At 42.9% G+C, this 1,153,433-nt stretch overlaps 1 protein-coding gene and 1 pseudogene across 6 annotated transcripts; both read left to right on the plus strand.

Moving 5' to 3' along the window:
* The first annotated feature begins 74,873 nt into the window (after positions 1-74,873).
* Positions 74,874-921,901, plus strand: DACH2 (dachshund family transcription factor 2). Of its 6 annotated transcripts, none has more exons than XM_086918783.1 (13): positions 74,874-75,465; positions 453,294-453,409; positions 583,710-583,850; positions 613,888-614,019; positions 699,004-699,159; positions 711,042-711,214; positions 779,238-779,373; positions 788,196-788,309; positions 850,934-851,079; positions 853,713-853,860; positions 866,905-867,048; positions 876,202-876,267; positions 921,026-921,901. In XM_086918783.1, exons 1-13 carry the CDS (start codon positions 74,984-74,986, stop codon positions 921,061-921,063), a joined length of 1,992 nt encoding a protein of 663 aa, XP_086774909.1. In that variant the 5' UTR covers positions 74,874-74,983; the 3' UTR covers positions 921,064-921,901. The 6 variants fall into 6 exon arrangements, with proteins under 6 accessions (XP_086774909.1, XP_086774910.1, XP_086774912.1 ...); XM_086918784.1 differs by having other exon boundaries at positions 788,229-788,309; XM_086918786.1 differs by lacking the exon at positions 788,196-788,309.
* LOC147718802 (keratin, type II cytoskeletal 7 pseudogene) lies at positions 203,221-204,740 on the plus strand (annotated as a pseudogene).
* Positions 921,902-1,153,433: the final 231,532 nt, after the last annotated feature.

Below are 1,153,433 nucleotides of genomic sequence, written 5' to 3' on the forward strand. Positions count from 1 at the left end.
GAGACATAAAGGGAAATGACGTCATCAGTGGGAGTGATCTCTGGTATATAGAGTTGTTCATAGAACTGAACAAATTCTTGTAAAATGTCGGCGTCTTTGTATTTAGAAGTGTTAGTGTCTGTTATTGTAGATTCTATGTGGAGTTTATTTTGTTTGGTCTTAAGATAACTGGCTAACAATTTACCAGATTTATTTTGTCCTCCGTAGAATTTGGCACTAGTCCTTAAAAGAAGTAAAGAGGCACTATCAGTCATATCTTTATTATACTGAATCTTAGCATTGATCAGATCAGTTAAACACTGTTTCGACTTGGAGGTATAATAGGTAGGGTCTAATTTTTTTCATCCTGGACAGTAGTTCTGTGTTTAAAGCCCAAGCTCTTTTCCGTTTGTTAGAGGTATATCGAATAATAAAGTCACACGCAGAGGCCTTTAAGACATCCAAGATTATATGAAAGGGTAAAGTGTCATTGCTATTTGAAAGAAAATATTTGTTAAAAAAAGAAATAATAGAAGTATTAAAGTGAGTGTCTAAAAGCAAGGAATTATTGATTTTCGGTTAAGAAATGGATCAAATACTTGATTACAATCCCTAGCGAGAATTATGTTGCTGGCATTGTTATGAGAAATCAGTCGATGAATGTGGGTCCGAAAAGGGGCGTCACCAGAAGTAGAAGCATAAACAATAAAAAGAGAGAGCGAAACACCATCATCTCTAATTTTGGAAACAACTATCTACCCTCATTATCCCTCTCTTGTGAAAGGAGGGAAGCATGCAATGATTTGTGAACTGAAGTGATAACTCCATTTCTTTTACCATCACCAGGTGGGAAAAAGACTTCACCAACCCACTTTTTCTTAAACTTTAAGGATTCAGGCTCTGTGAGATGTGTTTCTTGTAACAAAACAATTTTAGCATCCAGTTTAGATAAGTAAGATAATACCTGTTATCTCTTATTAGGGAAATTTAAGCCTTTAATATTCCATGTAATGATTTTTAAAGCCATAAATCAAGGAAGCAAAAATGAATAATAAAATGAACCAAACATAATGCAAATATCTTTAAAAGATAAATAAGATACAAGTAAATATAAATTAACCTTGAAACTCAAAAAAGCGAGGAAGGGGGAAAGAAAGAGGAAAAGGAAGCATTGTGAGTAATAAGGAACAATGCAGTAGAAAAGAGTAGACAGGGAGTAGTGTAGGCAATAGGAGTAAGATAGTATTGCAATGAAAAAGGATACAAGGAAAAGGGAAAATATAACTACAAAAAATCCCAAACAAAAGAGAGGTGGGGGGGGATGAGGCCACATGGAACAATGACACATCTAGACTTTAAGGGAAGGATGGGAAGAGCTGCAGAAACAAACGACATAAACAGCAAACTAAACGGATTAGAAGAAGATGAAATCTGTAAGGAGAGAAAAAAGATTTGCAATATTTAGAATATAGTGAAAAATCAGCAACCTGAACTAGCAATTTAAACCAAGAGAGCATCATAAAGTATAACATTGGTGATAAAACATGAAAAACATTAAAACAGAGTTATTTGGTGAGGATTATGAAGTATCCATAGTCTCTATGTTGCAGGAGTGTAGAAAACGTTTCAATCTCATGGGATCCTCATAGGTGTTAGTCTTGTTTTTGTAAGTCACCATAAAAAGACAAGGATGAAAAAGACCAAAGCGAGCGCTGATTGATCAAAGGTGTGGTCTCAGTGCCAGGAACTCCATACTGAAGTAGACTTAGCACAATCTTGTGAAAAGAACAAAGAGTTGCCTGACCAAGAAATACGTTTAATGGACCTAACAGTTGTTAATAGTTTGAGCAAATCAGTATATTCTAAGAAGTAACCTCACGCTTTCCTGTCCTGTGATCACTCCTTGTATCTGGTGGGACCATTACATAATCGAGACCTCGATCATAGTCAGGGGTCGTGTAAAGGTCCCTCCTTTGGTGGGTGGGGTCGCTCGTAAATGGAGCGCCCTTGATTCCCAAGGCTTTCTTTCCTTCCTGGCTGAGACTCGCCCCCGCCGCGTAGTGTTGCGACTGTCCACACACTGGAGGACGATTTCTCCAGTTGGGTCACCAAAGCCAGCGACCATTTTGCCCCCCTCTACTGATTCCCTCGCTCCCGGCACAGCAAGTCACATAAGTGGTTCAATACTACACTGACACTGAAAATGTAGCAACTCGAACTGCGCCAGATGGAGCGTAGGTGGAGACGTAATTATTCTTCCAACGATAGAGAGGTATACGTCGCTGCACGAAAAAAATATAAAAGTGCAATTATAGCAGCAAAATCTTCACATATTTCTGAAAGGATCCTTATTGCCCCTAACAAGTCCAAGGAGATTTTCAGAGTCATGAGTGAGCTCACGTCTGATGCCAGAACCCTTCCTTCTCAGACCCCTACCCAAGAGTCCTGCAACGCCTTAAATTGTTTTTTCAGTGAAAAAATTATCAAGATTAAGAACACTATTCCTCCCTCCTCTCCCGCCGCCATATCAGCCTCCTCCCCTGGAAACCCATTTTCACTGTCATACCTCCCTGTCCTTGACCCTGACACTCTGGCCAAACTCGCTGCCCGAGTCAAATCTGGCTCGCCCAATGACTGTTGTCCCCATTCTGTCTTCCACGACATTTGCCTTGCTTTGCCGGATTGCATTTTGCCTCTGTTAAATACCTCCCTCGAGACGGGCACGGTGCCTAACTCCTTTAAGGAGGCTGTCTTGGTGCCCCTGGTGAAAAAACCTGGAGCTGACCCGGTGGACCTTGCCAACTATCGGCTTATCTCCCTTCTACGCTATCTGTCCAAACTCTTGGAGGCACATGTCACCAGCTGCCTCTCTCAATTTATCGAGTGTTCCAACTACCTCGAACCTAATCAAGCCGGGTTTAGACCAGCCCACTCCACCGAGGCTGTGATCCTGGCAGTTATGGACTCTCTGAGGGGTAATGCCGATGGAGGGGCGCCCCAGGCGCTCGTCCTATTGGACTTGTTGGCTGCGTTCAACACGGTAGACCATAACATCCGTCTCCACCGTGTCGAGCAGGCCGGCATTCGGGGCCTGGCCTCTGCCTGGATTAAATCCTTCTTGTCGGGCAGAACCCAGGCGGTCCATTTAGGCCCTTTCATGGCCGCTAAGGAACCATCCACCTGCGGAGTGCCCCAGGGATCATCCTTGTCCCCTCTGCTTTTTAATCTTTATCTCCAACCGCTCATCCACTCTCTGAAGAGGTGGGACATTATCGTCTTCAACTATGTGGACGATTTGCAAATTATCTTCCCCCTCAATACCCCTAATGCAGCTCTCGATTGTCAAGCGGTTATGTTACACATCCAGCAATGGATGAATCATAACCAGCTCAAGCTGAACCCGGGGAAAACAGAGCTAATACTCCCGGGTAACAGCCCCATTCACTGGGGCCCACAGTTTTGGCCGGTGGAGCTTGGCTCCCCGCCTGTTCCGGCCAGGTCGGCAAAGAGTCTCTGGGTTATCATTGACACTGAGCTCTCCCTCAAGCCCCAGGTGGGTGCTGTTGTGTCATCATGTATGGTCCAGCTAAGAAAAATCAGGAAAGTCGCCCACCTCCTTACATCTGAGGCCCTGATACAAGTCCTGATTGCCGTGGTGCTCTCCTGCCTGGACTCTTCAAACTCTCTGTACCAAGGCCTACCTAAATTCCTTCTCCATAGGCTCCAAATTGTGCAGAACCAGTCGGCCAGACTGGCCTATAAAAGCCCGAAGTGGCAGTCTGCGAAAACGTTACTTCGCAAACTCCACTGGCTGCTGGTTGAACAGAGGGCTGCTTTTAAGATCGGCTGCCTGACATTTAAAGCTATGTTCGGGACCTCTCCCGCCTTCCTTAAATCCCTGATCACCCTCTACTGTCCGGCACGCAACCTACGGTCTTCTCATTGTCAGCTTTTAGTCATCCCCCCAATCAAACTCAAAAAAGTTGGCGGCCGTAGATTTGCTCACTTGGTCCCCAAACTCTAGAACCCGTTGTCCCCCCTGCCTAAATCTTCTAACTCCCTTCTTGAATTCAGAAAACTCCTGAAAACTAGTCTCTTCACACAGCCCGGTTAGACCCCCTCCCTCGTATCTCCCAGCACCCAATCAGCGCAAGGAAACCCATGGTGTCAGAGCGCTATAGAAATCTCCCTTAAGATAAGATAAGATAAGATAAGTACAAGATGATCCCTCTCAGTTTTCTCATGCTGGAAGAAGACGTGGAAGATGCGGGACCTAACTTGTGAGCATGCTGAATATTGAGAAGAGTTCCTTCTGGTAAATTGAGAATTCTTGGAAGGAAAGACTTGAAGAAAACTATAGGAACTTATCCCTCTGAACCGTCTGGCAAACCATAAATTCCTAGGTTGTTTCTTCGATTCCTATTTTCAAGATTTTCAACCATCTTTTGAAGCGACGCCACTTGAGATTGGAGGACATCCACTTTGACGGTAGACAAACTAAGAGACTGTATGTTCTGTTCGGCAGTAGTGAGTCTTTCTTCCATTCTTGACTAACTATCAGCCAGAGTTTGCAATTTAGAGTCTGTTTCCTCCATAAAAGGGTGCAGAGCTCTGATTTCCTCTAACAGAAGGCCCATAGAGACTGAGGAGGGTTGCTTAAGGGGAGCCGGGGTATCCTTTTCAGTCATTTACTAGGCGCTTTTTTTAGTACCTGAGGATGAGTTGACAGCTGAAGACAAAGCGCCGTTAGATGACGAATTAGTAGTGTCCTCCATTTGAAGCTGCGATATGGTAAAAAATGTGCACCCAAAATATATGTGAGAAGCACCAAAAGAGGACCAAAGGTAATTATATTAACTCAGCCCCAGCAAGGAAAAAAGAGGATATTGCTGTCACAAAAGAAGACACCTAATATCGCCAATGAGCTAACAAATGAAGCAGGAAGGTGAAGTAACTCCAGAGAGTGTCAGTCAAATCAGGCATCCGGGGAGTATGACCCCTGACAGAAGTGAAGTGACTGCAAAGTAGGTCTCAAATACTCCAATAAAAGTGAGGCTGAGAAAGTTATGAGGAATAAATAATGAAAGCTGATGAAAGGCTGGTAAATGAGAGCGAGGAGAGCACTATGGAGTTTGAAACAGAAAACATGTTGTCGTGCTCACTATCCAACATAGGTTTAAAAAGGAGACCACATGAGGAGTAAAACAAATGCAGAGCACATTTCCATGTAAAAGAGATAAAACAGGAGGTTACATGTTGCTCCTTGATTAAAAAGCACTATGCCTAGGAGAAAATGCCATGAGGAGCAATCGTGAAGGCAAACTCCTTTCAGCAATGCCTGAGGGGACAATATCAGCGGAGCTAAAATGGCGGATATCGCACTGATGGAGCCGCTCAAGATATCCTTCGTTGTGAAGCAAGCCTCTCAGGTCATTGCGCACTAAAATAAATACAGACAGCGCCGAGGTCTTTGCTCAATGAGGGGCCATTGCCTTCATTTTGGTGGACTTACAGTTACTTGGTAAGTTGTGAGGTCCGCAGCTCGGTCTGCCGTCCGAAGAGAGTCACAGAAACACAGCCATTTTCTGCGGGCACTATCCACTCCCCGCCTAGGTCTTCCCATCCCTGTTGACTGCAGTCTCAACACCAGCACCAAACATATGCATCACAGCTCTCCACTCATCGGACCCACCGCATCACCACTGCTGTGTGGATCAGGACAGCTGCATCGCCACCGCTGAGTGGATTGGCACCAACGCTTCCCCTTGTCTCCACCCTACATCCTCGACGCAGACGCATCTAGGATTATGGTACTTTTGTTCAGCAGGCCTCACTGGCTCACTGAATCTTGCCCACGCGTCATCTGGGTCAGCCTGAACTTTTTACTTTGCCCCGGTCAGCCGTGACCAAATATCCCAAGTAAGCGCTTAATGTTTCTAAGCTCTATTATACAGTTTATTCTTTAAACATTTAGAACTTCTGTTCTACTTCTATTTTTGTCAGTTTGGACTTATTTTATTCATTAAATAAAGCTCTATTTTTCTTACCTGGTGTGGAATCTTTTTGTGTTTTCCACTGTTTTACTGTTTGACGTGCTGCACTAATACTTTACACATGACCTCTAAAGTTTAGCCTGACTTCGCTGCGTCAAGCTACCAGAGGGTGAGCACAGATCAATTTAAGGTTTGCCTGCTTCTTACCCTGACTAGCATTGTGGTTGCTGCTTGACTAGGGCTCATTTCCCAGACAACCTACAACCTAATATCTAACAGTGCTGTCCTGGGCTGAGATAGAGGCAGAGGCAGATTTGCTACGCCTGAAAAATTGCAGAGGAATTTCTCAAGAATGAGAAGTTACATTGAAATTGAGCAAAGTGGCTGAACCTAACGCCACTGTCAAAAACTAAGAGGGTGACATAGTATGACGCACAGGGTATTCCATTGGAAACACAGCAGAGTGCCCCCTCTGCACCAAACTGATGGTCCTCTGGGAATAGTATGCCAGGCAAGCTTTCTCTGTTTTCTTGAGGTTATCCTGCTGAAACATGCTTGATGAATAAGAAGCAGTCCAGCAGCCATTGTGGACTTTTTTACTCTTGGCCCTGCAGAGTGCCTGGAAGATGTTTTTTCTTTTAAGTGTGGTTCAACCTAGGCTGAACTGAGTGAAATTTAGAAGATGTGCCACCCCAGAGTGTTGAATGCTGCAAAGAATCCTGTTGCTAGAAAGGTAGGGCTGCAGCTTCTTCTTAGGCACTTCCTGAATTTTACTGACTGGAGAAGTGCCCAGGGTATCCAAGGAATGCTGACACCTTGCTTTGTAATGGAGGCAATAGGTACAGAGTTAAGAAGAAACCTCAAATGTGTTATTCTATAAAAAAAAGGCCAGCCCCAAAATAAAAGTGAATCAAATAACTAAACAAAATGGCCCACATTTGCAAATTGAGGCAGTTTTGAACTTGTAAAGGTATGCTATATGGGTGTTTTCGAATGTATGGAAGACTGCATGCATTTGTGCCAATGTTTGTGGTAACAGCCAAAGAAACAGACCACACACTGACCTGTCACACTGCCCCTTCTTACTCTAACAGATTACCCTATATGTCAGTCTGACACTGGCTGAAGCCTTCCCCTTTGGGTAATGTTGACTTGTCAATCTTCCTGAATTAGAGAGAATTCCACTTTACTGTGCCTGCAATAGATGTTCAGGACTCTATTTCTGGCTAGCCTCAACCTACCCCTGCCAGCCTTCAAGGGGGTACGGATTCATCATCACCACCTTCATTATAAGAAAAATCCATAAAAGAGTTAACAAGTCACATAATGCAACAATCATTATACAAATACATCCAAGCTAAAATCAGCACGGCCAACTCCTCCCCAATGTTCAACCCATGTGGACTTTTGGTACGAAGATCAATGATAAATCTCGACTCTAATCTTCTCATTTGTAGCTCCCTGTCTCCTCCCTGGTCTTTCAAGGGGACTTGATCTAAACAGAAGAATTTTAGAAGATTGTGGTCACTGTTGTGCTTTAAAGCAAAGTGTCTCGCAACAGGGTAACTGGATTCATTGTGTTGGATAGCTCTTGCATGTTCCAGAATTCTTTTCTTTACTGGGTGGATTGAACTGCCTACGTAATGTAGTTTGCAGGGACATTCTAAACAATATACACAGAATGGACTTGCACATGTAAGGAATTTGTTAATTTTTCTTACTCTGCCTGTTATTGGTATTTCAAAAGAGGTTACATTTGTACTGCTCTGACAGGCTTTACAATTATGGCAAGGGAAAAACCCTGTCAAGTTCCTAAACTTCTTAAATATCTTTCGGTAAGACAAGGTCCTGGACTTACTATTTTTAAGTCATGACTGAAGTTTTGAATTAATACAGAATATGGAAATGACTCCCCCTTTCTCTTTATCTTTATCTAAAATCTCCCTTCAAAACCGATACACGTTTTTTCCATAAGATATCATATGTCTTATTAATTGTTGGATTATATTATTCTTTTGCGTGTTTTAGAATTCCTTCCTCACTATTTCTCTGTGATCTATAGAGGCTCAATTGTAAATCCTTTCAGTAGGCTAATCAAGTTTAAGGATCAAGTGGTGTGCACACCATGTTGTTGTAATCATGATGTATCACAAACCTGTGTTTTAAATTGTAAAAAGTTTTATATAATATGTGTATTTTTGTATATTTGTTTGTTGTAGCCCTGAAGAAGTCCTTCAGATGAAACGCGTTGGCTATGCTTTGTATGAAGATTTTGAATAAAAGCAAGAAAGAAAACTTTAAGTCCTACTGAATTGATTCTTTGATTATTGCTCTGACAACTATTGTCACTGTGTATTGTGTGGGGTGCTGAACCATTGTGTTGTATTGCAGAAGCGTTTTGGGCATTGCCCTTGGAAGTCTAGGGGTATATGACTTCAGGTTCTTGGCACCCACAACAAATAACTGGACCATAAAATATTGGACAAAGTGCAGTAATGTTTTGCCTTATACCCCTGTTCTAGTGTTTCTAAGTTCCGTATTCGTGGTGATCTTGGAATGGAGTCAAAATGACTATGTACAAGAGTGTCTTTTAAAGATCTGTTTCTTCTATATGTTATTTTGGGATGGGAAGACAGATCTTTGCCAATTATAACATCTGTTTTTAAGATATTCCAGTGTCTGCCCAGGATTCAATTGATCATTTGTGAGTCTCTGGAAAAGGTTGTAATGAAGAGAGGAGTTTTATCCTCATTTTCTCTTTTCCTGATCAAATCTTTCAATAAGCTGGATCTTGGGATGTAAGAGGCTTTGTCATATACTTTTTGCAGGGTTTCAGTTGAGTATCCCCTAGATTTAAACCTTCCTATTGATTCTTGTGAGGCCTCTTCAAATCCTTATCTAATGTGCAATTCATTTTTAAGCGTAACAGCTCCCTGTATGGTATACTGTTCTTCAAGGGTGCTGTATGACAGCTACTTGCTTCTAAGGTCGAGTTACCGGCAGTAGCTTTCCTGAAACAGGAGGTACAAATTTGGCCATCTTTAATGAATACTTTTAAATCCAAGAAGTCTACCTCCTGATTACTGATCATGCCACTCAAGTGTAGATTAACCGTATTTTTGTTTAGACATTGGATATATTTTTCTGCCTCGGTTTTAGAACCTTTCCAAAAGATAAACAGGTCATCAACATACCGGTACCACCCAATTACTGACAAGACCCATTTCTGGTTGTCGTCGGCCCAGGCCACCTGCTTCTCCCACCAGCCAACGAACAAGTTTGTGTAGCTGGGGGCGAAGCAGGTGCCCATCGCCGTCCCTCTCCTTTGCCTGTAATACTGTTTCTGGAACAAAAAGATGTTATTATGTAAGCAGAAATGAAAAAATTAAATCAACATGCTGTTATGTTTCATCATTTTCAAAGAGCGAGTTTTGAGGAAATACTGGGTTGCCTGTATGCCATGATTATGTGCTATACAGGTGTATAGTCCTGTTACATCCAATACTATCATCAACATGTCTGGTTCCCATGAGATATCCGAAATAATACCGATAAAATCAGAGGTGTCTCTTGTGTATGACGATAAAGTTTTAACATGTTCAATCCAAAAGAAGTCCAAGAATTGCGACATTTTTTCTGTTAAGCTGCCCTTGGAAGAAATTATGGGTCTTTCAGGTGGCAGAGTTGAATGTTTGTGGATATGTGGAAGATTATAAAATGTGGGGACAGTTGGTTGCTGACATGTCAAATATTTTAATTCATTTGTATCCAACATCCCCGTAGTATTCCCTGGTCATCAAAACGATGTTGCCGCCTTTGTCGGACGGTTTACATACAATATTGACATTGGATTTCAATTTATTAAGGGCTGTTCTTTGAGCCAGTGACAGGTTCCATTGTTTTGAATTTACACTTGAAGGTCCTTTCGTTCTTGTTTTCTGTAAGTCAATTTTGACTGCTTCTTCGAAAATGTCAATTGCATCATGTGGCATATTGGGGATGAATTTGGACGGAGGTTTACATTTTGTGACTGCTTTTGTTTGAGCTATCCCAAATTGTTCTGCTGTGTCAGCGATATCACTCATTTGCTGTTCAACGTCACTTGTTTGGCTTGCTATAGTTTGCAGCAGCTCCAAATCAACTAATTCAAGATCTATAGTTGTATCAATTTCCCCACTGTCGATATTACCACTCTGAGCATTGTTTAACTTATGGAATTTCTGTAATTTCAGTTTTCGTGTAAATAGGAACAGGTCTATTCTGGTTTGTGTATATTCAAATTTATTTGTCGGACAAAAAGTCAGTCCTTTCTTTAACACTTGCGCTTCCATTCTTGAAAGTTTACATGATGTCAAATTTATAATTGTTAAATCTTCAGTGGTATTCATCGACTGTTGCCTCTCTTGCTCCTGGTTTGCGTGGCCATTCCTCGGTTGCCTGAGGTGGAAGCCCCCTCTTCTTGTCTGCCTTGTCTTTGTCTTGCCTCTGGTGGTTTGCTTTGGTTCCTCGTTGTTGCGATTGGTCCATGAGTTGGAACTCCTCGCGAAAATGGTCTTGTGAGGTAACTGCTCCTGCTCCTCGAGTTACCGTTCCTTCATCACCTGATTGTTCAGATTCATTGATGTCTGATTCTGATGTCACGGCTTCTGGGATGGCTCTCTTAATTGCCCCACGTCTTAGTGCTTTTCTTGGGGCGTCAAATTATATATATATATATATATAATTGCTCTTGTGATGGATGCTGAAAGGCTGTACCTTTGAGAAAGTTCAAAGTTGAACAAAACGCGTCAGGAATTGCCTCGCAGAAATAAATGAATAAGGATTTTGCCTTGCTGAAATAAACAAATCAATTAACTCACCGCGGGAGTGCAGCTCGCTTCTTTCCCTGAGTGGAGAGAGTCTTTCTGATGTTATACCGGCTTGGTTCTGCCGAGAGTTTTGCACCACCAGAGAGAGCGCCATGCCTGCCCGAGAGAGAACCATCTTTGAAACTCGTGAAAACGAATAGGGTTCAGCAGCGCGCCACCGAAGACTGACTTCGGTAGGAACTCCATGCAACCTCGAAAATAGGGATGCGCAGGAGCTGCGGTGAGAAGAAATTAACTTTAATTTTACATGCATCACCCACCAGAGGGTTGAATTTTCAAAGGCATCACAAGTACCAGCATGCTTTATGAATGGAGCGACAGCTAGGGGTAAAAAAACCTATAAAAAAGTTTAGCAATTGCTGTTGTGATGGATGCTGAAAGGCTGTACCTTTGAGAAAGTTCAAAGTTGAACGAAACGCGTCAGGACTTGCCTCGCAGAAATAAATGAATAAGGATTTTGTCTTGCTGAAATAAACAAATCAATTAACTCACCGCGGGAGTGCAGCTCGCTTCTTTCCCTGAGTGGAGAGAGTCTTTCTGATGTTATACCGGCTGGGTTCTGCCGAGAGTTTTGCACCACCAGAGAGAGCGCCATGGCTGCCCGAGAGAGAACCATCTTTGAAACTCGTGAAAACGAATAGGGTTCAGCAGCGCGCCACTGAAGACTGGCTTCGGTAGGAACTCCATGCAGCCTTGAAAATAGGGATGCGCAGGAGCTGCGGTGAGAAGAAATTAACTTTAATTTTACATGCATCACCCACCGGAGGGTTGAATTTTCAAAGACACCACAAGTACCATCATGCTTTATGAATGGAGCGACCACTAGGGGTAAAAAAACCTATAAAAAAGTTTAGCAATTGCTGTTGTGATGGATGCTGAAAGGCTGTACCTTTGAGAAAGTTCAAAGTTGAACGAAACGCGTCAGGACTTGCCTCGCAGAAATAAATGAATAAGGATTTTGCCTTGCTGAAATAAACCAATCAATTAACTCACGCGGGAGTGCACATCGCTTCTTTCCCTGAGTGGAGAGAGTCTTTCTGATGTTATACCGGCTTGGTTCTGCCGAGAGTTTTGCACCACCAGAGAGAGCGCCATGGCTGCCCGAGAGAGAACCATCTTTGAAACTCGTGAAAACGAATAGGGTTCAGCAGCGCGCCACCGTAGACTGGCTTTGGTAGGAGCTCCATGCAACCTCAAAAATAGGGATGCGCAGGAGCTGCGGTGAGAAGAAATTAACTTTAATTTTACATGCATCACCCACCGGAGGGTTGAATTTTCATCATTTATTCAAATAGGAGCAGGCATTCCCAATTTTGATGGTTTTGAAGCTGTCTCTGAGGAAAGAGCATGAAGGCTCTGAAACGCGTCAGGCAGGAGAAAATGCGTCTCTTATTGCAGGGGCAGTCTTGAAGAAGATTATCACACGGCGCTTCCCGCCATGAAGAGTTCACTCCGCCCTCCTGAGATGCTGAGGGATCGTCTTTCCTGAACTCTTCAGGGATTGTGTGACGGCACAGCCAGCATGTAATTGCGGAACAGGACTTGCCATTTTGAGGCCCACTGGAGGGCTGACATTGTACCTTAAAACCGTTTCAAATGCATACAAACCTACTGGAAGATATGAATTAATAGGAAAGACACTGCAAGTCCCAGCGTACACTATTGTGAAAAGGCCCAGCGGAGGCCACGTGATGATAATGTAATATGTGACATCATCAGCAGTGGATTGCGGGAGCGCGAGTTATAGTTAATACAAGTAACTATAACGGGGGAATTTCAATGGTTTTATACGAGTGAAATGTCTAGCTGACTATAACACCCCTAAAACCTATGGTTTTTTCAGTGAATTTCTAAGGTTTTTTGTATGCTAATTCCTAACTATAACTTGTCTGAAACCTATGGTTTTTTCAGTGAATTTTTAAGGTTTTTTAAATGCTAATTCCTAACTATAACATGTCTGAGACCTATGATTTTTTTCAGTGAATATATATATATATATATATATATATATATATATATATATATATATATATATATATATATATATATATATATATATATATATATATATATATTACCTACTGGCTATCGCCAGTAGGTATATATAGTTAGGATTATTTGTCTATGGAACTTTTGAAAATTCTATGTCTAATAACTTTGGCGTTTGTGGACGGAATCGGCTGAAAATTTCAGGAAAATGGCACATTTTGTTTCTGAGCAGCCCCCGAAAATTTGGGGGGGTTTCGTCAAGGGGGGGCCGAGAAAAAAGGGGGGTCCCAAAACGCGTTTTTCCCATGTTAATTTCCATAGGGCCTTTGGCCTCACTTTTAGCTCGAACGGCTGAATGGATTTGCACAAAACTTGGCAAAATTGTAGGGACTGTTAGCCCGATGTGCCTTTGCTAGGTCTCAATATATGTGCTCCAGTGGATTTTGAGAAATTAACGTTCAAAACAAGATATATATCTGTAACAGCGCTCCGGGCTGCGCTCCGGTCCGCTTACTTTTCGCGAAACGGAACTTTGCGCGCAGAAAGCTGATTGGCTCTCCGGTGTCTGTCAACATTCTAAACAGTCCGGAGCGGCCGCCATCTTATCTCTCGGTAGGATCGAGAGAGAAGAAGAGGTGAAAAACGAAGGGGGAATTTAATGAAAGGGGGCAAGGTATACCTCTCTTGACCCCCTAGGAATGATGTTGGGGTTATTAAAGGGTCCCGTGGGGAAAATAAAAAAATATATATTTTTCACGGTAGAAGCGCTTCCCGGGCCGCGAACTGGGCCGCAAACTGGTAGCGAAACGGGAATTCGCCATTTTGTGTTTCGTTTTAATTAAATTACTAGGTATAAGGGGGTGCGGGAGACGTATCCTGACCCCTTATGTTTTCTGAGGGTGGCTGAGGAGGCTCATATATGTTGATACATGTCTTCCAGCGGCTGTGCGTGAGCTTTTTTTTTTTTTTGCTGCGTGACGTCTGTTAACGTTCGATTCGATGGAAATCAGGAAGCGTTGACCGCCATTTTGACACTGCGAGTAAATATTTTGTTATAAATGAATCCTTATTGATAAACATTGTCTGCGCCATCTTGCCTTTTTGTGAAATGCCACAATTTTGTCGTGCACGGCAGCCATTTTAGATAGCTTGACCAGACCCACTCTCTGCACGCTGTCGATTCTCAGCACGGCTCCCCACCCTCGCAAGCATCTCCCCCACGCACTGGTCACCCCCGCTCTCTCTCTCATGCATGGGCCATATACTTCTCCCCATCTGCGCTGCTCTTCCCTGAGAATCACACCCTGTGCCCGCCCGACACCTCCCTTTCACCCTATTCACTACCGCACCCTCTGACACTCCTCTTCCTCTGTGTCCGATTGTCCAGGCCGGACCCAGGCTATCACCTAGCCCTGCGGATGTAGTTTATGGCCCCAGCTGTAGAGAATCCAGACATACCAACCCTCCCGATTCAGGCGTGAGACTACTGATTTCAGTGCTAGTCTCCCGCCTCCCGATTTCTGCAAGCAAAAACCCGGGGGCATATTACCAACAACTAGCGATAATTTTTGTCTCTAACTTGTTTAGAGACAAAAATTATCGCCGCACATCGGCGATTTTTATCGCAGATAAACCTTGCTATTAGCAAGGTTTATCGCAAATGCGATAAAAAACGGCCGCAATGCATGAATATCGCTGAAAAGTCAGCGATATTCATGCATTATCGAGCAAATGCTCTGAGCCATGTTATCCACCTCCCATTGGATAACATGGCTAAGAACTGCTCAGGTCAGGTGTTAGCTTTTGGAGATATTCGCGCTTAGCGCGAATATCTCCAAAAGTTGGTAATAGGAGATAGCGATGTTAGGGACTGTTTCCAGTCGGTAACATCTTGGCACGCCCACTTTGCATGTCATTAGTGATAAATATCACTGACATGCAAAGCGGGGCCCAAGATGGTCGCTATCTCCTTTTAGCTGTCACTAACTGGTGTTAGCGACAGCTTGGTAATAGGGAGATAATTTTATCTCCGCTTTCTTGGCTTTTAAAGCCAAAAAAGCGGAGATAAACCCCTTGATAATATGCCCCACGATTCCTCGGGGGTTTCAGCTGACAGGGCTTGGTATTGTGTTACGTGGTAATTTTTCCAGGAAACGTCAGAGGGTCGATGCAGGGGTTCTAGAAGGGGTGATAAACCATTTAAGCCTCATGAACAAGCGCATGGTCTTTTAATGATCTGTGAAGTACTCGGGGCGGCGGTGTGTGTGTGTCCTCTTTCAGGAGCGGGCGGGGGGGGGGCACTGCCAGCAACTTGCCAGGCCAGGCAGTGTTCAACACTTGCATCACCCTTTCTCTGCCTGCTATTGCGCTCCATGCTTCGGAAAGGTAAGAAAAAGAACGTGCATTTGAGTTTGAAATGTCCGATCCTGTAGCAGTACACTTGCAAAGCCCACACATGACAATAACCCGATTCAAGGCCCCATTCACCCGATTTTTAAAAAATATATAGCACTCCAATAAAGTGGGATTATAAAACTTTATTAACTTTTAAATATAACGAACGGAACAAAAACTGTAACAAACATTTAAACATTTTTGACAAAAAAAGCAACAATGGTCAGAAGCTGTCTTTTGTGCGAATAGTCCCAAGGCAGCACAACGTGCTGAGTTCTGGACGGCACCCAGGTGATGTCACCTGGGTGCCGCACTGGTTTTTGGGATCCTACAATGCAGCAAAGAAAAACAGCGTGGGGCGTCCCGGGTGGTGCGGAGGAGGCCTCGTCAGTAGCGGTCTGTTGTGCGAATAGTTCCAAGGCAGCAGAACGCGCTGAGATGTTGATGGCACCCAGGTGATGTCCAGTAAACTGCTGCACTGGTTTTGGTATCCTACAATGCTGCTCCGAAAATTGGCGTGGGGCGGCCCGGGGGGGGGGGGCGTGGGGGAGGCGGCGTGAACGGGCCTCCCCAGGTGGCGGCCATCCAGCTGAGTTGCGCCCGCTCTTGCGGCTACAGCGTCTCGCTCACCATGTTGTTGATTTGCTCCCACTCTTGCAGTGCAGCGATAGGCGGCTGCCACATGACTCTTAAAATGGCGGACGGCTCTTCGGTTTTGGGCCTGGTCCACTAAAATGGCCCTGGGACACCTTGGAACTCGGACGCTTGCCTGCTAGGGCTTGGGCTCCATTCTCGAAAGCGTCCCCTCAGCCGTGAAGATTCTACAAAAGTCTTGGGGGCCCTCGACTCCTGCAGGCTTCCGGTGGGGAGCGGCTGCCATGATTGCTCGCGGAATGACCACGACGGAGCCACGAGATGGTGGTGCTCTCATGCTGACGCCAGCTTCAGTCTGAATCATTCAGAATCAAGGTGGGGCTTTCATCGTTTGGGAAAAAAAAATGTTCTAAACCAATGAAAAGTGTTATTTTTAGGTCATATGACCAAGCCTTCCATCTTTAGGAAACCAAAAGTAAAATGAACCAATGAAAAGTTTTATAAACAAGTCACATGACCTGTTATGCGGCATAGGGCTACAAAAAGCGTAGAAAATCCGTTGGCACGTGAGGCGGCGTCAGTAGCGGACCGATGTGCGAATAGGCCGAAGGCAGCACAACGCGCCGAGATCCGGATGGCACCGAGTTAGTGTCCAGCAAGTTGCTGCACTGGTGTGGCTATCCTACAATGCTGCGCCGAAAGTCGGCGTGGGGCGCCCCGTTGGCCTGTGAGGTCGCGTCAGTCAGTGGGGGCTGTGCGTCTCCCCCAAGATGGAGGCTCCTCGGCTGCAGTGCGGCGCCCCTTAGCGTTTCACTCGCCGTCCAACTGAGTTGCGTCCGCACTTGCGGCTACAGTAGGCCAAAGGCAGCACAACGCGCCGAGATCCGGATGGCACCGAGGTGGTGTCCAGCAAATTGCCGCACTGGTGTGGCCATCCTACAATGCTGCGCCGAAAGACGGCGTGTCCAGCTGAGTTGCGGTCACTCTTGCGGTACAGTGACTCGAACGCGCAGAGATCCGGATGGCACCGAGGTGGTGTCCAGCAAATTGCCGCACTGGTGTGGCCATCCTACAATGCTGCGCCGAAAGACGGCGTGTCCAGCTGAGTTGCGGTCACTCTTGCGGTACAGTGACTCGAACGCGCCGAGATCCGGATGGCACCGAGGTGGTGTCCAGCAAGTTGCCGCACTGGTGTGGCCATCCTACAATGCTGCGCCGAAAGACGGCGTGTCCAGCTGAGTTCCGGTCACTCTTGCGGTACAGTGACTCGAACGCGCCGAGATCCGGATGGCACCGAGGTGGTGTCCAGCAAGTTGCCGCACTGGTGTGGCCATCCTACAATGCTGCGCCGAAAGTCGGCGTGGAGTGCCCCGTTGGCTTATGAGGTGATGTCAATAGTGGACCGATGTGTGAATAGGTCGGAACCAGCACAAGGCGCCAAGATCCGAATGGCAAGTCCTGGATGTTCAGTGCCATAGTTGAGAGTTCTGAGCAGTGCTTGTAAGACTGTCTGAAGCTTATTTGCACCTGCTGCAGCTTCACTATTGCCCTGGTGTGGCCAAAGGTCGCACATGACATAGGCGGCCGGCTCCCGAGGTCCGACGGAACTTTTTTCCTTTTCCTTTTTGCTTCTTGTCCCACAATCCGTTTCATCTGAAGACATGACCAGGTCCCTGAATGTGTGCAGGGGGACGTTATTGATTGAATCAAAATGGCGGCTTGACACAAAGCTGACTCAAGCGTTGCTGTTGATGCTATACAGACAAAAATTGGTTTTCAGTTTGTACATTCTTCAGGATTTTTTTTTCCATCCAAGGCTGATTGAGAGTTTGTAGAAAAATGGCTTCAGATTTTCCACATACTACTCTTCAACATTCTTCCTAAATGTAACAATGTGAGACTCACTAGGAGAACGGCTGTTTATGTTTCCTTTCAAAATGCTGCCAACAATATTTTCTGAATGGAAGACACCATCTTGTAGCATAAAGGGCCGAAAGGGGTTCTGGTCTGGCCGATTGTTGGTGGAGACATTTTGACTATATCTTGGACCTGCCCAGCCTCGCCCAAAATGGCGCCGGTATAAATGGGACTCGTAACTCATTGTTGTGTACTGGTTGAACAACCTTGATATCACGAGATATGAATGCAGTTTTGATGCTCATGGCGGGCGGGGACGAGAATTGATTGAATATTTCGACATCCCTATTGATATTAAGTTCTGATGTGTTATTGATTACTGTACTATTGAAAGTTCGAATTTCAGTTTGCTCCGTGGCCGGCCCACGTGGTTATAGGCCCGTATTTGTATGCTGACATTTTCACAATAAAGGTTTTTAAAACAAAACATGGTAGTAGTATTTACATTGGTAAAGTTTTTACTTTTAGTCACTGTTTTCGAATCAGTAAAAGGCAAGTGAAATAAAGCAGTCCAATTACATGACGGATAAAAGGTATAATATGTAGGAACGCAGTAAAGATAAATGGTCAAGGGCAGTTGTGTTTTCCTCTCCTGCAACATAAAGTGATCGATAAGAATCTGATAATCAGGCGTATCGGCGACTAAGACAGCAGGCCGAGTCTCTTTTACTCAATGGCTCCATCATGGAACGAAGAAACGCCCTTTTTCTCGAAAAAGGAATATATTTTACTTGCAGGACAGTTGTAAATTTTCCGGGAAAGTACATTAGCCTGGAATATTATAACATATATGTTATAAAAAAAAAAGTTCGAAACCAATAAAAAGCGTAATTTTTAGGTCATATGACCAAGCTTTTCATCATTAAAATAACAAAAGTAAAATGAACCAATGAAAAGTTTTATTAACAAGTCACATGACCTGTTATGCTTACGTTACGCGCTGCGCGCTGTGCCCCGGATCACTTCCGGGTGCGCTAACGCGGCGTGTCATATAACGCATTACGCGACAACGTAGGTCAAGAATATAGTCAAAATGTCTCCACCAACCAGCGTTCGGAACACAACCCCTTTCAGCAGTCCAAAAAGTTCTGTTAAATGACAACAGAGGGGACAGGCAACAAGAACCATCAGTCAAAGAGGGGAGGGCAAGTTCTTCTCTACCGGGTCATGTTGGGGCGCTACCGGAACTGATCGAATTGGTAGTCTACAGTGTTTCTGGATGTTTCAGACTAAAGCTGGCGTCAGCATGAGAGCACTACCATCTCGTAGCTCCGTCGTGGCCATTCCACGAGCAGACATGGCAGCCGCTCCCCACCAGAAGCCTGCGGGAGTCGGGGGGCCCCCAAGACTTTTGTAGAATCTTCACGGCTGAGGGAACGCTTTCGAGAATGGGACCCAAGCCCTATCAGGGAAGCGTCCGAGTTCCAAGGTGTCCCAGGGCCATTTTAGTGGACCAGGCCCAAAACCGAAGAGCCGGCCGCCATTTTGAGAGTCCTGTGGCACCCGCCTATCGCTGCACCGCAAGAGCGGGAGCAACTCAACTACATGGTGAGCGAGACGCTGTAGTCGCAAGAGCGGGCGGTAAACAGCTGAATGGCGGAAGAGGCACAGTGTAGCAAAAGCGGGCGGAATGGCAACTAAAACGGTAAAGGGGCGCCCCACTACAGCGTGTCTTCAGGTCAAACGGATTGTGGGACAAAGTCCAGAATAGAAGAGTCATCAAAAGGCAAAAAGTTCCGCCGGACCCCGGGAGCCGGCCGCCTATGTCGGGGGCGATCTCAGGCTACACCAGTGCTATAAGACTTGGGGAGGGGGTCGGAGCCAAGCGTCTTCTCCGAGTCCGTCAAGCTGTTTAGGGAGGTACCATATAACATTGTTTTCAAATGCAGTCAGGTCCACAAACGACCCTCACTTACTTTGAGAATAGTGAAGCTGCAGTAGGTGGAAATAAGCTTCAGACAGTCTTACAAGCACTGCTTTTCTAAACATTTTTTGATTTTTTTGTATTTTTGCACAGTTTTATATATTTTTTTTGTTTTTGATGGAGGGGAAACAACAAAGCACAGGCTTTGAAAAAGGCTCAAACTCAGAACTCTGAACTATGGCACCCAACATCCAGGACTTGCCATCCGGATCTTGGCACCTTGTGCTGCTTCCGACCTATTCACACATCGGTCCACTACTGACATCATCTCATAAACCAACGTAATGTAAATAGTTATTTAATAAAATGTTTTACCCTGTTTCTTTGCTGGTGTGTTGTCTATATTTTTAATATTTGCATAGGGTTTGTCGTTATTTTGGGCGGGGTGGGTGACGGAGCCGAGCTGTCTTGCAGCCCTCATGGTGTGGAGCTCAGTTCATCTCACTATTTTCGTATTTCTCATGAAGGGTTGCTCCTAATATTTCTATTTTAGCGAGGTCAAAAAGAGATCCAATTAGTGGCCTACTGATTTTGCTCGATTACTTTTATTTTTTAACACGATTTTTCACGATTTTTCACTATCTGCAAAGACTAAACAGAGTATTGCGACTTTGTGCTTGTTTGTAAATAGAGAATGAACCAAAGAGAATCAATTGTAAAACAATAAATACTTGGATAATAATCAATCAAATGGAGAGACAAGCAGGCACGACGGATTACAACGGGGGTAAAGGCCTGCGTTAACTACTCTTCACTATCTGCAAAGAGAGTGTACTACTAAGAGAAAAGAGAGGGGGGGGGGGCAGCGTTCAAAGCACATCAGCGTGCATAAACACGAAAAAGTTTTTACCTATCACGTACTTGACATTTTACAGCTTTTGATATTTGCTATTAAAAAACCAATGAAATTCACTGAAAAAACCATAGGTTATAGGCCATATATAGTTAGGAATTTGCATTTACAAAACCTTGAAAATTCAATGAAAAAACCATTGGTTATAGAACATATATAGTTAGGAATTTGCATTTACAAAACCTTATTTTACTCGCATAAAACCATTGAAATTCCATATATAGTTAGATGCGCTAACTATATATCGCGCACCCGCAATCCACTGCTGATGATGTCACATATTACATCATTCATGACATGGTCAGTGACATCACTGATGACATCACTGATGACATCTCAAATGACATCACTGATGACATCACCGATGACATATCAAATGACATCACTGATGATATCATTCATGTGATAATACGATGAACCTCTTCAGACTCTAATATAACCTTAGATACAATCAGTGTAAACAGACACTCACAGACTGTCACTCATTCATGGAGTTACTCACACAACTAGTCAGTCATGCAAACAATCAATCACACCTCCATTTCCTCAACTATACAGTTATACAAACTTTACGTATTCAAACATATACTAACACATATTTTCTCTCTTATACAATCACTGATACAAGTTGTCAATGATCCATGCAACCACTGACACATTCACTAGCTCTTATACAGTTATTTATATATGTCAACTCTCACATGTACTGTGTTTTACATATGTACTTACTTTGACATGTAGCACTGAGATATCCATTCACTCACCAATACACTCATGCACACAGTCAACCACCCATACAGCTGTTTCCACATGCAATTTTGAACCCATACATCTAGTGAATCAGCTGTTCACACATCTATGCACAGAGTCACACACCTCCCAGCCACTCACACACATACTCAGTCTCCCATACAAATACTTGGGCAACCAATCAATAACCCATATAGTTACTCATATAGCTACTGATCAACACATGCAGCAGTTTACAGAACAACAGATATAATGATGCACAAATTAATACAGTTTAATCACTAACCCATGCACTCAGTGAGACACATCTAATCACTCCCTCATACAATCAGTCATGCACCTACTAAATCCTTCATTCAGACATTTATACATCCACTCATTCTTCAATATGTAAGACATATTTTAACTTTAAAGAAACATACAGTCACTGGATGTTGTCATCAGTGATGTCATTTGAGATGTCATCAGTGATGTCATCAGTGATGTCACTGACCATGTCATGAATGATGTAATATGTGACATCATCAGCAGTGGATTGCGGGTGCGCGATATATAGTTAGCGCATCTAACTATATATGGAATTTCAATGGTTTTATGCGAGTAAAATAAGGTTTTGTAAATGCAAATTCCTAACTATATATGTTCTATAACCAATGGTTTTTTCATTGAATATATATATATATATATATATATATATATATATATATATATATATATATATATATATATACGTGGAGCGAAGCGCGTCATGGAGGGCACTAGTCCCATTGATTTTTATGCTGATTTCTAAATAAAATTTCCACTGCTCACCACGAAGAATGATGTGGAGGTCGTTGATTGCATAGGGAGCGAGTACGAGGTCCTTGCCTGGCTGTTACCGTTCCAGTGATTCGGACGAACAGGACTTTTGTTTGGTATATATATATATAGCACTCGCTAAAAGGAACAGTACAGTACCATCATGTTGGCATGAGTATTTTATATACTGGGTGCATGAATGCTATTGAGCATGAAAGGCAAAAGCCCGGTACAGACTCACGGATACCCACCTGATGCATGCTGGGACCCGCGAGCTGCGGGACCAAGTCCACTTGGAAACAATTAAGGACACACCTACCTAAGAAGAAGGGGAAGTAACGCCGAAACGCGCCAGGACTATTTAAAGTGTGTCCCTTGCTGCTTTGCTCGAGACTAATAAAGTCGGCTCCCTGCTGTAAGAGGAAGTTGGGCTCTGTTGTATTTTGTGAGGAACTTAACGGCAGGATCTCCATTCCTACTTTCTAGAGCCCGCCCTGCAGGGTCATAGCCCCCGGTAAATGAAACTCTTTTTGGTAATTTTGATGGAGGGGGAGGACCCGCTTGCAACGATGCCAGCTGCACTTGGATTTCCTTGGCTATGTGGTATTCGTTGGGAGAAAGGGAGAGGAGAAGGACGTTTTCCTTTCTCCTGCAACTTCGCTGCTGGAGCGCTTAATTTTGGGAACACTGCAGCGAACGCTTAAGCACTTGGCAACATAACTGAAAAGCACTCGCTAAAAGGAACAATGCAGTACCATCATGTTGGCATGAGTATTTTATATACTGGGTGCATGAACGCTATTGAGCATGAAAGGCAAAAGCCCGGTACAGACTTACGGATACCCACCTGGTGCATGCTGGGACCCGCAGTTCAGCGAGCTGCGGGACCAAGTCCACTTGGAAACAATTAAGGACACATCCACCTAAGAAGAAGGCGGAGTAATGCTGAAACGCGTCAGGACTATTTAAAGTGTGTCCCTTGTTGCTTTGCTCGAGACTAATAAAGTCAGCTTCCTGCTGTAAGACGAAGTTGGGCTCTGTTGTATTTTGTGAGGTACTTAACGGCAGGATCTCCATTCCTGCTTTCTAGAGTCCGCCTTGCAGGGTCATAGCCCCCGGTAAATGGAACTCTTTTTGGTAATTTTGATGGAGGGGGAGGACCCTCTTGCAACGATGCCAGCCGCACTTTGATTTCCTTGGCTATGTGGTATTCGTTTGGAGAAAGGGAGAGGAGAAGGGCGTTTTCCTTTCTCCTGCAACTTTGCTGCTGGAGCGCTTAATTTTGGGAACACTGCAGCGAACGCTTAAGCACTTGGCAACATAATTGAAAAGCACTGGCTAAAAGAAACAATGCAGTACCATCATGTTGGCATGAGTATTTTATATACTGGGTGCATGAACGCTTTCGAGCGTGAAAGGCAAAAGCCCGGTACAGTCTCACGGATACCCACCTGGTGCATGCTGGGACCCGCAGTTCAGCAAGCTGCGGGACCAAGTCCACTTGGAAACAATTAAGGACACACCCACCTAAGAAGAAGGCAGAGTAAGGCCAAAACGTGTCAGGACTATTTAAAGTGTGGCCCTTGCTGCTTTGCTCGAGACTAATAAAGTCGGCTTCCTGCTGTTAGACGAAGTTGGGCTCTGTTGTATTTTGTGAGGAACTTAACGGCAGGATCTCCATTCCTGCTTTCTAGAGCCCGCCCTGCAGGGTCATAGCTCCCGGTATATGGAACTCTTTTTGGTAATTTTGATGGAGGGGGAGGACCTGCTTGCAACGATGCCAGCCGCACTTGGATTTCCTTGGCTATGTGGTATTCGTTTGGAGAAAGGGAGAGGAGATGGGTGTTTTCCTTTCTCCTGCAACTTCGCTGCTGGAGTGCTTAATTTTGGGAACACTGCAGCAAACGCTTAAGCACTTGACAACATAATTGAAAAGCACTCGCTAAAAGGAACAATGCAGTACCATCATGTTGGCATGAGTATTTAATATACTGGGTGCATGAATGCTATTGAGCATGAAAGGCAAAAGCCCGGTACAGACTCACGGATACCCACCTGGTGCATGCTGGGATTAGCAGTTCAAGCAAGCTACGGGACCAAGTCCACTTGGAAACAATTAAGGACACACCCACCTAAGAAGAAGGCGGAGTAAAGCTGAAACGCATCAGGACTATTTAAAATGTGTCCCTTGCTGCTTTGCTTGAGACTAATAAAGTTGGCTTCCTGCTGCAAGACGAAGTTGGGCTCTGTTGTATTTTGTGAGGAACTTAACAGCAGGATCTCCATTTCTGCTTACTAGAGCCCGGCCTGCAGGGTCATAGCTCCCGGTAAATGGAACTCTTTTTGGTAATTTTGATGGAGGGGGAGGACCCGCTTGCAACGATGCCAGCCGCACTTGGATTTCCTTGGCTATGTGGTATTCGTTTGGAGAAAGGGAGATGAGAAGGGCGTTTTCCTGGTTCCTGCAAGTTCGCTGCTGGAGCGCTTAATTTTGGGAACACTGCAGCGAACGCTTAAGCACTTGGCAACATAACTGAAAAGCACTCGCTAAAAGGAACACTGCAGTACCATCATGTTGGCATGTGTATTTTATATACTGGGTGCATGAACGCTATTGAGCATGAAAGGCAAAAGCCCGGTACAGACTCACGGATACCCACCTGGTACATGCTGGGACCCGTAGTTCAGCAAGCTGCGGGACCAAGTCCACTTGGAAATAATTAAGGACACACCCACCTAAGAAGAAGGCGGAGTAACGCCGAAAAGCGTCAGGACTATTTAAAGTATGTCCCATGCTGCTTTGCTCGAGACTAATAAAGTTGGCTTTCTGCTGTAAGACGAAGTTGGGCTCTGTTGTATTTTGTGAGGAACTTAACGGCAGGATCTCCATTCCTGCTTTCTAGAGCCCGCCCTGCAGGGTCATAGCCCCCGGTAAATTGAACTCTTTTTGGATATATAAGAAACGCACAAAGAAATTGGGTCCGCGTTGTCTATCTGAGTCCGTGGTTTGCTGACTGGATTCTGCAAGGATAGAGTACTGGAATATTTTGGTGTCAATTTGCTTCTTTGACACGAGCGGATAACCCCTCCTTGTTCTGGGCGTTGCGGCATTGGAAGCAGCTGGTCTCGTCTCGGCGGGACGTACTCATTTGCTCTGGTGAGGAGCGATCCGCACGGAAGCCCCTGGATACCGTGGAGAAGTTCCTGCCTGTGGTGACGGAATTGAGGTGGCCGGAGTGTTTGAATCTGAGCTACCTGAAGATATCTGGTGAGGTAGAAACATATCGGACTATTCAGTTAGGAGAGTGCTGGGTGTGGAGTGACAACTATGATTTAAAACTCCCACTGTTTAAATTTCAATCGCCCGTTATTGCATCATGGCCGCGGAGGCGTTACGTAGCCGAGAAGAGGCGGCGATCGACATCTTTGATGATTCCCCGGCTGGGGGGTCAACTGTGACGGTGCAGGAACAGAACACTGCACCTTCAGTGAATACTAGCGTGAGAGACTTATTCAGGCGCCTGGAGAAATTGATGCGTGCCGAGCAGTCCAAGTGGTGGGAGGAGAAGTCATTAACTCGCTACTTGGAAGTGGGCAGGGTTCCCAGAGGGTTGCGGATTACTCTAGCGCCTAGCTATGAGAACCCTGACCCCGCCATGCTTGGAGAATGGGCGGATGCTAATCTCGAATCATCAGCTAAGTTGATAAGAATACTGGTGAAATATGCAGCGAGTGACAGACTGAAACTACAAGCACAAATTGATGCATTACATGTAGAAATAGCTGCTATTGAAGAAACTGAAAATATCAAAAAAATGAGAGAGGATATGCTGACCAGACTGCGAAAGGATGAGGATGCGATAAAAAAGCGCAAAGCTTTTAAATTTAATAGAGATAAACTTGATTATCAAAATGGTAATGTCTTCACATTTGCCCGAAGGTACGGCGCTGCTAAAAATAAAAGCAACATTGCCACTCAGCGCAAAAAGCAAGGTACCGCAAGTGACAGCACACCCTCGCTCACTTCTACTTCTGAACAAAGTGTTGTCAGTGGAAGTGAAAACGAAGAGGAAAGCGGTCCATCTAACCAGCCAAAAGAAGGAGTTTTAATTATGTCCCGGGCAGAGGAAATGAATGTACTTTGCCAAGACTGGAGAGACAAGCTAAGACCGCGGAAGAAACCGCAGCAACAAAAAGGCGCGCAAACGCCAAGCGGGGGGCCAGGAGGCAGCGCAACAGGCAACACAAACAGAAGCAAGCCTCCGAAAAAAACAACAAAGGGCAGATAGAACCGAAAATGAATTTTGAAGAAACTGCTAACACTGTTATCAATCTTTCTGACATCGCATTAAATAAAGCTGAATGTCAGATACTTTCTCTTGGCCTTTCTTTCAATCCTGAAAGCAATTTTAATTATTCTGAAACCCGAATGGACGTGTTTCGATTTATTCGGAAATTAAAATTGCAAAAATGTCACAAAACAAAGACAAATAAGGACAGCACTAAGACTCCTCAATATTCAACCAGTCCACCTTTGATTTCTGCCGGTGATGTGAACCTATTCTTTGACTTACAGCAACTCCAGGAAGAACAAACTGAACCCACTGATGCTTTGGGGTTGGAAGGTATGGATTTTGGTTGTACTATTAAAACCCCATTTAAACCAAAATCGATTTTTCTGCCAATAATGATGCATGATAACTTAGATCGTTTTCATGAACTGGTTGCCTCGGATTTGAAGGATCTTTACAGAGTCACTAATCAATATAACACTAAAATGAATGGTAAACAAAGGTGCTACATAGAACTGATGAAAAAGTTACAGGCCAGTGAGGACCTTGTTATAAAACACTCTGACAAGGGGGGCAACATTGTTCCCTGGCCTAGACTCATGTATATGGACGAGGCATACAGCCAACTAAATGATGTTTCTTGTTACAAACGTAGTAATCTACAAATAATGAAGTCATCTTGGTTGGATTATTATGGCAAATTACTAGCTTGGAAAAGTAGTGGATTAATCAGCAATGATGAATACCTTTTTTTGCACAATGATTACCCTACTGTACCTTCGATATATTTTCTTCCCAAGGTGCATAAGAATATGGAAAAACCTCCTGGTAGGCCCATAATCTCGGGTATTGGGAGTTTAACTGAAAACACCTCCAAATACGTAGATTTTTTCTTACAAGAATGGGTGCTCACATTACCATCCTATGTTAGGGACACCTCTGATTTCTTGAGAAAAATCAGTGACAACAATTGGTCTGATGATTTGATCTTTATTACCATGGATGTTACATCCCTCTACACTTCTATCAGTCATCGGGATGGAATCAGGGCGATTGAATATTATCTTAATCGTAGACCTGCATGCTTTTCTCTCCACAATAAGATGTTGGTGGATATGGTTAAAATATGTTTGGAACATAACTATTTTACTTTTGACAACACCATTTTCCAGCAAATAAGGGGGGTAGCAATGGGGGCCTGCTTCTCCCCCAGCTACGCCTGCCTTCATATGGGCTGGTGGGAGGAGCAGGTCCTGAAAAGAGAACATGAAACCATCTTAAAAGCACATGTCCCCCTTTGGCTGAGGTAAATTGATGACCTCTTCATTTTGTGGAGAGGGTCAGAGGAAGTAGCCAGGGAATTCATTGACAGTTTGAATGACAATCTACTGAACTTGCGGTTTACTGCTCATATGAGCAAGACCTCTGTAGTCTTCTTAGATGTTGAAGTATATATTAATAATAACAGCATATGTACTAGACTACATCGCAAGCCTACTGCTGGAAACTCGGTTCTCCATGCCTCTAGCCACCATCCCCGACACTTGATCAACAGCATCCCCTATGGGGAGATGCTGCGGATCAAACGCATATGCAGTGATGAGGAGGAATGTAAACTGGCACAGATGAGTTGTAAAGAACGGTTCCTTCGAAGGGGATATAGTCCTGCGATTATAGAGAAAGCCATCCACAAAACTGAGTCTCTGAATCGTGAGAGTGCCTTATCCCCCAGAATCCCTGCCACGGCCAGTGGTGCCAGTAAAAAGGTGAGGGTCATTGTCACCTATAATAAACAACAGGCGGCCATTAGAAAAATTCTCAGAAGGCATTGGGATCTATTGCTGAAGGACCCCGTTATAGGCAATGACTTACTTAGGGACAACCCTACCCCTCAAATAACTTTTCGTAAAGCCAGATCCATGGGTAATAGCCTTGACAAACGTAATCCTGAAATCAGTCCTCCCACCAACTGGCTTTCCAAACAGAAGGGCTTTTTCAAATGTTTTCATTGTAAAGCTTGCAAGCATGCCAAAAATGTTAAGGAATACAATACTCCTTTCTTGCCCCAACCGGTTAAAATCAAACGACGCATTACATGTAAAACTGAATACGTTGTTTACGTGTTGGAATGCCCTTGGGCATTGCGTTACATTTGGCAGTACTAAGCTACCCGTGCACATGAGGATCCTCCAACACCTCCGGGCCATTAACAACAAGGACCAAACATACCCGGTAGCACGGCATTTCGAAGCCAAACATGGCAGCGATAATAATCTGCTTCAGTACTTTGCCATTGATTGTATACCTTCATCGCGCAAGGGGGGCAACAGGGACAGTGCCTTGAGAGTGTTGGAGACCAGATACATCTTGGAATTAAATTCCAAAGTTCCAAATGGTCTTAACACAACGGAGGACTTATACACATGTATATAAATCTTGCCTCACTGGCCTTGGAGTGATAGAAAGTTAGTTTGGTCAGCTTTGCATTGCTTAAGTGATTTGGGAAGTTTGTTTGGAAAAGTATACTGCTAAGGCATTGCTCATACTCTCCATTTACTTATTACACAATGCCTATACATGTCTCTCTACATATACATCTGCGCTAAACTATGTATCTAAGCATTGTCTTTTTTAAACTCACGTAACACATTGGTGGTTATTAGTTACAATCAAATATAGTACTCTTGATTGGATTTTATTTTCATTTTTTCACTGATTCACTGTTAATTTATCACGTAATTTCTCGCCTAAATATTTCAGGCAGCTGATAAAATCGATCATTAAATTCTAGGATCTTGATGCCTAATTTTGTTTAAGTGCTCGCCCACTTGGGCAGTATTAATGTAAACAGCATATTACAGACTGCGGAAGGACGCACGTATAGTGTGTGACCAGTGGTTTTGCTACATATTAGGATTATGTGGTTTGTGTTCCGTAAATGAATTGAGGAGCCATGCACTAAAAATGTCTTTATTTATTGTAAGATATATATATATTTTTTTACTGAGATGTATATATATATTTTTTTACTAATATGAAAGTGTACATTTATGAAATAATCTGTAAATATGTGTGATTTTAACTTGTACATTCCACTGGAGTTTCCATATATTCCATTTGCAGTCTGTTGTATATACATTGTGCGTTACATAGTCTGTTTTTCAGTTCTATTTTTGTAATGTCACAGCTGTTTACAATTTTGTGTTACCTTGCACTTTAAATTTGGCATTGGTCCGTGAGTAACGCGTCATGTGATCAAGGTCCAGGTCGGACCGAAACGCGTCATGGCGGCATACTGATGCAGGGCGGAAAAAACTTTAAATAAATAAGAAACGCACGAAGAAATTGGGTCCGCGTTGTCTATCTGAGTCCGTGGTTTGCTGACTGGATTCTGCAAGGATAGAGTACTGGAATATATATATATATATATATATATATATATATATATATATATATATATATATATATATATATATATATTACCTACTGGCGATAGCCAGTAGGTATATATAGTTAGGATTTTTTTCCTATGGGATTTCTGAAAATTCTATGTCAAATAACTTTGGCGTTTGAGGACAGATTTGGCTGAAATTTTCAGGAAAATGGCACATTTTGTTTCTGAGCAGGCCCTGAAAATTTGGGGGGGTTTCGTCAAGCGGGGGCCGAGAAAAAAGGGGGGTCCCAAAACGTGTTTTTAACATTGAATTTTCCATAGGGCGGTTGGACTCACTTTTAGCTCGAACGGCTGAATGGATTTCCACAAAACTTGGCAAAATTGTAGGGACTGGTAGCCTGATGTGCCTTTGCTATGTCTCAAGATATATGCTCCATTGGTTTTTACGAAAATTAACTTTGAAAAATATATATTGGGCTACATGGGCTATATATATGTTGGAGCCCAAATGTAGCCCAATGTAGCCCAATGTAGCCCAAAGATGGCCACCAGAGACAAAAAAAACCAAATGTAGCCCAAATATCAGCCAGATGTAGCCCAACTATAGCCCAGTGACAGAATGTCCCAGAGTGTTCTAAAGAACAACTAGAGCGCTAACAGTCTTACTTATGACAAAAGTATGGCACATCTGAAGTCATCTTGATTGGAATAAAGTGTTAACACTTAAAACATTTAATTTGCAAAGGAACAAAATGAGAGGTTTCATTTTGCCATAGAAATGTTATATATTACCTACTGGCGGTCGCCAGTAGGTATATATAGTTAGGATTTTTTTGAATAGGGATTTCTGAAAATTCTATGTTGAATAACTTTGGCGTTGATGGACGGAATTGGCTGAAATGTTAAGGAAAATTGCACATTTTGTTTCTGAGCGTCCCCTGAAAGTTTGGGGGGGTTTCGTCAAGCAGGGGCCGAGAAAAAAGGGGGGGTCCCAAAACGTGTTTTTAACATTGAGTTTTCCGTAGGGCGGTTGGACTCACTTTTAGCTCGAACGGCTGAATGGATTTCCACAAAACTTGACAAAATTGTAGGGACTGGTAGCCCGATGTGCCTTTGCTATGTTCAAGATATATGCTGCAGTGGTTTTTACGAAAATTAACTTTGAAAAATATATATTGGGCTACATTGGGCTATATATATGTTAGAGCCCAGATGTAGCCCAATGTAGCCCAAAGATGGCCACCAGATACAAAAAAAAAACAAATGTAGCCCAAATATCAGCCAGATGTAGCCCAACTATAGCCCAGTGACAGAATGTCCCAGAGTGTTCTAAAGAACAACTAGAGCGCTAACAGTCTTACTTATGACAAAAGTATGGCACACCTGAAGTCATCTTGATTGGAATAAAGTGTTAACACTTAAAACATTTAATTTGCAAAGGAACAAAATGAGGGGTTTCATTTTGCCATATAAATGTTATATATATATATATATATATATATATATATATATATATATATATATATATATATATATATATATATATATATTCACTGAAAAAACCATAGGTTATAGACCATATATAGTTAGGAATTAGCATTTACAAAACCTTGAAAATTCACTGAAAAAACCATAGGTTATAGACCATATATAGTTAGGAATTAGCATTTTTCAAAACCTTATTTTACTCACACAAAACCATTGAAATTCGCATATATAGTTAGTTGCACTAACTATATATCGCGCACCCGCAATCCACTGCTGATCATGTCACATATTACATCATTCATGACATGGTCAGTGACATCACTGATGACATCACTGATGACATCTCAAATGACATCACTGATGACATCTCAAATGACATCTCTGATGACATCACTGATGACATCCCAAATGACATCACTGATGACATCACTGGTGACATCTCAAATTACATCACTGATGACATCTCATTTGACATTACTGATCACATCACTGATGACATCATTCATGTGATAATACGATGAACCTCTTCAGACTCTAATATAACCTTAGATACACTCAGTGTAAACAGACACTCACAGACTGTCACTCATCCATGGAGTTACTCACACACCTAGTCAGTCATGCAAAGAATCAATCACACCTCCATTTCCTCAACTATTCAGTTATACACACCTTACTTATTCAAACATATACTAACACATATTTACTCTCTTATACAATCCCTGATACAAGTTCACAATGATCCATACAGCCACTCACACATTCACTGGCTCTTATGCACAGTTATTTATATATGTCAACTCTCACATGTACTGTGTTTTACATATGTACTTACTTTGACATGTAGCACTGAGATATCCATTCACTCTTTTTTATATCAAAAAGGGGGAGGAAGGGCAATCGATCACTTGATCAACGGACACTGTTTACCACTCAGAGTGGTGGAAGGTCCAGTAACAGCTTGTGTCCGTATCTAGTACTGAGGATACAAAAGAAGGTTGCTGAACTGTTCCTATGGAGAGCTAGGGAAGAATTAGCTGGCGTGACCAAAGGTGTTGGAGTAACACCCTGGGGCATCCATTGTGTTGGATGTAGTTGCCTCACACACCCAGAAGGGTGTCATGCTTCATCATAGGCGGTTGCTCCTCGTCGGGGAGTCGGTGCAATCCCCGACGGGCTCACCTCAAAGAGGGGCTCTTTGGCGGAGATCTTTTTATCCAACAGCCTTATGGTGAGGTGGGGGTGTGTGGGCAGGATGGTGTATTGTTGTGAATGGGATATTAAAATGTAGCAAGGGGTACCGGAATTCACTTTATTCTGGGGGTCCCCTGGCTCCAATTAAAACATGGGGCTAGCTCGCTAGGTATCAACAGGTTAGGCCGAGTGACCCTAGATGAGACTAGAAGTGGAAGTGGTCGACATGTTTCTCGCAATGGGTATAATCACCCGCGATTCATCAGGACCTTACAAAAGTGAAGAAAAGAACAACATGCTAGTGTCATGTGTGTGGTGTATGTTACCTCTGTGGATTCTCCTATGCCTATACATAGAGAAAAGATAAGGAAACAATGGTTAATACAACTTTGCAGTAAACCAAAACAAGTCACGTCATTGCCAGGGCATGTGAACGATGTGGCATGCTGGTGGTACTGTGAACTACTGAGCACAACCACTGCATGCCTTGTAAATTGAGCGTGCAACATGCAAAGTGGGGAGAACACATAACCACTGAGTCTGTGAGGAGGACTGTGGTGGGAGAGGGTGATGGCTAAAAACAATGGTTAAAAATGGTTAAAATGCAGCAGTCTAGGAGAGATGCACTGCTCATAGAGTGTCTTATAATGAGCAGACCTGCTCATTATAAGACACTCTATGAGCAGTGCATCTCTCCTAGACTGCTGCATTTTAACCATTTTTAACCATTGTTTTAGCCATCACCCTCTCCCACCACAGTCCTCCTCACAGACTCAGTGGTTATGTGTGCTCCCCACTTTGCACGTTGCACGCTCAATTTACAAGGCATGCAGTGGTTGTGCTCAGTAGTTCACAGTACCACCAGCATGCCACATCGTTCACATGCCCTGGCAATGACGTGACTTGTTTTGGTTTACTGCAAAGTTGTATTAACCATTGTTTCCTTATCTTTTCTCTATGTATAGGCATAGGAGAATCCACAGAGGTAACATACACCACACACATGACACTAGCATGTTGTTCTTTTCTTCACTTTTGTAAGGTCCTGATGAATCGCGGGTGATTATACCCATTGCGAGAAACATGTCGACCACTTCCACTTCTAGTCTCATCTAGGGTCACTCGACCTAACCTGTTGATACCTAGCGAGCTAGCCCCATGTTTTAATTGGAGCCAGGGGACCCCCAGAATAAAGTGAATTCCGGTACCCCTTGCTACATTTTAATATCCCATTCACAACAATACACCATCCTGCCCACACACCCCCACCTCACCATAAGGCTGTTGGATAAAAAGATCTCCGCCAAAGAGCCCCTCTTTGAGGTGAGCCCGTCGGGGATTGCACCGCCTCCCCGACGAGGAGCAACCACCTATGATGAAGCATGACACCCTTCTGGGTGTGTGAGGCAACTACATCCAACACAATGGATGCCCCAGGGTGTTACTCCAACACCTTTGGTCACGCCAGCTAATTCTTCCCTAGCTCTCCATAGGAACAGTTCAGCAACCTTCTTTTATATCCATTCACTCACCAATACACTCATGCACACAGTCAACCGCCCATACAGCTGTTTCCACATGCACTTTTGAACCCATACATCTAGTGAATCAACTGCTCACACATCTATGCACAGAGTCATACACCTCCCAGCCACCCACACACACACTCAACTCCCATACAAATACTTGGGCAACCAATCAATAACCCATATAGTTACTCATATAGCTACTGATCAACACATGCAGCAGTTTACAGAACAACAGACATAATGATGCACAAATTAAGACAGTTTAGTCACTAACCCATGCACTCAGTGAGACACATCTAATCACTCACTCATACAGTCAGTCATGCACCTACTAAATCCTTCATCCAGACACTTATACATCCACTCATTCTTCAATATGTAAGACATATTTTAACTTTACAGAAACATACAGTCACTGGATGTTGTCATCAGTGATGTCATCAGTGATGTCATTTGAGATGTCATCAGTGATGTCATCAGTGATGTCACTGACCATGTCATGAATGATGTAATATGTGACATGATCAGCAGTGGATTGCGGGTGCGCGATATATAGTTAGTGCAACTAACTATATATGCAAATTTCAATGGTTTTGTGTGAGTAAAATAAGGTTTTGTAAATGCTAATTCCTAACTATATATGGTCTATAACCTATGGTTTTTTCAGTGAATATATATATATATATATATATATATATATATATATATATATATAGCGTTCCGGAGACAAGATTTTTAACAGGGATGTTATTTCACCTAAGCATCATGCTGGTAATTATAAATCTTCATGACTGTGTTCCATCTGGATGTTACTATTATGAAATGTGTCAGAAAGTGGAAGCAATACTAGGGGGGTGCAGGTGCACACCTATGTTGTGAACAGTTATCTGTAAGATTCTAGGTTTAAGGTAGGTTGTTTTATGAGTATGTAAGGAAGGTGCGTGCTATTCCCTGGTTGGAAAACGACCCTAGTTTCCCATGTCAAAACATCAAAGGAGGCTGTGGGAAAACCCACAGTTTGGGGAATGCACAGCTACAAGACAAAATGTCTAAATCACAGTTTTACCGATATCAGTATACTAGTAGTGAGAAATGCTCAAGGGCGATAGGTTCATTTTTTCATCTACAATTTTTACTGGTGTTACATTATACAAATCAAATATGGAGAAGCATTGTTGACATATACAAAAAACATTGAAGTTCAATATAGACTGTCCCTGTCTATTTTCAAAACAATACTAAACAAACACAAGATTGTAATCATCTGCATTTGACTCCAATAACATGTAATCCTTAATTTCATAAGTCCCAATGCATTTCGGGTTACGAAAACCCTTCGTCAGGGGAATAGGTTTTCATAAATATGGAGATCTTCACAGTCAATGTCGCCACTGAAATCTAAAACACAACAACATGCAGTAAGATTACTGCTAAGCATGTAGGATTTGCACCCCAAATTGTGCAATGAAAGGAAAAGTGTAGGCGTGTGTCCAAAAAAATAGATGCATGCAATTACTGAGAGGTATGTGGTCTAGAATGTAAGAAGTGCGAAGGTAAAGAAGCCGAACCAGTAGAGTAAGGCTGTTGTGCCTTGCCTGTACATTCCAATATGCGCTGGCGGCAACAGGGAGTCAGTTGTTGTACCCAGTTGAGTTATGGGCAATATCTAAATGAAAATCGAGAGGAAAGGAAAAACAATACTAAATAGGAAGCACTTGCTCATGTGCTGGTCCCATGAGAAAATGAGGGATATTGTTCTGAGGCTTACCGGAAAAGAGACTGGAAGGAATTCGAGTCGTAATTCTAGTGAACACTCCAAGAGAGCGTACTGCAGCTAACCGGAGGGAAACCGGAAAATGTTCCTAAGATAGTTTCAGAAACCGGGACTCGGGGCTGTAAAAGTGAACAAGGACAGACGCGTGATTAATGTCCTCGGTGTAGTCATAAGTAACAAAAGACCGAAGTCTAAAGGAAAATAGTATTAGCGTACCCGGAAGGTGAAAGGAATGTGTCCAGAAATATTCTCACTCCGTGAACCGCGTAGTTCCTGGATATTTCCCAGAATACTATGCGCAAACTATTACATTTTTCGTTATACCACAGTTATTTTCTTTGGCAAAATCAATTTTATTTACAGAAGACGGGCACATGCATGGGCTTTCCCGGAGCCCCTTCGTACGCGAATACCTATATGGCTCACTTTGAACACCAACACATGCTCACTAACCCCACATGGATCAACAATGCAGTGTCTATCTTTCGATACATTGATGACATTCTTGTTATATGGAATGGCCAGAAACATGTACTTGAAGACTCTATAAAGACTTTAAATTCACACAATCCGAGGATTCAATTTACTTACAACATCCAAGAAAATAAGATACACTTTTTGGATATTGAAATCCGGAAGACTGCTATTGGCTTAAGCACATCAGTGTACACAAAACCCACAGATGTAAACAGTGCATTGCACTTCACAAGTGCACATTCATTCTCTCTAAAGAAACACCTACCTATTTCCCAGTTTATGCGTATAAAAAGGATCACCTCTGACAATCAACTATGCAGAGACAAGATTCAAGAACAAAAACGCAGATACCAAACAAGAGGATACCCAGTGAAAATACTTGATCAAGCCGAGGAACAAGTGGAAAAAAAACTGAGGAAGGACTTACTACAAGCCTCCGTGAAAACATTATCACGCAGAGAAGTATTTGTACTCAAACACTCCACTCAAGCTCCTCTTATAAAAACTATCATCAAAAAAAGATGGGAGATCATTGAAAACGAACCGGACTTCCGAGGTATTTTCCTAGATCCTCCATTATTTGCCCACCAAAGAGCAAGGAATATTCGGGAAATTCTGAAACCGTAAGAAGAAAAACCTACGGGAGGCTTCAAGGGAATGACAAAATGTTACAACTGCGGCCAATGCAGCAATGTAATTCAAGGAGACATTTTCATGCACCCACAAACGGGCAAAAAACTGAAACTCTACCACACATCAAATTGCAATACTGAAGAAGTAATATATGCAATCAAATGCCCATGTGGCCTTGTGTATGTAGGCAGAACTAGCAGAAAGAATAAGACACGCATCATAGAGCACAAGAGCCGTATCAGGAATAAAAACACCACATCCCCATTGGCAACACACTGGGATGAGGCGGGACACACCATACCGCAAATACGGTTCACAATCCTAGAAAGAGTTAAAAAGGTTTCGGGCACAGACATTAATACCACACTGGCTCGAAGGGAAACACATTGGATCAAAACACTTAGAACGTTGGCCCCGAATGGGCTCAACGATCATTATGAGATGTTATGTTTTGTATAACCTATTATGTATAGTTCAGTATTATACAGGATTTGCACCTGTTTCGGCTGTTAAATCACCTCCTAGGGATTTCTTGCTTGGGTACCCCTCCTCTACCTCTCAACTTTTTCTTCTCACACACACTTCTATTTTTTAGACCTCTGTAATGTTTATTTACATTCGCTTTACCCTCTAATATTCCTCTTGATCAACAACATGGGACCCTTTTCTCTTTCTTTTTCTATTTAATGATTACCTCCTTCATACTCTTCACCTACTCGAACTACATAGCACCCCAGTCCGTTTTTCCACATCGTTTTCAACATTAGGGTTATTTTCGCTAGATGCAGACCTCTTCGCCCTACAGCTAAAGCACACTCCCCCTTCGCGCATAGTATTCTGGGAAATATCCAGGAACTATGCAGTTCACAGAGTGAGAATATCTCTGGACACAGTCCTTTCACCTTCCGGGTACGCTAATACTATTTTCCTTTAGACTTCGGTCTTTTGTTACTTATGACTACACGGAGGACATTAATCACGCGTCTGTCCTTGTTCACTTTTACAGCCCCGAGTCCCGGTTTCCGAAACTATCTTAGGAACATTTTCCGGTTTCCCTCCGGTTAGCTGCAGTACGCTCTCTTGGAGTGTTCACTAGAATTACGACTCGAATTCCTTCCGGTCTCTTTTCCGGTAAGCCTCAGAACAATATCCCTCATTTTCTCATGGGACCAGCACATGAGCAAGTGCTTACTATTTAGCATTGTTTTTCCTTTCCTCTCGATTTTCATTTAGATATTGCCCATAACTCAGCTGGGTACAGCAACTGACTCCCTGTTGCGGCCAGCGCATATTGGAATGTACAGGCAAGGCACAACAGCCTTACTCTACTGCTTCGGGTTCTTTACCTTTGCACTTCTTACATTCTAGACCACATACCTCTCAGTAATTGCATGCATCTATTTTTTTGGACACACGCCTACACTTTTCCTTTCATTGCACAATTTGGGGTGCAAATCCTACATGCTTAGCAGTAATCTTACTGCATGTTGTTGTGTTTTAGATTTCAGGGGTGACATTGACTGTGAAGATCTCCATATTTATGAAAACCTATTCCCCTGACGAAGGGTTTTTGTAACCCGAAATGCATTGGGACTTATGAAACTAAGGATTACATGTTATTGGAGTCAAATGCAGATGATTACAATCTTGTGTTTGTTTAGTATTGTTTTGAAAATAGACAGGGACAGTCTATATTGAACTTCAATGTTTTTTGTATATGTCAACAATGCTTCTCCATATTTGATTTGTATAATGTAACACCAGTAAAAATTGTAGATGAAAAAATGAACCTATCGCCCTTGAGCATTTCTCACTACTAGTATACTGATATCGGTAAAACTGTGATTTAGACATTTTGTCTTGTAGCTGTGCATTCCCCAAACTGTGGGTTTTCCCACAGCCTCCTTTGATGTTTTGACATGGGAAACTAGGGTCGTTTTCCAACCAGGGAATAGCACGCACCTTCCTTACATACTTTCTGTGCCTCCAAGCACCACCACTTTGGTGGGTCCGGGTTCTGGGGATCGATTTTGGGTGCCATTTTGGATTGGGGCTTTACTCTCAGCGCCGGCCGCCATCTTTGAGCGGACTCGCGCGCGCAGGGTGACGGGAGAGCCTACTTAAGGCGGCTCCTTACGTGGCGGTGTCCCTGACCACCTACCACCTCGTTAAGCTCGCGCTGCACTAGCGCTGTTTTTTTAACAATTTTCCCTATCATTTAGCTGGGTTTGTATCTGCTTAGCGCTTACCTTGCTTTTTAATTGCACTGCCTCTTGCTTGTAGCGCGCGCCCTCAGGCCCCTCTCTGCATTTAAAAAGTGCACTTTCTGTGCCTCCAAGCACCACCACTTTGGTGTGTCCGGGTTCTGGGGATCGATTTTGGGTGCCATTTTGGATTGGGGCTTTACTCTCAGCGCCGGCCGCCATCTTTGAGCGGACTCGCGCGCGCAGGGTGATGGGAGAGCCTACTTAAAGTCGCCCCCTTCCGCGCAGCGGAACGCGCAGGAGTACGCCCTCGCTTAGCCTGAGTCGTGCCAGAGTCCTGCCCGTCTGCGCCCGTCAGCGTCTCGGAGGCGGCGAGGCGGCAGCGGACTCTGTCTAGGAGCTGGGAGGATGATACATTATACCTCTGCTACTCTTCGGTCCTTGCGTGCTACGTCTTGCCTGTGTCGCTCTGTGTTCCCCAGCCGACACAAGGGTAAACGTCGTTGCCCGGCGTGTGGCTGGTCGCCCACCGGGTCATGCTGCTGCACCCCCAGAACATCCAAAGTGCATGCGAAACATCTTTGTCTGCTGTTGAACACTAGATCGGTAGGAGGACATGCTCAGCACATCTACGATCTTCTTGTCAGGGATAATCCTCTTTGCCTGCTCCTGACCGAAACTTGGTTGGGAGAGGCGTCCAATCCGGACGTCTTTACTGCGATCCCTCCATCCTATAATATCTTCCGCCAAGACAGGGCGAAGGGCAGAGGGGGCGGAGTTGCGGTGGTGGTGAGGAAGAACATTTCCTGCTCGGTTCTTCCTGTCAACCCCATTGAGGGCTCTGAATCCTTGGGCTTTACGCTCAGACTGTCTCCAGTTCAAGCACTTAAGGGTCTGCTAGTTTACGGACCCCCTGGCCCGGTGGGTTCCTTTTGGGAGGATCTACAGACAGCTATCTCGGAGCTGGCGCTTTCTGCACAGCATTGCCTGCTGGCAGGCGATTTCAACTTTCATCTCGATGTCACGGACGATCCGATTGGGGCCAAACTGCTGGATATTACATCTCCGCTCGGCTTGACACCGTTTGTGTCAGGGCCCACACACGAGAGAGGGCATACCCTAGATCAAGTGTTCTCGTCTGTCCCAATTGTTGACATCGAAACACGGCCGGTGCTCTGGTCGGATCACAGTCTGATTGGGTTTTCCGTGTTGGAAAATGGGCGGTCTGACATCTGCGCCCCCACGGTGCCCAGAACGGCTTCGAGAGCGCTGCATAGAGTGACGCCAGATATGTTGGAGCAGGCGCTCACGGAACATCCCTGCCCCCTCTCGGAGGATCCGGAAAGAGACACTGAGGCCCTGCAGTTATGGCTGACTGAGAGGCTAGATGATCTTGCGCCAAGGGTGACCCCCCGGTCTTCGGTGATACGGCAGTCAGCTCCCTGGTTTACGGAGGCGCTGCGTCTGGCTCGCAGTCAATGTAAGGTTGCTGAGCGGGCCTGGCGCCTTCAATATGATGGGGAGGCCAAACTCGCCTATAGATCGGCGGTGAAGGCCTATCATCGTGACATTCTGGGTGCCAAGCGGGAATATCTTGCCAGGAGGATTGAGATGGCGGCGAACTCCTGTAAGGAGATCTTCACGATTGTGAAGGAGTTCACGGCCCCTTCCTCCTATTCCCCCCCGCCTGTCTCTTCGGATGCGTGGGCATGTGATCTTGCCACTTTTTTCACCGACAAGATTAAGGCTATTCAGGCCTCCTTCTCGGAGAGCGTTGTGGAGGGCTGTTGTGGCCCCGGGGCAGGACTTGGAACATCGTCCCTGCCTACGGCAGTACTGGCTGACTTTCCACCTGTCTCCAGTGATATGTCCCGGGCCCTGTTGGCCAGTCTCAAATCTGGTTCCCCGCTTGACCCCTGCCCTGCCAAATTTTTGGCCGGGATGGCGGCAGTGGTGAATCCTCTGGTCAACCCTATCCTCAATGCCTCCTTGAGAGAGGGGAGTGTCCCTCGCACCTGGAAAAGGGCGATGGTGATCCCCCTCCTGAAAAAGCCTGGTCTTGATGCCGAGGTCTTGGCCAATTATAGGCCAATTTCACTGCTCCCGGCCCTGGCTAAGATCACCGAGAAACATGTTCATGGTGTCTTGTCGAGCTTTTTAGAATCTAACAACTTGCTCCATCCGTCCCAATCCGGGTTCCGTCCGAATTTCAGTACGGAAACGGCGTTGGTGGAGGTCTCTGAGATTATCAGGGAGACCTTGGATGTGGGTGGCAAGGCCATGCTTGTCATGTTGGACCTGTCGGCGGCCTTCGACACCGTCCCTCATGAGGCGCTTCTCGCTAGGCTTCATGACATCGTCCTAAGGGGGACGGTGTTCAGATGGTTTTCATCTTTTCTGGAGGGCCGCCGCCAGACGGTCTGGGTTTCCCACAGCTCCGCCGAGATGCCGCCATTGGGAGTTGGGGTTCCACAGGGTTCTGTGTTGAGCCCGACATTGTTCAACATCTTTATGTCCCCCTTGGCGGCAGCGGTGGAGGCTTACGGAGCCCAGATCGTGTCCTATGCCGACGACACGCAACTCCTTTTCACATGTGCTAAAGACCAGCCATTTGATGGGGAGAGAATTCGGGACTGTCTGGATATGGTCTTTGGCTGGTTCCAGCGGAACAGTCTAAAGGCCAACTCCAGTAAGTCGGAGGTGTTATTCTTCGGCTGTGTCACCGATCCCGAGTGGCGGCAGTGGTGGCCGGCCGCCATGTGCCCTCCGGCACATTCTTCCTTGGTGGCCAAAAATCTTGGCGTTAAGATTGACAACAAGCTTTCTCTCAGATCACATGTTCTTGGCCTGGCTGGCACCTGTTTCGGCGTTCTGAAAATGCTCCGCAAGTTTCTTCCACTTCTTTCTGCGGAGCATAGACGGATTACGGTGCAGGCGCTTATCGGATCCAGGCTAGACTATGCCAATGCTCTTTTCCTGGGTCTTCCAGAGTACTTGGTCCAGCGTCTGCAGGTGACACAGAACTCGGCAGCGCGCGCAATCTTTGGTCTGCATAGACGCGCACGGGCATCTGGTCTTCTGCGGACGCTGCATTGGCTCCCGATCCGTAAGCGGATTATGTTCAAATCCTTGACGCTGGTGCACAAAGCTCTGTTTGGCTCAGGCGCAGGATATCTACAGAAGAGATTGGCTTTCTATCGCCCTGCCCGCTCATTGCGTTCGGAATCCCTTTTCACGGCTGTGGTTCCACGCGTGAGGAAGGCCCGGATAGGGGGGCGCTCCTTCAGCCTCAAGGCCTCCCAGCTGTGGAACTCGCTTCCACTGGAACTTCGCAGCACTCCCAATCTGCTTCAATTCAGAAGGAATTTGAAGACTTGGCTTCTTAATCTTTCTGTTTAGGTGGATTTTCTTCTTTGTTTCCTCCTGGGCTTTTGTTTTTCTTGCTATGTTGTTATACACTGTAGCTTCATGTGGAAAGCGCCGGGACACTCTTTTAGAGTAGCCGAGCGCTATATAAACACATTTTAACATAACATAACATAACATAAAACAACCTACCTTAAACCTAGAATCTTACAGATAACTGTTCACAACATAGGTGTGCACCTGCACCCCCCTAGTATTGACTTCATACTTGACCCACTCACTCGCAGGGTTGCACCCAAAAAAAACAGTAAACATGTCTTGGAAAGATATAGCAGACATTACCACCAACCAAGCCACTACAAAAGCATATACCACGGATGAAGCAGAGTCAATATACTCACTCATAAAAGAAGCACGTGATTTTGGTGCCTCCACAGGAAACATTTCACAACAACTAAAACAACTTGAATACTTATTGAAGAAAGAAATAAACCAGCGCCTCCACGCCACCACTCTAATTGAGTACCACAAAGTTAAACGAATCCCAAGAGGTCTACGAATTGCCTTAAAACCTATGCTATTCAAATTTAACAAAGACTTCATGTCACGCTGGTACGCCATACTGAACAAATGTTCTCTCGACTTGATACTTCTTATTATAGAAGAAATTTCCACTATACTTGCTGACTTGATGCAAGATATCAACAAACTTAAGGATGATCTCTCTCAAAAAATGGACACCGAGGATTGGGACAAAGTATTGGAAAATATCAACACCAATTTGGACAAACATGCGAAAGAGGTGCACGAACGAAAGATCAGGAAGTTCCGAAGGGACACCATAGACTATAAACTAGACGAGGTCTACTCATGGGCGGAAACTTACGCCCAAAAACTTTTCTTTAAAAAACCAAACACCAATTCTTCTGAGGAAAGTCTGGTACCGGATCAAGATCTAACAGTTCAACGCCCTAAACCAACTTCTACCACACCTCAGGTCATGACAACAGAAGGAGAGGCATCTACATCAAGCAAACAACAATCTTTTTTAGAGGCTGTCCCACTAACCAAGGGACCCCCAGACAAAACAACATCGCAAACAGAACCCGTACCCGAAGGGGACAAAACAAAAAAAGCCCCCGACACAGGAAGACCACAGAGGACTGTAAAGAAACCGAATCCCTAGTGATGAACATTTCCCACAGAACTCTCAATCCAGTTGAATTGAGAATATTAGATAAAGGCATCTCTTTTGTTCCCACATACTCATCGAGTGAACTAGAAACTAAGACAGCACTGTTCAAATTCATGCGCAAATTACGCCTCAGATGGTTCTTTTCAACTTTGCCCAACCTCGAAGAGCACAGCAATGAATCACGGAAATTTCGTCCCAAAAGCAAATTTATGGCTCCCATCACCCATAAATCACTTGACACCTTTGAACGTTTGGTAAAGAAAGACTTGGAAATGATTCAATACACTAAACCCTCTCACTCCAATTTGACGGAAAAAGAACATAAAATTCTGAGATCTCTACAAAAGACAAGTCGATTACTTTTCAACCAGCAGACAAGGGCGGAGCCCTAGTCGTACTAGACACGACATTTTACAACATGAGTGTGGAAACACACCTATCCGACACAGACACCTACTTGTTACTGGATAAAGACCCAACAGAAGAATTGATTGCTCTATTAACCTCTTTAGTCACAAAAGCTGTAGAGGAAGGCACAATAGACACACAAACTGGAAAATTCCTCATAAACCAGACACCCAAAGTTCCACATATATATATGCTTCCGAAGATGCATAAGGACTCCCTGAGACCACCGTTCAGGCCCATAGTGGCGGGATGCAACTCGATACATGAAGCTATCGGGTATTTTGTGGATCATCATCTACAGCCATTAGTACAAACCTGGGATACGTATATACGTGACACCACGGATTGTCTTCTGAAGTTGGAAGCAATTGAACACAAAGTCAACCAGGACACCCTACTGTGCACGATAGATGTCGTGGCTCTCTACACTTCTATAGCACACAATGAAGGCCTAGAGGCAGTGGAGTGGAGATTGCTGACCTCATCCATACCATCTGAACTTTCAATCTTTCTTCTCGAACTATTACATTTTTCGTTATACCACAGTTATTTTCTTTGGCAAAATCAATTTTATTTACAGAAGACGGGCACATCCATGGGCTTTCCCGGAGCCCCTTTGTACGCGAATACCTATATGGCTCACTTTGAACACCAACACATGCTCACTAACCCCACATGGATCAACAATGCAGTGTCTATGTTTCGATACATTGATGACATTCTTGTTATATGGAATGGCCAGAAACATGTACTTGAAGACTCTATAAAGACTTTAAATTCACACAATCCGAGGATTCAATTTACTTACAACATCCAAGAAAATAAGATACACTTTTTGGATATTGAAATCCGGAAGACTGCTATTGGCTTAAGCACATCAGGGTACACAAAACCCACAGATGTAAACAGTGCATTGCACTTCAAAAGTGCACATTCATTCTCTCTAAAGAAACACCTACCTATTTCCCAGTTTATGCTTATAAAAAGGATCACCTCTGACAATCAACTATGCAGAGACAAGATTCAAGAACAAAAACGCAGATACCAAACAAGAGGATACCCAGTGAAAATACTTGATCAAGCCGGGGAACAAGTGGAAAAAAAACTGAGGAAGGACTTACTACAAGCCTCCATGAAAACATTATCACGCAGAGAAGTATTTATACTCAAACACTCCACTCAAGCTCCTCTTATAAAAACTATCATCAAAAAAAGATGGGAGATCATTGAAAACGAACCGGACTTCCGAGGTATTTTCCTAGATCCTCCATTATTTGCCCACCAAAGAGCAAGGAATATTCGGGAAATTCTGAAACCGCAAGAAGAAAAACCTACGGGAGGCTTCAAGGGAATGACAAAATGTTACAACTGCGGCCAATGCAGCAATGTAATTCAAGGAGACATTTCCATGCACCCACAAACGGGCAAAAAACTGAAACTCTACCACACATCAAATTGCAATACTGAAGAAGTAATATATGCAATCAAATGCCCATGTGGCCTTGTGTATGTAGGCAGAACTAGCAGAAAGATTAAGACATGCATCATAGAGCACAAGAGCCGTATCAGGAATAAAAACACCACATCCCCATTGGCAACACACTGGGATGAGGCAGGACACACCATACCGCAAATACGGTTCACAATCCTAGAAAGAGTTAAAAAGGTTTCGGGCACAGACATTAATACCACACTGGCTCGAAGGGAAACACATTGGATCAAAACACTTAGAACGTTGGCCCCGAATGGGCTCAACGATCATTATGAGATGTTATGTTTTGTATAACCTATTATGTATAGTTCAGTATTATACAGGATTTGCACCTGTTTCGGCTGTTAAATCACCTCCTAGGGATTTCTTGCTTGGGTACCCCTCCTCTACCTCTCAACTTTTTCTTCTCACACACACTTCTATTTTTTAGACCTCTGTAATGTTTATTTACATTCGCTTTACCCTCTAATATTCCTCTTGATCAACAACATGGGACCCTTTTCTCTTTCTTTTTCTATTTAATGATTACCTCCTTCATACTCTTCACCTACTCGAACTACATAGCACCCCAGTCTGTTTTTCCACATCGTTTTCAACATTAGGGTTATTTTCGCTAGATGCAGACCTCTTCGCCCTACAGCTAAAGCACACTCCCCCTTCGCGCATAGTATTCTGGGAAATATCCAGGAACTACGCGGTTCACGGAGTGAGAATATCTCTGGACACAGTCCTTTCACCTTCCGGGTACGCTAATACTATTTTCCTTTAGACTTCGGTCTTTTGTTACTTATGACTACACGGAGGACATTAATCACGCGTCTGTCCTTGTTCACTTTTACAGCCCCGAGTCCCGGTTTCCGAAACTATCTTAGGAACATTTTCCGGTTTCCCTCCGGTTAGCTGCAGTACGCTCTCTTGGAGTGTTCACTAGAATTACGACTCGAATTCCTTCCGGTCTCTTTTCCGGTAAGCCTCAGAACAATATCCCTCATTTTCTCATGGGACCAGCACATGAGCAAGTGCTTACTATTTAGCATTGTTTTTCCTTTCCTCTCGATTTTCATTTAGATATTGCCCATAACTCAGCTGGGTGCAGCAACTGACTCCCTGTTGCGGCCAGCGCATATTGGAATGTACAGGCAAGGCACAACAGCCTTACTCTACTGGTTCGGGTTCTTTACCTTTGCACTTCTTACATTCTAGACCACATACCTCTCAGTAATTGCATGCATCTATTTTTTTGGACACACGCCTACACTTTTCTTTTCATTGCACAATTTGGGGTGCAAATCCTACATGCTTAGCAGTACTCTTACTGCATGTTGTTGTGTTTTAGATTTCAGTGGCGACATTGACTGTGAAGATCTCCATATTTATGAAAACCTATTCCCCTGACGAAGGGTTTTCGTAACCCGAAATGCATTGGGACTTATGAAACTAAGGATTACATGTTATTGGAGTCAAATGCAGATGATTACAATCTTGTGTTTGTTTAGTATTGTTTTGAAAATAGACAGGGACAGTCTATATTGAACTTCAATGTTTTTTGTATATGTCAACAATGCTTCTCCATATTTGATTTGTATAATGTAACACCAGTAAAAATTGTAGATGAAAAAATGAACCTATCGCCCTTGAGCATTTCTCACTACTAGTATACTGATATCGGTAAAACTGTGATTTAGACATTTTGTCTTGTAGCTGTGCATTCCCCAAACTGTGGGTTTTCCCACAGCCTCCTTTGATGAGAAAGTGGAAGCAAGCATGTTTTTTCAATGTATGCCCAAAAAAATTAACTTACAAAGACACTAGTACTCACCTGATTTTTTCTGATGCATTTTGGGAGATGTATGCTTACTCAGTCATATGACCAATGACCTTTAAAAACTGCTTGCACGTACGCACTTTGCATACTGCTTCCTCCTGTGATCAAGGCAGAGAGACGAAACATGTAGGGCTATGGGAAGCATTGTTGCTGCTGTGTCCTTAATTAAAAGGCTGCTGACTCCGGAAACGGGCCTCTGTGTTTCTGTTCACATGCAGTGATTTGGTGTGTGTTAGACCTGTCTGGCCTTTTGCGTAGTTCCTCCAATTTATTATTTATTTTGTCCCCTTTTTGCCCCTCATGCCTTTTTTTTTGTGTCCACTAGATTTTTATGGTGCTGGCCTGGGGGGATAGGTGCTCTTTTACCCTCATAGTTCTTCACCTTGGGCCTAGGCGCCTTTCCTGACAGGAATTCACCCAGGTTTACAAAATGGTGGTTTTCAACTGTCACAACTGTCACACCTGGGATCTGTCCCATAGGATAGAGTAGGGCATTCCAGAACCTTCTGGTCCCTTCTGGACCTCTGAGGGTCAGCCTATATAAGGCGGAATGCTGGTCAGCCATTTTGTCTTGCAGTGTAGGCTGGCTGGAGTTAAGGCTGGAGCATAAGGCGGGGGTAGGATCATCAGAGGGTTGACCTCCCATTGTAGGGACGCTCCTTACTGGTTCACCACCCTTCTCCCCTTATAGTTGTTGACCTGACCCTGCCTGTGGGAAATCCTGAAGATCCTGGGCACCTATTCTCTTCCGGTCCCAGAGGAAAGAGTGGGTGAGAGAGGTTGCACTGGAGTGAAGCTCCCTCCACTGCCCAGTGAGGAAAAGGGGTCCTGGTGCAGGTTAAGAGTGAGGGTTTCCTGTGTGCCTTTGTCAGTATCCACAAGAACAGAGTGAAAAGGAGGGCTTATTAAGCATCCAACTGAGCCCCCCTCCCCTGTCTGCTGTTACCTGGGGTGTTGAATCGCCTCGTCAGGGGTAGTAGGATTGACCTGGTTGGGGCTAAAACCGAGTGCCTGGCGTGGTGTCGCCGAGTGAACTGTCCGCCTGGTGAAGTCTGCCCCCATCTCCCTGTCTCCGGTGATTGAAGCGGCGAAATTGCGTGTGAAATTTCACCCTTTCGCCCCCCCGTCCCCGCACTGCACAGGCCCTGCTGACTGAACGCGTTAGTCGGCGTGCGTGGGCGGGACCAGAGGAGGAGGTTCCGCGAGGCCGAGCAGACTCCGGCCCGAGCCACTACTTCCCCACGCATGCCCGGTCGAGCCGCTTCCCTCAAGGAAGGCGGAGGTGTTACCGGAGGAGGAAGGTGGCGGAAAGCGAGCATCGGCTTGTGTCTGCTGTTGTGCCCTTCTTTCCCCGCTCGCGCTCCAACACGGAGGAGCTGGTTTGAGCGGGAGAGGAGAGTCGAGGAGCCAATAAGCCTGAGGGCCATAGTGTGGTCTGGTTCCTTTTTCTTGTCCCCCCCTGGTGACCGGAGACACAGGCCCGGCGGACTCACCACAAGAAAGTAAGGAGGAGAATGAGAGGGGGAAGTTGGCGACAGTAGGTTGACAGAAACTAGGGCAGAGGAGCAAAGCCTAGTGATTATTTAAACGAGGATCGAGCCAAACTGTGCAGTACCCTTAAAGACTTCCACAAGGGTCTTCACAGATCGATTGTTTACCACTGGGCATATAAATGTTGGTTTACTACCCGCATCGTGACAGTTCTTCAGGAGAGCAAGTACAGAAATAAGTGAAGTGAGAAGGGTTAGCCAATTCTTCCTGGTGTCAAAGGTGGGGAGGGGGTAAATGTGATAACCTCTATCAGAGGAGTCAAGTCTAGTTAAATTTAGAGGAGTGCAGACACTGCTCCCTGGAAACCAATGTAATGTGTTGTTAATGTTATGTTATGTTATGTTATTAAAAATTTGTAAAGCGCACATACGCCCGAAAGCTTCTTGGCGCTGGAAAGAGATAAAAAACATAACAAGGAGTGAGTCTACGAGAGTCTTTATTTCAAGTATGCCTGTGTGAAGAGGTGAGTCTTAAATGCCTTTCTAAAGGCAAGGAGGTCCTTGCTCTGTCTGAGGGCTAGTGGCAAAGAGTTCCATAGGGTGGCTGCTAAAAAATGGAAACTGCTGCCTCCTTGTCGTTTTTTCTTAAAGCGTGGTACCTCAAGTAGGTCTTTGTGGGCTGATCTTAGACTGCGTGAAGGAACATATCTTCCAATCAGCTGCCTGATGAATAAAGGTCCCTTGCCTTGCAATGCCTTGAAGATGATACACCCAGCTTTGAATTCGGCTCTTTGAGCCACAGGTAGCCAGTGCAGGGTCTCTAAGCCTGATTTGATCGATTCCCATTTGGGTACATTGCAGATCAGCCTGGCGGCCTGGTTCTGCAAGTACTGCAGTCTTCTGAGTTGGCCTACAGGTAGGCCAAGATAGAGACTGTTTGAGAAGTCGATGTGGGAGAGGACTAGGGCCATGACCACCTGAATTAGGGCGGAATGGGTGAGGAAGTGTGCGATTTTCCTAATTTTCCTCAATTGGAAAAATCCAGAGGAGACCACGGTTCCAATCTGGGATTTTAACGTGAGGTCTTCATTGATGGTTATCCCCAGGCTTTTTACAGTTAGAGATTTCTTTGGGGGGAGGCCCATATCAACAGGCCAGAAGTTAGGGCTCCAACTGATTTCGCTCTTACCGGGCAAGATCAGCTCAGTTTCCCCCGGGTTTAATTTGAGATGATTTGAGGACATCCAACTCTGGATTAAGGTCATGGTGGCCTGAAAATCCTCCACAGCATTTGGAGAATTAAGTACAAAGACTAGCTGCAAGTCATCTGCATAATTGTATACAGTGACTTTGTGCTTTCTCAAAGCAAAAAGAAGGGGCCGCATATACAAATTAAACAATAGGGGAGACAACGAAGAGCCTTGGGGGACCCCACAAAAGGACTTGATTTAAGCCGCTGAAAAAGAGCCTAGACGAACAGACTGAGTACGTTCAGAAATGAACGATTTCAGCCAGGCTAGAGCAGAGTCTCTAAGACCTGCCTGTTCGACACGGTTGACCAGAATAGAATAGTCAACCGTGTCGAATGCAGCGGACAAATCAAGAAGTACCAGGGCTTGATGAAGATTTTTGTCAGTAATTGGACCTCAAGGTGTTCTGGACGGCCAATATTACTGCCTCAGTAGAATTACCAGGCCGAAATCCTGCTTGGTTGGGTTGAAGATAGCCCGATTCCTCCACAAAGTTTGAGAGGCAGTTGGTAACATGAGCCTCCAACATTTTGGATAGGAAGGGCAGCAAGGATATAGGCCGGTAGTTCGTGAGGTCCAGTGGGTCAATACCAGGTTTCTTGGTGAGGGGTATCAATAAGGCCTGCTTAAAGCTACTGGGTACTATCCCTGAAGTGAGAGAGTCGTTAAGCAAGGGTATCATGCTATTGGGCATGGCTCGACCGATTTCTTTCATGATTTGGGGGGGGCAGACATCCATAGGGGAGCCTGATTTGACTCTAGACAATAATTCCAAGAAGGTTTTCAAATCAATGGGGGGAAAAGAGTGTAAAGTTAAGGGATTAAAATAGATATCATCCACAGGGGCACACGCTGGAAGTGTGGAGATGTTCTGTTTAATCAATAAAATCTTTTCACGAAAAAAGTCATTCAGGGAGTTGCATAGTGCTTGTGTAGGAACTACCGGAGGAGAGGTTCTATCATCATTACATACGTCGTTCACTATCCTGAAGATTTCTTTCGACTTATTGGTGGAGTTTAGAATTTTAGATGAGAAGTAGGCAGTCTTATGGTTGTGTAGAGTTTTTTGGTATGTCTTCCTGGCTAAGCAATATGTGGCCCTGGCTAAAGGGCAGTACTGAGAGCGCCATGTTCTTTCCTTTTGCCTCACTTCCAGTTTCAGTTTTTTGAGCTCAGGTGTGAACCATTTGTTAAGCTGGAAAGCTGAATAGTGAGATATCTTGGCAACTTTGAAGAAATTAATAATTTCTCTGTTTGAATGTAATGTATTGAACTATGCTATCTGAAGATAAATAATAGACAAGAGAGCAAAGAATATTTTTATAAAACAGCTCATATTTTTACACAAAGATTGGTGTAGAGTCATTTTTGAGTGGAATTGCTTGATGTTACTGCTGGGTGGTATGCAACCTTTACACATGTGCCTCTGTTAATATTGTCTTACCCTAGGCCAGGCTACCCTAGGTGACCTGACAACATTAGGTTCCAACAGTGTGCATCTCTGTGCCCGCTGTTGAAGGGCTGCCCTGAAGGGTCGGGGGCTCCTTGAAGAGAAGTTTCTGTTTGGACTTAAATTAGGATCATGACCCACGCACTGCCGGTTCTCCCACTGAGGTAATTCTAATGGAGCAAATATGAAGCGGCAGTGATGGAAGGGATTTGGTGGAGGTGACTCCTTGCACCGATCGTTCCGGAGACAGTACTGTTATTTCACCTAAGCATCTCACTGGTAATTAGAAATCTCAGTGACTGTGTTCCATCTGGATGTTAGTAATATGAAATGCGTCAGAAAGTGGAAGCAAGCATTTTTTTAAATCTATGCCAAAAAAATTAGAACATTCAAAGACACTAGTTCTCACCTGTTTTTTTCTGATGCATTTTGGCAGATGTATGCTTATTCAATCATATGACCAATGACCTTTTAAAAACTGCTTGCACGTATGCACTTTGCATACTGCTTCCTCCCGTGATCAAGGCATAGCACTGAAACATGTAGGGCTATGGGAAGCACTGGTGCTGCTGTGTCATTGATTAAAAGGCTGCTTATGAGGATTGAATATTATTTGAAAGACTTTCCTTTTTCTGTTCACTTCCCAAAGGAACTGTGGCTGTACTTTTGAGACATGGACAAACATTTGCTATTTATTAGTTCTCTCCATGTTGTGGAACCTGTTTTAATATTTTTTGCTCTCTTTCAGTGGACGAAGCTGGTATGTATGAGTGATGCTGAGGCCTTAATGTATTTATGCTTCTGGAGGAGGGGAAGGTGTATTGATCTTGTGCTTTATCTCTATAAGTGTATATATCGGAGACTTGGTAGCTCGATTCAGAATCAGAGATATATCTGAAGAGACGACTGCTTGGTTAATGTATAGCTCAGTTGAGTGAGTGTCGCAATCACCCTACAGAAAGAGGAAGGAACGGCAGGTAAAGTCTCTTACTACATGTCCCTGAAGCCTTTATGACTCATCCAAGGAAGAAAAAGCTGGCTGCTAATGAGGATCCGCCCCTATAAATCACCTCCTCCTCCTGAAGGAGGTGCTTGACAGTTTGCCTGTTTCCTGTGTCCACGAAGAAGGCGGATGGTACTCCCCGCTGGAGTTCCAGCCCTTCACGTGGTTGTTTTTCGTTTAATTTCCAGAGACCTGGTGAGCGAGGTGCTGCACATCCTTCCACCAGTGATTCCCGAAGTGAGCCCGGTGCGGCTCACCAGTTGCCATAGCCTTCCGACGTGAGCACGGTGCTGCTCCCCTGTTTGCTAGGGGTTCCCGACGTCTTCCTTTCTATTCTCCCGGATTCTGAGAACATCAGGTATCATCCTTTGGTCGAGGGGAAAGGCTCCAGAACACTTCTCCCTTGCACTGCGACTTTGTTTTCTCTTTTTTATGCCTGCAAGCATTGTTTTATTGCTGGCTTTCATGAGGCTTGCACCAAGAAGCACTCCACTGTGTATTTGAACAGTGGTCTGGTTCGTCTTCTGGTTCATTACACTTCCGCTGTGACGGCTAACAGCGGCCTGGTGTGTCTGCTTTTCTCCCGCTGTGAAACTAACAGCAACTGAGTGTGACAGCTTTACTGTACTCATGCTGTGGATACAAACATCGGCTGGGGGTGCCAGCTTTACTGCCCCCTCACCGTGATTTAGTGGTGGGTGCCCCACTATTTGGATATTGTACTCCAAAAGGGCATTTACGCATCTTAAGGAGAGCTTGTGACATTATTTCCTTTTAGTTCTGTTTCATGCAATTTGGAGCTCTCGTGTTCCTAACGATATCTTGAAGTAGACAGTTGTTGTTAATATTTACAGGATTGAGTCTCTTCACAAATAAAATGCATAGCTGCAGGGCCTTGAGTGAGTGTATGAATAGTTATATACCCAATATGTGTGTATGTGTGGTTCTTTCTGCACTACCTCTCACACCTTTTCTCTCTTCTATTTATATGCAGTTATCTTCAGATGTGTGTTACATGGAAGAATTCCAGAACCCTAGACCAGACTTGGGGAGACAAGGAGCCTTGCCTGCAGCATTGTTTAATATTTTATCCACTTCCCTTTTCCCCGTAGTGCTCCCTTACATAGCAGTGTTATTTCACTCTGTGGGAGTCTGCGCTCAGGGGAATAGGGAGGCTCTGCATCTAGCCGTTGTCCCTGCTGGCCGATATCTGAGGTTAGTGGCATTTCCATTCTTGAGCTGCTGATATATCCTGACATATTGTTAAGCCCCACAATTCCGTCTCATCCTGGGCATGCCATGGCTAACGCTGCACGACCCTGTGGTTCGATGAGCAGCCCACACCATTTCCTTAGATAGCAGTTATTGTAGGGAGTAGGTCCAGGAGGAACCGCAGATACGCAGGCTGGCTTTCTGGCTACCGGGTGTGCAGGAGGACTATATTGCTGTGCCACCACACTACCTGAAGTATACAAAGAATATTATCCTGTGTTTGATAAACAGAAGGCAACACAGCTACTACCACACCAAGTGTACGACTGTCGCATTGACTTAGTGCCTGGAGCCGATATTCCATGTAGTAGAGTGTATGTGCTCACCGAACCAGAGACAAACTACCTGAAAAATTATCTGGAGGAAAACCTGGCATCCAGCTTCATCAGGCCTTCTTCGTCACCTGCCTCTTCCCCTATCTTCTTCATACCTAAGAAGGATTGGGATGAACTATGGACCTGTATAGACTACAGAGCAATTAACAAAGGCACCATAAAAAAAAGCTGCCCGCTACCCCTAATTCCTGTTCTAGATTAACTCAAGGGTGCTCGGTACTTCACCAAATTAGATCTACAAGGAACCTACCATTGGTGTGGGTTAAAAGCGGGGATGAGTGGAAGACAGCATTCCGGATGAAGTTTGGGCTCTATGAATACCGAGTGATGCCCTTCGGGCTCTGCAATGCCCCAGCTGCATTCCAGTATTTCATAGACAAGGTTATTCAAGGGTTTCTGGAATCATTCTGCGGGGTCTACATAGACAACATCCTCGTCTACTCGTCCAGTCTGCAGGAACATGTGACTCATGTGAAAGCAGTTCTGGCCAGGCCTCCAACAGCATTCGTTATATGTGAAGTTGGAGAAATGTCTCTTCCTGGGATACGTAATCAACGCACTGGGATTCCAGATGGATACAAGCAAGGTAGTGGCGATTACACAGTGGAAGACTCCTCACCTCGTAAAATCGGTACAGAGCTTTCTGGGATTTGCTAATTGTTATCGGCATTTTATTAAGGACTTCTCACAGATCATACACCCCATCTCCTGTTTATTGAGAAAAAACACCCCCTTCCTTTGTGGAGAAAAGGCAGACCGGTCGTTCCGGACCCTAAAAGAGAAGTTCACACAGGCCCCCATCCTGCGGCATCCTGATTCACAACTCCCCTTCATTGTTGAAACGGATGCCTCCCAGTATGCCTTCGAGGGTGTTGACTCAACGACACCAAGAAATAGGACAGCTACACCCTGTGGCCTACTACTCCAAGAAACTCACCCCTGTGAGTTAAACTATTCCATCTCGGACAAAGAACTACAGGCCATAAAAAGTGCCTGCGAGGAATGGAGGCATTATCTCCTGGGGGCGCATCACACCATCAAAATATATACAGACCCCCGGAATCTGTTATTCCTGAAAATAGCTAAAGCACTTACTCCACGTCAGTTGAGATGGACTCTTTTCTTTTCTGGTTTTGATTCCGTTATCAAGTATTGACCAGGACCACAGAACGGGATGAGTGACGCTCTTTCCCACCTGGATGACCCAGGAGAAGGCCTACAACAAGATACCCCAGAGCCACCCTCGATACTCCCTGAAGCAGCTTTCCAAGACAGATCACTTGCACTGATTACATCGCAGGATTTCCTAGAAGAAGTTAGAATATCCTTAGCCGATGTAGATGTACAGACTTGGATCCAGGAGGACCTGAACATCGAAAGGATAGTGGGAGTTTGCTATACCACTACCACACATTATATATACCAGACACCCTTCTGCAACTACGTGTGTTGGCTTGGGCTCATGACTCTATGTTAGGAGGACACATGGGGATATTCAAAACCATTGCATGCCTTGAACGTTCCTTTTGGTGGCCTGAGTTACGAAAAGACACAGGGTTACTACGGTCACTATCTATCCCTCCTCTGCCCTGGCACACTGTATCGATGGACTTCATAGTGGAAATGCCCCCTTGTGAAGGGTACACCACCATTCTACTGGTAGTACACCATTTGATGAAAATGGGACACTTCATAATGTTACAATGGTTGCCCACCTCTTTTGAACAGGCCCTTGTTTTTCTTCAGCACGTGGTAAGGACCCACGGTATACCCAGCGTTCTCATTACAGCCCGAGGTACGCCGTTCACCTCTCGTTTCAGGAAGCCGTTGTGTGAATCCATGAACGTAGATGCCAGGCTTTTCCCCACTACCATGCGCAAACGGATTGTAAAACAGAACGTCGTAATCAGACTCTGGAGCAGTATCTATGGTGTTTTACCCTACAAAACAACACAAACTGGTACACACTTATGTGGATGGCTGAGTTCGCTTACAACAGTGCAGAACACTCTACGCTAGGATGTTCCCCATTCTTTTTGTCTTTATGGCCACCACCCAATATGCTCCCCTTTGAATGGCCTATAGAGTCCCGGCTTCCAAGCATACTTGAACATCATGCTCATCTTAGGGCAGTTTTAATAGATGCCAGACAGAATCTGACCAGAGCGCCGAAAGCACAAAAACACTTCAGACAAGAAGAAAACCTCAGAACCCGTTTATCAAGTGGGGGATAAGGTATGGTTAGCCACTAAGAACCTGCGTCTCAAGGGGATAGACAAGCTGAAACCCAAATACATTGGTCCCTATAGCATAGAGGAAGTCATCAATCCTGTGGCCATGAGGTTGTCCAAGCCCCTTTCCTAGCACACCCTGTCTTTCACGTATCCCTGCTCCAGCCATGTCTCGCTAGCATGAGGTAGCAAGAGAGGCATCTCCCTTTGGAGATAGACGGTCAGGATGAGTACAATGTACATGAACTCTTGGACTCCCGGCTGGTGAGAGGGCGAATACAGTATCTGGGGGATTGGAAAGGGTTTGGGGTTGAGGCTAGGACTTGGGAGCCTTTTCAGAACCTCCACTGCCCTGATCTAATGGAACGATTCCATACTGCACATCCAGTGAAACCAGGACGACTGCAGAGTCGGCGTTCCTCGAGAGGGGGTTCTGTCGCGATCACCCTGCAGAAAAAGGAAGTAAAGGCAGGTAAAGTCTCTCCACACACGGTTTACTATATGTCCCAGAAGCCTTTGGGGCACATCCAGGGAAGAAAGAGCCGGATTCTAAAAAGGATCCGCCCCTATAAAGCACCTCCTCCTCCTAATGGAGATGCTTGACAGTTTACCTGTTTCCTGTGTCCACGAAGAAGGCAGATGATACTCCCTGATAGAACTCACTTTTCGATACCCAATTACCCATTGATGATGTGTGAGTTATCATCATATGGCTAACTGATGAAGTTCGCATATGCGCCTATGCTGAATTATTTTACTTGCTCCTTTCATATATTCAAATACATGTGTGACTTTATAGTTCCTTAGCTTAGCCTGTGTGCCACCATTTTGTGTACCCCTCTGTGCCTGGGGGCCCTGCTCGCTCATATGCCCCTCCCGCAGGAATACAGAAATTCACTAAGACAGCAGTTTTCGTTTCTCGGCTTACTGTGGCCGAAACTAACAAGTCTCTTTATCAGTAATGTTCTCATGCCCAGAGACGCCGAAGCCTAGCTCCATGGCCTTGAGTAGAGATAATGATGTATCCCTTGCAGGTGCAGATGCCTGCTGTATGAGAGCATTGTCCACTGGTCCGAGGCTCGGTAACTTTCCACAAGGGGCGTACCCTTTTTACTGTATTGCATTATAATGTATTGCTGTGATGCAGAGAGTCAGTCCTCTCGTTCGCACTCCTAGGAGTGAGGTCGGACAGGGCCCTCTCATATGAGTGTTGTTTGGCCTAATAAAGACTTTTGTTTATTCTTCTCCACTGTCCGGCTGACTTCCTATATAGCGACTATAGGTGAGTGCGGTAAGTCACTCAGGTGGATTTGAGCCACGCTTATCAGATGGCGCCCGAATAGGGACCCCGCGATAAGGATCTTTCTCACCCGTAAGTGGGTAGCAGAAGACCGGGGACCCGCTGGTCGGCACGGTGGGCCCGGGTACCCATCTGATGCCGAGCTTGGTTCTCGCAGCGCTGCCCCACCCTGCTGATCGGGAGAGGTCCCGGTTCGGATCTTACGCCGGGGTCCAGAAGGCGGAACTCGAAGCTGTACGTGTTGGTCCTTGCAGCCGGAGGTGGAGAACGGTAGAGGTCGGTGCCGCCTACGGAAGGTGAGTGGTCCACCTGTGATTGTTTCAGGAACAGGAGTGTTCCGGGAGACTAGGGTGTCTCCAGTGGTTTGAGGAGCCGGTGCGCTCCTGGGGCTAGTGTGCTCCGGGGAACTCAGAGTACGAGTAGGTGCTCTGACAGACTTGACGAGGTTGGGGAAATATCTAGATGTATTGTTTGTAGCGATCCGACCGGGTGGTACTGTGGTGAAGGCGTGGCTCATTGCGGGCAGACTCTGGTGCTTACCCTGAACTCCTAGAGTGGTGGCTCAGTGGAGGTGAGGTCTGGGTCTCCCGTGGTAAAGTGCGCAGTGATCCATAGTGCCACACGGGTCGCGGATCTGTTCCCCACCCTCAGAACAGTCCGTGTACTGTTCGGTCTGCGGTAGAGTCCAGGTTCCCCAGGACTCGGTCGACGGGCCTTGTCCCATTTGGTAACACGTGTTTGAAGGTATTGTATACGTGTGTGTGTGGTTCCCTGATACATGTTTATATGTGTGTGTGAACGAGCTCGAGCTAGCGACAAGGTAACGCAGTCTGTGGAGAAGTGTTTCTTTCACACCGAAGTAGAGATGCCGTGTTTTAGTAAGTTACGATGTTTTGGATGTTGTTGTAGACCCTCAGATACTAGACTGGCCGAGAGCCAACCTGCCCCCCCAGAGGGCACTCCAAGCTTTGATATGTATGTCAAGCATGGACTGGTCCCGATTTTGTTTGGTACTTTGTGGCACCGGTACACTGCTGATAATGTGGATTTACAATGGCCTTTAACGGGTTCTTTCGATGAAGCTAAATTGGATTATTTGCAGGACAAATTGTTTGCTAGGCGTAGCCGTCAGAGTATGTTTGATTCTTTGCGAGTGTGGCAGAAAGAGGCCAGGAAACGCAAGTTGAGAGACGAGAAAGAGGCCTATAAAAAGTCCACCCAGACTATGGCGCAGAAGGCGAGAGAACAGGTTGGAAATGAGAATGCGCTGCGTATGGAACGCTCAGATAGGCTTTGTAGGTTGAAAGAGAATAAAAGTTATGTAGTACGTGAGGACGACCCAGATGAGATGGAAGACATTTTGAATACCCGACCCCCTCCCCAGTTGGTTGATGTTTATTGCAGAGGATGTTCTAGATTAGAGACATGAAAATAAAGGTGTAGAAATGTTTTGCCCCTCGAATGGATGTCGACACTACCTTTTGGCAAATAAATGAGGCCATAGTTAGCCAATGATGCTAAAAGGAGGGTCTGATAGAACTCACTTTTCGATACCCAATTACCCATTGATGATGTGTGAGTTAGCATCATATGGCTAACTGATGAAGTTCGCATATGCGCCTATGCTGAATTATTTTACTTGCTCCTTTCATATATTCAAATACATGTGTGACTTTATAGTTCCTTAGCTTAGCCTGTGTGCCACCATTTTGTGTACCCCTCTGTGCCTGCGGGCCCTGCTCGCTCATATGCCCCTCCCGCAGGAATACAGAAATTCACTAAGACAGCAGTTTTCGTTTCTCGGCTTACTGTGGCCGAAACTAACAAGTCTCTTTATCAGTAATGTTCTCATGCCCAGAGACGCCGAAGCCTAGCTCCATGGCCTTGAGTAGAGATAATGATGTATCCCTTGCAGGTGCAGATGCCTGCTGTATGAGAGCATTGTCCACTGGTCCGAGGCTCGGTAACTTTCCACAAGGGGCGTACCCTTTTTACTGTATTGCATTATAATGTATTGCTGTGATGCAGAGAGTCAGTCCTCTCGTTCGCACTCCTAGGAGTGAGGTCGGACAGGGCCCTCTCATATGAGTGTTGTTTGGCCTAATAAAGACTTTTGTTTATTCTTCTCCACTGTCCGGCTGACTTCCTATATAGCGACTATAGGTGAGTACGGTAAGTCACTCGGGTGGATTTGAGCCACGCTTATCATCCCCGCTGGAGTTCCAGTCCTTCCTGTGGTTGTTTTCCGTTTAATTTCAAGAGACTCAGTGAGCATGGCGCTGCTCATCCTTCCGCCAGTGATTCCCACAGTGAGCCTGACGCGGCTCACCATTTTGCCATAGACTTCTGACGTGAGCACAGTGTTGCTCCCCCGTTTGCTAAGGGTTCCCGACATCTTCCCTTCTGTTCTCCCAGATTTGGAGAACATCAGGTATCGTCCTTTGGTCAAGGGGAAAGGTGCTGGAGCAATATGGAGGCCACGCAGCGGTGAAGGGAGCGACCCTTGACCCTGTCTTCAGGTAGGTCGCCTCCCCAGCCGCCACTCGGTCCTCCTGTGCCACGGTCCTCTCGCTACCTGCTGTGAATTGACCGCCTCCCCACCGAGGTCGGCCTTTTTTTTTTTAGCTTGTGCCTGCTTATATCTTGTGCTTCCTCTGCCATTACTGTTGCCACTTTTGGTTTTGTCTCCTTTACTGGTACTTTATTCTCACTATTGTTGCCATTTTCGCTTGTGCCTTGTGCCCTTCCCCTTCCCCCCTCTTGCCTTCTGTGTCACCCCCGCTTCCCGTCGCTGCACCCTTGCGGCCCCGCCCCCCTGGTTCCCATTGGCCGCCCCACTCCCGCCTCCCAGCTGCTCCTCCCTCCCACAGTCCCTCATATGGAGGCCGCGCAGCAGACGCGCGGAGGGGGCGCGCCAAAGGCAAGCCCGTCTGCGCCCGTCCGTGCCTGGAACGAGCCCAGTGCCAGAACACCTGGCCCCCGCCGAAGCCAGGAAGCCCGACTAAGATACAACACCGTCGACCTCAATGCACTCAACACCGGACGACCACCTGCTGCCTGCTACCGAGCCACCCCGAAGGGCACCCATGGACCGTTCTCCTGCCTAGACTGCAAATTCACCTGCATCCGAAACCTCACACCACCACCCGGAACAGGCAACAACAACAACCACCTCAAGTGCATCCTGCTCAACACCCGCTCCGTCCACAAGCACACTGTCGAACTCTGGGATCTCCTTAACACAACAGCGCCAGATGTCGCCTTCCTCATGGAAACCTGGATGAACGCCTCCTCAGCCCGCAACATCACCATAGCCACCCCGGACGGATACAAGATCATCCGAAAGGATTGCATCAACCAAACTGGAGGAGGAATCGCTATCATCCACAGTAGCACCATCAGCGTCTTGACGAACACCGAAGACACCCTCACCACCGCCGAACATCTACACTTCCAGATCCGCACCGACCCCAAGACCACCCTCAGAGGAACCCTCATCTACAGACCCGCAGGCCCGCGCACACAATTCAGCGAAGCCATCGCCGACCTTATCAGCCCTCATGCCCTCGCCTCATCGGACTACATCCTCCTAGGGGACCTGAACTTCCACCTGGAGAACAACAACAACAACACCACCCTGCTAGACAACCTCACCAACCTCTGGTGAACACCCCCACCCACTACGCCGGCCACACGCTCGATTCCCATCTTCTCTGCCAGCGACCATGTTACCTTCAGTCCCTCCACCGGACTCCACTGGACCGACCACAGTTGCATCCATTTCACCTTCAAGAGGACCACATCCCACCACCACCCGCAACAGATCCCCCGCAGATGCTGGAGCAAAGTCACCACAGACCAGCTAAAAACATCACTGAGCCACAACCCGCCAATCCACACCGCGGACACCAATGACGCGCCCCACAACCTCACACAGTGGATCATGAACTGCGCCAACACCCTTGCACCACTGAAGAACCCTCCAGGCAAACCCAGCAACAGGAAAGCCACATGGTTCACTGACGACTTCAAAGAATGGAAGAAATCATGCCGAACCCTCGAGAAAACCTGGCGCCACGAACAGACGACAGACAACCTGACAGCCCTCAAAAACGCCACTCGCAAACACCACCAGCTGATCCGCACCACCAAAAAGACATTGTTCAAGCAGCAGCTGAAAAACAACATACACAACAACAAGGAACTCTTCAGCATCGTAAAAGAGGTCGCCAACAGCAACGACATCACACCATCACAAAACCTTTGCAACTCCCTCGCCACGTTCTTTCACCGCAAGATCGCTGACATACACGACAGCTTCGGCGCTCAGACCCAGACTCCGCCCTCAGCCACAGAATCAACGCCCCCGACAACCACCCTCAGCAACTGGACTCCCATCAGCACTGAAGAAGCCACCCACATTATGAACGCCATTCACTCCGGATCTCCTTCCGACCCCTGCCCTCACCACATCTTCAACAAAGTCGACTCCATCATCGCACCCTACCTTTGGAACGTCATAAACAACTCCCTCACGTCCGCCACCTTCCCAGAGAGCTGGAAGCACGCTAAGATCAACGCCATACTGAAGAAACCCTTGGCGGACCCTAAATACCTCAAGAACTTACGCCTCATCTCTCTTCTTCCCTTCCCTGCAAAAGTCATAGAGAAAACCGTCAATAAAAAGCTGACCGCTTTCCTCGAGGCAAATGGCTCCCTTGACCCATCCCAGTCCGGATTCGACAACATCAGGACCCTGCTCGAGAACTAGGAAACAACCGCTCTCATCCTCCTAGACCTTTCAGCCGCCTTTGATACAGTCTGCCATCGCACCCTGATAACCCACCTCCACAACGCTGGGATCCAAGATAATGCCCTGGACTGGATCACCTCGTTCCTCTCTGACAGAACTCAGAGAGTCCACCTTCCTCCCTTCAGATCAGCAGCCAACGAGATCATCTGCGGCGTACCCCAAGGCTCCTCGCTCAGCCCAACCCTCTTCAATATCTACATGAGCCCTCTCGCCGCAATGGCACGCAAGCACAGCCTCAACATCATCTCATACGCCGACAACACCCAGCTGATACTCTCCCTCACCAAAGACCCAGCCACGGCCAAATCCAACCTCCAGGAAGGAAGGAAAAACGTTGCGGAATGGATGAAACTCCGCCGTCTCAAACTGAACTCAGACAAGATTGAGGTCCTCATCCTCGGACCATCCCCATTGGAATGACTCCTGGTGGCCCACAGCACTGGGCACCGCACCGATACCCACGGACCACGCACACAACCTAGGATTCATCCCGGACTGATCGTTCACGATGACCAATCAAGTCAACGCCATCTCATCCTCATGCTTCAACACCCTGCGCATGCTCTGAAAGATCTTCCGATGGATCCTTATTGAAACCACAAAGACAGTCACCCAGGCCCTCGTCACCAGCCGACTGGACTACGGGAACGCCCTCTACGCAGGAACCATAGCCAAACTACAGAAAAGGCTCCAGCGCATACAGAATGCATCCGCACGACTTATCCTGGACATCCCACGCCACAGCCACATTTCTGCCCACCTGAAAGACCTGCACTGGCTGCCCGTCAGCAAAAGGATCACCTTCCGGCCCCTCACCCACGCATACAAAGCGCTCCACAACACAGGCCCCGAATACCTCAACACTGCCTCACGTTCCATACTCCGACCCGCCAGCTCCGATCCTCCAACCTTGCCCTCGCCAGCGTACCACGAATTTGCAGAACCACCTCCGGAGGAGGATCTTTCTCTTACCTGGCTGCCAAGACGTGGAACTCCCTACCCACCCACCTACGACTGACCCAGGACCATCTCACCTTCAGGAAACACCTCAAGACCTGGCTCTTCGTGCAGTAGCAGCACCCCCCCCCCTCCCTCCTGTGCCTTGAGACCCTCACGGGTGAGTAGCGCGCTTTATAAATGTATTGATTGATTGATTGATTGAATACTCCCTTGCACGCGGCTATGATTTCTCTTTTTTGTGCCTGCAAGCATTGTTTTGTTGCCTGCTTTTATGATGCTAGCACCAAGAAGCACTCCACTGTGTATTTGAACAGTGGTCTGGTGCATCTTCTGCTGTGTTACACTTCCGCTGTGACGGCTAACAGTGGCTCAGTGTGACAGCTTTACTGCACTCACGCTGTGGATACAAACAGCGGCTGGGTGTGCCATCTTTACTGCACCCTCACCGTGATTTAGTGGTGGGTGCCCCGATATTGTACTCCAAAAGAGCATTTAGACATCTTAACAAGAGCTTGTGACATTATTTCCTTTTAGTTCTGTTTCCTGCAATTTGGAGCTCTCGTGTTCCTAACAATATCTTGAAGAAGACAGCCATTGTTAATATCTACAGGACTGGTGTCTCTTCACAAATGAAATACATAGTTGCAGAGCCTTGAGTGAGTGTATGAATAGTTATATACCCAATATGTGTGTATGTGTGGTTCTTTCTGCACTATCTCTCATGCCTTTTTTCTCTTCTATTTATATGCAGTTATCTACAGAAGTGTGTTTTGTAGAAGACATCCAGAACCCTAGACCAGACTTGGGGAGACAAGGAGCCTTGCCTGCAGCATTGGTTATTTCACTCTGTGGGAGTTTGCGCTCGGGGGAATAGAGAGGCTCTGCAACTAGCCATCATTCCCGCTGGCCGATATCTGAGGTTAGTGGCATTTTCATTCTTGAGCTGCTGACATATCCTGACAGATTGTTAAGCCCCACAGTTCCGCTTCATCCTGGGCATACCATGGCTAATGCTGCATGACCCTGTGGTTCAACGGGCAGCCCACAACGTTTCCTTGGATAGCAGTTATTGTAGGGAGTGCTGTACCAAGCAAGCTGTAGGTCCAGGAGGAACCGCAGATACGCAGGCTGGCTTTCTGGCTACGGGGTGTGCAGTAGGGCTAAATTGCTGTGCCACCACACTACCTGAAGTATACAAGGAATATCAGCCCGTGTTTGATAAACAAAAGGCGATACAGCTACCACAGCATAAGTGTACGACTGTCGCATTGACTTAGTGCCTGGAGCCGATATTCCATGTAGTAGGGTGTATGCGCTCACTGAACCAGAGACACATATCCGAAGAATTATCTGGAGGAAAATCTGGCATCTGGCTTCAGCAGGCATTCTTTGTCACCTGCCTCTTCCCCTCTCTTCTTCATTCCTAAGAAGGATTGCAATGAACTATGGACCTGTATAGACTACAGAGCAATTAACAATGCCAGTTATCTTCAGAAGTGTGTTTGGTTGAAGACATTCAGAACCCTAGACCAGACTTAGGGAGACAAGGAGCCTTGCCTGCAGCATTGTTTATTATTGTACCAACTTCCCTTTTCCCCAGGGTGCTCCCTTACATAGCGGTGTTATTTCACTCTATGGGAGTTTGCGCTCGGGGAAATAGGGAGGCTCCGCAACTAGCTGTCGTCCCCGCTGGCCGATAGCTGAGGTTAGTGGCATTTTCATTCTTGAGCTGCTGACATGTCCTGAGAGATAGATTATATGAGGATAGTTATTATCTATAGAATTTGGTAACCAGCATTGATTTCTCTCTCTACAGGTATCCTATTCCCAGCTGTTCCTATCCTAATTCCCTTACCTCGCTTGATCGCCCTAATACTCTGTGTTACTTATATCAGAGGTGGGGATGTCAAAAGGTGGACATCTTTGCGCATCACCCGGATTCTGAGGAGTTCTTAGCCAAGGTTCCTGAGAACCTTACACTGAGTAACTCAACATGTTATCCACGGTTGTTACATGGGTTTCAGATATGCAGCCAGTACTATGGGGCCACACCCCCCCCTCTTGCCCCTCACGAACCGTGTCTGTCAAGTTGAACAGACACTGTTCATTTTCAGATCAGGCAGCCAGGAGTTAGACATGCGCTAAATGAGCAGGCTCCTGGCTGCCTGAGCTGAACTCTGGAAGAGGAAGTCACAGCTCCTGTGGGCATGACCTCCTCAGCTCAGCAAAGGTCCCTGAGGCCCTCCCCTCAGTGACGAGGGGTAGTGTCACTGATTGCCTCGCACCTGGGCGCTTCAGTTTTCAGCACTGAAGTGCTCAGGGTCGAGTGTGAATTATTGACAATTCATCACAGAGTGGGGTGGGGTCAGCAGTCGCACTGACCCATCCCACTCTGTGCAAAAGCAGCAGTCCCAAGCCTCCCGGGACCTCCGAGGCAGAGCTGCAGGGTAGTGTGTGTGTGTTTTTTTAATTAATATTTGGTGCATGTATGTATGAATATTTGGTAATGAGTGTTGTGAATGGATGTGTTTTTGTATGTATGTGCGCATGTGAATGCATGACTGTGAGTGTTACTGTGTGTGTTTATCTGGCTGTGTGTCCCATCCACCACCCTCCCTCCTAAACATACCGCACACCACTGCAGATATAATTTACGCTATTGCTAATATGGCATCAGTCAGGTATGGATGGTGGAGGAAATAAATGATTTGCGGATCCTGCAACAAACTTTCAGCCTCTTGATATGCTTATTGGGTTGCCACCTTTCCAAGTGAAAAATGCTGCCATTTGTTGTTTTAAGAGTCTACAGGGCCAAGAAGTGAATCAAAATTGGAACAAAATCATATGTATTCATTTGTAAGATGACTCACCTGCCCATGTTTAATTATTAGTCAAGGATCGTCAACGCAACTCTAGAACACACTTAAAAGTGCTTTCTGTTTATATTTCCTTCTTGTAGTATGTACAGATAAGGGCTAAAAAAACAGTCTTTAGGTAACTTTTCTTAGTTTTGAACCAGCTTGGATATCAAAATACCAGTTGGCCGGTAGAAAACCGGCCAGGTGACAACCCTATATGCATAAAGTTTCTTATTAGGAAATGCATTCTCCCACTGTGGCAGCAAAAGTATTTAACAAATGGAAGGAATAGGCAGAGTGGGGACACAGGGGGTACTGGATCCAGTGTAAAAAACAGAAAGCCTTGTTAGCGTGTAAACGGTTTTAACGTCCTGTGAAATGATCTAATGAGGCTGAGATATGGTGTTAACCAATGCCCCCACAGCCCACAGCAGCTCAAGTTCTGAATGTCTGTCCTGAAGCTGCATTAGCCCGGGCTGAGACACACAATGGGGGAGGGGCCTGTAAGTTAAATGCTACTGGTGAGCTCCAGCACTTATTGGGGCATCCACAAAAGTAGCACTTTAAAACATATCTCCAGGTCTTAACCTGCAGCTTTGGTGTGCAGGTGTGCAACTGACATTCTGACCTAACATTACCAACCTTTTTCCAGACCTAAACCTTCCTTTCAGTTATTATAAGCCACTCCTAAGGTAGACCCTATATGCACATAGAGCAGGGTACATGGCATCTACACATTAGAGCACATATATTTATTGTTGTTCATTCCGTGACTGTTACAAACCTCCAAAGCCATTTTTCACTGTGGCAAGGCAGGCTTTCCAATAGTGCTTGATTTCAGTTTGGGAGCGGCTCCAAAAATGGTTCAGGGACTCATTTAAATAGTCATTTAAAATCCAAATTAATGGTGGAGTTGGATTTTATATTGCTATTTTGAATATGACATATTAGAAAGCTGTGATTTTCCTGCATAAGCCATATGGGGCCTTCTGCCACTGTCTAGGGTCACCTGACTGCTGATTGCTCCTCTGTGGTGAGATGTGGAATGCTTCCAGGCAGTTGACAATGGGCTTAGGAGGTATTTTTATCCCTTGAGCAGGCTGTGCCCAGCGCCTTCCTGAGTTTTAAAGGATGCCTACCCTGGCACTGGCAGATGTAGCTTGCACCTAGGCCTACCTCCTTTTTGTCTTGCTCATCAGCTTAGCTTCAAACCCAGTGTGTGCGGGAGATAATCCAGAACTGGGTGGCTCCAGCAAGTTCTGACCAGGGAAGAAGGATTCTGCCATGTTGGATTTAGGTAGAGAAAAGCAGTTGGAGATAGTTTACAATAAAATGTACAGGCTGTAAAGGTGGGTAGAGTCCCCCCTGGAATTTTTTACCCCATTGGCTAGGGAGTGGCCTGGAGTTTCCCCCACCCACAGGCTGGTACTGGGCATAAATGTGGCATCTCCAGTACCCTACTCAGAACACTCCTAGGCATTGAATAATAAGAAGGACTCCCCTTGCTGTCTGAAGAACCTGAAGCTCAAGACCTGGCTGTTCGAGCAGTAACGGCACCCCCCCCCCTAAGCGCCTTGAGACCCTACGGGTAAGTAGTACGCTCTATAAATGTCTTGATTGATTGATTGATTGATTGAAAGTGGACTGGACAAGCTTGTCTTGAACACAGGACCCAGAAATGACTCCAAGGGTCAATTAACTGACCTGTTTGAGCTAATGGGACACAATGAGCTTCCAGAGGCCCATCCCTGGAACTTGACCAGCTGAATAGTACCGACTGGACCTGCCCTGGACCCTGCTACTGTGTTTGTTACGGTGAGTCCTAATACCCAAGTTGTGCCTCCCAGGTACTGGATTCTTGGTTGGTGTTAAAGTGTACACCTCCTGTCCCTAAACCGCAAGAAGTGAAACTTAGAAACTTTTTGCCAGATTTCTGCCTGGAGAACTGTCATAGCCCAGGATTGCAATCAAAGTCACATCCGTCAACTTCGAATAGCTGGTTGGCCTCAGATTGCTGGTCTGTCCTGCTGAAGGAGATCTGACTTCCAGAAAAGTTTCTCAGTCTGAATATAGAGGGCTTCATTGGAAGTGAATCCGAGCAGCAACTCATCGTTGTCGAGGCCTTTGGACTTCGCCCGCTTGAAGCTTTCCCACCTTCGTCAAAAACTGCACTGAGACCCTGATCACAGTAACCCACCGTCATCAAGCCCCGCTTCGGATACAGCTTGCAGCTTTCCCGCCCATAACTCGCCGATGACAACTTTTTCTCTATAAACGTTTCTAAGTCAGAAGCTAAACTTTCCATCAGGATGAACCTTTTTCCTGTATTTGCCCGGTGATCCATTGCATACGGCCTTAACTTTTGACTTTGACTCGATCTAGTGCAACCAAATAACAGCGGTTAGCTCTATGTGCATTTTGGCACTTTTGTAGTTCAAACTTTAAAAAGTCATATCTCTGGTTCCGTTTATTGGATATTTTTAGTTTTGATGTCATTGTATTCATTAAAATCCACTCTAGTTTTCTAAATTGGTATTGAATTTTTTGGGCGTTGTGTTTTCACTGTTTTTACTGTTTGAGTGCTGCATAAGTACTTCAAACATTGGGTCTGAATATGAATCTTTTATTTTTTTCCTACTCATGCGTAAACCCCTTGTTATATTCTGTATGTCTGGTGTTTCATGTTTTCAGGGTAGCTTTACATTTAGAATATTAAGTAAGGTTCTATTGCTATTTTGTCGCTGGCTGTGCGTTACAGTCCAGGCACCTCATTGACAGTTTACAGTCAGTTTCCGCATGGGTCAGAATTATGAGTCGAGTGTTATTTAATGCATCCGATAATTATTTAATGTGTTAAATACCTCAAACTTTGTTACATTTTGGCAGGTCAACCCTGACAAACTCTAATGGGAAAAAGCAAACAGTTTTTTTCCATATTAAGCACATTTTGGAGTGTTAAACACTAAAATCCACACGTTTATACCAAGAAACTCATCATAGGTGCTATTAATTGCACCCAATAAAGAACGAACTGGGTAGTATTGTTATTTACCAGGTGTGGTAAATAGCATCTATACTTGTAATCAGGCCCATTGACTCTAAATTGAGTCTGACTGCGTATGCCAAGCTACCAATGGATTAAGCACAAGTTTATTCTGTGACTGATGTTCTTCATCCTGATAATGAATTTGATTATTATTTGAGTAGGGGTTTCAATCCCCACAAACAATATTCTAATTTCTTACATTATGGAACTGTGGCACAATGTTGTGAACTGAACTGAGGAAGAGCACAAAAATGGAGGTATAGTAGGAAATCCATTGTAACCACTAGACTGCATTTTAGATATAGCTTGGAGACAGCTTTCCCTGCTGCAGAAGAGCAATTGTGGATAATAACAATTTATACAGTGGGATTCACGTAAGTGCATTGGTTACCATTGATCGGCTTTATTTTAAATCTAATTTACTTGTCTCTTATTAAATGGCTTTTCTTCTTCTTCTTGTGGATTATGTGTTTTTCCTACTGCTTACATTCACATATGTACCGTTTCCTTTTTTGCCAGTATTTCATTGCAATGAATCTGGTTTCTTGCTGTCTGCCTTGTGTTATTGCTTCATCCCTCAAATCTCTGTCCATTATTCACTCCTTGTTTCTGTGTTCCTACCGCCTTTCCCATCCACCCCAGTTTGCACACTGCTTCACCCGCCCATTCCAGTCTACTTTTTTTACTTTTATTTTTCCAGCCCCACCCAGGCTGCTCCAGTGCTCCCATGACTCCTTTGCTCTTGTGTTGACTTTATCCATCCACGCTCAAGCTGCTTCTCCATTGCTCCATCTCGCTGTATTGGTGCATTCTTTTAAAAAAATGTATCCTTTTCTTTTCTGGAGGGCCGGCCAGCTCCAATTTGCTACAGAGCTGCTCCCTTTTTAGGTCAAGCCTAGCTGCAGCAAGCATGCATTGCTCGCTCTGCGAAACTGCTGTAGTAGAGTATGGGAGAGAAGCTGTGCCCACTCTCCTCCCATATTTTTCATTGGCTTGTGTCATTGTTTTTCGTAAATGCTGCCTTCCTATTCGTTAAAAGGTTTCTTAGTCCCTCCTTGGTATGGCCCTGTCTTCATTTGTACCCTCCGTTGGTGACTGGCCCCTTTACTTTGGTTGTTTCACGGGACCTGTTATTTATTTTGTAAGCACTCTTTACTTTACTGAGTTTCTCTTACTGCAGGCCGGACATGCGCTGCTTCAGCTGAAACCGCTTGTGTTTTTTTAAGCAACACGGCCGCCCCGTAACACGGTCCCCTGCTTTCAATCACTTTAACCCAGCATTAACTTGTTTCTGTTTCAACTCCCCAAGTAAAATGAATTTAGAAATGATTAGCTAATTAAGTCATGTGAATTCTAGGTAGCACATAATTGTGTGCTAATGGGCTGAAGCTGACAATAGGACATCTGTGTTACATGTCATCTACACTAAAGCCACCTGACGGGTTGTTTTCAAAAGCCTTTTTTATTAACAACAACACTACCACCAATGCCACTCCCCCCAATTCCACCACCACCACCAATACCATCACTAATACCGCCAATACCACCATCAATACCACCACCACCAATACCACCACCACCACCAAACCACCATCAATACCACCACCACCAATACCACCACCACCACCAATACCACCACCAAACAATACTACAGCGACTAATCCAATACCACCACCAGTAATACCAGTGCCAATACCACCACTACTAATACCACCACCATCAATACCAATACCACCATGAATACCACCACCACCAATACTACCATTAATATGACCACCAATACCACCACTAATACCATCACCAGTACCACCACCAATAACACCACCACCAATACCACCACCAATATCACCACCACCAATACTATCACCAATACCACCACAACCAATACCATCACCAATACCACCACCAATACCACCACTAATACCACCACCACCAATACCACCACCACCACCATTACCACCATCACCACGAATACCATCACCACCAATAACACCACCACCAATAACACCACTGCCAATACCAATACCACCACCACCAATACCAATATCACCACCAATACCACCACCAACACTATCAATACTACCGCCACCACAAATATCACAACCACCAATACCACACCACCACCAATACCACCACCAATACCACTACCACCAATCCAATACCACCATAAATACAACCACCAATGCCACCATCACCACCAATACCACCACCACAAATACCATCACCACCAAGACCAGTAACACCACCACCAATAACCCCAGCACCAATATCAATACCACCACCAATAGCACCACCACCACCAATACCACCAATGCCACTACCACCCCTACCAATAATAATACCACCACCTCAGTGCCTCTCAATCACTAGGAATAGCAGGGGCACTGTACGAGGCCGGAGCTGCAGCTGAGACCATCCCTCCCTCCAAGCTTGCCATAACGCACAGCCCGCCCTGCACTAGGAATAAATGTAAAGTCCGGGCCCTACTACAGGTAGAATGTTTTTTTATTAGGCCAAAGATAGCAATGACAATTACGCAATGCCACACATCAAACTCAAATTACGGAGAGGGTAGAAAATAGTCCCCCCTCCAGCTCTTTTTCCTGAGCCGCGGCAGTGTAATCACAGAGCGAAAGGTGCTGGAGCGCTTTGTTAGTGTTTATAGCTCAGATCATATGTAATTCGCACTTCACAATTTGTGTCTGTGTAATATACAACACTTACACAGCTTCTTCTCTACACTATTTATCACTACTTTGAAGACATCACAGGCCGGTCTCGTCCTCTGATGTTTACAATCTAACAAGCGGTTGAGAAGGCCCTTTATTGCAATGCAATAGGTCTTGCATTTGCGAGAGTTTAAGCTATTAGTATTGTAAATAACAATGCCTTTTATTTATGCTTTAAAACCCAAAACATAAATAAAAGGCATTGTCATTTATAATTCCAATAGCTCAAACGTGTGTGAATGCGAGACCTATTGCATTGCAAATGCTTGTTTCTTTAGAATGCTTTCTCCTGGACTTTTTTTTAATTCACCCCACCAAGATTGGCATCTTCCATCTTAGACCAATAAATGAAATGTAAAAAGAAAAGAAAAAATTGCAGCATTGCCAATGCCAAAAGGCTGCCAATGCCAAAAGGCTGGGTAATGCAAAGTGCAACACTGAGAACTAAATCAGATATGTGATCTTGCAATCTTAAAAGAAATATTTGTGTTGTTCATAAAGCACGAGTTTGTGTTTCTAGGGGCTCCCAATATGTGAGATAGGGAAACTAATGCCAGAAATAAAGATTTATTTGCCTAAGGCCACAATAAGTTTGAACAAGCATGTAAGAGGGGTTTAAACCCCAGGTTTGCTGCTTCCAAAGTCAGCATTGTAACTATTGCATCACATTTCCCTTCCATAGTGGCTTGTTTGTCTGGGTGCTGCTGGTGGGCAGGATGACAACAAGGTCTTTGTGGCAGAGTCCACGCTGCTCAGAAACTGCTGTAAAGGTGCTTAGAGCCATGGTTCTTGAGTGAGACCCTTTCGGATCCCTTTTTTCCTGGAAGCTCTTTGGAGATTGTTCCTTAGGTTGAGGTCACCATGTTATTGTGGGTTCTGTGAGTGAGGAGTCGTGTGTAGCACAGCACTGAAAACTACTCTGAAGCTGAACAGAATGGGACAGTTTCTAGTGATTTTACTTATATGCAGGTGGGTTCTAAGCACTCACAATGTAAGCAGTCATGGGGACTCAGACAATGGGATATAGAGTGATATGCTCAAGCTTACACAATAATTTGTCAAGTTGGGAAGCAGGGTTTACATCCCAGGTCGTCGCCTTACAGTTGTCCTCTTAGAGACTGGACCTCATTATGCGCAGAATGATCCTACTGCACAAAAACATTTGTACAGCTATGTTAAACTTTGGTGAAAAAATGGTATTTATGGTTGAAAATATATATTTATATTCCCCAAAAAATGAATTTACATTCACAAAGCTATTTATTTGCTCATAATCTTACACTGTTGCTGCAAATGAGCGACGTGGAACATGGGGCTATAAAATACATTTCCTGCGCTTTTTTGGTGAAATCTTGAAGATGAGATTAGACTACAGACTGATGCAGACCTATAAGTGAGCACATCTGCATACAGACTGGTCACAGCGTGGCATTCTATGATAGGGAATGCTTTGGAAAGCAAGTGGAACGCCCACAAACTTTGAGAACACCTAGTTTTTTTAGATTTTCACAAACTTAGCAAGAGACATTCCCACTCTGGATATGGTTGGAGATTTACTCCTGGCAAGGACAGGAGTAAATCTTAATCCAGCATGGAGTGAATGCACACAAAACCAGCTGATGCTTAGAGGAATAGGTTTTGCAATAGGAAAAAGAATGTCTTCCGAATGGAGAAAAAAAGTTTTGCAGTGCAGTTTCACTATAGTGTCGTGGTTATGCTTGGGTAAAGCTATGCCTGTTACATTTAAGCATGTTAAAACACCTTTGTAAAAAGATCCCCAAAACTACTTCTGGGAACCTGCGACTGCTGCAGCTTTCCAGGCTTACATATAAAATGCTTAGTGAATTTCGATAACAGAAAGAAATGCACTTCAAACGTAAATTTACAACTTCTGTGAGTGTGGTCAGAGATTCTGTGGGACATATTCCCTGTGGCCCTGTGTAGTGTCTTCATCACGGGGTGCTGCCGGGCAGAACATTTTTTGAGAGGAGGGCATTGCTCAATTAAGTTACCAGCATCCTTTTACTCTGTAAATTATTAAATACAGCAAATGGTTCGCGGTCATTGTTTTGAACCACATAATAGACAGGATTTCAAATAGTCTTAGAGATGTAAGTGTTGAAAACATGTATTTACGACATTCCTTTTGAACGGGCATCACATAAGTCCTACGCAAAGTCCTTGTTTTGGACCACATAATATGCAGAATTTCTAAAATTTTAGAGATATAATTCTGCGTAGGTTATATCTTGCCGAGTAGAATACTACTAAAAAAGACACCAGCGTTTTTTTTTACTGCATTTGGTTTTTCTCGCTAAATATTGCTAAATTGGTATACACACACTCCATACAAGGCTTAAACTGTACGTACACCACGATAAATGCACACATAACTAAGTAAATAAATAATTGATGTGCACTACAGATGAGAGCACATGAGAGCAAGGAAAGCCATATCATTAAGTTAAAATTAACTCAGCAGGCTGCTGCACTGGCCCAGGATAGGATATCCAAAGAGAAGTTTCCGAAAAAGCGCCGGTTTTCAAACTTCAGTGCACTAGCTCGGAAGTTGCTTCCCACAGCAGTAAATAAACAGAAGGGCGCCTCGGCCCTTCAGAGCAGTGCGGATTCAGGGGGAGTTTGGGGGAGGGCAGGCGAGGCACAGCTGCCATCAGATTGGCAGGGCCGTCATCAGAGGGGAGCCCTGTTATCAGGAGGAGGGGGATTGGCTGCGGGGACTGCCAGTCTCCGGGGCAGGGGCCGGCTCTCGTGAGCGGTGACTGACTGCTGGCTGCTGCTCGCGCTGGTCCTGTTTCACACACACTTCTATTGCTGAGCGCTGACGGGCGGACAGCGCGCGAGAGGGTAAACAGAGGGAAGAGGATACCGAGAGAGACCGAGAGAGAGGAAGGGAGCATGGCTGTCTCAGCACCTCCGCCGGTCATCTCTGCCAGCCCCAGCGAGGGCTTGTTCAGGGCTGACCCCCTGTACTCCAGTCCGGCAGAGTCCCCCCGCCTCACCAGCAGCATGCTCAACAGTTTCATCACCAGCAGCGGCAACAACAGCAGTAGCAGCAGCAGCAGCGCCGGCAGCCTGGGCGGGGGCGCCGAGTGTAAGATGGTCGACCTGCACGGGGTGAAGGTGGCCTCCTTCCTGGTGGAGGGCCAGGAGCTCATCTGCCTGCCGCAGGTCTTCGACCTCTTCCTCAAGCACCTGGTGGGCGGGCTGCACACCGTCTACACCAAGCTGAAGCGGCTGGACATCGCGCCCGTCGTCTGCACCGTGGAGCAGGTCCGCATCCTGCGGGGGCTGGGGGCCATCCAGCCCGGGGTGAACCGCTGCAAGCTCATCACCAGGAAGGACTTCGAAACTCTTTACAACGACTGCACCAACGCCAGGTAAGACCGCCCCCTTCTGCGCCCGGCAACTTTGTGCCGGTGCCGGCTCTGCGCGCGCCTGTCAGCAGCATCCCGTGTGCAGGCGCTGCCGCCCGTCTTCTGCAGGCTGTGCCTTGCAACTTTTTTTTATTTATTATGAGCCGCAAATTAATGTGTACATTTCTACTTATTTTTGCTTCTGAAGCGTTTATTTTGTTACATTGTGTGTTTATCTTTTTTGGTCAGGTAGCAAAACATATGTTTCGTAAATTTTTGGGGAAGTCCTGTAAAGGTATATTCCTTATTAGACTCTAGGCACCATCCAGCCGTTTACAGAGGACGCACATGGTGATGATGTGTGTATTCTAGTGGTGGATTAATATTTCCAGTGCACGTGGGTATGCTTCTATCGTGCACGCTTCTTGAGCTGCGCGTGTTGGGTACTTTAATAGTGCACATTTTCAGCACAGCTGTTGCATGGCAGTGGATAGCTCAGCTGTTCATCACCCCCGCTTCATGCGGACTGGCCCAGAGGTGATTCTGGAGGGTACCAAAGACGCCAGAGGTGTGGCAGGTGACTGACCCCGCAGCAGCCCTCCCGTCATTCGAGAGATGCCAGCCTGCTGGACGTCACCTTATAGGCCAGTCGCCCTTTGCTCCTGGTCCTCGAAATCAGGATAGATCCGGATTCATGACACGGAGGAAATGATTTAATGAAGGTGACATCAGCAAACCGGCGCGTATGCCTGGAGCCTGGGGATACCCAGGGGGACAGGCTGCTCACTGCCTGCTGGGAGTGGGGAGGAATACTCTCACTGTGGGATGGTGTGGCGTGGAACCGCTCACTGCAGGTTGGGGGCAGAAGAGGAGCAGACTCTCTGTGGGCTGGTGTAGGAGGCAGCTGCTCACTGCGGGATGGTGTGGAGAGGGTCTCCCCACTAGAGGCTCGGAGGCAGCTGCTCACTGCGGGATTTATTTATTTATTTATGCGTTTTTATATAGCATGGACTTTATCCGAAGGTGTCAGAGCGCTTCGCAATAGGAACAGAACTGATACATGAGAACATTACATTGAACAAATTACAAAAGCAAACCTTACATTACATGAGGCAAAAGTGACAATCGTGAGCAAACAAAATACAAGAGGTAGCAAACGGTGCATTACAGGAGGAAAAAGTGACATGTGTGCAGGTTACAAAAGCGTACAAAGTACAAGTAGAGGTATATTACTGCAATAAATGGAGGGCACTCAAACACAGTCCACTCACTGTGGCGGATGTGGAAAGGCGACCACGTGCTGCCGGCGGGAGTAGTGAGGCAGCCTCTGACTGCAGGCTGGTAGGGACAAGATGAGGCCACTCACTGTAGGCTGGCATGAGAGGCAGCCGCTCACTGGGTGGGGGTGCACGAGCAGTGCACCCCCAGTGTTGGGCTTCTGTACCAAGGCAGCCACTCGCTGCATGCTGTTGCGGAGAGGCAGGCATTCACAGCAGGCAGGAGCAGTTAGACAGACATTCACTTTAGGATGTTGTGTAGAGGCACTCATTGAGTGCTGGTGTGTAGAGGCAGGCACTCACTGTGGACAAGGGTGAAGAAGTCACTCAGTGGGCTTTTGAAGAGAGGCACCTGCTCACTGTGAGTTGGTATGTAGAGGCAGGCAATCACTGTCGACTGGTGGTGAAACCACAACTCACTGTAGGCTGGCGGGGAGAAGCAGGCACTAACTCTTTGCTGGTGGGTAGAGGCAGCACTCACTGTGGGCTGTGTGGAGAGGCAGTCATTCTCTGTGGGATGTGTGGAGAGGTACTCACTCACTCTTGGTTGGAGGTGATATGCAGCCACTCGCTGTGATACTCAGTGGGCTGGCTGCGAAGCACTGTTTCCCATGTAAAGGATATTTTATGCGATCAATATCCGGGGAGACTTTTATAGAGCAGCATTAGAATCAACATTCCTTGTAGACACTACAGTGCTGAACATACATGGCTAGAAGCTAGATGTTTCACATACCAAAAGTTGCCCATCCTATTTAGGGACTACCAATTTTGGCAGAAAGCCGGCTGAGACTCAGGATTTTAGTGATCTCCCCCCCGACATGGTATTAGGGTATATCGGGCAGATGGGATTAGAACACACCTGTGGCCCGAAATCAGCATGAATGAGCACATTAGCCAGTCCACCTTACTAGTTCCTAAAAACATCCTGAATATGAAATATTGCACATCGGGGTCTGTACTCAGTGAGAGAAGTGCTCTTCAGTTAAGAGGCAAACCCCGGAGCCCTCGAGGCTTTCACTGACAAACGTTTCCACGCGACTTTCTCTCGGAACAGGAGAGTCTTGAGCGCAGACTCCAGAGGCTCCCACGAGGAGAAGAGAGCGCCTTTCCCCCGTGGCACCTGTCCTGCGTCGGAGTGAGCTGGCACCGGCAGCGGAGCACCAGTTTCGCGTGTAAAAGTTTGAGCGCGCTCCACGCGCACCCGACGCCCAGAAACCCTCACAGGGACTCTGCGGAGAGGAAAGCAGGGGCTCCGCTCTGCTTCCAGCACCCCTTTCTCTTACCCTCGTGCGACCCCCATAGGTAAGAGGCACGTGCCCCCAGAACTGGATCCCCCATAAAACGACAGGCTCCAACTGGTGCCCCCCTCAGAGCCGTGCCCCAGTCTCTATTCAGAGGGGTACCTTCAGCTGTACTAGACATGCGCCGCGCGCAAGGACGCCTTAGCCTGCATTAGGACACTTGTTTGTTAGTGGAGAGTTCCATGGAGCGCTACCTGTGTTTGTCAGCCACTTCATAGCGCCACAGTTGGATCGTATAAAGCACGATGAATGGAGAGGAGATTGGAAGGCTCAGGAATGCATGGGAGGTCCCAGTCTGATATGCTTCATCTCGGCCCCCTGTGAGCGTTCTTGCCTTTAGGCGCCTCTGCTGGCCCCTGCCTGTGCTTGGGTCGGTTCGAGACCGGCTACCCACAGATCCAAAGTGTGATGTTCAATGTCCCTCATCCCTAGAATTGAAGCCTCTGAACTAGTTGTGACATGGCATATTTAAAAACATATGAATCCCCTAAATACCAGCATTTATAATTTGGGATGTGGGAATCGTTTTTGCATTTTTTCGCTGATTTATTCAATGGCTCCACTACAAACACGGCTGCCTTTTTGCACGGCCAGCATTGTTTTTTTAGCCATGTGTCTGGATAGATTTTAATATCCTTCGGCGGGCTCGTTAATCTCTGTGTATGTAAATGTCTCTCTTTTTTGAGGAACAAATAATTCGTTTATTCTATCTAAATCTCTCAGATCCACAAATGCTCTTCTGTTATCTGAGGGCGCTGATCGCAGAGATCACGGTGATGGTAGATTGGTGTCTGCATTGACTTTTAAAATGTGGGGTGCTTTCCGTTTACTTTCCATTCATTTCACAACCCAACATTATTACGGCTCAGTGACTGCACTTATAATGCTCACACTAACCAAGAAAAGGGTCTCTTGGTGCAGACATCAAGCAAAAAGACCTTGACCATCAATTAAAGACACTCTAGTCATAGCAGTGCTATGATGCCAGGTACACTAGCCTTAATGCAACGTATATGTACATGTAGTTTAGGAAGGCATTTAATAATGTTCACATCTTGGGACATCTCCTTATCTTGCTATGCGGTGGTGGTGGACACACTCACACAAGATTCTTTAAGTGGGTGGTCACCTCACGCCCTGCGTACCCATACTTTACTTGTACTTCAGCGGCTTTAATAGCATATTACAAACATTTCTCCAAAGAATGAGTGATAAGCCTTGTATATTTAGCACAATACTTCCTATTCAATTGCGTAGCAGTCATACCTTTCCTGTTTAGCTCCCTTTTACATTTACTGTACTGGAGCGTCAGGACCCATCCTCCCCCCCCACCGATGCAGCAAAATGTGTTAGATAATTGTGGTCACTCACTGACTTCCGAGTGAGGACATGTGCAGGTGCCATGAGCCAGAAAACTTGTCCTCCTACTGCTCTGTTGAAAAAGTGGACAACAACCTAAGGACCTACAGTTGGGGCGGCACTGGGCAGAAAATTCTGGTTACAGTCAGATACTGTTCTGGGGGAGCCACTATTGGAAAACCAAATGCGATTCAGCGGTAAGCTAACACATTCCGACAGCAGGCTCAGTGGTGTAACGCAAAAGAAAGGTGCTTCCCTGGTCTCCCATATCTCACAAATATTAATTGGCCTTTAGCTAAATTGAGGCCCCTGATAGGTTAGGGGTTCCCTGGAGAGCTTGAAGCCCCTTGTGCTGAAGGGGATGCTGGGGTCTGCGATACGCCCGCGAGCAGCCTAAATCATCTTCCATCTTCAATGGATAACTACTTTGATTATTGTTACCATGGCTCTCGACCTTATTGGGGATTCAGCGTGATTATTTTGCACGTCAGGTGACTATTTCATCATTGCCCGGTCCCCAGATCATGCCACATCCAACAGACACCTGTTCAGTCAGAAGTAATATTTTGTAGGTAGAGTAGATTGTTATGGACTTTGTCAAAAAAGTATCTTTGTAATAGAAAGTGTCACAATACTGGCAATCTGTTAGTTGATTAACCAGTATGCATTTATTTGCACCATCCTAATTAGGACGATACACAGCAGGGTACAAGCGTGAAAACATAAAATACAAATATTATTGCATAGTTCACATAATGACAGCCTACTGGAAGAGAAAGAAAACCAAGGATCATCCTGAACACGAGTAACAAGAGTGCCTCACCATCACTGCCGCTCAAGAAAAGGCACTGTTAGAGGTTAATACACTACTCACATCGGCCCTTCAAGCCTGAACTGGTCCCTCCTGCATGCACTGCTCGAGGCACCCGCGATCTTTAGTGTAGTAACGTAGCAATGATATGATCAGTGCACGGTCAATAAGAGAAATACTAGAAGGTGCACCAAATTCCTTGATGAAGCATCAGAAATGGCCCAAATGAGAGAGGTGTGGGCCACAAAATGTTCTGTCATCCAAGATCTCAAAAACCTGGACCTGCATGTGGTCAAATTTCCTTAAACCTGCACTAATCTGTTGGTTCAGCTTTCATGAGCGTGAGAGCAGATTCTGACAAATCCACCTTGACTTTGGGAGTTGTCAAGCGCTTGAACTGGCTTCAGATGTAGGATCAGATATTTTATGGAGGGACTAGCATGTGGGTGAGCGTTGACACAGGAGTGCCAAGAGGAAATTCACTTTTCTATAGTCACCATACAAATGTACTCACTCATTCACTTGCTTGTTTGCTTACCTGCTCGCTTGTATGCTCTTTGACTCACTTGTTTGTCATATTGTTAACTCACTGACCCAATCACTCATAATAGAGTGATTTTGATCGAGATTCCCAATAGTATATCAATACTTTACTCACCCATCCGATTTAGCTCACAAACCCTCCGTATTCCCTTTTCTTTCTTTTTGCATCATCAGAAATGAAGGAATGAGAACATTTCTGCAAGGTTGGCTCGTTTAGCAATTTTATTGCTCCAAATCAATTCATATAAATAAGTTATACCCTTCGCCTGTTATTCCAGTGTTCACAATGAGCAGAAGAAATACACAAAAGCAGTTAAAGATGCACACTCTGTGTAGGCGCAGTATTTAGAGAGAAGTAAAACTGGACATGTATCCATATACACTGCCGCTGTGTTTAACAGCTACATTTGTAATCTACAATCAGACACATGATATGTATTGCTTAAGAGTTTCTTTACATCCTTCATGGCTGTTCGTGTTGTGCTGCAGTTATTTTTGTCCCGGGCAGCCCAGTCCTGTAGAAACAAGGATAGATCAGCCTGTGGTGGGAAATGGAATTCCTTACCCTGTGTGCTCACCACATTTGTCTGCTCACTGCTGGCGATCTGCGGCTCTGTTCAGACACCATGTGCCCTGGTATAGAGTATCTTGCACAGAGGTAAGGGTGCCTGTCGCCCTGTATTGATTACAGACCCTCTGAAACCGTAGACCTTCCTTTAAACTGGCTATTTATCCTGCGCTGTCCTTCAGCAGCTTAGTAGTATTAAATGCATGCTATCGTGTTTGCGGGGTGTGTTCGACAAGAAACCCAAGTCGCCACCACAACCTGTTTTTATTCCCCAGCCCGGTTTCATTTGTAGCTACGAACCAGATGACAATGCTGCAATAAAGAAGTGCTTGCGGACAATGCAACCCATCTGGAGCTTTTGAACTTCTAATAACTTCTCCGGGGCAGTGTGGGGAATAAGTCTGTTTGAAGTTAGTTTATACATTCACTTATTAGTTCAGTATAGGCGAACTCTCCTCCGCCTTCCAGGAGGTGGAGGACCTAAACAATGTACAGCCAGCAAGCTAGCCAGAGATTGAAAGCCCTTGAGCAAGCATTGTCCCACCACATGACCCCAGGCTTTCTACGCACTATTCCCCATCGTGATACGCTCCGCTGATAGTCTGAGTTGAGCAAACTATCTTTTATCAAGTTATGATAGAGATGAACTTATGAAGAATGCGTCTACTGGCGTACCATAGAGAGTAAAAATAATCAGCGGTCGCTAACCTTGAATTGTGGGTTTTATTCCTCTGTGAACTGTTGTGGTCGCCCTCGCACCCCAGTGCATACACTTATTTCCACTTCTGTGATCATATTCTCAACCCTAATTAAGCATTGAAAGGCGAGATCTCCCTTTCCCTTTGACAAACACAAGCAGAATGGCAGATTTGTTGCATCAACCACCGGCTGGCTATGTGTGATCATCATAAGAGTGCAAGGTGGTGCAAAGATCGTGTGTACTTGCTCAGTATATTTGAAGAGAATACTCTTTTATAGAAAGGTCCAGTTAATTATACAGAAAAAATAGTTTTTTTCTTTGGCTTTTAAGCAAAATTATTTTCCAATAATCCTTCGACACTCTGAAGGAGTGAAAACGGTCATAGATATTAGGAAATTCAGAAAGAGGTACAGAGTTTGTCATTATCTGTAGATGTCTTGTAGAAGCAGAAGTATGCCACATTATTTTTCTAAACAGGGTCGAATGATCATTCAAAATATACTTACATGTTTCTTACCTGCCCTGATGTTACATTGTGGAAGGACATGCCTGAAAACATTGCCTTCCCCAGGTACACTGTGAACACTGATGATGTTTAAATTCCAACAAAACTTTATAATCATCCACTGGGAAAGGCACTCTTAAGGGAAAAGAAGCTCATTCAAGTCCCTTAGCGTGCACGAAGGGCGATGGTTCGCTCGGTGAGGGTACATTGTGTACAGGATTTAATGTGGGTAATTGACATGATGTTCTCTGCCCAGAGATCAGTGGACAAGAGGCGTACATAAAAATCTGAATAACATTACATTTATTAATATTAATCCAAAGCATCTCGTGCTTTTGACAAAAGAAACCGACTGATCCTAGCAACCCACGGTCCATCCAATAAAAAATAAATTGTATTTGCTAGGTAACTTTAACTGTTCGTCAGTAGCTAAATGTGCATTTGCCAGTTGGTCAAGAAGGATGCAAATATTATAAATTTCTACTATTGATCCATGATTCTCATGTTAGAATAACAGAGCTGGCTTTACAATTAAAGCAATCTTGCATGCATGCCAGATCGCGGTGTTTGCTTGAGTGTAAAGAGTAATCCACGCTCTCCACTTGTCGCAGCAGATCGCGCTGCGCATTGTGAGGAGCAATCTGTGCTCTACCCTTGTCCCGCGCCCCCAGACCTCTTTCCCTTTGTCCATATGAGCATTCCGAGCATACCCCAGCCTGCCCACGACATTCCCAATCTCTGGTGACAAATTGATATGGAAGGCATTTAAAAGGGACCTTATCCAAACTCTTCATTTTAACAATGACTTAAATAAACTCTAGTAGGTAGCTTCAGAGCAATGGCCCTCCTCGCTTCACTGGACAATAATCTTCCTTCGTTTAACAAAGTCCAAAAAACTTTAAACTAGTTGCGTGCTATTTTAATAAATTTATAATTTGTCGGACTTAACTTTTCAGCAGTTGAGCCCATCATAAGAAATGACATTTAAAATAAATTCTTGATATGATTATCAAGGTCTTTGAGTTGAATGGTTTATAAATTTAGATTGAACAGGGTCTTTAGCCTGCATTTTTAACTTCTGTGCTGAGCTAAACAACCAACAAACCTTCTACTTGTTAATGGAACAAAGGCATTGAATTTCGCTCAAGACGTTTTCGGATTAATGACATTCTGGCTGCTTATTCAAAAGGCCTCGGCCAGCCCCGTCTCCCTTTCACCATTTCAACCTGCAGAACTCTTCGCTGTCACTTCGAATCACACATTTCTAAAAAATAAATTAAAAAATGCCCACGAAAGGACGCTTAAATACATTTGCTTTGCTAGGGAAATTGAGCATTTGCGCCCAATAAGCCTGATTGTGGCTCTGCATGCAAATTGTGTTTTGATTTATCTCTTTTGCACTTTTTTCCATTTGAATTGATCTTGCATTAATTTCTCCAAGCGGCTCTGTGAGGCTGCAGATGCTGCCCTGTGTTTAATAAATCAATGGGACAGATCTGAATGAATCACTTCAGATGGATTCTCTGCTCGGTTTGATGTCTAGATGTTATTCTTAGCTTGTTATCATGACAGATGCATTAATGTTCCCGTACACTGCCAGCAATGTCAAAGAGACGAGGGTTCTTAAAGTGGCAGCGGCCCTTTTTTTTCGCACGCTGTCGGGTGAGTGCGTTGTGGTTCAATGTTCAGCTCGAAAAAAGAAGCCCCTCTGTATGGAATCCCCTAGTGGGAATGAGATGCGAGCGAAACGCGTCTTTCAAAGTATTGTCTGTGCTGTGTTATTTTAGAGAGGATATTCTCTTCTTTTTGCTTTAAAAGACCAGAATAAAAAAAAAGTGGTGAATTTCTTTTTTTTTTCAGTACAACCATTTCTTTGCAATAAAATTTAATGGAGACAAGCCGATGAGAATGTGTATCAGCTCACGTGATCAAATATTGCTTCAAATGTCACAATCCATAGAGTACACCATGCGGTTGCAGATCAGGAAAAAGTACCTCCCTCAAAGACCAATCAAGTACTTCTTTTCTTGGGTGAAATGCAGATGTCATGGGTGTCCAACTGGAGCCCCCTGAACTCCACCTGGGTTTCATATTTCTGTTGCTAAAAGCGTGGAGGCTGGAAACTGGTATCATGTTTTAAATGTTTAGAGGTCAGGCCAGGTAGCAAGTGTATTGTGAATTCAACAGCAAAGTGGAGGAGCAAGCTGAGGTCAGGGACTTGAAGATGGGGGGTTGCGATAGGTTCGCCGTCACTCTAGGTCGCCACTATGCTGACTGACCCAGCCGAGCCGCCAACATAGACCATGCACACATTGGCAGAGTTCTGTGACGGGGTAGAGTGATATTGTGAAAATGACGGCAACATATGCACATTGCACCCAGTTCAAGAATTCAATACTCTCTCCTCAGGCTGCTAGAAGTATTCATGGGGTACGGTTACTAGTCATGAATTTCGGTTTCCAGACAGCCGGTTTCTCTGTCTACCAAAGAGGTGGCAAATGGCACAAGAAGTCCATTCTGCTAAGAATCAGAGGGCCCCTGACACCTAGAGCTTGGGAACTACCTGGATTGGGAAACTCAGATTACAATTGAATAATTTCTTTCTCTCTCTTGCAAGTATGTTTCAGTTATTTAACATAATTTTTAGATGGTAATAAAAGAACAGTTTGCATCACATCTTAAAGATTTTTAGAGTGTACCATGTTTTCATTCTTATCGACTGTTTCAATATGTAACACGTGGTTTGAGGATTAAGCATTGCATACGCTTCACAAAGATAACCAAGGCTTACATAAAGTAAATAGTCACAGTGTCACATTTACACCTGAGAATCTCCGAGATCCATTGCTCCAGAAGTTGAATGTCCAAGCTCTGCATGGTGGTGCCTCCCTTGTTTGAATTTAGTTTGGCTGGCAATGAACAGATTCTAGAAGCACAGACTAGAAGACACTACCATAAGTGCTCTGTGGATCCATAGAATTTTTTTCCAGCACCATTATTAACAGGAGCATCTCAGATGACTATTTTTATATTTCTAATAAAAAAGTTGATTTTCAAAAGAAGCTATTTGTTCAATTTGCAGTCAACCTCTACTTGCCGCAGTGAATGTAGAAAGTAAAGCGTTGCCATTGAGAGTCCAATAAACGTGGAGCACTTTATGAAAACACAACTGTAAAGACTTTCTTTCCTAAACTGTTTAATTTCTTTATTAATTTTCACTGAACGTAGAACAGCCCCTTACAAAGTGAAACTCTAAAAGTAACCTTTTAAAAAGCACTTTGCAATGTATAATGAATTTCACAGGCTGCAAACAGTAGTCATGAATCCTTAGCATTTATGTATAGTTTTCAGGAGGGGCTATATTCCTAGGATGGGTATTAAAAACTGGCTTCACATGCTTGCATCCACCTTGTGCTTCACATTTTCCCTCTCATTGGAGCTCATATTTTGCTAATTTTGCCCGATGTTAGTTTCAGGCTGGCCTTGAGATTTGTACTGGGCTTTTCGTGTAATTACTATAATTTTGTATTGCCTGTTAATTGTTTTTGTAGATGTGTAATCATGTGGCGCCTTCATTGGTACTCGGGGAGGGGTTAGCAATTGATGATCATTTTTCAAGGTTAGCAACAGGAAGGTTTCTGGTAGTTAATTTTGTTTCTAAGGGATAGGTGATGGTCGGAAGAGGCTCTATGGTTCCTGCTGATTTAAGGGCTTTTTCTCGTTCCTGCTGTATGCCCTTACCAAGCCTGTAGGATAGCCCTTGTCCGTCCTTGGACCAACATCTTTTCAAGCAGGTGGCGTGGCACCCAGTGTGTAGTAACATAGAGAACCTATGACCATCAGGGTGCATCGGTTGAGAATATTGGGTCACTGCTGATTCATGTCCTTGTAATCTTATCTGTTTCACGTCTAAATGACGTGTAAATGTGTTTTTTCCCGAAGTCTCCAAAAGTTGAATTAAAAGGTGGATGTCTCTGAGTGGGAATATGTTTTAGGAACTGTTCCATGCCATAGACTTGTATTCCACGTAGTAGCAAAGTGTATGCAACACCGGCTTCAATCGTTGCATGCAGGTTGAGTGGCAAAACATAAGTTCTAATTGATAAAACATAGTATCACACACAGTAGCACCATATGAAAGGCCCACATTGCACTAATAATGTCACCATTTAAAATTAATCACTTGTCCCCATGTACAAAATTAATTTCAGGTTCCAATGCAGCCATGTGTCTACCTGCAAATGTGAAAGTGCTTTAGTCGCAGCGCACTAAAGGGAAATTTAGACCTACCTTTAGAGTAATGGAAACCTAGTGTCCGTGGATTATGGTTAAGAACACAATCACCAGCTTCATACTGCTGAATGGAATCCTCTCACTGACTGGGTTACTGACACTTCATGTTAAAAGGCACTCTCATGCTCTATGGAGAACATTTGTCAAACATTCAACAGGACCAAGAACTATGAACATCCATTGTTCATACAGCCATTGAAATATAATGTATACATTCTATATGTATCCTTTGAATGTGTGTTAGTACAAGTGAGCATTTGCAAATCAGGACATTTAATTTTATAGTTAGCTCTCATATCTATATATTTTATTATGTTTTGCTAAGAAAGCCAGGCAAACAAGCAACGCTCTAAGTGATGAACTGCAGCAATGTCTTGGTTCCTATATTTTAGTCACTCTACAATATAGGACAAGTGTGCCAAGTATTTTTTTTCTTAGTAGTTTAAAAATCTGCTCCTGATAGTCAATTGTAAGTGGGTAAAATGTCAAGAGTGGTATTGTGCTCCAATTCATCTATTTTATTAATTTGAAAGAAGCACTGGTGGAGTCTGCAGAAATCCCCTAGACTCGTTTTGTTTGGTTCACTATAAACCAGTGCGGCTGCGTCCCTTTTGAGAGAGTCCCTGGAGCATGTCTGCCCACCAGCACTTCTCGCATCCTTCTTGTCGCATGCTCTCATTTTGGGACGCAGCACTGACTGTTGCTGCAATATATTCCCCAAGATATATATTTATAGTGGGAATAATCTTCTTTAGTTTGGGCAGATTAGTGGCGTAACAAAACTTGAGGGAGCCCCCTGCAAAGTATATAGAAGGGGCCCCCATGCTCCGGACCCAGTCAGGAGGTCTCAGGCTGGAGGCCTTTTGCCTGAGCACAGTGTCAGAGGGGACCCTCTGGAGCTCAGGGCCCCCGCACTGCGGGGACTGTGGGGGCTATTGTTACGCAACTGGTGCAGCCTATGAAGGGAACAACAGCGCAGCCACAAACGACCTATTGGGGCTGGTAGCACAGAAAAGCCAATCGCGTATTAAGGTGTATTAAAAAAGGAAGAAAGGGTAGCACTTTTCCACATAGTTAGAGTACTCTGTTCAGGTCCTGATAACACTACAGAAACAGACATGACAAACGTGAGGACACACATTCGATGGAATCACGGGGAAAGGTTCTTCACATATGAAGCAAGAGTCGGAAGCTACAAGGGGAGATACATACACAACTTTATGTATATTTTAAGGGAAGTATTAGGAATAGGTCCAATAACAAGACTCAATGTATTCTAATCATAGCTCTATGGCTTAAGCCTATATAAAATGGAATTGCGTTGTATATTTCTTAACCCTTTGGAGCCTTAATAGCAAATAATTAGTCAATACTTCTCATGGTAGGAGGTTGGTAACTACTTAACTGTATGCTTGAAAAGAAACATCTATGAAGCAATAAATAGCTCAGCACCTTCGTCGATTCCATCTAACCATAGACGCTTGTGATCCTATGGTTCCGCAAGTGTGCAGTGGTTTTGTTCCAACTCTTTCTGATTGTTTGTGCACATTGTGATGCTGTATTGCGATGGACCGCAATGAATATTCGCTTGACCTCTTGGTCACTTTTCTCATAATTGAGCTCTCTGGTACAGCATTAAATAGGGCATCTGTCCAAGCAGATTAGTGTCTAGCTCAGATCTCTTTGTCGTGCCCTAAAATGTTTTTGACAATCCTTCATTGCTTACCTTAGGAACTGATTAATCACTCCTCACTCTCTACCTGTCCCTCAGCCACTCACTGTGAAATATATGTTTTTAGCCACCAGATGTACTATAACTATACTGAGTTTAAAATTCTTGTGAGTGGGTTTAACCAGCATACTAGAAAGAACAGCATTGTATCAGTCATTTATCATAAATTGTCTGAGGGACAAGTTCAGATCAGCATATTTACTTAGTATTTCAATACCAGTTTTATTACATAGGTGACGTCGCACACACTGTATAGTAATCCACATTCTAGGTACAATAATAAAGTAACGTTCAGTTGCACAGTTTAGAAGGGTAATATGCACACTCACAGTGTATGCCTGGATAGTGGAGGGCATAGTGGTTTAATTTGATTGGTGGACTTGTTGTTCAGTGCCAGGGCTGGTGGTGATGAATGTCAATTGTAAACTTTACTCTTCGTATTTACATTTTGACATCACAGAACAGTTGTCTCTTATTCTAGAAAATCCTATACTTATATCTGCCAGGATTACATACAGCTGTTTCAAGAAAATTGATTCAATTAATTAGCACCATTGTTTAGAAATCCAAATGTTCTAGTCTCTGTTATATTATTGTCACCTGGAATTATTGCAGACGTTTTCTCTAAAAACAAATTCATTTTTTTAGTAAGCATTTAATGGAATAACCCCGTCCAAAACCCAATTGAAATACTGTTCAATTTCGTTTTTTTGGTGGTCTCTGATTTTGTGAATGCTCATTTAAAGTTCCTAATTTACAAATACTTGTGCAACCTTGCGTGTTCACCCCACATCTCTTTCCTTTGCCTTACACTTCCACTAACCATCAAGTAAAGATAAACACTTCCTAGCTATGACTTGCCACTTGCAACCTATGCTTTTATATATAATCCTTCTCAGGTGCTCCCCTATGACAAATTTCTAATCTCCTTCACAGGAACTGATGTTTAATAATGCACAGGGTTCAAACCGGGGTTATTTCACTCTTCTGTGTATCCTATCTATATTGATGATTTATAGTTACTATGTTGTGCACTCTCAGTAGCCATCTGAAAGCACTTTATGAGGCAGTGACTCCCATCGCAGTAGGTGTGATCGGGTCAACACAAATGATGGCAGGAAGCTGTAGCAGGAGGTCACTGCAGGATGTTCTTATTGCCATTCGGTCCAGTTGGCAATGTGGTGGCCAGTGTTTTTCGTGACTTCAGAGGTACACGCTTGGCAGTGAAAGCATTGCCGGGAAAGGCATTTTGTAAATCATATGTCCCTTGAAAATTGTTGGCAGATGACCATGTCTCCGACTCCACACCTTTGCTGGATTTCAAAACTAGTGCACGTGGTTGATTTCATCATATTTGAGAGAAAGGCATAGGTCAGGCTTTTGCAATGCTGCAAACCAAGATGAGTGTTAAAAGTTATCTTTTTAATTGGTGGTATAATAGGCAATCCTGCATTCTGCAGGTGTCCTGGTACCACCTCACTGCCCTGAGGCAGTATGCTTCTTATTGGGTGGCCCCTTCTTAGTGAGTGGGAACCTCCTAGGACCTTCCCGTGGAAGACTAGCCCTGGGGTCATGTGCAATGTACGATCCATGCGGGCGTACGTGATGCTGAATGCATAGACCCAGCACCACAAATGTTTACCTGTGCAGGATGTGCCATTGAATCATGAATAATACAAGAGCTATGATAACACAGTGCAAGAAGAGCTTCAAAAGGCACAACCCAGCAATGGCATGGAAAATTACATTGCAGGAAGTGACATATTTATTGTTAATGTCTTGCCTCGCGTCTGTTTACTTGTACAGTTTGATGCTCTTACCTGTAGGTGTTACCGGGCACATCACAGTCAATCCCTCTGCAGAATGTCTGTACAGGCTGACGTCTGGTAATGATGGCTAAAGCAGCAGGTGTGCCAGAGGCTGGAACTCGAGAGTGATGAGAAGTGTGAGCGAAAGATGCTTCTTACCTGTACTTCAGCTGGTCCTTCTCTATGGGCCTGATTCATAAAACAGTTTGACCACCTAAGTGAAATCAGGATGACGCAAATTGTCTTCCTGCAAAGGAGAGCTTTCAGTTAAGAGAAATAGGATCTGTGGAAACCTGCAGCCACCTCAGTACGCATAACTGTGAAAACTCCAACAGGTGGGTTGCTTTTTCCGCAGTCGTAAGTTTAATGTGCGGGTGGGAGTGTAGGAGTCCCCGGGACATCTGAGGGGTGGCCACTGAAAATCTATGGAACCATTCAAGATGCAAGTGTGTGCGTATTCACAGACCAGCCTAATGGCTGTCCCTTCCTTAAATTCACACTTCATTTATGAAAAATATTGGTGTAAGAATGAGAGAAAGTGGCTCATACATAAGACTTATTTTAATGGGGCATGAGGTCAAAGAATTCTCCCCTCGTAAAATTGTTAACTAGGCCGAAAAATATTGATTGTGAAAAAAAACTCCTACATTCACTCACCTTGTGAGTTCTTGACACTGTAGACAAGGAGTTCGATTCGGGGTCTGGAAAATAATCTTCATACATTTTAACACATTTAGCACACCCACTCGAAATTTGAGAATTCTTATTTAAAAAAATCTAGACAAATCGTAGGTGTAAGACTGTGATGTGTACGTCTGCTCTTTTTATTTTTTTTTGTAAGCCAGGTTATCATTAACAGTAAGTACTCTTGTCGGATTAAAGCTGAGAATTGTCACTTTGAAATGTGAAAAGGTTAGCAGCAAGTTAATGAAAAAATATAAGCCAGCGACATTTTTAGTAATTTCAGTCGTCTGTTTCATACTTGTAAAAACACCAACCCACTGTTTGCACTGTGCAGTGGCCAAGGCGATCTTTCACCAGGGGGGCGCATCCATCGTCATGAAGCGTTTCATAATTATAGAGTAGAAATGGCTGCAAACAAGAAAACAGTCTCTTGTTTAGAATTAGCTCGGCAGATTGGCTTTAACAACTGCTTAGCAGCTGTGCATGTGGAAATGTAGAAATTAGATTGTAGTTATGGAGAAGGGATTTTAATGGCGGCTTTTAGTGAAGGAAATATGTGCTGTCGACTCAAGTGAGAGCTTCTCCTGCGTGATGCTTCAGTAAAGATCGGTGTGAACGGAAGCCTGTCCGGGACATAAGGCACTCTGCTTCCATCACAGCTGCCCCTTCACTTTTGATCTCCAGACTGTCTTTTTTCCAACTTCAAATCAGCGCAGTTAAAATGTACTCTTTTCTGTCAGCGCATTGAAATGATGCGCTGTCATCTGTTTCTACTGATATATTGAGAAGGACTCGACCTGTAGGGGGTCAGGATTTAATGTTATGCTATGCTATATGTTATGTTTTGTTATGTTTTCCAGAAGAAGGCGCTGGTCGCCGAAACGCGCGTCGAGATATATAGATTAATTTTGCCACTTTTTATATTTGTGATTTTTGTGAGATAATTTGAATTATGATATTTATGACAATGTTTTGTTAATTGACTTATTTTAAGTTAGAATTTTTATGTAATGTGATGCATTTGTTCAAAGTTTTTATTCATATTATTTGTCTAAAGTCCTTTTCCTTTTTTAACATGTACACTATTAAATGCTAGAAACTGATCCTGTGTAGTCCCACCTCTTTATTATCTCCCAGTTTGACAATTTGCAATACCATTGTGCCTAGGTTGTTTTATTTCATTCATGTTTTGTTTTGTTACATAGATGTGTACAGGGCTTTATTGCCATTAGTATGGCACGGTGGCACTTCCTTCATGCCCTGATCTGTCAAAAAGAGGAGGCTGCTTTCTTATAATTTGAATTGGGTCACCGAGTGCATGCAGAGCTCACCCTCAAGAGCAAATCTGCTATACTGTATCCCAGTGCCTAATTTGTAAAACCATAAGCGCAGTCAAGCTATAAGTGCGCAAAAGCCAGCTCTACGCATACCAGGGATGCCAAATATCAAGGCTGCGTAGTCTTAATTCCACCTCATCCTCATGCTTGTTTAATCCACCACAAAACACTCTGTGCCCTTTTATCTTTGTTGTTCCTTCTTCCTCTTCCTCCTTCTTTCCCTCTTTTTTGTTTTTCTCTCTTTTGCTCTGGGTAAAAGTCTGATGTGGAAAAATAAGTGCTGGTCCCCAAAAATAAGTTCCTGTGACCCCCACCTGCAAGCACCCGCTCAAATTAAGCACCGCTGTGTCTGTGAGCTCACTCTTTCTGGTACATGGTGACCCACGCTTGCAGGTCAGGACTGTATGCTACCATTCTACCGTCACAATCCATGCCAATATCACTGGCTCGAAGCACCCAATAGTGGCTTTGCTGTGTTTTAGACATCCATTACACAGTGCTTAATGATGTTTACATGTCTATAACAATAATAATTATTTGAAGTGCATTAAAAATGTTCATATTGAAATTGTTTCTCAAGCAAATCTGAAAAGTGCTTTCTACTCCCATGTCATTTTTCTGCGATCATGCCGTCTCTTCCTCACTCCTGCTCCGCCTTCCTTTCTAAAATGTTTGTCAATCCCATACTCTTGTTTTATTGGCCTAAGACATAAACTTCAGGAATGAATGTTTTGTGCCTTCAAAAAATTTGCTATAGTGACAGCAAAAAGAACATCTCAGATTAACACCGCAAAGTCATCAGATTTACCACGCCCTGTGAGAGTTCCATTGCTTCTCCGCCTCCCCAACCTCCACCTGCTTGTGGCACATGGACAAAGATGGAGAGGTACTGTGCATGTAAAAGATGTGGGGTACAATGGGCCGATTTCTGGCACCTGGCTTGAGAATGAAGCCAGGGGCCGGGTTCTGGGTAGAGGTGATACAAAGACTGCAAGTTATGACCACTATTGACTTGCAATGCACCCCATATGTATGCCTGCTTTGTCACATGCCGTTTCTGAAAGGTGCCACCGGTAAATATATTAGAATTGCTTTACTGCTAGCAAAGATAAGGGTGGCGATAAGATCGGAAAGTTCAGCCCCCACTCCCAGAACATTGGATAAAGGATCTTGTTGTATATTGCAGGGAGAACTTAGAACTGTATGCAGAAGAATTGCCAGCCCCATCTCGACCCAAGGACATTTGTGAGCCACTGGTGCAATATTTATGATCTCAAGAACATGAAACGTTGTCAGAATGTGAAAATGTATAGATAGTACTGTACTTGTTTGTTTTCTCATTGCATAGATATTTGTTACTACACCTTTGATTGTACTAAGGGTAATAAGGCAGCAAAATGGATAGCCACTGGATGTTTTGTTTCAACTTGTTCTTAACATACCTGAGATGTTGATTCTGTATGCGATATGTGTATGCTGAAACTGATAAAAAAAATTGAGAGGCGCTGTCACATGCATAACACCGTTCATGAGCACAGAATTCCACGTATCCGATAGGACCTGAATCTAAAACTGTTTGCACATCTCACAGGAACATAAAGTAGCTTTTACATCCTTATTAGCACTATCATAATGTGTTGAATTTCACAATTGTAACTTTCCTTGTGATAATTAGGAAATTCCCTAGTCTGATGAATTTTCCAACATTGTAAATTTAGGGCGATAAGTGATGTAGATGGCATTAGAAATGTGAGGATGGGGCAGTGCAAAATGAAGTGCATACCTAGAAAGTAATTCACTTACAATTTGGGTACTTTCCCAGCCTAGAAATGCATGTAAAACTCTTCATATTAAAGCAGAAAATGAGTGCCTTTCCAGGGTGGCAGAGGATAGGAAAGACCTCCATGTTTTACGGCAGTGCAAAGAAAATCGTTTTGCAACATACAAATATTTTCACCATAGAGAAAACTAATTATAAATGACACTTGGAAACACACATTTCAGCATTATTTCTTCATTTCTTTTTCCATCCACTGAAAAAGTAAAACATTTCCAGTAGGCATACTCCTGGAAATCTACAACTACTGCAGATTTTCAGAAGTACTTCAGGAATTCTTTCGGAATTCTTTCTGACCCTCATAAAATAGAAAATCCACTCAGAACGCCAGAGAGCTCCAGCAGGGACAGAAGTGTCCATTTTAAAGCCCTGATTTGTGCTCCAGGCCCATAATGTACTCTGTAAAATAAATTCACCTACCTATTCGTACATTTCATCATCCATGGCTATAGGGAGGGGATTTGGATATTTCGGGGCAGATTTACAAGCCCCTTGCAGCACTTTTACGCCGCCGTTGTGTCAATTTTGTGATTCAGCTGTGGTGCAAAAGATGCGCCATGGTGCGGGGTACTTGCAACGTGACGCATCTGGGAGATGCGTCACATTGTAAAGCCCTGCACCAGAAGGAGGCGTTCCTACGCAGGGGGGCGTACAAGATTTCACTCAGTCACTTTTGGGCCCATGCTGCGTCAAAACCCAGGCGTAAGGATTGACGCAACTGTGTTGGAATAGGGCCCCCCAAGCCTTGCTGGAGCTGCGTCGCGCTTGCAACGCAACTCCAGCAATGAGCTGCTTTTACGGCACAGATGCGTCACGCATTTGTGCCGTGTTTTCCCCATGGTGCGCCGCATTGTAAATGCAGCGCATCCATGGTGGCGTAGGCATGGCGCACAATAAGTGGCGCATCCCTGCTGATATGCAGGGATGCACCACTTATTGTAAATCTGCCTCTTCGTTTTTTCTGTTGTATTTTGTGACACACTGAGGTTTTTCTTTGGGTGTGTCCCTTGTTGAGTTGAGTAGGATTATAGAATGTGGACGAGTAGAAATCCTACACTCCAGTGTCAACATTTCCATACCCTTCAAGCCTTGAACCCTTGTACTGGACTAATAAAAACTCATCATTAGAGCCTCAGGATTTCAAAATCGAAGCATATGGTTTTGTTTGTCAAATAAAAGTTATCAAGACCTAAGATGATAGGATGTCAAAACAGGCATTAGTCAATGAGCTCGAAAACTAAAAGATCCCACCAAGATTTTGCGGTCTGGGATGGCAAATTTTGAGGCGAAAAAGCCAGATTTGCAATCTCAAACTCCGAAAATTGTGGTATTTATGCAGCAGGCAGAACATGTGCTTGTCACAAAAAATACAGCTCGGTCACTACTGGAGACTCACTTTCTATGACCTGACACAGGAACAGGACGGTTCTGATTGCAGAGAGTGTGTGTCTAAATTTGAAAATTCCTCTTTCTGGCATCGAACAGCCTCTCTTCCTAATGTGCACATGGTAGCAGGGGGAAATGAAGTGACGGGTACACTTGAGAACCGGGAGTGGAAGGGCAATCGGGGTAAGTAGAGGGGGCCATGAGCATACTGAGGTTGTTGGGAGGAGGGGTGTTGACCACGGGAGAGAGGAGACATGTGAGGGGGTGACTCCTCTTTTCCTAGATAAACTGAGAGGATGTGGCGTTAGAGCCAAAGCTGCAGACTTTGGACCCACAGAACCAGGTTTGCGTCCCACCTTCAGCTCAACATGTGATTCTGGGCAAATCACTTATTTGCACTGTGACTAAAAAAACAGACATGTTTAATGTAACTGGAGCTGATGTAGTGTGCTCTAATATGTGTCGCGTTTGCGCTATATGAAGGTGCAAAAAATAAATTAAGAATAAAGGACAGCAATTCCAAGGAAATGAACAGCAGGGGGAGGTCAGGTCAGCACAGGAGGAGGGCTTGTGCATTGTTTTGAAAGACAGACGGCAGAGGATTTTAACACCCCTGCCGCCTATTAACCTGTTCCTCACCTTCCTTTTATGGTCTCAGTACAGAGCAAACCTAATAAATGGAGGATAAGCCTCAATTTATTTACAATGTCAATTTTTGTGGGCACGTTTGGCAAAATCAGGGGATTTTTGCAAAAGTGCCGATTTCACATTTTTCTGCTAATGCGAATTCGTGATGTCCTGGGGGGACTGGAAAAAGAACAAAAGGTTTATACTGGCACAGCTCCCAATCAAGACAGGCAGGATAATCTGTAACCTACATCCAGTTTACTCTTGCTGTCCCCTGGGGTGTGCAAGTTAGGAATTTTATATTGTGGGGGACATTTTCAAGTGCTTGTCCCCATATTTCTTCACAGAAAGAGGCATACTTTTCCATGAGGTGCACCTTCATATGGGCATAAGGATATTAGCAGAATGGTAAAGGAGGTGGGCATGCACCACTGCAGATCTCTCACCTATTCTTATTATTAGTTTTGCTTCCTTAGGACCTAGGTGAATCTTCTAAAATAGTATGGCCATTAATTATCATCAGAATTGTTCACATTCTTAATTCTGGCGCTTTTTAATACACCCTGTATAAAGGTGGCACAGGGAAATTGGTTGGGCTTTGCTGTTGGAAAGGCTAGGCCAAGTCAACCAGTCAGTCTATTTTGCTTGCAGTATGTTTTTTTTAAAGCTTGTCTTTTCAAATTTTCTAATGGCCGCATTTCCCCCTCTCTCGGATGAAGTTAAACAGTAAGAATATAAAAGTGATCTGTATTGGACGTAGCACCTTTTGTCAGTATTTTACTCAGTTGAGCCTCAAGATCACTGTCTGAATTGTGCATCACATTTCTCCAGGAGACTGGAGATGCAGTAGAGCCAGCTATCTGCCCTAAATCTCTCCTCTGTCAATCTCTTCATTGTGCCTGAGCAAGTCTAGAAGGACTGGATTAAGTAGATCCCATACAGAAGGCATCTGATTTCTCTTCTTGAGGATCCTAGTACTCAAGTGAGTGGGTGGACCATCTAAGGGAGCAGGATTATTAAAGTCGCAGCCATCTTGTAAGTTCTCTCACTGCCAACTCAAGCATTTGTTCCCTCCCCACCCTTTCATATTCATTCAAGCGTTTGTAATCCCCGTGGAGGGCGGTCTGTTTTTTCTTTTGCAATGGCATTGTGTTTTTCTACAGTCTAAAACTTCCTATAAGTTTTATAATGCAATTTCGATTTTCATTCCACTTTTGCTGTACAATTTACAATATTCAGCTTATTTAATACTCTATAATATTCTGTTGTCAACATGCCTCAATGTGATAGCGTAATGACCGGTTGTTAATGTTATTGCCTACCCATGGAATGTTCTTTTCGTGTTCTTGTTTTTTTTGTTTGTTTCCTGCAATGGTTTTGAGCCTTAATTAATTGTGGCATGGTTATGTTCCCATATTATAAGTATGTTAAAGTCTGATTTTGTGTTCAGTTAACATAAATGTAAGCCTCATAGATAAAATATGTTAATATTCTCTTAGAAGTATTGATGTGTTATTTTGTGCAGATTTGACCCACATGTTTGTTTATGTAAAATACCATACAAGTTCTTACATAATTTTGAGAGATTTATGTGCCAAGATGTTCATTGTATTCTTCCTATATGTGCCTTTGGGACTTACATGGTTTCAGCTAGGTCTGAGTCCTAGAAAGTAGGCAAATGTTTTTTCTGAAATGTGGTTGCTGGTGCATTCAGTCTTTCCAGCTGGAACCTCAGTACCAAACCAAGGGCACGTTTTGGCTATTTATTTATTTATTAATTGATTAGTGTGACCTCTGTTTGTGGGGGGGAGCCTCAATGCCCCACCTTTGAGTTCATACCCTCTGGTTCTCATCACGAAGAGGATTATTTCATCAGCTAATGGGGCTTTTAGGTTTTTAGATGAGCCTCCCAGGAAGCACAAACTCTCTGGTTGCAAAAGGCCTAATGTCAGCTTACCATATCTTACAGTGGACATATAGCCTACCCATTGCTTACAACTGGTTGGCATTATTATCACTCTACTTTGCTAGCATCTTATGCAGTGGGTTGCTTTGTCCATCTTGTTTCTGTTCCTCCCCTGGAGCATAGCCTCTATACTTACCTTCCAATTCTCACTCCAAGGGAACAACTTTTTTTTCTCATTTTGCTTAAACACTTTACTGTTACACCCCCAACACCTGCAGTGCTTTCTTTTCATGTGGGCTTTCACACTACACAAAAAAGCATCCACAATCTTGGATCAATAAATAAAAAATTAAAGTAAATAGTGCCTGCATCATTCTGGGGGCATGCGCATTCGTGCTGATGCATGCAAGTATCTTTGGAACAAGGCGACCGCTATTGTGCCTTTTAAAACAAAAACAAAAAATTTGACCATGCTATACAGCTTCCTTGTGCTGTGCAGCCCTACCAAATGCTAATGGCAAAGTCAACAGGTCCAAAGGTAAGACCTTTTGGCTTTGTCCATGCTTGTATAATCCTGTTGGCTGTTCTGATCAAGGAGGGAGACGGTAGCGTGTAGGCCACCTGACTAATTTTCTTTTAGATCGTAAGTACAATTATAACCTCTTGTATTTTTGGCTTCATACAGTTTTGTATTTTAGTTCCCCAACTACCTCAGGATTGCTCTATTTTCCATTACTTTGAATTTCAGTATAAAGAGGGGCAGCAATTAGCCAGTGCAGGTGTGTGTTGTTGAACCTAATCAACGTAGGTGCAAAATAAACCTCTAGCTCTCCTAAGAAGAGTCTCTCTAGGCTAACCTGCCTCCCTGGTATCTGCTTTAGGGCAACCGCATAGACCAGAGAACACCGCAGGCAGGAGTGAACTCACTTTACGTCAACCCATGGCAGGGAGGCTTCACGCATCAGAGATGCTGAGTCACAACTGACTTACTCCTACAACTGCCAACCACTTAAAAGTAACATTCTAGGGCATCCAACCTAGATAACCTCCAACACACACGAAAGACCACCACAAAGCACATACCCTAACTGCAAAGCATACATACCTGTTTTAGGATTATTCGAGTTCTGGCTCTTGGCATGCAACATTGTTTATTCAACGCTTCACTTTTGTGGTGTTCTTTTACTTCAAATTGAGGGTTGAAGTCTTTGCAAAGGATGCAAGTGGCTGGCACAAGGAGACGATCAAAACACCCCAGAGGCTGGGAGCTGAAGAACTCATGAACTAACCCTGTCTTGTCTTTTCTCTAACTCATACATAACCGTGTACATTTTCCAGCTCCTATATATCCTGAAAATTATGCATACTCACCGAGCCCAAACTAACTGACTATTTTCCTTTTCCTGAGTAAATTGAAAAGTCAACACCCTAAAAAGGATAATGTAAATGAGCATTTTAATCTTAGAGTTAATGTTCTTGTCTTTTTACCCCAATTTGACATCAAACAAATCTCCTAGTATACACGGTATAACGCCACGTGTAAAGTAAGGTCAGACATGTCCAATTACAATTGTGTCCGGTTCTCTGATCGTGTTTCTGGAAGTTGATATTTGCCTCTATGGTTAGGCTAGCTGCTATTTATGTGACAGGTTAAAAAGAAGAAAAAAAACGCCATATTGATCTGTCTCTCGGCTTAAAGTTTGAAATCTGCAACAGCCTGAAAGACAAAGGCTCCTTTTATGATTTCTCAGCTTGCAATTGATCTGCCGGTTTTATTGCATTCATTATTTATTAAAAGAATTTGCAAGCTAAACATAACGTTAAGCTAGTTTGCACACAGGGACCGCACTTAGGAAATTGAATGGAAATTGCATTAGAGATGAACATCTGTGCTATTTTCCACCCGTGTGTTTATGGGTTTGTGTAAAAGGTGTATTGGATTAGCAGTTTCAACCATTATTGCTTGCAGCAGTATGCTGGATGCAAACATTTATCTTTTTGTGCTTATGAGGCTGCTGCGCTCTTGCTTACGCTCTGCATTCTGTAGGGATCTACTTTTTAAGAATGGATTCCTTTTTATATGGAAGTGCTTTTTCTTACATAACAAAGTCTGCTCCGTGAACCAATAATGTTGCTTTCCTTCTATTTTTCCCCGTCATAAAAAATATATATAGTAGAAAAAAGTGTGATCTTTCATCTTAGCCTCCTTGTGGATTTTTTTGTGCTGACAGCCACATTTCTATCTGCTTTCAGGTCTCTGCAATAAAGAAAATAATTGTCCCTGGCTTGCAGTATAATTTAATGGTGTCAAAGTGCACTTATGCATCATGAACAATATACAAATTGGGAGGGCTGGCTCGGGTGGTTGCCGGTTTCAAAGCGGTTCCCCTATATATAATGCCACAGTTATGCTCAAATATTAACTGGTCATCTGCTAGGGCAGGTAGCAGAGCGAGCAGGATATAGAGGTCAAAATGAACAGTGGAGACTTAGAAGGACATGGCTTGTTCTTTCAGACCCGGGGCCGTGGGCGGAATCCTAAGTATCTCTGGACATAGTTTGAGTGCTCCATATTGGATTGAATGAGCAAGTCTGAGTTCCTTCAGGACCATGGAGTGGAGTGGTGTGGCTCACTGGTTAGAGGCGGCAGACCCGAGAGCAGAGGACGGCTCGGGACCAGGGTTCAATTCCTGATGCGGCAGGGTTGTGGACCCGGGTCAGCAGACTCGATAATTCTCACCTCGGTGCCTATCTAACCAGGGATCACACTTGACAACTCTGGGCATTAGCTTGCCTCATCTCCACAACGGCCCCCCACATACGCCGGGGATGCCTGGTTTCACCTTGGAGATACTCAGTAGGGACCATCTCACAGGGAAAGCCAGGACGGGTTTCCCAGCGGTCTACAGCGCGGGGATACTCCTTCTGGAGTCGATTCTAGCGCGTTAGAAACCCACAATTAATTCAGATGTATCTTCCTCCAGTGGTTTATTGAAAAAATGAAACCTAACTTAATTATTTCATACATTAAATAGCCATAGATTTTTTTTAGGTAGTCTCAATGAAATATTGCAATACTTCATGATCAGCCACAGTCCTCAGAAGCAAACATTTTTCAAAGCGGCAAATCATGCTTGTGCATACTATACACAGGTAAACATCATGTAGACAGCAAAAGCAGCACCCGTCAAATACAATGGCCTCCTAACCTGACCCTGGAACTAAATCCCTGGCCAAGTGGAATAGCACCAGATTTAAAAACTGCACCAGAACATCAATCCCTATATTTTTGTGCCTGAAGCTAGCCAATCAAAGTAAAGTTTTTATCAGAAAACAATATACCTTTGGAAGGCATAATATACTGTGGAACCTTCGGTTATATTAATGTGCTCAGTGGCATCGCCACAGATGTTGGCAGTCCTTCACTGAGAGGCTACTGAAACCTGACACAAGCCCTCTCACCCAGGAAGTTATTTTTCAGTGCATGCTTATTTCATATTTTGTAGAAAGTAGGACACAAGCACACAGACAGTCATCAGCAACACTGCTTCTGTGGTTACCTCTTATTCCTTCATTAATTAAACTGTACTGTTTATGACAGGAGCTCTTTCTCTGGGTTTGACTTGTCGGTGGCTGAATAAGTGAAAGCTTGTCTGGGCCAATGTGGTGTGAGCAGTGATCAAACTTGCAGCTCAGGTTTGATAGAATTTGCATGTCTTTGACCTGGAGAGGTCACTCATCTAGCTCTGAAATCAGCCCCAGCTGTCAATCAGGTAGAGAACCTATCCGTCGTCCCTCTAGGGCAGTCCAATATCTCTCTCATGCACAATTGTAAAATGTGCTCCAGGCATTTACTGCTGTGACCACACCAATGCTGTGCGTGAAAGTTATTTCAGAAAAATAATTAAGGGGCCACCTTCAACCATTTTATGCATTTTCTTCCAGGTGCCCATGTGTGAATTTGGCCTATGAGGGGACTCTGCTGCATGATGTCCCTGTTGAGGAAGTGACAAAACAGGAGACACAGCAATGCATGTATTCGTGGAGGCCCAGTATGGCTCTGCACATCGGTAGATTTCTATGATCAAAGTTGCTTAGTGAATGCTACCAGATCAGGGCAGTTGATCAATGCATACTCCTTGATGCCGAAGCAGGGCTCACTGACCCTGCAGCTATTTAGAGTATTCAGTCCAATGTTGTTATACTCATTCTGAGGAGGGTATTAGGAAAGGAAAAAATTATAGGTAAAATTAGACCGAATGTATTTTACCTGGCCTTTTTTTACCACTCTGGATCCTTTTGCTATGTCTGTAGGTCTAGAAACATCATGAAATGGCTATCAGATACATCTGTGAAGGTAGGTCTTCAGTTTAGCTGCATGCGGCTGGCTAGGCTGGTGCATGGCCATCAGGTGGTTACACTGCAGCAGAAATGGGGGACCTATCCACACCCCTGCAGAGGTCTGCACATCCACTACAGGTTGCCCTACTCACCAGATTTGAGATAGCAGTATTGGAATCGTGACTGGCTATTTTTGAAAAGAATTCAGTCGGATAAGATACAACCGTATTGAGTCATACTATTTCAGGCCCCCATAGCTATAACAATGTCTTGGGCAACAGACATTAGTCATTTTTAATGTAAATTGAATTAATAAACAACTGCTGCTGTGCTCATCTCTAAATTAGATAGACAGAGTCACCATATGGCAGACTGTCATTAGTGCCGGTGTTCACAATAAGTACCGGTGCCAGGCACTGGAAACCACCGGCTTAAATTAATCACAGGCAGTATAGGGAAGAGTCAATGACAACGGTGCACTTCAGATCTGTTTTTATTAAATTATAATGTGTGGGGATCACAGGCCAAATGCATTTTCTTTTTAAAGGTTCAAGGCACACTTTAAAAAACATTGGCAAAGCGAATAGGTCTTGCCTTTGGCACCTATTGGCCTTGGCAGGGGTTTTAGCATTGGGAGGATAGCAAATAGGCACAGCTACGCAGCACTTAATCGGGGCAAAATGATTTGCCCCATTCTTTTGTTTATTGTAGTGACCAATCTGAGTTGGATAAGGAATTAAAAGAAAAACTCATAGAATTTTTTTTCTTTTGAAAGTGGATGTGGTGGGGAAGCATCACAGGGGTGTGGTTGAGGGTGGAAGCAACATGGGAGATGAGGGGTGGAAGCAACTATGGGACAAGGGTTGAGGGGTAATGAAGACGTAGGGGATGAAGCAACAATGGGGTCTCAGATGTGGGGCGGAAACAAGACGGGGAAAAGGGACAGACCAACTAAGAGGACGTGTATGGGATGGAATAGAGTATCTGGACCCCTATGAACCCCCCTGAGATCACTTGGGGGGGACGGCTGTCCACAAAACAAAATGATATAAGCCCAGAATAGGCCGTTGCGAAAGTAGTCTTCTTGTAGCTATCTTCTCTACTCTTTTCTTCTCTTTCAGCTGTCCTTAATCTTCTAACTTGACAATAGAATGGGGTACAGTCTAACATGTATATCACCTACCTGTAATCATGACAACATCAGCCTAGCCTGGCTAGTACCCTGTAACATTAAAGCGAATGTACCTGTATGAAAAACTCAATGAAATACAAACAAATGGGGGGGGGGGGGGTGATAGGGAGGGTCTCTGGTCTGCCCCAGGTATCAGTGTACACAAAGATTCTAGGTGAACATATTTTGCACACAGAAAATAAAGAGACTCGTTAAAGCGGTGCTGCAGCTGCCCCTGGCTCAAGCTCATACACTCAGTGTGATTGATAGCACAGGCAGAGCACATCCTATGTACTTGAAGTTGATATCTGGTTATTGGCCATATTTTAGGGCTTTTATGGTTGATACCTCTTATGTTGTGCTTGCTTGGCTCTCGGTGAAAGTACTGGATTATTTAGTTAGTTTCTTCAGAGACTGCATTTTGTCTGACAATTAAGGTGAAAGTGATGGGATAAAGTGCACCGTTTGATGCCATTTTACAACATTTACTTGGGTGGGGCCCTGCTCCTCCTGGAGCTATTCAGGCTTTCTCATGAGCAATTTTTGGTGAATATTAATGGCACTCCACTTGCAATCTTCACCAGACGCCACTGCCAGCTACCAAAATTCAGCAGCCACCACAGTGCATGGCATACCCCTTGAAGAACATTTGCTTCTGCCACTGGCAGGTAGGTGTTCTGTGACATGTGAGTTCATCCTATTCTAGGAATGGCCACTGGGAGACATCATGAGAAGCACTGGTCTGCAAGAGATTACCACAAGTTCTACGCTGAGCCAAGAAGCTCCATGTCACAATCAGTTAAGCTTGTAGTAAAACAGCTATAATAAATCTATTCTGATGTTTACTGATGTGCAACAGTACCACGTGGCAGACCTTGGGTGGCAACAGAACCTGTGTGCAAGGTGCTCTGTCTTCATTTAAAACCTTTTGCCTCCTGGTACCTGGGGGGGCTTTGGGGAGTCTGATAGGAGTAACTAACGAATAAAATCCTCATTTCTGTGTAAGAGACACGTTCTTTATAAATAAAACAACATTAACATCAACCCACAAATGAAGTCCACAGTAAGCGAGCACATCTTTACTGATAGCGTTTTTTCAAACGAAGATCGGGCAACCCATTAAAGAAGAACCACGATTCTAACTGGGAACTCACCGTTCTTACGTGGACCCTCGTGTGCCCTTAATTTGGTCAGCGGAATCGCCACTCATCCAATAACTCTGCCATCCGATCTCAGGCAGTGAACGGAAAAGTTCTAAAAGTTAAACCAGAAAGATGCACTTAGGAGGGGGTGCTGGATACCAATATGATTTTAAAAATCTCTATAAAGCTGCCAGCGCTGGTTGCTTCATAGTGCTTTTCAGGTCATAATTGAAGAGATGGGGTAGGTGGGAGTTAGAGTTGGAGAAGAAAGAGGGACGAAATGAGAAGAAACAGGTAGGGGTGGGCATAAGTTAAATAAAACAAGAAAAAAAGCACAAGTGCTATTTAGGAGGCAGCAGGTAGGGAGAGTGGGAGGGGGAGAGAAATAGTACCTCAATCATGTGCGGAGCAGGGGACAGGCACGGATTAACTTGAATCAATCTGTGCTTGGTACCTGCTTCAAAGAAATGACGTTGTGGCTTCACTGACTAATCAAGGAAGGTGCAAAGAAGAGTGACGTGCAGCCAACAAATGGTAAAGCAAAGGCGGGCTCCAAGCCCTTTCTTTCTACAATAGTGTCTTGCAAGAGAGAGGCACGTGCTAGTGCATTCTCTCATATGCTCGACCCTATTGAAGAAATGTCTGCAAAATTGATGTCCACTTTATGTCAGTGTACACACTACTTACATAGCCGTGTATACTGGCTTGGGCTATTTTTAAAGCAATGCTTTGTCAAAGGAAAACAAAAATGCTCTTTAATACCAGTGGCGGTATCAAAATGTCCAGGGCGCAGCGCCCAACACAAACTGAAATCTGTAAACTGAATACTACTTCAGAGTGCTTTTTTAATACTGAATGGACTTCCCAGTGAAGGCTTAGATGTGCAATATATACGCCACCCTTTGGGTGGCATAACAACTGTGATTTCTGGGTCCCATGTTGGACCAGCGTGTAGAGACTCCAAAAAAAGGTGACAGCGAGGATACTAAGGCCCCAAACCCGGAAGTAACCTAACTGAAGAGGAGGATTGCCCTTGCACCAAAATATTGATTTCGTGGCGGGGGAAGGAAGGTGTGCAGTCTGGCAGGGGGGTGGAGGGGGGGACTAATTCCTTAAATTGAACATTTGTACTCGAAGACATTAGAAAAACATTTACTCAACACAAGGGGCTGCTTGAATAAATCAAAGAGTTGTGCACAAAGATGTTGGTAAACCATATTAAGTAATACAAGAACCAATTCCATAAATGGAACAATTGTGCACAAAACATTGGTAAATCAAATTGGGTAACACAAGATGCTGATTCCGTAGCTGCAACATTTCTAAACCATAGTGTGCTCAATACTTTGGTAAATCACGTTATAAAACACAAGCGACCGATGGCATAAACTGAATAACTGCACACAAAGACATTGGTGAACCATATTAAAAACCTGATTCACTAAGCATTTGCACTAGTGCAAATGGCCGTTTCTCCAGTGCAAGGTAGCAATGGTCACTGCTCTGTTGGACAGTGTGTCTGTAAATCATGTAACTATATCTTTGTTTCAAAAGGAGGTGGGGTGCTCCAAAGCGTCTGGACCTTAATACAGACGAGAAATTCAGTGGGCTCAGGGGTGGCTCTAGGCTCATGGCTGCCCTGGGCAGGGAGCGTAGGTAGGGGGCCCCGGAAGAGGGGGTCCGGGTGGGGCGGAGCGCGGAGGCCAGTGAAGAGGGGCGGTCAGGGTGTTTGGAAGTGGAACAGAGCCGGAGGCTGCCAAATCCCTGCCAGGGGCCACCACGTAAATATGTATCCATCCTCAGAGGATTATTATATTAAGGATATATATTGGCGTGGTGGCCCCTGGGGTTTGGTGGCCCTGTGCAGGTGCATAGCTTGCACATGCCTAAGGCCGCCCCTGGTGGGCTTCATCAATTTAGTTAAAAATCACTATTATTTTATAGCTGAAACCGGAGCACCAGTGCTTTAAGGTTCATGTTCCTGTTAAAAGTGCCTACAATGTATACATATAAGATGGTCACATGAGTTCATGTGAACATTTAACATTGAATTCGGTAACCTCTTTTTCAGTGTTCGCATGCATGATAACTCGAATGCTACATCACGCAGGCTGAGTCTGCTATGGTTGCAATGACTTTATGGCACTATGTAAATATGCTGGATGTGTGATTATTTATTAAGATGCACAATATACATCAATGAGGCAGACTAGTCTACTATGCAACTCAAGTTTACAGGCGATTACATTTTGCGAAATGTGTTTATTCTCCTGTGCTTATTTTCACTATTGGTTGAAGATTTGTTCGAAGAGGAACATTTCCTTGAGCTGTTTCTGTAGTCACTTGTTTCAGGATTATTCAGTGGTCTTCGAATTTCTAGAGAGGCAGACAGAGCTCACTTGCATTGCAAGGGTTTGGGAGACTGGAAACCCATTGTATTTTTAACAGGATGGATGAAGCCAACTATAGGAAAGAGGTCAGGTAACTGAATGTGTAGGAAAAGCCTATCCCATCCCTGTCTAGGTGGATCTAGATCACCTTTGAATTGTGTGGCTATCTAAGGGGTATCAGCCTGTGAGCTCGGGTCACTGCATGATCACAGAGCTCTTGTATCTTGATGGTGCTTGTTACTGAATCTGATTCCATACATATGTTACACGAAACATTGTGCAACAGCTGCCGACAGATTATAGTGGTTCATGGTATAATGCAGCGCAAACCACGTATAACTATCCTTAAACCCAACTGAAGTCGCTTCTAAAACCCTGGTAAAAGCGATCTAGCATCAGCAAGAAGATGTCCCCAACCTATCGCTGAAGACCTGTGTTAAGGTCCACAACAGTGCATTCTATATGTCCCTTTAGTGCAAGAGGATTTAAGACAGAAGTTGAACCTGAACATGTGTCACTTTGGAAATATTTAGCTGTGCTGCAGCATTACAGTGCAAGTCACATGTCAATGATTTGGGTTCATATTGCCACGTTTATATTAATAATATCGGAGAGTTTGGGGGCTGCGAAACGCTGCTCTGTCATATTATTGCAATACATACTGTGCTGCCAATTCAATATTGGAATCTGAAATGATGGCCTTATTGTATGTCAGATAACACATCAGGGTGACAGCGCAGGGAAGATAACTTGTGTAGGCAAAAGAAAGATAGCAGGGACTCAGCAAAAGGGCGGTACCAGGAGGAAGGAGAAGCTGGAGGAATACAATAAAATACGATATTTTTTTCTCCATTTCGTATTTGCAAAACATAAGTTTGATTCTATAAAGCCCTCCTCTAAGCACATGAACATTTAGTAGAACTGCCTTAACTTTGACAGATAATGGTAAATAGAGAATGAAAAATACCTATGGCCTCATTTATGAAAAGTGACGCATCGCTGCGTGAAAACAGCGATGCGTCACTTTTCATTGCACCCTCCTTGCGACACCAATGATGCGTCATATTTGCAGTATGACACATCATGTCGCAAGGAGTTATAGATACGTCAGTATTTCTGACGTGTCTGTAGGCGCAAAAGTGACGCACAGCCTCATAAATGAGGCCCCTAGTCTTTATCTGAGTGGGTGTTGTCAGAAATGTGCGAAGACCTTTTGGAGATGCAAGTATGTGAAAGGAGAAAGGGCAGAATGTGTCCCTCGTCTATAGAGCACAGGGGTGTGAAGAAGGGGTGAATGTGATATAGTGACTGCATGCAGAAAGGAAAGGTAGAATGTTGGTGTCAATGAAGAAAAGTGCTCGATAAACGCTTAATACACACAATCAATACAATATATATATATATATATATATATATATATATATATACTTAAAAAGGATATGTTCTTCAGTGAAACATCGAGAACGAAGTAAAACGTGGTGGATTGAGAGAAAGTTCCTTAAGATACAAAACATCAGGGAGACCCTGGTTGGTTTGCAATCCACGAGTATCAGTGGAAAGTAAAAATCCACTTGTCTGTAAACATAAAAGAGTACACCTGGGAAGATAAGAAACAAAGCTGAAGAAAGATGCCTGTCAAAATTTACATATGAAGCACATTTACAAACAATTCCGAATCCTCCAACAACCACCTGCTTATTTGTTCTGAAAAACATGACCAATATCCGTTAATAGAATTAGTCAATGGTCAACAGCTCACTGCTTAAGAGGACTCATGTTATATATGTTTAAGGTGTGACATCTCAGCCTCAAAACATAGGCAGTGATCACTGCGAGAGAGAGAAAATGGTTACAAAAATAAAAATTCAGTGAGAAAAAAATGTGAGTTTAAGAAGAAAATATTAAAGGTATGATATATTATGGTGTTTTATATTGTGTGGTATGATACGGTTTGCAATGACAAGTTGAAATTATGTCATGCCTTGTCAAGTCATCAAACCCTCACCATGGCATGCAATTGGTGCGTAGAGTGCGAGGCGTGCATGCGCCCTGCACCTGCAGAGAGGACTGTAGGAAGAGAATATACTGGGCATGTTGCCTATAAACACCAGGCTTCGACTGCTTTCACCAGCTGGAGTCTTTTTAGGTTTTGCAGAGGGGTGTAGGGAAGAAGAGTCCCAGTACCTAAATCACACAGCCGGTTGCACTCATCTAATAGGAATTAGGACCTGAAAGAGAGTCACCAGACAACGCATAGAGTTTTGGGATGCAGAAAAAGGTAGGACTTTGACGATAGAAAGCTTATTGGAGGATACAGTGAGGCGTGAATTAAAATAGTTTGCTGACCGGCAACGATTCTGATGGGGCAAGAGGTTTTAATAAGCTGTAGGATTGATTTTAGAAAAAATGCACAGTTAAGTAGGCTAGAAGGAAAATAATAAATGATGAAGTGCATTACATTGAAGCCTACAAAAGAGGACACTTTAAAATATCGAACATAACTAACAGAGTCAATATGACATTTAAACACTTACAAACTTATAAACACTTTACACTACATGCTTACACCGGGCTAATTCAATTGGACTTTCGGTTGGTCGAATTTATCTTGAAACCTCTGCGGGAAATGAGATTTTGATCTCTTATCTGATCACCTAGATACCTATCTCATTTGTCCCTTTTTTGGATCGGTTATTGACTGTCATTGAGTAAAAGACAAACCCACATAGATTAAATCAACCCCATAGACTGACGCAACTCTAAAGAACCACTTACAACTGTAAAAGTTTAAAGATTTATTATAAAACCAAGATCAGTTGCAAGTACAAACACCTCAATATAAGGTTCAACAGGTATACAGGTACAAGAAGGAACATGAATTCCCTAAAAAACCTCAATCTACTGAAGAAAACAATCAAAACTAATTCAAAAATCAATAAGTTGAATATCATTGACACAAGGTGGATCTGAAGCGTCATTTACAGGAAAAAAATGAAACAGGTTAAACTGTCCCTACTCTATGCTAGATGACATCCCTAGTCAACAAGTTCTCTACCTAAAAAGGTGTCAGCCGTTTGACTTCCGAAGAAGCTCAAACTCTCTTAGTCTCAGATGGAAACCTATATCGCATAGCAGTACCCTTTCTGCCTACCCATCCGCTCTCTAAGGGTCCTCAGGCCATCTGCTCTGCCTCCTCCCCGGGGTGCTGTCCCTAATACAAAATCACAGTATGGGTGGAACGCCCCTTTGAGACGCCCACCACGTACACATTTCACGTGGTCCTGCTTCTGGTTTTTTCCATAGTTTCGCTTCCTCGAATCGTCTGTTAAGTTGACCTTGCTTCCCAGGCGCCGTCTCCATCTTGCTGGTACCCACATGACATTCCGGTCGACTCCTCCGGACTCGAGCCTATCTCCTCAAACAGAGCTCTATTCATTACATTTGTGATTGGTACCCCCCTCGCACCTGGAAACAGACACTTCGAAACAGGGCCCCAAATTCCAAGCTTCCCTTATCTCACTAGGCCGTAAAACTTCGACCAGCATTGGCAATTTAATTTAACGAGACTTTTGACTCTTGGCTCGCACATGCAGATCAAAGCTATCCCCCTATCTCTCCAAGCCCACTAAATTATGTGCAGTAGTCTGCACTCTGTGAACTCTTACTTCTTCAGTTTAAAATAACATGTTAACACACCACTCTAAAATCCTACAGTACACTTCTATAAAAATATTGCTTTTAACACACATATATATAAGTAAACACATCATTGAATAATATCGAATCCATGCTACATGAAAGATACAATGGTATAATTTCGTTCTTATACAATGCCATGTGGTCTGCACGTTGCTTCATTTTACATTTCATCTCTTTCTCCGTTTAGTAAGTGCATACATGAATTCCGTTTAGCACGTCTAATGTTCCTAAGCATTTTCACACATTTCTACATTAGCCCACTATGTATACGGGCTTCTCTAATTCTAATAAACCCTCTAAAGTAAAAACAGATACATTTCTCACTCCTTAGGTTACATATGCTAACTTTACGCCACAGGCTTGTAAATATGATGCAGATATAAGTTTCATTCAAATTGCGCTCTCTCAGTTCCCCCCTTTGATGACCTCTAGGGGTCATCACTAACACCTCAATTTGAATATTTACACAGAACTGGTTGCAAGGCTCCCCCTTTTTATCATTTCTAGAGCTCTCAGACTTCTAAATTGATGATCTTGCATTGCAGCTAACCTCCTTTCTTGCTCTCTCATGGACCTTTGCAACCTTCTCGATCTATACCATTTATACAGCCTCACCAAACCCCACAATATAATTATACAAATTAATATTATGAAGATAGGCTTCAGAATATACCAAACAAGGCTCTTTCCGAGATTTGCAAACCAACCTCCAACTTTACCCATTCCATGACCTACTTTTTCCCACCCATTTATCTTTGTCAAGTCTTCGATTTCTTGATGTATCTTAGTAATATTTTGTATAACCTTCTCAAGGGGTTTGGAATTGTCTGGAATGTAAGTACAACATTCTTGGACCTTCAAAGCTTTGCAGACTCCACCCTCCTTTGCTAACAGAACATCTAAAGCAAGACGGTTCTGAAGAACCATGGCCCTAATCGATTGCATCTCTCCTTCCACTAGCATCAATGACCTTGCAGTACTGGCAGACAATCTATCTACAACTGTAGCTAATCTCCTGATCTTAACATCATTAAGTATCAAGCCTAAAAGAGGAAACATGGCTCCAAATACGTCTCCAACTACCTCAGCGTCTCCTACATCCCTTTTCCCTCTTGTCGACGTCCTTCCTTCTATTCTCTAAATCCTTTGCATGGTATATTCTGGGGAAGACAATTGCCAAATAACATGAACCATACCAATTGTCAGGCAATTTTACATAGGCATTTCTTCCACATACAAAATATACATTAGGAATCACCTGCATCCCTTTCATGAAATCTTTCGTATAATATTCTAACCGAAAGGCATGTTCACAACTAACTTCACCTACAAATACACTCTCATAATATGTTTTGCTTCTGGTCAAACATAACTTTCCTTTCTGTGTTCTATCTAAAGCTATTGGGCCATTACTACCCTTCTTTTTGTGTGCCTTTTCCTCTTCGGTCCAATCCGTTTTCCACTGTCCTGACATTTTTAATATCTTCTGCCTCCTGTAACGGTCATCAACTTGTCCAATAAACTTTTTCTCAATCTCTGATACCTTGCAAGTTAGATTATTTCGGCGTGCATATGAAGTATCTAATGTGTCCCAAGGAAGAAAGAATTTTGCTAATCTATCTTCCTTCTTGTAATAGTCCCACTTATTCATTTGCTTATAATTCGGGACTTCAGGCAGTACCGAATCATAATTTGAAAAGTAGTACTCAAACCCCTCTCGACCATAAAATATACTGAGCAATAAACTACATGTTATCCCATATGTCAATGGAAGATGATGATATCTGATGCCTTCATCAACGGAAGCCGGCAATTGCATGCAGACATAACAATCTTTGGCCTCCATGGCATCAATATACTCGTACAATAATTTGGCATATGCGTTGGTCCTGAAATTTCCCTGCGACTCATCTATGTGTAACCTACGGGCTTCATCTGCCAGTAACGCCTTTTCACGTATCACATTGCTCTCCTCTTTCTTTCCAGTAAGAGCAGGTTTCAAAGTCGTTACAGGCTTTACATCTGTTGTCTCAGTTACACTTGCATGTCCCACTATGTATGATACAGTAACTACTGTGATTATAAGAGAAATTACTACTGCTATAAGTGTGCCTATTATGCATTTAGCTTTACGGTTTGGACTGCCGGTCTCCATGTTATCAGACAACTTAGAAACTCCTTTTGAGGTCTTCACTCAGTTTACATCGATTTCTCAGTCTGTGAAGCACCTTTAACCAACAAAGTCTCTTTTTCAACAAAGTCCTATTTTTTTTTTTTCCAGCAACAGACAGCCCTAACCCTTCTCCGTCCTCTAAATGAAATCCCTAAATTTCTTCTTCTTTCCACTAGGCACTAGGTTATCTTCTTTCTTTCTGGTTTGATTACAAAGTTCTTTTAAGTATCTACAATAATTCTGGTGCCAGCAGCTCTAATGGCATATTCCAACAGTTCTAAACGAAGGATGGTTTCTTCATGTGCTGGTACTGGATGACCCAAGGTTGGAAATTCTAATCTATTCAGCACCAGGTCCTTGATCCGACTTAGGTACAGGGGAACGGGGAGTGTGAATGTCAGTAACACTTCAGTTTCGATTCCAGGTGTCAGCAGCCGTACTTCAACCGTTACAATTGGATCGAGATTGGTCACCTGCACTTCCCTCACCCTCCCGGATCTCTGTCCCCAGGACATCTGCTGCTGGGTAGGTCCACTCAGGGGTGGCGTATCTTCTGCAGGGCACACGTACCCTCCTTGATCTTCTCGGACTCTCGGAGCCTGAGTCCGTTGCACCTTCGTCTAGATCTGAGTCTTCAGAAATCGGGACAAGGGTTCTTTCTGGATTTGCTCTCGGGCTTGACCTTCTCCTTCTTTCCGGCCAGCTAGCTTCTCCACTCCTTGTCCTCCTGCTCCTTGTTCTTGCACTCGACTCTTGACCACTTACAGCTTGGTCAGGGTCTGACTCGAACTCCCAGCTGCTTTCTCCCTCTGAGGCGGCTTCAGTCTCACTGGTGTATTGACCGTCCTCAGCCTGGTCAGACACGCTCTCAGCCTCTTCTGGCACCTCTACAGCTTGACTTTTCCCCTCTATGGCTTCTCCGCTTTCAGCTGGATTTTCATCCGAGAGAGGAGCTGTTTCTTCCAGAGGTGCTGGAACTCTTCGGGTGTGTGAGGCGTGGATCCAGTTAGGCAAGCCTCCACACTTCACTGCAGTGTTCGTGACCAATATGACTTGAAAAGGTCCACGCCAGCGTACGTCTAGACAGTTTTTCCTGACGTGTTTCTTCACCAGGACCCAGTCCCCCGGACACAGGTCATGGCACAGGTCCTGAGATGATGGAACTTCTGCAGCCTGCACCTGAAGGGACACAGAATGAATGGCGTCAGATAGTCCCTTGCAATAGTCCAGGATCAAATCATCTGTGATGTTCAACAGTGCTGTAGTTGGAACGGATGGCAGTCTCATAGCCCTCCCCGTTAGCACCTCATGTGGGGAGAGACCTGTCCTTCTATCTGGTGTGCTACGTATACTCATAAGGACAAGTGGAAGTGCATCAGGCCAGCTCAAGGATGTCGATGAACAAACTTTGGCGAGTCGGGATTTAATGGTGCTGTTGATTTGTTCCACAATCCCCGAAGCTTCTGGTCGATAGCTACAGTGCAGCTTCTGGTCTATACTTAGAGCTGAACATAACATCTTCACTATTTCGCTGTTGAAATGTATTCCTCTATCTGATTCCAAAGAGGCCGGCACCCCGAACCGCGGTATCAGTTCTCTAAGCAATAGTTTTGCTACTGTAAGTGTGTCGCACCTACGTGTAGGGTAAGCCTCAACCCATCTGGAAAATATACAGACAATCACTAGGACGTATCTGAGGCGATTGCATTTGGGCATTTCAATAAAATCTAATTGCATTCTATTGAATGGCCCCCAGACCTTCCTTTGTGGCTCAATGTGACTGGTGTTTTCTTTCCTAAATTCAGTTGCTGACAGATCACACAACGCTGACATACTGCTTCTGCCGCTACTCTAAACTTCGGGTTGTACCACGTTTGTCTGAATACCCTCACCATGGCATCTCTACCTATGTGCGCTGGTCCATGCAATCTTCTTGCCATTGGACTAACGAGTTTGTTTGGTAACACTGCCCTCCCATCTGCAGAGATCCAAAAATCCATCTCACTTTTGGTACAACCAGCTGTCTCCCATGTTTTTTTCTCAAAATCAGGTGCATTATCTTGGATACACTTCAACTCATCCCAAGTGTCTACCGTTTCCAACAACATAGTTAATTCAGTCCTTTCCTGTATCCCCCCTACTTCTACCTCCGTGAGAGAATACCCCTGTTCTGCACAGTAACGTGCGACTTCATCAGCATACCTATTGCCTTGCGACACAAAGTCAGTATTTTTTGTATGCGCGGCACATTTAACAACTGCAATAGCTGCTGGACCTTGTAGTGCTTCTAACAATAATCTCACGAACTCTCCATTCCTAATAGGAGAACCTGAAGAGGTCATGTAACCTCTCTGAGACCATAACTGCCCATAGTCATGAACTACCCCGAAACCATACTGGCTATCGGTGTAAATGGTGACTCGAATTGTATTGCCTGCCAAACAGGCACGGGTCAAAGCAATGATTTCGGCTACCTGAGCGGAATGTACTCCTTCCAGGCAGGCGGCTTCCACAACTCCGGTAATGGTACAAACGGCATATGCTGCTCTCAGCTGACCAATATCGTCTCTTACACATGAACCATCAACAAAGAATATTTCATCAGGGTCGGTCAATGGCTCATCTACGATATCTGGTCTTGGTTTGGTGCTTAGTTCAGTCACATCAAGGCAGTCATGATCTGTACATACATCATCATCAACATCATTTGGAAGTGGCATTAAAGTGGCAGGATTCAAAACAGAGCATCTCTTCAGGGTCACGTTCTCGGCAGCCAAAATGACTTGCTCATAGCGAGTGAGCCTGCTATTCGTCAAATGCTGTGTCTTGGTCCTGGTCATTAACAATTCTACAGAATGCGGTACATACACCACTAACTGATGTCCCATAACTACATTTTCACACCTTTGAATGCTGACACCCGTTGCAGCAACGGATTTGAGACATCCGGGCAACGCTGCGGCTACTGGATCTAAGGTAGCCGAGAAGTATGCAACTGGTCTACGGGCATTTCCGTGTATCTGGGCCAAAACTGACAAAGCACAACCTTCCCTCTCACAACAGTAAAGTAAGAATGGTTTTTCATAATCAGGCATTCCTAAAGCCGGGGCACGACATAAATCCTCCCTCAGCTGCAGAAACGCCATCAAACAATCTTTGTCCCATGGTACCGGATCGCTCACCCCCTTGTGCGTCAGTTTTTGTAAAGGTTTTGCCTTCAGTGAAAAGTTGGCTATCCACTGCCGGCAATAACCGACCATTCCTAGAAACATCCTGACTTCTCTTTGTGTAGTGGGCGCACTCATTTTCATGATCGCCTCTATTCTGTCTGGAGACACCTTCCGTTTTCCCTTTTCAATCCTGTGGCCCAAGTACTGCACTTCTGTCAAACAATACTGCAGTTTACTTGGAGACACCTTGTGTCCGTGATTCAGTAAGGTGATGGTGTCTATTTTGCAAGCTTCCTCAGTTTCTGACGCCACAAGTAGGTCGTCTATGTACTGGACCAGAACCGAGTTCATGGGCAGTACTAGACTTTCAAGATTTTTCTTTAGCAGCTGGTTAAAGATCGATGGGCTTTCTGTATACCCCTGGGGAATACGACACCATGTTAAAACGCGATTTTCCAGCTTAAAAGCGAAAAGATATTGGCTTTCCTCATCTAAGGGGATTGAAAAGAAGGCCTGGCACAGGTCTATCACCGTGAACCATTCAGCTTGGAATGGTATCTGAAACAATATCACTGATGGATTCGGTACCACTGGACAACACGAAACAACAATATTATTAATCTTTCGAAGATCTTGCACTATTCTGTATTTCCCACTAGGCTTCTGCAAACCCATAATCGGGGAGTTACATGGGCTTCCCACGATTTCCTTCAGTATTCCCTGTTTAATCATGGATTCAATCACAGGCTTTATTCCTGCAATCGTCTCCGGTGTCAATTTGTATTGGGGTGTTCTTGGATACTCAGCATTTGGTTTTACCATGATCTTTACTGGCTCTACCCCTTTGATCAGTCCTATTTCTTCCCCAGTGAAATCCCACACCTCTGATGACACCGCACCTCTCAAGTCCCATGGAAGCTCCTCCACCGTTAAGGTAGGATATAGCTCCACGCATACCTGTGAGTTTGCAACCTTAAAATCGGCATCATCATCGTTAGTTTGCACTTCTACTCCTTGAGGTGTGCAATATATTGTACAATTTAGTTTGCATAACAGATCTCTTCCCAACAGACACACAGGACTGGAATCACAAATCACAAACTGGTGCTCATCACTGTATTTCCCTATTTTCACCGACACTGGTTCTGTCAGAGGGTTCGTCATTCTCCTATTTGCGACTCCTACCACCTGGATCGTCTCTCCCGACATTGGCAGACCTGGGACCACCGCCGATCTCAGAGTGGATCGAGTGGCCCCTGTGTCCACTAGAAAGGTCGTAGGACACCCTGCCACTTCAGCCTCCACGTATGGTCCCCTCTGGTCTACCTCTAAGGCTGTTTATATGAGAAAGAAGGGGCCCCTACAATGTGAACAGTTAGCTACTCGTAGGGAAGGTAAACTATGTAGAGAAAAGTAGTGTAGCTAAACTCTAAAGGGATTGATACTCCCTAAAATAGAATCTAAACACAATAATAGACCCTTTAGAGCAATCAAATAAATGTGTGCTGAAACGAAAATTTATACAAAAATCCTTTAGTTTATTATATATTATTTGTTTTTAGTATATTTTGTTTGTTATTTGTATCTTTTATACACAGTTCATTTACTTTTTTTGATTCATTTTTTACATTTTAAGAATTTAACTTTGTGTAATCCCTAGTTGTCAAAAAAACATTAATAAGTGAGAATAGAAAAATTTACATAAACACAATCACATATATACATTAAACCCCGTGATATACGAAAATATTCAGTTGTTGGTAAATTGATGAAGGCAATGCGGTTGAGTGGAACTAAGGCTGCCCCTAGGGTACAGTCTTCCTCTCTATTCACTCGTTGTCCCGTAAGGGGATCAACGTAGTAGCATTCCTCTCCTCCTACGAACAGTGGCAGTTGTCTATAGGTTTTTCCCCCGTTTGCAATACGAGGTAGTTGAGGGAACTGGGCTCGCGGAGTCTGAGTCCCCCCTTTGATAAACTTTCCCTTCTGTATCGTTGTTCCCTTCACCAGACTGCTCTGAACATCGTCCTCCTCCGGTTCTAATTCCCCTGTCTCGACATTATAGGGACACTCGCGTTTCCAATGTCCCACCTCGTTACACTGGTGGCACCTCGTCGTCTTTTTCAGTGTCGCGATATCTATCCTAGGTCTCTGCTTTTCCTCATCATCTTTACTTTGATTATTCTGCTTTTTCCCTAGAGTTCCCGTTCCCTGTTGCCGCTGTCCACCCTTTCCAGCTGACTGCATCTGTACCAACATCAGCTTCTCCTTAAGTTTCTTTGCTTTCGAGTCTATTTCATCGCTGCAGTACCTTGCATATCTCAGGATTTCATCTAAGGGTTTGTTTTGTCAACAAATCAAATGCTGTTGGATCATTAGGCTAATGTCAGGTCTCAAACCCAGGACGAATTTCGACACAAACTGTCCTATGTCTTTAGGATCCATCACATCCAACCCACTGTACTGTTTGAATGCTTTCAACAATCTCTCATAATACTCGTGGACAGTCTCTTTAGGTTCCTGAGTGGTTCGATCTATTTTAACCCAGTCTATGTCCTGCAACGGCACCTTCTCTTTCAACCATGCCATTACCCTCTCATACTTTTCCATGACTTTCTCTGATGGCCCATTCGTCAGTGCATCCCTATCCGGTTCAGAGATGGGCCATTCAACACTAAGCTTACATGCAGTCCACAAATCCCCTGGTACTACAATGTCAAACAGGGTGTTCAAATCGACCCACAGCACTTTAGAGATCTTCACGAACCTCTCTACCTGCTTGTACCACTCTACGGGATTTTCCCTCAGCTTAGGGAAGGAATTGGTAAATGCCGCTAAATCCCCCCTACTCCAGGGCACATGCACGTAGTTTCCATTCGCGATTTCTCGCAAAGGGAAAGCTTCCATCCGCGGTGGCCCTCCCTCTGGGGACATTCCAATTGCACTCCTTCTGACGGTCCCCCTCTTGGACCATCTTTCCTCTCATTTATCCAAATCCCTCCACGTTCTTATACCCAGGATTAGTTCCTTTATGTGTATTTTCAACCCAATCGTCCTCGGTTCATCTAGGTCCTGATCCGTGCAATTCAGCCTATGGTTACCCTGTAAGGCTTTAGTTCTTGATAAGTCTATCATATACCTGGTTGCCAACTCGGATAATCTTTCATGTACTGACCTTGCCTTCCGAGTAACATCCTTTTACATAAACAGTACCTCATCTTGCTCGTAAAGGTCAATCCTTTCCATTGGCAGTGTGCCGTCTATTATTTCATCTAGATCTGATTTTAGGCTGGTTACATCGAGTCTTTTTGCCTTTACCTCAGCTCTCAGTATCTCACTCCTAGGTGGTCCGTTCACATCCCTCTCGTCCCAACTCCGAGTCCTACGTCTAGGCACAGGTGAGCTATGAGGAGTCCTCCTTGATTCCCTTTGTTCCCACCTTTCTAAATCCCAAGCTTTTCCATCTTCCCTAGGTGTATGGTGGAACAACGTTCTATTTCCCACCACTCCATTCTGTCGCTTAGGCTCTGTCTCTCTAGATGCAAGATAGGATCCTCCGTTATGTTCTAAGTCACCGCAATTCCCTTGCTGTCTGGTGTCACTAAGTAAACGATAAGGTCCCTCACAGCCCTCCATGTTCCCGCGATCCCGTCCGTGATCACCGGACACATGTTGAGACCCTTCGTGACTCCCCATACTCCCGCGACCCCAATGTTGCACATTTTCGCCTGGTGCATGGTGAGTGCATCTGTAACTATTTCGGTACTCCTGTGTTCTTCGTTCTCCCTCACTAAGGATGGGGCGAGACACCCCCCCACACCCTGCATTCTTGTCTTCACACATTTGTCTATTGCCACCGATGGTATGGCAAGTATCTCTTCTACTTTCTTGACTCCCTCCATCCCACTCCGGACTGCTTTCGCCAGCTCCGCAGTGAGAGAGGATCCTGTTATCTTGGCCTCTCCATTCGGCTTCCGTTTCTATTGTTTTATTCTGAGTCTCTACAGCAGCGTCCCATTCTTTCAAGTACTCCCTTAACTCCTTAAAGGATTTCGGTCGTGGTCCCCTCAGATCCATCTGTCCTCTCTGACCCCCCTGCTCTATTAAGGGATCCGTTACTGTATCCAATGGAGTACTCCGACCCCTTGGTCCTAGCAACTGCCTTTGGGAATTAATCGTATTGTTCCTACTTTCCATCTCTGCTCTTTCCCTGTCCCAACGTGCCTGTTCCTCCTCCTGTGCTCTCTCCGGGTTGTAGATTGACACTACAAGGCCTATGGTAACAGGTACTTGTAGAGCGTCCGGCAGTTGATACGACCTTGCACACTCCGTTTCCGGCACCTTCTGTACCACAAACCTTCCGACTACTCTCTGTACTGGACTAGGTTGAGGTATTTCCTCGCCTTTCTTGGGTTCCCAATCTGAGATGGGGAGCGGTCTATATTCCCCCTTCCCGGCCCCGTCCCCCTGCTGTAGTTCGGGACGTTCGGCCTCTCTATTGTACGGAGGTGGTCTGTCTGATAATAACCTATCTATCAAACTATCATCCATCTCGCTCTCATCATCCTCCTCTGGAGGCTTTCTTTCTCCTGTGACTTCCATCACTGGGTACAGTTTGTCTGCCTCTATTCTCTGCACCCTCCACTTTTTAGCTTCATCATCCCATTTAGCATCCTGCACTGCTCTTACCGATCGTCTCACTCTTTCCTGGCGCCTGTTCAGGCTCCGGTCGTACGCCGCCCTGAACCATGCATTGAGGGCTTCGAACTGTGTTGGCCTGGGTAGAGGTCTCGTTGCGAGCATTACCGCTTTCAGCTGATTCAATGCTTCTAACCTAAACGTCCCGTATCTCGGGAACGTCAGTTCCTCATTTCCCTCTGTTATCTTGCTCCACTCGGAGATCCACAGTATCGTGTGTAACCCAACATTCACGGCCATATAATGAGCTGGTGTACCCTCCGGCGGGGCTTCTTCCCCAGCATACGCATTTCCCCTGTCTCTCTTAAAGATCGCCCTTAGACATTTAAAACACTTCATTTTCAAGAATCTACGATTTTCCTTAATTCTCTTCCTTATTTACTTCCCGATGGCGAACCACCGATCTCTACGCAGCTCTCGCTGATCAGCCTATCCTAGCGCGGTTCTCGCTGACCAGCCTATCCCAGCGCGGCTCTACACCAACCAGCCTATCCCAGCGCGGCTCGCTCTGACGTCACTCGTCCCCTTTGCAGCAGTTCCCCTCCTTTCTCAGCTCGTCTCCCGGTCATGCATGCGTCCCATTCATACACCGAAAAATGACTACTTCCGACCAAGCGATCACTTTTCTTGACTGTACGTCCACAGTCTAACTGTAATTGTCACCTCAACCGACGAAACGTCTTTCACAAACGTTCAGACGATCGTCTTAACTGATAGGTTGCTTACACACAGTAAACGTCCGACCAGCGTCCGTTACTCATACACTCACTCTTACGTTCCCCCTATCACGGTCCTACGGGCGATCAATGGTACCTCATGACCCCCTTCACAATGGTAGACAATTACTCTGGATGTCCGATACACCCGAACCACTCAAGCCCTTTTCTGGACTTAAGATTTTCACCGGTTGCGCGCGCTCACAACCGTCTCACAATCACGCTACAGGCATTCAACTCCGCTTGACATTACAACACAGGTACAACACAAAACACCGCAATCTGGCAACGCATGACCCTTATACTCACTCTCGACCGACTCTGCTGCTATTCTCTCTCGCACCATCAGCACCTTCTTCGGCAGGTGGCTCTTCTTCTGGTCGTCGATGACTAGGGGCTTGGGGTAATTTAGACCTAACCTAGGTTGCCTTCCTCAAGAAGCCAACCATCTTTCCATGCTACCAACTGCGGGAAATGAGATTTTGATCTCTTATCTGATCACCTAGATACCGATCTCATTTGTCCCTTTTTTGGATCGGTTATTGACTGTCATTGAGTAAAAGGCAAACCCACATAGATTAAATCAACCGCATAAACTGACGCAACTCTAAAGAACCACTTACAACTGTAAAAGTTTAAAGATTTATTATAAAACCAAGATCAGTTGCAAGTACAAACACCTCAATATAAGGTTCAACAGGTATACAGGTACAAGAAGGAACATGAATTCCCTAAAAAACCTCAATCTACTGAAGAAAACAATCAAAACTAATTCAAAAATCAATAAGTTGAATATCATTGACACAAGGTGGATCTGAAGCGTCATTTACAGGAAAAAAATGAAACAGGTTAAACTGTCCCTACTCTATGCTAGATGACATCCCTAGTCAGCAAGTTCTCTACCTAAAAAGGTGTCAGCCGTTTGACTTCCGAAGAAGCTCAAACTCTCTTAGTCTCAGATGGAAACCTATATCGCATAGCAGTACCCTTTCTGCCTACCCATCCGCTCTCTAAGGGTCCTCAGGCCATCTGCTCTGCCTCCTCCCCGGGGTGCTGTCCCTAATACAAAATCACAGTATGGGTGGAACGCCCCTTTGAGACGCCCACCACGTACACATTTCATGTGGTCCTGCTTCTGTTTTTTTCCATAGTTTCGCTTCCTCGAATCGTCTGTTAAGTTGACCTTGCTTCCCAGGCGCCGTCTCCATCTTGCTGGTACCCCCATGACATTCCGGTCGACTCCTCCGGACTCGAGCCTATCTCCTCAAACAGAGCTCTATTCATTACATTTGTGATTGGTACCCCCCTCGCACCTGGAAACAGACACTTCGAAACAGGGCCCCAAATTCCAAGCTTCCCTTATCTCACTAGGCCGTAAAACTTCGACCAGCATTGGCAATTTAATTTAACGAGACTTTTGACTCTTGGCTCGCACATGCAGATCAAAGCTATCCCCCTATCTCTCCAAGCCCACTAAATTATGTGCAGTAGTCTGCACTCTGTGAACTCTTACTTTTTCAGTTTAAAATAACATGTTAACACACCACTCTAAAATCCTACAGTACACTTCTATAAAAATATTGCTTTTAACACACATATATATAAGTAAACAAATCATTGAATAATATCGAATCCATGCTACATGAAAGATACAATGGTATAATTTCGTTCTTATACAATGCCATGTGGTCTGCACGTTGCTTCATTTTACATTTCATCTCTTTCTCCGTTTAGTAACTGCATACATGAATTCCGTTTAGCACGTCTAATGTTCCTAAGCATTTTCACACATTTCTACATTAGCCCACTATGTATACGGGCTTCTCTAATTCTAATAAACCCTCTAAAGTAAAAACAGATACATTTCTCACTCCTTAGGTTACATATGCTAACTTTACGCCACAGGCTTGTAAATATGATGCAGATATAAGTTTCATTCAAATTGCGCTCTCTCACCTTCAATGAGTCAGAGCAAAGCAATAATTACCTCCTTAATAAACGTTCCATCCTGTTCAAGAAGAACATAAAGATCTAATTTATGACCATATATTTTACAAGTAAAAATAGTTTGTGGTTTTTACCAAATTTATTATTATCATAAACCAAGCACCGACCAGTGTCATCTTAGAACAGTCATTCATTTGTTTCAGTTATAATATTTATAGTTATTGTATAGGACAAGCACCAGCTTGAAGCCACTTCAAAGAGCTTCAAGGGATTTGCGGAGAAAAAGAGGAGATGGTAACCAACTCCAGCAAGTTTGGCAAGTCCATGGGTGTTAAGGTGTCTTTGGGCCCAGGGCCGGACTGGGAACTGAAACCAGCCCTGGCAAACTGCTCGGCCAGCCCCCCTGTTGGGGCGAATGGGTGTGCGGTCGAACTGTTTGCTAGGGCCGATTTCGGACGATTTTGTTGCAGAGGGCTGATAATGCCGACCCCTGGTAACAAAAACAGCCCTCGGGGGCCCAAAACTGGGCCCCCCCCCCCCGGTGGCCCACCGAGGAAATGCTGAGTGCACGCTATGGCCAGTCCATCCCTCTTTGGGCCCCAAACAAGCTGGAACAAATCGACCCTCAGGTCATTGCAGAAACTGAAGAAGTTCCCTTCAGGTCTGAGATGAGTAAAAGACGATGTAGGTAGCTTCAAGTCTTTGAAGTTTTCCAGTTGTCTTGGGTGTGGAATAGGAGTCTGTATAGATGGTTTTGCCGAACTTCAGTCTTGAAGAGTACTACAGCGATGATGGTAATGATAAAGAGGGGCAATGGCAGAAGTGGTGGCACCTCCCAAAAGTGTTGAAGTTGGCAGGTAAAACCTTCAATGACAGAGGTGGTTGGGGGGTGAAGCTATGGTCAGAGACAACTAGGAACGCTATATTTCTCATAGTTTGTGTTTAATGAAGCAGGAAATGAATAGTAGTAAACTGAATAGAAGTGCAGTGGGGCCGGCTTGATGCAGGAGCAGAATCTCTGTCTTAAAAGTGCAGACGCAAAGTACAAAGTTGCATCCATCCTTTTTTATTTCAAAACAAGCTCAGTACAAATCTATAAAGTGAGGCTATCAAATATTGAACAGAATAAATAAATATAGACATGACTCAATAAATCGATGAAATCCTACAAGCTATATTAGATCACCTCCCCTTCCCTATGAAACTGACTTAAAAGCACAACAGCCAAGTTTAGTCATGTAGGGCCAGATATGCGACCATTGAATTTTGCAACTCGCAAATTGCGAGTCGCAAAATTCAATGTATGACAGGGTCACAGACACTGTTTTTGATTCCCAATGGTGTCGCAAATTGGATGCCTCATGAATAATAATGAAGATGTCGCAATTTGCGCCCCCTTTGGGACTCCCAGGGATGGTGGCCTGCTGGCTTCAGCAGACCACCATCCCTGGGACTGCTTTGTCAATAGAGCCGTTTTTATTTTCTAAATGCAGTCCATTCTTTTTAAAGAAAAACAGGATGCATTTAAAAAAGAAAAATGAAACTTTTCAGTTTCATGTTTTAAGGGCAGGCAGTGATCACTGCCTGCTCTTCAAAACTATTTATGCACCCATCCACAAAGGGGAAGGGGTCCCCAGGGGTCACCTTCCCGTTTGCGAATGGTTTACCACCTACATGAAGCAGGTGGTAAACTGCGAGTTTTTTGCAACCGCAAATGTGGTCACAAAACAATCATACATGGCATTTGAGCTTGCTACTAGGAAGGGACACCCATGGCACGCTCCTTTCTAATAACGAATCGCTAACCTTATTTAGCGAGCCGCTAATAGATTAGTGAATCACAAAATAGGGTTAGTACATTGTGAATCTGTTTTTTTGTGGTCGCAATTGGACCAAATGCTCCTTTGCAACCACAAAAAAAGGTCGTACATCTGGCCCATAGTACTTTCTGGGGGAGATTCATAGTACAAATCAATTTAAAACAATTTTGAAATTCATTCTTACTTTCGCCCAAGCCCTATTAAATTATTGTGCCTCAGTATTGCTATTTAGTAACACGACTTATGGTGCCACACTCTTTGCCTTTTAATGGCCCATTCTGAGAAGTTCAGGGGGAAAAGCAGATTTCCAATTTAGGGGCCGATTACGATGTCGGTCGGAAAGGCTCCCACCGGCATTCGAATTCTCTTAAACCGTTTCGGAACCTATGTTTCCGACCAAATCGGAAACCTTTCCGACCGACTGGTTACGATGTGCGGGGTGTCCGAATCAGTTCTGATCGGCACTTGGAGCCCCAGAATCGCTCGGAGCCGATTCGTATATCTCTAAGGACACCGGTTCTGACCAAGCGATTACGATAACAGAGTCTGACAGCCCGTCCTAGATGGCCTGCCCCCCACACAAAACGGCTGTTGGAAATTGACTTTAAGGGCCCATCGCAGGCCCCCCCTTTATCCTATGACACCCAGTTGTGGTCATGGGGTTCCCAAGTGACCCCCTTTAAAACAATGCACAGTTCGGTGCCTGCGACAGGGTGCAAAATTTCCAGCAACAACCCCTTTCTCAATGAAAGCCTGTGTTCTTGTTCGGAACACAGGCTCCCATTGAAGTCAATGTGAGTCCGGCCAAACCGTGTGCAGAAACATCGTAATCGGTTGGTCAGACTCGCCTAACCTGAGTTGGTCAGAACCGTTTCCGAAACTGAGTCGGTTGTAGCAATATTTAAAGTTCTCCTCATGCAATGTAGCTGCTGTTGCATATTTGGGACAATGACACTTAAATTCCATCAAAAACATTTGCTTCTAAAATTCTGTGTTACATTGCAAGACGGCATGTAGTATTAAAATAAAAGAAAACAAAGTAATAATGCTAACTCTAGAGGCCTTTTATGGAAATAGTACAACATAAAATACACTTGATTGCAATTGTTAACCTTTTACAGCAAAAAGAAGCAAATCCATTTTCTTGACCTTCTGCGTTTGGCTTTTTAAAAATTTTAATTAAGCAAATTAAAATTCAGATTTTTTAATGGGGGTCTTATAATGGGATTGAATGAAGCTATGAGCAAAGATCATTCTTAAATCAGTGATAGGAAAGTGCTTTGTAATTACTTGAAGGTATATCTCATATTCTGCTTTAATTATTCTTCCATCAGTTGCAATAACTTTCAGAATCGCACATATTGTGCATACAGTAATAACGCTAATGATGGGCTGGCTGAGATTTATATGATGTTAATAAGAAAGTCATTTGAGAAGGATTAACCAGTTTGCCTCTGTCTGCTTGCAAGCCAAATTTAGTATTAGGGTCATTGATGAGACTGTTCCTCTGGAAGGATTATTGGTAGTCTAGAACAGGTAACCTGTGTTGGACAGATTTACTACTTATGAATTATCAGTAGCATCGAATGTCACCATTTTCTTTCTAACTTTTTTTCTACAATTGAAACTTCTCAGTTTCTGAGCATCTCCATGATTTGTGTTAAACATGTCAAAGGATTGTTATTTTGGTAAAATTTTCAAATGAATGAATCTAATATTTGTCATTTTGATAAAAAATTGGTGTTTATAGAATTTGCATTGCATTTTGAGATGTAATTGGAGATATTATCAAGCTTTGATTTGTGTTCAACATTAAAGTGTAGTTTAAAATTGTGATGCAAAAAATGACGGAAGCATAGTGGTAAATACACAGTTGAGTCTCGGGTCAAAGATACAAGTTTAAAGTATCCTTCTGTAGAAACAAGGGGTCTGAGCAGTGAGAGATAACATAACTGCATGGCCAACAATGACTCCTTCAATATTTCATAATGTAATTAACGGTTTGCTGATGAGCTCACACTTAAAAAATGTGAGTGGTACTGGAAATATAGAAAGTCAAGAAATGTAACCTTGCTAGAAGATGAAATTCAAACTACCAAAGAAGACGTTTTTTCGATCCTGGAAACTAAAATATGGGCCTGAAGTGATTAACACTTTAAATGAACCTCGCTTGGAATGGTATAATTACCCTTCCCCAGCCATATGACCCCTTTGTACTTCTGGGACCTTTATGTTTAATTGCTGTTTACACGTTTCTTATTTTATGTGTCTATGAGCTCTGTTGTTCTATACTACTCCTAAAAAGTACCCTTTAGTTCGATGGAACTTACCTCTCCCCAGAGGATCTTACAAGTGCAATGCAGAGCCTAATGGCAATCGATATATGCTGCCTACAGAATATATTTATACATTATTTTTTTCATTTGACCGATGCTCTCCAAAATGGTTGGTGATTCAAACTAAATCTAAATTACGATGATATCTTATTGATTTAATGTCCGTTATCTATGACATTACTTTTGAAAACTATTTTGAAATACTTTAATTTTTTCAATGCAGACATCCACTTTCAAAACAACAGGCTTCCTTTGGTGGTGCCATTAATTATTTTCATGTTCCCATTTCTTTTTACTGTGCTGCTGGTGAGCAGAACTATTGCTGGGTAACATTGACGGCCTATTTCTCAAATAAAACAGGGTGCTCTCCTTTGAATTTGTCAGCCATGCTTACTCAGGTCTGTCTCAATAATCCGCCCTTCAAAATCACTACATAAATAGATCAGTTTGTGATGTATAAACACAAATGTATTTTGAATTTATGGACCATTATTAGCTGGGGTTGCTCAATCGCTGAGGTCTGAGAAAAATGCATCCAAGTGCATACAAATATTATCCTTAATTAAAATGCTCTGGTTTTTGGGGCTCGCCCCTCGCAGCACTGCTCGCGCAGGCGAGCCCTTTTGTCCGGGGTTTGAAAACGGACCCTGGAATCTCACACGCTCGTGTATGTGCTTTTCCTTTTAGGTTCCGCTATTGGGCTTTGCGTGCGTGTTTTTTTAAACAGAGTACGCAATAGGCCAAAGGCAGGCGCATTGCTCTGCCCATGGCCTATTGGTATCTGTTACGTGCACCAAAGCCCATATGTCTTCAATTATCGTGCCCAGACAAGGGCGCGATTATTGAAGACATATGGCTCATAGTGTCCGACCGCGCGCACTACTCGTGGGCGTGTTTTTTTTTTTGCAATATCGATCGTTTTCGCAATCACTTTCAGTGCCGCTTGTTTTACAGGCTGTAAGAAGCGACTGGGTAGCACACATTTCACTAGCAGTGATGACGCAGTTCACTACATTTTACAGAGGGCGTCACTACGCAGAAGACAGCCACAAAAGACAGTACCTGGATAGTTTTTGTTCGGTTTGATTGGGTTTTGAACAAAGGCACATTTTTTACTTGATAATATAATCTATAACAAGGCTTTCTCATTGATGGAGGCACAGCACCTTAATGCTGACCTAGTGCACGCTGCACTGCAACCGATAACACCCTAACCTCAGCGCAGACCCCAACTGCATCATCATTAGAAATTTCACAGTATGAATGTTAATAGTGATGTGTCCATATAGCGCTTGCTGTCACAATCGTGCTGCTCCTCAGTGATGAGCAGCTCCGCTTCTCACCCCGCCCCTCTAGCGGTTCGGCAGCCCCCCCATCCATCCACGTGAGGCGAGGCGCCTGGGCGGATGACGGATGAGGAGTCGTAAATAAGGAGAGCGCTTCTGCCGAGCGCGGCCCTGCACCGGGGACAGCACCCGCCCCCGTGAGGATTGTGGTTGTCTTGGTAATTCCCCAGCTGGACCATGGCGGACAGCGACGTGCTCTTTGAGGAGGTGTACGAGCTATGCGAGGTCATCAGCAAGTAAGTTGTGCGCTCCCTGTCCCCGGTCTAGACCCATACTGAAGGAATGGTGTCCACTTCACACATGAGACCCCCTCCCTAGCTTAAGGTTGCCACCCTCTTCCCTTGGGCAATGAACAACATAACTGGGCACAATCTGTGAGAGGTGACTGCTTGCATATTGCCTGACACTGAATGAATGGGTGGGTGCTGGAGTCTGTGCACCCTAGGTATGAATGAATGAATGCAGGAGGCTTATGTGTTTGGGGTGCATTAATAAGTCAGTGATCCAATTGGTTGATAATGCTGCACAAGGGGGAGGGTATCGGGTGGCGGCTATAGTCAGATGCCCTGATAGGAGTACAATTGACAGGGAGTGGTGTGTGTAGGGGCCTGGGCATGAATTAATTGGTGTCAGTGCTTTTGGGTGTGCGGGGGTCAGTGTTTCTCACTATGATTACATCTGGGCTGTTTATCATTAATAAATGTGAGCTTGGTCATGCGCTTTTTGTTGGTCTGTTCCATGTTTTGTTGTTGGAAGGTGAGGATTGTCCTTTTGTGTAAATTAGGGATGGAATATGCATGAAGTCTACACTGCTTCTGGGTACCAATGATGTGAGATGCATTTTACACTGTGCATGGACGAGACAGCTCATGTGTTCTTACGTTGATAAATGATAGTACATGGGGGTTGGGCGGGGGCTGTGAATGGGTACGAAAAGACACCAATGGGATGCGCTCCTGCTTTGTGTGATGTACGTAGGGGCAATGCCATCGGAATGAGTAGACCGCGGCGTGGTGATCTGTTAAAGGGATATGAAGGGGCAGTGTCAAGGGCATGGACATATAAAGGCGTTGTGTGTTTGTGTGTTCAGTGATCTGAATGCACTGTGCCCCTAGGTGTGAGCTGATAAGGGGCGGTGTGTCTGTTGTGACAGTGCTTCATGGAATAAGGTAGACGGAGAGCGTCTGTGCGCCTATGTTTAAGATGCTCTTCTGTGTATATGCATCTGGGCGTCTTTGCTGCCCGGGAGGTGATGCTCTTGCTCCACTAAGTTGAAGATTCGGATTCCCAGCTTCTTGTTTTATAGGGAACCAGAATTGTATTTACCGGAGCTGCGTTGCGTACCTTTTGCCCTATGCAAGACCCTGCATATTTAGTACGGAAACCTCCCATAGTGAGGTTGGTCTGTTAGTTCTCTTTTCAGCAAGAAGTAGAGATGTTTCAAGACATTTTTTTTATTTTATTAGTTTTATATAGCACGAACTAGACCCGAGACAGATGATGTTTCTCATTGAGACCGCATTAATCACAGGCGGATTTTGGATTTATTCCTTTCTTATCAAGCAAAGCCTGCTGTACCTTTTAAGATGGAAAAATACCTCCATAATAACCCACATTCTCGAAACAGTAAAGGTGAATGCCAAGAACACAACAGAGAACAGAAAGGTAATTTCACAGAAAACAACCTTTTCATAGACTAGAAGGACAAAAGGATTCCTCTTTTCAAGAAGAACTCATGCTCAGAAGTACAACTGAAGGTCCATAAACAAAGGTGAGAAATATTGAATGAAGAAGGCTGGCATGTGCGTAGAGTGTGGTGAACATGGCTCATGCCTGTTCTATATGTGCTCAGAGACAATTGAGCTAAAATCCTCCAAACATCTAAAGTTTGCTTTGATAATTAAGTTAGCTGTCCTTGCCCAGTTAATGATGCAGCAGTGTGTGTTGTGTTCTTTTCCAGTGCTTCACACAAAAACTCCAAAACTGGACACAAAAACTAGTAAAAGAAAGTCCCAGGTCTGGAAATGTGGCCTTTATACATACCTTCACCTTGTTCACCTGGAGTTTTATTAGTGAATGGCCAAGTGTGAAAAAGAGATTGGTTCAAGATGAGTGTGACAATATACAGGCCAAGGGCTTGAATACCGACATGTCTGAGTGTTAATGTTTTCTGTTTGGTCCCGCAAAGGCTGTGACCTATATGTACTAGTTGCCTGTTTAACAAGCATTTGCAATGCAATAGGTCTCGCATTATTAAAGTTTGAGCTATTGGTGTTGCATTATTTAGCAATGCCAATAGCTCAAACTTAAATAATGCAAGACCTATTGCATTGCAAATGCTTGTTTAACTTTATGCTCAACACACTTGCAACTTTTAGCCTCTTCCTTAAACTTTGTGCACCTTTTTAAATACTTGTCATGAACTATAGCACAGTATTTATTTATTATTCATCCCAAACAAAAGGCGATGATGGCCGGAGCGCTGAAACTTTTCAGACACTCACCCTCAGTCACAGATCTGGGTTAAATCCATCATCGTTCTTTAGCTCACTTTGCCACTCCAGTTCAGACACAGATATATGCAAATCAGTCTTGACCCTGTGCCCCATGGGAACAGTCCAGCCCGAACTGCCAAGCCATGTCTTCCCTCGACCGGAAACAAGCATCCTGGGACCTGTACTCAAAAGGTCAGGCCCAGTACTGTTTACATATTTAATCAAGGTTAACTCTAAGTGTAACAAAGTGGATTACGGAAAATTCATACCTTCGGATGAGGTTTCTGGATTTGATTGAATCTCACACAACTTCTTGTATAGTTTGATATACATGGTTACTCGTGTTCCCTGAGCGTTTTGGGTAGTCCTTGTGATTGATATGGCAATGTCACAGTCTTTGGCTATGGTTCTAAGGCTCTGGGTTCATAACCGGTCTAAGGTTATCTCTTCACCCGTTTTCCTGCTATGACAGTGCAGGATTCTTGACTGGGCCCAGTGAGCTCATGGTGTATGGTGTGGCCTACACTGTGCCTTGTGCCTAGTTTCTATGCACCAAGAGCCCTCCAGGTGTGGCCTTTTGAGGTGCCTACATGAATCTGGTCACATGTCATGGCTTATGGCCAAACTTTATGCTCCTTCCCTTTGCCCTGAGAGCATAGTACATGGCATTTGCATGTGCTAAGGCCCACCCACCCTTTCTTGAGTTCATGCTGTGTGCAAACTTTGGCACTTAGGATAGAGTGGTGCCTGTGTCTATGCCCTGTGCCTGCTCCCCTTGACCATAGAGCTTATATGGGCAGGGTTTTCTCTTTGATCATGCCCTGCCTCTGATCCCTCTGTATCCCAGTTTGCTACACGTTAGACTGTGCCTCGAAGGCTGGGGTCACGTGTGGAGAGGCCTTTAGCCATGTCCTGAGCGTCCTGACTACAGATGATATCGGTGTTCATGTGATGAGCATGACAACTTTAAAGGGTTTCTGCACGTATTCTATCTACACCCACCTGCTAGGAAGCACCTTTGCTGTTCTTTAAAAAATATCTGCAATACTTATTTATTTGTTATTTAAAATTTTCATTGTACGCATTTGACCACCATTATGAGGGAGTAGCATGTTTTCTTTCTTCTTTGTAGCATATGCCTGCAATAAAATATTTAAAAATGCAACTACAAGGCCAGCGTGCCACGGTCAGATCTGTTTGTTTTGCCAATGCGTCTTTCAATGTCTTGAAGCATTCATAATGCGGTGCTGGGCATTTCGTTAAGTGTGTGTAATCACCTGAGCAATGCCGCTTCACATTAGGAGTGATTAAAATGCCAGTGCATTCTTGTGTTGCTCTTTCCGACAATGATTTGCAGGATTGCAAAGATCTCTTCAGTCAATAGATTTATTATTGCAACCTACAGGGGTGTTCAACATGGGCGTAAGAGGGTCAATCGTAGCCCTGGGAGGGTCCATATTGAATTTCTAAGATAAGCACATATTATGAAAATTAGTCTGATTTTAGATTCATTGAACGTAAATGTATCTTTTATGGATGTCTTCAAAATCTGGCAGAAATCCGGCCTCATTAAACTATGCTTGACATCCTTGCAGTAGAACATATCTAATATTGAAGATTGACGCACCTCGTTGTCAGTCATTTCTGCACTTCTTGAGATGTGCAAACAAAATGTTCTACCTTAAAGTCCCTACAGTTTTTTAAGCTCTTATACTGCTGACTCTTTTGCAGATGGCAGGATTAGTGCTTGGTCTTCTCTTGAATTTAGGAAGGATGTATAAAACTGGTGCTGAATGTGTAAAGTTTATATCAGAAGAAGAGTAATAGGGTCGGTTTAGCCACCTGAGACATTGGAGGACATGGCTCAAAATGGAGAACAAAAAGTGCCCCTTTTTGACTTACTGAATGGCATACGATTTATTTACTTGTGTAATTAAATCTAGGTCTTTCCTGCTGTGTCTTTTTCCTCTGTTCCTGGTGCAGGATATCTAGGGACCCAATAGTGAAAGATTCTTTCTTGGTGGCTGCTTTTAACATTGGATTTTCTTTCATTGGGCGGTAGGCTCCAGGACATGCAGGGACGGATTCTGCTTTCTCACTTCCGTCTTGTAATATCTAACACCTACTTCATGCTGGGGGAAGACCAGTGGATTTTACAAACATACAAGGATCTAACTTGACATTGCTTTTTTCATGGTACACTCCAGTTGAAAAGATTTAGTGGGGCGAGTGCAATCCTGTAACTAGTCAATACTGCTCGGAGTATGAGTATAGTGGGATAAGAAACTCATTTAAACCATCCTACATGAGATTTGTAATGAAAATGTATGCACGCAAAACCTATTATTTCTATAGCAATCAGTGGCACTTTCTAATCATCCAAATTTTATTATTCTCATATTGCTTACAATAAGTAGTGGCATGTGCTGTACAAATGGCAGCATGTACCATATATTCCTATCTAAATAGAAGGTATAGCTTCTCTGTGCGACAGTAGCCGCGTTAAAAAAATAGATGAAAATCTGCAGATTAGCGCTCACTTTCTGTGGGGAAAAAAAGAAATCAAGAAATTGTGCAATGCATAATCCTGCTAGATGTGTTTGAGCGTAATGCCCACTCTTCATGGATATATACAATGTGTGATTCCCGTGCATTTGTAGAAAAAAATGTATTCCCACAATCAAAAATATTTATCATTAAGCCACATTGACATTCAAAGAAAAGTGACGTAGAAGGGGTTACTGTAGAATGCAAAAAAAGTTCAAACAACCGAATTATGCATAGATGTGTAAGATTCAGGGGCCATTACTGATTTGTGTTCTTTGACTTTCTCTAATTGAGCTTTAAATGCCAGGGCCGTTTTGAACTCTTTGAGAGAGGGGGTTGCTCAGATACCTGGTGGTGGGGCGTTTCGATGGAGAAGACAAATCAGGTAGAAGGACTGGGACTTGGATTGGCACAGAGTGGTTTGTGTGTAGCAAAAAGGTTAAGGTTAGTGGGTTGAGGAAATAGAGCCTCTACAAATAGAGCCCTTGTTGAACTTAACACACTCCAGGGATGTCTGTAAGCCAGTCGTGGTTTAACCTTAAGTAAGCAGCATTTCAAGGCAAGCCTTTGCAGAGCCTCGATAGGCTGTGCTGTAGCTGGGAGACCATTTCCTGTTCTATTTTTGTGGGAAATGTAGCCCTGCGTGTCATTTAGACTTTGTGACACATGTACCCTCCCAGGGCCTAATGACTTCGCTGCAGATGGGCTGTTATTTATTGCAGTCATGTAGGATAAAATTGATTGTCTTCTGAAATTAATTTTTCATTTGCCTCCAGCCTTGCTTTAATAGAGGACACAGAGTTGCCTGTTTGCAGAAATACTGTTTAATCACATTAATATCTTAGCCCCCCCAGGCCGGAGGAGATAATTGTACAAACGAACAGCAAAATCTGTATCTTTAACTTCTTTTTATGATTAAATTATGCAAATGTCTTATCTCTTAGCCTTCCAAGCACTAATCATCTAATTAGGGATGATGTGTTAAAGAAAGGGGTTTGAATCAGGAGAGGGGCAAGTTCAGAAAGCATAATGTGGGAACTGACAGAGGCCGCTTTCTGAACCCAGTGCCCAGTGAATAGATGTTTGTGCTACTGGAATTCTACAAAGGCTTACCCTGTTTGCCAGGCTTAATCTATAGGATTTTTGTTTAAGGAAAATACGCAGATCAGATGATGAGTGCAGCCTTTTACTAGAGTAAAAGAGTGGGAATGTTGTTTACCAAGTCTCCTGACATGTATTGATCCTTAGGATTAATACAACTGGATAGAGCTGCAGTTTTAGGATATATGTCATGCTAATATCACAGTTTCTAGCTGATGTATGGTAAACACAGTCTTGCAGGTTTAAGGCTGATAGAATGTGTGCATAATCTGTCGTATAACAGTAATACTTTAGGGCTTGATGTCCTTAAGTGGAAAAAAGTAATATAGATGGAAAGAGTGACAGATTTATTATCTCTCCTACACCACTTTCCTACTGTTTTCTTTTTGAGAAGTTTGGTGTGGTACTGATGTAACTGATGTTCTGTCCCAATACTAATGGGGGGATCAGAATACTTCTATTTTATTTTCATTATCCAATCACAGTTAATCATTGTACATACTTTACTAACCTCTTTCAAAGGAGCATGCAGAGATCTGACACCACCAGGAATATCCTTTCCATGATCCTTGCACTAGAAAACTCGACAGATGTAAGGACTTAAGCTGGCAAAAGCAAAATAATATTTTGGTGTCCCTCTGCCATGGATACAGGGACAGAATGTTGCGGTAACTTGGCAGCCCCCGGATGGCAGGTTTTAAAGATAACTGCATTTATCTAAATGGGGATATGCTAAAAATCTTGCATGGATCCAGCCCTCCAGGACCAATTTTGGAGAAACCCGGTCTAAAGAAAAAGTACTACTCTCGTCACAATATATCCATGCCAGGTTTTGTCACTGTCTGTTTGTGAATCCTGAGAGGTCAACTTTAAAAATAGCTCTTCTAATGGATCACTAACATTTTATAAGCCAATGTGAAGATGAGAAAAATCCAAAAGCTGCATAAAGCACAGCTGCCGTCATTATTAACAGACCTTTATCGAGTCTACTAACCTTGTTCAGTGCAGAACAGAGGAAGCTGTACTTAGCAGGATCTGAGTGCATTTTTTCATAAGATAGATCTCAGAAGACCAAGTCTCTACAGCTTTACATACTCTTAAGTCAGTCTCTTTTTTGGTTTCGAAATTGCATAACGTGCACACATCCTCGAATATAACAATGTGCCTTTTCTTATTTTCAGCAATAGTGTTGTTTTTTCACATTTCACAATGAAATAGAGCTGACATATTTGGAGAGGGATGCTATCCTGGTTCTCATTAGAGTGTTTCTGTCTCTGACTTTTGGGGCAATTGACAAGGAAAACCTAAAACGTGATGATTTATGAAAAAGAATGGGGTAATTACTGATATTACTTGAATAAGATGATTTAATTCCGACATATGCAGACGATTTGTGCTGCTACTCTGTTGTAGGACCCAAAATATGCAATATGCCTTACTCCTACTTTCCAGGATTGATCCAGTAGTACTTCAGGAGTATGACACAACACATTCCTATTTTCTCTATGATGATATTTTGGTAATTCTTTGTTGGTTCATTTGACTTAGGACTACACAGAGAGCAAAGTTCTGCATATTTTCACCGTTTAGCCAGTAATGGTATAATTTTGGGTGAAACCCACCAACTGGCTTTGTTATTAGCTGCTGGTCCTCTGAAGAGGTATGCACATTACTATATCTGTTTTTTTTTAGTATTTTTACATTGCTGCTGCCATGCAGTCCCTCATCCATATGTGACAGAAGCTTTCGCTCCTTGTTTTCTGTGTAAAATAATTGTGTATAATAAAGTATCTCTTTTGTGAGCGAGTGAAGCTTGTATGGATACTATACTACAGCTACCCTCTGTGCGTAAATGTACCTGTTCTATCTTTGGAGGGACCCTTCCCCAACTATGACTATGATTTTCCTGTTCTATGTGTTTGAGGGAAGATGTTTGGAATATGTGTAAGCAAAGCTGTCTGAAGGAACCTTTCACCTCCTGCTGGATACTTTTGCTGCATCTGCTGTTTGTGTGAAGGACACCTATGCTGCCACTGTCTGTGCTGCAATATAGATACTGCTTGTAACAACATTTGCACTGTTGCTGCCCATCCTATACATATTAGGTCGAGCCTACTTGGTAGGTCCTTTCAGTCAGTCCTCTACATCCATTGGTCTGTCATTCTGTCATTTATATGTGGATTCCACCTCCAGCAGCAGACATTAGTTAACTTCATAGTGAGAGACAATATTCTGGCCTTTCATAGTGTACATCCGCAAACAAAGTAGTTCCCTTCAGTGCCAGGGGCTGCAATGGCAATCTGGGCTTTTGTTTTAGACATTTTCTTAAATATTGGTGAGGGCCCTCGAGAAATAAGGTGCCCAGCAGTTCCTAGAGAAATAAAGTTTTGTAAAGCCCAACAAAAAACTAGTGCAGCACTGGCAAATCCAAAAAGTTGGCAGCCAACAAGCATTGACAAATCCAAAAAACTGGCAGCTAACTCCAGACCTTTGGCTTTGCCAATGCTCGTTTGATTTTAACATCTGCAATAATAAACATGTACACTCGACACACTCAGAAAGCGCTAACCTTGTTTCTCATACACTTTCATTAACCGTTTACTTTTCGAACTATGCAATTTGTTTAATTTGTTAATAGGTGAAACAAGTGCGCTGGCAGAGATGATTTTTTTTATGTCAATGACAAACCCTTTTCTACCTGATAGTGCAAAGTCTGCCTGACTGGTGCAGATGAAGCGCCCGGATGGGCTTTTCATGCCCAGAGCAAATGGGACGTCACAAACCTAGAGGCGGAGCCTTCATTTCCTTCAGATGCCGAGCGAGGGGATTTACCTCAGAGCATGTACATAAAGAATTGTGAGGCTCTTCTAGCAAGATGCAATCCCAGACCGTCTTCCTCCTGTAACTTCCTGCTCCTTTTCAGACCTCCACCTAGGAAGGCAACATTCCCAGACACACTTCTAGACACAGTTTCAAACCTGATAACAATACACTCCAACCTATGCGTTCTGGGTGACCTTAACATTTGGGTTAATAAACCCAATATGACTCATCCAAAAACTATAATCACGGTCTAGACACATTGAACCTGCATCAGATTGTCCACAATCCGACACACATCGCTGGACATATCCTAGATGTCATTTTTGCTAATACTGAACTAGTTACCTTTCAAACTATAACTCCAGTCACATGGTCAGACCACCACTTGCTTGCCTTCCAACATAAAACAACGATAAGCGACTCACCTAAAACTACCTTACATCCATCCACCTATCGGCCATGGAACAAACTCAATTTGGAACACTTGGAAACACAACTAACATCCAGTACAAATCTGGAAAGTATAAATTCTGTTCAAAATCTATATGAGTGGCTACAAACTTGGACCCGCTGAACCCTGACAACTACAGACCCATTAAAAATGGACCATTACTGGGAAAACTGATAGAAAGAGCAGCGTTCGCCCAGATGTCACAATTCATTGAAGAGAATTACATCGTTTCAGACTTCCAAACAGGATTCCGTGCGGGAAGAGGAACTGAATCTGCCCTCCTTGCCATCTGGGATGACCTAAAGAATACAGTAGACCGCAACTGGGTTGCTACGCTACTCCTCTTGGACCTCTCAGCTGCCTTTGACACGATTGACCATGACACTCCGAAACAAAGACTCTATGAAGCCGGCATAGAGGGAACTGCTTTAGACTGGATAGCGTCCTATCTTCGAAACAGAACTAATGTCACCCATACCACACCTTTCTCGTCCAATCCATACTCCACAAAAGCAGGGTTCCCTCAAGATTCTATCATCTTGCCCATGTTTTTCAACATCTACATGAAGTCATTACCAGTACTGATCAATAAATTTCACCTCAAGTGCTATAACTATACAGATGACACGCAAATACTCCTTCAACTGGAGTACAAGGCAGGGATGCACCTGATCCCCTTTATTGTTTTCTTTATATATCGATCCATTTTTAAGAATGTTATAAGACAGTCCTAGAATAGTCCCAATGAAACTCCAGCAAGATCAGTTTTGTGTTTTGGCATATGCCGATGATGTCGCAGTTGTGACACCTAATCCAGTAATGGCTATGTGTGAAATAGAACAGTTGGCAACACAATATGGCGTAGCATCTGGTTATAAGTTGAACGCTGCAAAAACTCAAATATTATGTACCAATATACATACTTTGGATGATCAAAGGGCAGTACAGGAGGTGACCTATTTGGGGGTCAGAATCCGAGTTTGCTTGAAGGCTATGGTTGAGTCTAATTGGGCCAGGTTGATAGTGGAGACCCATAAACAACTGGAGCGTTTGGAGTGCTTGCATCTGACTATGGTGGGAAGATGTAATGACCCCACCAGGGCAGAATCCCCTGCTATTTATCAAATGCTTTTGGGCAGTGAGGCAAAAAATTGCTTGTTTATTAATGTGAACTGGTGTTATTACAAGCATACCCGATTTAAGGTCTTAATAGCTGCATACAAAGTATGGTCTGTTGTAAAATAAAAATAAAAATATATGGCATAGATAAAGTATCCTGGCATACCCCAGTAACGGCCACAAATATTTTCCCAGCCGTATTTCGGGATCGGGTGTTGAGTAAATGGAGGGATAAGGAGGTAAGCATAGTGGGTGATTTATTTTCAGTTGATACTATGAAGTCTTTTGATCAGCTAAGAGATCAATATAATCTGCCACGGGCTGATTTTTTTAAATACCTACAATGGTGTGATTATTTTTTAAAAGCCCGATGGAAATCTTGGATACACTGGAAAATGATCTGGAAATTCAAAATCAGAAATGGGAGAATCGATTGGGCTGTAAGGGCATACAACTGTAGACCCCTATAGAACTGGCAGGGTTATTATTTATCTCTGCAAATCTATGTACTCAACACTTTAAGACAATTATTAATTTATATTACACACCAGCTAAAAAATTGAAATGGGGGAGTGTCAGTGGGGGTAACTGCTTTCGATGTGGGACTGCGGCAGCCGATATTCTACATATATTTTATTCATGTAGGCATCTAAATACACTTATCAGCCATATAGAGAAATTTTTAACTGAAATATTGGGTACATCTATTCATCTATCTGCTATGCAGTTCCTGCTAGGGGTTGAAAAGGGCTCAGCAGTGGATACCTATCAATACAAGCAATATACTTGATCTTTCTGACCACTGCAATTGCAAGGATATGTATAGCATCAATGTGGTTGCAACAGGACCCCCCTACGTTTGAAGTTTGGAGGGCAAGATTCCTATACATTTTTTATTTGGAACATAGTCTGTATGCGCTGAAGGGTAGACGCAAAGGGAATTTGGGGTGCCAGATCTGGGGGTCCGTTTTGACTTATATGGAGACATAGGGTGTGCGTACCTAGGAATAATGTATATTTCTTTTCTTATATCTGCAGAGCCATGTTTCTGTTATCCTTTCAATCTTTTTCTTGGTTGTGTGTAGTAATATTATGTTGTACTATTTATATATGTGCCGCTTTCTGAACTCATGGATCTCAATAAAATACATTTTAAAAAACTGGAATGCCCCAAAGACATTGGAAAATCACCGCATTTCAGCTGTCTCAGAGCAGTGGATCAGTAGATGACCTGGAGCCATCTCAAATTGAATGCTTCAAAAACTGAAATACTCATGTGTGGCGATTGGAAACATTACAACCCGCTTGCCACATGGCCTGATGAACTGGGATCACTGCCTAAAGTATCGAAGGAAGTAAGAAACATCGGAATGATCATGGACTCCAAGCTGTCGGTGAATGCCCAAGAGGATAAACTAGCAAGATCAAGCTTTGCTACTATAAAAATGCTGCGATGAATTTTCCCTCATTTGGGATTTCCACACAAGGTCCAAGCTACCATCTCCCTTGTTCTGTCCAAACTCGATTACGCCAATAGCCTCTAGCACGGATCACAACCATGAAAAGACGACAACGGATTCAGAACTCGGCTGCCAGACTACTCTTGCATATCAAACGCCGAGATCACATCTCCCCTGCCTTGAAAGCCCTGCATTGGTTACCATTTGCCAGAAGATCCACGTTAAAGCTGCTTTGCATCACCCACAAAGCAATACATGGAATGGGATCGCTCTTCATCAGGAATAAAATCACCAAACACATTCAACAAAGGAACCTCCGCTCTAAAGGAGCATCTCGCCTCAAAATCCCACCATACAGGAAAAAAACATGGGTGGCACATCCTTCTCTGTTCAAGCAGCCAAACTATGGAACTCTTTACCCCCCAACATAAGGTCCACCGACAACCACCTTATCTTCAGAAAACTACTCAAGATTTGGCTCCTCCCACATAAGCACCATAAGCAAACAGAAATTTACAGCATATCCCTCTGTAAACAAGCATTTTTTTCACTAAAGATATGTACATATCTTTGTGTATTACTTTGTATAAACATGTAAAATAATTATGTTGTTGAGAGAAAAAATAATAATAATAAATAAATAAAAATCATCTTTGGTCTACATGTACATACTTCCATTGTGCATGTATGTACCTTCCATGTACTAGGATCTGTGTGTCTGTTACTTTTCTCCTGAAAAAGCATATCCAATGCACTATCCTATTTCTCATCCTGTGCCTCTATCAATATATTTAATCTATATATACTTACCTCCTTTATGTATCTATATACTTTCAATGTAATTATGGATCTATATATTTATCACTTTCTTCTAATTTAGCATTTCCAGTTGACCATCCTATTTCTCAGCCTATACTTCGCTCAATATATCTTCTAGCCCAACCTTCTGACTCAGCTCAAACTTCTTCTACTACTCCTTCCAATGCACTACCCTATCTCTCATCCTATACATCTATCAATATATACATTACATTTACTCGCTCATTTATCCCAAACCCAATACCACTACTATGATTGCCAAAATAACCCTTTATAGACTCTCTCCTACTCTACCCATCCTTGCATTATCTGACACCTCTTTTACTATACCGATCCCCTAAAACAAACCTTTCTAAACTCTTTCCTCTGAGTCCTCCCCCTCCAAAACTCCTTTCTAATCATCCAAAAGCCTCCTCCTATTGCTAAGACCTAAAACATTTTTTTTAAAATCTTTCACTCTTTTATCCCTCCACTATTCTTTTCAATCGAAATTAACAGACTAACATGTTCACTTCTCAAATTCCATATTAAACTATACTAATATACTACCCAAATAACTGAATAACATATCCACTACTCAATTTTTTACTATACTAATTTTCAACAGTATTCTTTTAAGGCTACCAGAGTGGCGTGCTACTCGCCAGAAAAGCGATTAAACACCCATCAGGGGAAAAAAGTGCTATATGAATGCAAATCTTTCCTCCCCTTTTATCCCTCCGCTATCCTTCTCACTCCAAGTAAGTGACTAATATCTACCACTGAAATTACTTCATATTTCACCATATTAATTCACCGCTAATCCTTTGTAGGCTTCCTGAATAGCGTGCATCAACAAGCGCTATATAAATACAAACCTTTGTCCTCCTCTGTCCTTCTGCTATCATTCCAAATCCAAATAACTGACTAACCTATCCACCACTTAAAATGTACTTGCATGTTTCCCTATACTAATTCAACATTAATCCTCTATGGGTCTCGGAGTAGCGTGCTACTTGCAAAAAAAGAGCTTTGACGCTTTGTCTGGGGTAGTAAGCGCTATATAAATGCAGTTACAATACAATACAATAATAAATCCACAGTTTGAGGAGCGACGGCGTAGACACAACACCGTTTAATATATATATAAAAAAGACAGGGTTCCCACCTGAAATCCAGGTCACAAGTGAAGTGCTTCAAATAGCTACTTTACCGACTTCTGAAGCGAAAAGCCCATCAGTTTTGATTTAATTTTTATTTTTATGAAAACTAAAGTAAAGTGCTTTAATTAAAAGAGAAGACGAGTTGTATATTCAGATGATGTGATTTCCTGTAACTTATGCATGAAAAACAATATTTAATGAGAGAAATTGCTTTGTTTACATTTTGCCCAACATATTCAGTAAGCATACTCGGCACTCACACCTCTATTTATATCATTGAAAATTGCGATCTAATTATAGGCTGCAGGCAGTTAAATAATTTGAGAGGGAATGCGGAGGGAGGTCTCAGTCTGTCTTCCCTCTAACAAACTATTCTCCCAGACACTGAAATTTGATTCTGAAATTCTGACATAGCCTATGAGGAACAATGCCCAAACCAACTTACACCGGCAGGCATATATTTGCCCTAGGTAACAATGAAGCAAAGCGTGCAAATTGCCCAGAAGAATTTCTAAGCGGGTAAACTCTGGTTGTTGAGTGACTCCAAGGAAAGGTGAGTAGCGTCACCCTTTTTTATTATGCTCTTCAAACAAACATCTTCACTCTCACTCACTCCTGACTACCTCCTTCTCTCTCCCCGTGTGTGTGTGTATGTGTGTGTATATATATTTACATATATATATATATATATACTTACCAATATATAAAACACATTAGCATACTTCAAGTATTAAGGAGACAATAGCTTGAAAAATGTTTTTAAAAAACTTCAAGTCACCAAACTCAGAATCGAGCAAGTGACCCTCGTGAACAACAGCCCGTATCATTTGTCTTTGCACTATTTGCTTGCTCAATTAAAATGACAAAAAACATATTTTCCAAAATTAACAAACGGGCAAACATTATTTCCATATGGTCTGCGAGCACCTAACCACTGACGCCCATGTGGACAAAAGAAAATATCCAAAAAGATCAGATGCACATCCCATCAACAATGAAACACCATGAAGAAAAGCTGTCTTAAACAATGTCTGCGACAAAGATGGATCCTAATCATAGCCCTGTGGGCCTCTGCATGGCCAACAATAACAAACAGTACTCAGCTCTCTCCTGGCAGCTCCAAACCTTCGGGAGAAATCAGCTGGATTGTCTCCTGCTGGGGCCACCATCAACCTGTGAAATAGAAAGGCACAGTTTGACCTTTATGAATGTATAAAAACCTTGTTTAATGCAGTATTAAATGTAATTACGAACGCAGTCAACAAGAACCAGAAGGAGCAACATTATAGTAGTGGGATACAGTTCTCCATATGTAGGAGAATAAAAATACCTTCATTAGCACTGAGAGCCATCGGAGCGCAGGTATTGAGAGTGATGATATAACAGGGCTCCAATTCACTTAAATCCAGTTTTCTGTCACCACACCTAGGTGAATCCCCAAAAATTTCAAAAGATCATAGATTCCTTGTCTTATAACAGGGTATGACTTGTCATAAATGATTTGAAACACAGCATTTCACCTGTAGAGGGTATGCAATATGTTGACCACTCAGTACGATCTTCACAAGCTTTGTATTTCCAGCATGGTTAAACATCTTACATAATTGTCAAATAACATTCGAAAAGGGAAGAACCCCGTGGAAAAACACAACAAACATCAACAAAAAAACTCTGGACAAGTGGCCAAGAAGAGGAGTTAGTATGTTACCATGCCCCTATATTGAAATAAATAAAGTTTCTCTCTTGCCTAGAGGGCAAAGTCCGTCTTGCCATTGGCAAACAGGCCACAAATTGATGAAAACGTCACTCTGTTATGCACATAGCACAAAATAGTTTTTCTCCCTCCATAGGGCTGAACAAAATCATACCCTCTCCTATCTTGTAAATCACAAAAATAACCATACATGACACATGCGATTTACTTTTTAATCCTACCATGAAGGTGTACCAAACCTTTTGGAATGAAGTACACCAAAAGGCTTGTTCAAAACAGACCTATACGTGTGGAGAGTCTTTATTTGTGCAAATAGTATCGGAAAACTTAAAGAATGCAAAGCTTGACTCTATTTTCTAGGAAATGATTTGGAAAATGGTTTAAACCAATCACATAAAACGTACTTAATACTTAAAAGTTTGCAGTAATCATCTAGGAATGGCGCCTAGTAAATGGTTTATTCTTTTGTTTCTTAGTTTGAGTAAAACTGCTTTTTTTGAGGTAAAACATGGTTCTAGAGCACAGACGTGCAAACGCAAACCAAGGAGCTACTCTCACAATGACTCTTCAGATGTGCAGTCCAGAAGTATTGATGAACTTTTCTAAAATACTGCAGATTTGTGTCCCTTGATCTATCCACTATAGGGAATCCTCTTCAGTTGCCTGTGCCCTTTTAGAGTCAATGTTTTGCTATGTTATATTAGTTTATGGGGGGGTTTTATACCACATATCCACCAATTATTTTACTTCATTGCAGGTGCACATATCTTTGGTTCTGTTTTTGCCCAGAGAGGAACATCTTTGGTCTTATTAAGAGTTCTGCTGTGTTGCATGTTGGGCTACCCCTGAGGGAGTGAGTGACCATTCCAACCTTCTTGCCCTGGGTTAAGGTGATGTGTTATTAGGTATGTCTGTGCTGGTTATATCACGGTGTGGGATTGCTGGTCATTTGACACTCTGCCTAAACTATGTCAGCTGTGTCATTACCTCCATCTGTATAGGCGGAGAATGTAAAGATTATTGCACTGTTTTAAGTTACACAAAACCTCACTGTTTTGCCAGCTATGCATATCCCTACTCATCCACTTCAAAATGTACCATTCATATATTTATCACTACATTGTTATACAACCTTATCCCTAGGACACCTTCTCGTTCTTCAATTTTGTTTGCTATTTTAGCACAATTGGCATGAAACTTTATGAGATTTCAACTTCTAACAAAATTCTTTCTCAAAAAATACTCTTATATCCCCCTTCAAAAAACATATTAGTGCAGTCAAAATGGCCCATTGACGTAGACTCAAAGCTGACATCTGCATATCTCTAAACCCTTTCTAGCAGCTTAGCTAATGAGAATCTCAGTTTTAGGCAGAGGCTTTGGAATTGCTTTTTAAAAAAGTATAACATTATGTTACATGTCACTCGTACATCTGAATCCATTGGTTTAAAAACAGTAGATTGACTTTGTCTCAAGTGCATTCCTTATTTAACAAAGTACGTTGCTATTCACAAAGGTATGTTTGTATATGTAGCTATGCTCACATGTAGATCTACTTCTATATTTAGGTGCTATTCACCAATTCTGAGTTGAGCTTCATGCCTTGGTGTAGAGCTTTCTATGACTGAATTTATAAATATAACGTTTCTATTAGTAACTTTCCATTGGTTTGTGATAATCTCCACTACCTGGGACGTAGACGGGAGTTAAAGATGGACAATCTCGTCCAATAGGACAATATAATTTTATTAAAAAACAAATACAATGAATTTAATATAAATGAAGAATACAAAATAATTTAATTGAATAATATTAGCATAGGGCTATTTAAAGAAAAGGATATAGCACAACTTCTTCAAAAAGTAATACTTTTTATAATTTGTAGGCTAATTTAAATATATAAATTATTTTTTAAATACTCTCTTTAAACCTTATTTTAGAACATAATCACCCATCCTCACTTATATGTTTATCTTTAATTAATTTGTTTAAAACATTTGCTGTTCGGTTTTGCTTTAATTAAAATGAATACATTTAAGACAAAGATGTAATTTAATGTTAAGTGGTTAAGTGTATTATTAAATTGAAAAATTACATTTAGTATTAATTATATTTAAGATGTTTAACTTACAAATGCATACATTTTGTTTTAATTTATTTTATTTTAGAAAAGTACAAAAATATTGGGAATAAAATATCTTTTAACACTAATATCATCCAATAACATACAAAAATATAGTTTTTTAAATATATAGTGTAAAGTAATAAATCTTGAATATTTTAGAATAAATATATTCTTCAATTTTTTTACTTTACAAATGTACTGCTATGAAGAGCATATATAGGAATATATATACACAAACACACAAACACACACACACATATATATATATATATATATATATATATATATATATATATATATATATATATATATATATATATATATATATATATATTTAATTAAAGCTTTAACCCTTGCAGGCAGCGCAACTTTTCGTGATGTGCGGGCAATTTAAATAGTGGGTGGGATTCGGATGGCCCCAGGTCGTCCTCTGCACATGCCCACCGTGACCGTCATGAGCATGCAAGGGTTTAAAAATATTTTCAATTCAATAACAAAATATTAAATAACTTACCAAGTAAATAAAAAATAAAAAAGTTAAAAAAACACAATTACAAAAATATATATATATATTTTTTAAACCTGAAATAATATAAAGCAATAATAAAACATATTTGTAACCAATATTAGGAAAAGTATAAGTGTTTGGGAACAATAGATATACTATTTCACCTCCAGTTTATGTAACAATAGGGAAAGTGTAGGACTTCGGAGAGGTTAAATCAACTATTCCCACTCCAAACAATACAACAGTAGGGAACGTGTTGGACTTCGGAGAGGTTAAATTTATTATTTATGTTCCAGTCTAAGCAACAGTAAGGAAAGGGTTAAACTTTGGACAGGTTACATTTACTATTCCTACTCCACTCTCTGGAAAGGTAGGAAAGTGTTGGACTTCGGAGAGGTTAAATGTACCATTATCAGTCCAAACAGTGCAATAGTAGGGAAAGTGTCAGAATTTGAAGGGGTTAAACTTGCTATTCCCACTTCTGTACAAACAACATTAAGCAAAGTGTTAGACTTTGGAGTGGTTTTATTTACTATTCATACTCCTCTCAGCTCAACAGTAGAGAATTCAGAGGGGTTACATTTATTATTCCCATTCCAAATAGTGCAACAGTAGGGAAGATGTTGGATTTAGGACGGGATATATTTACTAATCCCTCTCCAGTCTTAGCAACAGTAAGGTACGTTTTCGATTTTGGGGGGCTACAATCATCATTCCCACTCCAGTCAGCATAACATTAGGGAGTTTGGAGGGGTTACATTTACCATTCCTACTCCAATCCGCATAACAGTAGGGAAAATGTGGACTTCATAGGGGTACGATTTACTATTCCCACTCCAGTCTGCGCAACAGTGGGGAAAGCGGTGGACTTTGGAGGGGTTAAATTTACTGTTTCCCCTCCTGTCTAAGCAACAGTAGGGAAAGTACTTCATTTCAAATGCATTACACATTTGAACAACCCTATTAATTTAGAAAAAATATTAAACTCTTTATATAAACATTAATTAGCATTCAATATATAGATACAGTTATAAAAAGCAAATAAATGACATAATTAATAAGAAATTAAATAATTAATTATCAATAAAAAGGGTTCTCTTATTCTTACTTAACATCCCACCCTATACCCCTACAAACCTAGCAGCCCACATCTAAAATAAAACTAAAACAAAGAAGTATAGCCCAATTTACATAATTGTTAATAAATGAAATTAACAATTCATTATTAATTGTTAATTATTACTTAATGAACTCCCCACAATATACCCCTGCAAACCCAGCAATCCACACCTAAAATATAGCAAAAATATAAATGCATTACACAATTTATACTTAATAATCAAATAACATTCAATAATAGTTAATTAATCATTACTTAAATCTCCACCCAACCTGTAGTAACCTAGCAACCCGCACCTAAAATATAACTAAATTGTATATGTATTACACAACATACATAATTAATAATTAATTCTGAATCAATATTTAACAGTTCATTAACAACTAAAGAAAAAATTCAACATCACTTAAAATTACAAATTTTATTTAACAAAATTAATAACAAACAAACAACATTTAAACAGAAAATTATTAAATGACCTAAAACACATTAAAATAATTTTAACAATATTTTTACAACTATACTTCTGAAAACGGTATTAAAAACAATGGTGTTCTTAAAAACGATTTTATTTACCTAAACAAAGATATTCTTCCTAATGATATTCTTGTATTACAATATTGTTGCATGAAAATATTTTATTATTTCCAATATTCTGTCTGCTGATATTTACAACTCAATATTTTCTGCCAACACCTTACATTGAATGCACTTTGCACTTTCTATGCTGCCTGTATGCCAACCATCCTCCTCTGATGCACTTGCCCATTTTTACACAATGATAAGAGATGAGGAAATATGTGTCTGTAGAGAAGCACGATATGGGGTATTCCACCATAAACATCTTTTATTGTTGCAAGTTTAATCAGTACTTGGGGTATATACCAGCAAGGTTCTCTTTGTTGATTTCAATACGCTTTTCAAGTGAGATTAAACTTTTATTTCAATCCAAACCTCTATTTGTGGTAAGGGATCTCACAAAATAATATATATTGGACTGTTCGAAAATGAAATGTTACACATTTCGAGAAGCAGGTAATCTCTGTTGCCTTTTTTGACTACTACTTTTATGCAGAACTGTTATGAACAGCTGGTTAAAGAGGAAATAGCTAACCTGATAATAGTCAATTAAGTAGATACTTTTGATAGACAACTTATACATTTTAAGAAGTTTCACCTGCACTGAAATGCACCTCAGATCCAAAGTGTACAAATAAAACAACTCTAGTTCGGAGTTTGCCAACAAGTGAGAGATGCATTACATACATCTGTGAAAAGCACCTTGTCACACTGCTTTGCAACTTTGCACACATTCCAAACAAATCAAGTCTAATGACAAACACAAGTTTCTTTTTGTTTCTATACTTTTAGAACATGTAAACGCCGTTATATTTTGTAATACTAAGTTTCTTAATTGATGTAGGACGCCAGACCTATTCAGAAAACACTTAGTAAACCTGGAGCTAGTGTAATCCGAGGCTTACAGCAGAGAAACATTGATGTAACCCATTTGTGACCCTTGATATTTGAGACTGCAGATCAAATGTTTTTGCTTGCAAACTGGTGCAGCGCCTCCACTTTGTAGTGATGTATTGAAGTCCAATATTAGCACAACCTCTTAAACCTGAAGGAACTCAAAGAATTAACTTGCACCCTGCCTCCCCGTCAAAGGCAGCAGTTTTCGTCTACTTCTCACTTATAAGGGCATTGGGAGGAAGAGAACAGAAGAGGCCTATGTATTACTTGGAGACTCTGTTCAAGTACTCTAAAAAGCATTACATTAAAAGGCTCGACATAGGAGTCAATATGGCTTACATACAATTCAAAAACTGTTTGAGCAGATCGGCGCATCTCTGGAGGCCTCTAGTTTTGTCCAGACAAAATTCAATAAATATGTAATAGAGGTCGAACTCGGTGCTGTAATGAAAAACAGTGCCCCCCACCCCCACATAATGGGAAGAGGGGCCCAGGGACTCCCATCTCTCACAGATATGCATTGTCCCGGGGCTGAATGTGGGGGCCCCTGGGGGGTTAGGCACACTCCCAACAGGAGCTGCTTTGTTGCAAAGTGATAAAGCACTAGTAAATATATCTCTAAGCCATGTTTCACTCCCTCTTTATAGGGTCATGGAAAAGATTTCTGTCCTCAAGAACCACCTTCGTTTAACAAAGACCTGTGCAAAGAAAACAAACATCAAACATTCTGACTGAATCTTAGGAATGAGAAGGAATAATTCATACAGTTTCAAGAACTACACACTTCCTCCGGAGAAAACACACTAAATCATGGAGAGAGAATAGTCGAAAATATTATTTTTAAATGGGGTAAATTTGATCACTGGGTTCCACAATTTCAGTGTAGCTTTAGTCAAAAAAAGAACCTGGCATCTCAAGCCGATGCTACAGCCCGTCCTAATAGTCATAATCTTTGGTTATACCACAAGCATGTGTTGGCATTCCTAAGCTGCCCTTGAGATATTTATATTCCTATTAGGGCCAGATAAGTTGAATTTGTGGCTCTAGCACAACTTACTATTGATGGATACCCACCTCCAAAACAGAGACTCCAAAGGAATTGACATGCGTGCTCGCAGCCGCAATGGCTATACTTCAAATGGGGTAGGTATAATAATGAAAATGCACCATCAGAGGGGTATTCTTGAGGGTAAGGCTGAATGTTTTGCAGCAGTCTGTACTTGTTCTCTGTCCAAATGGAAGGCTCCAAATGAAGCATCTTTCATTAGATTATATTTAAACAAACCAGTAGTTGGAAGGGTTAGACCCGATGCTGGCTCTGCGTAAATTGTTAACAATATGTCTGTTTGACAGCTGTGTTGCCAAACCCCAGATCCAAAAACCAAACTCATTCAGATTCACATTTCCCTAATCTTAATTCAGAAAGGTGACTATCTGTAAAGCATGTGTGCTAAGATGTAACGGCATTTTAGATATGTGTTCCTCCCTTTACATTTCTCTTTAAATAATGTGTTGTAGGTTGATTCTTCGTGCTTTTGTAGGGTAAAAAAAACGATCTGGATTTTCAATTCAATTGATGGATCAGTACAGTACCGAATCATACAATGAATTGAATTTGTTTTCGATTTTTAAATTATTTTATATTTCAATCTTTAATATCATTGGTAGAATGACTGATAGGAAATAGGTATTTCCTCTATAGCTGGAAGCTTGTATTGGGGATAACTACTGTTTTGCTTATGGTAAAAAGACACTGCCATGTTTTCCAGAAGTAACCACAATTTCATCCCATTGAAAGTCAGAAAATTGAACAGAAGGAGGGAGTATTTTAGTCTAAATATTTTTCTATTGGCTGTTTTGGTATGTGTCATCAGGTAGCTAGGTAACGCTGGGGAGTGTGGTGTGAATAGGGCATTTGAAAAATGGATGATACCAAAAACAAAGCAACCTTTTTTTAGAAGCACTCTTTTTCAGATGTTTTTTCTGTGCTGTCTACTCAGTGCTCCTGGGCAAACAAGCATTGGCAAAGCCAACAGGTTTGCCTTTTGTACTATTTACGTGTTCTGAACATGCATGCCATGCAAATAGGAAACCTATTGGCTAGCTAGAATTAACTATGTGATTATTACATAGGCGAGCAACAATTAATACTGCAATCATAACCTTTTCTCGAATAAGGGGAATGCCAAGATATAGAGAAACCAATAATTGTTAAGGGCGTGAATGCTTTTAAAATCGATGGAAATGAAGAACATCCTTTCATGTTCCACTATGGCCCTCAATCCAATATCCTTGATAATTCCAAATCTGCATGTAAATAGAGTTACAGGCAGAATCAGGATTACAAGTTGTGCAGGACACTCCACTTCTGAAATCCATTTCCCATTACACCAGGAAATATTTGGTGAAATGTGCAAGTGAAACCATGTCTGGAAGGAGAAAAAAACATGCCGGAATGAGGGTGCAAACACTGATTGCGACAGAGATTTTCCTAGTTCTTACTATATATTTAAACAGTTCTTAATTTCTTTATAAAATATATTAATCACTAACACGGTCCAAAATTGTGTAGATCATCATATAAAATGTCGATTTACTTCTCAAGATGAATCCCTCTGAAGGATTTGTATAATGGGCAACCCTCAAAGACATGCTGATTATTCACTTTAGATATGAATTTTTAACATTTACAAAACAAATTCAAACCGCGTTCTACTTTCCCCCAGGAGGTTTTACTGTCTCTTTATTTTCCAAAAGGAACTTACTTTTAAAAAATGAGAGCTTGACATGCACAATACGTGCACATAAAATGCCTGTAAAGGCTGATTTAAAGAAAAATATCAGAAGAAAAGTAAAATGGTTTGCAAATTGGAGTGTAACACTTTGTCAGAGCTTCTAATGTGAGCTAATAATTTATGGTTTTATTTTAATTGGTTTATTTTCTGTTTTGATACGTATTAGTAAGTACTTTACAAATATTGCAACAAACAAATAAACATACCTAAAACTTCATCAATAGTTAGCCCCTTTGCCAGAAAGATCAAAAGATTGCACACTGAAGTATATGGTTTTACTTTAGTGCAAACCTAATCAAAAGTCAGCAGAGCACTGTACAGTGCCAAAAAAAAGCATAGGTTCAACATATAATAGAAGTGCGAGCTGGGCGGTGGACAGTTGATGCATTACGGTGTAATGTTCTTTAAGAGGATGCATTGTAATGTTTTGCCCTGGGTTACCCCAGTTGAAGCTTTTGATTTCCAAAAGGTATTTAGTGATAGGAAAATGCTGTGAAATCTGCTGGTCCACTTCTCTGTAATCCAGATATTCGAAGTAGCAGATTTTGGCCTGGACCACTACAGAAGTGCCCTGCGCAGAGCCATAACGTACTTCTAGCATTTGTGCCTCAAAATAATATGAATTGTCTTTTTGTTTTTTTCAGTGTTCCAATTTTACAGGCTCACAGGTATATGTTACTTGGCACCGTAGAGCTAGAAATAATTGACTTGTAACTAGACGCTGAAGTACCTTTTAAAATGGCTCCCATTATGCAACACATGGATATTCTCCATGATGAAAGGCAGGTACTTCGTGAGAGCTGCCATGGATCAGTTCTTTCCTATTAGTACACATAGCCACCTTGAAATAATGTTTTTTTTAAGTCGTTATTAAAAGGGTGAGATAATTTGGCTGAAAAGGACATTTCCTTGTTGATGCACCCACCTGTCTACTAGGTTTACTTTATTTTTATTTTATAGGAACACATTATTATAACTTAAAGACAACTGTCTCTGTCAGCTTCAACAGATGTTTTTGGACACCTTGTGAGTCTCAAAGAATCAGGGCTTTTCTCTCCTAAATCTTCACAGTATTCCTGGCCAGCTCTGCATTGACCCATGAAGGACACAGCTTGTTAATGTGTTATGAGGCAGAGGCCAATATGATTTTCCCTTTCTGCACTGCACCTTTAGCTTTTGGGCTGCTGGCGGACTTTCTGCTGTGGCAATCCTTGGTTAAAAACAGGAAACATGCTATCCACTTCCAATAACTATTGTGAAAATGATTAATTAAGAAGGGTAACTTAAATTGCCTCATGATTTAAGTAAACAGGAAATCGAAGCCCAGGGAAACGTGATGCACTCGTTGCCAGCTAGCCAGCACAGCTGCAATACCTTGCCTGAGTAAAAAATAAATTCATTCTTTTCAGAGCTCCATTATTCCATTATATCTCTATTGCCGCTCTTTCACGACACCATGAACGATAATAACGTGAATGTGTGACTTATAATGGCTGAAAAAGATTTCAACTTCCAATCAGCGGGATGCATGTTGTGAATGTATTCAACAAAACCGAACAGCAAATTCTTGGAGGAGAATATAAAACGCTTCTGTCACCCATAAAGGTGCACCAGTACTGGGGAGGGGAGGGACAACGCTACAGGTATGCTTTTTGGTGGCACAAATTGTTGAAAAGACCCTCCGTGAACGTTTTTATAATGTAATACTGTTGACTTCTGTAATTACCCGAATGAGAGATATCTCTCAACTAGGAGGCTTCAGCAAAATAAACATCAGGGTGTGCTCAAAATTGCATGAGATTAGCCTAACATTACGCGTCGGATTAGTCGAGGCAAAATATTATAATTAATTTGTGCAAAAAAATAAATAGCACTTTCAGATTCTTGTCAATTATGCATGACAATACCCTGAATACTCAACAGATTGTACCATTATCAGCATTAGAAAATCCACAAATAAGCACCAAGCTATGTAAGAAAAAGCATTAGCTTCTCATTCAAAAATTAGAATTTGCTCAAACATATTCAATTAGACTCCAGCACATGGCACCACTGGATCATCCGCATCACAAATATATCGGCCCTTTTTTAGCATATTGTATTAAAAACTTTATGAATCACCCTTTGGACACTTTTACTGAGGTAGTGATAGATATAACTATGCCAGTTTGTGTTGGCACACTAATGTACTTCCTTGTGTAACGTGCATTGAGCATGTTGCACACTCACTATTCTTGCCACCTTTAATTCACAAGCAAAATTAAGTTGTCTGCACTTTAAACATAAGCTGTGTTATATTCAACACTGTTGGACGAACAGTTCTTGGAATGCACAGTTACATTGTCCACATATAGTCCTGGCACGACACAAAAGATGGTAATTATTTCTTAAGCATTATTGGGAGTGAGACATCATTGACCCAAAGAAATCAAAGTTTAATATATACCAAATTGACACAATGAAATAAAATTTTAATGTATGCCAAGACTTTGACAGTAATGTAATGCAAACCAATCCTGAGTTCTGTATAATTGGAGCTGTGAGGCGACATATAGCTCACTAAGGGATAGTTTGCATTTAGTGGCATTGATCTGTCCCTTTCTGGCTAACGCCTGCTGTTCAGAAGGCTGCTCTCACTTTTCTGCTGTGAAATGTTTCTGTCCTAAAACCAGAGATTTCGATTTGGAGGGAGTTTTTATGATTATGCAACTAATTTGAAAATATATTTGGCAGTACGTTTTGTGTGCAGGTGTCTACACTACATACACATGATAGTCATAAAGGAGATACCGCCTGCAGAAATAATTCTGCAATTTGTTGAGCCATCACCAACATTATATCACTAGAAAATAAGAAAAAAGGTTTTGCGAACACTATATTGAATAAACAGCCTGTGCAGCTAAACCCACTGATTTCATTGTGTTCTATGCATTCACCCTTTGGTAAACAATGTGTAGTCATAGTTTGTGCTATATCTTTGGTATTCTAAAAATAATATAAAGCTTGCCAGGATATTACCTTAGGTACAGCAAGTACCGCCGAAATGTCTACACCTGATTCATTGACATTCTATATAATTATTTCATGTGATCATTTCTATGGCATGCAAGTGTCATTTTACAGTCAGACTTCAGGACAACACTTAACTTTGCTGAAAAAAACATTTTTCAAAGGAAAACAGATTTACATTTCCAATCCAGTCACTAGATGGCAGGCAAATAAACAGTTTATGAATGTGTAAGTTATGAGCGAAAAACAAATCTGTTCTAAACACCTGAAGAAAAAAAATATTTACTTTAGTTTAATCCTTGAAGGTTTTAAATAAAGAGAATAATGTTAAATTGACACAGAATTATGACAAGAGAACTCTACAAGAATTGACAGTGTGAGATATAATGAATCCCACTACCCTTGAAGATTTGGAGGGATTGTATGATTAATATGAATGATTTACAAAGTTGGTGTATTGACAGTAGTGTTTTTTCTGAAAGTGGTTCAGTGTTCAAATGTACATTTTGTCCTCTTGTACCCAATGATGAGCTTATCAAAACTGTGAAATGGTTGTAAATAAGTCTCAAAACCTCACTAGGAACCAAATGCCTGTTTTAAAATCACTTACGGATGGTTCAAATATAGTTATCAGGCCCTAGTACGAAGGATGAAATGTTGTCATCTGGGGAATTGACCTGCATTTGGAAGAGGTGTACAAGCAGCTCAATTATGTTAAATTATCTAAATGTTTGAGATCCAATCCGGCACGACAATAACTGAACAAATCTTGAGGAACTGCATGTAAGTAGGCATTATGTCCATATTTTCTTTAACAAGGAATTACAGGATCTTAAAGTTAACATCCTTGTGACTCCCTACTTTGATCTGCTTCTGAAGGTATACAAATCCTTCGTTAAGCCACTGGAAAGACCTACAATGGACAATATAGGATGCTTGACATTAACAACTGGCTACTTATGTGAATAGATTTCTGATCTCATAGATTGAGAGTCTAGCATTGTCTGTAAGAGATGCTGTAGATGTCTGGAAGCACCTTAATGGCTCATTGTGATGTAAGAAATATTATGTAGTCACTATGGATGTCACGTCTTTTTACCTGTATAGAACATAGCCAAAGTCTTGAAGCAGTTACTTAATTTCTACAAGATAGATCAGCTTTTTATATTTCTCATAATCAATTTATTTTAGAAATGATGAAATTAATTCCCAAGAATAATGTCTTCATATTCTTCATTTCATTATTTTATTTTATTTTTTTTTTAAATGTGGAGAAGACATCAGTTCGTGGATTGGTACCTTCATGATGAGATATTGGGAAGGACCTGTGGTATGGGGTACAAATAGGAAAAGTGGCAAAACAGTGTTGTATTGTGAGTCTGTTACATAGACAACCTCCATTTCATTGGAGTAGTAGGATGTGATGATCTGAAGGAATCGGAATTGCATGAAAATTAACACAACGTAAAGTTCCTTTACACATATAGCTCTGAAAGAAAAAAGTGAGAGTCTGAGTGTAAGTGTAAAGGATAATGGATGTTTGTATAGATTACTCAAAAACAGGATCACTCTAGTCAGTTTTTTAAGCAGCAACTTTATTTAGAAACACGTAGCTTGTTGTATTAGAAATTCCTGTAGGGAATTTGCATGCATGGTTACCTTGGGTCAAATTGGATGATTTTCCAGTCAATCTACGTATTGGGAAAATTGTAAATGCATTTTCTCTTCATAGAAACAATAGTACACTCTAAACTCATCTTCTAGATGGGTGAAACCAATGTACCATTGCTTAACTTCTTGGGGAGAAAAGATAATCATAACATTTCTGAAATTATCCTTCTTTTATGTATGAAATTCCTCTTAAATACTTAGATAATTATTATTCTTTAATGATTCTAGGATAAGCATACGTATTAATAGATCTAGAAAGAAAAGGTATACACTGCAGTGCTAGTAAACCTTCACTGGAAGCATATTTCTCCCACACTGTTCTTCCCAGAATAATTTTCGACATTAGTTACTTAAGCGCCTTCCAAAAAGATGAAGGTGTGAGTGAAATGATGGCCCTTACCACACTAAAACACCTCAAATGGAAATGAAATGAGAAGGATAGAGGCAATGGGCCTTGACAAATAGCAGGTGCCTGAGTGAGCACTAGTGATTCTTTGAAGATCAGTAAAAACTCAAGCAGAAATAACTTGTAGCTGCAAACCCACTGATTGTTTCAACCCGTCAATATGCATGTGGTGCACTACAGGTAGAAGCTAGTCCTTATGCTCTTTGTGATCTCAGCTTAGTAGATAAAGATATCCAGTGGGTGTGTGTCTCTAACAGTCTTTCCTCTCAGTGTTTGCAATGCTGCTCGATCTTCTGACATACTTTCAGGCATTCTCAAAAATGCTTGATGTGGGTGGAAGGCTTCAGTTACAGTCAATGCATCACGCATCACCATACTGCCAATTGTCATTTTATTACTGTTTTCATGTTTTATCAATTTCAAACGGTAGTAGTGGCTTGCATCTTGTAGAAACTGACAAAGGACAACAGTGGCTCTCAGAAACATGGTGCAGCCCTTTCAGGCAACCTTAAACCTTCTGCTGCATTATAATAGGATCACTCATCCTCTTTAGAGTGGAAGTATTACAAACAACCTCCGAGCATTTTCCATCATGGTGCATGGCATTAGCACCATTTCAAACTAAGAGATGGTCCCCATCCTATAATTTTCCCAGCATGTTATGTGTGCAGACCATTTTAGCAGTCACATCGAACAGAACTTAGGAAGCCAAACCCAGATGTAAATGACCAGAGCAGCAATGTAACTCCCTCAAGGAACAATGCTCTCCGTCTACCCTGTCACATTCCTTGCTGTGTGGCCCCGTCAGGCCCTAGACCCATGACTGGCCATCAGAATGGTTTCACAAACAGCTTATAAAGCCCACCAAAGTTTTAAAGTTTGAGGGGAACAACCATTCAAAAGGAATCTGTTTGCAAGCGAGAATGTCTCACTGTTCTGCTTCAAAACTACTTTTCATGCAAATCCAAATGTGCAAAATATAATGAGAACAGGTCAAAAGTTTTGTGCTGACTAAGGTAGCCTGCCTCTCCGATGGCTAAAAGTCTGCCATCTGCGTTCACATGTCATCAGTAATGACACAATATGCTCGGCGCAGAAGCCTTATTCCCCTCCACGAAAACTGGGGAGCCGAGTCCTCCGCCATAAAGATGTGTTTATTGCGCCCATCAGTCTCGCGAGATGTGCCTCACAATGGGGTTTGGTGAAGCCATTACAAGGTGCCGCACGAGTTCCATTTGCCTACAGTAAATAGAATGTCAGGAGTGTCAGGGTGAAATAAATATCGGGCCGGTTAAAAGGGAGCAGGGACGGCTCAACGCGTCATTGAGAGGATTGATTTATCTGGCATGCTGTAATGACTGCAGATGTGGATCTGTTATTCTAGATGAGCAATGCATTTGATGAGCTGATAACGCAGGGCCAGAGAGGGCTGGTTTTAATTACTGACGAGGAATTTATTTGTGAAGCACGGTGATTTACCGAAGGTTTGTTCTTTTATTGACAAGTGACCTTGGGGCTTTTCTCTTTTGATGAATCAAAAAAAAAAGAAAGAAAGAGAGAGGAGCCTGATTTAAAGAAAAACGTCTCTTCAGACGCACGGAATGCATACAGTAAGGTCATTCATTGCGGATAAAGGCAGCCTTTTGTGGCTGTATCCTCGCTGAGCAAGAGAGATGCCTGTTGGCTTCTCTTCTCAATTTCATACCCCATCTGGAGCGTCATGTGCGCCACTTTAATGGATGAGGCAGGCATCATTTTCCCTGACTAGCCCTCAACATGTTTTGCTTTTCGTTGTATTTCACTGGCCCCACAGAGATACATACAGTGTTATAGTATTGTTACTGCTCGAATGGTTCATGGTTTCAAGTATGGACTTTAGTGGAATGAGGGTGAATAAGTCAGATTCGAGGTTGTTATTTGCCAAAGGTTTAGTGGTTTGGCAGGACACACAATGCAGATACCAATTTCTCCTTGTGACATATCACGTAATTTGCACCAGTGCAGGGTAATTTAGCATTTATGCCCGGTCATTTTGCACTGACTCTGGGAAATTTTGTGGACCAATCTTGAACAAACATCTGTACCGAATGCCTTGCAAGAAATTACATTAAAGCTCGTGGCTGTCGATGTAAGGGTTGCTTTGCGGTCTCGTGTAAATGTAAAATAAGAGTTCCTAGCTGGAAGCAGGCTTAGCCAGATGTGGTTGGGGAGGAGTATTGTAATGGGTGCTGTTATAAAAGGCTGTTGGTTTAACACTTATCTCTGCACTTGCCAACATTGCTGTCAGAAGCGAATCTGCACTTCAAAGCATTGTAAAATAATAAACAAATCCAAATTAATTGTATTGTTGTTCAATTCCCTTTAATAGATGGCAGACAAAGTGCATTCTCCCCCCGCCTCACTGCATGCTTTACAAGGACCCAACCCCACATCAAACTCGGGAGTCGTACTTGATTTTCTGCAGTGTGCTGCTTGTTTATTAAAAACTTTAGTTCTCTGGTCAATTACCTCATTGACCCAGCAATGTCTTTATTTATTCATACGTATTCCAATACAGTACTTAAGAATAAACTTGCACTTATAATACAGTATATACATTCACCGCCCATTCCACTGGGCCTTTTACTTGACTTCAGGGTTGCGCCAGCAGGCCACAATCCAGATCACCTGCCCCATAACGTTAACCCCCTTCTGGTCAACAGAGCCGCAGGTGAGGAAAGCGCCCACTTGGGCAACCAGCGGCCTCTGGGGTAGGGCTGAAAAGCCAAGGCCACCAGCAGGTCGGCCCCAACTCTCCCGCCAGCCCAGAGTCCATACTGATTTAGCAAACCTGTTCAGAGTTAACTGTCTCTAGACAAGAAGTTCCCGTGGTATTCTTGTCCGGAACCCCGCCACAGGACGAGGAGCTTACTGGCGGACTCGACCTCCCCCCCATGCGCTCAAGGGCTTCGGAGACGGCTCCTAGTACTGTTTCTATAAATATCTCCCTACCCGCCTCCGACAGGTGGACTCCGTCCTTTGCATATAGCTCCGGCCTTTCTGCCTGAATTAATTTATGGCGAATCGCATTGATACTCGATTTTTTCAGGATTTCCGCCACCGATTGATTCAGTCTTTTGACAGATCTGTTTATTGCCTTCATGGGTGCGCCCCGAGCCCACACGAGTCTCGGGATGACTTCCGACCACAGTATTATAGCTTCTGGGAAAATGTTTTTGATTGCTGTTAGGGTAGAGAACAAGGACTCCTTCACTCCTCTCCGCCCGCCTGGAATCATGTCGTTGCCTCCGCAGTGCAACACGAATACATCTGGCGAAGGCATGCCTTTTGCCAAAGCCGCTTTTACATCCTTCGGGACGTCCGCCAGGCGCTGCCCGCCTATCCCCACCCAATGATGGTCACAACCTCGCATCATGGTCACCCTGTCCCCGAGTGTCTTTTCGAAGTGCAACCCGGCCCTGCGAATGAAGGAGTGGCCACACCAACAGATTTGGATTCTCTTAGGGGATGTACCTAAAGTAAATATGAAGAGTAAATGTGAAGAGATACAGGCAGCCGATTCTCACAAAAGGAACACAAGCAAAGGATACGTCAGACTAATTGCGGGCGGATATACCGTTCATAACAAGATGATTTCCAGCGACCCAACCTTTTGATTACCTGTTCAGGTAGGCCTAGGCCAGCAGCTGTTGTCGCTGCTCCAATTCTAAACGAATGTGATGTAAATCCGGCCGGGTCCACACCGATCCGTGCCAAGGCCATTTGTACTACTCGAGTGAACTGAAACCTGGTAAGGGGTAACCCATTCTCATGAATCAAAAGTCTATCATCGGTTCCCTGGGGCCTGACTTGTAGAAATACCCTCAGCAATTCGACCGGACAAAAGGGGTCGCCCTCCACTCTACCCAGTTGTGACCAGATACCTCTACCCAGCGGATCCGTTTTCGATCTCCGCACCCTTAACCGCAGGACACCTTTGGACTCGATTATATCAGAGCACCTCAGACCCCCTTCCTTATCCGATTTAGACGCCGGAAGTAATTCTGAAATTCGCAACGCCCCACAAAAGGCTACGGTATAGGCCACCCGGAACAATTGTGTCTCATACTGGGAGAAACAAACGAAAGGGAGAGCTCCTAAGATTTTTATCAGTTTTTCTACTTCTATTGGCCTCCTACAATCTTTCTCCCCGGGCGCTAGGCGCTCCCAACCTCTCATTGCTCTTCTAACTCTCTGATCTTTTGTCGGATCAGGCACCCCCCGTAGACCCGCATAAAATGCTAACGCCGACAACTGCCTTTTCATGAATGCTACCGACTTCGCTTGGTCTTTCTGCTGCACGACGAAGCCTAATACGCTCTGGGGGGCAAAGATGTCCGCTACGCCCACCCCCCTCAGGTAAGCCATATACGACTCCCATGACCTCTGATACATACTCAAAGTCCTTGGAGCCAAGGATGCAGATATCAACTCGGGGGCTGTGGGGCACCAAACTTCCATAGCTCCGCTGGGAAGGCTGACATCGACGTCTCCGCCTGGGGCCAATGCTCCCGAAACTCTGTTAACTTAAAACGAGACAATGCATCAGCCGCTTTGTTTTCTACACCTGGAACATGCTTCGCAGTGAACTGGACATTATGGTTCAAGCATTGCAAAACCAATTCTTTCAACAACCTGAGTACCCAAGTACAGGTGGCCCTCTGGCTATTAATCACCATGACTACGGACATATTGTCCGACCAGAATACTATACTCTTGTTTTCCAGCAGACCTCCCCACAAGTGCAAAGCTACCACTATGGGAAAAAGTTCAAGAAAGGAAATGTTAGTAGTCAGGCCTCGCTCGATCCAGTCATCTGGCCAGCACTGCATACACCATTTTTGACCGAATATAGCTCCGAAACCAATACTGCCTGCAGCGTCGGTGAATAGCTCAAGATCCGTATTAGAAGAACAGGCTGCCCGCCATAATACCGTGCCATTGAAGTCCCTCAAAAAACTTCTCCAAATCATAAGATCCTCTCTAACTTCAGCTGAGAGCCTCACTCTGTGGTGTTTGGCCCGCAGTCCAGACATCGCCCTCGCTATACTCCTGGAGAAGGCCCTGCCCGTAGGAATAACCCGCAGAGCAAAGTTCAGCTGACCCAGAAGAACTTGTAGCTGATGTAAGGTTACCTTCCTTGCCCCCAGGCAGCCATCAATAGCGGCCCTAAAGGCATCGACCTTGAGTTTTGGCAGCCTGCACACTCCTGCTGTCGTATCGATCTCTATGCCCAGGAAGGTCAAACACGTGGTCGGGCCTTCGGTTTTTTCCGCCGCCAAAGGTACTCCGAGCGCCTCAGCCAAGCGCTGGAAGCCCAGCAGGGCCTTCCTGCACGACTGGGAACCCTCGGGACCCATGAACAGAAAATCGTCCAGGTAGTGGACTACAGCATGTGAGTTGTCCGAAACCAGAAACTGCTCGACCGCCCATTCTAGGAACCTTGCGAAAGTCTCGAAAACTGCACAGGCAATAGAACACCCCATAGGCATGCACAAATCCAGAAAATAATTACCGTCAAATGTGAAGCCCAAGAACCTGGTGTCGTCTGGGTGCACGGGCAGTAATCGAAAGGCTGATTCAATATCGGCTTTAGCCATTAGGGCTCCCTCCCCGAATGCCTGCAATTTCTCAATAGCCGTGTCAAATTTGGTATACTTCACTGAGCACAGATCCGGGTCTAACTTATCGTTCACTGAGAGCCCTGGGGGACTCGACAGATTATGGATCAGACGGAATTTACCCTCCTCTTTTTTCGGAACTAGACCCAACGGAGAGCAAACCAGATTATGGGTAGGTGGTTCTGTGAAGGGACCCCCAACCCGCCCCAATGCTACCTCCTTCATGATCTTTTCTCGAGCTACCTCCATATTCCGCAACACTGAGCTCTGATTGCGAGGTGGGACATTGGAAGGTGGGGCTGAAGACGGGATACGAAAGCCAATTGTAAAGCCATGCAGTAGGAATTGAGCCTCCCCAAGATTATCGTATTTACTGAGGAGGTGTGTCAGGACATGCCGTTTAATTGGAGTTGGAAGTTTTGTCAGGGGTCTTAGCTGGCTTTCCTTTTGGGGCACCGTGGCTGGCTTGTTCCTTAGGGTTACCGGTTTTCTTGAAACACCTAATCTCGGGATGAGAGGTACCCCCGCAGTAGGAACAGCAGTGCTTGAATTTACACGAGGCCCCCCTGGTACACTCATTTCTATTATACTGCCAGCAGGCCTGCTTTTTCTCACCGACCCCTTTGTCAGTCCGAAAGGACTGGCTCTGAGTTGAGGGTACTGGGGTAGGCGTTGAAGGGGTGGAATAAAAGACTGTATGCCACAAATTAATTTCCCGTTGGTCCCAAGCTATACCCGGGTGAACTGCCTTCATCTGCCTGAACATTTTATCGTATTTCAGCCACCCCTGGCCCGGAAACTCCGTTGCCGCTCCATGTATCAATGAAATATAGCTCATCATTTGTGGGCCTAACACAGGATACTTCTCAAGCATAACAGCGGCATATATTGCAAATCCCGTGATCCAATTCTTCATGGACCACTCTACCCATGATTTCTTCTGATTGTAATCTCCCTCTTTCCCGGCCTTGGGCTTTCCGGCCGCCACCCCCGCATTAATAAGGTCGAACACTTCTATGTATTCGCCTCTGAGTATCCTGTCCTTCATGTCTGCTGGCACATGCCAAGTTATCCCCGCGGATGGCGATAAGGTCATCGAGGAAGAACCGAACATTAGAGGACTGAACGCTAGTAATGGGGAACCAGCTGGTTGCCCCCCAAACCCTCCATGCATCTGGCCATTAGAAGGACCCGCAACATCACCCACGGCATTCGCCCTTGCGCCCTGACTTGGACACCCTAGATTAGAGAAAGCATTCATCGCCAAGGGGGACCCGTGAGCTGTGAAAGCAGGAAACATTGAGCTTACCGGGCTGCTACCTATCGCTTGACCATGCGACCCATATAACTGCATCCCTGGTAACTGAGCGACCCCCCCGGGCTGAACCCAAACTTGTGACACTCCGCTGCCCGGCTGTGCCACTACTGGCGGTAACATACCGTGCGGACCGGACCCCCCCACAGAAGTGACGGGGAACCCTCCTATCTGTGTAGGCCTGGTTGCCTCATACAGCCCATCGGCGTCATCTGGGTCGTTTTCTGCGCCTGAGTTCGAATCAATTGTCTCTGAAGCCTCCCCCTCACCTGGTGATACTGGTCGTGAATCCGTTGGCCTAGACCGCTTGCCTCTTGCCGAGCTTCTAAGTTTTTCTGGGGTCTGCTTCGCTCTTTTTCCTTTCCCCCTCTCCTCCCGAGAGTTTGCATCTGCTTTAGCCCCGTTTCTCATATTCTTTAGCACCCAATCCATGCCCTTCTCTCTTGTGAACTCCAGCAGTTCCGTAAAGGCAAGGAATTCCTCATTCTTGGCTGCGGGTTGTTTACCCTTCGGTACCTTCTTCGACGGCATCCTGCACTTAAAGAAAACAACGTTAAAACTTATCAAGAGACGCAAATGACTTTATAGGCCCACCGCGCCACGGATGGACCCGGGCCCAGGAAATCGGATGATCGAGCGCCAGCGCTCGCCCTCCCCCCGGACATGAGGATTTACCGCAGCAAACCCCCCCCCTGCCAACAATATTTAAATCCAGAAACTAAGCACGAAGGTTGTAAAAAAATTAAGGGAATCTAAGGAAACCTAGCACACACTGCAAGGCCCGCTAACCTAAACCACGAGTCGGGGTAACTCTCGCTGTATACTCCAACGCGATGCTCCCACGATGTCTTCTCTTGGAGACGTCCGACTCCTGGATGATCAGCGGACAAAGAGGGGGCCTCTAGGCTGGTCGCGGGCTTTTAAGCCTCGCGCCCTACTAACGCTTCCGGGGCGTACTTTGACCTTTGTTCCCATTGGCCCTGACGCGACGCTCACTTCCGGGTCACGCAACCGGAAGTGACCCGGCTCCGGGTCGGCCCTTTGGCTGCCACTAACGACGCCATTCCCCGATGGGGTTGGCGCCTTTCATTTGTTTCAGAAACTAATTACTTCAGGTGACACATGTTTCGCTCAGGACTTTAAGGTGAAGAGCTTTTTCAAGCATGTTGGTATCATAGTTCAAAGTTCAGTGTGGGACAATGTCAGAAAGAAGAGCATGATGGCTCACTCTGAAAATTAGTCACATTGACAATGTGGTCACATTATACCAGCAGTCATAGCCTAGATTCCACGCTGTGTCCCAATCCTGGAGCATTGAATACTCATTGGCTCAAAGGCTGATTGAAACACTGTTGTCAGGAGCAATTGATATTAAAACAAATACAAGGGAATTAAACACTCGCAAACTGTCATTTAAGTAAGCATGTTTTGAGCGTGGATTAATTGTTACCAGTGATTTGGTCTAAATGTCACTGCAAAGTTGATTGGCACAAGTGCAAAGTTACTCAGAACTAGTGCAAAGCAGCCCAGTGCCTCATGTTTCATAGTTAAATGTTTAGTCTCCAGTGGTGTTTGAAGCCAGAATGTGACTGTTTTTAAATGCTCCACATATGTTGGGTATTCATTTATCAGTGCACAAGACATTGGAGTAGCACATTTGAGACAATCTATTTAGAAACTAAGGAGTGTCATGGAAATTACATCAGGCCCCTTCTCAGGAGATACATATAGTAGCATCGCGTATATAATGGCAACCAATTTAAAGACTCAAGGTGCACCTTCGAGGGTTTCAATGCTGAGAAGAGGCTGTTTCTCTGAGATACCACTATAACATATGTATGATGGTTCCCTAATTGGCTCACTGGGCTCCAGGTTTTAAACCCCTCGAATTCCCTTTCTCTGCTCCCTCAAGCAGCATACTGAGCAGGCCTGATCCTGACAGAACCAGGCAGGGACTACCAACTACAGAAACACCATTCTCTGATTCAGCAAAGGCTCACAGCCACTCCAGCCCTGTGGTCCACTTGACCTTACCCATGAATCCAATCTTTTGTGACATTTAGAGAATGTTATCCTACCCTCCTCTTTAGGGTGGTCACTTTTTATGTTACGTTATTTTAATCTTATAAGGCGCACAGCCACCCAAGGGTTTCCAGGCGCTGCCTATAAAGAACAGAAAAGAAAAAAGGAAAATGTTCTACATATTAAACAGCCAGGTTTTTAAACACTTACGAAAATTCTCATATATAATTTCAGTCCGAAGTGACATAGGAAGGAAGTTCCACAAGGAGGGACCTAGACAGGAGAAGGACCGACCGCCCATTCGTGACAGTCTGGTGCTAGGCACCGTAAATTTAGCCTGAGTGGAAGAACGTAAAGAACGTGAAGGGAGTTAGGGGTGAACTAAGGCATGCAAGTCTTGGGGTGCCGTACCAAGTTTGATTTTAAACATATAGCTCAGGGCTTTGAATTTAATATGATTCTCAACCCTGAGCCAATGAAGATCTGGAAGAGAGCCTGAGATGGAGACTGTTTTTGGAACTTTGCAAAGTAACCTAGCCATCGCATTCTGCACCAACTGCAGTTTACGTAACACATCCTTGTTGACTCCTAGATACAGAATGTTGCCGTAGTCCAGTCTTGAGGTAACAACAGATTGGACCATGGTTTGTTGCTTGGACAAAGGCAACATCCAAAAGATTTTCCTGAGCCATTTGAGAATGGTAACTGCTTGTTGCCTCATTGATAGCTGGTGATCAATTATAACGCCTAGGTTCTGAACCTGATGATTAGGCTGGGGCAAAGCGCCCATTTCAGGCGGCCAGTGTTGAGGTCTCCACAGGTATTCATTCTTGCCCAGTATCATCACCTCTGTCTTTTCACCATTGAGTTTAAGCGAGTTGGCTTGCATCCAGCCTGCTATATTCCTCAGCTTAGACTGGAGAGAAGATGATTTTGACGCCCTTTCAGCAGATAGGGAGAAAACAATCTGGGTGTCATCAGCATAGGAAAAGAGAGACAACCCAGAATCTTCAGCAATCGTCCCCAGAGGCCGGACATAGATGTTGAATAAAAGAGGGCTAAGGATCGAACCTTGAGGAACCCCATAAGGTGAAGAATGAGTATTTGAACAGGACGTGGGAGAAAAGACTTGGAACGTGCGATCAGACAGAAAATCTTCGAGCGAGGTAAGTGCTCAGCCAGTCACTCCCAATGATTGCAAAGCTTGCACTAACACAGTATGAGAAACCATGTCAAATGCGGCACTTAAATCCTGGAGTATAGGAGCCACAGTATCCCTGGTATCAACACGGTTACGTATCATTTCTATGACTCCGAGCAGAGTAGTCTCTGTTGAAAAACGAGGTCTAAAGCCAGACTGTGAGCCGTGCAAAACATTTTGAGATTCAACAAATGACGCCAGTTGGCTATTGATGTTTTTCCAAAATTTTGGAGAAGGCCGGAAGCAAAGAAATGGTCCGGAAGTTAGACAATTGCGCGGGGTCGGCATTAGCCTTTTTTAAAAATGTGAGAACCATTGTATGCTTCCATGCAGGTGGAACCTTTGCTTCCTTTAAGGAAGCATTGAGCAACTCCATAATTAACACCAGAGAGGACTGGTTGAGTTTCTGGAGCACAGTAATGGGGATAGGGTCCCTAGGAGAACCGGATCTAAGTCTGTCCAAAATCCACCTAAAAGAGTTTTTATCCAGGGGCACCCAAGTTTCTAAATTACTAATAGTTGCAGAGGATGCACAGACCTGCGGTTCCATACTCCTAATTGACTGAGGAAGATTCTTAATTTGCTGTATATCACTGAGTGACCCTGGATCTCCCAACCCATGGAATTCTCATCACTTGAAGTGCCCCCCCCCTGATCTCTCACTTAATAATTCACACCACAAATGTTCCCTAGGAAGTCTTTAGAATGTATTCTTTATGAAATCCTATATTTCCTGCTTTTGAATTATCCCTTATGAGTGCATGTCACATGTTCGGTTATGGAGAAAACTTTTATGTACACAAGTGAGTTGGGACAAATATCAAAAAAGGTATAGGTTTTGAAGTTAGACTTTAGCTACTGCAGCATTCATGTAAACATATAAGTGGATTGAAGTATGACGTTAAGTACATGCTTGTTGGGCGAGAAGCCAAATGTCTGGCCAAACCTGTTACTTACAGGGGATAGTGGCAAAAAGAGGGATTGATTGCTTTGCAGCTCAAAGCTGGACGTGATATAGATGATATGATGTTTCACTAATTACAGAACATTTGGGACGACCCCATTTAGGGTACAATTTTATTATAGGTATATGTTTGTTGAGAACCTGATCTTAAATTTGCCTTTTTAAGGTGCACTGTAGCTTTAAAACAAAGTTGGTTAAGTGGGACGCTGATGTTCTGATGCGTTAATGTCTGTAGAACGGTGATTGGTAAACAACGGTAGGGAAGCAGTGCAAGTGCTGGTAATCACACCATGAGAAACGGCAACTTCTAGCAGTGCGGCTCTCAAAGATGCTTGTGCTGTTATTTTCCATGATTTCCCAAGAGAGGCCAAAGTGAAATAGAGCCGGAGGGAGTGTTAACCTTTGAGAATATGCCTTAATCTTTTTTGCATCATCCTTCCTGCAGCTACAGTCTCAATGTTTGCTTTATGTGACGATCATCAAACAGTCCTCCGTTCCCACACTTGTACCTGTGGAACAAGAATTAATACAGTACACAGAAACAAGGAAACGCATAAAGCATTCCGGGCTGTCGCTACATGCCGCAAGTTATGGTAGCACGCTAAACAAATACATGGGTATTGTTTGTTTTTTTGCAAAGCATTATTTTTATCCTGACGTTTAATCTAAACGAGATGATATTTTGTTCAGTTATTTGTACCAACCTTCACACTATGTTTCATTAATGCATTAGGTGTAGTGATATATTCATGAATGGCGGCTCATAGGAAGTCTGAGAATGCACTGATGGCCTCTGGTCACAGTACACCTAGATGTGTGATATGATTTTTACGAGGGATATGTACTTCAAAAGTCTCTGATTCCCCCTTGTCTTAAAGCATGATAGGTCTATTTCACCAAGATTGCCCCACCAAGGAGATTAGACTGTTTAATTAAAAGATACAAAAAACGATATGTTTAGCGTTGGTTCTGTAGACTTTCATTCACCTCAGCTGGCTTGTGTGGGCTATAAAGTAACTCAGCGGCCGGTCTCCACCACAAATATATTGCATGCCTCAGATCCTAATATAATGTTTCACAAGCTCATGTCTGAGGTAAGCTATAAAACACAACATATGTATAGGATTTCATTGATTTATTCAGAGTTTTTATATAGGGTTGTGTGTCTCCTTATGCCTCCTTATGGGTTTTTATGAGCACTAGGGCTCACATATACGAAATTTCCTAAATAGTGAATCCTAGGAAATCGCTATTTCGGAATTGCAAAATGGAATGTACTAAAATAGCGATTACTGATAGCGATTCCTACTGGATGACAATTGTTATTAGGAAATCGCTGTTTAGAACATGCAAAGTTTTTCGCTCCTATGGGCCTAAGGCCCAAAGATGCAAAAGGTTTTGCATTTCCAAACTTGTGATTTCCAAATAGGAAATCACAAATTTGGAAATGCAAAACCTTTCTTACCTATGGGCCTTAGTTCCCCCCATCAACGTACTTTAAAAATACATGGTGCTAGTATAAAGTGCTCCAATGCTCTTGAGGCAATTGCACACTCTATATGGCACTGCTAAAACAGCATTCTGAGGGCCTTTATTGAATTTACTCATGGTTATCATCGGATTGGATTCAATGGTAATAGCATTTCTTAATTGCCCATTTCGCATTTAGGAAATGCTATGTACATGCACTTAGGGAATTGCAAATAGGAAATTCTTATTTGCGATTTCCTATTTTGGAATCTCAAAATGTGGTTTCTACCGGGTAAAAATAACATTTTGCGACCAGCGTTTTTCCCTTTGTACAGACGGAAAGGTTATTTAGCATTTCTTAACGGCCCAAAATAGCGATTCGGTTTGTTAAGAGATGCTAAATAGCTTCATACATATGGGCCTAGGTAAGGTTAGGAAAACAGTACAAAAATGTAAAAAAAGGAGGGAGGTAAAGTCCGGTCAGTTAAAGGTGTACCAGCCAGAAATGAATCACTCGCTGCCGCAGCTGTGACCACGTAGGAACACTGCAGTTTAAGTTTCTATCTATTATAGTTTTGTTCTGTATCCTCCCCCCTTCCAAATGCTGGCTAGTTTCATGCCCGCATTCAAAAGGTCTCCATGTGTAAATACGGCTTGCAAAAAGATATACATCAGAATCTCAGCTGTGCACAAATAACTCTCCACAAAAATGTTGAGCAGAATGTAATTCCCAAATCCAGTCAAACTCGCGTTCCTCGCACATGAAGGCTGGAAAAATATATTTCCTAGCCTTAGTGACATTGTTGTAATGTCAATATTTTGATAGTTTGCCCATTGCAGTCCAAGTCTTCTGTCGATTTCTTTTGAAAATATGTTTTTGCAGTCTGTTTTCACCTCTAAAATACCTTGTCTCCAGTGCTTGCTGCCACCCTCTTGCATAATAATTGCCCATTGCTTACCCCATGCACAACACAAAAATCCTTACAACAAGGTTTACAAGCAAGCTGATATAAGATATGTTTGATGTCAACGTTTGCAGCTTAGGCAATGTTGCCATTAACATTTGAAATAAAAAGAGCCAATCCTTTGATTGACAAAGATCTTGCGTCAAAGATCTTACGCTGACTGTGAGTACTTTTTAATAGAGTGGAAGAACAACCTCATTTGACTGATGGTTACGTCTGTCGCTGTTGTCTCCAACACTGCCCTGCCCTCTTCATCTCTGATCTTCATGGTACATGTCTGATCTCATCAGTAAAGACAATGCCACTGAGCACGTTGTCTTGTAGTACTTCTGCAGCCCTTCGAAGTCCTTGCGTGATGCTCCCTTGGAAATTAAACGTGTTTTGCGGCAAGGACTAATTCTGCCTCATGAAACATATCTACTCGGCAGGCTGCAAAGCCAACTAAAACTTTCAAAGGAAATGATAGGACAAGGAGAGGAAAGGAGATAAAACAACATATTTCTCTTCCCAGAAAGCAGCCTGCTGCATGCTATGCTTCATGTACACGGAGATATGAAGGAATGCAAGCCTGCAGGTTTCAGATGTTTACAGAGATCAAAACACGTTTTTAAAAACATTACAGCAGTGTACATATTTCACAAATCTTATATGAAATTCGGATTCCGTCTTACAGCGTATGCCATCGTTTCTTTGTCATGTGTTAAACTGTTGAAGATAGCATGTGTGATTTTGTGCCAGCAGGAAGGTACGCAAGACTTTAAAACTGCTGATTTATTTCCGTAGGTTCAAGAGAATGTTTCGGAAATGTCGTCCCTGTTTTATGTGCCTGATTGCTGGAGAACGATGTAGAAACTTAACTTACGTGGGCTGCTTTTTTAGGTCACATGCAACTAAAGAAAGTCCTTCTGCACTGTTCTTGTTTTCTTGAAGGTTAAGACAAGTCTGATTGAGGTGCACACGTTTGCCAAAGGGAGCCAAGTGCATGTCTGATCAGATCTTTCCAACACTCCTATCTTTTTTTTCTCTCTCTCCTCCTTGGCAGGCACATCAGTACTTCCTGCTGCAGCAACTGTAGAATCAGCTGTTAAGACACCACCACCACCCCCAACATTGCAGATCAGGATTTCATTATTGCAATGTATTGTAAAATGAATATCACACACTTTATGTCCCTATGTGGGGCATAGTGCCAAATTGCCTCCACAGGCGCATAGCAAGCTACACAGTATGGGCTGTGTGGTTGAAAGGGTGTTGTCAATTACAGTGTGCCAATGTGGTATCAATCAATCAATCAATCATTGCATTTGTAAAGCGCACTACTTACCAGTGACGGTCTCAAGGCGCTGGGGGATGGGGAATGCTGCTACTGCTTGAAAAGCCAGGTCTTGAGGAGTCTTCTGAAGGTCAGCAGGTCTTGGGTCTGCCGTAGGTGGATGGGGAGGGTGTTCCAGATCTTTGTGGCCAGGTGGGAGAACGATCTGCCACCGGAGGTTGCTCTTTGGATGCGGGGGACTGTGCCGAGGGCGTTTCCGTAGTCCAACCTGCTGCTGACGAGGGCCTTGGTGACCGTTCTTCTCGTTTCGGTGGGGATCCACTTGTAGATCTTGCGGAGCATGCGTAGAGTGTTGAAGCAGGTGGAAGAGACGGGGATGACCTGCTTAGTCATGGAGAGGGTAGAGTTGAAGATGATCCCTAGGTTGCGTGCGTGGCCGGTGGGTGTTGGAGCTGTTCCCAGTGCGGTCAGTCACCAGGAGTCGTCCCAGGCCGAAAGGGTGGGTCCGAGGATGAGGACCTCCTTCTTGTCCGAGTTCAGCTTCAGTTGGCTGTTCCTCATCCATTCGGCGATGGCCTTCATTCCTTCATGGAGGTTGGTTTTGGCAGTGTAGGAGTCCTTGGTGAGGGAGAGGATCAGTTGGGTGTCATCGGCGTAGGAGATGTTGAGGTTGTGTAGTCGGGCGACGTGGGCGAGCAGTGCCATGTAGATGTTGAACAGCGTAGGGCTGAGGGATGACCCCTGGTGTACGCCGCATATGATCTTGGTGTCTTCGGAGCGGAAGGGGGGAGGTGGATGCTCTGTGTTCTGCCGCAGAAGCAGGAGGTGGTCCAGTCCAGGGCCTTCTCTTGGATCTCGGCATTGTGGAGGCGTGGTTGTAGTGTGCAGTGGCAGACTGTGTCGAAGGTGGCTGACAGGTCCAGGAGGATGAGGGCCGCTGTTTCTCCGTTGTCTAGCAGGGTTCTGATGTCATCGGTGGCGGCGATGAGGGCAGTCTCGGTGCTGTGATTGCTGCGGAACCTGGACTGGGACGGGTCTGAGATGTTGTTCTCCTTGAGGTAGTGGGTCAGTTGTTTGTTCACGGTCTTCTCGATAATCTTCACCGGGAACGGAAGCAGGGAGATGGGCCGGAAGTTCTTGAGGTCCTTGGGGTCTGCCTTGGGTTTCTTGAGTAAGGCGTTGATCTCGGCATGCTTCCAACTTTCCAGGAAGGTTGCTGTCTCGAAGGAGATGTTGATGGCTTTCTGGAGATGGGGTTCGATGGGGTTCTGGCTTTGTTGAAGATGTGTGTTGGCAAGGGTCTGACGGAGAACCGAAGTGGATGTTGTTCATGATCTTGATGGTATCATCATCGTTGATGTTGGTCCAGGAGAGCAGGCGGGTGGTGCAGGTGGTGGTCGCGGGGGCGGGTGTCTCTGTGGTGGTCGGGCGGATGTGGTGTTGAAGCTGTCGTGGATGTCTGCGAGCTTGCGATGGAAGAAGGTGGCGAGCGAGTCGCACAGGTCGTGCGAAGGTGGGATGTCGTTGGTGTTGGAGCTGGGGTTCGAGAGTTCCTTCACGATGTGGAAGAATTCTTTGCTGTTGTGTTAGTTGTTGTTTAGGCGATCTTTAAAGGAGGCCCTTTTGGCGGATTTGATGAGGTGATGGTGTCTAAGACCTTTCGCGACGTGACCCTGAGACACTCTGCTTTCCGTGGTGAATCACAAACTTCACGCGCAGGGCTGCTTCTGAGTGGTAGAATTCACATCACTGCTGAGACCACATACGCTTCGTATGAGAATCGGTTTTAAACATACAATTCCATATAAGAATAATACAGCTAGAATTTTCAGGGGGTTTATTTTACCTGCAATGAACTTTACAGTCCTGATGATGGTCTTGACGACGGCAGCAATATAAGACCGAAACATCGACAGCTACATCATCTCCTCCTCTGTTGCTTGTGCACAGGCACACAACCATCATTAATTAATTTCTTTTGGTTGTTGTTATCAATTGATTGGAGTTGATGTTTAAGTTGTGAATTGATGTGGTGAAGTCATATATACCCCTTTTCACTTCTTTGTTGCTTTTTATGTATGTCTCCCCATACTCTGAATTGCAATTTATATTTTTTTTGAATCTATATAAACATTTTTGAAGAACAGATTTTATTACTTCTCCGTGTTTCCTTTTCCTTCCATAGATTAATCTCTATTTTTGTTAATATGTGATACTTGGTAAACTGGAGTTGATATTACTGATACGACTCCCAACTGAGCTTGAATACTATAAAAACAAATCCCTTGTAGCATTTCTTTGACCTGAAATAATCATTGCCCAAGCCTACAAGGGTTTATTGGGTGTCCCCTGGTACAATCACGGTGTCTAAGGGTGGCTGTCTTGTGGGCTGCGTAGCTGTCCGGTGTTCTTTCGCGGAGCCAGATCTTCTCTAGATTTTTTCAGGTTTGCTTGGAAGCCTGGAGGACTTCAGTGAAGCAGCTGGCTTTTTTGCTGGTGTGGCTTATGGAGGGTTTCTTGAGCGGGGCGAGGGTGTTGGCGCAGTCGTCGATCCACTGTCTGAGGTTGCGTGCGGCGGTATCGGGTGAATGGGGTCGGAGGGTGGGGTCTGGGCGAGGGTGGTAATAAGTGTTATGGTATCATGTGCAGGGGATCTTTTCTTGTATTGGGGTAGGCATTTAGCATGATGGATAAAAGCCATGTGAGAAATAGCATTAATGTTAGCTACAGCTTCTGCAAAGAGGCCAGATCAGGAAGACTTCCCTAACTCCTGCTACTTTAATCAGGGCATCAACATTGTCTTTCGTGCCAGCCGGAGGCTTCGGGTTCATGGTCTGGGTCACTTCTGGGGCTGGATGGCTGGTTTGGAGGGCACTTGTTTCAGGACTAATAGCAGGGACAATGTGCTTTTAGTTTACTTAGGTGAACCTAGAACACTGTACTCACTTGTTTTGTTTTTTACTCCCACTTTTATATGATTCCCCGTGTAATAGTTTATTCTCGAATCCGGACAGAAATAGTTTCCTAGTCTTCAGTTCCTTCGATTGGTATTTGATGTCATTGACAGCAAGACGGCAAGTGATTATGGAGAAAAACTGAGTATGATGCTGAAAGGCCATTGTTTCTTGGCCTTCCAACATTATAGCTAGCTATATATACTGCAGACCATACAGAACACTGCAGCCAGACTAGTCCTCGGCATCCCTCGACACCAACACATCACCCAACACCTGAAAAACCTCCACTGGCTCCCGTCGAGAAGAGAGTACTTTCAAGATACTCAGCCCACCTACAAATGCCTCCACAACACCGGACCCCAATATCTCAATGATAGAACGTCCTTCCACGTACCCAAGAGGAATCTATGATCTGCCGACCTCGCTCTCTCTGAACCCCCGTGCATCCACAGAGCAAGAACCAGTGAAAGATCCTTCTGCTACATCGTGGCCAAGACCTGGAACGAGCTCGCGATCGACATCAGATGTGCCCCCACCCTGAACATTTTCAGGAAGACCCTCAAGACCTGGCTCTTCGAATGACCGGAGCTGCTTCCTCCCCACCCACCACTCCCACCCACTCCCTCCCCCAGGGCCTTGAGATCCTCACTGGTGAGTAGCAGGCTTAAAACTCCCTGGTTGATTTGACATTTCTGGGGTGCAGAAAAATTCTTTGTCAGATTACACATCCAGGAAAAGTAAAAAAAAACTGATGGGTTGACTTCTTGAATTAATCCCAGTAACTGGTAATTTCTAGTGGCCACTTTCCAGCTCATCATTCTTTTGCCCACAAGAGTTGCAAGGAACTTGTAAGTGTGCAAGTAAAAACATAGGTTAAGTCTGACATTATGCTTTGCCTAAGAGACAGTTGTCCTCATAAAATAATCATTTTTTAGTTTAGAAAATTATTCTTAAAATCACAAATTTAAAATTACAAAAATAGGAAAGTTCACGCTTACTCTGAAAATCTACAGCGGATAGCATTCAAAATGGTCCGCCAACTTCGGATAGTTGTGAATATGGGTTGCAAGTGTTGAGAATGAGAATGATGTCACAAAATAATCCTAAACACACTGCTCCTGGTATCGAAGGTGGCAACCAGTCTGTCTGATCTCTGCTGTTGTCCTTTTCCAATTATGAATTGGGTAGTTTTACAAAACTCTTTGAAGGGTTGCTAAGTCTGTTTTCAAGCTAAAGCCTATCCAGTTTAGGACATAGTGATCATTGATGCAGTAGCTGCACCAAAACCAGGGCACAGCGATTGAGTGGCCCACTTCACTTCAATTGTGGGTTTTACTTACAATCCTTTGTGGTAAAATGGCCCAATTTCCTCGCTTTACATTAAGACCCAGTGCACCTATACTATACTTCTGATCCTATGCCTGAAATTAACACCAGCAAAAAAGAAAATTTTTCTTTTTTAATGTGTTCCATTTGAATATGCTATCCAAGTGGCCAGGAACCACATTTCACACCGTACTTTCTAAAATGGTAACCATGTCCATATACATCTCCTTGTTTCTCCTTTGCTGCTAAGGCAATCATAAGCACAGAAAACCTGCTTTGTCTGCAAACCCTGACATTTTTGGTAAAAGTTGTGCGCTAGGGGAGGAGTTGTTGTGGTTCATCTCTGTAACAACAATCAGCCTTTGTAAGTCTTCATTCCAGGGTAATGGCTGGTGAAATTGTTCTGGGTAGTTAAAATAAAATGAAATGAATTAAAGAACATGAAGGAGATCACACAGAATGCTTTATTGCTTTTCTTTGAAGGCACAATAGCCCTGGTTTGTCTCGTTATTCATATATGGGCTGCTGATAGTTAGAAGTTACAGCCTTAAAAAGCAAGGATGTTTAATTAGAACCGTAAATCTGAAAATGTGCGAGTGCAACCCTATCTTAAACAGAACACTGAAAATGCCAGGGGACTTCCAGTTTGGAGTGCAACAGTAAACTGATTGTGCATCACACAAGAGAGAAACTAATAAAAGAATGCAAGTAAACTTTCCATTTCCCAATATTGGATTTTGGGTGATGCCAGGGCTTTGGGTGATGTTGAAGGATGACATGAACGGTGTATTAGCATGGAATAAACCACGCCCACATATAAGAATGGGATCTTGAAAGTAACCCCAGAGTTCAAAGATCTTATAATTCATTCAATGTCTTCACACACCTTGAATTCACCAGTAATCTGCTGTAATCCCATTAAATGCATTTGGGGTATTTTATTTCATATATTATCCCAGGGAAACAAAGACAACTATTACTTAGGCATCTTTGTGTTTTTTCAAATATGCGTGGAAGCAAGTGCCAAAAAACAACTGGCTATTGTTCATGAATTCCAAGTTGTCCTAGCCATAGTTGATTATATAATCATGTTAATAAGTATATTTCAACAAAAGGTGCGACATATTTGTCTCATATTTATAGATGGGAGTCAGTTGGACCACAGTGATCAAATAAAAGTTACCAGAACTTCTTTTTTATACTTTCAGTGTATAATACATGGTAGAAATTTTTTATACAAATACATTTGAGATGGGGAAATCAGGGTATCCGCATTCTACTCTGTCAAGTTAAACAGTTCTTAAACTTGTTTATCAGTATGCACTTTATTATGTTTTTACTTCTCCTAAATATCTCGCTTGATTTTGTGTAACCAGGGGATTATATAGAAAAATACTACCATCCATATCTTCCCTCTCAGTCCCTGTAACACATTACACACTGTTAAAAGAGGGCGCCTTCACATTTGTGCTTCTAGGTGATATGTTTTAAATGAAAAACTACCTTTGCCAAAATAGGATAAGGCAGCGCACAGAGCACCTGGATCTCAAGCACAGCTAAGCAGCTGAAAAAATAAAGTGTCATTTCGGGTTGGGGTCACATTTGTCAAAGAAAAACTAACAGAGGGATTTCTTTTGTCAACACAGAAGATGAGCACCATGATAAGGGCAAATTATACTCTCTGATCTACCCTTCTGTTATAGAAGTGACTGAAGATTAAAGCCTCAGTCTGGAATTTCATTACTTTCCGACATTTTTCATGCACAGCAGTGTTTGTAAAGAAAGAATGCTGCTAAGGAGGGGTCAGATTGTTTCATTAGACACAGCAGATTGTTTTTTTGAAACACAGTTTCAACTTTGTAATCTTTATAATTTTTGTACTGAAAAAATGTAAATCGACAACTCTTAACACACATTTGTCCTTGCTCGTTTTGTACAAGTATAAGCAATCTAGAATACCATTTGACAGATAAAAATATAAATGGAAGCTTGTGGACATACCAAACGTAAAATGTTCTGCATGAAAAGGGATCGCTTTATTATGGCACTCATTGATGTATTACCCCATACGTCAGGTTGCTAATAGGTGTTGGTGTCTTTGGTTCCCTCTAGGATACCACCAGGTGCTACCAACAATATAAGGGAAAGAGCAGAGCCATAAGCAAACATGATTCGTCGGTCACAGCTTTCTCCACTGGAATCTAAATTTACCAAACTTGCAGCAAAAGTCCCCATCTTTTGCACAGTTTATAGACTTTAGCTAAAGTGTTCCTCCAGCTCAAAGGGATGGAAAGGTATTACAATTGTTGCACACCTGGTGCATTGCCGTGATTGACACTTTGAAAAAGTTAGTTGCTCACCAGTCAAGTGCTGGTTGTAGACTCAAGCATTTAAATATGTGATCATTTTGTACGTTTACTGTAAACATTTTCAGCCGATTCACTGGGGAAAAGCTTTTCTCTGCAGACAGGATTTAGGAAGAACAGTGTCAATAAAATGAGCTTTCATGCAAATCATAATTTTTACTAATTGTTAGTGAATAGTGTTTAGAGAAGAACCTGCTGAATGTTTATACGTTTTGCTCTTAAGAATTCTGTGTGTTTTTATAGCACTGAGAACCCTCTTGTTTTAACTGTGTAGCTACATAATAACACCACTGGATGTATTGAATAATGTGCCTTGAATGTCATAAAACTAACATCTTAACTCAGTAACGGTGACACAGTTACAATTCATTTCAACCCTTGCTAAACTTTTTTTATGGAATATTGTACCACATTAAATATTTTAACTATCATTTTATTTTAACAATGGACGATACCCTCATTTATTCCCCCATCAGCAAAGCCTCTTCTCTGCTTCTTCCTTTTTTTCCATAGGGTAATAGTGGGTATGCCCTGAATCCCATTCTTCTCTCATTTACAAATCTTTATTCTTACTCGTTTTTGACTGTTTAGTTTCTGACACTGATAGAGATTCTTAGCTGTTCTGCCACAAAGGTTGCGGTATCTATGGGAGCAACAAGCAATCCTACAGTAGACTCTGGAATCCAGACACACCTGACAAATTTTCTCTAGCAAAGGACTGGAGTGTCTCAAGGACAGAGTAGGATATATGCAGACCACACTTGTAAGTCTCATCTGTTTGTTTTTCATGTAATCCGAGTTTTAAAGAGTTTTTAGAGTTGTTTTAATCTGCTCACTGTTATTACTTAAATACAGCAGAAGAAATTGCAGGTTTTTTGCTTTTACCTAAATGACATATGATTGAGAAATTAGCACACGTGTAAAACAAAATAATTTAGAACTCTGCCTCCAAGATGTGTATATAGCAGTTGCATAAGGAAACTTGAGGGGGGCCCTGCAAAGTACATGGAGGGGGCCCCCTTTTCCTGGCGCAACACCTATCACTTTTGCTGATGTGGTCCCATTGAGCTAGGGGGGGGGGACACTGTAGGAGGTGTTGGGCCTTAAAATAGACCACTGGTATATTGTTATCATTGCATCTAAGATTTGTAAAACAAAAAATTCTGGGCAAACATACGCTATTCTAAAAAACATGGATTTATCGAAGATATTACATTTCTGTAAATTCCAGACTTCAATTTTGGTATTTATGTATAAGTCCCTTATGTGGCAAATGATCTGGAACGCCAATATATCTTATGTTTTTCAGTGCCTTAGAATAACAAAATATATGTTTGTCAATGTGTTATGATAAAGGTGTAGCTGTTGCCGAGAGAGTAATAAAGGTTTAATTGAGAAGCCAACATTTTACTCTACTGATATACTCCTAAAATCGTAGGCCAGTGAAAATGATAATTTAATGTTATTCCAAAATAGAGGAATGGACAAGGTTAGAGACACTGCTTTTTTGATTTTGTTGGTCTGGGCATGGCACATGGAATACACCTGATGAAGCAGCACATCAGATTCCAGAGAATTCACTCCCAATGCCTTGTGTTTTTGTTGGTGCTGTGAAACGCTTTTAAGTTTATCATGTTAAGTTGCTTGTTTGTTTGAAAGATAGTGTTGTCTCTTTATCATATGGGTTATTGTGATTAGATTATTCTTTTCCGGGCCTTTATGAAGCTGCACTTCAATATTCTGAAGCTGACTTAAAAAAAACATAAAATAATCCTCCCTCAGTGGTTTCAACTGTGGGAAATAGTGCCTTGTGTCTGAGTTAACTTCGGGTTTGTGAATTGAAGAACCACATTCCAAAATCCCAGCTACGTTACTTCACAAATTTCATCTGTAATTACTTGACAGGTCTTGAGGATCATAGGACTGCCATTCAGCGGTGACACCATGATCAGCTTGGACCAGCTCTTGTATTAAGATTTTTATCTCAATAAGACAGTGCAAGGCAACTTCTACCTTTACAACACAATTAGCGGCAACAGAGAATGAGCCTAAACAGATGCCGTACTACCAGACTTATCAGGTGAAAAATGGTAGAGAAAGTGAGAAGGTATCTGTTCTTTTGGTTTTGTCCATACTTATTCAGTATTGACTTCAACCTACATCAGAGTACCCATTATCTTTTGTCATGTGGTTTAAGAATATTTAAATACTGTAGCTAGTTAGCCATCACTTACCATTCTGCATAAATAAGCAACAAGCTCAACTCTTGTTTCAAATTGAAGCTCGCCAAAATGGAGGCACATTACATAATGGGCAAACTGCAACTTTCTCTGCCCTGGGTCTAGACTGATGCCAGCTACTTCTGCCAGAGACCTAAGATTCCATATAGATCAGACTCTTCCACTGTTTACTTAGATGGGTCCTGGTGTAACCTTGTTTTTTTTCTCCTTTTCACGTCATTGAAGTCATTTTATTTCTTCATAGTTTTCCGCAACAAAGTGGAGACAGTAAGCACAACCATAGATTACAATTTGGTCTATGGGAGTATTACATAAGTATAGTCTCAACATGTACAAAATGCAATAAATTGTTCATGCATTGACCTTTCTTCTGTTGAGTTTTGACCTGTGCTGGGTACTAGTCACCAAGGGAATTCCTTTGTGTTGTGGATCAAGCAGCCTGTTCCACATCTAATCTTCCATTCAATTCATACTGTTCTAAGCCACACATTAGTTTCTCCTTGTCAAACGTGTTGGGTATTTAACAGTTCAGCAGAGCTCACAGTGGAACAGAACTCTGTAGGTCTTGGAGACCAGATACAGAACCCACTACCTACACATTCAAGTTCACAGAAAATCACCCAACTTTCTGGAAACTCATAAACTCCTGAATCCCATCCTCTTGCATTCTGGTTGAGCTTACCCCATGAAGTATTTCAAGTTAGTATGTTGAGGGGACTCTGGTGACAGGTACCGTGTTTCACACACACCAGAAATTGAAGCTTAGACAGCCTGCAGACATTTACATAAAACATACATTTTTTTCTGTTGATTTTGTATATATGCGTCTAGATTTGGAGACTACCGTTTCTAAGTTTTCACTGCTTTTTAGGTATAATCTTTGTTACAGAGGTGTTGGTTTAACCATTTTGTCAATCACAGCATGCACGCACGCTCCATTCAAATAAATTGACGAGTTTTTCAAGCTATACAATTCAGTACATATGTTGACCAAAATGGTTCAATTTCTCTGCAGTGGTTACATTTCTGATGGAGTTGAGCTGAGTAGATTCATTAATAAACAAAAAAATAAACATTATTTACTTTTTATGAGCACCAATGTGTAGTATTGATATTTTCTCACCTTATCTCTCGAGCTTCCCTACCAGCCAACATCTCTATTCCTTCTAAAAACTGCAACACATTTGAGCCTAACGTAAAATAGAGATTATTGCTTGAGCTAAAGTGTATTTTGTCTGGTAACAAGCATTGAAATATCTCTTTACTTCAGCATTGCTGCACGTGTCAATCAAAAATGGGTAGGAGTATCATGAGAGCAGATGCAGAGTGAAAAATCAAGCTTCATACTGAATAAATAGTCTGCGGAAAGGATCAGTACCTGTATTCCAAAGGCATCAACTCAGTGTTAGTACAAAAAATAACATCTACTGACTCCAGTGACTTTCTTATATTGGGGGAAACATTTCATGTAATAAGTGTTCTTTATGCTCTTCTGGCTTCTCACTGCTGATAGTGTACAGTCCTCCGTTGATATTTATTTTTTTTGACGTCTGATATTCGTCCTTAAATGTGATTGTTTCCAAAGTGATTTATTTTCCCATTTGCAAAATAGCTCAAAAAGATTTTCTTTTTTAAGATTACAAGGTTGGATGGAGATGTTCTCAGAAAAAAGGTAAGAGTACGATTTATATACAAGAATAATGTTTACTTTGATTTTTGCATGACATGCCCCCTCCATTTTATTGCTTTTCAGTTGAACACCCAGAATGGCGTGTTGTGTTGGGGGTAAAGAGTTTGTAACCAACCAGTGGTGTTGCAGGAGTCTGTGTCTTAGCAAGAGTCACTTGACAGGCTGCCTCTTACTCCAAGACACACCCACCTGAGCTGATGATACTGGCAAATTGAGTAATTTACAGTAAGAGTAATTGAGTCATGAATATTTCTTTGGATTTAAACCAGCACTATTTTTTTGTAATTTGACAAGAAAACTCAACACTGAGGTCATCACATGCATTATTGAATGAGGCAATCGTAACTTTTTTCAAAAATTGATGATGCTGTCCCTCTTTACTTAATACATACGTTAATGGTCTACCTAGTTGAATGCTGCTCTTTAACAATGACTTTTACACTTCCAAATGTGACACCACAAGAGTTGTAAAGGCAATGCTCTTTTGCCCAGTATTACTTCCTGTACTATGGTGTACCTACATTTTCATCTATCAGCGCACTGGAATATGATAATTTGCAGTAAATAATTAGTATTATAAATAGCACTACGATCTACCACTAGCAATCAAGCAAGTAGTGTAGTAAAGTTAAATGTGTTATTTGCAGGCACTTGTAACATGATGCGAGCGATACAAATTGAAGATGTGTGCATGTTGAATGTATTCACATGTTTCCATTAAGTTGCATGTGCAGTAGTTATAGACATTATTCACGTTTAGAATAGCACGGCCAGTGCCTCGAAAATAATTCCAGATAGAAAAGTTAGAATGATTCAGGTGATTAACTGCACCACTAAAGAGCTTGGTAAGGGCAGAAAATGGCCCTTGAAAGAAGGCAATCTTAACATTGCTACAAAGGCATCCTGCAGGCCCTCACAGTGGTTTAGGGCACCACTTGAACTAAGGGCTCAAACATTTGCAAAAGGCAGCACTCAAACAAAGATGAATGCACCCACAAATCCATGAGCTCTTTCTACATTAGTCAAAGTCACACGTAGAGGGTGGTTAGCAGATCATTTGTAAGCCCTTTGTGTGATTAGTAGAGAAACATTTTAAATGTGCATTGAAAGCTTGCTGTGACGCATCAATCATTCACTTGGAGTCCTTGTTGCACACAATATATTTGTTGGCCTGGGTTGCTTTACCTGTTCAGTAGCTGCACAACATGCGCCTGCTCTTTGCCATTTGAAACAGCTTATCTGATTATACAGCCGCTTGTATCCTCTCTCCTGCTTGCCACATAGCTTATCATGGGTGCACTCCAATCCAGATACCATATAGATGCTACTGGGAAGTGGCACAGTAGTGGCCATGGTCAATGTAACTGGTGCCAATACCTACATAACACACACACACAAGATGATGGACGGAATGTTGCACAATGGCAAAACATTCACCCCCAGTCACAGATCTGGGTTTAATCCATCGTTATTTTGCTCACCAAGCCACCCCAGTTCAGACATGGCCATATACAAATCAGTCTTGACCCTGTGCCTCATGGGAACAGTCCAGCCCGAACTGCCAAACCATGTCTACCCTGGACCGGAATCAAGCATCCTAGAACCGGTTTCTGGCTATCAGCCTTCATCAGCCAGGATAACTTGACTCCAGTGGCGTAGTGAGCACGGGACCCACGTCTGGACATACCTTTCCCACATAGGGTGAACAGCAAAACAAAACACACAAGATGATGGACGGAATGTTGCACAATGGCAAAACATGCACCCCTAGTCACAGATCTGGGTTTAATCCATCGTTATTTTGCTCACCAAGCCACCCCAGTTCAGACATGGCCATATGCAAATCAGTCTTGACCCTGTGCCTCTTGGGAACAGTCCAGCCCGAACTGCCAAGCCATGTCATCCCTGGACCGGAATCAAGCATCCTAGGACCGGTTTCTGGCTATCCGCCTTCATCAGCCAGGTTAGCTTGACTCCAGTGGTGTAGTGAGCACGGGACCCATGTCTGGGCATACCCTATCCACTTAGGGTGAACAGCAAAACACACAAGATGATGGACGGAATGTTGCACAATGGCAAAACATTCGCCCCCAGTCACAGATCTGGGTTTAATCCATCATTATTTTGCTCACCAAGCCACCCCAGTTCAGACATGGCCATATCCAAATCAGTCGTGAGCCTGTGCCTCATGTGAACAGTCCAGCCCGAACTGCCAAGCCATGTCATCCCTGGACCGGAATCAAGCATCCTAGGACCGGTTTCTGGCTATCCGCCTTCATCAGCCAGGTTAGCTTGACTCCAGTGGTGTAGTGAGCACGGGACCCATGTCTGGGCATACCCTATCCACTTAGGGTGAACAGCAAAACACACAAGATGATGGACGGAATGTTGCACAATGGCAAAACATTCGCCCCCAGTCACAGATCTGGGTTTAATCCATCATTATTTTGCTCACCAAGCCACCCCAGTTCAGACATGGCCATATCCAAATCAGTCGTGAGCCTGTGCCTCATGTGAACAGTCCAGCCCGAACTGCCAAGCCATGTCTTCCCTGAACCAGAATCAAGCATCCTAGGACCGGCTTCTGGCTATAAGCCTTTTGCAGCCAGAATAGCTTGACTCCAGTGGCGTAGTGAGCACGGGACCCACGTCTGGGCATACCTTTCTGTGACTGGGGGTGAATGTTTTGCCATTGTGCAACATTCCGTCCATCATCTTGTTGGTTTTGTCAATACCTACATAGTCATATCTTTATAGGTATCCTCAACAAATACCAATGCCTTCTGCAGGCTTTCAGCACTCTTAATCTTGCACCCAGACGACCCAGGAGTAACATGTGCTGAAAGTGTGGGAAAGGGCTTGGAACACCCAATATTAAGAGAAGCCTTTCTATGGAAATGATTTTCCTATGTCTGCTGATGTTGCAGTGTATGGAGGATCCACATGTCTAGGGTTACAGCATAGAAAGTTTGCAGTCATAACTTTCTCGGTGTAGGCTCCTGGCTTCTGTGAATTAGAAGTAAGAGATAATTCTCCACTGTACAAAAACATAAGTCTGCATATTGGAGATCCACGACGTTCAGTTAACTGCTCTTTTCATCCACCTTAACCCCAAACTGTGAAAATCTACAACTGTACAATATAAATATGTTAGAATAACATCTCTGCAGTGAGCTGTTAAGTACTGTTGTCCACTACAATTATAACAATAACCTTCACGGAATCAGGTCTCCACACATAATACTATTCCATGCACAACACTTCATGTTCAGTTCAGAAGCTTAGCAGTGGAAGCATACATGGATGTTATCCATTCCAAAAATAATGAGACGAAAGGTTCAGATTGTGTGCAAGAGGCGGACTCAGTTCCCACTCTAGGTTCATGTTGGTTACACTAAGTTTGTTGCCAACAACCAATTAAGCTGTACGTGGTGAGACTTAAAAATTAGGACCAGTTCTTCCTTCTATGGCAGGATTACTCCTTCTGTGGTGAAATAAAATGTAAGGCGGCATTGATTTCTTCAGTTCTTATAGCATACACGGAATATGTTAAATGTTACAAGCCTATAGACTAAAGCTGTGTGATTTTGTAGCATATCAAGTATCCCTCATTTATGCCCTTCCTTTTGGGTAATGCATTGCAGTTTTATAAACAATCTGTGTGTCGCTCAGCCATGGAAACTCATGGGAAGTCTTTTAAAAAACATGGCTGGATCATGAGCTAAAATTCTAAAAGAAGGAATAGCTGGTTCAACTCTTACCTCAAGTTGAAGAGAACATACGTGCTGCAGACATGACATCATGGAAGTCATGTTGAGGAGAAACAACCGCATGTGGATGTCCCAGAGACTTGTGAATGAAGCTTCATGATATGACTAGTGTTGGTTGGATATTAGTACTTAATATGGTAGGCCAGGTGTGATTCGGATATGAACTCACAGTCATTCACCATCTTATAGGTGTTAGGGTACATCAATAAACTAATTTAGATCCGTGCAATATAGTTTGAAGTTATATGTGTAGTGAGTAATGCCTTTCATTTGGTAGACATAAATCTGATTGGACACATTAAGGATTTAAACAAAAGCCTTAACATGTTTGTTTTTGCTGCTAAATAACATAATTTGAGCACAGAACCCTGAATCATTTACTTTACTTGCACAGTTCAAGACTCCAAAGTAGACGTGTCCAACATACGTCCAAGAGGGCTTCATTCCTTGGAGGATTTGAAGCTGATCAATGACTATGTTAATACATTCTTTTGTAATTCAGTACAGCCTGAAAATAAGGTGTGGGCCTGGCCCACAGGCCTTTCGTGGGACAGAACCGCTATAAAGCTATAACAAAATTTCCCTGTAGCGAAATGATGGCTGCCAAATATTGATAAATGTTTAAATAAAATGATAGCTAACACAACTTTCAGCCTGGTTTTTAATTAAAAAAGAAAGCGCTGAACGTTCCATTGAAAGATATTTCTAATGCTCTGTCTACAAATGTGCCAAGAATACCAAATGACTGTAACAGAATTTACATAATGAAACCTCTGCATTTGGATTGTGTTTACTTTAATAGAAATTGCTCTGTGCTTCACTCTGATTGTATCTTCACTTGGATAAAAGCGCAATCCCGATATAATAATAGCTTCCAGGGCATAATGAATGAGCATCCCTCTGTGTAATATAAATAGAAAATAGCTAATCAAAATATAAGATTTGTCTCTTCGCTTTTAATATTTTGCCGAGTGTTTTCCTTGCTGTCTTCAGTTCACTCTGTCGGGTAACTGGCTGTCCTATTAAAATCTAATAGCGGTTTTATTCTCTTTCTCTTTGATTTGTGTTTCAGCCATGCATGAATCCATATCAGATTGTTCAGTATTCCTTTTAACTAAATATTATATCAGAGACGTTCATCACAATTACAGAAGGATGAAATATATGCCCTCAAATGCCAGGAAACCTGTAGCTCAGAAGTTGCCTTTTTTGGACTTGATGGCATGCGTGTCCCGGTGACCTATGTCCTCCCCCCCCCCCATGCCAGCACAGGGGCATAATTTTATGTACTCTCTCACTGCTCTAATATTTCCACCCAGGAAGAAATATTAGCATCCACCTGTGTGGGTGCTGTTATTTCCACATTTGGGTCTAGTTGTATGTAAATAGGTTTTACCGATTCTAAAATACCGAATTTTACCGATTCGGTATTTTAGAATCGGTAAATCCTATGTAGGTAATTAATCGGTAAAAAATACCGAATCGTTAAGATTCGGTATTTACTGAATGGGAAAAAGTCAAGACATACATGTGACAGACATACATGCCCCAAGGGCATGTATGTTTGTCACATGGCACAGGTGTAAATGCACATTTATGCATTTACATAGGAATTCCTTATTAACCACCAACTAATAGTTGGTGGTAAATAACGAATTCTTAAAGCCCAGAAGCACTGTTTACAGTGCTTCCTACATCTCATTTACCGATTCGGTAAATACCGAATCGGTAAATGATGATTCGGTAAATACCGAATCAGTAAATACCGATTCGTTATTTACTGAATCGGTGAAATAGCCTCCTACTAAGGAAAAGGCTATTACCGGTCGGTAACGGACGATTTCGGCCGTTACCGACCGGTAAAAGCCTACCTATATCTGGCCCTTGGTGTCTTGCTGTCTTGCCCACCAGCCCCAAGTGCCGGATATTTTCTAGTCATGCGTCTCATGTTTAGGATTATGTTATGGGTCAACAATCTTGCTTGAGAATGTAAAAAGCTTGACTATATCTACCTGATGGCTCTGTGTTGAATATCTGAAAATCAAACGTGTATTTTTAAGTCTTAGTAAAGGGCCTACGCCGCTTGACAGGCTCATGTGATGAACAGGCAAGGTAAGTCAAAAGTAGGTTTCCTTTTTAAAATGTAGGTGCCTTCCTGTTTGATGGTGACATGACTTACTGTGAATTACGGGCAAAGTGCCTACTAATGTTATGTTATTGTGATATCCAAGAATAAATCCACCAAGATTAGGAGGATGTTGCTCAAGTAGTTTCTTTATTCTTAAAGGAAGATCTCATCCATCCATCCATCCATCTCCAAGCTTTCCCTGAGCAACTGCCACTCTCTTCACCACCCTCAACAGAAATCTTCCTTGACATGGCTCATGACATACATAGCGTTCTATCATTACACAGTTACTCAGCTACCACAGATATGTTATTGGCACTTGTTATAAAGCAGCAACTCCATCCCGAAGGAGTATCTCAACGCTTGCTACTCATGAACAGTCTGTGCAATTAGAACATTCACGTCTTCAAAAGTTTTTTGAAATTGGGAAAGTCTGGACAAAGGCGAATATGCAGTGGGAGTGGTTCCAATGAAGTGGGGCAAGGTTGGAGAAGGATCTGCCTCCGAATCTGGAAGTGCGTATGCGAGGGATCCTTAATAAAGCTTATTTGCTGAGCTGAGCAGTCTGGTAGGTTGGTAGTGGTAGAATCTGGAGTACAGATAGGTAGGTAATGAATAATTAAGTGCCTTATGGGTCAAGCAACATAGCTTGAAAATGGCACGTATTCTAATGGGCAGACCCGGCAAGTCTTTCAAAATGGGGGATGAAGAGGAGTGTGCGGGGAGGTTTCAGATCAGCTGAGCAGCTGTGTGTCATTAGCTGGCAGGAGGAAGAGGAGGAGCATTGTGCAAAGCAGGTGCACCAGGTCACACTGACCTGGTCTTTCATGGATAAAGTTTGATCAAGTTTGATGCCAAGATTCTTTTCCACCTGTTTTGCGCACAGGGTTAGACCAAATTTAGCAAGCCATCAGCCTGCCGATCAGAGCTCCTGAGCCTTATCAAACAGCACTATCTCGGTTTTCTTGCCATTTAATTGCAGGCAATTCTTAGTCATCCAATCAGCAATTTCTCTCATGCAGCTCGCAAACCTATATTTTTCCGGATTTTTCCATAAGGCAATGAGTAGTAGGGTGTCTTCTGCGTATGATTCGATTACAATTCTGCATGAATTTACAAAATGCACCTGGGGGCTAATAAATATTAAATAATGTTGGGCTCAGGGAGGAAACCTGTGGCACTCCTTTGTTGACCAACAATGTTTGAGACTTAAAGGAGCCTAGAGAGCTGGTTTTGGATCGATTCTCAAGAAAGTCCACGAGCCAGTGTAGCGCTCTGCCATATATTCCTGCCTCATGCAGTGTTCGGATTACGACTGCATTAGAGACCATCTTGAAGGCTGCAGATAGGTGCAGTAATACCGCCTGCTTGATTGGTGGGCCTGTATCTCGTGACATTCTGATGGTATCAGTAACTGCCACTAGTGCAGTCTCCGTGCTATGCATCAATCTGAAACACGATTGTGAGGGGTCCAGGATCTTGTGCTCATCTAGAAAAGTGGCAAGTTGTTTATTTATTTCGCTTTCTTGAGTTTTTCCTAGTACCAAACGTTACTAATAACATTGAGGGCAACATCAAGATATGGGCTTAAGGGCTTGAGAGAAGACAAAGACTGATTATTTGGTTGCATTTTGTGCTTTACAGTGAACAGCTCTATTCAACCTTTTTGAGGTGTGATTGTTATTTTAAGACATCTTCATAATGACTTCTCTTGTGAAATTTATAAGCCCTGTAGTCCTTCATAGCATCATCCAGTAGTGTTCTTAATTTAGTTTCCAATAAAAAAGTAGATGTGTGCCCAGAGAAGAGACAATGCACAGAAGGCAACTATTAGTCATTTGCTGCCCGCACTAAATGTTTAGATTGGGTCATCAAAGCAGAATGCTTAGAATTCTTGAACTAATTACTGTTGTTTCCCTGCCTTCTGAGGTCAATTGCAAAGCCCTAAGACAGTGAAGTGGGTGAGCGTATTTGACTGTATTGAGTTATATAAGGGGAATGAGTACTAATAGATTTGTTGTCCATGGGTGTTTGGGCATGAACAGCTGTTAATCATGCTTCCCACTTTGGCTGGAGCCCATAATTGCAGGGCAGACAATTAATAGTGGTTTACATCACATATAGAGTTAGCTACTGATAATGCCCTGTGCAGAGGGCAATAACGATTAGATAAGATTCGATCAGTAACCACGTATCTCTCATGTCTCATTAGCCGCATGCTTGCAAAAATATCAACATATCTAGAATCAACAGGTGTGAGTGACATTGAGCTAAATCTTCTGTGATTTTCATATTCCCTGTTTGATTACATTATCCTCTGGCCAGAAAAGTAGAATTTGTGCAAATCCTTTAATGTAAATCTCTAACTCTTGACTAGCTTAAAATTCCAAACTGCCACACAGGATGTCAAGCTCCTCAAGGCTTCTTATTAATGTAAAACAGATCTTTTAGCAATAACTTTAGTCAAATATCTTTAAAACAATAAAGAGATTGTAAAGACGTAAAATTAAGGTCTTACATTTATGTAATTCTAACTTCCATGAACTTCCTGTGGAGTCCTCAAAATGCAGGCATTTTCTAAAATATTTCAAGAAATGAAAATCATGCCCAAATATTTTACAGATTTACAATGCATGCTGTACTAATGTCCAGGCCTGTTTTATGGCTGGTCTAGAGACAGTGTTAGTTTCTTTGCCAGCCTCATGGAATAAACATAATAAAAAAATATACCTATATACATTTGCAAGGGAGCTTTGGATCGGCCCTTTTTCATATGTTGGACTGACTCTTTACTTCCACTCACTATAGCATGGGTACTCACAAACTTTTTCTCTGGGGCCGCAAATTATGGTCTGTGGTGTGACCGAGGGCTGCACTGATGCCAGCTGGGTAGCGGTCAGGTGATATGGGATTTGTATGGTGGGTGTAGAGGAAATGACGCATGTACATATAGTGGCTGAATTACACAGTGCGAAACCAGAAAACCTGTGCTTAATCCCAACTTCCACACTTGACTAAACTGTGTGCTCTTAGGCAATTGTTTTTTCCCACTTTGCCTCCTTCTTCTTTTCTTGTGTTTAAAGTAATAAACTATAATGTTGTCCATTTATAATAGCAGCCCAGGCCACCTAGAGGGTTCACATGACAACTGACTTGCCTCTTTATTCACTATTGGCATTGTTGTCATGGTCAGTGGAAGCATGAATGTTTGTAAATTCATGCTTGAAAAGCATAACTTAAAGATAAAAATACCTTTCAATGCAGTGATATCATCATATATACTAAGGAGAAAAGGTTCTACATGTAAATAAAATATACGCGTTTGAATTTTTAAGAGACTTTATCATATTTTTACACGTTTGCTGTAAGATGTATGTAAAAAATGAAGGTGTTTCTAAAGTTAAGAGGTGCTTGACGTCTTAGTTACTTCCCTTTTGAATGTTAGTGCTGAGTCAAGTAAACAGCAGACTATGGCTGCTGTACACCAAGGGGCTACATGGAAAAGTCAGGATGGCCACAAGTGGCCTTCGGCTGTACTTTGAGTATCACTACTACAGCAAACAGCTTAGATAGTTATATGCTCACTTGCACTGTGAGCAATGCAGTTTTTTCTAATCATTTGTGCACATACTACATCTAGTAAAATGAAGTGGGCTTCAATGCCAGGGTTGGTGAGACAACCCTTTATAGTGCCAATTTTTCTTTCATTTTTTTTCTTTTTTTTACCTTTCTTGTGTGCTTAAACGATATCTTCAGTTTACAGTAACTCAGAGCCACGATATATTTTCCTTGTGACAACAGGAATCACATTTACTGTGATGAGAATTAAAACTTAAAAGGGGTGCCATTCTTGTTCTAATTCAACCTGCTTTCTATAAAGCACTGTTATAGCAAAATGATATGTAATTGTTGATTTGTTTTTAATTGAACATTTTTATTGTAAGCATATGGCCACCACCACTAGGTGGGTACGTTTTTTTTTTTGGGGGGGGGGGGGGGGCATATTCTTGCAATACAAAATTAAAATCATTACTAATGCACCTGCCTGCCAACGCCAGCAATATTGACTTCACCAATGCTTTTTTCTTTTTATTTCATTTTTTGCCTTATGTGGAAATGATAATCGAATAGGTTATATAGCAAACATGCAGCTGGTTGTGTATTCATTAAGAGGAAAGCTCACCTAGAAATTATTTTTAAAAAGCCTCTACTTCAGTTATAGCAGGGCCTTCATGTGAGACCAGGTAAACAAACTGAGTATTAATAGCAGTTAGCCAGGTACTGTGTCTCTAAAGTATCACTTTCTCGTGGTAGGTACACATATTCTACTGGGATTGGAATACAATACTCATTTAATTTCTGTCTTTGTGAGTTGTACCCTAGATACAGATCCCTCCACCTGTCCTGTGTTTGAATCTTGCAGTATCTGTTTTAAATTCTGGAATCTGTTTTGCGCTTTCATCTATCATCCATTCCTCAAACTATTTCAGAACTCTTCTGCAGTCTGATTTTGTCTTGGTCTTTCAATTGAATCAGGACCTCTCTTTATACCTGACTTTGTTCATCAAACACATGATCAAAAGTGCTTTTTTTATTCTAATATGTTTATCTTGTGCTTTTGTCATTATGGCTCACTCCAACTATGTTTTCAACCATATTCTGCTTGTTTATTTCTATTTATTTCTGGAATGTTTTCAGCTATTCCTTCAGATCAAAGTTTTTCTGTGTCATGAAAGTTATCACTTTTTCATGTTTTAATTGCTGCATGGCCCTGATCAATGGCCAATTGCTCTCCTTCTGCTTTTAATTTATTTATTTGGCTTGAATGCACATTTCTCTGCAGATGACTCATAAACCACTACATCTTGTTCTGAATGCCTTCCTACATGTGTCACCAATGTTATCTCTGCAGAGGCAATGTGGATGTGGAACAATTTCATACGGCTCAACTTGATGACCATCCCAACACCCTCCATTTCATTTCCTCCCTCTACCACTTTTTTTTTTAACCAAAGTCCAGTCTTGTTTTTCTTCTGTAGTCAGTACAGGACAACAAGTAAGGAGCAATGGTTTAATATACTGCGGGTACTTCTATAAATAAAGCGGCTCTGAAGTAGCTGGTTCCCTTCTCAATCACTCCTTATGCTCTCCATTAGAGCCATTCCTATGGTTTTTGGAACTGCTGCTTATGCTTTTAGATTCTGTCAGGTGTTTTCCAGAGTATATTATTCAAATAATGCTAGACATTTGTGGAATGATTGTGCCATACCACAGATAAAGAAAGGAGCTTTTGCCACCCCTTTTGTTCCTTAACAAACATGTTTTGAGTTATGTTCTTGTGGTCTATAAGTTCTGATTGACAGCACAGGCTAGTGGTTGAAAAGAAACTGCAGGAGAGCACGGTGTCTATACACCTGCAACTATTCTTCTTTAAATGGCTACATGACAACAGCAGCATCCGGCATCTTGCTTGTCAATATTACTAGATAGTTATGCAGGAATATAGAAGTGCAATTTAGCAATCTGATGGAAAATGACTACACGTCATCTTTTAAAATGCGCCTAAACACAGTGTTATGCCTATGGTAGCAGTCTGTGAAACTGGAAATGCGCAACACTTTTGAGGGAACATATGGAGAAATGTACCTCGGCTCCAAGGCGCTCTCTGTAGGCTATGCTGCACTACTTGCAATATTTTTTATAGTCTCACATACACTTAATGCACTTAGGGAAACTCCTTGTACCTTCAAAGATTGTCGTTATGTTCAGGTTGCGCCCCTATAGCTGTATATTAATCCATTATCACATTTTAAGGACCACAGAAAGGTTAGCAATCAAGTTTTGTAACTTGATCGTATGGAGTTGTAAAAGACTCCATTTCCTTCAGGACAAAAAATTCAACCATTGAACTGCTATGGGAGGAGGGAATTAAGACATGGATGTCTAAAAATCCCTTATATATATTGATTACTACGGAGGCGTCTACCATTTCTACGCAGGTAATTTACATGGTGCTACATTTGCATAATTTAATAGTACTCAAGTGTACTCGATAAAAGGTTGAAAGGCTGATTAGACTCTGGCAAGTCTTGAACCAATAGTCTGCACAGCAAATGTAAGCATAATAGTATCTTGCAAATGTACAACTTTTTCCTGAACACCAAAGCATTCCCATTTTCATTTCTGGTGTTAGCCAAGGCTGTTTAATTTGAGTAAAATTATATATATAAAATGCTCAGTAATATGAGTTTTCAGCTAACCCTGTTCATTCACTGGTCTGTTGTTTTGTTATTCACATTTTTCTTCCACACACTACAGCATGAGGCAATGGGTCTGCCTTCTTTAGCCAGTGGATAAGTTGACGGTGAGTGACGGGATTCAGCTCTTTCACAAGGAAGACAGCACACAAAGTAGTGCGATACAATGCCAGAAACCCATCACTATTACCAATGTGTGCCTTTTGGGACCAAAAACTATTTTACTTCAAGCTATTATTTTTATTTTTGTGATGGCCCAGGAGTTCCCCACCAATAGTACCTTTTTATAAAACCCATAACAAAACAAGCATTGACAAAGTCAAAAAGCTGGTAGCCACCGCCAAACCAATTGATTGTTTGCCAGTGAGGCAAGGTACACAAATGAGTACCTAAATCTCTGGTTTAGAGTGCACCACACTCTTGCCTATAGGATTAGCAAGGCAATTCCAGGCACTCCCGCTTCAAACAAGTACAAGCAAGTAACTTTATTCTCCTACATAGAGACAAAGCTCAAGCCTGCGCTCAGACTGTTCTTGACAACTGGTTAATATTGAAGTAGTGAAGCTGCTCTCCATGAACATTATTAAGTTCAAAGAAGACTGTGGAGGAGGGGTGATTGATCGAGGACAAGTATGTGGTTTTGGTGGCTTACTTTTATGCTCTTTGGTTCTTTGTTTATAACATTTCAGTTTTTACAATGATTTGTTTTCGCCAAAAAGCAGGTATTTAGTGATGCATCCAATCTACTTTAGCCAGCAGGATGCAAGGAAATGTGAGAACAGTTAGTAAATGAAATGCAGCATTCGGACTCACGCATTCTGAGTGCCTAAAGGTTTAGAAAGCTCCCATGAATATTTACTTCATTCGGAGTCTTAGAAACATTAATAGCCGTACACGACCCTGGAACACAAACATGAATTTCCTAAAATATACCAAAATATATTACTTATTTTGCCAGCAGACCAGGGCAACCTATATTGAATAAGGACGGAAACAGGTTTTTACCCCTTGATTTGAGTAAAAGCTTAAAGCAGAAAAGATTACACTAATCACTGCACCTGTACATACAACATAAAACACAGTAATAATAAACTACCTCTTTATGGGTGCTATCCACAGTAAGATATTAATGGACAGATTGAAAAACTGAATAGCCTACTTTAAAACAGTGGAGTAATTTTTTGGTGTTTAAATATGTTCCCCTAGTGGTGTCACAGGACTCTAAATCCTTCCTGTTGGCTGCGATATAGATATGTGTGTCTGCCTTGTATTCGCACGCTTGACATCTCACATAGGTTACATGCTCCCTCTCTACTACTGGCCCAGAGGATGGTTGAGTGAGTTACGTGTTTGACCCTGAAAAATGCAATGACTGAAAAGTCATGATGAGTATTAATGCCAGCACTGCAAACTTAGCCATTGATCCTTCTGAGGTTGGTAAACTGTGTACCATTGAATTGGATTGTACTTATACTAGAACTTCCTAACTGCAGACGTGCTGCATGAAACACTCTATAAAAACAAGTTATTGAGATCGCACCATGTCAGAGTATGCAACCTCCATGGCTGCAGACCTGTTGTGCAAGAAATGATTGAGCTGCAGACCTTAGAGCTCTGAGTTTTGAGCTCAGAGTTATAAGTTCACATGCTTTGGCGATTGGCATGGTATGAACTTTGGTCATTCTGTTCACCATCCATAGGTTTGTATGTGGATCACTTGCCGTGTGCACGGAGGAGCAAGGACATGGGGGCCACTACTCCCAGAATAACACAGCAATTCATTCACCGTTCATCAGAATGCGGAGAGCGAGCAGAACTGACATTCTTCCCATTCAACAGGCCATTCCATGGCACTCGCACAATGCATGTCCAAGAGGATCACATCAGCCCTCATACACACTTCTGTGATTTCACGGCTGCACCGTCAGCATGCACATCACTAGATGAGCTAACAGGAGCTTTCTTACTGGAACAGGGCGCTTCTTTTCTCCTCACTCTCTTGAAAATATCCACATTTAAATTAATAATCAGTGGATAAATTATTGACTGCGTTTACGAAGACAATTTTGCAATCCCTTTTTCTCAATACCACCGACACGCTCATGCTCATTTGGAGTCCTGTGTGAATCCCGTTTTGGAAGCAAAGTGCAGGATGTTGAATGAGATCCAGAGTTTGCAACACTTTTGAAAGGGAAATTATGACCTCCATGGCTGTGCCATGGATGCGAAAGAGCCCTGCTTGGAACAGATGATTCTTACAAATTCATCACCAGGACAGCTTTCTGCTGTGATACGGTGTATGTTTTTATGCAGCACGCACATTTCAACAGCTACACTGATAGGGTTTCTATCATTAGCAGCTCTATGCAGATTTTATTAAAATGGTAGAGAATGTTATTGCACTGCAGTTCTCCAGGTATGTATCACTAGATCAAAATGATTTCAAAAACTGATAGTCAATGTTTTTAGTAATCGAAATAGGAATAAATGTGAAAGCGGGAGGACGGTGACTACATTAAGGGCTAAGCGGGTGCTTCCGCAGCACTAAGCATGCAGGCCAAATACACTTGATTCAAACGGGAGACTTACGATTTTCGAAAAAAACAAAAGTTTTCATTTTGGCTGTCCTGAAATTTCCTCTGCTTCAATAGAAGACCATGGGGCAAACACAGTACCACTGGTTTTTTTTTCATTAAAAAACTCCTCTTTCCTGTTATAAAATGTTGGCATCTACCACCAGGCAGTCTTGTATTGTGCACACATGCCTTTTGTGAGTAAATTAACACACTGCTTTGCGACACTCGAGCGCCCTCCCAGAGTTAGTTTGTAACTTGCCCCACGTGTTTAAAATGCACCTGTTTACTCTCCACGTCCTCCCAGGCTGCTCAGGCCCCATTGGTTTGAATCCGCACGGCGTGCAGTGCCCACGTCTCTGCGCCGTGCAGTCCTGAAGTCTTTCCTCTAACAGCCTGCTCCCCAGAGCTCAGGGCACTTACCGGGATGGTTAATGCGCTGCCTGCGGAAAGGCCCTCCGCCCCGCGTCAGGCCTTTGATTCCCTGAGCTGAGCCTTAAACGGGCGGTAAACGCTCGGAGCTTTGGGGATCATTGCTCAAAGAACACTCCTCGGCGTCGGCCGGGGACTCGGGATGCACGCCTCAGCGTGCGCGCGCGCGAGCGAGCACGCGGCGCCTCACCAGCGACTGATATCTCCGCGCGACTATCTGTTCTCACTGGAGCAGAGGGCGTAGGGGAAGGGAAGCAATCCAGGAGGCGCGAAATAAACACAATGGAACCCCGGGGTTAACAGGCGCGGGTCACACAGCCCGCAATTAGCAGGTGTGCCATGGTGAGCTCCGGTTCACTCTTTAGACACGGTTCTTTTTCGATGCCAGCAGCGGTGTCGGTAGTTTACACCTGCCACGTGCCTCTCTAAATGACCATGGATCGATCATACCACTACGCCTTATTTGTTGTTCGTGCCCCATTGCTGTCTCGGTAGTTCCACGTTTTACAAATACCTTTACATAGACATATTCTCTACAATTGCGTATAATTCTTCATGTATTGCACCATTTAGTTGAATCAAACTGATAAGTATGTGGCATTTTTGGATCTGGAAAGCAAATGCTAAACCTAGGGATGCACAAATTTAACACACTTTTCTCCTTAATTTCTTTTCAAATGTTCACAATATTTATAACATACTAGTGTGCTCCTCCAAAACTAAGGATCACGTCCCGTCCCACTGAATGGGCACGACTGTTGGTGTATGTTATGCCAGAAGTATTCTTCCATTAAAATAACATCGCCAAGTGATTGCCATCAGCGCCTTCTGGTCTTGATTTTGAGGATTTTGGCATAGAACGGAAGCTGGTTTGTGAGTTATAATGTATGTAGCTTTGCACAGCCAATGAGAGGGGAAGTGGTGCATCTGAGGGGAGCTGGGTTCCATCCGGGCCCTGGTATGTGCCCAATTTAAACTCCTCTGAGGTGAGGATTCATAGTTCCTCTTGAGCTGAGGGTGAATTTCTAAGGTGGCTACCCATCCTGTCTCTTAACTCTCAGGCAACACAAGTAGTGGACGTTGAACACTCCATGAAGGATGTGTCTGAAATCACACTGTGGTGTAAATGTCATTTTAATAAATTCCCTAATACAATTGCAAGGTTTGGGGAGAGTAAGAAGATGGATGTGTCCGCTGGCTGATGCGCTTGTGAAGAGTTAGGCGGGGCTGACGGATCAGTCGGTAGGTGGCAATGGGGCAGGGAGGTGTCGGCGTCTGTAATGGAGAAATGTCAGCAGGAAAGATTGCTCTATCATGGCCATGGCTTGCCAGCGCCTTATAAATCTGAGATTCTCCTTTCCCGCCTCGGAGATGAGATACTCTTTCTCCCGCCTTGCACAGTAAGTTGGACATAGCTAAGAAGGCGAAATGAAACCAGTCCCTGGGAAAGTTATCGTTCCAGTATAAATCTTATATTGCACAGATGATGCAGCTTGAGAAATACTGTGGCGCACGGAGATGTTCGTATCATAAGAGAACGCATCTGTAGATTGGTTTCTTACTTTAGGGAGATTGTTTAATATTATGAAGCAATAGGAAAGGTCTTCACTAAACTGAAGTACAGAGATGTTTCATTTAGACTCACTCTCATTGTATCTGTCTGTGCTGGAGCACGGACATACCATTTGCCAAGCAGTCTGCCCCTGCTGTTAAGGCATGTACCGTGGCAGAGCAGGTGAAAGCCCAGGCACTTGTAGCGAGGGTGGCACATTGCCCAGATAAACCTAAATAGCTGCCTCTGCACTAGAGGTGTGAACATAGTGTCACTATGCTTAGAACAACAGACAGCCTTGTAACTGCCCTGCCTGCTCAAAAGGAGCGGATCGAACAAAACCACCATGCAACAGTATGTGTAAGATATTTCTATACAGTGAACCTAGCCAAAAGGCAGTGAAGCTCTGTTTGTGGTCACTGCATAGGGTTTTATGTGAAAACCTCTGACGATGAGTTTAGGTCTCGTTTCACCCAATTTGAAGGATTTAGCTGCATCCCCAGCGTCAAAATGCTTGAAAATGTAATTCCGGATGTCGGCTGAACTGAAGGTGAGATCAATTTGCTTGACGACCAAAAGTTCAATTGACATAGAAACATACTGCAACATTACCAAACATGCAACAGCTTAGAAATGTAAGAGCTTTATTTTGATGTGTTCGATTCTTCATTACCAGTCGGGGCTTCGGTAGTTTGGGGGTAATGTGAAGGGTACTTCCTCTGGGACACCAGTCTACTGTGAGTAACATGAGGGTGAATCACACAAACATGTTCAATATAGAGGGGAGAAATTGGCATCGAAGCTACTCCAGGAAAAGAGACATGACTTGATTGTAGCTTTTGGGAGAAGGCATGACATTGACTGATAGGTCAATAATAAAACTATACTGAAGAACCGCTCAAGGAAATATGTGACGGTCATGGATATCCATAAGTACTTTAACTGTGTCATACTTACACAGAATGTGCACACCTGTAGGTATAGCTCTGAGCTACCTTTAGTCTCTTATTCTCTCCCATATTGCAGACTTACTCATGCAGAAATGACCAAGGAACCTGCCTTTTCATATTTGTGTTAATAAAAGTCTGCAAATTATGTTTCTATGAATCTGTATTTTTTTTCTATTGGAAATTATGCCTTTTGTGTACGAAAGTGCCACTTTGGTGTGTAAAAGGTTTACTAAGGGTGTCCAGCATAGGCGGAGGAGGCCCAGTTGTATGACTTTAGTATCCGCATAAGATAAAATTGCATAGAATGAATCTAAATTGAACTGATTTACATAGCTGGTGGCTATCACTAACATCTTCGTGGATCCAGCCCTCATGGACCTACATTGGACACCTCTGTCCCAAGCAACGGACCACAGTTTTCACAAATGAAAGAGCATAACTGTGCCACTGTGTGCAATGACTCCGGGAACAAACACTCCCACATAATCTTAATAAAACACGTTTGCTGGGAGTTTGCAGTAGGCAGACATGACTAGGATGCAGATTGGTTCGAACATGCGTTCATTTTGCATCTAAATAGCCCGTGCGATGAAACACTGCAGCAGGAAGGTTTCAGATACAGGATGCTGGTGACACACAGACTACAGGCTGACTATCAAGTGGATTTACGAATAAATAGAAGCAGATTTTTCTGTCAAAAATTAAGCTGCAGCATTCTTCGGTTAACATCAAAATCCAATCTAGAATAGTTTTAGCCATTTCGTTCAGGTGACATCTATATTTAAATATAATTTCCTTTCCCTGTTCTGGCATGGCTGTTAATTACTTACTCAATGTAGTTCAACGTTTAGTTAATAAATATGTCAGGCTTTCACCATGGTGTTCTTTTTGCAGAGTTGTGAATTTGCAATTAGTTTTAGATTTACAACACGGTGACAGACAGTGCTGTATAAATAGAGGTTAAACACACAATTTACATATTAATTTCATGATTCATTTATTCAATGATTTATGTGGATAAAGATTGTATTTAATCTCGTCGCTGTAGTTGTTTCAGGCATGGCGAGCAGAATGCCGATACAGGCGCAAGAAGTAATGATGTCTGCATTGAACAGCAGAAGGGGTTGGGGGTGGGAAAGAGTGGAAAACCTAATGATTCATTAGCCTTAATACATTAGGAAGACAAATGAAAAGCAATAATCCTTTTTTATTTCAAAGAGAGGACATTCATACACCTGAAAGCATTTCTAGCTCTTTGCTCTGTAAATCCCATGACTTGGCGGAACCTGCTCTCCGCGGGTGGTTCGAGAGATCAACCCAACCTGTGCAAAATGTGATAGTAAATGCAGATTTTCAACATCTGACAGTGGTGAAATGAGGACCAAAAATGGTACAGTGACAGCTTAAGTGCTCATATCCCAACAAAACCATTTCAGTATTGGTAAAGGCGTGATAGACTGGACACACCATACCAAAATTATAACATAATTAATAAAAGTGTTTTTTGGGAAGTAAGTACCTACCTTTAGGCAGCCTTGAGAAACGTCCTCATTTCCAAACCCATGCGTGTATTTCTTCACAAGACGTTGCAGTCTGATTCAAATTCTCCTTTAAGACCTGAGGATTACAGAAACTGATGGAACAACTGCAGGAAAGCTTGTTTGATGTCGGTCCAAGGTCCCCATCTGTCAGTCGCTGTGTGCATGTGAAGGTATTTCACGCATGCGCACTGACATTTTTACTCTTCACGTTTTCCAGAAGTAGGACAAGGCTTACAAACACTTCCCACAAATATTTTAGCACTGGAGCTAGAATAGTAAGTAACCCCCTTCTTGAATATTTGGAATTATTTCTATGATTCGCCGATGAGTTTCAGGGGAAGTATAGAAATACAAACAGGGTTGTGTGGAGTGAAAGGGTAAAGCAGATGGTTAGAAAAGATCTGCAGCTCACAAGTTCAAATCCCATGAAGGCTGACTCTTTTCCATCCCGCATAAACTGATAGACTGAGTAACATTACATTTGCTAATAGTAGAATCTTGTGTATATATAAGCACCTAGAAACACAAATGTGTGGCCTAAAGCACTATTTAAAAAGAAGTTATTACTGTGAGAAAAATTGAAATTTAGATGGAAAGGTAGTCAGAAATCAAATCCACCAAAGGAACAAGATTCACACAATAGAAATGAGAGCAGCGATAGGGCTTCCTTCACCACCTCACCCGCAGCACCGTCAGCTTGTCTCTTCTATCTCCGGCATCATGCAGAGAGGACGCTTCAGCACTAGCAGCATGGGTGGATCCAGGCAGATCTGGGTGGGCAGCGGGCCGGCCCTGCACTCCAGCTACAACAGCGCCTCCAGCCTCAGCAGCATGGCCATGGTCAGCAGGAGGTGCACCACCCTGGTCAGCAACGGCCGCTCCGGCGGTGCTGGCTTCGGCGGGCTGGCTTTGGCGGTGGTTTTGGGGCTGGAGGCGGGTATGGTGCTGGTTGCGGTGGTGGAGCCGGGGCGCTGGGGATCCAGGAAGTGAGCATCAACCAGAGCCTCCTGACCCCCCTGAACCTGCAAATTGACCCCGCCATCTCGACTGTGAGGAAGGAGGAACGAGAACAGATCAAAAGCCTCAACAACAAGTTTGCATCCTTCATCAACAAGGTAAGGTTCCTGGAGCAGAAAAACAAGGTGCTTGAGACCAAGTGGGAGCTGCTGCAGAACCAGAAATCAGCCAAAACCAGTTACATTGGCCCGCTTTTTGAGGCCTACATCAACAACCTTCGGCGACAACTAGATACGCCGACCAATGACAAGGGCCTCTTGGATGGGGAGTTCCGTAACATGCAAGATATGGTGGAGGATTTCAAGAGCAACTATGAAGATGAAATCAACAAGCGCACAGCAGCAGAAAATGAGTTTGTGGTGCTGAAGAAGGATGTAGATGCTGCCTACATGAACAAAGTGGAACTGGAGACCAAGGTGGATGCTCTGACTGATGAAATCAACTTCTTGAGAGCCCTCTTTGAGGCGGAGCTTGCTGAAATGCAGATACAGGTTTCAGACACTTCTGTGGTCCTCAGCATGGACAACAACTGATCCTTGGACCAGAACAGCATAATTACCGAGGTCAAGGCACAGTACGAGGATATTGCCAACAGGAGCCGGGCCGAAGCTGAGGGTCTTTACCAATCCAAGTACCAAGAGCTGCAGGAGACTGCCGGTGAGCATGGAGATGACCTTCGCTCCACCAAGAACGAGATCTCCGAGCTCAACCGCATGATCCAGAGGCTGCAGGTAGAAATCGAAAATGTCAAGAACCAGCGTGCCAAGTTGGAAGCATCAATTGCAGAAGCTGAGGAGCTGGGTGAGCTTGCGCTGAAGGATGCAAGGGAAAAGCTGGCCGAACTGGAGGCTGCTCTTCTTAAGGCCAAACAGGACATGGCTCAACAGGAGCGCGAGTACCAGGAGCTGATGAACATCAAGCTGGCCCTGGACATTGAGATTGCCACCTACAGGAAACTCTTGGAGGGAGAGGAGAGCAGATTGAATAACGATTCCATGAGCAAAGTTAGCATGTCTGTTGTAAACTCAAGCGCTGGTGGTGGTAGCGGCTACGGCAGCGGGTACGGAAGTGGCGGCGGAAGTGGCTATGGCAGGGGCTTCGGCTTGAGCTCGTCTATGGGCAGCAGTGCACCTAACTTTGGGAGCCCTGGTAACTACAGAAGCGGAGGCCTTGTTCAAACCTACGCCGTAACAACCTCATCATCCAAAAGCATCAGGAAATAAGTTTCACTCGACAAATAACCTGCTGTCCAAACCTGAAGACTCTCCGCCCCTGCCTTTCGACAGCACAGCTAGAAACCACATCACCTCCCCTGTCACCTAAATTGCCTGGCACATTGTTCTTTGACACACCAGGTCAACTTAAGCCCATGATTGGAAAGATTTTCTTCTAGTGGCTCAGACACCTTTAATACTGAGGAGTAACGTCAGGCAAGCAAGGGCTTTCACAACGAAACAGAGTTTCTTTGTGACTGATGAAAGGGGTACTGGTGCCTGCTTTGCAACACTGGCTACAGGGGTGTGCCAATTAGGCCGAAGCACGTCCATGTGTGGGTGATTGCACTGGGAAGAGATTGCTTTTGAAAACTCATTTTACAGCAGCCATTTGCTGTTGGGTTGTCATCATAGTTGTAGCTTTGCTTGCAGTGTGATGAGAAAAGCCACCTGACACCTCAAGTGCCAATGCCAACCCGCCCCACAATGCAGGCACAGCTACCTACGTGTATTAAGGAAAAGCTAGTCCCAAGGCACAGGTTGTATTAAGTGCCAGACCCCAGGGAGACTGGCCCCTACCGGACATGCATAGGGCCCTGGCCACACAGAATAACGTGATTGGTTGTTGAAGCTGTCAAAAGGCATTTCTCCTTCCTGAATCCTGCCCCAAACTGTTCAGCTCCCTGCTTTTTTCTCGTTATCTTTTGTCTCTTTTTGTCTGCCCTCCTACCCTCTATCCAGAAATCTGTAGTGTCTTTGGAAGCTCTTGTGGGTTGGAAAGCATAATAATACTTATTATGCCCCTACTTCTGTGCCCCTGAGGCTGTTTCCCTGTCTCATGTGATTTAGGACTCCGAGTGGGATACCGGTGTCTGCTCGGGGTTCCCTGATGCCCTGGTTTATCTTCAATGGCTCAGACACCTTCTGGCTTCAGAGAACCTCCAGTCTTGCCATTCACACCATTCCTGTGAGAGAAAGGCGAAGACCTGATGTGAACACATTGGTATGCAGTGGGGCAAGCGGAATGGTGCTAAATCGAATTGTCTTTTATATATGGACCAGTTGATTGGCATCACTTTAGTAATACATTTATAAATCGCAGCTACAATTTAGCTCCCAGTTACAACGAGCAACGTGCTAGTCAGCACATTGAAGACCCAGGAAGAAAGAAAATGGCTACGCATAAGATGCCACATGCCCTTTGTGCCCAAAGTGCTGGTGCAGAAAGGGCCCCTTTACAGACCTCTCTCTCGCCACAAAATTGCTGTCTTGTTTTAGCAAGTGTTAATGGTGCTGCATGCCTAATGTGGCGGGTTTCCCCTTCTCATTTTTATGTGGGGTTTTGTTTGCATAGAGGCTCTGAAATAAATGTCACCCTTTCTGTCCCAAAAAAAAAGAAAAGAAATGAGAGCAGCTCCTTAGGTGCTTAAATCAGGCTCCAGCACTAACAGAGTAAGCCCTGTTTGCAGTGTATCCATGCTATTTAATAAAAAAATCTTCTATATTTTGAAACATTTATACCATAACAGTTAAAAGCACAACATTGAAGGGAATACGTGAAGGAGGAGTTAGGAGGTTTAACTCGCTGTGTCTTTATTTCTTCTTCTTTAAAGGGTGCTCTCTGCATTACATCCCTTTACACCACTACTGCTTCCCTGTGGCTTTCTGCTTTTCCTCCTCTGGTTCCCCATTGCGCCACACTGTGTCTTTCTACTGTTTATTGGTATAGAGCTTGTCATGCTAGTGCTCTTGTCCCTTTACACGATTGTGGCATTTCTTTGGATTGTGGGACAGACAGGGGCTTAGGAGGCAGTCATAGGAACTGACATTTGCTACTCTTGTCCCAGGCCCACATATGCTGGTGCACTTCAAGTAAATAATCAAGGTGCTTCATTTGGGCACTTGATGCTCGGGGGTAGCAAAGGTGAGCAGGCAAGGCTACTCTGAGAGGTGGTTGTGGTGAAAAACTCAGATACAGCATCCCCTCTTAAACAAGACAACACACACCTGATGTCCAGTTCAAGAGACCTTCTCTGTGAAAGAATGGTATTTCTTTAGAGACAAGTAAATGAAAGCAGTTCATTTAAAAGAAACAATGTCTGAGATTGAGATACAACTTGGAACATGTTATAACAATATGTTTGCAAGGCACTAGGGATTTATAAAATGGGGCCTTATGGCAAAAGGTGTGTTATGGAAGGACAATTGTGGTGTTTATTTGCTTACAGTCAATGAAAGCAATAGAGGTGCCAGCCACTGAGAAACAATTTAGTAGGTTGGATGTAATCTGCCGCTCTCTATACCACTTTCTTGATAACCTTCTGTGCAAGAAGGTAATAGTGAGCATATTACACTCCCAAATGAATCATACAGTTTCTCACAATATAGAAACAACAATTATTAAAAAAAGGTCTAACTGCCATCTTTGTCCTGCAAGTTAATGATTAATTGTTAATTCTTTTGATGCTGAACAACTATTGTGTTCATGTACTACTGTTCCCTGGGTACATGGTGTAAAAAAACTTAGTGGGATTGAGTCCCTTTGACTGTGCTTCCCACAAAAACAAAAAACATGCAAAATACCCACACCCCAAAAAGAAACAGAGTCCCATCCAAATGCAAAAAAAGTAGTTCAGAGTTCTAAAGAAAAACTCTCAAAATGCTTGTCCTCCAAATGTACTGGGCAACTGAGAGTTCTATTTGCAAGGATTCATGTGAACTCGGTACAGTAATAGAAATTGTGAGGGAGTGGTCAGTTAGGAATGTAATTAGTTTCCCCTAATGTCAACATTATTGACTTATTATTAACGCTTCCCTTTCAACAAATTACTATTAATTGGAAAGACTTTTTGAAGATTTCATACAGAGCTTGGTGGTACACAGTATGCCATAATCATAAATTGGACACTTCTTTTGTATACCCACCTCAAATGGCTATAAAACGTGTCAATTTGTGGTCGCCTGTTATAACATTCATTAACAAGAGTGCCAAAACATGTTCTCTGCCAAAAACATTTCAGCAGGAGGTTCCCAAACCATCCTGATTTCCCTAATAGTTCCATAAGTTTCTGTCATATTTTTTAATTTGTTTTTCTTTTTTATATAATGCATATATGATTCATTTAATGTATACCACTTTTCTTTTATATTTCACCTTTTATTATCGTCCGATTCCTTTATTTCTATATAACGTGGCTGGATTATAACATTGTACATTTTATAGCATATACTCTGTATGGACACCTTGATTTTCTTCAATTAAATTATTTGAACTTTTTTAAAAAAAGGAATGTAATTAGTACAAGGTTCTTGCAGGTGGGCTGGGTGCAAGCTATAGACCCATAACAAAGTCCCCTCTGTACCAGACTTTAGGATCCCGTATCTTGTTATCAACTTTCTCTCGATTTTGAAAAGTTTGTTCAAGTAAGTGAAGTATGAGCGAGACCACTGGGCTGCATTCAATTAGGGATTTTTCTTTTGTTTGTTGTGACTGAAAAGCAGGTTCACTCTCATGGTGAAGGTAAAGATCAGTTCAGCAATAGCATTCCATGTTTCCTTTAGCAAAGCCGGTTATGAAAAAAATATGTATGTACACATTAAAGTTTTTCAACAATACTCTTTTGCAGGTATCAAAATGCACCAGAATTTTCTGAACTAGAGGAAAGTTTTATAGAATAATATTATTATCAACCATAATTGCTTGCCTAATTAATGCCAAGGAAATCAGTGGTGACTATACTCAAGCTCACCTGCTGTCATATGTGACAAACCTACAAACCACTGCAGCAATAATCAACATATAAATACTACCCACACTAGCACTCTCAAGGAAGATGGTCACCAGCTACATCAGTTCTGCACCAAACCAGACTTTATCTGAATAGCAGGTAGATGACATCTGAGAGACATAGAGTGCAAACCTTCCAGCCTCATTAAGAAATAATGAGTTATTTTGAGCAGGTGTATTCAGAATTGGAAATTCATACAAATCTATTGGCATATACTTGAGTGAACGAGAAATGTAGGCTAGTTTCATGCTTCGCAAAAATATCATTAAGAGTTTTTCATCTTCCTTCACAATATTTTGTGAAAAAACTTTAAGGGCATCATCTCGCTATCAACACATCTCAAGTAATCTTGCTACACTAACACTTTAAATGACTTGAGAAGGATGGACAGATGGAACAGATTTTATAAAAATGTGTCTGCTTTCTAAGTAAATCTAAACACAGAAGCTCTTCTGTTTAGTCAATAAAATGTAAGTCTTATAAGATGTCCTTCTGCAGGGAAATGCTCTGCCATAATGTAGACACGAGGCAGATGGTTGAAGTAGATGACAGGCTGTCCAAAAGAGAACCTGTTGCATTTGCTTATGTCTATGTGAATTTTACAATTCATAATTTCAATTTCCTTCAGTTGCAAATATTTTTGCGTCTGGAACTCATTTCAGTTTGTACCAGATGATCCTGTTCAGTTGGGGTATGCTCCTTATCAACGGAAACTTGGTCTTGAGTAAATTAGTTCCCATATGTGATTAGGCATTTATTTAGTTTAAATTGTGTGCGTTCATGATAAATTGATGTCATACTAGCAGTGAATAACTCTTCACCACTTTGATAATTCTGCACCCCTTTGATCACCAGGATGATCCTTTCGCAGCATGGCCTCCTCAGCACACTAATGCCTACCCATTGCCTCTTACTATCCGAATGCTTTATGCCTCATTTCACCACCCTAACGCACCACACTCTGAGGCACCCTGATGAGCCTCGCTCTCTTTCAGCATTCAGGTGCCTTACTAACCTTGTGTTCTCCACCACAAACCCCTTGATACACCTCCTCTGTTCTGACCCTGACAATTCTGCCAGACTCTACCTCCTGAGTACTCTGATATTTTTTGTCCCTCTTTCAGAATCCATGATGTTCCCTTATGACGAGTCTTAACCTGATACTCTCCACTAAGAATAAGCAAACAGATGTGGCCTCCCACTTTTAGGCACCATGATGATCCCACGCCTGCCTCCAGCATCTGGTGTCCCCGGAGTGCGGTAGGCATTCTCATACTCACTCCAGTCCCTTAATCACTTCCCTTTTCCCTCCCGTAGTCTAATGCCCCCACAACTAACACACTTTAATTCCTTCTCCCGCTCCACTTAATCTCTCAGCAGCTTAATATTTCATTTTCCAGTTTAGTTTCTTAATGACCCTATCCTCTTTTAGCCTCTTGATGCTCCTCAACCAACTTTACTGGCCGCGTTTCATCCCATTGAGAGCACAATCAACCAGCCCCTTCCTTATGCAGCATGATGCACTCCAAGCTGATCCCTAGAAAAATCAAAATATTCCACCACTTTTCAGCACCCTGATAATGCCTACACACCTTTAGAACGCTGACGTCACTACCCCATTATCACTCTCCATTCTACACCCAATGCCCACACTCATCCTCAGCATTTTGATGCACACTGGCCTCCCTTGAGCATTCTTATGCCTAAGCTGTCCACCTTCAGGCTTAGTGTGCTTCCACCCCACCATCATCCTACTGCTTATCATTCCCTTAAGCTGCCAATACCTTATCGCCTTTAGCACTCGGGACACCTCCTAATTCCCTTCACCGTCTTTAGACATACTCCTTTTTTCCGAAACTTGAACCCGCTCTACCACGTCCAGTACTCTGACTGACACCACCAAGCTCCTGACATCCTGAAGCCTTCCCACCCCAGTCAGCATCCTGACACACCATTATCATTTTGGCATTGTGATACACATGTCCATCTTAAGCATCCTGAAGTTCCATTCCTTCATTGCACTGATGCTTTACTACCCATGAATTACGCCCTGATGCATCCGCACCCACTATCAGCACCCACACATTCTACAGGCATTTGTCCCAGATTACCAAAGAATTCTATTAAATGTAAACCACATCATATCGGGGCCACAGTCCACCACCAAGGAGCTAGAACTTCTTGTTGGCATGCAGTGGCGTTCAGGGCCCAGAGTATTGGTGACACGCCTCCAGCCAAGCTATATTCCATTTTGTAATTTAGACCATATGAAAACAGTGATATGAGTCTCTGTGGCAAAATATGTTGGGCGGTTCTCGTTTTGCTGAGGTTTGAATACTTGCAAAGTTATATTCAGAAGACAATCAGTTCTCAATTCATACCATGTGAAGAGTTTGTAGTTCATTCCATCCTGCTGTCTTTGTAGTCTCTCTCTAATAATAATAGGTCTGCATGAGGTACTCACACCCAGGGTCGGATTGGGATCACAATTTGGCCCGGGCACTGACGGAAAAAAGTGGCCCACATTTAAGGGTTGTGGCTCACATTTAAGGGATGTGGCTCACATTTAAGGGGCGTGATCCACATTCAAGGGGCGTGCCCTTTTGTAATACCAGTCGGGAGCCCCGGCTCCCGACTGGTATTACGGTGCTTCTGTCATTGCATCCAGATATGTAAAACAAGTAACTTTACACCTACAAGCAGCCAGGACTATTGGCTTTGTCAATGGTTGTTAGTTGCATAAGAAAAATTAAACACCATTTGCACAGACAAGGAATGAAAGTAGGAGGATACTGTTCTTGTGCAGGACACAGGGCCAATGTGACAATGGCCTACATGCTGAGCAACTAAAAAAACTGCAAGGCCCCTTTCTGTCAAAATTATTCGAGCCCTCCAGCGCAGGAGCACCTGAATAGCAGCGAAGCTCCTGCTATTACTAACCTACTTCGCCCTCCCCAGACCTTCAGCTGAGGAGCACATGAACAGAGGTAAGGCCCCTGCAATTAGTAAATTAATCAGCCCTCCCCATCCCACCAGGCCTCAGGGCAATGTCCTGGCAGGGGAGCACAAAACACAGCTGAAGGGCCATCCATGTTAGCCAGGGGGAGGCTGAGGTGAAGATGGTGCGAGTTCCAAACATCACCTGGCCCCCACAGCCAGAACCATCCTTCCTCGCCTGCTATGCCCTGAATGTGAAGGGCCCTGGGTGAGGTGTTAAGAGACTAACACTGTTTCTGGGCTGCGTGGGCCCCAGGGGGCCGAGGTGAAAATGGCTCAAAGGTCTGAGCAAAAGCTGGCCCCCAGGGAGGCCGATTCTTGCAAACAATCAGCCCTCCCACCCTCAGTGTGATTTCTTGGCAGGGCAGGGGTGAAGGAGAGGCCACAGCTGATGATTCCTGTAGGGCCCCACAGCAGGCTGCTTTCATTTCTCTGTCTCCGTGCCCTCTGTGGGCAGGTTTTTTTCTCCTCTGTCCCAGTCCACTCTCTGTGGACTGGGACAGGGATGAAAAAACCGGCCCACAGAGGGCACTGAGACACCGGCCCTTCGGCCGATGCCCGAATGCCTGCACTGCCAATCCGCCCCTGATGTCACACCTCATAGGGGAGAGTGCGGAATCTGAATGATTCCGTTTGACTTGCCTAGCATACTGTACTGATTGGCTTATCCTGTAATAACACAATAAGAATGGGAAATAGATGTAAGGAATTCCGCGCACACCGCATACTAAAGATTACATGTCATAGAGCTTCAGTGCTGAGAAATGGAAACAAAACTTTTTGTTTTTTGGTTTCTACTTACCTGCTGGGGAATTGAGTAGTGCATGTGCTCTCGCACACTAAATAAGTTGATTACTGAGGTAGGCACAAAACATACTTACAGACCATTCTTAATTTGATCTTAAAATGTAGTCTAAAACCCAAAAGATCAGATGTAATTTTTGAAACATAGAAATGAGCTGGCACTGCTGTTTATCAATAATGTGTGCGCATGTTTGCGTGTGTGTGTGGTGTGTGTCGAACCCGAATCTTCCACTAAAATGCAGCAGCATAGAGAATTATTTTGTAAGGACAAAGCAGGAAAGTGGTGAAAGTCATAAAGATAATTGTGGTAAATGGATGCTGGATATGCAAAAAATTGTGAGCTAAAAGGCATGAGACTTGGTTTAGAGCAGCATATCCGTGAAGCAGGGCCACAGGCGTGATGCTGTTTTGCTGTGCTAACATCTTTCGCTGGCCACTGTATTTCTAAACGTTTCGTAAAGGTGAAACCCCTGCAGTTGTTTTTAAATCATGCCAATGTTTAACATATATTACTGGTTTGAGGTGCTTAAAATTGCATCCTTCGCACTTAATTTTCCAAAACGATTTGGCTAGCTAGTAACATTCAAATGTTACTGCGGTAGAACTCACACTGATATAGTAGCCATCATGCCTTTAAATCTTAGTAAATTCTGCCCAGTATCACTACCCCAATGTGCTTAAAATATTGGGGTTTTCCTTTAGGTTATTTGGAAAAAAATCTATAAAATAATGTTAACATTTTATAATGTTTCATTTGGGTACACATAGCCGTCAGAAGTGGAGAGAAAAGTAAAACAGGAACGCTCTTACTTATGCGCCTTGTCTGTTCGTCGGATAATCATCAGGGTGAGTGTGTGGCAGTAGACAAATATGTGGAAAAGTTGCGTTTGTATAGATTTGTTTGTGTAGTGTGCTGCTGGAAATTGTTGTTTACCTCCCAAAATACTCCATCTGCTGAATGATTGCAGAAACCCTGCCATGCATAGATGTACGCATTTTATGAATGGGGCCATTAGTGTGCACTCGGTGACCTTGTGAAATGAGCAAAAAACAAAAAAAGGGAATCTTCCATCCAAGCAAATGATTCATTAAGGCCAGTTCCCAGTGTTTACAGCCCGGATCCACCCCCGGCTGTGTGTGCTCAGCCACAGTCAGCGAGGGAGATTTAATATACATAACTAGTTTGTTTAAATCTGCCGAAACTACGGGTTAGATCCCTCCTCAAGTGCTTAAACTATAACTGTATTAGGGCGCTGACTGCAGGGAGCAGGTGTCAGGTCATATTTAAACGACATTCTCCACAAAATAAACATTCGGCTGCCCTGTCACTTGGCGAGAGAATAATCTTCTGAGAAAAATCCTATTCATTTTAAAGCGCCGGTGACATTTGTTCTTCAGGAATTATTCGCAGTTTGTCTCTGGCGCTGGAGCCTTTTATCAGCCCAGCAGTTGAAATACACTGTAAAAATGGTAATTGCGTATTTTATCAAACGCTTCCAACAAAACGGACTTCGCAAGCCGTAAATGAAGATTAAAACCATTGTTGGCAGAGACATACAAATTGGAGTGATTTATTATCCGCAGCATCAATGTGGCATTGCTTGGAAATAAAATGAAAAATAAAGAGACAAACAACAAAACAAACAGGCGAGGACAAAAAAAGGAGAACACGGAGCGCAGCCAAGCCGCGGAAGGTAAATACAGGCTTTAATTGTTTGAGCTGGAGGATCGGCGAGGGGAAGACGGGGGAGAAAACAGCGCAATAATAGGACAGCTGTTGCGAGGCTTTGTGCGCGGGAAGGAGACGGTGATAAAGAAACCGTTGAAACGCGGGAGGGCTCTGAATGTCTTCCCCGGCAGCCCTTATTAGCGGAGGAGGACTGTGCATAAGGCATGGGGCACTTTGGAATAAAGCGCTTTGCAGTGTTCGCCAGCAAGCGGCCAGTGCCCGCGAACCTCACACGGTCTGTGTTGCCTTTGAGCTCCTGCGACACTTCCAGCGCATCATGCACGCGCCCTGGAGGGCTTGTTACCTGACGCACAACGATTTTCTCTACAGCATGTAAGATGTCCGTCTGCTCCCAAGACCTGCCACAGACAAATTTTGCGGTACCCCGAGGGGACGATTCACAAAAAGATGTGGCAAGCTGCACCCTCAGGTGTTTTAGAGCACGCGCGGGTGCTTAATAGAAGGAATTCACAAGTGTTTTCAGTAGGATCGCAGGAAACTGAATACAGTTGCAACTTTCCAGGTGTACTCCTGGAAATCTTTGGTGAATTTTGTCCAGCTACTCCAGAAAGTGCTTTCTGCACGCATAATGGACCATCCATACCACTGTGCGTGGGAAAATACCGTTGTATTTGGCAATAGCACTTCCACCTCCCCCACCCCCACCCCGGGAGAAAATACCATCCTTTACATCCTTATATATTCCGTGGGTGTTCGCTTCCCATTCCCATCCAGGAAAGGCATTATTAGATAATGGTGGGATTCTATTGCACCTGAGTGAATCGATTTACAGGTGCAAGTTCACATCCTGTAACTTCCTTCAAGGTATTTGCACATGTACATTGAACCTGAAGTCACAAGTTGGGGTTGTGAATCTGACCCATGGAGCTTTGCTCTGCAGCAAATCTGGAGATGCTGGTATCATTCTTGAGATGCTCTTGTGTAAATGGTGCATTTTCTAGATGTTATCAAGTGCATCTTAAGATGCCCCCAGTACCTCCACATTTGTGTGTGTAAATATTTTGATAAATATAGTGTAGGATGACTGGTGTAATTCTGAGATGCTCTGAGCACAGTTCAACCAATAGAGACTTCATACACTCTTTTAATGAATGAGGCCCAAGATTGTTCGTTTATGGTATGCTGGCAAAACAAACCATCCCACCACAACTCCCAGCTAGTATTATCTGTTGTAGGAAAAAGCTGAAAGTCAAAATAATTAAAGAAAACAAAAAAAAAACATAAGTCCTTGAGGTTGATTTACATATAGAACACACTGTCCTTGTCTCCGCAGCAGCGCATCCTCATTGGGTGCACCTGGCACAGACTGGGTCAGTATGTCTGATTATGCAGAAGAAGAGCACTGTCCCCTGTGCTGATATGAAACTTGGCCTACAATGGGGACAGAGCAGCACCGACACACAGACTGGTGGGATGAAACCACTGGTATGCATTTTAATGCAAAGATGTTGGCTCGAGAAGAAAGAGTGAACAGGAATCGTCCTGCAGACATACACACAATTAATGTTTCTCCCTTGAGCTTGCTTACCTCTCCAGTGCTGCTGGTAATACAGCGCGGGCACAATAGCAAAGATGCTCCCTCATTTGTATTGCTATGCCTCTATACAAATGAGGGACCGCCTCCTAGAAATCATGTGAGTGCAACATGCGTGTCTATGTGATCTATATTACTGAAAGAGCTGTGGTCCCTTCTGTAATCCCAAAATGCCATGGAGGTGCAAAACACAGTTGCAAATGCCATTGCTCCCACATGGCACTTCCATAATTGCCCCCCTAGGGCCCTTTTACAATATTGTTTTATATGCATTGCAATGTACTGAAATTATACAGTATCCCATAAGCTTGTGGATGTTTATGTGCCTTTGGTTGTGCAGTGCAGACTCCCTTAGTTAAGTAAATGCATACTTAGACATCGTAGAACACCATACGTCTAGGAAGGCTGAAAGTAGGTATAGGGTCATGGGTTAATGGGGACAGAGCATAGAAGTAGTCATATTTTTTAGACCATTCAAGGTTTCCGTATTATGACTTTATAAAGATGTCCCTTTCCCACATGTATTCGGCTTATAAACTACATTCGTTTATAATCATTGCAATACAATATACATTGATTAAAGACAGTTTATGCTGTTTTAAAGTTCCAGTACAAACAACCATTAACACATGCTTTTTATAAGAAGTGACCGCTACACAAAAGTAAAAATACAGATTGAACTGTCAATTGTTGATTGGCTAGTCTGCCCTGAAAGCACAGAACTGATGCATTTTCCACTTTTAGAAAGATTGTAGACATTTTCAACCTAGTAGATTTTACAGTTTCCAATGCAGGTTGACCATATGTCAAGTAATTAAGGGCCAGTGGTGAAGGACTGGGTTCTTTTGGACCCAGCGGTGCCAGGGCACAACACCTGAAACCTTCGTGGGTAACCTGTTCCGGCGTACAAGTCACAGAGACACGGGACACTTCCTTCGGCGTCAAAGAGTCAAGGTTTATTTACTGCAGGGAACACAGAAATCACGGCAAGTACAACGCGTGCTACTTGTGGAGACTGCTTCAAATTGGTTATGTGGATCGCTCCTTTTATACAGTTTTTACCCATAGGCTAACATTAAACACAAAGGTTTACAACTCAGTTCCCACATCTAGCTCCCAGAGGGGTCGCTTTGGTCGCTTTGAAACACATAAGGTCCGGAACATAAGTGCGGAAACATTTGGCGGTTCCCAACTGTAAAAACCCATCTTCCCACCATTAGCAAATTCCAATCAGCAATCAAGTAGATCGAAACAGGAACGAAGACAGGTGCAGAGGAAGACGGAGACAGTGGGGAGATCGGAAAGGGTGTAAAAGGGGAGGTGTCGGGAAACACGAGATACAGGCATCAAAGGGACGTGCCTAATGAGATGCACGGCTGAGACAATAAGTCCGTGCGGCAAGATGAGCCTCGAGCGGCGCCACCTGCCTTACAGTAGCAACCCCCTCGTCATAAAGACACTTTCAAAGAACATGTGTCTTCCGCAAATATCTTGGGAGTCCCAGGGTCGCAAAGCGGACAGCGTCCGTTCGCTGACTACTTGAGGGCAAGAGACAAAATGGATGCCGTATCTAAGATGGAACCCGTGGGTACAGATGAAAAGCCCACGTAACAAACGAACGGTTTAAGTTAGCACAGCGAAACTGCGCACACTTACTAAACTCGTCATTTGCGGTTCATAGATACCAGACTCGACCACATTCGTACGAGTCGGAAACACCACTTACAATTGTCACGGAACCTCAGACGCTCCTTTTGCCCTCATGTAGGCAAGCACTAGTCGGAATCATATTCGATATTCATCAGACCATCAAGATGTCGTTGTAGCATAGCCTTGTCCAACCGAGTCCCCTTGGTAACAGGTGGTTGTCTCATACACGTTGTAGCACAGAGGCCACATAAGGCAGGACCACACTGCACACAAAGGCAACACGTGAACAGGAACACTACCACAACTCCGATGATCATCAGAATCTTCCAACCCCAAGTCGACATCAGGCCCCAAAACCAACCGAGTAGTGTCCAATCCCCTACATCCACGTGTATGGATTCGGAGATCTTATGCAACTTCGAGATGGCTTGATAGACAGTAGGAGCATTATCAGGTATGAAAATGCAACAGCTCGAATGGATCACTTTACATACCCCACCACGATCTGCCAAGACGACATCTAAAACCATACGGTTTTGTAACGTCATAAGTCTCTCCGCCTGAAGTTCTGTGGTGATATTACCAAGGGCACTGGCAGTAACATTAGCTGTCGATTCCACCACTCGAGTCAAATGTCTCAGGTTCCTACTATTAACCATAGGTCCCCAAAACGGGAGGAAACCCTTGAAAAAGTCTCCTGCCTCTTGACCGGCAGTATCCTCTTCGCTAATTACGCCTCGTACAACTCTAGTCTTATGGTAATCGGCATCTACAGTAAACGTCGGAGGCAACAGATTTGCAACAAAACATGAGCCCATGAAGTCCGAGGGCAACCATGTATATGCACGATCATGACAGATGAAGTACGTACCCTTGGCAGCCAGAAACACAGGGATCGGGGACATTGACAGAACGTAACTTTCAGTGCAAGCACTTACTCCAAGTGAGGCTTGCGAACCACGACCCACAAGACAAAGATTACCAGTGTGGGGTACGACCCATATTGGAGGCGAGCTTTTAAGCTGCTTTTCATTAATGAACGTACTATATTCCCCTCTATCCGGTGCCCTATAGGCTTGTACCTCTGCCTTAGGGATGAGAAAAGCATCATAGATCTCATCTTCCAAATCCTGTATTATCATCGATACCACCCACTGCCACGAGGTAGGACCCGGTTTGGGGGAACGTTCTGGAGAGGGGTGGAAACCTAGCGCGCTTCGAAGCATTGTTTGGTATGCTCGAGCTGACCCTTGGGAACTATACGGTAACACCAGATATGGAATTCCCTTACCCGTAGTATGTGGCATCAACCCACACACCCAACAATTAGTAGTGTTAACCACTAACTGATGCTGATGGAGGAGCTGGATAAAGGAATTGTTGCGGAATTCTACACGTCTAGCCTGTTCGTGTTCCGGTAAAATGTGAAAAGAATGGGGAGAAACAGTAGTAGCAGTAAGAGTAAGATTAGGGTAAGGAGTAGGAGTAGGGGTAGGAAGTAAAAAGTAAGACATAGCGTAATACACCCCACCCGCCAAGAATGCAGAAGCGGTTAAAAACAATACAAACAATTGGAATACAAAACATTTAGTACGACTAAGTTTCTGCAGTTTGACTCTATACGCCTGAGCTCCTTCCAAATCATTCAACTTCGAAAATGCCATTTCCCTATGACCGTCCGCAACGTTTCTTGACGCACTTCGTTCTGTGCAGCAATGGTCAATCCCTAGGAGTTCCTAGGAACCGACGGCCTTAACCTAGCGTCAAGACCTACTGTCCAGAAGGAAGTACGCGCGCGGCCCTACGGCCCTCAATACACAATATGTATTTATTTAGCACAATAATTCAGCTGAGGAAGGAAAAAGATACAAGGAAGAAGCTTAATATATATACAAAACAAGTTTCAACGATACGAATGTTCAAAGTTGATCAGGGGAAACGAGGATATTGCAGTTATCAATTTCAGCAAAGCAAGAAATTTTATTAGTCCTTAATGCGAGAACGCAAAGAATATCGATGTTTCCCGGGACGTGTCTGCTCGTCGAACAAAGGATCCGTTGAAGAGACAGCGTCCTGCTGATCAGTTTGTTGATTTGATCTTGAGTCTTTTGCTGACAATGTTCCAACAGTGGCTTTCTGCTGCGCTGAGTGTTCACCAACAAGCTGTGCGTCGCTAAAAGGTACAAACGCCGGCAATGTCTCTGCTTCTGTTGACGCAATGCCTTTCCTCACCCACGGGTCTGCCGGTAAAGGAATAGGGACTCGTTTGCAATGGGTAGCATGTACCCAATTCTTCCGCCCCTCAAGACGAACGGCAGTCCTCGTGGCCAGGAGCACCTGGTGAGGTCCAACAAAACGGGGGTCCAGATTCTTCTTGCGTGAGAAATTCCGGGTGACTACCCAATCACCGGGCTGGAGCTGGTGGCCTGGACCCTCCGTCTGCGTCGGCAAGGCGTCGTAAACCTGTTGATGAATTAACCTCAGTTTAGCAGTCAAGTCATGTAAGTAGTCAATCAACATCGGATACTCAAGATCAACGAATATACCTGGCCTAGGAACCCCCCACACATTCGCAGGACGGCCGAACACTATTTCATAGGGACTAAGCCCTATTCGGGAGTGTACAGTCGCCCTAGTTGACAGTAATGCTAGAGGCAAAGCGTCAGGCCACGAAAGTCCAGTCGTAGCCTGAATCTTCGCTAGCTTTAGTTTAAGGGTACCATTGTACCCTTCAACCAATCCAGCTGACTGGGGATGATTGGCGCTATGGAATTTCTGATTAATTCCAAGGCCCTTACACACATTCTTCATCACACTTCCAACAAACTCACTTCCGTTATCTGACCACACGACTCTAGGCATTCCATACCGAGGAAAGTATTCCTTCAGTAGGATTTTCGCAGTAGACAAAGCAGTATTGTCTTTGAGGGGATAGGCCTCGATCCATCGGGAGAATGCGCAAACCACAACTAAAACATATTTCAAGTTATTGCATCGCTCCATATGGATGAAGTCCAATTGAATCACCTCAAAGGGATACGAAGGAGGAGCAAAACTGCCAGGGGGAGTTGGGGTTCCTTTGCCAGGATTGTACATTATACACACCATACAATTCTTCACCAGACGTTCAGCACACTTTGTAATGCCATCATTCTTCCATACAGGCGACAACAACTTGCAAATGCCTTTCGCGCTGATATGTGCTAACCCATGTGCCATTGTCACGACGGCCAGCACATACGCATCAGGCAACATCCATCTTTTCTGATCCGACAAATCAATCCAACAACCATTCACATCCAACTTTCCCGTACTTTCTTTCCACTTCGTCTTTTCCGTATCGGTGGCCTCATTCTGAATTGCTTTCACGCTCTCTATAGTATTCTCACACATACTCGATTCTGTAGGCCACCTAACCGAACTCGTCACATACATTCGAGTGCTAAGGTTCCGGGCAGTCTCCTTAGCAATCTCATCTGCAAACGCGTTACCACGACCAACATCATCCGTTACTTTACGATGCGCACTACACTTAACAATCGCAACTTGAGCAGGCAAAGTCAATGCATCCAAAAGATCATTCACAAGCTGGCCATGCTGTATTTTCGTGCCGTGTGACGTCAAGAAACCACGCTCTCGCCACAATCGTCCAAAGCTATGCGCTACACCGAAAGCGTACTGGCTATCGGTGTACACATTCACACGTTTCCCTTTCGCTAATACACATGCTCTAGTAAGAGCAATCAGCTCTGCAGCTTGGGCAGAATTCTGATTCAATCTCGCAGTCTCAACAACAGTATTCAACGTCACAACAGCATAGGCAGTAGTCACATCTCCATTCGGCAATTTAAAACATGACCCATCCACATACAAAGTGCCGTCAGGGTCTTCCAATGGGGTGTTTTTAAGGTCCACTCGACCTTTTGTTTCCTCTTCTGTACGCAAGTAGCAGTCATGTTCTGTTACTTGATCTGACTCTGCACTAATTGGTAACAAAGTTGCCGGATTCAGGACATTACAACGTTTTATTTGAATGTGGCTTGCCAAAAGCGTCAATTCGTACCCAGACAACCTCGCACTCGTCAAGTGCTGAGTTTTCGTTCGATTCAAAAGAGTATCGACTGCATGCGGAACCATCACCGTGAGCATATTATCCATGACCAATCCTGCTGATTGTCGGATGGAGACCGCAGCTGCCGCAGTTGCTCTCAAACAACTCGGCAATGCTCTAGCTACTGGGTCTAAGGTCGAGGAAAAATATGCACATGGACGTTGCTTACCACCAAAAGGTTGCGTTAAGACACTCAACGCACAGCCTTCTCTCTCGTGAACATATAACGTGAACGGTTTACTGTAGTCAGGGGTACCTAACACAGGAGCCGAACACAATGAATCACGTAATTCAGAAAAACTTTTCTGACATTCTTCCGTCCATGGTAAAGGAGTTGAAACATCCTTGCATGTAAGAGCCACCAATGGTTTCGCTAGCAATGAAAAATTAGGAATCCATTGCCTACAGTACGACGTGATACCTAGAAAGGCACGCACATCTCTTTGGGTTGTTGGCACAGCCATTCGCGCAATCGCTGCAATTCTCTCTGGGGTCAATCTCCTTCCCTCCTTTGACAATAAGTGACCTAGATAGGTTACTTCTTGACAACAATATTGGAGTTTAGAAGGTGACACCTTGTGATTCAACTCACAGAGATGTTGCAGCAATGACACCGTAGCAATTTTGCAAATGTCCTGAGTATCAGCAGCCACCAATAAGTCGTCGACATATTGAATTAGGGCCGCACCGACCGGCAACCTAAACGCATCCAGTTGACCCTTCAAGGCTTGACTGTAAATAGACGGACTTTCACAGTAGCCCTGAGGAGCGCGTTTGAACCGGAAGCTACGTCCACCAAGAGAGAAACCGAAAAGGTCCCTGCTCTCTTCGGCGATCGGGATGCTGAAAAAGGCGTTTTTCAAATCAATCACCGAAAACCATGATGCAGTAGCTGGAATCAGAGTCAGTAGCGCCGTGATGTCAGGCACAACAGGGAATTGAGGAACCACAATTTTATTCACCTCCCGTAAATCGATAACAAAACGATAAACAGGCGGTTTGGTAGGATCAGTACGTTTAAGAATGGGCAGTACAGGGCTATTGCACACGTTTCCCCGAGTCTCCTCAATAACATTTTTCTCGATCAAGTCATAGATGATCGCTAACAAAGCTCGTTCCCCATCAAGGGAGATACGGTATTGGGGAATACGCGGCAATCGCACATTTGATTTCAACTGAACAACATAAGGGGAGATATCAAGTAGGCCCACATCATTTGGACCCGTCGCCCACAAAGACGCAGGAAGAGAATCCAATTCCGGTGGAAGCTTATCGAGGGACAAATACATGGGAGAGACTACTTTCTCCCCAAACGTAAGCTTTACACCCGCAGGAGAACAATACAAAGTTGCATACAAACGTTTAAGCAAATCCAGACCCAAAAGATTTTCGCCACAACCTGTGGTCAAAATCAGTGGAGCTTCGAGCTCACGCGGCCCAATTTTAAGGGGCAAAGGGCGTGAAACTGGATTGCTAACGGGGGCGCCAGAGAATCCAACGGATACATTTGTTAAGCCAGACAAAGGTGCGCCAGGGAGTTTCGAATGCATAATGGAACTTTTCGCTGCACCAGTGTCCAACAGAAAAGGCTCAACGACGCCCGATGTAGCAACTGCGACGTAAGGCCCTCTCTGATCAACCGGAACTGATACCACTCCCTCTCCTTGTCTTCGGCTGTCCTAGTAATTACTGTCGTCAGTTCCCTGATCGACGTAATAATCGTCTACATTGTACTGCGCAGATCGTCCTTGCGATGATCCACGTTGGTCGAAACAGTTATTAGAATTTGATGAGTTGTCAGAGCGGTCGTTCTGAGCACCACGACCTCTACCACGTGATGCATTCTGTGAACCACCACGGCCTCCTCTAGACAAATTACCACTATTACGATCATTTAAAGCAGGACAATCAAATTTAATGTGTCCCTCCTGTCTACAATAAGCACATTGATTGTACCCCAACGAAGATCTGTTGAAAGAGGAATCATTACGCGACTGCGATCGATTCGATTGCGACTGTGATCTATTCTGCTGAGACGCATTCTGATTAGAACGCGGCGGGTATGCTTGTTGTAACAACACTTTAGTTTTCAGCTCTTTTGTCTTTTTATCAGCTCGGTCATTTTCTTCTTTCTCCCTATTTTCATAATATTGTGCCGTAGCCAGAATCTGAGCTGAGGTAGAAACGGCCCATGCACTTTCTGAATTCTTTAATTTATTGCACAAATCGGGCAATAAGTTCGATACAAATTTATCCACAAACAACCTCTGTCCACCCTCAGTACCCATATCCTGTCCACTATGATCAACAAATGTTTCCTCAAACCTCGTAAAGAAGTCTGAAACACTCTCATCTTTCTTCTGCTTACAGGCTGACAACTTGTCCCAATTTACCCTCATAGCTGGCATAAGCGTTTTCATTAATGTAATGATTCGCTGGGGAAGAAGTGCAATCAACTGATCGGGTTTAGCAGCAGCCACTTGTCCAGCGTCTGCCGCTGTAATGGCAGCCCAATCACCACCTAATTCATTTGTGTGATCTTGATGACGAATCTTAGCCCATACCGGCTGCGGTACGACGTTGCCAAACAACATGTCAATATCGGCAAGATTCATTACCGTAGCATCCACAAGCTGCGATAATTCTTTGTAATACCCCGCAGGATTTTTGCGAGGATCAGGCAAAGTTTGTTTCACCTGAAGCACTTCCGATCGTTTCCATGGGAGATGTATCCATACTCTCTGGAAATGCGCTGCCACTGGCTGGGCAGCATTAGTGTTATCAGCCGGTATCCAAACCGGCGGAACTTCACGCATAGGATATTGGCCAGACTCGGCTTGTTGGCGTTCAAGATCCTCAACAAACAGTGCGTGAGGAATAGGAGCAAGGCGGTAAGACAGCAACTGCTCAATAGCTCGTCGGACATTAGTATCGACTATCAGTCCAGTTGCGAACTGAAGCCGAAGATTGGACAGGGCGGTCAGCACCTCGTCAGGCGCAACAGCCGCTATCTGATCATGCAGGAGTTTACACATTTCGTCAAACACATATCTCTGAGTCGGTATGTTGAATTGACTAAACGTTTCAAGAACGACTCGGGGTGGATTTCTTTGCGGATTGTCCATCCAACCCATCGCCATATTGTATAGCGCAGCACGTTCCCTATTACCAGGAAGCTGACTACGTCTCTGTGGTGGACCATCAGAACCAGCGGACCCAAAAACAGGTCCGAGCGACTGGAAAAAATTTGTCGCAATGGGAGAACTACGGTTACGAGTAGAGGGACAAGAGTAAGACACAGAACTAACAAGAGGAGGAGTAGAAACGTTAGCAACAACAGGAGTTAACAACACAGGAGCAGTAGCGCGAGCAGGAGTATGTGGAAGCGGAGGAGCAGTAGGAATAGAAACAGGCACAGGAGCAGGAACAGTCGGAAGAGCGGGTGCAGGTTGAGGAACGGGTGGAGGAATAACAGGTGGAAGAACAGGTACGGCAGGGACCACAGGAGCTGCGGTACCCTGTACGTACGGGGGTGGCGACTTCATAAGATAGGACATTAAAGGATCCTCAACTGCCTCTTCCTTCTTATCCGACTCCGTAGGCAAAGCAGGATAGCATTTATCTATGGTCATACGTTGTAGCCTCTCAAACACTTCCTTATCCTTATCCTCCTTATCACGCTGAAACTGCTCAGCTTTCTTCACAATGGTAGCAACATTATCTCGCTCACTACGTTTATTCTGTCTGATCTCTTTCTGTCGGGCTTCTTTGCGCCACAACCGAAAGGCATCAAACATGGCCGGCCTAGATTTGCGTTCGAACAACTTTATTTCCAAATTATCTAAGATCGACGCTTCGAAGCTACCGTGAGGTGGCCAACGAAGATCGCCGTCTTTCTTTGTATATTTTATCCAATAATCGTTAAAAGCAATCGGGCCTAGCCCATGTTTGCTATATAAGTCATAAGTAGGAGTTCCAACCGGAGGTATCGGACATGAGTCCTCCAGCAGGGAATCCGCACCACAAGGTCTACAACAACTGAACAAAGTACTGCGACCAGGCATCTTGCACACTAGCCGAGTTTCACAAACTTCAAGGGTTACGGGATTTACCAAGTCCCAGCAAGAACAAAACCCTCGGTCTTTGGCGGCTGCAGTCGTCAAACAAATACAACAACAAAGTACGCTAGCAAAGTGTCACCGACAAAAACACTCACACAGCGTGTACAACAAAGCCACTAGTGTTTACAACAAAGACACTCGCTAAAGTGTCTACAACAAAAACACTCGCTAAAGTGTTTACAACCAAGAATTCTGGGAGCGACCCACAAATACTTAACCAAAGATCAATGGCGTCCTCAGGAAGGCCCGTCAATCGTCTCGCTATACCAAGGTCTACGCCAGGCGCCAAAACAGGTCTACAGTCAGGGCAGCAGTCCGTCGCAGCCGTCAGGAGGCGGGAATCTTCGCGGGAAAAGTCTTCGGGCCACTTATTTCGACAACAGGATCGATGAAGCGGGGTGCACCTTCCCTCGGAGATTTCACACGAAGTTCCTCACGATCGTCGGGCTTGGACCGGTACCACTGATGCAGCCCCACGTTGGGCGCCAACTGAAGGACTGGGTTCTTTTGGACCCAGCGGTGCCAGGGCACAACACCTGAAACCTTCGTGGGTAACCTGTTCCGGCGTACAAGTCACAGAGACACGGGACACTTCCTTCGGCGTCAAAGAGTCAAGGTTTATTTACTGCAGGGAACACAGAAATCACGGCAAGTACAACGCGTGCTACTTGTGGAGACTGCTTCAAATTGGTTATGTGGATCGCTCCTTTTATACAGTTTTTACCCATAGGCTAACATTAAACACAAAGGTTTACAACTCAGTTCCCACATCTAGCTCCCAGAGGGGTCGCTTTGGTCGCTTTGAAACACATAAGGTCCGGAACATAAGTGCGGAAACATTTGGCGGTTCCCAACTGTAAAAACCCATCTTCCCACCATTAGCAAATTCCAATCAGCAATCAAGTAGATCGAAACAGGAACGAAGACAGGTGCAGAGGAAGACGGAGACAGTGGGGAGATCGGAAAGGGTGTAAAAGGGGAGGTGTCGGGAAACACGAGATACAGGCATCAAAGGGACGTGCCTAATGAGATGCACGGCTGAGACAATAAGTCCGTGCGGCAAGATGAGCCTCGAGCGGCGCCACCTGCCTTACAGTAGCAACCCCCTCGTCATAAAGACACTTTCAAAGAACATGTGTCTTCCGCAAATATCTTGGGAGTCCCAGGGTCGCAAAGCGGACAGCGTCCGTTCGCTGACTACTTGAGGGCAAGAGACAAAATGGATGCCGTATCTAAGATGGAACCCGTGGGTACAGATGAAAAGCCCACGTAACAAACGAACGGTTTAAGTTAGCACAGCGAAACTGCGCACACTTACTAAACTCGTCATTTGCGGTTCATAGATACCAGACTCGACCACATTCGTACGAGTCGGAAACACCACTTACAATTGTCACGGAACCTCAGAGGTAGGACACCAAATACCGGTGGGTAACAGCAGATTTCGGCCGTTACCGACTGGTATTTGTGTTTGACATGTAGGGGCCTTTAAATTTACAGAATAGGTAAATTTACCGATTCGGTAAATTTATCGATTCGGTAAAATACTGAATCGGTAAATTTACCGAATCGGTAAATCTATATGTAGGTGGCACTAAAAAGAGTGCCACAGGCCCTTAACAATTCGTTATTTACCACCAAATACTATTTGATGGTAAATAACGAATTCCTGTGTACATGCACATCTGTGCATGTACATCTGTGCCATGTGGCACACATACATGCCCTAAGGCATGTATGTGTGTCACATGGCACACAAGCCAGAATCAGGGGTGCAACAGGGTGTCAAAGTGACACCCTGTTCCCCTTGACAATTCGGTAATTTTACCGATTTGGTAATTACCGAATCGGTAAATACCGAATCCTACCGATTCGGTATTTTTACCAAAGTTTTTACCTACATCTCTTTTACCGAATCTAAAATACCGAATCGGTAAAATTCGGTATTTTAGAGTCGGTAAATGAGATTTACCTACATCTGGCCCTAAATCAGGTGACAATGATGTTCAGAGCTTTAAAGGGGACCTTGGACACGGTGGCTCATAAAATATCAAACGGTAGTCAGTTAGATGTAGGCTGCACTGAATTAAACGAGACCACAGTAAGACAACAACTTCACTCACAGAGATGGATGATGGGGAGCAGGCAGGCCTAACTATCATGTTTGCAAAGATGCCACTGTCCGCTTAATAAAGAATGTTGAGGGGAATATGACCATAGCAGGACAGCATTAAAAGCAAAAACAGACTTTAAGAGGACTGTAATTAGAATGTTCACAAAGTGTAACATTCTAATTTAGACACAAGTAAGTGGACGGGCAAACGGGATACATGTGGTCTCAAGGAAATATTGTTTACAATGCTTAACCAAGAGACTACAAATCTACAAATCATGAGACATAACCGATAATTGAACACACGCAGTACCACAAACCAGCCTCAGCGAAGCCATCAAGGAATTCATCACCCCGCTCGCTGTTGATTCGGAACACTATGTCTTCCTGAGGGACCTCAAGTTCCCCCAGGACAACTCCACTGACATCAACTCCACCAACATTATAGAAAGATTCGACAACATCATGCTCTAGCAGGTGGTCACCGACCCCTTGCACAAAGCAGGACACGCGGGACCCCATCTTGTTGTCCAGCAACAAAATCAAATATAGCCACACCTCAGAGCTCACCGGGTTGAACCACTCCTTCATACACTTCACCCTCACAGGACCTCTCCACACCACCCCCAACTGCCACAGTGCACCCTTCGATCCCCAACCCTCGGCCCTATTCTGTAGGAGCACCCACCATGCCCCCACCAACTCTTTAACCTCGGAAGAGACAAGATCAGCCACCGGCTCAACACCATCCTCCATGCCTCCATAACCACAGCCACCTTTCCCTACACATGAAACCATGTAGAGATCAGTCCCCTTCTCAAAAAACCTTCGGCAACTCCAGAACTACCGTCCCATTTACCTGCTCCCTTTCCTCGCCAAAGTCCTCGAGACGGCCAACAGTCTCCAATTTACCGAACACCTGGAGAGAAACAAGCTACCCAATCAGGCTTCAAAACCAACCACAGCACCAAGACAGCCGCAACAGACAACATCCGTACCCTATTGGACAGAGGAGAATCGGCCGCCTTTATCCTCCTGGACCTCTTCGCAGCCTTCAACACCATCTCCTAACCACACATTCACTGATTGACTACGCCAGATAGGAATCCCAAACGATGCACTCAGAGGGATGGCATCCTTTCTCACGGGACGCACCCAAAAAGTCCACCTCCCCCTTCACCTCACAACCCAAGCACACCATCTGCAGTGTACCCCAAGGATCATCCCTCAGTCCAACCCTCTTTAACATATACATGACCCCACTCGCAGACATCAGCAGATCACACAACATCAACAAAATCTCCTACACTGAAGATACATAGCTTGTCCTCTTGCTCTCAGCGGACCCCACCTTAACGAAAACCAACTTCCACACTGTATAACAACGCGGGATGAAAGACAACTGCTTGAAGCGCAACACAAACAAAAATGAAGTTCGGATCTTCAGCAGTCACACCGCTCTCTGAAATGTCTCCTGGTGGCCGTCAGAGCTCAGACCCATTGCCACATCGACAGACCAAACCGGCAACTTCGGCATCATCCTTGACAGCGAACTCTCCATGAAACACCAGATCAACATCTGTTCCTCAACCGTCCTCGACCTGCTTCCACATGCTCTGCAAAGTCTTCGGATGACTCCCCATCAGTACCAAGAAAATGGTGATGCAGGCCCTCATCACCATTTGATGACCAGACTATGGCAATGCAGTCTATTGTAGCACCACCCCGGAACACCTGCTTAACACATGCAGAGACTCCACATGCAGAGACTCCAGACGATCCAGAATGCAGCTGCCACCCTTATCCTTAACCTGCCCAAGAGGACTCACATCACCCAGCACCTGAAGGACCTCCACTGGCTCCCCACCCAGAAGAGATGCCAGTTCAAGCTTCTGACCCACGTGAACAAAGCCCTCCGCAACCAAGGACCCGCATACATTAACCACTGCCTGCACGTCCACCAATCACCAGGAGTATCTGCCCCACACACCTCGCCCTTGCACAGATAATACACATCCGCCACTGCTGTTCCAGAGGATGATCCTTCTCCCACCTTGCCGCCAAAACCTGGGATGACCTCCACCTTCACCTCTGATCCTCTTCAGAAAGGAACTCAAGACCTGGCTTTTCGACTGATACTTGCAGCACAGCACCTGGATACCCTCTAGGGTGGAAAGCCGCACTATACAAGTACTACTTGAATGAATCACTCCCTCAACCAGAAGTGATGGGCCAGCAAAAGGGCACATGTCGAATTCAGCTCATACATTGTCGTGAAGGTGCAGCAAGACTTGGATTGTGGGTTGAGCCCTTCTATTCATAAATCACTTCGGACACAGTAGTATGGAGCATTGAACTGCGAACAGCCTAAAAATGAATGGACAATATACAATTCATTTAATTCTTTGATGCCTGCTAAAAACCTATTTGTATTGCAAATATCTCTAAAACTACTCAATAAATGTACATAATCCACAATAGGCGTTGTTCTAAGTAAATATTTATTTTCATGCCAGGTTTAGTTTAACCCCTTCGGCGTTGCGGAAGGCCGCCGGCCATCCCACGTGACGGTGGCCGTCCGAATCCCGCCCCCTCGCTAATTTGCCCACACAGCGAGAGAATTAGTGCAGCGGGCAAGGGGTTCATTCAGGTACGCAGATTTTACTGTTGTGATGAGCAAATTTCAAGTGCATTTGTTGAACAGAGACAAAGTTATTATCAGCCAATAAACGCCTTTTCAATGAAAACAGAGACTTAACCTATCTAGCTATCACCAACTGTATATGTATATAAATGTACACTTACACACACACACACACACACACACAGACATATATAGAGAGAAAGCACAATGATTAATTAAGCCCCCTCATTTATAGTTGCCACCAACTTTGTGGTGAACTTACAAATAAGGACTATGCCAAAACCTTGAATTCCTACTCAGGCCTCGAAAAATCATAAAATATTATATAAATATTATCAGACCTGCTGGTCTAGTGACTTGAATAATCTACTCGACTCAAATTGTGTCATCCTAAGCAAATATTTTATTTCAGTAGGTCGGCTACCTTTTTGTTCATATGCATACAAGGCCACCTTCAAATATAAGAGTTGAGCTTGTCTGCTGTACAGAAAACTCTTTTGTTCACCTTAATAGCCTAAAATGTTGCTCCATATATAGTAAAAATGTAGCCCACATAAAGGGTAAACACGACCCCTCACGTGCCTCTTAGTTCACTAATAGCATTGTCATCAGGGAAGTGGCATGACTATTTCTCAGTTCATATTTAAAAACTCTCACTTTTAATAAATGCATTACAAACACATGATATTTTAGCACACTGCAATTTACAAACTGACATTTTCCATTGAAATGGCCTCAAACTTCCCACTTGAATGCAGTTTTGCTGGTAAAACTATATAGCGTATAAGCAATAATGTGTGGGAATCCAGTTTCAGCAAATATTTATCATTTGCACATCACCAAGTGAAGCATTTTATTTCATTTTGATCCTATTTACTGTTTTTCCACCTCACTTCAGAATGACAGAAAAAGTGCTTTCCTAGCTACTGAAATATATTTCGAAATATTTGTACAGTTAATTTACAAGCATCTCACTGTTGTATTCCCAGCACAAATGTCTGACTGTTCACATTAGAAAAGCCTCTAACTTTGCAGTCAGAGAGAGAAGAGTAAACACCAATCTCCAGGACAAAATAAGCAGCAACTTGTAAGAAGACATAAGCTGACATTTGACCTCTGTCTTTGAACACTTGGCAATGCCGACATGATAAAAACAAGATTTAAAGGAATCTTTATTGCTCATTCACTTTTTGAGTAAATAGAACAGCTGTTCTTTGGCAGCTCAAGGTCTTGGGCCAGTAGGCCATAATAATAGCTCGCCGTGATAAAATTTGATTTGCCATAGAGAGTGGGCAAGTAGATTTCTCAAAGTCTGCTACAGGTTTCATGACATGCCACAAATCTATTTTTTCCCCCAAAAATTAGTTGGGAAGTTTTTTGCAATTTAACCTTTTATCTACTTTCCCAAATATATAAAATGTGTGTATTTGTCAGAGCTGCCATCAGGTGCAGATTGAAGCATGCTGTGGCCGCTCGTACTGCCAAATGTCATGTATGCTTTGCGAGAAATGGGCAAAAGCCTGTTACACTATACCAACGGCATTCATCAAATGACTTAAGTTTGAGTTGCCAATGTGTTTAGGGAAAATTAGAAATATTTTTAATGCAGAGCCAAGTGCTTTTAGGATGATAATGGGACAATCTATCTTTATGTAAATTACATGGTTCTAAATGGAGCAATAAGGGAAAATTCATAAGATTGAAATTCCCTAGAAGCTACTATAGCCTTTTGATGTCTCGCTTATAATCAATTTTTTTTAGAATCCTTTTCTTTACAGATCCATATCTTTCAAAAACGTACTGTATGATAAAAGGTTATCCCTCAAGGCATTGCCTTCCTTTGATTCAGCATGCAAGATTAGCAAGAAGCCAGTGAGAATGCATGTCCCATAAAAAACGAATAAACTGAAAACATAAAATGTGTTTTTCTTTTTTATCCACGAGTGTCTTTCATCAGCACTTCTTCAACAGCCACCAAAGCCCTAGCGACCTTGGAGTTTGTGAAAGAAGACATCTACATTAAATTTTATTATCTTTTAACGCTGCACATGCAAAGATCAAGGAACATTAGAAGGAGAAAGGGACAGCCTGTCTGAAAGTAACAGAATGAGAGAAACAGCCTCAATACAGAGGCAGTGGCATTTCAGCCAGAGCTGCTCCTTGTAGAAACAAAATGTAATGTCCATAAGAGGCCTCACCGAATGTATTCACTCAATATCAGTTATCATAGCACAACAACATACAACTAGCAGCTAACACACTGCATGCGGATCCTTCTAATTTTCCTTATTAGACATATCGGCAGATACAGTACTGAGAATTACGCTACAATATTAAATGAACTAATCGACAAGATCACACTAGACTTTTGTCCAAGACACAGAACATTTTGGAGAAGCCTTGTCGCACAAGGTCACTTACTTCTTGGGCCATTCCATTCATTTCTACTTCCAATGTATCAATGTACGTATGAGATGTGCCTAAAATATTTTTGTAATTTTATTGTAAGGAATAGTGTGGTAAATTATTTCTAATTTATAAAAAACAAGGCTTAGAAGGAAGCCTTTTATTTTCTGTAAAAAAGTTAACTTTATTGGATGATTATTAAAAACCATCCAAAGTTAAAAATCGAATCAAACTTCACATTAGGCAGTTTATTTCCCTCTTTTGATCTCTCAACTCTAGTGGCGATCACCTGGTGTTTTGATTTGGCTGAGAACGTTCTTTAACAAAGCCAGAGCTCGTTTATAGAGCATTAGATTTGAGTTTGCCACACTCCAGGATGGTGAGACTGGTGCTCTGTTCCAGGGCATGGGGTACACGTGGGCTGAGCCATTGCTTCACTGTTGTTAGATTCGTTTTTAACTTTGTAATGGTTTTAATGAATCACACAGTAAAGTTTATTAGTACAGGGAAAAGTATATTACATATATCCTAAATTAGATCTGCTTCTAGGAAAACTAGTGATGGACTATTACTATGCTTCAGCACCTGCCTCTTGGACCGGCCCTGCAGATTAGAGACAACTTGGCTTTATGACGGATCACTGACTTAATATCGAGTACAAAAATATAGACATTAAAAAAATATCGAGTTTAAAATATCGACTACCAAAATATCGAAATCCTATATACAAACAGGTAAGTACAAAAATATTGAATCAAAAATATCGTTTAAAAATAATATAGTTAGTCAAAATATAGAATTTTTGTAAATGTCTTAAAAGTAATTTAAAATAAATTAAAAATTAAAAATAATTAACTAAAACATACTTAAAAATACTTAAATACCCTTAAAATGAGAAAATAAATAATGTAAGTAAAAAAAAATGTTTTTTAAACATAAATATATATATATATATATATTCACATGATATTAATTTAAAAAAAAATGATATTTTTACCGTGGGATAGCGTAGGGGTAAAAATTACTATTCCCACTCCAGTGAGTGCAACAGTAGGTAAAGCATTGGATAGCGTAGGGGTAAAAATTACAATTCCCACTCCAATGAGTGCAACAGTAGTGAAAGCGTTGGATAGCGTAGGGGTAAAAATTACTATTCCTAATCCAGAGAGTGCAACAGTAGGGAAAGCGTTGGATAGCGTAGGGGTAAAAATTACTATTCCCACTCCAGGGCAGTGCAACAGTAGGGAAAGCGTTGGATAGCGTAGGGGTAAAAATTACTATTCCCACTCCAGTAAGTGCAACAGTAGGGGAAGTAAATACTTCATATATTATTTTAAAAATATATATATTAACATCTATAAAAAATTAATTAAAAGTAATTACCAATTTAATACAATATAATAATTAATCAATTAAAAATACAAATAAAAATAATTATTACAATGAATTACCTATTAATACAAATTAATTACAAATTAACAATTAATTAATTAGCATTAAAAATGAATTACCAATTAATTCAAAATAAATACCAATAAATAAATTAAATTATTTAATTAATTATAATTAAATTACTTTCCACACTTTTCCCCTATAAACCCACAAACCACTACGGAAAATAAATGAGTAAAATTAACATAATTATCAATTAATCAATTAAGTAAAATCAATTGCCAATTAAAATGTAATTAGTTATCAAATAAAAATTAATTAACAATTAATTCAAAATAAATACCAATAAATACATTTAAATAATTGATTAATTATAATTAAATTACTTCCCACCCTATTACCATATAAACCCACAACCCACTACGGAAAATAAATTAGTAAAATTAACATAATTATCAATTAATCAATTAAGTAAAATTAATTGCCAAATAAAATGTAATTAATTATCAGATAAAAATTAAGTAACAATTAATTTAAAATAAATACAAATAAATACATTTAAATATTTAATTAATTATAATTAAATTACTTCCCACCCTATTCCCCTATAAACCCACAACCCGCTACAGAATTAAATTACGCAAAAATTAAATAACATAAAATTCATTACTTAAAATAAAAGATAACATAAATATACACTTTTCACACATATACTAACATACAAAACACTATAAAAAAGTTTGATATTATTAAAAATTTGATAATTTTAATAACCTATATTATATACTTCCATATTTTGACTTTCTATATTTATAAAATTCGATATTACATTACTTACCTTAAAAACGATATTTTTGATGACTATATACTGTCCATTCGATATTTTGTCCATTCGATATTTTGTCCATTCAATATTTTGAAGTCCATATTTTGTCTGTTTACCCTTTCTGACATTGTCTGTCATCTCCATCTAGTGTGCACATACCTTCAAGAAAAATATATGATTACGCGCTGCAGCAATCCTATTTTTTTGTTTAAAAAAGTGTCTGGTCTTCTGCTTTCCCCTGCATTTCGTTCCTCCACCATCCCTCACTCCACCAATGAACATCTTAATTCTGAGTAAATGTGAACAAGCAGAAGCGTGACCATTCCTGGTAGCAGGTATCAGCCGTGAACTATTCCTAGTAAATAAGCATTAAGCAATCCAACGAGACCTTTACGTTTTTTGCAGTGGCACCAAACACACAAGACAGCATAGCAGGGTGACCAGAATTTTAAAGCCAAATAATTGGATATTTCCCAAAAATAGAAGAAGAACTACAATTGTACTTCCACACAGCGCACAGAATGACAGTGCTCCTTAGCAGAGAAATACAGAAGAGGCAGTAAGAATGTACATAAAATGCTACTTTTAAAGCCAGTAGCATGCCTGTTAATTAAATTGACTTCTTATAACAGCAGCAAACTATCCCTGCGTTGCTAAACTTAAAAAGATACCTCCCAGCTTTTTCAACTGACCCTCTCTAAAAACCTGGACATGAGCTTAATTTCTTGAAATTTTCCGGGACAGCTCGTGAAAAACCGGGACTGTTCGGTCAAATCCGGGTCGCCTGGTCACCCAAAGCATAGTCCATTCCCATTCCACAGGGGGTCTGTCTCTTGGAGGGGGAGGGGGGTTCCTTGTGTAAATCATGATTCTCTTGAATAATTTGTATGCAACTGTAATTTATTGTGAGTCGCTCACGGAAAAGCTACCGAAATAAATAAACTCGAGTACCAAATGTTGTTGAGTTACTTGTGTTAAAGGTTGCAGAGCCACTCCCTAGGAAAAGCTGAGCAAGATATAAACGCAAGTGCAAAATGCGTGAGAATTAACGGTGTGAAAGGGTTTCAAGGTAACTCATAAAAAAAGGCTAAGCATGATTTGCACTCGCATGCAACATGCTGACGAGTTTCCTGCAACCAACTAAAGAAAACTGCTTGATAATTTATAACTACAATAGGCCGTGCACGGGCAATACAACTTTGCGTAGCCTAACTTAGAAGTGACAGGCAAGACTGAAAGAAAGTGCTAAATATATCCTAGTGATAAATAATGGAGGTATCATTAGGGATGTGTATTTGGTTAGAGGTGAAAGTGGTGTGAAGCGTCGAGAAGCTTAGGAATCATATGGGCTCAGAGATATGGATGAATGAAGGAGGCGAGTAGGTGTAATATAAAGGACAGACCTGCAAATGATGTGAGAGATAAAATGTTGGGTAGAAGGGACCAAAACGAACATTTCGAAAACTGCAAAAAAAGTAAAGGAACAATCCAATCAACTGTAAAAAAACAAAATCTTCGGAAAGCGTTATGTTTGTGTAGTTCCTGTGTTATATGGGGGAACATCCTTTACAACGCAACTTTTACCACGCAGTGCCTTTACGACGCAACTTTTACAACGCAAACCATTACAACGCATTGCGCTGGGGGACGCTCTAGGATAGGGAAAAGGTTTAATGTACTTTCCAACACCTTCCCTACTATCCATGGGGACTGGAGTTGGAATAGTAAATTAAACTATTTACTATCCAGCGCCCCAAAGCACTATGCGTTGTAAAGGCATGCGTTGTAATAACCGCGCTGTAAAGGCATGCGTGGTAAAAGCATGCGTTGTAACATCATACATCCGTTGTATGAGGACATTGAACTGTTTATAAATTGCTAGTAAATGTTTGCATAGAGTCTGGAAGGCATGCTGACTATGGCTGTCTGTGAGGTAGTGCCTAGTGACAGAGTGTAGTTGTAGAATGTTCAATGTGTGGGTGCCCTGTGGAGGAGGTAAACCATTTCACATTCTTCATTATTTTGTTATTGCTGAGAGTATAGGGGGCTTAGAGTATAAGGACTTTATCTTACTGCCTTAGGCACCAAGGATATGGACTGTCACATGCTCTGGGCAATTTTGTGGTCACTATTTGAAGATGTGACTGTTTTTTGAGATTGAAGAAATAATCTAGAACTGTGGTCTACAACTGGTAGCTTGGGGGCTACTGGTAGCTCATAAACTGTAATTAACCCTTTCCCTGCTGCCGTCGGCCAATGGCCGACGGCAACACTACCTCCCCAGTGCTGCCGTCGGCCATTGGCCGACGGCACTCCACCCGTGCACGAAAACGCCCGCACCGCGGCGGAATTACCTCCGCGGTTAACGGGTTAAGTAGCTTTTGGACCAGGAGCCTAGAATAGTACATGATTTAAAAAATGTATATCTTAGGGCCTGATTATGACTATGGTGGTCTGATGGATAACCGTAGGATCGGTAGTGGTGCGGGCACCTCCACACTGGCGGTCTGACCGCCCTATAACAAGTTGAGAAGTCGGACCACCATAGGATCATTGCTACCCCCAGGGATCCGAGATCCCTGTCAGTCTTGCAGCAAACTGAGGTCCACAGTAACCTGGCGATGCCACTGCAGCACCACCAAGCACATTACGAGTTTTCATACCACCACAGTTTTCATGGCAATGAGGAAACTTTGGGGGCCCTACAGGGCCATGGGGATGTATCCAGGGGGGCACATGGTTTGCCCCCTGTCTGCTTGCTCAATTCCTGCACGGCATGGACTTTACAGCGACTTTACCTTCAGATTGCCATTTTTATTAAACTTTATTAAAAATGGCAAACTGAAGGTAAAGTTGCTCGACATTAAGACTGCTAGTCTAATAGATGATGTGGCGTAGCTGCAGCAAGAGGTACGTGCCCTTAAGACATCTCGGGAGGCCACGGACCGGAAGCTTGATGATTATGAGGGGGGAGCCAGGCGCAATAATGTATGCATCCTTGGGGTGCCCGAGAGATCGGAGGGACAGACGCCAGATCGGTTTGTAGAGGACATTGTCCTCAACCATCTCAAGCCGAAGGGACTAAGCAACTTTTCCACTATTGAAAGGGCTCACAGAGTGCCGGGGGGGAGACCTAAACCTGGAGCGCCCCCTCATCCCATGATCCACAGAGGGCATAATTTTCGGGACCGAGATGCCATCCCGCAGGCCGCGTGAACTGGGACCCCACTGCGATATGAAAACGCGACGCTCTCCTTCTTTCAGGATTTCACTCAGACAGTACAGAAATTAAGGCAAAGTTTCCTCTCAGTGAAAAAGAAACGTAGGGAAAAGGGATTGCAATATGGAATGGTGTATCTGGCTCGGCTGCGTGTGGAACTTGAGGGGAAGGCCTGGTTCTTCGACAATGCGGAAGTGGCATCAGACTGGCTCGACAGTCAGCTCGCGGTTGGGGCCGAGGAAAGCAGACTTAGAGGGGAGGAAAAAAGACTCGAACAGTAAAGCTGGAGTCTGACGATTTATTAGCTCTGTTGGGGAGACTTAAATGCAGGGGCGAATCTACAGCTGTTTCTTGTCAATCAGGATGGGTTTAATTATGGCTGTAAATGAATCCAGAGCACATGAAGGTATTTCGGAGGTGGGGGGAGGGGTGGGGCATTGTTTTTCTCCTTGTTATTACCTTTAGTTACTTAATCAGCGGGGCATTGGGCGACAGGCACACTGCGAGTTGGGGATGGGCATTTGCCATATGCAGGGGTGCAGGGAGGGGGGTTGGACCGGGAGGGGGGACATGGTTCGGAGTTGAGATCCTATTGTACGTAACAATATTTGCATTGCTTGAATATTTTGGATTCTCTTTTTTTTCATGCATCAGGTGGCATTGTTGTAGTTAGAAGGTATTTGTTTCGGGTGAATGTCGTATGTTAGCCAGGAATCCAGTGTGAAGGTGCTGAGCTGGAATGTGCATGGCCTGGGGGATAGGATCAAGAGAGGGATGGTGAATCAGCTTCTGGGGAGGCACTCTCCGGACATAGTATTATTGCAAGAGACACATCTCATTGGCAATCGCTGCATGGCCCACCGTAAAGGGGGGTATAAATTAATGGCACATGCTGGGTTTACCCCGGGCTCTAGGGGAATTGGCATTTTGATGAAAAACTCCTTTACCTTGGCGTTTCATGCCACGTGGTCCGACCAGAGGGGGCGATATATTGGTATCTCTGGACAGTGGAAGGGGAGGACGGTTACTTTCTTGTCAATATACGTACTGCTTGGCCTCCAATCCAACACTTTCAGGGACCTAGCTGCTGTCTTTCTCACCCTGCCCCTGGGCCTTCTGGTATTAGGGGGTGACTTCAATGCAGTACTTGGCGGGGAGGTTGACAAACACCTGGCGCAGACACTCAGACCATCGCAGAGATGGCTCCCGGACTTTCTTGAAACGGTGGGGCTTGTGGATAGCTGGCGAGTACGTAACCCTACACAGATCCACTTCACACACATATCCGCCACGCACCATAGTATGTCTAGACTAGATTGCATTTTGATACCGGCGGTTATGGCGGATACGGTTAAGAAGGCAAGCTACCTTGGAAGGGGGGGGATCTGATCACTCCCCAATGTGGTTGCATGTGGAGTTGGGCAGCTGGCGGCGGGGAGAGTTGCCCCTATTAGTGCGTGGAAAGACGTGGCTTGGCAGTTCGGGCTGGACTGTTCCCATGAGGCACAGGGTCAAGACTGATTTGCATATGGCCATGTCTGAACTGGGGTGGCTTGTTGAGAAAAATAACGGTGGATTAAACCCAGATCTGTGACTGGGGGTGAATGTTTTGCCATTGTGCAACATTCCTTTATCATCCTGTGTGTTTTGCTGTTCACCCCTTGTGGGAAGAGTATGCCCAGACGTGGGTCCCTTGTTCACTAAGCCACTGGAGTCAAGCTATCCTGGCTGAAGACGGCTGATAGCCAGAAACCAGTCCTAGGATGCTTAATCCCGGTCCAGGAAAAACATGGCTTGGCAGTTCGGGCTGGACTGTTCCCATGAGGCACAGGGTCAAGACTGATTTGCATATGGCCATGTCTGAAATGGGGTGGCTTGGTGAGCAAAATAACGATGGATTAAACCCAGATCTGTTACTGGGGGTGAATGTTTTGCCATTGTGCAACATTCCATCCATCATCTTGTGTGTTTTGCTGTTCACCCCTTGTGGGAAGGGTATGCCCAGACGTGGGTCCCTTGCTCACTAAGCCACTGGAGTCAAGCTATCCTGGCTGAAGACGGCTGATAGCCAGAAACCGGTCCTAGGATGCTTGATTCTGGTCCAGGAAAGACATGGCTTGGCAGTTCGGGCTGGACTGTTCTCATGAGGCACAGGGTCAAGACTGATTTGCATGTGGCCATGTCTGAACTGGGGTGGCTTAGTGAGCAAAATAAAGATGGATTAAACCCAGATCTGTGACTGGGGGTGAATGTTTTGCCAGTGTGCAACATTCTGTCCATCATCTTATGTGTTTTGCTGTTCACCCCTTAAGGAGAGGGTATGCCCAGACGTGGGTCCCTTGCTCACTAAGCCACTGGAGTCAAGCTATCCTGGCTGAAGACTGCTGATAGCAAGAAACCAGTCCTAGGATGCTTGATTCCGGTCCAGGAAAGACATGGCTTGGCAGTTCGTGCTGGACTGTTCCGATGAGGCACAGGGTCAAGACAGATTTGCATATGGCCATGTCTGTACTGGGGTGGCTTGGTGAGCAAAATAACGGTGGATTAAACCCAGATCTGTGACTGGGGGTGAATGTTTTGCCATTGTGGAACATTCCGTCCATCATCTTGTGTGTTTTATTTAAAAGACCCCACCACCAACAAAGAGGTAGTCGTGATGTCTGAACGTTATTTCCAAGAAAATGTTGGCACCGTCGACTCAGTGCAGTCTTTGTGGGAAGCATATAAGACAGTGATACGGGGGGAGGTACTGTCCTTAGTGGCGGGGGAAAAAAGGAAACATCAAGCAGAGGTTGATAATGTGGAAGCGGATGTGATAAGGTTTGGAAGAGAAGGTGGCTGGATCCTCCACCCTGGAGGATCTGCACCTTTTAAAGATACGACAGGATGAGTTTAAAGCCTGGTCAGAGATAGGACGACTGCACAGAACAATGTTATCCAAAGTTGAATATATGAACACGGTGATAAGGCCGGTAAATTGATTGCGTGGCTTGAGCATGAAGAATGGGCATCGAGGTTGGTACCGGAGTTGCAAGGTGTGGACTACCGAATGGTCACTGACCCGCAAGCTGTGATGGATGAGTTCTCTGGTTACTATAGAGGGGTGTACACTGCAGCCGGTGGTTATACGGAGACAGAGAACAGTGCAATGATTAAGGATATTAACATGCCAGAGTTGTCCGAGGAAGATAGGGGGTATTTGGACTCCCCTTTCACAGACGATGAGGTTATGCAGGCGATTAGAGGGATAAAATCTGGGAAGGCAACTGGCCCCAATGGAATACCAATAACATTGTACAAATTAAATGCTCATAAGCTCGCCCCATACATACGTGCTATGTTCATAGAAAGTAGGAAGGTCGGGCGACTCCCATATGACCAACGGGTGGCAAATATTGTTGTTATCCATAAGGCTGGCAAACCTAAGACAATTTGTTCCTAATACAGGCCCATTTCACTGCTTAACGCCGAGCCTAAAACCTTGACAAAGTTACTCACCATTAGATTGGTTAAGATGATCACAACTTTGGTACACCCCGACCCTCAATTTGTAGAGGTTGCATGGAATCCTGGGTGGCTCCCCGAAGATACACGAGCCGGCGGTCCTGGTGTCCCTGGATGCAACCATGGCGTTCAATAGGGTTGAGTGGTCTTATTTGTTTGTGTTATTGGCTAAGCTGGGTTTTGGACCAGAGTTTATTGGTTGGGTACGACTATTGTACGCTTGTCCCTTGGCCAGAGTCGGTCGACTTTCCTCTTGGGAGGGGCTTGAGACAGGGGTGCCCTCTGTTGCCGCTTCTTTTTGCGCTTGCATTGGAGCCTCTGGCGGCATGGATCAGGTGGGATCGGTCAATACATGGCTTGCGATGGACACCGGATTGGAAGGATACAATTTCATTATATGCCAATGGTATCCTGCTTTATCTTACCAACCCTAGGGCTTCTTTGATTGGTTTTCTGGATATACTAGCCATATTCGGAAGGTATTCCGGATTTGCCATAAATTGGTCAAAATCGGTGCTCTTCGTCCTCACCGGCAGGCCACCGGTAATCCCGCAGTCATGCCCCATGCAGGTTGAGCCAGTAGGGTCTAAATACCTGGGTATCTATGTAACACCTGACCCGAAGTTGCGCTCTGTCAATAATTTGGATCCTCCCTTGACTCGTCTCAAAACGGATGTGGAATGCTGGAAGGCTCTTCCGCTATCCCTACTGGGTAGAGCAGTGTTGTTTAAGATGATGGCACTTCCCTGATTCTTGTATGTACTCCAGAATGCGATAGACCCAGTGCTGGTATCCTATTTCAAAAACATAGAGGCTCTTCAGAGGAGACTTCTCTGGGAGGGCAGACCCCGTATAGCGTTTTCTAAGCTCACTCTCCCATTGTATGATGGTGGCATCGGACTCCCTAATCTGTAAAAATACTTCTGGGCATTGCAGATGGCAGCAGTGAACCATGTTGTGTATGGACCCCCAGGTGACCTGGGATATGCCATGGATCGTGGGCAGTCACCAGGTGGGGATATCACTAGGCCGCTCTATGCCAGGCCTAGGCGATTCTCGCTGTCGGGTCCTACGGCACATGCTGTCCATGCGTGACACGCGGCCAATAGATATCTTGCTCGGGAAGGGAAATTAACCTTTGTCACCCCCCTATGGAGTTCTGAGAGACTTGGGAGCTTGTGGAAATCCAAGGAATTCGATAAGTGGGATCTCATTGGGATCACGCAGATCAAGGATGTGTGGGGAGGGACCAAAATGCATGCATTCGATTCGCTCAAACAACAATATAGCCTGTAAGATAGTGAATATTACCGATACCTTCAGGTTAGACGTGCACTCCTCACTCACATACCGAGGGACACTACACTTCCTGAAGCCTCTCCTCTCCGAAGATCGAGTGTTAGATGGCACCTCCATGAAAAAGCAATCTCTTTAATATACAAAAAGCTTATTAATAATATGGAGGACCCACTAGGACTTATCAGAACACAGTGGAGTGCAGATGGCATAGAGTTAGACAACGAAGACTGGACGGAAGCGATCTCCTCCCCGAAGGTTGTGGCGATTCAGGTGAGACTTAGACTGGTGCAAGATCGTATATTACAGGACCTAGATTGGTGTGTATGGGATGGACGGGAAGTGGAGAGTGCCGAAGGCGTTGTGGAGAGCTCAGCACCTTTATGTATATTCTGTGGCACTGTGCGGATATACAGGAATATTGGACGAAGGTCCACGATGAGATGGGGGAGGCATTGAGGAAGGAGATACGACCGGAAGCTCGAAGATGTATACTGAATGTGTGGGATGCCACGGATTTAAATGTACATCGAAAACAATGGGTGACACTGGCTTGCATGATAGCGAAATGAAATATTGCTCAGTTATGGGGAGCCAGCCAACCACCCGGGTTTCCAAATGGGTGGAAGACTTGGATTGGTGTATGTTCAGGGAGAAGTCATTGTATGTTGCTAGGGGTTGTCCTGAGAAATGGGGTAAGGTCCAGGGAGCCTGGAATAGCCACCGCAGTGAGATTTGTGCCCCCCTGGCGCGGCATGTAGAGGCAGAAGTACCGGAATCCCTGTGATCCTATATGTTTTACATTGTTTTAATTATTCTGTACTAGCAATAATTTAACTTGTTAAGTGGGGAAACTGTGAATTCACCTGATGTCTATTGTTTTTTCTTTTGTTAATTTGTTAATAAAAAGAATTTTTAAAAAAATGGCAATTGTGATAATCTTCTCCGAGGTGGTAACTATTGCTACAGTTATTTATATGTGGTACTTCAGGATGAATACCATTGGTCAGAAGTAGCTCCCATAGAAAAGGTTTGAGACACTTGATCTAGAGAGAGCACCTTGTACTGATATTAATACTATTCAGAATTTGATGAAACTCATGTGTATTTTACCTCCACGATTGACGTTGCTATATGCTGCTTCATGTTGATTAAAACTAAGTGCTTGATGTAGGGTTTGGTAGATCAGTACTCCATTACACATTTGACAGATATCGCAAGCATTATATCCTAATGCTAGGGCCTGATATAGAGGTTATTGGACCGATATTCTGTTACAAACGTGACAGATATCGCATTTGCCTTATTACAAGTGCATTCTATTGTAATGCACATGAAATATGGCGTACGTGATGACCGTTATGTTAGTGATGGAGCATCTGCCTGCCAAACTCCTGAGCATTCCCTAAAACTGAAGGTAAGAAAACCAACAGTTTGGACAGAAATCTATATCAAATACTTTCGGGAGTGCCTGTCGCACGATATCGCATCAATTAGTTACATCTGCCACTGTTCCTGTCTACTGATTTGCTTTTCAGTGGCGTGGGCCAGAAACAAATTTAGATACTGGCAGTTAGTCTTAAAAAGAGATCGTTTCCAATATAGTGATTATGCTCCACTTTAAAATAAACATCATCTGGATCCTTAGCTACCCATTAATCAGGGCATCTACCTGATCACTAGGACAGGCCCCACACCTGCATTGAAACAGATGACACAGTGACACTGGGGCAGGACATGAAATTGATATCACTCCTCTGCCGGAAACAGGAAACGTATCAGGGGAGCATGGTAGACATAACAACTTGTGACAGGCAATACCTGCTCAACAAGTTATGGAATATGCTGTCTGCACTATGGATTTATTTTGTGAATACAGCCTTGCATTACTTAATGTTCTGTATACAGCCAATAAGAAATGACTTCCTTTAAGGTTTCTGGGTATACTAAAATTGTTGCAAATTGAGTGCACGTTTACTGCCACCATCCAATGGCTAGTGTACCGTACCCAGCTAGGAATCACAGTTGATTCTTTGCTTGGGACTTTCTTTAATGTCTTTTAGGAAATTTAGAGCACTGAAGTCAGGATCTAATACCAAAGGGCACTCCCAATTTCTTTTTCTCCTCCTTTGATATAATTCCCCATTGCTTCCTCCTAAACACTTATTCACCCACTTCCTACCTGTTACTGTCTCCCCTGGACACTGCTACCGGGCCTTTTTATCCTAGTCCCATCCTTGCTTCTCTGTCCAGGGACTACAGCTGCTCCTTCTCATTTTCCCCAACCATGTTCCCTCTCATCCTTGGTATGAAACACACCGGTAGCCAAAGAAAGCCCAAAAAAGGGCACTTTTTGCTAGAAGAGGATATATAAGTGAACCTTCACAACACAATCACAGACTAATTTGCATTTAGCAGAGAATTGATAATTTTGTGGACGACCTCATGACTCCGCTCCAATGGAAGGTGAGGATATGACATCTAAGAACTATCCCATAACATTATCAAACAGCCATGCACTTGCACACACATTTAATGAGAGCTCAAAACACATACTTCCTTCTTGTGAGCACCCTACTCTGGTACTATATTTAACATTGTGATTCAGCTCAGTAACACAGGTCTCACAGAAGGCTACCGGGTGGATACTGTTTATAGAGCCACTCTGATTACCTGCCCCTCCACTTGCAGATGTCTGCCAAAATGCCCACAACTGCATTACATAGCCAAGTAATTAACGAATGCAGTGTTATACAGTTGGCGCGCAACATAACAAAAGTTGCTTTTGTTGGAAAATAGTCACAATCTGAATCTGACCACACAACATTTTTATGTATGTTCCAATGTTGCTGCTATTATAAAAAAAATGTAAATTATGTAACCGTCACCAGTGCATTCTTGCCTGTTTCAAAGTCACTTTGAAACAACTTAATATCAATATGTGTCAATCACTGAAGTAAAGATCATGACTTTTATAGTGACTATGTAGTGTGGCAAGCCGTGGGGTAACACTAAACTTCTCAAATGAGTGTTTTTATGTCTCACCTACCAGACAGCATAAGCTGTCTGCTTGTGAAAGATCTATTGTGAACTTACCAAGAACATACAGTGGTCTTAAAGCCACGCATTGGTTACCATTGGTACCTTATAGTCACTCTTCTTTGCTTGTTTCCTATTTGATGGCTTTCCTTATCCCGTCTTATCCATTTTGTATTTGTCCCTCGCCTGGAGCAGAGCCTCTTTACCATCATTTTTCTGGGCTGACTTGCCTCCTTCCACTGCTCACTTTTCGGGAAGTCCTTTTCTAAAATTTTTGTTTAAGTACTCCATGTTAGTGCATGTGTTTTCCAGCTCTCTGTCCTATGGGCTTCTTTTCAAAACCACCTGCCCGCACTCCCCATCTTGCTCTTTTCCTCGTATGCCTCCCTCACTCGCTTGCACCCTGCTCCCTGTGTTACATGTTGCTCTCGCTCTCTCAGCAATGTGGTTCCCCTGCCCTTTTGCTCTGTTCTGCTCTCTTCCTTGTTTGCTTCTCCCACTAGAAATCAGCCTGTCTCCTGTGTTGCTCTCTCTTTGTGCGCTTCCTTTCTGCAAACTAAACCACCCCCCAGGGACCGTGTTGCTTTCTCATGTATGTGCTTCCCCCATGAAAACATCTCTGCCCCACCACCCTCGCTATGCTCTCTCATTTGTTTGCGTCCTCTGCTCCATGCTCTGTGTTGCTCCTCCCCTTGTGTGTTTCTCCCCTGAAACCCTAATATCCCTTGTGATGTGTGCTGCTCTATTCCTTTGTATGCTTCCACACACTCTGATGCTTCTTGTTACGCTTGGGTGGTCCCCCATCACCAGGAAAGCACCCCTTCCTCCACGTTGCTCACTCCCTTGTGTGCTGCCTCCCTGCAATCCACCCATCCAGGGCTTTAAGTGGGATGAAAAAACTGGGGGGTCTGTCACAGGGGCGTGGCCAATATAATATGATACAACAAGTAACACCATACCTACAACAAGTCAGGACTATTGGCTTTGTCAATGGTTGTTAGTTGCATAAGCAACAATGGCTTCTATATAATGAAAAAGCTTCCACTTAAAACCCTGGTGACGCCACAACAATATTGCTGCTCCTGTGTTTTAAAAAGAGAAGTGAAATCCAGAGAGAAAATTACTCTCTTTAAAGAATTTCCCTTCCCCCACAACGCTCACCTGGCATGACGTCATGCCGGCAAATCAATGTGCCTGCTATCACTGCAGTCCGGAAAAAACAGGCCACATGTGCCAGGGCACAAAACAGCGCCCGATAGAGACCCGTTTCAAGGACCCCTTAAAAAAACTGCCGGTGCTCAGCACCGGTGAGACCCGGCCCACTTCAAGCCCTGCACCCATCACCCTCTGATATCCCTACAGTCTGTGATGTTCGCTCCATCGTGTGCTCCCTCTCAGTAAATACTCTTTGACCCTGCACTCTGTGTTGTTTGCTAGTTTGTGCGCTTCACAAGGAAACCCCTTCAGCCCCCTTGTTCTTGTACCCAACCCCCTGCCCCTTCACCCCCTCCCCCTCCGAAACAACAATGGAGAAGCTAATAGTTCTAAAAGGTGAAACCTATAGGCTTTGCCATGCTTGCTGTTAGTTGATTCCAGCGGTTCTAGGCAGACAACATTTCGTGAATTAAGTTCATATGCTGCCATGAAGATTTTAAAATATCTTTTCATATTACCATTCTGGTGAAAACCCAATTTACCCATGGGAAGTACATGCAAGTTAATTTTCTTTTAATACAAAAATACTTCATACTTACGATTTATAAAAACATATTTGCACCTCTTTAGGAAACAACAATTTAGATTTTTGGTGATATCTTTGTGCAGTACATATCTATTGTAAGAGGCCCTTATGAGCATTGATTTTGTTAACAGTATTTGTGCGTGGCTCTAAAGCATCCGAGGTCTAATGATATAATAACATGAGATTTAAACATAAGAACGAGGACGCTGGTGTTGGGGTGACATTTGTAGGTTTTTAGGCTAGAGCAAATGTACATTTTGTAAACATAAAAAAGAGCCCCAGGCTAAAATTAAAAGAGGCATGACAGGTGTCAACAACATATTTCCAAGCAGCACTGCTGCTGCACTAAATGTCTGGTATATAAAAACCTGATAAGTTCAAATGTAAACGTGTATACAGTGGCATTTCAAGGTATTTTCCTGCATCTCTGGGGGTATGTAATCAATACAAATGGTTTATAACTCTGGATGTTTGTGCGAGATTGGAACTCCTTTTATGATCAATTCCGAGGTAAGTATCCAACGCTGGTTTTACAGTTCTTTCTTGGGGGTGATTATTTTGCTGCGCCCCGCGCTTTGGGCTTCAAGGTTGCCATTACTCGCGCACTTGCAGGAGTCCCTGTAGAAAGATAAATATATATTGACTGAGGCTGCAGCTTGTGCTCTTTTCATGGCTGAAGGTCAACAGCCCCTCCGAGGTGCTGCCCAACCTTCAGATGCCTCCAGGTTAGGTCACTCTGCATTATTAGAGGGGACAGGCAGCGCGTGGTTCTCTTCCTGTGTATCTTTTCACTAGGGAAGGGGTAGAAATAATAAAATGAGGGTGATTCTAAATATTTGTGTATTTATTCACACAAGTGTACCGTGGACACTGGTCTTTGATTGTAAACCTCCTACCTTTTCGGCAAGGTGCCTTCTAGATATCTGCACTATAAGGCGCTGCACCCCATTAGCCCTTTGCAAAAGGGAATAAGATAAACAAGCACTGTCAAAGCCAATGGATCTCAATTGTGAAATTTGAGAGCTGAGCTATATGCCTTCGGGTTTACTAGCAAGTATGTGCATATGGGGACGACCATCTTGGAATGCTCTTAAACTTAATGTCTCAATATGATTGACAGCTGTTTTCGAACGTAATTTTGTTTTAAGTATGCATGGGAGCACTACAAGAAAGGAACAGGTGGCCCGGTAAAGGTGTGCACCTGCTGAGCCCTCAAAGAAATAAATTAAAACATATATGTAAATGTGTGGCTGGAGTAGGGGACAAGGGATTCGTGGGAATATGAGCGTCCTGGTTTTTAGTGTGCAGCTGTGCTAATGTCACACAAGCAATTGTAAAAAAAATGCATTTATTAAAAAAATACAATGAATGTAGGTGGGGGTGCGCCCACAAAGGGCTAAAAGACAAGTGGAAAATAGTTTCCCTATGTCAGCAGTGGAAGGATACAACTTATCCTACCACAACAACTGTAGATAAGAAAAGTATGGAAAGCCATTCCGTCTGAAGTGTCACTCTGGGATAAACTGTTCAGCCATCCGTTCATAAGTGAAGGGTTGACTGAAAGGGCACTTTCTGTATAATTGCACTGTAGACAATAAGCATTCAGTAACAGACAACTAGAGTTCTCTCTAGGTGAGACCTAGCCAGGAGTGCTGGGCTGCCGGGCCCTTCCTCCTCCAGAGGGGTGCTGACCTCATGTATGCAAGGACCTGACAGACCATATCACCTGGTTTTAGCACAATATAAATTAAAATAGAAATACAGGCTGCAAAAATATTGAAGTATCAACCTGCTTGGTTTTGCACTTTTCTACACCAATGTTTTGGTCTCTTGGGGCCTTTTGGAGGTCATTTTGGTCTCTGTGAGTACTGACTTTTTCAATGCCCTGTTTTCCGTGTTACAATGCCAAATTAGTTCTACCTTTATTGCCAGATTTTACCCTCCGCTACTATTGCAGCATTCCTTGTTTTCTTACATGGTTTGGAGAACTTTCTTCATATGATACACAATTTTAACTTAGGCTTTCTCTGTTTCTGTCAAATCTCTCGTGAAGAATGTTATTTGTCCCCACCTTGAGCAATGAGTGGTCTATTGCCCCAGATGTGTGGGGCCTTCCAGAATGCCAAGGCGCAGATGAGGGTATTGTTGTATCTAATTGAGCCTATTCGCAGGGTCACAGGAGGCATGCCAGAACAGGGTTGCTGTGTTTCGGCCTTGACTCTAGAATAGAACTGCACTAAATGGACCTCTAGGCTCAGTCTCATTTGAACCTGAAAGGCCAGGGTAAACTTCTTTCTGACCAGGAGGGGTTTCTCCATTGAGCAACTCCCCCAAGAATAAATCTGTTGTATACTTTATCCTTAGACTTTCATTGCCTAATGAAGATTATGCAGCCACCCCCTTCTGTCACGAAAGCAGCCTTCTGGGCTCCAGCAGCCAGATTCATCAAAGGAAATTCGGCTCGCAAAGGGCCAGATTCTGAGAATCTGGCCCTTTGCGAGCGCTATTTTTGCATTTGGGATTCATCATCCCAAAAGCAAAAATAGCAATTATAGAAATTGCTACATTGCGAACCATTTAAAAATTGCGATTTCGCAATCTGGGGCTGCTATTTTCCGCGAAGTCTAACTACGTGGTAAATAGCGAAAACTTAGAAAAATGCACTTTAGTGCATTTTTCTAAGTTGTATGTTACACACACACATGTCCTTTGGACATGTGTGCGCGCAACACCAGTGTACATTACCATTTCAGGGGTGCTACAGTGTGTCCTTTGGACACCCTGGCATCCTTGAAATCGCTTCCTTATTTGCGATTCGCTATTTGCTAATCGCAAATAAGGAATGACTCCCCATTCATTCCTATGGTACTTTAGACCCATAGGAATGAATGGAGAGTCATTCCTTATTTGCGATTAGCAATTAGTGAATCACAAATAAGGAAGCTGTAGGAATCGCAATAAATATTGCGATTTCTACATGAATCCCGTTTTGCGAGTCTTTAATAGCGATTCCTTAATAATCGCTATTAAGGACTCGCAAAACATGACAATGATGAATCTGGGGGATGGTTCCTATAAAATCTACACTTCATATGAGTTTTACTTCTTCCTCCCTATCGAGGTTGTTTTCCTTTTCCGGTAGGGTATGGGGGCCCCTCATCAGGAAAGATCACACCATGGGTATATTTTATTCTAAACCAACAAGGGCTTCTAACTTTTTACCAGTTTTCAACTAAAAGATTAAGCTGTGGGAATAAGTTCTGCCCTTAGAATATGTCTGTCAGTGCTATATTTTGCACCAATGAAGATTAACTAGACAAGTTAAAAAATATGTGTTTTCTCCATCAATAAGAAATAAATGAAACAGTCAGAGGGTGGGCATCATTTGCAAGTCCAGGATTCTCTTCCGCTTCCTTGTCGCTCTTATGTTCAGAAGAATAGCAGGAGACGCATACCCAAGGTTTGCTTTGTGTGTGTTCTGGTCAGGCAATTTAAAGAGACTTCTATCAACCAGGAGATGGGAAGGTTCTCTCCTACTCCGATAGGTAATCGACCAAAACACTATCTCCTAGCTCATAGCTTGCTATCTTCCATTAAACAACTGTTTGCAGTAGTTCAACATTCACTAAGTCATTCTGTCTCAGAAAAGGATTTTTTAACACAGGGCAGTGGCCTGTTGCTTTGCCTCACCCTTCCAAATCTGAATATTGCAGCTTCGTCCTGAGAGCTGGAAAACGTACAACTGAAAAATGATTCTCCTCCAGGTAGTGCACACTTTTAGAAAGTGGATGACCAAGATCTTAGTCAGGCTGAAGAAGGGATGCTCGGTATGATACATGTGTATGAGTTGTCTGGATTGTTTGGATGCACTTGGACTGAAGATAACTTGTCTACCTCTCATCCTTGAGCGCCTTAATTAAATGAAGCCAGAAAACCATGTACGGTCATTACAAAAGTAGTGACACAAATCGCTGAACCTTTAGAAGAACACTGCCCTGATTCCCCCAACAAACTTCGGGCCAAGACTTGAATCTGTTTTTGTTTTGACAAAAAAGAGTCTTTTGAGATCACAAACTTACGAGGTGTGAATTTTGTTAGACCAAAGACCATCATTTTCGTATTTTAATCATGACCTCAGCAGCGAGAGTATGTGACCTGTGCATGCACTGTGCTCATACACATTATACTCTGGAGATTTAAGGGTGAGTGTTTTTAGAAAGAAGACATTCAATAACGCTGACGCTTGATACTCTTTTCACAAGACCTTTCAAAGGGGACCGTTGGAGAGAAACGATGGAGGCATAGAGGGCATGCATCTTAAAACTGAAACGCGTCCATGCTTCTGTTAAGCACTGGGCATGATTATGCTCATTGAATAATAGATGCCAGCACAGCAGGAGCAGAGAAATTCCATATGTTTCTCTATCTCGGATGCTTCTAACTGGCAAGTCTTCAGTCAGAGTGTCTCTATAATCAGTCACACTCCTGGTTCACTGTAAGCACAACACTCCATTGTTGCTCTTGTGGTACCCACAAGCTGCCAGCTGGTGACAGTGTCAATACCCATAGTAAGGAAATGACTGCCATTGGTCAAGAGGCGGCAAAGGCACGGGAAGCAGAGCCATGATCAAACGTCCTCCATGGAATGAGTGTGGCTACGCATTTGTGGTAGAAGCTTTGGGTGCAGCCATGGACAATAGTGATGTTAGTAACATGACTGAGTGAGAAGGACAGGCATGCAGGAAGGCTTTCATATACATAAAAGATTTCCCTTTTTAGGGACCCGCCATTAAAAACCGCAAACAGAAACTCAATTCAGAGTGAAAGCACACAGTCCATTTTTTCCAACGTGAGTTGACTGTACGCGCCCTCATCCATGGAGATGAGGGTGATACAGTGGCGTAGCATGGAGGGAGGGGCCAGAGGGTTGGTTGCCCCGGGCGCAAAATATTTAGGTTCATTCGTAGTGGTGCAAAATAAAAATAAAAAAGTGGAAGGATGCTTGCCTGTGGCAACCCATGCTACCCGCTGGGGTGATATACTTACCATGCATGGTTATCTTCATGTAGCCGGGCATATAAGTGGCTAGTTAACATTAACTAGCTATCCAATTGTTTCACTTAATCTCACAAAACTTTTATTTTCAAATAAATTGTGTTTTTTTAAAGAGTAAACGCACACAAAAACATACTAATGTTGCTTGCATTTACTATAAGCAGCTAAATGTACACACATAGCACCCAGCGGAATGGTGGAGTGCCTTACTTGGACATGGCCGGACACCGCTGAGGGGATCAAACACAGTTCAGGCCACTAACATTGTGAGCTTTACTTTCCAGAGAATCTGGGGGATCAGGCAGAAGAGGGATCGGAACGTGCACGCGTGCCCAACAAAACAAACGAAAAATAATAACTTTTTCTTATTCTCCTACAGCTTTCCAATCTTAAACATTCCCATGAAACGTTCCCAACATAGACGTCAAATACGCTGTGAAAGCAAAGCCTAAAGCAGAGAAAGCAAACTAGGGTGCAGTGGAAAGTGACACAAAGAGATGGGGATTTTCGGAGCCTGGGAGCGAACCCTGAGCCTGAACACTGCACACCCACCGCAGCTGCCTCAGGGCTACCTGCCCCACGTACAGGCCTCAGGGCTACCTGCCCCACGTACAGACCTCAGGGCTACCTGCCCCACGTACAGACCTCAGGGCTACCTGCCCCACGTACAGACCTCAGGGCTACCTGCCCCACGTACAGACCTCAGGGCTACCTGCCCCACGTACAGACCTCAGGGCTACCTGCCCCACGTACAGACCTCAGGGCTACCTGCCCCACATACAGACCTCAGGGCTACCTGCACCCACGTACAGACCTCAGGGCTACCTACCCCACGTACAAACCGCAGGGCTACCTGCTCCACGTACAGACCTCAGGGCTACCTGCCCCACGTACAAACCGCAGGGCTACCTGCCCCACGTGCAGACCTCAGGGCTACCTGCCCCACGTACAGAACTCAGGGCTACCTGCCCCACGTGCAGACCTCAGGGCTACCTGCCCCACGTACAAACCTCCGGGCTACCTGCCCCACGTACAGACCTCAGGGCTGCCTGCCCCACATACAAACCTCAGGGCTACCTGCACCACTTACAGACCTCAGGGCTACCTGCCCCACGACAAACCTCAGGGCTACCTGCACCACGTACAGACCTCAGGGCTACCTGCCCCACGTACAGACCTCAGGGCTACCTGCCCCATGTACAGACCTCAGGGCTACCTGCCCCACGTGCAGACCTCAGGGCTACCTGCCCCACGTGCAGACCTCAGGGCTACCTGCCCCACGTACAGACCTCAGGGCTACCTGCCCCACGTACAGACCTCAGGGCTACCTGCCCCACGTACAGACCTCAGGGCTACCTGCCCCACGTACAGAACTCAGGGCTACCTGCCCCACGTACAGACCTCAGGGCTACCTGCCCCACATACAAACCTCAGGGCTACCTGCCCCACGTACAGACCTCAGGGCTACCTGCCCCACTTACAGACCTCAGAGGTACCTGCCCCACTTAAAAAGCATCCACAGTCTGGGAAGGAACCTTCATTTCATGTGAAGTGTTAGTGCCTGCAGTCTCCTGCGATAGGAGAGCTGTAAAGCCACATGAGAAAGCAGCAGCCAGGACAATGTCATTTCATGCAAATGATACTCATGATAATTAATAACAATTATGATAGTGATCATAATGAGTTTTAGTTAGTGCCCTATATCTTCATAGGGCCCCAGAACACCCATCAAGGTGCGCTCCGTACTTCTGCTTACCTAGTTGTAAAGCTGCACTGACTCTCTGAAGGAAGTCAGACCGACTGGAGCAGAAGCTTAGAGAGAGAGAGTAAAATCTGACATTTATTTCAGTTCCTACAGGACCGCCTAAGAGCTCATAAAAGCAAACCCCATTGCATAAGCCTCTTTGGTATCAGCCTACATCTCCCGTATGGGAGTACTTTGGAGCTGCATGAAGAACAGCTCATATAGGTAAGAGAAACACAAGCCTATTAACCAGTTGGTGAGTCCAAGTGCAAAAACGCCCCAGCAATGCAACGAACATTTGCATCGGGTGCTTTGGTGGTAGTTCTGCCTGATTTAATGAAAATGAAGAATAACGAGTACAAATGGTTTATGCACCCTTTTAGCATGTGCAAATACATTTTGCAGTCAGTTTTGAATTACTGCCAGTGCGAAAGCAGGCACACATGCTATGTACAGCCATTATGGTGAAGGGTTTAAATGCCTTTATCAGTTGTGGAAAATCTAACTACTCATTGATCGGAATGGACTGAGATCAACCCTAGAAAGATTTTAGCAACCGAAGCAGCTCATGTCAGATGTGGCAACACACTGAGGTCCCGCGAAGCACTTTAAGGGCCTCATTCCTAAAGACAGAGCTGACCAAGTTTTATAAACATATATATATAATTATAGCAAAATGCCCGGGCCATGCGTGACGAAAATGGTTGATCTTGTGACATTTCCTCATGGCAGGACACATCTCTGCATCCTCATCATCACGAAATGCAACTGTTTGTTGATAAGATCAGCGCATTGCTCCAACCTTAGCAAGCAAGCGAAGATTTCATTGTGCTGAATGGTGTCATTCTTTCAGTCGAACTACTTTATTTCTCGACATAAGTGCTTTGTAATGATGAATGCTTTAGACTAGTACCAGGGTTTACAGTGGCTGTGACATTTCGAGACAACTTTCTTTAACCCTGCCCATTCCATAGCCGTCGTTTCTTCCTCGGAGAAGTCTTCCATCTATTGCCTTAAACAAGTGATAGGTTCTCTCGTGCAGATTTACTGATAGATAGTAGGAAGGGTAAGAGTTTGATTCCGAGGTAAAGTTGAGGCATATTTGTCATACTGCCCATCTGGAGCCATATTGCAGAACAGGCCCCAGGGGCGCAACAGGCATGTGTGCCCGATTTGCACACCCCGGGGAACATTGGAATTACAGAAGGGCCCGCAGACGCTTGTACGACCCCTTCTGAAAGAGCTGGTGCCCATATAGTGCAGATGCTTTCTCAAGAGGGTATTCCCTCATTTGCATGGGGCCACACCCTGCACCTACGCTGCATTATAGATGCGAGCACAGAATCAACGAAGCTGTCCGGAGGCTCAATGACAGTACATCACCCAAAAGGTAGTGCACTGTCAGTGTGCCCCATGATGGCAGCGCTCTGAAGGGGCTAAAGGGGGTCCTATGGCCCCTCAGACATCCCCTGGCAGGCGGGTGCAGTCACTCAGTATACCTGCCTTATGGGGATCTCAAATCCCTCTTTAAACTGCAGGCAGGTTGCCGCCTGCACAGAGAAACACAGAGCAGCTTTTAAACAGCTGCGCCATATTTCTCTTGAATGAGCTGACGCAGGGCGGTACATGTTCACAGCTGCCCTGAGCGAGTGGTGTAAGGAAACTTAAGGGGGGACCCTCTACAAAGTACATGGAGAGGGCCCACACGCTCTGCACAGTGCCTGAGGTGGCCCTCTGGAGCCCCAATGCACTGCAGAGAGCTCCAGGGCAGTTGTTACACCACTGCCCTTAGGGCAGCGCATTCAACATGATAGGGTGCACTTTTCCTGTTTGCACCCGGCACACCTGCTTAAAGGCGTGCCGCGGAGCAAACAGGAAAAGTGTATCCAATCTATATTAGGGTCCCAGGTGTCACATTTTTAACAACGTCACTTCAATGTGCTGACAGCATTTTCCTTCTTTCCTTTCTTCTTTGCTCCTCCTTCCTTTCTATTGCTTGTCGTTCCTCCTTTTCTTCCTTCCTTTCATACTTTCATCCTTCCTAGCTTTCTTTCTTTCTTTCGTTTTTCTTTCTCTTTTTCTTTCTCTTTTTCTTTCTTTCTTTCTTTCTTTCTTTCTTTCTTTCTTTCTTTCTTTCTTTCTTTCTTTCTTTCTTCTCTTACTTGCTACGCTGTTTCACTTTTTCCTTCCTTCATTCCTGCCATCCTTTCTTCTCTTAGCTCTTCTTTTCTTCCTTGATTTCTTTCTTCCTACCCTTCACATTTCAATTGCCCATTTTATTTTTTCCTTCATCCTTCGTTCATTTGGAACAATTTGCTTTTATTGTTTGACAAATCCCCCCCTCACCGTCAATATATCTACACTTCTTCGCTTCCCTTTTTTCTTTCATTCCTCCTTTATTTCTTTATTAACTTTACTTTTATTTCAATATTTTGCGCGTATTAGTATTCAGCAACCTGCTCCAATTACCCTTCCATCTATTTATAATAATAGTGATTATTTCTCTATAGTTTGACTGTTTGAAAAAGTGAATGCTACATAAGTTTAAGTAGCTGCCAACATTTCCCTCGATGATATTATAAAGGAACCATTTTCTCATAGTTTCGCAAGGGAGAATACACCTACGTCCAAAAAGATAGTCTAAAGAAAAGGCTTACTTTTCACGCATATTACAACTGTGTGAAATTCCGTTCATATTTACTCTACCGAATATGTCTGACTGATATTCTACGCTATTCAATTTATTTAAATCTGCTCTTAAGCAGAAATGTGACGAAATTTGAGAAAAAAGACTTTCATTCAGCGGGTGTCTCCCTCCTCAACCAATAAACAATGGATCCTGAAAAAGTGGCAAAAAAGCGACATGCTTCAAGTTAACAAAGAACATCTTAAAATGTCTTTAATCAATCAAAGTTGTCATTTGGCACAAAGGCTAGGTCAATAAAAAAATGCTGCTTGGCACAATTGTCATTCTTTTGCTGGTACCGAGTCTACATTGCTGGATACTAGAAAACATTGTGTATTTAAGCTGTCTTGTCTTTTACTGGAAATCTGGGAAATTATTCAGAAAAATAAAGAATCTGCCCTGTGGTCAATGATAGTCTTAGCTACTTGTCAATCCAAAGCAGAAGTTTGTTGAGACATTTAATTACAAGATAATGTAGTCATCAACATGTCGCACTGGAAACTGACAGCTCAGCTTGGACCCAAAACGCACAGCTCCCTCCCCTGAGGTCAGGGGTGTTCATAGGTTAACTTAGTAATGACAAGTCCTTTATTATCGCATTATTGCATCGAAAAAATTGCAATTATACTAATAAATTAATAACAGTAATAAAATGACAGTCATAATTGCAGAAAGCACATGTTGTCAACTGCGTTTTTTTGTTACACGGTTGGAATTTTTATTATATCGGCATAACACAATGTGGCTTTGACACTAAAACAGAAACAGCCTTTGCTGTGAATATTTTATATGAAGTAGGATAAAGACAACATTTTGATGTGCTTTAAGTTTGTGACAACCAGTAACTCTTCTATTCTGTAGTATATATATATATATATATATATATATATATATATATATATATATATATATATATATATATATATATATATATATATATATATATATAGTTATATATATATATATATATATATAGTTATATATGTAGAGCTGTTCCATTGGAAAAGCGTTGTTGGTATTGGTATAGCTTTTGCCCTCTTTGATGAATCTCAACATACTTTCCAAAAATGTGCTCCTTTTGGTAGTTTGATTCAGAAAGGGGGTGGTGATGAACAGAGTGTCTGAATTAAGCAGACCACTCTTACCGAGTCCAAAGATCAGGGCTTGATCCATCACCGTTATTTATCTCACTGCACCATCCCAGCTCAGAACCTGGCTATATGCAAATCAGTCTGTCCCTGGCCCAGTGCATCATGGGAACAGGGCAGACTAAACTACCAAGCCAATTCTTCACCAGAAAGGAGACAAGCTACCGGGGACCGGTTTCTGGCATTTCAGCCGTCTTCGGCCCGGCTTGCTTGAATCCTGATGGTGCAGTGAGAAAGCAAACCGGGCCAAAGACGGCTGTAATGCCAGAAACCGGTCCCCGGGAGCTTGTTTCCTTCCCAGTGTAAGAATTGGCTTTTGTAGTTTGGTTTGCCCTGTTCCCATCATGCACTGGGACAGGAACAGACTAATTTGCATACAGCCAGGTTCTGAAACTGGGATGGTGCAGTGAGCTAAAAAACGGTGTTGGATCTAGCCCTGATCTCTTGACAGGGTGAGAGCTTTCTGCTTAATTCAGAGACTCTGTCCCTCACCACCCCTTGTTGTAAATATTTTTGTCCACCCTAAGCGTGGAAGGGTATTCTCAGATGTGAGACCCTTGCTCATTGCACCATCAGGATTCAAGCAAACCGGGCCGAAGACGGCTGTAATGCCAGAAACCGGTCCCCGGGAGCTTGTTTCCTTCCCAGTGTAAGAATTGGCTTTTGTAGTTTGGTTTGCCCTGTTCCCATCATGCACTGGGACAGGAACTGACTAATTTGCATACAGCCAGGTTCTGAAACTGGGATGGTGCAGTGAGCTAAAAAACGGTGTTGGATCTAGCCCTGATCTCTTGACTGGGTGAGAGCTTTCTGCTTAATTCAGAGACTCTGTCCTTCACCACCCCTTGTTGTAAATATTTTTGTCCACCCTAAGCGTGGAAGGGTATTCTCAGATGTGAGACCCTTGCTCATTGCACCATCAGGATTCAAGCAAACCGGGCCGAAGACGGCTGTAATGCCAGAAACCGGTCCCCGGGAGCTTGTTTCCTTCCCAGTGTAAGAATTGGCTTTTGTAGTTTGGTTTGCCCTGTTCCCATCATGCACTGGGACAGGAACTGACTAATTTGCATACAGCCAGGTTCTGAAACTGGGATGGTGCAGTGAGCTAAAAAACGGTGTTGGATCTAGCCCTGATCTCTTGACTGGGTGAGAGCTTTCTGCTTAATTCAGAGACTCTGTCCCTCACCACCCCTTGTTGTAAATAAATCCTTTTGGTAGTTTGTGCACTGAAAGTTTCACGGTGATCTGTCAAGCGGGGCCAAGGAAAAAGGTGCCTCTCAAAAAGCAAAATCCCTATGCATTTTTCATAGATTTCATTTGACAAGGCTACAGCAAATACTGCTGAACAAAATTGCACCTAATTTGGCAGGAAGCTAGGTCTTGGTACACAGATTATGCCTTCTATGATTTGATGTAAGTCTGTTCAGTAGTTTTTGAGAAATTAAAGTTAAAAGAAATCTAGCTATCTGGACTGTTACATTTGTGAGAGGCTTGAAAGACTCTAGCAGGAGGGCCAATTTAAAATGGAGCATTCTGATTGGCTCAGGGAGCTTTTTTTCCCCTTGGACCAATCCACACCCGCAGGAGTCAGACTCCCGCAGGAACAAGAACTCTGATTGGCTGGCATCAACATCACAAAAAAAATTCTGCCAGTCATAACAGGACTTGGGGACTTAGTCCCCCATCCTGACCTTGTAAAAAAAAGATATATGGGACAGGGTAGGAATACCCTGCCACCCTAACCTCTTTGGGGGGGACCCAGAGGGACCCCCTCCCCTATCCAGGGCCAAAAACAATAATCAGCAAAAATTGCTGCAATCCCACGGGACTCTCAGGTATAGGAAAATAAAAAATGGCAGCCAGCATCGCATTTATTACTTATAGACCCTGAAGTGTCCACCATGGAGCCGTATTCAGTAAGGGGAGGGGGTTGCATGGCCTCCAACCCCGAGCCTTCAGAAGCCCCGGGACCCAATTCCCTAAAGACAATTTCTTTAATAAAGGGACGGGAATGCACCCCCCTCCCCGAGCCTTTAAAAGGCCCTGGGGACACCATCTCCCTTTTAATAAAAAAGGCCCTGAGGGCTAGGGTCCCAGGGCCCAAAGAGACTTGGGGAGGGGGACTGCACCACCCCGCTCCCCATTTTTGTATGTCTTGGCTACGGGGTGGCCTCCCGAGGACCTACAGTGGCTTGGGGAGGGGGCCACAGGGCCTAATAAGCTTTAGTGAGGGGGCCCCTTGGCCCCGCTCCTCTTGAAAATGTGTGGGGCTCTGGGGGAAGTGGTACCTAGGGCCAAATGATGTTCGAGGAGGGGGACCAGCCCCCCTGTAAATACATAGGGCTTTTGGGTGGGGTCCCCAGGGCTTGGAGAGGTCCCAGTTGGATCCCCACCTTCTGTGGGAGCTGGCACTGCTCTTGCATGCAGGTTCCTGCATGCGAAAGCAATCTTTCATCTCTTTTCCTGTCCACATGTCTGCGGGCAGGGAAAGAGATGAAATCTCCACTTCCAAAAAGCTGTAGTACTTTGACAGCTCCCGCTTGTTTGAAGAGGGGTGTTTGCTCTTGTTTGCCAGGAGCTGCCAGCTCCTGCCAAGCAAAAGCAAACAGCTTTGTCCTGGGGGTGGGCACCCCGAGACATAGGTGGAGTCGGCCCTGGGGTGGCAGTCTCCAGGGCCATTGATGAATCCAGGAGGACCTACCCTCTTTCTGTTTTCACGGCCCGGCCCTGGGAAGGTGGTAGTCCCAGGGGCCGTATATGGTCCAGGAATGAGGTTGCACAGCCCTCTCTTGCATGCTTTTTTATTAGCTGGGCCCAGGATGGTAGTGGTTCCCAGGTCCTGGGGGTCCGCGTGGTCCCGCTATTTATTACTACAAAGCCCCGGGGAGGTGGTGGTGGTCCCTGGGGTTCTAAAGATCTCATGGAGGGGGGTACATGCTGCATGCCTCCTTTAATATTTTAACAAAAGCCCCGGGTAGGTGGTGGTCCCCGGGGCAAAAGAGCCCATGGATGGGGTTCAACGTGGCCTCCCTTCACTTTGTAAATATAGCTCTGGGGAGGTGGTGGTCCCCGTGTGTCAAAGAGCCTCAGGAGGTGGGCCCCGTACGCCCCCCTCTTTTTATTAACAAATGCCCTCGGGACCTGGCCATCCAGAGTCGCAGATCCGCCACAATTTTTGGAAAACATTTTATTAAAAAGGACCAGAGCTAAGGGGTCAGGGTATTCCTACCCTGGCCCCTTTTTAATGTTTTTTCTGGGGCTCGGCTGAAGCCGAGTCACAAGACTTCCTAGCTGAAGTGTTGGCAGCCAATCATATCTCAGCACGAGATCAGGCGGGCTTACAGAGCCTTCTCATACCTAGATATCCAAATTTAGATTTGTTTATATAACTCAAAAACTACTGAACGGAATTTAAGCTAAATACCAAAAAGCCTTCTTTCTGGACCATGAGCTAACTTTCTGCCACATTTAATGTAACAACGTCCAGCAGTTCGGGCTGTAGTCGCGTTCAAAATCCCTATGGGAATTAAAATTAGAAACTCAATTTTTTTTCTACCTCTCACTTTTTTTCAGCCCCTGCTTGACGGATCACCCAGAAACTTTCCATGCACAATTAGAATCACTGGGGCACTTTTTTAAAAAACATTTCATGAAAATTCGTCAAACGTGCCAAAGATATAGGCAAGTCAAAAAACGATTTTCTTATGTAAAACATGGTCCTAACTATAATTACCTACTGACTACTGCCAGTAGGTTTTGTATATATATGTGTATATATATATATATATATATATCGTGGTGCACAGACATAATATCGAGTCCAAAATATCGTTTGGACATAATATCGAGTAAATAATATAGACTGGACAAAATATCGACTGGACAGAATATCGACTACAAAAATATCGTTTTTAAGGTAAGTGAAGTAATATCGACTGTATAAAATATAGATAGCAAAAATATCGATTTTTTAATATTATATAATATTTTTTAGTGTATTTTTATGTAATAATATGTGTGATAAGTGTGTATTTATGTTATAAATAATTTTATTAAATGATTTTTGTTTTTATAATTATTGCGTAATGTAATTCTGTATCGGGTTGTGGGTTTATAGGGGAATAGGGTGGGAAGTAATTTATTTATAATTAATTAAATATGTAAATTTATTAATTGATATTAATTTGTAATTAATTGTTAATTAATTCATATGTGTCAATTAATGTAATAGTAATTGCAAAATAATTATTAATAATTGATTAATTGATAAATATGCAAATTTTACTAATTTAATGCAGTAGCGGGTTGTGGGATCATAGGGGAATAGGGTGGGAAGTAATTTAATTAAAAATAATTAAATATGTAAATATATGTATTGATAGTAATTAGTAATTAATTCTTAATTAATTAATATGTGTTAATTAATTTAATATTAATAGTTAATTAATTTATATTAATTGATTAATTGGTTATTATGTGATTTTTACTAATTTAATTTCTGTAGCGGGTTGTGAGTTTATGGGGGCATAGGGTGGAAAGTAATATATTAATACTTAATTAAATAATAAAATAAAATACACGTTATTTATTTGGAAATAATAGTGAAATAATATTTAATTATGAAAAAAATAATTGTTCATGTTTAATTAATTTGTATTAATAGGTGAATAATTAAAAGAATTATTGTTAATTAGTAAATGTCAATTATTATTTATTCTATTACATAAAATGTATATTTGATTTTTAATAATTATTATTAGATATTTCTTGTTAGATTTTTGATTTATATATGAAAGATTTACTTTCCCTAATGTTGTATTCTCTGGAGTGTGAATTGTAATTTTTACAACTACGCTTTCCAACGCTTTCCTTACTGTTGCACCCACTGGAGTTGGAATAGTAATTTTAACCCCTACGCTATCCGTCGCTTTCCCTACTGTTGCACCCACTGGAGTGGGAATAGTAATTTTAACCCCTACGCTATCCAACGCTTTCCCTAATGTTGCACCCACTGGAGTGGGAATAGTAATTTTAACCCCTACGCTATCCAACACTTTCCCTACTGTTGCACTCTTTGGAGTGGGAATAGTAATTTTAACCCCTACGCTATCCAACGCTTTCCCTACTGTTGCACCCACTGGAGTGGGAATAGTAATTTTAACCCCTACGCTATCCAACGCTTTCCCTACTTTTGCACCCACTGGAGTGGGAATAGTAATTTTAACCCCTTCGCTATCCAACGCTTTCCCTATTGTTGCACCCACTGGAGTGGGAATAGTAATTGTAACCCCTACGCTATCCAACGCTTTCCCTACTGTTGCACTCTTTGGAGTGGGAATAGTAATTTTAACCCCTACGCTATCCAACGCTTTCCCTACTGTTGCACCCACTGGAGTGGGAATAGTAATTTTAACCCCTACGCTATCCAACGCTTTCCCTACTTTTGCACCCACTGGAGTGGGAATAGTAATTTTAACCCCTACGCTATCCAACGCGCTTTCCCTACTGTAGCACCCACTGGAGTGGGAATAGTAATTTTAACCCCTACGCTATCCAACCCTTTCCCAACTGTTGCACCCACTGGAGTGGGAATAGTAATTTTTACCCCTACGCTATCCAGCGCTTTCCCTACTGTTGCACCCACTGGAGTGGGAATAGTAAATTTTACCCCTACGCTATCCAACGCTTTAGCTATTGTAGAATTCACAACAGTTGTTACAATAATTGTTAACTATTTTGCTATGCTACGGTAAAATTATTATATATGTTTATTTAATATAAAAAAATTATATAAATATATATGTCTTATTTTTTTAGATTTATTTTTATTTTAAAATAAATAATTATTAATATAACATTATTTTAATAATTTAAAGTAAGTTTAGACTAAACATATTTATTACTACATTAGTATTAACTTAATTTAAAGACATTTAAAAAAAACAATATTTTTACAGTCTATATTTTAGTAACTCGATATTTTAGAGTCGATATTTTTGTACTTACCTGTTTAAAGATAGCCAGTCGATATTTTGTCCATCGATATTTTGACAACGATATTTTGTCAACTCGATATTTGTGAGGTCGATATTATTTCAGTGATCCATATATCGTTACTGAGTGCTCGGTTTGTCAAGACAGACTGGATTTCTGTGCACCTCATTCCCTCCGCCGCTTTTTACTTTCTATCTCTATATCTTGCTCTTGTAGGTTCTTTTTCATCTCCGCATTTTACCTCTGCCCATGCAAGCCAGGTCTAGTGGTATACTCGACTAATTCGTCCACTGTTGTGTCCTGTGTTTGACCTCATGGTCACAGGTTCAAATCACAGCGGGCCCACTCAGCCTTTCACCCTGCTGAGGTCGATAAAATGAGTACCATTGAGCTGGGCAAAAATAATCAACTGTTATTCAGCGCTATGATGTCTTTCTGGTGAACGTGAACTTTACAAATACCCATGTTATGTTTTCCTTCTTTCTCCCCATCTTTCTTTCTCCTTTTCCTGTCTTTCTCTCTTGCTCTGCATCAAAATCTCATGATGAAAAATAGGTCTTGGTTCCAGGAAATATGTGCCATTACAAACCGCTTGTAACCACGGACACTAATTAAAAACTGCATTAAGCGCATTCCTGGTTTTATGATTAGAATTTCTCCATAGACTCTAATGTCTTGAGGACAGTGCTCATGCAAATTTTGGAAGAGTTCGCTATTACGTGAGGAAGTGAACACGTTTCACTAATGAACCCACTTAAATTTAAATGTCGATGACGCTGTGCACCCGTCTTCATATTGCTTCGAATCAAATTTGATTTGGCATGATGCTGAATAATTGAGCAAACAGTTTTACGCTATATGTTTAGGTTTTTATACAGCATAGGCACACCAGAAGACCTAGATCAAAAAGAATGTCAGCAGTCCAGTCGAGAAACTATCATGCTTGGTTAATGGCCTTTCTATTGGTTTCTGTCAACAGATGAAGAATTTTCCTTATAGTCCGTAGAGCCGAAAGCAGCTTCCTCGCTTGTCATGCATGTTCACAGGACGCTAAAGTTGACCCGGGATGTTATGAAATAACAAGTGACCATATATAGAAAATCTTCCATCCCCCTGTTATTTCACTGACACATGTTTAAATAGTTCTGACTTCTCTTCTAAACTAGTCTGCGGGACATGGAAAGTTATGGATCCAAATGGGCCATTATTAATAAGGAATGACTATCCACCACTTAGATCAACATTCCTATATGGTCCATAGTACCAATGTGGTAATCTTGCACCCGGAATTACACAGAATGTAGGTATCAGTAATTTGAGGGTATGGGAATGCTGAAAAATTTTCCATTTTCCCCTATTGGTGCCCTAAAATTGTGGGATGATTGTAGTATTTAGAGTTACTTTACCCAATTCCTGGGCAATCCCCCATTATTCACCCGTTTCCCACCTGGACATGTTACCATCTTGAACTATAGGAATGAGTTATAAGCACACTGGTTTCAATCCTGTTACCATCAGCTGAATAGTGACTACCCCAACGTTGGATGGTGGGTCTTACGGGCAACACTCACTGTCTCATCACTATAGAATAGTTCCTGCTTTGTGGGTTCACACTGTCAATATCTGCGAGTCCACAACTAATGTAAACAAAAAGAAAACAGAGCAATGAATCTGAGATACTCAACTAGCATACTATTTGAACACGTACAGTGCCTAGAAGGTACCCACAGAAATGAAGAAGGGGAGGGCGGTGGAGGAGGGACCTCCTTATTTGGAAAAAAAGCAGAAAACACAAGTGTCAAGTCCTGTCGGCCTCGCGGAGACCCAATTTTGCAATTTTCGTGTTTTGAAATGAAGCCGGTGACCAGTTTGAAACAGCATTCTGTGAAAGATAAGGACGAGAACTAAAGGCTGTTTTAGGAAGAAAATGCAATTTCAAAGCAGATAAAAGAGATAAGACTCCTTCAGTTGCATTCAGTCTGCGATGATGAAATGATCTGTGGTTGCAAATTCATACCACTCTATGCATCTTTCTTCCTCCCTCCCCAATAGTGTATTTACATATCAATGTATAGCTAGCTGTACATAAAACTCAGCCGTATTCGGGTGAGACATTTCGGCCCGCGGGTCTCCTTCAGAGACAATATTTTTTTTCACTCAGGGTTTCAGGCGTCCTTCTTCTAAGTCCTTACAATCCATTTATAAATATTGTCTAAACTCTTCCAAAATAATTAACGAAATGGGAGCAGGATGCAAGGACTGCTTGTACTACATGGCTGAGGGCCCAATTGCAAGAAGTACATCTGATCTGTCAATTAGATCAATTATTACATTTGATGTTCTAATGTAAAATTCACCAAAATAGCGTCTTCGCAGGTTTTAGCGACTCTTCACATGGCCCTCCACAAGCGTGTTTGCCAGCGATGTTTTGCTGTAGCCAAAGTGGCTAGTGCCTCACAGCAGGCAGTCGCAGACCAGTGAGACATGGATCCACCAGCCCATAACGAGATATTCATCACCACTCCTTTTTCTGTTCCCTTGTGATAAACTTCCCATGAGAACAATCTGGGGTATCCTTGCCTGCATTCTTCCCAACCTTTTGTTTGCAGTTCCTTTTCTCTGTTCTCTCACATATGTCTTCCACCTTTGCGCCACTCTTTTTGAATCATAAACACTGTTTTTCATGCACGTATCAGTCCCTTGGAGCAATCGGTAGCAGAATCCCAAAAGACTCAATGATGTATCAGCTTGAGAGATCCACAGCAATCATTGGCTGTTAAGTTTCTTCTGTCCTGGCAGCTTCTATTTTATTCCATCTATGTAAAATTCCATGTGAGATTGCTTTACCGCATCATCTTTTGTGTATGGACATGAAAACTAGTATATTTCATGTACTATACTGGACGTGTCATATGCCAGGAGCTCAGGTAGGAAGTCAGCTTTAGAAAGAATATTTAAAAATAATTCTTAGTTTTGATCACAACAATTATGCATTCCAATATGTCTCATCTTAGTTTTTTTTCAATTTCAATGGTTTTGTTCTCTCTTTTCGGAATTACAGAAATAAACTGTTGCTAAGAGGGAGTGCTGCAGAAGTCTTATCCCTGTGTATCCGAGTGAATAAACAGAAACAGTAGTAATTTAGGGCCGAATGTACAACCCTTTTTTGCGGCCGCAAAAGGGAGAACCTCACGTTTGCGGACGCAAAAAAGGGTAATAGCATGTACAAATGCTATTTTGCGGGTCACTGACTCGCAAAATAGCATTTGCGACTCTCGCTATTAGGAAGGGGCGTCCCTTCCGAATAGCGAATGACCCCTTCCCCTTTGTGAGTATTTTGGAAAATATTGTTTAAGAGCAGGCAGTGGTCCCAGAGAACACTGCCTGCCCTTAAAAAAATAAAACTGAAAAGTTTCATTTTTCTTTTTTAAATGCATCCCGTTGAAAAAATATATACATCCGTTAAAAAAAAAATGCTTTATTAAAAAAGCAGTCCCAGACATGGTGGTCTGTTGAGCCCAGCAGGCCACCATCCCTGGGAGGGCTAGCATTCCCAATGGGCTCCAAATTGCGAGAGACTCATTAATATTAATGCGACCCTATTGGGAATCGCTCAAAACAGTGTAAACACACTGTTGTACATTTCATTTAGCACCTCACAATTTGCGACTCGCAATGTGTCGCAAATTGTGAGGCGCTAAATGAAAGGGTCGTACATCTGGCCCTTAGTCCATACTACTGATATCCAAAATACCAACACTAGGTCAGGAAGGTCAAGCAAAGTGTGTGGGTGAGCCAGCACTGACAGACCTTTCACAATGAGTTCACGAAGAACTATGGGCTGAATTTTGACTTTGGCAGATGGTTGTATGTCCATCAGAGTGACAGAGTAAAATATGCTATCGCCCTGATGTATATGCTGTCCACCAAATTTAGAGCTGGCAACCAGTTTGGGAGCAAAATGGTAAATGTACACACCTCAAAATGTACAACAATCAGTCCTCCAACAGTTTGTTGGACAGATATGGTGCTAAACCTCAGTTTCATGAGACAGCGGGTCCTCATGTTAAGGCACCTCTCCAAATATCAAATCAGCAGAATAATATCAATAATTTTGTAATGGGGTCCACTCAATAACTGAGTTCTAGATCCGTGAAAAGTTAAAGGGTTTTAATTACAAAAGTTGTAATTAAGCAGAACAGAGTCAATCAATGCCATAAAGGCTCTCAGATACAAAGTTATATGCCAATGTCAGAAAAATATCCTAAGTTCCACTGGGCAGAAAAATCAGGAAATAATCTAGCAGCATCCCTAGAGAATAGAAACATCTTCTGACTCACCCCCAAAATCAAGGGTTTTCTTATGCGCATTTCTTACATATTACATCAACAGTTCTGAAGGGTAATCATGGTGTGAGCAAATGTGTAATTTCTTCAGCAAATCAGAGCACATTGAAAATAAACATCATATTGGCTTAGCACCTAAGCACTAATCAATTTTATTGATAACTCTTCAGCATCTTCTTTGCTAATGTCATCTGGAGATGTTTGACCATAATATGAAACATTGACAATGAGACTTTCTTTAAGTAAATAGGTCCAGTGTAGAAACGGAAGATGTAATTGCAAGCAGGGCCACTGGAAATATGTGATTGTGTGACTGGCGTGTTTTTCACATTACTATTGATTCGCTGTATTTGTCACATAATCCATCATCTGCTGCATAATCTGCAGATTTTAACAAAAAAATAGTTCTACCTCAAATGGTTCAAAAGTTACTAAAAACAGAGCAACACGTGTTGCTGCACAGTGGAAGCTCCTTGCAAAGGTTGGCTAGTGATCTTTCTATTGTTTATTTATATAAGTGGGTGTTAAACTCGTGCTAATGAGGTACAACCAATGCCCAAGCAGTGTTAACAAGTGAAAAAATGTCAAAATAATGAAGTAATTCTATGATCAAATGTGCCGCATTACGGTGCATCATTTGTCTTTTCTTGACATATAATTTACTCAACCCTGCCACATAATTTTGACCTCCCCTGCCACATAATTCCAGTGGCCCTGATTACAAGTAACGATTTTATACCTGTACCATGGAAAGTTCTTGTAGACAAAACAATGCTGCAATGAAAATAAACTAATATGACCTCAGCTTGACAGTGTGCTGTTGAGCCGTTGAGGAGCAGCACGGGTGAATGACAGAATTGGCTTCCAACTTGTTCAAGATGGTGTCTGCACAGAAATGTGGCATACCTAAAGCACATTATTGAAAACACTTCTATACATCATAGGTAATTAGTTTAAAAAGCAAGTAAGTTAAATCCGTCTCTAGATGTATAAATTGTGTGTTAAAATGCACAGTACACATTGTTAATTATTCACAAAACAATACAATTTTAAAACACAACCGCGCAAACATTTCTTAACATAGGCAGGAACTACCTTCATGGCGGTTCTTGTCAATGTTGTAAAAGTTTGATGGACTCCTCCGTCAAACATGACGAGTGTTCCTCAAACTTTCACTAAGATTTAACATTTTCAAAAACAGGCTCTCAAACTGGGAGTTTGTTAATGAAAAATATGAAACTACTGGCCCCTACACCATGAGAATTGTATTCCATGGTGTGTGGGACATTTTATTTAGCTTTTTTACTTTCGCTCACCTGGCTGGTTTTACCTGTCTGTAATGGACAACAAAAAAGAACACATAACGCTGCCCACTCTAAATTGGGTGGACGGTGTTATGTGCTAATTTTGGACGGCCTGTACTCCATAGGGCTGTCGGAGAATGCCGGCAGCAAAGGCGAAGAAGTCTCCATTGTCAATATACTTAAGGTTCATCCGCCTCTAAATAGGGTGGACGGACTTTGAGTAAGGAGGAGGGTAATCTCTCACCGTTGCGACATAGTACTCTCTCCAATGAACTCTAAATCAGCTACTAAGACGTGCATGCATTTAAACAGTGAATTCCACTTTATATTGTTTGCTGCTGTTGAGGGCTGGGTGCTCACTAATAATTCGGATTCGGGTCTTCTGCTGTCAGAGGTAAAGGAGACTGCATCTGGAAGCCACAATGTCAGTTTGCAATGGAAAATGTGGCGGTCAAGTGCCCTCAAGAAACTGCCACCTTCTACAGAGGAAATAGCAAAAGGCTTAAAAAACTCTTTGCTGGATGACTACTTAATAGATATGAAGAAGCTAGGAATCAGTCATCCAACAGTAAAATTCTACTGGAGTGAAGAGACAGGATAAGCAGTTGGAGAAAGCGAGGAAACTAGCAAAGGAACGTGACTTTGTTGTGATGCACCTTCCAACCAGACTGAAGCCCTTATATAGTAAAGGAGCAGGAAAAGGAAATGGTATCAAGCACCACATGACAGGAAATAGAATGGATTGACAAAATCATTTAGGAAACGAGGAAAAAACAGCTATGATGGAACTGGTGAAGAAAAGAGAACGAAAATTGGAAAAAAACTAACTTTAAAAGGTCGCTGCAAACCCTTAGGTGGGTGTATACCCTTTTTGTGTTGGAGGAGTAGGGAGCAGAGCCAGGAACTCTGGATGTGGAGAAAAGGCAGCATCGGATAAGCGAACCTTACAGCCAAGAGCTGCTGGTATTTGTGTCTTTTGTGAACCCTGGGAACCACAGGATAATACAAGATACCACAGTGCTCTGGCATCCAATCCAGTTAGCAAAGATGCAGCACATTCAACAGATACATACCTTGAGATCCACAGTAAAACACAGAATTGACGTTTCTGACATCACTCAGGAGTATGATCTGGAACTTATTCTCACTCAAACATGGTTCAGTGACACATCACAAAACATCATGGATCTTCTCTTCCTGCTCAGGTACTCAATCATATGTCTCAACTGTGAAGACCGACTGGGGACTGGCTTGTGGTAATACACAAAAATGTTGTTAATTGCAGAAAGAAGGATATAGTCTCATCCAATGCATAATTTTTAAAATTAAAACAGAACATACCTCCTCCATCAGACTTAAAATTATATCACCCTCATGGGAACAATCTGACCATAAATGAAGAAAGAATGGAGCACATGACCACCCAGCTGATTCTTTTGGATTCCAAACATCTCTCTAGGGGACTCCAGCCTCCAGTAGGTTGCCTTAAATCAATGCAAAGTAAACCTTTTCTCATCATTCTTCTCGGATACCGCCTTTATTCAACACTAAGCCTATGCACATCCAAGGGACCGCACAACCTCTTAATTGCTAAAGGAGAACTTAACTAGTAACTCCATTCCTGATGATTGGGCCGACCACTACATGATTCGTTACATAGTGTTCTTTAACACGGCACTACCAGTAGACGTATTAAAAAGGAGCTTACTTGGTTTAAGGACACCACAATTCTTGTTCTCAATGCCCTCACGGCACAGGCTTAACTCTCACTGAGATCAATACTTCAGTAATCTAAGTAAGTATGTGGTCTAGACAGTTCAGCTGCTCTGAAAAGTGAACTGAGAAGGCCAAGACATTCTGTTCTCTTTTTACCAAAGATTTATTTAAAGAGAGAAAATCCTTAAGGGCATTAGAAACCAAATGGAAGTACTCCCCACCCCTTCTTGTTTGGAAACCTTCAGGGCAGGAGGAGAACATTACAAGGGAAATATCTTCAAGGCTAAGGCAACCCATTTCAAATGCTTGATTAATACTGCTTACAGCTGCCCAAAATAGCTCTTTAATACAGCCAAAACTGCCAATAATCTTTACCTACCCTCCGGTTAGAGAAGCCCTTGGCTAAATCTGGAGAGTTCATCGAATTCTTAGAGAAAGCCACCTCCATGGGATTATTTCTTTTTCACCTTCCAGACCCTGGGAAGGACCATTATTTCACATGTAAAAGGCTAGAACAAATGGACGAGATTTAATGCCCTTTGAAAACACAATCTATTAAAAAGTATAGCTAATATTAATTCCCTTTATTCACTTTCATTTCCCAGTTCTGGCTATATTTAGAAACACATGACACAATGTCTTCAGGCTCTTTAGACCAACCTAAGTAACCCATCTCTCGTACACGGAAAGGTACCTGACTGCCTAAAAATTGATCAGGCTGCCCCTCTAATTGAGAGGACGCAAGGGAGCTCAACAATTCTCGCCCTTTCTCAGGTCTGCCATTTCTCTGAAAGGTAACTTAACATTGTGTGGTTAACAAGTTGTTTGATGATTTCAGTCAGTATTCAGACATAGCTGCTTTATAGAAATTGTACTTCTTCAGATTGTCGATGATGTACTCTGAATATTTGATTTCAGCAAATTCATATCTGTTGGTCCTTCCTGATTTTTAAACAATTCGGAGAGTGAATAATTTCACACTCATCAATATTCTTAAAGCATGGGTGGACATTGAAAACATAGTCAATAACTCATTCAACCCATTATTTTTTAGCCATATGGGCTCAACAAAATTAGGAATGTCTTTTCCAGATCTCTCGTGTTGCACAATGGTCCATATTAGCCCCTACTGTCTTCAGTCTCTATAAAAACTAACACAGTGTCCTAGCCAAAAAAGCTAGAATTCTATATCATCATTAGTCATATGATACACCCGTGTATCTGAATATTCCCTCAGCAGGGGATGTTCACTGTCTAGCAAAGACTCTACAAAAAGTGCAAGATTGGATGACTTCATACCTCCTGAAACTCAGTCTCAACAAAACTAACTATCTTTTCATATGCCCCATCCCAACCGACAATCCCCCACCCTCCAAATAGAACATACCCAGTATATTCTTGACTTTACCCCTGTTGTGTGCTGGATTGCAAATCCCCCATCGTAGACCACTCCAAGTCTCCTAGATGAATGTGTTACAAAACATTTAGTCTACAAATTTAAATCACTATTATGGCCAAAACATCATGTTTTCTTTCAGCTTAGACGATTGTGGGGGAATCAGCCTGTTCATGCCTGACAGGACCTAACAACCTTCATTCAATATCTTGCACTCTCACAGATTGTCTATGGAAATAATTTTCCGACAGGCCTCCTTAAACCCCATCTCGCTATCTAAAGGCAGTCCTTCGCAGAGCAGGAACTTTGGTCCTAGAACAACCAGCCTTTAAGGATAAATGTGTAATGGCAGAGGCCTTTTCCAATCTGGAACTCTTTTCCTCTCAGTTTTCCTACCACTGTTTCTCCCCTTGTACTTTTCTCTTTTACAGTATCCCTCAACTTACAACAGTTCTCCCCATGTCTCCCCTCGTCTCTTTCACTAGTCCTCAATTGGTGATTCTAGTTTGAGCCTCATTCTCAGGTTGTCCATAGGTGAATTTATTTTTATCAGTTTGTTGTTTATATGTAATTAATTGTACCTTATTCTGTGCCTTCTCTTTCTCCTCTGTCTGTTGTTTGCTTGCTGTGACCTTCAATTTGACACTGTAAAACGCTGTAATGCCTTCGGTCCATATTTGTGCTATATAAAGATGCAAAAATAAACTGCACTTACACTATCGGAATAAGTGAAAGGTTGAAGCAGTGCAACAACTCCTAGTTTTCAACAAAAGGCGGAAGGCGCACTTGTTAAGAAATTACACAGATGATGCTTTTAGTCCCAAAAAGTTTTTCTTCTTTATTTAGGTAATTTTACCAAGTAAAACACACAGCCAACGCGTTTCGTTACTCGTCGTAACTTCGTCAGGGCTGAAAACAATCACAACGAAATACAAATTACATATAATAACTGTACAGACAAAAAAATGACATGAAAAGGGTATAAATACAGTGCAGGATGGAAAACACCACAAAGACATGGTCAAAACAGTATTACAATCAAAAAAACATATCACAATACTTGCTCACAAACTCACGAGATGACAATGAATAAATACAATGCTAGCACAATACACATATATATTTATCTACACATCAAATTGATAAAAACATATTTACATGCCATGCGTGAGGAAGTATAATGAGGCAGGTATGATAAGAAGGAAAGATAGGTAAGGGAGAAGAAAGACATCATGAAATACAAACTCATAATGTCGACTGAAATGGAATGGAAAATAGAGAGAGGATATGTATATTTCTTCGGGAGCAATTATAAGGAAACATGGATTACCAATAGAGACGAAGGGGGCAAAAGGAGATCATGATCTCATAATTAGAAAAAATGGAAGAAACTAATAAATGTGATGCATAATTCAAACGTATGCTCAACGAATGACAGGTTTATATTAGGAGCCCATCCTAAAGATGGTAGCCCAGTATAAGGAACCACTCACCATGTGCTCTGCTGTATGAAGTAAACCAGAGAGCCAATTATCGTAAAACGCGGGCGTGGATAGGGATTACCAATTCCACGGCTTTGGAAAATACTGTAAACAAAAAATTCATAAACAATGAAAATGTATTAAAGACTAAATTGTATCTTCCTATCTACATTAAGCCTATCTCATGATTAGAAAAGGCGGAAAGGTTCTTAGGATTTGTAACATTAGAATTCATCAATATATGTCTTGAACCATCCTAAGAACATGGGTCATTATAAAGGCCACTCACCATGTACTCTGCTGCTAAAATTAAACCTGAGAGCTGATACTAGTAAACCTGGTCATGGCAAAGAGTTACCAAGTCCACAACTTTTAGACAGCACTACAAACAAAAATCAAGAAATAGGCATGCATTAGGGCCCATAGTATATCAACTAGGTTAACCTGATATGAAAGAAAAGTGGTACAGCCTAAGCATGGGCGAATTTTGCGAATCTCGCGTTCGCGAATTTTGCGGATTTGCGAACTCGCAATCCGCAAAATCCGCGAATTCTCGCGAATTTGCGGATTTTTTTTTTGTGTTTGCGCGGGTTTCTGCCAGTTCGCGAGGGTTTTGTACAATGTCGCAAATTGCGAACTTACCTGTCGGGTCGCAAGTTTCGCGAACTTGTTGTTTCTACGTGTCCAGCCTGTTTGGGACACTCTTCTTCATCACTGCCACTCTCTGTCACCACTGCCACTCTTTGACTACTCATGCCACCCTCTGGCCCACCCATGCCACCCTCTGTTTCATCACAGCACCCTCTGGTTGTCCAGTCAATGTACATTATTGTGGCAACGCAAGCACACCTTCCCTGCCTCAAGTGACCTGAATTAATTTGGGGCTGATTAATGTGTCACAGAATATTTTTTTAGCTGGCACCTGCTTCCTTAGTGCTTCCTGATTAGTGATCTTTTGCACTTGCTAAGTGCTTTCATTGTTGCAAAATTAGTTACAACACCTGCCCTGCCCCAACTGACAATAATGAATAAGGGGCTGATTAATGGATTTGAACTTCCAGCCTGGCTCCTGCTTGTCTCCCTTAGCTGTAATTCAGGACCTTTGTGGCATATGTGTAACTATTCTGAGGTTCAGAGCAGGGTCACATAATAGTTGCAACTGGCAACTGAACTCTGGAGGGGCCCCTCAGGAAGCACTACAGGAAATGGCTACTAATGATGAGCCTGAACTTTTGAACCTGGTAAGTAGTTTCAGTTTTGCTAAGATCGTATTTCTGCAATTTTGCACTTATTCGCGGGGCGCGAAGTTGTACTGGGAAGCCGCGAACTCACGCGAACAGTGCGAACAGTGCGAGCAAAATCCGCTGCTCGCGGATTTGCGGATTTTGCGGGAGATTCGCGAATCTCGCGGATTGCGAATTTACCGAAAATCTGCAAAATCCGCGAGCGAAACGGATTTTCCGCCCATGCTTAGTACAGCCTCGACGTGAAACAGAGGTATCCCTAAACATATAACAGAGCCACATGGTAGTCATAATTCACATCTAGACAGGAAAAGTAACTAGTTGGTCAGACAGGTTGTCTCCACATCTTGCCTCAGCAATAAATTACTGACACAAGAGGAACAAATTGCTCTCTATTAGATATCATCAGGCACAACCTATTCAGATCGTATGCGGTGTCTGTAGACGGAATCCCAACCCCGTTTACACATTACCACCAATTATAGCGTGTTCTCACCTTGTCACTAAAGAATCCACATATGTCAGAGGAATGGAGACCAGACGATACTTTAGTGGTATCCTATGAGGTCATGAACGCTGTGAAATATAGACATCCGGCTATTATATAGACAATGATGCAATAAGCACTTACAATAGTTACGAAAAAGAGGGGAAGGGGGAAGAGAGGGATCCCGAATCAGACCATGCACATGCAAAAATAAACTGCTCTTACACTATCGGAATGAGTGAAAGGTTGAAGCAGTGCAACAACTCCTAATTTAAATTATAATTGAAAATAAAATCTTCATTTACAACACAATGTTCATATCCTATTCTCTGCTTTGAAAAGTGAGAAATGAATTGAACTTTAACCTGCAGCTCTCCACACAAGCAAAGAAGCACTTTCTCACCAGGCTCGCCAATGAGCCACAATACATAAGCTTTGGGATTGACCATAAAGTATGTCAGATACGTCCTTCCTATTCTGTGTTGATTCAGCCTTCTTTGACACCAGGGATTAGCTGTGAGTGAAAAGTTCTAGTGAAACACACGAAATCTGCTCTGCTCACCGAACATATGTACCATAGTTTTACAAATGTGTTCTTCTGAGTGGATTTTCATTAATTTCATAACATTTTGCAATAGTGGCTGAGTTTTTCCCTTACCCTCATGCAAATTGATGAACCACCACAAACTGGTAAAATTTCACAGAAGTGGATACATTTGAAAAAAAGTTACTATTGCAATTTTTTTTGCTACCAAAAAAAAAAATATGCCCAATCCTACCAGGGGTGCCAATTTGTGGAATTTGCATCAGCAGATTTGTTGGTGCTTTGCCCTTTGGATTGCGACTGCTAACTCGCCTCACATAGGCCACAGAGAACTGAGTGACTATCCCTGCTGTCATGGGGAGGAGGGGCAATGGGTGGGGGAGCTGTAACTGCAAAGGAGTTTGCTGATCGAGGCCAAGTAGTGTGTTTGGCCACATTCACCCCGTTACTGGGAATCGAGTCACACATGGATCTTGCAGGGTAACCTACCTCTTGTCTGGTAACATGCTCATGACCTGCTTTGTAGATCCTTCCTTTCAAACCAGCTTTTACTGGCAAGTGTAGGTACCCTACTGGATTGGGACTTAAAGCAATACAGTGACAATTAAAGTAATGGGTAAAACTCTTGCGTTTCGCAGTTATGAGGTAGAGCAGCCCCTTGCGTTGCCGTGTTCTTTCTCACAGGTCACTTTTTCCTCCTGGGTCCAAGTCGTACATCAATAATTTAATTATTTACTTCATTATTATTTGCAGTCATGCTGGAATGATATGTAACATGTTGTAATTATTTAAAACACGTGATATGCCAATCATTCCCCCGCCTTTACTCCTAGTGCCTCATTGTTAGTGCCCTGGTAAAATGGTGAGGAAATACTGGATGGATGGATGGATGACGTTACAACGCATACTTTTACCACGCATGCCTTTACAACGCGGTTTTTGCATTGCAAACCTTTACAACGCATAGCGTTTTGAGGTGCTGGATAGTGAATAGTTTAATTTACTACTCCAACTCCAGTCCCCGTGGACACTAGGGAAGGTGTTGGATAGTAAATTAAACATATTCCCTATCCTAGAGCGCCCCCAGCGCAATGCGTTGTAATGGTTTTGTTGTAAATACCGCGTTGTAAAGGCACTGCGTTGTAAAAGTTTCGTTGTAAAGGTTGTACACCTACTGGATAGGTGCGAGTTCCATTAGTTGGAATAAAAGTCACTTACACCGCATTTTCCCTGTTACCATGTTCAAACTTCCACATTTTGCATTTTACCCGGTTACCAGATGAAATGTGTGCGCAAGTTACCGCGGCCATAGTCTTGCAGATGTGAAGATTTCACAGGTGCGCATAGGTTACAGATGTGCAGAGTTCACAGGCGCTCATAGGTTACAGATGTGCAGCGTTCACAGGCGCTCATAGGTAAGCAGTGTTTTTTCTGGGCTGAAGTCAATAGGCTCTCACTTGCCTTGGCTTGAAGAGTTTGGCTTCCTGCGTCCTACTGTGCTTCAATGACAACACTCTCAGTCCATAATGGAGTATGAAATTATCATTGTCTTCGTTGTGAAAAGTCGATTTTCCTTCCTAGGTGATTAACAAAGGCAGCATGAAGATGTACACATCAGCAGAAAGAGATGCCCAGAACAGAGCCCTCGCAGGATGAAAAACGACCTTTGTTGTTGAAGAGCCGGGGCTGCCCCCTTCCCATCCTTCTATTAGCTTTCTAATTGTGCTGAAATGTGTAGTTTGTTTCCATTTGGGAAAGAAAATTGGAGGATTGTGCTTACACTTCGCTTTCGAGGCGCTCACCTTTAATTTCTGAACTGCAATTACATCTAAACATTTCTCCTGCCCCCCAACTTCCCTTTTCGTGTTTCATGATAGCAATTAGGACGGGCTGGGCGCAGAGGTCGCCATTTTATCCATCTCTATTACTCAGACTGATGGAGCTATTAAAATGAAGGCAAACTGCAATCCTTTACGGCCTGCCCGCCTCGCCGCTGCTCTTTGCCCCGGAGAAGAGCGGCGTGAGAAGATCAGAGTGTTATTGAAAACTGCAGGACAAATATTGAGAAACTTTCCAGGCTGCGCGCGAGTAATAGCCCATTTCCACCGAGAGCCGGGCCCTTGTTGGAGGCCTTGCTGGTCTCGCAGGGCTCGACGCTGATTGGTCGGCCGGAGGAGCACGAGGCCAAGTATATTCTGCGTATGATAAATGCGCCAGTAATTAGCAAGATCATTAACATGGACACCGTGTACCTTGGTATTCACAAAGAAGCCTTTAAGCCGAGCGGCTAGCCTCGCCTGGCCACGGCGGAGAGCAACAAAATGAATTATATCCAGCTGAATAAGCCTTTCAGACCCTCTGAGGAGGTGGCTTGTCTGTTGTTGGCCAGTGGGGGCTGGAGAGTGCAATAATTACTTAACAGCGTGTAAACAATGTGAGATCTGGAGTGCATTCTGTTTTATCCCCTTTTGTTTTCCCTTTTTTTCCATTTTCCAGCGCCGAGATTCGAGTTGTGATGGCTCCATGGGGACAGGCAGTGGAGAAATTTGATTAAATGGATGCCCAGGGTCACGACCCTGTCTAAACATGCTGCAGCTCTCAGCATTAATCAAAGAATGTAAAAAATCTCTGACCTTGCTGCACCGCGAGCGCCGGCGAGCTCCTGGGCGGTGAGTGGAGAGGGGTCTCCGTGTTGGTGTGTGTCGGCCGCTGTGGAGGAGAGCTGATGAAACGAGCAGCCGACGAGGACATTAGCGATGCTGTTCGATCACTTCACGGGCCCCTGACGTGACGATAGCCTTTCAGAGGCCGGGCCTCGTGGCGGGCATGGCATGCAGGAACGTATTAGGAGACAACACTCGTTTAGGACAGGCAGACTGACAGCCGGGACAGTGGGCTCTTAATGCAATCTGCGTATCACCACGACAGCATATGCTAGCTATCAGTGAAATCAGATTTTGTTTTAATTACAAAAAAATAAATTATCAAATTATTGTAGCAAAATGAAAAATGGTTTACAATTTGATCTGCGGAACGGGTACTCGAGGACAAATTATTTTTAGAACCAACTCAATCCATGATCATTGAATGATCGACTATTTTTGTGGCGCTATTTTCTCTCCCCAGAGACTTTTAGGCAAAACTCATGACAGTGAGTTGGAGGGTTATACACCTGCATATGTCTGAATCTCTTTTATGTATGAGTTTAGGTTCGAATGAGTAGGTTTGAATGGTGATGTGTAATTTGATGATGGTTTTTGTGGAATTATGTATTTATTTACTTTTTGATTTGTGCTATTATATTGATTTAAAAATTGCATTTGTGTTTACCTAGTTTATATATAATGTACATATGAAACAATCCAAATGCTAACTCATGATTTCAGGGAATAAATGAAATGTGACTATTGCACATCCTATGTATTTGTGATCATATATTTATCTAGGCAACTACCATTTGCGTTTAATTCTTGTCTAAATGAATGCTTAGACAGTGATTCATTTGTTTCTTTAAATGTTTTGTATAATGATAAAACAATCCCCCCAAACTTTTTTGTACAAAGAAAAATTGAATAAAAATATATATTTGTTGTAATCAATTGTGTTGCACAAACTTGTTATTGGGGTTGTAGTATTTCTGGCCCGTATTTCCCCATAGATGCAGCAACGTGTAGAATTGACGACCTGAAAAAGACTTTACTTCAATTTGATCCGTTCAGTAGGTAAAACAACATTTAAAAATCTGTCATCTTTCTTTCACGCGACAAACTTTCCTAGTAATATGCTAGAGCCAGATACCAAGGGCTTTGCTATTCTTGAATGGATGGAGGGGTGAAAGGTCAAGGAAGCATTTCAATGATCAATGCACTTAGCATCCCCTGTGGCGAATGAGACCCAACATTTGATCTATTTCTGAATCTCACTCCTTTGTACTGTAGGCATGTGCATATAATGTTTTTTTTCTGGAGTATAGCAGTATAAGTAAGGAATATGGCCCAGGTGATAGATAACTGCTCGGCCTGTCCCTGCAGTAGGACCACGGCAGCAGAGAGAGACGAGGAGATGTCTTCGCCCCTGTATACTTTGACAACTGAAACAGTAAAGACTGCTGCATTGACTCGTCCTCTCAAAACCGTGTTTTCTAACAAAGGACAGTGGACACGAATAGCTGACATGACATGTTTCAGACACCAGCTGCTGCTCTTGACACTTTCACATTTTCCACATGTGTGCAGCACGTGCTCCAGGACTTGGCTGTCAGCCTTTTTCCACTGGTCTATGGAGTCACAGCAACAACCAAGTGCTATCACTAACTAGGCCACAGGCTGGCTGGTCTGCAATGGAGCATTGGCATCCCTGACCCTCCAGGTAGAAATGGATGATCAGTCCAGGCTAGGTCCAGAAGAGAGGGTGGTGTAGCGTACAACACCGTTATTAAAGATGCACTAAGGTGTAAGTGTCCAGTCAGATCTGTGAGTTTCTATAAAGATGCACTTAAATATTGTGCCAGTGGGAAAATGTGCGTACAATAAAAACAAAACCACTCAAACCTCAATAAGCAAAAAAATGGTATTGGCGCGATGACACAGTATATAACAAGGGTCCTTGGATAGCAACACTATGTACCGGTCACATTACCTAAATAAACAGGAACACTAGAACATTCCTGAAAATAAGTGGCCAACAAGAAGACAGCTGCTGTTACTCGAAATGGTTAGATGGGGGTACACAGTGTGTGTGAACTTATAACGTTTGTGGTCGTTATCTGATTGGGAATAGAGGATTGCAACACTCCTGCAGAAAGTGGGTTACTGTGGTATGAGTTTGCAAACTGTACTAATTTCAGTCTCTGGTTATAAACATCAAGAACAGGCTGAAACAGAAAGCATGGCACCAGTAAGAATGACATTGAAATGAGAAGTGTCTAAGTATTTATGATAAAGTATTGGGTAAGATAAATCTGTATCCTGGTTTAGGGTCAAATAGTGCTAGTTCAATTAAACCAGCTATCTCGCAACATAGGCTCTTAGTCACCCTGAATCACTTCAAGCCCAGCAAGGACCCCATCATTAATAAAGGAGGGAACAGAACACAGCCTGGTCAATAAAAAACAATGATTTGGGTCTTCGGGTCCCAAAATATGCACATTGGACCACTCAGGCTCTTCATGATCTGGCTCGCGTGCTAGTCAACTGGATGTACACAAACCAAGGTCAAAGAATAGTAATAAAATGTGGGGCAGAGAGAGTGTATGAGTGCCAGGCAGAGTCATCACTCAACTGACCTACTCTAGTAACAGTACATTCGCCCTACATTGGTCTTTGGTGCAAGCTGGAGGGGCTTCTAAGTGAAGCATCTGGGCCTCTGGTCCCCTTGACCGGTTGGCGACTTTCATGAAGGAAAAGCCATCAACAACAGCAGGGCAGAGCTTCAGCAGGGCCTTCAGGCATGTCCCAAGCCAAAAGGAAATAGGAAGAGTTCGGCTCATCATTCTGAAGCATCAGCAACAGGGTCCATACAGTTCTGGCTTTGAAAATGTGTTCAACAAAGGGAGTACATATATGTATATATGGAATTTCTATAGCTTAGACTTAAAAGGCAACAGGGGCAGAAGTGCCAGCGCCAGGAAACTCATGGGGTCAGCGCGCTCTACAAATTCCATTTAATAATAATAATAATAATAATAATAATAATAATAATAATAATAATAATATTTCGACATATTTGCAGTTAGACATCAGTCTGGTTCTCTGCATCCTTTACAGTTTACAGTTCTAACCTACCAGTGTGAAGCATTTTCATTTTTCTGAGGAGTTCCTGGGAAGGACACGTTTGCAAACATATTCACAAATCAAAATCATTAATCGCCCCGCATATTTCTCCAACCACTGGACTTAAATTAGATTTAGATGTGGAGCCAGAAGTCATTACCCGGTGCTGCTGCTCTTAAACCTAAAATGCTGACACTAGTCAGAGCCTGTGCAGAGGTGGGACATCAAGGAGTGGTCATATCAATGAAAGATGTCCCTGAAGAGCACCAGATTTGCTGTTTGAGTGGTCCATCTGAATCTGGAACACCGCAAACTGTTTTCAAACAACATAGGCCGAGAGTAACTTGCAGGGACAAAGGAGAACATTGCAGAACGGTACAACTGCGTAGGTGGTTGGGGTTCTTGGAGTTCTTTTTAAAAAAAAATATTTTTATATGAACATCGCTCAGTATACAGTGAATAGAAGAAGTAAACAAAGATGATCGTCTGACATACATATCAGTTAAAAACATACAGCAACAAAGGCAAAGCATGAGTACACCTTTGGAATTATTTTACGGCCAATAGTATTTCGAGCATACAGCAAACATACCATCTCAACAGAAGTGCCCCCCCCCCCCCCCCCCCTTCGGCACCACCCTTACCATTGAATATCCAAGAAATATACACCCATTTCCCCACATCTCCCACTTCTTTGGGCAGCCCCTGCTCTGGTAGACCACACCGGTGCAATATTGCTTTTGGCCACCCGGCTGCAACTACCAACCAGATTTTCTGGTATTTTGGCTAGGACGTTGCTCCCGTTATAGTCAGGAGGAGACATTTTGCGTCCAGGGGAATCTCTAGAGATAGGACCTGGGACATTTTCCTGTTTACCGATCCCCAATAGTATTGTATTATTGGGCACCCCCGAGGATATAGAAGATGCCACCCAATAGAATTTACGTATGTCAGTGGCTGTCCGTCATAGACCCCCCTCTGTGGAACATGCACAACACATTGCACAAGCTGCCTTCATTCCATAGGAGGGGGTGGACTTCATGGTGCATTTTCTGGAAGAACTCCGGAGGGATCTTAAAGGGTGTGTTTTGAAGCACATGGAGTATACAGGAAAGGGAGGGTCATCATTTCATATATAGCTACTCTGCCCATTAAGGATAGCAGTAAAGTCCTCCAGGGCACCACGTTCCTACAGAGTCTGTTGAGCTGCGGGAATAAAATCCTAGCAGGAATTCTTGTGGATCACTGGTAACATAGAGCCCAAGATATTTGAAACCGTCTGGCACCACGGGTGCCATGCAATAGGAAGGGGGCCTGGGGATACCACCCATCAGTGAGCAGATGCCCAATAAATTCCCAATAAATGCGAATGCCCAAGTGTCTCCCAATTTGCGATTCACAATTAAGGAATATGTAGGATTCGCAAAATTTATTGCAAATCCTACATACATAGCATTTTGCGATTCTCAAATAGCGATTTTCAAAAAATCGCTATTTGAGAATCGCAAAATAACTTTTTGATACATATGGCCCATAAACATTAATGCTGATGATTGCACTACTGCACAACAATTAAAGTATTAGCATCTCAATTGATTTCCATACTAGTAATAGAGTAAAATCAGTGAGAAACAAATGAAGGTCCGTATATAGCAGCTTGCGACAGTGAGAACAGCATTTCACTGTTCTCTGAGATTCCTAATGTTAAAGATAAGTGCTGTAGATATTAACACTGTTATTAAGAGATCCTTTACTTAGTCCAAAGAGACATTGACTCTCTTATATTTTGGAGACGTTTGACAGCCTGTAATACAAAAAGCTTCAATACCATGGCTAAAATACCATCAATGGTTTTATAATTGGGGTGATAATGAATAAAAACAATAAATAATATAAACACCAGATGCACTCATTCGCTTAGCCTCCCATTAGCTACCAATAAGAGTTTGGCTAATTTAATTATATAACATAATGCATTTATGGCCTGAGTTAATTGTGCATCTTTGGGATTGAGTGTATTGGCAAATTATTAGTTGAGGACATTTAGAGAGAACAGTTGTTCGGATCCTGAAATACAGTGTGCTGATAGATGTAGGCTTATGATTAGTTAAGAGTGTTATTCTAGGGAAAACAGATAAACCCAGTTATGGCGTGCCATACACAATGTACATCACTGCCCCCGCCATGCTCAGTACACCCCTTAGCTATTAACATGTAAGAAAAGATGATGCCCACAAAGAGCAAAGCATGACAGGGGGCATGAGTTATGGTGTGCTTTATGTGTTGCATACCACAAGTGATGAATTTTAGTGATTTTTCAGTTTTATGCTTGTTGAACCATAACTGACCTTTAACTGTGTTTTTTCAGTGAACACATACATACATACATCGCCGAAGGCTCGCCCAAGGTAAGCCCGTCTGCGCCCGTCCGCGCCAGGATCGGGCCCAGGGCCCTTCCTCCTGGTCCGACATACACCCATGCCATGGTCCCCCAGTGCGCTACTCTTCCTCTCAGCTAAGGGAACTTAACACTCATGTAGCCTCCCAGCAGTGTAGGCCGCTGCCCCTTGTAACCTGCCTCTCTCCTGCTTCTGTACCATGCCCCTTTTGCACGTTCAAACTCCCGACCCCCCTCCCGGCTACCTACGGTGCCGCTCCTACCCCCAGGCCCCCTTACCGTGCCGCGTTGATTAACGCAAGATCCCTTCCCACACATAATCTGGAAATCACGGAGCTTATCACATCCCAAGAGCTTGATATCCTCTTTAACACAGAAACCTGGGGCGATGGCGCCTCCGGTACGGAGTTTTGTGCAGCCACCCCGGGATGGTTTCTGTGTGATAAGGCACGACAGACCCTCAGGCAAAGGGGGCAGGCTTGCGATTATTCATAAGGCCCTTTATCACACAAAAATTGAGCCCATTAGTGGCCCTGAATGTGAGGCCATTACCTATTCCATCGCCCTCAATAATAACCAAGTGTTTAAAGGCACTCTCCTATATCGCCCTCCGGGCCCCCGTAAATGTTTCCTCTCATCCTTGGATGAACTTTCAGAATGTTCAGTGGGACCCTCGGACTACACTATACTAGGAGACTTAAATTTTCACCTAGAAGTTTCTAGTGACAAGGACACCGTCCAGTTTACTACTGATTTACAAGCAGTTTGTTTACATCAGCTAGTCTCAGGTCCCACTCATCTAGCAGGCCACACTCTAGATGGGCTGTTCACCAATAATCCAGATATCAAGCTGCTTACGGATTTACCACGCCGCAGTCATTTTCACTATGAAAGCCCGCAACCCTAATCCACCCCAATTTAGAGCCCACTCCCCTAGGAGCACTCGATCATGGAAAAACTTAGATACCTCATGTCTTTCCCAGACCCTCACTACCTCTCTTTATGAAACCTCCGCCAATCCCAGCTTAGCATCTGACATGTACCAGGATTGGATCCTGGACGCTGTCAATATGGTAGCTCCGATCAAAGCCATTTTTCCCAACCGCATTACTGCATCTGCGCAATGGTTCTCGGAGGACCTCAGACTCCAGAGGCAGTACTGTAGGAATCTCGAGCGACACTGGCGCGAACAGTGTAACCCACAGGATAGACAAACCTACCAAGACGCTTTAGCTTTGTATATGCGCTCTATTGTTTTGCATAAGAGCTCCTATTTTCAATCCCAAATTGAGTCGGCCCAGAACTCCGCAAAAAAGCTGTTCCAAGTTGTCAACACTCTTGCTAACCCCGAACGTCCTACTATTGAGGCTTCCCAAGATCTCTGCAACTCTGTAGCTACATCCTTCGCCACCAAGGTCACGAACATTTACTCAGCCTTCGCAGCCCAGAACCACCCGGAGGGTCTCAACTTCTACCCTTCGCCTGAACCTCCCCGACCTACCTTCTCTAACTTCCTTACAGTTTCGGCAGAACAGATCAGCAAACTTATCATCTCCATTAGGTCAGGTTCTCCTTTAGATCGGTGCCCTCCCTCCATACTTAAGCTCATACCTGAGGTTATCACGCCTCCCCTCACGGATATCTGTAACTCCATCTTTTCAACCGGTTCATACCCAGACATTTGGAAGAAGTCAGTAATTAAACTACTGTTAAAAAAACCCTCCCTTGACCCCTCCGATTCTTCGAACTACAGACCCATAGCTCGTCCCCCCTTTCCTTCCAAAATATTTGAAACTCTTATGAACCAGCAGCTCTCTGAGTTCATCAATCAACATCACCTTTTAGATGACACCCAATTTGGGTTTATGAAGGGCCATGGGACTGAATCTGCCCTAATAAAAGCCTCAGAAGAGATCAGGGCAATTTTAGACCAAGGGGGTGAGGGGGGGGGGGGCGGTCCTCATTCTGTTGGATCTATCCGCTGCCTTTGACACGGTCGATCATTCCATTCTGACCGACCGTGTCACAACCTTGGGAATCAACCAGCGGGCAAAGGACTTGCTCACCTCGTTGATGGCTATCCGCTCGCAATCAGTGAAGTTGGGCACGTACTACTCACCCACCTTCACTCTGCCGTGTGGGGTGCCCCAGGGATCCTCGCGGAGTCCGACACTATTCAATATATATGTGTCGGACTTAGCGAGGGTCATTAAGGAACATGGGCTCAGCCTAACCACCTACGCAGACGACACCCAGCTGGTGGTAGCGGTGCATAAGGATGGTTTAGCTGTTGCATCAAGGTTCCAGGAGGGAATGTTGGCCATCGGCTCCTGGATGTCGAACAATTGCTTAAAACTTAACTCCGACAAGACCGAGGTCATGACCTTTGGTAATCTGTCTCTGAGATGGTCCTCCATCTGGTGGCCAAGCGAAATCGGTCCCCCACCAGTCCCAGTGACTAAGTTCAGAAACCTCGGGGTCATGTTCGATGATATATTGTCATTTAAACACCGTAGTTTCAGCCTCCTTCCACATGTTAAGGAAAATCAAGAAGCAACTCCCTTACCTTCCTGCATCGGCAGGAAAAACTCTGATCACCACTCTCATTTCTTCAAAGATAGACTAAGGTAATGCCCTTTTTCTCAATGCACAAGAACAGGTCCTCAATAAACTTCAGTCAATCCAGAATGCGTCAGCCAGAGTTCTGCATGGCATCCCCAAACGCCACTCCACCACGGCGGCCATACGACAATTGCATTGGCTATGGGTCAGAAGCCACATCAAATTCAAGGCGCTCTGTATTGCCTACAAGGCAATCCACAACGTAGGACTACGGTTCCTGAAGAACGCTTTCCACATCTACGTTCCTAATAGATCCTTACGTTCATCCGCCTCCCTTCTCCTCTCTGTCCCGCGCACCAGAACTTCCACTTGGGGAGACAGACGCTTCCTAGTAGCCACTCCCAAACTATGGAACTCACTTCCTATGACCCTTAGATCCAACCCCACCCTGACCAGCTTCCGCAAATTGCTCAAGACTTGGTTATTCGATCAATGATTCTCCTAGCGTGCACTGTCCCTGTAGAATCACATGCGCCGAGACACCTCAGGGTATTTGCGCGCAATACAAATCATTAAAACATAAACATAAACATATGTGTGTGTGTGTGTATATATATGTATATATATATATATCTTACCCGGTGGCAGTCTCCACTGGGTAGATCTAGTTTGCCAATGTTTCCATAAAAAATGAATTTTTTTGCATTGGTAATAGGTATGGAACTATTTGACGAATCTTCATAAAACTTTTCTAGAAAGTGTTCTTTTTGCCTGGTTTGTGCTTGGAAAATTTTGGGGTGATCCGTCTAGCGGAGGCCTGGGGAATAGAGGAGGCCCTGAAAAGCAAAATTCTCATGCTTTATCCATTGACTTTGTTGTAAAGTGATACTGCAAAATTTGCTGAACAGAACAACACCATATTTGGTCAAGAAAGCGTGCCTTTTGTAATTTGATGTTGATCTGTTTAGTACTTTTCCTTGCTAGAGACCCTTGAAACCAATAAAAAAAATTGAGTATTCGGATTGGCCCAGGACATATTTTTTCAAGAAACTATTTGACTCTAGGGTAGGCAAAGGGATGAGGGGTCTTTTATATATAACTATAGGGGGTGTCGCTGGAGCCAAATTCACAAAAAAGGGGAGGGGTGCTCATGACCCCCCTTTCCAAGCTTCATTATTGCCCCGTGGAACTCACCCCCAGGACAAAATTTTAAAATAAGGGAAGGGGACGTGCCCCCTAGGGCCATTACTGAAAAATAGGGGAGGGGGTGCATGCCCCCCCCCGAGTCGTAAAAGGCCTTAAAATCCCCAGGACTGGCTAATATATTGTGGAAAGAATAAAGTAGTCCGCTGCCCACAAGAGCACGGACAGGGAATGCAAGTCTGATCCCACCCAGAGGGAGCTTTAAAAAATGCTCCTGCCACATGGGAGCAGACTTTTGTTTCCCTGGTCATCGTCTTGTGAGCAGGGAATCTCAGACTCATGCCCTAAGGTAACTATAACTTGTGCTCCCGCCATGCACAGCATTCTTATCAATAATTTTACACCATTTTTGCAGTGATTTTATCAATTATGTTATGGAACATGTCATGAGTGATGTATATGTGTGGTAATTAGAAGGGCAGGTAGAGAGCTTGAATTATAATTAGTTGAGTTAACTCTACACTATAACTGCTGAATTTCTATGGTTTTGTGTGTGTAAAATGTGAGCCTATAACCTTTGTTTTTTTAGTGAGTTTCTAAAGTTTATTTAAATTCTATTTCCAAAATATAGCGTCTTTGCAATCTTTGTTCTTTTGTGTGAATTTCTATGCTTTTTTAAAACCTATTTCACAATTATAATGTTACCTTTGTTTTTTCAGTGAATTTCTAGGCTTTGTTAACGTAAAGTAATATTTAATCACAATACATGCATCTAACTACTACCACGCATGGTGGGGAGTTTGACGCAGGGCCTAACCAGTGGCAAACCCACTGCATACAGCCAACCCTGCACCCACCCCGAAAGGCAGCCCATTCGCGAGCCCCCTCTCTGGGCTGCCTTTGAAACAAGCACCCTCCAGTGAGGCACTGGGGACCCTTCTCCCAAGGTCCAGCCACATATTTCACAGGAAGGGCGTATGAGGCTCCCCTCCCCTGGTCAATTTCTGCCCCAGGGACCCCATCCCCTGGGTCTTGGTACGATTTTTAATGGGAAGGGGGCACGCAGCCCACCACCGCAGTCTGATTTTGACCCCCGGACCCTATCCTCCGAGGGTTGGCGCCATTTTTTAAAAAGAGAGTGTTCCTAGGCTATTTTTGGCCCCAGGGACTTTATCCCTCGAGGCCCACCAGTGTATTTATGGGGTTGGGTGCCACGCAGACCCCCTCCCTCCGCAGGCTAATGTCAGCCCCAAAAACCCGATCTCCCAGAGCCTGGCCATATTGTTAAAAGGGAGGGGGCACTCAGCCCCCCTGCCTGGGCTGATTTGGGCCCCGGGTACCCCATCCTCCAGGGCCATGCACATTTTTAAATGGAGATGGGGGCACACAGCCACCCTCCCCGGCCTGACATTTGCCATTTGGACCGCATCAGTCTCAGACAATTACAAACCGGGAGGGATACTGCACCCTCATAGGCTTGGCCATGGGGTCCCCAGGGCCAAAATCAGCCCAGGGTTGTGGACCTTGTGTGCCGCCCTCCTCCATAAAAATATTAATAAATCCCCCTAGAGGCTGGCCACCCAGGGGGTAATAAATTGCCACTAATCCTCTGCGAATTCCTGGAAAAGTACAACAAAATTGGTTCTTTGGGACCCCCAAGACCAGGCCTAGGGAGTCAGGGTAATCCTACCCTGCCTGTTTTAAAAAAAATCTTTATTCTTGGGACTCAGGCTAAGTCCTGAGACCCAAGGTCACTGCCAACACTTCCTGGTTGAAGTGATGGCACCCAATCAGCCCTCAGTATGAGATCTGTTTGATCCACCAACCCTCTGCATCTCTATATATACATAAATATTTTTTTTTTATTATTACTTAAAAACTACTGAACAGATTTTCACCAAATGAGAAAAAGAGATATTTCTGGACCAAGATCTAGCTTTTCCCCAAAGTTGGTGTGATTCCATGCAGCGGTTCGGGCTGTGGTTGTGTCTAAAATCCCATTTTGGGATCCCCCTTTTTCTTGGCCCCCGCTTGATGAACCTCAACACTTTCTAGACAGCAGCTGAAGTGAGTGGCAAAATAGTTTTGAAAGGTTTGTGAAGATTCATTAAATGGCGCCAAAGTTATCGGCAAAGCAAAAAATGCATTTTCTATGGAAACTAGGTGCAAACTATAACTACCACTGGTGTGTGGGTGTAAGATATATATTTGTTAAACAAAGTGAGTGGACAGAAAAATGTGAAATACCACTCTTCAGAAAAATGCGTAAATACCACTTGTCACTTTGAGTATGTGACTTTTGGCACCACTGGAAAAGAAGGAAGGCACAAACTCAAAGTGACAAGTAGTAATTATGCATTTATCTGAAGAGTAGTATTTTGGATTTGTCTGTCCGCTCACTTTGTTTATCAAATAAATATCTTAAACCCATACTGGCAGAACTCCACAGACATCCCTTGCCAGCCTGCACTATTAAATCAAATCCAGCTGCATCATGTACAAAGTCATCACGATCGGCACCTTTGTCTATTTGGGTGACAACCTCACCACCGAAGGTTGCTATCTGCACACCCCCAGCGAGAAAATCATCAGACTGGAGACAAATAAATAAAAGAAAAAAAAACAAGGCAACAGACCTTCTCCATTTATGCACTGGAATAACATTTCTACATGCACCAGAACTGCCAGAACTATGTTTCAATTTAAGAAAGTGCTATAGACACACCTCTTTAACACCATGCGCGCGCGGCTTTTCCCGCTGTGCGCGGAGTTTTTTAAAAACCCGCGGTTCATGACGAGCTGAGCTCGTCATGAGCGTACGACAGGCGTAACTCATGACGAGCTGAGCTCGTCATGAGCGTCGAAGGGGTTAAAAACACTACATCATGACTAACAGTCCGTCTCCACTCTCAGAACACAGATTCCCCTCCAATCACAGATTGACCATATCTTTTTCTTAGATCCTGTACAGCGATCTACTGCCTTTTGGCTAGGATCGCACTGTGCAAATGCCACATACATAGTTAAGGGGCAGGATTCACGTCCATCCAAACGTTTTCTTGGCAATAAGTGAACCAGATAATAGCATGGAGATAAACAACAGGGTTGATTTCGTAGAGTAAAATATCAAATGATTATGCACCCGGGACTTGATGCACTACATCAAAAAACAAAATAAATACATAAATACACAGATAAACATTAATGCAGTTTTTGAAAGTTTGTAGGGTTTGTTCTGCAGGAACATAAGATCAAATAATAGTTGGTCCCAGAGATCCTGCAGAAGAAAGAATCCCGGTACTTCTGAGAGAAAGTCCAAACAGTGAACAAAAGACAGTTGCCATGAATGAATCACCAAATATCATGTGCTGTTCAAGTGACATCATGCACCACAAACTCCATCTCATCAGAAGTTGGCTCCTTATCCCACCCTATCAGTCTCATCCTTTTAGCTGCTTGGGGATTGATTGGGGAATGAGAAAGAATAGAAACTATTGAATGTAGTAACCAGTGCTCATAGAGTCACATTTATTTCCGGTTTCTGCGGCTGCCTTTTGGATCCTTGTGACCAGGAGAAGCCAAGACAGTGCCAGCCACGTGTAGGGCAAGTGGGACAGTAATGTCTACCCCCTTCAGCATTTTGGAGGTAAACAAACACTTGGGGGACATTTACACTATGGAATTGAGCCCATGGATGCTTTTGTGAATTCAAGCACTTTGCTGCACCTTTGGAGGGGTGGGAGGTGGTCCTTGTTCTATAAATAGCTCCAATTCATGGTGAATGGATACATTACCAGTTTGTCCTCGGCCTTGAGGAAGTGAAACATGTATATTTGGTGTGAATGGCACCTCAAGACTTTTCACTGCAAGGCTTTATTGATGTGACAGGTCTTATCACTCTGCCTACACAGGAAGCCAAACGGAGGTCATGACCTTCATTTGAAACTACTTCAATAACTTTATTGGGTGGAACGTGGGACTTGCTTACTGATTAATTTATTACAGCAGCGTTTGTATGCGTTCCTATTAAAATGAATGAGTCGTGCAGTTGATATGGGTGTGCAGCAAGTTACTGCCCGTGGGCTTTTGTTTCAGAACACAGAGGTGTGTGCATGCTTGCATGGCTGAAGACTGACATACCGTTACTGGGGGGTATGTTGTGTTTCAAATGATTGAATGCCTTTCATCCCCTCCACGAGACAATGCTCCAGTAAATATTGTAATTATATTTCTTGCATAGCACAATGGGCCAGCTCGGCTCAATTCACCAGACAGCACTAATAGGCAGTGCTGGATTTATGAGAGAGCTCTGTTTACCCAAGAATGCAGAAATTTCCCTTTCCAAATGGATGGCCTTATCTTTATTATTTCAGTGGGTTTTAGTTTACGATTCTGCGGTGAGCAGTGCTTTTTCCCGAATTACTCAATACATGAGCAGGGAAAATGAACGCCTCGGGCGCCTGATCTGCATTTTCTGCACTTGGTGGGTGTAGGTATCCTGGACGTCTGGCTGAACAGTGTGACACAAGAGGGCAAAATGGTCCACCGAAACAGAACCTGATGGGCCGCCATTGATACTATAGCATAAAAAAGAAAGGTTTGGGAAAAAATCTGTGGATCGACATTATAGGCTTAGAACAGATGTGTTTGGGCCTCAAAAGTAAGGCTTGCTGAATCTCTTCCACCGACAGGGTTAGGTCCAGTGCTTCCGTAATGCGAGGTAAGGACACCCAGTGGTGGTGCAAGGTAATTTAAAAGGTTCAAACAATCCATATATTTTGAGATGAGGAGCGCGCCAGCAGGCAATTTTTTATGATGACTGGAGTAGTGAAAATGTGAAAATTCTTGCAGGGTTTTGGTCTATGATTTGACTTCTGTGTGTATTTGTCTTTTCTTGAACAGTATACCCTTCTTGAACAGTATACCTTTCTTGAACAGTATACCCTTCCTGAACAGTATACCCTTCCTGAACAGTATACCCTTCCTGAACAGTATACCCGTCCTGAACAGTATACCCTTGAACAGTATATCCTGATCGTTTCTTAAAAGACACTGGACAGAGAACAGACAAAGTAGAATGCGGAAGACACACAGACCTGGTTCATAGCTGGAATGGGTGTCATTTATTTATTTAAGGTTTTCATAGCGCAGACCATATCTTTAATGACGTGTTTTACACGAGTACACTATATGCTAAAACAGTGATTGAGTACCGTAATATCAGCAGCCAGATACAGCATCATTTCTGGACAGTTGTGCCAGTTAAAATCTCTCCATGGGTGTTATGATTGAAAAAGACGAACTTGCACACAATTCAGTTGGACCTCACTAGAAAGCAGCGACCTTTTTATTGTGCACAGAAGAATCACCAGGACGGTGCACAATCAGCAGCGACACTTTAAAGGGCAAAATGCCACTGGCACCATCTACGGTAGTTGGGGCTGCAATGTATTCCCTATGTTGCTGCTAGCAACTCAGTTGTACTGTTGTGCAACCTCTGTGAATGGACCACTTATGGCTTCTGATTGGTCAAAAATAAGCATAGCTTCAGGTTTTAATTCCTTCAGCAGCCAAGTCTTTGTGCTCATTATCAAAAATGCTTCGTCCTTCAAAAATGATTCGTCCTCCTGGAAAATGGAGTAATAATGTATGGTGGTTAAGTGTCAGTTGAAAAGAAATCTTGTAATCTTTGTAAGGTTATTGGCAGGTGGGGAAGTCAGAGGACATGAAATCACCTCTGCCAATATGACTTGGTAAAAATCACCAGTGTAAAATGCATGACCAGGTGGCGATCCAATCAGGATGATGAAACCACAACACTCGGAAATATGTAGGATCACAACAAAAATATTCACACATTAGCATGGATGTTACTTTATTTTATCAAACAACTGAAGCAGTATGTATGACATTCACCTCAATTTAAACAAACACTAATGACTTATGCGAAGTTAGAAAGTTACTCAAAGATGTGTTCCTGAAGTAGTCGGAAGGTAGCACATTTATCTAGCTACATAAGGACCATAAATACTTATATAAATTAATCGAAGTAGCCAATAAAATAGCAGAATGGTGCAAGAAGGGTAAAAAAAAGTGTTCTCACTACTTGGCAATCATCATGTAAGCACAAGCATTCGCACCATAATGCATTTCACAACAACTGGGCGAGCGGCACTCTGGTATGCCGATACTCCAACAGACAAGAATTGTATGCAGTCCTATGCAGGGGTGGCTCCTCTGTTAGGGAGGAGCAGTGTCTCTCCACTGCTTTCTCGCTGTTCGAGACGCAGAAACATAAAATGGTAAAACAACCATTTTATGTTTCTGCTTCTTGCACTGCGAGAAAGCAGAAAGGTTTGGTTGGGGGCGGGCGGGTGGGCGGATCTGCTGGAGGGCAGGGGAGGATTGGCTTGCCCAATGCTGCGGGCCTTGACTGTTTGGTCTGCCCTCTGGGGCTGACCAAATCAGTCATGAGCACTCTCCCTTTTCTCCATGTAAGCTGCATGCAGCCTAAATGCAGAAAATGGCCTCCCCATAGGCGCCTGGCTGGGCGCTGTTCCCACCAATCACAAGGCTCCCATTGCAGCGTTGTAATTGGCTTAGGGAAAGGGAGGGAGGCTTCCTGTTCCATCGGACCCGGCCAGGAACTGTGATGGCGCGGGACCCGGGAAGGTACGTTTTAATATTTATTTTTTTATTAAATGTCCCCGCATGACGCTCCCCCATCTGCCCAACCCCCCCGCCCGCGAGTCATATGCCCATGTCACTGTTTATTATGGAGCACCCAAAGCAAAAAATGAAGGCAACGGAAACGCAAATAGCAGAGGTAGTAGCTCAGTCAGTCAGTACAACTACGAAGAATGTTTTTGGAGTTTCCCAGCCGATGAAATCGTGCTACAACTACTGGATATGAGTGTGCTAAGGATACACTCTATAATAAGGGTTGGCAAGGAATGAATGCTAGACTGACACTCAAGTGTATGGTCTGTTATTTAGCAATGGGATGCCTCTTTGGGTTTGGGAGGGAACAGGTAACAAGTATTGGCTAAGCCATTAGGTATGGTGTTTACTGCCTAAATGTGGTTTCACAATGTTTGTATTGTTTGTGAATGCTTTTGCAAATTTGCACAAGGAAGTTTCTTTTTTTTTTTTTTTGTAAAATTTTTATTTTGCATACAGAGAAAAAATTAACAAGCAACAAAAGAAATCACAGTGGGCGCATGAAAGTTCCCACACAGTGGGAAGGCTGAAAAGGAAGATGAGGCAGGGTAGTAAAGCAAAACGTCTTCAGTGCTGGTAATGTCGGCAGTCCCGCAGCAATCCCCCGACAAGGGGTAGCTCAAATAGTGCAGCCAGCAACTAGTCCAGAGTTTCTCCAGCGATCAAGTATGCCTCATCTCAGCGAAGTAACTGTCCCAAAGCAACTCCCAACCCTCCCCCCAAGAACAAACCCCCCCCCCCCGTGACGGCGCCGCTCGCAAATCTCATTCATACACCAAGCACACTCTAGAGTTGAAACAAGTGCAAATTCCTAAGTGACGCTGGGCAAACAGCCGAGGGCAAGCCAGCAGAAAGAAAGGACACCAAGGGGCCCCATACGTGCTTGAAGTTTTTATATTTGCCAATAAATATATCCGCCGTTCTCTCGAGACTCAGAAGTCTCCACAGTCTGGAGTGCCAAAGGGAAACCGCCGGGGCCTCCTTACGTTTCCAGGCCGAGGCCAGCGTGAGCTTGGCCGCACCGAGACACAGCCATAAGATCTTTTTGTCAGCTCGCGATTGGTGTTCCAGGCCGGGATCCCTCAACCCCAGCAAAACGAATTCGGGGGAGTCGTCGATAGGGTACTGCAAAATGTCTTTAATATGCGATAAGATCTCGGCCCAGAAGGGCTTAATGATTGGGCAATCCCACCAAATGTGGCGGAAATCCCCCAAAAGGCCACAACCCCTCCAACACCTGTCCGTGGCCGCCGGGAAAATGCGATGAAGTCGGGCCGGAACCATGTACCATTGCGTTAGGGTTTTGTAATGGGCTTCCCTCAAGAGTACGGAGTGGTTAAACTGCGTCATGTCCTTCCAGATCGCCGACCATTCTCCGTCAGTGATATCCCTCCCCACCATCTCCTCCCACTGCTCCATGTAACGCGGTCTAGGGGAAAGGGCCGAGCGGAGCAGCAGCTGATATAAAAAGGAGATAGCCCCCTTCATGGCCGAGGTCTTCAGGAGAAAGGCCTCGAAGTCGGATAAAGGTCTCGTCGCTGCTTCCCGCACCGTGGGTGCAGTGGCCCAGTGTAGCAGTTGTAAATGCCGATACCTTTCCCCCGGCGGCACCTGATAGTCCCGCATGCAGTTCTCGAACGTCAAGGGGTCGGGGCCATGAAACAAGTGAAGTAATGCCCGGCATCCCCCCTCCCTCCAGACGTCAAAGGGGCCCTCGGTGAGTGCCGGGGAAAATTCTGGATTAAAATGCAAGGGAGTGAATGGGGATGGGAAGGTCGTCCACCTCTCGTCACTGGCTAGTGTGTCCCACACTTTCAGTGTGGTCCCCGTGGGGGTACTAATGTATGCGTTTATCGGACGGTCGCGCTTCGGCTTCCACGCTAGGTCCCAGATGGACCGGCCTGCCACACTCCGGTCCATGTGCAGCCAGTGTTTGTCAGAGAACTGCTGCGACCACTCCACCATAACTCTAAGTTGGGCCGCCTTGTAGTAGAGGTGGAAGTCCGGAAGGCCTACCCCTCCGTCATTCCGCAGGCGCCGCAGAAGTGTAAATGAGAGCCGCGCCCGACCACCTTGCCAGATAAATTTCAACATCATCGATTTGAGTTGGCTAAAGAAGGCAGAGGGCAGTGGAATAGGCAAGGCCTGGAACAAGTATAGATATTTGGGGAGAAGGACCATTTTGACAGCATGTACCCGTCCCAGCCAGGACAGGAATTTAGGCTTCCATTTCTCCAGCTCCACGCGTGATCTGGCCATGAGGGGCGGGAAGTTGGCCGCAAAGAGACCGCCCACCGTCGGGGTGAGGTGTATCCCGAGATATAGCAGGGAGCCCGAGGCCCAGGCCAACGGCGTCGTCGCCTTCACCCGTGCCACCTCGGCCTGAGACAGGGTCAGGTTCAGGACATGCGATTTGCCGTAATTGACCTTGAAGCCGGCCACCGCCTCAAATTCCAGCAATATATCACGAACACACGGAAGGGAGTCAGCGGGGTCGGCCAACGACAAGAGGACATCATCCGCAAACAGGGTGATCTTGTGCTGTTCCCCAGTGAACGGGATGCCCTTCACCCCCTCATGCTCCCGGACTGCCAGTGCCAGAGGTTCAATGCTGAGTGCAAACAGCAAGGGCGAGAGGGGACAACCCTGCCTAGTGCCCCGCGAGTGTCGGAAGAAGGCCGACAAGTGGCCGTTCACCGCCACCCGTGAACGCGGGCTGCAGAAGTTAGCTCTTACCATCGCGATGAAACGATCGGAAAACCCGAATGCCCGCAACGTGTGGACGAGAAAGCCCCAGTCCACGCGGTCGAAAGCCTTCTCCGCGTCCAGCCCCACCAAGACCGCCGGGATGCGGAACCTATCCGCCTTCTCTATCAGGTGGATGACCCTCCGGGTATTATCATGCGTTTGGCGGCCTTTGATGAAGCCCGACTGGTCCGCATGTATAATCAACGGCAGCAGGTCCTGCAGGCGGCTCGCTAATATAGCCGAGTAGAGCTTGGCATCGATGTTGAGTAAGGCTATAGGGCGGTATGAGGCACACCGCTCCGGGTCCTTCCCCGGCTTCGGCAGGACCGTGATCACTGCTTCCGCCAGGGTCCCAGAATTCACCCCAGGTCCAGCCATGTCGTTGAAGAGGGCGACCAGGAAGTCGCACACCTCCGTTGCATAGGTCTGGTAAAAGACAGCGGTGTACCCGTCGGGGCCGGGGGCTTTGTGTAGTTTCAGATTTTTAATAGCCGCGAGAACCTCCTCCCTTGTGATCGGAGCCTCAAGTAGATCATTCCAGGCCCCTGGCACCTGCGGAAGCGATAAGCGCTGCAAAAAAGCACGTTGATCAGCAGCGTCCAACTCTTCCCCCGCGTACAACGCCGCGTAGAAGCGGCCAAAGACATCAGCCTTCGCCCCGTCATCGTGCTGGAGCACTCCAGCCATGTCTCTAATCCCACCTACGTATTCCCGCTCCCTCCTGTCCTTCAATTGCCGGGCAAGGTGTCTACCAGTCTTGTTGCCCCCAGAGTAGGAGAGCCGGCCCAGCCGCAACAGTGTGAGTTCAGCCCTATTCGTGTAGTGAGACTTCAACTTGCCACGTACTGCCGTCAGGGGACGTAGGGTCACCCTCGATGGATTAGCTTTGTGTTCCCTCTCAAGCGCGAGTACCTCTGCCTCCAGCGCTTCCCTCTCCTTCCTACGTAAGGCGTTCAATTGGGAGTTGAGGCCCAGGCATGTCCCCCTGATCGTCGCCTTAAAGGCGTCCCAGGTGGTCATGAGGGACGTGTCCGAGGGAGGATTGCCATCAAAAAAGTCCCGGATGGCCTGACGCAAGGCCTGATGGGATACATCGTCGCGGACCAACGAGGCCGGGAAGTACCATTTCCGGTTCGCGGTGTCCGGCGGCGACCACCGAAGCGTGAGCACTAGAAGACTGTGGTCCGAAACAGAAATCGGGAGAATGGCGGCATCTAAGATGTTCCCTCTAAGGGACTGGCTGAGGAAGACGTAGTCCAGGCGGGAGTAGGAGTGGTGCACATGGGAAAAGAACGTGTAGTCCCTCCCAGCAGGGTGAAAAAACCTCCAGCCATCCACCAGGCCCATCTCTTCCACCCCCCTCTGTGTACTCCCCGAGAAAACCCCGGTATCCGCCCTCCGACCCCCAGAGCTGTCCATCTCCCCATCCCAAACCAAGTTATAATCACCCAGCATGAATACAAGTCCTTCCGCAAAGTCCCCCACCTTCTCCAGTAGCTCCTGCAAGTACTTATTTTGGCCAGAATTAGGCAAGTAGAGCACCACAAACGTACACAACCTGCCCTGAATGTGCCCCTTGACCATCAACCACCGTCCTTCTCTATCAGTGCGGACTCCCACAGGTTGAAAATGCAACGCTGCCTTAAACATTAACGCCACCCCCCGATGCTTCGTGACAGCTGAGGACCTGTACACAATAGGGTACGCCCTGTGTCGGAGCCGCATTTCATCCTTTCGAGCTAAATGGGTTTCCTGAAGCCCCACCACATCGAGGTGATGGTCTACAAGGTATTTCAGGACCTTCTGTCTCTTCTGAGGGGAATTCAAGCCCTTGACATTCCAAGTGCCTATACTAATCGGCATAATAAACACCTCCCAAAGAACTTGCTATCAGAAGTACAAAATGGCGCCCAGCCCACCTTCCACCCCTCCCCCCCACCACGTGCTCCCAAACGCTCCAAGAGCAGTCGCAGTCTCAGCCCCTCTACAGCATGGCGCGCATTCCACCACTCATCCTCTACATTCATCCCAAAAGGCCTGCCGTCACGGCCCCCCCTCCCCAACCGTCCCCCAACCTGAGCCCCCCCGAACCAACACAGAACATTATACAAAAGTGGAAAAAAAAGTGCATAAACCATACTCAACAGGATCAGTAGGCCGAAGTCCGTAGGAAGCCCCCAATCGAGCGACAGGCCCGAGGAATGTAGCCACTATTCCCCTTGGCCGTAATCAAGGGCGTCTCCACCAGAGTACTTGCACACCCTTGATCAGAAGGCCCGAGCCTTCCCGGCGCCAATCCGCCGTGTTGGGGCTCACGCCGCCCCAGAGCTGAGCTGTGAAGCAGCCAACGTGGCCGAGGCCACCGAAGCGACCGCTGCTCCTCGTTCCTGCAGGCTGGTAGAGAGGTCCGGGCGCTGTCTCGCAGGGGATCCGGCGGGAGAGCGCCCCACCCTGTGCCAATAGTTCGATCGGCGGCGCCGCCGAGATGGGGAGGCCGCAGTGGCCTGCGATGATGGAACATCCGCCAGTCCCAGGAGCTCTTTAGCCGCCTGAAGTGTACGTACGTGGGCCAGGCGGTTCTGCCATCTGAAAATTATTCTGAAAGGGTGCCCCCAAGAGTAGGCAATCCCCCTCTCTTTCAGGAATGCTGTGATAGGACGGAAGTCCCTTCGTTTCTGTAAAGTAGAGGCCGCTAAGTCCTGGAACAGCTGGGGACTATGGCCACGGAATTGCAATGAGTCGATGGACCTGGCCTTCCGTAGTATTCTCTCCTTGAGTTGGAAATCGTGGACGCACACCAGTATGTCGGGGGGAGGACCCCCCCTCGCCGCGGCAGGCCCACCCGGTGCACTCTGTCCATCCGTATCTCCGTCGTGTCCTCCTCATCTAGGACCTGGAGGAACAGCTCCTGCACGTAACCCCGGAGGTCTCCCGCCTCACCGTCCCAGGGCACCGCCCGTATACGGATGTTGTTCCTACGGGAGCGGTTTTCAAGGTCTTCCGTATGCAGTTGGAGGTCCAAATTCTGCTCGGTGAGGCGGATAATGTCTTGCTGGAGCATGTGAACATCCGTGGCGACGCTCAAGTCCCTGTCCTTCAGGGTCGCCACCCTCTCGCCTATGCCGTCCACATCCCTCCGCACCTCCCGCAGGTCGGAGGCGAGCTGCGACCTGAGTTCCGATATGTCCTCCTTGATGGAGGCAAACAGCTCCGACATGAAGGCCTTCGTCACCGGAGCGTCTTCATCAGATTGCCTTGATGACCCACTTGCTCCAGGGGAGGCCGGTTGTTGGGAGGCCTTGTCCTTTCCCTGGTTTCGTTTGCGCTGCACTGTGGACATGACGCCCCGCGTCGACTCCACGTGGCCGAGGAGGCAGCGGGGGCTGCAGGCGGGCCAAGCTCTCGGTTCCTTCCTTCACCAGTCGTTTCCGGGCACCTCGCCCCAGGCACTCGATTGTGAGCGTCTCTTTTATCCCAGGCGGGAGCTCCAGGGGTCCAGCGACCCGGCGCCTCGATCCTCCAATCCTCCGCCACCAATGAGCGGTAGATTCACTCCCGTGCCCCGTTGTCGTCCGGCTCCGTGCGGCAAGCAGGCCCTAGGCTCGGATAGTTCAAGCAGGCCACAGGCGCCACCCACGTGGGGAACCAGTCGACGGCGTTAGCAGTGGGCCACTGGTTGTGCAATGGCGCTACTTGGCCAGGGATCCTCTCACAGGTGCGGCGGGGTATGAGCCGGGTCTCGCCGATAGAGCCTCCCTCGACCAACTCCGGTCCGCTCAGCCGTCCGTTTGCTCCAGCGCCTGCAGGCGGATCTAAGGCCCCGCCCCTCGACCACGCCGGGCCGCGATGGTTGGAAAGCCCGGGGTCTCACAGGCCGCAGGCTGCGAACGTCCTCGCAGGCGCTCTGGGGGTCACACCGCTCCGGGGACCCCGCCAACGTCCGCCGCTCTGCTAGGCGAACGTCTCAGCCGCCGTAGGGGCTCGTGGGTACCCCCAAAGTCGTGCTATTAGTTGCTATGTTGGATCAGCGCCGGAGCGGCACGAAAAGGCGTCCTACTCCGCCGCCATCTTGGCCACGCCCCAGGAAGTTTCTTTTTGTGTTTAATTGCACATAGTGCAAGAACAGAATTCCATCAGTCACAGAGAAGTTAGCCAGTGATGGCTCCTCCGCTATGGCGGAGGTTCGTCGCCCCGCTGCTTTCAAGCGATGCGAGAAGAGGAAACATAAGTTGATAATAACTTTCAATTATTATCATTTTATGTTTCCTGCCTCTTTGTGAGTGGGCAGTGGGTGGGGCTGCTCTGCTCTCTTAGCAGGGCAGGGGAGGAGTGGCTTGCCCACTCCTAAGTATGCAATAACTGTTTGGTTGGCCCTCTGGGGCCACCCAAACTAGTCATGCGCACTTCCCCATTCTCCATGCAGGCTAATTTACAGCCTGCGTGGAGAACAAGCGCAGGCCCCCATTCCCTGGTTGAGCGTCAAACCAGGACGCTCAAAGCCAATCACAATGCTGGATTGTAGCTATGTAATTGGTCAGTGGGGCCTTGCTGTGCTTCCTGTTTTTCCAGGAGAGCAGGAGCAAGGATGCGTGACCCGGTATGCGGCGGGAAGGTACATTAATTTTTTTAAATGTATTTATTATGCACATCCTCACACGACCCCCTTCCCCCCACATCCCCCGGTGTCCCCACTCTCCTGTGCTCGCTCCTGCTCCCACCTTGCAACCCGCAAGCCATGCCGGCTGCCACTGAGGTTAGCCAGTGGCTAAAGTGGGCTGACCCCTTGCCTCTTGTAGGATGCTGTGGTGGGAGGAACACAAATATGAATGGCACAGCAACACACTAATGAAAGCAGAGAGCTGACTGAAAGCCCCTATTAGTAAGCATACAATATATAAATGAATTAAACTCGGAAGGTCTTGAATAACAGCACACCTAGAAATTAAATAACATGCACAGCAAACAAACCTGTGTATCACGCGGCTGAGGATGTGGCTGCAGTGAGCCGGTATAACTGTCCTGAGAAATCCATTGGCCAACCTAATCTGCGTGAACTTGCAGTGGATGAAATATCACAACAACCAAATGTGCTTCAGTATTCTAGGGTGAAAGGTTTGAACACTGGGTGGCATTGGGCACATATAGTCGGGAGTTAGCACCCGGTTGTGTAGGCGAGGATTTCTTATCAATGCTGTTCAGGGTGGCCTGCTGTTTTGTGTTTGGCTGCTAAGCATAATTGCTCACAGTTGGCCAACTTCCTCCAACTAGCACAGTGACCATTCTATAAGTGTTCATAAAATCTCTGAATATGTGAATTATTGAGCCGGGCATCCGACAAAGCCCTTTTTTGCACTTGTCGCTCATTGTGTTGTTCTATGATGCGTGACTTAAGGGACTCAAACGAGAGGTGCACTCTATGGTGGATTTACATTGTTTTGGAACATTTGTTGGGTTGGAAAAGTTGATTGTGTGTCCTGCGCTGGCTGTTGTGCCATCGTCCACTGCCTGTAGGGGCACAGATAGTTTGTACTGCGACGAGGGTTCATTCAGCCATCGGTTCCCAGACACACTATTCTGTAGAACGGTTTCGGGGTAGTTCCTTTGAGACGTGAGTTTTGTGATTTGAAAATATTTCAAAAAGGTTTATTGTCAAAGACCATTATTGAAAGTACAGGACAATGCACTCGACTACTGAGCATACTAAATGCTCGCTTTTACCTACAAATCCTACATATAGTTAGCTAACACAATTTAAAAACAGTTTAAACTTTTTTGCAAAGCTAGGATAGTGTTAAACAATTTCTCTTGAATTGCTAGAAAAAACTTTCTCTTCTAGCAGAAGTGCATATTCAACCTCTTTTTGATAAAAGAATAAAGAAATGCATATGTAAATATTTATATATTTAAATACAAAATAACTACCAGTGAGCTCTGTATATAAATATATAAATGCTTTATGAATTACCATTGGGCACGCATATGTTAACCATAAAAAGTGCTTATAGTGGCAACACATATACACTGTAATGTCTAGCCTTTGTACTTGCTGCACACTGTTATAGAGTTTTTTTGTTTTGGCAACTCTTAATTTAAAAGCTAATTTTTGCCGAATATTTGAATTATTCCACCACAAAAAAACACAAATTTAAAGGTATTTATTCTGTTGATAATGTTACATTAACTGGGAAATGTTATAGATATGACTGTGGTGTATTTAATTCAAATGCAGGTGTTTCATGTCCACAAAGTCTCTGAGAATAGGTCATCTATATAAACCAGTTCTGCCTTGGTATAGGTTCATGTTTCTCTCCCTGCCTCAGTGTGCTTTCTGACTGCCATGAGATAAAGCTTTCAGCAGGAGAGTGATCTGGAAATGGGGAGATCGTTGATGCAAAAGAGTGGACACGATTAAAGGTTGTATGTTTGAATGCACAGAAATATTATCATTTGCAAATATCGTGCCCTAAATATCATTTAGAAAATGAATGTCTCATTGATGTAGATTTACTATTATTAACTCCAAAAGGCAAATATGTTTGTAAACAGTACTTAGGAATAGGTATTTATGTCAAGCGATGTTTTGTCTAGGATATTTGGCACTATTCCTGATTAAGCTACCCCTTTTGGGTACCATTCACTTGAGTGTAACACAGAGCTTAACAAATATTAACGTATAATTCACATATTATGTGAAACGCAATCTAGCACACTATTTTTGAGTTATGGGTAGGTTTGGATTTTTGGGTGGCATGGGTATTTTAAGGATTTAGGGTGGGTATAGATTTTTGGGTGGCAAGGGTATTTTAAGGATTTAGGGTGGGTATGGGTTTCTGGGTGGCAAGGGTCATTTTTTGGGTTTAGGTGGGGTAGGATTCTTTGGGTGGCAAGGGTATTTTTAGGGTTTAGGGTGGGTGTGGGTTTTTGGGTGGCAAGGGTAATTTTAGGTTTTAGGGCGGGCATGGGATTTTGGGTGGGAAGGGACATTTTAGGATTTAAGGGGGTAAGGTTTTTTGGGTGGCAAGGGTATTTTCATGGTGGTTATGGGTATTTGCATGGTACTGGTATTTTTAGGGTTTAGTGTGGGTATTGATTTTTGGGTGGCAATGGTAATTTTGGGGTTTAGGGTGGGTATGGGCATTTGGGTAGCAAGGGTATTTTTGGGGTGGGTATGGGTTTTTGGAAGGCAAGAGTAATTTTGGGTAAAGAGTAGGTATTGGTTTTTAGGATTGTAAGGACATTTTTAGGGTTTAGGGTGGGTATGGATTTTTGGGTGGAAAGGGAATTTTTAGGGTGGGTAAAGGTTTTTGGGTGTAAAGGGAATTTTTAAGGTTTGGGGTGGGTGTATGTTTATGGGTGGAAAGGGAATTTATAACATTAAGAGTAAGTATAGGGTGTGTGTGTGTATGTGTATATGTATGTATATATATATATATATATATATATATATATATATGTATATATATATATAGTGTTAATACTTACCAATATTAATTTTACAACGCATATGTCTTTAGCATGCATGCCTTTACCACGAAATGCAAGTATTTTACAGGTACATACAAACCCATCACACACACACACACACACACATATATATATATATATCTATATGCAAATGCTCCCAAGAGTAAAGGCACCACACATGGCGTGTTATTTTTCATTCTTTATTGCAAGACTGCGGGGCAAACAGACTTCGTGGTAACTGCTTAGTGATGTGCCAATTTCTCCAAGCGTGTTTCGGGCATTCTTCGCCCTTGGTCTCTGGATCGCCAAAGAGGAGGTACGTCAGCAATAGTTTACATCGCACTCGCTATGGTTCTTATATGTCCCGCCCTCATGGAGCATTGTGGTTTCTGAAGTTCATAAAGTCAAAGTTGAATCCTTAATGGATGCCACAAAAGTCTCCATAATTCAAAATTAATGCCACAGTGGGTAATGTCAACTCACGAGGCTGATGCTCCGCTTACTTTCAGTCACTGCAACAGAACATGCCGCTCACTCTGCCCCTCGAAATTCAAGGCGCTAGACCCGCATTGTCAGCAGCGGGTGCCTTCCCGATCAGAGCAGGCCACAACATATCCATATGCAAACGCTTCCAAGAGTGTTTATACTTACCTGTAAAACAGATACATTATTGGGCATAGTCGTTGTAAAAAATAGTTGTTAAAACGTTCGTGGTTTTGACTAAGTAGTTGTTAAGGCATCATTGTTAAGACTGTAGTTGTTCCATCATACAACGCTCCTGCACAGATGCTGAATGGTCTGCAATGTTTGCACAAACTTCAAAGAACCCCAATCTGTAGCTTCCCGCCTGTGGATATGCAGCAGCGCTTAGAGACCCTGCCAGGGTGATTTATTGCGTGTAATATGTAATAATAAACTAACATAACAGTGGGTTTTATATAGAATTGTATCTGTCCGCATTAGCTACGCATAATCTATACCCATTGCATGCATATTATTAGTTTTATCCACATTGTGTTAGGTTCATGCTTATACATGTCTGTGGTGGTGTGTGTGACCGTACTCTTTCTCTCCATTACAGTAAAGCTGGTGTCTGTGATCTGCCATATCCTATTGACTTGTGTGCTCGTGCTAGGTTTGCCTAATTACTTATCGTTCGATCTCAATCTACCCAATGAAAAAGTTGGAAATCTTTCATTAAGCTTTACTTCTATTGTTGGTGACTCACTATGGACTCCCGAAGTGATACCTGAATTCTGTCATAGAAGTTTATTTCCTTGAATATTCCAATTATTTTAATTTGCACTTGTGAAATTACCACAAAAAGTAAAATTATACATAAATGTAACCCAAATGTGATTTATAGCACGTTTACGTCCACAAACACATTTTTCCAGTGGAGAAATCCTTTCTGAAACCCCTGTATTTAATCAGAGATAGGAGGTAACAGAAAGGGGTATGTATGCCCACACTTTACTACACCAATAAATACACCGACTTCTGTTTTGTGACCTGGATACACTTAAATGACATTCAATGGACCTTCAAGCGATTTGTGAACACCCACAATTTTCTGCTACTTTTGAAAACCACTGCACCTGTCTGTCTGTCTACCTATCTATCTATCTGTCTGTGTGTCTGTCTGTCTGTCTGTCTATCTATCTATCTATCTATCTATCTATCTATCTATCTATCTATCTATCTATCTATCTATCTATCTACGTTTTTATGTGTCTGTCTGTATTTTTGTCTCTTAGCATCCACACACAGTCACACACAAATGTAATGTGCATTATGTCTTTCATCAGTTATTAGGTTAACGTCAGATGTTTGCCTCCTTTTTAATTAGACACACATAATCCATTCGTCCAGTTTGTGAAGTTCACAAGTTGATTACCTCCCTCCTTCCCTTGTCCTCCCTGCCTCCGTCCAGACAATGAAAACAAAGATACAGTAGAACTCATTTTCTCATTATTGATTTCACGCACCAGCTGCTGGCTCTTTCTGCTTGTTCATTTATATAACCCTCTGGGCAACTTTTTAAAAGTACTTTTCTTTGACCATCTGCTAAATGCAATTGGTTTAATAATTAAAGACTTACCATCCCTTTCCAAGTAAACATAAACGCCACATTGTAGCAAAGAAATACCCATTTCTTTGTTGTGTAGAACACAGAGGGTGCATTTGTGACAAAGGTGTGATGTGGTTCACTCGCTGTGATGGATAAACCTGCACGTTGCCGTCTCTAATATCTTATATACTTGACACCGTCAAAAGAAATGTAATGTAACAAATAACTAAAAACATGCTGTGAAACGTTAACTTTATAGAAAATTGGCCTTTTTTCTGGGGTGAATTGAACATAGTTTTGCATTTTCTTCTCCATATTTTTATTATATTTTCTTCTCCATATTTTTGCATTTTATTTTGCTCGCTACCGAATCTATACTGAATTACTTCTTCGAACAGAATGCTATCAAGTGTCTTGATGTCCTAGCCTAAAAATATCGACCTGGGGACCTGCGGCTCTGATACACAGTAACGATGTAGAAATAAGTCGCACACATTGGATGTTCTCAGATGGGATACTGCTCGTTTTTACGAATATTCATCATTTCATCGAAGCACATATATTCTTGCAGACAGATTTTAAATAATAAGGTATCCGTCATTCAAAATAGCTTAAACATCTATAAGTGCACCACATCAAAACTGTCTTTCAAAGCACTCCTTTCACTTCTAGTAAACAATAGGATCAAAATCAAAAACCGCGTGGGGCCAAAGGCATTATTGACATCACACTAAGCAGTGATATTTCAAGAGGCAAAAAACACAAGATTCAAAACCTGGCTGCGCAAGGCCCCAGCCTTTCCAATCTCCTGAACCCAAACTTGACATCTGACCCCAATCACGTGTTCAGGAAACGTGTAAAAAATCAAATATGTAGACTCGGTTTCACCTGAAGTCTGTACAGAAGAGGGTTCTTGGTCCTGAATGTGGTTCTCAATGCCCTCCAACTTCCCCTACGTTCACTAATCGCTGATTCACTGATCTGTGTTTCTTGTCATACTTGTGAGCGCTCCAAAACAACCACAAAACCCTAACTAAATAAATATTTGAGTTAAAGCGGGTCCACTAATTTTGATATAGTATAAAAGAAATGTGGCATATAGAACTGCAAGTATACAAAGTTTTTACCAGCAGAACATACATATTCCTTCATTTGTAGCCTCTAAACAAATGCCACTATGGGTACTACCGCACTTTAGGCACGTAAAATACTCAAAGTCAAAAAGTTTGCTTTATTCGGTTAAAAATGTTAAAACCATCAAAGCACATACAATTTTTCATTTCACGGTTAATCAAATCTCCATGTCACAATTAACACAACTAAATATATTACAATACAAAAAAGGGCTTTACAATTATCAAACACATATACAAGCTAAAAAGTTTGTCACCCAGTTTGTTAATTATATAAAATTCCAAAATTCATCTGGTAATTGTCACTAATAGAAACTTTCTACTATACTCCAGACTAAAACACACAAAGGCAGAGAAAGGTGATTAGGGTAGCAGTATTTTCTTACGACATCTCACAGCCCCTATAATGTAAAATACTTGTTAAACTACAGACACGATGAGGGTACTCTGATTGTGTGCACAATGGGATATTCCACAGATTATTTGTACAATTCTTATCCTGGTATTTCCTGATGCTCTACTTGTAGCAGCCCACCGTGTAAGCTACTAAAACATCAAATGAACATTAACCAAGGAGCATCAAATGTGAAAATAATATTTAAGCAATTGTTTATGCTATTAATCAAGAATCAAGAATCAAGAATCAACTTTACAGAAAAGGGACAGCTACCAATTCCATTTTAAGAGCTGATAGCACGCACCCAGCATCAGTTATTAATGGCATACCATTTGGAGAAATGGTAAGGATCAGGAGACACTGTAGTACAGACAACAGTTTCCAGGAGGAATTGAACAAACTACATAGTAGACTTAGAACCAGGGGTTACCAAAAAAGGACTCTGGATAAAGCTTTAGGTAAAGCTTCTCAGATTCAAAGAGATTAAAATACCCCTTTACCCGTGATATTGACATGTTATGGGCAGGGATGGTGGCAGTCAGCACAAACCCCTCCTTGGATGAGTACTGAGTGACAGCACATAACCTGCCCTGCTTCGGATGGCCTGCCCTTACCATAAGTAACACGTTGCTACCTTTTAGGGCAGGTAACCAGCTTAACTGTACATTTATGATTAGTGTGATTTCAGCTCTCCCGGTGTGACTGTTTACCTGAGTTTGTGACGCGGTGGCGCCGCGCGTCCTTCTGCGCAGGTCACACATCTCCATGTATTTGCTTATTAGGATGGAGCGCATCGTGCGTGTTTGCTTCTGTGCAGCCGTGACTTGCCTATTTGTTTAGAGCATATTCCCATCGTTCACGTCCTCCATCCTGAAAACAAGGACTTGTCCTCGGCAGCGGCAGGCTCCGGTCCCTGCTGATCACTGATGCACATTTGCTCAAGTGAGTTCTGTAATCGCCCTCCGAAATGATGTCAAGTTCAAAAGAGAACTGAGTGAACCGAAGGGCGAGACTAGAGCAATCCCAAGCTATAGACACAGACAAAGATGTGGTTAACGAGGGCAAAGAACAATACGGGGTTCTCTTTTTTGCATCACTATACCTTACACATTCAAACAGGAAGTTCAAAGTCCAGGAAATTGAGCTCTAATATAACAATATTTTTGCTCTCGTTATGATGCCTCGTAGCGCACTTCTGCTGTAAACCACGGCAGGGGCAGCTCTAGGCTCATGGTGGCCCTGGGCAGGGAGTGTAGGTAGGGGGCCCTGGAAGAGGGGGTCTGGGCGGGGCGGAGTGCGGAAGCCAGGGAAGAGGGGGGGTCAGGGTGTTTGGAAGTGGAACAGAGCCGGAGGCCGCCAAATTCCTGCCAGGGGCCGTCACGCAAATATGTATCCATCCTCAGAGGATTATTAAATTAAGGAAATATATTGGTGTTGTGGCCCCTGGGGTTTGGTGGCCCTGTGCAGGTGCACAGCTTGCACATGCCTAAGGCCGCCCCTGACCACAGGTGTTACAATTAGCCGAATTAATGTTACTCAATTTATCAGCCAATACCCTAAAAGATAGACGTAACCCTCAATCATAACTTCTGTTATACACTAAATATGGTGGCCATTGAAAGCGTTCTCTCCCAGATACACATTTTTCATCAACGAATAATGCCATGGATGTAACGTGAAGCTACTGAGACACAACTTCCCTGCTCCGATAACCTTTACATACATTAATTGTTTTGCTCACCTTACTGAACTTGACTGCAATCTGAATAGATAGTACACAGACCGCCAGACCAAAAGCATTCCAGCACCTTTTTACCCACCGACCCAACCAAAGAGCACATCATGTTAATTGCTGTAAGCTGACTCGATGAACTCAACCCATCCCTCTGGTCTTGTGTTTTTACCAACCTTATTATCAAACATATTTGAATATTAAACACATATCACCATGTTTTTTCTACTCCCTGTCAATGTGCAGACGAACAAGGAAATGTGATGTTTATTAGAAGTTAATTCATTATCGCTCTTAAGAACGCCCTTGAGACCTTTCTTGAAAAGTTTTGTATCACTAACATGCTACTAAATATATCAGGGCATACTTTTCGTTTTACTGGCCTTTCTACACTGTGTTTCTCTCTATAATTAGTTTGAAGCAGACAGTCACATTTTGTCTAATACATTTTCTTTTACATTTGAAGTAGGCAATCAGATATATAATAAAAATGGACACTATTAAATGCTTACTGGTTAATTTTTCAGAATCTGTTTACACTATGTGTTCACCGCTACTGCCCGTTTCTTACATGGGTTTCAGGGGTAATACTATCCATGAGACACTGATAAAGAACAGAATCTGCATCTGAATCATGCCATGTTGGTATGGTGGTTTATTGATGCAGACTCTTGTAAATTATGCAGAGTAACAAGATGGAATATTTTTCCAGCAATCAAGAAATAAATAGCAGAGGTGATTCACTAGATCAAAGCTTCCAGAATGTTTTTGCTTTTCCCCACTCGCCTCTTTTTGATATGGGAGCCTGTGTATACGTTCGGTAAACAGGCTCCCATAGAGTTCAATGGGAGTGGGAGTCCGAACGAACCGAGTCCATCACCATACGGGTGCATTTGAATCTGTCGCTCGGACTCACGGCGCAATTCGCTAAAAAAGCCATCAGGGTCCAAGTCGTACGGAGGGCATCCTAGCGAGATTGTAATAGGCCCTAGTGCCTCTTCATGGGGCCGCTGAAAATATGTGTGTGTATCCCTTAAGCAGTTTCTGACTCAGAATTCCACCTGCCTGTCTACCGTTGTTACACTGGTGCCACAGTCCAAAGCTACTTATCAGAACATTGTTGTACCTTGGAGTTCACTGACTTTCACATGTTCCAAAACTACATTAATATAATGTGTGCTGATTTAAAGAACTAATTACCAATCCTATTGATTTTGCGGCTTTCCTCTACAGGATCCCATTGATGACACCAATTATGAGGTTGTAAGGTGGGATCGTAAGCTACTACCAACATAAAGATAGGGCCTAAACAGAGTAGCTATTGTAGGGTTACCAGTTAGGTCCTGATGAATGTTTGCATTCATCAGTTTATCAGAAGGATTGAAACATATTGACCAATCAGGAGTAAGAGTGAGGTATCCTAATAGTGCCCACATCCTCATGCTCCATCTTTGCTTTTAATCTTGTGCTGGGTAGCATTTTATATATCACTTCAATAAACATGATACCATTTTAACACCATGAATTCTGTAACCTAGTTATCCAAATCCATACAAAACCATATAAAAGAAGTCCAAAAACTCACATGGAGCCTGCTGAGCACCATGATAGGTGATCACGATACAGCAATCCTGATGATTAAGCCTGCCCCTAATAGTGTGTGAGGGCTGTTCCTTTTTCCATACTAATGGTTCTATCACCTGGAAGAGCAAGCCCAACAGGAGTTAATATATAAGTCATCAGAGGACACAATAATGTCAAGTAATTATACCAGAGGACTTCAATCTGAGGTGCACACCCCCTGGGGGCCCATTGCAGTATTTTTAGGGAGAAGCAAACGTTTCAGCAAGTACTTGTAAATAAAGATGACATGGAAGCGCAACTTTGTTTATTCGTGGTGTTTCCAGATAGGCTTCATTTACAAGAAGCACTTGAATTGTGAAACAAAAGTATGGAAACATTGCTCTTGTGTGCCATGGGGACAAGTTAAAGAAGTGGCTAAAGAGAACAGAATATTCTGTGACTATTTTGTTGTGTTTTCACCTTGGGTATCTGCACATAAAACAATGCACACACCTTAAATAAAACATAAATCCAAGGGTAACGAATCAGAAGGAAATACACAATACTACGAGTATAAGATAGGCTGCTGCAAAATGATTTCGTATTTTGCAAAAAAAAAGTGCTATAAAAATATTTATGCAACTTGTTTAGTGTTTAAGATATAACAGGTGCTTTCAAATTATATATTTTAGTAAAATATTATCAGACTGTACTTAGTTCAACATTTTTGTTAATGTTCATTGAAAGGATTTCAGAGCTCTGCTTACTTTTTTTCTCAGACCAATGGCATTGGAGTGCTTTAAATGAGCATCCGATTGCATTGCACAAGGACAGATTAAAAAAAAAAAATTATATTTAGGCACAGGGAGATTTAGTGGCTTGCCCACTATCTACATATGTTGAGCTGACACTGGGACTCAAACCTGGATTCCCAGTACCAAAGTTGGCTACTCTAACTGTTAGGCCACATCTCCTACCTTACATCATCTCTCAAACATAATAAATCTTTGTTGCCATGAAGCTTCGAGTGACTTCATCAATGAAAGCCTATACCGGCTCCCAATCACTCTTTCAATTTGGTGATTAACCAATTGCACAAAGGTATATTTCTTTCAAATAGCAGGCACCCTGTGTGAAGTTCCTTTTCCTCTTAAGTGCTCTGTCCCTCCCTTGACTTCATAGCGTACGGCTGGGGGTATCATTGGTGTTTCAGGCGCAGTGGCATTAGGACCCAGGAGAGTTAGAGGCCAACTAAACCATAATTATGGCTGCTATACTGCCTTCCTTAATTGCTTGCATTAGGGGACAGTACATCTTTGCTGTACCAGTGCTGTTTTGGACCTCGGAGTATTTGCCCAAGGGAGGGGAAATTTGAAAGCGAGGAAACATCTTAGTTTGGGTCTCATAGACGGGGGTAGGGAGATTGGCACAATGTTGGCCCATGTTTTTGACAAAGGGCAGGGGAAAAAGCCTGCTTTGCAAGGCAGTAGCTATTATTAGAGAAGCAGGTGCAGTGGCACGTGGGGAAGAGAGTGGGGGGCTTACTGCATCATGGTCATGACTGTCTTACTACACACCGACACAATGGGGGCTCGCTTTCTTTGGTAGCAGTAGGGCCAAGGGCGCATTTACTGCAAAGAGGGTGGGCAAAATATGAGAGCTCATTTGTTCTGAAAAGAACAGGGAGCCTGTTTCAAAATTGGAGTGACGGCCCGGTACGGCAGAGAAGTATTAAAAATGGCAGAGAAGACAATCTGCCACTCAGGACCGCAGCAATCATTAGTGCAACAGGTGCCGTTGCACTGAGGTTCCGGCGCGTGAGGATCCTACAGGAGGCTAGTTATGGAGAGTAGTGTTGTTGGTCAGTTTCTGTTTTTGTTTGCTGCAATTACTCTTTTATATGTCTCACATTTAGTGTGCATTATGAGTTATATAAAAGGTACCCCTAAAATGCCCTTATAAGCCCATTCCCTGATCTTAGTCCTGTCACTCCAGCTCCCCCTACCCTTGCCATAAAGTTTGGGAAGAGGCCCCAACTTCAAACCATTTTTGCTGAGGGGATTCAGAGCAAAAACATTTGAAGAACTCTGTCTTATTATCATATTAGTCTGAGTTTAACACCCATCAGAGACTGATAGTTCGATAGTGTGTACTATTCAGAACTACATGGCCCAATTCTGTAGCTCTCCTCTTTTTCCATGTCATGTTAGCAAAAGCAGTGTATTTTTTCCCATCATTTAACCCTCTTTCGATCTATCTCAATTGTACCAGGTAGAAAAGCCCATCTGTAAGAATAATGGTTACTGTCCTAGCATTTCTGGTACGAATTGTAAATTTCTCACATTCACTCTGGTGCTTTAGTTTATAAGTGTGACAGCTATCGGCGACCCGCCTACTCATACGGTGCCACTAAGGGTCATGTGATATCAACTCTCTTCACACGATCACCTGGTGAGGAGCTGATATCACACAGTGGCAGGGAAGACGAGCTGGAGACCACTGCACGGAGAGGGTTTCCATCGCTTGTCTTTGGAGGCATGGAACAGTCAATGTCCATTGATGGGTGTAAAGACACCGTAGGACATCGACGTCAACCTCAGCAAGGGTTTTAATTCTTTTGGGAGGGGGGAGGTTGGTGGGTGGAGGGGACAGAAGAGTCTCTAAGGTAGTGCTCGACACAAGGCACCTCACTGTCCTCACATGCTGAAATTTCAATTATTGTATGCGTGTTCTACATAAAGATAAGGTGCTACATTGTGTACTGCTCCCCTGTCACAACGACCCTCCTATCACTATGATCCTGTCAGGGAGTAAAAGAAAGCATTTACAGCCTGGATATGGAAAGCACGTTAGCAGATACAATAGGTGTGCAGCTAACGCATGCAGACAAGTGAAAGTCAAACCTATTATTTTTGGAAAATCTTGTTAGTAGGTGATTCCTAGCAGAACAAGTCGCCTGGTTTTGTATCAGGACTTTGACTTCAGCTCCCTTCTAACCTGCCCTGAATTTCGAGCTCATCCACCTGGCTGTAAATGGAAGAAGTTAGGAACAGGCATCCTGTAGCACAACTGTTTCCTTAATTGAGTGAACCTTACAGCAATCAGTAAAACCTCATTTGTATACACAGATTTATACAAATGCACACCTGAAAATCCAGAAATTACAATCACATGCTAAAAGATTGTCGGTGTTAGAATGACGACTATCAGGCTCCTTCTACCCTTGCACTTCCCACCCCTTACTACACTCTCAGGCCAGAATATACCACCTATAATAACCATAGATTCACTTCTAGCAGTTTTAAAATAAGTCCCTGAGACTTTTTTACATATGCTTTGGCTTCCACCACTAGTGACAGGGCCTTCGCGTTTGCTAGAAATTGCAACTATCTGTCGTAAATTGCAATGTGGCACAGAATAGTTACAGCGACGGATTATATATGCCTTAGTGAAAACATCTAGGCCACTTCTACTGAATGAATGACTGAATGTAAATACAAAATATAGTCATATAGACACCACCACGCAGTTACGAGATATAACTGGCACTTCTCCACACAGTTTTAGTAGGCACACAGGCCCTCAGCTGGATCGGGCAGAAGCCATTTGCAACCGGTTTCCGGTTCCGCTAGGTGCACGCGAGCACGCACGCGCGTGACCTCTGCGGGACCCCCGTGCCACGCTGAAGCGGCCATAGAGACGGAAGGACCCGGCACATTCCTCGAAGGAAGTATATGGAGAATGCAAGGTTCATCCTGAGTAAACACCGGCGTGAGCTACAGCACAACCACAGAGCTTTTAAATTGTTTAAAAAGCTTCCAAGAAATAACCAATTGGTTTGCTCACTCCAGGGAGCAGTGGCATCCTGGCGAGTACAGAGAGACGAGCTTCAGACGGCACATATTTCCGAAATGATAATATACCGTTTCCTTGGACGCGGTCCAGCGCCCGTGCTTGCGCGCGCCAGAAATATTTGGAGTCGCATGCAGCAACTGTTTTGTGTGGGACCCTTGAAAAACAAATATCATGTAAACAAACTGGAATCAGATGAAAGAAGAATAAAGAGATGCAGCACTAATCACTCAGAAAGCGAGGAACAGCTTGGCTTTTCTGCGGTCCATCTGGCTAATGCGGCAATATTTTGCAAAACCTTTTACACTGGCCCTGCCTTTCATTTATGAACAGAAGGAAGAATCCGCTTTGCATATTTTTGCATACCCCCCATGAAAGGTGTGCTGCGCACAGAATGATGTTTTGGCAGGTGTGGATAGAAAGAGCCCAGGCAGATCAGTGAGTTCTAAGAAAGCTCAGCGGGCTAAAACACCCACTGCAGACATCTGCCTGTAACCTGAAGGTGATAGCTTCACATTCTAGGAGGACCAAAACAGCCGTTCATCCTTCCGACGCCCACCGATTTGGGTAATTCAACCGTTAGTTCGATTAGACCATTGTACGAATTATTAACCTGATACGCATGCACCCTCAATGGCATGGTTTCAAGATTGTTAAACGAGACGTGTATTGTTTCACGTGCTAGTTTTCTTCTTAACGTTTCTAGTCACATCTTTTTTGTGATAGTCAATTAGAAATTCTATATCTGTGCAATTTCTTAGGAGATGACATGCTTGCAGAGTTCGTGCAGGAAGACAGGCAGACGGTCTCTTAGTTCTATGGCGGGAGGTGTCTCTGAAACAGTGTATTTTTGGGGAGCAAACAAACAGCTCCTGGATTACTGTTTTCTCCCTGGTTACTGGCACGTTGTCAGTCTGGCAGGTTGGCAAATTGTGGATTGTCCTGGCTGCCTGAATGGGAGATACCGAGGCCATGCCCAACTTGATGTGCCCCAGTCTCTCCTGCCCAGGCAGGAAGCGAGGGAGGAACATGGAGGCTGCTTATTCCAAACACCCGGGAACCCTGGGTGCGCAACACTGGTCAATTGTGACTAGATAGAGTGGTATCTCCCCCATGGATGCTACTGCACCCAGCTTGGTGAACTTAAAACATGGGTAGTTCATAATGAGACTTTGGCATGACGTCACTTCTCCAGAAGTGGGAGTGTTATCCCACACCAACTGTTTGTGTCTTCGGTGCTCCTCAGTAGCTGAGACCCTAGACACTGGTCCAGAGTGGAAACTAAAAGAAGTGTTTGTGGCATGTAGAATCTTATTTACTGTTTCTCCTGTCCCCACCTTCCTGATGTCCAAGACCAGGAGTAGTAAGTGCAGTGCAAGGGGTAGCAAAGAACGAACTCCTGGCAGCCAGTGTTGTCATTGGCTACCCCCTAATCAATGTCTGCAGGATTTACATATGAAATCATTCCCTGCCATGGGTCTGTGTGTAATGCTACGTTTTGTGGTGACATCTCTCCATTATTCTTTCTAATGCGCATTAGAGTCGATTTTTTTAAACATTTGTTTAAGTCACCGCACCGCATAAAGATGGTTGCATCCCTTGATACTGTGCATGAAAGAAAAACTGAATTGTCCATGTCCCTGGAATATTCCTAGTTTTTTTCTCAGTTAACAGGGTATTGTTCTATATTTTAAATCTGGAAATGCTATTTATTAAGTGCATTTATTGTATCACAGTTTCAGGTGTGCCTTGAGGTCATTGCATTAGAGCACACACGACAACAACATCAATCACCACATGACAGATGTATCAGTGTTGTCAACAGGGGCATAATGAATGTACATCTAGAGGGAGAGCGTTCTGACAGAAATATTTTAGTTGTTTTGTGTAGTAGCATAGGAGGGGATGTTTCTTCCATTATTTACCTTAGTGCTAAGTGGCAATGCTATGTGCTTGCGCTTTTTCCTCCGCACCATTGAATTATTAGATCCTAAATACGATGCAGAAATCAATGATTTGCTGGTATCAAAGCGCAGGATATAACTGCACCGCAACACAGGGCTATACATTTTACTCTCATGGTTCTGCTTAATTCATCAGAAGTGCATAATAAAAGTGTAAATTTATACTGTATGGTAACTATAAACTAACATTTTTTAAAGAGTGTGTGTGTGTACCAGTACATCTTTCTAGTTAGTTATTACTAAAAATGAAGAAAAAAAACCATCAACTTACATGGATTGTACCATTATCAGGATAGACCATATTTTTCTAGATTTCACAAGTACAGAGGTGCCTCCTCAGACAAAGGAGTAATTAGGAGGGCGAGGACGTGCCTGCTGGGGCACCCCCAAGACCGCGGTCCTGGTGCAGCACCCCCCCTAATTCTAGCACTACCTCAAAGTTGAACTAAAAAAGGGGAGCGGGTGGTGAGGTGGATCATAAATGAGAATGTGGAAAAGGAGCAAACAATTGTACAAGTTCTGACCAGCAGCCTGCCACCCGCCAAATTGCATTGCTAACTGCCGTAATGACTCCTGGAATGCAGGCTAAGAAATTGATACTACCTATGTGTAAGCAGGGCCGGACTGGGAACCAAAACCAGCCCTAGACAACACACCATTAGGGCATGCTTTGGGATAAAGAGGACCTAAGAATCAACAGACAAGGGAATAAGACTATGACTTCAAAAAACATTTACACCGGTACAACCTGAAAACAATAAACACCAGAGGGGCCCACTACTGCTCCTAAGAATCCCTTTATTCGAAGCTACACTCCAAGAATCAAGACACACATGAGGCTAGCAAATGGATAGGTAGATAACCTAAGAGCAGTTGCAAAACTTGATATCTAACCACAACCACCTCTACTTTGAAAGCTACTGATTAACAACCAACGAGACAGATGACAACTGAAGCAGATGGCCTAATGTGATTGCAAATTTCATAAGCCCCAAACCACAGGTGTAGTCAAGAGTCATAGGGGAAAGACTACAAGCCAGAATAAAAGCTCATGGAAGGACCAACAAACATCTAAATCATAGCAATGCCAAATACCTCATCACAAATATCTGGACCTTGTAGAATGGGAAAATGAGATAACAGCTAAATGAGTCCAACACCCAACTGCCCCCCATGGGAAATTACTCTGCACGTTTAAATCAGGTTGGTCAACGCCCATTTAGCAAAGCAACACTTCTTTATTTCCCACAACCTACACAAGAATATGGATGCTTTCACCTTGATCTCACAGACTCGTTCATAGAGATATTTTGGTCTCCAACAGGGAAGAGGTGACCCCACAAGGTTAAAGTAAAGCCTGGAACAACAAGGAGATAGTGGGGCATAGCATTGGCATTTACCAGGGATTTAACAGGTATCATTCAGATCAATCAAATGCATAAGCATAACATGCAAAGCAGATGCCAATATGCCCTTTGTGATGACAGTTTATGTATTGAACCAAAGTATGATAAATACTTTTTATGTAACATAATTGAACTGACACTGCATTTACAGATATCGGCACAGAGAATATTGAAATACTGGGTAGACTTTACTCTGTGAACGGATACCCCAGGAACAAAACTGGGGCGCAAGATGATGGAGAAAATGAAGGTGATGAGATTTAACCGATTGGTGTACAGCCCTACAGAGAAAACAAACAGCACCTACCCTTCACCTTATTATCACACATGAGATTGGAAATTACGGTTTTACAGTTATGCCCTCAATATGGGCAGACGACTCCAGTTACTTTACTTCTAGTACTAAGAGTTGCATGTCCATGCAGCAAATGTGTCCTCAACCAATTAAGCATTTATAACAAGACCTATCGCGAGTTAGAGGGTCTTAAACAACCTTTACAGCCCAAAGCAGAAGGGTTATATTGCTATTAGAATATCCCACCCACTGAGGGGCAAATGTTCTAAAATAAACAGGGAAAAACGAAAAGATAAGCATTGGAATATTGGTCAGGAGGTCTCTGTCAGCCGTTATTGGCCCTGAGCTTCTACATTTATTAAGCATGTTCTAATCAGGCAATATTATCTTAGGGGGAGGTCACTGCCAGGTAATTATTGACTAGTGTGCAGTCAGTAAACTGAGACACAGAGAAGAATCCTACTCCAACCATAGCCAATAAATACTTGGGCGTGACTTATATATTGAATTATAGCTGTGAAACCGTTAATAATTAAGATGTTTTTCACCGAAGGGGTTCTGAGTGACATTAAATAGATAGCAAGAGAGAAGATCAATTTGTCTGAAGTAATTCAGAAGCCCGAGGTGAACATTTTCTATGACACTTAATACTACCCTAATTTTAAAAAAAGTAACACTTTAATAGATATCAAAGTTTTTTTTAATAGTTCGTTTGAATATACTTTAGTAGACATTTAAGAGGTGCAGGAAACCCTATACAGACATATCTGAAAATTAAAAATAATAGATTTGTGCTCCAACAGCATGAGAACCTTCAAATAAGTTGCTATTTGAATATTTCTTCTTAGGTCTTCTCACTTTATCTTATCAATTAGTTGCCACTACATGCAACCATGTTCACAGGCTTCAAACTATTACTCATTGTGAAATAAATATAAGGATAAGGAAGCAATAAAACACATTTAAAAATAAATATTTGTCTATAAAAATCTTCTGCACAAACGACCACAATCAAGGTAAATTCATTAAAACCTATTTTAAAATAAGTAACATTATAAACCAGACCGAAAAACTGGGCTATTGTTTTAAAACATAGTAAAAACTGTCATATAATATACCATTACAGACACATAACAATTTACATATGTAATATTACAAATGAAAGGTAGTGCATTGGGGAATTATTTTATTCCAGGAACATGTTGTAGCATATATAAGAAAGATTTTAATGTACATATTCATCCTTGTGCATAGATAAGTGAAATATTTTAAAGCTTTCTCGTCAAGCAGCATTTCTCCTGCTCTGGGCGCACTCTGTGAGCTAGGTGAACATACTAGTTCTTTATTAGAACTCTATGATGTTCATAGGCAGTTGTTATGGGAAGACGACCTGGTGATATGTGGGTTGAAATTGTAAGGAATCTTGTCTCAAATGCTAGCTATGAACCTATTACGTAGAAAGTGATTAAGTAACAGCGAATCAAAAGACAACATTTTTGGGAGTGTACCTATGTCCGATTTACAATATTAATAGTCAACTTCGTAGAGTAATTAATACCCATTTCCAAATCACACACAACTCATTCTGAAGAAATCCACCAGACATAAAGACATCAGGGATTGCATACAAAGCCTTTATAGTACCATATCCAAGATTCTAAAGAAAACTGCTCACTCTTCTCAAAAGAAAAGACACAAAAAGATTGATCATAAGTGAGACAAATAGTGATATATCGGGAAGATGGCCTCCATGACTTAATGGAGGTAATCGGGCATGAATATGGCAAGGCCCACACAAAATGCAGATAAGCTTTCACATAATATATTTAGGAGAGGATGAATAGAGCAGTGAAGAGGATAACAAAGGCATACTTGCCAACTTATCAAAGAGCCATCCAAGCCAAATATGTATTCTCTTCTGAGAATTACCTATCCCTCAATCACAAATAACACCTATGTCCATCTACGTAACAGTGTGAAAGCCTTTCATTCTTGAATTCATGTATCAAAAATGCTTGATAGCATAGAAGACCTAAGAAATTAGAGTGTAGTTCATCTATTCCCCATTCACTCCTTTCTGGTCTAATTTTTCTCTGCTGCTAAACGCTTGGACATAGAGAAAGTGAGGAAGCTGGCAGCCATTATCAAAGTCTGGAACCTACCAGTGAAACCTTGCTTCATGAACTAAGGATGCCATTTAAAAACTAGGACCTGGTATCAGAGTCTTCAGTAATGCATCCCTAAGCAGAATGATGGTACCTGACTAATTGAAGGAGATATCATCACCCCACCCTGAGGAAAACAACAGCTGACCTGGAAGTGCTACACAATGGGCGTCCACTTTAACACATCCCTTTTGCCCCAGCACAATCATGGAAAACAACTTCAGAAACTGGTGGAGCAATATATACTACCCCACTCTTGCTATTGAGTGGTCATATCCTTGAAAGATACACAAACCATGATTGATGACCTCAAGGAGGACCTTATTAAAAATTCATCTGACCACATTGATCTTGTTAGACCTGTCCGCAGCAGGCACTAAGGAATACCATTGCATTCCACTAAAACTAGTTCTCTTGGTCTTTCATTGAATATAGTTATTCCACCACTACTGGCTAAGGGAAAACTTTTTTATTCCTTAATGGCACCAACACGGAAAGACTGCTATTGGGCAGTAAACAGAGCCTGCAGCCCTGTAAATATACGCACAGGATAAGGCATCCTTAAGTAAATTTTATTTATACTTCAATTTATCCACCTATTTAATTTGATTTGTTAGTACAGGAGCAAACAGCTGTCCTTGTTATGCAAGAATCTTCCATTACTCCAAATGGAACAGAACCTGGAGAGTATCAGACCACCTCTTGTGTCCAGGTCCTGAGCTGTCAGTAGTGCACCAGGTGTAGTGGCACCGGGGCCCAGAGATCTGAGTAGTACAGTGAACTCTAAGTATTGTTGTATTTTACTACCAAACTAAAGATAAAGTAAACTTGACTCCTTTGCTGTCTGTTGTGAGTCAGTGTGCGGCTTAACCCTGATGCCAATTTGTGCAGGGATATTATCACCAACTGTCTTATTTTGGACAAGGGCCGTACAATTCCTTGACTAGATTACATTTCCAAAATGTTATGCACTATGGAATTGTCTACCCTGTTTACTGCCCCTTTAAGTATCAAAAAGGATGACTAATCAAAGGTTAAGTATCACTGTACAGAGCTCTGCGAACCGCAGAGATTGCATAATGAATTAAGTAAGCACCTTGTGAGGGGATATTACAGGTTTTTAACGCCTGTTGAACCTGTACTGTACCTGCCCCTTGATATTTCACACTGGGAGTGGTCTCTCCTCTTCCGTGTCAGGGCAAGAATGGATTGCTGGTGTTAGAAGTTTGGTCTCTACTTGGCAGAGAATTGTAACCTGTCCAAGTAGGGACCACTATCCAAGTCAGGGTAAGCTAGAAACACGCTTTAAATTAACATGTGCTCACTCTCTGGTACCTTGGCACAGAGCAGACAGGCTTAACTTAAGCAGTAATATATAAAGTATTTGTGTTATTCACACACAAACACACAGAGTAACACAATGAATATACTACAAGAAGACTCCGCAGAGGCTTACAAAAATAGAGAATATTTCTCTGAGTAAAACAAGACCAAAATTGCAAAAGTCCAATAAGTAGAAGTCAAAGTATGAATTTTTAAAGAATAAACCAAAAATAGTGCTTAGAAGTCACAAGCAGTCAAAAAGGTTACTTGAGGTCATGAGAGACCAGTACAAATCCAAAGTTCAGGACGACCGTGATGGAGAACAGGCCGGCTACAGGACCCAAACAGGTTCCGATGAAGAAATACCTTGACTGGAGCAAGTCTCGACTTTGAGAACCCAGTGCATCATCATTGAGCCATGCAAAGGAGGTCCCGCATAGTCATCGAGATTTGTTGAAATGAATGCAATGCAGCATTGTGAAGCTGCGCAGAACGTAGCTGTCGAGACACGAAGACTGGGGTTCCACTGCTGTCAAACAGCCTCTGTGTTGGGGTCGAAGGGCGATGCAGCTGAATTTCTCATGCAGTTGGGCAATGCGGTAGGTTTTGCAGAAATCAGCTGCAGAACCCACTTCTCAGCCCAGGACTGGAGGGGGCACCTCAAGCGAGGACAGGACTTACAGATGGCAGAGTCCAGCAGCACCAGCAGGATTGCAGGACGTTTTTTGCGTCCCTGAGACTTCAGAAAACAGGAGGCAAGCCAGCAAGCCCTTGGAGTCACTCTAGATTCAAGTGAGATAGGTCCAGTCCTTGCCCTCAGCAGGGCAGAGAACAGCAGGCAGCAGGACAGGTCGGCAAAGCAGAGAAGCAGTTCCTCTGAAATGTCGGTCTAAGAAAAGCGGCAATACTTACAGCACAGCAGTCTTTACTCCAGCAGAGTTCTACTCAGGTCCAATAGTGTACTGCTTTGGTAGGGTCAGAGCCCCAGTACTTATACCCAAACTTACCTTTGATATAGGGGGGGGGGGCTTTAAAGGAGCTCTCTGAAGTGCTCAAAGATCCCTTTCATCCCAATCCTGTCTGCCAGGCTAACTCTGGGGTGGGGTGGAGGTGGGGAGTGAATCAGTGCTTTATGTGCATACAGGACACTACTTGTTGATGTGTAAGTGTCATCCCCTCCCATTCCTCCCTGCCCAGGAAGACCTATCAGAATGAATGCAGACAAGCTTAACCTTCCTGTGTTTGTGGCTGTTTAGAAGGAATGCAATAAGTGTAGCTGTTACCTTTTCCAGATGTATATTGAAGATAGCCTGCAGACACACAAGAACAAAGCTTGCAGCAGAGAAATGTCCACTTTTTAAAAGTGGCATTTCTAAAATGGTAATGTCAAATCCAACTTTACCACCAGAGAGGATTTATCATTTCCATTCCAAAGATATCAAACATGATTTAGCCACTCCGTGCTAATCAGGAACTATAGCCAGCCGCGGCCCCTGAGGTGGCGTAGTGGGCAAAAGAACGATGGATTTAACCCAGATCTTTTGACTGGGGGAGAATGTTTGCATTGTCAGCATGAAACCGGTCCCAGAATGCTTGTTTCCGGTCTAGGGAGGACCTGGCCTGGCAATTCGGTCTGGACTGTTCCCATGGGGCACAGGGTCAAGACTGATTTGCATATGGCTGGGTCCAAACAGGGGTGGCGTAGTGGGCAAAAGAACAATGGGTTTAACACAGATCTTTTGACAGGGGGAGAATGTTTGCATTGTCAGCATTCCGTCCATCATTTGTTTGCTGTAACACAAACCTATATGACGCCATACTACTCCATGTCTTTTATTGCCTAGGGATATATATAAATGAATATGTTTTGAACTTTTTTGCTTTTAACTGAGTGAATGCAATTTTCTAATATGTTACGCTGTAAAATAGTGGGCCAGAGAACTCAGGGGAGGGGGAAGTTTCATTGTTTTTTTTGTTTTAGTGCTGTAACGTATAGATAACTAGATAACAATGAGTTTTCTTACATCCGGATATTTACATACACAAGTGACTCTGTAACTTCTTTTTTCTTCTTCTTAGACAACAAGGCACTCTATCACTCAGAGTTAATATGTACGAGTCTCCATTTTGTAGCAACAATTTTGGCTGTAACACTTGTGTTCATGATTGTAACATCTTTATTCTTTTTGTCATTTGTGTTGAACATGAGTCATATGTGCTATGACGATTGTAAAAAAACTCAATAAAATTATGTTTTAAAAAAATACGCACCATGCATACGGTGTCATGGAATAGAGCCTTGGGATACTAACTGGTCAGTCTCCATTGCAAATAAAAATACTGTTCAGCCACTGTAAATACCATTTAAAAGTAAAGATGAAAAACCTAGCTCCTTTGAAAGTCACACTCATCTTGTGGCCTGCTCTCATTAACCTCACTTGTAGCTTGTTACTACTTCTTGAACACAGCACTAGTTTATTTCAGATGTATGCTTCATCCCTGAAGTGACCAAAAGATGGTGTGTTATAAAAGATCCTAATAAATAAATCTTCATGATCAGGGCTTTTCTAAAATAAAAAGTGCTGCTGCCCAAAGCGCTGCTAATTCACTTGCGGCCGGTGCTATAAAATGTCAGCGTGCCGAATACCAAAGCCCAGAAACCACTTCAGGCGTCTTTAATCCTCTGGCAGGCACTCCCTGCCCCATTATCTTACTCTTGCAGATTTCTACTTTCTCACTTGGTGACAGAATTTCTGTCTTTCTCTTCTATGTGTTTTTCCCTCTCTTGCGAAATGCTTAATAAGAATAAAATAAGTACAGGTACCTAAAATAAAAACCGGTGGCCCCCACCGGCACCCACCGGCTCAAATTAAGCATTGATGATGCTATCCCAGAAGTTACCACAAATGTCTGATTATGGTGTCTGGTCTGATCTATGTATGTGTGTTTTAGAATGTAATCCAGCATTCAGGGACACTGTAAGGATTTTCCCTCCAAATACCGACAATTTGATGCACCTATCAGGTTCTCTGATAATAGGACTGTATTTGAAACTTATGAGGGCCCACCTGGCACCTCTTGCTTGTGGTGGCACAGGACAGCCACTTAAAATCGTTTTGCTCTATGACTTGACTTGTCCTTTATATTACATACATACATATTCACATACGCATATATACACTCACTCAATTGATATAACAATGCAAGGATCGCATTGAGTAACATTAAACAGGAAGCAGAAACAGCAGGCGAAAGAAGATTTTGGCTGCTGACTAAAGCAGTAATGACAGTAGTAGTTAACACGTGGCAATGCATCGCTATAATTGTGAATCTTATTAATTGTCTAGAATAACATACACACATTGTCAGAGAGATCGGTCAGATACAAAATGGAATGTGCACAGACACATGGCATTTAATCATAAAACAGGAGACCTCAGTGCTGTAATTACAGCAGGAAGAACATTCAGACTAATAGATGACAATGAACATAATTAGGTCCTGTACAAAAGGGATTGAGGGACTGGCTTAGCAATAGAAAGGATAATTTCCGCATAAGTGACAAGCATAATGTGCCAGCCATAAACTCAGACACTCGGGAGTCACGAGATTTCATTCTACGGGACAAAGCCCATCTCGGGAGGCACAGGGATTTGCTGCACTTTGCCAAATTGAGTAGCAATAGCAATCTGGATTCCGCTAGACGAAAGTAGGAGAGCTCGGATAAATCGATGGCAATGCCTGGCCTGAGCTCCTCGGTGCTCCTTCCAGGAGCAGATGCTGTGCCACTGCCCACTGCATGGCTCATCACCCGCCGTGACTCGGCTCCAAGTTGATTACAAACTAGGGGGTGTCTCTCTATCAGACATGCTCCAGCATTTATCTTCTGGTGGTGGATTGTGCCTATTGTTTATGCACATACCCAGTAGTGATGCAAACTAAACTCTCTGCCAACACAATGAAATCTCTATTTTGCATGTTCTCATTAAGAAGAAACGTTGGATTACAAAGCCTGTGCTTACTGCTCCTATAAAATACTCTGTGGTCTGTGCTGTTTTAAGAATTTACGGGTTTGACTGAACATCTGTGTCTCTGTCAGGATTTGAATGAACTGTGGAGTTAAATTTGCCACAGTTCAGCAGAAGAAGTCATGGTGTTACTAAATTGCAGAAAATGTGTATTATTTCGAAATCACAGAAATATGTATGAAATCGAGGCACCTGCTCAGAGCCTCCCAGCATGAGCGCTGTGTACCTTGGTACATGGAGCACAGCCACTTTGCAGGAATGGGAGGGTTTTGCATATTGAACAGAGGTAATATATGCTCAATGTTCTGTGTCCAGAACAGCTGGGCATCTCGATTCATGTTGCTGGATGTACTTTTGTGTCTTCTGGGGATTACTTGACGACGTGAGCAAAGCTAGTTCCGCAATTAATGTTATTTACTCTTTTGCAATGATATTTGGAGGTGCCTGTATCAAATCCGAAGACCTGTTGTGTAAGAGGCACGAGGGGCTGGCGGGAATTAAAATAAGTCTATACTGTGAATGCCGCTGTCATCAAGTAAGAAAGAAAAAAATTGAAGATTTATTTGTAGGAAGGGAATTTAGTGACGTGTGTGCCTTATTTTCTGTTTTCTGTGAATTACTCATTGGGGTGAATGTTTTAGTCAAGCAGTAAATCGGTATAAATTTGCTAAGCACATGCTAGGACACCATTTCAGCCTATTCTATAGACTCACTGGATGTCTAGCCTCCAAGGTACTCGCTCTAACCGCGTTGAGGCGAAAGAGAAGATGGAGGTGTTAGTACTCCACATCCAGCTTCCACAACACCCACACCGAGGTATTTACAAATCTAGGTAGCCAGAGGCTCTTTAGAGGGTTCTTTGCAGTGGAGCCTTAATCACACAAGAGGTCTTGTTACAAGCAAGGAACAAAAAGCACACAACAAAACAACCAGTTATAAAATAAAGAGCACAAACTCCACAACGAAGCTACCAAAAATAGACTGTATTAATAGACACAAGTAAAATAGTTAATAAGAAGAAATATCACCAAAGAATTATAACAATAGAATAATTTGGCTTTCAGCTTAGGATTTTATACTAAAGGTTTGCTTTAAGGGCCCATGCCAGAGGAACATGTTGAAGAAGTTTTCTCAGTGAGGCTGGATGAGTTTAGCAGGTCAACTAGGGTTGTCGGAGACTGGGCCATCCAACAGCAGAGGCTGCACTCAGTTGGAACAACTACTTTCACACCACGATTTTCTTGAAGGAAACAAATCTTTCAAGTAGGTTCTATGAGGATGTTAAAGTCCCTTGGATTATTGTCTGAAGAGCAAGGTGTAGCAAATTGTAGTTAATCTGCATTTACTTATCTTGTTAAAAGGTATTTTTTGTTTCTGGTGATTTAGTTGCCCTGAAACACTATTAACTAGTCTTAGCCAGCCCAGGAAACCGTGTCCACCGACGATTAACCCCTTCCATGCTGATGACGAACCCCAGCCGTCATGCACTACGGTGCTCGTGTGCTGATGACGGCTGGGGTTCGTCATGGCCCGCCCCTGTTCTTTTGTTTACCGCACAGCGGAGGAAACGGGCTAGCAGGGAAGGGGTTAAAAGTCAACAGAATTATATCAAAGAACATCTTCCTGAACTACATTTGTACTGGGTCTAAAAGATGTCTGCCCCAACTTGTTTTCTTGAACTTTCCTGGTTGAATTCCTGTAACAACTGTGCAGAAAGTGCCAATTACCTATGGTAAAAGATCGTCTGACAGACCAGATGTTTTGGGGCATTAAACCCGTAATGTCCTCATGATGAGGAGAGCTGGTGTACCACTTGTCTCCAACAATTCTCTGTCACAACCAGGTAATTGGTGTCTCTTATTCTGAACATTTCTGTTATTTCCAAAATAAGTTGTGTAACAAGAAAGTTATATTCTGCCAAAACGAACTGTGTACCCAATTTAATTTTAAGGTGTATGCACACAGCAAACGATTATAACATTAGTAATAGATACATTCTCCAGCCCTAAATCCGGAGTCTCTCTATAGCCTAGTAGGCTAAGCGTGAGTAGCAGAGATACTATATTGTGGTTATTTATTTTATTGTAAATATTTTGCTATAGCGCTGACTCACTTCCAAGGCGCACCAGAGACCATTCCAGAGAATATTTGAATTGCATTAGAAGCGCTTGGAATCAGGGTGCAGCTGACAATGGCTAACAAGGAGCCCTGAATTGCAGAGACCAGAATGTTCACCGGCAAAGGACGTTGTGTAGAAACATGTAGGTAGACTGGTGCTAGACAGCCAAATAGACTGCTGGGTGTTTTCATGACCTTTATTTACTTCACACAATCACTGCTATGTATATGATATTATAGATACTTACAATTTCACTTATATGAAGTGACATCTTTTACCCAGAAATACATGATGTTTGGTCAAGTGTGTAGATTGGGATTTGGAACCTGGTCTCCGGGACCAAGGGATACCAATTTAGCCAATAAATCACAATGCTCTTTCCCATCATGCCTATCGTGTGGCAAGGACAACCTTACACTCCAGCCACCTGAAGTGACTTTTCTTCATAGTGCACAAAGCAAGCACCGGTGTTGACAATTAATTGCCAGTGCTGAGTATCGGAAACCACCCGACAAATTACGCACTGGACCTTCTTGGCTCCAAGGCTTGTCTGCTATCTCAAGACAGGCCGGAATTCACACACAGGGTTTGACGGGTTGATAGGTTTGCTACAGCCCTTAGTTTGTAAATATCTTGGGAACCTGTTTTTTTATTTCTGAAGGAGAAGAACACATCCTCTCATAAAAATATATACTTTTTACTATAACTAATATTTAGGTTGTATCTCTGTGCCAGCCCATCACACAGCCAGTGCTCAGTCTATTTTATGGTTTAGTAGCAGGGGTAATTCATGTTGTCACAAATATAGTTTAAGTTATTTGAAATGTTCTTCTCCAAAACCAACATTCAAGCTGAATAAGCCACATTAACTTAAAAATCAATGCATCCACGATAAGGGTTTCACATGCCAAACACTTCATTGAGACAAGTCTTGCTAATAATATTACTGTGAGCGATTGCATAAAATCATTTAAGCTAAAAGGGGGTTATTCCTCATTGCGAGTTTGAATACCGCTTCTTTTGTCTGCCTGCATTACTTTAAAATTAACACTGCAGAGGTTTGTGTATTAGGGAAAATACCATGAAAAAGAGGGTGTGGTCCAGCAGAGCTATAAAAATCATTAAATAAATGATTACGCATCTATTGGTGTATGTATATCACAACCATGGATTGTTAAAGGTTGAAAGAGGAGGCTGACTGTAGCAAACAGTTGCCATCTGTCCACTCGCCTGATTATATGTCCAACAGATATTCCTGAAGCTTTCCATACATGCCAAACGTGCGTTAATAGATCAACCTTATAGATCACTTCTCTTATAGCACACCTCTGAGTTGCTAGATACATGTGCACAACTAGTAGTCATGGAAATACTAGCGAAAGTGCAACCCATACAGCATAGATTTCAAAACCATGACGCAAATGTGTCCATTGAAATAAAGAGGGTCTTTCAGAGATACAATAAAGAGGCTAGTAAAGATGCAGCAAAGCAGTGTCTCTGGTTAAATACATGGGGAATTGTATAGGGAAAATAAGAGACTGGAGATGCAACATGGAAACTCCTGTAACTACACAAGAACCCATCACCAACCTATCCTCAAACAGCAGTGAAAAACGCCTTCCTCTAACGCTTGCCTCTCCGTCGCTCTTCTTATCACACACATCCTTCCACAGCCATCTCAGATAGCAAAAAGACCTCCCACATTTCCCCTAATTGGGTAAGGAATTTCTTAAAACTGCCTCTGTCAGGAATTAATCTAACCATACTTTAACATCCTTCAATTTACCAATTAATACTGCCGGCAACCACCCAATTCCACCAAATGCCAATTGTACATAAGATTGCTCTTGAATGTGCATGAACTGCGATGACCATACTCTCTAGGCTAAATGGGAGTGTGTTGTTCTATATAACTGAATATATCCTCACAAAGAATGAAATGAAATACTGTACGATTCGATTCAATAAACTTTATTTCGATTCATAAAATAGAATCATAAAAGTATACACAGTTTAACAGAAAACATTACACAAAATTATTAAAAAGACCATACAATAACATTTACATCCGTAATTACATATTATATGACCAAAATGGGTATACAATTCATTTAATATAAAAAGATCGCGTATATAAACAAATTGGCGTAAAGTGCTTGTGCATTCCATTTAGATACCAATTTATAGAATAATCTGTTACGTGTATACCAAATAGTCACAAAAGATTTACATTGATGCTATTAAATAACGATTTCTAATAGTAAGCGCCAATCTAATAAAGCTAAGTACAGCACTACATATAACTGGGGTTGATAAGGACAATAGATACTCATAACCCTCTTTATAATAACAGGATCCAAGATTTAACAAAACAGGCTTAATCAACCGATTTCTAGGGTCTTTATACAAGGTACAAAAAAGAAGAAGGTGCACAGTACTTTGTGAAACCTTATTGTTACAAGGGCAAGGAGGTAGCCTCCCACACCACCCTCCTTGCTTCGGAAAAGCAAAAAGAAAGTGCAGTGTGCTAAGACGGAACCTTGTTAAATAAAAGCGCCATTGAGAATGCATGATATACGATAGGTAGAACTTTTGCTTCAGTTTACCTCCACTATTTAATGCCAGCTCAGTATTTCGTAACATGCCCAACCTAGTACGATAGGCATTTTTAATTGTCTACTTAGCATCCTATCCAACAGATTCGGGGTTTTGGTATATATGCACAGAATGTATGACAACTGAACTACAAACAGCAAGACCACTCTAATTCTTATGCATGATGATATTACTGTTCTTGTTGACTCTTCCATCGCTTTATTAGCAAGTTAATTCACCCCTTAAGGTTAGGTCTCTCCTTTCCAATTGGTAATAGTGTTCATTGTTCCACTACTTGAAATAAGCCCTGATTGCTAGCAGCTTCTGTCCCACCTCTTTGCTTCCTTTCTGTGCCAAGATAACTGAATAGGTAGGTAACAACGCGTGGCTTCCATAGTTTATTATAGCTGGCCCACTTCTTATCCGAGCCCAGGCTGGAGTTCAGACTTTTTATGCCACACTGGTAGCAGAATGAACTGTGGAGAATTCTGGCTCAGGGTGGAGTTGCTGCTATCATCCTCTTTTGCCTCTCTTCAGTCTTTAACCGGGTGTGATTCTACAACGGTGGATAGACTAGTTGTGGCAGGGAGCGGGCTGCCGTCTTGTTTCAGTTGTGTTTAACAGGCTGCAGTCAAATGGGTTCCATGTCTCTTTTCAGATCCACAGCCAACCCAATGCTGTGTGGAGCCTAATAGGCATCCTTGTTAAGCCACCATTGCTCTACATTGTACAACTGGCTGACCAGATTAAAGAATTTGAACTGTTCTGTAAGTGTTATGCTGATGACACACAGATATTTCTGAGACTGGATAGTAAAGGCTATGCTGCAAATATCAGCTTCTTTTCAGGGCTCAAGGCTGTCAAAGAAGGGACGTTGGAAAATTGTCTAGATGGAAACTCAGATAAAATAGAGGTAATGGTGTTGAGGCTCAACCTCCCACTGGGTCCCAGGCTGGTCAATTTCCTGCTCCAGTACAGTCTGTCAAAACCTAGGGGTTGTGTTCTATGTGGCACTCTCATGACACACTCATATCAAGAAAGTCACAACCGTCTTCTACGTTTGAAGATCTCAAAGAAAATTCTCCCCGCCCTTCCTAAAACAGCCCATTACCCCATCATAAAAGCCATGTTGCAGACACTTGTTGGTTACTCAAACACTCTCTATCTCCTGAAATACTCAATTTACCGACTTCAGTTGGTACAGAACAGTGCTGCTTACCTGCTGCTGGGCCTTCCACATCACACCTTGATTACAGATCACCTTTGGACTTAGAACTGGTTCTCTACCCAGAAGTGAATTCTTTTTTTTAAAATCCTCTGAGTCTGTTTTAAAGCTTCTTGTGATCATCTCCTTTTTGTCACTGTGTTATCTTCCTAGACCACTGCGATCTTTCTTTCTTTCTCAGGCTTCTTCCTACATATTCCTTAGATTTATAAAATCCTGTCGAAGTGGTAGGCCATTTGATTGTCTAGTAGCAAAAGTGGTGCTTAATTTTTAATAAAATAAGTGCCAGGGCCCTTCTCGCTGTCAAGACAGAACCAACACAACTACTAACCACTCCACTCCTAAAACTGTGACAGTACAGACTATGCAAGGCTACCCAAAGCTATAATAATGGCATGAGCGGCAGGTATTATTCATTTTTAATTCATATTGATTTACTAAACTCTGTTGCTGTGCTCATCGCAAAGTTAAACAGACAGCCCCACCATATTTTGGCATCGATGTTGACAGTTAAGTGCGGGACCTGAGCACCTGAAACCACCAGCTCAAATTAAGCATGTGCCAAAGCTTGGATTTGCTACCTTTTCAAATCAGCTGCTAGACCGACTTACTTAAATATAGTATATAACTCAAAACTTGGATGTATATGATGTGGGTTGAGTAGTCTGTTCGGAGCATCAGGATGCCTCTTTGTCACTCACGCACTCTACAAAACCGTTAAATAAATAAATACTAACAGTGTGAAGCACCCTATCCACTCATGAAATTAACATCACATATAGAATCTGCACACTAGTGCAATAATGGGAGAATAATATCTCAAACTGCACGGCGCAGAGGGAAAATCGAATGATTATTGCAACCTTCACTGAATCTGCTAGAGTAGCAGTAGGTATCTAAACTCTTGAACCATATCATGAACCACTGCTCTTCCTATGGACACAGTCAATGAACTGAGTGATGTAAATAACTGCATGCAATGGAAACAGCTTGAAAAGAAAAACACAGGAAGAAATGACAAAAACGTAACTTTGTGACACTGGATCAGAAGAGATGTGGGGTGCAGGATGAAAGATGGCGGCCTCTCTTCTAACCCTGCTGGAGGGCTGTGCTCGGCAGCGCACACCAACTCCTGAAATGAGATGCTGCAGCATTTGGAAAGGGCAATTAGATTGACCTTCGTGCCCCTAGGTATAGGCTCTTTGGGTAGGCAAAAATCAGAAATCTATATGACGTTTAAAGCACAAAGGTTAAAAGGACTGAAGCCAAGCAGAAGACATTCAAACTGTAGAAAATGTGCGCGTTTTTACTGCAGGTCGGATGAGTGGAGTAAAGCAGCAGGACTGGCCAGTGGGGAGAGAGTGATGCAGGCGGACATCTGATCGGCGGCAGGGGTCAGCGCCGTCCTCCTTCGCCATTCAGGCCCAATAATGAGTCCTTTCGCCTCTTGGTGTGAAGGAGAAATAATCAGCATTTCACGCGGCTTCCCAAATCGAGGCGACACTCTGTTTCCTTGTGGAGTGATGCAGAAACGTGTTGCTGGGCCTCCCCCAGCTTTCACTGGGGGGTTGGCTGTCTGACGCTCTCCGGAGCGGGGCTGCTGCTGGGTATTGACAGAAGAACAGGGATGAGAAGAGGTCGAATACCAGAAACATCACTGATCACAGATCATGTATTTTGGGGCAGGTGTATCAAGGTATGTGGCTGATGTAAAGTTGGCTCCACTTGAAAAGTGCCTTTGTATTTTTAGATTTGTTATGGACACAATGTGCCTGATTTAGAATGTGGCGGCTGAGTGCTCCATCACTAACATGACGGATATCCGGTCCACCTTATTACAAGTGCATTATGTTTCAAGATGTAATGAACTGGGAACGAGCATTGGAATGTAAGCCGGTATGAATGTATTGTAATTAGATTTATATGGGGCATCAAACCCCAGATGAGGCACTGAGGCAAGTTATCTGTTAGCTTAACACTGCGGGGAGTGCTTGCCTGGAAGAGTGTTAAATTTAGTGTGGCCGATGTGGGAAGTGTTTTAGTGTTTTAGTGTGGTGCATGAGTGACCAGAGTGATGTTCGCTATATTAAGTCGCTGATTATAGGGGCGTGGTATTTCTGGAAGAGGCGAAACAGAACACATCCAATTTACATTAATCCATTGCCGTGCCTGTTTGAGTGGGTCTTCACCTGCGAGTGGCACTAGCAGTCATGGCATGCACTGGATACAGATAGTCACTGAAGGATGGGGCATAAATTATGCCACATATTGCAGGCCTCACAGCCCCTGTGGAGCAGGGGAGCCCCCAACCTCGCATGGGGCCGTAACCCCTCAAGTGGCTCCATTCAGCCAAGGTCAATCAATATCTGTGAGATATGGGAGACTCCGGGGCCCCTCATCACATTTTTCATATTGGCCTCATCATTTTGTGTTACCCCACTGATTGAAGGTGCTCTATATATATGTCCTTTGGAGCAACAAGTGAGTGGTCTCTATCCATGTGCTAAATACAGTCAGCCATAGTAAACGATCTGAGTCCAGTCAGGAGTGGTGGAGAGTACCCAACATTATTCAGCTAGCAAATATTTGGGGCCAGGCCTTTCTTGGGATGTAATGCTATGTGGTTGCCTCCAAATAGTCAAAGATTTCTGTCTACCAAATACGTCCCTAGAAAACAGTGCACAACACTATTCATTCCAGATCAAGAATCGCAATGAGTGGTGGTTTGTACAGCGACTTGAAGTCTGTAGATGCTCTTGCGTGTCTTTGACAGTCCATGCAGGCCCATCTCCTTATATGTATGATCTTTGCCAGTGTGCACCTTCCTACACTGCTCTTCTCAGCACCTGCTTGCTGGTGGTAGGTGAACATATTTTGTACTTTACAAACGTGTTATTTGCCCTAGATGAGGTAGTCCTGAACACACAATCAGCTTTAGTACAACCTGACTTTCATCTTATTTCACAAGCACAAGGTGAGTGGAGGACTTCATGGAGTGGGCAGGGTGCAGCACCTCTAGACACACCCCCTGAGCTTTCCATTGAACTTGAAGGAGCTATCTAAGGTGTTAGACCCCAAACATTAGGCAACATATCAGTCTCGCCTCAGTGTGGCTGTGAGTGGTAGTTCAGTCCTTGTCTCACTGTCTCTGAAGCCCCTCCACTCATTTCACCACAAGGAGGTGAACATGCAGTGTTAGTGTTTAAGAGCCTGACCTTTACCTGTGCAGTTCTTACTGCTCATTATTCTTTCAGATTTAGAGGTGGGCAGTAGGCATGCCTACCGCCAGCTATGGCAATGCCAGGTTTGAAAGGCACACGTGTATTTATCATTCTCAACCACAGGTACAATGGCGGCCAGTGGCATAATGCAACGTGATTGGGGCCCCTGCAGAATGTGAAGGGAGGCCTCTGAGCGCCTCATGTGTCACAGAACCTCCCTGAAGTCGTGTTGACTGGATGGGGCTCCCCCTGAAGACACAGGAGGCCTCTGTACCGTTGGGCACCCCTACGCCTCAGGGGCCTGCGATACACCCACGATGGTGACCCAGCAAACCCCAACTGGTATCCCTGCCTATTCACCATCTCTCTTGTCTCTTGCATCATCCTCTCCATAACATCTCTGATATTTCTTCTCACAATCTCCTGTTCTCCCTTCTCTTCATATAACATTGTCCTATGCTTTTAAACAGACACAAACACACAGAAATACGCACGTGCAGACTGCACAGACACAAAAAAAATGGATGTAGAGAGTATGAGATACAGCCAACCAAAATCCCACACAAGGCAGAAATAGACACCTGCACATATACTAACAAGCAAAACCGTCTCTGCGTGTAGTCACACTAACATACACATCGACATGACATACACTGGAACAGGCAAATATGGGAAAAGCCACCACTCAGAAATGCCACTGAACACTACCCAGATTCCGGTCACTGAGCCAGTGGCAGAGATGTATCATGCAGCTACAAAACACAGATAAACCCACACAGAGAAACCCACAGACGCACATACCACCATGCATACTGTCTTCAAATTCAAAATGCACAATGGTCTTTGCAGATGTATATTAAAGTCCTCATTACAAGATGGCCCTGACATAAGGGATACTTCGGATATCTTGATATTATGAGTTATCCCCACAGACCCATTTAGAATGTGGAATAACATTCAGATTTTCATTTTACCGGACCAATTTAAGCATATTTTCTTCGAATGATGGGCCATATGCTAGTTATAAAGCCAACCGCTTTTCGAAGGTGACTATGTAGTCACAATTGCTCCAACACTTGGAATTTCTGTTTCGGTCAAAATTGGGAGCCTGTGTCTGGAACAGGATTTCAGTCGACTTGTAATGCTGTTCCACCAAGATTTATCAATGTTTTAATGAAAATGTTTTAACATGTATCTAATTTGTATTGTGATGGTTTTTATTAACTAATAACAATAAACAATAATCAATCAATCAATCTACTTGTAATTTAGTGCCTGGCGGGCACACTTCAGACTGCCACAGGCACTGAAGTGGCTATATGTGTCCCTCTCCGAAGGCTTTCTCTTCCAAGCCTGTTAGAAATGTACACCACATACTTGTTAAACACACTGGTAAAAGAAATTTCATTGTGGGTAGACTTCAAATACATAGCACTACACATACATAGTCTTATTTACATGCAAAATGCAAAAAATTAATAAAGAAACATTCTCCATAACTTTAAGGTTAGAAAAGATGCTGACGTTAAAAGATTTGTCACTGATCGGGGGAGTGACTTCTAAGCCTTAACACTCAAACTATGGAGCCTTGTTCTGGGGGAAGTAAGAGGGGGCGAAGAAGGTCAACTCCCCCACTATGTCTACCAGGCCACTTGATGAACTTAATTATGAGAGACATCCCCAGCATCTGCAAGGAAGGAAAGGATGCTGGAAAAAGTTAAGCTGGGTGCTCGAAATGTGCAGAAGTGCTGCCTCGGTCACCAATCGGCATATGATTTTATGCACAAAATATGTTGGTGTTTCTTGCACCGGCAAATTGTGCACTCGTTTAATCCCGTGAAGGGGCACGACGTGCACCACTGCACAATTTGCAACACCCCTAGGTGTTATTAACATATGGCACATGCACTATATTTAACTTCGATTTCCTTCAATGTTCAGTGCTTCAGTTCATTCACACGCGCTGTACTTCTCGGTGAGATGGTTTAACAGAACTGTGATGGATTGAGGAACTCCCATGAATGTTTAGTTTATAATCTGTTGGCACAGTGTAAAAATGCAACGGAACTTCCTTCCTGAGGCAAAGGTAGGTGCCTGCCTGTACGGCCTGACTGTATGATAACTCCCTGATAGCATCTGTGCGAATGAGGAAACTACCACCAAGAAAAATTTCAGTTTAAAATGATTTGACCAACTCAGAATAAATGATGTCTTTCGGAAAAAGCAGTGTGATGCAGCCGGAGTTTGTGCGCACTCGCCTGTTCACCAGACACCTGACACTCCGAACCATAAGCCAGCATTCAGGGCTCTTTGTTGTCAATGCACATCTGAGAACATTGTTGCGCCCATTGAAGTTGTGTCAAATGGATCTGGGCACATTGTTTGCAAAAAGGGATCAGCTGTCAAAGACGTTCCACAGACGCACCTTGCTAAGATGTGTAGGTAGTGTTTCTGCGGGCATCGAGAGCATATTCTGTTACAAAGGACACTTGAAAGGCAGGCCCTAACTCCATTGATGTGGTTGCTGTCGCCTCCGCGCTCATCACTTTTGGAGCCATTTCCCAGAATATTTAAGCTAAAACTGAGTTATATATTTTTATGTAGAGTGAAATATGACATATGCAGGATACGGTGCTGCCTCTGGCATTTGCTAAACTATCCTTTTCAAAAGTAGCCAAAATGTTGCAGAGTATTTTATTATTATGGCCATCTGATCCCTACTGCAGACTTTGGAACACTGAACAAAACCCATTCTACTTTTTCAAAGGCCTTTCTTCAAGTCTTATCAATAATGAAGGGTGATTGATATAACGCGTTGTTGTTGAAACAAAACCTTTGCAGCCACGTTGCATCATCTGCCTTTGATACGTTCAGTCACAGACTTTAGCTGGAGTAAGTCTCTGTGGGATTATGTCGTTTTGTGGCAGCTGCCGGCGGGTGCGATTTGCCGTATGTAATGGATCCAGTTATCGGCTCAGCAGCGCAGAGGCAGAGCGGTACACTCCCTCCAACAGGGCAGTCACAATGCTTGAAATAGTTAGATCACATCATCGCATTGGATTCACTGGGGACTACAATCAAGCGTTTATTGTACATTTCTGAAGGAGAGGGTGCCTTTTCTGGGATTACTGTGTGTTATGGCATCTGCCATCAATCCTGAGTGTCTTCATTATTGCCGAGATTTACAGAAGTGGCTTCTAAAAGAATCAGGAAGCCCTCTGCCCGCCAGGCACCCACTTGATAGGCAGATTTGCTAGTCCAATGGTAAAAGAAGTTTACGATGAATACTGGCATACCTGCCAACTCACACGGTGCCACCATGCGACATACGATATCGACTCTAATCACAGGAGATGACATCACACGGTGGCAGGGAAAATGAGCTGAAACCACTTTAAATAGTCGTGTTCCAGCTCGTTTCCCGAGGCTTTGAACTGCCAATGTCCATTAACCCTTTCACTGCAGCGGTTATTTTGCCGCTGTGCTAAGGGGCGGGGGGGGGCGTGGCGCTCCCGCGCTGGTGACGGTACCGCTCCGTGACGCCCCTCGGGTGAGCTGTGCTTGTGACGGAACGGTTCCGTCACGGCACCGCCCGCTCATTAGAACGCACAGCCCACCCGAGGGGCATGACGGAATGGTTCCTTCACCAGCGTGGGAGGGGTTAAGGGGTGTGAAAACACCCCAGGACATCGGCACCCGCCTCAGCAAGCTTTTGTTTTAGGGGGGCAGGCTAGGGAGGGGGAGGTTCAAAAGTGTATCTTAGGTACTTCTCGGCACGAGGCCCCACCCCCTCACATGGTGAGATTTTTGTTCCAGTTGGCAGGTATGTGGAGGTATCAAAAAGACTTTTAATGCGCTTGCAAATCACATACAGAATGCTGTAAGTGAACTCGAATACTTTGACACACCAGTTTACAGGTATGTCCTCAGTTGCTCTCAGAGAGCAGGTGTCTCAGCCTTCTAGCCCGGAGAGCACAAGCTCTACAGAATATGGCCTCCAGACTGTCAAAGGACCACTCAAAGCAAAATCATCGCTTCAATGCACCAAAATGTGGAATTATGTCATCCCTGATGTTCCACACGGGAAAGATGAGTCCTCAACCAAGTTCATTCTTAGGAGCAAAAGAAATCTGCCTTCTGTGCGCAGAAATGTTCCTTTGGTAATGTTCTGGTTCTAACTCTCAATGGAAATATGTCATCTTGTGGAGTGGTTAAAAGCAATAATCTACAAACTAATTAGCGAACCGTAGTATCTCCAGAAGAGCCACCTTGTCAGAAACATCTCTCAGGTTTTCTGAGGTCACAGTACTCTTCCAGGCTAGGGTGGCCACCTCACTCCGTTCCGTTAGGGAGCGTTTCCATTCCTGAGCCTCTCACTTATATTCAAAAATTCCTATGAGGCTTGGTTAATTTATTTAGTGAGAGGAAACCAATACTACAACTCCTTGCAGGCTGTAGGTTGACACATAAAAGCGGAGGACTGGTTACCCATCTGTGATATTGAGATTGGTTGACATCAAAATAATTAAACATTTACCACGGTCTTGGATGATCTTTCTCTGCTTTGTAGTGTAACACACAAAAATATGTGTTTTAGTCAAGACTCTTGTGCTTGTTATTACTGTTCGTGGGAAGAAATCTGTGTGTTCAGAGGATATGTGTGAAATCTGTACCCAAATTCGCTGCCAGCACTAAATCCCGCAGATGCTCGGAAGGAGAAAGCTCTGTAATTGTATCATAAGTATTTTGTTAATGAGAAGGAAACATAAGTATTTAAGCAAACAGAACTCCATTTGAACTGCTGCTAAACATTTGCGCAGATAAAACAAATGCTGGTTATCTGAGAATGTATTTATAGGGGAAGGTTCATGTGATCTGAGACCCCCCAGGCCTGCCCTGCCTTAGACCTCAGCAGTTAATCCCAACTGCAGTGGAGCCCGCCTGACAGCCACATATCTTTGTCCTCAGACATAATCCAAACGCATATTTGTCTAAAAGGGAAACAATTAAATTCCAACCATTCGGAGGAAAAAAAGCTTTTTAAAGAAAACACTCCAAAGAGCCGAAGCATCATGTGTGAGAAAACATGTTATAAATCAGAAACATGAGTCCATACGTAAAGTAAGAACAAATGGAAAGATAGACATTTCACTTCACAGCCTTATTGATCTATTGAAAAAATTGTAGAAGCATAATCCACTGTGACTTTTTATGTGGAAAATTATATACCACATATGCCTTGCTCTGCAACTCCTACAGCGCTTCTGGCAATTGCTTTGATACTCAAAGCTCCTAAACGTTGAATCCTTTGAAGGGCATCTTACCACAGGTGCTGAATATTTTCATGCAAACCTTGATGAATGGTCTGAGGTAAGTGCACAACAAACTAAATTAAATTAATATTTGTGAAAGTCCTTAATATTTTGTTGCCCATTGTAGCCCAACATGCCCATCAGAGTGCCCAGCATTTATATGACAAAAAATTGTATGAGGTGATCAGCTGATACCTGGGAAAGTGAGTTCTAGGCATCTGGTGGACCTATACACGGGCATCATCACACAAATTTGGCGTTGCTTGCCTGGAAAATCTGAAGACGTCCATTTGTGTCCTAATAACGTGCAACAGTTCGACTCTAATCCCCACATTTCTTTATTGCTGCTGATCACAAGAGCAACTTTTATAACAAATCAATAAATAAGTAAATACAGACACACATTGTTCAGCAAAGTGTCTAGACCAGGAGCGGCCCTTGCTAGTAAGAGTTGTGGGATGAGGTGGCAGGGACTCGATAGACGAGGACAAGGGGAAATTATTTATTTATTTAATTTTCCCTCTTCGTCTGTTGAGTCACCCCCACCTGCCCTACCACACTTACCAACACAGGCCTCTCCTTGTCTAGACCTTTAGTGAAATTACATAGAAACGTAACCAGTACTTACAACAAAAATTGGTAAATCCCGGGCATTTTGGTAGGCACTTTGAAGGATGTGCTAGACATTTTGATGGCTATATGGAAGCATTACTTTGGGCAATGTTTCTTCTACACATAATACTCACAATATAGGTCTAGCTGCAATGGGGGAAGCTATGGAGCAGCACTGAGGAAATATTTTTACAAAGAGGACAGAACCCAATTCAAAGCAGAAATTTGAAGATACAGGGCACAAGGGTATAAGAACGAAAGTCAAACAAGCATTAAATCGGTGACCATAGAGAAACTGGGCACCAATATAAGACAGGAAAATTGGTTGACTGGATTTATATGATGGTCATTCCAAAAGTTTGTGATTGTCTGGAAAGTGCATGTGGCAAGTTGTGTTTCAGCTTTTAGATGCAAACAAAGCAAACTGAAATCACTCTTTCAACGTCATACTTGATTGATTTTTCTAGAAGGCAAACACAAACCAGATGTATGTGTTGGGTAGATTGACCAGATATATGATTTCATGAATTTGCAAGTAACGCTTTGCTTTTTTGAAAATATTCCACTGGTGCAAGGTGGAGTGTCTGTGTAGGTGTAATGCATTTACCGTTATTGTCATGGCTCTTTGTGCCATATGACCTTAGGGGAGAGGATGTAGCCTTACAGCTAGAGCAGTTGACCTCGAAGCTGGGGAACTGGGTTCGAGTCTCGGCAACCTTGATCAACATCCTGTGATTCTGGGCAAATCACTTAAGCTCCCCGTGCCTAACAAAAATGAATGTGTCCTTCTGTATTGAAACTGGTGCTCATGTAAAGCACTCTGATATCCGATTTCTCAGGTCTAGTTCGCGCTATGTAAAACTTTGCAAAATAAAATAAATAAGAAAATTACCTTGACAGATGTAGCGTGTGTTCTGTCTTGCTTCACACCTTAACACTAATGCTCATGCCCAGACCACACATCCATCTGCTCACTCTTAAGCAACTCAACACTCTTGGTTGACACCGAGTAGACTATATTTAGGTGCAGGCTACGCAAGGTACATGCAGACTAACTCACCCTGGCACTCAGATGTAGTAGGCACTGTCTAGCAAATAATCATCCAATGATTATCCTGCACAGGTCACTCAGGTTGAAGGTTTATCTGTGACCATGACCATAGAACCAGGCTAGTGTGATGAAGCACTTTCTTCCAACTATTCTGAAGAGAGAGAGGAGTTGGCCTAACGGTTAGGGCAGTCGACCTCAAATCCGGGGAACCGGGTTTGAGTCTTGGCAAGAACACACATTTTCCTGTGATTCTGGGCAAATCACTTAATCTCCCTGTGTCTAACAAAAATGAATGTGTCCTCATGTAACGTAACTGGTGCTCTGATACCCGATACCTTCAGGTCAAGTTTGCACTATGTAAAACTCTGTAAAAAGATGAGCATCACACAGAGAAGAGCCTAAGAAAGAGAGATCACTACAGTTTACAATGGATTTAAAGTATCAACTATTTTCGTTAATATTTTATGAGTAAGTATCACAGTTTTCTGGCGATTTTGGATGAATAATGGACTCTATCACATCCATCTACTACCGTTCCTCCACTGGCGTCGCAAATGTTACAACAACTAAGAAAACTGAAAACCCTGAGCATCCTACTGGTTCCCAGCCTTAGCCTGACCTTACAAACCAATACAACTGTCTGCGTTATTTTACTTTCTATTATATGAATGAAGCCTGCTGACCAAAAGTCCCTCAATGTATATATATGATGTCTGAATGTTGGGGAAAAACAGCAGTCTGGTGAAGCAGCTAAAGCTATTTCGAAATCTGTACATAAAAATGTAGACGTGCGATCTGTAGGTATGAGCAAATCATTCTTCAAGTGAGTATTTTTGGGAATCTGCAATGGTTTCCTGGCAGTGCTCCTGAATGTCTTTATGTATTCCAAAAATGTCAGAAGTTTACGCCAAACAAAGGCGTGACCAAACAGTTGTACCTGGCAAACTCTTTGACTAGAAGGTTTGTGTTGTTGAAATCTAGGCTTTTCTTGCCTGGCAAAAATGTTTTCTCCATAGCAGTGATATTTAAATAAACATTTCTATTTGTGAATATATTGACATATTGTAATACTGAAAGAGACTTGTAAAAGCCGAAGATTCTCAGGAAGACTTCTGGAATTCTTTCAGAATTCCAAAAAAATATGGAAATGTACTCAAAGAGTAGAAGTAGATCTGCATAGTTAGTTCTGAATCAGGCTCTTAGTAGGACACTTGGGTGTGGCAAGACATAAGGGAATAGGGAGAAAGGGTAGACTTTTTTCTGCTGCATCTTTCACTTAAGCTTTTTACAATGTTCAGCCCTGTTCTTTCACTGGAGGAGCGTTTACTAGTCCACACCAGTGAGTTGCAACTAAAAGAGGCAGAAATTATTTTTTACCGCTCGGATTTTTGGGGGGTTTTTGCAGTTTTATATAGCGCAAACTCGACCCGAATGTATTGGAGCACTTCAAATGAGCATCAGTTACGTTACACAACGTCACATTAATTTTTGTAGGGGCGGGGAGATTAAGTGATTTGCCCAGAATCACAGGATGTTGAGCCGATGCTCGAACCTGGTTCCATAGCTCTAAAGTTGGCAGCTCTGGCCGTTGCACCGCAAAGAGAGCTTTTCAGGGATGCAGCTGGAAAACTGTATTATGAATATTTGTGTAATGATAATGTTCTCGTGTATAGTTGAACATCTCTGGAAGTCCCATGATACATTTATTCACCATTTCCCTAGGATTACCACCATTCATGTCTACTTTGACCTTGTAAATTTGCTCTCCGATGGAAATGTAATGCAGAGTGACTCGGATAATGTTGTTTACACAGACTTTAAGTGGAGTGACATTATAGTCAAGCAAGTGTCACATCATCCTAAGTGAAGGAAGGCTTAATCACCATAATCCCGTGAATACTAACGTTCTTTGGGCATGCGTAGCATAATAATGCACTGTTCTGCATTTTAAATTTAATAATTGTAAGGTGCCTCTTACTGACTCCACAGTTTATTTTCCCTGATGAAAGCAAATATGTTACAGAGCCAACTCCTAGCCATCTGAAATGCTACTGATCCCTGCCGGGATATAGAATTCCCTCGAAGTATGCAGATTTTGAATAAATTAAATTCTGCTCTTAAAACTTGTAATTAAATGATGGACTGGAATGCCACCCTGAGTGACTGCCCTTTGTTAGACTATTTTCAAGCATTCCTCTCATCACCTTTTGAGTGTTTGAATTATCAGCCGAAGTGGCCGAGGGTATGCCTACATGAAGGTCATGTGGTCACTGTGCCACTGGGTCTAAGCGGCGTCCAACTGAAGAGCACCAAATAGGTTGAATCCGGTCATAAGTTCAAATTTAGAGAGTACCTGGCATACCAGTTTGGACTGTACTGTATCAGTTGTGGCAATACCAAGGCTGGTTTCCATATGGCTCAGTCTAATTTGAGGTACCAAGGTGGACAAAAAAACGAGTGATTGGAATGCTATTCGCATGATTGTCAGTGGTTAAACTACTTGTAAGTATACCTCCCATTACCTTGTATGTGTTAGATTTCATAATAGCACATCAACACATATTCTTGAATGAAATGTTTGTCAGGCAGAAACTGACACATTTGTAGGTAAATAGACAAATACATAGGACATAAGGACTGATTCTAGGTTTGACCAGTATTGGTCACTGTATAACGCTGAAAGACTTAGTTAGAGTTGCAGGCACTGCACCAAATCTACATATGGGGCCCTCTTGTGTGAACTCCCATTTGTTCCAAAACCAAAAAGGTTGCACTGGATGCAACATTTCACCCAGTAGCGTAACAAATGCCCCCGCAGTCCCTGAGCTTCAGGGGGCCCCCTCAGCACAGTACCCTGGCCCTGAGAGTTACTCAGTGAGTATGGAAGGGAGCGTCTCCATGTACTTTGCAGGGGGGGCCCCCTCAAATCTCGTTATGCCAGTGATATCAGCTGGAGCCAGCAGCAGTCAGATATTCGGCCTACTCACTATGTGTGTCAGCTGCCACTCACCTCCATTAAAACACTTAGACCAGTGCATTTGTCTCAGTCCCTCTGTCCTTTGGCAGCGGTTCAGATGGTACTTTTGAAGGCTTACAATAAATCCTGCTGGTTCCCACCCAGCAGCGTGGGCCCCTGCAAGATCTTTGGAAACTCTTCCGCTTCTCCCATCAACAAGGAAAGAAATGTGGTCACAGTTATCTGACCACTTGTTGTGTGGTGTATAAAGTGCATTTGTCCCAATTTGGGCAGGACTGTCAGCACATTTTAATGAATATCCATTGCACCAGCAGCCTGGGATGACTCATCTTTGATCGAGACTCTTGCTTTTTCAAATGAGTAAGCACCTAGTGGGCAAATGTGCATATTGCTCAACATTTCTGTAGGCAAGGTCCACAGTTTTAGTGGGAGACTGCCTTTTTTTTGCAATGCTTGACAGTATTTGACCTGCCAGCCGTATATTGTATTTATTGCATGGACTCTGTTGGGTTTCACTCTTCTACCAGGCATGCTGGAGTAACAGTAATAGTGCAATGGGTTATTCGTTCTTTCGTTGAAGGCCGTGTTGAGGGGCAGATCACGATTTAAAATCTTGACATAGTGTACTCAGCCTTCTGTCCGCACAAAGGTCGTATATGTGTACCATGAAGTCCATTCAGCCTTCTGTCCGCCCAAAGGCCCTATATGTGTACCATGAACTGGCAAACAGGAACATCTGTTGTACCAGGCGGGTGAAGAAGGGGAGGCTGGCGGGTGAGCACGAGCATTTCCACCTAGGGCAGGTGGCACCCTCCAAAGGCTGGTGTGTTGAGATGTGGGACTATGCTGGTGCTATTTTGCACACAACACATTTGGTATTTCAGAATGAGTTAGAAGTGCCCTCCGTAGCCTGCTCGGTCTGCCCCTCAATACACCAGAGATTCTCCTCTTCGTGCACTGATGCCGAGAGGATAGCGTATCAGCCTCAAGGAGGAAAACAGAGAGCCTGACTTTGTTGTTTAACTACAGCTCACTATCTAACTCAATACCTGCCAAAAGGGTGGTTGATCAGTTTCTGTATCATACTACATCATAATTAATCCAACTCAGTATTTCATATTTGTAACTGGATTAAAAAGAGCAAGGAAAGTCTTCCACATAGAACAGTTATTTAGCAAACCCAGCATGGTAACTGTGTAACTTTTATTTTAAGGCACTTTGACCTTTTTTCATGGCCTATCTGTATGCTCAGTTCTTATTCAGGTGTCTTGATTCATGATTTTAAGTGTCCCCAATACCACCCATTAGTCATAACCTGGAGTGTCTAATTGGCAGCGGGGTGTGATTTAGCACAGATTTTGGAGACACTCATTTGAAGGAAGCACATCTATTTCTTCTGATACTGAATGACACTTCTATTTCGAACAACATAGTTTTGCAGACAAATGACCCAGACGGGATTGCTTTTAAAGCCCCTACCAAATTGAATTCCAGACAAAGGGTGGCAGTTTAGTCAATAGTTTATCTTTAACGCCTACCATTTCTAGACCCTATCCATGTACAGATGCTTATTCATGTCACTGGGAGCCTGAATCTATCACAATTACAAACATGACAGATTTCTTGGAAAATTGGATCTATTCCAAAGAAGAATCTTACTAGCAGTAGGTCCTGTTGGAAGTCAGATATGTCAGTGGTGACGTGTCCTCTGTCCCAAAGAGTGAGATGGTGTGCCACATGGCTGAGGCAGTCAAGTTATAAAAGTTTGAGTTATGGAATATATTTGCGGATTCATTTCCCGAGGGTGAAACGTATATTTTGCTTCAATATCCTTACAACCCTTCTTACGTAGATGGCAATCTGGCAGTGTGGGCTCTTAAACGACCCGTTATTTTGCTTGTGAGGGGAGTAGCGAATGATTGCAGTGGACATTGTAGTTGCAAGGAAAAGAGAATGTCAAATCTATTTTTTTATAAATCCATACTATTAATTATTCTGTAAACTATGGCATTTCAAGATTCATAGAACCAGATGGAGGAGACAGAGTTTGTTGTTGTCAGGCACAGGCACATTTCGCAGTGGGACACAATGCATCTCTTACACACCAAGGGGAATAAATGAGCACAGATTTGTAACATGTGGACCCCAATAATTCAATAAAGCTCAATTTTCGCCTCATTTCTATCTCTAAATGTATCTCTAAAACAACAATTTCACATAACCGCTGGAGTTCCAGTCTGATTTTGAAATGATTGACACATATGTGCATGTATATGTGTATATATATATATATAGAGAGAGAGAGAGAGGTGTGTGTGTGTATATATATATATATATATATATATATATATATATTCCAAAAGCTTGGCGAAGTTCATGCCTGCGCCTCTTAGTTTGTGGCGGGCCTCGACGGGGTTTCGCCTCGCCCCGTTAAATCCAAAATTTCAGGTCAGCTTAGTTCACCCAACGCATTTCGCAGCCTTCGCCGCTTTCTCGTGAGAAAGCGGCGAAGGCTGCGAAACACGTTGGGTGTTGTTGTTGCCGAATAAAAGCACTTGAACTAAGCTGACCTGGGCCTCGACTCTCTGTCAACGATCAAAGACGGTAAATTTTGGATATATATATATATATATATATATATATACACATATATAGAGAGAGAGAGAGAGAGAGAGCGCTATAATTTTAACATGTGGTTTGGGTTCAGGTACCTATCTTACAACTATTTTTGCTGTTCCTCGCTAGCGGGCTGTACCTCGCCCATGCTTATGGTTAAGTAGGAATAGCAGTACTCAGGGTAGCAGTTTATACTAAATATATTTCTTTATTTAAAGCAAATCAGCATGAAGGCGTTAAAAAGTGCGTTTTTTAACTTGTTTCCGTCTTGATCACAGCATGTGTGTTTCTACTACACTTTCCTTTATCCTTTTTAGCCCTAAGTATATACCATTCTTTATACAGAGCAATCTATTTTGGGATAGGCGGTTTATGCTCCAGGTACATTAAAATAAGAAAAAGAAAAATGCTTTTACACCATACAGAAAACCATCATGCCCTTATTTTTTATATGTTTTTGTTTATTTAACCATGCATTCATGTGGTTATAAATTATATCATAGATGGGCAATGTGATGCTCCTCCCATAACTTCCTGTCTCTACCTTGGACCACACCACTATGAACCTATAAAGAAACTCAGCATGGGGTGGGCCCACGCATTTGGTGCCACTATTTCTCACCCCTATATCCCTCTAGAAGGGTTGACACATCGGGGTGAGTAATTAGGGAAGTGTCCTCCTCTGGAGCTGCCCTTAAGACCCTTGTTATAAGAAATGCGAGAAAAACGAGAAGCTGATAACAGTGGGTAAAGTATTTAATTACCATGTGCATATTAGTGCATCATTGCAAGTTTGCCCACTCACAATGAGGAATAACCACGAGGACTTGTTTCAACAATTAAAACGTGCCTGAGACAAAAACACTCCAGGGTGCAGGTTTTGCACAGCATCCTCGAGTCCTGATTCGGTTCAACTCTCCGACCCAGTCGTGTTCTCTTGGAAAACGTGCACGTGGGGCCCTGGACAGCTGCCCCGGCTCCAGCAGAGGCCCGGCCATCTGCCTCGCTGCGCGCTTTCAAAGCTTGGGAGATGTGGCCCCAAAACCTCATTCAATCCGTTACCTTTTTATGGAGCTTTCAAAGGCAGGTTTACTTATCGCCAAATGTATTTACTTCTACGCTTTCTACTGTATTTATTGTTTTATTTTCTTCATTTTAGCTTAGTACTAAATAGTATATCTCCGTGGTGGACACAGCGCCCTACACCGTTGATAGACATTATGCAACTGTATTGGGGAAACTATCATGATGTGCCCCATTTAATTAAGCTGATTGCCGTTGACTATTAGACGGTAAAAGGGGCGTACGTCCTCAGACAGTTACAAACATATAAGTTTTACCTGCACAGATTTAATTTACATCCAACCAGTAAAGTAACTTGGCGACTTAAAGCGCTCACTACTGACATCGGATGTGATCTACAAGTCACGAATCACATGTTGGCACGGCCAACTCAGCTTTTCAAAACTCAAACGGAGTGCCATTAAATAGGTAGTAGAAAATCTAGTTAATGTAGCGCTCAGAAACTGAATATTGCGGCGTGAAGCGCTACGTAAAAGCAAATTGTAATCGACAGCTCAGCACAGAGCACAACCAAAATATCTGAAATCCCCTTTGCCCTCAAAACCCTTTGAGGTGGAAGCCGCTCAGACATCAGCGGTGGCTGCTGGAGCTATGGAAAGGCGCGCGCGAGGCACTCGGTCCCCGCGCGCCTCAGATAAGGCAGCGCCCTCCCCGGTGCTGTTCAGCATGTGTTCCTGATCAGCGCCTGGCCGGGCTCAGATTACTTTTCACTGCTGCAAGCTGGCCGCATCTCGCTTTGAAAGCAGGGTACTGGCGCTTTAACCTTGACACCGCGGCGCGCGGGGCTCGCGCTGGAGAGGCACCGAGCTGGTGCCGCCGCGCGAGCAGCACCTGTGCGCGCAGGCTGTTGGACTGGATCCGGGGCCCCAGGAGTGCGCCGGCTGCAGCTGCCAGGGCTGAGGAGCAGTTGGAAGCGCTTCATCGCGCCCTCTCGCGGGATCTCCCGAGACGCACTAAAGGGTTTTCACTTTCTCTGGATGTATAATTTCCGCTGATTACTGGGAGTTCTGGGAAAGAGCCCTTTTGTACGACTGGTGACGGGGAGGAGCGGCCTCGGGGAGTGGGCTGTCAAGCAGTCTCTTTTGTGACTGCGCTAGTGCAAATATTAGCCAGGGATTACAGCCTTGCTCTCTCCCTGTCCCCGGGGCCACGATGTATTAACACATACAGCTGTGTAGATGATTTCTCCTAAAAATGCGTGGCTCTTGCCTCTTGAAATAACACCTGTTATGCCACTAAAACGGGACAATCTGTATATGCTAAAATTTACCTTGCTTACTTTCGCTTCATGCTCGCTTTAAACGCATTATTTTTTTATGTATGTTTGTACCAGGCTTCTTCTAGGACGTTATGAAAGGCATAATTCGTAATAGAGGAATAACCATCTCACAGTACCTCTTAAATGTATTTAGCTTCCATAGTTGGGACAGCACAAAAAATCATTTTTTGTCAAGAGATCTTCTGGTATTGCGTGTTTAATTAATTTAAACTTCAAATGACACATCGCTAGCTTGCCTTCAGCCTACACATAGCACAAGTAACATGCCACTCAGCTGCCGGGCGCTCCAGTGTTGAATACCACCCTTCGAAGTAGAAATAGAGTAGAAATACGTATCTATGAGCGTGACTTTCATCATTTTATTTTGTTGCCATCAGCACTAAGCATGCTGGGATTTGTAGGCCCATCCTTGTAATAGGGTACCTGAAAATGCACGTGCCAGCATCTTTAATTATTTCACTGAAAAGTCAGCACTGACTTTTTACTGACAGCCAATTGATACAGGCCCATTGCATAGCTACCAAGTGGCCCTAATTATGTGTGTCACCTGCATTCTGGGATTCCCGTTTTAATTAAAAAAAGAAGGTCGTTTGAAAAATCCCATCATGGACATTAATGTTGATTTAAAAAAAAATGACTGGCTGAAAGTGCGACACATGATACAGGAACACTTGAGAGCAGTGGGGCAATGGATAGCTATGCATACACACTCAAAACATAGAGGCACAGCTATCAACAGTGCAGCAGGTGCAATGGCACCTCAGCACAGGAGTGTGAAAGGTCCTGTGCACTCCAGGTGCCAAGTTTCCCAGGTCCATGCATGAATAGTTCGGTCAGTCCTGTTTTTTCTTATAATCAAAGGACTTGCAGTCATGGATTTATATTGGGTTAAATTAGACCACAAGTCCCACAATTCTAAGAACATAAATGGGACCAGAAACCAGGACTACAAGTCCCAGAATTCAAAGAAAAAACTGTGAGTGGCCTAACTTGTCACCGATGGATCTGGGATGCTTGGCAGCCATGTCAGGGTCATATTTGTTTCTTACATGAACTAGGTAGGGCACATGGCACCATTGCTACACCACTGCCCAAAACTGCTTGAGAGTCCCTCTAATTAAGGCAAAAACAATTATTGATGGACAAAATGCAGAACAATGTCTTACATTCACCCCAGTACAGAGATCTGGGCCTAAATCCATTGTTTTTTTGCTCATCATGCCATTCTAGTTTGGACCCAGCCATATGCAAATCCGTTTTGACCCTGCCCCCAATGGGAACAGTCCAGCCCGAACTGCCAGGTCAGGTCCTCCCTGGATTGGAAACAAGCATCGTAGGACCGGTTTCGGGCTTTCAGCCCTCATCAGCCAGGATAGCTTGACTCCAGTGGCATGGAGAGCACGGGACCCACGTCTGGGCATACCCATCCCAGTGGGTGTAGTGGGCAAAAGAACAATGAATTTAACCCATATCTTTTGACTGGGGGAGAATGTTTGCGTTGTCAATATTACGTCCATTACTTGTTTGCTGTAACACTTTTCGCCCTAAGTGGGATGGGTATGCCCATATGTGAGTCCCTTACTCACTATGCCACTGGATTCAAGCTAGCCTGGCTGAAGAAGGGTGACATACCGTGAAACCGGTCCCAGGATGCTTGTTTCTGGTCCAGGGAAGACCTGGTCTGGCATTTCGGTCTGGACTGTTCCCATGGGGCACAGGGTCAAGACTGATTAGCATATGGCTGGGTCGAAACTGGGTTGGCATAGTGGGCAAAAGAACGATGGATTTAACCCAGGTCTTTTGACTGGGGGAGAATGTTTGCATTGTCAGCATTTCGTCCATCATTTGTTTGCTGTAACACCTCTAATTAAGACAACAGAAGTGGAGGCTGCAAATAGTGAGACACAAAACCAAGCATGAATAACTTGCCGGTCTTCCTTGTGTGCTTAATGGCGGGGAAAACATTTAGGGACACAGAAGGGCGATCTGCATTTGAAAGGCTCTGCTTCCCATACAGATGTCGCAGAACTGGCGCAGACCGTGACATTCCCTGCAACTGGAAAAGTAATTAGTGAAGTTAAGTTGCAAATGCTGTAAACAACTGAAGTTGTTATTCATTCTGTACTGCGCCTGGAACGTGGGAGGACATGTAAAATGATAAATTAGGCATGGACTGCTTTAATCTGTAAACTGAACATGTTACCAAACGGCCTGCATTTGTAATTAGTATTTACGGCCACAGGAGAGTGCCTCCTTTAAAACAGTGACAGGAAATTGATCAGTTTAGGTCTCTATGGCAACCCGAGGGCCTCCGTGTCTTCTGCAGGGTGCGTGCAGCCGATGGCTTCATGCACATGTTTGGAAACATATTTATGAACTGGAAAGATAAACTGCTCAATAATGCAAACGAGGCAGGCGAGCATAAATTCCAAACTGGTAGCCTTCGGTGGAAAGCTCCAATACCTGATAACAGCCCTGAGTGTACTCCGGTTGCTATGGTGTTCCCTCTGCAAAGCAAATATATGAAAAGAACACCTTTACAATTAGCCTAAAATGCAAATTGCCTCAGGCCAGTGTGAGGCTGTCACACTTGTAATAATAGACAATAATTGATGATTTATGGGACGGCGCCATGGCAACCAAAGTTTCCCAGCACCCCTTGGTTACTTTTATGAAAGAGACCCGTGAGCTTCTGTGGAAAAAAGTTTCTGGCAAAACAAATAGGGTTTTCTGTTCACCCATTACCACTTGTTCTGTGGTGCAGAAAATCCCACCGAGATTACAACATCATCTAAAAAACAGCGAGCACTCCTCGACAGAAAACACAGACCTTTCCTGCACATAACCCTTTTTGCATAAGTGTGTAATTTCTCTCTCAGCCTGGATTAGAAAAAGCTCTGTTGCTAAAACATGGCCTCTCTTTGCATTTCACAGGCTCGGCTCCTCCATTTCAGGATAATAAAAAACTAATCTTTTATCCACTTGACATTGACAGCATGAATTACCCTCTCTGCATTGTGTGGACAGTGTGAAAATGAAGGTTATACAAATGCATTTTAAAGGATTATTTTCTTTGAGTAGCAGTATTTCAGGCCACGCTGACAGCTGATTAACTCTTTCCCAAGATTTAATGATACACTTAAGGCCTCTCGCTCGCACTCTTACTTCTCTTTCTTGGCTTTGTTACATTTTCTTAAGGCTCTGTCTATTTGTGAATGCTTATGCCCACATACATGTATTCCAAGATGTATGTGTACATAAATATCCATGAATTAGAAATTCTGTGTTTAATCTGAAGGTTAGAACTAAAATATTTATGAAAGATTTATTCTTGCTTGTATTGATGTTATAGCAAAACTTAAAGTTGTGTCATTAATGTTTTTAATAACATGTTAGTAAAAGACTAACTCTTTCGATGCTGATGACGGAACCGCTCCGTCATCAGCTGCGGTGGCGCTGTGCTGATGACGGAGCGGTTCCGTCATGGCCCGCTCGCCACGCCTTCGCTGGGCATTCAATTGAGTGGGCGGGGCCATGACGGAACCACTCCGTCATGAGCACAGCCCAACCGCGGCTGGTGACGGAGCGGTTCGTCACCAGCATGCACCCGCCCCGCCCCCTTAGCGTTGCGGCGGAATAGCCGCCGCAGCGATGTGGCTAATAACCATGATCTGATGGACTTGGAGCCCTTTCGATGGGGATATATGTAAGAAGAGTGGGAAGCAGGGACGCATCTTTAAGTTGTATTCATCAGACTATTGTGGCCAATAATCGTTCTGCTTTAAGAAACCATTTTATGAAAGCAGCTATTATTTGTGGGGATTCCCCTTTCATGGCGAATAGTAAAGCATGCTGACATGATCTAATACTATACACATTAAAAAATCTTTTCAATAAAATGTTTCTTTCTATTAGTGAGATCGGGTAGATTGATAAAATATGAGTCAAACTTTCTTCATGTAGTAAATAAAGTCTGCACTTTGTATTCAGAGGTTGCGGTTGCCATTTGGGGATGTATTCTAGTGTTTGACATAGACCAAAACATAACTGCAGTATCTTATTTTTATAAAATGATCCAAGTAATGTTGTGAGGTATTTCTGGGGGTGCGGCTCCTTGTAAGTATCAATCGTTTATCCATGCATGCCTTCTTTTTCTGAACTTTTCTTTATCTTCAAGCTTCCTTGTTTGCTTAATAATTACTTTTTTTAAATAGTCATGTCCCATAGCTCTTTAGCTCTCAGCGTCGTTAATGCTACGTTGAGGGTTCAGGCCCAGTTGTTCGAATTTTGGTGCATTTTGTTTTGAATTTCATTCCATATCAAAACTCATAATGTGTTTCCATCTGAGGATCTTACTAATGACATGTATTTGATCAATGCACCTGTTTGTGCTAAATTTTGGCTTATTATCCTGAATTCTAATCAAACCTGAGAGAGGGATGCATTCTGGGATAGCTGAAATAAAAGTCTAAAGACCATATTCTGTGCTGAATTGAGGAAAGGCCCAAATTTACCCTGGAAATATATGACTTTAATGGCAATGTACTAAAATACACATGGTTATGTGATCCTCCAGATTCCATAGTGTCTTCTGCTAGCAAGAATTCGTGGGAAAATACAAGTCAGGAATCTCGTCACTTTTTGAAAATTAGTATTGCATGTTCTTACATCTTCCATAAAACAGGTGATCTTGGTATTGCTTAGTGTCCATGTTACAAATGTTACATTATTTTTTACTACAACTGGGCTTGTTGAGCCACCGAGTATTAAAATCCTGACACATTTTCAAAATGACGAGTACACAAACAAATAATCTCCACTGAAATCCACTATACAGAGATAATCTTCACACAGAGCACCTGTGCAAACATTTTCTGAACTCAGGGCAAAAAGACATGTTAGCATTGAGGCTTCAATTTCCGTAGCAACTAAACATTTTTAAAGCTATTTGTTGCAATCAAGCATCCTCATGTGGTCTTCTGTGTTGGTATTATAAGTAAGGCTCCCTGTTTTCCTTTTTTTTACAGATTTTTACAGATAAATTCAGACAGAAAAGAACGTGTTTTTGTGACTGCATTTATTTTTAAAAGTGGATACACACAGAAAATTGTGCTCCTTTTAAGTGACTCTCCGTGCTGTCTCTGATGAATTATAGGCCAGCAGCTGAGCATATGCACAGCATGCGAAATTAAAAAACAGAATGAAATGTATTTAAAGAATGGCATATGTCATCATACAGTAATGGTATAATGCTAGTATTTACCAGTGGATGTATTGTTATGTAATATTTGATAGCTTAAATAGCTAAAACACTACAGACATCAATGTATGAGTGTGCATCTATCAGTTAAATAAATATGTAAATGTAGTTTTTCAAGTTCATGTACACTCAAAACATCAAATAAATATGGATAAATACAGAAAAATGGGCCAAAAATAAATATGGATAAATACAGAGAGAAATTTTAAAAAAATCTGCACAAGTGTGCCTTTAAGCTAATAGATTTTGTGCATGACTGGTGTCAGTAAAGTCATTGGCAAGCGAAGGTAGGTACAACACACAGTTTTAGGAGCTCTTGCTAAATCCATGTACTGCTCAAATAGAGAATTCCACAGCCGTAAATTGGTGTAAAAAACGAAAACCTTTGGTCACCTCAAATAGCGTGACCTAAGTAGCAGGGCAGGTCACAGATAAAATGTGTTAGGTGCAAAATGTTACAGCCCAACCAAACAATAGCATAGTGAATAATTGATATTGACTGGAACGAGCTCTGAGCTTGAGAAGTAACCTCGTGAAACTGGTCGACAAGATTGATGTAGCTGATGGTTGTGCTGAAGTTTTCGATATTTTGACTTAGTCACTAGTTTGAATTAAATACAAGTAGTGGGATGTATTAGCTGGAGTGGGAATCAGTTCACATATTTTATAATATCACATTTTGCCATCAAACAGACTAAATTCTTCTCTGTTGAATAATCAGCTTCTGCTCGATTAGATTTTTGCCATTGTTTTAGAGAAGAAGAAAGCAATTCATCGCATAAATTATCATCATAAAACATTAGTCTAATTTTAGTCACTAAAGAGAGTTGGTATATATTTAAAGAGCCTTATTAATAAAATCTTTTAATAGATCATCTTTATTGCAAATCATAAGCAAATTCAGATTAATCTTGTTAGAAATGGATCTCTGGTTGACTGTGGTTTGCTAACTGTCCAAGCAGGGACCCTCACTCTAGTCAGGGTAAGTAAGTTACACCCTCAGAATAACCTGTGCTCCCCACCTTGGAAGCTTAGCAAGAGCAGCCTGATTTATCCTAGAGGAAATGTGAAAAGTATATACACACACACTCACAGTAACACAGTGAAAATACCGGAAAAGCACTCGTCACCAGTTTAGAAAAATAGCCAATATTTACCTGAGAAAAATGAGACCAAGATGACAAAAATCCAACATACAAAATTTAAGTTACGAATTCTCAAGAATTACATGAATTATATTGCTTAGAAAGCCAATAGCTCAAACTGGGACGAGAACGATGTGCTTGAATCTGAAAGTCAGGGCTGATCACAGTGGAATGTGGGCCGGCTATTGAGTTGTACAGACCCCAGTTACAGTACCTTGAAAATGGTAACAAAACAAACATGTTGCGAGGTGCCGGGGAGGTGAAGCTTCCCTGGGGCTAAAGCAGTGTTGGTTCTTAACTGTCAGTGCAAGTCGTTTGCCTGTTGGTGCTTGGGACGTTGCGAGGCACCGCGGAGATGATGCTGGTGGTGGTGCGGGTTCGATGAATTGCTGAGAATCAAGCCATGCAGCGTTGATTTCGCAATGGCAGTGTCACTCCACGGGGCCACTGGTGTGGCGGCGAATCAGAGTCAGGCACCACGGACATCGGTTGCGTAGTGCTCGGGACTCCCTCTGTGGTGGCTCTTCGGAGGTGCTACGATGTCGGGTCCTGCGTTGCAAATCATGGCCATAGTGTTGTGCAAGGACCAAGGCTCTGGTGCAGGCAGTGGCGAGGTGGCAAAAAGCGGACCCGGCTTTGGAGTCACACTCAAAATTGATGCGCTGGTTTCCTTTTGCTAATCACAGGAAACTCACTCCCAAGTGCCCGGGTCCTGGATCTGACAGCACTCTGCAAAGTAGGGCTCTCAGCAAGAAAGCTCAGGTGTTGCAGGTGAAGTCTTTGATGGCGCTTAGACATCCAACAAGAGGCAAGCACAACTCAAGCCCTTGGAGAAACATTGAAAGCAGGATGTAAAGTGCAAAGTCCAGTCCTCTCACTTTCAAAACAGAAGCAACAAGCAGCAGACCAGCACAACAAAGCAACCCGCAAAGTGATCGTCCTTCCTATCAGCAACACAGCTCTTCTTCTTGGCAGAATCTCCTCAATCCAGAAGTGTTTTAAGTACTTGGTGTCAGAGGTTCAGTACTTATACCCATTTCAGCCTTTGAAGTAGTAAACTTCAAAGAAAGGTTGTTGTAGTGCACAGGACCTTGCCCTTCCTTGCCCTGGCTCCTGACACACTACGGCTGGGTAGAGACTGCATTTTGAGGGGATGGGCACAGCCCTACTCAGGTGCCAGTGTCAACTCCTCCCACCACTCTAGCTCAGGAAGACCCATCAAATCTCTCGCTGGATAGCGGAAAAGTTCCTGACCCCTGGAAGCACGCGATCATCAGCCCATTGCTGAAAATAACCTTATTTAGATTGCACTAAGGCTGATAGTTAGAAACCTTTGTCCCTGCTTCCAGATGTTGCGAGAAACTGATCAATAGACAACTGACTGCTTTTCTGGAGGCCCGCAATCTGCTTCATCATATGCAGACTGGCTTTAGACATGGCTGTAGCACTGAAATGGCCTTGCTATTAACCATGGAAGATCTCAGGAAAACCCTGGACCAAGGGGGGGTCAGCGGCACTCAATCTTCTTTGATTTGAGCGCAGCTTTCGACACTGTGTCCCAGCTTGATCTCCGATACAGATTGGAGGCGCTCGGGAGAACATGAAAGCACTTAAATGGTTGACCTCTTTCCTTGAAAATATACACTTTTCCAGGTCATGGAAGGCCCATATCTGTCAGAAGTTCAGCATCTTAAGTTTTAAAGAAGTGTCGTATTAATAGTTTTGAGGCCTAGTAAAAGTAAACAGGACAGCTTACAGTCATATGCATTCTAAGTACATTACTTTCATCAAAACTTGTACATTATTTCTGCACGTTTCATAATTATTTTCTTGCTAATTTTAAAATCCGTTTTTACATAGTCAAAGACTATATCTGAAGAAAGCCCCTCAACGTTGGCTTGGTTCCATTGGAGACCCTGACAAATTGTTTTTGTGACAAAAGAAAAACTACTTGTTTGGCTAGCCCTTGTGTGGCTATCCACCCGGGTAACATCTCAGCCAAATGGATGCACTGGTTTCATCATAGTCTTCTGACGCCCACAGTAATTTAGTATTTGTCCTGCAAATCAGGCAAATGTCACACAATATTTTATGAGGCAAAATGTAGTTCTGGAAGCAGTTTTAAAAACAGTGCAGGTATTCTTCCATTTTCCCAGCAGCACACTAATTAAATGGAATGCTCTCAAGTAATTGACAGAGGTCACTCTTCCTGGTTCTTCTCCACCGACCAGTCCTCAGAGACTCCGAAGGCAAGTTTCCCAAAAAGATTGGCCAGTGCTCCAAGAAGCATTGACCAAAATAGCTTTGAGACCCATGTCAGGAAACTGACTCGTCCCATTCTTGCAATCAAGTCCTGGGTAACAACTATTCAGGCAGTGGTAGGAACTGTTCTTTCAACCTTCTCTAGTATACAGGGAGATAATCTTCCCAGCACAAATAGATACTGAAATCTTCTTCTTCCTTCTTCTCCTAAGCAGGTGTTAAATTGAAAACTGCAATGCCATCGGTAAAACCCTTAAGGGATCCAACACTCTATACTCTTACTTTTACTACTGCAAGATGTCATTGTTTTGTTGGTAGTGTACCTAGCACCCCCACATTCCATACAACAATCCTTGAGGTAAAAGCTCAATAATGTCTGTAAACAGCCTTGTGACAAGCACATTCCAGCACTCTCTGGTCTTACTATTCCAGGCTGTGCCACAGACACATGCAAGTAGGGAGTCTAAAGGGGTATCTTTCTCGAAAGGGGCAAGCAGTCACAGGGAAATGTATTGTTCGGGCAGCAAGACTAGGTCATCTCACCGCCTCAGCTTCAGCTGTCAGGTGTCTTCCCATTAAATGTCTCAGTTAGAAAATAACTCAGGTGTTGACATTCAGCTCCATGAAAAGGTGCAAAATTCACAAGTCCCAAGTGGCAAGCTCATTAGTTCACTCAAAGTGACCCAGCAGTGAATTCTGTGTACCCAAGTAACGGTCCTACAATGGAGAGTTCTTATCATATTACATGTTTAGTGCTTTCTGGTCAATATACAACTGGGATTTAATTTCGATATTAGTTGCAACCAGATTTTCTGACTTAATTAATAGGATGCAGTGTTACTGTCTTATTTGCATGACATTCATTTTGAGTTGCAGTGATAATTATTTATGCTCCATTACCCTGTAACTGATTCATATTCAACAGGGAGGGTTGCCTGCCCATTTACTTTTACTGTTTTCTAACTGTTGCCTTACACTGAACTATTTATTGTTATTTTTTATAGTTCTCCAGTAATAGCTTGATGTGGCGAAAAGCAACTAAGCCACTCACTCTGTTGTGGGACAGCACTGGGAGAACAGTTCTTAACTATCTTAGCAGACTACATGTAACTTTGGCCCGTTTGGCAGGTTTAATCAACAGCAGACGCTGTTATTCCACAGGTCCAAAATGATAAAATATGGAGAAACCTAATTTGCAGATGCAATGTCCTGCAAATTAATTCACAAATATATTGGGTGTGCGCACAGAATGTGATACATGCGCACAAAATGTATTGCCCACATGGAGTTCTGCCATGCTCCAATGTGTAGTTGGTATGGGGTCAAGGAAATCGGAATACAGAGAAGCTCGTTTTTCATTGTCAGAGGCAGGGCATAAAGTAGGCTGGGTCCTGCCGGTGCTCAGCAAATTGAAAGCGCTCTGGATAACGGGAAAAGCTCTTGAATGGTTTACCTGTTTGCTTGAAAATAGACCCTTTTAGGTCAGGCAAGGCCCATATCCGTCAGGAGTTCAGCAGCTTGGGTTCCTTAGCGGGCTCTCAATTTTTGCTCAACTCTGCTGCAGCACCACTGCTCAAAGCCTTTGAGCTTTGAGACTTGTTTTAGTTCTTCCAGTCTTATCATTTCAGAACTGAAGCACTTTCAAAAGTATATACAACTAGGCCATAGTTGTAGCTAATTTATATTATGCAACTAACCACTGGCAAAGCTAATAGTCCTGGCTTGTTGTAGGCATAATGTTAGGTGTTGTTTTATATATCTGGATGCAATGACAGAAACAGCAAAATACCAGTCGGGCGGCACACTATACTAAGCACATATTTTTAGAGAATGTGTTTTTAAGCCATGCCCATAACTACATCGGCCACGCCCCGCTGAGAGACCCCCTGTTTTTTTCATCCCACTGAAAGCCCTGGTCAGAGGGATGCACCTGGATCTTCGGGATACCTCAGCTTCGCTATCTCAGAGTGAAATCTGACTTGTCGCAACACTCGGCGAGCATGTAGTCAAGTGTCAACAGGGACATACTTCTCTGCCTGCATTGTACTCCATGAAGAACAGGATGTGAGCATTAATGGTGTTCAGGGAGCTACACCTACCTCTCAATTACGATTAGAAATTATGTTGTGCAAATTTCTCTGATTATGTCATTTCAGGCCATTCTACGGACATGCTATCCTTGGACTATGTGTGTGGGGAGTATTTGCACTTTCTGCTTTTGACCAGATGTGGAATACTTGCCCTTTCTGCTTTTGCACCAGGAAGCAGAACATTTGCTCTTTCAAATGGGCCCTCCTCCTGTGTAATTAGATCTATTTTACAAATTGGGACATTTGTGCATAATATCACATGATGCCAATTCAGCATTCTACTATCAATTACCTGGTCAACATTTTTACATATTTAATCAACCTTTGCAAAGGGGAAGGAAAATTCTGTAAACCTGTGACTCAGATGTTACGCAGATTTTACTAATGCTGACGTAAATGGTGACCCTATCTTACTGTTTATTTTGATGTCCTTGATAAAAACACATTTGCTTACAGTGATTCTGTTGCAACGTTCCCTTCAAGACGTATTTTAGGCAGAAGAACCTCCCTAAGCACAGAACCTCCAGAGGTACAAACAACCAGAGGTACAGAACCTCCAGTGGTATAAACCCCCAGAGGTACAGAACCTTCAGTAGATAGTACAGGAATTCTGATCGAAGCAGATCTTCAGACCAGAACCAACGCAGCGACACAAAATAACGCGCTCAGTCAGTAATCGAAACAGGTAAGCAGTATGTAAGATGAAGAAGGTCCCCAAAGGCAGTTTGAGTACATGATCATTACTTAAACCCTGACTGCAAATAAACACAGCCGAGGAGGCAGGCCCGGGGAGCGGTGATGTATGAACTGTGTCACTGTTGTCGGCGATAACCTCCGGCTTGACGCCCTTATCTAGAATCCTTGAGAGGTACATCGGATTGCTATTGTCATTTTATTAAGTGAACAGTAAGTGGAACTAGCTTTTTATGAAGCGAAAGACAAGCTTTTTATTTTTTTATCTGTCTACTCTTTATTTCGAGGTCTCTGATACTCAGGGTGTTCCATGAATAGCAACTCTTGCCAATGACGAGACGTGTGCCCGGCAATGCGTCTCAACTCAGATCCCAGTAAACAGATGGGCTGGGCAATGGTGGCAGGTGCGGCTGATAACATAGTTATATTCGGATTTATACTGTTCATGGGATGATTGACAATCCAGAGATGTTATGAACCAGGAAATAAGGCTGACTGAGACTGAGCATTTATTTAAGAGCAGCGCCCGTGTCTCTGCGAATTTGCTTGTCATGGATATCTTCATCTTGCTCTAGGATGGAGTTTTGGATAAATAAGGTACCTTACCAATCATTTACCAACAGCCTTTAGAATAGGCTACGCCAATGTTTTGCCGGTTGAGAGGTGTAGAAACCACTTGGAAACCCATCATCTCAGTGTTAGGCTGGCCAGTCTCTACCATTTGTGTTGGAAAGCGACGGGGTAGGTTTAGGTCATGTACACCCTTACTTCATCAAAGAAATCTGCCCACAATCTCCCTCGTATGGAATAGCACCTGAGCCAGTGCGGTGGTGGGACATCGGGTGTTAATGGCAGAGGATTTGATGGCCGATGTGAGCATGTATTACTCACTGGTGTGATGTGAGGTCATTTGCTGATTTTAGTTTCCCTAACCCCCAACTTTTTGTTCTCTGCTATCTCTTAGTCAGTGGATGAGCGCAGATAAGGCAGGCGAGTGATTGTGATGTTTTTGAGTCAGCAGTGGTGGTGCGTGGGACTACCAAAGTGCCAGTAGAACAGGACATTACTTGTGGGATACTTCTTATGATCAGGGCAGGCTGATGCTGAGTACAGCCATTCACAGAGTAAGGTGTGACTGTGCCAGGGGGAGGCACTTCAAGCTTTTTGGCTTTTCAAGATCACTGACTACTCATCAGGATATCTACATTACATAGGCTGCCTGTGTGTGTGTGTTGTTCCTGCATCTTTGGAGTATCAGGCACTGGAGTGTTTTAGTTTAGTGCTTTTACACACCTTAACATAGCATTATCGAACAAGAATGCAGACAATGCTGTGCTGTGTGTCATTATTGTTGGGAAGATGGCTTATTGTGTTCAACACCCTATACTGACAAATTGCATGTTCAAAAGGTCATGAATTTTAATTGTGGCAACACTTTCATGTTTCTGAGGTGTGTAAATTGAGTGTCGTAATTTTCCAAATAGTATTGTTTGTTATTTACAGTTCTTAGAAACTGCAAAAGTATAATATTTAGTGCTATGTAAATAACAAGAAATTATTCATATTATCAGCCTTGACTCCTTGGAGCTTGGTTTAATTCTTACCAACGAATCCACAAAAGTGATGGGTGGAATGCTTGAATTAGTCTCAACCAGTGGTGCTTTTTTGGGGCCTCATCCCAGTCCATCATTTATTCATCTGTCATGCCACCTCAGACAGGACTCAGCCATATCCAAATCAGTCTTGGTCCTGCTCTAATAAAAACAGTCAAGCCCAGACTGCCATGCTGGGTCTCATCTGACCCAGAACAGAAGAAACCTCAGACCAGCTTTGGCCTATTTGGGACTTGTGGGGTGGGTGCAGCTTGATTTCAGTGGTGCAGTGAGTATCAGACCCAGGCCTGAGCATGCCCATCGGACTTCATCTAAAAAATTAACGGTCTGATGAAACAATTGAAAGAGGAGTGTTTAGTGGCAGCGGGCATGATTCCTCCACACAATTGCCAAGAACTATGTGACCACTAGAACTGGGTGACTTTGGGTCTTGTTTGGAATTTGGTGGATGAGATGCTCAGTCAACATGTGATAGATATCTCGGCTACCTAATTGCTGGTGCCATAGGCTACAATGCACTTGTAATATGGCAGACAGGACATAAGTCATGTTTGTGATGGAGTACCCTATACACCAAACTCTATATAAGTCCTCTTCCTCTAGACTAAGACCAACAGGGATACTTAAGCCCACCCTTCTAATGACATTTGCTTGCCTGTTCCGGGAACCCATCCCTGGACAGACTGACATTCAGGAGGTTACAGATGGTCCAGAAATGGAGGGGATTGCTGCCCAGCTGGCAGAATCTCAGCTAACTGGTGTGCAGCTACGTGTCAGTGGCGGCCTACACAATATATGGGGATACTTTCTGAGGCACCCGAAACAATAACCGTTTTGGGAAAGTAGGCCTGAAGCCTGGGACCCTGCTGCCCCACTGCTAGATTATGTATCTGGAAGCCAGCAATATCAGCAGAAGCCTTCAGCATCCATGTGACGGAGTTCTCCTAATCCAAGAGGTCCCTGGCTATACCTAAGGGCTTAAGTTCCCTGGAGAACTCTTAGGGTCTGATTCCTAAAGGTTTTGCTGTCAGTTACTCTAATCGTACTCCTGCAGTCTCAGAGTAAGCTCGGAGTACCTTTGGCTCTTTGCTGAAATTCATACAGCAGCTCGGAGCACCTCACGAGTAAGTCGCACTCCCTCAGACGCTCTTCGCGAAGTGCGAACTCTGGGTGCATTGCTGACCTCAGTGGACACGTTCTAGATAACATTATTTAACACTGCTTCTTTTTAAACGAGGGATATGTTTGTTTACGCTTGAAAACCTTTTAATTGTGTCTCCACGTTGCTTTACTTGTGGTTTATTTTTCTTATCACTTGACCCCTTTTACTAAACCAGGTATGGACCTTTAAACCCATTTAATGTTTAAATAAATTTGTATTTGACCGGTGTGTTACATACAACCCTCACACATTTTGCCTTAACACTACTTTGCTGGCGAGACTAGGCTACAAAAGCTGAGCCAAAGTATTTATTAATAAAACCAGTCTGTGGAATCCTTTGGGGGGTGTTATAACCCCTTTCTCGCATATCCTTCCCTTTGTGGGGAAGTTCTATTGTTTTTTTTCTTATTGTTTTTTTGTGTATTTCTCTACTAATACACTGAGCAAAAGAAACAGGAATATATCATATTCGTATTATATACTAAGTTACATTCTTATTAAAACGTTCCCTGATGAATTAAAACAACTCCTCTGAATCTCACAGTGTCCTCACTGAAAGGCCAAGAAATAATTCCTATAAGTTACTCACAACTATGAATCGTTTTCCCTTAAGAAAATAGGTATTTGCATTTGTAGTTGACTTGTCTGTAGATACAAAATGAAATCGAATAGCCTTGATGTCTTATGACATGCCACGAAAACTCTGTACAGTTTTTAATAGATTGAGAACCAAAAAATGAAGTAAATACCAGGTCTGGCTTTAGGGTGGTGTGACTGGAGCCGCCGAACCTGGCGCTGACCTCAGTGGTGGGGGGGGGGGGGGGGGGGGAGCGGTGTTCTTAGAGGTTGGGGGGAATGGATGGGGTTATACAATCTGTAGAATTTCAGTAACTGACATTAGTTTAACTTGCACAGCTGTGATGCCCTGTTTTTGACACGTATATTATATCAATGTTGATGTCTGAAATCTCCATCTGAAATCTATGCCAGTGCAAGTTATGCTTATGCCAGTTATATATAACTAGCTAATTTAAGTGTTTTTTGTTATTTAAATGGTAAGGCTTTTTGGGGTGATCCGTGAAGTGAGGGCTGAGAAAAAGGGGCTTAAAAAGTGTGTTGCCCCATATTAATTACCATAGGACCATTAGATATGCCTGCAGCCTGAACTGCTGGATGGAATTACACCAAATTTGGCAAAAAGCTTGCTTTTGGTCCACAGATTGTGCGGTTTGGTATTTGGTGTAAATCTGTTCAATAGTTATTGAGAAATGTATGAAAATTCAGTTAGTGATATCTGTGTCCCCGATGACTTTGTGAAAAATAATGAGCTCGTGCAGGGAAATGCAGAGCTCTGATTGGCTGCAAACACATCAACTAGGAAGTGTTGGCAGTCATCTTGGGACTCAGCTTCAGCCGAGTCCCACTATGAAAGGTAACAAAAAAAAATAGGGGGCAGGGTAGGAATACCCCAACCCCATACAGTTGGTCCTGGGCTCCCAGAAGAACCCTGGCCGGCCCCAAATTTGTTTTTACAGAAATACCGCAAAATTGCAATATTTGCAGTATTTAAACATCTGTGGGCTCACCCGCTTGTTTTTAATTAACTCTTGGGTGGGCATACCAGTGAATTAGGAGTGGGGCGCATGCCCCCCCCGCCCCTCCCCCGCCAGGGCTCATGAAAGCCACAGGGACCGCTACTTCCCTGGGGCATTGGTTTGCATGTAAGCCAGGAATACCTACCCGGCACCCCGTGGCCCTGGGACCACCACCTCCCTGGGTAAAATGGTTATTAAGTAATGCGGGGGCTCAGTGCAGGCCCCTTCAGCCCCAGGGACTGCCACCTACCCGGGGCTAAACTGCAGATTTTACTGGCTTTGTACGAGTGAAATCTGAGCCTAACTATAATATCCCTGTAACCTTTGTTTTTTCCTGTGAATTTGTGAAGTTTTTTAAATTCTACTTCCTAACTTTAATGTCCCTGTAAACTTTATTTTTTTCAAAACATATATATATATATATATATATATATATATATATATATATATATATATATATATATTCTTGCTCTGCTTCAGAATTTATCTCTTCTAAAGAACTGCACTCGTGGGACCAAAGGTTTTGCGGTGCTCACACCAGAGGTTTATTCACAATTATTGACAAACGCGTTTCAGCATACGCCTTCCTCAGTGTCAATTGCATTGTGGAAACTGACCCGGGATATAGCGGTAAACAATCATAGACATGGTTGACGGACTTCACTGTTTGTGGGTCGCGCCATCTTTGAACATGTAAATACACTTCACAGTAGGTGCATATTACCCCAGTTGGAAACAAAACAAATACAGCCGTGTATCGGCATGGTTCCCCGTATTTATACATCCGGGGAAGATGTCCATTTGAGTTTCCAGAGTCCATCAAGCCATGTATTGGCAAGACCCGTTTTTGGCCAGCTTCAGTGCAAGATATATACAGTGTCCCAGCTTCCCATCACCATTCTAAGGATCAAAAATCCCAATCCTTACAAACATTTCTATATAGTTAAACTTTATACGAACTCATTCTTGGATCTACAGGGTTTGATATTGTCTCTTTCATTCTTTTATTTTATTTTCCCAGATGTACTGCCAGTTCTTCCCCATGGTTCAATCCTCTTGGTGCCTTGGTCATGAGGTCAATTATGTACCTCGATTCCAGGCGTCTCAATGTTTTTAATCTGTCGCCTCCTCTTGGGTTTTCAGGTACAAAGTCTAAACCGAAGTATTGTAATTTAGTTCTGTCTCGCTGGTGCACCATATCAAAATGTCTTGCAACGGGGTATGCTGGGTCGGCTTTCTCTATTGCCCTTTGGTGTTCGAGTACCCTGATCTTGAGTTGGTGGATCGTGCTTCCTATATATCTTAGCCCACATGGGCAGATAAGGCAATACACTGCATAGTTGGTACTGCAGGTTAGGAATTTCTTGATGGATTTGGAGATTCCTGCCTCTGGGATGTCATATTTGCGCACCCTCTTACATCCCGTGCAGGCCTTGCATTTCCCGCAGGGGAAGAATCCACCCAGCTCCGCAATTTTGCCAGTTCTTGATGTTGCCTTTTTGAAGTGGCTTCTCACCAGAGAGTCTTTCAGTGACCTCGCTTTTCGATACGTGATCAAGGGCTTAGTTGGAATGTCCTCTTTCAGTATGGGGTCCGTTCCCAGAATGTGCCAGTTTTTTTGCAGGATTTTTCTGAATCCCACGGAGTTGCTGGTATATGGCGTAATTAGGCGAAATTTTCCTTCATTCTTGGATTGTTTCTTGGGGACATTAGGCTTTAGGAGTTCTTCCCTTTTAATCTTTCTTACTTTTTTCAAAGTTTTTTCAAGAGACACTGGATCATACCCTCTTCTGCTGAACCTTTCTATGCAGCCAGCTGCGGCTGTCTCAAAGTCCTGCTCCCTGCTGCTGTTTCTTTTCATCCTTAGCAGTTCTCCATACGGGATGCTTTGTATCAGCCTTTTTGGGTGGTTGCTGTCGGCTCGCAGAATGGAATTGCCTGCCGTCGGCTTACGGTACAGTGATGTTTGTAACCTGTTGTTGTCTACTACTACCCTCAGGTCCAGGTACTCAGTTGTTGTTGCACTTATTGTACCTGAGAAGTGTAGGTTACAGTTGTTGTCATTCAACATTTTGATGTACTGTTGTGCCCCCTCCATCGTCCCTTGCCACACGATGAAGAGGTCATCAATGTACCTAAGCCATTTTATCACTCTTTGTGTTCCCTGTTCCTCAGTCTGAAGGACCATGGGCACCCGCTCCTCCCACCAGCCAACGAACAAGTTCGCGTAGCTGGGGGCAAAGCAGGTGCCCATCGCGGTCCCAGAGACCTGTGTGTAGAGTTGGTCATTAAACAGAAAAATGTTGCTTGTGAGACAGAACTCTGTAAATTCCAGCAGCATACGATTATGAAGAGCGAATCTGGCAGGCCTTTTGTTTAGGAAGTGCTCCACTGCTGTCACGCCTAAGTCATGTCTGATGTTAGTGTAAAGACTAGTTATGTCTAACACAACCATCAGATAAGTGGAGTCCCATGTTATATCAGATATTTTTGTTAAAAAATCCTTGGTATCTTTTACATGTGATTTAAGCTGCGTCACCAGGGGGAATAGGAAACTGTCTATGAACTTAGACATATTTTCTGTTAGTCCATTTATTGATGACACTATTGGCCTCCCTGGGGGCTCCCTTGCGTCTTTGTGGAGTTTGGGTAAGTGGTAGAAAGTTGGAATGGTGGGGTTGTTGCTTCTCAAATACATGTTCTCTTCACTCCCCAGCATGGATTTCTTGTACCATTTGTTAACCAGTTCATCATACCTTCTTATACCCTCTTTATATTGTTTGTCATCTGTTTTTTGATAATACTGTGTGTCCGATAATTGTCTCAATGCCTCTTTTTGGTAGTATTCCCTTGTTAGTAATACAACATTCCCCCCTTTGTCCGAGGGCTTTATTATTGTGTTTTCATCCTTTTCCAGGTTGCGTAAAGCTTCTCTTTCCTGTGGGGTAATGTTGTCTTTGGTGTGTGATGTTTCTCGTTTTCCTCTTAGAGACACCAGATCATTCAGAACCGTTTCGGAAAATGCATCTATTGCATCCCACGGCATTACTGGACAAAATGTGGACATTGGTTTAAAGTCACTTTCCTCTCTCTCCTGTTCAATTTCATTGTCTGCAGCTCTCATGATCATAGAATTCTCCTGTGATGGTTGTGTCTCTCTTTCAAGTCTTAGGTTTTCCAAGTTCTCTATCCCTCTTAGGTCTTCACAGGATAGGATGTCAGTAGCAGTTAGTCTTTTCCGCACGCTTTTAGATCCTTTAGTGTTTATTCTCAGTTGGTGATATTTATGTAACTTGAGTTTCCTTATAAAGGCATGTAGGTCAATCCTCATCTGTGTGTATTCGCTTTTGTTGTTGGGGCAGAAGCTTAAGCCCCTACTCAGCAAATTCTGTTCAACTTCAGTTAACCGTCTCTCCGACAGGTTAACCACAGTGAGGTCGTCTCCGTGGGTGGTATTTATCTCTTGTTGGGCTTTCTCCTGCTCCTCCATCTTTGGGCCCTTCCTCTTCCTCCCTCCTCCTGCTCTTCTCGTTCTTCTCCTGCCTCGTTTTCCGGAGGCTTGTTCTTGCCGCCTCGTAGCCATGACTGGCGGATTACTGTACATTCGTCGTGAAAAGGAGGAAGGGAAGGTGTCCGTCCTCCTCTTTGTTTCCCGGCTGTAGGTCTTCTTCTCTGTTCGTCTACCGTCTCGCTATCGGTAACCTCTGATTCCGATGTATTAAGTGGGGAGGCTTTACCTTGTGCTCTCTTTCGGTCAACTTCCTTTCTTGGTGCGTCGTACTTCTTGGCATACGTTAAAATTCTGCCGGACAGGTAGTCATTTTCGTCCCTTATATATTTCTCCTGTTTACGATTTTTTATCTTTTCCTCGTATTTGTTCAGGCGGGCCTTAAGTTGGTCCTTGAGAGTCACTAGTCTCTCAGGTTTTTCCTCCTTTAGCAGTTCCTGTTCTAGTGACTCTATCTCGGCCAGAGTTTTTTCGCGGTCACTCCACGCGTATTTCACTAGTATTGCCAGGGTTCCTTCGCAGTAGTGTGCGGTATGTTCAGCCCAGTCTGTTAGGAGTTGGGGATCCGGATTCTCGTAGGAGGGGATGGTATACACTCTTAAGCCCCTTGGTACTCTCTTATCGTCGATGTAGCTTTGGAGGCTGGTAGCCTCCCACCACTTACGGATTTCCCTCTCGTGTAGTCTTTCAAGTTTCACCAAGAGTTCGTTAAGTTTCGTTTTTGGTGGCTGGGGCGCTGCGCTTGCACTGGAGCTTGCTGTTAGAGCCTCCTGTTTTTTAAACATTCCCCTCGCTGCATCCCTGCGCGTGTCTTCACAATACATATCCTGTCATGGATTTACGCTGATAGCTTTGTGAAAAGGTGTGAGCACCCGTTTGGTCAACCACTGTCGCCCTGCTGCCACTGCGCCCTTGCTCGTGTAGATCCGGGCTCGCGCTCTCACCGTGAGGTATGCAGATTCCGTCTCGTCCTCTCCAGTTCGACTGCTTCCTCCGGGTTGCTGGTTAGCGGTTGCGCGATTGGGTTTCTGCAGCGGTGCCCGTCTTCAAATTACGCTCCCTGTCCCACTGGAAATCAAGGCACTCGTGGGCGGGTGCAGTTTGCGGTAATGGGTACCCGCAATAACACTCTTGCTCTGCTTCAGAATTTATCTCTTCTAAAGAACTGCACTCGTGGGACCAAAGGTTTTGCGGTGCTCACACCAGAGGTTTATTCACAATTATTGACAAACGCGTTTCAGCATACGCCTTCCTCAGTGTCAATTGCATTGTGGAAACTGACCCGGGATATAGCGGTAAACAATCATAGACATGGTTGACGGACTTCACTGTTTGTGGGTCGCGCCATCTTTGAACATGTAAATACACTTCACAGTAGGTGCATATTACCCCAGTTGGAAACAAAACAAATTGCACCCGCCCACGAGTGCCTTGATTTCCAGTGGGACAGGGAGCGTAATTTGAAGACGGGCACCGCTGCAGAAACCCAAAGCTATCAGCGTAAATCCATGACAGGATATGTATTGTGAAGACACGCGCAGGGATGCAGCGAGGGGAATGTTTAAAAAACAGGAGGCTCTAACAGCAAGCTCCAGTGCAAGCGCAGCGCCCCAGCCACCAAAAACGAAACTTAACGAACTCTTGGTGAAACTTGAAAGACTACACGAGAGGGAAATCCGTAAGTGGTGGGAGGCTACCAGCCTCCAAAGCTACATCGACGATAAGAGAGTACCAAGGGGCTTAAGAGTGTATACCATCCCCTCCTACGAGAATCCGGATCCCCAACTCCTAACAGACTGGGCTGAACATACCGCACACTACTGCGAAGGAACCCTGGCAATACTAGTGAAATACGCGTGGAGTGACCGCGAAAAAACTCTGGCCGAGATAGAGTCACTAGAACAGGAACTGCTAAAGGAGGAAAAACCTGAGAGACTAGTGACTCTCAAGGACCAACTTAAGGCCCGCCTGAACAAATACGAGGAAAAGATAAAAAATCGTAAACAGGAGAAATATATAAGGGACGAAAATGACTACCTGTCCGGCAGAATTTTAACGTATGCCAAGAAGTACGACGCACCAAGAAAGGAAGTTGACCGAAAGAGAGCACAAGGTAAAGCCTCCCCACTTAATACATCGGAATCAGAGGTTACCGATAGCGAGACGGTAGACGAACAGAGAAGAAGACCTACAGCCGGGAAACAAAGAGGAGGACGGACACCTTCCCTTCCTCCTTTTCACGACGAATGTACAGTAATCCGCCAGTCATGGCTACGAGGCGGCAAGAACAAGCCTCCGGAAAACGAGGCAGGAGAAGAACGAGAAGAGCAGGAGGAGGGAGGAAGAGGAAGGGCCCAAAGATGGAGGAGCAGGAGAAAGCCCAACAAGAGATAAATACCACCCACGGAGACGACCTCACTGTGGTTAACCTGTCGGAGAGACGGTTAACTGAAGTTGAACAGAATTTGCTGAGTAGGGGCTTAAGCTTCTGCCCCAACAACAAAAGCGAATACACACAGATGAGGATTGACCTACATGCCTTTATAAGGAAACTCAAGTTACATAAATATCACCAACTGAGAATAAACACTAAAGGATCTAAAAGCGTGCGGAAAAGACTAACTGCTACTGACATCCTATCCTGTGAAGACCTAAGAGGGATAGAGAACTTGGAAAACCTAAGACTTGAAAGAGAGACACAACCATCACAGGAGAATTCTATGATCATGAGAGCTGCAGACAATGAAATTGAACAGGAGAGAGAGGAAAGTGACTTTAAACCAATGTCCACATTTTGTCCAGTAATGCCGTGGGATGCAATAGATGCATTTTCCGAAACGGTTCTGAATGATCTGGTGTCTCTAAGAGGAAAACGAGAAACATCACACACCAAAGACAACATTACCCCACAGGAAAGAGAAGCTTTACGCAACCTGGAAAAGGATGAAAACACAATAATAAAGCCCTCGGACAAAGGGGGGAATGTTGTATTACTAACAAGGGAATACTACCAAAAAGAGGCATTGAGACAATTATCGGACACACAGTATTATCAAAAAACAGATGACAAACAATATAAAGAGGGTATAAGAAGGTATGATGAACTGGTTAACAAATGGTACAAGAAATCCATGCTGGGGAGTGAAGAGAACATGTATTTGAGAAGCAACAACCCCACCATTCCAACTTTCTACCACTTACCCAAACTCCACAAAGACGCAAGGGAGCCCCCAGGGAGGCCAATAGTGTCATCAATAAATGGACTAACAGAAAATATGTCTAAGTTCATAGACAGTTTCCTATTCCCCCTGGTGACGCAGCTTAAATCACATGTAAAAGATACCAAGGATTTTTTAACAAAAATATCTGATATAACATGGGACTCCACTTATCTGATGGTTGTGTTAGACATAACTAGTCTTTACACTAACATCAGACATGACTTAGGCGTGACAGCAGTGGAGCACTTCCTAAACAAAAGGCCTGCCAGATTCGCTCTTCATAATCGTATGCTGCTGGAATTTACAGAGTTCTGTCTCACAAGCAACATTTTTCTGTTTAATGACCAACTCTACACACAGGTCTCTGGGACCGCGATGGGCACCTGCTTTGCCCCCAGCTACGCGAACTTGTTCGTTGGCTGGTGGGAGGAGCGGGTGCCCATGGTCCTTCAGACTGAGGAACAGGGAACACAAAGAGTGATAAAATGGCTTAGGTACATTGATGACCTCTTCATCGTGTGGCAAGGGACGATGGAGGGGGCACAACAGTACATCAAAATGTTGAATGACAACAACTGTAACCTACACTTCTCAGGTACAATAAGTGCAACAACAACTGAGTACCTGGACCTGAGGGTAGTAGTAGACAACAACAGGTTACAAACATCACTGTACCGTAAGCCGACGGCAGGCAATTCCATTCTGCGAGCCGACAGCAACCACCCAAAAAGGCTGATACAAAGCATCCCGTATGGAGAACTGCTAAGGATGAAAAGAAACAGCAGCAGGGAGCAGGACTTTGAGACAGCCGCAGCTGGCTGCATAGAAAGGTTCAGCAGAAGAGGGTATGATCCAGTGTCTCTTGAAAAAACTTTGAAAAAAGTAAGAAAGATTAAAAGGGAAGAACTCCTAAAGCCTAATGTCCCCAAGAAACAATCCAAGAATGAAGGAAAATTTCGCCTAATTACGCCATATACCAGCAACTCCGTGGGATTCAGAAAAATCCTGCAAAAAAACTGGCACATTCTGGGAACGGACCCCATACTGAAAGAGGACATTCCAACTAAGCCCTTGATCACGTATCGAAAAGCGAGGTCACTGAAAGACTCTCTGGTGAGAAGCCACTTCAAAAAGGCAACATCAAGAACTGGCAAAATTGCGGAGCTGGGTGGATTCTTCCCCTGCGGGAAATGCAAGGCCTGCACGGGATGTAAGAGGGTGCGCAAATATGACATCCCAGAGGCAGGAATCTCCAAATCCATCAAGAAATTCCTAACCTGCAGTACCAACTATGCAGTGTATTGCCTTATCTGCCCATGTGGGCTAAGATATATAGGAAGCACGATCCACCAACTCAAGATCAGGGTACTCGAACACCAAAGGGCAATAGAGAAAGCCGACCCAGCATACCCCGTTGCAAGACATTTTGATATGGTGCACCAGCGAGACAGAACTAAATTACAATACTTCGGTTTAGACTTTGTACCTGAAAACCCAAGAGGAGGCGACAGATTAAAAACATTGAGACGCCTGGAATCGAGGTACATAATTGACCTCATGACCAAGGCACCAAGAGGATTGAACCATGGGGAAGAACTGGCAGTACATCTGGGAAAATAAAATAAAAGAATGAAAGAGACAATATCAAACCCTGTAGATCCAAGAATGAGTTCGTATAAAGTTTAACTATATAGAAATGTTTGTAAGGATTGGGATTTTTGATCCTTAGAATGGTGATGGGAAGCTGGGACACTGTATATATCTTGCACTGAAGCTGGCCAAAAACGGGTCTTGCCAATACATGGCTTGATGGACTCTGGAAACTCAAATGGACATCTTCCCCGGATGTATAAATACGGGGAACCATGCCGATACACGGCTGTATTTGTTTTGTTTCCAACTGGGGTAATATGCACCTACTGTGAAGTGTATTTACATGTTCAAAGATGGCGCGACCCACAAACAGTGAAGTCCGTCAACCATGTCTATGATTGTTTACCGCTATATCCCGGGTCAGTTTCCACAATGCAATTGACACTGAGGAAGGCGTATGCTGAAACGCGTTTGTCAATAATTGTGAATAAACCTCTGGTGTGAGCACCGCAAAACCTTTGGTCCCACGAGTGCAGTTCTTTAGAAGAGATAAATTCTGAAGCAGAGCAAGAGTGTTATTGCGGGTACCCATTACCGCAAACTGCACCCGCCCACGAGTGCCTTGATTTCCAGTGGGACAGGGAGCGTAATATATATATATATATATATATATATATATATATATATATATATATATATATTCATATAATATTATAATATGCATAAGCTTACATGATCTCATGCATCAGGTCCAGAGATACCTGTGCTCACTTAAACAGTGTCTGCCTTGGTCCAACAAGGTATTCCACTTGCTTTCCTGTTCACCAGGGCCCTGTGTTTTTTCATTTTATCCAACTCATTATAGTTAGTTCCATCCTTTAATATTAGCAGGATTGACAGGGCATTGGTTTTGCGTGAATTAAACAAGGTTAAATAGAGAGATCACACACATTCCGACGTACATATGCAGTGATGTGTGCTGTGTATTTTGTGAGCAGACGAATCCTTCCAGTAAATCATTTCAGGATCTGAAGTCTTCCACTATAGATACAATGGCATAGTCAACCCCCTATGTACCACGTGATTATTACTAGACGCTGAGCACTGTGTGTCACATTATACACCATTCTTCCACTGGAACAGTGATTTAGGCAGTGCATGGCACTGATGTGAACCGCCATGTTCCTGTGTCTCAGATCAATGACAAGCCAGTAAGAGATAGAGTCTTTTGTCACTGTATGCACTTAATGCCAGCCCCAAGCATGTATTTAGTGTTGAAAGCATTGGGAGTGCTGGAGTCAGTGCAATTCTTCAGGACATGACATTGCAACTAATATGCCTGTGCTTAATAGCCCCATTTGCTATTAGTAGTGATGATTATCAATGCCTCTTTCTGATGGGCTTTGCTGTTGCAAAGTGGCATTGATAAATGGCAACATGCCTTTGAGCCGCTAATAGATGATCCATCCGGCCTTAAGTGTTCTTCTGGAATGCAAAATATTTATGAATGCAAGCAGCTCATGCAGGGCATCATGGTCATTGCCTCCCACGTGGCTGAACCTCAGCAGCTGTGCTGAGTGCACTGTTTTACATTAGTGGCACCTTTGATACATTGAATTTAATCTTATTCATTCATTGATTTATTTTTATGTAGTGCTATGATGCAGACCTTCAAATACATTCAAGTGTAAACAGTAGCGGTCGGTGGTCGGAGTGGTGCCGGCCGGTGATGTGGGGCGGGGGAGGGGCAGGGTGGGTTGTAGTAAACTACGGAATACGGACAAATACAGGTAAGTAAAAATATAAATAAATAAAACGAATTCCCTCATTATAGACTTTTATAGCAACATTTTTGACAATACATGCTGGGCAATACATGCATGCAGGAAATAGTACCACTCGTGATTGGTCACTTATAGTAATAGGCTTTGAAGAGTAGCTTCAGAGAATGATTCTAGCTTTTTTTTAAGTGCTATAAAGCACTAGCTCAACCTACAGATGTTGGAGCACTTTACATTACCCCCAGTTGCATTACACAAAGTCTCATTTGGTTTTTTAAAAAGAAGAGATTCCGTGATTTGCCCAGAATCACAAGATGTTGTCCCGATGAAGAGAAACCTAGTTTCCCAATTCTAAAGTTGGCTGCTCTGGCCGTTACGTCACATCCTCTCCTCATGTCTTTAGATATGAATCCAACTTGCCATTAGTCTTCTAGTCATGGTGCTTGAGGGAGAGTTTGGTTGGATCATACATTACTGTGAAGATGAGCCATGCTTGTCATTGGTCTCTTCTAGTGACAATACCTGACAGATAGATCCATTCGATCACACATGCCTGTAGAGGAGAGACAAATAGGTGTTGCTTGATGGATAGATTTACCAGCTCACAAATGCCTGTAGGGGACAAACCTTCTTGCCATAATTTTTTACTTACATTGCTTCACAAATAGCTCCACTGGATCATACATACCTGTAGAGAAGAGTCCCGCTCGTTATTGGTCTGTTCTAGTGACAATGCTTGACGGTAGCTCCATTGGATCATACATGATTTCACCTCGATAGTAGTCTCTTCCAGTGACATTGCTTGATGATTGCTCCATTTAATCACACATGCCTGTAGAGTAGAGTCCTGCTTGTCATTGGTCTTTTCTGGTGACAATGGTTGATGGATGGATCAAATCGATCACCCATGCCTTTAGAGGAGAGACCTGCTTGTCATTGATCTTTTCTGGTGACACTCCATGACAGATTGCTCTATTCAGTCATACATGCATGTAAAGACTGAGTTCCTCTCAACACTGTTCTCTTCTAATGATATTGCTTGATGAATAGATCCATTCTTTCACACATGCTTGTTCAGAAGAGTACAACCCATCCTTGTTTTTTTCTAGTGACAGGACTTTACTGATAGCTGCAGTTGATCATGCATGCCTGTAGAGAAGAGACTTGCTTGTTATTGGGCACTTCTGGTGCCAATGCATAATGGATAGATCCAATTGATCAAACATGCCTGGAGAGGACAGACCCTTTTGGTGTGGTTTTATTACTGACAGGGCTTGATGGATAGCTTCACTGGATCATACATGCCTCTAAAGATGAGTCCCACTCACCACTGGTCTCATCTATTGACAGCGCTTGAAGGTAGCTCCATTCGATCATACATGCTTCTACCCCCACCACCAGAAGCAACTTCCACAGATGCATGACAAACGCCGCCGATTGGATAAAGAACAACTGCCTGCAGCTGAATACAGACATGACAGAAGTACTGATATTTGGCAACAGCAGCAACACATGGAACGACTCCTGGTGGCCATCAGACCTAGGACCCACACCCAATCCCTCCGACCATACCAGAAACCTCAGAATCATCATTGACAACAAGCTCACCATGAAATGACAGATCAACGCTGCCTACTCTGCTTGCTTTCTCACTCTGCGCATGCTACGTAAGATCTTCAAGTGGATACCCATACACATACGACGTACTGTGACACAGGCCCTCATCACCAGCCGACTGGACTATGGCAACGCCCTCTATGTAGGAATTGCTGCACACCAGTCAGTCTCATCAATGGCCTTCCTCGATGAACCTACATCACACCACACCTCAGGGAACTCCGCAGGCTCCTTGTACAGAAGATATGCCAGTTCAAACTGCTAACCCGTGCACACTGGCTCTACACAACCATTTACCCTCATACATTAACCATCACCTGTACTTCCACCAGCCATCGAAAACTACGCTCCACCACCTTTCTTTCACTTGCTCTTTCTCCCCGCATGTACCAAAGCAGAAGTAGAGGTTGCTCCTTCTCCCACATAACAACAAAGACCTGGAACAGCCTCCCCTGGCACCTGCTGACCATCACCTCACTTCCGGAATGCCAAATGGCCCTCAAGACCAGACTGTTCGAATAAGCATCAGGGACCTGCAAGTGCCTGGATACCCTATTGGGTGATTAGCCGTGCTTCATAAATCCTGATTAATTGATTGATAGAAAAGGATCCCCCTTCTCAATGGTCTCTACTAGTGATATTGCTTGTTGGATAGCTCCATTCAATCAAATATGCCTATTTAGAAGAGTCCCACTCATCATTCATTTCTTCCAGTGATATTGCTTGACGGATAGATTAATTCTGCAATAGATGTAGAGATAAATCCAGCTGATCATTGGTCTCTTCTAGTGACTCTGCTAGACGGGCAGCTACATTTGATCATACATGCCTGTAGAGAAATGTTCCGATCATTAATTGTCTCTTCTATTGACAGTGCTTGCTGTAGCACCGCTGGATCATACATGCCTGTAAGGATGAGTCCTTCTCATTATTGGTGTCGTATAGTGATATTGCTTGATTCATAGCTCCAATCGATCACACACGTCTGTTGAGAAAAGCACCACTCATCATTGTTTTCTGGTGGCAATGCTTCATTGCTTTACGTATGGCTCCATTCTGTCATTCATGCCAGGAGAGATGAACACCAGTTGCCTTTGGTTTCTTCTACTGAGAATGCTTAAAGGTAGGCCCATTCGATCATACAAGCCTGTGGAGATCATACAAGCCTGTGGACACTCATCATTGGTGTCTTCCAGTAATATTGCTTAATGGTTAGCTCCATTCAATTACACACGCCTATTGTAAATGTGTGTGTCTTGTAAAGCACACTGCTACCCGGAGGCGTCCTGGCGCTATAGACCGCTGGGGAACCCGTCCTGGCTTTCCCTGTGAGATGTTCCCTCCTGGCTATCTTCAAGGTGAAACCAGGCATCCCGGCGTTTGTGGGGGGCCGTTGTGGAGATGAGGCAAGCTAATGCCCAGAGTTGCCGAGTGTGATCCCTGGTTAGAGCAGGCACCGAGGCGAAAATTATCGAGTCCGCTGACCCTGGTTCACGACCCTGCCGCGTCTGGGATTGAACCCTGGTCCCGGGCCGTCCTCTGCTTCCGGGTCTGCCGCCTCTAACCAGTGAGCCACACCACTCCACTCCACACTCCACACTATTGACATTCTTGTTAGAAGAGTCCCATCGTCATTGGTTTCTTCTAGTTTGACACATAGTTCCACTGGATCATACAAGCCTGTAGAGAAGAACCGCCACTTCTCGTTGGCCTCTTTTAGCAACATTGCTTGAAGTACAGCTCTAGTGGATGATGCTTTCAGTAGAGATGTGTCCCACTCAGCATTATTCTCTTCTAGGAACAATGCTAGCAGGATAGTGCTTTCGCCTATGAAAACCCTCCAGCACCCAGTGGCCCCAGAGTCAGCTCTCCTTCCTGCGGCTTGTACCACTGCTGTTCCCTTCCTGCTGCACTGCTCTGGGTCCATTGCTGAGGGAGATTGAGAGCAATGGAAGTCAATTAGGCCATTACTCTTACATTTATAGAAATTACAAATTACTTATCAATGCTGGATAATACATTAGGAAGGCTATTAATGGGAGTTCGTGGAAAAGGACAGTTTCCACTTTAACCCTGCACTGTGGGAGGCATGCTGAAAACAGAGCAGTTTTGCCTGAAAAGAAGAGCTTCTCGGTAAGTGCCAGTAAAAAGGTGTGTGTTATTTCTCACTCTAGATACTGCCAGAAGGCGTAATGGTGCTTTAGAGCTGGTATTACATCAAAGAAAAGGCGTAATGCATCTTTAAAAGCTAAACTTCATCTTCTTTACTTTTATCAAATTCTCAATAAATTTTTCATGACAGTTTATTTAACAAAGTGTCAGTGAAGCTGCAGAGATGATTGATGTGGCCCGGCCGGATCAACATGAAATGTTTGTGAATGTCAGCAAAATGGAGCCATACAGAAGCAGCAAGTTTGCCGTTGTTCTAATCGAGCAAAACAAACAGCAACACGTTGGACGTACTCTTTGCTCTATTTGATGCATTTACGCATTTATGGTCGAACTATTAAAGGATTTCCTCTTGAAGGTAACATCTTCCCGAGGGTCACATTTGCTCTAGCCTGGCCCTCGGTGCCATTTCAGAGAGCAAACATTTTTCTTAGCACCTCTTAAATCACAGGCTAGATTTCCAATCCTTACAATAGGTATAATGGTTTCAATAAGCACTAATTGAATATCGAGCCAACACATTACAGATCAAACAAGACAGTGGAACAGCCACAAATATAGACACATTGAAGCAGTCTTCTTATGTGTGCTCATATGTGTCTATGCCATTATAATCTCAAGCTTAAACTGACAAAGAAATAACTAGGTAGGGCCATACTGTATCCCATTAGCAGCCATGTCTGTGCAATATATTTTTAGAATAAACATAGCTATGTTCAGTTTCATACCATAGTTTTGCACAATCGAAGAGGGAAAATAGCAAAACTGCATAGACGTTGTTCTATTATGTTGCAGCAGAACCTTTTTTTCTCTTTCAATTCTGGACCGAAAAATGATTTTCCAACTTTGTCACTTTACTCATATTCTATACTTCACACGCATAGGCATTGGTCCTCCGATGGACCTTGCTTCGTCGCAGTGAGCGGTGAGAAATCAGAGTTCGAACTGTTGACCACCTAATGAGGACCGATATTTAGTAGCCAACTTACAAATTAGTGATCACATTTATATACACTACTTCAGAACTATGCTACAGACATAGAATATTGTAATTAAAAGATCAAATCTCGTAAAGAAGTTCAATCTAACAAGAATCATGCATACCAGAAGCTCTTTTGTGGCTATTAAAGAACAAGAGCAAAATAACTTGATGTTCTGAAAATGATCTATTACTCTATCATGCATTACAAATCAGAAAATTAAAAGGTCTGTTTCCATGGAAAGAGCATTAGGAAACATACAATAAAAGACTCAGACAAATGTTAGATCAGTTTATTATTATATTAAAGTTCCAAATCAATGCACAAAAGTAACATTTAAAGCAGTTCAGTCATGACTCTTACAGCACACAGTATAAAACCACACATATAGTCAAAGTAAATCTATTGTGGTATATAAGAATCCATGAAGAGATTAGAGTTTCCTACTACCTGTAAAGGTGAGAGGATATTTCAGAAGAGTTCTTTTAGCATGGAAAAAGGGATCAGATTTGAGTCCAATAAGGAAATGTCCTTTGGCATGGGCAAGGAGAATGGAGCTATAATCAGGAAAGTTCAATTCTGGTCTCTCACCAGACAGCTCTAAATAGTCCAGCAGGCAAGTCCACCAGCAAAAGGAAAAAGGCAAGGCGCATGAAAAGTCCAATGCTATGGTGGGTAGGTAAGAAACTGAGAGAGAGATTCCAATAATAATCCCCCCTCCTTGGGAGGCCCCTTTTATACCCCAGAAAGTTCATTTAGGACATCAATTGTCACCACATGATGGTCAGATCATCATAGACCATTCGTCTTCTCATCAGGTACAAAATTGATACTCCAACATATTTTCCCATGTTGCTCATGAGAAAAGACTTGCCTTTCCTGCCTCGTAGGATAGTTGACAAAGGGCCTATTTACTTTGTTGCTTCCTATGTATTAGGTCGAAGGGTCAAGTTCCCATCTATTCACTCACAATGAAGTACTGAAAAAGTGTCTATTTATTTTAGAATGTTGCGTAAAAAAGAACAGCTAAAGCAACATTTGAGGAAACGTAAAAAATAAATTCATAATCAAGTTGAAGAATAATGAAACGAATCAAGCATATCATATAAAGAAATAATTGTAACATGTGTCAGTGATTATTGCATAGAAATATCCCACTCCAAATATGGCTACCACGATTTTAAAAGCACAGGCATGTAAACTATTTTAAAAAATCATTATAATAAAATCATTTTAGGAAATCTAACACTCTAATAAGGTAAAGCATTTATACTGAAAAGTTTAGTCATATAAAATGGAGCATGAATACATAGCCTCTCTATGTGCTTTCATTAGCAAATAAAACATTGGTGCTAAGTCTCATCATTAATATTTGCACACGTATATGGAATACTCATTTTTTTATGGATATTCTGCTTCATATTAATAATTTGTGTTATTTTGTATCATAGAAAGCTTTCTCACCAATAATCTTTCATAACAACCTTGTTAAAATATGAAGTATTCAGTAACCACCAAACTGCAAACGGTCCAAAACTGCACGGCCCTACTACTGTTGGGAATACCAAATTGCATCACAGCCAAATCTGCCCTTCGCTTAGTTCACTGGCTGCCAGTGAAAGAAAGAGTTAGCTTTAAAGCCCTCTGTGTCGTCCACAAGTTCCTGCAGGGGAATGGCCTCCATTAATGTCGACTGTGATCCGCCCCTACAAAGCGAATAGGAAACTTCGTTGAAGTCCCTGGAATTAAGAGGGCCAGAAGCGGTAGCCGTCTTTTCTCCCTCAACGCAGCCAAACTCTGGAATGTACTGCCGCTACATCTCCGCAGGGAACACAGCCACCTTGTCTTCTGAAAACAACTGAAAACACTTTGTTTCCCTAAATCTACCGGTCTCTGATTACTAGTCATGCTCAGCGCTGGGAGGCCTCTGGGTAGCCATGCGCTATATAAATGTAAATGTACAGGAATTTATATAGCGCAAATCACCGAGCGGTTTCTAAGCGCTTGCTTAGGGAACCCGTCCTGGTATTCCCCTGTGAGATAACCCCGGCAAGGTATCTGCAAGGTGAAAGCCAGGCATCCCGCCGCGAGGGGCCGTTGTGGAGATTAAGCAAGCTATTGCTCAGAGTCGCAGAGTGTGAACCTGTGAATCGAGTAGGCACCGGAGCGAGAATTGTCGAGTCCATGGACATTTTAGGACTCAAGACCCCGACGAGCCAGGAATTGAACCCTGGTCCCGGGCTGACCTCTGTTTCCAGGTCTGCCTCCTCTAACCAGTGAGCCACACTTCTCCTATACAAGTGTCCTTTTCATTTCATTTTCATTCAAGAAGCATGTTATATTCTTTATTTGCAAAAAACTTTTTTGTACAAATCCAAGCATACATTTATCGTGCTGGTACTTAAATTTTTCTCAATTTGTGTTTTTTTCTAAACTTGTGCAAAATGCACCTTAGAGTTTCATTGTCAAAATCGCTCCATGTAAAGAATGATTAGCTTTTACGCTGCATCACTTACATGAGATTATGTATCATAAATCTACGAGTTGCCATCGCTGAGTGCTGAGGGTGCACAGCATAAGAAGGTGAGACACACAGTCTTCATAAGATGCGTCCTAGGAAAGAAAACAAAAGGGATTGGATGTAATTCCCTTCAAGTGGAGTCCTAATTGTGTGAAATGATGTAAAGGTGAATTTAAAATGTCAGTCTTGGGCATCTGAATGCTATGTTATCCACATTGGCTGACCTATGTTAGATCTATCGGAATAACTATAATATGACCTTAAAAAGTGGGCAAAGCTCTATCTATTTCAATGGTTGGTTGACTGCATATCCTGTAAAGGTTCGTAAGCCTTGCGCTGGATTCGAAATTTATTTTGTGCACTTATATCCATCTTAGGTGTATAGAAAAGTCCTTTGCAAACAGCAGATCCTGAGCCACGAGATTGGCTCTGCAGACTTTTACACAGGCTGTTGAAGCTTACTACCAAAGAAATAATTGTGGGCCGGAATGTGGTTGTGTCAGCAGCAGAGCTTTGGCTATTTGTAATGTAGAAATTACTATCAAACTCATACCTTTGTGGAAATTCATATGTCTTCCAAAGTGTTTATTCATACCACACTGGATGTATTCATATCTATTCATAACTATATACATTTTTGCTGTGCGCATTCCAGTAGAGTGTCCCCAGAAGGGGTGTGTGCAGGGAAATTGACAACTTGTGTATATTTCTTTGCCTTCTTCTAGAGGTTTTTGTACAATCTCAAAAAGTAGCAAATATCCTCAAATTGTTGGAGTACACCGAAAATGAGGATACTTCTGACTCAATAGTACAATGATTGTGAATGGACCTCAGTGTCATTATTGGGGTAGCCTGCTGTTTTAAGACATAACTCACTCTCTAAGTTCTCAGATATTCTTTGAGGTCATATCCAAGTCCTGATGCACAGGACACTGCCAAACAGACAGTAGGACATTCATAACTGGAGGTTTATACCTCCATTTTGGATACATTTCTGACTGGACTGGAATTCATAAAGAATACTCTTGGAAAACTGTACTGACATTGATTACTACACAAACTCACTTGAGCAAACATTTATGCATGCGTAAATTAAATTAAAAAATACCTTTTCCTTTTCAAATAGTATTTTTATATTTGTAGAATTAGAAAAGATTTTCCGAGTTGTGAAAACGCTTCTCCTACAACTCAACCAACGCTATGTAGGGGGGTGCTGATTCCCCCATACCAGGAGAGGAGGCAAACATACTTGCTAAGGCCGTTGATAAGAGTACATTTCAGACGGTCTAGAGGGTGGGGAATTGGTTGCTCTAAGCCTGTGAATGCCCACATACTCAGATGTTTGAGGGTCTCCAACTATTTAGGCAGGTGTCCTCCCACCCCCTGGGATGTATGTCGTTACTACGCATGCTTTTACAACACCTGCCTTTACCACGCAACTTTTACAACGCAAGTCGTCACAACGACTTGCGTTGGGGGGCGCTGGATAGGGAATAGTTTAATTTACTATTCCAACTCCATTCCCCATGGATAGTAGGGAAGGTTTTGGATAGTAAATTAAACCATTCCCTATCCTATAGCGCCCCCCAGCGCAAGTCGTTGCAACGACTTGCGTTGTAAAAGTTGCGTGGTAAAGGTAGTGCGTGGTAAAAGTTGAGTTGTAAACGCTGTCCTAACCCCCACCCGGACCCCCCCCCCCCCCCCCGGGAATGGCTATAACATGTATCAATATCTAAAGTAACTTAGTCATGTTATTGCACACATGCATGAGAAAAGTCTTTCTTAGGTCAGGCATCAGCCAAGCGATTTTATTTTAAATAAAACAATTTATACTACACATACCTACTTGCAGGTGTTCTCATCCAGCCTTCTTCATCCATTGGTCTGCTGTAGTGTCATTCACATTTTGCATCTTCCCACCTCAGCATACAGTATGGGGTACATGGTCAGTCCACTTCAGTCATTGACTTACCTACCTGCGAGTGACCACATTCTGCTCTTGCACAATGTGCACTTCCACACAATTAGTAGTCCCCTTCAGTGCTGAGGACAGCTGGTGAAATGTGTGCTTTACAATAATAATATATATTTTGGCTCCAGACAATGCTTATTTTGCTTAGGCAAGAAACTTGCAGCTCCCCTCACGCTGCTACTGAGCAGCTCGTTAGTCGTGTGTCTTCATACAAATCTTTTTTTTTTTATTATTTAAACAAGCATTGCCAATGGCAAAACGTCAGCAGCCAACCCCAGACCTACTGGAATTGCTAGGACTTGGCATTTTGTTTCTGCCATGGTTTACTTGTACTTCTAAAAAGAAACATTCTAAAGTGAAGCAGGTTTAAGACTTGATAGTCTGGTTTTACCTTTGAAAGCCCACATACACATATGTTCTTGGTACTGTACTGAATTAGGAATAATACATTCCAAAGTGCACGTACGCGCACCACACAACCTCCCTTCAGACCTTTATGGAGGTATTTCACCACAGAAACAAGTCACACGGAACACATGTATTACTTTTTCCTGTAAAGCAAGGTTTCAGTGTCCATTTTAAAAGCCCTCTTTCTGAAATATTGAGTTTGACTTTGAAGCTTACAATTCTGGCATCTATGTCTGTATGTCTCTTAAGGGTTGGCCCACATATACCACACAATTGGTTTCCAGAAAATGGGTGTTGTTCGGCTGCATCAGTAACGCACCTGAATTTTTCAAAAAGTATTCATATGATGTGAATGTATACAACATTGTGAATGTATTAATCTGAAAATGATTTGTCTAGACTAAACCCTAAATTGAGTAATAAAATGACATTCGCATACAACCTCACATGGGTGCAAATGCCTGAATTTTATTCATTCACAATAGTTCCCCCAGGAGTACTGTTGGAAGCCTGTCACATTGACAAGTTACTTGGACAACTCCTGATCTTTTTGTTTGTATTTCTACCTGTAATCATGTGGGATTTCCATAGGAGCATTTGTACATAATGTACAGTTGTGCATTTGAGTGTATCCACGCTTCTGCAAAGGCACATTTTTTTTCTCATATTCTTTTTTTGTATTGCAGTAGAAACACTGTCTCCATTACATTTCTAACAATTTGAGGGTGGGCCCTTTTCCATTCTCAACCTCGAATCAAATTTACTACTGCTCTGTGCAGGAGTAAAAGCTTGCAGTTTCCAGGGAGAGAATGTATTTGTCAATTCCCATGAGAGTTTTCTGGTGATAGCAAATTTTTCAACCACGCCTCCCTGGAATCCCTCTCCCACCTCCAGAATGGGATTTATAAGTGTGTAACATTACAGCATTTTGGGGTAATATTGCACCTGGGTAAATCCCTCTACGAATGCACATTCAGTTTCTGTGTGTAGCAAAATTGGTTTTACGCTTGCAAACCAAGCCATTTGCTCATTTGTGCCACTCGCAGTGCTTAATTTGTGCCAGTGGTTTCTGGTGCCCAGCACCGACACCTATTTGTCAACACCGGCACTATGGCAGTCAGCAACATGGCGGCGTTGTTAGCCTAATTTAGAGATGAGCTCAACAACAGCTGTTTATTAATTCATTACACATTAAAAATGGCTAATAGCTGTAGCCCAGACCATTCTTTTGGCTTTGGGGACCTGGAATAGTGCTAATTGTCACCCTTGTAGGGGTGTGATGGTTAGTAGTTGTTGGTTATGTCACTGGCAGTGCTCGTACAGGCAATGATTGGTGCAAGCTGCAGTGGCCTCTTGAGGAGGGCCCTGGCACGTATTTATTTACAAATTAAGCACTGGCCACACATGAAAATACCATCAGATTATGAGAGTTTTCTAAATCACTTAATTAAGCCGTTGAACCAGAACACTGATGCCTAGTTAGTTAATGTGCAGGTTATAGCTGGCTGGTTCCTGACTGAGAAGAGCAGGAGTTCTTGCTGACCTTTCCAGTACACAGAAGTAATCTTGACAATCAAATGAACAGTCCTTGAATAAACAGCACGGCTATTGAGCACTCTCGATGCAACATCAAACATTCATTGTTTTCCTATCCCATTTCTTGTTTTTGTGGCAGATTTATTAAAGCTAATATAAAGATATTGCCTTTCTGCATGTGTATTGTATGCAGGCATAAATCAACTTAGCTACTGCGCACTCTGTTATTGGAGGATGCAGGCTTGCCGCGTGCTTTGCTCGGCTTCGAAGCCCGCTCACTTCCCTACTGAGTTACGTAGTCTCATCACAAAGGGATGTTAGGCTTTGTTGCCGCCTCATCGGGTATGAGCTCCTTAACGTAGACAAGCCAAAGCCGATAGGTCCATCAACGTCAATTCACCAAAATGCCAGGGGTAGAGGAGGTGACATCAAATTTCTTTTCCTTTGTACTCTCACACACGAATGCATGCTTACCAGGGCACAAGCCCTAAAAAAAGAATTGGGGGGACGCTGTCACCGGAAGTGACGTCACAACAGGAAGTGATGTCACGAAAGGTGGCTTGCACCATCTGGCTCATTGCCTCCCCTCGCTCACCCCTTAGATGCGATTGCATCTGAGAAGTCAGCGCGTGAGCAGCGTGCTGTGAGGTCTGATCTTGTCCCAGAGAGGCCAAAGAGTGAAGTTCAGCGGTATGGCAGGGGGGACGGCGTCCACCCTGTAAAATAAAGTGGGGGGACGCCGTCCACCCGCGTGGTACCCTGACTCGAGCCCTGATGCTTACACATACACACACATTCACATGTGCCCACGCTCTCTCTAACTTACACGCGCTCTCAACCATAAGCATGCACAAAATATTTGAAAGCATTTTTTAATTACCTTAGGCCAGTCATAGTCCAGCTAATTCTAATACATTCTTTATTACTGTGATAGTAAATATTATTCACTATTACTGTAATAAAAGAATTGACAGAAAACGAAGAAAGTGGAGCTGCAACCGACGTCCATAAGGATGAGCTGCCCTTGTATTCTTGGCACTGATGTTGCCACTTCTGAGGCCAGGGCTTACACAGACTGTGCCCGGAGTAGCAAAGGGCAAGGCAGGTTTCACAACTGCGACCCCTGGAGATCCCTAAATGACGTCCGTAAATAGGTCGCACCTTTTTTTGACTAACTGGCTTTGCCAATTCTTTTTACAGATTCTGAGCAACAACGAAAACTAAAGGCACAATAGTGCAAGTACGTGCTTACATGCCATGTTGCTGCTGGTGGCTTCGTCATTCCATAGGTGCTCGTATGAATGATAATGTATGTGTGTACATGTGCTACTAACCATGCCCTCACCCATGGAATGACATGGATGCCATTATGGTGGACACCACACGAAGCAGTGAATTAAAAAATACATTTGCAGCTGCATGAATGCACTTTTATAGAAGTGGAGCATCCTGGCAGCAAATGTCAGCTGCTGAGCCCTCTAAACTAATTAAAAACATTTTGCTTTAAGGACCCGGAGGGGTGGCGGAACAACGGAGGAATGGGTGGTGGGAAGCAATGGCAAATGGGTTGGGGGAGCAACAGATGAGCTTGAAGCCGGGGAGGTGAATGAATTAAAAAAATGTAAAAGCTTGAAAAAAGCTTGGAAGGAGGAAACAATGGACACGGTATGAGGGAGGAGGGAGTAACATAGAAAGAATATAGTGGTGTCCAACTACAGAAAACAAGAACATGAAAAACAGTACATGATGGAGAGAGCATTTGGAAGGAAGGGGGAACAACAAGGAGTGCACATAGGTAGGCTCTTCGAAATAGGAGACCAACTCACAAGAGAGAGAGCAAGAAAACACATGCACTCTCATAGAATGCTTAAAGAAAAAGGAAAATAGTAGTATCCTAAATGTGAAAAGTGGAAGATACAGTCAGCTCATCAAAAGAACGGTAACAAAACTATGCTCCAGGGGAGGGACAAACACAGGAAGTAAGGCAAACCAGTGAATAAGAAGCATGCAAATGAAAGTGACAATAAAATCAACCAATGGTTATCATTGGGAAGAGTTTAAGCTCTCTGTAAGTTTTTGGTTTGGTCCACAAGAGGTCTTTAATAAAAAGCTGCCTGTATGCGAGTCTTAAAAAAAGAGGTAGGCTTCGGGCAAGTTTGGAAGAATCTTCATGATGCATGCTTACCAATCTGTTGCTACTTCCAGAAATCCATCCAATAAGTTTCATCAAAGAGTATCATTGGCAGATATTTTTTGAGAGTATGGGTGGTAAACAAATGGCAGCAACTCATTGATAGTGGAGTGGATGCTCAGTTTGCATCCCAGCAATGGGTGATAGAGGGGTGGCTCCGCCCATCCAAAGGTAGATCTACAGCCTTTTACACTGGCCTCGTCTGAGCCAGACGTGTTCTCGCTATAAACAGTTGTATTTAACTGTTCCACAATCGATGTCTTTCTTGAAGGTTGTGGGATAATCTCCTTAACAGCAATTCTGTCTACAATTCGCCATAAGACGTTAGGACTTCTCTCTGGGTGCCCCAAATGGATCCTCAAAAACTCCATGGTTCTCCAATAGTACCAGTAACTCCGCGGGTGTGGTGTTATTGGGATTATGCGTGGAGTGTTGAGATTCCACTGAAAAATTATGAATTACTATGGGATTCAGTAATACCTTGCCTGAATCAACTTGTATTTCCTCTGGAGTTTCACACCGCAGTTTCAGCTGCTTTCAGCAGCCAGCGCCTACAAATGAAACTTTAAAACGTATAAATCCAATGGGGTCATTAACACCTACCACCATCCTCGAGAGCCACTCATAATGAAAGCCTTAGCAGCATTATAGTATCTGTGCTAAATACCCTGGCAGCTCCCTAGAATGACTGTGAAATTGATTATCCTTTGCTGCTCGCCTCTACTCTAGCTTTTTAAGTGGGTATTTGGTGCCACAGTCAAGTGGCATGATCAACTTACATTTTTGGGGAGTTGCTCTCTTCACCCTCTTTATGTATTAGAAAGAAGTTATCCTTTCTGTCAAGAGAATCAAAAATAATCTCAACATTTTTATGGCTGGCACCACATAAAGAAAAAGTCTTCTAGAATATTACATTTAAAATCGCAATTTCAATTGGTATAGAGGTTCTGGAACATTACTCCTTTAAATGTATAACTCTATTATTTATATATTTGCATTTAAAACAATATTCACCTGGTTCAGGTAAGGAAGAGCTATAAAACTATTTAACTAAATACATTTTCAAGTGTCTTTTCCAGTTGTCCCTAACTATATACATGTTACTGTTATGGTTACTGTATATACAAACTATTAGCGCCTATTGTCTTTTATGGTAATTTCATTTTAATAACAAATGTTGCTATGACCAATTTAGTGTTAAGCAGTATATCGACCACAGAAGCATGAAGGGATGAGCAGCTTTTTCTACATTAAAATTTATGACACATAGGTCATAAACAGCTGTCATCATCCAGCACTTAATGCACTGAGCCATCTTGCTTGCTTTAAATGTTCAAAGCTGTATTTTGTACTCAGTTCCTTGAAAAATAGACTACAAAATATTTTAGTTCAGTGGTAGACACATAAAGTGACACTGAGTACAAATGCACCAGCAGTGAGAACGTGAAAGAGATATAAACGCTCCATTAAGAAACATCAGAAATGGATAATGTACTAAGACCAACTGGGATACAAGTTTTAATTAAGAAATGAACTAATAAGAGGTCTTGTCTTGGGATGGCTAGGCTGTTATAATGTGAGTTATACAGGTCTACAGAAGAATTTGTCCAAAAGATTGTAAAATCAAGCAGACCAAATGTGCCCACACACAGGTAAATTTGAGAAAAGTACTCTAAAAGCAGTGGCAGCTGGCATGGATTGGAGGTGGGAGGGCAGAGGGCGGAGGGTGGGGAAGGTGGTAAACAGGGCTCGAGTCGGGGTACCACGCGGGTGGACGGCGTGCCCCCACTTATTTTAATGGGAGCTCGATAACTATGAACTGCAACTGAGTGCAAGCCACCTTTCGTGACGTCACTTCCTGTTGTGACGTCAGCGTCCCCCCACTTCTTTTTTAGGACTTGTGCCCTGGTGGTAAAGTAAAAAAACAATTTAACTTACCATACCTCTTTGCAGCTCCTGGTCGTCCCTTGTCGTCCTCCCTCTGCTCCGCAGGAACCAGGAAGCATGCCCAGTCTCCCCTGACCAATCACAACACTGCAGTACAGCGTTTTGATTGGTAAGCACCCAAGTGGCTGGACAAACCTACATGCAAATGTGTGTTTTGGTTAACCTGAGACGGCTGGCCAAACACCCATGCGTACTTGGGAAGTGCCCAATCCCTCCCATGCACCGGCCCTGCATTTACAAGCTGGCTCAGAGCCGGCAAACGATAAATAAAACGATGCTAGAGCATCTTTTTATGTTTCGTTTGCTGGCTCTGCGCCAGGCTGTGGTCGACGCTCATCCGCCAATGCGGAGAAGCCGCCACTGTGTTTATTGTTGACTGTTGTGTGCTGACCCATTTTATTTAATATTTTAGTGTTTTAAAATTACCTCAAGATAACAATATTTGCTAAATAGAACTGCTTAAAAAGTCATGAGATACATAAATTGGTGCTGCTGGCACCACCAGAGCACCTGTATAGTTTCTTGCGATGCCACCCATGCTGGCAGGTCATGGAATTAGCTCATGCTGATTTGCTGCTCATAACGCCCGACTTTCTAATAATGACGTTATTACCAGGGCTCGAGTCTGGGTACCACGCGGGTGGACGGCGTCCCCCCACTTATTATACCAGGAGCTCGATTACTGGAGCAAATGGAGCCACACATTCACTCTTTGGCCTCTCTGGGGCGAGATCGGAGCTTATTCAGAACGCTGCTCAAGCGCTGGCTTCTCTGATGCAACCGCATCTAATAGGTGAGCGAGGGGAGGCAATGAGTCTGATGGTGCAAGCCACCTTTCGTGATGTCACTTCCTGTCGTGACATCAGCATCCCCCCACTTCTTATTTTAGGACTTGTGCCCTGGTTATTACACTCCATATCTCAGCGCTGTTCCTGACCTGTGAGCCTTAAGGTCCTCGCTCGGAGAAAGTAAAGTCCTGCTCCTGGATTAAGCGACAACATTCTAACAAGTGTGTGAATCTTGTCCCCTCTGCGCTCTCGTTCGCCGCCAATGCAGCAACTTCAGCCCTTGGGTGGTTTTTTTTTAATCACTAACGCGTAGAAATAGATTTTAGATTAACTTTGAAAATGATACATAATTAATAACCAGTAAATTAAGTAACCATTAGAGGCAATTACAGCAATACATTTTCATTTCCTAAACACTATTTATTCATTGAGTGGATTTTGCACTTGTGTTCCGAACTGGGGGTTGGGGGAAGGGGAGGGGCGATGCAAGGAGTGAATAGGATGGGGGAGGGGCTAACAAAGACTGTTCCCGCCCCCTTCACCGCACAGACTTGCGGCGCAGGAAGCAGCCAATTAAACATGGGAGATTCCAACGTTAATGTGGTTCTTTATAAATCAAATCCTTTGTGACTTAGCTGCATTTTTTCACAAACATGAAAGAAATGTCACCCTTCCGATACAGACGAGTGAGTTCTAAGTTTAGAAGCGATGTTAAACATTAATTACAATTAACTAGTGATTGAATGCAGTGGGGCTGGTCTGGTGAGGCCCCTGGAATGCGAAGCACCATGGCCGGAGCAGTCGTGTTGGTGCAATCATTTGCGCGGGAAGGAGAGGGAAGCAGGAGGGCCCCGCTCATCCTTTGTTATTAGTTGGGAACAACCTCGAAGTCAATATTTCATTGCTAAACACGTTTGGAGCATTGATTGTAAGCAAGAATTGACTAGAGGCACGAGTAGAACACAGACAAACTAACTAGCATTGCACTGCAGCATTTATATAGTGCTTCCAACCCTTGTCATAGCAGCAAAGCGCTTTGACAGTGATTGGTTAACTCGTGCAAATAGAAGCTTTTCTACTTTTCTAATGTGGAAGCCAGGGCTAACTTTAAACCAGATTTGGGTTAATCTGTTGCTTGTTCTACGAGCAGCAAACATGGACCAAGACACATTTCTTCCCATTTTTGTCAGGAGCAAAACATTTTCTAATAAGGCTCTGACTTTTTTTTCTTCAGAAGTTAATAGAATGACATAAAGTTGACTCAGTGTAATGTTGAGTCAATGTAAATACAGGAAAGATGCTTCTATTTGCATTTAATTTCTACCAGTTTACTCAGCGGCAGCCGCTGTTTACTGGGGGTGACGGTCCGGGGGGGATGGGCAGGGCTGTAAATGAAAAAAAAACCACCAAAAAAACCACTTACCTTCAGGCCAGGCACCCAACCAGCAGCCGCCTCTCGCTCCGCTCGCCGCCGCCTCTAGCTCCTGTAAGCAGGATCAGGAAGCTCCTAGGCTCCGGACTCCCCTAGTTAATCACAATGCTGCAATGCAGTGCTGTGATTGGTCTGAGCACCGTGGATCAGCGCTCAGGCAGGGAATGAGAACCTGGGACATGTTCTGCACCTAGGCTGTAATGCAGCCTGGATGCCGAACATGCAAAGTGCGCATGGCGGTTTGGCCAGCCTGAGAGGGCTGGTCAAATCATCACTGCGCACCTGGGAGTGGGCAAACCACTCCTCCCCTGCCCTGGCAGTCCAGCCCGCCTTGACCGCACCAGGAAAGAAAAACTAAAATTATAATAACACTAGTTATTATCATGTTGGTTTTCTTTAACTGCTCACAGAGTAGTGGGGCTGTGGAGGAGCCGCCACTGAGTTACTTCTCACCTGTGCTCGGCTGGAGAAGTTGGAATCACTTGAGGGCTACTATAGCTAATTAGATCAAGCCTACTAGACATGTGCCTGCCCCTCCCGTGCATCATTGTCTTATTTCTTGGGCACTCCAATTGCTCACTTATAGGCAGCGACTTTTTTTCTTTTGACTTAAGTACTCCACAAGAGTGCATGCTTTTTCTCAGTAGTCTTCCTTATGTACTTCTCTTGACCCCCCCCCCCCCCCAGTGTGTTGTGCTCTTTGACTGTGCGCTTCTCCCTGAGTCCTTTCTCTCTCTCTCTTCTTGTTTACTCCCATGTGTTCCACATTGCTCTCTGGCTCATTGCTTTTCATATCCACCCCCACCCATCATGTTGCTTCCTCCCCACCCCTAGTTGCTTTCCCCTACTGAAGTACTCCGAGTTACTTCCCCCACCCATGCCCTCCTTTTTTTTCTCTCGCCCACCTCTTCCATCCCTCTGCCACCCCACTGCCGCGTTGCTCCCTCCCACCTAAGCACTTCATGTTACTCACCCCTCACCAGCAGTTTAATCCCAAAATATAGCTTTCATCATTTTGTAGGTGGACGCATGTGTAGTGCGCATGCCTAGAAAATTAAACCACTGCTGCATCATAGCACTTTTTTTGTTAAATGCATTGCCTTTAGCTATGCTGTGCAACATCGGAATGATGTAAAGCTTGGCTAAAAAAGCATTGGCAAATCAAAAAGATGCCAAAGGTGAGACCTACTGGCTTTACCAGTGCTTGTGTTTCATTCCACAGATCTGTCATTTTTGTACACATCACGTGATGACTTATCATCCAAGATATCAAAAGTCTAGGTGCACTGCTGTATTTTTATCCATTTCTACTCTTCATGGTACACAATTCCACTATTTGAACAGTACAAGGAACTTTATGCGTTGGAGAAAAGGGCATAGCACAGTCTGCGTCTAATATAGACACGAAGCTCAGCCGCTAACTAAAATATTCATCTTCATCTGACAGTTTTTGCTGTAAAGAATCCATCATGCTCTGGTGACACTTTTTGGTGTCTGTGCTGGGGGCTTTGTGCATGTGAAAGGAAGAGCAGACATATGGAATGGCCTTCTCCAAGGCACCGGTGGGTACAGTTGGTGTGTCTCAGTGCGCCTGTTGGCACTGTTGGCAGCTCAGCTCCCTGGGAAAGGCATTGCTTTCAAACATGAGTAATTGATGAATTGTATGTAATATGCAAATTTGAATGCATAAATCTCCTGAATGACAGCTTAATTTATGTGAGCCTTTAAGAATGTGGGATTAGATTTTAATTAAATATCTTCAAAGGCACCCTGACTTGTTAAGTTTTTTTGGCTGCTGTCTTTGTGTATATGTGTGTGTGTGTGAGAGAGAGAGGGGGGAAGGCAGAGATTGTGAGGGAGAGAAAAGGTGTGGAGGTAGGAATGATTTTGCACTCATAATTAAGACATTGTATGCATAATTGTCGCCCTTAGCAATGATGTAAGAAATGGTGTATTGAAGAATGCTTATTTTGCGACTGGAGACCGTATTTCAGATTCCATATTGCATAAAAAGAGTCTCTCGCCATATATGAGAGTGTACTTATTTTAAAAACACAGTTGAAGGAATATAAGCTCATCGTTTTATACACGCAAGGGTTGTGCTGGGCTATGTAAGTCTGTCAGAGAGCTGTCTATGTGACGGAATAGCCAAGTATAGGATCTTGACTCTTGAGAAAAGTTCTACCCCACTACATTTCCTTTTCAGTTCGTTTCCATCCCTTGAACAATTGAATGGACTCCTGTTTGTGTTTTTTTGATCATTTAGAGATCTAATAAAAAATATAGTTATTTTTGCATCTTGTTGAAATCATGGTTTATCTCAATTACCAGATGCCAATCTCGTTTTCTGTAAATACTCCTCCTATTACATATATTTTCATGAGTTTATAAGATACATTATCCCCTTGCCTGATCAATCTTGACCCACAATCTAGGTTTTGCAGCCAAAGAAAGGGCTGCACTTAGAGCTTTTTTACAAATATTTTCATTTCAACACAAGCCTCTCTTGCAAAATTATCAAAATTAATTTTCAAGATATGCTGTTAGAATTCATGACATACATTTCAGACATGACTGTGAATATAAAGTAACAGAGATGTTACTGTCTCATTAAGTGCATACATTAATTAACACTTACCTCTAAGCTCTGTCATATATCTAGTACTAATATATACATTTACAGATGAGATGTGTTCAGTGTTAGCTTTCAAAGTTCTCAAAGTGACCCCATGCAGTCCATGTCTTATCATGAACATCCATAGGCATGTGTGATGGATAATTCCATCATGAGTAGTGGCATGAGCCTGAAACCTATTTAAAGTAACTACAATGTAATTTTCAGAGTATTTGGGTCCATAGGGCGCAATACAAATGAAGTAACCATCCACTTGCCTGCTTATATTGTGTACCTGCTAGATATGACAATGTTGCATACTCAAAATCTGCAAACAATACATGGTGAACTTTTCATCATCAGAAGCCATAGAATGAGGCTCACAATAGCTGCCATTGTGCATTTAATCTCCAGAGACAGTGCTTCCAAAGCCAGCCTCCACTTCCTGGTCTTCTCTACTTATGCATGGAGAATAGGAGGCGTGCAAGAGCCAGTTTAATTCAGCAGATTCCTCCCTTAAACAGACATTGGTAAACTGACTTTGATGGTGTGAACACCACACATTTATATCAAGTTGACTTGCATCAATTAGTGTTATGGAGTATTTGTTTGTTTCAGCATGGACAGGAGAACCCATTAGTCTTCTATGTAGGTAGAGGTCAAAAGTCTAAGCTTAGAATGGTGAAGTGGCTTGTCAAAAGCTGGAGATGGTCATGAAGATAATATATCTGGCTTTATGGGGGTTCTTTTCCTTTTCTTGCTAGAATTGGGATAGGAATTTTCTGTGACTGACCTACATAGATGGCCCAGTGCATCTCAACTAAAGGTCTCAGTTGGGCCCAGTGGTGGCTACTCCGCTAAGGCAGAGGAGCGTTGCCCCAATGCTTCGTAGCAGTGTAAATAAAGGAAAAACAAATTAATAACTCAATGTTATTATCATTTAATTTTTTTCTGCTGCTGCAGCTTTCCGGGCGTGGTGCGGCGTGGCTGCTCTGCTGGCAGAGGAGCAGGGGGAGGAGTGGTAGGCACTCTGTAAGTGCGCATGAATGTTTGGCCGGACGTCTTGGGCCAGCCAAACATTCATGCTCACTTTGAATGATCTCCACCCAGGCTGCATTACAGCCTGGGGGAGAACATGCCCAGGCCCCATTCCCCGCCTGAGTGGCGAACCACGGCACTCAGACCAATGGCAATGCTGCATTGCAGCATTGTGATTGGCTTAGGGCAGCCTGGGTGCTTTCTGTTCCGGCCGGAGTGAAGGAACGAGGAGGAGACACGCGGAGAGGAGGTAAGTAAAATCTTCTTTTTATTTGCCCCTTTTGCTGCCCGCACCGCCAACCCCAATCCTTGCCAGCCACCACTTTTTGGGCCATCTGTGAATGCTCACTGCTAAAAACAATTGAAATGGAGCATTTTCATGTAAATTACATCTGTGGGAAGTGCTCAACCCAGCATGCCTGGTCTGCGCTCCTTAGGTATCCTTGCATCTCTCGCATCATTTTAACTAAGCTCTCCTTTCTGCACCCATTGGCAATGAAATAACAATGTGATTCAAATCCCATACATGACCTACAGTTAGCAAAATCACCCAGTCACTGTTATGATTGGAAATTGCCTTGGCTTGCTGTTGCTTATGGGAAATACTGGCTAAAATGAAAACAGAAGAACAATGTACCCTACCATTGCACACCAAGTCGCTCAAATGTTTACCACTGCGCAGTTTTGACATTGCTTTGCTTATTCGCTCATTGTATGCAGATTGCATCCCTAATATTGTTTTTGGTTTATTAAATAGGCTGCATTTGCCTAAGAAAAACCATCCTTTTGATTAGGATTGCTAAGTGTACAATCCAACAGTTGCTGTTCGTTTTACTGTTCGTGAATGTAGGCTGTGTTAATGGATTCTTGCTGCTTTTTATGTCTTTTTCAGTGCTTACAGACTTGGCACTTCTCTCAGTAGATGCGTTAGGCAGTAAATGTGTCCTGTCGATCCTGAAAGCACCAGGGACCCAGACATTGTTTAGTTAACCTGCTGGTGCCTGAATACCCCTTTTGGTATGAACTGGCGACATAAAAAGTTCTCTTTTGAACAATGGTGAGTGGTGGTGTGCCCCTCTCTTTAGCTATTGATATGCCTTTTGCCACCTGCTGAGCTGGTGCTATTCACAAAGTCGTGGCGGCTGATTAGCACTTTGATTCCAATGAATTTATGCCCCACAGTGAAAAGAAAGGAGCACAGCTCCAAAGATTGTAAATTGTATTTGTCTATTGATGCCAGTCCACACACACCATTTTACAGTTCCCTGGTAAGCCATGTCGCACATAAGCCTCTTTCCTCTATACAGTGGCCCACTGCATTTCTGGCCAATGTGTGCTATATAAAAACGAATAAATACATTTGATCTACCAGCCAGAGGCAATTTTACAACATGTAACCCTTTATCAGATTCAGGAGGGAGGGAGCTCCTTGGAATAAGGTGCTCAAACCTTATTTGAAGGAGAGCACAGGGTCTGAGGGTGCCACCGGCGCACAGCAATTCTTTAAGTAGGAAAACTATTGCAGATGGTATAGGTGATGCATGGCTAGCTACTAATGGTGTACTCCCACTCCAGATCCCCCTGCTAATTTTAAATCAAGTGAATCAGAACTTTTGCGACATCCTAATACACCGCCCGCTTATCTCAGCAGCTCTAATAAAGGCATATGTGCTGGATCCCGTCTCCTGGGAGGCACTGCAGCTGTAAATGGGTATAATGAGTCTAGGGACCCCTTACATGAGGCTAGAAACGAGCTCAGTGGGCGGCTTCCAGCTCACCACATGATCCAGGTGGTAGACCGCATCTTTAGCATGTGCCATGTGAAAAGTGGTGATTCCATGTGTCACACCTTCTCATCGTGTGAATTAGCACCTCTGATAGATGTGTACATACATTGCACAGAAGTTGACATGGTGCTGCTCCACTCACAGGTTGTCTTTCACTCGAATTCTTTACTTTGGGAGCATCTGAATCAAAAATAATCCACAGGATCCAGACATAACATGTATTTGTAAAGAGCACGTTCACCCAGAAGAGTATTTTGGTACTGAATAATTATGGTTACCCAGCGGTACTCATTTATCGACCTCAGAAGGATGAAAGGTTCAGTGCACCCACCTGGATTTTAATCTGTGACCATGAGGTCAAACACAGGCCCCTACAGTGGATGCATTAGTCCACTAAGCCACCAGACAGGTGTCAGCCGCTTCAGGCACCGTTTGAAAATATGGCACGCATTTCAGTTTTGTTTTCAGTTGTTCTGGCAGTACTTTGCAGGCCTCGCTTCTCAGCATTGTTAAACATTAGTGAGGTACAGGCAGCAGGAGAGCTGTCATTGTGAAGGCACACAGCATGCTGCAGAACAATTGCAGGCAATAAAGAATAGTGCTCCCAGGTTCCCAATTAAATTGATGAGTTCACATATATACAGATAGAGAAGAAGTGATTGAGTGTTTGTTTTGATTTCAAAATACAGAAAATAATTTAAACATACACACTCGTGGGATTGGGAGACTTCGTCCGCATCAGACTGGTTAAGGTAGATCCTCAGGGAGAGGATGTGGCATAACGGCTAGGGCGGCAGACTTTGAAGCTGGGGAACCAGGTTAGAGTCTTGCAGGAGGCTCAAGCATCCTGTGATTCTGGGCTAATCTCTTCATCTCCCAGTGCCTACCAAAAATGAATGTGTCCGTCTGGACCGGAACTGGAGCTCATGTAAAGCGCTCTGATACCTTCGGGTCAAGTTCGCGCTATATAAAAAAAAACGACAAAAAAAATAAAATAGTCATGTTTCCTAGCATGCCAAATGTGTGATCCCAAAAATAAAATGTACTGGTGCTGAAAGATTTTACACACGGCTTGTGTCAACATTTGCACTAAGTGACTGTCACAAAGTGTAACTGCAAAACTTCCCCGCACCAATAACAATTTGCCCAAAACCAGTGCAAAGGAATATTGAGTGTAGATGTTAAAGCTATCTCTTGTCCATCTTCGTTTTATGACATTATTTTTTATAATATGAAGTAAAACTGAACCTGGCCTTACTTTCTTGATAGCGAGCACCGAATGTATTCTTGAAGATAATGGAAAAATACAACATGCTTTCCATTTCAGTATTTATAACAGCAAACAAAATATTGCACACATGGTATTGCATTCATTCATCTTTCTTGAAAAAACTTGAAAGTGAATGTGGAAAATTGTTATCTTTTCTGTATTCTCACCTCCCGAAAATAACCTGATACCATGGAAGCACAGATGGAAATGTGTCATATTTAAAGTAGACCAACAATTGAAAATCGGGACTGTGACATTGTTGGAAACAAAGTCAGGAAGCAACATTGTGTACTTTGTCTAGCAAAACATAGACAAGGTTCTTGGAAAACTGTCTTGTAATTATTTTGCAAGGTGCATTCTTACTGTGCTGCGAGGTTGCATCTTGTAAGATGCTGCTACTGTGTACTGTTCGAGGTCAAAGATCAAGTGCAGTTTTGTTACACAGGTAAGAAAAGTTTGAACTGTTGTATGAGGAAAGCTGTGAGCTGGTCACAAAATGCCCCCATTTTGCTAGAATCTTGTGCTTTGGCCGTGTCTTGGAGCCATGCGGAATATCCATTTCTTTCTGGCATGAGTAGAACTATTAATATTGTCAGGCCGCTTGGACCTAGCATGGTCTAGGGTGTGCCGTAATTTAGACAATACTCGATGTAATTAGCAAAACGGAAGCACCTGAACTTGTAAAGGAAGAAACTAGACAATAAAGAATTCAACTTATGTCAAAAAAGCACAGCAATTCTGTCGTCCCCTGGGAAATGCAGTCACTAAACAGACCCAGTTTATGGACATAAACAAACAACTATGCTGCTGGTATCTTTTAAGGTCACCATTATGGCTTGTTTAATGTAAGCTGGTGTATGTGTGTTTTGCAGTAAATGTGCACCAAACAATTCATGATTTGAAAGAATGATGTACATGTTAGTTTATATTGTACCTGTGTTAGACTACCATACAGAAGAAGAATCCTTCCCAGATTACACCTCTTCTGCAGTGTTTTGGTCCGCATGTGTAAGGTGTTGGAGCAGGAATCAGTTTTTATTTGAAAGAATCTTGGTTTACCATCACCGGGGCTAATGCCCACTCTATACCTGTTGTTTAGGCAAATTGATCTTTTCTGTTGTTTTAGAGAAGATCAGGAGCTGTACATCACATACGTTCAAATCACAATCACTAATCTATTTTCAGTCAATAAAGAGTTTGGTATGAGTTAAAGGGTTTTTATTAATCAAATCTTTTAGCAAATCATCTTTATGAGATCACAAGATACATTCATCACTTTTAGTCATTAGAATCATACTAGAAGTCAATTATCAATCAATCAGCAATAAATCACAATAAAAATGCATTGCGTATGTTCATTAAAGGAAAGAATCCTTATTCTAAGAATCAGGAAAAAAGGTGTCAGTCAGAACCCACAAAGAGTTCTAGTTCGAGAGGGAGTGAGAGAAAAGCATGAAGCTTCAGCATTAAAGTCAGCTCAATAGTTAAAAAATAATTCAAAACAGAACTTCCCATGAAGAGAGGTTCAAGAAACTCAGTAGCATCTCAAAGCAACGTGGACTGGGGAGAGATGTGGAAAATTGAGAAGTCTGGTCTGGAAAAATTGTCTGGGTTTGCTCTAGGAACACTCACTATTATAGACTACACATTCTGAAGCTTTTGCAACATGTTGTTCCTTCCATCTCCAGTCAGCCAATCAGCTTTAGATGATCTTATGGGAACAGGATCACTCCTCGTCTTCTCACAGGAATACAATCATCCACAGACAGCATTGTTGAGTTTGCAACTATGTTGTATCAATTCTAAGTTTCATCAAAGGTCATTCTCCCATTCAGGTCTACTTTCCCTGGTATGAACTACATTTCTAACCTACTAAGATATCAAGTTTATTCGTTTGTTTAACAATGGTCTATGTAGAAGCTGAAACATTAATATAACAAAAAGAAAAACATTTAGCACATCAACCATTCATTCTCTTTAAAAATGCTGTATCTTCACATATTAACTCTTCATTACCCAATTAAAGCACTAATGCCTAATCCTTTGTGAACAGTGATCTTTGTGTAAGTAGAAACATTCTGTGGAAATATATAAAAACATTTATGCAACTATTATTTATTGATATTTTATGCACATTAAGGTCCCAATTACGGTGAGGGTCAGAAAGCCTCCGACCGCAGTTTGGAGGATTTCCAAGCCTCATCGCGGTTTCAGTTTTGACCGCCACAGGGATTCACACAAACTCCCATTTATCTATGGGAGCTTGTGCTATGGCCTGTTTTCGGCTACCGTACAAGCTCCCATAGGGAAATGGGAGTTTGTGACTACACCATGTGCAGTCGCATTGCAATTAGGTATGCAGAACTGCCGACCAATGGTCGGGCGGTTCCCATACCGGAACGGTCCGCCCGATATCGTTAGAAGGCCCTAAGTGTTTCTGGTCAATTCAGCTTGTCAACTACAATTTTTGCATTTAAACACATTCATTTTCATTAAAGCCTACACGTTATTACTGCACTCTTACTATGAACTAAATTACTTTCTCAATATTTTTAAAACACGCTTATGATTCCCCCTCTGATAGTTAACTAACCATCACACTTCACAAATTAATCTTTAGGGTTCATTCTCATCCTCAGCTGAGTCTTTTCTCTTTCTTTTCAAACTTTCTTATTGCTTTGCCTTCTTATATTCTTGATTGATGCAATCCCTCTTCTGCCACGTTTCTGCCTACATGTGCAAGGTATCCTCATACATTTTGGTTCTTTAGTCTTACATATTGAAATTTGTTCGTATTGGGCATGAATATAATTTCTTTCACTCCTATCACTGCCTTATGGGTTCTTTGAGTCTTTCTTCTGCTTGGTCTGTCTTTATTTTTTTGCTGCAATCTCTGTTTGACTACATCTTTTTTGTTCCTTTTATTCATTTCATTACTTCTGTGGGTATCATTCTTGAGATCATTTACATGCACACTACCTCCTTGTCCTTTTTAGACCATACAGCCTTTGCTTTTACCAATATTCTACCTCATCATCGTTATGTGAACCCTAAATCAAGGTGTTCCAAGTTTCCAATTTGAGCAAAAAGAAAGTGGCTGAAAGCTGTGGCTTTCAAACTTATGTCACCGCACCTTAAACCTTCAGAATTGCTTTGGAAACAAGAGCACCGGACAAAACAAGGGTGGGTTTCTTTCAGACCTGGAAGGAGCTCCACTCCTTTACGGTTCTGTATTTAAATGTATCAGGACAAGTAACCAGAGAGGGCACTATCCCACAAGTGTGTCCTTGAAACATCAGACCTGATTCTTCAGGTCAGTAAGATTCACCTATTTTATTCATCTGCCACTGGCAAGCAAGATCAGAGCTTATACTCTGAATTCAATTCTCCCAACATCAGAACCCGGTATACAGCCTCGCCACACCTTAATTGCCTTGACTTTGATTCATTGGAAGGCACCGTTGTAGGGACCCTTCACATTTGCACACTAGAAGGCCTCAGTATAACTGTCCATCATTGGTTTCTTTCTGATTGAAAGGATCTTAAAGGAGCTGAACTACTTGTCTAGGTTCTGTCTTCCCTTCATCTCCTTCTACCAAACAACCAATCAACTTTCTTAGGAAGAGGAAAACTCAACATATGCACTCACTCATGAGGGAGGATGAAATGAGAATCCTCTAGAAACATTACATTCTATATTGCCCTTCAGCACACTTCTACCATAATCCACTAATCAATAGTTTGATCCAATACTCAAAATAAGAGTCTCCATGATCAATCTTAATTCTTCTTAGTCTTTATTGCACTTGCCCATACTAAGGTAAAAAGTAGTTGGCAACAAGAGTTTCATTCCTCCAGCATGAATCCAAATATTCCAACATCTGTTAGAAAATACGTGCTCAGTTGCCCTTGGACCATTACTGGCTCATGGCTTCGAGTAGTTGGCTTCATTACTGGTATTGATTGCAGAATATCTTGGATCTGAGATTTTGGGATATTAATAACCCATTTTTCCTAACCATTATAGAAACTATCTGTATCATTGATCTTAGTATTTCCAATACATACTGTATCCTGTTGAGTGTGCAATAAAATGAAAGTGACCCCAGGTGACCACTCTGCTTGCCCCTGACCTTAGCCCCCTCCCCGGTTCTATACCTACCTCTATGATTTTCCCCAGCAAAATGTATGTTTTCCACAGGGTACCCTTTTTCCTAAAACCATTTGAAAAAACTTCTTTAGAAGAGAAAAGCACGAGATGGCTCCCAAAATTCTCCAGAATGTAATGTTTCAAAATATCTGTAGCACTATAGATGCATCACACAACCTTACAAACTGCATAGGAGCCCTTCTTTCCTGAGCGTGCTATATCGTTCCATGAAACAATAGCATGTGCTATACACTATGGACTGTTCAATGCTGGTATTTGAGGGGACACAGTCCATAAATGGAAAAGTTGTATTAATAGGTTACAGGGTATTCTTTGACGTCCTCTATTTTTTATTGTCAACAAGAGAACTTCATTTAGAAATTATACTTAAACTATCTTATACTGTCCAGATAGAAAAAAAAACATCTTATAGGTACATAACCACACATATATAAGCATTCTTGATATAATGATACAATTAAGAGAGAAAAATTATGATTATAATTTTAAGACTGGCATCTAATTACTGCTTACGGGAGGCACCCATTCAACTTACATATTACACACTCCACCATTCTAGTCTTTTAATCTTATGTATCTAGTGCCAAGTAACCCAAATAGTCTTTAATTTCACCAAAGAGCGAGTTCTCCTTGCCCTAGCTAGGGCTTTCTTTTTTTCATAAGTTTCCCTTACTAATGCCCACCATTCGCCTATAGAGGGGGATTTAGGAGAGACACAAACCCTAGCGATAGTAAATCGGGCAGCAACTAGTAAAATTGAGATATGCAGCGTTTGTCCCTGGCTCTCTTCTTTGTATCCTAACATAATCTCAGTGACTGTAGTGGGAGGATCTATCCCTACTTTTTGCCTCATCATCTGACCTACCTTTTGCCAGAAAGTTTCTAGCTCTGGGCAAGTAACAAACTTTTGTACTATGCTTGCAGCAACATCCCACATTTAGGACATATCTTCTGGTCTCCTCCTTGATCCCTCTGGGCCCAGCTTGCAGTCTTCTCTGGCGTATAGTAAAGCATACAAATTGTACGAAATTGCTGTAGTCTCAGACTAACAGAATGAATGGAATCGTCTATAGTTCCGAGTGCTTGATTAACAAGTGTAGGCGTAACATTAATCGCCAAAGCCTTGCTCCATTGTGCAGCAAGCCTTTCACAGCCATTCGGTCTAAAATTGCTTAGACATTGATACATAATGCCAATTGCTCATTTCGTCTTCTCCGCATTCAAGCAAACCTATATCATTGTGGATTCTATAGCTGGCTAAAGTGAACTAGGATTCCAATGTTCCATTTGCCATCAATGACTTTAGGTCTCAGAGAAAAACAAGGGTTCTTGTTTCAGTGCCAAGCCTGCATAGGGAATAATAGCAACACAGTCCTCCTCAGCATACATTTTATGCCTGCACAGTATTTACATTTTTGTTTAAGACATGCAGTGGACAACAGGCGCTACTTTTCTTAGTCCTTTGCTTGGTCATATTCTTCCATAGCAATGTGTCTTAGCAACTGTTATTGCGCAGTTGAGTACCAAATTAATAAGTATGTTTTGTAGGGTCAAACTGAGGGCCAAGTTTACATGTTGGTAATAAGTATAAGCATACTCCATTTCAACGGCAATGGATTATGCTTACCACCAACATAATAGTCCACCCACCAAATTTAGACGCGGGTGGACCTTTAGTTTAATCATGGCGGGGACTACTCTGTTTCTGCCGTGATTAAACCCCTCTGACGACCTATGATGTTTGTTTTTTGCAATGCTTTAGGAAATGACCGCCTGCTTGGCTGTAATTTCTAAATCTGCCATGCGCAGAAACGTGCCATCCCTCAGATTTTATATCTGGGCCTGAGACTAAAAAAAGCAGAGAATGACCAACTCCTTTATCAGTGCGGAACTTTGATTATAAAACATGTGCCTCCTATTTGTATTGTCAGCGGAATATAGGCTGTAAGGGTACAATGGGCGCTGTGGCCGGAAAACAGGCACATCCTTACTTTATTCCCCATAAGGCCTCCCAGCCTAAGCTGTACTGCGGAGGAACAACAGCAGGAAAATATGCCATTTCCAAAAAATAAGATGGGCTCACCCTAAGCATGGGCGAATTTTGCGAATCTCGCGTTCGCGAATTTTGCGGATTTGCGAACTCGCAATCCGCAAAATCCGCGAATTCTCGCGAATTTGCGGATTTTTTTTTTTGTGTTCGCACGGGTTTCTGCCAGTTCGCGAGGGTTTTGTACAATTTCGCAAATGCGAACTTACCTGTCGGGTCGCAAGTTTTGCGAACTTGTTGTTTCTACGTGTCCAGCCTGTTTGGGACACTCTTCTTCGTCACTGCCACTCTCTGTCACCACTGCCACTCTCTGACTACTCATACCACCCTCTGGCCCACCCATGCCACCCTCTGTTTCATCACAGCACCCTCTGGTTGTCCAGTCAGTGTACATTATTGTGGCAAAGCAAAGCACACCTTCCCTGCCTCAAGTGACCTGAATTAATTTGGGGCTGATTAATGTGTCACAGAATATTTTTTTAGCTGGCACCTGCTTCCTTAGTGTTTCCTGATTAGTGATCTTTTGCACTTGCTAAGTGCTTTCATTGTTGCAAAATTAGTTACAACACCTGCCCTGCCCCAACTGACAATAATGAATTAGGGGCTGATTAATGGATTTGAACTTCCAGCCTGGCTCCTGCTTGTCTCCCTTAGCTGTAATTCAGGACCTTTGTGGCATATGTGTAACTATTCTGAGGTTCAGAGCAGGGTCACATAATAGTTGCAACTGGCAACTGAACTCTGGAGGGGCCCCTCAGGAAGCACTACAGGAAATGGCTACTAATGATGAGCCTGAACTTTTGAACCTGGTAAGTAGTTTCAGTTTTGCTAAGATCGTATTTCTGCAATTTAGCGCTTATTCGCGGGGCGCGAAGTTGTACTGGGAAGCTGCGAACTCACGCGAACAGTGCGAGCAAGCCATAAAATCCGCTGCTCGCGGATTTGCGGATTTTGCGGGAGATTCGCGAATCTCGCGGATTGCGAATTTACCGAAAATCCGCAAAATCCGCGAGCGAAACGGATTTTCCGCCCATGCTTAGCTCACCCAGGTCTTCTTCTTTTGAAAGCTACATAGAATCAGGCCCTTGCACTAGATAACAGTTATCAGGCATGCAAGATGGTGTTAAGGGCCACGAAGATCGCGGAGGCCCATGTTAACACCACTCTTACTAGTGTCCTTAACATCAACAACACTCTGAATGACACTCAGCATGGCTTCCGTGCTGGCCATAGCACAGAGACCGCGCTCCTGGCTATGATAGAGCACCTTCGGGACTCCCTTGACCGTGGTCAAACAGCGGCACTCATCCTATTAGACCTGAGTGCCGCGTTTGACACTGTGTCCCATCAGATCCTGCTTCGCCGGCTTGAAGAAGCTGGGGTTACTGACATGGCCCTTGCCTGGTTTCGTTCCTTTTTAACCGGCAGGTCTTTTCGAGTGTCAACTCCACCTTTCCTTTCAAAGGCGCACTCTATTGGACAGGGGGTTCCACAGGGCTCTGCCCTGAGCCCCACCCTGTTCAATCTTTATGTTCAGCCGTTGGCCGCTGTCGCCAAAGCGTGGGACCTTAACATCGTGTCCTACGCGGACGATACGCAGCTAGCCGTTGCCTTATCGGATGGAAACGAAAGGGACCCTCTCAAATTCAGCTCAGGCCTGGCGGCTGTAGCAGAATGGCTCACGGCCAACTGTCTACAGCTCAATGCCTCTAAGACGGAGGTACTACTGGTGGGGAAAAATCCAGAACGATGGGGAGATCACTGGTGGCCCTCCAACTTGGGAGTGACTCCTAAACCGAAACTTGAAGTTAAAAACTTGGGAGTCTGGATAGACCCTTCCCTTAGTTTCATTACCCAAACTAAAAAGGTGGCCGCCGTATGTTTCGGTATCCTACGGAGCTTAAGAACCATTCTGAAATTTTTTGACTCTGATACCAGACAACTTATCGTTCAGTCAATGATATTGTCTAGATTGGACTATGCGTCCTCTTTGCTCCTTGGGACTAATAAAGCAGAAACGGCTCGCCTCCAACGCGTCCAGAACGCAGCTGCAAGAGCTGTAGTAGGCCTGCCCCGCTTTAGTTCTACCTCCAACACTATTCGTAAGCTACATTGGCTCCCAGTAGCCCAACGAATACAATTTAAAGCGCTATGCATCTCCTTTAAAATCTTAAAACATCCTAATCCTAGAATGTTAAAACCCCTCTTAAGGATGTATGTGCCTACGCGAGCCCTTCGCTCAGCCAACCAGAATCTGGTTGAAATCCCCCGTTTCAATCGTGCTAGAGCTGGGGGACGCTCTTTCCGTTATCTGGCAGCCAAGCTTTGGAATGCCCTCCCTTTCAACTTGCGAGAAATTAATGATCTGTACCAATTTAGGAAGGCCATCAAAACTTTTTTGTTTCCTTAAAAATTCCGATTTTCTGTGTCTGTTGTGTTTTGTTTAGGATCAGCGCCGGGACGCCCCTTTGCTGGAGCAGCTGCGCGCTCTATAAAACCCATAACATAACATAAACCCATAACATAAGATTCCATCAGGCTCTGCTCCTCTAGACTAGAAGATGGGAACTTGTCCTGTCTTGGATGCAGGATCCTGCCAGTTTTACATTTGTTAATGTTAATGTTAATATAAATTTATAAAGCGCACGCACGCCCAGGGGCTTCATGGCGCTATAGAAGAGACACAGCACACCGGTTGGAGACAGAGATGGGACAGCTCAGCAATACGCCTGGGAAAAGAGTAAGGTCTTAAGGGAGCGTCTGAAACTCAGGATGTTGTCGCTCAGTTTTAATTGAAGAGGAAGGGAGTTCCAGAAGGTGGCTGCAAGATGGTCAAAGCAGCAACCTCCAAGACGCTTCCTCTTATAAGATGGAATGGTCAGAAGGGATTTATGAGCGGAACGAAGATTACGGGAAGGGTTATATCTGTTGAAAAGATCTCTGATAAACTGAGGGCCAGAATCATGCAAGGATTTAAATAGAATGCACCCAGTTTTGAAAGCAACTCGCTGCTCAATGGGCAGCCAATGTAGCTGTTTCAGCCCTGATCTGACAGACTGCCTTTTAGATAGGTTCAGAATAAGTCTTGCTGCCTGGTTTTGAACCAACTGGAGACGTTTTAACTCTCCAGCTGGAAGCCCAAAGTAGAGGCTATTGGAAAAGTCTAGTCTGGACAGGACCAGAGAAATGACAATCTGAGTAAGGGCAGCCGAGGAGAAAAAGCAGGCAATTTTCTTAATTTTCTTCAGTTGAAAGAAGCAGGATGACACAACTGCACCTACCTGTCTCTTCAGGGAGAGATCCTCGCTAATGAGGATCCTCAAGCTCTTGACTGAAGATGACTTGGACGGAGGGACTCCCATGCTAGATGGCCAGAAGCTAGGGTTCCAGCTAAGTGCACTCTGCCCAGGCAAGACCAATTCCTTCTTGCCAGGGTTAAGTTTCAGATGATTGCAGCTCATCCAACTCAGAATGTGAGACATGGTGTTTTGAAAATCTTCCACTGAGTCCTTGGTGTTTAGAGGAAAGATGAGCTGCAAATCATCTGCATAGTTGAAGATGGTAACATTCGCATCCCTGAGGGAGTACAGAAGAGGGCGCAGGTATAAATTAAAAAGCAAAGGTGATAATGACGAGCCCTGAGGTACTCCACAGGTGGTAGGTATAGTGGGAGCTGTAAAAGAACCCAATCTAACAGATTGAGTGCGACCAGTGATAAAAGAGCGAATCCAGCTCAGTGCAGGGCCCCTAAGACCTGCTTGCTCGACACGGTTGACCAAGATGTCATAGTCAACCGTGTCGAACGCCGCCGAAAGGTCCAATAGTACCAGAGCCTGGTGGATCCCCCTATCAGCATTCCGCCTCAGGGTGTTCTGCACCGCGAGGATGACCGCCTCGGTAGAGTGACAAGGGCGGAAACCCGCCTGAGTGGGTGCAAGATACTCTGATTCTTCAACAAATTTGGAGATACTATCACAGACGTGAGCCTCCAGAAGTTTGGCACAGTAAGGCAGCAGTGATATAGGCCTGTAATTAAGAGGGTCCAACGGGTCAGCTCCGACTTTTTTTAGCAGGGGAATGAGGAGAGCTTTTTTAAAGTTGTCAGGGACTTTACCCAGTGAGAGGGATCTGTTCAGCATGGAGAGCATGCCCTCAGGGATAGTCGTTCCCACCTCCCTCAGAATGTGTGGGGGGCAGATATCGTCAGGTGATCCTGATTTAACCCTGGCGAAGAGTTTGGATAAGATGGTGCCGTCGATGAGGGGAAAAGATTCCAGGATAGAAGGGTTGTAGTAGGTGTCAGACAGAGGGGAGGGGGACGGAGAGATGAGGATACTTTGTTTTATAGTGCAGATTTTATTAAGGAAAAAAGAATTCAAGGAGTTGCAGAGGTCCTGGGTAGGGGCCACAGGTTGAGAAGTCCTGTCACTGCCACTGAGACTTTCCACGATGTGAAACAATTCTTTTGATTTGTTGTGGGAGTTAAGAATTTTAGCCGAGAAATAATCAGTTTTGTGTTTATGGATAGTTTTCTGATAATCCTTTCGGGCCCTGCAGTAATTGGCTTTGTCTAATTCAGAGTATGCTGTTCGGCACTTCCGCTCCTTTTGACGAACTTCGAGTTTTAAGGCTTTGAGGTGGGGTGTAAACCACCTGTGAGCGTCATTGGGGCAGGAGCGGGTAAAATTAGAGCAAGGAGCATGCACATCGGCTGCCTGAAGTAGCCAGTTGGAAAAGGCTTCTTCAGTCCCGTCAATATCCTGATCTAATGGAGGGAGGGATAAAGTAAGAGTATCAATAAAAGCGGAAATATCAACGTTTTTCCATACTCTGACCTTCCCTCCTTTCAAAGAAGGCTGTGTTTGATTTTTTACAATGGTGATAGTAAAATGTATCAGAAAATGATCCGACCAGATGCAAGGGGTGATGGAATTAATAGCCAGAGGAGTGTTCTGTGACCAAATTTGATCAAGGCTGTGCCCTTTTTCATGGGTGGGTAGGTGTATTTGTTGGGTCAGATTCATATCTAATAGGGACTCTTTCAACGCAGCGGCCTGAGCATCCAGCTCAGTGGAGTTCAGCCAGAGATTGAAATCGCCCAGCAGCACGATTTTTTTGTAATTAATTATTAAAGGAGCTAGATGTTCTGCTAAGGATGCTGCAAAGGTGGGCATATTTTGAGGGGGACGGTAAATAAGGATCATAAGTAGTGATCCGCTGTTGGTGTCCATTTTGAAGGTCATATTCTCAGATCCTATAAGATCAAAAGACGGTAAAAGAGAGAATTTGTGTGTATTGTGTATAATTGCTGCAACACCCCCACCCCTTTTGTCGGCAGGTCTGTTAACATTAAGAATATAATAGTCAGAAGGAACTGCTGCCAAAATATGAGGTAAGGAGTCTGCATTGAGCCAAGTCTCTGTGAGGAGTAAAAGGTTGGGTTGCTCGGCCTGAAGCAGGAGAAATATGTCCATGTGATGTTTGACCATGGATCTAGTATTTAAATAGTAGCATTTAAGAGTCGTCTCTGGATCAGGTACGGGAGGAGGAGGATTGAGGTGCGTGGGTTTATTAGCCGCGTATTTAGGGTTCAGAATGCTATCAGTGGCAGCGCGCTTGAATACGTACGCAGGTAGGGCTGGCCCCGGGCTGTCTGGAGGTCTAAGTTGCAGCAAGTCCAGGGAGGAATAGGAGTAGGTTTGACCAGGGGTTCTGGCCCCAGGCCCCGGACGGGCGCAAACGGGCTTTCCTTAGGCGCTCCCGCTGCGCTCGTCCGCTGCACTTCCGTTGGCAGCACATTATGTAGGGGAGAGGCGTGTGTGGCCTACAGGGGGCGTGGCCTCAGTCCTCGCCGGCTTTGGCGTTTTCAGAGGAAATAGGTGGTCTGCGAGCGAGCGATAGATCCGCTACTCGCTGTGCTCTGTGAGAGTGCCCTGGCGCTTTGCTAGTGTGTGATAGGTGAGTAAGATCAGCAATTCAAACAGAAACAATTTTAAGAAATAAACAGTTTCCTGGTAGAGTACCGGCTGTGGTCTGCATTCAGAGCAAAATGGATTGCCATAACCCAACCATGGAATTTCCATATCCTATGTCACCAGTCACCTACAGGGGGGTATTGGTTCAAACATTCATGCTAGAGCTCATTTTGGTCTCTGTCCAACCTACCTGGATGCAGATAATGCCCTTTGGCCTGACCTATGTCACTAAGGGTGCTTTTCCGGTGGCTCTCTTGTGGTGTGTAGTTTTCCTCATGTGGTTGGTGCTGCAAAGACCACCTGTACCAGACATTATCAGACAACCCTAAAGCACCCTCCATTTAACCCTTCAGCATGTCACATTTTCTATTGACAAACTGGCTCCCGCAAACAATTAGATCTCATTGTGTTTGCTACATTCTCATCCAGTTTCCTCCCTCGTCAAACTTCAGACAGTGAAAGGGAAGAGGAGGGAGAAAGGTTAGGATGATTGCGAAAGCCTTTTTTGTTAGCACCTTGTCTTTTCTGCCAGTTGAACATTTATAATTATCTTCCTATGAAAGAAACATATGATTTTATGAGTATGCTTGCCAAAAGGCCCAAGGTGAAAACCTTCTGTATTTAATGTGTAAATTATAATGTGCACAGTTGTGAAAAGGAAATTTTGTGAAATGTTAACATCTCTGCAAGAAACTAAGTGCAGCTGTCAGGGAGTTTGCACTCTTGAGGACTAGCGTGAATTAAAAACGGCTCATAATATGCTACTTTTGAAGGGTAAATGAGTAGTTTACGTTCAGCACAATTACCAACTTTCTGGAGACTGCACGATAAAGGATAACAATAGCCCTACAGCAAGAATTTGCAGAATAGACAAAGCCGATTCCTGCTTGCTTTTGCTTCCGTGTCTGTTATTGTGTTCTTTTTACGTTGCCATCGTGTAATGCAATTTTAAAAGCAAACTATTTTTTTACTCAGTAACTCCCCTCTCAATTGAAGAATGACAACCTTATGGGCCTTAAATATATTGTGAATTAATAGAAAACACAATTCTCAAGTGCGTAAACATGTACATGTCTACAAAGAATGACAGTAATGTCATGGAACTACTATCAAGATAAAAAAAGGCTAAAACATAACGTTTAGAGACGCAGTCTGCTAGCCTCTTATCAGGAAACTCTGCACCGCTGGGTTTCACTAGGGATTTAATTGAGCTCAGGTAAGTACAACCAACAGACCAAGAGGCACAGAGAAACTCACACAGAATGCCCCTCAAGTTTCATATGGCAACTCTCCAAATTGGAATTGGGACCGTCACTTGTGACTGCACAAGGAATGCACCCTCTAATGTGCTGCTCTACACACCTATCTAAACCAGGCCACCAAAAATATTTTCAGCATTTTGCACTTCATAGCATGTCCTTTATGGGCCAAATCTAAAGGTCTGGCGCACAAGAATCATCACTCCTGAGGATTCCCTTGACAAGTGAAAGTGCTTCTGCCACACCGCGGAAAGCGCCCAACATCCTTAGCACATGACCCATCAGCCCAGGCACATTCAGACATCTTCCCATCCTCGCCTCCACTGAAAAGAAAATCCACACTGTGGGGGTTCACAAGAGATTTAATGGAGATCACTAAGTACAACCAACAGTCCACGTCCCCGACAATGGTTTTCTTTTTCCAGGCTTCATGTGGCAGCCTTCCAAATTGGAATACCCACACACATGCACTCAGGAAGAGAACCCCAAAACCTCTTTAAAGCCGCTAACAGCATGCTCAATGCAAAATAGAAGACCATTTTTTCTACAAATTGTAAGAGGTAAATAACCTCCACCTGGCTGTATTTCTGTGGTATGTGGTGACCATGAACCTTCAGTCAAAAAGTTGTAATTTCAAACTTAAAAAAAAAAAAGTTGTAATTTCCAAAATGCACTGCAAAATAAACTGTTATAACTCCTAGTAAAGAGGTGTTTCAATCATTCTAGTGCAGCAACAAAAGGGTCCCCTGCTCGTGAGTCGTGAACACTGTGGTTCATAACTGAAATAGAAGCTGTATATCTGACTGGTATATAGGCTTGCTGCGCCCCCTCATTGGGGATAGCCCCAATCACAAGTCATCCTAATCTAAACCACAAAATGTATTATGTTGAGAGTATAAATTTCATGTAGGCCATATAAACTTAAAATTTTAATTTTCAAATTTTGAGTCCAAAAATATTGTCAACGAAAAAACGTTGATTTTTTTGTATATAAATATAAAACAACCAAGTGCCACACTTCATTTTTTTTTGTCCTCATACATGCCATCAATAAGAGAACGCTCTAGTTGGAATATCTCTAATTCCCTCCTTCAGGCCATTATTTAGAGGCCGCCCTGATGGAAGACCCGAAGAGGGAATAGAGTCTTCCCAGAGACACGGCTGTATCCTTATCCCACTCCCGTTCACAACACCCGAAAGGGCTACCTGTTATTAGGGAGGACCGGACCAACAAGCCTTAGCATAATCATTGGACTGATCTTACTTCTCTCTCCAAGTCTCCAAAGCTGACCAGATCTTATTAAGACTGGAATTATCACAGGCTATGTCTGATTGACTAACCATGACAATGTTTTTAAGGAAAACCGCACAAATAGGTGGGACCTCAAGCTTCCAAGATCTACAAATTTCTCTCCTAGCGATCGTTACTACATATAATACAAACTTTGAGGCTGGATCGTTCAAACCATAATTTGCCAGGAGACCAAAAAAGATTAACCTTGCACTTACTTCAATCTGCATGCCCAATACTTCTTCAAGGAAACTACATACCTCCAATCAGAAGGGGTCGATCTTCGGGCAGTCCTTGAATATATGCAAGTCATCCACGGCCGGAAACTTACATCTGGGACAGTGATAGATTGTTGCGGACATCTTGGACAGTTTACCTGGAGTCCAGTACACCCTATAAGTGGAGTACATATGATTTCTCCTAAGGTTAGCTGGTTTAACCACACCCTGTAACATAGAAAAAGAGTTACACCAGAGTTTACGCAGGTCATCTCCATTTTCGGTGAAAACATTACCCCAGCGTCTCGCCAACTCTGAGTCTAAACAGACCCGTTTCTATGAACGGCCCATACCAAAAAGACACCTCAGGTTTCCATGATCCTATTCTAGCAATAGAGTAAATAGTTGTACTAGAGTCTTCATTACTCCATGATTGTGATGACCACCATGTGGATAGCTGATAAAACTTGAATTTTGCCAGAGTCCCCCTAGTAACACGGGACATTAAGTCCCAGCTAATGAGATGTAAATCCACCTGGAGGTTTCCCCATACTCTAATGCCAGCAGATCTAAGCGGTTGTGATAATTGGTCCTGAAGACAATCCGGGGTACCTGGAGAGTCCCAGATTGAGGCATGGGGCGCATAATATGGTATTCGTAATGATTTCCTGATGTATTCCCAATTTCTTAGTGCAGCCGATAAAACCTTAAGTCTCAATCAATCAATCAAACAATTTATATAGCGTGCTACTCACCCGGGAGGGTCTCAAGGCGCTGGGAGGGAGGGGTCCGTTACTGCTCGAAAAGCCAGGTCTTAAGTTGCTTCCTGAACAGGAGATGGTCGTGGGTCATCCTTAAGTGGGAGGGGAGGGAGTTCCATGTCTTGGCCGCCAGGTAGGAGAAGGATCTTCCTCCAGCGGTGGCTCTGCGAATGTGTGGTACTGTGGCGAGGGCGAGGTTGGTCGATCGTAGCTGGCGAGTGGGCGCGTAGAAACTGAGGCGGTTGTTGAGGTACTTGGGACCCCGGTCGTGGAGATCCTTGTGTGCGTGGGTGAGGAGTCTAACTTTCTTGTAGAACTTGGGATCCCCAAATTTATAGAGAAATAATTCCTGTCCCGCGCAATGTCGTGCAATAGCGCCCGAAAAAAATGACCCATAGAGGAAGAATCAATATTATTAGATAGCATTCTACATTTTTTGAAGTGAAGAGCATGGCAATAAGAAAGCAAATCAGGTAGACCTAATCCCCCCAGTTTCAGCCCTCTCCTTAGCTTTTTCCAAGCTATCCTCGGGGTCTTAGTGGCCAAGATAAATGACCCAATTTTGCCTTAAAGGGTAGCAAGATCTCTAGCATTAAAAGAAAATGGAATTGAGTTAAACAAAAAAGTTATCTTAGGTAAAATTTTAATTTTTATGAGGTTCACCCTTCCATATGTGGAGAAGTGTGGCTCAATGGTTAGAGCGGCGGACCCTGATGCAGAGGTCTGGCCCAGGACCAGGGTTCAATTCCCGCCTTGGCGGCTCTTGGACTCAATCTCCCGGACCTGATAATTCTCACCTCGGTGCCTAGTCTAATCATGTGTCCCACTCTGTGACTCTGGGCAATAGCTTGCTTAATCTCCACAACGGCCCCAGCAGCGCTTGGATGCCTGGCTTCACCTTGAGGGTGCCCAGGAGTGGACATTTCACAGGGAAAAGCCAGGAAGGGTTCAACAGCGGTATGAGTGCAGCGCTGGGACGCCCCGGCGCTGGGGCAGCCGTGTGCTTTACAAGTACAACACATTTACATTTACATATATGTTTAATGGGAGATTCGCCTAGCGCGCTAATAGGGAACCCACCTCCTTCGATACCTTATCCCAACTGATCCTAGATGTATCATTCAGCTGCTATGCTAGATGGATCCCTAGGTATCTCATCCGACCTTTTGCTCCTGGTATTACATCAGTACAATTCCAGCTCATTATTTCAGTTTTTTCCTTATTAATTTTATAGCTGGAGACCTTACCAAATTCACCCGCTAACTTATATAGTGTAGGTATAGCTGTTACGTGATCGGAAGTATACATTAAAAGGTCGTCTGCATAAAGGGCAACCTTAAGATCTAGATCGTCAATCTTAAAAGGCGAAATTGAGGGTTCGTCTCTAAGGGAACAAACAAAAGGTTTACCTGGGAGCCCCTGAGGCCACCCTAACGAAACTCCAGCGGACACAGAATGCGGCGGCACGCATGCTTACTAACACCCCTTCCAGAACGTCCGCCAAGCCGGCCCTCAAAGCCCTGCACTGGCTCCCTGTGCGCCAAAGGGTGCAATTCAAAGCGATGTGCACGACACACAAGCTGTTCAACGGATCTGGTCCGGCGATTCTCAGCAAAATGATTACCCCCTACACAGCAACCAGATCCCTACGATCCCAGAATGAGAACCTAGCTAGCACCCCCAGATTCAAAAGAACCCGTACAGGAGGACGACAATTTTCCGTTCAAGCAGCTAAGGGCTGGAACGCTCTTCCCCGCTCCCTCAGACTTGAACCCAACTACCTGGTATTCCGCAAGAAACTAAAGACTCATCTGTTCCCTAAATAAAATCCCCCTGTCGCTCGCCCCTCCCTCTCTTCCCCCTCAACAGGATCACAAATCATATAGCGCGGGGATGCCCTTGGGTCACCAGGCGCTTTAGAAATCGTTATTAAATTAAAATTAAAATTAAATATATACATTAAACAATAAAGGGGACAGGGGACAACCCTGCCTGATGCTTCTTGAAATATCGAACCATTCTGATAGGGTACCAATAACTAAAACCTTTGCACGTGGGCTTGAATACAAAGATTTAATGGCATCAATAAAATTCAATGGGAAACCAAATCTACGCATCGTCTCCCAGAGATAATTCCAATTGACTTGATCGAATGCCTTAGCGGCATCGATTGCAACAAGTGTTAATGGTAACCCTTTCTCCATTGCAACATCATTGAGTTCATTGAGCTGCCTTCCGGGTATAAACCCCCTCTGATCCTTGTGAATAATAGTTTTAATAATTTTTGCCATCCTAGTAGCCAAAATACCTGAAAAAATCTTGAGATCTGAATTGAGTAATGAAATGGGCCTATAGGCCTCGATTTTTGGGGGGTCCTTATCTGGCTTAAGGATCAAGGATACTGTTGCCTCTGACCATGAGGGGGGGATAGGCTCATTATCTAAAAATATTCTTTTAAAGAGAGTTTTTAAAACCGGTGCAACCCTATCCAATAGGTTCAAATATATCTCTACCGGGAGCCCGTCTGGGCCCGCTGCTTTACCTCTACACATCTTTTTAAGCTGCTCTCTGATCTCCCCCTCTAAAATACTAGTGGCTAGATATATCCTGTCACCCTCAGACAAATGGGGAAGGTCTCTCTTATTCAACCATGTTTTTACAGCTTCAGGATTATAATCTATTTCTTCCTTATATAGGTCGTACATAAAAAATCTAGCCTCCCCGTGATCTCATTTTCTTCCTGCCGTAGTAATCCCGACCTTCTTTGGACCAAATTCTTTATGTTTTTCTGGACTCGGTCCGCCCTAGATTTCCAGGCAAGAAGGGAACCACATCTTTCACCATATGAGAAATGCTGCAGCTTACTGGCATCCCATCTGTCCTTTACGATTTTATCTAATCTAGCTTTGAGACCAGCTTGCAGGGAGACCAGATCCTTCTCTAGCTGTGGTATAAGGCTTCTAGATATAAGAACTGCCTGTTGCAGTTCCTTCTCCTTTTCCTTAATTCTCCTAGAGCTATCTACATCCGCTTCCATAGCTGATCTGCTTTTAATGATCATCAAGGAGCTCAGGAGTCTCCTCACATAGGCCTTGAAGGTCTCCCTAACTATGTGTTCGCTGGTGGTGGCGATATTAAGTCGGAAAAACTCTTCAATTTTTCCATCAAGCTCTATTCTCACCCTTTCATCTAATAATAAAGTCCTATCCAAAGTCCATCTCCTTAGACACCCATCTGATTTAAAGTTAAGTTTAATCTCTACTGCAGAATGATCTGATATTGACGCAGGAGTGTAGGCTATGAAGTGGACTTAAGGTCTGAAAGTAGGCTCGGATCATCTAAAAAATAGTTGATTCTTGAGTATTACCTATATTTTTTGCTATAAAAGGAATACTCCCTAGCTTTCCCTTTATCCACTCTCCATATATCTAATAACCTAAACTCCTTTACCAAAACATTAAGTGTAGAGAAAGTTCTAGATGGGGCCTTATATTTTGCTTTAGATTTATGGTCAAGATCTGTATCAAATACTAAATTAAAATCCCCGCCCAGTATCAGTGGACCTGAAGTTTCTAACAAATTGGTCTGAAGCTTTAAGAGAGGACCCGGATTATCCTCATTTGGCCCATAGTATACAGCACAAACTATCGATATACCATTAATGGAAAAAGTTGCAGTTAGCCTCCTCCCGGACGGATCAGTACTCCATTTCTACACCTTAATCCCTCAGTTGCGTCTTATAATCATTGCCACCCCTCTTGAACAAACCCTCTGATTTGAGGACATCACCTCTTGAACCCAACTGAACTTATTAAAACCCTGAGTGCATTCTTGGGCTTCCAGGTGGGTTTCCTGCAGTAAATAAATGTGAGGCTCATTTTCCTTCAAAAACTCACACACCCGGGATAACTTTCTAGGATTTCTAAGACCGTTAACATTCCAGGAGAGGAACTTAATCTCCTGTTTTCCACTCATATCGGATCTCAAATTTCAGTAGGGACTATCCAACTTGAGCCATTAAACATTACCTTTATTTGTATGAGGACAATTTTCCAATTTATCTTCCCCTCCCTCCCACCCCACAACCTCCCCCCACCCACCCTTGAGGAACCCACCTTCCATCTTTGGCACAAAAGCACCAGATGGGGCCCTCCATTGAACGAACGACGTCTCATTGTTCTATAATACTCTTCATCAACAGATTTATCTCACCCCTCGCCTCACCTCGATTGATTACCCAGTGCCGTAAGCATAACATGGTTATTTAACATGGTGATCTTACAGGATTAAGGCATTCACAGAATACCTGCTCTTCCCCATTCCCCCTTGTTTTTCTTGTTTTTCTTCCTTTTTTCCTTTTTCTCTTTCTTTTTTCCTTCCCTTTCTTCCCTGTTTTTCTCCCTTCTTTACTTCTTTCACCCTTGAAAATAAAAACCATCAGGGGCCAGCAGAATGAGTTTATCACAATCTACCCCCTAATCTGGAGCAGTAAAGCATCCACATCTTCTGGAGCACTAAAGTTGTACATCTTATTGATCCACATTACTTTTTCGTAATGCAGGAAACTTCATTTCGACCTGTGCCCCCAGACTGCTAAGCTCTGGCATTCTGGACCCCAGCTCCCACTGCCGCGGCACTGTTCTATTGCCTATATCTGAGCGAATCTGGTATGTCCCCATCTCATGGTGTGATGTTACCCCCTTCAGGGACCTCCCCAGAATCAGCTCTTTTACAGCGTAGGTCTGAAAATTAACTAGGATTCTCCTAGGTGCTTTCCTGTCTCGGTGGGGTTTAAACGGATCCCTGTGAACTCTCTGGATCTCAGCTTCCAGATCAATATCTTCTCGATCTTTCAGAACACCCTACCTTAACAGCTTACACACGAAGGCCTTAATATCCCCCTTCTCCACTCCCTCTGGGATTTTAAGAATCCTCAAATTATTTTTGCAAGCCTGCATCTCTAACCGTTCCATGTCCAGTTGTAAAGCTCGATTCTGGGATTTCAGAGCCTCAATATCATTCGTGTTCTCCTGAACTGAGACTGAGAGAGTCTTGACCTCAAGTTCCAGTAAACCTGTGCGGGCACAGATATCATCGAGCTTGGACTTTAATACCTCGCATTTGTCTTGTATCCCCTTCTGGTTTGCCTCCGAGATTGCACATTTAGAGAGCAGGTCACCCCTCAAGGCCTGAAGAAAGGGTCCCAATCGGACCTTATCACTCAATCCCCCCTCTCCATCTCCATCTCCAACTCCATCAGAGGACATTGCTTCAGGGTCTTCATGTGCTAACTCCAGCATATCTGGGGGACCAGCAGAAAGAAGTTGTGAAGTTATTTGAGTTGATTGGCTGGATAAATGAGTTGGAGCGGAGGGGGTAATGGTAGTGGTAGTGGTAGTGGCAGCAGCCCCTGATGTCGACTCATCTTGCTGGCTCGATAGACTAATAGAACCGATAGGACTCTGCGAGTCTATGTTAGTTACCACTTCCTGTGCCTCCTACAGTTCAACCAAGGGGGAAAAACAATTCTTGAGAGGAATTTGAGAGGGTAGAGCTGTACCTGCGACGGCCTCTGGATCTGAATCTTGTAGCCTCACAGCCTGCTCCATAATTTTAATTAGGATTTAAGGGAGGGAGTAGACCTTACAGATACCGCCCGGGACTTTGGATTTCACAACGCCTCCAGGCTTAGTACTCTTCTTTTTGCGGGAGGTCGTAGGTATGACTTTTTTCAAGCTCTCTAAGGAATCCAGGGTGTCCCTAATTGTAAACCCCACCTGAGTCTGAGACCGGAGCTGGTATCTATTCTTTCCTGTAGCCCCCCCAACAACAAGTTCCTCTTTCCTTCTCTCCTTCCTTTTCCCCTTTATAATGGAAGGGCCCCCGGGTATATCACCGGCACAGTCACAAGCGCAACCACTTCCCCCACCTTATTCCGGATCAGGTCAGCTTTATCAGCTTTGTCGGCTTCAGTGACTGGTTTTACAAGTAATTCAGGGGAGAGTGCCGGATTTAAAAGGACCTGAGCCTACACTCCCACTGATCCTGTCCCAATATCCTGCCTACCCCGCGATTATTTGAGGGACACTGTGTTTCCAAGGTGCACAAAGGTACCTGCCTGGTACTCACTCTGCCTGATCCGTTAAATCCATTAAATCCAAATCGAAGCCGTGTGGTTGCAGCCCAAATCTGTGCCCTCAGCCTCGCACGGCTGCCCCAGAGACTTGCTCGGCTGCTCCTGAATCTGCCGCGAGACTCTGTTACAGCCTCTAGCTCCGCCTCAGCTTCTCAGGCCATCCACACCTTCCGGCCCTAGCGCCGACCTCCAGCTCCCGAAGACCGCTCCGCTCCGTTCCTCAGAAGAACACCAAAAGAAGAAAACAAAGGCGACATCAAGTCAAGGATCTCCCCAAGAACTATTGATAGTATCACATCCTTACCAGGTGAGATTACCGCATTCGGAGGAATTATATGCCATATTTATGTCGAGACGCTGCACTGTTCCTGGAGCTTCCCGCGACTGGCGGCAGCCAGCTGCCATGTTCCTCCACTGGTCGCTGCCACACTCCATTTCAATGCATTTCACGCATCTCAGTGCCCTTCATCAGGGAAAAGAAGCAGAAAATGAAAAATGAACAATTTTCAAGGACACCCTCAAAACAAGCTAAATGAATATAAATAACAACTGACATGTTATAATCTCTAAATGATATGTTATCAAACTCTCACCATAAAATAAAAAAGAATGGTAGCAAACAAAGGCAGTCTAACACACTGCTCATATGAGTGCTACAATGTCACCAAAAACATATAACATAAGGTCATGCTATACCTGACCAAAAATTAAATAACTAACACCCCACTGTTCAACTATAGTAGAACATTAGTACTAAAAGGCCCTTCGTGCTGTAAAAATGCCTGAAAGAAAAAACGCGAACCACCTACAAATCCGATTGTAAAATGGTAGATGCTTATGCGTGTATAACTAATTACCACCATTGAGTTAACCACCTGGCATGTGCTGCCACAAATAGATCAAAAGCAGAGACGAAAGATGCACAGAAACAAGTGTGTGACCCCTGAATAGTGAAAGGAGCTCACCTATGTTATCGCCATAACCAATATGATACAGTAAACAAACTGCATCTCGGTAGACGCCATCCAACATCAAAGAGAACTCTTATTGCACTGCTCCTTTTACGTCATTTCTATACAATACAAATAAGAGCTCTAACCCCTGTGACCCATATGGTGCCATATTTGAATGGGGGTTGAAACTGATACTTATAATAACGAGCACAATAGAAAAACTGTGGGGAAATCTCAGAGAAAAACTCAGGGAGGAAAATAAACATGAAAATAAACATTAAAAAATTGAGTAACCCATAAAACATGTAACAATGCAAATCTAATCCCTAACGACCACAGGAAACAACATAATGAAAACAAATAAAGGACAAGTTAAAGGAAACAAAAACAGGATGTAAAAAGTTAAAAAATGATCGTGCATTGACAAAATGTCAATTCAAAATAGAGGTTGAAGATTGCTTTAGTACACATCATTAATATCTTCCCAAATGACAATGATTATTACATTCACAAATGCGCTGAGTAAAACAGTTCTTCTGGCTATGTAGGATGATCATAAAAAGCATGTTATTTCAAGTCTGTTATTTAGACCAAATGGTTGAAAAGTATTCAACCTTTTTATCCAATACATTTCTCTCTGCAGCAGTCTTTTTTATTGTCAACGCCCTTGAACATTTCCACCACTTCCACAATCTGAAATGTGTTATGTTGTGTTTAAATTCTAACCAACGCACGACTGCACTTGAGGATTTTAAATGGAGGCGAATGTTACTTTTATGTTCAGTTAGTCTCACTTTGATTTTACGAGTTTTCTTATCTATATATAATCAGCCTCAAGGGCAATTCAAATAATAAATGCATTTACTGGTATTACAATTCGACAAATGTTTTAAAGAGATTTTCTGCCCACTATAGGGATTAGTCAACGTCTTCCCAGCGATTACATTGTTACAGTGGGTGCAAATAACCAAATGTACCAAAAATTGCCTATCTCTATTGACTTAATGTATTTAGGTTTCTTGACCGTTGGTAAGCAAACAAAGGCCTTTCCAAAAAAAGATCTCCAAAGTCCTTTTCACTCTGTAAAATGTTCCACCTTTTAGAGATTAATTCTTGATTTGTCTGGAACTAGTAGCATACTCAGAAACCAATGTGAATCTTGTTTATGGTAGTTTTGGGTGTTGTTCTAACAATCATTCTCTACTTTTAGTTTGTAATTGGGTTATCAAATCTTTGATCACTGTTTCAGGGTAGCCCAATCTGGAAAACTGCTCAACATATTCTTGCAAAGAATGTGCTAGAAAACTTTGTTCTACTGTTATTCCTTTGATTCTTATAAACTAAGAATAAGGTAAAAGTTTTTTTGAGCAGTGGGATGAAAACTGGAATACAACAAAAAGCTATTATTCCTGTCAGTTCTTTTTCAGAACAATGACCATCCTGCTTGTATATTTCAAGTCTGGAATAGTGATCTTGTCTTTATCTAGAGTGTGAGAAAATGTAATGCAAGGATTTCTGTTATTCAGTTGAACAATGTTCTCCTGTAAGCTTTGATAGGACCCATACCATAAAACAAAGATATCAGCTATGTACCTCAAGCACATTCTCTTTGTTTCCAGGTATCAATGTTGTAAATAAAGTCTGATTCTAATTTAGCCATAAAGGTGTTAGCGTAGCTGGGAGCCCCAGTAAATCCCATTGATATGCTACTTTGTTGAAGAAAGAAATTGCTTTTCCATTTAAAGTAGCTGTGGCACAGACAGAAGTGTAAAAGCTCAATCACTGACACTGTGTTTGCTTGTAAATCCCCATGTCTTAACAGAACCCATCAGTGGCATCAATTCTATCCTCATGGGAAATTGATGTCTAAATAGGATTAATGGCTTGGGGGCATAACCAAATCCCTTGTTCTCCGCTACTGTCGAAGTCTGAAAATTTGTTGAGGAAGGAAGTTATATCTTTCACATATGATTCGTAGCCTGTGCAACAGGTTGAAGGAAGTGATCAAGGTATTTCCCTAAGGGTTCATGAATAGAGCCATATGCCACTACAATCGATCTGGTAGGGGAGTCAAGCGGATTCTTGTGGTAGCATGTACAATTTTGGCTTTTTGGAAAAAAGGTAGACAAAAAACACTTGACAATGAACCTTATGCATATCTGTTTGCTCCATAAATTGTACCACAACATTGGCCACAATTTCATCATCAATTGCACCTAGTGAAGTTAACATACTTTTCACCTATCTATACTCTCCACCTACCATTTTTGGAAATATTGTCTTTCTACACATCCTTGTACGTGCCCAATATATGAGACAAAAGAGAAAAGAATGTATGTTAGATTCTGCAGTCATACATTTGCAAAACAATCAACATTCCTGCAAATTTTCTTAGGGCTATCTCCTGCTTTATGTGTATCACTAGTCTACATTCCATCTAACTACTATGCTTCCTACTGATTTTTTGTGTGCAATATGGCCTCTCTTTTTATTGCTTGACTGTAGACTGCTAAGCAGGCATCAGCCACTTGTGTCTGATGAAATGGTATGCCTTTCTTCTCCTGTTGAGACCCCTGATTGATACTTTGAGGAACGTCTGGCTGCTTGCCTGGGTTTTAGGCTCTTAACAATCCTCTTAAGCTACCTGTTTGTCTAAACAGTCAGCAGGGACATACACAAAAGCACATGCAGCAGTCTGCTAGAGGAGGAAAGGTGAGTGTGAGTTTGCAACCCTACTGTATCCTAGTGAATATCTGTGCTATCAAATGGCTGTTTGAAGATATGGATCCACCCTCTCTCTTGTGCTCTGTGGGTTATTCTGTAATTATAACTTTAGAAGATGCTGAAACGCCTTTAGAGAGGATTGGGTTGATTTGGATGGTGGTGGGTGGAGTTGGTAGGCAGGAGAGAGCTTCTTAGCCCTTGTGATGTCTTCCTTCTTGGAGTTTTGGCTGTAAGGGATTCGGATGAGATGTTGGTGATAGTAAGCATGCTCCCACAATTATAACACATTGTTTTAAAATTAGGGTTATACTGTATGGTAACATTTTAAAAACTGGATTAAACCCACCTAACCTATCTTTTTAGTATGGATCAGACTAATATTGAAGTGAATTACACTTACTCAGAGACAGGTGGCAAAATTTGTCAGAAGCAGTACTGAGAACATAGCACTGGTTATATTACTAATAATCTCCTTTAGGCCACTGCAGTAGGTTATAACATTGCCTGGATCCTTTGCACCAGTGTAACACTAGCAAAAAGTGGGTGTTCCTCCCTGAATGTTTGTGTGATGGGCACCGACCTCTTGCATATGCCTTGATTCAGGGGAGAAAGCTCTTGACAACAGAGGTATATGGTGTGTGCTTTGCTAATGATTGAACTTTTTCAAAACTCAATAGTAATGTAAAATAGATGCATACTTTACAAATGTTTTTAAGAACATTGTTGAGTGATAGCCTTCAGATCAGTTGCAGCCGGCATGACTCGAGGGCAGGGGGTCGCGTGGGGAGGCGGTCACGCGGAGGGGAGGTTAATTTTAATTTTAAAAAAAATAACTTATCTGAGCCGGCTCGATCTGATCCTGCATTGTGTCTGCTTTTCTGCTTCTCGCAGGAAGCAGGCACCCTCCCTCCCCTCCGCCAATCTCAACGCTGCAATGGCAGCGTTGTGATTGGTGGGGACGGTGCCCAGCCATGCGCCTATAGGGAGAATGCAGCCTACATGGAGAAAATGGCTGCATGCAGCCTATATGGAGAAAATGTCAGAGTGCGCATAACTGGTTTGGTTGGCCCCAGAGGGCCGTCCAAACATTCAGGGCCCGTAACATTGGGCTAGCTACTCCTCCCCTGCCCTGTTGCAGGACCGCCCACCCCCCCACCCCCAACCAAACCCTTCTGCTTCTCGCACTGCGAGAAAGCCATAGGGCGATGCTCCTCCGCCCACATGGAGGAGCCGCCCCGGCTTCAGATTTGACAATAACAAGAAATAAGATTGAAGGTGTAGAATAAAATTGTTAATGCCCTTCTTGTAAGTCCCACTTCCATGCTCTGTATAGGAAGAGCTTTTTGTCCTTCTCTAAAGCTGCTGTCACATGAGTATCCTACTGGAAAAGGGATACAGCAAGAAAACCTCCTAAAAGTACAGGAAAGAGTTGGGGTGAGAAATAACCTTCTCCCAGGTTGTGTTGGTTTACATGAAGCTATTTGTAGCAATCCAAGTAGATTAAGAACATCTGATTTCGTTTTATGTTGAAATGTGAATCCAAAAAATAGGCAAAAAAAACAACATATCTATTACAGCAGCGACAGTAGGCGGCTAGAATGCTAAAATAAGGATAGGGAGCTGGATGGGGAGGACGAAACAAGTAAACTAGAAGGGTAAGTAAAGTATGAGGCCTTAAAGGCGAGTGAACAAGGTGATGGAGATACAATGATCGACTGGAGGATGAGACAATTGGCGAGTACTGCAGATGGGAGAGTCGGGTACCAGAAAATAAATGGAGGGTGAGACCGGAAGATTGAGATTGAATGACAGCTATGGTAGAATGCCTCTTTTAATTTTGGACATGTGTACATTGTACATTATAATTATAAACTGAGAGTTCATTGAGGATCATCCGAAATCTGACCTTCTGTCCTGAGGACTCATCCACTGTGTGGGAGTGCTGCACATCTGTAATGCTTTACAGCCTTAATATGTACGGCTCGGGTGCAATATTCTCTATATCAATAAGCATGACCGATGTAAAATACTTAGCTGTCGTAGGGGATGCCCTGTCAAAAGGCGCCCCTTAGGTGTCATGCTTTCAGTAACACACCAACGAGCAGCACGCCATGGCACATAACCCAGTGACGACGTTCAATGCAGCAAAAAGGAACATCCGAAAATAATTACCTGGTTTTTAATACCGGTGCTGGAAGGCATTAAATAGTTCCTTTCATTTTATACTTAATAGCTGATGCACGTCAGTTGCCTTTAACATGCATAAAAGTGACGGAAGATAAAACTAATTTAATAAAAAGAGTTTTTTTGCACGTTTAATAGCCTTTTTTTACTGGATGCCACGCTGAGCATGAAGCAAGGCAGGAAATCAATAACCACATGAAAGTATGAGGAAATGTGTGCTTATATTGTAGGTCATTGACAATTAGATGATTTTTTTCAAGGATAAAATGCGCATGTCACAGAGGGAGACTGAGTTGACAAGACCTGGCAGTACTGATGAATACTGCAGGCGCTGCCGCCTCTTCCTGTTTACAAACACCAGCCCAATGGCGAAGATGTGTTTCTCTCCGATTTCTCAGTAAACTCTAGTTCTCTCGAGTTTATAGTTCTTTCTGCTGTGGAAACTTCGGTTTGTTCTTCATGTCGCGGGCTTAATGGGTTGCACCAGCGTGTTCCCAGCTGCTTCCACCAGCAGTGTCCTCAGAGGGACCACTTATCTGAATATATTTCAGTTGCAGATTACAGCAGGCCCTGCCCAAAGGGTGGCATCGAAGTGGGCAAGGGGTCATCTTGCTATAGGCGCAACTAAGGAAAGTGGGATAAGCAACATTTTTCACTCTCAAGCTGAGCATTTGTGAGAGAAGGCTTCAGTGGGCTTTGTTTGGCACTGCTGAAGAGAGTGTCTCACATATCATCTGTCAGATAACCTAAACATCGCTGTTTGGTGCCCTTAAAACCAAGTGCAATGCAAAAGAAAAGTCTGCTTTTTTATTGCCTGGGCCTGGTCTTTTTACATTGTCAGTTACAAACAATGCATGCACTTGCAAAAACACAAACGCAGAATCACATGTACGCCCTTCAAGAAGAGAGGCCTGAAGTTATTAGTCCTTCCATGGACTCCGAGAGTATTTCAGAACTAGTGAAGCTAGCCTCCGTGCTCCAACAACACTAGACATGCCAGGGTCTCCATTGTGCACTACAGTAAATCAGTGGCAGCTACCGCTTAAAAATTATGGTGTGTCGCGATGGCACCAAACTCACCATATATGATGCTGCACTTCTCAACAGCGTTCCACGAGCAGGAATTCCTGTTCAGTGGAATGCGAAACCAACCAATCCTGGAGCTGCTCTCATCAGTGTGAGAGCAGCTCCAGGATTGGTGGGAGCAGGCAAATCCAGCACTCATTTTGAAGCTGCGGCTTATGCTAGCAATCTCCTGGCTGTTTCACAGCCGTGGGATTGCTGGGTCTGCAGTGCGGATGTCGGGCTGGCCGTAGGTAGCCAGCTGGCCAACCCAAAATGCGCACTGATTGGGGAAGCAGTAATCCTGCAATAGCATGATTCAGCCCCGCCCCCTACCTCATGTTCACGCTGTACACAGTGCGAGCTGGTGGCAAAATAAAATGTCATTTTATTTTTGTGTTTTACTCTGCTGCGCTCGCAGCAGGTGGGGCGACGCTCCTCCCCTCTCATTGAGTAGCTGGCTCTGCAGTAAATGAAGCACCAAAAGAAAAGTTTCGATCAGCTCTGCTGGGTAAAAAGAGGGGCCTTCAAGTCATGGAAAGTATTCGCCTTCTTTGTTGGCACGGCTACAGCTGGGCGCAAGATAAGTTCGAGAGATGTATGGGTGCAGGGAAAGAGTGATATAGGGATATTCTGCTAAATATACTTGCAGTTAAATGATAGAATGTCCAGACAAACATAAGAATGTCCAGACAAAGATAAGCAAAAATAAACTATTGCAATATAAAAATTATATTTCTATAAAACATGGTCATAGAGCAGACACATAGTAGCATGGAGTGCTTTAGTTGCTTCTGACGGAAAATCTCTAGTGGTAAGAAGAAGCCAGCAAGTAAAAGCCGTAAATGCTTTAATATGTACTATTGCTTAATGCACAGGGATTTGCTATTCATACTGCAGTATATATGACTAGACTGGCAAAATGATATGGTATGAACATGAACTGTACAGATTTGAGCACATGCAAAGAATCTGCAGGGTGCATTAATAGGACCTGCGTATCTCTATGGGCCGTATCTGCCCTCCATATTTGCAATGGCAATGTTCTTCATGCCATTTTAGGGGTAGAAAACTGTGAGTGGTGGAAGCCCTTCATTCAGAGGTGACCTTTGGATGGATACCTCCCTGGGCAAAACTGAATTTAGCGCCCCCTTCCACCCACCCAACGTCGGTGTGGTGGGAAAATGGGAGGGTGGTAAGGGTGAGGGGAATAAGAAAAAGTAGGGCATGAGAGGAAAAACAGACAAAATGTGGACACGGATTCCAGTGTTTAACACACTTTATTTGCAGCCAGGTAAGTAGGAGACTGCTGCAGGCAGCTCATGCGCCCCTCTGAAGGTTGGCGCCCTGGACGTGGACCCATCTGGCCCACTCAGAAAGGTGTGTTATTAAACAGAATATAACTCAATGGCACACATGCTTCTTCGAATTGAATATACTAGGTATGTCTACAGCGTATATAACGGGTTCTGAAAGGCCTGCCATGTGCACTATGTATTAACTGTCTACCTTCTTAGGCTGGCACAACTGCATTGTGCTTTTGAAAGCAAAGAGCAGCAGAAGTAACTTTTTTAAGACCCAGAACTATTTGCCATTGCCCAATTGCTCATCAGTGTCCCCTTGTGTGTTTGTGTTAATGCCAAACTGTATTCAGTGCGTCTAGGTTACCTGTGCACCTATCTGGTGTATGTCTCAAGATATCGTTATGTGCAGGTTTAACCTCCTGCTAATAAAGCATGCCCTTCAGTGTCTCTCTTGTAGTGTCTTTTTGGGGGACTTTATTAACTGGAGTACGAATTCCTGTTTATAGTGCTGCTCTCATTTAACCCCTTGCATGCTGCCGCGATTCTGCGCCTGTGCTGCACATTCCGATCGCTGGTGCGGTCATGACGGCCGGGAGCCGTCATCAGCACACGAGCACTGTGTGCCATGATGACTCCTAGCCTTCATCAGCATGCAAGGGGTTAAACTTTGTGCAATACGTCTAAGACCTTTATCCTGCACAAATCCCTGCCTATGTAAACACTATTTGTCAGACGTTAGCCCTCCGTGTCCTAGACTTAACTCAACCATTAACAATCTTAGATGATGGTTTCAGGGCAAGCGATATGGAACCAGTATGGGTTCAGTAATGATACAACATCACCAGGGAGCGAATGGGGCGCTTCCACCACACCACCGGGAACTGGTTAGATTTTATCTAGTCGTTTTTGCACTTCACTCATGATGTGGCGCCATTGACTTTGATACATAGTGCACACATTCTGGTACATTTGCCTTAGAAATCACATATAGTACTGTAGACTGTGCTAATATAAGCCCCAACCTAACCTTTCCATACAATAAATACTTCCTACAGTGGTTAATTATATCTGCCTAAACTACATGTAATTATAGAAAACACATATAGCAATGCTAATGCACCCTTGAAATGCGAATATTTTCTGCGGCACAGATACTAATAGAAACATGCCAGGTCAATTATTCAATTCAAATGAAGATGGCTCCCATAAGACCACTGGCGCTGCGCACCCTGGAGCACCAAACGTATCTACAACCTACCACCGACAGCAGCGCGTACCAAACATGTACCCAGACAAATAAAACTGCTAGCCTCAGGCCCATTGCTTGCTGTGCCGTGGCACAATTGGAGTTGAAAAGATACTGTGCATGATTTAGATATTAAATATAAAGTTCTGTAAGGCGTATGCAAAAGATCTAATGTATTCACAATTCGAAAATGTCTTAAAATGAGGTTGACTGTTTCTCTTGAATTCGATGCCATATTAGATAAACATTAAGAAAAATAGGTTCCTAATTCTTCAAATACGTTGAAAGAGTACATGCAAAAATAAACGTCCTGTAGCGTGTAAACTTTTACAGTCATTTTTTGATTGAAAAATGTTTTATGGAAGTTCCTCTTGCGATTTCGACCGCAGCAATACACAGCAGCACTTGTATTAGCACTCAAAACATCGCAATCATGATTAAAATTAGGAAAATAATGCAACCGGCAACTTTGTGTTTTGGATTGGCCGAATTAAGCGCACGATGTTCATAAAGTGCATGGTGGGCGATTGGAACACAACGATACATAAAGATGTCAACGATGGGTGTTTTACCACCTTTTATTTGTTTCTGGCAGGGGGTTAGCTGGCGTTCCATTCGGCACATCCATCATACTGGTCACCGTGGTTTAGTCAGAAGTGTCCAGCTCTTTTTGTCTGTTGGTGAAGACGTCCCCTGCAGGAGGCTCCTCCGTTCCGCGGCGAGTTTCCACTGCGCATGGCGGCCTAGTGCGCGCGCTCCGCGGGCGCCATTGTCTGCGCGTCACCGTGGATACGGGCCCCGGTGATCCGCTCCAACGGCTCACGTGTGAATCATGTTAATTGTCCATTTTACATGGCTGCCTTTGATCTGGTTCGTAATATAATGGCGTGTAATAGAAGCGGGACACGTGATCCGTGTTAGCTGTGAGAGGAGACAGTCGGGTTACTCCGAGGTCAAAGTTTCTTTCTGTTCTTAAACACTGGAAGGTCGCGCAGAGTTTAACTACCCTTGGCATCTTTAAAATGCTGCAGTAAATGCCAGCCCTTGGAGAGATTAGGTTTATAATGTGGTGCAACCTTAGGCCGTTTTCGTAATAATGGAGAGAGAATATTTGTGATGCTAGGTGTGATAAAATGTAGAGCTCTAATATTTGAAAAATCACCCCCCCCCAAAAAAAATGCACCTCTTCTCCTAAACGTTTCTGTTGTGCCTAATGAAGGAGAACAGTTGACCATGAGCAGAGGGATTATGTTTTAGATTTCCTGCTAAGCATTGTTCCACTTTTGTTATGAACTTTTCATTGGCCACATTAGTAAACAATGCTTATTAGCTGTGCTTATATTTTGCATATCTTGAGGGTTGCCTGTAAGTAGTTGCTCACATAGAGCATATTCACGATATGGTGGGCAAAACATAAGCATGTCTGAACATTAGGGCCCTGATTACCAGTGCCCCAGAGGGGTGATGTTATTCCTTCAGTTTCGGAATTTTCAGGTGCAATAAACTGCACTTCTTCCGACTTTTTGGGCACTAACGTGGATTTGTTTTAATGCACCAAATCCAAATCACTGTAAATACTGTGCTCTTTCTACCTGTTAATTTCTTGCAGGTTCAACCTGAAATTTAACGAAAGGTGCATACTTTGTCACACCTGATACATACGAGGTGCATTACAATCTGCATAACTTCGAGTGCCCACTACTGTGCATAAAGAGAGATGCGCCGGTGCCAGAGAACACCAGCCCAATCACAGGCAGGGCCACTAACGAGCCTTGTTTTACACAAGTAAATTTACTAAAGGCATACTGTTTTAGCCAGTCTCACTCTTACGGTTGACTGTTGTAGTGACTTCAGAAGCGGCTTATGTGCAGGGGTATTGGCAGGGAGGGGAAGTGGGTGGGACAGGACAAAAACAGAAAAAAAAGAAAGCTAAAAAAAGGTACCTGACTCAGGCACGCCAAACTTCTTCTCAGAGACCTCGCTACAGCACAGGCTCCCCTGCGGCCAATCCTGATGCTGCTCTCATGTTTGAAAGAAGCATCAGGATTGGCTTGAGCACTGTGAATTTGGGCTCCCAGAGAGACTAGGAGCCAGTGCTTAGTTGTCTCAGGTTGAAGACAGCTCAGGGCACATGTCGGTTTCTCAGGCCGGCCAAACCAACATGTACACTTATAGCAGTGCCCACCGCTCCCTCTCCTGGCTGCCCCCGCGATGGCCCTGCCCCAAAGACTCGGACTTGAAAAAGAAAATGATGATAAACCTGTTTTTTAATCATTTTCTTTTTCACGTTTTAAGGCTGGCAGGGGGGCACGCTCGTCCGCCATACCAGAGGAACCACCACTGAGTGCTTTTTTAAATGGGAAGAGAGATCTGTGCACTGAATCCCAATTAATTCAAAACATTGTCAATCACTCAAAAATGCTTGACTTAATCTGCTATATCTTCCACCTTCAAAAGTCTGCATTCTGAAAACTTCAACAGACCACCTGTCCCCCACACAGTTTCTCCATTGCTGGATCTCAATTCAGATTTTTAGGAAACTCGGAACCTGCAAAAACCTACTTTGATTTCACACAAGTCTAAAATAGTAACATATCAAGGTTACACGGTCCCTTAAAAAGCAAAGGAAATTAGGTCCCATTCTCCTCAATTGGGTAGTTAAAAAAGTCATAATTAAGATGCTCCTCAACCTCTGGCCTCAGTGTCACTGCACCACCTGCACTGCCTGCACAAGATGCACTATAGACTTGTGTTCAAACCCTGATTTTCTAATTCTTTGCAAAAAAGAAATAGATATAATCATAAATGTACATGCATGGGTAGGCTTACTCTTAGATTTAGACTTGCACTTAAGACTAGAGTAGATTTGAGGCTAAGGGCCTAATTTAGGGTTTGGTGGATTAGATACTCTGCCTCCAATTTGATGAATGTCCTGTCCACTGTATCACAAGTATATTATAGCCTATGGCATTTGTAATACAGCAGACAGGATATCCATCTAGTATTGACGGAGTATCACAGCCGCTAACTTTAATTAAGGCCTTAGAATTTGTGTTATGGCTAAGATTTCGGTTTAGGATACATTTTTGGTTAGAATTAAGGTTACAATAATGTTTAGACATGTTTCATATGGGATTAGCACACGGTCAAATTTGAGCTTTTAGGTTTAAGTTTAGTATATTTTTTCTTTTACCTAGCTTATTCGAGTTATATACTTATTTAAAATTACTATGCAGATCACTTACACCAAAATAGGTAGTAGGGTATTTTATATATAATTCAAGTTACACATCTTTGACAAAACGAATAAAATAACCATAGAACAAGAGGGAGAACAATAAACAGCTTGGCACAAATTGGATTGCATCTGAGGAAGAACGTTATTAAACAGAGTACATGTATTCAGAGGAATAACATTATTGTCAGAAGAGGCAGAAGAGATTAATTTGCAGGTGCTTCCTGCAGTTGAGAAGAGAGGGCTCTGTTCTTGTGATGTGAAGTAAAGAGTTCCAGACCGTAGTTGCAAAACGTATGAAGGATTCTATCTGAGCAACAGATCTTCTACATTTTGGTTGTATGGAGTTACTTTTTCTATGGCATCTTGGTCCCCCAGAGATAGGAAGAAACTTAAACAGGTTAGGAGAATTGCTACAGTGGATCACTTTCTAATCAAGATAACACAAATTGAAGGTGATCCCAATATTTATAGTAAGCCAATGCGGATTAGGTAGGATTGGGATCATGTGTTCAAATTTCCTCAAGAAGGTAATTAGTCTGGCTGGTGAAGAGAGTAATATTTTTAGCAGAGCAAGGGCTGATTGGGAGGCCCCTGACAGGATAGTATTCAGGATGTTTAGTCTAGAGACAACCAGAGTATAATCTGCAATTCCCAAGTAGTTAGTAGACATAAATTGTTTGAACTTTATTGAGGGAATGAAGGTAGACATTTGTAGATTTTGCCACCATGTATGTATCACGAGTTTAAGGTGGCTCCAGATGTAAAGCTAAGAGATGTTACTCTAGGGAAACCAACAGAAGCCATCTGATACCACTTCCTATGAATTCAGTATCAATTTAGTGGTATTTTGAATAGTGGCAATTTCAGTAGTGGTAATGTTGATGAAGGTGATTTTATGAAGTGGTTTCACAATGTAGTTATCTTGAGTGTAGTGATGCATACTCTTCCTTCTTTCATCTGCTTTCCCTTCAGCATGCTTTGTGTTCTGTCTATTTAGCAAATGACTTCTCCATCATTCTCTGCCATTCCTTTCCTCTCTTGCCATACCCAAGTCTTTTATTCTTTGTTTCTCTCAGTTTGCCTGCGACCCAGTATTTTTCCATTCTCCTTTTCGTTTTTCACTCTTTCAACTTCTCCTGTTTCCATCTTCACTCTCTATGCCACTGTCTCCTCCTCTCATCCACCTTCTCGCCTCATACTTCCTTCTCTTCTTCTCTCTTTCTGTCCTTCTCCTTTCGTTCAATTATGTGTACATTAATGTGTCAACAGCAATTTTCTGCTGTTTATCATAATTTTCTATTCAAACATTAAGATGAAATGCGCTCTAAAAAGTAATGTTTGGGAGCAGATTAAATGGATTCCTCCTATAGTCTCTAATCACATTGATTTTACTGGTGTGAGTGCAGTTTTTGATTTACATTTTGACCTCCTGAAAAAAACAAATTTGCTCTGGATTACCAATGCAAAAAAAACCCACATTTTTCACAGTGTGGTTGGTTCACATAATGGTTCAACTGTTGGTGCAAAACTGCATTTAAAGTAATTTAATCTATGGAAGCATATCTCTGGTGGGTTAATCAACCCGTTCAACATACAAATAACACATCACCCATAACCGTATGTCTCTTAAAAGCTAAACTAGAAATATTTTTATCAGGTATGTGTATCAACAAATTAAAAAAAGAAAATCACACCTCAATTATTTTTTAAATGATTCTGGGAGAACTGTCGTCCCTGGCTTTAAAAGAATATGTCACAGAGCATATTGTTGTTTCTTGATATTGCAGTAGGCGACACTCCCTTTTGGTGCCTGGCTACGCTGCCATGTCGACAGAGTTTGTGGGTTGTTGGTGGAGATCCACTTCACTTTCAGCAATCTGAAGTGGGATTGAAATGCATTTCTACTTGGTTTGTTCCGCGGCCTCCAGAGGATAGTATACTATTTCAGTGCTGACTAGAAGCCCGGAAGAATGAAAGGCGAAACATCAGGATAAATTATGCTAAACGGCTGACTAAACCCCAGAGGAAATTATAGTTCCCTAGTACAGTTTTCCTCCATTAATCTTTCAAAAGGAGCATCTAAAGTTGATAGAGCTGCAGCAGCAAGTCCCAGGTACTCGCCCGATACGGGTATTGACATTGCGCAAGCGATATCAGTCAAGAAAACCATTGTGGGCATATAGGAAAGATCAGCGGGGACACATGGCAAGTGGTGGCACAGTCAACTAGATTAGCTGAAAAGGTTACATTAAATATAAAAGGCAATTCAGTGTTCCTTTTTGCAGTGTACAAGGAAACTTGCCATTACGTTGAAACTTAGAAAAATAATTTGCAGCAAGCAATTACTATGCAATTATAGGGTAATTACATGGATATTTGTGCCCTGGAAAATAGTGTGTTACTAAAATCAGTTCCTCAATCAATATTGAGCAGAAAAGGATGCTGAAATCACAGACCTTTCAACCTATGCTGATTAAATTGTCATCACAATAACAGTTTCCTAGTAAAGTTGCTTCATGTTTGTTCTCCTTGATTAATATGTAAATTCCCGGCTGATTCTGGTGAAACAATGCGTTTAAGTGCTCGCCGCTATTACCCATCTGTAGTGATCTTATACAAATTGTCCAGCGGCTTTTGAAGCAATTTCTCCGGTTTAGTTTATGTTAGCGGCCCTGTCTACTAATTTAGTCTTGTGATGTAACTGTAGAGCTTTCCTGACGAAGTGACTCTGTAAGTCCTTTGTGTTTAGCTGAAGAGGGCACACTAATTTGCATGGCGGTTAATATACGGAATAAATACATTTCAGATTCAGTCTGCCTTTTCCCAGGTCTCATAGCAGAACAAAAGTGCTATGAAGAGTTAATTGCTGAGTTGAAAGACATTTGTGTTACTTAAAACAGTCAAAGCATCTCAGTATTTGCAATTCTAGACCAAGTGAGTAGCACAATGATCAAGAGAGACACTTAAATGAAGAGATTATTTTTTGAGGCAAATTAGAAATTAGCGTAATAAGGTTCAAGTCTCATGCCTACTGGGAGAGAGTTGCACTTTGTGTCAACCTGTGTAAATACTGTACTCCTGCACTGAAATGTAAGGTATACTCAGGGTCTGTGGATCTATTGCATAAGAGAATGTCACCAGTGCAATATACATTAGATGCATAAGAGAATCATATCTCTGCATTCAGATTATCAAATAATTGAATTGCACTCAAATATTGGTAAATGTCGACAAACATGAATTTTGTAAATATTTCCATGTCTGTTTTTTGGAAACACTCAGCTATTTCTCAGCTTGTCCTTGTAAGGAGTAGGGCTCTATGGCCATGGGGTTTTATTCACGCTATGGTTTACAATCTCATTTTGTCTGCAAAATACTCCCAATCTCTATACCTTTATCAAGACACTCGTACGTCCAGTTGAGTGTTTGGCAGAAAAACATTCGAAATTAATTAATACTTCTAAGAAAAGTGAAATGTAAGAAATGTGGTTGGCATGACTCTGGAGTTGGTGTAAGATCTTATGTTTTCCCAGGTGAATTACATTTCTCTGCCACTTCCTTTCATCACCACTTTCTTGGAACTGATTCTGTGCAAAGGAGTAAGGTTTAGCAACTAGGATAACGTGGCACACTCATTAAATGGCAAACTCACAGTGTGCAGAAACTAAACGTCATCAGTATCTACCATTCTCCACATGATGCAAAGATACTCTTACTTTATATATCCAGTGAATAGTTCACTTTTTCTCAATTTATTTTGTTGAAGTTTGTGTTTAGTTGTTAATTGAAAAAGCATGTTATGTATAATCTTTGTTTCATGTGATTTTTAGAGAAGTGTATGCAACCATTTTTACTTTTAGAGCAATAATCAGCAATTTTCAATAGGTTCAACTGTAAAATATTTCTAAAAACTGCAACAGATAATCATTTTTTAGTAGTTTTGGAATTCATTTTTTGTGAACTGTGCTTGGGACCTAGCCCAACGCAATTACAAAAGCCCTTTAGCCACTGTTATTTTTTTTACACTTTTCCGGTCATACTGGCTGATACACATAGTGATTTTGTAGGTATGTTTGTGCTGTCAGCATTGAACTGACTCTCTTAAATGTTCTATAGCTTAATTCAGTATACTAACCATACCTGTTTTCATTGTTTCCTATTCCATTGTTGTCTGAAAGCTGAAGGAATTCTTCTTGATCAGACAGGGTGGCTTTTGTTTTAGCTGACTCCTGCTTGCACGCAGGAAACACAGTAGTCCAATTATCACACACTGTATCTGCTCATGATACGCTATAATTTAGACACCTTACAAAATTCATCATTTATCTTCTGCTCATCCCCAGGGTTTGCAATGTGTATTAACTCTATATTTTGGCTTACATGTAGACCTAGTATTGCTGAACTCTTTTTCGTTATAAAAAATAACAAAAAAATGAATGCATATCCATTGCAAGCATGGTTAGGTTACAAAAAACCATATACTCGATTGAAAAACATTTTTGAATGTTCAGCCTCCATTGAAACCATGTAAAGAGAGTATGAAGTCAAAAGGTGTTCCTACAAATGCTGTCGCCCTCAGTGCAGAGATCCATCCTCATGCCACTGAACATACGCCTCCTAAGTTCTTCGTTCTGGCAAGTGAAAAATGACTATGAAATTGTGCCTTCCTTCCAATACTGTTCTATAGCTAATGGATTGAGCATTCAAGACTCACTTGGGTATGGCACCTGTGAAGAGATTTTCACGATTATCCTTGAAATTCCACTTGTTAGCTCCCATTATTCATGGTACATAATAATTCCTGTTATTCCCATGCTCCGGGAATATAGTTAGTGGGAATCCTGGTAACTGCAGGGTTGGGAAAATAATGTGAATTACGATTTTTTGGGTGAATAATATGGGAAAATTGGACTTACTTTGTTAATTTCTGCATGTTTTCTCCAGTATTCCTCCAGCAGACCTGTGCTGCTTGAAGCAGGTAAAAAAACTCCACTGAAACACTAAGGAACTGTAGTGTTCCCGTAAAGCTGATATTTCTCAGTGGGGCAGTAACTGCTGGTACCAGCCCCATTGGAATTAACCGGCCATTTATAATAAGGGGCATAGAGTTTTTTAAAATGTGGTTGAGAATCTCCAGCCATTACTAGTAATATTTCACTTATCAATTTCAAATTGTTGGCATTGTCAAAAAGTCTGCTCTATTCACTCTTGCTATAGTACAGCATCACCATAGGCATTTGCTCTTGGAAGGTCTCACATTTTAATAATGAAATAATTTGTAATTCTGTATACTATTCTTACCCTGATGTGGGATTAAGCCTCAATCATTTTTTTAAAGCCAGCCATGTATTAATTGTGCGCCTCACATTTCAAGATCACTTATTCTAGAAGCATACTCCTGATGAAATATGCTTCTCTATGCAACTTTATTTGTACCCCAGAGGTATTTTAGTCCCACTGTAATATCTCTTTGGTCTCCGCCCGAAAGCCTGGTAAAGACTGTCGGTGAATGCTGATGCTTTTTTAAGGATTTTAACAATGGGTGTACAGGAGGTTAAATCTGAGGAGAACCCTCCCAAACTCTACAAACCATTCACTTTCATGAACTTTCCAACTACACTGTTGCTCTGTTTGGAGGCCAGGCAATTTATAAATACAATAGCCCCAGCATCACTGCCCCTGTTTCTAGGAAACTTGTAATTATACAGAGGTATTTTCCTCCTTGTTTAGTTGGCTCCCAATACCATTTCGCCACAGTTGGACCCATGACAAATTCTTCATAACTTACTTACGAGGCACCTTTGTTGGATAATGTTGTTGAGTTTGAAGAAGTCCAAGGAGACCTGATCCATCAATTTCTTTAACTCGGATTGATAGTATAAAGAAACAGATTTGTGTGTCAGACCGCCAACTGTTTTACCCATGCTGCAGTAAATCCACCACCTTTCTTTCTAAAGCATTTACCTAATTTTGCTGAAACTGATCCAGCGCCAATAAATGTTACTGGGGAGTTAATCCAAGCATGCTTTATTTTCTCAAAGCTGTGCTCCGTCAGAACTAAGGTTAGGCTTGCTGTCTATGGTCTGCTTCTACTTTATTGGAGTGGATCTCAACCTGGTGTTTGCAATCCGTCAATAGCACTCCAGTTACCAACAAACAGTTAAATGAAGCTCGCTCCTCCAGTTCTACTGTATGTTGTGTCATTTAACTTAGTTTATAATAAACTGAGCCATTCTAGTTCCATCCTGACTGCCGGTAAACCACTGGAAAGCGATTAATAGCTTTTCATTTATACTTATGTCACCTATTCTCTTGGCAAGGTTTGCGCTCTAAAAATACTGTACAAATACATTTATATAAGGAAACACTTCTTTGTTTTCATTTCAGAAATTACTATTTTTCCCTGCTCCATCATTATCTTAAAATCCACTTGTGCACTTTACCATCAGTAAGATGTGCGTTTCACTTTAACAAAACGTACACAATTAAAGTAAAAAAAATGCATGCATATAATCATACATATGACCTTTAAATAATGCATCATCTTGTCTGACTGCGCTGTTTTCTGCTGTATCTGATTGCCTTTCGTGGAACACAGTGCTATCTTCCTCTTGTTGGTACTATTTTTACCTCTCAAAATATTGGCATGGAAAGACATCAAGTGAGAGTGTCCCTTAATGTTTGCCAAGTTTGTTTTCCATTCGTGAGCACTAGCTGTACATCAGCCCAAATAGATATTTTTTTGTTAATATCAATCCAAATGATTTTAATATAAATTCAAATTATGTGTGCATTTCAATATGCATGTGCCCAGGTATGTAAATGTACAACCAATGACATTGTTTCATACTCATGTGAAGATATAGTTCTAACACTATAGGATTTATAAAACTTTGACTGTATAAATGCTTTTAAGATATTTCATATCGAAATAAAGCTTTGTTGACTTGACTTGACTTGAACAATTTGACTTAATCTCATTCCCCCACATACCTGGCAAGAAAGACATAAGATATGTTTCTATTTGTTTCTATTTGATTAAATGTGCTGTAATACAGATTGACATGTGCATTGTTGTTACTTGCTGCAAATATGGCACACAAATGGGCCAATAGTATGCCATTGCTGTGCATGAACTTGTCCAGGGTTCTAAACAGTTCCATTGGCCATCAGACTGTGAATAGGTTTGTGGAGATTTGATGTCAGTAGGGTAAGGAAATGGGGCTGTCTCGGACTCAGTGCCTTGTGCTAAGCGCCAGTAAACGGTCTGGTGTGGCATATGTTGTCACTGTTGGGTGAGCGAGAAGTTCTTTACCCATGGGAATCTGACCAATCACACTAAATGACACATCTCATCTCCTCCTGATCACCAGATGCTCAAAGAAAAGTAGATATCTTAAGAAAACGTGCTTCAAAAATAGAGTGCAAACGTATTTTTGTTTCTGTATTTCCTATAAGGAGTTATACCTATCGGTGTAAATTGTAGTTTGAGGCATTTCTCTCAGAATTTGCAAAAGCGTACTGGACATTAGGATAGGAGCCCATTTCTGTTGGCTTTTCACTCACTAAATTGTTGTCCTTCAGAAGATGTACAGACAGATTTTGAACCTGCTTCTATCAGAAAGTTATTTTATGTTCGAATCCTTATTATTAAGCCACACATTACCTAAATTACAGGCAAAATATCCATTGATTAACACACAACCTGCAATGGCAGTCTCAAAGTAAATGCACAACATTTTAGGTTTCCAATTCTTTAATAAGATGCTCCATAAAAAGAACATCATCTACTCAGATCACCGATACGGGTGAATGGTGGGTGGGCGGGTAAACTAAGAGGTGCAAAAACTTCAAGACTGCCTATATATGTGCCCTCCAGTTCTAACAAGCGATAGAACATCTCTTTATTCAAAGGTCTGCATAGCACCAATATACTTCAGGGATTTTAAATGGGAACCATTTTTGGACTGAACTCCTAGCCAGGGGGTCTTTTATGGTGTTGGATTTTTGACTTTTAAACAGTTTTGATACTTCCAAATGCTTTACACATTTTCACTAAGTCAAGCCCATCTGATCTGTTCCATAGCTGCCAGGGGTTGAGATCAACTTGAGTTTATGAAACCTTTGCCTGGACCTAGCAGGTTAGTGACTGCATTCATTGTGGTGGACCATCCAGCCCAATTAATAATACAGCAACATGTGATTGTGCAGCCTGAGGATTTGTAAAACATTGCCCTCTCTTTGTCTTGTACCTGTAGCTTTTGCGGGTCCAGTTGGCATCATCTTCTTTATGAAAGTCTGCAGCATAGCAGTATCATAAAGCTGTGGTCCGGGGAAGATGTACTATCGGAGGCCCTCAAACCTGGAGAACCTGTTCTTTACTACCTTCTTCATTAGCATTCCTTCATGATCAGTGTCAGATAGCTTTGTCAACACAGTGCCTAAATCCTTATTTCTCGCCAATGGGTCTTTGGTAGACAGCCACGTAACTTTCAGCACGGTAACTCCAGGCAGCATATCGCCATCCATTGCTACCATTTTAGAGAAATGTTGCACCTCCTTCTTCGAATAACCATTTTCATTCACGTTTGATGGCCCCAAAATACACATTGTATTTGCCTTTAGCAGTTGATTTATTTGAAACTCTTCCATAGAATGACAATCTCAAATGCCTTCCATGCCTTTAGGATCTTGAGCACTTGATACATTTGGGGCTGGCACCTTGACGCAAAGAAGCTACGTTTCTCCGTTTCCACGTGCTGCATATCTTCTTTGAGTGTTGTGGTTACAAACCACTTCATAAAAAAGGCGTTAAATGTTATGGCTTGGAGCCAACATCATGTTTTCATTGGCACTGCTCTTACAAATGCTGTTCCTTCACACTATGTTTCCACCCCACAAAAGCCTGCTGGGGTCCTCTTGTGTTACCGGCCTCCCTCGAGGGCACAAGATTGCCCTTCTATTAAACAGGAGCCACTGCTGAATCGTGCCACACTTTCAGCTGCTGAAGCAAAGTCATCACATCATCGCCACCATATTGGATACCACAGGCATGCAAAGCTTTGATTATTTGCAGGTCTATGACATGGTCCAGAATGCAGAGAAACACCATGAGAAGCATTGATGCCTCCAGATGCTCTACATCGCCAATAGCAAAACTAGGGTGGACACAAAAACAACTCAGAGATTCCCTCCACGGAATTCCGTGGAGTTACATGAAAACTCTGTGAGATTCCACGGAGTTCCCCAAACGGGCGGAATTAGGCATGTAGCGCTGCTCACACTGATATTTAGCGCCAGGAGCTAATTCCGCCCTGACAAATCAAAGTGAATGGTGCCACGCAGATCGCCAGAGAGCGATGCTTCATAAGTTGATTTTGCTGCTGCTAAATTAGATTTACTACTCAAGCTGCAGCTTTCTGACCACGACCATTCATGTTCTCCCATATTCGGGAAATCTTGCCAGGCATCCTCCTAGTGATTGAAAATCATGCTACGGGTCGTCAAATCTCGCTTGTGCTCGTCAACTTACTGTTGGCGAGTCGCATGCTAGAAAAAACTTCACCACGCAGTGGTTGGAAAAAATTTGTCCGGAACCTCTTGTTACATGCGTAACATAAAATGGACAAAACTCTGCCAACTCCGCGGCAAGCAAAATTTATTGTCCACCCCTAAGCAAGACTTGGTTCCACCTTTCAGTGGTATTTCACCAGCCTACGGTCAGGGTCGTGAAGGAGCTCCCACAGAGCATAGCTATCTTGGAGGCCAGCAGGCTTTGTCCTCCCACCCAAGAAAATGGTTTTAAATGTACTTTATAAATTGTGATACATTTTCCATCACCTAGCAATTTTTTCTATACAAATAAAACAGAATTACATGAACGTATTGCATTAAATAGTTAATGATCAATGTGGATTGGTTTATCATGGCTATTTCTTCCTAGGTTAAAGAGTAGCTATGATCCTGGCAGACAGTAACATTTCATTGCTATGAGGGAATTGCTCATTAAACATTCTAAAGGTAGTGAAATTCCTGTATTTTGCATTAGACAAATTCCATGAATGTTTACCTAGTGGGCTACAGGTTGAAGCACAATACATATTGTGGGAACAGTGAATTTTTGGCTGAGAGATATTTTCTCTTCAAACCAGTCTGCTGCCTGTATCTTATACTTCTTGAAGGTATGCCTTTGTGTCCAATTGTCACATAAGATACTATCCAAAGAAATGTCACAAAAACACTGAATTTCACATAATGTTCCTGAAAGTTAGACATAATTCAGAAAAAAACATCTTTTTGTCCACCCCTGGTAGAAAGAGATTGCGCTTTCAGGCAATATTACATAGGGGAACATAACGTGCTCTTTTCAGCGAATGATGGTCAATAGGGCAATAATGTATTGTGTTATAACAATTATATAATGCCTCATACCCCTGGCGAGATCCGTAGCAGTGCATTAAACAAACATCACTTTTTGGGGTACATTTATCCCCCCAGTATCGCCTCTATACAGTCCTTTAGCATCGCTGCCATTGTAAAAAAAAAAAACAAGGAACGGATGCAAATATCTTTCCATCTGAAATATGAAGGCGCAGTGCGAAATCTTATTTGCGTGTGTATACACTAGGTTTATGCTAAACAACAGAAAACTGGCAAATTGCATGATGAATGGAAAGTGGATGGGCTTATCTGGGCCTAAGATAGCTAGATGGTGTCATCATTTAAAAAGCGAGTTCCGGCGCATTGATGGAGAGTTTTGCCTCCGCGAAGCTGATAGGCTGAGGGATAGGTTACATTTCTTTGTAAGTTGGAAGCCGTTTCTACAAGCCGCGCGGCCGGGCCCCATTCATTGCCGGTGCCTGGTTATTTAATACAATGCCTCGCAGCATCGTGTCAGACAGGTGCTCCATTATTCAGCAGCGCCGGCTGCATTACCACCGCTGGAACACTGGAATATTTCCACATATATTGCAAAGCGGTACTTTTATTTATTATTTGACCCATGAAAAGGTTGATTTTAATATTCTGCGCCGTATAAATCTGTTCCTTCCGAAAGAGTGGGGCAAGAAATATGCTCGGTCCTCGCGCTCCGTAACAGAGGCTTAGAAGCGCATAAAAAGCCATCTGCAGTTTCATAAAAAAATGACACGTTTACTTTCAAAAGTAAACCTACATGTTTATTTCTTCATGTTACCTTTGGCTAGAGTTATCCTCAATGATATTTGCACTGTATTGCTTGCTGACAAAAATTAGATAAAACCATCAAAAGTGCATTAAATGTTGCCATTGTCTGTGTGGATAGTCTGTACTATTGTTTGTTTCAGCTATTTTATTGGGGCTGTCCCAAACTAAATCATTCGAATATTGTAGAGTCATGAAATAACTCCTCCCTTCCCAGTCTGGCACCAAATTACATATTGAGCACACGTTCCTGGTCTGTGCCACAGCACACTCTTCAATAGGGCAGTGCTTAATTTGAGCCAGTGGTTTCCAGTGCTCAGCCCCGGCACTTAATTGTCAGCTCCTGCACTTATCACATTCTGCACATGGTGGCACTGTTAGTTGAATTTAGAGGTAAGGACAACAGATGTTTATCAATTCAATACGCAATAAAAATGAGTAATATCCACCACCAACAGGGCCGGACTGGGAACCTAAAACAGCCCTGGCAAAAAATTATTAATTCAACCCCCATTTTGCAACGAGTGAGTGACCCCAACACTTTCCTCAGTATGATTTTTCCAGGATAATTTTGGAAAAATCAAACTGAAAGGTTTCAATTATATACGCTAGTTTTGCTGGTTGTTCAGAAGGGGATTTAATTAACTATTCAAGTACGTAAGAGTTTAGCACAGTAGCGCTATTCTACAGTTTGTAATCATGCATGCACCTGTGCAAGAATAATCAGGCTTTTAAAGGAGCTTGAGAATCTTAGAGAGACCGCCGGGATCCGATCGCGTAACGTGCGTCACAACTCCTGGGTGCGCAACCGGCCTCCAAGTGTCAAAACCGGCCTCCTGGAGCTCAGCCTCCCGGGGGATTGCCCGCTTGCCCGGCTGGCCAGTCTGGCCCTGACCACCAAGGACGTTTTTGTAGCTTTGGGGTCCTGGAATCGTCACACTTTTAAGTGTGATGATTAGTGGTGTGTTAGTGCTGTCATTGGCCAACGGTGGCGCAGGCTGCAGTGGCCTCCTGACGGGTGCCCTGGCATTCATTTTTTTTAAAAACAAATTTTGTACTGGTGTGCCCGGCACAGACGAGGACAGTGCCCCCGATTACGTATAAAGAAACATCCCCCTAGAGCAGCGGCGGAATTGCCGCTGCAGCGAAGGGGTTAAAAGACAGATCTGTACATGCAAACACTAGCCGGTATTTAAATGCAGAGTTTGTCAGTTCTTAACCCCTTCGCTGCAGGGGTAATTCCCCCACGGTGCGGGAGGGGGCAGGGGGGTTAGCGCGGCGCCGCGGTGCTTGTGACGAGACCAGCTCGTCATGAGTCACGGTGGAGCTGTGCTCATGACGAGCTGGTCTCGTCATGACCCCCCCACTGATGAATTCGCCCACCTAGACGGGGAATTAATTGCGCGTGTGCGGAGCGGCGCCGTTATGATGAGACCAGCTCGTCATGAGCACAGCTCCACCGTGACTCATGACGAGCTGGTCTCATCATGAGCACTGAAGGGGTTGGTGACCCTCTGTTAGTGGGTGCGGTGAGTGACTGTATACTCAGGCGATGAGTGCCTGGGAGGGACTCTGGGACCTCTTACCTTCCACCAAGGGGTGCTTTAAGGAGGGCACTCACAGTGTGAAACCTCAAAATGTGATGAATAATCAGTGCTTCCCAAAAGCTTTTTGGCCTTGTGCTTGTGCCTACAATACACAGCAGCCACAGGGGCAAAGGCTTTCCTTCCTTTGCTTGAGGCTGCACCGCCATGTAAATAAGGGACACCCCCAGAGATCTAGGTATTTGACATTTTTTACAAGTGCGATCCATATTACAGGAGAAATGGTACATGAGTCTGTAGGCACTTCTGTAATACCAAAGTGCATCAGCGGTATGAAAAGCGAATGCTAACATCTGTTGTGCTCCCGCAGGGCACTTTGTGTAATACAACTCCTGGGAGGAGATGTGATCTAAGGGAAAACTATTGACTTCGACTATAAGAACCTACCCTTGGCATCTGACCAAAAACTGTATGGTTCTGGGCAAATCAAGTTATTTCCTTGTGCCTCCCTCTGAATGTGTGCAATATTGTAAGTATTAGTATTATTAAAAGATCTTTAAATTTGGAGTAGCTGTCTCAATAACATGTACTCCTGGGATTCCGTCACATGCTAGTTCCCGTAACCTGCTTTCTGTCTACCCTAAATACAAAATCCAGTTTTGTGTACAGTGCTTCATGCTCGAGATACTCCTGCTGCAGTGAAAATGTTTCTGCGAAGGTCTCCAGGGCATCTTGGGTCTATGTTTTACCCATCGCAAATGGTTAAAATAAGCTGGTCTCATCATGAGCACTGAAGGGGTTGGTGACCCTCTGTTAGTGGGTGCGGTGAGTGACTCTATACTCAGGTGAGGAGTGCCTGGGAGGGACTCTGGGACCTCTTACCTTCCACCAAATGGATCAATAAAAGCTCTACAAAGTCCCTATATAGTTAGTTTCTTTCGACAAAGCTGGTTAGTTAAAACTTGATCTGCACAGTCCATCCAAGTATCTACAATCAGCAGGGAGCACAGAGCCCCAGTTTGGATCTTAGTGGGAGGAGAATACTTGGTATTCTCTCCAAAGTCTGAGTGCACTACGTGAAGGGGACAGATGAAGGGGACAGCTGAAGGTGGCCTACCTCCAGCTGCTGCTGGTGGTGGTGTCCCACTTCTTTCTGTGGCCTGCTTTTTTACCACCAACCTCAGAAATGCTGGCTTTGATGAATGGCTCAGAATTAGAGGCTGGCGGTAGCTCAAAACTCGTTCGCTCCTTTGTCAACCCCTGAAAAATGTACGATGCTAACTGCCTCCAGGTGGAATCCGCCTTGCAGAAGAGCTGCCACCAGGTAGATATCTCAGCAGCACAATTCGCCCCAGAGAGACGCATATCTGTGGTGAAACCTTTGACACTGCTGCAGTATGCAGTGCATAGAGGGAGTAGCAGGCACCCCTAGTCTGAATGTGCTGAGAGGTGATCTCAGGACTGTAAGTGGGCCAGGCTCTACTTGGTTTCAGACGTAGCAGTAATTAAAAACTGACTATGAAGCAGGCCCCTTTCTGGCTGTAATTTCATGTCCTTAACTTTACAGGCAAAACCACTGACTACATTTTCAGAAGTGACTGTAACCACCCTTAAGATGATCAGTAACTCCTGTTTACATTCTGCATGTTTTGCTTCATCTTGTATTTCCTGCTATTATTTGTTTTTTTCCAGATGTAGTGTTTCTGCAGTCATTTCTTTCAAGCAGGGCTTTTAGTGGGATGAAAAAACTGGGGGGTCTCTCAAAAGGGACTGGCCAGTGTAATCAGGGGCGTGGCTTTAAAACACTTCCGCTAAAAATCTGTGTTTAGTATAGTGTGCCGCCCAACTTGTATTTTGCTGTTTCTGTCATTGCATCCAGATATGTGATACAACAAGTAGCATCATACCTACAACAAGTAAGTACTATTGACTTTGTCGGTGGTTATTAGTTGCATAAGATCAATAAGCTGCAACTATGGCTTATTACATATAATATTGAAAAAGCTTCCAATTAAAACCCTGGATACCCTACCACAATGTTGCTTCTCTTAAGTTTCAAAAACAGAAGGGAAATCCAGAAAGAAAATGACTCTTTAAAGGATTTATCTTCCCCCACAATGCTCTTCTGGCATGACGTCATGCCGTAACTTCTCCACTAGTGAGAAGTGAGCAGTGTGGGCAGCGCACATCGATGTGCTAGCTGGCTCGAAACGGGTCTCTATCGGGCTGTTTGTGCCCTGGCACTTTTATCCGAACTGCAGTGACAGCAAACTGCTGTCACTTCAGTCCGTTTAAAAAACGGAGCGCCTGTGCCAGGGCTCAAAACAGAGCCCGATAGAGACCCGTTTCGAGGCCCCCTTTAAAAAACTGCCAGTGCTCAGACCCCTTGAGACCCGGCCCACTTAAAGCCCTGCTTTCAATTAACATGACTCTTGCGTAGTGCATACTGTGCACTGAGTCATGTTTATGTTCAGGTTGTGGTGGGTGTTTATGGTGGTGCATGGTGGGGCTCAGGGTGAGTTTCTCTCAGTGCCTGCCAGTGGAGCATGAAGGTGCTCAGACTGCATACCACATCCAATCCTTTCCCCTTTGCTGAGTGCACAGAGAGATGGTCACCCATGTTCTAATAGTAATTATGGGAAAGTGTGGAAAGGAGGTTCACAGCTAATGAAAAATGCACAGCACTATAGGAAAAGAAGAGGCAGCGCTTACAGGCGAGTGGGGGAGTTGTGTGTGTTGGGAGTAGTGAAGTGGAGGAGATGAAAGAGAGAACATGCAGAAGGAGAGAGCAAAAAGACGTGCAGGCGAGGAAAGAGATGAGGTGTGAGATATGCAGATGGGGGATTTCAGAATTACATCGGGAGAAAAAGGGTGCAAGTGTCTAAAGAGGCAGAGACAGCAAAGGAAAGCAGCACGAGGGGGCATATTGCACTCCAGAGCACACTAGGCCTTCCACAGACCTTATTAATATTATATTCTCTGCCTCATATTCTCAAAATCGAGCATTTTGAATTACAATCAGTCACACCAAAATGCTTTCTACTCATTTATTTGATACTACTAACAAGAATATGGAAACCCATTAGGCCTGGTTTGTTTAAAGCATGTGTATGTTGTTGAATAATACCTTAATGCAATAACCAAAAATTCAAATAAGGTTTAGGTGTCACGCTGCGCGATGCACAGGATTTTAGTTTACGTGGTTTAAGCCACGCCCACATGTACATAGGCCAGGTATCTTGAAGGATTCCTAGTTGTGCATCTGTAGGTGGGGGTCATTTTAGAGACCCCCATCTTTTACATCCCACTTAATGATCTGCTGCTCTCTCTGAGCCCCTACAAACCTCTAAACCCGAATGCTGAGCAGCTCACAGCAGAACCACATAGTGTGGTGTGGAGGGGCCCTAAAACCAGCAAGAATTGATGTTGGGCTCATGACTGGGTGCCAGCCCAGAAAATGGCTGGCGTGGGTGTGGGGTGTGTGTGTCAAGAATATAAAAGTGTTTTGCATTCAGAAATGCACGAGGAAAGAGTTCAAATTGAATATGAAATAATTGACCAGGATTTATATTTCCAGCCAAATAACAGGTGCACTAAAATCTCATATTGCATCCATGGTGGCATCACTCTAGGCAAACAATTCTGTCCCACTTGTAAGTTAGCTTGGAAAAACGTTGAATAACGAGAGGTAGCATTAATACCACCAGCTATTTCTGCATCTCCCCTTAACACTTAATTGTTGACGTAGACATTTATTTTAAAGATTATTGGAAGACGCACAGTGTTATCATCAATCTCCTGCTATTATCTAGGAAAGTTGAAATGAGGCAGTGAACACTCATCTCTCTGCATGTTTCGAAGGGGGGGAACGTTTGTCCTTTGCGCTTTACTCTCAGGCTACATCATTTACGAGCCTCTCTAACCCGTGCAAAACATGCCATCTGATGTCAGGAACCCACAGGCGTTATTTCCCGCGTCTGCGCATGCGTTATTGGGGGGGGGGAGGGGGGAGAGGGTCACGATAATGCTGCGCTGAGGCCGTTTTTGATGCTGTATTATATGTTATTAAAAATTTGCGCTTCGATCTAGACTTAGAAAATACTTTGAATATAAAAGATTATTGTTCTAGGAAAAGCGTGATTTTAATTTTCTGCCTTGCTCCCCCACAGCTCCCGGCCGGGAAGGCCTCCGAAACGCTCCCTGGGAGTGGCGATGCAAGAGAACGCGCGGCTCCTGCCCCACGGAGTTCCCGGCCTCTTATCACCCGGGCTTATCTCCCCGACAGGTAATAACATCAGCCGCGTCTCTTCATAGCGAACAGTGGTGGAAATAAACCAATATTGATCGAGGCGCCCTGTCCTTCAGGCCTTTTCATGCGTCACCAGAGGTTATTCCATTGACTTTCTTTGAGTTATTCAGGAAAACTGTGCTGGCTTAAATGCAGTGGCAGCAAGAATGCCACCGCCATTTGCTGCCCGGAAGTTGCATGCATACTTTGGTCACTTAGGATGAATACAAAATGTCATCATTATGCAGCATACCCTTAATATTTGTAATCACTGTTAAAATGTTACTGTTTACTTTCGAACCAGTCAAGGTTGGAACGACTTCACAGAGATTTGTGGCCTTTTTATTTTGAAACTTACAAAACGCTGAAGCTCCCCCCTGAAGCAGATACCTGGTCCCTCTAACTCAAGGGTCTCCAATGGAGGTTCAGCAGTGCCGAATCCAAGCCAGGTTTTCAGGAAAACCGCCGAACTTTAAATTGATTCCACTGAATTTCATTGCATGCTAATCTATTTTATCTGGCTATCCCGAAAATATGGCAGGGACTCTGCCTTCCTGGACCTTTGTTGGACACATCCGTTTAAATAAAAGGAGAGCCCAGCGTCGGGGGTGTTTGTCCTTTTCGCTTCTGCACTGCACATTTGCCAGATAAAAGGTTGATGCGCAAGGAAAGAAGGGCAAGAAATAGATCTAAAGTCAGGAGGGCGATTTTAAGGCAGAACTCCTACAGCCATGTTAAGCTGCCAGGGTTATCAAGTGACTCTGTCTGATTGACAGATGACAGATTTAATAGCAAGTGCTCCTTAAATGTTAATCTTGGGAGAGAGGATACCCGGATGGGGATTTACAAATTTTGAAATGGTGAACAGTTGAGGTGACACTTGAGGTTGTTTTTCTAGCCTAGCAGGGGTCATCCTGCAGTCTTGATTTGGAAAAATAAAGAAGAAAAAAGTGATAGAAATAGGCTTGGCATAGACTGTAGCTGGTGAGTGATGCGAACTCATCGGCAATACTAAGGAATGCCAGTTGGTGTGCATTTTGTTCATAAACCCTAAGCATGCAAGGTCCCATTCATCAATGTGTCCCACATCTTAGGGTTAGCAGCAGCAACATAGGTATCCCAGGAGATGGTGAGCCTGGGGCCGATGGGGATGTGGTAAGCAGCCACAATTGATGGTTTGTCACAAACACTTAGAATTACTTTTCACACCAATTTGCACACTTTTGTTTAGAATGTGACACTGACACATGCACCAACACATTACCACTGAGTGTGGTGGAAGGCTTTTCTCCAGATGTTCTCTAAAGTGTTTTGCAAAAGGGGAAAGGAGAATAGGTAACATTTACAAAGGCTCAACCCCTGCACATCTCGGTTATACTTGTCCCTGTAGATTGCCTGCATTTCCGACAATCCACAGACGTCTTTCTAGGGAATAATTACACCGAAAATCTTCATCTTCCATACATTTCCCAGCCTAGTTCTTAGAATCCTGCAAATCCCCCAAAAATCGGACGTCTCTGTACATTGAGGCAGAAATTTACCATGCACAGAATTTCTCAGTTTTCCATAAATCATTTTTCTTGGCGAATAGGCTGGTTTAGACTGAGAATGTAGGTCAGCGCATTAGGATACCGGTTTAGACTTGTCTAACTTCAGGGCCACCAGCTTACATCACAGTAAAGTAGACTCATCATTTCAACTTTCTAAAGGTTTGTTGAGTGAGTGGGTACCTTTTGGGATTGACTAATAATAACTGCCAAATAATAAAACTATTTCTTATACTTTTAATTAAACATGCATCTAAATTAATACAGTATGCTAATTATTAGTAATCGAAAAAGGACTATCAAGAGCTGGGAACAAAAAACGAATTAGTGAGTGTGAATTGGTTCTCCCTAAATACAGTATAAACATCAATTTTACATGGTCCAAAGGGGAAACATCCTTTAAAATGAAGGCAGAACCACAGTGTTCCTTTACAATGCGGTCAGTACAACAAACGTGTAGTTATGACACATTCCTTACCACACAAGTCTTTACAACGACTTGCTTTAGGTGACACGTTGTTGGACAGGTGTTGCATTTTAAGTTCAACACCTTCCCTACTGTTACGCAGACTGAAGTTGGAAAAGTAAATGATATTATTCCAAAGTCCAGCACCCCCTTGAGGAAAGTCGTTGTAACGACTTGCATGCTAAAGGAACACATGGTAATAATGCGTTCTTTGTATTGCCTGCAGTGTAAAGGCATGCATGGTAAACGCATGCAGGGTACTGTCATACAATCGGTCCAAAGGGTTCTCCAGCAGATACCACATTTTACATATGCTGCATTCAGCTAATTATTTCAGCTTTCAACAAAGGTGGAAATTTAACATAAAAAGTGAACAGCAGGGTGAAAGGGGAGCAAGGTAGGTTTCTGCGAGAGGGAGGCTGTATGGTCAAAGTAGGGAACACATGGGGTAAGGGGGGAAGGTTTGAGGCGAGGAGTGAATCCTGTTTAATTATTTTTTAAATGTATTATCTCGGATTGAAACTGATTGCCCTTTAAATGTCTTCCATCTCAGCAGCAGCATACGAGAAACATATGATTTGTAAGAGAGTATTAAGAACACGTGTAAAATAAAAATGGATGCTGAAATTGAAAAAAAAATTATATCAGAATTGTACAAATGTTTGTAAAAAGAAGTGAGACTATTTAGCAGTGAAGTATACAAGTAGCAGATTTCAGTTCAATCACTTCGACCTCCAGCTTCCAGCAGTTCTTTCTTCCAAAGAATGCTAATGGTCTGCTGTAAAAATCATCAAATGTTCACGGGGGCTGGAAACAGCTGCATCCGATGTAATGTCCATGGAAGTCATCAATTTAGATTTTCCTTTGCCAGTGGACTCCCTTCAGCAAATCCACCAGCTGCAGTGCAGGAAAGACAGTGTTGTGTGGATCTGGTGAAATGTACTTCTCTTACACTTTACTGTTTGTGAATTCACCAACTAACACATTCATGCATTCATGCATTACACACTGGAATACAAATTCAGTACTACTGCATAGTAAATCCATACACCAAAGTTTGTGCAGGACACGCATGGTAGGTTTTAGGTTAAAAACAAGCCTGGATGGTGCAGTTCTGCTCACTGAAACATAGGTCATTTTAACATGTCTTCTTCTTGCCTTCCCAGGGCATCCTCCCCCTCACCCCAGATCTACACTCCACAACATGTTTAGAGTCAGTTTTCATCATTTGTGAGGGACTATTCAAAACACTTGAATGAAGGATAACTTGATGTGATGGTGACAAATAATGAACCACATCTTTTTATGGGAGCCAGGACATCCCAAGCGTCTCACATGAGCTTGTCAAAATATATTTTCCTTGTGACGAAAACAATAGCAAAATAAATATGCCTATGATTATTTTCTGTAAAAATTCTGCAGTTTTGAGTAGATACAAACTAGGTACTTTACAAACATTATAACGTTCCCTTGCGTACCCGTCCTGCATTCCATATTAAGAAAAAGTCTCAAATTAAGATTGTTCTTGGGTGAAACTATTTTCTGCTGCACCCGAGGCTTGAAAGGCTGAGTTGCTTCTTCTACCTTTACTTTCAAAATGTGCCAACATTAATCAAATTCATCAATTATTAGACAAAAATGTAAGCGAACGCTATTCTAAGAAGCAAAACATGACAAACAATTGTCGCGATATAGATGACTAAATCCGTGATTAAAATAAATAATTCCTTGAGGGTTTTCAGTTAAAATAATATTTTAAAAGTTTTATTGCTTGAACAATCGCTACAGTCTTTAAAGTTCTATAATGTTGAGCTGATATCAGTTTGAAACAAAGAAAACGAAAATCGTTTCAACATCCCGGGGACATCACGCCTGCACTAAATGTAAAAAACACAGGACAAAATGCTATTAGTTAACAAGGCATTTTAAAGTGCAAGATTTGTTCAGCAACTTCAGATGCTGTTTTATCCTTACTGTGAATTTAATTTTCCATTTACATGTGCAAGCTAGGTATCTACAGTTGATGCCAAGTCTCATGATTGGTCTGTGGAACAGTTAATGTTTCCACCACCTTGTCATAGCACTTAGAAGAATTACACATGCATACCTTTACCAACTGCATAAAGCAGTCAAATTGTTAACATAACTGTTACCTCTGTTTAGAGGTTTTCATTATATATTAAGACGAGTAAAGTTAGTAGTCACAACAAAATCGACGAGAAAATATTAAATCTATGTTCACAATAGTGCACTCTAGTTCTTTGTGACTTTTTTCAGCATCATAATAAAACTACAATTATGGAAAAATAGTGACTAATTTTCAGGATAGTAGATATTTAAAAATTTATGTACTGAGAATAGGAGTTTATATTCATGAAAAGGTAATCAAAGACCTTATTGCAAACATTAATTTATAAAAGCTAAGTCCTTATTGCAATTGTTTATAATACATCGCATTTTTAGGAAACTTTGTGGTTTCAAAACTCTTTTTAGATCGAGCTTACTAGACAGCGCATTCACTGTCTTTTGTGACGCATATTGTGTCATACAGAGAACATACAAGGGTTTAGAGACCGCCCATTGCTTACTATTGGTAGACTTTCCTAGTCACTCTCATTTGTCTGCCTCCTATTGGTGCCACAGCTTGTCAATCTAGTGTTTGTCCTTCCCATGAAGCATCACTGCTTTACCAATGCTTTGGCTGTCTGGCATCTCTGCTTATATTGCTTGCTTTTTAAAACACAATTTTTTTCTTTTTTTTGTGAGGTTATTCCACAAGAGTACGTTCCTTTTTGAACAGTCTGCCTCCAGTCGCAGCTGGCATGACTCGCGGGTGGGTATGCGGGGTGTTGCGCGGGGAGGGGTTCGCGCGGGGGAGGTTTAATTTAAAATAAAAAAATAAAGTTAACTTACCTTCGCGGCCGGGTTCCACGTTTTCTTGGCGCCAGTCGTGCTCGGCACCTGCTCCTGCTCTCCTGCCTCTGGCAGGAACAGGAAGCAGGCAGCCTTCCTCCCCTCTCCTAAGCCAATCACAATGCTGCAATGACAGCGTTGTGATTGGTCGGGGTGCCAACCAGCCAGGCACCTATGAGGAGGCCATTTTCTCCATGTAGGCTACATGCAACCTACATGGAGAAAAGGCAGAGTGCGCATGACTGGTTTGGTCGACCCCAGAGGGCCGACCAAACAGTCAGGGCTCTCAGCAGAGGGCAAGCCACTCCTCCCCTGCCCTAAGGCAGCCCATCCATCCAGCTGCCCCAACCAAACACTTCTGCTTTCTCGTGGTGCGAGAAGCAGAAACATAAAATGGTAGTTTGACCATTTTATGTTTCTGCTTCACGCACTGCGAGAAATCAGTAGGGCGATGCTCCTCCGCCCGAGCGGAGGAGCCACCCATATCTCCCTCAAGCGCTAATCTCCCCCTTTACTCCATGCTCCTCTGTTGCTCGATTGCTTCTCGCCCACACCCACTCTTTTGACCTCGCCTGTGTTGCCCTCTATATCAGCCCGCTGTGTGTTGCTTTTCTGTTCTCCACTCACCCCCATGTTTCTCTGCGGTTTCCCACCCACCCCATTTTGCTCAGCCTATTCCCAACCGTCCTCCCCATGCTGCTTTGCCGTCATCCCCATCATCTCTCCCTGTGTTGTTTTGCCGCTCCCCCATCTGCAACTTGAAAAAATACAAAACTCTTTTGTCTATTTTATTTTCCTTTTAGTTACTGATTCAACTTAGAATGGCAACTAGAAAGAATTTGAAAAAAGTATCTGCATAATTTTGTAGGCGCATGCATGTGTTGTGCGAGCACCAACAAAATGACGCAGGTGAGCACATCAAGACCTTTTTTTACAACTTTCACCATACTGCAAAAACCATTGGCAAAGCCAATCGGTTACAAAGACAAGACCTATTTGCTTTGCCAGTGTTTGTTACTGCATTCCAGTCAATTGATGACTTATTTTCATGCACGCTTCAAGTAAGTGTGTGCGAAATTCCCAACGTTCACGCTTCTTTCAGCTTTGTGAGTTTTAAAAAAAAAAACCCTAGCTATATGCATTTGACGAAGTTAACAAAGTTTAAATAAATTAAATTATTGGTGAAAGAAAGAATAATTAACTTGCATACATTGGAGAATTGTAAATGCTTAAAATACACTAAATATGTTCGTATTCTGGTGGAAATCACCACAAAACTACTTGCTACAACAGAATTCTTCAGTAAATGTGGTTTTGCTGCAAATGTCACTCACAGGTAAAAATTATGCAAGATTGACCAACTTAATTTTCAGTAAGATGTGCATAAAACGTTTTGGGATTTTTTGTTTGTAATTTCATGAAAGCGAGGGTTTTGTAATTGTTTGGGTAAGTCATTTTCAGGAAAAATAAGGTCTAGAGGCAAACATTTTTTAAGAGAAGTGTTAGTGAAGGCCTTTCTCCCTATCCACTGGAAACAAGGAAGAAATAGTCTCAGAATGTACTCGATTTTGGCAGTAAAGAAGGAAAAAATCATTGAACAAATTAAAAATAAAGTTGAGGGCCAGCAAATACTTCTGCAAATGAAGTTGAAAGAAGAATAAGGTGGGATTCTGAGGGGAGAGACACTTTACGGAACATCTCATAGAGAAGAACGATACTTGGGGAGAGCTGTGGATAAGAAACTGTGATGATATAAAAAACAGGGAATACAAAGGTATTTATTGTGCAGTCGGTTATTTTATTAATTTAAGCCATGCTTTATCTGGCAGCCATCCAAGTGCTTGTCACAAAAGAACAAAAAAGTATGAGTACATGAAAGAATTCATTTATAGTTACAACTTCAATTTCACTTGCAATAACTATTCCAAGTGTCTCTTATTTATTGGTTGATTGCTGGTAGAGCTGCTGTGCACTTTGCAAACTCCACATAGTACAGAGTGGGTTGCTCTTCAAAAAGAGATAATTTGAATGTGGGTGGTCTGAAAGGCTAGCAGGCAATGTTTTGTTAAGTCCACCTTACATTTTATTGTGCATTTGATAGGAAGCATAGGCAACAATTTCTAGGACAGGAGTGATTCGGCATCTTTACATTACTGGAGATAATGCTCTGTCTGTATTATCTGTAATATTGTCAGGACCATCTTCAGAACAAAGATATATAGGTTGAGAGTGATGTTAGTGGTTGTCTACTGTTGTGATGTAAACAACAATTTGTTCAGAGTACTGAAACAAATATGGACCGGTGTTATTGGATTTAGTGACATCTGTCCCAGAGATTTTCACACATACTTTGTGGCACAAACATTTAGTTTATTATATAACTTGATTTAGTTAATGGTATTACGCTGTTCATAGTGCATACATAGTGGTTAGGTGAGATTTACATACATTGTGCCATTACTACATTGTAGTACAAAAGGGGGTGGTGATGGACGGAGCATTTGAACCAATCAAACACTCACACCCAGTCAACAGATCTGGGTTTAATCCATCACCGTTCTTTAGCCCACTCTGCCACCCCAGACATGGCCATATGCAAATCAGTCTGACCCTGTGCCTCATGGGAAAAGTCCAGCCCGAACTGCCAAGCTATGCCTTCCCTGGACCGGAAACAAGCTACATAGGACCGGTTTCTGGCATTACAGCCGTCTTCAGCCAGGCTTGCTTGAATCCAGTGGCAAAGTGAGCAAGGGACTCACGTCTGAGCATACCCTGCCAACTTATGGCGAACAAAGAGGTACAAAAGGGGGTGGTGATGGACGGAGCATCTGAAACAATCAAACACTCACACCCAGTCAATAGATCTGGGTTTAATCCATCACCGTTCTTTAGCCAACTGTGCCACCCCAGTTCAGACATGGCCATATGCAAATCAGTCTGACCCTGTGCCTCATGGGAACAGTCCAGCCCGAACTGCTACTACATTGTAGGCATTGGGAGCTGCTCTTTATTGTGTGACACCTGACATTTTCTTTGATGTACACTGTGGAAGGTCTGCTTTCATGTTTTCATGCCGTCTGTTTCACAGTACCCTAAGTCAGGGACTGCAAGTTCCTTCCCCTCATATACCTGCGTCACAACTACTCAACTATCTTGACTGTACCTTTACATATTGGGGATTGACTTTCAATGAGTCTATGTAATCCTCCTGGCCCATTTCCCAAGCCCACTTAAAGGGCTACTTTTTATCTACTAAACTACCATTGTTAGTTTTTTAATGTAATTTTAGATCCAGTCATCTTCGGGATACTAGCATACTCTTTCTATACACATATTATATTGTTCTGTGCTCATTCTCGGTTTAAAATCTTAGCAACGAGTGGACATATTGGAATGTAATAAACTTATTAGAAAATCAATGTCTTCTGACAACATATCAGTCTTGTCCAAAGAGACACAAATAATTGGGTGTTAACACTGTATAAACACTGGAGAGCATTTCTCCTACTGGGACTCACAATAGAGACATACAATATAAGACCCTAAAGCAGTGATACTGTAACATGCAGGCAATTTATAGGAATGGTAAATTTCTATTCCCCAATTGTTGGCCAGTCATGAACACATGGGTTTCAGCAGTGCCAGACTGGCCATAGCAGGCATTGGGCATTTTCCCGGTGGGCTGGAATGGTCGTGGGGGGGAGGTTTTCGAACAGTGGGCTTCGGTTTTGTTACTGGGGGCAAGTTTTGCAGCATTTCTGAAATATCGACCCTCTGTAACAAAAGCGGCAACAGGGCTAAAGCGGTGGGCATCAATGCTAAAGCGGCAACATCGCTTCTCACTAGCTCCCCCTTCCCACACCCCCATCCCTGGGGCTGGTCCAGCTGTATTGCCAGGGCTTGTTTGTGTTCCCAGTCCGGCCCTGGGTGGGAGATAGTAGCAGATGAAGCCACGAACATGGAGTTTGAAGAAAGGAACTTAGAAACAATGGGGGGAATTAAGCTTTTACTGCTACTAACTATACTGGGAAACCGCAGAGTAAGAAGAGGAGGACTGAAATAAGGATGGAGATGATTAAGACAAAGGATATGGCGAGTAGGAAAAGAGGGATGTTTGGGGGTTCCTGTGAAAAGGTAAAAATGTTAAAAAAAATTGAAAAGCAGAAAGATGTGATCCCAAATAATAAAAGGCAGGTAGAAAATATAGTTAACTGAAATTAATTTCTCTGTTTCGATTTATCAGCTGGATGATTGCAATTCATTTAAATATTTTTTTAGGATTTGAATTCACCAAATCTGGTCTGTTTGGTCAAGCAGGGATTTCCGAATAGCACTGTCAAACTCTTTGGTGTTAACTTGTATGTCCTCTAAAAGTAGATACTTTGCTTGACTCAATAAACAGTGACGAACACATTCATTGTAACAATCTGGATGATTTTGTAGGGTCACATCAGACCTCTTCCAGTTCATCAAAGAGATCATATAATCCTGTTCAAACAATCATTTATCTAGTAGCTTCAGTTCAAAAGGGCAGACACACCACACACACACACATCAAGGAACCTGTCCTGGCCATATCATGGAAATACCATTAGGGGTCATATTTCATGCTTTACAGAAGTAGGATCGGCTGACAACCCAAGACATTTGGCACAAGGGATTGACTGACTTACCAGACTGGTCCACCATCATTGGATGCAAGATCACACTACATTGATAACGAGGATGCGAGCTATGCTTTGAAAAACTATAAATAAATAAACATTAATTGAAATTCAAATATTCATGTGTATGCACTTAACTTATGTTTATTAATAAAATAAAATCACCCTTACCAATGCTAATCATAATATTGGTGGAAGGATCTCTGCCATGTCACACACAAGCAATGAAAATACATCACATGTTTTCTATTTGCTTGAATAATACAAGTCCTGTCTCCGTCCTTCAGTGCAAACAAATGCGGGGACCGCTTAGAGAACTGCAACTTTTCTTTGCCTTCTGGGAAAATGAAGGACTAAAATTATTGCTATTTCTGACAATCTTGCAGTGAATTACTTTGATATATAACGGTAATAAATTAAAATGATTAAGTTAACGAGTTGTACAAGTGTTGCCAAACTCCAGTAGTCCAGCTTTAGTGCTGCTCCACACTGGCAGTTCCAGCTCCCCCCTGTGGTGAATGGATCCCTGCTACCTACACACTGTCACTGTGATAAATGAGGCATCCAACGGTGCCCGGCTCTCCATATGCTCTGTCCCCAAACCAACCTAGAATAAAAATCTTCCACACAAATCACGTCTTTTGTGCTAAAAAGCCAAGCGGGTTAGACTACAGTAAGAAGCAGGTGTTTGCGATTGATGACAGACCTCCCCTTCCCACCTCCCGCGTGCACAAATTGGCTTACAGATGTTAAAAGTAAAGTAAGACTTACATCTAAATTAGATTGACTCTTTCACTTGCTTCAAACTTTTATACATAAACATTCTTCAAATTATGGGCAGAAATGAATTAAAAGTCATGGATTTCAAATCGTTACGAATTTGAAATTGATAACATAACATTGAACAGGACCAGTACTGCCACTGGTTTTTGATCTCGTTCAGCACAAGTTGTACAATTGACATTAAAGCGTATGACTGTATACTAGATACTTATGTCATGTGCCTAGGAATGCTCATGTGTGATATAACTTCTACTTTCAAAATACATTTCCATTTTATAAGGAATGTGGAAGAGTCCAGAAGATAACAGGAGGAACTATTCAGTGCTTAATTTGTAATAGAATGAGTGCCAGTAGCTCTGCTCAGAAGCCCGAGACTGGTGCAATAAAACATTGGCACAACTAATACCAAGGCTGCATAGCCTTAAAACCACCTGATGCCTCATTAATCAACAGACATTCCCTTCCCCTTTATGTCCCTCTTGCAGGTTGCTGCTTTCTCCCTTTGCGTTGTTTTTCCATCTTTCTCTTCCTCTGTCTTTCTCCTTTGTGTGTTTTTCACTCGGTCCCGAAAAATGAGTGCCGGCGGCCTCCTCGCAACCACCGGCTCAAATTAAGCACTGGAAATATTGTAAAAGACCCACCTTTTCAAGTAGTCTCACTGGGCCATCGCTTTGGCTAGACTCACACCTGCTCATCACCAAATACCCCCCCCGGATCACTGTGCACTCTACAAATCTGCATAATATAACTACATAACATAATATTGAAATAGTAACTGTAAGTTAAGGAATATATGGAAGACCGAAATATATAAAGGATTAAGAAAGATGAACATGAATAGAAGAATGTGAAAGCCAGCCAGAGGAAGTGAACTTCTGATGACCACTAAAAGAGTAGGGAGGTGTAATGTCATGTTTTGGCCAGCATGGAGGTCATGAACAAGACTGAAGGATGAGGTGTGTTTGCACCTAGATTCTGAAAAAAAATGGACTGGGGCCAAAATAATGTTTACATTCTACATAACAGACATCAGCGAAGGAGACAGAATGTCTACCTTTCTGTAGCAGATGCTGTTAGTATAGGTACGGTTTGTATGCTTTGTTGATGTTGGATTTTAAATCTAGAGATTACTTGAAGGAGATGGCGAGAAATCTGCTAGCAAGAGAAAGTGTTGTATGCAAAAAGAGAGAGAATATATTTTAAACAAAAAGAAGAGGGGAAAGAGGAGGCAAGGATTACGTTTACAGTCTTGACACATGAGCAGGGTTTCTGATCTAGGTATGACCAGATAGGAGTGATGTGAATTAGCTGAGAAATGTCAATCAAATGCCCATACAGGAAGGCATTTTAGAAATCAGTGTGTTCACTTGGTCAGTAGGTCTGAATGTCATTGATAAAACCAAATGGGTGAGCAGACATTAGCCTCCAATATTAAGCATGCAGAGGATCTTGGCAACAAACTTCAAAGTGTCTGTTTTGTGGCTGTACCAGAGCTGTAATCTATATTAGTATGAGTGGAGGAGGTTGTGAGCTGCAATGTGCTTAAGCAGTTGGAAGGCAACAGATTGTTCAGTTAGCCTCTCATACCATACATGATATGTAATTGACTGTTAATTATTAGATTTATGGCTAACAAGGGATGGTTTCTTTAGTATGAGGCGGGCTTGTACAGCTCTATGTCAGAAGGTAAAAGTCCATAGACAGAGAATGGTTGATGATTCAAGAGTAGCTTGTACAATGTTCCGGGTTTGTATGAATAATAGAGAATGGCTAGCTGTCATCACAAGTTGCTGGGATCATGCTCACTAGCTCAGTGAGTAAAATCAGAAGAGGAAATCTCTGAGAAAGAGAAGGAAGCATGGAGCAATTGAGGTTATTTACTTGGTGCTCCAGGCATCCTGGAACCCCTTAAGGGTCCTGCAAGTAAACAGACTCAAGTAACACTATGAGCGGTCTAAAAGCACCATGCTCATGGTAACCGATAATGGTGAGGAGGAGTAGAGTGAATCCCTCCTAAACCTCCTGTCATACAAGGAGTATGTAGGTCAGGGGAGGGAGTAATCCTCTCTCCCACTGTGACAGAAGGTCAACAGAGGGAATGGAGCCAGTTGTTGGGGGAGTTTGTCTCTTTATTCTCACTAACCTCAGGGCTCACAAATTGGTGTTACCATAATATTGTCACAGGGGACGTAGTATGCCTTTCAAAAACAAGATTTACAGGCTACCTCATAAAGGCTGAGGTGTCCAAGATGTTTGAGCTGGGTGTGATTATAGTCCTCCTGTAATCCCTAGTCCAGCCTAGTGGTATTGATAACAAAGATTGTCCCCCAGGTAATACCCCAGAACTGCAGGTCTGTGTGTGCTGCAGGGGCCTTCATTCAGCCACCAAGACTGATTCACACCAAATATCCAGAGCTGATGATCTCATTGACGGGCTAGGGGTTACCAGGTGCTTTATTTGACCGATGGTGCAATGGAGAGATCGGCATTCTCTACTTTCAGGGACTTTTCCAGAATGCTGCTTCCATCATCCAAAGGTTAGACAACAGGTTTCTGACTGGGTTGGAGGAATTCAATGCCCCCTACTTAAATACATTGTAGTCTTCAGCTCCAGCTAGGAAGAACACCATATTCCACTAAATTAAGTGCTTCAGGCCTTTCACCAGGCAGGCCTCACTATCAAGGTCTGTAAGTGCTAGATAAGGCAGGGGTTGTTGTACAAGGGGGCCACCAAATTAGCAGCTAACATGTAGAGCCTCTCCAACCCAAGATTCAATCCGTCCTGGCTTGGCAGCCCCCCCAAGACTTATACTCAAGTGAGAGCATGTCTGAGCCGCACTGGGTATTACGTAGGGTTTGTGAAGGGATGTGGAACTCCCTAGTGCCTGAACTGATTTCCAGAAACAACCAAGGAATGTGAACTGTGAGATCTGTCTCTGAAGTCACTTTACACTCTGAAGGAGACCATGTGCTAGGCGCCCGTCTTCAAGGTATCTGACTTCAGCAAGGAATTTGTTGCGCAAACAGTATTCATAGCAGGGCATTGGGCAGTTCTCTCTCAGCTTAATGAAGAGGGCCTAAACCAACTTGTAGTGTACACCAGCCGACGGCTTATATCATGCTGCTGGCCCTTGTTAAAGTGAGTCCAGACCCTCCAGGGGCTGTTCCTGAGGTCCTGGAATCCTAGGTTGTGCCTGGCTCTACCTCTCCTATCACGTACGAATACCTGAGACTTAGAAACTTTTTTAACTTCAAAACCTTTGCTGGACTGGGACATAAATGACAAACCAATCTGACTTAGTTGCATTGCCGCTTAATTGAACATTCAGGTTTCTCCAAACTCAGATCTTCTCTGCTGCAGCAAATATGATTCAGTGAGACCTCTTGGGGAAGGTATTCAGCCTTGTGGAGCCCTCCCTCCTATAGCCTGCACCCAGGCCTTGATTAACAATTCTGAGCTCTGAAAAACTGACTAAGTTTCCTGGTGAGAAATTGGTATTTTGCAGGAAAGCTCCGAATGAAAGAAATTTCAAAGACTTCACCAGGACAGCAACCAATGGCTATCTGACCCCATGGAGCCTTCTTAAAGGACAGCCTTCTGTCCTGCCTTGCTGACAAAGTTGGAGTTTCTTTTTTTTTAGCTAACTCCCTAGGTAAAATCTCCAACTGGGTTGAACCCGGACTCTCTGTCTGACTTACGTTCCATCGTGGTCATCCTCAAATCAGAAATCAGGGTTAGGTCCCGGTCTACCACGCTCAGTTAACAGTGGTTAGCAATGAACACGTTTTGGTGCTACTTTTATTTTAATCTTTAAAAATTCATAACTTTCTTCCACTTATTGGATTTTTGTCATTTTGGGTGTCATTTTACTGCACTCTCTTTTTCTATCTTGTTTTGGGATTTTAATTGTGTCATCTTTTGACTCTATTACTGTTTTGGTATTGCATACTTGCTTTCCACATTACCCTAAATTAAGCCTCTCTCCTCTGTCCCACAGCTACCAGGGGAATGAGTAATATAGTGACATTGAGGGTAAATCCTGATATGGTTTGTGATTATTGCTTGACTAGTATTCCAATCTCTCTCTCTCTGACACACACACACACCTACTTACCTACCCATCTGTATGTTATAGTTAGGTCGCAGTTTCCATAGAAAGAGAGTTTTTTGTTTCACTAACTGATGCTGTTTGACAAATCTTCATGAAACTTAAAGAAAAGTTAATTCACTTCAGCTACTTCCTGGAAAGTCTTGTGCTGTTCCCTCGAGTAAGGGCTAAGATAATGGGGGGGGGGGGGGGGGGGGGGGAGGGGTGGAGGGGAAGGGGGGAGGGGGGATCCAGAACTCTGATTTCCAATGTGAATTCTGAATTCTCTTTAGATATTTTGGAAAGCAAAAACGGCTGAATGGAATTGACATCACTTTCTTCTTATCCGAAAGGTCAATCTGGAATAACAGTGGAGGCCAAACTAAATTCGAAACTTGCTAAAATAATTTACTAAAAAGGCTCCCACTTGTCTTTTTTCCGTTAGATGTATTCAGTGAATATAGGTAAAGTTACTTGGCAATGTAGTCAGCATAAATAATATAACACAGAAAATCAGTTGCGTGCTCATGGCACATACATTCTTAAAAGGAACAATGCTCAATTCAGTTTAAGAAGACGTCAAACAAATAACCAGGTCATTTAGAATAAGTAGCAAGGGCCCTGCATGAGAAATTAACATTGTGTGCTTATACATTGTATATTTGTTACTAATTTAAGTAAAACAGACAATGCAAATTGTGCCAAGTAATTTAAAGTTAGAGCTTTTAGTCAAAAGTGCTCCACATAAAAACAGTCAAATGAAAATGAATTAATGAATATGAGCAAATAGAAAACAATTTCTCTACACTAACAAAAAATCTACAACTGAAAAAAGTGCAGCACAAACCAGCAGGGCTTTGAGGAAAAAGAAGCGAAAATGTTCTTAACAAAAAACGTTTCTTTTTAATGATTTGTACATGACCTGTTATACAGAAAATTATTGTGACATTTTAGAATACATGACATTCATTGGCAGCGGGTTTAGGAAACCTAAATGTTCCATCCAATAAAACACATTTTTCTTGCATTCTGTCCGGACAAATGTATTAGACAAATACAGTTAAACTATGCATTTCTACACAAACATTCCTTATTAATGAAATCTTTTCACCTGAAGCATTATTTCAACTTTATACATTCCATTAGTTCATGTTATTGCACATAATTTCTTCCTTCGTCTAACATGGAAATTTAAACTTCATGTAATAGACAATGAAGAATTTCACTCCCGCCAATCAGCTTTGGCGTACCAGCCTCGGAAAACTACATATTGTTACCTAAGAAAAAGGTACACAGACGAGCAAGATCATCATTCGGAAATTAATTCACATTATTTTTCTGTTTTATAGAGAGAGAAACTTGTGCAAATTTTTTGTCATGCATGTTTTACATTTCTGCAGCTAGCAAAACAAAAATAATGTTAAGTACATTTTTAACTTAGTAATTAGCATTCTCAGAATTATGCCAAATTTGGTATTTGCGTTATGTACATAATTTTTGTTCTTTGTAGTTTATTAATCTGTTGTTATTTTTATTTTGTAAATCGCCTGTTGATAGTACCATACTCGATTTAGGGTTTGCGGTGTCTCCAAAGGTGAATTTGCATTGTGAAATTTGCTCATGCTCTGCTCAGATTTGATTAACCATGCTTGAAAGAAAATGTTTTCTCTCATGCTTTCACATAGAGGTTAGGGAAGGTGATCGAGAAGCGAAAATGAGGGCACATTTTCTATAACTTCACACTATCCTCCTCAGGCATGTGAGACCAAAGTCTAATATCTGAGTAAAACATGTACTTCCAATGGCAACCTGTAGATTGATTTCCCATTGTTCTACTACAACTTCCTATTATGTTCTATTCAACGACAAGAGTGCTAACATTCGGTATTCATGGCAAACCTGTGTCACAAATGAAGCCACATTGACAGACTCAGACCTGTAAAACCTAAAGCATTTCCTTTAGAAATTAACAAAGTGTACTCAAGAAAGCTAAATATGAGTCCTAAATGCCTTTCCCATCCATGTCAGTAAAACTTTCTGACAAGCAGTCTGCAACGTACTTTTAACACCAGCAAGAGCCTGTCAGTTATTGCGCCTATGTTCTAATTCAGCTTCCCATAGTGTTATTAATGAACAACTAGAGTGCTAACATTCTCTATTTATGACAAAAGCATATCACACCTAAAGCCATTGTGATGGGATCAAAGCTATAAATACTAAATCATTTCCTTTAGAAACAAAGAAAATAGGGGGAGTCTTTTTGTTATAGAAATTATGGTTAGGACCCTAGAAAGCTAAAAAGAGATACATTTTCTATGAATATTTAAATGTCCTCCTCATCTGTTTGAGTAAAACATTCTGATATGCAGTACGAAATGTACTTCCAACAGCAGCAGTAGTCTATTGGCTAACTGCCTAATAATTAACTGCACTTTTCCACAATGTTCTAATGAGCATTTAGAAATGCTTAGGACCTCACATATTACATCACTCATGACACGTTAAATTATATAATTGAGAACATCGCTTATGACATTTCAAATGGCATAATTGATGGCAACACCGATACCATCATACAATCATTGTGACACTGTCCTATAGGGTTTGTGGACCTGAAGTAATTCAACATGCTGCACTTGTGACAATTTTCTATTCACCTTAGCAGGATTACCCTCCTAAATACTTCACATGACCCGCAATTTTGAGACAAGAAGTTGACAGACATACATTTCCCCTTATAAAGACATTTTCTGTCAGGCGCAATGGACCCAACACATAACTATTCCATCACTTTAACCCTTGGTTGTGTGCGAGTGTGTGTCTGTGTATGCACCATGGCAGTGAAAACAAATGTAGTTGTTATGCAGTACTAATCAATAGATGTTCAGACATTTATTACTTATGTACTAAGGTCACATTCCATATTATTAGCACAGCACATTAAAATTGATGTGAGAAAACACTGTTTACTTCCTCTTATATATCATGTTACATTGACATTACACAGGGAAATTACTCTCCTAGCAATCTGGAGACCTCTTCAGTGTGGTTCTCATTTACTGCATCAATGTAACCCCTTGGATCAATATTTTGGTCATATTCCTCTTTTAGAATTAAATGCACATAAAAATGCCATGTTATAAATACAGATGTGCAGACCACAATATGCTATGTATTACCAAGTGGTTGCAAAATAAATTTCAAGATCCTCAAACTCACAAAGAAAATTATAAAATACATTTTAAAAGTGATATTTTTTAAAGAAAAAAATGTCAGGAATGCTGCCAGCCCTACTTGGTCAGGGGAATACAGTGTACAGTGGGGTTGTCTGTCTGAAAGGGCTAGTTACAGGGCCTTGCCATGCTAGGCCCACATGCTTACATTCCTGTTCAGAACTATGCTATTCAAATTAAATATAGCATGCACTGTAGCCAGAGCCACCACATTGTCAATTTTGTTCTGGAAAAATTAGATCCAGTTTCAACCAATGCCCTTTTCATTACTTTTCACTATGGCAGACATATATCCAAGAAAACCAAATGCTCATGTTGCAGCATAAGCGTGCTAATATTTTTATTATGAGATGACTCTCCTTTACTACTCTAACCATACCGCGCCCTTTATGATTAGACAATATACAGAACTTCCATTTACCACAGATGCAATGATCCTCTGATGAATCTTTCTCTGCTGATAGGAGGGGTGAATATTGGGGTAATCAAACACCACATTAGCTATCCAATGAGGACCATTAATAAACAGCCAACTCACAAATTTGAGATCAGATTTAGCATTCCTAAAACCATATTGTAGAAATAAAGGATAGCAGCAGGAAGACCCAACCTCCTGAAGAAGTTGAGTTGAGTGAGGGATATGCAGACCAAAAGCTCTGCATTAGCAACACAAAACAAAAGAATTAACACCTGCAATAGATTAAGTCATTAGTAAGCAGCACAGTGTGAATGTAAGAGCCAATAGGACTCAATAATAGACTGAGACAAATATTTGGTTATTGAATTAACCACATGGCTGCTGGGCGTTTTCCCCCCCTGTGCTGGAAAATGCCATTTTAGTGGCACTATGACGAGCTGAGCTCGTCATCAGCACACAACACCCGTGGGTGATGACGAGCTCAGCTCGTCATCAGCATCGAAAGGGTTAAAGATTCAAAGTTCATTACCACAAGCAATTTCTTGAGAAGTTCAGTTAAAAATATCACAGCTTGTATAACAATGCCAAGCCATTAAGCTGGCTTTTTTGGATCATTATAATCAGAATTAGTTTACAGAGTTACAGAGTCCCATCACCATGAAGGTAGAAGGATAGTTTGTTGTCTAACAGCTCAAGTCCTTTGAAGATGGGGAAAAAGGTTCAAATGTAAAGTCCATTAATGTTGTATCTATTAGCATAAACAAGGAAATATGAAAAAAATTGAAATGGTTCAGCAAAGAAGGTTCAGTCCATCAGCTACTGACTGTAGTATCAACAAAGCAGTCCAAAAGTAAGAAAAAAAGTTCATCAAAAGTCGGTCAGCATGGCATCCTCTCGCATGGGAAAAAAGAAAGTACAGCATTGGCCGTCCTTTGGGGTTTCTTCTTTTAAAATGTCCCTAGCAATTTCTAATGATGCGACATCACACCGCCATCGGAAGACTGTTGTATGATCAAACTCACATGATGTCTAGAACACTTGCAATAGTAAGATAGTTTCCCATGCTGGTCATGAGAAACATAAGACTGAGAGTCCAAATAGGCCTAGTATTGGTAAAATAAGATACAAAAGATATCATCTTATAGCAATAGCTGTAATTCTGTTCCCACAGGAATATTTCACTGTGAACATTGAAGAAAAATTCAGGAATGTTGGGGTGTACTCATGTACAGGACAAATAAAACAACATTTCACTAGTGGAAAAAGAACCATTGCATTAAGTTAGGGGAAAGGTCAGCACTAGAAAAACGTATTTAGAAAAGGCCTTTAAGTTAGCATCACCCATTTCCATGGAATGAGCTCTAAACCAACATCAAATGTAATGTAATTAAAGCAATTCAAATAAAGAATATATAGAATTTCAGAGATCATTATTACATGAAAATAGCTAACGTTAGAAATACCCTTCTACCACAAATTTTCTCAACATTTATATAAGTGTATTGTTTTCAAAATTCAAATCACGAAATTCGTTTTACATTTTTCATAAATTAAAAAAGGTCTAGTAATACCATGTGAAATTTAAAGATCGTATCATGTTTCTACGCAAATTTGCACTGACTTTTCTAAATGGTCATTATCAACAGAAAGCATTTAAAACCCTAGGCCACTGTAATTGCATCAGTAAACTTTAATAAACAACTTTTTCACTAGAACTCTTATTGGTGCAACTCGATTATATGTATTAGTATTGCCCTGTATGCATGTTTTATTCATCTTATTTTAAAGCATGCTTTTACGGTGCTTCTACTACACTTTGCACACATTAGCCACGGTGACACATGAAAAGTGTACTTTCAGCTCTATGTGTCTTCAATTAGTTCATGTGTTCTATTTTGTGACTTTTATTTTTATTAATTGTGTGACATCACCAACATGAAAGCTGGTAACCATGGCAAATTAAGGTAGTAGATGTATGTTGTTATTCTAAGGTTTTTTTTAAGGATGACACTTCAGAGAGAAACAACAATTCAACAATTGTAATTCCTAAACGTTTTGCAGAGGTGATGCTGCATGTCATGGAGTTAGCTACTTCAAATGATGCCAGGACCTGTACTACAGAGAAGGAGTACTGTCCGTGTATGCACTACGGTGCACCTATATAGAGGTGCGCCGGACACAAAAAGGTACAAAGCCATCTATTACAGTTAATGCACTCTTCTCAGGGCAGCTGTGAACCTCACCTGCCCTGGAGACAGGGCATTCACTGAAATATAGAGCAGCAGCATGCAAGCCTCTCCCTGACAGTGAGTGAATTTACTTGCCTACAGAGGGGTGTCTGGGGGAATCCATGGGACCACCTTCCGCCCTTCCAGAGGACTGCCATCAGGGGGGCACAGGGACAGTAGCACCTTTGTGTGCTGCACTGCTTCTTATGGGCATGTTTGCCTCTGCACCTACTTCCATAATATGGCACAGGCGCAGAGGTAAAATCATTCCCTTTGCAAATGAAGGACCGCCTTCTGAAGATAGTGCTGGCACTACATCTGCATCAGCGCTATGCGTATTACAGAAGGAACTACAAAAGCATCTGCGGCCTCTTCTTTATATCCAACAATGCTCCTGGGGCTCAAAATGGAGACACACATCCCTGATGCGCCCCAGGGGCAATATGTGTAATGTAGCCCTGGTGATATGGACTATCCTAAGCACACATCATAAATGATTTAGAAAAGAAAACATATTATTTAAGTTGAATACCCATTGAAAATCACTGGGTAGTGAGATCCATTTATGGAAAGTGACATTATTTGCGGACATATTATTGTCCAATAGGTAATAAAACGCAGACTCTTATGATAATTGCTGCTACACCATGATCAATTCAGTGTTCAAATGTTAAATTACTGCAGTTATTTGCTTTCCTCTCTGATTACCTATAATTAAGCATGGGCGGAAAATCCGTTTCGCTCGCGGATTTTGCGGATTTTCGGTAAATTCGCAATCCGCGAGATTTGCGAATCTCCCGCAAAATCCGCAAATCCGCGAGCAGCGGATTTTGCTCGCACTGTTCGCGTGAGTTCGCGGCTTCCCAGTACAACTTCGCGCCCCGCGAATAAGTGCAAAATTGCAGAAATACGATCTTAGCAAAACTGAAACTACTTACCAGGTTCAAAAGTTCAGGCTCATCATTAGTAGCCATTTCCTGTAGTGCTTCCTGAGGGGCCCCTCCAGAGTTCAGTTGCCAGTTGCAACTATTATGTGACCCTGCTCTGTACCTCAGAATAGTTACACATATGCCACAAAGATCCTGAATTACAGCTAAGGGAGACAAGCAGGAGCCAGGCTGGAAGTTCAAATCCATTAATCAGTTCCTAATTCATTATTGTCAGTTGGGGCAGGGCAGGTGTTGTAACTAATTTTGCAACAATGAAAGCACTTAGCAAGTGCAAAAGATCACTAATCAGGAAGCACTAAGGAAGCAGGTGCCAGCTAAAAAAATATTCTGTGACACATTAATCAGCCCCAAATTAATTCAGGTCACTTGAGGCAGGGAAGGTGTGCTTGCGTTGCCACAATAATGTACACTGACTGGACAACCAGAGGGTGCTGTGATGAAACAGAGGGTGGCATGGGTGGGCCAGAGGGTGGCATGAGTAGTCAGAGAGTGGCAGTGGTGACAGAGAGTGGCAGTGATGAAGAAGAGTGTCCCAAACAGGCTGGACACGTAGAAACAACAAGTTCGCGAAACTTGCGACCCGACAGGTAAGTTCGCAATTTGCGACATTTTACAAAACCCTCGCGAACTGGCAGAAACCCGCGCAAACACACAAAAAAAATCCGCAAATTCGCGAGAATTCGCGGATTTTGCGGATTGCGAGTTCGCAAATCCGCAAAATTCGCGAACGCGAGATTCGCAAAATTCGCCCATGGTTACCTATAATAGCCCAACATGTGGTTTTTTATTTGCAATATTATTCAGATTAATTTCATTCAATTTCAGCCAAATTAGAGGTCATATATGCATTTTACTTCAATATACTAAAACGCCCTGGGAGATATGGACAGGTAAAACGTAAAATCAAAGTCACCCCTTCCTCAATTCAACAAATGCATAAAATCAAATACACCTGTCAAATTTGTTGCCTTGATGCACGAGTCCTATTGGTGAGAAATTGTAAGAGCTTGATTTTATAAATTTAAACCACCTATTAGCACCTAGACCTATTGACCAATGATAGTTACATTCAAGAATTCACAAGTGCCAAGGCACATGTCAGTACATTTCTGGAGAAATTGCAGCATCCATCGTGGCTGGGGGTTACACCATTCCCTGAATTATTGTTGTCACAATCTCCAGACATTATTCATCGTAAGCAAGAAGTTTATGGAAAAGGATTATATTTTTAAACTCAAATCTAGGGAGATCCCTAGAGCTCATAGTGATTTATTTGAACATCAAGCAGAGACCTAACGAAGATGCAGAGAGATCAGAGTGGCTTTCTTTACTAAGTTAGCTTTTGCTGTCCCTCACCTGGTACAAATGACAGCCATGAGCTAAAATCCCTGTAGGACAATTGAATGACAAGCTCATGGATGAAACCGCAAAGTGGCCATAAAGTTAACCACTCAGTTAACTATTTAGTTGTCAGTAATTGTTTTCTATCTAAATATACATATCAAAGCACACTTAGAATTTTGGATGTGTCTGTTGTAGTTACCGTATCCCTTGTTGAGAGTAATTTGATCAACGAAAAACATTAACCATTTTCCCGAAGTTGTTGGATATCTAATTAAGATTTTTTGATCGCATTCTTGAAGGTGTAAAGTATACATTATATCAAAACAGCAATCCCATGGCCTTGATTTTAGATAAATGTTCAGAGAAATAACTAAACTTGGCAACTGAAAAATGCAAATATATATTTTGTCTAGCCAGTCTGTTAAAGAAACAGAATTGCTTTACCATTGTGATATACCTAGGCATGCTTAAATATACGTTAGTCTTAGTTAACATATGTGCACCTCAGTGATGAGTGAGTATATTTTTGCTGCATGCACATCCTGATACAGGAAGGCACTGAAGGACCTAGTTGGCCGAGCAAGAGCTGTGCTTCCTTTTCTAGGTTGCCCTTCCATGAGCATTAAGGCAGTGGGTTTGCAGTCACTGCTTTAGCATTCATTGGATCCCAAGGTTGGACTGGGACAAACAATAGGCCTAAGGAATCAAAATGTGTCCCCTGTTAGCGACCAAGCTAGCTAAACTGTGGGCCACATTTGCAAATCAGGCCAGTTTTGAACTTGTAAAGACACACTGTATGAATAATTTTCCAGGTATTTATTTGTGTTTGCTACAGGCAATGTTTGTGGTAATATCAGGGCAAATCAACAATAAAAACTGGTCCACAAGACCATAAACAGGCCCAGAAACTGCTAACAAAAAACGGCTTACATACAGATCTATGAGACCAGCCCATTGGGCACTGCCTGGTTGCCCCATAGGCTTGTCCGAGCCTGTTGGCCCTTCATAACGTGGAGAAACAGGAGATGACTCACGTCAGTAGCTCTCTCCATCTACCCTCCCTTGCAATCCATGAAATAACTAATTTCCTTGCAGTGCTGCTAGAAGACCTGTGCAGAGCACAGTAAAATTGTTTCTTTCTAGTACTAAACAAACAAACTCTGCCCTCCCACACTCTTGCCCTGCATGAGCATTGACGTTGGAGTGCCTACAGTGTAGCAGACATTTGTGCTGCAACCCCGCCCCCACACACCAGAGATTGTGCATCCAGCTTGAACAAAACTCAACCAGGTCAACAATTGCATAAGGAAGAGATCTCTCTGATACTCACAGATATGTGGTAGTCCTTTCTTCATAAGGAATGACTGCTGATCTGCATCTGCTCAGCTTTTTCCACTGTCCTGGGAAAGTCCTTTCTGCATAAGGGATGCACTAGATTTGCATCTGCCAGGCCTCTTCTCCTCCCAAGGCTCATTCCTTTCTGCATAAAGGATCTTTACGGATCTGCATCAGCAGGGATATTTTCCCTGTCAGCCCTTTCTGCTTAAGGGATCCATCAGATATGCATCTGCTTATCCTTCTCCCCTGTCCTGGATCAGTCCTCTCCGCATAAGAGATGCACCAGATCTGCAGGTACTAGCCTTTTTTCCTTGACCCGGGTCAGCCTTTTCTGCATAAGGAATCCATGCTAATCTACATCCTCAAAGCTTTTTCCCGTCAAGCCTTTCTGCATGGGAAAATCATCAGATATACATATGCTGGCTTTTCCCCCTGCTGTGGATCAGTCCTGTCTGCATAAGGGATGCAGGCACATCTGCATTCGCTGGGCTTCTTCCCCTGTCCAGGGTGAACATGTTGCATGGGAAAAGACTAGCGTGCACAGTTCTTTTACACAATTTGACCTCTCACTATGTGCAGATTGCATCAGTAGCCTTGTTAATCAGGGCAAATGTTTGAGGACGCACATTTCCATTTTCTCAGCAGTCGCATTATGACAAAATTAGACATGGTAGGAAACCAGTCACTGGAATACATCTTTGAATGACCGTTATGCTGCACTATACTTCCATATTCTCCAATCATAATAATGCTTTTATTATCTTGTAGCCCTTCCTGACCCTCGTTTTGAGTACTTTCTGGGTGGGTCTGTGATCTATAAAATTATAAAAATTAATAAATGTATAAAAATAAATAATTAAATGAATCTCTATCATAGGGGAGTAGGATGCTGGGGAATGTGGCGTTCTTATTTCATGCCACGGTGAACAATGTTAAGGTGTCAACATCAGTATGGGCAACTGCATTTAGTCGCATGACCAAAATATGTTGGTTGGAACAGGTCCCTTTCCATAACACCGTTGTCGTTGCATTGAGTCTGTGCTCGACATCTGAAAAAATATTCATGACATCAGCTTGGCCTGGAGGATTTTAGTTTAGTTTATTGATTCAGCTGTATTTGTGGATTAGCAGGGATTCACATTTTACTTCTTTGAGGTAATTCCTTTTGCAGTCACATTACGGAGCTTCACACTCTGTCGCTTCTGCTTTTTTTTAGAGTATTGTTCAGCCGTGATTGTTTCAGCTTTGACAGTATTATTATTATTGTGGCAAGAAATGACCATGCTATGTATCTCTTTCTGTCTTAATTAATTTTACTTTAGCATGATTGCATTAGTCAAGCTTGTTTAATGCTCTTTCTGTTGTTAATAATCCTGTTACTGTGCTCATCTCAAGCAGGGTGAGACGTGTTTTTTTATTTTTAATTCTTCTATTTTTTCCTGTGTAACTCCTTCGTATCCTTCCAACGAAAAAATCTTTCGAAATGTTTTTCGGAATGAACGTGCAGGGCAAATGACAGACCTAGGGAGCCCAGGACAAACAGAGCCCTCCTGCTATCTGAAATAGTGCAAAGATTTTTGGTATTCCTCGATAAACTTTGCCATTGGCGCACTCTGAGGCTTTCATGAAAATGTATTTTTCTTCGAATTTTGAGCCCCTCAGTGCTGCTGCCTCAGCTCATTTTAGTCAGGGCCTGACTGGCCGTAACAGGCGTCGGGCTTTTCTTCAGGAGGCTGGAAGGGCAGGGTCCAGTTTTGCAGCAGTGGGGGCCAGTTTTGTTACTGGATGCAATATTGGCCCCCAGTAACAAAAGCAGCAGTACTTCACCCTTGCAACCCTTCCCCACCCGGTGGGGAGGTAATGGGGGGGAGTGGCTGGTCCAACAAAATTGCCAGGGCTGCTTTGGGTTCCCAGTCTGGCCCAGATCTTAGCAAAGACCAATACGCCTCAGTCCCCATACATTCACTTCTTACTTATGCAAATATATAACCCAACCACATGTAACCAAAAGAGATTCATGGAGAAGACTGTCCAATGGTATTGGGCCCTGTAGCCTTAATATGAACAAGAGCGCACAATATTCGGAAAATACAGAGTGATCACAAAAGTACTCCAACCATGACCTACTTCACTCACAAATATCTGTGTTGCTGGAAAAGGCACAGTTTCAAGTGGACACAATTGCTCAGTGATTTAAAAGGTCGATGATGACGTCCATGAAGTTCTGGCCGTGAGTTTGATTCCAGACAAGGCCAAACTACTTTTCCATTCTTCTAGAATTGATAAAATCACTGCCATCAAGTTTTCATTTTTAAGCACACAAACGTGGTTTGAAATTATGTAAAAATACATTTGTAATTATGCTCTGCGGATCAATATGTATTTCTCTCTCCAATCATCAAATGTCTTACATACTCTTTAAGCTGCGTGGCTCTTCTTTGTATCTCCTTGCTGTATCTCGCTGGCTTGGTAAATCACATATACAATTACTAAGGTTGTGTCCCTGGTCTCATACACTGCTCACCTGAGGCCACTATTTTTATATACTGGCATATAAGATCGCAAGACAACATATTAATGCACTAAAACACTTTATGTCCCTGTGCATTCTGAATGGGTAGAGCTAAGTAAAAGACTCTACTTACATGAATAAAGCATAGTAGTAGAAGATTACTGTAAGACATTGAGGTAATAGTTGAGGGGGGTGGAAGGCTCATCCAGATAATACCCACAGTCCTTATCAGGGTGAACCACAAAAGTCACTAATTAAACCTGTGCTTAACCCTACAGTAGCTTTTCACAAAAGCAGTCAGGCTTAACTTAGAGGAAATGTGTAATGCATTTATGCAGCAATCAAACATAATAATGAGAAAACACAACACAAGAAAGATCCCAAACCAATTTAGAAAAATAGAGTCAGTTTTAATAAATTAAATGATCTTTCAACGTTCTAGGTGAAAATAGCACCCAAAAGCACAAAGCACCACTCATAGGTATTTGGTCATGCTGGGCCGGGTCAAAGTTACAAGTTCAGGCCGATCGCAATGGAGCGTGGGGGGTCGGATACAGGGCCCAGGTTTATTCCAATGAAAAGTACCTACTCAGTCCCAGTCCAAGGGGGAGTCTCCTCTGCAGCTTTGCACTGGCGGGGGACCACAAGGAGTTAATGGTCAGCGCAATTAGCCGGTCGCCGCTGGAGCTTTGTGTTGGCAGTTGACGTGCCCAGTTACTATTTGGCACAAAGGCCAGGATGTTGCTGGTAATTCGCGTTGGTTGGAGATGTGGCGGATGCTTCTGATGCGGGCAGTTGTAGCTGTTGCAAAGAGCAGGTTATCACTAGAGCCTCGTGCTGGCAGGCATTGCAGATGGCATTTCTTGCATAGAAGATCTGCGTGCAGTAGCGAAGAGCTGAAAACATCTGTATTTTCACCAGGAGTTCTGTTTTGAGGCAGGAGCAGTACACTCTGATGCCTTTCAAGGGTCCAGAGTGTAAGGGCACCTTTTAGGGATCAGGACTCACTCCAGCAGAAGCCAGCAGCTGGACTCAGGCAAGTCCAGTTTGTGCTGGTCAGCTGAGAAGTTACACGGAAGGCCTCTAGATGCTTGTTGTGTCACTGAAGCTCAAACAGGAGGTGAGCCTGAAGTCACTTCTGGGGATCCTGGGTTCAAGGCAAGCAGCCCCAGTCTTCCTTTTTGAGACAGCAGGGTAGCCCTTCTCAATCTACCACATGCCCATGAGTGTTCTGATGAGAGGTTCTGAAGGTGCCGCATTTATAGCTAATGCCAACATTTGTGTGGAGGCAATCCCTAGCCTACTCTCAAACTGTTTCTGGTCAGTTTACCCCCTTGCCCTGGGTTTGGCTCCAAACTGTCTAGGGAGATAAAGGCAAGGGTAGAACTGGTGTTAGGTTACTTTGTGTGTGCTGCAGATAGGGTCCTTTGAAGTGTAATCAGGGCATGGCACAACAGCCATCCTGTCAAGGAGAACCACTCCATCGACACCCAGTCCCCTTTTGTCCCCATGTCTGGAAGGAAAACACCAGGCCCGGACTGACCGTTGAGGGCACCGGGCAATTCCCCGGTGGGCCGCATGGTTGGGGGCCGGTTTTGGGCCCCTGGGGCCGTTTTTGTTACAGGGCCGTTATGCTGCAAAAACGGCCCTGTAACAAAAACGATCGAAAACCGGCTCTGTCACAGAGCGCGGTCGCACCTCTCCCCCCTCCCCTCTCCTCCCAGAGGGGGGAGGGGGGCCGGCCGAGCACTTTGCCAGGGCCGGTTCCTGTTCCCAGTCCGGCCCTGGAAAACACAATACACCACAGGAGAGCATAAAAATGGCAACTTTCTAAAAGTATTCAAGAAATAGAATGGATGGAATACTTGAATTGATCTCAGCAACTGGTATTTACTTGAGGCTGCATCCCAATCCATCATTATTGTGCACACCATGCCACCTCAGTTTGGATCCCACTATATACAAATCACTCTTGACCCTGCTTCAACAGTCCCGCCCAAACTGCCAAGCCAGGTCCTCCATGAATCAGAATACAAGCAACCCAGGCCTGGTTTTGCCCACGTTTTGGGCTTATCAGACGGGTACAGCTTGGTTCCAGTGACACAGTGTGACCCAGTGTGCACGGGACCCATGTCTGGGTATACCCGTCCCACTTAGGGCAACATAAAAAAGTGTTCAAAAAGGTCATCAATGGAATACTTAAATTAACTCAATCACTGGTAATTCTTTGGGCCGCATCCCAATTTATTGTTATTTTCCACACCATACCACCTCAGTTTGCTTGTGTTCTAGTTGGGGACAGTGCTTAATTTGTAAAAAAAAAAGATGTGTAGGTGCTGAAAATTTTGCCAAGGAGGCCACCGCTCACGTATCCCTCCGGTGAGCCCCACTTTCAACACTCTCACTACCTCAGTCTCTATCTTCTAACCTTGATCTGTTGTCTGCCCCCTAAGTCTTTGCTCTAAGAGTCTATCCTCTCACCTCTCTAATTGTTTTCTATCATCTTTGTCACACCCTGTATTTCTGATTTGCCCTCTATTTATTTTAGCCCTGCCCTTTTTTCTCTTCACTTTCATCCATGCTCTGCTCTCTCTCCCCTCGATCTTGGTTCTTTAATATCACTCTCTAGAAGTGATTAGCTGTGTCTCCATTTTATCATTTGTCTTTTTTTCCCTCTGTCCTGTCCTCCACATCCTTTCATTCTATCTTTTCTCTTCTTAATGCTTTCTTCTTCACATCATGGCTGCTTTCTCTTTGTATCTTGTTGTTTCTTCTCCTCTTTGCTCTTGCTGTCTCTCATCTCTAACACTACTGCTGCCTGTGACTCTGCCGTCAGCCTGTACATGTTCCTGCTATTTTGAACTCAGCGTTTTCCTGTTGTCATTCCTAAGGAAGCAGAAGATGACGTGTTTCACTTTCTTACCTACACCGAGTGCAAAAACAAAATGTACACCAAATGAAAATGCTTTTTGCATATATTAATCAGTGTAGTATGACTGGGTTTATTGCGGAACAGGCAGCTGCTTGAGCACAGCAGGTCATGCCACTGCTAGAGCTGCCTGTAATTATTAATCCAGGGATGGCCACGGCATAGACATCCACTGCTCAGCTTGCTCTGACCCCGCCTGCTACAGCACAGGCATTGTCCCCAGCAGTAATGCTGCCAATGCCGGTAAGTATGGCTGTGGTGCCTACTCACGCTCAGTAATTACCATGCTGGGGTGCAGCGCACAGATTCTACAGGTGACGCCATGGCGCACAAAAGTTGTGTTTGGCAACAGCTGCATCGAGCACATTGATGATAGCAGCAATGCAGGGTTGCCGGATATGCTACTCTGGCTACGCAACAAGTGGAAAGTCCACACTTACTTTCAATTCTTCTTCTTCAGGAGCCCTCACTCCCAAGTTCCAAATGCGCTCTTGCAGCTTCCTTGCCTCAACTCCGTCAAGCCATTAAAAGTAATGGGGTGACCCTGTAACCCTCAGAACCTGGGTAAGGGATATAAACAACAAAATTGGTTCGGTTGGGGACACAATTAAATTGAAAGATGTATTGAATACATATAAGGGAGCAAACCCCACGTGAGTAATTTGTCAATAAACACAACAAACAACAAACACTGACCACAATGGAAGAAAAGGTAAATCTTTAGTTTTTGCCTTTTGACGGATTCATTTAAAAAAATGCATTTAGCAAGCTGTCTAAAACAAAACAAAACATGGACTGGGAATACATTAAGTGAGTGAGTCATGACTGGTGACTGAGTGTTAAACTGGTTAAACAGATACAAACTTAATCATACAATTACACAAGACAGTACATTCAAAATATCCACTGTACATCACAATAGTCTCTGGAGGATAAATTATTTGTTTGGTTCCCTTGGACTCTGTACAACCGTATATGTATACAGAACGTCGACGTTTCGACCCTAGGTAGAATGCGCTGATTTATGTGCATCAAGAGCGGGTCTTCATCAGGACTGGAATGTGGTAGGACAGCCTCAATGGTAGTGCCATGCCTTGTCATAAACACACATGTGCAAGAATTTAAATACTATACACTCTGCCCTCCGAGCCTATAGGGCCTATGTTAGGTGTGAATTATAAGTATATAGGCCTGACGAAAGGTTTATTTTGCCAGGTCGATGTGGCAGTTTAAAACTGCACTAAAGGCTGCAGTGGAAGACCAGAGACATGTGTTACAGGTTTCGTCAGTAGGTGGCACAATGAGTCCTGCAGCCCACTAGTGCCATTTAAATCACATAACCACAGGCCTTGGGTACATGTAGTACTATATGCTAGGAACGTACAAGTAAATTAAATGTACAAGTCAGGTGTAGGCCAATTTTACCATTTTCAGGGGAGCATAAGCACTTTACCACTGGTTACCTGTAGTAAAGTGCACAGAGTTCTCAAAGGCAACAAAAACAGGTTCATCAAAGGAAGGCCAACATCTGGAGTGACCATACAGAGAGCCTGGTCCAGCAATTACTAACCCTTCAAGCCCAAGGGTTGTGTCACTGAAAGGTTTGTTACCTTAAAAACCAGTCCGAATTACTTTTAGTAATTGTCAACAGAGGAGTAAGGGTTACAGAACTATAGAAGGGTTTCTAGCTCCATAGGTGTGGCTGAACAAACGCCGACTAACTAGAATTCATTTAAAGGTAGGAGGTTCTGGGAGGGCGGGGTCTATGCCGGCTTTTCAGTTTTACCATCAAACGTGCAAATGAGTTCTCGTTAGTGTTATTGTATGTAAATGCGTACTATGTGGATGTATTGAAAATTTGTCTGGGATCCAGCCATCTGCAAACTATATTGGACAACTCTACTTTAAGAGCAGCTGCCACCTGAGGGTTCGGTACAACTGGTAATCAAACAGGTATTGGAGAGAAAAATTATGAAATATATGTCATATAGGTCACAAACTATGCCTCCTAACCATGCCACTGTAATCCTGAGTGCTCCAGTGACATCCCAGGTGCCTAATTCACAATTGTTTGTCAATAATAAAAGGTCAACCAAGCTCATATTTTCTAAAACATGAATTTGTGCATTTCCCCATATTTTTATGCGCACCTTCATATCTGCATGTGTGAAGCATGGTTGCTTACACACAGATAAGCCATGTGTAAAATTAGAGCCTGTGGGCCTGGCTTGTTGCATGACAGCAGAAATCAGCACATCCCTCTTTCAGGGAGGGATGCACCAGAAAAGCTGTCACCCAGATTATCTTTGCCTGCACTGACCTAGCCTCTTGCATGACAAGAGCTGACGCAATGAGAAAATGTCCCCCCTTGCATTGTTGGCATCCGAACAGCAATGTTCATGAGGTTTCATGCCTTCCTCCCTTTCCCATAAATTACACTTATGACTAGTTTCCCTGTGAGAGATGCTTAAAGCCTCTCCAAGGAAATGTGCTCCCTGAAACATGCAAGTGAAGGTCCAGGGTTCCCCTGAGGTCCCTTTCCCTCCGCCCACTTGGTTCTTGGGAGCCAATGACTATAAAAGTAGCAAGTGAATGCCCACTGCTTTAGGGGCAGTGGAGTAGATGTGCTAGAACACACTGCATCTCACTTGCTCTGCCAGGCTTGCCCTCCTCAGGCTTTCAGTAGGGCTGGACATGCGTAATTTGCTGTAGGGTAATTTGGCAAAATTACATGGAATTACGTACAGCATGTAACCAAACATCTAGCACTATTTTCTTAGCACAAAATGCACCCTTTAAGAAAATAGTGCTAATTGCAACAGCAGATGAATAGCAGCAGACATTTACGCACGTGACGTTTATTGTTCCTGCTCTACTGTGGTAGGCTTTCCATGATATTATAGGATCACAAGATATCCAGGACTTGATTTTCAGGAGCCACAACTCCCCAGCATATGCTACAACCTGCCCTGCAAATATTAATTCTGTTCCAGCAGTGTAAGTAGCTATCGTCTGAAAAAACACAGCGTCTGTCTCAGCACTGAGAAGAGCCAAGACACAATGATTTGGTTTTGCCGTTAAGAGCTCTGAATTTGTCTCATACCTGTTGTCCTAATCCTAAGTATTTCCTGTCTATTCAAGAACGCAACGAGAAAATCTGGACAGGATGAGTTACTGATGTATGGGATTGGGAGACTTGAGAGCTGTGTTTCCAAGGAAAGGATGAGTGATATCACTACAGGAGAAGGGTTGTGGATAGTGGTTGCTCTGAGAAGGTCGGGAGTAAAGGCAAATAGAACTCAATATCTCCCCAAACTCACCATAAACCTACAGCCCTATCAAGACTTAACTAGGATTCCCCAAGGTCAGCAAACATGTTCCATGTCAAACTGAATCCTGTGTGTATTGCAAGCAAGATAACAATGTGTATTTGTAAAGTGCACCCAAAAAAGGGTGTCTTGGCACTGAATAGCAGATGTGTATTGCTACCCACCTCAATGGTACTCTTTTTATCAACCTCAGAAGGAGAAAGGCTGAGTCGACCCACTAGGATTTGAACCAGTGGCCATGAGGTCAAACACAGGCCCGTAGAGTCGACACATCAGGCCAGTAAGCCACCAGAGCCAGCTGCTCAAGAAGAGAAGAGAACGCAAGCCTTGTTTAAGTGATACTGAATCCTTTAGCGACTAGAGAGGTAGAGCTTGGTATGCTGGGGTTTCCTCTTTGGCACCTCGATTGTTTTTACTCATAACCAAGAAAGAACAAGAAGCACAACTGCAGCTTTTGCAGGATTTCTTACAGAGTGCAGGACAATAAAGTATGAGACAACGAAGACTTCCCCACTCAGACACCCAATGTAAGAGGCCTGTAATTTGAAATGTGGATGCTAATTCGAATACTAGCCCCATTGAGAATTGCTGTGTATTTGAATTTGCCACGGACCTGCCATGTTTTCCCTGGAAAGCTCAGCTGTGGCAAACAACTGAAGTCCCTGAAGGAAACTGGAGGGGAAAGTGAGGAATTACTGGGAGCATTGGACTCGGATTTACTGAATCCCCTGGTAATTCCTCAGTACATAGGAGAATCGATAATTCTGCAACCCCAGAGTTAATGGCATCCCTGATATTGGAATCTCCAGGGGTGCAAAAGTGCCACAACCAGCACCCAGGCACTATTAATGAGGCCGTAACTAATATTGCCCTACTGTAAAGTACCTTGAAAGAACATCAAACACAGTGTAGAGTGAGGATAACAGAAAAACTCGTAAGGCATTTCTTTCTGAGTGATTCAGTAATATTGTCTGCCCAAAGAGGAGAGCCTACCATGAATGCCACTGCCAAACATATAGCTTCCACTATCACTAATTCTACTGCTGCCAAAGACTCTGCATTTGATAATGTAGAATATTGATCATGACTATGATAGAAATATATAAGAAAACAAGAAGGAGATTGTTGTAATCTAAATAATCCAGTAGTCCATGTGTATATTAGGAAATTGATTTATTAAGAAGATAAGGTCAAGAGCTGTAATGAAGAGCCCCACCCGGAGCAGCCTTCCTGCTGCCCAGCCCGGATCACCCACATAATATAGAATGACAAAATATAGACTTACCAAAATATAGTCACCAAAATATAGAATGCCAAAATATCGAATTCCTATCTACAAACAGGTAAGTACAAAAATATCGAATCCAAAATATAGTCTGTAAAAAATATAGTCAGTCAAAATATCGAATTTTTTTAAATGTCTTAAAAGTAATTTAAAATTAATGAAATAATAAATATAATTAACTAAAACATACTTAAAAATACTCAAATAACCTTAAAATTAAGATATAATTAATTTAAGCTATTAATAAAAAATATTTTACCGTAGGATAGCAGGAGGGTAACATTTAATATTACCACTCCAGTGAGTGCAACAGTAGGGAAAGCATTGGATAGCGTAGGGGTAAAAAATACTATTCCCACTCCAGTCAGTGCAACAGTAGGGAAAGCGTTGGATAGCGTAAGGGTAAACAATACTATTCCCACTCCAGAGAGTGCAACAGTAGGGAAGGCGTTGGATAGCATAGGGGTAAAAATTACTATTCCCACTCCAGAGAGTGCAACAGTAGGGAAAGTGTTGGATAGCATAAGGGTAAAAATTACTATTCCCACTCCAGAGAGTGCAACAGTAGGGAAAGCGTTGGATAGCGGGAGGGTAAAAATTACTATTCCAACTCCAGAGCGTGCAACAGTAGGGAAATCGTTGGATAGCGTAGGGGTAAGAATTACTATTCCCACTCCAGAGAGTGCAACAGTAGGGACAGCGTTGGATATTGGAAGGGTATAAATTACTATTTCCACTCCAGAGAGTACAACAGTAGGGAAAGCATTGGATAGCGTAGGGGTAAAAATTACTATTCCCACTCCAGAGAGTGCAACAGTAGGAAAAGCGTTGGATAGCGTAGGGGTAAAAAATACTATTCCCACTCCAGAGAGTGCAACAGTAGGGAAAGCGTTGGCTAGCGGGAGTGTGAAAATTACTGTTCCCACTCCAGATAGTGCAACAGTAGGGAAAGCTTTGGATAGCATAGAGGTAAAAATTACTATTCCCACTCCAGAGAGTGCACCAGTAGGGAAAGCGTTGGATAGCGTAGGGGTAAAAAATACTATTCCCACTCCAGAGAGTGCAACAGTAGGGAAAGCATTGGATAGCGGGAGGGTGAAAATTACTATTCCCACTCCAGTGAGTTTACAGTAGGGAAAGTAATGATTTAATATATTATTAAAAATAAATTAAATATCAATACCAATAAAACATTAATTGAAATTAATAACCAATTTAATATTATGTAATAATTAATTAGAAATACAACTACATATTAGTTATTAAAAATTAATAACCTATTCATAATTATTCAACAACGAATTAATTTTAAATAACAAAAACTAATTAAAAATACAAATTAATACCAATTAAAAATTAACAGTAAATTAATTATCAATACACAAAAAGTATTTTTAATATGTAATTAATTACAATTACATTACTTCCCACCCTATTCCCCTATAAACCCACATCCCTCTACAGAAAATACATTAATACAATTATCATAATTATCAAATATTTAATTAATACAAAATAATTACCAATTAATAAAAATTAATTGCCAATTAATAGAAATTAATTACCAATTAAAAATTAATTAACAATAAATTTAAAATCAATACGAATAAATGGAATTTTTTTTTACTTTATTACAATTAAATTACTTCCCACCCTATTCCCCTATAAACCCACAACCCGCTACAGAAAATAAATTTAGAAAGTTAACATAATTAACAATTAATCAATTAATACAAATTAATTGGCAATTAATAAAAATTAATTACCAATTACAAAATAACAATAAATTCAAAATGAATACCAATAAATAAATAAAAATATTTAATTAATTACAATTAAATTACTTCCCACCCTATTCCCCTATAAACCCACAACCCGCTACAGAAAATAAATTTAGAAAGTTAACATAATTAACAATTAATCAATTAATACAAATTAATTGGCAATTAATAAAAATTAATTACCAATTACAAAATAACAATAAATTCAAAATGAATACCAATAAATAAATAAAAATATTTAATTAATTACAATTAAATTACTTCCCACCCTATTCCCCTATAAACCCACAACCCGCTACAGAATTAAATTACGCAAAAATTAAATACCATAAAATTCATTACTTAAAATACATTAAACATACATTACAAAAATAATATACACTTTTCACACATATACTAACATACAAAACACTTTTAAAAAATTGATATTATTAAAAAATCGATATATTTAATGCCTATATTGTATATTTCGATATTTTGACTTCTATATTTTGAAAATCGATATTACTTACCTTAAATTCGATATTTTTAACCACTATATTGTGTCCATTCGATATTTTGTCCATTCTATATTTTTACTTCGATATTATGTCCATTCTATATTTTGGAATAGATATTATGACTGTTTACCGCCCAGCCCACACTCCAACTGACTCTCTCAGACATCTAACATTCCATGCACCACAATGCACCAGCATTCCACTCCACACTCACACTGGCTGAGGAGCAGGTATAACAGAGATATATGGAATATTTGAATTGATCTCAGTAACTGGTATTTACTGTGCTGCTCAAGATGGGGTGAAACAAATTCAAACCAGGCTAGGTCTTGTGCCAACAAGAACAGTGTTGCCTGAAGTGCCAGACCGCATTCCCTCGAGTGGGACCGAAAGCACCCATAGTCTGGTAACTCTCTTGTTGGGCCTTATCAGTGAGGTGCAACCTCTTCCAACAATAAAAAAAGTTATGGGCTTAATGCATGATTTAATTTCAGACATTGGTAATAACTCTGGCTGCATTCCAGTCCATTGTTTTTAGTTCACTGCACCGTTCCAGACAAGGACATCAGCACTGCTCGTATTCATATAGTAACAGCTCAGTCTGAACTGCCAGACTATGCCCCCTCCGAATGGAAAACTGTTCCATTTTAAAAATACAAGAATTGGGGTTCACATGGAAACCACAGCAATGAGAAACCTTAAGTACGACCACAGACCTAATTTCTAACAAGGATGATGATGAAAGATGAGCAATGGAAATGGGTATTTGACTCTGATACAGATTATCTCAGTTGGCTCTTTTATTCCATTGGACGAAGAAATATTTGATTCTATCCCGCATCCTACTTAAGCTACCCAAGTGATGCATTCTAGTAGCACATAATGTTCTTCTCTCAAGATGGATGAACATAGTGACCCTCATCACAGCTCATTACCAGCGATTTTCAATGCATATCATTCTTTTTAGAGTGAAAAAGCAGTGAACGCAGTCTGCATTTCCAAGGACTCCTAAATATGATCCCCCGTCAACAACACAATTTTGATTTAACAATAGCCCATTTTTTTTCAGAAACTTTTTATAAAAATGTGTTTTTATTTGGATCAGATTTAAACATAAACATAGAGAATGGGCGTATTGTAGAGGGCGTGCATTTTATATCATATTGCATAACACATATGATCTGTAATTGAGCCTATATCTTACAAAGCATAAACCAAATCCTTTATTATATATGGTATAAAGCTAGTGTGAGTCAGGTGACGCAGTGAGAGATCATAGCTTAGAGTGGCACTTTAGGAGGATTGGGTGGGTTTACAATGATTCAAGGGGGTGTTCTAATGACACGTGTACGCACTGTTAAAGAGTTATTACAGTCTGGAAAGAGAGAAGAAAGAGTTGAGAGAAAGAAGATATAGAAGATGGAAGTGGTGATTTAAAGGGAGTGGAGGAGGGAAGAAAGGGTATGGGATGGAATAAAGGCCTAGTTGGCCATCCATTCGAGGAGGGGTATGTTCAGAGGATTGACAACGGTGGCCATTTTGATATGAGCCAAACTAATCCGTCAGAAATATATTTCTGTTTAAAAAAACTATTTTGCATGTGTCAAAAACTCACGTTCTGTAGTTTGGGGTGACCCCGGTTGGGTGAAGGCACCAGAGTAAATGTGTGCCGTAAACCTTCAACGTGCAGGTTATGAATGCAGACCTTCTAATGAAACAAGATCATGTTGAAATTAAACTTCAGGTTTGGAAATGTGTTCCATGTCAAACTGAAGGTGCTCGCTTTCACAGAAGACAGCTTCCTCTAATAACAAGTCATAAAAGGAGAACTGGTGTGGTGGTGCTGCCGAGTTCGATTTCCTGATGAGCAATACCAGCAATAAAACATGTTTTCAGGAAAGACTGCGAGAATAAATCATATTTTGTCAAGAGAGGATGCACTTGTTAAATTGAACCTTCAAGTGCTTGTGTGAACAAAATTCCCAAAAGAAAACAGTTTCGTACTGCTGTATCCCTATGTAGACCTGTGCCATAGCCTGCTCTGCAATGAACAGGTTGAACATTTTAATTGGGATCGTCTTTCTGTAATAAATGGATTGATATTGGTCACAATCTTTGGTACAGTGGCTCTCACCTGTTATTTGTGACTCGCTGACTTTGCGACTAGTAAATGCTCTATTGGGGCTAGTGATTCAATCTTTCATTTATCGAAGGACACAGCAACACATGAACGTAAAACTACATACGACCAATCAAAGGATAAAGACACAGAATTGATGGATGGAATGCAGAACAAATCAAAACATTCACCCCCAGTCAAGAGATCTGGGTTAAATCCATCATTCTTTTGCTCACCATGCCACCCCAGTTTAGACTTGACCATATGCAAATCAGCCTTGACCCTGCGCCTCATCGGAACAGTCCAGACCGAACTGCCAAGCCAGGTCCTCCCTGGACCAGAAACAAGCATTCTAGGACCGGTTTCGGGGTTTCACCACTCTTCAGCCAGGATAGCTTGATTTCAGAGGCACAGTGAGCCCAGGACCCACGTCTGGGCATACCTGGCGCACTTACGGCGAGAAAGCAAAAGACACACAATTGATGGACGGAATACAGAATAAATCAAAACATTCACCCCCAGTCAAGAGATCTGGGTTAAATCCATCATTGTTTTGCTCACCATGCCACCCCAGTTTAGACGTGACCCTATGCAAATCAGTCTTGACCCTGTGCCTCAAGGGAACAGTCCAGCCTGAACTGCCAAGCCAGGTCCTCCCTGGACAGTAAACAAGCATCCTAGGACCCCTCTTCAGCCAGGATAGCTTGATTCCACAGGCACAGCCATTGATTTATCATAGGATTTCACGAGTTTGACATTTTATGTGTCAAATGAAGCAGTGGAAATGTCTCATACGACCAAACCGCATTCTCTGTAAGATCCAGCGTGTTATCTATTCTAGACTACAGATTGTCTCCTTTCCTCAAACTAAGCTTAAAGGGAAGCACTTGGGAGGGGGGGGGGGGTTAGGGAGGATGCGAGGGAGGGGGAGTTTGCCATTGGCTATGAAGTCATTTCCTGCTCAAGAAGCTCGACTTTACCTGCCATTCTCCTCCAGAGCTGCAGTTGTTAGCAAGATCAGCTCGAGGAGAGCTGCATCGGCTCTCTCCATTTGTGTCTGCAGAATACGCCACACTACCCCAGCTGAGCATCTCTGCAGCAGTGGCAGGATGTAGGACTTGGCCAGTTCTGGTTGTAATTGACATGTGGCCAGAGCCATGATCCAGGTCTCTGCCAGTGTCTGACTTGACAAACAGCGCAAGCTTGATATGTCGCACGAGCGCAAGCAATAAACTTAGACAAGCAGTTCCATGTACATGTCTCAGAGCAATGCAATAGCTGAGGGATCGGATTCTGTGCCATATGTGCGGCCAGTGTGTCATGGGCCCTAGCTGATGTTCGAATATGAAAATAGAGCAATAATCGGGATTCAGTGGGTCCCTTCTGCCTCTGGACCCTGGTGGCACTGCACTTGTTGCATCAGTGGCAGCCACGCTTCTGATATTGAGCAGGGTCTCACATGGGAACAATTCTCATAACAGTTGTGGACATATTTCATGGTATTCACCAGTTTTATTTTGCATGTGGTCTTCTTTACGTATTTACCCACAGGAATTTTATAGGGTCAACTTAAATTTGTTGGTTTTAAATGTTATTCTCAAAAGTATATTTACTTCATCCAAAGGAAGAACAATTTTATGGCCTCTGAAGGTTTTGTGGACAGTTTATTGGAGGTATAAACCATGTCTTACCTGTGGGAACATTAGAGCATGAAGTCGGCACATACAGACCTTAATCTGAAGGGGATTTAAATGTTTTTAAATCCTTACTGAAGTGCAGCATTGAGGGGCCAGCCTGATGTTTTGAGGGTTGCCCCTCTCGATCTTGGCGGAGTAGCTTGAGAAGGGCTGCCTAGCATTCTTTTAATTTTGCTCTTATTGATTTCAAGCTTGGCATTGCTGCATTGTCTTGTGTTGTGTGGACTTTGAGGACGCTGTTATGTTTGTGCCTGGTTGCTACTGCCTTGTCAACTATATGGCAGATGTTGAAGGCATGTCGGACTTGAGGGGTGATCTGGACTGGCACCTCAAGGCAGTGCTTAATTTATTTTTAAAAAGTGCCAGGGCCCTCCTCAGGAGGCCACTGCAGCTTGCCCCTCCCATTGCTCCTGCCAGCCCAGCCCTGCCAGTAACAGTACCAGCACAACTACTAACCATCACACTCCTACAAGAGTGACATTTCAGACTATTCCAGGCCCCTAAAGCTATGAGAATGGCTTGGGCAGCAGATATTACTTCTTTTAAATGTTTATTTAATTAATAAACAACTGTTTATCTCCTTTTTAATTTAGACCAACATCGCCACCATGTGGCAGACTGTCATAAGTACTGGTGTTGGCAATTAAGTGCCGGTGCCAAGCACCGGAGACCACCAGCTCAAATTAATCACTGCCTCAAGGTCAGAGTTATGTACTCATACTTCAGCCCTTTGAAGAGATGAGTAGCAGCCTAAAAGATGTTCTACAGCGGAGTCAGGAGGCAGGCAGGGCATTGATGGAAGTGGACCAGTATTCATTGTATTGCATTTTAACATATATGCCTAGCGCTTACTTCTCCTAAAAGTTAATGGCCGTTCTGAAGCTCGGGTCTGAAAGGAAAAGTCTTTGAAGAAGACAGGTGTGACATCAGTTTGTAAGACCATAAATACATGACTTGAGGGTGACTTTCTGATTTGTCTGTGTGTGTGGGGGAAAGGGGGCTTTTTCATGTCTTTATTTGTATGAATTATTTGAAACATACACTTTTTGCAAATCACAATGAGGAAAAATGACTACGGAGCCAACTAATAATCAGACCTCCCCCCCCCTCCGCCCCCCCCCCCTCCGCCGACCCCTCCCTCCCGTGGAGTTGTTTCTGAAGGCACAGGCCTGTGTTCCAGAAGACCTGGTCACCTGTTCTTTTTATGAGCAGACAAGCCTCGTGAAGTCAAACTGTCCTGCGAACTGGATGTCTGTTGTGATAACGCTTGCCATGCAGAACATGTTGAAAGAGATTAGATTGATAACGCTCACTGCTGTTTGTTTTTAGCTCTGTTTCCCAAGTGAAAGTATAGGAATGTCCATCGATTTACTGGTGTCATTGTGGCTCCATCTTAAATAAATATGTAGATATTTTCCGAGTATTTTAACAAGGAGATTAAAGATTACCCAGCACTGAATGGCACCGCCTGTGCCTGTTGTTTGTGCAGTGACAGGAAGTCTTGCTTCGGGAGAAATGTTTCCTTGTAACAGCAGCGAAAATTACTCATGCTCTCTGTCTACAACTAGACTTAAAGTTAACTATAAACCTAATGTTCAATGGTATTAAAATTCCATGGCAGGCTGAAGCACTGCGCAGTGGGCTATGTGTGACAGCAGAATGCCAGTAGAGATTACACAGGAAACATCTGTGAACAGTGTGACACCTGCCGGAGAGGTTATGACCTTTGAACCCAAAGGCCCTTCTTGCACAAAGACTGGACAGTTTAGACATCTTCAGTAATACAGAAAAGGCTAGCACTAAACTTCTCATTCCATGGTTATGAACGGTGAAATGCACAATATACTATCTCACCCTGGCACAACAGACATGCAGACCTTCTTACAGAAACACACACATCACACGCAGCTAAGCACACGTGTGTGTGCAAAAACACACACATACACACACGCACACACACACACACACACACACGGTCATTTTGAATTAATTTGGACAAGGTGTGCACATATATTGAAATAAAAATGTTGCAGGTGTAAACAAACACATTTATTTAAATATGTGTTGGTTTCGAAGTGACCTTGAATTTGCACTTCTGTTTAGAAAGTACGTGGTTCTCGATCCATGAGTCAGTAGCAAAGAACACATCACATCAAACCAACATTTACTTACCACAGATAAAAAAAAACCTCTGCAGAGTCTGCTTAAGAGTTCACTTCTAGGTGAAAACCAGACTTTCCTCTAGTTTAACACTGAACTGTTATTAATATTTTTTTCTAGAATTGTTGCACATTGCCAAAGCAAGTAATGATTGTAGAGTGTCCCAGCGTTGTAAAAATACATTTTTTTTAGCACAACCCTTATGAGCACTTAGCAGCTCGTTCGTGTGTAACTAGTTGTGATAGCTGCCAAAATATCTAGTGTACAATTTAGGTTATCAGTTCCTGCAACTTGTACAAGAGCTTCTGAATGAGTATCTGCTTGAAATAGTTTTTCAAGATAATACAAAAATAAATACATTTGCCTTTGAAAAACAACTTTTATACATGAAACGAAATACTGCACATTGACATTACATATAGGGCATTTAAGAAGTGCAGTTTTCATAATCCCTCTGCTGGATTTTATCAATCAGAAACGTGTTGTGACTAAATTGTCAATTAGTTGCTTGATAAATATGTGTTGATGAATGTGAAACACTCCTCCATGTGCACGCAATAAAAACACAGGGACCAGCAAAGCGGTAACAACCATTTCTGAATTAGCAATTTGGTGGCAGCAGTATTCTATCACACTGCCATCCTTAAATTATTCCTGCTGTCCTTGTGAACATTTAAACTTAACTCTTGTTTACTTGTCGTGCAGAGAATTAATTGCATACATATTGTAAATAATGCTTGCCCAAATCTTGGACTCTTCTACTTCTGAATTGATACTTAACTTTGTTTGCGTCTCACTATTCAAATCAACATATATCCTTTAAGTAACGAGTACAATTATAAAAGTTCTTAAGTACCACTTGTTGCTGTTCATAGAACTGTGGTTAGAGGGTCATTAGACTCTTCAATTAACACAGTTATAAGCATGATGAACCATCCTGGTTGATTTCTTAAATTCTGCTCTTGTGCATTCAGGACATTTTGTGGATTTGTTATGTAGCAACCCAGCTCTTCCTGTGGAAGTAGAAATGGAGAATGCATAAAGCATTCAAACCTTCTCTTCTTGTGGTGATGGACTCACAAAGGTCAGGGCACAAGGTCATGGTCCAGAAACGCATCCCCTAAAAACAATCTTTATTGCTTTCAACAGATGTGAAACAGCCCACCCAAACCTCCCCTTCAAACCAAGGAAGATTCACAGACACGGCATTGCAAATGCAAACAGGCCACTGGTAGCGTAGGATCATATACTATACCATCAACTATGTCATATGGATTCAGCATATCTAACAGTTTCGAGACATCACTCGATCAAGCTATTTATCAGCAGGGTGCGCATCCTGCAGAAAGTCATTCCAATCTAGAGCATGTAAGGTCTGGAAAGCATTCAGTATTGTGATGGTTCAGGATGTAGCCATTGCTGGTATAACTGACCACAAGGGATGTGACATCTTACATTCTGCTGCTAAAATACTTGGTAGGCCCTGGGGAACACCATACGACTACCTCTAGGTTTTTGACTAACAGGCTCTGATCTTGGTCTTTGCAAGCACACTTAAAGATTATGATTTTTAGATGGTTCTAAGAAGGGGTAAGCAAAGGATTTTTTCTTGCAACATTTGCAAGCTTTTATGGCAAAAGTCATAGCTTCATTGAGGTTGCAAAGTTGTATATTTTGCCCCATTCTGAGAATTGTGCCTTACACAAAACAAGCCAAACTTGCAGAGAAAAATTTAGCAAACATTTGCTAATGTGGAAAGACAAAATATAAAAAAGGTATAGAGAACCATTGTACCTACATTTGCCACTATTCATAAAAAAGGACTGTGACAGATGAACTTGAAGATGAAGTCCACATGAATTTGCCATCTTGAGCTGGATTAGATGATCTTGCATGTGCAGAATTTTTTTTTAGTAAAAATATGATTAAATCGCCAACCTTTGCAAACTTTGTGAAGTGCAAGAATCTGGAGCCCTGCAAAATTGCACCAGAAAAAATAATATCTTTTCCCCCCTCCCTGTGAGCAGGTCACAAGAAAGGTAGGGAAACTGCAAGCAGGTTGGCTGGAAGAAGGGTGGTAGAATTTATATTTTGTGTAAGCTTGGGCTACTAAAGATACAGGGTCTTATTACAAGTCTGGTGGTACTGGGACTGCCAGACACGCAAGGGCATGGCAGTGGTGTTCTTCCGACCGCACTATTACGACCAGGGTAGTCAGGCCACCCTGGGACCACAGCAACCACCAGGGATTGGACTTCCGAGATTTCTGGCAGTGACACAGCAGCCTTGAGGCTGCAGTAGGCTTGGTGGGGCCACTGCTGCCCCGCCAGTCATATTACGAGCTTCCTCACCTTCACACTTTTCATGGCGGTGCGACCGCCATGAAGAGTGTGGTGGTGAGGAAACAAAGGGGGCCGCAGAGGGCCCCCTTGTTCCTCTGAGCCATGGGATGCATTCATGGAGGCACCTGTCGTGCCCCCCTGTGTGCATGCACCTGCACTCATGGAGTGCAGCAGTCCATGCCATGTGGGTACTGATTTTGACATTCCCAGGTGCCTATTTCATAGGCACCGCCATGGGAATGCCAAAGAACACCCTGCCAGACAGGAGAAAACGCCTAATCTGCAGATGGTTCAAACATTTTGTTTGGCATGTGCAGGAGAAGGGCGGTCCTGCTCTTTCACCGCCTAACTTATAATAAGGCTCAGAATGACGATCTGGTTCTAAATTCTCAACATGCTCCATCATCATCTTTCAAATATAAGGCATGTACTGGCATACGCTCTATTTTGTCAAAATGGTTAAGGAAGTAACCTGGTCATATTTAATGTGGTTGACTCACCTTTAGGGACATCCAAGCAACCACCCTAGTACTTTAAAAAAAAAAGGGAAAAGGAAAGTTCCCTACCAAAACATGAGAGATTTGAATACTGACCTGGCAAATAAGGTGTCTAAAATATCAGCTACCAAAGTAGGGTGGCGGCAAGTAATCTCAGCCAGGCTGCAAATCCATGATTCTGTCCGATGTCTGCAACGTGAGGTCCCCTCAGTCAGGGCCAGGGCTGGCGCTAGGCATGGGCAGTGTGGGTAGCTGCCCAGGGCCTCGCACTCTGCCTGCCAGGATGGGGCCCCCACACAATGGCAATTAACACCCCACCAGTCCTCGTGCATGTACCCCTGCCGTTCAGAGTAAGAGAAATGCGTCTCTTCAAAATTGGGCTCATGGGAGGGGGCCCCCCTCCCGGGGTCTCTAAGGGATGGTGTGGGAAGGCCTGCTCAGGCTGCCTATTCAGAGACTCGGCAGGGCGCCCATTGTCGGCACTTTAGCCCACACAGGTTTAACTCAGCCCCCAAGCAATTCTCACACCTTCAGTCCGAAATAGGCTGTACAAAGAGGTGCTTGGGGTGGCAGAGAGGAGGAGCTGTGGCCCAGGTGGAGTCTGCGCAAAGCAGCTTCCCGAGATCAGAAGGTATCACCTAGGTAAATTTCAGGGGCCTCGCACATTGCCTTTTGCCCAGGGCCCCGAAAATGCTCGGACCGGCCCTGGTCAGGGCCAATTATTAATGTTGCTGTTCTTCAGCTCAGGGTTTTAGCTATGGTGAGTGCAGCAGGCGCAGTGGCATTGGGTCCTTTGGGACCAAGGGACCCCGTGCACCACATTGAAGCATCCTTCTTACTGCTCAATGGGGGTAAAGAGGGTCCGCCACGCACACTTGATGCGCCCGCTCTCTTAAATAGCATTACCTCGACGGCCGAGTGGGGCGCGCGCATAGAATAACTATCCATTTAGGCCCAGAGGCTTCCCTTTCATTGTGTGCACATTAGGACGAACAAGTATTTACAGAAGAAACTAATTCCCACAGTATCATTAACGGCCCAATAATTCTGCGCACATATGCAGAAGCAGCTCTTCGCCCTGCTCGCTGCGCGCGCGCTGCTCAGCAGAGTGCAATTGACTTGGCCCCGGCCGTCGCCGAGCAGGTGACTTGATTACACTGAAATCAGGCAGAAAATGTCCTCTTCTGGCCACTCGAGTGAATCACTCAAATTATCGAGTGGCAAAACTAATTCTATGCCTTGGGCCATCAGAGCTGCCACTTCCGATAAGTCAAGCCTTCACTTAGAGAGAAATGGTTTTTTATTTTATCTCTTTCATTTATTATGCTTATTTCAGCAAATCCTGTTAGAGGACGTGAATGAGCGGGATGGGTGTGTTTTTTTTTTTAACATAAACACTTCTCACGCAGTGCGGCTAGACAATTTGGGTTCACTGGTTATTAGGCATCCTCGGGCGAGTTAACAGGCCGTTATTGCGATTCAAAATGAGGCGGTTTTTGAATGTTTAGCACAAAATGTCAACTGATCTTTAGAAATCTTTCGTTGCTATCAGTATTTGTGGTTAGGTCAGTGTTTTCATGGGCAGTCTGTTCTTTATTTTCATAACCAGATTAGATATGTTTGACGAATCTGCATGACATATACGCAAAGAAACTAAATATGGTTTGGGTTTGGCATGCCCATGTTTGTGTGGTCCCGTTGAAGGGTGCCAGGGTGAGAGGAATACAGAGAGTATTAAAAAAAGGTGGCTTTCCCATTTGAATTCCCTTGGAATGTTTGCTCTCCACTACATTAAAAAAATGCTTCATATAAATCCACCAAAGTGGGCGGGAAACTAGACCATTAAGGAAGTATCTTAGCTTAGGCCGGTCTCGACCGTTAGTCAAGGGACTGTCTATGAACCAGCAGCGGCTCCTTCGCCAAGGGGGAGGAGCGTCGCCCCACTGAGAAGGTCAAAAAGGTAAAAATAAAATAAGACATTGTTATTATCAGTTTATTTTTACGTCCTTGCTCGGCTGGGATGGGGCTGCTCTGCCAGGGTCGGACTGAGAACCAAAACCGGCCCTGGCAAAGAGCTCGGCCGGCCCCCTGGGAGTGCGACCGAGCTCTTTGTCGGGCCGGTTTTCGGCCGATTTTGTTACAGGGACGGTTTTGCAGCTATGCTGCAAAACCGGCCCTGTAACAAAAAAACGGCCCCCTTGGCCCAAAACCGGCCCCCACCCTTGCGGCGCACCGGGGGATTGCCCAGTGCCCGCAACGGCCAGTCCGGGCCTGTGCTCTGCTCACACAGCGTGGCAGGGGAGGAGTGGTTTGCCCACTCCTAGTGACCATGACATTTTGGATGGCCCTCTGGGACCGTTCAAACCATCATGTTCACTTTGTATGTTCTCCTTGCAGGCTGCATAACAGCCTGCATAGAGAACATGCCCAGCCTCCCATTCTCTGGCTGAGCGCCGATCCACGGCACTCAGACCAATCACAACGCTGCATTGCAGAATTGTGATTAGCTATTGGGAGGCTGGGAGCCGGGTGCTTCCTGCCCTGCGGGCGAAGAGGACCGAGAGGATGAGGAGGCGGCGACAGCAGTGGCCGCAGTAGAGAGGTAAGTGCATGTTATTTATTGTTTTCACTCCCCCCCCCCCCGCCCCTGTGACCCACACTCCACCCCTGGTAAATACCAGCCACCACTGCTATGAACCCACGTACAAGTATAGTTAGCAGACCCAAATTAAAAAAATAACACTCCCTATTTGTCTTTTTCTTGTCGTCCACTTTGGTCCTTTGAAAGCCAAGTTTCCCTTGCAGCTGCCATTACAGGGTGTGGGACACTGTCCCTTCCTCCTGAAATACATGAAAGATCACATAGCACTACTGCAGCCAAACAGCCCTAAAATAGTTTTTGTAACAACCCTAAATAATTTGCGACATTTTAATTAGAGCACATCACATACACTTCACAGTGTATCTGTTTGCATGATAAAAATATTCTGATATGTGATATGTAATCTAATAAATTTAAATGTTCCAGTTCCGGAGGCACACCAGCAAGTAAACAGTACTCAGTAAACCCATTTCACTTCTGCTCCTGGCACTGCCTTTGTGATCTCTAAGGCTAGGGATCGCCATGCAGCTATCTCTGGTGACCCTTAAACGACATTCATGGTTCAATCCATAGACTTAAAATAAAGTCCACAAGCTATCGACACATGAGTACTGCTTAAAATGTAAAAACTAAATTATGTACTCATAGAAATCATGGTTTAAGAATGAGTGTAGAAAGAGCTTCAACTCATTGGTTAAAGTTTTACTAGAAGTAGAGACAATTTAGAGTAAAAAAAAACACAAATGTTTCAAGAATTTATGGAGATCATCTGTAAGCACTACCTATGACGTACACAAGCATACATAAAGCAGGGAAATCGAAGTAAGTAATTTAATGTTAATGCATTTAATACAAATGTGTACATAAATTAAATGACATTTTTTTTGTCCGTTGCAAATGACCCTTTCTGCAATGTAACCCCCAAATCTTTTGTTTTCCGCCTTCCCTTTTTGCCTAGTTGACTTTTGTTGGCTTTAGGACTCTGATCACTTTACCACTTCTAACCAGTGTTAAAGTGCATGTGCTCTCTGCTGAAAACATTGGCTTATCCACAATTAGCATATTTAATTTACACATGAGTTCCTAATAAAGTCCATCAAATGTGCCTAGAGCCTGTAAATTAAATGCTACTAGTGGGTGCTCAGCACTGATTGTGACACCCGCACAAGTAGCCCTTTTTAAAATGTCACATGCCAGCCTGTGCAGAACCTGTGTTTGCAGTTCAAACTGCCATGTCGACCTGGCAAGTTAAATCTCTTGCCAGGCCCAAACATTCCTTTTTGGTAAATATAGTTGACCCCTAAGGTAGGCACTGGAAAACTGAAGAGCAGGGTTCAGTACTTTAAAAAGTAGGACATTTACTTTTAAGTTTTACATGTCGTTTTTTCACTATTGAAAGTCCTCCCATAGGATAACATTGGGATTACCTTATTGCGTTTTATATGTGTATTTCCCAAATGGGAAGATACAACTAATACAAGTTTGGTGTGTCTGGAATCACAATTTTAAAACGCAACTGATGGTGAAGTTGTTTTGTGAATTACAATGCTGAAAATCCACTTTTAGAAAGATGGAATGCTCTTTACTTAGTAATTTGGTGCCTGCTGCCTGTCTCTGCTCATATGTCTGGGATGGATGACAGATGGGCTTTGTGTATTCCTCCTAGACAGCCAAACACAATGGAAGCCTAGGAGTGACCTGCTGGGCCATCCTGGCAGGATGGGAGGGAGGAGTTGGGCACAGCCTCACTTACACCTGAATAGCCTGTGTCCTGTCCACACACGAAGGGCTGCATAACCCCCTGTAGTGAGTCTGGAGGGAGGGTAGGAAGGACAGGGACTCTGTGCACTTCAAAGGCATGCATTTGAAGTCTCTCCCACTTCAAAGGCATAACTGGGTATAAGTACTGGCCTCTGACACCACCTTTTCAGTACACCTCTAGACCTGTGGATACTCTGCCAAGAAGGAGGACTGCTGTGCTGCTGAAAGGACTGCCACTCTGAAGAAGCTGCTGCCATGCTGTGCTGACCTGTTGCCTGCTGCTTGCTTGCCTGGAGAGGAAGAACTGAACTTTTAGCCCATCTTGAACCCAGTACCCCAGAGGGACTCAAAGAGCTCCCGATCTGAGCCTCAGGGACAAAACACGCTCTCCACAGCTCCTCGGCCCTTGGAAGTGGTATTTAAGCTCTTAAAGTCAAGCTTTTGGGCTGTTTGCGAACAGACCCGTTCGCTAAAGAACATCGCCACACACATAGAGAATACGAGCAAACTGCAGCAAGTCCATCTCTTTGCACAGCAAACATCATCCGATGGTGTGAATAACTACAGCTAGGCTCCAGTCTGTTCGTCCATGATGCCCAGATGGCTCTTTGCGCCCCACCAACGATTGCCAGCGTCTCTCTCCTTCCTCCGAGCTAACCCACCCCCCACAAATGGGACTCTTGGGGCAAAACTTGAGAAGGTAAAACTTCAGTGGGGCTAATTTGGGACTGTATCCGACCTGCACTGCATCGCAGTTAACCTGAACGTTTGGATTTGACCCAATTAAGTGTGACCAGTTATCCCAGGTCGGCGCTTTATCCTTTTAAGCACTAAGTTAGTTTATTCTTTCAAAATTCATAACTCCGGTTCTGCTTCTTGTATTTTTGCTGCTTTGGCCTTTTTTATTTATAAAATCAAGTTCTATTTTTCTAAGCTGGTGTCGAATCTTTTTGTGTTGTGTTTTCACTGTTTTACTGTTGAAGTGTTTCAAAAATACTTTTGTACATTGTCTCTAAAATTAAGCCTGGCTGCTCTGTGCCAAGCTACCAGAGTGGTTGTGTTGTGTCTTACCATGACTAGGATTGTGGTTACTGCTTGATCAGGGCTCACACCCCAGTCAACCACAAACCCAATTATTTAATATTAAGCATGAGTTGTAAGAGAATATACTTGAATAAACCAACTGAAACTATGCACATACATGCATGCATATTATAGTGTACTTTAGTTTCCCAAACCTTGTAACTTTGTGAATAGGACCCATACCATCCTTGTATTCCGGTCAACCTACGTCGTCTTCGCTTTGGAATGACCTTGAACCCTCTCCTCAAGGTCATTCCAAAGCGAAGACCACATAGGTTGACCGGAATACGAGGATGGTGACATCGGTGAGAATGGTACTGAGGAACAAAAACCAGGGAGCCCCCACGAAGACCAACAAAACATTCCGCTGAGTGTGCTCCCTACTAGTGATCTGCCTACTCGCAGCCAGTCCCATTGATACAGCCTTCGGCCAAATCCTCAACCGAGCCAACGGCTCAAAGATGATGGTATCTTAGTGACAGCCATGTAAGGACAGGAAGAAGTGTCAAGGAACATTTCATGGTTCAAGGAAGTTATCCTTTCATGGCTGTCACTAAGGTACCATCACTGGTAGTGATTTTCCATATCCCAGGCTTATAGGGTGTACTGAATTTCCACCCAGTTCTGCGGTCTTTGATGATGACTGAATCGCCAGGTCAAAGTGATCTTGTTCTTGCTCGGTGCCGTAGACTGGCTTGAGTGTTGTGCTGCCTACTGCATGTTTGTGTACCCTGTGCATCATGAGGCGGCAGTGCCCACACTGGGCACATGGGGATGAAGTCCCTCCTTGCACCGTTGAACATCAGGGCCCAAGGGATTTGTTGAATCGTGCAGTGTGAAGTGCTCCGATATTCTCTGAGAAATTAGTATAGGTGTCGCTCAAGATCAGCTTGTTCAATTGTGGCAATTCGAAATGCTTTTTTTAAAGTGTGCATGAACCTTTCCATGCTTCCGAGGGCTTGCAGCCAATGCGGGGTGATACAACAGAGGCGGATTCCTCTCTGTCTGAAGAATTCAGCTAACTTCCGCCGTGGAATGGAGGCTCGTTGTCACTTCTAATCTCTGTCAGGAGACCGAAGACTTCAAACATATTCTCGAGAACAGGAGCAACATAGACAAATGTCAGGGGGGGGGGATTACTTCTACGACAGGATATTTGGAGTAAGCATCCACTAGGACAAGAATGGTCTTTCCGTCAGGGAAACTTCCGAAATCCATGCTCAGGTTGGACCAGGGATCAGTGCACATCTCTTTGGTGATCCCTGTTGCAGACCTCTTAGGCGCCCTGATTACCTGGCATGCTCGGCACCTTCGCACCCTTCTTCAGCCATTTCTTCTAGGCCAGGGCACCACACCTTCTCTCGCATCCTTGATTTCATCTTCGTGACTCCTTGGTGTCCTCCGTGTGCCAGTTGCACGACATGTCATCTCAGGGTCTTTGGGATTATGATGCGGGACCCTCGCAATAGGATCCCATCCTGGGTGGTGCTGAATTTGTCTTGTACCCTCCACATCTTTATCAGACTCTCTTTATCTTTAGGCGCTGAATCGTTGGCATCCTAGAGGAAGTCTCTCCATGTGCCACTCCGTATGGCATTGCGCACTCGTGTGATGATGGGGTCCAGTTTGGCTTTTTCTTTGATGTCCTCCAGGCTTAAGACTCAGGGGCAAGCGGCACTCACGATCATTCAGATGAGGTCTTCCATTTTGTCAGGGCTGTCCTGTTTTTCAGCGGGTGCAGGGTGGTGAGACAGAAAGTCAGCAGGGTTTTTTCAATCCTGGTCTTTAGACTATCTCCATCTGATAATGTTGCAATTGGATGGCCCCCCTCTCAAGTCATAAAGGTGGTTGGGGAGCTGACCCTCTGAAGAGTGGGACTAAGGGCTAGTGGTCGGTTATGACCTTAAAGGGCTGTCCGCTCAGGTACAGGTGACAGAGCCTGTAAGCCCACTTAATCGACAGAGCTTCTTGTTCAATTTGTGCATACCGTTCCTTGGTTGGCATCCGCGCTTTATTCGCGAATGTTAGTGCTGCCCATCACCCTGGTTCTTGTTTCTAAGCAATCACGGCTCCTAGCCCTTCTGGGCTGGTGTCTAGCAACAGTTTGGTGTGTTTTTCCAGGTTGAAGTACACAAGTGTGGTGTTGTTGAGGAGGACATCTTTGATCTTTTGAAACGCTTTCTCCTCTCGGTGACTCCAGGTCCATTTTTGTTCAGTTTTCATGAGGGCCCCGAGTGGCTCAACCAGCGTTGCAAGGTCAGGGATGAACCTCCCGCAATACGTAGCCATCCTGAGGAAACTTCTGACTTCCAGGGGTGTGAGGGGCACGGGTGCTCACTTGATTGCCTGCGACTTGTGGGTGTCCACTTGGATGCCGTCCTGGTTCAATCAATCAATCAATCAATCAGGTGGATTAAAGCACGCTACTGACCCATGAGGGTCTCAAGGCACTGTGGGAGGTTTAGCTTGGGTACAGCCGATGAACCAGGTCTAGAGGCTCCTCCCGAAGGTGTGCAAAGTGGGGGAGCATATAATGCTGACAGGGAGCTCGTTCCAGGCTTTGGCTGCGATCTAGGAGAAGCCTCTCTCACCCGCTCCGGTTCTGTGGATGTGCGGGGTTTCTGCTAGGGCGAGGCTGGCTGAGCGGAGCTTCCTTTTGGGTACGTGGAGAAGACCCTTATGTTGAGGTATTTGAGTCCACTGTTCTGGATGGATTTGTAGGCGAGGGTGAGTAGCTTTAATGTTACCTTCTTCTCGACTAGGAGCCAGTGGAGGTCTCGCAGGTGTTGGGTGATGTGCTCATGCCGTGGGATGCCGAGGGCAAGTCTGGCTACGGCGTTCTGAATGGTCTAGAGTTTACATAGCAGGGATTTGTTGATTTCAGCATAGAGGACTTTTCTGTAGTCCAGTATGCTAGCTATGAGTGTGTGGCTGATGGTCCTTTGGCCTCCGGGGGATCCACTTAAAGGTCTTGCGGAGGATGCTGAGGGTGTAGAAGGAGGTGGAGACGATGGCGGGATCTGTCGGGTCATGGTGAGGGAGGAGTCGAGTATGATGCAGAGGTTTTGGGTGTGGTCTGGGGGTGGTGGGGGGGGGTTGCCAAGGGCGGAGGGCCACCAGGAATTCTCACGTGAAGGGTCCAAGGGGTAGGACTTCTGTCTTCTCCAAGTTGAGTTTCAGACAGCTGCTGCTCATCCAACCTGCGTCGTCTTAAATTGCTTCATGGAAGCTGAGTCTGGTAGTTTTGGGGTCCTTAATGAGGGACAGGATGAGCTGGGTGCCGTTGAAGTAGGATACAATGCAGAGTCCATGCTGTCTGACAGTGGCAGCAAGGGGGGGCATGTAGATGTTGAAGAGCGCGGGACTGAGAGAAGATCCTTGTGGTAGTCTGCAGTTGATCTCTGTGGGTTCGGAGAAAATAGGCAGGAGTCTGATCCTTTGGGTTCTGATGACGTGGAAGGAGCAGAGCCAGTCGAGGGCGGCTCCCTGTATTCCGGTGTCATTGACTCTGGCAGCGAGGGTGCTGTGGGAGACAATGTCTAAGGCTACGGGGAGGTTGGGTAGGATGAGGGCTTTGGCATCGCCTTGGTTGAGGAGCGTGTGGATGTCATCAGTGGCGGCGAGGAGGGCGGTCTCGGTGCTGTGGTTGCTGTGGTTGATGTGGAATCCGGATTGGGGAGGTCGAGGACGGAGTTCTCTTCAATGAAGTTAGTCAGCTGGGCGATGGTGATCTCCTCAGTGACTTTGGCTGCTAAGGGAAGGAGAGAGATGGGTCGGTAGTTCTTCAGGTCTGTCAGGTCTGCGGAGGGTTTCTTGAGGAGGGGCTTGACTTCTGCACGTTTCCAGTCATCTGGGAAAGTGCTGGATTCGAAAGTGGCAATGATGGTGTGCTGTAGCTAAGGCGCAATGGTGGCAGCGGCTCTGTGAAAGATGTGCGGAGGGCAGGGGTCCATGGGGACTCCTGAGTGGGTTGTATATTTGGTGGTGACCGGGGTCCAGGCGGTGATGGTGAGCCTGCTGTCATTTCTGGAGGGAAGGGTGGTTTCTAGAGTATGTTGGCTGAAGTTGTCGTAGAGGGCTTTGATTTTCAGGTGGAAGTAGGAGCCCAGCTTGTTTCAGAGGTCTTGGGAGGGAGTGACGTCTGTGGCTTTGCAGTGGGGCTTGGTGAATTGCTGGATGGTTTTGAAGAGTTCCTTTGAGTTGCTGGAGTTGGTGAAGATTTTGTTCTGAATAAAGGTCTACTTTGTGGATATTATGCATTGGTGGTAGTCTGTCATGGCATTCTTGTAGGTGGTCAGGTCTTCTGTGGTTTTGCTGTTTCTCCAATGTTTTTCGAGACATATGCAGGAGCGTCTGGCATCTTGGAGATCGGTGGTGAACCAGGTGGCCTTCAGGGGGCATTGTCTGTCCGTGGTGCAGAGAGGTGCGAGCTTGTCTACGCAGTTGGTGATCCAGTGGTGTAGTTCCTTGGCTGCAGAGTTTGGCGTTGGTTCATGTGGGGTGCTATTCAATGACCTTGCTCAAGGGTGTGTCCTGCCTTGTAGGTAGGGGTGGTGACAAGCTGTTTCAGTATGATGTTGGTGAGGTTGTCCAGGAGGAAGGTGGAGTTGGGGTCGCTGAGGTTGTCGAGGTGAAAGTTCATGTCCATGTAGTCCATGGAGGCGATGGCGTGGGGTGCGACGAGGTCAGCAATAGTATTGGTGAATGAAGCGCTGGGTCCACGGGGTCTGTAGGCGAGGGTGCCGCAAAGAGTGGTTCTAGGGTTGGTCTGGATCTGGATGTAAAGGTGTTTGGTGGTGGCGGAGGGGTTGCTCGTGGTGGAGAGTTGGAGGGAGCTCTTGTGGGTGAAGGCGAGTTCTCCTCCTGGCCAGTTGGGGTGGTCCTTCCTCTGCATCTTGTAGCCGCCTGGAATGGCGGTGGCGATGTCGGGGCGGAGGAATCGTTGGTTCAGGTTTCCATGAAGAAGGCGACATCTGGTGAGAGGGTGTCGAGGAGGTCCGAGATCTCTACGGCAATCCTCTGCAGGGAGCGCACGTTGAGGAGGATGTACTTCAGGGCTTCAGTGGTGTTGGCGTCCGGTGTGGGGGCGGTGGCTGTAATGGTGCAGAGGGTGGTAAAGGGGTTTGCAGCAGTGGCGGCAGGAGAACTGGCCATAGGTGGTATTCGGTGTGGACAGCTGGCAGTTGTTGTTCCTTCCGAGGTTGAGTGCGAGGAGGGCAGTTGAGTCACAGCAGTGGGTGGCCGCAGAACAGGGTCCCTGGCGCCTGTCATGGTCGGGGTCAGGTGTAGAAATGCTTGCCTTTGGCGCACGCGCTGCCCTCGGCCACGCAGTGGCCGCCATTAAATAGGGAGGGGGTAGGGAAGTGCAGCTGGGAGATGGGAGCGGGAACCAACCGAGGGTAGGGGTCGCGGGGGCAGCAGCAGTGGGAAAGGGAAAACGGGCAGAAAATAGCAGGACAATCAGAGAGAAAGGCAACAACAAAAAACTAAAAATACAGAGGCAAAAGACAGGAAAACAGGCACAATAATAAAGACAGAAAAATAAAGCAAAAAACTGAAAAACAGACACAATACAACACAGACAGTAGTGGAACCAGCAGAAGAGTAAGGCTCTCCCACTGGACCACTGGGGATGAGGGGCAGGCAGGAAGCTGTGGGTGGAGGAGGGCCTCAAACACCTACCTGAACAAAGCAGTGCACGGAGTAACTGCACTTAACAGCAGAGCTTTAGGGGAGAGCGCAGGTCTCTGACCAGGAGAAGACGTACTTGAAGAATTCAATAGAAGGCTAAAAGAAGGAACAATTGTCACAATGTAATGTCACCCCATGTTCATTCAGGCTGCAGGGCATTTGTATTGGCGCAGCCCCAAGTGAGTGCTGAAGGTGGCAATATAGCGGCTTTCTTCTGCTAGTGGCAGCTGGTGATTGAGGTCCAGCTTTGAGAACCACAGAGACATTAACATTTGCTATGATATTGTCCATGGTGGGTGTGATGTGCTGCTCCCACTTGATAGCATGGTTAGGGAGTCGCATGTCGATACATAGATGGATTTTCCCTGGTTGTCTGCAATCGCCATAAGGGAGACCCACTGGGATAGCCCCAACACCTTTTCAGTTACGCCCTGCTGTTCTAGCTTCTCGAGTTCTCTCTCAACCAGCGGCCAGAGCTGGAATGGGATACAACTATGTCTGAGCTCCATGGGTGTGACCGTAGGATCAATGTGAAGTCTTATCAGGGAGCACTTTAGGTGGCCTCATCCTTTGAATAGCTCTGTAAACTGGTCCAGCAGATCCTAGATTTGCTGTTACCTGTACACTTTTGGCAAAGGAACCCAGGCCAAGGTCTTCTGCTGTGTGTCAGCCTCCTGGTCAATGACGTTAATCATCGCCATGACTTCTTGATCATCGGACAGCATGGGTACGAACATCCGCTCTCTGAGTGGTAGCGGGGAGTGGCTTCTGTAGGTGAATATCTTGGTTCGAGACGGTGTCAGTTGGGGCTTGGGCTGTAGGTGGTTGTACTGTTGGATCCCCATTACATTGACTGAGGCCCCGGTGTCAATGATGGCTTTCACTTCCGATTCCAGCTACTCGGACGATACATGTTGGTTGCAGTCTCCTGCAACGCTTCAGCTCCCGAGTGAAGGAAATGAGAAAAGTCTCTTCCTCATCTTCATCTTGGGAGGAGTCGTCAAGATGGCAGGATGGCTTCCCTGCCCTCCGGGATTCACCTTGGTGCACCAAGCTTATGAGGGATAGTTGGCACACTTCCTTCATTAGCAATCTGTTGTCTTTGCCTCCTTTGCCTCCAATCTTCTTCCTGCAGACTTGTGCAAAATGGTTTGGGATTCTGCAGTTAGAGCACTCATTGATTGGGTGTTCTTCTCTGCCACAGTACCCACACTTTGTATTGGGTGTCAGTAATTTCCTTCCCCTGTCAATGTCATTCCTGCCCTTCATCCGGACAGCATCGGCACGCTCTATTTTGATGTTTGCTGGTCTGTCTGGGGCTCATGTGAAGGCCTAGTCTATTTCGGTGGCTCTTGCAGCAGACTGGTTGTGTGTTCGCACCAGGATCAGAATGTCTTTGAGGCTGATGGTGGGTTGCGTAGAATTAGGCCTCTCATCATTTTGTCTCTGTATTCTTGGATAACCTGCACCCGGATTTCCTTGGGTTGGTCATCTGCTGTGCAGGTTCTGGCTAGTTCGCTTAGTAGGGCATAGAAAGTGTTGATGGATTCTCCCTTGCATTACCGGGCTTGGCGTAGTTTGAATCTATCGAAATCCGGGTTTAGCTGCGGGTCGATGTGGGCATTGAGTGACCTCTCCGCTGCAGCGTACTCTGTGACAGGACTGATGTTTGGCAGGTGCTTGCATAATTTGTATATTTTTTCTGCGACATAGTGGAGGAAGTAGTGATCTTCTGGTGGCCCGTCATTCTCTCTCGTAGTGACAAAGTAATTTTCCAGTCGCTCAATCCAAATTTTCCATATTGGAGAGATGATTGCTCGGTCATCTAGCTTGCTGAATGGTGGTAGCACTCATGTGAGGGCTTGTTGTTGAGGCTGGGCTCGGGCCTCGTCTGCCATGTTGGCTCAAACATGGGACTTCACTGAATGTCTGTGGTCTGACTTTACCCTTCTATCTTTGTTTCCTTTTGTCTTGCTTTCTTGTATGTTTATGTTTTATTTATTTATAAAGGTTTTCCTTACAGGTGCCTCTCTTTTGCCCCTTTGTCCTCTGGTGGTGCTTTTCGGGTCTGGTGCATTAGCTTGGGCTGACCTGTGGCTGTCTTGGTCTTCCTCTGTGGTCCTTTCCTTTCTTTTAGTGCCTTGACTTGTTGTGGTTTCAATGTTATTATAATTTTTTTCTTGTTTTCTTGCAACCTCTCTGTCTTGTGGAGAGCCTTTGGGGCTTGGGACTGCAGCCTGAACGGTCTTGCGGCTTTCAATAGACTAAACCGCTTTTCTCCGCGGGCCGAGAGCCGTCAGAGATGTGCAAGTTGTTGCGAGTGGGCGGGGCTTGTCTTTTCATTCTACTCACTGCGTTTGGCTCATCAGGCCCAGTGGGCGAGATCAGCAGCAGCCAGTGCAGAGCTCCATGTTCTCCTGGTGACTTCGGTCCACAGCCGACGCTGTGCCCTTCGTACTTGCGGTGACGCTGGTCTGCAATTTAGGCGTGCATCCTTCTGCTCACAGGTGGTCCTCCTTCACGCGGGCGATGTGTGCAGCGCTCCACCATCTTGTCAGTGCGTGGGGCACGATCCACCCTTGTTGCCAATGTCTTGGTGTGTGTGTGCATTTTCTGGTGCCACAGGTCTGCGGCATGTTGCAAATGACCGTCACAGAGACTGGAGTGCACTTGTGTCAGAGGCAGCCCTCAAGCGGTCTAATCCCCTTTTTATCAGTAGCCCTCTGGCCATGCCAGGCAAGAGGATGACATGCTTATTCATCTGCTACTTCTACCTAGCAGCAAGACCGCTGACCTGCTACAATAACCATGAAAAGTTTTACAGCTGAAACCTGATAGGTTGGTCATTTAAATTGGATGAAAAGTGAGGGACGAGGAAGGTTCTCAGCATAAGTTAAGGGTAAGGGTCAGTTGAAAAATATGTTGAATGTCACGACAAGAGGTGGAGAACTTGCTAAAATGATGTTAGATTTATACAACAACCATAAGTTTCAATTCTAAGAAAATCCACACAAAACATAGTCAACGATTTGCCAAAGCGTGTAAAACAATTATATAATTCTCCACATGGAAGGTCAGAAAGAAAGTCATATGGTTTTATTGAATAAATACACAGGTTGGCATCCCCAGTGATGTAAACAATATATATCATGTCCATAATTAGTGTAATAGGGTTTATATTCTCCCTTGTGAGAGGTGAAGATTCATACTTTACAAAAAAAACTGCAAAACGTCGGTAAGTTGAGGACCTTAAGATGGACTTCAATGACATCATTTAGAAGTGATAGAATTACAGTAAGAAGAAGCGTATAAAAATAAGTTATTATCCCGAACCTAAGCATCTATGACAATTTAGTTTGTGGTATACTGAGGACTTGAAGGTCACATTACAATTTTAACAAGATGTACCAGAGACAAAGCTATTCTTTGAAGAACTTAAGTTAGTACAAAGATTAGACGACATTTGGACAACATTTGCACAACAAAGTACAACACGATTCCTGGAATTAAACCAAATGTGGGTTTGCAAAAGGCATCTCATTGGAGGAATGAGCAACAATATCACAGCATGAGAAGAACACCAGGAATGCTTAGCTAAGATACTCTACTTTCAATCCATAGTTTGAGTCTGGTCACGTGCATTTTCCCTTCCCCTTTTATTTGAAATACGTTGTGATGTCTTCTCATGTGAACAAATAACATACCATCAAATAATCCATTTGATCAGTGGGTCCCAAACTTTTGACTCCCGAGGTCCCCCATTGACTCACCACAGGAAGCCGGAGACCCCCAACAGTTTGTATGATTTAAATTTCAAACATTAAAAAAGTAATAAAAAAAAATAAACACATTTGCACACAAAAGAAATACTCAAATTACTAAGGGTTTTAGTATTCTATATTGAAAGAGGTTGTAAAAACAGAAAATGTTAATGGGAAGGTTGGTGCTGCATCTCCGTGAATAACTTTTAAATGGTTAGTTTTATTTCACAGTACAAAGCTCCTGCCAGGAAACCCAAAGTAGCCCTGGCAAATGTTTTCAGACCAGTCCCCATACAGTGCACACCAAGTGTAGTGAGTGAGCCTGACCACTACAAAGGGGGCTTTGGGAGGCTCTCCCCACAAGAAAATTTAGGATACAAAGGTGCATTCTACAACACATTTATCATTATATATTGAATTGTATTAGCTTTAAAGAATAGTAAATGATGACCTTACTATGCACCAGGATACAACAATCATTGTTGGGGTTCTTCAATGAGTCCTTTATTATCACCCTCCAACAATGCCGCTGATCTCTCCATAGCGAATCTGTCACATGTATTTCATTTGTTTTATAGCGTCTCTCATAGCATTGTAGGATGTCAGAGCACTTTACATCACAAACATATAGAGACAATGAATCATACGTGTAAATCAGTGTAGAGAAAATGTTACATAAGGCTAAAGGGACTACAAGGTGTAGGATTCACATGTCTTTAATACCGGTAGGCATTTTTAAAGAGTGTTTGGTCTGGAAAAGCACAAACTCAGGATTCAGAACATAACACAGTGGTTAGCATTGACTAACAATCAAAATAAACCCCTTTAGCAGCATCAGGATAATGGAAGACTGGGAAAAAACACAAGTTACTAACTTGTACCACGCAGTGTATAAGCAGCTCCTTGATGAGTTTATAGGTCACTGTGCTAGATTATGATTGTCTCTTAAGAGCTGCAGAGTAACAAAAGCATCTCTGTGACAAAAGCAGTAACCCTCTGACCTAGGCACATAAAATACTGTTTTTTAAAATGCATGGCACACGTTCTTTGCAGCAGGCATATTAACCCTCTGCGCTACATTAGATGAGTCAAACCTGCCACTGGACAATACTCATCTCTCTCCAGCAGGTACATTAATCACTGCTGTTATCTTGACACTTTTATTGTTGCTCCAAAACTGCTAATTCTACAAGGAACTTTGCAGTGCTTTTAAAACTGCTGCTTGAGGACCCCCTGGGAATGTGTCAAGATCCCCTGGGGGTCCACAGACCCCAGTTTGGCAAACACTGCATTAGATTAAAGGCATCAAGAAATTGGGACTGAAATTTCCTGGGATGTGGCTGCTCAGCTTAATAAAAGAGAAACCATAGACGCCAGTCAGAGTCCTTAATTATCACAAACACTTGAGAGAAAAGGTCCTGCAAGAGGCTTCATGAAGAGACCTGGTCCAGGATACTAGACGCAACAGTGATTAAAGTAGTGGACAGGTGTTTATTTTCAGCAAAAAGATAAATGAAAAGCTTTCCTGTGTCAACATGTGCTGGGACAATCCTTCATCAATGGACAGCTTGTCGGTGGGGAACTGAGCAACACTTAACTGGATTGCTTTCTCTTTGCTTCCTCTGTCTATAGAGTGCCCATTGATCGAACTGGTAGTACTAGGATTGAGCACCTCATAAACTAAATGTTCCTTTAGCCGTGGGTGAATTGTTTCATTTCCATAACTGGCCCTTTTAGCCTATATGACCCTGACTTGAATAAATGTTTGGCTGAGGGTGATTTGTTTCTTGTTGTCTTTTTATGTTTGATTCAGCTTCCCTTCTCTTAGCCATCACCACAAAAGAGCACATGTACCAAAACACCATTAATTAAAAAAAACCTTTTTCTGGTTAACCCTTTCCCCCTCACTTTAGTCAATAAGCCTGCAGGGACAGTGCAGCCAAGCCACATGCTCGACATATCTAATATTTCACAAGGGTTTTCACTGATGCACAAAAACTACCTGGCAAATCTAATTTACTTCACCCTGTTTTATTGTATGACAGGGAATGGAATAAACAGGGTCGGGTCAGTATTTCGACTCCCACCTATTTAACAACATTTGTAATTTTGCACCAGTATAATAAAAGTAGAAATCATTCTCCACTTTTGTGGAGCAAAGTAATCACATATTTACTAAACATTTTAAATGGAAAAAGGCAAAGCCGTTTGTACAATGTAGTAAATGGGGTTACCGGTTCAGGGGGGTTTAAACACTACTCATGCAGCAACTGCATTCTCGGTCAGGGTGAAACACAAGTAAACCCCAAATTAAATTGTGCTTAACCGTCTGGTAGCTTGGCACAAAAGCAGTCAAGCTTAAGTTAGAGGCAGTATGTAAAGTATTTATTCCAAACTTCAAATAGTCATGAAGTGAGATTACAACACAAGAAGAATCCAACACCAATTTAGAAAATTACAGTAACATTTAATAAATTGAGATAAAAATGACAGTAATCTAGCCAGTAGAACTGGAGATATACAGTTTCAAAGTTTTAAGTAAAAACAGTGCTTAGAAACGCAAAGCGTCAACTGTGGTTATCTGGTCACACCTGATCAGACCAAAGGCACAAGTTCAGGCTGACGGCAATGAAGTGTAGGACAGGGACTGGGACCTAGTTAGGCCCTGTGAACAAAGTACTTTGATACCTGGTTTGCAGAGCGCTGCTAAATCCTGCGTGTAAGATGCATCACCCAGGACTGGTTCTGAGAAACACCATTTTTACATGCTCATCATATTAAGTGGCCTTATCTCCCTAAACACAGTGACATTTGACACACATTCGTTTGCGTGCACATACAGGATAACATTCTTCGAACTCAGTTTTACTTACAATACCACTTTGTAGGCACTCTATCAGAACACCTTGAACATTCTGTACAAGGGCTAAATTCGGCACGCAAGATGTTGTTATTTGTTTTTGACCGCTTGGTGACAGAGCTATCACAATAGAATAAACAATTGTGGGGGGACTGGGGCTTCAGAATGGTAACATGGAGGATGTTATTATATATATGTGACATTAAGCCTTTGTTTAGACAGAGGAGCATTTCACTATACTGAGAGGTTGGTCCATGCTGGAATTCCAACTCAGCTGATTCCTGATATTTCATGCAAAGAGTACTGTCTAAATCTGTACCAAGATTGGCAGCTTGCTGACACTAGCCCAGGTATTGGGTAAGTAGACCAACGGACAGGGATTTGGAAGATTCACTCACCCTAGACATGATGGATTAGGATGTGCTAGGTAGGAGTACTTGTATGCAGGTATATATTCTCTGTAATAAGCAAAATGGTTTGAACTGTTTCTCTATTTTACCATTCTCCTAATGCTAATCACATTATTCTGTTTTATTCTGTTTATTATGCAGCACTCATATTTTATTCAAGAATCTCAATGCTTCAATACATATTGAAAAGCATGTTTTGTACTTCTTGTATATTTCTTTGGGTATGCATAAGTAACTAAGCAAAAGAGGAAACCAAAATGCAGGAAAAAAGGGAACATTATCAGAGCAAGTGCAAGGCTAGATATTATGGGAGAAATTGTGTTAAGAATGTGAGGTGGAGAGTTGGAGATGCGGTTTTGGTGAAGAGACAAGGGTTTGTTAAGAAAGGCCGATCCAAACTTTTTGGACCTTTCAAAATAAAGGAGATAAGGAAGAATGTTGTTGTAGTGAAATCTGGAGGTGTGTGGAGTATGCCCTGTCTAGTCAGGATGGGAGCTACTTTAAGTGATGAGAGAGATGTGAGGTTGAGTATTCTCAACTCGGCACCCACGTCTCCATTGAAGGATGCCCGGGCAAAAAAGGAGTATAATGAGACCAGTATGGTGAAAAGACCACATGGTGAGTGGGAGTGTATGAGGAATTTCCATGCTCCAGTCATTAGTTAATGTTTTGTTGACTAATTTGTGCATAGGCATGGTGTGCATTATGGTTCTGTTAGGTAATGGTGTACTATTATGTTCATTAGTTATTGCATAGATATTCTGATCTTAACATTCTGTTAATAAGCATTGTGTTTTCCATTTTATTATTTTGCATTGTGTTTTTCCTATTTGTTGTGTACATTTTTGGGGAGGGAGATGTGATATGATTAGGTCACATGAGGTACTGGCCAATCCAGGGCGAGGCCACTGCGATGGTGGAGTCTAGAATTATGTTGCATTAGCATGTTGAATTCTGGCCTCAAACAGTACAGTGGAGCTGGTCCCTGTGCTGATGGTTGTGTGGTCCTTCTGTTCCAGACCTGCTTGAAAACAAAATGTTTAAATGCACCAGAGGATCCTGTGTTCCTTTCTGCAGCACACCACAACACAAACTCGACATTCCTACCTGCTCCCAATTGAAAGTCATCACTTATTAGATGTAATAAGTTACCCTGAAGTTCTCCTATGGGAGAGGTAGCCTCACAGTAGTGAAAAACAAATATAGGGGGTTTCCCTTACAAGACATGTAAAACTTAAAAGTACATGTCTGACCTTTTAAACACACTGCACCCTGGCCTATGGGCTGTTTAGGATCTACCTGAGGGGTGACATGTATGTATTAAAAAGGGAAGTTTGGGACTGGCAAGATGTATATCTTGCCAGGTTCAAATGGCAGTTTAAAACTGCATACTTAGGCTGTAATGGCAGGCCTGTGACATGTTTAAAGGGCTACTTAAGTGGATGGCAAAATAAGTGCTGCTGGCCCACTAGTAGCATTTAATTTACAGGCTTTGGCTACACGGAGTACCACTTTACTCTGGATTTATAAGCAAATTAAATATGCCAATTGGGGTTAGGCTAGTTTTTCCACGTTTGAAGGAGAGAGCACAAGAACTTTAGTACAGGTTAGCAGTGGTAAAGCGTGCAGAACCTAAGGCCAGCAAAAACAGGAGGATTGAAGGCAAAAAGTTGGTGGAAAACCATGCCGAGAATGTCAGGTCCTACACACAATTTCTTATGTAACATAGAACATTGTTACTTTGGTCTGCTTTTGCCTTGGTTATAATTTCTTAGTAATACAAACTAGAGCAAAGTATGTTTTATCATTCGTTATCTTTTTTATTTGAATGGTTTAGGCTTGCCCTCTACAAAATACATAAATATAATTGCAGCACCAAATCAGTGCAAATGGATTGGTTCAGAGTTTGCCTCATTGCAAGCTTTACATTAGGAGAGTTTCTGAGTTCGTTTAACATGCTAATTGATCCTTACGTTTCCGTGAGCTGTAAGGCTGCTCCCTTATTCCATGCAACATGGCAATGGCAGGAGTTTGGGGTTGTGGCAGGCAGATAATTCAAGCTATAACCACCCATACTCACAGTAATTGAATGCCCTTCGAGTTTTTTACTCCAGTCTAATCTGCACTCAGGTGACTAATTATTTACATATAATGCAGATTGAAGTATAAAGCAAAAGAACGTAGGCATGTAAACAAGTTTTTTCTTTGTTTACGTTTAGAGAAAAGTGTTTCCTTGTTGGGGAATCACTTTCTTCTACCTCTGAAGATTTTTAGGGTTGGAGTACCTTTCGGACTCCCATCCCTAACAATAAATGTACTCCTTTCCCTTATGATAGTAACTCTCCAGCCCCTTTGAGGTAGGAATATACATGTTATGTTATGTTACATTACTTTACGTTATGTATTTTTTTTAAAGTTCACTTTCATCAGCATGGGTATCTTGGAGCTGAGCAGGTGTGTGTGCCTAGAGCTACCTATGATAGGTTGGTTAATTTAAAACCCAGGTCTTCAGCTTCTTGCAGAATCCGAGACGCGAGGAGGAGAATCTAATATAGAGTGCCAGGTCGTTCCACACTTTAGGTGAGATGTAAGACAACAACCATCCTCTTGATCTGGCTCTATTTATGCGTGGGGTATGTCTGAGTAGGACTCCTGTGCAGTGAAATGTCTAGATGGTGAGTAGAAAGAGATGCAACTGTTCAGGTATGTGGGGCCTGAGTTGTGTAGTGCTTTGAATGTGTATGTGAGGAGTTTGAATTGAACACGTTTGTGTATCGGGAGCCAGTAGAGCTCTCTGAGGTGTGATGTGAGTTCTGTGTGTGATGGTAAGGATGAAACTGACTGCTTATTTCTGGATTGTTTATAGTCTTCTAGTGAGTTGCCTGGTGATCCCAGCATAAAGGGTAATCTTATAGTCCAACTTGCTGGTGACTAGAGCTTAAGTGACAGTTTACCTACATTTACTTGGGAGTCATTTGGCGAGCTTCCTCAGTATCTTCAGGGCTGGAAACACGATGCAGTGATGACGTTGACTTGTGCGGTCTTTTCCAGTTTGCTGTCAATGATTTATTCCATGGTTTCTAGCCTGGGTGCTGGGTGTAGGTGTGGGTACAGGTTCAGCTGGTCACCCATTGGAGTCCATGTTGAGATTTTTTGCCAAAGATCACTACATCTATCTTGTTGGTGTTGAGCTTGGGTCAGTTGGCTGTCATCCAGATAGTGAATTTGCTCATGTATTGGGAGATTTGTCCGTGAGGAAGAATATGTGTATGAGTACCTTCAAACTCTTTGTTTATGGATCTCAACATCTTGCAAGTGCCCCCATCTAAACTGTCTACAACCTCACCCCTGTGAGCACACTTCTTCACAGACTATTCTGTGTAAGGAATCTAGAACATGGATTTGTACTTGGAAATTAAAGTTAGTCCAGTGTATTTAAGAATTCAACTGCTTTGATTATTTTCCTTGGATGCTTCCTTGGTATTTTAGGTCTTTTAATGATTCTGTCCACAATATATCTACTGGAATACGGGTACATGTAGTTACTGCCTTTTATGTGAAGACTAGTTTGAGCCATTCCAGAGTCTTACTCTGCCTATTCTTTTCACACAACGCCTTCCTCTTGAACCATATCACCTCTAAATTATGGTCACCTTCTGTAATGTTTAGATATCATTGTAGAATTTAAATGGTTCTGTCATTTTCCCTCCTTCCCATTTCTCAGTTCTTCCCTTATTCTCTCAAACGATTGTTCTATCTCTCTTTATTAGTTTATTATGCAGCATTACTACCATCTTAGTAAATCCTCCCATGATTGTATCTGATCTACTTAAATACTTTGGGGGATGTGTGCTTCCCCCAATACTGAACACAGTTCTATACATAAGACCATGCCAATGTATTTTACAGTGGTTAAACCACTTTCAATTTTATGGTGGGCACTTCAGCGCTCTAGTGACTCTTCCCTGCTCAGCCTGGCTAATACATTTAAACGCATTGATTTTAATAACACGCCACAGGTTGTAATAAAGAATGTCCACATCAATGGCGAGATTATCAGTGTCTTTTGTGCATTGGGGGCAGGCTGATTATTCCTAAACAGAGACCATCATTCTAGATCTGGAGATAATCCAGTGTCCTGTGAGGAAGTTGTAAACTGGCCACAGATGGATAGGGACAGCACATCCATGACAGGGCTGAACTATGATCTTGACTTTTTACACAGTAGTGAGGGTACTGTTCCTTAAGGGCTTGCATCGGCAGTCTTTGAAGATGGCCTGTATGCAGCCCGAAGAAAATACGATACCCACAAAGATGCATCTCAATAAGAACAGGAACAACAACGTTTGAAAACTTCAGTAGAGTTCATCTGGTACCTGTAAAAGTCTCCAACTAATAACAACAAGACTAATAGAGACAAAACTCCACTTAATGAAACCATCTCAGGCAATGAAAATTAAGGTGGACTTAATCAATGAAAAAATATCCTGCCAGATGGTATACAACAATAGAGCATCATGACAGAACGGTTTTAGTTTAGTTGTTAAAGTAAATGCAATCAACAATTATGAACATGAAAACCAATAAATGGGAGCTGGGAAGACCATCACACTCATCTAAGGGGTGAAGGTGGTGGGCATGAATTTAGTTTTTCCTCTTCAGCTTACAAATGATGTTGGCCATTCTTTCCCTGCCCTACATCCCAAATAGTACTCCAAAAGCATAGCACCAGTCTTACTCTAACACAAATATCAAGAGAAAGGAACCCAATTGCATGAAACTTTACTAAGATGTCTCCATTTTTAAAAATTAATTTTATTAGGTATTTTGCAAACATTTACATGTCTTCAACAGTACATAAAATGTACCTGTTACATGAACAGTCAACACTTTGCAGATCTCAGTTCAACGTTAGGGCAAATTCAAAATTGTGATTGGGAAAATTAGAATTAATCAAATTCTGATCTTGCAAAGCAAATTCTCAAACGTGAAAATTCTGCCTTCATGGTAGCTGTTCTGCACTCATACATTTAGTATTGGGGACGGTTTAGTGCATATGTCTGTGTGAGCCAACAAGCAACACCTACACACCCATAAATTGGTGGGTATTCACATAACCGCTGAGGTGGACACCCATTCTTGAAATGCATCATCATTTGCTCATGTCAAGGGAAGAAGTAAATGGATCTACAAGGCGGAAGTGTGTAAGGAACATCCCTATATTTAAAGGGAACATAGGGAAAGGGGTTCCTGTACTTGGAAACGTTTTTTTTTCCAGCAGAAAAACAAATAAAGGATACGTATGAAAATGCATATTTAACACATGCATACATTGCCTTCTGGATATCTTCGGGAACAACTATTTATACAAATCGACATTTTTGTGTGAAAATTTCTGAATCAGCCTTTACAAAGCCAGTTTATCATTGGTCAATAAAAACTGGTAAAAACTGGTATTTAAAATGTACAATGAACATTTAAATGCAAAGGTTCCTTAGATTGAAATCGGTAGAAAAAAAGGATAAGGAGCCGCAGAGGAGAGTTTCAGTCTGCTGTAACAAAGAAACCTCCAAGTACCCAGGTGTGTTTTCAAAACCCAAAACGATTACCATTGTCTAGAATGCAGAGGGTCTGAAATGCCATATATTAAAGATGAGTTAATCTGCCGGATTTCGCATTCAGCAAGAAATGACGCGTGGCTATGTGTTTTATGCATGAAGCACGCTCCTTCCAACAAGCTCCACGCGTCGCCACAATGGGCAGAAATGGAAGACGTGTCCCACATTAAACAATGTATTGATGTTTCCCTATGGGCTTCCGCAGCTAAACACTTGTTAATCCCAGAGCGCTGACAAGCGAGGGCTACAGAATTGGGCCAAGCACGGCTACAAATAGCTGGTGCACATGAAACAGTAATCATTGCTTCCCAGTCTATTATTAGATTAACTTCATAGGGATAGCTTTTCTTCTCCTGTGAGCTGAGGCATAAATGACATGTTTTACCCTCCAATAAATCTCGCGGCAGAGTGACGCTGACATGGTGCTTATGCTTCTCGGTCCCATGACAGATTATTTTTGATAGCTGCAGAAGTTTACAGCAGCTTGAAATCATAAGACTTTAAAGGCTTCGTTGCAATTGCACAGCACACCTGACTCTCATGACACAGTTTTGCTGTCTGTGGCCAATGATGTATATGCTCTGCGTGGAAGGCATTGACGCGCTGATTCAGATGGCTTGTCGCCTTGCCACGTGCTTAAGATCTTGGCGGCAGTCTCTGCAGTGTATTGCCTTTACCTGTGCAATGTACCTCTTGCCTTTTTCTGTAGTACTTTTAGTGCAAGGCTTGTCAACATTTCACCTGCAAATTCAGCACCAATCATATCCTTCATCCTTGTCCTGTGCCAAGTACTCATATCCACAGTAGCTGGACGACCTGGCCACAAGCAAGGCCCTTTGGCGACTCTGCACATCGCACAAATATTTGAGGTGTGCTTGGCTTGTTATTTCGGATTGGCATCCAAGTATGGCCAGGGACATTACTATAACCAGAGTTTGCTAGACATGGCCTTCAGGACCTGGAGCTGAGGGAGTTGGAATGCATCACAGACTTTGCCTACTCCTTCTGCCTAGAGAGATACCACTGAGCTTTGGGACACACTTAGTGGGCTAGTGACTCCCACAGTCTGCCGCACACTGCTGAATGCCGTGTCCAGTGGAGTCTGAGGCCAGGTAGAGTGGGGTTGGTTTGCATGAAGGTGCACAATGCCTAGAACCTACTGGGGAGACTGTTCTGGCACTCCCGGCCTGCTCAGGGGGCAGAGTAAGGGGGAACAAGGCAAAGCCGAAGGGCATGCCCTGCACAGCCCGAGGGCTCTTTGAGTAGGATAAGCAGAGGCGGAGCATGAACAATTCAAAGGTTAATGAAAAGCTGTGTTCTGTGCTAACAGCCTTCTGAGCATGACCACTTTCTACGTCGTGTAGTATCTGGGCTCAGCAGGAGTAGGCGCGGGCAGGGTCTGTATGGTCATACTAGTAGAAGAGGCCCTAGGCATGGCTGGAGGTGAATGCCCAGCTGTCTCTAGAGCAGAGGCACAGGGCATAGCCTTGTACCTAGAGATACGTTGGCACCGCCTTTGGCTGTGCCCAGAAAGGTTAAAGCAAGACCCACAGTCTGAGCCCACTATTCACAGCCGCCAGGTATCAGGCAGGTCTGATGGGGAGGGGGCAACATATATCATTGCACAAGCAAAGAAGTTCCTTAACCCCTTCCACACGAGGCTAATTCCCCCGCGGTGCGGAGGAGAGTGGGGGGCAAGCGCGACGCCACCGTGCTCGTGACGAGCCCAGCTCGTCATGCTGCACAGTGGAGCTGTGCTCATGATGAGCTGAGCTCGTCACGACTCCGTCCACTCCCGTGGAACGTCCGCACAGGAGGGGAATTAGCCCCGCGTGGGCATCCCGCGGCAGTTATGACGAGCAGAGCTCGTCATGAGCACAGCTCCACTGTGCCTCATGACGGGCTGAGCTCGTCATAAGCGCCGAAGGGGTTAAATCATGTTTGCTAAAGGGATGTTGACTGAGAAGATCACACAGTAACATGTTTAAAACAACCATAAAGTAATTTCAAAATCTTCACTTGGAGGGACATAATGGTTCTGATTTAAAACTTAAAGTGAGCATTGATATTATCCAGTTATGTTTGGCTATAAGACAATAATGTACCTCCTTTCCACTGTGCATGAACTCACACGCGGCAACACAGATGACAAAAAAACGACATCAATGTTATTCTTGGGGACTTCGCACATGACGGCAGCCACAGTGAGCAGCTATATGTACTCTTAGCGATTGCCTAGAAAGGGAAGTCCAATGAAACCGATTTCCTCATAGAGGGTTCATTGACAACCTGCAGTACTACTTTCTGACGCTGGGAAATGCTTGCTCGAAGTAATAGATATCCTCACAGACAAGAACTGTGGTTGTAGGTACTTCTGTCAGAAACTACCTATCCTCACTATATCACTGCCTGTCACTCACAAGATGGCCTTACAGAGGCTATGTAGGGAAGAAGTGTTTATTGTATTCACCATAAATGTAATATTCACATCACGACTGTCAGCAATTAAATGTCCTCACAAAGACAATATACTGGTGCAGTTTCACTCTTTGCTGACATTAAATGGACGTGTAAGTCTGTAATTCTGTTGCAAACAGAGAAATCCTCATAGGGTTACAGATGACGTCATCTATGATGACATATGGAAGGTCAAGAGCAGTCCATTGAACAGTTATGGATATGTAGCTTACAATAGAATGATAATATATATTAAAGTTATTTAAATTTTTGATGCCAAGTATGAAATCTTTCAAAATAATTTTTGAGACAGTTCATAGTATGTGATCTTGCCAGTGTCCATTTAACACTTTTTTAATTGACTTTAAAACATGTGTCTACCCATTGATGCAACCTTTACCATAACTGATATTTCCTCTTTATCTTAGAAGTAATATTGCCAAAGCCATTATTGGGTGTTTAATTAATTTCAGATATATTGAATATGACATTGCAGAGTGCAAACAATGCAATGACCCAATGTGTATTTGTGTTAACAAAGTAAGATCCAATCACGACTGCTTTATATAAAGCTGAAAACATTTTCAGTGTCTCTCCAGTAGACATCTCAAGCAGTGATGTTGCTTTGTTATATACAAAAACTATTATATCAATACCATTATCATGAAAACAAATGTTGTCAATTTAAAAACTTGTAGCCAACAGAATCTAAAAATAGAACTTTAGTACAAACTCGAGTTAACAAATCATTCATTTTGTAGGCAACCCACTGCATTGATATAAATCCCTAGATGTGATCCACATTAGTGGAACAGAAATATCATTCAGTGTAAGTACTGTGTGAACGTTTCACAGTGCTTTCTAAGATTGAACCAGTAAAGTGATTTGCTTATTTGCACCCGGTTCAAAGCACAAGAACGCCTTAGAATGGTATGAATACTGGGTGAGATGTACATAGCATTCTTGTGGTCCAAAAGTCTCTGATTCAGAGTTGGGCCTGCAAAAATGTTTTTAAAGTTGACTTAACTCATTTTGTGATTCGCTAACTGGTTACTGAATTGCAAAATTAGTTTAGGAGGTCATAACAAATAGCTTTTTGGAAATTGTATGTTTAGGGCTTTTATTCCAAATAGTGTTTCATTGTGGTATGTATCATTGTTTTCAGATGAAAGCCTGTGGCAAAACATTGAAATTTACTGGCTCCCGACATGGGGTAGTAAGCCATTCGTGAAAGGGCAAGGGTTCACTTGGAGCTCCTTCCCCTCGGTGAATGTTATGAAAAAAATGTTGGGGAGTTGGCAGTGGACCAATGGACCACTGTCTACCCGCAAACAAACATTTAACAAGTTCTTTTTTTAAACATAGCCCTGTTGCCGTTTTTTAAACACGGCCCAGTTTCGTTCATATGTATGCATGTATTTGTTTTTTCTATAGTGCAGACTTAGCAAAAAGACAGTGAAATGTTTCCCTTAATGATGTGTTAATTTTTATTTTAATCTATTAGAGACATAGTGGTCTGCTGGCTCCACCAGTCAATCATCCCTGTGATGGCCACCAATCGTAGCGAACCACAATTTGCAACCTACCAAATATTGACGAGGTTGGTCGGATTGTGACCCTCTACATTTTGGAATACTTCACTGGTCGACATCTTTAACCAGTATTTTGTGACCATTGGTTCATAAATCTGGCCTATTGTTCTCCAACCCATCCTCCTATAGGGCTTCCTACTGTTATTGATTAATCTTGGGCAGGGCCACAGGATATGTTGAACAGTTTCTTCACCTTACCCTCATAATCTGAATATTTATTCTGATTGCTCTTTCTTAGCTAAGGGGAGAATAGCATTAGCTGTCTCGGTCCTATGTTCAGAAATCCCATACTTGTTGTAGCTGCTAAAGACCCTATCAAGCATCTTACAGGTTTTATATCTATGTATGTTTCAGGAACATCAAATAAAGACACATTTGCTAACGTATTTAGCTCTGCTGTTCAAGCCTAGCAGCTACGTTTCCTTTTCAAGTAAATGGTAATCCAGTCTTGAAACTAACATCATTATCATCAAGAATGTTAATATCCAGTAATTTCATCATATGGTACAGAGCCACACGTATGGGGCCATCAATGGCTATAATTGCTTCCAGAGTAGATCTGCGAAAGTATCAGATCTTGCATTATTAGTTCTCCAAAATATAGATGCCATTTTATAAGGTTAAAAGCAACTCTACCAAACTCAAAGCTTAATAATGCCTGCAAGTTTTATTTCTTTTTATTTCATTAAATGTCTTAAACCATTACATATTAGCAATTCCAAACTTATACAGTGGTGGCTGGTAACATTTGAAAATGGAGAGGCATAAAAGTTGTTGATGAATGAGATTAAGTGGGGAAAGAGACCAAGTCCAACTACCAATGAAGGAGGGACAGGGGGCTCTTCTCCCGGAAAAATATTTGAAAAATAGAGGATAAAATGGTGCATTTTGCAGCAAAGGTTTTATGTGGAATTTAGTTAAAAAGCAATGTATTTAAAAGCCAGTCTGAAGGGGCACTCCTGAAATATTTACAAACCTGAAAGGGTATTGATAGGGCAGTTGTAATTAGAAAACACCATCACCATTGCAAGGATAGTACAAGTACTTCATGAAGCGAAACCAATAATGAAAGCTCACAACTCTGCTCTAAGGTACACAAACTAAAGCAGACACCACTTTTTAGGCCTGCCATTAACCAAGACTGAATTTTACAAAAATTATATGCATGATATACTCACTCATAGGGGTTTTCTGCCATCCCCTTCATTCATTTTGTTATTCACCATTTTCTTCAAACCCCACGCCCTCCCCCCCCACCCCCTCACCCCCACAGCATAGGGCAGTGGATTCACACATTTACGTATTGGGAAACCTCAGTGTGAGTTACGTCATTCTGCCCTTTCACAAAGAGCACATCAACTCACAAATTTGTTTCTTTCAGTGCCACTAACCACTATGGAAATAGAACCTTTTGAGACCACAAAATGATTTTTGATTTTAGCTACTTTTTTCAGACCTGCGAGAGCCCAGAAGCTTCCCCAACAAAACAAAACACATGGCAAACACAACAAGCACTGGCAAAGCCAAAAGGTTGACATACACTGCCAGACCTATTGGCTTTGCCAGTTATTGTTATTATTTGATAGCAAGCAATGTTGGCAAAAATATGAAATGCAATTAGCTCAGCTGGCTGTTTGTTACTGCAGTCACCCAATAGTTGCTTATTTTTCCTTGAAAAATCCATTTGTACTATAAGGCAGCAGGTCTAAAGAAGCACTCATGCAGGTCGTATCCATACCTTATCAATTGACTGAAAGGTGGGATACACTACTATTTTGAATAATATGTCAATCCAGCACTAAATCTAGTATGTATGTCTCCAGAAATATAAAAGTGTGTATGTTAATTTCTTAAATGGGCCTTTTCCAAGAATGCACTACAGAAGGGCGGCAGTCAAATTGTAAGGTCTTGGAAAACACAGTCACACAGAGCAAGAGAGGAATGTTATTTGTCAGATTAACTACAACTAACATTAGAAACAGTGACGCTTCGGTAGCGTGCAATATTTATTCGAATGCGTAAGTCGTATAGCTATTGAAGTCAGAGTGTGCAAATTCTTGCACCCGAAGACCACAATTTCGTTTTTTTAAGCATGCTTCCTACCTATAGTGCAGCCTATAAGTGCTACAAGTACCGATAATGTGACTTTCATCAGTACTCCACCAACCACATTGTCATTTTGTTAGTGTTAAATTAAAGACTCACCAAAGATATAGGCAAACTGTTCAGCTTAGTTAACAGTGATGACAGTGAGATTTGCCTCGCCGTGATAAATCCATATCTAATTTTGAACATATTGTCACAAACTGAAATAAAATGTTGGTATATTTTTAATTAGAACATTGGAATGTTGGGAGCTCCATTGCAGACAATGGAGTGCTCCCTGATTCTACGGGCCGGTAAAGGCCCGCAGAGCAACATTCCAATGTTCTACAAAGGCTTCTCGAAGTTCGTGGGGATTTATATCCCCTCGAGCTTCAAGAACCCTTTGTTCAATTTGTTAGAACATTCTGCCCTCTAGTGGCAGAATGTTATAATAGCCTTATAGCCCTTCGTAGCAGGGCTATACGGCTATTAAAGTCCCGCTGTTTCGTTAAAGTCCCTCGCCTTCGGCTGGGGCCTTTAGCGATTCAGCGGGCCTTTAATAGCCGGTATAGCCCGCTACGGCGGGCTATAAGGCTATAATATTGTTGAAAGATTCCAGTTTAGCAAGTTGATTAATCAACACAGAGTGACCTACAAAATACACGCGGCAAGGCGTGACAAATAAAACCTGGAAGTTCTCAATAGGTAATTAAGTAAAAGTACGTAATAGAACTGCTGCCCACAACTCCAGGAAACACATGGAAGATAAAAGACAGGTGTTACAGAATTACACAAACCAGTGCTTGCCCCATTTTAGAGTTCAAATTATTGCAGCCTCTGAAGTTCTTTCAATTCCATTGGATGAAAAAGACAGATCTGACCCATAGAGAGTTACTGCCTGGTGGTTTTCAGGACTCTGCAAATTACACATCCTCTATGCTTATAAAGGGTGGGTGGAACTCACAGAGTTTCACTCTGGTGAATTCTGCAGAGTTTTATAAAAACTCTGCGAGATTCCGGAGTTCAGCAAGCGGGCGTAATTGGGCAAGTCACACTGCTTGTGCTGATTGTTAGCACTGTGAATTTGTTCTGAGCGATAAAAATCAGCACAAACGTCACCACACAGCATGACGGAGGGCACTGCTTCTTACTGCCGCTCAAGTAAATTTTGTACTCGAGCAGAAGCTTTCTCAGCGTGAACGGTTGCAACCTGCCTTGACTGCCCGTATTGAGAAATCTCGCCGGAAGGCGTTCTAGTGCCCAAAATTCGCACTAGGGGATGCAAATCCTTGCTTGTACTCTCCAACTTAACATTGGCGAGCAGTGTGAGAGTAAAAACTCTGCCATATGGCGGTTGGTTACATTTTGCCAGAACTCCGCGTTCCAAGCAGAATGCAGAGTGTTAAAAACTCTGCACACTCCACCGACGAAGCAGAATTTTCGACCTCCTCTAATTATAAGGATAATCTTAGCTCTGCCACTTTGACACGTTGTGTGATCCTGTATCTTTGTTCTCTTATTTCTAGGCACTGGAAGTCCGTACAACACCAATAAACCAAATGAATTAGGTGCTATTTAACCACAGAGACATTTACAATACCTCTTCTTCTCCCTGATCCCATCTATTGCATAGTCTCTTTTTCACTCTATCTGTCATGTGCACTCTTTTTTATGATCTATTATGCCTTTGTGCAGTACATACTCTTGTCTCTACTTTTTCTGCACTTCTTGAATAAACTGTACAGCGCCCATATGAGTGGTCTCCAGGGACAGGTCAAGCTATAATAAAACCATATAGCACCTGTCAGGACATCTCTGTGAGGTCACGGCTGCACATCAATATTGCCCCTAAAACTCTGTACTCCTCATATACGTACCCAAAAAAATTAACCTTGATATTGTCTTTTTACACTGTAATGTATAATTATATGTTATCTCATGATGGCACTTCATGTCTAAAAAAACACCCCGTTTGCTTCAGCTTTATACTATGTGTGCGCGTGCTTCCTGCACATGAGGGACTTTATCTAATCATTAATCATCCTGTTCCTGTAGGTAATAAACTTATTTCCTAGAGAAATGGCCTGGGTGCTGATTAGATAAAGCCCCTCGCGTGGTTGAATGTACGGCAGAGAAAAAAAATCTGCATCTGTGTTCATAAACACAAATGTATTGTAGCCCACTTCTCTGGCTAGAACATGGTAGCAATAAAAAACGAACATTAAGATTGCTGAATGTCTCAAGGGGCCTGGCTTGCACCCACTCTCTTAGTGCCCAGAAACAAGCAGGCTGCTCTATCACCGGCACTACTCTCACCTTCATACCCCGCACACAGCATGGTCAGTTGTAATGCGCAAAGGCGTTGAGCATACTGCCAGACAGACTGTCAATGATGCATGGCTAATCACTGTATAGTTTCAAAATAAAGGGGCACAGTCATTGCCAATATTCTGTAGCTATCCTGCCCTTGCGCTTCCTCGTCTGACAACCCCAAGAACCAATCCAGGAGATGCTCTAATACTGTTTATGACAGTTATCACCTTGACAGCGGTGCCAGGATTGGTGGGGACATGCATATGCAATGCTCCATAGGAGACTGGGAGGGTGAGGCTGTGTTCCCTTGGCTCCCTAATATAGCGTGGGTTCGTGAGGCTTCAAGTGTGCATGTCAGGTTGGGCACAGCACGACACCTGTCCAACATGACATACACGCTACACCTGATGTCATGACTATGGCCTTTACTGTCACTGCAAGTGTAGTGGTCAGGCCCCTCTAGGATGGGAGGAGGCGGTGAGACTCTAATTTCTGAGTTGATTGCACAGAACAATCAGCTTATTGCCAATCCACACAATACATATTAAGGATTTTCAAGCCTGAAACCATGTTTGAACTTCATAATCTACTGTTGCCAAATCCCACTGAAGCGAAGAGCTATTCACAAATAACTATATAAATTAACTGGCTTAAAGTTCTCCCTATTTGTCTCCAAATGTTCCTGTGCCCCTTCATACCATCTTACACCCCTAGATGCTACTATGACTCCTTCACATTGTCGTTTTAATGGTCTGAGTGAAACATTGCTACTACAGGTAGAAACCCTATGCAGTAAGTAACAGCGATATGCAGCAGACCAGCTTGGTCTTACAGACACACGTAGTAGCACCTCGGGTGCAGTGGGACATCTACTGATCACACTGGCTCTTTCCACAGGGCCAAGTAACACAGGGTTCAGGAGGTGTTCATAAGTGTGACCAGTGTGGGAGAGGTAGTTCTTCAGCCCTTAGGAAGGCAGAAGTAAAGTTATTTTTGCTACTATGCAGTCACGGTGATAGAGACCACAACCACAGCCATCCCTATAATGTAACAATACCATGTGCCCCAAAAAAAGTCAAGTTCAGCAGTGCTCACCAAAATGACTAAAACAACTGGTCATTGTTAACTGTACTTTAACAAAGATTGACTTGTAGTATTAGAGTCATAATCAGTCACTTGAAGTCAATTGTGCTTTGCTTTCTAAGAAGAGCTTCATCTTATGCATTTATCCACTCAACACACATTAAACTTTATGAGTATGCAATGCATTAGTAGGCATCACATCACTATGTAATGCGATTAAGTAGAGTCGTGAAGCATCTCATGAAGCTGCGTCACCCGGGGTTAAACCTACTCTTAGCTCTTAATATGTTGTCTTATACCCCAAAGGTGGCCAGGATTATGAGTCCTCTGCTTGCACTCTACATTCAGCTTCCTAACATGTGGTATATATTGCATCTGCACCTGTAGTGTAACGCTTTCCTTATGCGCTAATGGAATTGCTAATACCGCTGCTGCTTTGTGAGGACTTCAAAGAAATGTCGAAATGCATTCAGCCTGAAAGTATTCTATTATTTGTAACTTTGAGCTTTGTGTAATCTAAATGTAATAACAAATGAGGGTAGAGACATAAAATCCATTGCCTTATGTGAGAGGAATTCCACATAGCTCAAGTATGCTTCAAGAACCTGTAAACATTTTTACTAAACAAAAGTGCAAATCATTCTCGGAACCGTAAATTAAAGTACCTGCCTTCAGTTGGAACGCAGGGTACCATGGGCTCTAAACTTTCTTTATAACAGCAGTGCTTTATAGATCATAGTTCACACCATACAAATTCAAAATGTGCTGAATGGAACTCTATAGTAAAAGAGTAATTTACCAAACTATTATTTTTGTTTTTAGTATTTTAACTTTATTATTCCTAAAATTATATTTATATTAAAAAAGCTATAACATTGTGCTGACTGCCTGCAAATTGAGCTTGAACGCATTCAAAAACCCAATTTTCTTTTACTGGAACGATACAAAAACATCTTCATAATTTGAAACTCAAATTAATTGAACGCATTCACATTAAATGATTTTATGTTTTGTTTGCATTTGAAAGTAATTTTTAAAATTTTCAATAAGAAAGAAAGCCCACCGGATGGTAGGACATTTTGGGAAGATCAGCACAGCAATTCTGATTTGACAGCAAAAATTAAAGTATGATCTTGGTCGGCAATAAAAAAATATTGTTATGACTGTATAATAGACAATTTGCTGCATGTATTTAGACATTGGAAAAGTTTATCGTCCAGTCCTGTTTAGCTGTTTGCCTACATTGAAAAGAGTGCCTAGTCCTTTACTTTTGGACTGTAGACATCTCTTGCACGTAGCTTGACCCGCATTCTTTAAAAGTTGCTTTATGTGTAGTCAGTACAGTAGGCACGTGTAAGTCACTGGAATCTTACTCAGTTCGTATAATTTTTTCTTTTGGCTCTGATCCTAAGATCTTAAGCCCTGTCAACCTTTATCTGGTGAAAGCTACTATGTGAATAAGGTTTGCCTTCACTATGTAGGACTTTATGAATTTATGATAAAATATCACAAATTACTGTTTTTTCATTTTGCAGCAATGACGACTGTGAACACTACAATTGAGCATGTGTGAGCCAAGGAGAATTTTACAAAACTTTTCTGAAACAGCATTTGTTTGAAAACAAAATTCAATATATTTTTTTATACTGTAAAACAGTTGGCTGGTAGCCACTAAGAGTTTGGTAAGAAATCGATATAAAAGTGCCATGGAACACTAAGAAATTGTGATGAGTTCTTGATGAGTTTTCATCGAAAGACATATGGACTATATTTTGTGTCATTAAGCTATAAATTCAAATTCAGCCTATATTGTGGGGGATCCTACTCCTCATCCTTGCCAGAGCGATGCATCATTCTCTGGCTAAAATGTAACCACCTTCTTTAAGGAACGTCTTGTCCCTGTACATAGCATCTTCAGTGCGAGTGTCTGAATCACAACAGGTCTTCCACAGATTCATGTCTGAACACAGCTGATCACAATATCTATCGCATCATCTGCCGAATGCATTTGGATACACTGATACACATTTAGACATTTTTCAGGATATTTTCTTGGGCTGTAGCCAGTTGTAAAACAAGATAGCTTCAAACCTCTACTTTGCATGCATTTTGGGGTCAGATGGCTGTAATCCAGCATGAGCCTTGACCTGACCCCCTGAATGACCTGAGAGTTTTTTTCATGAGTAATGTTTTCTTGTTTATTTAGAGTACTGATGACAGAGGATATAGGTTTAAACTCTGCATTTAAATAGCAGTATCCCATTTGATTGTCCAGAATGTCTGCAGATATCTTCAAATTTAAATGCATTTTAACTTTTGACAGGACCAATCATCCACGCCACTAGAGAATCTAGACTCAAGCAGAACCCACATAGAACTGGTAAATGAAATGATAGTCTGTGAGATCGGTGATGATTTGGCCTTTCAGATGTGGTTCAGATTTCTTTAAGTGATCCATTTAGGGATTACAATCAAACCATTATAATGTGTTGCTCACCCATTACGCGACGACTACTTAAATGCCATATTTTGTCATAGATGTTTGCCACCAAAGATGTGGTATTAAATTGTTGCCTTTAAAGTATATATCTAAATAGCATTTTGTAGGCAATTTGATTTATACATGGCACACATTATGCTTCCCCACACCTCTTTGGCCATAGGTACTCTGAACACACTTCATTAGCCATGAAATCGGCAAACTGGCTTCAGTGTGTTTAGTTTATCCCCACATAGCTTTAATGGAGTGTACTACTGACTGACATTCTCTTTAAACTGGTTTGTCCTCACTCAGTAACCAATCAAAGTCACAAAGTCAGCCCCTAAAGCAGCTAACTCACTGCATTCTGTTTTGTTTCTTGGTCATGTTAGAATTAGAGATGAAATACCTGTATTTTGTAATAGGGCACATCTTGTTTCACTCAAACACATTATTGAAGAATAACCACTATACAGTAGCTCTCTTTTGGTGGACGGATACAACATATTGCCACAGTGTGGGTGTGTTACAGCATTTATGTATAGTGATACCTCTGTGTGCTCAGCATGTAGAGTTTTTGACCTAGGTGTGACTGCATTCAGGAGAAGTGTGTGTGTGTGTTTTCAGACCTTTTAGTAGGGTGAATTGTGCATGTCTAAATATGTGAGTACATGAAACATTTGTGTCTGAGTATCTGTGCGTAGCGGTGTTCTGTGAGCATGTTATCTTGAGAGAGTTCATTTCTGTATATGGAGATATCTGTGTTTACATGCATTTTGGGAGATGTGTGTAGGGAGTTGAGTGTATGAGAAGGTTTTGGGCAAATTAGCATATCTGTGTGTTTGCCAGTATGGCAGTCTGTCTGTGTTTACATTGTTGTGTAAGCCGAATGGGCAACACCCTCCAGATTCCAGGTGTACAAATGAAACCCCAGAATATGCATCCCCCTTAGGTGTGACTTTCCCATCCCACTCGAGAGATCAGCTTAGCGTGATCCCCCAAACGCAATTGTAAAAATGTCAGAACTCGGACCTGACAAGCATAGGACCAAACATACATAGCTTCACGCTGTTTCATGCACAAATAAAGATCCCCTTGAAAAAGAAAGAGACTGGTGTGTGTAGTATCACTTCTGCGAGGATGGCATCTGTTTTTGTATGTCTGTATCGCTGTGTGTGAGTGTCTTTGATTTGCTTGTTTCTGGTTAGACACATTTGAGTACTTGACATAAAAGGATAGATCTGTGTATTTCGTATGGAGAAACAGACATTCAGTGTGCACGCACCCCCCCCCCCCCCACACACAAACACACAGTGTCACTGGTACACTGGTAATCTTTCTTTTAATTGGATAGGTTGATTGATAATAAGTGTGCATATTCGAGTATGGAGATAGGTTTCAGTGTTCATCTTGATCATGCACATGCTAAAACCACCACACGCCGAGATGGACATACACCCAGAAACCATTCTGTTTATGCAGATTGGGTTTATATGTGCTTGTTGATCTTCACATAGAAGAAGTGATCCTTGTGTAATAACACACACAAACACACATACCACCCCATGCGCATCCTCGTTGTATCCTTGAAAATTGATATCTTTAACCGCATTCTTATGAGTGCGTAAGGTGGGGGATGTGTGGATTTCTAACTTGGGCATATATAGCCACATGTGCTTTGAATTGAGTTAAACAAGTGTGATATTTGAGTCCAACGCACCCAGCCCTGTCTTAACCAGCAACATTTCTGCATCCTTCTCTAAGAGCATTGGGATTGCAGTAAACCAAGTGGTATACCAGGCATCAGTAATTTCTCAGCTAATTAACAGTATCCTCAATAATTACACTGCCTCTATCCCTGGGTAAGTCAGATGGCTCCTTGGTGACTGCAGCAGTTCCCACCATAAGCATGGCAAGTAAATAGCATGGAATGTGACAAAAATATACAGATTTTTTCATGGCTTCTTTGATTGACTACAATTAACATCTTAGCTTATTTCCAAAGCCAGGCTTGTTTGGGAAACACATTTTATTTTGCCAAATGTTATGGTCTATCTCTCAGAGTCAACTGAACATCATGTTAGGAACATGCCTTTTAAAATTCCCTTTACAGAGACAAAAACCTCAATGATTGAGCATATAGGGCGTTGGTGAGATAATATACTCTAGAAAACGCCTGTAGAACTGTACAGAATATTCTAGGGAATGCTGCATCATGGAAACACAACCTCAGTTTGCGCTGTATATTTAAATATGTACATACATTTAAATGCATACAGTGCTTGAGATGATATGGTCAAGGTAGCCGACAAAATTCGGAAGAAACCATGCAGCCTTTAGAATGAGCCCTGTTCACCTGAGCAGAGCCCCAGAACAGAAAACAATGCGGCAGAGGTGGTCTCCAGTACCAGATAGAGCACTTCAGAGGAGGCCTCCAGATCCAGCCATATCACAGCAAAGAGACCTTTATAATCATGACCACAGTCATCAGATGAGGTGGCACAACAATCCAGATGAATGATACAAAACTGGTCACAACTCTCCAGATGTAGCCCCTAGAATGGAACTGAGATCTGAAATTACCAGCGATGTCCATCTTTTATAGATGTAACACAACCTCCCATTTACATTGGTTATGTCTTTCCCTCTGCCCCTCAATACTCATCTTGGCCTTTTCTGAGCCTCGTTAAAAATATATCATTGAACTATTTCAATGTGAGCCCAAGAGAGAACTTCAAAATATTCAATGATGGAGCTTTCCATTGTTGTGACCTCTACCAAGGCTGCCAGCTCACACAGTGCCACCATGTGTCACATGATATTGGTACTCTTCACCCGGTCACCGTGTGAAGTGCTTATATCACACAGTGAGCACTAGGCGAGCTGGAAACCGCGTACACAGATTATTCTTCTAGGTCACCTATGAGGCTTGGGGAAACTAATCTCTAATGACTTAGTTTTAAAAACTGGCAAACATAGGACGCAGCGTACTTTGGGAGGAAAGTAGTGGTTGCATGCGGCAGTGGTACACAAAGTTGCACCCCCATTCCAAGGGGCCATTCCCCTTCCAGTGTATAGCTTCTCAGACATTGATGGTGTTTAAGTCCAACCCCTTTTACAGACCATGCCCTCTCTAAGACCCAATCTCCTTACTCACATGGTGAAAATCTGTTCCGGGACGGTAGGCCTGTTGCACTGTAGTTGTACTCTGTATGTAAGAGAAGTTTGCACTGAAGCTGCCTATGCTGTAACTGTAAATGAGAGAATCATGCAATGCTGAAATATAGTGACTCTCTCTGCAGCTGCCCATATGGTACCCATTTTATGAGACTTTTTGATACTTCAGAAAATGCTTTCTCTAGACAAAGGCCAGCACCATTGAGTGTGTAAATGTTTGTTTACAGGTACACCGAAAACAGTGCTTAATTTGAGCCAGTGGTTTCCGGTGCTCGGCACCAGCACCTAATTGGCAGCACTGGCACTTATGACAGTGTGCCACATGGTGGGGCTGTTTGTCGGATTTAGAGTGAACACAACAACAGTTGTTTACTTATTTAATAAATGTTAAAAATGACTAATACCTGTCACCAATGCTAATTTTATAGCTTTGGGGGCATGGAATAGTCTGAATTGTCACACTTGTAGGAATTTGATGGTTAGTAGTAGCTGGTTTGGTCATTGGTAGAGCTAGCAGGGGCAATGGGTGGTGTAGGCTGCAGTGGCCTCCCAATGAGGGCCCTGGCACTTCATTTTTTACAAAGTAATCACTGATCAATATATATTTGCATGTTTAGAAGACGCCATAAACACATGATTGAAATGTTTAAAAAGCAGAAAACAACTGAGAAAGATTAAAAAATGTGTTACCTGCGCAAGCATAACTGCTGTAAAATACTCTTCAGAGAAAGATGTCCCTGCCTTTGGATATGGTTTGTGTTGTAGCGTATCAGCTAAATTCATGTGTGGCTTTTAAGCACACAAAAGTACATTGGAAGAATCTTATTTTACGAGACTTGGGTAACTCTTTTTCACCTAGATGAACATCTGCAAGCAGCGAGGTGAGTGGAAAACAGCAACTGTGGGCAAAGTGGGAGCTAAGTAAATGTTCTGCAGCCATTTGTTATGATAGATGAGTTGATTCCTTCCTCACATTTTTCTTTTACGACCTAAAGTGATCCCTCTGGTGTTACCTTAATCCCACCTGCTTGCCTAAGAACTGGAAAGTGTAATATATTTAAAGCAAGCAGCTTGAAACTCTCCTCTCGTGCCTTTCCTAATGCGACGTGGGGACTCTTGGGGACGTGTCCATTCAGACACACTTGCATGCGCATATACACATGCAAGTACAAACTTAAAACAAGCACTGGCAAATCTAGATAGGTGTGGCATACACTTTGAGTCCTACAGAAATTCTTCCTTTCTTTTTTTAAAACGCCAAAACAGTCTGCTGCTGTGGAAATAAAATAAATAGAAAACACATTGCTTCCTATACGTAGTGGTTCTGTGAAATACATGATTTAATGTACGATGATTCAATGTTCCTTTCAGATGTAAAATAGCCCCCTGTGCATGGTATGCAAGTACTACGTATGAGCAAATTGATACATCAAATAGCCAATAGAATAAGGTGAGAGGGATATACTCGTCTGGGAGGAGCCAACGCCCAAGCTCTATACAATTTGTATACAGAGAGCTGAGCTGTTCTAACCAGACGTAAAAAGTATATTCTTCTACTTCACACCCTGAATGATCCTATGATTTGCTACAATCCGAATCCCTTCAGACTGTGAGTAAAGCAGGTCTGAAACATCATATTTCTTCTGTCACCTCCCCTGCCGTCCTCCCCCCCCCCCAAAGAAGACTGAAAAAGAGCAATTCAATACTCTATTGACACAGCTTTCTCTTTCGTATCAGCTATAAACGTTGGGATTACCTGACTGATTGTTTTCTCTAAAAAGCCATAATGTAATCTCAAACCTAATACTCTAACAACTGTGCACTAATTAAAACTGCAATTATATTTTTGCTCAAACAAAACGACTTAATAAACATTATCACAAACTGTTTACCCTTCCCAAAAAAACAATTTATGCTCACTAATACAATTTCCCATTAAAACTGCTGCCAGGTAAATTAAAAACTCTTGAAATAGTAAGTAAGTGGGAAATTAATTCAACAGTTTAATCTAGAGCTAATAACAGTTGCAAGCTCAGAAAAAGATTGCTACAGCGGGGAGTTAATTAACAGCTTATTCCCTATTTGATAAAAGTAATCCACTCTAATTCCAGTGTAATTTTACCTCAATGTAATATAAAACCACAAGCTGCTTCTGGTGCTGGTAATTATTAGCTTTGTCCTGTGGCCACATTGACAATGAAAGTCAGCAGTGTCTTAATAATAAGAGGGAGCTGTTGTGCTAAATGGCCACATTTAAGACTGCAATATGAAATCCTCAAACAGCGGCAGTGGAGCGTGACGCCATGCGGGCGATGGTAGCAGATGAACTTTGTGAAGTATGCTTCTAGCTATTGGGGGTGCTGCTTTTCAGGGGCAGGTGCGCCACCCATGGAGCAGGCCTCTTCTGTGTGGGTAGCTGTGCCAAGTTGCGGGGCAGCCTGAGACGTAGGTCATGCAAAAAAGGCCGCTCGTTGTGATGGCAACGTCTGGGAAGCTAACAGGGATATGAAAGCCACTCCACGCATCCTCCTTCAATATGCAAATGAAGATTTCACAATATGGCCTGTGTCAATTCCATATCATGAGCTTCAACTACCGGCTTCTCTCCTGGAAAGCAGGCAGACGTATCCGCGTGTATAAACTGTGTTGAACGGGTGGGATCCACTTTTGGTCATCCACAACAAATTTCCTAAAATAGCAGTTATTCTTCTTGATAGCTGGAAAACGTTTCACATATCTTAGGGGGGTGGTCTGATCTGAAGGATCTACTTCATGCTTTGATCTGCTAGGGCTGCTATTTGTAGTTGTTATATAGATTCGCCTGTCAGTTTTCCCATGTGCCTCTGTGATGGTATCATGGCAGATGATAACCTCCTTTTGTTTATCCCCCCTCTAAGTGCTTTCACCTCTTCCTTTCCCTTGTCTCTGAATATAGAGCGCATCAATTAGTCTTTTGCCTTTGTTTGCCGCTGCTTCTTATACCGACACTTGCCATCTTGGGAATCATCACATTATAGATAAGTGGGCGCGCAGCGATCACAGGCAGCATCAAAGAGCCTCTGAGTAATTTAAAGAAGCATGTTGCCCGATGTACTACATAAAAAGTGACTCTGCAAGTAACTAATGTATGGAATTATCCTACTCCATTAGATGTTAACAAGGGTTAAGTGTTTTTTTTTTATTTCTCCTGCTATCTCCTACAAGATTTGTTTGCGTCATGAATCTATTTCAATTGACTCCTTGTGGGCCTTTAATGGATTTCTTCGATGTTAATGTCTGCTGGGAGGTGCTCCTTCGGAGAGCATAAGCAAACAACCACAGTGAGATCATTAATGGACCGCTTTACTTCCAATGCCAGGGGAGAGCAGGAGCTTTTCAGAGACATAAGATTACAGCAATGTATTAACACACACCTTATCTTTGAACAAAAAAACACATTGCTTGAATTTAGGAGTGAATTAAAGGTGAATGTTGTTAATGGAGACAAAATGGCTGAAATATACTGTTATTACTTGCATTTAGACTTTTCGGCTGGGGGGGTCCAGCCTCGGACACTGTTTAATCAACTAACCACCGTGCTGCCATTAAAAAAAAAGCAGCAGCAATATGCAACTCAAAGCTAAACCCACAGCATATGGAGCAGTCCTGAACGAAATGGATATTACTTGATCACTGTGGGTGTTATACTTGGAAATATTACACTTCGAAATGAACACTTCTCCCAAAAAAATCTTAATATTTGTACAAGTAAACTTGTAAAGTAAATCCAAACAAAACATTTTATGAAAAAAACAAGAGTAACTGCTAAGATAACCTATGTGGTTAAGATCAGACTGCAGAAAGGAGAACCCCGACACAAAAGAAATGGAGAGAGAAGACACGAAAGAAATGGAGATAGTATAGTCGCGTTCAGACTCAGAGCCTGTAAGAAAAACAAATGAAAAACGGAGAAAACATGAAGGACAAGCAAGAACAGTTTAAATAAATGTAACCGTACAGACAGAGAAGACACAAAATAAAACTGAGAAGGAAAAGAGAACAGCTAATGAAAAGTCAAAAGGAAAGAGAAGATCTACGACAGGTGCCTGCTTCAATGCCCCCCCCCAAAAAAATATGCAATGATTTTGAGAAAAGAAAAATAACCTTATAAAGAGGAAAACGAACTAAAAATGCTAAGCAATACATGAGAAGTAATACAATTTAAAACATTTAAAAAGCTGAATCAATGGCAACCTGGAAATGCAAAGCTTTGTCCTTTCTTCATGGCACCAAACATGAACCTGTGTGTGTTTCTGCCTCTTTGCTATTATCTGTGAGGTTACTAATAAAATTCCACAGTGGGGAAACAACCATTGACAAGGTTTGATTGTGAACCAAAAGCAGTCCGAAAACAGTGTTTAACAACATCCCTTTTTTGGGTTGAGCCTGTGACAGCAAATGGGCTGCATGTGCTCTCGCCTGTGAGGCATTTTGTTTTCGATAAATGGTTTGGAGCCCGCCTATTTCTTACCATTCATTGGCTCAATTGTCACTCTTCATTGCTACCTCCTAATTCGCCAGTGCATGCAAAGTCACTTCCTTTAATTTCTGTGGTGTTGCAGGGATTCTGCCCAAAACAGAACGATGCGTAGGATCATGGGACCTTAGTGCATAGGGACTGAGTCATCCTACCACGTTAGTGCTCAGGAGCCTGGGACCGAATAGCGATAGGGTCTCACTTGCTCTTCTACTCACTCACAGAGAAACAAGTGATTAGACACCCCAGAACACAACAGTTCCAGATCTCCCAGGGATCACGGTAGCAAGACACACCCTTTTGCTCACTCTCTTGTACTTGTCCACCACAAGGTCTTACAGAGACACAAACAAGTTTAAAATATTTATTTTAACTAACGTACTCTACGATGCAGTATACGTACCAAAACAAGCAGAAAAATGAATAATACAAGTATGGTCAGTATAGCAGATAGTTATTGTGAAAAAACAGTATAGCCTAACCTCCCTCCCCTCGCATAGAAATAGCATTATTAGATATTAGAAGATCTCTGGGCTTTGTCTGCAGACCCATACCTTAGCCAATAGAGGGTAGATCTAAATCATATTGCTGTCTTGCTCTTCTCCCTGGAAAGGTCCCTCTCCAAGTGTGTGCTACCTATTTATGTTTTCCTATCAGACCAAAGTACGTTGTCCCAAACAACAGCTGCATCAAGATGTTTTGTCTAGGTGCTAAGGTCTGGCCAGAACAAAATAACAAGGGGCATTGTTATTCGACCTTGCCCGCAATGTTCAGAAACAATCCCAGGAACCTGAGGACGGTGAACACAGCAATGGGTTCTCGTGTGAGAACAGCAATAGAGACAATTGCAAAAATAAAATCTTATTATAACGTGCGCAAAGCAGCGGGCAATCTGAAGCATGCTCATGCTAACTTAGAGAAGAGCTCAGACGTGGGTCCAAGGCACTCCACACCACTGGAGTCAAGCTATCCGGGCTGATGAGAGGTGTTACCTCGAAACCGGTCCGGTCCTCGGATGCTTGATTCCGTTCTGGGAAGGACATGGCTTTTGTAGTTCGGACTGGACTGTTCCCATGGGGCACAGGGTCAGAGCTGATTTGCATATCGCCATTGTCTAACCCAGGGTGGTGTGGAGTGCAAAAAACGATGGATTTGGGCCCAGATCTTTGGACTGGGGTGAATGTGTGACATTGATCCACATTCGGTCCATCACCTGTTTTGTTTGCAATTGCCGCCCTAAGTGCGCTGGGGATGCCCAGACGTGGGTCCCAGGCACTCCACACCACTGGAGTCAAGCTAGCCGGGCTGATGAGAGGTGTTACCTCGAAACCGGTCCGGTCCTCGGATGCTTGATTCCGTTCTGGGAAGGACATGGCTTTTGTAGTTCAGACTGGACTGTTCCCATGGGGCACAGGGTCAGAGCTGATTTGCATATCGCCATTGTCTAACCCAGGGTGGTGTGGAGTGCAAAAAAACGATGGATTTGGGCCCAGATCTTTGGACTGGGGTGAATGTGTGACATTGATCCACATTCGGTCCATCACCTGTTTTGTTTGCAATTGCCGCCCTAAGTGCGCTGGGGATGCCCAGACGTGGGTCCCAGGCACTCCACACCACTGGAGTCAAGCTAGCCGGGCTGATGAGAGGTGTTACCTCGAAACCGGTCCGGTCCTCGGATGCTTGATTCCGTTCTGGGAAGGACATGGCTTTTGTAGTTCAGACTGGACTGTTCCCATGGGGCACAGGGTCAGAGCTGATTTGCATATCGCCATTGTCTAACCCAGGGTGGTGTGGAGTGCAAAAAAACGATGGATTTGGGCCCAGATCTTTGGACTGGGGTGAATGTGTGACATTGATCCACATTCGGTCCATCACCTGTTTTGTTTGCAACTTAGAGAAGACAGCATTGTCCCCCTGGGCCATGTAACAGTGGAGAATGGACCAAGCACAGATTGATGCAACGTAATTCTACCCCATGAGCATATTTATCATGCACTAGCGGCTGCTCGCTATTTAGTTTGTGCTGTGATTTGTCCTTCCCCCTTTCACTCTCCATTGATTGTGGTGGTTCTTTCCCCTCCTGCCGATCTCTTCTTCGTGTTGCTGCCCCATATGATGCTCCTTCAATCCTCCCACACACCTCACTCTTGTGGCTTGCCCTCTTTTAAACATATTTCACAGCAACGGAGGCTGCTGTGCAACATGGTTTTTAAAAAAGTGCTATGCTGCAAAAAGTGCTGGCTGCATTAGAGCACTTTTATTTACTGGACTTTAACCCACGTATCACAGCTGTGCAACATGTCTAAAAAATGACAAAACATTAGGGAAATCTACAGTAAAAACCAGATCAGCAGACCATAAAACAGGTCAATAAACAGACAAAAAAACTGCCCACAAAAAAACGGCCCACATACTGACATTCCAGGCGCGCCCATCAAACACTGCCAGATAGCCCAGTCCGACCATGCATTCCTTGTAATTTCCAATTGGCTAGTAACAATGTCGAATCGTGAATTACATTAGACTCACGATGGATGCCTTAGTGCCAAGTACCAATCTTGATGGTGATAAAGTTTAAAAAATATATATAACTTATGAAGCAACACTTCGGGACTGATCGAGAGAAAGGTAGAATTTTTCTTAATCAATGCAAAAGTTGGGCATTTAAAAATATTGATAACAAATCACAACTACAGCTGGAGTGATTAATGGTGTATTGTAATTTATGCTGTTTGATAACTTGTAATACATTAATAGATTAATAAAAACACGGCACTTGTGAGAAATTATTGTCAACATTTGTGAATACAGTTAATATTTAAGTCATACGCAATGTTTATAAAAAATATTCCCCAAAAGAAAAAGGGAATGTCCATACAGTTTTCAATACAAAAACTAAGACCACAATCTTACTATAAGGTAAAATAAAGTCATATCACCATAAAAAGAGTGTCTACAAGCAGGAAAGCACATCTAAATGTGAGACGAAACTCATGACTCGTACACAGATGGCAACGTTTTGTTTGTAATGCCATGGAGCAAATGTTCTGCAAAGGTTGTCCTGACCGTTGCGTATTTTGCCCTCATGCTCTTTTGTGATAAACAAAATTGTCCAAGCTCTTACAGTTTTCATAAACTGCTAATTATAGTATCCCAACAAATGAAAAAATTGGTACATTTGTTGGGAGCGAACATCAATAAGGCAAAAAAGTCACATAGTTATTTTAAGTACATATGTTCCTGTATAGTTTTTAAAGTACATGTTTTAAACACAATTTATTTTCTAGGTATGTCCATTAATCCACTCTGATTTGGTTGTGGTAGGACAATTCTGATGTATGGTGTATATGCAATTAGCATAGAATTAATTGTAATCATAAAATGTCAGACAAACTACAAATGTACTTTTTTAAGACTGCTTATTGTTTTAGTATTATTTTATTACAGTGACACACTGTGATGTATTAGTTTGTAGTGAAAGCATATGAAGTGTATAGGACTATTCTTTATGGATGTCAAGTTAAGCAAAAACAAATCCTATTATAGATGGTCCATGACACAAAAAGGGTCAGCAGAATATGAGACATTACTGATAACAATCACAGTATATTACATAATTTGTGGTTTTATTGTCAGATTGAAAAAGTAAAAAGTGGAGCCGTAGCACTTGTTAAAAGTAGGCCAGGGCTTAATTTCAATTACCCTCGCGCAATCAAAGTAATTTTGGTAAATACAGTGATACTCTTGATGTTGAATTACTGATAATTACACAATTACTCTCTTTTGCGTAATCAAGAGTAATTTGGGGGGAAAAATTCTACCCCAAGAGCATATTTAGCAAGTACGACTTGTGTTCTGTTACACTTAGCACTATTTCTTAGGGTAAAATGCATTTTTGCATTCATTTTGGGGCCAGGGGGCATTTTTGCATTAACAAATAGAGCTAAACAGAGAATTACTATTTTCACGTAATTTTAGCATAATCTCTCTGAATTCTTAGGTAATTCCTCATGATCACACTACACGAAATTACGTGAGTTACACCTACCCCAAGTTAAAGGTGATTTAGCCAAATGTATGCTAATGTTGGAGCCAGGTGCTGAAATCAAGCAATTAATTTATTTTTGGTACCTGCAAAAATCACTAGTTTTTAATAAGCACCTAAAGAATTAGTAAGTCAGCAGTGGTGCTGGAACCATTTTTGGAGAGGAGGTGCTGACATCAATTTTACAACATTGAACTCAGAGGGCTTGTGAAAAACCTAAGCACCACACAAAGCATCACACAAAGAACAGGTGTACAAATGAGCTACACCCATTTGGCAAGAGAGTCGTAAGTGTGCTGGTGGTGTATTTTGGACAACACTGTCACAAATACATTGCTAAAGGATGGAGTGTCAGCTTGCTGAAATTCACTGACAGCAAATTCTCCATTGAAATGGCTACTAAATTTGCAAGAGCATACAGTTTTACTGATAAAACTAAATAGAGCACAAAAGTTAATGTATGGATGTCGGGGTTTTAGAGAGTGTTTGTCATTTGCCTGTCACTAAGTAATGTGTCTTGATTAGTATTGATCCTATTAAAATCATTATTTCAACACATTCAGAATTATTTTAAAAAGTGCTTCTTTCTGCTTTACAAACTACTAAGATATGTTTTAAATATTTGTACAGTTCATTTATAGTTATTTACATTTTGTTGTGTGTTTACAAAATGACGACTTGCAACCTTTCCTTTCATACCACCAAGACTGTCACATAGTTGGTTTTACAACATTCTCTCACTTTATAGTCCGAGAAAGGAAAGGAAACACCAATTTCCATTTTAAAAGAAATAGCAGGAATTTGTCAGATGAGGAAGCCTGACAGTTGACTGGTGTTTGAAGCACACCAAATGTGACAAGATAAATGCAAAATTTACTGGATCTTTATTGCTCTTTCACATTCAGAACTCCAGCATGGTTATTTTGAGAGTGCTGCAGCACCCCCCACACCCCTGCTTCCAGTACCTATGAAAGTAAGGAGGATAAAATCAAAGTCACTGGTTACGTGACTGCTTATATGATGATGTCTTATCCTCACCTTCATGAAAGCTCTATCTGAGGATGCTCACTCATTGCTATCACTATTCACAATTGTTCCCTCACTAAAGGGATCTTCCCAGAAGTTCTCAAGGCAGGCCAGATCCTCGCACTCCTACAGAAGTTTACATTAGACCCTTATAATCTCGCCAACTACTGGCCCATCACTACCCTACATTTCATTAGCAAGATCATTGAAAAAGCAGTCTACGTTCAACTCCATCATCACATTAGAGAAAACCATCTCATGCACGACTACCGGTCTGGCTTTAAATCAGGCTGCAGCATGGAGACCACTGCCTTAAACATCATAGACCATGCCCTCTAGATCACTGTTGCCAAGGACTCCAGCCTCCCGATATTGCTTGACTTCTCAGTTGCCTTGGGCCCAGGCAGCTTGAGGAGTCTTGAATGTGATTACTTAGCGAAGGGCTTCACTGAATCACCTCCTTGCTTTCCAACCCACATCAGTTTGTTCACACTGATACCTCCAGGTCCCAAATGATCCCTATCACCTGCAGAGTCTCCCAAGATTTCATACTGTCCCCTGTCATCTTCAACCTCTTAATGGAGCCACCACGTGCATTGCTCACTGATACTGGCATTAAGACTCACCAATATGTTGATAATACACAGCCTATTTTGCTTTAGACATCCAATGCGTCAACACTGCCTGCACTCATTCCAGGTCTGGTTCTCCATCACTTACCTGCACCTCAATCCAACCAAGACAGAATTCCTGTTATTGGCCACAAACAAGAAACAGTCCAAATCTGCCTCAGTAATAAGAACCATGATATGTTCAACGAATACCAAATAACTGGGATTGACCTTGGACACCAACCTCTCCCTCTAGTCCATTGCCCAAAAACGAAAGACGTCCTGGTACCAGTTCTCTTTTCTAAAGAAAGACAAACTGTCAAAGTGACTTCAGAGCTGCTGTTCAAGCCTCTTACTCTTGCTTCTGAATGGTGGTAACGCTTTTTTCTATGGCCTCTCACACCCCACACTGGCACCCTGTTAAGAGCATCGTACATGCCATAGCTCATCTCATCCAAGATTTGGAAGAAGTCTGATCACATCACCTCGATTCTGGTAGAACACCATTGGCTCCCCTTGCTTGACACATCATCTTCAAAACCAGTTGCGTCATTTATACAGCCATCATGACCACCCTTGCTTATCTTGCACTGAAGCTCACCATCTCTGGTGGTCATCGGCATGCATGCAGCCAGAACACCACCAGACTGCAGTCTATGAAGAGTTAAAAAAAATTCAAATACAAGGCAGCAGGCTTTTACATCTAGGCGCCCAGGCTGGAACAATATCCTCGTATCCATCAGGACCACCCCAAGAGTTGAACATGCACCTTTTTTTAAAGAACACTACATAACAATGAACTAACCATCTACAACCCACCTACCTTTACTGTCTATCATGACTCTATGCTTGAGTACTCCACTGTTTATTGGATAAGTTGTGCTATTGAAATACTACATAAATACATACATTATACAAAACATTGCAATATTTAAAAAGAGGCAATTCACATGATTTTCCATCAAGTGATTGATTGATTGATTGAGTGCGTTTTTTATAATACACCCTCCTACCCAAAGTAGTCCTGTACCATAGGGATCAGCAAGGAACAGAGAGGTCTGTTGGATTAACAGATGTTTATGTAAAAGCATAATCTACTTTAACGTATTATAAGTGGTGTGAATGGAACACAGGAACTGATTCCGTAAAGTGTCTTGTTTGATGATGAATGCAGAGCCACCCAAATGTGTACAATGGTATTAAGGTACGATCAGTGGGCCACTGATTAAGAGTTTAGAGATGGTCATGAATGTAGTCCTGAGATCGAGGAGACCAGGCTGATGGAACACTTTCTCCACTCTACAGGGGGCGTACAAGTTGATTCTTTTTTCTGTCCATGCAGTTTTTCTACTTGGCATTTAATCAATGAGCTGCAGAATAGAAGAAATAGAATAGAATAGAAGAAAGTGCACTGCCGTGTTCTGAAATATTTGCAGGCAGTGGGCGAGTTGCTTCAGTGTATTTACGTACAAAGCTTTGCCTTAATCTACTGTGGATGAGATGGACACCAAACTGACTAGTCTTTTTCCTTGTGAATTCAGAAAGGAATTTCCCCAGGGTCTTCAAGAGCAGAAAACATGTGGAAGCCACCTTGTTTACTTGAGGATTAAGCCACATTAGTTACCGAAATGAACACCTACATTTCTGACTTCATTGACAGGATGGGTCGAGGGGCAAAGAAATGTTCCAAAAAGAATTCCTCCTGTGTTTTGTTGGCAGGACCACCAAGAACTAGAATCCTCTTTTTTTATTACAGTTGAGTTTGAGATTATCATGTAGCATAGACTAGGGGACAGTGGTCATGCACAGGAAAGTTAAAGATGTTGTTCGCCGTTGCTTGGTTGAGTCGAATTAGAGTGGTTTCTAATAAGAATTTGCGTATTATTGGCATAAAAGAAAGACCCAATCAAAGAATTTAGTTGTTTAATTTGTTCATATAATTTTTCTTTTGGCAGTGCTGCAACACCACTCTATCTCTCTCTCTCACAAAGTGCTAATTTATCATCAGTAGGACGTGAAGAAACAAAGGGGTGCATTACAGCCAAAGGCACATTACCAAGCAGAAAAAAATACAAAGGCGAATTTCAAAAGCTTTCAAATCAACATCTTAACAAACATAGGACCTTGATTTAAAAGCTTTACACATTAGTCAGCCTGATTAATGGCTCATAGAGTGGGCCTTCTTTGGCCAGGAAATACTGCTTCCAGCCATCTGTGAGGGGTGAGAAGAAATCTTGCATCTTCCATTACAAACATTGCTGTTCAATGCACTGACCATGTATATTTACCTCCTTCTTTGTTCTTCATTAAATGTTGGACTAGATATGTGATTGGTGTGTGAGCAGTGTGCGACCCCACCCCCAATTATAGATATGTGATTGCTTGTTTTATTTGGAGCCAATCGCATATGCCCAAATCTATCAAAATATAACTATAAAAAATATTTGCCATGTTACAAAAATAATATAGCTTTAATACATAGAGGGGAAGAGAGCAGGCAAAAGAGTACAGTGAGTACATTTATGTCCAAAATATATTTTTATGGTTACAACAAAGCAATGTTTTTTTATTTATTTATTTTTAAAATTTATAAAGCGCAGCTTATACCCGTGGGTGTCTTGGCGCTATAACTTTACTGAAGATCCCAGATTGGACATATATCTACCATAAAAGGTGTTGTCCTAAGCAGTTTACTGGTCAAATAACCAGGTTTTTATCAATTTCCTAAATTGCAGTAGCGATGGTGCCAATTTTATTTCCTTTGGAAGCGTGTTCCACAGTTTGGCAGCAGCGTTGGTAAAGCTTCTGTCGCCCCATGTCACCGTCCTAGTGCGTGAACGTTTTCCGTTCTCGCTGGCAAAGATGGACAAGGAATAGTGAGTGGCAAGAGAGGATCAACTTCAAGAAACAATTTGTGAATGGAAAGCAGTGTCAATTTTCTTGGCACTTCCAGACAGGGAAATTCATCTAAAGAGCCTTATAAGCAACATGTTTCCCATGGGTAACTGGAGGTACAAGCTGTCCTGCAGTAGGAAACGTGTTCATGTCTTGATCTCCCCAAGACAGAAAGAACATTGGTGATATGATAGGAGTTTTTATAAGTAGTACATGACAGTGTAATGGTTATAAAGTGTAGAAGACTCGGTGAGCGACTATATCTACCCTTGTGTGAGAACCGGGAACAAGATATCAATTAAGACTAGTTCTGGACAATCTGTAGGCCTGTAAGACACTCTGAGTAGGAAACCTGGTGGATGAGTGATGTCCAAAGAAGTGTGGAATGGCCAGATCCACAGCAGATGCTCAGGACTTTCACATGCGATAAATATGCATACACTGAATCTAAATGCAACAAATGTACGAAGTTAGTGGTTATAAATCTGGCCCTTTGAGCCGTTTGATGGACACACCTGTGGTCAATCCAATGGCTCATTGGAAAAGGGAGTTAAAAAGCACACCCTCAGTTGCTCACTCACTAAATTTGACACTAAGTGAATTTCAAGGTTCAGGAATATAACCAGTGAGTGGTGTCAATGGTCCGTTTATTATTACCTGCACATGAGTATTTATGTAGATTCCTCACACCTGTAAGCCTACTCAAGTAAGTAGCAGAGGTAGGCTACTGAAGCCTTATTCTGATTCTTTTCATTTGCACAGGTCAAATATTGATAAGCAAGAACATTTTAATTTAGATATGATTATGTGCAATTAGTATTTTGGAGGACACAGTGAAGATGCCCTTGGTTTGAATTTTGGTAAAGTATATTCCCAAAGAGACCTAAACTACATCTGCAATGTGTTAACCACATCCGTGCGCAGGAATTTCAGCACTGTGCTGAACATTCCTTAACTGGGTGTGGTCGTGACGGAACCATTCCGTCATCAGCACAGCTCAACCGTGACTGATGACGGAATGGTTTCGTCACCCGCATCGAAAAGGTTAATGTATTACAAATTATTTTCAGACAAATTGGTTTGTGCCACGTTTTTTGTGCCTTTGGTGTAGTGCTAGTTTGTGGCCCTTACCAATGGTAATGCTACCCCATATACTGCCTCAAGCAGAAATTAATCATTTTGACTCTCATAGGATTATAGGGCACATCTTTAAGGCATCCATTGCACAGTATACCTTAGCACATATGGCCATATGCTTCAACAGTTTTGCCTGTGTGACTACAACAGCGTGCTGCTTCAATTATTATAACTTTTTCCAGAATTAAACTCCGTATGCTGGCCTTGACCAGGGGGTACTTGAGAGCCTCAATGGTAATGTTTGGTACTGTTTACAATTAGTCCCTTAGATGCAGTTGACTGGCATATATATAAGGGATAATGTGCCCACTGTAGTAAATTATTAGGCTATTGGAAGTCACAGAGGAGTTCCATTGTCATATAGAGGAACAACGCCAAAGGCTGAGTTCCCTTATAAGGTTTTGGAATTCCGAGGTGACTTACAGTATCCTTACCAAATACCACAGGGGGGACTTTATCCCATATAATACATGGTCAAACCATCACCTTTCCATCAAACCACCTAAAACATTGATGCATAGATCTTTAATATGAGTGAGCATGTTCGCAAACATGAAGTATAAAAATAAAACCTGTAGTGCAAAACTAAACACATTGAAAACCTGTTAGTTATTTGTTGCAAACAGATATTAGAAACAGTGCAATAAAAGTCAGTTTAAAAGAAAAAAGGTGCACTAGCTCCGAATGTGTAGAAAAATGCAGAAACATTTCAGCTTTTCTGCCTTTCTCTATCTAATGAGTGCCAAAATATACATGTTCACTCTACTTGTCATTCATTGTAAGCTAAAAGAAATGCAGCGGAAGACAGACAAGCAAAATTCTGCTTTCCTTGCTGTGACCCCACCTGCCTTTCACTGTGTCTGCTGACTCTGGCAGCAGGCATTGTGACATCAGAACTCGACTGTAATAACTTATAATAGTTCTGACATGTTTTTACCACACAAGTCCCTGATTATAAAGAATTTAGAGACTGGCATTTATACAGGGATTATAGAATCTCATGTATTATATATATATGAAGTAGATTTTCTATCATGGCATATTTGGCTGCAAGAAATGGTAGGAAGAACAACATGCAAAGCCTGCTAAACTGCAATGAAGTCAATCGAAGTTAATATATTTATGACTCCACAAAGTTGGTCAAGATATGGATTTTTCGTTCCTTTTTACTACTTGCACATCGAAAAGTGGTCTAAAAACACCTTAAGCCTGCTGATGCTGCAGTGTACAGAGAGAGGAACACCGACTGTAGTTCAAGTTTCCTTTTCGTTGTAATGAATCCTGACGTGTCAGAGGTCACTGGGAATCTTTTGCTTCAATTCGATTTGGCGAACTAGAAAAGACAGAACCAGAAGACGGTAATTAGTCATCTGTGAGTGGCCGTAATTGGAAGTTATGAGAGAGCCCACGGAATCCCAGGCATGTGCGGTCCCTAATCATGTGTCTGCTTGAACTAAATAAAACCCGCCCTGGCATTTGATTGTACAGTTATCAAGACCTCCGTTGGGACTTCCTTACCCTGCAAATGTTATTACTGCTTCGGTTTGCGCTGTCATTTTATTTCATTACCTGCAATATAAAATCCGGCGCATTATCGGTTGTTTGGGAAAAGGAAAATAAAGGGTCCTCTCATCGACTTTCGCTCTCCACCGAGAAAGAGGCACTTTTCTAAAGCTGCACTTCATTTGATGGACACATGCCAGGATCTGGCGATGAAATCCTCGCTAAAATAAAACATCACAAAATCATAAATGTGATTAAAATGTGACACTCATATCGATTCAAAAATATCACATGATATGAATATTGTGGCAAAATATTGCCATAAAAAAATAATCGAACAGTATATCAAGGGTAGGTATATCGTTTTTCAGTATATAACCACTTTTTTAAGAATACTGTTGTATTCAATATTGTTTGCATTAATATATTTGCAATAATATGTTATTAAATTATATTTGTATATGAATTTTAGGTGTTAGTATACATATAGTTTTTATTGTTTTTATTGCATTTTCCAAATAAAACAAAACAGAAACAAAGCATGAATACACAATACAAAAAAAATACACATTGCATAGCAATCCACATTGGCTCTGTAGGGCAAGCGTAGAACAGAGTGACTATCTCGGTCAAATTTAAATATAGGTGCGAACGGACTAGGGGCAAAGAGAAGTCAGAGGCAGTAGTACAGTTCACATGATTACACCTATTTGGAACAAACAGGACATTGGTCAAGGCTCTGCCCCGGGTCCTTCGGACGATGGAGTACCGCCCTCCTCCTCTTCCCCACGTCCAGACTATAATATTTAATCCTTGGGGTCAAAATTTTCTGGAACTTTTCAGGACAGCCCCTGGCCATATATGTCACCCATTCTGCAACCATGTACAAGTCGAGACTTGCCCTCCATTCGTTAACGGTAGGTATTTGTGGAGCCCCCCAGTATTTAGCTATATCCCGTTTGGCTACCACCAACCCCAAGCTGCTAAAACAAGTTTGCACCTTGGGATGTCTACCTCTGTTGGAATTCCCAAAAGGAGAAAGCGTGGCTCCAGTTCTATTTGGACTCCCAAAATATGATTGAGCTCCCCCACAATCGATCCCCAATAGGCCGGTATCTCAGTGCACCCCAGAGGGTATGTGTAAATGTCCCAGGCTCAGTGTGACATAGAAGACACTCCGGGCTCTCTGCTTTTCCTATTGTATGTAATTTGGCTCTATCAAAATATATGCGATGTAGTATTTTGTATTGGATGAGACGTAACCTTAGTTTAATTGCCACTTTACATGGAAGCATGAGGGCAGCCTTCCAATCAATATCCTCCAACTCACCATTGACCGTTTCCCATTTTGCACAGAGTGGGCCCAGTCTGTCGGGCATGTTATTAAGTAATGTTTTGTAGGTAAAAGAAATAGCTTTAGCTGGGATTTCCTCTTGGAGTAGACGACCTTCTAGTGGGACATATTCCGGTAACATTGTAACATCCAACCCCCCCGCCACCCAAGCATGTTGCAAACGAAGGTACACGTATGTCTGAAAGGGAGGGGGAAGTGTTGGGAAAGAGGCCAACATACCATGTTCAAGGACATCACCAATTTTAGTGTTCCCTATTAGGTCCTATTGCCTAAAGCCACTCAATTTTCCAATCTCTTTCAGCCTAGTCCCCTCCCACAGTGGGATTTCCGTGGTGCATTTTTGGTCCCACTTCATTTGTCGCTCTGCACTCTTTCATGCCTCCAACATTCTATGGGGCGCCTGGAGCAACCTACTACACCCTTTACCCCCAAATAGATAGTGAAGATGGGAACGGTATCTAAACTGCAGCCTTTCGAACCTATATGTCGGATGAGCCCCAACTGCATGGATCCATCATTAGTGGCAATAAGGAGAGCCCCTCTATAATAGGACTGAACGTCTGGCAGAGCCAAACTTCCATTATGGGGATTCCGCTGCAGTTTTGGAAGTGCAATGCGTGGATGGACCTCATCCCTGAAGAGTAAGCGTAGCTCTCTATCAATGCTCTTAAATATCAGATCTGGAATCTTAATGGAAGTATTTTGCAGTATATAGAGCAACTGTAGGAGTGTTACCATTTTAAACATGGCAGCCATGCCCATAATGGTTAAGGGAAGCTTCCGCCATCTCCTAACATCTTCCCGAAAGTTGGAGAAGACCCGCCGAATATTCCAAACAAACTGGTGTTTGCATTCAAAGTAATGTAAAGACCAAGGTAAGTAAATCAGTCTGTGGACCAGTGGCAGCAGCTAGGGAAAGTCAGAGTCTCCACTATCCCCCCACTGGGTGTAGGGTGGACTTGGACCACTTAATCCTATATCCCCCATGGTATCCATAGTTTTCAACTATTCGCAGGATTTGAGGGAGCTTCTCCGTCGGATCTGTCACATACAGCAGAACATAATCTGCATATAACAATATGCATTTCTCCGCTATCTGCTGGGAGTCATCTACGAAGCCACCCTTCTCTGAGGAAGCCCTAACAACACAGGCCAGGGGTTCCAAAATAAGTGCAAACAATAAAGGAGAGAGTGGGCAATCCTGCCAGGTCCCCCGTTGAATCGTCCAGGTCTCAGAAAGAGCACCATTGACCCTAATCCTGGCCTCAGGCACATTGTATAACAAAGCCACCCATTCCTTGAATCCGGGGCTGAAGCCAAACTTCTCTAAAGCTTGTCTCATGAAGGGCCAATGGAGGGTATCAAACGCCTATTCCGCGTCCAGGGAGAGCAGCAGATGAGCCTCCTCTAGGTCCCTGACCACATCCATCCAATTGGCTACTCGTCGTAGGTTGTATTGTGTGGCATATTTCGGCGTGAAACCCGTCTGATCTTCATGTATCAGGGAAGCAATAACGGAGACAAGGCGCATCGCCAGAACAGTGGCCAGGATCTTAGTTTCAATATTTAAAAGTGAAATGGTTCGATATGACCCACAATCATCTGGGGGTTTCCCTTCTTTAGGAATCAACACCACGTTCGCTAGCCGAAGATCTGCCGGGAGTATCCCTTCCTCTTTAGAGGCCTGAACCATATTAAGCAGGTGTGGAGCCAGCAGGGAGGTATATGCTTTAAAAAAATTCCCCTTGAAGGCCATTAGGACCCGGGATTTTGCCTGCCTTCAGTCGAACAATGACCTCCATGACCTCTGCCAGAGTGATATCCTCATCAAGCTTGTCTCACTCCTCGGGGGCCAAACAGGGGAGCTCAACCTTCTCAAGGTATTAGGCTTTTAGTGTCTCAGAGGCTTGCGTCTGGGCTGCCTATAGCTTTGAGTAGTATTGAGCAAATGCCTCCACAATGTCCTGGTACGCTGTATACATACTGCCCTGTTCTATGATAGATGAGACTCACCTTGACTCATGCTCCTTCCTGGCCGACTACGCTAATAATTTACCCGCTCGGTCTCCAGTCTCATACAGTCCATGTTGTACTACGAGTTGATGCACCCGAGTCTCTTTAGTAACGAGCGCTTGATATTATCATTTAGTAATATCTATCTGATGGAGGGTATGTTCGCTCAGGGGAGGGTTCCTCCCTTAAAGTTCCAGCAGCCTGCGTTTTAGCACCAGTGTCTCTTGAAGTTCCTGTCTTTTTCGATCCTCTGGTGAATCCCGCATGTGCCAAGCTAATGTATTGTCCCCTGCCCAGGAAAGTGCTGTGTGGCCCCATGAGGTGAGTTTCCTGTAATAGTATGATGTCCGGTTTAAGCCTTTTAATATAGTTCGAAACTAACCCCCTTTTGATTTTACTGCCTAGTCCATTAACGTTCCACGTCAGCACTGAGTACCCATCGCTAGCCGTCGTGAAAGGTAAATTAAAGCTTCCCGCCATCTAAGCCCCCCCACCACCGCCCGTGAAATGCCAGTTCGCTTCAATGTCAGTATTCAGTACTTTTTTTTTGCAGAGTTTTATATAGCGCGAACTTGACCCGGATCGGGTATCAGAGCACTCTACATAGCACCAGTTAAGTTACATGAGGACACACATTCATTTTTGTTAGGCACAGGGAGATTAAGTGATTTGCCCAGAATCACAGGAGGTTTAGCGTCATTACCGAGACTCGATCCCAGTTCCCCAGGTCCGAGGTCAAACGCTCTAGCCGTTAAGGCTAACTAACACCCCCACTACCCTGAACACGTAGTCCAGAACAGTTAGCAGCGTCCATTTTTCCCCCTCCCACACTCTGCAGGTACCCCCACCACCCCCAAACCCGTCAACATGACAACACTAGTGCAGGTAAACCACCCAGAGGTCTGTAGCCCACCCCTCCTCCCCCACACACTCAACTACATAGCACTACAAGAAAGAAAACCCACTGTATACTTCTCTTCCTCTCAGCAAAGGTTCCGAATGTCCTCTATGCCTCGGGATAATACAGGGTCTCTGGGAGGGCGTCTGGCCCCACCACATCATTCCTCCTCGCCATTCTTTGGATGCTGCAACGAGCAAGAATCCCCATTCAAGAGACCCGAGCCCGAGGCCTTCAACTGCTGAATATTCTTTAGAAAAGGGTGTGTATCTTGCAAAATCTGGGAGTTGTGTTTCTCCGATTGATCAGTCTCCATGGCTACTAGACCTCTGAGAAGTTCGTCCTAGTTCAATATAGTAGCTTTTTGGTCCCTGGGCCTTAGGGATCTCCCTGGCGTAGTCCTGATGGAAGTTCGGCGCTTCAGCATTCGTCTCCGTCTCTTCACTTGAGGTCGCTCCCAGCCAGGGCTGGGTTGCTTGGTAGCGGACAGGAGAGCAGGGGAAGGCGTCCCACGTCATATTTGAGGCCGTTCCTCAAACCAGGACCACGCTTCCTCTGGTTTCTGGAAGAACTGCATGGTACCCTGGAAGATAACACCAAGTTTGGCCGGGAATAGCAACATACACTGGATCCCAAGGGCAAGAAACTTCACTTTTATGGGGTCAAAGGTGCGCCGCTGTTTTTGAACTCCTCGCGAATAATCTGGGAACACCATCACTCTTGTGTTCTCGTATTTGATCTCACCCTTCTTCCGTAGCTCCCGGAGTATTAGATCTCTGTCCTGAAAATTCAAGAATCGAGCTATCAGCGGCCGAGGGAGGGCCCCTGGCTGTGGTCTAACCCAGGCATCCTATGCACCCTTTCTAAGACAAAGCATGGGGAGAATTGTGCCTCAGGAAGGGCATCCTTAAGAAAAGTTAAGACAAAAGGTCCCGGGTCTGATCACTCTTTCCGGAAAACCAATAAATCACAGGTTGTTTCTGTGGGCCCTTTTTATACAGCATCATCAACCCTCCAGATCATGTCCTTCACTGCCACCTAAAGATCAGTTACGTCTTTACGTGTGGTCTGCAAGGTGTCCTCGAGCTCCGAGACACGTTGTTCACCTTTGGGCGTCTCTCCGAAACCATGCCTGGGTCTTGGCGCAGAAAGGGGAGCTCTGGCTGCACCTCCGCCAACTTGCCCTTCAGGCTTTCTCGAGAAGCGAGCATCGCCTGCAGGATTTCATCCGTGTCTGGACGGGCACAGAAAGAACTTTCGTAAAGCTGTCCAGCTTCCCCTGTTTGACTGTCCTTATCTTTTGCCATTGTGGCTGAGCTATATGCAGTCAGACGCCTCCAGTTTCCCATAAATTAGGCTCCCGGGTAGGTGAAGGGGGGTCCCAGCCCCACATCACACAGACGTCGGGACCACAGTGTTGTAATAAGCCCCAGCCAGGTCTACCTCATGCCCGGCACAGCGAGTGACCCAACGTAGTGGGGGGGGAGACAGCACCTCTCAAGCTGTAGACCCCCAGAAAAGTAGACCGCAGTCCTCGGTGCCTCCCTGTCCCACACAGATTGTCCAAAAGATCAGGACTCAGCAACCCACTCGTGGCACCTTCCAAAGAACACAGATGTCTCTGGGCGTGAAGGCGAAATTGCGGTGACGGGTGTACCCCCGCGAGTCACGCCACCATAGGGCAGGCTGTCCTCCACCCTGGAACTCCAATGTTGGAAGGCTGCCAGCTTCGCCTCTCTCACCTTCTGCCAAGATCCTCGTAGAGGGTGGAACCACAGGGGCAGACAGCCAAGTATGCCGGGTATCGGTTCCTCTGGTGTATATCTAGTGGGCTATGGGGATGCTCAAGCCCCTATCATTCAGCAGAACCCGAGGCAGAGGACACAGGGGGCTGCATGCTCACCATCAACGGCTCCCCTCTGCCGGCACCTGTAGGCTTCATGGACGACTGGAGAAGGTTCAAAGGTCCCCCAGGCACCGATGCAGGAAGTCTTCCGCTCCAGGCCCCCCCACTCTACAGGCCCAGAGAAGGATCCCACAAGTCAGCCGCTGGCCCCCGGGTGTACTGCTGTTCGAAAGGAGCAGGCGGCACACAGTGACACTGTCTCCCACCGCAGCCGAGTGGTGTGCACTCAATCAATATTGCCACAGCAGCACCGCCGATCAATATTGAGGGCCTCAGACTTTTGCACCGCACGCATTCATATATATCTAAGGATGCATGTGTGTATATACTCTATCGACTCTGTGAGCGGACTTGAAAATGGTTCGCCAACAGCAACACGGAACAAACAGACACTTCTAAACAACACCGCCTAATGGAGGGCAGATAAACTACTGCTGCCAATAAAACTACAGGATCCAGCATGCCTCGAAAACCACGTAATGACCATTGAAGGTCTTGACCACTGGGGGTCAATAAAAGGAACTTGGGCAATCACCTGTGGATTGGCAGCAGCAATGGTGTAAGGGGTGGCCTTTGAAGAAGTCCAATGGTGGACGAAACGCGTCAGGAAATTCCCCCGTTAAGTGAATAAATTACCTGTTTGACAACCCGTTGGTGTGCGACTCCGTTTCCTGCGTTGGTGGGAGTTTGGTGTCAATATTTGGCGGCGTGGTTCTGCCGCGGGAGGACGCACAGTCAGCAAGCGCGCCAGAGGCTTTCCCGACCTGAACCACCTCTTCCTGGTCGTGACGCACGAGAGGGAAAGCGGTTGCCACCGATGACCGGCATCGGTATGACTCTGTGAGCGGACTTGAAAATGGTTCGCCAACAGCAACACGGAACAAACAGACACTTCTAAACAACACCGCCTAATGGAGGGCAGATAAACTACTGCTGCCAATAAAACTACAGGATCCAGCATGCCTCGAAAACCACGTAATGACCATTGAAGGTCTTGACCACTGGGGGTCAATAAAAGGAACTTGGGCAATCACCTGTGGATTGGCAGCAGCAATGGTGTAAGGGGTGGCCTTTGAAGAAGTCCAATGGTGGACGAAACGCGTCAGGAAATTCCCCCTTTAAGTGAATAAATTACCTGTTTGACAACCCGTTGGTGTGCGACTCCGTTTCCTGCGTTGGTGGGAGTTTGGTGTCAATATTTGGCGGCGTGGTTCTGCCGCGGGAGGACGCACAGTCAGCAAGCGCGCCAGAGGCTTTCCCGACCTGAACCACCTCTTCCTGGTCGTGACGCACGAGAGGGAAAGCGGTTGCCACCGATGACCGGCATCGGTATGACTCTGTGAGCGGACTTGAAAATGGTTCGCCAACAGCAACACGGAACAAACAGACACTTCTAAACAACACCGCCTAATGGAGGGCAGATAAACTACTGCTGCCAATAAAACTACAGGATCCAGCATGCCTCGAAAACCACGTAATGACCATTGAAGGTCTTGACCACTGGGGGTCAATAAAAGGAACTTGGGCAATCACCTGTGGATTGGCAGCAGCAATGGTGTAAGGGGTGGCCTTTGAAGAAGTCCAATGGTGGACGAAACGCGTCAGGAAATTCCCCCGTTAAGTGAATAAATTACCTGTTTGACAACCCGTTGGTGTGCGACTCCGTTTCCTGCGTTGGTGGGAGTTTGGTGTCAATATATATATATATATATATATATATATATATATATATATATATTTTATTTTTTTTCTCTTTTTTTCTCTTTGATTTCGTTAAAGTGCTGACATCATACGTAAGGGACACAAAAGACTTCCTGTTAAAAATAGACAACTTGTTGTGGAATGAGGATATGGTAATGATGACACTTGACATTTCAAGCCTCTATACAAGCATTGACCATCTCCAAGGGGTAGAAGCTGTAAGATGGTTCCTAGAGACTCGGCCCATGAACCTAGCTGAACATAATAAGATGATACTGGAATTTGTTAAATTTTGCCTAGGAAATAATATATTTCTGTTCCAGGACCAATTATTTAAATAGATATGTGGCACTACCACGGGCAACTGCTTCGCCCCCAGCTACGCAAATCTTTTCGCAGGCTGGTGGGAGGAGCAGGTAGCCTGGGCAGAGGGCAATGCGGAATGGACACAGAGAGTCATATCTTGGAACAGATACATAGACAATTTATTTATCGTCTATAAAGGCACACAAGAGTCTGCCAGGGCATATATTGAGGTACTTAACAACAATAACCTCAATCTCAAGTTCACAGGCGAAGTTAGCACAGGAACAGTGAATTTTTTTTAGATTTGAAGGTGTTCGCTGCTGAGGGAAGACTGTGCACGGCGCTGCACAGGAAGCCCACTGCAGGGTATTCTGTGCTACACGCAGCTAGTTGCCATCCCTGAAAAACAATATCAAGTATCCCGTATGACGAATTTTTGAGGATAAAGAGAAATTGCACACGCCATTGTGACTATGAAACAGTTGCAGCAGAAACCAGCAAGAGGTTTGAAGCAAGGGGCTATGGTAAGACAGCGCTCATAGAGGCTAAACTCAAAGCTGATAGCAAGCCGAGAAGAGATCTGATTTCTGGGGGGGCTGCCAATGTAGCAAGAGCGAAAAAGAAGGATGTGGAAACCAACAGACTGAGAATGATTATGGATTATTCAGGTGACGCCCTAGAAATTAGGCAGATGTTTGCAAAGATCTGACCCAATTATTGGAAAGGATCTTCAGAAGGCGCCCCTTGTTACTTTTAGGAGAGCAAGATCTCTACGAAGTAGCCTAATTCAGAGCCATTGTGAGAAAGATGATAAAATGTCGCTGTTTGCGAAATTGGCAGGGATTTTACCATGTCTGAAGCGCAAAGCTTGCAAAAATAGCAAAAAGGTTTAGGAATACAGTGTAACAGGTACGAAAGAACCAAAGAAAATCAAGAGTCTAATGAATTGTAACACAAGCTACACGGTGTACTGTCTGGTATGTCTGTGTGGCTTGCGCTACATTGGAAGCACATTACACACCACTAAGATCAGGATCTTGGAACATCCCAGGGCCATAAAGAACAGGGACCCCACCTATCCGGTGGCGAGGCATTTTGAGACAGAGATCAGTTATGTTTCTTCTGCATGGATCAGGTGTCCGTGGATGTAAGAGGAGGGAACAGGCTATTACAGCTACGTTGATTAGAATCACGGCACATAATTGACAACCAGACAAAGAGACCAGGGGGTCTTAATAGTGGAGAAGAATTGGCCGTGCATCTGTAATTTTGCTCGGAGTTATGTGTGAATCTTGTGAACTTTGAACATATCCAAAGTTTGGGTGTGCCCATCCAGGGCGTAATTATTCTTTTCACTCTTTATATCTTTTATTTTTTGTATTATATTAATGTTGTTTTCTATTTGCCTATCCAAGGATAAAATTCAGCAATATTGCAATGTAAATAAACAACAGAATAGAAAAATTGCCCACTTAAAAATGGTGGACTACCTGAATAAAGGTAAACAGGATGTCCTTTGCTTATGTTAATGAATGTTGGATATTTAAATCTGCCGTATGGCGGCGCCAGCCACTATTGATGAAGGCGGCAGCCAAAACGCGTTTAGTGGTATACTGTTGAGCCCAATAAAAGTTTGGGTCACGTTCCTGTGAGTGCTGGTGCATTAATTTGTACTGTGACGCTGTGGTCTCAAAGACCAGCGTGGTGTCCGACATCTTGCATATAAAGCACCCGGTCGTGAGTGAAAGGAGTCTGACAGAAATTGAGCATATAAATATATATATAAAATTAAATACGTATAAATAAATATATATGTGCACATGTGCATGTATATATATATACATATAAAACAATATATAAAAGCAAATATATGTATACGTGTGAACAAGACACACTTTGGTGTCAAAACGCGTAATGTTGATTGAGAAATAAAGAACTTTGAGCATCTCTACTACCGAGTGCGCGTGTTGCTTCTAAGCACACTGTGGATTATTTTTATATATATATATATATATATATATATATATATATATATATATATATATATATATATATACATATATATATATATCTATCTATCTGTATATATATATATATATATATTCACCACAGAAATGTAAGTATTTTACAGGAAAATATAAACCCTTTATATATACATAAAAAGGGTTTATACTTACTTGCAAAATTACATTTTCTTGTAAAACATTTACTATACATATTCCTTTACCATTCATGCTTTTACAATGAAATTCAGTTGAAAGGAATTTTTGGTAAAGGCATAATCGTTGTAAAATTCTGGGTGGTAAAGGTAATGTGTGGTAGTGATACCTGGGTTGTAATGGCCGTGTTGTAAAAGCATGCATGCTTTTGGCATGAATGGTTTCGTCATACTTTCGATTTACTTATAGTTCAATATTCATTAAAGGGCAATGTTCCTACCTTGTTTTTTGTGATATGTTCCACAATACTTTTGTAGTGTACTTAAAAAGTATGTAAACTGAATACTTTTATAGATAATATTTTTGGTACAATATTTCTGTAATTCGATATTGTTGTTCTCGATATTTTGTCTTGTAACTTTGACCCAACAGTCTTAGATAAAGGATTTCACTGCAAACAGCAGAACAGTACTGCCGGCAGCAAAACAGAACACAAGTCTGCTCTCAGCAGGCGGGAGATTTTTAAAATCTTCCACTGGCTGGGAGCAGACTTCCATGTTTGCTCCCGTTTGACGGGAGATTTAAAATGCTTCATTCAGATGGGAGCAAAGATATGTTTCCCTGCCCGCGTTGATGTTGGCAGAAACACTACTGTGACCCGGGGTTGGCTCCCCAAGACACAGTAACTGAGCTGGCCAAAGGGGAGAGGGCCCCCAGGGCCTTTAGAGGCTCATCGAGAGGCCTTCCTGTTAATAACAGCGATGCCTTGGGGGATGGGGTCCCCGGGGCTTTTTTAAGGCTCGGGAAGGCACAACCTCCCTCCCCTTATATTTGCATTTTGGCACCAGTGTTGGGGTCCCAGGTGTCTAGTTAGGCTTCAGAAGGGGGACCGCATGCCCCCTCCCTTTTTTTTCTCCTCGGCCCTTGGGGAAGGAGTCTCTGGGGCCTCTCAGAGGTTCGGGGAAGGAGACCATGTGTCCTCTTCCCCAAAATAAAATGAAGTGTCACCCCCTCCCCCCCTCGGTGTTACCTGTGTAACACACAGTGCCGGTGTCGCTGTGTAGTTACAGTTATGCCAGAATTTCCATAGGAAATGCGGATCATTGTTTTGCCAATAACTTTTCTGTTTAGATACATGCAAGGTGAGGGAAGGACTTGATCTGTTTTTCAGTCCTTAGATCATCCTTTCTTTTGAAAGCCATGTACTGACAGATCTTGTTCATGCCACGGCTTTATTCCATCTGTGATAAGTCACATAATTTGTGAAGCTTTTGTTCTCAAGTGCCTGATGTCCTCTGCTGCTAAAGCTGCCATGACTACAGATAAGAACTACTATTTATTGAAAAATAAACACACAACATTGTGAGTAATCAATGTTCTAGCCCATTCTGGTGGAGTTTCGACATGCTCAAGCACATTCTTGAAAATCTATTTATTGCAAATGAAAGAAAGCCTTGGTAAATAAGTGAACATCCAATCATCTTAGAGCTTGGTAGATAAGTAGAAATTGCTTTATAGCAGCCCCACTTCTAGCAAAGGACGTATTTCAGTAGGACTGTCGGCAGTTTCTCAAGTCATTGCTGCTGGCTGAAAACAGAGGGTGGAGCAGTAGGGATGTCAGGCCAGTGTCAGAACACAATGTTCGAGGGTTTCATGCACTAATGCAAAGAGCTTATGAATAGGAACATTACTGAAGATTACTAAAAGTTAAAGCACAGAATAGAATAGGTCATCCTCTGATAATAAAGCACAGTTCTCAAATGACTATGGCAGCACATTTATTTTGCCAAGGTTTTTCAAATGTAAAACTCAACATTTAAATGAAGTTAATGAGATGCCTTCACCTGGAAGGGTCTGAAGTGTTTTGAGCAGCTTTCAATAGCAGAAATTAATTCTTGCCAGGTGTGGTTAGTTCAGCTTTGCATCACTGCACTTGTAGTTTTTTGCCTTTCCTTTCTAAATGCAATACATCTCAGAACGAAGAGAAACATCAGAACTGGATGAAGTCCTGGATTCTGGCATGGGGCACCTTGAGATCTCTGCAGTAGTAGATGAGAACTTGCCACATGTAGGGAATGGTACAGATCCATTGACACATTCAGACATTCTGCAGCTGAGGACACTTCTCTAAGATGAACCAGAGGTTTGTGGGTCCACCCGTCTCTGTCCGAGCCTAGGCGACCGAACCAGAATTCCTCCATGTCTATGGGTTCATCCGTTTTCCTGGTGCCCCTCCTCAGATCCTTGCACTGTAATCAGTCTAGCCAGGGACCAGTAGACGTAGCATTTGGGCACGCCAAGCACTTACATCAGATTGGCAGTGGAGTTATATGGTATGGTTTAGAATATTTGTTATTAGCTCTAGGTGCACCTCTGCCCTCTGATCTCCATTATGTATTCCATTCTCTGAGGGTTTTTGAGAGCAAAGTGCACTTTTGCGTGTATGTCTTTTGCTGTAACTATGTCAATTTGGCAGAGGATGTGAGACAGCCGTTCTGATTGATGAAAGGTATAAGAGAGATGAAATCATCGTGGCATTTAAGTACTTCGGTGAAGGTAAGGTGAGGACGTGTTCTTGTTTTGTATTCGAGACGGAATACATTAGGACGTCTAACAATTTCCCACTTAGGAGCTAAAAGGGACAAGAGGAGGCATCCAAAATGTATCCAAATACTGCTGAATTGCAGGAATTGTCATTTTGGCGAGTATATACCTCTTGTAAATTTGCCTTGCTTGATCGTTTTTTGAGAATACTTGTCAACCGATGTCCAGGTATTTTTTATTTTCTAGTTTTGCTTATCTCTTAATGTTTGATGACCAGTTGTAAAGAAAAAGATGTCAAAATAAACAAATATTTCCAAAATCTACCACTAAAAGCAACACCATGCTGGGAGATTAAAGGGCTCCTGGGCGTTGCATGTGCCCTTCCTATGCCAAAGGGGTGTTTTCAAAGAACATCTCAGCAACAGCAGTTCTCTCTTCCCACCACTCAGACTCCACACAAGTGCTCACTGGCCACCCACACCGGTGTTTATTCAATGTGTATTCAAAATGTGTTGTACCTTCTAGGTATTGCTTGCACTATGCCAAGTGTGCCATGCTTAAGGACAACGGAAGCTTGTGCCGCTGTTGCACAGGGTTTTCTGTGTGCTAGGAAAATGTGCCCTGCGAGGGCTGTCTGTTACTGGAGCTTCTTAAAACCTTATAATACAAAAACCGAAATGATTGTCTAACAAATGCTTGTTTTAACATGTACTTTTGCCATGTACTTTTGCCAAGGTTGCTCTCTAGCTGGAACCTTTTACATTGGCTTTAGCATAAGTGAAACATGTGAAGTTTAGAAGCAAGTTGTATCTAAATATTTGAAAACAAACACAAATTATTATGCATTGAACTGATTTAAAATCAAATATTCTTCGTAAAGGCAGCTGTCTATGTTTTATTACAAAATGTTAATTCCACGTGGTTTCCTTTTATTGTAAACGCTGCTTGAATCTCAAGTTTAAGATGGCCATTTCTAGCAGTGCACAAGCAAGCGTATCTGTGCCCTTCCTTACCACCTTGCAGAGGCTCATGCTGCCACCTTTCAGTACCTCCATTGCCTGCCCCCAGCCCTAAGACTGCATTGCAGTGGGCGCTTCAAGCGGCCCTCACAATGATTCACTGAGGTATTGTCTGACAGTGGTAGTTTACATAGCACAAGGTAACATCCGCGGTGTCTTTGTGCCAGATGGTAAGCTCCCAGGATGCCTCTTGTGCATTTTAATAGATACACATATGAATCAATAATTCAGTGTTTATGGCATAAATCAGTCACATGGCCTGTTCCAACAGATGGACCAGGTACTTCTGATTTGCAACTAGACATAATCCTTAAAAATATATGCAATTGCAATTCTAAATGCAGCTATTGTTTCACATATTATATTCAAAGTTATTATAATTTGCAGGAGTGACTAATGCAAGGTTTATTGAACTAAAATTCACAGGCCTTCTGGTCAAAGGAATCTCATCTCTTTAATTGATGCACATTGTGAGCTTCGACAATCGCCTCATCGTGATTCATACTAAGAACTAGTTGTTTGGGGATATGAAAAAGGAAGTGACTGTTAGAGTGCAAAGTACACATCATGTGTACGAGGAAATAGAATCTGAATACATCCCCTTCGTACAACCGCCTTGCGGAGGTTATATTTGTTGATATGTGTTTCTATATTAATTAAATGTTAAGTGAGCATGGGGGCAGGTTGAGTGTGCTGTATTATGTTGCAACACAATCACACAGGCCAGTACCACGAAGGCCTTTACCACATCTGTAATACCACACATTGACCTTTAACAACACGTGGCATTAAATCAAGAACCTGTACCACATATTTTTTTCACTATCTATCTATCTATCTATCTATCTATCTATCTATCTATCTATCTATCTATCTATCTATCTATCTATCTATCTATCTATCTATCTATCTATCTATCTATCTATCTATCTATCTATCTATCTATCTATCTATCTATCTACCAATCTATCTATCTACCAATCTATCTATCTATCTATCTATCTATCTATCTATCTATCTATCTATCTATCTATCTATCTATCTATCTATCTATCTATCTATCTATCTATCTATCTATCTATCTATCTATCTATCTATCTATCTATCTATCTATCTATCTATCTATCTATCTACCTATCTATCTATCTATCTATCTATCTATCTATCTATCTATCTATCTATCTATCTATCTATCTATCTATCTATCCACATACATATACATGTATATATATTTATTTTGTTTTCCTCCTAAACTCCCATTTTCTTTTCCCTCCCCAAACAATAAAGATGCACTGCTCCCTTTACCTCTACTCGCCCCATAAATCTAAAATCACCCTTACCTCCCTTTACCTCTACCTGTACCTAAACCACTTATAATATAAACGTATGTTATTTAGAAAAACACTCACCTGCCTGGTGAAGACTGTGTTGTAAAGTTCCTGCATTGATAAAGACAGCATTGTAAAGGCTATCGTCTATTCAGACCATCCCAAAAATAGTTAAATATACTGTTACTATTTTGTAGGGCTGGGCCTTTCACCTAAAGGCGTCTGCATGTAAACAATATGTGTATACTATCACAATGGTAGCAGTGAGAAAAAAGTGACACACATCCCCACAATAAGTTGTACAAGGCAGTAGAACAAGCGAAATGGCAGTAGAGCAATCTAATACGTTTCAAGCAAATGTTGTTGCATAAAACACCTTTGTATATGGGTATGGTAAGACCAAAAAACTGACCAAATTGAAATGATGGGTTGGAGCACACTGGAAAAAGTCACAGAGTAAGGATCAGTCAATGTTCATGGTAGTTTGTGGTTAAACCAGCAGAGGTCTTATAGTTCCGTGGTGAATAAATACAATTCCAAAAGCAGCGAGTAGCAGTGATAAACAGCCTGGTAGTGACAAGACAACCAACACTTACCGTCCACCATTGACTTTGTCAAGGATAGCTCCTGAAGACTCAGGATATGGCTGTGTTGCAGGTACTACAGGTAAAGGTTTTTAACAGTGCTAGTCGATGTCTGGCAAATAGTAAATTACTTCAAAAAGCAAATCTAATTGTCTACATCTCTACTAGAACTTTGTTGCATGCTGTAGTCCTCGCATATATGGAAGCTGTTGCTAGTTGGTATACATTAAGGGGCCTATTACGATGGAGGATTTTCCGCATCCTCCGGGCCGGCGGAAGCCACCGCCGGCCCGGAGGATGCGGAAAATCCTCTGCGGACCCACCAAAGACCCACCGCCACATTAGGATGGCTGGTGGGTCCTGGTTTCCGTCCGCAGCTTTTGCGCCGCGGTTGGCTTACAACCACGGCGGAAAAGCTCTAATATGGTGACGGTGTCTCTCAGACACCGTCAGCCAGATTAGGATGGGCTGGGAAACATGCTTTTCCGCTGCGGCTTTTCCGCCGTGGAAAAGCATGTGTAACTTCACTGCGGGGGCCCGTTGCGGGCCCCCTAGGTGAAGGGGGGTGGGGGGTGCACATGGGGGGTACCTATGGTACCCCCCTGCATTTGTATGCAGAAAGCGGCAGGCACCGCGCAGTGCCTGCCACTTTCTACATACAAATGCAATGCGTGCATTTTTAACATTGCTGCGGGTGCAGCTTGAAGCTGCACCAGCCGCAATGTTAAAAATTGAGGATGTGACCGCCAGGGTGGCGGTCACATCCTAATTGCACAGGAAGTAACTTCGTAGCCCATGCAGAGGTTCCCTCCTACTCTATGGTGGCGGACATCATAATCGGCCCCTAAATGTGTACACACATTAGTCAATGTTAAGCTGGCACCCTATCAGACTAAAGTGTCTTCAAGTTATTTCCTGCCTTAAAATGGCCTCATATGCATGCATATTTAAAGTATACCAACTAACTGATAAATTGTATATGTTGATTATATCAATAAATAAAATATTTGGTCCAATTACATACTTAACTTGTATTCTATTCAATTTCTTTAACATAGATTGTTGACATTTAAATACTTCTACAAAATGTGAAAAACGTACAATTTTAATCTCCAGCCAGAAGAGTTCTACTCTTTCAGTGTATTCTTTAGGTAGCTATCTTAGAATATAACCCTGTGGCGAGTAGGTTACAAACAGCTCTGTACAGTAACTTTCTTAAACCACTGTTATACATGCAGATATTCCACTAAGGGCCTGATTATGAGTTAAGGCGTTATTTATCACCCCTGTTAAATAATATCACGAGGTACATTATTTATCAGGTGCGAGAAATAACACTAAATTAGAGTTCACATGGAATAACATGTGGATTTTGGTGTTTAATGCACCAAAATCCGCATGATACAGTAAATACTGTATGTGTTCTCCTGTTGAATTTCAGCAGGTTTAATCTGCCGAAATGTAATGAATGTTGAGTTATTTGATGCATCTGATAATCTTCGGCTGCGTTACATACATTCAAACTCGTAATTCTGACCTATGTGTAAACAGGAGTTTAGGCATGGGCCTGAATATTATGAGGAAGGCGTTGCAGCGCTTACAGCGCTTACAATGAGTAGCACGCTACTTCGGAACCCAAGGTTAGTGGTTAGTCCAGTGTTTGTTATTGTGATAAGTAATGTGCTCTCAAAAGAAATTGCATCCATTTACTCCAGTTACTTTGCTATGTATCAATACCAGGTAAGTATAATAATTAGTGAGGGGCTATGTGGTTTCAGATGAATGGTTGGTGGGATAGATAGGTTTAAAGCGATTAGTTAACGTTAGATTACAGGGATAGGGATTTAAAGAGGAGTGGTTGGGATCTACCCAAGAGTATATTGCTTTGAAAAATGTGTATAATAACTGTTTTTAAATATATAGATATTTGTTAGTTCCGCGTAACAAATTTACATATTACTATATAAATAAATAGATATTTTATCATATATCTATCTACAATTGCTTCACTATTGAATTACAAAAAAAAGAATAAAAACAAATAAACATTGAATACAGCAACACTTTAAAATCTAAGTTTATTAAATATAAGTTAAATCTACTTATATTGCCTTCTTTACACATATATACCTTCTATGGACTTATGTATCTTTATATTTATTACAATGCTTCTAATTCTAAAACTACCATAAATGTTTTGCATACGTTTCAATTAAAAGAACGTACTCCAAAACTCAACCGGTACAGTACCTCTCAAAATACTTAGTCTCTTACCAGTCTTGCAATGTCTTCTCTCGCACCATGAATCTTCAAATGATTGTGCCAAGTAAAGCCATATAGTGGTACCCAAGCAGCCTTTAGATTTCCTGAATAACCTATCTCCCACAGTTTCTCTTCTCAGCTTTACGGTACAAGAAATATTTCAGTTGCCTGAGCCTTTCCGCCTCAGGCAACTACAGTTCAGTGATAACAGTTCAATAATGGTCGTTTTTTTTAACTGAAAGTAGAGAAACTGTGTTTGCGCCACAAACATGTATGGGAACATTGTTCCGAATAGATCCTATCCAATTCAAACTCTGTTCTGGAACCTCTGTTCTTTCAGTCCATAGCAGAGAAATTGAAACATCTGAGCCTCAAAAGAGGCCTGGTCAAATATAACATCATCCCAATATGACTAGTATCTTTCTTCCACCCGCCTGCCTACTTTTGCTATACATTTGTTGACAAAGTAGCTAATGGGAGCAGTATATGCTTGTGATTTTCACATACCTGTGAAAACCACAAAGTGCTCATTTACAATTTTTTTTAATGGATGATCAAATTTACAAACATATTGCAATGATTCACACATAGATGCAGAGACCTATAATGCTTACCCACGTCATGAATGGTCATTGAATAGTAGGTGGTTTGCTAGCAGGGACAAAAGGTATTGAGTTGAAGAGGTGAACCCTGTTCATCTATCAAAGAGGCATGTAAAACTAAGTTGGGTTTAGCATGTTGGTTAAATGAGTAGAACATTCACAGATGCAGTAATCTGAGCACTAAAAAGTCAGATTCTGGTACAAGTAAAACTCAGCCTTCATTCTTCTGTGATCAATAAATTGAGTAGCTCAAAATTGTGTAATAGTTACATCTGTTATTTACAGTGCTTAGAAATTACAATAATGCAATTTCACACACTATATAAAAAAATACAAATTAATATTAAGCTGAGCCTTAATAGCCATTTTTATGCTACCCATTTGATGCTAGAGAAATATTCTAGAAGAGGCAACATATTTACAAATATACACACATAAGCCAGAATGTGGGCATTAGTGGGCAGGAAAGGATTATCTGATCAAAAACATCTGAATCACTGTTTGAAGTTCAAGGTAGACTTTGAGATCCACAATTGAATCAAAGACAGACATAACTGAAGAATGTTCATATTTAGGTTTATGTGTTGATGAATCCTTCTATTGGTACCTATATTAAAAGAGCATGTTTTATCATATTCCATAAATTCTCAAAAACACCTAGTTAAAGCAAGTAATTCGTTAAAACGGTGATTGTAAATGTGCAATTAAGTATGAAAGGACAATTACTTCTCTGCAAAGACCGTGTATATGTTTTGGCTCAAGGAGTGAGTCAATTGTTTTACATTTTTATTGAGGATACGACTATGCAAAATACTACATTGCCCACAATGTTGTGCCTCTTACTGCTTGTATGTGTAATAGTTTAGCCACATGCAGTAGAGGGTACTTTATGTTCCTGGGATTAATGCTGATGTTATTTGAAGCATTTTAAGAGTTCATTTAAATATTATGGAGTGAATGCCTCATCATAAATTAGCAATACTCCTACCCTGCATGCCTGGGGTTTCCATGCTTCATTTAGAGGTGTGGGAACTGCTCTGTTTCTGATGACAGAGTTCTGCCGTCACAGCCAAATGACCCTGAAGTGCATGGACCAAAGGATTATCCAGTCAGTACATTAGAAGCCCTGCTCTGTTTTGGAGGGCCTTTGATGTTAGGTGTGGTGGACCTGTGCAGAAAAAATGAGGAATACCTCCATTGAATGGGAAGCACACTGTTGTACATCAAGACCTTTGCGTTTTTCTGCTGTCTAAATAAAACTAAATTTTAAACGTTTGTTTCTGTGCAATGAAAAGAATCGCTAGCCACCAAGACATGGATAGTGACCGGCATTTCCTTTTTGACAAAGTTACTCCCACCAATAGATGGGAGCAGTTATGCCAGAACAATTCCTGCTAACAGGACAGAGATTTCTAATTATGGAGGGCAGTTCTCTGTCAGGCATGTGCAGGCAAAATCCTCTGACATAGAGGCGGTTTGGCAGGCTGCCCTCCAGGGCCTAAATGAGCTCTTACTCCCAATGCAAGTGCGGCAGGCTTAACTGTGTGCTTCTACTTTGAATCCCTCCTTTAGCACTATCAATTTTAAACGCAGAGCTCCTCTCCATGATCAAATAGATAAAAAAGATTTTGGAAACCTTGAGAAAATTGTATTTTTAATATTATCCTACTTTGCGATCAATATGACAATAAACTGTATGAGGTAGCAGAGTTTTATCCTGTATCTTACAGCTCCTAGGGACATTACAGTCATGCAGTTGAGATGCTGTGATAGACTACAATGCTGTAAATTTAAACTCGAAAAGCTTGTAAAGCACATAGTAATGCTGAGGAGATGTCTAACACTAGCAGCGCAGACTGAGTGGATCAGAAGGCCGCAATTCCAAGAAAGAATTTAAGTACAGAACAGACAATTCAAAAACATAATGTAAGTTTGCAAAATTACCTAAGTTTAAGAAAAAGGAAACTCTCACATTTCTGGTACCAAATAATAAAATGAGTGACAATCAACCTTGAAACAATTACATTTAGGAATGTACAAAACAGCAAGAGAAGCAGAACATAGGGCTTAAACCAGTAGATATTCTTTCAGCTTAGTTTGAAGAAGACTTTGACCATGACCTCAGTGGACCTGGAAGCCTGTCCAGCAGGCCCATTTCTCAAAATTCTGGGTGAGTTAATTTTCCCACGAGCTCTACACTTTTCTCATTACATACTTCTCGGGGATTTTAACATCCATTTGGATTGTGGGGAAGTAGGTGCCACCCAAGAATTTCTTGACTCTTTGAGTCTTGCCCAGCTCCAACAATGTGTTATCTCTCCCACACATCAGGTTGGTCACCTTCTTGATCCTACCTGTTCTAACTTCCCTATCTCAGTTAAGGATCCTCTTCCTGTGCCCTGGTCTGATAATTTTTTTATCTACTTTTCATGGCAAACCCATTGTAAATACATATCAGATCCTCCCTGTTGGAGGCCCCTAGAGAAAACCCCCGGCAAAATAGACCCTTTAGATTTCAGTCTTGCTCTGGTTGAGTCATGCCCAGCTGTCTCCAATGACCTGACTGTAAGGCTTGACAGTTTTACCAACTGGATCCCCCAGGTGGCAGAGAAATCACCTCACGATACCTGTCTTAGGCGCACCAGGGAGTCCCCTTCTAATCCTTGGTTATCAACCGCTCTTAAAATCCAGAAACAACTGTGTAAAAAACTCTAACGGATGTGGAGACAGGAGTATTGTCCGATTATTAAGACGGCACTTAGGCTCAAAAGGCCTATTATACATCGATAACTCAAGCTAAAAGTCTTCACTATTTATAGCGCATTGCCCTTTCCAGGAAAAATGCTAAAGAAATCTTTTACATTGTTCAAAGTTTCCTCTCTCCTAGAGCAGAGGCTATTATTCATCACGCCTTGTCTGCTTGGTGTGAAGAACTCTCTAGCTTTTTCATCGACAAAATCTGAGTTCCCCAAGTTAATTTCGACGTGGGCAATAGGCCTTCAGTTGTGAGCTCCCCTAACCGGCTGTCTCTGGCTTCACCACCCACTTTGGTTGCCTTCTCAGCCATTGCTCAGCCAGACTCTCTGGTGGCCCTCAAGTCCCTTAAATCTGGCTCACCAGCAGACCTATGTCTAAGTAGACTGCTGTCTTTGGCCGCAGAGATGATCAATCTTGTGTTAAATCAGCTGATCAATCTCTCTCTTACCACAGCTACTGTACCTGCTATGTGGAAACATGCCAAAATTGTCCCATTGCTGAAAAAACCTACTCTTGACACCACCCTCCCCTCCAGCTATCACCCTATCTCCCTCCTTCCTGCCGTGGCAAAAGTATGTGAAAAATTGGTTAACCGGCAACTGTCAGAGTATGTTGAACTGAAAGTACAAACTAGAGCATAATGTTCTAGACAGGATGTGCATTACCTGGTACACTCCTACACGAGTGTATATTAACAATTCATCAAAAATTTGTTAGACACTTTTCACAAAAGAAAAACAATATTGTTTGCTGATTAACAACATATCCGTAAACCGTGAGTATCCAATAAAATAAATGAACCATCAACCAAATCCATCTTGTTGATGTGCTTCTTTTTATTCGCACGTATGGTGTAAATCCAAATCAAGAATGAATTTCAACAGTCCGTTTAATCAGATCATAAACAATGAAGTGTGGGTTGTTCTTCAATCCCAATGCATTTCGTGTGTAACCAGCCCTCTTCTTCAGAGGATATCTACAAACAAATATATCACATTTATATCACAAAAATAAATGAACATTGTTGTCTAGTTGAAACATAAACTAACATTAAACGACAGACTAATGTTATCCGGGAAGGTTCGAAAATATGCGCAAGCTGTGGTTAGTATCTTTGAGAGTATGTTGAACGGCACGGCCTGGTTCACCTGGCACAATCTGGCTTTAGAGCCTCTTACAGCACTGATTCGGCTCTGGTGGAAGTTACTGAATCTACCCCGGAAACTTTGGACTCAGGTGGTCCTGAATTTGTTATACCTATCAGCGGCGTTCGACACTGTGCCACACGCGCTGCTCCCGGACCGTCTCCTGGAAATTGGAGTTTCAGGGTGTACTTGGAGATGACTGAAATCCTTTCTTGAGGGCAGAATGCAACAAATTTGGATCCCCCTTTCTCTTCCTCCCCCCAGACTTTGACCACGGGAGTGCCACATGGGTCCACTTTGAACCCTCTTCTCTTTAACATCCATGTCACTCCCCTGATACAAATGACTGAGGAGCTTGGCACCAAGATCATCACTTATTCTGATGACACACAGCTCCTCTTCACATGGAAGAAAAAATACTCTTCCACTTCCCCAGCTAAATCTCGTCTGTCAGCAGTCTTTTGCTGGCTGTTCGCTGCCCAGTTAAAATGCAACAAAGAAAAAACTGAGATCCTTCTTTTTGGAAATTTCCCTCCTCAGTTTTGGAAATCGTTCTGGCCAGATGATTCGCCTTTGCCGACCTCGGAAGGCCATCCCACAAAAGATTTAGGACTCTGGTATGACGAGAAGTTGAACTTCTCTACTCAGATCAAGAAGCTTACTGGTCGATGCTTTGACAATTTTGTAATCCTTAAAAAAGTGTCTCCCTTTTCTCCCAGGTCAGTAAGGGAAACTGTAATCTGTGTGCTGGTATCCTTGCTCCTTGATTATGCCAATGCCTTGTATGTAGGTCTGCCCCTCTATAGTCTGAGCAAACTACAGGTGGTTCAGAATGCCGCGGCCAGAACTCTTCTTAATATCCCCTTAAAGGCCTGTACGAGACAACTCTTGTGTGATCTGTACTAGCTGCTTATGTTAGAGAGGCTTAAGTTCAAATCCCTGGTTCTGGCACATTCAGCTCTCTAGGGACACGGCCCTGCTTCCCTGAAAAAGTGCTTCAGGTTTGATATTCCTACCAGGCAGCTGCACTCTGCTAGGCAGCTTCTCACCTATGTCCCGGGATTTCGCCTTAAGAGAGTGGGGGGGATTTCTCTGGCTTTCAGGGCAGCTTCGGCCTGTTACCTTCTTCCTCTTGACCTCCGCAGCAGTCCAGATCCCAAGCTTTTCAGGAAAAGGCTCAAGACCTTTCTTTTCATCTAGCTGTCTTCTCCTCACGTACCTTTCCGTCCGCCAGGCTTGCGGCAGGATACTCTTCGAGTAGCTGCGTGCGTTACAAATTCCAAATACAAATACAAAATACAAATACAAAATTCCTATTGATCAACCTTTGAAATGGTTATCTTTAGACATGTGACTGTATCCAGTTGTCAAATGTGCATTGTGCTATTTACTTTCGTTAACAATTGGAGAGTAAATCAATTTCCTAGCGACACCAAAGTAATACTGCTAAGGTGTTAACTGTGGGAAATTACCCTGAATTGTTTTGACAGTATGAATATATTACTTCAGTAAACATGTGCATTGTTTGTGTTTCATGGCTATGTGCATTTTCAGCTGAAAGTAGGCCGATTTGAGCGAATGAAATATGTGAGTATTTAGCGTTTAATGACTGCATCGTTCTGGGAAGAATTACTGCCTACCTTAAGTATGTGGCTTTCCATTCACTGATTGCAGTGCATGTCTTGCCAAGTTTAAATTAACACTGATTGACACTGCAAATGTTAAAATATGCCTGCTTTCCATCAACGATACCATTATAAGCTTTGTTGTCTCCTTCAGTCTAAAATAATCCTTAAACTATAAACAAAATAAAGTTACTTGCAGTTGCAATTACTGTAGAATTTCTCTTCCATTGTTTGTTGTGGGGACCTGTATTTTATAGTTCCAAAAGTTTATGTGTATTATTGATTACTTATGAAGGGTATTTATGCTTTGGTTACATTAGTTTTCACAGATTAACATTAATGTTATTCGAAGCACTTTGGGGAGTCATGTAACGTGTAGCACAGTGTAAACTCTGCAGTAAATCAGTGGGCTCTCATTTGCCACTCCCACAGTCCCCCTTCTTCATTTAGAGGCAGGGAACCACTACATTTCCAAAGTCCTAGCCTCATTTGGTCCTGACATCAAAACCCTGTTGTGCGGCAGCCTATGCGTGACCGGAATGCCAGGTCAGTAGTTTGGAAAGCTTGCTCACTGCAGTTCGAGAGGCATTTAGTAGGAGACCGATCCTGGCCAATTGGGCCTGTGCAAGGCAACTTCTGACCAATGATTGTCCAACCTTCCTATGAAGCAGCCTAGGAGGGGTTATTGCACTGTTCCCCGACATGGGTTGAAGAGAGTAGGTTCCATGTCAGGTTTCCATGAATACCACTGACTGCAGTGTGGATAAGTTCCATTCAGATATATTGCATGCTAAGTATGCTTAAGGGAATGCCTTAAATACACGACATGGATTTGACTGTCATGGAGCTACACATGAAACCATGGTTTATGGTAATGACTTAAATTTGAAATTCGACTTGGAAAGTCAGTGATGACAGCTCAGTCTTAGGCACATTAGTGAATGCCATTGACACTGGTGAGTTTTCAGTTATTTACTTGGGAGAGCATCCTTATTCGGTATCATATAAAATACCATATATATTTAGAACTTTGCTTTGATAGTGCACATGACTCATTTTGTTACTTATAAAATTGAATTTGAGCTCCATAGGGTCAATGTGGTGGCAGCACACTGAGGAAAGGTACTCCCTGGCAGAGAGGCTGTTTTTGAACAGGGGGGAACATTTGAAATTGGAACTGCCTTTGGACAGCCTTGCTTTATTTCTTAGAGTATAGCCAAAAAGAGTGAAATGCTTTTCAAGAATGACACTAGAATGTGTTGCTACACTATCATAATTATCATGCACTGTCATTGGCTACTGAGTCAGAACCCTTGGCTATTAACAAAGATTTGAAATATAAATTGCTGTAAACATACCTACAAGGCCCATAATATACCACAGGTTTAGAAAGAGATAAATGGCTAATTCAGCCATTTGATGGTGTGATGATATGCCCGCCCTATTCTCTTGTTTTTGGAAACTGAAAAGCTGATAGGTCATTCATCTTGGAATGATCCATCAGCCTATCCTGTACATTGACTGTAGTGAAGGAGCAGCTCACTCAGAACTTACTTTGTGAATGGAAAGCATCAATTTGCAATGCACCAAAGTGAATTGTGATTGATAAAGAGCATTACCAATCATGGTGCAGGCATTACCAGCACTTGTGACTGGCATGTGAAAGAAGGTGGCCACAAGGCCTTCTTTACTGCTTGGAGTATGCATACACTCTTTACAGCATTTGTATGGTTACAAAGCATGGAATGGTTAGTGCCTGCCAGGTGTACTCTGCCAACACTCTTTGGGACGCAGTGGCCCTACAAACTGCTGTATGTGTTCCCTGATGTAGCGTTCCCAATGTGCCTCTGTGTATGGCGCTATGGCTGAGCCAGGGCACAATGCAGGCCCTATAAGGATATAAACGTTAGTTTTCATAAGGAGTAGCAATCTCATTCCTCCATCTTTAATATTCATAGGACCGTAGGTTGCATCTTTTTGTGAAACACCCCTTTCAGTACAAGGGCCTAGAGCATCTCTCGCACCACAAAGGGAAAGATTGGTCGCAGTGCAAAACACATATTTTGCTGCAACAAGGACTTGATGAGAATCGGACCCTAAACTGAAATGGAGTGTGCAAAAACAGCACTCTTCAAACGTCACAGCTACCAGGTTGTTTACGGAATTATGGTTCTGGAATTATATGTCCATAGGGACATGTGTGTTGAGAAGATGTTTTCAAGGCAGCTTGGAGTAGAAAAAGGTACTCACCCCTTAAATCATAAGACAACTACAACCACTGTTCAAGTATACAAATAAATATACATTACAGATTGCTTTTGCATAAAGATCTCTCATGGAAATGTTGATCACACCGAATATAGTAAACATTTATACTGTGGTTATGATAAGCTAAAGTGTTCTTGTGGAATGTAACATTCACCAAAGTATTGGTGGTGAAGCACTATGATAAACCTTTCCCTTCATACACTAGCAGTAATAATTTATAGAGGATTGAACGTGGTACTAGAGTTTTCATGATTTCCCATTAAAAGGTGATACTCAGTACTTCTTATAGTGTAAAAAGATGTTCTAGTGTTTTACAGCAAACCCCGACAATGATAAGTCCCAGGGTTTGGCTTCCCTGTCTGTGGCACAGACACCGGGATTTGATAGGGGGATCACAGGGACTGGCATCACTGATACGGACAAGGTGTCTCTTGCAGTAATGTTGATGAAAAAGAGGTGGGGGTGGTGTTATGTGTTTTGATTTGTGCACAATGCACAGTGATTTTGGGCCTGTGCCAAACGTTGTGTCCACTTAAAAGCAGTAACGTGTGTAAAACGTGATTTGCAAGTTACTCAATACTACACTGTGATTCACAGACTCAAGATTGGTGAATATGTTGATTGTAAAGTCAACTCACAGCGGAGCGAAAATGGCTATAATGGTATATTTATTCGACCATTGTGAACTTAGGGTTAGTGGTGAGACAGAGGGGGCCTTCCTGCAGAGGTGCATGAGTGCACCTATCTCGTGAAGGTAGTTTTTAGCCCTGGAAAGACATTCAAATTCAATCCTGTGAAAAGGAAACAGACTCGTATTCATTGGAGGTATAGAGAAGTGGTTTCCCTATATGCATTCTCTGGTGAGAAAAAATATATTCATGCCCTTTCCCCTACCACCTTTGTTTTGCGAATCGAAGTGCCCGTGGCAAATCTACAACTAGTTTTCCAGGAGTAGTCTCGCTACTCTAAGTATAATCCATTGAACTAAGACATCTACCCTAACTATAGGGGGTAAATCCCAAGGGCTCTTCAGTCTGTTTGTGCATTGGGAGTAACTAGTGTGCAAAAGTACTCATTTTATTGATCAGAATTATGCAGTCTATAGCCAGCGGGTCTAATGGGCAGGCACAGGGCCTCTAACCTTTCTTTTTCATGCAAGGGTTGGTGTGAGCTTGGATTCACATTCCCTGAGTAAGATCCACCCACAACTAGGGATGTTATTTCTAAGAGCAGAACTTAAATGAGAACCTCATCTTAGTTTTCAACAGCAATTTGTTCTCAGGTCAGAAATATTGCCAACATGTTTGCACAGAATTATTTGCACAAAGTCACGTTCCCATGCGAGGAAATGTTGCCTGAGGTTTTCCAAGAAGGTAAGGCAATAACTTTTAAATTGTCCTCATTTTCATTTTTGTGAAATCAGAAAAGTATTTCTTTTCATGAGATTCGTGTTAATCTCCTTTGATATTAAAAATCTCACAGATCTAGATTAGGGATTTGTCTTTACGAAGCCAATCTGTGGACTTCTCAATCAAATTTATTTTGTTAATTCATTACTAGCTACATAGTGTTCTGCCTTGCACGTGTTTTCACCACAAAGGCGTGAAATACCTTTGTCAGAACATACCTGCTAGTTGTAGTCTTACTGATAACTGTTACCAGTGTGAATCTTTTGCTCAGGCTGGGACTGTCTTTTTCTTTTTAACTGATTTTATTGGATTTTCGTAAACATTCAGTACAGTTGTTGCAATAGCCATGTATATTAGAAAATGGTACTTGTATGTCAGAAATGAATAAGGTATAAATAACTAGGCACATGCAATAACAGACAATCCCCCTTCCCCTTCCCCCCAAGAGTCAGTACATTTCCACATAGTTGCAAAGGCATAACAGTATCCATGTGCACTAAAGCACAGGACGGGGCAGTGCCTAAAGATTCCTCACATCAAATGGTAACATCTCACAGGCACTACAAGACATCTGATAACGATAAGAGGGTACTTCATATCTCAGTGTGGTTTCAATCTTAGTGACCTTGCAGGTGAACCCATAGGTATGTCAGCCTCTGGAATGGTACAACTATCCATCAGGGTTTCCCATGCTCTGGCTGTGTCTACTGTACCTTTCCCTTGTCTGGTTTCTCTCAGGAGTAATCTCCCTTCACAACTCGCCCACTTCTTTATCTCCTTCCTCCATGTAAGTGATCGAGGGTGGTGACTTCCAAATTTTGGTAATCTCATGTTTGGCCAGGACAAATGCCAAGTCTTGACACTTGCTTGGAGCTTTCTCAGTCTGGGACTGTCTTGTTGTTAACTCTCAAGTTCCTAGAATCTCAGTGTCTAGTAGCAATGGCACTCAAGCTTCTCTAGCCAAGAGAAAAAGCATGTTCTACCTACTCAAGAGTTATTGAGATGTTGCCTTTGTATGATCCACCATAAAGACAGTAAGAATGTAATGTTGCACCAGCCACAGGTTCTGTAGAGGGCTTTGTGATTTGGTGCATTGCCCAAAAACCTAAATCCTGTTTCCGTGTCTGAGACAAGCGTATCATATTCCTCCTGAGGAGATTGTCACTTTGCTAAAACCCCTCTTTAGTTGCTCCTCACAAACCTGTTGTTGCTCCAACAAAAGACTCAAGTGGGAGTTCCTTCCACATTGATCTGGGGATTTATTATCCTGCGTTGACCATCGTCAAAATCTGCTTCTACTGTGACCATTTTGTCATCTGACAGGCTGGCTGACACAAGGTATTTAGACTGCCTTTTGACATTGCCTGAGATCTACCCCTTTTTGAAGGAACTTTGCTGTTTAAATCTGTTTCAGGCCCGGACTGGCCATAGCGGGCACCAGGCAATCCCCCGGTGTGCCGCACGGGTGGGGGCCGGTTGGGCCCCTGGGGGCCGTTTTTGTTACAGGGCCGTTTTTGCAGCATAGCTGCAAAATCAGCCCTGTACCAAAATCGACCGAAACCGGCTCCGGCAAGGAGCTCGGTGGCACCTTCACCCCCCTCCCCCCCCCCCCCCCCTGCCCCCCTGCCGAGCACTTTGCCAGGGCCGGTTGTGGTTCCTAGTCCGGCCCTGATCTGTTTTATGATAAAAGATCTCTAACAATGTCTTCTCCTAGCATGGCTCAATGGTATCACTTGTAGACTTTATGTCTACAAGTGAAAAGCACTTTGGATATCTTACGCAGCTGTAACCATCCGAGTAACCCACACTTTGTAATTCCTCCTATGTCCAAAATAAACATTCTTACTAATTCCAGCCTCCAGAGCCACTCGATCTGGTCTACTCCAAACACAGCAAAACCCTTTACCCATGTAGACCCACTTCTTAAAAGTCATATACATTAATGAGTTACTATTGTGAATCTGTATGTTTTAGGATCCAAAATACTGCTAGGTGGTTGGCTACATTTGTACCTGGACAGCTCCTTTCTTCATCTCTGAGTTTCTTTTTTTTAAATACCACTTTATATGGTCTTTCAGTTCTTTACTTTTTTGCATGTAATGTCTTTTATGTCCCAGCCGTAGATAAATCTTAAAGCTCTGCCAAAGTCACCAAAAGTAGACCCAAAAAATGTTAGGCTAGTTTTTTCTCTACATGGGTAGATTTGGGTCTTGTAGACATTTGCTTAGGGTGCCCTCATTCTAGGCTTCTGTTACTGTCTTTCTATTTACTTCACACGCAGGACAATTATAGAATCTGTTTCGCAATTTTCATTTCTGAATGTGGAAGCTTAGATGGTGCCCTATAAACCTAAATGTTCCCACTCTTTTTCTTGGAACATCTGAAACGCAGCTATTTTCGTTTCTAATTTAGGTTTTAAAAGCTTATGGGTTGCAGGTACTTATACTTTGATATTGATTTATACTAAGATTTATACTAAGATATTTTGAATATTCAAGTTTTAATCACAATTTTTTACAACTACTGTTTAGTTGTGTTATTATCCTTAAATTCACTGTGTTGTTTTTTGTTGTTTTTGTTGCCCCTTAGAATACCTCCTCCAATCCTGTTTCTTCGGACTGGCGCTTCCCCAGCTCCAAACAAGCACCCCACCATCTATTAGCAATCAAGACATTAGGTGCGGGCTTGAGGCAACAGGAGGCCAGAGATCAGCATCAGGCATCATGCGTGGTAGGCAGGCTTTTTCTCCCATTTTATCAATACCTTCTCCTTTACAATGACCCTGAAGGATAGGGTAAAGTGGTTGTCTCTTTTGTGATGCATTACAGACTCCCTCTGTTTCTAAACACTGGCATATGTAAGCATCAGACGTTCCACAGGTGGGGTACTTGACAGGTTCTTCTGGAGAGTGCCTGAACACCCTCAGCCCAATGAAATAAGTGATCTCTGTTCATGATTTCTGCATGCAGTGCTAGCCTTACCACCAAAACTGTGTGCTGCATATATACAATGTGCTTGTACCTCCAGTGTGCAATACATCACAGTAACTACAACCAAATACTAAATGTAATATCAAAATACCTTAAATTAAATGTGCCATAAAGCTTGCTTCCTATTGCTAGATTGCATGCCTTAACCTTGATCTGCAGAAGAGCTTTGGTTGCCAGTGACCAATCTGAATAACCTTGCCTCACTTCTGTACATAATCATGATTAGACATTCAAGTGTATGCTTGTCAAACCAAGGAGAGTCATCTAGGGTCATTCATTTAGAGATCGGTAAAAGTACTTCAGCCAAAAACGAATGGATGCTCTATTCACCCACAACTTTAAACTCGTGTCTCAATTTTAGGTTCGCGATGCAGGTTTTCCTCACTGTGGAGGTCCAGCCGGCTCCGTTGTTGGAAAAACCTTCACTGCTGCACATCTTTTGATGGACACTGTGTCAGAAAGCTCATGTTATTTAGGTTGATGGTTCTGATGCCATGTTCACTGACATTTTTCTAGTAATAATAATAATGATCCTTACTTATAAAGGGCAAACATATCAGCCCTGAGGGTTTCAAGACACCAGTGGCCATCGGGGAGATTAAGTGCACCATTGACCAGTGTCACATGATGCTGAGATGTCACGGCTCCGGGAATTGAACCGTGATCCCTGCGTGCCATAGTCAGCTACTCTGGCCGCTGCGCCACAGCACTCACACGCCCCAGTGAGACCACCATGCTTAGTATTGCTTTAATGGGCAAGAAACATGCTTCTACAAAGCTCCCACCATCTCAAGGACATTAATTTCTTCTGTTAAAAAAACATTTTGGGGTTTATCTTCTGAAAATAGAAAATTGCCGGCCATCCATGATTCTTCTTTTTTAATTTTTTTAAGTCAAAGCAATTCCTGCCATAGAGCTGCTTATGGGGGAGGCTCAAATATGCTGGCTGGACTGGTGGAGGCAGTGACTCTGCGGCCATACCTTTTTGGTGGCCATCACACCAGGATCTAACTGACACTCAACATCATCTATATAGGTTTTCCTGTATATTTCTCAAAGATTGACTTGCTTTTTCCTGCAAGAGCTTCAGGATCATCCTCATGATTTTGTTACTTGTTTTAAGTTTGTTTCAAAAAGCAATACTAACATAACAATGACTGGAAACACAGAATTCTGTTTTGTGGGATGACTCCGGATCTACAGAAACCACTGATTATACCAAAGTCTTTTTTTGGTTTACTTATATGTGCTTGAGTAAAAGGATGCCAAGTCCTCGCCCACTTCATGCTTCATGATGGGGCGTGAACCTCGCCCCATGCAGTGCACATGGCTTGGGGGGACCCTGCATATCCTGCAACCGCGATTACAGCCATTTATTGGTGCAATTCACCCCTGAGTGAAATAAAAAACTAATGGCATGGGTACCCAGTTATCCACTGGGAAGGCCCCCAGTTCCTACTTCAATGTTTCAAAAGAAAGATTCAGACTAGTGTCGGAGCCTACGTTAATGTTACCAGCTGCGGTCCGTGCGGGTACAGTGGTGGGGTGGAGGGGCCGGGTAAGGGGGCATTTCGAGGGGCAATGCAGAGGGAAAATTAAATAAATAAATAATGTTCCCTCTGCATCGTACCTGGAAATCCCCCCTTACCCGGCGCCCCACCGCCCCACTGCTGTTATCTGCACGGACCGCGGCTTAATGTTACTCAAAAGGGCAATTTGTAAGTCAATGGCAGACGTCTGTCAAAGATGCCCAAGAATTACACACATTTTCCCCTGTGTAAGGCTCGCTTGTTCAGTATACTTTCCCCGATATAAGAGTTATAACTCTTGCTGGGAGGCTAACACCAATGAGCCTCCAGAATGCGTTATGCAAAAGAACGCCACAAGGTCTTCCGCATAATGTATTTGATAAACAGAGACTGTGATGTGACACTACCATGCAGCAAAATACTTTACATAAAGAAACATGACCCAATTTCCAGTGTCGCTTCCTGGTGGGCAGAGATTGAGAGAAATGATTTACCAGACATAGTCAGTCAGAGTCACTGGCTGTATTTATAAACTCCTTTCATATGGATATGCCTCATGGCATCCATGTGTGTTATTGGCAATCGTTCCTGATTGAACAGGGGTATTTTATTCTCCTGAGCAACTTGACTGTAACACAACACCATAAGCCTTTCCCTGCAAATGAACTGACAAACGTTTCCAGTCAGCAAGCCATGCCAGATTTTGCCTATAAGAATATTCCAAAGTGATTGAAATCTTAATGTTAGACTCTTTCCTGTGATGTTTGATAAATGTCATGACACAAAACAACCACAAAGAACATGTTCGCTAGGAGAAATGCAAAATGTAGGCTATTTTAACATGTGACGTGCATGTTTGTGTAATGTTGTATTTCAACGCACAACCTTACTCCTTTAGCTGGTGATTTACCTGTAGCCACCCAGCAATGTGACATGTGGAAGCACTGTCCCATGAACTCTCCTTCTCAAACTAGGCTCTGTTGTGTCATGTTATGTTTTGTTATGTTATGCATATTTGTAGAGCACACTGTCACCCAAGTGGGTATACTGGTGCTGAGCCGTTGCAAGTCTAGCCACATCTAGGACATAGAGGGATTATTAAAAAATCCAGGTCTTTAGCTTCTTTCAGAATTCAATAATTCGAGAAGTGAGGTGGGGGCTCCTATGTGAAGCAGCAGATCATTCCACACTATAGGATAGATGTAGGAGAAGGGTCAACTGCCGGATCTGATTTTCCGTATGACCGGGATAGGTGCATCAAGGAGTCCAGACGAACGGGGTTTTTTGGATGGTTTGCGAAAGCAGGTGGAATTGTTGAGGCATGCTGGGCTAGTGTTATGTATTGCCTTGAAAGGGTGAGGAGTTCGAATTGTGCCCGTTTGTGATTTGGGAGCCAGTGGGCTAATTCTGGTTTGCTTTGTTGTGAGAACAGCATGGGAGGTTGAGGGTGATTCTGTCTGCTGAGTTCTGAGTGGTCTGCAACCTTCTGGTGAGTTTGTTGTTTATCCCGGCATAGAGGGTGTTTCCATAGTGAATGCTTGTGATCAGGGTGTGCTGGACGGATTTCTGGGTGCTGATTGGGAGTCATTTGAAAATCCTCCCCAGCATTATAGGTAACGGAAAGCACTTTTGCATAAGTAGACAGCATGTAGGAACTTAAATAATAGAACTGCTTCGACTGCAAATGTGTTTCGGGAATTTCATCAATTTTTCTTGGATTGTGTTGAACTATCTGCATTTTTACTTGTGGTTTTCTGATACAGAAGTGCTATAATAACCAGGTGATGGGGCCTTATGCCATAAGTAAGAGACTAGACCCACCTCTTCTGTGGATAATCAACTCCCCAACCGAGGAACAGCTGTTGTCTTCCTGAGGAACTTCATCACTCCACACGCGCTCCCCTCCAAAGAGTACATCCTTCTGGGAGACCTCAACTTTCACCTTGAAAAGAACAACGACCGCAACACCACCACCCTCCTGGACAACCTCGCCAACTTCGGACTTAAACAACTGGTCACCTCCCCCACCCACATCGCAGGTCACACACTCGACCCCATCTTCACCTCTAGCAATCATGTCTCCTTCAGCCACACTACGGATCTCCTCTGGACTGACCACGGCTGCGTTCACTTCACCTACAACAAGCCGAAACCCACCAACCACCTCCAAACAACTCTGCAAAGAAACTGGAACAAAATCACCATCGACCAGATCTCCTCATCGCTCCTTCTAAACACCCCAGCCCACTCTTCTAACCCAGACCAAGCCGCCGCCAACTTCACCCTATGGTTATCCAACACCGCCGACACCTTAGCACCACTGAAAAATCGTCAAAGCAAACCTGGCAGCAAGAAGGCCTCATGGTTCAACGATGATCTTAAGAAGTCCAAGAAACTCTGCCGCTCCCTCGAAAAGGCCTGGAAAAAAGACCCAACCACTAGCACCAAGGACGCCTTCAAAAACGCCACCCGCACACACCACCAACTAATCCGAAAGGCCAAGAAAACAGCACTCAAGGATCGACTTGACAACAACGCCCACAACAGCAAGGAACTTTTCAACATCGTCAAGGAATTTACCAATCCCTCGGCCAACTCCAACGACATCACCCCCTCTCAAGCCCTCTGCGACTCCCTAGCCTCATTCTTCCACAACAAAATTGCAGACATCCACAACAGCTTCGACAACCAACCCGGAGACCAACCCACCCAACCATATGCTGAACATTCTCCCCCCTTGAACACCCTTAACGACTGGAACCCAATCTCCACTAAGGACACCATCCGCCTGATGAACTCCATCCACTCAGGATCCCCCACAGACCCATGTCCTCACCACATCTTCAACAAAGCAGACTCCGTCATAGCACCGAACCTCCGAGACGTCATCAACTGCTCCTTCAACTCCGCCACCTTCCCGGAAAGCTGGAAACACGCTGAACTCACCGCCCTCCTGAAAAAACCCACAGCGGACCCCACCGAACTCAAAAATTACCGCCCCATTTCGCTCCTTCCATTCCCGGCCAAAGTAATCGAGAAAGCTGTCAACAACCAGCTCGCCGCTTTCCTCGAAGCCAACAAATCCCTCGACTCCTCACAATCTGGCTTCCGAGCAAAACACAGCACTGAGACCGCCCTCATCGCAGCAACAGACGACATTCGAACTCTACTGGACAATGGAGACACAGTCGCCCTCATCCTCCTAGACCTCTCTGCAGCCTTCGACACAGTCTGCCACAGCACCCTTCTACAACGCCTCAGAAACATCGGAATACAAGGAAAAGCACTTGAATGGATCACCTCGTTCCTCACCGGAAGAACCCAGAGAGTCCGCCTTCCACCATTCAAGTCCGAGGCCACTGAAGTCATCTGTGGCGTACCACAAGGATCCTCACTCAGTCCCACCCTCTTCAACGTATACATGAGCCCCCTCGCGGCCATCGCCCGCCAACACAACCTCAACATCATCTCTTACGCGGATGACACTCAACTGATCCTTTCTCTCACCAAGGACCCCAACACCGCCAAAACTAACCTACACGAAGGAATGAAAGAAGTTGCCGAATGGATGAAACACAGCCGTCTGAAACTGAACTCAGATAAAACAGAAGTCCTCATCTTAGGTACATCCCCCTCTGCATGGGACGACTCCTGGTGGCCGGAAGCCCTTGGAAAAGCACCCATCCCGACAGACCACGCACGGAACCTAGGCGTTATCCTGGATTCTGCACTTTCAATGAACAGACAAGTCAGCGCCGTATCCTCATCCTGCTTCAACATTCTCCGCATGCTCAAAAAAACTTTTCGCTGGATCCCCACCGAAACGAGAAAAACAGTCACCCATGCTCTGGTCACGAGCCGACTGGACTACGGAAACACCCTCTACGCAGGTACTACCGCTAAACTCCAGAAGAAACTCCAACGAATCCAAAACGCCTCAGCCAGGATCATATTAGACATCCCGCGCAACGAACACATCTCTGGTCACCTGAAAGACCTCCACTGGCTACCCGTCAATAAGAAGATCACTTTCCAACTGCTAACCCACGCACACAAATCACTCTACGACATCGGACCAGAATGCCTCAACTCACGACTGTCCTTCTACACCCCCTCCCGCCAACTACGTTCTTCCAGCCAAGCCCTCGCCACTGTACCTCGCATCAACAAGACCACCATGGGAGGCAGATCCTTCTCATACCTGGCTGCTAAAACATGGAACTCACTCCCCACTTACCTTCGCCTTACCCAGAACCACCTATCATTCAGAAAGCAACTTAAAACGTGGATATTTGACAAGTAATCCTCCTCCCCTCCCTAAGCGCCTTGAGACCCTCTGGGTATGTAGTGCGCTATATAAATTCTTTGACTTGACTTGACTTGACTTGACTAGATTTAGTGCTAGCTGTAGAATCTTTCAGCCTGTCCTCTTCATTTATTGGTCTTTTGTTGTCATTCACATTTTCTTCCACCCACTATAATAACAGAAGGGGATAATAGGTCAGTGCCCTTCAACTATCGGCTTTCATTTCAGTGAGCAATGACATTCAGCTCTTTCACAAACTACACATCCAAATACAAAGTAGTTCTATTCATTGCCAGATACTACTGCAACAATTTGTGTATTTTTGAGTCAAAAAAGAATTTAGATTTTAGTCAAAATGTTCTTTTTTTAAACTAGTGAGATCTGACAGCTTCACCAACAATAAAGTTTTATAAAAATCATGATAATACAAAACAAGCATTTACAAAGGCATAGGCTTGCAGACAAAGCAGACCTACTGGCGTTGCCATTGCTTGCTTCCACAATGGATCTTCATTTTAAGAGGCAAATACCTTTATGCAGCAAAGCGTTGATGAAATTAGCAAATGCACAGCTGTAACCACACAATTGTCTAAAACAATAAATCCTATTTGAACATTCGGTTAATGGTTGTAGTGTTGTACACTTACCAACTTTCAGGCCAACAGAACAGCCCTTGGCTCAATTGTTTTTTTATTAATAAAGGAGGTCAATGAATCCAGTGGTGCTAGTATGAGTATTACCATTTCTTTTGGTTGAATCTTTAATTGACCCTGATTCAAATTGCAAAAAGCATTCAGAAATCTTCACCTGCATGTCTCCGAACAAGCAAGTGTGCAGATTTTCAAACTGTTGGATTCCCAAAGGTTTTCCACAGTATTGTTAGAAATGTGTGACAGTCACAATTTTACAAATGTTCTCTTGGAAATCTTATGTGGATTCACTTTTACATTCATGTGGAGATATTTTTCATGTGCAATTGAACATAGTTCACAGTGCCAAATAGGGACATGCAATGACCTTTTTGCCGTGTCACTTTTTCCTTTATTTTTTTTTCTCTGTAGAAAAAAATATCTTCATGTAAAAACCCCTTGAGTGACAACCCCAGCAATCTTGGTGATTTTTCACACCCTTTCCCACTCTACAAAAGCCTGCCCTTGACAGGAGTAAATATCGGAATAGGTCAGAAAAAAGTTTGTGAATATCCATATATGATGTTTCCACATTTTCTAGGGAATTCTTACCTGAAACATCCAGCGAGTGAAAAATAATTTACTTATGCTCAATATTACACCACTGAGCTGTAATATCTCACATAGGTAAATAGTTTACTGGTGCAAGCTCTCTCTTTTAGATATATTGTATTCGTAAATCGATCCATTTACATGCATATTTTTGACTTGAACAAGCAAATTGCCCTGAGAATCATGTCCTATTTGTCAGTATTTGTAATTTAAGTTGCCGCATACTGTCACTGTATTGTCCTATTCATCCCCATTCACCTTCAGGACTGATCTATATAACCATTAAGCCACTTGTTACTATTTTATGGCCCTGATTATGAGTATTGTTAGGATTTATTGCACATGATAAATAATGATACCATGGGATACGTTAGTTATTGACTGCGATAAATACCACCTATTACGAGTTGTTGGGGGTTAACATGCATATTTTTGTTGTAAAGTACAAAAATCTGCATTGTACGGACATTACCGTATGGTTTTCCCCCTTTAAATTTCAGCAGGTTTGACCTAATTATCGAGTGCGTTAAATACCTACCAACTCATAATTCCAACCCGTGTATAATCCATGCTTTACGCATGGTTCACAATTAACACCTTGGCTGCTAGGGGTTTTCCCGCTGTGCGCTGCTTCTTGTCATATCCCATTGTTCATGACAAAGCCAGCTCGTCATAAGCGCAGGGCAGGTAACACTCATGACGAGCTGGCTTTGTCATCAGCGCTGAAGGGGTTAACCACTCAACTCATAATCAGGCCCGTAGTCTTTCTGTTATGCTATGACATTGCTGTGGTGCACGTCTGCTATCAGCATGACCTCATCACAAAATATGTTATCCATGATTATGAGATTTTTATTGGAGTCCGGAGTCTGAGTCATCCTGTGATGGTATGTTTTATGTAGGGGTGGATGATAAATTCCATTCCACCTGCAGAGTTTGCAGAGTTTTGGATACTCTGCGTTACACATGTAACGCGGAGTTCCAGCCAAATTTCGCCAACTGCCTTGTGGCATAGCTTTTTCTCGCACACCGCTCGACAATGATAAGGTGGCGGGCACGAGTGAGAATTGGCATCATCTAGTGTTATTTTTGGGCACTTGGGCGATAGCGACCATTCACGTTGAGAAAACTGCACTTGAACAAAAAGTCTACTTGAGCAGCAGCAAAACCAACTCGGAGAGAAGCCCCCTCTGACACGCTGGGTGTTGCTATTCATGCTGATTTTTTCAATGCGGAACAAGCTCCTCATGCTAAAAATCAGCACAAGTAAGATGACTTGCTGATTTCTGCCCGCTCACAGAACTCTGCGGAATCTCAGGGAGTTTTTCATGTAAATCCGCAGAATTCAGCATAGTGAAACTCTGTGAGTTCCGCCCACCCCTAGTTTTATGTACAGTGTACAGTCTGGATCTCAGACTAGAGAGTGTAACTTGCATTGTGTGAGAGAAGAAGCTGTATTCAAAAGAACAATGATAATCTTTGTTAATGCTTGCTGACTAAATGCCAGTGTCTTATTTATTGGGATGTGAATGAATGAATGTAAATTTGCTAGTGAAAAATGTTGGCCAGACAGCTTTTCCCGTTCTTTATGCAGTCATTAGATATGTGACAGGGAGGTAGGTGACATGCTCTGAGTGAGAGTGGTGTTGCAGTCTGTGTGACCTAGGTGTTCTATGTTGCATCCACTTTGGATATTCTGACTATGGAGTAGTTTGCATGTGTGCAGGGCACAAATCAAGGGTAGATGTGGGTAGACGGCTTCTAGCCACTTTTTTCAAAGGTGGACGCTGTCTACCCTGCCAAGAGGTTGGGCCCCACAGAAATAGGCTAAGCTTGTCCCTGTGTCATTTTTAGACACCGCAGTACATTCAGCAGCACCTGCAGGTTGTCTGCTTTTGTTAAGAGCAGCACCGTTCAGGCAGGGAGGAGGCCTATCAGAGTTCAACTGGACCCATAACAAGGGCAGACGTTAGTGTGTTGGTCTGTCCCTATACTTACACAAATGACAATTTTGTTTTATTTATTTTATAGTGCTGTAGCGCTACTCATCCAATTTCAGATTACATCACACATACATATTATACATTGACAATAATCATATGCGCAGGGCCGGCTCTAGGCTCATGGTGGCCCTGGGCAGGGAGCGTAGGTAGGGGGCCCGGAAGTGGGGGTCCAGGTGGGGCGGAGCGCGCAGGCCAGTAAAGAGGTGAGGGGGTCAGTGAGTTTAGAAGTGGAACAGAGCCGGAGGCCGCCAAATCCCTGCCAGGGGCTACCACCCAAATATGTATCCATCCTCAGAGGATTAATATATTAAGGATATATATTGGCATGGTGGCCCCTGGGGTTTGGTGGCCCTGTGCAGGTGCACAGCTTGCACATGCCTAGAGCCGGCCCTGATATGCGTGCAAATCAATGTACAGGACTAGTTACATAAGAAAGTGAGGGGTGCAAGATGAAATAGCCACGTGTCCTTCATAGCGCAATGTGCTATAATAGACGGTTTACAATTTATGAACTGCAACTAACAGATCTGTGTTAAAAGTAGTAACCCACTTACCTATTTGCATAACATAAAAATGTGTCATCTGCATGTTACATAATGTCCTTTGCAGGCAACATATTAACACGCTGTGCTACTTTGATTGAAAACTGGGACTAGAAAAAACACAGATCTCTCTAGCAATACCTTAACCTCCAGAATTATTTTGCCAATATTATTATTCCGAGATTTACTGGGCACACAAAGATTTCTGCAGCAGGTGTCTTAAACCCATAAGATATTTTAAGATGTAGACTTTGCAAGCGGAACAGATTTATGACCATGTTTCTCCTTTTTCCCCAATGTTGTCGTTGCAGGGTTTTAAAAAATAAATGTCCAAGTTGATGCCCAGATTTTGCATCAGGGTTGCTTCACCTTTTTGGCACAACCACAGCGCAAAATCTCATATTAAATATTGTAATGCACTCAATTGTACCCATGATAGACCTGCTGTACATATTTGTGAGGTCTTAAGATCTGAATTCACTTCTTGTGATATCACTTCCTGTGAGCTCATGGATTGTAATGCCACAAGCGATTGTGTGCTGTGATTTCACGCACTGTGATGTTTTGGGTCTTGATGTCATTTGAATACTGCCAAATTGGTTAGACCCCCACCACTTCTTTTTTTAGGACTTGTGCCCTGTGTGTGCGCGTGTACGTATATATTACTCTTTTGAAAAAAAAGACCTCCTGTTTCAGCGGACATCTTTTATTTATGTTTAATCTTGAACCACTAGAATTAAAGAACACTCCTACGGAATCCTGCGTGTGAACTATTTTAATTTGCAGCAGCAAATGTAAAGTCCCTCATCTGACCTTTGACACATTTAGGTTGAGCAAAACTGTTCAAACCTCTAGAACTAGTCATGATATCACCTCAAACGAAAGTTCTGCGAAAGCTAAACAATGCCAAATGGATTTTCTTGACATGAAAAGCCAAATGTATTTCATCTCTTTCATCTTCGCCTTCCCATTTCCTCAGAGTACGACCTTGGTCAAACATCTATTAAAGTTAGCTTTTGATCTCAAGCCACTATTTCTGAAAAGAAAGTCAATCTGTAAAATGGCCGCCGACTGACAATCCCACGATTGTTTGGTAATGTTGCCGCCGCCTGTGAGTCAATAGGATTCCCTGCTCTTTGTGATCGAACACTGCTTATAATGGGACAATCATTTTTGTGTCACAGACCACAATCAAAGGAAGCATTCTTCAGAGGCTGCTAAGTGGAAAAAAATCCCTCAGGTCACTGGAAACTTGTTAACTGGTCAATCTGATGCCCTTTTTTTCCTTTGATGGAAATTACTCATAATTTGATAACAGGTAACATGGTCATTTGTAATGCAATTTTCTTTTCAAGAAGAAAAGTCGAGTAGTTATTAAGGCGACCGAGGACGGATTAATTTCAAGCTCAAGAAGAAGAGGGTGGTCTAGAAGAAAAAATTGAAACAATTCCTGAAGTAGTATCAGGTGTAACATTTGAACAGAATGCAGCCTCTGTTGGAATTGTGGCCGAGGTGATCATTACAACAACTTCCTCCTGTCGGTAGGAATAAATATCAATAATTCCTGGGGTGTAGTAGCTTTTATGCAACGCTTTGCTATAACATAGTTCAGTAACCTCGATTCTGAGAGCGTCACCACAAACCATTTGATTGGCGCTATGGCAGGGCATTATTGGTGGATAAAAGTAGTGCTTACTGCAAGCATTTTACCACCCTATAATGAAAGCAGATTTTAGGTGGAAATGATAGACCATATGTGTACCTCATTAAGCAGGTAGACTGCAAAAGAGGTACAGCAATGCTACAGCACAACACAATATTACACACCACAATTGCAGTAATACAGCACGTCAATGCAAGACAAGATAACAACAGAACAGTGCAAAACAAACAAAGAACAAATGAACAACACAGCAATAAAATCCAACACAAAAAATGCAACACAATTTTGTTGTGTTGTTATTTAACACTGTGTCGTTATTGTGTTGAGCTCTGTAATTGCTTTCTACAAATGGTACTACATTTCCAGGAATAACCTCAGCTTTCCCTTACATTTCCAGTGACAAACAATTATTTATTACTGTCATAGCTGGTGACATGCCACTTCTCCAACTCAACAACTTTTTAAAGACCAGTCGGCACAAAATTGTGGCTGAAACCATGCTTTACAATAATGCGCTTTCAGGGCTCACATTATGTGATCCATTCTAGATACTCTAAAACACAGTGGAAGGATGTACCTCCAAATACTTGTGTTATGCTAAGGGGGTCATTAGGATGGTGGGCGGACTTTGCCCGCCCGCCATCCTCCTGGGGATTTGGACCGCCCGCCAAAGCCCAACAGCCCATCGTAATATGGCTGGCGGTGTCTAATAGACACCGCCACCATATAAAACCTTTTCCGCCCCGGCCGCAAGGGGACCGGGGTGGAAAAGCGGCGGACGGTGTTTCCGTCCGCCGCGGTCCCCCCGCCATAGTAATATGGTGGGGGAAATGGGTGGCGGGCGGGCAAGGATTTCTGGCAGATCGCCACCGCCCACATGGCGGTGGTGATCCCTAGATCCAACCACATTCCAGAGCTCTCTTCTCCCGTCATCAAAACCCTCGAAATTGTACACTGGTTGCAGTGATTGCCAATCTCCATTCTCCATTTTTTAGGACCAGCCTGGGCAGCACATGCACTGGTCAGTGAAGCATGCTGTATTGGTGTATGCACTTGAAGCCCCACCCACTCTCTGCCCATATTTGTCATTGGCTTGTGTCATTGCCCTTCGTAAATGCTGGCTTTTGATTTGTTAATAGGCTTGTTAGTCCCTCCTTAGTACCGCCTTGTCTTCATTTGTAACCTACCATGAGGACTGTCCCTTTTACTTTGGTTGTTACATGGTACCTCTTTTTTACTCTGTAAGCACTACTTTTTTTTATGAGTTTTTCCTACTGCAGGCACAAAATGCTTTCCTGCTACATTCAGCCCACCATGCACGGTTTCATGGGGAGCTTTTACAGAAAAAGCATTTTTTTGTCAACTTGATATGCAAATGCTTTTTTGGGTAAAAGCACCCATAAGCGCATTCACTTTAATAGCCGCAGCGGACCTTTTTTTGAGATAAGGCTTTTCTAAAGAAAGCGGCATGGCCTTTATTAATGTGACACCCAGCATGGGGAGCTTGTAAACAACAGGCATGTGCAATGAAATAGGTATCACATTTAATAAACCTTTACCTATTGGTAGGGTAAATGACAATGCCTTTCATTATTACAGGTTTTTTAACACATAAATAAAATGCAGTTTTTTTTAATACATAAATAAAAGGGATTGTCATTTACAATGTCAATAGCTCCAAATCTCGTAGTTACGAGACCTATTGCATTGCAAATGCTTGTTATATGATTGTTACAGACGCATTGCCACGTTTCTTCCGCTTTCTGATTTCCTTTGCTACTGCATCCACCATTCCAGGGCCACTGTTGCTCAGTATCAATGAAGAGTATTCAGCGACCCTTGTAAATCAGAATATTGCTAACAAAAACATCATCTCAAATAAATATTTTGCATAGATGTTATTTACAAAAATATCACCCCATTGGGGTTGATTTTCTCCTATTAACTACAGCTTGGTAATATTTTTGTTAAAGATATTTTAGAACACAATATTTTTGTCAGAGGATATTTAAGCCACTACCCAGTAGTATCAGTTAAACCGAGGCCCTTCCTTTAGTAAGTTTACTTGTGTATATATAACACCAGAGCGCATTTCAACATTGAGCTGCATTTCAGGAATGGATTACAACTTCACAAGTCAAACAGCAGAGAGGTGATTTTACTAGGAGCCACTCTGCAATGTCTGAGTTGAGAGGTGTCTGTATGTTCTGGGCTAGCTGAGGCCTTTTCTGATAATCTGGGAGTCACTCATGCTTTTTCACCCAGATTACTCAGAAATATCCCATGGCTATCTCACAAGTCCCGCCACTGGGATTCACTGCTACTATTAAGAGCATTGTATCACTACATCATTGGTAATAACAGAATTGTCTCCTTGAAATGTATTGTAACCAGTACTTAATTTGAGCCAGTGGTTTCCGGTGCACAGCACAGGCACTTAAGTGGCAACCCCAGCATTTTTGACAATCTGCCACATGGTGGCATTGTGTGTCTAATTCAGAGATGAGCACCACAACAGTTTATTAATTCCATATTCATTAAAAGTGACAAATACCTGCTGCTTATGCCATTCTTATAGCTTTGGAGGTCTTGAATGGTCTCAATTGTTGGACTTGTGGGAAAGTGATGGTTTGTAGTTTTGTTGGTACTGCCATTCTCAATGCTGGCTGTGGCAATGTGTGAGTACGCTACAGTGACATCTTGACACAGGCGGCCCTGGCACTTATTTTTAAGCAGTGAAGCCTAAACTAACATGGTTTTTTATTAATTGATACTTTCTGTTTTCTGAAATGGACTTGGTTCTAAAACAAAATGTAAATTAAAATTAACTGGTAAATGGGGCCTGTTTTTGGTCAATTTAGGTACTTTGAACCTACAAATACTGTTCAACTGTCGTCTAAAGAGGGTACAGCTTCATTGAGACTACGGTTGCAGAACATCCTAAGACCTGTACGGTTTCACTTACCTGTGTCTGCACACTGTTTGGATTCAATGTCCCTTGTCAGATTATTTGAACCACCAATTGACTTGTGTAGTTCTTACTTAGTGGAGATGGCACTGGTTGGTGGACACCAGCAGGAACATTGTGGGGGCTAAGACCTATTTTTCAGCATCAGACTTTGGCACAAATCAGGATAGAGAAAGACAGAAAATGGAGAAACAAGGAGCCATGGTAAGATAGCACGACAGTGAGAATGGTTTAAAGTAGGAATCAAAAAGAACCTGCAAGAATGGGATAAAGGGACGAGAAGTTCTCTATGGCAGAAGAAAAAGGCTTGAGGTGGGATTAAGACTACGCCGCCTTGGTATTTGGTATCCTTGTCTTTTGGCAATGCCAGTGGTGAACCTCTAATAAAAACTTTGGGCCAACAAATGAAGCACTGTCGTTATCCGAGAGAAGATTTCTTTCAAAATTGTGGACGAGGTAACTGAGCAGCCACTAAAGTCCACATCACAGTGAGCTACTTCTATTGGCCCATATGACCACTCATTGAAAAATGTATGCTATCATTTTGATGCCCACTCGAGTACATATATCCATTCCGCATTACCACAGATCAATTAATGATGAATCATGTAGGAATCATACAACAGACTTAACATTGTAAAAAAAATCAATAATGGGTCAAGAATAGCCCGAGTGTTACATCACCAGTGGATTTAGGGACAACGAGGAAGAAGGAGGAAATTGCAAAGGCCTTCAACTGTAAAACGTCTAAAACATCTCTATCACAAATCGGAAAGCATATTCGGAATCTGGGCAACCTGTGAACATTCTAACTTCTTCCAAAGGGAAAGAAAGTTGTTTTTAGCGTTTAGAGGATAAAAAATGAGTGTCAAGATTTGCTGTGAAATTTTAATTAAATGCAAACTGCATTGTATAATGCAGCAGTGATGAAAGTACTTCCAAAAGTGTCAGGTAATCATTATGTGTTATTAGCATCCTGGATGGAATAGAAAGCTGACATTGGCTCAGCCTATCACAATGCTGGCATTATCCATTAGCATGCATTCTAAGTTCAGTGATTGACTGAGGACATTTCTAGGTGAGGTTCTGAGAGAGTCTGAAGCTGGGACATGAAGCTGAATGGAGCAGTTTAGATGCACGTCAAGACTGTGGCCCTCATTACAGTCTTCTTTATAATTGCGAATTGGGTGGAAATAGGTATTTCCGCCTGCATCCGAATTACAAGTTCTGCATTTAAAAATGCACTGCCATTCTTCTTTCCCTTTACAGTCTTGAGCATGTTGCTGATATTCGTGCATGGATAAAGGCCCTGTAAGAAGGAAAAGCCGGGAAACATCTGTGAGGGTCATTGTGAGGGTCATTGAGAGGGGCCAAACTGGAAGGTCAAAACTAGGACTTTCCAGGGAATTTGGCCCATAGAAAATTCTGATTCCTATAATGTCGGTTCTCCCAAAAAACCGAAATCTGAGATGATTTTTCCAACAGTCTCCTATTGGGAGCTTCTTCGTGTGTGAGATTACCAGGTGTGTAAGAGCTGTTATGTGGCCTTTTTCCAATGGGCACTTAACAGTAGCTAACGCCCTCTGCAGAGGGCATTAATGCTTAATTGTCAAACTGACAATTCCAACAGACTATTTACCTGTCCAGTAATTAAATGAGCTCGAAGAACCTAAAAACTTTTTCTTGAAAAACTAGAAATTCCAGCATAGATAGATCAATAAATAGCACAGATTTAAAAAAAAATATTTAATGTTCTGTCATCATTACAGTCTATCACAGTCTTGGGGGCGTATTTGGAGTTTGGTCAATGCCAGATATACAGCCTGATTCATGTACGGGCCGTTTTGCGAGGCTCAAATAGCGAATCATAAGGAATCGCTATTTGAGACTCGCAAAACGGCATTCATGTAGGAATTGCTACTTAAATAGCGATTCCTACATGTTCTTTATTTGCGAGTAGCAATTTGCTACTCGCAAATACTCCCCATTCATTCCTATGGGCCAAGAGGCCCATTGGAATGAATGGGGATTTGCGAGTAGCAATTTGCTACTCGCAACTGAGATAGCGATTTTAAGGGTGACAGGGGTGTCCAAAGGACGCCCTGTAGCACCCCTAAAATGCACTTTTGGACAGGTGTTGCGCACACACATGTCCAAAGGACATGTGTGTGTGCTACATGCAACTTTGAAAAATGCTTTTAAAAGCATTTTTCGGAGTTTTTGCTATTTACCGACAGGTCTGACCTGTCGGTAAATAGCGGCCCCAAAAGTCCAAAATCGCTATTTTGTTGTGTGTCATGAATAGCATTTAAGGAATCTCTATTAGAGATTCCTTAAATGCCATTCCACGCAAATATGCGAATTCTTAAATAGCGATTTTTGCATTTGGTATCATGAATACCAAATGCAAAAATTGCGCTCGCAAAGGGCCAGATTCTGAGAATCTGGCCCTTTGCGAGTGCAATTTAGCTACATGAATCAGGCTGATACTGTCTACCCTACTTAGAGCGCATTGAGACCCTTTGAACTCTAAATAAAGTGTAAGGACATCCTCTGTTTTTGGTGGATGTCCCAGTTCATCAAATTCTAAATGAGGCGCTTTGTCTTGTGCAATAAGTAGAGGTCTATTGCAAAATGTATTATGCTTTAATTAACTTTATAATGCTGTAAATTTTATCTGCAACAAAGTGCTGTTTTTAATGGGCAGCAGTGCTTTCAAACGTTACAGCCAATATAGTCCAGAAGACATTTGATCTAGTCACTGTCCAAAGGCTGATAGAAAAGTGAAAGAGTTCTGAAACACATGGAGGAGGAATGTAAAAGCAATAACTGATTCTGGCATACCAGTTGGTTCCTAGTGTACCCTAATGTCCTCTCATCTGGCAGACTGAGTCGCAGTAGAGGCCACATGATGCCATCTGGATGTCCTGGGGAATGGTGGCTGGGGAGGGTTTTCCAGGCTGCTTTCGCACCCGAAGGAATGTCCGTGGGATGTGTAACCTCCAGGAAGATTCCATCAGAATCAAATCCATTTGGTTTGGGTGCGAATCAATATTCATTTGGTAGTTGGGTATTCTTGTCACTTTGTGCTCATTGATTTGCGGAATATTTTGCAGATTTTTTTATTCCTGAGGTCAAATTCACTGAGTTGGTTTTCATTGCACCCAGGGTCGGTCATAAGCTGGGGCAAAGGTCAGCCACATCATAGTGGACTTGAATCATTGTAGTATTCTATTAGGCACCTTTGCCCTATTCGTTAGAATACTCAAAATCTGCTGAGTTTTATTGTATCCCGAGGAATTTTGAAGATGCACATTTCTCCACTGTGGCCATGCGGCAAATAATGTTCTTATAGGCATTTTCACATAGCAATCTAAAAAATTAATGTGAAAAGAATTTGCGTGGGTGCATTTGGCAACCTCAACAGTAATAGCGTAGAGTCGTAAGACATATGTCAGTGTTTGCTAAAAATTGCCATGTTTCATGTATGAAGACCACTAACTTTTCAAACTTGTATGAGAAACCTTTAAATCATATGCTCCTGATCTGGAAAAATATGAATAATAACTAGCTCGTGATGTGACTAAAAGCTAACAGCTCGTGCCCCTGAGCTGCTTGCTACATGTCTGGAAAAAGCATCCATTATAATCTTCCTAACACTGGGAGTAACCAGTGTTTACACATGACTGTGCGCCATACATGGATGGAACTGATTGCTCAAACTGGCACGACAAACTGGTTAAGATGCACGCCTGTACACTAGAATAACATGAATAACCCTATCACCATTTGTGATTGGTGACTACACTTTGGGTCTGGTGCCTGATCCACATAGGGCCTCCACACTCCGTGCGAGTTCTCTGTGATGAGAAATCTCATTGCAGATGTTCCGCCCAGAGTGTGGAGACTCCTCCCACGACTGTGAGGCTTCCGCTCGAGTGTCGAGACTCACTCAAGACGGTGCAGCTTCTGCCATGAGTACAGAGGCCATTTGTGAATCAGGCCCTAGGTATTCATGCGTAGTGTGCTACTCCTGACGAAGGCATATCCGCACCTCATGACGGGTAGTAAGCTCTATCTAAACGTCAGTACAGTACAATAGATGCTATGTGTATGATACTGAACTTTTTGCGTTCTTCTTGCACTGTGCTTCTGGGACACTTCGAAGACAACAATATGGTATGAAATACTGAAAACAAAACATTCTAATGATGATGTTTATTTTCTTCTCGCACAATACCCTAGGAGCAAACACCAGGTCCTGTTGTAAGACAGTCCACAGATGCCACTGTCCTCACTGTGAAAAGGCAGAGCCAGGCACTTTAACCTGAAACTGTGCTGTCACCATAATCTGAAACTGAGGCTCAAGTGAAGGTCAGAATCATGAATTCATCCCCAGCTCTAGTAATGCCTTTAGGATCTAAGATTACTGTCAAGCGGATCCCATGCCGTAGTTTTAAAAATAGTAGAACATCGCATGAAAATTATACATTCTCATGAGAAAGAACAAAACAGGAACAGGGGAAAATACAAAAGTGCCATTTCTTTGTCCACATCAGGAGTTAGATGACATGCATTGCATCAATGCTGAGCAATTTTGTGCTGGCTTAGGAAGAATTCTGCACTGGTATATGCACTAAAGAATGAGTGCAAAATAAAATGTTATCAGTGCAAGAGCTTCACTAACACTAATAGGATATTAAAATTCACACTGGTTTGTCAGTCCAAATGTAATGGCAAAGTTTTCCGTTCACCAAGGAGTGCAAAGTGTGTTGTCCACCCTATTGGCATTTACCTATTCAAGTAGCAGCTGCCGTGAAAAAAAATGTGGTGGGGGGTAGTGCAGGGGGACAAAACTAACAAAAAAATGGAAAAGCACTTACCTGCTGGCTTTCGCCTCAGTCCTCTTCTGCTCCTCTTTATTCCTGGGCAGCTCCCAGACACCCTACACCAATCCAGATGCTGCTCTCATGCTAGTAATACCATGAACGAGAGCAGCACCATGATTGGTCTGAACAGCCTGGTTTGCCGCTCTGTCAGGGCCTGTGCCTGTCTCCACCAGGCTGTGTCTGTCACCACCCGGCTCTATATATATATATATATATATATATATATATATATATATATATATATATATATATATATATAGCACTGATTAAATTAAATTTTCTCTACTCTTAATAATTTGTCTTATAAACAGATGTATTTAAACATATATTTGAAAATCTTTTTTTCAATCTATATATGAACCTCAAAAATATATCCTCAAACAGCCTTGCTGCCCAACCCATCCCCATTGTTTTAATCTTATTTATTTAGTCTTTGCACAGTTGAAACACATTAGTTTGCACAGCACAAATCATTTTTTTTGCACAGGGTTTAAAGTTTTAACAACTTTGGCTAATTGCTAACGGAATCAGAGATCGTAGGGTGGTCACTGTTAGGTTCAACGAAGCCATCACTCCATTCATTACCAGTACTTATTTAAGGATACTGTTATGCATTGAAGCATGGGTTTAGGTATTAAAACCAAGATTTTGATCAGCTAACAAACATGATTCATTTTAAATGGTATTTATTTAATGATGTATTTATATTTATATTTATATTTATATTTATATTTATATTTATATTTATATTTATATTTATATTTATGTATTTATATATTTATATATTTATGTGTTTATATATTTATACATCCATTCATATAGTCTGCTGTTTTGACAAAATGCATTCATGTGTATATTTAATTTTGATTATGGACTGTATCAACAACGATGAACATAGTAGGCTAATAATGTTGATGTCACCCGCCTTTGGTAGATCATGTGAATGTGGCTACCAACTTCATGTATTACTATATTCCGTTACTCTTTTTAAATTGCACTGGTCACTTTAAGAAAGCAATCACATGGTATAAAATTCAAAAAAAGAAAAAAGTGTAATGTGAAACTGTCATGGCTAACAGCGCGTAATGTGATCAAGTCCCCCGTGAGGGACGAAACACATCATGGCTGTTGCTTCATTTTGGGAATTTAAATAAAAGATAGCAACTGACAAAATTTGGTGGCGCTCTGTCTTTGTGCCTTCGAGCAACAGCCGAACGAGAAGGAGTATATATATATATATATATATCAAAATCCACAATCCTGAGGCGCCGAGGAAACCAAACGGACACAGCCAGGTACAGACCACAAACCAAGGATTTAGAAGAAATAGTGTGCTTTTATTCCATCAATGGGGATGGCGGCATGACGCGTTTCGTCCGGGAAACCCGGACTTGATCACATGACAAGACCCAGAGACATTAGTGGTTATATACTGATTTACAAACGGAACTCCTCCCACATTATAGATAGACATGGAAGAAATATCAATCACATTCTAAAAAGCAACTTTAAAAATTAAAGTGTAATAAAATTCAATGCATAAATGCATATAACTGCAACAACACGTTATTAATCTAGTAAACAACTACACTAAGTTCATCGTATAGAGGGCAAGTGCCCAAATAGTTTGCTACAAAATTTAAAGTGCATTTAATGACTGAATAAAAAATAGAATCCATGCTCATAGAGTCCGTTATTTTTACAGTATATTGATCTAAAAACCACTACTGAATTCAAAAGTGTAAGAAAAAAAGTGCAAAGTGCTAAATCACAATGTTTAAGGAACAAACATGATATAACAAGGAAAACCCTGGAGCAGAAAACTTGTGTTGATAAAGTGCAAAGTGGCAAAAAAGTGCAAAAGTCGGCAATGCATAAATTATATTGATTAAGGGGAGATACAGACGGTTAATCTCAATATCAATAGCAGCATAAATAGTAGGAAACCAAATCTCATAATGACACAGTTGGATAATATATACAAGTCGTATTTTTACAAAATTGATTAAATAGTCAGAGCAAATCTTAGTAAACCATCCTCAACATGAATAAATAGATTAAAACCATAAATAGTAAAAAATCCATTATAAGAAATCATGCATATGACAAATTTACAAAAAGTTTTTCAGGTCTTCTCCCATGTTTAGGCCATTAGGGATCTTGCTATTAAGCCTCAGAATATATTGGCTTTCTAATTGCCTGAGCCTTTTCTCTCTGTCACCACCCCTTTTGTTTGGGGGAACTGAATCAATAACAAAATATTGCAGGTCGTTGAGATTATTATTGTGTACCAGCTTGAAATGCCGTGCCACTGGATAATTGGAGTCAGAATTTACAATACCTGTAATTTCGTGCTACCTACATAATGCAAGTCGCACGTACATTTTAAAACATAGACCGCATGGTCCGTTTTACAAGTATATATGTTCTTAATAGGAATTACAGCATTAGTGAGACTCTCAACAAAATCGCTGGTGTTCACACCGAATTTACAGGCCCGGCATGAACTACATTTTCGAAAGCCTGCTTTGCTTTGTTAGAATACCAGTTAGGTTTGACAATGGTTTCAGGGCTAGTTTTAACCAGAGCATCCCTCATAGAGGGTGCTCTTCCAAAAGTAATGTTAGGCATATCTTCTAACATAGGGCCCACCACAATATCTGTTTTTAAGATGGGCCAATTAGATTTAATAATTTGCCTCATCTTTTTATGTTGGTTATTAAAAGTGGTGATTAGGCGAATAGAAGTTTTCTCTGATACAGAAACTTCCTCCTCAGGAATGGCTAAAGGAGGCTCTTCTATCATGGCCAATGATGTAGTTGATAAAGCCCTTTTCAGAGAGTTAGTGAGGTTAAAAATATTATAACCTCTACGCAAAAATCTTTGGTAAGACCCGTTTAGGCAATTCATGAGATCAATTTCATTGTTGCATATGCGCCTGATTCTTAAAAACTCCCCATAGGGGATGCTTTTAATAAGATGGTGTGGGTGGTTGCTCTGCGCATGTAAAATTGAATTTCCAGCCGTGGTTTTTCTATACATTCTAGTCATGATCTCATTATTCTTTATGTACACCTCTACATCTAAAAAGTTGACTTTTACATTGCTGATGTTGGCGCAGAATTCTAGGTTCAAAGAGTTGTTATTGATATTACTAACAAACTCTTCTGCTGATGTTTTACACCCCTGCCAAATTATAAAAACATCATCAATGAAACGCCACATTTTAACAATGCCAATTTCATCCTCATCCAAACAACTGCGGATCCCACCCAGGACGTGCCTCTCCCACCAGCCCACGTGTAAACACGCGTAGCTGGGGGAGAAGCACGCACCCATGGCAACACCACGCAGTTGTTGGTAGATCTCATTATTAAAAAGAAAATATATATATATATGTGTGTATATATATATATATATATATATATATATATATATATATATATATATATATATATATATATATATATGTATGTATATATGTATGTATATATATATATATATATATATATATATATATATATATATATATATATATATATATATATATATATATATATATATATATATATATATATATATATATATATAATCCAAACTCCTGAAGTTGAATATATATATATTTTCTCCCACATGAAGGCTCTAATCAAGATCAATTACCCAAGAGAGGTGGTACGTATGCCAGCAGAGCACCTGGCTGGTAAATTCCACAAATATCCCCACAAAAACGTAATCATGTACTCTCAAGACACAGCTGGCCTGGTTGTAATGTTCTGGAACATTTATTCCGCTTCTTCGCTACACGTTTCGGCTGACAACAGGTTGCTTTATGGTTATTGCTTCTCTTTAAGGAGCCATACTCTTGTCCTGTGTGCCACAGGCCTCCTAGTTACATATTCTTTTGAGGATTCATTGGAACCTTAGGAGAAGAGGCACAGATACATGGTGATATCAACATACCAAGCAGCAATAACCATAAAGCAATCAATGCTTAAATCTATGTAACACACCTTCAGTGAGGGTTCCATGAGATTATTGAATATGATGCAGTAGATTGCCATTGAGCAATGTGTTGTGTGAGTGAGCTACTATGATTCTGCTGTGAGTATGTGTTTTGGTAATTGTGTGATTGTTGCGCCTGAGTACCACCAATATTTATAATCATTTGTGAATATGTTTCTGTATTTATTGCAGTATTTATCAAATGTTTCTTAAATGTATTGTTGGTATTTTGATACATGAAAATGGGTTAAATAAATTTGAAATACATGCCCTACTTTCATGGCCTTATCTTTATTAGCTGTTTAGGGTCTTCTTGTCTTCCCCTTATGCACACGTTTTTTTGGTCTGGGGACAGGAATTTGTAGGTCCTCCGTTCTTTATCCTTGACGAATAGCGTGTCTTTAGATTATTTGCAGGCAGTGGGTTTTGTTCCTTTGATATTTGTAGTTTTCCCCTGTGCCCCTGCCTAAGTATCAGTTCAACGGCCCCCTTCTGTGTCATTGCTCAAACTTTTCATGGCCCCCACGTTGCTTGAACGAATGGCTATAGTACTTGAGAAAGTTATATGAATGGCCTTGACAGCAAGAGGTTGCATGCTCATTTTACCTTTGGGGAAGCTAGGGTCATGTGGCATAAAGGAGGAGCTTAGAGCGCTTTGTTCATTGCCAGCCTAAAATAAAATAGACAAGTGCAAGCAGCTAGAGCTCCAGGTCCAAGGCCTTATGGTTCTACCTTAAAGTCTCAGCTTTTGTAGGAGCTGTCTGGTATTTGATAGTTTGTCTTATTTCCAGAGTGTAGAGTGCCCAATCTCAATTCTACTTATTTAGGATTATTATGTACTGATATGTTTCCCAGGCAGGAAAAAATGGCAGCTAATGATAACAGACTGTGCGGCTCTCTTGGAACTTGACTGAAGGGCTATCTTTGTGGAATAAATATCACCAGTGGTAAATGACAGTGTTAAGAGTGTTCAGTACAATGGGTAGAATTGCATTATTGACCTTAGTGGATCGAACAGGAGGTAATTACTGCCAGAGCTAAAATTGCTGGTTTAGAGACCTGTCATTTTCTGTATTTCTGCCCTTAGGACTGGAATATTTTTTAACATTGATATTAAATGTTTTCCTGCGTCAGGGTATCCTCTTGTTCTCACCAGCAGTAAGTCATTCCAGCTCTTTCTTTGTCAGTGAGGTTATAAGTAGTACTATCAGTAGGATGCGGCATGTATTAATATCATAGGTGCTTCCATAGCATTACATGAGGGTGCGGCCTTGCTGGTGGTTTATTTCAATGGGATTTGATGCGGTTTGGCGCTCTGTATGATATTTACTATGTAGCTGCTTCACTCTGGCCATGCACGAATGCCCGGCAGTAGTGCTGCCCTTGTCAAATCCAGCGTGCTGGCAAGAGTGCCTTTCTGGTAAGTGCCATTTTGAATTGCCTGGGGCCCTCGCAGGCTGCACCATGTATGTACAAGATACCAGACATATTCGAAGAGAGTGTGTTCCACCAGTATGGAAGTCATTTTGAGTACGCCTACTAAAAAAATGACAGAAGAAAAATTGTTCTCAACTGCCCTAAATTGTGAGTGGCTCATCTGTGAGTCCAATGTTTCCTGGGCTGTGCTTGGCGTTCTGCGTAGTGCTTGCCAATCCCACACAGTGACCTATAAGCAAAGTTTCACTTGGCTGCAACTACCTCACCTTCCTAGAACCAACTCAACTTGCTGCTTCTAGTCATCCATCTGCTCCTCCGGCTTTAGCGACCCAACGGCTCCTGATTGACATCTCATAACTGAAGAAGACACCACGACGTGTCGAAACGCGTTGACTGACAGACCACAGCCTCATTAACATTAGATAGGATAAACATCAATGTTTCCTTTTCTGTTTTTATCTTACATGTTTTATTTATAAATAATATCTGTTTTACTGTATTAATTCATCATGTATACAAAACTCATTTGTGAAACTAATCTTTTTTAATTAAAACTAATTATTTTTTGATATCAAATTAATTGTTGTGTTATAGTTTGACTGTTTTTTGGTATATTATTATGTTTTGACATAGCTAGTGTTTTACTCACAAGACAGCCTGGGTTGATTTCTTCAAATTGACATCTCATAACAACCATCTTTGTATTACCCCAGATTACCTTTGCATTCTCTCTGGTAACCTTTGAGGTCTTTTGATCTTGTTCTGCAATTTTACTTTACAGTGTAGATTTAATATGATCATTGAATCCTATTTATAGCAGGCATATATCTAGCACATTTTAGTTATCTGTTTAATGACGTTCTGGCATATAGTAGCCTCATGAATACTGTTACCTTGAAACATTGTAGCAAAACTGAATTTAACTGCATAATAAATGCAAACTGTTGCAAAGTCATCATGTGCCATGTGCATCCCCTAACTTTTTGCTGTCTGGTACTAGTGGTAACTGACTGACTGACCCTGGGCTCTGCCTAACCAGGCCCAGGGCCAGTGCTTTGCTGAAAGACACACATTTAGATTACAGTGAAAACCCCTTCATACACTACAGTACACTATGGTATGGTGTACCCATGTGATTGGCATGACCTACCCTATGGCGCCCTAGTACATATTAGGGCAGGGGGATTGAAACTACCTCTCAGTCCCTAGTATAAATAGGACATGGCAGTTTAGAGGCTAGCAGACCTTTCTGCACTTGCATGTGTGCACTGCTGAAGCCTGAGGTATTTTTAAAAGTGGTTCTTTGTGGCAGGACTGCCTTTAAAAAGTAAATTGTGCCCAAACTCGACGTTTGTGTTTGGGGCACTTAACAATGGATAACCTACAATGTTATTGCATATTAGGAACCCCCCGGGTCTCCCCTACGTGTCCCAGGGGTGGGGGGGGGGGTCAGGTATTTATAACGTAGACCCTTATAAATTGAGTTTTATGTGCCCTGGGTTAAGTAAATTTTCACATTTCACTCCCCACATTGTGATAAAGTGCTTCCCAAATTCGACTTTAATGCTAGGAGCATTGTGGAGAGAGGATCTGCAATATTTTAACAGATTCAGAGCCCCTAAAGTCTCCCCGAGTTGTCCCATGGGGTGGGGGTCCTGTAGATATAAGCAAAGTACTATAAAATATGTTTTTATAAGCCCTAGTGCTGGCAAAATGGCCCAAGTCATTTTTCCCATTGCTAATCCCATGCCACATGGCAAGAAGATATTAAATAATAACTACTGATAGGAGAATGATAGAACTTCCATTCAAAGACTTCCCAGAATGGTAGTGATGAATCTAACAATATCATGTGGTTGAATTTCTCCTAAAATGTACAAACAAGAAGTTATAAGACTTTCTTGTTTGTAAGTCCAGATTCAGCCTTCCAGTGGTCTGTCCTGATTGGTCAGAGTTAAGTGGATTAGCCAGACTGCCTTGAAGAGGTGATAAAGAGCCCTCTGGGGTTAACCCGCTCTGCTGGGAGGGCTGTGTGCTGCTACACAGGAATGCCAGAACAGGGGGAAGAGTCGTAGACCATGGTCTTCAAAGAGAAGAGGACGGCCTCAGTGTCATTTAGAACTTCACTCTTTTGACTCAAAGCGAGAGCTAGGCTTATGGAAGGAATGCACAGATGCAGGGAGAGAGGCTATGGAAAGTAGCCATCCTAGGGGTATGTTTAGCCAGCTCTTACCTACCAGCTGGAAAAACAGCCATTATGACTTTGGAGGATTTGGTGCTCCCTGGGACAAAATAATGCCACACTCTACAGGATGTGGTCATATACTTGGGGTGTTGCCCTGCTCCAATTGGTCAGCAGTGACCTCCTGCTTGACCCAGAGAACTTGGAATAAGTATCTGAGTGGGGCAAAGTCTCTCAGATCTGCTGCTTGAAACATAAGAAAGGAAGATGTTGCCACGCTGGGAAGTTGGGGTGCAAAATTCTAAGGCCTGCCCTCTGAAGACTGCACCAGCTGAAACTACAGCCCTGTGGATTACCTTGCTGTAAAGGAACTAAAGAGTGGACTGCCTGCAAGCTACAGGTTAACAGAGCTCACCTGGAACATCACCACCAAGTATCCTCAACCTGGCGAACGACCAGTGGATTTGTAAGGGTTTTGTCCAAGTGGATTGTGGAAACTGAAGTCCTCAATTTTCAAGGACCATCTTGGAGCTTCCAGAACCTTGGAGTGAGTTTTAGACACTTTGGGACCCCTTGAGGAACTTCCGGAAGAACTTTCAGAAGTTTGGAGAACTTTGGAGCAACTTTGAAAAAAAGCTCCATAGGGGACAGACTCAACCTGGCCAGCCAAGCCGCCTGCCTTCTCACGTGAGCCATCCAAGCCATCCTGGTTCGTCCCGCTAAAAGCTCTGTAGGTCCGACTTCCAAAGTTTGACCGGGAGTAGAAGAAATCCGAGGCCGGCGAACCCTCACCCAATCCGGCCTGGTGAAGAGCATCGAGGGATCCCGCGAGAAAAAGCTCCAGAAAAGCTTCTAAGTCTGAAGGTAAAAACTGTGACCGGGACCTACCGTGAGTGGTAGCCGCTCAGGGCTCCATCGCGGTTGGCCTGAAACTTTGACTTTGAGCCGGTCTATCGTGACAAGATGTCCCAATAGGGTGCTATACGTTTCTAAGTGCTATAAAGTGATAAATATTTAAAAATCCATATCTCCTGTTCCCTACATTGGATTTTTGTCGTTTGGGTGTAATTTTAAAGATCAAAATATTTCCTATTTTTATAAATTGGTATTTGATTTTCATTATGTGTTGTGTCTTAATTGTTTACTCAATTGGTGTTTTTAAATGCTTTACATACCTGTATTTAAAGTTAAGCCTGTCTGCTCGCAGCCACATTACCAAGGGTTGAGCATGGGAATAATTTCTTCGACCTATTCTGAGCCCTATACTGTGTTTGTGGCTTTGTTGCCAGTGGCAGACCTACATTTGCCCCTACCTATAATCCACTTTCCAACACAAACGTTTCAGGAAAAATGGGACACTGGAACAGTGGAATTTTCTGTCTTCTTTTAACCATGTCCAATCAAAGCTAACCATACAATATTGTGAGACTCACTTTTCATGTATTTCAAGTTCTTCAAGTGTAAACTTCAGTTATTGCTTAGTTTTGGATCTGAGCAGTACATTGGCCATTAACATTCAAAAAGAGCTCTAACGCTAAACCCTATTTTAGCAGGAGCTGAGCCACCGACAATGGTTCTGTGACAGCATCCAAAAATAACGTCATTAAAGTGTAGCCAAGTTTTATAAAGATTTGAAGGACTCAAACCATTACCATGTGTGTGGAATTCCTGTGGGCGTTTATACATCTTTGATGATGCTGTACAAGGCGTTAAATATGCCTCGAGAAAGAGTTGCGAGGCCAAAACGATGGCGTGGGCTTTATGCAAATTTGATGATCCTTTAATGAGGCTTGTACGCATGAAATGTATTTAAGGGATAGTTAGATTACCCTTACATACTTCATAGACCATTGGACAGTTGATAACATATATATTACATGCATGTATCTCTTGTGAGGCACTGGGAAGAGTCACACCACAAGATGTTTCATCAATCTTACATTAGCAAATCACGCATGACCTGGGACGTTTGGGGTCACAAGGTTTGACACTTTGAGACCCAGATGTGGGGCCAGTGGATTAAAGTAGTCCAGCTGGGCTCAGCCTCCTCTTCCACTGTCTGCTATGAATGTTACTCACTGCAGAGGGTTGAACATTATTAATTGCAACGTGTGGACTGTTAATTTAATGAAATGCTTTGTTTCAATGCGGAGCTGCGGTGCAATGCTACGAATTGCCATTTCATTTAATTAATTGCAGGCCCCATAATTTGATTACCGACGGCTCATTTTTGTTAATTTACTTGTTCACAATTTAGACAGAAAAGCTTTCAAAGTAATATGAAAGGGGGTAGACAAAGAGGCAGCCAATTAAGAAAGCAGAAAATATAATTATCTAATGTTTGGATTGAACAACTCTGTTGGAACACAAGGCGTCATCCTTCTGGCACACTGTCCCGAAGAACACTTACAAGTGTCAAGAGTTATTTTCAGACTCAATACCTAAATGTAACATTAACTTTTGAAGTGGTTTGCAATAGTATTTCCAAAAGATGAAAATAAGTACAGAATGTGTGATAGTTCGCAACTGAACAATTTAATTAACTCTCTCGTTATAGGAGAAAGTGTGCACTACACTGAATCCCACCGGTGTGTGTCTTGCAGGTTTCATTTTGTCTTTGACAACAGATTCCTATTGAACACCAGCTCTTTGTGCTCACAGTGTATTCTTAGAAATGGACTATTCAGGACATCCTCTGATTGACGTCCTGGAGCCGAGGCCGTGTTGGCATCGCGCTGCCCCACACTTGGCACCAGCTCATTTTCTCTTCATCTCATCACATGTCATTTATTAGCCTTCGTGTAAGTGTATCGGGGCACTTGTCCTTCAGCACTGATAAGGCCAGTGGAATGCCCCTGTGCTGTAAGGGCATCACGACAGGCAGCGTAAGAGTGGACGTAATACGCAATGAAAATGTACGCTACGTAAATTAGTAGACGCAAGCAAGCTCTACTGTTTGAACAAAAAGAGGCTTGAAAAGTACACCCAAATTCTCTCTTTTTGGGATTCCTGCAGGTTTGACAGCAGCTGCCATGGCTGAGGCAATGAAGCTCCAGAAAATGAAGCTGATGGCAATGAACAGCCTCCATGGGAGCGGGAGCCAGAACGGAACCGAATCCGAGAACGAGGAGCTCAATTCGAATGCAGGTAAAATATCAGAACCTAAAGTTTTTGCTGCTTCATATAAGCACATCTGTACACCATCCAATTTTAGGACATCCTCATTCCTCATCCCTCACTCCTTATTCCTCACTCCTCATTTCTCACTCATCCCTCACTCCTCATTTCCCACTCCTTATTCATTACTCCTAATTTCTCACTCCTTATCCCTTACTCCTCATTTCTCACTCCTTATCCCTCACTCCTCATTTCTCACTCCTAACCCCTCATCCTTAACTTCCATTCTCTCATTCCTCAAATGTTGCTCCTCACCCATCAGTTCGCACTTCTCATCCCTTATGGATGACGAGTAAGGAATCCAGGCTATAGCTGCTACTTTTCATTTTTACCTCCAAAACGAAGTTTAATGGACGGGCATGATTGGTAGTGAGTGTCAAGAACTAGACACTGAAGGTCTCTCAAGTTTCCTTCATGATTGCATGAAAGAAGGGGGAGTTCTCTCAGTAACTGCAGTGCCACCCTGCAGAAATATACATGTGATATGTGTCAAGTGTCTCCTTAAGATGGTATCCTATAGGCGGAAAATCCTACAATGGAAAAAAAACCTTGGCAATCTTGGTGATTCTTGTTTGCAGATGATGGAAGATAAAAAAGGTTGATAAGCAAGACAGCAACACCACCCTGAATGAGCATGGAGAAAGAGCCAGACCGTAGTACTTCGGAACAAGAAATAACCCACCAAAAAATAAATTGAAAACCAGGGACAAAAAGACTTCTAAGAGGGTGATGAAGTGAACAAACATAGAAGAGCGTAAACAATTCCAAGCATCCATCTCATTGCAGAAACTCCTTTATGTGGCCGAAGCAGGACATGGCATCCCTGGAAAAGCGACTGGCACCAGTGCGGACTGGAAATTTCAAACAACAAACATTAGGAGCATGGCCACCTTGGAAAGTCATAGATTTAAAGCTAGCCAGTCCTCCTTCTTCCAGGAATTGCTGTCCTGCTGGCATGAGAACAAGAATTCCTTGTTTGACATCCTTTGTTTTCTTAATGGTCTTGCTCAGCACCTTCCACTCTCCAGCCCAGCACTTCTCATGTCTGGCAAACAGCCCTCCCACCAACCAGAGGTGCCTACAAAGATCTCTGTACTGGGGTGAATGTATGACATTGTTCTGCATTCTGTCCATCAACTGTTATTTTTGCATTTGTCACCCCGAATGGGATGGGTATGCTCAGACGTGAGTCCCATGCTCGCCACACCACTGAAGTCAAGCTATCCTGGCTGAAGACGGCTGATAGCCAGAAACCGGTCCTAGGATGCTTGATTCCGGTCCAGGAAAGACGTGGCTTGGCAGTTCGGGCTGGAATGTTCCCATGAGGCACAGGGTCAAGGCTGATTTGCATATGGCCATGTCTGAACTGGGGTGGTGTGGAGTGCAAAAAAACGAAGGATTTAGGCCCAGATCTCTGTACTGGGGTGAATGTATGACATTATTCTGCATTATGTCCATCAAATGTTATTTTTGTATTTGTCACCCCGAGTTGGATGGGTATGCTCATAAGTGAGTCCCATGCTCTCCAAACCACTGGAATCAAGTTATCCTGACTGAAGACGGCTGATAGCCAGAAACCGGTCCTAGGATGCTTGATTCCGGTCCAGGAAAGACATGGCTTGGCAGTTCAGCCCGAAATACCTAGCCACGTCTTCCCTGGACAGGAAACAAGCATCCTGGGATCGGTTTTGGGTTCATAACCCTCATCAGCCAGGCTAACTTGAATCCAGTGGCAAAGTGAGCAAGCGACCCACGTCTGGGCATACCCTGCCAACTTAGGGCGAACAAAGTGAAACCAAAGGGGATGATGGACGGAGCGCTTGAGCAAATCAAACACTCATCCCCAGTCAACTGATCTGGGTTTAATCCATCATCATTCTTTAGCTCTCTCCACCACCCCAGTTCAGACATGGCCATATGCAAATCAGTCTGACCCTGTGCCTCATGGGAACAGACCAGCCCTAACTGCCAAGCCACGTCTTCTCTGGACCGGAAACAAGCATCCTGGGACCGGTTTCGGGTTCATAACCCTCATAAGCCAGGCTATCTTGAATCCAGTGGCAAAGTGAGCAAGGGACCCACGTCTGGACATACCCTGCCAACTTAGGGCGAACAGAGCGATACCAAAGGGGATGATGGACAGAGCGCTTGAGCAAATCAAACACTCACCCCCAGTCAACTGATCTGGGTTTAATCCATCATCATTCTTTAGCTCACTCCACCACCCTAGTTCAGACATGGCCATACGCAAATCAGTCTGACCCTGTGCCTCATGGGAACAGTCTAGCCCGAACTGACAAGCCACGTCTTCCCTGGACTGGAAACAAGCATCCTAGGACCGATTTAGGGTTCATAACCCTTATCAGCCAGGCTATCTTGAATCCAGTGGCAAGTGAGCAAGGGACCCACCTCTGGACATACCCTGCCAACTTAGGGCGAACAAATAGATACCAAAGGGGATGATGGACGGAGCACTTGAGCAAATCAAACACTCACCCCCAGTCAACTGATCTGGGTTTAATCCATCATCATTCTTTAGCTCACTCCACCACCCCAGTTCAGACATGGCCATATGCAACTCAGTCTGACCCTATGCCACATGGGAACAGTCCAGCCCGAACTGCCTAGCCACGTCTTCCCTGGACAGGAAAAAAGCATCCTGGGACCGGTTTTGGGTTCACAACCCTCATCAGCCAGGCTATCTTGAATCCAGTGGCAAAGTGAGCAAGGGACCCACGTCTGGGCATACCCTGCCAACTTCGGGCGAACAAAGCGATACCAAAGGGGATGATGGACGGAGCGCTTGAGCAAATCAAACACTCATCCCCAGTCAACTGATCTGGGTTTAATCCATCATCATTCTTTAGCTCTCTCCACCACCCCAGTTCAGACATGGCCATATGTAAATCAGTCTGACCCTGTGCCTCATGGGAACAGACCAGCCCTAACTGCCAAGCCACGTCTTCTCTGGACCGGAAACAAGTATCCTGGGACCGGTTTCGGGTTCATAACCCTCATCAGCCAGGCTATCTTGAATCCAGTGGCAAAGTGAGCAAGGGACCCACGTCTGGACATACCCTGCCAACTTAGGGCGAACAGAGCGATACCAAAGGGGATAATGGACGGAGTGCTTGAGCAAATCAAACACTCAACCCCAGTAAACTGATATTGGTTTAATCCATCATTATTCTTTAGCTCACTCCACCACCCCAGTTTTGACATGGCCATATGCAAATCAGTCTGACCCTATGCCTCATGGGAACAGTCCAACCCGAACTGCCTAGCCACGTCTTCCCTGGACAGGAAAAAAGCATCCTGGGACCGGTTTTGGGTTCACAACCCTCATCAGCCAGGCTATCTTGAATCCAGTGGCAAAGTGAGCAAGGAACCCACCTCTGGACAAACCCTGTCAACTCAGGGCGAACAAAGCGATACCGAAGGGGATCACCCTGAGTGGGACGGGTATGCTCAGACGTGAGTCCCGTGCTCTCCATGCCACTGGAATCAAGCTATCCTGGCTGATGAGGGCTGAAAGCCCGAAACCTGTCCTAGGATGCTTAAAATCTTGCATTGTTTGAGGTCCTGCACATGGAGGTGTGAGAATGTTGCAAACCCACATTTACGAATGTGTAGTGACTCCTAGGCCCTAGCATCAGACGAAAAGCAGGGACATCTTAAGGTTGTGGGGGCCCTGTTCAGAACAGGTTTGAATTTATGAGTTCAGTTTCACCTATTTCATGCCCACTTTGGCCAGGTCACTGACAGGCACACTCGTCCAAATTCAAAATGTGTTTACATCTAATATTCAGGGATAGTGACATGTGTCTTCAATATTGTATCTCAGAAGCAGCTCACCGACGTTCCTGTAAATAATCACTGTAACACTCTCCCATTAATTGCAGCATCAGCTTGTGCCATGTACAAATCCAAATTGCATACAAGTGTAATAACTATTATTATTATTATTATTATTATAGTATGGAATAAAAACTTGTATTACAGTATGACTATAGCAATAATAAAAGCAATGCTAACTGTTATTGTTATGCTGTTCACAGATTTGATTTGCGCATGAGTTTTCCTCTCTGCTCCCTTTTGTGTCTAATGCCCGGCGCGCTGGCTCTGCAGGGCGTGTGATCTTGGGTAGATCTGCCAATCTCTCGGCCAGTCTCTCTGTGATCCTGAGCCGCCTGCATGCACGCTGCATGCATGCTGGAGAAAGCACAGAGGGCTTTTATGTGCTCTACTCACCCCTCACAGCCAGCAGACAGCTGTCAAGAAGCTGTTTATATCTTTACTAATGCATCTCAGTAGTGAAGCGCCAAGATGCAATCTATATTAACAGAAAGAGCCCGTTTTCACACAGAAAAACTGTATCCGTGTTTCACTAAAAGGGCATCCGAGTAGCAGTTTGTTGAGTCCAGAGCTTAATATACAAGCACTGGCATAGCCAATAGGTCTTGCCTTTGGGACCTTATAAGTGTTTAGTTATCCAGCACAATATCCTTGGTACAACAGCATCAACTGTTGCATGGCTAAACACTTATAAGGTCCCAAAGGCGAGGCCTATTGAAAATGCAATAGGTCTCGACTTTTATTAAGTTAAAGCCATTTGCTTTGCTATACAATAGCATTAGCAAAGGAAATGCCTTTAACTTAATTAAAGGCGAGATCTATTGCATTTTCAATGCTTGTTTATTTTCCCGGACTTCCTCTGGACTGGAACTGAGTGCACTGCGCTTGGGAGGCTTTTATGCCCGTGCATGCAACATGTGAGGGGAACCCTGTGCCTTCTGTAGCCTGGTGACCAGATCTGGATACTGTGAACGCACGAACTGCCGGTGAGTGTGGTGGAGGCACAGGGATGGACGGCGACAGTGAAGCCGAAATTCTACCACTGGGTATAATATTTCTGCAGTTGGACTGGCAGCACCAGGGCAGCTTGGAGCCCCAGCGTTAACAAGCTGTGGTGGAAATTATGATCTTTTTGTGTCTGTTTGGAGCCCCAAGTGGCAGCAGGTGAGTGGAACTTTCCTAAAAGTGAAATTAATGTTAATATTTTGTTGAATTAGATCATTTATGGGGTTCTGTCGCCAGGACTATGGGCCAAGTATAGTACCCATTTTTTTTTTAATACTGTTTTTCAACTCCACTGTTCCGCAGCTTAATCCATTGCTGCCTCGCTTTGGCGCGCGCTGCTGCCACAGGTCCACGCACTAGACATCCTTTGGTACTGGTGAACTGGAACTTTAATGCTTAAAACTGCAAGTCCCAGAATGCAACCTGCGTGAGCTATTCACACCTCATGTGGGGCGTCTCGGTATCTCTGGCAATGTAATTTCGGCTTTAAAAAGCAACAAACAACTTTCAACGTAGCCTAAGTAAAACTCTCTTCACTGCATCTATTTATATTTGCATTTTATTTTTATCCACATAGCTTCACAATTTTGGGTACAAAGAAGCTGCAATTAATGGCGCCACCGCACCGCTGGGGCTACTCTGTCAGGACCTGAGATTCGCGTCCCTAAAGTTGTCGGTTTTATTTCCAACTTTTCAGCATCATTGCTGTGAAAGGGTTTTCCAGCATAATTCCAATTTCCACTCACCGTAAAACAAATTCTGAACCATGTTGGATTCGATGCATGTTTGTTTGTGGTGGGCGTGCCTCTGCACTACATACGTGCCCAAGGCAGTGAGTTATTTATCTGCGCGCACTACAAAAGTCTCCGAGCACACGCTCGGGTGCATAGGACAAGTGTGGGCATGGTGGCGTGGCGGGTCAGGTGGCAGAGTATAAGAGGGTGTATGCAGTCTTGCTGTGAGGTGTCTGGTGGGGCTGGGATCCTTGGAGTTGATGGAGTGCCTAGAGAGGCAAGGCAGCCCATGGAGCAAGTTCTTGCAGGCATTTCTGTAGGCCAGTGATGTTCAAACCTTTTAATGCTGTGCCCCCTTATAACCCTCCCCAACATTAAGAAAACACAAATCATTGGGGGAGGGGGGCAGAATTTTTCACAGTTATTCTATGAAATTTACATTTTTTTAAATATGTCTAAACTTATTTAAGCATTACAGTTATAATAAACCTTTAAAAAACGCAATCAAATACATGATTGCCAAACATACTATTCTGGTCAGCTAGGCTGTACTAACGTGTTAGAGTATCCAGTGTGATTATTAGAAATGGGGCTGGGAGGGTTTAAGAATGTTTGGAGTTCCTTCCCTGTTGGCACATACTCAAAGCCAGACAAAGGATGTTAGCGATGGGCCATAATAATAGTAATAATAAACCACATTTGTAAAGCGCGAACAATCACCCGTAAGTGTCTCTAGGCGCTGGGGGCCGGCGGGAAGATTAAGCAAGCTATTGCTCAGAGTCACATGGTGCTGGGCTAATCTGCCACCGGTGCCGGGGATCGAACCGTGATTTCCAGAGTCCAGCGTCAGTCGCCCTGGCCGCGGCGCCACACCTCTCCATCACCTTTCCGCATAACATTACTGCTGATCATTTGCTTTCAACTTAAAACAAAGCACCGTTATCAGCATAATGCTTCTTTAAACTAGAATCTGGAGTCCCCCTGGGATCATGTAAGGCCCACTGCTAGCCCCAAACCCATTTTGAAGACCTCTGCTCTAGGTTAAGATCCAGGAGAAGGAAGGAGGGTTCTGTGGTTTCCCCAAAGGACCGCATAGAAGACCTGGTCTTGATGTGACGGACCTTGATATGAAGTTTGTGAACTAATGCTATGAGGTGGTCATTTCTCCCAGACAAGTGGGCTTTCAGGGTGGAGCAATTTTTTTGTTCATGGTCTGAGCCGCGGTCTGCTTAAGCTGTAAGGAAAGATCCCATCCTAGAGGTTGGAGGTGAGACGGTGGTGGTCAGATGTAAGGCCTGTTCTCTGTAATCCAAATTATTTAGAGGTTACTGTGCACCATCTGTATTGGGCACTGCTGTTTTCCACTGTAGTCCCAGCGCTCCCGATACTACAGTACCCCACAATTGTTTCATCAAACCTCTTCTTATAATGAACTAACACATGAGAACAAGACTGTGGTCCTGGAACAGGGAGACCACAATGTCTGATTGCAAATATATCCTTTCTTTGAATGAAGTTGTCCAACAAGCATATATTATCAGTGATTGCCTAGTCTTAAATAGGAGTCGGCTCAACAGATATACCCTTGATGGACAAGGCATTTGAAAGCTGGCATCAAGCAGAAATGCATGTACCTTTGCCCTTTGAAGTTGAGTTTAAATAACCAGAGAGCCTCCGTTTGCTGCCTCTACGATGCCGATGTGAACAAAATAAAGCGCCTTGAGGTGATAGGGAATGTCCGTTCTAATATTCACGTACATTGTTCTATATATCACTGGCATGAGGCGTTGATGTACACTGCGATCAATTGGAGAAATGAATCGAGATATAGACAGGATTCAGGAAGTGCCTGGCTTGCTTGTTAATACAATGTGGGGCAGGCGTGGTATTGAACCATCTGTCCATGACGCATGCACTGCCCACAGTGCTTGATGGCGCAAGGCACGCCACAAGTCTAGGTATCAAATCCTGTACATCTAGCAATACAACAACGATTATTATACAGCCCTGTCCCCCTGAACATTGGAAAACAAGCATTGGCATAGCAATAGGTCTCGCATTTTCGAAACTTTAACATATTAGCATTGTAAATGACAATGTCTTTTATTTTTGCATGTTTTTTAAACAAATAAATAAAAGATATTGCCATTTACAATGCCAATAGCTCAAAATCTTGCAAGTACGAAACCTATTGCATTGCAAATGCCTGTGTGCCCTTCCTCTTAGCAAAAGGACCAGTACCATTTACAACACCGATAACTCACACTAGTACAAATGCAGTGTGATAGATTTTGCAGTTACAAAAAAGTTAGTTTTTGCCTTTTTGCATTAGAGCATTCTCTTTGTTTTTTAAAAAGGAAAACATTAAAAAGCAATGTCATTTACAATGCCAATAGCTCAAAATAATGTCAATGCGAGAACTATTGCATTGTAGCTGCTTGTTCTTGTATTTTGGCACATACCAAATACAATAGCTTTCTGTTGGAGTCCTATTTAACAACTTGTGTACAAGTCATCCAGCTTTAAATTCTGGCCTCTTAATAATAGGAGGCACCATACAGTGTCTAAAAAGTTTCCTTAAATGAGCTTAGCCACATGGGTTTAAATTCTTTTTAACTTGCCAAGATCCTTAAAAAAGTCCTATGTAGACACTGTGGAAATGGAAAGGATTGAAATGACATTCTCTAAGATTAGGGTAATGCTGGTACCTATAGATTGCATCAAGATAATTTATTTTAATTGTGAGGCAGAACTGGTAGGGCAAACAATTCGCCACTGCATGTATCTGTGTACTGAATGCTAACCTATCAATATTGGATTTCTGCAGTGAGACCGGGTCCATCTACAGATGCAGGGAAAGGGAATGGAAATTAACATAATTTATGCCCATCTCCATTTTGGTCACTGAGGAACACTAGAATGTAGAAACATGTGGACCAGAATCTGACAAAGATTAAAAAATGTATATATATATATATATATATATATATATATATATATATATATGGTGAAACCAAATGCCCTTAGCATTGAGAAGGCACACGCCGTGCTCCGCTATCCAGCCTGTATGTGCTGCTTGCACGTCTGATCCCCAGCATTCAATTAACCTTGCCGACGCGTTTCAGGGCTCACTGGCCCCTTCTTCCTGGGCTTAGAAAACAAACTCGGAGCCTGCACTTCGTTATGAGTTGCTTTATTCCACAGTAACCCTGCCTTTCATAGTCACGTGGTTAAAGAATCATCGGGGTATTGTGGGGCATGTAGTTTGCCTTGCAGGTTCGAGTCTGCACTTCAAATTTAAAGTTCATCCTTACTCTAAGTGAGTTGCAGGGACAGGTAGTGCAAACCCATCATGCACCGGAACATGGCACTGTATGAGTTCGGAAAAGTTCCGAGCTGCAGCTTCGTGCAGCCGATGGTGAGCGTATCCTTCAGCTGCCGATGGTGCTCTTCTCCACGGCCGGGCCGCCGTGCAAATATGGTGAAACCAAATGCCCTTAGCATTGAGAAGGCACACGCCGTGCTCCGCTATCCAGCCTGTATGTGCTGCTTGCACGTCTGATCCCCAGCATTCAATTAACCTTGCCGACGCGTTTCAGGGCTCACTGGCCCCTTCTTCCTGGGCTTAGAAAACAAACTCGGAGCCTGCACTTCGTTATGAGTTGCTTTATTCCACAGCTCGGAACTTTTCCGAACTCATACAGTGCCATGTTCCGGTGCATGATGGGTTTGCACTACCTGTCCCTGCAACTCACTTAGAGTAAGGATGAACTTTAAATTTGAAGTGCAGACTCGAACCTGCAAGGCAAACTACATGCCCCACAATACCCCGATGATTCTTTAACCACGTGACTATGAAAGGCGGGGTTACTGTGGAATAAAGCAACTCATAACGAAGTGCAGGCTCCGAGTTTGTTTTCTAAGCCCAGGAAGAAGGGGCCAGTGAGCCCTGAAACGCGTCGGCAAGGTTAATTGAATGCTGGGGATCAGACGTGCAAGCAGCACATACAGGCTGGATAGCGGAGCACGGCGTGTGCCTTCTCAATGCTAAGGGCATTTGGTTTCACCATATATATATATATATATATATATATATATATATATATATATATATATATATGCGAATTAGCTCCCTGCCATTTCGCCATGCGCAGCCACAACAGCACACCACGCTAGCACAGAGGGAGACGGACCAACCAGGTACAGCAAGATGGATTCTTTATTCACAGGATAACAGCTACGCGTTTCGGGCTGACTTGCCCTTGATCATATATTTTTATTTGACAAGCAAGTCATGGAGATTAACATTTCCAAGTACAGAAACAGCAATATAAAATAAATCGAGTTCAATTTAGTGCAAGTTCATATTAAGAAAAGACACAAACAAAAGTAAAAGAAGTAATTCCTAGTCAGGACAAATCACTAATAATTAATAACATCGAAGATTAAAATATAATGATGATTAATGATGATTAATGATGATTATCTACCATATTCCTGATCTATCATGACATACAGGATTCAAAGTCTGACTCCATCACCCAAGACACCAGTGATAAAAGTGTACCAGCAGTGCTAAAATGTAAGAGAAGGAGCAACATGGAGTGAAAAAATATTCTACCAGGGCAAAATGAGCTGCTGCCATTATCTAATATTCTACCTCCATGTTTAATTCATTTTTGAGGTGAAAGGTATTTGAGACACGATTGGGGTAGATTTTAACTATGGAACTTGGTTAGAAAGAGAAATTAACTTGGAAAAAAGATACTTTGGCGATTGCCAGACAGTTTGCTCCCAGAAAGGGCAGCTTTTCACTTTCCATTAAAGTTCTAGATGCTCTATACTCCCTTTTCGCCACTTGCCCCAGAGCTAAAGGAAACTGAACCAGCTCCACCTTCTGGATAGTGCTGAATTGGAACCCGTGTAGCCTCACTGCCAGTGTCTGTGCTATATACAAGGAAATTCACACCTTGCTCCCAGGTTCTGCTGCTGATAAACTATTCATTGCTGACAGCCTTGGGGACAGTCACAGCCAGTCTCTAGTAACTATGAAGATTCAGAAAGCAAACTAGACTTTCTATGCTTCCATTTTCACTTGCAAATCAAAAAAGGAAATGGGTTAGAAGCACAATGAGTTTAACACCTACGAATCAGCAGTTGCCACAGACCAAACCGCTATGTAGATACACAAATAAGTAAATGAGTAAATATTGTTGATACAAGCACCACAGCACCATAAGCAAATGGTTCAGGACCGGTGATAGACAAAGTGATTTCCATGAGTATCGCTCACTGGGGCATTAGGCCATATATGTGTAGAACCAAGCCTATCTTCTCTCAGAGGCAATGTGATAAGGTTAGTGTATGAACAAAGCTGTGGGTATAAATACCTTTCAATCCACAGTCATATCATACAATATAAGCATTTTATCCTTACACAGGACCAATTCGAATTGCTTAAGGGTAAGATAAGCTGTGATCATCATCAGATAGGCTTGACAAAAAATGCACTGATGAAGGAGCTCCCAGGGTAAACTAAAAAGGAAAAGGTTATAGAAAAAAACAATTGAGGTATAACAATGCCTGGAAAACAAATGAAAACATTACATTAGTTGAACAATCAGTGGAAGAGATGCAATAGAACACTTTGGAGTGCAAGCTGCCAAGAAGCAATGCATGATTTTCATCAGGGAAAACTAAAGTGTTACACCCTACCAACTCTTGGAAACGCTTTTAGTTCAGCTTGCTTATTGTTTTCTATGGGAACAACAAACCAGTGCTCAGACTGATGCAAACACGATCCAAATGAGTTCTTCCATCACACTAGTAATTTTCTACAGATCATCAAGGTTGATCACAATGAATGAATCAACATTGAAATAAAATGGAACATGCAGATTGATCAACACTCTTGAACAAATTCACAATGTGAAATGGTACACAGTGGAACACACAATGCTATTAAAATGTAAAACCCACCTGAGTACAATCTTCCTCATCTTAGAATACTGTGTTGATGCATCATAGCAGTTAGCACCAAATCAATATCATTTGTATAACGGCTGACCTCCTCTAACACTGGCTCACAGAGAGGCCTTAAATGACTGTTTCTGTCCCTCACCAGCAGCTTAATATCACTGTAGATTTTATATGGCCTCAAATGCCTCTTTAACACCTGGTGAGCAAAAAATGATGGTATAATTTCAACTAAGTGTGTCATTGATAGCTTTGTGTGTGCAGGATTTTCACCAAAAATAGACAGATGTCTCATCCACTCTATTTAGAAAGCTTACATGGTTACACATTGTAAAGTTAGATTTCTATCTGGTTTGGGCAGATATCCAACATTCACCAAACTCTAAATAACCCCTATGTCTCCTCTGCAAGATTAAGCTTCACCCTTATGCTTTACGTTTGCCATATGGTGCATGCTCTTATCCTGTCCTATACAAATCAATTCAAGTTTATTGTATGATTACTTAAAACCATTACAAATTACATAAAACAGATAATATAAAATGGAAAAAGTTCGCAATATTAGGGGAAATAAGAGCCTTAAAGGGATTGTTCCTGTTCAGAGGGGTATGTAACTAACAGTGTCTAAAATTTTGTGCATGAATAAAACACAGTATCTTACTGTAAAAGATACAATGCCAGTTTTTTTAAACCATAAAGACAGTTCATGTCAGTGTATATAGGTATCTTGGCTATACAGTGCAAAGTAGTTTCTAAAGTCTGACTGATTCATGCCATTGTGAACAGAGGTACCATCCCAAAAATATGCAATTTATGCCATTTCTCTCTAGGAGATTCCTCGGGTGCTTGATGTACAGACTGAATAGCCCTTGTGCAAGGATACAATCTGTAAGAACCTGTGCATGGCAAGTAGTGGTTAGGATTTTAAGATGTGCAGGAGGATATATTGCAATATGTTTGCCATAAAAGTCGAGAAACAGCTAAGGATGATGTCACTGTAAGACACTCTTATTTTCTCTACTGTAGAAGGCAAATAAAGCAGATAAAGGAACCAATAAAGCACTATAATTCATATGTACTGAAACACAGCTTCTATAAAAGCAGGCATGCGAAAATACCCCTTACTGAATTGGCAAATATTCAGAAATAAAGTACAATACATTAAAATCTAGATTTTAGCACCAATAAAGGCCCACCCATAAATGACCTGGAACCTGTTACAAAGATATCAATAGTTTCTAAACGAAAATTTGATTGCTTTAGTTCCGATTTACTAGATGACAGGACTTCCTTCAAAGTCACAGGTTTTTTTCTTCACAGCTGTCCTTAACAGTGTCTGTAGCATCAGTAAACATCAGCTTATTGAAATTCGGCATTCACAGAGCGTTATAAATTCTTGAACAATAGAAAATATTATAGCAATTTTTTCTGGTGGTGAATTCTGAGAACCTCTTTTGGTCTCTACCATTCTTCCGCAAATCAGTTCTGTAGAAAAATTGCCACATTTATACATTAAGAGATGGTCACATTCTTATTTGATTGAATAACTGGCCATACAACTATTTATTTTAATTTATTTATTTATTTAAAAAATTTATAAAGCGCAGCATATACCCGTGGGTGTCTTGGCGCTGTGTCTTGCTGTGACAACAGCAAGAAGCCATACTTTTTGAAGGTGACTATAAAAAACCTGCTTGAACTAGTCCTTCTATTTATGATTATTCCTCTTCAATTCCTCCTCATAAGGAATATCCTATACTTATTTAAATTTACCTATACTAAGCTATACTTAGTTAAAGAGCTTCTGAGAGTGTGGTAACTTTATGAACAATTATTGCACAATGTAGCTGTAGGTTTGCAACACCAAGTTAGTGATTATTGTGGGAGCTTTGTTTAAAGGTCCTTCCATTACAGTGCCACATAATGAACTGTGGAGCTAACTAGGTCAGCTCCGCCTTATTACCAAAGAGAGTCTAAAGTAAACTGTGAAGTTTAAAATGATGCTTTTGTAGTACAAGCTCTTCCAACCTTACCTCATGGTTCCAGGACAGCCAGACATTCTAAGGGATCACAGTTGCTTCTTATGGCGGTGATCCTGGCGGATGACACCACAGGTGTATTGAATGTGCCCTTACATATGTTTTGGATCAAACCTGCACACTACCAAAAAGACCTTATTTGCCCCTTGAAAATATTACCTCCTTTCCATGAAAGGCAACAAACACAGAGAATGAGAACAGCATTGTATGGAGAACTTAGAATTGTGACTATGAACTAATGCTATCGGAATCATTCTCGAGCACACTGCATTGCATCTGGAAAGAACACCTGAGCCTGACGTCTTGCAAAACTTTTGTGCTCTTAAACAATTGCTGTTGCTTTTGAGATGCACTTATGTTTTATTACAGTTCGTGTAATGGATAAGGGTTTCAAAGTGCATGAATTTATATTTTTACTGTCTTTTCTAATGAACTTACGTCATTTTCAATAAAATATTGTTTTACCATTACCTGAGCACATCAACTTAGGAATAGCTGTAGTGTATCAGGAATGCAAGCAGATTTCTCAATTAGTGGTGAGGCTGTTTCAATTCCTGTGGCTTGGTGGGGAGGGTGTGGGGCTTTCTCTCGAAGCTACCCCTAGCAGGAAAGCAGCACATTCTGCATGCAAAATGAAGACCCTATCCTATGCCGGACTGTTGCAACCTCCTTGTTCCATACATTGATATGCCTGCACACATTGGCCACGCCTTGGCCTTCTATTCAAGGATTATGACCCCATGTATAGCATCTCATGGGTTGATGGAAGTTAGGAAATATTTAAAGGCCCATTACAGACTGCCACCTTACACGCATTTTCTTCACAGGTGAGCCAATGATTTAGAAGTAGTCCTTTTCTGCTGGGTGTACAATTTTGAAAGTATGTTTTTTTACATTCTGTAGCACGATGACACCTGCAAGTCTTCAGCAAATGAGGAGCCATTCCTTTTTTAGGTCTCGGCTAGCGTGGCTGCGCACATGCGCAGTCACGCCAGCGAGACTTAATGACTCTGAGTAGCGAGGGTAAACCCCGCCCCTCTTCTCCATTGGCTGGCCTCCTAAACGGCGGCCAGCCCTTGGAGAAGAGTTCTCAGTTAAGTCATTCTCTCTCTCTAAGCCCCGTCTTTATCGGATTAGAAGGCGTGTTTTTTAGGTTTGTTCTACCCTCTTCTCCATTGGCTGAAATTGTAAACAACAAGTCAAAAACACGCCTGTTGTTTACATTCCAACCAATGGAGAAGAGAGGAGAAAGAAAAACACGCCCCCAGTCTGAAAAGGATGGGGCTTAGTTCCTTTGTGTTTACCTCATCCTCGTCGCCTCCTCTCCCCCCACCCCTCTTCTCACCTCTCTCCTCCTCTCCTTTCTCCTGGGCTCTCCCATCCCGACCGCTGCGCTCCCTGGCTGCTGCTGCTGCTGGGCTCTGTGTGTGCCCGCCTTCCGCCGGCTCCTCTTGCCCCCTTCCCTGGCCGATACAGAGAAGGTTCCCCCCGCTGCCCTCGGTTGTATCGATGCGCTCCCTGGCTGCTGCTGCTACTGGGCTCTGTGTGTGCCCGCCTTCCGCCGACTCCTCCTCCCCCTTCCCTGGCCAAGACAGAGAAGACTTCCCCCGTTGCCCTCGGTTGTATCCCCTGCTCCTTGCCCCACGCGGAGGGTGCGGCAGGCAGACTGCTCACGGAGCCTCGCGAAATGTGGCAATGGGAGGCGCGCAGGCCCTTCCGCTGCCGGCAGCAGCAGCAGCATGAGGATAAGCAGCGCCAGCCCAGCCACCGCTGCCAGCCCAGCCCGAGCCGCCTGCCCACCACCCAGGCTCTGAAGCGGAGTCCCGCGCTGCCACTATGGTGATTCTTCTCGAGCGGGAGAGCAGCGGGGCCACCTCCGGGGCATAGCCATGCTCCCCCAAACACTCAGCAGGCAGCGGCAGTGGGCTCTGGGCATACAAAGGACCTCCACGCGCTCGGAGGGGGTTGATTGGCAGCTGAGGTTACTTAAACATGCATGAATGTGAAGCCCCAAGTGTGACTTGGCTAACTGTAAACATTACCCAATAGTGTCAGCATATCAGACCCAAAACAATGTCCCAGTAAACAGTTTTTTTTATTGCACCCCCCCTTGCACCCCTCTAAAAATTAATTTGTATTAGCACATTGGAAAGCTGGGAGCTTATTTGAAACCTAGGTTTGCGGCCGAGCTACTGCGACGCGGCGTTCGCCCTAGAGCAGATCTCCAAGGTGCGTCCTCGGTGCCAGGGCAAAGCTTCGGGCCAGAAAGCGCCCCTCTGGCTGTGAGCAAAGTTCCAGGGACTGCTCTTCCGACTGGGCTGCTACATTCAGAGGAACTGCGACAAATTCCTGGCAGTGGGTCTGCTCATCTTTGGCGCTTTCGCCATCGGATTACGGGCCGCCAACCTGGAGACCAATGTGGAGGAGCTCTGGGTGGAAGGTAAGATGTGACCCTTGTTTTTCTAGCCACTCTCCTCCCGACATAGCCGTGCTCCTTCCTAACACTCAGAAGGCAGCTGCAGTGGGCTCCGGGCCTACAAAGGACCTCCACGTGCTCGAAGGGGGTTGATTGGCAGCTGAGGTTACTTAAACACGCATGAACGTGAAGCCCCAAGTGTGACTTGGCTAACTGTAGACATTACCCAATAGTGTCAGCCTCCCAGAGCCAAAACAATGTCCCGGTAAACGTTTTTTTTATTGCCCCCCCTTAAACCCCTCTAAAAATGAATTTGTATTAGCACATTGGAAAGCTAGGAGCTTATTTTAAACCTTGGTCTGGAAGAGGATGACTGACTGTAGGCAGAAGCCATGGGCTGTAGTAATCTTGCTCTTTTCAATGTAAAACCTTGTGCTCACGGTGGGTGGCGTGTTCTTGTAACTTTGCTGACACTGGCTATACGTGTCCTTTAAGCTTTCTCACTCATTACAGGACTTGGCCTGTGGCTTGAGCCTATAACTCGGACAGAATGCATTTGACATTGGTTTTGTTGTTGACTGTGAGCTACGCTATATAGTTGTGTGTGTGCCTCTGTGTGTGTGTGTGGCTCTCTGTATGTATATGTGTGGGTGCAAATGCAATAGGTGTCGCATTTGTGAGAGATTAAGCTATTGGCATTGTAAATGACAATGCCATTTAGTTATCTGTTTTCAAAACCAACACTTAAATAAAAATGTTGTCATTTACAATGCCAATAACTCTAACTTTTGCAATGGCTAGACCGTTGCATATAAATGCTTGTTTCTCTTTTTTTTGTATTTCTTTTTAAAAACAGCTTTAGGAACCTTCCTGGCCCAGGCGACGGTGAGGCACGTGGATCCATTAGTAGCGCAAGGAGAGAGGTCCAAGCCTAGATAAATAATGCAGAGCACACCTTGAATTTTGTGGCCGACAAATCAACCAAGTGGTTAATGGCTGAAAGAATATAAACTAATTGTTGAAACAAATTAGTTTTTAACGTTAGTCGAGGAAAACCAATGAGGGCGCTGGAGGTGAGAAGAAAGCCCAGTGCAGTCACATCCACAACATCTTTGATTTGGGCTTGTGTTTAACAGCCTCCATAATCGCTGCAACATGACTCTGCATCTCGATTGCAGCATGAATAACACCCTGCTCGCGTTTCATTTAGCTCCAAATGAGAAATTCGGTGTTTTATTGTTTTAGGAAATTAGTCTGTGTACTATTGCTCTCCCAGCTTTATAATTCATCACCAAAGGTTATAGCTGCAGAGACTTTGTGGGAAATTGATGCCTGAATGACTATAATTGTGGCTGTCAAATCAGAAATATAGTCGTACACCGGTGGTGGTTTCACCACTTAATACTGTAGCCGAGTTTATTGTTCCTTGTTTCCTTGGTGGGAAATGCAAACACTGTGGCCCACGCAGCAGATTGTGAAGAGTTATGTTCAGTGAGGAATTAATTCGATTTTTAAGAACGCGGTGGCAAACAAAGCTAGTTGTCCCTTAACTGCTCAGTAGCACACGGCAAAAAGAGCATATAAAAGCTCGGACCATAATCTGGGCTGTTTTCTCCAGGTCTACTAGATTTAGATAAACTGTATTCCACCAGAATATCAATGACAAATTATTGAGGGGTCAAAACTGAATGTAGGTATACTGTATTTGGCCTCACGTACATGTACCTTGACAATATATGTATCTTTTAATTTAGATAGATGTGGATTTAAGAATAATAAATCTTTACTTACCTATATGAATTTAGATTGGCAAAATGTTCGTCCTCGATATGGGGGCCTCAGTGTTTTGGACTCATAATATTGTTGTCCTCTGTATTCTGACATACCGTCAGGTGAACAAAGCATACATACCAGATTCAAACATGTCATTGTTATATATATTATTTGGGTGATGACCTGGAAGGTGCGTTACATTGATAGGCCAGTGCTATAGAACCTTGACCCAAAGTCCATGTGTGTAACAGCTGTAGGTTACTTCTTAAATTTTTGTTTTAAAGCACACCTGCTTAGACAAAAAGGGAGGAAAGTGTCTTAAAATTACATACAAATTGACTCAATTCCCATGAAAAAGATACAAATTAGGGGTGTGGAAAATTTGCATACTTTGCTTTAATATGTGCAATTTAGGGAAAGTTACACATAATTGCGTGAATTTTAGAGTGAAATGCCTGATCACATCAGTTTTCGATACAAGGACACATTTCACACAAACAAAATAGCATGAAAACACAATTTCAATGAACAACAATTCATTGTGTTAAGGGGGACAGTATCCTAGATTCCTTAATACTCTCTGATTGTTCATGTTCTTCCAGCCATTGATACAATTTCATAAACTTTGGCATAATTATGCAACTTGATATAATGTCTCAATTTGAGGAATTTTGCCTAACAAGCGTAACCGGAAATTCCCGAAATTAGACAATTTACACTAGGGTGATTTAAATTTCTTCTGGGCCCAATAAAAATCAAGCATTATGCCACTCATGTTAAATGTTAATGTTGTTTTGCATGATAACGTTTTAGGGACATTAAAATCCAATGTTATTGTTGCTCTTTTCGGCCACGCACTTTCTCATTTAAGATCGAGTAAAAGGTGTTATATTGCTGCTACTGAATATACAACATGTCTCTGCACATTCATGACAAATGATTAGCGTAGACTAGGATACAATTTTGATTACCATATGTGGAACATCTATAGACCTCTATAAAGTTCCAAGAAAAAGTCTAGGTAGGAGATTTCTACATTTTGTAGGAAAGCAATCATGATTCACTTTCAGTTCTGTAACAACTGCTGTGTCTGAACTATTTTTTCAGACTGCACATTTGTGAACCAGGCAAATGGACTGAACAAGAAGAAAGATATTTTTCCAAGCTGTTCATACAATTTCATTTGCTAAGGCTCTTGCGTGTGAATGTGAGAACAGAGGGTTGTTCACAAAAGTAAACTTACAACTGAACAAATTACACTTGTAAATTTACTCTCATACTTTGCAGTGAATTCACTATTTATGGCTATTCACCATTTACGAGGAAATGTTTACTACAAAGTGTAGACTTACTTGTCTCTACCGCCCTAATTCCTGGGGTGGAACTTCATTTACAAGTGTAAAGTTACTAATAGTACATTTACACATTTATTTTGCGATCTTTAACCATCATGGCAGAGATCTCCCCATGGTAAAATATAGGAAACAGTGAAAAAGTTTACTAAAATGAAAAACATTGTTACAATATATTATGATAGATAGCCATGCAAATTAATTTGATATATTCTTTTATTATTTATTTATTAACATAATTTTGAATTAACCATGTACTTACTTTAAATATATTACATTTAATTAAATGTTTTTAAAGATTTATTTAAAAACATCAATACAAAGTAAAATGTTTTGTTTTAATTGTATTGCTAATGAATGTGTTATATTTGGAATTAATTTAACTTGATTTCATTATTTAAAAAAATAAATAAATAAAGATACATTTGTTTTTTAAATGAGGGTATTACAATAGTTTAAAATAAAATATTAATTATGTATTATTTATCTATAATTTTTGAACATTCAATTACATTTACATGTCTTTTTAGGAAGTCACATAATTTCCTACGAGGTTTTATTGGACCGCTGTGCCTGCCAATTCATGATCAGTAGGCTCTGTCCCATAAGTAGTGCTAGCTTCTAAAAACACACCCTTACCATATGGCTCTCTCTCCTAGGAAGCATGCCCAACGCAGTAGCTTCCCATGATTTAAGAGTTGTGAGCTCTGTGACGGTAGCTAATGCAGTATGTACAGAATGCCAAAATTGAGGTAATCTTGGACATGACCAAAGAATGTGTTGTAAGTCAGCCAAATAAGCAAGGCATCTAGGGCAGGTGAGGTTGGCCATTGGGAGAATATGATTTAAACAGGATAGTGTGAGGTAAGCCCTATGAAGTATCATATATTATATATTTTTTTAATGTGCTTTTCTAGGGATTCAAATGCCCATGTCCATGCCGCATCGTGCAAGGGACTCCCCAGATCTACCTCCCATTCCTGCCAGAGTTGAGTTAGTGGTACCCCAGTAAGTTCCATAATCACTTTGTAAAAACACTTGATACAATGCTGTCCTTCTCCCATGATATGTAGTGTATGTATTAATATATGGGTTGGTGGTTCTGCTTCAGTCACACTCCATAGTAACCTGATGACTTGCAGTAATTGTCTGTGTAGAGTAAACTCATTCTGTGGAATGTTGTAATCCTGGCAGATCTTCTCAAACTGGCCTCCTGAAACAAATGTCCTACCCTGTCAATGGAGTACTCATGCCAGGTTACTAACTGCTCATGTGTAAACATCCCCTAGGGACCAGGTAGCCCCTGGAGCGGTTTGGCCGGGGAATAGGGAAGTGTATGTTTTGTGAGCTGGAGCACTTTTGCCAAACACCTCCCAAATATCACTATGGATTGGTCGAAATCTAACGTTTTATATTAGTTCATGTCCAGTTTAGCATTTTTGTATCATTGAAAGACTCTCATCTTTAATTATTGACTTTCCTAATGTTAGGTCCGAGTAAAGAAGGAAAAATGCATTCAGAAGTCTTTATAACTTAATATATACAGCTATGAAAACCTAGTGCTCTAACTTGCCTTTTAAATATGATTGTTCGTTTTGAGGCCTACCCGTTATGTCTACATGTTAATTGAATTATTTTTTTATTTATTAAAAATACTCTAGCACATCCATAATTTTGACCTACAATGTGCCTTGCCACATATGTGTCCACTAGTTATTCCAGGATAGTCAGCGAGCTAGAATTTGCTCTTCAACATGCGTGCAGCGATTGGACAATTCACCGTCACATGTCAGTCAACAGTTCAACACTATGTCCTTAGGAACATGTGCAACTTGTGCAGCTCTTTGTAAATTTGGATGTAATGGCATAAAAGAGTGAGATACATAAAAAATTACAACTTCAACAACAAACCAGCGTAACATTAGTTAAAAAAAACGCAACAACACAACACCACAGTAGATAATACTACACAACACAATGTAACAACACTGCAACATAACACAGCAATGCCGTACTGTAGCAATATATCACAATAACACGATGGCAACACTGTACAACACAAAACCACAGAACAAAATAGTAAAACAACACAATTACAAGACAATACCAAAACACAACAGAACTGAACAATGCTAAAACACAACATAGTCTCAAAATGCAAACAAAACAACACAAGAAAATATGTCACCACAACCCAGTATCACAAACAACATAATACAACAGTATCATAACAATACAACAAAACACAACAATACAATAAGAATACAACACAACCAAAAAAATGATTGCCACTCCCACAACAAAAAACACACAAAAACCACACCTGCACAATAACACAATGAACACAGAATAACAGTTACAATTTAACAGCACAACACAAAACAAATACAAACTACTAAAACAGAACAAACATTTCTACTAACCAAGTACAATACCACATCAACATAACAAACACTAAATATAACAGCAGAAAACAAAAGACATATCGCAATACTTAAATACAAGAGCATAATACACTAGCAACTTTATGAACTACCCATCTACCTTCACTGCCCATTTACTTACAAGAGGTTCACATTTAATATTCTATAATCCATACAAATCATAGTGTTAGCATTTTATCATGAAAAAGTTATGTTATGGGGGTTCACATTTGAAATAAGTTATGCATTGTGCTGACAGATAGTGTACATCTATCGACCTCTTGATAGGTCATAGTGCTTATATAGCCCTAGTCCTGCAGGCGTGGGATCATTAAACACTGTGATTGTCCCTAGGTCCACAGACGTACATCACCAGTCTTTTTGGCCTATGCATGTGATTCTGATTATTCATTTATCCTACAGACTATTAAGTAAAATAGAGCTTGATATTTTATTAAAATCCATGATTTTTTTTTCATTTATCATGCACACGGTCATACACACACACTCAGGGGTCTATTCATTAACTGCTTTTATAGTACGTTTAGTAGTACCACAAAAGTACTATGAACGTTCCTCAAAAAGCTATTTACTAACCTATGTGCAGATGTTTATACCTATATCTTTCCACTTTTTTCTGTGAAGAGGTCTCAGCCCTGACTGCAGACATCTCTGCACACATACTCCAAGGTTTTAGTAATAAATGTGAGAGAGATGAAGGGGTGGCTGTAAAATTAGGAATGTTTACTACTAAATGAAAGGGGTTTTTGGAGGGTTAAAGAAGGGTGAGGTAGGGGATTAGAGAGCACCCACCCATAAATGAGTAAGCACATTCCTATTCACAAACTGTGCTTCTAAAGTTACTACAGCCAAAAAGGACCCTAAACACTTTGTAAACGTACTCCTGTGCAGACCTGAAGCATCTCACATGGCTAACGATTGGCTTGACAACAATCACCCATAGAAAACAATGAAGGCAGGATCTTGAAATAACACCCCATAGGCAATAATGTTAAAATGAATTCATGGTACCCCATCACAAATGTGACACATATGCTGTCTGCCTTATTGGAAATGCATTATATCCTGTGTACTTGATACAAGGTGTACAGGATATCGGGCACTTTTATGATGGAGACAAACTCTTATTCAGGCTCTATGCTTTGATATGAAATGCTAAATTTTGCCTCATGTTTACCAGTTCTGTTGAACCCCTGTCTTAGTTCTTCTGTGGCTGCAGTTTTCTAATTTGTGAACTAAATACTCACCATTACCATTTCCAAGACACTTGCATAATCATTTCTTTCCAGTAGTCAATAGCATTTTTTTTGCATTGCCTATAAAACAACTAGTCTGTGAAGGTCCTCGCCAAACACACCATGCCCCAGTGGTAGTATTTAGCACCTCAAAATGCAAACATCAGTTTTTCAACCACCAGTGAGAGACAAGGAGGGGCCAAAGGCTTCTTGCGCGCCTGGCAAAGTGTCCTTTGACCACAATTTTCGGCCTCCTCACCAAATAGGACACACTTTGATGCTTTAAGGGGTACACTGGTGCCCCCTTTGCTGGAGGGCCGGTAGGTGTTTGCCCAGTATTGCCTCACTACAGCTCAGAGATGGGTAGGAGGTATGACTTGCACATGAGCGTAAATTGGATTTTAGTCATAGTTTTCTGCAACGTGGCAAATGTTCTTCTGCCCATGGCTGCCAGGGGCTGTGTTCAGAGGGAGGAAACAGTACAGTCTGAAGTACATGTGCATTGTTGGCATAAAATCAAACTGACCATCTTCTCTAACATTCATTCTGTCCCATGTGAATACTTCCTGCTGCCATGGCACAATTAAAGTGGTGTCATCATGCATAATTCCACCGAGTACAGTACCTGCTCTTGCAATACACCGTACTAAGATGAAAGCATTTGATTTCCTTTTGTAAACCCTCGGAGTTCACATGCATCATTTAGTAAGTACTTTTTTGGAGGGTGCAAGGTTAAAGGGGGGAGGGGTCTCCAGAGGCACACTAAATGGTGCTTAGCGACTCAATGGCATTTTCCAGGTAAGAATCCAAGAGATGTAAACTGGTTGTGTTTTACCAGATGTTGCCTGACAAAAAACAAATAGTAACAGAGGGGAAAAAAGAATAGCATTTGGCTGAAGAGTAAATCGGCAATATGGGTTCCTGTGCAGAAAGCAAGGGCGCGTGCGTGTGTTTTTGTAGTACCTGCCACGCGGCCTTATCACACAGCGAAAGCAAACATCTTTCACAATCTGTTTAAGAAAAAGCACAAATACATCACTCAGAGGAATATTTAAGGAACCATCGGGAGGGAAGAAACTCATTGGTTTAATGGAACGCTGTCAAGGAGAATCAGCATCACACACGACACAGGGGCAGAATTGATACTTATGCACTGACATGTTAAAAGAAAACCCCATGCATTATTTAGAAAACCCAGAAATCTGTCAGCTGTGTGATTGCCGACTTAGCAGAAGCTAGAGGATGCTGGTGGAGTTGAAAAGGAGCGCGTAGGCACAGATCCATATTGTAACCTTTCATGTTCGACACCCACCATGAATACCCAGCTATTACACGGTCAGCATTTTTCACTTCTCCTCTTTTAACATTTCAAGTGCTTCAGATGTCAAAACGTGTAGGCCCTTTTATTTCAGGAAAGCAGGAAGCCAAGGCTGTTATTTTATTGTAAGAGTAAAGATGACAAGAACAGAGAAGAGAATACTTTTCATCTCCCTGAGTGCCGTGAAAGTCCCTGAGAGTCAATGTTTTTGACTATAAAGCATGCCAACCTCCTCTTGTACCACACATACTGATGTGCTGTAAACTGCAGTACAGTGCTTGTGCTTCCTGGCAAGCCAGCACCACACACCACATTTGCAGAACAGCGGAGGGCAAAATCTGTGCCCGGAGACTGCCAAAGGGCGGACTCTGAGCCGGGTGGGTCATCAGAAGCTTGTTGTTGGTGGTAACCTGTGTAGTGCTTCTTGTTAACACCAACTTACACTATGTCCTATATTATTTGTTGCTGCCAGTGATATTTGAGTAATGAAATATTTATTTCCAGCCAACAAACAGGTCATTAGAAAAAGAAAATATATATCATAATTCATAAAGAAATACACTCAATAATATTTTCAACAAAAGGTGAAACGTATTTTACTTTCGATTTTAGAAACATTTAAGGCATATTTCACAGTCAATAACATTGGAAAACATAAACCGACAGAGGAAATACCAAGGGCAAGCAAAAAAACATAAAAGTGATCATAAAAACTAAAGTTGTTTTTACTAAATACCTCAAAAGAAACCTGGATGTTTACAATAATGCAACTTAGAGATGCTTGAGTGGAGTTATGTACTTTGGAAAAAAGTTAACAAATTCCCCGGAGACAATAGGCTAAAACTGCCCTAAGGGCGTTGCACTGGCTCCCCATCTGGGCCAGAATCCAGTTTAAATCGTTGTGTCTGGCTCATAGAGCCATGTGGAAAACCGGTCCAGCCATCTCACGGTCCCTTATCACGACCTATCAACCCTTAAGAAACCTCCGGTCCAGATCAACCTTTCTGGCTACCACCAGGAAAGTCCGCCGGGCCAAGTGAGATGGCCGCTCCTTTTCCCTGAACGTCTCAAATCTATGGAATTCCCTGCCCCCCCTCTGCGCAGCGAACCTAACATGCTGGCTTTCTGCAAACTTCTCAAGACCCACCTTTTCCACAATGTCCCCTAATCATTCTGCCATCCTCAAGCAATCCATAAGCGCTATGAGGCCTTAGGGTAGAATGCGCTATACAAATATCATTTCATTCATTCATTCATTCATTAGGAATGCCCAGTTCAGCACAATACGTGTTCAGGTATTTAGGAAATGGATGCAAGACCAGTGGGCTAGCAAAAGATCTCAAGTATCAAATTTGAAAAGTCTCGACTATTTTAAGTGAAATCCGTCTGGCCAAAGACAATCTAGGGTAAAATACACACCATCCTCCAGTTTCGAAGAACATTTCGCTAAAGGGAACAATAAATGTTCAAAGAAATGTCTGCTATATAAATGGTATTTGGATTAACTGCAGTCAAATATAATACTAGTCTTAATGCAGGTTTAATCTGTGGAAACTGGGAATCCAGCCTTTAATTTTACTGAGTAAAAGTTAAAGTATTAACATTGACGGTCTTCTGCAAGAATTGCACATTTTAATGCCCTGCCAGTGTCTAAGAATAAGTTGTACTGGTGATGAAATTCTTGCAGAGCAAATTGACTTTGAGTGAACTTTACATGTTTATTTTTAGAAAAGCCAAGCAGGTGGTTTTGACTTCCTTCACACAGTATCATGAGGCTGTTATGTTACACACATTTGTTTTTTGGGGGTGTTTAGACTGGATAACAGAACTCAAAATATAGTGGGACAAAATTTCATGTCAAGAATATCGATGACAAAAATAATATGAAGGTAAGTTTCTATAGGCAAGTAAAGTTCACTTTATATAACTCCACATATATGTTCCTTGACCATATATATCTTCAAGGTATGTAGATGTGGAGTTAAGAATAGTACATGTAAACTTGTCTATTTGCATATACCTTTTTGATATTTTGGTCCTCAAAAATTTTGACACACTGATAATTTGGGGTACAATATTCTGTCAGTGATCATCTTTTAACTATCTTTAAACTCTGAAAATCAGTTTAGAATTGAAGCTGTCTACAAAAGCCTATTATGTGAAAGGGGGTTCCATTCATGATAAGGACCAGGGATTAAACGGAGAGATCGTTTTTATGGAAAGTGAAATAATATGGCTTGCATCCTGAGCCTCCATCTTTGGGTACTGGCTATTTAGCTTAGGAAGAAAACATTGCATGGGAAAGCTGGCTATCATATATATGCATATATGTATGTATATACATAGTATTTCTGTAGCACAAGCATAGCCTAAAGGCTGTGGAGTGCTGTATGTGGTCAAAGACAATCATAAAGTCAATGAGTAATTTCGGAAGCTGGGTCGTGGACGGTTAATGCACTATAATGTAGTGATCTTTACAGAGGTGGATTTTAACTTTTTACTAAATTGAAGCAGCGTAAGCAGTGGTCCTGTTGTATACAGGGATATCGTTCGAGATCCTCGGATGGAAAAGACCTGCTGTTTTCTTTTACTTTTTTTTATGCTTAGTATTCAGTCTGCTGGTGTCTTGACCCCAGGTGTGCTGCAAACTCCCAGAAATTGGGAGCCTGTGTGCAAGATAAGCAGTGGTGCTGCGCATGTCTTTGTAAATGCTTCAACTGGTTTTGAAGATGGTGCTGTGTGGCGGGGAATCAATTGAGTTCCATCATGACTAGGTTGATGTAATCATATTTCTTCAAGTCCTTAATGAGCTGTGCTTCAGCATATAGGATGTCCCCAAGGTATGCCTTTGGAGGATACCCCTAGGGTATGCCTTGGGAGCCCATAGAGTATGGGATTACCACCATCCAGATACAAGAGTACGAGTGCTTGAACAGCAGTTCTAAAGTTGCTTTTTTGAAGAAATAGTTTGAAGTTCTTTCAAGAGAGAGCTGTTACCAGGCAATGTGTTGCTTGAGGGAGAGATGAGTCCAGGGGGAATCCAAGTGACGTGGCAATTTTTTAAGCTGGGGTTCGAAGCCCCAAAGGTTCATGTCTTTGAGCCTGGTTTGTATTGTATCCAGTATGTTGTGCTTGGCAAATAACAGGAATTCTATCTTGGTTTGGTTGAGCTTCAGGTAGGCACTGGATATACAGGTCTAGATGATGTGAAAGTAGTGTTTGTAGAGGGTACTGCAACCTTCCTTTGTCTTAAAATTCTAAGAACAGGAGATGCCTGCATTAAAAGAAATTACTACAGAAAAAGGGAATTCAAGCAGACTTCAAGCACCACACAGAGATAGGCAGAGGTCTGGTCCACAATCCCATGCTCTATCGGTCAGCCATCATGATGACACTTGGGACACTGCTTCTCTACTGAGGCCATTAGTATTTTCAACGAGGGCTTGGTGTGGCAGTGTAATCAGTCAGGTCACACTTCCTGATATGTCAGCATGTGTTTGTTCACCTCTGCTGGCAATGTCGTTCTGCTTATAGAAGCATAAAGTAGAGATGTGCCTGCATAGGTGTAAAGTGCAAGTGTGGTTCGAAATAATTTGGAGACACACATGAAGACCAGCAATTTCAAAGGGAGGTGGGCACAGTAGGCCATGTCTGCAGCCAATCAAGTCTCACTTCCCAGTCTGACAGCACATACCTCCATCAATGTTTATTCAATTATCCAGCACGGCATGCTCTTCCCCATAAGCACAGAGTGTAGATACGCCTGGACAGGATCTAAGTGCTAGTAATTTTGTCAAACAATGTGTAGCGACACAAGTACTTCAACAATTTCAAAGGCGGATGGGCCTAGAGCCAATCAGGACACCCTTCTTCGTCCAACAGTGCAGGTGTTTATTCACCCTGTTTACAGTGTTCCTTTTATTCCCTGCATGCTCATCCTTCTAGACATAAAATGCAACCATGACTGGAGGTTCAAAGTAAAAGTTTATTTAAAAGTAGCAAATAGTTTTTTTGTGTTTTGATTTTGAATATGCACTATATAGAATGTGTGTGAAAAACTACGAGGTTTACTTTTTCATCCTGATGGGGTTAAAAACCAAGGGCTTCATTTGCGGCTATTAGGTGTAGGGAAGCACAACAAGACACCATGCTGCACTACCCTATGCCAAAGTGAAAGGGCAGAAATGTACCGTATTCAAGTAATATGGTGCATTTGTGTCCGTTCTACCTGCGCTGTTGTCATTTTGGCAGCCTAGCGCCAATGTAGGCACCCCTGCATTATGGTGCAGGGATGCCTCCGTTGCACGCAAGATTGTTTTTGTCTTGGAAGGGGCACCATTCTGCACAAAAACAATCCTACAAGGCATTTTCCACTTTCTATATGTGATACAGAATGCTGCACACATGAAAAGAGGAAAACACTTGGAGATATTAACATATTACTCCTCCTTACGCCTAACCTCAGGAGGCATACAGATTGGACATTTCCCCAGGTTTACATCACTTTCCATGGTTGTTGTGCTGGAAAATCCACCGCAACGCCCATGGAATGCCTCCTGGGCACAGAGTAAGGGGACACAGCGATTTCGCCTTACTCATGTTATATGGGGTCACTCAAAGCCTTAACCCCTTCGCTGCAGGGTGTTTCCCCCCCGCTGTGCAGGGGGCCGAGCACAGCGCCCCCATGCTGGTGACGAGCTGAGCTCGTCATGAGGCACAGCGGAGCTGCCCTCATGACTAGCTGAGCTCGTCACGGCCGCACCCGTTTTTAGAACATTCAGCACAGCGGGGAAATTAGTCCCGCGTGCGAACGTTCCAACGGCCGTGACGAGCTCAGCTCGTCATGAGTACAGCTCAACTGTACTCCATGACGAGCTCAGCTCGTCACCAGCATGGATGAGGTTAAATCTATATGTGAGCCCTTTGTCATGCATGTACCACTATACATGGTGCAAAAATGACACTGGGCTCTCATAAATAAACCCCTGAATGTATTTTGAGTGTTAATATTTTTTTGACAGTTTGGGTACCAGAATCAGCTGACTATAACAAATACATTACAGCATTTGTTTAGTAATGGCTTACAGAAATGATGAAGTTGGATTTCACCACCATTTCTACGTTGTTTTGCAACATTATGCAAGTTACCTAATATCGAGCCAAATAAACTCTCAGAACAGTGAACAAATATTAGCAAATCATGATAATCAATTGTATTGAAGGAAACGTGTCAGCACCTGGAAACACAGAAATACACTAAATAATGCAGCGCACTGACACAAAAATAAGGAGTAAGGCCGAGATGTATCAAGCCGTTTGCGGATCGATATATTTGCATGTTTCGGCATGCATCAAAAATTCGCAAATTAAGGAATCGCAAAAATATGCGATTCCTTATTTTGCCATACCATTTAAGGAATCACAATTTTGCGATTCCTTAAATGCTATGTATGTAGCATTTTTCAATTGTGAATTTTGGTTAAGAAATCGCAAATTAACACCAACTTGTAGTTGATGTTAATTTGTGAATTCTTTTAAAAATGCACAATTTGGCATTTTTGAAGGTGGCATGTGACGCACACACATGCCCATAGGGCATGTATGTGCGCCATATGCACACACATGTACATTTCAGGGGTGCAGCAGGGTGTCCTTGAGACACCCCTGCACCCTTGAAATTATTCTCAATTTGCGATTAGCAAATTGCGAATCGCAAATTGAGATTAATTTCACAATCATTCCTATGGGCCTCCTGGCCCATAGGAATGAATGGGAAATGATTCCTTAATTGTGAATTCGCAAATTGCGAATTCGCAAATAAGGAAGATTAAGAAATCGCTAAAAAATAGCGATTTTTTACATACATCCCATTTTGCGATTTCTAAATAGCGATTCCTTGAAAATCGCTATTTAGAAATCTCAAAATGGAATCTTGATACATCTGCCCCTTAATTAAGTCTTGCAACATGCAAAAACTATGAAGGATGCCAAATAATGCATTAACTTGAAACGTAAAGGATTGTAACAGTGAATAAGTATTTATTGCATGAGCTCTGATTGTTTGACACAAGCAATAATAACAAATATTGTGTTTAGTTGCAAACGATCCTGCTTGTGTTAGGAAGTCTTCCTGTAGGGAGCAAACACGAAGAAGGACCACCTTTTTTTATAACGAAACAAAAGGGTAAGTTCATTCTCAGTGCTGTACTTCATTCTGAAAGCTAAGCGTCCATCTTGGAATTCTGCGGACAACTTAAAGAATATCGTATGGAAGTTTTAGAAATAATAGCAATAATGGATTTTTGGAGAAAAAATAAAGTAGAATAATTGTTGTGTCAAAAAATTATTTGTACGACACACATCTTTATGAAGTTGTGTTGTCTGCCTACCTGAGCAAAAGGTTGCTGTCCGAATTATAGCCCACGGTTTTCAGAACATGTAAGGGTCATTTGTTTCAAGTCAGGGAGCTGTGATAGTGACAGCAAGCACTAAAATATACTGTTCTCAACTGTCTTTCAGGGATGCGGCTTCCAACTGAAAAAAGTTGTGGAACATCCCGAAGAATATATATTTGTAAAAACCTTTATTTATGCATTTGTCATATTACAATACAACATAAAGTGCACGGTAACAGGTTCCATTATCACATTAAAGAAATGCAGGTGCATAGCCATCCTTGCAACTCAGTGAAGCAGTCTTTTCAGCTGTCAAGACATATTGCTAAATATATAAGCAGTATGGATCCAACAATCACACTGCACAGTCTCAGCTCTCTTACACAAGTCGAGGTTTCCTTTCCCCTTTAGTCCATGCCCCCCTGGTCTGCGTCCGTACCCACAGTATTGTATCCATTAAAGGAGTCCAACGTCACTCCCAGTGGCCCCCAAATCCTCAGCAACATTGGCATCCGTACGCGAGAGTTTCATATGCGGTTGCTCAGCAATTCCCCATTCCAACACATCTTATGCCCATAAGACCGTGCTCGGTTCTCTTGAACTCATCCATCCCATCACTATCCTCCGCTTTGCGAGTAATAATGCCAATTGAAGGAGTTTATATAAAATCCTGGCACCCTTGGTCCGTTTGATACCCCCCCCCCCCTAGCTGACAGACATCAAGGGTCATAGGGATAACAATACCCACTGCCGCAGGACGTGGGGCACCACCACCTCCCAGAATCTCTAGACCTCCATACAGTGCCAAGCAAGTTGTAGAAACGTGGTCCCCTTATCGCTGCAACGTGTAGAACAACCCTCTTATTAGGGTCAATACAATTGAGCCTAGCTGTTGTCATGTGGTGTTAGTAGTTAAAATGGAGTCATTAAAATGTAAGGAGTTAATATGGAGTAATTTAAACCGATTGTTGCAAGACAGTTTTTTACTAGAATGCGCACATGATTTCAATCTGAATCTTTCATAAGCCCCATGAAGGATATTAAAATTGAAGTCAGAGTTGTGTCCTTTTCTAATGCTACCTCATTTATTTTTTAAGGGAGTTTTATATATTGGGAACTAAACCCGAAGGTATCAGAGTGGTTTACATGAGCACCAGTTGAGTTACAGATGGAAACATTCAATGTTTTGTTATGCACGGGGAGATTAAGTGATTTGCCCAGAATCACAGGATGTTGAGCTTCCGTGCCAAGACTCAAACCCAGTTCCCCAGCTTTAAGGTCGATTGCCCTAGCCAATAGGCATACCACTTGCCCTGCTGTTTACCCTTGGACATTCTTTAGATCAGTTCCAGGAGGTGTGTTCTTGAATTATTAAGACTCAAAACTGAAATATGAAAAATAGAATGCAGCTTTACTCTGGAGTGGCCTTTGTACTACATGATAGAAAAATTGCATATGATAGCGCTGTTATTAGGAAATACAAAATTATAGTGCAGATAATTGCAGCCCTATTAATAGATTATGTTCACAGTAAAAACATAAAGGTTTTCAATCCTACACAAATTTCAATAGCATGATTCGGAGTTTTCATGCATTACGCTTAAGCTCCCTCACTTATCGAAGTACTTATGGAAATATGTGCTTGGCACAGGTTGTAGCTGACACTGCGAAATAAGCTGATAAGATAATATTTTGGAATCTGGAGTGTGTGACCACCTCCTCCAGAAATCTGCCCGCCTGAGGGGGGTGGGAGGGGCTGCCCAAAAATAAGCACATGCGTGAGAATGGAGACAAAGCAAGGGATTGTGAATGGAAAGACTTACACAGAAGGGAGGTAAGGAGAAGAAGAGAGAAGGAAGGGAGCAACTTGCAGTCAATGGAGAGTGGAATGAGTTTGAATAAGGCTGGAGGCCGTACTGTAGGAATAGGGTGCCCTTTGTGGTGCAATCCCTCATTCTGCCACCTCGCGCAATGACTAGGGTTTCAATGAGTCAGATTCCTGCCACTTTGACTGCCCATGAATTGAGTAGTCAAGTCAGTCAAGTCAAGAGATTTATATAGCGCGCTACATACCCATAGGGTCTCAAGGCGCTAGAGGGAGGGTGGGGAGTTACTTGTCGAATATCCAAATTGCCTCTCCTCCGTAACCTCTTTATAGCGCCACTGACATAACAAGATGTCAGGGGACCGCCCACAAAATGTAATGAGGGGTTCCTGTGCATACTGCATTGCATGGATATAAAATCCTAGGCTTGGCATGGGCCCAACAGGCTCCCCACCTCTGTGCTACTGAAGGAACACAGGTTATATGCCTGAATGTGGCCCCAAATCACACTCAGAAGCCAACTTCAGCAAACCACCTATTTTTGTAGTGTCCACTAAAGTCAACTCTTGACAGTCAGCCAGGGCATTTCAAGGTCACGCAAAGAACTTGTTGAGTACCCACAGAATGGGGGCCCTGGCACAACACTGGCGGCAAGGGCCCATATACAAGAGTACAAGACAATAATTAATGTGCACAGAACAGATTGTGCTGACAAGGCCCTCGCTGTTAAACAGGACTGTAGTTCCACCTCCTTGTGCACAGTACAGCACGACAGAACCGCCCTGAAGAATGTCACAGTTTCAGAGGCTGCAAAAGAAGAGCCTTATCCATGCTGAGAGGTCTTACGAAATAAAGGGAACAAGACCCAAAGAGAGACCATAAAACAAAATGCATAATGTGCACTTTCCAGGTCACTGGCAGCACAGAAATCCCAGCTCTGATCTGCGTGGAATAAAGAGCTTTCCCATGTCTCTCACCTTTCCGAAGCTTTACAAATTTATGGTCCTTGAGTGCAGAGGTCTGAGTCTTCAAAGCTGGAAAAACAGAGGTGCAGCCTGGCCTAATCTTCATTTCCATCCCTATCTCCTTACAGCAGCACTAATGGAAATGTATTTTGTTTAATGACTCTGAAACCCTGTTTGTAATTAGATGTGGGAATTGGTCTTACTTTGTAACAGATGATACTGGAATAATAATATGAGAGATGCTAGGCTGAGACCACTATCCTTCTCAATCTATATCATTTTTCATTTTATTGGCATGAAATGTGTGCAAGCAACAAAGAAGAAGATTAAAATATGCAGTGAAATAACGCCTAATGAAAACATCCAATCACAGATTTTAGTGTTGCTCTAACTGTGGTATGAGGGGAGCCAAATGTGCCTGCTTTTTTATTATTAATTTTAATAAACAGATTTGTTTTGCTGTGTTGTCTTGCCAGTGACTGGGTCTGTGGTTGCTATTAGAAAAGTTGAACACTTTAATCAAGAGACAAGGCACATGTAATTTAAATATGTATAATATTTCATAAGGGCTATTCAAAGTAATTACCTGCACTGCTTTGGAGCAGCCAGGGAAGTGATTAAGAAGTGGGCAGAACATTTTAGCTCGGTCAAAAGTGAGTTTTCTAATTCCTCGAGGATATTTCTCATTTTTAGTTATGCATCTGTAATAATTCATGTTTGACATATAATTAACTTTCATTTTAATTCGTGAGGTATGTGGGTAGCCTTTTAAAGATGTAGGTTTAGATGGGCAAACAACGGAATAGTTAGAAATGAAAGGGCATGTATTTCATTGGATAATGCTTCATCAAACGCAATTCCAGACAAGCAGGTTACCTAGATAACCCACTTTGTAAACCTGATATCAGGGAGCGCATTACCAACATGAACTACAGAAAGGCAACTGAAATTACAAGACCTCTCAACACGTGTTTGCATCTGGGGAGATCTTAAAGTCATTAGCAGCATACTCACGACAGTGAGAAAATCTAATTGACTTGGCACTGCCCACCATGTTACTGTATATATGTTTAATTCTTTAGGAGTGCCCGTTTCCGACGCAGAGAAGACCCCCTCAGTATCATTTAAAATTACTGGACATGAAACCTATACAGTTAAACAGATGATTAGCAGTAAATTAGAAATAGGTTATACCTTTTTCTCTATGCAGTGACTTAAAATAAAGCTTCTCAGTTTTCAATGTGGTTTACAGTCAGGGCCTTTAAAATTATGTGATTCTGCAGACGCAGCTTTTAATTTGCATAATTTTGGATTAGCTGTATTTGCTACATAATCCATCATCTGCTGCATAACCTGCAGATTTTAACAACAAAAATTGCTCCTAGCTCAAATGGATCACAATTTACTAAAATGTGGTGGTGTGTTTACGCACAGTGAAGCCCCTTCGCAAAGGTTAACTGGTCATCTTTCAGTTGCTTATTTTTGCATTTGGTTGTTAAACGTACTAATGAGTTAAAACCTTTACACTAGTATCAGACAGTCTTACGATGGGTCTAAATGACAGAATAATGAAGTATTACTGTCACAAATGTGCCGTTTTATGTTGCATAATTTGTTTTATTCTTGCTGCATAATTTAGTCAACCGGGCCACATATGTTATGTGCTCCCCTGATGCATAATTCCAGTGGCCCTGCTTACAGTACACTCTGTGGTTGTTCAGTAATGGATAACTGCACCTACAGAATACAAGAAATTCAGTAACAGCATTTCTATAAGGTGAGGTAATGCCAAACTGATGCAAAAGGACTAAAAAGGTGTATTTTTTAAGTTCAATGTGAACTGGGGGAGCTCTAGGCAAGTTTCCACTTCACGTCCAGTTCTAAAAATCCTTGCACCATTCTTAAGTATCATCTGTCTTTAGAAGTCATAGAGAAGGACAGTAAATATTGGAAAAGTCGCAAAATGTAGAAAACTAGCCAGTTAGAGCGTAAGTGGCCATAGGAAGCATACTCCCAGGCCTGACTACATGGCTGCTGCTATTTAAAGAAGTTAAGGGATAGGTAACTTTTAAGATTTGTGTGGAAAACTCCAAGAAATACGGCCCAAATATTAGCTCAGATTGGCTCAAGCCTATGGGCATGGAGAAATGTGATCTTAGCAAAGAGGCTGGATATTGTCTACTGTATATTGCATGATGGATGTTCAGTGCGTTGCTGTTTATTTTTTGTACAGCCTCATGGAGCATTAAAGTTTCATCGGAGAAACAAAAACAGAGGAAAGTAACAAGGTTAGTGAGTGACTGGGGGCGTTAAGTCAATTGTTGTTGGGTAAGAATTTTTTGGACAGGGAAGATCCTTAGAATCCATTGTTACTGATTGAAGACAATACAAGTATCCTTGGTTGGACCGGTCTATAGTGCAATCAGGTAATGCCCGATGGGCTGTTATAACAGGTCAGTGTTTGGGCCATCTTTTTGGCTATTTGTGGGCCTGTTTTATGGTCTGCTGGGTCATTGTTTTTATTGTTGATTTCCCTGGTTTTGAAACAAACATTGCCTGCAGCAAGCTCAAATCGAGTTTTCCATAACTCGCAAAACACTTGTACAGTGTGTCTTCACAAGTTCAAAACAGCCCTAATATGCAAACATGAGTCACTTTTATAGCTATCTAGTTCACTATTTTTGGCCCTCTCTTACTTTGGTGCCTGGATCTATTTTCTGTCCCAGTCTGGCCTTGCAAGTATGTACCAACTTCCTGTGCGCCAACTCTACCATTCAGAGTCTTTTGCAGCGTCTCTGAGGTACAGTAGCAGCAGTTAAACCCCTTCATGCCAGAATTATGCATCGAGGATGCAGATGCCAGATTTGTTGTATGTGTTAGATTAACACATCTATGAGGGGAATCCACAAAAAATCGAACTGCATTATGCTGAAAATTACATGTTGTTGCTTATGCTTGGGAACCTACTTGCTTTTAATGACAGCGCAGAATGTGCAGTGTATCAATGATTGTGGCAAGACTGGCACGTTTAATGCAATATGCTGCAGGATAGCAGCAATGTTCAAAATCAGTTAAGAATAAGTAGGTTAATGTCATGGACACACAGACATCTTAATTCAAAATTAAGTGGTCTTATGGAATAGTCCAGTGGCTCTTAACCTGGGGTCTATGGAACCCTGGAGGGCTAAGACACCTACTCAGGGAGTCCGCGACTGTTTGGAAAATGAAATAATATTAGCAGATTATTAACACACACATAGATAGATAGATAGATAGATAGATAGATAGATAGATAGATAGATAGATAGATAGATAGATAGATAGATAGATAAATAGATATAAAAGCAACATTGAAAAAATTAAAACACAATTTAGTATGAAGGTATTTAAATTGGGAGGCTAAAGTTGGTTTCCTTAGCTTGACTCGTGGAGCAGCGCAAGTACAACAAATGGAACCTAGTATAGATAGATGGCGTCATTTGAACCACTGGTATGCAAATATAAAAGGAGAGCATGCTTTGGGAAGAAAAAATACAAAATGATATGTTAGACTCTAGCATATTTCTTTGTCTCTAAGAAATAGAACAGCATTTTGAAAATCTCCACATTAAAATATATTTTTTTGATTTTTGCAGTTTATTGTTTGTGAATCAATTGAAATATTTATTAATTTGTGTATTTGAAGTATTGTTCTTTCTGTATGCTAATCTATGGTTTTGTTGTAAAAAATAGCTGAGGCAGGGGTTCCTGGTTTCCAGTCGTGGTTCAGTGGGGGGTCCACAGAAGTCAAATCAGTAAAAACCGCTGGTTTAGTCAATTCAGGGGCTGATTTCAACTGAGATGGGAGATTTTGACTGACATGAAGAATGCCTTGGATGAAAGAGGATCAAGACCAAAAGAAGTTATATATTTGGCTTCCAAAGCGTCCACTGATAAGTAGTGTTTTAAACCAATAGATTACACACCTCTCATGAATATTCAGTTTGAGAAGATTGAACATTTGACTGTTTAGCTGCATTCTGACTGGATTTTGGGACCCCTGCTGTATGCCATCAGAAAATGCATTAAGTTTAACATTAGCGATTAAATGCAGCCTTTTCGTATTAAGTTCAGCATAATTTAATTTTGAGAGAATTAGCCCTAGAAAGAACAGAAGCTACTTAGCAAACGACTCACTAATAGGTGGGCCACTAAAATCAAGTTCTTTTTACTGAAATGTCTCACAGGCTTACGTAATTGTTTATTATGTCGTTTTAGTCAGACAGAAATAGGTTTGTTTCCATCAGTAAACACGTCAACATTTCTGGGGAAGCGAAAGGAACGTCAAAAAATTATTTTATGAACTCTCACACAAACAAATATGAAAGATCCACTACCTTTGGAAAGTCAGACTTTCCTGAGCTACACAGCATTGGTGTCTGTTTATTAATGCTACAGAGGTGGCTCTTCAGACTCTTAGTTTTGTGTCTGGTGTCATTTTTCGTTGCAGTTTTGCAGCTCAGGGCACTAACAATAGGTAGTGGAATCACCCAACTTAATGATACTCGTAGCTCGCTTAGAAAGATGAAAATCTAAGTTTGCTGCGAAGAGATACGAACCTGTGATTTTCGAATTGCCCATAGAATTCTACAGTGTGGGCATTAACCTACTGATCCGTCTAATTAGCTTTATGTGCTGGAAAGGCTTTAAAGCTGGTAAAATAACTCTCTAGGTTAAGGCACCTACTTCAGAGATCTGCATGCATCCAGGAAGTCTCAGCATCCAATACTATTAATATTGCTTGGGTGACTAATGGCAGTACAGAAAGTAGGGTGTAGGTGGAGGGGCGCTATGGACAGGAAAAGGCTGGCAGAGAAAGATGGGAAGAGTGCAGACAAGAGAAGGTTGTACAGGGTGGCATGGGGGAGGAGAACGTTTTCAGAAGGGACCTGTCACGAACAGGAGAGAGGGGTGCAGTGGGGCAAAAACTGGAAAGGGCAGACATGAAAGTACAGCGTAGGAAGGAAGTGGAGAGAGTAGGAGGGCACAGCCAATGCAAAGTAGGAGGGCACAGCCAATGCAAAGAGACAGTTTAGGGTGAGGCAAGCATATAGAGTGGTGCCAGTGGGGTGGAGTCAGAAGGGCTGAAGGCACTAGGAGGTGAAAAGGGCCCCTACCAGAGGACATATAAGAGAGGGTGAAGCACCACTAGACTGTGGGCACAAGCAGTGGAACGTAGGCAAAAACAGGGGTGTTAACAGACTGCAAGAAGCCTACAAATCAACAAATACCTCACCAAATACCTTCCCGACCAACAACTCCTATATAGCACTCAGTCTCAGACCCACCCATAGCACAGAAACTGCCCTCATCGCTGTTACAGTTGACGTCTGCATGACTCTGGACAGAGAAGACACAGCAGCCCTCATCCTCATGGACCTCTCCGCAGCATTTGACACAGTCTCCCACCTCATCCTCATCCAATACCTATATGACATCAGAGTCCAAGGATACGCGCTCCAATGGATCTGCTCCTTCCTGACTAGAAGGACACAGTCAGTCAGCCTGGCATTGCGCACCTAGGACGTCTGCAACCTCATCTGTTGAGTTCTGCAAGTATCAGTGCTTAATTTGAGCCAGTTGTTCCCGGTGCTCGGCACCGGCTCTAGTGAAAGGCCACCACATGGTGGCCCTATCAGTTTAATTTTGAGATGAACACAACATCTGTGTTTATTAAGTCAATTCCCATTGCAAAGAGTAATACCAGCCTCTCCCACCATTACTATAACTTTGTGAGGCCTGAAATAGTCTGAATTGTGACAATTGTAGGAGTGCAATGGTTTGCTGTTATGTTGGTGCTGTCATTGTCAGCACTGACAGGTGCAATGCATGCTCCAGGCTGCAGTTGCCTTCCGAGAAGGGCCCTGGCACTACATGTTTTACAAATTAAGCACTGGCAAGTATCCTTCCTGAGCCCAACTCTCTTTAACGCATGCATGAACCCTCTAACTAGCATCATCCGCTCTCACAATACCAACACCCTCTCCTACACCTACAACATGCAACTCATTGTCTCTCTCATGGACAAGACGCCCAGCATCCTGATCAAGTCCAATGCCTGCATGACTGAAATCTCCCATCAGATGAAAAACATTTGTCTAAACCTGAACACCAACAAGACCGAAATTGTGATCTTTTGCAAGAGCACATCAACGTAGGACTCCTCCAGGTGGCCAGCAGAGCTAGGACCAACACCAACCCCCACCATCCCCACCACCCACAACAGCATCCTTGAGTTAATCATTGACAGCAAACTCAAGGTGGCCGCCTAAGTCAGTGCCATCAACGCTTCATGCTTCCATACCCTGAAGATGCTGAGGAAGATTTTCAATTGGCTTCCAACCAGCACCTGGAAAACCATCACACATGCCCTGGTCACTAGCAAGTTTACCAAGGAAACCACCCTCTATGGCCGGAATCAACAAAAACCTCACCAGAAGACAGCAGATCATTCAGAACTCAGCAGCCTGAATCACTCTCAACCTCCCATATCACACTCCATCACGCCACACCTGAAGGAGCTCCACTGGCTCCCCATTCACAAACAAGCACAAATCTAACTCCTCACCCACACTTTCAAAGCACTACATAACGCTGGCTTTAGCAATCGCACCTGCTTTCACAAACGTTCTAGACACCTACACTCATCCAGACTCCTACTTTACTAAATGACACACAATCCGAAAACCAGTCAAGCTTCTAAAACGTGGAATGACCTGCTGCTGCACAAAGGAGCTTCCTCCTCATTTCATTTCTTGATTCCGCAAGAAGCTGAAGTTGTGGCTTTTCAAGTAGTCCGAGTAGGCTTTAGGTGTGCCTAAGTTCTTACCTGCTCTGCACCTGGATAAGCTCCTGGGTGATAGCGCACTCTACAAATCTGCATAACATAACACATGATAAAGATAGAGGGAAATATAAAGAAAACTATCCTAGCCATGCACAGCCTCTGGCACATGCTAACCATTCCACCATCCACCCCACACCTTCCCCTCCCATGTGCCCTCATCACAAACACTTTGTAACTATTTGATGTATTCCTCTTATCACTAACGTCTGAGGAGGATGTCCCAAAGAGTTTGGAACTAAGGGCAATGAAGATGCATAGTCTGATCTGCAGCATAACTATGAGCAGGTTCTGTGGCACCTGGACCAAAAGTGCAATGGGCCTATTGGACCCCAGATTATACCTGTTTTCTATTACAAAACCAGGGGATGGGACCCATTTTCTCTGGTTACATTACCTATGGCCACCCACTGAGTCTCACCTTGTTTTGTCAATCATGCATATGAAAGAGCTCAGTCGATCCACCTGCACTATTGGTGTGTCTGCTTGAGTGGTCCATCTCAGTGTAGGTGTCATGGTAAAAAGGATGTGCATTCAATGGTGCTGGGGTACTGGATTGTCCTGGAGATGCTTTGATTTTCCCTAGTGATTGGTGATGGCTGGTTACAATAGGCCCCTTGTACCATTAAAATGTAAACATTTTGAAGCACACGCATTCCAGGTCAAATCAAAGTATGGTACAATTAAGAAAAATAAAAGCAATGATAAAGACTTTGTTTCTTCTTTGATGTTTTTTACCACTTCTGCTCCCTTTAGCCAATGCGTTTCATCGTTTGGGGTAACAACTCTACAACTTCTTCAGGGCTTAAGGCAGAGGTCTTCAATCTGTGGGGCGCGACCCCCAGGGGGGTCGTGGAGTCCTGGGAAGGGGGTCGCAGAACAGATTCTGTCAGTTTGCCTTAGTGGCCTCGGGCTGATTGAGGGTGCTCACGGAGGCCTAATTCACACCGAGGGGTGAAAAACATCAAAGCCTCATTAACAAGTAAAAGGTCTTTTAAAGACCTGTGAAGTACTTGGTGTGGCTTTGTGTGTGTCCAGTGAAGCTGTTTCAACCGAGCTCACATATACGAGGGGAGGGGAAGGGTGGGGTGGCTGGGGGAGGAGGCTGTAGCCCTTTGAGTTCAATGGGCGTTGCACGCCTGAAGCTGTGGGTCCTGCCAGTAAAGCACGGTGAAAGGTCCTCATTGGTTCAAGTCCCAAGAGCCCTCATACCTGGTGCCTGTGCAGGAGAAATGCGCCTGAGAGTCTGTTCTTCATGGTGAGATGTTGTTACAGCCTGTCTGCCACCCCCCCAACCCCCGCCCCCAACAGGGAGGCACAGAGATGCCCTCCCATGAGAGAGGAAGAAGAAGGAAGAAGACACAGAGAGATACTGACCCCCCACCCCCATGAGAGAGGCACAGAAAAGGTAGGTGAATGAATGATGGATGGATGGATGAAAGGGTGGATGGATGAAGGGTGAATGTTTGGATGAAAGGGTGGATGGCTGTATGGATGGACAGATGGAAGGATGAAATGGTGGACGGATGAAGGATGGATGGATGTAAGGAGGAAAGGGTGGATGGATGAAGGATGGATGGATGGATGTGTGAAAAGGTGGGTGGATGAATGATGAGTGGATGGATGGATGGATGGATGGATGGTTGAAGGATGCATGTATGGATAGAAGGATGAAAGGGTAGATGGATGAAGATTAGATGTATGGATGGATAAAAGGTTGCATGTATGAAGGATGGATGGAAGGATGTGTGAAAAGGTGGGTGGATGAATGATGAGTGGATGGATGGATGAAAGGGTGGATGGATGAAGGATGGATGGATGAAAGGGTGGATGAATGAAATATGTATGTATGGAGGGATTGATGAAAGGGTAGATGGATGAAGAATGGATGTATGGATAGATAAAAGGTTGCATGGATGAATGATGGATGGATGGATGTGTGAAAAGGTGGGTGGATGAATGATGGGTGGATGGATGGATAGATGAAAGGGTGGGTGGATGAAGGATGGCTGTATGGATGGAAGGATGAAAGGGTGGATGGATGAAGGATTGATGTATGGATGGAAGGATGAAAGGGTGAAAGGGTGAAGGATAGATGGATGGAAGGAAGAGAGGGTGGATTGATGAAGGGTGGATGTATGAATGGAAGGATGAAAGGGTGGATGGATGGATGTGTGAAAGCGTGGGTGGACGAATGATGGATGGATGGATGTAATGAGGCCTAACAGGAGCATTTATGGTTGTCGATAGTGTTGATGATGAGGAGTACCAGTTTCTAGAAACTTTTGTCGGAAGGGGGTCCTTACGCCTAAAAAGGTTTTACAAGGGGGTCTCGGCATCAAAAAGTTTGAAGACCTCTGGCTTAAGGTATTAGATGTTTTCAAGATCAAGATCTACTGACACGAGTCCAAATCAAGAGAACTTATGTCCAATATATATTATCCAGGAGTATATTTATATTTGTCCAGTAAAGATTAATAGTTGCCAATTTCGCATCACATTATGTAAAATAATCCCTGGGAGAAATTAAACTTCCGGTTGTGAGGATCAGGTCCCTGAAGTACGGGGAAAACCTAAAGTTAATAGTGACCGTACCCAAATAAACCCTTGGGAGAAAGTAAACTCCCGATAGTGAGGATCAGGTCCCTGAAGTACGGGGAAACCTGAGATCTGTGGTGACTTTGCCTGATTACAGCACCTGTTCCTTAATTGTACCATACTTTGACTTGACCTGGAATGCGTGTTCTTCAAAAATTGTAAATTGTTTCATTTAATCGTGGATTGATGTTTGGGGAAGTAGGGTGTATCTCCCCCCTTTTTGATACTACTAGTGTTGGTTAGAAGAATATTGACTGTTGTGATCTTTATATTAGCGCCTGTTACCCTCTACAACCAATTCAGTAAACCCTTGTACCATTAATTTGAACTTAATTGTGCGGTTTGTCATTAAGTCCAAACCTGAAATATGCTGGTACTCAAATTATTGCTCGCTTGTCAACATTGCGTGATGAACACAGACATGTGAAGGTATTTAGATTTTAATGCAAAAACATTTCTTCTCAAAAACTCCACTGTGCTAAAAATATTTGCCTGTAGAATTTTGTGACATATTAATCCATCAGCAGAAAGAGTGTTGAATAATATGCTCAGGCAGTAGTTGACCTAATTTTGTGCACAGTATTTTTGCTTTTCCCAAGTTTGGGGTCGCAGTTACCACCAGCTAAATTTGAATTTTAGAGTTCAATAGGTTTTTATTTCATTTGCGAGACAAGTCAAGGAAAGTACACATAAGCACAGGAAAGTTACCCCGTTTCCCTACCCTGTCCAACCCCTGAGAGTACCTCAAGTAAGATAATAGGGTTGTAAAGGCTGATCTGTATAAAGTAAATGTAATAAATGGTTGAAAGGATACACCAAGTCCCTGAGGGAATCTACAAACTTATCAAAGACCTTGGGCAGGAGAGTGAACAGCATAATTTGTGAAGAAATCCAGAAACATACCACATTGATCTATAAATTCCTCTTCCCTGTCAGCTATGTCTAAGTAGATCTTCTTCCAGCACTGTTCGCCTCAACCTACATTACCAGTCCATCCCCACCTGAATTTGTGACTGTTTCCACTTGCTTAGAAGTGGCTGTGTGGCCACCAGCAGTAGGTCACTTACACCCAGTGTCTTTCTTTAGCACCCATCTCAGAACAATGTCCAGTGCCGATGATTGGACCCTGAACCTCAGAAACTGGGATATATAATCTAGGATCCCCTCCCAGAAGCTACAGATCATGGAGTAAAACCACATATTATATGACAGGGAGCCTCTTTCACCTCAGTTTCTCCTGCACCTATTTGGGCATGTTCTGTCTAAGTTGCGGTATGGCTGCAGTGTTCAGAAATGTCAGGCTGACTTCCACCTCATTGTTACTAGTGAGCCCCTTATGTGAATGTTGTGTGCCCATTCATCTTCGATGAGACACTTCAATCCATTTCCCATGAATATTGGAAACTCCTTTTAGGTGAGGTTTCCATTGTGGATACTGTCTGTTAAAGCCTTGATATCAATTGTTTGCCTGTGTCAATCTTTTGTAGAAGATATTTGAATGGGGTAAGTTCCCAGAAGTGCCAGTCCTAAAAGAACTGTGCATGGCCCAATGTCATAGTTTTGTGTAATGAAACCATTTTCTCCCCATATTAAAATCTTGATTTATTTGCTTGAATAGTTAGTAGAAGAAGTAGCCCATCATTTTACCTCTATATATTTTCCGTGTTGAAGAGACTCCCTATCTAGCCCAGGCTGGAAGTCTGAATTCCTGAAGGCAACAGTGAAAGGTAATAGTTGGCTAGTTAAACCCTTCTTGATGTTGATGGCAAACCACACACTCAGCATGGCTCACTGAACTTCAGACCCTATGGCAGTTGTTGCTCTGTACCTTTTCCTTACCCATGGAATATCCCACATTGCTTATCCTGCTAACTTAAGGTCAATGAAACACCACTGTTTTTCTAGGACCGCTCTCACATTCTTTCACATACACCTTAGTTCAGCATCTCTTTAATTGGTGACAAAATCAGGAATCCCCATCCCCGCTGATTCGGGAAGTGATGGCTTTGGCTCTGTCCCGTTCATATTTTATTTACTTCCCCTATAAAGTCGGAGCATGTTTTCTGTATTTTAGTTAAAATCTAACGGAGTGCATATGTTGGCGATTTTGACTGATGCTAATAATCGTATCCATGCGAGATGTATTTTAAATAAGTCCCTCTTTTTTAGTCTAGCAGAGGCTGGAGATTTGCTATGAGAAGTGTAGGGGTAAAAATTACTATTCTAACTCCAGGGGGTGCAACAGTAGGGTAAGTGTTGGATAGTGTAGGGGTAAAAATTACTATTCTAACTCCAGGGGGTGCAACAGTAGGGTAAGTGTTGGATAGTGTGAGGGTACTATGTGTTGTAATGCTATGCGTTGTAATGGTATGCGTTGTAATGACTGCGTTGTAATGACATGCGTTGTAGTGGTATGCGTTGTAGTGTCATGCGTTATAATGGTTGCGTTGTAATGGCATGCGTTGTAATGGATGTTGCGTTGTAAAAGTTTCGTTGTAATGGTAGTGCATTGTAAAAGTTGCGTTGTAAAGGTTGTTTCCTCTCCCAGGATACCACCTGAATAAAGGATACTTTGTGGTTTATCCTAAGGGTTTTTTAACTTTGATAGTGGATCCAAGATTTTTATCCAGAAAAAATGAATAATTTCTAAGACCTTCCTCAGGCCAGCCCCCTGCTGAGGTTAAGTCCGCCCTGGTAGTACCATCTTACCAGAATGGGATGAGGTGGCAAATGATGAAGCTTGTCACATTACATGAGTGAGCCTACCACGTCCAATTCTTGGAATTGCCCTCTTTCTGGGAGTTAGAGTATTACTAGGTAACTAAAAATAATTTTGTGTGTATATGCATGTGAATAACCAGTTTCAAGCAAAAACTGTGTCACACCAATTTTTGTGTTGAGATTCTATGAGTAATGGCAGGCGTGACCCCATCTGTGCCCTTTTTCTCTATTTTCGTTTGTTAGAGTTTAACCTAAGCCAGAGTTGGACACTCCTGTAAAGTGATTTATCGAGCCACATCTTTCATTTCTGCCACCATTTCTTTGATTCTCTCCTCTTCCAATCTCCTCGCCATTTGGAGTTAGGAGCCTTGTTACAATTCCTGTTTTCACGGCCATACCATATGCAACTTTGTTTTCATGTAGTATGTGACTAACTGTATTTGCGTCATTTAAAACCAGAAAGTCTTTTATGTCTATATATTTTTTCTTTATTTATAATTACTTATAATTTTGCTAATGCCTTGTGACTAGCAACGTGACCTACATGTGTTTTGGTCAATCTTTTTTCCATCCTTTGACACTGCCTGCTTCCTGGAATAGGCTGTTGTCTACATACTATGGGACGAGGATTCAAGTCTGATCTCTCGACAACAACATTTCTATTAAGGCACCACAGTCTGATTCTGTCTTCTTAATTGTAGCTCTCTAACACTATTTAATTTAATTAGGGACTGGATATGTCTCACATTAACATGTCTCTTAAATCCATGTTGAATGCTATAAAAAAGTAATTAATTTGATGATATCCATTTAACTGGTTTTAGCTCATTAACCTTGACACCAACAGTTCCAAAGAGGCAACCTGTTCTCCAACAGGGACTGCGAGGCGGAGACTGTCAGATGCATCGTAGCCTCTGACCATAATGTCAGACTTTCAATTGTTTCGTAGATTGAGCGCATCCTTTTTTGAAACTTCTTTTTTTGGGTGGGTCCCAAATTACCACCTCAAGAGACCCAGTATCACCACTCAGCATCTAGTTAGCGCTAGGTCAGGACTGTTTACTCATGCATACAGCAACTCAAGGTCGTACGCAGTTCTTTAGTTTTGTCTTTTGTACAGGTTTAAGAATGAAACAGTAGTATATCTGTGCGGACTTTTGATTGCATCACTATAGGCACATGTGAACTGAATTTGAAAGGCCCAAAACATACTTTATTAAGCTCTACTAGAAAATTCATACTTTATTTTATTTGGGTTTATTTGTATTTAATATAAAGCTTAGCGCCATGAAACCTTGGTCGAAGTGCGCTTTACAAATAGGTTATAACATAACATAACATAACATAACATAACAAAGCTGGGTTTAAACTAAGCATCAACAAAGTACCCCCAAAACAAGCGTTTTCCTAGCACCAGGAGCATACCTAACATCAGACGTTGTAATGTGGAAGGGATACAATTAAAAGATTTACAGAGATCAGGATAAACTAAGGGTGGGGGACAGTAGATAGGATAGCAGTATAATACAGTACAATGTATATATCTACATTTTTTTCCCGGTTTGTTGAAAGTGAAATGATATTTATAGGAATCTACACATAATTGGTTAGATACCTGTGCAATAGCAGACCAACAGCTCATAAGATGAATTAAAACACATGCTATTAAAACAACATTTCATGTCGCATTAAACTCCGGTCTGCAATAGCTATCTCAGAAGCATTTTGAAAACTGCGCGCCCTTCCAAAAGTGCTACAGGCAGAAAACACAATTTTGCCTATCAAATTTGGAGGAATTTGGAAGATTTTTCAACTTTGAAAAAGTTTGCTGGTGGGAAATTTGTCTTGTAAAAAATATTTTCGTGAAAGAATTCTTCCACTTAAAAAGTTGCTTTTGTTTTACGAAATTTAAACATATCTTAATTTCAGCATCGCTTTCATCACACAAAGGAAGGTTTGCAAAATCTTAGCAAAAGACAAGAATTTTTGTGTAAGAAACTTTTTTGAACTTTGTGCTCCCGTACCTGATAGGATAATTGAAAGTGTACTATACAATGCATCCACCACAAAAGACATTAGTTGAGACGTAGCATTAGTCTGCATCAGAAATGAAAATTGATTTAACACACTTTGAAAATTTTACATAGCACTAAAGAGGTTTAATTAGGAAAATCAAGTGCCTTCCCTGAAATGACAGAGTTGCAAGATAGGCAATCCTATCAACAGACATTTCTTCAATCGAAGGTCATTATGCAAAGCGATAGGTTATGGAAGCCATTTTGAATGCTGTGACATCCGACCATGAACACCTCATTGATGTTAATCTAATACAACTTCACAGTGTCTGCAGGCAACTTCCATTGTCCCCTTTGGCAGCATCAGTAAGTGGAGGCTACTAGTACCTCTCTAGCTTTGCCTTTGGCATTATGAATGCTATCGAAGTGAAGGAGAGGTGTGTGCTGTTTGTGTTTAGCCCTTTGGGGTGAAGGAGACATAGGCACTGCCTGGCAGCTAATCCATGAGACCGACAGAAAGGCTACTGAGCCTTGCAAGTACTGTGCGATGACTTTAAGTCATTTCCTTCAAGGTTTTTCTGTTTCTTGTGTCATTAAGAGTGTTGGTGGTGCGTAAATGTAAATGTAAATTGATACTTGTATAGCGCACTACTCACCCACAAGGGTCTCAAGGCACTTGTACAAATACCGCTGTGGAACCCATCCTGGCTTTCCCTGTGAGGCACCCACTCCTGGGCACCCCCAAGGTGGAGGCCAGGCATCCTTAGCGTTGTGGGGGCCGTTGTGAAGATTAAGCAATCTATTGCCCAGAGTTGCAGAGTGGGACTCCATGAATGGAATAGGCACCAAGGCGAGAATTATCAGGCCCGTGGAATTTTTGAGCCCAAGACCCGCCGAGGCGGGGAATTGAACCCTGGTCCCGGGCTAAACCTCTGCATCAGGGTCTGCTGCTCTAATCATTGAGCCACACGGTGCGTGGGTTGCACCTTTGCCATTTGATCTTTGGCTGGCAGGAGGACAGGCACAAACCCAGCAGGATGAGAATAGAAACAGTTTTTCTGTAACTTTGGCTGCCTCCAGCGTCCTCGTTGCAATTTCCCATGAAGAAGGGTGCAACTTCAGTCATAGAGGTGCTGGTGGGTGATGCAGAGTGAGGTGTGAGTGGATTGCATGGCAGTATATTACTTGATGCGGGCAGGAGTGTGAAAAGTAGAATGCTGCAGAAGGTGGAATTGGATGGCAGGGCACAAGTACATTTTTGTAGCGTGGATTATTAGGGTGTGAGGATAAGGTAGTACTCTATATTCTATGTAATGTTTTTCTACCCCATGATGCCTTTCACCTACTTTTCCATTGCTTATCTATATTGGACACTCGTTGTTGTATGGGAAAGCTATGCAGGAAGGGGGCAATATATAACATAGCATTTTCTCTCTCACACATTGTCAATGATGGCACCTGTAACCCCTCGTTAAAAACATTATAGTTTTGGAGAATTACGCGAGCGCAATTCCATATGTGTTACAAAGCATGATACAATTAATGCACTTCGTTGGAACACCACTCTGACCTTACTCTCCTGTAGGTGACATCTGCATGACCATACATTTTTTTTTTAAAAGAAAACCTATAGCTTGGAATAGCCTGTTTCTAAGCACTTTCAATCTTAACAGTTGAAGAAATGAAAGCACAGGGGGAAAAGAGATAAGTTCATGGTCACACGATTATGGTCAAGTGGCGAAAAAGGGACAAGGACCCAGGCCTCTTGACAACACTCTTAGTAACAGAGCAAGAAGAGCACTCATGCCCCATCCTCTTTAAAGTTACACAATTACATTTTGTCAAGGTTTCTAGGACTTCCTTCAGCTGTGTCAGCTTATCAAGTTGTGAAATCATATAGCCTTAAGCTGAAGCTTTCCCACTGAAATATCCTATTTTCAGGTCACTCACAGTTCAAATTCTATGGTGTCAGATGGAGGGACCAGCCTTCACACACCACTGTCCCTAGAGCTATTTGATCTTGTTGAATGACCACTACTAGCTTTGTTATGAATAACTGACTTTACACCATTTCTACACTAACCTGGCCTGTTATTGATATATTGGGCTGTAGAATACGCCATCTCATTTGGGATTGGAAGGAAGAGGCAGTACCTGGCTCCTGCCCCCCTCCAAAAGCCTGGGTAACCCCAGTGACTACCACCGCCTGGCTCCAAATACTTTGGTAGGTAAAACTGGAAATTTCTGAGAAAAATGTTGCAAGGAGCTACCCCAGCATCCCCAATGTGATGGTACACAAGCCAAATAAGTCTGTCTGATCTGTCTGATGGTAGACCAGATCTAGCTGTTGACAGAGCTTGCCCAAGTCAGATCCCTACCTCTGTGCCGCCATTGACGTTCAGATCATAGAATGCAGTGTACGCTCCGCCCCCTAGCATGGCATCCATGAGGCAGAGCTGGGGTATAATGGAAGCACTGCTCCTAAATTGAGGCCTGAGCGTGCAGGTTTGCAGAGAACCTTTGTTCAGGGGAAAAATACATCATGTTTGCTTATCCTTAGATCTCATATAGGCGTCGATATGATAAGTAAACACAACATATAGAAATGGGCAAAATGCGCCTAAAAATGGGGAAAAAACGCACCTGAGAAAGATTCTTAAAGCGCTGTGAATGTTGCTGTGCACTCTCAGACAGCACACTGTCTCTCTCTACTTACATTGCACCATGAACAGGAAATGATGCAGGCTGTCAATGAGCTGATGCAGCCAGTGAGTTGCCTTTCATGCCATGTTTGCTTCACAACTAACATTTTCTTTGCTAGGAGCAGGAGGCTGATGGATCCCTGTCTGGCGGGGAGCTGAGAAGGAACGCTTTGATGTCCACTGCCCCCGCACTCTGAAACCTCATTTGGGCGCCAAGCATGCATGGCTGCCCTAACTTAACCAAACATGACACCTCGGAGGTGCTTATTATGACCTGAATTGATGTTTTGGTGCCTCTCATCCGGCTTGATGGAATTTCGCTAGAATTGGCCCATAATTTAACAGTTCGTGGTCTTTAGGTGCGAGCGAAATTATGAATGTCAGGCACTTGCCCACTTTATGGCCCTTGGAGTTCTCAATCACAGATCGTGTGACAGGCAATAAAATGGGGGTCTGATTGCAGGAAATAAAAGGGAGAGGCGATGAGGGGTTCTATTAGTAAGGATCGCCATGGGAGGACATGCATAGCAAAAGTTAAAAAAAAAAAATTAAAAAAAAATAAAAGGAAAGCCAGCAGTTCCTGAAGTTTCCAGGCAGCGCGGGCTGCACGGAGGGTGTGCTTGTCACTCGGCTCCGTCTGCACGTACCTTTCTGAAGAAAGGCCATGGGAGCTGGCCGGGAACACAGCTGTACCGGCAGCTCGACTAATTGCCTCTCCATCCTCAGCCTCATTTATCTTCATTTCTTCCCAATTATTCCAAATTATCAATAGTCTCTGTTGCATCGGAGTCTTAATCCCCTCATTCAGGCGGCATTAGGCAGTGGCAGATGAATTCTTGAAGGGGGTCAGGGTAAACAGCCATGACATGCCTGCTCTGGCAGATGGCACTGATCGGAAGTAATGCGACAAAACATTTGGAGTTTGTCGCCGGACGCTGGAGTGAGGATGCGAGCCTTTCAGGTGCTTTTTGGATGCGCATTCTTAGAGCGTGTCTAGAATTCCGGCATGTTGGGGAGAGGGTGTGGTGTAACGGCTCGACTGCCGACTTTGGAGCTGGGAAACCAAGGTTCGAGCCTCGGTGTCGACGCCACATCCTGTGATTCTGGGCAAATCACTTAATCTTCCCGTTCCTACAAAAAATGGAAGTGTCCTTGTGAAACGTAACTGGTGTTCATGTCTTCTGAACGTATCAAACTCGTCCTGATAATGTTGTGAACATTGGGTGTTCACTTCCGGATCTCAGATAGAGCTGTAGGAAGTGGTGCTCAGTCTAAAGGGAATAATTGTGGTACTTCAAATATTACATGGAATGGAATGAAATATATGACATATGATGGATCTTATAATATAGCTACCTTATGTTATAATAGTATTGCAGGTCACCGAGGAGACCCCTCGCCAAATAGAGTAATGAGACCAAATACTGAATTACTCTAAATGGGCAGGGAATTCCGAGATGATTTGCAATAATGTACATTTTAAGAATACTTCATCACAACATCTTCTTTCCCTAAAACCATCCTCTGTTCGTTGGTCCCTTAATTTTGCGTATTAAAAAAGTCGTCTGGGTACAGGTACTGTATATAAAATGTGGAATGTGCACCATGAAAAGAACAACACTAATAAACAGGTTTGAATTTCTTGCAAATACATATTCTTACATCAATTTATGCATTTCAGTACCATAGCTAACTTTTGCTTTAGAATTTGTGAGTAGCATCCAGATAGATCGCTGCTTTTCTTTGTTTGACTCCAGCAGTGTATTAAAAATGTAATCATCAACAGGCAATGCCTGGGTTTTCATGATGGTATTTTTAAAAGAATGGGGCCTGGAAAACTATTCTTGCCTTGATTTGCTACAATGGATATTAATTGTTATGCTCACATAACTGTTTCCAACAGTATACACCTGTAACAAAGCACTTCAGTAGATGAGCCATTCTATTTTCTTATTGAATGTGACTATTGATTTCAAACAAGACTATAAGAAGAAATTTAAAGACAGGTTTTCAGACATGGATTTCAGGTTTCCATGTATTATATGTGTAATACCAAGCAAAAGCAACCAAATATTGTAAAACAGATAATGTCATAATACTTGAATAGCACCTTACATCTCTGTCCGAACATTTTCAACTTTTCTAGTTCCCCTAAATCTGGCTTTACAGTCACCCGAATTATGTAATTCTGAGTGAATTATTTTGTGTTTATTTACCAAAAATTGTAAACATATGTAACGCAAACATTTTGAAAAAACAAGTTTACAGTGTGCTGGCTAGTATTCCACCAATTACATGATCACACAACTCATTACACCTTGGTTTATTACAACCGTGTCTCTTGCAGAGCCCACAAACCAATTTGTCTATAGTACAATACTTTGCCACAGATACTCCAGCTACATAAAAAATGTTTTCTTTAAAGCATACTGCTGCTTCTGGAAGAAAGGTGTTTATTGCACCAAGTAAATTAAAGAAGCAACATTGTTAAAATCTTTCCGAAAAGAAAATCGCCACTCGTTTCCCTGTTGATTGGTTACAGGCAACTGTGTCAAATGTAACCAATTCAATTGGTTTACCCTCATTTCTAAACGTTTTTGTATAAAAAAGTACACCATGCTCCACCCAAGCCATTCTTGATGTGCTACAGCTTGAGCCCGCCTTCTTCTCACATTCATGTGTTGATATTGTGAATATGGTGTGCTCCATGCTCTGTCTGCCTATTGCAGCTGCTGCCAAGCTGCCGTGGCTAAATATTTACTTTTCCACAGAAACAAGGAAGAAGCCTGGAAAGCATATGTTATACTGTTTTGCTTTGCATATTTAAAAAAAATGTAGGCGTGGGCAGCACCAGCCTATTTGATAGTGAAAAAAACAAAGAGGCATAATTTGCATTGTTTCTTTGTCTTTTGACCTCAGTCTACATCAGATTTAAACAATGTTGTGGATTTCTACACTGTTCTCATGTTACAGTATAAAAAGGTGTACACTTTTAATTCTTCACCCATCCGTGCTGTATATAAAACCCTTGCCTTGTGTTCAATCACAGGAGATTAATACTATCATAATTTAAATAGCCCAGACTATAGCATAAGGGGCAGTAGCTGTGAGCAGTATGTACAACTGACTTTTAGTCTGTCAAAAACTGTGAAACCATTTACTGACCAATGATTAATGTTACTACTTCAGGAAGATAGTTCAGAGGGTCAGTGAAGAGGCTGCTATATCAAGTTCTCTGTAGTTTTGCTCCTTAGTTCAAAGTCAGTCAATTAATCAAACAACCAATCAATCAATCAATCAATCAGCATATGTATAGCACAGCATTATCACCCCTAGGGGTATCTGGGTGCCGTGAGTGTGACATCTCTGTCTTGAGTTTCTTTCTGCAGTCCGCCAGGGAGGGTGCTGTTCGATGATGGAGGGGCAGGTTGTTCCAGGTCTTGGTGGTGATGTAGGAGAAGGAGTGGCCTCCGCTGTGGCTGCGACAGATGCAGGTGGTTTGCACTCGGTCTATTGAGGAGGAGCGCAGGTATCGTGTGGGTAGGTGGCAGTTCCGTTGGTGGTTGATGTAGGCTGGTCCTTGATCATGTAGAGCTTTGTGGGCATGCATGAGGATCTTGAACTGGCATCTCTTCTGGATGGGGAGCCAGTGGGGATTTCTGAGATGGGGTGATGTGGGTCCATTTGGGGAGGTTCAGGGTGAGTCAGACTGCAGCATTCTGTATGGTCTGGAGTCTTCTGAGTAGCTTGGTGGATATGCCGGTGTACAGAGTGTTGCCTTAGTAGAGGAGGCTGGTGACAAAAGCCTGGGTAATGGTCTTTCTCGTGTTGACTGGGATCCATCTGAAGATTCTGCGGAGAGTGCAAATGCTTCGGAAGTAGGAGGAGGCTACAGCGTTGACTTGTTTCATGGTCAGTTCGCTGTCAAAGATGATGCCTAGATTGCAGGCATGGTCTGTTGGCATCTGTGTTGGTCTGAGTTCTGCTGGCCACCAGCTGTGGTCCCATACGGAGGTGTTCTTCCCAAAGACCAGTACTTCTGTGTTGTTAGAGTTTAGTTTAAGGCATTTGTCTCTCATCCAGTTGGCAACATTGGTCATGGTGTCGCAAAAGTTAGTTCTGATTGTGGAGGGGTCTTCAGTGAGCGAAAGTATAAGTTGAGTGTCATCTGTGTATGAAATTATGCTGAGGCCGTGGGATCTGACAATGTCTGCGAGGGTGGTCATGTAGGTGTTAAACAAGGTGGTGCCGAGGGATGATCCTTAGGGTTCGCCACATATGTTGTCCTTGCGTTCGGAGGTGAAGGGCGGCAGCCCGGGTGCTCTTTGTGCATCCTGTACGGAAGGAAATGATCCACTTTAAGTGTTTTGCTATATATTGATGTTGTAGAGTCTGTTGATGGGGTGTGGTGGGATACAGTGTCAAATGCAACGGAGAGGTCAAGTAGGATCAGGGCCACAGTTTCTTCGTGGTTGAGGAGTGTTCTGATGTCGTCTGTGGCAGCAATCAGCGTGGTCTCAGTGCTGTGGTTGGCATGGAATCCTGATTGAGAGGAGTCAAGTAGGAGGTTGTGCTCTAGGTATTCGGTGAGATGTAGGTTGATGACCTTTTTGAGTACTTTGGCATCGTAGAGGAGCAGGGAGATCGGCCAATAATGTTTGAGTTTGCTGGAGTCAGCAGAGGATTTCTTTAGGAGGGCTCTGCCCTCTCTGTGTTTCCATCAGTCCATGAAGGCTCCTGTGGTAATGGAGTTGTTGATGATGCTGATGAGTTCTGCGCTGATTGGATTTGATCCGAGGTTGAGAAGATGCTGGGGCAGGGGTCGGTGGGTGCCCCGGAGAGGATGGATGACATGGTGGCCATGGTGGTCTCGGGTCCGGACTGGCTACCGGGCAGTTTGGAATGTTGCTGAGCTGGAGGCTGATTTTGTTCATGGAGACCTGCGTGTGCTAAACGAAATTTGTTTTGCTTTAATTATTTCGAAGCACACACAGGTCTCCATGAACGAAATCAGCCCCCACCATAGTCAAATCAGCTCCCATCTCGGCATCATTCCAAACTGCCCCCTAGTCAGTCCGGCCCTGGGTGGTCTGAGTGGTGACAGAGACCTAGTGATGATCATTCTACTGGTGCATGCAGGAAGGTTGGGGCTGTCAACTTTGAAAGCGGTGGATTGGGAGTCTAAGTTGTTGCGTATAGTGACAAGCTTGCTGTGGAAGCAGTCCGAGAGGGGGTTGCAGAGTTCTTGGGAGGGGTGGATTGTCAATGCAACAAATACAGCTAGATAATATTAGCACTTAATATATTTCTATATGTGTTTAAAATTCATAAAAAAAGAAATGTATTGCTTTCAACTGGTCTATTTGTAAAATTAGGAGGGATGTTTTTGGCACTGCTGTGTTTCACATTCACAGAATATTCTATTATGTCATTCTCTATGACCACTGCTGGTTCACATTTTGCTTGTGGTTAATGTTGAAAGTATAGGAGAATCTCAAAATGCCTGGTAAACAACATGCCTTACAAATTACTGACAGGTGTGTTTCCCCATAAACCTGTGACCCTTCTTCAATCAGAAACACACTGAACCATTGTCTACCCATCTGGCAGCTATGCGCGCCACATCAACAACAGGAGGTGCATTTCTAGTAGCAAAATAACACATCACTTCTTGACTTTACCCATTCGTGCAGCACTAACAGTGAGCCACACCAGGCAATCCAGATTGTTCCTTTGTTTGATGATGTCTGCTTGGGTTTTGAGACCTATTGTGATATTGTTCACTGGCTGGACCCTTTAAACAGTGGGTCGATCCAGTGAACGAGTGTGGGCAGCTCTCCTGCGCCTAGTGCTGCTGGGGCGCTGTATTCAATCAGCTGCTTTGTGTTTCAGGCGACTGCCATAATGTTGCACCAGTGACCTCAAATAGGGATACGAAGACTTTCTTTATTAGTTCGTACAACATTTCTAAGCACTTTCTGCTTATTTCTAAATGCTTTCTACTCAGCGGTGGATGTGCACAAAACAGTATGGGACTGTGGTCCTGATTGTAATCTTAGGAATAAAAGTAGTTAAAAAGAACATAATATTCTGAGGCCTATGTGTTTAAGTAGAGGATCATTAAATAGAATCCTGTTTGGTTCACTCGAGAAAGTGACATGTGCTTATAGGTCTATAAGGTCACATTCTGTAACACAAAGCACTATGAATATTTAAATCATTAGTTGAAAGCATTTATTACACACAGTATACTATAGGAAGCCGAAGTTCAAAACATTTATTATATATAGTATAAGGAGGCTGTAGCAATATACAATAAGCTTCAGGATAAATGTTTGGGTGGAAATTGCTGGGTCTCGGTGTTACAATTGTCAGGGCCCATTTGTGTTGTGGCACATTCCTCGCGAAAGGCTTCACCCAAGAGCCATTGTAAGGGTAAGTATAGAGGAAAAGTGGAGGACTGTGCCCTCACGTTTTGTCAGAAGTGATCCGAAAATGAAATACAGAAGTTCTTTGAAAGTTTTAAGTGCGTAGTTTTTATTTCATGTTACATCTGTGGATAAAGAACAGCTGACACGTGTTTCGCCCTGCTGGCCTATAGGCCGTGGGCCTTTTCAAGGCAAGGGTCTGGTGTTGGCGTAGGTCAAGATCATGATTCTGTTAGAAAGCCGATATCTCGTCTTTGCGGTCCTGGAACAAAAAAATCATGATCTTGACCTACGCCAACACCAGACCCTTGCCTTGAAAAAGCCCACAGCCTATAGGCCACCAAGGCGAAACACATGTCGGCTGTTCTTTATTCACAGATGTAACATGAAATAAAAACTATGCACATAAAACTTTCAAAGAATGTCTGTATTTCATTTTCGGATCACTTCTGACAAAACGTGAGGGCACAATCCTCCACTTTTCCTCTATACAATAAGCTTCAGAAAAAAGATTCAGAGTCAAATTTGCTATTATTTCACACAAAGCAATGTAGCAAACTAAGTTGCTACACAAAAAAGAATGAAAGGGAAAGAGTAGGACTGCGCAAGATCTACTCAGATACAGCTGTGTATTTCTCTACCCCAGTCCTGACCACTTTAGGTTTCCTAGTGTCGTACACACACCATTGCACTCACTACATTCCATGCTAAGTTAACGATTAAGCTCAATACTAAGTTCAGAAGTGTAGGGAAGTTGAAAAGTTCTTGTGTGTAACCCTTACTTACACAAAAATATCATAGATATAGGGACACTATGGTATGATATTATTTACATATTTAGTAATGTAATTACTGTACATCTGAACTTTATCAGTGCTTCCAAATTAAAACATTTGCTTACAATGTAGCAACACGAGATCTTGTTCCTCTCTGAAATGCCCACAACTAGTCCATGGGAACAGACTTGCTTACAAGTACTATTATGCAAAAATGCAATAACTGTGTAAAATAACATTGTTAGTAAAGTCATTTATCAGAATGAATTAACATTTAATGAAAGGAAATTAGGAGCCCTGAGTCTAAGACACCAGCTGGAAACAGGGCCGTACTGGGCTTAGCGGTCACCAGGAGTTTTCCCGGTGGGCTGAAAGGTTGGGGGCCAGTTATGAAGTGGCAGGGGCTGTTTTTTGTTACTAGGGGCCAGTTTTGCAGCAGTGGTTCAATATTGGCCCCCTGTAACATAAGCAGCTTCAGTGTTTTCCAACAGCACAGTCCCCCTCCCATCCCCGGCCAGTCCGAGTTAATTGCCAGGGCTGATTTCTATTCTCAGTCTGGCTGTGGCTGGAAAGATAACGCCATTAGAGCCTGGAAGCACAGAAGCATACGCTTGTAGGGAACAAATGGCAAATATGCCAACAAGATACTGATAGATAAACCATTCCTGCAGTTGTAAATTAAACTTGTGAAAGCAATAAGGTAGATTTTGGGTTGAAAGGCCTAAATTCTTATTATTACTGGTTGGGGTGGGGGTGAAACCCTACCCAAACAGCAACCACAATCTCTAGCAGGTCAAAACCCAAGTAAATCCCAAATTAACCTGTGCATACCACTCTGGTATCTTGGCACAAAAGCAGTCCAGCTTAACGTAAAGGCAACATGTGTTAAGTATTTTTATGCAAGACACATCAAACAGCAATAAAGTGAAAACAAAACACAAGAAAAATCCCACAGCAATTTTGAAAAATAGAGTAAAATGTAATAAATCAGTTGAGACTAAAACAACAAAAATTGAATCAGTAGAACTAGAGATATGCAATATTAAATATTTATGTGAAAAAAGTGCCTTAAAACACAATGCGCCAACTGTGGTTTTCTGGTAGCGCCATACCGGGACAAAGTCACAAGTTCAGGTCAATCATATTGGAGCATGGGCCGGATACATGGACCAAGTTAGGGATGTATGACGTTACAACGCATACTTTTACTCCGCATACCATTACAACGCGGTATTCGCAACGCATACCATTACAACGCATAGCGCTTTGGGGTGCTGGATAGTGGTAAGTATAATTTACTATTCTAACTCCAGTCCCCGTGGACCCTAGGGAAGGTGTTGGATAGTAAATTAAACTTACCTCTTATCCTAGAGCGCCCCCAGCGCAATGCGTTGTAATGGTATGCGTTGTAATGCCTGCGTTGTAGTGGTAGTGCGTTGTAAAAAATGCGTTGTAACAGGTGCATACCCCAAGTTAGGCCCACCGAACAAAGTACATTGCATTTTGGTTGAGAAGTGTTGCAAGAGTCCAGAATTGGAGTGGCACTACTTGGGTGGGTATGACTCACAGCAGATAGAGTCCAGGTGCTGGGTTCAAAATGATTGAAGCCTTTTCTGTCCCTGAGGCTTTGATCAGGAGGTCAACCAACTAACCCTTAGAGTCACTATGGTGGTCATGGGTTCAAGATGCAGGCCCGGTCCTTTTCACTCAAGCAGCAGGACAGCGGGGCAAAAGAGCAGCAGTTCTTCTTGCAGAGCAACAGCACAGCAGTCCTTCTGAGTCCAGTTGAAGAGTTGGATCTGAGGGTCCAATATTTATACCTGGTGCCAAGTTTGAAGTAGGAGAAGGTTCTGGAGGTTTTCAACCCCAGAAGTGAATAGAATTTCCCGCATCTTTGCCCTGGCCCCAGCTTGTCTGGGTACACAAAAGACTAGGGTCAAATCCTTTGTGACTGTGTTCAGGCAGAAGCACTGTGTAGTGGGTGACAGCTCCTCGCCCGTCAAATCAGAAATGGCCCATCCTGCCAACACCTATTCCCCATTAGTCTCACTATCTGAGAGCTGTACACAAAGGCCAACTGCCAGCTACACCTAGTCCTGTGATCCAGGATACAGGCACCAAATTGTTAGCACAAGACCAGAAAATGCCAACATTCTAAAAGTGGCATTTTCAGAATTGAGATTTAAAATCCACCTTTATCATTAAAGAGGGTTTTAAATTACAATTTGTAGACACCAAAGTTTAAATTCCTACTTGCGTCCAATTGAAAATTAGCACTTATTAAATGTAATTAGGTAGCCTAATGGTATCCAGTAGGAGAAGTAGACCTTGCATTAATGAAAAATGAATTTAAGAGTTTTTCACTACCAAGACGTGTAAAACTTAAAGGTTTATGTCAAACTTGTTAAATACACTGCACCCTGCCCTACAGGCTGTTGAGAGCCTAGCCTAGGGGTGACATATGTATTAAAGAAGAAGGTTTAGGCCTGGCAAAAGGTTAATTTTGCTACGCTGAATTGGTAGTTTAAAACTGCACTTAAGGGGTGCAATGGCAGGCATGAGACATTTTTTAAATGATACTTAAGTGGGTGGCTCAACTAGTGCTGCAGGCCCACTAGTAGCATTTCATTTACAAGCCCTTTACTAGGGACCTACAAGTAAATGAGATGTGCCAATTGGGTGTAAACCAATTTTATAAGGTTTGAAGGAGAGAGCACAAGCACTTTAGCAATGTTTAGCGGTGGTAAAGTGGGCAGAGTCCTAAAGCCAGAAAAAATGAAGTTAGCAAAATCATGAGGATTAAAGGCAAAAAGTTGAGGTCAAATCACGCTAAGGATGTCAGGTCCAACAGCTATGGTCTTCAGTTGTAGAGTAAACCAACCTGAAGCTGTTTGAAGTACTGCATTGGCTGCCTGTAGCCCTGTTGCTTGTTAGTCAATCAGGCTGGCAGTCAGCTCAGGTTGTATCATCACTGGCTGCCATTTTATTGCACTTAAATTGACCTACTACCTTGTTCAATAATCCTCCAATATAATTTTAATCCAACAAAAAAATCATGTTGTGCCTCCTATTTTATTTGATCTGGGTATGTCATCCATTCATATAAGCTTTTATGAGTTTGGGTTATTTGATTGGTTATGGGATATCAGTGCTATCTATGTATATTGCAGAACTTGCATTTCTCACAACCCATGAGGCATGGTACCAGAAAATATGTTCCCCAAAGAGTTAGTAATAGAAACTCTACATCCTTTTTTATTTTTTATTTGCCAATATGTCAGATTGGAGCAAGTAATTGATATCACAATCAAGATTTTTCATATATCCAAAAACAGAAAAAATCATTCATATAAATTAGCAATATAATATTCATATTTCATATTAAATGCCTAAGAGCTGACAACGATCAGTGCATAAATACATATAAAATCATGGAATCACTAATATCATCAACCAGAGAGAAGCCAGCCAAAACTAATACCAAATTAAAGGTCATTACATTCAGCATTCCTATAATCAGTTGTAGCTCCCCAAACCTTTAAACCAAGCCACCTTCTGCGTGGTTCTTTAGGTGAATATAAACTATGCTTTGAACTAAAAAAAGCGAAAAATCTGGCTTTTCATATTTCAAAAGAAGGTGGATCTTTTTGCAGCCACGATGAAGTGATACACAGCTGGGCCACGTCGGTTGCCATAAATATAAGGAAATCCATTTGCAGTGTAACTGGTCCAGTCATTGTGCTGCCTGTGACACCTACTAGCATAGCCTTGGGAGAAAGCAGTATTTCCTTTCCCATCACCAAAGTTAAAAAGACCTCTCTCCATGAAAAAAACGGATTCAGCTTAGTGCATGCAAAGAACACGTGGAGACTATCAGCTAAATCTGCCCAGCACCGAAAACACTTGCCATCATTTGCGCACCCCCACTTCAGTATTTTTGCGGATATATGATATAGGTTCAAGGTAGTTTTATAGTGCTGGGCCCTAAGACTTGAGGAGATCATCATTTTCTCAGCAATCTCAAAAGACTCCTGTAAAAACCCATCTTCCTGCCCAATATATTGTTCTATTTCCTATCTTGGACACTCCAGATCACCCCCCTACATTTCCAGAAGACCCCTATAAAGAAACTCTACATCCAATGGGCCAATTATGTTTAAATTATATTGACACATCAGGTGCTATTCTGACATATACCACTCTTAAAGGTGGAATTATAGTAGCTCTCTCCTTACATCTTAGCCTCCTGTTAGCTCCTAATGCATCTAACCGCCTGCCTACCAAAATACATGATGTAGCAAAAGAGCTCCATGGACATCAGTTAGGTGTCTCCTCAGGTAGAACTTGTCATTATTTTCTTGGTTTTTGGTAAGCCTGGAACTTCTATCACTAACTGGTGTCTCAAGGAGGATGTAGGCCATGGCAGAACCAGAAGGGAACAGGGCTGTAAGAACTGTTTTTACTTCCATTAGTTTAAACTGATTGTCCTTTGCTTAAACCTTGAGCTGGTTTGTTTGGAACTAGGAGTCAACACCAGGAGGTGCTTTTTGCTGAAAAGCAAAGCAAAAGTCTTTAAAATACAAAGTGTTTTCTCCTTGTGCATCAGGGATATTTTCCTTCCTGGGTCCACCTTGTTTAACATGGTGGACCCAGGAAGATACAGCAGTGATCAAAATAGTGTGGGGGATCCATCCCTATACCCTATAGCTCAGATTTGAAGAGGGCCAAGGCAAGCATTTTTGATGGCAGAGGGTTTTTAATAAAGTAAACCTTTTTTGTAATCCAACTTTTTTTCTTAAAGCAAGCCAGGCTGCATTTAAAAATAAGATGACTTTTTTAAAGGTTATTTTTGAGTTTGCAGTGGTCTCTTGGACCGCGTCCTACTCCCAAGAAAACGTATTTTTACATTCAATGGGAGAAAGGGGTCCCTAAGAGATCCCTTCTCTTTTGTAATTGCGTGAACAACCCGACTTTGGGTTGGTAACTTTTCAATAATTTATTAATCTTTTCATTGATACATATGGATAGGAATCGCTATTTGGAAGGAATGTCAATAACTTTCCCCTCACAAATAACAATTATTTGTCCATTTTTAGTATAATTTTAGGAGTCTGTAAGAAGGTTCGAACTGCTAAAATGGGTTTAGTACATTGCTAAAAGCAGTTTCTCAGTTGCAAACTTCAAACCGGAGTAGTTGCGACCAAAAAACTGTTTTACACATGGGATCCCCTAATTGCCAATTCTGGGTTTTAATTCTCCTTCACGGCCAATTGTTTCCACAAGTAAGTCTTGCATTCTTGTGCGTATTATCCTTTCTGCCAAATCTTTATACCCTAGAAATGTTTTCCTGTAATGAACCACCCAATCAGAAAGATCATTTGTTTTATATATAACTTTATTTTTCCCACTAAAGCAACTGATTCGTAGAAAACATGATTAGGAATTAGGAAAGCCCTTTCCAGTTTGGAATTTGCATTCAACCTGTCCCCAGCTGTGATTGACAAGATAGGCATCATCACATAATATGAACCTTGCACAAAAAGGCTCGAAATGGGCCAGTTAACCCAGCACAGTTCGTATTCTTGTCAAATGCAGAGGTAGAAAAATTGCATTGGTGTTTTTTGTATAGAACCATACCTCTTTGTGTGAGGCTTCATGCAAATGAGAACTTTGCAGGCTTTTTTGTTGCTGCATCAAATGTGCCAACAGCATTTTCACTGTCTCAGTTTAGGCTTGTAAGAGGTGATTATAAAATAGGGACCGCCCAGCTACCTCTTTGTTGTGGGCCAGGTGTCCTGGGGGAATTACCGAGCCAGGGGATGTAGTCAAATACACTTCAATAAGATTTTATATAAGCCTCTTTTAGCCACTGGTATACGTTTCCATCCCTCAGATTTGAATCCAACCTGGATCCCCATCATCACTGTCCTTGCTCTTTTTATATCCTTCTAGTAGATCATTTTAAAATTTTGATTGCCCCAGTGATACTTTTTTGGGAAACCAGGGATATCAGCAGTGTCTCCCTTGCCTCAACCTCCAATGAAGGAAAGCAGCTAGAAAGCACTGGTCTGGAATTTCAAACAAATTATAAGCATCCAATGCATAAGACTTGAAGAATGTGCTTGCAGAAAGTCTTGGGTGATGATCCTAGCTCTCACAAGCAGTTTGGTGTTGTGTCCTTCTCAAGGTAGCACGGAGCGTCAACGACAAGGACACCAGCGAGATCATGAAGACCATCCACTCCGGCTCACCGCTAGACCCATGCCCCCACCAAATCTTCAACAAAGCCAGCGCATCCATCGCACCCCATCTCAGCAAGGCCATCAACATCTCCTTCGAGACAGCAACCTTTCCGGAAAGCTGGAAACACGTCGAGATCAACGCCTTACTCAAGAAACCAAAGGCGGACCCCAAGGAACTCAAAAACTTCTGGCCCATCTCCCTGCTCCCATTTCTGGCTAAGGTCACCGAGAAAATCGTCAACAAACAGCTGACCCGCTACCTCGAAGACAACAACATCCTGGACCCATCCCAGTCCGATTTCTGCAGCAACCACAGCACCGAAACCGCCCTCATCGCTGCCACAGATGACATCAGGACTCTACTAGACAACGGAGAAACAGCAGCCTCATCCTCCTGGACCTGTCCGCTGCCTTCGACACGGTCTGCTACTGCAACCTACGCACACGCCTACACAACACCGGAATCCAAGGAAAGGCCCTGGACTGGACCACATCCTTCCTCTCCAGCAGAATTCAGAGCGTCTGGCTCACCCCCCCCCCCCTCCACTCCAATGCCACCGAGATCATCTGCAGCGTACCGCAGGGCTCGTCCCTCAGCCCGACGCTGTTCAATATCTACATGGCACCCCTCGCCCACATCACCCGTCAACACGACCTCAACATCATCTCCTACGCGACGACACCCAGCTGATCATCTCCCTCACCAAAGACCCCCACACAGCCAAAACCAACCTCCATGAAGGAATGTAGGCTGTCGCCGACTGGATGAGGAACAGCCGACTAAAACTGAACTCGGACAAGACGGAGGTCCTCATCCTTGGTTCCATTTCTTTGGCCTAGGACGACTCCTGGTGGCCGACCACACTGAGAACTGCTCCGACACCCACAGACCACGCACATAACCTAGGAGTCATCCTCGACTCCACCCTCATCATGACTAAGCAGGTCAACACCGTCTCCTCCTCCTGCTTCAACATTCTCCGAATGTTACGTAGGATCTTCAAGTGGATCCCCACTGGAACAAGAAGAACAGTCACCTAGGGAGAAGTGTGGCTCACGGTGTAGAGCAGGCAGACCCGGAAGCTGAGGTCAGACCCGGGACCAGGGTTCAATTCCAGACGCGGCAGGGTCTTGAGCTCAAATGTCCACGGACTCGATAATTCTCGCTCCGGTGCCTGCTCTTATCATGGGTTCTCACTCTGCAACTCTGGGCATTAAGCTTGCTTAATCTCCACAACGGCCCCCTGCGGCGGGATGCCTGGCTTTCACCTTGGGGATGCCCTGTAGGGGCTATCTCACAGGGGAAAGCCAGGACGGGTTCCCAAGGCAAGCGCCGGGAAACCTCCGGGTAGCTGTACGCTCAATAAATGCAATAATAATAATAATAATAATAGGGCCTTCTCGCCAGCAGGCTGGACTACTCTACGCAGGAGCATCGGCCAAGCTCCTGAGACGGCTGCAACGCATCCAGAACACCTCAGCACGTCTGATACTCAACATCCCCCGCCGCAGTCACATCATTCCCCATCTGGGAGACCTACGCTGGCTCCCAGTCAACAAGAGGATAACCTTCAAGCTCCTCATCCACACACACAAAGCCCTCCACAACACCGGCCCAGCGTACCAACCTCGCCTTCACCCCTGTCCCCCGCATCTGAAGAACGACAGCTGGAGGCAGATCCTTTTCCCACCTCGCCGCCAAGACCTTGAACACCCTCCCAACCAACCTACGGCAGACCCAAGACCTACTGGCCTTCAGAAGACTACTCAAGACCTAGCTCTTCGATCAGTAGCACCCCCCCCCCCCCCCTCACGGGTATGTAGCATGCTCTACAAGTGTCCTGATTGTTGATTGAGCACTCTTTATTTCAAAATAAGTAATATGTTGATTTTGTACCAAACTTTAAGAATGCAGAGCAAATGAAAATAGAAAAGAAGAATTGGCAAAGGCAATAGTTTACACCTACTCAAAAGCTATTGGTTTTGCCAATGTATTTTAGCCATGTCGTATAGCAGCACAGCTGCTGTGTAGCATTGCAAAAAGTTATTAAAAGAAGTGCTATGTTTCGACCAGTAATGGTTGCATCAAAGCGTCTTTTTTGCTTATGGTGGGTGGAGTGGGAAACACCGACAATGGGAGGGAGGATTGGAAAGAACGGGCAACAGCGACAATGAGTGGGAGGATGGGAGGGAAATAGCAACATGACAAAAAGCACTATGAGCTCGCCAGCTCTGCCCATTTCAAACCAATTTGTTTTCTTGTAGTGGGTGGCAAAACAGACAAAGGGAAGGTGTAGGGTTATGGGGAAAAAGCAACACTGATAATGGTAGGAGGAAGGGAGAAAAAGCAACATGTACAACGGGTGCCAGGGGTGAAAGGGGAAGAACCAACATGGACAACAGGCGTCGGAAGGGAAGAAGCAACATGGAGGGTGGGAGGGTAAAGAAGCAACACAAAAAGAGGAGTGGGAATGGAAGAAGCAATAAAGACAACAGTTTGGTGGAAGGGAAAAGTAATATGAGCAAGGACGACAGGGGGAGAAGAAAAAATAAGAAAAATACTAACCCAAATACAGCACAGTTAGCGGAAGGTCAGCAGTTAAACTGAAGCAATCAGTACTTAGTTCCTGCTCCAGCCAAAAGAAGAGTAAGTAAAGCCAGCACATGCTGGCCAATTAGAAGTAAGCAATGGACTGGCTTCAAGCCCCTTCTTGTATACAATACTTCTCACAAGTGAGAGCACATGCAGCACATTCACTGTTGCAGGCAAGACCGACTTAGATACTAACATCTATTTACTAAGACAGCTGCAAAATTAATTGATAGGAGAACCTGCATTTTACTGCTTAAATCTTTCGCAAAACTGACCAATATCCAAAATCTGTCCCCATACAGATAGAATAATTCAGCACACACCGAGGATGAGGAACAATGTCACATTTAACATTCTGCAGCCTCACAATTGTCCTGATTCATAGGACAATTACCTGGAGTAAAAATGATCTCTGAAATATGTGACAAGAAGACAAAAAAGGTCAGATTTTTGTGAGATTTCCTTGTGAAAAACGCAAACTAAGGAAATGTTTTACAGCTGTATTGCCTGACATCCCTAATCCTCTTACCAAGCACAGGTGGACTGTAGTTTTATTAGAGTTCTGCAGCATGGCCGCTGTCCGTTGTTTCCATCACTAAGGCCTGGCTGGTAATGAGATTTGACAGCAGAACCATAGCCTATAATTGATTTCAGGACACAGTTCTGATGTCATTTTCTTGAGATAAAATGATTCAAGCTCAAATTTTTTTTTCATGGCAGATGTAATAGCTCTGTCTGTAAGGGTTTCCTCTTCCTCTTCGGATTCTGCGCTCTTTTCCTCCAGGGTAATGGTAAACTTTGCTGAAGATCGTCAGTGTTCAGCCTACAGTAAGCAGAGATATCCTTGCTTGGGGGAATTCCCTGGGTGGCCATTTTCAACTTATCAAATGTTGACCTTTTTCTATTCCTTATAATCATCTCCAATGTGACTAGTACTCATGATGTCTTCATATAACAAAACAAAACATCTTTATTTCCCAGGGCACTTGCATTTCAAAATTTCTTTTATACGACAAAAATATATATCATGTACTTTAAGAATATAGATCTGTAAAATATTTGTAAAGTAGTAAAAGGTATCATTAACCTACTACCAATAATTGTGCTGCTCAAAACAGGATTGCACAAAAAATAGTTATACTATATATAGATACTCGGAATATTCGGTATGTTCTGTGCACAAATTCCACCAGACATTACCCGGGAAAGTTGTGCTGGGGAGAACTTTTAAACAATTGGTATTCCGATTTCGGTGTAAATTCCCTGCTTATACTAGGAATCCTGAAAAACTCAGCCAATGGTGTTAAAAGAAAATTACATACAGTTATTGTGAAATATCGCATGAAATCAAATGTGAGGGTTCATTTTTCAACAGAGATCATTTCCCACTGTCTCTTTCATAAAGAAAAAGAAAGAATGTTCTCGTTCACTGGGGCGGAGGGCACATTCTTCATAGACTGTCGTTTCTTTAAGAAATGGAAACACATTTATGGAAATCCAAATAATGGTGAGATTTTATGGCAAACACATTTACAATATCCACAGACATAGGCATCAGTGCTTTCAAGACAATTTATTTTATTTCCAACCTTTTGTCGTTAACTTGTCCTGTTTCTGCCCTACTCTATTTCCTACATTTTTTAAATATTCTATATTTCTCCGTATACACAGCAGTGATTGATGTGGTTCGAACAGAAGGCCTGAACCTTTTATTTATGCCACACTATCTATACTTGAAAGCCCTTTCCTCTGAGGTCAGCCTCTTTGCCTTCATGCTGTCTCTGTACTTGAAGGTGCCAGCTTGATTAAAGCTATGTTCAGGGGGTGGCTAGCTAGACCTCGTTTCATGTGTGTCAGGTGGGTGAAAGCCCCCGTGGGAGACATCAGCACCTTAAAGAAAATATCTATTTAATCTAAGTCATGTAAAAAGGGTTCAGGAATGAAGGGTCCATTTGGAGGTTACATCTAAGTTCCCACATAAGTGTCACGAAATTTGTTTTTGAAATAGCAGGAAGATGAGATAACACCTTAGTTAAACATTGGGCGAAATCACAGATATGCCTGAAATATAGCCAACCCCAAATGAGAACTAAGATCGAAGTATAACCAGCATTGACAGGAACAATAGTTGTGTTTTTTTATATCAACAACATTTGTGTGAAACTCAACTATCATTAACGAAATAGGTACAGCATGGGAAGCAGAAGAGCAAGTTTCACAAACAGAATGTTACAGCATAGGCATTCTAGGCATGAGTAGCAGTTGCTTCCCTACATGATCCCAAAACAGGTACAGCATGCGACACTGGTGTGGTTGCTTTCCTCATATCATATATGCACGTCCCCACAAACAGATATCTACAGGTACCTGAGGGCGTGTGTGCATAACTCTTTTAGTAAGATTTGAGAGGTGGGGTGAGTTTCAGATTTTCCAACAATATAATGTTAAAATACATTATGCTACAAGCAGGACGCATGAGTGGGGCTTAAGGGACAGTGGAATGGGAGAGGAATGTGGATTGGTAGGGGTACGAGTAAGAAAAATTCCAATATTTTGTAAAATAACCAGCATATTTTAAGACTTTCGAAACCGAGAGATGGAGAAAGTGTATATGAGTTTTTGCCTGTGAATATGTAAAAAGTCCTGGTGAAAGGTGACAGACACTGGACTAAACCCAACTGAAAGCACCTGTACCCAACTATTTCCCAGCAAATACTTTTATTGAGGAGTGTAACACCCGAAACACCCCCGCAACCCCAAAGCAACGCCCCTGTTGACTGCAGGATGAGCACAAACGTCTCTAACACATAGCAGACGTTAGTCAAAGCCAACAGCAGTTCAAGCTTTCAAACTGTTAGCAATCGCTAAGAAAACAAACTGTTCATTTGTAGGCATCTTGTTATGAAAATGCAATGCATTTTGGTAAAGTACCTTGGCTGTTTTTCATGAAATCTTTCATCTTGAATATATGATACATAAACTTAAAATACATAATTTTGACAACAGATGAGGAAGGCTAAGTCCATACAGCTGACACTACATTCTTGCATGTACAATGCTGGAAGAGTGTTGCGCAATAGCAATTTGACTGGCAGAAAACTATGAAGGATAGAAATTGAGATGCATGAAACAACTTTTCGAAAAAAAAAGTCAAATGAGTCATAGGAGTTACTGTCAACATTAACAGAGATGGCATTGATTTTGTTAACTCTTGCTATGATTTTTGGAATAATAAAAATATAGCCCCCAAACTAGATCTAAAGTTTACCAAAAAAGCAATGGATGCTATGCTTGAATTAATTTCAGCCACTGGTAATTCACCGGGCTGCCTCCCCGATTGTTATTAGTTGTTATAGTCCATTGTTATTTTGCACTCCATGCCACCTCCGTTTGGGCCCAGCCAAATGCAAATCAGTCTTGACCCCGCTCCACTGGGAACAGTCCAGCCTGAACTGCGAGGCCAAGTAATCCCTGAACCAGAATCATAGCAGCCAAGGAATGGTTTCACCCTAGTTAGGGTTCATCAGCCCGGTATAACTTGGTTCCAGTGACACAGTGCGCACTGGACCCACGTCTGGGCATACCCGTTCCACTTAGGGTGACACACTAAAGTATACAAAAAAGTGGTGGATGGTATGCTTGAAATAATATCAGTCATTGGTAATTATTCGGGCTGTATCCCAACCTATTGTAATTTTGGACAGCATGCCTAATCTTCAATTCACCTCAGACCTCTTTAGTTCAATAAAAGGCACCTGTCCCTTTATCCCACTTTTGCAGGTTTCTCGGTTCTCCTTTTGTGACGTCTTTCAGTCTTTCTCTTCTTCCTTCTTTCCCATTTCTCTATTTTTCTTCTCTTGCCCTCAAGAAATATGTGAAGAGCAAAGTCCCCAAAGTGCTGGTTCCCAAAACATGAGTGCTAGTAGACCCCACTGACAACTAATGGCTCCAATCAAGCCTTGTCCAAGGTACCAAAGCAGTTGGATGGCTTGGCATAAACCAAAGTCAAAACAATGTACCCGATCAATGTAGATCATTTTGTGTGTTCACCAGCAACATAACTTCCTCATATAGATTATTTGTTATTTACAGATCCTAAAAACAGCAGAAGTGCATAAAAACAAGCTAGTCTATATCATGTGTTCACAAAATCAGAACTATGTTTTCAAACCACTTGAGTTTCAATTTGATCCCGTCCACTTATTTGTGATTTGTGATCTGGCAGCTGGTAAAGTTGTGTCTCAACTCTACGGATGGAGGTTTCAACACAGGTATTTATTGTAGATAGATTGCATAGTCAACACATAATATTTCAGAAGTTTCCACTAGTTTCTTTAGTAGTTGAATATATATACTCCAAGAAACTTTGAGACAATCTAGAGCCCTGAAAATGCCTTCAGTTGGATATAAAGTTAATTAGAATGGAGGTTTGACTTTGCCTACTCCCTGTAAGTCAAGAATGATTAAATCCAGTGGAGTGTTTGTTTGTGGATACCAGTCAGCTGCAACTTTTGCAAGCAAGAATCAGTGATGAATGGAATCAAATTCGTAGAGAGGGCCAACAACATAAAGGCAGCTAATGCCAGATTATTGCCCTTTTTAAAGGGGGTCTATCATTAACACCATATTCAGTTTGGCGCTATGTTGTCCAGCATGGATGTAGAGGTAATCTAGACCATTTTGTAAACTACATCACATAGATAAAATTATCATTATTTAATGTTCCAGTGTTCTCAATGACGGATGCTGGTGTCATATCATTGATCGGATGTATGACGTTACATCGCATACATTTACATTGCACACCGTTACAACGCAATTTTTACAACGCACATTCCTTTACAACAAATGCCTTTACAACGCATGACATTACATAGCAGATGCTATTACAACGCATGCCATTACAACGTAAGTATAGGTAAGTATATTATTTTATAAAAAATGTAATTAATAAATATTTAATTAATTTTATAAACTAAATTATTTATTAATTAATTTATTTGTAAATATATATAAATAAAATGTAATTAATAAATATTTAATACATTTTTTAAAGAACCATTATTAATAAATAACTATTATTAATAAATAATAAAATTATTAAAATATTTTTTTTAGTTTATTTAAATTATTTATTACAAAACTGAACCCTAAAAATACCCCAGTTCCCCCAAACCCTAAAAATACCCCTGTACCCCAAAACCCAAACCAAGCCCTGAACCCTACAAATACCCCTGTACCCCAAAACCCAAACCCAGCCCTGAACCCTAAAAATACCCCTGTACCCCTGTACCCCAAAACCCAAACCCAGCCCTGGACCCTAAAAATACCCCTGTACCCCATAACCCAAACCCAGCCCTGAACCGTAAAAATACCCCTGTACCCCAAAACCCAAACCCAACCCTGATCCCTAAAAATACCCCTGTACCCCAAAACCCAAACCCAGCCCTGAACCCTAAAAATACCCCTGTACCCCAAAACCCAAACCCAGCCCTGAACCCTAAAAATACCCCTGTACCCCAAAACCCATACCCAGCCCTGAACCCTAAAAATACCCCTATACCCCAAAACCCAAACCCAGTCTCGAACCCTAAACATACCCCTGTACCCCATAACCCAAACCCAGCCCTGAACCCTAAAAATACCTCTGTACCCCATAACCCAAACTATATATTTTAAAAAACTTAAATTAATTTATTTAATTTATTTTTAATTTTTTTAATTAATAACAAACTGCAATTAAAAAAATGTTTAAATAATATGATATACTTACCAATACTTACGTTGTAATGGCATGCGTTGTAATAGCATCTGCTATGTAATGTCATGCGTTGTAAAGGCATTCGTTGTAAAGGATCCTGCGTTGTAATGGTGTGCGTTGAAACAGTATGCGTTGTAAAAGTTGCGTTGAAACGGTTGTATACCCATTGATCTTGTATAGACTGGTGAGCCCTGTGACTGGAGACCCAACTCTTCCATCTTTATCTCAATTTAGCATAGACACTGTAAATATGGATTGCATTGCAAAGTTCTTCAGAATGTGCACAAAGGATTTAATTGCAGAGGGTTGCAGAATGAATTTAAAATTGGAGAGAACATGCTTATGACATGAGGCTTCTTTACAGTCCTTGGTTGATGTTGATGAGTATATATCTCACTCCCATTGTAACAGGATTGTTTTCTTTTGTTAGTAGAGCACAGTTGCATGCTGAGACATGCTCGGATTACCTTTATTTATGTTTTAGTTCTGAAAAACTATAGGTAAACCACTTGTTTCAACATTTCTTCGTTGTAACTTTTGAAATGGAAGAGGCAGACTGTTGTCCAGGTTGATAAAGACTGTCCCTGGTTTTTGTATGTAAGCTAAAAAATATATTAGGACAACAAGGTATAGGGGCCGTCGTATGAATGAATGAATGACTGAATGAATGAATGAATGAATGAATGAATGAATGAATGAATGAATGAATTAAAGTTTATTTATAATGCGCGAACTTAGCCCGAAGGGTATCAAGGCGCAGACTAAAACACAAGGTATATAAAAATACAGAACAGAAAATAAATTTAATAACAGCACAGTTGTCTTTGAAAGATTCTGCCCCACACACAGCACAGGCAGAGCCCAACCAGCTAGAGTACAAGTCTCAAATACACCTACACACAAACTCCCACTTCCACCGGTCACTGACATTCGGGGATCAGTGTGTGGTAGAGCTGTGAGGGGGTCCAGCATGGATGGACCATGGATTGTAGCAAGAGGAACGCATCCCTATGCTCCTTAACCTTTTGGCTGACTTAGATTGGGATAAGCAAGGGCACACAAATAGGAAAAGGAGTCTGTGGTAATAGGGAACATTGGTGGGGGGCACTGTACAACTTGGAGGTGGCTAGAAAGACAAGAGAAAATGAGTGAAGTGTGTCCTATTTAATGTGCTTCAAGGCAAGCAAACTATACCAGAGGAAAGCATTAAAATCACGGCTGCCTATTCTTCACCAAAGCCAACTTCTGCTACCAATGTCTACAAGGGTGCGGGGCTATGCCAGTCTGCATGCAAGCAGATCAGTGCACCAGGATTACACGAATATATGACTTTACCACGAATACAAATACTCCGCATGGCATTACCACGCGAATTTTACTTCGCAAGTGGCTGTACCACACAGCTTTTTAGAACGCAAGTTCTAAACTCGCATTTCAAAAACGTTACGTTCACTAGCTCTTACTTCCATTCTCCATCGAAATATGCGTTAAAACACGTCTACCAAAACTAAAAAAGGACTTCAATTATGACGTACTCGCCACGTCTTCGGTGCGGCTCTTTTCTTTTTTTTTTTAATGACACTTTAGTGCGTTTTTTATTGTATGTAGCCTGCTCGTTTTTTTTTTTTTATGGGGGGGAGACCCCCCCAACCCCCCAAGGCCACGCAGAACTTACATGCTGGACGACCAAAAGGAATACCACTTGCGTGGTAAAGACGGTCGTTGAAGGCTCCCTCGTTGAAGAGACGTTTGCGGGGTAAGTGGATCGTTGAAAACGTCATGCGTGGAAAAGACTTTGTTGTAAATTATGTTTCCCGATTACACCAAAGCTGTCTGCAACGGGATGCCCTGCTTTGGAAGTGCTCATTGTGTCCAAAGACAAAAAATGACGAGTGCAGTACTTTTCTACTCTTGGGCTGTAATACCATTTCAATGTTTTTACCCCGTGGCAGTAGAGAGCATTTACACTAAACTGAATAAACGTTATATAAGACAGCAAATTGTTTTGACCAGATAAGATGCCTATGTTCGTTAGCCAACGAAGATTGTGTGCTGTTAGGTACAAATCACGAAAATGCAATTTTAACCTAAATCACCGTTGCGATTAAAATGGTGTTTTTGATATTGTAGTAAAACTGCTCAGGATTTCTCAGGCACGAGCTGCTGTGTTAAAGGGGCCTCTAACAATCACCAACAGTAGGCGTTCTAGAATGCAGCTGTGTTGGATGATGTCAGCTGGGGTTCTGACGTGCGCTGGCCCTTTTAAAGCAAGAGGCGGTGGCCTTGCTAATTAGCCACCACCTCTTTCATCGGCGCTTTTCTGAGCCGCACATTGTGCCGCGTGGCCGACAGTACCACTAAGGAATGTGGACGCTTATTGACATGCCTTCCTGTGATTCTAAGTGTTCCCATGTACGTCCTGACAAAGTTATAAATATCAACTTCGCAGAGAACGTGCCCCGGTGCGCAGATTGACTCCGCATATGTTGTTGCCTTACATGTGATTTAATTCCCTTTGCAGCCAAACTAATCTTAGAAACTCAATAACAGTGATGCGCGCGCGGGCTTTTGCCTCGGTGCCACGAGGAGTGCTGAGGGAATACTTACTGCGCGCAGCGTTTTAATTTAGGAGGGGCTGGTCTGGGACTTGTTGTTTAGGTTTTACATTTGCTTAGTTGAACACGTCAGGCTAAATCCTGGACTGATATGTGAGTTGTGTAAAGGAATGCCTTTGGTAAGCTGCTGGCGAATCATGCATTTTAATTTCAGACTATATTTTAAATGAAGCCTTTCTAGCAAATCCTGTAAGCCAGCCGCGCGCGCAGAGCTCTGATAAACATTTGCTGCACCTGTCGTCGCCATATATTTCCATCTCTGCTGTCAGAGAGCATATGGACAATAAACAGCTCTGTCAGATTGTGGCAGAGCATAACACAACAGGACAGGGGAGTCACCTTGGCATAATTTAAGTGCCTGATTAATATGCTTAAAATTAAAGTATGTGCTCATAGATACAGAACTGCTTTCATGTTTTTGGAAAAATAATCCTGCCGCCAAGAATTGCTGAACATAGCAGCCTCTTGATGGAGTCATGAGTTTGACACCTGGCCATACCCACGTTCTTACTATAGCAGAATGTAAAGACAATCAGCGAAGTCTGCACGTCCAAAGATTATACTTTTTGAAAAGTAGTATTTGTGGGCAGGGTAGGATTCTATGTTGTTTTGGGGCAATGAAGAAAGCAAGGAATCCCGGACAATAACGTTCCTTCAACACGTATTGTATTATAATTGCATTTATATAGTGCTTACTAACCCTGACAAGGCGTCGAAGCACTTTTTCGGCGAGTAATTGTGAGACACAAGGAAACTGGTGAGCAATACACCAGCACATTTAGATACACATAGACACATTGTTCATACATAATATATAAATAGTGTTTAACTCTGTAGCTGTTGTGTTAAAGTTCAAGTTCAAGTTTAGCATTTGCATAGCGCACTACTCACCCAGAGGGTCTCAAGGCGCTGTCGTGTAAGAAGATACATGTAAGGGATTGAGGATGACACATGAGCAGTGGTTAATAGATTTATTGAATTTCCAGCACAAAAATAGGCCTAGGTGAACTACTGCACTCCTGTTATCTCACATAATTTTGGACATTTTGCGTTATGCAACATTTTCAAATTTATGCAATTGCACCATAATGTGTAATTTATAATCCCTTTGTCTGAAAGTTCTATCAAGGGAGCACATGAACAATGGGGACATTGTTACAACTCTTTTTAGTGTAAAATGCACTCATTACCCAGACCGCTAGAAGAAACACCAAACCATCCCTACACAAGAGTTTTGTCTGACCAGGGGCACAATTGGGCTCCTACTAGAAAAATACAACTAGATTTTGGATATAAACAGCAATCAGTGTTTTCATACCGATATAGAGATAAACACAAACAGAGCCCCATTACCAGATGTTTGGAGAGGAAATACAGCACTAGATTTACTGATTACAGATGGCACCCTCCACCCCCCTCAATTTCAGTGCATCACAAGTTGTTCCTGCAAATGAAAGTAACCAGTGAGAGCAGAGGTTTTGCCTGAGTCTGTGGACTTTACCACTCAACTGCTCAAGGCTGGTGTAACCCTGAGCGGGAGACTTAGGTAGGCTGCTCTTGAGGGATTGGGGCAGAGGGTGGTAGGCTTCAGGGCAAACTCGGTTTGGCTGGGGAGTGTTACTTGCTTCCTCCCTACTGTAGGAGAGGAATGGGTGGGCACCGGCCAGAGCCTTAACACCCCGCCTCTGTACCTGTAAAATGGGGTCCAATGTTTCTGCACCTTGTGCTCCCAGTTGCGGGACCACAGGCACCTTAGTATAACCTAGCATGATGTCCCCCCCAGGGATACCACTCCTGGCGACTTGTAACGAAAGCCACGAAGATCCACCGAACAGACTCTTTTCTCTTATTACCTTGACAAAGTCCAAATAATTAGATATACCCTGCCTCACAATCTTTCACAGTACCCAGTGTCCATGCTCACCTACACTCCCTTGCCACTTTCCTCAAATAAGTGTTAGAAGTTTTGTGTATTTTGTCTTTACCTTTTTTGGAGCATCATTTTTTCTACATTCACCTACCTCACTATTTATCCACCCTTAACACAAACATGTAGGCAGGTTACTCCCTTCCAACACTTCAGGAGTGGCATTTAGTACAATATGAAACAACCTGGCCCCGCCTCCACAGATTCCATGCTCCAATCACTTTCATTTCATGGGCCATCTGTACACGTTCTGTAATGTTTCTAATAAACCACTCTTCAGGACTAGTCATTTTATCATGGCACAGCTCAATATATTTGTAGACTACACGTCCCGACTGCAAGTACCCCGTGCATCGTAGTAAAACTTAGCTGCACAACATTGTCAGTTAGCATGGGTGAAGAATATCTCTTCCTTCAAAAAACCTCTGCCATAAACTTGATCACACTTCTTCTGGAAATATTTACCTTTGTTTTAATCTTCAACCATATTCCATGGTGATCAATTAAGATGCAGCACATCGGGGACCAGTTCTTACCGATCTGAAATAAGGCCTAATTGGTGAAATATTTTATCCATTTCGGCACTCCCTTGCTCCAATGGGGGGCTACAAAGTGTCAAATATGTTGTCATTCAGGCGCATATTTACAAGGAAATAGTACAATGCAGAGCTGTGGTAAATTGCGCAGCACTCTGCCATATTCTAAATTCAGGCATGTGCCGTATTTACAACGACACAGCGCACCCCTGCACTTTCCGGAGGGCTAGCGCCAAAAATATCTGGGTAGCGCCAACAAAGACACCCTGGCGTCGTAGTGCAAGGGTGCCTGCGCCGCAGGGATTGATTGTTTATGTGCAAGAAGGTATCCCTTCCTTCACATAAACAATCAATAATGGCGATTTGCTACTTCTATCGGTACTATATTCTGCAGCACACACAAAAGTAGCAAATAGCCATTATTTAATGGACGTTTATGTGTAGGAAGGGGCACCTTCCTGCACATAAACAATCATTGATGGCGGTTTGCTCTTTCTATGTGTACTGCAGAATGCAGCACACATAGAAAAAGCAAAAACGAGGAGAATTAACGCCTTAACCGCGGCGGTTTTTCCGCCGCGGTGCAGGCGTTCTATTAGGTGGGCAGGGCTCCGTCGGCCGTTGGCCGACGGCAGCACTAGCGAGGTAGCAGGGCCGGCCTTAGGCATGTGCAACCTGTGCACCTGCACAGGGCCGCCAAACCCCAGGGGATCAAAGTGTTTGGAAGTGGAACAGAGCCGGAGGCCGTCAAATCCCTGCCACTGGGGCTGCCACGCCAATATATATCCTTAATATAATAATCCTCTGAGGATGGATACATATTTGCGTGGCAGCCCCAATGGCAGGGATTTGACGGCCTCCGGCTCTGTTCCACTTCCAAACACTTTGATCCCATTCCTGACCTCTGGGGGGCTCTGCCCCGCCCAGACCCCCTCTTCCAGGGCCCCCTACCTACACTCCCTGCCCAGGGCCGCCATGAGCCTAGAGCCGCCCCCGGAGGTAGTGCTCCAACGGGAGCACCAAGGGGTTAAAAGTGCCTGTGTGAAAGTATATCACATTTACAAAGTGCCATTAAGCCACAAAAAGTGGATTAGCACCACTTTGTAAATGTGGTGCAGTGCATTGAGCCAATAGAACATTGGTTGAAAGTGATGTTCAGGTGGCACAATCTCCCCTTGTAAATATGCCCCTGAGTTTTTTTTGTTTGTTTCGGGTATCACAAATCTTCTCTATGGAATTTGCTTTCTTTATCCCTTCCTTCTAAAGGCAATTTTCCAAGATTCTGTAAGGCAGGGAAGCACACTCATTCAGGCAGACTTTCGTAGTGATAACATGGGCTTCTGTGACTTCCGAATACCGTTGTCATGCCTTACTAGTTATAAAATCCTAGCTATTGTGAATGAAATCATAAGAAGTGGGAGCATTGTATACAATAGCATCAGTTGTAGACAGCCATAATGATTGACCAAAATCATTGAAGAATGCGCCGGTGATGTAGAATTGTCAAATATATTGTTACAGATTTCCTGTAGTTGCTCCCTGTTAAAGGATTCTTAGGTTATAGGTTATCAGGTGAACTTACAAAAGAACAATGCTCTTCATGATTTTGTTGCAAACATAACGATCGAAAAGACCTAAGAACAATAATCTATAAACCACAGCAATGAAGGCAGGTAAACTACCTTTCCTGTGCACTTGCAAATCAATCCTATTGTGTAAATTACAAATTAGAACCCACCATGGGCTGATTTGATTGAATACAGAAATTCTATATCTATTGCTGTACATCAAGTTTACGTTTCAGACTAATGGTTGTTTAAGTTGAGGGGGCATGGCCTGATAGGCCAAGATGGCTGTCGCTCTTTGTTAGAACTCCCACCGGCCACACCGCAGCCGTCTTGATCTTGTTGCTGGCAGGCCCGGTACGACGGCCAGAGCCGGCCAGCAGTGATCCCCGAGTCTGCGGGGAGACCGTCACTGCCGAAGAGCTGACACAGCATGATCGTGGCATGGGAGCCGCAAGAGCTAAAATGTTAGCTGCCTCAAGCGGTGGACAGAGGGATGAGTTTTGGGGGCCATGGATTGTGTGGTGGGGGCCCGCGGGGGTCGAGGCCTTCCCCCTTTTCCATTTGTCAGAGGTATGCCAGGCTGCGAAGGTGAGGACTGGCTAGAAGAGAGCTGGGAACTGGGAAGCCGGCCCCCGTTTGCTTTCCTTTGGTGCGGTGTGTGCTTTCCTTGGAGCAGGGGCGTATTCAGGGAAAAAGTGGGCCCACACTCCTGCCATCACTGGGGGAACTGCGAGTGGTATGGATGGTTGTAAAGGAGCAATCCCTCATGCCTCTGTTCGGGGCCACACCCTTTGCTCCATCCGAGTCAGTGATATGGGACCAGAATAGACCCACCGAAGCCCTCGTGGGAATCCAGAACCCGCGAGGCCAAGTGCTGGCACAAACATTTATGAGGGGATGTTGGAGGAGGACCCAACTATGGGTATGATGAAGACTTAATTTCCTCAAGGAGCCCCCAATGCCCCCTCTTTCCTTCCCCCCTCTCTATTACTTTCCTCCACACAGAGCACTGTTAAAAGACGGGTGACTGTCGTGGAACAAGGGGGCGAGGGTCTGGAGGCCTGCACTGGGCAGGCCGTAGGGGGATAACACTGATGCATGCAGGCTGCCCACCTGGGTCTGGTAGTGCAAGTGGGCTGTGGAATGGAACCTTTCTCTGGGCCCTGGAGGAGTAAAGTGAATTGTGGGGTTCAGCTGTCACTCTGGGCCTTGTTGAGGCCCCACATATTGGATTGTCAAGCAACCAAGGGCAGCCGAGGTGTGAAGAGGTGGGTCTGGAGGCCAAATTCTGTCAGTACCAATGCATCCTTTTAATATGGTGGGATGGGCCAGACCTTGTGGGAGGGAACTGTTGAACTTTTGTCTTTGTTATGTTTGCGTTGGGGGGTGGGAGACATATGCTTGAAGGGGAAGTGTGGGGTAGCGGTGGTGAGGGAAAGGGGGTTGTTGGTCTTGTTGTTTTCCTTTTTGGTTGATTGCTTTCTGAGTGTAGACAAGCTAGGTTCTACAAGCACACTACAGGTTTACATCGTCCTTGCCCAGGATGGGCTGTCCCAAATGTGACAAAAGCCTCAATGGGGACATTTAGGCTACAATACCTCCTTCCATCTGTTGTGGCCCCCTACACACTGATGACGTGGAACATCAACAGCCCGCGACGGTATCAAATGAGGAGCAGTATTTTGCTATGCGAAACGGCATGGCCTGTGGTCCTACTCTTGCAGAAAACTCTCCTGCTGGGCAATACTTGCCCCTTCCTGGCCCATTATGGGTTTGAGAGGGTCTTTCAAGCAGAGCCCCACCAGGGAATCTAGGGGCATAGCGGTGCTCCTTCACAAACCATTCCCATTGGTGGTTTCCAAGGTTGATCTAGACCCCCTGGGCGGTATGTGATCGTGACAGGTACTTTCCAGGAACGCCTCTACTATTTCATCAGTGTTCATGTTCCATCCACCCTACTCCACAAGACTATGGAGGAGTTGCGATTACAGATTCTTCAACTTCCTCATGATCTGACCTTTATTGGTGGGGATTTCATTGATATTATGATCTCTGGGGAAGACTTTTTGATATGGGGTGCAGCCAGGGGCAGGGAGAGCAGGAGACTATGTAGTTGGTCAGAGGGCATGGGTTGGTACGATGCTTGGAGGGGCATGGGTCTAAACCCACCGATCCACAGTTCATAGGCCCTTATCCTGTATTGACCTCCTCCTCCACCTGTCAGTTGGCTTGCTCAGTAACTCTGGCTCACATATTCTTCCCAAAGGGATTTCAGGCATCCTCTAATTATTCTTTCATTTGACAGGCAACCAAGTAAACCCCTCCTCATGTGGAGGCTTAACTCCTGGTTTTTGGAACATCAGGATTTTCTGGACTTCATGGCCCAGGAGGTGGAGGGGTGCTATAGGGGCACTGTGAACCTGTCAGGGGTCCTTTGAATGGCTAGTAAAGCTCACAGAGTTGGAAGACGACATCCTCAGGTTGGAACGTCAAGGTTACACGTGTATGACGTATGCGGAATTTCACCACTTAACTCTGCAGCAGAAGTCGCTTCAACAACTGCCACTTGAGGAGGCATGCAAATGTTGGAAGGCCTCATCACAAAGAGTCTATGAGTGGGGCGATAATCGTGCAAACTCCTGTACTGGTTTGTGATGAGGGACATGGCTTCCAGGGTGGTTACATTGATTCAGTGCAGAGGGGTGATAGTTGCTGAAACTGCAGGGGAGATAAATGGGACTTTAGCAACATACTACGAGACCGTATATATATGCCAGTAAGGAGCGGCCCCACAGAGAGACATTGCGTCCCCTGATGTTCGTTATTTCAAAGACCAAACTTCTGGCAAGTGATAGGACTAACTTAGATCATCTGTTGAAGCTGGAAGAGACCATGCTGACCCTCTGAGACATGAATGCCGGGAAACCCCCGGGCCCAGTTGGTTTTCCTAAGGAATACTATAAATGTTTTCACACCCATGTAATGTCCTGCCTCCTCAGACTCTATCAGTAGCGTAACAAACGTTTATGGGGCCCCCCTGCATTGTATATGGAGGGGCCCAGGCTCCAGATTTTTATCTGGAGCACTCAGACCTGGGTACTGTGCTGAGGGGGCCCCTGAAGCTGGGGCCCCCCTCAACGCAGGGGATGCAGGGCTCAGTGTTACGCCCCTGGACTGTATCAATAGGCAGTGTATAAGGCACAGTTCCACCCTAAGCTTGACTTAGCAATCATAGTTGTTTGCCCTAAATCAGGGCACCCGGTGAGCATGTTATCCCTCACTGTCACTCATCTCCTCGGAGGTGAAAATTTTCATGAAAATATTGAAGAACCGCCTGCTTGCGATCGCCCCTGGCTGGTGCATCCTGAACAATGTGGGCTTATGCCTCGGTGGAGAACCCAGCTCTGTCTTCGCAGGATCTATATGGCACTGGCAAGCCTATCCCAACTAGGGAACTCCCTACAGCCCTTCTCCTGTTAGATTTTGAGAAGGCTTTGACTCACTGAGCTGGATCTTCCTGGAGGGTGTCCTGATCAAGTTTGGTCTGGGTCTTCGAATTCGCGCTTTTGTGTGGGTATTCTAGTCTAGCAGCAAAGCTCAGGTGCGGGTTAACAGTATGCTGTCTGCCCCATTTTCGATTGCTCGGGGTACCCAGGGTTATTCAGGCTGGTGATTTAGAAACTGCAGCCTGGATTTGCTGTGATGCCCAGGTGTGGGGCTTCAAATGGTGGGTGATGATGGAGGACCGTATAGCCCTTTATGAGGATGATCTGCTTCTTTACATCTGGTGCTTGTTGACCATAATAAAGGCTCCCTGTTTTCAGTTTTTACTTATTTTTACAGATAAATACAGACAGAAAACAATGTTTTCTGTCTGCATTTATTTTTAACCCTTTCCATGCGGCCGCAATTCCCCTGGTGTGCTGTAAACAACACGAACAGGGGCGGGCCATGACGAACTCCAGCCGTCATCAGCACACGAGCACGGTAGTGCATGACGGCTGGGGTTCGTCATCAGCATGGAAGGGGTTAAAAGTGGATAAATGCAGAAAAATGTGATTCTTTTAAGTGACTCTCTGTGCTGTATTTCATGATATATAGGCCAGCAGCTGAGCAGATGGACAGCATGGGAAATAAAAAAACAGGATGAATCTTCTTTAAATAACGGCATGTGTCAACATACATTTTTGGTTTAAAGCTAGTATTTATCAGTCAATGTATTGTTATGTAATATTTGGCAGCTTACATGCTAAAACACGACAGACATCAAAGCATGAGTGCGCGTCAGCCAGTTAAATAGATATGGAAATGTACAGTTTTACAATTTCATTTATACGCAAAACACAAAAGAAATATGAATAAATACAGGTAAAATGGCCCAAAAATAAATATGGATAAATACAGACGGAAACAGCCAAAAAATAAATACCATAAAACCAGGAGCCCTGATCATAATCCATAGAGTGCTGCAGATTCTTGGTCTGTACAGCGATGCCTTAGGCTTGCAATTCACTGGATTAAATTGTTATGTTTTTTCCCTGGAAGGGACCGCCGATTGGAAAGACTGTCCTGTGAGGCCTGCAAGCTTCCGGGACCTGAACATGTATATAGCCTTAGAACCCGGTCTCACCTGGAGTTTGAATGTCAGTCCTTTGTTGTCTCACCTAGCGTCGACCTCAACAGGTGGGCGAAACTGCTACCTAATATCTTGTGTCACACCACGTTGTTTAAAATGATTGGCCTCCCTCGCCTGCTCTACGTCATACAGAAGTACACCCTATGACGGCCGGAACCCTGGTGGTGCCAAGTTAAGGCCAAGCTCTGGCCCTTCTTGTGCCGTGATTGACCCCTTCGTATAGCATACAGTATATGTACTCAATCTGCATGATATGGGGGACTAGGTATGGCAGACGTATACCTTTACTATTGGGCAGCTAAGCTGTTGGTGGTCAACGAATAGATGAACAGGGGATGTAGGGTCCCGGTGTTTCAGTTGGAGGTGGCCAGGTTGGGCTTGGGTAGGATTGAGGGGTTGTTGCATGACGTCTCTATTCTGTCTTCCCTCCCTGAGTCCAGTAGGGTGAATCTAGAGACGTGGTGTATGGCTATGTGGTGGATGGGTGGGACCGAAAGATTCCACAGATGGCTCCTCTATGGGTAAAAAGATTGCTGAATCAGATGATGTAGTCTCCAGAGAGGGTGATGTCAAGCATGCCAGACTCCTCAAATCATACCAGTCGCTGAAGGAATACTAATACATTTCTAGATTTCTAGATTTTTTTTTAGATATCTGCAATTGTGCCACACTCTGCAACAACATTGTGGCTCCTTGGGGAAAATCCCGGAAGGTAGACCCCTGGAGCTCTAGATTGATTGTAGAGAAAGGGATCTCTCCAATCTACTGAGCACTATAGTATACTACTCCTGATTTGTTTGCACCCTTCAGGACCTAGTGGGAACAGTGGGTGGGGTCCCTAGAAGGCTCCAAATGGAGAGACGTTCGTATGGCGCCCAGAACGCAAGTCATATCCTCCAGGCTTCAACTCATATTGCTTAACTACTTGCACATGACCTACAAAACTCATGAGCGTCTTTGGAGTGCAGGCTTACTACACTCACCAGCGTGCAGGTGCTGCTGTGAAACCCCAGCCCGCTTTTATCATATGGTATGGGGATGTCCAGTGATTGCGAGTTTCTGGGTTAGGATTATTGAGTTTCTCACCAGGGTAGTGGGGACACACATTGGCATCTCACCATTATCCATTCTGTTGGGAATTCTGGAGTGAGTATATGACAGTGGGAGAGACAAAACCCTAGTGGGGATCGTAAAAGAACTTGCAAAAAGCGATATTGCCAAAGGGTGGCAACTGTCTTGCCCACCTCTGTTAGCACCATGGAAACAGGCCGATGGACTGCTGTGCAACACAGGAGCAGAACATACACCAGGCCATGGGTTGCCCCCAAAAACATGCAAGTGTGTGGGGTAAATGGTTAGACTACAGAGGAATGTCATAATGGGTGTGTGCAGGGGAATACGAAGATGTTTGTTATACGCCCTGATATTACTGCATTGAAGTACAGATAGACATGTTTTGTGTTGGTGTATTCCTTAAAACTAATAAAATTCAATTTATATAAAAAATGGTTGTCAAAGTTGCAACAAAGTATTTTGTACTATTTCCTTCAAACTTAATAAATAAATGCAAAGTCCAGTTTCAACAAAACGCATGAAAGTGTCTGCTTTGATTGCTTTGCAGGTGGAAGCGAATCATCGTGGGATAAAGATAAAATGCAGTCTCCTATAAACACAGGCTCACAACATGGCATTAGCCACGTCACGCTGTCGGGCCAGCAGAGCCTTGGAAATGCACATCCACTCAGCCCACTCCAGCAAAACCACTTGCTAACTAACCGTGCGTATATCATCAAATCTTATGACAATGACAGTCAAGTTTCTAGAGTACAGCCGAGCAATTCCAAGTAGTTTTTAGAGGTCGAATTTCTGAAAATATCAAGATTCCAACTGGGGTTATTGGTAATGCTGTGACGAATGGATGATTAAGTGCGAATTCTTGGCCCTAAGTACCATATTTCATCCTTGAGTTGCAACTTGAAAGTACTTAAGCAATTTAAATATCATTTTCTGTTGTATTTGAGTCAAAAGTGAAATGCACGCAGTAAAAATGGAATAACATCGAGACAATATGATTTGTATTTCATTCATGCACACATAATTTGACATTGATTTATAAATGCTTGTTTTGTTTAATTAGTTATGGCCTTATGTTCTTATATATTAAAAATGTGCTTGCAATAGATTGTGTGAGGAGTTCAACAGTCATTGTTGCCCTGTTTTTTCATTTTATTTTCAATATTTTTTTTAATGTACTACCCATAACAATGAAGAAAGGATGAATTAAACAAAACAACCGAGCCAACTGCTCCCCTTTCCTGGCTACTTTGTATACTGTCCAATCAGGTCCCTAGTAGCTCTTTCAAGGGTTGGAACAGCAAAACCTTTGCAGCTTGAAAAGCAGGGGTGTAATGGGCATTGGATCAAGAATACCGTGTCTTTTTTATACAAGTCAGTGATTATATGCTATTGGTCCTGTTGTAAATAGAAAGCTGAAAGAGTATATGTTTTTACGAGATAACTAAAAATCGCGATTTACTAGTGACCTTTCACAAATATAATATTTGTCGCCATTTCATCTGTCACAGGGTAAAGCTCACCAGATATCATGGATCGGCTGGACTATTTCATGTGGTATACACAGGCCTATATAAGAAACTTATTGTCAGGCTGCAGAATGTATAAATTCTGGATCAAACTCACCCTTAATGCACTGCACTGGTGGCCTGTTGAGGGATCATATGTAAAGTCTATCTAGCATACCAGAAGCACCCTGGACCATCATTTCTGGATACCTGAAAAAGCGGAAACACGTAATGGGCCAACTAGGGGCCTCTGTTCAACCAATGTGATGACAACCAGCAACTGAAAGGTCAAAAGGTTGCTATATGGGTAAAGAACCATGATAGCAAAACCTATAGCTAAGGAACATTTGTTCGCCTTTCATAGTCAATCAACGTGTTGACATCTTAGAAAAGTATTGAAAGCATAAATATTTAATCAATTATATGACAGCTCCTAGACCTCAGAAACAGCAACATCAAATGCTTGATAGCCATGTTGTTGTCGGAACATAGCCGTGACGGTAAGCCTTTGACTGCTGCCCACCTTAGTCTGCCTGGTCTGTTCCTTACAGGATAGGTCAAAGAGCTGAAATGAAGGCATAGTGTAATAGTCAAGGTTTTTTCTCATAACCCTTTTTCTATGGTTATGGAAGGAAACCTTTTCATAATTTTGGGTTCCCTTGTCCTAATATTTGCAACACAAAGCCCCCGTAATGAGTGCCCCCTTATCAGATGGAATAATGATCACACCAGATAAAATCCGACATTGAGGTGTTGAGAATTTATTGGGTGTGATAGTTCTCACAGATAATACATTATTTGGGAATAGCATGCAGATTTTCGTTCTTTCCATACAAAACCCTAATTTCTGAAAATTTCCGGGGCAAATTACAGCAGTTCCTTGTTAGCCACAAACTCATGATTCCAGTATGTGCGGTAACAGGAGTCACTGCTATACCATAATTTAACAGGCCATTCATAATGAGGACCAAAATGTGTTGGATCTTCTCTTATAGTCAAGATATATTCTCACAAGATTAACCCATTCAATGGGATCATTCATTACGCAATTCTGTGAATGAATGGTTTGCTTATACACACGTCTTATTTTTGGGGGAATGATAGCTGTTCTTGAACAACTTCATGTGGTATGCTATAAAAAGCTTCAGAGGGCGCAGAATATGCTGCTGAAGACATCAGCAATACATTGTGACTGAATCTGACCAAAGAAGTTTTCACAAGATGTCTACTTTATACATCCATCTTAGAAGCTTTTCTAGAATTTTTAGTGTATACTTTGTTTTCCTACTTACCCTAAGATATATTGGGTGAGGGGGTGTGCACTCCAATCCTTTCTTTGTGCTGTGAAGCTCCCAAATAATTTAACCCTTACTTCTGGAAGGAGAGGTAAACCCGAACCAGCTCAACAGAACTTATCTTCCACGGGCTCCATATGTTGCGGGGATACAAACTCTATTTTTATTCATACACACAATTACATATATTTATGTATTTGGTTATTTAATAGGGAGTGTAATAATGCTCTACATGTAGTCTTTTCGGGTTTCTCAGAGAGTTTGATGCAAGAAAAATACAGCTTGCTGAATAGGATGAGAGGTTGTCCACCAAATACCTGGGGTCTGTAACAGTGTCCAAACCTCTTTGCATGTGACCCTTCTTTAGTATTGTGTTTAATTTCGAGAACCCTCCAAATAGTTTGGTTTTGAAAGGGTTTGTGAATTGCATGTAGTTGTGTTCAGAGTGCAAGTGTGGGTTAATAATATTTCAGAGTCTAGGACCGTGTATGCATTGTGATCACCTCTGTGTTTCAACTCATGTTAGGAGGTCAGATGCAAAGAAGGATTCTTGTTGAGATGGAGTGAGGTGCCAGTTCCTGCAGATCTGCCAGGCTTTTGGCCCTGTGTGCTTTGTAGAGATGCACATGCCTTACATTTAATTCTGGCATCTATTATCAGCCAAAGGAGAGCTGCAAGAGCTAGCATCATATGCTCTTGTTTTCAAGGTTAAGGCAAGCTCTGGCTGCCTAGTTCTTGAGTATTTGGAGCTTGCCCATGGGTTTTTAAGAAGACCGAAGAAGACAATCTTTTAGACATCATTGAATACCAAGATCAATTCTGTTGTCAGCTTCAGTGTGTACCAGTATACAGAAGGTCGAGTATTTTCCTGTTCTCTTCCTGTGTCACTGAGTTGGCTTGTGGAACAATGGTGAGGCTATTGTCTAAGAGACCACAGGTTCATAAAGAAGATGGTGCTAAAGCTTGATGGCCAGTCAGGAGTTAGTAGATTGCGCTAAAAGTCTCTGACCATTAGAACTTCAATCTTAGGACTGTTCATGTACCGTTAGCGCTCTTTCATCCAGTGGCTGACATGGCCCAAGCATAATGTAATGTGGTAAGGCACCCTGGAGAGTTATTCACTTCAAGGTCAATTTGGGGATCATCAACATTCATTTGGAAGTTAATCCGGGCCTATTCAAGAAGTGTGATTTTGAGTCTATGTGAAGATAGATATTTGTAGATACAGAAATCACAAGAGGGACGATCCTTGTGGTCCAAAAGAAGACATTGAGCCTGTGGATGATTCCCATGATCTGATGCTGATATTTTGAGTGTGGCTTCTGAGAAATTATGGATCAATTTCCAGGTGTGAGCTGATATGCCTGCCGGGTGTTAAACTTTTTCTTTCATGCTTGCATTATGGACTGTGTCATTGGCAAGAGAAATGACAAGGAGCATGAGAGCAGTCTAGTTGTTTTTTCTACCCTTCTGTCTTGGATATGTTCATTGGATGTTTCCAGATTATATCACCATTGCCCCTGCTTCTTTGCATTTCATGTATGTCATCATATACATGACAAGCAGATCAGAGATTAATCAAAGAAGCAACTTCTAAAGCCCACGGACAATAGCTGTACGGTTTGAGTTTGAAATGGTGCTCATACACAGCTGAATGCTCTTTTAACCCCTTCGCTGCTCATGACGAGCTCAGCTTGTGATGCAGTACACTGGTCGTGTGCTTATGACGAGCTGAGCTCGTCATGAATCATGGAATATAACAATTTCCAGCACAGGAGAGGAATCAGCTTAGCAGTCATGTAGTTAAGACCATTCTAAGGTGGTGTATATACTGATGACAATTAGGCATTAACCAAATAAAATATACATAGATAGCTAGTAAATACAGATACTGTGAAACACTAAGAAACTAAAATACAAAGAGTAAAAAGATGACCCGTTGCAGATCTCCATCCTGTCATGGAAGTACAACATAAGAATGATTTGGACTATTTTTGGAAGGCCCTATATATTTATTATAATATGGGGATTTTTCCAGATATGAGATCTAGGTTGTAAGCCTGGACCACCAAATTTGATGAATTGTGCTCTCTTAATAATTAAAGTGAAAGAAGGAAGAAGAGATTGAAGTGATAAAGTAATGGTGGAAGAAAGAGGAGAGTGTAGAATAGTTGATGTGTATATGAAAATCTAGGCAGAAAATTAGAAAATGTTTAAAACTTTAGCAAAGGAAAGATGAAGAGAAAAAAGTAGAAAGAAAATTCCTGTATATGAACATTAAATTCTGGAGAACCCAATGCTACATGGAGGCCTCCTGAAGCCTTATCATATCCTATGGCCAATTTCCAATTACCTTTTTTTACACGAGCCCCACCCATTTAAATATAGGCAATCACTGTCTAGCTATTGAAGCACACAACCCCTATCCCACACGGACAGATGCGCCACCGTACACCCTGGCTATGAATATTATTAGAACTAATACAAACCCTTCAAAAAATCATGGTGGGAATGAACCTGATTTCAGTGGACTTGAAACCATGAACTTGGGGGGCAATGGAGAGTTTGATAAAGTGTGTCCCAAGGGGAGGAGGGTGGGTGAGCGTGGGGCTTTGCCTCATGCCACAATCACAGACTGATTTAACAAAAATTGGCAAGTGTACTCGTTACAATGCACATATTACATATAATATAAGCAACAGCAAAAACTGCTAGACGTCTTCACAGTGCAGAGAAACATGGGATGATAAAGTTTGATGGCACCAGGGATCCTGCATCAGGACCCAATGAGGAGGCTCAGGCAGGTGATGGCAGACCACGACTGGTGATGTGCATATGCATGTGACTCAGAGACAAGGTTGGGATTAAGAAACATTGAACGCAAGGCTCTTTATTTAACTTTTGGTGACTAATGCATTGTAACTCACGTTTTGGAAAATCAGAACTTGCACAGTTCAGTCTTTCATACCATTGCGTATAAAAATCTAAAAGCTTTTCTTGGTCTTTGGCAGCAATGGCTTCCAGTGAGTTATTGGTGGCTGGCAGCAAGTAGCTCAGATAAGATGTGGGATTAAATGGTGGCCAGATGGCCTCAGCACAGGCAGTGCCACCATGTGGCTTGCTGAATTAAAATGCATCACTGCCGCTTTCTAAAGTAAGTGCAGGAGCAGAGAAATAAGTCAAGTGCCAATGCAGTTCACCTACAAGCAATAGCATAAATGAGTACTGGTCCCCTCAAGTGTCAATGGTGTCCACCGGCAACCACTGGCACAAATTAAGTACTAATTAGTAAGGGACGGAGGCACTCTTATTCGAAAAACAAGAAAGCCCCATTTATTGTTCTGTACAGTGTCATTATTGTGCTGTAACCCACCATGTGCCATATACTGTGACTGCCATGAGACTCAGGGTTGACCAGTTCATCTACGACAGTAATGTATGTATTGTATTGCAGCCTTTACATAAGGCTTCCTAAAGCTGGTGCGGTTGTGATTGAAGAAGTAAAGTCAGGGGTGTAACACTGGCTCCAGAAGCATCTGCAGCATGGGGGCCTCCAACCCTCCTGGGGCCCCGACACCTTTCGGAGGGGCCCCGACACCTTTCGGAGGGGCCCCATTCTGCCCGTGACCATTGAATATCTGTGGGATATGGGAGACTCAGGGGCCCCTCTTCACATTCTGCAAGGGAGTTCCATCATTTTACCTTACGCCACTGAGTGCAGCACTAAACACTGTAGTGTTGCTGCATTGGGTAGTGTGTCTGTACTACTGCAGCTCTAAGCTAAGATCAGTATCTCAAGATTTCCACATTTCTCTTTCCCCAGGATCTAGCTGCTTGTGCAGCAGGCAGCTATCTGTACATTGCAGTGCAGAAGGGCACATCTTTTGGAAAACAGAGTTCTCAGAATGCTCCAAAATTGGCTCGTGCTTTGCTGTTCTCAGAATAGCTTCTTTCAGACAGGCAGTTGACTCATTGGCAACCTTGGAAATTGATCACAGTTAGACATGCGGCAATAAATTATGCTAAATACATCTGTCAGATTCAAATAGTAATTAGTGGCCTACAAGGCGGGATGCTCTTTTATTTATGTTACCGAATGATCAAAAACCTGACCCTCGTTTAAGTCCTCACCTGTTTCAAATCTGAATATGCTCTTGAGCCACCCAGGCATGTTTTGAAGTCCTCACCTGCGATGAGCAGGCAATGTCTCTTATGTAATCTTCCAGCATTCCTATTGTAGGAAAGAATCTTTAAGCTATTCTCTGCAGGCATTTAGTTGCCATGGCTAACAACAACACGTAAGAAATAAAATGCAGTAACTGTACCAAGTGCTTGACATAATGTACAGCCGCTAAACTAAGTTTTTATTTTAATATAATGCTGTAATTCATTTGTGCACACAGTGCCACTTTTTGGCATAGTTTAAGCTGGCTGTGGCGGATTCTAGAAAATCAATTAGGCTTTATGCCTAAGATTTCCGCACATGTATTAATTTATTTGATTCCTCGGTGACCACTACAACCTTTTTATGTTTCTCTTTTTGTAAGCGAAGAACTTGGAGCCATGCGTTCCACTATGATTTGACGACCTAACAGGTTACAATCAGCCAAACTAAGTTGTTTCACTTGCGTTTCAAATGGGCAAAGTGCAGCACCATTGACTTAGTGGTGTCTTTGCATATTGTAGTAGACCTCTACAGCCTGATTCATTAAAGGTAATTGCGCTCGCAAAGGGCCAGATTCTGAGAATCTGGCCCTTTGCGAGTGCAATTTTTGCATTTAGGATTCATCATCCCAAATGCAAAACTCGGTAATAGCGAATTCGCAAATTTGCGAGGAATTACATTTAAGGAATCTCTATTTGAGATTCCTTAAATGCAATTCATCATTCATTTTCAAATTGCGAAATCGCAATTTCGGGCCGCTATTTATCGCGAGGTCAAACCTCGTGGTAAATAGCGAAAACTCAGAAAAATGCTTTTAAAAGCATTTTTCTGAGTTGCATGTTGCACACACAAATGTCCTTTGGACATGTGTGTGCGCAACCCTTGTTTATATTAGCATTTATGGGGTGCTACAGGGTGTCCTCTGGACACCCCTGGCACCCTTTAAATCGCTATCTTATTTGCGATTAGCTAATTGCTAATCGCAAATAAGGAATACTCCCCATTCATTCCTAAGAGCCTTTTGGCTCATAGGAATGAATGGGGAGTTATTCCTTATTTGCAATTAGCAATTTGCTAATCGCAAATAAGGAATCTGTAGGAATCGCAAAAAATGTTGCTATTCCTACATGAATCCCGTTTTGCGAGTCTGAAATAGCGATTCCTTATGATTCGCTATTTCAGACTCGCAAAATCTCCCAATGATGAATCAGGCTGCTAGTGCTTTAAATGGAAATATAGAGCACGCCTTTTCTCCCAAGAAGATGCCAGTACTCTCCCATTCAGTGTATTGCAGCAGTGCTGAGAAGTGCAGGCACTATCCCTTTCAAATTAAAGAAGTGCATCTTCTGTGTACTGGATAATACCTGCCTATTTAAAGCACTGATTTGACCTCAGCTCCGCTATGACCCCACATGTTTTCTAGAATGGCATGTAATGTGGTAGTCTTTCAAGTCAAGTTGTAGGATCAACGGTTTACCTTTGCCAATCATTGAACCACTCATGTTCTTTCCCCAAAACTTATATATAATATGTTTTCCTGTACCAAGTGCTTGAACTCTGAGGTTGTTGTGTTATGGGGGTGCAAGAGCAGAAAAGTAGGTTGGGTTCTATACTCTCTTGTTTACCCAAAAATTGTATAGTGCACGTCACCCTTTACCAGATGTCTGAATCCTGTCTAATCTCAACCTCAGCAGATTCACGGCAGGCTGTCTTCCGGGAGTAGAACATCCAACATTGGCAACTTATTTGAAGTTGTGCACGAGGCTTCGCATCAGGCTCAGGGGGCCACAAAGTCAGGAAGCTCTCCTCTCGACTCTAGAACCCAACCTACTTTGCTGCTCTTGCATCCCCACAACACAACAACCCCAGTGTTTAAGCATCTGGTTAAGGGTGAGGTGCTCTATATACTTTTTGGGCAAAGAACAAGAGGGTACAGAACCCAACCTACTTTGCTGCTCTTGCACCCCCACAACACAACAAACCCAGTATTTAAGATTAAACAAGTGGGTACTACACCACTCAACAATTTGAAACTGGAACCTTTATAGTCTTCTGCTATCTTATTTTCTCCCACACTGTGAGACATTATTATCTGAAGAAAAACCTAACCCTGATGAAGTCTGCATGGACGAAACACATTGGCTGGGCTGAAATGCAAATGTAAAAAGACTTCCATAAAATAGATTTGAAATTTACGTGCAAAATGCCTGAGGAATATCAATGGATGTTATTTGTTTCTGTGTCCTATTTGTTCCGGATTAAGCTTTATAGATTGAGTCATTGTATGCTCCTTATCACTGGTGTTCATCGGTGTTTGGATTTCTTGTGACTTTGAAGCAGCGGGGTCACGAAAAGTAGAGCATAGAGACATTAGGTAACAACTACAATTATACACTAGTGCAATATCTACTGGCCCACACTGCTAGTACTTATATTTTGTTTGTGCAAAGAAACATGTACTGTGTTTACCTCATCAAGGTACAATTTCATATGTTTGTTATTTCTAAGTAGCTTAAGAAGTGGTTTTATGGGATGATTCATTCTAGTTGGCTGGTGTATACACCAGGAGATCTCTTTCATTCTTATCACATATTGTTTTTCCAGTCATGAATGGCATAACAACATCCAGGAGAGATTCCACAAGATCTGTCCTAGTTTGGGAGCTGTCTTATCTATATCGCATGCCACAATACTATTGTACACAGCCCTACAAACTTTCCCCTATGGGCACGTCCATAATCACACTCAATATAAAAGGGTAGCCAGCATGCCAACTTGAATATATACGACCTATTTAGCTAAGAGTAAACTTGCATATTACAGTTAGAGAGTAGAAGACTTTAAGCTTCTACTCAAAACTTGGCCTCATATGCAGTCAGTGTGAGAGCTGTGGCTTCCTCACCCACCTAGGCGTTGAGCCTTGTAACCGTGGACTATCAGTGCTATTGCCTCCGCCAGGGAGAGAAGAAAACGAGATATGCAAGTGACATTACACTTTTCAAGTCCATCAACACCAAATTTATATATGTTCGTGGTATAAGGGTATTACAATATCATAGTTCCACATTTAGAAAGAACAAGGATAAGGTCCTGATGTGAACAAATAAAGGCATCAAAAGAAACCTAAAGTCTAACCTTATTAGTGTCTGGGAGAACTACTGCTTCACACAAAAAGGATAAACTGACATATTTTGCTTTCCTAGGAACATCTATGACTACTTCATGGGGTTTACTACGTTGCTAAAATGCAAAGGATACACCTCTTCTAAAGGTCAATAATTCCAAATTGTTTCCACATGAGATGTATTGTGTTGCTCTCATACAAATAAGAAACACTTTTAAGTATTGTGACCTTTCAGCCTCAAATGTCCACACCTTTGTATACTCTACCAAGTCAAACACCGTCCTCTGTTAATAAACAAATCGAAGAGGGTTGTTTCTTGATTATTTTCTAATTTCCCAATTGGTCACCAGTAGACGGAGACTACAGGCCTCCTCTGTTCTATAGTCCTCAGCCTCCCTATAAATCAATCTCGGAAATCTGATATCTTGCATTCTATATACCAGTCTTGCAATCATGTGATTAGGCCTCTAGGTCATTGAACAATTATAGTCTCCTTTTGTTTGAAAATAGTGATTAATTCTGCATTGAATGCCAGCTTGGCAATTGTGATGGACAAAGTGAGGCCACCTGGGTATACAGGACAATCAAGGGCCTCTGGTGACTCATGTCTCAATATCCTTTGATGCCACTCGGTACTTACCAAGAAGGCCCGGGAGTGTCTCCATCCTCAACCATCTAAAGTGATTGGGAGCCAGTCCTGTAAAAATTATACATGCAAGTGTGGAGCTCAGAGTCAAAACTGTATCGTGTTTTGCACTGTGACTTTGTGTCTGTCTAAACTCAAGTAAAAAAATGAAACATAACTGAGTCCATTAATATTTGCTCATTGGAAACAATTCCAGGGTCCCAAGAGATCTACCTGGAATGCATCTGGGGATTAAGACCTGCCTTGAAAACTTGGTACAGTTTAGACCACCAACCTCCTATGCAAAATGTGCCTGAAATGCTGCAGAAAGTAGAAAAAGATCTAATTATTGGTCTATCAGCATTTTTTCCTCATCAGTACATTTGAAACCCTTATGGAAATTACAGTGAGCATTGCTGGTAATTGTCTGATGGAACGGATGCATACTGACTAGCAGGCAGATAAGACTGTCCATCCGTGCCATCATCACTTTCTCCACATCTAGGTTTCAGTGTTATTGGTGTCTACTGCAGATGTGTCCGAAGCAGCAACATTAATCAACTTTCAACATCACATTATTTTTAAACTTTTAAAGTTTTGTGAAGGGAGGTGCATGAAATGTGTCTAAACATAGTGGGGTACTGGAAACTGGTTCACCCTGCCTTGAAGGCCACAGGAGGCAGTGGACATGTCGGTGCCTCTTAATACTACCCATTATCAGATGCTCAACACGGGCACGTGACATGCCTCACCTTCACCGCTAAGATTAGCCCCTGCAAGGTTAGCCCTCGCCATTTAGGTGCCTATGGGTGAGTTATGCCTCACTACATTACCCTGGAGCTGCAGGCCTCCTATGTTCCCATCTGCTTCCCTCCTGTCCCCTACTCTTACCCCATCACACTCACTGTAATATCTTTTGGCCAGCTGCTGTTATCTAGGTGCAGTCTGCCCAACATCAAGAAGCAGGACCTCTTGTAGCAGGAAAGCAGAGTCTGCAGGTGAGAAAACACTGTATTAGCGAAGTCATACAAAGCCCTAATACCTCGCCTGGCTTTGTTGAAAAAAAGTTTCCCAATTCCCCATAATTATTTGGCAACATTTTTACTTTCCCCTATCCCTGGTCTACAGGTTTTTATTGATATATTTTAAACCATAAGTCTTTCTTTAGATTTTTCCCGCTAGACTGGTTCATTGATCAATGTATTTCCAACCAGTTCACTTTTATTTCGACCAGGACCACCACTTGAAGTGAGCTTATCTCACAAGAGGTGCTACTCTATAAAAAAAAAAAGCTCTGACACAACGTTGTGTAACTTTGATGGTTCTCTTTTGCTATAGACAAAATAATTCAAATATGTTTCTTAGACCTCGTTTTTTGGGGTAAAATGTTACGAATGTGTTTTAATGATAAAAAAACCCAGGGCAAACAGAAATAAAATAAACAATCCACATTTAAACAAATAATTGATTACAAAGCCATGCACAAAATAAGATGAGGAGAAAGAGCTCATTACAAAGTGACACAAATTCATAGAATTACAAATAATGTGACAGAAATATTTGCAGCCTCATAGGAATAACCCATTCTGACAACTGAAATGTTACGCGTGCGTGAAAGGGCACAATCTTTGCTCCTAACTATATATTCGACTTCAGAGTTAGACCCCTGCCTTTACATCTAAACGCAGGTGCTTATAGGCCTTCTGTTTTTGATATAAGATGGGTATTTCATCTGGAAATATCGCACACAGACGTCTTTTGAACATCATTCACGATGGTTTAAACCTCTGAGTTGTACATGAACGTGTTTTAAGAGCAGCATTTGTAAAGACAAACTACTTTTTTAACATTCACACCATTTCTTTTAGGGTTAGATTTGCCATTCATGATGATGCCCCACCCCCTCCTTCCTGTCAGCCTACCTCCTGCGTCAGTTGCCATGGCAATGAACCAGATGAACCACCTCAACACCATAGCTAACATGGCTGCCGCGGCTCAGATGCACAGTCCCCTATCCAGAGTGGGGGCCTCTGTGATCAAGGTAAGCGCCACGAGACGCTCTTTTGAAAACACTGTCCGTTTCCATGCAGTTCGTGCTCACGCCCGGGCATTTCATGTGAAGAAAGGCGGGATTCCATTGTAAACATGCTTTCGTTTCATCCACAGTTTCATTTGTATTCCATGCATTCAAGGAAAAGAAGCTCCATTTAACAGTTATCTTCAGCGTTTGGCATAACGTAGACATTAAACCCAATTAGTCGTTACACTTTTCATTAAACAGGTCTAATTACGATGATAAGATTGTGGTGCATGTGATCAGTGTGCAAATATATATTTTCATTGTGATGCAGTTAAATGAAATGAATTTGTTTTTGTTCTTTCTCGGTGCTTTGAAGCACAAAATCGACAATTTTTTTTTAGCTTTGTCTGTTGCTCAAGCGAGCCTGCAAATCTGTCTAATTAATTACTGAAAATATAGTGAAAACAACGGCCAGGGTTATTCTAGATAAGATTATGTTGCTAAGTAGTTTGATGACCTGCTTTGCCTCACACATCTCCAGATTTCGCAAATCAGCTTTTCAAATACTTTCCTCTGTCTTTGATTTATACTGGCCAAGGCTGTTTTATCGCGCACTTGAATGATGTCACTGTTCATTTTTATTTCTCCTTTGCCATTTAGCGGTAGGCTGCCCTACCGATATATGCGTGATCAGCAAAGTTAACATTTAGAGCCTCAGCATGAAATGTCATAACTATGAAATTTTGATTTCGACTGACAGGGGCCCTGTAAATGAAAAAGAGCTTCCATTACCGTAGACCCAAGAATACCTTTCTTGTCAGCCATCAAATAGGAGATTTTATGTTGAACACTGAAAAGCCCAGGAACCCCAAAGTTGGTGGCAATTATCTAACTGTGAGGAGAGAACAGTGGCAAAAAAATGCAAAAGGCTGGAACATTAAAGATACAGCTGAAAGCTAATAAAAGACAGTTAAAATGAGCAGTGTAAAGTGATGCTCTGTACATAATGGAGAGTTTACTTTGAAGTAAGTTCTTTGATATCAGTGAATATGGGAAAACAATAGATGATGGGTGAAACCATTGAAGTAACTCATCCACTGTTAGTTTTTTAGGCCACATTCCAGTCCATCATTTTTTTGCTTGCAGTCCCTCTACATACAGTGGCCAACCATAGGCAATCAATTTTCAGCCGCAATAGCTATGTCTCCTGTGTATGGAAACAGAAAGAACCCTAAATATATTTTGACTGTTTAGGGGCTCGTCAGTGAGGTGCACCTTGTCATTGGATACTGTAAGCCCCAGGACCAGTGTCTAAGCTTATATATCTTAATTAGGCTGCCTTATTCAGAAACACAAAAGAGCAAGGATGGACTGGTTCAAATAATTTCAACCACTGATAAATACTCCATGTACATCCAGTCGATCACTTTTCCCCTCTCTCTGCCACTACAGAATTCTTCTACAGAATGTCCCTCCCATACAAGATCAGTCTACAAGTCTAGGCTGAGCTGCTAGGCCAGGCCTCATTCAAATGAGAGCAGAAAGAACTTCAGATGTGTTTCGGCCTCATTGTTGTTGTGCAGCTTATGCCTCAGGGCACAGGGACCTACGGAATGCATGTTTGGTCATACTGGGCACACACGAGAAGTCTCACTGGGGAGTCAGGGGATAAGGAGCACTGACCTGCTTGTGCTTATTAGTGAACCACAGAGATGCCTAGATATACATTTGTTGTCTTGGTGGGGTTTAAGCCTTGATGATGCATACATAGGACGGGTGTGCTTGGATCTTAATGCAGTGATAATGAGCATGAGGAAGGGACAGTTTTTTGTACTTTAAAAGGGTGACATTTGCCTATTGCCCAGAATATATCGTACTGATGCAGATGTGTACTATACAAATACCAGCAACAGGGCCCTATGGAAGAGGTTCAACAATTCAGCATTGCACTTATGCCAGTTTGGACCTACGGACCCTAGTATGGTTCTCGGCAGTCCCACATTACATTTTAAGTCAAGCTGTAGTATATCTCTTACCTGTCCCCTCTTCTTGCTCAGAGTTAGGTAGTAATGGCTTCTGCCGTCATATCACATGGTGGGCAAAAGTAAAAGAAGTTAGTAAACAATGGAGGACATCACACAGATTATGGAGGACATCACAAAGATTAAGGAAACTGCAGGATATTATACTTTTAACTACGTGGGATCTAAACTGGCTAACATGCCAAATATCTTCAGAGCTTAATGTTTCAGCTCTTCCGCCACGACCATTGAATTTGCGGTAGAGTCCCTTTGTTGATTTATTTCACTAAAACTTGAAGTAAAGCCTAGGTAGATGAGCTTACATGGTTTGATAATAGTTTTTGTACATGTTTGGTTTATTTCTCTCTTGTTTTACGTTGTGTCTTAATGCTGATTTCCCCAAGTGGAAGATTGCAGATCCCTTTAAAGACAAGTGCAATTGCAACCCTATCCCCACCCAGACCCCACCCTGCAGCATGAGCAAGCACCCACAACAAGCAATGTGGTGCAACAACACCTCCATTATTCTAGGAGTGAGCTCAGGACTTTACTTGCCTCTACCAGGGATTTTGACTTGTATTGGAGTTTTTCAAGTACAGGCACTGGAGGTGCATTCTTCTCAGTGCTTTGTAATGCACAGTGTTATTCTGGAGAAGTGTTTGAATTCACATTTTCCTGCATTTTTAAGCTTTGTCCCACTTGTTCCCCTCATGCCGCGAGCAGATAGCTACAAGAAGTGTTGCACTTGCACAAATTCGCATTTTTAGAGAAGATGCGCTGTTACCTAGACCCTAATCTCAATGTTACTTTTGTCAAGAACGACGGGTGAGGTATATGATAGTGCCTGCAGGGATTCTCTTTGGGGAGTTCATACTGGGAAGTGGCTTCAGCGAATGTGTTTAGAACATCTGAAAGGTTTGAGAAAGTCACTTTCGTTTCAGTCACACAAGAGATTAAGCAGGAAACTCCTGGAACTGTTTCCCAATGGAGTCAATGATGTTTATTTTTTATGTAGACGATGGATAACATATGCATATTATAAAGAAGTCAACTAACAATTAAAAAGAGCAAAGATAGGTATTCATTTAATGGGAACCAATCTTCTCCCACTTGTAAAAAAGCAGATAATGAAGTTTTGCTTGAAAGTATTTGGTGTACCTTACATCAATGAATGCGGATTCACGCATCTAGCCAATGTTTATCTTTTCACTGTTGGACTTTTGATTGTAATATATTTTCGGAGTGGATTAAAGTTCATTCCTTTTCTATGTCTATTACTTGGCCTCCATGCACACGTCTTATCCCCTCGTTTGTGGATATTCTAATGCCATTTATATGAGATGGGTCCATCGAGGTCCTAAGCCATATTCAACCCTAGGAAGGTAGAAAGTATCAGGAACTGGTTCTTGTGTTCTTCTTTCAGCATTTCTCCATAGACCCCTACACCAACAACTCAGCTTTCTTTGAGGATGACATTCCTAGTTGAAAATAGAAATTGAAACATGATTTACTTCTATCCATAATTATTGTGGTGCATGATGTCATTGCATTTCTCAAAATTCTCAATGTTGAGGAGCCAAGATGGCGGCGGAGACGGACGTGTAGTCGCCCGGCTCCCCAACCCTGTGATTCCTGCGCCACTATCCTGACCTTAATCCTGCCACGGAGCGGTCGCAGGAGGACGAGAGAAACACGCTGATCCCGGGGGTGTTTCCCCGGTGTCCCCACCTGCCCGCTAGCTGAAGAAATCGCGGTGCTGCTGCGATCGCCATTACCGAGCCCTGAGACCGGACCCAGTGTTGCTTTGTTCTGCCGGGGACGGCGGACCCCCTGGGATCGACGGTGGAGCAGCTTTGATATCCCTCTCCCGCCGGCCTGGCGGTTGTGCTGGCGTCTGCTTTGACCCCCCTCTATTGAACGGTGAGCCTCGACCGATTGTGGGTCTGAATTGGCGTCCCTCCTCGGTGCGGCGCCGGGGTGAGTCGCGCTTCTCCTCTCCTGTCCGGACGGACCTGGCTGCCTTGGATTGCCCTGCGCGTCTCCCTCTTGGAGCCCGCACGAGGGGGGCTCCTGTGTGTCGTTACCTGTCGGTGGCTGACCCGCGTCCCGCTGGGGCCGCATTTGCGCTGTCCGTGTATGCTGGCCGGGGGGACCGGAGAACTCCTCGGGATGCTTAGCATGGCGGCTGCTCCCCCTACAGAACTGGCGGACGGCATCTTGGCTCCTGACTGGCCTGCCCCACACAGTCTCCATGAAAAAGTGGATTGTCTCGATGACCCCAGGACTGTGGAGACGGTAGAACGCCAGCCTGTTTTCACCAATGCCTCTGTTTTTGCCGCGATCTCCGCCTTGAGGGAGGACTGGCGCAAATGTTCCCAAGCGCTTGGGGCAAAATTGGATGGAGTCGCTACTGGATTGGGGAATGTTCTGAATGTCGGTTCTTCCTGCTGCACCGAGCGCCCCCCCCCCTGCATGGACGACGCTACATTGATTCCGCTGAATTGTACAATGGAGCAGCTTCCACATAGTGCTTACTCCAGCGGACCGTCGTTAGCCTCGCCTGTGGAGGCTACATTGTTTCCCATCCTGCCACGGTCCCCGCACTCGGATACTGTGTTGCTGTGTGTGTGCAAGGTTCGGCTGGCACGGCAACTGTCTACGTTGATTGTAATTGACACGCACGGTGCACCCTCACTGAGTTATTTTTTGCTACTACAGTCTGACATTGGGACGGTTTGTTTCTGGTATGCCATCAATGTGTGGGATGGGAGAGGTCCATTTTGTGCTTGGGGAACTTTGTTTTATCGATGGCGGCCATCTTACCCCTTTGTCCATGCGGGGGCGGGACTACCTCCGATGCCATGCTCAGGGGGACGATTGAGATCCGGCCAGGGTTAGGGAGGTCCTCTCTGGTGTATTGTGACTGAGGGCGGAGTGGGGACCCGGGTTGGGACGCCTCCTCGGCGCGCGCCATTGCGCTGTGTGATTTACTCTCCTTATTTTTATAGTCTATGACGATCCTGTTTTCTTCGTGATGTGAAGGGTGGGGGGTATTTCATGGACGGGGGTCACGGGAGTCTCTGTGCTTGGCCCTCACCGGATATTTTGTTGTTGACTGTGACAAATCCTAGCGTATGGTGGGGGCGGGCATGATCTGTTGTATGCTTCACTGAAGGGGTGGTCGCTCATGTGTTGCCCGGTAACTTGGCCGTGAATACTCCTGTTCCCCCCCCCCTCTTTATTGACTGTACTTTTGCTGTTTTGATTGCCCCACACGGCGTAGGGTTACGTGGACTGGGGGGCCCGGGTGACTCGATTTTGGGTGGGCTCCTCCCCGCCTTCCTTTTCTTTTAGGGAGTGGTAGAAGGGTTTACTCTTTCTTCCTCCCTATATTTCAAGTGTGAACTTCCTTTTTCTTTTTCTTTTCACCTTCTTTCTCTTCCTTTCCTTTCTTGATCTATATTTCGGGTTCTTTAATGGGCGACAGACACACTGCCGGGGGGGGTAGGCCGTAGCCTCCGCATTGATGTAGGGTGGGGGGGTATTTTTAGGTTTTCTCCTTTCGTTTCTATGGGCCTTATTTTTTCTAATTTTCTGCGCTTTTCTTACCTTGTTTCTGTTTTGGGTCCGCGATAGGGGTTAGCAGGGAGTGGGTGGCGCTGTGGGTGGGGCGTAAAAACTGATTGCAGTTCTTGTTGTTCCTTTACGCCGCCACATTGCTCGAGGGTTTGAATTTCATTGTTGTCCATTTGCTGATGCTGCCCGCTCATGTTGTGCAATTGATGTACGGACTCAAATCTCCTGCGTTCCTACTCTTCACTGACTGTACTTTTACCGCAAAAACTTTTATAAAACTAACCTTCACTGCTCCTTTTCCTCGGCGACATAATCTCATTCTGTGTCATGTTCATTGATAGTAGCTGAATCACCTGATGACGCTGGGGAATAATATTGCTTGCACTTGTGCTTCAAATGTATCGTGGCCGGCCTGACGGTTGTGGGCCCGTATTTGTATTGCTTATGCACAATAAAGGTTTACAAAAATTAAAAAAAAAAAAAAAAAAAAAAAATTCTCAATGTTTTCATTTGCTCGATGATTTAGCAGAAGATAATGTATACCCGAGAATATATGACGCTACAACGCAAACATTTACAATGTGATTTTTACATCGCAACTACCATTACATCGAATGATTTTACAACGCATGCCATTATAACACATTTTTTAAACTACCATTACAACACATTCCATTACAACGCATACCAGTACTACGCATACCATTACAATGCATAATACTTTTAGGGCAACAGTAGGGTAAGTATTGGATAGTGTAGGGGTAAAAATTACTATTCCAACTCCAGTGAGCGCAACAGTAGGGAAAGTGTTGGATAGCATAGGGTCAAAAATTACTATTCCCACCTATCCCAAAACCCATAACCACCCTAAAACTAAAAAAATATCCCTTACTTACCTTATAATGGTATGCGCTGTAATGGTATGCATTGTAACAGCAAGCGTTGTAGTGGTATGCGTTGTAATGTTATGGTATATGCTGTTTTGTAACACGCACAATTACTACCGGAGTATCCTGGCGCGGTATACCGCTGGGGAACCCGTCCTAGCTTTCCCTGTGGGATGGTCCCTACTGGGAGTCCCCAAGGTGGAGCCAGGCATCCCCAGCGTTGATGGGGCCGTTGTGGAGATTAGGCAAGCTAATGCCCAGACTTGCCCCCCCTGGTTAGAGTAGGGACCAAGGCGAGAATTATCGAGTCCGCTGACCCTGGTCCACGACCCTGCCGCGACGGGAATTGAACCCTGGTCCCGGGTTGACTCCTGCTTCTGGGTCTGCCGCCTCTAACCAGTGAGCCACACCACTCCACAAAGGCATGCATTGTAATGGCATGTGATGTAAGGCAGTTGTGTTGTAAAAGTTGCGTTGTAAAAGCAGTGCAATGTAATGGCTGGGTTGTAATGGATGTTTCCCATACCCAATAGATTGTGCTTCTTTGCTAAACAGTGAATTTTGTCTTTCAAAGTCATCTGCCCTTGTTAATGCATTAAAAAAAACACAAAGCATTGCGTGAGGCGCTTTTAGAACTATTTTTGTAAAATCCTGCGTACTTTCCTCCATCTTTAGTCAATTTTTAGCAGTTCTTTAAGTGGGATTAAAAAAGGTAAGGGTCTCTAAAAGGGTTGTGGCCAAATAGGCATAAATATAAATCCTTTTCTGGTGGCACAGCCTATGCAATTAAGGGCATGTCTCAAACCGTATATACACTTCACAACTTCACACAGCATCCTGCCTCACCACCATTTGTGTGTGTCTCAGTGACATTTCTTTTATTGCATCTGACATATAACACAATAACGGACATGTTCCTAAAACAAATCAGACATATTGGCTTCTTCCAATGCTTGTTAGTTGTATCAAATACATGAGTACCCATGATTTTGTTGTGAATAATTAGAATTGAAAATATTTCAATTCTGAAAACATGAGACTGCTAATTAAATATTATTAAGGACTGTGAAGGGGTAGTTGCCTTCAGATCGTATAATACACTCCCATTCACAACACTTTCTTCTGCAGTCTCTCACTCTGTTAGACAAGCATTCCCTTTTATTCCCAACAGCTTTGTGAAATACTCAATCTGCAAATCTCACACTGTCCCACAATTGGCACATGGGCGACTATAGTTCTGTGACCTCTGCAGAGAGATCAAGGATTTGACATGCATGTAGTCTGCACATATTTATGACCTACTGAAAGTCACTCTGTGAAACTCTCTCTGCCTTCTTCTTCAACTTTAGAGCTCTCAATTGTGTGCGGTCATAAGCACCTTCCAACAACCTAAATTTACTCAGGGCACCTAAGAACTCAGTTCGAAGTATGCACTACGCAAGAGTCACATGTTGCATGAAAAATGCTATAGAAACTTAAAAAATGCCAATACTCTTAAGGAATGCATGATGAAGTAAACCTTGAAAAGTAAACAAGGATTGCTTCTCTGAGGTAGGATAGCTTGAGGGTTTTTTAAAGTAACTAAGTTTTGCTAATAAAGTTACAGACCTGAATATAGAGAGCAAATGGGATCAGTTTTAAAGTCAGTTTTTGATCTGACAGGACCCCTCCCACCTAAAGCCACGATGGCTTATTTGAAAGAGTGAAATTATTAATTAGCTACTTACGATTTTTCTGTTTGGAAGATTTCCTGCTTTTGCACCACTGAAACGTGGAGATGAATATTGTGGACTTATTTCTCTCCTCACATTATTGGACTGAAATAAGGTTTGCAGATTCATTCAACACTTTTTTATTTTTATTGAGCAGAGGCAGAGATCACTTACATATGAAAAATATACCATACTAATATTATACAAAATACCAATTGATATTACTGAGATCATGTAAAAATAGACGAAAGATCACATAGTTTAGAACAATCAATCTAGTAGAAACAGTAATGCTGAAATGTATTGAAGCAACCAATAAAGTTACTTCATGCTGATTTAAGTCTCCTCCTCCAAGGTTGCTTTGTTCATACAATGATGTAAAACAATTCTATAGTACAGCTATACCAGTAGCCATCAATAAGTGCTATTGTGTCACGTTAAACCCCCAACACGTTTACAAATACTTCATCCCTTCAGCAGTTACCACAAAGTGGATATTTTAGTCGTACTAACGGAAATCAGTACAAAAAAGCAAACTGCTCAGGCCATCTAGCTCCTTCATACCCCTTTTGTGAGCAGAGAAGCATACTTACCCCCTTAGGGGTGCAGCTCTAAACCAATAAACAAAAAAAAACAAATAACAAACCTTACATAGTTACAAGAATTGAAGAACCCCTATATCTACAGGTAACCCTCATGGAGCCACCTGTAGCACTGCTACTGAGTTGGGGCTTAAGTTGGGGCGTAACTCTTCTAGTACATCCATAAACTACAATGAGGCATTCAATCTTTTTACCCCCCCAACATCTCTCACATACACTGTGCTCAAACTTTTTCCTCCTAAGCATGTTATTAGACCACTCTTTGTATACTGGAACCCTACCTGGTTTCTATTTCTGTAAAATCAATTAGCAATCAATTAAAGAGTGAATCAATATTAACACCTGTCCCCGCTTGCCAAAAACGAACCCCTGATTAAGGTATTAAATGCTGTTTTTAAAGTCGAAGATTGTACGGAAAAGCTTTAAGATCCCTTACTCTCTGTGTACACTCCTACTAATGCCACTGGAAAGCTGCCTCCGATCTTTTGGGACCAGGTGACTTCAGTCTGGAGAAGGAAGGGGATTACCCGACTCGGCGATATGTATCAGGTCGATGGGAAATTATACTTATTTGCGGAGTTGGCAGTAAAATACCATCTACCCTCAACCCAATTTTTTAAATACCTGCAAGTAAGGGACTTCTTGGGAAAATATCCTATCTGTACCACTGTCTAAAATTGTAGAAATTATTAGACGACAGGGAACCATCGGGGTAATTTATAAAACACTGCTAGAGGGTAGAACTGATGATTTAGATAAGTATAACATTAAATGGAGAACCTGGTTGGGGAACCCGGAAATTTATTGGAGAAATCCATTGACTTGGCTGGGAGGATCTTTATGGCAGCTAATTTAAAAAGTCAACATTATACAATGTTAGTCAACCTGTATCACACCCCTGTTAAGATGATGAAGTGGGAGGGTCATCATGATGGGAAATGTTTTCTCTGTGGAACAGACAGCGCAGACATCTTGCACGTGTTTTTTGCGTGTACTGCATTGGACTCTCTGATAGAATCTATAGAGAGCTTTTTGTCAGAAATTACGGGGGTTCCTGTCAAAATTTCTCAATCTATGATGTTGCTTAAAAAAGGGGACAACCTCCCCCAGGGGAAGCTATTGTATAAGTATCGTTATTTAATTTTTATGGCTGCGGCGGTCACTCGGTTAGCAATTGCTTCACTACATCAAGAGGCCCCTTCTTTCGAGTTGTGGCGTGCCATGTTTTTTAATGTTTACAATATGGAATACAGTCTATATACTGTCAAAGGATATAGAAAAAGGAAATTAGGGTTATTGATTTGTGGGGCTGTGCGGGGTTATATGGCAGGTTAATGAACTTTTATTATGTGTAACTCAGTTTGTATTTCATGCGATTTTGATGTCAGGGGCCATTAGTCAGGACCTGGGTTTATTATAATCAATGATGGATGGTTTGATGTACGTTTTCAGTTATGTATTATGCATTTCGCTGCTATGGATCTCTAATAAAACAATATAAAAAAAATAATAAAAAAACATATGTACAAGAATTGAAGATCCCCTATATCTACAGGTAACCCTCATGGAGGCACCAGTAGCATTGATAGTGAGTTGGAGCTTAACTCTTCTAGTACATCCATAAACTGCCATGAGGCATTCAATCTTTTTACCCACCCAAACATCTCTCACAAACGCTGTGTTCAAACTCTTTCATCCTAAGCATTTTATTAGACCACTCTTGGTATACTGGAACACTAGCTGGTGTCTATTTCTGTAAAATCAATTAGCAATCAATTAAAGAGTCAATCGATATTAACACCTGTCCCCCTTACCAAAACCAAATCCCTGATTTTTACTAATAAGCTCAAATAGTGACACACCTGTCCCAAGGTCCATATTTGTCTGGAGGCCAAGACTTAGAGCAGCAAAGACCTTTTCCCAAAACTGTTCCAGCATCTAGCAAGTGACAAAAATATGTAGCCAACCCCCATCACTTGTTGCCGACAGCGAAAGCTATGATCCTCCACCCTAAATACATACTGTGGAAGGCCGCAGGAGTGTAATAAGCCATCCATCGAGATAGGAAGGACATTCTCTTCAAATGTGATGCCCATAGAGCCTTATGACCTAATAACAAAATGGACCTCCAATCCACCTCTGAACGAGTGCATTGTGTTAAAAGGCTAATTTTTTCCAAACACCTTTCTACCTGATGCCTGCCCCCCTTGATAATGGAGTAATCAATATCAATTTCATATTCTCTTGGCGTTTGACCCTAAAAGTGGCCATATGACGAGATGGGGATTTAAACTAGATTCTAGCAGTGTTTTTTCAAAAAGAGGGCGATCTGCTGGAACCCCAGAAGGAACAATTTGCAGCGATTGCCACCCTGAGCCTGCAATTCTAGCCAAGGAATACACTTAACCCTCAGCAAGAAATGGCCCAATTCTTTAAAGCCATTAGCATTCCAAAATCTGACTTTGTGATGTTATCCAGCCAGCGTATTTACACTCCTGTAATGTAAGATACTCAAAGCCTACTGGAATATGTTTAAATAGATAAAGCGATTGAAGTCGGGCAATTCTCTCTTGTTTCACATTGTATCTTGTTTTCTAAGGGAATTTAGCTGTTTTAATAAAAACTGTCAGCTGGGAATCAGCTTCTTGGATCGTTTTGTCTATAAAAAAAGATTGACTGTCCTCTTCCCGTCTGTTGATCTTGCTGGTGCATCGAAAAACGCTGCTTCATAATATGTCTGTACATGGGGTCATGCTAAGCCCCGACTAGTATCTAATTGGAGTACATAGAGTTTTACCCTAGAAGCCTTCATGTTTTACATAAAGTGTCTAGAAAGTGCTTCCAACTTGGTAAAATAGCTCTTCTTGACCTTTGTAGGGACATTTGAAAAAAAAATACAGCAGAGGTAGAATAGGCATTTTTATAGGAGCTACTCTACCCACTAATGTAAGGGGAATGAGTCCCCATCTATATAATAATTTCTTTTATCTTCTTGAGCATTACCACATAGCTCAATTGAAAGAGCTGCGAGTAGTTATTTGTTCTGAAGATTCCCAGATATAGATTCAGCTTTTGCAAGCAGACCTGCTGCTGCAAACGAAGAGGGAGATCACTAGTTAAGGAATAAAAAAGAAACAATTCAGTTTTATTTTGATAGATTTTATACCCCCACCCCACAATCCTTTTAAATTGCTTAAGCTTGTTTAGCACCTTTTGGATGATCTGCTTCTCTAGCCTGAAATATATGATAATATAATCCGCAAACATTTTAAACTTAGACATCCATATAACGGGGGCATTCATACCCTCATTCGCCGGAATCCTAGCTTCCAGAGGCTCTATGAAAAAAGTAAATACAATTGGGGATAAAGGACACCCCTGACGCACTCTCCTATTTATATCTGCTACCCCTGCAAAATTAGAATTCACAAAGATCTTTGCTGGTGCCCGTTGATACAGATTCCGCAGCATTAAAATGAATAGGGCAGGAAAGCCAAACCTCACCAGGCCATAAAAAAGCTCATCCCAGTTAACCAGGTCAAATGCTTTCTCTGCATCAACCATTATTACAGCTGCATGAGTCTGGTTAACAGTAAAGTAGTCCCACATATACATAATTCATATTACTAAGCAATTTGAGATCTTCTGCAGTAGCTCCCAAGCCTCTGTTAAATTCGTGAACATCTGAAACTGCTCTTTAACCAAAACCTTTAACCATGATTGTTGCATAATTGTAGCTTGAGCCTCCTTTGCCTTAAACAGATATAACATTTTAGCAAAGTCTTAGTGACGACGAGCTGCTGAGACATACATATTTGAAAATATACAACAATGAGATATTTCTGGTGCTAAAAACTGTTTTTCTCAATGGCCTTGGCTACTATACGCTCTTTAATACCATAGTTAGCAAAGTTCACCAAGATAGTATCCATGGCAATTCCAAATTTGGGAAAGGTTGTGCTGAGACCCGATGTGCTTGTGTGATAGTCAAGTCACTTAAATGATCCAGCAGGACATGAGTCTTTATGACAGAATCCGCCCATTGAAGGACCTGAGGCCCCTCACAAACCTCCTGGACCCCAACTATCCATAAGTTAGAGTGCCAGGAGGGGTTTTCTTACGTGAAGTTACTGTGACACATTATGCCCCATCAGTAACACACAACTTATGGGTTTTTTAACCTGGTAAGGGAACTCTTTTAGCTCAACTCACTTTGGTATCCCTTAGCTAGTTTTAAACACTCATTCACTCATGCACTTGTGTTCATAGAACCCTCTATCTCACACCCTCACTCAACAAAGGGCAGTACCAAAAAAAGATCTTCGCCAAAGCGACCCTCAGGGGACCCATAGGGTATTGCAGCGCCGGCCCGACGAGGAGCAACTGCCCGATGATGAAGCATGACATCCTTTGGGGTGTGTGAGGACATCAAGAGACAAGACGCTTGCCTCTTACCTACAGGGTTTAAACTTAGGACCCCATTCTGTTTACTCCTGTTTCCTCTCCCTTTTCTTTTTTTGGGTGACTACTGCATCCTACCCTGGAACAGCTACCCCTGTTTGATTTGAGGGTTTTCTTAACCTTAATTTTTAGATTCCAGTAAAGGTTTTTGCTTTCTAAACTGATTGACTTCTTCCTGCTTCCTCTAATTGTGATATTCTAGATTCAGCTTCCTGCAGCCTTTCTGGAACCTGTCATAGATTTTGGAAAGTCTCTGATGCAAGGCAGTGATTTCAGCTACCTGAGAGGCCTTGAGATCTCTGATTGCTTCAAAAATGATATTGAGCATCTTTTAATATAATATTGTGCAGTAACCACTGCATCCTCCTGTTTGTTCTGTTGCAGTGCCCCCTGGGCCACTACTCGGATGCTTTTGACAGGGGTAGCTGAAAGATAGTTATACATAATACATTTACATATGTTTTAAAATCAGTCTCCTCCTTTTTTCACTGGTGCAAAAATCAATCTGTAATAAGGGCTGGAGCAAAATCTATTTTCGCCATTTAGTACTTCACCAGCCGCAAAAATTGTGTAAACTTTTATGGATTTTCTTCTACCTCAGTAAAATAGTTTTTGAACATTGAGCTTTGGTAGCAGCCCTTCTCCGTGTTTGGCAGATGTATTTCTTGGTTTGTATGCTTTCTGTATGTGAAAACTCAGATCCATGCACTTTCTCTGCGAATATTTATATAGTTTGTTTTTCATTATCTCAGCTCCACATTGAATTATCCCCAGGAGAGCAGTATACCCACACGCAAACATTAAGTGGTGATCTAAGTGTTGCTCTTCATGAGAAATGCAGCCATTACTATGGTAAATTAAGCTTTACAAGGTCAAGCTAAAACCAAACAAATATTTATCTAGGTAATAGATGGTTGAAAGATATTATCTGGACCACTACTTTGTAAATGAAAAATGCACGCAGTGCATTTATTTTTTTCTTGGCCATTTGTACCACTGACATTTTATTTCCAGGAAGAAAGACAGCTGTGCAGTTTTCTGTCTTGCAGGGGATGCTGACAGAACACTTTGAAAGCTAAACAAATAATAGAATCTCTCTAGGAAGAGAGTGCGAAACGTGTACTTAGTTTCCAGTGTTTCTTGCACAGTGCTGCTGTGTTTGCTAGGTGCTGCCTTTCATTTCATGAGCCAGGTAGACTGACCTCCAGGCCAGCCGGGCCTTCCCACCGTGGAACAGAGAGCAAGAAGAGGGCGGCAATTAAGAATGAAATATCAAGACACATGTATGAATAAAATATCTAGCTTTCATACAGATTTCCAAAATTATACTTTAACGAAATGCCAATAAATCCTTTAGGAACTCATTAAAAGATTAACATTTGGAAGAGCAATCACTGTTAATGGAGGCCTAGAAGGAAACAACAAAGAGATGTAAGTTGTGCGGCTTCCTGAACCCACAACACAAGACGTCATAGTCAAAACTCTAATGTTAAAAATAAATAGCTCTTTTGCAGTCCATCGGAGCAGATCACTCAGGGTGCAGTTCTGGAATTGACTGATCTCTTAATGTGTGATATTACTTGAATGTAATATCACCAATGGACACCAGTAACTCTTGAGGTGAAATCAAGGATGTCTCTCCTAAGTAGAGTAGAGGACTGATCTGCCGCTCTAAATTTATGTCATAACTAAAACTAACAATGTTGAAGTTTGTAATCACAGTGGGGCATATACCACCCTTATGCTGTAGATTTGTGGGTATTTTCACGTGAAGTACCAGCAATCACAGGCCATTTATTTTTCTTATTGCATTTTCCATGCAATTCATTTGGAGTTAAGTGAAAGGAGTGTTGCATGTTTGTATTTCTGCCACTGTGGTATTGTGTGTGGCCTCCACAATTACTACTAAAAGAATATGACAATAAGCTGTAAGTTTCTACCAATTATCTAAAAAGCAGGTTTCTCCACAGAGCATCTCTTACCACCTATTCTTCCCTTCAGTAGAGATATGAAAAGCAGATGAAAAGCATCACCTGCTACAGGAAGTTTAGTTCCTCTTAATGGTTTTCTCTAATATTTAGCTTTACTTGCCACACCAACTCCATTTTCCAAACATAAATGATACTACAAAAAGCTTCACAGTGACCATATTCAATACACCACGTGTCACTGACTATCAATGGCCATATACTGTTTTGTTAAATAAAGAACATGATTTATCTCACCATTGTATCCCACATTTAAAAAATAAAAAATAATGACAACTTTCTTCCATCTCTATCTACTTATTCAACTCAGCATGATAGGATTGTGCAGTGAGGAAGGTGTTGTGCTTGTATCTCACAGTGGAGAAACCAAGATTGACACTGTCCATCTTCATCAAGCAACCTCTTGATAAGTTCTGTAGTTAGCCCGAAACTGGTCCCAGATTGCTTGTTTCCGGTCCAGGGAAGACATTGCTTGGGAGTTCGTGCTGGACAATTCCCATGAGGCACAGGGTCAAGACTGATTTGCATATAGCTGTGTCTGAACTGGGGTGGCGAAGCAAACTAAAGAACGATGATGAATTAAACCCAGATCTGTGACTGGGGGTGAGTGTCTGAAAAGTTTCAGCGCTCTGTCCATCATCTCCTTGTGTTTCTGTTGCCATTTCCTTGACATTAATTGAAACATTTTATAGACAATTTATTTGGTTCACGCCATCGTTATGCAGAAACAAATTACATATCTTCTAACTACTGATGCATTTGAAATAATTCTATTGCAGTAGTGTATCCAATGTTGTAAGAATGGTAAGATTGGAGATCTGTATTTATCACTTATTTCTTATGTTTAACATAGATGTTACAAAATAGAAACTATACTTGTAGCACTAGAGTTTTCTGAGAAGGTTAAATGTTCTTTGTCTCTCATGATCATTCGCTGTAAAGAGGTATGCACCTGTTATGACTTATATTTTTCTAAACATGACACATTATATCAATCTGGTGCCTGTTAGGTTACAATAAAGATGGTTGTTGGTCTCAGCTGTTTTTACTTTTTAAACTAAGCCTAGGTAGAACAGTGTTGCTGCCTAAAAACTAGTTTTCACACAGTCTTTGTGCAGATTTAATATATGCAGAAAGATACTAGCCACCAAAGCATTCATAGGAGTAAAAGTGACTGGGGTCTGCTATGTGAGAAATACATTGAACCTGGTACTGATCTCTATTGCTCCGATCATTGTAGTTTTAGAATGCCTCTAAATACATTTTGCATTTCTTTGGAATGTTAGGACTTAGCTTACATGTTTCAGATAATTTTGTGAACCAAGTTCTGTCATTCATCTTTGCTTCCTACTACGTGTCTCTCTTTCTGTCCATCTGGCATGTAATAACATTTCACAGGAATCTCACTATGTATAATTTCTTATTTTAATACTGTTGAATCCGTCTCACATTTATATTACATATATACAGCCTTGCAGTCTATTTCTTAACAAGTACCTTATCAAACCTCTTCACTATTTTTAGTGTTCCTATTATGAGAACATCAGAGCTGTAGTACAGCATGAATGTTTACTTTAACATCTGACAACTTACATACTTTTATATATTTATTCTTCATTTTGAGCGTTTGAGTTATTCTGGTTTTACAGTTACTTAATCTCTCAATTAATGTTTTCATTGTAGGAGTCTAATGTTGGGCCCAAAGCAAACATCTTAGCAACACTCTGATATTTTCCATTACTTTAGCTCGTGCCAAATTGTTTACCAAAGCCATCATATATCTTTCCCATATGCTTCCACGAAGGGCAGCACATAAATGCAGTCCTTTTATAGGGGTCACCCCTTTCTCCATACTGTGTGGCACTTTGTATAAGACCTTAACTTTTTTTCTAGTTTACTGTAACTATTTTTCAACATTTCTTAGGATAGAAGGATGATTCACACTTGTTTGGGTTCAGAGTCATGAACTGCAGATCACAGTAGATGTCTGCACTGATTGCTTAACTCACTTGCTGGCAGCTTTCACACCTGCAACCAGATTAGTCATTCTTTCAACAGAGTCAACAATGAGCTACTGTTTTGACTTTTCTGTCTGACTGTCTTACATGTTATGCAATGCTAGTTGAAGCTATTGCCCTATTGTGAGTTTGGGTGGTTCATGTTTCAAATTGAATTTGTTAACTATCTTGTAATTCACTTGCTTTTCCTTACAACAGTGCAATTTACTAATGAACGGAATGCAATCCATTGGGAGATATGCAGATTTCCATTTGTCATATTGTTGAATAATATGAGAAAAGGGAGTAGATGTTGGATACAACTCCAACAGCTCCAACGGTATATATGTTTTTATGTTACCTAGTTAATCCTGTGGCATGTGATTTTATCATAATTATAACATATCTGTGTACTAAATAACTGGTAAAACGTATATCTCATGTTTAAGATGCAGTGCAGATGCTCAAAGAATTTGATAAAATACCAAAAAAACGACTCCTAGTCACATTAAATAAAGGTGCACTGTGTACTAAAATGCCTCAAATTGAAGCTCTGAAGACAGATGATAGCGCTATAACAATGGGATGTTATTATCATGACTCTATATCTATATGCTCAAAAAAATGTGCGCTATATAGTGACCACTCACTCAAAGAACTATTTTAAAGACAATCAAAATTTGTATTTTCAAAAACAGCGTATAACATTCACTCTGAGGTAGCCATTCACTTTATGGATCAGTTTGCAGCTAAATATATGGACCATATAGTCCACACAATGTAAATCTACCAATATATCACTATATCAATTATATTTTATTGCATGGAGAGGAACATTCACAATGTATCAGGCGGTTGGGTTATGGGTCAGCAGCCTGCACCTGATTTTGAAATTTGCTGGTATCAGCAAAGATGAAGAGGGTCCCACAAATCATCTGTGCAGAAAGTGTGTATTGGAGCACCACAGCACTCTTGCCGCTACAATTCTACATATACATGGGCCCCAAACCCATATTCCTGGACAATACATAATCCAGTTTCAAATTATGATGACATTAATATACACATTCTAGGTTACATACAATATCAAATTGTCTCCATCATGTTTACACTGGATGCAAGAATGTTTAGTCTGTATTAATGTAGCAAAAACAGAGATCATTGTAGTTGGTTGAACAGACAAGAACGCCATCCCCTTTGTTTGGCCACAGAAATAGTAAAATCAACAGCTTCCAGCCATGAAAGGAAAGAAGGGGGTAAACTTGAGAATTCTGTTTGACAGGGATTTCTTTTGCAACCAAAATAAATGTTGTGATCAAGGGCATAAACCTGTAATCCTGCTCTAAAAGAAACTGCCTTTACTCTATTGAAATCATATGATGATATTGATGAGATCCTTGCATATGGCAAGGCTGAACTACTGTAATGTAGAATATACAGGACTTTGAAAAGAGCTACATTGACTGCTGGGAAAGAGAGGATAACATTTGAATTCTATGTGACATACATAAAGCATACTAACAAAAAAGGGTAGGGTATATGCAAAAAGTCAACAAAAACATTTTCACATTTGACTTCAAAACTTTAAAATATCTCTAGTTATCTGAAGTTTGTTTTACCATGGTGAAATTGTTTCACAAAATATGCTAGCTTTCACTTTAGGCAAAAATTGTTATAACTTTACAGTAATTATTACTTACACTGATTCATATATAATTTTTATTTCAAAGATTAAAATGTAAATATGCAACATATTACACCTTGTTGCATTTCTACATTTGCCTTATGAGTCATGAGTTTGGCTTGATTTGGAGTTTCCCTGATGGGATACTCCTATATATGTGTGATGGAAAATTGCATATGTCAAAATCCCTTTCAGTATCCCAATTTCTCCATCATTCATTTAACATCTAGACATAACAAAGGACATTGGGAAATGGTTTTGGGTATGTGTTACCAATGTGTACAAATTCCTATCTGTGTTTCAACTAAAATTGCACACCTATCACAATTATTTGTATAAAAACAGACTGGCTTCCACACAAATTTGTGAAGCAGTACGACCTCATGCAAATCTGTCACTTTTAACATGTATGAAACAGTATTTCTGATGTAAAACACAATTGGGATTTGTTTTGAATCCATTTTAGTTTCAAAGAGAGAGTTTTATTTAAATGTAAGAAAGTGTCAGATATAATACATACAATAATCATCAAACGGTATTATACAATTATTGTTTCCCAGCATGAACAATTAAGAGATAAACCAGAAAAACAAAGCTAACGGTCATTGCATTGAATAAACAAGGAAAATGTGATAAGTATTATATAAAATTAATAAAAGGAACATTAGAGGAGCTACGAAGGTTTGAGTACTTCTTGTTGTGAAGGTTTCAATGAGGAGATCTTTTTGGCGCAATTGTCAAAGAATGTTGTAACCGGTGACCAAAGTTGAAGCCTTTTTATAGCTATGGATGTGGGTGAAGTAAAGAACGTGTCTAACCTATGGTTGTGACAAACATCATACCACCATGCCTTCAATAAGATTGCTTTCCAATTTCTTGTTATTTGTTGAAAAGCAACTGCCATTAATAAATCAATTATTTTAAAATTAGTTACAATATCATCCGAAACCTGTAAAAGGCTACCTAAGAAAATGTTTGTCACAGAAAACGGAGCATGTGTGCCAAAAATGTAATTAATTTGAGACCAGATCTGTTTCCAGAAGTTAAAGAGAACAGCATATTTAACAAATCTGCGTCTGGATGAGTACATGACCAGCAGGTATCTGGTGTATTAGGAAATCTTTTATGTAAACTCTGTGGAGTTAACAGGAGTCTATTATACACATAAAATGATGTTTGCGTTAAACTGTCCGATCTTGAAGATTTACCTACTTTAATCCATATATTATTCCATATAGTGAAAGGCCAAATCATGTTAAAATCTTTTTCCCACATCACTTCAACATAGATTTCTGTCTTGGTTTGACTATGGATTGTAAAAAAGTAATAAAGTTGACACCTTGGGTTGAGTATGTAGGAGATTGGATAAATCCGTATATATGGGAGTAGTAGGAGTGGTATAAGTTTTGTTCCATAATTGTATGTAAACATTGAGTACAGCTTGACGAAGAACCTGAAATTTGGATATGAACGAGGAAGGTAAAGCGTATAGCTGCTTAAGCAAAGAGAATGGAAGAAAATCATTATTTGTAAATAACTGATGGATCCATATTAGGCCACGTTGTCTCCATGTTTTCCAGTAAAAGGGTTTGTTGCGTATCAGTAGAGTTTTGTTATGCCATATGGGCGTGGTGAAAAAGGAATCCAGAGTATTATAAACTAAGGGAAAAAGAGGAGTCAATAACTTTGAGGTACATTTAAATAAAGGGGTGGTTAGTGTTTGGGGTTTGCGAGAAAAAGAGAGGTATTTTTTAAATGAAAATGGAGAGAGGAGCGAAAGTTCAACTGATGTCCAAAGGGGACAGTCCTCCTTAGGACAACGTAACAAGTATGAAGCTTGTCGTAATAAAAAAGCTTTGTGATAAGCAAAAATATTTGGATGATTGACTCCCTCTTCAGTTTTAGGACGTGATAATTTAGAGATAGACATATGTGATTTCTTCTTATTACATAAAAAGGAAGATAGCACCAGTAAAGATAGAGAGGATGCCATTTATTGGTGAGTTCTGTAAGTTTTTGAATGCAATTATTCATGCAAAGTGTAACTGTACCTTTTATTGTCGGTGTGAAATTTAAACCCAAGTATTTAATAGAGGATGATTTTCAAGTAAAATTAGTTACAGTGAAATCCGCTTTAAAGGTATATTTAGTCAAAGGTAAAATTTCACATTTATCGTTGTTTAGTTTGTAACCTGATATAAATGAAAAAGAACGGACTTCTTCCAAAAAGGCAGGGATCGACTCACTAGCATTAGAAATGAAGAGCAAGATATCGTCAGCATAAGCTGCAAGTCTGGCGTTAGTTGTAGAAGTCTGGAATCCTTTTATTTGTGTGTTTTGACGAATTCTTGAGAGGAAGGGTTCAAGGGCTAAATTAAAGAGGAAGGGGGATAAGGGACAACCCTAACGCACCCCTCTGCCAAGGTCAAAGAATGGTGAGATTAACCCATTAGCACACACAGCAGCACGGGGGATTAGAATATAATAATAAAATTAGAGAAATAAAATTTGGGCAAAAACCAAACCACTTAAGAGTGTAAAATAAATAGCGCCATTCAACTCTATTGAATGCTTTTTCTGCATCTAGTGCTATAGCTGCAAGGGGGTGGTTCAAATGTGGATCCTTAGATAAAATATCGAAAAAAAGTCTAGTGTTGTCTTTTATGACTCGTCCCTTCACAAAACCTGATTGTTCCTTGCCTAACATTTTTGGAAGGTAAAGGTCTAAGCAAAGGGCTAATGCTTTGGAGAAAATCTTATAGTCTTTATTAACAAGCGAAATGGGTCTGAAGTTTTTACAATACTTCAGATCCTTTCCCTCCTTAAGTATCAAACATATATGAGCATCTGAAAAGGTACCCCCGGACTTACCCAACAACTGAAAAGATTTGATTAAAAGATGTAACTTAGGCAATAATAAACTGGAGAAATGGAGAAAGAACTCAACAGTGTTTTTTTCAAGTGTTTAAGTGCATCGAAGAACTCTTGTTGCGTTATCTTAGTTTCCAATACTGACAAATCATCAGGAAGCTGTTGGGGTTTGTGTATGGATGAAAAGAAATGTGAAAGCATTTGATCTGTGGGGTCTGTTTCAGAAGAGTACACATTTTTGTAGAATAAAGCAAACTCGTTTAAGATCTCCATATCTTTAAACTTTAAAATAGATTTATCATCAAAAATAGAATCAATATTCACTTTGTTCTGTTTGGTTTTCAAGTAATTAATCAAAAGCTTTCCTGCCCTGTTTCTACCACCATAGAACTTTGCATTAGAAGTATAGCGAGGCATTATCTGTTGATTCCTTATTAAACTGCAACTTAGCTTTTATAAGGGCATTAAGAACATCTTTGGAATTGGATGTGTAAAAAGAATGCTCCAGTCTCTTAATGTCTTGAAACAAAGAACGTGTATGATTACGTGCAATATTACGTTTGTTACATAAGTTATAATAAAGTCCCTTGCAGAGGCTTTAAAGGCATCCCAAATAACAGAAGGAGGTAAGTAATCAGTCTGATTTAGGATAAAATATTTGTTAAAAAAGGTTTTAAATGAGGAAGAAAATTCAGGATCTAGAAGTAGATAGTTATTAAACCTCCATCTTCTGGGGGCAGTGGTTTTGGGTAAAATGTCCAAATCAATTGAAATAGGAGCGTGATCTGAGAGTAATATAGGGCCAATATCCGCACTTGTAATTGTTTGCGAGAGGTTATGTGACACAAAAAAATAATCAAGCCGTGACTGAGAGTGATGCACCGGGGAATAAAAAGTATATTCCCTCGTAGTTGGATTACATAATCTCCATGCATCCAAAAGTTTATGTTGTACTATCGTGTGAGTAAAACATTTATGTGTTTTGTTAGGAATAAATGACACTTTAGAGTTCTGATCTATAAATGGATAAAAAATCTGATTATAGTCACCTGCCAAAATAAAGTTGTCCTCCATATGAAGAGTATTTTGTTTGGCTACTGAGAGCCAAAAAGAGGCGTCACCCCCACTAGGGGCATAGACAATGAAAAAAGAGACTGGGACATCCTTCAGCAACAGTTTAACATTAAGCCAACGGCCTTCTATGTCAGATTCCTGTGAAATGAATTTAAAATGAAGGGATTTGCGACACAACATCATAACTCCTTTACGCTTACCATCAACACTGGAATAAAATCATTCTCCCTCCTACCCAACCTGTCTTTAAGTTCAGTGACTCCACAGATGAGATAATACTCTTTGTCGTTTAATAGGAGAATTGAGCCCTCTAACATTCCATGAAATTAACTTTAACGGCATAATGAGCTAGGAGGAGCAAAAAGTAACAAAATCAAACGATAATATACCAGAAAAGTCAGACCATAGGGAGAAGCATGAGGAAAATGATGTGATGAAGCAAAAAAGGAAACCGAGTAAAGTATACTAAGAGTGAGAAAATTAACGACACTCAGAAAAGGGGTAAGGAAAGTATAAAGAAAGGAAACAAGGTAGAGGATAAGAAATAAAATTAGGACAGAGATGTAGGAAAACAACATACCTACACGAGGAGAGACCGGGCAGACACAGGGGATGGAACCACATGGAATGGACGATACATCCAGGGTCAGCTAAACGGAAAACCAGGAAGACATCATGAGATTAGGGTAATGGATCTGTGGAGACGAAACATAACAGACGTCAAGTGAATGTTATAAAAATGAACATGAACATTAATCACTAAGAATAACATTAAACAAACTGCGAACAGTGAGTAATAGTAAATGGAACAAGGACAAGGAAAAACAGTTCATAAACTATTAAATGTTATAATGAGGAGAGCAAAATCCAAACAGTGGAATCAACAATGTTAAGCATGGGAAGAAGCAGAAGGATGAGATAAATCCATAGCAGACGGTTTGCAGGAATTGATGAAGCTTTGTAAATGCAGAGGATCTTCATACGTGGTCGTTCTGTTATTGTAGGGGACTTTAAAGAGGCAAGGGTGAAAAAGGCCATATCTGGCCCCAATTGAGCGAAGTTCAGTTCGCATATTTAGAAAAGCTTTGCATCGGTTAGCAGTCGCTGTAGCATAGTCTTGCGCGAAGAACAGAGATGAACAAGACCATGTGAGTCTCGGAGAAGCTCTGGCCGCTGAGAGAACCTGTCAGCAGATCCGTGTATTCTAGGAAAAATAAAATTACTCCTCTTGGTCTTAGCGAAGACGAAGCACTAGATGGAGCACGACCTAGTCGAGGCGCTCCTTGAATGTTAAGTATTGTTCCTTCTGGCATGTGAAGTAATTTATGGAGGAAAGATTTGAAAAAAGCAAGAGAGTTATTCCCTTCAAGGCCCTCCTCCAGACCATAAATACGTAAGTTATTTCGCCTGTTTCGATTTCCAAGTCCTCAACCTTTTTTTGAAGCATAGAAACTTGAGATTGCAATTGAGAAACATTGGCACAAGTCTCTGTTAAGGAGGAAACATTTTGTTCAACTGATGAGACCCTTGTTTCAAGTTGAGACCAATTGTCTATTAAAACTGACATGAAGGGTCTAAGAGCTCTGATTTCCTCCAGTAATAATTCCATTGACACTGGTGAAGTACATTTTGGCGGGGATGGAGGGTCTTTCTTGAGACGCTTGGTGTTGGATTTCCCTGGAGTTATAGGAGAGGATTCCATTGTTAGATCCAAGCTTTGAGAAGATGCCAGAGAATCTTCTAATCTGGAGAACTCAGAAAAAATCGAGGAGTTCTTTACAAAAATGTTCTTAGGTTTAGATAGTGGAGAATGTGTTGATTTTATTCGGGCCATAAATCACATTTAGCACACTCCTCTTTAATGCGAACGTACTAAGGGTCAGATGCGATGAAATAGAATACGTGCCAAAATAGATGGGTTCATGAAGAGAAGACTCAATACCTTGAAATATGGAAGGAACGTTGATATCAAAGGTAAGAAGACGTATTTTAATGAGGATAACACTCATCAACCAAAGTACGTGCCCTCTTTAAAGCAATGCTATGGGAAAAATACAGAGGCGCATTGCAGTGAGCCATCTGTGTTGCAGAGATGATGATACTGCACTGGTATTTCCCATATAGGATGGGAAACGGTTGCTGAAATGTAGCACAGGGTGACAGAACCTCAATTTGCAGGAGAATAATTCCTCAGCTCAGAATATGCCAAATGCAAAAAGGTACAAATATCTCCAAAGTATTGCAAGTCAGGGGGATGCCATGAGGAGCTGCTGGTTATGAGCACAAAATGGCCGCTGTATAAAGTACTGTAAAGAAGCTGAGTCCGGGATTATGTAATATTGTAGGAGGAGATTTATACAAAATCCATTGAGTATATTAATTGTATAGAATGTATATAACTTTGGGGATACATATGGGTATAAAATTAAAATAACTTTTCTTTATAAAAATGAAATAAGTCTTTAGAAATAAACAAGCGATTAATGAACTGACACAAGTATTGAGTGTTCTTACATGTGGATAAAACTTTATTGAAAAAAACAGCAGCATCAGCAACTGGTTTGGTTTCTTGTTATTAGGTGCTCAGCCTTGCTGCGGATGAGCCCGACCCTTTAGTGATATTTGTGATAAAGTAATAGTCGGCACAGTGAAAAAACTGCATCTTTCTGGCAACTTTATGAGGAAGCACGCTTGAAATTCCTTTAAAGGAGCTGAATTGGGGATTACTTGGCAATGCGCCTCATGAAATTCGTCAAATCTCTCTTAAAAAGCGTTCAGAACATTATTCCTAACATGCTGATAAAGTAATAGTTGGCACCGTAAAAAAACGGCATCTTTCCAGCAACTTTATGAGGAAACGCTCTTGAAATTCAAAATGGCGGCCGCACCGATATGCGCCGTGAAAAAACTCACTGCGGTGAATTAAACAATGTGACGTCCATAAAAGTAATTTCCAAGGGTCGCCAGTAGTGCCTTGAAGCTTCAAGTGACCAGATACGCCTTCATCAGAACTAAAGTCTGCTGCGGAGCACCAAGTCCTCCAGCCGAGCCACGGAGCTTCACCCGAGCACGTCCATTAAGGTCGGGTGCCAAGCCACGCTGCCTTGTTTTGAATCCATAATGTAGTCATTAATTCTGATGTGACTACTCATTTTGGCTCACATGCTCACTCTTGTTTGTGTAGAATCCCAATTTACCAATGCATCATTTGGTTTATCCACTGTATCATAAGTGCATATTATGCTATGTCACATGTAATAGGGTTATCATTACATCATCCACAATAGTGAAGGATCATCACACTTGACACAATAAAGACTATTGAAGTGTTAGCTCAAGCAGTCAGATAACTCTCCATTTCAATTGTCGCCAATGTAAAATCATTGAGGTGATTCTGACTGAGCACTGCTCATAGTCAGGCCCTGCTATCTGCAAGCTGATGCTGGCTGATGATCATGATGTCAAATGAACATAGCCTCCCCTTAACTTTTATATGAAAAAAAGGACGTTGTGCCCATCTAATACCTGACCTCAAGGCTGTGTGCTACTTTGAAGGGGCCAGGGAGCTACTGGCTGCCTTCAGTCAACTGTTTGAGTGATTAGTGTGATGATACAAATAGATAACATCCTATTTATTTGATTTGTATAGAAAACACATATATGTACAGTTGTAGAGACTAGATAATGTGTTTTCTAATTCAGATGATGTGACACTATTACATTTCACATCATTCCAACAATACATAGATATATCCCTACTTACACACAAATATAATCTAGGGCTTTAAACACATAACACATATTAATGTTGTTGTTTTTTAACACTGTGAAGTGTTCACTAATCCCCAATATCATTGTCCTATGTAAAGAACAAAATCTATGACACTTCACATCTATCACTACACTACACTCAGTAACTTAAAGGGACATTGTAGCCTGTGTTAATGTACAAAAACCAGTTAGACAGATTCACATATACATTTCAAGCATGTACCTCTTCCTCTGGTGAGCCATAGAGTTGACCATACAGGGAGAGGGGATCCTGTGCCGGTAACTCCAGTTCCTCTGGCAAGAAGGCAGTGGTCCTCTCACCTATTCAACCCTGCATCGTTGCTCCCAGAGGTCACAAACAGAAGCAAAAGTGGAGGAAGTCTTGATGGTAGCATTGTTAGGAGGCAAGTGAGCTTTTTTCAAACCGCCACATACATGTACATAATGTATGCGATCTTCAGGGTAGACAGACACACCCATTGGCCTTCATCCATTGCTGTAACACACGTTACCCTATTGCTGTGTTTGTTGTGGAGTTGATCACCAAACTTTCGCCGCAGACATCTGATTACAAATGCCCTTTGGATGAGGACAGGCGCCCGCCATTTTAGAAGCTCAAATAGTGTGTTTGTGACTGTTAAGTATTGGCCACCACTCAGAATGGGGCCTAATATGTTTAAATATTCAAACTTTGAAGGACACTCATGTTTAAAAAAAACAAAAAACATTTATTTGTAGTGCGTTACTGTGGTTAACAATTCTTCCAATGCAGACGATTGAACCCTAGGAGAGTGAGCAGATGGCAGGGCCATATGTACAGGCTATTTACATACCTTGCCACTATGGATGAACAGGATATTATCAAAAGGTTCAGATTGAATAGGAAAACTATACTGGATTTATGTCATCAGCTGGAGCCAGATCTTCTGCCTCACAACAGAAATCCCACATCGATTACATCAACTGTCATACTCATGGCAGTACTTCTTTTGATGACCACAGGATAATTTCAATACACCGTGCCTGATTCACAAATGTAAACTTAGACCAAAAGTCTAATTTAGACCTGAAGTCTAAGTCTAGACCTAAATTCTAATTTTACTACTACTAAAGTTAGACTTTTGGTCTAAGTTTAGATCAAAAGTCTAACTTTAGTAGTAGTAAAGTTAGAATTTAGGTCTAAACTTAGACTTCAGGTCTGAATTAGACTTTTTGGTCTAAGTTTACATTTGTGAATCAGGCCCACTGTGTCTATATCTGGTGGACTTTCACAACTGACTTTCACAACCAACTTTCAGTGGTGTGCTACAAGAAGTTCTTTCGTCAATAATGAGACACATCAACAGCTTTATCCAGCTTCCACGACATGAGGCGTTTGTGAATGTGACGGGCAGTTTCTATGGTTTGGGTCGCCTACAACATGTGGTTGGAGCAATTGATGGCACATATATTGCTTTAGTGCCACTACAAACCAGGAAACACGTCTACCAGAATCGCAAGTATCTGTGCATTTCCCGGATCAACCCATGATTCCTTTGTACTACAGAACAGCAGCATACCCCTGCAAATGTCACAACTTGGATGTCAGAGGGCCTGGATTGTTGGTAAGTGCAATCTGACTTAATATTGTTTGATTAATTTCAAGATGAATCTTTTGAAATGGTGTTACACATCTTGGCTCTTCTCTTTTTTCATTTAGGAGACTCTGCTTATCCTAACCGACCATGGTTGTTGGCATCGCTGAGGATCCTGCTATGCCAGGGGAAGTCTGCTTCAATGAGGCCCATGGAAGAACATGGAGGCCAGTGGAGCGTGCTTTTGGGCTCCGAAAGTCTAGATTTCGTTGTCTGACAAGACTGGTGAAGCTGTCCTCTTCTCGCCTGATAAGGTGTGCCAAATCACCTTGGCCTGCTGCATACTGCACAACATAGCCCTGCGATGCAACGTCCTTTTCATAGCAGATGCTGGAAACCTTGAAGAACCTCAGCTTGAGGATCCTGAAATGCCAAATAAAGATGATATTGGGGAGAAGGAAGGAGTTGACTTACGTTGGGATGTCATTGACAACTTCTTCACATGTCTCTAAGTATCTCTTTATATATTATCACATTAACTGCTAAACCAACTATTGATGTAATGAGGAAAAAAGTATGTTCTGGACATGTTTTAGGAAGGGCAAGTTCAGGGAAATAAATCGAGGCCACAGGTCTTTGTTGGGCAAAGTTTTGACACATTTATTTTTGTGTTCATTTGTACCTTTTATCTCTGACTGTATTTTGGAAAATGTGTTTTCAAAAAGATGATTTTGTAATGTGTATATTTTATCATGTTTCATGACTTTTTGTTGTAATCTGTTTTGATATCTTCACCATGTCATCTTCATTTGGACATTTCAAAGTTGTGACATTAGCAGTTGAATGGCGCTGTTTCAAAATAAAAAGGGACCATGGGTTATTCCTGTTGAAAACACACACACAACCACACCTTGTGTGTACATGCCTGTTACTGTAACAACTTGCACAGTGATTAAATGAAAGTTTTTAAGATTGCATTTGACTTGTTTTCTGTGGAATGTTGGCACCAAGCCAATATTTGCTGCTTAATTTGCTCTAACCACATGTGGTAGTCAACCAAAACCATAGTCATCCCCTTCACAATGGCCAAATGCAAATGTTGTGTTAAGTGTATGAATATGTTGCTGTGTCTCATTGTAGAAAGAACTTCTTGTAGCACATTACCCCCAGATACTGCAACAGTGTATTGGACTGATCCTATGGCCACAAAATTGAGTATTGTTGTGTTAAGTGTATGAATATGTTGCTGTGTCTCATTGTAGAAAGAACATCTTGTAGCACATTACCCCCAGATACTGCAACAGTGTATTGGACTGATCCTATGGCCACAAAATTGAGTATTGCCCGGATTTAGGACTATTGGTGTTATTGTTATGCAATTCCTATTGTGAGGGAGGATCTGTCTCCTGCTGATGACTTAATTCAATAATATTTTGCCCATTAAATATGATTCTTTTAATGATATCCCCTTCTTCCATGCTGGCAAGGTGTGGAACTGGAAACATAAACATGGCACTGGGTATTTGTGTTATGTAAGGTTTGTTATGTTTAATAAAAATTGACATAACACTCTGTTTTACATTCTATGGAATACTATTTGTTGATTGATTTTTTGGTATTCGTATTTTGTTGTCATGGTAGAAATTAGTGAGAAACATGACCTACTTAATAATAATAATAATAATAATAATCTTTATTCGGTTTTTTAGCATTTGCAAAACCATAAAAGATAGTATTCACACATTCACAGTAAAATTACAATTGAATATACGTTAAAAAAATTAAAGAAATGCCTAAGATTTACGTGAGATATAAAATAAACTTTTAGTTTACAGATTGTTTCTGTGTCTCATAATGCACTTTAGGAAATTCAACACATGGTACATAGTGGATTCAGAGTCCAAAGATTGAAGTGCCAGCATAGCTGGGCGACATTGTCTATAACCCCATTTTTTTAGTAAAGGGATAAGCCATATTTTTCGATGGGTGTGGAAGAACCTGCAAAACAGTATTGTGTGCATGGTGGACTGTTGAGAAAGATCATCGCATGGGCACAGGTCCATCTGAGTTTTCCAGTTATTTTTTTCCGGAAATGTCACTAATCTGAAAAAAAGGTTCATTCTGAACCTTGTTAGGAGCATCTTTTCATATGCGGTGATCTCTAATGTCAAATAAAGCTGGATTTTTGGAGACTGCTGTATCAGAATTGCGTGCATGGTAGATTTTTTCGAGATCAGCGAAGACAGTGTCAGAGATTCCAAATGGCTCAATGCAGTCTGTTTCAGTTCTTTTTTGGATATGTCTTTTAGGTGTTCTGGTTTATAATAATATTGTTCTAGGCCCAGGTCGGAAAAGAAGTGTCTTACATAGGAGAGCCACGCTATTTTGTGGGCGTGGTCCAACTCCATAATGTCCTGTAAGATGCCTTTGGTCAGACTATTTTTTTCCGACAGCCAGACTCGCCTCCAAAGTAAGAGAGGTTGAATTTTAATTAGATCCTCAATATATGAGATTCCCAGTTCTATGTGTGAGGCATAGGTGGAGGTGCCTCGTGGAGTTGATAGAAGGAATCTTATGAAGATATTTTCCTCTTTTTGAATGGAGCCAGTGGGTATGTGTCCCCAGATCCCTGCACCGTATAGTGCGATGGATTGGCATTTCGCAGCGTAAATCTGTAGCAGTTCTACTTGGGGTCTTTTTCCAAGTTTGTTTGAGAATTTCATCAACGCCATAATTGCTCTTTTAAATAGATGTCTCCTGGCCTCAACCGCCGCTTTCCAGTTTAGGGCGTCATCAATCATAACCCCTAAATAGGGATATTGTGAGGTCTTTTCTATTTTTTGTTCTTTCAAAAAGATGGACTTAGGTGCTTTTCTTGGTCCACCGACCACCATGACAAAAGTTTTTTTGCCGGGTTTGTATCACCGACCAAGATTATGTGCTCGGTCGCTTTCGTATTTTCGGTGTGCTCTGGGTGTTTCCTAGCTTTCCTTTTCTTTATGGCACCCTCCCTCTTCCCTCTCATTTGTCTTATTTCCTCAGGGGTTGGGTCAGGGAAGATGTCAGGGGTTTTCTCTAACTCGCTCTCTGTAAAAGTTACAGATAGTTGGGAGGCTGAAAGGTCTACGTTGTTTGGAAGACTGAGTCTATTTGCGGTCGCCGAGATTTGGTTTGGCGCTGACTGTACTTCTGGGGTTCTTGCAGTTGCTAGTAGCCCCATTGAGGAGCGGCGTGCGATTGCAAGTTCTGTTGAAACTCTCCCCTCCATTAGACTTATACTCTGGTCGATGAATGAATATGCTTTAGCTAGAAAGTCATCCATTGGACCTAATAATTTTTCTCCTATCCCGTTCTTTTTGGGTTTTTTCTGCTTGCTAGATCTCGTATTCATTTTTCAGTGATAAGTTGTTAAGAGATCTTTCTGAGCTGTCTGTCGGGATTATTGTAGAGGTCGGAGAGATGATAGATACCTGTATCGGGACGACCAGGATGTAGTGCTTAGGGGTATGGGCCGGACCGGACTCTCACGTTCTCGAACGGCCTCAAACGGCCGCTCTTTGCCCGGTCTTCGCCCCGGCCTGCGTCCCGCGTGCGTCCCGCGTTGCGGTATGAGCCCCTCTTTTTTTATGCTAGAAGGCTGGGGGCGTGGCCGCCGGGGGAAGAGGCACCAGCTGTGAAGAGCTAGGGCTGCTGGTCCTCGCAGTCCCCCGGTAGGCTTGCCGCTCTGATTGACCTCCGCTGTACTCGACCTGGGAGCGAGGTTGGCTTTCCACCGGCTGTGGACGCTCACACCAGGGAGAACGGGGTCGGGCAGGTGATGAGCGGCACCCGCGAAGCGGGTGTCGCGAAAGGTCAGCGTTTTGTGCAGGCAGCAAAGTATCCTCACGAAGAGAGTCAAAGTATGGCCAGGAACACACCACTCTGTGTGCACAGCTTAGCGCTGATAAAGCCGAAGGCTGGGGGCGTGGCCGCCGGGGGAAGAGGCACCAGCTGTGAAGAGCTAGGGCTGCTGGTCCTCGCAGTCCCCCGGTAGGCTTGCCGCTCTGATTGACCTCCGCTGTACTCGACCTGGGAGCGAGGTTGGCTTTCCACCGGCTGTGGACGCTCACATCAGGGAGAACGGGGTCGGGCAGGTGATGAGCGGCACCCGCGAAGCGGGTGTCGCGAAAGGTCAGCGTTTTGTGCAGGCAGCAAAGTATCCTCACGAAGAGAGTCAAAGTATGGCCAGGAACACACCACTCTGAGAGTAATATAGGGCCAATATCCGCACTTGTAATTGTTTGCGAGAGGTTATGTGACACAAAAAAATAATCAAGCCGTGACTGAGAGTGATGCACCGGGGAATAAAAAGTATATTCCCTCGTAGTTGGATTACATAATCTCCATGCATCCAAAAGTTTATGTTGTACTATCGTGTGAGTAAAACATTTATGTGTTTTGTTAGGAATAAATGACACTTTAGAGTTCTGATCTATAAATGGATAAAAAATCTGATTATAGTCACCTGCCAAAATAAAGTTGTCCTCCATATGAAGAGTATTTTGTTTGGCTACTGAGAGCCAAAAAGAGGCGTCACCCCCACTAGGGGCATAGACAATGAAAAAAGAGACTGGGACATCCTTCAGCAACAGTTTAACATTAAGCCAACGGCCTTCTATGTCAGATTCCTGTGAAATGAATTTAAAATGAAGGGATTTGCGACACAACATCATAACTCCTTTACGCTTACCATCAACACTGGAATAAAATCATTCTCCCTCCTACCCAACCTGTCTTTAAGTTCAGTGACTCCACAGATGAGATAATACTCTTTGTCGTTTAATAGGAGAATTGAGCCCTCTAACATTCCATGAAATTAACTTTAACGGCATAATGAGCTAGGAGGAGCAAAAAGTAACAAAATCAAACGATAATATACCAGAAAAGTCAGACCATAGGGAGAAGCATGAGGAAAATGATGTGATGAAGCAAAAAAGGAAACCGAGTAAAGTATACTAAGAGTGAGAAAATTAACGACACTCAGAAAAGGGGTAAGGAAAGTATAAAGAAAGGAAACAAGGTAGAGGATAAGAAATAAAATTAGGACAGAGATGTAGGAAAACAACATACCTACACGAGGAGAGACCGGGCAGACACAGGGGATGGAACCACATGGAATGGACGATACATCCAGGGTCAGCTAAACGGAAAACCAGGAAGACATCATGAGATTAGGGTAATGGATCTGTGGAGACGAAACATAACAGACGTCAAGTGAATGTTATAAAAATGAACATGAACATTAATCACTAAGAATAACATTAAACAAACTGCGAACAGTGAGTAATAGTAAATGGAACAAGGACAAGGAAAAACAGTTCATAAACTATTAAATGTTATAATGAGGAGAGCAAAATCCAAACAGTGGAATCAACAATGTTAAGCATGGGAAGAAGCAGAAGGATGAGATAAATCCATAGCAGACGGTTTGCAGGAATTGATGAAGCTTTGTAAATGCAGAGGATCTTCATACGTGGTCGTTCTGTTATTGTAGGGGACTTTAAAGAGGCAAGGGTGAAAAAGGCCATATCTGGCCCCAATTGAGCGAAGTTCAGTTCGCATATTTAGAAAAGCTTTGCATCGGTTAGCAGTCGCTGTAGCATAGTCTTGCGCGAAGAACAGAGATGAACAAGACCATGTGAGTCTCGGAGAAGCTCTGGCCGCTGAGAGAACCTGTCAGCAGATCCGTGTATTCTAGGAAAAATAAAATTACTCCTCTTGGTCTTAGCGAAGACGAAGCACTAGATGGAGCACGACCTAGTCGAGGCGCTCCTTGAATGTTAAGTATTGTTCCTTCTGGCATGTGAAGTAATTTATGGAGGAAAGATTTGAAAAAAGCAAGAGAGTTATTCCCTTCAAGGCCCTCCTCCAGACCATAAATACGTAAGTTATTTCGCCTGTTTCGATTTCCAAGTCCTCAACCTTTTTTTGAAGCATAGAAACTTGAGATTGCAATTGAGAAACATTGGCACAAGTCTCTGTTAAGGAGGAAACATTTTGTTCAACTGATGAGACCCTTGTTTCAAGTTGAGACCAATTGTCTATTAAAACTGACATGAAGGGTCTAAGAGCTCTGATTTCCTCCAGTAATAATTCCATTGACACTGGTGAAGTACATTTTGGCGGGGATGGAGGGTCTTTCTTGAGACGCTTGGTGTTGGATTTCCCTGGAGTTATAGGAGAGGATTCCATTGTTAGATCCAAGCTTTGAGAAGATGCCAGAGAATCTTCTAATCTGGAGAACTCAGAAAAAATCGAGGAGTTCTTTACAAAAATGTTCTTAGGTTTAGATAGTGGAGAATGTGTTGATTTTATTCGGGCCATAAATCACATTTAGCACACTCCTCTTTAATGCGAACGTACTAAGGGTCAGATGCGATGAAATAGAATACGTGCCAAAATAGATGGGTTCATGAAGAGAAGACTCAATACCTTGAAATATGGAAGGAACGTTGATATCAAAGGTAAGAAGACGTATTTTAATGAGGATAACACTCATCAACCAAAGTACGTGCCCTCTTTAAAGCAATGCTATGGGAAAAATACAGAGGCGCATTGCAGTGAGCCATCTGTGTTGCAGAGATGATGATACTGCACTGGTATTTCCCATATAGGATGGGAAACGGTTGCTGAAATGTAGCACAGGGTGACAGAACCTCAATTTGCAGGAGAATAATTCCTCAGCTCAGAATATGCCAAATGCAAAAAGGTACAAATATCTCCAAAGTATTGCAAGTCAGGGGGATGCCATGAGGAGCTGCTGGTTATGAGCACAAAATGGCCGCTGTATAAAGTACTGTAAAGAAGCTGAGTCCGGGATTATGTAATATTGTAGGAGGAGATTTATACAAAATCCATTGAGTATATTAATTGTATAGAATGTATATAACTTTGGGGATACATATGGGTATAAAATTAAAATAACTTTTCTTTATAAAAATGAAATAAGTCTTTAGAAATAAACAAGCGATTAATGAACTGACACAAGTATTGAGTGTTCTTACATGTGGATAAAACTTTATTGAAAAAAACAGCAGCATCAGCAACTGGTTTGGTTTCTTGTTATTAGGTGCTCAGCCTTGCTGCGGATGAGCCCGACCCTTTAGTGATATTTGTGATAAAGTAATAGTCGGCACAGTGAAAAAACTGCATCTTTCCGGCAACTTTATGAGGAAGCACGCTTGAAATTCCTTTAAAGGAGCTGAATTGGGGATTACTTGGCAATGCGCCTCATGAAATTCGTCAAATCTCTCTTAAAAAGCGTTCAGAACATTATTCCTAACATGCTGATAAAGTAATAGTTGGCACCGTAAAAAAACGGCATCTTTCCAGCAACTTTATGAGGAAACGCTCTTGAAATTCAAAATGGCGGCCGCACCGATATGCGCCGTGAAAAAACTCACTGCGGTGAATTAAACAATGTGACGTCCATAAAAGTAATTTCCAAGGGTCGCCAGTAGTGCCTTGAAGCTTCAAGTGACCAGATACGCCTTAATCAGAACTAAAGTCTGCTGCGGAGCACCAAGTCCTCCAGCCGAGCCACGGAGCTTCACCCGAGCACGTCCATTAAGGTCGGGTGCCAAGCCACGCTGCCTTGTTTTGAATCCATAATGTAGTCATTAATTCTGATGTGACTACTCATTTTGGCTCACATGCTCACTCTTGTTTGTGTAGAATCCCAATTTACCAATGCATCATTTGGTTTATCCACTGTATCATAAGTGCATATTATGCTATGTCACATGTAATAGGGTTATCATTACATCATCCACAATAGTGAAGGATCATCACACTTGACACAATAAAGACTATTGAAGTGTTAGCTCAAGCAGTCAGATAACTCTCCATTTCAATTGTCGCCAATGTAAAATCATTGAGGTGATTCTGACTGAGCACTGCTCATAGTCAGGCCCTGCTATCTGCAAGCTGATGCTGGCTGATGATCATGATGTCAAATGAACATAGCCTCCCCTTAACTTTTATATGAAAAAAAGGACGTTGTGCCCATCTAATACCTGACCTCAAGGCTGTGTGCTACTTTGAAGGGGCCAGGGAGCTACTGGCTGCCTTCAGTCAACTGTTTGAGTGATTAGTGTGATGATACAAATAGATAACATCCTATTTATTTGATTTGTATAGAAAACACATATATGTACAGTTGTAGAGACTAGATAATGTGTTTTCTAATTCAGATGATGTGACACTATTACATTTCACATCATTCCAACAATACATAGATATATCCCTACTTACACACAAATATAATCTAGGGCTTTAAACACATAACACATATTAATGTTGTTGTTTTTTAACACTGTGAAGTGTTCACTAATCCCCAATATCATTGTCCTATGTAAAGAACAAAATCTATGACACTTCACATCTATCACTACACTACACTCAGTAACTTAAAGGGACATTGTAGCCTGTGTTAATGTACAAAAACCAGTTAGACAGATTCACATATACATTTCAAGCATGTACCTCTTCCTCTGGTGAGCCATAGAGTTGACCATACAGGGAGAGGGGATCCTGTGCCGGTAACTCCAGTTCCTCTGGCAAGAAGGCAGTGGTCCTCTCACCTATTCAACCCTGCATCGTTGCTCCCAGAGGTCACAAACAGAAGCAAAAGTGGAGGAAGTCTTGATGGTAGCATTGTTAGGAGGCAAGTGAGCTTTTTTCAAACCGCCACATACATGTACATAATGTATGCGATCTTCAGGGTAGACAGACACACCCATTGGCCTTCATCCATTGCTGTAACACACGTTACCCTATTGCTGTGTTTGTTGTGGAGTTGATCACCAAACTTTCGCCGCAGACATCTGATTACAAATGCCCTTTGGATGAGGACAGGCGCCCGCCATTTTAGAAGCTCAAATAGTGTGTTTGTGACTGTTAAGTATTGGCCACCACTCAGAATGGGGCCTAATATGTTTAAATATTCAAACTTTGAAGGACACTCATGTTTAAAAAAAACAAAAAACATTTATTTGTAGTGCGTTACTGTGGTTAACAATTCTTCCAATGCAGACGATTGAACCCTAGGAGAGTGAGCAGATGGCAGGGCCATATGTACAGGCTATTTACATACCTTGCCACTATGGATGAACAGGATATTATCAAAAGGTTCAGATTGAATAGGAAAACTATACTGGATTTATGTCATCAGCTGGAGCCAGATCTTCTGCCTCACAACAGAAATCCCACATCGATTACATCAACTGTCATACTCATGGCAGTACTTCTTTTGATGACCACAGGATAATTTCAATACACCGTGCCTGATTCACAAATGTAAACTTAGACCAAAAGTCTAATTTAGACCTGAAGTCTAAGTCTAGACCTAAATTCTAATTTTACTACTACTAAAGTTAGACTTTTGGTCTAAGTTTAGATCAAAAGTCTAACTTTAGTAGTAGTAAAGTTAGAATTTAGGTCTAAACTTAGACTTCAGGTCTGAATTAGACTTTTTGGTCTAAGTTTACATTTGTGAATCAGGCCCACTGTGTCTATATCTGGTGGACTTTCACAACTGACTTTCACAACCAACTTTCAGTGGTGTGCTACAAGAAGTTCTTTCGTCAATAATGAGACACATCAACAGCTTTATCCAGCTTCCACGACATGAGGCGTTTGTGAATGTGACGGGCAGTTTCTATGGTTTGGGTCGCCTACAACATGTGGTTGGAGCAATTGATGGCACATATATTGCTTTAGTGCCACTACAAACCAGGAAACACGTCTACCAGAATCGCAAGTATCTGTGCATTTCCCGGATCAACCCATGATTCCTTTGTACTACAGAACAGCAGCATACCCCTGCAAATGTCACAACTTGGATGTCAGAGGGCCTGGATTGTTGGTAAGTGCAATCTGACTTAATATTGTTTGATTAATTTCAAGATGAATCTTTTGAAATGGTGTTACACATCTTGGCTCTTCTGTTTTTTCATTTAGGAGACTCTGCTTATCCTAACCGACCATGGTTGTTGGCATCGCTGAGGATCCTGCTATGCCAGGGGAAGTCTGCTTCAATGAGGCCCATGGAAGAACATGGAGGCCAGTGGAGCGTGCTTTTGGGCTCCGAAAGTCTAGATTTCGTTGTCTGACAAGACTGGTGAAGCTGTCCTCTTCTCGCCTGATAAGGTGTGCCAAATCACCTTGGCCTGCTGCATACTGCACAACATAGCCCTGCGATGCAACGTCCTTTTCATAGCAGATGCTGGAAACCTTGAAGAACCTCAGCTTGAGGATCCTGAAATGCCAAATAAAGATGATATTGGGGAGAAGGAAGGAGTTGACTTACGTTGGGATGTCATTGACAACTTCTTCACATGTCTCTAAGTATCTCTTTATATATTATCACATTAACTGCTAAACCAACTATTGATGTAATGAGGAAAAAAGTATGTTCTGGACATGTTTTAGGAAGGGCAAGTTCAGGGAAATAAATCGAGGCCACAGGTCTTTGTTGGGCAAAGTTTTGACACATTTATTTTTGTGTTCATTTGTACCTTTTATCTCTGACTGTATTTTGGAAAATGTGTTTTCAAAAAGATGATTTTGTAATGTGTATATTTTATCATGTTTCATGACTTTTTGTTGTAATCTGTTTTGATATCTTCACCATGTCATCTTCATTTGGACATTTCAAAGTTGTGACATTAGCAGTTGAATGGCGCTGTTTCAAAATAAAAAGGGACCATGGGTTATTCCTGTTGAAAACACACACACAACCACACCTTGTGTGTACATGCCTGTTACTGTAACAACTTGCACAGTGATTAAATGAAAGTTTTTAAGATTGCATTTGACTTGTTTTCTGTGGAATGTTGGCACCAAGCCAATATTTGCTGCTTAATTTGCTCTAACCACATGTGGTAGTCAACCAAAACCATAGTCATCCCCTTCACAATGGCCAAATGCAAATGTTGTGTTAAGTGTATGAATATGTTGCTGTGTCTCATTGTAGAAAGAACTTCTTGTAGCACATTACCCCCAGATACTGCAACAGTGTATTGGACTGATCCTATGGCCACAAAATTGAGTATTGTTGTGTTAAGTGTATGAATATGTTGCTGTGTCTCATTGTAGAAAGAACATCTTGTAGCACATTACCCCCAGATACTGCAACAGTGTATTGGACTGATCCTATGGCCACAAAATTGAGTATTGCCCGGATTTAGGACTATTGGTGTTATTGTTATGCAATTCCTATTGTGAGGGAGGATCTGTCTCCTGCTGATGACTTAATTCAATAATATTTTGCCCATTAAATATGTTTCTTTTAATGATATCCCCTTCTTCCATGCTGGCAAGGTGTGGAACTGGAAACATAAACATGGCACTGGGTATTTGTGTTATGTAAGGTTTGTTATGTTTAATAAAAATTGACATAACACTCTGTTTTACATTCTATGGAATACTATTTGTTGATTGATTTTTTGGTATTCGTATTTTGTTGTCATGGTAGAAATTAGTGAGAAACATGACCTACTTAATAATAATAATAATAATAATAATCTTTATTCGGTTTTTTAGCATTTGCAAAACCATAAAAGATAGTATTCACACATTCACAGTAAAATTACAATTGAATATACGTTAAAAAAATTAAAGAAATGCCTAAGATTTACGTGAGATATAAAATAAACTTTTAGTTTACAGATTGTTTCTGTGTCTCATAATGCACTTTAGGAAATTCAACACATGGTACATAGTGGATTCAGAGTCCAAAGATTGAAGTGCCAGCATAGCTGGGCGACATTGTCTATAACCCCATTTTTTTAGTAAAGGGATAAGCCATATTTTTCGATGGGTGTGGAAGAACCTGCAAAACAGTATTGTGTGCATGGTGGACTGTTGAGAAAGATCATCGCATGGGCACAGGTCCATCTGAGTTTTCCAGTTATTTTTTTCCGGAAATGTCACTAATCTGAAAAAAAGGTTCATTCTGAACCTTGTTAGGAGCATCTTTTCATATGCGGTGATCTCTAATGTCAAATAAAGCTGGATTTTTGGAGACTGCTGTATCAGAATTGCGTGCATGGTAGATTTTTTCGAGATCAGCGAAGACAGTGTCAGAGATTCCAAATGGCTCAATGCAGTCTGTTTCAGTTCTTTTTTGGATATGTCTTTTAGGTGTTCTGGTTTATAATAATATTGTTCTAGGCCCAGGTCGGAAAAGAAGTGTCTTACATAGGAGAGCCACGCTATTTTGTGGGCGTGGTCCAACTCCATAATGTCCTGTAAGATGCCTTTGGTCAGACTATTTTTTTCCGACAGCCAGACTCGCCTCCAAAGTAAGAGAGGTTGAATTTTAATTAGATCCTCAATATATGAGATTCCCAGTTCTATGTGTGAGGCATAGGTGGAGGTGCCTCGTGGAGTTGATAGAAGGAATCTTATGAAGATATTTTCCTCTTTTTGAATGGAGCCAGTGGGTATGTGTCCCCAGATCCCTGCACCGTATAGTGCGATGGATTGGCATTTCGCAGCGTAAATCTGTAGCAGTTCTACTTGGGGTCTTTTTCCAAGTTTGTTTGAGAATTTCATCAACGCCATAATTGCTCTTTTAAATAGATGTCTCCTGGCCTCAACCGCCGCTTTCCAGTTTAGGGCGTCATCAATCATAACCCCTAAATAGGGATATTGTGAGGTCTTTTCTATTTTTTGTTCTTTCAAAAAGATGGACTTAGGTGCTTTTCTTGGTCCACCGACCACCATGACAAAAGTTTTTTTGCCGGGTTTGTATCACCGACCAAGACTATGTGCTCGGTCGCTTTCGTATTTTCGGTGTGCTCTGGGTGTTTCCTAGCTTTCCTTTTCTTTATGGCACCCTCCCTCTTCCCTCTCATTTGTCTTATTTCCTCAGGGGTTGGGTCAGGGAAGATGTCAGGGGTTTTCTCTAACTCGCTCTCTGTAAAAGTTACAGATAGTTGGGAGGCTGAAAGGTCTACGTTGTTTGGAAGACTGAGTCTATTTGCGGTCGCCGAGATTTGGTTTGGCGCTGACTGTACTTCTGGGGTTCTTGCAGTTGCTAGTAGCCCCATTGAGGAGCGGCGTGCGATTGCAAGTTCTGTTGAAACTCTCCCCTCCATTAGACTTATACTCTGGTCGATGAATGAATATGCTTTAGCTAGAAAGTCATCCATTGGACCTAATAATTTTTCTCCTATCCCGTTCTTTTTGGGTTTTTTCTGCTTGCTAGATCTCGTATTCATTTTTCAGTGATAAGTTGTTAAGAGATCTTTCTGAGCTGTCTGTCGGGATTATTGTAGAGGTCGGAGAGATGATAGATACCTGTATCGGGACGACCAGGATGTAGTGCTTAGGGGTATGGGCCGGACCGGACTCTCACGTTCTCGAACGGCCTCAAACGGCCGCTCTTTGCCCGGTCTTCGCCCCGGCCTGCGTCCCGCGTGCGTCCCGCGTTGCGGTATGAGCCCCTCTTTTTTTATGCTAGAAGGCTGGGGGCGTGGCCGCCGGGGGAAGAGGCACCAGCTGTGAAGAGCTAGGGCTGCTGGTCCTCGCAGTCCCCCGGTAGGCTTGCCGCTCTGATTGACCTCCGCTGTACTCGACCTGGGAGCGAGGTTGGCTTTCCACCGGCTGTGGACGCTCACACCAGGGAGAACGGGGTCGGGCAGGTGATGAGCGGCACCCGCGAAGCGGGTGTCGCGAAAGGTCAGCGTTTTGTGCAGGCAGCAAAGTATCCTCACGAAGAGAGTCAAAGTATGGCCAGGAACACACCACTCTGTGTGCACAGCTTAGCGCTGATAAAGCCGAAGGCTGGGGGCGTGGCCGCCGGGGGAAGAGGCACCAGCTGTGAAGAGCTAGGGCTGCTGGTCCTCGCAGTCCCCCGGTAGGCTTGCCGCTCTGATTGACCTCCGCTGTACTCGACCTGGGAGCGAGGTTGGCTTTCCACCGGCTGTGGACGCTCACATCAGGGAGAACGGGGTCGGGCAGGTGATGAGCGGCACCCGCGAAGCGGGTGTCGCGAAAGGTCAGCGTTTTGTGCAGGCAGCAAAGTATCCTCACGAAGAGAGTCAAAGTATGGCCAGGAACACACCACTCTGTGTGCGCAGCTTAGCGCTGATAAAGCCGAAGGCTGGGGGCGTGGCCGCCGGGGGAAGAGGCACCAGCTGTGAAGAGCTAGGGCTGCTGGTCCTCGCAGTCCCCCGGTAGGCTTGCCGCTCTGATTGACCTCCGCTGTACTCGACCTGGGAGCGAGGTTGGCTTTCCACCGGCTGTGGACGCTCACACCAGGGAGAACGGGGTCGGGCAGGTGATGAGCGGCACCCGCGAAGCGGGTGTCGCGAAAGGTCAGCGTTTTGTGCAGGCATCAAAGTATCCTCACGAAGAGAGTCAAAGTATGGACAGGAACACACCCTACTTGCAATTTATTTATGAATAAACAATCCTTTGATTGTTTACATTTTGAAATGTATGATGGGAGGCAAAACATCTGAATGAATACAGAAAATAACTACAATACAAGTCTTGGACATTATTTTTTGTTTGCTTTTCTTAAATAAAGGCAAGTAAAGTAAAAGCGGATATAAAGCAAAAAACAAACAAAATAAGAAAAATAAGAAAAAGTCAGTCATGGTGAATGAAACCATAATTGTTGAGTCTAAATTGTTTGAAGTCCAATGCCCAAAATGCAACTGTCCTCAAAAAAGTAAATGTGACCTGAAAGTTGTCTACAGAGTGAATAGTAGTTGCACACTGGAGGAAATTAAGTCTGGCGTCTGCTGGTGGTGGTGGGGGTCTTGCATCCTCTCCTGGTGGTCCAGATGAATGTGTGCTCCTACAAAGGGCTGGTGGATCCACAGTTGTAGCGACTGAGGTGGGTGCAGGTATTGCCTCTTGTGACATGGCCTCCTTTTCTGTTGCTGAGGCAGATGTAGTTGGGTCAGAAAAAGAGGAAAATAGAGCAGAAAAAGCCCTCCACATATGGGTGTAAATATCCTGCAGCACCCCAGTCAGGAAGCCCAAATTGGAGTTCAGATTCTCCATCTGAACAGTGTGCTTCCTCTGCAACTGTGGAGAAGTGTGGCTCACTGGTTAGAAGCGGCAGACCCTGAAGCAGAGGTCGGCCCGGGACCAGGGTTCAATTCCCGACGTGGCAGGGTCTTGGGTCAATGTCCGCGGACTCGATAATTCTCGCCTAGGTGCCTACGCTAACCATGGGTCCCACTCTGCAACTCTGGGCAATAGCTTGCTTAATCTCCACAACGGCCCCATCAGTGCCGGGGATGCCTGGTTTCACCTTGGGGGTGCCCTCTCTCAGGGAAATCCAGGACGGGTTCCCCAGTGGTATACAGCGCCAGGATGCCCTGAGTGATGGGGTAACAGTGCGCTTTACAAGTATACATACATTTTTTTCCAAACTGCTTCATGTCCTGGAGCTCTGAAAGGACCTGGCCCATCATGTCTTGGGACTGATATAGGGCACCCAAGACTTGGTTTATGGTGGCATGGGTGATAGTGACCCCAGTGACCTCACAATGCTAGCCCACAGGATTCCTCCCACAGCTCCTATCCCTACTAACCTATGGTCTTGAGGCAGTGTGCCCAGTCCCACTGGGTCCTGGTTGAACCACATGTGGTGTTTTCTCACCACCAGCCAGGAAGTGAGGGGCACAAGATGGTTGTTAAGTTGCATTGGAAACAGGAAGTGCAGGTGTCCGTCTGCTGAGGTATTGTAACAGCTGAGTTGGAGGCAGAGGAAGACTCACTGGAGCTATCCTTATTTTCAGCAGTGGAATTCTCCCTGGAGTCTTGATCCTGTGCTGGAGTGGGATTATCCTGAGATACAGATGTTTGGCCATGTGCTTTGGCTGTTGGACCTATAATAAATGTAACAAAAATACTATTTTGTAAAATGTGTGGATAACCCATTCAATGAGTTTTAAGCAAATATAATGTAGCAACCTAAACAGAAAAGTAATTGAATATTATGATTAGACCTCTCAGTGGCAATGTATTTATTTACACAAACAGTTTATATTTCATATACTGAAGTACTTCAAATAAACAGGTAAGAAGATGTCCTGAAATGAATAAAAGATAAATTAGTAAGTGTACATGAAATATACCAACCATTCAATACAACACAGTAGTGAGGACAAATGTGAAATTTACCATTGTAAGCCCTAGCCGGCTAAAAAAACATACATTTACACAACTTTGAGAGATGTTTAGCATTAGTCATCATATAAACAGTGCAAAGTTCAGTTTTCACATATCCCACTTTTATTCAGCATACAATTTTACATACCTTCAATTTTTATGGTCAACATCCTTTGATTTGTGAAACTAATGGTATCAATTCAATTACCTGACAAGAAAAGGACAACATACAAAAGTGAACACAACCAATTTATAAAAGAGAGCATTAAATAGAGATTGACAAATAAATGACACTTTTTATTATGGGGGAAGATATTGTAGGAAATGGAGAATGAGCAAATATTATTATCAGAATACTGAAACAAGGCTTCATGGTAGTTGTAGTTATTTCAATGAAAAATTCATAACACTTGCAAAATTGTGACTTGAACATATCTTGCTAAAATCTGCCGTAGAAAGAGAACATACATTTACTATGTGAAACACATGCTGTTATTTGGAGTATAAACACTTACAAGTACCATAACATCTAGTGAAATGTGATGGTTGAATCATTTCATCTGAACATGTCATCCTAAATACAACTCAATACATTCAAATAAACGAGCCAAAAAAGATGCTTATTATATATTTAGGTTTATATATAAAATAAAGGATGCTGACCACATTAGCAACAGCTAACTTCAAAGCAACCAGGACATTTAAGTTTAGTCACACATTGAAAAGTCTAAATTACAGTCTCCATTTCACCAGGGATTCCTGTTAAGCTTTCAGGATGTAGGATCTGCAAGACATTCTCCAGACCAGGACATGAATTTATAAAGGGGGCCTGGGAGAACCACCACCAGTATTCGGAGCTGCTAAGTGATGCTTGGAGGCCAGGAAATGCACTCTCCCCCACAGGCTTTTCTATCTCTTCCCTATTTCCTCCTATGTGTGCAGGTTGTTTGCTACAGCATTCACTCTGTCGAATATTCTGGACCATATCTCTTGTCTGAGATATTGGTGTATTTTCGCTCTCCTCTTATGATTTCATCCACCATGACTAATAGTTCTCCCTCAGTGAAATGTGGATTTTATGCCCTGGCATTATCCAAATAAATATGATGAAATCAAATTAATTAACCACATGGAAATAAATAAAAAAAGAAAAAGAGACAAGAAACAGGGAAAAAGCAGCAAAATAACATGGCTTAAGTGACCAAATTTCGCCATTCAAATTTCATGGTGCTGTGGAATGGCAAAGGATCATGGTCTGAAATATGGTGTGGTTTATAGTGTGGTATGCAGGTGCAAACAATTAACCAAAACACGTCGAAATGTGTGATGCCAGCATCCAGCCTACAGTAACATGAATATTCCGATGTTGACCCTATCCCGGGACAAATCCACTTCATTGGCAACCTGCCACTAAAAGATCACCGCAAAAAACACAGTTGATGGACAGAATGTAGAACAATGTCATACATTCACCCCAGTACAAGGATCTGGGCCTAAATCCATCGTTTTTTTGCACTCCACACCACCCTGGGTTAGACACTGGCTATATGCAAATCAGCTCTGACCCTGTGCCTCATGGGAACAGTCCAGTCCGAACTACCAAGCCATGTCTTTCCCAGACGGGCTGATGAGAGGTGTTACCTCGAAACCGGTCCGGTCCTCGGATGCTTGATTCCGGTCTGGGAAAGATATGGCTGTGTAGTTCGGACTGGACTGCTCCCATGGGGCACAGGTTCAGAGCTGATTTGCATAAAGCCATTATCTAACCCAGGGTGGTGTGGAGTGCAAAAAACGATGGATTTAGGCCCAGATCCTTTTACTGGGGTGAATGTAAGACATTGATCTACATTCTGTCCATCAAATTGTTTTTTGTAATTTTCTCCCTGAGTGTACTGGGGTAGCTCAGACGTGGGTCCCAGAGCCTCCACACCACTGGAGTCAAGCTAGCCGGGCTGATGAGAGGTGTTACCTCGAAACCGGTCCGGTCCTCTGATGCTTGATTCCGGTCTGGGAAAGATATGGCTGTGTAGTTCGGACTGGACTGTTCCCATGGGGCACAGGGTCAGAGCTGATTTGCATAAAGCCATTATCTAACCCAGGGTGGTGTGGAGTGCAAAAAACGATGGATTTAGGCCCAGATCCTTGTACTGGGGTGAATGTAAGACATTGATCTACATTCTGTCCATCAAATTGTTTTTTGTAATTTTCTCCCTGAGTGTACTGGGGTAGCTCAGACGTGGGTCCCAGAGCCTCCACACCACTGGAGTCAAGATAGCCGGGCTGATGAGAGGTGTTACCTCGAAACCGGTCCGGTCCTCGGATGCTTGATTCCGGTTTGGGAAAGATATGGCTGTGTAGTTTGGACTGGACTGTTCCCATGGGGCACAGGGTCAGAGCTGATTTGCATAAAGCCATTATCTAACCCAGGGTGGTGTGGAGTGCAAAAAACGATGGATTTATCCTTGTACTGGGGTGAATGTAAGACATTGATCTACATTCTGTCCATCAAATTGTTTTTTGTAATTTTCTCACTAAAAGATCACCAGCACGACTGTAAAATCTAAATTAGCTTGGCGCAATCCTGCCACCCTGATGGTGGTGAAGCACTAGTAGCCAGGTTTGGAGTCCACCGCGTCTGAGCCATGTATTCGGCGGTAAACACTCTGTCGACGCGGAAGAAGAGTCAGCCAGTATTCATCTAAATAGGGTGGACAGACTGCTGTCAACTTGATAGAGTTCTTGGGACCGCCACCACAGTGGGATGGTGGTAGTACCGCCAAGTTCTAACATTTAAAAACAGGAGGGAAGAACATGGAGTGAAAAAAATTTTACTACATATAGATTCACATTCAAGATATAAAGGATATCTTGCTGCATATCTTTAAAATAGTTAAATGAGCATATTGCATTGTGGGGTTATCCCCAATCACTGGGGGTTCACTGTGTAAAATGAAAGGAAGGAAGAACATGCAATAGCCTTTGTAAGTAACTTTAATAAAGACAAGAACAAAGATTGGTTTTAATAAAGTCAAAGAATTAGTCAAAACCCGTCTCAGAATAATTATAAAAATAGAATCTTTTTATTGCTGTATGTAGTTAAAAGGAATCATAATGCAACAGCAATAGCCTCATAATATGAAGGTTAAAGTGAATCAATACAAATAATACAACATGGTTGTTACAATAACTCTGCAAAAATGTGTCTGCATAGGTGATAGAGTATCACTTTGATTATATTTTATACTTATCAGGTCTAACACCATTCATAAATCCTACAGACTTGGACATGTAATAGGAAGCCTTGGTGAATGCCATTTCTTGATTCATTTTAATGGCTGAAACATGTCAACCCAATTTTAAGACATGAAGGGCATGTACACTTGTTTTTAGAGAATTCTAATATTGAATTGGTTCTCTATTAAAGCAAAAAACGTAGTAAGAATTAGGTACGATATTGGTCTTGTATATGATCCTTTCTGTTCTGCACATGCCAGGCATCTCTTTTCTTGTTTAACACGTTAGCGTCATCCTGGTGTTTAGCATGAAATCATTGAAGAGTAGATGACGGTTGGCAACAGTGCACTATGTAGGCTTAGTGTAAAAAGTTACAGTTATTAAAGGCAATTTAATTTGTTGTCCTCAAGGTTAGGTAAAGTTGGATACACTTGTTTATGTTTGCTACAATGACAACATTTCATATATAAAATCAATGTGACTTGCCATCAGTGGCGGCTCCTCGAGGGAGTGCTGCGACGCGGTGAGGTGGGGGGGGGGGAGGGGAGGGGCAGGGTGGGGGGTAGTACACTCCAGAATGCGGCCAAATGGAGTTGTGTATATAGATAATTAAATAAATAAAACTAATTATATTGTGCGCTACAACGCCAATTTGATGTTGCATTGCTCGCAATGTAATTTGTTTTATTTATTTATCTATGTACACAACTCTGCTTGGACGCATTACGGAGTTTACCACCCCCCCACCCTGCCACTCCCCCACCCCGCCCACCGGCCAGCAGCACTCCCTCGAGGAGCCGCCACTGCTTGCCATGCTATTTACCCTTGAGCCCTATTAAACCTCTGGGGTAGAAGCTGCTAAGTGCAGCTTAGAGTAGTTAAAACACAGGTAGAGCAGTGGATTAGTACATGTGGAAAGTCTGAATAAGGGTATTTGTCTAGGCTTGTGTCCTGAATGGGATTTAGAGACAAGGATGCCAAAGTGTCACTGACTTCTATCTTGTCTTGTATAAGTGAGTGCCCCTGCCTGGGCTGTAGGATCAGAGAGGAGTTTTTTGTTGCACACTCCCAGTTTGCCACTATATTGCCTTAGTGCAAACCTCCTAAAACAAATGCAGATGGAAAACAGTAAGACATGAAGGAAGTGGAGGCCAAATGTATTATGGTAAACTGGCCTCAACCGCAAACACTCTCCATATTATTGGTAAATAAATAATAACAATACCACTGGGGCAGAGTATTATTTTGTATCTGAATTTCTTGTTCCAACCTGCCTTTATGAGTTTATCATTTTTCAGTTCCTTTGCACCAGAGTGGTGCTGGCATATAAATGTGCACACAAAATGTGTTCACGCAGAAGTTAATTGGATCCATAGGTTAGAAAAATCAAGCACCATTGAGTCCACATCTTCACCTATGTCTGATATATTAACTCAGTATTCAAATAGCCAAGATGAGGTATGATTACTGAAACACTAAAACCATGGGTGGAACCAAAATATGTAAATAGAATTGTGAGGATGAAGAGAGGATATGACACCTACTGACTAAGACATTTAAAAAAGAAAAAATAAGGCAAGCTGCATTTGCCGTCTATGTAGCCAGGATCTGCAACACCCTCCCCACATCCACCTGCCCTGCTACAGTTTAGGACAGAGTTGAGGATGCATCTCTTTAAAGAACACTACATGACAAAGCTGTTAGAAAACCCAACTACCTCTCCTGCTGGCATTTGACCCAGTGCAAGTCTTTTTTGACTTGAGGCTACGTTTGCACTATATAAATACTACATACATACAAACATACATACTGAGAATTCGTACTATCTCATGCTCATTGTCTCCATTAGTTAGGAATTTCAAAGAGAGGCATCTCCCCTCACAGCAAAAGGCTTCAACCTGCCATACCACCTGCTACGCCAACAGTATGTTCTTACCTATGGAGTTGCCTAAGCAATAATTTTTATTTGTGGAAGTTATGCCTCCGGAAAAGATATCTTAGTAGCTCTGCACACATCAAAGTGTTATCCTTTACTAATTCGCTGCACATCTGTGTCCTAGCAGTATTGTAGTTATTTTAGAGCAGAGAAAAATAAAGTATATGGACAGTGGAAGGGCAGTAAAAATCATAAATGACAAATAAAATGGAGGCATGAAGACATAAACATTGTTAAGGATTTGCAATTTTCCTATTTAAATGCCCTCATTGATTTGTGGCAAATACTGTTAACCCTGTGTTTGGTAAATGGTGAGGACATTATCACTTGTGTTCTCATTTGTAATAAAACAGATTAACTTGCTGTGAAATTTTAACTAGGCTGAGACACAACAGTAGCTACCTAATGAACCAAGACACATTGCTGTTAAGTAGCTAAATAGATGCATACTGATTACGGTGCTGAAAAATGGGTCTGTTTTCTTGCAAAGAAGGAAATGTTCATTGAGCTATTTGTTATGTTTCAATAGTATGTTATATTTCAACATTAACACTTAGAAGTGGACCATTTGTAAGTTGATTGCGCGGCTTGGGGAGATTACTTTTATCCTGGTGTGCTGCCCAAGCTGCCGACAGAGCGCGGCAGGCAGCGCTCACTGGGGACACTGAAGCCATTTTAAGTATCCAAGTGTTGTTTAGAGTACACGCCACAAACAAAAAACAGCAACAAAAAACATTTATCTCAGAATTAATGGACACAAGCTGCCAGCATTAATTGACTGTGTTCTTTAAAGCACCAGGATTTAATATTCCCTTCCAAATCCCCACCTACGTTGTATCTTAGGTACTCTCTTTATTGTTTCGAGTTGTCGCGAACCACAGCATTTTTTGCATATCTTTAAAATTCCAAACACTAAAATGTAAATATTTCCATCAGGCCTTTTTTTTAGTCCCTCTGCACTTAAAGCACATTCTGATAATTAGCTAAGAAGATTGATAATAGTGAGCTCGGTGAAAGTATCCAATTGAAGAACACGACTGGGGAGCCGGTGGGCATCATCAACACGAGATAAAAAACAACAACAAATGCCTCTTATTTTGCACTAATGCAAGCCGAGTGTTTGTATAGCAATTTAGCTGCCAATTGAGTCCTGTTATAATTGAAACTGCTGACATTTAATTTGAAGCAATTCCCGAAATAGCAAACAATTTACCTCACCCGCAGAGAAAGTTGGTGATAAGAGGAAGGTATATTTCAACATATTTTGGCTTACCACGAAGTAATGTGCCCATAGAAACATCTGAGTTTTCCACATCATTGCACAATGCATGCATCCACTTCTTTTGAGACTTTTCACAAAAATAGTGTTGACCTTTGATTATGTCTGTGATATGTCTGCAGTGGGGAGGAGGGGGCATAAGTCAGGGGGTGCAGGAGTGGTATAGAGTATCACTGAATTAACATTGGTGGACATTTAATAACTGGGGTTTCTAGAGTATGAATGTGATGAATTAATATTTAACTAGAGGAGGCAAAACCTGTACTAATAAACCTGGTAATGCTTTAGCTTTATCCCCAAGGCCTAAACCTGCGGTACGACCATTTTCTTCGACTTCTAATGCAGCCCAATCAATCTTTGTGTCTCCCACCTCCCATTCTTTCTCCTTTAATTTCTCGTAAATGCCAGCAGGCAACAGTACTTTTAACATTTTCATAATATCTGTATATGTGTAATCGCCCATGAGTAACATATCTTTAATCTCTCGGTGAAAACCTGCAGGGTCTTTATCATGACTGGGCACTATTTTCTTCATTTCCAATAATTCCATTTTAGTGATGGGTGTGTATATGAATACACGTTCTAGTGTGTTATCGTCTTTTCTGACCGGATGTACTTCCCGTAAGGGATTCTGTCTGTCAAAGTAAAACATTTTTCTTTCTGAGGGTGGTGGAGCTGAAATAAACTGTGGTTTCAGGAAAGCACTATATTTGTGTCTATGTTCTAGAATTTCTTTAATTAAATCAGTACCTAGGCCTCTCCATCTATTCGAGAGTAGTTCTACTAATATATCCGGTAAGGGACATGGATCAGAGTGTTGGCTTTTGAAGAACGTAATGAGATGCTGAATCATGTATACACCAGCTAATTTCTGTTCATCAGGGGAAAGGTTCAAAAACGTCTGTGCTACTGTATCATCATTATATGTACTAGAATTGTTAGCCCATTGTACTGCGGACCGGGCTAGTTCTTGTTCATCCATGGAATTGAGTACATGGTACCCCATTCGATCTTGAAGTATTTTATCAGTAGCCTGAAACATATGTTCCGGAGAACTTGGATTTGATATAGCAGAGAGAAAAAGTCTTTTGCTTTCTGGACGTATTGTTTTCTTAAGGTATCTTCCCTTACCTACATATGCTATCAACTCTTTGTCTGACTGTTGCGAGGTTTCTGCTAGATCCTCTATATTATCCTCCTCTTGCGAGGAAGTTGGGTCGTCTAATTCAAATTGTTCTTCAGGTGCTCGCTGGGCATGTATTTCTATTATTTCTTTACGGATCTTTATAACCATACGATGGACACTGTTCTCCTTATCATGTTTACCCTCCGACATATTCTGGCTCCATCTAATTAGTCTATTCATCTCACTTTGCGGAAAACCTGCCTGATCTTGTTCTCTTATTAAACAATTAACCAAAAATCGCATTATTAAACCTTTAGTCTCAACTTTCTGACGTGACATGGCTTCAGCAACAGACTCCGGTCCTTCTCCTGTTCTAATAAAATAATACAATTTGTCTAGATGTTCTGGCATTCCTGGTAGTAGTATCAAATAATCTGTAACGCGTCTCAAACGTAGGGACGCTAACAACATGGGTCCTGACGTACCAGGCACTGGGTCATATCTGCAGTCTGTAAGTTCTCTTCTGAGTTGTTCGGCCGGTGCGCCTTTCGGTGTCCGAGCCTTTGCTAGATCTCTCATTGTCACTCGGTGTATCTGTGGGGGTGTTTGATAACCTCCTGTAGCACCTCCTGAAGCAGAGTCTTGAGCATAACCTGGCTGTAGGGTCGGTACCTGTTGTAGCTGGGTTGGGTCCTGGACCACGCCAGTCCCAAAAGGATTTAATGGATGCAGTTGTTGAATACCGGGGGGAACAACGGGAACGGGTGCGGGTAGCGGACCTGGAGGGATCTGCTGTTGCGGACCTGGGGGCAAGGGCTGATGATCATGGGGTAGGAGGCCGTCAGCGGGTACAGGTGGTGCGGGTACAGTAGTATATGTAGGAGCTACATCGTCTAAATAGGAAGAAATAAAAATGTCTGCTGCGGTCTTGTGACGTAATTTAGTCGGAACCAATGGAGGGGGCAGATCTTTTGGTATTTCCGGAGTGGCCTTAGGTAAACCCTCGGCCATAAGAGGATACATACCATTCACAAGAGTGTTTCGTTGTCGGTCTACTTGTTCTGCTTTAACTCGTATTCCTTCTTCAACTAGTACGTTTTCTCGGGCTTTATCTGAATCTTCTCTATGCTTTTCTGCTTTCCTGAATTCTTTCTCTGTACGTCTATGCGATTCTTTACGCCACAATTCTATGGCATCTTTCTGAGATTGTCTGGCCTTCTTTTTCCATAGCGCTTCTTCTACTCTCATGATGCAGTCTGCATCCCATGTCCCTGTAACGGGCCATCTATATTTCTCGTCTAGGTTCTTAGTATCATCGGCCCATAAATCTAGATATAATATGGCATCTAAGCCGTGTTTATGATACATAAAATTTCCGGGAGTGTCCCTAGGTGGGACAGGAATCGCTTCCTCTAGTATCCCTTTCCTAGTTCCTAACTGTCTTAACTTTGAAAACAATGGCATCTTGATTTTTGGCACTTGACACTTACTCGAACTGGAACACAATTTTACACAGAAACACAGTAATGTATATCAAACAGTCACTCATACCACGACATTAATCACATAGAAACATTTCGAACACATATTTGCTATGCTTGAATTCTATAACGAAAACAAAATCGAACCGTTGAAGACACGAATTACTTGATATACTGCTAAACAGTACAGATACACTGCTAAAACAGTGCAGACCGGGTCTGTGTACCCAAACCCGTCTTGACCGGATACATAGTAATGCACCCGTCTAGATGCGTCCCCAGCAACGGTACTCACCGGGAAGCACGGAACGGAAGGCCTCGGAAAACTCGTCTGGACTGGACCGGACTGGACTCGACTCGACTCGTGACGTCACAGGCACGTCGGAACAGGTGGGCCTCTAGACACCTCGGACCTTGCTCTCTCGGCTGGGCTCTGGTCGGGATCCTCCGCACTCCTCACCGCCTCGTCTGGATGCTGATCGCAGTCTCCGTCACCTCCGTAGGCCTGAGGGAGATACAGGAAATCCTGCGGGTACGCGTAATTGTCCGTCACGGCTGTGGCAGGGGGCGAAACCTGCGACGCACCTACCGGCGCGTGGGGTGGGGAGGGGTCCCTATTCGGGCGCCAAATTAATGTGGTAAATAAATATTTACCGTCGGAATTTCTATGCAGTAAAGTTCAATAAAATAACTCAATCGGAAATGAGAGGCAGAATCCGTGGTATCTGAGTTTATAAGGGTTTTATTCCATAAAATGGAATGGTTCGAACCAGGGTATCATGTTCCTTTCACCATTAAGGATCAGGAAGGGATAGACAATACTTTATTAACAGAGTACAATATATATAGTAAATGCATATAATGGTGATGGATACAGAAGGCGTAGCAGCTGAGAAAAACGAGATAAGAACACATGTGCGTAACAGAAAGGCGTGCACGAGGGCGTACACAGAGGTGTGTGCTAGAAACGTCACATGAAAGTGTCACAAGTGGGTGGATACATAGAGGAATCCTGCAGTGTCAGCAGAAATCTGTAGCAAGGATGCGCGTGCAGCAGCATGACGTGTGACTGACGTGAGGCTGGAGGGTGCAGGGGACTTGACATTTAGCACTAGAGGAAAGAGACAGAAGTCTGGCATGTCAGATCGACTCGTTCCTAAATCATATCTGATATCTTGTGTTTGGGGAACTATATTATCTAGAAGGAAAGGTCTCTTGGGCAGAGGCTACTCTATACTGACTATTAATGCGTGCATATGTGACTACGTGTCTGCGTGTAATGCGAGGGGCCATGGGCCTACCATGGTAACGTGAGCAATGAATTACTTGCATGGAGACAGAGAGGCCGGGCCCTTTGCTCTGCAGCCGGGGAATTGTTTATCTATTCTGCTAGACTGGAATGTGTTTTCGAGGAGCTGAGCTCGGCTATACTGATAACTTGAAGGCAAAATACTGTCTTTTGGCAGGCAAGCAGGCCGAGCCGGGCACCGCTCGCCACGCAGGGAGTAGGACAGAGGTCAGGGATGTATCCCACGTTGCAGCTTTCAGGAGGCAGAGAGCAGAAAGGGCTCGATGGCAGAAATCAGGGCCTAGCTCTGCAGGGCTAGGAAAACGTGAAAGTGCACCATGAAAAGACATTGGCAAGGCATACTTAGGAACTGAATTATCGATCCATTCATGGTGGATCTGAAAGAGGACATGTTAACGTTGGACGCAAATGTATTTGCGTCTTCATAACTGGTCGAGGAGGGAAGTTACATGCACTTTAAGCTCGTACATGGAGACGGTGGGGTTCACGTTAGGGGACACAATTGACCAAAAATTCATATTACCTCAGGAGATTAACTGTATTGAATGATGGTGCATGCCATATCACCTAAGAGGTGTTTAAATGACGGGATTTATAGTATAACTCATGAAATCCACCATTCTCAGCTCTCACAAAGCAAATTAGTATCACCAGAAGGTCTGAAAAGTAACATTCTGTAAGATGACATGCACCAGAACACATTCTCTGTTTGTACATTCTTCGAATGGGGGTTCTCTCAATACCATGGGGCATTGCCCACATGGATGAAGGGCTCTCTACATACTTCCATTACAAAACCTTTTCTGGATGCACAGTTACTCTTAGGCCAAGTGTAGAATGAAGACCACCTAGATAACAGGTCTACATCTTGTCCTTTCCAGTGTTCATGAACTTTGGAAGGCAAAATATAAATTACCATATCCCCTATATCTGACCTGCAATGGAGTGGCAGTCCTAGCATGACCTAATGTGGGTGCAGGGAACCTGGTAAAGATGGCAGCTGCATGTCTCGGGTCACAGATCTTGACCCCATTTACTAAGAGCTGTTACCACCTACCATTGAATGGGTAGTCAAGGTACCATATGAATGGTTGAAGCACATGCAATGGGTCATAAACTGCAACGGGATGATTTGTAGCTTTTGTTTCAGAAGTAACAGGCAGAGACCGATCTCTTCACTCCATGCTTGCTACATCGATTTTACGGCGACATTCGACTGGATCCCTCGAGACCTACTTTGGGAGAACCTCAACAGAATTGGGACCCCCCCAAAAATAATGAGAGCCAACCAACTCCTTTGTACCAAAATTTAGCTATGCTTTAAGCTTTGAGATGGCACCAAGCTTTCGTAGAAAATCCATACTACACTTGGCCTGAAACATGGGTACATTCTTGCCCTTTTGTTGTTTAACATCTATATTTGAAGGCTATCCATTGAATTGCATCTCATAAATGCTCATCCTTCAAATGTAGGGGCCGCCCCTTCTGCACATCTTATATGCTGAAAACTTGCTCTTAATGAGCATGAATCCTGTAGGGCTGCAACAGCTTTTAGATGCTCTACTTTGTTTTACAAAGCGGCATAAACTTGAAATCAATCATGACAAAGCAAATGCTGTGAAATTCAGATACAAACTAAACACATCTGGATCATGGATTGTCAATGGGTTCCAGCTATCCATTGAGTCAAAAGACCTACCTTAGGATGGTATTTGATTCAAGAGGCACTTTCATCCCACACATGGACACAATGACATCTAAAGCCACCTCCCTGGTTTAAGGATTTCGTTCACTTCCAAGATCATTGCAAGTTCCCATTTTAGGGTCACTACAGATAGCAATGGTGGCATAGTTGCTCCTGGCCATCTCGTACTGCTGAAAAATAACAACAGGAAAGGTGGCAAGGTTATTAGATCTGCTAATTAGAAAAGCCTATTGGATCATCTACAGGTTTCCAAATCACACATCGGAGGCACAACAGCACCTAGACCTTGGCTTAACAAAACATTAATTGCCCAGTAAATGCTCCTTTCTAAAAATGTGCCATAGGTTTAGACTGGCAAAGAACAACACTGGCTTGAAATAAACAAGCAGAACTCAAAATTAATATTCAGATGCTTCATATATGATGCTCTGCTGCCGTTGCAAGTCCCTGACTTATGGATCACCCAGGCATCAACCAGCGAATTAAAAAAAATACTCAACAGAACCACCAGATTCCTTCACATGCAAGAAGACCAAGTGACTTGGCAAAGCGGGCTTATACCTGGCAAGTCATTAACACCTACAAGTTTTTCAAACCTCACCCTATTTTGACCTCGGATTCCAATTCCATGTCAAGCTCAAACTCATGTACCATTGTTAAGGAATCCAATCGACTTTGGACTAACTACCCACTTGGTTAAAATCTGCCAAGAATGCAGAATGCAGACTCTGTGGTGCGGAAAAAGAGACCCCAACACTCGTTCTCTGCATTTGCCCAGCGGTGTTACCCAGATGTAGAAGGATTCTGCTTGGTGCCTTCAATCAAGCCGCAATTCTATCATGCAGGCTAGCCCTCATAGCTGCACTACATCTGGAACACACACGCCTAGGCATCCGGGTGATAAAGTTTCGAGAAATATTCAAAGCAAGAACAAAGGCCATCTTGGGAAAAGGAAAAAAAGATTGTACTATGTGGCACGGGCACACTGTTGATCACTGGTCTTTATTAAAAACAATGCCACTTTAGCAATCCTTGCACAGCAGCGGCTACAACCCCACCAACCTGAGGGTGCCTGAGAAGGAACGGACCCACTTTTAGAATGATTCAAAGCTGATCCATGGAAACTTACACCGAACTAGCAGCGTTTTCCGTGGGCTCTACTACCCATTTCTCCGGTTGGACTCCCGCAACTGTAATTCACTTAGCCTGGTTCATTTGACCTGCCCTCTTCTTCCTCCTGATTTATGGCTATCCTCCATTTACCCGTGTGCGCCTGTGTGGCCCGTCCGCCCGCCACATCATATATTTTTAAAGTCTTTTATAAAAGAGTTATGTTGTGGAGCCAGGGCAATGGTGAATACACATATCTCACTACCATCTTAAAATGCCTTGCCATTATATCGGATTACTTAGAAAACCTATTTCTTGATTTGACCAAGCCCTCAAGGGTAGATTGGGTTTCCCCTTACATTCAATACTTTAATATTGTAGCCAAAATATTGAGGACAAAAGTATTGACAGGTAGATGCCGATGGAGGTATAGATTTACTTTACTTAACTCCACATCTGTGTACCGTGGTACATAGATGTGAAGTAAGGCCTAGAAAATGTATACATACATATCTGTTGATATGTTAGTCTTATATATTATGGCTACTATACTAAGGTAGCACGATATTCCATACTTGCTATCCCATACCTGCACCTAACTTTATGCCTAGCATGGAATGGCGATACCCCTGGCAATTGGTGGTTGCACCACTGGCCATCATATTTTTGTTGGCAAAAACACAGTGGGCCGGATGTACGACCGTTTTTTGGGAAATTGGGCAGTTTGCGATGGCAAAAAATGGTGGTATGTACAAGCGCTATTTTGCAAGTCAGTGACTCACAAAATAGCCTTTGCGAGTCACTATTAGGTGCCAAGGGCATCCCTTCCTAATAGCGAGTCAAAATAGTAAGTACCATTGTTTTGCAACCGCCTTAGTGGTAACACAAAAAAAGCAGTTTACCACCTACTTTAAGTAGGTGTTAAGCCACTCGCAAATGGTAAGGAGTCCCAGGGGACACCTTCCCCTTTGTGAATGTATGCGAAAATATTTTTTAGGAGCAGGCAGTGATTCCACAGACCACTGCTTACTCTTAATAAATCAAACAGAAACATTTCATTTTTCTTTTTTAAAGTGCATCCCATTTTCCTTTAAGGAAAATGGGCTGCATAAAAAAAACTGCTTTATTTAAAGACTAATCACAGACATGCTCATCTGCTGACCCCAGCAGGCCACCATCCCTGGGAGTGCTAGCCATTCCAAATGAGATGTGCCTCATTATTAATAATGAGGCAGTTAATTTGTGACCCCATTTGGAATTGCACACAGTATCTCAGACATTGTTGTACATTCCATTTTGCGGTTCGCAAATTGCGAGTCACAAAACGTTTCAATTTGCGACTCGCAAAATGGAAGGATTTTACATCTGGCCCAGTATGTGTTGCCTCCTGCAATGCATTGCATGAACCCGCTTGTGAGTTTGCTGTTGCATTTACATATAATTACATTATAATGTCAGCATCTCTTGCAATAACTTCATGGCAGTATCTCAGGCATATTATAATTATGCTTTTTATTTTATGGCTAAACCCCCTGGCATTTGGTAACTTCACCACTGGTACATAGTGGCACCATCCTTGGAATATCATATCTATCTTACTTGATATGATGACAGCACACACTTGGTGAGCTACAGAAGCATACCTTAGGATGTGTGCATTTCTTGTTAATGATAGTGGTGCGTATGGTATGCAAAGATAGATCTTTAGCATATAACAATAGTACCCCTGGTACATAAGGGTAGTACAGTAATATTTTGTACAGTTACGAGGCATATTCAGTACCTTCAGTACCCTAGCTTATGTTGGAAATAACTTGCTTAATATACATTTGGTAACTAAAACAGCCTGTCACCTGCATCATTGGTAATTTGTAAATTTCAGCTGTAACTTTTCACCTCGTTTTCTTATTTATTTAACACGTGTTGCGGGATGTTTTAGCCTCTTCAGTGATATTACTTACTTTGTCATCTGTCAGATGCTGTGTGAAGTCACTTCCTGGTATGTCACTACATGCACTATCATTATTACTCAACTCAGGATATGCGACTTTTCTACCTCTCTGTTTTTTATTACATTAGGCCACTGCTTCCATTCCATTCCTTATGCACAATTTGTGACAAAGGCCACATGTTTTTAGAATGAATGAATCACATTCAGTAGCCCCTTCGTCCTAGAATCATGTTGCCTTTTCTAAACCCAGGTTCACCACAATGGGGACCACATCCTTGTCTCTTAGGTAGACGATAGGTCTTGATGAACTTCAACTTGGCCCCATCATTTTCTCTAATTGGACCAAAGACCTGTCTCCCACTTCAAAGAATCATTTCAATTATCTGCTATCTACGCTACCATGGATCATGTATTTATGTGAGTTCAACATAGGCATCACTTCTTTCATGCTTTCAGATATGTTTCTAATATTGTTTACACCTTAAAAGTCGGTTTTGTTGTAAGGGTGAATGATTTTCAGCTTCATCCCCACTTGAGAATGTGTGAATGTGGAACTTCATCTGCTTTATTGCAGGCCCCCTTCACTCATGTTTACTGCAAGGAATGGAAGTGGGTTACTTGTGTGAAGTAAGGGTTCATAAGCAAATGTATGCACTAGAGCCTGGGGTTTCCACTTCACCTATAGTAGTCTTAATCAATTAAGAGTTTTATAAGATTTGTAATTCGTCTACTTTATTTAAAAATATTAGGTTTCCTAGCTAATTAAATACCCAGATGACCCACAATGCAAAACATTATGGACAGATTAGGGAAAGCGTAGTGAATCTGCCTTAAAACATACGGGTAAAGATGATGTTTATGATGAACTGCTAAGAAAAATGTATAGTTAGACAGTGGCGGCTGAATAGATCTCTTAAGAAAGAGCTAATATTAAGAAAAACAAATAATATTGTCAATTTGCATTAAAATAATAGTCCAGTGCTAAAATATCGGTTATCAGTTATGCATGTGTGGCATTTCTTACCCTTAAGTTCTTCTGTTCATTTTTTTAAAAGAACAGTGGTCCTGTTAGCGTCATTACAACCATGTTGTTCATGAACCAGCTTCTGGAATGGGAGTGGAATGTCTGTGATATGATTACTTTTGATGTGCTCATGGATAGCGTTTTCGTTGTTAAAATCTTTGTTGAGCATGTCAAATGATTTATGCACAAACTAATATTTTATATATGTCAAGTAAAAGCAATCTTTTTTCTCCGTTTTGCTAAGGTATAAAAATGTATTTGTAAAATTTCAGAAAATAAAATTTTTCTAAATTCTGTGTAACAGGGACAGCAAAATAATAGTGCAAAACTGCTTCACTCAATTTTATCCATTTGTGCAAAGTGTCTGAAAATGGCACCAGGAAGTTCAGGGTTGCAGGAGTAGGAATAGAAATGTTATTGTGACAAATTTCCTGTACTCATTTTAGAGTTTGCCTACAGAAAGCTTTTGCTGTCTATAGTGAGCACTCTTCTGAGCAATACATTGCCACTACATATTATGCACGGTTACGCTGGTCCATTGTCTTTACATTAAGGCTCTGGTGATATGTGAAAGCAGTTCTTTAGTGCAAATACAATGGCTCTGATATGTTTGCAGTTGAAGCTGCATTCCAGTCTCGGAAGAGGCGACACACCTGAGACTCACATCCCTGATAGCTCCACATGACCAGCCACCACCCATTAAAGGCAGCTTTTCCCCGGTAACTTTATACAGTGCTCTGAACACTGTGCAAGTCAGATCAGTGGACTTTGTCAATGCTTGTTGGACAAAGCTCCTAAATTGCTAAGGCCCAGTTTGTGTTTCTGCCACTCAGCAGCACGAGGTGCAGTGAGAGCAAATTATGGGCCAGGAGTACTACATTTCATCAGGTGAGTTCATTTGCCATTGTTTGTTATTTTAATAACACAACTTGCCTGAGGTAAAGCTTTAATGCAACCTATAAAGATTGTGTCTTATACCAATTCTTTTTCAAACTCGAGGATACATTTTTATGAAACTCCGGGCCCTTTACATTGTAACAATATGGGTAAAACAAGGCTGAACTAGAAAAGGAATGCCTGACCTCTTCCAAATTACTCTCCTTTTAAATTCATGATTAACTTCCAGTCAATGATTACTTGTTATGCTTTTGAAACACACGTTATTAAACTGTCCTTTGCTTTGATTGGTTCTCTTTTTACAAACAGTTTGCCTGCTGGGTTTCCTGGTTAGTAAACGAGATAGGGATTCAGATAATGCAATTTGCATACTGTGATTTTTTTATGGAAAGCTTCCAGTTTTATATTTTAGTGATGCTCAGTGATTAAATCTCTCTATTGGCTGTATCGGTATGTACTTGCATTTTAAAAATAATTCCCTATTCTCTTTATAAATGTGCACTTGCAGTAAATAGTTTAGTTATACTTAGGCCAAAGTTGGATTTGATGCAGTGTGAAATGATTTTGGCGAAACCATTATTTAATGCTTTCCCTATTCACTCCCGGCCACATGCATCAATGTTCCCGTTTGCGAATTCTTAATTGCGAAAATTAAGGAATCGCAATTAAGAATTTGCAAATGGCTATGCATTAAGAAATCGCAATTATTTTTGCGATTTCTTAATTTTCCTTAATTGCGATTCACAATTTGCAAATCGCAATTAAGGAATGCCTTTCCATTGATTCCTATGGGCCTAGAGGCCCATAGGAATGAATTTGAAGGTATTCTCATTTTGCGATTCGCAATTAAGGAATCGCAAAATGAGAATGCAATTTCAAGGGTGCAGTGGGGGTCCAAAGGACCCCCCCTGCACCCCTGAAATGTACCTTTAAGTACTTTTTTCACACACACATGCCATGCCCTAAGGGCATGTGTGTGTGTAAAATGAAACTTTCAAAAATGCACTTTTGTGCATTTTTGAAAGTTTTTGCAAATTACCATGAAGGTTAACTTCATGGTAATTTACCACTTCCTATTTGCGATTTCGCAATTTAAAAAAAATCATGTATTGCATTTAAGAAATTGCAAAATTGCGATTTCTTAAATGCAATCGCAATTTAAGAAATCGCAAATAAATTGTGATTTCTTAAATTGCGAAAAAAGCAAAAACCTTAATGCATCCCAAAAAAGGGATTTGCATTCGCAAACGGCCGAATTTTGCGATTCGCACCGTTTGCGAATGCAAAAACCCTTGATGCATGTGCCCATCCATGTCTTCTCTATTGAGACAACAGCTGTGCTAGTTCCCATGCATTCTGACGCTACTTTTTGGGGTTCTGGCACTTGACTGCATAAAGTGGATACCCACTATGGCCTAGATTTATCAAGGGCCAGTGTTGCATCACGTAAGGCAACACAGGATAACCAATCACTTAAGTCAGATTAACTATGCTACACAGAGGCACCTTGCATGGCTCGGCGTGACTTAGTCAATTCCTGAGTAGTGCAAAGCAGCGCAAGTTGCTGCCTTGCTTTTTACTCTACATTTGGAAGGTGTTCCATGGGTGGAACGTGGGTGTTCTAATGGTTCTTATGGTTTTTGGTACATTCCTAGATTTACTAAGACTAGTAATCCTGCGAATGCGTCAAAATGCTACGCCTTCACAGGGGAGGCGTAACGAGGAGAAATATATTAATTTCTCCTTGTTACTTTCTCTTTCCAAATGTGCTGCATTTTGCAGCACATATTGAAAGGGGAAAATGCCTATGGGGATTAATTTTGTGCAGGAAGGTGTCCCTTCTTGGGACGAGTCTGGTAGCTCAGTGGACTAATGTGTCCACTGTAGGGGCCTGTGTTCGACCTCATGGTCACAGGTTCAAATTCCTCCGGGTCCACTCAGCCTTTCATCCATCTGAGATCGATAAAATGAGTACCATTGAGTTGGGTAACAACAAACATCTGTTATTCAGCGCCAAGATACCTGTAGTGGTGAACGTGCGCTTACAAATACACATGTTATGTTATGTTCTTGCACAAAAATAATCATGGCTGTATTCCAGGCCCTCGCCCCATGACACCAGTTCTGAGAGAAAGCAGGATGCTCCATATGTTCACAATTATGCAGCATTCCTGCTCTTTCCATTGGTGCAGCACAAGGTAGCAAGTTGTCTTGCTGCATTGCATTGCACAACAAGTTGATATATTTGGGCCTATGCTGCTTTGTCTGTAGATCATCTACAAGATGGTGACACCTTCCAATCAGTATTGACATGAGTTTGATGGTATAGGTGACCTAGAAGCAAAGGCTTATTTAGCCTTGATCAACACATATCCACAGGCAAAATTCTCTTTAGCTCTACTTGAAAATGTGTGAATATTCATGAGTCTGAGATACCATGATACATCCAAGGCCCAGATTTTGGGATAACATTACACATGTGCTTGACTGGAATATAACATGGAATGTATGCTATTATTTGACGCATGAAACTTGAAATGTTAGCAGGGAGCCGGCTAGCAAGATAGATGATTAGTGCTTCAAGATAGAGAGTCTAGGAGCCTGTTGTGCCACCCAGATCTCTCCGAGACCAAAAGGCGGTGCTGTTTAGCCATGTGGATGGAGGGCAGATCAATAGTCCCCAAAAGACTAAAAACCAGAACATAGATCTGCGAGAGTACGAAAATGAGTACCACTGCCACTGATTTCACAATAGAGAGTAATGTTATAGAAGTCAGATAATGAGAGGCAGAGAAACTGGCGCTCTGCTGTGTTAGAGGATTGATGCGATATGATGGAGTCGTTTGCTTTCCCTGTCGTTATGGAACCTCTACTGTCTTTATCGGATGTTTTACTTGTAAAATAGTTCGATCACAGCTTACACACTGCTGAGGCCGAAGAACTGATTGGCCGTTGAAGTGCTTTGTAGGTAAAGTGGAGAAGTGTGGCTCACTGATTAGAAGCGGCAGACCCTGAAGCAGAGGTCAGGCCTAGGACCAGGGTTCAATTCCCGACGTTGCAGGATTTTGGGCTCAGTGTCCGCGGACTTGATAATTCTCGCCTCGGTGCCTACTCTAATCATGGGTCCCACTCTGCAACTCTGGGCAATAGCTTGCTTAATCTCCACAACGGCCCCAATAGCGCTGGGATGCCTGGCTTCATCTTGGGGGTGCCCAGGAGTGGGCACTTCACAGGGAAAGCCAGGATGGGTTCCACAGCAGTATGCGTAGAAGCGCTTTGAGACCCCCCTGGGGGTGATATGTGCGCTATACAAATACAAAATTATTATTATTATAAAGAAAGCAAAAAATATATGGTTTGAATGACACAAATTTTGTCATTCATGCAACATTTTATTATATTTGCTATAGCAAAACACTAAAAGGTTTCAGAATTTAAAGAATAATAAAAACAAGAAATATTTAAACAGAATTATTTAATGTTACATATAAAGGTTCAGTCTAACACATTTAGCCGCAGTATTTACAATTCACCAAGCCAAGTGGAAGTCTGTCATCCTTGTTATAAGAAAAGTTGATCAAATCTGGTCCAATCACTTATAATCGATAAATATGATTTTCAGAGCAATCTTTCCAGTATTCTACATAACCGCAATAATGGCTTCATTAATGGCTCTCTTCTTCTGGGCACCGGATTACAGAACAGTGCCTACAGACATTAGCTCTGTTGAGCACTCCCATTGGATGTTCCCATGTTAGACCCAGACACCAATTAGCAAAGCAAAGCAAAATGTGTTGTCTAAATTGCCTACAGAGGGAGAAAGTGATTTTCAACAGGGGGCTGCAGTCTGTGACCCCAAGGTAGTGCACAGTTGGTATGTACTGTAGGGGCCTTTTCCAGCTTGCCTACAACTGTAATATGGTCGGGTGCATTTGCATAAAGAGTCACTAATTTTCATGGAGCCACGCCCCATTTAATTGAGGGAACACCTATTTTACATTGCATGATGTAAAACGTGTATCTGTCCAATGGATATCACAGATACTAGATTCTGCAGTCCCTTCTGTAATATAAAGGTGCCATAGGAGAATTGAAATTAGACCGAAGCATCCATTCTGCTGTATTACAGAATGGCAATATGGCCTCCGGTGTCTCTAGGTGCTCCTATTTCCTAATTGTATTCTTACATTCTTCCCACTAAATTACAGACCAAGATGAAAAAGATGTATATACTATTGAATACTCAGGACCTAGATCCGAACTTGGATCTGAAATTGCCTTATTGATCAAAGGACCTTCAGAGTGAGGCAACACCATTCTGTACGCTAGCTGCCCACAGGAGCGTGATTCTCAACCCATGCGTCAGACTGGCTCAATAGTACAAAGGGGCAAAAAAATATCAGCCATCGATATCTATAATGGTATTTTAGAGGTGTTGTTAAATGGGTCTCAAAAAGTATAATGATGTTCTAGTGGTTTTGTTAAATGGGTACCTTTGCATGTGTTGCAACAATCACCAAGCTCAATTTATGTTCCAGGTTTATGAATACAGGTGGACAGGTGGCTGAGTGGTCTGCACATGTTGGGGATATATTATTAAATCTCCTGGAAGCATTGGATGCAGTAGGCCATTAAACATTGTTAGATTGCTGAATGAGTATGATTTCTATTGGGGCTTTGGTTAGGCAGAGTCAATGTTTCTTAACTAAAACACAAAAGAGAGAAAAACACATTTTAAGTTTATTCATGTTTTTTACATTTTCAAAATGTACAACTTCAAAACAGTATATTATAGTTGTCATTTCCCATTAACAAAAATGTGTAATTAGAGCCACACTACATTTTCCCCAACTACAGTAGTGAGCCTCCTTCCAATCGCCCCCATCTCACCTCAGCCAACCTCTCTCTTTCTCTCTCTCTCTCTATGAGACCATCTAGTTTATATTTGAGAACTTTTTCCAACAATGTGGAGGGCCTGTAGTCTTTTAACAATTGCTATATTAGCAATATTTGGCCAAGTACACCACCAGAGGCCCGCAAAGTTTGAGAGATTTCTAATCCTTCTTCTTTGTTATTCTTTTCTTACATTATTTTCTATCTCTGGGTACCATATCTTTGGCCACTAAGTCTCCTTAGTAGTAAATGCTATTTTACCCCATTTTCTCATAGTGATATGAGCTTGCATTTTCTAGAGTATAGGTGATGGATTTGTTCTGATAGGATGTTCAACAATACCACCTCTGACAATGTTCCTAACTGCCGCCCGTGACCTCCATGACTATTTTTAAGATGCTGTCCAAAAAAGTTTCAGCCTTAGGGCAGATCCATAATACGTGTTTTATATATGCTATGCTTCCAAAGCTCCTTTTTTATGCAATTAGACATTTTGGATTGATCATATAAAGTTATGCTCTTGTCAAATGCAACTTATTTGCTATTTTGTAGATGGTTTCATTAGCTCATGTGTGGCTAGCAAATTAGGTGTTTCACTAAAAAAGTGTCCTTTTATTACTCTGTGTGTAATTGTATATGTAAGTCTTTCTCCATAGCCAGTTGGAACCATGCCATGGATGCCTGTATCCAGTATTATGTAGAGTTTTGCTATTGCATGAGTGGATGTGCGCTAAACTTTTCCTTTCTAGTTAAAGCCCTAGTCACTGTGGATCCCACTTAAGGTTGGAGTACCCAGTGCCAGACCTGAGTATATCTAAATTGCTCTTTTTCTGATAATTTAATTTCATGTTTGGTATCTTTCAATTCTCCTTTGTAAAATATATCTCCTAGCCTGAAGTAGCCCTACATCTACACTCAAAAGACCTCTCTCTTTATTGCTGCAATAAAATCCGAGTCCTGCTACAGTGGTGCGAAGGGTGATAAATACGTTGATATCTTGGCACGTTTCCCCAATTTGCCCCATGTCTTCACGCTCATGCTGAGGAGTAGAGATCTTATGGAAACTCTACCGTCCAGAGCCACTGTGGTAGGGCACTCATACAATGCTCTAGGAAGTACTGTCATTGTAATTCCTGCAGTTAGGCCCATTGATGACACCACGGGCAAGTGTCAATTCTGAAGTAAAGCTTTTGTCTACAAAGTGATGTAAACTTTTTTTAGCATGGTTGTCTCTAAGGCGCTTGCTTTGTCTTTGGTCAACTATTGAATGTGTGACGCAGAGCTAATTAAATGGGGTTATGCATTGAGAACATTTCATCAAGTGATACCAAAAGACCTGCCGATTTCATAGAGTTAATGCTGGAGCCGGCCAACCTCTTAAAGAGATCTAATTTCCAGAAAAGGCTTTCAGTTGAAGCCCATTATCCCTTGGGCTGTTAATGATAATCTCTCACCCAAGAAATCTTTTGGCTATCACAATCAAAATTATTTCATTTCCTGTAGGTTGGTTACTCGGTATTTAGAGTGCATGGAGCCCTATGTGTTAGGTATTAAATTCCCTGCTTTATAGCTTCAAAAGAAGTAGTATTATTGGCTCCAAGATACATACTGATACTACTTCCATTAAATAATTCTGTCATCGGTGCATATGTTCAATTTGGGGAAGAAATCTAACCATATGTTTTCTTGTTTTTTTAATTTTCAGGAAAGAATTCATGACAGTCCTTCTCCGACTCCATCTATGGAAGACAATCAGAGGCCGGGAAGCCATGGCTCTTCTCATCAGAGTAGTAGTGTATCCAGTTCTCCCTCCCAACTCGACAACATACAGGACAGAATTGGTTGGTACTTTTTCCTTCACTACCTTGGAAACCTGTATATCATTTAGGAAGGTACGCTTATCATTTGATAGGAATAGGAATGCATGGAAGGTTTGAATCTGATGGCCTGATTTAGAGTGTGATAGACACAGTACTCTGTCACAAAAGCAACTGAGTACCCTGCACACCAAACTGTCTGTCCACTCTCTTCATTTAGAGGCAGGCATAGTGTAAAGTTTCCTTTAGAGGAACCCCTGTTTGCTCCATCGACAGAAAACATACTATTATGGCCCCATAGAGTACGGCCATCAGATTAGGGGCAGACAGAGTAATTGTCTGCTCTATTTACAGCATACAGTGTGTTGTTTTTTTCTGTCCCTCATAGCCAGGAAAACTTTGAAAGTGTGGGACAGCTAAAAAAATAACAATCCCTAGACAATGTGAGAAAGATCATTACTTTTTGGGTTTTCAGAAACAAATTCCCGCTCTGGGAATACGTTTCTGAAAAACAATTTTTTTTAAGATCTGGCATATGGTAGTCTGTCAGGCTGATGGAGTGATTGTCCTTTGTCACCCTGATGAACTGTACTCTGTTCGCCAAAGTCGAAATTGGCCCCTAAGACATACAATTTCTCAGTCAATGCTTAACAAATTTAGGGTCTGTATTAGAGTTTGGTGGACAGGTTACTCCATCACAAACATAGCTGGCATACTATCTACCTTATTACAAACGCATTGTATCCTATGACATTTGTAATAAGGTGGATGGGGAATCTGTTAATTTAATATCGGTCTGTCAAATTCTAAATCAGGTCCTTAATTATTAGCAGTGCTCTGTATAAATGATAAAACCTAGACACTGCTGAAAACAACCTTTCAATACATTTTGATTATACTGTGGTATACATATATAATATACATTATTTAATTTAAATAAAAGGAAATGGCTCTATGTAATGTTTCATGGTTCTAGATGACAATTATCCCTTATGTGCACAAGCATGTGTTGCGAAAGCTCCATCCTTTTGATGTCCGTAGTCTTCCAGCAGATCTACATGCAGCAATATATTAAGAACAGGTTCACCAGAAGGAATCATGTGGTACTTGGAGTTTAAGCACATACCCTCCAGTACAATATTTTGTTTGGTTTAGTGTAAAGGAGCCTTTTATGCAAACCCCAGTTTTGTGCCAATGATCACATTTACAGAACCAGATATATAAAAAATAGAAATATTTAACTGGATTGCAAGGAAGAGATTTTAGGGTGGGCTCTTGCTACTGAAATCTTTTGTAACATCACATTACTTTTATAAATGAAGTTCTCTTTATACACAGTGCTATCAATTATGCAGTCAGTTGACATTTCTGATTAAAGTCTTGTGCGTGAGCTTTGTGAGGCTATGCTGTTTGAAAAAGAGCCTCTTTTTACGTGCTTAATTTGTGTCGGTCATTTCAGGTGCTTGGCACAGGCACTCATTTTTGGGGCCCAGAGCAATTTTTGTATGTCTTGCACTGTAATGTGAGTCCTATTGTTCCCTATTGAGTGGGCTTACAACCGACCCACAGAATACTATTAGATATTTTTTTGTTACTCTCAATTGCAAACTTTTGATTGCTTAGGTTCCGTAGGCTACCCTTCCTTTCTTGTGTTAGTACCTCCTCATAGCATGGAGCAAGTACACGTTTTTTTCTTAGTCTTTGTTTTTACTCACCTTTTTGCTATGCCCTTTATTTTAATAAGCGTTTTAGTATTATTCCTGGATGGAATAATACGACTTATGTTGCTACATCTACACCCAGGCTCTTCATTTCTTTTTCACATACTTTCCAGCTATGTCAAATGCTTTTTTTTAAAATTTAGACATGCACAAATTACTTTATTAGACTAAGAATTTAAAAAAAAAATCTTTTTCGTAATTCAATTCCTGGATGGTCAATCTGCTTTCTTCTTTTAACACAGGCATACTATACACACAAGAAGATTGCCGATGCGGGTATTTGCATCTCTTTTAACACCATAAAAAATTATTTCTAAAAAGTGACCCAGTTCCAAAGCCTGCAGCACTGGCCGTAAGGCCAGCCAGGTCCTCAGACCTGCACCACTCTCCATATACCTCATCTCGTCCATGCGTTTCTCCCCCTCCCTCCATGTTTTTTTAAAAAACCTGCTGTGATCTGTTTTTTTTTCATTAGCAACTTCAATAGGTTCCTAAACAGTGACCTGTTGACTTTGCCAATCCTTGTTAACTGTAATACCCGTAGGCATGATCCCGTCCATTTAGGGCTTGACCTGCCCTCTGTGCCCTACTAAACCACTTCACCATGGATTTTATTTTTTAACTATTTTCAATTCTAGACATGCTCATGTTAAGCAACACAGGGACACATTTTGGCACATGCAGGTTTCCCGATCATGCTGTAAACAACAAAGGCAGTGTGATAAGCAAGACATTTTGCGAGTTCATTTTGCCTAAGAGCGCCCCTCCCCTTTGTTGGTGATAAAATGTAGTAACAAATTCAGATTGTTCTTAATGTCCTGTGACATGTTCAGACAAACATAGCATTTGGAGACAGCAACACTTAGCTTGCTAGGGTTATCTGATAGAGACTTCTAGCTACAGATTCCTTACCTTTCAATTTCCCAGGCATCAGGGTAAGGAGTCTGCAGTTAGATAGAGTCCCTACCAGATAATGCAGTACCGAAGGTAGGTAACTTGTTCTTCTAGCTCTTTTTTTGCCAGTCATAAAAAGTAACAAAAAGTTCCAAAGTGCAATCTATGGTTAGCAATGCATCATAACGTGACATGCGTTGTCACACATGATGTGGAGACCTTTGGCAGATACCCTGCAGATATACCTTTTGGTTCTGTGTGTTCAAAGCAGCAGCGGTGGTTGGTGGGAGAGATGGCCAGAGAACCGAAGCCAACACACTGCCCTGGGGATCCACAGGATTAACATAGCTCCATACTCTTGTTCTGTTTGCTAACAGTGCATGGTAGCCATGATCCCGCATCTGACTGTCGATCATCCATTTCAATGCCTTACTGCATGAGCAGGTTCATACCAGTCAAGTTTTCTCTACACATTTGTGAGGGTATCCTATTTGTATGTTTGAAGTCTCCTTACATGTGATGTGGTGTTTGTCCCATGTGTGGCTATTTGTTGAATTGTTTATTAAAGTGCTGGCATATGGCAGGAGCTCCTTGGTAGCACAGTTGTTGATTAGTGAAGTAGTTTGAGAAAAACGCTAGTCCTACTTTAATGATGTGCTTGTGTTTGCTTATGTACCGCACCATGGTTGCCAAGTTCTCAGGTCCATGTGTGAGGTGCAGCTCTAATCCCCATCTTTTCCACTGAATTCAGTGACTTGTAGATGCATTTTCATAGTGGATTAAAGTAAACATGACTACAAGACCGAGAATTCAAAGAAAAGCCTGGAGCCGAGCTGCATGGCATGCATGGCTGGTAAACTTGGAAGGGCTGCCTGTTTTCCAATCATTTTCCTCCACTTTTTGTTGGGATTCAGTTTGCAGCCTAGCCTTCCCCCTTTTGCAACTTCCTGCACCAATTTCATTTAAAAACCATTGGCGAAGCCAGTGAGTCACAAGGGTGAGACCTATTGGCTTTGCTAATTCTTGTTATCAGACTTTGCATAAGAGCAATAGAAAAAAGGAAGACAAGGAAGGAAAAGGAGGATGAGAAATTCTGTGAATTTGGGTGTTTGCGAACGCATTAGTGCTTGATACATATGGCCCTTAGTCCGTTAGTTTTGTAGGGTCTTAGAGAGAGAAATCTCCAACGCTGCAAATAAAGTACCTTTCTGTATTTAGAATGAGAAACAAATTTAAACTGTTTTTTTCAGAAAGTGACAAAGTTCCTTTTTGATGTGGGATTAAGGAACTTTTTCCTCTTGGTATATCTGACTATATCTTCATCAGGTTTGGCTTGAAATTGCACCTTGATCCAAGTATACTGTGACCTTTGACTTCAATTTGTTGCTTTATTTTTCTGGAAAATATCTTTATTGTTTTTTCATTAAACAATAACAAAACACAACTACTGTCCCACTGTGTCATTCAGTGTCATCTTCAAGGAGTTTGTTTTATATGTACTACCTTCATACATAGTATATACTTTTGGTTAAATACATCTATAACATTCCAATTGTGTTTCTCCGGTATCTCAAGCCTTCAGTGTAGAGTTTAGAGTCTTTGTTCATCGCATCCCTACCTTCCAGTATGTTTGTTGTATAGGTATCTGTTCTGTTCCTTCTATGGTGCGTCTATTTTGTGTCATCCTTGCTGTATTTTTCTTGGTTCTTTTTCTACTTAAATCTTTAACAATTCATATCTGCAATTCAACTTATTTGATGTTTATCATTTTGGTGTCATTGTATTTATATCCTTTTTCTCTCTGTTTGAAAATTGAAGTGGGGCTTTTATTGTGTTGGATCTGTGACTTTTTAACTATTGTGGAACTTCTAAAGGCTTTACACATTTTCTTCAAGTTAAGCCTGTCTGCTTCATGCCATAACAACCTGGGGTTGAACTAAGGTTTAATTTATTGAAACTTTTAGTTCGACTTAACAGGTTAGTAACAATATTATTATTACTTGAGGTAGGCTTTCATCCGCCTCACTTAATAATTCAAATTTCTACATACAGTGATTGCTAAATTATTCTCAAGCACAGTATCCATGTTTGTGCATTTCGGCTATCACTACAAATTATTTCTTTACAGTGTTTTTGCCTATTAGCTCATATTGATTATGCTAGTTTGAACGTTGTTTAGATAGCATACAGAACAAAGAATCACTGTTATTTTCCTGAGTCTAACATACAGAATGTGATAAACAGATAGCATCATTCACCAGCGGTTCACAATGTGCCAAGAAATCGGTGGTGCTTGCATAATGGCCCAGTGCATGTTAGACACACATGATATGGAATCATCGCACGATAATAAATAAATGTGGCTATCGCAATAGAAACAGTACTAATTAATATTTTGTCTGAAGGCAATGTTATTAGGTGCAAAGGTATGTGCATCCTCAAAGTCCAAACTAGGTCCCACAGGCCACCATATTTGATTTAGTCATGGTGGGGGTTTGTATGACATTCATCAGGGCAGATGATAGGCATTCTATGTCTGGTATAGTAAATAATGATAAAAATAATGAAATATTTAGTCACTAAACTACGGGTGTGATCTATGGGCCTAAATTAGCGTTTGGCAGGTTGGTTACTCTGATAGAAACGTGATGGAGATCACACCCACTAGGTCCTATGAAACTTGTAATAATGATGAGTCCTGTGGAACTTGTAATAATGTGAACGGGATAGATGTCAAGTTTGTGACATAGTAACGCAGCCACAAAACTCTAAATCAGACCCTATATATGGTGATGTACATACCATGGTATGTATGAGATGGCATGTGAAAGCAATATCAGCGAAAGACAGGAAGAGTGCTTTTTAAATAAAGTCTCTATTCCAAGTTATAAAGATCAAAATCTCAAACTTACAAGATTTATCCTGTTACTCTTGCTGTCTTTTTCCCCATCTTTTGCTATCTCTATATCACTGGTTTTAACTGTTAAATGTTGAATTTTGTGATCTTTCGTTCCACCTGGGGGCAGCTAGTCAGTTTTCTAATTGGTGCAAAGAAATTAGTTATGCATAGCTGGATAATTTGAAAGGGAGCCCTTCCTTCTTCTTTTTCAACCCGGTTTGAAATGGGGGTTTTGCAGCATCGCTGCCTACTCTGCTTTTTGACAAGTACAGAAGGTCACCTGGTTGAGGCAAGCAGAAGATGTAGATGCCATCTATCTGCTGATGAAATACTCACAGCTCTTTTTTTTATTCCGTATCAGAGCCTGTGTTGCATCATATCTCTTCGCATCTAAACAAGGTCACTGCAATGTTTCAACCTAGTGTATTCATATTATGCAATCTAATGCGTTTATCAAAGAGAAATACTATTTTAAACAATGCTGTCTCCGTGTATTTGATAAAAGACAGGAATAGAAAAAATAGAACAGAGGTAACAAGGGGAAAGAAAAGGGGAAATGAAAGAGATTTGGAGAAAGGAACAGCCACTCTGATGTTCATGCCCTCTCAACCAGGCTTGAACTATATTTTTATTTGTAGAGACAATGAATTCTCATTAACACCAACTTCACTGGCACAGGCATATAGTACATTAAAGAAAGTTTGGATTTGTTTTACATGCAGAAATACTCAGAGATCAGCTGGCCTTAAATTAAGCATATTCATGCTACAGATTTCTTCCATTTGATCTGCTCATTTAGCCCATTGCTGATGATGTTAAAAATAAAATTCACTGGTTCTTCCAAAACGATAGGGTTCATTCCTTCCTGCTTGGAGGTGGGTTTATATCCCTTGTGAATGAAACACTATAATCATCACACAAGCAGACATTTAAATGTAGTGTTCATCAGTGGGTTTTTATTGTATGTTATCTTTTGTATTTGAACAATGTTGGTTAATCTTGGTGCTTACTTTCCTCATTACCATCTCCAAATGTATCAATTCATAGCCACATTTGTAGCACATAGTTGTGATGTTCCAGTTCAATGTATTATAGGAAAACAAAGTTCTCCTCTTAATGCAAGCACATGGCACACAGTTACTGCATGGGCTATTTTCTCTTCTTTCATGGGTGACGAGTACTACATTTGATTACTCTGGGTCCAGAAATTACTTTAACAGCTATTCAAATATATAGAGGCTTTGTTTAAATGTGTTTTTTGCACCTGGACACATTTGGCTTGTATATCAGTATAATGTTGCCAGTCACTTTCGTTAACTGATTGCTTATTGTGGAAACATTGTTGCCGATACCGTTCTGTTGCATGTCTTTTGTTTTCTTTTGGATATCGGTTAGAGGTCTAGATTGATGTGACATGCTCGTTTGAATGCTTTGTTGGTGACTTTTTTGGGGAACCTCTCTCCATTAATGTCTTCTTCATGGACTTTAGATTAATTCAATATTCACTGTATTCAGTGCAGTTCCTTTTCGGACAAATAATTGCCCAACATTTAGGATTCTGGCATACATAGTACAATACTCTTTACCAGAGTATGTACAAATCCATTTTTCAATTGCAACCCCTATGAGTGGTATTGTAGTTTTGAACATATTAAAGCCCTTTGCGATTTGGAAAAGCCTTTCTCGATTGTAAAAGAGGTTTAACAACTCATTCCGCATAGCACTTCTGTGGAGAGGTGTGGCTCAATGGTTAGAGCGGCAGACCCTGATGCAGAGGTCTAGCCCGGGACCAGGGTTCAATTCCCCGCTTTGGCGGGTCTTGGGCTCAAAAATTCCACGGACCTGATAATTCTCACCTCGGTGCCTATTCTAATCATAGAGTCCCACTCTGCAACTCAGGGCAATATTTTGCTTAATCTCCACAACGGCCCCCACAATGCTAAGGATGCCTGGCCTTCACCCTGGGGGTGCCCTGGAGTGGACGCCTCACAGGGAAACTTTGTATCCTCTTCTTGTTACTAGCCTCACAGGGAAAGCCAGTACGGGTTCCACAGCGGTATTCGTACAAGCGCCTTGAGACCCTTGCGGGTGAGTAGTGCGCTATACAAGTATCAATTTACATTTTTTTTTACATTTACAGTTAAGAGAGAGGGAAAGGTTTGCCCTTTCCTGTTTGCGATTTGCAATGAGATCGATCAATGGTGTATAACCGCAATTGTGTTTGGAAAGTATTGAAAAGTTACCCACCTCTCAAAGGCATTTCTAACAGGTTTGCAAAGGGAAAGCTACCTGCCCACTTGGACAGCTTTCCATTTGAGAATTGTGTTGCATGGCCTCAGGGAGTATCAGTAAATGGTCAATAGGACCACTGAATGTCCCCCTCGCCCCCCTCCGCTGTCTTCCTAAAAAGGAAACACCTTTTTTATGCCACACCTGCCCTTTTAGAAACAAGGTCTGCTTCAAAAAAGTTTCCCATTTAGGAATACAAACACAGGGATGCAGGTCTAAAGTCCCTTATAGGCTGCCATCCCTGCCTCGGTAGCTGATTCCTTATTTTGGCCTCCCTAAACAATATTCATTAGGCAGGTCATTCCCTGACCCCTACAAATGGGCATTATGTGATACAACCTTTAAGAACAGGTTGCATTGCAAAATTACAGGCCAGTAGCAACAGTCAGTGTGCAATTTGCATTAACTATGTGTGACCTTTAAGGCCATTAATCTCCTAGCGTTTCTATACTTAAAAGGGCGCGGAAAGGACTACCCAAAAAGTCATGGTTTGTGGATATTCACAAGCTTTCCTGACAAGCCCGACCCTGAAACACCTCCTTACAATTTGAGCCAGATGTACTCATGTTATAATGCACATGAGTAAAAGGATTTACAAACGCAATATCCTCTTTGCAATTGTAAGTTGAGCCGTTCACACTTAAACTTACACTCAAAAAGGGCTTAGTGAATTGATCCACATTGTTTAATTAGAGAAAAACATTGTTGATAAAAACATAAATCTGTATTTCCGAATAGTTTTTTCTTGAAATAATGTCATCCATATTTCTCAGTATAGATACAGATATTAAAATGTAATACTGTTGTCAAACCATTTCTTCTGATATAGTTATAATAAGATGATAACAATAATAAAAGAGGTACTTGTGGAACGTTTCTGACCAAAGAACCTTTTTGCTAGTTTGCATGAGCTTGCTAAGGTGCCTTTTTCACGTATTTTGTAATTATGCGAGCATGCCAAAATATTGTCAGAGAAGAAATATTCCTGACACCTTTTGAAATATTTCACCTTCATGCTCTGTTTTTGTACGTTATTTTACCAGCTATGCCATTTAGCTGCGATCTCTTATTCATAGCTATGCTGCCTAACATCAGAGATGGCGAACTCACTGACCAAGACACTGGGACCAGTTTAAAAAAGATACAGAAGGAGAAAGGTAAGACCCTTCAGTGCAAGTGTATTACAGGCTAGGGGCCGATTCAGGTCTGCTGACACGTGATGCCATGATGAGCCCTTTTAAAAAATCTTGACATTGTGGGTGATATACTATTTGTTCAATAACATGTCTGTATATCGTCTAAAAACTCCATGTCAACATAGCTTTTTCACATTTATCAATATTACGTGAATGCTGCATGCAAAAGTATTATATTTAATCACTATGGAAAAATCAGAAGTGCCACTCCCCAAACTGGTCTGCCATTGTTGACTTTTTGATTTGCCTCTTAATTAGATATTGTGCCCTAAATATGATTAAAATTCAAATCAGCCTAATTGTTCTCTCACTTTTTCATCACTCACTTGATAACTAAACTGAAAGGTTCTGGTTGAGCACAAGGTCACATGCCACATGTTTAGTGGCTGATGGACTTATTTAGAGGCCGACAGGATACTCCATCGAAATGTGGCCGACGTCTCGTCTGTCATATTACAATTGTATTATTGCCTATGGCACTTGCAATATCGCAGGCGGGATATCTATCACATTTTGGACGGAGCATTCAGTCTTCCAATCTCCAAATAAAGATTTGACTGCCATAGAAATAATTTGGGTTACCATATTGCGGCATTACATGACGGCTAATGAATACCTTTTGGTTGGGATCATTCTTGCTGCTGGTCGCTGAATGATGTGTAGTATCAGTTTTGTGATTCAATATCTGAGTTTGCGGAATCTCCTGAAGCCATCCTTTTTATGGAGTTTGTTTCCTTTTATAGCACTACTCCTCTGAAATCTGTCTCAGTTTTGCTTCTCAAGGTTTTTTTTTACCCATCCAAATCTCTGAGTGAAGTAAGCAATTTATCAGTATACCTGGAGTTTATTCTCTATGTTTCTACTGCATTTTGTAGTGCACAAAATACAACATTTGCCACTGCTAATCTGCATTGTGCATTTTTTGAGTCTGTGCTTTGTTGAAAGCCAGCAGTGTCTTGCTCTCTATATCCTTCTAAAGGATAGATTAGCTGCCAGGGTCTTCTTAGTGCATTGCTTTCTAATTCAGTTTTAAGACTTTTTGCATATGCTTTGTCTTGGCATTGAGAATCCTTGAAACAACTCTGGTGACATGCGCACATTGAAAAAGAGTGAATAAAAATGGGTTCTCTTTAAATATCTGTTGCATGATTAAGTGCAGGAAGAACATGAAGTGAAAAACAATGGTTCTCACTGCCCAGCCTGTCTGGGTGTGACCAACCCTGCATGATCTGGGCATGGCCTGACTCCAAAGGTAGGAAGAATCAGTGGTGACAATAATTGCAACAGTGGGGTGGGGGGTGGGAGGGGGTTGTACAGGGTTCCCCTCCTAGTGTTCGGTTTTTATGAGGATAGAGCACTTATATGCTGGGCTCAGATTTCTGGTTGTGCAAAAGAATGGAGTAGAGACATGGTATGCCATCTGCACCAAAAACATCCTGCAATAATTGCAATGAAAATATCATAAACAACATAAACAAAATGTAATATTTTCAGTTATCACTAAATTCTGAATCAACACATAGGGGTCTATTAGGATGGCGGGCGGATTACCACCGCCCGTATGGCGGTGGCGATCCGCCCGCCATGGCCATGTCCGTCCGCCCGCTTAACATTTCCCCCCCGCCATATCACGATGGCGGTGGAGACCCAGGCGGGCAGAAAGACGTCCGCCAGTTTTTCGCCGGTAGGCAATCCACCCAATTGCCTACCGGGCAGAAAAGACCTGTAATATGGTGGCGGAGCCTTCCAGGCACCGCCATCCATATTACGAGGATGGCAGTCTCATGTCTTTCCGTGGAGGAGACTCTGCCATGGAGAGGCATGCGGAGAATGCCTTTGGGGGCCCGTTGCGGGCACCCAGGTGGTTGGGGGTGTGGGTGACTGCACTTGGGGGTACCCATGGTACCCCTGACATTTGCATGCACAACGTGTCAGGCACCATGCAGTGCCTGTCACGTTGTGCATGCAAATGCACAACATGCCCTTTTAACATTGCGGCGAGTGCTGAATACAGCACCGCCCACCACAATGTTAAATATACAGGATGTGGCTGCCATGGTGGCGGTCGCATCCTAATAGGCACAGCGGGACTGCCGCACCACCGGCGAACGGTCCCAGCACCGCTAAGTTGGCGGGAGGACTGGAGTCCGCCTGCCATCCTAATAGAACCCTAAGTTTCAAACAGATGTACTATTAAAGCCATTGGAACCACAAAACATAAACAAACACTTCTATTATAACTAGCCTTAGAAGAATAGTGAGTGGTTCATGCACAGACATAATCAGTAACAATACACAGTGTCACCGCAGGGGCTAATGAATTTAATCCTACCACTAACTGCACTCCAGCTCAGCAGCCAAGGTGTGTCAGTGCACATTGACAGACCTTGGCAACGGAGAGTGTGTTGTAGGCAGCGGAGCAAGACTGTAGTCCTTGAAACCTCAGCAGTGACGGAGGTAGAGAAATACTGCCAAGCAATTGCTGATGATTGTATAACTGCCTGTGCCTGCCCCAGTCTATTGATCGATGGGAGTGAGCATGCTTGGGGTAGAGATGGAAAACTTGTATCAATTTGCAACATTCAAAGAAGGGGCATGTGTAGCACAGCACTCTTAAAGGCATCGACTCTCTAACTAGTTTTTTTAGAAGCATCAACAACAGTTGGTAGTTTTTAAAGCCTGAGGACACCTTCCAGTGTGAGTGGTATCACCCCATTAATGAGAAGGTAAAGAGTTCCGTCTGCACTCTACCTCTGAAAAAAGAAGGCAACCAAAATAGTCTAACAAACTCTGGGTGATAGCACTGGTTGTAGGCCAGTTTGCATGTCAGGATACACAGCAGCACAGGATGAGTGTGGGAAACTTGTGTTGTTTGGTTTTTCTACTTACAGTGAGTGCAATGGCAGTCATCCCACTGCAGCGCCATCTATGTCCAGTACTCCGAAGGCACAACATATGCACCTGGATCTGCAACATGAAGTAGATTTCCATGTCAACAACTGAGCATGCTAAAAGCAGTACTTGTACCCTCTTCCTTAATGCCCACAGAGTGAGAGCCACTGCTGCATTAACTATTTATCTACTTTTCTTTAATGTGATCTTCATGGGTGGAAGGGTGTCCATAGAGAATGTAGGCTTCCTTGTTCAATGATGCCATTTTCCACCTTCGTGAGTTCCCTGTGCCTGAGATGTTTTGATTTGCTCTTGTGATGTTGGGACCACCTGAAATCGGTATCCAGTCAGCACTGACTACCAATTTACATTTTCCTGCATCATGCGTTCTTATAGCTAGACCTACCTTGGATCAGTTTCTCTCACGTAGTCATACTATGAGCCCATGAGTTGCCCTGACATACAACTAGATATCATCCTCTTGTAGGTGACTACTGTGATTTCACTGGAGCAAAGGCTGTCCTTCTACAACATTTAGGCTGAACTCCATGCTTATACTGATCTTGTTTGCAATAAGGAGAAAGAATTGGCCCCTGCCAACACCCTTCCCTGACTTGCAAGCAAGACCAGTGTCAACCTGGATGAAAGGGCCCTTGAGCTCAAATGGAAATATTGACAGATGTGGGAAAGGTGTAGGAAAAAGGAGCTGAAACGGGTGGTGGAGGTCTTTCTCTTACTAGGTAATCCCACCTACAGGACCTACAGCTGCCATTTATAAGTGGTTCACCCTCAAACATCATAAACATAAAATGAACATAAATAAAAATGTAAATATTAGGTGTCATGCTTTTTCATGGTGGAGTTAAAGCATTGCAAATATGGAACTAAATCACAATGTTTTGAATACATTAAGATTACAGTCATATTGTTTCTGAGAGTCTGAATGATTTAATAAACCCTTATGTGATATAGCCAAATGAGCATCTTTACCAATTACCTTTTCCGTTCTGTTTCAATTTTTTGTTTTCTTAGTAGAAGAGTAAACTCGCACCTCTGTGGAAGTGTGAAAATGAAGCTCATTATATCTTGCTCCAGTTGTGGAGTGTGAGCCACAAAAATTCACTGTGGCTAAAGCTCATGCTATGAATTTGATCCAGCATTTTGGGACTACCCTCTTACCACTAGGCCTGTAATGGAACTTTTATTTTCCACCTTAGAGGTGATGAGAGTTAATATTACATCAATGAATTTCAATTAACAGTGCAATCCATTTGGCTACACAATAAGGACCATCAATCAGTAACTATAGTTAAGAAGGTTTATTACAAATTAGCAATCAAGTTAATATACACGATTCTCAGCACCATACCATAGAGGTACAGAATAACAACTGGGAAGCCCAACTTCCTAAAGAAGTTTAGGCAAACCAGTATGAAGCAAACAAGGAGTTCAGTCACAGCAAAACCAAAGATTAACAAAATAATGTGATGCTCAGAGAAGAGTCTCCGATGTTCTCGTCTCCCCTAGAGTAAATTCCAAGCTAAAAGGATGGCTCTAACGTGTAATGGATTGAAAAAATCAGGAAATTCCATAAAGCAAAATAGAACTAGGCAAGAAAATAAGTAGGAAGGTGTCAGCATTTCAGGAGTCTTCCTGAGTCAGGGAAGTAAGTGTCAGCCTGAGTCACACTCGGCAATCAATCAAAGGAAGCTTAGAGGTCTAACCCTCTCAATGTCCGAAGGAAAAGTGCTCTAAGCATTTTGGGGAAAGTATGGTTGCACTCTACGCAGGCGTCACCCAGACAATCCTCAGGAAACTGCAGAACATTCAGAATGGTGCAGCCAGACTGGTCCTCAACATCCCCCACCTCAGCCACATCTCCCAACCATGTGAGATCCTTTGGCTCCCAGTCAACAAAAGAGTCACATTCAAGCTCCGCACATGAGACTGCATAGCCCTCCAAGACACCAGACCAGCATGCCTGAAACGCCACCATTCATTCCAAGTACCCACACAACACCTCCGCTCTGCCAAAGTGGCTCTTGCCTCCGTTCCTCAGATCTGCAAGACCAGTTGAAGAATCTTTTCCTACCTCAAGTCTTCTTATAGGGCTATCTCTCTATCACTTGTACAGTAATGTATCGACTCTTAAACTGACAATGCTTGCGAATACCTGCAAAAAATGTCATGTTAGCAGACAATGGAAAACAATATTTTTTGCTGCACGTTATTCAGGCATTCTAAAGACAACTTAAAGTATTAACTGAATGGTGCACATTTAATATGTGTGTGCTCATTTAAACACAAATGAATATTAATGGTCAGTACATTAGAGTTATATTACATAGGACCAGCCACGTTCCGTGCAGGTAACAGCGGTGGGGCCTGGTTGGTTGGTGGTTTTGAGGGACGATGATGATGGAAAATTAAATAAATCCCCCCAAATTCGGTCCACCGATGTTACCTGGACGGATCGTGGCTGCAAGGAACATACAGTAAAACCTTAAATCTATATGCATCAGTATATCAAGAGCTACATTTTAATGCAATATATGTGAAACATTAGTGTACAATTACATAAACGTTTGTTGATTCTAAAGTAATCACATTCTACATATGAGGATGGTTTCTATTCAGTCATCTAAACAGTAAATGTAACTTAATGTATTAGGGTACGGACACATTATGACAGTCAAATTCGTTTCTACAGTGAGTGCATGTCTACTAAATAAGGAGGGTTTATTCATCAAGGCTTCAGAGAATATATCAATTGGGATGGTTAAGGTACTATTCCTACAGTGACTGCACATTAAAAATAATGTCAAGTGCAACACGTTTTTTAATATTGTTAGACCACGTGAGAAACATGTGCTAAATCTACATTCATTTTATGCATTTGCTATAAATTTGTGATGTATTTGTGACCCGTAAAGGATGGGCACATTAAGAGAACTGTTATCTCTGGTAAAAATGAGATTTTTAGAATTTTGTATCAGCAGTTTTTGTCTGAAGATCTTTTTAAATACCTCTGTTGCCCTATGATTGCTCATGTGGGCCTCTTTGGCTAATCCTTAAGTAAAATGACACCAATAAGGTCAGAATAATTGCATTTATCAAACACTTTACCCATCTGCCAGGTTTATATATAGGGGACATGTCAGCTTGTTCAGAAAAACACATACTCAAGATTTTATCCAAAAATAAAACTACATTAGCCTGTTTATACGCTTCCCACTAGTCCAGCGTGCTATAAACAGTAAAAACGGAACGCAGGCTGGGTTGCTCTCATTAATCAGGAAATAGAAATCCGTTGAAAGCCTTGCATGTTTTCATCAGGATACACCTCTGCATTGATTTCCCCGCCACAGCAAAAACTACTTAAAACATGCTCTCGAGATATATGGCTCAACCTTTATGAAGTATGACAAGTAAGCAGTTTATACAACTGTGGCAAACATATGTGCTCACATCTGGCTTTCGAAATAACATCATAGTTTAAAAATGATTTATAGCCGTGCACACCATAAAATGCCATCGCTGCTACAAGGTAGAGCTGTTTAGCTACTGAAGATATGTTTGACTGTTAGAAAAACTCTGGGCGAAGTGCCGCCCTTCGTGGGGCTGCCTGTGTGAAAAGTGCATGGCACAAACATGTTGTTCAGTGACTGAGGGCGGGCACCACGGCGCTAACGGTGTGTTAAAAACTGATATGTAGCAGTACTAACCGTGCAAATGTAACCTATCAGATAACATCGCACGATAACATACCAGAACATGACCTAATGTAACATGTTACGACATAACTTAATGTGACAACATAATTGTAATCTTTCACTTCACGGTAACAAAAATTGCACTTCTCCACAATACAGCACTTTGCACACTTTAAAATCAAAATCTGCCACATTTAATCAAGAACTTACTCAAGGTGTAGACGTTATTTTCAGCCACAGACTTTGGTTAACATTTCTTTTATTATTACAACTGCATGATAACAATAATTATAATAACAAGAATAAAAATGCATATAATAATAAGTAAAAACAGAATAACGTAGTTAACAGCAACCACAACAGATAAACAACTAGTTAATGATAATGAGGATGATAGTGATGATGGTCGATGGTGAGAACAGCGAGAACAACCAGAAGAAGAAATATTTTACTTACAATATTTTTCGATGCTCGGTTAAGGACTTGTAAGAAAGAGAGGCACTCAGATCTCTATAGTGTTTGTTTAGCTGGTGGTCTGTAAAAAGATAATAATCAACAATTGAAAAACATTTAAATTGAGACATTTCTCGATATCAAATATAAAAAATTAGGCTATCTGAAATGTATTCACAGTGGCGAAAACAGCACACTTTAGAGTTAGTTGCTAGGGCGCATTGCTTATCAATCCCTATTGGTTAGGAGTGCTTTGAAAACTATCCATAATTCTGTTGACATGGATGATGTATGTCCGACGACGTATGTATGACATTTGAAATAGTCTTCACCACATTATACCGAATATCAGTGTATCCTTCAAAGTCACAAAGGAACCAGAACAATTGAAAATACCAAGAAATATTTAGCAGTAACTTAAAACAAGCACTGGCGTTGCCAATAGGTTTCGCATTTGGAAAGTTGGAGCTATTGGTTTTGTAAATGACATTTTATATTTATATATTGTTATTGACAATGCCAATAACGATATATAAATATAAAATGTCATTTACAAAACCAATAGCTCCAACTTTCCAAATGTGAAACCTATTGGCAACGCCAGTGCTTGTTCTTTTTGCTCCTCCTTTTGTCCCTGCTTGTCCTCGTGCAGGGTCTGAGAGAGCCCTAGGACACCCCCAGCAATAAAACCCTATGTCAAAACGTCCAGATTTCGGGAACTGGACTCCAGAGCACCAGAACGCTTGCGAAAGAATAAAGATAGAGGGTCTGCCCTTCAACCGAGTTCTAAAGTTTTCCAGCCCATGCAGGAGTAGCTCATTCAGTGCTTGGCATACAGGCAAGTAGTCCTGATTTTAGAAAGGGGCAAACTGTACTGCAATTCCCGGAATGCAAAGTAAAACCTTTGCATGGGAGAGCTTTCATTCACAGACATGGGAAAACAGATAGCTCTGCTCAAGAGCTGCGGAAGACTGGTGAGGCTAGGAGCAAGTAGCCTCTCCATTCACAAACAAGCCACCGTTGCTGAACTTGCCCACCCTAAAAGTAATTTAACCAGATGATTGGGGTGAATAAATGACCATGTCATCAGAACATCACTTTCCTATTCCTGGGCTTTGCTTTTTTTATATCATTGATATCAGGTATATTCGTCAATTTCCCCAATTAAAATGAGCCAAGGCTACACTGATAAGTTAAAACAAGCAAAGGCAATAGGTCTCGCTTATGCGAGAGCTAATCCCTATGTATTCATTGTTTTAGTCATTTTGCACTGCAGCATGTCTGAAGTAAAAAAAAAAAACATTTATGACACCAGCGCTGATTATCCTACCGCTTTTCTTTTACTTTCATTGACTACAATAACACTTAAAAAAAACAACTTTCATTGCATAAGAGCACAGGTGAAACACATTAAAGCGAACTTCAATTCGTAAGTCCTTTGTATGGTTGCAAAGCAATGATTGCAAAAATATTAACGAAAGGGTCAACTGACCGCTCGAGCAGATCTATCGATACAATCTGCACACAAATATAACCTGGAATCAAAGTAATGTGGATAAATTACCTATCCAGGCGTGCGAATTCGACTTTCATGTGCACGACCAGAACAAACAACACCGGCTCCCTTCTAAAAGACAGGACTGCACTGCTCTGCAGCCCGTTTCAAACACTGATTAAACCCACTTGTTCAGGTGCGTGGAGGCGGGGTTACCGCTCTCAGCGGTCGGGTCACTTGCTACAGAGGCAGGTTATTTTAGCTTCCTAGAAAGAACTGATGACCCACTGCACGGGGATAGAGATGTTTACTGCTTAATCAACACTTCAAAGAAAAGCACCGAAGTAAGAGGACAGCAGGCTGCATAGATATCAAAACCCTCATGTGCCTCCGTTCCCTTTAAATTGCATCCTGGTACCTGTAGTCCTCTATTGAAATAATTAGCAACTCAAGACTGAAACTAGCCGAATATGAGCTACTACCGACCGACACATGACTCTGAGCGCCTATCTGAGAAATTAGAAGTCAAAAGTATTGTCAGCAAAATGCATTAAAGGGAAGGAAAATAAGTTACTAAAGTAAACTGCATTTATTGGTTCGGTTTTGCCAAAACAACACGGAGTTCAGTGGGCGGGGAGGCCAAAGGAAAATGAAGTATCAGGTAAAGTTCCGAATCCCTCACACTAGCATCAGTGTTCCCTGCTCCTAGCGTTTATGGGAGAGAGAGGCAGACCGTGTTGCCGTACTTCCCTAATGAAAGCCAAGAAAAGTGTATCTGGCGTAACCAATGAGGGGGGTCGTTTTAGCCAGGCACAGTCCCTACAGAAGAAGGGCGTGGGCTGGGGTGAGACTCAAGCTCAGCAAAATTATTAAACACAAAAACCTGGAACTTTGCAAACTTCAAAGAGCACAAAAACAAGTCAGGTCCCGGGCCGTGCTGTCATTGGCTGACGTCACGGGGGTGTCCCGGGCCGGCAGCCAATCACAGCGCGGCCCGGGAATGACGTCACGGGGGTGTCCCGGGCCGGCAGCCAATCGCAGCGCGGCCCGGGACAAATGGGCGGGGCTTAAAAAAAGCACCAGGAACGCCCCCGAATCGCGTTTTCGAGAGAAAGCGCGATTGACAGCCTCTGTCTCCCAATGGCTAGTCTCCATTTATGGAGCTAACCAATTGGAAACAGAGGCTGTCCTAACCTCACTATTAATAACAACAGATTTCGATCTGGGAGGGGCTTCGCCCCTCGCCAGGTTACGAAACCTAAAAATTGATAGACCTTCTCAGTGTGCTGTAGAAGCTTAAGTAGTTGCACATACAGTTTTTCTAACCATAATAATTATATTAGCAAACTAATAACGAGTATGGATTCTGATTAATCATTGCCAGAAAGAATTAGATTGTGTGTTGAAAAAATACAAAAACAGGAGCATAACGCGTGAATGAGAAATAGGGAACCAGTTGAAGTGGGAATCCTGTCTCTGGAGAATTTCCTTTTTAACATTCACACATGCTTATAGATGGAAACAAGTACAGTACAAGGGAAAATCAACAGGGTTTCAAGCTTTTAATGGTGTACATTAATGAAAAACAGCTTTGAAGCAACTAACAAACTAGGTTCTTATTCATCATTCCTATATCCCTATTGACTGTATCTTTTCATCTCCTCTATATGACAGATTTCCTAACTCCTCCCTTGAACCAGTAAGTTCATTGGATTGCTGGTGTTCTGCAGTCAGCTCCTGCGCAGAACAGTAAGCATGTACTAGAAAACATATATATGTGTGTGTGTGTCTGTATATATATGTAGGGGGTGGAGCTCTCCGACCAATGAGGGAGCCGGAGGAGACTAATAAAGGTGGAGTTGGAATGACGCTACGTGTGTGGAGGCATCTGACGAGGCAAAGGGTCGCCGAAATGCATAATGCCCAAGTGTCCATATTAAAGGCTCCTCACAGGATTCCTCCATGTGGCCTCTTACTTCCTGGCATCAGGGGGTGTTTTTTGGATATTTTACACGCAAGCCAGTAGCGTGTCAAAGAGGCCCCGTTCCGCTTTGAGGCCGGAGCATTGCTGGCAAAGCTGTTGACTCGACCAAGGTATTGGTAGCTCCGGCCCGCCTCTGACTGCAGAAGCTGGGACAGGGCTGTTGCCAGGGGGCAGCTCAACACTGTGCGAGGAGCCGGGAATCATTGTATCCCAACTCGCGGCCCGCCCGGTGTACGCAGGAGGGGCTGGAACATCAGTGGGGGCCTGAGGGAGCCAGAGGACACGATTCCCACACAGGGCCAGCCAACGTTACATAAATCAGGGCACCCACATTTAAAACGCTGGGGACCATGGGGGTAGCCTCAAGGCTCCCACAGTTCCTTCCTGCTCCTCTCCTCCTGTGGGAGCTGGCATTGCTTTCAGATCCAGGGAGTTGCTAACATGCAGCTCCCTGGATCCCAAAACAATGTGTCTGTTTCCCTGCTCACTTCACAGAGGGCAGGGAAACAAACATGTTCTCTGCGTTCAGCAAGCAAGAGCATGTTGTGCTCTTGCTTGCTGAAAGCAGAGCACTTGTTTGCTATGGTTTGGTGGGAGCGGTGCTCTCGCCAAGCCATAGCAATCTGAAACCTTCCAGGAGTGGGCACTCTGTGACACTGCTGGAGCCGATGCTGGGGAGTGGCGGTCCTCAGGGCCATGTAGGGCTCCTTTGATAAGTAATCCCCCGGGAGGTGATGGTCCCGTGTGGGGGGCCACAGACCCCCACGCATTATAACTTATTTTAGCCACACTGTGGTGGCAGTCCCGGAGGCTGTGGATTGTTTTTTAAAATTAATTAATATTTGTGCCCCGGGGAGCAGGTGGTCCCTGTGGCAGAGGGAGGGACAAGCCGCTCCCCGTATTTGTATACAACAATGCCCCGGGGAGGTGGAGGTCACCAGGGTAGCGGTACAGCCGTGCAGCTTCCCCACATATTCTAACTGCTCTGGGAAAGTGGAGGTCCCCCGGCTGCAGGGAAGACACAGAACATATCCTGCATTTTAAAAAATGAATTCATGTATGAGTCACGGAGAGGTGGCGGTCCGCGGGGCTTAACAAAAGCCTAGGAGGGGGCCCATAAGTCCCTCTTCTTCATTAACTTCATGCCCCCAGGATTTGGGCCTAATGGGGGCTTTAGCAAAAAGACACACAGGAGCACATGCGTCGTTTTTTCGGTTTTTTAAAAATTGCTGCTGATTCGTGGATTCACCCGTGAATCCGTGGCAAAAAAAAAGCTTTCAAACCATGTCGGGATCCCTTTTGGACCCCCTCCAAAACTGGGGGGGTCAGGGTATTCCTATCCTGCCCCCTTTTCTTTATACATTTTTTTCCTGGGACTCTAGTCCGAGTCCCTGTCGTGCAGTTCCTAGGAGTCCCCGAGTACCTACACATTTTGGATGCCCTAAACTGAGGGCTTGGTGTCCCAACCACTTCCGGACACCCCTACAGGATATGTCAGCTGTTAGACCAGTTAGCTCTACAGTGGCACTACCACCCCTCTGTATTCTACAGTGGTGATGGTAGTCTCTGGCTGCCACTGAACATGACAACCCTGAATCCTCAGGTATCGTGGATAACAGTACAGTACTTTTCGCTCACACACTCGTGCCTGCTTACTCTCAGAAATACACAGGATGGCGATTAAGAAGTTTCAATAAGTATTTATTAGTCCCGCAACAGCCTTGTATAAAACATATGTGCTGCGACAATTAGGAGACAGAAACATATGAAAGAGATTGCTAGTATCAATATCGTAAATAGTAGATACAATTCGACAATAGTGCTAATAAGATGAGCTGAAACAGTTGAGATAAAAACAGTACCACTTGCATATTCCTAAAATGCAAAGGATCCCATCTCTGCGTCGAGGTTGACAGCCCACAAGGGATGTCATACCACTGTGTGTCGAAGATTCGCCATGCCGGACCATAGGCTCAGCTTGGAAGAAATTCTCCTCTAATTTGGAGGGGGTGTGAGCGTCTTTTATACTAAAGTGGACACTCAAGTGTTTTTTCTATAATCAATATGTTTTGAAAACAACCATGGATGTTTTGGAAACAATCATAAATGTTTTGAAAACAATCACCGATTCTTTTCTAAACCCGTGGGATCATGCACAGCTGACTGTTGGCCAAGGATGAAAAAAAAGTGGTGATCATTATACAGAATAAATCTGCAGTGCTTGAGGACATGTTTATGTTTGTCAGGCACAGGGTTTCAGTTAGAAGACTAAGAGCCTGGTGTTGAAGAGACAGGAGCAGGCTATTAGGTAAAAGGTCACCTGTTTAGAATCGTTATAGTCATATGGATGGGATAATGTATGTAGAATGGGATATACATCGATGAGACCATCCTAAAAGACATGACACCCACTCCTCATCAAAAGGTCAACAAAGTCATCTAGGTAATTGTAAAGCTACTGTTATTAAAAAAGGAATAACAATCACTTATAATAAAACATGCTAAAAAGCATTTTTAAAAGCCTGAAAAAATGGCCGTAAAAGAAAATAATTTTTCCCCTAAAGAAGCGTTCAAATGGTCCTCTAAACGTGTACGTATTGTGATTATTGCACTGAGCACCTTGAGAGCCACAAAGCTCAGTGAGAGCCGAGAAGAGAGAACAAATAAAATAAAGTTACATTCAACCTTCAATTTGGTAAATGTTTAGAAAGTTGCCAAACAGTTCCCCGTGCAGGAGAGGCCAAATTGTTTGTGAATCCTGTGCTGAAGACTGAACATCGATGAACATTGTATCCGCAGGTGGCATCCCCTCAAGAACTTCCAGTATCAAATCCAATGAGCTAAGATGGACATCACTTGCTCCCACAGCAGCTCCCGGGGACATACGCAATTGACACTTTACATTCTGACCAGGGTCCTACCTTAAGCTCTCAGGCTTACAAGGAAGCCATGGAAGGTATGGGCGTGACCTTGCAGTACTCCTCCCCCTACCATCCCAAAGGTAATTCGGTGGTGGAGAGGGAAAACCGGACCTAAAGCAATCCTTAAAAGCAAGGGTATTTGGTGTGGGCTGTAGTTAGGTCAATCACCTATATGAGGTCAGGAAGGCACTGAATAATATGTCATGAAAATCTTTGGGAGGATGTACCACCTATGAGATCCTGTTTGGGACAAGAATGTGTGTACCTGACCTTGATTGTGCCAACACAGTGGCGGAAGTAAAACCATTTGAATTGAATGATCGATTGGCTGTTTTACAGGAACTCAATGAATTCTGGGCATTACAAAGCACTGTCCAAGTAAAATGCACCGCCACTGGGAAAGTGAAACCAGTTCCGGCAAGACCTGTCTAGGTTCCAAAAGTTGGATAACCTGGTCAGAAAAAAAATTGTGGACAATAAGGAGTTTGGGCCATCCTAAAGAACACCTGTACCTGTCCTGCAGTTCAAGGAACAAGAACAGTACTTCTTCCGCCTCTTGCCGGCCAAAAAGAAAAAAGATTTGTCTCCATTGATCTGATGAAACCACACTATGTGGCCGACTCTCAACAGCAACCTCGTGGAGCCCTGAGTAGCCATAGATCTTCTCTCGCTACTATACAGGCGATTCAGATGGAAAGACTAATAAGTGTTCCAGCCTTATTGAAAGCCTTGAGAAGCAGGGTGAATTTTTAGCAGGCCCCATTGGTTGGTGCTCTCCATTTGCAGGGTCTGAAAGTCGTTCCATATCTAGACAACTAGCTCTTGGTGGTCGATTTGGTGCAGGAAGCCTTGGTTGGATTGGATCTGATGATGAAAATCAAGTTACTTACATTTGGCCCAAAGGGAAACTGTTTATGAAAATCAGAAAGCCTTTTACTCATTTGTAATGTGAGCCGTATTCACAAGGAATTATAGACCACAAGCAGGCACTTGCACCCATTGAGGGAAGCTCAGAATCAAATATTAAAGTTTCGCACGACACAAGGATGAATAGCATTGCAGCAGTGTGACTGTGACTCGATTAAGACAATTTGCCATGAAAGACTTACAAGAGACATTCAGTTGCCATCACCTTTGGGACCAAATATAATAATTAGTGGCCCATTCAAAATTACCAAAAACAAACATCAGTATGAGACGACCAGCGATGGCAAGCTACTACCATACACAGTTCCCCCTTGGGCCCCCCTGTAAGTAACTTGACTTCCATCACTTTAGTGATGCACACTTTTGTGGTGTGGGGTGTGTAGTGGTTTCGCCAGGTAGGCTTATCAATATGCCCTGAGCTACATGATGGCCCTTATTCCAAGGCCCCAATATTAAGTATCTTTCTGTGTTCCTTTCACCAGGTGTCCCACATATGACATGGTGCTGATGAGACCCCATATCCTATAGGGGGTTGAAATGTCATTGACAATCTCAAATAAACTGCATATACCAACCCTTTAACTGGAATGGTTGTTTTGAAACACTGTGGGGCCGATTACGATGTTGGTCTGAAAGCCTCTGACCATCTGTCAGAGCTTGACGCCCGACCTCCTAGGTTTCAGACCGACCACCGTTTCAGGATGATGGCAGTCGGAGTGAAACCTACGCAGGGATTCTGATGCACTTTCGACAGGTTGGAAGCCACCATAATCCCCTAATAAAGGCTGAACCAGGCTCGGCTCCCCCGTCGGGATTATGATGGCTCTTTTTAACAGGCGTTTCATGTCGGCCGTTCCAACATGGAATTGCTGTCAGAAAGTGTATTTGGGGTCCCCTAGCAAGTCCCCCTTCCCCTCTGGAAACCGGTATGGTGCCCGGGAGGCACCTACGGTGCCGCCCTAAACTTCCCTGCACTGTGTTGCAGGCACCGCATGGTCGCATCCAAATCCAGCATTTGGAACCGCTGACCTATGGTCGGTCGGTGCCAGACTGCAATGGTGTGTAAGTCAAATTGAGGACCCCAGCATGCCATCATCCATGAGATGGCTGCAATTCCTAATCCGTCGCAAACTGTGACTGTTAGACCTGAAATCTTTTGGCGTGATTACCCCTATCTTTTTGCCTCGGCCTCCTGTATTTTTGATGCTGTGCTGGATTCGTTTTTGCTGGTTTAGATGCTTTGGACGCTCTGCCACTGCTGATCAGTGCCAGAGTGTAAGTGCTCCCTATGTAAATTGTTATCATGATTGGATATCCATGTTTGGCATATTTGTATCACCACGAAGTCCCTAGTAAAGTGCACAGGGTGTGCCAGGGCCGGTGATGACGAATGCTACTAGTGGGCCTGCAGCACTGATTGTGCCACCCACAGGAGTAGCCCTAAAATGGTGTCTCGGGCCTGCCACTGCAGCGCCTACGGGCAGTTTAGAACTGCCATGTCCTCCTGGTCGGCGTCCCCGCTGACCAGGCCGAACCCTTCCCTTTTCGTGCACATCAGTCACCCCTATGGAAGGCCCAAGGTACCCCCCTGGGCAGGGTGCCGTGTATGTGAAAGGTAGAGCATGTACTAGTGCAGGTGACATGCTCTGGTAGTGAATTACAGCCATTTTCGTTTTCACTATTGTAAGGCTATCTTGCTCCATAGGTTAACATGGGGGATGCCGGCTACCGTGGTTACGGCATTTCTTCCCATAGGAGGAAGATGGGACATAAGTATTTAGTATCCCTGAACTCAGAATTTAATAACGCATCTTTTAGGAAAGGTGGTTTTTAGATCCTGTGTTTGAGGACCGCACTTTTAGAAAGTTGCTGTTCTCTTGTCTGACCCTTCCGCGTGCCTGGAAAGGTTTGTGTATTGACTGTCTGGTTTGTGAGTGACAGGGGCTGGGGAATCCCCCCAGAGGCTGGATGAGTCAGCACTAGGCTGAGTGGAGCGATTGCTACCTGAGCGGTGGGAGGAGTTAGCACCTGGGCTGAATAGGGCTGTGCCTGCCTACCACAATGCTGGCTCCACCTCCTGCTGGGCGGCGGAGGACTCTGCCCCTCACTCTGAAAGGAAGATGCAGCCAGCACGTCAAGGTGCTCAGGATCCACCCAGAACTGGTTCAGACCGGGCTCAGGGCCCACATGCACTGAGAGAACAAAGACTTTAGGGGTATAAGTACAGGACCCCTGACAACAGAAAATTAGATCATCCTGGAAATCAAGAAGGAACCTCTGCCAAGGAGAAAGCTGTCGTGAGGAAGGAAGACTGTCCTGCTGTTGCTCTGCTGGACTGACCTGCTGTTGCTTTGCTACCAAGGAGAGGGGAAGGACTTTGCTGTGAGCTGTGTCCCCTGTCTTGTAAGGAATCTCCAAGGGCCTGAGAAGAGCTGGCTCCCTGTTTCCGAAGTCCCAGGAACAAAAGGACTTCACCCCCCAGTCTCCCCGAACTCTGCTGAGAGAGTTCTGTCCTTCGTAGAGTGCTTGATCCAGTTGTGGGGCCTCTAGAAGTTGAACCTGAGCTGGGAAGCTTGAGACTAAGCTGAGAAACTTGTGAAGCTGAAAAGTGTCGCATCGCTCGCTGGCGGAGCGCAACCCCGACAGTGCGAGAAGTTTCCCGCCGCTACGAGGGTCGAGATCGGCGCAGCACCTGACATCGCTGCCGAGACCGTCGCACCCTTCGGTTGCGAGACGCACCAGGCCGGTGCAGGGGAATCGAACATCGCTGCGAGTGTCGTCGCAGAGCCTGTCGCTGGGTGAGATCACCGCACCGCTCGCTTGCGGACCGCATCACGTCGCTGCGAACATCGTCGCAGAAAACATCACATCGAGGAGCTGCGAGAGAGAGGGTCACCGCTGGACTGCGCATCGTCGCCCCGGAGATCATCGCAGCCCCTACGAGATCATCGCATCGTGCCTTTGCGAGAACAGACTTCCCACGGAACCTACGCACCGGAATCTACGCAAGCTGCCTTCCTCCCCTTACAGACCGGATTCGTCGCCGCACGCCCGCTGCTGCAGCGGGGCTGTCGCATCGCCTTCCCAGGGTCTCAGGAGTAGCGCATCGCTTGTTTCCACCGCACCAGCTTCCTGCTTGTGGAACTTTGTTGCATCTAAAAGGTACTGTGAGTCAACGTGACGCAACTGTGAACTTTTCACGCATCTGTGGATCATTTGATCGTAACTTAAAGAACTTTGATTACAACCTGAAGAACTCATTTGAAACCGTAACCTTGCATTGTGTATGTTGGATTTCTGCCGTTTTTGGTCTTGTGTAGTTTAGAATAAATATCTTTATTTTCCTAAACTGGTGTAGAATCAATTTGTGGTGTTTTCACTGTGTTACTGTGAGTGTTGGTACAAATACTTAACGCATTGCCTCTGATTAGCCTAGACTGCTCAGGCCAAGCTACCTTGAGGGCGAGCAGGGGTTATCTGAGAGGGTTATCTCCTTGTCCTGACTAGAAGCAAGGGTCCCTATTTGGACAGTGGTACCTACCTCTGCCAACTAGAGACCCCCAGTTCTAACAGTGACCAACCTCATTAATATTCATGAGGTTGGTTGATTTGCAACCCACTAGGAATCCGTATTTAAAACCTGCACGTTATTGCACATTAGGAAATTGCAACCCTACATTTTGTACACATGACCTTCAAAAAAAGGGCAAATGCATCTATCTTCGTTCGAGTCTTCCCTTTGAATGCTCTTATGAACTATGGAGACATTATTTCTGGTAGGAACAGAAATGAACCTCTGCATGGACTTTGAAATTCAAACGTATTTCACATATAAAATACATGCAAAATCAATTGTGCAATGGGCAAGTGTGGAGATTAATGGTCACATGTATGACTGACGCATTTTGTGACTTCCTAATTGCGACTTTTGCAACTCTCAATTAGGAAGTCGCAAAATGTGATGTACTAATGTGTCTCATACACATTTTTGCGATTCCCAATGGGGAACCAATAGACCGACCTGATCAATATTCACGTGGTAGGTCGCAATTTGTGACCAATTGGGAATCGCTAAAAGCACAGGGATGGTCTGTGTTTACTTTTAAATAACACAACTGGTGTTTTTTCAAAATGCAGCCGGTTTTCCTTAAAGGAAAATGGGATGTATTTTAAAAAGAAAAAAAAACTCTTCTGTTTTATTTTTTAAGAGTAGGCAGTGGTCTGCTCTTGAAAAACTTTTCCGGTGCTAATTACAAAGGGGAAGGGGTCCCCTAAGAACCCCTTCCTGTTTGCGACTGGCTTACTACCTACTTAAAGTAGGCGATAAACTGTGATTGTTTTGCGACTGCATTCCGGTCGCAAAACAATCATACATCCTCTGCGATTTGCTATTAGGAAGGGATGCCCTTGGCATGCCCTTTCCTAATACCGACTCGACAACCCTATTTTGCGAGTCGGTAGTAGGTTACCGACTCACAAAATAGGGATAGGCATTTTCGCAGCCGCAAATGGCCCGATTCTCCCTTAGCGACCGCTAACAACGTTCGTACTCGTGATCCTTACAGTTTTTGCCAAGCAATGTGCATTCCTCTACAGAGCTGTTAGCTTGTTTTTACAGCTGATTTAAGATACCGCGCTTTCTTTGTAAACAAATTATTCTGAAAGATAATTTAAGAGAGTTCGATTCCTTTCTTTACATTTGCTTAGAAGACCCACCACATTCAGCTTTCAAAAAAAGCAGATTACTTATGAACGAAACTCTTCTCCCACATCTTTCAAGCAATCATTAAATCCTTCCACAATATTGATGCCCCCTAAGAGCTGCCTTTCTCCTACAGTTCTGAAGTGCTTTTTTTTGCATCGTTCTTTCGTTTAGTATTTTAAACTTGCGGAGCATCTGTTTTGGCTGATTCAGGGCTTTCCTTTCTTTAATGAACAGGAATCAGTCAGTGGAGGTTGGCCATTCATTGTGGCGAGGGGGGGAGGTAATTAGCTGGAGAGAGATCACCGACTTGGCCCCGGGACACTCCCCCTTTCTTTACTTTTGTGCACGAGGCTCTTTCATGCCATGCCAGTGCCTCCTCATCTACAATGTCATTCAAGCAGAATTCATCTCTGCTTCAGCTCAGTCGCTGTGGAGCCTCAGCATATGCCTTCCACTTCCCACGAGGCCATCCACTGACTTTATTCTTCAAAAAAGTGCCCATAAAGTGCAGGGAACTCGAAGTGGAGAGGCGGGTGGCAGATGGAAGCGCAAACTCACATTTTAATCTGCTGCGCCCGGCATCATGTGGAATGAGCAAAGAAGGGGCGGGGGTGTGTGTAACCTTTAGGGACCTGAGCTGGATTCCGACTTACCGCGAGAAGTGATGTGAGAGCGCCGAGATTTCAATCAGCTGCGACGCAAATAGGCTGCTAAAAGCAGGAGAACCCTGGCGCCTATGACCGGGTGAGTCTGAAAATCTCACCGCCTGATGAATATTAAAGAATTCATTTTGGTCATACTGTCCTAAATTAGGATATGCTTCATGTGAATTGGAATGCAGGAAAGGGAAGAAATTCGAATTTGGTGCATCCTTTTGTGATACGACTGAGTGTTAAATTAGCAATTTTAAAATCCGTTGTAAAAACATTTTTTATCACGTGTATGGTTATGAGCCATATCAAGAAGTTGTTTATCTTTGCTAACGTTTACTATTAAATCCCAGAATGTGACACCTTGAATGCCGTGGATGAAATTGTTTTTTTTAATTTTGTAAGTGAGGATTAGTGTTAATGACTAGGCAGATTCAATTATTTTACGTGCAGCCAGCAATATTTTTATATTCAAAGTCTAACATATCTACCAGGGTCATTGGTTAGGCCCACGGCTGCGAGGAAAGGAGATTGGGTTATGAGACCATAGAATATTTTTCTAAACTTTGATCCAGAAGTAACTGGACTGTTGATTTTTATCATTCTTTGTTTCATGTAAAATACTGTGTTGAGCATTTGTAATTTAATGTGTATGTCGTCCCTGCACATACTGTGCCATCTCTGCAGTATTTTATAAACTAATAATGTAAATATTCAAACCTATCAGAATTTGCAAACATGCTTTTTTCAGTCATCCTGACATTTTCACTGTTGATGAAACTAAATCTGTAAAAATGCATTTAGCTCAATGTTTGGATTAGTTGTTCTTTACATCCTTTCTGTCACTCACTCAAATCTTCCATAATCTACCTATGCACAGCCATGTTTAGCGGTGCACGGCAGATGAACTACATTCCTCTGGCACCAGATGCCTAAAAATACCTCCTCTTGACCTGATGCCCAGGGCCAGAGGAGATTCCAATCATTACCTTTTTGCCTACACCTGAATATTTATTCTGTCTTTTTGGGGCAGACTGGCCTTATATCTACATGTCGAATTTTCCAGAGGAAAGGCATTTTTTGCTTTCTTAATAACTTTAGCTCCAGTCAACGAATCGGCATTAAACGTTCCCAAAAAATGGGTTGGCATGAAGAGAGTGAACTTTAGAGATATCTGCACCATTAATTTGTGAGGGATCTGTGGCCCTGGATCTGGCCCTGTATCTGCAGAGCTCCTTGGTTCCAAAATTACAAAATAATACTTGGACCTCATTACCCAGGGGGAGCTTTTCCCCCAGCTGACATTTCAATAGCATGCTTCCAAAGATGGACCAGTGCAAGGTTCGCTGATTGAACCAGAACCATGGTACCGGATCCAGAGCTGCAATTCTGGCGATGGTCTTTACATTTTGCATGCGTCTACAACACCAAATAATGAAGCTGGCTCTAGGACTGCAGTACCTATTTTGAAACCGTGTATCCAAAAAAATTTAAAAGATGGCCACCGCAGGATGCTTGCAGGGCCTGGCCAGAAGCCAACAGCCTTACACAGCTGACACTGGCCACCCATGGAGGTCAGGAGACAATCTTTGGCCAATGTCCTGCCCTGGAGACAATGTTTCTGCACGTCCAAATGCTGTGAGCAGTGGGGTTTGGCTGCCTGCAGTATGATGGATGCAGGGCAACGTTGAAAACCAGGCCCTGTGACCAGTTACTGCTATGGGATGGTCAGAGGGCCTGGCCACTGTGCACAACTGAAGACCATGTGCAGCGAGGGTTGGCTGCTTGCACAGGGTTGGGCCCAAGGAACTCTTGGATATTGTAAATGCTAAAAAAGACACACAAAAATAGGCCAATTCCTGCTGTGCATGGTTGAACGTGTGCACAGAAGGGTGTTCACCACCTGCACTGTGATGTGAGCTGGGTCTGGCTGGAGGCTAGGCCCTGTGAAGAAATGTGCTGGCTGCCTGCTGAGGGATGGCCAACCGGCTCTGTGCATGGACAAAGGTGTGCACAGTGTGGGTCCACTCCCATTGAAGGGATAGGTGAAGAGCCTTGTCTCAGCTAGGCCCAGTGACCAACCCCTGCTTCTCATGGCTGAAGGACTTGTGGACTGGGCGTTGGCCTCCCATGGTCGTTTGGCCGCAGCACCTGGTCAGGGGCGAAGCCCTGCAGCCAACTCTTATCTGCACATCCAACCAAGGGCCATGCACAGTGAGACATGACTGGAAGCCAGGCTTTATGACTAAACCCAACTGTGGGATGGGCATTGGGCCTCGCCAGAGGCGAGGCCTTTCAGACATTTACCACTGTTCTTGACATTTTCAAATGTTCATGTTAAAATCGGACTTCACCATTAGAGGATTTTTTATTAAGATTTTTTAGAAAACAAACATGAAATGCTTACCTATTCCAAATCAAACGTTTGCACTTAATTAAATGGAATAAGGCAACCCAATGTTATCATATGTGTGAGGTAGGCCTTGCAGTAGTGAAAAAACAATTTAAGAGATTTTCACTACCAGAAAATGTAAAACTTAAAAGTACATGTCCAACTTTTTAACCCCTTACATGCTGCTGACGGAACGGTTCCGTCATGCACTACGGGTGAGCTGTGCGGATGACGGAACCGTTCCGTCATGACTCCGCCCGCGCAAGGCGGAGTCAGCATGGGCGGGGAAAACCGCCCGCACGGAAGGGGTTAAATGTACTGCACATTGTACTCTGGGCTGTTTAGGGCCTACCATAGGCATGATGTATATATATTAGAAAGGAAGGTTTTGGCTTGATGACAGGCTTACCTTGCCAGGTCAAAATGGCAATTTAAAACTGCCAAAACAGTCTGCAGTTGTGGATTGAGACATGTTTAAAGGGCTACTTAAGTGGGTGGCACAATAACTGCTGATGGCCCACTATGAGCATTTAATTTACAAGCCCTGGGTAAATGTAGTACCCTTTTAATAGGGACTTACAAGTAAATTAAATGCGCACATTGGGTGCAAACTAAGTTTACCATGCTTAAAGGGGAGATCACAAGCACTGAGCACTGGTTAGCAGTGGTAAAGTGTGCAGAGTTCTAAATGACAACAAAAACCGGTTCAGAAAATAGGAGAGAGAAGGCAAAGTGTTTGGGGATGGCCCTGCAGAAAGGGCCAAGCCCATCACTTGGGGTTCCCAGAATCAAGTGTGGGTGCGCGGACCCAAAGTCGATGATAAGGAAAAAAGCACTCTCCTCCAATGACGTTTCTTCATTTTTTTTAAAGTTGAGCCCAGGAACTGTTCTTAAACCCATATACCTGTTTCAAGACTTAGCAGGCTAGATATTAGAGACATTTTAACTCTTTCAGGCCCACCGGCTCCTTTTGTAACAAAAGTATCACAAAAACTCTGAAAGCATTTCCACCAAACAATGAAAAGCATGCTTTGAGTAAAGTTGCACATGTAAGATATATTTGATGTAAACCCATTCATTGTTTTTTTTTCTGTAGGAGTGAGAAAAATTTCCTTTGGCAGCTAAAATGTGAAAACTAATTTTTGGGACTTAGTACACTTTTTTCTCCTGCACGAAAATTCCAGAGTTTTGCTTGCCAAGCATTAGCTGCCTATGCTAAACAAGTGCCAAATTTTGTGCAGATCAGTCAATAGCCAACACAGTTATGAAGGTATGAAAAAATACCTTTTCAGTGGAAAGTGTGGCTGACCATAAGAACAAAGAGGCTACTGCCGTAGCACGCACACACTCACACAAAACGCACACACATTGACAAATGAGATGTTGTGTGTTCTGCTTCATTCAGAGAGTGCTCTTAGTGGAAGTTAGAGTTGTCATCCAAATTCACTTTGATAACTTTAGTTTGGTCAAAGACCATAAAAGTGCAATAAAATATGTACAAGCACAATAATAAAACATAAATATTCAGAATTAAAAAATTATTAAACTTTGGTTATCAAAGGAATGATAAAGCATAAAAGCAGTAGTCCATTATTTATATGGATAAATACAGTTCTTCTCCGCCACATGCCAAGTAAAAACCGGGAGACGGCAAAAACAATGAGAGGGGCAGTGTCATAAGTTAGCACTCTGCAAGCGTGTACACAGTGTCTGAAGCCCAAATGTTTGCATAATGGGATAATCCAGTCATCCAACTGTCTACACAGCCAACCAATCCAGTTTCTTACAGACTTAATTTTCTTTCTGTCCATCCATATCTCTTTATTTTCTGTCTGTGTGTCTGTGCGACCTGCACAATGTATTGCTAATCCTTTAATTATATTTCACCCAATCTAATATAAAACGTTTGGAAATGAATTAATCTGCTCACCAGGGCTCTTATTACACATAGAGCTCACTTTGCCTGTTTGTGCAATGGTTTAGCTTTCAGTAGGTGCCCCATGTGCAAACAAGTAAAGTGTGCCCTGTTACAGAGAAGGCGCTGCTGTCATGACAGCCGCAAACGCGTGCTGCCCTGGGGCAGTGCATTCAAGTGAAATATGAAATGGCTGTTACTAAGCCACTTTGTGTTTCACTGTGCAAGAGGCAACCCATCTGCACTTTAGAGAGGGTTTTGAGATCCCTTTGCAGTTGAGTGTAGTGTGAGACTGCACCCACCGGCAAAGGGGTGTCTGGGGGAGTCCAAGGGGACGCAGAAGGCTGCCATCAGGGGGCACATTGAATGTGCGCTACCTTTTTGTGGTGCACATTCAGCTTTGGCTGCCCGCGCATGCGCATTTTCGAGAAATGCGCATGCGCTGGCGGCCGCGCATGCGCATTGGTTATCAAGACGGCGGCGTGAACGAGCAGAGGGAGCCCCAGCGGATAAGGTAAGTGCCTTTTATTTATTTTAATTTGCGCATATAGTAAAATTAGCTATGTTCGGGAGGGCGGGAGGGAGGCGGGTGGCAGGGAACTTCGCTACGCCCAAGGAGTGGGCATAGTGTTGCCTGCTATGCCTACTTTGCAAAGGGCGAAGTAGGCAACACTACGCCCACTTTGTGGGCGTAGCGAAGTCCTTCGCCCAGGGTTACTTATTGTTACCAGTTGTCTGTGTATCTCGTGTCTTCATCGTTTTATCCTTCTTTCTGCATCTGTTTTTCTTTCACAGTCCTTTTACCTCTGCTATTTCCAGTAAACCTGATTTGTAAAATAATAGAAGTATATGCAATTATCATTGTAAGATATATCGACATATTATGTGACTCACATGAAAGTGACATGTTGGTGATGCACAGTTCAGGAACTGGATCCGGCTTTGCCTACAAATCAGCTTGCTGATGAGGCTGCAAAAGTTATATTTCCACGGCCTATACAGCATGAATTTATTAGCTCATTGAAATTGATTTTGGATGCCTTTCATTTGCCATTGGGCTCGAGTCAGAAGCAAATGGATGATATGTCACGTTTCGCTCACTCCCAGTTTTCGCGATATCGTTTTTCAGTGGTCAAAGTTGTTCACTGTATTTTAGTAATAAGGCTTACAGTGCGATGTTTGCGGTCCACATTTTCTGCCTCTTGCATTTTGTTAGGAAGCTCAGCAAACCTTCATTATAGTACTTTTATGTCCATCAAAGATATGCAAAAGAAACAGAGATGCACCCACAGGACTGCAATGTTGTACCTTTTTATTTGTTTGGGAGGAATGGCAGAAAACTAATATCTCTGCTGGAGTATTAAAGTGTTCCAATAGTTACCTCTGGGTGGATAATGTGAAGTCAGCAGTATCACTGCTCTGGTCTTTGGTTAAAGTCTCACAAAACTAGATTGTTGTTTGATTGACAACCTTGTCATAGAGTGAATGAAGACTGACAGTGTAATATTGAAAATGCAGCATCTACAGAATTTGAAGTCCAAGTTTTCTCATGACACTGCTTCTTTTGTGAAAAGCAGTTTTTACTTCTATTTTCAAATGAGTCAATAAAACAAAGAGATTTGCCTTAAGTCAATCAGCTAACAAAAAGACCTCCAGAATCTGACAAATGTGTCTGACTTGTTTGCTTTATTAAACCCGCTGCTGCAAATTGCTTAAATTCTTACTTTTGTCAAATTTGCTTCAGTTATGCATCGCACTTCCAACTATCTGTAAACAGGGCTCACATATTAATGTTCACCATGCACTGAATCATAATATTCTGAACCATTGGCATGGAGCTCAATCACAATATGGAGGTGTTATATCACTCTGCAAGTATCTAGCGCTTAGGATATCGACACCCACTATATCATCAAGGTAAGTATTTAGAAATAAGTGTAGAATTACTATCATAACTCACAATATATGTACCTTGATGAAATATATATTATTAAGGTATTTATATGTAGAGGTAATAATTGTTTACCATGCAACAACATCATTGGCAGGACATCGACTTATACTATATCACCAAGGTGGGAATAAATAGATAAAAGTAGATTTGCCATTGTTAACTCTACGTATACATATATACAAAAGGAAGGAATATGTATTCCTACCTTGATGAGATAGTGTTAGTTGATATCCTGAAAATGTTGTTGTTGCATGATAATAAATTGTTACTCAATGTTCTCACATGCATTCATAGACACATGTGCTGGTCCATTCATATTACTCAATTGGAAAAAAAGGTGCCAAACTCAGTGAGTATAGGATGTTCTCATTCTTGCAAAAAAGAAACAAATAAATGTAAAGATTCTTGATATATTTTGAAATGCCCTCTGCTTATGAGTGATAAGATTTCACACTAGAGTAGATTTTGTTTATACTTTTGAAGAACTCATTTGAATTTTTGACTTTCTCACTAATCCCACGAATCACTTCATTGTGTAAACTCAGTAAATTGGTCACATATTGGTTTATTGTTGTCATTAAACCGATTTCTTTTGTTCATAAATAATAATTATCCAGAAACTGATGTTAAGAAGACACACACTTTTGTGTTGTTGGTGTGATTGATAGACCTTAATATGCGACCCCATATGATATGAAGCAGCTCAATTGTATGCTGAAGAAGAAAATTAAACACAACTGAGCCCTGTGACATGCAAAGGGTATCAGTAAAAACAAGTCAAGCACAGAGATATTTCTGATGACACTATGTCTAAGGCTGTACAACATAATATTAATACAAAAATAACTGTATATAGTCAAAAAGCTTACCACTGCCTTCCCTTTTCCTTGAGAGAAGTATTCCTTTTCATGCCAAGAGTATAATCAGCCTCGCTTATCAGGATGATTTCAGTCATTTATAAACAGGGAAACTTAGGTTGAAGTCTAACAAGCGGATTTATGAGGAAGGAGTCTACTGTAGCCTTATAGGCCACCATAACTCGCTATACTGGTCATTAAAGGCCTGCTCCAACATTAAAGGCCTGAGGGAAAGGCGAGGGCCTATAACAAGGAAGCCGAACTTTAATGCCTGTATAGCCCAACTATGGAGGGCTATTAGCCTATTAGAACATTCTGCCACTAGAGGCCAGAATGTTCTAACAAATCGAACAAAGGCCTCACAGTCCTTGAGACCTCTGTTAACAGCAACAGCTGTGAAGGACCAAATTAGAATGTTGGAGCTCCGGGCTTCTACCAACCATTAGACACCCTGAGCCCTCCATTGTTTTCAATAGAGCTCGCAACATTCCAATGACCTGAAGGACAGTGGTCTATTCAAAATAAATGTATTTAACGTTGGCTTCACATTATTTCTTTTGCTGTCCAGTTGGTCTCTGGCTTATGGAAGGCAGCAATGTCTAGATCAACAGCATCTTAGATCTTAGGATCAAAACACTCACAAGATAGGTGGAATAGTAGTCTTGTGCCCACATTGTTCAAGTTGGTTTTCATCCACTGTGCTCCTGTTTCAACTTCAACACTTGGTGGTTCTGGACAAATGTCTTTGCCTTCCTGAGCCACAATTTTTCATACATGGACACAAATTACAAATATACATTATGGAAATAACTAACAATACCCATACTTGTTTCTTGCTCTGTCCCAGCTACAGTTTTTCACAATTCTACTCATCACATCCTTATTTTTATAAGACGGTCTCAAATGTATCTTACGCACCATACTATTCTATGTACTCCATGTCATGTTCCTTGATTATGTGTTCATGCTATATTAACTACCTACAGTCAAATAATATGGACCCAGAGCACGTTTGGTTCAAGGTATCCTACCAGTAATTCTCTAGATAAAATAATGTCAAATAATATAAATATGATAGAAAACAAGGGCTACCCTTAAAGAATGCCCGACTGAAGAAAAAGGGCTGTTCAAGACTTAATGATAGTAAACTTTTGCCAGAGACTGTTTGTGCCATGCATCTCTATTGGGTAAGACAACAGATTTTGGCCTCACTTCTCATTACATAACCAAAGTATTCTACAAAGAGCCATGGCTGCAATGTTATTATCGGTGCTGTTGTTTCATAAACAAGTTGGCTCGAGTCAACAAGGAATGAATCTAGATACTGTCAAATGGCGGGCACAGGCAGTCAAAGCTTTGTGGGGGCAGTGATGTCCGGGTCTCTACTGGGGAACTTGAAGGATGTCATACTTCAGAATCATAGCATCCCTATTCCTTCGTCACTGTGGAATGGACCTGCAATATGGAGGCTGCAGGGGTTTATTTTGCACCCATTGTAATTTCATGGGACCTTGTCACACCCTTTTGCCACTTTTTTATCTTACTCACTGCTATTGTATTGAATCACTGGTAATGGATATATGGTTTTTGAAGGACGTTTTCATATATAAAAGCTCTACATCTTAGAGGGTCTCCCCATTAGCGTTCTATAAACGACATGTGTTACAGGTACTCAGTATTTACAGAGAGTTTGAGGAAAATACATTTCAGAGAATGAAAATGTCAATAGTTTTCCAAATTAATAGCTGGAGCATAAAAAAGAGATTTTTTTTCATTCGATTTTTTATTGGAATATTTACCTTTAAAACGAGCTTCTTGCCTCTTCTTTTGGAAAAAGGAATGTTAATTTACTGTTTTCTTTCATCTGCAGAAATAATTACTTTTCCTTTTTCTCCTCAATGGTCTGTTCTGGTCATTAATTTTTCTGTAAAATTAAGTTTGAAAGGTGAGTTTAATGTTCTGATAGACTGCAGCGCACATTTGGCTGTTAAACTCAACCTACTTAAGGCAGAACTAATGTTTAACACTCACAGCCATTTGAAGTAGTTCACTGCCCAGTTTAATGGCCCTGCCAAGGGCAATGCTCACATTACTTGCCATTTTTGAGGTTTTGTTGTTCCAGCAGCAGGGAGAATTTATGATATTTCTAAAAATGTAGGTTTAGCGCCGGAGCACATCTCACTTTTCCAATAACAGCTGTGTGCTGCAATCTTTCAGAAGTGCTAGGCAGAAGCAGCCGTGCCAACAAATCCTCAATTCTCATGGGAAGGAGACTTGACAGGGCTCGGGTTTTGCGTGTGTGTTTTTTTTTTACTTAGACCGATCAGTTTTCCGTGCTTTAAAGACAGACTATATTATCTATAGACAACTCTGTATGATAAAGTACTGTTGTAGTGCTGTACATACATGAACGTTTTTTATCTTAACATTTTCTTTAGAATAGTAATCTTTTTTTAGCACATTTTTAGAAAATTAGAAAACCAAAAGCTATTCTCGATGGAGCTCTCATTTGCATACAATATGTTGGAAGTCAGTGGTGAAGCATCAGAAATGCTTATGTCAACCATATAGATTTAACTTTGCATTATAGCCAAAGGTCACTGCCTACAACCACTTGCTCTGGAGGGATCCTTGGAGTGCATGCAATGAGAGTTCAACATGCAGTGGTGTTTTTGAGGGGACAACAATAAATACAAGATAAACCACTTCATTCTTAAATACTCTTTTAAGCAGTTTCAGTGACAGAAGAGCGCTGTAGCAAGAACATATAGGTGCCTCCAACCTTTTCTGTACTGAGAGCTACTTATATTCAATGAAACGCATTGAGAGCTACTAATATTATTACTGTTGTATAATTGAATTTTCTTTATATGTATAATAATTCAACCTAAGAAAAACTATCTAATTTAATAAGCTGAGCTGCACACAGGTGAGCTACTCCAAGGTAGCTGGAGAGCTACAGCAGCTCACAAGCTACTGGTTGGAAACCCTAAACCAAAATACGAGTGAAAGCCTCAGAGAAAGAGTACAGAGAATGCTAGTTTTTCAGATGTATTCGGTCTGATCAGACCAGTTTCTCAACTCCCCAATAACATTAAAAGAACTAATGCTGTAGCTAAGGCTGTAACTAGCCGGCTATATGAGGACAAGTGTACAGATGTTCTCGGCAAAGAATAGGGGACCTGCAATCGGGAAGATTGGTGACCGATACCAAGGATCGAAGGAGATTTAAATTCACTGTACTTTTGAAACCGTGGGGAGTGATTGACACTTAGAGAATACTGGATTAGAAGATATTGGATGACTATGAGTACACGGCGTTGGATATTACATATACGGTTATAGATCGTGGAGACTTTCTATGGAGGAGCAGAGGATTTTTGTTGAGACCTTTTAGGACAGCCCTGATTAAGTCATTGTGCCTTACATAGCACGACGAAACACATGTTGGCTGCGGTTTGGATGTCAACATTGGAACAATAAAGATTAACTGGAATACAAGGATTTTGTCGATTGGATCAATACTAGGGACCGGAATGTACTTCCTGCTTTGTGACATTTGAAAGACTGTTTTGGATTTGAGGATACCTTATCTATATGGTTTAGAGGGCTCAGGGAGAACTTTGATGTCTTGCAAACAGGGTTATGCAAGGGATTTCTCTAGTTTAAATGTTAGTGATAGCTCTTCTCCACACATATGTGTCGCAAGGCTATGAAGCACCAGTTCCTGTACTACAGTGTCTTTCTGTGTACTTAGGTTGTAGCATAAGGGAGACCTGGCTGAGACCATTGCGTCTTCCATGGATGATGTTTGTGTTTGTTCGTCGTTCAGTGGATTTTTTTTGACTTGACACCACTAGTCGCCTGCTGGTGTGAGCATTCCTGTGCTGAGGGACTGTTAGCGCCTTCTGCAACCTTTGCTTTACTCTATCATATCTCTGTGTGCTAGTGTTCGGTCTGTGTCTTCGTGTAGAGCTTGTGTTTCTTTTCTGATCTGTGCCCTGTTTGCCATAATTTTTATTAGATTTACGGTGCCCCTTATACTTTTTTAGTTTTTGTTGGTTTTGCCATGCCAGTTCTTTCCCCGACTATAATTAAGGCCACGCGGGAAATCCTGCAAACGTCATCTTTCCCCCAAAGAATTGTACACCTGAAAAGGATGTCTTACTTTGTGCTTTAACATCAGCATGTACATTTTCGACATTTCTCTTAATTCAGACATCTAAGTCCCACGAAGAATCTCGGGCTTACACAAGCATGTTGTATCATTTATAGTTTGTTCCTGTCGTTTTTAGTTTATAAAAGCCGTTTTGCAAAATAATGAGGGGTTCACTGTGGTGCTGCTCATTAGGGACTTCAGTCCCAATCATAAATCGCAGCAGTCCCTCCTTTCTGACAACAGTACAAGGTGTAAGGCGTGTTGGAAGCAAATAACAAATTTACCCACAGACAAAAAACAGTGGATTGTGGTCACCTGGGCGCCGGCCAGTGGTGATAGCAGTCTGCAAAGTTTTAACAACTCGAGTCTTTCCGGCCATGACTCGGGCCGCTGATTAAAACTTTTTAAAGGTAAAATGCCAGACATGAAGTGACGGAGTCTGTGAATCCAGCTCCATTGTGTCTGCAGCCTAGATGCACATGTTTCCATCAACATAGACTTTTATAACTACTGCTTCTTTTATGACACTTCTCAGATCAGAGAAATTGACTTCAGTGAAAACTTGCCCCATTATATTAAAGCAAGACATGCGTAATTGTGAATTTTTATTTGCAAAGAGTACTTGATGAATTATGAAACAGCACACTTGGAAACAGGAAAATAGTGCCATTGCACACCACATAAAGCAATGAACATGGAGGGAGTGAAAATCATAGCCTTTCATGACAGTAGAAAGAATAGTGGAAAGTGGCTACTCGTTAATGGACTAAAAAGCGAGCATGTGCACATGTAGTGACAACAGCACAATGGAGGCAGGGGAGAAAGATGCTCCTTGCCTGCATTGCAGCCCCCGTGCACTACACGTCTCGTTAAAGTATTGAGTGTGGAGTACAAAATTAACCGCATCGCTGCTGCGGTTATTTTTGCGCTGTGCGGCTGTTTTCGAATAACCGCGTTACATGACGAGCTCAGCTCGTCATCCGCACACGTCACCCGTGGCTGATGACGAGCTGAGCTCGTCATCAGCATCAAAGGGGTTAAGTTTCTAACATTAAATTGAGATGGAGGAATTTAATGAAATGCATTAACGTGTATACTACCTGTACATTAAGTGCTGGTAACGTGTGATGTAGGTGAAGGAGTGGGAGCCATCCTACATCAACGGGCCTTGGGTCATCCAAGCCAGTTAACATGACAGCAGCAGGTGAGGCTCCATGCTTTTATTTGCCCAGAACACCGTCCACAGAAAGTGGTCGCCACTCTTTTATGTGCGTCTTGCCCTCCTGAACGCAGGCCCAATTTGTGAATCAAAGCTTTCAGCCAAAAGAAACGCAGCCGCATATGTCAATGGACATTTTGCTGCTTGAAATTGTGCAGCTATATTTAATTGGGCCTGTAATGACTATAAAAAATGGCTTTATGATAATTATTTGGAACTCTTTGTTGTAACAGTGAAGGGATCCATACCCATAGTTCTCTAATCACTGATCACGTGCCACTAGTCTGTCCACTATCACTCAACTAGGGGTGGGCGGAACTCGTGGCGTTTCACTCTGTGGAATTCTGTGGTTACATGAAAATTCTGCGAGATTACGTGGAGTTCCATGAATGGGGGGAATTGGGCATGTTGCGCTCCTCGTTCCGATTTTTTGCGCCAGGAGCTCGTTCCATGCTGAAAAATCCGTGTGAATGAAAAATCAGCGTGAATGGCACCACACGCATCCCAGAGGGCGCTGCCTCTAGAGGTGATTTAGCTGCCGCTCAAGTAGATTTTCTACTCTAGTGGCTGCTTTCTGACCGCAAACAGTCGCAACCACATCTGTTCGGGAAATCTCGCTGGGTGGTCTCCTAGTGACTGAAAATCGCTCTAAGGGATGCCAAATCTCACTCACTAACTTGCCGTTGGAGAGCCACATGCGAGGAAAAACTCTGCCACGTGGTGGTTGGCGGAACTTGACCGGACCTCCATGTTACATGCATAAAACGGAGTGGCCAAAACTCCGCCAAGTCGGCCACAGGAGCGGAATGTATTGGGCATCCCTACACTCAGCCACATTGTCTTTTTAGAATAGTGCTCATTCATCCCAAGTCATGTGACATTAATGATATCGCCCACTCATCGCCAGAGACATCAATATCTATTAATATCCTATTTCTGACATCAGTGGCCAAACCTTTTAATTTCTAAGCTAACATAACACAAATGAAATTAAAACATGATATGATCCCAGACATAAATTGCAGGTAATATTCATATCATGAGTAATTTAATGTGTAATAATGTTTTTGAGTTGAATTCTGTGAACACTGAAATGAATGCATGACGGACAGACAGATGTTTGAGTGTTTTCCATAAACAAAGTAAATAAGCACTTATAAACGTAATCAGTACACAGGAAAGGAGGTTCATGTTAGTTTCTACCCCCCTTTAAATATCTGGAAGAACTACGTCAAAAATAAGCTTTGCTTTGCACAATATGTTCGCTTTGGCTTGGGCGTATTTCAAACATTCCCAACTTCTGCTGTGTTTCCCCGTCTAAATATTTCACGATAAAAGCTCATTTTTCAGCTGTAAAGAAGGCGCTTTCACTGTATTTTAAATACAAAGCTCTACTTCTTTTAAATGGCTTAAGCAGGTGCTGTGGGAAGAGCTGCTTTTATAAGACTCTTCAGATGTTTACAGCAAAACATATTTTCCCAGTGATTGAATTTTTCAAAGTCCTAAAATACCGTGGAGAAATATGTTTCCCACCAGTTTTATGGCTCCCTCGGTGCAGTTGGTCCAAGCTCTGTATCTGCCTGGACACCAGAGCATGATTACTGAAAGATATCTGTTCTTGCCAGTGTACACGACTCTGCAAGCTTTAAGGGGCCGGGCTGCATCGCCAAGGGGATGCCAGCGTCCTAAGAGCGATACTTTTTTAAGGGCACTATTTCATTAAAGTACACCAGAGCAATTTGTTCCTGACTGTTATGCTCCCGTATTTTATAAAGGCTATTTTACATCTATGTAGGAGATTACTGCCGTTATTTTCCCCGCTGCTTGGTTTTAATGGATGGCAGGGGACCTAATATTTATTAAGTCTAAGCAGGGGAGGACATAATACCAGTATTGTCCTTTATAACCTGCTTTATACAGTTGTAAAATAAGCCTTAATAAAATTGGAATAATTACTCTGGGGCATAGGACTCCGTTTCTTTTCTGCTAAAGAGCGCTTCCAAGGGATGGAGTTATGTAGCATCTAATAAACAGGTCTAGGCACCAGCAGGCAACTAGCTCATGAATACAGCTTCAAAGCACTTACACAGTGCTATCGGAATACCTGCTCTGCTAATGTCATTTGATCAAATAAAGGTGGGAGGAAGGTGCTTCTGGATGCATGTGCTGAGGCCACAAGTATTTCCTAGTTATGCATCTTTTGGGATTGCATTGGCGCGCGAAGATGGGAAAACGACTTTGCTGCATTTAAATACATTAATTAGCAGTGCCGCATTATCGTGGAATGTTTTCTGCTTTAAAGATGCCAGCGCGCAAAGTTCTTATTATTCTGACCAGGCTGTCACTTGCACATACCTCGCAGGAGCCAATTGGAGAAGTAATGGAATGGAATATATATTTGATCTGAGAAATGCAAATATTTATGCGCCGACGTCTCGGTCTAATCAAGAGTGATGTCTTGCTGATCGCCTCGTGTCCGGATCTCTCAACTTCCCTTAATAAGAAGCGCCCAAGGTGACATGGCTGGTTATTCAGAAGATGGAGCTGTGTACCAAAATGGCTTCCGCGTATGTGTAGCCAGGCCTAGTTGTTTTGGAAGAAAGACCCGTTTGACACACCCAACAATGTAAACTTGAATGAATCTAAGCAAAATTGGGTGTCGCCTACAAAACGTAACTTGCACGGGTGATTGAAGGAAGTTTCTTTTTCGGGCTGCTATTACTGTTCTAGTGCACTAAGTCCGCTAGCACTTTGCATCTGTCTTTAATGGTGTGGCTAGCGTTGAGATTGGAGCAATGGATTATATTGTAACGTATGTATTGAATGGATTTTGGTCCTATGAAGAATGAACTATATATCACTCACAGATCTAAGAAGGTGCATTGGAGGCATGTGTTCTTGCTTCTACAAATAAGACGGGGAGCCGCTACAGTAGACTCTGAACTCCTGTCAGAGGGGTGCCAGCGTCATAGCATTGCATTTCTTTGGTGGCAGCAGGGTCCCACCAATCACAAATCAGAAGAATCTAGAGGTCTAGTATGTGTTTTGAAAGCACAAGTGAGTTGAGTTGACTTTCATTGTACTCAGTGTAGTCATTTGTACCCACGCGTCCCTTAGCTGCACTCTAACACATTGGAGAGGCTAACATTGCTGCAACCCTAGAGAGGAACCAGATGCAGCACTGAACAGGTGGATTTGCTCATAAAGTGGTCGAGGGCTTTATTTTTCCATTAACATGCATAGGCATTGCAAGGGTGAAATTACCTCAAATGCAAGCAAGGGAATTGTTTTTGTTGTAAAATAAAAAGCACAAATTAGAGTGAAGTTGGCACTTAATTCTACTGGGCACCAGTAGCACCGCACTGTCCTTTGTTACTGTTGTGTTCTTTGTTTGTGTGTACCAGGCAGCTTGTGGTCTTCAACAGACTCCTTACAAGTTATGTAATCTGGTGGGTGTGGCTGGTTATGGTTAGTAAAGTTTGTGACGCTGTGCGTTCAGTGAATGTTTGCATGCTGAAGAATAAAGACGTAAAACCAGAGCTCTGTGTGTGACATGGTCTGTTACATGATCCCAGGCTTGGGAGAATGCTACAACTGGCAATGAGCTAGGAATGCATGGCCCAAGTATACCATACTGCTCTCCCTGAGAGTTTGCTGTGGTCCAGAAAACCACTTGTGAGTGCCACGTGCACCCCAAAGAACAGTCTACAGTTGGCGGATGTGGAGTCAAGCCAAAGCACAACTCCAGTTTTTGTGTTGCCCTCGAAGAAGACAAAGGCCATATGGAACAGCACAGGCCGTAAACCTGCCAGAACGCTGCTGGTAAGGCCAAAAGGAAAGATACTGTGCCCAGCATAACACAGAGCCAGCACCGATATAAAGCAGAAACACTGAATCCAGTGACAACCAGGCATGAAGAAGTGTTAAAGGCAGTGACAGCCAAGTGCAGGAAAGTGCTAAAAGCAAAGACGACCAGGAACAGAGAAACAATAAAGGCACAAACAACCAGATACAACCAGATACAGAAAGTACTGTACTGTGCTCACTGGAGCGATTGGCAAAAGCACCACCGACCTCCCATTGAGACTTGGCTGTGGGCCCGTCTGGTCAAAGTGGCACGTGGCATCAACGGCAGCCCAAGAATAAGCACTGAGGTTGTGCTTGCGAAGCTGTTGGTCCCTGCAGAAGCGTCCACAGAGGCGGCTGGTGGTACTCAGCACAACTAAAAAAGTCTTCAAGCTTTGAAGCTCTCAAATGGCTGCTGAAAAGAGAGCCAAATATGGTGCTGCGGCTTTCCTGAAACCACCACCTCCATTTGTTATCACCAAACTGCAGAATATTGACACCAGATGAACTGCCTGGATCAAAATGTTTAATGACTATATAGATGCTATAGAAGAAGTAGATGACAAAAAGATCATCTTGCAGACGTGAGTAAAAGAAGTGATAAAGAAGATATCATAAGCTGATAAAAGTATCCTACCATCAATTAAAAGAAGACTTTGAAAGCTAAATTCAATCCAATGCTGAATGCCGATTATGAAAGGTACATCTTCAACCGAGCAAGACAGCAATCTGGTGAGACAATGGTTGAGTTTCTTGAGAGACTTGATATGCTCAAAAAGCACTGCAAGTTTAGTGAATTCAACAATAAAAAAACATGCATCTTAGAGTTATTGATGGTTGCTTCTACAATTCATTCTGATGATGCATGCTGCAAGTAATGCTCAGTTTGGAAAAAATGCTCATGGATGCACAAGCGGAGGAACATGCTGATTGGCGGGCTGCTGATATGGAAGTTAGAACAATCCAAAATGAATCACCATTGAGTATGAAAAGAAAGCAGAAACACAAGGCGGAGGCCCACAGAGTGATGTGTCATAAGTAAAAGAAATTGTGTTACCACAGTGGATTCTCCTTTCCACATGAAGATAAATGTGACGCCATCAGACGAGTATGCAAAGGCTGTGGGAAAGAAAACCATTTCATACCTCTTTGTAATGCGAAAGAGAAACTAAGTTTGTCACAGAGAGATGAGAAGATGGATGCCAGAAAGTTCCAGAAGCACTCTAGCTACTCCCATAAGGCCAAACTGCCACATCGACTAAGGCAAATGGAAACGAAACAAAGCTAATTGTTATAAAATGTATCTTCTAAACATTCATTAAAATTATCATCGAGTGACAGTGAGGAAGATGAATCTGCGATGATATCTATCACAGATGGACGTGCATATGTAGGATTGGCCGCTTGCAAAGAGGAACACAAATCTAAAAAGAATCACCACACGAATCAACAAAGTTAATTTGGACATTATCCTACATCATGCTCATGGTCAATGGTTTCCCTAAAGCTTTTATTATAGACAGTGGTGCGTCGCTAAACATCATGCTGGCAGAAAGGTACAAGAAACTATCTTTGATACCATGCCTCACACAGTCAAGAACAAATGTGCACACCTTAGCAGCTTCTATTCCCTTGCAGAGTCAAGGATCTTTTGTAGCGACCACGCGGCACAAGAAAACAATAGTACAAGCACCAATTCATGTCCTCCAAGGTATGTCGTTGAGTGCATACTTCTTATGTTTCAATACTGCTTCTGACATGGGACTGATCTCTTAACTACAACTTCTGAATAGTGAGTCAATTCCCAATATTGTTTATTGGACTTAGGAAACTTAAGACAATGAAGTGCAGCTTCACAATAATGAAGATATTTGCCCTGTGGTGTAGCAACACCGTCAAATTACTTTTCACTTACAGGAAGTCGTTGAGAAAGAACTAGAAACACTGCTAAAGCATGACATCACCGAGCACTCTACTGGACCTACGATGTGGGTTTCATCCATTGCGTTGATGCCAAAAAAGGACAGTGGAGACTCAGTGCGCATTTGTGTTGATATACGAGAGGCCAAAAAAGCAGTCGAAAGAGAAAAAGACATCCAGGTCCAAACATTGCAGACATGATCATGCAGCTGAATGGCTCCAACATTTTCTCCTGCCTTGATTTGACCAAAGGCTACTTACAACTTGAACTGGATGAAAACTGTAGGTACAATACTACTTTTCCAAATCATGTTGACCTGTTCAGATATAAAAGACTCAGTTTTGGTGTGTCGTCAGCTGCAGATATCTTTCAAGATGTCATTCATTGAATAATTCAGTCTGTCACACATGCATTTACAGTGTTGATATATTGGTGTTTGGGGGCTGCACGAAAGGAAAATGCTATAACACTCACATAAGTATGCCATCTGCTTGCTGATTCAGGTCTCACACTAAATGCAGAGAAGTGTGAGTTTCACAAAAACAGACTTAAATTCTTTGTGCATATTTTTTCTGACAAGAGAATGACTACTGACCCTGAATAGGTTTTGTTGATGTTTTTTTTATAGTTTTATATAGCGCAAACTAGACCAGAGACCTCTGGTATCAGAGCCCTATACATGCGCACCAGTTACGTTACAGATGGACACATTCATTTTTGTTAGGCATGGGAGATTAAGTGATTTGCCCAGAATCACAGGATGTTGAGCGTCATCTTCGAAAATACATACCTGTGTCAGTTTTTTACATGAGAACTCATTTCTTGTTAAACAAAGGTGACAACAACACAAAAACATCTTTAACAGCAGCAGCTCATGTTCTGTTGTTCTCATGTGTTCTAAGTTAATTTTTACTGTGAATGGAACATCTAGTGTAAGATTTTGCAACAAAGGGCACGTAATTATGCATTCAATCCAATATTATGCATTAAATCCACTATTATGCCAGGGTGTAATGGCATAATATTGGGACTTTGCACAACAAGTATAATGCAAAATTCACAAAATTAGGTAAAATGCACCAGGCAATTTAAATTTCACCCAGTTCTACCTTATATATATTTAGTGGCATAGTAATTAAAACTCGTTTTCCCTTTATTATTGGTTTCTCAAATTTGGGACGGGTGGACTAAAGGAAGCACGTATTAACAATTGAAGTTTGCCAAACTGAATGCCGTTTTTATCACTTCAACCCGTTTTCACTCCAGGGAGAAGCGAAACAGTTAATACACCAGAGAGGCAAAAGCTTCATGTATTAGATGACCATTAATCTCTCACTGGATTCACTGCATGAAATGTTGCATTGTCGGAAGTGTCCATATCTCTTCAAATTGGGTTAGCTTGGTTTGTTTTGGATGTGGTTATTTACATCCTGGGCTTATGGGCCAGTTTGGTAGCCCATGAAGTATTCATTGCCTTTCTTTAGGACCATCTAGGATACTGCTATAATCTAATTAACACTTATAATGTCGAAGAATTCAAGAAGGATCCCACGTTTAAACAGCTTCTGCCCAGTTTCACTATTGCAAAGTCATGAAACCGTTTGGTGTAAGTGCGCTACATAAATGATTTTGTTAACATAACTTAACATCCATTACCTGCCTTACATATTTAGAGTGGTTCAAAAGGTGTTTCTCTAAACTTCTAGTGATGTGATTACTGAGCAACAAGCATTTTCATTATGCAACACGAATTGTGGATGATATTGTATGCTGTCTCTCGTTCATGGGAACAAGATCTGTGATGGTCGCAAGTAGAATATTGAAAACTGATACTTCAAACCTAGTTGTAATTGGAGTAGCAAAGTTTTTGAGCTGGGCATGGGTTCTTGACAATAAAAAAGGGGGGGCATAGCAGCCATGAATGATCTAAGTCGTGGCCATTGGAAGTATGGGCTGGTGTTGGCAAATATTACAGGATTGGAGAGTCCACACCCTAGTCCTTTTATTCTTAGATATGTATTGAGTCTATTGCTTATTTACATATTTAATTCTTTTTTAGTAATTTTTGTAAATGTACATTTATATGTATTTATTTATTGATCGAATTTAGTATTAGGTTCTAGAATTTTGAACACGGTGTATTTTATCTTGTATGGAATTTGTATTAATTTGTTAGACACTGTCTTTTATGATGAAGAATCTCAATAAAGACTTAATGACAGACTGACTGACTGTATGCTGTCTCCCTACCGAAGGACAGTAAAGACAAGAAGACACACACTAACACTCTGGTGCCAAAGTTAGCTCAGGTTATAAGAATCTGTTCTCGGTCAAGGTTAAAAAAATATGCAACTTGCCCCTCAACAAACTGTGGCTGCATTTTCCTGGCCTACTCTTCCAGATTCACAATTGAGAACAAGAAAACAAGTGACAAGTGCCACCGCTATGCAAACATTTCACAGTAGGTCATCATACTCTAGTGTTGCGAGGAAAGGGGACCTCATGTAGTCAGAATTCCCCCCTTGTAATCCTTAGAAATGCACCAACTTGGATCAGACTGATAGGGCATGTTCATTCCAATACATTGAATTTCATTTCTACCAGTTTGAGGAGTAATTCAGAGAACATGATGTTTTGTGGTGCAGTGGAGAGTGATATTCTTGTTTGGGCTAAACACCTCATGGCTCAGTAGGGAGGTTTCCTATAATCACTGTACTGTGTTTGTGGCTCAATTTAAAAAATATTTGAAATTGCACTTGCAGCGCATTCCCCACACTGTTATACTGCTCTGCTAATAATGCAGCAACCTTTCCTCCCCTTTGTTTCTGTTTAGTTTAAGAGCGGCTGATACCATAGGCTCAAGACCTGGAGATTAAGCTAGTTATATACTTTTTCTTGACGTCTTGCGCATGTTATGTCTTGAATGTTATGTTTGATTGCAACAATGCCTATATCCGCTGAGTAGCAGCCCATCAACCAACAATATGCATGTTTTTTGTTATGAGGGCGTTTACTGTCAAATTACCTTTATGATGGTCAGAATACAACATGGCGGTGAATAGTTCAAGAGAGCTCATATGGGCAGGGCAACTCTCTTACCAACCCTTCCGTTTTAGATTCCCTCCAGCTTGTGAGGGTAAGCAAATTGTGGGTTTCCCTTGGAAAAGGAGGTAAGAGAGTCTTACTGCTTCTTGAGGAAGGCGAAAACTAGATTCAGACTCGAGACGAGGAAGCTGGGAGATGGAGCTGGATAGCGGGGGTCCTGAGCCCTATAGCCCTACAGGGCTAAAGTTCAAAAATTGTTCTTAGTTATGATATCAGATTTATTTCTTGGAATGCAGCAGGTGTATTTACTGATAATAATAAACCGTTATTGTTAAAAGGATTGGAAGTTGATATAGTGTGTATTCAAGATATTTGGAGTGTAATTATTTGGCTAACAGAAGGCTATTTTGTGTTGCCCAGCATTTCCCGTCAATAGGGGTCATGCAAAAGGAGTGACTTGTCGTTTAAGTGATCACTTCTTTGATATAGCCTCAGCACTTGTTGGACGCTGTATTTGTCAATGCTGTGATGTCACTTATCTGCTGTAACTGAGCTGTAAATAAGACTATAATCCTGCTTTTCTTAATTGAAAATGTTGTATGTAGAACACATACAACTTTATTAAAAAATTCAAACAAACAAATGGTCCTCTCTATGAGAAGTGGCAATAGATCCATCGGTATTGACAGAGATATCAGGCCCTTGTCTTGCCACTTCTGAATATCAAGTATGGTTTGACTAGAATGATCTCAGGGTGATGATTAGTGTAGAAACATAACCGCAGTGGATGTACTAACTCATTTAACTAATTGATTAAATTCTAAATGGCTCTACTCTCAATTGAATGAACTTGTGCTCCTTCTGTCATTCTTTCGTAGCAGAGTGTTCATTCATAAAGTGTGATTGATCTAGTGGGTCCCGTAGCATGACCAATCTCTGTGCAACCTTGCCAGACTGCGTCCCGACTCAGGTGGTCATGCTGTAGGCCATCCCATTACCACGGGCTGTCCTAGTGTGTGCTTATCTGTTAGAGTGGAAACCTGCCATTGGTTTGGCTCTTTTGGCTGGTTGTGACGCCAAAGGTCTGCAAATAAGCTTTACTACCTCCTTTAATGTGCCCAGACCCTCTCTATAACCCACTGGACTGGGCTACCCTTCCACAAGCTACTTGCAGGGTGGATGGCGTGCTATTAGTATCTCCAGAGCGACTGTCCGGAGTTCATCACTTTAGCTGTTGGTGTTTAGATAATTGGGAATGGCCTAGAGATTCCTTATTCACTTGAATCAAGGTAAGTTTTCCTTGCCATGAATTACTCATACCCATTTGACACCAGGTGGGAACTGCAGTTCCACGTGAATTAGTGCAGTAATGAACAGCTAGACTATTATTGATGGATTGTATTTTGACATTTTAAAATCAAGATTTCAGCTGGCATGGTAGGAAAAGAATTTCAGCACCAATCGGAAGTGTTATGAATTTTGTTAAAAAATAGTATAGAAAATCTCTTCAAACTTAAGAACACATTCCACACACTAAATACACCTTAAAGATGTTTCCATTCATCTCCTGTATGATTGAAACATTAATGTTTGCATACTTTTCAATATAATTGACTTGCTGCTCCTGTGAAAGTGAATTTGAGAAATCTTTACATGACATTAAGTAGCTACATGAGAAATATTTATAAATCTCCACTGCTCCATTCTGAGGAAAGAAAGTGAATCAGCATCAAAAAGTCAATGTCTGGTCAGAGCAAGGGAGGAAGTTGTGATTCATTTCCGCTCCCCAAACTAAAGAGCACCTAAAAGGTCCTTTTCGCTGTGTTCAATCAGCATAAAATAAATTGCTTTTTATTTCCCGTAAGTGGAAGAGCAAGAAACACAATGAAACCATATAAAAATTGCACGGGGTCTGCTTTTACGGTTTTACTGAATGCTATTTTTGTAGCATTTAGGTCATCCAGGAAAATGGAGCCATAACGACATTATAGTACTTTTATAGCAAGTGTTTTCATGGCTAGTACTAACAATGAAAAATACTGCTATGACATTAAGTAATATATAGTAATTCATATTAAAATTGAATAAAAAGGATGATTTAGAAGAAGATTCAGGAATTACTCAGTGACTCCCCATTCGTTGTCATTGACCCTCTGTCTTCAGATTGTAACTTAGAGAAAGAACTTTTGGACTTTAAATCTAGCAGCTCAACCAGAAGGTTGTGTATATATATACCTCTAAGGACTGGCTAGTTATGAGCAATCCTTCTCTCCCTGGTGAAGGCTATTGATTATCACTTGAAGTAAGGCACACACAAACGAGCTAGAAGGACTGAATGGTAGATAGGATGAAAAAAACTGAAGGGCAGACAAGGAAAAATCTGGATAAAGAACTTTTTAAACCTATCATGTTAGTACTGTGTTAATTTAATATTACCACAATGGTTTTACACTTCAAGCGCCATACTCCACGTGGTTGCATCATCTCCATGAATTATAGGCGTCCATTCATTACTAATGTTGAAATATTAAAAAAAATGTAAAAAAGTTTCTTGTGACATGAAAACAAATAAAGGCATATTCTGTTTGTAAAATGCAATGTTGTGGTTCTGTTTATAGACCATTCTAAAAATTATTCATTAGGTGACTCATTGCACCAGGGGCCATATTATGAAAGTGCCTCTGGGTGCAAGGGGCGTTTGTGCCCGCATTGCACGCCCCCGGGGCACTTTGGTATTACAGAAGGGGCCGCAGACGCTTGTTCAGCCGCTTCTGTAATATCAATACTTCATTTATCTGCATATCCTCAGCTTGGCTTCCATTACTGGGCAGCCATAATAGTTGCTTCTTCTTGCTAACCCCAACTTAAGTCCTTCCTCACAAGGAGAACCAGGCAGCTCAGCTGTGAGGGGAGAATAAACGAAGAGTGTATAACCAGGAGCATAACATATATATCATACGTCATGCATATTCTGATTTAATTAAGAACAGGACTGTCAATGTCAAACATACAGGCGTTATCTGGTCTACTTGCGGTTCATTTTCACACACAAATGCACATGCCAGGCATCGTCCACACTCATGACACCGTCACACACAGCTGACATACCTGCACACCTTCACAGGGAGAAACACATGGTTCTTGCAGACATACGTGCACCTGTATACTCACCGGCATGGTGCCAGATTGTCCTTCTTGCCACTCTGGTATATTCCTAGCAGGCTGCCGGACAAGTGCTGTTTTCTAAGAAGAATGGGTTGCCCTAACAACGCCCGCCACGCTCCTCTACTAGCTGCAGCCCCCCCCCCCCCGGCCCCGCAGCATGAGGCTGATATGACCGCTTTTGCCAAGTTGGTTCTTATCCTGCATTGACCTCCACAGTCCTGTAAGTTATACATATAAAGACATAGAAAAATAGATCATAAGCATAGTGCCTAGCCTCACTGACCTGCCTAAGATGTGAAGATCGAAGCCTCCAAATCTTTTGAAGAGAACACCAATTTCTCGAGGTAACCAGCAACCCTTCTAGATTGTATTGTACAACTTGCAGGAACGGATACAATCCTTCTGTTATTTTAAAGTTCTCAATAATACCATTAGCGGGTGAATGAGAACTGGAACTTTAAGTGGGTATTCTGTGTTTGTGGATCGGGCATATATTTATCTTAACTACAGAGAATTACCTAAATGCATTTGACTTTCAGCTAGGTTGGCTAAGGATTTCTTCTGTGCTTTGTATTCCAGGTCTACACTATGCCTAATAATACTATTGCCTTGTATTATTTTCCTAGGGTACACAACAAATTAGCCATATTGTAGCAGAAATACTTACTATAGAATTGTGAAACAGGGTAGCAATGTTCTTTCTTCTCAAGCACAACATGTCGCTTCATTCATTTTACAATCTATATAACATTTCCAGTAATACAGACAAGTGAAAAACGTCCAAATTAGCTTACGAAAACCTACCACCTACCAATCATCCCACTGAGCATAAGCTGGGCTTCAACCAAACTGCTTGCCCAGCTGTACAATGTGTTGGTTTCACGACCCGTTTCAAACACCTTCCTTCCATTCCTTTAAACTTGTGGGGTTGAGGGGGTGGGGATTGTGTTTTTTAACTGTTTAGCTCTGGCATCGTATTTATCATCAAGACAATGTTTCTAATGTACACCTTTCAATGGAATGCTACAGGAAAGCCTCTGTATTTTCAGTTGAATTGATTCTATCCAGGCATTGTAGCATTCCAAGATAAACATATTGATATGCATATATGTGGTATTTTTCCAGTTCAAACCTAGCCAAAAGGCAGCAAAGTGCTGTACAGGGTTAAAGGCACAGCCTTATTTATATGAAGCCTTTTATTGAATCATGATGCAATATTTTTCAAAGAGGTGTGTCTTCATCTCTTCCCGAAATTGGAGTGGGGTTAGGGCAGTCCTGCTCCATATGGGGATACCGTCGGTGCAGGCTTCCCATTCATTTTTTTAGTGGACATTTCCCCTGAGAGCTGAAGGCTTGCAACAATGGTTTTTAGGACATGACCTGGCTGCTTGCACCTCTGTTGCGTTCTCCAGCTACCTCTGTACTTACAGCAGGCTCAGGAGAGGGGATCTTCAAAAGAGAAGAAGAGACAGATGAGATAGTGAGGAGGAAGGCAGCAGGTCTGGTTTGAACATTTTCGCCCGGGCTGATTTTGGTTCCCAGTCCAGCCCTGGATGTAGGTGCATGGCGAGTCAGCTAGATAGGCAGGAGCGCTAGTCGTGATAGCTTTGTGGATAGTGCAGCTGGTTTTGAAGATGTTGTGGACTAGTAAGGGGAGCCATTGGAGTTTAATCAGGGTGGAGGTGATGTGGTTATATTTCTTCATGCCCTAATAATGTGTGTGCAGCATGTTGGATCCCTTTAACACCTTCAGCGCGGCGCGAATTTTCGCGCTGTGCTGAACGTTCTATTGAGCGGGCGGGGCTATGATGGAAAGGTTCCGTCATAAGCACAGCCCAACCGGCGCTCATGACGGAACCGCTCCGTCATGAGCACCGAAGGGGTTAAGAAGGGACTTTTAGGAGGCTGGTAGGCATGAAGCAGGGCCACACCTAGTTGCGATAGTATGAGGTTTAATGAACAAGATGTTTTTAACATTCCACCTCTTTTGCATCAACGGATCCTAATTCTCTTTATTACAAAAACTTTATTGTTGGTCACTGTTAGAAATGGGGGTCTCTAGTTGCCAGTGGCTTGCACCCTGTCCAAGTAGGGACCCTTCCTTCAAATCAGGATAAGGGTATTACACACCTAGATAACCCCTGCCCACCTCCTTGGTAGCTTGTGACGAGCAGATAGGCTTATCTCAGAGGCAATGTGTAAAGCATCTGTACATAACACACACAGTAACACAGTGAAAACACTACAAATAAGCACTAACACCAGTTTAGAAATATAAAGTATCTTTATTTAAACTTAACAAGACCAAAACGCCAAAAATATGACATACACTTATCAATATATCTCTTTTAAAACATTTTAGCAACTCTATCCATAGAAAACTATGGATGCAGTTTTTTTTACAAAGTACCTTAGGAAGCGTCAATATTCACCAAACAAAGTAGCCGCATCTTAGCATAAAAACTTTAATTAGACTGTATCAAAATATGACACTATTTACTAGACTGCAATGTTTAAGTACAATATAAGGTATGTGGCTTTTATCTATGGCTATGCTTTGCATGTGGTGCATAACGTTATGTTAACTGAAGCCTGATTCACGAGAGCAAGTGCAACTATAGATAGGTAGTGACCATAAGAGCGCACCATTAATGCAGACGCCCATGGATCACACCATGTGAAGTGTCCTGTGGGTAGTATGAATATTGCTAAAAATATGTGAAAGTATGACGTAGAACCCACAAATGGTAATTGAAATACAAGAAATGCTGTTGAACTTATAAAGCAAAGGCGCCCTCCCCAGTAGTAGAATAAGACTCATGGGGACTTTGTGAATAATTGAAAATGAAGTTACAGATAATACTGGCTACCTGCATACAAGAGAAACTTGACATATAGGAATTCACAACCATATCTTTCCTCAAACCACCATGATTATTGTTTCCTGCCCTGTGAAGTGCCTTTTAACTACAAAGGTGCTAAGTGAACTCCTGACTGCACCGTGCAGGGGAACAGATCCTGCGATGAATCTCTTAATAATTAGTCATTTTTCCATACTACATGACGTAGGCAGGTTCTTTGTAAGCAGTATATGATAACAATGTATAGGACTCAGTAACAGGGAGCTGTATTGACTTCACGAGAGTAACATGGAGAGTCAAACATGAGCTGAGACTTGAACACACAAACAATGGCATTTGAGAAGACTGTCCTTTGCGCAGCAAATTCCTCGTCACCGCCAATCAAAAGCTTGGGATGGGCGTGATTGACATGAGAGTAAAGGCTTTATCATTCTGTGACTGTGTCACTTTGGATAGATGTCTGATGTATATGTAGGCTGTGGGTCATTTGATTGCAGAAATGCACTAGGATCCTGAAGTGGTAAAGTGCATTAGGCTGCAGAACCACACAAACCTAATCTCTGCTCTAGCACACCATCCATAAAAATGCACACTAGCCCCTAAAATGAACCATCCATAAAAATGCACACTAGTTCCTAAAATGAACCATCCATAAAAATGCACAATAGCCCCTACAATGAACCATCCATAAAAATGCACACTAGTTCCTAAAATGAACCATCCATAACAATGCACAATAGCCCCTAAAATGAACCATCCATAAAAATGCACAATAGCCCCTAAAATGTAATGTAATGTAATGTAAAATAGCATTTGTACCGCGCTGCATTCACTCCAGGGAGCATCAAGGCGCCAGATACTGATTCAGTGATGAAGGAAGCAGGTAGGGAGTGGATGGAACTCACCCAACGGTTACACTAGTGCTCTAACGTGGGAGTCCTGAAGCTTGAAAATCCAGGTTTTCAGTCCCTTTCTGAAATCTTTTTCCTTGTCTAGGGCACGGAGGTCGGGAGGGAGAGTGTTCCACGCTTTAGCTCCGAGTACTGGAAGGGATTTGCCACCTCTCGTGCTGAGCTTGAACCTAGGAACTGACAGGAGATTAGAGCTAGATGAACGGAGATTGCGAGAGGGATGGTATCTGGCGAATCTCTGCTGTAGGTATTTTGGTCCCAAAGCATGGGTGGCTCTAAAGGTGATAATCAGTATTTTAAAGAGGACTCTCTTATTAATTGGGAGCCAATGTAGAGTATTTAGTGCAGATGATGCAGAAGATTTCTTCGGCCATTTAAGGACTAACCTAGCTGCGGCATTCTGCACCATTTGAAGTTTATGTGTGGTGGTTTTTGTAGTACCTGCATATAGACTATTACAATAGTCTATCCGCGATGTCACCAGAGCGACTGTTACCGTCTTCCTAGCCTCAAAAGGAAGGAGGTCGAAAAACTTCCTAAGTCCTTTAATAATGGCAAAGCAGTTACCTGCCACTTTCAAGGCTTGCTGCTTGAAAGAGAGATTGCTGTCAAATGTAATCCCTAGGTTTCGTGCCGATTGGGTAGTGTTCGGTGGGATTTCTGCCTTTTCTGGCCACCAGGTTTTGGGCGTGAAGTTGTTATTTGGGCCCATTGGCACGATTTCTGTCTTGCCTGTGTTGCATTTTAGATGATTGGCTTTCATCCAATCAAAGGTTGCCGTGAGGCAGCTTTTAAGTTTTTCTTCCCATTCCTGTGTGTCTTTGTCCAAAACCAATATCAATTGAGTATCGTCGGCATAGGCGACTACATCAATTCCAAATGACGATATTAGTTTAATTAGAGGGGCGGTGTAGACATTAAACAGCGTTGGGCTGAGGCTTGAGCCCTGTGGTACGCCCATCTTTATCAATTTTTCCTTGGAGCGAAATTCTCCGAGAGTAACTACTTGTCTCCTGTCACTCAGGAAGTTTTTGATCCATTCCAACACTGTGCCAGAAATGCCAGAGGTTTCAAGTCTGTTAATCAGAATGGCGTGTGACACAGTGTCGAAGGCCGCCGACACTGTGTCACACGCATGAACCATCCATAAAAATGCACACTAGTTCCTAAAATGAACCATCCATAAAAATGAACACTAGTTCCTAAAATGAACCATCCATAAAAATGCACACTAGCCCCTAAAATGAACCATCCATAAAAATGCACACTAGCCCCTAAAATGAACCATCCATAAAAATGCATACTAGCCCCTAAAATGAACCATCCATAAAAATGCACACTAGCCCCTAAAATGAACCATCCATAAAAATGCACACTAGCACCTAAAATGAACCATCCATAAAAATGCACACTAGTTCCTAAAATGAACCATCCATAAAAATGCACAATAGCCCCTACAATGAACCATCCATAAAAATGCACACTAGTTCCTAAAATGAACCATCCATAAAAATGCACAATAGCCCCTACAATGAACCATCCATAAAAATGCACACTAGTTCCTAAAATGAACCATCCATAACAATGCACAATAGCCCCTAAAATGAACCATCCATAAAAATGCACAATAGCCCCTACAATGAACCATCCATAAAAATGCACACTAGTTCCTAAAATGAACCATCCATAAAAATGCACACTAGCCCCTAAAATGAACCATCCATAAAAATGCACACTAGCCCCTAAAATGAACCATCCATAAAAATGCACACTAGCTCCTAAAATTAATCATCCATAAAAATGCACACTAGCTCCTAAAATGGACCATCCTTAAAACTGCACAATAGCCCCTAAAATGAACCATCCATAACAATGCACACTAGCTCCTAAAATGAACCATCCATAAAACTGCACAATAGCCCCTAAAATTAATCATCCATAAAAATGCACACTAGCCCCTAAAATGAACCATCCATAAAAATGCATTTTAGCCCCTAAAATTAATCATACATAAAAAGGCACACTAGCCCCTAAAATGAACCATCCTTGTAATGCACACTAGCCCCTAAAATGAACCATCCTTGTAATGCATACTAGCCCCTAAAATGAAGCATCCTTGTAATGCATACTGGCCCTAAAATGATCCATCCTTGTAATGCATACTAGCCCCTAAAATGAACCATCCTTCTAATGCATACTAGCCCCTAAAATGAACCATCCATGTATGCCTTGTAATGCATACTAGCCCCTAAAATGAACAATCCTTGTAATGCATACTAGCCCCTAAAATGAACCATCCATAAAAAAGCACACTAGTCCCTAAAGTGAACCATCCAAAACAATGCACACTAGCTCCTAAAATGAACCATCCATAAAAATGCACACTAGCTCCTAAAATGTATCATTTATAAAAAGGCACACTAGCCCCTAAAATGAACCATCCATGTAATGCATACTAGCCCCTAAAATGAACCATCCATAAAAATGAACACTAGCCCCTAAAATGAACCATCCATAAACATCCACACTAGCCCCTAAAATGAACCATCCATAAAAATGCACACTAGCCCCTAAAATGAATGTACTGCGCTTGCAGTTTTCTTGATCCGCATTCTGCTCTGTAATCTACAACCCAACCCAACCCTTCTTCAGCCAAACGGTTACATTCCTACAGCATACATGTGTCATAGAAATCACCCAGATAATACAAACACAGGTACTCCTTTCATTTACTCACAAGGATGTTGTTTTTCTTTTGATTGATATGTAGACAGACTATTTCCGGTCATTTGCCCCTTGCTGTCTTTATCATTGTTGTGATGAAACCTTTTGTGTCACTTGAAGTGCAGTTTTCATTGTTTCAGCTAAAGATGTCAGAGCTTTGAATAGGAAACTGACGCGCAGCCTCTCCCTTTACAATGCAGAAGGGGGTACCTGCCCCATCCATCCTGAATATGGGCTCCCGGTGCTGTGTCCGTGTTTAATTGCTTTACCAATTAGCATTTCTCGTGCTTGGCTGATGAATGCCTTCCTGAGAGTGCACTTAACACAGAGCGGGCGAAGTGTAGGCCCTGCTCAGAACCCCAGACCTATTACAAGATTGAAATAGATTTCTAATACATTTATCATTCATCTCTGCGGTGCCTGATTCCAATCAGAAAGAGAGTGATGAATGTCTTGACAGTTCCACCCATAGCCACTAAACCCTCATACGCCTCGACCAGGCTCCCGCCATTACAGGCCTCAAACATGCAGTGTGACCTTGGTCTGGAAGACATGTTTGGTTAGCGCAATAACTTAATCATAAGAAGCCATAAGTAGAATCCTTCTTCTTTACTGCCCTTTTTCTGCGACTCGGAAATTTATTGCTTGTGGGACAGCTCGGATATGAACAATGGGCCAAATAGAGTCCAGGGTTATCTCATCTGTGCGAAAACTGCTGCTGAAAATCGATGTGACCTCTGCTACACTGTCGTCCCAATTCCCACCCTGCGTGTCCTATTTGTCTTTCGGTGCAGGCCGAGATCTGTGCGCTGTCTCCCAGCCTCTCTCTCGGGCCAGATTATCAAAATGAATCATTGCCTGCACGCCTCTTATATTTCTATTTATTTTCCTTGTGGTGACTGTTTCCGATGAAATATGGCTCTTTTTTGCATTTGATCCTCGCTCCTGCAAGCTGCACCTAATTTAGCTGTATCTATCTTTTTAAAGAAGAGTAATGCCCCTTTGAACCTCCAATTTACCGAATAGCCGCCCCGCAAAACATGCACCAGGCTACTTGTCACCAGAGTCAATATACCTTTTCTTGTCAGAGGAATCTGACTTCCATCAGGAAATCGGATTTCTGGGTGTGTTGTATATTCCTACAGTGAATTTCACATCTCTGATTCACTGCTATAAATACCGTGCCATATATATAGTAACTGCCAATTGGTAGATTCGAAGACTCTTGTAATATTTCAAATAACATCATTAAATAAAATGTCAAAGCCAATAGGCGTGGGCTTGTGTTTAAAGCTAAAAGCTCATGTATGTTGAGCCCCAGGAGGAGCCCTGTCCCACCGGTTGATCTCACCTTGTATCACATCTTCAATCATAAAAGAGGCTGGTGCAAGGACAAAGTGAACCATAGAACACCGCTTTATCCTGAAGACATGCTTAGCGAGGCATCCATACAGCACCTTCCTTCAGGAAAATAGCTCTGTGCAGTGACAGTATAACCCAAGCGGCTTATATCTATCTAGGAGAGATGCTTCCTACATGAGTAGGTCCAACCATGCACCATCACCTTATACTGGCATGGGGCTCAATGGAGGTGACATCCTTCTATTGCAGTGTGAGTGACACACATCATGTCTTCCTGGTCGTCCAACACATCCTACTGTTTGCATCTTTCTTGAGTGCAAAATAATCCCTGATAGGCACTAATATGTTCCTTGTATTTGACCTCTCCTAAGAAGGAAAGTGCTTAATTTGTAAAAAAAAACACCCACTACTTGTGCCAGCGCTGCTAATGACAGTACCTGTGTGTAAGGGTGACAATTCAAAATATTTGAAGCCCCCAAAACCAAAAGAATGGCTTGGGAGGCAGATATTAGTTGTTTTTATTGTATATTGAATTAATAAATAACTGGTGTTCTGCTCATCTCTAAAGAATACAAACAGCGCCACCATGTGGCAGCTGCCATAACTGTTGGTGTTGACAATTAAGTGATGGTGCCGAACACCGGAAACCACCGGCTCAAATTAAGCACTGCTGTGGGTGCTTTTGTGATCTTTTCTTTTGAATATGCTTTTGTAGTATGACTGGGCAGTTCCAATTATTTAGTTAAGTTTGTTATTGAATTTGGCATGCTTGAGCCTTTGCAGGAAAATTAGACTATAGCAACAAATGGACTTGGAAATAATTGCAAAGTATAAAGGGCATACACAGCAAGTGCAAACTATTTTTGGCGTCACCGTTTTTGGCAAAAAGAATAATCAAGATACAATCAAACTACTTCACAGCTCGGGCAACTAAAACATAAAAGAGGGAACATTGGAACAGCGTGTTCATGCCCCAGCTGGTATCAAATTATAGGCAACCATCCTTTTACCCAGCTCTTCGTCTTGGCATACCTAGAATATCTGAATGGGTAAACAAGCAACAACATCCAGAAAGTTAGAAACGGAAAATAAAGAGACGCCTGGGACACATTACTGCCATCTCAGAATAATGATATGATAAATGACGTAGAGAGCATGGAAAACATTCAGAAAAATGTGGACTATAGGAGCATTCAGACGAGCAACGAGAGAAGAAAAGAAAACAGTGATAATAGGGCTCATAAAATGCATTTTGGACAGCACAGTTAAAGAAAGAAACCCTAAGGATCACAGTCAATGACAGGCTTAACTATCACTACCACTGGCGCCTTGTTTCTCACTTCCCACCGGGCCAGTTACAGGCTTTTGGGACACTCCGGGCTCATGGGTGATGACGAGATCTGATCTAAGAGGGTCGGCAGTAGTCAACCCCAACAATCGGGTCAAAGCTTCCTCCAGTGCTACTCAAATGTCATGCATGCAGTAGGTGCTGGTGTGTGCAGCCCTCCTCCCCGCTCCACTGCTGGGATCACTGTACCATGATCACCCCGGCTGGCTAAGGGACAGTTGCAGAAGACCTGTATCCAGATGGCAGGATTCGGGCATGCTGCTTTTAAAAACATAAAGCAAACTATAGAAAATATGGTGGCAAAATTAGATGGACCGCCAGTGATATTGGCGGTTTAGCGTCAATAATATATTAGTGGTATGACTCCCCACTTGGAGAAAAGCAATGGTCAAACTTAAAAGCCAAAATGAGAGATTTGGATGAACTATCGTATTAGGAGTGAGGTTTGGCTCCAGACTTTTGAGTGATCAATGCTGTGTCCTCCTGCTGTCATCCTCTGCCTTCCAGACTTACTCCTGCTCTAGATGACCACGTCACACTGCTGTAGCCTCTGTGACCTGCCAACATCAGCTAGGGATCTACTCCTTGGTGAGCCTCTGTAGGCTGATACATCATCTCTTCTGCTCTTAGCCTTGGTCTGAGCGGTGGGTGAAGTGAACTCACCATGCTGCTACTCCTCTCTTCTACCAGTTCTTTCAGCCTCAGCAGGCTCATCATGGCTGCCCTTTGTATTTTCCAGAAGAGTAGGGTTGGGTCAAGCTGCGCTCCAGTCTGTGCACTCCTTGACCTCCTTCAGCTAGATCCTCTTTCAGTTGAAGCGATTGCACTGCCGTGGAGCTGCTGATGGACCTGTATTGAAGACCCAGGTATCACCTTTCATAGCATTTTTTGTATCTCAATGCATTCTTTTCCAAACTATCTAAACTTTTCAGGCTTTTCAAAGGAAAGTAACTTAATAACGTTGATGTATATTTATTGCCATGTTGTGCAATTTAACATCTGATGTATTTTTTGCATTATTTTGGACCATTCAGAGAAGTGAAGCAATTCCCCTTTGCAACCAGATGTTTATGTCTAATGCTTATTATTTGTGCCCCAAATATATTTGCTTCGAGCTTCTAGGATATGTTTCTGTAGGGGTCCAAACATTGGAGGATCTCATAAGGGATGTAGATCTTTCCATCTCTTATATGGAATGCCCTCCCATAGTCTTTTCACCCAGTCCTGGATAGAAATGCTCCTTATAAAATATCTACAAACATAGGAAATCCAGGGATAGATCATAATCTCCACGCTATGCACTGCTGCCACCTCCAGCCTTTGCCAAGAGGACAGTCATGGGAATTTGTCCTAAGAAGAGAATATCATCCAAGTACACCAGTATAAAAGACAAAGAAATTAAACCAAAACTCATACATTCCTAAGAAGACCCTCCAATCCCAGAATCCCCGGTGAAGGACAAACCAGAAACTTTGTCTTACTTGAAGCTACTCCAAATTGAAGTTGCAGGCACCTACAAAGATCTCACGGACCTGACTATAAGATATCAAACGCCCAATCCAGAATTAGTTTGGTTAAGGACTACAACAATGTACAATCCAAATGCCTTCAGGGATTGGAGAGTTCTCTATTTAGCCGTAAACATGAGTTGACCAATCTTGAAGACCGAAAAATCCAAAGCAATCTATGAATCTTAGGCCTTGCAGAAGGTGTGGAAAACATGGCCTCATCACCGATTGACTTTTTAGTGTCAAGGATTCTGGACACTCTGCAAATTAAATTTACCCAAGGATTTTGAAACTGAAAGGGCCTATAGTGTCCCTATGTACATCTCCCAAAAATGCATCAGCCCCACAACCAATGATCTTTAAGTCTCTGCACTACTAACTTTCTCAATTCATTCTTGCGTACAGGAGGTGAGTCAAAGCAATGATCTGACAGGGACACACAATATCAATATCCCAGGATTACGCAAGAGAGACTATTTCAAGAGAGACTATTTTACGGAGGAAAAGCTACCTGGCTTTCCTGAATAGGCTTACAGATATGGCTATTTAACACTAATTTGCTAGCCCATCAAAGTTGAAAATTATGTCTCTTAGAGACTTTTCTGGGTGGCCCTCTGTATGGGGTCCTGCGGCTTCCCACTGCTGTACATTTATGCTGTTTCCTTTTTTGTCTTGTCTTGTCCTTATTTTTCCCCCTTCAGATCCACCGACATGCTTTGTCGTGCAATACATATTTATAATTGGTTGCTGGCCATTTATAGGCACTTCCCAACCAAGCATATACTTTGGCCTCATAGATAGTACCAATGGTGCCTCTGTAGATAATTTCCCTTAAGACAAAAGGGCTGAATGCCCCCTGTCAAGAGGAACAAAAGATCAGACTTTAATATAATGATCCGAAAGTCAATGTGGTATTTCTGCAGGAAACTAAAATTGGTTATAGAGAAGCATTATCCTTTAGGAAAGGATGAGTGGCAGACATCGCCTGCTCTGAAGCTTGTAAAAAAGAAATGAGGTACTCAATTTAATCTCTAGAATATCGAGTCTATCTCTTATTGTAACAGAACATGATGCTGAGGGTAGGTGGTTACTTACAACACTCAAAACCGGAGAAAAAAATCTTTGCAGAATGAACAAATATGCCGGTAACTGGTGCTCTCTAAAAAAAAAAATATCAATTATCAACTATTCTGGGAACTCACAAATATTTTTTGGGAGGGATTTCAATCTCCAAATGGATGTTATACCGGACCATGACTCCTCCTTTAAATAGAGACCCCTAAAAGCACATAAAAAACTGATGAATCTATGCACCCCTCATGGTCTCTCGGATGTCTGGAGAATACATAACCCTAAAGGTACTAATTTCACATTTTTCTCCACTCCCCACTCCAGCTATTTCTGAATTGACTACTTATTGGTAGACACGTCCGTGCTGCAGGCTACCACGGATGCTATCATCCACCCTATAATAATTATCAGATAATGCAGCTGTATACATAATGCACCCACCACTGTGAAGAAATCAATTTGGCAAATGAACTCCATGATGCTAGACAAAGAATCAAATGTGCGAGAATATGGAGAAAGAAATTGATCTATTTTTTTTCAGAAAAGACAAACTCAGTCACTTCCCCAATAACCCTCTGGGATGCATTTAAATGTTCCATTAGAGGACAAACCATGAAACACATGGCCACAAAAAACAAAGTCCCTACATAGATTAGCTACCACTATCAAGATGAAGAAAATCACTTTTAGACACTCCAGAGACACTCACCCTTTTAATGAAATTAAACAACTGAAATACAACTACAATAAAATAATCAGTAAAGAAGCATATCTGTCCATATATGCACAAAAAAACAAGAAGTTGCTCACATTGCTCACATCAAAGCCCCAGATGGTTCACAAAAAATTACAATCAAGATATTCTGGAGATTTTTAAAGATTTCTACGCTGCCTACCATCTGCTACAGCTAGATTTGTAAAAAAAAACTGTTTTACATTCCTAAATAGTCTGTTAAGATTTCAGGCCTCACCCTCCCTAAAATTAAATAAACCCCTAGAGAGAGGCGAAATATACTATTATATATTGTTCTGGTAAAGCACCAGGGCCTTATGTTTTTCACTTATTCTTTAAAATAAATGTATAAATTCCATCATGAAACCATTGGAGGATGCCCTTAATCACTTTGTGAAGCAGGGTAAGGTCTCAGGAACCACAGCGGAAGCCACAATTGTAGTGATTCCCAAAGAAGGTAAAGATCGCACTGAACCCAAAAACTACCGGCCTATCTTCCTATTAAACATGGAGGCCAATCTCCCTATTAAAGATCTACTCAAAGATTCACTCTACAAGATTGGAACCACTCATCCCCAAAGCTAATGCATAACTCACAAGTGGGGCTTGTCAAATGAAGATTAGCCAGCGACAATATGCACACTTTTGGCCATTGTAGAAAGGACCCAACTTTGCTTACACCTGATGGCTGCAGTAGTCATTGATGCAGAAAAGGCCTTCAATATAGTCTCATCGCCCTTCCTGGAATTTGTACTCTTGACACATAATTTGGGTGTTTCACTCATGAAAATGACTATGGCATTATAGGCCGGGTTCTGTGGCAATAATCACAATTAATGGAGCATTTTTCTACTCTCTTTAATTGGCACCAAGGTACACGGCAAGCCTGCCCTCTATCACCACAGCTTTTCCTGTTATCCATTGGCCCATTAATACAAATACTGAACAGTTCACCAGAAATTAAATGTTTTCATTTTGGTACAAGCTCACATAAAACTATAACATACACAGATAATATCCTTAGATTCTCCGATGAAATTCAGGAAGCCATACCAACGATCACTAACATAATCCACCAATTCTCCTTGGTATCTGCTTTTAGTTTAAACCGAGACAAAACTGAGGTTCTACCCTTTAACCCACATTGTCTACCCGTCCTCCTTGGGAACTCAAGGCTTAAATGGCAGCCCAATTTCATCAAATATTCAGGCATATGATTACTGACAATTTATCTTATTCATTACAACATAATGAAGCCCAAACTATAGCTAAACTTAACACTCTTCTATCGTCCTGGACCCCGAAGCTAATATCATGGTGGGGTAGGATAGAAACTCTTAAATTGGTGAATATACCTTTGATAAACTTTGTTACATTCATACTTCCTATGCGTCTTATACCTGCCTTTTTTTAACACCACAGACAAATTAACCTCAGCTTTTCTATGGAATGGCATAAGAGGCAGGATTGCCTACAGAACACTCTGACTAGATTTTGCACAAAACGGTTGCAAATTACCAAACTGGGGTACTGCCAAACTGCCTTTTTGGAAGCCCAGGGTGCTCACTGGCTGCAAGAAAATCTCAACTACTCATCCTCAATGGCTAGATATAGAGTGTGCAATTTGTGAACCATATCATATCTTCTCCATTATGATAATGTCCGGTTACACTGTACCACACTCCCAACAAATATTTATAGACACAACCAAAACAGAAAATACTGGATTAACACATGCCAAATTCGATTACTAGGAATTCATTTCATTATGGAATTGCCCAAAGATTAAAGCAGAAGAGGTCACTAACCTTGGCCCAATATGGGCCTTCAAATGCATATGTCTTAGCAGAGATCAGTGTAAAAGATAATACCAGACCTCATCCATATGCAGAACATCAATCAAAATTCCATTTGGATATTGGAATATATTATTCTGAAAATTAAAGTGTCTAAATTAGGCCCAATTGACCACCATGACATTATCTACCTTCTGGTATTATGGTACTCCACCAGGCATGTTGCATCCTAAATATGTAAGTTGTTAACCAGTTCTGTGCCAACGTTCTCAAAATCTATTCAACTAAAATGGGCTAAACAGTTGGAGACCTTACACGTAAGCTCACCTCCATTAGAAAGCTAGATTACAATCTTTGACACAGCACTACAAAATAAAAGAAATTCCCTCACTTGCTCAATCTAAGGTTTTTACTATGTATTTTCTACACTGGACTCTTTTCAAATTGCACAAGCTAAAGATACGTGATAATAATGTCTGTTGGAATTGCAATTCGTCTCTTCGTACATCAGACATATGTTCTTTAGCTGCGCCCACATTAGCTCATATTGGGCAATCATTGTAGACCCATTAGCTAATATATTCAGGACAACAGTTACCTTAAACTTACTGATGGTTGTCTTAGGCCCATGGTACTCAACTCTTTCACACTAACTTAATACATGCAATCTTGCACTTCTCAACCTTTTCTTAGTAATTGCTACAAAGGTTATTCTTGCTGATTGGAAATCATTTAAACACACATCTCATCATACTTGGTAGGCATGGATCAAATTTATAAGAAGTGCACACAGCTCCCAAGAGACTTTACCAGGAAATTCAAGGATCTCACAAAAAATGTGGCAGACATTAGATGACTTTGTCAGCCTTCAATGACATGACAAATGTGACACATACATATTGAATAACCAAACTCAAACCTGATTCAACACCAGCTGGATTTCCTAACTTTTCAGCTATATTTCTCTTTTCTGTTAACATCCTGGATCACAGGAAAGTGTTTCAACTAAGTTCTATATACAACTTGCAACTGAAGATATTTATGGAAGTATCTTTAGGTCGTTTTGTTACCCAAATGTTGCACTTACTAGACCATCTTTAACCTTTTGGTGTGCAAAGTTTAACAGGTCTTTTATTCAATCAGCCCAATAAAGGCATAAGGATCCCCTTGTTTGTAAAGTGCATCCACACAGAATATAAACAAAGTCTATCCATTTGTGACTGCTTGTAGCAAGAAAACCTCAAGAAAGACTTTCTGAAGGTATAAAATAGTGATTTGTATGAATAGGAAAGAACAGTGGTGGGGAACATCCCCAGCAATGTGACCTAAAATGAAACATTCTTCTTAGTCATCTGAACACCAGACAGCATTCTTACAGAACTAAAGAATGGATTAATGGATTAATAGAGAAACTTGGAGACAGAGAGCTCACTTGGTTGCTGCTGGGTTTGAGATTTCCGTCATGACTTCAAACAAATTAGTTGTAAAGGGGCAGCTGAAATTCCAGGAGCCTAGTCCCGACAGCTCGACGACTTCGGAGGGCTGGAAGAGGTCCCCCGCTACACGGCGGAGGAGGGCACTGGACATCGAATGCTGTCTTATGTAAATCGCTTTGATAACCTAATTGGTTCAAGATCCTGAAATGTGCAACGTAACTGATTCTATGTAAACTGCTGTGATAACATGTAACGGAACTGGTGCTATGTAAAGCGCTCTGATAACCTAATCGGTTCAAGTTCGCGCTATAGAAAACTCTAAAAATAAATAAAATAAATAAATAAATAAAAACACAAACAGAGAATGTAAGCATGAAGATCTGGACTGAGGAAACCCGACTACATAGCTTCAAAGTTTCTAAGAAGAATTCCATAACAGTGTCTCATTCTTAAGGTAGTGACACATTAGGGTCAGCATGAAGGTGAACACTAGGCTTTGGTAGACAATTGATGGCAATAGTTGATGGCTTTCACCTGTTTTACTTTCTAGTATTTTAATTCCTCAGGGCGTTTTATTAGATCATATTAACTCATTTAATCATCCCTCGACAGCCTGGCAAAATTTGCACTGCCATCCTTAACATTGAACAGCGTATTCGAAATATAAGGTTCTTTACGGGCTATCGAGCATTGGAATGTGGAGTTGCACTAAAATGAGAACCTATCTTTTCCACTGTAAAAAGAAATGAAAGGAAAATATGAACACTTGCACATCACATGCTTACTTAGAGGTCCAACTAACCATAAGACAATGCTCACGGAACTCGCGCATCCAAGTTCTCGTTCTAATATTTGACTGAAAATAACAACATTGTGCGATTAAAAAAATCAAGAAAACAATGGTGGATAGTCTCCATGTAATAATAACAGTAACTTGTTTTTTAGTCAAGTATAGGTGTCTCGATGACTTGATATGTAGTATTGCCGTTCACTGAAGGATTAGATTGGTTGTTGGCTATATCCCAGAAGACATATTAAGTAATATTGATCATATTGGACTTTCAACAGTGTAATGCACACAGCTGTGAAGATTCCACAGTCCAAAAGTGCTGTGTCAGTGATTTAGGGGCTAGCACATGTAGCCCAAGTCAGGAAATCTGAGTAAAGCACAAAAAAGAGCGCAAAGAAGCTGACAGACCAGGACAAGGGTCTCATGAGACATCATGTCTAGCCAAATCTGTCAACATTGTTCCAGCATTCTCACTCACTTACCCAATTCATTGCCCTACACAAGCTAAAACTTCAGATGCTTGATTATGGCACAGAGACTGGTTATCTTTCAAGAGAGAAAGCAGGTGACACAACTAGCGTAACAAACTTTCAGAAGCCTGGGTACCACGAGATGAAGGAGAACATTTAATCTCGCTAAGCAAACAAAACAGGGAACCTGCTACTCAGATGTGCTGAGGACAGTCTATGGAGCATCCATAAAACCCTGGATTCGAGGCATAAATCCTTGATGAATCCAAAGCATACACAATGTGTATTCCTTAGATGAAAGGCGTCGTCATTTACTATTCACAGGGGATATGTCATTTTGGTGACCAATTCGTAAATTTTTCTCCACACATAGATGTAACTTCAATGGCGTTAACAATAAGCCCCCACAGCCCCTGCGGTGCGAGGGTAGGGGGGGAGACCGAGCTCTAAGGGGCCCCCTCTGGCACTGTGCACAGGCGGGCCTGGGAGCTCCTAAACTTTGTAGGGGACCCCCGTCAAGTTTAGTTACTGCACTTTGTAACTTAAATGGTAACTGCTCATGTAAAATCTATATCCTGAGTCCCAAAGCCAGAGACTGAGGTTTTTCATGTTGATAAAAATGTTACTCGCGACTGCAAGATTCACCAAGTTTCATGACTATTTTGCAGCTGTGAATGTAAATGCAACCACAAATCTTACATTGACGATATAACATTTGCATTCACTGTCATCTTATGTCTGTGAATTTCTTACAGAACAGATCCCCCAACTTCTAGGGTCCAGTACACAGGTGTTTGCCAAAAAATGTAAAAATATCATAAACTGCCGTACACTTCACCTCTGGGTTTGTGGATAAGTAACAATCTATAATATTCTGTTAATAATAGAGTGACGTGTCTGCATCAGAGATATATGACCTTCCTTTAAAGCCACAAGCACTGTTTGTATGTGCACCTCCACACCTCAATTGCCCTTTTAATTAAAGTGTATAACACAACTTGCATGTCCATTTTCCCTTTTTAAGATCCATTTGCTTTTGTACCAATGATTTGTCATTTTCTGCTACCCCATGCTAAATGCAAATTAGCTCTGTTAATTGTATTTTAATTACATTTCAGGACTATCTACATAATTGAGCATACAGGATTATTTTTCTATGAGTTAATCTTCTAGCTTTGGTAGATTTACAACAATGTGACACACGTGATAATGTTGATGTTGTGCTACAGTTGATGTCTCGTAGGAAGACATCTCAAATGAGCATTGTTTTCAGAAAGTTAGTCACCTTTGTACGATGCGTTTAAGTACAATTGGGATTGGAAGGTTTACTGTCTGACGACCCTTTCCGCTTTGTTTTTACAGAAGAGATACAAATTGCCATTCCAATAATGAAACCAAACTTAGACAAAGTGCAGCTGGCTGGGCAGGCCTTGCCTCCAGGATTCCCAGCTCCCTTCCTGTTTGCCGATGGACTTTCGTCGGTAGAAACACTCCTCACCAACATTCAGGTAAACATCCTTTGCATTCACGCGTCATATCCGTTCATGTCACGAGTGGTTGCTTGCACCTACAAATACTCAGCTACTGTATGTCTGTGCCCTTTGAACTGACAGCAAAATCTCAGCTGATGCGCGGAATGTGGGTAACACATTTGGTAGTTTAAGAGGTTAAGCAGAAGCTTTGGTTTAATTTGATATCAAGAGCTTTGAACTTTTATTAGACTTGGATTACACATTGATCAATTAGTGAAGGTGTGTGCGGTACTCCTGTTTCCAGAGGTACCAGAATTGCAAACTTTGCTGTCATAATCTCACCTCCCTATTAAATTTTTTCATGTGAACAATGCCAATATTTACCAGTGGAATGTGCATTATGATTACAAGTACTTGCAGATTTAGTGTGGTAAACACCAAGGTCCTCATATTATAATCCAGTTATCAGCTGATATGGTAACCTTTAATAATTCCTGCTTCTTCAGCACTGCTCACATGTTCTCTGATTAGCACTAAGACGCCCACGGGCATATGCGCGCTTTATAAAACTACAAATCAAATCAAATCAATCAATCAAATCAACTCGGAAAAAGAGCCTGAACATATCTCACACCACTGTACCAGTATTTACCAGTTCTGGAAAATACCCCTTGTCCCTCTGCCACACTTGTAATCGTTATCAAAAATGGGGTGACCCAAAGTGGTCCTGGACCTGGGTACAAGTCGTTATAAAAAACAGTGGTCCTAGACCTTAATTTTAGATAGGCTAAAACAAACCTTCAATCATGATTTACGTCTTTGGAGCTTCAACATTAATTGCTCACATAATACAAACATTTAGGCCAGTCGTGCAACAACCAAGACGAAAAAGTTTGGAAACCAAAGAGTTTTTTAATTTCCACAGTATTTCAGCAGTAAATTTTAAATTAATTTACTTATAGACACATGTGGTACACATAGGAGGTTACTCCTAGGAACGTGCAAGAAAGTAGTGCTCAAGTGATGAAAGGGTGAGTAGAAGAAGCAAAGGTTGGTGTTTTAAAATGGACTGGTCATCGGATCTCAGTCACGTTTTTATCTTGACCACATTTAATATTCAAACAACATTGTTTCTCATACTTAACACAATACAAATTCTGATGTGGCACGTTTTCACAAGGGGGGAGTTCGTGGTCCAAGTATAGTATTGAGGGGCTTTGACGTTTCGACCCGATTTAATGCTCTGGGGTAAGTGGGGCCTCAGCTTGTGGGTCTTCTTCAGGACGGGAGGGCAACCTTAATACCGGGGTCGTGTCAAGCTCATATGCCGTGCGTAAATCAGGGTAGAATCTGTAACCAATACGCAATGCAATGTTTGAAAATGCTTCGGAAGTTTCTTCCTCTGCTGTCCTTGCAGCATAAAAAAATCATTGTGCAGTCTCTGATCGGCTCGCGTTTAGACTACCCTAATGCCCTGTATAACGGGCTGCCTAAATACCTGTTGGCCCGACTGCAGATTGTGCAGAATTCGGCCGCAAGAGCCATTTTTGGTCTCCCGCGCAGGGCGAAAGCCTCGGAACTTCTAAGGAGACTGCATTGGCTGCCCATTGCCAAAAGAATCACCTTTTAGGTACTGACTCTAGCTTTCAAGGCCCTCCATTCAATTGGCCCAAAGTATATGGAGAAGCGTTTGGCCTTTTATGTCCCGAGGAGGTCGCTTCGATCGGCCTTGTTGGCCAAGGCCGTCGTCCCCCGGATTAAAATTGCCCGGATCGGAGGGCGTTCTTTCCGATACCTGGTCCCGCGTTGCTGGAATGAGCTACCTGTTTCCTTAAGAAAGTTGAACAGTCTCCTTACTTTTAGAAAGGAGCTGAAAACCTGGCTCTTCGCAGCTTGATTTCTCCTGGCGGAACCTTCGTGAGCTGCTGTGTTGTGTTTCTTTTCCGCATCTCTCTTTGCCAAAGCGCCGGGACGCCCCTTGGGGTAGCCGTGCACTATAAAAGAGACTTAAACATAACATAACATAACATAACATAACATGCAAGGTGTTGTCAAATTTACTCCTGAGGTTCCTAAGAATCATCAAGGGCCTCGCATCAGTAGGTAATCAGGGATGGCGGTGTCCTCATCCCAGTTGGAAGGGTGGTATCCTGCTGGATGGATCCCAAGACGTAAATCATGATTGAAGGTTTGTTTTAGTCTATCTAAAATTAGGGTCTAGGACCACTGTTTTTCATTACACACTTGTAATCGGGCCTGAGGGAGAAACCCATGGAACAGTAGATATTTTTTTTTCAAAAGTCAGAAATGTCAAAACATTTTATGATGTAATCAGCATACCACCTTCACCTGCAATACTGTCCAGGTGTGCTCAGCATCAGCTCATGTTTCATGCCTCATCCCACTTTGTAAACTTGTGGGCGAAGACAACTACTTGAATTTAAATTAGAAATGTGAGCGCAGTATGGACTTTGAGGAACATTCTATCACTGCAGTAAGCACGTGCAAACGTTTGCACAAGAAGACACTATCATAAATGACTGCGAATCAGGGGCTGTTAGGTTTGGTAAACTCCATACTACACGTACAAAACCTTGTAATACCATTTCCTTTTGAGAAGGAAGGACACCATTGTTGTGCAGCCAATTTCAAAGAAATCTTTCTTGCAGGGTCTCCTGAAAGTGGCAGTGGACAACACAAGAGTCCAGGACAAACAGATACAGCAAGAAAAAAAAGAGTTAAAGATGGAGCTGTGTAGGGAAAGGGAAATGAGAGAAACCTTGGAAAGGCAACTTACTGCAGAGCTCCAAAGCAGAGGTGAGTGTGGACTGCAAAATGAGAAGCATCAAGTATTAAACCTCTTTGCACAGCTGATATGGATGAATCATTCCCTGTGGGAGCCTTGTTCCCCTGTCTTAGAGGATAGACGGAATAAGCACATTTACATTGACTGTTGTAAGTTATTGCATCGAGGGCTTAGTATGCTTACATACAGTTATTATGAATCTATCTTAGTAAAATAACCCAAAGTCAGGGTTGGACTGGCTTATAGGGCAATCAGAGAGTGCCTGGTGGGCTGGTCTGACAGATCCGTGTGTAGGCTGCTTGTTTAGCAGTTGGTGGAACTGTTTTATGGCCAGGTGGGCCAGGGATTACTGTTGATGTCGTGGATAGTAGCTCAAATATTGTCTGTAGCAAACACAAATGTATGCGATCTCCCATAACCCAAACACCCATACATTGTGGCTTTACAAGTTCAACACTGGCTGGCTGGCAAATGTGGGCCACTTTATTAGCTACTAGATTCGCTAACGGGGCCACTTTTATTTTGGTCCCTGGGCCTATTTTTTGTCACAGTCTGTCCCTGTCCACAATTGTGCTTTTCTAGGTCGCATCACTTCACCTATGTGCAGTGCTGTTTTTGTAGAATGTATCCCACTGCAGGCCCTGTAGTGTAGATACAGGCAGTCCTCGACTGCACACTTCTTTTATATATGTGAAATGGTGTGCCTTCATTACGGTTTAAGCAGCAGTTAAGATTCATTTGTTGCCAGGCACATTTTGAGACACAGAACTTGCAGGTTTGTAGATACTGACAAGTCAGGTGGGTTGTCTAAGTGATATGAACAGGCCACTTTTGTAGTATTGTTTCGAAGAAATGAGAAACCTACTCAACAAAAGTCAATTGGCACAGAGGTCAACATCTATCTGTTGTTTATTGACATTGCTTCATTTCATGTCTGTGCTGCAAGGGTAAATGTGATAAGAGGACAAGGAGTGATTGGCATGGCAAGCGTAGAAGAGTTTGTGGAAGTATGTGTGTATGTGGTATTTGCATGGAGGGAAGCCTGCCAAAACACGGCAGAGCACTGTACAGGTTCAATGGGAAAGGCATAGTAGACAAAAGGAAAAAGGGACTATTATTGCATAGTGACATACTATACTGTTCTAAATTAGAACAGGGTTGTGGCAGTACCACTGGAGATAGGATGATCTCCCAGATCCAGGCTTTATGGATGGAGATGACCTCTACACTGCTTTACCTTCAATCTGATGGCCTCTTTGCTGGGGGTGTGATATGTCCTGAGAGCCACCAGAGATGGTGATCTGGTCAGCCAGATGGGTGGGGTGCTGGCTTTGTAAATGATGCAGTTGGTCTTGAAGAAATTGTGAGGTAGAAAGTAGTGCCATTGGAGATCCATCAAGATGGGTGTGACGTGCTCATATTCTTTCAGGCCATGAATATGACATGCTTTGGCTTATAGGATACCCTTTAGGCGAGTTAGTGTTCAGTCTAAGAGACAACGGTGCAGAGCCACCATGCAGATGTGAAAATGATGGAGGTCTTACATAGCTGTTCTTGAGTCACTTTCTGTAATTAATGATGACACTTTCTTTATCAGTGAATGCTGGTACCAGACTGCCTTTTTTTCTTGGCAGTGTATTCCTAAAGTGTGAAGATTATGTCCAAGGTGAATCCAAGTGATGCTGCATTGGGTGACAGTTTGGGTTTGAAGCTGTCAAGGTTAGGATCTTTGATCCAGGTTTGGACTAGTTGCTGCTTGTTGTTCTTAGCAAATACCAGCTGCTCTGTGTTGATGGGGTTGAGCATCAGGTAGATTTTGGACACTTTGATCTGGATACGCTATAGACAGTGTATGTGGTGCTGTATATCTAGAGCAGAGGTGTTTGATATCTGATATCCCCCACTGCTCCACTATCTTGGAGCCACTGCGTAACCAACCCTGTAATAAAAGGAAAATGCCATAGACTGTGATGTCCGGATTGGCTTTGTGATGGATATATTAAGACTTAGGTAGAAGGGGTGGCTCCACACTGATCTAAATAAGATCCTTAGTGTGAACGAAGCAGAATACTGTCCATACTGATAATCAGAAAAGGGGTTACAGGTTGTGTGTTCAAATGAAGTGTAAATTGGTGCAGATATTTTTTACTCTTTTTTTGGGTGAGTAGTTCGATTGAAGTAATTATTAGAATCATCTCATGCACTCCTCCTGAGATTTAGTCGAACCCTTTCACTTACCATGTGTATAGGCTTTTAGAGTGAGTCTGTTGGGAGCTGAATTAGCGACAGTGACGGTGACAACATTTCAGTAAAATGTGCACTCCTTTTATTTCTGATTGAGTTGGATTGCAGGTGTAAACTAGAGGTTAAATGGTCCTGCTGCAAAGAAATTAGTCAAACTGAGCATGAGGTTGTTTTCTAAATAGTGGCAAATAGAACTTTCATTCAGATTGTGTATGCAGAAAAATATAATCCCATGTAAAATTTCAGAACTATCTACTGAAAATAATTTTCTTAGTTCTGAAACAAAAGGCCTCTCCATTTATTTATCCAGGGCATGGAATGACATCCCAATATACACCAGTACCACCAACACCTGCTTAATATATGAAAGATCTGAAGACACACCTCTTCAAAGAGCATTGCATCATGATAACGTAATAGTCTGCTTACACTCTCACTCTGTACAGCATTCTGCTGCCTCTTCTCTATGTATACACAACACAAATATTACATAAATATATAGAAATATGTACACAAACTGGTACTATGAAATAGATGTAGGGCAACACATATGTAAATGTAAATGTAAATGTAATGGCCCATTTATACCGCGCTAACAATCGCTCCAAGGAGTATCTCGGTGCCAATGAGAGGTCAACCTGATGTTAAAGTTGCCTTACTGCTTAAGGAGACCAGGACCGGAGTCACACTAGTGCTCTGGCGGTTATATCTGGAAGATTGTAAATCCAGGTTTTTAATTGTTTGCGGAATTCAGATTCCTTGTCCAGTGCTCTTAAAGTGGGGGGAGGGCATTCCATGCTTTTGCACCTAGTACCGCTAGGGATTTACCCCCACAGGTTTTAAGTCTAAACCCTGGAACGGTCAGTAGGTTGGCATTTGAGGACCGTAGTGCTCGAGTTGGGCAATATCTTACAAATTTTTTCCTTAGGTATAGAGGGCCTGAATTGTGTACAGCGCGAAAAGTGATTATCAGCACTTTGTACAGGACCCTTTTTGTTATGGGCAGCCAGTGTAGTACATTAAGGGCTTTGGTTGCTGAGGATTTCCTTGGCCATTTCAAAGCCAGCCTTGCTGCCGCATGCTGTACCATCTGGAGTTTATGGGTGACCGCCTTATTGGTACCGGCATACAAGCTGTTGCAATAGTCAATGCGAGATGTAACTAATGCAATTGTGACTGTTTTCGTTGCTTCGAGGGGCAGCAAGTCAAAGAACTTCCTGAGCAATTTTATCACCCCAAAGCAAGTGCCTGCCACTTTTGACGCCTGATGTTTAAAGGGTAAGTCGGCGTCGAATTGTACACCAAGGTTACGGGCCGAGGAGGTAGTGTGGGGTGGTATTTCTGCCTTCTCAGGCCACCACAGTCTGGGGATAAATTCGTTTTTTGGGCCTATAACCATGATCTCGGTATTGCCTGTGTTGCATTTTAGATGGTTTTTCCGCATCCACTCAAAGGTGGCCGTTAAGCAAAATTTGAGTTTTTCCTCCCAGACCTGGTTATCTTTGTCCATTACCAGGATCAGTTGAGTATCGTCGGCATATGCTATTACCTCTATGCCGAAGGACGATATCAACTTTATCAGGGGTGCGGTGTAGACATTGAATAATGTCGGACTCAGGCTGGAACCTTGGGGTACTCCCGTCGACAGTGATTTCTTACTGGAACGGAATTCCCCCAAGGTCACCACTTGTCGCCTGTCACTAAGAAAATTCTTTATCCACTCCAAGGCAATGCCTTTAATGCCAGATGTTATTAGCCGGTCTATTAAGATAGTATGTGAGACCGTGTCGAAGGCCGCCGACAGCTCTAATAATATCAGGACGGCCTTCTTGCCTTGATCTAAGGCTGAGCGGATAGTTTCAGTAGTGAACAGGAGAGCTGATTCGGTGGAGTGTTGAGTCCTAAAGCCAGCTTGGTTGGGGTGCCATGCTTCACTATCTTCCAGAAAGCGTGTCAGCTGTTTATTTACTGTCGACTCAGTGATTTTACACAGTGCCGGGAGCAGTGAGATTGGACGTAAATTTGACAGTGTGGTGGGGTCAGGAAGTTGGTTTTTTTGTAAAGGTTTTACTGCTGCCAGTTTCCACTCTGGGGGGACGTTGGCAGTAGACAGTGAGTTGTTGACGATGTCATTTATGTCTGGGCTAACAATATCAGCAATGAGATGCAGGAGTCCTATAGGACATGGATCAAATGGTAATCCTGACTTAGTTGCCAGAATGGCACGTTTTGTCTCCTCCAGACTAATTGTACGAAAGGCTGTGAGCTGGGTGGCTTCCTGCCTTGTGTTTTTGTCCTCATGCCTTGGACCGATAATAGGAGCCTCAAAATCTTTTGTCAGACCCAGAACCTTTTCGTCAAAAAAGTCTGCGATAGAATCACAAAGCATTTGTGAGGGTGGGATGTCCTGCATTAAACATTTGGGTTTACTAAAATCCTTCACAATTTTAAAAATCGCTTTCTGTTTACTATTGGCTGTTACTATGGCTGACGTGAAATACTTTGTTTTAGCCTGTTTACCCTTTGAATGCCATACCCTAGAGGTAGGGCATGCACCAGATCCGGAGTGCACCAAGGTTTGAGCCAAGTCTCTGTAATAAAGAGACAGTCTAGGTTGTCGTCGATTAAGAGGTCCTGTATATGCTGGGCATGTTTTGGCAGAGATCTAGCATTGATTAAGCCAGCCTTTAGGGTATGGGTAGGAGTAGTAGATGTGGTGAGGGCGGATACCTGGGACCACAAGAATGTACATATGCAAACAATGAAATGCACAAACTAATAAAATATATAAAAAAACTTAGAAATGTGACATGATTGTAGTTGTTCTTGGCTAAAATATTATGGGACTGAAAATCCTTATCTGTGAATATCCTTTGCCATGGGTGTGGAGCCTCTTGTGGATACTTCCATTCTCCTCTCTATTTTTCATCTAAATGTAGCCATTCCTGGATCTTCCCATGGACCACTATATATTTTTCTGTTGCTATGTTGATGTCACACATGTATGCCTCAGATATACTTGAAATGTGCAGCTGTTGTGACTTAAATTAGTGACACAATAAGTATGTAAAAGAGTGATGATGGAATGCTTGAGTTAATCTCAGCCACTGGTAATCACTCGGGCTGCATCCCAATCCATCGTTTTTTTGTTCACCATGCCACCTCAGTTTGTACCCAGCTATCTACAAATCAGCCTTGGCCCTGCTCCAATAGTAACTGTGCAGCTCGAACTGCCAAGCCAGGTCTCCCCTGAACCTGAACACAAGCAGTCCAGGATCAGCTTCGCCCTTGTTATGTTAAGCATATCTAAGGCTGAGTTTCGATTATTGGGCCTAGATATTGCCCCAGTGTGCAACTGTGCACTTTTACTCCTTCTATTTTGTTTGGTGTGTACATACTTAGAAAACATATACTAAGAAATTATGACATCTTATTGAATGCTTCCTTAAGTTTTTATTCCCCATAAAAGGGAAAATCTTCATAATACCAGCTCAGGTTCCTCCACCCTAGTCTGTTATATATTCCTTCCACACAGACCTGTGAGTATAATACTGCTCTAGCAGATAATGGACACAGCTTGCCCCCTAATCCTAGGAGTTGCAAACATTATCATGTTTGTGAGTTCTTCTGATCAGTTCACTAGTTGGCATTTAACTCTAGGTACATTTAAAGTTCTGTAGCTATTTGATCAAAACCAATCAGCTCTATTTTATTTTGATTGGTAACCCATTTTACAGTGCTCTAAAATATTTGTTCTCTGAACTGCTTATGTCTCTGAACTGCTTATGTCTCTGATGACTGCTAAATACTCTGCAACACTGTGAAACAGTTGACTTGGTATTAACATGGACTTAAGATAAACCAAAGAATAGGCATAATATAGTGGTGAAAGAATCAACCAGAAGGTTGCCCAGTTCTTACCCCCATATATATCAGCTATCAGCTACGGAATATGTTTCCTCTCTCCTGTCCACAACTATATACTTGATATGGTCTGAACTAATAGTTACAAGTATGAGGATTTGAATTTACGCTGGTTCCATCTCCAGATCTGTTCCTGAGAACATAAAAAATCTTGCTCTTGATCGGATGGTGTGAAAGTCAAATTAATCTTTTTGTACTCTGGCAGTCTAAGGTCTGCTGTCATGTCTGAATATAAAAATGAAATAAATGCTTCCATGCAGCTCTTACGGCTTCCCAGAATAGCTGATAATAGAGATACTTCTCTTACAATTTAAGGAAGTGTCTGTTTCAATCTGAAAATATCATTAAAAAGCACTAATATGAGTCTCTCTGCTTATGACAGTGTGCATAACATTAGCAGAGATTAGCAGTTTTTTATGAATTAAAATATAAGTGTGGCATTGGTTGTAAAACCATAGCATATTAAGCGGTAGTTATAGAAATGTTCACGTTGAAATAATTGGAGGGAGGGATAAGAGTGGTTTTAAACATGCTATGTATTATTTTTTCCATTGTACACATATATATATATATATATATATATATATATATATATATATATATATATATATATATATATATATATATATATATATATATATATATATATATATATATATATTCAGTCACCTCCTGGAAATCTTCTCGCAAAGAAAGAACCAGAGTCGAAGCCCCAATAGTGTGCAGAAGGGTTTATTCAGGCACAAGGAATATTACCCTACGCGTTTCAAAGTCAGCCGACTTCTTGCTCACGGGTCCAGGTCTGTTCCATTGCCATTCCTTTTAAAGTGATACAAACACATATTTTGCGTGCATGTGATCCATCAACATAAACAAAATACTAACGGCGTTACAATGTTGCTCTGTGTTAACCAAGTGGTTGATAAATAAATACAGGGTTGCAGTTATTGACACAGTGTTGTCACATGTTGAAACCACATGTTTTATGCATCATGTTAAATTAAATAGTCCGTATTTTAGTCCAATGACATTGCTGTTATTTGTCCCCAAAATTTAAGGAAAATTAAGAGTCACAAAATATTGCCCAAGTGGGCATGATGCTGTTTGTAGAGACGATCGTTCCTAAGTTATATTTTTATATATATATATATCTTTCTTTACCCAGAAAGTGTGCTTTTTGTGATGTGTTGAAAATCTATTCAGTTTTGTTGAGAGAAATGAAGCTTCAAATGTACAGATATCTAGCGATGTGGTACTATGGAGGGAGTACCAGGGGAGTACAGAGGGAAAAAAAACGACAAATGAAGCATTCTGATTGGCTCGTCCAGTGGGACAAACCTTGTGTCCAACATTTTAGAACTCGAGCCCTGTTTCCTGAAAATTAAAAATAAAATAACATAATGGGAGGCAGAGTAGGGGTACCCTAACCCTCCTGCCCTTGTGGGGGACACTAGAGGACTCCCCCTCCCCCAGGTAAAATGCAGAATTTCTTTTCTCGGATTGTCACAGACTTGTTGTGATACTCAGTGCGGCCTCTCCACTAATATGCATGAGTACTACAGAATTACCATAATATTTACACAAGATTACCATTCGACCTGAAAAAAAAGACAAAAAAAGTTGAGTATGTGTCCGCTGGTGTTGTGCAACTGTGGGGAGTTAACCAGCAATGGAAGATTGGCTGCCTTTGCGGAGGTGGTTAGGTACAGGGATTTGCCAATCCCATACCACACACGGCTTAAGGCCGTGCGCAGTAGGGATGTCACCTCTGCGAGGTTGAGCACTCAACCCCATGCTGAGCACAGTCATTGGCTGAAGGGCATGCGTTGAGTGGGTTTGAATTCCAGCACAGAGTTGGACATAGGAGCTGGTCACAGACCAGGTTGTGCACCCAACCCCCTACCGATAATGGCAGTGCTCTGGAGGAGGTTGGGATAGTTAAGTATGTTAATCAAATCTTGCTTCATGTTAAAAAGAAAGTAGGTATTCACTGAGAAAACTGAGATTACAGACGTTATAGTTAGGCATGGTGCTATGTTACTTTACATTTAAAAAAAGCTTTGGAGTTGGAGTAATGTTATAATTAAGTGGCAATCCATGAAAAAAATATATTTTACATTTTTAAAAAAAGATTAAAATTTACCAATTCTAGCTAACACTCCTAGTTTTCTATTTATACTGATTTTTACATATTAATACAGACATAAAATAGTGTGTTTCTTGTTTGCATTTGTTTTTAAAAGCAGAAAAATTCAGATAATTGAGCTTCTTTTGAGCAATTCTCTAAGTTATCATTCATGAATTCCAGGCCAGTAGCTTGCAGATTCACAGCATAGGGAGTCTAAAAATAGGATGACATTTCTTTATATGGGATGAGATTTCCTTAAATAACTCCTTATCTCAACATTTGTTTGTGTTAAAATGCCTATATTTTCATTTGGTTGTTTTATTTTATTTTATTTGGCTTTTTAATGTACTAAAACCAGAAAGGCAGTAAAATATGTGTGCACATTTATCAGTTTAATAATCATGGAAATATACAAGCTGCATCCTCATTTGTTCAAACACTCAAAATAAATATGGATAAATACTGATAAGAAGGACAAAAAATAAATATGGATCAATACAGACGGAAATGTTCAAAAACATAAATACCATAACACCAGGAGTCAAAATGCCAGCTAACTGAAGTAACTATAACTTGTAAAGTTGCCATGACTGCTTATCTCACGTACTACTTCACTTATGACATATTCAATGACACTTGCAACATCTGAATGACATCATTAAAGACACCACTGTGCATCAAAAGAGTGCAACTCATATTTACTTCAGTTAGCTATAGCTGGGGAATGTCCGTTTTTTCAAATTTAAAATGGAATTTTTGACATTTTCGCCTAACTATAACATCTCTTTACCCTTTGTTTTTTTCAGTGAATATATAACCTAGATGATATTTTATCTTCTGGAAATATATTTCAAATTGCAAAATAATTGTTACTATTTTAATTTTGCTTTGGATACTCCGTATTAAAAGGGAGGTACCCCCCCCCCATTTCACCATCCCGAGCGTCTGCTGATGTCGTTTAAAAATATGGGGTTCTCTTTTGGAATATTGATTAGGGATAACTGATTTACCAGAATATCTTATCCAAAATATCTGGGAGCTAAATATAGTAAACCTATACTTACCTACATATACTTACCTGTTGATATTTTGGTTCTCAAAATGTTGGCAAATATATTCTGGTACTTATTTTTTCTCTACTTATATTTCATACCACCACGTAACAGGATATTCTTAGCCTCATATCTGATGACCATCCCATTCTGTGAGGAAAGAGTGTGGACCTTTAATGGTTTCCCAAACTACAATTTCATTAAATGTTCCATTATGTTTGAATTTAGTAGATAGCACAGTCTCAACACAAAGTGATACACCAGTATTTTTTGTACCTAGAGGGCATATTTTGATCACACATCATCACAATGGCTCACATTGCAGAATCCTGCATCCAAGAAAAACAAACCTTTTCAATAATTCAGCCTTTTTAATGGTTGTAATATGAATGGTGCCTAATGTATCAGTCCCGTTCCTGACCCATCTTCCATACGCATTTGATAATTATGACACGTGGCTTCCTTGACTTATGCAATGGCTATGCTTATGGTTAATTACCCATGTGAGTGTATGAAATACACAAAGACTGGTAAATTACGTTTATTTTTTGCAACCCTACTTGCATATCACAGACCTGCCAACTCACAGGGTGCCACAGGGTGACATGTGATATCGGCCCCTTTACAAAATCACAGGTGAGGGCAGATATCACAGGGTGGTAGGAAAAACGAGATTAAAACCACTGTAAACAGTGAATTTTCAGCTCGGTTTTCATAGGCTGAGAATTGTTGACATCCATTAAGAGGCGTCAAAACACCCTAGGAAATCAGCACCCGCCTCAGCAAGGTTTTTTTTTCTTTTTCTTTGGAGGAGAGGATTCGAGGCGGGAGTAGGACAAAAGTGCCTTTAAAGCACTTCTCAGCACGAGGCCCTGCCCTCTCCTCACACAGTGAATATTTTGTTTGATTTGGCAGGTCTGGTACCACTCTAGTTGTCCTTCATTGTAGCTGCACTTGTATTGCGCTTCTTACCCCCTACAAGGTGCTGAAGCTGAAGTGCATTTGTGGACACATGGAAGTGCTGTGGATGGGAGCGTGTGCATCTATCACGTGGGTGATTTGGCGATGCTGCGTGTGAGCACGAACGATGTGCGGTTATGGTGCTTTTAGATCTGATGCTTACCTGCCAACTCACAATGTGCCACCGTGTGACACACGATATCGGCTCCCATCACAAGGTCTCCAGGTGAGGAGCAGCTATCACATGGTGGTAGGAAAAATGAGCTGAAAATCACTGTAAATAGTGGTTTTCCAGGTCTTTTTATGAGGCTTTCAACTGTTGACATCCATTAAGGGGTGTGAAAACACCCCAAGCCATCAGCACCAACCAGCCTTATTTTTTTGGGAGGAGGAGACTTAGGGGCGGGGTGAGATTCAGAAGTGACTTGTAGGTACTTCTCGACACAAGGGGCCGCCTCTCTCCTCACACAGTGAGATTGTTCTTCAAGTTGACAGGTATGCTGATGTAAAAAACCTGGGAGGGATAGGATGCTTAAGCACTAGCGCCGAGGCACAGATGGGTTGGGAATGTGGCCTAAATGGCAGAGTTTTCATGTAATTGCTCAAACCGTGTCGGTCAGTCCTAACATTTCCTCTGTATGTGAAAAGACCTGAGTGCAAGCACTGTTTGGGGAATTTCAAAAGTACTTCTAACAGTGTGGTATTTGTTCTTAAGTAGTTCATTATTTACTTTTTCCCAGTGCCGACTACTCTGCGTAGTATCAAATAACAGAGCTCAGTTTTTGTTTACAAGGACCAATGTTAATAATGTGATATCGCAATACCGTACAACCAAAAATTCATTGGTTGGCCTTCAAGACTTACACTATTTGTCATCTTCTACATTACAATTTCGATTGCAAGTTATATAAGGATATCTCAAAGAAATATGTTTCACCTAATTGTGTCTGTCCTAACAAGTCAGCAGATTGTTATTTTTGTTACAGAGTTCACAGAGGTAGGGTGAATGAGTTAGTGAATGCATGCATTAACTACAGTGGATCTCATGAATTCTGCAGATGCTTATCCTTGGCACTACTAGTTCCTGGCTAGATAAACGCGTTTTAGTTGCTGTCAAAAATATGGGTGCTACAAGACGTTTTTAGAGGCCAACTGAGGCACCATCATAAATTACAAAACAGGATGGGTGGGTTTCTTGATTTGATCTCCGCCATTAGTAATTACTCTGGGGCACATTCTAACCCATCATTTGCTAATTATCCTACTCTATGAAGGAAGCCATAATATGTAATCCTTCTGGGCTACAGCCCAAAGGAGGCAATCCAACCTGAACTGCCAGGTCATATTACCTCAGTACAGAACAACAAGCACGACACATGTTTGACTGTGGTTATGACACATGGCATGGGAAATTCAGGACCCTCTTTCATGTATACACAGCTCACATCAGCAACACATTGAGAAAAACAAAAATTAATTGCTTGAATTAATGTCAGCCATTTGTAATTACTGTGGGTAATACTAAATTTTATTCTGTTATTTGTTTGCCCACCTTACCACTGCAGACAGAGGGCAGACTGGTGCGAATCAGTACTAAGGCCTTATCATGACTACGGCAGTCCATCTGGCCACCTTAGCGACGGTGGCGGTGTGGGCACCACCGCACCGGCGGTCCGTCCTCCCCATTATGACTTGGGTGGTCGGACAGCATTGCCACCACGGCAACCCCCAGGGATCAGATGTTGTGATGGTCTTGAGGCTGCAGTGTGCTTGGCGGGGCCGCTGCAGCCTACCAAGCCTATTACAAGTATCCTCTCTGCCACGGTTTATATTGCAGTGAGCCCGTCATGAAAAGTGAGGCCTCTGTACCAGGGGAGGCATGCAGACAGGCACATGATGTGCCCCCCTTCCTGCATTCACCCCCAGTTCTTGCAGGGCATGGACTTGAGAGTCCATGCTCTGCTGGCACTGGTGTTCCCTTTGTGGTGCCTGTTATGGCTCTCCTATGAGTCTTTAAACAGGCACCGCTGTGGACCTGGTGATGCTGGACCGCCTAACCTGGGTTCTGGTAGGAATCCGGAGGGTGGTCTAATTATGTCTTTGACAGTGCAGGAGCGGGCCACTGGTGCGAAGCCCCGCACCGCCAAAGTCATTATGAGGCCCTTTGTTTTATGCCAATAAGAACAGTATAGCGAAAACTTCCATGCCACACCACCTCTAAATCGGAGCGCCAGGGACCCCGGACTAGTTTCAGACTTTAGGCTCATCTGCAAAATGAAGCTTGTGGCGACCTTCTGTGATATGCGGTTTGTGTTAATATCGTTCCATGGTAATGACTGTGGGCCAGATTTCAGTGCATAATTGTTTGCTTACTGTGGCCAACAGAGAGGGGACAACCATATACAATTCAGTCTTCCATACACCTGATAAAGGCCAACCTAAATCGTGTATGAGAACACAAGCAATCCCAGACATGTTGGATCAGTGTAGTACAGCCTAGCATAGCTAGCCATGGCCACTAGAACTACATCTGTACATACCCACCCTAATTTGAGCTACTCAGTAAGAAGAATACATATGTATTTCTAATAAGGTGATCTTTATCACTGCACATTTGATGGAGGTGACAAATAATATAATCCTTCGATTACTTTCTTTCCAACTATTTGGACAAATCTTTTCTTTTCAATACAACTTTGAATAGCTGCAAAGTCGGGATATCTTAACACAGTGTATTTGTATTCCAGCAACAATTCAGAAACGCTTGAAGAAAGAGAAAAAGGCAAAGAGAAAGCTACAGGAAGCCCTGGAATTTGAATCTAAGAGGCGAGAGCAAGTGGAACAGGCACTGAAACAGGCAACATCAGGGGACGGGCTCAGGATGCTGAATGGTAAGAAATTACTGAACCTCAGAGGTTTCTTTTTTTTATTTTGTCAAGAAAGCATTTTCCTTACTAGAAGACAAATTCTATATTTTCTATATCCATCTGACAGTGGCGGCTGGTGGAATTTGAAACTAGTGGGGCGTAAGAGCAATTAATGAACTTTGGTGCACATGTGAGCAAGCTGGAATTCTTTTTAGGAAAGCTTCACCCCCAGAGAACCTTTTTTTGAAAAGTGGTGTAGAAAGGTAGTTATGTTTCCCTCCCCTCCAGCTGACGAGTCTAGCCCTCCAGATGTTCTGCTTTTTGCCCTTTGGGAGTAAGGCTTTCTTTCTTTCCAGCCTTCTGCCCCTCCAGCTGTGCAGTTTTGGCCTTTTTGTCCATTCATTCGCTCCCTCCTTTGACCTCCAAACGTGCTGTTGTCTTTCCCCGCCACTGTGCTGCCTGGCCCTTCCAGATGTGCTGTCTCCCTTCTTCCCAGGTATTCTGCTTTCTTCCCCTCCAGGTATACTCTCTGCCCTCAAGGCGGTGAGTGCGTGTGGTCTATCTCTTCCGCATTGCTGCGGTTTGAACCTCGAGTGAAATCTGCTCTCTTTACCTCCAACTGTGTTGCTTTCTGCCCAAACCAAAGCGATGGAAATGAAGTTCTGGGAGTTCAACGCTCGCTGCTGACATCTGCGTTGCTATGTCGTTCCCCAGATTGCAATCAGACATGGCCACCTTAGCGGGATCGGTAAATTTAGTATTTAGCTCGGCAGTAGTAGAACCTGATACTTAGAAGTGATGCGCAAAGCGCTAAAACAATGCACCATCTGACAGTGCAGAAAATGAGCTGTCAATAAAATGCAGCAGGAAAAAGGAGTGCTAAAGGCAGGAGAGAGATGCAAGTTAGTGCTGGAATGGGAGTGGAAAGAAATGAAAGAGAGCAAGACGAGAGGAAAATCCTGGAAATTAAGAAAAAGCATGAATATGTTGGCACAGGAGAGTCAGGGAAAACAGAGGAAGGGAACAAGACCACAAATTCAGCAGGAACTGGAGAGAAGTAAAGAAAGAAACTGGAGCACAGGAAAGAAAAGGGAGCAAGGGGGTAGAAGACTCGCCAAAAACGAAAAACAGAAAAGGAGTACAAATCTGAAGCCCTTCCCCCATCTTTCTGATTATGCGTTGCCGCTAGGAGCAAGGTAGACAAAGGGAGCCCTGGCACATCTGAACATATTGAGCAGCAGTACTCTGAGCAGCACTCTAGGTGAGAAGACAGCCTGTGCATCATGTTATCAGCAGCTCAATAGAATACCCAGCAGCAGCATTAATCCTATTCAGGAGGTGACCTGCTACATAGCGCCTTCAATTCAAAAGAAAGTCTATTTCCTGCATCATAACCTTTGATGGGTTATTGTGCACGATCTACTGAATTTATTTCTCCTGGAATAAGAATGTAGACGGCGGTCGTGGCCAGCAATACCGGCGGGTGGGGGGGTGGAAATGGGGTTGTCGTGCCGCGGAGGGGATGGGCGGGAGGCGGGAGGACTTTAATGGAAAAAATATAGAAAATAAAAGTAAAACTTACCGTCCCGAGACTCCCGACTCTCCTCCCCAACCAAGAACTTCTGCTTTCTCGCCGTGTGAGCAGGCAGAAACACATTGGTAGTTATTACCATTTATGTTTCTGCCTTCTCGCCCGGCGAGAAAGCAGGGGGGTGGCACCCAAACGCCTCTGTAGAGGAGCCGCCACTGCCATCTGATCTTAAAAGATTTCATCTGCTGCGCAGTTACATACATTTATTTGACACTGAATCAATGACATAACTCTCACATCATTAAAAACGTCCAGTTAAACATCTGAAGATTAGACAAAAGTAGCACATGCTATTACTACAAGTGAAAGGCTCACTGACATGAACAGCCAACACAGCTGTTAGCATCGAAGAACTTACCAAAATTTAGAGGAGAGCCTCTGTTTTGTCCCGTGCTGCTTCAGCATTTGGTGAAACAGCTCGGTTTGTTTTATTGCACTATAAAAGCAGCACTTACCAATATAAAAGACACCTTCTTAAAAAACTAAGGGAAGCTTTTCAGAGGAAATGCAGGTCAAACAGGAAAACTTGAAACAAGGGTTCTAATGTGCAAAGCAGTGATTCTACGGTCCCAAAGATCAAACTTCAGCCTTTGTAACTGCAAAATGGCTTTGTTAAGTGTACACATCCTAAACTGAGAAAAGAAGAGATGATGGATGGTATGATGAACAAATCAAACATTAACCCCCATTCACAGATCTGGGTTAAATCCACCATTTTGTTGCATGCCATGCCATTTCAGTTTGGACCCAGCCATATGCAAATCAATCTTGACCCTGCTCCCCATGGGAACAGTCCAGCCCAAACTGCCAAGCCAGTTCCCCATGGACTAGAAACAGGCATGCCGAGGCCAGTTTCTGGGTATCACCTCATATCTGCCAAGCTCATATGAATCTGGTGGCATAGCGAGCACAGGACTCTTCTGTGGCTATACCCTTCCCACTTAGGACAACAAAAGCAAAAATAACAGATAATGGACGGAATGCTGAACAAATCAAACATTCACCCTTAGTCATAGATATGGGTTAAATGCATCGTTTTTAGCTGACCATGCCATTCCAGTTTGGACCCACCTTTATGCAAATCAGTCTTGACCCTGCTCCTCCATGGGAACAGTCCAGTGTGAACTGTCAAGGCAGGTCCTCTGTGGAGCAGAAACAAGCATCTTGGGACTGGTTTCGGGGAATCGCCCCATATCAGCCAGGCTTGCTTGAATCCAGTGGCATAATGATCACAGGACCGACAACTGGGCATTCCCTTCCCACTTAGGGCAACAAATACAAACATAACAGATGATGGATGGAATGCCGAACAAAGCAAACATTCACTCCCAGTCACAGCTCTGGGTTTAATATATCATTTTTTTGCTCGCCAAGCCATTCCAGTTTGGACCAAGCCATATGCAAATAAGTCTTGACCCTTCTCCCCATGGCAACAGTCCAGCCTGAACTGCCAAGGCAATTCTTACCTGGACCAGAAGCAAGCATCCTGGGACGGGTTTTGGGGTATCACCCCTCATCAGCCAGGCTAGCTTGAATCCGGATGCCTAGTGAGTACAGCACCCATGTCTGGGCATACCCTTCCCACTTAAACCTTGGACTGTGGGTGAATGTTTGACAATGTTCAGCATTCCATCCACCATCTTTTTGTGTTGCTATAGTCACCCTAATTGGGAATGATATGCCCCGATGTGGGTCGCTTGCTCACTATGCCACTGGTTTCAAGCTAACCTGCCTGATGAGGGGTCATACCCCTAAACCGGTCCCAGGATGCTTGTTTTCCAGTCCAGGAAGGACCTGGCAGCTCGGGCAGGTCTGTTCCCATGGGAAAGCAGAGTCAATACTGATTTGCATATGGCTGGGTTAAAACTGGGGTGGCATGGTGAGCAAGAGCAAAACAATGATGGATTTAACCCAGACCTGTGACTTGGATGAATGTTTGACAATGTTCAGCATTCCATACATCATCTTTTCGTGTTCCTAAATTGGGATTTGATAACACATTACCAAATTTGGGTTACAAAACACACTATAGAATCGATATTTGGAACAGGTGTGTAAAGGGTGCCCCTTCGAAATATCCGCAGCTGAATCTATCCTTAGAGGGATACCAATGAACATCACTGGACAAATTCCATGCGTGTATGTGGGATGTTACACAATGGCTAAAAAATAACTATTTGCAATTCAACGGGGATAAGACTGAGATCTTATGCTGTGCAGCTGGAACAATTCCCCTTATACTGCCAACGGTGGCTACTCCTCCTCCTCTATTACTGTCCAAAGCAGTGCGTAATCTGAGGGTTAGCTTTGATTGCGAGCTAAGTCTGGAGTCCCAAGTGAACAAAATTGTTGGGAGCTGTTTCTTTCTGATGAGAATACTCCGGAAGATTCTTCCATTGTTACCTTCACAGGCGAGAACACTGGTAGTTAGAAGCATAATCTTGAACCGCCTGGATTATTGTAATGCCTTGCTGCTGGAGTGCCCTAAATACCTGATTGAGAAATTACAGAGAATCTTGACGATGGCAGCCAAGCTAGCCGTAATGAGACCACTTTGTATGTCTGCCTCTCAGGTGCTCCCTGAACTCTACTGGCTTCCGGTTCTGCAGAGGATACAGTTTAAAGCGCTCTTCATAGTTTTTTTAAATCTTTGCATGACCTTGGGCCTATACCCTTGCAGGATAGATTCGAATGGTACACTCCCTCGTGAAACCTCCGCTCCTCATCAGCCGCGCTGGTAAAAGTGTCTAGATTTAAAGGAGTTAAATCAGGAGGAAGGGCCTTTAGTATTGCAGCAGCCAGCACTGGCCTGGAATAAACTTCCAACTGAACTCAGGCAGATGGAGAACTTGCTGCAGTTCAGGAAGAAGTTGAAGACATAGCTCTATCCTACAGCATAAGTTTCTGATCTTCTCACTCTCATCTATCCCTCTTTCCTCCACTACTTCTAGTTCGACAGAACTCATGTATCTAAGCGCCTGGATACCCGTAGGGTCACAGTGCACTTTATAAATCCTTATTACAATTACAATATAGTCACAAAGCGTTGTTTTATCACCAAATCTGAATTCTAGTAACAATCTACAAATGGGAAGGGGTCCCTAAGCGATCCCTTCCCCATTGTGAATGTCAACAAAAGACTTTTGCCTACTCCTAAAATAAATCGGAAAATAATCAGTTTTCTTTTTTTAAACACATCTCATTTTCCTTTTAAGAAAACAGGCTAAATGTAAAAAAATAAAAATGCTTTGTTTATTTTAAATCAACCCAGCAGGACACCATGCCTGTGACTCTAAGCCATGGGTACTCACAAACTTTATCTTGGGGGTCAAATTAAATTTACAGTGTGGTTTGTGTCCGAGGGCCGCACCGGTGGGGGCGGGGTCAGTGTGGGAGGGGGCATGGCTAGAGCAACAAAAGAATCTGTGACCATGAGGTTGAACACAGGTCCCTGCAGTGGACGCCTTCGTCCACCGAGCCACCAGACCTGGCATACACACATCTCTCTCTCTCTCTCTCTCCCTCTCTCTCCCTCTCTCTCCTTCTCTCGCCGTCTCTCAACCTCTCTCCCTCCCTCTCTCCCTCTCTCCGTCTCTCCCTCCATCTCTCCCTATTTTTCCCTCTGTCTCACTCAGACTGTCTCACTCCCTCTCACTCCCTCTCTCGCCCTCCGTCTCCCTGACTCCCTCTGCCTCACTCACTCTGACTGTCTCACTCCCTCTCTCTCTCTCTGTCTCCCTCTCTCTCTCTCTCTCCCTCCCTCGCTGTCTCCCTCTCTCTCTCTCTCTCTCTCTCTCTCTCTCTCTCTCTCTCTCTCTCTCTCTCTCTCTCTCTCTGTCTCCCTCTCTCTCCTTCCCTCTCCCTCTGTCTCCCTCTCTCTCCCTCCCTCTCCCTCTGTCTCCCTCTCTCTCCTTCCCTCCCTCACTCTGTCACCCTCCTCACTCTGTCGCCCTACCCCTCCCTCCTCCCTTCTCCCTCCCTCTGTCTGTCACCCTCCTCCCTGTCACCCTGTCTGTCACCCTCCTCCCTCCTTCCTCCCTCTGTCTGTCACCCTCCTTGCTCTGTCTGTCACCCTCCTCCTCCCTCTGTCTGTCACCCTCCTCCCTCTATCTTCCCTCCCTCTGTCACCCTTCTCCCTCCCTCCTCCCTCTGTCTGTCACCCTCCTCCCTCCCTCCTCCCTCCCTCTGTCTGTCACCCTCTGTCTCCCTCCCCCTTTCTCTGTCTCCCTCCCTCTTTCTTTCTCTGTCTCACTCCCTCTCCCTTTCTCTGTCTCCTTCCCTCTCCCTCTTTTTGTCTCCCTCTGTCTGTCTCCCTCTGTCTCCCTCCCTCTCTTTGTCTCTCTCTGCCTGTATCCTTCTCTTTGTCTCCTTCTCTTTGTCTCCCTTCCTCCCTCTCCCTCCTCTCTCTGCCCCCCTCCTCCCTCTGTCTGTCGCCCTCTCTCTGTTTCCATCTGTCTGTCTCCCTCTGTCACCCTCTCCCTCCCTCTGTCTTTCTCCCTCCCTCTGTATGTCTCCCTCCATCTGTCTGTCTCCCTCTGTCTGTCTCCGTCTGTCTTCCTCCCTCTGTCTCTCTCCCTCCCTCTGTCTGTCTCCGTTTGTCTCCCTCCCTCTGTCTGTCTCTGTCTGTCTCCCTCCCTCTGTCTCCCTCCCTTACCCTTTCTCTGTCTCCCTTTCTCTGTCTCCATATCCCTGTGTCCCTTTCCCTCCCTCCCTCGCTCTCCCTCTGTCTGCCTCCCTTTCCCTCTCTCCTTTCCTTCCCTCCCTCGCTCTTCCTCTGTCGGCCTCCCTTTCCCTCCATCCTTTCCCTCCCCCGCTCTCCCTCTGTCTGCCTCCCTTTCCCTCCCTCCCTCGTTCTCCCTCTGTCTGCCTCCCTTTCCCTCCCTCCTTTCCTTCCCTCCCTCGATCTCCCTCTGTCTGCCTCCCTTTCCCTCTCTCCTTTCCCTCCCTCCCTCGCTCGCCCTCTGTCTGCCTCCCTTTCCCTCCCTCGCTCTCCCTCCCTCTCCCTCACTCTCCCTCCCTCTCCCTCCCTTTGTCTCCCTCCCTCTCCCTTTCCCTCCCTCGCTCTCCCTCTGTCTGCCTCCCTTTCCCTCTCTCCCTCCCTCCCTCGCTCTCCCTCCCCTCTCTTTCCCTCCCTCCCTGTCTCCCTCTCTCCACCTCCCTCCCTCGCTCTCCCTCTGTCTGCCTCCCTTTCCCTCTCTCCCTCCCTCCCTTGCTCTCCCTCCCTCCCTCGCTCTCCCTCCCCTCTCTTTCCCTCCCTCCCTGTCTCCCTCCCTCCACCTCCCTCCCTCGCTCTCCCTCTGTCTGCCTCCCTTTCCTGCTCTCCCTTTGTCTGCCTCCTTTTCCCTCCCTCCCTCGCTCTCCCTTGGTCTCCCTCCCTTTCCCTCCCTCTCCCCTGCTCTCCCTCTATCTGCCTCCCTTTCCCTCCCTTCCTCCCTCTCCCTCGCTCTCCCTCCCTCTCCCTCGCTCTCTCTCCCTTTCCTTTCCTCTCTCCCTCCCTCTCCCTCCCTCCCTAGCTCTCCCTCTGTCTGCCTCCCTTTCCCTCCCTCGCTCTCCCTCCCTTTCCCCCCTCGCTCTCCCTCTGTCTGCCTCCCTTTCCCTCCCTCCCTCGCTCTCCCTCCCTTTCCCTCTCTCCCTCGCTCTCCCTCTGTCTGCCTCCCTTTCCGTCCCTCCCTTGCTCTCCCTGGCTCTCCCTCCCTTTCCCTCCCTCCCTCGCTCTCCCTCCCTTTCACTCCCTCCCTCTCCCTCCCTTTCAAACCCTCCCTCGCTCTCCCTCTGTCTCTTTCTGTCTCCCTCCCTTTCCCTCCCTCCCTCTGTCACCCTCTTCATCTCACCCTGCCTGTGTGTGCCCGGGCTGAGACAGCTTCTGGGCACACACACACCCGCACCCGAGCACTTCACAGGTCTTTAAAAGACCATTTGTATGTTAATGATACTTTTGTATTTCACCTCTTAGCGCCCCTACAGCTCCACTCTGACTATCACTGGCATGCCCAGGCCCCCAGAGAGCAGCAGAGTCTCGGCGCTCAGTGTTTGCAGACACTCTTTAAATTATTATTTTTTTAAATACGGGTAAAATGTCTGCAATGTCAGCGGGCCGCCCAGGAAGGTTTGCCGCGCCGCTGGCGGCCCGCGGGCCATACTATGAGTACCCGTGCTCTAAGCAATGACAGTGAGGCTCAATTTATGACCTACCTCCTGCATGTTAATGAGCATGGTTGAATTGCAACCCTCTACCAATGTATTCGGTAGGAGTCGGTGTGCAGATTGCACACACTTCTATTGAATCCATTTTAGTAGATTCCTAATAAGAAATTGCTAATTAATTGATGTGATTCATAATTTCTTAATAGGGATCTTTATACATCATTCCCTAAATGTTTTATGGAGGATTTGTTGTTAAATTGTGTGGTTCACAAAGCCATACACTTCAATGTGTTGCCCTATTGTGTTCCTTTCCTACCCAAAGATAATTAATTGCCTTTACATAACATACTTTTCCAGATCCTACACTGGGTCGCGATTGTTTGAGGATCCAATCTAAAGGTGCCTTATTGGTATACTAAAAGTTTGTTTTACATATTTTTGGTAACTGGACTCTAATAAGCTCTGGATTTACTGGATATCTTAAGAGGCCCTGGCTTTTATTTCTAGTATTTCCTAGTGTGTGTCACCCAAGCAGTCACCCTCGTAAAAGGAATTTTCAAGCATCTGCTGTCCTTTTGCAGCTCATTGAAATTCCAAAGTAACAATTGTCTTACAAGGTAAAAGATGCTTCAGAAATAGTAACAATTAGCATCGCTGTTACATGTACTATCTATGAATAATAAACTATTTCAATTCGGCTACAAGACACTGTGTCACTAAATTATTTACATATTTCTGTTCATGCTACAATTGTATCTGTTTTAAATGTATGTTCTTCAAAAACATCTTTGAATCAGCAGAAAATAAAACTTTTATCACTGAATTTGCAACTCAAATTTATGTTTTATTCATTTTCTGTCATCCCGGCCCCTTAAGAAACAAGGTAAAACTTAATTGGGCAACCTATGTTATAAAATCCTAGTTCATGGAAAAACAAATTCTGGACCTCTGGTCTTCCTGAAAATGGCAATCATGGTTTGTGTTTTCAGGCCCCATCTAAATGTAACACACTGGTAGGCTCTCTCAAGTTAACATCTGCAAGGGCTTCATTTCCCTGTGTGCAAGTGATTGATAGTACTGTACATGGAATTTGCAATGGTAATTTTATTGACAAGCTAATATGGCAGAGTGGATCAATGAATGGCCGCCTGGGAGCATGAGAAATAGGTTAGAACAGATTCTCTGCGTCACGTGCGATATGTGTTCTTGATATGTATAAACAATCTCCTTCTGACCAATATCTTGGTATTTACCTAAATTACTCCCATTTATATAGTTAGATGTTTTTTTAAATTGTGTGACTTTACCATTGTTTACCTACACCTTAGATTTTTTCTGACCTCATTACATAAAAAAAATATTTTCAGGCATTTTGTTTGTAAGCAGCTTGAGTCAGGCTTGCAACATTGAAACATACTAATTTTCATTATCGTGTCTTTCAGATGCTGGAATCCCAGAGATGGAAACAGAACACAATGGGAATCAGCTTGACAGTGCAGCAATGCAAGGTACAGTCAACTACTGCACGTTTCAAAAGGCCTGTGACTTCCCTGCTAGTTTGGGAGCCTTCATCCCTGCGGTGACACCAAAGGAAAGCACAATCTAGGTTACATTCTTCAGACGTCAGTATATGGTCCTCGGGTTAGTGAAAAGAACTATATACAAGGAGGGCGTGAGGGCAACAGTTGTCTCGAGGGAGGGTCAGTGGGTGTCTGTGAAGCCTAGTTATGCAAGAGTTCCTCTGTTTCCCTTTTTATGGAGAACCAACCTAGGGCGGGGGGGGGGGGGGGGAGGAGATACCTTAATTCATCATTGCTGCACTGAAGACACACAACTAGATAACATTTTCTTACATTCCTTTACCTGAGGCTAGACTTCTATATAACTGTGGCAGAGCGTGAATACGGTTTTATTTGAACTTTTATTGGGACTCTATTAAATCCAACCTAGTAGAGCAACCGTGTCCAAACGACGGATTATCCAAACATTCTACTGGAAGAAAAGTTTCCAAAATAGCAAGTGGTTTGCATTGCGTTTTCAATTTACTATGACAATTAATATTATTACAAATCTTTTTATGAATCATGTAGGTGAGGAAAAACGTATTCTATGTGCTTCTTGTGATAATTGTACAAAACGTACTAAGCAATGTTCTGCACGGCATATAGGCCTGCTAGAAAGGTATATGCTAAATAAGTGCCTATCCTTTTAAACCTTTGACTGTACCTTAGAAAATTACGCCGTAAATACTTGCATCATGGAAATAATGCTATTATGACAAATAAGGTCAAAAAAGGATGCCCACTTCTTTAAGTTGCACGTTTTTTACACATACAAAGAATTTTGTAGATCTTTTGACTAACCTATATCACAATAGAGCTCCTGGAATGTGCCAACAAATATTACAGTGTATGGAGTGTTAATATTTGTTATTTATGTATGTTTATTCGATATGGCAGCTTGGAAATCTCAACCCCTGTTATTCCATGTACCTAAAGCGGGGATAGTAAATATATTTTTCAGTGACAGTTCTATAGCTCCGAACGCATTACACCTTGAAGTACCAGCAAGTCTGGTAGTTATTACTTGGGTGTATCTCGAGTGTAATATAAGGGAGCTTACATTATCAGTGTTATGCACTGGATGTTAGGCCTTTAGTTACCTGCAATAATGTATAGCTGCTGTCAGTGCCATCATAATTCATTTCCCTATTGCAGGAACTCTTCACAGGTAAGGACAGCATGCAGATCTGCAAAAGTGTCAGGAGCAACAGAAACTCGGCTTATATATATGTACGAAGGGAAAGAAGGGCCGTGCACACTGGGATCACCAGTGAGGAGGATGTCTATGCCTGTAAGGTCAGATGTAAGAGGAAATACCTGCACTTCACAGAATCTAGCCCAAGGGACTCGCAGGTATTCCACATAAAATGAGGTACCTGCCTTTAGCAGCAGGACCTGCTAGAAACAATCTCCAAAGGGGAACCAATCAGTGAGCAATTTTAGATTGTAGCTTCCCTTCTGGTTTCCCCCCTTAATTTTCATAGACATGGATAGGCTCAGTATTGACTCTTCTTTACTATGAAACCATCTTCAGCCTTTCCTCTCAGCTCCAAGGCATATTACCATCTACCTTGAACAAAGAGGAGTGTGTTGTGTGTGTGGTGTACAAGAGTAAATTAAGGGTATAATACCTCCAACTTAATATGAAACACATTGCAAATCTGCTTGAGTTCAAAGGCCTAATGATGACATGTGCTCTGTGGCCATATGCTTCTGTATGTTCACAGAACTGTACAGTAATTTCTGATAAACTTATGGCATACACTTGTGGGTTCTTTTGTGCCATGGATCTTTGCAGCAGGTTTGAACAACCTCCGTTACCTTTTCCTCCCTGTCTTAAACAAATACTTCAGACCAAAGGGATGCAATATATTTTTTTTACGTTGGTAGATATGTATTTTTCATACAATACAGAATGGCCTACCTCACTGCTTAGGGGGGTACAGGTTGTTAAAGGCCATGGGTTATAGGCCTGAACTTTCCTGTGAAGCCCTATAACAAGGGAAAGGGCCTTTAATAACCAGTATAGCCTGAAGTAGATTGGCTACAGAGTTATTAGAACATTCCACTCAGTGAGGGTAGAACGATGGGGATGTCACTGGTTATGTCGCTGAGTGTATTTTCACTTGACCAGTAATTGTAAAGAAAAAGACCCAAGACATTTAAAGTTGAGTTTGCCAAAACATTACCCAAAGTGTCTTCAAATAACTCAAACATAGAGGACAAAACACGGTTGGAGTCCAAGGTTCAAGGTTGTGGAACAACCTGATCCCAAGCACGAGAGCTGAACCTATCTGTAGGCAGGGCCGACTTAACAGCATTATAGGCCCCCGGGCAAAGCTGTGCACTGGGCCCAGCCAACACAACCACTCACAGGAATAAAAATGTTTAACAGAGAATTTGTGTTAAATTCTGGTCTGCATGGGGCCCCTATGCTCATGGGCCTCCGAGGAACTGCCCAGCGTGCCCGTGTGTTAAGATGGCACTGTCTGCAGGCTCGTATTTGGTTACATATATTTAACCTGCTTGTGTTGGGGCTAAAGATGAAGAATATCAGATTGGGACTTCACTTCACTGAATGGACTCTAACTTCTTTTCCATCGCGTGCCCACTACCTGCAGGGCTTCATGAAATGATTGAATATATCAATGAATAAACCTTGGCCAAGGCAATGTGAGTACTGCCGGAATGTATAGACGCCAAGCTCCCTAGAGACCAACATATCTCAATGTCTACCCGTGCACGATGCCACACTCAGTCACTGGTGAGGTCTTTTACTGAAAACGGAAGACAATTTGAATAAGAAGAAACCTAAATAAATAGCTCTGATGGTCATGCTTGGAAGCTTCTGTCTAGTCCGTCTTTTCTCGTGATTGCTTCAGGATAAACAGGAAGTCAGCGACCATTCGGGCTTTGTATTGATGCAGAATACAATAGATGCTTCTGTGTTAATTTTGTTTGTATAGCGACTTAACCCGTTTACTGCGGCCCCGATTTTCCCGTAGTGCGGCACTTCCGCAAAACGGGCGGGGCCGCGTCAGCCATTGGCCGACGGCAGCAAGGAAGGGGTTAAACAACATCCTCTCAAATATCCTTCTCTTTGATATACAGCAAAGCACGTTGGGTTGAAAACTAACACCTAGCGCTCAGTGTATGGGATTGTAAATAGAAGATGCAAGATTTCATCCATGTGAAAGCTACAGATGGGGCAGGCTCGCCAGTGTTTTAGTATGCATAGTCCCTAGTATGTCCACAGCATCAGCACGCATACCCTTGCAATTATTTATACTAACGCTTTGCGTAAGTTATCGATATAATGATACATCTGTATACACATGTATGTTTATGTATGTGCGCGCTGTGCATTCTAAATGCCTCTTCATTCCTCACCCCGAGGTGTCGTTAAGACATCCAACCGTGAGGTTGAGAAGTGAAAGTTATTGACCTGCCAGAACCTCTGTAATAAGCAGAAAGTGCAGTGATCTGACTGTAAATGCAAAATGTATTTCCACTTATAATGGGCGACCTCTTTGAACCCCTCTCTTGACTTTGCTTTATTTCACCTCTCATTAGTTGACAGGTCAACACTTTCAGAAACAAATAGCATTTCTCCAGTCGGCTAATTAGATATCCTTGGTGCTTCATCTGTTTAGAGGTTTATTAGTAATTTGCAGAATTTTTAAAGTGGTACTGCTCTGCAACCAACCATACAGGAATAAACTACTCCTGCTTTCTGCCCGCCGTCTGCAGTCATCGTTGTTGCATAGGTGCCGAAGGATTACATTCATAAAGCACAGTTTAACATTTTCGATTCCAAAGGCCTGATACATAAGGTTTTTTTTCTGTAAGTAAGCCAGAACAATTCACAAATGTTTCAAACTCTGCATGCAAACGTGTATCCTGGCTTAAAAGGGGAAGTGCAGCGTTTTTGTTTACTCTTGTGACTTTTCTGTAAAGTGTACATGCAGTTGACTTATTCAATGTCAAGCAGGTGTACACCCACAGAGTCATACATTTGTGGGTCTTCTCAACTATTTGATATACCTTTGACACAATTAATTGTCCTTCTAAGTTAAATCTGAATGACCCTAGCACAGTGGGTAGAGAAAATCTGACAACACATAATGTTGTGTCAATCTTGGCAACATACACCATAACAATCCAAAATGGTCACCCACCACACTTGCCTTTGCCAATACTTGTATAGTTAAAGCCAATATTGGTCATCAACAAGCATTGGCAAAGCAAGACTAATTGATGTTACCAATGCGTGTTGGTAGAGTGAGGTCAAACAAGCAAGGTACTCTCTCGAATACTGGTGTGTGGGAAAACATTAATTGGTGTTAACTCACAGATAACACACAATAACTTTTTTTCCAGTCCGTGCTTACATATTTTTATATAGAAATAGGGTTATTACTCTTAACTTCACTCACTTCATACAAATTGTTTTAATAACCCAAACAATTTTGTCAACTCAGTTCCAACTACATAACATACAGGAAACATTCTAAACAGCATTCTATGTTAGAGGTATTTATGAGCGCTAGCATAGGTAGAAGCAGGGTCATGCATTGTATGGTTGGTAGAGGAACCTTAGGTATTCCAGTTCAGTGGTATTACTCAGTTTGGTACACACAGAGGCATTAAGAATGAGCACCGAATTCTCTTAGCTCCAGAAATGACACTCACAGTTCTTAAGCCAAGACAGTGGTTAAGTGCATTGTCATTTATTGTCGACCATGGTTGCCGGATTGAGAGTTCCAATATACTTGAAATGTCATGGTCAGTGAGAGCTACACTTACAAAATGCTAATTTCTGATGTAATTGAAATCTTGCGGAAAAACGACCCAGAATAAATCAAATAGCACATAGCACAAATCAAATTCTATCTCCGTGCTGAAAGGAACCAAAGAACAACAAACTATGGAGAAAACATATATGACAAAAGTAAATATATACATATATATAATAGGGCCCTACTCCAACACACAGTTCATGGTTCATTTGTATTGGCATAACTAAAGACCAATCCTTATCATGTATTAGAGCATTATCCTAATAGAATAACAAATATATGTTTGTGAGTAGGCTTACACATAATACATGACCAACCAAAGAGGTCTGATAACACTTATAATTCGTGTAATTCTTTCATAGGACAAAGAAAAGAACAATCAGTCGTTAAACCATTTATAGTTTGCATATTCCCCAAAAACGATATATTAAAGTATTGTCTCTCTTAATCAGAGAAGCATCATTATTGAATATTCAACACATAATTTTAACACGTTATTAATTCATAAATGTGATATATTATTCACACAATTAGCTTCATTCCATAATTAAAATAAAAGGAAAAGAAAGAAGGATGGGAACCTTCACTTATTGCTTACAAAATCACGTTTACTCCTATTGATAAATCATCACTATTCCTCTTGCTCGAACATACAGTTAGAAATCTAGTTCAATAATGTGCTTATTTAAGGTTTGGATATCGCTTAGTGAAAACAAGTGGGAGAAAGTCTTCACTCATCCAGTTTGCCAGTCTGGATAATCTAGGAGGTCCGAATAAATATCCTTGTTCATTGCTCTATGTTTAGGAGGCTATCTATGGCAAAGACCAAAAACACACAGTTTGAATTCTCAAAAACAGCAAAGCCAAGGGAGAACAAAGCAGGAGTGCCCAGTGCAGACAACAAACTAACCTTAATAGCAAAGCTACATGCATAGATGCTTCAAAAATCTGCACCATATTGGAAGGTGCGGATGGACAACTGAAAAAGGTGAACCAAGTTTAATAAACCAAAGTAAGATCAAACCAATGAGTAACATAATGAAGGCACAACATGGCACAGACAAAGAAACGCAAAAATGAGATGAAAACCTTACCAATGGGAATTAAATCAAGACAAAAGATCATGTCTGTCCTCTCAAAACACGTGCCTTATTGAAATATGCAGCGCACTATAAGGAAGGGCTTGCTGATCCAGCAAGCATTGTAGAATACAAAAAAGTCAGAACATAGAAAACAGAATCTAAAGTCTTAACACATACCAGTAAATGGTATACAAGAGGGGTATTCAGAACTTTTCACCACACCCTAGATTGATCCTGTAGAATTCAAGTTCTTATATCCTAGGTAATTTTGTTCACTATATCTAAGACCACATTAGCATTATACGCTGTAGATCACGTTCTTAACTTGGCAAAATGAATATTACAGAATATTACTTTCCATGTTATTTATTGAAAACCTCTTAAAATTCCTCACAATCCTCACAATGACCACATTACAAATGTCCCTTGGATTTTGGCCCCACTGCTCTGTGATCGCAGTTTTGGGGGGGCTCAGTATAAGGCTTCACTAATTTATCCCAGATAGTTGGGGATCTTTTGAATGCAAACAAAGGTGCTGTGATCAGATAATCTTTTCAGTTCAAAAGATGCCAAAGTATTTTAGGACATGCCTCAAATCATTGCTCATATTGCCAAAGGTAAGTGTTAAAATATAATTTGAGAAATTGGCCTTAGCTTTTTTAATGAATGTAGCATCCCTGTCATTTTACCAGGCTTGTTTTACAGTGCAGTATACAAGTTGCTTGGAGTAACCTCATGACATCAAAGCTGTGACAAAATGCCTGCTTCTTTGAAGTAATGGACACTTTTAATACAATTTCATTATAGTCTGAGAAATTGGGAGAATGGCAGATTTCCTCTGTAGTTACAAGGACGAGTGGTGCTGTAATATATATCTATGCATTAGTGTTAGTCGCTTTTTTTAAAAGTCTAGTGTAGTGTGCCGTCTTCCACAGCGATAGATAAATAAAGTAAACTAACATTTATATGTCATAGTTCAAGGTAGATTTTACATTTTCACACCTAGATTTCAAGAGTTTATGAAACATCAAAAATCTCTCCAAGGTCCCCCCTCCAAATCTTCAAAACATCATCCATTTAACACATCCAGAATTTTATACAACTAAGAAATGGGTTGGTCTCATGGTACACGATCTCATCCTCAAAATGGGCTACGTACAAAATAACTACATACAGGGTACGAGTTTCGCCTATGGCAGTTCCCTACATTTGTCAGTAAAAACTATTCACAACCAGAAATATAGGCCATAAGAGCAATACATGCACTTTCGGCTGTGAATGACCCTATGTGGTCTAGGTCTATTCTGTAAGGTATGTTCAATTAGCTGTTATTTTTGTAGTTGTGAGAATTTTGTGTACAATCTTTTGATATCAAGCGTTATTAGGAAGTCAGATTCAATAATTCATTCTAAGCCTTCTATCTTTTGAATTGTCATGTCAATGGCCCTCAAATATGATCTTTTGTTTGCTATAAAAGGTGTTAAGAAAAGGTCACCATGCTTAGAAAGAGGTTCCAATACAGATTGGCAACCCACCATGACCTGGAGAGTGTGTTTCAGTTTGTATGTTTTTTTGCCATGGTGCATCCTATAATCGGGACTATTCAAAAAATTAAATTAATTCTAGTTAATCCAACACTCACTTAAAGCAAAATAAGTAAGCTCACATATCTCCTTCGGGATTCGCGGAGTTGGATCATGTGTTGAAGGGTGGTTGTACTACTTATTGGACAGTTGGTAATTGATTTCAGCCTCATAGTCACATCTGTTCTCGATCAAAATTCCACTCCCATTGTCAGCGGATTATATAACTAGGTGGCTGTTGCTTGCCAGTGTTGTTTAGTTTGGGATAGTTGATAAATTCAATATTACATACTTGTTATGCTTAAAAAGCAAGTAAGCCTGTGTCAAATAACATTTTCAAGTTGGCTAATCTTACTCACTTGGTGGCTGTAAGGAAAGAAACAGGAGAGGAATCATGAATCTGTTACATTTTACTTTCTGTGGAAACAGTGCTCAGGTAATATTTTTTGGCCTGTCTGAAGAATGCATAGCTGACAGAGGTTTAATAGAGCAAAGACATTGTCTGCCTAAGCAGAGCTCTTCTGAGGTCTCTTGGCTGGCATATAAATACACTTTTTACGGTAATATAAAGAAAAGGTATTACCTGGAAATTGTTATTGGATTTTTCACAAACTAACATGACTCTAGATATCTCCCACAACCAATGCATAAAACAAAGGCAGTTAATCTTTGTGCGTACCAAAGCGCAGCGCGACACCAGGATCACATTTTATAGCATTGCCATGTTCTTCTATCACATAAAACATATTCCCGTCTTCTATAAACAATGGACCAGAAGCCAAAGCTCAAAAAATATGCAGCAGCAGGGGAGAAAGTAAACATAAAGTTTGAATCCTCACTAAATTTCTCTATACTGGCTCATCTCTTGATACCGCTGTCAAAAGAATGCCCCTCTGGCCTTCACTGACGTGACCGACCCTGGAAGTAGCATGTTGGCATCAGGCGCGGCCGGCACTGGTTACAGCGGTGGGGGGGGGGAGTGGACAGACAACGGGATAGGGAAAGTAAAATGAAAATGGTTTCATAATTATTTTTCTTTTTCTTTCCCTATCCTGCCGTCTGTCGACTTCCCATGCACCCGCCCTGCCCCGCCTCACCGCTGTTACCTGTGCCCGCCGCTCCTGGTGGGCATGGAAGGCTAAATGAAATACAAGGGGATAGCTTCATGAACTCCAGTTGGTGTACAACGGTATTTTCCAGTTACACCCATTGCAAGCCAGTGAACAAACGCTAGAGGCCAGGTCAACACATGCAGGGAGTAGGGTGATTGCAGGAAATGAATGTCACGTGAACATGGTAATTTAGACCCATAAGTAAATACAAAAACTGGCTTTAGCAACGCTAGTGCCTGTTTTAGTACAAACTGCATTATCACTAGAGCCTGTGGTAGTACTTGCTTACATAAGAAGCTGAAAGCAAAGTGCTCTCACGTAAGTGCTACTGTAGCTTTTGTAACTTCCAATGCAAAGCGGTGCACCCAAGGATATTAAATATCCTAGGGACTGCGACTAATATTGACATTTCGTTCAAGCGGTTGATACTGACATACAATATTACCGGCCCCTTATGCTGTGAGAAGAAGTGGATGGATTGCATTAGCTGCACACCGTAGACAAATAATTTTGGGTCACATTATTTCTAATAAATACAACGGTTTTTTGAAGTAGCAAAGGCCATGGGTCATTGACCTTCTGAGTGGGTTCCTTCTGCTTTGTTCTCGTTCTGCTTGAAGATTTCACTGTTGTGTTTGTGAAACTGCAGACACCTTTGTAAGCCAGTTTAACATGCGGGCATTTTTGACTCTGAAAATAGACTTATATTTGCCTCCTTATTTTTCCTGTACCATCACTTAACTATGGGCATACATCGGGTGATGAATTTTAGTACACTTGCGTCAGTGATTTTGTTATGCCAGTGGCCGTCTTGCAGAGTATTCCAAAGTGAATAGCGGCTTCTCTGCCCTAAAACAAATCATACACAAGTCCTACACTTGTAACAAAACCTTGTCAGGAAATAAAAGAGTCGTAGGATTCCCCCTGAAGGTTAACCGCTTCACTTCAGCTGAAATTCCTCCGCTGTGCTGGAGAATTCCACGCATGCGCAGTTCGGACGGCCCCCCGGCCCTCCTCCGCACACGCCCACCGTGATGTCAGAGAGCCACACGGAAGCGGTTAAATGTTCCACATTGAAGCCTAGGGTCGAATTGGGATTTGATTTACAAATCTGTACTGCATTGACAAACATGTACCCATGGACATAGTTATTGAGTGTCACACTGGAGAAGGTGGAGAAGTGTGGCTCAATGATTACAGCGGCGGACCCTGATGCAGAGGTCTAGCCCGGGACCAGGGTTCAATTCCCCGCCTCAGTGAGTCTTGGGCTCAAAATTCCACGGACCTGATAATTCTCGCCTCGGTGCCTATTCCAATCATGGAGTCCCACTCTGCAACTCTGGGCAATAGCTTGCTTAATCTCCACAACGGCCCCCACAACGCTAAAGATGCCTGGCCTCCACCTTGGGGGTGCCCAGGAGTGGATGCCTCACAGGGAAAGCCAGGATGGGTTCCACAGCGGTATTCGTACAAGCCCCTTGAGACCCTTGTGGGTGAGTAGTGCGCTATACAAGTATCAATTTTTTACCACTTTCATAAAGAGGCTGAAGAGTCATACATAGAGTGCAGAGTACCCTTCTCTGATGAACAAGAAGCCAGTCTAAACAAATAAGTGCCAAGGAGATGTGATATGTCCATCCAAGCAACAGAGTGTGCCGGGTCACTGAGTTCTGTAGACAGGGGAGTGTTTGCAGAAGGTAATCAGGAAGCCCAAGCTAGACACTATGGGGCCTGTTTATGCAATTATACCGCACCTCAGCAAGTCACTTTGCTGCGCTGCGTTTCAGGGAAAGGGCGGGAATGCACAGTATTTATTACAATATGGTGCCTTCCTGTCCTTTTCCCTGCGCTGGCGCACAACGGGCCGCCTAACACCAACTCAGGTGCCCTTGCACGATGGTGCAAGGGTACCTGCGTTGCATGCAGGGTCGTTTTTGAGCAGATAGGGGTCCCTTTCTTCACAAAAACAATCCTGAGAGGCACATTCCTCTTCCAATGTGTGCTGCAGAATGTAACACACACAGAAAGAGGAAGTAGCGAGGAGAAATAAAGATATTTCTCCTCGTTTTGCCTCCCTTGAGAAAGCATATCTTTTTTTTGCACATTCCCAGGTCTACCTGCAAAGGTAAATCTAGGAGTGTGTTGAAATCCCAGGGAGATGCGTGGGAACACCCATGCAACTCCCATGGAACGTCTTCCAAGGGCATACTAACCTAACGCAGTGATTTGCGCCGTGTTGCATTACTCCTGGTTTATCAAGACACGCAGGGCCACGCAAAGTGGCCTTGCGTCGATTGATAACTCACATTGTAGGCTTTGCATCACGCATGCACCACGTTGTGTGGGGCAAACATGACGCAAACCCTTAATAAATATGAACCTATCATTTTACTCATAATGTAAAATGAAAGTTGGCATTTATATGAATATAAGAGCGTTCCTGCGTTACAACTGTATGCACACTTGTTTTGCAAATTGTTGAACCCATTAGTACTTGCTTATTGGTTAATGTCATAAATAAAATAAATCCTAAGAATATATTTGCTTTATTTGATGCCAACTAACTGGCTTGGTGGCAGTTTTCTGTATGTGAAATCTGATGTAAAGGCGACTTTGAACTCTGTCTTAGTTTAGGGATCGTCCTGTGAATGATGACACACATCATCTCAGAACCCAAGCAGACGTCAGCACACAAACTAACATTCTAGAATACGTTGTGTTAGTAAGTGTTGGAGATGCAGGACCTGGAACTGACTTTCTATACTAAACGTTCCTTTGAGGTGATCTGTACTAGAACCAAGTCCGTTTTCTATTTTTCCAGCATATTTCTTGGTTCATTTGCTCTTTGTCCCATAGTTTGGAGGTGGGTATGAAAAGTGACCTTTGCTCTGTTTTTTTTAACTCCCCCATCTGTTAGCAGCTTCGCAGGCTGCATCACATGGAAGAGCAGCAACTCAGGCGCCTGCTAAGTGAATCTCAAAGCTATTGCAAAATTCATCTTCAGTCACAGAAAAGCTCAAACATCAGAGCCCCCCTCTCTTACTGTGTCAATAGCTCTGCTGGATAGAGATCTATCATATACAAAGAGCCCCTGTTGAGATATTCAATTAGATTTATGACCAGAAAGTCCAATTTTAAAAGAGTATTTTCAAAGTAGGTCTTTGAAATGATTTTGCAAGCCTACTCCGCATGGTAATTATCCACATACATTCTCCTTTATTGTGTCAGTTGCACTAACACAAGCAAAATTGATTCCCTGTGTCTGAAGCATGTGCACCATCTTACTGACATATTTGCATTATTTTGTCTTTGGGAAAAGAGATCTATTTCTTGTGCAATTTATCTCTAAACCCTATGGACTGACCTTCATGTCTAAATGCGTTGCATGTTTCTGTATTGTATGTACATTCAAGTAATATGCAGGAGGCTTCAAAGAAACTATACTGCATGGACACCTATGGCCTGGGTATAACATATTGTCACGATGGGATAGAAAGCCCCTTTTTGCGTATTTGACATAAGCTTAATACGATGCTTGTGTGCAAAGTGTTTTTTGTCAGATGCATTTGCCCCTGCACAAGATCTGTGTTTATGGTATGTCAGGGAGGTGTGGATCTGTCTGCATCTCTCTCTCATGGAAGGATGCATGCAGATCTGCACGTGTTGCTCCTTCTCTTGGCATGATGTTGACCTAGTCAAGAACTTCGACTGGGAAGGGCACAATGTAAGCAGCGAACGAACATGTGAGCCGCCACTCATTTAATGTGCCCTTTATGTATGTATGTGGTGCTGGTATGGAGCACTGCACATCAGCGTTCAGGCAAAGCTTGAGCTCATGTTTACACTGTTATATTTCTTCTCCTAACTTAGAGCCCTCAAAACAGAATCCTGGACTTCCACCACGCGGTTCCTGGAAGCACGTCAACAGTAAGCGGGCACTCACTGTGTCATGCATGGAGAGCTCACTAGGAGGTGTGCGGCACTTGCACTGCTGGTCCAGACTTAGGCTACACAGGACGCGGACCTGCAGGCCGCACCTGTACAGTTTCGCTTTCTTGAACTGGGCCTTACAATATTTTGATGCAAACTTAACATTGAAGTGCGGGAAAGGTTCATGCATGCACTGAGCAGGGACTAGGATCGCAAACCAGCCCTGGCAATTACGTCAACAGGTCCGGGAGGGGGCTTTGGGGGGGGTAGTTGGCGGTAACACTGCTGCTGTGATTTTCTTACAAGGAGACGATTATCAAGCACTGCTGCCAAAACAGCCCCCATTAACAAAAAAACGCCCCCACTGGTCGTAAACGTGCCTTACCCTTCCGGCCCACCAGGGAAACACCCGGTGCCCGCTACAGCCACCCCGGCCCTGAGTAGACTGCACCTTTGTAATACATTTGTTGTGCTGGCAATATCATTCAGAGAGTTGATGCTCACTGCTGACATCTTCTGTGATCCGCCGGCCACAACTGTGACTCGTGGCAAGGCGAAAGCAATCTTCCATCCCTGTAAGATCAGTGGAGTACCAGTAAAATTGGGCACTTGTAACACCTCTTTTGGTTGGTGCTCAGATATGGCAGAAGTGTTGTGTTAAATGCTACATAAATGAGTTAGCATAACTTGTAAAATAAGTAACTGCTTTAAAATAAATACTGGGATCTTTTGGTCTGAAATTGTAAAAAAATCGAACCTTTATCTTTTTGAATGACCTTCGATGCAGGGAGCTCGAGAGAGCCTAGTTTTTCAGCCGTGCTTGCGACTACATACCTACTTCACCACGGAAAGTGACGGAAGAGGTCTCACAACAGGACAGACTCTGTTTGCTGCTTTCCTGTCATTACATTATTTTGCAAATGTTTTCTTTGGGGTGCTGTGAAGTGACAATGGTGTAATTAATGCTGTACAAAACTCCTAAATAAATAGATAAACAAAGATTCCTATTCCAAACAAATCCATTGCCGATTGTTACCAGATACTAGATATTCCTATAAATTATTATCTGTAGAGAGGATGCCAGTTTTTGCTTTAATAGGAATTGTTTGCTGCAGTAGAGGTAAAACTTTATTCGATTTTTCAAGAAAATTACAAATGTATACACAATAAAAAGCTGTACATGCAAGCAAAGTGTAATAAACTCTAAAACACAACCACTTCAATTTACAATAGGCAAGTTAATAACAGAAGGGGAATAACGATAAAACTCTAAAAAACATAAAAATCACATTGAAAGTCCAGGCTGAGGACGGGGCAGTATGAGCACAGGTATCAACTTTAAAAACAGATATTCAATGCCCCTGCAGAAACCAAGGTAAAAAATGAGTCGTATAGAAAGAAATAGTAGGAGACTTTAACAATTGGAGAAACAGAAAGGCTGGTCTCACTTGACTAAAGTTCAAAGGCAAGAGTAGCGGACGGATATACTTGTGACAAAGATTATTAAATCTTGGGCCTGTCATGACAATCTGAAAGGTATCAGGAATGGAAACATCATCACAAGAAAATGCCTGTAAGTCCACAACTTTAGACCAAGTACCTTTAGGCAACAGCAATTGGGTATACAAAAGGTTTCGGACCTTTGGGGCCTTCTGCGGGCAGAGGGGGCTGGTGATCACTCTTGACAAGAACAAATGTATGGTATTCAACCCCTGCCCAATGCCCCTTTTGAATCTCGCCCTCAACCGCGAAAGTTTGGAAAATGTTTGAGTGTTTGGCTACCTTGGAGTCACTCTTTCAAAACATTGTCTGGACATTTCACATCCAGGAGCATAGACTGAACTTGAGCAATATTGTGGGGGCATCCTAAGGTCCCACCATACTTCCATCTATCGCCCAACCGCCCCAGCTCTTGAGATCATTATACGGTGGAGAACTGTTGGGCCATTTAGATGATAGGTCTCCTGAGTTAATGGAGAACTGGTTCATGAGAACTTTAAATACCCTCCCAGCAAGCACCCCCCTTTGCCCACTATGGTTAGATTATTGGCTAAGGTGTGTTAATGACATATTGGGCTTGAAACCACTGTTTTATTGGCAGAGAAGGTGGCTAGCTCCTGAGCTCATACCCTTCCCCTAAGACTCTAGAGAAGGTAATGGGATAGTCGGGGGCTAGTAAGATCCCCAGGCTTAGTGTGATCAGGGATCATCTGAGGCAGATCAGGCTAGAGAATCTCTAGTCTAGACCAGTAGATGTTGTATTAGTCTCGAAACAGACATTGAAAGGTGCCACATAGACCAACTTACTGTAAGCCCATCACTGTTTCTTTTTTGGAGTTCAAAATCAACTATTTTCCTAAACCATTTTTGGGTGAGGTGGAGCTCCCTTTGTACATCAAATTTCGCCTAGGGACTTTACTCTTTCATGCATTGCCACTTCATGGTAGCGTAAAAACTCTGATTCTATAAAAACCTGTCTATTTTGTTGGAAAGTGGTAGAAGTGGCTGAACATGTAGTCTTATTCTGTCCAGCCTATCATTTGTATAGTAAGGAGTGGATGTTGCCAGTCTGTCCTATCCAGGGTTTTAGGAACTACAAGACTGCTTTTAGAATACTTAGAAGCGACACCAGGCAGTGTATTGTCTATGCTATTTCAAGATACTTAATGTACATGTGGAGGTTAAGGCAGAAAAAGGTGTTCATTTGATGAACTATGCTTTCTCCTCATTGAATATTTTAATATTCTCATGTACATTTTATCTCGGTCCTTTTTGTTATAAAGTATTTTGCTGGATTTTTATATGTACTGTAAATTTTAACTAAGATATTATTTTTATATCACCTTATGGATTTTAGGCATGCTCTTTTAAGGCTGTTGGGCCTTAAATATTCTCATGTACATTTTATCTCGGTCCTTTTTGTTATAAAGTATTTATCTGGATTTTTATATGTACTGTAAATTTTAACTAAGATATTATTTTTATATCACCTTATGGATTTTAGGCATGTTCTTTTAAGGCTGTTGGGCCAACATAAAGATTCTTTGACTTGACTTGATAAAATAGATTAAAACTAAAATAGGTTAACAACCTGTGAGGAAAGTTGGACATCTCCAGCATCAGAATGGGTTCCATCCCAGGGGCAGGTTTAACCATAATATAATGGCACATGGAGTGCTTGTGAAGAGCAACATCCTCTCGCTCCGCTACCACCCTGGTGAGAAAGGCCTGCTTTATCCAAGAAATGTCTCCCCTCACAATGCGCTCCGGTTCAACAAAAAGTTCAGGGGTTAAGATTTGTCTGATATATGAAAGTCAAGGAAATCGGGACATACAATCCAAAGCCAAACAGTCTAAAAAAATTAGCCTGTTAAGATTCACATTTTCCTTTAGCCAAATAGACAGCCAAAGAAGCAAGGGGCATAGCCCGATTGGGTCAGAAATATACCTCAGTCATACTTCCTGGTGACCCATCTCAAAAGTTGTAATCTGGGGAACTCTGAGAAGGCCTTTCAGAAAAGAGTTCTCAATGACCTGTATTTGGGAAGATGACACAAATATCACATCCGTAGCAAGCCACTGTAATACACTTAGCATGTGCACTTTAAACATGGTCTCCACTTGTGTGACCTATGCGCTTTGGCAGTACTAACCCCATTAATTTCTCATTTGAATCTAATGGTGTTTTTCTTGATCAAGGGTTTGCAGGTATAATTGGAATCCATTACGAAAAATGCTCAACCCTAGAGATGGACTGACCGCTTATCTAAAAGCTATTAGATCTAGCGTTTCTAGGGCCCACCACCATTACATGGGACTTATCGTAATTGGTGGTGAGGTTAAGTCCATCCATAAAGATTACAAAAAGGTCTAGAAGACGCAGTAGACCCTTGGCCATGCATGACGTTAGAACAGCGTCATCTGCATATAACAGAACTGGCCGATTGCGACCGCCCATGCTCGGTATATCCACCCCTTGATCCATTAAATCCAGTTCCAGGCCATTAATATAGAGAGTAAAGAGGAAAGGGGCCAGGATGCACCCTTGGCGCACCCCTCTCGTTAGATAGAAGGACTGGGTGTATTCCTTATTTGCCCCATATATTACAGAAGCAGTTCGGTCCTCATGAAGACTGAACTAGAAGGAGATCAAAACTAGTTCAACATGCATGAACCTAAGCACGGCCCAGAGCTTAGCTATGTTAACTTTATCAAAGGCCAAACTTAGGTCCACAACGACCTTGTGAACCACCCATTTCTTTCGCAATAGACATCTACAGGTTCAGGGTCTGGTCAATGGTGCCCCTCACTGCCTTGAACCCAAATTGAGCTTCGAAGAATACATTCTAGTCTTTAGCCCAGGTGGTGGGCGATCCAGCAGAACCCTCCCTAACACCTTAACCTCACTGGTCACCAGGGAAATGAGACTGGAGCCGGTGGGGACAGCCCTATTACCCTTCTTGACCATCACAACAATAATCGATTACTTCCAGCTAGGAGGAAGCGACCTAGTAATGACTGCGTTAAGATGCTGGGCCAGTAAAGAGGCCCAGAGATCGACCTCAGCTTTAAATAGGTCCCTCAGAATACCATCTGGGCCCTGGTCCCTGCGGTCTGGGAAAGACATAATAGCTTTCCTAACTTCCTCTTCTCTCACTGGAAACACAGACCAGTTACCTCCCAATCTTCAAACTTCAAGACCTCATCAGACTCAAGGTAGCAAATTGCCCCAAAGTAATCTTACCAAGCCTGGGGGTCATAGTTAGGGCTGTCACGCTGACTTGGTCTGGGGATTAAAGGGTATGGTTCACTAACCTCCAAAACTCTGCACTATCCCGTAGAGCACAAGCCCTCAACAACTTATCCCGTAGCTCCCTCTTTAGGGTCTTCTTTCTCTCTGATTGCGCCAGGCTATAACTGGTCCTGGCCCTCCTCACTTCCTCCCGACTGCGAGGCTGCCTGTGCAAAGAAGCCATAAGTGCTCTGTGGGCCAGAGAGCAGGACTTAAAAACCATCCAGAGGCCACTGCCATAGGCACGGCATTAGGGAGAGTGAGAGCTGTCTTAATACACCCTGCAATAATAGAGAAGGCCTTTAAGATTTCAGAGGCAGAGGTCCCTTCATTCAAACAAATACAAAAATCTGAGAGACAAGAGGATAGGCGTGAGCGATTAACATCAGCCGGAACCACTTTTGCCCATTTGAGTCTTCTCCCCTGTGCTATAGTTGTAACCGGCTCCTGAATTAAGCCATCGGGCCCACCTAGAGTCTGCGACCACTTACAAGTAGCCAGGAGAGGGTTGTGGTCGCTCTGGGCATGCCAGACTACCTTGAAGTCGATTAAGGAGGCAAGAAGGCATTTAGAGACAAAGATCAGTTAGTGTAAGAGACACTGGCCCAGTTGGGCAACGCTTTGCTGTCTGACACACATCTATCCTTTACATCTGGCTGCTGACAGCAAGGGTGGTGCATGCACCGAAACACCTGCCGAACCCCACAACTCACCGGTGGGGGCAAGCGAAGACAGCGCACTAACCGCTGTGGCAACCAGTCTCCATTTCACATAAAATAAACAGACTGGGTGTCATTAAGTGCACCTTCAGATCAATGATTTTTGCAAATGACATTCAAGTACCATTGAAGAAGTGCATTTTTGCTGATAAAAGCAAATTAAATTAGCACAACTTACAAGTGTGCTGATAAAAAATAAACTGAACAGCAGCACCATTAGCCAGCAACGTAATATTTTCTCTTTACGGCTTTCTGCCATTTAGTTATTATCCTATTGGAAATCTAATTATAATCCTTTTACTCCCTAGTCAAACTTCACAGTTTTTGCAAGCTTAGCACTGACAAGTGATTTCATTACATTTGATTGCCCGCGCCCAGATTGACTTAACTTCACTCGGAGACCTAAAAGCCCTCTCAGTTTCTCAGATTCCCTGTTTGCACATTACAGCTACAGCTCCTTTAATTAATTAGCACGAGCTGCCGTAACATGAACTGCTGAACAGAAAATAACATGGTTTTATGATCGCAGCGAGACTTCTCCCTTTGCATGTTTATACCTTAGTTAACTTTTCTATTATTTCATTGCGCGGGGCGGTGCTGCTGCCGGGGCCGCTTTCAGGCCTGCCTGTCCTGCAGGGCCCGGCGAGGGATGCAGCTGGAACCGCGCCAGGCACTGAAAAGAGGACGTGCTAAAAGTACGCGGGTCCTAAATTTCAGTAAATGATTTGACAACAGCATGGGTGAGTCGACTTTAAGGTAATAAAGAAAAGCCTTCTAGGAGATAACACTATAAAGCACAAGGCCAAGGTGACACGCCGGCTCTGCGCTGCTTTGCTTGGAGGCCATGAGCGGCTTCTGTGCAATGGAAGGCTGTTAGCGGTGAGTGATGTTTGCGCGTTTTATGTTTGTCGCTGGTATAAAAGGGTCAACTATTGATGGTGTCACCTGGGGTTGACTCACGCAGGAAGCAGGTGGAACCCCAAGGGTTTTTGACCATTCCTTCAGAGCGGTGCTCAAAACAGTCGTGAAAGTCTAGTAGCAAAGGTACTCGAGCTAACATCATTCTCAACCCCTCTGACTGTAGAACTTTTATCTTCCCATATGTTTTACTGGCATTAGTAAGCTGTCTTCAAATGAAAGTAGTACTCAACATTGAAAACAGTTTATAATGAATCAAATCAGTTGCTGCGGAATGACATTCATAATAACATTTTACATTATATTTTTGTGCAGCTACTGTATTCAAATTATATGTTAAGTCCAGCACCTATTATCCTTTTCTGTTATGGTGAAAATCCTTATTTTTCCATTAAATCACAGTACATGGTTCCATTTTCTTTCTGAATGAAATTTCCATTAATTATTCCCCCAACCCATAAATATTCTTCTTTATGGAACAGATTCACACAAAACCATCTAACACGTGTTTAGTGATAATGCATCGCTTTTTGACAGGCACTATGGGTGAAATCTTTTTGGCAGGTGAATGACATTTCCTTATTTCCAAGAATTAATTCTTATAGAAATACAAATAAGTAAAGCAAAAGCAGCAATCATATTCTACAAAAAATGAAATATTTTCTGAAAAACACAAATCATTAGATTGATAATTCATATGTGGAGTCGTATCTGAAACGAAGACAGGAGAATGTTGAATGCTGTAGGTTTAGTCGGGTGAGCTTATTGGGAAGAGGTCAGAATGCTAATGGCAAACGAAATGACCCATGACAAGGTGCATGGACTGGTGTGACCTGCACACTTATTTGTGAATAGTTTTATAAAACGTTCACCCTCACTTTGTAACCCAATCGAGGAGATAAAAGGGTCCTTTTTGCAAAGGTGCTTGTCAAGGGTCATAGCTCGGTCCTCCTTCCTCTATGCATCCCGTTTGCCTCTGTAATCACCTTGTTTCGTTTTTTTACACTAGTAATGCACAAACACTCTTTTCTCTCTTTTTAATTACTCCCCCACAGCCAAATCACCTCTGCGTTTTCCTTCCAGAGTTGAAATCTGATACGCTGAAATTATGTTTTTCCGGCTGCTAGCTTTGTTCATCAACCATTCGCTATTTCTTTTCCTCCTTGCTTCCCTTCTCCCACTTCTTTCAGCAGCCTAGTATTTGGGCTTAATTTAATTTGTACTTTTTATGGCTACATCTTCACAATTATTCCGTACTTTTGTGGCTGTATGGAGGGCTCTTTGTTTGAATTTAATGGTAATACTGTTCTTTGAAAGAACAAATACATTTCATGTACTTTCGTATCTACAACACCTAAAACTGAACAAGCTCAGTTATAGAACCCTACATGACCCCACAAAGCACGCACTTAGTGCACAACTGTGATTTGCATACATACTTCAAGCTGGAGCACTCTCTATATAACGCTATGCTGCAGATATGCAGTGATTTTAGAATGGTCAGTGTTTGCAAGTTTTATTCCAGCCTTGACTGCTTGCTCCCTTGCCTTGTGGAAATATTCACTTATGTTCCCAAAGATGTCTCATAACAATATCTGTTTCAGTGGCATGCTGTTACCGTATTTTCCCTTTTCTAGCGCTGTCTGTCACAGAGTACACAGTATTTATATATGATGTTCACATGATCTACCCATACTACATTGCGGGCGCTGTATTGGGAGTCACCACCAGGGGCGTAGCTTCAGTGGAGGAGTTACCCCCCTTCCTAGTAAATTAATATAGGCTTTTAGTAGGCTTTGAGATGTCAGTCGGATTTCACCAGTGATGTTTACATTCACACATATTTTGTTACACACACTCTGAAAGTCCTTACAATATTAGTTATTTTACAAAATATTGTGTTTTCTGTCTTAGCACTCCTACCAATCCACAGTCCTCTCCCTTTCCATTGCCCTTCGGCCCCTCTCATGCACCCGGCTTGTCGTATAATATATTCAATCAATATATTTCAGCCTGATTGTCAGAAAATCTGAAACTCACCCCCGTCTTACTCATCAAACTACGACCCTGGTCACCACATTGCAGGGACTACATAAAGAATCGCTACATCCCAGAAATATTTTAGTATATTTACATTAGGAGTCACAACATCACATCCGACATTACATCACAGGTATCTATAGGTAGGCACTAATATTTAAAATTCAAATAAAAAACATTTTTTATTCTATATTTGTATAATATTTATATTCTTATCACTAACATACCACAATACAAAATGCAGCACCAAAGCTTTCCTGAGCCATTGATCGAGTCTGGTGTCAAAGATGTTTAGGGGAAATACTAAGATGGTGAGAGAGGAGGTCTATCCAGTATACAAGGAAGCCATACATACCACAGTTCAGAATACATGTCCTCAGAGGATCTGGACTTCAAAGAGCAATCATGTCCAGGGGTCACCAGTAAAGGGCACAGAGAGGACACCGACTGCACCTAAGTGGTCCAAACCTTCAGAGGAGATTACCTCTGGGTTCGACCTCAACAGATGTCTCAATTACTGCGAAAACATCAGCAGTGAGCTAGCTAGCCTTCCAGCCCTGAGCCAGCGCCAAAAATGCTTCAACACTTGGCCTCAAAAACCAGTCTTGCCTCCTGAAAAGTTTCCACATCAGCCTATCAAGCCTTAACACTGAGAGCCCTCTTGGCATCAAGATCCTGAGACACCCTCCTAGGCACTAAGGTCGATCCCAAAGCCAGCTTCTAAACTGGCCTCAAGGCCACCCTCAACAACTAGTCAGCCTACAATGTCAAGAAAACAACCAGGACAACCTGATGTTAGAAAATATCTACATTGATTATGTCACTGGAGACAAACTTTCACGTGTCTCACAGCAGACACAAGCACTACTCATCAACCCAACAAGAGAAACCTCTTGTTCGAAGAAGACAAATCTAGGAAGCTCAGCTCATTCCCTACACCATAAAGGCACAGGCCTGTACATCCGTGTGTATTGCCATTTTAGTGGGCATGTAATCCAGTATCAATCAGTATTACAAGGAAGAAATGGAACTGATGGTGCAACCCCTACCAGAAGCCAAACAGAAAAGAGGTAAAGGATCTGATGCAAAAGAGAAGAATCATCTACAGTGCCAATATACGATTATTCTAGATGCAGCAGATACCGCATCCAGGGAAACACACACTTCATTCTGCTCTGAAGACATGCCAGGCTCTAGATAGCAGGCTTTTTCCCTGAAGCTCAAACGCTTCAGTTAAAGTCCCCTTTTTGGAGAGGACTTGATTTTACCACACGTAGACAGGATGTTGGAGAAAATCAAAATAGATACCGACCCAGCCAATACTATGGGGGTACTCCAAACACAAACCAACAGGTCTGGTTTTCTGTGCCTATGGTTGTGTGGAAGAGCAAGAGCTGCAGATACACCACAGCACCTTACTTTTCAGCAGCCACTGTACTCTATGTATTGGTAAAATTCCAAGCCCACACAACACCTGTTGGGGGAACAATACTGGTATATCTTTCCCAGTGGGAAAACATAACAAGTGGGCCTAGTCCATCAACACCCACGGGTACTATTGACATTTCATACTACACAACCAACATGGTACCTCACTGACATAGGATAAGTCCGGAATATAAAAGGCAGCAACAAGAGAAGGTGAAAGCATTGCTCTAATATATGGCATCAAAACCTGTCCCCCCACAGCAGAGAGCAAAAGGAGTATATTCACTATAATTCCTAAATCCAAAAAAGGATGAAACACTCAGGCCAATACTCTACCTCAAAAGGCTAAATCACTAATTTGTATCAGATCTCTTCAAAATTACAGCTTTACAAGACGTCATTCTGCTGTTTGCATTGGGGATTACATGGTGACCCCTGAGCTCAAGGATGTATATTTTCACAATGTCATCCACATAGCACACCACCACTATCTCCAGTTTGTAGTAAATGGACAGCACTATCAGTTTCATGTACTAACTTTGGGGATTCCCTACAGGTATTTTTCAAATATCTGTCAGTGCTGTGCACATTGCAGTGTCATTCATGTATTTTCATATCTGGATGACTGACTGATAAACAAGAATGATGGATTTAACCCAGATCTCTTGACTGGGGGTGAATGTTTTGATTTGTTCTGCATCCCGTCCAGCAATTGTGTGTCTTTTGCTTGACTGATAAACAGCAGCAGCCTACAAAGACTTTACAGTAAATGTCAAAAGTCACACCTCTCGCCCAAGAAATGCAACCGTTCTTGGTAGGCGTACTGAACGGAGTGACAGGCAACATCTTCCCCAACAGTGAGAGAGTCGTGGCATTGTATTGCCTCCTTCACTAGTGGTTGCAACTTCTGACTGCAAAGAAGGATCATGAAACTGCTGGAAGGATGCCATCTTGCATTGTGATAGTTCCAAATGCTCCTACAAAAGTTTCACAAGTGACTGGTCAGTGAGAGGATCTAGAACCCAGAGTTCAGCACACACTAAAATGATGAAATAACAACACCTTGTTTCTGGGCGGGGCATTCTCTTCCTTCAGCTACGGACACTTTCAGTACTGGGAGGGGAGCACATTTAGACCCCCTGACCACTCGAGGCCATTTGTCTCCCCACCAACAACTGCAAATCAGTCTCTTACAGCTGAAGGTAGAACAACTAGCACTACCAGCATTTGACACTGTGATTCATATAAAGACAGTGCTCGTTCGTACAGATAACATGATCATGAACACCATGTAGTGCATTCAAAAGCAGGGGTGCATGCTCTTGCCCCACCTGGCTATCTCATCGCATTCAATATGGTGATGGGTCATTCGTCATCAAGTCTTCCTCCTCGCAGAAAACATCCCAGGAGCAGATAATAACTTTGCAGACCTGCTAAGCTAGACCCTTTGACTATCACATGGATGGGAGATGAACCCCAAGTACTTCATCATTACTTTCAGAGATTGAAAACTTCCACAGTTAATCTCTTCGCCACTGCAGGAATTGCAAAATGTCCAAGCTTCTCCTCCAGGACCCCAAGCCCACAGTCCACAGGCTATGCTCTATAGATGAACTTCTTTTTTTCCCACTACGGCTGATTCATAATATAGTGAGAAAAATTAAGCAGTCACATATGAAGCGCATTCTAATCGCTGCCACTTGGGCTAGGCATCCTTGGTACTCCGTGCTGCTAGGCATGCCAGTTCATCCACAGGAAATATTCTTTCAGACCTTCTGATGCAGAATCTGGGTCAAGTATGACAACTAAACCGCAGGCCACTGAATCTTGAGATTGAACTTCTAAAGTCTTAGAGTTTGAGAACCTTCAACTTCTAAAAGAGTTTATGTCTGTGCCCATCCACCACATGCACCCTGCTGTACACACTCTCCGCTGCACACAGCCTTTGGCTTGCTCCCCTGTGCCTTTTAATTTCTTTCTTCTTCTCTGTGCCTCACAGCTTCGCATATTTTCTAGCTGTCTTCTTATACCTTTGTGATTATTTTTTGGGGAGGGAAATGGAGGATAAATTCACTATTTAAAATGGCAGCTCATGCAGTAGCATCTTGTCTCACGACTCAAGTTGGTTCCTGCATTTATTCCTGGTGTGATGCTCAAGTTTTCCAGGGCCCCCTCTTACTTTGTTCTGGAGTTGGACTCCAGTCATCCCACTACAAGGAATCGATCAGTAAAGTGCATTCGCCCATTGATTGGAGTGTGGTCACCTTTGATTACTGCCAAAGATCTGACTTACTTGTTAATAGAAGGCTTGACTCCAAAGACCCTGATTTGACGCACAGGGTCCATTCTGGTGGGTTCAGATTAACTTGGCACAGATAGCCCATTACAATTCTGAAAATTAATGGTTTCTGTCTTAATTATAAACACCTATTTAGACAAAATGTTGACCTGTTAGTACAACCACATTCAGTTAAATTCCATCACTTAATGTGGCATTGTTGGTAGAATGATAGTTTTAAACACCCAGGACTTACCTGCTGTCACGTTAAATTTTAAGCCGTGAGATCTCAGTCAAATAATTGTGTCGGGGCTTTTGAGACATTTTAGAAGCTATCTCTGCTTCGTATCAACATAATGGATGACATTACAGTGATAGCTCTATACCGCTCCCGAGATTTGAAAGCCAAAAAAGCTTGTTCAGCTAGTCAGTTTCTAAGAACCCACTGAAGTCATACATAATTAAACAGCTTTTTTTATTGCAGCACACAGGTACTTAAACAATAGTTACCAGACACAGCCTGTTTACAGCTATTATTTTGATGCCAATCCATCTACTTCTAATCTGGATGCCTCACATATGACTTTATAGCCAGGTACTAAAATAGGCTGAATATTGTTTTTGTTCAATGTGGTAAAGACACTATTCACGAAAATCTTTGGCAGGAGTCTGCCCCAGTCATTAGTATCTATCTATCTATCTATCTATCTATCTATCTATCTATCTATCTATCTATCTATCTATCTATCTATCTATCTATCTATCTATCTATCTATCTATCTATCTATCTATCTATCTATCTATCTATCTATCTATCTATCTATCTATCTATCTATCTATCTATCCATTCGTCTGTCTGTCTACCCACCCATCTATTTACCCCCTTCCCCCCGTTTCTGGCTCTACATGGCTCTGTGGCTTTTTTTCTATGACTCTCTCACACTTTCTCTCTCTATCACGCACCAGACCCCCTCCCAGACCCACACATTTCCTTCACCCAGCCATCTTTCCACAACATCGTTCAGAAATCTTTAGCATGATATTCGTGTATTTGCTAGGATAAGTGGCACAGATGTGAATCTGTTTTTTATGGGATGTCAGAGTGGCCAGCAGCCAAGGTTCTAAGGCCATTTGGCATTCATGGTCGCCCAACTAAAAAAATTGCAACTGTTTGCTAATGTTTGATAACATTTAATTAAAGAACAAGATAAACAGGCCAAATCCAGCACATGTCATTATCATTTGACCCAAAACCATATGACCCTTGTAAAAGTTGTCAGGAATCAGGTTCTTTTCCAAATTTTGCCTGAATATATATTGCTTGTGGCAGCACCCTGGAGGGGTGACATTTACTCAGAATATCTTCAGTCAAATTATATTCTGAACTGCTCTTTGAGGTAAAAATCGATATCTGGATATTTTTCATTTGGCTGTGCTTAGATGCCTTTCACGTGGACAGGGAGGTGGTAAAATGACTCAGTGAGTCAAATACCCCCTGTGGAGTTCTGTGTTTAACCCACCAGTTATTGAACGAATGGTAGAGCAGGCTCAGCCTTTCTTCCTCCAGACCCCGATGAAATGAGTAACACAGCCTTTATATTGTCCTAGCACCAATGGACCCTTCCGTTTTTGGGTGTGCTACTTAAATTGTGACGAGTATTGAAACGTCAGTTGCTCAGAATATGTTCATAGTTATGATCTGAAAATACCACGTATTCCCTAATGAGACCTGTGATAGGAAAAGTACTTATGAAGGGACTCTGCAGAATATGAAATCCTTTTCGGATGTGCATTCACCTTAATTATAAAACCTAGAGGCAACAAAATCAAAAGACCATAGCGAATAAATAATTATTTAGCATCGTTGCTGCGCCCACGATTTTGATAACATCCTTTTCCAAAACATGTTTTTAAAAAAAGTTATTAAAAAAACACCTTTTGCACTAGCATTTGTTTTCATTTGTAAGTATTATCTTGAAGAAATAGAAATGTTTTCATAAATGTCGACATTCCCTGAGCATCTCTTTATTTAGGTACCTGTTTTTCGTGTTATGTTGGTTTCTATTTATAATTTTATTTCTATTCACATATATTGTGTTTATGTGTGTTTTTTCTGTGTTAACTTTATTTATTCGTGGGTAGACAGTCCCCTTGACACCGTTTTTTAAAAATATGTTTTATGTGTTTCGGTTTAAATGCACGCCTCGAACCTTTGCATTTGTTCCACTTTAATCATTCATTTACCATTCCACAATATTGACATTGTTTTCAGCTATAAAATGTACTTCAGTAAATGTTAATAAATGTTACATTTCAACCTCTTTTACCAAATTACAAGCAAATATTTTAAATTTAAATTTCGTGTTATTATATTTAATGGTTAATTTAGCCTAAGATGCTATGGCAAAATTATGTTATTGTTTAATATGTTTTTGAAAAGTAATTTTTTGCAAAAAATGTCGAAGTTAGCACATGCTGCCCATTTGCCATGTGGCCCTCGTGGATGGTTAAGTTAATCGCCTAGAATTGATTATATTTGGAAAGCTGCAGTACACAAGGTGACTCCCTCATTCACTGGAGCATGCGGTGCGAGGGAGTTGTTGGCGCAGTGCTCAGAAAGCTGGTAGGAAAGAAAGAACCTGGATGCAGTTCTGCTCAACTTGCGCTGCAATGGACACGTCACACGTCTTCAGGATGGTGTCCTTGGACCAAGTCCTGCCATACAGAAAAAGATCACGGGTCCTATTCACAAAGGAATATTCAGACATACACTTAAGTTTATGACCGAATTTCCTTTTGTAATTCTATATTACCTATGGCCCTTATTACGATGGTGGTCGGTCGTACCGCCGACCGCCATCCTTTCAGGCAGGTGACCGTCCTTAATGTGTCAGCGGTCCCACCTGTCTGATTAGGACCCTGCAGGCGGTCATAAAATGCTTTTTTCTACTGTGGCTGGTGCTTCAGCCCAACAAAAGGGCCGCAGCACAAGCCGCAGTAGGAAAAGGCACTTTGTGCCCATTCATGCACAGTGTGGCAGGCACCATGTGGTGCTTGGCACACGATGCATGGATGTGTGGGGAGGACACTACATTTGCCCCCCAGGCCACTTGGCAGTGGCCACCTTGGGCCCTGCTTGTGGCCCCCAAAGTCTGTTTCCATCTGCTTATTCATGGCAGTGGGACCGCCATGAACAGGCAGTCTGAAAGGAATATCCTAAGTCCTACGGCGGTTCCCATTCCATTGTAGGGTTAGGAACTCGACCACCATCCAATGGGATCTTTGATCCTGTTGGAGGTGGTGGTCCAACCCCTGATCTCTTCGGTCCGACCAGTTGCATTGTAATGCAGCGGTCAGACCCATGCCCTCAATGGTGGAATGCCACTGACAGCCTGTCGGTGATGGTCCACCCGCCATCGCAATGAGGGCCTTTGTGTTGGCTCTTCAATCAGTGCCAAGCAGCAACTTCAGAGCTCTACCAGTACTATCTCTTGTACCATTAAGCATCAATGTATCAATATTTGTGCACCAGTCCTTTCACACTGCATGATGTAAATGTAGCAAGATAGGAGTGAAATAAGTCAACACACGAATGACTGCTAGCCAGAGGATGTCAATATATGTTTCTTTTTATTTCTTTATTTTTGGATTATGTAGATTACAAAGTACCAGTTTTGTACCTTTGACTATCAGATTACATAGCTGATTTATCGATTATGCTAATGACCTTTAGATTGCACTTGCACCATCAAACTTTCTGTTGAAGGAATTTCTTTTTGCTTTATATCGTAGCCATTCATAGCCATAGCAACGTTTCAGGGTCTGTGTGTAAAAAAGCCTTTGCAAGTTATGTGCTCAATTTGCATCTAACTGGATGTTGTAAAGTAGGCATCTGGTACACTAAAGTATGGTGTGAAATATTTTTAGATATTCAGAATTTTATTCAGAACGTGCAAAAAATACTAAAATAACATAAATAGTGCAAAAAGCTTATAGTTGGGTATTAAGGGCCTCATTTATGGGGAACTGGTGTAGGGCAGGGCAGCGCCCCAAGTCTTCTTGCTGCGCTGCCCTAAACTAATGTGAAAAGGCAGGAATGCACTGTAGTTATGAAATATGGTTCATTTCTGTTCTTTCCCCCTTTGCTGGTGAATAATTTGCTGCCTAGTGCCAACGCAGGCACCCTTGAACCATGGTGCAAGGGTGTCTGTGTTGCATGCAGGATTGTTTTTGTGCAGGAAGGTGCACCCTCCTGCAAAAAAAACAATCCAGAGAGCCATTTTCCTCTTTCTATGCATGTTGCATAATGCAGCACACATAGAAAGAGGAAGGAATGAGGAGAAATAAAAATATTTCACCTTGTTATGCTTACTCTGGGAGGCGTAAGGTTTTGCGCTGCCCTAGGTTTACATGATTAAGAGCCATATGTATCATCAACCTATTTTGCATTTCCTAAATAGCGAATTTCAAGGAATCGCTATTTAGGAAATGCAAAATGGTATGTATGAACAAAATCGCTTTTTATTTGCGATTCCTTAAGCTTCCTTATTTGCGAATTCGCATTTTGCGAATTCGCAATTAAGGAATAATTTCCAATGCATTCCTATGGGCCAGGAGGCCCATAGGAATGAATGTAAAATAATTCTCAAATTGCGAATTCGCAATTTGCTAATCGCAATTTGAGAATTATTGCAAGGGTGCAGGGGCGTCTCAAAGACACCCTGCCGCACCCCTGAAAAGAACATGTGTGTGCATATGGCGCACATAGATGCCCTATGGTCATGTGTGTGCATCATATGCATCCTTTAAAAATGCCAATTTGTGCATTTCTGGAAGAATTCGCAAGTTACCATCAACTGAAAGTTGGTGGTAATTTGCGAATTCTTAAACAAAATTTGCAAGCTAAAATTGCTACATACATAGCATTTAAGGAATCGCAAATTTGCGATTCCCTAAATGCTATGGAAAAATAAGGAATCGCACAAGTTTGCAATTCCTTATTTTGGGAATGTTTCATACATTCCAAAACGTGCAAAACAGCCGGCCTTTGCGATTCAAAAACGGCTTGATACATATGGCCCTATGTAAAACAGGGGAAGTGTCAAAATCCATTAGGTGTTGTGTAGGAAAACCGACCTCAAAGCCCATGGAAGGCCTCCCTGGTGCAGAATAAGGCAACACAATGACTCGCGCAGTTTTGTCTCACTCCACAACTATGAGGCGTGGCCTCATAGATGTGGTTGAGAGGTTTGCGCCGCTGGAGTATCAGAAAAAGTGATGCTCTGGCGGTGCAAGCCTCTCATAAATAAGCCCCTTAGTTACCAGAGAGCCAGAGATAAGAAGCAAAGGGTCTTTGTAGAACAGAGACATGCAGTTTTATTTACTCACCCTCTTAGCATTTCAGCAAGGAGTAAAGACTTATTTTGTGGGCTGTAACCGACACAAAAAACAGAATCTGATGAAGATAAAACCCACAGCTTGAGCGAGAGCTGTGTTCATAAACAGATTTTTAAGTTGCAAAGAAATTGAGCAGCACACTGCGCGGAAAAAAAGACTTCTAAATGTCTTGCTTATTAAGCCAGTCATGCATTTCACCGTAGGTTGTAAAGCAGTACAACGCACACAAGGGGCTCATAAGCATATTTTAGTGTTATGGAATATCATTTATACTGTTTTTATATAGTCAGTATTACCTCCAGAGAATGAGATTAGGCTTTACACTAAATCTACAGTTTTGTTCACCTTTGTGTAATATCATTTTTAATGGAATGAAACTCACATAAATGAATATTTGATTAAGGGATAAACCTAATAAAAAAATGTTTTTATTGCGCTGGGCTTTCATACAAATCTTGATTCCGCAGCACTAAAACATGCTGTAAAGCTGGTCTTTTGGCTGTTGTGAGGGGAGCGGTGGTGAGAAAGCGTTTTCTAGAACTATGGCATTTCAGCGTGTGCGTGTTCACCAATGTAGGTATCCGCTTTGTTTAGTAACCAACTGCGGACTACAGTTCAATGGGTGAATATATAGATAGGTTCACAAAAACATTTATGAGTGCAGGAAGCAGTAGTCCAGTGGCATAAGGCAAAATGATAGGGCCCTTTTGCAGAATGTGGAGAGGGGGGCCTTAGTCTCTCATATCTCACAGATATTCATTGGCCTTGGGCAGAATTGGGCCCCTATGAAACCCCTGAAGGTTTGAAGGCCTCCTGCGCTGCAGGGGTTGCAGGGACCTGTGTTACCACCCGAGCAGAGCCACAATAATAGTCTTTTATACAACCTTTCATGCTTTTGTGAATCGGCTATGAAATGTCCAACTCCCTATTAATAAAAGCACAAAGAAGGCACAGTCCTTTTTATTTGTATTACTTATTTATCAATGTTCTCTGAATATCCCCATTTTAGATGTTTTGAGAACAATTCACAAAGGCATCCTAGAGTACCGGAAAAAGTACCAAAGGAGTATTTTGTTTGTAGGCTAGAGTGCCTTTGTGAATAGGCACCAAAATGTAGTTCATGGTCTGAGGTAGCTTCAGAGGAAGAATAAAATGTGCACCGGTTGTCCTCTGCACAAACCACTCCTCTTCTGCGAACAAGGATACACTGTAATGTCACAGAGAAGACCTTCTTAGAAAGAATGAATGACGTGTTATTTCAGCATCTGTGTGCCAAACCCTATTGATCACAATCCTAATAGTTATTATCTAGACCATAGCACAGGGTGGCACAAGGCGGCTACACATCATCAACATAGAAAGCCACAAGGCACATTAAAAACTTGAATCCTGCTAATTGATATGGTTTTACCATGGTCTGTATGATTGTCAAGGCTTACAACAGTATTCCCAAAGATCTTTGAATGAATTGGTGTGGCACACTCATGTAGTACTTCTAGCTTACTCTTGACATACTCCTCAAATCCAGGAGTAAGCTTGGAAGGCTACACAAGTTAGACACTGTAACAATCTTTGTGAATTGTGCCCCTACATACCCTGCCACACTTATGGCAGCCAAAAGCGGTACAAAAGGGGGTGGTGATGGACGGAGCATCTGAATCAATCAAACACCCCAGTTCAGACATGGCTATATGCAAATCAGTCTGACCCTGTGCCTCATGGGAACCGCTTTTGGCTGCCGTGAGTGTGGCGGGGTATGCTCAGACGTGAGTCCCTTGCTCGCTTTGCCACTGGATTCAAGCAGGCCGGGCTGAAGACGGCTGGAATGCCAGAAACCGGTCCTCTGAAGCTTGTTTCCGGTCCAGGGAAGACATGGCTTGGCAGTTCGGGCTGGACTGTTCCCATGAGGCACAGGGTCAGACTGATTTGCATATAGCCATGTCTGAACTGGGGTGGCAGAGTGGGCTAAAGAATGGGGATGGATTAAACCCAGATCTTTTGACTAGGTGTGAGTGTTGGATTGATTCAGATGCTCTGTCCGTCGCCACCCCCTTTGTACCGCCAATGATAGTAACAACACAACTACTAACCATCACACTCCCTGTGGCCACTGCATTCTTCTTACCATTCACAGACCTCACACTATACAAATATTTTTCTGCATGTAAGTGTACATGGATAAATGAGCGTGATGTGTCCTTGCAGCTTTGAAGATGCTTTGCATTGTAGTATTAAATAGCAGAGGTTTTGGGCACAGCAAAGGTTAGTCAAAGAAAGGGTTATGATATAGTAGGCGAAGTTTGACTGTTGTGTTTCATTTTTGCTTACCCAGCTAAAATTTACGATAAAATAAATGTATTATGAATCATTTAGGCGAAACCTATTGCATTTGCCAATGCTTGTTGTTTTTCTATTTATAGTGCTCTTTAATCTTTCCCCTTTCACCTTCCTCCTACTCCTCTCAAATGTTCAATACGTAGACATCGAGAGAGAACGAATGGGTGGAGTCACCAAATTTGGTTTCCCTCAGGGTGCCCTCTGAGGAAAGGTCAGCTTTGGTAACACATGTAGTGGTCTGTCAATGTAATTTATGTGACAGAAAAATTGCCTGCAACAACGACCATGCTTACATTCTCTTCTGACGTTCAAATCTATGCCAGATTAGTGACGTCTCCCTCTTCAACTGTACATTTTCATAGACTCCGGGCAGCTGTATATCAAGCCATTCCCTCTGGAATTAAGATTCACGACTTGGGGTTGGCTGTGCCACATGTCAATCACTGTCTACGACTGACGTGAGAGGCTTGCCTTTTCAGTGATGCTGCGAGCGTGAATCCTTTCCATTTCCACGCGCTTTCCCCTCTGTATCAACAGGCCCAACTCAGCTGCAATCTAAGAAATGCCATTGTTTTGAACACAATGGCGCCTGCTTCCTCAAATCCCAGACCTTTAATCTGACCGATCTCTCCTAATGTAAATGAGCTAATTAGATCAAAATGTGCTCCGGTCCCCGAAAGCCGCTCTCGATGATTCCACGCGAGGTTCCCAGGCCCCCTAACATTCCACTGGAAATGGTTTGTTCCTTGCTCTTCGTGATCTCTATTCTTGTTTACATCCAGAAAACACATTAGATCACCCCTGTTTGGAGCACAAGTACAAATGCTCTTTAAAACACAAACCACCAAGTTGCTTAATTAGCTGTTTCCTGTTCCTAATGAAGTGTGCATGCCTGCGCTCGGATTAACATGCAGCCACTGCTCTCCACTGTTTATTGTTCCAGATGTTTTGGTTTTATCTTAGAGTTTACTTTGACAGCTACTGCTAAATGATAAATCACTCATATTACAGCTGAAATGCATTTTGAAATTGAAATGTGGCAAACCTTGAGATTGCTGCAAGGATCGGTGTCATTTAGCAGGTCAATACCGCTGCTTTCCTTGAAATCTCCAGTATTGGCATATGTAAAGCAGTGCAGGGATAGATGTCAACATTATATGCAATTCAGCTCGGGATTATCATTTTGCTATCATCCTCAAAATCCACAGCAGCCGATTTAACTCTTACATGTATCACATGTGAGGCTGTGATAGCCAGACAGACACAGGTTATATGCAGAAAGGTTTTAAATGTCCTTGTTAACATCAGCACTTTTTTTTTTAGTATATATGAGCTAATGTCTGTTATATTTTCTTTACAAATGAAGAAAGCAATTTACTGCTGATCAAAAAGCAGTGTTGATTAAAAATAATATTATTAAGACCGTGTTACAGCTTAAAAGAAAACAATGAAGTGTATTGGTCAGACCTTTGTGCTGTGGGGATAAGAATGCCCCCCTGGATTGTAGATGGATGTTAATCCTGCAAAGAGTTACCCAACTGCAAGTACATCTTGTAACCTGACTTTCTTTTAGCCCATCACCCATAAATCCTTCATGAGCACCGAGGCCTCAGCAATAAGCTGACCATGAGACCCTTAGCATGGCTCACATATCAAGTGGGGAAAGCGAGAAGTGTACATGTAGCTGAAACACACCTACTGCCCGTGCCACTGGGGCAGGTAAAGTGAGCGGTGGTGGCAGCATATCATATTTAGGGTTGGGCAGAACTCATGAGGTTTCACTTCACGGAATTCCATTGAGTTACATAAAAAACTCAAGGAGATGCTGCAGAGTTCTGCCAACGGGTGGAAAATTGGCATGTCATGTTGCTTGCCAACTAGCCACTAGCGCTACTCGAGTGGCAGCAAATCTACTTGAGAAGCTGCCCTCTGACCACGACTGCTTGTGCCTGCCCGCATTAGAAAATGGCACTAGAGGACACCAAATCACACTCGCATTTCTGGGGCCTTGTGAGAAAAAAACATCACCACACGGCGATTGGTGGAAGTTGCCTGGAACGCCATGTTACAACGTAACACAGAGTTGTCACATTCTGCCAAATGTGGGCATAATGAAACATTCCACCCACCCCTATTATATTTGAATTAATAGTGCTAAGATGAGCCTTTTTCTTTTTCCATGAAAGAGAGCAATTCCTATTAAAATGCACATGTAGAGATCAATGGGCATATCATGTCCAGAACTTGCCCTGACTTCCCTGCGGGTATGTCGAGTGCATGTTGCGAGTAGAATGCCTGCTAGCAAGAAGCTATGTTTGTGAGTTATTGTATGCTGCATCTAGTGCAATCCAATTTGGATTCCTTGTGTTCCCTTCCTCAGGGAGTTTCGTTTATAAGTTCGATATGGGAAATTTCCACGAGGAGCAGGGACAGTGCTGAGGTCCGTAATGCAGGCTTATAGAGTGGCTACAAAAATTGGGTTGAAATGCTACCAAGAGCGATTGCCTGCACTTTAAATATTTGCTGTAATGCTCTAAGTTTCAAGTGTATATAGAGATGGTGTTCGTCCTGTGTAGACTGTGCTTCCAGATTCAAGCATCAACAATCCCATAGCACCTAGCAGGGATGGGCCATTGGGCCAGGTTGGTGATGCTCAGGGCCGAACTGCCTACCGGGCGTTTTGGTGTGCCGCTGAGCTGGGGGCTGATTTCGTTGATGGGGACCGGCATGTGCTGAAAAACATTTGTTTTGCTTTGTTTATTTTGAAACACACGCAGGTCCTCATCAACTAAAACAGCCCCCACTGCAGTGAAATTAGCCCCCAGCTCGGCAGCACACCAAAACACCCGGTAGCCAGTCCAGCCCTTGTGATGCTCCGCCACAAATACCATGGAGGTACGAATGAAAGGTGTTTCTCCAAATATATATATATGCTTGGTGGCGTGATCATTGACAGAGTCAGGGTGACCTTATCAGAAGGTGCAGTCTCTGACTCCATCCCTTGCTCATGGAACTGCCCTAGGACCATTGAACCCTTCTGCTACACAGAGTAAGGAACCCCAAAATCACAAATTGCTTTGGGCAGATGCTTTGCCCTTAGCAATGAGGCTGTGCCCAGGCTCGCAAATGTGCCTGCACAACCCAATGTTTCAACACCGACTATTAGCTATTGGAAGGATTTTCTGTGCTTTCCACAACACTAAAGTTCTTGTCCATTTGGATAAGTATTATTATATTCTTTGGTTTTCCGTGGCTCCAAACACGTCTTTTTGATGCACTTCAAGTCTCTTTAATACAGAATCAAAACGCACATTAGATTAATGGATATGATGTATGAAACAGACAATCCTGTGGATCAAAACCTAATCCAAAGTCTCAACGGGGAGGAAGTTGCTCAGGAAGGAGGAACAACGTTCAACAGTGATGAGCAGGGAAGCCTCAATCCTGAGAGAAGACCATGGGTGAGATTCACACATTTTGCTGGGACTTACTCTCCTAGATTTTAATGTCAGTAGTTATGAAGTCATATAGTACTCCTGACTTTCTCCTGAATGCCAGGATTAAGACAAGGAGTACCTTGTCTTATTACTGTAATATAGAAGTAAGACATGATTGCTATAAAATTGAATCACAATTTTGTTTGTTTTTATAGCTTCAGCCTAACTGGTAATGATGTGGCTATGAGTAGGTGTGACTTACTCTTGCAGTGCCATTGGCTTATTGTTTAATTCCAGGAATAAGTCAAGAATACATTACATTTACTCCAAGCATACTCCTGGAATTCAGAAGTATTACAAGAATGATTCACAGCAAAATCTTTGTATATCCTGCCCTCGGATGGTACCTTATATCAGCAATCAGTGTTTGACTTTAATGTTTGAAACCTCCGTTGAAAAGCGGAGTTTTTAGTTGTTATTGAAAGAGCAGCCTGTGTGCTCAGCTCTTTCCTTGGAATGAAAGTGTTCCAGAGCCTCGGACTCTACATTCCGAGCCGAGGATAACACGCACTAAAGCGGTCCGTCCTTCTAAAAGAACTTTCTAGAAAGGAAGTGAAGCGCTGCAAATCAAGGAATCCATTCGGAAGGCAGGCATCTGGGACCTGTGCGCACAGAATTCTTCCGCACCATGGATACAAGAAATCATTTGCTAACGAAGGACATCAATCTTTTAGCATTGATAAATAAGTAATACACAAAATAAGTCAATCATCATTGATTTAAAATCCAATGAGCTGCGCTTTGTTTTCCAAGTTCATCCATCTGTGCGCGGAGGCTCGCGCAGAGGAGGCTTGCGCGCATGAACAATCTTCTAGATGAGTTTTGTAACGGGGACCCGGTGCCCGGGTTTGGCGGGCGCTCCTGGAAGGGCTCTTCCGCAGCTGCTGGGTACCATTAGCGCGTGCTGCTCTCGCTAGCAGCGCTGCATTGGAAGCTCGGCCAGCTGACGGGCTGGCATGAATGCATAGAAGCTTTGCTCTCCTTCTGCCTTCCCTGGTTTTGAGCTACAGCGCTTTGAGCTTGGGCGTGCGTCATTGGGGGGTCGCAGCTGCAACCCCTGGCTTGCTCTTTGCTACCCCTACCACTGCCTGTGCGACCCCTGGCCTCATAGGTGGTACATTCCGCGCCAGGAACACAGGGGCAGCTGGGACACCACTCTCTTTATTTTCTGTCAATTTCGTAGCACACTAATAGTGAATGAATAAAATACATTATTCACTAATGGTGTAATAAAAATGGAGTACAATAAGCTGGAATTTGCCCTTCCATGGCAGCTGAGGTAAGTAAAAAAAAATGCCTTTAAATGTATGTTGTGTGCGTGCTTATGGGTGAGAGCATGTTTATGTGGGAGAGAGTGTATGTGTGAGAGTGTGTATATGTGGGAATGTGTGTGTATGTGTAAGTATATGTGTGAGAGTGAAAGTGGAGGTCACAGGGCGTGTGATGTCACTTCCGCTACCCCTGACATTCAGGTGAATTGACGTCCATGGCTTTTAGATTGAATTAAATACAACCCAGTGTACTGGTTTTACATATGTCATAGAAGTGTGACATTCGCATTTAGATCAGCTACAATTGAGAGTATATAACACCTATTTGTGCGATAAATACATGGTTGAATATTTGCTTCCTGCGCGTTGTTGAACATGCGCGTCAGAGTGTGGGAACGCTACATCCAGTCTGTTTTGGGGCTCTGGGAGTGTCAATGGCCATTTTATCACTAGTGTAGCTCTGTCACGTACTGGCACTCAACAAGGGCACACAAACAAAAACAAACGTACGCACAAAAACCAAGCCGCTGGCATGGCACAGCATGAAGTGTGCATCTTTCCTCTGTAAAGAGGAGTCAATTCTTTTGTATTATTTAATGATTTGGAGACTGAGTGCTGAACAGTTTGATAGTACAGGTAGTGGTAGAGCAACCTCATAGCTCTACAAGGCAAACCATTTCTTATAATTGATACTGAGCTAGGAATTGGGTCCCTAACTACCAATTCTTATTTTTTAATGCATGCTTGTTAGTCCAGTAGGGAAGTTGTATGTCAGAAAATTAACAGCAAAAATATTGCCGAACAAAAATATTTTGGCCTAAATACAATTTACTAAAATATCTCTCAATTGAGTGTGAATTTTCTAATAGTAACTCCAATGTGGTGATATTTTTATTAACTACACTATATGTTTGCCAGGTGATATTTAGACCATATATTCTGGTACTATTCTGATAGGGCAAGGTAAGTTTATGTACATATGTGTTTAAGAACTGTAGTGTTCTGAGCCATAGAAACTGATCATATCAATGATTGTAACTGGTGTCAAGATGCTTAGATGCTTCAGTCCTTTCTTGATTTTGATGTCTTGGGAAGAAGACCTGAATTGGAAGCAAGTGGTACTACGTAGGACAGAGGGAAAGTGGGAACAAAGGATTTAAACTGAACAGACCCAGGAAGCCTGGGACAAGGCTCAAGTGTCGTTCATGGGGGAGTGGGGAGCAGGCAAGTAGGGGAGAATCTCCTTGTGTGGGAGTAGATAAATGTGTCGAGAGAAGGGGTCTTAGGGCAGCTATGTGTGCTTCAAATGAGGAGAGTGTGCTCTCTTACATCTCATCAGTGGGAGAGGTTTTTGCACTGCTGGCATCTTCCCCTTCAGCAGTGGGATGTTGTTGTTGTTTTGCCCCTCATCACAAACACAGACACATAGTCAGCCCCTTGCTCATGAATGGATGCTTTTGCTATGCCGGCAGAGGTTTCTTACATCGGCATAGCAATAAAATACTAAGGGAAATATTTAAATTATCCTAGGCGGTGTTAAGCCAGTTAACATTCTTTAATGAACCACTTAGCGTGAAAGGGACATGCAATGAGTGTGGTGGTGGGCATTCCGTCGCAACACCCATTGCTTTTTGATGGTGCCCCTATTTACAAGGGTGGCGTAAATATGGGGCAGCACCAAAATTAAGACCAAAAAAAAACCGAATTTTAACATGGCGTCTTTACTGTTTCTATGTGTGCTGCATTGTGCAGCACACATAGAAACAGCAAATCACCACGAATGATTGTTTATGTGCAGGAAGGTGTCCCTTCCTACACATAAACAATCATTAAAAAAATGACTATTTGCAACTTCTATGTGTGCTGCACAATGCTGAACACATGGAAATTGCAAATCACCATTGGTGATTGTTTTCTGTGCAGGAAGGGGGACCTTCCTGCATGTAAACAATCTTTCACTCAACGCAGGCACCCTTGCACTATGGTGCAAGGGTGCCTGCTTTGGCGCTAGGCAGCTGAATTTAGTGCCAGTGCTAGGGTAAAGGCAGGGGAGCTCTGTATCACTGTAAATACGGTGCATCCCTGCATTTTCAGAATGGCGGAGCGCGGCGTTAGCAACTTTGGCTTTACGCCACGCTCTGCCATTCTCTTGTAAACATGCCCCTTCATTTTCCAAGTTGACGTGCCATAGTCCATTCGTTAAAACAACAGCACAACAATATACTTCAAGATAAACACAAACTACTTTGTGTTCATTCTGCTGAGGCAGAAACTGCATAAGACCCTGTTATAGATGCACAAATTGTCAAGTGTTGGCTTTTTGTTTCTGATGCATCATTTTACAGAGCTGTCCCGCTGAATGCAGGCGTAAAATTTGCAAACATGTTTCATTGCAACTAGCTAGTTGAATGCGTACACCTCGTGTGATTGTGTATGTTGCATTTTGCGTATGGTGTCATATGCACATGCTCGTGACCAGTCACCTAGGCGCCCTTTTCGGAAGATTCTCTTCAAAAAGTAAGAAAAAATGGCCCAATACGAAACAAATGGAAAATGAATGAAGATTCCTAAAGCCATGTTGAAGATTCATTGACTTTTCGTATGTCAAGGATCCATCTTGCTAATTGCGCAGTAACGTTATTTATAAGGAAGCCATTTAAAAGCTACAATCAGTCCTCGCGTTTATATTCAAGTTACATCTCTGCTGCATCAAATGACAGCATATTTATTCATGGCTCTGCCCTTTCCCACCATTGGTAATTAAAAGAGATATTGTTTTTAGCATGTTGTCTGGCAGGGCAGGGGCCCGTGGCCTCTGACAGTGGAGGTGGAAGGCGTTCAGGTGGTAAATGATTAAATGTCTGCCATTTGCATATGCGCGCCACTTCCCATATCTGCACCCTGAGTAATATAGACACCGTGGCTGGAGGGGCGGTGGTGCTTTTCATGAGCAAACACTGCATTATCCGTCGTTTGCTGCCGACGAGCCGTGGCCTCTTTTTCCATTATGTAGACCGATTACCAGACACATTTTAATGTATCAAAGTAAAGCACAAAGTCCTTCATGGGTCATCTGTACCTGTTATTTGAGGAGTACACGTTAGTGAGTTCTACCTCAGTACATGCACCACCTCAGGTTAATGTTCAAAGAAAGGTACATCCAGTGTAGTCTTTCCGCCTCTCTTCCTTTGAAATACCTTCCAAAAGGTACCATCTTTAAGAGACTCTCTTGTTGCTATCGTTGAGATGTTAAGCGTATGCATAAAAACAGCGCTTAATCTGTAAAATAAAAAATAAAAAAAATAAAACACTTAAGTATCAGGGCTCTCGTCAAGAGGCCATTGCAGCCTGCACCACACATTGCCCCTGCCAGCGCTGCCAATGATAGTACCAACACAACCACTAACCATCACACTCCTACAAGTGTGAGGCTTTGGAGTATGTCAGGCCCCCAAAGCTATAAGAATGGCATGGGCAGCAGGTAATAGTCATTTTAATGTATATCGACTTAATAATTCACTGTTGTTCTTGTTATTTCTAAATTAGCCAGTCAGTGCAATTTTGTGGCAGACTGTCACACGGGCCGGTATTGACAATTAAGTGCGGTGCACAGCACCGGAAACCACCGGCTCAAATCAAGCCCTGCATGGGAAGTTGTTGCTCTTTCCTACTGTGCATGCTCATAGGCTACCCACAGTGATCTACAGGTCACGGGTTTGAACGTCCAGCAGGGTCACTCGGCCTTCCATCCTCCCAAACTCTGTCGAACCACTAACCTGGAGTTAGTAAATACTTTTAGTTACAGTGCTTAGAAACAGCAGACGTTCGTAGGAAGTGCTATATGGATATAGATTAATATTAGAATTACATCTTCCATAAAACATCATTTTGCATGCTCACGATGTGTTTTGAACCTTGAAAGAAAATAAGGGGCAATGTGACATTGTGTTAGAACACAAAATCCGTTTCTGCTCAGGCTGGTCCTGTTTCATTAGCTGTTTGTTAAGAATGCTTTTGCTTCGGGAGGATGGAAGGTGTGTGTGTGATCACCGAGATGCACACGCCTTTCAGGAGACATGACGCCTTTGCACAAAGGATTCAACCGATAGGAGCCTCCCACTGCCCGGCCAATATTGTGACACACATGCCGACGACAAATATACAAAATGCAATGCATATACGATAATTGTGTTTCTAGAACAACGTTAGAGAAGAAGTACAGTTTGACGCTTAAGTAGGTTAGTGGGAACACTCGTGTAACACACCTCAAAAAACACATTATTCTGCGTGTAAAATTCAGTCAAAGATGTACCTGCGCGACTCGGAGTTGTTACAGTGGAAGCAAAGGTGGCCACACCCCGTGTCTTCTGCTTCTGCAGCGGTGCAGTGGAACCTCTCTGGAGGCTGCAGAGGTTGAACACATAATAGGGAAATCACTGTGACCAGGGCACAAGTCCTAAAAAAAGAAGTGGGGGGACTCTCCAAAGTAGGCGTGGTCACAGGAAGTGACATCACGACAGGAAGTGACATCACGACAGGAAGTGACATCAACATTCTAAAGAAACAAGCATTTGCAATGCAATAGGTCTTGCATTTGCAAGAGTTTAAGCTATTAGTATTGTAAATAACAATGCCTTTTATTTATGTTTTAAAACCCAAAACATAAATAAAAGGCATTGGCATTTATAATTCCAAAAGCTCAAACTTGCGTGAATGCGTGCCCTATTGCATTGCAAATGCTTGTTTCTTTAGAATGCTTTCTCCTGGACTTCCAAGATTGGCGTCTTCCATCTTAGAACAATAAATGAAATGTAAAAAGAAAAGAAAAAATAGCTGCCACATCTTTACACGTAAGTGCTCTTGTGTTTTTGTTGCTAGTGTTGCATATCAGCAAACAATCATATTTTTTCTTTTTGCCGATGCAGAAAAGCATTAGCAAAAAGTATTGCCAGTGCCAAAAGGCTGGGTGATGCAAAGTGTAACACTTAGAACTGAATCAGATATGTGAGCTTGCAATCTTAAAATAAATATCTGTGTTGTTCATAAAGCACGAGTTCGTGTTTCTAGGGGCTCCCAATATGTGAGATAGGGAAACTAATGCCAGAAATAAAGATTTATTTGCCAAAGGCCACAATAAGTTTGGACAAGCATGGAAGAGGGGTTTAAACCCCAGGTTTGCTGCTTCCAAAGTCAGCATTTTAACCATTGCATCACATTTCCCTTCCATAGTGGCTTGTTTGTCTGGGTGCTGCTGGTGGGCAGGATGACAAAAAGGTCTTTGTGTGGCAGAGTCTACACTGCTCGGAAACTGCTTGTAAAGGTGCTAAGAGGCATGGTTCTTGAATGAGATCCTTTCGGATCCCTTTTTTCTTGGAAGCTCTTTGGAGATTGTCCCTTAGGGTGAGGTCACCATGTTATTGTGGGTTCTGCGAGTGAGGAGTCTTGTGTAGCACAGCACTGAAAACTACTCTGAAGCTGAACAGAATGGGACAGTTTCTAGTGATTTTACTTATATGCAGGTGGGTTCTAAGCACTCACAATGTTAGCAGTCATGGGGACTCAGACAATGGGATAGAGAGTGATATGCTCAAGCTTACACAATAATTTGTTAAGTTGGGAAGCTGGGTTGACATCCCAGGCCGTCGCCTTACAGTTGTCCTATTAGAGACTGGACCTCATTATGCGCAGAGGGATCCTACTGCACAAAAACATTTGTACAGCTATGTTAAACTTTGGTGAAAAAATTGGTATTTATGGTTGAAAATATAGATTTATATTAACCAAAAAATGAACTTACATTCACAAAGCTATTTATTTGCTCATAATCTTACACTGTTACTGCAAATGAGCGACGTGGAACATGGGGCTATAAAATACATTTCCTGCGCTTTTTTGGTGAAATCTTGAAGATGAGATTAGACTACAGACTGATGCAGACCTATAAGTGAGCACATCTGCATACAGACTGGTCACAGCGTAGCATTCTATGATAGGGAATGCTTTGGTAAGCAGGTGGAATGCCCACAAACTTTGAACACCCAGTTTTTTTGGATGTTCACAAACTTAGCAAGAGACATTCCCACTCTGGATATGGTTGGAGATTTACTCCTGGCAAGGACAGGAGTAAATCTTAATCCAGCATGGAGTGAATGCACACAAAACCAGCTGATGCTTAGAGGAATAAGTTTTGCAATTTCTTCCAAATGGAGAAAAAAAGTTTTGCAATGCAGTTTCACTATAGTGTCCTGGTTATGAGTGGGTAAAGCTATGCCTGTTACATTTAAGCATGTTAAAACACCTTTGTAAAAAGATCCCCAAAACTACTTCTGGGAACCTGCGACTGCTGCCGCTTTCCAGGTCTACATATAAAATGCTAAGTGAATTTCGATAACAGAAAGAAATGCACTTCACACGTAAATTTTCAACTTCTGTGAGTGTGGTCAGAGATTCTGTGGAACATCTTCCCTGTGGCCCTGTGTGGTGTGTTCATCACGGGGTGCTGCTGGGGCAGAGAATTTTTTGAGAGGAGGGCATTGCTCAATAAAGTTACCAGCATCCTTTTACTCTGTAAATTATTAAATACAGCAAATGGTTCGCAGTCATTGTTTTGAACCACATATTAGGCAGGATTTCAAATAGTCATATAGTCAAAGAGTCAAATAGTCAAACATGTATTTACGACATTCCTTCTGAACGGGCATCAAATAAGTCGTACGCAAAGTCCTTGTTTTGGACCACATAATGTGCAGAATTTCTAAAATGTTAGAGATATAATTCTGCGTAGGTTATATCTTGCCGAATAGAATACTACTAAAAAAGACACCAGCGTTTTTTACTGCATTGGTTTTTGTCGCTAAATATTGCTCAGTAAAAGACTTAAACTGCACGTACACCACGATAAATACACACAAAACTAAGTAAATAAATAATTTATGTGCAGTACAGATTAGAGCGCATGATAGCAAGGAAAGGCGTATCATTAAGCTAAAATTAACTCAGCAGGCTGCTGCACTGGCCCAGGATAGGATATCGAAAGAGAAGTTTCCGAAAAAGCGCCGTTTTTCAAACTTCAGTGCACTAGCTCGAAAGTTGCTTCCCACCACAGCAGTAAATAAACAGAAGGGAGCCTCGGCCCTTCAGAGCAGTGCGGATTCAGTGTGGGTGATGGGGGTCACCGTGGCGTGATGGCCGTGTGAGGACAATCGCAGCAGAGTCAAGGGGGTCACTCGCTCCGAAAAAGCAAAGGAGCTAATTGCAGGAAAGCACGAAAATGCTTTGTTTAATTTGTGCGCGCCGCGCTCCCATTTTGTAATGGTATGATGGACGCGGTTTTGATTTAGCAGGGTGGACGGCGTCCACCCTGAAAAACCCTCAGATATAAGTGGGGGGATGCCGTCCACCCGCGTGGTACCCCGACTCGTGACTGTTGCCTATTTTCTTAAAAAAACGCTTAAAAACACGAATACAACTAAATTAAAAACTGCATGCTGATTTTCTCTATTGTTTATCTTTCTCTTTCAGAAAACAGAACGTACATCAAACCAGCTATTATGTACTAGAAGAACGCCTCCTTATGTAACGAGAAATGGCGGCCAGATGCTGGGAGACTGCTGTCTGAGAAAGAAGTCCCTTCCAGTCTCGGATGCTTTCATTTCCACGTAAAGAGGGCGCGTGCGTAGCATGACACTTGAAGGACAATTCCAACCAACTGTTGCTGGATCGGAAACTGCCGGACTGTCGTCCCGAAGTTCTTTTGAAACTTTTCTGACACGCCTCCGCCACCGGACCAGGCCTGCCACCACTGTCGGTTTTTTAAGTTCCCTGAAGTCGTAACATTTTTAAGCACATTCAGAAATGATCACTCAAAGATGTACCGTTTGCTTTTGTCTTTACGCTGGAAATCTCTGTATATGTGTGGCCTAGTCCTGTGGCCCTGAAAGGCCCGACGGGCCTGGTGTTCCTCCCCTAAGACTGAAATTTCAAAGCCCACTCGTCACTGAAACTGTTCTGGACGGAGCGGTTTCATCTGTGTTTATAAACTCAGCTTTGTTTACTGAAGCGGATATTCAATATATATTGCGTTTTGAAACGAAATGTGTGTACATTTTTTAAGACAATGCTGTAAAAACGTGTCCTTTCATTAGATGACCAATTCAAGAGGGTGAGCTCAATCCTAGCAGCTGAGATAGTAAGAGGGTTATTATTGATGCTTTTTTTATGCTCAGAGTTCAGCTTGGCTTTTGGTCTTTTAAAATGGAGGCAATGAATATGCAGTAGAGTGTTAGACCATGGAAACTTTTAAGTATGGTTTCTCTGTTGTACCATATTAAGTTAAAGTACACTTTCTTTGTTAAAATGTTCTTGCTAAGATGCAGTATTAAAAATCTTTTTGTTTGACTTTGGAAATCCTTTAACATTTATTTTAATTTGCATCACTGACCTCATCATCGCTTTTGGTTGCCTACAAATGTAATAAGCATGTTGATGTTTCCATATCCAACTTAAGATCAGATAAGTATACATTTAAAATGTAGGTGTCTCTTCTAGTTCTCTACTCTGTGGCCCATTCTGCTCAGAGCAATGTGCCCTTGCCCCTACATATCCCGCAAAAGCCCCAATACTTTAGAGATTGACCTGTGGAGAACTTGAATGTGCCATTCTTGATCACTTCATATGATCCCGGGCTGCTGGTGATCCGGTTCAGGAAGGACCTAACTTGGTAGTCCAGGCTGGAGTGTTCCGATTGGAGCATGGTCAAGACTCAATTGCAAACGGTTAGGTCCAAACTGAGGGGACATGGTGGTTGCAAATCGATGGATTGGGATGTGGCCCCAAGCAATTACCAGTGGCTGAGTTGGATTCCAGCATTTCATCCATCACGTTGTTTTTGATGCCATCCTTCATAAATTGATGACACTGTATCTGTTTCGTTTTTCTCTTCACTGTGGACCGGTTTCAGATGTATCACTTGACTTACACCTAGAACCATTTGTAACAGTTGCATTTATACCATACTGATGATTCACAAAACTATTGCATCTAAGTTGTGCATGATAAACATATGTACAGTATGCAGACATTTAGCAGCAGTGCAGAATCAAAGGGGTGGCTAGGGAAATACAATGAAATTGAAGTGTTATGCAAGCAAATGATGGACGGAATGCTGAAAAAAATACATTCACTCCCAGTTAAGAGATCTGGGTTAAATCCATTGTTCTTTTGCTCACCATACTAACCCAGTTTAGACTCAGCCATATGCAAATCAGTCTTGACCTTGTGCCTCATGGGAACAGTCCAGACCGAACTGCCAAGCCAGGACCTCCCTGGACCGGAAAGGAGCATCCTGGGACCGGTTTCTGGGTATTACCCTTCATCAACCAGGCTAGCTTGAATCCAGTGGCACAGTGAGCTAATGCCCAGCGTCTGGGTATACCCATCCCACTTAGAGTGAAAAGTGATACACAAACATTGATGGACGGAATGCCGATTAATCATACATTCACCCCCAGTCAAGAGATTTGGGTTAAAGCAATTGCTCTTTTGGCCACTATGCTACCCCAGTTTAGACCCAGCCATATGCTTGAAGTGGACATCTGCAGTGATTTACATACATTTTAAAACAGATCTCCTTCTCTTATCATTTAATCTAACGTACACCGAAATGATTGCGATCGACAATAAAGCCATCCAATGGTATGCAATGGGCAGTCTCTAAGCCCACAGTAACATTTGGGATGGTCCAGTCGAGGCTTTCACATAGAGACAACTAAAATCTGTCTGGTAAGTGAGACTTAAAAGGGATATAAAAAGAATAATTATACCCATATATCACAAACCTTGTAAACTATACACTCTTGCCTCCACATGGGTAAGATTAGGATAACAGGCTTCAGCAACATGCGAGCCGTGCATGTGCACATCGCACACTATCGGGATCAGACTTCAAAGGAAGCTGCTCCCCCGCCCCGCCACGCTATGCCGCTCCCCCGCCCCCACCACGCAATGCCGAGAGCTTGTTGTAGAACATATGGCTTACTTTCCATTAGCATTGGCTTTGGTCCCCAGCCCCACTCTGTCTCTCATTGTAGAGCCCCCCTCCCCCCGCGGCCCCCCAGTTCACTACACTCACTATTTTCCCCAGCTCTCTCGCTTTTCATTCTCTCCTCTCTCTTCGGATCCATCCCTCCTCCTTCTCACATCGCCATATTCATTTTTACCCTACCCCTTTACTTCATTTCTCCCCCTTCCTCTCTCCCACCCCTTCCCGCTCCATTTCTCTCCGTGGGACACCCCCACCCCTGTCCCCGCTCCTTTCCTTTCCCCTTAGCCCCTGACGCACTCCTTCCACTCCCCTCCCCTCTCCTCGCCCCGCCTCCTCCCCACCACTCGCTGCTCCAGCACATCTTTTTCAAATCTTCGAGCTCTGCCACTGCTGGAGCCAAACGGGCGCCTGTTTTCGGAACCTGAAAAGGAATTTTACCTTTTTCCCGGATACAATGTACTTTTTTTTTCTTTTTAAAATAAAAAATAACAATGTGTCTTAAACTCGAGAACCTTTCCAGGCTCCTCTTTTAGGAGATGTCCAAATGTTCGCCGGTGGAATGTTTCCTCAAGCTACTTTCACAAAAAAAAATATATTTTATTCTCAAAGCACATTTTACAAACGCTGAGCAGACTTTCTCAAAAAACAACCGCAATGTCCGACAATAATTCATTAATGCTGTTTTTCTATTGCATCTGTATTGTTCTTTGAGGCAACTTCAGTGCGCTTTGTACGGTACATAAATTAGGCAAGAATTAACAATGTGTGCACAAATTAGGGAAGAATTAACAGCGTGGGCACAAACTAGGCAAGAATTAACAGCGTGTGCCGCTATATTTTTCTGTTTGTCAAATAAATTTACACGAAACGTAGAAAGCAAACTAAACAGTGAGATGCTCTCTTTAGGAGTCTTGCTTTAGCACTTCTCTCTCTGCCTTTCTCTCTCCATCCTGTTTGTTTTTCTTTCTGCTAATCTATCTTTCTCTCACTCGTTGTTCCCACTTTCGTATTTCTTTTTCCTTTCTCTTTTCCTGCTATCATTCGTTCTCACCCTTCCTCGGTCTTATTCTGGCTCTCTCATGATCCTTTTCTCTCTCACTTTTCCTCTCCTTTGTTCTTCCTCTTTTTCTTTGCATTTTCCTTTTTCTCTCAATATTTCCATCCTTTGTTATTTTTCCTTTTCTTTCTCCGTCTCACTCCCTCCTTATCCCTTTCTCTCTCACTCTCTCTTTATGCCAGTCTCATGTCGAGGAAGTTTGCAGGAATGATTTGGCCATTTATGCTGCACATCTTCGGATTCGGGGGGAGGGTGTAAATCTACATTGTACTAGAACATCCCTAGGCCATTCTCTCTCTGATCCTCTTGTTTCTAAGTATTACATACTCTGACGTTACTATAATTCTGTATGCTTTCTCCCTGACTTGAGAACGTCAACATTTTTTCTTAAAACCTGCCTGCAAAATTAACCTTGCTCCGTGCTTGATTCCATACGAAGCCGCCTCCTATATTCTAGATTTCAATGTCACCTCAGGGTAATGGTGTCCTCTGGGTGCTCTTCCAGTTTCTGAAGAGCAAAAACGAATTTGATAGGTATTTGCCATCCTTATTTTGTAGCTATATACCCCTTTGTGTGCTCAGATTGAAGAACCGGGTTTTAGAACCCAGCAGAGCCAGGGATAACGCCCGATGTCTTCGGATTCCCCTGCCTTGGCAAACAGAGACACGGGACACTTCTTGATGACGTCAAAGACCAAATTTATTGGCTGCAACCAGGAACAGAGGTCTACGAAGCACAACACGGGTGGTTCGCTAGAGACTGCACAAATTCATGGAGCGGAGCATCGTCTTTTATGCCAAAAATCACATTCCTGGCTTGCATCAATTACATACAAACTGACCAATAGAAGAACGACATTTCAAACATATCGCATGACGACAATCCCACTTTCCGTTGTCCAGCCCACCAGACATGACCAAGCAAATTCCAATATTCCTGTTCGATCAGGCCGGACAAACCCATCATAAAGACCTCAACCCAAATCAATAATTAAGCCATAAAGGAAGGAACAGAAGCAGATGAGAAGCAAGATAGAAGGGTGTGTGCATGTACCATAAACTCAGCAATGTCCTGCTCTTTGATCTCTATCTGACCAGCTGATTAACAAGGAACTGGCTCAACGAGGTCAGCCTCGGGCAAGGGAGTCAGTTCGGCCAGGTCACACAGAAGTCAGTTAAGGTGTACGTGTCCCAAAGACTCGTTCGGCCATAGTCTTCGGCCTATGTGAGGGCAACCACACAAAATGGCTGCCACACACAAAATGGAACCCGAGGGTTGAAGCGAAATCCCTGAATACGTAGTGTTGTCATTGATCGGTTATGACAAAAACACTCGTACATACCGCACTCGTCATTTGCTTTCCGCTGACACCAAAATCGTCTATATCCGACGACCTTCATTGAACAGGTTCAGAATCTCCGAACCACAGACCCTCAGAGTCACAGAACCACAGACCCTCCTTTTGCCCTTACATAGGCAATAAACCCAAACCCATGTCAGTCTGAATCCAGGTCTATATTCATCAGATCATCAAGATGTTGCTGTAGCATCATCCTAGTACATAGTAACTCTCTCTGGACTAGTCTCCTCACACACAAAGTATCACAGAGGCCACATATAGTAGGAGCACACTGTACACAGAGACAGAACAGGAAATGGATAGCTAAGATCATCCCAACGACCATCAGAATCTTCCATCCCCACGTGGATGTCAATCCCCAAAACCATCCCATCAACGACCAATCTCCCTTGTCTATATGTACAGACTTAGAGATCTTATGTAGCTTGGAAATGGCCTGGAAGACTGTCGGAGCGTTGTCTGGAATGAAAACGCAGCAGCTCGATTGAATCAGTTTACACTCCCCACCTCATCTGCAAGTATGACACCAAGCGCAACTCTGTTCTGAAGTGTCATAAGTGGATCCAACTAGAGCTCAGCAGTCAAGTTACTAAGGGCACTGGCAGTTTCGACTATGGTGGACTCAACCACTCTCGTCAACTGGCGAATGTTCCTGCTGTTAGCCATAGGTCCCCAGAACGGCAGAAAACCCTTAAAGAAATCTCCCAACTCTTGTCCTACGGTATCTTCCTTACTGCAGACACCTCTAGCAACTCTCGTCTTATGGTAATCTGCCGCAGCTGTAAAAGTGGGAGGCAACAGGAAAGAAACAAAACATGTGCCCGAAAAGTCAGGGGGCAACCATGTGTACGCTTTATCGTAACAGATGAAATAAGTACCCTTAGCTGCTAAAAACGCTGGGGAAGTCTGAGACGCAAATACATAAGTCTCAGTACAGACACTCTTCCCTAACTGAGCTCTTGGATTCTTGCCATTACCTTGCAGACAATAATGACCCTGATGGGGCACTATCAAAATCGGTGGAGAACTTTTCGCTCGCTAGTTAACACTCAGACTAACTCCATATCCAGTAACGTTCCAACCAATGTATGCTTGTGTCTCATCTCTCGGGATGGTCTCATAGGAACTAATTCCTCTAATCATATCGACTATACCCTTGATCAGAGCACTAGTCTTCGGACTATCTTTCACGAAACGTTGGGGATAGACTCCATGAGCATAAATGAACATCGTTCTATATGCCCAAATAAATCCATTATAGCTGAAAGGCAAAACCAAGTACGGAATACCTTTATCGGTAGTATGGGGCATAAGGCCACAAACCCAACAATTAGTCGTGTTCATTACTAGCTGGTGTTGGTGCAGGAGCTGAACAAAGGAATTATTAGCAAATTCCAGTCGTCTAACGATTTCATGTTCGGGCAGAGGGTGAAACGAATGAGTAGAAACAGTAGGAGGAGGTATAGGTTGCATAGTGGGCATGAACGTCACTCGAAAAGAGAATGTCACATATCCAATTAAAAACATCATTAAGCTAAGCAACATAAACAAACACAATATTAAAAATCTTTTTCGGCTCATCAATTTACAGATTTTGCTCTTAAAGCTTATTCTTTCAACAGGTCTCTCCATCTCAAAAAACTCCATCCTTTCTAATTGCTGCTCGCGGTGGTAGGGTGTTCTATGCTAAGGAATGCTTCTGTCAGTCTAGGGCAACTCCCTTAGACCAACCAGAACCGTCGACCTAACGTCTTTGGCTTACACTCCAAAGACTTGGCAACCGCAACCCTACAACTGAACCCGGATGGCGGTTCGAAAAACAAAAATCAAAGTAGTTCCTCGGAGGAGAGTTAACCTTCAAAAATCAGAAAAAGAAAGAAATTCACTTTATTAGTCCAGCGACTCTCGGTCGCAAATTATAACGCTCTTTGCCAGGCAATGTCTGGAAAAGTAAATCAGGTTCAACAGTGTTCAAACGATTCAACGGGGGCACAGCTTCTTCAAGAAGATCATCACTTTCTTGCTCAGTGTTCGTTCCAATCAAACGGGCATCGCTGAATGGCAGAAAACGAGGCACGGTCTCAGTTTCAGAATCAGGAAGTCCTTTCTGGACCCACTGGTCGTACGGCAGAGGCAAAGGGGTCCTCTTACAATGTACACCGTGGATCCAGTTCTTTTTACCGTGCACTCAAACTGCAGAACGGGTAGATAACAACACCAGATATGGTCCGGTCCAGCGGGGCTGCTCGTTCTTGCTCCGCTGAAAATTTTTCACGAGCACCCACGTGCCAGGTTCAATGGCGTGTCCTGGATCTTCAGAAGCCTGTGGTAACGAATCGTGAACCTGTTGATGCAAAACACGCAATTTAGCCGTCAATTCATACAAGTAGTCAAGCAACACAGGATGTTCTATTTCGCTAAACTTTGTCGGCCTCGGCACTCCCCAAATATTTGCCGGGCGACCAAACACAACCTCATACGGACTCAAATCCATTTGTGAATGCACAGTCATTCTAGTGGACAAAAGGGCTAGAGGCAAGGCATCTGGCCATTGTAAACCGGAGCGCGCTTGAATTTTGGCTAACTTCAGTTTGAGAGTGCCATTATAGCACTCGACTAGACCAGCTGATTGGGGGTGATTTGCAGCGTGGAACTTCTGCCGAATACCTAACCCATCACATACTCTCTTCATCACTTGACCCACAAATTCACTCCCATTGTCACTCCAGATCATTCTCGGCAAACCATACCTAGGGAAAAACTCCTTAATAAGGGCTTTCGCTGTGGACAAGGCAGTGTTGTCCTTCAAAGGGTAGGCTTCCACCCATCTAGAAAAAGAGCAAACAACCACTAACACATACTTCAGGTTGTTGCACCTCTCCATGTGGATGAAATCTAGCTGCAAAGCCTCAAACGGATACGTTGGAGGAGCAAAACGACCAGCCGGAGTTGGAATGCCCTTACCAGGATTGTACATCAAACACACCATACAATTCTTAACCAGATTCTCTGCACACTTAGGAATTCCAGCATTCTGCCAAACCGGAGCCAACAACTTGCAAATCCCTTTCACGCTAATATGAGCCAATCCATGAGCCATTGTAACCACGGGAAGCACATACGCATCGGGTAACAACCGTCTTTGATGCTCTGACAAATCAATCCAACAACCATTCGAACCCAATTTACCCTTGCTCTCTCTCCATTCATTCAACTCTTTCTCAGTAGCTTCAGCTTGGATGGATTTCACACTCTCAACCGTATCTTCACACATACTTCCATCTCGAACCCATCTCGCCGGACCCGCAACATACATTCGACTCATCACATCTCTCGCAGTTTCTTTCGCGACTTCATCTGCAAACGCATTACCACGACCAACATCATCCGTAACTTTCTTATGCACACTACATTTCACAATCGCTATTCGCAACGGCAAAGTAAGTGATTCAAGGAGTTCATTCACCAACTGACCATGCTGGATTTTTGTTCCATGCGAAGTCAGGAACCCACGCTCTCTCCACAAACGTCCAAAACTATGAGCCACACCAAATGCATACTGGCTATCGGTGTACACAGTCACTCTCTTTCCTTTGGCCAACACACACGCTCTCGTTAATGCAATCAACTCTGCTGCTTGAGCTGAATTATGTCGGATACGTGCAGCTTCAACAATCGTATGCAAAGTCGTAACAGCATATGCCGCAGTCGTATCACCATTCGGAAGCTTGAAGCACGAACCATCAACCCATAAGGTACCATCACATTCTGAAAGAGGAGTATTCCTAAGGTCTATCCTCCCTTTCGTTTCTTCCTCAGTCCTAAGGAAACAATCATGCTGTTCGGTAACGCCTATCTCAGTTGAAATCGGCAACAACGTAGCTGGATTCTACGTGTTGCATCTCTTTATATGCACATGACTCGCTAACAAGGTCAATTTGTAACCCGACAACCGAGCACTAGTTAAGTGCTGTGTCTTGGTACTATTCAAGAAGGTATCCACTGCATGTGGAACCATCACAATCAGTGTATTGTCCATCACCAAACCAGCAGACTGTCGAATCGAAACAGCCGCTGCCGCTGTAGCTCTCAGACAACTCGGCAATGCTCTAGCTACCGGATCCAAAGTCGACGAAAAATAAGCACATGGACGCTGCTTATCGCCAAATTGTTGAGTCAAAACTGATAATGCAGATCCCTCTCTCGTGGACATACAATGTGAAAGGCTTACTGTAGTCGGGAGTACCCAACACAGGAGCCGAACACAACGCATCGCGTAATTCTGAAAAACTCTTCTGACATTCGTCAGTCCAAGGAATAGGATTAGGAGTATCCTTAACAGTAAGAGCTATCAAAGGCTTCGTAAGCAACGAAAAATTAGAGATCCACGGTCTACAGTACGACGTAATACCTAAGAAAGCACAAACTTCTCTCTGTGTCGCAGGCACACTCATTTTCGCAATAGCTTGAATTATTTCTGGGGTCAGTGTCCTTCCCTTCTTCGATAAGAGGTGACCTAAGTAGGTAACTTCTTGTCGACAATATTGCAACTTTGAAAGAGAAACCTTATGATGGAAATCAGACAAGTGACTTAACAACGACAAGGTAGCCTCTCTACAAATCTCTTCATTATCAGCAGCAACTAACAGATCGTCAACATACTGAATAAGAGCAGCACCATCAGGTAAAACCAACAAATCAAGTTGCGTCTTCAAAGCCTGACTATAGATCGATGGGCTCTCACAATAACCTTGATGAGCTTGCTTAAACCGGAAACCTCGGCCTCCTAAAGAGAACCAAAGATATCTCTACTTTCCACGGCAATCGGGATGCTGAAAAAAACATTCTTCAAGTCAATCACCGAAAACCACGTGGCTGTAGCCGGGATCAAAGTCAGTAAAGCGGTGATATCAGGTACAACAGGAAATTGCGGAACAACAATCTTATTTACCTCGCGAAGATCGATCACAAACCTATATGCAGGAGGCTGTGAAGAATCAGTACTTTTCAGAACAGTCAAAACCGGACTATTGCACACATTATCTCTCTTTTCCTCAATCACACGTTTCTCAATCAGATCATAGATGATCGCCAAAAGTGCTCTTACACCATCACTGGAGATGCGATATTGCGGAATGCGTGGTAATCTAGCATTCGCTTTCAACGTCACAACATATGGCGGAATCTCTAGAAGACCCACATCGTTCGGACCAGTAGCCCAAAGAGAATCAGGGAGAGAAGACAATTCAGGTGGAAGTCGATCTTTAGATAAGTACATCGGAGAGATCACACTCTTACCCAATGTAAGGTGTACTTCTGACGGAGAACAATATAGCGTCGCATACAATCTCTTCAACAAGTCCAATCCCAACAAGTTCTCACCACAACCAGTCATCAGAATGAGGGGTGCTTCGAATTCACGAGGTCCAACAGAAATAGACAACGGACTAGAACTCGGATTCGTAACCGGGCGCCAGAAAAACCTACTGAAACATTCTTTAAGCCAGACAAAGGTGCGCCAGGGAGTTTAGAGTGCATAATAGAACTCTTCGCAGCACCAGTATCCAACAGAAAAGGCTCAGACACACCTGATGCAACCACTTCAACATAGGGTCCACTCTGATCTACTGGAACTGAAACAACTCCCTCTCTTTGTCTATGGCTGTCCTAGCAATCATTACCATCCACATCCTCACCTTCAACATAGTAATCGTCCACATAGTACTGTGCCATCCTACCAGACGCACCATTCTGCTGATCAAAGCTATTCATAGAGTTCTGTGGAGGCAAAGGACGCGCATTCTGACCACGACCTCTACCTCTAGGAGCTTGTTGAACACCTCGACCTCTCACACCAGAAGCACCATTCGTGCGCTTTAACAGAACCGGACAACTACTCTTGAAATGACCCACTTCTTTGCAATACGCACACTGGTTAGGGCCTACGGGAAAACGCTGTTGAGAAGACTCGAACCTCTGCGAGTTTCTCTGATATTGCTGAGGTTCTGATAATCGCGCTGATTATTACGGGCGGATAAGCTTGCTGTAGAAGAACTTTAGTCTTCAATTCATTAGTCTTCTTATCCGCTTTCTCTATCTCATCCTTGTTCCTATTCTCATAGTACTGGGCAGTAGCCAAAATCTGCGCTGACGTAGAAACAGCCCAAGCACTCTCAGAATCCTTCAACTTAGTACACAATTCTGGAAGCAAATTATGCACAAACTTGTCAACGAACAACCGTTGACCACCCTCTGTACTCATGTCCTGACCACTGTGGTCTACAAATGTCTCTTCAAATCTAGTGAAAAAGTTGGACACAGTCTCGTCTTTCTTCTGCTTGCAGGCAGACAACTTGTCCCAATTAACACGCAACGCAGGCATTAAAGTCTTCATATAATCAATAATCCTACCAGGGAGTTCAGCAATTATATCTTCAGGCTTAGCACCACCTACTTGTCTATCATCTGCAGCTCTAAGATTATTCCATGTATCACCTAATTCCTGCGCATGATCCGTATGGCGAATCTTTCCCCAAATAGGCTGTGGAACAACATTCCCAAACAACATATCTATATCAGCCAGATTCATAATACATGAATCCGCAGTTTGAGATAGCTCCTTATAGTACCCTGCTGGATTTTTACGCGGATCAGGCAAAGTCTGCTTAAGAGCTAAAACTTCAGCACGTTTCCATGGATCAAGTACCCAAACTCGCTGAAAGTGTGGCGGAATCGCTGGGTTAGCAGCTGCATCACCAGGTCTCCAAACTGGGGGAACCTCACGCATCGGATACTGACGCGCCTTTCTCCTAATTGAAGAATCAGGCTCGAACAATCGCTGAGAAGGAAATTCATTCCTAAACGACAATAACGTCGCAACTGCTTTCTCAACCTCGAGATCCACAACAGTCCCTTTCGCAAACTCAGAACGTATAGGGTGCAACTCAGGCGGAGTTTGTCCTACCTCACCATCTTCCCATTGTTCGCGAAGGAAAGAACACATCATATCGAAAACATATCTTTGTTTCGGTGCTTCCTATTGATGGAAAACATCCATAACACCCTCAAGATCATAGTGCGAAGGATACGTAACCCATTTACGTGCCAAGTGATCTAACACAGTCCGTTAATTAGGATCCGGCAATTTGCTACGCAATTGCTTACGCTCGACAACGGGAGATATACCCAAAGAACCCAACAAAGGAGAAAAGAGACCAGCAACAGCATCGGTCATTCTCTGTCGAGCAGAAGGAGAAGTTGACAAAAGAACAGGAGACGGAGCAGAATGAGAGGAAACCAAAGTCGGAACAGTAACAGAAGGAGTAAACGAAACAGGCGTAGGAGTAGCAGATGAAGGAGGTAGCAAAGGCGGCGGCCCTAGAGAAGGCTGCACCAAAAGAATAGGTGCCAACGGAAGAGGAGCTGGCTGTTGAGGAATCACAGGTGGCAAAGCAACCGGAGGTTGCACAACTACAACTCGGGGCGGTGCCGTAGCATTCTGCACATAAGGGGGTGGCGAACTCAAGAGATGCGACATTAAAGGATCTTTCACAAGATCTTTCTTCTCATCTTGTTGTTGAGGTGGCAAAGCTGGGTAGCACTTATCTACCACTAGGTTACGCTGCCTAAGCATCTGTTCGCTTTCTGTTCTTCTTCATTATCCCTAAACTGTATAGCAGCTTGCACCATTGACATACCTCGTTCTCGTTTATTTTTCTTCGCTAACTTAATTTCTTTCTGTTTGGCTTCCTTTCGCCATAAGTGGAAAGAGTCAAACATTGCCGGCCGGGCTTTCTTCTTGAACAGTTTAACTTTGAGATTGTCTAAAATCTCTGTTTCAAAGCTACCATAACGGGGCCACTGTAAGACACAGTCTTTCCTAGTATATTTAACCCATATTTCATTATACGCAATGGGGCCCACTCCATGTTTTACGTAGAGCTTATAGGCCGGAGTTCCAATCGGAGGAACCGGACACGAATCGTCCAATCGGGAATCCCTAGTACAACCACAACCAAATATCTTTCCAAGTCTGCTAAGACCAGGCATCTTCGCTCACTATCCAAGCTTCAAACTTCAAGGGAAATCTCAAAATGATAGTCTTGTGAATACACGAGTCCCTCGGCTTTGGGGCCTGCAGGTACCAAATCAAAGCGATCCCGAAGGATACCAAACAAAACTAAGGACTGGGAGACGCCCCACTCATACTTAACTGAAATGTCGATGGCGTAACCAGAAGACCCGTCTATTGTCTCGCTCTAAAAATTATCTAATGGCTCCAAGACAGGGCGACAGTCAGGGCAGCAGTCCTTCGTAGTCGTCGGAAAGCGGGGAACCTCGCAGCAAAGACTTTCGGACCACGACGACATACAGGGGTCGATGAAGTGGCAGGCCTTCCTCCAGAATTTCCACACGAAGCTCCTCACGATCTTCAGGTTTGGACCGGTACCGCTGAAGTCGCCCCACGTTGGGCGCCCACTGAAGAACCGGGTTTTAGAACCCAGCGGCGCCAGGGATAACGCCCGATGTCTTTGGATTCCCTTGCCTGGGCAAACAGAGACACGGGACACTTCTTGATGACGTCAAAGATCAAATTTATTGGCTGCAACCAGGAACAGAGGTCTACGAAGCACAACACGGGTGGTTCGCTAGAGACTGCACAAATTCATGGAGCGGAGCATCGTCTTTCATGCCAAAAATCACATTCCTGGCTAGCATCATTTACAAACAAACTGACCAATAGAAGAACAACATTTCAAACATATCGCATGACGACAATCCCACTTTCCGTTGTCCAGCCCACCAGAAATGACCAAGCAAATTCCAACATTCCTGTTCGATCAGGCCGGACAAACCCATCAAAAAGACCTCAACCCAAATCAATAATTAAGCCATAAAGGAAGGAACAGAAGCAGATGAGAAGCAAGATAGAAGGGTGTGTGCATGTACCATAAACTCAGCAATGTCCTGCTCTTTGATCTCTATCTGACCAGCTCCTTACCAAGGAACTGGCTCAACGAGGTCAGCCTCGGACAAGGGAGTCAGTTCGGCCAGGTCACACAGAAGTCAGTTAAGGTGTACGTGTGCCAAAGACTCGTTCGGCCATAGTCATCAGCCTATGTGAGGGCAACCAAACAAAATGGCTGCCGCACACAAAATGGAACCCAAGGGGTTCAAGCGAAATCCCTGAATATGTTGTGTTCTCATTGATTGGTTATGACAAAAACACTCGTACATACCGCACTCGTCATTTGCGGTCCACTGACATCAAAATCGTCTATATCCGACGACCTTCATTGAACGGGTTCAGAATCTCCGAACCACAGACCCTCAGAGTCACAGAACCACAAGAGGCACCAACGAGGCATGCCTTGGCTACCTCATACCTCTCTCCCTAATACAATGAATGGATGCCATTGTATCTTGTTCTGGTTCACCAGCAGATCCATACCCTCTTCAGATTTTCAAATTGGATTTCCATCTTATTGGATTTCCACATTGAAAGCTCTTGAACCACTCTATCGAATTGGCGAGGGTTCCACCTTCTTAGCAACAGGCTCATGAACAGCCTTTATTAATACAAAAAGAAATAAACCTTGACACTATAGTATCGGTCAATTACAGGCCTATGTCTCTTTTTTGTTTCCTACTAAGATCTTGGAGAAAGCCATTGGTAGCCAATTGTCTGGCTTCTTGGAAGACTCCCATTTTTAGGACAAATCTCAATCGATTTTTAGGTGACACTATAGCACGGAGAGGACACTTTTAGCAGTCTATCTATCTATCTATCTATCTATCTATCTATCTATCTATCTATCTATCTATCTATCTATCTATCTATCTATCTATCTATCTATCTATCTATCTATCTATCTATCTATCTATCTATCTATCTATCTTTCTATTTATCTATCTATCTATCTATCTATCTATCTATCTATCTATCTATCTATCTATCTATCTATCCATCTATCTATCTATCACCCTCACTCTATCTATCTATCTATCTATCTATCTATCTATCTATCTATCTATCTATCTATCTATCTATCTATCTATCTATCTATCTATCTATCTATCTATCTATCTATCTATCTATCTATCTATCTATCTATCTACCTACCTACCTACCTATCTATCTATCTATCTATCTATCTATCTATCTATCTATCTATCTATCTATCTATCTATCTATCTATCTATCTATCTATCTATCTATCTATCTATCTATCTATCTATCTATCTATATATCTATCTATCTATCTATCTATCTATCTATCTATCTATCTATCTATCGCCCTCTCTCTATCTATCGCCCTCTCTATATCTATCTATCGCCCTCTCTATATCTATCTATCGCCCTCTCTATATCTATCTATCACCCTCTCTATATCTATCTATCGCCCTCCCTCTATCTATCACACTCACTCTATCTATTGCATAACCACAACATCACTGAGCACCACCACAGCATCACTCAGGGGCACCAATACATCACTATGCGCTACCACAGCACACTGAACGCCACAGCATTACTCGTCGCCACAACAACATCACTCAGCGCCACCACAGCATCAGTCTGTGCAGCCATTCAACAACTGGTTCAAATATGTTCTCTCAATGTTTCTAGCCTAATTACAAATGTCACAAAAAGATGTTAATATTTCACTTCTGTTCTTGGAAATACACTGAACATAATCTTCACAAAAATGATTTGCAAAATTTTAAGCTATTGCTATTATAAATTACAACAACTTTTATTTAAGTATTAATTATAAAAAAAATCCATTGTTATTTGTAATGTCAATACATCTTAGTCACATAAATACAACACATATTGTATTACAAATGCTATAGGTGTCACATTTGCGAAAGTTAAAACTATTGTCATTGTAAATGACTACGCTATTGATTTCGCTATTTTCAAAACCAACACATAAATAAAAACGTTGTCATATACAATACTAATAGCTCAAACTTTCCTAATGCGAGACCTATTGCATTGCAAATGCTTGTTGCTACTGCAATGGAAGTCTTTTAATGACCCATGAATGTGAAAACTGCAGGATTAAAGCTATTCATCTTGAACACCACTAGGGAGTGCACAAGCAAGTTAAATGAGTGAGCTGATATGGCATCTGTGGTCGACACCCAGCCTGCTCCTGCTACCTGCTGCGGTTACCATTAGTTGTTCTGTTATTTCTGATGCTTCTGCCATCCTTTGCCTTTGTCTGCCTTTTGTCTTGCACCCATTCTGTGTTATCTGCACCCTTCAATTTCTAATTAAATGAGTGCTACTTGGCCTGGCCTGGACCATATCTATAAGTGGTTCTTAGTTATCTGACTTTGTTCCCAAATTTACTTGCAGTTTTCCAAAGGGAACTCTTCACAGGTTCTCGTCAGGATATAATAGATCCTTTTGCTTAGAAAAGGAAGTTCAAGTTCAAGTTCATGTTCAGAAATTTGTATAGCGCACTACTCACCCAGAGGGTCTCAAGGCGCTTGGGGGGGTGCTTTATTTATCAAATCTCCAAGTTTTTAGTTGCTTTCTAAAGTGGAGGTGGTTCTGTGTAAGGCGGAGGTGGGTGGGGAGGGAATTCCAAGTTTTGGCCGCTAAGTAGGAGAAGGATCTTCCCCCCATGGTGGATCTATGGATATGCGGAATAGTGGCGAGGGCTTGATTGGACGATCGAAGTTGGCAGGTGGGGGTGTAGAAGGACAGTCGCGCGTTGAGGCATTCTGGTCCTAGGTCGTATAGGGCTTTGTGTGCGTGGGTGAGGAGACGGAACGTTATTCTCTTGTTGACGGGGAGCCAGTGGTGGTCTTTCAGGTGACCGGAAATGTGAGCTTGACGAGGGATGTCCAGTATGAGTCTGGCTTAGGCGTTTTGGATGCGTTGGAGTTTTTTCTGTTGTTTGGCTGTGGATCCGCCGTAAAGGGTATTTCCGTAATCCAGTCGGCTTGTGACCAGTGCGTGGGTGACTGTCTTTCTTGTTTCGGTGGGGATCCAACGGAAGATTTTTTTGAGCATGCGTAGGATGTTGAAGCATGATGATGAGACGGCGTTGACTTGTCTGGTCATCGAGAGGGAGGAGTCCAGGATGAAGCCCAGGTTACGTGCGTGATCCGTAGGTATGGGTGCTGTTCCCGGAGGCCACCATGAGTCGTCCCAGGCAGAGGGGGAAGACCCTAAGATGAGGACTTCCGTTTTGTCCGAGTTTAGTTTTAAACGGCTGTTCTTCATCCACTCAGCTACTTCTTTCATTCCTTCGTGTAAGTTGGTTTTGGCGGTGTTTGGGTCTTTGGTGAGGGAGAGGATCAGCTGGGTGTCGTCTGCGTAGGAGATGATGTTTGGTTGTGTTGGCGCGCGATGGATGCGAGGGGACTCATGTATGCGTTGAAGAGGGTGGGACTGAGTGATGATCCTTGTGGTACGCCGCAGATGACTTCGGTGGCCTCTAATCTAAAAGGGGGGAGGCTGACTCTCTGGGTTCTTCCGGCGAGGAACGAGATGATCCAGTCCAATGCTTTTCCTTGTATTCTGACATTGCTGAGGCGTTGTATAAGGGTGTTATGACAGACTGTGTCGAAGGCGGCGGAGAGGTCAAGTAGGATGAGGGCAGCTGTTTCTCCGTTGTCCAGTAGCGTTCGAATGTCGTCTGTAGCTGCGATGAGGGCGGTTTCGGTGCTGTGTTTGGCTCGGAAGCCGGATTGTGAGGGGTCGAGGGATTTGTTGGATTCAAGGAAGGCGGCGAGCTGATTGTTGACGGCTTTCTCAATGACTATGGCAGGGAATGGGAGGAGCGAGATGGGGCGGTAGTTCTTAAGTTCAGAGGGGTCTGCTGTGGGTTTCTTCAGAAGAGTTCGGCATGTTTCCAGCATTCCGGGAAGGTGGCGGAGTTGAAGGAACAGTTGACGACGTCGCGGAGATGGGGTGCGATGATGGAGTCTGCTTTGTTGAAAATGTGGTGGGGATATGGGTCGGTTGGTGATCCTGAGTGGATGGAGTTCATTAGGCGGATGGTGTCTTCAGTGGTGATTGAGTTCCAGGCGCAAAGGTTGTTAGAGTGCTGTTTTGGTTCAGAGGTGGGTGGAGTGGACTGGTCTTCGGACTGGTTTTCAAAGCTGTTATGTATGTCGGCGATTTTGTTGTGGAAGAATGAGGATAGAGAGTTGCAGAGGTCTTGGGAGGGAGGGATGTCGTTGGTGGTGGTGGTGGTGGTGGGGTTGGTAAATTCTTTGACAATGTTGAATAGTTCCTTGCTGTTTTGGGCGTTGTTGTCAAGTCGATCTTTGAATGCAGATTTCTTGGTGGATCGGATCAGTTGGTGGTGTTTGCGAGTGGCGTTCTTGAAGGTGGACAGGTTGTCAGTGGTTGGGTTTTTTCTCCAGGCTTTCTCGAGGGTGCGACAGGACTTCTTGGATTTCTTAAGGTCATCGTTGAACCAGGGGGCTTTTTTGCTACCTTGTTTGATTTGATGGTTTTTCAAGGGTGCTAGTTCGTCGGCGCTGAGGGTGATCCCTTGTGTGAGGTTGGTGGCTGCTTGGTTTGGGTCCGATGATTTGGCAGGGGGGTTTTGGTGAAGCGATGTGAAGAGTTGGGCGGTGGTAATTTTGTTCCAATTTCTTCTGGGAATAGGTTGTGGGGTTTGTGGGTCGTGGTCTTTTTGTAGTTGAAGTGAACGCAGCTGTGGTCCGTCCAGTGGAGAGCTGTGGTGTGATCAAAGGAGATGTGTTTGCTGGAGGTGAAGGTTGGGTCGAGCGTGTGCCCAGCAGAGTGGGTGGGGGTGTCAACAAGTTGTTTAAGTCTGAGATTGGCCAGGTTGTCCAGAAGGGTGGTGGTGTTGTTGTCGTTTTTCTTTTCCAGGTGGAAGTTGAGGTCTTCCAGTAGAATGTAGTCCTCTGACGGGAGGGCATGTGGGCTGATGAAGTCAGCGATGTCTTCGTTGAATTGTGTGCGGGGTCTGGTGGTCTGTAGATGAGGGTGCCTCGGAGTGTGGTCTTGGGGTCGGTGTGGATCTGGAAGTAAAGGTGTTCGGCGGTAGTGAGGTTATCGTCGGAACTGGTCGTGATGCAGATGGTGTTCTTATGGACGATGGCTATGCCTCCTCCTGTTTGGTTGATGCGGTCCTTTCAAATGATCTTGTAGCCGTCCGGGATGGCGATGGCGATGTCAGGGGCTGAAGAGGCATTCATCCAGGTTTCTGTAAGGAAGGCGACGTCCGGCAATGTGGTGTCTAGTAGGTTACAGAGTTCAATGAAGTGTCTGTGGACCGAGCGGGTGTTGAGCAGGATGCAATTTAGGTGGTTGTTGTAGGAGCTCTGTTTGGAGTTAGAGGATTTGGCGAGGGTCCTGATGCAGGTGAAATACGCTGTTATTTTCTATGCTTGTTCTACCCAAACTTATTTGTGATACGTTCTGTAATTTGATCTATTTGGCTAATCTGAATAAAAAGAGCAAAAATACAGAATATTCTCTTAAAGAGAAAATAAAGTTTTGAAACTTTCCCAAACCTCTCTTTATAGGCTGAACATGAAATCGACTTAGGAAGGCGTGGAAATTCCAGGCTCTCTAAGTAAGTTTTAAGGTAAAGTTACTTGTGGCACTTTTTATACAATTTCTGCACTCGGAAATCTAGTAGTATAGGACAGGTTTAACACCCTGAATGTAGCTATAAAGTAATATCCAGAAATAATTAATAAAGTTCCGATTACTGAATCCAATGTCCAAAACTTGAAGATCCGGCAAAGCGGTACTTGAAGGTGGTTGCGGTTTGACTGTGTGAGTATTAATAGGGTAAATGCTTTGTAGTGGTGATTGTGTTATTTCCCTGGTTTGAATGAGTGTTGATTAGAATGAGTGAGTGAGGGAAAAAATAGTTGACAAGTGGTTGAAAAGGTGCTCTAAGGTTTCAGACTTCTTGTAGTTCAAAGATGCTGGGATAAAATAATAATTGGGAACTTGTTTGCAGATTTTTTGAGGTGATGTGATTTAGTAATATAGGGTTAATACGTTGTTGTAATTGATTAATATTGGTCAGTGTTAGTTGAACCTACTTGCACAAAAAGGAGAAACTGCATTGATTTTGTTGAGTTCACGCAGGTCGAGATTTCACTGGTGATTGCTGAAGAGATTCTTGAATGAATGAGAAGCTTTATTTGTTTATTACAGCAAACAAAGTGTTTTAAAAGTCAATACATTTAATTGTGTAAGTACGAAGAAAATGTTAAGAGCGGGTGAGCCGCTGCGAGGGATGAGGTTCTACGTCACAGTGTTTTGCAATGGGATTGGTCGGTTGGTATGCTTTCACACTGGGATTGGTTGGTGACCTAGCAGTGTTGCGCTGGGATTGCATACAGAAAAGTGAATCTCAAATTTGGATTTGTTATTAGGAGACTGTGTAAATAACAACTGGAATGTAATTGGTTCACAGAAAATGGATGCATACGGGAAAAAAATCATAACATTCAGTCAGTGGCAGCTGGTGGAATTTGAAACTAGTGGGGCATAAGAGCAACGCCCGCTGCTACCATCTGCTTTGCTCTGTAGTTCCCCAGATTGCATTCAGACAAGGCCACCTTAGCGGGATCAGTAAAATTGGGTATGTTAGCTCGGGCAGTAGTAGAACCTGATACTTAGAACTTTTAGAAACCACAGCAGTGACGCTCAAAGCGCTAAAACAATGCGCCATCTGACAGTGCGGCTTAAGCACTCCAACTTCTGAATCAAGCCCACATACAACATCTACAGTCTAAATAAACTACACAATTAGTAATATTGTGTTTGTTGATTTGTGCAGTTGCAATTTTGATGCACTTTCTATCTCGTGCAATGTGGTTAAGAGAGAGACCCTCAAGTGAGTTTAGGCAACAGGCCTAGCCATTAACAGCGCAGACAGGCATTAACTGATGGGGAAGTGGCTGGGACGCCCTATTGTCTGAGTAAGAGCTACCTTGGGGTATCTCTGCTTGTACTGCTAATCAAATAAGAGGCCTTGTTTGCAATCTCTTTAGGTTATCTGCTTCTACTAATAATCCAATAGGAAGGCCTATTGGCAATTTATGGCCAGACAAAATGCACTAATACACCTTTAATCACACAGGGAACAATTGTAAACCCTTATCCGATAAAGGAAGCTATCCTGTCTCTCCTCATGATAGAAAGCCGCCTTGCGCAAGTTATGTATCTGCCTGCTCTCTATTTTTTTCACAAATAGATCTGTGGCAGCGGCATCATCTCGCCGTGAAAAGTGCACTGGTGTAAACATATCTCACTTGCGCCCAGTTTCCTGTGTCTGTTTACTGTCTTGGGCTAGCAATAGCATGACAAGATGCCAGTGCATTCAAGGAAAGATTGGTGAGGGCCTTTGATTGCACTGCCATTCGCTACATAACTCGCCTTCTGCAGCAACCCCGTAGTTTTAGTAGTCTAGTTATGGCATGCTAGTGTCTGCAGAAGCTTTGTGTTCGTTATTGTGATACAACCACTTCACAGGTCACAGTTGAGGTCGACAAGTGTAATTACCACCACCTTTTTATTTTACACACGCAAGCCTTTCATGAGCTAGTGTACTGACCGTTTTTGTCACTAACCCCTGATGAGTTTGTGTTAATGTATTAGTCAACCAAATGAGGTTGGGCCAACACATTCATTTAGCTGCTCCTCCTAAGCATCCATTAGATGAAATGGATAACACCATACCAGGAGCCTCTTTTAAAATGGTGGTAAAATCTTGACATTTGAATCACATTCAACAGATGTAGTCAATATCTGGTGATGGTTTAGAGCACCCTGGGCACACATGTTGATCCTTTGTTTGTTCTGGAGGATGTGGTGTGCTCTCTAGTTGTGGTGCAGAGTTTGTTTCGTCAAGTTTAGCCAGGAGAAACAGAACAGATTTGATTGACCTCATTACTGCTTGGGGCTTTTGATGTTCATTACTACCTGGGGCCATTGAAGTTAATGCACCATTGATTCTCTTTCCTGCCTGGAGCCTTTGAATTCTTTACTTCCTAGTGCCACTGATGTTCACCATTTCATGAAACCACTGAAGTTTATCAATGCCTGTGGCCATTGAGGGTTGCTTGGAGCCTGTCTCTCCGTGCATCTGTGTGTGTGTGCGTGTTTATCTGAATGTCTGTAGGCATTGGTACATGTGAGTATATTTACCTGTCTGCTCAAGTGCATGAATGTGTTGTTTATGTCAATTTGTCTGTGTAAATTGTATTTCTAAGTGCAGGTGCAACTTCACTGGCGTTGTGAGTGCTAACGTTTAGTTGCATTTGTTGCTCGAAAGCCAATCAGAAAGCCAAGTTGAGCCTTTCTATTGCAGGCTCTTAGGATTTCAATACTGCATCCTCTCAGAACTTTACAGAACTCAAGCTCACAACAAAGAAACAAACCAGTTTAAAGTGCAAGCAAAATTCAGGATGCACAGGATTCAAAACTTCAATTAGCAGTCTAACTGACATGAGGGCGACTTAAAATGAAACCAGAAAAAAACAGATTATGTTGCTTTTCTTATATGGTTTTTCATGAACTGCATTGGTGCGAGAGGCCTTTTTTGTTGCAAATCTAGCAGTGATTGAATTGGTTTCTTTTAATTATGCGTTCCATGTACTCTGCAGGCATTATGCTTGCCTCGGTCGTGTTTGCAGTTTTCTGATAAAGTCAGGATTGAATGTTAGAACGGGATTTGGTGAGCCATTCTGAGGTCGTGTCTCGCCAATAGTATCCAGCATCTTTTAGATCACATTTTATCACCTGAACTGTATGCATCATGATTGGTAAGTAAGTACGCTTGTTACATCAGAAGTCCTGAACCTTGCAAAAGTCACTACTAGAGTTACAATATGATACATTAACTCTAATGTTGCAAACTTTATGGACAAAGATTACTTGTAACAGTACTAAATTTACAACATTTTACGCCATACAAATGCACTAGTAAGCTCCATCACTGTAGCACAGCCTCATTTAAGGTATCAAATAAAAAATCAGAGTACTTCAGAAATGGGTAATGTGCTAGCAGTCGCGGCCGGCATTACGTGCGGGTGGAAATGGGGTCGTCATGCACGAAGGGGATGAGGGGGGGTGGAGGCGGGAGGGGTTTAATGAAAGAAAAATATCAAACTTACCGTCCTGCGCCACCTCAGCTTCTAGGCGGATCCCGTCCGGGCTCCCACTCCTGCCATCCTGCGATTTTCAATTCCTGCCGCCTCCCTCCCCCCCTCCCCTCCACCAATCACAACGCTGCAAAGGCAGCGTTGTGATTGGTGAGGCCGTGCCCCACCAGGGTCATTTTCTCTATATATGCTGCAGCATACATAGAGAACAGGGAGAGTGGGCGGTGTTGCTCGAGGGCAGGGAGAGTGGCTTGCCCACTGTTATTCATACTGACTGTTTGGGCGGCCTCAGGCTGACCAAACAGTCAGTATGAACAACTGTGGGCAAGCCACTCCCCCCTGCCCTCGAGTAGGACCGCCCACCCCCAACCAGGAACTTCTGCTTTCTTGCCGTGCGAGGAGGCAGAAACAAATGGTAGTTATTACCATTTATGTTTCTGCTTTCTCGCATGGCGAGAAAGCAGGGGGGCGGCACCCAAACGCCCCTTTAGAGGAGCCGCTACTGCATTCAGTTAATCTTGTTATTTCAGATTCAAACTCTCATCATGAAATGTTTTAAAGATTTAAAAAATTTGGTGAGAGGGGATGTTACTATTCCAGTACACAAAGGGGAAAGGCGCCTCCTGAAGGCACGTCTGCATACATTATGACTACCGACATGGGTTAAATACATTTGCTTGGCTTTGTCAATGGAGCAGGATTACTGAGAAAGAGGGTGCTTTGAATTTTCCTATATACGGGACATTTAACACTAGGATTCATGATTATTTGAAGGCAAAATTGTATGAAATGAAACCACCAGCTAGGCACCTTCAGTATGAAGCATTTAATGCATGGGAGAGAGCTGCCAGGGAATCGGAGAAGGACAAATTCCATAGGAAGACTAATAGGGCAGTGAAGAATTACGTGAATGCCCGATGGGCTGAAGAACAGTATAGATGGAGAAAGGCCATCATAGAAGAGACTATGAATATGAATGAATGAATATAAAATGTATAAAGCGCTAACTTAGCCCAAGGGCGTCAAGGCGCTAACAGCAGAGCAATATGCAAGCAGGAGAAGACACACTCAGACAAACATCTAAGGGAACAACCAGGTTTTTCGAACCTTTTGAAAAAGAGTGTGTGATCATTGTCCCAAAATTTCCTCAGGGAGGGAATTCGACAATTTGGGTGCAGCAATTGAAAAGGCTCTGCCGCCCCATCTCACCCTTTTAAACCTGGAAACAGTAAGGAGATGTTTGCGTGCTGACCTGAGTTTCCTAGTGGGAGCATAGTTTTGAAATAAAGCTTTAATGCCAGCAGGAACCAGGCCATAGTAATAATTGTGAGTGAGGCAGAGGTTTTTGAACATAATTCTGCGGTCCATAGGGAGCCAATGCAAAGAAAGAAGAGAAGCTGAAACTGAGTGGTGTTTAGGCAAGTCCATCACCAGCCTGGCAGCGGCGTTCTGCACTAGCTGCAGGCGCTGCAACTGTCCCTTGTTAATGCCCAAATAAAGGGCATCACAATAGTCTAATCTGGACAATATTAGCACAAGAACAACTTGTTTGTGTGAGGCAAATGAAAGAAACTGCGAGATCTTCCTTATGAGCCTGATTAGCCCAAAACAGGTAGCCACCGTCCTGCTAATCTGCAGATTTATAGAAAGGGAATTGTCCACCAAAACTCCCAAGTTTTTTCCATGGGAGACAGGACCTGGGCAAGTGCCCAGATAGTCAGGCCACCACTCCCCGGACCAAATGTCTAACTTGTCCCCAAAAATAAGAACCTCCGTCTTCTCTCCATTTAATTTCAGATAGTTTTGTACCATCCATGACGAGACTGCTTGCATGCAATTTTTAAAATTGCGAGCAGAGTCACTGATGTTATGAGTGATGGACACCATTATTTGTGTGTCATCTGCATACGCCAACACATCCAACCCAAAAGAGTTTACCACCTTTGCCAGCGGGGCAACATAGATATTTAATAATGTAAGGTGCAGGGAAGAGCCCTGAGGCACTCTGCGTAATAAGGGAGTTGGATCTGAATAGAAATTTCCCAATTTCACTGTTGGAGTCCGCTCACTAAGGAAAGAGTCAAGAAGCCCTAAAGCCCCCAATACCTATTTCCTGAGACGCTCCACAAGTCTCAGTGGGGATAAGTTATCAAAAGCTGCGGTAAGATCAAGTAAAATTAGTAAGGTGGTATGACCTGCATCCCACTGTGCACGAATGTTGTCAAAAACTGCAGTGAGCTCAGTTTCTGTGCTATGACAGCTTCTGAACCCGTGTTGAGAACCATCAAGGATTTGATGGTCCCTCAAACAGGCACTCAGGTGGGAATTCAGTGAAGAATTACGAAGGGACTATATATCCAGTCCTTAATTCAGAGACTACTAAGAAGGGAAAGGGCAAAGATTCCATTATGAAAGAAGGGGATGAGTCAGATAGTGATTCAGGAGATGAAATATTGGAACAAATGTTGACTTTGAGAACCCCACCACATGTGACCCCAGCAGAACAAAGTGGATCAGGCGCTAGTACTAGTTCAATAGCGCCAACTGCTTCTGTACAACAAGGTGCACCCCAAATAGAACAACCCCTGCAATTATTAAAGATAACCACACCAGTAGTAGCTCAACCACAAGCTGCTGCTCCAACTTCTACAGCTGAAGTGACCAGTGTAGCACCAGTACCTGTTGTTAATTCCCCACCTGTAACTCGGGTGGTAGCAAGTGCTCCTCTGCTTATAGATACGAGACCAGAGACTCAATTAGTTGCCAGAGGAGTATCTCCTTTAGGATTTGTCCAAGCTTCCCAGAAGTCACATATAGTTGCCTGGAATCGCCACTAAAGGTGCAGGCACTCATAAATGAAGGGATGGTAGTATTTACAGCCCCAATATCATCAGAAGAAATAGTTGCAACTGAGGAGCGATATAGACCAGCCTTGTTTGATGAAACAGCAGGAGCTATCAAGGCAGAGAATGTGGGGACACCTGGGAGATTTAAGGCTGGAAAAGAAAATTCCATGAATGTCTCACCACTAAAAGTTGAATTGGAAGAAATAATAAGGGGATGTTTGGAATTTGAGCAAAAAAGAAAGAATTAATGTAACTGTGCAAGGAAGTTGCAAGAAGAGCAGCTTTAACTCATGAAAAATAAACTGAACTAGGTCAGAAATATGAGAATGTTATTACAAAAAATGTTCATCTACACAAACGCTATGGGGTACAATTGGATGACCCAGCATTTAAAAATACGAGGATTACAAGACTGCAATTGCATATTATAGAATTGGTCTAGTGCATTTACAGTTCGGGTGAGATTGAAAAATTAGAACTCAAATGGGAAAAGGATCATAAGAAGGTAAAGAGGTAAGCAAGATGAAGATAGCGAGAGAGAGGTGACAGTTTATTTACTTAGAGAATATCAGGAGGAATGTATGTATATTTTCCTTGGTGTCCTCTTGATTTGGTAGCATTCACAAACAATTCTCCTAAATTGAGAGACAACCCGGGGCAGTGGTATGCACAAGTGGAAAGGTTCATAAAGATTTCAAAGGTACTATGGACTGATTTGAATATGTTTTTTGACATTGTAGTTCCAGCTGATTGATGGGCTGAATGTAAAACTGTGTTCAGTGGCCCAGAGACAAACCAGCAAGAGTAGCTGGGACAAATGTACTGTCTCCTACAGTGATGGAGAAGTATGAAGCAGTTATTATTTTTTTGAAGGGCAGAGTGCCTCCGAAAGATATGGATTGGCTCAAACTTAAAAGAACTACTAAGGAGCCAAAGGAGACTGTACATGAGTATTAGGAGGAATTGTTGCAGGTATTCCACAGCATAGTGGACGTGAATATCCTGCCGAAAAGGATATGGGGATTTTTGTGTCCCAATTTGTATTGGCATTGAAGCCAGAGATCTGTTTGCACATAGCTCAAAGTGAGATCCTTTGGCAAAATAAATCCCTTGATTAAATCCTGAGATATGCCAAATACTGTACTGAAGAGTTAGACATGCGGCAGAAAAAGATAAATTAAAAATGTATGTTGGCATCGACGAAATTTGCTCAGAAAGGTTTTCAGAACCCTTCTTTTATAGGGAAGCAAGGAAACATGTAGGGAGTTGTGATGCTTCAGTCCGGTTTCCAAGGGAATCAATGAGGAATGCAAATGTCACAGCAAAGAGGTAGAGGTGTTACTGTGGTCATAGAATCTGGATAAGATACCGCTTGTATGAAAAAGATTACAGCGTGTCGTATCTGTCATAGAATTGGACACTGGAAGAGGGAATGTCAGTATAATCCTGAAAATACTGGAGGAAATGTGTAAGTACCCCAAGGCAAATGCCAACGCAGGAACGGGTACCAATGATTCCAATAGCGCTTCAACAAATGGGGATTCCTAGATTTATTTAAACTAAATGACAAAAATGAATATGAAAACATTTAAGAATTTCATGCCACCATTTCATAATCCAAACCAGAAAACCATGCAACAATTCCAGTTATTTGCAGGAATACAGCCAGTGATAGATGACATGTTACAAAAAGGAATCTTGAAAGAGTTAATTGGAAGTCTATGTAACTCTCCAATTATGGGTTTACAGAAACCCTATGGTAAGTATAGGATAGTTCAAGATTTTAGAAACATAAAGGAAATTCTAGTGCCCTGTTGTCCCATGGTACCAAATCCAGCTACCATACTGTTCCGAATCCCATGTACTGCAGAATGGTTTACTGTAATTGACCTATGTCAGGCGTTATTCTCAGTGTCATTGCATGAAGAAAGCCAATTTCTATTTTCTTTTGTCTACCAGCAGAAGGTATTAACATGGTGTTGTGTCCCACAAGGGTATACAGAGGGTCCCCCTATCTTCATCCAGGTTCTAAAAAGAAATTTAGAGACCCTGAAAAAGCTAAACTAATCCACTCTTATTCAATATATAGACAATTTGCTTGTGGCGTCACAAAATCAGGAAGCACGTAAAAATGACACCACCGCACACTTGAACTCCCTAGCTGAAAATGGACACAAAGTGTCTCTGGAGAAAGTGCAGTATTGTCAAAAAGAAGTTCAGTATCTGGGACACATCATTCTGAAGGGAGCTAGCAAAGTGTCACCAGAAAGAGTGGAAGCAATCTTGTAGATGAGTCCACCAGGAACTCAGAAAGAAATGTGAGTGCTTTTGGGAATCATTGGCTACTGTGGACTGTGGATACCAAACGTTTCCTTGGTGACGAAGCCTCTACTGAGGCTGTCACACAGAGATGTAAACACAAAGAGATGATGGACGGAGCGATGAAACTTTTCAGACACTCAGACCCAGTCAAGGATCTGGGTTGAATCCATCATCGTTCTTTAGCTCACTTCACCACCTCGTTCAAATCCAGCTATATCAGGGGTCTCCAACAGGTCGATCGCGAGCTACCAGTAGCTCGCCGACCCTCTGGGAGTAGCTCGCGCTGCTCTGTAATTATAAACACGTATTTTAAGCATTTTATTTTTTAGCCCTTCGTTGTCTTTTTCGAGTTATAAGCCATTGCCCGCCCTCACACTAACCAGCTGCTCTGATTAGCTGAAATGAGCTTAGCTGGGGCGGGGCGGGTCAATAAACAAGACGTTCTTCCTGCTGTCACACGCCGCCTGCATTTTCAAGGCAAGCTCCGCACTTCATATTTGCAATCTCATCCTCCTGGGAAGCTGCGCAGGACTGGTAAGTGTGCCCCTGGCCTGGATTTATAGCAGAGTTGTTAATTCCGGCTAAATGCATTGTAAGTACTTTGATTTTAACATCGGTTGCCACTGGGCTTTATATCGGACTTCAGTAACAAAGCGCAGTGGCAGCCGATGTTAAAATCAAAGCTCCTTGCAGGCACAGAGTTGCTACCGCGGTCGCAGCAGATGTAAAAATCCAAAGTCCTTGCCTGCTCGAACTGCTTTCACTGACTACAGCACGCTTTAAATTTGCTTTGCGTGGTAGTCAGTGAAAGCTGCTCAGTGAATGCAAGGAACTCTGATTTTTACGTCTGCTGCCTCCGTGCTTTTCTTCTGCCTTCGATAATAAAGTGTGGTGGCAGCCAACCTTAAAATCCAAGTTCTGCGCAGGCACTGAGCTGCTACCACGGTGGAGGCCAATGTTAAAATCAAAAGACCTTGTCTGCCCTGAAGTGCTTTCACCGACTTCAACACGCTTTATATTTGCCTTCGTGTTGAAGTCAGTGAAAGTGGCTTAGTGCATGCAAGGCCCTTTGATTTAACATCGGGTGCCGCCGTGCTTTATATCTGCCTTTGGTAATAAAGTACAGTGGCAGACTCGTCTAGGGCATTAAAAGTACTCTAAGTAAAAGTATTTTCTAAAAACAAATGGAAAGACGGAGAAGTGTATTATGAACTGGTAGTACGCTATGCTGTGGGATAATGTCTGTAAAAAGATTGTTGTAGCAGTGCTGCTATATTGAACATGGCTGCTTGTGCAGCAATAAGTGGCATGGGTGTGGCCCGCGCAAAGAATGTAGGGGGAGTTTACTCTGCAATGTAAAAAATGAAAGCACAAAAAACTATTCAAATATGGTAGTACGCTACAATATTTGGCAATACTGCGGTAAAAGGGGATTATAGCAGGAGTGCAGCTAGGGGTATGGTGGCTGCTTGTGCAGTAACAGAACATGTAGTATGTTTATTCATTGTATTGTTTGGCAAGGTTAAAGCATGTACAGCAATTGTGTATAGCCACGCTGTACTTTGGACAGCACCTGCACAGAACATCGGCTGGCTTGAACCTGTTATTGATCTGACTATGAAGCTTTCCGTTTATTTTCTGAAAATGTACTTTGCAGAGTTAAAGCATGTGTTTCTGACCCGAGTGAAGTGCTTTATAATGAAAGTAAGGTTGCAGCCTTTCCAAATATCGGCCATTTATTGTTCCAATAGCTTAACATATTAATATAACGTGTATTTGTAAAGCGCACGTTCATCCAGAGGTCTCTTGGTGCTGAATAACAGATGTTCATTGTTACCCAATTCAATGGTACTCATGCAAAGGCCCGGACATGAATGAAAATCATATGTATTGATTTGCAACATAACTTTTCTCTCTTTGTTTTAGTTTTTGTCATAATGAAGAAGGGGGAAGCCTTCTGTTGCAGCATGTTTATAGTGCTTACTTATGTGTGGCACTGAAGCACTCATTCACAGAGTTAGCAAGCTATGGCATGTGTCGGGTGGGTGGTTCAAAGTGTTTTTTTTGGTTTTTGACCCTATGTGGTAAGTGTTTCCTTGTCTTGCCTGATGAACACCAAGGTGCAGTTATCGTTATCATGTTATGGAAAGCAGTGTGTAGCATTGTGGTGAATGAGGTGTGTGACAGATATACAGTTTTGTTATGAATTTCAGTTTGCTGACAGCTTTTAACTGCTCTATAGGTCTATTTTGTTCAAATCATAGTATGGGCCACAAAGAAATTAGCCTTAAATACAATGAAACAGGGCGTGGGAGGTGTCTCCGAAAAAATGCGCGAGTTGCTTGGCCTTAAGTAGCTCACGGCTATTTTCACTGATCAGAAGTAGCTCTCACTACAGAAAAGGTTGGAGACCCCTGAGCTATATGCAAATCAGTCTGACCCTGTGCCTCATGGGAACAGTCCAGCCCAAACTGCCAAGCCATGTCTTCCCTAGACCGTAACACGCATCCTGCGACAGGTTTTGTGGTACCATCCCTCATCAGGCAGGCTGAGCTCCTGTTAAGCTGTTTTTGGCTCCAAAGACATCCGGAGGACTTAGACAGACCTGCCAAGTCAATCCAGTGAAGAGCCATTGCAGCTGGGTCAAAGATTCAGGTTACTCCTGCATACAGCAGCAAAACCATTTCAGCAGCATACCACAGCCAAGTGGAGCCCTATCAGCTACAATTTACAGCCTTGACCCACTAGAGGAATCTAATTTCCAAAAAAGTGACTGAGTCTGAATGTAGAAATCTCTACTGGGCAAAGCCATCAAAGGACTATACCCAGTGAGTGCCCTTCCTTGGACATGAATTTTGAATTTCTCATGCGCTGAGCTTTCTTGCCAAAAGTCAAAAGCTTCACCAGGACCTCGTCTGACACCCATGTGGCCTCGTGAAGACCTTCTCGGCCACAGCCTGCTGCCTTGCCCTGCAGAGGATTTTTTTATTCAATTTCCAAGACTAAGTCAGAAGGTTAAACTTCCAACCAGGTGAACCTAATTTCTGTAGCTTCATCGCAGTCAACCTTAAATCACACCAAGGGCTAGGTCAAGAGCAACCAGGTGACCACATTTGTCACTCAATGCTTTTTGGTGCTACTTTTAAACTTAAACTTTGAAAATTCATCTCCCAGTTCCCCATTATTTTGTGGTTTTAGTGTCATCTTGTTCTTTAAATTATTATCAGTTTTTATAAAGTGGAGTGGGATTCATATTGTGCTGTGTTTTTGACTTTTAAACTGTTTGTTATTTCTAATTGCTTTATACATTGTCTTAATTTAAGCCTGTTCTGCTCTGTGCCATAGCTGCCAGGGGTTAGGGTCAGGGTTAAATGTCTGAACCTTTCTTGGACCTAACAATAATAGTGACATTATTGCTTGCGGTGGACTGGCATCCACCCTACCTAATAATCCACTTTGTCACACTTAACACTTGAGGCTTTAGTGTTATTCATACAGTTTTGCATTTCAGTCTCATTTCAAACACAACACAAGAAAAATCACAAACCAATGTAGTAAAATAGAGTACATATTGAAAAACTGACCTGACACCAAAATGATAAAAATCCAATCAAATACACATTTTTAAATAAACACAGAGCCAAAAAAGCAATAAGCAACAACCGCAATCAACTAGTCGTCGAAGACCTGGACCTAGGCACCATTGGAGGCCTACCTCAATGAAGTTCAAACTGGCTAAATATACCAGGTTTGACTTGGTCAGAAGGTTTAGCTTTGGACTTAGTCTATGAAGTGGAAGTTCAAAATCTTCAGCGGGGCAAAGCAGCAGGCTGCGAACAAGAAGGGCTCCATGAGGTCGGATAGCCCCAGGAAAGCTCTGTGTTGGGAGAAAGTTGAATTTTGCTTCCAACGAAGGTCCTTCACCTTCCAGATAATCCTGGTGCCTTCGCCCACTGAAGAAATCTATGTTTGCAATTGGAGCTCAAATTCTTCCAGCGCGAGAGCCTGTAGCTGCAGAGGGCTCCAAAAGACAGATACCTTCTTCACTGTATTGGTTTTGCTGCTGTGGAAAACTGCTGAGTGAGGGAAACCTCAATTTCTCTCCGTCGGATTGGCTTGGTTGGTTTGTCCAGGTTCTCCGGAAGTCTCTTGAGCCAAAAGGTTTCTAAGTCCTATGTTTCTCGGAATGTTAAGAGAAGTACATATTCAAACAGCAAAGGGTATCAGGACATCAGGAACAGTACTTGGGGGTAAGCATGAGCGGAAAATCCGTTCCCCTTGCGGATTTCGTGGATTTTCGGTAAATTCGCAATCCGCGAGATTCGCGAATTTCCCGCAAAATCCACGAACGAAAATCCGCGAATGGCAGGGATTGGGTCAAAAGTTCAAGCTGACTTTTGTAACTCTTTTAGAATGGCGCCGGCAAGCTGCCAGAGCCATTCTAAAATAGTTACAAAAGTCAGCTTCAACAGGAAGCTCTAATAGATAAAGTAAAGCAGGTGCTGCTCAAATTCAGTTACACAATCATTAATCACCCCAAACTTGGGGTGATTAATGATTGTGTAACTTAATTTGACCTTCAACTGGAGAACCTGCTTTACTTTATCTATTAGTGCTTCCTGTTGAAGCTATATCTAGCTATTTTAGAATGGCGCTGGCAGCTTGCGGGCGCCATTCTAAATGGGGCTGAGGGCAGAAGGCCACAAAAGTGGGACAGAGGGCAGAAGGGGACAAAAAATGAGTGGAGCAGAGGGCAGATGGGCATAAAAAACGAGAGGGTGGCAGTGGTTAAGCAGGCAAAAAAAAACCCCCGCGAAATTGCAAAGCGCCTCGCGAACACCCGCGAACACGCAAAGCGCCTCGCGAACACGCAATAATAAAAAAATCCGCAAATTCGCGCGAATTCGCGAACTTTGCGGTTTGCCAATTCGCAAATCTGCAAGTTCGTGAATTGCCAATTCGCAAAATTTGCCCATGCTTACTTGGGGGTCAAGACCAATGTTCCCTCCAATTTTAATCCTCTGTGTGCGGCAGTGGAGGGTCTCTGTGCGCTGCAACCATGGCTATGTGCGCCAGGAACCAAACCACGAGTATCTGCGGCACCAAATAGCACTCAAAACGTTAACTTTAAAAAGTGAAAAGATGGTGCATTTTCACGAATACAGAGCCACAATAAGGGCAGTTTGCAAATGTATTGTATTGCCTGTATTTTCATTGTTGTGTCTCTGACTGCTGTTGTATGTCTTCCCCGCTGCCTGTACATGGTCCGTGCCCCTTTTTCTACCCTCTGTTCCCCTCACTGTCCCCATGCTCTCTCTGCCCGGTCTTTCCTTCTGTACCCCTCGCTGCCCGTGTCTCTGCCCAGTTTTCCCTTCTGTTCCCCTCGCTGCCACCGTGCCTCCCTGCCCGTTCTGCCTTCTGTTCTTAGCTGCCCCTATATTTCTGTATTTTGCCTCTGTGCCATTATTTTTTTGTGCCCGTCTGCCCTCTCTGCCACTCGTGTTTGTGCCCCTATTGCCTTCAGTTCCACTCATATTTCCTTCGTTTTTTGTGCTCTTCTGCCCTCTGTTCCACTCGTTTTTTTTGCCTTTCTGCCCTCTGTTCCACTTCGTTTTTTATGCCCTTCTGCCCTCTGTTCCACTCGTTTTCTGTGCCTTTCTGCCCTCTGTGCCACTATGTTTTCCCCTCGTTTTTTGTGCCCTTCTGCCCTCTGTCCACTCGTTTGTTGTGCCTTTCTGCCTTCTGTTCCACTTTGTTCTCTCCTCGTTTTTTGTGCCCTTCTGCCCTGTTCCACTCGTTTTTGTGTGCCTTTTAGCCCTCTGTTCCACTGCTTTCCCCTCGTTTTTTTGTGCCCTTCTGCTCTCTGTTCCACTCGTTTATTGTGCCTTTAACCCCCCTGTTCCACTCATTTTTTGTACCTTTCTGTCCTGTGTTCCACTCGTTGTTCTGCCCCTTTTGCCTTCTGTTCCTCTAATTTTTCCCTAATTTTTTGTGCTCCTCTGCCCTCGGTTCCACTCGTTTTTTTGCGCCTTTTAGCCCTCGGTTCCACTGTTTTCCCCTCATTTTTTTGTGCCCTTCTGCTCTCTGTTCCACTCGTTTTTTGTGCCTTTCTGCCCTCTGATCCACTTCATTTCCCCTCTGCCCGACTCATTTTTTGTGCCATTCTGCTCTCTGTCCTACTCAGTTTTTTGTGTCTTTCTGCCCTCTGTCGTACTCGTTTTTTGTGCCATTCTGCCCTCTGTCCTACTCGTTTTTTGTGCCCTCTGTCCTACTTGTTTTTTGTGCCTTTCTGCCCTCTGTCCTACTCGTTTTTTGTGCCATTCTGCCCTCTGTCCTACTCGTTTTTTGTGCCTTTCTGCCCTCTCTGCCAATTTTGTGCCTCTTTTGCCTTCGGTTCCGCTCATTTCCCCAGCCGCTGTGGCCTTTTGTTTAAGTATTGCTGTTAATCGGAGCCCGTGAAGGGTCTCTGATTAACAGCAATACTTAAACAAAAGGTCACAGTCTGCCCAGCGCTTTAATAACAAAAGCCCTGCCTCGCGCTTCCACATAGCCCAAGCGCCGAAAGCGCCACAAGCCCCGCCAGCCCCCCGCCTCCTTACCTGCACTCCTCACGCCCGCTCCGCCGCCACTGCCATGAAAAGTGCCTCATGTTCGTGCTGCTCGCCTCTTTAAAGCGGCCGGCTGCGCGACTCTCTCTAGCGATGTCCTGTGTGCGCGCTCCACGCGAGGTGGTGCGCGCTGATATCAGAAGAGGTGCGCGCGTTGGCGTGTTCTAGAGGGAACAGTGGTCAAGACCCCTTCCAGTAGAGCCGCCAGAGAGGTCCAGTGGAGGTTCAGTTGAAATTGGTCTGTTGTGAAGTTGCAGGAAAGGCCTATTGTAGCTTGTTGTATCTCTGTAGCTTCAAGAGGAGGCTAGCCATATGTCTACCTAAGTGAGAGAGCAGGTCCAGTCATTCAGTGCTCTTTTCAGGTAACAGAAAGCAGGTTGAGCCTGTGGGCGAGGGTGGCTCCTGGCTCTTCCCTAATCAACATGGTAAAAAAAAAGTGTTCCCTGATGCAAAGAATCTAACTGTTACCCTCTGTTAGACTTGGCTTTTTCAGTGGGTGCACCCCCAGTCTTTTTGTTTTTTAGCCTTCTGTTTTTGACCTTGTCGCTGTTGGTTTTAGGACTCTCGGTACTGTACCACTGCTATGCAATGCTAAAGTGTATATGATTCCCATGTAAATTGTGTTTATGGATTGGTGTTTCCATAATTGGCTTCTTCGATTTATTACTAAGTCCCTAGTATTGTGCACTGTGAGTGCCCAGGGCCTGTAGATCAAATGCTACCAGTGGGCCTGCAGCACTGATTGTGCCACCCCCACAAGTAGCTTTTCAAAGGTGTCTCAGACCTGCCACTGCGGTGTCTGTGCGCAGTTTTTACTGCCATGTCCACCTGGCAAGTGCACCCACTTCCATTCCCTTTTCTTAATCTAAGTCACCCCTAAGGTAGGCCCATGGTGTACCCAAGGGCAGGGTGCAGTGCACCCCTTCCCTTCCCTTTTCTTACATCTAAGTCACCCGTAAGGTAAGTCCAAGGTATCCCCAAGGGCAGGGTGCAGGGTATTTAAAAGGTAGGACATGTAGTGGTGTAGTTTTGCTTGTCCTAATAGTGAAATACTGTGTATTTTGTTTTCACTGTTGAAAGGCTATCTTTCCCATAGGTTAACATGGTAGTTGCTTGGTAACACTTTACCAAGGTAGCTTGCCAATGGAAGCTGATAGTAAAATGGAGTTTAGTATGCCTGAACTGAGGATTTAAAAATACATCTTTTAGTAAAGATGATTTTTAGGTTGAGCCTAGCGCAGCGGGCATGCGCTGCAACAAGGAGATGACCTTTAGAAATTGTTCTGCTCTTTTCCACACACTCATACATGTGGCGGCACCCACCTTGCAGGAGCGAGCAGCGGCGCACAGGGGCTATCTGTTTGTAATTAGCCTAGCCTCGCGCGCTTGCTCTTCATCTGCCTGTCTCACTCTCGCTCTACCTTGTCAACTTGTTTTGTTGAGTATTTAACATATTTTGACCGGGATCCCTTTCGGTCTGCTCCTCACCCGTTCGCAAATAGACTGTCAGCTGGTCTGACTACTTCTAGTCCTGTGTCTGATCTGTTTTGATTGGACTGCCATCTTCACATCTACCCTATTCATGTCGACTGCCCAGGAGTTGGGTCTGCTCTTTGAGCAATTGGTCTCAACTGCACGACAGACAGTCACCAGCAAACCACAATGTAGACAGACTGCCCGAGAGTCTGACATCTGGTTGTCTGATCTCAGCCTCAGCACTCTTTCCCTTGCGTTGCCTAAAACATGTCAATTACGCAGGCAGGACCGTACATTACCATGGTTCAGGGGAAGGCAGCGGTGTAAACAAAAGACCGACCCTTTCACATTTGGGTGGCCAGGGGTCAGAGGTCAGCACCGCTGTCCGTCACAGTGGACGGAAAGTGTGGGCATGTTTCACGCTGTCAGAGGAAGATAACCGCGGACAAGCCGAAAGTAGCCGTGAAGGTGGGAGGTCACGGGAGGACCAGCTTGAGCTATGCATCTTAAGTGGACGAGCCCAATTCCTGTAAGTGCAACCGCGAGTTAGAGTGCGGCGCCCTCAATACTCACCATCATGTGGGAAACCGTCACCTAGCGGCTACAGGACATGTCTTCAGAAACCAGGGGGGTCACAAGGGGACACAGACGTCCATCCTTGAAGCCCACGTGTTTGGTGCTGCGCTGATTGATCTTTACATGCCGGCCCTTGAGCGATCCCTTGCCAGGCCCCCAAAACATCTTTTACTGCCCAGCTCCCATAGCCTTGTGCCCAGACTTCCTCCTTTGCTCTGGTTGTAACCCTCACACATCTGTATTTGAAAACAAAAGGAACACATCTATACTATTCACATCGAGTGTTCTTAACTTCCAAGCACATGAAAGATCCTGAGACGTTTATATTCATCGCGCGTGTATGGCATCAAAACAAAAATAGTGGGTAAGAAAACAAAAATGTCATTACACTCAACACAAGTAGAAGCTCATTGAGTTCTTAGGGTCCATGGCATCAAGATCACGGTCAGGAGTAAGAGTACAGAGATATCCCGGGTTTAAACAGGCCTTAAGAAAGTCCTTAATAAATGAGGCAGGGGGTACTTCATTCAGTCTAGTATTTTACAAAGTTGCCTTTCATGCCATCTGCCTCCACCTTTCATCCTCCAGTCCTTCACTGAGTCCCAGATATGCCCACTATAAAATTTCCCCATCACTGTATGTCTGCTGTCCCTCCCCTGTAGACTCTTAACCATCTCTCTCTGGGGGGCAATGTTAAGAATACTTCATAAAAAACAAGTAGAAAATAAGACTGAATCCTCTATTATTCTGGACAGATGATATTAAAAAAAAATATTACCATGATATTTTTATAATGCAATTGGTGGTCAAGCTCTACCATCACGCCCTAAAATTAAAAACACCCCATGGAAATTAGATATTTATAATATTCAATTATGAATAATATTAGCACAACACCTGCTATTACTTCTACTAGTATTAATAAAATAAAAGCAGTTTCTATATATCATTAATAATAATAATAATAATAATAATAATAATAATAATAATAATAATAATAATAATAATAATAATAATAATAATAATAATAATGAATATTATTGTTATTATTAGTCATAATAATACTGTTGTTATTATTCTATAATGATTATAACACCAACCCCAATATGAACATTATTATTAGTACTAGGTTTAGGAGTAGTACTAGTAGCTTTAGTAGTGTTTGTAATATTATTATTTGTATTATTTTCATTATTAGGAGTATATTTTAGGGTACAGAATCATACACTCTCGGTTGCACACAAAGAACCATTGATGCCACAGTGTGGTGCTCAGGAGCATGTCTAAGAGGCTATGTTGAGTGAAGTTGTCCTTGACATATTACCAGGTCTCCTGTCTCCACCTGCCTCACATTTCCCCAAGTTAGATAATGAAATTATTTGTCATTGACTGACCTTAACACAGAGCAATCGTTTTACTGCAGTAAATGCCCACCTCTTATGTCATCGCTGGCTACATTAAATAAATCACCGGTGAGAATTCATATTAAATAATGTAGTCTATAACGTAAATAGGGTCAGAGTCACATCCTTTCTTACATTCTTGAGTTTCTTGTAAGGGTTGAAAAATACATTGAAGTTTCTAAATTCCACAGTTGTGATTTACAGACTCAAGATAAGTGGAAACTTAGGATCATATCCAGTACACTTTGACAGTATCTTCCTCCGTCATAAACTTAGAGATAAGAGTGACAAAGAGGGGGTATCAGTGGTGATGGCCATGCTAACAGCATGGACTTCCAGAAATTTGCAGGTTTGTCGGTATTCATGAACATTTTGATTTCTACTGAAGGGAAACATTATAAAGTTACTCCCACAAAAATATTGCCCCTGTGTCTCATTAGTGAGACTTGGAAAGCAACATTCTCAAATTTAATAAAGGTATAGGAAAGGGTATTCTTAGGAGTGAAACATCTCCATTTCAATCAAAAGGGGATAATATATATTCATATTTGCACTTCCCAGGCATACTGTTAGATCTTTTCTCCACAGTGGGCTATTGATTCATGGAGGGGGAGGTGGAGTACTCCTGGTAATGTACAACTGTTATACATGTCACCGGTGTGACATTTTTAGGTTTCACCTGAGGCAATGCAAGTGCTGTCACTTGCCAGTCCTTTTCTTTAGTTACTGGGGACTTAAAGCCGACCTACTGTTCACCATTGGTTGGCTTCATCACTCCCATTTGCTTGCATTTCTTTGGTCGGTTCATGTTGGCTTCACTTCCCCTTCTTGTGTTTGGCCCTCAACTGGAGCATAGCTCAACTACTGCTTCCTTGCCCCTTGTCATTCTACTGCTCGATCTTTTGGCGCTACCTCCTTTTGCTGTGGAAGCACTCCATAAGGGTTCATGTGTTCCAACTGTCTGTCGTGTTGCTTGCCCCTCCCTCTTTTCTCCTGCTGTCTCCGGTATTGGCTCCACCCCCACCCGCCATGACAAAAAAAGCACAGACTGCAAGTCTCCTCTACAGAGAACAAACCTTGCAGTAGAAGGATAGGCACCTCTTTGACCTCAGTGGAGGAACTTGCCATTCAATGCAATAGCTGGAAGTTAAATAGAAAATGGATGAGGCTGCCAATAGGCCTACCCGCTTACTTCGTAACCAACCTCCAAAGGTAATACTTTCTACTGAGAAGAAAAGGCAAGAATGAATACGCTAACCTGTGTATTGTTAATAATGATTCTGAGCATGCAGGCAAAAACAAACAAGCATTGACAAAGTCAATTGTCTTACCTATTAGCCGTAGGAAAGCACCCGTTGATTTTACCAATAATCTTTTTGTACTTTCAGCCATGCTGTACCGCAGCAACACTGCTGTATGACACGACTTCAAAACTTTGATAATGCCAGTAGCTCCAATGGGTGAGACCTATTGGCTTTGTCAATGTTTTTTTTACACTGACAAACTGCCAAAGTGCTCATCATGCAACAACAAAGTATCTAAAAACACCTTTGGGTATTCTTCAAAATTGCTGCAAACAAGTGAGCGGAATGTCAGTTGGATAGAGTCTCCGCCTTAGCAGTAGAACAGTGGCATTCCTTTGATATAAACAGCAGACTTCCAATATTTCACGTATTTGGTAAAAGATAACTCTCATCAGATATTAACTGTGGAGTTCTGTACCCATCTGGCAGACGATGGTCTGGCTTTTGAGCTTTTAACTTTCATAAGAGGTAGAGAAAATAGATGTCCTGCCCTGCTGTTTCGCTACCTTACCGTGTCGATTTTACATACTCAAAGGTCTGCGTTTGTGGACCAGGCAGCTGGCAATCTGGTGAGGGCCTACAGTTACCCCCTGGGGCCCAAGATCATTTGAGCACTGAACAAAAGGGCAATGCCATGATGGTGACAGGTGGGGCCTGTATCTGGCCGATTGGTGGGTTTGCCACTAGCATTTGCCGTCTTGGTTTATACATTGTAAATTTGCATGCTTTCCAACAACTGGAAATGCATGGATGGTGCCCACTAGCTTCCACAGACCAGCAGGGTCACCCGGGCATCGGGCAGGGACACCAAAAGGGGCATTAAAGTCATGGGTTCTCTTGAGCCCAACATGCCTCCTGGTTGCTGTACCCCTATCAGCCATCAACGCCCCCTGATGCTCTTGTTCTCAAACTTCGTCACCCCTCTGTCCTGCCCCAAGGCTAATGAAGGATGGGAGCGCTTATGCCTAGCTTGTTCTCTTTTTAATGTTTTTTTTCCAGTTTCTATTTTCCTTAGTTCTGTTTTCCTGCTTGTCGTATTTGTTGCTGGGATTGAGTCATGTTTGGCCACAAAGTTGTTAGACACCACACCTTGGGATGATGAACAAATCCAGATACATTTTGGATACATTTGGCATTAAACTGTATCTCATGTCGGGTCAGTGGTACTATGGTCTGTAGAGAAGGGTCAGGGACGCGTGCTGTAGCTGTTGTCCTTGTTACTCCAGAATATTCTATTGCACTACCTTGGGATCGCTGAGAATTGGTGCTCAGGGGGGTTCCTTTTAGGGCTGGTTCTTGCATGGTGGTTTGAGGGCTCAGTGTACTTGTTGGCTCTGGCTCCTTTTCTAGGGGAATTTGCCTTGTAAAGATTATTTCTGGTGGACCCAGTGGTTTTCCCAACTCAATCTGCTATTACTGTAAACGCAGAGGAGTGGTCAACTATGACTCCAACTATGTTGGTTAGGGAATTCTGATGTTTAGCAGTGTTTACCTCTATCAGTTGAAAAGTAACTTAATGTGCAATGTAAACAAATTGTGAAATATACTAATCGGGTTAATGAATTGTGTAATAAATGCGAGCTAAGAATTGTTTTCTCAAAAGCAAAAGTATCCCTTAGTTTAATAGGGGGTGGCCCATAATTCAGTCATTTGGGTTGTCACATCCTGCCTTACCTGGGACTCAGTTTGGTCCCTACCTGTGAGCTTTTTTATTTTTGTGCGCTACCACCAACTTTAGATATCTGTGTCACGCTCTTTGATCAGTCTGCAGTCAGCTGCTGTAAGGTCTACCTGGATGCTGCTCAGGAGTAAAGATAAGGTTTAATATCAGCCACCTGTAGAGTGAAATGACAGCTTTCACCATAGTGCCAGCTGCACGTATGGGTGAGGTGATAAGAGAAATCTCTACTATTGTGACCAATAACTAAGCCGAAATAGAAGTCTGATACAGGAACCATGCCAAATATGCATTCACAACGCGACTTGTTGTGGGCAACACATATCTGTGTCAAGGGGTGTAGCTCTAAATGGTGCAGCAAGAACAGTGGCATTCGGGCCAAGGGATGGAAACAGACCCTCTGCATACCAGTTACCAATGTATTTTATTACACAACTCGTAGCAAGGAGCATGATTTTCCATCAATACTCCCTCAATGTGCTTCCTCCCCTTGCCGTCCATGTTGCTCTTTACCTTGTGTGCTTCTCCCCAACCACCGCCCAAGTTGCTGTTCTGAGCTGTGTTTCCCTTGATTCCGACAACCGGCTTCCTTTTTGTTTTCTTACCCGACTCTCCTCCATTTCTGCTCCGCCCAATAGTCGTTTCTTATATTGTATCTTTTTGGAGGGTCCGGCAGCAAATTGCTGGTGGCCCCTCCACTTAATATAAAAGGCTTATGTGTTACTTCAAATTTATTATTTACTGATCAATCTCGGATCTTTAAAAAAACATCCCACTTGCACATTCTTGCATAATGATGCTTGTGAGCATACGCCATCATGCATGGGTGCACCTACAAAATGAAGCACCTTCTAGTAGCAGCCGCGTCATCAAACCTGTGAGGCATTGGTAAAACCAAGTGATCCCAAAGGCGAGACCTATTGGCTTTGTCAATGCTTGTTATATATCCCACTTTTAGAAAGTGGGTTTAGAGTGACAGGAGCAGGGGATGTGCATTCACACTGGAATGACATAAGGGGGGTCGAGGGTGTTCTGCCTTCTGTATGTGACTCATAGCCAGGCTGAATAGACCTCGCTGCATTTAGAGTAGTGGGAGGATTTGTGGCTTGCACGTGAATGGACTTTGGCTGCCTCTCACAAAGCTGCTTTCACCTCCTGTGGTGAACCTGGCCGGAGCCAGGCTTAACTGGTTGAGGTGTGCCAGAGGAACTTTCTTTGTACCAACTTCAAATGAAAATGTGGTATAAATATTGGGGCCTATCGATTTTTGATCACTGCTGGACTAAGGAACTTGCCAGGTAGATGAGCTGAAAGAGCTGTGAGGAGTGATTACCACTTCACTAGTTGCTTTTTGGGGTTTGCGTGCAGTTGCTGCTTCTGTCTTGGGCAGGAAAACGACTGGACTGTTTTTACTGCATTCTAAGTATCTACAAGGGCTTGATGAAGAGCTTGCCTCCTGTTGGAAGTCTTAGGGAAATTAAATACTTCATCTTCTACTGGGTACCGGCTTTTGAATCTGGAGTTTTCAGCTGCCACAGAGGAAAATGGTAACCAGATGTCGCCAATAACAATACTGCTGGCTCTGTGACTCGAAGGCACCACTGCACTTCGCACCACAACCCTGGTCTCACCAATGACGCCATTCAACGCCATCACTGAGATGCTGTTTGCACTGTCACTTGTGAGCACCGCACTTGTACCACCTCACTTCATACGTCACCCTGGTATCCCCAACGATGCCACAACACTGTCACCAACACCACTGCCTGCACTTTGACCTATGGACACCACTCATGGAAAACACAGAGCACCGTCCCGCTTCGCACCGCAGCCCTGGTCTCACCAACGAGACCGCTCCAAGCTGACATCAACGCCAATGCCTGCACCATTGATTGGGGGCACTGCTTGTAGGTTACATGATGCACTGCCCCATAAAACACCGCAGCCTTGGCCCACCGACACCAGTGCCATTTACCCCTGATCGTCAACTGACGCAGCTGCTTGCACCCGGACCTGTCTGCACCACAGGACACATTGACCCATCTCACACCACAGCCTTGGGTCTACCAACGATAGCGCTTTAGCAAAGTCGATGCCCCTGCTTGCACTGTGACCTGTCAGCACTGCAATGAGCACTGCCCCACTTCGCACTGCAGCCGTGGTCCCACCAATGCCGCTGAATGGACCTCACCAAGTCGAGGCCTGCACCACAACCTGAGGGCAATGCACATTGCACCGCTCCACTTCACACCTCATCCCCAACGCCTGCCTATGCCGGCACTCCTGATGTCAAACTCACGGAGTTTGACGTGCAACGCTTGTGACTTCAGGGGCCCAACGACTCCTGCACCAACTTCTGGAACTGACGCTGGCCGACACCGCTCCTCCAGAGCTCACCGCAAGGTCCTATGCCCTGCATCTCCAAAGGTACTGTTTTATGGGTCTCTTCGACACTGTTTCCACCCCCTGATACCGCGACCATCCGGAACTGTTGCATTTGGTTGATCATGACACCATGATAACCCCGGGCGGAGCTATCGACTTCAAGGAACTTTATATAAAGTCTATGTTTGCTTTTTTGTATTTTGATCACTGTTAATTCAAATGTTATCCTTTTGGTCGTGTTTTACACAGATTAGTATTAGATAGTTTACTTAAATGAGTGTGGCATCAATTTGTAGTGTTTTCACTGTATTACTGCTGTTTATGTGCAAATGCTTTACACGCTGCCTCTGAGATAAATCTGACTGCTCGTGCCAAGCTACCACAGAGGGGGGAGCAGGGGTTATTTTAGATGTTTAATCCCTTATCCTGACTAGAGTGGTGGATTCTGCCTGGCTTAGGTACGTCCCGTAGCCAACCCGAAAACCCATTTCTAACACCTTCTCTGCCTGAATCCAAGATGGTGAAACCCTTCTTCTCTTATGCAGACCTGTGTGACCACCCCAGAGATGTGTCCAGGGAATTAAAAAACCCTCCACTGCAGTTACCTTAAACCATTTCTGGGGGCAGCTCCTTCACCGCTGTGATCGGATCCTGCCTGACTGGGGGAACAAAGAAAGGGTCTGTGTAGGTGTAATTTGACATCTGCCTCTGATAGGGGAGGCCCCTTTAAAGATTATTAGATTCCTTGGCACCGTCCAAATGGCCATCCCACCAGAGGAAACAAAAGACCTTCCCACTTGCGGACAATGTCATATCGCATTCAGAGTTAAGCAAACAGAGGGTTGCTGTTGGAGGCTAGTGCAAATTAGCCCCCGAAAGATTTACCCAGGAGAAAAGGTGACTTTTGAAATTTACCTTTTCCTTAATATTCATTAAAAATCAAACTTCACCAGTGAATTGCGTTTTTAATAAATATTACAAAGATCCCAAAAATGAAATGTCTAGGTGTTTCCTAGAAAGAAATCTCATTATTACATGTTATATTACATCCTACTGCTTTCTTATGGAACAGCCAGCCTTGCTATAATGAATGCAGCCTTTGTAACATTACATTACTACATCTCATACCTTTAAATCCCATTCACCCTACCTTATGAGCAGTAAGGCTTACTTAGGGGTGAATTCTTAATATTTAAATGCAAGGTTTAAACCTGTCAAGCAGGGTTTATTTTGACAGGTAGAATTGCTGGTTAAAAGGTGGTTTAGTAGGGCTACACTGGTAGACCTGCAGCTATCGTTTTGCAATGCCTCTGTAATAAATGGCACAATTGGTGCTGCAGTCCACTGGTGACATTTAACTTACAGGCCCTCCGTACATTTTGTACCATATACCTCAGACTTATAGGTAACTTAAATATGCTATTTAGGAGTTTACCAATGTCATCATGTGCAAAGGAGGAGCACAGGCACCACTGGTTAGCGAGGGTAAGAATGACAGAGTTCTACAGCCACAAAAAAAATGTTAAGGCACAAAATCTGGGGTACACCACGTAAAAGATGGTAATTTCTTACACTGTGCCTAATTTTGGAGTTCTTAGTCTCCTTGTTAGTTAGTACTTGAGGTTTCGGTTGTATTCATACAGCATTATGTTTATATCACAAAAGTTCCAAAGTTTAAAAAAGTGCCATCTTCTGCCTTCCCTTTGCTGACTAACAGGTGAGTGTGTTTGAGAACATGGCAGAGATATTGTCAGGCTCTACTTGCAAACCTTCACCATTTTCCATCTTAGTCCAGACACATTAGTCAAGGAGTTATCAGAAAAAGAGGGGTAATGGGTCCCGGACCCCAGACGGCTTGTAGTAATAGAGCTGATAATTTTGAGGTTTACTTATTCTCTGCAATGGGAGACCCCTTCCCCTTTGTGAATAAATAGTTTAGTGAAGTGCCGGAACAAGTAGAGGTCGTCACTCTTTTTGGGGGAAAATTCCAATGTATTTCTTGAAAGATCTATTTCATATCTGACTCTTTTCTGTTACCAGAGTCAAATATAGCAAGCATAGGTCATGTGGCAATACAGAGATGGAACAGCCAACATGTGTTTCGATCCCTTGAGCGGCCAGCAGCCCATGGGGCTTCTTCAGGGCTTTATAATATACGAGGGTATAGCCGAGCACAGTAAATAAAATAAAGTAGCATTAACAAAGAAAGCAAAAGTAGTACAGTTTCCATCATTGTACGCACCCGTGAAGGTGTAGTTTGAGTAGAGAGTATGAGCAAGGATATAAGAAGGTATTTGGGGAAAGAAACCATAAAAGTCACTTTTCCCATGTTCAAAGTGACACAAAAGTGGCGCAAGGGGCTTGTAAATGTGCCCTAAAGTTGTTTGAACACCTCCTTGAGGGCCAAGCCGCTATAACCCTAAAATCTTGGGATACAGCGACTGGCTTTGACCCAACAGAAACAGGGCCCGCAGTCAATCACATTCCTCCATACCGGTCAGGGCATCAACTCTGTTATTTAGGGTCAATCTGTGGTCAATTCCAAAATGCCTGCCCATCAATGGTTGGGGTTTCACTAGGGGGATACATTGATGAGTGAGTTCAGATCTTGTTCGGGCATCTCCTAAACGATGCTCTCCATATGCTAATACTGCTTGGCGGCCTATAAAAAAAGCCCAAGGGTAGTATTCTGATTACAGAACTCACTAGAGGGGAGAGACTGTAATCTCTTGAAAAAATACGACCTGCAGTATGGGGGATGTCAAAGTTAATAATAATACAATCACCAGTCCCTTGTTTGCATGAATTCCCGATCCAATTACCCCTATGTGCCATGATTATATTGTTGGATATATTCGCACCGACTGTAGTGTTCTGTGCGAACCAGTGGCTTATTTTATTTAATAGCTGCCCATAATTTTCACTTTTCCCTTGAGGAAGGGCAGGAACATACCCCAAAATTGCTACGTAGGGAGTGGATTCAGGAGGGAGATCAATAGTAGGAAGACTGGTTGACTGGAGAGGCTTCACATCTGGACTCTTGTCCTTTTGCCACGCATGAGGTCCTATTCTGATAGATGTGGTCTGTCTAGAGTCTGAGGTTTTGTTTTTTACTGGCTTGTGACTTTCTAAACGGCTCTTTTTTGGTGACCTGCTATTAGATATTGAACCCTCAGCACCGGCTCCCCCATCTCTGTCCAACCCCGCTATAGCTCTTTCAGTGGTAACTTGAGTATTGGTCTTTGTTAGGTTTGCTGTTGCATTATCCTGAGGAATATTTGCCACCAACTTTTCTACGTTAGACAGCCTGTCTTCGATCAGACCTATTTTTGAAATATAGGTTCAATAAGGGTAGTCAACATGGTTTCTAATCTCCCCCATTCTCCCCCAGTAGTCTCCCTCTTGACAACCATCAGATGGTATCCCTGTCCTAGCATGATTCTGGGCAGTTGAATTTACATTGTTAACATCGCCCAAAATAGGAGCTTCTACCCTGCTGCTCCCCGGACTACCCTTCATGGATTTCTTTGTCTGTCTAGCCCCCCGGTTTTTCTTAGTTACAACTGGGGGTTTGGTAGGGCGGGTGGGCTTTGCTTTTTCTTTTTGTGCTCTTGTTCTCGATTTATGTTGAACTGTGCTTGATTCCTGCTCTAAAATTATAGCGGGGACTGTATTGTTCAGCGGTGTTCTATCAGCGATTGGTGATTGACTACGCTGTTCTAGTGGCATCTCCTGATTAGGGGCAAATGAGACATCAGGAATATCAGGGGTGAGGGAAAGCCTACCGTGTAAGGTAGGGGGCTCCAAAGATAACCTACGCTCTGTTAACAAAATTTCATTGTTAAGGAAAGATTCAGACCTGGTTAAAAAGGCATCTAAAGTTCCATCTACTCCTTTCCTCAAAGTAGCTTTCCTCCTACTCATTTTGTAACTGAAATTTTTTAAGACAAATGAAAAGCACAGAATCTACACTCTGGACTAATGCAAATTAGCGACCAACAAGTAAAATATCTAATACACTGTTAGAATATATGTGTGACAACACATGAAGATAATAGAAAAAGAAAACTCCCTAAGTATAAAAACAAAACATCTTTTCCCAAGATTAATATGACCACCATACTGGAGTGTGCATGAACTCATTCACTCCTTCACTTGATAGGTGATTTGTGGACGGTCCTGAAAGAGTTCCTACATAAAAAGTACCTGCACAAGGATCCACTTCAGGACAGAAGAAAAGGGGGTGGCCCAGCCCAGCCTCTGCCTGGTTCGGACGAGTGCAGACGGGCCCGCCCTTGGCCCGGGCACACCTGCGTGCGTCCTGCTCTGCGGGAGCCCTAGCCCCCTTTTGTGCGCCTCGTGGCGCTCATGGTGCGGTGCGAGGCGTGCGCGCCGCACAGAATGCTGGGCGCTGTAGTCTTTGGGCAAGCGGGCGGGCAACAATGGAGATTCTCAAGCGCCTCACTGCAGCCTGCTGATACACGGCTCTGCGGCAAAGACCAGGGTAGATATCCTGGCGGGTCAGAAGCAGGAAGGAAACGATCCCGGAAACAGCAGCCGGTAAATTCAAGTTGGGCTCCCGACTCAAAAAAGGATTTTAGCAACCCTTTATGAATTACAAATAAAAAATGCCAAGAAAATCCCCCTTATCCCCCATACTTGGGAGCCGCAATAAAATGTTTGACGTGAAATGTATCAGTGCCTTACAACTTTGCGGTGTTGATTAATTCAGAGGGGTTGCATCTCATTTCCAAAGCGGAGCTGTCTTGCTGAATAGTGTCATAGCCTTTCAGGACATCTAAATTTGGAATCAAGGTTCGGACGTATCCTGAGAATTTGTGTATTCTCCTAGCCCTGGCAAAGTTTATCCCTCTGTGAGGATAATTATGACATAGGTGATGGTGGTGTCCATTTTTCTAAGACCAATTTACTTCAGACAGGGATTGGGAGACATGAAGGAGATGAGATGGCTGGAGTGATTCAAAGCGGGTAAAATAAGAGTGGTATGAATAATTCTTCAGATTGGTGAATTCAATAGCTCCAACAACTTCTCAGATAATTCTACTTCACACATTGCTTCTCTGTGATAATTCTATACTATTTAGGGCCTGATTCTGATGCGTTTAGGAAAGCATTCCCAACTAGGGCCCGATTACAATGCGGTTAGGAAGGCCTCCTAACGGCATTTGCTCCTTCCGAATCGGATCACGAACGTGTCTTCCCGACCAAGGGGCCAGTAACGATGCGTTTAGGAACATAGGCTCTCATTGAAGTCAATGGGAGTCCAACTATATCATATCTGGAAGCATCCGGATGCATCGTACTCGGTCGGTCGGACTCTCCCGATCCTAGTAAGTCGGAAACCATTTCCAAACCGATTCGATCGGGAAGCTTTCCAGACCACATCAGAATCAGGCCCTAAGAGGTTGAAACTTCAATCATGTTAACGTAAGCGAGGTTTAGCATACAGAGTCATTAGAAGAACCCTCTTTTATACAATTTGCTGAAGCGTTTAAGAACCACGGGGCTGATATCTGGCAGGGACTAGCTTCATCTCTGGCCATTTCTAGATACATCGTGAGAATGTGCAAAATTGAGTTTCAGGTTATATTTAACTCCAAACAAACTATGAACAAATGAGAAGTAGAAAAGAGCAGTAGAGACAATTGCAGCGAAGCTCTACAAATAGGCTCCTCTTTCCTGTTTACTGTTGTGCACTAGTCTGTAAGTCCGACATTTTCTAAACTTCTCCCAGTGCTGTGTTGCATCAAAGTGAGTTGTGTTGGATATCATTTTTTGACAAGCACTATATATTTACTGTGTGTCACACATCAGTGCAAAGCTCTGTGTCATAGCGCAAGGTATTGTAATGCAGATGCCATTGCATAACGCAAATTGTACTTAGGTGGTGCAACTTATTGTTACATCACGCAAAGTGTCCTTGCGCTAGTTTCACTTAAAAAAACAAGCAAATGCAATGCATTATTTATGGATTTGAAAGGCAATTTATGGAGGAATACAGCAGACAAAGTAAATGCAATGGCACCCACACAGCACTGTGGAGGAACGCAAGAAGAGGTGGCATAATCACAACTGCAGGTCAACAAGAATTCTGAGGGCTCCAAAGACACCCGGTGGAGGTCCACAAACCCAGGAGACCTTGGTGGCAATAGAGAAGTAGGTAGCAGGAGTAATAGGACGGTGGATGGCATTGGGGGCGCTGGCACTGACGCTCTAGAACACTCAACGACATTTTAAGGTAAATTGATTAAAAAAACACACATGTGCATCTGATATATTCATATCTCTTCGTTTTACTAATTATATGTTACATTTGTAATATGTGTTTTAAATATGGTGAATTATTTGTGTCTATAACTCTTGTTATATTAATCTTAGTAATTTATGTAGTGATTGTTATGCTTAAAGCTCTCATTATAATAATCTTGGTATTTTATGTAGTGATATTTCACTATTTGCTTCCTAATCCTGGCTGAAAAACATGATATAAATCCTAAAAATAAATTAAAAGTATGCTTGTGTGTCATGCTAATTGACGTTGTAAATACTATAATCAAATCAAATGTGTCTTTTTCAGACTTAACATTCTATTTTTAATGAATCAAACATTGTACTACAATGTCACTAATCTTATTTTACTTATAATAGTTTAATAATAGTTTTCTTGCTAATCATTTGTAGTTAGATAGTATGTATAATAATCATAAGTTTGTTTCCTTTCTATGCATTGTTTTAGCCCTGATACCGAATTTAGTAATATTGATATTAATGTCTATGAATACAGGATGCATTTGAGCATACTTGTAATTGTCACAGGCATGCTTATGAATTTAGATTAGTGTGGCAAGTGAAACATTTTAATGAAATATGTGTACCTATTAAAGATAAGCATCCACCTATGACTCATTGTGCCAATGTAAATTAACAGTTGTTTTATGTATATCTATGTTTATTGCATTTTTATACACCTATAGTGTATTGTTTACTTTACTCTGACAATACGGTGAGGTATAAATACTAAAGAATATATATTTATGTGTAGTATACATACCAGGAAGTAGGCCTAAAAAAGCACAATGTTGTTGTTTTGGTTGTAAGGGGAAAGTCTAAAACAACACTTTTTTAGTAAGTTATGTTGGTGTTTCACTCTATCATAGTGAAAATGCACTTTAGGCTGCCATGTGGCAATAAAACACTTGCATCATAGTTATATGATTGGTGTGTTAGGTTAAGCCTAGGCTGCTTCAGGAAGACTAATTTTACAGTCAAAATACTTTGCTTAATCAGTTTCCCCTTTTTGTATGCATGTACTGCAATGAAGCACACATTCAGATGATTTTTTGCCAGTCTTGTAGAGGTGTAAATGCATTGCAGAAATCTATATATACAAATGTTTTTCTATACTGCATTTTTATGCTCACATGGGTTGTATTCATTGAGGGCACTTGTACCAACTATTGCATGTTCCATTTATGTGCATCTTAATGTATACTTACTTGGTGTACTTTCAAAATGCAAATCTGGTTTTCAAAATCTGAGTACGTTTCTAGATAATGTTTTAGGCAGAGGTCTAAATCTTTGTCCACAAACAATTTTAAAATGTGTACAAAAATGCCACCATGGGCAACTTTGTTACCAAAGTAGAACTGTTAATCAAAGACTCCAGTAACTAATACACTGTGGCTTGTTTGAGTCACAAAAGTGATCCAAATCTATAAGAAAACAATGAGAAATGTGAGTCCCTTGTACAATTTTATTAGATGCAAAAATATATACACTATTACAGTATACTGATAATAATTCTCTATTTATGCTGATGGATGGACACACGATGGATACACTTAATATTTCAAGTTATGTTACTAAAAACTATAAATACATAGAGAAACCTGCATGATATTTATAATTGAAATTAATCTTAGTAAATCAACATTACATTACAGCATTCTGTAATCTGTTTAACACTGACAAATCTTGTTATATCAGTAGTTTTACATTTAGAGATTTTCCTTGTCTTTCTTTAAATTTATGTAGATCTTGACATTTCTCCCAATGATCTCCCGATCAAGACTGACAGCTTCGAGACATTCAAGACCACCTTAGTCTCCTTAAATGAAGAAATGTTTAATGATTTCATTTGTGTTTTGGTCAATTCTCTACTCATTTTGGAGAGGAATGACAATGTTAGAGTGTTTTCTATATGTCATAAATGCTCTTGTTCACAACCAAGAATAGAACATAATGCTTCTGTGGATGAGGAAAATCTGGGACTAACATTTTAAAGGCAAAGCCACAGGACACAGCAACAGCATGATGAGGAAGTGTGCAAGGGGGTGGAGGTATTCACTGACAAGATGGAAGGAGTTCCAAGGTGCCAAAGACCCAATAAGAAGTCTCATACCATTAAAGGCACATATTGTGGGTTCATGGAATTGATGATTCACTTGCAGACATTGCATAAGTAGTTAGAGAAAAAAACAGATCAAGAATTAGCATTCAACGTGGATACAATAAACCTAAAGTTAAAGGATATTAAGGCAGCAATTAATCCCAATAAGGACTACAACGTACGATGTACTCTTTCCGTAACATAATGAGTATTCTCAATTAAAACATTGTTGCTGTATTAACAAATCAATAGACTCAGCAAGCAGCTTGATGAGGTATAAAAGGCTGAAGATTTAGATATAGCTATTTTGCTCCACATTGTCACTAAATCGACATCAGTTTCTTAGTTTATTCCTAAATCTTTTACTTGTCATCATATCATTTTTTCACATTCCAACTGCATTCTTTTGGTGGTGTGTTGGACCTGACCAATATTTGAAGGACCCGCACAGCTCTCTGCCTATTTCTGTTGGCATTAGGACTATACATACCTGTAGGAATGTGCACATGTTATTCAGTGTGTTTCCCTAGCAACGGTCATTAAACTGAAGGTTTCTTCCACTTACCTGTTGTGGTGTGGTCACTTCAATACCTTTTGCTGCAAATCTGAATTTGTGACTTTCCCCCGGAGTAGTGTGACAAGAGACCAGGAGTGTTGCTCTAAGCTTTTTGGCCCTATTTTCACTGAAAATCATTAAAATGTAATAAATTTGCTATATTTTTCTAATTTGGATTGGAATTTTTCTTTTATTGTGTTTTCAATTTGTTACTGGTTGAAGTGCTGCATACATACTCTACACATTGCCTCTAAGTTAAGCCTGACTATCTTTGTTACGAGCTACCAGAGGGGTAAGCAGAGATTAATTTTGGGGCTTTGTATTTTACCCTAACAAGGACTGTAGTTGTTCCGTGAGTGGGACTTCCACCCCCTCAACTGATAACCACATTTCTTACAGGGTCATTTAGAGGTTGGCAGAGTGAGAAAACCACAGTAAATCCCCTGGTCTCCAGCCTCGCCAAACTTGAGATTGTCCCATTCTGTTTAGATGTGGAGAATTGCTTAGTTTGCAGTAGCAGTGCCTCAATTACCTATTCTAGGTTCTTGAAGTAGTTGTCAGTTCCTCACAAGTTATGGAGGTCACAGTGGAGCTTACCTTTCAACCATCACTTATTTTCTCCACCAAGAACTGTCTTAGGAGGACCATCTGCTGACCTGACAGGCCAGTGAAATTTGAAATGTATTTATTTATGTTCAAATAATTAAAACCATTTTATACATTTGCCTTAAAAGAGAAAAAAGTATGCAGTAAAAAAATGTAGTATAAAAACACATAGGGCCATGTGAATGAAGCTTTGGTTTTGCGATTCTCAAATAGCAAATTTTAGAGAATCGCTATTTGAGAATCGCAAAACACTATGGGCCATATGTATGAACACATTTTCCCATAGACACAGAATGGGTAAAACCCTTTGATACATGTGGCCCTAAGTATGTAGGATTTGCAAATAATTTTGTGAATCCTACATAATCCTTAATTGTGAATCGCGAATTGCAATTCGCAATTAAGGAATACCTCACCATTCATTCCTATGGGAAGACATTCTCAATTTGGGATTCTCAATTAGAGAATCGCAAATTGAGAATGCAATTTCAAGGGTGCCAGGGTGTCAAAAGGACACCCTTTTGTACCCCTGAAATGTACATGTGTGCACATGTGACACACATACATGCCCTAAGAGCATGTATGTGCGCCACATGGCACTTTGAAAAATTAAAAAAGTGCATTTTTCAAAGAAATCGCAAATTACCACCAACTTGAAGTTGGTGGTAATTTGCGATTCCTTAAGGCCAAATTGCACTTTTTCTGTGCTACTTACATTGCATTTAAATGCAATCTCAAAATGAGGAATCACAAATTTTGCAATTCCTTTTTTGCGAGGCAGTTTTTCTTTCATACATACCACTGAGCCAAAGTGTGATCGCAAACATTGAAATTCTGCGAATTTCGACGTTTGCAATCACAATTTGGAATGATACATATGGCCCTTAAAATGTTGCTTTTTTTTAAAGAAAAGGTTTCCTTTATCAGGATCAGTTAATCAAGACTTATAACTTCTTCTCCAGTAGTCTAGTTGGTCTTGGCCATGTTCCGCTCCATAGACTGTGCTGCATGCAGTGCAGCTCAGATTATATGGATGAATATCCCTAACCATGCAAGAGACTGGAGTATTAATAGAACAGCACATGTCCGATGGCTCCCTGCAGTGTCTGGAGCTGTTGCCTCGGCAGGAATTGTTCCAAACCTGAGGAGACTGTGAATACTTGAAGTATGGCTGGGCTTTCCCCTAAATTTAGGAAGCATCCAGAGCTGGGAAAGGTGGCCTGTTTTGGGGACTTTCAATGTCTCTTTCAAATGAGGCTTGAATAACTTGCACATTTACTTCCTTTTTCCACATTGGCAGGGAAATGTTCGTATTGGTCAAGTTTGTTGTTTAAATTTTCAGGACGCTGATGGCTTGGAGTAACTATAAGCACCATGGAGAGCCCTCATCTCCAAATATTGTTCGGAGTTTGGCTTTCAGTGATGGAGCTGGGGCATGCAGGGTTCTGATGTAGGCAGTAGAGGTCTGGGCTTGCCAGTCCCAGCTCCAGCCTCAATCCTGGCCCTCCTTTCATGCTGAGGATATGTAAACGTTTTTTTGTATGCCATTCTTTGAAAGTTTGTGAGGCACGAGCTGAGTTTTTCTGTGAAGGCTAAGTGACTGTAGTTTTAGACGGGTACTAGCTTGGCTCATAAAACCTTTAGTATTGGCTCATCCGTTCAGTTGTGTAGCTGATGATTTATACGTTTCAAGCTGTAAATGACCCCGACTCGCTTTGTTCTGAAATGTTTGAGGTGGGCCCCTGGGTTTGCCCCTTCATTGAACCAGACGCCCAAGTAATTATAGCTTGTGCAGGTGGATATTTGCTGTTCACCTATTTACCATTGTGCAGATTTCTGGCGGGGAGGTTTGCCAAACACCATTAATTTAGTCTTCGCCTGATTCACCTGGAGTTTGTTCTCTGAGTTGTAATTCTTGAGGGCATTTAGGGCTCTCTGTAGGCTAGTTTGACTATGGTCCATGATGACGATATCATCTGCATTTTGCAGGATCTGCAGGCGAGATCTCCCCAGTATAGACATGATTAGACTTGTGCCTTCCAGAAATTTGGGCAGATCATCAGTGTAAAGGTTAAAAACTAGCAGGCCAGCACACAGCCGTGTTTGAAGCCGTTGTTAGATAGAATTTTTGCCATTGCTGTCGGACAACTAGCTTTTATCCTGACCCATGTGCCCTGATACAGGGACATTACGGCTTTGAGAAGCTGGGGAGAGATGCCCTAGGAATTTAGTGTGTGCCATTATGTACCCCGGTCGACTCTGTCAAATGCTGCACTGTAGTCCACAAAACAGCAGAATAGTAGTGGTTGCTTAGCCCGTGTGGCTCGTCTGCACAGGTAGGCCAGTGCTAGAAAGTTATCAGTGGTTGAGTAGTCTGGTCTGAATCCTTACAGGGAGAAAGGGAGAATGCTGCTTTAGGCTGCCCAGACTTCCAGTTCACCCAGTAGAGTGCAAGTGTAGGCTTTGTCTTTGAGTTCCAATGAGGCTTTCAGACGATAGTTGGCTATGTTTGTGCGATCTCCCTTTTTTTGTATATTGGATGGAGAATTGATCCTTGTCATGTCGGTGGGATTGTGGCTGTGTAGAAGGCATGACTGGAAAGCGGCATGAGGACCTGTGCCCAATAGGTTTGGGCGGATTTAAACACTGCTGCTAGAATCCTGTTGGGTCCTAGTGCTCCATTGTTTCTCATTTGTTTGATGGTTAGGTCGAGGACCGTCGCACTGCGTAGCGGGCGGAGTCCGAAGATTTTATGTTTTTTAGTTAGGGGGGCTTGAACCCGCCCCTCTTCTACATTGGCTGGCTTCCTAAACGGAGGCCAGCCATTAGAGCCATTGGAGGAGAGGGGCGTCACTCTGTTGAAGCCCCGTCTTTTTCGGATTCGGGGGGTGTTTTTTGCGTTCTTTTGCCCTGTGATGTCATCCGTCACTCATCCATCACTCAGAACGCAAAAAACAAAAACGCAAAAAACACGCCCCCGAATCCAAAAATGGCGGGGCTTTTCTTATGCCATTTAGCCCCGACCTCCGCCGCAAGAATTCGCACCGTAGATGTCATGTGGAATCCCGGCCATCAGTCTTTTCGAAGAAATTCTCCCATGGGCGCATTTCTAAAATGTTTCCCAACCTCGGGCGCACAGAGGCTGCCGGCTCACAAGGCCCCCTTCCCTCTGCCTGCAGACCTCCTCCATCCCAGTCCTGTGTGATGGAAGGGCACCGCAGAGACAGAAGGATAGTGTGTGATTGTGTGGACCCTGCCTCTGGGGGATCACGACGGCACTCCGGGGAGACATCTGCACGCATTTCTGCCTCCCTCCCTCTCCCTCTGCCTGGCCTTGCAAGCCCTCCTGCCCAACCTCGTGCTGCGGGAGATGCTATGCTGGACCCTGGCAGCCAGAGCCCTCCTCGACACGCTACATGTAAGGACTGCCTGTGACCTCAGCCATCCTCACGTATGATTTGAAAATACAACATAGACAGAATCCTCCACTTTGCACCCAGGACCTCACGTACACGTATCACCATGGAGATCCTGCTGGGAGAGAGAGAGCTTAAGTTGGTGCTCAATTATGCTGTTTCTGTATAATATTTATGGATATGGTGTCACGGAGTGACAGCTCAGGCCATCAATCGGCAATGCAGTGCTTAAAAAAATTATAAAACGCTGAAAGCTTGTAAACATCTTTAAATCAGCAGTGAGTGAGTGCTGGGACCCCCGACGGGTAGGACGTGGCAAGCGCCTCCACCCACCCCTCCCCTTTCAGAGCTTTCCTATTGTGAAGCGCTCTGACACCTTCGGGTAAAGTCAGCGCTATATATAAACGCATAAATAAATAATAATAAATAATTAAAAGGGATTAAAGCGAATTGGCGCAGGGCGTGTGTGAGGGACGATTGTGGTGGTCCGGTGTTGCAACACAGAGGCACCAATATTGAAATGCATTTGGAAGTGCCCGGGACAGTGTGTTTACTTCATTCCGAAGACAGGGGGAGTTTTTTGCCTACGAAAATAATGCATGCCTATAAGCAGGACCACTGACATGACATATTTCATCTTGCAATGAAGCTCTGGAATGTGATTTAATTAACAGTGTCCTTTCTACCTTCCTGAGTAAAATAGATTGCATAGAGCGTATATAGTAACCATTTCACCTGTGCATACACACATTTTGTTATTTAAGGTTTAGTGCTTTTACTTTGTACGCCCTTGTTATATTCTTGGCGCTTTCAGTCCCAAGGCATAAGACTTCATAAAGTGTGTACATCATTCTTCTAAAGTCTGCATGTGATATTGACACACATGCTGCTTCGAGGACACTCCTTATTACTTAAACATGATTTTACATCAGTAGTGAACATTTTCCAAAGAAGGAGTAACTTGTCCCTCTCTGTTTAAATGCCATTTAAATATAAGGGTCCGTATTTACAAACAGTTCTTAAATCTACACACATAAACGTCATCTCTGCACCTAATTGAAAAGGCTCAACTTTTGTCAGTCGCATACGTTCCCAGTGGTGCACTTGGAAAGCGTGCTACTGGCACTGCCATGTTACATCTGCCATTTCTCCCACAGTGAAGTACTACACAGCATATAGCCCTGCGTTGGAGAATGCCGACTCATAGCAAATACAGTTTTTTACACTTCATTTTTTTTCTTCATGGGGAAATCACCCCCCTCCCCTCAACCATGTAGAAAGAACCCTTTCACCCCACAAAATTTGCGATTGTTCTGTTTCTCTTCCCACCATGGCACGGAAGTTACTCCAGCCCTTTTCTGGAGTAAAACTTAAACCGTTTGCAGGATGGAAAAAGGTCGTAGAGGAGTTTGGGGATGCCAATGAACTCACAAGGTTGTAAGTGCTTACAACCTCTCAAGGCAAGCTGTGCTTTGGTACTCCTTTCCACCACCTGCACAAAGCTTTCTACTGCAAAGATGAACGTTTTGCAGCTTACAGTTAGGCAGTAGTAAAGTCATTTACACCTGCCAGGTATCCTGTACATTCCTGACGGTGTAAAGGGGCCTCTTCTTGGCCGTAAACGTAGGTTTATGAGCATGGTGCTGTGAATCGTGCCCATGAAGTGTTTATTAATTGCTGATGACAAAAGCATTCCGTAGTCCATCAAACAGGAATCTAAACACCATCTGGGAACAAATCTTAATTCTTTAATCAGTAAATTCATATATCTACAGTTGAAAGGTGACAGGTAATGTTTTGAAAGTGGCACGAGCTGCATCGCCAGCATTCCCTTGGCTGTGCTTGCTCTCCTTTGTGTGTGTGGCTCTGGGTGTGTGTGTGGCTCTGGTTGTGTGTGTGGCTCTGGGTGTGTGTGTAGCTCTGGTTGTGTGTGTGGCTCTGGGTGTGGGGGGGGGCTCTGGGTGTATGTGGGGGGCTCTGGGTGTATGTGGGGGGCTCTGTGTGTGTGGGGGGGCTCTGTGTGTGTATGGGGCTCTCCTCTGTGTGTGTGACTTTCTGTGTGTATGGCTCTGTGTCCGCGAATACTCTCTACTACTCTCTAATGCTCTCCTATTGCCATTGTAAATGACAATACCATTTATTTATGTTTAAAAAAAATGAAAAAAAAGTCATGAACAATGCCAATAGCTCTACCTTTAATAATGCCAAGACGATTGCATTGTAATGCTTATTTTAATTATTGAGGCCTCTGAGATGCGGAAAAACAGTGCATCAAGGAGGTTTGGGGGTAGTGTGGGGCTCAATGTTCTTTTTTTCACCCGTCACTGAGGAGTAGAGCTGCTTAGTGTAACTGGCCCATACGCTGTCTGCTACTCCATTCTCCTTTGACTGGCTGTGGTTGCTAAGTTGATTGATGTGCTTCCAGAACTCGGCGTGATTATCCTCTTTAAGAAGGGTGAACATTTTTAACTCTTCAGCTTCTATCTGCTTGGTTCAATGCAGCCAGACTCTTTTCGTGTGCTCCGCTTGGAGGGCTGTGAAATCTTAGCCGTGGTTTGTTGTGCTGTCACTCCGTCTTTCCTTTAGGGCCTTTCAGATACTCTGCTTGCGTGTAAACATCTGCTTGGCTTCTTTAAAATTTTGCTCCCTCTGTGTAGAGGTAGCAGGGGCACCCTTCAGCGCCAGTTGTACGTTGATTAGGAGATCGACCCAATTTTCTAGGAGGGCTCCAGGGCCCAGGACAGAGGCTAGTTGCTCTTTTGTTGTTATCCAGGCAGTCAGTTTAAAGGGGCAGTATTTGCGGACCATTTTATTCTATGGAGGACTTTATGGCATTCGACTCCTGTTGATTCTCCAATTGGTGTGAGTTGAAATGCTGCTTTAGTGGAGAGTTTGAGAATCACTCAAAGGGGTCTGTTATGACTATTGTCCCAGTCATTGCCATCGTAGTGCCAGGGATTGGTTAACAACAAACCGCTACTGAAAAATTATTGTATGTTGAGATGTTCCTAAAGGTGGTAAGGGGGAGCCATGATGGATCTTGGGTGTGTTTGATATTGTGAGTGGAATGTAAGCAGTGATTGTCCAGGAGGGATTGCAGCTGGCCGACCTCGATTGGTGGGCTATGGTATTTTAATGGCATGCCATGTGATCTGTTATCATAATCCAATTCTAGTATTTGACAAGTAGGTCTCCAATGATGTTAGCAAGGTTTCTAGGGCCTGATTTTTGGGGTGCAGTGATGGGTTGACGTAGCAATTGATTAGAAGTAGTAAAAGTGACAGATTTTTAATTTTTGGGTTGCTGATAAGTAGAGCTTGAATCTCAGATGAGGTAGTGGTAATTACTGTGGCTTCTACACTTGAGGCACGTTTGATAAATGTGAAGAGGTCCCCTGATGGTCGCCCAAAAGGTTTGTGCCTGGTAGCCGTGATCTGTAGTTCGAAATACCCAGTTAGAATTGTTGCATCCATTGCCCAAGCCTCCTGCAGACAGATGATGTTGTTGTTGTGGAGGTATTCAAGAACTGAGTTTGCCATGATGCGTTTATGGGTGCCTGCCATGTGACAGGAAGTGATGGTTAGATGTGTATTTAAGCCAGACGTCCAGGTCTGAGACCCGGAGGGGCTAGGGCTAGGCGGTTTCAAAGTGTTGTCAGAAGGCAGTAGGCCCGAGAGGGCATGGTGTCCAGCCTGGCTGTATGTGCCGAATTTCCCAGAAAGTACAGTCCTTTAATGAAAGGAGCATGTGATTCTCAGATCATCATCATATTGGAACTTGTCAGTGTGGTAAAGTCCCAAGCAAGTGCTGTCTAAGCCTTTTAGGATGGAACAGGTCCCCGGATTTCGGACGTTGATTGTTATAACATGGGGGTATTTCTCTTGAGGGGACAATGCCCCAGTCCACCAGTTGGTTAGCTTCATGTTGCATTGTTGTCTGAATGGACTGCTGGAACAGGCCCACCAGGCTTGATTTGCCGTGGGTGTACCCTGGCAGACACTGAAACTTGATCCCGGTGAAAAATATTGTGGTGGCCTTTGATGTGATATCTTGGTATGAGGGTCACTTCATAAATGCATTGTTCTGTTGTTGGGGGGCTGTTGCTCTGCAGGATAGTGGCAAGGGCATATCCCTAGGGGTCTGCTGAGCCCGAGGCTTTTAGGTAAGGTTTGTGTATTAGGATGCCGTGAGGTGCTTCAATTGGCAGGAGGCTCGAGCTTTGGGAACCCCAGTTAAATGTCTCACCATTGTTAGTGCAGGATTCTGCTGTTGGAGAAGCCTTCGTACTGGCATCCGTCTTATCCCTTCTTTTTGATGTGGACAATGCGGTCATGGTGACAGGTCTTGTCATTGCATCCACGTCATCGCTAAGGCTGATCTGTGTAACTTGGATGGAGACAACCATCTTCCCCTTGCTTAAACAAGGGACTGAAGGGGGATTGGGTCCTTGGCTTGTCCTTGATCCCGCATCTTCAATTGCTCACTCAGCTGACATTGAGTTGGTGGAGTCAGAGTTTTTGGCTACTGAGGCCGTAAGTTTATTGCCAACGGGCTTTGTGGCAAAGATTGGCTATAGCTTGGCGGGGCCAGAGGCTACTGGGGTTGTGTGGTTCCGGGTAAAAAGAGACAACGCACTATTATTAGCTTCAGCTCTTTTTTGTAGCTTTTGAAGTTGACTTTGCCTTCCTCGAGAGCGTGCCTTACAGCTGCTTGGGGCTCGATGTAAGTTCAGACCCGCCCTTTGCCGGGGAACGGCGAAGAGTCCTGGGACAGGCCTCTGTGGGTCTAGTAGAGATAGAGTTCTAGGGTGCTGTTGGGACTCGTGGTTTGATGTTGTTAGAGTACTTATTAGTGGATCAGTGGTGAGCCTAAGGGGAAGGCTAACTGAGATTACAGTGGCTGGTACCTGGCAGCTTAAAGATGAAACCTGTCTGACTGGGGAGCGCCCACTAGTGCTTCTATTTGTGTCAGCCAGGACTGTTAAAACTGCTGGTAGGGTGGCCCACTGATCAATGATGGCTGCACATGAACATGAGCACTGATTTTGCGCAATGTGAAGTGTGTTCTCGATGTGATCCATTTTGTTGTTGAAGTTCGCTGCGTGCAGGGCTATGGATTGGAGAAGTTCTATCTGAAGTTCCATTTTGGAGGATTGCCATAATAAGGCTTTGGTCATTATGTATTATGCAGCACTGGATTTTGGAGATTGAGGATATATCATTGTGTAGGAGTTAAGGATATTTAGGGAGCCGGGGTGGAGCTGGTTGGTTTTGTTGGATGTTTCTCAAAGCTGCAGAGTGAGCAGCCAGTGTTTGTTCAATTTTGGTTTCTAGGTTGCCTAGAACGGATATTGATAGGTTCTATAGTTTATGTTTGGGGGGTTTTAAGGGGGTCTGGAGCTGTGACCTGTGTCGTAGTCTGAAAAGGGAATATTTGTGGTTGTGACTACTAGTGCCTTTCCTGGGGCCCTCATTGCATTCTGAGATATTTCTGTGGTGGGTAGTTTCAGTCCCCAAGGAGGCTGGAGTCTTAAAGTCTTTAGAGACATTGTTTAACCGAGGAATGGATGGGCTGGATATGGTGGTTCCCCCCCTTTCTAGGGCAATAGTGGGATCTACGTTTCACCGCTGTAGGGCTCTGGCCCTGTGGAGTGTGCTTGCCAAAGGATTGCTGGTGAGAGGGGCTCCCTCTTTTCTGGTTGAGTCACTTGTGGGTGGTTTTGCCTGTGCTGTAGATAGAATGCCTTTAAAGGCGTGGGGAGCAAGAAGTTAGTAATAAGGCCTGCTGTTGGAACCTTGGGAGTGATCTTCGAGGGTGAGGAAGCCTGGATCTGGGCTACACTCCAGATGCTCAAGGCAGTCTTGATTAGTTCTTATCGGGGTAGGCCTATGCCTTTTTTTCTTTCAGTGGCTAAATTTGACAGAGTGACCGGGTTCCTTTTCTCATCTTGCATTTAGGGTTGAAGTTGCCTGTGCGAGTTGTGGTGGCGGGAAAGGGCTTTCTGACTAAAAGTAGGCTGTGATCTGTGGCCAATGACCTGTTGGCCCGATGGAGATCTACCCAGGAAGAGAGATGCGTTGGGTCTGTGGATCTAAATGGGGGAGGTTTGCTCATTTGGCCACTCCTCCTGGAACTAGCCTGGTCCTATCCCTCAGGCTCTAGAGTGATCAGTGTGTGGTAAGTGGCAGCCGCTTGATTTCCTTGCCCTCACTTGGGGGTAGCCTGTGAAATGACCGGCCTCTTGGGTGATCACCGGGGCTGCGGTCTACAGAGATTGCCAGCCTGTTATCAAGCTGATATCTCTTGCCTATTACCATCAGCCTGTGGGTCCCGGGGAGGTGAGGAGGCGGGAAATACTATCCTTGGAAAGCATCTTGTTATTATGGGAGGGTTGCTGCTATCGGGACAGGAGGGTGGCTTCAGTGTGGATGTGCAGGCATGGCTGCCAGGATAGCCCTCAAGCTGCACCCGATTCTAGTCGGGCCACTTCTGTGGAGCCTGGGGCACTCTCCTAGCACCACCTACACTTGCTCCTTTAGCCCTTTAGTGTGAGGTAGGGAGCGGGCAGCCAGACGGCCAGCTGCAAGAGGTTTTCTGAGGTTTCATCTGCTGCCCCGGGTCCTGGTTGTGTGCTCCACAATGCTGAGTTCCCCGCCTGCGCTGCACTTTTCTCACTGTATTCTCCGCTGCCGTTGGTTATGTTAGTGCCAGTGGACAGGTGACTCTCGCCTGTTCCAGTTGCCCGCTTGCTCTCTCTCTATTGCTCCCCACTCTGCCAGAGTTTTTTGTCGGGGTTGCTGCTACAGGCCCACTCCTGAGGTCTGCATGATGTGAGGTTACAGTACTTCCAGTGCCACTCCGGGCACTCCTGCAAGTCACACTTAGATATAATGGGGTCACCTCTGCAAGTTGCCTGGGGCTCATTCTCCACAGCAGCCGACTACAGCTGCCACACTCGCTCACCATTAGAAGAGCATTAGAAGACCTCACGGCCACCGGGAGAGCCCTCCTTTACACAGCTTTGAATCCTGGCTCGGCTGCAGTGACGTGTGATGTCAGGCATCAGGTGTCAAGCATCAAAAGTCCCAGTGTTGATCTGTGTGCCATCCTCTGGGCTCTACATGAGCCACTGTCTGTTGTCCACAAAGTACTAAATTGTCAAATCCAGCTGTTCAAATATATCAAACTGATTTTGAATAGGCTGTTTTGCACCTATAGCCTTATTGGTTGTTTTACGTCTGGAATTATAAAACACAAAACTCATATTTTTTGTGCCACCTTAATTGTTGAATTTTGCCCTTCTTGATTCCAATAATGCGTAGCTGCTCCTTTTCTTGCTGTTTTCTACACTTGGTGATATATATTGAATTGTTATCTAAATATGTGGACTTGTAGTGGTTCCCTGTCTCTTGACTTGCACTCTAAAATATGGCTTCGAAATAAACTCTATTAGTGGTAGCAGGATGTATTTACACTTTTACCAACAATTTACTGTAGTGATAGTGCTCTTCGTCTTGAAACCCTTATGATTATTTGTAGGACCTGCACATGACTAATACACTCAAGACTCAAAGTCTCAGGACCATGGGGAACAGATTTACTAACACTTTGAGGTGGATTTGTATAACAAAAGTGATGCAAACTGGCGCAACATGTAGAATTGGGATTTGCACTACTTTGCGCTACTTTGCATCTCGAGTGCGTGACATATGTGCCCATTGGTTTTGATGCAAGCCTTAAAAATGATAGAAACGGTTTTTCAACGAAAAATAATGGCTCTTCAAAGCAGGTATTAAAAAGAGGAATATTTGTATTTCTCCAAATGTTTCCAACAATACATGGGTGCTGTACTGTACAGCATACATTGAATGAGTGAAAAGTTTAACTATCGCAAAGCATAGAACTTTGCACTGGAAGGCTATATTAGCAGTACAGAACCTATGCTACATATTACACACACACCCTACAGTGCAAGGAGGTGTGCATGGTACAAGGATGTCTCGAAAAGTGCCGGTGTAGGGGAAGAGAGATACCACAACCTGTTTTAGTAGATTTGTCCTGGTTCTGCTCTCTCCCTTTTACGCAAAGCAGTGTAGGAACCTTAGTTGCGTGAATTGGTAGTAAATGTACTACAAAGGCTTGAAATACAAAGTCCAATTAATAATTCACCAGAATGTCATTAGAGAATTTAGGGGCATATGTACAAAAATATTTTGTGATTGGAAATGACTAAATTAACAGAAATGGGCTGTTTCTGACTGAAAAGATGCTTTTTCATTTGTACAGAGCGCAAATTACGATTCACAGTGGGTAATGAGACTTCAGGGGGCCCCCATGCACGGTACATGGAGGGCTCCCCTCTGGACTCAATCAGGAGCTCTCAGGCCAGGGTGCAATGCGAGACCCCTGGAGCTTTGAGGCCCCTCGTACTGCGGGGGCTACTGGTGCCTATGTCATGCCACTGGCAAATCAGTAAAATGTTACGGAATCTTAAATTTGTGTTTAGAAATTTGGTATTTGAAAGGGACGTGTTTAGGGCGTCCTGTCAAAATACAGAATTGCTTTGCCATGTATGAATATTTTGCAACCGAATTACGTTAGGAAATCATTCATTTTTTAACGACACAACAAAGGTGGTGGTAACCATTCGAAAATGTGAATGTGAATGTTGAAACAAGCATTTTTTAAGAGCAGGTAGTGGTCCAAGGGACCACTGCCTAGTCTTGAAAAATGAAACTTGAAAGTTTCATTTTATTTTTTGAAATTGCATATAATTTTCCTCTAAGGATAACTGGCTGCATTTTTTTTTAAAGACTGCTTTATTAAAAAGCAATCACAGATATGTGATGGCAGCAAATCCTAAAGGGTCGCAAATTTTGACCTATCTCATTATTATTCATGAGGTTGGTCTACTGCTTCCACATTAGGAATTGCTATTACTAACTTGCACATTTTTCGTACATTTGGAATTGCGATTTCCTAATTGCGATTTGCACAGAGTCACAATTAGGAACTCTCAATCCCTAAATTCTGTACATATGGCCCTAAGATGTGATTTGCCCACAGTAGAATTATGGAATTGTGATGGCCAGTTTTAATGTTCCTTATTACTCGTAATTTATAGTGTGCTATAATATTTAAGTGTGTTTATTTTAAGTCATTTCTTGGAGTCTTCATTATTCATCACTAAAAAATGAAAAACCTACACAAACACCATATTCCGGAGAACGATGGTACCTGTCCCACCTAACACTATTAGAATCATATAACGACTGCGTACCATTCTGAGAACCTTAAAAAAATTCATTAGTATAAACATAAGCAGCAATTTAAAAAATAGAAAAGCTGCTCTAATCTTCTGTCTGCAATTCACATTGCATGCTTGCTAAGGAATTCATTGATTTGTAATGTTTTACTCCCGGAACAGATATAAATGTTAGAGGTTTTGGCAAATGGAGTTTATGCCACTGCTGAGCTTTGCAGAAGGGATTTGTAGTTGCGCTGTTTCATCTGTATTCAACTAAATATCAACAAACTAAATCAAATGATTTTATTTCTGAAACAAATCCAACAAACCATTTTAAAACACATAACTATTGCAGAAAGTTAATATAGCAGTGTGTAAATTGAAAACATTATCCAACTGAAGTTCATAATTAAAGACTCTATATAACAGTGTGTAAACATAAACTTGCGAAATTCAGGTTGATGGAACATTTAATAGTGAACATATTTCTGAAGAAATAAATACGCAGTCGCTTCATGAGGCATTTATGAGTAAAGGAAGTAATACTACAGGAGTGCTCTTACATGACTCTTAGTACTCCAAAATGTCTTTTAATTGAGCTCTTTCTCTCTTAAATATGATGTAAATTCACCACATAACACTTGGGGGCATATTCACAAGGAGCTATCACCGAATTACCGGCACTTTTGCGCAGCCAAAGTCGTGATAAATTTACCCCACCATTCACAAGCAGGTGCTAACAGCCCACAGCACCAGTTTTCCCACGATAGCAGCCGCATAAAACATCACCACAGAGGACCCCCGGAAATATCGCTAATGAGATGAAGAGTAGGCGTTCCCGTGCCAAAACCCACGACAACACCACACCTCAACATTCACAATGACCAAACAGAAACACGAAAAAAACCACAAAACACTCAATAACCCGCTTTAGCAGCAGGAAATTTACACCTGCTCTGTCCTGGTGTAAAGTCGGACCACAGTCTGTACCACAAAAGGGAGCACAGCCCACAGCCACACCTGAAGACAAACAGATGCCATGCAGCAACTAAACATGCAGCACGGACACCCAAGAGGGCCACAACACCCACCAACACCACACCCAGGCCCACAACACCCTCCCACCCCCCCACCCCCGGGCCCACCCCCAACCCCGGAACAAGAAACTGCACACCAACACACGAATCACAAAACAAATATGTTGCCTGAGGTTGCACAAGCAGGAAAATCAACATACATGCGTCGCCAGAAAATGGAGAATCAGTCATACAGCAATGCAATCACCAACACAAAACACCATACAAACAAAAGACAAACAACCATTCGGATGAGTCCTAGTGGGTCCACACTGGACAATCCATAGGACATAGCCTGGACGACGAAATACAACAGAAGAAGGTGTGCCTTACGCCCAACAAAGGGAAGAGAGGGAGAGAGCGAGGGACATAGAAGGAGTGAGAATGCACAAGCAGTGCAAGGCCTTGCAGGGCACCTGGCACCATATGCCAACATGTTTGTGTGTATCGCCATCCGTACACCATGAGCCCAAGGCCATGTCCCAATCACAGCCACAAAGCCACATCACATTTCCAAACCGCAAGTAGTAGTCAAACAAACCTCAGAGATGAAATCTCCATTGTTCAAATGCAGAAGGCAGGGGGACATCTGCACCTCTGACCTTGGTCCTGAACATGCCTGGAACACCCTGAGAGGGATGCCATGGCAGATGTTGATGACTCCCACACCACGCATTGTGGGGACAATCCACACCCCACACTAAGAAGACTGCCTGAGGTACCCCCGCATGGGATGGCCTTGACTGTCACGGAAACAGCAACCCATTCTGCCCAACATTGCACACACAATCAAATTATTGCTCCGAGCTGTGGCATATCCTCCACACAATTGTTGCAGCACAGAAGAGTGCCGTTTCCATGAGACGCACTAAAGCAATGGCAGGCCATAGAGGGCACATGCACAACCCTGGTCACGTTGAATAGTACTGTGCACGCATGCTGCATTCACTGGGCGCAGTGCCAGTGGCAGTGCTGCGGATCAATTACCGGCTCAGCTTCAGCATTGCGCCACCTGCGTCCATCCCTGGTTCCATTGCCGAACATGCACATTTGAGTGTCCCATGGATGTCTGCCTATCCAACACAACAGTAGCTGAACTGGATTATTACTTGTGTCTACGCCCCCTGTTGGTCATGAATAGGAGTGTAACCAAGACAGCCGTGTATGTTTTGGCAGTTGTGCATGGGAGATTGCACAATTCCTTGTGTGCAGTGACCCCATAGAGGCGCTACCCTATTGGGCTGTCTTGCGGATTGGTGAAGCGGCGTGGGCTGAGCACACCTGCCTGGACCAGTTAATCGATTGGCTCACCCTGGTTTTCCTTGAACACGACAACAATGTACTATTGGAACACATTGCATATGAAGCAGCGCGGGCATTCATGGACGAGTAACTACGTTCCTGCAGTCACAACTGATTGCTACCCACAACACAGGTCCCAACAACATGTTGCATCATAGGTATGGCTCACATTTCCCAACACAACAGAGGACACGACTGCCATCATCCGAACTCTGGATGCATGTGCATGAACAACGCGTGTGTACACAGGTCCATGGTCGTAGCAACACAACTTTGTTTGGCAACGTTGCCAATTCAGACACACTACTCGGGGAACAGCTCACACACAGCATTGTGGCATGACATGTGAACCTGTTGTAGTCTTTCACCTGAGCACTGTCAGCAGAGCAGACAATAGGCGCACTCCGGTGGCAAAGCACCATGCAGATCCCATTGGCAGTGAGTCGAGCCCCCTCAAACAGGGCAATGGGCAGACGCCAAACAAAACCTGACTCATCAAGCAAAGCAAGGTGGCCTGGGAGCGTTGCCATCTGTGATGATTGTCATCCGTTGTTGCAACAACAATGTATGAACCTCAACTTGTACCCATGCTGCGTGTAAGTGTCTTAAGCATGTCCCTGTGTGCTGTGGCCATTGCCTTGTCCGTACTGACACGCACATGCCAATGAAGTCTATGTCAACCAACTGGTGTCTAACTGTGAGGTGTGTTGATTGGATTGTCCACTTGTGTGCCACAATGAGCATCTTCCCTACACAGGGAGGGACTGACTGACACATGTGCAATGGTGAGTGTCCCTTTTGCAAGTTCAACCTCTGTGAGTTAGACATGGTTTTGGGATAGATGCTGGCCGACATGTGCACATTAGTGACTACAGCAATGTGAGTATGGTGTGCAACCTCTGACCATGTGGAGCAATATCATTCATCATAACAGAATGAGTACACACAGACGTGAGTAAGTGGGCATGTGACGTGCTGTTCAGCTGTCACATGTGATGAAGGCCACCACACCTGGCCTGATACCGATTGGGTCAGTCCTACGCACAGCGCCCTATTCAACACATGGACCTGTGCCTGGTTTTGGGGATTGTGAGATTATTGTTGATGTGCAAAGGGGACACAGCAAGTACTCACCTTCACAGTCAACCAATTTGCCATTTATTTTAGGGATACGCATGCGCATAGATGTAAGTTACCATGGCGCACCTTCATGTGCAATCATTGTCCCAACATCCAGCAATATATCCATACATGAGGGAACATAGTAATGACACATCTGTGTGATTTGAATGTTTTATTCACATTCAGGTGAGTGACGGAGATGGTGCTGTACATGGCCGTCCAAGCCCACATCACATGGAAGCCCAGTGGTGGGCCAAACACAGTCCTTTGGGGATTGAGAAGTGATTAGGAAGTGGGACAGTACAGTACGCTACAAGATTGCTGTGTAAGTGGCCAGCCATGATGAAATGCCAGTCCGTGTCGGGGTCCAGGTGCATGTCGCAGAGTGTTCCAGGGGTCAGTATGAGGTGTTTCCAAGGGCATGATTCATATGTTATAACCAGGCATATAGAAGTGATGGATGCTACTGCCTCCTTCCTCACTAAGTAATTCCCATCCCCTTCTTACTCCCCTGATACAGGTTCTGTGTCCGATGTGTCCGGGGTGTGTGGCGGGGTGATGGCTGCATCACTGTGTGCCACTGACACAACAGACTGTGAAAGTGATGGTGCAGCATCACTGTGTGCCATGGACATGTCAGGGCTCGAAGCTGAGTGTGTCGATGTTCCTTCTGCAGTCACCTGGGACCGGCTCAGTGGCAGCAATGGCAAGATGAAGTACTGCAGGGCATTGAGGTTTCCAGTTACTACTCTCTGGTGTCCAGCCATGGCAGACAGACTTCCAGGGTCTCCAATGACCTCCGCATCTGTGCCAACTCTGTACTCTGGTCGCTGGTGCCTGTCAGACCACACAGTTCTTGTATTAGATTAATTGCCCCAGCAAGGTCAGCCAAGGTCCGTGGTGGAGCATGATGCGTAAAGGGGGTGTCTGATAGGGACTGTACGTGGTCCCTGATGGGACTCAGACACCCATGTATGGGATCGAGTTTGGCTGCCACGAGTTCGGAACCCACCCGCAGCTGGTCAGCCAACTCCACCTGACAACACCACATACGTTGTTGGAACTCTATGAATTGGCCGGGGATGCTGGGAGACAGCTGTGGTGATGTGTGTTTCCTGCTGTGTGGTCTGTGCAGATGGTGAGGTCACCTTGGGGCTGTTGGCCTGCCCTGCTTCTGGGGATGGGGTGCGGAGGCTATCTACAATCCATTGGAGGGTGTCGGTGCAGATGACCAGGGGGTCCTCTTCACCGTCACTGAAGATATGTCTGGTGTGCTCTGCTGGAGGTGTTGTTTGTCCCTCTGCAGTGTGAAAGGGGAGATGCAGATTAACAGAGTTGCACATGTATGCTGGAAATTTGCAGATGTTTAAGTTCAGACTGCATGCCAATGTACATTGCGACTGTTTTGGTGTAGCTGGCTATTTGATGGCTGTCAGTGTGTTTTTTGACTACATTACGGATATGTGGTAGTACTCATGCATTTTCATCACACAGTGTCAGGCTATGCCTGATATGAGTAGACAGTGACTACGCACGTGCTAGACCTGTTGTGAGTCATGTCCTATGGTGCTGGTGTTGCTCTTTGTACCTCATTGCCTTCATTGCTGATGTTCTGAGATTGCTATGTATGTGCTGCATTGTGGGGGAGTTGCCCCTGCAGCTCTGACTTCGTGTAGCCTTCTCCCTTTGAGGTGGAGTGCCTTTGAATTGTGTGCTTTTCAGGGCCTGTTTTGTTTTTGACTTGGGTCATATGTGCTCTCAGACAGATTTTGTGACCTGGTGCATTCTTCGTCTGCTGCATGTATTGTACAACATGGGTTGTGTGTGAACGTGGATATGTCGGAGTGTGACCTGCTCCTTTACGGATGTGATCCGCACTGGGCTACCTCTGAGGAAATATAAATTTTATGGTCAAGAAATGTTCCCTAACGTGTACCCCACCGTCTCCATGTACGAGCTTAAAGTGCATGTAACTTCCCTTCTGTGTCAGCTATGAAGACGCAAATACATTTGCGTTCAACGTTAACATGTCCTCTTTCAAATCCACCCTGAATGGGTCGGATATTCCGTTCCTAAGTATGCCTTGCCACCGTCTTTGTATGGTGCACTTTCACGTATTTCTGGCTCTGTGCGAGCTAGGCCCTGTTTTCTGTCATCGAGCCTCTTTTCAAAGTCATCTCTGCCTCCTGAAACTGCAACGTGGGATGCCCCCCCTTGAACTCTGTCCTACTCCCTGCGAGGCGAGCGGAGCCTGGCTCGGCCTGCTTGCCTGCCAAAGACAGTATTTTACCTTCACGTTATCAGCATAGCCAAGCTCAGCTTCCCGAAACCACATTCCAGTCCAGCAGAATAGATAAACAACCCCTTAGCTGCAGAGTAAAGGGCCCGGCCTTTCTGTCTCCATGCAAGTAATTCATAGCTCCCGTTACCATGGTAGACCCATGGCCCCCTCGCTTTACACTCAGACACGTAGGCACATATGCACGCATTCATAGTCAGTATAGGATAGCCTCTGCCCAAGAGACCTTTCCTTCTAGATAATATGGTTCCAAAACATCAGATATCAGATATGATATAGGAACGAGTTGATCTGACATGCCAGACTTCTGTCTCTTTCCTCTAGTGTAAATGTCAAGTCCCCTGCACCCTCCAGCTTCACGTCAATCCCACGTCATGCAGCTGCGCGCGCATCCAGACATCAGATTTCCGCTGACATTGCAAGATTTCTGCTACGTACCCACCCACTTGTGACACTTTTTTGTGACGTCTCTAGCACACACCCCTGTGTTCACGCCTAGTTCACGCCTCCTGATTACGTATTGCTAACACGTGTGTGCTCTTATCTTGTTTCTCTCAGCTGTTACGCCTTCTGTATTGATTTCCATTATGTGCATTAAGTATAAAAGTTATGCATTGTCAATAAAGTACGCTCTATCCCTTCCTGAACCCCAGTGGTGTCAGGAATCCGATATCCGGTTCAAGAACCATTCCTTTTTAAGGAATAAAACCCCTAAGAACTCTAACACCACGGACTCTGCGTCTTTCTTTCCGATTGAGTTATTTTTTAAGTACTTACCTGCATAGAAATTAGGACGGTAATTAAATATTTACCACAATAATCTGGCGCCCGAACAGGGACCCCTCCCCCACCCCACGCGCCGGTTGGTGCGTTGCAACCTTTGCCCCCTGCCATAGTCAAGACGGACAACTACGCGTACCCGCAGGATTTCCTGTATCTCCCTCAGACCTACGGAGGTGACGGAGACTGCGATCAGCACCCAGACGAGGTGGTGAGGAGTGCGGAGGATCCCGACCAGAGCCTAGCCGAAAGAAGCAAGGTCCGAGGTGTCAAGAGGCCCACCAGTTCCGAAGTATTCACGTATCGAGTCGAGTCGAGTCCAGTCCGGTCCAGTCCAGTCGAGTTTTTCCGAGGCCTTCTGTTTCCGTACTTCCCGGTGAGTACCGTTGCTGGGGACGCATCTAGACGGGTGCATTATTATGTATCCGGTAAAGACGGGTTTGGGTACACAAACACGGTCTGCGCTGTTTTAGACAGTGTATCTGTACTGTTTAGCAGTACATCAGGTATTCAAGTTCTTGCACTGTTCTTGACAGTGTATCTGTACTGTTTAGCAGTACATCTAGTATCAAGGGTAGTCCATATGTGTTCAAAATGTTTCATGTGATTAATGTCGTGGTATGAGTGACTGTTTGATGTACATTACTGTGTTTTTGTATAACTAGCTGTGTTCAGAGTAAGTAACAAGTATCGAGTGTCCAGTATCAAGTAACAAGATGCCATTTTTCAACAAATTAAGACAGATAGGAACTAGGAAAGGGATATTAGAGGAAGAAATTCCTGTCCCCCCTAGGGACACTCCTGGAAATTTTATGTACCATAAGCATGGCCTAGATGCCATATTGTATCTAGATTTATGGGCCGATTATACCAAGCACCTAGAAGAGAGACACAGGTGGCCTGCTACAGGAACATGGGATGCCGAGTGCATCATGAGAGTAGAGGAAGCGCTATGGAAAAAGAAAGCCAGACAATCCCAGAAAGATGCCATAGAATTGTGGCGTAAAGAATCGCATAAACGTACAGAAAAAGCACTCCGAAAAGCAGAAAAACATAGAGAAGAGTCAGATGAGGTCCGAGAAAACGAATTAGTTATTGAAGGTATCCGAGTAAAAGCGGAACAAGTAGACCGCATGCGAAACACTCTTACAAACGGCATGTATTTAGTGGCCGAGGGTTTGCCTAAGGCCACTCCAGAAATACCGAAAGATCTGCCGCCACCATTGGTTCCAACTAAAGTAAGTCACAGGACCACCAAAGACATATTCCTTACTTCCTATCTAGACGACGTAGCTCCCGCTTACACCAATTCACGTACCAACGTACCGCCTACTGACGGTGACGGAGGTGGCAACCCACTCCCAGACAATGCCCAGCCCGTACCGCAACAGAGTTCACCCGTTCAACATCCTGTTCCACCTGTTCCTCCACCACTTCCTACACCTAAGATTAATACACTGAATCCGTTCGGGCCTGATCCTGGTAAAAGACAAGTTCAGTTACACACACAGACTCCACAGACAAGTCATGCTCAAGCCTCCGCCTCAGGAGGTGCGACAGGAGGTTACCAGACCCCGCCACAAACACACAGATTAAATCTTAGGGACATATTAAAGCAACGTACACCCCGAACACCAAGTTACGACATGCTTAAGGAACCCCTTCTAATTTGCAGATACGATCCAGTACCCGGTAAAGACGATAGAATGTTGTTAGCATCTCTACGCTTACGAAAAGTTACCGATTACTTAGTGTTATTCCCCGGAATGACTGAACACCTAGATAGAATATATCATTTTATCCAGACTGGGGAAGATCCTGAAAGTATTAAAGAGGCCCTGGCTCACCAGAAAGCTGACACTCAAGGTTGTATATTACGTTTCTTCATAAATTGTTTAATAAGAGAACGAGACAGGCCTGGAGTAGACAAGGACGAGATGGATGCACTAAACAAGTGGGGTCAGAATATAGCCGATGGAAACCATGATAAACAGAGTTCTATAGCAAATATGTACAAAAGAATCAGAACAGCAGTAATAGAAATACACGAAAAGGAACAAGAAAAGGAAAGAGATAGCGACAGGAATAACTCCTCCTCCGAGGACGAACCAGAGGAACAAGAAGCGGCTAAAGAATTGATAGCGTATGTAGGAAAGGGAAATTACCTAAAGAAAGGCATTCGTCCAGAAAGCAAGAGAGCTTTTCTCTCTGGCATCTCAAAAACGAGTTCTCCTGAATATCTGTTCCAGGTTACCGATAAAATTCTTCAAGAACGAATGGGATACCATGTACTCAATTCTATGGATGAACAAGAACTAGCCCGGTCAGCCGTACTATGGGCTGACAATTCTAGCACATATAATGATGATACAGTAGCACAGACATTTTTGAACCTTTCCCCAGACGAGCAGAAATTAGCTGGTATGTATATGATTCAACATCTCATCACGTTATACAGACATCAACATTCTGATCCAGGTCCCTTACCTGATACATTAGAAGCACTACTTATGAATAGATGGAGAGGCCTAAGTACCAGGTTAATTCAAATAATTCTAGAACAACGGCACAGATATAACGCTTTCTTAGGCCCACAATATGTTCCAGCTCCGCCCCCAGAAAGAAAAATGTTTCATTTTGACATGCAGAATCCTTTACGAGAAGTACACCCAGTTATGAATAATGATAATACCCTACGACGTGTGTTTGTGTACACACCTTTAACAAAGTTGGAATTGTTAGAAATGAAGAAACTAGTACCCTGTCACGATAAAGACCCTGCAGGTTTTCACCGAGAACTTAAGGACATGTTACTCATGGGAGATTACACGTATACGGATATTATGAAATTGTTAAAAGTACTGCTGCCCACGGGCATTTACGAGAAACTCAAGGAAAAAGAATGGGAGGTGGGAGATAAAAAGATTATTTGGACTGAAATAGAAGACGAGGAAAAAGGTCGTACTCCAGGGCTAGGCCTTGGGGACAAAGCTAAAGCATTACCAGGTTTAATAGTACAGGTTTTGCCAAGATTACTGACAACTAAAAAGGAAGACTGGGACGCGATCTCAGCCTGTAAACAGAAACACGATGAAGATACTAGTGACTTCTATTCAAGATTCGAGAAATGTTTCATTATAAATAGTGGCCTGAAACCAGGTAGCGAGTCATACCCGCACCTTTTTGTAACGAAACTAGTCGAGAATTCCCTGACACAAGTTAAGAACCGTGTATATAAAGTCGAAAGTACATGGCAAGCAAATACGCCATCCCAGATGTTACAAATGTTACAATATCACCAGAACAGAATTAGAGAAGAACAGGATCACGAACAGAGACGTATGAAAGACACGAAAATGAAAATGTTAGTGGCCCAGTCGGTTCCAGCCGACGGTCAGAAAAAGGGTGTGACCCAGACAAGTAATTCAGCAGCTCCTGTTAAAGGGACATGCAACTATTGCAAACAACCAGGTCACTACGTAAACGAATGTCCAGTCCTGAAACACAATATATCAACAGGTAAAACTAAAGAAAGACCACGTCAGCCTAGACAAGATCAAGTCCAGCAACAGACTTCACAGAATATACAGCCTATGCATGCTCCACCACATACAGTACAGACCGTAGCGGTATCACAGCCACAGCCCATTGCCGCGACGCAGCAAGTTTCACAACAGATGTACCAGTATGCCCAATCTGATTATCCCGATTATCAGCGATACACATGAAACAGCCTAGAGAGGGAGGTTGGCTTGCCTCTTATTGAGATTCCTGTAGATCAAGAGGGTCCTTATGTACATAGTCAAGTATTGGGAAAAGACAGAAAGTTTTTAATTGACACAGGGGCAAGCCGCACAACGATCAGTCATGATGAAGTTCCAGGGGCACCCCTCTCAGGCTCACAGAATGTTTCCATTGGTTTTTCAGGACAGCCTATTGTGAATGAAGTATCAGAACCCGTTTCCCTAGCAGTAGGTCCATTATCACGTGTTACAGACCTGTTACTCACGAAGTCATGTCCAGAAAACTTGCTAGGTATCAAGACACTGAAGGCTCTAGGAGCAGTGATATGTTGTTCTCCGGAGGGAGTTAGACTTTTTCTACGTGACTTTAAGGGTCACTATGTATTACGAGAGTTTGATGTCAGATTGAAAAATGTACCGAAACACCTGTGGGCACAAGGCCCAACCGATTTAGGTTGTATGCACATTACACCATACCGTGTTACACTCAAACCAGGAGTTGTTTTACCCCGAATCAGACAATACAAGTTACCGCCCGATGCTGTAGTGGCTTTACTGGAAATCATTGAAGAGCTCATTGTCCAAGGAGTGGTCGTAGAAACCGACTCCAATATCTGTAATTCCCCTATCATTCCGATTCTTAAACATACTGATCCCAATGCACCGCCAGTATATCGGCTGGTGATTGATTTACGAGAACTGAATAAATGCATTGTACCACAGTATCCTGTGGTTCCCGACATCTCATCATTACTGACTGCTATTGATTCAGAAGCGACGTTCTTTACTGTAATTGACCTCAAGAACGCCTTCTTCAGTGTACCCATTGATCCAGAGAGCCAATATCTCTTCGGATTCAGTTTAAATGGCCGAAGCTTCAAATTTTCACGCGCACCTCAAGGATTCACAGAAAGCCCCAGCATCTATAGCCAAGCACTGAAAAGACAACTTGACTGCATCCAAATGCCAGTTAACACTGCCTTACTCCAGTACGTCGATGATCTGCTGATCACCGCACGAAGTGAACCCGAATGTGAACAAGCATCACTGACAGTTTTACATTTTCTGGCCGACAAGGGACACAAGGTGTCTCCTTCGAAGCTGCAATTCTGTGTTCAGCAAGTGGTGTACCTTGGGCACTTGCTGTCCAAGTGGGGAAGACAGCTCACACCTGATCGAGTTCAGTTAATTGCACAGTTACCACAACCCAAGACACAAAAGGAAGTGCGGGCCTTTATAGGCCTCACCTCATACTGCAGACAATGGATTCCTCAGTATGCATTTCTAGCTAAACCACTGATACAGTTGACAACACAGGAGGCAGCGACTTCGACTGCCCTCCCTTGGACTCAGGAACATACACAGGCTTTTGAGGAATTAAAGAAAGCTTTATGCCAAGCACCAGTTCTAGCGACACCATGTTACAGCAAACCTTTTACACTTTTTGTTACAGAACGTGATGGTACAGCGTTGTCTGTCCTCACACAAGATCAAGCAGGTTCGCATAAGCCTTGCGCTTATTTTTCAAGTACATTAGATCCAGTGGCCCAGGCTCTGCCTGCGTGCTTAAAATCAGTTGCAGCGACAGCCCTAGCAATCAGACAAAGCGACTCAATAGTATTAGGACATCCACTGACAGTACAAGTTCCACATTCTGTAGAAGTCCTTCTAAACCGAACACAGACTCAACACCTGACTATAGCACGACTGACAGGTTATGAATTGACACTATTCCAGCCACACATAGAAATCAGACGCTGTAACATTCTAAATCCTGCCACATTGTTACCCTCGGTTATGACAGATTCAGCCCCGCATGATTGTATAGAGATCATTAATGCAGTAACAAAGCCCCGACGAGACTTAACAGATGTTGCACTGACCAATCCAGACCTGACACTTTATGTGGACGGTTCATGTATGAGAACAAGCACAGGAGAATTAGTGGCCGCATATGCAGTGACCACCGAAACTGAAGTCAAAGAAACACACCGTATTGATACACTGTCTGCTCAAGCAGCAGAGCTTATCGCTCTGACCCGAGCCTGTATACTAGCCAAGAACAGAAATGTTAACATATACACAGATTCACGTTATGCTTTCGGAGTCGTACACGACTTCGGAGTGTTATGGCAAGAACGAGGTTTCTTGACCTCTCACGGTGCCAAGATCCAACACGGTCCCCTCATTCAAGCACTGTTAGAAGCAATACATCTGCCTTCAGGCATATCCATTATGAAGTGTAAAGCACATACTAAGGTTACAGACTCTATCTCCCAGGGTAACGACCTGGCAGACCAAACAGCAAAACATACCGCATTGACTCACACCCAGACAACTGATGTGACAAAGACAATAGTACCGACACATTGTATGACAGTTAGGGATCCCACATTAGATGTAATCGATATTCAGACACATGCTACTCCAGATGAAATCAAGAAATGGACTGAACTAGGAGGGATCCAGACAGATCAGGGATGGGTGACCAAGGGGAAAGCCACATGGTTTCTCCCCGACTCTATGGTTCAAGTCATAATAAATACAGCACATAGCCCAGCCCACCTGGGAGAAAAAGCTATGTTAGACAGTTTACAGAATCTCTGGTTTAACAAACATTTACGAGCAGCAGCAAAACAGAAAGTGCGTACTTGCATGATCTGTTGTCAGTTCAATCCAGGTAAAAGCGTCCCTGTAGAGCAAGGTGGATTTCATCCTCCCGATCACCCTTTTGAAGTCCTCCAGATGGATTATATCCAGATGGAACGTTGTCGAGAATTCAAATACGTCCTCGTAGTTGTTTGTGCACTTTCCCGTTGGACCGAAGCATATCCAGTCCCAGATTACACTGCCCCGACCACTGCCAAGCAGCTGGTTCGAGAATTCTTCCCACGGTACGGCTTGCCTCGTATCGTGTACTCAGATAACGGACAGCCATTCTCATCCGAGCTCATGAAGCAGGTTTCACTCCTGCTAGGATATCAGTGGAAATTCCATTGCGTCCGACATCCCGAGGCAGCTGGCCTTGTAGAGAGGCACAACCAGACACTGAAAACCCGTCTTGCTAAAATATGTAAAGAGAAAGGGGTCGACTGGATAGTCGCCCTGCCAGTTGCACTATTCTATATGAGAATGGTTCCACATTCGAGATCAGGGCTATCCCCGTATGAAGTGGTCTTTGGTCGGCCACCAAATATGTGGGGGACGCCCATGCCTAAGAAAATAACCGATGTTGACTGTAATATGCTGACAGATTACCTTGCCTCCTTGATGTCTGCACTCCAATCATGTCGTTCACAGGTTGCCGCAGCCTTTCCCGACAACACTGATGTGAAGCCACACGATGTCCGTCCCGGAGATACTGTCCTGATACGCAATTTCGACAGGAGGAGTCCGCTGGAGCCCCGTTGGCAGGAGCCGAAGCTCGTCCTTCTGACCACGAGGACTGCAATCAAGGTTGAGGGCCGCAAGGGGTGGATCCATACGAGTCATATTAAAAAATGTAATGAACTATTGCCAGAGACTGACTCTTCCACCCCCTCAAAGGACTGCCCAGATTCTAGTGACTCTAAGCTTCCCATGGTAGAGAAAACTCGGCAAGAAGAGTATAAATTAAAATTGCGGTCTAGCAAGTCAGACAGTTTAATTGTTTAAGTCCTCCCCTAGGTGAATCGGTTAAATAGTTTCTGACATGTATCCCCTAGACCCCAATAGAGAGAGAGATAGAGAGAAACAGATCAAGAAGCAATGATATTGCAAATCTCTCAAAAGTTACTGTATTGTTACCTTATGGATTATGTTTTCGTTAAGTCTTACGATTATTGTCACAAGTATAATTTTGCATATCTATTTTCCTATTGCTACACGTGCACATTCTTCTTCTAATAACACTGCCGAGCATTCTTTTAGTGAGTTACCCCCTCACGAGTTGTCTTACCGACTTGCGCTGCGCAACAATACATTCATTAGTATGTTACATCACTCTCATCAGACCAGCAACGCTACCAATTGTTGGATATGTGGCCGACTCCCTCCCTACCAGAAATACAGGGAAATTCTGCCCCTCTTCCCGTACCCGTTCACACACAATGGTTCATGTGGCGCCTGGTTTAGTTTGATTAATTCCTTAGATTCAAATTCTGTAGTTTACCAGGGTAACTGGGTATGGGGAAACCTGAATACAGTTTTGCATAGAGTGTGTTATCCTGACAAAGAGGGACTCCCCAAAAGGACAGGGACTGATTTAGAAAATGAAGTATATGGACTAGGAAAGTTTACACTTAATCTCATGATTCTAAATGTTGAATCCGAAACCGAGCCAGACTTGCCCACGATGTCAGTACTACCAGTCAAAGGTGAATTATGTGTCAGAAAGAATGGTTCCATACACCTGGGTCATAGTAAATGTACTACTGTGGTCGAATTTAGTGATAAGGGCAAGTCCACGTTCAAAGCTACACGTCATTCCTATTTCATTTGTGGTCAGACAGCATATATACGTTTGCCTCTAGATTGGGATGGGACCTGTTACATTGGATTCTTACTGCCACCTGTTTTCCTAGCTCCACCTGATTATCATAGAAATTCCCGTCTAGTTCATAGACCCAAAAGAGATCTCCCGATTGTCGACTATACTGAGACAGCATGGGAACAGGACACAGATTTCAATAAAGGTTTCTTTCCCTATTTAGGAGCTATCTTTAATAGTAAGTCTATCCGTCACTTGACCAGAACTCTTGAAGCAGTAGTAAAAGAGACTACTTCCGCCTCAGGTAACTTGACTGAGGAACAGTCTGCTATGAGACTTGTCGTTCTTCAAAATCGTCTTGTTATTGACGTCATACTAGCCGATCGAGGAGGAGCCTGTAAGGTCCTCGGGTCAGCTTGCTGTGTTTTCATTCCAGATAATGCTCCGTCCGTATATAAGGCTATTACACGTCTCCATAAGATAGCTAGTCAGATACATCAGAATCCAGGCACTTGGACTTGGTCCGGTTGGCTCTGGACTACTATTTCAGCTTGGGGATGGAAAATACTGTCACTCCTTGGAACAATACTACTTATAGTATTCAGTTGCTGTCTATGTTTACAATGTGGGCCAGCGATTTGCGGCTTGTGCGCCACATCCTGCATTCCCCATTCAAGTCAACGTTCTAAATCCCATATGAAAAAGGATGAGCAGATGATGCTAACTACACAAATAAATGGATTAATGAAGATTGATATATCATGAAGGGTCCGTAGGGAACAAGGAGGGAATGAGGAAATATAAATTTTATGGTCAAGAAATGTTCCCTAACGTGTACCCCACCGTCTCCATGTACGAGCTTAAAGTGCATGTAACTTCCCTTCTGTGTCAGCTATGAAGACGCAAATACATTTGCGTTCAACGTTAACATGTCCTCTTTCAGATCCACCCTGAATGGGTCGGATATTCCGTTCCTAAGTATGCCTTGCCACCGTCTTTGTATGTTGCACTTTCACGTATTTCTGGCTCTGTGCGAGCTAGGCCCTGTTTTCTGTCATCGAGCCTCTTTTCAAAGTCATCTCTGCCTCCTGAAACTGCAACGTGGGATGCCCCCCCGTGAACTCTGTCCTACTCCCTGCGAGGCGAGCGGAGCCTGGCTCGGCCTGCTTGCCTGCCAAAGACAGTATTTTACCTTCACGTTATCAGCATAGCCAAGCTCAGCTTCCCGAAACCACATTCCAGTCCAGCAGAATAGATAAACAACCCCTTAGCTGCAGAGTAAAGGGCCCGGCCTTTCTGTCTCCATGCAAGTAATTCATAGCTCCCGTTACCATGGTAGGCCCATGGCCCCCTCGCTTTACACTCAGACACGTAGGCACATATGCACGCATTCATAGTCAGTATAGGATAGCCTCTGCCCAAGAGACCTTTCCTTCTAGATAATATGGTTCCAAAACATCAGATATCAGATATGATATAGGAACGAGTTGATCTGACATGCCAGACTTCTGTCTCTTTCCTCTAGTGTAAATGTCAAGTCCCCTGCACCCTCCAGCTTCACGTCAATCCCACGTCATGCCGCTGCGCGCGCATCCAGACATCAGATTTCCGCTGACATTGCAAGATTTCTGCTACGTACCCACCCACTTGTGACACTTTTTTGTGACGTCTCTAGCACACACCCCTGTGTTCACGCCTAGTTCACGCCTCCTGATTACGTATTGCTAACACGTGTGTGCTCTTATCTTGTTTCTCTCAGCTGTTACGCCTTCTGTATTGATTTCCATTATGTGCATTAAGTATAAAAGTTATGCATTGTCAATAAAGTACGCTCTATCCCTTCCTGAACCCCAGTGGTGTCAGGAATCCGATATCCGGTTCAAGAACCATTCCTTTTTAAGGAATAAAACCCCTAAGAACTCTAACACCACGGACTCTGCGTCTTTCTTTCCGATTGAGTTATTTTTTAAGTACTTACCTGCATAGAAATTAGGACGGTAATTACATATTTACCACACCTCCATGTCGATTCGTGGCCCATCTCATGTTTTTGGGCTCCTGCAATGCTATGGGGCATGCAGCGTTACTTGCATAGTCTGTGTGGGTCACAGAGCAGCTGCTTTGCTGGGTTTATCACATGTGCATGGGTCTGTTGTGTTATTGGTGATCTGGAGGGGACCCCTTTGTGCACATTGTGGATGGGGGTCAACTTGGCGTTTCTATGTGTGCTGCGATGTGCCACGGCTCTCAGTTACATGATCCAGGGTCATTGTGGGTGTGCAGTGTGCTACACATAATTGTGCATGTGTGCCATTGTGCCCATCTCCCCCAGCCCTCCGTCCCTGGTCGTTACTCACCATGTTGCTGTTGGGTCAGGTCGTAACGTGCTGTGCACTAGGTGCTGTATCCAGGCCCCCAATTCCTGCCACCGTCTCCACATTGCTGAAAGTGGCCACTATTTACTCCAGCTCATCAGTCAACTCCTGTGTCGCAGGACTCCCACCTCCAGTTGCCCTTGCTACCTTCCTGTTGGCAGAGAGTTTCTCCTTGGTTTGACTGTGCACTTCATGCCAGCGCCTCTTGACCTTCTCCAGTGACCTCCTCGCAACTCAGACTTCATTGACGTTATTGATGATGGCCTGCCATATTTTCGTTTGGGTTTCCTGTGCCGCAGTGGAGGTGGTGGACAGTTTTTGGTAGTGTCCTATGACCTCCATGACGATGGTCCAGTCTTCTTGTGGACTGAACCCAGTCTTCCTCCTTCTCTTGTCCTTGCCCTTCCCTGAACATGGGGTCAAATGGTTCCATGCTGGTCCTCTGTGGGGCTTGTGGGGTTCGACTTGTCCTCTACACTCGGTCCGGGTGCGGCCATGGTGCTACACAGTTTGAAATGTTCCTTTTTTTTTCTTTTAAAGTGCATTTTCCTGCCAGACGCATGGGGTTTGCAGGCCTGTGGCTGGTTGTCTCAGATTTTTGTACCACGATTGGCCTCATCGCATGTTTTTTTGCTTTCGCGTTTTGCATTTTTGCAGCATGGTGTTGATTTTCTTGCTGATTTTTGACGCGTTCTCTGATGACTATCGCATTCTTCCACATTGTTGTGAATGCCTCGTTGACACAGGGTTATTTTCCCGCGATGGACTGCGATGTTTAAAGTTTTGTTACGCTATTCTTGCATTAGCTATCACACATTCTTGTGAATATACCCTAAGTCTACAAAATAAAAAGATTTGCCAAATGACATAACCTTCAATGAAAGGCCTTTGAATAATATGCCTACTTATGTTCCTTGGAGCCACATGAAAATTGCTTTAATAAGATAAGAAGTGACATGTTTGTGATTTGAATTGTGAATAGTGATCAATAATGCAACCAAACAGTCTGCACTCATTTTATTTGTGTTTTTAAAAGATATATTTGTTCATTGCCAGTCACTCCATCACAGGAACTGTTATTGCACAATTGTGGGAGTTTGTTCTGTGCCACCTTAATGGCTAGAAGCTCCCTTAATCAGAAACAGAGCTATTGCTTTAAACTGCTGAGGCTAGTTATTATGACTTAGAAGACTTCCAGAACAAAGAAGGTTCTGACCATATCAACAGGAAATGTGTGGTGGAACTCTAGCTCACTAGAGCTATGTGAAAGCCCTGAAGAAGAAGTACAGGGGACCCAATTCCTTTTTTCAAGAGGTAATCAAGAAACTGTGACTATTAAAGCTTGCCCAAAAGAATGGTTGTTCAATGAAAGAGATTTGGTAAAGCTTCTAGAACATATACAGCATTGGTGCCAAGGGTACCCACCAGAAATTCATAAGGGGAGAACATTTTTGACCGTTTCCATAGAGACAGGGGTTCTCTCATTTAGCAGTTAAGTCTTTGCTATATACAGCTGGCAGTTTTCTGTCCTGAATACCATCAAAGAACACTACTCTTAAAATTGGCACAAAAATTAAACATAGGTCTGCAAAAATTCAATGGCAATCACAACTAACACTCAGAACTTAGCATTAATGGAAGATTCATACATTCAAAATAGCTTTATTTGATTATTAAAAACAACAATAAAAGCATCAAGTACAAAAATAAAAACAACGTTAGAGTTCTACATCATTGTTATGTTGCTTTACTTTAGTATGTCTTTAAGACTTGTGCTGTTATTCTTGTTAGAATGCACATGATGCTAGTTTAGAATGGTTGTCAGTGCATCATTCGTATGTGAGGGTCAGTTAGACTGGAGTAGTCCTTGGATTCAGCTGCTCCCTGGCATTCACCTGTATTTGGTATTTGTACTTGCTTCAAATAAAGCTATTCTCTTAACTATGGACTACGGAGCATCATTACAATTGGCGACAATGGAAACCGGATTCGGACCCATATAGTTTTGGTCAAGCGTTTATTTTTATTGTTTTTCGTGATTTTTGTTGAAATAATTTTGTGATTATTGTGCTGTGCGGTGGAAAGAAGGAGAAGTGTTATCTGAACATCAGCACCTCAGTACGAAGGTCAACTGGGACTCGCTCGTTCAAGATTGACATACCTCTCGGTAAGGTAACTGTATTGCTGGCACTGTGTGTCCGTTGGGTCTTCGGTCGGCTGCATCTTTCGAGCAGTGGTGGAGATTCGGCACGGGCTGTGCGCAAGCAGTTGCGCGAGGAACGGAAGTCTCCTTCAGAACACCGGAAATCTCTGATCCAGTGATTATTGGACGTAGTTACGCAAGGTCACGCAACGTGACCTTACGCGGCGGCCATTTTGAATCTACTTCAAGGAATTTCACCGGAGCAATGCGTACTTGAGGAGAAGCTTTTCGGAAACATTAAGTATTATTTTAATTTTACGTTTAAAAAAAAAGTGGATTTGGTTCATCGTTAGATAAGAGAAACGGAGAATATTTTTATGGAGTTTAAGGAATATGAATCATTTTGTTTGGTTTGAAATAATACAGGTGAGATGGTCGGGGAGGAGTAATTAATATACCATCATAAGCTTTTGGAAAACGGAATAATATTTACATATTGGACATAGAAAATAATATTATGCACAAGGGAGAAACAAGTGGAAATACGAGAGGAGAGATGGCACAACAAAATTTTACAATAAATGCTCCAGGACCATTTTGGGCTACAGGTACCAAGCCAGGTATTAAATGGATTGAATGGAAAGAATACTTCGTAAACTATATAGAAGCGATTGAGGAAGGAAAAAAGATGAAACCAGAACAAAAGAAAATAATTTTATTACATTCATTATGCCCAATTGGTTTAAAAACTCATTCACGTATGAGCAAAATCGAGGATTCAAATTTGGATATTTTTGAGAATTGCATTAAGGATATGGACAGATATTTTGGGCCCAAAGTGTGTATTGGTGTGACAAGACATAAATTCTTCCAAAGGAAGCAGACAAAGCAAGAAACAGTAGATGATTGGGTGGACGACTTGAAGAAGTTATCTATTGACTGCAATTTCAGGGATTTGCACGATGAATTGATAAGAGACCAATTGGTTATGCATAATAATAATTCTACCTTACAGGATGGTCTGTGGGTAAATGGTGATGCGCCATTAGATTATGTGTTAGCAATTATGAAGAAGGCAGAGATGTCAGGTAGATGTTCCTCAGTGGTAAAAGAAACAGAGCTAGATAAAAGCATAGGGGCAGTTTGTAAGATACAAACCACAAGTAAGTCGCAGACCAGATTTCAGAAAAATTCACAGGGGAAATGGATGGGTCAGCCTACAAGATACCAAAATAATGATACAAAAAAGGAGGAAAGAAGATGCTATCACTGTGATAGTAAAGAGCACATGGTTTTCAGTAGGAATTGTCCTGCCTTGAGAAAGAAATGTGCGATATGTGGGATGATAGGACACTTTAGTAAGATGTGTCGCAAAAGAAGAAATGTAAAGTATATTTGGGATGAGGAGGAAGATGAACAGGATGAAGAAGGAATCAAATGTGTTAAGAATGTGAGAGGCAATTACGTAATTAATATATCTGAAGAGTCATTACGGGGCAAACCCTTATGTAATATTTACTTGGGTGGTGTTGTAGTGGAAGTGTATGCAGACTCAGGATCTCCCTACACTATAGTCAATGAGGAGGTTTGGAAGAAGAGTTTTGTAGGAAAAATTGGAAATCAATTGAATACATCTGATGTTAACCCTGTTGGTTATACAGGTGAAAGAATTGAGATGCTGGGTTATAGGTGGCTTACCTTCTTATTCAAAGGAAGAAGTACAAGAGGTAAATTATATGTGTCTAAGGTGGGACCATCGGTATTGGGGTGGTTTGATCAGAAAAATTTAAACATCATCTTAGACCCTAATAGCAAGGAAAAAGTGTTGGTTATGGATGATCAGAGTAAGTTGAGGGATGTTTTGTACAAAGAGTTTCCAGGAGTGTTTGGTGTAGTTTTAGGGAAATTGCAAGGTTTCGAACATAAAATACAACTTAAAGCTAGTGCAGAACCTAAAGTACACAAAGTAAGACCCATTCCTCTGTTAATTAGGGAAGAAGTGAAAAAGTTATTGCGGGGACTACTAGAGAAGGGGATCATAGAAGAAGTAGAGACTTCAGAATGGATTAGTCCTATTGTTGTTGCACGGAAACCAAATGGCAAGATCCGTCTATGCATAGACTTACGCCATTTAAATAATATTATAATTGTGGAAACATTTCCGTTACCTAGGATAAATGAGATGGTGTCTTCGTTAAAGGGTGCTACATGGTTCTCAACTATAGACCTTTCTGCTGCATTCCACCAGGTAGAGTTAGAACCAGAGTCTAGGGGGCTCATGCATCAAACTCCCGTTTTGCGTTTCCAAATTTGCGAATTTTACCGAATCGCAAATATGGATTCGCAAAAAGGGATGCATCATGGAAAGTGCAAAATATTTCCGATTCGGTAAAATTCGCATTTTTTACCGACTCGCAAATATTTTGGGACTTCAAAATTGCGAATTCGCAATTCCCATTGATTCCTATGGGCCAAAAGGCCCATAGGAATCAATTGAAATTGCGAATGGCACTTAGAAAATTTCATGGGTGCAGGGGGGGGTCCAAAGGACCCCCCCCTGCACCCCCGAAATGTAATTCGAAATGGATGTTTCACACACACATGTCCTAAGGACATGTGTGTCTGTAACATGACATCGTTTAAAATGTAAATTAGTACATTTTAAACATTTTTCGCAATTTACCACGAGGTTCCACCTCGTGGTAATTTGCACTTCCAAACCTTGTTCTCGCAAATTCATTTCTGAATGATGCATTGCATTGAAGGAATCGCAAATTTGCGATTCCTTAAATGCATTCGCATTCTGGAAAGTCGCAAAATCAGCGATTTCCATTCAGAAATGATGATGCATCTGAAAAAGCACTTTTGCATTCGCAAACGGCCGATTTTAAGGAATCGCACCGTTTGCGAATGCAAAAGTGCTTGATGCATGTGGGCCTTAGAGTCTTACAGCTTTCATAACGCCGTTCGGTTGCTATCAGTTTAGACGTATGCCGTTTGGGCTGGCGTCAGCTGCGGCTGTTTTTCAGCGGCTGATGTATAGGTTATTAGGAAATATGGATATGATCTCATTTTTCCAGGATGACATTTTAATTGCTGCGAAGAACCAGGTGGAGCATGATTGTAAGTTGAGACAAGTTTTAAAGGTGTTGGAGGAGGCTGGGTTAACGGTTGAGCTGTCGAAATGTAAGTTTAGTCAAAGGAGTGCATCATATTTAGGTCACATCATTAGTGAGGAAGGGGTCAGACCGAAACCAGAATTGATTGTAAATATTGTAAATTCAGGGGCACCTAGTACTAAAGAAGTAGTAAGAGCGTTTCTTGGAATGGCTGACTATTGTGCGAAGTTTGTGAGCAATTTTGCATCTAAGACATTTAATATAAGGAACTTACTCAAAAAAGAACGTGAAGCTTGATTGGACAAAAAGTTGTCAAGAAGAATTTGAACATATCAAAGAAGATTTACAGAACGTCAATGCACTGGCAAGTTTTGATCCTAATGTGGAGTGTTTATGACAACGGATGCTAGTGATAAGGGCCTGGGGGCAGTGTTGTCCCAAAAGGGTATGAATGGGAAAGAAAAGATAATTTTATTTGCTTCTAGAGCACTTTCCCCTGCGGAAGTGAGGTACCCAATCATTGAGAGAGAAGCATTGGCGTGTGCATGGGTGTTGGAACACTTCAGAGCTTTTGTATGGGGCAAGCCTGTAGTCATTCGCACAGATCACCGACCATTGGTTAAAATTTTGTCTTCTGATGGAATTTCTGGGGCTTCGGCAAGAATGGCTAGGTTGTCCATGCGCATGAAAGAATATATATATAAAATGGTTTACTTACCAGGAAGAGACAATCTCATTGCAGACTGTTTATCTAGGTTGCCCACCCCACTTGAGGAGTGTGTGGATGACCCATGGGGTAATTGTAGTGTGGCTTTGGTGCATGATTCAGGGGCACCTGCTATTAGCAATCAGGAGTGGTTGGTGGAACAAGAGAAAGATGTGGAACTTAAAAAGATTCTAGAATATATCTGTAAGGGGTGGTCTAAGAAATGTTTCATTGAGGATAGTTGTAAAGCCTTTTAGGAGGTTCGAATGGAGTTGTCTCTTGAGAAAAACATACTTTTCAGGGGTGATAGAGTTATTCCCCCTTCCTCTTTAAGACAAAAGATTTTGGAGTTGTGTCATGAAGGACATTTTGGGATTGGAAGGAACAAAGTAATAGTCAGAAACATGTTTTGGTGGCCAGGGGTTGATAGAGATACGGAAAAGTTTGTCAGAAACTGTGAAGTGTGTAGTTCTGCAGATAAAACTCTCAGGACTTAGAAACCAAGCATGAGTGAAGAATTAATCCCAGATCTTCCATGGGATACCATTGCTGTGGAGATTATTGGGCCAATTGGTGAGATGAAAGAATTTGGATTAGTAGCTATAGATCTATTTACAAAATGGCCTATTGTAAGATTTGTAGATAAAGCAGACACTCTTACTGTTTTAAATTTTTTAGATAAGATTTTTATTATGGAAGGTTTACCTATTTGTATTCTAACAGACAATGGAGTGCAAGTTTCGTCACACATGGCTAAGAATTATTTTCAAAAGTGTGGTGTTAAGCATAAAACTACTGCCTTATACAATCCAAGTGGAAACGGCACAGTAGAAAGATTTAATAGGGTGATCAAAGGTGTAATTCAGGCAGCTGTTAACAAAGGAATGGATTGGAAAGTTCAGGTACAAAAAGCGGTGTGGTCTTACAGAACAACATCGCAAGCTAGTACAGGTCTGTCTCCGTTTGTTATGATGAGAGGCAGATTACCAAGAAGCAAAATTAACCCAGGTTGGTTAGTAAAAGGGAAGGTCACACAATGGTCTTCTGCTAAGGTCAAGAATGATCTGGATCTGCTCCATGCTAAAAGTAAAGAGTTTTATGATAATCATTATGGCACAAAGGATATGAAAATTGAAGTTGGAGATTGGGTGCGTGTCTGGAAACCTTTAAAAGTACCAAAGGGGGAAAGTTGTTTTGATCCACCCAAACAAATAATTGAAGTCTTGAGGAATGCTGTAAGGTTGAGTGATGGGAAAGTACGGAATATGAAGAGTATTGCTATTAATCCAAAACAGGACGATGTTGTGTGTGCTGAAGGAGGAAATAGCCAAGATGATTATGAATGGATCGAAGATCATTCTGAGAATAGTTGTTTACAATCTCAATTGGCTGATATTGAAAGGAACAATAATGGGGTTGTTGATGACTCTTCTATTGTCAATCGGTCTTTTTGTGAAGGGGGAGGAAGGGTTGCCTGTGGGGATGTTCACATGGACTCTAACAGTGACAATTGTGATTCCATTGTCGTGGAGAGGGGACATGGGAAAAGAGCAAGTGTTTTACCTTCATGGCTTAAGGACTATGTTACGAAATGAGTTATAATCGTTGTTGGGATTATTTTGTTTATTTTATTATTTGTTTTTTTTTATCTTTGTATTCATTGGTTATTTCATTCCAGTCCTCTTCTTGTTAAGGAGGGGGGATGTGTTATGTTGCTTTACTTTAGTATGTCTTTAAGACTCGTGCTGTTATTTTTGTTAGGATGCACATGATGCTAGTTTAGAATGGTTGTCAGTGCATCATTCAGGTTCAGTTCATCATTCAGGTTCAGTTACAATGGAGCAGTCCTTGGATTCAGCTGCTCCCTGGCACTCACCTGTATTTGGTATTTGTACTTGCTTCAAATAAAGCTATTCTCTTAACTATGGACTACGGAGCATCATTACAATCAAAAAAATAAAAAGCACTAAAAAGTGGCTCATTCAAAAATTCACTCGAATCCACATATACACAGCCACTTTTAGGGAACTTCCAACGCTACAGCACACAAATAAATTCTATAATATACATAGAAAATACTAAGCTGGTTTGTACTGCTTAAATCCATGTCATTTATTAACCGATTTACTGCTCAAAAGTTTATAATGAGAGCAAAAGAAGGCAACACGCTCAATCATTTGCACAGGTCTCATCGCAGGGACAAATGAGGATAGAAGCTGCATTCTATTGCTCAAGCGAAAACAAAGGTGGGTTCCTATAAACCCGAACCAGAATTGTATCAAATAGGCCTTTCCCAGAAATGTTTAATTAATCGAGGCCTAATACGGTTCGAAGCTTAGAGTGGTTTCAATGATAACGTAGCCCTGCAATATTGGTTCCCCCATTTCCTTCTGTTCCCTGGATGATGCACAATATGACAGGTATAACTTTTTGACCCCAGCAAAATCCGCCTTTGTTAACTGGTGAGGCGAAGTAAGCAAATCGTGCCAACCGATCGTTTTGGCAGAAGTCTCGAGATACTTGAACCAAGGAATCAAATAACTTTTCTTGCAGGCCAAACAATCCAAAATAATGGACCTGTTAAAGCAGGTAAATTTGTTTGACCATCCGGAAGCCATAGTAACAGAGGTGCAGCTTTAATTAAATGCAGCACATAGGATAAGCCCAAATTCCTCCTTCAGAAAGAAATGAGGGGTCGATTTGTAGGTGGGGCACATCCGGGTACCCCCATACCTCAGCCCCGTATATTAAGAAAGGGAGGGTAAATTTCCCTGGGGGGCTGAATTGGCTTGTTACATACTCTTCTAACGAAATCAAAAAGCACCCCCACGGATCTATATGTCTTGCAAGCCGATCTGGTAGTCCTTGAGTCAAAAATAATTCCCAATTATGAGAAATAATTAACCTTCTCAATAGGTTGCCCCGAAATTCAGGTAATACCTGTTTTGCTATTTTTATGACCACAAACCATGAAGTTAGTTTCCTGTCTACTAAAGCACTCGGTGCAATAGGTTACGAGAAAGCAAGACGGCACTGTATGCATAAAGCAAAGCAGACACAAAAACAGAATTAATCTTTGGCAATTCTTTTCTAGAGCTTTGCTAAGAAGTATTTAATTTATTAGCGTACAATAAAATATATTGGGAGGAAGGACACAGCTTTGTCGAACACCCCACTCCAGCAGAAAAGATTCTGAGCATTCTGCGGTGGGACAAAACCGTACAGAGGCACCAACACCATAGTGAAGACACTCAGAAAGTCAACCAGATCTTGATCTAAACCTAATGCTCCAAAGTTTGATCTGGCTAAACTGTTGTATTCCTATATGATGTCACTTCTAGAGGTATGGCTTGTCATGTAGAATGCATGTGTGAGACAGATCATTCTGCCGTTAGACCTAGCTGGTGAAACTACTGCCTGCCTCCTGTGGATGTCTAAGTTGTCTTCCTTCTTGAATAAAACTACTTGCTACTATCCCATGTGCGGATTCCTCACTACATAATTCTTGGCGACGATCCGGAAACTTGAACTACAAGCAAGAAGGATTTTTCGACAACGTTCACATGCTGTTTCTGCACAAAGTATCGAGACAGCCTTTCAACGCATGAAGCAGTGATATATATTCTTCGACTCTGAAGAACCAAAGAACCACGTTTTGAAATCTACAATCGTGAGTTCACTCCGACGTTATTTTTTAAGGGAAACGTTCTTTTTCCTACATTTTGCGTTCATTACCGTTGGACGCTGCATTCTTCAAATTCCTGCAGAACCCTCCGCTCGCTGCCCTGTGCACCCGCAGCGCCTTGACAACGCTGAGAAATCTCCATTCCACAGCCGTGTCTTCCTCGTCTGTGACGGCGCTTCCCTTCCTACGCCTTGGCAACGCAGAGAAGCCTCCATTTCACAGCTGAGTCTTCTGCGTCTGTGACAATTCTTCGCTTCGCTTCCTGACCACCGCTGCATCATGGGTACTACCCTTTCACCTTGACGCTATGACGTCAGACGTCAACAACGTGCCGCCATTTTGTTTGTTTTCTTCGTGATCCACAAGAAAGCAGTTTTTTCACGAAGTATTTCTTCTACTCATTATAACTTCGTTATTTCTCTTATTTTTTCCAGCGGATTTATTGTTTGCCATTCTACTACCATTTACCAACTAATAGAAAGGTACTGAAATTAATTAATTAATTTATTTATTTATTTATTTAAAAAAAGAAAAGAAATAGTATGTCTAACATTGCTGCTCCACCTCACTTCCTGCAAACCGCTGGTGAGCCAAACATTGAATGGGATTTATGGTACCCAATGTTTTTAGCTTATGTTGACGTCCTGGAAAAGGATGGGTGCTCAGCCAAATGCAAGTTAGCTCTTCTTAGGCATTGTCTTGGTGGAGCAGGTATTAAGGAATTTGACAATCTTCCACCCATTGATGATGCTGGAGATATTGACGTTTTTGAAATAGCTTCTAGACAGATGAAAATTCGTTTTGGTAGAAAAATAAACACTGTAATGGAACGTTTCAAGTTTTATTCCCGCGTCCAGAAACAAGATGAATCAATTGAAGATTATGTTTCTGCCTTACGATCTTTAGCTTGTTCGTGTGCTTTTGAAACCATTTCTTACGAACAAGTTCTCAGAGATCAGATAATGATGCGTACAAAGAGTAAGAAAATTCAAGAAAGACTTTGGTTGGGTACAGAATCTTCTTTGAGCGCCGTCATCAATATTGCGAAAGGAATTGAACAATCAGAATTGTTTGTTTCTGAGATTAGAGGTCAAATACCGAAGTCTCAGGTTCCTGAGACTGAAGTCTCCTTAGTAAAGAGTCAAACTACTTCTTTTAATTCTAATAGAGTACCTTCTAAAAAAGACTATGACAAGAAATTTTCAGAAAATAAGAATGTTGTTGATAATAAGTTTTCTTATAGGAAAAATGTTTCTTGTTATAGATGTGGCAGTTCCAATCATTTGGGGAACTACAGGGGATGTCCAGCTTGGGATAGAGTATGTGTCAAATGTAAAAGGAAAGGTCATTTTGCTAATGTTTGTCGCTCTTCCCAAAGGGTTAACTATATTTCTTAAGAAGAAGAAGTTCTACACAGTTTTAATTGCATTTTATCTGTAGACGATTCAGAACAAAAAGAATTTCCCTCCTACACTATTTTAATTGATAACCAACCTATTCTTTTAATGATGGATTCATGCTCATGGTACTCCATTATTGGTCGAAATTTGTTTAATAGTTTTTGGGGTGACAGGAAATTGTTAACTCCTGACATTTCTCCCGGTGGTTATACTGGGCAGAAAATAAACATGGAAGGTTTCTTTTGGGCTGACATTCAGGTAGCAGATAGATATACCAAAGGGAAAGTATATGTGGCCACTAAAGGTGTAGCTATTCTAGGATGGCCACATCAACGATTGCTTGGAATTAAACTTGACCCTAATGCCGATCCTCCAGTTTATTTAGGTGATCCTTGTGTTTTGAGTGTATGTGATTTGGGAGATAATACTCTGTTTGTAGAGAACACAAAAAAAAATCCTGATGTTTTTAAGGACACTTTAGGGACATTTGCAGATTTTAAACATAGGATCATTCTTAATGACAATGCTATTCCAGTCAGGCACAGGGTCAGGAATGTTCCGTTAGCTTATCGTGAGAAACTTAAGGATATTCTGGGAGATCTTGTAGCTAAACAAATCATAGAACCAATTGAATCCTCTCCTTGGGTTTCTCCCATTGTTTTATCACTTAAAAGTTCTGGCGAGCTCCGGCTCTGTGTGGATCTCCGCAGTTTTAATAAAGAGATTTGGGTTGATAAACATCCTCTCCCTAATATCCACAAATTAATTTCCTCACTTACTGGTGCCACTGTTTTTTCCACGATTGATTTAGCGAGTGCCTACCACCAGGTTGAGCTACATGAGGAATCAAAGAGATTGACAGCTTTTGTGACTCCAGAGGGCATGTTTCAATACTTAAGAATGCCTTTTGGACTCGCCAGTGCTGCGTCTGTTTTCCAACGCCTGATGAAGGAAGTTCTTTTTGACTGCAAAGGAGCCATTGCATTCCAAGACGATATCCTAATTTTTGGGGAAGATTTTAAGGAACATGATCACAATTTACACTGTGTGTTGTCTAATGTTCAAAAGAAAGGGCTTACTTTAAAATTCAATAAGTGCAAGTGTAGACAACCTAAAGTTGAATATCTAGGACACGAAATTTCTAAAGATGGCATAAAACCAAAACTTAATCATGTCAAGAGTATTACTGATGCTCCCATTCCTTCCTCCAAAGAACAATTGTTGTCCTTTTTAGGACTCACTGAATTTTATGGTAAATTTGTTAAAGACTACTCTATCATTGTGCACCCTTTGCGGTCTTTGTTAAAGAAACAGGCAAAATGTATTTGGGGTAATGAACAACAAGTTTCCTTTGACACTTTAAAGAGTAAAATTATCAATGCTCCCTTTCTTAAACCTTTTTCTGTTCATAAGGAATGTAACGTTTGCGTCGATGCGAGTAATGTAGGCCTAGGTGCCGTTTTGATGCAAAAAGATGGTTTGGGAGAAAATGTAGTGTCTTACGCATCCAGGACATTACGGGATGCTGAGTTTAATTATTCCACAATAGAGAAAGAGCTTCTCGCTTGCACTTGGGCGACTCAGCATTTTCGTCAATTTCTTTGGGGGACGAAATTTACTTTGAGGACAGATCATAAACCTCTTGTCAACATGTTGTCAGCTGGTGGTGGTAGAACTCTCACTGCTCGCCTTGCACGTCTTGCTGCTAAGTTGCAGGAATACCGTTGTGAAGTTGTCTATGTTCCTGGACGTTTTAATGTACACGCGGACTGCATGTCACGTTTTCCCATTAATGATGGTTCGAACAAGGATCATTGTGACGAGTGCGATGTGGCTTTTACTTTATGTGATGTTAACTTAATTGCTGGAAAAGATCAGGAAAATTCCATTACTGAAAACGTTTGGTCAAAAGCTATGCTTCACGATGATGTTCTTGGGAAAGTTAAGGTTTTCTTGAGAGTTGGTTGGCCTGAAGAGAGGAAATTAAGTGGTGACTTAGCTTCCTTCTTTAAGGTTAAAGATGAATTGACGGTAATTGATGATATGGTCTATAGAGACGATAAAATTGTTCCTCCTTATGATGTTCCAGAGTCAATTTGTAGCTTGGCTCATGAGGGCCATATGGGTATGTCCACTACTAAAAGGAGGATCAGAGAATTCTACTGGTGGCCTAGTATGGATGCTATGGTTGACAGGTGGGTTAGGAACTGTTCCCCATGTTCTTTAAGTGACAAATCTGTGAAACCCATTTCTACAGGGATTTCTCCTGTTGAGTTTGCTCTTGGACCTTGGAGAAAATTGGGGATCGACATTGTAGGTCCTTTCAACTATCAGTCAGGGAAAGATATGTTTGCTGTGGTACTTGTGGACTATTTTTCAAAGTGGCCCGAATTGAAAATTGTAGAAAAGGTTAACTCTGAAACTGTTGTTGAATTCTTAAATGAAGTCTTCTGTAGAGAGGGTTTACCAGAAGAAATTGTTTCCGACAATGGGCCGCAATTTGTAAGTGAAACTTTTGTTGCATTTTTGAAAGATAGTGGTATCCATCATAAAAGAGTTTCGAATTATTCTCCACAATCCAATGGTCAAGTGGAACGTTTTAACAGAGTAATTAAGGAGTCTTGCCAATTAGCTTTGCGGAGTAGTTTGAAGTGGAAAAAAGCTTTACAGGCTACCTTGTTCACTTATCGTATGTCTCCCAACTCTGTTACCGGCTTGTCTCCTTTTGAGATGCTACGCTGTAGAAAGCCAGGCTCTAAAGTTTTTCCTTGGTGGTTAAAGGCAAGAGACTCTGAGTACCTGGAGTTAGACATGAAGAATATTAGAGACCGTGTTGGTAAATACCAAGAAAAAATGTTCAAGGGTTCTCCCCAAAGGCCAGTCTCCTCTAAAATATCTGTTGGTGACTTTGTGAGGGTGAAATTTGGTGGTATTATTCCTAAAGGTGTTTCCAGGTGGTCTTCTCCAGTGAAAGTCACTGAGGTCTTTAGCAAGGCCGTTAGAGTGGAGGGTGGCAAAATTTGGAATTTTAGGCGCATCTCAATTTGCAGATCCAATATTTTAGAAAAAAAAAATGTTTGTCTGGATGTCAAATCTCCAGAAAGTTTTTCTGTTCCTGATGCTGATTCGGGTTTTCCCGGTTCCCATGAAGTTTTTGACAATTTGGGTTCATCTCATGTGCTTGTTCCTCAAATTTGCTCTAACAATTCTTCTTTACTGGTTGCTTCCTCTAATGTTCACAATGTTTCTCCTAATGAAAATTTTCAAGATTGTAACCAACAACCTGTTTGTTTACGCAGTAGTTCTCGTGTGAAACACATTCCTGCAAAATTTAGAGACTATGTTTGCTCTTAGTGTTTTTATTTATTTTTTTTTCTTCTTTTTCTTCCTCTTCCTTTTAGGGTTTTATAGTTTTGTTTTTTTGATTGTTTTTTTTGTTTTTTTATAGGGGGGAGGTGTGTTGTATTCCTATATGATGTCACTTCTAGAATTATGGCTTGTCATGTAGAATGCATGTATGAGACAGATCATTCTGCCGTTAGACCTAGCTGGTGAAACTACTGCCTGCCTCCTGTGGATGTCTAAGTTGTCTTCCTTCTTGAATAAAACTACTTGCTACTATCCAACGTGTGGATTCCTCACTACATAAACGCTGTCAGAGGCACCACTCAAATACATGAAGGAAAGATATAGGTCCTCATTTATGAGGTTGTGCGTCACTTTTACGCCGCTGGTGCGTCACTTTTTGTGACGCACCAGTGGCGTAAAAAATGTGCCTTGTTGTGCCATATTTACAAAGTGACGCATCTGGGTAGATGCATCACTTTGTAAACCCCTGCCCCACATTATACCGGCGCCAGGTATAATGTATGCAAGGGGGGCGTATTGACGCAAGAAAGGGTCATAGAAGCGACGCAGTGAAATCTTTGAGATTTCACTGCGCCATTTCTTGGCCGCTAATGCCTCAAAATCTTACGCCTGCCTCATGGCAGGCGTAAAACTGACGCAGGCACTAACAACATGGGACTTGCCCATGTGAAAGTACACATTGCTGGAGTTGCGTCACTTTTGTGACACACTCCAGCAATGCGTCACTTTTGCGCCTACAGATACGTCAGAAATACTGATGTATCTGTAACTCCTTGCGAAGAGAGAGTTCTCCCGGATATTTTGAGGCCCAGAGGAGGGAGACAAACCAAGCAAAAAGGAGACAAGACCTCTAGAGGGACCTATATTTCTTTTAACATTGAATAAATCCAATTAATTAGTAAAAAAGATGCCAAAAGGAGATACTTGAAATATTATTCAAACATGAAAATTTTTTATTAGACTATTTTTCAATAGGATCAACTGTTACCAGAGGGCATTTTGAATGATAGAATTTTCACTAAATGCATGTAAAAATGTTGATTTACACAGTGACAATGTAATGAATATATTTATATATAAGAGTCTCTAAAAAATCTTTTTAAAAAATGACAAAATAGTCTAATAAAACTTTTTCATGTTTGAATAATATTTCAAGTATCTCCTTTTGGCATCTTTTTTACTAATTAATTGGATTTATTCAATGTTAAAAGAAATATAGGTCCCTCTAGAGGTCTTGTCTCCTTTTTGTCTGTAACTCTTTGCGACATGATGCATCATACTGTAAATATGATGCATCGTTAGTGTCGCAGGGAGAGCGTAGTGATAAGTGACGCATCGCTGTTTTCACGCAGCGCTGCGTCACTTTTCATAAATGAGGCCCATAGTGCCCCCCATTTTACTGTTGTGTATTTACGGATAGCCAAAAATAAATTACGCATTGTTCTACAGTGCCAAGTCCTTCTCTGAAGCCTTACTGGACAGGAGAGATAACATTATTCTGTGTGGCCTAAATGTCGATCCTGCTTAGGACAATGCATCCTAGTATTTTAATTGTACAATGTAAAAGTGAAATTGATCTATACACGTTTTTAAATATGGGAACAATGACAGCAGTATGTCACTACTTGGGAACCCTACTTGTACAGGTGTGGTAATGATAGGTGCCCACGCTCTGGGTCCCACTTGTGAAGGTCCATAGGAACACCATTAGGTCCAGAGGTCCAGGGGCTTTCTGTAAGGGACTGGCTCTAATCACCTGAATCACCTTATCAAATGCAAACCTGATTTTTAGGGGGGGGGGCGTAGGAAGGAAATTAGGAGGGTCATTATTAGGGGCAGACATAAATGAATAGATGGACCAAAAATGCACAGCCCACTGACTGGCATTGGTTTTAGTCTCTAGGCCATCAGTCTGACTTTCCAACAGATGTGGCTGTTTAGTAATTGCTCAAAAATCCTTAGTATCTTTTTCTAAAGTTGCCTCAACCAAGCCGTCCCATGAATCATGTTTTGCTATGATTTACTAGATTTATTTGTAGTTTTATACATAGCCGCTGCTCGCAATTAATGCAACATGCCTGAGATTGCTGTTTAAGGCCTCCCGAAACCGGTATTGGCCACTCTGCAATCCTTGGTGAACCGCCCGTGTCTAGATTTTTTATGAGATCGTACTAAACACAAAATACCATTTTTAATTTTATCATGGAATAGTATAAAAGTCTCTATAATGAAATCACTTGGCTGATGCACAGAAAAAAATTAATCATAAATCAAAGAAAAACTGGATTGCACCACGTTGGTCAACAAGGAAGAGATATCTACACTAAGCCATCTAAGCATAAGACCCCCATTTGTCGCAGTCCGGTTGGATAAGCTACTTGTTGGGACAGGTTTAGGAGTGATCGGAAGGAAGAAAGCTAGTTCACTAGGAATATAGAAGCTGATTGCACTAACTCAACTTTAAGGGGGAAACAAAAACATAATTGATTACTGTGCCTCTTCCCTGTCTAATAAAGGTGGGGGCTGGCGATTAGTATCACTAAATAATTCTATGGCGTTACCTAAACCAAATTAATCAAATGCATATTGAGTTGTTCGCCCCCATAATCAGCATTAGTAGTCAAAGGGCCCACATGGGATGCATAAAAAGGTGAAAGCAAGGTAGTGCTAGTGCCATATAGCTCAAGAGAGGACCTATCCCGTAGACACTGTGCGACAGACATTGCAAACCTTGTCAGTTGAAAAAACAGTGGTATCAAAATTAATAGGAAATGATGTTTTTATATTTTATAAAGACTCTATTGATCAGAGTTATATTAAATATATGATATTAAACATTCTGAGAATATAATTTACAAAGAGCAGTGCACGTGAACATAAAGCCTGAATCTCTTTAAAGTTTCTTATAGTCCTTTATTATCATGTTAGATTATGCATTTGTTTTAAAAAGAAGCAGCCAACGTGTTTCGTTCCATTTGGAAAACTGCCAGGTGAACGTCTTCACGGCTGCAGACAAAGTAACACAAAACATATATAAGGCACAAAAAAAACTATAACAATTTGACATACAACCTATTACAATTAATATACACATAAACACAACTTATTACAACAAATTATACATAAATAATCTTAAACATAAAATATTTTCACAAATACCGACCACATGCATATATACTTCTTTCAGGATCTCTTGTATATAATACATTTCACATTAGAATATGGGGGACATCAAGAAAAATATTTTTCAACCCATATTTACATCCACTTTCTTAGAAACTACACACATAGTTATCGACTCACTGTTTGACTTTAAAAAGTACAATTTGAAGCCCAATAACAGTTATATACGGTAAACATGCAAAAGCTAAGCTATTATCCATAGGGGAGCATAAACAGTGGATTTGAAGTAGATATTGCTGCAAAAACAAAAAATATACAGAGGCACAAATAGAAACCAAGAGAGGTGAAAAAGAAGAGATAGCTAAAGGACATCCTCACCTTTGGGAACAAGTTTATTTATAGCTGTAATAGTGGCTTTCCTTCCATATTGGGAAATGAAATATTTGTCCTTTTTAAATTTTACCAGTATGGCTTCGAAAGAATCAAAATCTAAAAACAAATAACATAACGCTATAATATAAGATGCATTTCATAAGTATCAAAAGCAAACAATATTTAAAACCTCAGTAGGTAGAGAAGACCCAAAATAAGCTTCTCATAAAAAATTCACGGTGCACCTAAAAATAGGCGTACCATAAAATATTGTCCATTTAGCCTGCCATTAAAGTTGAAGCAACCACAAGTGTATCGGAGAGATGGTACCCCCAGTCCGTATTAGAACGCGTCCAGTATGCACCGCCTAAGGTAAACAAACAAATTTATATCCAAATTATGTACAACTACTCCAACTAGATTTTAACCAAAGACACATTCCAGGCATATATAGATGGTTTATTATATGACAATGAACAACAGAATTATGTTTTAACTAAGAATATAGTGTAAAATAGAACATCATATCAAGAGAAAGTTAAGCGGAAAGAAAAGAAAAGAGAAGAACAAAAAGAGAAAAAGGAATGAAAAATGGGAAATAAATCAAAAGTTAGAAATTTTAGGAAGTAAATGAGAGGTGAAGCATATGTATATAATAAATATGGAGCATTCGATAGAAAAACAACAATCATTAAGAATCATGTTATAAAGTATATGCATATACATAAATGTACATATATATATATATATATACTATCTAAATGAATAGATGAAGTTGTGTTTGTATAAGTGTGTAGCTAAGTAAATATGTAAGTATGATCCATTGTTTGCATAAGTGAGTTGGATGACTTCATATGTGAATAGGATGTGTGCTGGTGTGTAATGTCGATATAGGTGTATAAGTATTTTTGATAGTGTTCTATTGTTCATTGACAGCATGTATGAGTGAATCTACAGGTAAGTGATTAGATGTGTGTATACATCTATGAATCACTGAGTGTGTTTTTAGATACTTGTATTACTATGACAATGGATTCAAATATGATACTCTGTATTTTACAAAGAGTGATGAAAAATGTTACTAGTGTATGAAAAGGTGTATGTGATTGTCACGTGGATGATGTCATCAGTGATGTCATTTGAGATGTCATCAGTGATGTCACTGACCATGTCATGAATGATGTAATATGTGACATCATCATCAGTGGATTGCGGGTGCGCGAAATATAGTTAGTACAACTAACTATATAGGAGCAATTTCAATGGTTTTGTATGAGTGAAATGTCCAGCTAACTATAACACCCCTAAAACTTATAGTTTTTTGAGTGAATTTTAAAGGTTTTTTAAATGCTAATTCCTAACTATATAAGGCCTGAAACCTATGATTTATTCAGTGAATTTCAAAGGTTTTTTAAATGCTAACTCCTAACTATATAAGGCCTGAAACCTATCGTTTTTTCACTGAATTTGCAAGGTTTTTTTAAATGCTAATTCCTAACTATATAAGGCCTGAAACCTATGGTTTTTTCAGTGAATTTCAAAGGTTTTTTTAATGCTACTTCCTAACTATATAAGACCTGAAAGCCCACCAGGAATCTCCAGTATGCACCAGGGGACTGCATTGCAGAGAGGTGTAATGAAGCCACGTCCCTTTTTACACCTCTCTGCAACGCAGCCCCTGGGCGTGTTTGCAGAGGGTGAACTAATTCACCTTGCATACAGGGGGTCCCTGGGGGCTAACTAGCCCACCTTGAACCTGCAGTATGCGCCAGGGGGCTGCATTGCAGAGAGGTGTAATGAGGCCACACCCTTTTTTACACCTCTCTGCAACGCATCCCCCGTGCATGTTTGAAGAGGGGGAACTAATTCCCCTTGCATACTGGGGGTCCCTGGGGCCCACCAGGAGCCTCCAGTATGCGCCAGGGGGCTGTGTTGCTTTGCCCCGGAGGGTGGCGGTCCCCTGGGGCAGTGTGGGGGGGGGATTGGGCGCCCCCCACACTTCTTTATCACTATGCCCCCACGATTTGGTCTCCATGGGGGTAATTTTTAAAAAAAACATACCGGGTTTAAAAAAAAAAAATTGGCCTTGGGGGTCTTTGTGGGACCACCTCAACAGGCCTAGGGTGTCAGGGTGTTTCTACCCTGCCCCCTTTTTGTGTTATACACGTTTATTTTTCTGCTTTCTTGTGCCTCAGTCTAATGAGCACAAGATGGCTGCCAACACTTCCTGGTTTGGAGTGTTGACAGCCAATAAGCATGCAGCTTTCTCGGAAAGGTACGCGCACCGTCCGCGTACCGTACGAATATGTACGCAGACCCGTGCGTGCACGGTACGCGCACCCACGAGATTTTTTTTTTGTTTGCCTTGGGGGTCCTAGTGGGACCCCCTGAGCAGCCCTAGGGGGTTAGGGTGCTTCTACCCTGCCCCCTTTTTGAGTTCTACACATTTGTTTTTCTGCTTTCTTCTGCCTCAGTCTACAGAGGCATAAGATGGCTGCCAACAATTTCTGTTTTGAAGTGTTGACAGACATTGGCAGCCAATCAGCATGCAGCTCGCGCATGTGAAGGTCCGCGCACGTCCGCGCACGTATATATAAATATATATATATTATAGTTAGCTGGACATTTTACTCATACAAAAGCAAGCGTTATAGTTAGTTGTACTCACTATAACTTGCGCGCCCGCAATCCACTGCTGATGATGTCACATATTACATCATTCATGACATGGTCAGTGACATCACTGATGACATCACTGATGACATCATCCAGTGAATGTGGTTTGCTTTGATATTTAAATATGTATTATAAATACACTACTTTGCATTGAAGAATGAGTGGATATATACATATAAATGTGTGGATGGTGGTTTAGTAACAGTGTCATTGATTGTTTCCTTGACTAATTTGTAGAGTCTCACTATATATAATGTGTAGTTACTAAACTGTGTGAAAGTCTTTATTGCTTGTTAAAGACTAATAAGGGGCTCATTAGGATTGCGTTTTTTCTGCATCCTCGGGGCCGGCGGAAGCCAACGCCGGCCCAGAGGATGCGGAAAAACCGCAGCGGACTGACCAAAGACCCACCGCCACATTAGGATGGCTGGTGGGTCCTGGTTTCTGTCCGCAGCTTTTCCGCCGCGGTTGGCTTACAACCGCGGCGGAAAAGCTCTAATCTGGTGATGGTGTCTCTCAGACACCGTCAGGCAGATTAGGATGGGATGTAAAACATGCTTTTCCGTGGCGGCTTTCCGCCGTGAAAAGCATGTGTAACTTCACTGCGGGGGCCCGTTGTTGGCCCCCTAGGTGAAGGGGGGGTGGGGGGTGCACATAGGGGGTACCTATGGTACCCCCCTGCATTTGTATGCAGAAAGCGGCAGGCCCCGCAAGGTGCCTGCCTCTTTCTGCATGCAAATGCAATGACTGCATTTTTAACATTGCCGCGGGTGCAGCTTGAAGCCGCACCCGCTGCAATGTTAAAAATAGAGGATGTGACCGCCAGGGTGGCGGTCACATCCTAATCGCACAGGAGGGGACTCCGCAGCCCATGCGGACGTCCCCTCCTCCTCAGTGATCGCGGACAGACGCAAGTCCGTCCGCGATCATAATCGGCCCCATATATTTGTTATTGGTTTCCTAACTGAGTATTTATATGGGTAAATGAATCTCTATGTGGTTTGGTGGGGGGGGTGTGATTGCCAAACAATGTGTGAATAGTTCATTCAGTAGGTACATGAGGTTAACATGTTCACAAGTCCGTCCGCGATCATAATCGGCCCCATATATTTGTTATTGGTTTCCTAACTGAGTATTTATATGGGTAAATGAATCTCTATGTGGTTTGGTGGGGGGTGTGTGATTGCCAACAAATGTGTGAATAGTTCATTCAGTAGGTATATGAGGTTAAGACTACATGTTATAACAGTTGTTTCAGTGAGTGTATATGTTTATGGGTGTGGTGGTGAAGAAATACCAGAGTGATTGTATGAGTCACTATGTGGATAACTGTATACTTGTAATAGTGATTTTATAACACACTAAGTGTGAGTTACTATCTATATAAATAGATGAAGTGGTGTTTGTATAAGTGTGTAGGTGAGTAAATGTAAGTATAATCAATTTTTTGCATAAGTCAGAAGGAAGTCTTCATAAGTGAATACAATGTGTGCTGGTGTGTAATGTTGAAATAGGCGTATAAGTATATTTGATAGTGCTCTGTTGATTATTCACTGCTTATAACACTGAATCTATAGGTAAGTGATTAGATGTGTGTATAGTTCTATGAATACCTGAGTGGGTGTTTAGAAATTTCTATTGGTGTGTCAATGGTTTCAAATATGGCACTTTCTATTTTACAGTTAGTGATGAAAGATTATACTAGTGTGTGATGAGGTGTGTTTGATTGTCACATGGATGATGTCCTCAGTGATGTCATCAGTGATGTCATTTGAGATGTCAACAGTGATGCCATCTGTGATGTCACTGACCAGGTCATGAATGATGCACTTTTTGTGACGTTCCGGTGGCGCAGAAGACTGAGTGATATTTATCAGGCCACTTTTTGTGGCGTAATCCTGCCTGATAAATATCAGTCCCTTTAAGGCAGTGTCCTGCGTTAAAGGGGTATGCAATGGGTGTTGCTGGGGGCGTTCCCAGCAGCATCCATGGTCTTGAGTAATTTATAGCATCCTCAAAGTCAGTCTTTCAAAAATTCCAAAGTATAGGACATGATAATCCAAATGTTTCTCAAGAAAAGTCATAAACCGTGTCCGTGGGTCATATCTGCCCAAACACCGATATTCTGAACGATGGAAAATTACTTTTCTTGAGAAACATTTGGATTTGGATTATCATGTCCTATACTTTGGAATTTTTGAAAGACTGACTTTGAGGATGCTATAAATTACTCAAGTCTGCTCGAATTGTGTGGGTAAAATTGATACCTAGTCACTTTGAATAAGAATGTACTTACGTCTCGTCTAACATTTGGAAGAAATATCTAGTTATGTGACAACAGGATACCGACATAACTTGAAGGAAATAAGAACGCCCTGAAGAAGTTCTGTTGTACAGTGTAGGAAGGTACATCCTGACTATGGTTGCCCCCAACTTTTTGCCCTGTGTTTTAGCTGGTTTTGGACATAGTCGACCTGGGACCCTGCCAATCAGGACCCCAGGCCTACTGCTCTCTCTTTAAAATGGATTCCATGTACCCTAGGTACATTTCCAATTGGTACTGGGCCACCTTATCAGACCCTGTAACTCAGGGCATAGGTGTACCCAGGGCTGCCAGGGGCTGCAGCATGTATTATGCCACCCCTGGCTGGCCTCCTAAATTTGACACAACTGGCTGCATGACAGCTGGGGCAAAGTCGTGTAATCACCCTTTGCTGTAGGTGTAGTATACCTATACCTAACCCTAAAATGGACACACAGATTCCTATCAGTCACTCCTATGGCAGGCCTTGACAATCCTGAAGGCAGAGTGCTTGGAATCGTGTGAGATGGTGCTCTGGCATGAGCTGAGCCTGTCTGCAGCTTGCGGAACCAAGTCCTAATAGCTGTTCCATGATATCGCATACCATATACTCTTAAGTGCATTATAATCCTCGCGGTTAAATGCTAACTTTGGTATTGCTTTATCAAAACATGTCGAGTAAGGTGTCATACGAATTGGAATACTAACCCCTCGCCAATTCTGGCGACGGGGTTAGCATTCCACCCTTCTAGAGGGACACGACATGTATGTAACTGTGAACCCCGGTTAAAGTTAACTGAAGCCTCAGCTCCACAAAATGGATGCTGCCACCACAGACACGAGTCTGACCCCCTGCAGCTGGGAGTCCTTCCAGCGAGGGGAGCCTGGACAAAGGGTTTCCTGTCAGGGGCGGTGCTAGCACCGTCCCAGACATGGTTTTGTGTATCCTGGGTAGGCAGGGCTTTACAGGAAGGTGACTGCTGAGTGGCACCCCGGTGCTCACTACGCATAGGCCGGTCTGAACCAGTTCCAGGGGCACACCAGCCCCTGGCCTGGGGAAGTCCGGCATGGCTGAGGGGTGTAACCACCCCCCACCTAGTCCCACCCATAGGCAGGACCTAGTCACCGGGTCAGCCCCCTTTTTTAGTATAAAGATGGGAGCGGGCCCCCTGTTAAAATTAGATCATCTTTGGAATCAAGATACCACTTTCTTCGAAAGGACTTCACGATTTCTTCTTCAAGATTCTCCCTTGTGGCTAAGGAGTAGTCACCCTGCATCCGCAGGCACCATCCTAAAGAACACTGCGGTCTGCTGCAAGTCCTTCATCACGAATCCGACGACCCAGCTCGACGAGACCCGGCTTCCCTGGCACCTCTGACCTCTACTCACCTCTACAGCCCAGCTGAGAACCGTGAGTGCGACGAGACCTCAAGGGACCGACGATCGCCAAGACTGCACGACATCTTTACTGCAAGCCCACCGTGTCCTCCACTGGTGAGTGCTTTGGGGTCCGAGAAGCCCCGACCCTGCGCAGCTCCAGCACCCAAGATCAGCCCCCCTGCATCTCCACGATCTGCGTGGGGCCCTTCTGCTGTTTGCTGTGCACCGCGTTGTTTGGCTACTAGCCGGCTGGCTTGTGGCCCTCTGAACGACGCCCAACGACTTCACGACTGCTGGTCTGGTTGCTCCAGGCTGGCCTTTGCTTCCTTCTTCAAGAGAGGCACCCCGGACCCTCCTGGTCCACTCCAGACGCCATTTTAGGTCCACCGCGTGGGCTTGAATTTGCCAAGGCTTTGTTGCCCAATCCTGGGTCCAGCGACGCCGACAGCTTCTATCTTCGTGGGACAGCTCGATCCTCCATCCTGGTCGCCGACAACGCCTCCTGGTCCGTGAGATCTTCGAGTCAAGCGTCACCCACTCACCTAGTCGAGGTGGCTACCATCCGGTGCCCTCCTGGTGCCCACTGACTACTGGCTAGTAGTCTCGAACTTGGTCCCCTCTGCTTTCAGGTGTCATCTATCTTCAAGATCCAGGCTTGGATCCGACTGAACTTTCTTCACTGGTCACCGGCCAGCATCTTTTCTTCCGGCTCCTGGTCCGTCTACGAGGATTCCCGACGTCTTTTCAGACCTATGCAGCTGCAGCCCCTGGGCTAGGTAACTTCGGCATTTCGGTGCCCCAGCATAGCCTCACTATCCAAGGGTCAGAATCTACTTTCGTTTTCTCCCTACCAGGTCGGGTTCGCCCGAGAACACTAACTTTCTAATTCCTAGCTACCATAGACTTTTGTCCCGCATCTCGCGTGAGAGTGCACACACTGCACCCGAGTCCCCTAGGCCTCCTAGACATAATCTAACGATTCCCTAGTCAAGTCCTAGCGATTCCAAAAGCTATTAGTACTATACTTACCTGCTAGGAATTTCGCATTCCACTTTCAGAGTATATGGTTTTCCGTGCCCCTCGGGCATTTGTATATACTGTGCTAACTTAAGTATTTTTGTAAGAGTTTTGGTTTGTGCTTAGTACCCTGTCCTCATAAAGAGTACAGGGCTGTTGTGATCTTTAAATAAATAACTGTTTATTTTCATAACACTTGTGTGGTGTCCTTTCACTTGGTACTCAAGGGGTATATGTGTGGTAAACAGCTGGCTTAACGCGCCCTCTCGAGTCTTTAGCCTTAGACTGCTCGTATCCACGCTACTAGGATAGCTGGTCTATAAGGTTGACTTACAACCAATCATCAATAAGGGTTGCTGGACTGATACATAGTGTTCACTAGAATAGTGAGCACTGCATATCAGGCCACCTTCTCACATTGGTGAGCAGCGGTTGGGATTTGAGCTTGCTGTTGTTTTACCACACGTATCCTAAGAATATCTTGTTGAAAGATCACATAAGTACTGTTAGGTACATATAACTAAAGCTTAGAATACTCTGAGTTCTACTGAACCAGCTGTTGTAGCTCCTCAAGGCTTAGCACACCTTGGCTGCAACTCTTAGCAAGGGATCAGTAGGTAACACATAGTGTAGGTAGGTGCATCACTTACACCACACTAGAAGCAGTATGTCGGCCACAGGAGGAAACACTGAGTCTCCCCTTGTGTCAGTTGACCCTCCACAGGTCATCCCTTCAAAATATACTGCTCTTAGCTTCCATGAGATGAGACAAGTGTGTACTCTCAGGAAACTAAAACAGGGGTCTAACCCCACCACTTCCTTTCTGATTGGTCTCTTAGAGGCTTATGATGCCAGTAGGGCTGGTAACCCAGACCCTTCTAATCCAGATGGAAGTTTGCCCTCCTTACAGGGTCCCTTTGATATCCATCCCCTCCTTGAGGCAGATGTTGCTGAGGATGAGGATGAGTTATCAGGGGATGAGGCAGATAAGGGACAGGTAGAAGTCAGCAGACTAAGCAGGTCCAACTTAAGCAGACATGAGCTTGGTACTGGGGAACTCCTGGGCCCACTCTCAGGTCAGCTTAACATTGGGAATGGACGAGTTAGGTCTCTATCAAGAGGCTCTAGCAGATCCTTTCGAACCAATGGCTCTCTCAACTCTTCTCACAGAGGAATGTCTTCCCCTAAGAGGAGAGTGTATGAAGCTGAAGAAAGGGCAGTCAAACTGAGGATTGAAAGGGAAGAACTTGCCCTGGCCAAAGAGAGACTTGCCCTTGCTAGAGAGCAAGAATTATGTGGGCTAGTTCCCACTGGTGGCAGCAATAAACCTAGCAATAGGGAAAGGAGTTTTGATACAAAGCACCTGAATAAGATAGTGCCCCCCTTTAAAGAAGGGGATGACATCCACAAATGGATTACTGCTTTGGAGAGAGCCTGCACTGTGCAGGGTGTTCCCCAAAGTAAGTGGGCAGCTATCTTGTGGCTCTCCTTTGATGGTAAAGGTAGAGATAAGCTCCTCACCACAAGGGTGGAGGATGCTAACAATTACCAAGTCTTGAAAAATGTACTGGTTGATGGGTTTGGTTTAACCACTGAACAATACAGGATGCTGTTCAGAGACACCCAGAAAACTCAGTCTCAAGATTGGACTGACTTTGTTGATTGTGCCACTAAGGCTTTTGAAGGCTGGCTACTGGGTAGTAAGGTTACTGATTTTAAAGGATTGTATAATCTAATTATGAGGGAGCAAATCTTAAATAATTGTCAGAACCAGTTATTACATCAGCACCTGGTAGACTCTGAGTTGACCTCTCCACAGGAATTGGGTAAGAGGGCAGACAAATGGGTCAGAACCAGGGTTAGGCCTAAAAACCAGGGTGGTGACCAGAAAAAGGAATCAACCAAGCCTCAAGAGAAGGGTGGGGATAAATCCACAGAGAAGACTTCCCTAGGGCCCCAAAACTCCAACAAGGGTGGTGGGTCCCAGAACACTCCTTCAGAACAGAAGAAACCTTATTGCCATACCTGTAAACAGGTGGGCCATTACAAAAGTGATGCCAGTTGCCCTAAAAATGGTAATAAGGGAAATACACCCCCAGGTAATACTCCTAAACCTCCTGTTACCACTAGTGGTAATCCCCCAGGTGGTGGGAGTGCCCCCAAGAATGTGGTGGGCATTACTTTGGGCAATCAGGAGGACTATGGCCTAGCCAGGTTCCCTGACCACACTCTTGTCTGTGAGACTGGCATGGGGTTTGCCAACTTCACTACTGGACCCCACATTTTGGGAAAGTATAGACAAGAAGTTTTAGTGAATGGTCGGAAAGTTGAGGCATTCAGAGACACAGGGGCCAGCCTCACCATGGTGAGTGACCATCTGGTCCCCTCTGCTCAACTGACCCCTGGTTTTACTTATCAGGTGACAGACATTCATGGAGTGAAGAGAAGGCATCCCATGGCAGTAGTCAAGCTCAGTTGGGGTAATGTCACAGGGCCCATGAGAGTGGCAGTGACAGATAACCTACCTGTAGATTGCTTACTGGGGAATGACCTGGAACTCTCAGCATGGGCTGAGGTGGAACAAGAAACTCATTCCAGAATGATAGGCCTATCCAGACAGGTTAGTGGGGCAGTAATAGCTACAGCCCCAGTCCAAGCACCATTCCTCCCTGAAAAGGTTGGAAGGGCAGTGGTAGCCACTGCCCAGGCTCAGACAGAATTTCCAGAACAGGATAGGAGGGCTGTGACAGTCACAGCCCAAACACAAACTGAGTGCCCTCCTGAAAAGGTTGGCAAGGTTGAAATGGTCTCAGCCTCTACTCAGACAGATAGTGAGGTTGTGAAGCCTGAAACAATGGATCACTCCACTCAAACAGAGAGCATTGAGGAGGAAGAAGAGTCTTCCCCCTCCCAGACACTAGGTGAGAGCCAGCCTCCTCAGGGAACTGACTCTACCCCTGTTGAAGGAACTGCCCCAGAGGTAGTCAGGCCTAGCCTGGCAGAGCCCCTGATGGTAGTGGACCCTTCCCAGGTGGGACCCAGTCTGGAGCAGGTAAACTGCACCTCTCTACCCTGCCTTAGTCAGCCCAGGGCTGAAGAGGTCAGGGAGGCCAGTGGTGGACCCCAAAGGGCCCCCTGTCCAAAAGAACCCCTTAATCAGCAGATTAGGATCACTGAAGCTGGTAAACCTAGCCAAGTGAAAATAGAACAGACTCCTGAGGGATCCCCCTTAAAAGTAGTTAGGGAACTCCCACAGCTGGACACTGTTGGGCACAGCCAAACATGGGGCCTAAAAACCCCAGACCTGACCTGTCCCTCCAGTAAGCCAAACAGAGGGACTCAGCCTCCAGCTTTAGGTAGCCAGAGGCTGACCCTGAGAGCTCAGTGCATCTCAGCTAAAGAAAGAAAGGCACATATGATGGATGGTGATTGGAGGAAGTTGAGCCCAAAGGTAGAGGAGCCTCACTTCAGTACTCCATCCCAGCATCAGCCTTTTGCTTTCCCAAGACACACCAGAAACAGAGATTCCCTATGGTGGAGACCCTCAGATACCCTTAGGGTGAGGGGTTGCCTAGTGGACCATGACACAGGGGGAAACCAAGCCAGAGCTGGTCCTTCCTTATATGGCCACTTAGGTAATAGAGGCTTACCTGGGCAAGGATAGCCTTATCTCCTTTCGTTTGGGGGGGGGTTGTGTAGGAAGGTACATCCTGACTATGGTTGCCCCCAACTTTTTGCCCTGTGTTTTAGCTGGTTTTGGACATAGTCGACCTGGGACCCTGCCAATCAGGACCCCAGGCCTACTGCTCTCTCTTTAAAATGGATTCCATGTACCCTAGGTACATTTCCAATTGGTACTGGGCCACCTTATCAGACCCTGTAACTCAGGGCATAGGTGTACCCAGGGCTGCCAGGGGCTGCAGCATGTATTATGCCACCCCTGGCTGGCCTCCTAAATTTGACACAACTGGCTGCATGACAGCTGGGGCAAAGTCGTGTAATCACCCTTTGCTGTAGGTGTAGTATACCTATACCTAACCCTAAAATGGACACACAGATTCCTATCAGTCACTCCTATGGCAGGCCTTGACAATCCTGAAGGCAGAGTGCTTGGAATCGTGTGAGATGGTGCTCTGGCATGAGCTGAGCCTGTCTGCAGCTTGCGGAACCAAGTCCTAATAGCTGTTCCATGATATCGCATACCATATACTCTTAAGTGCATTATAATCCTCGCGGTTAAATGCTAACTTTGGTATTGCTTTATCAAAACATGTCGAGTAAGGTGTCATACGAATTGGAATACTAACCCCTCGCCAATTCTGGCGACGGGGTTAGCATTCCACCCTTCTAGAGGGACACGACATGTATGTAACTGTGAACCCCGGTTAAAGTTAACTGAAGCCTCAGCTCCACAAAATGGATGCTGCCACCACAGACACGAGTCTGACCCCCTGCAGCTGGGAGTCCTTCCAGCGAGGGGAGCCTGGACAAAGGGTTTCCTGTCAGGGGCGGTGCTAGCACCGTCCCAGACATGGTTTTGTGTATCCTGGGTAGGCAGGGCTTTACAGGAAGGTGACTGCTGAGTGGCACCCCGGTGCTCACTACGCATAGGCCGGTCTGAACCAGTTCCAGGGGCACACCAGCCCCTGGCCTGGGGAAGTCCGGCATGGCTGAGGGGTGTAACCACCCCCCACCTAGTCCCACCCATAGGCAGGACCTAGTCACCGGGTCAGCCCCCTTTTTTAGTATAAAGATGGGAGCGGGCCCCCTGTTAAAATTAGATCATCTTTGGAATCAAGATACCACTTTCTTCGAAAGGACTTCACGATTTCTTCTTCAAGATTCTCCCTTGTGGCTAAGGAGTAGTCACCCTGCATCCGCAGGCACCATCCTAAAGAACACTGCGGTCTGCTGCAAGTCCTTCATCACGAATCCGACGACCCAGCTCGACGAGACCCGGCTTCCCTGGCACCTCTGACCTCTACTCACCTCTACAGCCCAGCTGAGAACCGTGAGTGCGACGAGACCTCAAGGGACCGACGATCGCCAAGACTGCACGACATCTTTACTGCAAGCCCACCGTGTCCTCCACTGGTGAGTGCTTTGGGGTCCGAGAAGCCCCGACCCTGCGCAGCTCCAGCACCCAAGATCAGCCCCCCTGCATCTCCACGATCTGCGTGGGGCCCTTCTGCTGTTTGCTGTGCACCGCGTTGTTTGGCTACTAGCCGGCTGGCTTGTGGCCCTCTGAACGACGCCCAACGACTTCACGACTGCTGGTCTGGTTGCTCCAGGCTGGCCTTTGCTTCCTTCTTCAAGAGAGGCACCCCGGACCCTCCTGGTCCACTCCAGACGCCATTTTAGGTCCACCGCGTGGGCTTGAATTTGCCAAGGCTTTGTTGCCCAATCCTGGGTCCAGCGACGCCGACAGCTTCTATCTTCGTGGGACAGCTCGATCCTCCATCCTGGTCGCCGACAACGCCTCCTGGTCCGTGAGATCTTCGAGTCAAGCGTCACCCACTCACCTAGTCGAGGTGGCTACCATCCGGTGCCCTCCTGGTGCCCACTGACTACTGGCTAGTAGTCTCGAACTTGGTCCCCTCTGCTTTCAGGTGTCATCTATCTTCAAGATCCAGGCTTGGATCCGACTGAACTTTCTTCACTGGTCACCGGCCAGCATCTTTTCTTCCGGCTCCTGGTCCGTCTACGAGGATTCCCGACGTCTTTTCAGACCTATGCAGCTGCAGCCCCTGGGCTAGGTAACTTCGGCATTTCGGTGCCCCAGCATAGCCTCACTATCCAAGGGTCAGAATCTACTTTCGTTTTCTCCCTACCAGGTCGGGTTCGCCCGAGAACACTAACTTTCTAATTCCTAGCTACCATAGACTTTTGTCCCGCATCTCGCGTGAGAGTGCACACACTGCACCCGAGTCCCCTAGGCCTCCTAGACATAATCTAACGATTCCCTAGTCAAGTCCTAGCGATTCCAAAAGCTATTAGTACTATACTTACCTGCTAGGAATTTCGCATTCCACTTTCAGAGTATATGGTTTTCCGTGCCCCTCGGGCATTTGTATATACTGTGCTAACTTAAGTATTTTTGTAAGAGTTTTGGTTTGTGCTTAGTACCCTGTCCTCATAAAGAGTACAGGGCTGTTGTGATCTTTAAATAAATAACTGTTTATTTTCATAACACTTGTGTGGTGTCCTTTCACTTGGTACTCAAGGGGTATATGTGTGGTAAACAGCTGGCTTAACGCGCCCTCTCGAGTCTTTAGCCTTAGACTGCTCGTATCCACGCTACTAGGATAGCTGGTCTATAAGGTTGACTTACAACCAATCATCAATAAGGGTTGCTGGACTGATACATAGTGTTCACTAGAATAGTGAGCACTGCATATCAGGCCACCTTCTCACCGAAACGCGTCGGCTGGCTGTGGTACATAAACTTAAGGAAAATAAAAGCATTTGAATATACACCAAGATTCAGCGCTTCAATAGGGACTCTAAGTGATATGATTTGATTGAACTTGTTGTGCAAGTGGTGCTGTGCCAAACTTTTGAATATTCTCCACTACTCTCTACTACTCACTCTCTACTACTCCACTACTCTCTAATACTCACTCTCTACTACTCCTTCTCTACTACTCTAGTACTCTCTACTACTCTCTCTCTACTACTCACTCCCTACTACTCACTATCTACTACTCTCTACTACACACTCTCTACTACTCTCTACTCTCTACTACTCACTCTCTACTACTCTCTCTCTACTGCTCACTCTTTACCACTCACTCTCTACTACACTCTCTACTTCTTACTTTCTACTTCTCACCCTCTACTACTCTCTACTACTCACTCTCTACTACTCTCTCTACTACTCTCTACTACTCACTCTCTACTACTCTCTACTACTTACTCTCTACTACTCTCTACTACTCACTCTCTACTACTCTCTCGCTACTACTCTCTACTACTCACTCTCTACTACTCACTCTACTACTCACTCTCTACTACTCTCTACTACTCACTCTCTACTACTCTCTACTACTCACTCTCTACTACTCTCTCTCTTACTCTCTACTACTCACTCTACTACACACTCTCTACTACTCTCTACTATTCTCTCTCTCTGCTACTCACTCTCTACAAGTCACTCTCTACTACTCTCTACTACTCACTCTCTACTACTCACTCTCTGCTACTCTCTACTACTCACTCTTTACTACTCTCTACTACTCACTCTCTACTGCTCTCTACTACTCACTCACTACTTACTCTCTACTATTCTCTACTACTCACTCTCTACTACTCACTCTCTACTACTCACTCTACTACTCTCTACTACTCACTCTCTGCTACTCTCTCTACTGCTCTCTACTCCTCTCTACTACTCACTCTCTACTCTCTATTACTCACTCTCTACTCTCCACCTCTCTACCTCTCTCTACTAGTCTCTACCTCTCTACCTCTCTACCTCTACCTCTCTTCCTCTCTCTACACGCACACATATACGCATATATATATGAATATATATGCATATGCATTTATATATATGTATGTGTATATATATACATACATATATAAACATTTATAATCTGCATATCTATATAAATACAAATATAAATACATTCATACATATACATATATGCATAAATATGCATGTTATTTACATGAAAGTTTGAAAAATACTAATAAAAGCAAAGCTAAAAAGCCACCTCATTACAAACAGAAGGGCTTTAACTTAAACGACGGCGAGATCAATTGCATTTTCAATGCTTGTTTACTTTGGTTCCATCAAAAAGGTATTCAGATGTGTCACACATTTGCCATAAATTCTGAATGTTGCTCATTAGATCACTGTAGTAAAGCTATTGCTCACCAGGGAAGTTTGCTGCTGGTATTAAAAGTGCATGTTTCAGTCTGCATGTCAGAATTTTTTTCTTTCTGAAGCAGTAATCATAATTTCTATGGCAAAATGAACCCCCTCATGTTGTTCCTTTTTAAATTAAATGTTTTCAGACTTACCACTTCATTCCAATCAAGATGGCTTCTGGTGTGCCATACTTTTGTCATAAGTAAGACTGTTAGCGCTCTAGTTGTTCTTTAGAACACTCTGGGACATTCTGTCCTTGGGCTATACTTGGCTACATCTGGGTGATATTTGGGCTACATTTGGGCTCTTTTGTCTCTGGTGGCCATCTTGGGAGACTGCATGTCAGAATATTTTAGTGAAAGAGAAGAGGATTTGAGAAGTCACTCAAAATGTTCTCTAATTTTTCTTTCTGCAGCACTAATCATACTTTCTATGACAAAATGAACCCCCTCATTTTGTTCCTTTTTAAATTAAATGTTTTCAGACCCACTTCATTCCAATCAAGATGGCTTCTGGTGTGCCATACTTTTGTCATAAGTAAGACTGTTAGCGCTATAGTTGTTCTTTAATACACTCTGGGACATTCTGTCATTGGGCTATACTTGGGCTACATCTGGGTGATATTTGGGCTCGTCTGTCTCTGGTGGCCATTTTGGGAGACTGCATGTCAGAATTTTTTAATGAAATAGAAGAGGATTTGAGAAGTCACTCAAAATGTGCCCTAGTTTTTCTTTCTGCAGCACTAATCATACTTTCTATGGCAAAATATACCCCCTCATTTTGTTCCTTTTTAAATTAAATGTTTTAAGAGTTACCACTTTATTCCAATCAAGATGGCTTCAGGTGTGCCATACCTTTGTAATAAGTAGGACTGTTAGCGCTCCATTTGTTCTTTAGAACACTCTAGGAGGCTGCAGTAGAACACAAAGGAATCAACTGACAGTCTCTGTCCTTGTTGGATGTACATGTTTTACTGAGAATGTCAGACTTCATTCTCACATGACTGAGAAAGATAATGTGAATTTACAGAAAATATGCTTTCAGTTTAGCTTAAAGATCCCCTTCCAAACCACTGTGGGAAAAGCATTAGATAATAGTTTTCTTTCAAACATGATTCATGATATCCCAAGGCTTTTTCACATGGTAAAATCACCTTAGAACACACCACAATTCCTAAAATGAGTATGGTACCATCAACAAATGATTTATAATGTAATTAAAGTCTTAAAACCTTCTATTAACTGCAATGCTTTTTAATGAGGTGCTATCATGTGCGCGTACCCCGCGATTTAAAAGGTCTAGGGGGTCAGGGTGCTTCTACCCTGCTCACTTTGCGTGTTTTGCACCTTTGTTTTTCTGCTTTCCTGTGCCTCAGTCTACCGAGGCACAAGATGGCTGCCAACACTTTCTGGTTTGGAGTGTTGACAGACATTGGCAGCCAATCAGCATGCAGCTAGTGCTCGGAACGGTACAGAGTACAATAAGCTTACAGTAAGCTGCTATAGATATTTATATTTTTTCTCTTTTGATTTTCTCAGGAACTACTGGAGGGATTTATACTATTTAAACAAAAGGCACTTCTGCGTACCAGTCCCTACAATTTTGCCAAGTTTTGTGTAATTCCGTTCAGCGGTTCGGACTGTAGCAGTGTCTAAACGTCCTATGGAAATTAACATGGGGAAAACACATTTTGGAACCCCCCTTTTTTCTCAGCCCCCGCTTGACGAATCCCCCCAAAACTTCCAGGGAAGGAGCAGAACTGAGCTGGCCAAAATTTTTGAAAATTGCACGCAAATTCCTCAATCTACACCAAAGTTATTCCAAACAGAATGTTGCGGATTTCCTATGGAAACTAGGTCCTAATGATATATACCTAATACCGATGTAATATATATATATATATATAAATGTGATCAAGGCCTCTTGAAGGACGAAACCCATCATGGCGGGTATGCAAAGTTTTCAATAAACTCACTGCGCACTTACAACTGGGTCTGTTTTCGTCTGTTCCTGAGTCCTGTGATCTGGGATTTCTGGGAATGCTGTGGCAAAGTTTCCGGCATATATATAAATGTACATATATAAATGTATGTATATATATATGAATGTTTTATATATATAAATATATATTCTTTTTAAATATGTCCTTATTGACGTACATACAAGAGCAATAGTCATTACAAAACATATAAATAGGACCATATCAGAGTACATCCCCGATTCTTCTCGAATTTCACTGTCAATGCGCAAATGATTAGATACAAACAATGGCTGCATGTAATCAAGAAACCATATCCCGGTGTCAATCTGTTTGTACCTTTACCCTTTTCTCAGTGGGTTTCATGTTATTCAAAATTGTACATTCCAGCATAGTCCAACACTTTTAATAGCAGTATAATGTGGTATGGTTCTCTACTGCTCTATGCATATGTTAACAATTGGCAGTTGTAGTTGTAGTTTCAAGAAAATGGCTGAAACAATAGACCTATTGGTTGTGCAAAAACAAACTGCGTAAAGAGAACAAAATCCAAGAAACAATGTCATCCAGAGGTCTGCATTTTGAGAAATTGTATTAGGACCCACTCTAATTAGGGTGGCTTCAATGTGCCGGGGGGACGTGGGAAGGAAGAAATGAGGACACCATGGTGAGTATTCCTTCCACTCAAATAGCTGTCTTATTAGATAACTGTTTCACTTCAGGGGGATTCTGCGTGTTTTCATCTTGTTGTGTCCCATCTTTATTATCTCTAGTAGCACCATCCCCTCTGCTATCCCAGGCTCCTAGCCCCTCTGCCAAGAGGCCTGCCAATGGGCGACGCCGTACCCTTCGTGCAGCATCTCTAATCAGGGCCCTCCCTTCAGCTGTGGCCCATTAGTCAATATCCCGTTCCCAGTCTGCCACTGTTGGACCTGCCCTAGCCATCCACTTCAGTGCTATACGTTGCCTTGTCAAAACCAAGGCCATGTGAACAAACCTAGTACCAACCTTGCGTGCCTTGGGTCTAGGGAACAAACCTAGGGGGCAAACCTCTGCGGAACAGTAGAGTGAACATGCTATTACTCCAATGTTGTGGCCAATACAGCATTCCAGAAGTCATGGTACTTCGAGCAGCTCCACGTCATGTGCAAACCCTGCTGCTGGCTCTCCACACCTAGGAAAAGTCCACACATCACCTCCATACATAACCTGCTGTCGGTGTGAGGTCAAGTAAGTCATGTGTAGGTAGTTACATTGTACGAACTTAAATTTAGTAATCCTAGAAATCCACTTTGTCTGTGTCTGCAACTCACTGCGGAGCTATGATTCCCACCTTTCCCAAGTTTCAACCAATGGTTTTGTGATCATCTTGAGTTGTGCTTTAAAAAGCCACTTCCCAAGATGGCATGCAGCACTCACGGTCACCAATGCCTGAAGGACATTATGGGTTTCTGGCTCTTGTCTGCTCCCTGGCCATAATTCCCCAAACATTCTCAACATAGCACGATAGTTCAAAAACTGGCTGGGGGGCAAGTCATACTGTGATAGGAAATCATCCAGTGGGATAAATCACCCAGTTGGAAACAATCACATACCGTAATGATGCCGCCTGTCATCCATTACGCTAGTTGGTGTCTTGAATGTGAGGAGAGGCGATCCCCATGTGGCAGCCCTATCAGTGGTAGATCCAGAGCATAGAAAGGGGTCCTGGAGGTTCACCATAGGTATCTCCACCAGCATTACAGTGCCACTCTTAACAGTACTCCTGGAATTGCAAATTACTACTTTTGGATTGAGGATTTTCACCATCAAAAGCCCTTGGTTTTCAATCAACCCAATAGGACCTCATTTTTCAAGACCCTTATCATCTAACGACTTTGCCCACCACTGAAGCTGCATGGCCAAATATTATAACTCAAAATCTGGGGGTGCCCAAGCCACCATCCTCCGGGGCTGTCCAAAAATACTGTCAGGGAGACTCTATAATGCCCTCCATCCCAAATGAGGTCTCAACGTAGGGAATCTAAGTTTCAGAACCAAGTGCATGGTATTCACAAATAAATATAAGAGCCTGAAGTGCATAATCATCTTGGATAATGTGATGCATGCCATCACTGGTAATTTTAGAGCTTACCAGAATTGTACACAAGTCTTGAGTGATCATGTCACTGGTCCCAAATTACCTTCCTGAAGATCATCCAAGGCATGGAACACCTGGATGCTCAAATATCTGAAGGACTGAGATGACCATGTGAGCCCCATTGGCAGATCGGCTAGCTGTGGCATCCCTGGTTTCACAGGAAAACGATGAGTCTTGTTTACTCAAAAGGCACACTAGTACCGAAAACTCATTTAATAAATTCAAGGCAGGTCCACTACCAGGTGGGTATCAACTCGGTATAATAATAAGTCAGCAGCACCTAAGGATATAATATGTTCTTTGCCCTCCAAGATCAGTCCATGACCTGCACCCCTCTGTTGGAAAAACTCTGCCAGTTGCACAATGGCCAAAGCAAACAAAAGCAGGGGTAATGGACACCCCTGCCTAATTCCACGATGTACCCCATATGAAGACAAGATGACACAACCTGTCCAAACCCTCCCTTTAGGGTTAGTGTATAAAAGATGCACCCGTCTAAGCGATCCATTTCCTAATCCCATCTGCTTCATAACCGCATGCAGAAATTCCTATCTTTTAGAATTAGAGGCCTTCTCCAGGTCAAGTGACATTACTAAAGCATCTGGGTAGAGGCCAATATCCTGGTGGTGGATGATAGGATACAATCAGCGGAGGTTCCCGGAGGTGGACTTATTTGGAATAAATCCATTTCGGTCTTCATGTATGAGTCCGGGCAGTAACGGAAGTAATATATATATATATATATATATATATATATATATATATATATATATATAATATATATATATATATATATATATATATATATATATATATATATATATATATATATATATATATATATATATATATATATATATATATATATATATATATATATATATTCAATTGATCAAAGATATATATGATCATTCACATCTTAAATACAGTACATAATCAATAAAACAGTAAAAGGTGCACCATTATAAAAAATATTTAAAAAAATGTGTACAATATAGTAAAACAGGCTTCTAAATCTTTCATAGTCAATATACCTGCATCTAAAGAAATACCACTAAGCATGACTGAAGTTACATTAGTGACACTACGACACATAAGTAAATTTGCCCATTTTTAACCTTTTCCACCATGCAAGCATTAAAAACCTCGAGACAGCAAATACTAACCAGCTTGTAGTATCTGATTTAAATATGCGCATGGCTTCCAATGGACAATTAAAAGATAAAGTGCGACATTCAGGGGCCAGGCAGATTTTCCTAAATTCAGCGTAAAAGGAACAATAGAAGAAAAAGTGCTTGATGGTTTCAGGGAGGATATGGCATAGATGACACAATGGATTGACAGACAAGTTTCCCCATGAGCTCTTCATTGCATTTAAAGGAAGGGTTCCATATCTGAACTGAACATACAAAGCTCGTGCCTGGGGTGGTTCAATATCATCCAGAAACCCTTCAAAAGAAAATACTAATTTAATATTTAAAAACCCCGTAGTCAAAGTGCCATGTGCAAACCTGTCAACACTTTCTGAGATCATTAATTCCCAAAACCTTTTTTTAACTAGAGGGATCGTAAGTTTAGTCATGGACCCTGGGTCCTCCCAGAGTTGTGCCATCCCAATTTTTGTAAACCAGACCTTGATCTTACTAAACCACTTAATGCGGCCTGTTTATTGTGCAAGGCAATTTGCTCTACCATTGCCTCCCTCAGGGGCACCTGTATTTTACTTATCCACACCCTTATCCAAAATCAAATTGACCTCAGAATGGCATAATGGTCTATAGGTTTTAGGCCAAGATCTAGTCGAAGTGGCAAGAGTGGTGTAATATCATGGCTAGAATTTTAATGAGAATCTTAAAATCCACATTTAGCATAGAAAGGGGGTACAACTCAGAGGTATGTGCAGCTGATAATTTTGTCTTCGGAAGGAGGACCACAAGTGCGTCTTTGGATGAAGCTGGCAAGGACCCCACATACAACGACTCCGCATCCAACGCTTCTAATCTAAGGCCAGGTGCAAATGTAGAATAAAAGTCTGCTGGAAAATCCATCCAGGCCAGGGGTTTTTCCAGCATCGATCTCTTTGATGTTGGATAGAATTTCTTGTACCGTCCCTGGCACCCCCAGTTTCTCCATAAGGTCGGATCAAGCGTCCACAATGGTAATGGTGCCAGGAATGCAATCAAGCTCTCCAGCAAAAGTGCTTCCAAGTGTTTGTAAAGGGTTTCGCAGTAGGGACAGAAGGTTGTGTTAATGGCCCTCAGTGAGTAAAGTCTGAGTTATGGGTGGGCCCTTAGTCTCAGTACATACCAACCATGCCAAGAGCTTGCCCTATCTGCCCTCCCTCCTCATGAACTCCTGCAAGGGGATCACTGAGAGAATATCGACAACAGAAATGTCAACCTACAAAAATATAGTGAAAAAAATATAGTTGTCAAAAATATTGAACTCCTATCTTCATAATGGGAAGTACAAAAATATCGAAAAAAATATTGTTAAAAAATTGTTACAAAAATTCGTTTTTTTAATGTTAAAAAAATAATGTAAAATAAATTAAATAATACATATAATTAAAAAAAACGTTTTTTATTGAAATTTTTATCAGCAGGCAGAGAAAAATACAGAGAAAAAAGCAACTAGTCCAGGCAGTCAAAATACATTAACCAATTGAAATCCATATACACACACATCTTAAAAATAATAACATCCAGAAAATATAGCAAGAGAAAATTCATATCCAATTAGCAATAGGTGCCCACAGTTTCAAACCAAGCATTTTCTTTCCCTTGCCCTTAGACTTGTAAACCGCAGTCTCAAGACGGTATATGGACAGTAGTCTAGATTGCTAATTAATAAACTTTGATGGCTCTGCATCCAGCCACTGAGTCCTTATACAGAGTCGGAGTATATAAAACATAGTTAGAATAAGTCGAACATTTTTACAATTATAAGTAATAAATATAATGTAAAAATAAATTAAACATACATATATATAAAATATAATATATATAATAATAATAAATTGTTGGAAACAAAATTAAAATTATAATTACACACACATATATATATATATATATATATATATATATATATATATATATATATATATATATATATATATATATATATATAAACACGAAGTTGTAGCTGTTCCAGAGTCTCTGTGTCGGCGGGCTCACGGCAGGGGCAGCCACCCCCACAAATCAAACACGTCCAAACCAGCGTATTCCCTCCTTGAATCTCGGAAAGGAACCACACAGGAGCCGTGGCCTCTATCAAAGTGCAGGTTTATTTCAGACACAACGTCCTACGCGTTTCGGAGTGAGTCTACTCCTACATCACGGGCCCGTGATGAAGGAGTAAACAAACATTGAAAATGCAATAGATCTCGCCCTTGTTTAAGTTAAAGCCATTCTGTTTGTAATGAGGTGGCTTTTTAGCTTTGCTTTTATTAGTGTTTTTTAAACTTTCATGTAAATAACATGCATCTGTATGCATAGATGTATATGTATGCATGCATTTATATTTGTATTTATATAGATATACAGATTATATATGCTTATATATGTATATATATATATATATATATATATATATATATAATACATACACATACATATATAAATGCATTGGAAACTTACACATACTTACCTTCTTAAACAATCACTTATAGAAACACATACTTATTTAAACAAGAACTCTTTCAATCTCTCACTCTCATATATACTCACTTATATACATCAATACTCACATATACTAGATTAAAACATATGTAGTTACTGATAAAGACACTAGTGAGACAGTCATTCACTCACTAACACACACATATACACACTAATCCACCGATACAGTCCTGCACATATGCTGTCTTCAAAACACATACAAACAGTGAGTCAGTCATTGATGCATCTATGTGCTAAGTAACACCCCCACCAAACCATACAGACACTCATACTGATACTAAGAAAAACATCTAATAACCCATATACACACACATGTTGCTACTCACCAACCCATGCAGCCACTTATACACAAAGTGAAACACTGATACAAACATTTAAATATTTAAACAATACTCGCTAATATATGTATACACTTAATAAGCCAGTTAACCAATCAATTAAAAAAAAACATCCATTAAGACACTTATTTAAACATTTATTCTTCCATCGACCTTTACATATACATATATAACACATATTAATTTTTCCGAAAGACACACATTCACTGGATGGTGTCATCAGTGATGTCATGAGTGATGTCACTGACCATGTCATGAGTGATGTAATATGTGATGTCATCAGCAGTGCATTGCAGGCGCGCAAGTTATAGTGAGTCCAACTAACTATAACATGGGAATTTCAATGGTTTTATATCAGTAAAATTTCCAGCTAACTATAACTGGCGTCAAACCTATGGTTTTTTCAGTGAATAAATATATATATATATATATATATATATATATAGATATATATATATATATATATATATACACCTGTAACATAAAAATAAATATATATATATAATAAATTAAAATAATAAAATATTTTTTATCTTTTTAAAATACATTTTACACTACATTAACTGCAACAGTAGGGAAAATGATTTATAGCGGAGGGGATTAAATTACTATTCCCACTAAAGAGAGTGCAACAGTAGGCAAAGTGTTGGATAGCGAAGGGGAAAAAATTACTTTTCCTACTCCAGAGAATGCAATAGTAGGGAAAGTGTTGGATAGCGGAGGGGAATAATTTACTATTCCCACTCCAGGAGGTGCAACAGTAGGGAAAGTGTTGGATAGTGTAAGGGTACAAATTACTATTCCCAATCCACAGATAGCAACTGTAGGTAAAGTGTTGGATAGCTTAGGAGTAAAAATGACTATTCCCACTCCAGAGAGTGCATCAGTAGGGAAAGTGTTGGATAGCGGAGGGGATCAAATTACTATTCCCACTCCAGCGAGTGCAACATTAAGGTAAGTGTTGAATAGCGAAGGGGTAAAAATTACTATTCCTACTCCAGCGAGTGCAACAGTAGGGAAAGTGTTGGATAGCGTAGGGGTGAAACTTACTACTTCCACTCCAGGGAGTTCAACAGTAGGGATAGTGTTGGATATCTGAGGGGATACCATTACAATTTCCACTCCAGCGAGTGCAACAGTAGGGAAAGGGTTGGATAGCGGAGGGGTTAAAATTACTATTCCAACTCCAGCAAGTGCAACATTAAGGAAAGTGTCGGATAGCAAAGGGGATAAAATTACTATTCCCACTCCAGAGAGTGCAACAGTAGGGAAAGTGTTAGATAGTGGAGGGGTAAAACTTACTATTCCCACTCCTGCATGTGAAACAGTTCGGAAAGTGTTGGATTTCAGAGAGGAATAATTTACTATTCCCACTCCAGCAAGGGCTACAGTAGGGAAAGTGTTGGCTAGCGGAGGGTTATAAATTACTATTCCCACTCCAAAAAATTAATTAACATTAATTAACAAACAATTAATTAATAAAAAAATAATTTACCTCCCACCATATTCCCCTATAAATTATACCACCAATATTGTAAAACATAGCACAATTAACATAATTAATGAACAGTTAATTACATAATTATTAACAATTAACCAGCAATTTGAAAACCTATAGTAATATATTAATTCACACATTTAACACAATAAAAAAACTAAAAATAATTATATAATTAAAATATTTATATTAAAATTCAAATACTTCCCAGCTTACTCCCCCTTCAACCCACAACCCACTGTTAAAAACAATGACACAATTAACATAAATAATATTTAATTAATTCTTATTAATAACCAATTCATAAATAATTATTATTACAAAAATTTCACAATTAACAAAATAAACAGTAAATACATAAATAATATTTAATAAAAATATGAATGAATCAATTAATTATAATGAAATTACTTTCCACCCTACTCCCCTAAAAACCCACAACACAGTCCTAAAAAATGACACAATTAACATAATTAACAATTAACAATTATTAATAACAAATTTGTAATCAATTAATTACCACAATTAACAATATAACATATTAAATACATAAATATTAAGTAATGGGAAATAATAATTAATTAACTATAATTAAATTATTTACCACTCTTCTCCCCTATAAATCCACAACCCACTCCTAGAAATTCGACACAATTAACATATTTACACATTAATTATTAAGAATTAACATCAAATTAATAACAATTAATGATAAATTAATTACCACAATTAACAATATACAATATTAAATACATAACTATTAATTAATAAAAGATATCAATCAATTAATTATAATTAAATTACTTCCCACCCTATTCCCCTATAAACCCACAACACGCTACGGAACTAAAACGCAAAATGAAAGTAAAAAAAATGAAAAACTCCCACAAATTAAACACCTATTAAAAAACAAATACAATACACAAAAAATAAAACACATACATTTAAATTACACACTAAAATACATAACACTAACTAAAACAACAATATTTTCGGAGTAACAATATTTTAGCAAATGATAGTAATGACTTCGATAATTCTTAGAAATGATATTACTTACCTTAAACTCCATATTCTTGACAACGATATTCTGACAGTCAATATTTTTGTATCACAATATTTTGCTCTCAATATAAGTGCAAGTTGACATTAACAACTCAATATTATGTCTGTTTACCCTTGCAAGGTAATCATGTATGTCAAGGCATCGAAGACGTTCTAATACAGCATTATATCAACACTTCACTTCTGTGAATTGTGCTTGAGTGAACCCAACCTATTACCCGATCATGCAAGTTGCCTTCCAGAGTAGAAAGTTTTCTATTGAGTTCCTTTCTAACCCTAACAGTCTGCCCCATAAAATGGCCCCTCACCAACACTTTAAAAACATCCCATTCACAAGCAAGTCAGTAGCTGTGCTCTGACTGAATTGGATGTATTCAGAGATGGCCACCTGTAGATAATCCTTAAAGCATGTATCTTCAAGAAAGGATGAGTTAAGGTGCCATGTGGGAATCACTGTGGGTTCGGCAATGGGGCAAAATGTCATTAGCAGTGGGCTAAAATCTGATAGTATGCGCCCTAGAAACTCAGTATGAGTCACATGCGGGCTAAGACAGGTTGAGCAAAAAAACATATCTTGGCATGTGTGCCGTCTATTAACGTGTGAATATTAAGAATAGTCTCGTATTTGCACTTGTTGCACCTTCCAAATATCCTTCAAACACCACTGCCTCATCCAGTCCCAAAAACCCTGCAAAGTTTTGGATGCCGGTGCCTCATGCAGAGGAGGTGTGGGCATATCCAGGTGAAGATCCGCAACATAATTGAAATCACCCCCTAAAAGGAGAACCTCGACTAAAACAGAGGAAAAGGGCATGGGCAAGGACCAAAGTAAAGGGACCTGGTTCAGGTTTGGGGTATATATATTTCCTAGTGTGAACTCCCTGCCCAGTAGCCTGCCCTTTACCAAAACATGCAAAAAGAACAATTGATGTACAGAATGCAGAACAATGTCATACATGCTCTCCACACTACTGGAGTCAAGCTATCCTGGCTGAAGACGGCTAATAGCCAGAAACCAGTCCTAGGATGCTTGACTCCGGTCCAGGAAAGACATGGCTTGGCAGTTCGGGCTGGACTGTTCCCATGAGGTACAGGGTCGAGGCTGATTTGCATATGGCCATGTCTGAACTGGGGTAGTGTGGAGTGCAAAAAAACGATGGATTTTGGCCCAGATCTCTGTACTGGGGTGAATGTATGACATTGTTCTGCATTCTGTCCGTCAATTGTTGTTTTTGGCTTTACCAAAACATAGCAGCCCTCTGGATCAATGATAGAGTGAGTGTCCTCAAAAGGGGTTCTTGTCCAAATCCACTGAAAAGTCACACGCTAATAAGCAGAGTAAGAGGTTGCATTGAGTTGGCCATGCTACCTATGTCGTACAGCTTCCTCTGCGGTAAGGTGGGTCTCCTGCAACATTACAATTTGAGCTCCTCTGCGACACAAATATTGTTAAATACTGTGCCATTTTTAGGCAGACCGTATCCCCTTACATTCAAGGACAATACATGTATGTTGCCATGAAGGTGTCTTGTGGGTGACATCTATACAAGAATTCCTTCCTTGCCACTCCCTGGCTTCCCTGTGTACCCACCAGCAATATCAATGCCATCCATAACCCCCAGGACCAAATAAAAACTTCCCAACTACAAACTCCAGCTCCCTAGAGGAAGACCAGCAATGCTGGCCATCCAAACCTGTGAAGAAAACAACATTGTTGAAGGAATGCCACCTTCTAGTTTCTAGTTAGGACAATCCGAGTGGGGGCAGTCAAGGTAACACAGAAAACCCAAGTATGCACTGGCCCATCTCAAAAAGTAAGGAGAGGTACCCTCCGGAGATCAGGTCCAACAGGCCAATCCTGGGGCACCCCCACAGCACCCATCACACACACACCCTCCCCAGGCCACATCCAGCCAAATCAATGCAAATCATATAATGACTCTATACTTCTGGGGTCGGACCATTATTCATATTCCCAGACCATAGGCAATAAAAGCAAGTAGGCAAGACACCAAATTATATCAACTATAGACTGTGAAGTTATAACTGGGAGCCCTATGTCTCACAGGGCTGAGCTCCCCGAGTCAGATGTCACTGAGCAATGATCAGAGGAGGTATCAATGTTTGCCACCTTTTCTTGCAAAGACATTATTTCAGCTACAGCCAGCAGTGCCACCTTGCAGTCATGTTCTGTTTGTGAGGAGGAAGGCACCCACAAAGCTGACCCCCTGGTGGGACACCTAAGTATTCTCTTGGTTCTCCACCTAGGGGTCTGGATTTCCCCTTGGTGCCCCCAAGTGGCACACCAGCTTTGAATGATTCCACCCAGGTCCACACTTTGGAGCCGATTAGGATCACTGACGTAAACGTGTTCCGTCCGCCAAGGAAGCGGCCAAGTTACTCCAGACCGCACCGCGGATAAACCTCCGTAGCAATTAGGATACAAATGGGATGAAAGTACGACCGCAGCGGACGGACCTCAGCAACCACCGTCCGCCGCGAACGGAGTACACCTGAGACTGCCGCAAGCGGACGGAACCGATGAAACATCGCCCGCCGCGGACGCACATAACCATGGGAACAGCCACATCTACCGCTATACCTGCGGAGGCTCCGTGTCCGCGATTAGGATAACGCCGCCTGTACCCCGGTACGCACCTCAATCCACGGGCGCAGCGGAAACAATGCAACGAGAAACGGTGCATCTCAGCGGAAGGCCAACACGAACAACATCTCTACCGTCAAACCAATGACAAAAAGTGTGACGGAAGTTAATAGCAAACACAAAAAACAGGACTACCACCCACCTGAAACACCAACACCAATCACAAGCCACAATGACACCCCCCAAGTACCTACTAATGTACACTAGTCAACACACGCACCTAGCACCTGACTGCCAACAACCATTGGGACACGACCACGACACAGACTATGAAATGTCTCCCACCCACTACCACAATCCTTTGCATCACAGCATAGCTGCTAGCAAGAGGCCCAAGACGACCGACAGCACACACCAATTGAACACATACACCCCCACCCAAACACACCCACCACACAAACACCCACCACACCATTCCTACACACCACACACCTGCACCTCCCAACTCACTCAACCCACACCCTGAGCACCACACACCATGGCACCCAAGAAAAAACCAAAATTCACGGAGACCGAGTTGAAGGTAATGGTGGATAAAATCATCCGTGTTGAACCCCACATATTTGGGGGCACTAGTCCAGCAGACCACCGTGGCTCACAAAAATCACATGTGGGACAGGATCGTAAGTAGAGTGAATTTCGCCAGAAGAATGGGCCGCCACACTCAGGGTCACTCCCCCCCTCCGGCCTCCGACCCAGTCACTGCGAATAGTCAGTTCAACTCCTGGCTCACCCACTCACTGAACGATCTTCTCCCTAGAACTACCACCTTAAAACAAGTCAAAAGAGTGAACCCGGCTCCCTGGTACTCTCCTGATCTTAACCTCTTACGTAAGGAGTGCAAAAGAACAGAGCGCTCATGGAGAAAGGATAAATTTATAGGTAAAAAAGTCGCCTTCCGCACCTTCTTAAAAAACTACAAACTACGCAATACCAAAAGCACATTCTTTGATGAAAGTATAAAAAACTCATCCTGCTCCGCCAGGGAAACCTTTATCATTTTAAAAGAATTACTCAAAGTGCCAGATCCGCGACCAGAGAAACCTCCAGACTCCAACACCTCGGAAGAGAAATGCCTCCATTTGGCTAACTTCTTTGACGAGAAAATCCCAAAAATTCTCGCCTCCCTACCTCCTGTCGACCTCAGTCTCATTGATGAGGGCTGCACTAATTCGGGCCCAACTACCACCCACCTAAACTCTCTCGGCCCAGTAACATTTGAAGAGGTTCTAACTACTCTAGCGACAATCAAAAGCTGCTCCCCTAGCGACCCGGTGCCCTTACGCATTCTAAAAAAAGTGGCCCCTACGATCGCCCCTCCTCTAACTGACCTCATCAATTCATCACTGCTCCAGGGAAAAATCCCCCCCAGCTGGAAAGCGGCCGTTGTCAAGGCACTCCTTAAAAAACCTTCACTTGACCCCGTGGACATGGCCAACTATAGGCCAATCTCCCTCCTCCCCGGAATCAGTAAAATCACTGAAAAGCTAGTCAGCAAAAAGCTCTCGCAGTTTCTAGAGTCTAACAACTTGCTCAGAAGCTTGCAAACCGGGTTCCGCCCAGGTCAGGGCACGGACATCGCCCTGCTTGCAGCAGTGGAGGAGGCCAGAGTCATTTTGGACGCAGGAAGATCAGTGGCAGTGATCCTCCTGGACCTCAGTGCGGCCTTCGACACTGTTAACCACCGGGTCTTAATCCAGCGACTCAAAAACATCGGTGTGGTTGGCACTGCCCTGGCCTGGTTCGCATCATTCTTAGACCATTGCTCCTTCCAGGTCTGGGAGAACGACACCCGCTCCCCCGCAACCCCCCTCCAATGTGGAGTGCCCCAGGGCTCGTCATTAAGCCCGACATTATTTAATGTCTACATGTCCCCATTGGAGGAGGTGGTCATCCCGTTCGGAGTGAAAATCATCAGCTACACGGATGACACTCAATTAGTGGTGTCTCTATCTCATCCCAACCAGGAACCATCTAACCTCCATAGCTGCCTCTCAGAAATTCAGGGATGGATGAATAGTTGAAACTCAACGGATCAAAGACAGATATCCTACTCCTTGGCCAAAAGGGGCTTTCCTTTCCCCCTAACATCTGCCCCCCCTGTTTGGGTGAACCTCCAGTCCCCAAGACTGAGATCAAGAGCCTGGGAATCTGCCTAGAAAAAGACCTGTCCTTCAAGACCCAAGCCAAAAAAATCGCTGGGACTTGCTTCGGGCTCCTTAAATCTATCAGGAAAATTCTGCCCCTGCTCCCTCCTGTCTCCCAGAAATTGCTCATCCAAGGCCTCATCCTTTCAAGGACGGACTTTAGCAATGCCATCTATCTGGGTGCCCCGAAGCAACCCTCAACAAACTGCAAAGGATCCAGAACGCCGCGGCCCGGATTCTTACCAACACTCCGGCCAGATTCTCGGCCGAACCAGCTCCGAAGTATCTTCACTGGCTCCCAGTGAGAGAGCGAGTCAAATTTATGGCCCTCTGCCTGCCCCATAAACTCCTGCAGGATAAAGGCCCCCCCATCCTCAAAAAATTCATCAGGCCCTACAAAGCCACAAGATCCCTTCGCTCTGACCACAAACACCTTATCATTACTTTCAGAGTGAAGAGGGCACGCACTGGCGGACAGCGTTTTTCTGTGAATGCAGCCCGCCTGTGGAATGCCCTCCCCCGTACTCTAAGGATGGAACCAGATTACCTCCGGTTCAGAAAACTTCTGAAAACTCACCTGTTCCCCTGATCTCCTTCCTTACGTCACCCTCTTGACTGTCCTGATCTTAGCGCTCGGATGCCTTCGGGTTACTACTCGCTTTACAAAACCCTAATAATAATAATAATGCATCAGGGACAGTGCCAAGGACAAAGCACGAGATACAGAGGCGGTGGCATGACCTGAAAACCAGGGTCAAAGGGATCCGTGCCAAAAAACATCTACAAGCACAGCACACTGGCGGCGGCACATCCCCGGAGCCCATACCCTACACTGTTTGGGAGGAAAAGGTGCTGGGCATACTGCACCCAGAGAGCCTGGAAGGAATTGAGGAAGGAGAAGAGGCTGGTAAGTACAAACCAAGCACCACGAGCACAACAACATGGTCTGCCTCACACAACTCAGAAGACACATCTCCCAGGCCCCAACCCCTGCATGTGGTCCACATACTCACCAAAATGCAAACGACTCCCAACAGGCCCCCATGTCCACAGGGAGGGTGGTGGTGGTGGGTGGGGTGTGTGAGAGGTCAGTACTACAATTCCCAACAGGCCCCCATGTCCACAGCGAGGGTGGTGGTGGTGGGTGGGGTGTGTGACCGGTCACTACTACAACTCCCAACAGGCCCCCATGTCCACCGGGAGGGTGGTGGTGGTGGTGTGTGTTGAGAGGTTGGTGGGGTGTGTGAGCGGTCACTACTACAACTCCCAACAGGCCCCCATGTCCACAGGGAGGGTGGTGGTGGTGGGTGGGGTGTGTTAGAGGTCATTACTACAACTCCCAACAGGCCCCCATGTCCACAGGGAGGGCGGTGGTGGTGGGTGGGGTGTGTGAGAGGTCACCACTACAACTCCCAACAGGCCCCCATGTCCTCGGGAGGGTGGTGGTGGTGGTGTGTGTCGAGAGGTTGGTGGGGTGTGTGAGAGGTCACCACTACAACTCTCAACAGGCCCCCATGTCCACAGGGAGGGCGGTGGTGGTGGGTGGGGTGTGTGACAGGTCACTACTACAACTCCCAACAGGCCCCCATGTCCACAGGGAGGGTGGTGGTGGTGGGTGGGATGTGTGAGAGGTCACTACTAGAACTCCCAACAGGCCCCCATGTCCACTGGGAGGGTGGTGGTGGTGGTGTGTGTCGAGAGGTGGGTGGGGTGTGTGAGAGGTCACTACTACAACTCCCAACAGGCCCCCATGTCCACAGGGAGGGTTGTGGTGGTGGGTGGGGTGTGTGAGAGGTCACCACTACAACTCCCAACAGGCCCCCATGTCCACAGGGAGGGTGGTGGTGGTGGGTGGGGTGTGTGAGAGGTCACTACTACAACTCCCAACAGGCCCCCATGTCCACAGGGAGGGCGTTAGTGGTGGTGTGTGTCGAGAGGTTGGTGGGGTGTGTGAGAGGTCACTACTAGAACTCCCAACAGGCCCCCATGTCCACCGGGAGGGTGGTGGTGGTGGTGTGTGTCGAGAGGTGGGTGGGGTGTGTGCGACAGGACACTGAAATGTTATTAATTTGAAATAAACATGTAATGTCCACAGTACTGATCAGCACAATCTTGTCCCTCTGGTGAAACCAGCAACCTGCCGCAAGACTCGCCTCACACACATCCAGGACTCTCTGGGGACGATGCCACAGCCAGCTCCGGTGTGAAGGATGGAGCGGGCCCAAGCTCACTGCCAGGGCCATCTGGCTCACAGGAAATCCCTGCCTCCACAACCGTCGCCTGTGTAACTCCTGCAACACCGGCCACAGTGAGTTGCAGAGCCACCACCACCACCTCCACCACCACCAGTGCCACCACTCCTGCCTGTGCCACCCTGCCTAACCCACCGCACGACGCAGGGCCATCAACATCCCAGCCAAGCAGGGAGAGTGGGCGTGAAAGGAGAGAGCCGAGGCCACAACAGCCATGCAGGATTCCACACACCGTCGAGCTGGGGAAGGACACCCACCCCATCCTGTCGCGGAGTCACTGGAAGCCCTAGCCAGAGTCCAGGCTTCCTACGAGCGTGGCCTGGAACAGGCAGATCGTGCCCACCAGGACTCGGTTGACAACACAAACATGTTGCGGTCCATTGACAGCCGCCTTGGCCAAATAGTGGACATCATGAGCCAGCAGACAACACTGTGGAGGGAATGGTTAACCCGCAACACCCCCACGCCCCCTCAACCAAGTGTCCAGACGCCACGGGCAGCAACACCACCGCCACCGCCACCTGTGCCCCTGGCGACGGATGTGGCCCCTGAGCAACACCAGGGCCAGTCATTGGCCCTTTTACAAACACGCACTCATGGGTGACCAATTGCTGCCGACGTATGCCACTGACATGGGCTCAGGGCCCTATATATGTGTGATTTCCAAAAGCACACATTTAACGCTGTGAACCAGTGCTCCCTGTGACCATCACCTCGACCTCCTGCTGCTGAGCTGACCACCGACTGCTGCCTGTGACCATCACCTCGACCTCCTGCTGCTGAGCTGACCACTGACTGCTGCCTGTGACCATCACCTCAACCTCCTGCTGCTGAGCTGACCACCGACTGCTGCCTGTGACCATCACCTCAACCTCCTGCTGCTGAGCTGACCACCGACTGCTGCCTGTGACCATCACCTCGACCTCCTGCTGCTGAGCTGACCACTGACTGCTGCCTGTGACCATCACCTCGACCTCCTGCTGCTGAGCTGACCACCGACTGCTGCTGTAGTGCCACAGTCCAGGACCTTGCCATGCAGAGAGTGCGAGAGATCCGGTCTCGTCCCTTCACCGCCGCGGAACTAGATGCTCTCATGGGCGGTGTGCTCAGCCACTACGAACAGCTGTACGGTGCACCCGGACAGGTGGTAAGTGCAGTGGCGTACATGTTGTTGGTCCTGAGGTGGTCAGTGGCTCCTGTCTTCTGTCGGGCTGCCGGTGTGCTGTGGGACCTTAACATGTGTTGTGCAGGGCATGGCTGGATGTAGAAAAGTCTATCTACGTAGTATGTGCATGTCATACTGTCCACTAACGTTATCCTCTTGTCTCCCATCATGGTAGGTGAAGCTGCACTTTCGCAAGGCCGTGTGGAGGAGCATAGCACATGAGGTACGGGCAGTGGGGGTGTGCAATAGACGACACACACACTGCCACAAACGCTGGGACAACATTTCCAGGCTGAGCAAGAATGTAGCAGAGATGACACTGGGGATGATTCCAAGAAGGCCACGTCTGGCCCGACGCTCCATGACCCCTCTCATGCACCGTATCATTGCTGTGACGCATCCTGACCTGTCCGACCGGCTGAGTGTGGATCAACAGCAGACTAGCTGTAAGCATACTGCCTGTGTATGTTACTTGGGAGTGCAATGCATGTATTGGTGCTCAGACAGAGTAGTGGCATCCGTGGTGCGTATGTGTAGCAGCAATGCCAATGTTTGTGCCATTGGCGAAGTGTAATTTGACATCCAGGTCCGGCATGTTGACACGCCACTTGCTTAGTAGTTGAGTGTTGAAGCACATGCCGTGGAGGTCTGTGGCCCCATGGAAAGACATGTGTGCATATCTACATGCTCCTGCTCTGTCCGCATGCTGTATATGTTTCACGGACACCACCGGTAATTTCATGTGAGGATGACTGGTAGGGGTGGGCCGTGTGCAGGATGGTGGCTAGGTGTGTTTTGTCAGCAATGGAATGAGGGATTACCTGTCCTTCTGTACGTGAGTGTGCCCATGACTTACACCTCTTTTCTGTGCATTTCAGCTTTGGCAGAGGGAACTCAGCCACAGGCGGCGGAGATAAGTGGTGGCAATGTATCTGGATCTGACTTCACGCACATGCAGACTGACATAGAAGAGGGCAGCCCCCGAGAGGGGGACAGGACCGTCCCTGAGGACTCGCTTGTCGAGACACCATCGTCCTCATCTTCCGACAGTGTCGGTGAGTCAGCACTGTTGTCACAGACTGGGAGTGGGCAATCAACACCTTCGGTCGGGACACAGCACACAGGGCCCACACTGCCGCCACCTGTACCAAGTACTGCTCGTGCACGCAGAAGTAGGGGGAGCAGAGTGGCCTTCGGGGCAGGCACCGCTGCCCCTGCCCCGGTGACCCAAAATGCACTTTGTGCTGAGGCTGTTGATCTGCTGCGACAGCTGTGTGTGGGTCTGACCAATATGATCAATGCTTTCCAAGACCACAATAGGAAGTTGGGGCAGGTGGTGGCATTCATGGAAGGGATGCATGGCGATGTTGCTGGTCTACACAGGACAGTTCAGTCATTGGCAAGCAGTGTGTCGTCTGCCATTGTACAATTGCATGGACAGGGTGCTACTTCTGTTCCCACATCTACACCACTGGATGTGTCAGGGGGGAGTGAATATTCTGACCAGGACTCTAATACAGGTTATTGCACTAGAAGCAGCCACAGACATCACGTCAGGGCACGGAGGGCAGAGACACCATCCCCTAGGTCAGCAAAATCTGTTCACAAAGACAACGTCAGATACACTGGAGTTCACACACAGGATCCACAAGTGGTGTTGGGGGAAATGCCTTCACATGCTACACAGGCATTCCACACGAAAGGTACTCCCAAGGTAAGTGATACTCGCAAGTCCATGGACACTCCCTTGGACAAGGACAGTCCAAAGACGAAGACACCTCTAAAGAGCAAGGACACTCCCAAGGACAGGGACACTACTAAGGAAGGGGCCACTCCCAAGGGCAGGGACAAGGACTGTCCAAAGACAAATGCACATCAAAAGAGCAGGGACACTCCCAAGGACAGGGACACTACTAAGGAAGGGGACACTCCCAAGGACAGGGACAAGGACTGTCCAAAGACAAAGGAACATCAAAAGAGCAGGGACACTCCCAAGGACAGGGACACTACTAAGGAAGGGGCCACTCCCAAGGGCAGGGACAAGGACTGTCCAAAGACAAAGGCACATCAAAAGAGCAGGGACACTCCCAAGGACAGGGACAGTTCTACGGAAGGGGCCACTACCAAGGGCAGGGACAAGGACTGTCCAAAGACAAAGGCACCTCTAAAGAGCAGGGACACTCCCAAGGGCAGGGACAAGGACAGTCCAAAGACAAAGGCACATCAAAAGAGCAGGGACACTCCCAAGAACAGGGACACTACTAAGGAAGGGACCACTCCCAAAGGCAGTTACACACACAGGGAGAAGGTGTCTTCTGGAGACAGGTACACCACAGACGACAAGTCTGCTGCCAGGAACAGGGCACTGTCCAGGGAACAGGGAAAGTCCAGAGACAACACTCCTCCTATGGACAAGGCACATCCAAAAGACAAGGCTTCTCACATAGACACTGGCGCAATCAAGGACAGGCATACATCACCCCAGGCTGCACTGAGCCTGATGTTGTTGAAGGAACGGAAAACAGATGTCTCCGCGGCGGAGTACCCCCATACCTCCACTCCCATCCTGGCCCGTCAGAAGCTGAGGAAGGAGTCACCTGTTGTTGCATCCCCCATTACACATGATGCTGAGTCCAGGCGGCAGGCACACAGCAAACGACAAGCAGGGTCCAGCACGTCCCCAGAGTGCAGAGTCCCAGCAGCAGGTGCTCCACCTTTGGTGGGTGATGTTTCATTGGAGTCCGCACCACTTGCCAGTCCTGTCATGTCCAGGGTGCCCTCACATATCCCAAAGAAACGTAGAGACACACCATTGACACCTGACCACACCGATGTGGCTCAAGTACAGCTATCCCCGGCTCCCAGAGCCACCCTGCCACCTGGCCCATACAGCCCTGTGGCTCCTTAATCCGGTGTTCTCAGTGGCGCATCAGAGGTTCACTCTCACTTGTCAGATAGTGGCACTGTGTTTGTTGTCTGCTGTCATGCATCATGTTGTGGCACTGTCTCAGTTGTGACCTCTCCTGTTTCTGGTGCTGGCAGTCTGTCTGGGTCTATGGCTCATGTGTCAGTCACTAGAGCTGTGGCTGTGTGTCACACTCCTGGTTCTGGTGCTGGCAGTCTGTCTGGGTCTATGGCTCATGTGTCAGTCACGAGAGCTGTGGCTGTGTCGCACACTCCTATGTCTGGTGCTGGCAGTCTGTCTGGGTCTATGGCTCATGTGTCAGTCACTAGAGCTGTGGCTGTGTCGCACACTCCTATGTCTGGTGCTGGCAGTCTGTCTGGGTCTATGGTTCATGTGTCAGTCACTAGAGCTGTGGCTGTGTCGCACACTCCTATGTCTGGTGCTGGCAGTGTGTCTGGGTCTATGGCTCATGTATCAGTCACTATATCTGCGGCTGTGTGTCACACTCCTGGTTCTGGTGCTGGCAGTGTGTCTGGGTCTGTGGCTCATGTGTCAGTCACTACGGCTGTGGCTGTGTCTCACACTCCAGTTTCTGGTGCTACCAGTGTCTCAGGGGCAGGTACTTCAGGCAGTCCAAGTACTCCGTGATGTGCGGTGCATTTCCCTTCACTCACATCTATTTGGAGTTGGAGTGTATATTGTCCATGTAAAAGACTTTGGCATTGTCCTTGTCCTTGTGTGGGGTACCTTGCACCACGTACTTGTGCTGCCTCTGATGTACCAGTTGGATGCAATGGACTGTTGATGCACTTGGCCCCTCTCATGTGCTGCCTCTGATGTACCTGTTCGATGCCATGGACTGTTGATGCACTTAGCCCCTCTCATGTGCTGCCTCTGATGTACCTGTTCAGTGCAATGGACTGTTGATGAACTTGGCCCCTCTCATGTGCTGCCTCTGATGTACCTGTTCGATGCCATGGACTGTTGATGCACTTAGCCCCTCTCATGTTCTGCCTCTGATGTCCCTGCTCTGTTGGCCACAATGCCCTGTTGCTGTTCTGATACTGCAGTCTGCCCTCATGTGCTGCCTCTGATGTACCTGCTCTGTTGGCCACAATGCCCTGTTGCTGTTCTGATACTGCAGTCTGCCCTCATGTGCTGCCTCTGATGTACCTGCTCTGTTGGCCACAATGCCCTGTTGCTCTTCTAATACTGCAGTCTGCCCTCATGTGCTGCCTCTGATGTACCTGCTCTGTTGGCCACAATGCCCTGTTGCTGTTCTGATACTGCAGTCTGCCCTCATGTGCTGCCTTTGATGTACCTGTTCGATGCCATGGACTGTTGATGCACTTAGCTCCTCTCATGTGCTGCCTCTGATGTGCCTGCTCGATGCCATGGACTGTTGATGCACTTAGCCCCTCTCATGTTCTGCCTCTGATGTCCCTGCTCTGTTGGCCACAATGCCCTGTTGCTGTTCTGATACTGCAGTCTGCCCTCATGTGCTGCCTCTGATGTACCTGCTCTGTTGGCCACAATGCCCTGTTGCTGTTCTGATAATGCTGTCTGCCCTCATGTGCTGCCTCTGATGTACCTGCTCTGTTGGCCACAATGCCATGTTGCTGTTCTGATACTGCAGTCTGCCCTCATGTCCTGCCTCTGATGTACCTGTTTGATGCCATAGACTGTTGATGCACTTAGCCCTTCTCATGTGCTGCCTCTGATGTACCTGTTCAGTGCAATGGACTGTTGATGCACTTAGCCCCTCTCATGTGCTGCCTCTGATATACCTGTTCGATGCCATGGACTGTTGATGCACTTAGCCCCTCTCATGTGCTGCCTCCGATGTACCTGTTCAGTGCAATGGACTGTTGATGCACTTGACCCCTCTCATGTGCTGCCTTTGATGTACCTGTTCGATGCCATGGACTGTTGATGCACTTAGCCCCTCTCATGTTCTGCCTCTGATGTCCCTGCTCTGTTGGCCACAATGCCCTGTTGCTGTTCTGATACTGCTGTCTGCCCTCATGTGCTGCCTCTGATGTACCTGCTCTGTTGGCCACAATGCCCTGTTGCTGTTCTGATACTGCAGTCTGCCCTCATGTGCTGCCTCTGATGTACCTGCTCTGTTGGCCACAATGCCCTGTTGCTCTTCTAATACTGCAGTCCGCCCTTATGTGCTGCCTCTGATGTACCTGCTCTGTTGGCCACAATGCCCTGTTGCTGTTCTGATACTGCAGTCTGCCCTCATGTGCTGCCTTTGATGTACCTGTTCGATGCCATGGACTGTTGATGCACTTAGCTCCTCTCATGTGCTGCCTCTGATGTGCCTGCTCGATGCCATGGACTGTTGATGCACTTAGCCCCTCTCATGTTCTGCCTCTGATGTCCCTGCTCTGTTGGCCACAATGCCCTGTTGCTGTTCTGATACTGCAGTCTGCCCTCATGTGCTGCCTCTGATGTACCTGCTCTGTTGGCCACAATGCCCTGTTGCTGTTCTGATAATGCTGTCCGCCCTCATGTGCTGCCTCTGATGTACCTGCTCTGTTGGCCACAATGCCCTGTTGCTGTTCTGATACTGCAGTCTGCCCTCATGTCCTGCCTCTGATGTACCTGTTTGATGCCATGGACTGTTGATGCACTTAGCCCTTCTCATGTGCTGCCTCTGATGTACCTGTTCAGTGCAATGGACTGTTGATGCACTTAGCCCCTCTCATGTGCTGCCTCTGATATACCTGTTCGATGCCATGGACTGTTGATGCACTTAGCCCCTCTCATGTGCTGCCTCTGATGTACCTGTTCAGTGCAATGGACTGTTGATGCACTTGACCCCTCTCATGTGCTGCCTTTGATGTACCTGTTCGATGCCATGGACTGTTGATGCACTTAGCCCCTCTCATGTTCTGCCTCTGATGTCCCTGCTCTGTTGGCCACAATGCCCTGTTGCTGTTCTGATACTGCTGTCTGCCCTCATGTGCTGCCTCTGATGTACCTGCTCTGTTGGCCACAATGCCCTGTTGCTGTTCTGATACTGCAGTCTGCCCTCATGTGCTGCCTCTGATGTACCTGCTCTGTTGGCCACAATGCCCTGCTGCTGTTCTGATACTGCAGTCCGCCCTTATGTGCTGCCTCTGATGTACCTGCTCTGTTGGCCATAATGCCCTGTTGCTGTTCTGACACTGCAGTCTTCCCTCATGTGCTGCCTCTGATGTACCTGTTCGATGCCATGGACTGTTGATGCACTTAGCCCCTCTCATGTTCTGCCTCTGATGTCCCTGCTCTGTTGGCCACAATGCCCTGTTGCTGTTCTGATACTTCAGTCTGCCCTCATGTGCTGCCTCTGATGTACCTGCTCTGTTGGCCACAATGCCCTGTTGCTGTTCTGATAATGCTGTCTGCCCTCATGTGCTGCCTCTGATGTACCTGCTCTGTTGGCCACAATGCCCTGTTGCTATTCTGATACTGCAGTCTGCCCTCATGTGCTGCCTCTGATGTACCTGCTCTGTTGGCCACAATGCCCTCTTGCTGTTCTGATAATGCTGTCTGCCCTCATGTGCTGCCTCTGATGTACCTGCTCTGTTGGCCAAAATGCCCTGTTGCTGTTCTGATACTGCAGTCTGCCCTCATGTGCTGCCTCTGATGTACCTGCTCTGTTGGCCACAATGCCCTGTTGCTGTTCTGATACTGCTGTCTGCCCTCATGTTCTGCCTCTAATGTCCCTGCTCTGGTGCCCACAATGCCCATGCTCAAGCATACACTGTGATTATACACCTATTATGTGTAATAAAGCAAGTCAATCATGTGTCGTGGTTTGTCATAGCCATTCCTGCTTGTGTACTCCAGTTGTGTATTTGTGTTTGCTTCAAATCAGTGGTTTCTGAAACATGACACTCCCCCTCCCAATGTCACGACCCTGGCAGGTACTCCCCTCCAGACAGCGAATGGTTTGTAGCGTACCTTCGTCGTTGTCGATAGTGGGCCAAGACTTGCGCATGGTGGCTCAAAAGAGTATCGGGTAAGCATGTAGTGCTGAGTCCATGACAGCGAGCAGCTTGTGGTGGGTATCTCTGCTATGTATGGTATCTTCGCTGTGGGGAATCCGCCGTGTTCAGGCAGGTTGTTTTCCCGCAGCGGTTTTATGTGCATTTTCCGCCATCTTGATTTGGGGGACGGTGTAGACGTCAGTCCGTACGGCGGAGTCTCTGGATTGGTTACGTCCGCCGCGTGGTCGGGTGTAGTTGGGCGGCGGTGCGTGCTCTTCCGTCGCGGACGGAATTTTGACACTCTTTCCTATCCTGATATGGCGGACGGAGTGACCGCGGCAGGCGGACACAGAAACGGCTTTTTCCGCATACTCCATGGCTGCGGTCGCACTTCCGTCCGCCATCATAATGTGCCCCCTTATCTGGAGTGTCACAGAAATATGTCTTGCCATCTAGTATTATTCTAAGTTGAGCAGGAAACATCACTGAATACTGTATGCCCTCTTCACGGAAATCTTTCTTGGCCTCCCCAAAGGACGCACACTGTAGCTGCACATTGGCAGTAAAGTATTGGAACACTAGTACCATACTACTATTAACTGTAAATGGACCTTTGGTGCAAGCTCTTTGTAAAATGTCTAGATCTCTATAGTGGAGTAGTCTCGCTACCACTGGCCTGGGTGGTTTTCCTGGTGCTAAAGGGCACACTGGAACTGGATAGGCTCTTTCTAGGGCAAAGAATTTTGTGAGGCGGTGAAGTGTAATTGTTGTAGTAAGACAATTTTCCAGAAAGAAGGCCAAGTCTGTTGACTCAACCCCCTCAGGAAGTCCAACCACTTGAATGTTGTTGTGGCAATTCTCACCCTCCTCATCTTCAGCTCTATGTCCTAGTGTGAGTACCCCGGCAGTGAGCTCTTCTACATTGCGGTCTGTTGTTTGTTACTTGGGGGAGGAGTTCTTCCATGGACTGCTCAACAGTCTTGATGCGGTCCACTAGTTTATGGTTTTCTGTCTGTAGTAATCCCAACCCTACCAAAACTGCACCAATGTTCTATTGGAGTGTGGCCTTAATGTTTGCAAAATGTGAATGTGGGCAGTAATCAGATGCAGCACAGGAAGTTTTCTGTAGATAGTGGCAATCCCGCAGGGCCAGGCCACACCACTCAGCTTCTCTGCTGGTCTCTTTCAGCAGGCAACGGGCCCATAAGCCATGCCCAGGTCTTTAGCAGAGTTCGGCTGTCTCCATCAATAGCACGTCACCAGGACAATGTTTGTGTACATCACACCCACCACAAGGAAGCACATATCTTCACCCCCACCATGGAGCCACTCGGCTCAGATATCCAAGGGCAGACACCACGCCCAGGCATAGCATGGTCCACAAGCACTGCACTTTCCTTAAAGGGGCATGGAGGCTTGTCCAGCAAGCCCAGGCTCCACCGTGCTCACAGCAATAAGAACAGGCACCGGGCCGGGATCCAAATCCCACTCTTGCCTCCTAAATTACATTGTTCTGGGGGAAGGGGAGTCACAGGCCACGCTTTGCCTCCGCTGACTGTGAGACAGAAGCTGGGTTGCTGCCCTCTTCACCTGTAGCTCGGGTTCTGTATCTCCGGACCCGCCAGATGGCCCAATGATGCAAGGTACCAGTTCGCAGAGTAGCAGGGACATCAGATTGACTGATGTGTTCTAAGGAGGAGCTTTCAGAGCTTAATGTTGATTGGTTGTGAACTATTGAAAGTAGAAGTGTTGCCTGCCATTTACTTCCCCTCCGCGGAGTAAGAGGGACATCTGATTGGCTAACGTGTTCCAAGGAGGACTTTCCCAAGCTTAATGTTGATTGGCAGCAAACCATTGAAAGTAGAAGTGTTGTCAGCGATCCTTCCCCCTCCGCAGAGTATTAGGGACATATCATTGGGTAACGGGTTACAAGCAGGACCTTGCCAAGCTTAATGTTCATTAAGCTTGTGAAGCATTAAAAGTAGAATTGTTGACAGCCATTCCCTCCCCTTCTGCAGAACATCATGGACATTTTATTGACTAAAGTGTTCCAAGTACAAGTTTGCTCGTTATTGGGTAGGAACTGTTCACTGTTGTCAGCCATTTTGTGATGCACTTCAAAGGAGTACGGGAAAACAAAGTAGTAGAGGGGAGTATAGGAACACCGTTAACTCTGTACAGTGGTCACAAAGTGGTGGACAGGGACTGTGAAGGTACATTTTTTTAATATATTTTAAGGGCCATTTATATCATTTATGTGGGGCTTACAAATCATGTCGGAAAAATAACAGTGTGTTGCCGTCTTCTTTTTATTAAGTCAGCGGTGGGATACTTCACATGAGCAGTATTTACTTATAATGTGGTGGTTACTTTTCTGACGGGGGTGCTACATCTTTGGCGCTAATATGATATGGAGGAGGGGGTTGAAAAAGAAAGTGCACTGTTGCGGTCTTCATTTAAATAAGGTACTGAGCAACCTGCTCCTCGGGAGCAATGTTTACTTATAATGTCTAGTTATAGTGCGGTGCTTACTTCTGTCAGGGCTAGTGCTACAAAATAGTATGTGTGGTTGCGCTGCAAAAAATTAAGTCTAGGTTTGAAACAGTTTTTATTAGGCAATCACAAATATACTTTCTTAAGAAAGTGTAGCTGTATATATCAGAGGGGTGACAAATAAAAACACAAGTAATAAAAAATCACTTAGCGTGGCCACACTCTCCTTTTTTTTGTCGCCTGTAGTTTGTAAAAGTGTTGCCCCATATTCTTGTTAATATAAGAGGGCATCAGTTACTTTTAGATAAAGTAGAAAAGAAGTGCTACAAGAAACACTCCCGTACTACATCATCTCAGGTCAGATGAACAATAACAAGTAAAAAACTGTTAAACATAAATGATATCATATTACCTATAAATGTACGCATCATCAAAACATTAAATAAAGCACTATGTGTACAGTTTTTTTTTAATAGACTACTATTTTATAAAATATCAGCAGTGTTACAAACTGTGAGGTAGTAAGTTATGAACGGAAATAACTGTAGTAAATGTATGTCGCAGAGATAGATCGCCAACTCCTCTGAAGTACTATAAGTTCACAGTATTAAAATATACACAGTGACTTTATAGTATTCCACAGGAGAAGAAAATAAGGAGGACAACAAAAAACCCAACATTTTTACAGTCTCTATTCTGTAGAAGTCGGGAAAGTTTTGTCGTAGTGCTTAGAGGTCGCTCACTGAGCTAGTAACAGATCGTGTACTCCATTAATAATATATAGAAAAGTAGTAATATATGCATACAATACTATTCCTACATAGTGCGTAGGGAGAACCAGAATAGGAACCACAACAAAGAAAAAGAGAAATATGAAAATATAAATTAATAAATGTAGGGTTTATCAAAGGCATTTAGTACAAAAGTATCTATGTATATAATCTTTCGTAAAACTGCAATTTCGAAAAATATTCTCACTGTAAAAATAAGGTGAGTAAGCTGTACTTGAGATGATTTACTCCTGGCGGCGACAAATCTCCAATTCCTCGTGTGTGAAAATATGATACTCTATTACAATATAGAGAGTTTCAGAGATGTCACACAAAAAAACAGAAAAGGAAAATAAAGTCATTAACACAAAACAAGATCAATAAAGAAATACTTTTCAGCTGTGATTATGTTGAAAGCTTTTTTTACGCAACTTTGAGATCTTTCTTCTTCACGCCGACGGCTCATAATCATCATAATGACTGTGAATCTTATAATATACAGATCAACAATATATGATCAAAGGGGGGAAACAGAGTAAGAAGGAGAAGCTGTTGACGGGACACTAACACCTCTGAAGTTCGCTATGCTCTGATTATTACAATGTACATAGTGACAGTATATAACCTCAAAGGAGCCAGAAAGGGAACAGTGTTTCCTCTATTCAGGGTGTTTCTCAATACCACCTGGTGACGTTACATAGAAATGGGAAAAACATCCAATAAAATTTTTTTCGTAATACAAATCTTTAAATATTCACAAATAGCTATGTATTATACATATCTACTATGCCATAATCAAACAACTTACAACTCCGTAATATGTTTTGTTATCACAAAAGAAGAATCCACCTCTAGAAAGGGGAACCTGCATCACAGAATGGACACGCGAAAATAACTTGCAAAAGGAAACTAATCGAACAACGGGTTTGGTTTATATACTTTTTAGTTATTGAGTAGTCTATGGAAGGAAGAGGTGCCTGCGCCCATTTAGATGTCACGTTTTACAGTTCACACGTGCTCCCGGGATTGTTTCACTTGTGCACGTGTTGGGAAAAGTTGCAAAATGTGAAGCGGTAAAGGTTTCACTTTCGATCCTCAGTATAAGTTCCTTAATATGTACATAGGTTGGAAAGCTTAAAAACTGTTACCCGGCAAACCGTGTCATTTCCTTTCTTGTGACTAAAAACATCTATTAATTGCTGTAATTCTAAACAGAAGATTTAAAAAAAATATAATTTAGAATAAAAGATAAAAAAGTATGTGCTAATATTTCTCCTCACTATGGGGGTCATTAGGATGGCGGACGGACCTGCGTCCGTCCGCCACCCCGAGGTAGAGGGACCGTCCACATGGGCAGCGGCAGTCCCTCCATGCAAATTAGGATGTGACCGCCACCCTGGCGGTCACATCACGTACTTTTAACCTTGCGGCGGGTACTGCTTGAAGCAGCACCCGCCGCAAGGTTAAAAATGCATGTATTGCATTTATATGCACAAAGCGGTAGGCACCGCGCGGTGCCTGCCGCTTTGTGCATGTAAATGCTGGGTGGTACCATAGGTACCCCCCATGTGCATCCCCCACACCCGACACCCTGGGGGCCCGCAACGAGCCCCCAAACACCAAAGACCACATGCTTTTCCACGACGGAAAACCCGCTGTGGAAAAGCATGTTTCCGCATGCATCCTAATATGGCTGGCGGTGTCTGATAGACACCGCCACCATATTAGAGCTTTTCTGCCGTAGAACCGCGGCGGAAAAGCTGCGGACGGTCTTCCCGACCCCCCTGCCATCCTAATCTGGTGGGGGTATTTTCAATCACCGCAGGCATGGAGGATGCGGATTTACCGCAATCCTAATCAGACCCATACTTTTTAAAGTAAAAGATACCAGCATTTGTAAAGCATACATGTACCCCCGGAAAGGTGTGCCGGCGCTCAGGGGCATTGGGAAGATTAAGCAAGGTGTTGCCCACAGTGACGCAGTGGCGGGCTAACGTGCCTCTGGAGCCGGGAATCGAACTGTGAACAGTGTTGTTCGAAGTCAGGTATCATAGCTGCTGTGTCACACTTTTTCCACACTTATATGTTAATTACTTCTAATTAAGTTTTAAACATTATTAAATTATAACTAAGAACAGCCTACTATTACAGTTACTTTTTCACTACAAAAAGTAAGCACGTCTTTTTAAAATGTACTTAAAAACAATATAGGTTTCAGCGACACTGTAGTTAGAAATTTGCATTTATATAACCTTTGAAATTCACTGAAAAAAGCATAGGTTTTACAGACATTATAGTTAGAAATTAGCATTTAAAAAACCTTCGAAATTCACTGAAAAAACCATAGGTTTCAGGGACGTTATAGTTAGCTGGACATTCATAAAAATGCCACCTTTATAGTTAGTTCAGCTAACTATAACTCGCGCCCCCGCAATGCACTGCTCATGACGTCACATATTACATCATTCATGGCATGGTCAGTGACAACACTGATGACATCTCAAATGACATCACTGATGACATCACGGATGACATCATCCACATGAAAATCTGATGCACCTCCTCACACTCTAATATAAGCTTTGATACACCCACTGTAAAATACAGACTACCATTTTCGAAACCATCGAAACACCAATACCAGTTACTACATACGCACTCACTGATTCCTAGGTCTACATACACATACACATCCACTCATTCACGCATATATTAACTTATACATGCAGTCTCTCATGAATACAACACTATCATATGCACTCATACACCTATTGAGACACTCACACACTGCCACTCATCTATGAAGTTATTCACACACCTAGTCAGTTATGTAAAGAATTAATCACATTCCCATTTACTCACCTATACAGTTATACACACGCCCCCTCACTAATTCATACAGATAGTAACGCATTCTTACTCTTTTATATAATCACTGATACAAGTACACACTCATCCATACAGCCACTCTCACAATCACTCACTCTCACATATAGTTATTTATATACACCATTATCACTCACATATACTGCCTTTTAGATATGTAGTTACTTGCACAAATAACACTGAGACATCCATTCTCTCACCAACACACCCATACACACACTCACCCACACATAGAGCTCTTTCCACATGCACTTTTGAACCCATACACCCAATCAACTAGTCACATATCTATGCACAGTCACACACCTCCAACCCACCCACACACACACTCACTCAGACACCCATACAAATTCTAAGGCAAACAATAAATAACCAATATAGACATGCATGTAGCTACTGACCAACCCATGTACCAGCTTACACAACAACAGACAGACTGATACAGACATTCACACAGTTTAATCGCTAACCCATATATTCAGTAAGACATTTTTAATCAGTCCTTTATACAATCAGTCACACACCTCCTAAATCCAGACACTTATACACCTACTCATTCTTCAATACTTCTTGGCATATATATAAAACATATTTAAACTTTAAACTTTACAGAAAGACATAGTCACTGGATGATGTCATCAGTGATGTCATTTGAGATGTCATGAGTGATGTCATCAGTGATGTCACTGACCATGCCATGAATGATGTACTATGTGATGCCATGAGCAGTGTATTGCGGCGGCGCGATAATCCAGTACGGCGCCGGCTTTTCTGGAGGCTGCAAATACGGACACAAACCCAAATTTGGTGCAAAAGGTGATTTATTCAGCTATGGTGTTCCCAGTTCATCACAACGCGTTTCGCTCTTCACAGAGCGCTTGATCACATGACACAGTTAATCAAAAGACATTGGCTTAAATACAATCCACACATAATACCCAAGCCTACAAATGGCATAGAAATAGACGAATTGAAACTTTAAAAACTACACAGGCTCATTTGTAATACCATCGAGTTTGCTAAAGTGCTGTAGGTTCTGCAATATTTATTTTTAAGAAAAGCAGAACGAAAGATTGAATTTCAAAATGTGAATGTAAAAACCATTGTCATAAGTAAATAGTGATAGTGATTTTTTAAAACAACAAACTGCAAGTGCTCTAAAATAAAGTCAAGGTTATCCAATATCGTAAATATTTGTAGTGCAGTATTCTTGTTCGTTATGTTTTACATTTTTTCGTTTTTATAATTTATGGTCAAATACGGATTCAGAATGGAAACAATATGGAGCCCCATATGTTGTTTATGTCCAATCAAATGTACGTATTTGCATAAAGGAGAGCATAAAGTGCTTGTGCGAGTTAGGATTTTCGTATTTCTGTTGAGGAATATATTGCCAACAGTAAAATGGGTGTTGCAAAACAAAAGGAGATAATATCAGTAAAATACATTATTCATCCATAGTGCTAACCGTATTTACATAAGCAATATGCCAAAAAACGCATGTTCTAAAAGTCAGACATCATTATTATTATTCAATTTACAAAAATTCAGCAATCAATACCCAGTAATTGGTAGACATACATATATTCATAGGATTCATAAATACGCCTATAAAAACCTTAAAATGGTTGTTAAAATGGCTAAAAGAATGAATTCATATAGTATATCTAAAATCCTTGTATAAATTGATTGCTAAAATCATAAATAACATAGAACAATTAATGTGCATTCTATATAAACAAACATATTAGACAAGTAAAACATACTTAATAATTTACAAATCCCATAGAAAAAATTGCACAAAATTGCGTGACAAGGAGAGGGCCATCATATTTCCTTATTAGAGACAGGTATAGAGATCCTCAGTGGTGTTGAGGCCTGAGGGATGCTTTATATTAAGTTCAATTATATACTGTGTTTCGAGGCGGCGTAGATTGTCCTCTCTGTTGCCACCTCTTCTACTAGCCTGTACACAGTCTATAACAAAATATTTGAGATCACTGCTCCTGGAGTTGTGTTTTGCTTTAAAGTGTCTAGCTACAGGGTATGTGTTATCCTGATTTCCTATTTCCCGTAGATGCTGTAGGATTCTTTTGTGTACTAGGAGCTTCGTGCTCCCCACATACAGCAGGTTGCATGGACAAATTAACACGTAGACGGCATATTCCGTCTTACATGTTAATAATTTAGTGGTCTTGTGTTCCCTGCAGTCAAACGGTGAATAGCAACTCTTCTTGTTAGTAGCTTGTTGGCAGGCTTTGCATACCTTGCAGTTGAAAAATCCTGCATGTGTTTGATACCAAACAGAAGCTTCAAGGACCTCAGGACTGGTTTTTACCAATTCATCTTTCATGGACTGCCCTCTGCTATATGTTATGCTAGGCCTCTTAGGGAGATCCTTCCCTATCACTGGATCACTAAGTATTAATGGCCAGTTTTTGCTGATGATTTTTTTCTATCTCCTTGTGTTGGGCACTGTACTGTACAATAAATCTGAATTCAGGGTTTTTTTTGGCAATGTCATCAGAATTTGGTAATGGTTGTGAATTACCGGCCAAAAGTAGGGATCTATCTTTTTGATTGGATTTAACAATCGCTGCGTCTATGATTTTAGGGGAATAGTTCCTTTTTAAAAATCTTAATTTACTATCCCTCTGTGCGTCCTTCAAATCCGTCAGTCTACTGTGTATTCTTTTCAGGCGTAGCATCTCGCTATACGGGATGCTGTTGATTAGGTGTTTGGTTTGTGAACTACTGGCATGTAGGGTAAAATTTCCCGCTGTGGTCTTGCGGTGTAGTCTGGTTTCTATTCTACCCTGTTCAATGAAAACCTCAGTGTCCAGAAAAGTAATGGATGTCTTGCTCAAGGTGGCTGTGAATTGAAGATTTAAAGTATTTCTATTGAGGTCTGACACAAAAGTTTCAGCCGATGTCCTATCCCCCCTCCAAATCACAAATAGGTCATCAATAAAACGTAACCAGGTTACTACCTGTGATTGCATGGTTTCTGAGTGTTGAACCAGGAGGACCAGTTCCTCCCACCAGCCCATGTGTAAACACGCATAGCTGGGGGAGAAACTGGCCCCCATGGCAAGACCCTGCAACTGCCTGTACATTAGATTATTGAACATAAAAATATTGTTGTCCAGGCATATTTTTACCATCTCTAGCAACATTACTCTATGGTCAGGCATATCTAGTAATGACCTTCTCAGATAAAAGTCAAGAGCATTAAGACCATCCGAATGTACAATGCTGGTATACAGCGAACAGACATCAAGTGCAATCAGTATGTAGTAATCTTGCCATTCAATGTTTTTGATTTTATTAACCCCTCCGCTGCTTCGGGAATTCTGCCGCAGCACTAAGGGGGCGGGGGGGCCGAGCGGCGCTCACATGCTCGTGACGGAGCCGCTCCGTCACGAGCCGCGGTTGAGCTGTGCTCATGACGGAGCGGTTGCGTCATGGCCCCGCCCGATCAATGGAACGTCCAGCGCAGGCGGGGGAATTCGCGCCGCGCAGGTGCGCTGAGCGGGCCATGATGGAACCGCTCCATCATGAGCACAGCTCAACCGAGGCTCATGATGGAGCGGCTCCGGCATGAGCATAGAAGGGGTTAAGAAAGTCACTAGTATCACTGACATTCGATGGAAGATCTTTGACCTCTCCCTGCAGGAAGAAGTCGACATATTGGGACATGTGTTCCAAACAGCTGTTCCTAGCTCAAATGATAGGACGTCCAGGGGGATTTATAGAGTTCTTGTGCAGCTTTGGTAGGAAATACATTGTCGGTACAACCGGATAATCATTTCTGAGGAATTTGTGCTCTTGATTAGTGATGAGGCCCTTAGATTTCCATTTGGATAATTTTTTATTACAGTTTGTGTACATGGTCTTAAGTTCTGTGCCTGAAAATCTTATATAACAGGTTCTATCGTTCAGTTGTAAAAGGGCTTCCTTCATATATATGTCTCTGTGAATCAGCACAATATTACCTCCTTTATCCGATGCTCGAATAATTACATTGCGATTTTTCTGTAATTTGGAAATGAGGGCTCTATAGTCTGCTATTTCCTTGTTGTACTTATGTCTACCCCTGTGAATTTTCATGTTTAGATCCTTTAATTGGTTGGTAACTTGTTAGTGGAATAAGTCTATTGAGTCTTTAAGCATGACTGGAGTATAAGTAGACTTAGCTCTGAAACTCGTGAAAGGTTTTTTCTGCTGATTCGCAAGGGCGTTGCTAGGTTCATCATTCATTTCAGGTTGGGTAACAATCATGCCACTTTCATGTGGTGCATTTGATCCCCACATTTCCGTCAGTTCTTCCATTAATGCTTCTGTCGCTTGAGAGTTTTGGCTGGCATTGATGTCTCTATTGTCTGGCAGCGATGTTTGATCGTTTTCAAATTTGTTCGTTATGAAATATTTTTTAAGTTTCAATTTTCTTGTGCTCTTGTAGACATCCAATCGTGTATTAACATAGTTGAAATCCCTTCTTGGACAGTAGGTTAGGCCCAGGCTGAGTATTTCCTTCTCCTTTTGGTTCAGTTCTATTCCTGCGAGGTTAACAACTGTTTTTTCAAGATCCATGGGGGTTGTTGATTCTTGTTCCATCCCCCTTTCTTTTTGTTTTTGTTTTTCCAACTTGCCCCTGCGTTTGTTTGCTTTCCTCCGCTCTCTTCGTTTGCAGTTTTTTGAGCGGCGTGGTGCTGTTGCCTTGTCCGAGGGCGCAAGGTTTGTCTTCTGTCCTCGCAAAAAAGGGCTAGCTCTTCATCAAGTGTATTTTTCGGACCTGCTGCCCTTGCCTGTTCATCTTTTTCCTGATCACTGTCGAGGTTAGAACTGTCTTCCGACACAGATGATCCAGTTGTAGCATTTTCAACTCTCGAGGTTACTGTTTTAGTAATTCCTTGTTTACCTGCTTGCCTATTTTTCCTTAGAACCTCATATTTTGTGGAGAAGGTAAAAATCTGTCCTGTTTCATAGTCCGTTTTGTCCCTGAAAAATTTATATGTTTTACGATTTTTTATTACATCTTCTTCTTTTTTAAGTCTTATGCACATTTCCTTTCTAAGTTTGCTTGCTTCATCCACATCATTTAGAGCTTAGATTTCATCGTTAATTTTGTTGATTTCTTCCAATAGTTCAGCTCTATCCAACTCTGCATGCTTAACTAAAATTACCATGAGCCTTTTAGAATTGTCTAAGTTGCAGTCAGCCCATTCGCGCATTAACGTGGGATTCGGTTTGTCGTAAGTAGGCGCCAGTAAAATACGGAGCCCACGAGGGACCCGATTTACATCTAAATACATTTTTAATGATCGAGCCTCCCACCATTTACTTTGCTCTGCGCGGCTTTTTTTCTCCAATAGTTTAAATTTTTCTTTGATTGTATTTTTAGGTTTGTTTGTTTTATTCGTCGCACCACTCTCCTTTAGCGGTTCCGATTTCTTTTCGTCAAACATTAAAAGTGCTGCACTCTCTCTTTCTTGAACTGTGTCAGATGGGCTGAACTAACTATAACAGTGGCATTTCTATGGTGAATATATATATATGAATAATGACGAAATCGACAAACTGCGGGAAGAAGCCGCATCCACCATGTTCAGCGGGACTGTCAACCGCTTAGACAAATCACCGTCACGTAATGACATGAATACCACACAACAAAGGAACTTGCAACAGCTATTTAAAGAACTTGAAAAACTCCGCAAGTCGGAATGCACTAAGTGGTGGGAGCACAAATCCCTGAGTAAATATGAAGAGGTGGGCCGAGTCCCTCGTGGGCTGCGCATTTTATTAGCGCCCAGTTTCGACAAACCCGACCCGGTCCTGCTACAGGAGTGGGGGGAGAGCAACCTGGCGGCATCGATGAACTTGGTGTGTATCTTAATCAAGTACGCCGCAAGTGACCGCCTGAAACTCTTAGAACTAATAAAAGCTCTAGAATCGGAAATAAACGCCCACCCAGACCAACAAGAAGTCCAGAAACTGACAGATAAAATGACTGAGCGCCTTCGGAAACACGAAGAGAAAATAAAGGAGCGAAAGGCCTCTAAATTTGCACGGGACGCAGATGATTACAGCCAAGGTCGCATCTTTACATTCTCCAGGAAGTATAATAATGCTAAGCGACAAGCCTATTCCAATAAGAAATCTGGGGAAAGTTCCGGTAATAAAGGCTTATCTGTCTCCACTCAGCAAACCAGCTCTGGCAATGTAGCTACCTCCATATCCAACGATGAGAGCAATGATTCCACACCACTACAAAGCGATTACAGTAGTGATGCATCATCTAGGGGCTCCTCCACAACAGATTTAAACTTACAAGGACTTGCGAGATTGAACTTACAGCAAGAACTGGATTTTGTGGTGGAGGAGAGACTCCAGACTCTGCGCTCATGGCAGCCCAATCAGCAAGCAGACAAAGGCGAAACCAACGCCGGAAGGCAAGAAAACGCAAGTGGAAGCAACGCCGGAGGGCAGCCACAGAAAAAGAAAAAGAAAACCTGGGGGAAACGGCGATAGCGGATAACACCATCGTAAATCTATCCAACATCGTCTTGAACAAAGCAGAAGAGCAACTACTCTCCCTAGGCCTCAATTTCTCGCCTATACAAAGTTTCAATTATGCGATGACAAGAGTGGACTTATTTTGTTTTATACGCAAATTGAAACTAAAAAAACATTATGCTTTGAAACCCACTAAAACCTCTGACGTATCCGACATCGCCAATCCTGCATACAACTCAGATGGCACCGCTCCACTAAGCGCAGCAGACACTCACACTTTCTTGGACGCATACGAACTAACCACCAACCTTGACCCAGTGGAAACTGATTCTGATATAGCTACGCAAAACCGTCTACGCAGAATTTCCATGGAACAAATACGGGCGGGCCTGAGTCCATTCCGCAGCAAGTCCAAGTTTATACCTATGATGCCAAGAGACGCCGTGGATACATTCCATGACTGCGTTGTTAATGACATAAAAAAGCTGTATGTAAGATCTAATAACAAGTTTCGTAAAAAAGAAATACACAGGAGAAAAGCATTTGACGCACTAATGAAAAAGTTAAGCAAGAACCATGAAATTGTCGTCAAAAAATCAGACAAGGGAGGCAACTTGGTGATCTGGCCTAAAGCAGACTATATCTTGGAAGCCAAACGTCAACTAGATGATTCCAGCTGCTACGAGAAAAGCTCACAAAAGGACTACGAAAATGCCAAAATGAAACTGCACAAAATGCTAGGCCAGTGGAAGCGAGAGGGCCTTATCTCTTTTGAAGAGTATAAATTTATGTGCATCGATCACCCTATACTGCCCTCCCTGTATCTCATACCAAAAATCCATAAGGCTGTCACACCTGTGCCCGGGAGACCCATTGTGTCCGCCATTGGAAGTGTAGGAGAAAAGGTGGGAGAATACATCGACTATTTTCTCCAGGAACTACCTAGTTTTGTGAAGGACACCAGTGACTTTATTAAGAAAATTGAGAACATCACATGGAATACAGACATGTGGCTCATTTCCCTCGATGTGGAAGCGCTGTATACCAGCATAAATCACAAGCAAGGACTTTCGGCTGTACAACACTTTTTATCCAAGCGCCCCATTGAGTTATACGAACATAATAAGGTCATCATTAATTTAATTGCCTGGTGTCTCCACCACAATTTCTTTTCCTTTGGCAAAGACATATTCAGACAGCTTCGGGGTGTGGCGATGGGGGCCTGCTTCTCTCCTAGCTATGCGTGTTTACACGTAGGCTGGTGGGAGGAGCGGGTCCTCATGACACGCCACAAAGCCTGGATGGATACACATGTCATCAGTTTTTTACGTTACATTGACGACATTTTCATAGCATGGCAGGGCACTAAGGCGGAAGCTATTGAATTTATAGATGACATCAACCAAAACAATCTCAATCTTAATTTTACCGCCCATGTGGAAAAACAACGAATTCAATTTCTTGATGTGGAAGTGTATATAGAAAACAATAAGGTAAACACCACCTTACACAGAAAAAAGACAGCGGGTAATGCCACATTACACTGTACCAGTATGCACCCTAGACATACCATCTCAGGCATTCCTTACGGAGAAATGTTAAGGCTTAAAAGAATATGCAGCTCCAATTCTGATTTTGAATCATGCTTAAAAGACCTCAAATCCCGTCTTAAAGCTAGGGGATATTCGGAAGCACTGCTAGAAAAAGCCTACCAAAAATCTTTATCTCGTACTAGAGAAAGCCTGTTCCCTGAAAACAACACTGATACTGAGAATACCACCACCAGCAGGCCTCCAGATATAGGCCCTCGTATGGTCACTACTTTCAGCAGAGAAGAAAAGAAAATCAGGGCCATCCTAAACAAAAATTGGCCAATAGTTTTAAGTGACCATATCCTCAATCCAGTGTTACCTCCTACTCCTTTAGTGTCTTTTAGGAGAGCTAAGACCATGGGTAGCTACTTAGATACTGCTGCTCCTGAACTAAAAACCAAAGCAGCGTGGCTACGACCATCTAGAGGATTTTATAAATGCTCCAGCTGTCGGGCATGCAAATTTGGCATGTCCACTACCCACTACACTACCCCATTCAGTTCTGAAGACAAACCTATACTACTCCTGCAAAACTGACTATGCAGTGTACGTTTTGGTATGTACCTGCGGACTTCGGTACGTGGGGAATACCAAACTCCAGGTACACATGCGCATATTACAACACCTACGAGCCATACTCCATAACGATCCGGCCTACCCGGTCGCAAGGCATTTTAACCATACTCACAAAAGAGATCTATCTTGCCTTTCTTATTTTGTAATTGGCTCTGTACCTCTGTCCAGGAAAGGTGGCAATAGAGAGCTACTACTTAGGAAGTTGGAATCGAGGTTTATACTAGAATTGGATACCCGTTGGCCCAACGGGCTTAACAACATTGAAGAAATGCACCACTTTTTAGAATGATAATCCATCCCACGCATTTCACTTCCAGTCCATAAGTACATCCCTGTAAGCTCTCAGACATCTCAAGTTAGGTTCCCTATTTGTGATGTCCCAATATATGTGTGCCCATTTCTTACTCAGTCATTTATACTTTTGTCCTTCAGATCACTAGTTCTACATAAGTTAGGTTCCCTATTTATGTACCAATCAATTTGAATTTATTTTCCCTGCCATGTCGCACCATTTTAGTATTCTAACTCTGTATCCTGATATTGGTGTGTTGATTCTTGCACTGTGTATAGTACTTTATATTACTGCTTTTTGCACATTTGCACAATCCAACCCTGTATTCATGACTATTTGATCTGTCTAAATTGATTGTAGATATTGTTATATTTATAAGAATTTTTGATACCTGCTTTTTAACACAATTTTAACACTTTTTTCTACACTTTTGATACTTCTTTTACCTTCCACGACATCGATTGCCTTTATGTATTTATGACCTATTTTAATTCAGGGCTCTGAATTCAGTTATATTTGCTGTTTAGGCTTCCGTTGTTCTGGTGGTATTCGTGGCTTGACATGTACTTCCATAGATGTTGATCATCTTTCGTCGCAATCACTATTTATGCACTTTTCTGTCACATATGCACTTTATTATGGTCTATTTGCTGCTAAGATTACATTGCTATATTTTGCACACTTATACTATGGTTCTGACGTTTTTGCACTGATTAGATCTCTATTCCTACATCAGTAACATTTTTTGTACATACAAGGTGTTATGTATGCAAACACAATAATGAACAATTCTGTACCAATGTGGATTTAACCAGTCATCTAGTGCAATTCATTAACGCTGTTAAATAATTCAGGATTTAACCTGACATCTGCCCCCTTGCTTTAAGTGTGCTTAGAAAGAATTCCAATGCAGCAATAGTCTTTCTTCACTTATATTCATCACGTGATATGGGAGGTTACCACCAGGGGGTGGTAACTTACACAGGTGACATGCATTTAAAAATGGCTTGTGATTGTTTTATTCTTGCATCGCAGCGTGAGCAAGGGCATCCATGCTCGAAACGCGTCGCTGACAAATGGCTGTGTGAACTGCAATAAATAAACACTATTTGCCTGCCAGATTGGTGGTTCGTCTTTTCCTTCCTGTGGTTGGCGTGGAGGCTGTGACCGCATACGCAGAGCTGGAGAGAGGGAATCCTGTGCTCTCATATATATATATATATATATATATATATATATACATATATATATATATATATATATATATATATATATATATATATATATATATATATATATATATATATATATATATATATATATATATATATATATATATATATATATATATATATATATATATATATATATATATATATATATATATATATATATATATATATATATATATATATATATATATATATATATATATATATATATATATATATATCCCAGCAAGAGTTTTTGGCGCTAAGCTGTGTTGGCCCCTTACAGCGGCGGGCTTTGGACAGGATCGCCAGTCCCTAAATACTCCAACCTTTCGTCCACGCTTCGAAGAACGACGTCCAAGCCACAAATGTATTTCAAACTGGATTTATTTCACAGCCCACTCGACGCGTTTCGGGAATAGCCTTCCCTTTGTCACGAGTACATTAGTCTGTTACATCCATTCTTTTAAAGTAAATCACATGACTTAATTGCATGATAAACATAGCCAACAGACTACCAACAAATCATATGTCTGGAGCTATATACTGCGCCTTGTTTTCAGAATACTGTGCTCTAGTATGCATAAATCATAATACAAATCTTAAATGCATTTTATCAATGATTATTATTCATGTTATGAGCTGGATGAAAGTTTGTCACGAAGCACTTTCAAACATTTCATTTTACGCCTGTTAGCCCCATAAGACGCTCATAATTCATGCCGTAGGACACTCGATTTTGTTACAGCATGAAATGCAAAACAATAATAAAGTTTAGTTCACTGTTTAATTACATTTGTTTTGATTAAACATCCGCTTTTAAAAAAATTATATCTCTCTGTTCGCCCCAGTCAAATAGGAGCTGCGAACCCTCAGTCACGCCTTCACTGTCTATTGCTGTGCGCTCGCGCTGTTGCTTGAGCTAACGCTCCAATTCATTCACAGCGTCGCTTTTACCTCTCAGTATAGTTGCTTGACAGTAGCGTTAGGGGTTTAAAGCTCAGGCTAAATTAAAGCGGATTGTGCTTCACAATAAGCATACTTAGATTTGGGATTCAGCCCCAGTGGGCATAAGCGCTCCTGTTAAAGTTCATTAATAAATCATACTTGAATCTTGACTCTTGCGTGAGAGTAATCAATCACAGTGAGTTGCCAGCTTTCTCTTCGCATCATGAAACATACTGTCACACATAATCTGGATATGGTGCCTTTTCAAACTCTCCCACATTGTTTGGTACCTGTGGCAAAATAACAAAATAGTGTTAAAGTAAATTTAAAGATGTCACGTCTTTCATACCTTCATATTAAAATACCAGAAGAATTGATAGCAGTTTAGCAGAACTTTGCACATACTTTCTTTAACCCAGATGCACACCTAAACCCTCATCGCAGTTGTGTCCCTGGGGTTGCAACAGTTGGTATTTGATTATAAATCTCGACTCAAGACGTCTGAGTTCCTGCAGTCGATTGCCGCCTCTTTCTCTTATCGGAACCTGGTCTAGTGCCACATAAGAAAGGAGGCTGTTGTTGCTGTTATGGTGGGACATAAAGTGTCTAGCCATCGGGTACTGTTTATCCTGATTTTTTATGGCTCTTAGATGCTGTAAGATTCTATCTTTGACTGGTTTTATAGTGCTGCCCACATAAAATTTGTTGCACGGGCATTTTAACGCGTACACCACATGATCTGTGTGACAGTTCAAATGTTTAGTGATTTTAAAAGGCTCACACACTTCAGATAATCTGACTTCTTTTGTATTGTGGCTGAATTTGCACGCTTTGCACCTTCCACATACATAGAATCCCACAACTGGATTAGATCTCTTTTTGTTTACAATCAATGTTTGACAAACTCTGTCTTTGAGACAGATAGGTTTCCTGTACGTGATCTGGGGATGGTCTCTAATGCTGAGTGAGATATCCTTATCAGTCTTAAGGGTACTCCAATATTTATTCAGTGCTTTATTATTGTTTTGCATTTCATGCTGTAACAAAATCGAGTGTCCTACGGCATGAATTATGAGCGTCTTATGGGGCTAACAGGCGTAAAATGAAATGTTTGAAAGTGCTTCGTGACAAACTTTCGTCCAGCTCATAACATGAATAATAATCATTGATAAAATGCATTTAAGATTTGTATTATGATTTATGCATACTAGAGCACAGTATTCTGAAAACAAGGCGCAGTATATAGCTCCAGACATATGATTTGTTGGTAGTCTGTTGGCTATGTTTATCATGCAATTAAGTCATGTGATTTACTTTAAAAGAATGGATGTAACAGACTAATGTACTCGTGACAAAGGGGAGGCTATTCCCGAAACGTGTCGAGTGGGCTGTGAAATAAATCCAGTTTGAAATACATTTGTGGCTTGGACGTCGTTCTTCGAAGCGTGGACGAAAGGTTGGAATATATATATATATATATATATATAAGCTCCCAAAGTTCTTTCCGAAATGCGGTAATTTCTGCCGCCAAGAAAGACGAATGCACTCACGAGGGGGAGGTTTCCAGTGTTTTTATTCGAAACCTTCAAGCACCAGCAAGACGTGTTTTGGCACTTAGCCTTTTTCCATTGCACCACATAACGCATTGCGGCCATTTTTAAACATGATACACGCTGACAACATCATCGATGTTACATTGACATGAAAGAGGGACTAAATATATCACCAAAGTCCCGCCATCTTAGAACATGTAATTCACACTAAACATACAAACTCAATTAAAGTCGATGTTTACCATTGTATACATTTCATTACATCATTGTATTTCACGATGGAATCAATGTTTCTCAATACGATTATATAGCCCTGGATGGGCATGTTGCTAAAATACATTGCAGCCGCAAAAAATTCATCTAAATCTTGCCCCTAGATGGGCTAATAAGTCAAACGTCAATTGACCGTACATGCTAGCGTGTAAAGTTTTAAAAAAATAACAATTTTGTAAATTCATCAGAAACAGAAACAACCTATCAATTCATTGGAGTATATACTTTTAGCAGATTAATTTTACTATTTACAAATTTCAGAAAGTGAAAGAACAGTAGAAAAATAGTTTTAGCCCAAGTGTGAAGCTAATTCTTCATGGTTATTTAAACCCAGTGGACTCTTGGTTTGCAGATCAATAATGTAACGAGATTCTAAACGTCTTAACTTTTGTAAGCGATCTCCCCCCCTTGGATGTATGGGTATGTGGTCCAGACAATAATAGGCCAATAGGTCCCTACTGTGCCCATGAAAGTTGTTAAAATGTCTGGCACCAGGGTACGCTTCATCAACATTATTAATCGCACGCGTATGTTCCAATATGCAGAGTTTTACTGGATTTATCGTACTGCCGATATATTGCATCCCACAAGGGCATATTAAACAGTAGATTACATATGGGGTCGAGCAGGTTATGAATTTGTTGATTTTTCAGGGTTTACGAATGCCTTGAATTTTGTAACTCAAAGTTCGTTTGCTCATTTTGCAGGCTTTGCACCTACCACAAGGATAAAAACCCTTCAATGGTTGTAATGTCTTGGGTTTAGTAATTTCTGTGGCATGATGACTGTGTACCAAATGATCTTTTAAAGATCTCGCTTTACGAAAAGTGATTTGCGGATTGGTTGGCAAATCATCTTTTATGCTGGTATCAGGTAATAGGATACTCCAATGTTTTTTCAAGATCCTTTTCAAATCGCCTGCATGATCAGAGAAAGTGGTTATTAGTCTAAAACTCTTATTCTCTGAGATTATTTTTGGTTTAGTTTTTAAGAGCTCTGCACGTTTTAGGTATTAACTCTATTTAAGGCTTGTTGCAGAGCCCCTTCACTATATCCACGGGCCCTAAAGCGCTCCATACTGCATATGGCTGACTTCTGGAATTCTTTAGTGTCCGATTTGTTTCTTTTGAGTCTTAATAACTCACCATATGGAATGTTATTATTAAGTTTTTTAGGATGGTTGCTGGTGGCAAATAGTGTAGAGTTACCTGCTGTTGTTTTTCGAAACAATTTAGTTTGTAATTGCCCCTCTTGGATGTAAACAGTTAAGTCCAAATAGTTCACACTCAATTCGCTAATTTCTCCACTAAACCTCAAATTCACCTCATTGTCATTTAGCATTTCCACATAGATTTCAGCTTCTTCAATTGATCCCTTAAAATTAATAAAAAGATCATCTATGTAACGATGCCATGTTATGACCCTCCTGAACCAACTGTCATTGGCGTCCACCTAGGCCACCCGCTCCTCCCACCAGCCCACAAATAAATTCGCGAAACTGCGGGAGGAGCAAGAACCCATGGCCACCCTTAACAGTTGTCTGTATAATTGGCCATTAAATGTAAAAATGTTGTTCTGGAGACTAAACGTCAGGAACTCCATTAGCATTTTATTGTGTTCATAGAACCTTACCGGTCTAGTTTCCAGAAAACTTTGCCAGCTTTTAAAACCAATGTCATGGGCTATACTGGTGTATAGACTTGTGATGTCTAATACCATCATACAAAAGCCATCCTGCCATTTGATGTTATGCAAACAGTTCAGAAAATGTGTGGTGTCCTTGAGGTAGGATTTCAGAGAAATGACAAATGGAGACAGAAAGGAATCAATATACACAGAAAGATGTTCAGTGAGTCCCCCTTGAGAAGCCACAATGGGTCTCCCCGGTGGAAAGTTTTTCTCTTTATGCACCTTAGGCAGGTGGTAAAACGTAGGTGTTACTGGATTCAGACATTTTAAATACAAAAATTCATCCGCATTCAACATGTCAATTTTGTACCATTTATTTATCATTTCATGAAAATCCATGATACTCTGTTGGTACTCTTGATTAGTGATCTTGGCGTAACAAGAAACATCACTTAGTTGACATGAAGCTTCCAACTCATAATATTCTTTAGTCATTAACACAATGTTCCCCCCCTTATCTGAGGGTTTGCACACTAGGGAGGAATCATTGCATAATTTCTTCAAAGCTAGTTGTTGAGTCATGGAAAAGTTTTTAGGTTTACTTTTGTATTGTGTATCGTGTCTTAATCGTAAGAGATCTTTAATAACTGCGTCCGCAAAAGTGTCGATAGCATCAATATTTGAGGGCGGTATGAATCCTGATATCGGTTTGAAAGTACTCAACCCTCCTTTTTGTTGAATTTCCATTTCTGCCAACAGTTGTGTGGATCTGAGTTCAATGTCACTGCCTTCATTCACTTCCATTCTTAGTTCTTCCATAGTTTTTATACCGCCCAGGTCTTTACATGAGAAAAATTCATGGTATTACTCTCACATTCTGGTATGGGTTTTGCTGCAATAGATTTTGGTTTTAGTTTGAAAAAAGTTTTGTAACTTAAGCTTTCTTGTAAATTTGAAAAGATCAATCCTTGTTTGAGTGAATTGAGTGAATTCAAAACTTTTTTGAGGACAAAATGAAAGACATAATTTCAAAATTGATTCTTCTTTTTGGGTTAATGTTTTTGTTGTTAAGTTGATAATAGTCAAATTGTCTATTTCCATCAATTTCTCTGTTGTAGGTCTTTTTGCTGTGAGTCATGGGGGGTGATCATACGACGTTTATTGCCCCAGCCCCCCCTCTTCGTTTTCCTCTTGCTGCTCTTGTTTCTGGTGGATTTCCCCTGCCACCCTCCAGTTGCTGCTTCCTCATGAGTTTGAACTCCTCGTGAAAATGAGACGGGTCACCCATAACATCATCTGAGGAGTCTTCATCCGCTGTAACTGAGGATTCAGAAGTTTCTGGTACCACCGCCGGTGATCCTGCCTGTTTCTTTCTGAGTTCATTCCCTGTATTTTCATATTTTTTAGCGAATGTTAGGACCCTTGCTAGGCTATAGTCACGTTTGTCTCTGTCAAATTTTTCTTCCTTTCGTTGTTTTATTTTTTGTTCATATTTTTCTAATCGTTTTTTCATCGATTCTCTTTTTGTTTTCAAGGTCTCCTGATCTTGTTCTTTAGGTAAATCATCTTCCAAGTCTTTGATCAAGGCTAAAGCCTTTTCTCGGTCGCTCCACGCAAAACGTACCAAAATTACTAACATCCCTTTGCAAGACTCCACTCTGTGCTCCGCCCATGCATCTAACAATTGCGGATCTGGGTTTTCATAAGCCGGGATAGTATATATCCTGAGCCCCCTTGGTATGCGATTGACCTCGATGTAATTCTGTAGGGAGACCGCCTCCCACCATTTCCTTATCTTGCGTTCATACAGGCGCTCTAGTGTGGTCAATCTAGCATTTAGGGTAGTTGTACTTCCGCTACTCTTGTTAGTGTCAGTATGTTTGATACCATTCAGTTGTTTCTTTTTAAACATTCCCAGTGCCGCCTCCTTGCGCTGCGTTTCGCAAAACATGATACTCACACTATCGCAAAGACGATAGTTATTTCAAGTTCGTGCTTATCCCCTCCGCTCTGTGGAAATTGCTGTAAGTGTCAAAGGAAGTATAGTTGTGCCACTGACACCTTACCGGTTATTCAAATGCCGTAGATGTTTTCAATGATGCAAAAACACAATTTTAGACATTCCCGGTTTTCGGCGTTGTCAGTGAGCGCACACACCCCCAATCCATGTTGTTTAGGCAAATCCACGTTGCAGCCAGCAAACAATATACACTGCTCCAAATGACCACAGCTGGTTGCATTCACGAGCGGGTGCTGTCAAAACGGGGGTGTGCCTGTTTTAGAATACAAGCTCCCAAAGTTCTTTCTGAAATGCAGTAATTTCAGCCGCCAAGAAAGACGAAAGCACTCATGAGCACTTTAATTGAGTTTGTATGTTTAGTGTAAATTACGTGTTCTAAGATGGCGGGACTTTGGTGATATATTTAGTCCCTCTTTCATGTCAGTGTAACATCGATGACGTTGTCAGCGTGTATCATGTTTAAAAATGGCCGCGATGCGTTATGTGGTGCAATGGAAAAAGGCTAAGTGCCGAAACGTGTCTTGCTGGTGCTTGAAGGTTTCGAATAAAAACACTGGAAACCTCCCCTTCGTGAGTGCTTTCGTCTGTCTTGGTGGCTGAAATTACCACATTTCGGAAAGAACTTTGGGAGCTTGTATTCTATAACGGGCACACCCCCGTTTTGACAGCACCCGCTCGTGAGTGCAAATGGCTGGTGGTCATTTGGAGCAGTGGATATATATATATATATATAGATATATTTCTCACCAGTAGATAGTTATAAATTGAACCATGTTTCCATAGGAAAATAATATAATAATATTAGTTCATTTGTAGAGTGCCTGGCTACCCCAAAAGGTTTGTCCCCGCGCTAGAAGCATGTCAGCAAGAGTGATGGAGACTGCTGGGCTCAAGTTAGTGTTTGTAAAGCCAGGTTTTCAATCCTTTGTGAAAGGCTGATTCAGATTTCTCTGCGTGTAGTCAGAAAGGAAGCGTGTTCAAATTCTTGGCCGCTAGGTAGCCAAAGGATTGAGCGCCCATCCTAGCTTTCCTTATCCTGGGGATCTTAAGTAGGTGTGCTCCTGTCGGTCTGAGCTGGCGGCTCGGAATGTGGGGGGTGATAACATCGTGCAGATAGCTGGGGCCTTTCCCCTATAGGCTCTTATGACAGAAAAACATGCCTTTGAACAGAGTTATTTTCTCGATAGGCAGCCAATGGAGGGATTCGGGATCTTTTGTCATTGAAGCATGACTTGGTAGATTAAACAGAAGGCATGCTGCAGCCTTTTAAATACATTGAGGGCGAGTCATTCACTTTTTTGGTTAACCCAGATATAGAACATTCCCGTAATCGAGTTGCAAGGTCACCAGAGTGTGGACTAAGGTTTTCCTTGCTGATACAGGAAGGTTTTTTGTATTATCTTCAGAGTGCTACAGCATCTCCCTGCCACCTTTCTGGTATGGGACTCAAACGAGAGTTTAGGATCGAGCCACACTCCAAGGTTTTTTACCTCGATTTTGGGCTCAGGGATAGGGCCCAGAATTTGGGGCCACCAGGATGTATCCCAGATGGAGGGGGATTTCCCGACAATCATGACCTCTGTCTTGCTACCATTTAACTTAAGGCAGTTATTCGACATGCAGGAGGCCAGATCATTGAGACAGGAAGAAAACCGTAGTGCTGACTCGCCGGCTTCTTGTGCCAACGTCAGCACAAGCTGTGTGTTGTCAGCATACAACACCATGGAGATCTTGTTGCCCTTGTTGCGCTTTTTGACTTGCTTATATCTTTCGCACCGTTTCACTAATTTTTCTGAAATTCTTTTTTTAAAGTGCCTTGGTGATTCTAGTTTTGCATGGAAAGTTTTGGGATGATCCATCAAGCAGGGGCTCAGAAGAAGGGGTGATAAAAAAATATGCATTTCCCATGTTAATTTCGATAGACTCTTTAGACACACCTGCATCTCGAACCACTGGACAGAATTACACTGAATTCAGCAGAAAGGTAGATTTTGGTTCACAGATTATGTTTTTTTATTATCTGGAGTAAATCCATTCAGTAGTTTGGGAGAAATTAAAGAAAATCCAAATTTGGATATCTAGGGTCGCAAAGCCTCCATGAATAATGACAAGCTTGTGCAGAGATCTGCTCATCTCTGATTGACTATTGAAACACAAAAAAGAAAATGGCGCAGGGTAGGAATACCCTAACCCCTAGTCTTGGTCCTGGGGTCCCAGAGGGCAAAAAAGCATTTTTTTTATTGAAAGCAATATTAGCAAATATTGCTGTGAACTAAAAAACAAACACACACGGGCGGTGTCCCACGCTTGTTTTTAATGTAGCCCCCGGGTGGGCCAGGTCCCGGGAGCGTGCAGATATTTATAAAACATGGAGGGGGTCAACAGGGCCCACCTCCAAGGGAATATTTGTGCCCCATGTACCACTACCCCCGGGCTTATGCAAATTATAATTGGGGTGCCTCGTAGACACCCCAAGGACCTGGGGACCAGCACCTCCCTGGGGCTACATTAAATATTAAAAAGGGGGTCCATGCATACCCCAGCCCCAGGGACCTCATCCTCCCGGGGGCCAAATACTGTTTTTGAAATGAAGGAGGGGAGCCATGCAGTCCCACTCCAGTGTCATATATGGACCTAGGGGCCACCACCTCCCTGGGGCTGGACCATGCACAACAAAGGAGGGGGGCTGCATCGGCCCCGCTCCTGAAGCCAATAATGCACCTGGGGACCGCCCCATCCCCTGGGACCAGCTCCTTTAATGTCCGGGGGGGGGTCCCACACTTGACTCCTTGCGATCTACTCTGGAGCACAGACATCTCCCGAGGCTCAGGCACAGGTTTTGTTTTGTATTTTCCGAATCCACGAGGAGCGGTTCCATGCCCTCATATTAAGTAATGTGCACACCTTTGGACAGGTGATAGCACACTCTCTGTTACTAGGAGCCTATGGGCCCCCTCCTTTTTCCTTGACTCAGTCTCACAATCTATGGTGGCTATCTGGTACCCCTTCCCACTTCCGCCACATGTCCCAGTCCTGATGAAGACCCCATAGTAAGGTGGAACTCAATCTATGCTATTCGGGGATCAAAGTTCGACTTTTTGTACTTTCACCTACCCAGGAACAACAGATTATTGTTTTTGTGTTTTATCATATGGGTTAGGCCTACAACTGCTGTTCATGTGGCTTAATAATATGCCTCTGTGATGTCAACAATTTATTTTGTGACCACATTGAACCTTTGAAATTGTCCACTCACCTCTAATCCTCACAAAACCACTTACCTACCCCACTTCTTCCCTTTTTCTTCATGCACATTGTGTATATGTAATGTATTGTAATGTCCCGAAGGTCTCAGAGCGCTAGCAGATCCACAAGACAGAAACAGTGAGCAGGTGGCTAGAAAAGCCAGGTTTTAAGGTTCTTATGGAATCTCAGGTGGTTGGGTTCTGTCTTGATAAAAAGGGGCAGGGTGTTCCACGCTTCAGGGGCTGTTTTACTGAAGGCTCTGTCTCCATTTCTGACAGTGCGAACTTTAGGTACAGTTAGAAGGAGCTTGCTAGAAGATCTGAGGGTTCTGGCCAGGCTATGTAATTTAAGCTTTTTTTCCAGATATACCGGTCCTTGTCCGTGGATGGTTTTCTGGACTAAGCAGCATACTTTGAATTTTATGTGTTTCTTTATAGGGAGCCAGTGCAAGGTCTTGAGGTAGGGCAGTGATGGGGTACGTGGAGGGAGGTTAAGCACCAGTCTGGCAGCGGTGTTTTGTAGTACCTGAAGTTTTGCCAGAAGATTTTCATTAATAGAGGACAGCAGGGCATTCCCGTAATCTATTCGGCTGATGACGAGACCTTGGACTAAGGGCATGCGTGATGGAAGGGGAATCCATTTGAACATTTTCTTCAAACTGCGCATTAGTCCAAAGCTTGTGTGCACCACTTTGTTGACATGTTCAGTCATGGACAACCTGTTGTCAACTGTTACCCCCAAATTCCTAACTGAGGATTTGGGAGAGGGGCAGGGTCCTAGTGTTGGTGGCCACAATTCATCTGACCAAAGCTTGTCGGCTTTTCCGAAGAGCACAATCTCCGTTTTGCTAGCATTCAGCATTAAAAAGTTGTTGGTCATCCAATCGTGAATTGCAATCATGCACTTTTGGAACCTCAATTTGGTTTCATCAGGATCTTGGCCGACGGTGATCAGTAACTGAGTGTCGTCGGCGTATGATACGGTTCCAAATCCGTGAGCTCTAATCACCTTCGCCAAGGGGATACATATAGATTAAAGAGCGTAGGGCTCAATATTGACCCCTGGGGTACACCTTTGTCGTTTTCCTGGTAGCTAGAGGAGTACATTCATGCTTGAACCTTTGAGCGCCTCTTTGTCAGGTATCTTTTGATCCAAAGTAGCGCGGGGTCCTCGACACCAATCTCTGCAAGACGCTCTAAGAGAATGTGATGCGAGATGGTGTCGAAGGCCGCCGACAGATCAAGCAGGACCTGTATGGCAGACTGTGCTGTATCCAGAGTCATCCTGACATTATCTACTATTTCAAGCAGGGCTGTCTCGGTACTGTGGGATGCTCTGAAACCCGATTGAGAGGGATCTTGGAATTTGTTAGTCTCCAAATATGTGCCAAGTTGTTTATTTATCAGAGATTCCATGACCTTTCCAAATATGGGCAGGAAGGAAATGGCCAGATAGTTGGAGAGTTGTTTAGGGTTGGCCAAGGTTTTTTTAAAGATTGGCCTAATTGTGGCCTCCTTCTTGTGCAAGGGGACAGAAGCATGAGATAAGGAGAGATTAAGGGTCTTTGTGCGATCAGAGATCAGAGAGGGAGAAATTTTTGCTAGGTCTGAGAGGAAGCTGGGTCCCCAGGGGATCCTGACTTAATTTTGCGCAAGGTGGATTCTACTTCTCTTTCAGAAAAAGGAAGGAATTCTTTGAGGCCAGTATGTGAGTGTTCGGAATCTTTATTCTCTTTAATGAGCAGGTGTGTAGTCTGAATAGGGGGAGTCGGCTTGGGAAAGACTTTATGGATATCATTGATTTTTTCGTGAAAGTAAGATGATACAGAATTGACCCAATCTTGTGATTCAAAGAGAGGAAGCTGGCAGGCTGGGGGGTTTGTAAATTCTTTAACTATTTTATATAGCTCTCGCTGCGAGTTGGCTGCCTGAGTTATCCTGTTGCCTAGATATACTTTTTTGCTGTAGCAATTTCTTTCATTTAGGATCTGTGCGTTGTTTTATATTGTTGTCTGTCAGTTTGGGCTTTGGTTTGACGCCATTTCCTTTCTGCTTGCCTGACAGAGAGTTTTATCTTTTCCAGGTTCGGAGTAAGCTATGGGTAGATTTTAGTGGGATGTCTAGATTCTTTTAATGGCGCAAATATATCTAAGGCCGAGGAGATCACAAGTTCAAGATCAACAGCAGCTTTGTTTGGATCAGTAGACTTAGTGATGAGAGGGGAGGTGAAATGGGTGGTGAAGGAGTCAAGATTGATCTTGTTCCATGGTCTACTCAGTTTTGCTTGTTTACTGATTTGAGGCTTTAAGGGGATGCCTGCAATATGAAATTTAATGACCTGGTGATCAGACCAAAGGACTGGAAGTATTTGACTGATTACTACCTTAGGAAAGTTTGAACATGGTAGGTCTAATGAGTGACCAGCAATGTGAGTAGGGCCTGTAGTTAAAATGCTTAGTCCTAAGGAGTTAATACTGGTAATCAGGTCGCTGGTATGGGGGTCAAGGATTAGTTCTGCATTATAGTTGAAATCCCCTAATATGAGAAAGTTACCAGAGGCCAGAGAGTGTGGTGCTATAGCTTCCATGAGTTTATTTACAAAATGGGTTTTTGCACCTGGGGGTCTGTATATAAGGGCAACCTTCCATTACTCCTTATTACCAGATGTTATGGTGGTGATGCACATTTCGCCCCAATTTTCTAATAGGGAATCAATGATATGGAGTTTAATATAAGATTTGTAGATAATTGCGGTGCCCCCTCCTCTTTTACCGGGATGGTCGAGTCTGTGAATCTTATAGTCGTGGGGTAAGGCTATAAGGATATCAGGTGTGGAGGACTCTTGAAGCCAGGTTTCTGTGACAAAAAGCAAGTCTGGCTTTTCAGTGTCAAGTAATGACCATATTTCAAGGGAGTGTTTAGAGAGGGACCGGGCATTACAGTGCAAACAAACTAGGTTTGTCTGGGGAAGAGGGCCAGGTTCGATGTTGTTATGTTTAACGCTACTGGGGGCTTTCACACTACCACACGTCCGGTTGTTAGGCTGAGGGAGTAGGAGGTCATCCTGTTTGGAGCGAGAGGCTGCACTTAAGGATTGAAGCTCCTGACTGGTATATCGAATTATGGCCATCAGCAGTCGAAAAGGGTACCTGGCGCCCGGCGACGAACAGGCGCAGACGGGCTTGCCATCGGTGCGCCGTCGTGCGCCACTGCGCGCGTCTGCTCGGTGCACTTGCTAATGATCAGGAAGTGGGCGGGACCGCAGCTGTGATGCAGTGGGTGTAGAGCCCTAACCCTATGTTGCAGGAAGTGAGTGAATCCTGGTAAAGATGGTGTTTGACCCCTCCGCATAATTGGCACATGCCGTGACGGACCAGGGGGACAACAGAAGTACAGGTAAATGCGAGCTCAATTTTAAAACAAAGTGCGAGATATAACACGGTTAAAAACACTGGCAGTAGGCTGCCTGACCCGGTAACTGCTATCGCAGAGGATGTTTTGTTTCTGCAGTATGCCTCCGCTCGGTGCACTTGCTAATGATCAGGAAGTGGGCGGGACCGGAGCTGTGATGCAGTGGGTGTAGAGCGATAACCCTATGTTGCAGGAAGTGAGTGAATCCTGGTAAAGATGGTGTTTGGCCCCTCCGCACAATCGGCACACGCCGTGATGGACCAGGGGGTCACCAGAAGTACAGGTAAATGCGAGCGCGATTTTAAACCAAAGTGCGAGATACAACGTGGTTAAAAACACTGGCAGTAGGCTGCCTGACCAGGTTACTGCTATCGTGGAGGATGTTTTGTTTCTGCCCAATGAAGTGCTTTTGCATATATGTGCTTTGGTGAGGATGTGAATAAAAACATCTCTCACTTACTAAGTGTGTAATTACTTTCGTCTGGAATATTTTTAACAATGATTTGCGTTTTCTGAAATGTACTTATTGGGGCCATTTCCCCTGTAACTTGTTTAACTGGCATAAACAGTGAGAAGCAGCCAAATGCGTATGCACTAAGAAATGAAAATATTAACACAGTGGAAGGCTTCTTACTCCCTCAAGGCCCTGAATGGGAGAAAATTGAGTGTAAGCAGAGTGGCAGGAAAACAAGGGGCCTGAATATATGAAATACCAACACTGATTCTACCACGCTGCCCACACCTTCTTCATCCACAGTAAAAATATCAGTTTGCTTCTGCTTTACCAAATAGAAAAGCGAAACGAGTTAAGATAACCCACTCATTAAGTTCCTTCTTTAAAGTACAAGCTAAGGCACAGGCAAATGGGCCCAACAAAACCTATCTCCCCTCCTGCCAGTGAATTAAATAAGCCCACTGAGGGAAGAGTACAACTAGTATGAAGTCCAGTAAACAAGGAGTTAAAGTCACAATGTGCCTGCATCAAGACCATTAACAGATATAAGCTGTTGGGTGACAGTGACATCAACTCTACAGAGGGGGGTCCCAAGGACAGCCACCACTTGGTTACAACGGACAACCCTAGGACAAATGAAGGTAGTCTGAAGCAGCCTGGCTTGTCAGAGATGTTAGATACCTTAACCACCAAGATTGGAAGTAAGTTAGCTATATTTGAGCGAAACCAAATCAAATTTCAAGAGGCCTGTGATACACTAGAAGCAAAATGTCTTCTATTACTGACGAAAAAACAGGGGATTTTTACCTAAGCCTCTACGAATGAGTTCAAACACTGAATGTTCTTCGGATAAACACAACTTTATTTGTTTACCCAGACAGTCGATTTTGTCCTTGATTTATATCAATTAATCTTATCTTTTGTACACAGAAAAAGAAGAATACCATCAACCTCACATATAGCCATATGTGAAATACATTACAAATGTATAAATATTTACAAAAAGTGAATAAAACACAAAAATATGTGAAAAACGTTTAAATCACAAAGTGCTCATGATTATACCAAAACATGGACAATGAATTAACCTTCAAATTTGAAAAAAACACTTCATTCATCAGTAATAAGGCTCAAGGGTGAGCGCTTTTTGCATATGACCCCTGGCCATTTAAACTGACCAAATCAGGAAAGTAGAACAATTCAAATACATCAATCGTTTCAAATTCAAATATCAAATACACAATGAATGTCAAAAATAGAAAGACGACGCGTTTCAAATCCTGTTTGCTGATTCACAGGATTCTCATCAGGGCAGTATAATTCTAGTCCATGGACACTTGTGTGGGAATTATCCACAGTTGCATTAATTTCAAGGACGAAGATGTTCTATGCTGTGAGCCCGCGCTTAAAATGTCTTAGTCCGGCGGCGGGGCTGCCTTTGACCGGGTTGTGCTTGTCGTGGTCAGAGTTATTTGCCTCGAGTGTTTCAATGACTGCCTGTTCTCATTTCCAACTGCCCTCGCCTTCAACTATAAACACCAAACTATAAGGTGTTTATAGTTGAAGGCGAGGGCAGTTGGAAATGAGAACAGGCAGTCATTGAAACACTCGAGGCAAATAACTCTGACCACGACAAGCACAACCCGGTCAAAGGCAGCCCCGCCGCTGGACTAAGACATTTTAAGCGCGGGCTCACAGCATAGAACATCTTCGTCCTTGAAATTAATGCAACTGTGGATAATGTGATTAAATAGATTCTGATCCCTCCCAGAAGGACGGCCTTCTGGGAGATGTAGTTCTTTTTGCTGTATTTAATTCCCTAAGGTAGGCGCGCAACTAGTCATGGCCTGACAGAATGTTAATGGGCTCAGAATAGCTAGAAGAAGGAACAGAATCCTGCAATATCTAAAACAAGTCGACTATGATATAATAATTTTGCAAAAGACCCATTTAATGCAAGACTAATGGAAGGCCATCCTGGCTCAACAGAAGTGGATTGTAGAGTCAATCCACACCAACCAATCATGTTATACTAAGGGAGTGGTTTTACTTATTGAAAGATCTATCAAATACATTTTAGGGGAGTGCAAGGTAGATGACAGGGACGTTGGATTATTGCAAATATTAAAATATAGACTATATGGTATGCCTAGGCAAGATAATATGGGTCAAACATTGATGATGTTGCCCCCCCTGAAATCCCTATTTTATCAGCTTTTGGAGGTTAAAGCCCCTATAATTCTGGGAAGTGATTTTAATGTGTTACTGAACCCTAATCTTGATAAATCTACCAAAGAGGAGTTGATCAGTTCTCCAAAAATGGGAAGGTTTATCAAGACAATGATGGAAGATCTGGGATTAACAGATATATGGAGAGTCAAAACCAAGGGGGTAGTGGAAATCAAAATGTTACTTTCCACAATAGAAGGCATGGTCATGCTTCCAGTTTTGGTTGATACTAGTTTGGTTAATAGCGTTAAGAAGGTAGAGCATATCCCCGAGCACCTATCGGACCTTTCAGCAGTTCTCTAAGAGTTACAACCAGATGAGGGGTCTGCCCTTAGTAGGTGGACATTTGATTAAACCCTATTATTAGATCCAGCAATAATAGCTCAGTTGAACAGAGATATGATGGTATTTTTTTAAGTAAATAGCTCCTCAGCGCCAACACATATAATATGGGACACTTACAAAGCCTATGTAAGGGATAGAGTAATTAGCCTTGCAGCAAAAAACATAAGGAGACCAGATATAAGATAAAAGATCTGGAAGGTGACATCTTAAGGGCTTTGAGTGAGAGAGTCAACAGGAAGAGCAGGATCAGGCTAAGAAAGATAATAAAATAAAAATTGCAAGACAGGCCTTAGCAGACTACTTAGATGGTATATTAAGGAAAAAGTGGGAGGCCAGCAACTTAGCCCATTATGAATATGGGGAAGGATGCGGGAAGCTTCTTGCTTGGAAGTCACAAACTTATTGCACGAGAAATATAAATTAAGAAATAGTATCTAAAGATTCTGGGGCGGGGGCTGCACAGAGAACATAAAAATAGAACAGGCATTCAAGGATTTCTTTCAAGAGTTATATACCGATGACCTTTCAGACTCTGAGACACAGTTAAAAGACTATCTTAATGGTGTAGCGCTTCCTTTGCTCAGTGATGATCTAGCACAGTCACTTAATCAGAAAATTACTCTAGAGGAGGTTAAGGTGGCAGTTAAAAAAACTAAAAAGAGGCAGCGCTGCCGGGCTGGACGGTATTCCCAATAATTTCTATCCTCTCCTGTGCGTCGGACTGCCCCCGGCCATCTGATGTGACGGTGGTCGTGTGCCGAGGATGGCCGGGGTCCATCTGAATCATGCATGAGTGGAATTCCTCCGCACCGTGGGGGATTTCCGGCGGCAGCGAAGAGGTTATAAATCTCTCCTCAATTAAATCATTCCCATTTTGGCTAAGCTGATGGGCAGAATATTTTCAGAGGATCTGCCCAGCCTGTAGTCTTGTATGAAGCAACTGTTAGCTTAATCCTGAAACCATATAAAGACCCTAAGAATTGTGAGTCTTACAGACCAATTTCATTGCTAAATTGCGACTTTAAAATTCATGCGCAAATTCTAGCAAAGTGGTTGGAGCAAGTAATTGGTACCCTGCTTCAGGTTGAAAAGAGGGCTTTATTAAAGGACATCAGTTGCATGATTTAACACATGATTTGATAGGCGCAATCGATCGGGCTGCACTAGACAATTTACCTTTATCTGTTCTTATATTTGACGTTGCAAAGGTATTTGATGGAGTAAGCTGGTCTTTCTTACTTCACACTATCCATATATTTTGTTTGGGTGAGAGGTTAGCTAAAGCTATCAGCGCCATATATAGGAGGCCTACTGTGAGGATTTTAGTTAATGGGACCCTCAGTAAGTCAATTAAGATAGAACAAAGGACAAGACGGGGTGCCCCTCTTGTCCCCTCTGCTTTTTGATTTATATATTGAACCTTTAGCATGCAAAATTAGGGCAAATCAAAATATCTTGCCATTTGGTTGGATGATATGGTGAAGAAAAGTGGCACTAAACGCTGACGATTTGATGGTCTTTACAAGGGACTTTGCTGGTACCTTTCCTGTGCTAGAGCAAATTTTAGTTGATTTTGAGGATTCTGTTTATCAAGTCAACCCACAAAAAAACAAGATCAAATCATGGAAAACTCAATTAAATAATCCCCTGATAAAACAAGAGATAAGATATCTTGGGATTCAGGTTACTCTGCACCTTACCAAGATGGCCCAGGCCAATTTCTACAAAACAATTAGGGAGATTAGAGCTTGGTTAAGGTCTTCGTGGTATCTGCCGCTCTCAATGATAGGCTGATTTAATTTAGGGAAAATGTCTATTTTATCAAAAACTCACCTCATCATTTAATTTTAAAGCTATAAAAACTTTGCAAGGAGAAATGACAAGTTTTATTTGGTCCTGTAAGGGAGTGAGGATCGCCAGGAAGGCATTGCAGGGCCTGATTTTCATTCATATTGTTGGGCCTTCCAGCTAAAAAATATTCGATCTCTCTTGTTTAACCTGGCTTGTTTTTCTCCTTGTTTTTAAGCAATGACAAAAAACTAACCTTTTGGTGGTGATATCTTTCTTTTTAAATTTGGTCACCCAAATGTTTATAAGAAAGGTAAACTAAAGATATTAAGAGTGGCAAGTGAGCTCTGGTACCAGATCAATAGAATTTTGAAGATACCCTATTACTGTATCGGTGCACCAATTTGGAATTCCCCAGGGACTCCTAATTGCCTGCAGGATAATCTGGCTGGTCCATTGATGGATGCAGGAATAAATAAAAGGGGGCAATTACTGCAGGATAACAAAATAGTCATTTGAGAGACCTTAAACACTATCACAAATCAAAGTTTATCTAAGTGTAAGTTTTACACAATTTTCTAGCTGAGCACCCGGCTCAGGTAAAGAAGGGAAAGGAAACGATGAATGGGAAATTAAACTGCAGAGGCCCCTTCATCAACATACAGAAGTTTCCTAGAGGTACTGGATGCTGCTAAAGGGGGAAGATTTGGCGTCAGCAACTCCGCAGGAGACCTGGAAGAAAGACCTGCTGACAATAGATGTAACATATCTATGGCAAATATCGATGCTCAGTTTATGGTTGGTTGTTAAAGCGGAACCTCTCAGATTAAATCAAATTTTTAAGGTTCACAGAGCTTATTGGACGCCAAAAAGATTATCAAAACTTGGAGGCGAAGGAATCAAAGCTTGCCTAAAGTATTCCACGGGGAATGCAAACAATGTGCATATTTTCTGGCAGTGTCCTCAAATCCAGGTCTTCTGGCAGGATGTTGGTAATGCCTTGCTTTGGCTATTTTTGGGATCTTGCCAGGTAAGGGGTCGCAATTTAAACTTATAAAACAGCATGCACAATTGTTTTTTGTCTTAATATTATGGGCAAGAAGGGAAATCTGCTTGATATCGGTATCCCCTTTATCACCAATCTATCTGGATTGGGTCAGGTCTGTAAGTAGAGTAACCAGCCTAGATTGTAGCTGTCTTTTAAAAAAAAAAGAGCGGGAATATGGGTGGGTTGGGAAGAGTGGGTAAATAATATTCATTAGATAATATCTATTAAAGGTCCAATGATTACAAAATAAGTAAGACCGCAGCAGGGAGGAGGAGAAATTCTCAGGTTGATAATAATCTTTTGTGCGCCTCATTCACTTGAGGCTGGCTTTTTGGGAATTTCAGAGATGGTTGAAATCCCCCAAGCCCTTCTTTCATTGCCTTTGAGTCCATATCTCTCAAAGAAAAATTACTCATTTATGAATGAGGACTAAGCGAAAAAAATAGATACTTATGCAGCCACTCCCAGATCTACATAGACACTCACTCACCCACTCACACACCCATAAGACACCCATTCACACATTCACTCTCAAAGGTTGCAGGTTACAGCTAGGAAATAAAATATTAAAAAACTTGGAAATTCACTGAAAAAATCAAAGTTTACAGGGACAGTATATTTAGGAAATAGAATTTTAAAAAACTTAGAAATCCACTGAAAGAAATCAGATTCTTGTTAGGCTCATATTTTACTCATACAAAACCAGTGAAATTCAGCAGTTATAGTTATCTGAGCTAACTATAACTTTTCCCTGCAATGCACTGCTTAGGACCTCACATATTACATAACTCATGATGTGGTCAGTGACATCACTGATGACATCTCAAAGGACCCCCCTCCCATGTTTAAAAAACAACAACTTTGAATAAAATAAAAAGGGCAGGCCCAGGGGCATGGGCTCCTCAGGTTCAAAACTGACCCTGGAAAGTGGGGCCACATGGCCCCCTTCCTATATTAAATATTTTTTAAAAAGCCACCTCCGGGGGAATGGGGTCCCTGGGGCCATAATCAGCCTGGGGAGTGGTGCCACATGGCCCCTCTCCCTATTCTAAAAATGCCTTGCCCCTAGGGATGGGATCTCCTGGGCTGAAATCAGACTGAAATCCCTAAACAAGAAAAAAAGAATAAAAGCTCCCGGCAACTTGCCTGAGGCTAAGTCCCCTTTCTCCACTACTCTGCAAAAGCGCCTCCTGGCGCAATGCTGGTTGCGGGATAAAGTCCCCTTGGTTGCTGAGGGTCCTTGGGGGCCAGCAAAACCTTCTGGTACCTTCAGTAAGTCCCACAAGGATGGATTGCAGAGAGGTATTTGGAGGCCACACCCCCTTTCTCAGCGACTCCTCAAATGTGCCTCCTGACATGCTGCTTGTTCGGGATGTAACTGTGATGAGTGAGAGGTACCCCCATAGAACCTTTCGTACACCCACTCCCACACAACCATTCACAAACCCATTCACAGACCCATGCCAGTACTTACACACCCACCACTATTTTATAGATCTACACACACATCATCTCACTCACCCATACAGCCACTCATACACCCACTCACTCACTCACTAATACATCCACTGACACATCCACTCATACACCCATACAGCCACTCACATACTGAGTCAGTCACCTATAGAGCTACTCACACACCTACCCACTCCCTCGTTTTGTCAATCACATGGCCACTTACTCACCCATACCGTTACACATACCCCCACTTATTTACTCATACAGATAGTAACACATACTCACTCACCTATACAGTCACTGACACAAGCACACTCTCACTCATACAGCCACCCCCACATTCACTCACTCATATACCCCCTAACTCACCTGTACTACCTTTCACATACCCAGTTACTCACCAATATACCACTGACACATCTACTCACCCACACAGGCATACACACACTCAGTCACCCATCCAGCCACCACACACACACTCACTACCCCATTCAGCCATTGACTTACCCACTCACTCATCCATACAGGCAGTCACACACCACCTCCCCCACAGACACCCAGACACCCATATAGGTACACAGACAACCAATCAATTACCCATAAAGCCACTCAAGTATCCACTCACGCATCCATACAGCCACTTAGACACTAACTGACAGACTGATACCAACATTCACACAGCCAGTCACTCACCCATCCATTCACTGAGACACCTAATCACTCACTTATACAGTCAGTCACGCACCCACTGATTCACCAATACAACGTGGTATATATATTTAACACTCAAAAACTTTTTGAAAATGTCACAGTAACAAGATGATGTCATCAGTGATGTAATCAGTAATGCCATTTGAGATGTAATTAGTGACGTCACTAACCATGTCACAAGTGTAGTGCATTGCAGTGCATTGCTGTGGAGTGAGCTATAGTTAGCTCAGCTAACTACAACTGCTGAATTCCACTGGTTTTGTATGTGTGAAACCTTAGCCTAACTATAACTTTCCTGTAACCTTTAGTTTTTTCAGTGAATTTCTAAGATTTTTTACTCCATTTCCTAACTATAATGTCCCTGTCACCTTTGTTTTTTCCAAACCGCTATGCAACCTCTCATATGCCCACCCACACACCCACACAACCACCAATTTTGGCCCCAGGTACCCCATCCCCCAGCCTCTTGAACGTTTTTTAAACAATAATAATAAAGGAGCACATGACCCCCCTACTGGGCCAATTTCAGTCCCGGGGACCCCATCCCCCTGAACCCGGCCTCTATGTGTGTGCCCTGGTCCCATCCAGGGTACTCACTTGTCACTGATGGGGATCACGGGGGAGCCTCAAGGGCCTGCAGTCCCTGCTGGCTCCCCTCATCCTCCAGAAGCTGACATTGATTTTGGACAGAGGGAGCTGGTAACATGCAACTCCCTATGCCAAAAGCAAATCTGTTCCACTTTCAGCAAGCGAGAGCAGTTCAATGCTCTCACTTGCTGAAAGCAGAGCAGCATTTGCTAAGTCTTGGCAGGAGTGGTAAAGCGCCCAGCAAGCTATAGAAAACAGCTATGTCCCAGAGGTAAACACCTTGGAACATAGCAGGTGCTATGTATGGCTCCAGGAGAGGGCCATGCACCTCCCCTCCTTTGTTATGTTTTGGGCCTGCCCCAGGGAGATTATGGTCCCCAGGGCCTGGAGGGGTCTCTGAACCATCCCCAGCACATAAAACTCTTTTTGGCCCTATGGAGGGCCAAAATGAGTTATATGTTAAATGAGTTATATTCGGCTCGGGGATCAAAGAGGCTCCACTGATTTATATTTCACATATGGCCTGAGGAGGTGATGGTCCCGGGGCTTGGGGGAGTCCGAGAGGTCCCCCTCATTAACATGAGTGAGTCCCGGGGAGGTGGTGGTCCCTGGGGCACAATAGACCCAAGGAGATAAGGGCCCATGCACTCCCCCTCCTTTATTTTGACATGCCCTTAGGACCTGGCCCACCCAGGGGCCCATAATTAATGAAGTGCAGGAGAAAATTCTTTGTTTAAAAAAAAATATTCAGAGTGATTTGCAGTGGATCCAGCACAACTGCCTCCACAGTCAAAAAATAAATACAAGATTTGTTGGCCCTGCATGGTCGCTGTAGGAACCCCCTCCCCCCCCCCGCGAAGAGTTGTAGGGGGTTAGGAGGTTTCTATCCTGCCCCCTTTTCTTTTTTTAACATTTTTTTATGTGACACGGCTCAATCGAGTCACAAGACGGCTGCCAAAACTTACTGGTTTGAGAACTATCCTTTCTGTGGTAAAACACTATATGCCCATGAAATGTGGTTCGCTTCATTTTCCACCCTGAAAAAACATTAACTCCAACCTTGTGTTTTGGATCCAGCATGAGATCTCGGGTCGGGTCACGGATCCCCAATTTTAAAGCTGAAAAACCTTTAAATATTTAAATAACTCTGCAACTACCATTTAACAAAAAGGTCACTTTCTGGACCAACAGCTACCTTTCTGCCGAATTTGGTATCCGCTTGATGGATCACCCATTGTCATTGGCATATGAAAAAACACTCTTCCTATGAAAACTATATTACAACTATAACTACCTACTGGTGACCACCAGTAGGTAATATAGATAGATAGATAGATAGATAGATAGATAGATAGATAGATAGATAGATAGATAGATAGATAGATAGATAGATAGATAGATGGATAGATAGATAGATAGATAGATAGATAGATAGATAGATAGATAGATAGATAGATAGATAGATAGATAGATAGATAGATAGATAGATAGATAGATAGATAGATAGATAGATAGATAGATAGATAGATAGATAGATAGACTTGGTAATGAATTATAAATTGTACATAATCACTGAATTATTACAGACTTTCACGGAGGTTGGCACCTCATCAATCAAAGGTTGAAGTAAAGCATACAAAATAGCAGAGGTTTTTAGATGAACTGCAACCGGAGACCATAGAGCCTCTCCTTTCATACCAAGTGAGAGAGGTGCAATATGAGCTCTATCAAGTCTATGGCTATAACATATTCCATCTCACCAAGCTTTAAACTAAGGAGGAGATTTACTAAAAAGTCATGCAACGCAGCACAGCCCCCCGCGAGGCTGCGCAGTGTTGCGTGACAGGGAGTGAGCAGGAGAGTGCCATATCTTCAAAGATATGGCTATCTCCTCCATTTTCCCTTGTGCCGGCGCTGATTACAGTTGCTGGGCGCCATGCATAAACCTTAGCGCTACAGCGCTAATGTGTGTGCATGAGTCTAGCATAGGTTTTGTACAGGAAGGGTACCCGTCCTGTACGAAATACCATGCTAGACACAAGGGAAAACTTTTCTCACATTGTATGGACACTGCTCATTGCAGCACACATGCAAAGTCGGAAAAGGAAGGAGAAATGAAAGCATTTCTCCTTCCTTGCGCCTAGTTGAAAAGGGCACAGTTTTCTCACAATAAACCCAATCTACTGTTTTTAGTAAATTGGGTTTAGCATGAGAAACCTTGGGTGGTTGTATGGGAATGCCCATGCACCACCCTTGGTACCCTTGGTGGAAAGTAATGGAATGCATTACTTTTACCCTATTTCGAGCGCTGGAAAGTAAATTAAAAAAAAAAAAGATTTTGCGTTGTTTTGTGTCACTTTTGTGATGCAAACACAGCGCAAAAGCTTGGTAAATCTCCCCCTAAATGTTTGTTTTAGTTTATCCAGGTTTTGATAATTGTATTGCAACTACTAACATAATGTCAATTATTTTAACACCCAAGGGGCATAAGGATGGTGCTCTGTGTCTCAATAGTCATCTGGAGATGTTGAGAGAATAGACTGCTTGGAAAGCCTGGATATCTAAAATTAACAATAACAGAGTCACCCAGACACAGCTTCGCTGAAGGGGCAATCCAATCAACTCTCTCCACACAAAAAGACTATTGTCACATTAAAAGCTATGCGCTTCTTAAGCAAATGGCTACACTTCTTTTTAAGTTGCAAGGTTGTCTCAGCTGTGATACCGGCTAGCTATGGCAGGTTAATCACAACCACAACAAACGGTCAGCTTTCAGGGGGAGATTCACATGGGAGGACCAAAATGAGCCTGATATTTGATCCAGTGACACGGGCAGCTATGAGAGTAGGTTGCCCTGACTCACAAGATTGTATAGTTAAAACAAAGGTTGGAGGACGGTCGGCCAATAAGCTTGAAGAAGTTGTTTGGAAATAGGCAGATAATGAGAGAGTAGCAAATGTGTATTTGCAGGGCACAATGACCGGCATACCTAAGGGTGGCTGAGCAGCTAATGGCAAGGAACAAGTTGAGGTGCTTGATGGTTGATAGGTTTTGGAAAGTTTCGAAATGTTCGTTTCCAGGAATTCCATTTTCTTAACCAAAGGTGTAAAACATTAATTACGGACAGTTTTAAACTTATCAATTGAAAGATCCCAGTTGCTGTCTCATAAGCTGCCTATGGTTCAAGGGTTGCAACCGACGATGGAACAGGATTGCTGAGGGAGGAGGCTTCTGGAGGAGGGGAAGCACACTAAACCTTCTTTTGCATTTGGCTGCTGTATGCGTAAAATCTGCAGGCCCTTCAGCAGAAATCCTATTCTCACAGATAGAGTCTACATCTGCCCCATTAACCCCTGGACCAGACTGCTCATTTGAATACATACCGAGAGAGGTAACAGAGAAAGATGAGTTTCTGTATCCAGTGAAAAGGTTTTCTCTTCCAGATCGATTTCTGTACTGGTAACTCCGACGGCACAGGCTAAAAACTGTCTAAGGTTGAATTGTGCAGCTCCATTCCACCCTTGGAACTGGGGCTGTACGCTTCCCTATACCTCAGCTCTCACCATACCCCAGAATCAGAGGTCCGTATTTACTTATAAACAAAGGTATGTCTGGAGGCACAGGATCGGTTAGGCCAAGTGTAAATTGTGTAGGGCCACCCAATTATGACAGCCACCAAAAGGTAAAATAAAAGCAACAATTTAAACAGTACCTTAAAGGTGCATGAAGTCTGTGGTCAAAAACCAAGAGGGGTGGCCCAGGACACAGGTGGGCCTGCTCTTGACTCAGTCTTTACCCTGGCAAGTGCCCGGTGTTAGACTTGACATCTTTTGCTGTGTTTCCCCTGTCTTTTTACTTTCTGACTGCCTGGTTTTGCCTCTGTTTTTGCTGGTTTAGTGTCTCTGCGCACTTTCTCATTGCTATTCATTGTTAAAGTGCAAGTGCTCCTGTCGTAAATTGTGTTATGGATAGGTGCTTCCATGATTGGCATATTGGATTTACTGGTAAGTCCCTAGTAAAGTGCACTGAGAGTGTCAGGGCCTGTAAATCCAATGCTACTAATGGGCTCGCAGCACGGGTTGTGCCACCCACAGAAGTAGCCGGTAAAAAGGTAACTCAGACCTGCCACCACAGAGTCTGCGCTCAGTTTGTAACTGCCATGTCGACCTGGCAAGTGCACCCACTTACCAGGCCCTAAACCTTCCCTTTTCTATATGTTACTCACCCCTAAGGTAGGCTCAAGGTACACCTGTGGGCAGTGTGTAGTGTATGTGAAAGGTAGGAAATGCTCTGATGTGTGTGGCATGTCATGATAGTGAATTACTGTTAATTCCGTTTTTCACTATTGCAAGGCTACCTGCTCCCATTAGACAGAGTAGAGAGTTTGTTCATAACATCTTAAAAATATAACAGGCCCTGGGAACTAGGTAGAGAAATACAATTTAGTACGCCTGAACTCAGAATCTAAAGATGCATCTTTTAGTAAGGGTGATATTTACATTCTGTGGTTGAAAATACTACTTTTAGAAAGTAGGTATTTTCTTGCTCAGCCAACCAGTAGGACTTTGCTGGGTTTGTGGATTGACTAACTGGGTTCTGGATGACAGGGGCTGGAGAGGGGCAGTGGCTCCAGATAGTCTAGGTGGGTCAGGGAAGCGCTGTATAGACCTGGGCTGCATTTATAGTAGGGGGAAGAGATTTCCTTTCACCTGAATGGGCCTGGTCTGCCTCTCACAATGCTGTCTCCACCTCCTGCCAGGAAGTTGCACCAGAGAGGGCAGAACTGGTTCTGGCTGGGCACAGACACTCTGTCCCAGAGAGGACAAAGGACTTTGGGCTATAAAAAGTGGGGCCCAAACCCCTGAACTTTAGAACTCCTTTGGACCAAGAGATGGCTAAGACGACGCCACTGCTTGCACCGTGACCTGCCAGCACCGCGACGAGCACCACATCACTTCGCACCGTGACCCTGGTCTCACCGACGTCGCCATCTGATGCCACCATCGAGCAGCTACTCAATCTGCGACCTGAGGGCATTGCATGCTGCTCTGCTGCACTTTGCACCGCAGCACTCCAGCACTCCTGACTTCAACCGCAAGAAGTTCGAGCTGCAACACGTGTGACTTCAAGGGCCAGACGACTCCTGCACCGACCTCAGGAACCGACGCCTGCAGATGATGGACTTTCGGAAGCTCAAGGAGAGGCTGCCGATGTACTGCATTTCTACAGTTACTGTTTTGCAGGACTTCCCTAAACCGTAGCTGGCCCATGATGCCTCGGTCAGCCAGAACTGTTTGGATTCTTTTGTTCAAGATGCGTGATAGCCCCGGAAGGCGCTATCGACTTAACAGAACTGTCTTTCAAGGTTATTTTGAATAAAACGAATTCCGTTGCGCGCACTGCATCACATTTGGTGATGCAGTGCACTCAACAAAATTCGTTTTATTTATTTATATGTTTACTTACCTGTTAAACTCCGTAGTCCATACATTACTACCCCCCACCCTTCCTCTCCCCCTCCCCACGTCACCACCCGGCCGGTACTCCCACTACCGGCCACGGCTGGTGTAAATGTAAGACTTTTACAAATTTTCAAGTTCACAACAGTTCGAATGGACAGTTGTATTGGTCCCAAATGCTAAATTGTGTTTAGAGTACAACTCCACAATCGGAAAGGCAGCCTGTTGTGCAAATGTACGATTGATCTTTTCTTTTTTCTCCACTCAGAAAACATATTTCTCATATACCCACACCAAGTCTGGGGAGGTTTGTTTCGTTTCCCACTTTGGACAAGAATTTCCTCCAATCCATTGCTGGAGTAAACATTCAACCACTTCCAAAGTAGGAAAGGACTGGAGAATAATTTGTGGATGCTCACAAACTAAGAATGCAAAACATGCCTTGAACTGCCCATGCACGTCCCTTGTGTGGGGTTTACTGCATAAATGTATTACGTTTTTGTAAATATTTGAAAGGTGTAAATCAAGCCACTTTCTGTCATAAATGAACATTTGCAGCTATTAATAGCATTTAAAAATGAGGTAATGTACAAGTAATTTTTTTTACAATTGTAAATTCATATTTTTTGAAGTTTTTTAACAAGTAGAAATATGTATATCCAAGCTTGTCTCATCTACGGATGTCTGTCCACATTAATAAAGCTCATGTTAGAGCGAGAGGCTTTGATGGATGTTTATTTTAGCACCATAAATGTAAATCGCTGTTGGACAGCTAACATTATTTAATCATTATTTGATTGGTTTCTTTTTAATAAAGATATGCTATTTTTGCAATGCCTTTGTCTGGACTGTAGTTTCTCATCTGACAAAAGACATGCGTTGTTCTTGTTTCTGCTTGTATTCGGTGCTTAATTTTGGCTTGTGTTTGCCTGTGCCCAGTGTTGCCACTTAATTCTTAACATTTTTATGACAATCGACGACATGGTGATGTGGGCTGAATATTCTGAGCAGAGCACATCACTTTAGCAAAGCAATATACACAAAAAATAGTAATAGATTGCATCCACAGGTCATTGGTATTGGCATTTCGAAGCATTGGCAGTGGGCAGTGGATGGTGCAAACTGCAGTTGCATGCTTGCCAACATGAGGGCCCTGGCACTTTGTTTAGTTTATAAATTAAGCACTGCTGTATCTACTTGCTCCTCTTGCAGGATTCATCTTTGAGATTGGCCAGGCCACAAGCCACCCGGCTTGCTAAGGGAGCGTCAGTGGTAACACAGATGCACATTTGGTTCACCTCTAGTTGTCAATAACTGAATATAGTTGCTGCTGGATCTTGATCATAGTAAAGGAATCCTGGGGCATATTACCAAGAGGGGCGATAGGCAATTATTGCCGGATTAGCGGCCGTTTTCGGCCGCTAAGCGGCAATAATTCTATCGCTCTATTAGCAAGCTGTCGCTAACGGATGTTAGCGACAGCTTTTAGGCGATAGCGAGCGGTTTGGGGCCCGCTTTGCATGTCAGCGATATTTATCGCTAATGACATACGTGCAAACTGGGCGTACCCAACCTGTTAGCGACTGAAAGCAGTCGCTAACGTCGCTATCGCCTATTAGCAAGGCGGCCTTGCGAGGGAAATATTCCCGCTATCGCCAAAACTAAAGCCTGCTCAGACCAGTTCTTAGCCATGTTATCCAATGGGAGGTGGCTAACATGGCTAAGAGCATTTCGTCGCTAATGCGTTAATATCGCTGTATTCTCAGCGATATTCACGCTATCGCCGGAAAAATTATCGCTTTGGCGATAAACGTTGCTAATAGCAAGTTATCTCAGCGATAATTTCCGGCGATGCTTAGCAATAAAAAAATCGTTGCAAAGCCTAGTTAGCGATAAATATCGCTACTCATTGGTAATATGCCCCCTTGATCATAGTGAAGGAATTTAGATCATAGTAAAGGAAAGCCTTGACTTTTATTTTCTCCATTACCAGGCAGTTGATGTCTAGGGTCACACCATAAGTAAGCTCTCTGATTGCAGAGTTGTGTTTTCAAGTAGTTGTTGATAGTACCAACTACTTGGTGCCACAAAAGAAAATTGAAAGGAAACATACTACCCAAGTAAAACAGGTACTAGAGTCTACCAAGAAAACATGGGGGTGGGTGTGTAACATATTAAAATAGCAACACAGCAAAGGTGCCCTCGTGGAGTAGACATGAATGACATGCTGCAGTTTCTATTCAGCATTTTCAAGATCATTTGAATTCAGTGTCATTCTCTGCTGTCTAATTACATCCAGAATACACTGAAGGACAAAAAAGCTTTGAAGAATTTAAAGAAGGAAACAGCCAAGCTTTCTCTTGTCACCAGCTTAAATTAGTCATGTTCAGCAATTACTTTGACACGGCTGATTGCACTACATTTTCCATTCTCCATCTTTTATATTTGCAAGGGGAACTTAGAATTCATTTTTAATTTTTGATTTGCTAAAAGCATAGGCAAACTAACAAAAGATTCTTGAATAAATTGCATCCTGTATTCTTCAGCAAAAAAAATAAATTGATGGGGATGTACACGAATAATGGTTTTCACATAAAATTAGCAACTCAGAACCCGCTGGAAGGGTCTTGCTTACTTAAATGGAGAAAAAGAACACTATCTCTATAGCTGTTCTCAAGTTACACCTTGTAAGAAATTGGGTTGTGTTTGTTAACTGGGGTATGAGCCCTAGTCAAGCAGTAACCACAATCCTTGTCAGGGTGAAGCACAAGCCAACCCTAAACAACCCTGTAGCTTGGCAAGGAGCAGGCTTAATTTAGAGGCAGTGTGTAAAGTATTTGTGCAACACTTCAAACAGTAATAAAGGGAAAACACGACACAAAAAGGATCTTACACAAAGTTAGAAATAAAGAGCTTTTTAAAATAAATACAACAAGACTAAAACAAAAAATATCCAATCAGTAGACTAGGAGATATGCAATTTTAAAGATTTTAGTGAAAATGGCCACAAAAACCACAAAGCACCAACTGTGAATATCTAGGCGCACCAGACTGGGACAAAGTCACAAGTTCAGGGCGACCGCAATGGGGCGCAGGCTGGCTACAGGGACCCAGTTAGGCCTGCTGAACAGACTACCTTAAATACTAGTTTGCGGACCATTGAGGGGATCCGCGTAAAAGATGTGAAGTGCAGCCGAAGTGCTACATCGGTTCCGATATGCGGCGAGGCTGTGAAATAAGTGCCTGTGTCATCATCGAGGATCCCATTGATGGTGGTTGCGATGTGAACTTGGGCGGCGAGGATGTGGCAGGCAGTCTAGGAGATGCGTTGTTTCTGAGGAGCTGCAAGAGTGCGATGCAAAGTCTGGTGCTGTTGTTGAGGCCGCTGTCAGCGAGTGATGCGAAAGCTTGCACTGAGGATGTGCTATGCTGTGGCAATTCTGATGAAGCTGCAGGGGCAATGTGGGTCGTTGCAATGGGTGCAGTCCACGCAGCAACAGCGAAGCATCGGTTCTGCTCAGGATTGCGCCGCACAGCCGAGGAGAAGCGTCAGTTCTGATAGATTGCCAGAGGCTAGCAGAGCACTTAAGCCCCCCTCCAAAGATCCAGGACTGGGGTGACACCACTTGGCAGGGCAGACTCACAGATGGGCAGGTGTAGATGCAAGTTTGTTGGAAGCCTATTGTGTTGCTGAGACTTCAGATAAGGAGGCCAGCTAACTAGCCCTTGGAGTCACTCTCAATTCTGGGTTCAAGAGGTGCAGGTCCAGTCTTTCTCACCCGGCAAGAGGGCAGCAGGCAGTAGTTTAGCACAGCAGGGCAGCAGTCTTTTAGAGCAGCATTCCAGCAGAGTAGTGGTCCTTTCTGTAGCACTGCAGTCCTTCTTCCTGCCAGAGTATCCACAGGTCCAGGAGTGTACTGAAGAATTGGAGTCTCTGCGGTCCAGTATTTATACCAAATTGTGCGTTTGAAGTGGGGGAAAGGATTTTAAAAGCATACCTTTTAAGTGCACATGTGTCCGGCCTTCCTGGCCCTAGATCCAGACTAACTACATGGGGTAGGCAGGGACAAAGCCTATTCAAATGTAAGTGGCGCTGAGCCCAGTTCCACCCTCCCATCCTGCCAGTGATGGCCCATCCAGTCACACCTACGCTCCCCAGTGTGTGTTACTGTCTAGGTGGCAAGAATACATAAAGCCTAACACTCAACTGCACTCACTCATGTGACCCAGAGACAGGCACCAAATGGCTAAGGCAAGAAAATAACTTTATAGAAGTGGTATTTCCGTAATTGTAAATTGACATTTGACTTCACCTTAAGTTTGGATTTTTCATTACAATTCCAGAGACACTAAACATGAACTGCTTACCTTCTTTCCATCTGAAAATTACATTTATTAAATGTATTAAGCTAACTTCGATTTTATCCTATGGGAGAGGTATACCTTGTAGTAGTAAAAAAATGAATTTAAGAGTTTTTCAATACCAGGACATGCAAAACTTTAAAGTACATATCCTCGGGGCTGTCCGGGGCCTACTCACAGTGAGGTTAAAAAGAAAGCTTTTGTCCTGTAAAAAGGTTTACTTTGCAGACAAAATGACTACAATGGCAGTCCTGAGACATGTTTTTTTAAAAACACAATTTTATTAGCATTTCCTTAATGCAATATTTTAAAAACAATTGCAACAATAGCAGCCATCTCCAACATCTCAGGTAATGTAGGCGGTACAAACAGGAATAAAAAAAGAAAACATTACATGAATATGCCTTAAGCTGCCAACAGAACAGGGTACAGATCAGAACATGGAATTAGTTCATGTAGCATTCTCGGAAAAACAAAAGGTCCCTTTGTGGTCCCCATCAATCCCCATCAATGTCATTGGCTCCCTCTCCATCAGGGTAAGAGCGTGTGCTAGTGTCCTCGGGTTGCTCAAAGTCGTTCAACAAGTATGCCCATGTCCCCAAATCATCCTTGGCTCTGTCGTCACGCCTACAAATGTATCTCTACAGCCACCACCCATTCCACCAATAGCAGCTCCTGGAGGGAGTGCTGCAGGGCGGTGGGGGGAGGGCGGGGAGGAGCAGGGTGGCAGGTAGTAAACTCATGTCAGACTGTAGTAATGTAAAAGAATTTCATTGTGTGTGCTGAAATGCCAAATGGCAATGCAGTGCGCACAATGAAATTTGTTTTCTGTATTTATTTATATTACTCCGGTCGGCCGCGAGCCGGAGTTTACTACTTCCCACCCTGCCCCTCCCCCTCCCCACCACCCCGCAGCACTCCCTCCAAAGAGCCACTACTGCATTCCACCACATCCACTCCCCATCGATCCCCAACAGGACCCGAGAGGCTCATCCAAGTGATTGCCACCCGCCTTTTGGCTAGAAGCAATACCAAATGCAAAAATGTAATGCCATTTTCTGGCCTCATCAGTAACAAATGTCACCCAGCAGATGCACCGTTAGTGTTTCATCTACGGCCATCCGCACCACAGGTCTCACTCGCACCAGAAAACTCAGCCAAAAAGCATTCTCTACTGGACATTCCCAGGCTAAATGCAGGAAAGTGGCCATTGGTGGAGAAGCGTGGCTCAGTGGTTAGAGGCGGCAGACCCGGAAGCTGAGATCGACCGTGGACCAGGGTTCGATTCCCCGCCTCGGCGGGTGTCGGGCTCAAAATTCCACGGCCTCGACAATTCTCGCTCTGGTGCCTACTCAACTCACGGGGTCACACTCTGCGACTCTGGGCAATAGCTTGCTTAATCTCCACTACGGCCCCTCGCGGCGGGATGCCTGGCTTTCACCTTGTGGACACCCTGCCGTGGTTTCTCACAGGGGAATACCAGGACGGGTTCCCTAAGCAAGCGCCGGGACGCTTACGGGCAGCTGTGCGCTTTACAAGTCCAGCACATTTACAATTTACATTGGTGCCTGACATCAAGGACAGTCAACCCGTCTACTAGGCATCGCCATAACAAAGGTGTGATGTAAAAATTTTAAGTGAATGAGCTTGAGTCGAGTGTTACTTCAGACTGACTACACCAATGCACACGATCTTGTCCACTGAGTGGGAACCGAGATCTCCATCTCACGCCGCTCGGGCAGGAAACAGCACACACAGACAATCTGCTGTCATAGCCCTGTACAAGATGGAGTTCAAGTGCCACCCCCCAATTCTAAAAGGCCTCAATGTCAAAGAAGAGTCAAGAGCCTCCGGAAAAGTGGGCCAGATATCCTTAACAATAGGTGCAACGCTGGATTATTGCAGAAACTGTCCAGGCCGCAAGTGAAAAGTCTCCAAAGCTGCCTCAAATGTAAGAAAAGTGTAATTGGACAACAGGTCCCCAAGCATTTCGCAGCTGCTTGTCCTCCAGGTCGAGACATCAACAGAGTCTGAGAGTATCTGAAAGACCAGCAGGTCCCAAAAAGTGAACTCCTAGTAAACGGTGCCCTCCCCAGTACCACCCAAACAGTTTGTTCCCAAAATGAGGCAGTGTGCCTAATAAGGAACAGGCAAAACTGAAGAGGATCATGGACAGAGTGTTGAACAATGCAAGCACTCACACAGTCCATCATCCCCTTTGGTTTTGCTTTGTTCACCCTAAGTAGGCAGGGTATGCCCAGACGTGGGTCCCTAGCTCACTTTGCCATTGGATTCAAGCTAGTCTGGCTGATGACGGCTGATTAGCCAGAAACTGGTCCCAGGATGCTTGTGTCCGGTCCAGGGAAGACATGGCTTGGCAGTTCGGGCTGGACTGTTCCCATGAGGCACAGGGTCAGACTGAATGGCATATGGCCATGTCTGAACTGGGGTGGCGGAGTGAGCTAAAGAATGATGAAGGAATAAACCCAGATCAGTTGACTGGGGATGAGTGCTTGCAATTTTCAACACTCCGGCCATCATCCTCTTTGGTTTTAATAAGGAAAGGGATCAGTATGTCATCCTGATCCCCAGACAACAGGAGCCAGGGGAGGGGAGAGCCTCTTGAACCATCTGCTAAGAGTGGCATCTCCCAGTTACCCCCTCCAGCTGCCAGTGGGTAGCATGTCGGTCCTGGGAAGCCAAATAGTATTGCTCAAGATTAGGGAACGCCAAACCACCTTCCTCCATTGGGTGAAACAAGAAATCCCTGGCGACTCTACTCCGCCCCCCCACCCATATAAAAGAGGTCAACTGTGAATGCAGTCTCCGAAACATCACTCAGAGTAAAACATAAAACGAGTGCTGCATAGTGTACAAACATCTCAGAAAGAACACCATATTTGACATGGCCACCCAGCCCATAAGTGTGAGAGAGAGAGCATATTCTAAAACCTCACAGAAGACTGAAAGCCCACTGTAACCCTCCCAATATTGTATCGCAAGTGCAGCTGTGATGTATGAGCCACTACCATACTGATGTATCAAAATGTATCTACCTCTCACCTGAGGGGAATGGACGGAGAGAAGCTGGGTGCTGAGCAACCAGCAATACCCAATGGAAACACCAGGGACTTCTTGTGGTTGATATTAAGCCCGGATAGGTTCCCAAAGGCAGTCGAATGTGGCAGCAACACTGTGGGCAGAAAGATAAAATAGCAAATCGTTGGCATACAGCGTTACCCAATGCGTCATGTCTCCAACCCAGATTTCCCATTTCAGCATAAACTGTCTGATCTGTTCGGCCAGTAGCTCCAATACTATAGCTAAGAGCAAGGTTACAGGGGAGAGCCTTGGCCTGTACCCCCACCCACCTTCCAAGCCACTGAATACAGCCTGCCAGCATATGCTCTGATGGTAGGGCATGTATAGAGGATGTGTACCCAAGTGCAAGATCCTGTCCCAAACCCCCTCACTTTCAAGACATGAATGAGGCAGCTCCAATCAATGGTGTCAAAGAGTATGGCTGTATCAGTGGAGACCCTCCGCCAGCTCCTCTTCCCAGACATCCACCTCATTAAGCATGTGCATCAACTACTGTAAGTTACAGCTAACACCACGCAAGGGTATGAAACCACATCAGATGTGGAACGACTGCACTAAGGCACAAAGTGTACGCTTTACAAAATATTTTAGTGTCAGTAGTGAGCGACTGATATGCAGAGGGTTTTGACGTGTCAGACCCCAGTTTTAGCATCATGGAAATACAACCTTCTTGCATAGAGGGAGGAAAGATCCCTGTGATCCCCACCTCCTCGTAGACCTGTTGGAGATACTGAGAAAGGATGTGGGCAAACGCCTGTTAGAGCTCATTGGGGAAGCCGTTGCTGCCCGGGCCCTTCTCCCCCAGGAGCAGCTGTTTGGCCATCTGAATCTCCTCAAGGGAGATGGGAGCTTGCGATTCTGCAGCTGCCATCTCACCCAGCTGAGGAAGCGACAAGGAAGCCATAAAAGCAGTAACTCGTACAGCGTCATGGGACCAGGATTATGGTATAACTGTTCCAGATGTGAGTTGAAGGCAGGCACTATGCCCTCCTGAGTATAAACATCTAGGCCCTGAGCAGATCGCAAGTGAAAAACAGAGGGGTCTAATGGTCTCCTGGCTAAGAACCCATACAAGAAGCTGGCCTGACCTTTCACCCTTCAGATGTAACAATTAATAGTAAGAATTAAGCGAATATTTCCACAGTCAGTCCCATTCCACAGTAACCTGTCGAAGCACCCCCCTCTGTCCCCACCAGTGGCATACTTTGAATCCACGCCAACTCGTATTCCCTTACCAGGAGCTCAGTGTGCAGGTTGCTCCGCACCACACTGAAGAGGCCTAGACAACAGCCCCGGATCACTGTCTTCATTACCTCCCACTTGTTAGACCGGGAGTCATTGTCCAGTTAACCCTAAAAAATTCTGTTAGGGCACCTGCCCCACCCTCGGCATCCTGCATGATCTCTGGGGCTAATCTGCAAGTCAATGATGACCGAGAGGAAGCTCCCCAGCGCATTTCACAGTAAATGGGGTCATGATCAGACATGTAGCGAGTCAAGTGTGACACTGCAAGGAGGCTAGGGCTCAGCGAAGCAGGTATCAGGATATGGTCATGGCGACTGCAGGTGCTGTGTGTTGTGGAACAGCAGGTATATTCCCTCGAGGTGGGGCGAAGTGCCATCCAAATATCCCATAGACCCAGTTGTTCTGTGACCTCCCGAAGGGTGGCAGTTATTCATGGTTTGGTATGAAGCCAAGGGGGGTACCAATAACAATTCATCCTAGGAAAATTATAATGCCATTCTTTGTGTTAGTAGTGGTCCATCGTATCCATAAAGGCTGGGTACGTGCTTCCCTTCTGTTCATCAAAGCGTATCTGTGCATACAGTGATGTGAAAACTCTAAGTATCTTTGGTGCAAATTCTAAAGTCATGCTATTTTGTGATTTAGTGGGACATTTTTGGTTACTATAAGGAAAGATACTTTTTCATGTCTTTAATGCATCCAACATCATAAAGGATCCACGTGTGAGTTATCCACTCACAGGATAAAGTATATACTGAAACACTTCATGGCACGCAACACAAAAACTATATTTATCTCCTAAAGTATCTTTGTGAGGGGGGATATGTAGGCAAAACCAGGCACAAAGTGAAACTTATATACTCAGAACATAAGAGCAATGCTAGAGTCCAGGATTAAAAAACAAAAGTTAAAATCAACTGGGAAGAGCATAATTACAACATTAATCAAATTAAATTCAAGATATTAGATAAAGTCAATGTACTAAGAGGAAGTGGTGACATAGCCTGAATACAGTTTAGCCAATGGGATTGAATGACAGAATGGACATAAATTATTTCCCCGGAAAGATCAAATAGTATGACTTCGGGAGACACAAATTTCATTGAATATTTTATGAAATAGAATCTTAAGAAGCAATGTTGGCTTGTGGTTCAGGATTTAGAGGTGTTAGGTGGGCAGCTGATGTGACGTTAGGTTGATCCTCCCTTGTTGCCAGGTACCCTGTTTGTACTGGTCCTGTGTGGCCGGGCTGCAGGTTTGAAGACTTGTGTGTTCCCCCCCCTTGCCGGTAGGGGTGAAAAGGGGGACTCCCAAGCCAACCCCATGGTAATGCTTTTTCAATCAGGGAAGCTGAATTGCAGAGGGGAAATCTTGAATGGAGTTCGCGCGCAAGGGGGCCACCACCATTGCACTTGGTGTACCGAATGTTTTTGGGGCACCCGGTGCTAAATAATTTGTAGATGACCTGATTCTGGGTCAAGTTTTTGTAAGTTGAGCCAAGCTTTTGTCTCTGTCTGTGAGTGCCTGCAGCACTTCCTCCACCACACCTGGGGGTGGGCCCCCTGCCACCAGGTGGGCAGGAGGGACGCGGCGGGAGGAAATGTGGGCATATGGGAGGCTGCCTCAATCACATGCTGACAAGCATGGGGACCTCCCCCTCCCATCCCTGTGCCGCCGGGTTCAGAAATGGGGGCATGTTTACCTTGCAGGGTGACCAGATGACCGTACTGCCTGCCCAGTCACTGGGAGGTAAGCAGCCCCGGAAAGGAGCCTCCCGAGCATCGGCCTCAGGGAGCATGGATGCCCCTGTCATTGTTGGACTGCAGTGTGATTGGGTCCTGCGTCTGGTTGTCCCGGGCCATCTGGCAGGGCTAACTCCAACTTTTGTCCTCCCCCCATGGCTTCGTGGGGGGCTTAATAGTTGAGGAAAATGGACTTCCCAGTCAGGCCTGTGGGAAGAAAATGTGGCCTAGGCTTAACCCTACTTGGCTCCCTGGGCTCCAAGAAGGTGGGAGGCACCCACCCAAGTTAGCACTTGAGCCAATAGTATGGCAGTGACAGGACCTAGGGCAGGGTCGCTGCAGGCCTGGGTAGGACTTTATTGCTCCTGTTCTGAGTTTGAGGTAAAGAGCAGAGACCAGCCTGTATAAAGGCCCAGCCCCCCGCCGGGCTGCTGAGCTGGAACACAAGCCCAGGAGAGTTCTGAGAAGTCCTCAGCAGACGCCTGGGCCCGATCTCAAATGGCATCGACTGGCAATGTCCTGCGCCACCCAGGTGATACCGTAGGCAGGCCCGGAGCAAGGCTTAGAGTTCTCCTAAGAGCAAGCAGGGCCTGACAAAGGAAAATCGGCAGGCCCAGGAAGCCCTCTCCCCCTGCTCCAGCAGGGAGGGAGGCAGTGTTCGCTGCCTCTGTCAAGGCTCCGGCAGGGCCGAGGCTCCTTGTGCTGGGAAACAGCCTTTCCAACGAAGGCTAAACAAAGAGAGGCTTTTACAACAAAGACTGAATGACAATGTGTTTACAACAAAGGGTTTTACAACAATATTTTTAACAATGAGTTTGCATTTACCATGGATGCCTGCCCTTTACAACAAATTTCGTTGTAAATGCATTAAGGGTGAAGGTCTAAAAGTAGTAAAAAATATGACATTTAAGTGAGTATTATTGGTAAGTATTAGATATTATATATATATATATATATATATATATATATATATATATATATATATATATATATATATATATATATATATAACTTTGGCGCCGGTTGAGGAATTTGCGTGTAATTTTCCAAAATTTTGGCCAGCTCCGCTCCGCTCCTTCCCTGAAAGTTTCGCGGGGATTCGTGAAGTGGGGGCTGAGAAAAATGGGGGGTCCCAAAACGTGTTTTCCCCATGTTAATTTCCATAGGACGGTCTGACGAGTCTACTGCCCGAACCGCTGAACGGAATAACGCCAAACTTTGCAAAATTGTAGGGACTGGTATGCAGATGTGCCTTTGCTATGTTTGGTGAAAATTGCTCCAGTGGCTTTTATGAAAATTAACTTCAAAAACACATATATATCTGGGCGGAGCCTAACCACACATCTGATCTGATTGGCTGTCAGCACTTCATCCAAGAAGTGTTGGCAGCCATCTTGGGACCAATATACATGATAGCACCTCATTAAAAAGCATTGTAGTTAATAGATGTTTTTAGTACTTTAGTTACATTATAAATCATTAGTTGATGGTACCATACTCATTTTAGGAATTGTGGTGTGTTCTAAGGTGATTTTACCATGTGAAAAAGCCTTCTGCTGTGATATCATGAATCATGTTTGAAAGAAAACTATTATCTCATGCTTTTCCCACAGTGGTTTGGAAGGGGATCTATAAGCTAAACTGAAAGCATATTTTCTGTAAATTCACATTATCTTTCTCAGTCATGTGAGAATGAAGTCTGACATTCTCAGTAAAACATGTACATCCAACAAGGACAGAGACTGTCAGTTGATTCCTTTGTGTTCTACTGCAGCCTCCTAGAGTGTTCTAAAGAACAACTAGAGCGCTAACAGTCCTACTTATTACAAAGGTTTAGCACACCTGAAGCCATCTTGATTGGAATAAAGTGGTAACTCTTAAAACATTTAATTTAAAAAGGAACAAAATGAGGGGTATATTTTGCCATAGAAAGTATTATTAGTGCTGCGGAAAGAAAAATTAGGGCACATTTTGAGTGACTTCTCAAATCCTCTTCTATTTCATTATAAAATTCTGACATGCAGTCTCCCAAGATGGCCACCAGAGACAAAAGAGCCCAAATGTAGCCCAAATATCACCCAGATGTAGCTCAAGTATAACCCAATGACAGAATGTCCCAGAGTGTTCTAAAGAACAACTAGAGCGCTAACAGTCCTACTTATTACATAGGTATGGCACACCTGAAGCCATCTTTATTGGAATAAAGTGGTAACTCTTAAAACATTTAATTTAAAAAGGAACAACATGAGGGGATATATTTTGCCATAGAAAGTATGATTAGTGCTGCAGAAAGAAAAATCAGGGCACATTTTGAGTGACTTCTCAAATCCTCTTCAATTTTATTAAAAAATTCTCACATGCAGTCTCCCAAGATGGCCACCAGAGACAAACGAGCCTAAATGTAGCCCAAATATCACCCAGATGTAGCCCAAGTATAGCCCAATGACAGAATGTCCCAGAGTGTTCTGAAGAACAACTAGAGCGCTAACAGTCTTACTTATGACAAAAGTGTGGCACACCAGAAGCCATCTTGATTGGAATGCAGTGGTAAGTCTGAAAACATTTAATTTAAAAAGGAACAAAATGAGGGGGTTCATTTTGCCATAGAAAGTATGATTAGTGCTTCAGAAAGAAAAATTAGGGCACATTTTGAGTGACTTCTCAAATCCTCTTCTATTTCATTAAAAAAATTCCGACATGCAGACTGAAACATGCACTTTGAATACCAGCAGCAGACTTCCCTGGTGAGCAGTAGCTTTACTACAGTGATCTAATGAGCAACTTGAGTGCTAACATTCAGAATTTACGGCAAATGTGTGACACATCTGAATGCCTTCTTGATGGAACCAAAGTAAACAAGCACTGAAAATGCAATAGATCTCGCCCTCGTTTAAGTTAAAGCCATTCTGTTTGTAATGAGGTGGCTTTTTAGCTTTGCTTTTATTAGTGTTTTTTAAACTTTCATGTAAATGACATGCATATGTATGCATATATGTATATGTATGCATGCATTTATATTTGTATTTATATAGATATACAGATTATATATGTTTTAATATGTATGTATATATATATATATATTCACTGAAAAAACCATGGGTTTCACACCAGTTATAGTTAGCTGGAAGTTTTACTGACATAAAACCATTGAAATTTCCACGATATAATTAGTTGGACTCACTATAACTTGCGCGCCTGCAAAGAACTGCTGATGACATCACATATTACATCACTCATGACATGGTCAGTGACCCCTGTGCCAGGAGTGTACTGGTCTGTAGAACAGTAAAGGTTTTGGATCCAACGTCTGCCCAGCCTGGATCTCAACAACAGGGAAAACAGAACAGGTTGACTGGACAGGAAAAAATTAAACAAAACAAATTTCCGCCACGTAGTCAATATGTACCACGTGAACACCGGGCAAGAATCCCAAACCAAATTTATTTTCTTTTTTTAACTCAAGTTATTAACGATTCAAGTACACGTGGACAAACAAAACGACTGTTACGACAGTGGATTCATGATAACAATATCTACAAATATACAAATTTTACAAATATACAACACTTATACAGATGAATCAAGCAACATCATTGAGCAAGACACACAAAACACAATACAAAATTCAGTGAACAATATAAATTGTGATAATATACAGTGCAAAAGACTTTAGAATTTACAGTAAATATGTGACCGCTGGGGGTCGCGTAACTAGTTAGCATGGAGGAGTCTCGTTCGTTATCGGAATTAACCAGACAAATCGCTCCACCAACTAAGAACGGCCATGCACCACCACCCACAGAATCGAGAAAGAGCTATCAATCTGTCAATCCTTTCTCCATGTCGTAACAGTCGTTTTGTTTGTCCACGTGTACTTGAATCGTTAATAACTTGAGTTAAAAAAAGAAAATAAATTTGGTTTGGGATTCTTGCCCGGTGTTCACGTGGTACATATTGACTACGTGGCGGAAATTTGTTTTGTTTAATTTTTTCCTGTCCAGTCAACCTGTTCTGTTTTCCCAGGAGTGTACTGGTGGTGCCTAAGGAGGCGACTCGGCACCACAACGATTTACATCGGGGCCTGAGGTGGGGAGCCCTGGTGGGAGCTGCGATTAACGGAGGCCCGGCTTCAAGGCCTGGGACTGGTAACGCGCTGAGAAGGTGTCCGTTGCCCGACGGAAAAAGTAACGTGGAGGTTCCGGGGGTGTGCCGGAAGAGAGCCGAAGTGTCAAGCAGGCCCAGTTGGGCGGCTGGGACGATTTTGGCTGCCGGACCGGGTCTGGAGGCCCACAGAAGAGAAAGACTGCAGAGGCCCACCAGGGCCAGACTGGACGGAACAAGATAAATTGAGGCCTCGGCTTATGGCTTAAACGACAGAAAGGTACGAACACGTGTGCCAGAGCAGGGGCGCAATCTTCTGCAGCTTTGACCTTCAGGGTGGCAAGGGGTGCTCATAGACGACTGGTGATAGCTAGAGACCGGGGGTGAAGTACCGGCTGGCGCCTCTGAGAGAGCAACCTTTGGCAACCCTGTTGCGCCCGGGTTCTGTGGGCCATGAGATAGGAGGAGTGGTCGTCCGTGATGGATCCCTGGGCCTGAATGCGCGGCTGAGGCTATGACTGGATGGTCCTCTGACCGGGGAGTCTGAATGGAGTGGGCCTTATAGAAGCGACCGGACCTGTGGACTGGGCTGATAGTGCTGAGCAGAAGTGACTCTGGGGCATACATTGGGATTAGGTACCTTGCATGATGCGGCTGATGAAGGTAGTAATGAGGGGCGCTTCAGGCTGGAGGTGATTAGCCCTAAGGGCTTCCTACATTTCCATGGCACTGGCGCAGTGGGACATTACTATCTCCTACGGGGCTGAGGTGATGGCTGCGCATGTACTGCAGGATTGATTTTGAAGTGGGGCGCTGTGCCTCCTGAGACTTCCCCAACTGACCTCGGACAGGTTTGTGTTACGGGGGCTGAAGCTGGGGCACGACGGGCGTTCTAGGCCCGGACTGAACTGTCGAAGAGAGGTGCTGAAAGTTCCAGCCCGAAAAAAAAGTTTTGCAATCGAGTGACACGAACAGAGTGCGGCAGTGATAGCTGGGTGGCGGCTCCAGCAGCGATACGCACAAACTTAGTCACTCCCTCCAACGATTTGCAGCCTGTCTTGTGGGCTGACCCGGGTCCTCACCCAGTGGGTCACCTATCAACGCAAAATCATGGCGACAGGCGGGAAGGGTCCTAAGGCCAATGCCCAAAAGCAGCTAGCCAAATTTGCGTCGTCCAAAGCGGGAGAAAAGGTGATTCGCCGCAGTTGTAAAAAGACGGAGGGGCGGCTGCCTCTAAACAAGGACCAGAGCCAACCTTACACGATGTCATGGCGGATATTAATGGGGTGCGTACCTCATTGGACTCTGTCACGGTGGAGGTCTCTCTAATCAGAGCGGACTGCAGGAAGATGGATGAGAAAGTCAAAAAGCTCAAGATAGTCAGCACCACCCTGCAGACGGACTTCCGAACTGCAAACACAGATGCTCGAAATGCAGAAGAGGCAGGAGAGGATGTCACACAGCTTGATGATTAAGAAGGCCAGGCCTTCCGCAATAACATCCGTATCTTAGGGGTTCCGGAGAGAACGGAGGGGCCGGCAGTGGACTTATATGTAGAATAACTCATCACGAAGCACCTAAAGATAGGACTCTGTCTAGCTATTTCGCCATTGAAAGAGCCCATAGAATACCAGGAGGTAGACCAAAACCCAGGAGCACCCCTGAGGCCCTTTATTGCTCGAGCGTTCAATTATCTGGATAAGGACATTATCTTGCAGACTGCAAGATCCAATCTCCAGCTAAAGATAGACAACTATGAGGTGGCTTTCTTTCCTGATTTAACGACCAAGGTTCAGGCACAACGTCGCAGTTTTCAGGCGGTGAAGAGGGAACTGCGAGACAGGGAGGTGAAGTACGCAATGCTCTTTCCTGCAAGGCTGAGGGTGGAGTCGGATGGCAAATCTTGGTTTTTTGACTCACCAGGGGCAGTCTGGGACTGGATGGAAGGCTGGAGCACGGTGGGAAGTCAAAGAAGAGACCGTTGTGGTAGACCTAGCCAGGTATCCATGTGGGTGAGCAGTCTAAATATCGGGAAAAAAAATGGACACTACACTAATATTGATGTCACAATATCGAAGGGACAAAGTATCGATGTTATGAATATCGATGTAAAGAATATCGACCCTACGGTAAGTAATATATTGATATCAAATATATCCATGTTACTAATATCGATATTTAAAATATTGTTATGTATTTCATTATGTATTTAATATGTATGTGTTCTATGTGGTTTGTTAAGTTTTCTACTAGTTTTAAAAATATATGTATAACATTTTTATATGTTAATAATGGTATTTTAAGTCATTTTTGCTTTTTAGTACCGTAACGGGTTGTGGGTTTATAGGGGAATAGGGTGAGAAGTAATTTAATTATACTACATTAATTATTAATTTTTGGGAATGATAAATTAATTTTAATTAATTTTTGCTTTTAAGTTCTGTAGCGGGTTGTGGGTTTATAGGGGAATAGGGTGGGAAGTAATTTAATTGTAATTAAGTAATAATTTATTTTAAATAATTGTTATTGGTAATTACATAATTGTTAATTAATTAATAATTGTTAATTATTTGTTATTAATTGGTAATTAATTTATTAATTTGTATTAATTGATTAATTGATAATATTGTTAAGTGTATTATTTTATTATTCAAGTGTGTTGTGTGTTTATAGAGTAACATTTTTTGAAGTCATTGAAATGTAATTAAATAATTCATAATTTTTGGGGGTATTGAGAATAAATTTATTGGACATTAATTATCAATTGGTAATTATTATAATTTATACTTTTCTGATTATGAAAATTAATTTATTGGTGCTTCATCATTAATTGGTAATCAAATATCATTAAATATTATTTATTCATAAATGTAATCAATATATTAATAAGTAATTATTATTTGGTGATTACTGTTTAATCATTATTATGTTTTGTTATTAAAAATATTTTATTTATCAGTATTTATTATTTGGTAATTAATATTTTTTAATTCTTATTTATTGGTATTTATTATAATTTATTGTTAATTAATTTTTCAGTGTTAATCATGTTTTTAATAATTATTTATTGCTATTTGTAAATAGTTTAGAGTTATTAATTAATTCATTCATTAATTAATTTAAAACGTTATTTTATTTATAAGTGTAACTTTTAACTTCTACGCTATCCAACAATTTTCCTACTGTTGCACTCTCTGGAGTTGGAATAGTAATTTTTACCCTCCCGCTATCCAATGCTTTTCCTACTGTTGCACTCTCTGGAGTGGAAATAATAATTTATACCCCTACGCTATCCAACACTTTCCCTACTGTGGCACTCTCTGGAATGGGAATAGTAATTTTAATCTCTACTCTATCCAACACTTTCCTCACTGTTGCACTCTCTGGAGTGGGAATAGTAATTTTTACCCCTGCGCTATCCAGCGCTTTCCCTACTGTGGCACTTCTTGGAGTGGGAATAGTAATTTTAAACCCTATGCTATCCAACATTATCTTTGGAATGGAATATCAGTTGTATTCCCTCTGCTATATAATATGTTTTGTATTATTTTAGTTGATGTAGTAAATAATTAATTTTGAAATATTGAAAAATACTTTTTTTTTAAAAAATGTGTTATACATAATTATTAAATTTGTATTTATGTTATTGTTTTATGTGTGTAGATGTATTTGTAATTTATAATATTTGTAATAATTTATAAGTTATTAAAATAATTATTAAGACTGAATTTTAAGTGTTTATATAATATTTAGTATTTGTATATGTTTAATAATGTTTCATTAAAGTTTATATATTACTTATTAATTGTAAACATTATGAAATATTTTTTATTATGTTTACTCTATTTATAAGTATTATTTTGTTTATTTTTACATATTTTTTTAACTAAAAAAACGATATTTTTAATAATGATATTTTTTCTCTCGATATTTTTGTACTTACCACGTTGTAGATATGATGTCGATATTCTTGATATCGATATTTTTGCTTATATATTTTTATAGGTCGTTTTTTTGACCTTTGATATTTTGTCAGTGATCCATCCGTGTGGAAGCCGCAAACGATGGCTCAGCAGAGGAAGAAGGTCAGATGAAGGAGCAGGACTGATAAACCTTGGCTACAATGATGGCCAACTGTAAGCGCAAGTATTGGCGGAAAGGGAGAGGGGTGATATACCCATCAAGGTGAGACTTACAAAAAGGGGGCCCGATACACTGGTGAAGACTGATGGATTTAAATGATGTGATCTAAACGGGACTAATAACAATACAAATCGTGGATGGCTAAAATACAAGTTACTACTACCCCCTGCTACCCTTTGAGGCTAGGCAGATTGTGATTCAAGGCCTGATTCAATCTCGCCTAGATTTTGGCAATGCTCTGTATTTAGGAGCCCCAGAATTCACCTTGCGTAAACTACAGATAATTCAAAACTGCGCAGCGCGCACACTTCTGCAGCTACCCCGCAGGTTCTCAGCCAAGCCTGGGCTGAAAAGCCTACATTGGCTTCCTGTTAGGGAGAGAATTAATTTTAAATCTTTGTGTAATGCCTCTCTGGCGGCAGTAGCTGAGTTGTTTGGTGCCCAGATCGTATCCTACGCTGATGACACCCAGCTCCTTTTCACCTGCACTAAGGGCTCTGACTTTGATGGTATGCGGATCAGAGACTGTCTGGGAGCGGTGTTTGACTGGTTTAAACAGCACAGTCTGAAATGTAATTCCGATAAATCGGAATTGCTTTTCTTTGGCTGCTCTCCTGACCCGAGATGGAAGGCCTGGTGGCCTCCAGACATGTACACTCTGGCAGATGCCTCTTCCAAGGCGAAGAATCTTGGCTTCCAGATCGATGATGGCCTTTCCTTTGGGCCTCAGATTTGCGAGCTCACAGGGAAATGCTTTGGCATTTTAAAAATGATAAGGAAATTCCTTCCGATCCTGTCCCTGGAGCATAGAATGACCACAGTACAGGCTTTGATAGGCTCCCGCCTAGATTACGCGAACGTGCTCTATCTGGGATTGCCAAAATTTCTTCTTGCGCGCCTTCAGCTAGTGCAGAACTCATTTTTGGCCTTCATCGAAGAGTGAGTGCATCGGAGCTGCTTAAAATGCTTCACTGGCTCCCTGTCGCAAGACGGATTAGTTTTAAGGCGCTGACTCTCGCCTTAAAGGCGCTTCATCTTGCAGGGGCTAGAGACATCAGGAGGCGCCTTGCCTTTTATCTGCCCTCCAGAACTTTGAGATCGGCGTCCTTGGACATGGCTTCTGTTCCCCCATCAGACGGGCTAGAATTGGAGGCCGCTCTTTTAGATACTTGGCACCACGATGCTGAAACTCCTTGCCCGTCTCCCTTAGGAAAATAAGCAATCTACTGGTTTTCAGGAAGGAACTGAAGACATGGCTTTTTGCCCAGGAATTTTTCTGCCGCCCTGCATCTGCCCTGGATTTTCTCTTCTTCGGGTCTTTGCCAAAGCGCTGGGGCACTCCATGGAGTAGCCGTGCGCTATAGAAGAGCTGAAAAAACATAACATAACATAACATGCCCACCAGGCCTTCTGGGAAACCGGCCCAGTGATCAATCACTCTCTAATTACCCCATATCATCCCAGCAAACAATTGCGCTCATCTCATGCTTTTCTAGCCATAGTTCCCAAGATCAGGAGATCAAGAGCAGGAGGCCGCTCGTTCTCCTTTAACGTGGCCAAAATGTGGAATGCCCTTCCCCTTTATCTGAGATCTAATTTTGATCTGCCCTCCTTTCGTAAACAATTAAAAATGTTCCTGTTTAATAAATAGAGCTCTCCCTCGGCCCATTGGCGTCTGTAGGCAGCACCTCGGTCTCAGCGCTTGGACGCCTCAGGGCAGCTATTTGCGCTTTATAAAATCCATTTTCATTTCATTTCATTTCAATTGTGATGTGTGCAAATGGGGATGAGAGTTGTACACCCTGTGCTTTTTCAGTATTTCAGGGGGGAGAGAGCCACTCTGCCATATTTGGGAGTAGGTAGTTCTTAATCCACGGGCAGGGGGACAGGGAGGGTGGTGGGTGTTGAGGGGTGGGGGGTAGGGAGGTGTTTGAAGGTTCATTGTTTTATTGGTATGCTGGGTGGGTCAAGAATCCTCGTTTGTAAAGTGGCCATGATGCAGTTTGGACGATAACTGTTGGATAGAATGTTAAAAAAATTCTCCCCGACCGCTCTGATCCGTGTATTTGCTAGATGTACTGTGATTGGCGATGGGGGGGGATAGAGATCGGATACTTTCTGTACTAACTTGGAATGTCAACGGGATGGGGATAAGATCAAGAGAGGGATAGTGCAACAGTATTTGAAGTGGCACTCTCTTGACGTGGTTTTGCTGCAAGAGACGCCCCTGGTGGGACAGAAGAATAAGGCCCTCACTAGATGGGGGTATAAACTCCTGGTCCATGCAGATTACACCACGGGATCAAGGGGGACGGCAATCCTTGTAAAGCGGATTACACCTCTCATAGTTTATAGGACATGGGCAGATCCGGGCGGAAGGTTCACAGGAGTGGGGGCCCATTGGGATGGTAGGGTTGTCAACATAATTTCAGTTTATCTACCGCCCGCCTGGGTAAGATAGCTTTGAAAGATCTAGGAGGTAGGCAGACGGGACTCCAGGAAGGCACATTAATTATGGGAGGGGACTACAATATGACACCAGATGACACAGTCGATCGCCATCCACCGAGGTCAAAAGCAAAATCCACTGTCTTAATGGCCGAATTCATGAAGGCACTGGGTTTGGCGGATGTAGGTCGAGCGCTCCAGCCCACGGACAAGCTATTCACTTTTTTGTCTAATATGCACCAAAGCTTATCGCGTATCGATTATTTCCTTACACACCTGTCATCAGTGAGGAATTTTGTCAAGTCCTGAGTTTTACCGAGTGGCATATCTGACCACTCACCGTTCTTGGTGGAATAGACACACTGGGAAAGGCAGGCACGTACCACAATTGTTCTTAATATATGGCTAATACACATACCAGACATTAGAGTGGAACTCTGCACACAAACAGAAAACTACTTCACCGTAAATGTGGGCTCGGTTGACTCCGCTCAGACAGTTTGGGGGCGTACAAGGTAGTTCTGAAAGGACAGGCTTTATCTTTGAAGACGGGGTACATCGCTAGGAAATGCAAGCTTCTGGTACTGGCGGAAACTGACCTTCTTGACTTAGAGCGGGAACATGCACAGAATCCCTCGCCTGACACCGCCCATATACTTTTACTGAAGCAAGATGAATATCAGATAAAAACCAGGGAACACATGATGGCTAAGCATCGCCACACCCTGCATAGAATATATTCTCCACAACTGCCCACACAGAGTTCCCGTTCGTATTTTAAAGCGGTGGAGGGCGAGGTCCGCATGTTGCTGTGGAATGGGAAAACTGAAGAAATTGACCAAGGCTGGTATGATGGAGGCATTGAGCTTCCCGAACTGCAACTTTATTACTGGGTGGCGCAGTTGATAACTGTCAATCATTGGATGTATCATTCCCCGGATGACTCTGCATATGCTCTTGACCCCTACCAAACTGATTGATCTGGCTACTTGGAAGCCTTATACACAAGTGATAGGAAAAATGGGGGGAAATTCTTTGCACCCACCTTGCACACATTAGAGATTTGGAGCACAGTGAATTTTTGTTTGGGCTGGGCGGGCATCCTCACAAAGGTAGCACCGCTTTGGTATACACAGAAACTGGGCATGCTGTGCTATCAGCCCGGGTTGACAAGTGAGACCTCATAGGTATCTCGGCAGTAAAGGACCTGGTCAGAAAGGGTGCTATATTTACATTCAAGGACCTCCAGAAACAGTACCACCTGGCTCAGGGAGAAACATATAGACACTTGCAAATTAGGCATGCAATTATGGCGGCTTTTCCATCCCTTACAGACGTACTGTAATCTTCACCACTTGAGGATAGGCTATTAGACGGGCCCTTAAGTTTGAAAGCAATATCTCTCACATATAAGAAATTATGCAATAACCTCCCGGATGCCTTTCCAAGACTCAGGGAGCGTTGGCAGAGAGACTCAGGACTGATTAGCGATGAGGACTGGCAGGAGGCCCTCATGTCCCCTCGGGAGGTGGCTATCACACTTAAATCCAGGTTGATCCAACTCAGGATACTCCACAATCATATATGACAGGACAGACCTTAGCGAAAATAGGTACCAGACCTGATGACCTCTGCCTGCGGGGATGTGGTCAACAGGCCACATTTTACCACACTCTTTGGAGCTGCCCAAATATACGGTTCCTCTGGGAAGGGGCTTCGGAGCACATGCAGACAGCCTTATGCAAGGAGATAGTGTTAACGCCACAACTGGGATTGTTGAATATTTGGGAGGGAACTGAGCTCACAGAAGTAGAAAAGCAATTCACAATGCTAGGGTACACAATGGTTAAGCGGGAGATAGCGAGAGGGTGGGGAGGAGTAAACACACCACACGTCACCATGTGGGCGAAGGAGCTTGACAGATGCATGCTGGCGGAAACAGAAGTCTTCCTAGCTAGGGGTGCCCCAAAAAATGGGACCGGAAATGGTCACACTGGAATAAGTATCGATGTGATCCTGTTGTGTCCCCAATGGTGAAATTGGAAATGCGTAGACATACGAAGGTGAAGATATTACGTAAAATGTAATCCTGTCTAGTGGCTGTCCAGATACTGTATTTGTTCAAGTCGAAAAAGTATCATCCAATTTTGTATGTATGGTTACGATGTTAACCAATAAACACATTTAAATAAAACAGTGGTAAAGAAGGAGGCAAGAGGGTTGTAGAAAGAGGCAAGAGATGTGCAGAAAGAACAAAGAGACGTGCAGGAAAAGAGAAGAAGGGTGCAGAAAGAGTTAGGAGAGGTGCACAAAGAGGCAAGAGGGTACAGAAAGAGGCAGGGGGTGCAGAAAGAAGAAAGAGAACTGCAGAAAGAAGCCGCTGAGGTGCTGAAAGAGGCACAAAGGGTACAGAAAGAGACATTAGAGGTGCACAGGGAAGCAACACAGGTACAGAAAGAGGCAAAAGTGGTGCAGAAAGAGGGAAGAGAGGTATACAAAGAGGCAAGAGGGTTGTACAAAGAGGGAAGAGGGGTGCAGAAAGAGCCAAGAGGGGTGCAGAAAGAAGAAAGTGACGTACATAAAGAGGCAAGAGGGGTACAGAAAGAAGCAAGAGAAGTATAGAAACAGGCAAGAGAAGTGTAGAAAGAACCAAGAGAATTGCTGAAAGAAGCAAAAGAGGTATAGAAAGAAGCAAGAGAAGTAAAAAAGAGGCAAGTGGGATGCAGAAAGAGGCAAGAGAGGTGCAGAAAAAGGGAAGTACAGAAAGAGACAACAGGGGTGCAGAAAGAAGCAAGAAAGGTTATGTTATTTTATGTTATGTTAATATAACTTTTAAAGCACATGAATACCCGCAGGTGTCTTGGAGCTGAACCTGACCATAAGCCCTGGGGGAATGTGAGGGGAAATAAATTAATTAAAAAATAACCAGGTTTACGGTCTTTTCTAAAAGAGGCAAGAGAGTTTGCAGCTCTCATGTCCACAGGGAGCATATTCCATAGTTTGGCCGTGCCATGGCCTATACTTCGACCTCCCCAGCCCGAGGTTCAAATCCTTGGTACCAATATCAATCTGGCATTGGTGGACCTTAGCTGTCTGCCAGGGTGGTACCAGGAGATAAAACCTTTCAGAAATACTGGTCCTATATTATTCAAGGCCTTATAGGCTAGGCAAAGTGCCTTGAACCTAATATGTTGTGCCACTGGCAGCCAATGAAGTTTCTGAATGTCTTCAGCAACTGATTTATACTTTGCTAAGTTCAATAAAAGCCTTTCAGCTGTGTTTTGCACCATCTGAAGTTTTTTCAGATGTTGTTTCTGTATCTCAAGATGGAGGTTGTTACAATAGTCTAATTTAGATAGCACTAATGTAGTTACAACTGTCCTCCTGGAATCAGGGGGATGGAGGGCAGGACATTCTTCAGTTTCCTTATCAGGGAAAAAGTGGCCAAAACTGTGGCATTGGTTAGTTGGGAGAAGGTGAGTTTACTATCAATAAGGACCCCAAGGTTCTTTGCCTTTTCTACCGGTTTTGGTAACTCTCTGATTTCAGCTGGCCACCATAGTCCACCATAGTCCATCCCATCTTGGTTGGAGATTACCAAAGATCACCACCTTGGTTTTGTCAGAATTCAATTTAAGGCAATGCCTTCCCATCCAGCTACTGAGTTCCCTCATGCAGTTTTGAAACTGCATTGCAGGTGATGCTTGATTTTTATGAGCCGCAATCATGAACTGAGTGTCATCGGTGTATGATGTTGAATTGAAACTGAAGTGTTTAAAGGAGCCAGTTCCGACACATAAATGTTAAATAAGGATGGGCTCAGCAACGAACCCTGAGGGACCCCACGGGAGCACGTAAGGAGTCGATTTGAACTAGTCCTGGGTCACAGTCTGTCTTCAGTTCTTCAAGAAAGGTGATATTAAAGACAGAGCCTGATCCTTAATCCCTACTTTTTACAGACTCTGTAGCAGTGTGTCATGATGGACGGTATCGAAGGCCGCTGACAGATCAAGGCAGATCAGTACAGCCACACCTCCTTTATCCATCACTGCTCTAATCTCCTCAGTGGCCTTGATCAGTGCCATCTCCGTACTATGCCCTGGGCGGAAACCAAACTGGGAGGGATCAAGTAGTTCATTTTCTTGAATGAATTGTGTTAGCTGGTTATTCATGATTTTCTCCACTGTTTTTGCTGGATAAGGCAGCCTAGCAATCTGACGGTAATTACTAGTTATTGATGTGTCCAGATTTGCTTTCTTTATTAATGGAACAATAGCTGCATCTTTCCAAATGGCAGGGAAAATGCCTGAGGAGAACATATTGTTAAATATTTTAGTCAATATGGGGCTCACCTCCCTTGCAACGCTTCTCAAAACTGCAGGAGGGCAGGGGTCTAATGGAGATCCAGTTTTGATTTCCTGGATTCGGTTTTCTACAAGCTCCCTAGATACCTGTGAGAAATTCAGAAAAGCATTCACTCCGGTCTCAGTGCTTGGAGAGTCCATGGTAGGTTTGTTGGAAGTGGCAGTTTTAAAGATGTTATATATGCCAATATCTTTGTTCCTAAACGCATTGGCAATATTGCCACAGAGAAGTTGGTCTGCTCCCTGTGGTTTTTTGCTGGGTGCTTCTGTGAGCTTCTCTACCACCCCAAATAGTTCTTTGGCTGAGTTTTTAGCTTTCTCAATATGTCGGGTGAAAAACGTCTCTTTTTCAGTAATCAGTAGGGATTTGTAGTTAGCTAATGCATGTTTGTAATGTGGAATTCACTGATGCAGGAGCTTACGTTGGAATACAGCAGAAGCGATTGGAGTTTGCCTCAGCTGGATGCCTTTGCTCTTGCACCAGTGGGTCCATTTATGGCACTTAAATAAAGACACTTTTTATATAACTTTTAAACTCCATCGCTTTATTACACACAGACACTTTCTTAGACACACCTGATTTCACCATTTGTCTTCTGTGGCATTGCAACATTCTGCATTATATTCTTCACGGTTATTTCTTTATTCCTGCTTGCTAAAACACTGCATTCAATTTTTCAGACCAGTAGGGGTGAGTAGTTCGCTTCCCACTCCCTGTATAGTATAAACACTTACTAACACTACTTACACAGGTATGCTACAGCGGCCAGTATCCTACAGCACCCCCAGCACATCACTTTACAGCAATCAGCTCACGGCTTAGGCTCACGGTTTCATCTCCGAGTCTTCAGACCGGTACCAGTGAGTAGTTTGCTTCCCACTCCCGCTATACTTTAAACGCATACTAACACCACCTGCACAGCTATGCTACAGTGGCTAGTATGCTACAGTGCCCAGAGCACATCAGTTTACAGCACTCAGCTCACGGTTTAGGCACATGCTTTCATGCCCGAGTGTACCAGCACCTCACCTCAACACTATCTCACTGAGGGCAAAACAGCACTTTCACACCGGTATGGGTAAATACTTCGCTTCGACCAGTATGCTACAGCGCCCAGAGCACATCAGTTTACAGTACTCAGCTCACAGTTTAGGCAAACGCTGACAACCCCTAGTGTACCAGCACCTCACCTGAACACCATCTCACTCTTGGCAAAACAGCACTTTCACACCGGTAGGTGTAAATACTTCGCTTCGGCCAGTATGCTACAGTGCCCAGAGCACATCACTGGTATCATTTGAGATGTCATCAGTGATGTCATCAGTGATGTCACTGACCATGTCATGAATGATGTAATGTGTTACATCATCAGCAGTGGATTGCGGGCGCGCAAGTTATAGTTAGTACAACTAACTATAACAGAGGACTTTCAATGGTTTTGTACGAGTGAAATAGCCAGCTAACTATAACACCCCTAAAACCTATATTTTTTTCAGGGAATTTCTAAGGTTTTTTGCATGCTAATTCCTAACTATAACATGTCTGAAACCTATGTTTTTTTCAGTGAATATATATATATATATATATATATATATATATATATATATATATATATATATATATATATATATATATATATATATATATATATATATATATATATATTCACTGAAAAAACCATAGGTTATAGACCATATATAGTTAGGGATTAGCATTTACAAAACCTTATTTTACTCGCATAAAACCATTGAAATTCGCATATATAGTTAGTTGCGCTAACTATAAATCGCGCACCCGCAATCCACTGCTGATGATGTCACATATTACATCATTCATGACATGGTCAGTGACATCACTGATGACATCACTGATGACATCTCAAATGACATCACTGATGACATCACAGATGACATCTCAAATGACATCACTGATGACATCACTGATGACATCTCATTTGACATTACTGATCACATCACTGATGACATCATTCATGTGATTATACGATGAACCTCTTCAGACTCTGATATAACCTTAGATACACTCAGTGTAAACAGACACTCACAGACTGTCACTCATCCATGGAGTTACTCACACACCTAGTCAGTCATGCAAAGAATCAATCACACATCTTACTTATTCAAACATATACTAACACATATTTACTCCCTTATACAATCCCTGATACAAGTTCACAATGATCCATACAGCCACTCACACATTCACTGGCTCTTATGCACAGTTATTTATATATGTCAACTCTCACATGTACTGTGTTTTACATATGTACTTACTTTGACATGTAGCACTGAGATATCCATTCACTCACCAATACACTCATGCACACAGTCAACCGCCCATACAGCTGTTTCCACATGCACTTTTGAACCCATACATCTAGTGAATCAACTGCTCACACATCTATGCACAGAGTCATACACCTCCCAGCCACCCCCACACACACTCAGTCTCCCATACAAATACTTGGGCAACCAATCAATAACCCATATAGTTACTCATATAGCTACTGATCAACACATGCAGCAGTTTACAGAACAACAGACATAATGATACACAAATTAAGACAGTTTAGTCACTAACCCATGCACTCAGTGAGACACATTTAATCACTCACTTATACAGTCAGTCATGCACCTACTAAATCCTTCATCCAGACACTTATACATCCACTCATTCTTCAATATGTAATACATATTTTAACTTTACAGAAACATACAGTCACTGGATGTTGTCATCAGTGATGTCATCAGTGATGTCATTTGAGATGTCATCAGTGATGTCATCAGTGATGTCACTGACCATGTCATGAATGATGTAATATGTGACATCATCAGCAGTGGATTGCAGGTGCGCGATATATAGTTAGCGCAACTAACTATATATGCGAATTTCAATGGTTTTATGCGAGTAAAATAAGGTTTTGTAAATGCTAATCCCTAACTATATATGGTCTATAACCTATGGTTTTTTCAGTGAATTTTCAAGGTTTTGTAAATGCTAATCCCTAACTATATATGGGCTAAAACCTGTGTTTTTTTCATTGAATTTCAATGGTTTTTTAATAGCAAATATCAAAAGCTGTCAAATGTCAAGTGCGTGATAGGTAAAAACATTTTCGTATTTATGCACCCTGATGTGCTTTGAACGCTGCCCCCCCCCTCTTTTCTCTTAGAAGTACTCTCTCTTTGCAGATAGTGAAGGGTAGTTAACGCAGGCCTTTGCCCCCATTGTAATCCGTCGTGCCTGCTTGTCTCTCCATTTGATTGATTGTTATCCAAGCATTTACTATTTTAGAATTTATTCTCTTTGGTTCATTCTCTATTTACTAACAAGCACAAAGCCGCAATACTCTGTTTAGTCTTTGCAGATAGTGAAAAATCGTGTAAAAAAAAAAAATAAATAATCGAGCAAAATCAGTAGGCCACTAATGGGATCTCTTTTTGACCTCGCTAAAATAGAAACATTAGGAACAACCCTTCATGAGAAATACGAAACTAGTGAGATGAACTGAGCTCCACACCATGATGGCTGCAAGACAGCTCGGCTCCGCCACCCACCCCACCCAAAATAACGATAAACTCTATGCAAATATTATAAATATATACAACACACCAGCAAAGTAACAGGGTAAAACATTTTATTAAATAACTATTTACATAACTATTTTATACTTTTTGTTGCCTGATCCGGCTAGCTCAATCGATCGAGCATGAAACTCATGCACTCTGATAGCAAGCGTTGCTGCTGATGCTATGCAAACAAAAACTGGTTTTCAGTTTGTACATTCTTCAAGATTTTTCATCCAAGGCTGGTTGAGAGTTTGTAGAACGATGGCTTCAGATTTTCAACATACGGTGTGGTGGCGCGGACTGGGAGGGTGCGCTTGACTTCTGCCCCCTCCCCAAGTCGTGTTGCCCTGGCGTGGCCTAAGATCGCCCCCGACATAGGCGGCCGGCTCCCGGGGTCCGGCGGAACTTTTTGCCTTTTGATGACTCTTCCATTCTGGACCTTATCCCACAATCCGTTTGACCTGAAGACACGCTGTAGTGGGGCGCCCCTTTACCGTTTCAGTTGCCATTCCGCCCGCTTTTGCTACACTGTGCCTCTTCCGCCATTCAGCTGTTTACCGCCCGCTCTTGCGACTACAGCGTCTCGCTCACCATGTAGTTGAGTTGCTCCCGCTCTTGCGATGCAGCTATAGGCGGCTGCCACAGGACTCTCAAAATGGCGGCCGCCTCTTCAGATTTGGGCGTGGTCCACTAAAATGGCCATGGGACACCTTGGAACTCGGACGCTTGTCTGCTAGGGCTTGGGCCCCATTCTCGAAAGCGTCCACTGAGCCTTGAAGATTCTACAAAAGTCTTGGGGGCCCCGACTCCCGCAGGCTTCTGGTGGGGAGCGGCTGCCATGATTGCTCGTGGAATGGCCACGACTGAGATACGAGATGGTGGTGCTCTCATGCTAACGCCAGCTTCAGTCTGAAACATCCAGAAACACTGTAGACTACCAATTCGATCAGTTCCGGTAGCACCCCAACGTGACCCGGTAGGGAAGAACTTGCCCTCCCCTCTTTGACTGATGGTTCTTGTTGCCTGTCCCTTCTGTTGTCATTTAACAGAACTTTTTAGACTGCTGAAAGGGGTTGTGTTCCGACCGCTGGTTGGTGGAGACATTTTGACTATATTCTCGACCTACGTTGTCGCGTAATGCGTTATATGACACGCCGCGTTAGCGCACCCGGAAGTACTCCGTTGCGTGAAGCGCAGCTTCCCGGAAGGGATCCGGGGCGCGGCGCGCAGCGCGTAACGTAAGCATAACAGGTCATGTGACTTGTTAATAAAACTTTTCATTGGTCATTTTACTTTTGTTATTCTAATGATGAAAGGCTTGGTCATATGACCTAAAAATTACGCTTTTTATTGCTTTCGAACATTATTTTTTCTTAAACATATATGTTATAATGTTCCAGGCTAATGTATTTTCCCGGAAAATTTACAACTGTCCTGCAAGTAAAATATATTCCTTTTTCTAGAAAAAGGGCGTTTCTTCGTCCCATGACGGAGCCGTTGAGCAAAAGATGCTCGGCCTGCTGTCTTAGTCGCCGATACGCCTGAATATCAGATTCTTATCGATCACTTTATGTTGCAGGAGTAAAAAACACAACAGCCCTTGACCATTTATCTTTACTGCGCTCCTGCATATTATACCTTTTATCCGTCATGTAATTGGACTGCTTTATTTCACTTGCCTTTTACTGATTCGAAAACAGTGACTAAAATTAAAAACTTTACCAATGTAAATACTACTACCATGTTTTGTTTTAAAAACCTTTATTGTGAAAATGTCAGTATACAAATACGGGCCTATAACCACGTGGGCCGGCCACGGAGCAAACTGGAATCGTATATGATGAGGAGACATTTACACTGTAGAGGAACGCAACGAGCGGGCCATTAGGTTGCAAGAACTAAGGTGTCTAACAGTTGCGGAATCGGTGGACGTACATTTTGTAATTAAAATACGACAGGGCCACTTACAATAAAATTATCTAGATATACATTTGTGGGCAAGTACCATGGGTGACGTTAATTCGAACTTTCAATAGTACAGTAATCAATAACACATCAGAACTTAATATCAATAGGGATGTCGAAATATTCAATCAATTCTCGTTCCCGCCCGCCATGTGCTTCAAAACTGCATACGTATCTCGTGATATCAAGGTTGTGCAACCAGTACACAACAAGGAGTTACGAGTCCCATTTATACCGGCGCCATTTTGGGCGAGGCCGGGCAGGTCCAGGATATAGTCAAAATGTCTCCACCAACCAGCGGTCGGACCAGAACCCCTTTCGGCAGTCAAAGAAGGTTCAGTTTAATGACAACAGAAGAGATAGGCAACAAGAACCAACAGTCAAAAGAGGGGAGGGCAAGATCTAAAGCCATTGTTCTACAAACTCTCAAGCAGACTTGGATGGAAAAATCCTGAAGAATGTACAAACTGAAAACCATTTTTTGTCTGTATAGCATCACCAGCAACGCTTGAGTCAGCTTTGTGTGAAGCCGCCATTTTGATTCAATCAATAGCGTCCCCCTGCACACATTCAGGGACCTGGTCGTGTCTAAAGGTCAAACGGATTGTGGGACAAGATGCAGAAAGGAAAAGGAAAAAAGTTCCGCCGGACCATGGGAGCCGGCCGCCTATGTCATGGGCGATCTTTGGCCACACCAGGGCAATAGTGAAGCTGCAGCAGGTGCAAATAAGCTTCAGACAGTGTTACAAGCGCTGCTCAGAACTCTCAACTATGACACCACCTCCGTGCCATCCGGATCTTGGCGCCTTGTGCTGGTTCCGACCTATTCACACATCGGTCCGCTACTGACACCACCTCATAGGCCAACGGGACACCCCACGCCGACTTTCGGCGCAGCATTGTAGGATGGCCACACCAGTGCGGCAACTTGCTAGACACCACCTCGGTGCCATCCAGATCTCGGCGCGTTGTGCTTCCTTCGGCCTACTGTAGCCGCAAGTGCGGACGCAACTCAGCTGGATAGCGAGTGAAACACCAAGGGGCGCCCCACTGCAGCCGAGGAGCCTCCATCTTGGGGGCGACGCACAGCATTACATTGCTTTCTCAAACAGCCCCCACTGACTGACGTGACCTCACAGGCCAACGGGGCGCCCCACACCGACTTTCGGCGCAGCATTGTAGGATGGCCACACCAGTGCGGCAACTTGCTGGACACCACCTCGGTGCCATCCGGATCTTGGCGCGTTGTGCTGCCTTCGGCCTATTCGCACATCGGTCCGCTACTGACGCCGCCTCACGTGCCAACGGATTTTCTACGCTTTTTATAGCAGCGCGTAACGTAAGCATAACAGGTCATGTGACTTCTTTATAAAACTTTTCATTGGTTCATTTTACTTTTGGTTTCCTAATGATGGAAGGCTTGATCATATGACCTAAAAATAACACTTTTCATTGGATTAAAAATTTTTTTTTCCCCAAACGATGAAAGCCCCACCTTGTTTCTAGATGTGTCAGACTGAAGCTGGCGTCAGCCTGAGAGCACCACCATCTCGTGGCTCCGTCGTGGTCATTCCGCGAGCAATCATGGCAGCCGCTCCCCACCGGAAGCCTGCAGGAGTCGGGAGCCCCCAAGACTTTTGTAAAATCTTCAAGGCTCAGGGGACGTCCGAGTTCCAAGGTGTCCCAGGGCCATTTTAGTGGACCAGGCCCAAATCCAAAGAGCCGTCCGCCATTTTAAGAGTCCTGTGGCAGCCGCCTATCGCTGCACCGCAAGAGTGGGCGCAACTGAACTACATGGTGAGCGAGACGCTGTAGCCGCAAGAGCGGGCGATAAACAGCTGAATGGAGGATGAGGCACAGTGTAGCAAAAGCGGGCGGAATGGCAACTGAAACGGTAAAGGGGCGCCCCAGTACAGCAGACGAGCCTCCACCTGGGGAGGCCCGTTCATGCCGACTCCCCCCCCCCGGGGCGCCCCACGCCGTTTTTCGGAGCAGCATTGTAGGATGCCAAAACCAGTGCGACAACTTACTGGACATCACCTGGGTGCCATCCACATCTCAGCGCGTTCTGCTGCCTTGGGACTATTCGCACAACAGACCGCTACTGACGAGGCCTCCCCGCGCACCCCCCGGGACGCCCCACGCCGTTTTTCGGAGCTGCATTGTAGGATACCAAAAACCAGTGCTGCACCCAGGTAACATCACCTGGGTGCCGTCCAGAACTCAGCACGTGGTGCTGCCTTGGGACTATTCGCACAAAACACAGCTACTGACCATTGTTGCTTCTTTTTTCAAAAAAATGTTTAAATGTATTTACTGTTTTTGTTGCGTTCTATATATTTATAAGGTATTAAAGTGTTATAATCCTACTACTTTGTTGGAGTGCTATATATTTTTAATGTGACACATAATTGTAAAAACTTTGATGTACAAAGAGGCATCCCTGGAATCTTCCGCTTCAGTCTCGGTCCCACACACCCTCACAGTGAGAATCCCCTCCCCAAGCACAATACAGGATGGTTATCAGATAGTAGGAACGCGTGTGGTGTGACGGATCTCATCGGGTGGGGGCCTTGATCTACTGTAACTCCTTTGAAGAGGGGTGATTCTCTACAGCTGGGGCCATAAACTACATCTGCAGGGCTAGGTGATAGCCTGGGACCGGCCTGGACAATCGGACACAGAGGAAGAGGAGTGTCAGAGGGTGCGGTAGTGAATAGGGTGAAAGGGTGGTGTCGGGCGGGCACAGGGTGTGATTCTCAGGGAAGAGCAGCGCACATGGGAGGAGGTTTCTGGCCCATGCATGAGAGAGAGAGCGGGGGTGACCAGTGCGTGGGGGAGATGCTTGCGAGGGTGGAGAGCCATGCTGAGGATCGGCGGCGTGCAGAGAGTGGGTCTGGTCAAGGCATCTAAAATGGCTGCCGTGCTCAACAAAAGTGTGGCATTGCAAAAAAGACAAGATGGCGCAGACAATGTTTATCAATAAGGATTAATTTATAACAATTATTTTTAACAAAATATTTACTCGCAGTGACAAAATGGCGGTCAACAGTTCCTGATTTCCATCGAATCGAACGTTAACAGACGTCAAGCAGCAAAAAAAAAAAACGCTCACGCACAGCCGCTGGAAGACATGTATCAACATATATGAGCCTCCTCAGCCACCCTCAGAAAACAAAAGGGGTCAGGATACGTCTCCCGTACCCCCTTATACCTAGTAATTTTATTAAATCGAAACACAAAATGGCGAATTCACGTTTCGCTACCAGTTTGCGACCCGGTTCGCGAACCGAGAAGCGCTTCTACCGCGAAAAATCTATTTTTTTTATTTGCCCCACGGGACCCTTTAATAACCCCAACATCATTCCTAGGGGGTCAAGAGGGGTCTACCTAGCCCCCTTTCATTAAATTCCCCCTTCGTTTTTCTCCTCCTCTTGTCTCTCGATCCTACCGACAGACAAGATGGCGGCCGCACCGGACTGTTTAGAATGTTGACAGACACCGAAGAGCCAATCAGCTTCACTACGCAAAGCTCCGTTACGCGAAAAGTTCGCGATCTGGAGCGCTATCTGGGACGCTGTCACAGAAATATCTGTTTTTTAAACGTTAATTTCTCAAAATCCACTGGAGCACATATATTGAGACCCAGCAAAGGCACATCGGGCTAACAGTCCCTATAATTTTGCCAAGTTTCGTGCAAATCCCTTCAGCCGTTAGTTTGCGACCTGGTTCGCGAACTGAGAAGCGCTTCTACCGTGAAAAATCAAATTTTTTTTATTTTCCCCACGGGACCCTTTAATAACCCCAACATCATTCCTAGGGGGTCAAGAGGGGTCTACCTTGCCCCCTTTCATTAAATTCCCCCTTCGTTTTTCACCTCTTCTTGTCTCTCGATCCTACCGAGAGACAAGATGGCGGCCGCACCGGACTGTTTAGAATGTTGACAGACACCGGAGAGCCAATCAGCATCGCTTCGCAAAGCTCCGTGACACGAAAAGTACGCGATCTGGAGCGCTATCTGGGACGCTGTCACAGATATATAAATTTTTTAAAACGTTAATTTCTCAAAATCCACTGGAGCACATATATTGAGACCCAGCAAAGGCACATCGGGCTAACAGTCCCTACAATTTTGCCAAGTTTCGTGCAAATCCATTCAGCCGTTCGAGCTAAAAGTGAGGCCAAACGCCCTATGGAAATTAACATGGGAAAAACGTGTTTTGGGACCCCCCTTTTTTCTCGGCCCCCCCTTGACGAAACACCCCCAAATTTTCAAGGGCTGCTCAGAAACAAAATGTGCCATTTTCCTGAAAATTTCAGCCAATTCCGTGCACAAACGCCAAAGTTATTAGACATAGAATTTTCAAAAGTTCCATAGAGAAATAATCCTAACTATATATACCTACTGGCTATCGCCAGTAGGTTATATATATATATATATATATATATATATATTACCTACTGGCGGTCGCCAGTAGGTAGTTATAGTTAGGATTTTTTTCAATGTTAAATCTCAAAATTCTATTTGGAATAACTTTTGCGCCGGTTGACGAATCTGCCTGAAAATTTCCTGAAAATGGCCTCGCGGCGTTCCGGTCCTTCCCTGAAAGTTTGGGGGGGATTTGTCAAGCGGGGCCGAGATAAAAGGGGGGTCCCAAAACGCGTTTTCCCCATGTTAATTTCCATAGGGCGGTCGATTTCACTTTTAGCCCGAACGGCTGAATGGATTTCCACCAAACTTGGCAAAATTGAAGGGACTGGTAGCCCGATGTGCCTTTGCTATGTCTCAAGATATGTGCTCCAGTGGATTTTGAGTAATTTAGGTTCAAAAAAATATATATATCTATAGCAGCGCACCGGTGCGCGCACCGGGGAGCGCTCCAGGCGCGCCACGCGAGGTGCGCATGGAAAGCTGATTGGCTCTCGGGTGTCTGTAAACATTCGAAACAGTCCAGAGCGGTCGCCATCTTGTGTCTCGGTAAAATCGAGACATAAGAGGTGGCTAAAACAAAGTGGGAACTGACCATAAGGCGTCAGGGATAGACCCCTTTGACCCCCTAGGTTTGATGTGGGGGCTATAAAAGGGCCCCGCGGGGCATTTAAAATATTTTTTTTTTTTCGTTTTGCGCGGGGGAAGCGCACGGTGCGCGCACCGGGGAGCGGCCCTGGGAGCGCACTATGATGAAAAAAGGTGACAGAGTGTTTAAAAAATGAAGTTTTGATTTAGAAATTGGAGGTAGTTCTAAAAAGAACTTTTTTTTTTCTTCTTTTTGTTGTTTTATATTTTTTTTGTGTTTTTTGAACTTTTTGTACTTTTTTTGGCTTTTCAAAACAGTTTTATATATTTTTTTGTATTTTTTGGGGGGAGAAACAAAAAAAGGGAATTGAAACTGGCTCAACTGGAGCAAAAAAACAAAAAACCCAAAAAATTACTTCTTTTTGGGGCACTTGTGATTATCACCTGCAAGGACGATGAGTTTCACACTTTGTTCCCCATAGGAGATAAGTTTGCCACAAGCTTTGCAAGTAATTTTAAAATCAGCAAACCTCGGCTGAATGCAAGGCATCACCTCAGATGTTTCTGGTTGCGAGGAAGTGGGTTGGTTTCTTTGGGAGGGGGTCCTTGATGAATGGGGGAGGTTACTGGCCAGTTCCCGGAACTCTGCACGAGAGTAGTTGTTTGGATGCTTTCTTGTCATGTGCCGAATCATGGTATAGTTACCAAAAGAATATTTCTTATTTGGGTTGCCCCGTGAAAGTTCATCATTGCAGATGAGGCAAGTGACTTTGGGCGCATTCACCTTTTTTTTCCCCTCTGGAATTGAAAAAAACTCCCAAATGAAGTGTGGTTTGGGTTTATAAGGTGTGTTTTCTTCAGGCAGCCATCTTCTTCTCCCCTCCTCCTCTTCCTCTTCCTCTTCCTCCTCCTGTTCTTGACCACCAACATAATTTGGAGCTGGTCCTCTTGGTGGTTGTGGTGGTGGTGGTGGGGCAGATGCACCAGCTGATGCTACTAATGAAGCCATTTTATAGTACAAAATATTACTCAAAGAGCAAAAAAGTAGACAGAGCAACAAACAGGTCTTCCTCAGTCAAAGGACAAAGTCAGAATAAGGAAAAAAGGTGGGGTCTTTCATCATTTAGAAAAAAAAACTGTCCTGAACCAATGAGAAGTGTTATTTTCAGGTCACAAGACCAGGGGCTTCATCATTATGAAACCAAAACTGTTATGAACCAATGAAAAGTGTTATTTTCTGCTCACATGACCCGACGCGCTTACGCTACGCGCCCGGGGCGCGCCCGGGTCGCGCAGCGTAAGCGCGTCGGAAGTTTACGTTGTGCGATCGTATTCGCTCGAGTACTTCCGGGTGCGCTTACGCCGTGCGTATCACGCGGTCGCGGCTACGCGATACGTCACGATCATGTTTTCGTTTGCGATATTGGCGCTCACGGGACGCTCCCCGGAGCGCGCCCCGGGGCGCTTTGTAAAAATACGCTTTTCGGGGCGCTCCCCGGGGCGCGCTCCGGGAGCGCTCCCCAAAATAATTTTTAAAAAAAAAATTGGGATAATTGTAGGGACAGGTAGCCCTATTCTGAGGTGGTTTGTAAAAAACATTAACTTTAGAAAAATATGTATTGTGCTACATTGGGCTTAATATATGTTAGAGCCAAAATGTAGCCCAAATGTAGCCCAAAGTAGCCCAATGTAGCCCAAAGATGGCCACCAGAGATCAAAAATTGAAAATGTAGCCCAAAATTCAACTAGATGTAGCCCAACTGTAGCCCAATGAGAGAATGTACCAGAGTGTTAAAAAGAACAACTAGAGTGCTAACAGTCTTATTTATAAAGTGAAACTTATAGTTAGGAATTAGCATTAAAAAAACCTTTGAAATTCACTGAAAAAACCATAGGTTTCACACCAGTTATAGTTAGGAATTAGCATTTAAAAAACCTATTAAATTCACTGAAAAAACCATAGGTTTCACACCAGTTATAGTTAGCTGGAAATTTTACTGATATAAAACCATTGAAATTCCCACGTTATAGTTAGTCGGACTCACTATAACTTGCGCGTGCAATGCACTGCTGATGACATCACATATTACATCACTCATGACATGGTCAGTGACATCACTCATGACATCACTGATGACACCATCCTTGTGACACAGTCACAGACCTCCTCTCAGTGTAAAGTAACCCTTGAGACACATATTCAAAAATAGAAACTGAAATTTTTAAAAAATGGACATACCTATATCAGTTACAACAAGCAATTCTGTACTTCCACTATCTATATACACATCCACTCATTCACCAACAGTTCTATATAGTCACTCATACATATACTCACTCATCATATGAAGAGATACACCTATACATCCTGTTACACACCGACATTCATCCAAAAGTTACTCACACACATATTCACACGTGCAAATAAACTATTGAACAACCATTTATTTGAATATAGAGTTATACACACACTTCCACCTTACTTTTATTGAAAATTACACATATTTATTCTCTTAAACAATCACTTATAGAAACACATACTTATTTAAACAGGAAATCTTACAATCTCTTACTCTCACATATACTCACTTATATACATCAATATTCATATATACTAGATTAAAACATATGTAGTTACTGATAAAGACACTAGTGAGACAGTCATTCACTCACTAACAAACACATATAGACACTCATCCACCCATACAGTCCTGTACATATGCTGTCTTCAAAACACATACAAACAAAGAGTCAGTCACTCATGCATCTATGTGCTAAGTAATACCCCCACCAAACCATATAGACACTCATACTGATACTAATAAAAATATCAAATAACCCATATACATACGCATGTAGCTACTTATCAACACATGTAGTCACTTATACACAAAGTGAAACACTAATATATGTATTTAAATATTTAAACATAACTCACTAATATTTATTTTTCAGAAAGACACATATTCACTGGATGGTGTCATCAGTGATGTCATGAGTGATGTCACTGACCATGTCATGAGTGATGTAATATGTGATGTCATCAGCAGTGCATTGCACGCGCAAGTTATAGTGAGTCCGACTAACTATAACGTGGGAATTTCAATGATTTTATATCAGTAAAATTTCCAGCTAACTATAACTGGTGTGAAACCTATGGTTTTTTCAGTGAATTTAATAGGTTTTTTAAATGCTAATTCCTAACTATAACTGGTGTGAAACCTATGGTTTTTTCAGTGAATATATATATATTTGTCACACACTCCTAGAAATCGGTTCTAGGATACAAACGGCCAGCACTCCAGTGTCAGTGTTCTTAATTCATTTTATTTCCAAACCCCCCAGCACCCTCGACAGACGCGTTTCGCACAGGGCTTCGTCAGTGTCATCTGTGTACAAACTTACTCGCCATATTTAAACCATCCGCCCTTTTAGCAGTCATAGACATCGAAAATGGTGTTACACAGATATTCTTGGCGGCCATCTTATAGTATATACATATATACATAGATATTTACATGGTTTACGCTTGGCGATTAATAAAAAAGTGCTCAATGCAAGTGAATTGTGGGGAAGTTTGACATTTGACAAAAATAAATGTTTTGTAGAGACTGTCACCTATATACATTAATTAAACAATTTAGTGCTAAGAGCAGTGTTCAAAAAAACTTTATCAGCGCTGTTCATGAGGGGGTGTATCCCCTAAGTTGTTCTATTTGCATTATGCAGACTGTGTTGTCTCATGTGGTATGTTGTGAAACTCACAGTGTCTGATTTTTTAACATCTTTGCGGTTTTGAAGGGGTGTATCCCCAAACTCAAATATAACTCAGCAAAGTACCTATTATCTACACCATTTACAAATATACAGTGTACCAATGGTATTGGCCTATGTCAGCACAATATACATATTTACATTGTATTTACATGTATTTCGCAGGAATATATACTGCCATTTAACTTCTGGGTTTTTACCTTCGTATCATAATCACTAGCAATTGTTCCACAATTAGGCCTGGCCTGATGTTCTTCTATCTGCATAGCAATCCTTTCACTGCTCTTATTACTCAGTATGTCAGGGAAATACAATTATTTACAAGCCTAAACGTGTAGTGTTCACATATTTACAAAGAGTACTTCTATGTTTTAGTTGCAGATTTATCCTCTTCTTACCGACCCCAGGTTATTCTATAAATGCACCCACATTTCAGCATCATTATTTAGCCCCCATGGTGTCATGGTTTTAAGGTCTAAAATATAGCGGGATTCCAGTATCCTTAGGGATTTCTCTCTGTCCCCTCCTCGTTCTTTCTTTGGGACCTGGTCTATGCAATAGTATGATAGTAAATCCCTATTGCTGTTGTGATGTTCGGCAAAATGACGGGCTATTGGATAGGTCTTGTCTCTGTTTACAATAGCCCTCATATGCTCTAAAATTCTCATTTTTGCCGGTTTTATGGTGCTCCCTATGTAACGTTTGTTACAAGGGCAGACCAAGCAGTAGACTGTAAAGTCTGAATTACAGTTAAGATGTTTAGTGATTTTTCTGCTTGATCCTACTTCACCTGTTCTGCAAGGGTACTCTTTGATTTTTTTGCTGAACTTACACGCTTTGCACTGTAAGCAAGGGAAAAAGCCAACTATCTTGGTCTTCGTTTGGTTGGCTTTATTAGGGGAATAGTGGCTATGAACTAGATGGTCCGACAGAGACTGGCACCTCCTATATGTTATCATAGGTCTATCTGATAATACTTTCTTCAAGATGGTGTCTGTTCTTAGAATGTGCCAGTTTCTTTTGAATGCTTGGACCAGTGCACCAGATTGATTATTAAATGTTGTAATCATTCTGACCTGCTCGTTATCTTTTTTCGACTCTTTCGCAATCAGAAGGTCCCTTCTGTCGACAGTATCTGCCTTTATTTGGGCTTGTTCTAAGATGTTTTTTGAATAGCCTCTTGCCTGGAATCTGTCACTCGCCTCTTCCTGCGCTTTCTTAAAGTCCTCAGATCCAGAGCAATTGCGTTTGAGTCTCAAGTACTCACCATATGGTACATTTTTTACTAGACTTCTAGGGTGGTGGCTGGCAGCGTGTAATACTGCATTGCCAGCCGTCGGTTTTCTATAAAGTCTAGTGTGGAGCTGGTCATTAGCCACAAAAACCTCTAAGTCCAGATAGCAAACGGACTCGTTGCTTATCGTACTGGTGAACTTAAGATTTAGTTCATTGACATTTAGAGCACAGACATACTCCTCAGCCGAGGCCCTGTCTCCCCTCCAGATGACAAACAGGTCATCAATATACCTGGTCCACATTAATATATGTTCATTCCATCTTTCATTCCTCCCACCCCATGCCTCGTGCTTCTCCCACCAGCCCACGAAGAGATTCGCGTAACTTGGGGAGAAGCACGAACCCATTGAGGTCCCTCTGATTTGCTTATAAATTTGGCCTGCAAAAAGAAAGTAGTTATGGAACAAACAGAATCGATTCATGCTAAGAATCATCTCACTATGGGCTTGGAATTTCGGATGTTTCTGTTCCAAAAACCATTTTGTAGCATAGATTCCCTGTTCATGGTCTATGCACGTGTACAAGTTCATAACATCCATAGTGATAAGTAGCAAGTCTTTGTCCCAGGAAATGCTATCCATGATGCGGAGAAAGTCCTGTGTGTCCCTAACATATGAGGGCAGGTCTTTGACAATGGGTGCTAGAAAAATGTCAATGAATCGTGACGTGTTCTCTAGGAGACTCCCGATTGCCGAAACAATCGGTCTCCCTGGTGGTCTTTTGGCATTCTTATGAATCTTGGGTAAATGATAAAAGCTGGGCTGCATCGGGGAGTCGCATTGTAGGAAGGCGAGTTCATCCTGGCTGATCATGCCCTCTTCCCTCCAATGTTTGAGTAGATTCTCAAAAAAAAAAAAAAAAATATATATATATATATATATATATATATATATATATATATTACCTACTGGCGATAGCCAGTAGGTATATATAGTTAGGATTTTTTTCCTATGGGATTTTTGAAAATTCTATGTCGAATAACTTTGGCTTATGAGGACAGAATTGGCTGAAATTTTCAGGAAAATGGAACATTTTGTTTCTGAGCAGCCCCTGAAAATTTGGGCGGGTTTCGTCAAGGGGGGGCCGAGAAAAAAGGGGGGTCCCAAAACGTGTTTTTCCCATGCAATTTTCCATAGGGCGGTTGGCCTCACTTTTAGCCTGAACGGCTGAATGGATTTACACCAAACTTGGCAAAATTGTAGGGACTGGTAGCCCGATGTGCCTTTGCTATGTCTCAAGATATAGGCTCCAGTGGTTTTTACGAAAATTAACTTTGAAAAATATATATTGGGCTACATTGGGCTATATATATGTTGGAGCCCAAATGTAGCCCAATGTAGCCCAATGTAGCCCAATGTAGCCCAAAGATGGCCACCAGAGACAAAAAAAACCAAATGTAGCCCAAATATCAGCCAGATGTAGCCCAACTATAGCCCAATGACAGATTGTCCCAGAGTGTTCTAAAGAACAACTAGAGTGCTAACAGTCCTACTTATTACAAAGGTATGGCACACCTGAAGCCATCTTGATTGGAATAAAGTGGTAACTCTTAAAACATTTAATTTAAAAAGGAACAAAATGAGGGGGTTCATTTTGCCATAGAAAGTATGATTAGCGAATATATGACGAAATCCCGCATACCATCAGTCTGCAAAAAAAATCCTGCATGTACTATCAGGCCGCAAATTAAAATAACGAAAACTTTTAGAACGAATATGCCTTTAGCATACACTAAACAACTAAACTACCCTAAACCCTAAAACACTACCCCCAGCATGACCCTACACTACACAAACAGTACAACACTACCCTAAACCCTAAAACACTACCCCCAGCATGAACCTACACTACACAAACACTACAACACTACCCTAAACCCTAAAACACTACCCCCAGCATGACCCTACACTACACAAACACTACAACACTACCCTATACCCTAAACCCTAAAACACTACCCCCAGCATGACCCTACACTACACAAACACTACAACACTACCCTAAACCCTAAAACACTACCCCCAGCATGACCCTACACTACACAAACACTACAACACTACCCTAAACCCTAAAACACTACCCCCAGCATGACCCTACACTACGCAAACACTACAACACTACCCAAAACCCTAAAACACTACACCCCAGCATGACCCTACACTACGCAAACACTACAACACTACCCTAAACCCTAAAACACTACCCCCAGCATGACCCTACACTACACAAACACTACAACACAACCCTAAACCCTAAAACACTACCCCCAGCATGACCCTACACTACGCAAACACTACAACACAACCCTAAACCCTAAAACACTACCCCCAGCATGACCCTACACTACGCAAACACTACAACACTACCCTAAACCCTAAAACACTACCCCCAGCATGACCCTACACTACGCACACACTACAACACTACCCTAAACCCTAAAACACTACCCCCAGCATGACCCTACACTACGCACACACTACAACACTACCCTAAACCCTAAAACACTACCCCCAGCATGACCCTACACTACGCAAACACTACAACACTACCCTAAACCCTAAAACACTACCCCCAGCATGACCCTACACTACACAAACACTACAACACTACCCTAAACCCTAAAACACTACCCCCAGCATGACCCTACACTACGCAAACACTACAACACTACCCTAAACCCTAAAACACTACCCCCAGCCTGACCCTACACTACGCAAACACTACAACACTACCCTAAACCCTAAAACACTACCCCCAGCCTGACCCTACACTACGCAAACACTACAACACTACCCTAAACCCTAAAACACTACCCTCAGCATGACCCTACACTACGCAAACACTACAACACTACCCAAAACCCTAAAACACTACCCCCAGCATGACCCTACACTACGCAAACACTACAACACTACCCAAAACCCTAAAACACTACCCCCAGCATGACCCTACACTACGCAAACACTACAACACTACCCTAAATCCTAAAACACTACCCCCAGCATGACCCTACACTACGCAAACACTACAACACTACCCAAAACCCTAAAACACTACACCCCAGCATGACCCTACACTACGCAAACACTACAACACTACCCTAAACCCTAAAACACTACCCCCAGCATGACCTTACACTACGCAAACACTACAACACTACCCAAAACCCTAAAACACTACACCCCAGCATGACCCTACACTACGCAAACACTACAACACTACCCTAAACCCTAAAACACTACCCCCAGCATGACCCTACACTACGCAAACACTACAACACTACCCTAAACCCTAAAACACTACCCCCAGCATGACCCTACACTACGCAAACACTACAACACTACCCTAAACCCTAAAACACTACCCCCAGCATGACCCTACACTACGCAAACACTACAACACTACCCTAAACCCTAAAACACTACCCTCAGCATGACCCTACACTACGCAAACACTACAACACTACCCAAAACCCTAAAACACTACCCCCAGCATGACCCTACACTACGCAAACACTACAACACTACCCAAAACCCTAAAACACTACCCCCCAGCATGACCCTACACTACGCAAACACTACAACACTACCCAAAACCCTAAAACACTACCCCCAGCATGACCCTACACTACGCCAACACTACAACACTACCCAAAACCCTAAAACACTACCCCCAGCATGACCCTACACTACGCAAACACTACAACACTACCCTAAACCCTAAAACACTAGCCCCAGCATGACCCTACACTACGCAAACACTACAACACTACCCAAAACCCTAAAACACTACACCCCAGCATGACCCTACACTACGCAAACACTACAACACTACCCTGAACCCTAAAACACTACCCCCAGCATGACCCTACACTACGCAAACACTACAACACTACCCAAAACCCTAAAACACTACCCCCAGCATGACCCTACACTACGCAAACACTACAACACTACCCTAAACCCTAAAATTCTACACCCCAGCATGACCCTACACTACGCAAACACTACAACACTACCCAAAACCCTAAAACACTACCCCCAGCATGACCCTACACTACGCAAACACTACAACACTATCCTAAACCCTAAAACACTACGCCCAGCATGACCCTACACTAAACAACCACCACAACTCTACACTACACTAACACAACACTACACTACACAACACTACACTACACTACACAATCACTAACCCACGAAAAAATTAACACAAACCCACTTACCTCTCTCGTCATCGTGGTTTTCACAACGCAAATGCATTTACCATACATGCCTTTAAAACGTAATTCTTTGTAAAGGCATGCGCGATAAATGCACATGCGTTTTGAAAAAATGCGGGATAATGGTATGCGAGCTCAATGACCTTGCGGGATAATGGTATGCGGACTGAAAGTCTGCGGGATAAAAAATGTGGGAAAATGGCTGCAAACCATGATTAGCAGCAGACTTCCCTGGTGAGCACTAGCTTTACTACAGTGATCTAATGAGCAACTAGAGTGCTAACATTCAGAATTTATGGCAAATGTGTGACACATCTGAATGCCTTCTTGATAGAACCAAAGTAAACAAGCATTGAAAATGCAATAGATCTCGCCCTCATTTAAGTTAAAGCCAACTTTCATGTAAATAACATGCATATGTATGCATATATGTATATGTATGCATGCATTTATATTTATATAGATATGCAGATTACATATGTTTATATATGTATATTACCTACTGGCGATAGCCAGTGGGTTTATATAGTTAGGATTTTTTCTCTATGGGATTTCTGAAAATTCTATGTCTAATAACTTTGGCGTTTGTGGACGGAATTGGCTGAAATTTTCAGGAAAATGGCACATTTTTTTTCTGAGCAGCCCCGGAAAATTTGGTGGGGTTTCGTCAAGGGGGGGCCGAGAACAAAGGGGGGTCCCAAAACGCGTTTTTCCCATTCATTTTTCCATAGGGCGGTTGGACTCAATTTTAGCTCGAACGGCTGAATAGATTTACATGAAACTTGGCAAAATTGTAGATATGGTTTGCCGGACGTGCCTTTGCTATGTCTCAATATATGTGCTCCAGTGGATTTTGAGAAATTAACGTTTAAAAAAAAATATATATCTGTGACAGCGCTCCGGTTAGCGCCCCGGTTCGCGTACCTGACGCGTAACGGAACTTCGCGAAGCGAATCTGATTGGCTCTCCGGTGTCTGTCAACATTCTAAACAAACCGGAGCAGCCGCCATCTTGTCTCTCGGTACGATCGAGAGACAAGATGTGGTGAAAAACGAAGGGGGAAATGAAGGAAAGGGGGCAAGGTAGACCACTCCTGACCCCCTAGGATTGATGAGGGGGATATTAAAGTGCCCCGCGGGGCAAACAATTTTGCGATTTTACGCCGTAGAGGCGCGTCCCGGTACGCGAACCGGGCAGCTCACCGGGCAGCTAACCGGGCAGCTAACCGGCAGCGTAGCTGTCAACATTGTAAACAGTCCGGAGCGGCCGCCATCTTGTCTCTCGGTAGGTCCGAGAGACAAGATGTGGTGAAAAAAGAAGGGGGAAATGAAGGAAAGGGGGCAAGGTAAACCCCTCCTGACCCCCTTGGATTGATGAGGGGGATATTAAAGTCCCCCGTGATTTTTCGCAGTAGAGGCGCTTCCCGGTACGCGAACCGGGCAGCTAACCAGCAGCGTAACGGGAGTCCGCCATCTTGTGTTTTTGGAGCGTCCGGTTCG

This window comes from Lissotriton vulgaris, chromosome 4_1 (genome assembly GCF_964263255.1).
Source record: "Lissotriton vulgaris chromosome 4_1, aLisVul1.2, whole genome shotgun sequence".
Lineage (NCBI taxonomy): Eukaryota > Metazoa > Chordata > Amphibia > Caudata > Salamandridae > Lissotriton > Lissotriton vulgaris.

What these genes read in the sequence shown, in the direction of transcription:
- DACH2 (XM_086918783.1), top strand. Translation starts at nt 74,984, where the DNA reads ATGGCTGTCTCAGCACCTCCGCCGGTCATCTCTGCCAGCCCCAGCGAG. An exon ending in CGGGCTTATCTCCCCGACAG is followed by an intron (nt 453,410 to 583,709) that starts GTAATAACATCA and finishes GTTGCCCCTTAG; the next exon opens with AATACCTCCTCCAATCCTGT. An exon ending in AAACCACTTGCTAACTAACC is followed by an intron (nt 699,160 to 711,041) that starts GTGCGTATATCA and finishes CATTTCTTTTAG; the next exon opens with GGTTAGATTTGCCATTCATG.